The sequence below is a fragment of the Neovison vison genome, chromosome 10 (genome assembly GCF_020171115.1).
Source record: "Neovison vison isolate M4711 chromosome 10, ASM_NN_V1, whole genome shotgun sequence".
Taxonomy (NCBI): Eukaryota; Metazoa; Chordata; class Mammalia; order Carnivora; family Mustelidae; genus Neogale; species Neogale vison.
The window spans coordinates 14,275,112-15,428,544 of record NC_058100.1 but is presented as its reverse complement, the minus strand read 5'-3'; the positions used below and the strand labels follow the sequence as shown (position 1 = coordinate 15,428,544).

General features: G+C 39.5%; 2 protein-coding genes across 14 annotated transcripts in view; both read right to left on the bottom strand.

Annotated features, from left to right (window-relative positions):
• USH2A (usherin) overlaps window positions 1-371,571 on the bottom strand; it is a 689,941-nt gene extending 318,370 nt beyond the window's left edge. Inside the window, exons 1-34 of the mRNA XM_044266844.1 lie at window positions 371,090-371,571; window positions 367,351-367,516; window positions 330,891-331,023; window positions 300,928-300,991; window positions 298,481-298,775; window positions 297,114-297,298; window positions 296,124-296,345; window positions 294,897-294,990; window positions 266,883-267,078; window positions 263,219-263,349; window positions 242,567-242,762; window positions 238,516-239,157; window positions 226,446-226,629; window positions 211,050-211,213; window positions 197,880-198,038; window positions 189,942-190,436; window positions 188,660-188,929; window positions 186,844-187,013; window positions 180,089-180,233; window positions 163,989-164,219; window positions 106,447-106,577; window positions 98,317-98,443; window positions 95,802-95,903; window positions 93,556-93,735; window positions 92,387-92,517; window positions 87,823-88,096; window positions 82,792-82,995; window positions 82,585-82,665; window positions 79,595-79,789; window positions 63,267-63,380; window positions 61,176-61,337; window positions 23,088-23,247; window positions 21,569-21,740; window positions 15,431-15,578 (exon numbers count right to left, since the gene is read on the bottom strand). Of these exons, the coding sequence (XP_044122779.1) occupies window positions 15,431-15,578; window positions 21,569-21,740; window positions 23,088-23,247; window positions 61,176-61,337; window positions 63,267-63,380; window positions 79,595-79,789; window positions 82,585-82,665; window positions 82,792-82,995; window positions 87,823-88,096; window positions 92,387-92,517; window positions 93,556-93,735; window positions 95,802-95,903; window positions 98,317-98,443; window positions 106,447-106,577; window positions 163,989-164,219; window positions 180,089-180,233; window positions 186,844-187,013; window positions 188,660-188,929; window positions 189,942-190,436; window positions 197,880-198,038; window positions 211,050-211,213; window positions 226,446-226,629; window positions 238,516-239,157; window positions 242,567-242,762; window positions 263,219-263,349; window positions 266,883-267,078; window positions 294,897-294,990; window positions 296,124-296,345; window positions 297,114-297,298; window positions 298,481-298,775; window positions 300,928-300,991; window positions 330,891-331,023; window positions 367,351-367,516; window positions 371,090-371,571 (6,805 nt within the window). The remainder of the gene's footprint in view (window positions 1-15,430; window positions 15,579-21,568; window positions 21,741-23,087; window positions 23,248-61,175; window positions 61,338-63,266; window positions 63,381-79,594; window positions 79,790-82,584; window positions 82,666-82,791; window positions 82,996-87,822; window positions 88,097-92,386; window positions 92,518-93,555; window positions 93,736-95,801; window positions 95,904-98,316; window positions 98,444-106,446; window positions 106,578-163,988; window positions 164,220-180,088; window positions 180,234-186,843; window positions 187,014-188,659; window positions 188,930-189,941; window positions 190,437-197,879; window positions 198,039-211,049; window positions 211,214-226,445; window positions 226,630-238,515; window positions 239,158-242,566; window positions 242,763-263,218; window positions 263,350-266,882; window positions 267,079-294,896; window positions 294,991-296,123; window positions 296,346-297,113; window positions 297,299-298,480; window positions 298,776-300,927; window positions 300,992-330,890; window positions 331,024-367,350; window positions 367,517-371,089) is intronic.
• Window positions 371,572-452,580: 81,009 nt separating this feature from the next.
• Window positions 452,581-1,075,532, bottom strand: ESRRG (estrogen related receptor gamma). 13 transcript variants are annotated; one of them, XM_044266835.1, is made up of 8 exons: window positions 1,075,460-1,075,532; window positions 894,128-894,219; window positions 638,405-638,820; window positions 611,401-611,517; window positions 517,888-517,998; window positions 514,087-514,248; window positions 468,655-468,924; window positions 452,581-456,499 (listed from the first exon to the last, which is right to left on the bottom strand). In XM_044266835.1, the coding sequence occupies exons 3-8, from the start codon at window positions 638,805-638,807 to the stop codon at window positions 456,255-456,257; spliced, it is 1,308 nt and encodes a 435-aa protein (XP_044122770.1). In that variant the 5' UTR covers window positions 638,808-638,820; window positions 894,128-894,219; window positions 1,075,460-1,075,532; the 3' UTR covers window positions 452,581-456,254. The 13 variants fall into 13 exon arrangements, with proteins under 13 accessions (XP_044122770.1, XP_044122773.1, XP_044122772.1 ...); XM_044266838.1 differs by lacking the exon at window positions 1,075,460-1,075,532 and adding an exon at window positions 1,030,417-1,030,528; XM_044266837.1 differs by lacking the exon at window positions 1,075,460-1,075,532 and adding an exon at window positions 1,029,479-1,029,647.
• Between the last annotated feature and the right edge of the window lie 77,901 nt (window positions 1,075,533-1,153,433).

Below are 1,153,433 nucleotides of genomic sequence, written 5' to 3'. Positions count from 1 at the left end.
ACATATTGGGAAATGACACATTTCATAGAAGTTAATTTTCTTTATAACTAAATCTCATTCCTTAAGTACAAACTTTTAAGAATTTTAACCATTTTTAGAGGAAATCTTTCCGGCAAGGACTCCACAGTACTCACCTATCTTCCCACATAGACTATAAGGAATATAATTGAATCATCTTGTGATGACTCAAACCATGCATTATGGACACCAAAGAGTATATTCTCTAATTCAGTATACCCTCAGGGACCAATGAGATCTAGGATACTTACCCAGCTTTTACCCTTCACATCCCTCAGTGGCTACACTTAATCCAACCTTATGTCTGCTTTTTGAGTTCTCCTTCTTCCCTCAGTGACAGTCTCTCAACAGTTTCTTCTTTGTTTTGTCTACCTGACTTAAGCAAGTCAACCCCTAGCAAGGAATGCTAAGAAACTAGATAACCGTGACATCTGGAACTAGGTATAAAGAAATAACAGACAGTTGCTAAGAGAAGGGCTTAGAGCAAGATGAGTGCATGGCAAATGAGCTGAGAATAAAATTAAATGAGATCTGTGACAGTTACTTCAACTGCTCAGAAACGTTTTAGTATGGAGGATGCATCTGAATGGAAAGGTGGGTGAAACTCAAGTCCAGCTTTCACACGGGTGAGCGCACACACACACACACTCATGTACACGTACCTACAGAGTAGCCCAGCATTCGGTAAGTAACCACTATTTGACAGCACTTGTGGGAAGAACTAAAAGATCAATTATAGATCTAAACTGTAGAATCCAAGTACACTGGGTAAGTGTGATCTAGCCTTTAAGTCATATTGGACTCTCTCCTCTCCTCTTCCTCCCCCACCATACATACCAAGTCCATCACCGAGTCACATAGACTGTACATTCCCAACTGATCTTCACCCATTACCATACTCATGGCCACCTTGTCCATTCTGCCATCATCTCATATCCGAGAATAATAGCCACCCTCGTGTTTTGATGCATTATTCATGTTTCCATACAATTCATTCTCTACACCACAGACAGAGGGCCGTTTTTCAAAATGCGTATCCAAAAATGCCACATGCAATCAGTGATCAGTCAGACCTTTGCTGAGTACTAGCAAGATGAGAGTTCCCCGTCCCAGGATCGGGAAGCTGGGGTCAATGTGAGCACATTGTGAAGCTGGAACAGACTCATGATGCTGATCTCTCTGGGTCTTCTGCCTCTAGCTCCAGGTCTCAACAGCTAGTCACCAGCTCTCAAGGTCAGGCCAAAGTGGGATGCCATCATGGTTTAGAGCTGGTGCCTACATCTGCCACAGAAAGGAGCCTGAGACAAGTCTAAGTGTTTCCTTTGATCTGGTTTGGGCAAGGCCATTAGCGATATAATCCATGTTAAGGACATATGGTCAAACTGCCTGGCAAATTGGTGGACAATAAGAGATATCATTTGAAAATAACAATCCATTTCTTACCAAGATAGGCAAGCAGATGTCATAACTTCTCACTAACAGACTTTTTAATGTAAATTAATTAGTATTATATAAAATATTGTGTAATTCAGTTCCAATAACATACATTTAGCAATTAAGTCTCAAATATGTATTAAGACAACAATTTTAATTGATCTCAGATTTCTAAAGTATATAACAAAAACTAATGAATTTCCAGTGCACATTTTAAGTGAAGCTTAAGGAGGCACTTTCCTTCTTTAAGTAGGAGTACAAGACATACATGAATAGGTTTGAAAAAAAGTTAAATGTAAAGTTCTAAAAATGCTGTGTGTTTTTGAAATTTTAAACACTTTATTATTAAAAAATGTACTGAACACTCATGTTGAGTCAGACAATAGGCAATATGCTTGATATTAATTATTTCCATTAACATTAACAACATCAAGAAGTAAGAAGTGTTATTTGCCTTGTTACTGAGTTAGGGGAACGGACTCTTAGGCTAAGCTATTTTCCAGGGTCACACAAATAAATATCAACTCCGGCTTGGAGCCTGGCAATCTCATCCCCCACTGCTCCTCTTCTTCATCTCCAGCCTAACTTTCTTTTCTACAGTAGGAATTCCGCTCAAATAAGCACTGACAAACCTGTTCTGGCCCTACAAGCAATTAAGTTGAGCATAACAAAAACTTAGTGTGTATCTACCGGAAGTCAATTCCTGAAAGCTACTATGCTTGGTACTTTGGGGAATAGAAACCATAAGAAATAATATCTGCCTTTATGGAAGTAAAAAAAGGGCTAAACACAGGTCTAATTAAACAATTGAAGAGCTAAATAAAAGCGATAAGCACCACAAAAATTTTATGCTCAACGAATGGTATAGACATACAAGAGCTTCTAGCAAGGGGCAATCACTCTGCCTTAAGTAAGTCCTGAAAGCTTTTTAGAGCAGCTGGGGTTTCTGTACAAAGCAGCTGGGTCTTCCATAAAAGGCAAAATGTGAAAAGGCCATGTCTCAGGAAGATGTTCCTTGTGGGGAAATGACATTTACCAATGCCTGGAAGCAAGAAAATGCAAGGTATAATAAAGACATCCAGAATAGATGCGTATTCTGTTGTGATGGTCGTAACTGGTGAAAGCCTAATAGAACATGAGCCTTCAAACAGATGTTCAGACCTTGAATGCCACACCAAGGGTTGTGGATTTTATGATGCACAGGAGAACTATGGATATTTTTGGTGTATTGACCAGGTCTTAAAATAAACATGGCATTTAGAAGAATTAATCTAGAGTCACAGTTGCAATAGACTGGAGTAGGGAAGACCACAGATGTAGGGAAAAGGGCAGCTGAAAATATCAAAAGGGAAAAAAATGTTTTTGAAAGCCTCCTTTTCCTGAATATACAGTAATGGGTTGTGATTGAGAGAGGGATGTGGGAATGCCATATTGCAGTGGTAGTATGGAATTCCAAGAGAAATAGCTTTAACAGTTTTATATATCTTCTCTTCTTTAATAAAATAAATTTATACTGCTAGAGCTGAGGTTAGGGTTAGAGTACAGCATCGTGTCGTAGGTCACTACGCAGGCAAGAGAAGGGTCTATCCACCTTAGAGAGGGTTTGTGAGGGCGGGTGCGAATGATTTCCAAAAGCCCACTACCAAAGAACTAACTTACCTTTGGTCTACTGGTTTCAAAGGGGACTGTGTTTCAATTGGGGGATTAAAAAAAAGTCACACCCCTGTTTTGCATCTTGACTGTATCAGTGTCAAAATCATAGTTGTGATCATGTAGGATAGTTTTGAAAGTATCCTGGGGGAGCTAGAAAGGGTCAATGAGATCTCTCTTCATGATTTCTTACAACTGCATGTGAATTTGTAACTATCTCAACATGTAATATTTCATTAAAATGCAAAACAAATACTGTTACATAGGAAAGTACGCAAAGTAAGAGGAGGCAAACGCTTGCAAGTCAAAGGACCTTTATGCTGAAAAATTAACAACAGTATTCATGTTTAAGATCAGATGCCACCAATCCTCAGGAAAAACTCTTGAAGGCAAAAAAAAAATTTCAGTTTCCCTTTACAGAGGAGAAAAACAAGTTGGAGAAAGACTGAATAACACAGTCAATGCCAGACAGAAAGTGTCGGAGCTATGCGTTGGTGTAACATGCAGAAACATTCAGGTTCAACAGTGCACACATTACACTCTCTAACTTCCATGCACCTATTTCTTCTATATTTTTTAAATTATGTGATAAAACATAACATAGAAAAATACATAAAATATGTTATATCTCAAAGACAAATGAAAAACTGGAAAGCCATGAACCATCACCAAGGTTAAAAAATAAAATATTGCTAGCACCCCACAAATTTTCAGCACCCCATGAACCTTCTATGTGCCCTCCCTCATTCCAGCTCTTTCTCTTCCTCACAGACAGCTGTGTTAACTTCTAACGAATGATTTGTTGCTTTTCTATTTAGGAATGCATTCATAAACAATATAATTAAGCTTGGTGAATTTTTAAATTTTATGCTAATAGAATCATATAATATATAGTTTGGGGGGGAGGCACATGGGTGCCTCTTGATCTCAGCTGGGGTCTTGATCTTGGGCTCATGGGTTTCGGCCCTGCACTATGCACCACGCTGGACGTGAAGCCTACTTGAAAAAAAGATATTTTTGCTTCTTTTCTTGTTCACCATAATAAGCATGAATCCTGTCTGTCTGGTTGAGGGTGATCACACTTCACTCATTTCCATTGCTGTATCGTATTCCTGCACAATACAATTCATTCATTTATTTGAATTGTTTCCTTGTTCTGTCTCTTACGTCCCTGTATCTGTTATCATTTTTGTACTCGTGTCCTGAGGCAGATGTGAAGTTTACTAGCACATAGGTCCTGGAGTGAAACTGTTGGAATATATTTAATTTTGCTAGACAACACCCATCCGTTTTTCAAAGTGCACCAATTCCCACAATGAGTCCTCATTGTTCCATATCCTCAAAAAGACCTTGTATAACTCACAGTTTTCAACTGTGCCAGTATTATATGTGGTAAAATGGTACCTTTTTTGGTATTATTTTTTATTTCCAGCTTATGAAAGAGGTTGAGCACATGTCCTTATGTTCATTAGCTATTTGCTTTTTGTTCTTTTGTGAAATGCTTTTTCAGATATTTCCCCAGTTTATTATTATTATTCTAACAACATCTAGAATATGTTATCATTGACAAAGTGTGTTGGAAAATAATAAATGAAGTAAAGAGTTTGGGTTTCATTTCTTCTAAGTTTAAGTTTATATATTTTAAAACATTTTAAAAATATAGATGACAGATGATCTTATATTAGTTTCAAGTATACAATGTAATGATATGACAGTTCTATACATTACCCAATGCTCACCATGGTAAGTGTAGCTACCATCTGTCACTATACAATGCTATTATGATTATTATTGGCTACATTCCCTCCCCAGTTTATTATTGATTCCTAAGAATACTTTAAGTATCCCAAATACTAGCCTTCTGACAGTTACGTGTGTTATAAATGTTATATCCCACTCTATGACTTATCTCTTTAGGTACTTTGTTCACAGCACATTTTGGTGAAAGAAGAGTTTGTAGTTTTATTCTCCCTTTTACCATTTTGAATTTACCTATTTGCCCAAAAGTCTCCTTTATATGATATTAAAATAGTTACCCCAACTTTCTTTTCTTCTCTTATCCTTTCTTTCCACAGTTTGGATTGCTTTTGTTTGAGAAGAAAGGGGTTGACAGCTAGTTCAGGGGTCTTTTTGTCAGTCTTCAGGACTCCTGAGGAACTACATGTTGGATGTATCCTCCCAGCAACACTAACTCAAGATAAATGAGAATCTATCTGAGGACTGTGGACCTGACCAAGCCTGACATCACTGTTGACATTGTTTATGAGTAAATGGTTAGCTGGTATTGATGAGAGCTGCGCCAAAGAATGGACACTAGTCAGGTACCAGGTAAACTTGGGGGGGATGGAAGAGCTGTGATTTCATCCAATGTCATTTGATTAAACTTTTAGAAAAAAGGAGGGAGAGCCCACGGCCTTTCTCTCATGACCACACACTTTTACAACTTAGGAAGCTCACATTTTCCAAACTTTTTTTTTCCTTATCAATAAAATGGGGGTCATATTCCTTGTCCTGGTGGCCTGACATAGTTAATGTGAAAATCAAATGAGTGAGCATATATGCAAGTACCTTAGGAATCAAGTGTGATGCATATAAGAGGAATGAACTTAGAGCTGTCCCTTCCTTCACATGTAAATTAAAGCCTTATTTGCTGTGAAAATCTTGCCTTAGACCATCTCTTTCTACGCTTACCTGTGTCATGTACTGCATATCTCTTGTAAAACAAACTGCCCATCTCTTGGAAGCACGTTGTAGACAGGTCTGTATTCCCTACTTGTATGCTATCTGTCATCACCCAGCAGTTTCCTATGTGTGTGCTATTTAAGATTCCTCTCTACCCCAATCAAGTCCAGAGAGCACAGTGTGGAAAAACAGAACAGGTACTTCCCAAGTGCTGTCAAATACTTTTTGAAAAAAGAAATCTGCTGGATTTAGTGGATTTGGTTTTCAGTAGTTATCTGATTCCTCAGTAAATACTTATGGAATACCTACTATGTGCCAGACATTGTGTTTCAAGCTGGAAATACCCAGAACAGTCCTGGTTCCTGCATTCATAAAACTTCCAATCTACGTGAGAAGGAGGACTAAGTGGATTACGTATTAAAAGAGAGCCAGATGGAAAAGAAGGAAAAATGGTAGTGGCTGAGAAGGCAGATGCTAACCTCATCTAGGTGGGTTAGGAAACTAAATTTTTCTGAGAAAATTTCCTCTTATATGCATCACACTTGATTCCTAAGGTACTTGCATATATGCTCACTCATTTGATTTTCACATTAACTATTCAGTTCAGTTTAAGATGAACTTGGCCCTTGGACCTACTTCATCAAAAGGAAAAATGTCACAAATCATTATCTGATTAATTACAATGAGTATTTCATAATAATTAATAGAAAGATTTCAGTGAGGTATCAATGAGTTGATTATTATTTAAAGAATTAAATATTACAGACATATTAGACAAAGAGTCTTCATCTAGAACTTCTGAACACCATTCTCCTTATTTGCTTTTAAAATGTCTAGAGTGTCAAAGTTTAACTAGATGGAATTTTTGTTTACTTATTTACTTTTGCTATTTCCAGAATACACTTTACATCTATCTCTAGACCCAGCCCCCGAATTCTGCGTGTTAAGTGTGGATTATACGAGATTTAAAAATCAGTTAAGGACTCAGCACAAACCTGATAGCAACTCAAACTCATTTACAAAGCTATGGGCAGAGTTACGGGAAAGACCGGGTGGTAATAATGCATTCCCAGCAGGTCCTAGATAGGACTCCTAGGAGACCATGCTAACGTAAGTTCAGTAGGATCCTGTAAACACCCTCAAATTTGCAAGGGAATGGATGAGAACAGATTTGGGAACCTGGACAAAGAGCTGGAGTTACAGGAAAGGGCCATTGGATGGGAGCTGTAGCTTTTGGAGGAGGGATACGGCTCTACCCTGGAGCCCAGAGCCGGGGTCGAAAGGGAACAAAGGCTTTAAATTCTGTGACTTCTTTCTTCTCCCACCCTCTGCTCTCTTTCTGCTGCTGCCACTGCCCAGGGACAAACCAAAAGGAAGCCAGAGAGAGATGGAGAGCAAGCTCATCGACACTCGGAGAGTAAAGGTCAGCCTTGTAGGGTACAGAGCTGAATGAAAGAGCAAAGAGTGGATCCAGAAAGTCTGAAAAATATATACATCTAACATAAAAAAATTATAGTAACACTTTATGTTGCACTGTTTCATCTTTTCTGTGCTTTTCTTTTGCTTACTCTCTTGTGCTAGTAATTGGTAAGCTAGCTAGAACAAAATGAAACAATAGAATGCTGTGTGGTAAAAGGGGATCAGGTTATTTAATCTAGTTCTATAAATCCAGTTCCACAGTGGATAATCCACAAAATGGATACTTAATTCCCATTGGCTCGCCAGGGTAAGCAGTTTCAAGTTTATCACCTTTTCTCTTTCCATAATGGTAGAATTTTTAAGGTGTTTAATTTTCACAGGGAAGCTGAAACATAATTGTCCATAAAGCACATCCACTGGGATATATATCTTTGTGCCTCTTCATCATGTTCTGTCAAATTGTGTTTCCTAAGGTGCTCAGTAGGTTGTCATCTATAACCAAGGAAATTCAATACAAGTACAATACGATGTAAATTTAATACAAGGTATCTCTATGTACACTGAAGAATTCTGTTTACTCTAAGAATTAAACAACAGTGCTTTAGTGTGTCATGAAAATAACATGTATAGTGAATATAGATACTCCAAACGTATTTGGGTTTTTTTTTTTTTTTCCAGTACAGCATGGCAATATGAATATCAATGGCAAGTTTTCCCCCAAGGTCCAGATGATGATTGAATGTGGCAGTTATCTCCCTGTGTGAATACTTGATCCTTCAATTAAAAAGGAAAAGAGAGAACAGCTTTCACATTGTGGAATAATGCCTTATTACTGTTAGGCTTTCCTAAAAATGGAATCAACGGAACCTAAAAAAGATTATGCTTGGGAAATTCTACCTGACAAACTGATTGGAGGTGTTTCATAAAAGTTACACAAGGTTTGCTCAAAACTGTCAAGCAGTTTTCCTAAGTGATTCACTGAATTCTATAATCCATTTCTCCTATTAAAACTGAGCATTTCCAGGAAAGAAAATAGAATCACCTTTTGGGTATTTAAAAATAAAGTTAGTTCAAAATAAAAAGTTTGAAAATAGTTATTCCTTCAAAACCACAGAAAAATCAGAACAGAAATCATAAGAATTTTGAATATTGTCAGTGAGATTGATGCATCAAACAAGTCAAAGCATCTAAAAAACTTTTTTCATGTGCCTAGATGAAATACTGAATTATGAGCTTTTCTACAAAATGTAGAGGCAGGGGCGCCTGGGTGGCTCAGTGGGTTAAAGCCTCTGCCTTTGGCTCAGGTCATGATCCCAGGGTCCTGGGATTGAGCCCCGCATCAGGCTCTCTGCTCAGCGGGGAGCCTCCTTCCTCCTCGCTCTCTCTCTGCCTGCCTCTCTGCCTACTTGTGATCTCTGTCTGTCAAATAAATAAATAAAATCTTTAAAAAAAATGTAGAGGCAGAAGAGTACACTGAATAAAATCATGAATTTTTTTGTCATTGACACCTTGCTTCGTATTAAATTCCTACTTAACTAGTTTTCTTGAGCAATTAATACTTAAAAATCCGAGTTTCCCCAGCTGAATGTTAGAGAAGCCATACCCATTTCTTTTTTTTTTTTTTTTAAGATTTTATTTATTTATTTCACAGACAGAGAGAGCACAAGTAGACAGGCAGGCAGAGAGAGAGGGAGAAGCAGGCTCCCCGCTGAGCAGAGAGCCCCATGAGGGGCTTGATCTCAGGACCCCAAGATCACGACCTGCACTGAAGGCAGAGGCTTAACCCACTGAGCCATCCAGGTGCCCCAGCCATACCCATTTCATGGCTGGTTGTGAGGACTGCATTGTTTGTTGCCTAGCTCTAAGCTGTAGCTATTCCTACTACCACCATTAGCGTTGGTAGGAAATCAAATACTTTTTTCTTCATATGGGTGAATTGCTTAGTATTTACACACACAACTTCGTGTATATAAACTATAAAAGTCTATTTCTTTCTCATCATTTCTTAATGTGAAGGACGACATATAAAGTATATAAAAGTTCTGTAGTTATTTCTTTACCACGCATTTCTGAAACATATATATGCTTAAAAACTAAACTTCATGGGGTTGCCTAGGGGGCTCAGTTGGTTGAGTCCAACTCTTGGTTTTGGCTCAGGTTGTGATCTCAGGGTCATGATATTTCAAGTCCCATGTCTAACTTGACACTCAGTATTAAATTCCTTTCTCTTTCGCCCCTCCTCCCCATGCTTGCTCTCTCTCATTCTGTCTTAAATAAAGAAATAGATAAAATATTTTAAAAACCTGAGCTAAATGTTCCTCAATAATGTTCCACTGTCTTCACGGTATTATGTATAAGTATGCCAAAATAATCAACTTCTTAAATTCTTTCTGTTCTTACTGACCCAGTTGCCACTATCTTGGTACATATTCATGTCCAAATTCTCGAAAAGCTAGTCCAGTACAAAAGGCTGAATTAGGAAAATATTTTCACAGGTTCCTTGAGTTCTCTTTCTTTTCTCAAGAAGCACCTGGGACCCTGTCTCATGGGTGCCCAGCTCCCCTTCTCCTGTGCATATCTTGACGTTACCTCCTCTCGATGGCAAGGACAGTCTACCCTTTCACACAGAGGCACGCAACGCAGACCCGGTTTCACGTGCTGTCTCTCTTTAGAATCCTGAAAAATCACTCAGCTGAGAAAATCTTAGGCCAAACAACTAGGTCTTTGAGCCTTCAGCAGGTCAAGAGGGAGAGGCCTTTCTGCTGTCTTTGAAATCATTCTTCTACATTACGTAATTATAAAACGTGCTGTAAATTGTGTGTATTGTATGACTGCATATGAATATACTTCTCACTTCCATACGATTACTATGTTATTATTGTCCCTGTCCTCAGCAAACATTAATTCCTTCAACAGTGATTTAATACTCCTCTACCCATGACTGGAACCCCTGCCAGTTGCTGGCACTAGAACCGTGAACAAGGTCACGGAGGACAAGATGCATGCCTGTCCTTATGTGGGTCACAATCTAACAGGGAAACTGTTCTAGCAAATTTGCTCAAGTAAAGATAGTGGATAGTTACAAGCAATTGTAAATATTAATAAAGGATAAGAATTTCACATTCTCTATTACCACTTACTATTAAAAAAAACATTCTGATTACTTTCAAATGTTATTACATGTTATGCTAGGTAATGAGAAATGTTTGGTCTAGTCAGATATTGATGCTGATTTTCAGCAAGGGAAACTTCAAGTGTGAGGAAAAAGCATATTTAGAGATTCTAAGGTCTAAGCTTCTGAAAGGGAATATGGCTCAGGAGAATTTGGAAGCTCTTGAAAACATAATTCTAATTATGCAATTGTAATCTCCACAACACAGGTCACAAATTTAATAGACAGTAATCCCTTGTGCCCCTTTCACTGATGGCTGATGGTATGACAAAGGCAGGGTCCAGGTGCTGCACAATAAAGGGTTCTTATCTTCCTAAAAGTCACTCTTATTCAGGTTTTAAAACCCTGCCTGAAATTGCAGCCTGCAGAGAACACCTTTGCCAGAGGGAACATGGATGCCCTGATTAGAGAAACAGAGCTGGAGGTTCACATCCCCATTTTTGAAGGTAAGGGAAGCAAGGGGCTAGAATTCAGTAGGACGTCTTTGAAGGAGAGCAGAGCCCTAGGTGTGAATCAAGTGACAAAGACCAGGTACTTAAAGACTACTTGGTAAAAGAAGACAATTAATAGCATGTAGCATTATTTATAACAGTAAAATAATGGAAGCATAAATATCCACTGATAAAACATGGGTCACATAAGCTGTGGTTTTATTCAGTGAGATTCCACTGTCTTTTAAAACACTGAAGCTGGCCTCTCTCTGCTTAAGTGCCCTGGCAAGATGTCTCCACCATGTTGTGAAGTGAGAAAAACACGTTGCACAGGACAGATAGGATGATCTTAATTTGGTTTAACAAATGTATATTTTATGTATGTATCTTTATGTGATTATTAATTGAAACTTTTATTTTAAACTAACAGCCTTTAACCTTTCTTCTTCTGATTTAAAAGTTTGCTGCATTTTATTTTTTAAAATATGTGATAAATATTTTTTAAAAAATGTGATAAAAAATACATAACCTAAAATTTACCATCTTAACTATTTTTCTACATGTAATATAGATTGTTGACTAAATGCACATTGTTGTATAACAGATCTCTTCATGTTGCAAAACTGAAACTAGATTCATTGAACTGCAACTCTCCCTTCCCCCTCCCAACTCCCTGCCTGATTCTCCTTTCTGTTTTTATGTGTTTGATGAGACTTTAGATACCGCACATATGTGGAATCATGCAGTGTTTGTCTTTTTCTGACCGGTTTCTCTAAGTTAGCATAATGTCCTGGAGGTTTATCCCTGTTGTGGCATGGGATGATTTCTTTTTTTAAGGTCAGGACAATATTCTATTGTATATACATATACACACCACATTTTGTTTATCCATTCATCCATGTGTGGACATTTGGGTCTCTTCCATCGCTTGGCTAATGTGAATGATGCTACCGTGACTGTGGGTATGCAAGTACCTCTTCAAGATCCTGCTTTCGGGTGCCTGGGTGGCTCAGTGGGTTAAGCCGCTGCCTTCAGCTCAGGTCATGATCTCAGGTTCCTGGGATCGAGTCCCGCATCGGGCTCTCTGCTCAGCAGGGAGCCTGCTTCCTCCTCTCTCTCTCTGCCTGCCTCTATGCCTACTTGTAATCTCTGTCTGTCAAATAAATAAATAAAATCTTTAAAAAAAAAAAAATCCTGCTTTCAATTCTTTAGGATAAATACCCAGAAGTGGGATTGTTGGATCACACAGTAATGCTATTTTTAATTTTTTGAGGCATTTTCCATACTGTTTCCCATAATGGGTGCCCCATTTTACATTCCTACCAACAGTGCCCAAGGGTTCTAATTTCTCGACATCCTTGCTAACATTTGTTATTTTCTGTGCATTTATTGTTTCTTTTGGTAGTGCTAATCAGCAAAGTTTTAATTGAGTATCTATTATGTGGGTCAGGCACTATTCTTAGAACTGCTGGTACAGCACAGAACGAAACATTCCAGAACTAGAAGAATTCTCAGAGCACAGGAAGCATGTCCTGAAGCAAAGAGCAAGCTTCCCAGCACAAGATGTGAAGTGAGAGCAGGTTGGGAGACAAAGAAGAAAATGGCAATCAGAAGGGCAAGAGGCCATTCTCTTAGTCACTGGTTCAGGATTATTACAAGACTCTGATGAGTAGAAAGTCACTGTTAAAATCAGAGTCATTTACAAAAAGCAGAGAGCCTGTTTCCTAAGCTATGCTGGCTAAAGATGACCACTTGTTTGTTAGGCAAGAACTAGACATTTATATCCCAGCATGTGCAAAGCCATGCAGGAAGCATCTGTTACACAACAAGACAGTCTAAATGCTTATGTGCCTCTGGACCTGCCACATCTAATGGAGACCCAGAGGGAGGACACTCCCACAGCCCACAGGGCTCCCTGGGGAGCTGCTTCTCTGTAACTTGGCACCTTACTCACATCCCGACCTAGTGATTCCCTTGTGTTCCCCTACGGAACTCTAATATCTTTAAGATCAGAGATTAGGCAAATTCATCTTGGTATCATCAGAATGATGGCACCTCGTAGGTCATCAAAAAATACACTTTGAATGAATAAATTCAGATTTTTGCAGGGTCTGCGGAAGTTCTTGAAGTTATCTGGGTGAAAAATATCAGTGACCTTCCTTAGAGAAGTGCAGTTGAACGTTGCGCGGTAAGACAAGTCAGGAGTGAGCCAGGGTTGGAGTCAAGATTGCCACCCAGGCTTCTGGCTGGCGTGACTGGATTGTGCTAATAGTGAGAAGAGTAACACGGGAGAAAGGGCAGAGAGAGGGGCAGAGGACATGCGGAAAAATCAACTTGAATATGTTGAATATAAAGGGTAATAACAATCCAGGTGGAGGTCTCCAGATCTTGGGGTCCTGGGATTAAGCCCTGTGTTGGGCTCCCAGCTCAGTGGGCAGTCTGCTTCTCCCTCTGCCCCTGCTCTTCTCTGGCTTGAGCTCTCGTCTCTCTCTCAAACAAATAAATAAATAAAATCTTTTTTTTTAAAGAGACCCACGTTTAGTTCTGACGAATGACTTACATTTCCACAGTGAAGATGGAAAGAAAACAGGGGTTGTCAATGCCAATTTTACAATCAAAAGAACCGGGGCTCATGGAATTTAGTCCATCTCCCCAAGTAGCACACTACTAGACAGCAGAGGTAATATTTGTCTCTAGGCCTATTTGACTCCACACACACACATCTTACAACACTACAGTAAGCCGTAAGTATTCTAGAAAAGAACACATGTTAGGTGTGGCTACAGTAAGCCATAAGTATTTTAGAAAGGAATGTGTTACAACCCTACAGTAAGCCATAAGTATTCTAGAAAGGAACGTGACTCTGTAAATGCAGGTTGAGTCATACGTTGGAGTGACCTGAATACTAGACTAAAGAATTTGGATTTTATCTGTTAGGTTTTTAGGGTGAAGTATGAGGTTTAAAAGTTTAAGAACAAATAGAGGAACAAGTTGTTTTCCAACAATCAGATTTTCCCTCTTCAGACAACAGACAATAAAAATCAAACACTGGAAAATTGGGGGCAAATGAAGAGAGAAGTAGGTGGCATGATAGTTGCTGTTTTCTTTTTAAATGAACACTATTACTCTTTAAATGTCCCACACTGCCCCACAATAAAAATTTTGAAAATTCTGATGTGACTAAACACAAGACTTTAGAATACAATAAAAGTGTTTAAAGAAATCTGCAAAATTTCAAATTCTTTTTGATTCAATGAATATATTTTAAAATTGCTTGTAAATGCACAAAACATAGTATGCAAATATTCTTTTAAATATAGAAAGTATTTCTGTAGGTCTACCTAGGATTCTGAGTACAGTTGTGGTTTCAGGTGCCATGACCAACTGGTATGAAGGAAAATGTCCTACGATGCAAATCACGTAATGGCATTTAATACCAATCCAACAGGAATAAATCACTAACATTTGCATTGCCATCTATGGGCTAGATACATTTGTGGAGCACGAAGTATGACAAGTTTTTTTATTATTTCATATAAGTATCAAATAGAGATCCATTTATTTTTTTAGTAGGAAATCTGTAACAGTACAGGAATCACTTCTATAGTAGAGATAATCACTCACTATAATTATTTGAGCTCTCTCCATTACCTCAAATACATCTAATGCATTTGCCAAAAGTTTAATTAAAATGAGATAACTGAAATAATTAATATCATAGTAAACATAAGACAAACTAATAAAACTACAATTTTTTTCTTCCATTCTTTTTGGCTATGCTAAAGGAGGCCATCTCAATTTTCAGTAACAAGCTACTTAAAACAATTTCTAGGAGATTAAAAATCTCGATGTTTATCTTAAAGGGAACAAAATTTGATGGTACGTAAGTGTCCACCAGTGTGGAACAAGGACAGTATGTTGTATGAAACTTAAAAATATTTCTAATAAATGAATAAAGTAATTTCTACCTCCAAGGTTTTACAAATTCTTTATAATAAGATTTTATTTAAGCTAACTATAACTGGCTAACTTAATTCTCTAAGCTATGCAAAGATGTGTATATCATTTAGAAATATACGCAATCAACTTGAAGTTAAACAAGTAGAAATACACATATATTTAATATATGCACTGTTTAAAAACTGCATGCTAACAAATTTACATATAATATATTAAAATACAGAGCTTCAAGTGGTCTCTTCTAAGATAAACTTACTCAATCAAAAGCATTTTGAAATACAAGATGTGCATGGACTTTCCATCTCTCTGCCTCTCCGAGAATGAACTAACAACTGTCAAAAATAGAAACTCCCGGAAACTACAATGTCACTGTCACAATAGCACCTTGGGAATCCTCATCTGTTCTCTCCACCTCTCCTGGACCGAATTGAACAATAAGATGCAGTACACAAGAACTATCAAAAGGGAGCACTTTTGAGCCACCAAAATTGTGTGTTCGCCTAAAAACTACAATCTCCTAACTACAGACAATGATACTATCTCAGGTATTTTATGTGCTAAAATGATCATTAAAAATTAAGCACCACATATAAGCTGCCATTTAGAATATTAATTTACCTTTGCTAATCATCTTTTTAACTTGAGGCTAAAAGAGTTCACTTACCATTTGGATATTCAGGCTCCGTCCAGGAGATGTGAAAAGAGTGGGGTGAGGAGGAGTGTGCTTTGGGGGCCGGCACTCCTTCGGGTACCTGTTCCTCAGTTAGGGCCTCGCTGGCCTCGCTCACGGTGCACCCACCCCCTGTGCAAGCCTGGGGAGAAACACCAAAACCACATTTCACTCTGGGTCCCAAAAGTTTTCGTGAGCCTTGGAAACAGAGGATTCCTAACAAGAGTTCCAGAGTCTTTGAAATACAGTTTGTTGCTCCACATCGCCCCCCACCGCCCGCCCCCGGCCCTGCCACCCCATCAAATAAATCTGTGTAACGCTGAGGCCTGACATTTAATTAGTTCACTTTTTAGGACACAAGACAGCCATCTCCAATAATTAGAAAATAATCCAAAATGTATGCGTGTATGAATTATATGTGCATCCTATGTTAGAGCCTAGAGAGAGGGCATCTATTGTCTGGGTGAATAGCCTTGATGAAATCAGCCTCTCACAAAGTTTCCTAGAAGGAATTAAGTGTGTGCATACACAGACACACCCACGTGTGTGTGCACTACGGGAGGGAAGTACTAGAGACTGAAACTACTTCAGGATAAAAACAAGTGATTTGGAGTAAACGAAAAGATCTAGAGCAAATATGATCACTTTCATTGCGACAGTGTAATATGCTTAAAGTACTGCATAGTTTGAAATTGAATAAAATAGTATTTCTCATGTATCAGCAACAAAGCAGTTGTTGAGTGACTGTTTAATGGCTTAAAGGGTCAAATCACTTACTTATGTGCCAGAGGAAATGGGTTCGTTACAGGGCCAACTTAAAGTGATCACAGAATCTTCCCATTCCCTAATAAGGTATTACTAATGCCGTAAATGAAAACATGGATGTTAAAGATACCAAGGGGGGGGTCTCCCTGGGGGTGCTCATTTAATTAAGCATCCGACTCTGGATTTCAGCTAAAGTCATGATCTCAGGGTCAAGGCATCAAGCTCCAAGCTCTAGGCCAAGCTCTGGACTCAACATGGAGTCTGCTTGTCCCTCTCCCTCTGCTCCTCCCCCTGATGGGGGCACATGCACTCTCTCTCCCCCTTCCCTGCTCTCAAATACATAAAATCTTAAAAAAAAAAAATCGTAAAAAATACCTGGAAACTTCTGTGTGCACTCTCATAATTAACTACAAGTAATTCCAAAATAAATGTTTTAAGTGTATTAGGAAAATATCTTTGCTACCTAACTTATTGGATAAACATTTCTCCAGGAAGCAGAGACAGACATACAGGGTTTTTCCAGACCATATTTGCTAGCAAATTTTAGCAATCATATCTTTATACAACACAGATATTTGAAAACTACACTTAACCTTTGTTCAATATCTCTTTCGGTTCCAGTCGTAATGTGCACAAATTTAAAAATATTTCAAAAAACACAAAAATTTACTGAAAACAGATTAAGAAAATGAAGCAAAATCGTAGGACAATGTAAAAAGCAGATAGGCATTCAGTCCATTTTCAGGGAAGGTAGATCTTGCTAGCATAAAAAATTAAAACACCTTTTTATTTCTTTGGGCCTGTCTCCTGCTTTTCTGCTTGTTATTAAGAGAATAACCTCTTGATAATTAACACAGTTGAAATTCTTTTCCCTATAAATAAGAGAGAGTTGACTTATTTTTAAAGATATTTTTCTTATGTTGCAGTGTACCATTTAACAAGTTGTTGCAAATTCTTTATTCTAAGTATTCAAAGTATAAATATTAAATGGTCAGTTGACATGGAGTTCAATCTCATGTTCCCTTGTAAGAATACAGCAGTAGCCTATACAGGATAATTTCTCATCAGCGTAAGCAAGTTTCTGGTGGGTTAAACTGTGGCTTGGGCATGAAATTGCATTAAGATTGGGACCTAATTAACCTCTGTGGATTCCCTCTAATTCTCAGCTGCAGCGTGTGCATATATATGGAAGAGATAAACTATCCCCTTCCTGAGAACAGAATCTTTGCAAATAAAGAGGAATCAATTGAACTTGTGACCAAACCATGACTCAAAGCTCTAGGACATGTCATTGTTAGCCCAAGAAATAACTACCAGAACATTAAAATTAAAAAAAAAAAAAAGACATTTCAAACATACTGAAATTCCGCTAGAAAACATGGCAGGAAAAGAGCCCAAGTGGGACAGCTGAATTATCAAAGGGAAGTGATAGAAAGAGCATTCTTTTCAGTCGTCTGAGAGACAGAAATCTATCCACTTTCAGTTCCTAGATTTTTTTTTCCTTAGGAGGGGAAAAATGTTGGAGCATCTTACTGTTAAATCCACAACACACTAAGATTTATTTCAGATAGTCTACTTGTCACTATTACTTTCTTACTTATGTCCCTAGCTTATTTGTCCCTAGATAACTCTTCCCAAAGAAATATTATAAGACATGTAATTGTATATATTTGAAAATAAAATGTTAATTGAAGTTTACTTTGTTTTGAGAATTTTGGGATGCCATTTGGGATAAATAAAGACATCCTCTGGTTTGGAAGAATTGATCTTTGGGTTATGGGCTATGTCATCTAAAATCCATGAACTCATAATTTGACAAAGGGGACTTCTAAGAACCCAAGGAGTTTACAAGAGAATTTTTCTTGCAAATAAAACAGAATTTATAGAGAGGCTGCTGAAATAAGAGAATTACCTGCAAAATACTTTATTTTGTTTTTGTTTTTTTCCACATTCTTTTTGCATGAATTTAGAGATGCTAAGTGAGCAGTTCCTTAAATAAGGGGAAAAAAATGCTCTTAAAGTTGCTTCCGATTGGTCGAATCTAACTGGTATTATCTAGATGAAATCAGACCGATCGGTATCTTGTTTGACCCACCAGCACTGGAGGCCACTGCATGCAATACAACTGAATGCTGATTAAAATTCTGATTTAGAAAAACTAAACAAAAAAGTGGGATTGATTAAAGACGCCTTTATGAAATGGCAAGCTTTTTGAAAGCCTCTGAGCCTTTATAACGAGGCATTTCAACCCATCTCCTACAGCTTTCCTCAGTTATAGCCATTTTTGTGAAATGACAAAGTCATACTACCACCCTGAAATGTCCACTAACTTCTAATCAAATAGGGGATTGAATTTTGGTATAAAGAAATGAGGAATCAATCCATATGTATCAATTATTTTGAAATGATGTCTGTTAGGAACATCCAAAGCTACCATCCTCTTTTCAATGGTTGGTTTTCAGAGTAGGCTCCGAGGATATTAAGAATGCAGCAAACCTTAAAGCATGAAGAAAAGGAACAAGGCCATGGTATCTATAACTGATCTTTTGAAAAATTAAGCTCATCAGTTCTAAGAATCTTTCCAGGAAAGATATTTATTCATTCATTCATTCATTCATTTATTTATTTTAAAGATTTTATTTATTTATTTGACAGACGGAGATCACAAGTAGGCAGAGAGGCAGGCAGAAAGAGAGAGAGGGGGTGGGGAAGCAGGCTCCCTGTTGAGCTGAGAGCCCTATGCAGGACTGGATCCTAGGACCCTGAGATCATGACCTGAGCAGAAGGCAGAAGCTTAACTCCTGAGTCACCCGGGCGCCCCCAGCAAAGATATTTAACACTTAACATTCATCAGGAGGCAAATGTCTAGCGACTATATGAAAATTATCAAGCCGTACATATCTTGCTATAGTCTGTATTACTAGTTTCTTTATTTAATTGCTGACTCACTATCTTTATTTAATTGCTGACTCATTATCTTTATTCAGAGCTACCATACTCCACAATACCATTTGTGGAGTGTATGGACACATTTTGCTGTTTCTTCCAGTAGAAAAAGCATATGCTTGGATTCACACAGTCCCCGACTCTGACATCCTACAGCAAATCATTTAGTTCATATCAAAAGTTTCAGATTCTTTATGAAATACATATACTTAGTGTTCATTTACTCATTCATCCATTCATTCAAGAATTGTTTGCTGAGTTTCTAGTTCCTACTAGGCACTGTGCTTGACTCAGAATATAGAATTTTGAAAGAGACTGTCTCTGTCTTTCAGGAGTGTATAGCCAAGTCAACAGGAAAAATTAATGAAGCTACTTGAAGTAACATACTGTCTCTGAGTCTAGAGTAAATCACAGTGGCTTGAATCCTCATGTATTTTCTTCTATTCTTAAGGGCTTGGCCATCTATATGTTTTATTTTCCAGAACTTTCAATACACTAAGACTATCTATAAAGGCAACTGCACTTGGCTGAGAACCTAATCTCCATCTACTAATCTAATGACCTTGAAAGCTAGTTATTATGTCGAGACTGTGAAATATATAATAATCCTTCAATTAACCAAGATGAACCTAAAATGTTCTGGTTCACTTAATTTACCGGTTATAGAATTAGGTAAAAAAAAAACTTTTTAGTTGACTACTTCCTGAAATATATTAGTGTATTTCCTCTACTACTAAATACAGTGAAATCAAAACTAATGTGAGCAAATTTATTTCCCTAACAAGAGTTAGGGCAAAGACTTCCACATCTTTATGACGTCCTGCATCAACATTACTCTGGGGCTGACAGATCTCATTTGACTCCATAGAATATTGCTCGAGATCACAAAATGATTTAGTGTCATGTATTTTAGGGCTCAAAGAGACATTAAAAATCATCTAGTTCAAAGCCCTGATTTTAGGCTTAAAGAACATAAAAATCAGTGCAATTAAGTGAATTTGCCTTTGGTTACACAGTTGATAACAAAATCTGAATTGAAACATGAGAGAGTAGCCTCCCAATAGCGGTATTTATTTTTCAAGATACCACAGATGTGTAAAACATAGGAGATTGGGATGGATTTACACTGATTGCACAGCATATCCTAAAAATTGCCTGGGGAGTATAACTTTGTTTCATGACATTTGCCTCCTGATAAAAACCAAGAGTACAAAAATTTCTGTTAAATTTTGGTTGCTTCTAAGGAATAGAGTGTTTTCTGGATTTTGATATTACCACTGTTTTGAAAATAGTGTGGATTTCTGTATTAGTTTTTGAAAATCAAAGTAATACCCTTCTTACATCTTGAGTAATAAAACTAAGTAATCAAAGATGCTGCTTCAAAAGCCCATCTGCGTGCTGAACACCTAGGCACATGGAGTCAGTTCTGAATAAGATTTTTAACATTGCCTGATTGCCCTTGTTTTGGGATGTCAGGTCAGACAGTTAGCAATAGTTGAATGTAGTTTATTTTCTCGTGGTATAATATTTAGAGCATTCAAGAGCATGTTAAGTAAAATGAATGCATACACAGTGTCTACATAAATGTAAATTTATTCATAATCAAGAGCAGAATATTTTCTATGGCATTTATCAAAGCAAATATCCTTATATAGGTATTGCTATAAAATGAAGAGTGTGTTTAAAACAAATAGGGACAATCTCATGTTTATATTCAGTTATTTTCAGATGTGCTATTAAACTTAAAAAAGATTATATTTCATCAAAAAACAAAAGGAACCACTGAGTATAAATTCCACAGTAATATCAAGGTCTTTTAAAAGACCTTTGTATAAAAGTGCTATTTTGCATTAAAAAATGCTATTGTCTGTCTAAAGACCTCTAAAGTATGTTGATTCTAGGGTTTTATTAAGTGACTGTTCTTTTGAGATAGAAGTGTAATGTAAACCAGACTATAATAACAATCTAGAATATTTGGGGGTCATTTAAACCTTCATTTTAAAATACATGACTTAAATTTTCATACCGAACATTGTTTTCCAAATGAATATAAGGTCCATAGGGAAGTAACCTTATTAATTCAAGCATTTTAGAAAAAGCCCTTACCAATTATGACATTCTAGAAATAACAAAGAAGAAATAATTTCTGATAATCCCAAATTAGATATGGGGGAAAAAAATCGACTGACTCGGACTGTTATGCCATCATTTTGTGTAATACAAAATAAATATGTAGGTATTAGATTACATTCCCATTTATGATGTGAGGTTAGTTTTCAGTCTCAATAGCAATACATGGGTTTGCGTTTTAGGTTTGTTTTTGTTTTTGTTTTTAAGTGAACGAGTGAGAGAAGATGGGACAAAGGAAGAGAGAGGCAGAATAGAAGGGAAGAGAAAGTGACAGAAGTAAAGTGAACTTACTCCCAGCTTGATGAGATATTTATTACCAGGGGACAAGTATTCTAGCAGGTGATCCTGAAAAAGTTCAGAGCTGTTATAGATGACATCCCAAACTGCAAAATCATGCGTGTGATTTGAAATATATAACATATAGCGCTCCAGAATCCCAGGTACATTTCTTGGTTGTTTCCACCTGGGAATGGAAAAATATAGCATGACTATCCATCATTCCTTCAAGTCAAATCTGAAATGTACAAGATTTTTAAAGGACGTATATGAACTTGGATTTATGCCACTCAACACACACACACACACACACACACACACAGAACGTTAAAAAAAAAAACCAAGTAGTTATTAAACGTCTCTTCTGAATGATCTGAAGAAAATATGACATAGTGCCTGTTTTCATTACTTATAATTTTAATTAGCTAATAGTATAAAAAATGTGTGAGTATTTAGCTTTGAACTTAAGCCGTAGAATAAGAATTGAGAGAAGTAGGACATTTGAGAATTTATGAGAAACGGGAGATAGAGACAGAGAAATAACATAATTGTCCTGAAAAAATGCAGCCATCTAGTGTCGAATTAACATGTCACCCCAGAATATAGAGAAGCCGAGGACTGCAGTGCTGAAGTAGTCAAATCAAGCATCATGGATAAGGTGACACACCACCTAGACACGGAAGACTGTCTACTTGATGGATGGGATACAGTAGGCAGAAGGAAAAGTAGAGATGCTCCACATACAGCTTACATCATGTCAGCGAACATGAGCTGGACAGTTTGTAAAATAGACAGAAATTGGTACGCTGAGAGATACTTAGAGTAGTGGGAGATCTTTTGTGTAAGTAATGCGGGCTCAGCTTAGGGCAGCCCTGAAAGCCAGGAGGACAGCTCAGACCCAGAACGATGGGGTAGGAAACATAATGTTTCCCAGTTTGAATGAATATCCTAATTTACTCAGCCCAAACCCTTCTCTTCCAGGTGGGAAAACTGAGACCAACAGAGATCAATGCAAATAAGTATTAATTGTTGCAGGAGAGGCTTTTAAGTTCCGATTCTTTATGATGGTACACCTTGCACCTCGGAGACTGGGAAATGGATCAGAATCACTTCATATAAAAAGTAACCTGAACATGCCTCTATGTGAAAATACCCTTCTGACTTCAACCGGAGGGGAACAAGAAGGTCCTAGCTTGTACTCAAAAAGGAAATATATATTTGGACTCTAATTCCAACTCATCACGGATGACACTCTGCTACAGAAAGCCCTAGGCAGTCCTGTCAGTGGTCAGTTCCCCTTTATTGAAGTTTGCACAGACTCTGTGTACGTACATAGCTCAGCCTGATTGCATAGAGACGAAATGGAAATTAAGTTGGCAAGTGATAATCAAAGGTTCCCAGAACCACTGAACTAATCACTTCTATGCATTTCATCACAATAAAATTAATTTTATGTCACAAACCCTTCCCTTGATTGAGCTCACTGGGATTCTTGCATAAACCAGTGTGTGACAGAGACAACATTTCTACTTACTGCACATGTATGGTTCTGGAATCCAGGACGGTCAGGAGTGGGGAATCCACGTGCTCTGGTGGCCGCTGTGCCGTGTACAGTATGACCAAGGAACTGTTTGTACATCCCACACATGTGCAGGCACTGAGGACAAACCGGTGGGGTGTAAATACTGGTAAATCTAGAGGTTGGAGGGAAAAAAAAAAGAATTTATTTACCATCCTATTTTTTATTCAGGTGGTCCCACTCCTTCTCTACATCCTCACTTCTTAGAACTGCTAAAGTAAAGCTTAAAACAAGAATCAATAGCCTTAAAAATCAATAGCAATAAGATATAGGCTGTTTTATCCGTTAACTATGCTATGGTTATTTTTAAATAGACAGGTGTAGGTCAAACTCTTGCTTTAACTTTTTCATTTTAACAATTTGACTGTCCTCTTGAATGCCTATGACCAGGTAAATTGCTTTCTGAGTTCAGAGCTACTTCAACCACTCGGTTAAAAAATAAACATGGACTCAGAAACAAACTGAGGGTTTCGGAGGGGATGCCCCCGAAACCCTCAGTTTGTGAGCCTGGTAGCTGGTATTATGGAGAGCACGTATTGCATAGAGCACTGGGTGTGGTGCATAAACAATGAATTCTGGAAGACTAAAAAGAAATAAAATGAAAAAAAAAATGAGACGTTTAAATGATCTTTAAGGCATATTTGAAGACAAGAGGAGTTGCTTTTGAAATGCAAATACGTAACTTGTAACAATGCCTAACTCCTTTCTCCTGTCCCCCTGACCAACTGTTGTTTGACCTTCAAGTTGTCCAGCTCAGTGCAAAAGCCCCTTTCTTTCTCCTAACACATCCTGCCCTGACCCCTGGCACAAGGTGGAGCTATTATCCTCTCCTTGGATTTGGCTCCCACAGATTTGCACACACCCTGTGCAAGGCATTATATCCTGTCATAATCATTTGTTTACGTGACTATCTGATCCATTAAACTGAACATGTTGAGGGAAGGATTCATTTTTCATCCTCAGTATCTAGCACAGTGCCTGGTACATTGTAGGTTCTGAATATGTGTTTGAACAAATGAAAAAGGAACTAATGAATTAGATGATCAAGATTCAGTTGAGCTGGGTTTGACCAATGACTGGGAGAGTGGGATAATACTCCTCCAGTACTGATCTCTCCCCCTCCCATGAACCTCCCAGTACCTTCTACCTGTCTGCCTTTATAATGGATATCACCTTTCCTTGTATTAGAATAAACCAATCTATGATTCACCAATTCAGTTCTGAAATACCCTGAGCACTTCAGTTACAAAGGCACTCAGTAATTATTTTATTGATGAATCTAACCAAAGTGCAGTCAACTTTACCAAGATTTAAATATCAGTCATACTCTTATACTACTGGAAGAAATTCTTATTTTCTGGAATATTTTTAGTTGGTCACAATTTAAGTGACACATATTTTTAAATCTCATTAACGTTGAACCATTACAATTCCATATTTAAAAGACTAATAAAATACAACCTAATTTAGAGAAATAGCTTTTGTATTACACTGATAGCAGAACTAAATTAGAAAAGGACACTTTGATATTCATGCAAAGTACAGTCAGTTGGTTAAACATATAGATCATCAGAAAAACGGCAAATAATTTTATGCTAAATACAGTTATTCTAGACCAAAAGAGTGGTTGGTCATCAAGAAAAGACTCGTAATGCTTTGGATTCAGCTTTGTTATTGTTAGAATTTTATCCTACTGGTATTCAGTGGTACGGGCTGAGGTGGGCACCCTCCAGCGATGTGCTCAGAAGAGGACCCGTTGAAGCTGGGGGTGAGGGGGTACAGCATCGGTATTGCCCGGACCGCCGGAGACATGACAGGAGCAGCTGCACCGCGCGTGCGCAAGTCAGACAGACCTGGTGGACCTTCATTTGGACCAACGTTCTTTGAAACTTGCCAAGTTAAAAATCGTGAGAACAGTGGTCTCATGTGCTGCAATGAGTGGAAACTACTATTTGCTGTAGGAAAATTTCAAGCAAAGAACAGCTCCTACTAGCAGGTCCAATTCTGGCCAAATTATAATGGATTAACACGCTAACACATTATCTTCTGCTCCCCTTTCCTCTTCACGTTCTCCTTTTGATTCGCAGGAACTTGGTGACCAGGCAGCTTCTCCTCTCTGTTATCTGTCTGAATTCCTTGCATTCCCAAGGCAGGGAAAGCTAGGGATTTTTTTTCCTAAGTCTGGTTTCAGAAGCAAAATCAAAGAGGACACAGAACCCAGAGCAAAGCAGGAATCCCTGATGGGTAAGTCCGTACAATTAGGAGAAAGCTGTAGTATGTGAACATCAGAGTATCTCCAAGTTTTGTAAAAGAACATGCCTCTGCCGAAATTGTACTCCATGGGGTGGATTCCAAGTGACTTTGGAATATTTCGCATGAGCCTCTCTCTTGGAGATTTCAGATCGTCTTGGTCAGCTGCAAATGAGACCGAGTGCTGCAGTATTCTTTGGCCAACGGACTCTGCGGGGGTGGGGGGCAGTTTTTCTTGCTTCCTTACGTTCTAGCTTTTTGAGGTAGGGGTTTGGCTACCCCGTTTGTAGGTGGTGAGGAAGTCATACCATCCAAATGTGGCCTGATGATTGCTTGTCTGTGTTTACTGGGACTGACTTGCACATCTAAAAATCATTAGTTAATTCTTAGTTATCTTAGTTAATACTTAGTTACCATCCTCAGGCTGGTGAGGTCAGACTGCATCATTATCTATCATCATCTTGTAGTATCTCCTTAGTACAGAATACCCCAGTCCCTTTCCCACTCTACCTCCATACCTTGAAAGTGACCCTGATCACCTGACTCGAACTCATCAAGGATGAACAATAGCCTCCTGTAGCAATTAGTTCCAGGGTTACCATCGATGCCCAGTTTCTCCTGTGACAAAGTATCCTCCTCCATGGATTGGGAAACTTGTATGTCTATGCCAGCTGGGGAGTGGGGGAGACCAGAATGGAGAGGACCATCTAAGGTGTTACAGGTGAGGAAGATAGGAGACAGCATGGTTTTAACTAAAACATCCCAACAGGGTTTAAGGAGATCAGTGGTGTATGATTGGAAAGTGCTACAGAAAACACAGAACAAAAGAATCAGGAGTGCTGGGAAATTTTATTTTATTTATTTGTTTATTTATTTTTTTAAAGAGTTTATTTATTTATTTGACAGACAGAGATCACAAGTAGGCAGAGAAGCAGGCAGAGAGAGAGAGGGAAGCAGGCTCCCTGCGGGGCAGAGAGCCTGACGCTGAGCTCCATCCCAGGACCCTGGGACCATGACCTGAGCTGAAGGCAGAGGCTTTAACCCACTGAGCCGCCCAGGCGCCCTGTGCTGGGTAATTTTAAAAGGCAAGAGTCAAGGGGAGTCTTTGGCAGGAAAGTGACATATTGAGCAAAGACCTGGAATGGGTGAGAGCAAATGGGATTCTATGGCAGGGCTATTCCAGGAGAGGTAACAGACAGAGCAAAGTCTTGGAAGGAGGAACATGCGTGGTATGGCTAGCAAGGTGGCCAGTGTGGCTGGTGCCAAGCAAATACGGCAGAAAGAAGAGACGACATCAGAGATTTCATGAGGGACTGGATCATGTGAGCCTTGTAGGGCTTTGCACAGATTTGGGCTTTTAATCTGAGATGCTGTAAGGAACGCGCGGGAGGGCTTTGAACAGAACTGTTGTATGACCAGATGGTTATCATGACTATCGCCCTGGCTGCTGGGGCATGTAGATTACAACGAGCATGAGCATAAGCATAAGCATAAATCTCACTTAAGGGGCTACTGTGGTAATCAAGTAAGTGGAGGCTTGTCATAAGTCAGAAATGGTCAGATTCTGAATACGGTTTTTTCCCCCAGATTTATAAGGTATTAATGTATAACATATATAAGATTAAGATGTACACTGTGATTATTTGATATCCATATGTGTTGTAAAATGATTACCACAATAAGTTTAGTTAGCATTTCTATACCCTTCATATAATTACTTGTTTGTTTGTTTGTTTGTTTTTTTGTAGTGAGAACGTTCAGGATTCACTCTCTTAATGACTTTTATGCATAAGCACAGTATTGTTAACTGTGTTGACATGCTATACCTTAGATCACCTGAGTTTATCACCTTAGAGCTGAAGTCTACTCTTGGACTGACACCTCCCTATTCCTCTCCCCAGGGAGAGGTCCTCTGGCTTCAATCCCTTGGCATCCATGATGCTGCTCCCTAGTTCTATGGGTTAGGCTTTTATATTCCACATATAAGTGAAAACATGTAGTGTCTGTCTTTTTCTGTCTCACTTATTTCACCTAGCAGACCTATCCATATTGTCTCAAAGGGCAGGAATTCCTCGTTACATGACCGAATATCATTCCTGGTTGGGTGTGTATGTGTGTGTACATGTGTGTGTGTAGTGTGTATTCAAGTCTTTAAGCTTATTTTATGCTTAAATTCAACATACAAGTAAGGTAATATGGTATTTGTCTTTCTCTATACGACTTCTTATATTTAGTGTAATATCCTCCAGGTCCATCCTTGTTGTTGCAAGTGACAAGAATTCGTTATATTATAATCTTCCATTGTGCATACATCCCACATTTTCTCTATCCTTCATCCCTCAGTGGATACTTAAGTTGGTTCCATGTCTTGGCTATTATATATACTACTGCAGTGAACATGAGTGTACTTACATCTTTTTGAGTTTGTGTTTTCATTTCCTTTTGGGTAAATACCCAGAAGTGGAATTGCTGGATCATATTTTAGTTCTAGTTTTAATTTTTTTTAAAGATTTTGTTTATTTATTTGGCAGACAGAGATCGCAAGAAGACAGAGAGACAGGCAGAGAGAGAGGAGGAAGCAGGCTCCCTGCTGAACAGAAAGCCTGACGTGGGACTTGATCCCAGGACCCTGGGACCATTACCCGAACTGAAGACAGAGGTTTTAATCCACTGAGCCACCCAGGTGTCCCTAGTTTTAATTTTTTGAGGAAGCTCCATGCTGTTTTCCATAGTGGCTACATTCAATTTACATTCTTAGCTACAACATACAGGAGTTCCTTTTTCTTCACCTCCTTACCAACACTTGTCATTTTTTGCCTTTTTGATGATAGCTGTTCTAACAGATGTGAGGGTTTTTGCAAATCCCTTAGATTTGCATTTTCCTGATGCTTAGTCATGTTGAGTATATTTTCATGTACCTATTAGCCATCTATATGTCTCTATTTGAAAAATACCTACTGAGATCGTCTGTCCATTTTTTAATTGGACTGGCTTTTTAAATTTGTTTGTTTTATTATTGAGTAGCATGAGTTTTTTAAATTTCTAAAAAATTTTTTAAATTTTTTAAAATTTATTTTCAGCATAACAGTATTCATTTTATTTGCACCACACCCAGTGCTCCATGCAATCCGTGCCCTCTCTAATACCCACCACCTGGTTTCCCCAACCTCCCAACCCCGCCCCTTCAAAACCCTCAGATTGTTTTTCAGAGTCCATAGTCCCTCATGGTTCACCTCCCCTTCCAATTTCCCTCAACTCCCTTCTCCTCTCTAACTCCCCTTGTCCTCCATGCTATTTGTTATGCTCCACGAATAAGTGAAACCATATACAATTTGGATATTAGTTCCTTATCAGACATATTATTTGCAAGTACCATTCAGTAGGTTGCATTTTCAATTTGATCTTTCTCTGTGCAGAGCTTTTGAGTTTGACATAGTTTCACTTATTGATTTTTGCTTTTGTTGTCTTTGCTTTTGGTGTTAGATCCAAAAAATCATCACCAAGACCTCTGTCTTGTAGCTTATTACTTATGACTTCTTCTATGAGTTTTATGGTTTCAGGTCTTGCATTCAAGTCTCGAGTGCACTGAGTTAATTTTTGTGAATGGGGTAAGATGGTGGTCCAGTTCCATTCTTTTGCATGTGGCTGTCCAGTTTTCCCAACACCATGCATTGAAGACATAGTCCTTTTTCATTGTATATCCTGGGTTCCCTTTTGTACATTAGTTGGCCATATATGCATGGTTTATTTCTGGGCTCCGTCTTCTGTTCCACTGATATATATGTCTGTTTTTTTGCCAATAGCATCCTGTTTTGAATACCACAGCTTTGTAATATATTTTGAAATCAAGTAGTATGATGGCTCCATACAGGGAGTCAGCCTAAGATTCAGTCTAGTGCTCTACAGGCCAGCTCTGGGGTCGTGAACTAGGTGCTCACTTTATTCTCCTTCTCCCATGGGGAGAGTCTTGGTCTATGCTGGGCTGCCTGGATTTGGGGTAGGGATAAATGCAAGTGCTGTGAATTTATCTTTTCTACTCTCCTTAATGTATCTTTTCTTATTTCTGTGCTTTACCAAATGTTATAATCCCTTATTTGGAAATCTTGGCTCTTATGAAGATAATTTTAGGTGTGAATAGTTGTCCAAATTGATGTTTCTGGGCAAGGGTCTGATGTTGGGGGATTAGTGGATCAAACCAAGAAGTCCCTATTCTGCCATTTTGCTGAAATCACTCAAAAGGATCTCTGGATATGTTTTAAGGGCAAAACTATAGGATTCCTCAGTACACTGTAGATAGAGTATGAGAGAGAAAGAAAGGAATCAAAGCTGACTCCAAGGTTTGGCCTAAGCAAAGGCAAGAATGAAGTAACCATTAATTTGGTTGAAAAAGATCACAGAAAAAAACAAGTATTGAAGAGGAAGATAAAGAATTCATGTTTTAGACATGGCAAGTTTGAGACATTAACTAGACAAACAAATGGAGATGTCAATTATGAAATTTGAATATTAATTTCAAATTTCAGGAAAAAGTACTGGACTGGGATATAATTTGAGATAGCATCATATATATTATATTTAAAGTGGATGGAACACTAATAGAGAAAGTACAGATAGAAAAGAGAAAAGGTAAAGGGTTTCAAATGTTTTGGTAGATTTTCCTTTTTCTGGGAGTAAAGCACAAATCAACTAAAGAAACCAGATCAAATCAAAACAAAACAAAGAAAGAGCAACCAGTAAGAGATGAGAAAAACAAGAAGATTATAGTATCTGGAAGTCAAATAAATCAAATGAAAAGGTGATAAGTCAAACAAGAAGAGGACTACAGACTGACCAGTGTTTAACAATACAGCAGTCATTGTATTTGTGCAATAAAGTTTCAGTGAAGTTATGGGTGTCAAAGCCTGACTCAAGTGAGTTTGTGAGAGAATAAGAAATAGTGAATATATATACATGTTCATATATGTTCATATATATATTCTATATATAGCTATATGAGAATAATATATATAAGAATCAGAGATAGTGAATATTAAAAAAACTTCTTCAAGAAATTTTATTGTAAAGTAAGAAAGTGAGACAACAGAGAGAAGGTAAGTAGAGTCCAGGGATTTTGTTTTTTGTATTTTTAATGTTTGCAAAGATTTTATTTATTTATTTGAGAGAAAGAGATCACAAGTAGGCAGAAAGACAGGTGGAGAGAGGGGAAGGGAAGCAGGCTCCTGGCCAAGCAGAGAGCCCGATGTGGGGCTCTATCCCAGGACCCTGGGATCATGACCCAAGCCCAAGGCAGAGGCTTTAACCCACTGAGCCACCCAGGCACCCCGAGTCCAGGGATTTTAAAAAAGATAATTTCAGTGAGATAAAAATTATCTTGTATGTTGATGGGAATGACCCAACAGAGAAGGCAAAATTAGTAATGGATGAAAGAGGAGAGAATTATTGGAGCTTTGCCTTAATTACACGAAAAAATGGAATCTAGTAAGAAAGAGACGGATTTGGACTTAGAGCAAGGACAGATACTTTTTAGTTATGAGAGAGAAGGCAGACAACATGGGTTTGAATGCTGGTTGGTGGGTGGAGGGTCATGGGAGAATATGGGATTTATCTTCTAACTGCTTCAATTTTCTCAGTGAAGAAACGACCAAGATCATTAGTGAAGAGTGATCTTTTGATTCCCCAGAATAATACACTGCTGTGGGCCCTCTATTTCTTTTAGAATGAAATCTAATAATGGTCAATGAAATACTAGCTGACTTAACACCTGCCTACTTCTCCTCATTCCTTCTATACACTAGACATATTTCTGTTCCTTTAACTCTACAATGTCACACCTCCAGGCCTTTGCAGATCTGATTCCTTCTAGCTGAAATCTGTTTTCTCTTTCTGTATACTTGGCTGAATTTTTTTCATTCTTCAAGTTCATCCTCCTCTGGGTGTTCTCTCTTGATAATCCAAGAGCGTGCCTACCACCATCCCTAGACACTCACTGTCATATTGCCGTGTTTAGTTACTTACTATAATTACCAAAACATGTCAGAAATTGCCACATTATTTATTTCTTGACTTTATATCCCTCCCAGGGGGATGTAAACACCTTGAGTGGAGACATATTTCTTTTTTACTTTCATGTACTCTACAATATCTCCAGGACTGATATAATGTCTACCTAGCATAGGTTGCCCATGAATGGGTAAGACCAGAGGGAGACCTCTATGTCCCTTACCCAGACTGCCAACATTTTCTCAGAAATAGAATAACATCTAAAAATCTCTAAGAATTTAATTAATGGTTAGGTCAATGAAGGGTCTGTAGTTGTGAGATGAAAGAGATTCACTATTGGAAAAAAAAAAAAAAGAAAAAGAAAAAGGCAAAGCTGTGTTTGCCTGAATGCCAGAGCATTATTTTCCAACATGAGTCCTTCATAAGATCCATGGATGAGAGATACACCACAATGTCAACAGTGTTTTTCTCAGAGTGAGGGCATAAAGAAAATTTAAATCTTATTTTTTTTTTGGTTACATATCCTTTTCAAATTTTATAATATATATGTATAGACATGTATAGATGGAGACAGGACAGCCATAATTTACCAATATCATTATTTAAGAAACTGTGGACCTAGTTGATACATGCCCTCTTATACCTTCTATGTCATACTCCTCCTTTCCTCAGTGACTTCAGCATTGGCTCAGTTTTCTTTTCAATTATAATTCCTTTTTGGCAACCCCAACATCCTCAATAATGACTCATCTCTGAATCCGGCTTCACTTTAACTTCCTCAAATGTAATGTCCTTCACCTCTACTTCATCTGTTCGACATTCAGCACAGTTATACCCCCTACTTGATCACCTTTGGAACTATTTCCAAGATTCTTAATCTACAACCTAACCTCTCCGACAACAAACGGACAGTCTTCCACCTCTTCCTCTTATCACATTGATGCAATCTCTCCTTTGTCACCATATGAAGTCTAGTCTCTAAGCAGCTTCTCCTTTTCTAACTATTTGCAACATTTGCATTTTCCATGATATGGTCTTTGATCACCCCCTTCAGAGCCGTGCTCTCCAGCTCCCTAGAGACGATCATCTCCCCAGTCGACTTCAGTATATGCTCTCCCGATTCCTAGCTCTGGATAAATCTCACCATCTCATTTCTCTAATGCTTCCCATACCTCTGAGATGTGAAAGGGAAATACTGCTGAACACAACTACAGAAGAGTCGACCAGAATTTTAGGTTTTCCAATTTCAACTGGACCCTTGGCACGCCTCAGTAATAACTGTCTTGTTCTCTTATTTCTTTCTTCATTACACTCATCTTTCCTTTTCCTCCTCCCGTGTTTTGGTCAGTTCTCTACATGAATTGAGTGGGGTCTAAAGTTGGAGCCCTTAGCTATATATAGCTCTGTCCTCTGAACCCCGACAATGCTTGATATCAGTGCCACAGGGGCTGAGATCAATATGGCTATTATGTTAACCTATTTTGTTTCCTTCTGTCCTTCCCTGCCCCCCATTTTTCCCTCATTTAGATTCTCATCTAAATTTCCCTCAATTAAATTATAAATCCAGAGTTTATAAAATAGGTACCATCTATAAAACAGAATGTGGTTGGTTGGTTAGGGAGCAGAAAGAGCAAGAGAAACTTCCTGAACAGTCATTGAGGGGAAGAGAGACTACTCAGGGTTTACATATAATGTTGGGAAAACCAAGAAATGCATATCTCCTTGCCTCCACCACCTCAGATTTCCCAGAATGATGGAATAAGGATGGGAGACATGCACCAGGAGGGGCTTCCTGCCCTGTTTCCAAGATAGAGTCCCAGGGGGGTGACAGATCCCAGTTAAAGAGATGACCTTGGTGTATACACACAGAAAACAGTGCAAGTGTGTGATATCCCAAGTGTGATACGGAAGCAATGAAGGGATCTCCTGGATCTGGGTGAGATACCTCAACAGTGATCTTTTTGTAAAGAGAAGGAAAGTGTCATAGATGGCCACACTCGAAATGCCAAGAAACTATGTAAGACTCTGGAAGCTTTCACACCGTCAGAGGACAGGAGTGGGACCCCTGAGAATGACTGTGATTCTCTTACTACAAAATTTTATGGGAAGGAAGTCAGTTATCAAGTGTAGCTTCAGAAGTAAAGATATAAACAGTTACATAGAAACAGAGATACAGGTAGATGTCTGATGGACAGATCTGTAAATGTTCCACACACAGTGCATAAGCACCGATGCTTATGATGACTATACAACCAAGATTTTTCAAGCCAATGCAGAATTAAAAATTTTTTCAATTGTTTTCCTTAAGATAATTCATGCATGCACACAGACACAAATTTGGTGGGCCACGCTTCTAGTTTGGGAAATCTGATCTGATCGCTGTGCCTTTGCTACAATAGGAATTGGGGATTTTCTTTTGATTCTGAGAATTTAAAAACTATAAACTCAACAGTGCAAAGAAAGCCAGACTGATTAAATAGCTTTTTTGACTTCCAAGTCATTTTTATGCCTCTACTGTCCACCCCGAAGTGGATTATTCTCAATGTATTTCCATAAGAAGATGAAGTGTCACGCGTGTCCTTTGAATAATGAGGCATGAAAAAAAGAAAGGGATCATATCTAACATGATACATGGGAAAGGAAGCTGCACAGGTGGCCCGACTGGGAACTCCTTGGTGAAACAAGAAGAGATGTGAGCAAAAGGGGGAAAAAATTTACAGAAGAAAAGAGGCGGCAGCATCAGGTGGGGGGGAAAGAGCAGGTGTCTGAAGAGGAACAAATGGAATGAGGGTTTTTCTTAAAGAGTCAATTTTAAAAAGTGAAAAGGAAGGTTACAGGGGAGACAGGTCTAAGGCATTCTTTGGGTATGAGCATAAACAAAGCCACCAATTTATAATGTAAAGCAAAGAGGACTGGAATGATAACTCTCTCCTCCCTGCCTAACGGCAACTGACTCGGTAATCCGTCTCTACAGACGCGATTAGGCCCTTCAAGGGGAATGCAATGGATCAATGGATTCGAAGAATTGCAGGTATGTACACAAATCCGAGTGGAGGAAATGGAGGGTGGGGGAACCCTGAAAACATAAGGCCACTGTTTGTCAGAGCCCCTTAGCAACAACATCTTGTTTTTCATTTGCTTGATTGCATCATTTGCATAAGATCAAACACAGGGAGTTGTAGACAGGGAAAAACAGATCACTCTAATATGCATTAGAAATGGATCCACAGACATCATCCTAAGACGTGTTACACGGAAATGCATCCCAGCGCATGGAAACCTCACCGATTACTGTCAAGCAAAGTATAATTTACAATACCGGCCATGAATTATATGCTATTTTACGATTGATTTCATGCTGTTGTTCAGAGAATTTCATTGATCTCAATTTACAAAATGAACCAATAAGTAGGCAATGATTTTCTTTTAACTCCTGGTGTAAACTGAGGAATTTATACCTTATTGGTTTCTCCTATTAGAAAATTAAAACAGAGTTGTTGCTTCTTCAGTCTCTAATGTATGTTATCTAGTTGCTTTTCTGACAACCTCCCACTATCATTTTGTAAATGAAAAGCACAGCTTCTTCCTGATTTTCTTTTCTCCTGTCTATGCATCCTTCCCACAAATCATCACTGGGATGTTTAAAAATGTTGGAACACTCTAGGCAACTCCTGACCACATCTCCTTCTGTCATTTGGTATTCCAACCTGAGAAGCACTGCTAGGTTATGGTTCAGTGAGAACACGTCTTAGGCGGCAGACCTGAGAGGTGGTGTGTTTTCCACAGATGCCTGGAAAGCAATGAGCTATGCCACAATGCACGTGGAATGTCAGGTTGCATCCATCTTTGCCACTGTGTAGCCCTTGCTTCATGATTGCTTCCTCAGCCTTTTGATTCCAGAAAATCAGATTCTGACCTTATAATTAATAAAAATGGAGGCTTTCTTCAGCCTGGACATCATTGCTCTTTGCTCTTCATAGAAGCTGAAATTTGCAACACGCTTCTCTTGGGCCAGGTGAGCAATGAACCACCACTAACATCTCATCTTGTGCTTTCAAACGAATTTGCAGAACTAGAATCTCTCTGCCCTGATAAGTCCTCATAATTACAACCGCACCCAAACAACATTACTCAACAAATTTTCTATTTGTGTTTATAATATTCTCCACCTCATCAGAGAAATCCACAGCTCTTCCTTTCATCAAAACCTTGTCCAAAGTTTGTATTAGATATGGAGCATCACGTGACTCCTTCAAGTGTGCATTAGGTTATCTTCTACTTCGCTGCCTTCCTAACAAGTCTCCCTTATGAGCATCCTCTGATGAGTTTTCTAAGTATTCATGGTATAATTTCTTTGAGAACAAGGATGCATCTTCTTAGAAGCATCCCCTATGACTTCTAATCCTTTGGACCCTCCTGATGGTTGAACAGTAAAAACTTCATTGTGGTAAGAAAACTGGTGGTAAGGAAAACCTGGTCCTTCCATCAAGATAGCAGCACATGGTGGGGGAGCCCAGCCTGCTGGGAGTTGTCAGTCACTAGTTTGGAGAAAAAAAAAGGAATCATTACTGTCAGTTGTGATAATGAGGGACGATGCTTCCTCATTTTCCTCTTTTCTTCTTTGGCTGGTTAGAACAAAAGGCTTCCATGCAAAACTCCTTAGGCTGACAGCATTCTTACCCAGCTGTCTTCCAGTCTGGCTTTCTGAGCATCTCTAATACCTGATTTGTAATGCAGTATAGTATATTGAGCCCAGGGTTGTTTCTCTTGGTTACTTTTATAATATAACCCTAGAGCAGTGCTCTCTTCTCTTTCTCTCTCTGTTTCTCTCTCCTTTTCTTTTTCCCCTTACACACACACACACACACACACACACACACACACTAAATTCCTACCTACCCCTCCACCTTGTCTCTGGATAAGAGATACAGAATTAAGGAGTCAGTCACAGGCTTCCAGTTTTCATAAATGCTTTCCACTCACTAAGCAAAGAGGAGAAAATTGAGATACACTTCTAGGAATCTTTTCTAAAGAGATCTGAGTTGTATAACTTAGCTAAATATTTCTTGCAAAACTTGGGAGTTTCCTCTCAGACTTAGGTGGACATTTGCTACTCTCATATTCTTTAATAATCTTAGGACTCAGTTAATATACTGTAAGACAATACTCTACTCATGAGACATAACTGTTAAACAACAGAGGTTAATGAGACATAATGAGAATAATGATGTGTCTAGCTATCTGTAACATGAAAAGAATAAATTTATGAATCCACACTCCCCCCAAAAATGATATTGAAGGTAAGATGCTGTTAGTTCAGTAACAACAATGGCTATAATGTTGACTACATACTGATGACAGGCCCTGTTAAATATGTTTTATACTCTCTCATTTATTTGAAGTTACAAAATAACTCTGAAACAAGTACTGTTATTCCCAATGTACAGATAACAAAATTCCAGCTCAAAGACATCAGCTGTGTAAGACCCTATACGGGGATCAGAAACCACCTGAATTCACTCGGAAAGCAGCGCAGCCTTGAGGCTGGAAGTGCCCATGGCCAGACCATTATTGCAAAGGGGACTCCACCCAGGTCACACCCTGCACCGCTTAGCTTAGTAAAGGATCACGTGAGAATGGTTTTCATTGAAGACCCATTACCAATTCTTAAATATTAATTTAATGCTTTTCTAACTTAGCCCTATATTGGACACTGTGTGATATGACATGCTCAGATATGCTGTGTGTGATAATGATATGCTGAGAAAACTGTTCCTGCATATAAGCAGAGAATGTGTAAAAGGAACACAATGGATCCTCAACTTAAGTTGTAATGTTAGGGTATAAATAAATATCCTATTAAAAGTATGCTTTTACATCAGCCTATGAAAATGCAATGCATCATAAGCAACCACTGTGTTTATAGAAGCTGAAGAAGCCTTCAGTGTCACAGCTAGAAGTATTCTGGCCCATTATAAGACTTACTGAATTATCTATCCTGGAGGCATTTTCATAAAATGACAGGCTTTTCTCTTTTAAAACAATAGTTTTCAAAGAAAGGTCTGTTGACATTCCTCCAGGAAAAACACTTGTATTATAAGTGTTCACACTATGACAGTGTCTAACTTTTTATTTTTGAAATAATATCTTACTGATGATTTTAAATAAAGTAATAGGTCTGTGATGGTTAAATTATGATTCAACCTCGCTGGGCTGTGGAGTCCACTTAGTTTGGACAAACACTTGTCTAGGTGTTGCTGTGATTAATACTTAATAAACTGTTGACTTTAAGTAAAGAAAATTACTCTCCATCACGGGGTGGGCCTCATCCAATCAGTTGAAGGCCCTAATAGCAAAGGCCGATGATGTGTCCCGTGTAAGAATTCTACCTTAAGACTAAATCACAGAAATTCTGTCTGTTTCTAGCCTGCTGGTGTGCCTGCAGATTTTGGACTCAAGACTGCAGCTTGGATTTCCTACTTATTGAGCAGACCTACAGACTTCAGATTTTAGATTTGCCAACCCCCACAATCATGTGAGTCACTTCCTTAAAATACAAATAAAAATTCCCCTCCCATCATTCACCCTTTTACTCTAATATAACATCTGTGGTCCCTCATAAAAAGAGGACCTCATCTTGAGTGTAAGGTATGTGTAGATTTCTCTGGGTATATATTACAGAGTTGTTGGCCAGTCTACTTTGCATGAGAACTGGAAACCAGCATTCCTGGCACAAGGAGCAAGTTTGGCAGTCATAGAAGGAAGGAACAAATTTGGGTGTACTCTGGATTCAGATATATCTGTGAATTTCAGGACAGCTCATGAGATGGCCTGACAGAAGACTGTTTGTGTTATAAGCTGGGCAAGATTTGGGAACATTTGCTTTTGATGCTCAGAGAAGAGGATGTTTAACCAGAGCAAGGCCATGGATATGAGCTACTATGACACTTGGGTAATTGGTGTCAGGCTTGATCCTAAGTACATGTGAGAAAACCCGCATGATTCCCTGGAAATGCACGAGGATTATTAGTTTGCAGAAGGCAGAGATCACTAGCAGGTGAGGGTGATAACCACGTAAAATATGAGTATAGAACTAATGAGACTTATTATATATACAGATACTTGAGGTCTGGGGTAATATGACATAAATATATCAATGTCCATCCATCTATCCATCCATCATCCCTTAATCAATATCCAGTTCAGGGTATAATCAATGGCAGCTCACTGTATCAAATTTATACTTTGGGGCACTGTATGTTTCTTTTTTCTTTTTTAAAGATTTTATTTATTTATTTGAGAGAGCAAGAGAGTGTGGGGACAGGGGAGGAGCAGACAGAGAGGGACAAGCAGACTCCACACTGAGCACAGAGCTGATTCCACCCCATGGCCGTAAGATCATGACCTGAGCCAAAATCAAGACTGACGCTTAACCAACGGAGCCACCCAGTTGCTCCAAGACTCTGTATGTTTGTTAGATGGAAAATGTCTTTACAGCCTGGATTCAGGAGAGGAACGTGAAAATTGGTATACTTTACAGGTGATAGAGACAGGAGAGCTGGATCTTTTTAGTCTTTTTGTATAACCCCAAACCTACAATCTCTCCATTCCCTCTCAAAGACTGCTCAAAACAAATAAAACCCAAGAAAAACTGAAAATGAAACAAAACAAATTAGAGTAAGATATTGTCATTGGCCTTGAGGATAGAAAATAACAAAACTTCATTTGAGTAGTAATAGAGATAGAGGGAGAGACAGATATGGTCACACATTAACCATATTTTCACTAGTTAATATGGTATAATGATACTGATGCAAGACAATATATTGGAATCCAGAAGTGCCTGGCTCCACCTAACATAGCAGAAATACACATGAATGTTACATTTAGATGTAAATGATTTATAACAATGCTTAATAGAGAATAGTGTTATGTATTTGTTAATTAAAAATAATGTTAGGGACACTTGGGTGGCTCAGTCTGTTGAGTGTCTGGTCATGATTTTAGGGTCCTGAGGTCAAGTCCCCCAGGCTACCCTTTCATCAGGGAGTCTGCCTCCCCACTCTCTTCCCCAGCCCTTCCTCCTGCTCAGGCACTCTCTTTCCTCAAAATAAATTAATAAGTCTTAAAAAAAATAAACTTAATGAACATGGTTATGCCCTAATTTATATAATGATTTGCATTCTTCTAATGTTTTTAGTTTTTGTTTTTTTAGATTTAGGGGGTAACTATATGTAGGCACATGGTAAAAGATTAAACTAGTAGAGAACAAAATAGTACAAAATGAAAAGCAAATATTTTCCTCACCTTTCCAACTCCTTAAAACTGCCAACACTGGAGTAAGAAGCTTTCACACAACATGAGATGGCTATCATGGGTTTCACCAATAAAATAGGGAGTAGCTACATCGGAGTTTAGCTAATAAGCATATAATAAATTTCTTTCTTTCTTTCTTTCTTTCTTTCTTTCTTTCTTTCTGTCTGTCTGTCTGTCTTTCTGTCTTTCTGTCTTTCTTTCATGTAGTTGCTAATGTGTAGCGTTAAGACCCATTACAAAAGAACACAGGCAAAAACCTTAAATACAATTGGATGACACTATAGAGAAAGGAAACAAAAAAAAAAAAAAAGAGAGAGAGAGAGAGAGAGAGAGACAGAAGACATCACTAAAGACCTAGTTTTGAGTTTGGAGTGTTGATTAGGGTGAATATGATGGAGTTACTGAAGTTTCAGGCCCCGTTTCTTCATCTCATTAAAAGGAATTTATATCATGTGTAACATCTCTCCCTGTAATAGTTGTGAAGATAAATAGCCATAATAGCCATAAACACATTTCATAAAGAAGAGTTTATCATACAGATAAGAAATAACAATTTTAAACCATTATCATAAACAGCAGAGCCTGATTCTTTATATTTAGATGTGATTCCTATTAATTAATGCTCATAAATACTGGGAATGATATATTTTTAAAATGTTTATCACATAATTGTGTAAAACCCAGGATATTTTTTTTTTAGGTAGGATATATTTTTTTAGCTAAGTGCAAAACATACAATCAATTTCTTATGAAAGGAAGCATATATATTTGATTTAATATGCACAAATATAGCTTTTTTTGTCATTTCTTTATTTATTTACTCCATGAGTATTTGTTGAGCATCTGCCATTGGCATCTACTATGTGATTTATATGCTAAGTTACAGCAGATAACAAGATGCATACAAGATATTTTCTTTTGAACTACGCATTGCTCTGGATTACGTTTTCCAAATTTCAGAGAACCTGTGTTTTATCTGGAAAGGATATTTATGAGGTACTAATGATTCTAAAGCACTTTAATTTCTATAGCTTCAATAAGTCTTAATATAAAATGGTAAATGGTTTGAGAAGAATATCTGTGTAAAATTACAAATTATAGTGTATCTCCTATGATAGGAACTGAATTACTTAGAAGAAGAACTAATCTACAAAGAACTGAAGTTTCACTGATTAACAACAAATTACAATGAGAATATTTGCACCAAAATATGTACAAACACAAAATTGAAAATAATGCAGAATTAGCATCCATGTCTTACTATTAGCTCCCCAAATGTTCACATTTCCAGGCTCATCAGTTTTTATCATATTTCAAAGTAAGTCACATATACAAATAAGTCATGAAAGAATTGATAAAATAGGACTGGGGTATTTGTTTACTTAGGCTACTATACCCATCAGATGGAGAGAAATACATATATACCCATTTAATCTATCTTAGAGCGAACATCTCTCTCTCTATATATATTTGATGAATAGCCTCACTGTCAATGAAATTATAACAAACTTTTATTAGACCTTTCATAGTGGTAATTTCACAAGATTTTTATTTCCCTAATTACACTCCGAAATCCTCCTTTTAGAAATACTTTTATTAATGTTTGCTTAATGTAACTATTTATGAGCTAATTTTATTTAGGCACATCTTTTAAGGTAGTATATTTCTTTACAGTGATAGAGTGGACAATAGCTCTCATCGAAACAAAAAATTTCAAAAAGGAAGCCAACTATAATTTATAAAATGCCCCTCCCCCCAGGCAAGTGGAAGAATTCTATAGATGCTGAATTTTAGAAACGTTAACTCAAAAGTTTGTTGGAGTTCAGTGTATACTACAGGTATATAGCATTATGGAAAACATTTATTTGATTTATATTTTAAAGACCAAGCTTAACTTGATGGCAGTGATTCAGCTGAGGGGGAAAAATCTTTTAAAATTATCTATATAGTCTTTTCAAGACCCAGAGTTCCAACCTAATAGAATTTATGACTGGCATCCTCTTGATTTTTGCATAATAGAGCTACACAAGTGGCAGAAAGCGACTTTCTAATCTCCCTACATGAAATAGATATTCAAATACTTGCATATTTGGTAGCATATCCCTAGGAGTAGCTGGACTTGTATACATTTCCACAACACAGTGAAAAAAAATATGGAGGGCAATGCAACAATATCATCTTTGCAAAATAGCCTTTAAAAGTTGGGATATGGAAGACAAACTTTCTTAAACTCTATTGGATTTTTTTTTTTTTCTGACTCAAACTCTTTTTCTCCTGTTCAAGGTTTGAATGCAACTGGGAAGTAGAGTAAACACAGAAATGGGATTTTTAGTCAAGCAAGCAGGATGCCTTCATCTAAGTCTTAAGTCATTCATAACTTCTCTGAAGTTTTCCATCCAGAGTAAAACAAGAATTTTATTTTCTTTTATTTTAAAGATTTTATTTATTTATTTGACAGAGAGAAAGAGAGAAAGAGAGAGAGAGAGAGAGAGATCACAAGTAGGCAGAGAGGCAGTCAGAGAGAGAGAGAGAGGAAACATGCTCCTCACTGAGCAGAGAGCCTGACGCGGGTCTCGAACCCAGGACCCTGAGATCATGACCTGAGCCTAAGGCAGAGGCTTAACCCACTGAGCCACCCAGGTACCCCAAGAGTTTTATTTTGAAAATATGTGTCAATATTTTGCTTGTGATTGTATGGAATTTAATTACACCACTACTTGGCATGTTTTAAAAATCTGATCAACATTTATTGTACTTTAATACAATCAACTGAGTCTATATTTGTAGCTTTGGGATAACACCTCTCAGGGACTGTGTATCAATTGTGTGGTTATGAGTTTTGCAGTAGTCTGTGTGCAACACAGAGAAATAGTATGCAAATATTTACCCGACATATGTCAAGCATTGAGACACATGTCACTTCTCTGATACCAATCGACTTCGGTCTGGCTGTCAGTCTCAGATAAATTACTCTGTCTCTGAGCATCTCTCTGAGTACCAGTTTGGCATTCTGGTAATTTCTCCACATAATAACACAGAATTTTTACATAAATGAAAAAATCCCTTTGTCTCTTCATTCTGAATTATTTTTTATTGTTCTCCTACTATATGCATATACCCATCTCTTTCTGCAGGAAAGAAGATGAAAGATACAGTTCCTGCCCCCAGGGACCTCAATCTAGCGGGAAGACCTACTCAGTTAGCCAGAAATGGTAGTAAAGAATGCTAAATGATATGAGAGGTGGGAACATGAGAGGAAAATGGTAAACTACATATGTGTACATACCCGAGAATGGTCCTAAATCGAACACTTTTATTGTCCCAGCCTCAGAATAATCAATAAAGATACATGAATGGGTAGATAAATTCATAAGTGAATGAATGAAAGAACCACAAATGAGCATTCTTGAAAATATTTTGTTCTAATATTCTTGAGGATTTATTCTCCAAATGGAATGAATGAATGCACAAATAAATGTTCAATTTTCAATATTTTGTTGCACAGTTGTAAATTAGTGTAAAGCATACCTACTGTTAAGGGCTGATTTGTATCTCTCCAAAATTCGTACATTGAACCCATAACACCTGATACCTCAGAATGTGGCTGTACGTGGAGATAGGGTCTTTAAAGAGAATATTAAGTTAAAATGAAGCCCAGAGTGTGGGCCCTAACTGAATTTGACCAGTGTCCTTATAAGAATAGGAAAGTTGGACGCACAAAGACACCAGGGATGTCCATGCACAGAGGAAAGACATGTGAGGACATGGCCAGAAGGCGGCCATCTGTAAGCCAAGGAGAGGGGCCTCAGGAGAAACCAAACCTGCTGACACCTTGATCTGGGACTTCTAGCCTCCAGGACTGTGAGAAAATAAATTCCTGTGATTTAAGCCACCCAGTCTGATATTGTGTCATGGCAGTGCTAGCAAACTACCATTGCTGTGAGTAGATTAAAAGGAGAGATTATTCTTTCATGTCCATAGTTAATTGAAACCGGGACGCTATGTGGTCATGCAGTGGTGCCGTTTCAAAAATTACAGTTTACACTGAAGGACTTTTCATTACTGACTTTAAAGAAATAGCCCTTCTCCTCTCAATACTACAATCTGCAGACCTATATTTTCTGCATTTGTCTATTCCATTTATGAGTGTACAATATGAGACAGTTCCCATTTAAAATCAGGCTTGCTTTAAATTTTTAAAAACTTAAAGCTAACATTTGAATGAGACATTTTAATTGGCATGTTGTCTTTAAGAATACATTGATAATGTGATGAAGATATGAATGTTGTATTAATATTTTGACACTGCTGAATGTTATTAATAATGTAATGACATTTCCCCATCATTCTTTTCATTTAAACTCATCTAGTTGAGATTCGGGATTTGGGATTCAGAAAATTATCAGAGTAACAAAATTCTAATCCTAGCTGTGCTATTAACTAGCTTTATGATTCTAGGCAAGTCAATTCTGAATCTCTAACTCCTTATCTACCAAAAGGGAATAAAGTTGTTTAGCCTTTATACATCACTGGGTGATTTAAAGACTTATTGGAGCTGGTACATGTGAAAATATTTTGCAAATATAAATTATCACCAAGAAAATATCAGGAGATATTCATCTGTTCTTGAGGGTAAGAAAAATCTACTTAAGTTTTTCTTTTTTATTTTATTTTATTTATTTATTTGACACAGAGAGAGAGATCACAATAGGCAGAGAGGCAGGCAGAGGGGGTGGGGGAAGCAGGCTCCCCACTGAGCCAAGAGCCAGATGCGGGGCTCGATCCCAGGACCCTGAGATCGTGACCTAAGCTGAAGGCAGAAGCTTAACCCACTGAGCCACCCAGGTGCCCCTACTTAAGTTTTTTCTATTTAAGGAAGAATCTATGAAGGAAAGTATTTGTAGATTTGACTACAAGTTTTAGCCAAATAACTTCATTTAAAAACCACCATGACTGGGCCGCCTGGGTAGCACAGTCAGTCAAGCATCCGACTTTTGGTTTGGGCTTAGGTCATGATCTCAGGGTCATGAAATCAAGCTCCACCTCAAGCCCCATGCTCAGTGTGGAGTCTGCTTGAGATTCTGTCCTCTCCCTCCTGTTCATGCTGTTTCTCTCCCTCTAAAATAAGTAAATAAATTATTTTTTAAGAAAACACCATAAATGGAGTAAAAAGAAAATATAAAAATAGGAAATAAGAGTTATAATACAGCTTCCATGCAAATGTTAAGTATTTTTAATGTATATTAAAAAGTAGTTAGAAAATAGGATGAAGACTATAACCCTTTAAATAACGAACAAAAACATTTAGAGAATTAATTTTAAGGAATTAGAAATGCACGCACACAAAAGATTATCTAAAAGGCTGTTAAAATTATAGTACTGTTCATAACAGAAAAAAATGAGAAATAATCCAATAATTACAATGTTTTCCTTAAATATATTGTGAAATACTTTAAAATATTGTGCAGTCATTTGAAGCATGATTTAGAAAATAATTTAGTATGAATTTGGTGATATGATCACTATATATTATAAAGTGGTAAAAGATTATAAAACAGTCTAGCCCAAATTGTATGTGTATATCTACATCAACAAAAAAAAAAAAATCAGAGGATGCTGAATATACAAGTCAAAATATGATTAGTGATCACCTCCAGTGGATGAAATTGTGGACAATTTTTATTTTTTCCTAAATTTTCTTTTGTACATAGAATTTACCATTGCAATAATCTCATTTTTAAATTATACTTAATTTTGAATGGATAACTCATGAATAAATAGGCATGGTACAAAATATAACAGATATAAAAGAGCTCACATGAAAATCAAGTCGCCCTCTACCCTTGTTCCCAAGTTATCCAGTTCTCTTCTAGGAGCTTAGCAATTATTATAAATTTATGTATACATCCATTAGAAGTCAAAGCATATAACCAAATATGCAAATGTTAGTGGACTATAAAATGTACTTTTCTACACCAGTACAGTATTTTATGATATACTTTTTTTAATGAAGATGCTAACTTATTGGTAAAGAGCACTCACTCTATTAAATAAGCATGTAGTATACTCAGGGTGCATATTAGTTATTAGCCATAACTTGTTTAACTAATCTTTTATTGATGTTTATTAGGCTTTTTCATTTTTATTTTACTTCATTACATTTTATTTTATTGGCATGTATATGTGTAATTGATCAGAAAAATCTGTAATCTTGGAATAACCTCAAGCATAATAAAATGTAAAAGTCAGCAAGATGTTTGGAATGTTGCTTATTATTCTTTTATGGTTAGATACCTCCACTAGATTTAAAGCAGCTGACCGAAACAAAAGGTAAGACAATTTATAACTCAATCTTCAGCAATTCTTTTTGTGCTGGAAAATTAATAGGTGATATTTTTATTTTTGTTATTTTTATTTATTTGTTTTGTTAAGGTTTTTATTTATTTATTTGACAGACAGAGATCACAAGTAGGCAGAGAGGCAGGCAGAGAGAGAGAGGGAAGCAGGCTCCCTGCCGAGCAGAGAGCCTGATGCAGGGCTCGATCCAAGGACCCTGAGATCATGACCTGAGCTGAAGGCAGAGGCTTTAACCCACTGAGCCACCCAGGCACTCCAGGTGATATTTTTAAATATAGGTTTTGAATAAACACAGATGAATGGAGATAAGGCATGTAAGCTATTTAGACTTAAGCTACAAAAACTGCTGTTATGGGTACAATGCATTGCTAATGGCATTAGGAGGGCTCTGGAATGATGTTCTGAAGCAGATGATAAAAATCAAGGAATGAAGGGGGGAACTTACTGTGATGAGCATTGGGTATTTCATGTAAGTGATAAATTACTAGATTCTATACCTGAAACTAATGTAACTTTGTATGTTAACTAACTGGAATTTACATACACATTCAAAAAAAAAAAAATCAAAGAATGAATGGTCTCCAAATGAAAAGGCAGAGGAATATTCTAAACATTCCTTTCTTTTTTCTTTTTTTTTAAATACTAATTTGTTTTTATTTTTTACTTAACATGTTAACTTTTTTTAAAATTTATTTTTTATTTATTTGCAGCATAACAGTATTCATTATTTTTGCACCACACCATGAGAGACTATGGACTCTGAAAAACAATCTGAGGGTTTTAAACATTCCTTTCTTATTTTGGAAAAGAAGCTATGCACCGACAGATCTGGGGGTTTCAACAATGGGAGAAAATAAATCAACAAAACAGATTCAATTTTAAGAAAATAGGTAAAATTTCAGGGAAATTCTCAAAAGAAAGAACATGGGTGGACAGCAGAGTTGGGTGACTTCCTAGGATACATATTTATAAAACACATTCGAAGGAAAAAATCTACATGTAAGTAAGGTTGAGGCTTTGTTGGCAGATTCTGATATTTGTAAATTTAGCAAATGAGCCAAATTTTGTAATTATAACAGCCAACATTTGGAGTGGTGCTCACAACAATTTCTTCAGAGGCTGTTTTTCTTTCTCTTTTTCTAGTAGGCAGATTCTGCCTTTCTAGCCCCAAAGATGGACATATGATCCAAAATGGAACAATCAGCATCCTTCCTCAATGGTTTGCAGCCCGGAGTTGAGGAGGAGGCTGTCCAGCCGTGGGGTAAGAACTCAGAGTTGCTGCTAATTATGTTCTTCAGTCCATGAAGAAAGCCTGCATGCTACCATACAGAATAGTTCCCCCATTCCAGTCACAAAGATGAAATTGTTGGATTTCTACTACTTGCAGTTAAAAGACTCAGGATTCATAAGTATATTTACTTTGTAAAACCAAGAATTAATGATAATTGCTGCTTTTAAAGCATTCAAATTTTGTCATGGATAAAATCCATACAAGACATTTCCAGTGTAAGACAGCGATCAAGTTCTTAGGTGAATGGGAAGAAAAAAATTTTTTCTGGTTTTATTATTGAGTCTTTCGTTTACGAGAAGTAACCTAAGCTTTCCTGGTAATTAATTGTTTGTATCTGTGATACAAAGATAATATCTTGAAAGTAATTTATAAAAATATGAAGCAAATTTTATTCTTTAGGGAACTGAAAGAGTCATACAGATTCTCAGAAAACAATAAAAATTTGAGAAAAGTAAGGTATGAGGAAAGACAACTTTGAATTTAATCTCTGACTCCTTTATTGTTCTTATATATCCAATATAACTAAATTCGCCAAATATCACTGATGTCTCTACACTGGGCACTCTCCTTTATTGCTTATGACTTTAGAAGTTTAATCCCTCTCTGCTTTTATTTTTAGAGAAAGGGTACCCTAAGAATCTGAGAACATAGGGTCTGTTTATAGTGGTACTCTCCGGTAGTTTGCTGAATTTCCTAAATCGGATAGAAAGACAATGACACTAAAGCTTATCCAGATGTAGTTTTAATGATGTCACTGGGCTTTACTCCATAATCAAGGACCCTAAAAATATACAATTTTAGGCTTAGTATCTGCAATAAGGTTAATGGAAATCTGCACCAAGGGTAAATACTTTAGCGGACTGTGTCATCAGGAAATATTTAAACACCATTTAAAAGGATTTAAAATAAGTAGATTTGATTTTACACTGACTAATGCACAGAAATATAATACAATAGAGCTGTTAACAAATAAACATAATGCCTTTCTCTCCTCTTTTGCTCATCCTTTGCCATCTGTATCGTTAAGTCCAATTAGCTTCTCGCATTTAAAGTTCTAACCTACTTGCTTTTTCACCTACGAATGGAGACAACAGCTGTGTAGGTTCAGCCGTGACAGTTTGGGACTAATGCCATTACTTCAATTATTTATTTTCCAAAACACTGATTCGTTCATGCTATATCATTACTGTAAATCCTTCAATGGTCTCCCATTGCCTCAGAACAAAGTTCAAACATCTCAACATACCTTTAGCACCTTTGACAATTTGACTCTCCCCTCCCCTTTCATGGTTCCTGACCAGCTACCCAGGCACTCAGTCATCTCAAGCCTGGCCCTCTAATTTTTGTGAAATGCACATGGACCGCCCTGTGCCATGGACTTCCTGCTCTGGTCCTCAGGCTTGCCTGATTCCCAGTTCTGAAACTCTCCTTGAAAGCCTGCAAAAAGTCGCTTCCTCTGGTGACAGTTTATCCTCCTGAGTACTTCTCCCTTTGTTCTCACATCTGTCAGAGAACTCACCACGGACTGGACAGCATTGTATTTAGTTGTGCCTACTTCTGTCTAAGCAATTGAACTGGGAATGACTGGAGGAAAACCAAAAATGTCTTAGTTATGTAACTTCCAACCCTTGTACATAGTTGATGCTCAACAAGTACTTTCTAAATTTCATACGCTATGTAGTTGAGTGACATATTTGAAGGGGAATCTTTGCATTTACAATCTTTATCATGATGTAATAATAATTTGAGCATTTCTACAATTAGCAGAACATGGTTGTTGATCATTTGCTATGTTCTGAGAGATACGTGAGCACCTCAAATCACATTTTTTACATGCATTATCACATTTAATTCTCCCACTAGGTGTTGAGGTAGTACTATTTCTGGTTTATCAGGAAACCTGGACTTAGCACCTACATGATTCTGCCTCTGAGCTCTACCCAAATTCCTCCCCTTTGAGTGTGGGTAGAACCTGGGACTCTGATGAGCTATGGGTCCCAGGATTACCTTATATAGAAAAAAGAGCCGACCCTGGTGTGTCCAATTTAACTGCAAGCCAAGTCTTCTGCAGACGGTACCAGAAGTCAGAGAGATTCAAAGCCTGAAGGGGATTTGATGCAAAAAAGTTTCCTGTTGTGAGGTGGAGGGGGCCACGTGAGAGGCTTTACAAGTTGAGCAGCCTCTGGCTGACAGCTCTAGCCTACAAGGAATCAAATTCTCCCCACAGCCTGAATGAGCTTAGATGTGCAGGCTTTCCCAGAGCCTCCAGACAAGAGCCTGAACTGTCCAATTTTTTGATTTTGCCCTAGTGAGACCCTAATTAGTGGCCTAGTCAAGCCTACACAACCTCTGACTTACAGAACTGTGAGCTGGAGCATGGGTGTTGTTTTAGGGTGCCTCCTGGACTCCCCTCACAGCATGCGCCCCCTGGAGATGGGGTCACCGCATTAGGATGTGGGTAGAAGTAACACAGGTCACTCCCAGGCGTGGCCCATAAAAATCTCCAACTTCTTCTCCTTTATCCCCTTCCCTTACCTGCTGCAGCAATGGAGATAAACTCCAGAGCCATCTTTCAAGTCAGGTGTAAGAGACGGCAGACCTACCATCTGCCTGGGACCCTGAATGACTGTGCTCAGGAAGGAAGCTTTGCTGATCCAAGTCTTCACTGGCACAGGGCTCTTACGTGAATGACAAGTGTTTCTGCTGACAGAAACGTGTGTGTGTGTGTGTGTGTGTGTGTGTGTTTGCACCATCAAGGTTATCCTAACTAATAAACAGAATCTGAGAACTCAAGGAGAAGAATGAGCTAGTCACATAACTGGGTGACAAGAATTCTAGTCGGAAAAAACAGTAAGTTCAAAGGTCTGGACATAGGAAAGGACTTAACTATATTCGGAAAAAAAAAAAAAAAAGACAAAAGACAAAGAACCAAACCAAACGAAACCAAACAAGTAGAAACAGAAAGTAAATCAGCACTGTGGAGATAAATGGGTATAGGAGAATGGCATATAGCTAAGAAAGCAGATAGGAATCAGAGAAGTGTTGAAGGCCAAATAAAGGAGTTTGGGTTTTATTTTAAGATTTGATATGATGAATGAAAAAGAAAAAGTGAAAGATTAAACTCAGGTTTGTATTTCTGGCAAAGGGGTGAGTAGTATTACTGTTCTTTGAGATGAGAAACTCAGGAAAAAGAACCTCTTTTGTGGGAGGTAGCAGATATAATGAATTCAATTTTGGGGACTTGGAGTAAAATATCTAAAGCAGGAGTGTCCAATATGGAGTTAGAAAATGATCATAGCTTAGGAAAAAAATGTCTGAACTGGAGATAAGGATTGAATCATCACAGAAATATTGTGTGGCTTGTTCTAAGGAACCCCAGGATAAACCAACATTTGTGGATAGATGGAAAAGAAGAAAAGAAGATACATGACAGCTTGAGCAGTAACAGGAAAGTTGAGAGGCTGAAGTGTCCCAGACACAGAGAAGAACCTCTGTGATGAAGAAATGACCAACAATCTGTCAAAGTGCCATGAACAATAGTGCTTTCACGTGGTCCCTGAAAGTTTCCCCCTGAACTGGGGACCATAAGAACTTTGACAACCTCAGTGAGAATGATTTCAATTAAATGGTCAAGTATTTATAAAGCCAATGGAGGGGTAGTGGGTTGAGATTTGTCTCCCCAAAAATGTTCAAATCCTAACTCCCATAAAGTGACCTTATTTGAAAATAGGGTCTTTGCAGATGTGATCAAGTTCAGATGAGGTCATACTGAATTAGGATGGGCTCCAAATCCAATATGACTAGTGTTCTTACAGAATGAGAGAAATCTGGACACAGGAGAACAGCACATATGACAGAGGCATATGTCTGAATGCTCCAGACTGCCAGTAACCATGACAAGTTGGGCTAGGGAAGGAAGGATGCCCTCCCCCCGCCACCAGTTTGTAGAGGAAGCTTTAGCTCTGGTGACACCTTGATTTAGAACTTCTAGTCTCCAGACTATGAGAGAATCAATTTCTGTTGTTTTAGGCACCCAATTTGTGTGGGATTTTGTTTGGTTGATTGGTTGTTTTGTTTTTTAGGGAAGCTCCAGCAAATGCACAGGAGGTAAGGATGCAAAACAAGTGAGCCAGCGGTGGTAAGGACAGTGGCTGTGAACATGAGAAAGGCCAGGCTGGGAAGGTGGGGAGTAGGAGTGGGAGATAGAACTCAGAACCAGGACACGTTTTCTCCACGTCTGTCTTTTTCTTCTTCTCCATGTAAGAGATGTGAGCCTGAAGAACTGTGGTCAATGATGAGCCAGTAATGGAGAATGTGAGGCAAAATGCACTGGGGAAGTAAAGATCCAGAGCAAGACTTTAGAATCCTATCAGTGACTCGAGAACATTGGATATTAGAATGGCACCAATCAGGATGCTTACTTGATTTTCTTCAACCTGGAGGTCCTGAGTTCTGCTGAAGAAAAGTATCTACAGGTCAAAGGCCAATGATTGCAGGCAAACCACCAGAGACCTGGAGAGCAGCAGAGAACACTTCTCCCTCATGGGCTTGGGAATGAGCTAACCCTGCCAACACACTGATCTGGGACTTCTAGCTTCTGGGATTGTGAGACAATACATTTCTGTTGTTTAACCCCTCAGTGATACTTTGTCATGGCAGCCCTAGCAAATGTACACAAGAAGTTTAACAAAAAAAAAAAAAAAAAAGCTACATATTGGATAATTACATTTGAAAATTTCTAAGAAGCTACAGGAACAGCCTACCTCATTAAAACTGCTTACCACAGTTAGCATATTAATTACTTCTGAATTATGCATCAGTGTTTGTTGTCATTTACTTTAAAATATTAGTTTACCAATTCTCAGTGTTTCTTCAGTTTAATCCAATTCATTTCAACTCACTTCAATAACAGTTTATTAGATGCCAGTTGGGTCCTTATTTCTACAATACATACTATAGAGATTATGAAAAATAAATAAATACTTGATAACTGTACTCAATGAACCTACGTTTTGGTTTTGGATCAAGATTTTTCCCCTTTAAATAAATTTTTTTTACAAGACAGAATATATTTGAGTGATAAACTTCTAGGAAAATTATATGAAAGATTCTGTGAACCAAAGGAAAAGGTGTGAATTGAGGTAGATCATCAAAAAGATTGTGTGATGTTTTGATGACAGTAGATAGTGCTGGAGGTAAGGAGACTGTCATTGACACTGGCCAGAAGAGAGGAGTAAGGAATTAACCTGATTAAATGTCAGGGTAAAGACTAGAGAGAAGTCAAAGCTAAGTATTAATAGGTGATAGAGTCCTAAAATATACGTCCTTTATACCAATTTTACCACATCTATTAAAATTGTGAAAAACTACAAAAATTCTCCTTTCTAATATCTAAGTTGGAGAATTTAAAAGATGAAAAGACTCCCCTTCAGGAAAAGAAAACACTTAGATCCCATAACTGGAAGTTAACCACTATTGTCACTTAGGTGTACATAAGCACACGTATTTATAAGTACACATATACACACATGCATTTTACTAAAATAGACTCATGTTACGTGCTGTCAGTGAAAACATTTGTTTTAACCTCTTTCTGCCTTATTCAGTATTCTTCTACTGCTTCATAAGCTATCTGGCCATACAATATTCCATTAGTGGACATCCAGGAGTTATTTTTCTGGTGTACATAAACCAGTGATTTCACACGCTAACTTTTAATTTCATAGATGAAGACTTTCTATAATTATTTCTTACTTTCAGACTTGGAGAAAGATATAGATGTTTCATTCTGTAAGCATTCCAGTGGCTTTCTAGAAGGTCAGGAAACAACAGCTGACAGGGTTTGAGCAGCTATCCAGAGGTCAGAAGATTGGAATACAGGTAGAGGAACATGAAAGACTGTTCCACTGATTTACTGTCTCTACCTCCATTCTCCAAAAAAAGCCAGTAACAAAAGAAAACATATTATTTGCTTCCATTCATATTAAGTAAAATAAAATAGCAAACAAATCTATGCTAACAGGGAAGCAGTCACCTGAGTCAGCAGATAAAACTTGAAGGCAAAAATGGAGTGCTTCTAGGGTGTTCACAGCGTCTATTTCTGGCTTGGTGCTGGCTCCATGGATGTCTTCAGATTCTGAATATTCATCAAGCTGTCTATTGCATATTTTTTTTTAAGAATTCATAGTGAAATTAAGTTTAAAAAAATAAAAAATAATGGCAGTTGTCGGAGTGCCTAGAATAGCAGTTAGTCTCTGTTTGTAAAGATCTCAGAGGTAGGGCAGGTTCCATCACCATTTTCAGGATTGAACACCCTTTCTTTTCTATCTGGATGTTATCTCCTTCCCTCCCTCTGAAATACCTTCAAATATAAAGACCTTTCCTACTTATTTAAGAATATAATATTCATCACTTATGTTAACAAATTACAGGTAATATTTGGGTATAGGTCTTAAAATATATTTAAACATGATTAATTTCTTCATATATTGCTATACTGTGAAATATCTTAAAGTAAAAATGACACTTTGGTTACATTGTTTACAATGAACCACAACTGATATTTCAATATCTGTGCAAGTTATTTCACTTCACTTGACCCTTTGTTACTAAGTTATTCTTCAAGCCCAATAAAGTGTCAAGTGTCCCCTATTGATTGACCCAAGGATCTGGTCTGTGGCCAAATCTTGAGCAACTCTCCTGAAGCCTTTGATCACAGAGTTAGTGATCTAGCCTCTATTCATAATTCAGCTTTTTTTCCTTGTAGCCTCAAGGTTTCTTAGACTTTTTATAATTTAATGCTGCATGTCTGTGACAAAAAAAGGGCACAAAGTATGACTTTAGTTTGTAATAGAGAGGTACCATGACTCATAGATGAGATCATTACCTTACCTGAAAACCCTCATATGCTCTGTCTTATTAATACTGGCCTTATGGATTAGAACACAAGCATGTTAACAGTATCCTTTGTATAATATTACTTTATGTAAAAAGAGTTATTTAAATGCACTGCCTTGGGGTATTCAAAAATGCAAAAGTTCAGAAAATATCAAGGTTAAAGTTTTATTTTGCTAAGAAAGGATCTTTTGTAAACTATCAGTGGAAATGAATATAATTTAGCTCAAATTTGTAGAGAATTGATAAGGTTCCTTATAACGCTTGGTTAGAAGTACCCAACCTTTAAATGCTTTTTTATTGTGCCATAAGCAATACAGCTTCTTCTGCAATAAATTTCTCATCATCAGACTTAAGTGTTTGGAAGATTCAAGATGAACATTTCTATTTTGCTGTTTAAACATTTTTTTTTTTGACCTTGGCAAATCAGACAAAAAAAAAAAATCCCCCAAATTTTTTGCACTTCTTAGTTGGTTAAAGATATACTTACTATCTAACTTTACCAGATATTCATCTGTTTTTCATCTTTCCTTTCCTTTTCTCTCTCTCTCTCTCACACCCACACACACCACACACACACCTTACATTGCTGTTATCTTTGCTTCACTTTTTTTTTTTTTTTAGATCTTGTTTGTTTATTTGACAGACAAGAGATCACAAGTAGGCAGAGAGGCAGGCAGACAAAGAGGAGGAAGCAGCCTCCCTGCCAAGCAGAGAGCCTGATGCAGGGCTCGACCCCAGGACCCTGAGATCATGACCTGAGTGGAAGGCAGAGGTTTTAACCCACTGAGCCACCCAGGCGCCCCTTAGCTTTGCTTCTTTACTGCCTTAGCCTCAGTGACAGAAGCACAGGTTCTGAGGAGGTAGCAGTGGGAAGATGCCTTGTCTGGTGCTAGAAATCAGCCACTCTTACTCAATCGTAAGACTACTATAGATTTATTAGGTGACACACTTGCAAACCTATGTGTTTTATGGTTTGGTGTCAGATATGTACATCACAGAGTCCTTATCGACCTTTACTCCTCTGGAGTACTTCTAGGAGTTCTCAACAATGGCTTAGGTAGATTCACCAACGACAACTTGTGTCATAAAAAAGGAACCGTCCAGAGGGAACACCGTTCTTTCTTTCCCAGTTCCCACAACTCACATAAACGCCCTTGTCACTTGCATAGTTCTACTTCATTCAGTTCCCACCATCTTGCTATCCTTGTTTCTGAAAACTCTGTAGGCTTCCCTGAAACATCTCACAAACTTCTTAAAGATTGCCAGTTTCTGGTAGGGTGCTCATTTAAAATGAGAATGATCTGGTTGGCTACAGTTTGGATAGTCATCATCAATCAGGATGCTATCTAGCCTGAACTTTGAAACAATCCTGGGATGTTGAACGGCCTCACAAAAGGTTTCTTTTTTCCTGCCTCTTTATGAACATACTATATACATACATCTTAAGTGGCTCACAATAGTTTTATTGGTGACATCAATATAGGTCTTTCAATCTTTCAATAATGTTTTTAATCATAAGCTTTAAAGCACAATTGTTTTTACCTCAAAATTCTTAAAAATCTGTTATGGGACAGAAATAAGAGATTAATGGAGATCTTGCAAAAAAAGATAAATGGCACCACCGGAATACCACAAAACTGGGGGAAAAATTAATTGAACCTATACTTTTGATAAATATTTATTTTTTGCAGAAGAAAAATGCATACTAGTTTAAGCTGTCATTATACTAACCTACATCCTATTTTTCATATTATTAGTAATACATAATGTGGTAGTTTATATTCAAAAATAAAACTAGAATGTATATACCTCATGTATTTATCCAGAAATACACCAAGGTTACTATGGTTACGAAAAATCCATTACCTTTGAATACAGAATGAAAAAGTTTGACTTAAAGTGTGTGCTATTTATTATAGCAAACATCAACAGCCTTCGGGAGGTTCTCTAACTGGATTCATTTTTCAGTGTCACAACTGACCCACCATACTACTAGCTTATGGCCTATGCAAGGCAAAAAATTTGAACTGTATGCATTTTTAAATATATTTTGTACTAACTCAAGGTGCAGCAATGCCTTTGACTTTTAATGCTTCATATTTAAGAGAAAGAAGAAAAAAAAATGCAAACCACCGAGATTCTAAGTGGCTGCTGAATTGAAATGCATTTACTTTTACGTGTATTCACCATGGCAGCAAGACCCATTTGCTACACGTAAGAGAAGGATGTTGGTTCCATGCAGGAACTTAAGAGGATGCTACAAATAAATGGAGTAAGAGTGAGGCAAAAAAAAAAAAAAAAAAAGTGACACTGTGAATATTTAGGAGGACACCAAAACCAGGTTATTAAGGAAGTTTTTGATACGGAGAAGACAAGGAATTTTAAATAATGCAGATGATTACAACTAGGGAAAACAGAATATCAAACACAGTTCCTTAGGAAGTTTCGAAATTATTCCTCACCTATTAAGTCTTTGGTCATCAAGGCTGTGATCAGTTGAATGAAAGTACCGTATAAATCTCTACGAAACATGCAAAAAGTATGCCCTCTACCTAGTAGTTCAACAGGCAAACAAAAAGAAAATAATGTTTTTTGCTTGCAAAATTATCAAAGACTTAAGAATGTAACATGCCCTGCTGATGAACTTTTCTGGGAGACAGTAGAAAAATGTATATCCAATATTTCGGAAAGGTTCACTACCTTTGACTTAGCTGTTCCCCTTTTGGGAATCTAATAAATAAGATTACATACAATAATATTTGTCACAACATATTAAAGGGAGAGATAAATTAGAGATTTGAACTCTTTCAAGTGGTTAATGTATGTATTAGCATACATTTGGATGGGATATATGTTAGTATTAAAATATTAAAAAAAATTTTCAGGAAAAATGCCTCCTAAAGTGGGATACAGTCATAGTGAGGGAATATGCAAGTGTTCAACATTATACATTACAGATCAATTTTGTGAACATGAATAAGGTACTAGCAGGAATTATGTCTTATACTGAGTTTCTATCAGTATGGTGGAATTCTCAGGTATTAGATATCTGGATGTTTTCCATTATGTCCAATAAACATATAGTGCTTTTATAATTGAAAAATATTATCAATTATTTCTCTACTCCATGAGACTGCATCTTCCATTTCTCTGGCTCCCTGTGAATCGGCATTTCAGCAGTGAAGAGACCCGCTCTGGTAGCCCCAGACTCTCACAGCCGCTGACAGCACCAGCCCTCCCCAGGGGACACTCCACCCCCAAACCAGGCTCAGCACAGAAAGGACACAAGGGCGAGCAACAAGTACCAGTGACGTCATGGATGCATCTGACAATGGAACATGACCCAGATTCAGTGTCTGGAGAGGTTAGAGCCTGTTCAAATGGCCAGGGCCATGTTCTCTATCAGCCTTCTCCTGGCTGATTTCAGACAGATTCCCTTTCTCCTTGTGTCTTCTCTGTGATTCCCAGTGGACAGGTAGACTTCGAAGAGTAAATGACCTGGAATTAGGGCCTGTTACAGATACAAAATCTTTGAGCTGAAAGGGATCCTAAGGCACTTTTTTCAATCCTCACACGACTTGAGAATCTATACAGAAGTGGGCATCCAGTCTACCCTCATAGTAGAAGAAAACACTCCATTTAGGGGCTGTTATGGACTGAACTATATTCCCCCAAATTCATATTTTGAGACTCTAACTCTCAGTGCGACTGTATTCGGAAATGGGACTTTTGAAGAGGTGATTAAGGTTACATAGATCACAAGGGTGGGACCAACAGGTCCCACCAGGACCAACCAATGGTCTCTAGTCCATCCAACAGGACTAGAGACCAGGTAAGAAAGGTCTGCGCGCACAGAAGAAAGACCTTGGGAGGACGTGGTGAGAAGGCAGCTGTCTGCTAGCCCAGGAGAGAGGCCTCGAGAGAAACCAAACCTGCCAACACCTTGATCTTGGACTTCTAGTCTCCAGAACTGTGAGAAATAAATTTCTGTTGTTTAAGCCAGCCAGTCTGTGGTATTTTGTTACGGCAGTCCAAAAAAGAACAACACGGGTGCTCTGGGGTTTGCAATCAGGCTTTGGTCACCCTGTCAGGGTTGTTCAGAGGAAAAATACAATCATATGTAATAATTTGTAATAGTTATTTATGTAAATATGTAATGTTTATATATTATGTAACATTCACATGTGGTGTAAATATTTGCATATTTACACGATATGTTTATGTTAATATGTTGATAATTCACATATTTACATAAAACATTTACACATTATGGGAATGTGTAATAATATATAAGATTTATTTATGAAAAAAAATAAGATAATATGTAATAATTTGAGTAACAGAATGTGGAAAGAATCAAAGTATGGGCTCTGGGGCCAATCAGATCTAGATTTGAAGTGGTTCCTCTGGTATGGGTTAGAATTCCTTAACCTCCCCAGGCTTGGTTTTACTAGCTCTAATGTTAGAACAATCATGCATGACTTTGAATCCCATCATAATGTTATTGACTTCCTTTCTCTCCTTTGTGTTGCGGTCTCAATGTGCCTTGTATCTTCTGCTATTTGGAAATGAGAACAGCAAGAAATCCAGTTGCTTATTAGAAGCCAAGAAGGCTATAGTAAAAATAATAATAATAATAATAATAATAATAATAATACCAAAGATTTAATCTTTAAAAATCTACATTAAAAATGAAAACCATTAAAGAATCTCTTATCTCTGTGACTCGAGAAGATGGTTGTGGACACTACAAAAATATCTCACTTTCTTTACACAGTATTATATTTGGGGGCATCTATTGTACTAATCCACTATGTTAACATTTGCCAAGATTTTTCACTGTTGATACCAGTCATAAGGTTCTGTTGATGCTTCAATCAAACAAAATATAGAATTCATAGCATTTTGGAAGTAGTATTGGAAATCAATGTGAATGCTGGGCTCCTGTCTTCCCCATACTGCTCTTCTGACTGTGCACAGAATCACCACATACGGCCTTCTGCACAATTTGGAAATAGTCAAGGTTTACATTTTGAGACCTGCCGTCAGCCACACAACTTTCCAATGGACCGGGCTAGCACTCATGTCTACCTATGGAAGGTATCTTAGTTTCTTTTTCTACTTTTCTGTTTCCTTTTCTCTGTCACTTTTTCTTTCCCACTATACTCCTACCCTCCAGAATTTCCCCTTTGCTAGCTTCTTTTTCTGTTCCCAGCAAACACCCAACTTCATTCATTCATTTATTCAACATGGTCTATACCCATTCTGTGATAAACCCTAGAGATACAGTAATGAACCAGACACTTATAGTCATGTCTTTGAAACTTGGGGTTCAGAAGGACAAACTGACAAACAAATAAGTACCCTTATTCAAAGATAACACACACAAAAAAGAGGGGGCACACAGGTTCCCAAAGAGCATATCTTCATTAGATCAACTCTTACTTTGGAATCAGAGAAGACTTCTCAAAGGAAATGTCTTTACTGGGCCTAAAAGATGTGTTTTCCTATTATACATGATGACATTTTTGGGGTCTACAGAAGTGTTTTATATTAATTATTAATTCATGTGTATAGTTCATTCCATAAAACATTTTCATCTTTTTGAAGTAATTTCTTTGGTCTGTAATATTTAATGAAAATAATGCCTTCAGATATTGTTTGGGTGAGATTAGTCTGTTTTTAAAGTTTAAAACATGAGCTTTGCATTTTACAGGAATTAAGAGTATTCTTTTTACTAAGTGTTAAGACTATGTTAGGTGTTTTATTTATAGCTCTAGTTCTCTTTAAAATCTTGAAAACCATAGTTGTTGCCATTTTACAAATTCAGAAACTAAGTCTCAGAAGGAAAGTAACTTGTTTTAAAACCACATGCTTTCCATCACAGCCAGAATGTTTGGATTGGTAGCAAAATCCCACTCGTGGGCTGTGTAACTTTGCAGATGTTCCCTAATCTTTCTCTGCCTCAATTTCCTCATTTGTAACCTGGAGGTAATATTCACACTTACCTCCTAGAGCATGTATTACAGAACTCTATCCAACGTCAAGGAATAAAATATTAAAGTAATAGCTCTTTTTTTTTTTTTTTTAAATAATAGATCATGTCTCTTGAAGGTTCTCAGTCTAGAGAGGACACCAAAAAATGTAAACCCTGAGGCTGCCACTGGGTACATGACATAGTTCTGTCCACAAAGACCTCATCCCCACATCTATGTGTGTCTTCCTGAAGCCACAAGCTCCAACAGAGGAGGACCAGCCTGCCACTGATTCTCTATTACTACCTCAGCAGCTGGCATTAGTGTGGAGGACTGAATAAATAATGAATCCTGTCTCTGTCTCTCCCTGGTTGTGACCTTTCATGAAGAACGACATATCTCTAGACCTCAGCTTTTCCTTAGTCAATATTTGACTCATGATGTCTTACCAGATAGTCACATATAGTATATAAAATGTTATACAATATATAGCCACTAAAATTACTACACAAATATAAGCATGATTCAGATACCAGGCAACAAGACATAAAATAGGCGTCTTGCATTTTACGAGGTTTTCAGCAATTTACTTCATTTTACTCGAGTGTTGTCACACGTTATAATGTGATTTCAACATATACACTATGTTTCTTCTCAAATGGTCCCAAATTCATAAGACACTGAGTCACACATCTGAGTCTTAATATTATCCTGCATTCATGAAGATGTGAAAGTAGTTAACTCATGCGACAGGAGAATTTGTTTGATATGACATTGACTCAACCGGGCATGGTGAGTGGGACTGGAGACCACTCAAGGGGACCAAATGACAGGAGACTGAATAAGGACCCCAATTTTAAAGACCAGACTTTCAGATGATTACAGACTACACCTATCTGCAATATACAGAGTCTAACATAGATGAGAAATATTTACCAGTACCTATAGGAGTCTTACCTGTGGCCGTGTAGTTCTCTTCACTGCCCGAATAGACTAGCATCCCATCCATATATAAAGAGTACTGAGTTATAATGCCATTTGCTTTTTTGGGTGGATCCCAGGATAGTAACAAAGAATTGGGAAGAGATTTGGCTACTGGTGGCTGAACTTCCTGTGGGGCTGTGGGGGGAAAAAAAAGATTCATATAGTCTAATTTTAGTTTACTTTTCTAATTCAAACTTTTCAGACCTAAACCAATAAATCATGAAATAAACCTGATATTTCATGCATAGAAATATTTCTGATTCGTGGCAACTTGTCAGTAATTGCTTTAGGAACAGTACTAAATAACCGTCCTAAATTTATGAGCATTTGCATTAATGATGGATGGGGAGTATTACCCTAGTTCACTTGACTGATGCTTGCATTACTTCATCAAGAGTATTATTAACCCGTAATCTCTACTTGGGGCTGTGCCTATTAAAGCAAATTAAACAGAAGGAGTCCCTACCCTTGAGGAGCTTTTGATCTAAGGTGGGCAATGCTGGGGAGGATGGTTCATAATAGATATGAAAAAATGTTTGTTTCTGTAGAATTAACCAGCAAGTATGGAATCAATTGAGTTAATTACAGATGAAAATGACACTGTAAGTTTGTTTTTCCCAAATAAAGTTCTGTTCATTTTCTGTAATGGTAAATAAATCGGATTCACAGGAACTTAAAGTTTAAAATATTGACCCTAAACACATCTTTGATTTGGTACATTGGCTGTAACTTTAAGAAAAAGCTGGAAGTTGGGAATTCCTTAATTAATGAAGAGGAAATAGTGAACTGGGCCATTAGGAATCCCTCCGGGATACAGCTGTGAAGTAGGTTTTAGGCAAAACCTGGACAGAAGGGGTAGGGGTCATCCAGAAAATAAGGACGCTTGTCCCACACTGAGGCTGGTGGAAACGTTTGACAAAGGAGACGACCATCACGTGGGTCATGGGGCGCAGCAGAAGCAATGCCCCAATAAGAGAAACAGGCTTGACTCTCCACAGGCTTGACTAAGAGAACCCTGAGGAAACATGGATGACAAGTCACTGATGGCGTAGTCCAGGTGAGGATGCTCTCGTTGGGGCAAGGTCACTTGAAGGATTTCACAGACCCCTCTATCCTGGTTCATCACATGGGCCACTGTCTTTCTCTTTCATGTCTTCTGTGTGACGGGTACTCGCTAAAGGATTTGCAAGAGGGAAGGGGAAAGAGGGAGTCAGGAAGGAGGACTCACAGATGCTGAGGGATAGAGACTGGCTGACTGTTCCCCAGAGGATCAAGCTTTTCAATCTCCTAAATAACTTGACAGCTAGAGAGTAGAAGCGATGTGTAATTCCTCTCATCCAGGAGAGAGAAATATGAAGTAACAATGCTTCCAATGTTTGGAGGGCTGTTATTTCTTGAAGCGATGCGTTCTGATGCTTGAGCAAAGCTTTCACTTTGGAGTGCTAAAATATTTTCTCTTTCTCACTGCCTTCCTAACGTATGCTTGCTGAAACATTAATTTATGCCAACAGTTTGTAAGTTCCAAGTACAACAAAAGTGAGACTTCAGTCAGAAGGAACGGAGCAGTGATTAATAATGCCTCAACCGGCATTTCGAGGCTCCATCATACTGAAATAATTGTTGCCGGTGCTGGTGTTTAGCAGTTCAAAGAGACCATGGAAATCAACCGTTTGATTCTCAATTTCATACTGTGCCGTACAATCAATTCTTTTTAGTCAGACTGTCTCTAGATTTACTTCTGAGCCATAGTAAAATGAGGAAGCTTTCATTAATCTTTCAGATGCTTCATATTAATGACAAGGCTCTTGCATGAACAATGTAACAGCAATTAAAAAGCCCATTAATCTGCATTACAGCTATTAAAGATGCATGTCATTAAAGGGTATGGAGTTTGATTCATTTTCGCACCCCCCCAAAAAATGGAGCAATTATGGCCTGGCAATGCACTTTGTCATCAAATTAGGTTGGGGTTTTCCAGCAAATGGCCTTGCAGCATTTAGCTCTTCTCCTATTTTATTATTCATAACTGAAATGTGGAAGTCAAGACCTTTGAAATTACTTTACCTTCTTGTGGAGTAGAGATGTTCAATGCCTGTGAGCTCTCGGTACAGCCAGCCAAAGTGCAAGCAGTTAGGGTTACTGCATAGTTTTTGAAGGGTAGCAAGCCTGTCACTATGCCTATAATAAAAGGGGGGAAAAAGAGTTTGCATGTTTACTGTAAGCAGCTATAAAGAGCAGTGTGTGTGTGTGTGTGTGTGTTTGTGTGTGAGAGAGAGAGAGATGTAGAGACACAGAAACAAACAAAAAAATATGCCCCTTTAATTCATTTTCCTGCCTGTGTGCTGATTACAGAACAGAGTGACTAGCAAAAAAAATTGAGACCAACTTATTGTTAAAACAACTTGAAACAGCATTTTCCCAAATGTGCGCCTTAGAACATTAGTGCCCTGAGATGTTCCCCTGGAAAGATTGGTTTCCATACATAGTTCATGAAGCAGAGCACCGTGTATCTGATAGTTAAGATGCATATTATCCTATTCTAGGATTCTAGACCTCCTGCAGAATAAAACTATTCAATTTTCTCTAACCTAGCATTTTTCAACCTTATTCAACGAGAGTCCTTTTTACATAGCATCTATTAACACACTTTAGGAAATGCTAATCCCAAGAGTGGCTTCATTACTTTAACGGTAGGATACACATATACAAACTATTTGTTCATGTTACAACTAACAAATATGCAAATCAACATAGTTGAACAATTAGCAAATTAGATAATTATGCTTTTGTGCTTCTCCTTGCAAAATTATTAGTTTATTTAATTAAGACACCTGTCTTAAACAGAAGTGGTACACATGGAGGTGTCGAATTAACCTGGCTTGGTGGTGAATATCTAAGATTTGTTCAGCAATTAAAAGTACCTGTAGAAATGAAAGCACATTTTGTTTACTAATGTTCATAATCAAGGCAGAAGCTCTTTATTTACATAATCCCAGGAATTAAAGAAGTATCAAAAATAAAATTTGTATATTTGCTCACCATTGTTTTTTACTGTGGACATTTTTCAGTTGCCTTTAGTCCTAACCACATAGATTGTCAACACTTTTTTTTTTTTTAAAGATTTTATTTATTTATTTGACAGAGAGACACACAGCGAGAGAGCGGGAATAGGAGAGGGGGAAGCAGGCCTCCCACTGAGCAGGGAACCTGATGCAGGGCTTGATCCCAGGACCCTGGGATCACAACCCAAGTCGAAGACAGAGGCTGGCTCAAGGACTGAGCCACCCAGGCGCCCCGACTGTCAACACTCTTATAAAAAAAGATGGTCTCAGCCATGATATCCCTTTATTTTGTAAACCTTCAGTAGCCTAGAGAATGTATTATTATTTAAATATGCCGATATTGGCAACAGCCTGCATCCTTCAGACACAAAATTTAACATATATGTTTTCCTATTCCCTCTCCCTAATAGAAATCTTTAAAAAAATCAGATGAGCAAAGGGCAGGTTGATGCAAAGACCAGGGCTATTGTCTACTTGGGCACTTCGCACGCGGCAGTCCCCAGTGATGGCTCGGCTGCTGAGCCTTCATTCCAACAGCTCCTCAAGCACTGCTCTGGACCCCTAAGCCCTCTCTGCTGCACTTGTCACCATCATCTTAACTCTTGGCCAAAGAAGACACAGAGCCAGTGACCTAATACACACACACACACACACACACACACACACGACTCCCTCATGCCCAATTCAGCTCCCTCTAATCTGGAACCAGCCTCACATCCTAACCTTCTCCTCTCCTTCGTTCCTGCCACAGGGACTGTTACTTCTTCTTGAACTTCCCAGACCATGACCCGCATTCCAAATTTGCTTTAAGAAGTTCTTTCTCCGGGAGCCTGGGTGGCTCAGTGGATTAAGAAGTTCTTTCTCCTTCCACTAGATGTCTTAAAAGAAAGCACACATTGCCACCTACGCATGTCATCACGCCGTGGTGAAGTGGTCAAGAGGCTAGACACCGTGTTTGCCTGGGTCCAAACACCAATTCTGCTACTGATTTGTTGTGTGGGCTTGGATGAGTTGTTCAGATATCTGTGCCTCAGTTTCCTTAACTGTAAACAGATAAAACAATACCTGCCTTGAAGGAGAGGTCTCAACTCTCAACTGTGAGTTGGGGGCAGTAGAGACTTAGCTCATAGAATTACTAACAAGATTAAATGAATTTAGGAGTGTAAAGTACTTGACACAGAGCTATGTAAAGAGAGAGATCTAGCAGAGGCTGTGTCAGTCCAAGCCGTTACTACTGCAACCCAGTTTCCTGCCCACACTGTGCCACTAAATCCCAATTTCTATCTTTTCAAGATCACTAGTAATCTCCAAATGTCAGATCAAGTCACCCTTCCTCAAATCCTTATCTTCCCTCTATTTACTGGGCTTTGACTCCCTCAGCTCTCTCTGTGCCACTGAATTTCCCCAGTTGTTTTCCTTAGCTCTTGAGAGCTACTTTCTTTCCTTGACCTGATTAGCTCTCTTCCCCTTCAGAGTCTTTTAAATAGCTCTTGTTCTACAAGGTAGTATCTTCAGGCTTCTTTCTTCTTCTAAACACTTATCATTGTGAGCTCATCAAGCCCCATCTCTCATTTGCGTCTCCAGACTTCACATCTCTCCCCAGCTCTGGTTCTGCATCTCCACCTGCAGCTCATATACCCCATCTGGATGTCCCACTAGCATTTCATTCTCAATATGCTCCGATCCAGACCCGACAGCCTCAACTATTTCATAAGCTTTGTTTTCCCATTTCTTAATGTTTCACCACGATCCCAAAAGTCCAGACTCAAAACTAAAGTAACCTTGTGAGATACGTTTCTAGCCATTTTATCCTTCAAAAATATCTGGTATTTGTCAGCACTAGCTGTGAGCAGGGGCAGAGAGAGGAGCAGCCTCCTTGCTGAGCAGAGAGCCTTATGGAGGCTCCATCCCTATCTCCTGGGATCAAGACCTGAGCAGAAGGCAGACGCTTAACCAACTGAGCCACCAAGGTGCCCCAGATTCAGCATTTTCTCCCCTCTTGTCAGATTACAGTGAGTGGTTGGGAGGGGGATGGTCAACCAAACCACCTTCCCCAATTCAGAACAAAGTCATATTTTTGTTTGGGACATGTGGTTTACATCTTGTTTCTCAATATGGAGTGTTTATGAAGATGGATTAAAGTTGATGATTATGAGAAGTTCTGCTGTCACCAAAGAGGGTAAGTATGTTCTCCCTGATATTAAGAGAGTTTTCTTGGAGATATAGATCCATAGAGATCATTGAGTGACTAGCCTAATGGCCTCATTTGATGAGTCAGTCTTACTTAGATTATGTACTCTCCCAAAAAAACCAAAACAAAACAAAGAAAAAAATGGTAGTACTACTATGATAATATGTCATCATCTAAAAATATTCCCATTTCTTTTTCTCTATTCTTCTGGGAAAGGTGCTATAGAATACATATGATCTTTACAAGGTTTCTAAGAAAATATTAGAGCTCAAAGGCTCCTAATGATAACAGTAATACATACGTTAATACATAAAACAGAATTCTTGTGTATATGACAAGTGGACAAGGGCATTTGTAAGATCTGGACTTCTTAGTCCAATGTGATAGGAGATCTAGATTTAATTAAAGACAAAGAGAAAGAAGGATAATCATTGAATGTACATTTCAATATTAAAAATAATACTGAAAAATATATAGTGGGACATATTTCAAAGGAGTCTTCGGCAGAAAAATATTGCATATATTCTGCATATGTATTTCTGTAGAAAACCCAGTAAGAGAGGATGTCCAGGTAGCTCAGTCAGTTAAGCGTCTGCCTTTGGCTCAAGTCATGATCCCAGGGTCCTAGGATCAAGTCCTGCATTGGGCTCCCTGCTGGGCAGGAAGCCTAATTCTCCCTCTCCCACTCCTCCAGCTTGTGTTCCGTCTCTTGCTATGTATCTCTCTGTCCAATAAACAAATAAAATCTTTTAAAAAAATTTAAAAAAAGAAAACCCAATAAGAGAAAGTGGGGTAATCTCCTTTTATGACACCTGGGGTATTTAAAATAAAGACGTATATCCTGACAGTGAGAAATGTTAAGATTGGCTGGGATACAAGTCTCTTTCTTTGCGAGATATCACAGAGGAGCCTTTTTTCCCTTTGAATTTCAAACCGTCCCTAACTCCAGGCCAGCCAGATGACCTCTCAAATTCCCTTTCAGCCACAAAACTCTGTGAAATCAGAAAATGGTCCCAACCATGTCAGGAAACCTGCCAGTCCCTTTTGATAATGGAAGAGGATGAGCTGAAAAAAACATTCAATAAGCATAAAGTAAGCATTATTGATGTCTTAAAAGTGTTAGTATCCCAAGAAACACAGGGGTGTTGGTAACCAGATTAAAATCATTGGCACCAGCAGGACCAAAACTCTCACTGCTAAGCGATAATGCATTTTACATTAATGCTTAACATTGAGAAATCCTGACATGCCACACCAAGGGAGTTTGAAGTAAAGTAAGTCTATTCCCTTTGAATTGCAGTCCTGTGGGCCTTGGTGCATGCAGAAAGCCCCAGCTGAAAGAACAGGGACAGAGACTTCATTTCCGGGAATAAAAGCACATCAGAGAAGAAAGTTCCAGAGTCCTGGTGACGCCAAACTCTGTGCTCTGAGGATTTCCACCTAGCAGAGGGCAAGAGAACCTTGTCCTGGAGAACCCTGAAATTTAAAAGTCCCTCAAAATGATTTAGGGAACTCCTTGAGCGCAAAGGACATGTCCCTCTCCTTGACTGGTCCTGTTTTCCAGCAGCTCTTACATGGTTTACCAAAGCTGCCACTTGATGCCTGACCGAAAAACGAAGACTTTTCCTACTGCTCAGTGTCCCTGGGCCATCTCCCCCACTAGAAGGGACCCCCCCATTCCCATTCTACACTCTCCAGTGAGTTGGCAAAGTAACATTGTTTCTCTCGACCAATGAGGATGATTTCCAGCAAGTTCTTTCCTTTGCTCTGGCAAGTTTCAAAGGAGCCAAAGAGAAATACAAGCAATTGGAGGCAGCCCGACTACCTAAGAGAAAATCATTGCGGAGCTGACACCAGCGGTGTGAGCTTTTGAGCCTCTACTAGAACTCTGAGTGCCGAGAGGCAGGAAGACAACAGAAGAGCCAGCTGTGACGTTGGAATTTTATGATTAACTCTTCTGACTAAACGCAGACAAGTACAAATGCTCTGCCTGGAAACCAAACCCGAGACACAAAGCAAAATGGCATCCTTTTGAAAGCCACACACATTTTGGAGAAGAAGAAAAGCCCGTTTCTATTTACATACTTGAACAGGCTCCTCCTCCCTCCCCCAGCCCACCCCCAGCTGCCAACCTAGGTGTTTGGCCGGCCTCCACTGTAATCTGTTCTCCTTCATTATGTTAATCTGTGGGCGGAAAGATTTCTGTCATCTTCGAATCGCTTGTACAGCAATGGTAAACACCTTGGCCTGTCTGTAATTGGACAGGTGTCTGCGTTGATGTCACCCAGCTTTTAATTCAATTAAAGAGCTGGCTGCTCTCCTCTCATTAGCCACTCATTTCTGCCGCGCTTTCCGTCTGACAGGGAGCTCTGCACCCAGCAATTGCCTACCCTGAGACCAGAGTCTGGGGTCCCCTCGCAAAGATCACGCCCACTATTTCAAATGGACTTGAACAATCCAGGAGAATTTTCCTGTTAGCAAAGGCATTTGAAATAATATGCACACTCCCTCTTTCTCTGACTCTCTCCGATCCCCTTCCTCCCTCCCTCCTTCCCTCCCTCCCTCCCTCCCTCCCTCTCTTTCCCTTTAAATTCTGTATTATCTAAACAGTTTCTTCTACCTACTAGCCAGTAATTAGGAGCAGTCCAGCAAACAGAAAAGCTGTTTCTAGCTTCTTCTCCCCAGGGCTTGTCTCCATCTCAAGAGAACTCATCAGAGTACAATGCTCTCATTTATTTGCTGGCATTTCACATTTGGATCAAGAAAGTGAGGGTGGGCAAGAGCAAGGCATTTATTAAGAGGGCCATCTGGTAAGGGATACCACACAGGCAGGGCTGCTCTGGCTACCTGGAGACATAATGGAAGAACCCACCTCTTCAGAGAAAACCAGCCAGAGGACAGAAAGCAGAAGAGAGCGAGACCTTTCTGGTGTCAGATTCGGCGGTGCCGATAAATTCTAATGCTTTAAGTATACATCCCAGAATAAGTTTTGAGCTGCAAACCAACCCAGTGGATGGATTAAAGAGAGTAAATCAATCCAACACGCCATGCCTTCTGCCCACTTAAAGGAACCTCTGAAAATAAATTAAAGTTCTAACACAGACATTTTGACACAGTGACCCCATGAAACTGAATAATGACATTTGTTAAATATGGATGAAAATTTAATGGTCTAACAGAGATCTGGAAACACACCCAGGTTGCTTCTCCTTTGGTTCTGAATAGCCTAGGAAGGTGGCAATTTGTTATTGTTGCGTTTTTCGGTAATACTGTAAATGAGAATAAGGGTCTCTAGTATTTATAAAATGAAAGACAGTTTTCACTTTAACCAAAAAGTGGAACAGTAAACACCCTTACCCTAAACCTACGGTAATCCTTTGAAAACTCGGACACTAATTTTTTGCATTTAATTTTTTTTTCAAAGGGTCTTTCCGATCTTGTTTAAAATTTCTAGTCAGGATTACAGAAAGTCATATACATTGGATCAAAAAACTAAACAGATTTTGATGCTTACAAAGAGGAAAAAAATTTTATTCTCTTATTTTCTTTATAAGACATAGGGTCTTATCCCAGTCTTTGAGAAAGGTTTAACCTGGGATTTTAATTGACCTTAAATTGTTACCCATTTAAGTTTCTCTCAGCAGATTTATATCTAACCTCAAATTTTTAATCAATGCCTTTGCGGTAAGAACTATAGTTTCTGTCATTTTCATTCTAATTCTGCAATAGGTTTGAAGCCAGCCACTCATGTTAACTCTTCATCTAACCTCAGGGGCCAACCAACACTGGAATCATTAGGACGCTCCGAGAAATTACTGGACTCAATTAAGTGGGGAGACCGTGGGAAAAGAAAAGAAAAATGAAAGTCATCCCTTACGATGGGAGTCCCAGGTCCCTGCAGAGGGCCTCCTGTTCTATTATCCCATTTTACAGATGGGCCTGCTCTAGGGCTGAGTTTAGAAGGTATTACTCAGGTCTAACAGCAGAGCTGAGAACCTACTAGTCTTCTGTCTCTCTCTGAGATTATGGTTCTTGTTCTTCAACCTAAACCCTCATTCTACAAGAAGAAAAAAAGATGGATTGAAATAATGTCACTAAAAAGAATAGATTACTTTTTAGAGCAAATTATTTAAGACCACACCTTAAAATTTGTTAAAAGTTTCAAAGCTATTACTAAATCCTACTGTGTTTAAACAGAAAGTAGCCCACTTATCCTTCAAAATGAACAAGTGTGTATGTCTATAATATTCCCTTTTAAAAACAACTGCTTCATAAGAAATCCTGTATCTGTGCAAGTGTGTACCCAGGTGCTTTTTGAGTACTACACTGGACATGGAGATATATATATATATATATATATATACACATATAAAGTTTTTTTATTAGTTCCAACTTCAATACACATATAAAATGGTCAGAAGTTAGAAAACAGAATAATTGGGGGTGACTATTTTTTTTTCTTTATCAAATCTGACCAGCAACCCTGAAGTAGTTCTAGTATTATAAACGTGCCTAGTTGATTATCACTATGCAGCAAAATTTATACGTCGCCATCATTTTTAACCACGGTACAACATGTTACCAAAAAGAAATCCGCACCCTGCACTGCAGATTCTTACTGCATAAAAGAAAATGAATAACTTATAAAAAGGCCTATCTGGAGATTTCACAATGTACAAGTAGTTCAGGCACATTATGTATTCAGCAGAGTTAGACAAAGCTATTAACTCATCAACACTGCATTACCTAATGAAATTCTTCTACATTAGCTAAGCAGGAACATTACATCATTTCTATTTTTACTATTTATGTCATAGGCCATATTTTTGTCCTGTGAATTTTTGCAGTCCATTTCTTTCAAGATTTACATTTAAAGAAATAGTTTGTAATAAACTACAAACATGGAATATTCATTTATGAGGTACTATAAAAATGGCAAAGACTTCCTCAAAATTCATCTTTTAATAATACCATCAAAATGAATTTTAAAAATTTACTTCTGAAGTTTGTTGTGGCAGAGACCACTAAGGACCTTCCTATGATACATTTTCCTTCTCTTCCACAGTACAATACAATGATAGCTGGACAAGTGGCCATTTTGAACAAGGACAACGTTTCTCAGCAGCTAAATCTAGCCATGTGACTATGAACTTAGTTCACAGACTTAAGTTCACATGACTATGCCTAGTGTAGACATAAGTGTATAGAGGTGTAGGAATAACTTCTTAAGTATGTCTTTGAAGTGAATGTGCATATCCTTTCTCAATCATCCCTGCTTCCTGCTGGATGGAAACCAGACTGGATGGCTGAAGCTCATGCAGCCATCTTGGACCATGAGGCAGTAGTCCCCTACCTAGGATGGTATAGCAGAAAGATGGAGGTGTATGGGTCCGTGGACCTGTCAACATCCCACTCCTACACTGACTAACTATGAACACCTATTACCAGAAAAAAGAAAAAACTTAATCTTGTCTATGTCACTGTTATTTGGATCCCCTCAGTGCAATTAAATAAAAATGAAAACTCATCTCTATTATCTTTCCCCATAAAACTCTGATTTTTAAAAAAAAATTTAATATTCTACTTTGGAGACCGTATTTTTAATGGTATAAAAGCAGATTGCTTATTATGTGTATTTTACCGCAGTTAAAAAATATTAGGAAAGAAACACAATGAAAGCAGATTATAAAGGTACGATCTAGTGTTAGCCTAGAACAGAGTAGATAAATGCTTTTGTTTCTAATAAATGAATATTTTCTGTTCTGTGTAATTATCAGCATTATAGCAATATAGGCTTCCATTATTTTTAATCGCAAATTATAGCACTTGAGTTCCATTAGGAAGTTTAAGTTTGGGAACTAATTTTGAAATTCTATTTACCCTACCAACGTTTTTTTCATTGAGAACATGTATATTAAGTTCCACATATATGGTTAACTTGTGATAATTCTGCATAATATTTCCTAAAATTAGAGAACTATAGCACCGATGAGACTTTAGTAAGAACCACTAGTTCAATACTCAACTCAGCAGGATATAACAATATTAACATTTCATTAACTACAGAGGTGGTAGCAGAAAGCTGCATCTGTTCATTTGTCTAGTTCTTCATTACTTAAGAAAAGTGTATTGATCGTCTACCTTGAGCAAGGTTCTGAAAAAGACTTAAATAAACATAAAATATGATACTTGACTTCTGGAGCTGTTGTCTAATGAAGAAATAACATGCTTGCACAAAAAGCACCCATAGGCAGTTTTAACAATTTTGAGTAAGAATTCCCAACTGAACAGGAAAAGAAACATTGAAGTTTATTTTTTTAGACTTTGTTTTCTTAATGGGAAGAGAGAGCCGGCCGGCACATGAGAACACACAAGCAAAGAGAGCAGCAGGCAGAGGGAGAGGCAGGCTCCCCACTGTGCAAGGAGCCTGGTGAGGGGCTTAATCCCAGGACTCTGGGATCATGACAGGAGTTGAAGGCAGGAGCTTAATCAACTGAGTTACCCAGGTGCCCTGAAGTTTTTAGTGTAGTTGTTTCTTTGCAGATTTCTCAGATGATTATAACAATAGTTTCTATTTCTATAGAATATATATGTATATATGTACATATACATATATGGACAACCACAGAAACAGTAACATCTCACTTACTGAGGGACTGATAGCTGGGGTTAAGTTCCAAAGTCAGGCATAAGGCAAAAATCACTTATGATTTAAAGTCCCCTTGACAACTCCTTGTATGGTCCATAAGGTATAGTAGATTTGGTTTTGTATGTGGCTCTAACTTTTCATTAATCAAGGATTCTCTAGGGCTCTTCGTTCTCCATTCTTTTTGTAGGCACCCCAACAATGACTTTTACTTTTTTGTCAGTGATTGGGAAAACCTAAAATTCTTTGCACATTCTTCCCAGATAACAGATATTGGCAACTTCGGGATTAGATAGCATTCTTTGCCCATGACATTATTTTGAGAGGTTCCTCCTCCCACCATGGGTAGTTAAATGTTGTAACTTAAATGCATGCAGATTAGATTCTACTACTAAGGTTACAATTATATTTCACACTCTGAATTGCACTGGGATCTTTTTTCACTAAACCCAATGGGCATCATGAAATTTAAAACTTATTGTTTGCTTGTTTTCCTATTTCTTATATAAATATTGAGCTCTGTGACTTCTACTGGACACATGGTGTGGGCAGCGGTAAGGTTGGCCTTGTTAGAAACATAGAATCTCACACCCATCTCTGTATCAACTAAATCAGAGTCTGGATTTTACCAAGATCTCTAGTAATTCTCATTTCTTTTCCCTGGGTGACTTTCAGAAGCACTGCCCTTAAGGGTCAGAGACCCTACTAACCCTGCCTCTACTTCTCCGCTTGTCCTTAGCATTATTCTGCCTGCAAAGCTAGTGCAGGTGGAACAAGTGACAGGAGAAAACAAAGCAGGGATAAGTTCAAGCCCAGCCAGTGAAAACTGATACCTTCTCACCTGATCATTCTCCTTGTCCTAGGTTCTTTAATACATGATCTCTCTTTAAGAGAATCAACTGGAACACTCTGTCTAATGCAGATTTACAAACCCTAGCTCAAATATACAGACTCTTGTGTGGGAGACCCAAGAATCTGTATTTTATAAACAATCCAGGAATCCCTTTAGGGCCAATAGAGTTGAGAATCACTCATTATTACTACCAGGCTACAGAAGACAAAGAAAGAGAGGCAGACCTTCAGTGCTTGACACAACTTCCTTAAGAAGAATATCAGAGTCTACTGTATGTAGCAATTTTAGTAGCAAAAGTTGTAGTATTAGTTCCATTATAAATTGAAATGTCTTTCACTTATTCTTCTATATAAATTTAGATTTATTTGGGTTATCTGAAAGATGATGATAGGCTCTTCTGCTAAACTACAGTGAATAATAAATATCATTAATTATTATTATTTATTATTATGAAGAAGGAATATATAACTCCTAACCTTTAGCTCAATGCAATGTAACAATGGAATTGAGAAAATATTTTCTGTGTATCAATTATAGCCCTAACTCTATATCAAATGCTATAGTAACTATGCAGATAAGTTTATATGTTTACTATCTTAAGGGAAAAAAAAGAAAAAAAATTATTGTATATGTGCAGATTCTTGAATCCGCTCATTCTTGACATAATTTCAAATCAAATTGTGAAGTCACTTTCTGAACAGCCCTTGGTTTGAAGGGAAATGCCAGGACTGTCTCTCTGGGAAGCAACTTCGCATGTTAACAGGGCTGGAGGGAAAATCAGCAAAAGCTACCAGAGTTAATTGGAGCCCTTTGCAACAAGTCTAAAGATACACTGGAGTGATAACTGCAGGGCTTTCTACCCTGAGGCTCCAGCTGAGGAAATGAACTTTCAAGAACTCTCTGCTCTGAACCCTGGCCTTCAGAGGGCACAGAATCCAGACCCTGTAGCCCAAAGGGGCCCATTTGCTCCTGAGTGGGGCTGTTAACCCTTGGACTCTTCACTGCTACTGGGATTTATCTCATTTAATCCTCTGGTAGCCAGATTCATGAATGGTAAATATTCTGCCCCATTACTATATTCTTTCAGTGCTCTCAGTTAATATTCATTTTTATCCCTTTTGCTTTTGCATTTTGTGTGACCATAATTTCCCACCTTTTTGCAATACTCAGGCACTTAATTTTTGTTGTCTTGTGATTTTCCTTTGCTAATTTTATCTACTTAATTTCAGTATCTTATCATTTTTATATAGACATTTATCTTTTTTTGTCCTCCATTTTCAAATTTTGATTGGGAGATGAATGTTGCCATAAGCATTTCTGGGTAAAATTAAGTCTTGATCACGGTATCAAACTCCTCCCTTTCCCTGTGTTTCCCCATGCTGGCTGTACAAGAGAATTATTTTCAGATATTAAGGCCCAGGCTGCAACCTAAACCAAAAAGTCAGACTCTCTGCAGGTGGGAACCTGGGTTTCAGTATTTTTTTAAAGCTTCCTAGGCAACTCAGTGCACACCCATGGTGGAGAACCACAGCCTTACAAGAATACCAATGAAATGACCAAACATTTAGAAATACCTGGAAAGACACCAGACAAAAACAAGAGGACTGCTGGAAAGGGAGCCCACGGCAAACCCAACCCTCATCTGGGTACAGAATGCCTATAGGTTCTCAGCCTCCTTCACCAAACACTGGGGAGAAGGGTGTTGAGATTTATTTATTGCCAGGAGGCTACTGCAATTTTTCCTCAGCTGACCTGGCATAATCCCAGTGAAGTTTTTTTTTTTTTTTTTTTTTGTTGTTGTTGTTAAGAGAAACTAAGTACCTAGTAAGGTGATTTGAAAATGATTTAGTTTTCTTGAGCAAACACTCAGTCTAAAGGTATATTTAAAGATGGGACAAGTGAACTGTGGACAGAAAAATTTAAATATCAGTTTAGAAGTTTCAAAGAGCAGAATCTCTAATGAAAAATCAGAAAACAAAAAGGGAAACAATTACAAAGTCATAACTTAGAATTCAGAGACCAAGGAGTATAAAGATGATTTTGTTGAACATTCACTCTGTGCCTGGTTCTGAGCAAAATAGTCTATAGAGGTAATTCTTTTTTTTTAAATCTTTATTACAATTCCATAACATAAAGGTTTATAGATGAAGAAATTCTGATACAGGGATATGTTTTTTTAATGTGCCTAGGATCATACAGTTAACAAATGACACAGCTGGAATTTGAGCCTAGATCAATTTGACTCTACAAGTTGTGTTCTGGACTGCAAAAACAGACAATATTGAAAACTGCTATTTCCCACCAGAAGTAATAATGATACATACAACAGTAACCCTTCCAAGCCAAAGAAGGACCCATGTCTGGAGAATAAAAGAGCTGGCTATATAACAGAAAGAAACATATGAAAAGATGCCAACACATTTTATTACAACCTAATCGGTAAAGAACATTATGTGAACCAATAAAGCTAAATTATCTTGTGCATCCAGCACCAGCAATGTCTCGGTCAAAGAAATACCACTTTAACAATCAGAAGTCAACATTACAACCTCACCAAAGTCACTTCAGAAATGCTAAAGGGGGATTAATTTAAGACCAATCACAAAACTGGTCATGACCTACTTTTCTTACATTCCTCTCCCAATACCTTGTTATCTCAACCAAATGACAAAGCAGCTGCCACTGTCCAATTTCCACACTCCTCCCATCTCCACCAAATCCAGCTCTCTGACTATTTCCTTACCCTGCCTCACTTTCTGTTTTTCTTTTCTCTTTCCTGTTAAATGTTCCATAATCTTTAAGATTACTTCTTATATATGTCCTTGTCTGTTTATTTCACAATTGTGAACCGCACATATACCTTTAACTCTTTGAGGAAAAAAAGTTAAAGAATTCATACTCCACACAGGCAAGAACTAAAAATAAAAGAATAGTTCTAAAAAGTATTAAAAAATAATAACAAAACCAGAAAGTATGAAATATGATGGCAGAAATAAGAGCAATTTGATGAATTATAAAAATAAATGTGAATGAGCTAAACTCCCAATTCAACTTCAAGTTGAATATAAAACTAAATCAAACTAGATGCTACTTATAGAGATATAACTAAAATAATGTGACTTTGAACATTAAACTATAAATAATGAATGTAAAGTAATAAGAAAAAGGAAAAGACAAAGAGAAAGCAAGTTTTCAGAAGAGAAATTAACAAAATTGCATTGATAGTTGAGACTTTTTCCTTAGTTCTCTACAGATTGAGTATATAAAAATAAATATAATTGGTCAGTGTTCTCTAACTTTATTTTCTCTGTAGACCGTTCACACGACATATCCTATAGCAACATTCAATAACATATTGCACTGGTTTTCAATCTACGGAGTTACCAGAGACTAGTACTGTAAAGTGTTCTTGAGAAAGGTAAATATGGAAGTTGTTGGTGTCCTTAGCAAGGCAAGTGTGCAGAAGCCCCATAAAGTGAAGAAATGGGGACAACATCCATAGGTACTTCTTGCTAGAAGCAAGTTCGGGAAGAAGAGAGGGAGTCATAGTTGGCAAGAAATTTAGATAAAAGGAAGGTTTTTAATAATTGGCTTAAGTCTGTTTGTGTTTAACAATGGGAGTTGGTAGAGTTTAAATGATTCTGGGAAGAATTCATAACGGTTCTCCAACTTTTAGCATGCTTCAGTGTCAGATGAGGAGGGCTTATTAAAACAAGAGGGCTGAGCTCTGCCTGCAGAGTTGCTGATTCAACACGTATGGGTGGGCTGGAGAATTGACATTAATAATGAGGTCTCAGGTACTGCTGCTGCTGCTGGTCCTGGGGCCATAGCTTGTGAACCACGTGGAGAGAGGTTAAAATAGGATTGGGAGGGAGAAAAGTTACCAGTCACATCGCTGAAAAGGCAGGAAGAGTTGGGGTCCAGAGGACTTTGGAAGATTTTATTTTTGATAAGATAAGGAAAGCTTTGTAAAAAGAGGAAGGAAAAGAAAAAAAGAAAAAAAAAACAGATAATAATGATGGCAAATGCTTATAATGTGCCAAAAGAATTTTAAATGTTTTAGCAAACATGAATGTACTTAACCCCTAATAACAACCCTAAAGCTCAGAGAAATGCAATTAATGTGTGTGTTTGTCAGTAAGAGAGACAGAAATCCTGTAAGACAGATTCTGTTTCTTCTTGGTGTCTAACACAATCTAATACATAAGACCATCAGTTGAGTTGGAGGAGGAAGGGAGCTTAGCAACTAGACAGTTTGGGAAAATCTGAAATATTCAATGAAGAGGCTAGGAGAAGGAGCTTATTATAGAAATATGGTAGGGTTGGCACCATTCTTGGTGCCCATTTGAAAATGAGGACTGAGAATCTTTAGTGACAAACTGCACATTTTTTTCCCCAGCCCACTTAGCTTTAATGTGCAGCCTGGGCAAAGGCAAACTATGGGCTTCATCAGGTTGGGTTTCATCAGGTGGGTAAAATAGGGAGGAAGGTACTGGAAGATGTGAAATTCTGCATAATTGATTGTCAATCTGGGTGGTAGTTTCCAAGGGATCTAAAGAAGGAAGTAAAGGCTAGATGGGGTTGACCAATAGATACGGAAGGATAATAAAGCCTATTCTCAAATCCATATAGTTTTTCAAGCTATAAAATTCTTTGACAGAGGATAATTTTTCTCTATCCAATTTGTTGATGCATTTTACTTATTTTTGGTAAAGGCTTACACCTGACTTTCTATCTGAATGTGCTTTCACCTTTCATGAAGCGGAAAACTGCTGCCTTACTACACGTGCATGCATCTGAGTATGGGACGAGTGTGTAATATCAGTACCAACGTGTTGCCCTGCAATCATTCTGCATGGCCGGCATGGCGCCCGTGAGAAATTGATTCACTGGTTTGCCAATCAAACTGCTGGTGTCTCATACTCCTCTACCTTGACATAATTAGGTTTAATCAACAATTTTCCAATAAATGATGGTGCTGTGAACTTGGGCTGGTCCCAAAGAGGACATTTTTGCATGGTGAAATAGGTAGGCTGGTCCTATAGGTATGCCCAGGACCCCTGCAGGAGATGTATGGAGTGTTTAAGAGCTAGGGCCACCTGTCACCTTAGTTTCTGGGGAGGAGGATATCAAACTTGTGAGGAACCTGTCCATAAGAGCCTACTGACATTCTAGAATTATCCTCTTTATCCTAAGTAGATATAAGCTTCCATCTCAGTAGGTGGTTCTTGCTGTTTTTAATCAAGCAAAATACAGGAGTAGCTCACTGAGGGGAGGGGAGCCCTTGAAGAATGTTTTTATTTTGTAAAATAACATTTTTATTTTGTAAAAAATTTTATTTTATTTTATTTTGTAAAAACATTTGACTTTTGTCAAACATTTTGTTTTGTAAAAAAACATTTGACTTTTATTTAAAGTCAAAAAGAGGGTGCCTGGGTGGCTCAATTGGTTAAGAAACTGTCTTCAGCTCAGGTCATGATCCTGACATCCCAGGATCGAGTCCTGCATCGGGCTCCCCGCTCAGTGGGGAGTCTGCCTCTCCCTCTATCCCTCCCATGTCTCGTATTCTCTCTCTCTCTCTCACATTCTCTCTCTCTCAAAGAAATAAATAAAATATACTCCCTGAGGAATCACCTTTACCTGTGAGGGTGCTGGTACCGACAAGCTCGGAAGTGGCAGAGGGCACGCGGGGCGATCGGGGGTCACCCTCCCTGTAGGCCCGCAGAACGTACTTGTCAATTACACCTCTCACCACACCAGGTTCGTCCCAGCTCACCTCCACGCTGTACCCGTTGATGCTGCGGACCCTTGAGGGAGTCGGCACCCTTTGTGGAGCTGTGAAAGAATAAAAGAGAAAACAGGGAAAATGGCCGTTCTCAGAAGACTATTGCCCCATCCTTCACTTTTAATGGCCGCAGTAAATCAGACTCAACCATTAGCATAAATACAATTTATTAGCGTTGTAACTTTTCAGCATTGATTTAATATGACTGCACATCTTGAGCCATTCAGTTTAAGCGATATTTCAAAACCATCAAAACTCCATCGACATAACGTTCTTTAGAGTCTAGTCCAGGTTTTCCAAAAACATTGAACGTACCGGACATGTTTTAAACATCACTCATAAAGAAGGAGTGGATGGTAGGCAGATAACAAGTTCAAACACTATAATGAGGGACCCCTCTGAAACAAGATAATTAGACTGTTATTATACATAGGGGTTTGACACTTTTATATCTTTGGCGTATTAGCCAAAAAATATCACAAATGTGATTGTCTTATACCTGAACGTCTGATCTAATTTTCCAAATACAATTGTTTTTCAAATTAATTTTGAAAAAGCCAAGTTCTACCAGATATGATATACAGGATACATTCCTAATTGCATCTGGGATGGGGGGCGGTGCAGAGGAACTGGCACCCTAGAGATGATACAAAATCACTTTCGGAGATATTTTCTTCAGAGTATCTCAGAAACAATAACACAAAATGAGGAAGTTGGAAGGAGCCGCAAAACCTCACTCACGAGCAGAGTCCCCGAATCTTAAAAATCCATAACCTTTAACTATTTATTAGAGATCTCTACAGTTCTGATCAGTAACAACTTCATCACAGCCGACTGCTCCGGGAACAGTGAGAAAAACCCGAGAAACTCTGTGGCAGGATGATGGATGAGAGGCCAGCCCGAGCTGCCTGCCGACTCCTGAGCCCGTCGATGGAGGACCACTCTGGTTTTCCCACATCAAATATCCTCCTTCTCTGACTTTACTGTTCAGACCAATACAATAGGACAGCTTCAAGGGAAGCAAAGTGAACACAGAGGGTGGGAGAAGACGGAGAAACACTGTCTGTGCTGTTAAAACACCACCGACACCTACGGAAAACCCACAGGCTACACAATCAAGATGCGAGCAAAGGGACAACGGGAGTGATGTTGATTTTATTAGTTCTGAAGTGCGGTACAGGGCAAAGTATGGTGCCGTCTAACAGATGGCCTTCTCATAAGGGACAGAGCAAAACTGACTCAAAAATAATTAAATAGTGCAATTATTCTCCAACCCTTGGGAGCATGTAGCTGCTCAGTGTTGTGGTCAGATTGTAAATATGAATTTATGGCATAAGACTTTGTGGTCAGATCATTGCTATAAATTCAGAGCTCTATTTGCATACTTTCACGGTGATACTCAAAATGGGGGCCATTAAGCTATGTGGGCAACGCACTTTCTAGACACCCATTTACCTTGCTGACTGAGACTGAAAACAGGCTTTAGAGCATATTTGTTAATGAAGTGGCAGAGGCGAAAAAGGGGCAGAGGATATGCCAGTAACAAATGAATATTTTATGCCACAGCTTTCTCCAAGCTCTGAGGTTGAAAAGGATTTTAAAAGACCTTTCGGCTCATTGTCTTGCCTATAAATAGATGACAATTTAAATCATCCTGGGAAAGTGTCAGGTTGTCCTCTTCTGGAAAATCTGTAGGCAAAGCGCTTTGAAAATTATTCTTAGTAGCCATTCTGGCATTTAATTATCTTAGATCAAGAAGATTTCTCAAAAAGTTGTCTGTGTTAGTAGCCCCTGGTTAATAAGTATGAGAGAATATCTTGGTGAAAAACACACGTTTAGACAAACTATGACTTCTTAAGGATAAACTTCCTTTGAGAGACATACTTGGCAGTTTTTTGAAATGTATTTGACTACCTGACTGATATTTGACCCCCAAAGGTAAAAGGCTACTGATTCATAAAACTCTGCCTGATGAATACCTTCTTGTGATGGCATCACGTGAAAAGATGTTGTGGTCGCGGTGAGAAGTCCAGAGCACTTATAAAGCTGTTGTCTGAGATTCAGTCTAATATATTTGATCTCCTGCTGTTTTCCCCCTCCAACTCAAGAAGGTTAGACCAGTCAGCAGTTTCTATCCTGGGAGAGTCATCTGAAGATCCTAATAGTCACCACCATGAAAAACATTGCCACGATGTGATAAAAGACACATCTGCTTCTGATCCGGGTACAGGTTCCAAATGTACCCTCTGCGAGAGAGAGGCAAGAGGGTGCTGCCCCCGCCCAGGGGTAATCAAGCCTGACGTTAGCTTCTTGGGTTCTACACCATCTAGAAGGGCTTCCTGTCCTTAGATATATTACTATAGATTCAGGCCTACCAAATCCTTGAGACAACTTGAAACTCCTTCCTTCTGCATTTTTAATTTTTTTTTTTTTAAATTTATTTGACAGACAGAGATCACAAGTAGACAGAGAGAGAGGAAGGAAAGCAGGCTCCCTGCTGAGCAGAGAGCCCGGTGCAGGGCTCGATCCCAGGACCCTGGGATCATGACCTGAGTTGAAAACAGAGGCTTTAACCCACTGAGCCACCCAGGCGCCTCTTCCTTCCACATTTGAAGAGGAAAGAATCAAGCTCAAGCAAACACTTACTAAATAATTGAGAAATCATAATACTGACCTCCTCAGCATTTTAGCCACTGACTTTCACCAATCAACGCATGCTCTGTCCTATGATGACAAACCCACTGCTCGCTTCAGGGTAATACAGTCTTTCCTTCTTACGTGTGCGGACATGTGTGTGCAGACATGTTCACGTACATGTGCACGTATCCGTTTCAAGACCATTTACCTGCTCCTGTTGAACGGCCCCGACTCCAGTCACTGTAGACAGAGCCTCCTTCATGTGAGGCTACCACTCGGTACAGGTACTCTTGAAAGGAAAGAAGAGGCAGAAAGATGAAAATATTACTCATATGGACTAGCAGTGGGCTGGCAGGGAGGGAAGAGGCGACAAGTGGGAGACGTGTAACATTAATTGAGAGCTTCTCCACGGTACCTGTGAATGGCTGCAGACCACTCTCGTCAACAGTGTGCTCTTTTCCCCGGTAAACCAGGATGGAGTCATTTCCCCTGCAGTTAACGGCACTGTCACTTGACAGGCAGCCATCCAGATTGACTCTGACAGCGCTGCTGGACACAGATGCCAAGTTAACGACAGCACCCCGTGCAAATTTAACATCCTTCATGCAACCACCGAAACCTAGCAAATAGTAAGGGATTAATATCACATAAAAGGCTTGAGTCATTAATTACCAATCATCTCTGTCCTCAGCTGTACTTCGCTTTGACGAGGTGTGGGGGTTGTGGTAGAGACAATTTTTAAACTTCTGAGTCTCGTTTGGGAAATCCTTTAGGCCTCCTGCTTTTTACCAGGCTAAGTGGTCACAAGGACGTATTAGATTTGTGTTATCTTGAAAAAATATATAAGGTGATCATTATAATTCAGCTGGATTAGATGTGATTAAAAGTATTTATTATGCTCCTTTAGGCCCACTTTTCCCCCTTCTGTTTATTCTTATGAAATAAAATGAAGGAAATTAGACCCTATGGTAGAGGGGTAGCCACATGTCCCTTGATTCTGGAAAATTCAGTCCCCCTATATAAGTCATTGTTTCAATGCTAAAAATAAGATTTGAAGGAGCACAATTATACAACAAGCTCACTGGGGGGAGAAATACCTTTTAAAGATTATTATGCAAGAGAGCAGGAGGGAGAATGTAGTTTCAAAATATACTGGAATCCTGAGGTATTGACATGAACTCTACAGAATTGTTTCAGAGTTATAGAATGAAGTCCCAGTTAAATCAGCATACAGAGGCGCTATCACTACACGCCACCATTTTCACTGAGTTCCACAGTTTTGACTCTCCACAATGGTCACCAGTTTTGTGTTTACAGTAGCACGACTGGGAGCAAATTCAGCTCTGGCAATGGCAACACCCGGAGGTTTCTCAGAATGTGTATTCTGCCCAGTTGACTTTAGAACGACCACAGTGCTGTGGAGTTCTGGGAAGCTGACCAGGGAACGTGGCAGAAATGGGTGAGGAGAATGGACTGCTCTTTTGTTAGAGGACCAGAGGGCATCCAGTCACCAGCACGCAGCAGACTCTGAATTACATGCTATTTTGTGTAAACAGAGATCAGCTCAATGAGGGTTGGCAAGCACTCTGCCCAGAACACTGCACAAAATTGTCAAAGAGGAGACAGACTGAGTTTGCGATAACACACACACACACACACACACGGTCTCTCGGAACACACTACTGTCAAGTTTGAAGCGTCCCAAACACATGCTTCACTCCTTTCAAAATTAAAGTACATCAGCAGGAACAGAAAATAAAACATAATGCAATGCCTAACAGTAAAATAAACTAAGAGTAACAACGGTCATATTGTTCTCTTCAGCATTTATATGATGTTTTATTATGTCTTCTAACGCATTAGGTTGGCCTAGTTCCTTTCAGAATGTCTTGCTCGTATTCACGTGCCTCCAGGCCCGACTGATCGATCCTGCTCGTCTGTCTTGAACACACAGTAGACGCTCAATAAGTTGGCTGAGTTGAAATAAAGGCAATGAAGCTCCATATAAACGCATCTGCTTGAAACTTCAGAAATTAAGAATTCTGATTTCTTTACAGCAGCAATTTTCCGATGGCTTGGAGTTTAGTTATCTAACTTCTCTGTACCCCACTTTCCCTAACAACAAAACGCAAACAGTGGAATGGTAGCTTTGGCAAACACCTGAGCGCTGTTACAAGAAAAGTCCCATTATTATTTAAAGGGGGCTTCCACTTTGCAAGGTGGACCGAGTTCTGGAGTGGACGGTGTTGATGGTTACCCGGCAACGTAAATATCTTTAAAGCCACTGAACTGTACCCTTCATGGCTAAGATGGTCAATTTTATGTATATTTTGCCACAATTCAAAAAATGAAAAATAAAAAAAAAGAAAGGTCTTAAAAACTAACTCATGGGAGGGAGACAAACCATAAGTGACTCTTAATCTCACGAAACAAACTGTGGGTTGCTGGGGGGAGGGGGGTTGGGAGAAGGGGGGAAGGTTATGGACATTGGGGAGGGTATGTGCTTTTGGGTAAATTGGAAGGGGAGATGAACCATGAGAGACTATGGACTCTGAAAAACAGTCTGAGGGGTTTGAAGTGGCGGGGGGGTGGGAGGTTGGGGTACCAGGTGGTGGGTATTATAGAGCTTGCATGGAGCACTGGGTGTGGTGAAAAAATAATGAATACTGTTTTTCTGAAAATAAATAAATTGGAAAAAAAAAAAAAAAAAAACTAACTCATGGGATGGAATTTTAAATTTGGGAAAGGCCGCAGAGGTAGTCTTCATTCTGGAGATAATGAAAAAGGTCCAGGGGGTCATCAGATAAGGTTTCTAAGTATTAATCCTCCTTACAAAGTGGTACTCTGGCCTCAGGCCTTGGAGGTGAAGAATCCTGAGCTCTAGTGGGTGGTCCTCTCTGTGCGATCTTAAAGCAGACAGTTTTGTCCAACCAAGTCACCGTTCTTTCAACTCTGCCCCACCAGGATCACCTCCACCAGAAATACTCTTCGACTATCTTCAAAATTTGAATGCGGCATTAGGATAGGAAGAGGGGAAAGAGCCTGTCTATGGGGGAAATGGAGATGTGTCCTTTGCTTGCTTTTGAGAATCAAGAATGACCCCCTATCTATAGGCCTCTGAATAACTAAAAAGTGGCCCAGAATTCTAAGTTGACAAATTAGAAAGGCAGTAGCCCTCTGGGGGAGATGGTCCAACATGACAGCACTGGTGGTAGGAAGGCTGCTTCCAGCCCCTACTCCTGCCTTCTCCACACAGGGTACGGGTCAGAGCAAAATCTGCGATCCCATGAGACACAACCCATTTACCCCCAACCTGAAGGTAAGTGATAATCCAGACTGGTCATTCGAAGGTAAACACCCATGATCAGAGGTGACATGTCTTTAGCAAATTAGGTTGCCCAGCATTTCCAAACTACAAAGAAAAGTTAATTTGCGTTTGATTCAAAGGAAGATTACAATATTAACAGATATGGAAAAAATAGCACTAATATGACGACAAAGTAGAACCTCTTAGAAAAGGTGCTAATTAAGAAGCACAGAACATTTTTAAGACCATTTGAGAGTGAACTGAAAAAAAAAATACAGTAAGTGAACATGATTAATTTTAATTGCAATTTACTACAGACAGGCAGCACCCCATATGGTGAATAATCTCCTGCTCATTGTATAAAACATGGTTACCTATAGAGATTAGTATCATTCAAAGCATCGGAGTCAGAATCGTAGGGAATAGGGTCATAAAATCTGCATTTTTAATGATCTTTCCAGGAGATTCCAATGTATCTTGAATAGCAATAAGAATGACAGCTCATTTTATTGAGTTCTTACTATGTTCCTGCTACTGTACGTCAATATTTTATCAGTGGCTTGAGAACCACTGATATGTGTGATCCTGCAAGGATAAAAATTTAGTATTACCCATAAATAAAATATCTTTCAGTACCATAGACGTAGTCACAGTGTAGATTAAATTATCCCCCTTGGGTTTATGTTGATGTGTTAAACTTCTATCATGATTGTCTTACAATTTCAGTTAAAATTTGGCTAAAGACAAGTCTCTATGCCCATCATCGTAATGGGTTTTTGTGTACTTTCCAAAGTATAATTGCACACATGCAGGGGATTTCTTCCTAGATGTAAGTAGGCTCAAGTAATCTTGCTCATATAAAGGGTTTTCAAGCTCTTTCTAACCTCAGAAACCTGAAAACCAGGAGAAGCCCTTATATGAATGTAATATTTTTAGCTGCTGTTACATCTTAAGTGCCTTGAAAATGTCATTACTGTCTTACACCCCAGACATTCATTAACTCCTTACTAGTACCCTTCTAAAAGTCTCCTTAGAGCTTGCCATATATTTTCTATTCAAAGGCATTTAAATCTTTATGTACTTACCAAATAGGCAAAGACTCCTTCATGGAAATTTTAACCATTCGCGGTACATAGAGTTGGAAATATGTAGAGAACATTTTCTATGTGGGAGCATGCTTAGTCACAAGCTAGACGTTTCTGTGCTTTCCCCAATTTGTAGAAAAGGAACACTGGCCAACGCCCATGAAAGAAAACACTTGATTATAATTAAAAGAGGGGATTTTGATACCAGGCTTCCTGAGACAGAAAGGCTTGCTCTCTGCTTACTGGCCATGTGACCTTGGGGAGGTTTCTTTACTCTTCAGTTTCCTCATCTGTAAAATGGGGATTTAAATAATAATATGGAACATAGGGGCTTGTTATGAAGCGCTTACCCACTTAATCTCATGCAAAGCTTTCGGAACCATGAATCTGCACACAGCAGACATTAGCTACTGTTCGCCTTTTTGAATTACTAATTTCTCTGATTATGTACAAATTCATTATATGAGTTAAACGCTTCCTTTAGTTCTAAGTCATGCAGGCATGCGCTTTTTCTTTCATTTGTGGTTATTAATAATCAATGAAATATAGATTTTTCACAAGTATGTTTAAAATTCAACTAAACCCACCCTTTCATGTGCTTTGCTATAAGGGAGCTCCATGGAAATGCAGAGACAATTAGCAGTTATGTTAGAAAAAATTCCCAGTGAATTTAATGCTATTTTTCTTAGCTGTGTACACCAACCTAAATTATGTTTTTCATGTGTGAATACAGATAATGATCAGTATCTGAAAGAACCAGAAAACATATGAGGAAATGTATACATAAATTTCAATTATATTTACTGGAGAGAAGTTAGAATAAATATATTGATTATAAGTAGGTGTGAGGGCTCAGTCTTAAGGGCAACATAGAAAACTATTTGAAGAAACATTCTGATTTTTTTTTTTTTTTTAGAGCTTCAAGAAGAGGGAGGGGGGCAATAGGTATTGCTTCCAAACTGATTCTGTTGCTGTATATTAAAACACAAAAACAACTAAAACCTGGTAGGACCAGAGCTGTATTTATTTGGGAATTCCTCCAGATGGACTTTACCTTGTTCCAAACTCAAGTGTTTATAGGAGTCCTGCAGCTCCTGTGGGGTTCCTCCCACATAGATGGGGGAATTCACCATCAGTGGCCGGGCTCTGGACTGTGACACACGTTCCCTCAGTTCATTCATGCTTGCTGATATGATGGAACCTTTCTTTTTAATAATCGCTTTATTCCACTTTCCATCACAATAGGACAGCCCGAGCCATAGATCCACTCGTGTGAAGGAAAGACTGGTATTTAACCGGAAGCTCAATATTCCACTCTTCAATTCCATCTGGATTTCACATTAAAAAAGAAAATAGGTATATAAAAAGACTGCAGAATGGCAGTTTGGGAGAGAGCAGAAGGTCAATTTCTTGAAGAAAAGCAACAAATTTCCCTGAAAGCACTCTATAAAAATGTTCCACTTTATTCTAAGCAGGACTGGAGTAACGTATAATGGAGTACTTTGCAAGCTTATAATTGACATGAAGAATGTTGTATTGAGTCACACAAACTCATACCCAGTAATGATTATACAGTGTGATATAATATAATGTAAGCAAAAACTTTTATTTATATATTTTTGTGTGTGCTAAACAGGTAAAAGTTTAAACGCTGGCATAAGTGACTGAATGACTGAAGAGAATAGTTTGAACTATGACTCTATTTTTTTTTAAAGATTTTATTTATTTATTTGACAGACAAAGATCAAAAGTAGGCAGAGAGGCAGGCAGAGAGAGAGAGGGAGGGAGCAGGCTCCCTGCCGAGTAGAGAGCCCAATGCGGGGCTCAATCCCAGGACCCTGGGATCATGACCAGAGCTGAAGGCAGAGACTTTAACTCACTGAGCCACCCAGGCGCCCCTATGACTCTATTTTTACTTGAGTTTTTAGAAAATGAGAAAATACTACATCATATATCAATTTAATTTGGGGGAAAATATGACAAGACAATAAGAAAATGAAATGTCAAGCCTGATTAAGTTTATTTTAACTGGTCGGTGAACTCAATTTCAAATTTGTAAGATGGATTTTGATTCAATATTTCAGTTTTATTATTCTAAATCTCTAAGTAACATAATTGCTTCTATGTGTATTCTTTTAGATTAACGTGTCATTTTCTAATATGAATAGATTTTACCCAGATTTTCATGGTAAAGGAAATGCCTCCATATGTTTCCCTTCAAAGTGTTACATGACAATTATCTTATCTACTATGTTTTTATTTTGTTGGAACTCAAGCAAGCAAAAATAGGATACTTAAAAGTTTGAGATCAATCATGTCAAATGAAATTAAGTAATTGTAGATAAAAATTATTACTTTTTCGGGGCGCCTGGGTGGCTCAGTGGGTTGGGCCGCTGCCTTCGGCTCGGGTCATGATCTCAGGATCCTGGGATCGGGTCCCACATCGGGCTCTCTGCTCAGCGGGAGGCCTGCTTCCCTCTATCTCTCTCTCTCTGCCTGCCTCTCTGTCTACTTGTGATCTCTCTCTGTCAAATAAATAAATAAAATCTTTTAAAAAAAATTATTACTTTTTCTACATAAATATTTTTGTGAAGTACATTGGATAAGCAGTCATGTATCTATTCATTCAATAAATATTGAGCCTCCCACCATGTTCCATGAATCTCCTGCTATAAGATAAACACTGCTTCCAAGAATCACACTATTCAACAACAGAGGCAAACAACTGGAGTAATACTATAACCAAGAGAGAAGAACCAGGTACAAGTATACCATAACCGGGGTGCCTGGTTGGCTCAGTGAATTAAAGCCTCTGCCTTCAGCTCAGGTCATGATCTCAGGGTCCTGGGATCAAGCCCCACATTGGGCTCTCTGTTCAGCGGGGAGCCTGCTTCCCTTCCTCTCTCTCTGCCTGCTTCTCTGCCTACTTGTGATCTGTCTGTCAAATAAATAAATAAAATCTTTAAAAAAAAAAAAAAAGAATACCATAACCAAGAGAAGAAGGAAAGAAAGGATATATATTGTGTTCACTGGGGGCTGGGAAGGTTGAATAAGACTTTTGGAAGTATGTAAGGTTTATGGAGAATTCTTCAGTACAGGAAGATGAACACACACAGCGTCATCGGGACATGTACAAGCTAATTAGGTTTAGGAAAAAAAAAAAACTAAATTAGGTAAGATGGGATACATATGGTGGGGGTGAGTTAGAAAGAGTCCTCCAGGTATGTAGAAGCAAGGCTTTGGAGGGTTTTGAGTGATATGGAAAATGTACGTCTTTCTCTCGTCTGTCTGACCTCAAAGGCTATATTCTTTCCACTATTATCTTATGCTGAAAGTTTACCCTACTAGTCCTAGGAAGCTCATCCTGAAACAAAAGTTACCCTGGAACTGGAGAAACCTATTAGGGACTCACTACATTTGTGAAAAAAATTATGAGAACCACTAAAATACAGGTAACAATGTAAAAACAGTTAAAATTCAGTCAAAGAGGTATTTTTAAAAGCAACTTAGCTTGTAAAGCCTCAGCAGGACCTGGCAAATAGCTGAATGTGTTAGATGAATAAAAAGGAAATCAAGGACACCCATGCTCTTCTTGCTTGGGTGTGTTTTACCACTGTCACAACAGGGAAAGCACTAGGAAATAAAGACTTGATATTATCATCGTTAGAAAGGAATGAGGTCAATTTTAAATATACGGAGCTTGAGATGTCTATAAAACATCTAGAAGAAACTTTTTTGAGGCAGTTGAACATAAATATAGGCCAGTAAAATAGAAAACGTTCATAAGAAGATAAATGAGATTATCTAGTTAGTGTAAAAGCAGTGAAAAGAGAAGGAGAGAGTCTATAGAGTCCTCAGCCAGACTGATGTTTTAAGAGAAGGTAGAGTAGATGTAATTCTTCAAGTTGACAATGATCTTCTTGTAGAAATTATAAGGATTTAAAGAAAATCAAGAGCAACTAGTACTTTGGAAAGTAGGAAAGAATATTTTAAGAAAAAAAGCAGATGATAGAGGAAGATCAAGAAAGATAAGGGCAGAAAATTATCTATTAGCTAGAAAATGCAGTGGTCACTGGCAACATTAGAAAGTTCTGCAGTGGAATGTGCTGAGTAGGAATCATAATGTTTTGAGGACTAAAGTGTGATATAAAAAAAAAAAAGTGGAAATAACCAAAGACTATGAAAGGAAGGGAAGTACAAAGGAAGAATTTTCAAAGTCAAAAGGAAAAAAAAATTAAAATAAATGAGGCTCAACCATTTTATATGTTAAGGAGAAGAGCCAATAGAGAAGGAACATTGGAAGTAACAAAAAGGGGAAATTTTGCAGCACAAGCTCTTGCAGGAGAAGGGTAGAATCTAGAGTAAAAATAGAGAATATTAACTTTGGTTGGAAGCATGGTAATTAGGTATTTATTCTCCTGAGTCAGGAGAGAGTGAAACCAGACTTGGCTCATAAAAAAAGCTGTAGGTCGAGAGTTTGGAAGATGAGGAGATTATGTTCCTTTCCATTCTAAGAATAAAACTATCTGAAGACCTTCAGGTTGTGGCGTTTTCCGGAGCTGACTTTTTTTTATTTCCACATCTAATTGATGCATGAATCCTATAAACAAGAAGGACTGTTGAATGAAGCAATCAGAAACCTCAAAACTCCACGTGTCAATAGTCTTCATACTTGTATCGGTTCTTCTATGGTGGTCAGTAAACCAGCTGTTGAAACTGAAAAGCTAGGGAGCTAGACTGATTAACCCAGAGTTGTGGAACTGAAGATATAAGTTGAGGGTGTTGACAGAAAAATGGTTGAAAAACTGGAGGGGAGACAGGTGGAGGTATGGGCGAGCATGGTGGTGGGTATTAAGGACGGCACGAATTGTAGGAGCGCTAGGTGTGGTGCATGAATCTTGGAACACTGAAAAAATTAAATTAAATTAAATTAACAAACAAAACAAGAAAAACTGCGTTATGGTATCTGAGGTAGGGAGCGAGTCAGTTGAACAGAAAGTGGTCCGATAGCCAATGATCTCAATGTCTTAATGAATTCGGTAAGAGAATGAGAGCTGAAAAGTTATGAGGTTATATTTGGAGATTTAAGATTTTATATTATGTCAAAGAATAATGAAGGAAATAACATTTTTTGAATACTGGAAAACTAAATGGAATTTTCTTTTTTAAACAATTTTATTTATTTATTTGACAGAAAGAGATCACAAGTAGGCAGAGAGGCAGGCAGAGAAAGAGGAGGAAGCAGTCCCCGCTGAACAGAGAGCCCGATGCGGAGCTCCATCCCAGGACCCTGAGATCATGACCCGAGCCGAAGGCAGAAGCTTAACCCACTGAGCCACCCAGGCACCCCTAAATGGAATTTTCTTAATTCCTTATAACTACTCTGTTTTGCTAAAATTCAGTTTTCACAGGGATAATTGTTAGTTTAAAACATCACGATCCTAAAGCACAAAATGTTTCACAGGATTCTGAAACTAAAGATGACTTAGGGAAGAAAATGAAAACAAAAGTGAATTTCAAAAGAAATCCCAATTTAGCATATTATATACACATGGCTTGCTTATTTTAAAGTTATAGCTGATATTTTAAAGTAAATTTAATTAAATAAATTAACATACAGCAAGAAAATCAGGCCCATCTTTGTTGTACATGAAAAGAAGCAATCCATTCAATTGGTCAGTTCTGAACTTAAAGGAAATCTCAAAATCCATTCCACCATGAAACACATACGGATGAAGTTCCAGGAATCCTTTAAAGAAAAGAATATGAGCACATCAGCACATGCAAAGCACTACCGCCCGCATCATAAAGGTGGTACAAAGACTAGGACGCACACTGTCATTGAGCAAATCTTTGCAGAAGAAGATGCAAATCGATGGTAAGAAATCCCCCTTGTAATTGTACAGAAGTGGCAGAGTGAACTTGATATACATTTTAAGAGGAAGCAATATAATCTCTAAATCATGGATATGATTAAGACTGTCACTGTTTTCTATCGGTATTCACAATAAGAAATTGCATTAACTAAGAGAAATTCAGAGTAATGACAGTGTTGAGAAGAGAGCAAAGGGAAAGTACATAGACTAGGATATTCTTTAGCTTTCTGTTCAGAAGGTGGTTTAAACAACTTAATAAAGAGCCAGTTTAGCTATAAATGTAGGAGGCAGCGGTGGGCTTGCATTAGGAGAAGTAGTACTTCCTGCCAAGTCACCGTACTTCCTTCCGCCCCCTCAACCAGGGTGCCCGCCAGGCAGAGACTGTGGCTGGGGAGGTCTGCCAGGGACACTGCCCCTAGCCTTTACAGCAAGCCTAGGAGCAATGGCGATAGCGGTGGTGACATCTCCAGCTTTCCCTTAATGGTCTACTCACCCCATTACATAGCTGAATTTTACTCTTAAGAATACTGTCCATCTATATAATGGGAGTAATAAATAAAATCCCTTTGAAACATCTTTCTGGTAAATAAAATCTTTTGAAACATCTTTCTAAGTAAAACTGCAGTCTAAGTAAAACAATTGACTTACCAAAAGATATTTTTGACACTACCATATGTCAACCAAGAACTGCCGTGGGCTAACAGAGATCTGACACATGAATATATGAGTCTTACAACTCATTTTACATATTCAGACTTTGAGAATATATTTATGTATATCATGGCATAACTAGGTATTTCTGTGATACTAAGTTCATATGAGGTTGAAGTAATTGGATAGGGGAGATTAAATTGGGCAAAGAATATAACATACATGTTAAGCAACTACTGGTGTCTGTTTTAGAACCTTACCTGTTCCTAGGAACTGGGCTCCGTCCTGTAATGCAGTGGGGCATCCCTCCCAGGTATCATACACGTTGACCTGTTCTTCAGCATTTTGCCAAACCAGAGGCTCCCAAACAGCAAAGGGGTTATACTTCTTCATAAAATACATATCCTTGACACAGCCCACAAAACCCTTTTGGATTATGTCTATAAGAGTTGGTAGATATCAAGAGCTGGTTGATGTACTTTGAACATTTTTTTTCAAGCAATTAATTTTACATGCTATTAAAATAAAAGAAATAAGAAATCGCTCTACCTATTTACTGCAAACCTCCTAATGATTCACGTAAAGACCATGCCATCACCTATGCTAAGTGGTAACAATTATAACGATTAGCCCCAGTTCTGACCCATCATATCTGCAGAAATAGATGTTTATGCAAAAACTTTGGTTTTATAGTAGTAGCCAGAATATTGCCTTCTGAACTAACGAGATTTCATCTGCCACTAGTCTTAAAAATAACAGTGTTATAACAAGTTTTAAAAGATTTGAAGGAAGTGTTTCTATTAAATCTACAGTTTGTAGTTTGGTTTCTTCATCATGATGAACCAGTCTGTTATACAAGTTAAGTCCATGATTTGTTTTCATATTTAGGAATTGATGTAATGTTGACCTGAATCTTAGGACACCCTGGGTCAGGCGGAAGTGGGATTTATGAACACAGCACACAGGTGATAACAGTGGGCTGGGAAAGAAAGAAAGTGAGCAAATGAGAGAATTAGAGAAAGAGAAACATTTCGTACAGCATTGTTCCTGTTGACCAATGCAAAGCTTAGTTCTCAGCTTTGGAATGTATGACTTGATTCTAGGGAAGGTATTCACCAGCAGTCAAAGTTCTACAAAGTCATTTTATATGCACAATGTCAGATTATTTATTGATTATGAATATATGTCCTCTACAAGAAGGGTCCTGCTATCAGGGCATTCTCCCTCCTTCCGGTGCATGGATATACCATGGCCAGGAAGTGTACTTGATGGGTAAGGAAAAAGGACAAAGGCTGGAGAGAGCTCAATCTCTCTCTCTCTCGTGTGTGTGTGTGTGTGTGTGTGTGTGTGAGAGAGAGAGAGGGAGTGTTTTCAAGAGAATTCTTTACCAATCTAAACTAGTCCAGTAAAAACCCTCTCTAGAAATATTTCTAAGGAGAAACCTATAATTCTGTCTTGGGTATTTAAATATATCCCTCTCCAAATTTCACTGAAAACATTTTATTCCTTTTGATCTTCATCATGATTCCCTGAAGACCACCACACGTGCACAATGTATACGTACCTAGGCTCTAGCTCATTTGTAATATTTATGTAGTTACATTTTACTTCCTGGGAGAGACTTGGAAGACACCCTATGCCCTTCAACGAGAACATGGGAAGACAACCCTAAAACCTTAGCAATGCATTTGGAAAGGTGATTTTTTTTTCTTCTGTCTCAGGTTAATTTAATCCAGGTTAGTTTTTTTTTTTTTAAGATTTTATTTTTATTTATTTATTTGACAGACAGAGATCAGAAGCTGGCGAGAGGCAGGCAGAGAGAGAGGAGGAAGCAGGCTTCCCACAGAGCAGAGAGCCCGATGCGGGGCTCGATCCCAGGACCCTGGGATCATGACCCGAGCCGAAGGCAGCGGCTTAATCCACTGAGCCACCCAGGCGCCCCATAATCCAGGTTAGTTTTTATTGACTTCATTTCGAATCAGTTTTTGTTCTCTTATTCTAAAAATATAGGAATTATTTTGTCTCTGTCTCAATTATAGTACTTAGAGCATTTGCTCAGCATTATATACCCTCTATAATATGCCCTCTATTCTGGCAAAGACCACATTTTGTTCATCTATGGACATCTAGGGACTAGTTTAGCACTGATCACATGCACAGTACTCAGTGAATGTTCTTTACCCTATTGAGAGGATAAATCAAGTCCACAGTTTAACATTTCTGTGTTGCTTCATTTAAAAATCTTTGAAAAATTAATACATAATCCTAAAATAAGATACCTTTGACTGAAATTAGTAGCATTCATTTCAGCAAAATAATGCAAATAATACACAGTCCCTTTAGAAAAGAAGACACCTAAGGGACTTTTTTGACATACTGATAAAGGAAATACAGCATGAGATAGAATATAATACTAATATTCATACTTTAAAATAATGTACTCATACTTGATCATGTTGTAAATTTTGGTGACAACATATAAATCCTATATCATCAGCAAACTTACCAGGATCCTTCCTGAGGATGGTATAACCCCGTGGAAGTCCTCCCACAAATACTCCCGTGTTCCCTCCAATAATCGTGCTCCCATTCAGGGTGGTCAAAGAACCTATGGAAAAGGAGATGAGAATTCCAGATGCACCAGGATAATCTGGGTTCTACTAATTTAATAAATGCTTAACCCCTTCACTGAGCCCTGGACACCACACTTTCTTGGTTCTTTTCTTTTTTATATTTCTTTTTTTTTTTTCTCTAAAATTTTATTGCTCAGCATTTATTTTTTTTATTTTTATTTTTTTATTTTTATTTTTTTACCAATTTATTTATTTTCAGAAAAACAGTATTCATTATTTTTTCACCACACCCAGTGCCCCATGCAAGCTGTGCCCTCTATAATACCCACCACCTGGTATCCCAACCTCCTACCCCCCCGCCACTTCAAACCCCTCAGATTGTTTTTCAGAGTCCATAGTCTCTCATGGTTCATCTCCCCTTCCAATTTTATATTTCTTTATTGGTTTTTCCTCACATCCCGACATCTTGATGTTGGAAAGACCAGGCTGTCTCCCCCCTCAGATCTCTTTCTCCACATACACGGATATAAGTCCTTTGGAAGGATGACCTAGAGGGTTGAGCACCTATGCAAATGACCAGGTGAAAGACCAGAAGAGGCCTGGGTCTCCGGCTATGTTGTATAACAATGCAAGTCTCCCATTAAGACTTCTATCCAACTCCATCTTTTCTTGGGAGTAGGGGCTTTTCCTTTTCTTTCTTTCTTTCTTTCTTTCATTTTCTTTCCTTTTCTTTTCTTTTCTTTTTTTTTTTGTTTCCCCCCTCAGAACCCAAACCACTCTAATTAGCCCTACTTACCTCTGGTCCCTTGGTGTTAAATACCATCCTTAGCTGACAATTCCCATTGTATATCTTTAGTCCGGAAATCTTCCCTGAACTAAGAGTTGAATCCAGAACCCTACCTGATATTTCCACACGGATGCCTCACAGATACTAAGGTTGAATGCCTTCATACTGAACATCTCTCTCCATAGCAGCTTCTCCCATGGTCTTGTCAACCTTAGCTATGGCAACCACAGTCTTCCAGTTGCCCAGGCCCTAAACTTAGCAGTCCTGGTCTATATTAGGAATTAACAAACTCCTTCTGTAAAGGGCCAGGTAGTATATATTTCAGGCTTTGTAAACAATGCAGCTTCAAACGGAACAGACAATACATAACAAATGGATACAATTGTGCTCCAGTAAAACTTTAGTTTGGTAGTTTGCCAACCCCTGTTCTACTTGAATCAAATGTTAAATTAAATTTAATATTTACAGTATACCCAGATTTCTCATTATAACCACAACTTTACTTCCCTGGTTCAAGAAATCATGTTTTCTTGCCTGAATTATTTTATAATTATTACAGAAGTTTATTGACTGCAATCCATATTTCCACCCTGTTCCCCTTAAAATTCATTTTCAAAGAGCTTCCTTTTTTCTAAGCAAAAGCCCACAAGATCCTATGTAATACAGTCCTACAAGCCTCTCTGATTTCAGCCTATTACTAGGCCCACCACCCACTCTTTCCCCACACTGGCCTCCTTGTTGGTCCTTGACATGCCTTAAACATGTTCCCACCTCAGGGCCCTGGCACCAACTATTCCCTTGGCTTGAAACATTGTTCTCTTGGTTACTCTCCTGGCTTACCCATTTACTTTCCTTAGGTCTCTGTTCAAATGTCACCTTACCAAAGAGGGCTTTTCTAATAGTCCCTCATGAGATCAAAACATTCCCTCCCAATACACACACATAACACAATTTCTCTTTTCTCCTGTATTATTATTTTCAAAATATACCACTACTTAATCTTGTTCAACATTTATTTATTCTCTCTCTGCCCCACTCCCACCTGAAACATAACTCTTGCTCTTTGTATCCAGAGATTCTAGAGCAACACTGTCATTCGGTAGGTGCACATTATAATTCTTTATTTCCTGAGCATATTAATAAAAGCTTGAATCATTATGCAGGTACTGTAAATGTTTTATAATTATATAAGGACAGTAGAGAGGGTAGGATGGAAAGAATACTGAACTTCAAATTACAAAGACAGGATCAGCATCCCAAGAACACGATCAACTGTGCAAATTGGGAAAGGTTATTTACTTTTCCTGAGACTCAGTTTCATCATTTCTAAAATGCATATAATCACTGCTTTATTTTATTTGTCTTTTGTGGATCAAAAATAACATGAGAGAACATCAGGAAAAGCCCTTGCAAATTGTAAAAGACAAAATTGCTGCTGATGACTCTGCTGTTTCTCTTGCTTTACTGAAACCGTGCGTAATGAGAAAAGGGTTGCCAGACTTCATCATTTTAGGAGCAACCCAAAGGCAACTCCATCAGCAATGCAGATGAAATTGAGAGGAGATAAAGATGAAATGAAAGATATAGAAATATAGTCAACAGAAAAGTATAGCCACATTAGCTTATCTATAGAACTATTTATATATGTATCTTGTTCTTACCTGTATACTGCCCATCGAGTGTGATTTGGCCAAAAGCCTGATGCCTAATAGCGATTATCTCATGCCATTTGTCATCACTGTATTGTTTTCCACCATCATTAGTTGTAGTAACTTCCACTGAAGACCCCTTGAGGGAATGAACGAACGAATGAATGAATGACTGTATATGTTTGTAAAGTCATATGCATATAATTCTATATTTGCTAGAAATCAATTATAAATTTTGACATGATCATGATAGAAGCATGCATGCTTTTCAAACCAAACTCAACATTAAAGTTGATGCCTAACATCATTCTAGCGTGTCTCTGATGTCCTTCCACAAACACCATAGTACTCAAGCCTGAAAAGACCTTCTCTTTGGAATAAAAAATCTCTTAAAAGCGCGCTTGCATTTTGAGCACTCCTAGTCATCAGAAAGGTAAAGAATTTTCTATTCTAAAATTTTAGCTCTTAAGATTTTGGCAGAAATATGAAATAAGAATTTAAAACTAATAACATACTATTGAATCTGGATTGTTCTAAAGATGGGGAAATGTCGAGGAACTTAGTTTCTCTTATCTTCACTACATTGCTAATCAGTAGAAAGAATGAGAGTCAAATTAAAAATTAGCCAGTTATGATTAAGACATTGAGCATTAATATTGCAGTTAAACTTTGTACTCCGTGCTCTTTAGTCTAAAATCTAGCATTTATACTTGTATCTGAGGCCATCACATCATAGCTAAAAATGAATTCCTAAGCAGGTAAGAGTAGGAAATGGCAGACCTCAAGAACAGAAATGAGCAGAAAGGAGGTGAGGATAAGGAAACAGAGAAAGAGAAGTAGAAGAGAAACCTTCCATCTGAGTACTTTCTAGCCAAGTAAAAATATTTTCAGCATATCCGGTTCAGCACAATGTTACCCTTTTTAGTATTAGTGAACAAATAAAAGTAGAAAATATTTCAACTTCATCATCATCATCAGTTACTACTACTACTGTTAAAGAAAAAAAACACCAGAAAAGTATTCCAAACCTTCTAAGTGAAAATACATTTCTTTCCTAATAAAACTGATTTTCTTACCAATAATTAACTTCAATACAATAAAAATTTTCAAAAAACAAAATAAGACTGGGTAAAATATTATAATTTTTTTAATTAGTTGCAATATTTCACCAAATTCCCATAATTTTGGAATACCATTTTTCAAAACCAGAAAAGTGATAATTACCTGATATAACTGAAGATTTATATCACAAAAAGGGCAATGTGAATCATATCATCTTAAGTAAAACAATTCTGTTTATATTTCCCTAACATAGCCTCAGCGATGTAACATGTCCATTCTACACATTTAATTGGCTCCTGTCAGGCCTCATACCGAGCATGACAACATGTATGACATACAGAAATTCATATTACCAAAAAACAGCTTTTAATTTCCCATGAGGATGGGTGGGTGGCTCCTCATGTGGACAATATCCCAACTTTTATAGACAATTCGATCAGCTAGAAGGATGACCATTTGGCAAATCCATTTTCTAATCCTTGAATTTTTGTAGGTTGACTTTCTTAATATCTCTTTCCTCTACCTACTCTTTTATTTTCTTCAATCCTATTTCAACATTTTAATATTTTACAAACACACATTTCATTATCGTAGTTTAATAATTAAAACCAGAACTGGTGTCGTGCCCAATTAATGTGCCCTGGTAGCATGCCCATTAGTTTTTCCATTAGTGAATTCAACAATACTAATGGGATTACTAGCATGGGATGCTAATTGGGCGTGACATAAGAAACTGGCTTACTTCTTAGCATACCCTTGCTAATGATGAAATTAATGAGCATTTTATTAAATGCTGTCTCATCAAAGTGTACTTAGCGTTAAAATTGTTACAAACGATGCTGCCTTCTAAAGATCAGGTGTCTGAGTAAGTGGTTCTTCATATTATGTTTGGCAACAATTTGAAGCATTAATAGTTCTCTACATCAGAAATCACATTTATTGGAGACAAATACGAGTACGTAACAGACAGCCTCAGGATGCCAAATTTGCTTTATACTTGGAAGAACGTAGCATATTATTCTCTGATGATCATTTGAAAATTATGTTCCCCCACCAATGGTAAGAGAATAATTCTGCAATCAATTCTAGTGTCATACCATGCAGTTTTTCCTTTCCATTTGGAAAATACATGTTGGACATGTTAAATAAATGCCATTCAGAATTGTTGGAAAGCTTTCACTTTTGCAGGTCCCTCCTGAGTGAAATCGGAATGTTATGTGAGTTTCTTCTTAATGCCCCTGAACATAAAACATTTAAATGATAACCACAAGTTATGATTGGTCAACAAAATGTCATTTGACCAAGTATATCCAAATTGGAGTTAATCATATAAAGCATGGGAGATGACAGCTAATTGTTAGAGACTTAAGAAAAAAAATACAGCAATTAAGAATTGGAGGAACTTTTCTTTACTGTGACTCTTAATAATAATTCCAAGTGTTCAGTTCATATATCCAGTTTTAAATATCATAATCTTTCCCCCTTCCCCAGATATTTATTCCCAGAATGCATTCGATCACTGAAAAGAAAACCAAATAAGTTCTTTACACCTATAGCCTCTATGTAGGAACAGGTTGTTATGTAAAGAATTCATTACTTAAGTTTGTTAACATATTTTAAGAAAAATACACAGTAACTGTAAGCTATTTTGAAGTGATGTGCTAGACAGTGGTGACTTGAAATTCCTATAAAATGCTCTTTTCACAATTCAAATTTAACTCTTTTGAATGGATTTGGGACAATAATTTAAAAATAATTATCAGTAAAAGTCAAAGTCTCTAACAAGCTGAGAAATTAAAACAAATAAGAACTGAATTGTTAAATAATCATTAACGAGTTGGAAATTTTATGTAGAAAATGGATAAATTTCTTCATTATAAGTTTATTTTACCAATAGTTATTGAACCGGTCAGTGAGTCTATCCATCAAGAGACATATATTTACTGAGCATCTACTATATTCTAAGGACTTAGCCTCAAGGGTCTGTTTCAGGACAAAAGAGTCAGACTTGGCCCTCACTGAATTATACAGTCTGATAAGAAAGACACATGAAGTAAGTAACAACTTGTCCCATGAGTAAAACAAGGCATTCATTAGATAATCTTATCTCATTCAAAGATAGAGGAAAGAAAACTGGCTTACAGTAGTACCTAAAGTATTCAAAATATAATATGAACATCATTGGGAAGCATATAGAAGTTCTAGGTTCCTTAAATGTGAGATACTGCTCACTTTCTACAAGCAGCTGCATTCCTGTCCCTACCTAAAAGGAGAAAAAACAATGGAAGAATATTCAAAATTTTCTTTATTCCAGTTTCAACATTTTTTTGTCTGAAAATATGTAGAGACTTCATTAAAAAGTGAGCAGATGGGTGCCTGGGTTGCTCAGTGGGTTAAGCCACTGCCTTCAGCTCAGGTCATGATCTCAGCATCCTGGGATCGAGTCCCATATCGGCCTCTCTGCTCAGCAGGGAGCCTGCTTCCCTCTCTCTCTCTGCCTGCCTCTCTGTCTACTTGTGATCTCTCTCTGTAAAATAAATAAATAAAATCTTAAAAAAAAAAAAGTGAGCAGATATGATATGTTCAGTTTGCCTCCATTGGAGTATAAATTCCTTAGTGGTGGGAAGGACACAGTCTCTGCTAGCTTGAGCTCACTGTTTCATACGGAGATTCAGCATCATGTCCTAAGACAACTTAGTATAATATACCTGATCACGTGTTCTCAAGTACCTCCTAAACTAATCTTGCTCAACTAATACCTTATATTCTTTTCAATTAACTAGTCATCACTTTCTTAAAAATGCAGGTAAATTTTGCCTTGTGCAGAGATACTTTTACTCCAAATAAAAATTCACTTGCCAGGCATCATTAATTAAACCCTTCCCATGCCCCTGCTCCTCCAACTTTTGGCTATAAACAATTCATTTCATACTGGGCTGGCACCTTCCAACTTTTTAATACAGGTTAGGACTTAGGTATAGAGAGTAGGGACAGAGTGGCTGGAAAAGCTAATGACAGTGATGAGTGCTCTCTGTAAGTATTTGAGGGAGAAGGGAAAGGGGCAGAAATGACTGGCAATGCCCTGTGTATGCCTCCCTGAACTCTGCTATCATGTCTCCCACTGACCTGATTATTGAAAAGCAGATGAAATAGATGAGTCAGAGTTTTCTGGCAGCCATTCTCAGTATCTTCATGACAATTCTATGGCTAAGTGGAGTAACCTCTTTACCTTCTGTTCTGCAGAATTTGAAGATACAACATTCTTCAAAGAGATACAGTCATGCTTCAGATCCGGGGAAATCATTTTTGTATTAATTCTGTAAAAACTTTGCCCCATGTTTGGGTGTGTTTGTGTGTTTACTGTACCCAAAATAGGTGATGAACAACAAGTCAGCATACAGTTGCAAACGGAGCTCTGGGATGTGCTTAGTTATCTAGAATCACACAGACATTGGGATGGACGTTTGCAATGGGAAAGACCAATTGTAAATTCGAGTTAATGTGAAGTCACCTCACCACAGGACACTTCTCTGGGTCTTGGTCCTTCCCTGACCTGTCCAAGTCAAGCAGAGACTCTGTACTCCAACTGTGGGACCGGGAGGACCAGATGAGTGGATGGCAAGAGTGGATGACATGTTCATTTCTTATTACTGTGTTCCTAGTGCGTAACAGCATAGCACAGTGCATGGAGCATAATAGGTGTTTAACAAAACGGCATTAAATGAAATAAACTACATCCAATGCCAGTTCCATCACTAAATTACTGTGTGACCCTAGTTAGGCCACTTCATCTAAAGCAGGGATGAAAACAATACTACCTCAAGTGGCTACTTCAAGAATAAAAGTAAGATAATGAATGTGAACCCACGTTGTATACTTTAAAAGCTCTATGAATAAAGGGTTATACAATTAAGGTTTTTCTCCACTTGGCTTCTTCTCAATTATTCCCAGATATAAATGAGATGGGGGAAGAAAAGCAGAGCAGAATTTCATTTTCACTGAACTTCTTCTATTTCACTGTACTATTTCCTTCCTTTTCATGATTTTTGTTGATTTTGACCATTTAGTCTCTCTTTTTACCTTGCTAATTTGGATGTTCTTGGAACATTTTCATTCTATCAATAATTAATGTCTATTTCACAGCATTTAAAACAAAACATTTTTGCCTATTTATTTTATGAAAATAAGACACCAATGTGATCCATTCCCCTATGGCCTTCTCCACTAAGTTGATACCTTTAGAAAACTTTCAAATCACTTATCTTTCCCTCTCCTTCAACTTTTAGTAATTTCAGCACCAAACAATTATTAGAGGTTAGTTTATTTGTCTGTTTTGCCTTTGCCATATGTCTCCTCTATTTCAAATATTCTTTGGCAGAATAAAACACATTTCTAGTCACACTGCCATTAAATATTTAAGCTGAACTTAATATTGCCAGCTTTAATATTTACCACTGCTTTTCCTCTTCATATTTCAGACTTTTTTTCCCTTCTGATTAGATGGCTTGCTGAAATATTTCCTTCCAATATGGTACATGGATGATATTTTTATATGTCTCTGTGTATTAATAAGCATTATTCTTTTTTTTTTTAAAGATTTTATTTATTTATTTGACAGACAGAGATCACAAGTAGGCAGAGAGGCAGGCAGAGAAAGTGGAGGAAGCAGGCTCCCTGCTGAGCAGAGAGCCCAGGACCCTGAGATCATGACCTGAGCCGAAGGCAGAGGCTTTAACCCACTGAGCCACCCAGGTGCCCCAATAAGCATTATTCTTTCATGTTGACAAGCAGCAGAGTATCAGAGTTAAAATCATGGTCTTCGGAGGTGGAATGCCTGGGTTTCAATCCTGACTTCTTCACTAATTAGCTGGATGACTTTGGGGAAATTAATTTAAGCATGGCTCTGGTTTGTTTTGTTTTGTTTTGTTTTTTTTAACTTGTAAAGTGGGAATAATAAGAGCATCTACCTCATAGAGTTGTTGTGGTATTTAAACGTGTGTGTGTGTGTGTGTGTGTGTGTGTGTGTGTTTACATATACAGTCAACACTTAGAATCATGCCTAGCATATAGAGGTCCTACAGAAGCAATAGTTTTGTTTCACCTTGACTAGAACTTCATGAGTCCTTTCAATAAATTTATAATCAATTCTTCCTTAAAAGGATAAGCTGTCCTACCTTATATTCCATTATGTTTTTCTCATCCTTTTAATCCTTTTTATTGTTCAAGTGTTTTTTTATTGTCCTTCTGAAATTCTTATTTGAAGATCTGAAAATCTTTTTTATATTTTTCTTATGTATTTTTCCCTGCTAATTTCAGACTCAGTAGTGTCTCTCTCTTAATTCATTTACTTAGAGTTTTGAAATGATAAATAATATTTTCAGTTCTGTTACTCCATTAACTTGAGTGTGCTGGTTGTTGGGTTTTTTCCCCTATTGCCATCTGTCTGGCCTTCTGAGACAGCTGCTTCTTTCATTCTCTCTGGCTGTTGGATTTGCTTATATGCGAAGCTACTTCTTCTTTGCTTACTCACTGCCCATGTATAGGTACCCCTTAAGAAACTGCAATTCTACAGGACACCTAGGAGTCTATGCCTGAGTGTCTACCAAGTACTGGCCTGGCAGTTATCAGGCCCCTGTCAAAACACCAGATGTAAACCTTTCTTCCTTGGTCATTCTAGTTGCCAACTCATGGGAGAACCCAGCCAGAATCTTGTGATCCTCTGCAAGGAGCTGGACATGATGCTCAGATACACTGAGCAGGCCCCGCCTCTCTTCTTTAAGGTGTGTGGGTGTCCAGGGCGTATTAGGTGCTGATCCTCACCCACAGCTTTTGGCCCATGACTGAGATACAAAGAGAAAAAGTCATGCCAGCTTTATACCATAATGTAAAACATTGACTTGGCAGGCATGACTTAGGATTTAGATCAGCAGTTTAAAGTTGAAACCCTGAGGAAATGGAAAGTAAATCATCTTTTACAAAACCTTACTCATTCCTCCATTACTCCCTGGCCCAGTACAGTACCTACTGTCAAATTCTTACCAATACTTGTTTAACACAAGTGAAGACAACTATTCAGTGATTTTTCCATTGCCTTTGGGAAAAATTCAAAACTTCACATTTGCTTACAAAGCACTTGGTGACTTGGTCTCCATCCAGCTGTCCAAACCCTCACGTTTCTCTTTGTTCTATATTACATTCATATTACATTCATCTTGATGTGTAAAATAAGTCACATTCTTGTCTATTTAGGCACTTAATGTTTGCTATTTGCTCTTCCGTAAATTTTATTCTCAGTGCCTTCCTGATCTCATTAGTATCTCTTCTGTCCTGCCCCTTCTCAAACATGCATCTTCCGTACAGACACGTGTTCTTGCTCTGACTTTTCCTCATTGTTTTGCTTCTCAGTTAAATATCACATTTTCAGAGAAGACTGACCACTCAGAAAAGAAAGACCCTTGATTTTATGCTCCCATAATACACAGCTCCTTGTACTTTTCTTCCATAATGTTCATGAATATTTTACATTAATTTTACCTAGATTGTTTCACAGGGGCATGGTTGAATTTAACTTTAAAACCATTATAGTCTGTGATACCCAGAATTATAGTACCTGATAGGCACATAAATATTTGCTGGTAAACAAAGGAGGGAAGGAGGGAAGGAGGAAAGTAGGGAGGGAGAGAGGGAGGAAGGAAAAGAGAGAGAAAAAAAGAGAGAAGGAGGGAGAGAGGATGTGGAAGAATTAAGGAGAGACATCGTTTTGCTTTCAAGGAAAATAAAAATAGATCTATTCAAATGTATTTAAAAGTTTCCATCTTCATTATAAGATAGCATATGGCTGTTAAGCATGCAGATTCTCAGTCAGACTATGCGGTTTAAAAGAGAGCTCTGCTATTTTAGCTGTGGGCAAGTCGTCAGCACCTTCGCAAGTTCCATTGTTTTCATCAGTAAAGCGAGGCTAATAATAGTACTTACCGCCAAGTTTTTGGTGAAGATTCAATGTGAAATATAAGCGCTTACCTCAGTCCCTGGCACCTAGTACGCTCTCAAATATATCAAGTCTTATGATTACTCATTTACCTGAGGATCAAAAAGAAAACAAGGACGTCCATTCTTCAACTGAAGTGCAAAATACTCTTCCTGATTGCCAGGCGATGCGGCAAAGACAATCAAACCTTCAGGCACCCTTGTTCGAAAGCTGGCCTTAATGCCTGGTGAGACAAGTGCAATCAGCAAATCAGTGCTGGGGTTTTGTTGATTCTTTCTGATAAACGTACATTTACTTTCATTATTATTTATGATGTAGTGAGTACAGTCAGGGATTTATACACAGCAATGTAGTGGGATAGTCCTAGCCATTTGGTTTTAAATATATTCTGTTATGAATGCCAACCTGTTCTTGGAAACTCAAACCTGTACTCCCACTAATCAATATATAATGCACTTCCAATTTATGCAAAACTCATCAACATGAAAAGACATGTTGTCAACCCAAAATTGGATACTCAGAGTATCAATGTGAGAATACCAGAGCCATAAAAATAAATGGGTTTTTGACATGAATGAAAGGAACACAGCAGGGCTTGTTTAAAATACTTAGGAGATTTAAAGAATCAGTCTAGTAATAGAAGCTAAAAACTAGACCTGCTATGAAGAGGCCCATAGAGCCAATTTTCTGAAACAGGATCCTATAACCAAATGGTCTGCAGCTTTCAGAATTTCAGGGTCTCCCTCACCCTTCAGATCACCTACTGCCTTAGACATACAATGCTCTTGTCTTAGAGGAATTTCCCCAGCCCACGAAGCAGGGGAAGCTTGCGATGGTCTCCTAAGATGTCTTCCCACTATCCCCACATGGTCTCAACACATGGTATCCCACTCACTTACAGCACCCTTCCTTGTGTGTAACACATTTTGCTTAATGTATTGAAACTGACAAAGAAGTTTAAGAGATATAGTCTTTGTTCTCAAAGAATTCCCATTTTAGTTGGCAATAAAAAATGTGTCTTAACAGACAAATTGTATGATGAGAATCAAATAAGAGGTCAAGAACTTATTTGAGAATCCAAAACACCTCATGATCACAATATTAAATAATTAGTGAATACCGGTTTGAGTAGTCATATGGCCAATCAATCAGAACTATGGAAGTTTGAAGCAGAGAGAGTTCCCTTCAGGCTAGCCTGGTAACCAAAGTCCTACATAGGTGGGGTTTTAATTTGAGTTCAACAGACTGGAACTACTGCAGGAATCATGTCTAACTCATCTTTCCACCCCTGGTTCATTACATGGCATCTAGGTGCATTTATTAAATCTTCTAAGAACCTGGAGGAGGAGAAGGCAGGGGAGAGGTGTATCAGTGACAAGGGGGAAGTTTTAGCATAGGTGTGGAGGCAGGAAAGTAGTAGTCATTTTGTGAGTATCAGATTGCCACCTTTTTTTAAAAGATTTTTATTTATTTATTTGACAGACAGATCACAAGCAGGCAGAGAGGCAGGCAGAGAGAGAAAGAGGAGGAGGCAGGCTCCCCACTGAGCAGAGAGCCCGATGAGGGGCTCGATCCCAAGACCCTGGGACCACAACCCGAGCCAAAGGCAGAGGCCTTAACCCACTAAGCCACCCAGGTGCCCCCAGATTGCCATTTTTAAACTACACATCAATAGAACATTAACATTTGTTGAGTACTCTGTTACACGGTAAAGAAGAAAAACTGACAAGCCAGTGCCTGATGTTAAGTTCTAGTTGAGGAAAAAGACAAAACAAAAACTTATTATGAGGTGTGATAAGTGATACAGAGACATAGATAAGATGTAATTTGATTCAAAGGTATTGAGGAAGGTTTCATTGAGAATATGAAGCTAGAGCTTGTTTCCCAAGAGTAGAAAGGCTTGGGGAAAACTGTACAAAAGGCTAAAGTATTGAGGAATGCTGGATGTCTGAGTGGGAGTTAAGAGGTGAATCTGGAGAGACAGGCAAGACCACAACTTAGTCATAGACTATCCAGCCTGAGAATCTGAATAGAAGACAAAGATGGAAAGGAGGTTGTGTGATAAGTGTCTTTAGAGGGACAATTTTAACACCAGCAAAGGCAAGTCTGGAATGTGGACTTCAGACTTGCCAAAGAATCAACTCATTTTTTTCCCAGCCTTCTTAGCTTCTACATCTTTGGCTTCTAGATTTTATGCTTTGGGCCCCTTTAAACATACTTGTCCTACCCATTTGGATATTGCATTGACTTCCATTCCAATTCTCTTCCTCCTGGCAGCTAGGATATTATGTCCTTGTTATTAAACTTGTACCTGGTCTATCCCAGCATCTCTCTGACCCACAGAATAAGATTGTTTGTCCCAAAAAATCACTCCTTGGTATTCAAACTCATATGAACTCCTGCTACTAGCTCATCTCCTCTAATAAATGGACAGAAAAGGCTGAGTTTCCTGATTAGAATTTATCTTATAGACTAAAGGAAGGCATTAAACCTTGGGTGGAAGAAGGGAATAGGATGGTCAAAGTCAGGATTATGGCAACCAAACTAATGGGGGCATGTATAAAAGATACAGATAATTTAGCCACAGAGCAACCAGTTAGGATATCACTGTGTTTTGGGGGAATAGGTGATAAAATTTTTCATTAAGAACTGACAAGTAACTAGATAAATTGAAAGAATAGACTATATTTCAGAAGAAACTCATTAAGACATGTTGATATGAGGTGATGATGTGGGACAAAATGGTGAATTCTTTTCATCAATTACTAAGGGGAAATCACCATTATTAACAAATAAAAAGGTCAGGTAAAATAAGAAAATATGGGGACGCCTGGGTGGCTCAGTTGGTCGGACGACTGCCTTCGGCTCAGGGCGTGATCCTGGAGTCCCGGGATCGAGTCCCGCATCAGGCTTCCAGCTCCATGGGGAGTCTGCTTCGCTCTCTGACCTTCTCCTCGCTCGTGCTCTCTCTCACTGTCTCTCTCTCTCAAATAAATAAATAAAATCTTAAAAAAAAAATAAGAAAATATGGGATTGAGGATATAAGTTCAGTTTGGGGCACAATGTGTATTTATTAATGATGCAAAAACTATCCAACACTGGGAAACAAGAAACTAAATCTAAGAGGAGAAGATGGGGCAAGAAAATAAATTAGCAATCACCTGTCAAGAATCCATGTCTCTTTGAAGCAGAACATAGAAAAAGAAAAAGAGCTTTGGGGGAAATGACCCTCCCCCAACATTTAAGAAAAGAAAAGCAAAAGGAAATTAACAAAATTGGAACAAGGATAATAATACTGTAAAATGGAAGCCTAGGTAAGAGAGAACTTTAAGAAGGCAAAGTTAGGTAACCATGTAACACTTCCTGTAAGTCCAGAATAATTAGACCTAAAGAAAAGATTACAGAGCTGGTTAGACATAATCTTTTTCAATGGAATGGAATGGTCCAGACTCCAATTGACTGGGCTATAAGGATTGAGAGAATGGATGTATAGGTAGTGGGTATGGAGCACTCATCACAAAAACTTGATAAAGAAAGAAATGGGAGGCAAAGAAATAAATTATTAGGGTAGACCAATCAGGGGAAAGAAGGAGATATCTGCCAGAAACACATAGTGGTGGCCAAAGTGTGGTCTACATTCTGACTAGAGAACAACTGTATTTCTACCAACTCTTCTTCTCTTAAGCTTCCCTTCTTTGGGTCTAGAGTATCTCTCTCCATCAGATATCTTATCTTCAAATTACCATTTTTAAAATTTTTATATATAGTATCAGATACTATAACTAAAACTATTATTTTAAAATCAAACAAATGGAAAATTCTACCAAACATTCAAAGAAGAAATAATACCTATTCTCCTGAAGCTGTTACAAAAAATAGAAGCAGAAGGAAAACTTCCAGACTCTTTTTATAAAGCCAGTATTACCCTGATCCCCAAACCAGGCAAAGACCCTATCAAAAAGGAGAATTTCAGACAAATGTCCCTGAGGAATATGGATGCCAAGATTCTCAACAAGGTCCTAGCTAATAAGATCCTACAGTACTTTAAAAAGATTATCCACCATGAGCAGGTGGGATTTATCCATGGGATGCAAGGGTGGTTCAACATTTGCAAATCAATCAATGTGATCAAATCAATAAGAGGAGAGAGAAGAACCAAATGGTCCTCTCAATTGATGTAGAAAAAGCATTGGACAAAATACAGCATCCATTCTTGATTAAAATGCTTCAAAGTATAGGGATAGAGGGAATACTCTTCAACTTCATAAATCTGTCTAGGAAAAATGAATATAAACAAGTATCATCCTCAGTGGGGAAAAGCTTACAGCCTTCCCTTTGAGATCAGGAAAATGACAAGGATGCCTACTCTCACCACTCTTGTTCCACACAGTACTAGAAGTCCTAGCAACAGCAATCAGACAACAAAAAGAAATAAAAGTATTCAAATTGGCAAAGAAGAAGTCAAACTCTCTTCGCAGATGATGTGATACTTTGTATGGAAAAACCAAAAGATTCCCCTCCCAAACTGCTAGAACTCATACAGCAACTTAGTAATGTGGCAGGATACAAAATCAATGTCCAGAAATCAGTTGCTTTCTTATACACTAACAATGAAAATATAGAAAGGGAAATTAGAGAATTGATTCCATTTACTCTAGCACCAAGAACCATAAGATACCTGGGAATAAACATAACCAAGGAGGTAAAGGATCTGTACTCGAGGAACTACAGAATTCTCATGAAAGAAACAGAAGAAGACACAAGAAGATTGAAGCACATTCCATGTCATGGATCAGATGAATAAATATTGTTAAAATGTCTATACTGCCTAGATCATTCTATACTTTCAATGCCATCTCGATCAAAATTCCACCAGCATCCATGTGCTGGAGGCACCTATGTGGGAATAGACAGGAAACTTGCAAATATAAGTATTTGAATGAGGGAAGAAATTAATAAAATTAATAATTGCTCAATCCAGAAATATAATTACTTGTTCTTAACTGATGGGAAATTTGGTGAATGAAATGGAGTCAGAATAGGAATTATAAGAATATTTAGTTGAGTTATATGTGGGAATAAATCAACTAATATTATATGCCATGAGATACGGAAGTGCATGTGTTTTTCAGACACATTTGTAAATTTTATACTTACATAACAAAGAAATGCACTTCTAGCCCAACTAAAATATAATACCTTATATACAGAATAAGGAAAATCTCTTGTTAAAAGGGAGGATTTAGTATGATAAAGCGTAATTTGATTTGATGTTGTATGGTCAACTTTCCTTTAGCTTTTTCAAATAATTCAGTCTTGTCATTTTTCTGCTTACATTACAAAGATGAATTTTTTGCATATATTCTATGAAGAAATTAATAATGCACACATCCATTGAGATGTCATGTTCATGGTAATATTGCTATAGATATAGGTAAGTCCTATCTTTTGAGCCCAATGCTTTACGTCATCTGACCAATTATTTAAATGAACTAAATTCACAAATAAATGTATTGGCATATATAACACTTTTGATGAATATATAAAATATTTCAAAGAGAATGTTATTGAATTTACCATGAGACAGAACGGTAAAATACCTAATTGTTTAACATAATCACACCCCCTTCTACTGTAAGAAATTAAATATTTATATATCCCCATCCATTGATTTTAGGTTCAGCCTCTAGACTTGTGTTGGGAAAAAGAATGGAAACAGATATGTTGTACACTGACAGAGCAGAAGCTGTAAATACAGCCGTGTGATTGAATGTGACCCTTCTTCCTCTATGCGTCATGAATGTGCTTTGATCTTGTCCCAAGAATAAGAGGATATGTGGCCTAGAGCCAAACAGTACCAAAGTATTTTTTTTTAACTTTTAAAGTTTGTATTAAGGAGCAATGTTGAGTAAGATGAATAGAAGAATGAAAAGCATACATTTCTCACTTGCCTAAGAATTTACCTTTTTGATTTAAAAGAAAAAAAAAAAACAGGAAATAATATAAGGTTCAGTATTTTTGTTTCAAGTTTCTGAAGAAATAATAGAACGTTCTTCTATCTCAATATTCATTCATTCATTCAAGAAATATTTAGGAAACACATACTTTGTACAGCTACTCATCTAGGCTATTGGGATACACATTAAGCTTCTTGCTCAACGGGGAGTCTGTTTCTCCTTCTCCCTCTCCCTCTGTGTGTTCTCTCTCTCTCTCAGATAAATAAATGAATCTTTTGAAAAACAGAGTAAAATACCCATATATCATGGCCTAGCATTTTAAGAAAATCTAAAAATCCAAGATTTAGCTGGAAATATATAACTTTATATAAATATTTTTATAACTTTAAACATTTAATCATAAAAACAATACAGTTACAAGGCCATGGAATCGGCAAAACATTCTTGAACAGTGAGGTAAACTATAATAGAAAAGGAATGGATGGTTAATTATACTGTATCAAAATTAAGAACTTTTGTCTAACAAAAGGCATGAATAGGAGAGTGAAAAGGCAACTAACATTATAGGAGCAGATATTTACAACACATATTTCTGGTAACAGATGAATATCCAGAATATATCCTACAAATCAACAAGAAAAAGGAAAACAATCCATTAGAAAATTGAGGCCGGAGGGGCACCTGGGTGGGTCATTCAGTTGTGTCTGTCTTCCCCTCAGGTCATGATCTCTGGGTCCTGGGATCAAGTCCCACATCAGGCTCCCTGCTCAGTAGCAGAGTCTGCTTCTCCTTCTCCCTTTGCCTCTCCTCCCTGCTCATGCTCTTTCTCTCTCTCTCTCTCTCTCTGAAATAAATAAATAAAATAAATCTTTTTTTTTTTAAATGGGGACAATGAGTTTTTCAAGAAATATGAAATTCAAATGACTAATCAACACAGAAAAGATGCTCAGGATCATAGTCATCAGAGAAATGCCAAATAAAATGCAATACCATTAAATGAAATGAAATAGAAAATAGAAAGTATAGCCAAATATGTAGAGCAACTGGAATGCTCATGAACTACTGGCAGGAGTGGAAATCACTACAACACATTGAAAAACTATCTGTCACTATGTATAAGTTATCCATATATCTTCTAAATATAGGCACACCTTCTGATCCAGCCATTCCACCTCAAGGTATATGTTCCCCCCAATTCATAGGTTCAGAAATATATACAATTGCATCTATACCAATACTTTTCATTATAGATGAAAATGGAATATACACATATTCCCGTTAATCGTGGAAAGGACAAATACTTGGGATATGATATAGTGATGATAATGAAGAAACCACAGCGTCATGCACTAGTTGCATCAACCTTTCCAAGAGAATATACTGTTTAATCTCAACTACATCAAGTTTAAAATCAGGCAAATTAAATGAATGGTGTCAGAAGTCAGGATGGTGGTAACACTGGTTGAGATGCAGAACAGGGCACAATGCAGAACTTCTGGGGGTCCCATATGTTTTACTTAATACTCCGGGTGCTGGTTACACGGGGCTGGTCAGTTTTTGAGGTTCGTCAACCTATGCACTAATGATTTTTGCACTTTTCTGTATATATGTTAAACTTTAATACAAAAGTTTGCCAAAAATTAATAAATAATAGGGCGACCTAAAAATTAAAATGCTATAGAACTATAGGAACTGAAAGTGAAAGTTTTAGCTTCTACTTCTTATAGCAAAGGCAGTAGTGACAAATATATTCTCTTACTGTTCTAAGCTCTAAGATAATGTCCAGTTGATGATAGTAAATATTGAAAAATTATTCAAGTTTTTATAAATATCACTCTACCTATCACCTCTCAAAAGTCAATAATTAATCCACATGCTTTTAAATAGTGTGAATGACCATTTCCCCAGACTCTGACCAACAGTGGACATTTTAAAATCTGAGATGCAAAGAATGAGAACGCAGTGTGGTTTCAGTTCATTTTTTAATTCATGGTGGTGAGATTTCTCATCTATATCTTCATAATGATATTTACATCAACCATTAAAAAAAAGCCATATATTTTCCTGGGAGCTATACAAACAAATGTCTTTTGCCCAATTTCAAAGACTTCATTTATTTATTTCTACTTGCTTTCTTCAAGTTCTTTTATATATTGTGGGTTCTCCTGTGTTATAAATCATCATTCTCTGTCTTCTGGATTGTTGTAATTATTTCCCCTAACTGATCTTCCTTTTGCTCCATGACCACCCCCTCCAACCAATATATATACACATGAACATAAACACACACTATAGCCCATTTTAAAATAATAGCTAAAGTGTGAGCCCATCGAAAGACAATTCTGGGGGTGCCTGGGTAGCTTAGTGAGTTGAGCATCTGACTCTTGATTTCATATCAGGTCATGATCCACATGGTCAGCCCCCCTTCCAGCTCTGTGCTAAGTGAGGAGTCTATTTGTCTCTCTTTCTTGGCTCCTCCCCATGCATGCTTTCCCTCTTTCTATTTCTCACTCTCTTTAAAATAAATAAATTTTTAAAATCTTATTAAGAAAAAAAAAGACATTTCTGGTTGGTCATATTCATCTTCTTGGTAATCACTGAAGACATCCTGTCTTACTCCAAGTAAAAGTGAGAGTCACCACAATAGTCTAATACATCCTAAATAATCCAGTTTCCACTATGTTTTTCACTTTCTATTATATTTCTTTTCCCTTTTTCTTCATTAGCAAATTTTTCTTCCCCCTGCCTAGAAGTATCTTTCCCAGGTATCTCTGTTTTTCCCAGGTATCTCTGCATGGTTCCCTACCTCATCTTCCATAGGTCTTTTTATCAGATCCCAACTTCACTAATTGGCTGGTTAAGACTGGTCTATTAATTCTTACCACCCCTCTGCTTTAGCTGTTTCTGTGGCACCATCTACTCCAGTATTATCTTCAATTAATTAATTAATCAAAAGATTAATAAATCAAAAGATTAATTAATTAAAGAGAGCGAGCATGCCCACAAGCTGGATGGGAGGAGGGGCAGAGGGAGGAGAGAGAGAGAGAGAGAATTTTTTTTTAAAGATTTTATTTATTTATTTGACAGACAGAGATCACAAGTAGGCAGAGAGGCAGGCAGAGAGAGAGGGGGAAGCAGGCTCCCCGCTGAGCAGAGAGCCTGATGTAGAGCACCATCCCAGGACCCTGGGATCATGACCTGAGCTGAAGGCAGAGGCTCTAACCCGCTGAGACACCCAGGCATCCTAGAGAGAGAGAATCTTAAGCAGACTTCCTGCTGAGCTTGGAGTCCAACCCTGGGCTCCATCACTGGCTCCTGAGTCAAAACCAAGAGTTGGATGCTTGATCAACTGAGCCACCCAGGGGCCCCTGTTAAGGTACTGTGTTTTGAAGCCACCTTTAAATGTTCTTTTAAAAATTTAATTGTTTATTACTAATATATTTGATCAATTTTATTTATATTGACTGCAACCTTTCTGAATTTGTCTTATTCTAGCACTTGTTTAGAGATTAAACATACATACATAACCATGTTAAAATACAAATAAAGACGTTTTCCTTTCCAATATTTACACTTATTATTATTATTATTATTATTTTGCTTTATTGCAGTGGCTGGGACCACCAGTAAAATCTGAATGCTGACTTGATTCTTAGCTGAAAAGCAAAGCAGGCAATGTTTCACTATTACGGGTATAAGCTATAGGATAATTTGTAGCAGTCATTCATCTAATGGAGAAAGTTTCCCCTCTGTTCCTATTTTGCTGAAAGTTTTCATTATAAGTAGGTGTTAAGTTTTGTCAGATGCTTTCCACATCTATTGATAGGTTATGATACTTTGTTCTATTTACTCTATTAATGTGGGAAAATGTATTGATTGATCTTTGAAAACAGTTCAAAATCACACCCCTCCTTATGCTGGTCTCCACCTCCAATAATCTTGCAAGCCAAATTTGGGCTTTGTTATCTGCTTCTATTCCACTGATACCTGATAATATCTTAATTATTTCTTGTTTCTTATTACTTAGGTTTACTTTTTTACTAGAGTTTTTAATAAGAAACTTAGAAAAGCTTGGATCTTTTTCTCCTAAGATAATTACTTAATCTATATATTTCTCTCTGAACACTGCTTTAACTGCATTCCAAAAGCTGATATGTTGTACTTTTGTTTTTTTAACTTTAAAATTTTCAACTTTTAAAGTTTCCCTTGTGATTTTTTTTTTGATTCATGGATTATTTAGAAATGAGTTGATTTTAAATAACTAAATTTTTTAAATGGTTACTCATATGCATTCTTAACTTATAATGTTCTACCACAAATTAATATTCTATCACTTCGTATGCAAGATCTCAATGGCAGCATAATTCCATATTCCATCTTCCACTCTGGTGGTAGTTTTGTCATGAATTTTACTTTTATATATATGTGAAGTGCAGAATACTTTTCTATTTTTGCTTCTGCCAGTCTATTATCATTTAAAGAAATCAAGAAAATATTTTTCTTTTTCTTTATTCTTTCATTAGCTATGAGTTCCTATCTTGTATTATTTTCCTTTAGCCTGAAAAAAAATTTAGCATTTGTTGTAGTTTAGAACTTCTCATGACGTATTAACTCAGTTATTGTTTATCTTAAAATGTTTCCCAACTTGATATTTGAATAATATTTTCACTGAATACAGAATTCAGGTTGGCTTTTGTTATTGTTTTCAAAGACATTCTATTACCTCTAGTCTTTATTACAGAAAATGAAATGTTAGCTGTCATTCTTTTCATTGAATATATGCTGTGTCTTTTTTTAACCTTTAGCTGGTTTACTTTTTTAAAATTTTTTGTTTTTAGTAATCTGACTATAATATACCAAAGATGTGGATTTCTTTGTATTTATCCTGTTTGGAATTCTCTGAGCTTCTCTTATCTGTAGGTTGCTGTTTTATCATAAAATATGAAGATTTGTCAATAGTTATTTCCTCAAATATTTTTTCCTGTGTATTTTCTTTCTTTCTTCCTAAATCCCTCCTCTCCATGTATGTTAGAACTCCTGATATTATCCCACAGGTTACTGATCCTCTTTTTATTTTTTCAATCTTTTTTCTCTTTGTTTTTATTTATTTCATAACTATCTGTGTTCAAACTCATTAACCTTTTATTCTGCACTGTCTGCTGTTAAACCCATCCAATAAAGATTTTGTTAAATATTTTTACTTCTCAAATGTAGTTTTATTTTATTCCTTTTTAGAGCTACCATTTATCTTCTAAAATCCTCAATTTCTTCCTCTACTCTATGCAGCTCTACCTTTAAATTCTTTAAAATATTTATAATAGTTGTTATAATATTTTTGCATTCTAATTTCAATAATTTAGTCATCTGAGAATATACCTCTGTTGACTGTGTTGAACTGAAATTGGGGTTTATTTAGACTGAATTTACCTGTGATTAGCCCCTCTCAAGATGACTAGTGATGTCACCATTTTGATTTTGCCTATATTTAAGCAGGGAGAATATTGGTTTGAAATTATAGCTATTTTTGGCTCATGTTTGGATTACATTTCTTCATCATTCCAGAATCCAATCACTGCAAGAATTCATAAGAGTCCATTTCTAGACCATCTTCAATAGGCACATTCTTGAAAAAAATATGAGTTAGGCTATAGTAGGATCTGGGGCTTGATCTGGGGGTTATTGTTTTTGCATTTGGACCTCTTCTAGATACAATTTCATCTCACAAGGACACACCATTGTCTAACACACAGCTAATTTCTCCTTGATCTGAAAATTCTCCCTATATAAATCAGGCTTACTTCCCTGAGGTCAAGTACCCACCCCCAGATATGGAAACTCCCACAGTTCGCTGATCATCTATAAGGCATTCATTTCTTCCCAAAATTCAGTTCATCCAGGGTTTTCTGCATTACCTGCTCTTTGACAGCCTCATAGAAAACCGTGGTATTTATTTAGCCTAGGTTCTTGTCATCATGGGATTGAAAGTCTTTCTTACTCATCTGTATCCAAATTGGAAGCACAGGTTCTCATTAATTTTATAAGAGATTTTGTAGGAATATGAAAGCAACAGCTGTACATATGGCTTGAATACAGTCAACTTGTAGACTGTCCTGTTATTTACATGTTTTTATGGGATTTTATAGGAGACAATACTATTAAAAACAAGTGACTATTTGATCAAGTTAAGCCGAAAGAAGTATCAAGCCCCGAGTGTTGAGATGAGGAAGAAGAACGTTCAAATCTGGTGTTATCACAACTCTCCTTCAGATGCACAGTATAACCAGAACAATTGATCCGAGAGTTAAGGATATGACAGTCAACACATTTCCCAAGTCTTGCTAGGCACCATAGGAGGTAAATAGGTGCAACTTGAGCTAGAGTTACTTATCTCTGTATAAACCATATTGTTCAACTCACGTTCAATAAAAACAATTCTAACAGAAGAAGCAGGAAGACATGACTCTTGGTTTTAAAAAATCTGCTGAAGATAAAAGATGCTTTATTAGATGAGTATATTAAATTGGTCAAAGCTTTACAAACAACTACTGAAAAATTACACAAATTAGGGGCACCTGGGTGGCTCAGTGGGTTAAAGCCTCTGCCTTCAGCTCAGGTCATGATCCCAGAGTCCTGGGATAGAGTCCCACATCAGGCTCTCTGCTCAGCGGGGAGCCTCCTCCTTACTCTCTCTCTGCCTGCTTCTCTGCCTACTTGTGATCTCTGTCAGTCAAATAAATAAATAAAATCTTTAAAAAGAAAAGAAAAGAAAAACTACACAAATTAAACATGCTAATGCAACAGTCAAGGTATATTTGTCAGGAAATTAACTGGGATATGGTGAAAGAACTCTTGATGGGTAAATTTCTAAAATTAAAGTAAAACTCCTCACGTAAAATTGGGATAATTTATTACATATTTTCTTATCCTTGTTCTCATAAAGAAAACAGAAATCTCTTGGTTTCATTATCAAATATCCCTTATGCTTCATTTCCACTCAAGCCAATGGCTTGGAGATGGATTTCTAGCAGCCTATTTGGTACATCAGGGAATGTAAAACTTCAGTTTCATATATAAGCAACTATTGCTATATAGCTTAATTTGAATTATGCAAATAAATTCTAAATTGGAAAAGGTTTTTCTTTTTACTTGGCTGCCATTAGGTGGTGCTAGAAATGTCTCCATTAATAAAATATTTATGGTAACCAGCCCTACAAATACATGAATAACAAAATCCTTACTGGCTATACTTGACAAAATGACAATTGAAAACTAGTCTGAAAGTATTATAAATGCTCCGGGTTTAACCCCCGAATAGCTAACTCTTTTATCAGAATGCTAAAAGTTTACCTTACTCATTTAAACATATTATTTCTTCATTTTTTAAATTAAATGTTCATCAGCCATGACACTGAAAGAACTTGGGAAGCACTAGATCAACATTCTAAAAACTACATCAGAAGTATAGATTAGGATAAAAAGTAGGGGAATACTACAGAGAAAAAAAAGAGTAGAGTTTTACTGTGTGGGAAGTTTTGGAAAAATGTAGTTAATTGCTGTCTTTATAAACCAAAGAAAGCTCTCTTTCATTTTTCAAATAATCCTCTGTTACCTCCTAAGAACAATTAAAAACTGTGACTATTGTTACTATTATAAGCACTAATCACTCATTATAATCTCCAAATGATAGAGATACAAGGAAACAATAGCACCAGATAGTTTTTGAAACATACTCACACCAGAGCCCTCATTTCACGCACAGAACAGGCCTCAGGTTCTTCCTCTTAAATGCAGGTGTTGGATTAAGTAATCTCTACAATCTTGCAGTAGTATGTGAATTTATAACTTAATCAACTGGAATGCCTTCTCATTCTGATTTTATTGCAAGAAGACTTCTCAAGTTGCTTGATTTCCTTTCCATACTTCATCTAAAGTCTTGCAACCATTGTTAGGCAAAATATTTTCAGTATAATGAAGAGATATGGCCAGGGCTATCTGGGAGATACCATCTGGCATTAGATTAAAATTGGGATCTTATTCTAATTTCAATTTGTATTTTTAGGATGACTACTGAAGTTGAATTTCTTTCAACACAGTTCTTCATTTGGGTATTTCCAAAATTCTTTGCCAGTTTTTCTTTGGAAGTTGGATTGTTTGCCTTTATTACTATTTTGTAAGTGCTCTTCTCTTATTAAAGGTTTTTATTTCACCGTCTATTATAGCCATTTACTTTTTTAAAATAGATTATCTTCTAAATGTTATTTTTAATATAAAAATAGTGCCATCTTCAAACCCCTCAGATTGAAGTGGCGGGGGGGGGGTGGGAGGTTGGGGTACCAGGTGGTGGGTATTATAGAGGGCACGGCTTGCATGGAGCACTGGGTGTGGTGAAAAAATAATGAATAATGTTTTTCTGAAAATAAATAAATTGGAAAAAAAAAAACCTAAAAAAAAAATAGTGCCATCATTTATGTTTTAAAGTATTTTTTTTTCAATAGTGGTATCTCCCTCACTTTGCTTTTATAATTAGGTCTCTGAATTCAAAAATTATTACTTATTTGTATTTTTTCTTTTCATTTCCCATATTTTTATGTTTAACATTATATTCTATTTACAATCTATTTTGACATATAGTTGAGACCAGGATATATCCTAGGTTTTTTCTTTGACATTTAAAAACTAGCTAGATAATGCATTCCATGAGGCAGGAAATTTGTGTTATTTACTTCTGCGTTTTCCCCACCTTAAACAACAGCTGGCACATAATAGATGCTCAAAAATATTTGCCGAATAAATGTTTACTGACTGAAATCCATCTGTAGCATATTAAAGTCTATTCTCTTGAGTTAGTCTCCATACTTTCTATTGTGTTCCACTGATACATTTTTGTAATAATAGAATGCCATATTATTATTCCATAATATTTCTCATATCTGACAACTTATTCTTCCTCTCAGTATCCTTCTTTTCTATTACCAGCTACCCTTCAATTCATTCACTTTTAAAATTAATACTAAAATAATTGTTTGTTTTCTCCTTTCCTTAAATTGATCCTGTACATGTCTTTTTAAGTTTATACAAAATTATGTATGTTTTATTGCCATTATGAATAAGATCACCTTTAGATTTGTAACTGCAGATTCATAGAAAAGTTTTTGTACATTTATTTTTAATTAACCATCTTATCATAATATTAAAATCACTTGTAATATATTCAGGGGTTCTCTTCCTTTTTTAGGTATACACCTACATTTTCTGGAAAACAAACAAACAAACAAACAATAATTCTGTCTACTCCTTTCCAATAATGATACTTCTTATTTCTGTTTCAACACATGGGCTATAATTTCTAGACAATATTAAATAGCAGTATAGATGATAATCATCATTTAGTGTTCCTGACTTAATAGGAATTGATATAATTTTTTACCCATTAAGTAGTATAGTGACTCTTGGTTTTTCCAATCATCTATTATTCCAGGTACCTATGCTTCTAGTAGATTTCACATGCTTTTATACTTTCTCTCAACATACATTTCTTGAACTGATATTCTGTGGAAGGCAGGCAGAGCTAAACATGACTATGACGCATCTCAAAAAGGAAGAAAAAATAGTCAAACAATGTTTTCCAGAAGAAATGTTTCAGAAGACTATGGAGAAATGGAATTCCCCATAGAGGGAACCATCAACACAAACACTCTTATTATCAAAAGAAATCAACAAGTCCAAAGTTATAAAAGGCAACAAATATCACCAAGGAACTGCTCAAATGGTTTCATCTTCTAAATAGCTTTAACCTTAATTTCAAATATATAACTACAATCTTATATTACATGAAGTTTTAGGTAAAAATATTGATAGAGTTAGGTAGATCTGTTTACATAGATCTCTCTCTCTATATGTCTTTCCATCCACCCATCTCCAGATTATATGCCCAAACTGCCCTCATATAAAAATATTTATATAATCATTAATACAAAATCAGAATTTCACAAGGAAAAATATGAGAAGAGTGCTAATCTTAATCAGATCCTCTCACCAGCATCTAATAATTATAAATTGTCATCTGTCTTTTTAATATATACTATATATATTCAATTCCAATCATCTTAACAGCTATATTTTATCTATTATATAAACCTTCTCCACTTTTGAGCACATTTTAGAGAACTGCTGTGTATTGAAGTCATGATAGTCTAAAATGTATATTGAATGTTATTAAATGACAACTGAATTGTGAATTATAATCTACTCATAATAATTATTTTATAGAGCAGAATAAAGAAAATTCAGCACGTATTTTAGTTTCCTAAGATAAAAAATATTTTTTACCTTGGTATCTTGTAAGATGGGAAGTATTTTAACAAGTGACTCTAGCAAATGAAGTGTTTAAGCTTAGCTTAAGAATATATTAGCAAATGGGGCGCCTGAGTGGCTCAGTGGGTTAAAGCCTCTGCCTTCAGCTCATGATCCCAGGGTCCTGATCCCAGGGTCCTGGGATCGAGCCCCGCATCGGGCTCTCTGCTCAGCGGGGAGCCTGCTTCCTCCCCTCTCTCTGCCTGCCTCTCTGCCTACTTGTGATCTCTGTCTGTCAAATAAATAAATAAATAAATATTAAAAAAAGAGAATATATTAGCAATAAATAAATAAATAGAAGATATTAGCTATGAAAGTGTCTTTTAATAAAATGACTTTGTATCATTACTTTTTCTTTCTAAAAAAATGAAAGAAATTTTTAGACCTATATGCACCTAGATCTTTTTTGAGGTATAAAATGTGAAAAAAGAACTTATATATATTATAGATATATAATAATAATATATATATAATAATAATATATTATAGTTATATAATAATTATATATATAATAATAATATATATATAAGTTATATATATATTATATATATATTATATATATATAACTATAAACTATATATAAGTTTATATATATATATAAAAGAACTTATATATATTATAGATATATAATAATAATATATATATAATAATATATTATAGATATATAATAATTATATATATAATAATAATATATATATAAGTTCTTTTTTCACATTTTATACCTCAAAAAAGATCTAGGTGCATGAATATGTACATGTGTATACATATATAACTCATAGACATAGTTGCACATTTACATGTATACATATATGCATACATACTCTATGTAATTAAATTTCTATTGATTCATATTGAATAAAAGGGTTTTCAAAATTTTATTTTAAATATACCAAGTATATATATATATTTTTTTAAAGATTTTATTTATTTATTTGACAGAAATCACAAGTAGGCAGAGAGGCAGGCAGAGAGAGAGAGAGGGAAGCAGGCTCCCTGCCGAGCAGAGAGCCCGATGCGGGACTCGATCCCAGGACCCTGAGATCATGACCTGAGCCGAAGGCAGCGGCCTAACCCACTGAGCCACCCAGGCGCCCAAATATACCAAGTATATTAAATGTACTAAAATATTCTGTTATATTTTATAAAACAAGTATTGTGGGGAAATCATCAAATTCTTCTCACTTGCAGCATTACTACAATTGCTGAATAACCTTGATCTTGCAATGATTTCAGTGTCTTTTATGTCAAGTCCAAAGGTTGAAAATTTCCAATGACCCCCAGCACAATTAAAGAAAGTTGCTTTGGGGTTTCTACACCAAATGTCTCTAGTAACAACCTCAGTGTATTCCAAGCAATTGGAGCAATATGAAAATATATTTCAGACTCCTTTGAAGCAAAATAGTATCCCAGAAATGGAATAAAATAAAAACAAATTTTCTTGTTTCACTTTCAAACAATATACTGTTAGTTCAAAGTGAAGCCAAAATGTCTTTTTTTAAAGATTTTATTTAATTTGACAGAGAGAGATTACAAGTTGACAGAGAGAGATTACAAGTAGGCAGAGAGGCAGGCAGAGAGAGAGAGAGGGAGAAGCAGGTTCCCCGCTGAGCAGAGAGCCCGATGTGGGGCTTGACCCCAGGACCCTGAGACCATGACCTGAGCTGAAGGCAGAGGCTTAACCCACTGAGCCACCCAGGTGCCCCAAAATGTCTACTTCTGATTGTGATTCTACATTTTGAAGATAATGTTATAATCATTTCATGATCCTAATATGATAGAATTCTATGTGTCAGAGTAAGGGAGTCTACGATGAAGAGCTGGCTGTACTTTCAACATTATAACAAATGTAAAACAAAATCCAAGGACTCCTCCCAAGGATTTACGATCCTCTGATAGATCAACACTTAATCCAAATCTAATTTGGAGTGTGCTAGCAGAATCACACCATATTGCCTCTTATATAAATATAGAATGGGGATACTCCTGAAAGTCCATGGATGCTAATTTAGCATAACCACAAAACCCATGGCCAGTCTATGCCTATTCTACTCCAATTGACTTGCTCATCAGAAGTAGGGCACAGGAAAGTCTATTGGCTACCTAGAATAATTTTGCCTTCTATAGATTGGGCACCCATGTTTTTTTTAATGATTGAGTGTTTTACTACAGTAGCATTTTGAGGGACTTTCCAGAAAGGATATTTTATGAAAAGAGTCCAGTCTTCTCCTTCCAGGCCAAGGAATATATAATCTATAAATGTCATCAGACTCCAAGATTTTTTTTACCAAAGTTGTGTTTTGAAAATATTAGGATTCTAATAAATGTATGTTGAGCAAATGAAAGAGTAAAATCCCATAATCCTTTTAGTAGCCCATGTCATTGTGTAATCAATCGTTCTTACTGCTACAAAGTAAATTCTTAGATGTAACTGAGTACATTCTCTCTGCAACTTAATTACATTTTCATTAATTCACATTATTATGGGACTTGAGGAAAATAGATCTGCATGGTAACAATGTATATATTTGAATTTGGTTATTAATTCATTCTTAATAATGTATCATCATGGTACTAGAATATTAGGTAAATTCAATTCAGGGAAAGTAAGTCAATCAGGGAAATGTTTCCTTATGTGCAGATAAACCTATTTATGAATGAACTTTTTATGTTTTAATCAGTTAATATAATTTCATCTCTTCTCAGCCACTTAAGATATATTAACTACTTTTGGAGAAAGCAAAGAGAAGGGAAAAGAGGAAGGCATAAAAAGAAATTGACAACATATACCATGTACTTAAGAGAGAATGAAGGATATGACTTAAACCCTCCCTCAAGCTGGCTAAACAGGAGTTGGTTACCTGGCAATCACCTGATCTCCAAGGTACATTACAGCACTAATAGAGCTAAAACAATTTTTTTTTCTTCCAAATGTCTTATTCCATTTTGTTAAGGCATTTCTTTGGTTTAACTTCAAAGACAAGGGAATTTGATGTTTGGCTTAGTGGTCAAAGATAGACATTACAGCCAGCTTGCCTGGGTTCAAATACCAACTCTGCTCTAGAACTTACTCATGTGTGGTCTTGGACAAATTATTTAACCTTTCTGTACTTACTTTCCTCATGTATAAATGGGAATAGTGATAGTTCCTTCTTTTACAAGGTTCTTGGGAAGATAAGATGAGTTAATATGCATAAAGTATTTTGAACTATTTGGCCCTATATGAGTATTATCTACCATCATTATTATTAAAGCCCGGTGAATTTGCTTGCTTTCAGAGGCCCTTGATTTGGTATTGTCAATCAGCAATAACAACAGAGGGCTCTATAGTACCTTCATTTTACTCAATATATTACATAAAGCCTGCAACTGGAAACACTCTGAACACCTGCGCAACTCCAAGGAAGAGAGGGGAATTGACAGCTGGCAATCTCAGGGCTTCTCTGTGAGAACAAGTCTCTGTACCCTCATGTACACAACTTTCTCACACTCTAACTTCTTACAAGTACACAGTCCTTTATAATACGGACCTATAATTCTGTGTAAAATTACAGTAGTTTCCTACTCTACCTCAGGAAAGTACAGTGAGTATCTCTTACAGATAGTGTACATCCCTGGGAATACTAACTTGGAAGAGATGTGACAACTGACTCCCCAAGAACTTGAGCTTAGAGATGATATTTACCTTTGTTTTAATCTTTAGTCAACATGTTTCTTCCTTGCTTTCCCCAAATCCAGATCAAAACCATTCCTGATCTCCATAGCAATTAAAAAACCAATGCATCCTTTCAACCATTCTTTAAAGAACCCAACAACAGCCCCCCTGGATTTTACCTACAGGAAAAAAAAAAAAAAAGCAAGTTTCTCTGCTTGGATTAAATTCTTGCCTGTGTTCAATTCGGGACAAAACAAAAATGTCTCATTTCTCCAGTTTTCTGGACCAGTGATTAGAAACACTCTTAATGGCAGCATGAGGATAGAATGAGCGAGCTGCACGGCTTCTTAGGAAAAGGACTGGCTACATTCTAAGAAAGTCTGGTCGTTTCATCACTATATGGAAATAAAGAAAAGACTGAGATATTGTGTGGCAAATAGATTCTGTTCCATTTCATTTATTAGGATGGTCTTATATAAAATATTAAAAGAAAGCTTATTTATAAGAAGAAACTCCAAAACTCCATCACTAAATAGTCCAGTAATCACTAAGTAGCCATTTATTCAATTTGATAATGGTCTGATTAAACAGTTCTCTAGTACACTAAAAACCATAGAGGTGAAATAAAACATTAGAGGCAAATGATTTTACCCAATGGTGCATTTTCTCTCTGCGTCTATCCTCCCCTTGAAAAATAAGTCAAACACTGGTATATATCAATAGAAAATTTAGTTGTCTAGTTTTGTAAGTATTGGTTCGCTAGTCTAATATAATATTACAGAGATCACAGAGACCAATTTTCCTCTAAATACGTTGCTTTAAATTTCTACAACTTAATTTCACACATGTGAGTTAAATGGAAGGAGATATATTCGAATTAAGTGAAATAGTAAAATAAAAGTAAAGTAAAATCCTACATAAAGGATTTTTAAAAAGTTTTACAGAAATTTTGACAGAGCCCCTAGTTAAAGAAAATCAAGCATGTTTACCACTTTATTACATTTACAGAGGCTCCTGTCATTACAAATAGACCATCTTCTGAAAGTCTGTTAGCAACTTTATTGGCCCAGAAATAATCATGATCTGAGCCACTAATAATAGCGCCATCTGTTGGTGGCAGGTATTGCTGATTTTTTTTTTCCCCCTATGGTGCAGTTTTGTTCATATACGTTGAAATCCTTAGGTTGAAAGAAGCTTCTCTCCTATAAAATATCATTTCCAAGTGCAGAAATGATAGAATGAACCTACTTTGCCTCCACATGGCCTAGTCAAGAGCCAGGTGTTCGTATATTCACTTGATTTTTTTGTTAAAAAAATTTTTTTTTTCCTAACATAGATTTGAAGTAAAGCAAGCACAAGAAAGCAGATGTATACACTGTCAGCTTTTTAAGATGCTTGCCCCTGAAAATGCTAGTTTTTTTTTTAAAGATTTTATTTATTTATTTGACAGAGAGAAACCACAAGTAGGCAGAGAGGCAGGCAGAGAGAGAGAGGAGGAAGCAGGCTCCCTGCTGAGCAGAGAGCCCGATGCGGGACTCGATCCCAGGACCCTGAGATCATGACCTGAGCCGAAGGCAGCAGCTTAACCCACTGAGCCACCCAGGTGCCCCCTGAAAATGCTAGTTTTGTTTCAGATACTATAAATGACGTTTGACATTTGATGACAAGATTGAGAAATGTCATTTAAAGATTAATAAATATATTATATTGAATTTAAAGTGGGCTTCAATATGACTCCATGAGAGGGTAAGAACAACAAGTAAAACTTTCACAGTCTTACCTTGCCAAACGCTACTGACTCTTTCATAATTTAACATGAAATGAATGATAGCTTTATTGAAATAGATGGACTTAAAATGGTAGTATCCTCTAAAGTATTAAACATTCACTTAAGATGATAAAATGCAGTATGAGGGCCTGGTATGTAACTTTTATATTAGAAACAGTTCCTTTCAGCATTTGTCAAAGCCAATAAGGTATATTAGTTTCAAAATAAATCTGTAATATATTGGTCAAAGATTGATATTATTTAAAAATTTTTCATTGTAAGACTAATAATATTCAGCAGCAAGATCAACTAGGTTAAACCAGAGTTGAATGAGTTCATCTTTACTACTGATAAATTTATAAATAAACAAATAAATAGAAAAAATAGAGAATATTTCATGCCCTAAATTTTAGAAGTGAAAAAGGAAATCATACTGATTCAAATTTTCCTGGCTTTTTCCCCTATTTTAAAATAACTAATTTGATACCTGCTTTTATTTTATTTTTTTGCCTCACTATTATACTCACCACTGGTAAAACAAACAGGACATTTTAGCTTTAATCTTCTTACTACATAACCCAAATAACTTCAGTCATGTTTGCATTAATGCTGCATTAATCATGTTGTTGCGTATTAATGAGTTTTCAGGCTATGCTAATTACTGTCATAGATTCTGCAGCAGCCCATTAAATATACAAATTACAGAATTAAAGAGCCAGAGCTCTTCATGATTAATCTCTAAATGGAGAAAAACTAATGATGTCTGTACAAAGTTTCTCTCTACTTTTGGCTGAGTGAGCCCAATGAACAATCAATTAGACTATTTGAAGAATAAGAAACTCACGTGTTATACAATTTTATGTAGGTGCTTCATTACAATGGTGGACACTGCTTTATACTTGGTAAAAATTTAACAACCTTTCCTTGTCTACTGCCCTGAATACTGGCTACAATCTTGTTCAGTATCGAACACAGTTTGGAATAGGGTAAGTTCATCCTGAATCTAATGAGCATCTAAAGTACTAAAAGGGCCACACAAAAAAAGTTTTCATTTAACAGGAATTGTCACAAAAAGATCACAAACTCAGAAATTATAAAAAACATATAGGGTTACCCCAGAGCAATGCATAATGCTTTATTAACCTACATCGAAGTCCATACGATACCATGGAGTGATGTGCTACAGAGCAGAGCAGATCTGGAATAAAAAGTAGAACACAACAAGGACATTTTTACATGGGTGGGTCCGTCATATAAATACCCAGCTGCAAGTCCAGGAAGAAACATGGTTGCTTGTTACATGGGCTACGTAGAGCAGTAAGCTAGTACTCAAAGCATGCCAGAGAGGGGTGTCTGGGTAGCTCAGTTGATTAAATGTCAGACTCTTGATTTTGGCTCCAGGTCACCGTTCTCAGGGTCCTGTGGCTGAGCCCAAGGTCAAGCTCCAGACTCAGTGTGGAGTCTGCTTGAGATTCTTTCTCCCTCCCCCTCTGCTCCTCCCCCTACTTGTCACTAATCTCAAATTAATTAATTAATTAATTAAAAATCATTTTTAAAAAATGCATGCCAGAGATACAACAGAGGGACATAGACTAAAGAAAGAGGAAAGAGGAGGAAAGAAATATAGGGCTAAAGGAGAGAGATCTGGACAATAAGCACAATGATGTTCATACATCGATAGGTGAAATTTGGAAGGCCAGACAAAGTTCACCATTTGGCATAAGAGCTGTGTGTGCAGTAGCAATCTAGAGTCCAAAAAAGAGCGTAGAAGTAGACTTTGTCTCAGAGGGTAGCCTAGTAAGGGTTAGGCAGCAATACATGTTCTACGGTACTGGGCAGGTTTCCAAGAACATAGGGAGAGTCAATTACCAACACCAAGAAAGAAAATAGGACTGATGGACATGGGTCTTGGGAAGGTGCTAGGATGCCCTTTGTCAAAAGTGTGCACAAAGTCACTCAGGACTGACTTCCTGAGATTCTGAAAGCAGGAGTCTGAATCCTCCTGGTGAATTCAGTACTGGCCCCGGGGGATGGGGTGGGGTGAGCTTGCAAGTAGGGGTTACATGGCTCCAGCCCTTGCAAAAGAAGTGCTATAGAGCACAGGAATCAGAGTGTTTGCTCGTCTATTACTATACAACTGGACTGTGGAAGGTCACTTTCTATCAAGGTCAAATATATTAATGTAGTATGTCATAATAATCTTGCAGGCAAAATAGGCCGGAAATTTAGTTTTCCACTGACAAGAAAAAAACACAAGGGAAATAACTCACTTACAGAGCTCTCCTACCTTAGGACGTATGCTGAGCTGAATATTTTTTTTATTTTTACATTTATTTATTTAGATTTTATTTATTTATTTGACAGACAGAGATCAAAAGTAGGCAGAGAGGCAGGCAGAGAGAGAGAGGAGGAAGCAGGCTCACTGCTGTGCAGAGAGCCCAATGCGGGGCTTGATCCTAGGACCCTGAGATCATGACCCGAGCCGAAGACAGAGGCTTTAACCCACTGAGCCACCCAGGTGCCCCTGAGCTGAATATTTTATGTGTTATTTTTTCTCACATCTCACATATTCTCACTATACAGATGAAAATTCTGAGGCTGAGAGAAATTATCCAGAATTAGAGAAGGTGCACTTATCAAAAAGGAACTAACTTTTTCTCTTCTTAGTAAGTAGCCTAATTTTGCTAAGCATCGGCAGTCCACAATTGCTTGTTGAGGGAAATACTGAATGATACAGTGTAGGTAGAGTAGGCTCTTATCCCATAAAGCAGAGCTAAGTGATTGAAGAGAGAGCGTATTTGCTGAGCGTAGCCGGTTGATGAACTTTCTCTAATGACACATGCTCAGATATACCTAGAAGCCTCTGTCTCCTAAGCATTTCCAAAAGCTGCTACAATTGTTATATGCGTAGAATGAGCAACTTAAACCCTATAAATAACCAATTGTGTATTTATTGAGGTGTTTGCTTTATTTTCTATTTTCAAAGATGTAGTTCTTACATGCTTTTTCTCTCCCCACTCCCCACACCAGATGTCTTTGAAAACAGGAAAAGTTACCATATTTCCCAAGCCATTTCTTTTTAGGTCAGTTGCTATATTGCCATGTACAGTGGAAATCCCATCAATGAGGCTAAGAAATACGAATGCAAAATGATTAAAGAAATACCACGATTCAAACCCAGGAACTTATATATTACGTGTGCACACAGGGAAAAACAAAAGCCAAAGCTTGGCTAGTCAAGCTAACTAGAAGTTAAACACCTAAGAAAGATATTCCCCCGCCCCCTGCTTTCAGAGCATAACTTGTGCAGAATCGAAATTGGTCATATATTCTTTCTTACAGAGAAGCAATACTCTGACCCCAGAGCCCTCTACTCATCTCCTACATTAATGACTCCACAGCTATAAACCAGGCTTGACTAAGTTCTATAAAGAAGGCCTTCTCAGTAGTCCAGATTTCCTTTCCCACACAAAAGTAAGGCATCAATCAGCGGTGTTCTGAGTATCTCTTAGACTGAATTGCTGATGTTCTGGGGGGCCCTTTAAATAGAAACCTTTGTTGCTTTAGCAGCAATTGTATACACACAATTTTGCCCAGGCAGAAAGTAATTAAATTGATAGAGGAAAGAAACATGACTTGAACTGGATAAAATACAAATACATCAAAATTAAAGTCAGTGTAATGAGCTGAAACCCTGCAAATTTAGACAACAGCACATTAGCCAAAGCACAGAAACCCCTCTCCGGCAGCATCAATGCCGACAGAAAACACAATAACTTGGAAATCCTGCAGTAAGCAAGGAAGTGTATTGATTAGGTACTGCATAGACCGAACAGGAGAATAACTTTAAAAAAAAAAAAAAAAAAAAAAAGCTAATGAACGGGCCAGAGAAATACAATAGGCCAAACTAGAAATATAGCAAGAAGAAGAAGCGGGGGAGGAAACACCTCCAGAGAGAAATACAACAAGACAAAGCAAGAGATCAGCAAAAAAAAAAAAAAAAAAAAAAAAAAAAAAGAGCAATTCAAGTCAGAAACTCAGCAAGAAATGCAAGTCATGGCAGAAATAGAAGATCAAGATAAGAATATATTCAACCTAACACCAAGTTTTAAATCAGAACAACAAACTCAGCAACAAATCTGCCAAATGCTAATGATTCAAACAAGGAGACAATAATTGAAAGTAAGAAATATACCACATCTCACCCAGTAATGTTCACAATGCCATTTCCCCTTATTATTGTTGACATGGTGACCTTCTCCTGAAGAGACACACCAAAAACTTAGTTTAATTAAGGGTTACCAGTGTAGAGAAAGTATTTTCTTGTCCCTACGGAGAGGCTGTGGAGAGTAACACCTCGTTTATCTTGCATCGTCGGGTTAGAAGGTACTCTGGATACCTAGGTTCCCAGTTAGCAGGAGTTCATTCTTTAAAAAACATAATTATTTTAATGCTTGTAATACAATATTATAAAATGTATCACACATTGTCTTATTTTCCAGAACATGATAAATGTGCTTTAATCTTTCTGTGACTTGATATTTTCACATCTGACCAGCAACTTTGTGTCCAGTCTTGGAGAAGAAGAGTATCTTCAGAAGATCTTGAGCCTTAACACAAAAATATCTGTAGACATGTAAGAATGAACTAGGATACAAGTTTTTTTCAAGAATTTCTGTATCTTCTTTTGTTATCATTGAATCTGATCTTATTTAAACCAAACCAAACCAAATCCAAACTTACCAACTCTGTTAGCCAGAAAGATCACCCAATGTCATTGTGCCCTCAAACAATATTTGGGCCCTTTCTATGAGAAGGGCCACCCATTGCTCCCTTCTCCTTTTCCTTGGTTCTATGAGCTCCCATCTGCCATGTTCTAGAAATAAAACTTGGATTTTCTCTAAGGTAAGAGGAACAGGCAGAGAGAAAATTAGGGAAACTGTAAAGAGCAAAATGAGTAAGGAACACTCCGCTGTGCAGTGTAGAAGTGTAGTGTTTGCGCTTAAATATCCATTTTGATCATGTAATGGTCTTTTTTGCTCAATACCATTATTTTTCAACCACATTGCAAAAAGTCTAGGTTGCAGTGAAAGCAGCCTCGGGATAAGCAGTTATTTTTACTAATGGTCCCACCTCCTTAATCCTGTAGCCACGGGAAACCATTCTCAAGACAAAGAGATGTGGTAGAAAAATCGCTAGGATGAAAGTTCTGAATAGCAATCGAGATTGTGCTCCTGATATAAATAAATCACTGCAAATTTCTTGGCCTCCATCTCCTCATCTGGGGAATGAGAGGTGGGACTAGTTGTCTCTTTCACAAGGGCTTAATTCAATTAGCTGTTTGGCATCATGGAGACATCATCTGAGAATGGCCTAGGTCTTTCATCACTACAAGACAGCTGCCAATTTAACTGATTTAAAAGCAAATGGGGTGTTGGCTTAATTTTTGCAAGTTTGGAAATTAACATTTACAAAAATGTGTTATGATTTCTTTTCTCCTTGTCAAATTAGAAAGGTAATGTAAGGATTAAAAATATATGGCTAATTTTTAAGAGTTCCTCTGACAGTCCTGCTTGATGGCGTGAAGACCCACATACTTATGGAAGAGAACGCCTGCATGCACCTGAAACAGTTGTAGAAAGTCTTTTCTCCCACCGATTAATAGTTGTGGAGCTACTGCTATGTGTCAGACATTATTCCAAGCACCTCTATTCAATCATGAGTCCTTACAATAACTATTGTATCCTCAGCTAATGAAAAGGGAAACTGAGACCAAGACGGACTGCATCTAACTAAAATAGAAATTATTGCTTTTAATAATTTACAAAAAAATTATTCCCTATTTCTGTGGGGGGAAAAAAAGCTATGCAACATTAATAATGATCTTGATCCATAATTATCTTACCAAATTTGATTAAACAATTTTATTTTAGGCAGTATTTCATTTGTCTAATCTGTTGGAATAGTTATTATTTAAGAAAACACTGTTTCTACTATAATGATCAAAAGGATTACAGGAAATGCAATTCGTGATAATGTGATTGGCCAGCATAAGTTCTGATTCTATAATCTATGTTTAAATAAATGGCTCTATAAATGTGTAGCTCTTTCCATGCCAGTGCTTACAGGTAGCGCTACGGGGAAGTGTAATGGTTTTCAGATGTAACTATCTTAGCTGTGGCTACACGTCACCACTGAGACAGTTTGCATTCAGAAATATTTAAAATTCTTGGGTCCCTTAACCGTCCAAATTGTTACCGTTAATTGCCTTCAGAGAACTTGGAGGTCACAGCATTGTCCCAATGATGTACATTAAAGCAATAAATGAGTGGGGGAGAAAGGAGGGAAAAATGTAGGCTATGGTTGCGCTCTTTATAAGGGCCTTAGAATTAAAAATTCTCTTTCCCTAACATTGGCCAAGCTCTTTTCACAAAGTATTTATTGGATGACCGAGGTGCAGAGAATGGGGTTTCCTTTCAAGGAAGGGAGTGACTTACAAAAAAACACAGGATTCTGGGCACTCTGTTGGCATATGCTTCCTATGAGTGAGTTTGGAAGGAAAGGTCACACACTATTGAATCATCTCTATGTTTCCATTGAGATATCTATTATTGGATCCACTTCATCTGTCATGGCCAGCCTTGGCATCACTTTCTCTTCTTTATCTGATTTGTTTCATGAGAAAGCACTCAGGACAATGTTACCACCTCCTCTGCTGGCATTTGTACAGAGACCTCCTAATATCCATCTGTGCTGCACACCACTGACAAAATAATAAAGGTGTTTCTGTAAAGTTACCCAAATGATCTATGATTTTGCAATCTAAAACTATAGGAGAGGATCGGTGAACCTAAAACTCAATGAGTAAAGAAGAAGTATCAAAGAATTCAAATCAGATGCTATTGTGGCAACACTGTCAATTACCCCACATTCTTTTATTAATTTTGCTTTTATTTGTAGGATGGTTTCTGTTCTTTTCCTTAGAACCATTACAGAGCAACGGCATGGCAGAAGAATGATCGGAAAATAACTGCCAACCAGATTTGCTATCTATATTCTAAGAGAAAGATGCTGATTCAGAAACTAGTGTATTTTTAAGCTTTCTGTAGTTATCAACTCAAAAGATGCAACTCACGATGAATAACCCCAGGGACTCTGGAAACTTTTGAGAACTTCACAGTAACCTAGAAATGAGATGGGATGTTAAATGCTGATAACTTCAGGGAAAGAATTTGAATAGGACACAGCAGTCTGATGAATGGACTATCATGAAGAGAATGTAGATAAATATTAGGGTAGAGACCTTACATTAAAGATTTTTTTTCTAGGGGCACCTGGGTGGCTCAGTGGATTAAAGCCTCTGCCTTTGGTTCAGGTCATGATCCCAGGGTCCTGGGATCGAGCCCCGCATCGGGCTCTCTGTTCCTCAGGGAGCCCACTTCCTCCTCTCTCTGACTGCCTCTCTGCCTACTTGTGATCTCTGTCTGTCAAATAAGTGAATAAAGTCTTTAAAAAAAAAAAAGATTTTTTTCTAATTTTATTTTTTACTTCTTTGGATGAGATATCATATAATGAAAAATTAATTTAATATATATGCTCAGCACTGCATTAAGTCCTTTTTCATCTAACTTATTTAATGCTAAAAGCAATTGTGATTTAGATCTTGCTTTCCCTCCTTTAAAGAGTAAGACACTGGGTAAGGTTCAGTGTGTTTAACTATAAAGGTAGAAAGGATAGATTTGAATCTACATCTTTCAACTCAAGTCAGGAGCCTGATTTTTTTGTTTGTTTGTTGTTTTGTTCTTTTGTTGTTGTTGTTGTTGTTTTAAAATCTAAGACAATAGGCCATTTCAAAAATAATTAACCTACAAAACTATTTTGAAATTACACTTCCAAAATTACAATGCTTTTCACATCACTCTCCTAAGCAAATATTTGGTCCCATTTGAACCCAAATTAGATGGAAACCTCTCTACCTATCCTTCAAAAACTTCTAAACTGTAACTTTCCCAGAAGCATCTCCTCTTTCTCACAAAACAGTCAAAATAACCATAAGGGAACAGTTCTTTATCCAAACTGATTGTCTTGCTATTTCTCAAGCTTGTCCTTTGACTTTGCATCCTGTTGCCTTTATCCATGACGGCCCCCTCCCTAAAATATCATAATCTATTTGTATCTTTAAACATTTTACCTGTTCTTTACCAATTGTCTCATTGCTACCTTCTTTCAAAAGCCCTTTTTAATCATTCTAATTGGATAGAATTTAATGTTAATGATCACAAACACTTGTATTTGTTGTCATATATTAGACTCTTCTGGATGCTTTACCTTTGTTACAATAGCTCTATCAGACAGAAATAGCAGTTACCATCATTACCTCCATTTTATACAAGATGGAACTGAAGCACAGGTTAAGAGAGTCGTAAGGGAGTCATGAACCTAAGAAGATGGTAGAGCTGGGATTTGAACCCAGGGAGTTCAACCCAGGATCTTGCACCAGCCACTCTAGAATCCAGGTCTGTAACCCCTTTATGTAACTACTTCTCATTCTTTCGATGGTGATAGGGCACATTTTATTCTGTGTTTATAAATTAATTTCATCTCTTCTCCTTAGCTTTGAGAGAAGGGATATTATCTTACTTATCTTTCCAACCCCTTGATCTGGGAAGATTTCGATTTCAAAGAAAAGCAGATACAGATTTTACTCTTCACTCTAATACTTAGGACATTTTGCTTTCTTACAGTGATTCAGCCAGTTGCTTTTTCACATTGCCAACTCATTTGTTTGGAATCAGAAAAAAAATTTAAAAAAAGGACAGAAATATGTTATGTGTATTTTGTGTCTACCTTGCAAATATCTGTGGTCTTTATAGCACTGGGAGTCTTACAAATTGTCCATGACTTTCTGTGAAATTGGGTTGCTTTGGGAGACAAGCGCCATGAACTCCTACAAAGCCAGCTCTAGGCAAATTATCATGGATAAAACACTTATAATCAACCTTGCTTTTCATGGCTTGCATCCTTTTCCTTCTCTTGGTCCCCACCCTTGGCTCTCAAGTTAGGTAGATACACTGTAATGCTAGAGCTACAGGGTTAATAGTCACTATCTAGTCAATTTCTTTTGTTGAAGTAACAGACACAAACATAATTTCCAAAATATAATTATAATTCTATTAGAATGTAATCCCACATATATAAATTCCAATATATAATTATAATTATAGAATTGGTGGCCTTGCTGCAATCCTACACTGCACCATGTTGTCCTCTGCCAGCTTAGGAACATTCATGACGGCACTCCACTTGGAAATTCCCTATGGATGTATGGCACTTCAGATCATCTTTTCCTTTCCCTGTAATGAAAGCCTACTCTCAACTGCTTAAAATCCAGAAAGAGCAGAAAGTCTAATCCATGTTAAAATGTTAAAGACTGATAAAAGCTTAATGTGTTTTCTCTCCCTGTGGGCTAGGAATTCAATTTTAATGAGAAAAACATATCTTCATCCTCAAATTCCCAAAATATTGATATGTGGAACCCTGCTAAGTGCAATGTTAAAATAAGTGCAGTGTTGGGGGTGGTGGGAGAAAAAGAGTTCCAAGGTTAATGAAGTTTAGAAAATACTCAGTTCCTGAAATTCACAAAGAATCTTTACTGGCATATCAAATAACCCAAGATATCACGTAAGAGCATCATCAAAAATGACAATGACAACAAGCATCAGACTAACTTGACTTAATACAGTGTTTTCTAAATTTATTTCAGCATATTAAATATATTTTTCATTCATACCAGTGCTCCTTGGAATGGCAATTTGAGAAGGACCAAATACTCTGTAGGCTAAATAGTGTGTATCTAGAGAATCAGTTCTGTTACCCACTCAAATCATACACAACTGGGAAGTCTCAAAGTCTGTCTACTTAGAGAGATAGCTGAACTTTGTAAACTTGTACCAGAAAAACATAGGGGAGAGTCCTTAAAAGTGGGGTTTATATCAAGATTCAAAATGGAGAAGCTGAGTGTTTCAAGACTTAGAAAACCAAAGGACAAGGTGCATGGCTCCTTCTTTGTGACCGTTGACTGATGATCACTGTCCCCAGCTGAGGAATCAGAAGCTGAAGGAGGAGAAAGCATGGGCTCAGGCATGGAAATTTAAGGCAATGTTAAGTATAAGCCCTATTCCTGGGATTCAGGCATGGAAATGTTGAACAATATTTATTCCTCTTTAATGCTACAGAAACCATTATGTCATTAACTTAAAAGGGAATTAAATTATCACATAGGTCTATTTTTTTTCACATTCTAGAGAGAAAAAAAGAAGCTGTTCCTTTCAGAGTTTTATGTTGATTTTCATATTATTGCTTAAAATATGAATGATTACCATGTATATGTCTGACTAATTCTGAATGATGATAATCAGGAAATCTCTTTTCCTTTTTTAGTAAACTCACTGATAGCTTAATTCCTTTTTTCTTATCCCTTTCACAGAATTGTGGATTTATGGAACACTGAATATTATGATAGATTACAATATTTGTATTATAATGAATCAGATGATTAAATCTATCATGTTGCTTATAGGATATCTGCTCTGTATTGTATTCTGTCTTGCCTATGAACATTAATGCATAGTTTTTTTTGACTCAGAAATACTAAGAACTAAAAATAATTTAAAACAAAAATTGTTTTCTATGCTTTATAAAAGCAATTCTTCTGAGCCTCATATTATAATACCTAACATATAGAGATATTAATTTCCAAACCAAAGCAAAATATATAGAACATAGAAGTTTTGAAAATGCCTCCCATGTTTTTTCAATTCTTTATAAAAAATGAAGGGAAATTACACATACAGTTTGATACAGGAGTGATTACACATGCAAAAACCTTTAAGTATGTATTTCAAGAGACATAGTTAAAATAAAGGAGGGTATTAGCGAGACAAATTTAAGAAACAATACAAATTAATTAATATGAAGAGGATAGCAATGGTCCAGGAAGCAGAACAGGACAAAGAATGCCCTCATTTTAAAGAAATAAGACAATCTTGAAATTACAGTCAAGTCAACTGTATTAGTGAAAGGATTTCATGGCAGCTAGTATTTAAAGACTATAACCATAGTGCATTTAGGCTCATATGCAACCAGTTTTGTCAAATTAATTTTAAAGTCTACCTTTGAAGGAGAAAGAGATTAGGATAAACAACTGTCCACCGAATGAACAGGCTTTTCACAGTATTCTGTCCTAGTTAAATGCAACTTCATGTGGCTGAAAAAGGACATTTTGTCTATAAAATGGATTCCATTGCCTTCAGAAATAGTTACACATGTCCATAAACCACATCTAGACTTTATTGTAACTAGACACGGTGTCTGTAAGAATTCTAAATCATGTCAGGAATGCAGGCAGGTGAAGAGCTACGCTGGAGAAAGGTGGTGATACAGTGATACTGACCACAACTCAGCAGCCTGTAGACATACACATTTAAATGGATTAGTCTAACTGTGGTTTTCTGGCCAGCGAAGTCTGTATTCTCAATCTGGTGTGTCATGATCTAGACATCAGAATAGTTGTAGCTGATTCAAACAGAAAGATAGAGGACTTAAAAGATGGAAATATTTGCATATATTATACAGTTATATAACAAAGGAGGTCTCCCATGAATATTGCCTTAGACTCTGAGATTCATAGATTTAAATACCGCCCCTAAAATATACTACCGGTATGATTTGGGGTAGGTTACTTATGTTCTCTGGACCTATCTTGTGCATTTGAAGAGGGGATTAAAAGAACAGGGAAAATTGAACCACCTAATGCATTACTGAGAGGGAAAATAAGCCATTCTATTTAGCATAAGATTTCAATGATCAAGAAACTATAATCCACGTCCAAGGACTAGCTACTATATTAACTCAATTTTTTTCTCTATATACATTCAGTTTCACTCTTACTGTGATTTCTGACCTTGACAGCAATCAACTCATGCTGACTAAAGTGTTTATCATCATCAACAAAAACATCAGAGATGTTAGAGCTAAAGGGGGATCTTAATTATGATTTACTGTGACTCCCACATTGTGCAGTTAGAAAAATGCACCAAATGGGAAAATGACTACCGTCAATGAATAACTTTTCCATTGGGTTTGCACACATATGGAAACAATTGTACAAGATTGGTATATATTATGTGGTACTCATCAACCTTTTAGGAAGATACCCGGCATCTCAATATGGTAAGCCCTGTTAGAACAAACACAGGGACTAGCAGAAAGATAAAACAAATGAGTAGAACTTTGGCCTGTTGAGACTCTGCAGTTATAGCCCCAAATTGATCTCCTTATATAATGAACAACAAAGACTTTAAGTCTTATTATATTTATAAAGAAATACATAAAGTCCACATTTTCTATATTTTATGTGATTATCATGTTGTTATAGCTGCAATGAGAATTGTGTATCTTCAACTAGGATCAAATAATGTACTTCCATATCAGTATAATCATGAAGTCACCTAGAAGAAGAATGTTGAAAAATAGCTCAAGTTGGAGAATTGGGGTTGTCGCTGTGAGTGTACTAAAATCAGCAGGGGTTGCTAATGAAACCATTATCTCCATGCTATTAATGTCTGCACCCAAGCATTCCTAGGGAAACTTGAAACAAGATCGCTATGCTATCACTACAAATATAAGAAACCTCATACTTAAATGATCCAATTAATTATTCTGCATTCTCCAGGATGAATTTCAAGTAAAAACACACAGCATCTCTGATTAAATACTTGTTATTAGACCTTTCGAGACATCATTCAGTTGCTATAGTTACCTTACCATGCCATATGCTCTTTGCAAATTCATAATTTTCTCTTAAATAAGTTACATGTGAGAGTTGGGGTATGTGTGTTTCATTTCTCTTTGGATTAGGCGATCTCTTTCTGCACCAAACCAACTCTTCCCTTTCTCATCAGTTACTCAGAGTAATTATTATAAGTTAAATTGGGTTTCCCCAAATTCATATGTTGAATCTAACCCCCAATACTTTAGAATATGCCCTTAGTTGGAAATAAGGTCTGGAACCAGATGTAATTAATTAAGGTGAGCTCATATTGGAGTAGGATGGGTCCCTCCTTCAATATGACTGATGTCCTTGTGAAAAGAGTGCCATGTGAAGAGACAAACACATACAAAAGGAGAGCATCAAGTGAAGGTGGAGAGGTATGGAAGCCTTTGGAAGAAATCAACCATTCCAACATCTTACTCTTAGACTTCTAACCACCAGGACTGTGAGACAATACACTTCTGTTGTTTCAGTTGCCCGGTTTGTGGAGAGCCCTAGCAAACGAACACATTAATGATGATAAGAACATAGACTACATTAGTGAAGTACTGTCTAAGTGCTGTGAGATAGAAGAACATGCTTTGCACAATAAATTATTTTTAAAATTTAGAATGTTGGAAATCGTACTATACTATATAACATAAAATTTTAAAAACAAAGTATAATTCAATGCAGAGTCATCCCAGTGAGAAATATTCATATAATCTATTCTGATTAGGACTCACACGTCTATAGGATGAATGACCCCACAGAGAAGAGAGAAGAAATCAGACTTGAGAATTATGATCGCACAAAGGCCTTGGAACCCACAACCTCGACTTCTTAAAATCTCTGACCCAATTTTCATAAAACTCTTTGTTGGTATGTGAAATCTGTTTCTTTGAACTGGAAAAGTATGACCATTTGGAGATATGAAAGGGTCAGACTACTAATCCAAATTTAAATAATAAGGGACTATTTTCCCCTATTCATTTTACTTACAGCATTTTACTCAGAATAAGAAATTATATGTTTACAGAATCAAATGGCAATCAGTTTACTACAGCAATCTTTATCAAGCTAAGTTTTCAAACGTGCACAAATTTTGCTAATATGGTTGACTTACACCAATTAAAGATAACATATTTGGGATTTGAGAAAGGAAAAATGCATGCTTTAATATAAAGGGGAGTCAAAGCCTCTGATAAAGCATTTCTGAAACCTTTACAGGTTCATTCTAGTTTTCTTTAAGTAATTTCCCCAAAGAATTTTTCGGTGTATGAGATGCAGAGAAAATCTGATTCTATCAGAGTCAGAGTGTTGTATGCAGACCATATGTAAAAATTAATCTCATATTGTTACCAGATTGTAAGTGTTTTGAAAGCCCATAGGATATGTTAGTAATCTTTGTATAGAATAATGGCTAGTACCTAGCAAACCTCTTAACACACAGTTGTTCAAGTAAGCTAATCAACATTGTGTTGCTCAAAAATGCAGCAGTCAGTGGGCTAAACCCACAAATAAAGAAATACACCATTTTGGCTTAGCATGTTCAAAAGCTTGCAAAAGCAAAACAAAAATCTGTACCTTTGTCTTCGGTTAAAGATCCTCTACTGTTAACATAGTCAGTGTCTCTATTGAGTCAACTGTAACCTTTTCTCCTGGGTGATGAGCTTCAATTACTTTTATCTTGCACTTCCCCGAGGCCACAGGGAGGAAGATCTTGCCACACTGCTTTTTTCTGCTTTTTATTTTTTCCCAGCACTTTCCAGAATACCAGCTCCTTTCTTTTGGCTCATCTTGCTTTTTATTGACCTTTTTTTATTGACTTCTACCTGATCACTTGATGGACTTTTAATTTTTATTCGACTATGTTCTAGCAATAACATGCAGATGTTCTATAATTTTATTTTCTCCCTGCTTGTGACTGAGGGAAGAACTTCTACCCTTCTCTGGTAAAGGGAGTGGGCATGGTGTCCGGGCGGTCATCTGCCCAGAAAGATTTCAGGAAGAAAATGCAAGGCAGGGATGGCAAAAGGATAAAATGGGCGGGAAACCAAAACAGCTAATGGATTTTTCTGGTTCAAAGGCAGCATAAAAAAACTTAAAAAAAATTATCTGTGGCTTTCCTCTTGCTGAACCAAACGTCCATATCCCATGGCCACCTTAACACAAAGTATGGCCAGTTCATGGGTGGTGCCAACTACTTCTGCCCCCACCTTATTATCTACCTATGTTTTTCCAATTCTGATGAACTTGCCTCCTTTTTCCTTCTTCACTTCAGTATCTCCTTTAATTACCAACTGCTGAGGAAGATCAGCCAAGGTCAGGAAGTAAGTGTGGAATTCCATCTCCCACGTTCTGTCCATTTTTGCTTAGATCGGACTCTCAACTGGCCTGAAATTGCTCCCAGGGGCTTACATTTGCCCATGTCACCACTTTGAAACAAAATTCATCCCATGCCCTAGGCACAGGCTGTTAAAAAATCTTGAAGTTATAATGGACCCTTGAGTCACAGCTGACTCTAGGTGTTGAATGTTTTTTTTCCCCCCTTACAGAGAAAAAGAAAAAGATAAACCTTCATTTTCTTTCCCTCTAGTCCTAGGACTATGCGCCCGTGTACTGCTATGAACTTACAGACTGACTCCTCAATCTGCTTGATGAGAACACTAATAACAGTCAGTGTTTTATCACCTGGAAAATAGACAAAGCAAGATCCTAACTTAGAACAGACCATAGTGTTGATGTTTATTTGGGCTTCCTAAAATGTACTTCTAAATAGATTCAGTTCAGTGAGTTCAAAACCTATCAGCCAGATTTTTGATAATATGATCCTGCTGTTCAGTACTTTTCCCGAGTCCTAATTTACATGAGCATTGATCTGATCTCATGCTTTACCTAAAAAAAGCTCTGCAGAGTCATACGCCATCCCTTTACTCTTCCCAGTCTAGGGGAACACGCACGCAAAATTCATTAGAAGGTAATTAACTAACATTATATGAAAAATTGAAGATGAATTCCCTTCAAATAAGAGCTGCTCTAAGTGTATTTAAAATAAAACAGAAAGGTTATTCTAATCCTTATCCAATGTGATCAAAAGCAATTAGAATTTCTTTTTTCGTTGTTGTTGTTGGACAATTTGAGTTTCTTAACTTGTGGTTCAGAAATAATAATTTGATAATAGGTGTTAGGAAAATAAGATTTTCATTTTGCTGACTAGAAAAATAATTAACATGAATTTCTGTTCGCCTGCTGAGGCTCATTAGAATACAGGTCTCTGCGAAGGCAGGGGTTTTGTTGATTTTGTTCCTTAGTAACATGCCTAGTGCCTGGCACATAGTAGATGTTCAGTGAGTATTTTGAATGAAGTTGAGGGATTTATCTGAAATACTTAGAGCACTGTAGGTCCTCAACTTCTTAAAGTCATGGATTATACCTTGTTTGCTGAGGCATCTTTATACTTTAACACAATGCTTGGTACTTTGTTGCAGTTCAACAAATATTCGTTTAAAAAAAAGAAAGAAAGAAAGAAAAGCTTTCCCGTTTGGCTGGGTGTATGAGGAGAGCTGTAATAAGGCCTTGTCGTCCCATAGCCTCTCTCCCACAGAGCTGCCCTCCGATCTCGTGTTTGGAGTCCTGAAATCATCCCCAGAAGGCCTCTGAGTGAGTGTGCCTATAGTCCTGGTGAGGACCGGAAAGGCCCAGAAACATGTGGCTGCCATTGACATACTAGCAAAGTGACATCTGTCAGATTGGCCTACTGTCCAGATCAGGGGCCCGAAGGGATGGGCCACAAGACAGGTACCTTTTAGCTTAAGAGAGGCAGGCGACTGCGCCACGGGGAGCTGGGGGAGCAGCAGGCCTTGGGAAACAGTCTCCAGAACAGACCCATGCAGCCCTGGGTGGACTTGATGGCTGCAGGCTCCCGAGAGACAGGGATGGGGGGTCGGGGGGCTGAGCTGGGCTACAAGGATGCTGAAGGCACTAGGCCTGCTCCAGTGTGGTCCTGGGGTTAGCTCGGCTTCCACAGCACAGCTTTCATCAGTAACAACATATGTCTTTCCTCCACAGATGAAGTAGAATTGCTCCCTTGGGAGATTTACTTCTTTGCATTTTAAGCTCTGTGACTAACTTAAAAATAAAATGGGGGTGGGGGCAGAGATCCCATTGACTCAAATTACAGTTTTCATTCTCCATCAACCTTCATAAGATGGCAAATAGATTCTGTTACTTGATGTGCTGAAAAAAGTAAGACATGGAGTATATTATGCAACTTCCTGCAACTCTAATTAAGATTCTTACCATTTTGAACCTGCAATATACACACGTTAATCTCAGAAGAAAACAAAAATTAGAGCCTCTTTCAACATTATACGCAGGGGGCCATTAAGCTTTTCTGTATCCTCCTAGTAAGCATCCCTGCTGCAGCCTTCCTACAGGAATGCCGCTGGGGGGTACTCTGGGCTCTGTGGGGGACCATGGCACCCTACCGAGCATGGCAGGAGTTTATAGAGGCTGAAATTTTCCTTAAATCTCCTCCATTCCCTCATCAGACTCAGCACACATACTAAGAACCTTTCAATACAGACTGCCTCTTGCATTATTTCTCTGCACAATTCGTGTACGTGGTTCAAGGAGCCCAAAAAGTTTTCCCAGGTATTATGAGGCTCTTGGCAGCAAATCAAGTGGCCTTTCCTTGATAACATATTGGTGTCAGCCTCCTCCCTCTGTTGGGAAAACAATTCTCCTTATACAAAGTATTGTAATAGTCTGCAAGACTGTCTCCTACACAGGATTTTGAATTCCTTGCATTTTTGAGATCTGAGAATGCCACATATTCTGACACATAAAAACATACTTTCCCACTCCCACTCAAAGTTGATGCTATATTACAGTGCATAGTTTATTTCTTTGAACAGATCAAGGTATTTGACATCTATTTTCTCATTTGGGCCTCATTGTCAATCTGGGAAAAAAAAATAAGATACTACGGTTTTTATTCTATAGATGAGGAATATGAAATTTATAAAAGGTGAAATTGAAACATCTCCACCACCCACTAATGGTAAAGGCAGAATCTTACCATATTACACTATCTCTAGAGACTATTTTTGGTTTGGCAATGATTTCCCAAAACTGAATGCCAAAATGTTGAATTTGTTCTATAGTTGTAAACAGCAGGAGACAAATATAATAGATACATTAAAATGGATATACAACCAATTATATTTCTTGTCCCTTTACATAAGCAAAATTGCTAGTTGGTCTCTATTTTGTGCATCAACCAATTCTTATCCCAGCTAACTAATATGAAAAAAGGAAACTCCTGGGGCATGTTTACTTTAAAAGCCAAAAAAAAAAAGAGAGAGAGAGAGAGAGAAAACCCACAAAACCCCACCTGATTCAAAAATAATTTCCCACAATGAAAATCATATTACAAATGAAAAGATAACAAGATTCCACAGAAAACAGATAGAAAATCTGAAGAACTAGCTTCTACTCTTGCTTGTCTGTTCCCAGACCACTTACCAGTTTTGTCTAATTGGGGTAGAGGTGGAGGGAAGTAACCTTTGCTGGCTCCCTGGCTCCCTACTCAACAGGGAGTCTAGTCTGCTTCTCCCCTTCCTTCCCACTCATGCTGTCTCTCACTACCACTGTACCACTGTCTCTCTCAAATAAATACTAAAAAAAAAAAAAAAAAAAAAACGGAACTCCATTTCCTTAGCTGGAAAACCCGTTGGTACTCCCCCTATTTCTCAAGATTGTTGAGAAATCAGTAAAACAATATAGGAGTAAGTATTTGAAATATGCTAACACTTCTTGATGCAAATGTAAACTCTTTTAATTATTTAACCCCCTGGATTCCGATCTCATTTGCTTTCAGGCTTAAGATTCTTCAGCCAATTTTAACTCTACAGCTTAATGACACTCGGTATCACACAATTTTAAATATTTAAATTTTACCTAATTTAATCTAATATTTAGCCTGAATTTTCCCCCACGTGTTTTAAACCCATTACTTCTTGAAGTGTCTGTGTTGACTAATGAGAAAAATTGGTCCCTCTCCTCTCCATAACACCTCTTTATGCATCTGTAAACAGTTATCATGTGTCCCCTCTGCCTTCTCTCCTTAAGATTGAACATTCTCTGGTCTCTCAGCCTTTTCTTAGAGGTCCCATTTTCAAAGCCCTTCATCATTTTTTGTTGCTCTCTTTTGAAACCTCTGGCAAATTTGTCTGTGGTTTAAAAAGTGTGCCATCCCAAATGGAACATGGCGCTTCTGTCTAGCGCTAAGGATTGCCAAGTGGAGTCCAATAATCACATTATTTATGTTATCCTTGACAATTCTGCTAATACAACACAAGGCAGCAGTTGCCTTTTTTCTTTCTTCTTCTTCTGCCTTCTTTTTTTCTTTTTTGAACAACATCACAGTATGGACTTCTTCTAAGATGTTAACTGGCATAGATTAGAGCTCCCGAGGACAAAAATTAGTAATATTAACTTACTAATCCTTCCTTTAGTCACATTACCTAGGGAAGCATTTCATAAATATTATGTGTTTACCAAATAGAAAGTAGTTCCATGAAAATTACTTGTACCTACAAATGGTCATTTTTTTTGATTTGATGAAAAATATGATCCTTCATTTATGAAAAAGTTCTTACTGAATTTTATTTACATAATCTATCTTTTCATTTACATGGAAGTTTCTGGAAACTCGGCCAGAAAACCAGAAACACAAACCATGAAACTAATGACCAATTAACTTAAAATCAATTACTGTATGTAATGTGATAGATGACCTTATGGAATTTAACTGGACTGCAAGCTTGCTTAATACTTGATTTTGCAGGACCAAATCTAGAGAAAATATGAAAGGATTTGGCAAGGTCAGTGACTACGACCCAGGAAGCCTTGATCTTCTATTGTATCTGCTGAGCAGAAAAAAATCTTACCTGCTGTTCTGACTGTCAAAATACAAGCCCCAATACCCAGTACCTATATCAGGACTTCCTTTTGGGGGAACTAGTAAATGAGAGTAAAAAATGTAATCTCATGCAGATCAGGGATTGGATTTAAAGGGATCTGAGGTACTGATGACACCCTTTTATCCTGTAAGTGTTATGACCATTTTATCTCATCACACTGACTAAGAATCTGTTGTCACAATGTTACACAGTGAGAAAATATCCAGTGTATCAGTAACAATGTAGCTAATCATCCTTAGTTATTCAGATGGGTAATAACCCATAGTTTTAACTACAGCCCTTTCAGAGGAGAGGGAAAAAAGATCAAGGAAAGACCAAAAGATTCTCCTAGGATTTTAACCAACCCAGAAAAAATTATGCATCCTTGACTACAGATTTTTAAAAATACTTAAATACTAAGAATATTTAGCAAACATATCTTTAGTATGGCTTTTCATTAAAAATGTACAAAGTCAAACTAACCAAAAAGCATTTCACCAAAGCTTTAAGAATATCATTGGCTAAAATGAATACATATCTTTTGAAAAAAGCCCCAAGAAATCATAATTGCTCAGTTATCAAGTATGTATTAGAAATTCACTTTATACTAGAAATTTCAGAAAGGGCCTCAAAACTATAAACTGTATTTTAAAAATAGTTTACTCAGGTAGCAAGACAGAAAGTTATAAATATGATACCATCCAACCACCAATTTCAGCTTTTCGCCTACTTGACCACTGGTCAACCTTTTATATATGGTAACCACTATCGAATTCATCAATCTTTCCTTGACTTCCAGGTAGGTCCTTCATCGACATTGGACCTATTCCTTCTTGGTTGTCTTTTACTATCTATCCCTGAATGCCTTCTAACCCCCCAAGGTCTATCCTTGACCTGAAGTCATTGACTGCATTCCCATGGCTTCAACTTCTACTCATACCCTGGTGAATTCTTTTTTAAGTTAAGAATCTCTGGTGGCATATTCAGACTCAAGCTACCTTGAGTGTAAGACAGAACTTATTATTCAAAGATGATGTTGTGTTCTAGAACTCAAGTCCATGGACATAGCCCAACCTAGGAAAGGTCTTTGCACAGGGAGTGGGAAAACCTGAAGGGATGTTTTCTTTCTGCTTCTCTCCCTGTCCTCCTGTTTCTGTTTAACTGCTTTCGTTCTCTATTTCCTCCCACCCACAGCCGTACACCTGTCTTTGCTTCTTATTTCATAACATGTAGGTTACATTCAAGAGATAAGATGGACTGGTGGGTTAGCTCTGAAACCCAATTCCAAAACCCTATGAAAACTAGATCAGTTCCATTGGGTCAGGCACTCATACTTGTCCTAATGGTGATCAAGGGCGTATGTCACATGTGTCCCCCCTGGGGGGAGGAAAAGACAATGTGAAAAGATGGAGTAGTTGTGCTAGCCTGATAGCTTAAAGCATATCTGAACCAATTGCCAAATCTATGTCTACAGCTCAAACATTTTTTTAAAGGTTAAGTCCCAATATAGTATTTGAAGATTTTTTATTATCGCTGATTGCTTAGTTTTGGCTATAACAAACTATTGGGCAGGAAAATAGCAATATACAATAATGGTTAAAAGCCAAACAGCCCTGGATTCTATTCCGCATACAGCATGTGAGATCAGGAAACAGGTCTACCAGATTCCAGCTATTGTCTCATTGTCCAGTAGAGTGTCTAGAGCATAAGACGCTACCAACAACAACAGTGCGAGCAAAAGTAAATGGAGAAATTAATCACTTTCGAAAACAGCTAACAGATACTGCTAGCATCCTTTCCTGAGATGCAATGTTTGAAAATCTTCCATTTCATATATGCAGTTTAGATAAGTAGTAATCCTAAATGTATTGTCTTACACGTGCCCACAAAACAGAGATAATGTTGCATATTAGATACAAGGGGGAAAAAAAGAGAACTTGAGATACTTGCTGAAAGTTTTTAATGAGGCATTAACAGCTCTCTAAATTAAAGTTCTAATTTGCACAGTTCTATGAAGTAAACAAGGAGAGAACAGCATCAGATTTGGCTGCTGCTTGCTGCCTCCCCTCAACACATTTTAAGTGAGTGTCAAATTGATTTTGCAATACTTAATTATATTTCTCTAATTTTTTTGACTACTGAATGTATAAGTATGCAGAAGAAATCAGTTTTCAGCAAACTAGTTTTCTCAGTTAAACTTAATAGCATAGCACATTAACACCAATTATATGAGCTATGAAAAATGCATGACAAAGGCACAACAGTATCAAAGCAAGAACTGGTCAATGGCACCGTCAAATGTGTATTTCACATTTTTGCTGATTAAATTTCTTCTTGTGATAAAATGCCTGAAAAATGGACAAACCACAGCCCTCTGTGTTCATAAAAATTTCTGTCCTAATGCGAATGAGATCAGAGGAAACCCTTTTCTGTCGAGGAAAAAAAAGCTATTTTGTTGAAATTGTACAGAGTCTTGCTGTCAGCATAGTTTAGTAAAAGTCATTTTCCTACACTTTAGTGGATACCAATTTATTTCAGTGAGATTTGCAATGTTGAGCCTAATCTAAAGTGTGTACACTGCTTACATCTTTATCTAGAGGAGTTCAGGACTAGTAAATTAAATAATATAAAAACTGGTTGATTTTTCTCTAAATAAAGTTAAAGCAATTTTCCCACCACAATGTAGATCAATGGTTCTCATTATTGCCAGAATCATCTGGAGTTCATTTCTTTTACCCATTTTATTGAAGTATAAATTACATGCAATAAACTACATTCATTTAAAGGGTATAGTTCAATAAGCTTTGAATGGTGCACATCTATAACACCACCACTGTGATTACTACAGAACATTTCCATCATCCCCTCTTCTCAGCCTCAAGTACTCATTTAACTTTTTGCCACAATAGTTTGTTTTTTTAAGAACTGCCATTAAGGACTCTTCTGCCTTCTTTACTCAGCCTGTCAACAGAGTGTGATGTGGATTGTTGTTTGTATCAGTAGTGTACTCCTTTGTACTGTTGAGCAGTATCCCATTGTATGGACATACCACAGTTTATCTCTTCACCTATTGATAAACATTTGTGTTGTTTCCAGTTTGAGGCCAGGGTGAATATAGCTATAAATATTTACGTGCATACCTTTTGTTTCATTTCTTGTACACAAACACCCCCAAGTGGAAGGGCTGGGGTAGGGGTATGCTCAACAGAGTTGATACTGAGATCTCAAAATGCAAGTTTCTAGGATCTCTGGTAAGATCCTAGAAATTTATATTATTTTTTAATGTGAAATTTATGTGGTAAGATTCAGAGTTTGCTTTTTTTTTTACCCCTTATTTAGACCAATTTTTATAAAGATGGTCTTCTAACATTTTGTGAGACATTCTGCTGCTAAAACTTACAGATGATTGAATGAAATGGTTACTTTTAATCCATTAATCTATAAAAATATATGTACAATCTTAAGTATCATTTTAATTTAGCAAACCCTTAGTGAAAACATACTTGGCATCAGCCCTCAGCCTGCACAGTGGTCTTATAATGATGAAAAAATTAAATTCAAAATCCCAAATCTGGTGTCCAAAAAGTACATGATTGGCCCCTTTCTTGTTTCACTTCCATCAAATACTGTTCTCTCCCTGCTTTCTGTGTTCTGGCCATATTGTACTGTCCTGATTTTGCTTGTTTGTTCATTTTTGTTCAAACACCGTGTTATCTCCCATGCCAAGGCACTTACACATGCTACTTTCTCTACCTGGAGTGCTCTACCGGCCTTTCTTGCCTAGCTAACTCCAACTGCAGTTTTCATATGATAAAACTCTTCCTTTGGAAGGCTTTCATGAAATCTCCAGAGTGGGTTAAACGTTCCTGTTATCTGTTATGAGTTTACTACATCTTACTTTTGGACTTTTCATACTTGAAATCTTTCTTTCTTTTCTTTTTTTTTTTTTTTTTTGGAGACTTTTCAAATTGAAGTGTAACAAAACAATAAAGTGGACACATTATCAGGGCATATTTTGATGGATGTTTATAGAGTAAACACACGATATAAACACCTCTCAGAACAATACATAGAATAATTCTACAACCTCAGGAACATCTTTTTCTTTTCTTTTTAGTTATTACCCCTTCCTATCCTCCAATCAGCACTGATTCTTTTTTTCTATTTTTGGAACTTACATAAAAGGAATACTAGTTTCTTTGTTTCTAGCTTCTTTCACTCAGTGGTAGGTCATGAGATTTATCTATGTTGTTGTGTGAAGCAATAGTTGGTTCATTTTTATTTGGTCCTATTTCTTGGTATGCCTGGTAATTTTGGATTGGATATAAGATATCATGCATAAAAAGTTATAGACTTTGGTTATGTTATCTTCTTTTAGTAAATATTGAAATATTTTCGGAAAGCAGACAACCTTTATCCTAACAGAAGTGGAGGTGGTTTGAGGCTTTACTTCAGGCTTTGAGAAGACTCATGTGTTTCTGTTTTATTCTTACTGACAGGATTTCAACGCAAAGCCTGGTGTGTTTACCAGACCCATCTTCCTTGGTAGGCCCCAAACTCTACTTTCTAGTCTCTCCAGCCATGCCTTCATTTTCCTATGATTACGCAATGTGGGAACTAGCAAATCAAAGAGAAGGAAAAAGCAAAGATAAATCACCTTAATGGTTTTCCTTATTGCTGGGGCCTTCATCTCCCATATCCTTGCAGTCCTGGTTACTCAATAGTGTCTTTAAACAACCATATTTTTAAGAAATTTTATCCAGTTTCGTTTCTTTTCTTTTTTCTCTCAGCATGAGGATTTTTTAATATCCTTCGCAGCTGGAAACAGCTCTGTCTCTCACAGCTGCAGACAGAGATCACTTATAATTATCAAATTACAGGCTTGAAGCATGATTTTGCTGCAAGACTTTAAGCTCCCTAAGGTTAGGGACTCTACCTGTTTTGCTCAGTACTCCTTTTATTTTTTTTTATTTTTTAAGATTTTATTTATTTACTTGACAGAGACAGAGAGATCACAAGTAGTCAGAGAGGCAGGCAGAGAGAGGGGAAGAAGCAGACTCCCCGCTGAGCAGAAAGCCCGATGCGGGGCTCAAACCCAGGACCCTGAGATCACGACCCGAGCCAAAGGCAGAGGCTTTAACCCACTGAGCCACCCAGGCGCCCCTCAGTACTCCTTTTAAAATACCAATCATAGTATCTGGCAAAATGGTTGAAATTGAGAAAAATCTGCATATGGACTAATAAAATGATTGAGTTCTTTCATCTAAAAGTAGATATAGAAAGCAGAGCCAAAATCTTCAAAAGTAGTTCGTACAAAATTGCAGGGGGAACCTAGTGAAATACATTGGTTTCTTAATGTTTTATTTTATTTTTGTACGTGTGTAGTCATTTTATTGTTTAACTTTTATTTTCTTATATTAGTCACCATGCAATACATCATTAGTTTTTGATGTAGTGTTCCATGACTCATTATTTGTGTATAACATCCAGTGCTCATTTCTTCATATTTTAAAAAGGATATAATTGGTGCCATTATTACTCAGGGGCACATATGGTAGGGATAAGGAAAAGTCTCATTTTGAAAATTATTGATAATCTTGAAGAAAACATTTCAAATGAAAAAGTGGAAGAAAAAAAGTAAGTGACAGATTGAGGCATGACTGGTAGTGAGGAAATGGACATGCACAGCATCTTAGTTTTTAAGAAGATTGGATTATGAAGAAAAGAGAGAAACAGAGTTAGACTTACAGGAGAGCTAGATGTTAAAATGTAAAGGTAGTCACCAGGCACACAGAAATGAGATGCAGAGCATCTGAGTCTTTGGAGAAAGGAGAAAGGCAGCTAAAAACAAAAAGTTCAGAAGTTCCCAAATTGAATAAAATGAAGTGATATTTGGTAGAGAGAAGTTATAAAGGAGTAGCATCAAGATTTATGTGGTTTAGGCACATAAAATATAAGTATGAATGGGAAGGCACATGATGTGAAAATCCTAAATGAGAAATGTCAGCCACAAATGCACGTACAACAGTGACCACAAAGATATTGTGTGCTTATCCTTTACGGTGACTCCTGCACTGAAACCTTACAGCAACCCATTTTACAGATGAGGACACTGAGCTACAGGGCTGGGAAGGGATTCCTGCCAAGCTGCACACAGCATGGTGTGTGAAGCCAGATTTTGAACGCGGAGCGTCCGTCTATAGAACCTGCTCTTCACGCTGCTGCCATTGCTGCCTTCCTTCTGCACTAGCACGCCAACATCAATACGTCCACTGCCCTTGAAACAGAATTCAATCAGTTTGATGCTGTTAATCCATCCATAGCATTGATCACTGTTGTTTATAAAGCACTTTCGAGATTAAAAGTGCTTTTTACTGTACTCTATATGTTTATTATGACTGTCATCTTAAACCTATTGCAATAAGCCCTAATGATATGTATAGGTAAAAGTGTCAAAATATTCATTAACCTCAAAATTTAATAAGCCTAAGGAGATCCTGTATCTAAGAGATGCGCAACATCTTGTTTTCAGCAACGCATTGTGAGAGCTAATAGGGCAGAGAAAAATTCCTGATAGAGCACTCTAGCTATAACAAATGATGAAGAAGGAACTCCACCCTACCTGATAACTAAGGACCATTAATAACAATTCCTTCTTGTCTCAAGCACTATATAGCTTAAAACATACTTCCTTACACATCTTAGGCCAATAGAGGCTAAACAAATTGAGTTATCCTCCTGGGCTTTCACAGCTTCCAACAAGGTAGATCTTAAAATTATGTAATATATTCCAATGCACAGTGAATCTTACCATTAAGTCATTCTTATAGCGAAGCCATCTTTCTTACAGATTTTCCTTTTTCTACCCAACTCATTTAGCTAATTCTTTATTCAACAAACATTTATTGAACATCTGGTCCTAGGCTATGCAAGGACAAATGTTGTAACAGAAGAAAACAGTCATTGTTTCAGTCAGCTTGGGACCTACATAAGTGAATAAGCAATTCTAATAGAAGGTGGTAGGGATTAAAATAGACAAATTCTCATTTTTTTGTTCTAGGATAGAGGAGAGGCCCCGAATATAGATTTGGCACTGGGACAGTAGAGGCTGTTTGGAGGAACAGCTCAGCTGACATTTTAATGATGGGAAGGAATTAGTCTGGGGAAAGGAAGAGAATCCCTTGCAAGTAGGGGAGGGTATTGCAGGCAAAGGCATGGATCTGTTCTAAGACCCGGGCATCTAAGTCAGTGAGGTACATTCATACAGCAGGGAATAAAAGGCAGTCATAGAGCCAGAGAGGAAACCAGGAGTTGTATGGATGGAAGAGGAAACCAAGAAGTGTATGGATGGAAAGATATGGCTGGAAAGATAAGCAGGAAAGAGTTAATGCAAGACATCTTGATGGGGAACTACTGAAAAGTTGTAAGCAAGAGAAAGGCAAGACAGGTCATTAGTTAGAAGAACAGTCTAGATAAGAGTGAAACTGTTGATATAGAGACCCCCAACACAGACCTGGATTAGGGAGTAGCTATAGGACCAGTGGATGGTTCCAAGAGATGTATCGGAGGAAGAATGTTCAAAGGAGGAACAATTGATGGGATGTTAGAAAGGGAGAGAGAAGTCATATTCAAGAAACTTCCCAGGTTTCTATCTCAGACAATTAAGAATATTCACTTTGGTATACACCGTGGTAAGCACAGAAGAGGGAACAGATTTCAGGGGAGAAGAATGAAGAAGGCAGAAGCCAAGAAAGGGGCAGCTGATTCTTTTTTTTTTTTTTAATTTTTTTTTAAAAGATTTTATTTATTTATTTGACAGAGAGAGATCACAAGTAGGCAGAGAGGCAGACAGAGAGAAGTGGAAAAAGGCTTCCCACTGAGCACAGAGCCCAATGTGGGGCTCGATCCCAGGACCCTGAGATCATGACCTGAGCCGAAGGCAGAGGCTTAACCCACTGAGCCACCCAGGTGCCCCAAGGGGGCATCTGATTCTTTTCTAATTTTCTTCCTGTATGGGAGAGAAGATCTTTATATCATTCATTCCCACAAACTTCCCACGAATCCCTATCTTTCCTTTACAAAATTCTCCCAGGACTCGCTTTGTGAGGATGACATGGCCACCATTGCATGAGACTTACGCAACCTGAATGTCTATGAAGGGGGTTGTTCCCCCTCCTTCCTCCTTATGCCTCTTTTTTTGCACTTAAGGTCAAAGAACTTTCAAACTGAGGCTGCTCTTCAGTCAAGAAAATGTATGTAACTGAGTTCCCTTCTTTTTTTTTTTCTTAAGATTTACTTAAGAAAAAGACATGTGTGAACACGGGGCGGGGGAGGAGCAGAGGAAGAGGGAGAGAGTATCTCAAGCAGACTCCCCACTGAACCATGAGACCAACCCAGAACTTGAACCCATGACCGTGAGATCATGACCTGAGCCAAAATCAAGAGTCAGATGCTTCACTGACTGAGCCACCCAGGTGAACCCTGGGTTTTCCTTCTTGAATCTCCGAACATCTGAGGGCTATGTTTACGAGCTTTCTTCAATGTGTAGAACTTAAACGTGGTCTGCATAACTGCATTTGATTGCCCCAGTCACATGGAACTCCTGGTGCACAATTTCACAAGACATTTCTTCAGAATACTAGAACATAGTTTTAAAAGATAAGGTATTTTGGCATTGGTATTATTTGAAATCTAATCTGAGTAGAAATTAATCTATACTCTTCTGTAGGTGTTATACTTCTCCCAACACATATAACATAATGGTAAATACATATCCTTAAATATCTTTCACTTTTTTCCAAAAAATATATACAAAATAACTCATTTTACTCAATTGTTTCATAGGGGCTAGTTTCTCTGTCAATGTTGACCATTATGATTCTTTTTCTGCTCAATGTTCCTCTTTCTACCCATTTAAGGATGAAAAGGAAACTAAAATTAATCTTTATTATATTGATGCTGAATTCATTAAGAGATGAAGATTTTTTTTTCTTTAACAAAGAAGCTTAAGGAAGATTTTTAAATGGCTAACATATCCTAAGAGAAAGACATTGGACAATTTAAGTAGGTAAATGTGAGACCACATAGAAAACCTGGGGACATAGTGGACATGGGGGGTTTTAGAATGTGGGAACAAATGTGCACTGTGTATAGCAGATGACCATACATTTTGGAGTGAGTGTAGCTGAGAAGGAAAACAGACCCTTTAAAGTTAATTCAAAGAGTTACTGACTAATAGAAACAGTTTGCACCAAATGTAAGTATTATTCTATCCCATTGGCATGGTCAATGCTGACTTGGTTTGCTGAATACAAAAATCCCTCCTGGGAAAACCTAGATGCTGTTTCAAGATATTTTCATTTATCAAGCTTTGCTGACTATTTTGTTGTGTTAGTTCTCTCCTGTTTCTTTTTTCTGAGCTACCCTGTACTCACCTTTAGGGTTTTTGTTTGTTTGTTTGTTTTGTTTTTTTAAGATTTATTTATTTGAGAAAGAGAGAAAGAGACAGAAAACATGAGGAGGGAGAGGGACAGAAGACAGAAGCAGACTCCCTGCTGAGCAGGGAGTCCAAAGTGGGGCTCGATCCCAGGACTCCTGGATCATGACCTAAGTGGAAGGCAGACACCTAACTGACTGAGCCACTCAGGCGCCCTGATCTTTAGGGTTCTTGGCATTAGATCAGAAGAAAGAAAAATGTATTGTTAATGATGAAATTATATATTAATTTAAGAAACGAAGACTGGATCCTTAACCAAAAATAGGCAAACCACTAGCATGATGTCTTTTTTTTGTAAGTAAAGTGTTTTTACCCAAAAGACTAGGCTACTCTTACTTGTTTCTTTATCACCTATGGCTGTTTTCACATCACCATGCCGAGCTCAGACACTGGGACAGAGACCTCACGGATTGCAAAGCAGATGGTATTTAATGTCTGGACATTTTAAAGGAGAACTTGGTAACCTCCTGCTCTAGATTGATACTGTAAAAGTTAAAAGACGGGGCAGGGAGAGGGTTCTTCATGCAAAGAGAAACTTAGCAATTTCATTCCATTTCACCACCTGAGCAAGAGCAAACTGGTGAAAGAAAAGGTCATGTGCTGAAATGATTCTTTTGTGAAATCCGAGCTAAAATTCAAAAGTGAAACTGAAATGACTCCCACACCCACCCCACCATTAACATTTCAAATATAAGGCAACCTGATAGAATTGGGCTTCAAAATGTATCACTCTGAAAAAATACAAGGGTTAAGACACATGCAGTCTTCCTAAACTGGCCTTGATGATGAGTTTGGTGAATGGGGAGAAACACGGTCCTTTCCCCTCCTATGATAAGATCTTTACACATCTCCATGAAAGGCAGTAAAAACAAAACAATTTTAACCCTTACTTCTTAATATCCCTTGTCACCATGGGTTAGTCTGACTTCTGTGGTTCTCCGAAGGTAAGCATTTGGATCCTGACCCTACCCGTCCACACAGACACAACCAACCAGATATTCACACTCTCTTCTGATTCTGTCACCACCAGAGACACACAAGGAGCCTCTTTCTTCCCCAAGAGCCACTTCTCTACTTTGTTCCCAAGTTCCAATTTTACTCTTGTCTTTATTTTTCCATATCATGACTGCCTGTTCATCAAATAGCTGGGCCATAGAGTCAAGGCATGTATTTGTTTTTCAATAACTATGAAAAAGATCAAAATCAGGTAAAATAAAACTTGTGATTTAAATAAGACTTGTAATTACTTAGCATTTGATTTATTTTGTTGTTGTTGTTTTTGCTGTTTTTTTGGTTCTTTGTTTTTTTGTTTTTTTTAAGCATTTTCTGGCAAAAGGATTTGCTCCCAGTCAGACGACAATAAATACTAGGTACCATGGGTGTTGAAAGTCAGAATTAATATGCTTTTACTAATTAGTCTATCTGAAGTTTTCCTTCCTTACACCTTCCCTATACCTGCTTATAATCAGCTTTCCTTTAATGAAGTGTTTAAATGTCCCAGCTCACTAGAAATAATAAATAATAATAAAGCATATATATCATATAGTAAAAATATATATAAAATACGTATGCTTTTAAGGAATATTGATTCAGGGACTTGCATTTCTCTTTCTACAGGTCAGTAATTAATGGCATTTCTGTTTCCTAAAGCATTCGAGTTCAGTCATTTTAGGGAAGGCAAATACTAGGAGACAAAAATGTATGACAATCATTTAGCGTCCTTGAACAGCATTATTATGAAGAAAGTGTACAGAGTTCTCATCTGCAAGATATTCAACATCAGTAATCACATTTCTCGTGAAGACAAATAAAAGGGAATTACATCCAGGTGCACATGTATGCTCATCTCCCCAGTGGTTTGCTACAAAGATCTCCCCAAAGGCAGTTCCTGATTTCTGGGCAGGGTCACCAGTAAAGGCAGTTTAAAAGGCTGGTGTGATTGGCATCTGGATACTACAATAGTCAAATCTTCCCCCAAATGATCACGGACCTGTTTTCACTAATAGGAAGCAGAAGTGACAAGGAGAGAGAGGGTCACCTTTGGAATGCCAATCTGAGCAGTAGTTTGCTGTTTTTACCAGGTTCCTTTTGGATTAGTAGCATTACATGAGAAAGACTAAATTCTTTGTGTAAATCAAGTGGATTTACTCTGCATTCCTGAAAAAAAAGAGCATTTTTTTCCCCCCTGTAAAGACGCAATGATCACCCTGTCCAGCTGCAGTAGGGAACGTTCTATTTGCTACTCCTGTTCTGGAAGGAGAAAGTACTATTAACCCCATGTGACTAGAAGAATATTTTATAATGAGTGTTTACATGATTTTCTAGTTATAATATTATGAACTTCTATTGAATTTGCTGCTTCTTTGTATGCTCTGACATAACCCAAGAACTGAATATCCATTTCTATATTGAGTATTTCTCTCCATGTTATTTAAATTATCCCTATAAATTAATACATCCCCTCAGACTAAAAGAGAAAAATAAATTTATGTTAATCTTAAATTGTAAACATATTATATGAAAAAAAATAGCTGAACAATTTACTTGAAAATCGAGTTGTTTTTAAAATCACAGCAAAAATAGAAGCTATTTTGAATTTTTGAAGCTATGTATATATGCTATATTCATTGATTTGGAATTTTAGAAGTTAGAGGCATTGATCATCTAACACAATCCTCAATTTAATAGACGAACATGATTAGACCCACAGAAAAATTGTTTATCCAACGTTTCAAAACTAGGTAGATTAATTAAACTATTTTAATAACAAAGTTAAATAACACTCTTACTATAGAAGCTGCCTATTACTCATACCCTAAACAGAACATTTAGGCACACACACCTGACATTATGTGTAACAACAGATGAATTAAGAGAACATAGGTTTTATAAATTTCAGACAAGCTCCTGTCCCAAAGTAAACACTTAACAAACATTTGTTATATGACTAAGAGTTAATAGCTAGAGTTTAATGACCTCTAAGTAATCTATGTGACAGATACTCCACAGGGTTCCCTAGGGGGGGCTATTGCCTTTCATCCTCACCTACTTCTAGATATGAGTATTGTAACAGTTTTATTACACCACTTTTAAAAGAAAAGGAAACAAAGCCACAAAAATGATTAAGTGGTTTGTTTAATTACATTTAGCTAATAAACAATGGGACCTAGATCTGAAACTTATTAGTTTGCTGCTAAAGCACTCAGTCTTAACCATAGAGAAGTGGGGAAGTTAATATCCGACCTTAAATTTATACTATGATGTAAATGACTGATAATATACCCTTCCTGAAGATTAGATTTTTCAAAGAACAATGTGTCCAAAGGGAAAAGAGACCAAAGGCAGATCCTAACAAAGTTGTATCTGGTTAATTTTTCTACTCAGAGTTAAATTTTGATTAGAGTCCATTTACAATATAAAGTTAAGCAATTTATGATATTAAAACATATTAAACATATTAAAGCATATACTCATATTTTTGAATTGTTTTCATTAAATCATATGAGATAAAAACATTTAAAGCAAATATGGAAGAGGAGTAAGTTATATAGGAGATTCCTATCTTGAACTTAATACTGAGATCATTTATATTGAAACTTTCAATACATTGTTCATGACTGTGGAACATGCTATGAATGTATTTATTAGTCTTTTCATCAATGGGTGAAATCTGATTAATTTATATATATATAGCATATGTATAATAATACACAATATGGTATATTTTGTCTTTGAATATTACTAGATATCCCCATTCATATTTTGGGAGTCCTTCTAGTTAGAGTTTGATATTTTAAAATGAAAAATTCAAAATAAAAGCAGATCTTAACTCTTATAATTATTCACTTATTAAATACAATTAATCATTTTAGAGATTTCTAAAATTTGCTCTTTAAATTTGCCTCAGAACATAAAAAACTGCATGAAATATCAAGAAATGTGAGTTGATAATACCATTTGACACATAGTACTTCAGCCCATTTAAAATAATTTCATTTAGACATTAAACATCAAGCTTCTAGGAACATTTGGGAATAAATCGCTATAGAAAAAAAAAGGGATCCCTAGATAGCTTTGGGGATGCAAGTGAACATGTATGGCCAACCCTATTTACTACCTATACCTGAAAAGCCATCAACTGAAAAACAAAACCAAAGAAGTTTCATGGTGTTGGATAAGGAACAGTTCAATGATAATTGTATCACCTCCCAACCTCACTGATTACTTTTAGATCTTATTCTACAACTTCCAAAGGACTGTCCACCTATGTGCCTTCCCCATCTGTGGCAAAGCACCAACATTTGAATTGGAAGCTTCCCATTCACATTTCAACCGTGAACTTAGCTATGGGACCTGAGTCTCACTTCCTCTGTCCTCAGATGGTAAAAATTCCTACCTACAAGCCTGTAGAGGGTTGGAATGAGAAATTATTTAAGTAAAACAAAGAGTAGATGCTAATTATACATGTACCTCTCTGCTTAGGATCGATGCAAGTTTCAAGAAAGCTATGGCACTGGGTCTGTAAAGTTGTCCTAGCTTATGAATTGGGTGAACTTCATTTAACCATGGCTCAGCCCAGGGCCATTATTCAACCAACCCTGCCAGTTGCACCAAAGGGTCAAAGGTCAAAACAATGATTTGATGCAGACCCAGTTTAGAAGTTAAAGAGAACCTTCAAAGTAAGGCAAAGCTGCTAATAAAAAAGAGCTAGTAATGCCTCAGAACGTGCCTGAATGCAGAAGAACTTCTTATTCTCTGGGAATCACCAAACCTCCAGGGAGCAGTTCAAGCCAAAAGTGTGATCTCCCCGCCTTGTCCTTCAAACGACGTGTACTCCAAACACATTTTCTGTGCAGCTGGAGGCTTTGTTATAGACAGAAGGATCCTGCTTAGTGAGGCCGGTGTTTATGGCCTAACTTTTTTAAAGAGGAATTTGGAAAATTTCCCAGATGCTACATCTGCCCCTAGCCCTTGTACCTCAGAGTATAAGGCCGGCGAGGGAGAGCGTGCCGACGACTAAATTTATTAACGGTGAACGGGCTACTCTATCTTTCATTGCAACAACAGTAGGTGATCCCATCAGAAATCTGTCTGCTGGCTGGCCAGCAAACCTGAGCGGACACACTTGTAGCAGAAATATTCCGCTGAATGGAAACGAATGCAGTTTCCTCGAAGAAACACATTGCGAGCCAAACGCTGGACCAGGAAGGTGATTTCTCTTGCCATTTGAGAAAAGGCCTTTTAACTTTGTGTCTGGAGGCTTTTTAACTTTCTTTTCCACATACCTGTTTTCTTCACTTCTTTTCTCTTTTCTTTGACATTTACAAATATTAAGCACAAGTTGAACATTTTAAGATTGCTCATTGGCTGGATATCTAATACTCAATGGCTATTTCAAGGTACCAAGCCACTAGCTAAGCTAAGCATTCACTCAGTGTATCTCTGCTAGGACGTCATTCATTACAAGTATCTATCAGCAGCCAACCTCACTTCAAAGCAAACTATTAACTATTTTAAATAAAAAATAAAGCAATAATATTTGAGCCACGTTTTATGGTTCAAATTCTACTTCATCATCCTCAACACATGCAACATTTTCAAGACTAGTTGTTCCAGAATGATTTTTTCTGGGATCAAATGAATATCATTATGCATTTACAGAACCAGAGGTATCTTAAACTTTATATATATTTTTGAAAATTGGGAAGTGATGTATGTAACTTAAATAGTTATAGCTCTCTGCAATTTCTAAAAATGCAAAAAGTGTTTTTAGGAACTCTAACTTGGAAAGGTAGCAGGACTTCCAGAATATTGTAGGACCAGCAAGACAAGGAGTTGGATGAAGCAAATGAGGCAGGGTTATAGAGCCCCACAAGTGAGGGATAGAGCCTGTCTTCATTTAAAATTCTGCCATTTTATTGGGGAGTTTTTGGTGTTGATTTTCATTATTAAAAATATATCATGTGAAAATATTATTTCTGTTGATTTCTGAGGTGTTTTTTGTATGTGCCCAAAGCGAGCACTCACTCACCCATACTGCCAACGTACCCACAGAAGCTATATTTCTCCCAAATTAGTTTTCCCCATAATGCTCTCCAAAAACCAAAACCAAAACCAAAAACAAAAACAACAACAAAAAACAAACCTACTGATAGTTTAATGCTTCAAAAAAGCGACAAATAAGGATTAGGCATACTGAGCTAAGCAAAGTTAGCTTTCTTATAATTGCTTTTAGAGGTTTTAATAACCTGATATATACTGAGACTCTCCACAGCACAGGGCATTTCTCAAACTCATCTATCTGCAGAACTCTTCTTTTTCCATAGAGCAGGTAAAGTATTCTGAGGAACACATTCTGGTAAATGGTGCCCGAGGGTCACTTCCAGCATATACTTTGATCAAATAAGGTGACCTTCCTACATCTATATTTTTCTTTTCTTTCCTCTACTCATCCATGTCTCCCCACATAGAATACCCACAAAAGATGGACAAGTTGACACAATCAAGATGAAGTTATAAAAGGTCTGAATTAGTATTTCTGTGGACAATTCACTCTGAAGGGATATCAAAATAGTAAGAAACACCTCGGAGCATAGTACCTACTCAATAGTGATGTCAAAAACACTTACCGGTAAAGTCCGTATTGACCGGATGTGTGGAACTGGGAAATTTATAATATCCATTCCCTATGAAACGAACTCCTTTCATCATCATGGCCGTGGGAGCTGGAAGAGATGACTCTCTCCTTTCCAGCTGATACACAGGAGAGGGGCCATTGAGTTCTTGGGGTGGGAGCCATCTAACACGGACGGTTGTGCTGTTGATTCCTTCCACCACAGGAGGCCTCAGTTGGGTTGGCGCTAAATATCAAAAAACATTTGTTACATTCAAGAACTGAGCTTCGGCTGGTCCGAAGGTAGTGAGTTATCTCAATTGATTGTTCACAGTCAGTTACAAGAACTGAGCTTCTGTCTCCAGACACAGTTTTTCACACACAGGTACACACACACTTGTGTACATCACACTCGAGATCAAATCAGTTGTGGTCTCAAGTCTTTACATGGCTCTAGGAACTGAAGACACTATAGAGTTTATCTTAAATGTAACTAAACACCATGAACAAAAAGGTATCATAACACTTTGAGGATTGAACAAAATTTCCTCTTGCAAATAATTTCTCTACTCTCCTTCACTCAGGAAAAGATATTTCTTATTATAGTCTGCTGGTGCCCCACTCGGATTCCCTTTACCAAGCTGGCACTGCAATGATGCAGTGTGTCTGTTTATCTCCAATGGCTCATAGTTGCCCCTTTTCTGGAGAAATTCCCTTGCCTGAGTGGACACTACCTCACCCAGAAGATCCCTCATGAACTGGGCAGTCTATGACTAGCCATGACTACCACCCGCAGTCTATGACTAGCCATGACTACCACCCGCAGTCTATGACTAGCCATGGCTACCACCCGCAGTCTATGACTAGCCATGGCTACCACCCGCAGTCTATGACTAGCCATGGCTACCACCCGCAGTCTATGACTAGCCATGGCTACCACCCGCAGTCTATGACTAGCCATGACTACCACCCGCAGTCTATGACTAGCCATGACTACCACCCGCAGTCTATGACTAGCCATGACTACCACCCGCAGTCTATGACTAGCCATGGCTACCACCCGCAGTCTATGACTAGCCATGACTACCACCCGCAGTCTATGACTAGCCATGGCTACCACCCGCAGTCTATGACTAGCCATGGCTACCACCCGCAGTCTATGACTAGCCATGGCTACCACCCGCAGTCTATGACTAGCCATGACTACCACCCGCAGTCTATGACTAGCCATGACTACCACCCGCAGTCTATGACTAGCCATGGCTACCACCCGCAGTCTATGACTAGCCATGACTACCACCCGCAGTCTATGACTAGCCATGACTACCACCCGCAGTCTATGACTAGCCATGACTACCACCCGCAGTCTATGACTAGCCATGACTACCACCCGCAGTCTATGACTAGCCATGGCTACAGTCTATGACTAGCCATGACTACCACCCGTAGTCTATGACTAGCCATGGCTACCACCCGCAGTCTATGACTAGCCATGGCTACCACCCGCAGTCTATGACTAGCCATGACTACCACCCGTAGTCTATGACTAGCCATGACTACCACCCGCAGTCTATGACTAGCCATGACTACCACCCGCAGTCTATGACTAGCCATGACTACCACCCGCAGTCTATGACTAGCCATGACTACCACCCGCAGTCTATGACTAGCCATGACTACCACCCGCAGTCTATGACTAGCCATGACTACCACCCGTAGTCTATGACTAGCTATGACTACCAGCTTTTGATCCCAAAAGGCAGAATCCCTCATCTTAACATGACTTCGACTTATGGCTGCAATTCACAGATGCCAGTGAAATAAAGGAAACAACTGAAGTGGTCTAATTCGTGAGACAAGAGGGAGTGTGGGGTCTGAGAAGTTTGGGGCCAGGGTGAATAGTCACTAGTTGGTGACAGCCAACAGATAATGCAAGAACAATGACCCAAAGTTGCCAAATCCTTTACTTGACTAAAAATAGTCATTTTGTGTATAATTTTTTCTGATTTTTGAAGCTTAGCAACTAGTTTAAATGAAAACAGATAAGCGAAACCACTCTGAAAGCCAAGCAGAGCCTCTACATGAACAAAAAGAGCCCATGAGCTCAGGGGTTTATGAACTCTGGTCCAGATACAACAGACTCAGGGCAGCCCCTCTGGGCCCTAAAGTGACCACAATACCTCCAGGGACTGTGCCTAGCAGCAGTGAATGTCCAGTGCCCAAGCACACACTGAGGCCTTGGCATACTTCGCAGTCCTGGGACCCTGGCAATTCTCTGGAGGCTTCTGGGAAACTCCAGGAGTGAGTAACAGAGATTTTCCCTACAACTTGTTGCAAAGGGGATCAGGGTAACAACTGAGTTAATAAAAATAAAGTCTTGTTTTATTTTTTCTTCTTTTATTTTTATTTAAATTCAAGTTAGTTAACACATATACTGTATTATTAGTTTCAGGGGTAGAATTTAGCAATTCATCACTTGCATATAGTACCCAGTGCTCATTACATAAAAAGCCCTCCTGATTTTTCTTCTTAAACAGTTGAGTGTGTAGCCTGGGATTCATTCCCACTCTAAGTGGGTTTGTTGCATTTGAGAGGTATAAGCAAAGAAAAGAACAAAGGTTATTATCACCAAGCCTACTTTTTAAGGGTTTTAACCAAAGCTGTGGACTCTTACTTTACACCTGTGTTAACACAGACTTTTGCACACAAAACCATCCCCTGTTTCAATAAACACAAATTAAAATGATATGAATGCAAGAACTGATATCCTTAATGAAAGACAATTCACCTTAAAACAGCTTAGAACAAGTACTACCTGTTACTTTCTAGAAAGCCTGGCCAGCTTTCCAAAGAGAAACAATTAATTGTGATTCTATTTTAACTTTTTGTAAAGAAGAGGGCACTGAGCAAAATGTCCCTCAACTTAGAAAGATAATTAACAATTCTGTTCATCTTCTGCCACTGCAAACCATGTGATGTTTTTATTTTTATATATGTATGACTCTGTAAATTTTATGCATGATTTCCTTTAGCATTCCTTACCAAAAATTAGTAAATGGTGGGTTCTCAAAGATTTCACTCTGCAAGTTATGCCTCATCTTGAAAATAATCCAAAACAAAATAAAAAGCTGACGATCTAGAAATTTCTTCTCCCCTCAAGTTTCTCTTCAGTGTTTGGAATTCCATTCTTGTATTGAAATTTCAGTATTGGCTACAAGTTTAACAAGGGAAGAAGGATTGTCAAAAATTCTTGAGTTCTGGGTTCGGGAATCAATTACATAATTTTTTATTGTCCAAAACTTGCTATTTAAAAACACAAAAGAAGGGTGCCTGGGTGGCTCAGTTAGTTGAGCATCCAACACTTGATTTCAGCTCAAGTCATGATCTCAGAGTCCACAGATCGAGCCTCACATTGGGCTCTGCACTTGGTGGGGAGTCAGCTTGAGATGCTCTCTCGCAAGTAAATAGATAAATCCTTAAAATAAATACATAAAAGTACAAAAGAAGAATCTGGAACTTTTCTATTTTCTATAGTCCACATACAATTCCCTAGGGCTCTGGGACAAAAGGATTTGACATTTTAATTTGAAAAGATACCATCTATTCCAGTGATATTCAATGGGAATTTCTCTAATGGTGGAAATGTTCTAGATCTGTATTGTCTGATATTGTAGGCATTAGCCACGTATGGATAATAAGCTCTTGGGGCGCCTGGGTGGCTCAGAGGGTTAAAGCCTCTGCCTTAAGCTCAGGTCATGATCTCAGAGTCCTGGGATCGAGCCGCACATCGGGCTCTCTTCTTGGCAGTGAGCATGCTTCCCCCTCTCTCTGCCTGCCTCTCTGCCTACTTATGATCTCTGTCTGTCAAATAAATAAATAAAATGTTAAAAAAAAAAAGGAAAAAAAAACTAGCTCTTGATATGTGGCTAATGACACCGAGAAATGCAAATTGGAATTCTATTTAAATTTAATCCATTTTATTTTAAGATTAAATAGCCATAAAAAACTGTTGTGACTGGTTAGCAAAGACCTAAAGAATCACGAACTATACATATTTGGTGCATTGAGAATAGGATTTCCATTTTTAACTAAATATTTAGAGAAATTAGGAGCATACCTCCTGTACCACTAAAGAACTGAGGAGTATTATCCTTGCTTCAAATCAGCCTCTTCTTCAAAGTCCCATCTCCTTGACATTTGGTATTTCTTTACTCCAACCATCCAGCTAGTTAGGGATCATGGGGAGGTTTTGTACCACTCTAGTATTCAGAATCCCTTACCCCATTGATAGCATAATCCAAAATTCGCTTATATAATCAGGAACATAAATTCAGAGTCAAACAAAACAAAAGGAATTCCAGCAACTCAATAGTTTTTTTAAAAAATATCTTCTAAAAGTGAGAGTGCACTTTTATTTTTATTTGGCAAAATGATTATAACCAATAAGGGTACTTTCACTGAGAATCCACTACAATTAATGTTGACTGTTTAAATTCTAACAAGTAGTGGAACACTTCTAAATTCACAGGAGAATTATTCCACCAAGCAATTAGACTATTCTTAGGAAGTCAACTACAGAGAATGAGTCAAATTAGAGTATATTTTTTTATTCTCTTGCTTAAAAAAAAACCAAACAACCTTCCAGCTGGTATGCTGTAGTTTCACTTAGAGGAGTCAACCCAGCCTGTTTGAAAGGGTGAGCACCCTACTGGGTCATTATCTTCAGAGTTCCCCTAAGACCAGAGGGGGAATTTTCAATCAATTAAACTAGACTGGTCACACACACACACACACACACACACACGTAAAATGATGAAAAGGAAAACAGATATTCCTGAACTATTAAACACACTCACGCAAATACAGACTCACCAACAAACAGGAGGAATCAAGGATTATTTCTCAGACTATCAAAGTAAAGGGATTATAGCTATAAACTTGTTAATCACGGAACAGTGAATTAAGAGACAACATAGAGTAATTGAAAGGACTCTGCAGTCTTTCAGAGATTATATTTTACCTTTTAATTTCCAATTCTGCATGACTTAGGAAAATCACTTAAAACTTACATATGCCTCAGTTTTCCCATCTACAACATAAGGATAAATTTTCAGTGGAATACCTTGGCAATAACTGCTTTTAAAATAAATATATATATGTGTTGTTAACTGAACATAATTATAAAAAAAGAAAGAAAGAAAGAAAGAAAGAAAGAAAAAAAACAGTATATATAATTGTGTTAGGTTTTGCAAAGCAAATTTCTGTACGAATACAAGGCACTACTATTATTAGCCAATAACACATCTTTCATATCACATATTATAAGAGGATATAATTCATCCACATTAAAAATCTGCATTTACTCAGAAAATCCTCTTACAGCTGTAAAGCAGAAAATGGATCTTCAATATCCATCATTGCAAAGAATAACAACATACAGTCTGTTTCTACTTAGAATTAAAATTACAATGTTTTTGTATTTTCTGCAATTGCTTTGTATCCGGTTCCCAGCCTAGCTCTTCTATTTATAAATATGGTTTTATAAAAAGGTCTGATAATAGACATTCTTCTTTATGCAGCATTTATTACTTGATAATCTGATTAATAGCATATCATAATGCATAAATTTACATGTGCAAACTTTATGTAGCGTGGAGTTTGAGTGTCATAGAATAAGAACGGAAGGCTAAATGAGCAGAAGCTCTCATTGACGGCAAGTCTTTAAAATCAAATCTCCTTATTTGTTGTCAAGCAAGAGTTTGTTGCCTGTGAACACTACACGGCAGTGTCAATATCTTAAAACAACGTCAACTTTCTATTCCAGAGACAGAAATCAAGGCATGAACAGCCTTTTTACGTTTCAGGCCTATGTGGGGAGCAGACTAACGCAAGCCATCGTCAGGCACTTTGGCAATAGGACATGATTTTGACTTTTCCTCAGAAACGCAAAACTGTCGCGAGAATTGCAATTGGCCCAAACACCGCTAGGCCAGAATGTCTGTGGAAGGGCACTGGGGTCAGGACTTAAATAAGAGAGCCAGGCCAGGAAGCCATGATTTCTCTATTGGCCACCACTGTACGGCAACTGGTCTCCAGTCAGTGCCCAGAAGAGGAGAGAAGATTCTCCCCTCAGAACCTCAGAAATTAGACAGCGTTGACTTGTTCCCCGTCTATTCTCTGACTGGAGAAACAAGAACAAAATCTACTTTATCACGTCCTCCTTCTTGGTTTACTAGTAGTCTCCTCCACGAGAGAAGACGTACAATGGAACCAATGTGGGAAGGAGAGAGCTGACTTCTAGACTGGCTCCTTAGGTCCCCAGTTATGGAACAGGGCCAACAGAAGTTGGCCTCTCTGGTCCTCAGGGCCTCATCTGTTGAAGAACACGGTAGACCCGATTATGTCTTCTGGTTTCAAATTTCTCTGACTGAACCTTTTCAAGCACTGCTTCTCAGTGAGGAAACAAGAAGGGGGATGTTGGACTTTGGACACAGGGTTCGTCTCAGCCCTCCAGGAAGCCAGCGAGCTTACCCCCTTAGCTCTGAGCCACCTGTTCCTTTACCCCAGCATGGCAAATATTATGACTTCTCCACGTGTTCTAGGACACAGAGAAAGGCCGGAAAGCACTGCTTTCAGAGAATTTAAGGGAAATCGCCTCCCTGGTGAATCAACACTACCTTTCCCAGCTGTTGTTCTGGTGATCATCAATAACTTGCACATAACAAGCATCCTAGATGTGCAGAGGAAGGGACCCGCGCTCTCTGAGCTGCACAGGAAGCGGCAGCAGCGAGGGCAGCGAGCACTGTCCCCTTAAGTCCGCCATTAATAAAAGGTAGCTGCTTGGACTGTAATTATGGCATCCTTGCTACCCAAACTTGAAGCTTTTATGGGGCTTATGCAATTAACTACTTAAATGCATCGTAACACTTGCTTCTCTGACAGCAAAGTATTGATTTTTTAATCATTTTCAAGTCTCCTCTAGCACAAATAAATGTACTACAGTTACAGTTAATGCACTGTGTACATGCGTTAAATGCTGGTGTGACACAATTTATTATTTTGTGATCTGTAGAACTGAAGTTTGGCTTCTCAGAAATTAGCATCACTGATCTGATATCAGTATGGAACTACCGTTGTCCTTGATACTACAACTTCTCTAACTTCAAAAAGCTAGAGACCTTTGTTAATAGGATAGTTAGGCTTTAAAAAAGAAAATGAAGGGAGGCTGGACATAAATCTTTTATATATGTCAGTGTTAGAGAAAATTAAAAATAGTCTAACAGAGAAGATACAGTTTATATTTTCCTAAAGGTGTCACTGTGGGACCTATGGCAACTTTGTTCAGATGAGTTTTGCTTACTTAATTGCTTTCCTTGTACTTATTTAAGGTAGATCTATCAAAATATTTTACATACTCTCTGATCCAGATGATTTTTACATATTCCAGTCTTGTTTTTTTAACACCTTTCTGTCGATAATAACACATTACAAAGCTCGAAGACTGTTTTAAAAAGTATGATTTCGGCATGCCCAAAAGGCCAGCAGAGCCCGTAGTAAAGTCACGTATCTGAACACAGACCTGGAGACAGAGGTCATTACGTGTTTCATCAACAAGCCTTTTCCTTGAGTGCATCCGCACATTCAGAATTAAAGTTGGTGAGCAGAAAGCAGTTAATTTTGTTTTGTTAGAAATAATATCATTTTAGTTTTAGCATCTAAGACAGATGCCAGCATTTCACTCCGAACAGATGGTAATTCCATCTAATAGAGCATCTCTGTATTAGTAAGGTCTGTTGTGTATACAAACAGTAATAAACAGTAGGTAAGGATCAAAATAAATTTTAATTGTTGACATTAAATTCTGGCAGCCACCGTTCTAAGGCTGCAATATTCCTTTTTCAAGTCTGTCAGATTTACTAACGCCGCAAAAGCTTTGCCGAGAGCTGCCAGATCCCAGTTTCAGTAAAAAGGGTTTTTGCGTGCCTCCAGTTCTAGGTCTCTGCACGAGGATGTCTGTTTCCATACACCGAAACAATTGTTCAAGGATAACATGGAACTGGTACTACCATCTCTGTAATGGTCAGCCAGGAGTCCTTTTAGAATGTTCCTGAAGGACGGAGCATTTCATTAAGAGGGTAGTATAAAATGCTACATCCAAACTGCTACATGATGCATTAACTGTATTACCACAGCCCCTTTCCTCCCCTCCTGGGTAAGGGTCTCTCATTCAATTCATTTTATGCTCTTTGCACATCTGGGCATTCCTGAACTTCTCTGAAAGTGACATCATTCCTTTCATTTTGTTTGCTTTGCCAGAGTCTGAAGGATTTCCCTGACAATCAGAGTTATCATCCGCTGCGCTCTTCCATAGGCTTTGCTGGGGATCAAGTGTGCCAACAAGCACCAATTTGGTCCTGATATTGCCTCCAGCGATCTGGTATTACAAGTAGTAGCCGCTATTTATTTTGGGAAGTGGCCATGTTTTGAAAAAAAAAAAAAAATCATTAAAAAACCCAGTTTGGCATTCAGGTGACTGTTCAATAACAAACATGCTTTGCAATCATATTTCTTTAAAAAAATGGATGTATTTTTTTTAATCATGAAAAATATATTGCTTCCACCATATGGGACAACCAACGACTCACCAACCGATTTAAGATGCAGCATATTGAGCTGACCATATGTTACAGTGCTGTTGAATGGCTGAGTGATTCATGCCCGTCACATTCTAGTATATCAATTAAAGCTCCTTGAAGTCTGCATGATTTGTGTCTCTGTTATTAAACCCTGCTAATTCATCCCACTTACACATCTGTTATAAATCTCTAGGAGTGCTGCATGATTCATGGCAATCTGTGGGCATGCTACAGCAAATTCTTCTCCTTGTAATTAACAGTAAATTGTTTTACTGCGATGCAATGAATTTTTCAGTTATATTGCAAATGAACTCCTAAATGTGCGGTTCTTTCCTAAGAACTGACTTATATCATTAGGCAATTAAAAAGTATTGCTTTGAACCAAAAGCTTTTCATCAAGAGACATACAACTTAAACATTGCTTCAGAGCCACAGAAATGTGACATGTTGGTTAAAAAGTGTAAAATAATTTCTGTCGTCGAACGAGCAAAGCAAACAAACAAACAAACAAAAAACCCTCGGCATACCCCGGATTTCACGGACGCTGAGACCCAGCACTGCAGCGCGGGAAGCACTCAGTGAGACAAGTTTGCACAGATACTGTTTATCTTAGAAGTTACTTAAGTCATCTGTCGTGACCAAATTTCTCAGATTGCTTTCTACTTCTCTAATTGTAAAACAGTGCCTTTATTCTTGAAATAAATAATCGGATAATTAGCCAAGTTGAATCATCAGAGGATTCCAGTGCTGTTCAAGTGTTCTTGTCAAAGGTGAAGCAAATTCATTTCAGCTCGCCTCTGCAGCTCTTCGAGGAAGCTTTGATTTTTTTTCCCCCACTTTCTTGGCAGCAGCTTCAGATTCATGAGTCCATACATCAAGTCGGTAGTTTAACAACAAATGGAATTAAATTCAAAGAAGGGAAACTAATTGAAGGACAGCAACAAAAGTGTTTGGTAATGTGCTTTTTAATACGGCATGCCACATTTGCATGATAATTTTTCCTTTTTAGTACGGAGCAGAAAGTGACTAGCTTAATGAGGGATTATTCAAGACAGGAACGAACAAAATGCATTCATAACTAAGAACAAAGATTGTATTATGAAACAAAAACAGGCAACCTCAGAGAAGTAACGGGATGATTGGTTTATGCATTATGAATAAAATGATAGAAAAATATTTATATTAGTATTCACTAATGACTATATATACAAGATTGTTGTAATTAAAATTATAAATTAACATATTAAGAGTGCTTGTTTAATCACTCTGGGTCCTATTCACAATGAAAAGACTCATGTACCTGCATGCAAACAATGTGTGTTTTCAACTGAGCTGCAAACAGCCTATACATTTTACTTTGGATTCAGAGAAAAACCTTAATGCATCTCTAATTACTTGCTTAATGGAAGATGGGCACTTCTAAGCTGGTTGTGTAGAGGTCAATTTATGACAGGTAAAGGAGATGCCACATTGTTCACCCAGGGTTGGAGCTCCAGAAAGAATTTCTCTTAAGAAAGGTTTAAAGTGTGCCGAATTCACAAAGTGTGGAAGCACACCAATTTCCTAACATTGAAAGGGTAGTCTTAAATTAAAAAAAACAAAACAAAAACAAAAACAAAAACAAAAAACAGCAGGGACTCTCACGGGCCTGGGGCCATGCGTACATTACCCTCAGACATCCAGAAGCAGCTCCTGGGCCACCAAAGACCTGCTTGGAGACTTTGTTACAGAGAAAAACACAGCAGCTCCTAGGGATACACCTCCCCGCAGATCAGTTCTCGGGTTTGTCGCCAGCACGATCCTAACACAATACTCTCTGGATGCAATGCACCGATTCTAACCACATCTCTCACTGAAAAAATACTTAAAACAAGAGCAAATTGTAATTCTCAAGCTTTCTAGTGAAAGTCAGATCAATCTTTACAAGTATCTTTTTGATTTCTGTGACTGAGAGTTAAGGAGGAAACATGCTTTCATGACTCAAGGCTTTGGAAAGGCTGAACACTACCACTAACTTCTGGTGCCCTTTTTCAAAGTTTTTGAATGGTCACCAACGCCTTTCAATCTCCCATAATAAATTCCTGTGAACTGCGTTTTCACTGAGGAGTTAATTCCTCACACAGCCATTAGAATTCGTTGCAGTAATATATTCCCTCCAAATTGCAGTTTTATGACTGGATGAAACAGGGCAGGAAGAACCCAAAAGCTGCAAGACAACGTTGATTTCTTCCCGACAGCCAACCTGTTGACTCTTCGAAGGGATCGACCTTCCCTTTGTTTCTTTCTATGACTTAGGATCTACGAGTTATATCCAGATGTTTAATCTTAAGAAAATCTTAGAAGAAAACTTACATTTACGAAAAATTAGTCTGGTAAGAAAGATATTGGATCTGTAATTGCTGGACTTTTCCTTATATTCCAACCAAAAGAGGTAAGTTCATTCTTACCGATCTCAATACCCTCCATGCCAAAAAAATGATGTCTTTTAAAATAAATCAAATGGCAAGCAAAAATTATTTTGCTGTACTTTTGTCATTTTTTTGTTTTATGATAAAACAAAAAATTGTGCTTGGCAGAAGAAGAATCAGAGTTCTGACCAAATGTATTACAGGATTAAGAAATAAACATTTTCCTAGGAGAATACTAAAATCTCTTTTCCTTCAGAAATGAAAGCATTTGGGGCACCTGGGTGGCTCAGTGGGTTAAGCCTCTGCCCTTAACTCAGCTCATGGTCTCAGAGTCCTTGGATGGAGCCCCCCATCAGGCTCTCTGCTCAGCAGGGAGCCTGATTCCCCCCCCACCCTCTGCCTGTCTCTCTGCCTTTTTGTGATCTCTTTCTCTGTCAAACAAATAAACAAAAAATCTTGAAAAAAAAAAAAAAGAAAGAAATGGAAGCATTTTACATGGAAACAAAAGTTAGTGTATTTCTTTAAAGGGAAATTCTATAGAAGGAAAATTTTGGCAAACAACAAAAAACAATATTAAATTTACATATGTTAAATGTACACATTTAGAACATTTTAAATTTACCATTACATCTTCCCCTGTAACTGCTCAGTCCTTTATATTCCAGCACTAGAGTTCTCCCCAGAGGGTCAGCAATGTCACATTCCTTGTAGATCACATTCCTCTTGCTTTGCCGATAGCATATGGTGCTACAGAATTCTAGATTCTTCTAGAATTCTCTCTTTCCATAACTTTTTCTGACGCTGCTCCCTCTAATTCTGACTATTTCTCTGTTCTCTTTACTCCTCTTTTCTCTTTCTCCCAAAATATGACCATTCACTAAGATGTGAACTTCTAATTTTTATTTTTTTCTGTTTTCACTAGTTCATTGTCGTCCACAGTTCTAGCTTTATCTATATGTAATAATTACAAAATCTGTATCATTGTTAAGCTCCAGATTTGCATTTTCTGCTGCAGGCTCCTTATAATCACCATGGATATGTTTCTATCAAATCAAACTTAAACTCCTGGGTTTATTTCTCCCATGTGTTCTTTTTTCATCTTTCTCATTATTTTTAATGCCATCACCATGGTCTGCAATATTTACTGTCATCTTCAATTCTTCCTTCTTCTTAACCTGTGGATTTCTCTTCCCTGTTCACCTGTGTTCCCTTCCATCAATCTTTACTTCTACTCATTGGATTTACTCCCTCACTGCCTCTTAGAAAAGTCTACCAGACTCTATTTGCAAATCTCTTCTAGTCTATTCCACATTCTGCTGCCAGAGGACTCTTCATAAACCCCAGTTTTCATCCCATTTGTACCTGGGACAGTGCTAATCTCTAAAATAGCGATTAGGGTGACATGTGCCCAGTAAATACCTACCCAGATCCTAACCAATCCTTTAGAGTCCACTTCAAATGCCATTGCATCTGAGCTAACTTCCCAATCTCCCAAATCAAAGCTATCTATCCCATATTATGTTCCCATAGCTTTCTTTTGTCCTTTCTCCAATGCCTTCAGGTGTTAAGCCTACCTATTGTATGTTGACATCTTCACGCAAGCACCATTAAGGTGTCTGTGAACAGAATTACCTTTGAATCCCCCACAGTGCCCTAAAAAGGCAAGCCCTTATCACATGCTTACTGAATTGACCATTGACAACAAAATACAGTAACTATATGATTATGGAACATTATTATATACTGCAACTAACAAATTTGAAATCTGTAGTTTTTGAGCAAAATTTTGAAATGCTTACTATAATTCTAAATGGTATAGTCCTTACAGAACTGAAAAATAATGCTTTTAGACTTTAGCACGCCTACAGTTTATTTTTGTAACATAGTCCTTAGTTTCAGGACTCTGCATTATTTCATTTGTGTTGTAAGAGTGTAATAGAAACAAAGTTATAAAAAAAATTTAGATTTTGATAATATTAGAAATTTTATAACATTTACATTGCAACAGAGAATAATCATGATAAAAATAACACTTTCAGGGCACCTGGTTGGCTCAGTGGGTTAAAGCCGCTGCCTCGGCTCAGGTCATGATCTCAGGGTCCTGGGATTGAGCCCCACATTGGGCTCTCTGCTCAGCAGGGAGCCTGCTTCCCCCTCTTTCTCTGCCTGCCTCTCTGCCTACTTGTGAACTCTCTCTGTCAAATGAATAAATAAAATCTTTTTTAAAAAATAATACTTTCTACTGAGGATTTACTTTGTGCTGGGCACTGCTTTCAATATTTAAATTTCTTAATCTTCATGAACCCTATAAAATAAGTTATCCTTATTTTTGAGTTGGAAAATCAAGCCATATGAGTCACATAATTTACTTGAGGTCATAGAGCTTGGCAGAACCCCAAACTTAAACCCTGGCATCCTGGCTTATCATGCTTCCCCTAAATATATGAATAAGCTCTTATTTTTAAAAGTTGATTAATTTGTGCATCTCATGCCTTTCAGAGACTATGAGAAGTTTCCAAGTTCTATCTTCCAAGGATAAAGAGTCCGAATTCAGAAAACTTAGATTATTTTCATTTCACTACTTTTCCAGTGGACAGGAGTGGCCTTCAGTATGCTCACCAGTAGCTAAGATGGGAGCTGCACAGAGCCCTCAGCTACGGTATCTTCCATGCCACAGAAACCAATTACTACAATCAAGGTGGATGCTGTTAACACACTCGTTATCACTGGTGTGTTGACCAGGCAGGATCTGTTCCAGAGACATTTATCCTGCTTTTCTCTTCCCATCTGCAGGGCCCATCCAGTCTCTGCATTTTGCATGAAAAGACAGACTGAATCTCATCTAGAGGAGAGTGCTTGTACTAGCGGTAGAAACTATGGCATGTGCGGTGCAGACAGGAGATGCAGTGGTTTGCAGTGAGGGAGAGACTTGAGGGAGGACTAGTTACTGAAAATATTGGAAGTGATATCATGAGGAAGACGAATTAGACTGAGGACAGCCTGAGCTGTTGAATAGAGGCCCCAGAGAGATATTCTGGATCAATGTAAGAAATCACCCTTTGAAAGAGGTCTCTAAACACGGATTTGCCTGAGAAGTGGTAGCTCCCCTAGCACTAAAGGTATCAAACGAGTTGGATAAACACTTGGGAAGCATGTTACACAGAACATACTATTATTGGTTAGAAAGTCACACCAGATGGCTTTTGTTTTGAAGATTCCATTATTTATTAATTTGGGAGAGAAAAAGAGACAGTGGAGGGAGGTGCAGAGGGAGAGGAAGAAGCAGATTTGGCACTGAGCACGGAGCCCAGTGCCAGGCTAGATCCCATGACCCCAAGATCACAACCCAAGTCAAGATCAAGAGTCCCATCCTCAACCAATGGAGCCACCCAGGTGCCCCACACAGATGACTTTTATGGACTTTACAACCCTGAAAGTCTTGATTTCAGTTCTGCTCACTCACATGATCACTCTATTTTCTACTATAACTCAGGTCAGTTTTCAACTTGTGTTGTTTCTATTTTTGCTTTTCTCCAGCCTGTAAAATAGATTCCTCTTTTTTGGTCCATAGCCCCAAACTACATAATTTTTCCAAAAGGACACAAGGACCCTGCCTCTATTATCCACATTCCGTAACCCTCTCATAATCTAATATACAAAAATAAATAAATAAACAGTGTTACAGGAGAATGGTATTTTATACAATCTAGGTATGCCATAAATGTATGCATACATATGAAATACATATAAATATAAAAAAAACCACAAAGAGTTCAGTTGTAGAGGTAATAAAACATAGTTCCTTAGAATTGGGGAGTCATTCTCATTGATGGAAAATTTGAGGAAACAAAATTACTTGGATGAAATCATTTGAGCCAAACAAGTTTTTCCAGAACTAAAGCAAGGCAAACAAACAAACAAACAAACAAACAAAAAACAAAACAAAACAGTAGAATTGGACCTGAATACAGTTAGGGAAAAGGTATAGGGAATACTTTTATAGCTAGATAGGTTTGCATAATATCTGTCATTCATCTAGGAGTCTCTTAACCTTCTCATATCTAGACATTTTTTTTATAATTTTTTTTCCAATTTATTTATTTTCAGAAAAACAGTATTCATTATTTTTTCACCACACCCAGTGCTCCATGCAAGCCGTGCCCTCTATAATACCCACCACCTGGTACCCCAACCTCCCACCCCCCCCACTTCAAACCCCTCAGATTGTTTTTCAGAGTCTAGTCTCTCGTGGTTCACCTCCCCTTCCAATTTACCCAAATTTCTTAAGGAGCACCAAGCCTTGTTTGATTGCCGACAGCAAAACTGATTTGAAAATACACTAACTGTGGAGTGACTGAGTTATGTAGGTGTTAGTGTTAGTGATCAAGTTTGTATGAATCTAGTTTGCTCTAAGTAAAATCTATACAGGCAAAAATCTATACAAACCATTTCCTACTAAGATCTAACTTGATAACCAGTCTTTTTTTTTTTTTTTTAATTTCACAGACTTAGGAGCTTCTTACTAATAACAAAATAATTAATTATTTCACTATTGCCTATCCAATAAAGGCAAAAATATAACATCAGGGCAACCTTGTAATTCCAAGATGTCTGCCTTCAGTCCCAGAGGGTTGGCATAATCCAACTCGTTTGATACCTTTAGTGGTAGGGGAGCTACCACTTCTCAGGCAAATCCGTGTTTAGAGACCTCTTTCAAAAAGGGCCATGAAGAAGCATTCTGAGCTTTCCTAAGAAGCCATCTGAATACTTCTAATGGTCAGAACAACACTGGAAGGTAGGGTGGATGCTGAGCCTTGGAGTTGCTCTGCATCTAATTATATTTCTTATTACGGCACAGGTGCAACTCAGGGCTCCCACGGCTTAAACTTCAGCTCATTTACTTACTTTTTGTTTGTTTAAAAATATCAACATAGGTAGCAATCAGAGTTAGTGATCGAGGAGCAGGAGGAACCAGAAAAGACAAGTATTAAGTCCAAACTAGAGAAGGTATTGAGCTTTAGAAGTGTTGGTTTATAAAGATAAATTTTTCATGTCCATTAGAACTTGCTTACCTGCTGCTAATGTCTGTCCTGATCCTGACGCGCTGGTTACACAACCAACTGAATTGCAGAGAGAAATAGTAAAGTTGTATATCCTATAAGGTTTTAGTTCTTTTACAATGTAAGACAGTTCTTCGGATTTAGCAGTGTACAACACCTTTAAGGCAAAAAAAAAAAAAAATCAAATAATAGATAAACAGTGTGAGAAACATAACCTTGGCAGTCAAGAGTCCATGAATCCAGTCATGTTCTATGAATTCAGATAGAGGAATTATTGCCAACCACTATTAGGAAAGGGATTTTTTTTTTTAAGAATTTCAACAAGCTAGGATTTAATTGATAATTGTACAATCACACTGTTTTATGAGGTAATAATCCAGTTCCTGAGTGGATAAATGAGGAAACCAAGTTATTGCCTCATAAAACAGCATGGTGGTATGGTTATTGTCACCAATGGTAGAGATAAAGGATGGCGACATTGTCATTGTTATCATGAAAAAGTCGAAATAAAACCATGGGGCTTGGCCCAAACTAAACCCACATAGAAATACCCACATGTTATTTGTGGAGCTAGTAGAGAAAAACATCACTATGTTAAATCAATTCCATCATTTTCTTGAAAGAAAAAAGCCACAAAAGAAAAGGAAAAGAAGGAAACACATTACTGAGCATCCACATGAGGTCAATTCTCAATTATCTTTCTTATATAAATAAGCATATGCAGATTAGATCAAACAGTTTCATTTTCTGAAATATTGTCTTTATCATGCAATTTCAAATGAGAATAGCAGATTTGAGCAAAGGAGAGAAACTCCATAGTCTATAAACAAATAATTAAACAACTATCACTGAGTATTGGTCCCATCATTATAACTAGAAATGATCAAAAGCAACCATGTAAGTTTACTTCGTTTATAGATTCAGAAAGCACTGGAAATTATATTCACGATAAAAGTCATTGAAACAAAGAGTATGACACTAAGCATTAGTATAAAACTTTTTTTTCCTAAGGGATGTTGATATACATTCATATCAAATAATCTTCCATAAATATAAATGCAGGTAACTGTAAAGGTTAGTAACATTTGAAGTAAGTTTCTAGATATTTTCACTATAGAAATAAGATAAAATTCATTTGGAATATTTGCCTGGGTATTCACTTTAAAATTTCATGACCTAAATGAGTAGTTCTAGGAAACAGTGTGCATGGAATATAAGCTATATAATTTATAAAACATTTTTCAGAAATAAAGGTGATTTCAAAGATTATAAAAATCTAGGAATAATTTAAAACTTTGGTACTATTTCCTTACCACTACAATTAGAAATCAGAAAAACATCAAACACCAAATTGTAAGTACTTTATGTTTCTAATTCTAAAGTTGTTATTGAGGGACTGAGGATATAAAATTTTCTTTTCTGTTCAATGTGACTTTAATTTTTCCACAAAAAGTAAAACTTTGAAGTGAGTAAAATTTATTGAATATTGCTATAAAATTTATCCCATTTAGAACAACCTATGTGGGATTAATGTAGATTTTTAGAAAATGAAATTGTTTTCCACATAAAATATAATAAAGTGGTTCTTATTTTAAGGAAAATGTAGTAAAAATATATAGCAGAATATTATACAGCCATAAAAAGGAATGAGATCCTGACATTTATGACAACATGGATGGACCTAGAGGATATTAAGCTAAGTAAAATAAGTCAGTCTGAGAAAGACAAATACTATATGATTTCTCTCATATGTGGAATCTAAAAAAAAATGAATAAAGAACAAACAAAAAGCAAAATCAGACCTGCAAATACAGAGAACAAACTGATGGTTGCCAAAGAGAAAGTGTGGAGGGATGGACAACATGGGGGACACAGGCTTCCAGTTATGGAACCCATAAAACATGGGAATAAAAGGCACAGCAAAGAGAATATGCTTAATGGTATTGTAACAGCATTGTGTGGTGACAGCTGGTAGCTACATTTACGGTTAACATAATGTAACATATAGAGAAGTTGAATCATTTTGTAGTACACCTGAAACTAATGTAATATTGTATCAACTATACTCAATCACACACACACACAAATCAAAATGAAGTATTCCCTATTTCATTTAGGATGTTGGGTCATTTTTTGAACAAACTATTCTGTGGAACAAGAACACAAAAAGAAATACTACAAGAAATAGAAAATGTAGATTAATACTAATTTTGATGGACTTCTATTTCTCTACATATAGTTGTTAGAAATCACATGATTTAAAAAAAGACATTTACCTTAAAGCTTGGGCACATAAAATAATCACTCAAATAAACTTTGTCTTTATTGTATATATAATCATTTTATAAGACTTAAAGGACCAACTTAATTAAAAATTTTCTTTGGGATAAATCTTTAAGGAAGTAGATAGAACTCCACAGAAGCCTGAAATCCTACCTGATAATATCCCCACTTCTATATATTTCCTTGCACCATTCTTAGTCAAAGTTTCTGTAACAATTATTTTACAGTAGGCCTTCCCTAGAAATTTTGGCTATTTTTTTTAACCAAGCTTATAATAAGACACACTCAGGTCACTGTGGATACAAATTTAATTATCGAGAAGGTGAAGATTTTGACTTTGCCACTCATGATTTCACTTTCTTGACTATATGACTAGGTAGATGGATATATGTAGGGGAGAGAAAGCATAAGAAAGAGAAAAAGTGACATATCTATATCCTTATTTCAACTTGGCCACAAAGAAAGGACTTTTAAACAAAACATGTGCATATACATAATTTTTGTCACTAATAAAAAAGCAATATTTTCCTGCTCCACTGAATAACAAAAATATCTTTTTAAAAGTTTAATGTAGTCTTATCTCACTAATAATAATCACTAATAGGATCTAATATTTGTCAAGCTCTTTTTTTAAAAAAAATTATTTATTTATTTGCTAGAGACTCAGCGAGGGGGGGAACACAAGTAATGGGAATGGAAAAGAGAGAAACAGACTCCCTGCTGAGCAGGGAGCCTGATGCAGGGCTCAACGTGGGGCTTGATCCCAGAATCCTGGGATCATGACCTGAGCCCAAGGCAGACACTTAACAACTGAGCTGCCCAGGCGCCTGTGCCAAGCTCTTTAAACTCCACAAAAACCATGTAGATGAGGAGAAATGGTTTTCCTATTTTACAGATGAGTAAAACCTGAAGTACAGAGATGTGTGGAAGGCTAGCAATTGACAGAAGCGGGATATGAACAAAAAATTAACTTCTGAGGCTTTATCTTTAGGAACTATGTTTTTTTCTTATTTTTGTTTCTTAGACTAGAATACCATACTGCAGGTAATAGTTGCTTTGAAGCTATGTTTTAGGAAGAAATAATAGTTTACAAACCAAAAGAACAGCAGCAACAACAACAATAAAACATCAATGATAAATACGATATAATATTAAGGACCACATGAAGCAGTTGCAGCTGTAAATTTACCTTAAATCCTATGATACCCTGAATTGGTAGACTAAGTCATTTAAGTTATGAGGTATGTGTAAAGCTACCTCTGCATTTATCACCTGAGACAGATGCAACTTAGTCAGCACTTATTCTCAGACTAATGAAAAAGTAAAACAAGGAATCATAAATTATTTGTTGGTTCTTCTTCTAGTTTTGTTTTGTAAACATGTCCTGTCTACTGAAGAGCCTCAGAAATTTTAGCAAACCTATTGGTGATGGGTTGAAGAAAGTCTCCCCCAAATCCTTTCCTACCTAGTACCTCAGAGAGTGAACTTATTTGGAAATTGGGTCTTTGCAGATATAATTAATTATACTATCATGGATTGAAGGTGGGTCTTCAGTACAAGGGATATATTTATAGAAGAATGGAGAGGGATACACAGATACAGAAGAGACAGCAATGCAGAGAAGAAGGCCATGTGAAGAGCGGCAGAGACTGGAGTTATGCTACACCAAACCAAGGAACCCAAGGAACTACCAGAAGCTCGAAGAGGTAAGGAAGGAATCTCCTGGACAGCCTTCAGAGGGAAAATGGTCCTACCAACACTCTGACTTCAGACTCTGGCCCTCCATTAAAAAAATAAACTTCTGTTGTTTTACATCACTTAGTTTATGGTTGTTACTGCAGTCCCAGGAAACTAATACAATGGGGTACAAACGTCTGGCTCCTTGACTTATTTAGGACAAACTGATAGAGTCATTTCAGCTCCAAAACCACTCAGAGGATCAGCTTAGACCCTTCTGTCACTGCCTCACAATTCAGCTTCTTATTCTGCTCAATCCTGCAACTCTTACTATTTTCCGTGTGTTGTTTCTGAGAATATTCCCCAATAAATCTGTGCTCAATCCTCTCCACAATATCTGTTTCCCAGAGAACTTGACCTAAGTTAGTGACAGCAGGAGTGCCCTAGGAAGGAGATTCTAAAATGATATTTTGGAGCTAGATAACCAACCAGCTGGCTGCCAAAGATCACCTCGTCACAGGGAGTGAGCAGAGTACCGATGGCTCCCAGCGTACACCAATGATTCTTAATCTCATTAGTGGTGAACTGGATGACTTACCAGTGGAAGGAAGTTCACTGGTTTGGTGGAACTGCAAGTTATATGGATTATTTTGGGGAAAGTAGGAATTATAAGGACCAAGGAATCAGGTAGCTCTTGCTGGGTGCTATTAATGCATTGAAGAAAGACAATATCTGAAGGTCACCAATTCAAAGCAAACTGTGAAAACCTCCTCGGCAGTATTGGTTCTCCAAATTAAGAGCATCCTATTAAATGAATTAGAGAAGCAAAACATGACAGATATGTAGAGGTCCTGATAAGTATTATATGCTCCAAAGAATAAGTGATCAAGTTTTTTAAAAATTAAGTGTCTGCCACATCGGTAAAAATTTTAAGGGTCCATTGGCCCAAGACATGCTAGGATAGCCTTCCCAAAATAAAGGTAAAATTATTGCAATTTTCACTTACTACTAGTAGGAAAGAAACAGAATGTCCTGAATGCCTTCTTACATTCTGAAGAGAACATATTCCACATCTAGGAATACTATTCTTGATCAAGGTACTGAATACTGCGGAGTACCACCAACTATGAGTGTCCCCCACAGCTGGAGAGAAATCTCCACAGGCCAATCCTGTGCTGCAAGCAGTCAAAAAATTGGGGACATAAAGCCTATCAGGTCCTGTGGTATCACAGGTAACTACAGAGGGAAAAGATGTTGTGAGACATCTGTGGCAAGCCCTCAATGAGAGAATCACAAGATAGACTCACAAGATGTGGAGCAAGGTCACTCACACAACGGAAATTAAACACCATTTGCGAGAGAGCTCCTGGCCGGCTAGTAGGCCTTGGTAAAAGCAGAGAATCTGACAATCAACATTAAATGGCCATGCAGCAGAGCTACCCTTCATGAGCTGAGTTCTGTCAGACAAGCCATGTCTTAAGAGGAAGTTGGTCCAACAGAAATTCATCATGAAATGGTAGGCAATATCTGGTAACAGGCATCGGCAGAGTCAGGAATAATATCCTGCGCAAGCAGGTTGTCTGAAACCCCAGGTCAGTTACCACCGTACACTGCTCAATCTCAGCTCATACCTGTGATTTCTCAGACTTCCCTCAGGAGCTGAGACACTAGAAAAATGGGACTTGCTTCACAGGTAGGTGGTCTTAGTGTGGCTGCAAGTCAAACATGGGTGGTGGATGCTCTATAGCCCCACCCAAGGATGGCCCAAAACTCCAGCAGTAAGAAGAAATCTGCTCAACGGCCAAAACTTCAGGCAGTGCATCTGGCCATCCATTTTGTGTAGAAAGGGAAGGGTCCAAAGATAGAACACCTCCCAACTATATGGCAGTGACCTGAATGTATTGGTTATGGGCATGGTGGCGGGGACGGAAGAGGACTAGAAGATCAGGAACCAGGAATACTGGGAAAGAAGAATGTGATGGACCCCCGGGAGAGACTGTTACATGTGAAGACTGCTTATATCGTGCTAATGCCCGCCAAAGAGGGTCTTCCTCAACAGAGGTGCTAAACAGCCAAGTACACAGAATGACTTGCCCACCTAACATCAGCCACTTCTGTCATTGTCCACCATCATGCTGGTAAAATAGGTTAATGGAGTACATTGACCAAAACATAAACTGGAGAGAAACAAGAACCTCTCCTCCTCCAGGATTATCATATACAAATCAAGTGACTTAGTCCATGTACACAATAAAGGCTTCATAGTTAGCTATGGTTATTATCCTCACTACTGCTGGCTGGAGTATGAATTACTAGAAGACACTGCATATCCCAAACCTTGACCCTGTTAACCTTTGCTGTAAGTTGTGATAAACCCATTCCTCAGAATTCTCTTCTCCTTGGAAACAGAAATATGCAAAATGTACATAGAAGACATTCTTATCAATGTTATCTATATTTTCAAAAGAATTAATAGAAATATCAACTGATGGTAGGTTGGTTGAATACATGATTGTAAGCCCAAATAACATGCAGTGTACAACCACTGAAAGTGAGCTCCTTACAAGATATTTAAGGGTAGATGTTAAGTGTAGAAAGCAGATTTTATTAAACAAAATTATATCTATTTTGTTTTAATACAAGCTTAAGTTAGAAAAATAAGTGATAGAAATAGTGCCTTGTACACATGGTATTACATTAAGAAACAATGCCACAGGTAAGGAATATATAAGGGAGAATTTGGTCATAGAATTCTGCAAAATCAGAAAATGTCAAAAGGAATAGAATTCCATTCTAAATACTAATACCTGTGACAATGCTGCCGGAAGAGATTGCTGAGGTGACTGTTCGGAAACCATATTGACCTTATACCCCACAACTTCTCCTCTTGTTGCATTCTCTGCTGGCTTCTCCCAGGACACATTGAGGGAGTGAGGTGAGAGCGGGGAGACGGAAGGAGGGGTCATGAATGCCGGCACTGTCAACGACAAGAACACAGGCAGACAATGCACGCTGTACCTACAGGTCTCCAGATGGAACTCATACACCTACTCTTGTTTCTGACATAACCTTGTTCCTTACATAATATCCTGATTTCTAAACATCAAAGATTATACGGGTGTTTAAAGAAGGTAGTTGCCTTTTTTTTTTTTTCCTGCAAGGATGTTCTCTACCCTAATATTCCTTGCAAAGATATTTTCGATCTACAAAAGAAAAATCATTTAGGAATTGGCTTATTTTCATCAAGATAACTACTAGATATGGTAGGAAACCATAGGTATTATGAAGCATTTGAAAGGAGAAGTCATCAAAACTGAATCTTAGTCCACAGAGTCCAGAACAATGTATAGTGACATATTGGATTTTTGATGTAGAGATGTCTTTCACCAAGCCACACTGATACAGCTTGGAGAATATTACTCCTCAGTCTTTCACCGAGCCACATTGATACGGCTTGGAGAATATTACTCCTCAGAAAGAGGTAAATTTAAAATGTTCTAAATAACCCCAAAGAAATTTTTAAAGTTTTCAATAAATCTTGCTTGAAATGTTCAGAGTATATACGCACATACATTCTCCCCCTGCCATCCTTGAGATCTTAATATGGATTTTAAATGTGCTAACCAAAGGTGTATTATCAAAGGACCTCATTGCACGTTCAGTAGCCAGTGACCCATAAGATTATGAGGGTCCAGTATTGCATTTTCACCCATTACTTTTCATTTCTGACCTTGATTTTCCCCTTCCAGAACGCCATGGCTCATCACTTGTGCTATCATGGCACTATTATTTGTCCAAGATGGCTGGCAGTCATTAAGAGATGCTCAAGCACAATGCACATTTTATTCATGAAATGATTCCCTTGGACATCAACCTAAAGCTACCCTTATCCTCCCACAGTCCTAACAGTTCCAATTTAAATCAGGACTTGGGTTTCTTTGAATATCCATAGATTCAAAGCATAACAAAGGTATCTTTTTTTGGTTAAAGGCTCATGATATTTGAAGTGTTTTAATGATATTGAAGGGGGGGTAAAAATATATCATTTGCTATAGTGAAGATATCTTAAGAAAATTAAAAATTTTACTCTCCTTCCTTACCATATTGCAAACCGTTTATAAACAAATTTGTGAATTATAGATATTGTGAATTATAGATATTGATATCCAGGATTCTATCCTTAGGATGGAATCTAGTACCTAGATTTGCTTTGGAGAGAGAAATAAAAACAAAATAAAATTTGTGAAATTGGTATCATTATCTCTTTCAATGAACATAAATTGTGCTGAATTTGGAGCAAGATATAACATACTGCCAACCCACTTCAGGAATGAAAACCAATTACGATTTTTGGCAAACATTCCCCAAAGAGTATGACTATAGTTATTTTTCCCCTTTGAAGTAATAGCTAAGGCATTTATTTTTTTCCCCCTGAAACTTACTGCAAGTTCTTTATGACCTTGAGATATTTACATAACCAACCAATATAGTCAATTTTTCCTTGGCCTCTATAAATTTATAATTCTTGCTTTTAAAAATGTACTTTAGTGCTGCTGACTTTCATTTGGGGTAGTATTTTCATTTGGGAATCTTCAAAGTAGAGTTCAAAGCATTTTTCTTCACCTGATTCTCCCGTTCTTTCTGAAGTCCAGGCAGAAGACACACTTCCAGCCATGTTCACAGCCAAGACTCGAAACTCATACTTGGTGTATGGCTCCAAGGCAGTGATGGTTGTGGCTGTTTGAGGAGAGTTTAGTGCATTTTCATTGGCTGATTCTGCAAGTGGGTGAGGGCTGAACCAGCCACTGCTCTGAAAAACTCGACTTTCTGCTGACGTGGTTTCTCCATCGGACTTCATTTTTTTCATGTAGAGTTCATATCTTATAATTATCCCTAGAAAGGTGAAATAGTGAACAAAGAAGACTCATCAGACGGTTTTGGGGGTGTTGTGGGCTTAGGCTGACTAAAAAGTACCAGCTTTGCATTGTTTCTGACTAGAATACCTGTCCATTTCTTCAGTAATCTCGATGATGGGACTTGTAAAAGACAACAACTGATGGATAGATGCGTGTGTGTGATACTGCTCAAACATGTTCATGGGAAAAACAAACCAAAATGGAATGCATAAACACAAAATAGCTTTAACTTACTACAGGTAAATTCAATCCCTTTCAGAATGAATGATCATAATTTCTACTAAGAATTGCTTTTGTGGGGAACACATTTGATCATTATACCTCCAATTTATATACTTTCAAATTTGGGTATTTAATTTTATTATCTATTTAACACAATCTCTTACTATATAAGTATTAGAATATTAAACTTGACTTCTACCTAGTCTTCTCAAATAACTTTAAAAGTCTAAGAAAAGAGGTTTTGCCATCGTACGTACATGATATTAATTACTAAAAATCTATGAATTTGTGTCTGGCCTATATAACCAAGGGTTCAATTGTATGAAGACAAAAAATTAACTTAATGGAATCAGCTAGCCTATATACATATTTTTTGTATTATTTTATATCCTTTTCTTGCTTAAAAGAGAAAATTTACTGCTTACGGGTGCCCTAACTTGTGACACAGTCAAATATAATGCATTTCATAAGTGAGTTTCAAATTAGAAACATCATTTGTGTTGTGACAGATGTCATTAAGAGCAAAGATAATATTAGCCTTTTAAGGGGCAATTTAAATGAATGGAATTTGTTATTAGATTAAAGAAATATACTTGTTCTACTAACCAGTATAAATAGTATCTGATATCTTTAGAAATTCTCAATTATTATATCCTACAGTTACAAAAATGGATACAGTTTCCAGATTCTTATTGCACAATTCCAAATGTCTAGATTCTCATTCATGTTTTGCTCAAGAATGGGAAATCTAAGGCTTGAATTCTTACCATTTGGTTCCATTGGGGGAGACCATTCTACATGAAGCTCTGTGGAACCGATCTTCCGCACCTCGGGTGCGCCCAGCCTTTGGGGAGGTGCCTGGGCAGTGATCACCGTAAGGGGTGAGCTGTGTAAACAGCCCCCACTAGTACACGCCTGAACAGAAAAACGGTACTTGGTGAACGGAACCAGATTCCAGATGGTAGCGGAAGTTTCATGACCTTCATAGGGAACACATGGTTCACTGCCACTTGAAGGGGCACAGGACAAAATATATTTCTCTATAGGACCAGAATGATTTGAAGGTGTAGTCCAGGCAAGTGTCACAGAGTCTGAGCCAACAGGAAGGATATAACTTAAGTTCAAGTTTCCTTCTGGGACCCCTGGTTTCGTCTTGTATGTGACGGGTGCGCTCCTTGTTGAACCGTGCACACTGGCCGTCTCGATGGAATAGGAATACGAAGTATATGGTGACAGCTCAGTGTCTAAGAAGTACTGAATATCTGAAATTAAAGGAAGAAAAGAGTCATATTTCAGAAATCAGTAAGGAATCATTCCTAATTGTTTTCCTATTTGTATAACTTAATCACATAAACTATACAATCTGCTCTTTTGAATAAGAGAATGGTTTGGATTTTTAAAACTGAAATAAAACAAATTCTAATTGCTTTTACTGTGCAGTGTAACATAAGAGAAGTGCCTCTTGTCATGAAAACTATTTAGAAGGTTGCTTAAACTCTTGTTCTTTCTAAAATTAATGTCTTTGGGGCACCTGGGAAGCTCAGTAGGTTAAAGTCTCAGCCTTCGGCTCAGGTCAGGATCTCAGGGTCCTGGGATCAAGCCCCGCATTGGGCTCTCTGCTCAGCAGGCAGCCTTCTTCCTCTTCTCTCTCTACCTGCCTCTCTGTCTACTTGTGATCTCTGTCTGTCAAATAAATAAAATCTTGAAAAAAATAAAATATAGTGTTGTTTTTACAGAAGATAAAAGAGAAATTTCTGGCAGTTCTCTGAAACAGAAATGGCAGTTTCTTCTATGCAACTTGTTTGCTTGTTCAATGATATTGTCCTGGACCAAGGGTTGTCAAACTGTTTCCACAGGCCACATTTGTCACCTGGCCAATACCTTTGCTGGAACTTTTTCTGAACTTCTGATCCACAGAAACAAAACTTATAAATGATTATTGTTATTTTAAACTGCAAAAATTTGGAGACATTTGTTACCATCAGTGGAGAACTGACACAGGAGAAGTCTGGTTTTTTAAAGGATTGAAAAGATACGGCATGGACATGGTTAGGTATGTGCCTGGAAGTTCCAATTCTCTGATGGGACAGGAAGTATATTGCAGGGCTGTGACACAATGCACCAGCTGGTCAAGGAGAAACATTTACAGGTTCCAGCTTCACTGTCACAAAGAAGGCAGAGTAGGTTTGAAACTGACAGGCAGTAAACTGATAACGTATACAAGCTTACGTTCAAACATATTGTATGAGACTGTGATCTTTGATTGAATTTTTGGGAAACATTTCCTCAGGAAGCATAGAAAAATATAGATGTGTTATTTATAATAGGAAATGATGAAGTAAATTAAAGTGGAATTTAACAGGTTATAATACTTTATATTAATATATTAATAGAATTCCAATATCATATAATGATTTAAAAACATAGTGATGAAGGCCACGTAGCAACATGAGAAGAAAATACAGAATATAATAGTGCAAGTACTTGAATATTATTATGAAAAATAAACTGGAGTAGACACTACTCCTGAAGTTTTCTGAAGTGAAATTAGTCATCATTCTAGAATGCTGTAATTGTGAGGCATAAAAAATTTATTTTAAGCTTTCTTAATGGGATATAACACTTTCATAAGTAAAAGATCTATACCAACAACAAAATCACTTAGACAAATTATTACACAAACACAGCATGAGATTCCTCTTTGGAGATGCTAATAATCACAACCATATGCACTGATTAATTTCTTTTGTTTTTAAGATTTTTTGTTTATTTATTTGTGAGAGAGAAAGAGAGAGGGCACGCATGAGCAGGGGAAGGGCAGAGGGAGAGGGAGAAGCAGGCTTCCTACTGAGCAGGGAGCCCCACATGGGGCTGGATCCGAGGACCCTGGGATCATGTTCAGTGCTGAAGTGAGATGCTTAACCAACTGAGCCACCCAGATATCCCTGTACTGATTAATTTCTTTCCAAGTATGCTTAGTATCAAATAACAAAAATGTATTCCCATTGATATCTAATTCTTATCTCCCATATTAGTGAAATTTTCTATTATAAAATGAAACCAGGAAACAGTTACCTTCTGAGAACCTAAGTAATCTGGAAAAATCCAGATTCATATTCTCTTACTTCCTCAACTTTTCTGCAATCCAAAACTGAAATGGTTTCAGGGCACAGAGGAGTTGGTATTCAGTTTTTTAAAAAATGTACTGAACATGCTTAAATGAGGTAGGAGTGGGAGAATATAATGAGACTTCAGGTTTTCCAGGATGTAGAAGAAAGAAAACTAGCCATAATCTCCCATTAGTATCTTGTGTGTGTGTGTTTGTGTGTGTATGATATGTTCGTATATATTATAGATATAGATATAGATATATATCCCTTAACACAACCCTTCTCACATTTTATTTTTATGGTTTGATGAATTGTCTTTCCTTAACACTAGACTTAACACCCTGGGAACCCAAGGACCAGGTCCTCCTTTCTTGCCACCATATTGGTAGCACACAGTAAAATCTCAATAAGTATTTGTTGAATCAATCCACAAAGCTGATACATCAAATTTACTATGCCTCTTTAGAAAAAGTGATATCTTCCACTAGAAAGATTTGATGAGTAACATTTACTGTGCTTCTTCAGAAAAAGTGATATTCTCCACTGGAAAAATTTGCTTGGGATATATTGATAGTGGTTGCTAAGTACTTTCATTTTATTAATTATTCAAATGACTACTACATTGGTTTTCAGTGTATTATCTGAACATCATACTTGTTGCTCATAACAGAATACTGTGATCATAATTAAACAATAGGGGAAATTGCCTGTCTATATAGCCAGGGTGTAGTTCCTATAGCATATATTTCTGGCATGTAATAGTAAATTCAATAAATACTTATTAAGTTAAAGTTATCTGCATTCCACATGAGAGTGTTTAAAATATTGAAAACATTCAAAAAAATCACTGAAGGTGTGCAAACTGATAGAATACATTGTATTTAACAATGTCAAAAGCCAAACCTAAAAGGCAAAAATAAATATCAGTGCTTAATATTCCAAGAGAATAGCACACACTTAAACCGGAAGTTGGAAGATACATAACCTGATGATAATTAAGAGAAGTTCAGTACATACTTGATGCTTGTAGTGTTTGAGAAATGGAATATAATCCTGATAGATCAAAATCTACAAGAGGAGTCTAATAAATAATTAGAGTAATTACAGAATTGAGATGGCAACATATATTTCATTAAAAACACTTATAAACAACATATAGTATGAACTAAATAAAAGTAATAGAGAGGATATAAATAGAATTCCCCTTAATTTTATCATAACAACAACAACAAATTAACTCGAGTTAAAACAACTTATCTTGATATGGTCATAAGGATAAGAATTTCCTCTATCTTTCACTTTGAGCTTGGAAAAATTGTTCTCCTACAACAAGGTTCTTATTTTTTTAAGATTTTATTTATTTATTTGACAAGGAGAAAGAACAAAAGCAGGGGAATAGCAGGCAGGGGCAGAGGAAGAAACAGCCTCCCCACTGAGCACGGAATAGCATGCAGGACTCAACCCCAAGACCCTGGGATCATGACCTGAACCAAAAAGGCAGACACTTAACCAACTGAGCCAACCAGGCTCAAACCACAAATTTCTGCACATTAAGGACAACATTCAGAATTCTTGGCTCAAAACTAATTCTGTACCTACTCTGGTTGGCAGTATTTCCCTAATACACCACCCATGAAAGCTACCTGGAGCTGCTTAGTTGTGCTGAATGGACCTCATTTTCTCATACACCCTCCCTTCATGCCTGTTCACATACAATTTCTTCCAGGAAAATCGTTCTTCCTTCACTACAGCATCTGGCTAACCCAGCTCCCACATCACCTCCTTCTTGTGAGACGTTCCATGGTCCTCAGTCTCCCTCTCTGCCACCGCAGGCATGTCTTCCTCTCCCCCTCCCAGTACTTTCCTAATACTCCAAGTCTACTCTAATTTAACATTTAATACATAGGATAATTTTGTCTTACTGTTTTATCTCCCCTTTCAATAACGAAAACCGCTCCTTTCAGGATTGTGCTTCTAGTGACTCATACAGTTCCTGATCCGGAGTAAACACTGAATAAAATTTTATTGAATAAATGAAGGAATGATTTTTCCATATATAACTGATTGATTTTTCCAGGAAAGAATATTAAGAGCTTTATAGAAACGGTTGCTTGGTTTCCTTCCCTCCCTATATTTACTGTTTGTTTCTCTCAGAAACATCTTACCACTTGTTACATCGATCCCTTGATTTAGTATAGAGTAACAAATGGTAATGATATCGAAGGTAGAAATGAAGTCTCAGGGTTCACTAAGATGTATCGTCATCTACAACTCTAAACTATGCTAACATCTTTAGGCTATCCAAGCAGTGGTCAGGTGTAGAAGTATCCATCCTCTCATTTCTCTATGAAAGGATTTTTTAGAGCAAATGTGTAAGGACTATCCCTCTACCCTTGGCTTCCCAAGTGAGAGACGATTTAAGTGTAAATTTGGGGACAAAGGGGGGGAAACAGAGCACATTTAGATCAGTCTATTGATTTTTCTCCCTTCTAATCTGTCTTAGTACGGGAGAGAAGGTCTATTCTCCATTCTGACTTTTATCAGTAATGAAAATGACTTTCATTTTTCATTTCCATCTTACTGAATCTTAGATTTAGTTCACTTTTAGTTCCAAACTCAAGTAAGAAAACATAATATGATTTATTGGCCACTCCCTAAAACTATAACACTATCAAACGAGTTCTATTTTCTATGATAGCTGTTCTCCTCATACCCATCACGTAAGAAATACCTGTGGGCAAACCAGATTGGAGCTACAGGGGAGATAATAGTAGGCACTGATTATGTACAATTCCCAGTGCACTTATTTGACATCTATACTTGTCTCTCCTGTTTTCTTATTATTCAGAAATTTTAAAATTATTCCACCATTACTGGTGTGTTACTAGTAACCGACACTTTGCAACATTTAAAGATGATAATACACTAGTGTGTCATGATCTTAGGTTGGAAACCACCATCCTAGAGATTCCCATGGTGCATCAGGCAAGCTAAGAAAAGTTGTTATTCCAACAAGGAATTCTATAATGGGCTCAACCAAATGATCAAACTTTCTCGGAAGACAACACTATTAATTTTCTTTGAAAAGTTCAATGATTCTCCACCTATAATTCCAAATGCCTTTATTTAACCCAAAGATTTGTGTTCATCCGACTGAATATAAGTACTGTTTCCTTTTCATATTACACATGCTATCCACACACTGGAAATAGAGTAATAAACATGAGGGTATTATTAGAACCATACAAAGTTCCGACAATTGTTCTAACTGTTCAAATGCCATCATGCAGATAATTTTCACATCATTAATTATAGTGATTGTCAAGAAATGCCAGAAGTGGCATTTTTTAATGGAAAAGAAGGATTTAGGAAATAATACCTCGTTTAATAGGATTATATAAATGTCTGATTAGCGAATGAGTACACATTTATTATGTAAGAAACTGTTATTTGGATTCTATATTAGTGCAATCATGAATAAGAGCTAGAGCGTTGTGTTCTCATATAATGGTCTATAAAATAGATCACAATATGTTACTATGGAAAACATGCCACTGGAATTGAAGGGTATAATTGAAGTTTAATTTTATTATTGAATTAAGCTAAATGGAAAAGACGGGGTGACCCTGATTCACGATTTCAGAAATAACCCAGCCAGAGGTACTGTCATCTTAAAAATCACTTTCAATATTTTTATAACTCTCTTTTTCCCCCTCTCACAAAAGTTTAAGTTTCAGGACACCTGGATCATGCTGATATTTGGAAGAAAATAAACATTCTAGTAGCAGGTTTTTAGGATGCTTTGCCAACATGGCAGATGTAGACAGATGTTCATTTCCCTTTGCAATCTGCATCATGAAGTTCAGAGTTGCCATTAACTTCAGAGAAGAGCTGGAATACTGGGGAAGCATTTAGAATTAACAGAAAGTGGACACAATAATGTAGGTGCATGTCAGTCAGAATTAGGTGCAAAATGTAATCTACCGTAGTACATACACAATATAAATGTGTGCTATGCAAAAATTTTAAATCCAATCACTGTGTTAAAACGAGGATCTCCCTAACCATTCTGAGGAAGATTATGGAACTTCAGTGCCTCTATAGAACTTTATATGCTTTTCTAACTAATTAAGTAAGCTAAACTGGAATTTGGAAAATTGGGTATTAAACAAAGAAAACAAAATGGAAACTTAAATTAGAATCACTATTCCACTGTTTTTTAAACTAGTTTCTTAAACTAGCTTGTGGCTAAATATGACTAGAGGCAAATATCCCAGAAGACAGAGGTAGAAGGATATAAACACTTCTGTTTCTTCATTCTGACTTTAGGGAAACTATTTAAACATTGGAGTGTTTTGTTTTGTTTTTTTTAAAGACAAGGGTCCCTGTACTTTGATATCTATAAGCTCCTTTAAAATCTTAAAAGTTATAGATGTAAAAATAATCTTCATAGTTTTCCACATCCTTTCTCTTTCAATATACGTTCATATTATATTCTGTCTTTCTGGAAATGGCAGTGTATATATAAAATTACATTGTTTGCATGAAGGTTAGTGCTCTGATTCTACTTTTTTTTAAAAAGTCCATTTTTAACCTAAGAACAATCCATATAATAGGAATATTTGATAAATTGTCTGTAATCCTTATGCTCAGAGAAAACTAAGCTTCAATTTGTTGTAAGTCTTCCAAAATTTCTACATATTTTTAATTTAATAAAACTCAGGTTATTTATAATACCTTTTATTACATTACACAGTGTATTATGAACACTTTCCACTCATTAACATGTAAACTAAAATATCATTTTATAGGTAATCATATCCGAAAGTTCACTTACCAATGTATGAGGATCCTATATCCAACTACCATAATCTACTGAAAAATTTTTGAATATTTGAATGTCTTGTAATATTTTGTTGTTGCAAGTAGTGTAGGCTTGAACATATTCTGTGTCCATTTATGAAGGTTCATTTGAGATAAGTTTCCTAAGGGTGCCTGGGTGGCTCAGTCATTAAGCATCTGCCTTGGGCTCAGGTCATGATCCCAGGGTCCTAGGATCGAGCTCCGCACCAGACTCCCTGCTTAGTGGAAAGACTGCTTCTCTCTCTCTCCTACTCCCCCTGCTTTTATTCCCTCTCTCACTGTGTCTCTCTCTGTTAAGTAAGTAAATAAAATCTTTAAAAAAAAAAAAGATACTGAGTCAAATGGTATACAAAAGGATATAGTTTCTCATACATTTCAACAATTTATACTGCATGAAAAGTTGTGCCAATGAACCTACATAAATAGTCCAGCAGTTTATGTACATTATAACTCCTCCACATCCTCATCAATGTTGGTTGAATAGGGTATTTTTTTTTCATTGTTGAGAATTTGATAAGCATTAGGGCTTATCAACTAAGAAGCATCTCATTTTTATTGCATTGTTTTGATTACGAGGACATTGCTAGTGAGACTCATATTTCTGTCTCTACTTGAAACTCTCTGCTAGACTCAGGAAACCACAACAACATTTATCCTCAGTGTCAAAGAACTTAACTAATGTATCAGTTCTCAGAATATTATATCTTTCTATCACCAAACCTTTAAACTTACTGTATGGATACCGATCTTCAGTTGTGTAGACTTCAGAATTGTCCCTGAATAAACTGTAAGTAAGCCAATGGGCATTTGGAGAATCAGGTGGACTCCAGGAGAGATTGATAGCAGAAGAACTTTGAACTTGTCCTCTGGGTGGAGGTTGTTGGGATGGAGCTAAATTACAATGGAGAGAGCATTTATTAGCAAAGGCAATCAATAAGCACACAAGTATGCTGAAGTAAGATATCCAGCAAAGAGGTCTTTCTGATTCAGGATTACTTTATCAAGAAGACATGTGGTTTACTAAAACATTAATAAACAGAAAATACTCATCATGAGTTCTCTAAAACAAAGCTTTTTATCTATAAGCATAAAACAATTTTGTGGGTTAATGCGGCTGTCATAAACATAGTTGGGAGTGGACCACAGAATTTTACATTAAGCACTTCTTTTTCTCCTCCTTCCTCCTCTTCTTCTCTCTCCTCCTCCTTCTTCTTAGAAAGTATCCAAGGATTATATAACACTTATTTTCTACTTAATTAATTTAAAAGTTAACATAAATAAATTATGTTGAAACTTGAAATTTAAGTAACATAATTTCTGGATTTTTAAAAGGAAGTTTTCCATTTCACTAAGCACAATGCCTCATCTTGCTTCACAGAGCACAGGGAAAAAGAAAGAATAAGAGTTGGTGATACAAATACTCAGGATATCTTGGATATTAAATCGTTTAAATATTAGCAAGAAATAATCTGGATGTACTCGTGGATATACCCACACCTGCTAGAGGTGCAATGAAGTAATACGATTGCTTCCATGTGGCACGTAAGAACGTTGGCCTCACTATTTTAGTGATATTTTGTATAATGTAACTACACTATGGAAACATTGTCTCTTATCACTCCATATTTTCCTCAGTCTCCCACATATCTTCCCTCATTCTGCACCAACCCCCCCTCCCTGCCAGAATATGTAAAGGTAAAGGAGAGAAATAAGGTCTAACTATTTTTTTTTTAAGATTTTATTTATTTATTTGACAGAGAGAAATCACAAGTAGGCAGAGAGGCAGGCAGAGAGAGAGAGAGAGGGAAGCAAGCTCCCTGCTGAGCAGAGAGCCCGATGCGGGACTCGATCCCAGGACTCTGAGATCATGACCTGAGCCGAAGGCAGCGGCTTAACCCACTGAGCCACCCAGGCGCCCTCTAACTATTTTTTTAAGGACAATCAGCTACCAGTTATTTATTCCCTCCTGGCTCAACAAAGTGCATAATCTTCCATCCGTTTAGAGAAGCACATCCTACTCAGAGTTTTTCATTTCAAAGGTTTCTGTGTTGCCTTATTTAAAAACCTTTAATGTTTTTGTTAAGAAACTTCTAAAAATCATGTGTAGAAATGAATCAATCAAATAATTATCAGTATTTTTATATGAGGTATTTTCCCTCACTGGGTGATAGGGTTTTGGGAGAAGAGAGAGAGCACATTTGGATTAACTAAGGTAATAAAGAGCTTGATAAAGAAACTATTTTCCAAAGGGTAGGCAGAGTGTGTAAGGAAACCAAAAGAAATCAAGCTGTGCTCTGGGGTGTAACAGTAGAGCTCTTTCTCTATTTATGCCAGGAGTCCTCAAGACCACCCCAGGTTCAATGATTTGCTAGAAAGTCTGGCAGGACTCATCATATAGTCCTACTTGTGGATAAAATTTATTATAGTAAAAGAAGAGAGTACAGTCAACAAAGGGAAAAGTATGTGAGTAAGTCCAGGGGAAACCAAGCACAAGGTTCCAATCACACAGGATATGCCTAATTCCCCAACCAATGTTTTATGAAAATATGTGGTGTGTTGCCAACCAGGGAAGCTCATTAGAAACTCAGGGGTTTGTATGGGGGGCTGTTTATGGAGACAGCTTCTGTCTCTATGAACAACCTCCCAAATTCTAGATTCCCAGAAGGAATGCAGGGTTAAGCATAAACTATTTGGCTGGACAAATTTTAAGAGATAGTGAGCCACTCTTACCTGTTCTAGGGATGGGGAGACCCCCTCAAAAGTCCAAGTTCCAAAATGTCAACCAAAGGCTAACTTTATAAGAAGGTATTTCTACAAATAAACAGTCAGACCCGCTATGTGAGCTTTTTTCTAGCACACTATCCCTAGCTTAAAGGGTCACAGCACTTGAAGACAGAAAGAGCTGTAGGAAAAACATCATTTGGCAGGAGTTGTGACTAATCATGGCAGGACACAACCACCTCAAGACCTCCTCAAGACCCCTCCTATACTGCAACAAGAAGCTGAGGATTAAATATTCTAACTTCCCTTTCTGTCAGCCCTCCAGATGACTGGCAGGTTCCTGTTAGTAGCTGAAGCCAATCAAAAGTCAGAGGGTAAGGGAGTCTGATGATGCAGACCATACACAATCTTGGAGCATAGAGTAGGGTAGCGAAGTATGGAATAGAAAAGTGAAGTTATCTTGCACACCAGGCAGAGACTTTCAACTAAGAGCTATTACTAATTCATCAGCATTCGTGAGGGATACACTCCACTTTGAAGACATGATACAATCCAATAATAATATTTTAAGAAACTATTTCAAGAGCACTGAATTTGAAATAAATAAAATTCTATATATTATGCATAGGCTTCCTAGAGACAATGTCTCTAATCCTAAGGGAGATAATATTGATGTCATGTTTTTAAAGGAAAAATATTCAAACTTAGATACACTCTCACTCTTCCTTTTTATCTTTTCTCCTTCTTTGGAATTTGCATTGTTATATTAAAACTCTAATTGTCCATATGCCTAGTTAGATATAGGACAAGAATAGCACCAATCTCAAGATGACACAGAAAAAGAGAATCATTTCCAAAGAGGACCTTCTACTTTTGAATTTGGGAATTTGCCATATTTGACAGGTTGTTTGGGTTGTTGAGCACTGACAGTGCTTTTGATCTGTCAGTGATTTTTAATTTAGGGCTCCACATCCTGTTGTTCTTGGTAGAACCACAAAGACTCATAAACTGTCTCATTTGTAACACTCTCAAAGAGCTTTATAATCTATGGCAATTGAATATTTTTAGTGACTATTAGTGACAACATCTAAAACTCTGCATGCTACCAGGAACGCAACAGATTTCAGAGATAAAGCAATCAAAACTGACCTTCAGAGTATTTTCTAAGACAGCAACATACTTTTGGGATGACTGAAAGATATGTGTTTCCATCCCATGTCAAAGGGTATAGAAAAGAATTTGCATTACTTGAAAATTTCATTGGCAACAAGCATTCACAAAGACACAAACAGACTCTTCCAAATGTTTACAGTTGATTACTTGTTATGACCATCTCTAACCACAATCTTGTCCAACCTCGCAGTATAAATGTATAGTGCCTGTTTGACTCTGAAACGAGAATATTCATAGACCTGAAGGCTTAGATGATTCAATATCACTCACAGAATAAATATTATGAAATCCTAGCCATAAGATAACCCAAATTCACCCTTTTACATGCTGAAAGGGGAATTCTGAGAAAATAGTCACATATTCATTCATTCCTCAAAACTGCCAAGTGTGATTTTTGCATTTCCCAGACTTTCTTGTAAGGAAAGACAGTATCATATTGTGACTACATCCATTTGTTTGGGAGCCATGAGTTTTAATCCTGGCTTAGGCACTTTGGTAATTGTGTGACTGTTAGTCAAATTTTGGTTGGAGTCTCCGAATCATTCCTCATATATAGTAAGGGGAGAATAATGTCTAACTCTTAGGGTTATTTTGAGTATAAAGAGAATGTGCATGTTTCCCTTTATCATGAAAGGCTGGGAACACTGTGGCTATGAGGACAGGTGTCTCAGCTCCCTCTGTCTTTTTGTCTTGCCATCCTTAGGGGGTTGTCGTTGTTTACATAGTCCCAGGTGGATGACCACCAAGTCCATATCCAATTCAACAGGAAAGGTAAAAGGAGAGATGGAGACATGCCCCATACCTATGAGAGCACAACCTAGGACTCCGACATTATCACTTCTGTCACATCAGTTCAGCCAGAAACTTGGTGACATGGAAATACCTAACCACAAGAAAAAGATGTGGCCATGAACCCAGTTCCAAGAATTAATTAATAGGAAACAAGTAGAAGACAGTTACTGAGAACTTAAAAATATCTGAAATGTAAAAATAAAGCAATATCTAGAAAGTTACTAAAAAATTAAAAAGTAAGAGCAAATAGGAGTGCTTCTAATTATGGCAACAGAAAGAGTTTAGTGAAATAAACTGAATAAAATTATCAAAATAACCATTTTGGGAGCTCTAAGTCAACCACAGGTAAACAAAAAGTTGAGAACATTTATTCTTGAAAAACAGCAATAGGAGTCTGTGGCCTTTTTATGGGGTTATTCCCATAATACCAGTTCCATAGTCAGGAGTGTTAGTTTTACCAGTAGGGCTGACTACAAACAGTAGCTTTGGTGCCATAGGGCATTGACTTGATCTGGGGTTGGCAGAAGAAATTCATTGCTTTGCCGCCAAAAATTGGCACAGTCATTTGGGAACAATGAGTTTTTGGGAAAACTCACAGGTTTTCAAGCCTGAGTATAACCTCCCAGGTAGGTTAAGTGGTGAATTTACAGGGTAATAAACCAGGAGATACTGGGTATGATAGAGTCAAGAGAGGCCTGAAATAAACTCTCCATTGATTCCTAGATGGCTGGAAAACTATGAAGGGATGGGGAAAAACCAGGAGAGCCAGAGAAAAATGAAGGTCAAGGAAGAACTGGGAACTAGCTATAACTCTGAAAACATCCCCCAAATCACACACATATTGATTGGCAGAAGCTATATGGTCTGGAAGTATCTGAGCACAAGCATTGCCCAGCTATTTGGCTGATTCAGACACAGTAATGACCCCTAGGAAGCCAGGCTGTAAGTAAAAATTAAAATTAAAAAAAAGAGAAAAAACCTGATTAGACGTCAACAGCTGTACACTGCAGTGGAGAAAATTTTCTACTGTTTAAGTATATGCAAATTACAAAAAAAAATCTAACAATGTAAGTGTTTTCAACATAAAATTAGAACACACTCAAAGAAATTGTGAACTATACTCATAAAAATAGCAGTTGAGAGAAACAGACTCTGAATGATCCCCAGTATTCAGTACAGCAAAAACTACTTCAATACAGCTATTCTAAGTATGCTCTAAGAGTTAAAGAAAAATCTGATGATGATTCAGTAAAAAGGGAACTTTAATACAGAAACAGAATGCAGAAAAACACTAAATTCCAGAGCCGAACAGTACAGTAACTGAAATGGAAACTTCCCTGAGAAGTCTTCAATGGCAGATTTGGAAGGAAAAGAGAAAGAATCAGTGAACAAGAGGTGGGGGAGGGGATCCTCACTGGTTTGTTCAGTTCAGTTTCCAATTCTTGATTTCAGCACAGGTTACGATCTCAGGATCGTGAGAGCAAGCCATGTGTAGGGCTCTGTGCTGGGCATGGAGCCTGCTTAAAATTTTCTCTTCTCTAGCTCTCCCTCTCTGCCCCTCTCCCACTAGCACACATGCTCTCTAAGAAATGAGAAGTATTTTTTTAAAAGGCAAAAACAAAAACAAACAAAAAAGCAATAGGTAGAATGTAATGATACAGCAATGATTGAGCCAATCCACAGAAGGGAGAAAAAAAAAAATAGAACAAAAATGAACAGATCTTCAGAGACCTGTGAGACAATGTCAGGTGCACTGTGCATCAAAAGAGGTATTATGAGAAAAAAGAGAAGATATCTCTATCAAATGAGAAGATAAAGCAGCAGAAAATATTTGAAGAAAGATTGGCTCAAACTTCCCAAATTTGATGGAAAACATTTATCTACATTTCCAAAAAGTGCAATAAATCCAAATAGAATACCAAGAGATTTGTACCAAATATATCATAGTCAAACTGCTGGGAGACAAAAACAAGACTTTTAAAGGAGTAAGAGAAAATTCATTATAGTTAGAGAAAAATACAATTAGAGACTGAAAGATATGATGGAGGCCATAAGGTAGTAGAAGGATATATTCAAAGTCCTAAAAGAAAAAAAGAATACTTGTCATCAAGAGATGTACCCAGAAAAATTACCCATCAAAAAATGAAGGAAGAATGGATTGAGGGAAGAAGGAAGGATGGGTTTGCAGATAATTTTTTAAAAAATAGTGGGAGAATTCATTGCTGTCAGACTAGCCTTGCAAGAAATACTAAAGAAATCCACCAGGCTAAAAGGAAATGACACAGAAAGCAAATAATCTGAATAATGTAGAGGTAAGAAGAACACCAAAGAAGGTAAATATGTGGGTAAACATTCAAGACTCTGTGTGTATGTGTGTACATATTCATATATTCATATTGTTTTCTTCTCTTAAATTTTTTTAAAACCTATTACTGTTGAAAGAAAATTATATTAGTGTAATATAGGATTTATTATATATACATATATACACACATATATGTAAAATCGCACAGTATCATAACTCAAGATGGGGAAAGGAAGGGAGCTATATCAAGAGTTTACTTGTTATATTTTACCAGCATTAAGTCAGTACAAACCTGAAGTAGACTGTGGCAAGTGAAAATGCATATTCTAATCCATAGACCAAAGTAATAAAATAACACAGAAATATAGATTAAAGAGTCAACAGAATATAGTAAACTGATTTTCAACAAGACTAGCAAAAACCAAGGGAAAAATAGTTCTTTCAAAAATAGTGCTGGAATAATTGGATACCTACATTTGAAATGAATAAAAATGGAAACTTAACTCACAACGTAACTAAAAATTAATTCAAAATGGATCAAAGGCCTACATCTAAGAGCTAAAACTGCAAGACTCTTATAAAAAAAAAAAAAAACAGAGAAAGTCTTCATAACCTTGGATTTGGTAATAGTTCCTTAGATATGACACCAAATGTATAAACAACAACAAAAACTGGGCAAATTGAAATTTATCAAATTTTAAAACATTAAAATGACATTATCAAGAAAGTGAAAGAAAAACACACAGATTGGAAAAAAGCACTTGGGAATCATATATCTAATAAAGGACATGCGCCTAAAATATATAAAGAACAATTACAACTCAGTAATAAAGACAAATAACCCAATTAAAAGTGGGCAAATAACCAGAATACACTTTCTCTAAAGAAGACATACAAATAACCAATAACTATGAAAAGATGCTCACTATCACTAATCATTAGGGAAATGCATATCAAAATTACAATGAGAGCATCCCATACACATTAGATGGCTACTGTAAATGAATAAAAAATAACAATGTTGGCAAGGATCCGGACAAATTTGAGCCCTTGTGCACTATCAGTGGGAATTTAAAATAGTAAAGCTGCTGTAGAAAATAGCATAGCGGTTCCTCAAAAAAATTTAAAATAGAACTACCATATGATCCAGCAATTCCACTTCTGATTATATATCCAGCAGAATTGAAAGCAGAGTCATTGAAAACGGAGTCTTGAAGAAATGGCTAGACACTCATATTCATAGCAGCATTACTCACATAAGCCGAAACATGGATGCAACCCAGATGTCCACTGACAGATGAACGGATAAGCAAAATGTGGTATATGCATACAATAGAGTATTATTCAGCCTTAAAAGGAAGGGAATTCTGAGATAAACTACAAAATGGATGACCCTTGAGGACAAACATTAAGTGAAGTAAGTCCCTACAAAAAGGCAAATATTTTATGATTATACTTATATGAGGTTCTTAGATTATTCAAAATTATAGAGGCAGAAAGTAAAATTGTGGTTACCATGGTTTGGGGGCAAATGGGAGATATTATTGTTCAATGGGTCACCAGTTTCCATTTCACAATAAATAAGTGTTACAGAGACGCATGGTAGTGATGGTTGGACAACATCATGAATATACTTAGTATCACTGAACTATGCATTTGAAAATGACTAATATGGTCAATTTTATGTCATATATATATTACTACAATAAAAATATTTTTTAAATATTTTCAATTTAATATTTTTGAATATTAGTTATAAAAGCCTCTCTGATAAGTAAAGATAAAGGAAAAAATATGAGTGATAAAAAGATGGATAAATAACCAAAGATAAACACAGGAGTAGTATCAAGAGGAGTTAAAACACAAATAAGTTATGAATTATATATATATATATATATATATAACCATTATATATAAAAAACTATGAACTTAACTAAATATATAGTTATTTATTATTAACTATTATTAATTATTAACTATTAATTATTTATTTTTAATATTTTATATTTATATATAAATATGTATTTCGTATTTATATGTAAATTTATAAATTTTATTTATGACTTATTATTAACTATTTTTAATTAATTATTTACTTTTTAAACTTTTAAAAAATTTTTGGACTTTTTGGATTATTAACTTAATTATTAGCTATTAATTATTAGCTATTAACTATTATTAACTAAATATATATTTAGTTAAGTTCATAGTTAGAAGTTTAGGGCAAATGAAATTTCATTTCATTCACTAATAAAGCATACAGAAGGAAGAATTATTTAGTACCTGTTTTGTATTACTTCTATCAAGGAGAATGACTATCATTTTGAAAGCATGAAACTAATATTGATAGGAAAGAAATGAATCACGAAATAAGAAGCAGATTATGAGAGAGGGTCTATCTACCTTAACTGAATTCAATTCCCCTCTGCACTCTGGAAATTATATTCTGAGATTCCCAACTCAACTCCCCATCAAAAAAATATATATATTACAGATGATATTGTTAAGCTATTGCCAGCAGCCTCTAAGTGGAAAAAATAATAGTCATAAACCTGTGGTTCCCAAACTGTGTAGAAGGACACTATGAAACATTCTAATAATCAAGGAAAACACATGTTTGACATCTGTTGGACACAAAGGAAAATACCAGCCTGAGGTAGTTCACAGTTTAAACAATAGATAGCACTACATTCCTTTCAATAGCACCATATCTTTGTTTTGTTTTTTTTTTTTCCAATTTATTTATTTTCAGAAAAACAGTATTCATTATTTTTTCACCACACCCAGTGCTCCATGCAAGCCGTGCCCTCTATAATACCCACCACCTGGTACCCCAACCTCCCACCCCCCCGCCACTTCAAACCCCTCAGACTGTTTTTCAGAGTCCATAGTCTCTCATGTTCACCTCCCCTTCCAATTTACCCAAATTCCCTACTCCTCTCTAACGCCCCTTGTCCTCCATGCTATTTGTTATGCACCATATCTTTGTGAAGCTGGTTGTTCCGGCTGTTGCTAGGATAAAAAGCAAGTACCATGTAAAAATCAAGGTGGAACAGAAAGGAAAGCAGACTTCCTTCGTACGCATGCCACAAACAGCATTTCCTGTGGCCCTTGTTCACTCCCTTCTACTGTGAGTGTAGCCATCATTTCTGCTGACTATGTTTCAAGCTCTTTTAAAGGCAGGAATCTTGTTTAATTTTTTTTTTTTTTTCTTGAATAAACTACCTCTGTAGGTACTGAGTCTCTAAATTTGCATGCTCAGTGTTTTGTAAATTTTGTGAAACACACACCCAAAACAACAGCAGCCACAACTACTATAAGTGGTTGAACAAATGTATTCAACAGTAAGGAAATCAGAGAATCGATTTCATTTACTATAGCACCAAGAACCATAAGATACCTGGGAATAAACCTAACCGAAGAGGTTAAGGATCTATACTCGAGGAACTTGAGGAGCTACAGAACACTCATGAAATTGAAGAAGACACAAAAAGGTGGAAGACCATTCCTTGCTTACGGATAAGAATAAACATTGTTAAAATATCTGTACTGTCTAGACCAATATATACTTTCAATGACAACCCGATCAAAATTCCACCAGCATTTTTCAAAGAGCTGGAACAAAAATCCTAGAATTTGTACAGAACAAGAAGAGACCCCACATTGCTAAGGAGTGTTGAAAAAGAAACACAAAACTGGGGGCATCACGTTGCCTGATTTCAAGCTTTACTACAAAGCTGTGATCACCAAGACAGCATGGTACTGGCATACAAACAGACACATAGACCAGTGGAACAGAATAGAGAACCCAGATATGGACCCTCAGCTCTATGGTCAAATAATCTTCAACAAAGCAGGAAAAAGTATACAGTGGAAAAAAGGCAGTCTCTTCAATAAATGGTGCTGGGAAAATTGGACAGCTACATGTAGAAGAATGAAACTTGACCATTCTCTTACCCCATACACAAAGACAAACTCAAAATGGATAAAAGACCTCACCATGAGGCAGGAATGTATCAAAATCCTAGAGGAGAAGATGGGCATTAACCTCTTCAACATGGGCCACAGCAACTTCTTTCAAGATATGTCTCCAAAGACAAAGGAAACAAAAGCAAAAATGAACTTTTGGGACTTCATCAAGATCAAAACCTTCTGTACAGCAAAGCAAACAGTCAACACAACAAAGAGGCAACCCATGGAATGGGAGAAGATATTCACAAATGTCACTACAGATGAAGGGCTGATATCCAAGATCTATAAAGAACTCCTCAAACTCAACACACACACAAAACAGATAATCATCAAAAAATGGGCAGAAGACATGAACAGACAGTTCCACAAAGAAGACATACAAATAAATGGCTGACAGACACATGAAAAAATGTTCATCCTCATTAGCCATCAGGGAGATTCAAATCAAAACCACACTGAGATACCACCTTACACCAGTTAGAATGGCCAAAATTAACAAGACAGGAAACAACGTGTGTTGGAGAGGATGTGGAGGAAGGGGAACCCTCTTACACTGTTGGCGGGTATGCAAGTTGGTGCAGCCACTTTGGAAAACAGTGTGGAGATTCCTCAAGAAATTAAAAATAGAGCTTTCCTATGACCCTACAATTGTACTACTGGGTATTTGCCCCAAAGATACTGCTGTAGTGAAAAAAAGGGCCATCTGTACCCCAATGTTCATAGCAACAATGGCCACAGTCACGAAACTGTGGGAAGAACCAAGATGCCCTTCAACAGACAAATGGATAAAGAAGATGTGGTCCATATATGCAATAGAGTATTATGCCTCCATCAGAAAGGATGAATCTCCCACTTTTGTATCAACAAGGATGGGACTGGAAGCAATTATGCTGAGTAAAGTAAGTCAAGCAGAGAGAGTCAAGTATCATATGGTTTCACTTACTTGTGAAGCATAAGGAATAACACGGAGGACATTGGGAGATGGAGCAGAGAAGTGAGTTGGGGGAAATTGGAGGGGGAGAAAAACCATGAGAGACTGTGGACTCTGAGAAACAAACTGAGGGTTTTGGAGCAGAGGGAGGTAGGGGGTTGGGTGAGCCTGGTGGTGGGTATTATGGAGGGTATGTATTGCATGGAGCACTGGGTGTGGTGCATAAACAGTGAATTCTGGAACACTGAAAAGAAATAAAATAAAATAAAATGGGAAAAAAACAGTAAAGGTCACAATTTTAAAGAGAAAATTTAAATATATACATGGATATATGTGTGTGTATATATATATATGTATAACTATATATATGTGTGTCAAGTGAAGGTACTCCATGTACAAATGGAATAATAGGAATATAAAGGTTTTTTAACTATTAAAAATGGGAAGCATTTGGAAAGACAAGATTTAGCCCAGAGAAGGAAAGATGAAACAAAAGTAAATATCCACCACTACTAAGAAATGTAGGCTTGGTGTTCAGTGAACTAAACTGTTCAGTTTTGCCTCAGGTATGGTTCCTGGACTGTGTCTTAGGTGTAAGAATAGGTAGAAAAAAATGGAGCAATGTCAATATTTCATTCAAAATTAGTGACAGAACCAATAAAAAAATCACTATGATTTGGTATGTTATATGTAAATTTCTCACAAAATGATGATCTACAGCTGCCATCCAAAGCAATATGTTGGAATTCCTGTAGCACAGAGATCAATCAACTCTATAGTTAATCAATGAATAGCAAATATTAATTAAATTCTTGGTGAAATCCAGATTTATGTTTAGACTCTATTTACACAGAAAGACAATTACAATAGTACTTTCCTAAAAGCAGCCTAAATGCCTACTGTTTACTTATACTAACATACAGAGAAAAAACAAAACACAGGATACCAAAGATAAACTACACAGGTACAAAATCTGAATACATCTTGTTAATCATTACCTGCACCCTGCCTTCCTTTACCTCAAAATCTAGTACAGCTGCTGTGGAGCTCAATATTTTCTTACTTATTTTTCTCTCCCTTAAATATACATAACATAGTTCCAAGCATGCTTGTTTATGATGATTTGTCCTGACTTATGGCATTCCCTCTCATTGTGACTCAGGGACACCCCAAGGAGAACACGCATTGTACAATATGTTGTAGAGGGCTCCTTACCACATGTTCTCAACAGGCATTTCTTAGAAATTCTGGAAAAGGTAAGGATATATGATCTTAGAGTAAATATAAATAAATCACTAATGTGCCATGAAACTGTAGGACTGCAGGTGACCTTGAGAAGTCAAGTCAAGGCACTGGAGAATGGTTTTGAAATGTCAAAAGATACTGAGATGTAATCTTTGGCTTCTAGGAGTTGAAAATAGAAATGTGAAGGATATTTAAACAGCTAATACAACTTGCAGGAGAAATATCAAATATAGGAGGGATATGCTATGATGAACATTGATAATTGCTCCAATATCAATGAGCAACTAATAATAGCATGGTACCCATAAAATTTGGGGGACGGAAGGACTTAATTCATAAGAAATAAGAATAAATCTCACATGTGTTACAGAAGATTGGCTGGGACTATCCTTGTTTGGTGGGGTGACTGATCATTTTGTTTTAACTAGTAGTGTTGATTTTTGTACTGAAGTCCTTTGTCACTGGAAAGTCCAACGTCTGGGGGAAAACCAAGACTCTGGTCACCACACTAGTGATTTCATTCTACCAAAATGTTTTAAATTTCCCACTACTAACATAATCACCATTTCAATAATCTAATCAAGGAAAAAAAGAACACAAGTTTCATTTACTGTAATTTTTTTTTTTTGTTTTTCATTTCCCACCTAATTCTCCACCTTGTGCCTAAGCCTTTCTGATGGGTTCTCAGCGGAGAAAGTGAGTAATACGACACTCTTCCCTGTGTGATGGTCCACCCACCATCACAGGGGCAGAGTTCACTTACTTTTGCTGCAGCCCAGTGGATTGTTCACATCCAAATGACTTGCCCTGGGAACACAAGTATCACACTTGGATCCAGTGACAAATCGTTTACAGAAACACTGGCCCGTGACCAAGTGACAGGTTTCATTCAAGGCTCCTGAGAGATGACAATTGCAAGGCTGACATCTGAAAACAAGACAAATAAACCATCAAAGAGAATAATGTTTTGATTAATAATTCATAGTATAAGTTACATCTATCAATAACATTGTGAAATAAGATGGCCTGTTTTAGCCAATATATTGAAAAAGAACACTTGAGCGAAACAAATAAACAAACACAACATCAAACAAGAAAAAGATTCTTTAACAAAATGTTGCTTACGCCTGCCTCTCTGCCTACTTGTGATCTCTCTCTGTCAAATAAATAAATAAATAAATTTAAAAAAAAATCTCTATGAAGCCTTGCCTTTGTAAACTAATTGGTGGCAAAAAAAAAAAGTGTCATTTTTCTTTTTTCATGCCACTATACATCTCATGGATTAGTTGTTCCATTAAGAATACTGTAAATTTTGGTTTCTCACAAAAGCATTTACTCTGATAACTAAAAATTTAGATTTGGTACCCAAAAATCATCCATCTAAGTATCTATCAAGCTCTGAAGTAGAACATTGGGTGTGATTACCATGGATCTCCCTAAAAATCTTGAAACTCTATATTTTTCATTTTATAAAGACTATTATTTCACTAAGAGAAGAGTTTGCGGAAGACATGTTCCACTACTGTCCGTGCCTTAATCTAGGTTATATTTCATTTTCTATTTTATGAACTAAACTCACTTATCCAGAATGGTTGGAGAATAGAGCATTATTCTGATTTATGAAAAGATGTTAATGATATAAATATAATGAGAAAACTTCATTCCAACTTAAATTTCTTGGACCTAAAGTTGCTTGTAAAAATTACTGGTCTGGCATTTTGCCATGATAAAATCCAAAACCTGTTTCCTCTGGGTAAGTTATTCAAATTCTTAGCATATGCCAATGTCATTGATCAGGATAAGCAATTTTGCCACCATGAAATATTGGCGAGGCAAAAAGAGCACATGGAAAAAGACAACGCACCTGTAAACAGGAACTTTCTATGTGGTACATTTAAAACAACATTAAATGGATTCACCTTCTTTTCTAATAAAGATGCTGGATGGATAGTTTCTTCATCCCCCTGCAACTTCTACAGTGTGATCTCTTGGGTAATCATTCAACACCCTTAAAAAGGCTGATAAAAGCTAAGGACTGCTAAATAAACTGCAAATTTGTTTTATGGACTCATATCCCCTTGGGAATAAATAAAGTACAGTTTCTCTTGAAAACTACTATATTGTAGTTTGCCCTTTTGATGTCAGGATAAAAGGACATTTCCCCCCTACAAATAACTATATTAAGTCCTTTTGTATAGACATGCATCAGAACTCCATTTCAAATACATGTTTTATTTAGGCTGCTTAAGTATCAGTGCTGAAGAAAATTATGCACTCAAATTAAAATGGAATTATAGAAGCAACAAAGTATTTGATTTGCTCTTAATTTCATTATGTGCCATTACTTAGAGTATATTGTTTGTAGGCTTTTAATGTAACATTGGTAAGCATAAACAATAAGAGGCAAGCTTCTCCCAACGCATATATATATATCACCACACCACTCATGAATAAGTGTCTCTTGAGTATTTCAGTTTTTATTACCATTCACTCATGAGACAATCACACTTATTTTACATACAGTACATTTAGAGTAATAGTTTCCAGTGTATAACATAATTCCTTTCCTTGATGTAGTTCTATTTTCTTCCAGCTAGCTGCTACATGCTTAACTTCAAGTCGGCTCTGTCAATATCCATGGGATATTAAGTTCTGAATCCAAATGGAATAAATAAATCGCTTCTGAAAGCATGCAATGTTTTGAGTAATTAAATGTGACTCTTCCTGATTTTATAGTCTCTTATCCCAGCTGTTGTTATATCTAACTTATCTGACTTGCTATAATTGCTTGACTTCAGTGAGAGAGAATTTACCTGAACCAAGTTCATAGGAGACTTTTCTGAATATTACAGTTTGTTTCTAGTGCAAAGGACACAAGGGATAATTTTGTAATTAAGGTTTAAGTAAAATGATTCTTATAAATTTCTCAGCCACTCAAATATAATTTTAAACATTTCCAAGACTCTTTAGCAGTTAAGCTACAAGTTTGATGTCATTTTATAAGTTATCCTTTCTCAAGAGCACCTCCTAAATGAAATATATTTCACGTTTATTAAAACAAAATTATACATAATAAAGGAGAAGACATTTTAAGCTTAGAAAGAGAAACACCAAACTAAGATGAATTGTGATATTGATTTTGTCAGGATAAATGGTTTTTGTAATATTAATATAAAGAAACCTTTATTACACTGACTCTCCTGGTACAGTCAGAGCTTCTCCCGCAATCTGTTTAAAATCTTCATTTTTCATCCTTATGGGAAAACCTCACTTGCTAAATGGATTTCATAAAGAGTAATCTGTCAAGATTTATATAGATAAACAATTTGTGATGTTTATTGACCAGTTCATTATGGTAAACAAAACAGGAGTAAAGCATCACTGATGTCTGCCAGCACTCCGCTATTATAGTTCTGTTTGGGCCCTTCTGTAACTCGGTGTTTACTGAGTACAATGGGAAAGAAGCTAATTGGCTTCTGTCTCTTAAATCACAAACCTCATACATTTTCCTTTCCATGGAATGTAGTCCAGTTGTGCAAATAGTAAGAGAAAGAGCTATTCTGCTTATTATTATTGCAAAACATCACTATTAATGAAGGAGTATGTTTCAGTGGTATATTTCGTTGTCAGAAGCTTCATCATCTGAGGGAGAGCTACTGCAGGAGGTCTAAGGACGTATTCTGGGCTATAGATCACTTTACAGACATTTCTCTTTCAACACCTCTCTTCTACACGGGGCCTCAATTCATGAGTATCATCAAATTTATTTAAACATATCGATTGACATAAATAATATTCATTGAGGTCCAATTATCTTCCAAACTAGAAGAGACACTGAAGACTTTTATTCCTTAAAAAGGAATAAGATAGAGTTGTCCCTGTCTTCAAAGAGCTCAGAGTCAAGTGAGAAATATAAAATACAGCTTTTATAAAGATGTGTGAAGATTCTTTGTGGGCACAGAAAAGGAAAACTACCTGGTAGCATGGAATGGGACAGCAGAAAGAATATTAAGGAGGAATCTTGGGGGGCACCTGGGTAGCTCAGTCAGTTAAGCATCGATTCTTGATTTTGGCCCATGTCATGATCTCAGGGTCTTGGGATCAAGTCCTGTATGGGACTCTGCACTCATGGGGAGTCTGCTTAAGGATTCTCTCTCCCTCTGCCCCTACCAAATAAATAATTAAATGTTTTTTTAAAAAAGGAATTTTAGAGATGTTTGGCTGAATATTAAAAGTTAAGCAGGAATATGCTAGGTAAGTCAGAGAGGGAGAAAGGAGAGAGAGAGAAATAAGAAACATCAGGAGAGGGTATGAGATTATAAGCAATTCAAAAAGTTGGATATAAATTCACAATACATAGGAGTAACAGACAACATTAAACAGGAAAGTTAAGCAGAGGCAAGATATTCTGAGATTATGTGAAATGGTGATGTGACAATGGTAAGCAACAACAGAAAGGAGAAGAATAGTTTTACTTACGTTGAGTAAGTAACATCAGTAGGATGAGGTAGACAAATTGAAAAGAGAGGCAAAGAAGGTCATGGAGTTATTTCCTGTTTTCTAATTTGCTGAAAGTTAGGTGATAGGGACACCACTCAACATAAAAAAAAAAATGGATGAAGAAGAAATCTCAAATTGCTGAGGGAATTTAGACAAGGATTATTAATGAATTCCCCAGGGAATCCATCAGGTCCTGGGCTCTTGTTTTTTGGGAGGTTTTTGATCACTGCTTCAATCTCGTTATTAGATATCGGTCTATTCAGATTGTCAATTTCTTCCTGGTTCAATTTTGGTAGTTTATAATTTTCCAGGAATGCATCGCACTCCTGGGTATTTACCCCAAAGATACAGATGTCGTGAAAAGAAGGGCCATCTGTACCCCAATGTTTATAGCAGAAATGGCCACAGTCGCCAAACTATGGAAAGAACCAAGATGCCCTTCAACGGATGAATGGATAAGGAAGATGTGGTCCATATACACTATGGAGTATTATGCCTCCATCAGAAAGGATGAATACCCAACTTTTGTAGCAACATGGACGGGACTGGAAGAGATTATGCTGAGTGAAATAAGTCAAGCAGAGAGAGTCAATTATCATATGATTTCACTTATTTGTGGAGCATAACAAATAGCATGGAGGACAAGGGGCGTTAGAGAGGAGTAGGGAATTTGGGTAAATTGGAAGGGGAGGTGAACCATGAGAGACTATGGACTCTGAAAAACAGTCTGAGGGGTTTGAAGTGGTGGGGGGTGGGAGGTTGGGGTACCAGGTGGTGGGTATTATAGAGGGCACGGCTTGCATGGAGCACTGGGTATGGTGAAAAAATAATGAATAATGTTTTTCTGAAAATAAATAAATTGAAAAAAAAAAGGATTATTAATGATTATTAATGAGTAAAATAGAAGAAGCTTTAAAGGGAGTTGGAGAAACTGGACCAAGAGTTTTCTTTTTTCAGTCTCCAGCACAAAGCCTAGCACACAGTAAAGTTCCAATAAATATTGTTGGATGAATGAATGAACTAAATAATAAAGCACTAGGAAAGCTTTAGATTCAGAATAGGACATCACAGATAAAACAAATGTGACATGTAGCTCTTTTGAGCTACAATATAGCTCAAAATATTGCTCTTTTGAGCCCTTTTTGATCAGCTTATCTGCTCCCCTAGCTAACCTGTCCCTCAGGGAAGGGACAGCTTTCTTCAAGATTGACCTCTGCTAGGCTTAGCTTGACACGCTAAGGCCAGAAGAGTTCTCAGTTCAGTCCTCTTGTTTAGGATCCCGTGACTGCCCTAAGAGGAGTTTGGTTTCCTCCTGGGTAAGACGGTGTCTCCTCTCTGCAGTAGAAGTACATCTCACTGAGGTTCCTAGGTTTGCTTTCATCACAGCCCATGAAGAGCATTGGATTCTCTGGAACTGGGATCAGAATTATAGGAAAGGAATCTGGGGTTTGAAAATCCTCTTTAGGTGAACTGAAAGCCATACACACGGCTTATTGGAGAGGAAGTGAGAATAGTGTCATCTCATCTAGAAGGGAGTAGGTAAAGGAGGAGTAATGCAGTCCACCCTTTGAAGTGAAGCCTTTCCAGGCCCAAATAAAGGGGCTCATCAGGACTAAATCTGGGCAGACTCTTGCATCCAGGCAACAATGACACGTGAGTCCTGGGGGATGGGATTTCTGTCATTTAGAGAAGAGGCTGCTTAGCAAGATTCTGCACCTGAGACCCTCTCCCCTTTATTGACACTCCACCTTTCCTAGTCCCACATATTGGTCACCAAAACCAAATATTTAAAAGAAATAAAATCTCAGAAGTTTCACAATATTAACAATATTGCATATGTTTATGTCTAGAAGAAACCCTCATATCACTCTTTTGAGCCTCCACATTACAGTGACATAGTAACTTTGAGGTATGATAACAGATTCAAATTCTTAGTGTTTTCAGATAGAAGAGAGATTACACTTATTCTCTGTGGTCCCAGAAGGCAGAAATAAGACTAGGCAAAAAAGCCACAGGGATGAAATGATCTTTCTCAGAACTGTCTGAAACAAACACAAGTTGCATCATGAGACAGAGGTTCTTTTTATTTCCATGGTTTCAAGCAGAAACTGAGTGACTAGTTATTCTGAAAAGGTGATTTGTGCAGGAAAAATGGATAGGGCAGAGTTTAACCAAAATTACTTTAAGGTTCTTTTCAAGTCTAAAAAGCTATGGTTTATGATGCTTAGTGGGAATAAGCAACTTGCCCAAGGTGACAGTGAATCTGGTTACAGGGTCAGCAATCTTTATCTATAAAGGAACAGAGAATAAATATTTTAGGCTTTTTGGGCCATTAGACCTCTGCTATAGCAGTAGGCATGCATTCATAAACAATATATAAGGAATGAATATTGCTGTGTTCTAATAAAACTTTATTTCCACAAAGAGATGGCAGGTTGGATGTAGCCTGCAGGCCATAGTTTGTTGAAGTCTGGTACAGTAGGTTAAATTATGACCCCAGAACAATCTCCAAGTCCTAATAGCTGGAACTTGTGAATATGTGACACCTTACTTGGCAAAAGGAACTTGCAGATGGGATTAAGTTAAGAATCCTTAGATGAAAAAATTATCCTGGATTATCCAAAAATGTTCAGTGTAATCACATGATGACAGGAAGAAGTAGGAAGGAGGTGAGAGTCAAGAGTGAAAAATTGGAAGGACATAAGCAGAGGTCAGAAAACAGAGAAAACTTTATTCTGCTGGTCTTGAACATGAAGGAAGGAGCCGTGAGCTAAGGAATGTAGGTGGCCTTTCAAACTGGGAAAAGCAAAAAAATGAATTTTTTTCCTAGACTACCCGAAAGAAACATAGGCCTGCTCACCCTTGAGTTTAGCCTGGTAAATGTCTTTAGGACTTTTGACCTCCAGAAATGTGAGAGAATAGATTCACATCATTTTAAGCTACTAAATTTGTAGTAATTTATTACAGCAATAATAGGAACCTAATATGCCTGGTCGAGAGGAGAAGCAAAAAACTGGGGCGCCTGGGTGGCTCAGTGTGTTGAGCCGCTGCCTTTGGCTCAGGTCATGATCTCAGGGTCCTGGGATCGAGTCCCGCATCGGGCTCTCTGCTCAGCGGGGAGCCTGCTTCCTCCTCTCTCTCTGCCTGCCTCTCTGCCTACTTGTGATCTCTGTCTGTCAAATAAATAAATAAAATATTTAAAAAAAAAACTGGAACCTAGACATCCTGAAGCCCAACACTGAGTTATTGTTATTACACCACATTGAACAAATGCTACTAATTCACAAAAATGGACATTTCTTAGAGAATCATACAGAATCTATAAGAAAGAAGAATATATTATTTAGTGGTCATGGGAGATTGTAGAAATGATCACAATTCTTTACCCCTCTCTTTATGTAGGTCCTTTAAACCAACGGCACAATTCCATCATCCAAAAGTAGAATCTGTTTCCCCATTCCTGAATATGGGCCGATGTATGACTGACTTTGGCCAATAGAATAAGGTCAAGGTAACAAATGTGACAGTCTTGAGTGTCAGGCTCAAGGGTTTGGCTCTCTTTCTGGGAACTCTGCCTCTACTTTGCATGGCTAGATCGCTAGATGGTGAGAAGTGTATATCCCTTTCACTCCTATGACCCTGGAAAAGCACCAGCTGCCTAATGAAGAGTCATCCTGGAGCACGAATCTGTGAGGCACGTTCCCCAGTATTCCCGCACCACGAACAGACATAAGTTGCCAAGTAAATTATCTGCTTTCATTTGAAGCCATTGATCTGGTTCTCAAAGAAAGACCAATAGAGATCAATTGGAAATACACACGTGAAAAGATTAACAGACCAGATCTATAATTCAGTGTTCAAATGGAGACTATTTGCAGTAAAACCAAAAATAATGTGGTCATAGAAGAATTTTAATTTACTGTATGTTTTAGGACTGTGAACCTTTAGATTCTCTGGCCAGCCCAGATCCCAGTTTCCCACTCTCTGAGGAAAATTACAGTTTGGTGTGTGTCAGCTGGTAAGAGACCAGTAGAGGCAATTCCAGGTCCTAGGTTTTTGAGGCTCAAAAAGACAAAACACAACTAATGAATAGAAAGAGAAGAAGTCATTAGAGGAGAAACTTTGGGGGAATCTGGTGTGTGAGTGGTATGTAAAAGAAATAGTATCGTACCAGGTGATGGGCTAGATTAGGCTTGACCATGGGAAGGAAGAATTGTACTTACAGGTCAGGTTGGAGGGCAGTACCAGGGTGTACAGTGTGTCTAATATGGGTCTCAAATACCAATTGAGATGAATTGCATGTGCCCATTTCTGTCTCATTGGTTTTGGTTTAGACAAATACGATATACTTCTTTTTTCTTTATTGATTTTTGAGTGGGCAGACTATTTTTGCTTCATTGTTTTCAATACTGATTAAATCATGTTGGCTTTATATGTCAGAGGTAAACAGTGATTTTTGCACTTGGATCAGCTTTCTAAAACCCATGTCCCCTTTTTGTGATAGGTAACTTTTGAAGAATGAACCACTTGGTTGAAAACAGGCAAATGATTTTCCAGCCTGTTACTCTTGTATTTGGTGGGCTTTTGCTGTTCTTGCTGCAGTTTAGGGTGGGGACCTATTTTATTTCTTTTGCCCTTGGAAGTATATGAAAAGTCTAGGAAGTAAACCAAGGGGAAAATATAGGAAACATAAGTGTATACAATAAAACAAAACAAAACAAAGAAACTGAGATGAGCTGGGCTGATGTGTGAACTTCATGGAGGGTTAAATAAGGTCCCCTGACTATATAAATGGAGAAAGCAGATGAGAAAGTCAATTTATTTTCTAAATCAAGAAAGAGATACAATGATACTTGCATCTTCTCCTTGCTTAATAATAAAATATTGACAATCTGTTGTAGAATTTTGGATATTAGTGAAAAATATATATATTTGTCAGTACCTGACATAATTCAAAATAGATTTGATTGATTTTAGTTGACTTTCTTTGTTTCTTAAAAAAAAACAGTCATCAGGGCATCAATAGTTATTTTCCCATGCAATATGTCTATATATTAAACTATAAGTGAACTTTTCCTTCAAGAAAAAAAATTCTTTCTACTAAATGGAATCCCATAAATTTTAGTCATCTTTGTGCACATTTTCAAAATTGTCAGTGTTAGTATATATACACAATAACAACCAGACGTCAACAAAGAGATTTCAATATCATTCAGGAAAGGCATGGAAAACATAAAAAGAATAAAATCCATTTTTATCTCTTCTCAATGATGAGCAAAAGTATAAACTCAAGCAATTCTCATTGCCACATTTTGAAATATCTTTCTCTATGACCTTCTGTGCTGGAAGATTTCTTCTCTAATGATTATCAACGTTAAAGTGAAAAGAGACAGTCGAACTCATCAGTGGAATATGAGGGTCAACTCAAAGCACAGGCATTCCATCTGATTGATTTAGCAGAGGACAAATCCTGCTGATTTCCTTTGGCCTCAAATGGTCATGGGAAGCTTTATTCTTTCTATTCATTTCAGAGAAGCTACATTATATATGGTAGCTCTTACTTCCAATAGCTCTTTCTAGTAGCAAGCTATGCTCAATATCAGAACCAATCTTGTCTAATCTGAGAGGATCCTGAGCCCCACTCACATATGGGTGGTATGACTTAAATTTAAAAATTTATATCGTTTCACCAATATTATGATGGCATGAGATGTCTCGAGACTTTTATTTTCATTTTGGGAGGAAATGAGGAAAGTAACATAAGGGAGAATTAGTTCTGTGTTGGCTGTGTTAAGAAAGAGAAACATGCAAACTTAAACCCCAAAGAGATAGGTAACTATAGGTCTAGAGCTCTTGGCAGAGATTGGAATAGATGATGATATACTGGGGATTTGTTTAAAAAGTGGCTGAAATCATAAACACAGATATGTAGATTGAATGGGCAGATTAACGAGGAGTAACCAGAAAAAGAGAAGACAAAGAGATAAGATCTTGGAGGCCAAAGAAAGAGCTAATTTTAAGAAATAGGGAAGACAATAAAATAATTGCTACATTGAAAAACCAGAAGTCGTAAGAAGCAATCATAAATCAATTTTATTCTCATCTTTCCCTGATCTTTTGAATATATATATCTTTGTCAATTATATCTCAATAAAGCTGAAGGGAAAAAAATAGGCTAAATACAGGCAATAAAATGTCTAGTCCAGGGCGCCTGGGTGGCTCAGTGGGTTAGGCCGCTGCTTTTGGCTCGGGTCGTGGTCTCAGGGTCCTGGGATCGAGTCCTGCATCGGGCTCTCTGCTCAGCAGGGAGCCTGCTTCCTCCTCTCTCTCTGCCTGCCTCTCTGCCTACTTGTAATCTCTCTCTGTCAAATAAATAAATAAAATCTTTTAAAAAAAATGTCTAGTCCAGTATATTAGTCAATACTCCAATCTTCAAAGAATAGATATTTAAAGAACAAACTTCTCCCCTTTTTTTCTAGCTAGGACGTAATGAAAACAGCAAGTCTACAACCAGAGAAGGTAGAGTTTTACTACTGCTCCTTTTATTACTTTCCTCTTCTCTCATGCATAGGCCAGAGGAGGGGTAGGAGCCCCCAAGACTAGCAAAACCCAAAGCAGGGTGTTTTCTCCCACAGTGTACAAACCTGACTCTTCCCTGGAGGCTGTACTCTTACGATTTCTTTATTGATCTCTCTCCCTCTATTAGGTATCTCTTACCTATAATTTTAGAGAACTCAGATATATCTCTATTCCAACTGGTTGCTAACCAATTTTTTAACCCACTAGAATCCCATCTTTTTCTCTTCTTGGGGCTCTTTAGCTAAACTTTTGCACAACTGTTAAGATAACCAACCCCATGTTTTCCCTCTTCCTTGTAGACCTTATCTAGTCATAACAAATACTATACTCCTTTCCTTACCTGAAAAACTTTGGGAGTATAAAATAATCAGAGAACTGCCCTGACAAATTGTCTCTCCTCATTCAGATCTTTTCAGGTCTAAGAAATGCATCAGTTCACTGGTCTCCTCAACTTTGGGAGACACATATCACCTTGCAATTCATCTAGTAAGAACCTCTCACTGAGAGGCACCAGTGACCCCTACTTTCTCCCTCCAGTGAAACCCTTCTCTCTAAGCTTATCTTTTCCTCAACCCATTTTTATCTACTTTATCTGGCTATCTTACTTTCTTTGATTTGGATGAGTGTTTTAAGAATCATCTACCTAGTTCTTTGCTGTCCACACTTTGCAAATTCTGCTAACACTTGCACTAAATATGGTGAGAGAGGAATTAATGAGAAGTAGGGAAAATGCAGAAGAAAAAGACTACTCTTTGTAAATGCTAGTAAGTGGCAGAAGAGTGAGAGAGTAGAGATCAACTTCCAGGGCTCACAGGAAAGGGCAGAGCCAAAAAAAGAGGCTTTGGGATGGGGATGAAGAGTCTATTTGTAGATAGTTATGATATAGCCAGGAGGGAGAGATTTAAGTTAAAATAAGGGGAGGATTTGAAGGGTTTGAAGTGGCGGGGGGGTGGGAGGTTGGGGTACCAGGTGGTGGGTATTATAGAGGGCACGGCTTGCATGGAGCACTGGGTGTGGTGAAAAAATAATGAATACGTTTTTCTGAAAATAAATAAATTGGAAAAAAAAAGGGGAGGATTTGATAGAGTAAAGTTCAGAGGGAGGAAGAAGGAGATGTAAAGGGGAGATAGAGAATAGAGTGAGGGAAGAAAAACATGAGGGGATACATCAAGGATAGGCAATATGTCATTAAAAATTTTATGTTGTTTTCTTCGAAGACTAGATTTAAAATTGAGAATGTTTGACATTGTAGACAAGTTAGAGCAGGAGAAAAGATAATCTGGAGATAGTTATGTCTGGTTCTGTCTGTTTAGCCTCTGAGGCAGAGGGCAAGACTGGCTGCAAGGACAAAGACTGAAGAGACTGGCAATAGTTTAGAGAGGGAGAGAAAGCACAAGGATGAGAAGCAAATACATGGCGGTATTTCCAGTCAGCACAGACACTTGATTTTGAAGTCCTCCCAGGCTCAGGGCAGGAGCAAGTTCATCACCCCTGGAGCTGACCCACAGTACAACAGACAGGAGAGCTCTTAATAGCACTCTGATTACTCAAGAGAGTCAAGATTGAGGTGGTTTTGGCTCAGAGTAGGCGTAAAGATGAGAAAGAGGAATGGGGATGATCAAGAACATTAGGTAGGGGTAATGGATGAGAGGTTTGAGAGAAGTTGGGAGCCAATTATGAGGGAATTTAGAGACAAGAGGACTGGAAAGTTGTGATGTATTCACAGAGTAGCATTTCTGGGATTAGGAAGATGTGAGAAGTAAAGAAGTTCCAAGTGACCAAAAACAAACAAAAAAAAACCTGGTTATGTTCATGAAAATTGGTTGCTGGACAGTAATTAAATGAATGAGAGGTGAGGGGGGGAAAGACCACGCCTCTGATAAAGTTCTCAGTGAATGGAAACTTGGAAGTCTCCAAAACTCCAGCCTATACTCAATCCTTTTATTTTACTGAGCTTTGCCTTCTTGATTTCCACCTCAGCACCTTCTAATAATGCAGTTTATATGTTGTTGTTGTTGTTGGTTTTGTTTTTTGCTTTGGCTCTCCCCATTCTTCATCAATTTAGGTTAACATTTAAACCCAAGTATTATCATTTTTTTTTCTCAGTTAATCCAAGGAGTCCAATCCCAATGTTAGTGACTCCTTCTACAGAGTGATAGGTGATAGAACACCATTCTTGAATAATTCTTGATCCTGAATTTGACTTGGATGGGGACTAGGATAAGTAGATAAACCTAAACTACAGGGAAACAGAAAGGGTAAAAGTCAACCTGAATTTAAGAACTTTGAAGAACAGATGAGAAGATGATTTCTTTGAAGAAATCAGAGTCACTTAAATAAAGCTAAGTGAAAAAGCTAAGATCATCATAAATCTGGCCATAAATAAGGGATTTTAGTGGTAACAATAGGAAAAACTACAGTAGAAAGGAAACTACCAGTAGAAAGGAAATGGGTAAGAGACTGGCACAAAACGCCATAGATGGGCATGGATATTCCAACGAGGAGAGCAGATTGGGGGAATAGTTTTCTCTGGTAATTAAACGTTGTCAGAAAGACTATGGAAAATATAAGAAACCTAGAGATAGAGGTAGACAAGAGTGAAAAACCAACATAAGAATCCCAACTACAAATGGCTAACAGACACATGAAAAAATGTTCATCATCATGAGCCATCAGAGAGAGTCAAATCAAAACCACATTGAGGGGACGCCTGGGTGGCTCAGTTGGTTAAGCAGCTGCCTTTGGCTCGGGTCATGATCCCAGCGTCCTGGGATCGAGTCCCACGTCGGGCTCCTTGCTCGGCAGGGAGCCTGCTTCTCCCTCTGCCTGCCTCTCTGCCTGCCTGTGCTCACTCTCTCTCCCTCTCTCTCTGACAAATAAATAAATAAAATCTTTAAAAAAAAAAAAAAAACCACATTGAGATATCAACTTACACCAGTTAGAATGGCCAAAATCAACAAGATAGGAAACAACATGTGTTGGAGAGGAGGTGGACAAAGGGGAACCCTCTTATACTGTTGGTGGGAATGCAAGTTGGTGCAGCAACTTTGGAAAACAGTGTGGAGATTCCTCAAGAAATTAAAAATAGAGCTTCCCTATGACCCTGCAATTGCACTATGGGGTATTTACCCCAAAGATACTGCTGTAGTGAAAAGAAGGGCCATCTGCACCCCAATGTTCATAGCAGCAATGGTCACAGTCACCAAACTGTGGAAAGAACCAAGATGCCCTTCAACAGATGAATGGATAAAGAAGATATGATCCATATATACTACAGAGTATTATGCCTCCATCAGAAAGGATGAATCCCCAACTTTTGTATCAACATGGATGGTACTGGAAGAGATTATGCTGAGTGAAATAAGTTAAGCAGAGAGAGTCAATTATCATATGGTTTTACTTATTTGTGGAGCATAAGGAATAACATGGAGGACATGGGGAGATAAAGAGGAGAAGGGAGTTCAGGGAAATTGGAGGGGGAGACAAACCATGAAAGACTGTGGACTCTGAGAAACAAGGTTTTGGAGGGGCAAAGGGTGGGAGGCTGAGTGAGCCTGGTGGTGGGTATTAAAGGGGGCACATATTGCATGGAGCACTGGGTGTGGTGCATAAACAATGAATACTGGAACACTGAAGAAAATTTAAAAAAAAATAAATAAAAATTGAAAAAAAAAGAATTCTAACTAGGGAATTTGTTAAATGGTCTTCCAATGAAAAGTACATAGAGGAGATAATATGTACAACAATCGGCCCTAATTTTACTACAAAATCCTGGCTATCCTTTTTATTTAACATTTACTCTACCATGTGTTTTCTGTACTCATTCAGAATGATTTAGAATCTGTAGAAAGGAGTAATAATGCTTTCAGACCATCAAGATGATATTCCTTCCAATGGTAACAGAAGTGGAAGAGCATGGATTAAGAAAACAAAAAAAGGTATGTAATAACAGCAAGAATTATTTTAATAAATATTTTAAATATCATGTGAAAGATTTTAAATCACATTGGATTTTAGTAGAAAGCCAAATGCACTAGTTTTGAATTCTTTTTCAATAATTTACACTGTCACCCTGTCCAAACCCTAATCGAGGTGCTAATGAAGAGTGTAACAACCAAAAGGCGGGCAGCAGGGGACAATGAATTGAAAAAAGCCCAGATAATCTCAAACCCTTGACTAATTAGCAATTATATTTATAAATACACACATGCATATTGAGAAACAGCTTTGATTGGTGTGTACAGAACATAATACTACTGCTTGGGGATAAGAATGCCAAAGAATTCATGGATATAGTCCCAACCCTAGACAAATTTATAATCTGACTGAACCCAAAAAACACACATGGAATAGGCAATCCAGCACATGTTCAAAAATACAGCAGTGAGCACACATGCATGAAAATAAATGCCCATAGATACACAGGGAAATAGAAGTATAACATTAAAGACCGTGTAATTTTGAAAAGTGGGTAATTTATTTTCAAAACGTACTTTACACATTAGGAAAAAATCCTATCACTTGATACAAAAATACATTTTAATCTGATCTTTATTTTTTTTCTCTTTTTTCCCCCTACTCATCTTTAAATGTAAATAAGAAAGGCAAGGACAACATAAATGGATGCAGTAAGTTAATAAATAAATAAGCAATAAATTTAGGGGCCACATCAAGGCTCTATATACATATACTGTGTATCCCAACCCTTACAGTGTGTGTGTGTGTGTGTGTGTGTACATGTTTACTTCTATGGCTATTTCTCTACCTGTCTTTCTCCATCCAAATTGCAAGTTCTTTGAGGGAAAAGGATTTTATCTAGTTAAATATTCCCAGACCTTAATACGAGGGATGTCTATTAACATACAGCAACCTACACATTGGAACGCTAGGAAATATTCAAAGATTACTATTATGCTCATGAAATGTAGGCATCAAAGAGTCAAAAATACATCAACAAACTAGGGAGGACAGAAAATACTGCTTTTTACAAAAAAAAGTGAGAAAAAAATCATTGTTAGGAGATAAAGTAATTACAAATATAATTCAATGCATATATTTAAATATTATTAAAAATATTTACCTTCCAGTCTGAGGATCAAATCCAAAGTAAAGGTCTCTACAATGGTCACAACCTTGTCCAGCAATGGAAGTGTCTTGGCAAAGGCATTGACCCGTTAGGCTATTACAGATCTGATGAACGGCACCTGTTACATGGCATGAACATGGCAGACAGCCAGGGGCATTGCCCGGAGAGAGATAAAAACCTGGAAATAAAGAAATGAAAAGTTTATGTGTGTGTGTGTGTGTGTGTGTGTGTGTATTTGCCATCCAGTCTTTTCTTTAAAAGGTAGTGTTTTGATTACACCAAAAATAGAATGATATCATGGCCCTTCCCAATGCCCAATTCAAATGTGGCTAAGCTGTAACTAGTGTGTCAGTTACAACCAAAAATGTGTCAGTTACAACCAAAAAAGGGATGAGTAAATAATTTACATTGTACCTGAATGTCTCCCAGGCAACTCAAATTCAGTGCATTTAAAATATACTTCAGAAGAGGCGCCTGGGTGGCTCAGTCGTTAAGCATCTGCCCTAGGCTCAGGTCATGATCCCAGGGTCCTGAGATCCAGCCCCGCATCAGGCTCCCTGCTCAGTGGGAAGCCTTCTCCCTCTCCCACTCCCCTTGCTTGTGCTCCCTCTCTCACTGTGTCTCTCTGTCAAATAAACAAATAAAATCTTGAAAAAAAAAATGAAATCTACTTCATGATCTTTCCATTAAAGACTAGTCCTCCTTTAATATCTCCATTCCAGCAAATAGGACCAACATTAATTCAACTGCTCAACCTAGAACCCTGTGACATCTTTGGGAAGATATCCAGACAAAATAAAAGATGGCCAGTTAAATTTATATTTCTGATAAACAATGAGTTTTTTCATAAAAGTCTATGATATTAGTTTATACTAAAAATTTATGATTTTCTAAAATTTTTATTTAACTGAGAATTCTATAGTTTGCTAAAAGTAGCAACCCTCGAGTCCTTCACCATACATCCAGTGTATAGATGATATACTATATAGATATAGCAGATATACATAGATATATATACATACTCCCTCTACCCCATACATCTAGTTAAACATCAGGTCCTATGGATACTATCTTCTAAGAATTTTAAACTTTCTCCTCTCCATCCCCACTGCCATCTCCCTAGTCACAGTCACTACCAAATTTATTATAGTTAACACTGGGGACCAGAGGCAATGGTATTCATTATCTCGCTCCTCACAACAGTGCTAACAATTCGGGTATTATTATTATGTTCCCTCTATATATGACAACACTGAAGGTTAAGAAGGTTAACTAACTTTCCTAAAATAATAGAGTCAACAAATAATAGATTCACACAGAAACCGTCTCATCTCATGGTACCCCTCTTGTTCCCTCCAATTGTTTCTTCAGAGTGTAGCTGGAACAACATTTTTTCAGAGTGTAGTTTGAGTACCTCATTCCTCAATTGAAAATTGTTTGATGACTTCCTATTCCCTTCGGGGAACAAAAATCCAAATCCTTAACCCAAGCTCCAGTCCCACTGGCAGGTCCCACCTCTATCTTCAGCGTCATTTCACTGTTCATTCCCAACTCAGTCTCTCCAGTCATACTTCTTCCTTTCTTGATACCTACATGCCTTGTCACTGGCATGTCTGTCTGCTGCAATTATTTTGACATATCCTTTCTGCTTAGCTCACTCCTAGGCACACCAGGTCTTGTGAATTCCTTGAGTAACCTACTCTAGACCAGTTTAAACATGCCTGTTCCAGTTTCATAACATCTTGTCACAAAGCAGGCACTCCTTAAATATTTGATGAAGTCACTCATACGTACCAAATTATAAGTAGGCATTGATCTCCATAAGTATTATAGTTAAAAACCCATAGAATTTAGGCTAATTATAAAACCCGTATTTGCTACTTATAGCAGAAGAGCTAGAAAGATGATCCAAAGTATCTTCATGTTACTTAAAATTTCATATAACCAACAGCTATGAAATTAGAAAGGCATTAGACAGTAGAATAATGGAGCAGTTATATGAGGGAGAAATGGTTCTTGGTGTTGTGTGGCAAGTGTGTTTGTGCATACACATGCACCTCCAGATATATACACACACAAGCACATGCATAGTGTTACAAAGAATTTTACTGAAATGCAGAAAGATTCTGATGAATAAAGTTCTGACAAATGAAAATGATCTGCACAATTATCATGACCACTCACTCAGGTATATATCACTGATACTGAAAGAGAGAAAGAACATGAACACAAAGTGAAGCCACCATGAATCACTATGCTAAGGGAGAACAAAAAGTAATTGGAATATATTATAAATCTCATTTGAGGCTCTGGTTGAAAACAAGCCATTCTTTCATAGCCATCCACAACTTGTATGTCTTCTCCCTGGCCCAGCATATTCTCTCCTTAGAAAGTTTCAGAAATAGTCAAATAGAAAAAGATCGTGCTCAAAGAAAAGGAAGAAACTCAAAATCAGTGCCATTGTAATCTATTGGAAAGAACAGGCTGATCTTGTCATGTTTTAGAGTAATTGGCAACTAGATTATGTCGTTTGCTTCTTTGCATCCACTATAGCAATTTGCCTTATATGTGTTTCCAAAAGCATAGTTGTGAAAATTAATATATATTCTCACACCTGATTTATCATACAATCAAAGTCACACACTTCAAAGCCTTTTGTTTTGAATTCAAGAACACTGTGGCTGTAATTCGATGTATTTTTCTTCCTGTGAAGCTACCTAGGTCCTTAAATTCCTGATGATGGCATCATGAATGTACTAACAACTCTCCAATTTGGATAAATCACCCATTAACACAGATACTTAGAAGTAGAATTAATTTGGACTTATTGCAATAGCTTCAAGCCACAGAGAATTCTAGAACAATTACAGATGATTTTTACAAGAAATGACTTATTAGATAAATCTGTAAAGGCAAAGGGACATATTTTAGCACAGACAATGGGGTTGTCCAAGTTTTAGAAAATAAAAAAAAAAAATTCCATAGAAAAAATCAGAGATATACACAGAGAAGAACAAAAATGAAAAACAAAAACACAAAAGCCAGGGAGACGGCAACATGGAGGTTGGTCTTCAAGGAAAAGCCTGCATTGGAATTTTCTTGGGGTTAATTCCCCTCCTCCTCTCTGGAGCATGATTATAAAGGTTAATCCCCCCAGTATTTTAGTTGTCCTATTTTTAAGCAGTTCTAATTAGGATGACTCAGGTACCTTCCTGCTCAGTGATTACTTCTTGCCTTACCTGAATGTGCCTAATTCTAGACCATTACCTCTCCTTTTATGACTTCCAACTATAGAAAACACCATTTTCCCTTCCCTCCTACTTAAACCTCAACTCCAGAGTGTGACTTAAAGATAACTGACCTCAATTTTCTTTCGCTCAATACATTTCTGATCTCCTTCCATTAGCTCCACTTCGCGTTCCACATCCTCGGTCCATAACATTTTAACTGATCTTCTGGAGGCTTCTATCCATGAATGATTTCGTACCACATTGGGAAGCACAATCATTAAGACGATGCTGTTCTCTTACATTACGCAGTGCTGAGAGTTCGCACACATACAGCACCGATCGGCCCACTAAAGTTTGTTATTTTCCCCAGTTTTATTTCAGCGAGCCCCTGGTCCCAAACAAGACAAGTCTAATGGGAAAAACAACGTGTCTTGCTGTTAAAGCAAAAAGTCACCCATATTATAAAATAGTGTTACTGTATCCAGAAGACTTGCAGAATCCTTAGAGTTCAAAGTTATTAGCAAGGCAGCCAGTATTATCTCCTGTAGTGGCTATTTGCACAGCACAGCACTGTCCTGGGCATAAAAGAAGAGCCCATTTCCTAGCAATGTCCCTCCTGAGGACCATGAACAACCAGGCTTGCCAAGGTCTTGAAATGGGAGAAAGAAAACAAGTTTAACCCCTAGGCCCTATTCAGAAAAGGAGGGCAGAGCTGAGGCTAAGCACTAATTATAAGCCATTTAGAAGAAATGATTCTCACCTTAAGCCAGAGAATGGACATAATACTAAGAGAAGAGTCTGGGGATAAATTTGTGGCTCACCAATACCAAGGAACAAGAGGCTTTAAGTAATTATTTTAAAAATCAATATTTTCAGAATGAACTATAGTAAGTGATCCTAATTTTCAATTAAAACAATAATAATTTTCTTCTATTTTGGTAATTTTTATATAAAATTTATATTTAATATATAAAATTATTATAAAATTTATAATATAATTTAATATATAAAATTATATATAATATATATAATTTATATATAATTTTATATAAAAACAATGCTGAAATTATTATTCATAGAGTTGATCAAAGGTCAATAATTGCATAAATATTAATATTATTCAATATAAGGTATAATTTTTCATATGTAAAACTTTTAAAAAACTTTTCAATTAGTTTATTTTGTTTCAATTAGTTTATTAGTTTATTTTGTTTTTTAAATTTTTTAAAGAATTTATTTATTTATTTGATAGAGAGAGAGATGATGAGAGAGGGAACACAAGCAGGGGGAGTGAGAGAGGGAGAAACAGTCTTCCTGCCAAGCAGGGAGCCCAATGCAGGACTTGATCCCAGGACCCTGAGATCATGACCTGAGCCAAAGGCAGTTGCTTAACCAACTGAGCTACCCAGGCGCCCCCCTAGTTTAGACATATTTTAAAGTCTCTGCTCCTATCCCTTCTTCCTGGACTGCTATACTCTCCTTGATTACTTTACCAACTCCTATTTGCTTTAAAAACTCACGTCAGGGGGCGCCTGGGTGGCTCAGAGGGTTAAGCCTCTGCTTTCAGCGCAGGTCATGATCTCAGGGTCCTGGGATCGAGCCCCGCATCGGGCTCTCTGCTCAGTGAGAGCCTGCTTCCGCCTCTCTCTCTCTCTCTGCCTGCCTCTCTGCCTACTTGTGATTTCTGTCTATCAAATAAATAAATAAAATCTTTTTAAAAAAAGAGTTATCAGCACTAAATGTAAAACTTTAAAAAAAAAACTCATGTCAGAAAAAAAATTAAAAATAAAATAAAAATCTCGTGTCAGAAATCATGTTCTCAAGTAACTCTTCCATATCCCCCACACTTCGAGAGTGAATGAATTCCTTCACTTTACTACTTCTCTAATCAGACATTTCTAATATTGCACTTGTCACACTGTGTTATATTTACATACAGGTCCATTTCTCCTACTAAAGCAAATGCCTTAATGTATTTATGATTGTATATCTTATACCAGCGTAGACCCTGGTACATAGTAATGTATTCCATAGAGGTTTACTGAAACATGGACATGTGAATGAAATGAGTAGATGGCCAGATGGGGAGGTGGCTGGTTGCCTGGTCTGTTGGATATCCGTTACCCTTTAAAATATGAGACGATCTCTTTAGCGCATTTGATGAAGTCACGCAAATGTACCAAACTTTAAAGTACCAAACTTTAAGGGAACTAGTAAAGATAAATCTGTGAGTCATAGGATGATTGGTCAGAATGGCTTAGCCTATCAGGAAGGAAAGCAGGGAGAATGTATCTGAACCAGGAACAATATACTTAAAATGTAATCTTTGGGGATGCCTCAGGGGCTCAGTCATTAAGCATCTGCCTTTGGCTTAGTTCCTGATCCAAGGGTCCTGGGATTGGGCTCCCTAGTCAGCAGAAAGCCTGCTTCTCCCTCTCCTACTCCCCTTGCTTGTGTTCTCTCTCTTGCTGTTTCTCTCTCTGTGTCAAATAAATAAATAAAATCTAAAGAAAACCCCTTAATTTTCCTATTTATGGGAACATCCATGAAGGACCTCCAAATGCCTTTCTTTAAAAATCAAATTCAGTAACAACAATAAGCATAAATAATGACAGCTATGATTATGTCTTGCGAGTTATAACGCATATGATGTGTATTCACAATCCACAGAAACACTTTTCTATTCTTTGTTCCCATCTTTCTTAGTCTCAATGCTCTCAAGTTTCTCTCCCATGCCATTGCCACCATCCCAGAAATTTCTCCAACTTAGTCCATGGAGATCATCTCATTTCTAGACAACTCAGTTCAATTCTTCATTATCAGATCACAGTAGTCTCTCGGAATTCTAGTCATTTCCATTTTATAACTATTACCCAGATTCGACACAACAGAGATGCACTGAGACCTAAAGCAGTCAGCTAGAATCACGGGTGGGAATGAGCTTCAGCAAGGGGGGAGGCGCCAAACAATTATAATACAAGTATCTCTTTTACATCGCCCTCTAATATTTTTTGAGTGAATGACTAACAAATATTGCAATATTCAGAAAAATGTTTTACTCTTTCAGAGTCCAGACTCTGAGGTCAGTTGGACCTAGATTTGTAAATGGTTCTGCTGAATTAGAATCCATCCCCCCTACTATAAAGTGGAAAAGTACTGGCCCTCCCAGCCTATAAATATTGTGCATATTCAACGGGACTTTTTCAAATAAAACCCCTTTCCAGGACCTGACACACAGCAGACACTCAGTAAATATTACTATTTTTATAGGCTGCCATTTTTATGAGGCAATATTCTAGGAAAGTGGGATTTTCCTTAAATTACAATTTAAATAATGACTTGTCAGTGTACTCCCCCCACCCCCATGGATGTGCCTGAGATTACGGTCCATATTGCTTATGACAAAATTCTTTCCGGGTGGTTTATCAGAGAAGAGGTTCTTATTCTAAGGCCCAGGTCTCTCTGTGGAAAACACGTTCATCTGCAAAGCTGTTTCATCAAACACTAGGATAGGTGGCCTAACCGGATCTCAGCTTTGATGCACTGATTTTTAATGGAATATCAGCCATCTAATTCCAATTCCATTGGCAGGGTCTTGCATGCAATTCTGGTTTATGAGCTCATTACTTAACAAATATGATATGCTTCTTAATGAAACAAGATACTTTGTTTTACTTTCTAATAGTCTGTATGAATTATAAAACAAAACCAAAAGTAAATATCAGAGGAAAGCATGAGGAATTGTCCTATTAGCACAAAACATGTCATACGAAGCTGTTTTCATTATAAATTAGCCTTTATTTTATTCCAGAGCCACAGAGTCCTCAATAAACTCTCTCTGCCTCTGGTTCTCAAGGACAAGGGTGGGTCACTGGCTCAGGATGCCTTGACATCCTTCCCTGCATTTCCCGGCCTCGCCTCTGATTAAGTGCTTGCTGCTGAACGTTACGAGGTCATCCAGCACGGAAAAAAACGAACTGGGAAAACATATTTAGTGCTGTATTTATTAGTGTGGGCATGTGTACATTCATATATGTACACACACCCCAAATAATTTTAAATTAAAGCATTTTTAAAATACTTAATGGAGGTTAAGCAGCATTTTTAACCTCTGCTCAAGTTATTGAATGGCATATTAAAACCAATGTGGCTCTAATGTAGCTTCTAATGTGCACTGCTGCTTTAACAAATTGCCTATAAATTTTAGTTGAATTAAGCCTATTCCTTGTACATTCATAGTAAGGTTGGGTTAATAATACATGAGGTTTCATTATATGCACCTTCCTTAATAATGTTTTTTAGGAAAGTGGGACGAGCATCTATGGGCAATAGCATACTAGGGGCCAGGAGTATTCGCAACCAGCAACAAAAAAGCCCCGAGGCTTGCCCGTCCATCCCTCCTACCCCACCCCAGGCTCCCCCTCCACACCCCACTACTCACACGGGCTCCGCTGTGGCCCATGATCTAGGTCTCTCAGGTGTGTTTAAAGAAGGAGAAAGGAAGCTTCAGGTTCCAGCAGTACATTTTAACATGCAAACTACAGAGCTGGCTACTGGGAAACATCTGTGTGTGATGAAGATGCTTCGGGGTTAGGGTTCTTTTTTTCAATGTAAATTTCACAGTAAGAGACAATAAAACCAGAAAATAGAATTCAAAGTCGGTTCGGAAGCTAGAATGCAGGATGCCCCTCCCCCAGAGAAAGTCCACAAAGCACATTCCATATGCTACACTTATGTGTACAGAATATCTTGTTTTGTCAAAAAAAAAAATCCATTAGGTCCTTAGATTGCTATTTTCTTTCCTCCCTGGCAGGGTAAAAAAACCACATCCTCTCTGTATGTCATCAAAGGAGCACTCAGAGAGGTGCACTCTGCCTGTGCCTAAACAGAAGAGAACGCCACTGGGTTTTGGGGGGTTTTGAGAGACAGAGAGAGGGCAAGTGAGGAGAGGGGCAAAGGGAGAGGGAGAGAGACAATGTGAAGCAGGCTCCATGACCAGCACAGGGCTGTGGTGGGGTTTGATCTCACAACCCTGAGATCATGACCTGAGCCAGAATCAAGAGTCAGATACTTAATTGACTGCACCACCCAGATGCCCCAGCCCTGGGGTAATTTTTTTTTTTAATTTTAAAAATTTTTAATTAACATATAATGTATCATTAGCCCCAGGGGTAGAGGTCTGTGATCGCCAGGTTTACACTTCACAGCACTCACCATAGCACATACCTTCCCCAATGTCCATAACCCAACCACCCTCTCCCTACCTGCCTCCTCCTGGCAACCCTCAGTTTGTTTTGTAAGATTAAGAGTCTCTTACGGTTTGTCTCCCTCCCAATCCCATCTTGTTTCATTTATTCCTTTCCTACTCCTCAAACCCCCCCTCGTTGCCTCTCAACTTCCTCATATCAGCGAGATCATAGGACAATTGTCTTTCTCTGATTGACTCATTTTGCTCAACATAATAACCTGGGATAATTTTTAAATGTAATTATGTATAACTTCGGGAAACACTGATGGGCTTATCCACCAGGGAGACACTGCCCTATGTGTCCTATGTGCCCAGGACAGAGCACTGAACAATGTCAAGAATAGCCGTTAGACTTGTAGAACGAATGATCTAAAGACTCCTGGAAATGAGGTCCGGGTGTTACAGTTCATGTGGACCACGTGTTTCATCTACAATGATGGGCAGACTGTGGAGGATGGGGTGATACCGTCTGACTAAGGTTTGAACAGCATCACTTTCGCTGTACATTAAGAAATGTGACTGGAGAAGAATAAAGAGGAGAAAGGAAGGTTTAGGAGGCTTGTCAGCTAGTCCAGAAAAAAGATGAAAAGGGTGAGTGGGGTGTTGAAATGTGGACCCGTTCTGGATCGATTGGAAACCGAAAGCAACAAGACTGATTTTGATAAAAGCGACAAGGGTTGTGGAAACTGAAGGGAATCAGAGGAGAACAGCAAGGATTTGGCTGAAAAGATTACAGCCCAGAAACTACTAGCACAGCATTTCAGCTAAACAGAGTTGAACAATTTTTCCCTTCTGAAATCCCCAAAAATGAAATAAAAGAAAGTAGAGAGATGAAGGTCAGTGGCAGATGTCCACCAGGAAAAGCTAAGCACTAGCCATGGAGAAGCCAACAGTCAGCTGATTGATTCAGGCAGTGTCAGTCTAGAAAGTGAGGTTTGGAATGGAAGATTCCAGAGGTTTCTGAAGTCAGGTGTGAGAATAATGCATCGTCTCCCCAAACAGAAGTTTTTCCCTCTTGCATTCTGAGAGAGGACAATGAGTGTTCTCTTTAGAAGTTAAACTGGAGAGTGTATGGGTTCAGAAAATCTAAGGACACAGTGCGACAGTGAGTACGGGGATTATATATAAGCTGCCTGTGATGAGTGATTTCTTGTGTCAGCTTGGGTAGATCTGGAGTCAGTTGTTTGGTCAAACACGAGTCTAGATGTTACTGTGAAGGGGTTTTACAGATTTTCCCAGAATACAAGAATGCTCATCTACAGACAAAAGAGCCCACTGAGTGCTCAGAAAAATTATTTAACGAAAGCACATCATCATGAAATTGTCAGAAATGAGGGATACAGAAATAGTAGAAGCTTCTAGAATGTAAGAAAGAAAAGAAAGAGAAAGGGAAAAAAGGAATCTTATCGGCACTGCAAAAAGTTAATGGTGAAATAATTTTTTGAGTGAAACTGGTAATGGTAAAATTTCAATAGTTATTAGTGTGGAATACAGTTATTTGCAGACATTCAAAATTCTAAAAAAATTACTTTTTTCTCTATAATCTTTCTTACAAGATACTGGAGTGTGTTCTCTACTGAATACACATATAAAATAAGAAAAAAGAAGAACACATAGGATTTAGGAAATGGGATCCAACAAAGGAGATACGTGAAAGAAATTCTCAGTAGAGCTGATGTATATACACATCTTCTATTGGTTCTGTTTCTCTGGAGAACCCTTACACAGATACTCACCTTAAAATTCCTGATTATTTCTCAGGTGTTCAATTAAACCACCTACTGAATGCATGCAATGTACCAGGAATTACATTAGTATTTTGACTATACACGTTAAATAAGGCAATCCCTGCTCTCAAGATACTGAAACTCTAACCAGGGACATAAGCAACTACCCAAATAAATAAAATACAAGAATGCCTTAAATATGGTAACTATTTTCATTAATAGGGATGATCTCCATTCTATATTTTTCTTAAAAGGGAGGACAATTTGCCATAAACCATGCAGAGAGAGAAACAGAAATGGAGTATGTCCTAAAGAGAGAGGGAGAGGGAAAGGAAGAGAGAGAAAAAGAGAGGGAATATGGAAATGATTGAATTAATGGACATGTATCAGTGGGAGATTTCTGGCTCCTGAGTTCTCACTGCATTGCTCCATATCAGGTTCTGTGGGACAGCCAGTGATAATACAGTCCTCATTTACACTGAAGCCAGTTCAAATTACTTTCTGGTGCATACATCTCAAAAAGAATTAACTATTTAGCTACTCCATCCCATCCATCCCTTTGGATTTACTTGTCCGTTGTGAAAGGAAACATATAGCTCAATCCTAAACTTGTTTCCTAGTCACGGCAAACAGGACTTCCACTGTACCCATTTCTGACAAGCAAATCTCCCTTCCGCTTGGCAGCACGATCCTTCTCGTTTCCACAGGTCTAGATAACTCAGAGTTGGTTGCGTAGACAGAATAACCATTAGCACATCTATTAAACAACTAATAAACATGTATATTCATTATGATGTTATGATAGTTTTATTATAAAGAAAATATACTGTTTTAGTTAGATCATATAAAGGCAAGGAGAAAACCATGAATAGGGTCCATCTTTCCTCCAGTTGGCAAACACTTAAAAAGGTAGGTGCAGTGAGACTAAACAGTAGTCTGTTTTGCAAATTTGGTGACATTTAAAAATTCTAGAGACGTCTAGGTGGCTCAGTTAGGTAAGCATCTGCCTTTGGCTCAGGTCATGATTCCAGGGTCCTGGGATTGAGTCCTGCTCATTGGGGGGGGCTGCTTCTCCCTCTGCCTGCCTCTCCCCATGTTTGTGTGCACTCACTCTCTCTCTCTCTCTGACAGATAAATAAATAAAAACCTTTTAAAAAATAATTCTAGATACCACTAGATAATGCTAGAACATACAGCCCATTTAGTGAAAACATTGGTCAGCTTTATTCAGAAAATAAGTTCATCATCTGAATATCTGGCATGGTATAGATAATTAACCCAAGTTTTCGCTTCTCTGGGAAACAAAATTTATTCTTGCTTTTATTAGTTCAGACTTTTTGTGGTTATTTGAAGGGAATTTACTTCAATTAGAGATATTAAGTATAAATTAGTCTTGATTATAAAATGTCTGATTGACTGCGATTCCTGTAAAGACTCATCCCAAATACATCAATAGAGATAGATATGCCAAATAATCTTGAACATATGGAATCGTTCTATCTGTATTTGTTGCTAATATAAATACAACAACGTTGTTGGAAGTAAATTTTTTTAGAAGTCCCAACCCTGGGGGTGCCTGGGTGGCTCAGTGGGTTAAGCCACTGCCTTTGGCTCAGGTCATGATCTCAGGGTCCTGGGATGGAGCCCCACACCGGGCTCTCTGCTCAGCAGGGGGCCTGCTTCCTCCTCCCCCTCTGCCTGCCTCTCTGCCTACTTGTGATCTGTCAAATAAATAAATAAAATCTTAAAAAAAAAAAAAAAAAAAAAGTCCCAACCCCAAAACAAAGAGGAATCATCCAATATGGGACAATGAAAGGAAAGTCACTGTGCACTAAACACGTAACACACTTCTCTCTTACCTGGTTGACAATGATTACACCTTCTTCCCTGCCGATTAGGCAAACACAGGCACTGGCCACTGATGGGGTCACAAGCAGTCCCAGGTAATGTCCCCAAGGAGTCACACTCACACATCTGGCAGCCTTGAAAATTGTCACTGGTCAGATTGTACCTGTGAGGCGCACACTGATTACAGTGAAGACCTGTTACTCCTAATTTGCAAGGACATTGTCCTGTTGATTTGTCACACAGCAGAGAGCCATTTACCGTCCCAGTCTTATCACAGTTGCAAGGCAGACAGAGGAAAGAATTCTTTTGCCGAAGGTAGAAGTATCCCTCCAAACATTGGTTGCATTGTCTCCCTCCTACCCTGGGCTTGCAGACACACTGCCCTGTCCTGGCGTCACAGACGGTCCCAGACAGGGATCCAGCCTCGTCACAGTCACAGGCCGTACAACTGGCAACGTCCAGTCCGTAAAAGTGTTCTCTGCAGGTGTCACACTGAGGTCCTTTGGCTTCTTTCTTGCACTCGCACTGCCCGGAAAGAGGATCGCAGATTTTGCTCACTGAGCCGTGGACATTGCAGTGGCAGGGCTCACATCCATCGTTGTTAAAACTTCGGAGGAATTTAAATCCAAAATTGCAGTGATCGCATCTAAGCCCTGCAGATAAAATTTGTTTAAGAAAGTGAAAAACGTGGAAATGATTCTATTCACGCTTTCAAGATAAACCACGCTCCTGCCAACATTGAACGCAGACACAAAATGTTCTCCCAGGGAATGCCATGGAGGCCTGGTCATAGACTCAAAATACAGTAATGATACTCACATGCGCAGTCATACGAAACTTTAGTTCCGTAACGTGCTTTATGAAATTTTATTCCTTAACATACAGAGAAATGCTCACTAGAAATGCTGCTCTCTTCCTCTCTAACAAATATGAAAACGATTATTTTTAATTATTTTACATTAACAAATGTTCATGGAAAAAAACAGGCAAGGAAATAAATTTTCAAAGCTACCCAGAAGAATTACATATTACCACATTACTTATTTTCCTAGAAATCAGATGATACACCAATGTTTAACACAATTGGAAGGTGATAGCTGTTTTTGTGTAGCAGAATATATGCTTCTGAATATCCCCTCTTTAAATAATTAATATAAATAAAACTTATCCAGAGCAGTTTTTGTTTCAATGCTTGTATATGCCCCTACATTTTATTATTTTCAATTAATATAAATTATGCTCTCCTTGGCTCATAAAGCAATCACATCGCTTGTCATATCGTGTGGTTCAGGACATTCCTCTTTAAACACGAAATAAATTCTGCTGTTACATTACTTCTATTTAAAGGAGTACATATATACATTTCACAAACAGAGAAAAATATTTTACGACCCAAACTTAAATCTCTGACAATTAGGTGAGTTTCAGACAGAGCATTAAGAGGAAAGAGAATAAAACAAACAATTTTGAATAGTAACAGTTAAGATGCAAAATATTCCCTTTAGATAGTTCCCACACACCTGACTTTAAATAACTGTCTACGTGGGGTTGAATCAATGGAAACATTTATTTCAAGCTATGATCGCAATAAAAAAAAAAATTAGTCCTAAAATAACAGTCAAAAACACACTCAGGAACTCATATGTAGAAAAGCATTTCTTAAACTGGAAGGAAATGCATAATATATATGTATATATGGATAAAAATTCAAGAACTCCAATGGAAGGCAAGTTCTTTAACAGTGATGAATGACTCACCTAAGGCATATCATTTAATTTCAATAAGGAAAATAAAAAAGGACCACTATTGCTGCAAATTTTAAAAATAACTGTATTGTTAACAAGAATTATGACTCATTTTGAACTATTAAAATTGGTCTACATGGATTCATATCATATCAGTTTTAAAAATATGCGCAGTGCTTATTTGAATATGCCATACATATTCCTGACAGGCAATCTATTCCTAACGATACTCGGGGAGGCCTACAGGGCATCACATTCGGTGTTAACAAGTGCAGGCGAGTTAGCACACTTGGCATTTAATTCACATTCTTCTCCCTTTTTATTCTAGATGAATGACCTACTTTAATAAAATTATTGGTGCTAATGTATTTTACTGGTGATAGAATCATTAGTAAGATTTAACAGTTTTGTTAACTCAAACAGTTTGCTTTCTGAAGCGTACACAACATACACCAGTATTTTTGGCTTTTTTTTTTTTTAAATTAACAAGGTAAAATTGAATAAGGGTATTGGCTAATCCCATTAGGAAAAGAAACCTATATATATATATACTTACCAAGTTTGTGTTTTTATTCAAAAGGCTGCATGTGCAGAAATAGCTCTAGAAATAATCATCTCAAAATGATGATTTAATCTTCAAAAATATATGTCTTTGTATTTTCCTACAGAAAACTATCTGGATCAATAAGACACAGAGATGGCAGGGAAGTCATAACACATTCTAAATAAAGAGCAAATTTTGATTTCCCCCTTTTCTTAAGATCAGGGATTCCAACCATCACAGGAAAGACTTCATTATTACAGAAAAGTAAACATTTCATTGTCGTTATAGGTCTGTCCTTGAATTTTGCTTTCCGATCATGAATTTAAAATATATTTTATATTAAAGGACAAAGGATGACACTAGATTAAATTCAAGGGTCTTGGAATTCATTCAGCATCACAGATAACACTTATAAAAAGATACACTGCTCTTTACAAGTTACTCCTTCCTTTTTTTTTTTCCCCAAAAAGTTAGTTTTTGTATGCTTGAAATGCATAGGACAAGTATATCAGAGATTTTGATGTAAACTTTCTTTAAACCAGAGAAATCTTGTGTCATATCATTTACCATGTCCGTATTTTTTTATTAAATTAAAATGAAATGCTTGTCTGGCTGAATTGTATAAAATGAGGTATATATACCTACGTATAGAAAAGATAAGGAATTAGGTTTAGACTCACAGAACTGTAATAAAAATGTTATTCAGAATATGTTCATCTGTATATGTATTTGTATGTATTCGTGTGTGTGTGTGTGTGTGTGTGTGTGTGTGTGTATGTCTGCCGGGCATGTTTTCATTATTACAAGGTTCAGGTTAGTGTTAGAAAAACCACGGAACACTTGGTGTCTTGAATGACAATAGAAAGGTACAGGTCTTTCTTAAACTTCCTATGTGAACCAAGACATGTTCCGTTAAAATATAAGACTCACTTCATCAGGAAACTTTCCTCTCATAATATTCTCATATATCAATATTTCAAAGTACATTATGTACATAGTGCATTTTGGGCACTTGATAAATTTTGTCCTTATGTGGCTGTGGTTCCCCTCAAAAATGCTGGATGTAATAAATTGCTATAATCAAATCTAATTTCTGAAAAATACCTGTGGGAGTAACAAACAAAAAAGCGGGTCTTGTATAAAAAAATGATAAATAACACTGAAGGTAGCTGTTTATTATAATCAGCTTGGCACTGAATTACAAAATTAAAATTATGTGGCCCTTTATAACTAACCCTACCAATACACATGATCTGTGGAATTATGTTGACTTATTTTGCATTTCATAGGAACAGTTCAAAGAAATATAATAGAAAAAAATGGAAAGATTTATCACAAAGGACCCTGTAGCACAGAATATTTTGAAAAAATCCATTTATTTTGGTCTATTAAGAAAACTAGCATGGAAATGATTTGCTTAGAACTCATTAAGTGTAAAACATTTTGAAAAAGTACTAATTTTCTAAAAGAAACATCTATGCAGTAAGCAAATTATATTTTTCTATGACTTATTAGTATGGGACCATGTGAACTAAGGCATCTACAGAATAAAGAAACTTCTAAAGGGTTGATTAAACTAAGCTTCAAGCTGTAGTTTGAGAGAATTATTAATTTAATCATTTTTAGACAGTTAATTTCATCCAAATTGTTTTTTTTTTCCCAGCCTGCCTTGAGCAAGGAAATTTGCTTTGCTCTTCAGTTAAGAAATCAAATAGAGAATTTTATTCCAGATGGTAATAGAGATGTGACTGTAAACTTTTGCATTACACATACCAATAACATTTGCTTTGCACTTGCACTGGCCTGAATTTTGGTGACAGGTAATATCTCCATCCACTGTCCCAGAGGTACTGCAGTTACAGGAGCTGCAGCCATCAGGATCCGATTCTCGTAGATTGTAGAATCCATTTTGGCACTGATTGCACTGTCTTCCAGACACATGTCTCTTACAATTACACTGGCCTCCAATCTAGAGGAGATACAACATTTTGTAGAACGATGAACGTATCTATTTTTAGATAATTTGCTCATTAGGTACAAGACAGGGAGGGAGGGAGGGGGAAAAAAAAAAAGAACTTTAAACAGACAAGAAGGTAATAAGGTACGTTTCCTCCTGACACAAAACAAGGGAAGCTTCAGCAGGGTGAATATATAGAACTGAATGAAAATAAACCCCGAAGAAGTCAGTACCATGGGACTAAAAGGGAAACGTGGAATTAAGCACTGAGCGCCACAGAAAGAAATCAAAATATAGTCCTGTGGAGATTGAAAATAGAAAAGAGCCGGCAGTTAATTTAGTCTCACGATTTTACCTCTCTGTTTTTTTGTTCCTCTCATCTACTATCTCATCGACCCAAACTTGCTTGATACGTGGTGCTTAAATTAAGGATGGATCTTTCTATAGTAATATCATCCCATCAAGGTCTTAATGTTTAAAATAAAGTTCCTTGTTAATGGAACCCTTTGTGCCTACTGATAAAGAACTTGAGAACTTTTTTTTTTAAAAAAAACAGTTCTGCTTTTAGGAATATTTTAGCATATTTATAGTTTATTTGTAACATAACTTAGTCATATTAAGTATAGTTAGCTGATTTATATTGTGGTAAAAATGCAAAAATGGTTATTTGTTTAAGAGCACAGTCAAGTAAAATATCAGCTGAAAAAGAGTATTTTTCTTCTTCAAGCTCCTGAGAATGAAATACACAAAATATAGAATGCTTATCTACTATATGCATAAATAATACTATGGTGGTTAAAAAAAGATAATTAAGAGCCTAAGCTTTTCAGAAGGGAACATATGCATGTAAAATGTGAAACTAATATGAGAAATTTAAAAATAACTTAGGATTTGCAAAAGAGATGCCAATGTAGACATCAGATCAAATCTCCTGTAAAGTCACTGGCATTTCTTCCCCTGATTTCCTCTTACATGAGCTGAATCTAGCTCTCCACAGTTGGTGGCAGGGTTGTCCCCCAGGGAAGTAACCTATGTATAGAAAGGCATGGCTTGATTTACCTGTAATCACAGGTATATTCAAAAAGATCAGTTTGGGATTCAGTTACAAAGATGTAAAAAGGGTTTTTTAAGGAATCTTAAGGAATCTATCACTCTCATTCTTCCTCATCTCAGGTATAGAGAATATGCTGGAATCATTACTTAAGGGTAAAATAATTGATGTGAAAATGTTCAGTACTCTGAAAAATAGAAGTGTATACATGCACCGGGTAGACTTGTATATTAATAATGAACCTCAGTGTCAAAGATACTTAGAGGTCCATAAAGATATGCAAAGACCATGAATGATCCTTTGTACCTTGCTACATTCCCCACCCCACTCTTACCCAGTCCATATAATCCAGATCATTACTCAAGATGGAGATTTGATTTGGTCTGCCAAAATAAGTGGCATTTATTAGTGGGTATGTGTAATATATAGTCATGAAAATCTACTAGGCCTCTGATTATATACTCTACTGCAAATAAGAGAATATGATTTTACTACCATTTCCTTAACCTAAAATATGTATAACACATAAATTATACTTTCTTTAAATGAGCCATACCTTAAAATGTGGCTTAGAAGTAACTTATAAGGGCTTTCTAGTTTTATGAAAAGTTTTATTTTAAGCAGTTTCTCAAAATTCACCTGAAAATACAAATTTACATCTGTACAACTCAGATTCATTTATTTTTTAAATATTTATTTATTTTTATCTTAGAGAGAGAGCGCACGCTCATGGAGGGTCAAAGGGAGAGGGAGAGAGAGAATCCTCAGACAGACTCCCCACTGAGCGTGGAGCCTGACACAGTGCTCTGTCCCAGGACTCTGAGATGACGACCTGAGTCAAAATCAAGAATCAAATACTCAGGGCACCTGGGTGGCTCAGTTGGTTAAGCAACTGCCTACAGCTCAGGTCATGATCCTAGAGTCCTAGAATTGAGTCTCACACCAGGCTCCCTGCTTAGCAGGAAGTCTGCTTCTCCCTCTGACCTTTCCACTCTCGTGCTCTCTCATTCTCTTCCTCTCAAATAAAATATTTAAAAAAAAAAAGAATTGGATGCTCAGCCAACTGAGCCACCCAGACACCCCTAGTTTCATTTATATTATGGCACATAAATCTATTTAAACTCTAAGACCCATTCTTGTCCACCAAGAAGTAGAAAGTGAGAAGGGTTTGCTTTTCCCCTTTAAAAATATACTTCCAAAATGTCAGATACAACATTTTTCTGTTTCTATGCTCTTTGGTAGAATACTTTTACACTAGCCCAATTAAGTAATACAGCCCTGAATAAGTCATGGGATGAAAGCTACAACACAAGGAAGATCGTCTTTGGTATTACAATAGCAATATGTGGTGACAAATAGTAGCTACATTTCTGGGGAACACAGCATAATGTACAGAGTTGTCAGATCACTTTGCTAAACATCTGAAACTAATGTAACATTGCACTCAACTGCAATAAACATAAATAAATGAATGAATGAATAAATAAGCAAATAAATACACACACTCCTGTAATTATTATCCCCCAGAAAGATAAGGTAAAAGCTATATTCACTAAAAATATAGAAAACAAAAACCTTAAGAAAGAAACAATCTGTGGAGGAAGGAATATATTAGGCAAAATAAAAATCTCAATAAGAGGATGGGAAGAGAAAGTTGAGAAAATTCTTGGGAAAGAGTCATAAGGATAGAGATGAAAACAAAATAAAAATAGAGCATTTCTAGATGGACAAATGTAGAAAAAAAACCATGAGGGAGGAGATTATCGAAGAATTAATACAAAATAAATAGTTTTCCGGACATGAAGCTACAGTTTAAAAGGACTCACCATGTGCTGGCAAAACTAATTGGCGGGGGTGGGGGTGATGGCAGGGAACAAAGCCAATGTCATGTACAATCTCAAAAAGCATTCAAATACTGGAAATATAAGGGACAAAAACTTCCAGAAAAAAATAAATCCCATATAAAAGAGCTACAGAATATCACTGAAGTGTTCTGCATTATTATTGAAACCCAGAATACTACATCATAACTTCCAAATTATGAGCAAAATTATTTGCCAATCTAGAATTCAATACTATCAGTTATCACCGAGGAAAGAATAATGACATTTTTCAGGTATGAAAGGATTTCAAAAATCTAACTGCCTCTCTTTGAAAGCTTGTGGGGGATCTGACTCCAGCAGATCAAAAAGTAAATGAACAAGAGCAACAACAACACAAGGCATGGGATCAAGGAGATGAAGATTCGGAAGCACCTGGCGAGTCTCGGGCTAGTAGCTGAGCAGGAGGCCTAGAAGGCCATTGGTCCAGACTAAATCCAAAGATGGAGCGTTTGAAGAAGGTGAGGCTGTACAGATGGAAAAATTGTACCTGGACGTGTAATTACAAATTTAAAAAAGAAAACCTTATAGATATTCATGTAGCAAAGGTGTCAGCATTTGGGGGGGAAATTAGGGACAGACATATAAAAAGCTAAGCAGATATAAGCAAAGGAATTATTCAACATTAACTATTAAATTATTTTATCTTTTTAAAATTATTAAATATAGGCAGAATAAAAGATTATGGATATTTTTGAAGATAGAGTCAACATGACTTGCCGGCAAATTATACATAGCTGCTAAGAGAAAGACAATTCAAAAACGATATTATGGCTTTTGACATCAACAACTGGAAGGACAGAGTTGCCATTAACTAAGATGGGAGAGGCCATGAGTGAAGCAGATTTGGAGAGAAATCAGGAGATCAGTTTGGGACACATTAAATTTGAGATATCCCTCTAGATATTGAGTATTTAATTCAAAATATGAGTGTGGAATTCACTTGAGTCTTGCCTGTGCGTTGACAACCTCTGAAGCTAAGTATCACCAAGGGAGCAAATAACAGCTTATTTATTAGCGTCAAGGGAGAACAAAGCACAGGCATCCATGCTGATAACGCAAGGGAAGGGAAAGGTCAAAGGCAGGCCCTGACTCACTGCAGTATGGCCTCTCCTTCCAAGTGCTGATGTCTACCCATTTGTAGCCTTCTCCAATACTGGGTTCCTCCCAAGTTAGAGCATGTTTCCCTCTTCTGTTATCCTAGAGCGTGTTATTGCTATATTATACCACCCTGCAATTTTCTAGTGTCTAACTTATAATTATATGCCTCTCTGAAAAATACCTCTTCTCAGGGTATGGCTGTACGCTGTATGGCTCAGCAATCAAAGGGCCATAACCTTGTGCACCTTTCTACCACCCACGGATCCAACAGGATGCCTGATGCATAGTAACACTTATAAGTGTTATATAAGGCAGAGTGCTATAATGTTGTATGTATTTTTTCCTATTTATTTATTTATTTAAAGATTTTATTTATTTATTTGACAGAGAGAAATCACAAGTAGATGGAGAGGCAGGCAGAAAGAGAGAGGGAAGCAGGCTTCCCGCTGAGCAGAGAGCCCGGCGCAGGACTCGATCCCAGGACCCTGAGATCACGACCCGAGCCGAAGGCAGCGGCTCAACCCACCGAGCCACCTTATTAACAAATAATCCTGTGAGGAAAATAATATCCGAAGGAAAATTACATGACTTTTCCAGGACCTACCTTAAATGGAAACCAGGAGCTTGATGTATGGTTGCAATCCTGCCTGCTTATGTGCTATGGGATCAAGCCTTAGAATTTAACACTTGCTCCTGTTCCGTCTCAACTAAATGGTTTAATTTCCTTAATCACCTGGATGTGGCATAATTACTAGTCAAAGTGTAAGCTATTCTCTGGCCCCTAAATCTACCTAAATCTTAATTTGTCTATAAAATGAGCATAATTATACCTACATCTGCTGTCAGGATTAACTGATATTGTTAATATAAAAGTATCTAGTATCATCTTTGGATCACAGTAAGGACTTGAGAAAGATAAGGTATCATGATTACTATGTATATTTCACATTGGTATCAAACACATATAGTAAATTCATCAAATGACTGAGAGTCAAACTTTTTTCACCCTTCTAGAATACTTGTTTGGTACGTGGCACGCAGGCACCTGCAAAGTAAAAAGACCACTCATTTGCATCCTGAAAGATTTGGATGTCCTCTCCAGCTACATAGCCTCTTTTCTGTTCCTTGAACACATTAGGGATTTTCCCACCTTAGGATGCTCACAGAGGCTGCCTCTTCTGCCTATGACTCTTCTCCCAGATTTCAACACAACTAACTCCATCACGTCCTTCAGGTCTTAAATGTCACCTTCTTGATGAGACCTATCTTGACTATAGATCTGAAACGGCAGGTCCCTTTTTTAAAATGCCACTCCCATGGTGTTCTACACTGTCCAGTTTCTTCCATAGCACTTTACTTAATAAATAAACTTATTCTTACATTGACTGATGTTGGTCTTTCTCATGTACTCCCCAAACCCCATTATAATGGAAGCACGGAAGAGTCATTTTACCATTAGTGAAAGGAATGGCACTTCATTTTGCAGAAGAAACCAAACCTTGGACAGACAGGCAGTAAGTGTCCTAATGCCTAAATCTACGCTCATGGCCAATGTGCTAAATTCACTCTGCTTGTGATAAGTTATAAATCTAATGATAGCAGCAGGAAGTCAGGGTAATGGCCTATGCCTGTGAGGAGAATCAGGCAGGCATTCTGGTTACTACCATTTTGTGAACTTCTCTGAAGAGCACTGATGTTTGCTAATGGCTGCTATACATTGCCTCGTGACCACACTTAGGACCTCTCCATTTTGGACCACACTGCAAAAGCCTGCTGTACCGGGCTATGTAGAAATGGTAGATACACACAGTCCATTGTGTGACAATTCAAACAATGAATTTGACAGGGATATTTGTGACAGTTGAAAAGAGTAAGATTCTGCAATAATTGTCTTAGCTTTCTCAGCTCTCCTTTCCATTAAGAGATAAAACTGCATTAAGGTGAATTCAAGGCACTGGATAACTCCTATCTGATTTATTTTGTGTTTAAGGAAAATACAAAGTATGATTTCAAAAGTAATAAATTAGGTGAGCACAATCAGTATATAGCAGAGGTTCTCTGTAATACACATTATATTTTAAGTAATCTAAAACAACACTTCTAAAACAGCAGAAATATATGTCTTCCTATGTACTCATCTGACTGGCGGTAGAAAAAATATCTAATATGCTATAGTTTACATATTCTCATTGAACTCACCAAAAGCCAATGAGATAATGCTGATGTTGCCAAGCAGAGTAAAAATTTGAAAAGCAAACTCAAACGTTTAAGAACAGGAAGTCTGCCCTGAAAATTAAAGTCGATTTAGAGGGTATTGTTTGAATAGAAAGGAAATACAAATGAGGGCAAAAAAAGACATCTTTTAAGCATTGAATATGCTCTTCAGAGCAGTCTTTTTTTTTTTGTAGAAACCAGACTTTTCTTTTATAGAAACTCTTTAACTTGTATTTTCCCTGTTGAGGAACTCATGCATTCACATAGTTATTCAACAAACGTTCGCTCATATATAACTATACAACACGGTATGCATCTTGTAAGTTGCATAAGGTCACATTACAAGAGAAATACCTCTCGGTTCCCATCACTTCTTCCCTCAGAATTGTCATCAGTACCCAGCAAGTACATATAGAATGATTCCAATGTATCTCTTCCTTTCCCTTAATCTATTTAATAAACTATCAAATTTTCATCTACTGCAATTCTGGTAATACTCCTGTGGAATTTTTAGGTGAAGTGGATTCTGAAAATAAGAGAGCATACATTCTGTAAAAAATAATTAAAATCAAAGTCATTTTTCTTTTTATTATCACCAGGTTCTAGCAATTCTACATAATGCTTCTGATACATTTCTCCAGTGGGGTGGACCACGTCCATTGCCTCCTCCACTCTAGGACATCAACCACTATGTTACTTCTGGGCTCATGGAATTCTGTATTTCCCTGTTGCTTACCTAAGAAAGTCCAAATTCCATGAGGTGGCTTCAACATGCCTTTTTAATCATTCATAACATCTGGCTGGAAATGTTGCACAAGTATTTGTTTTGTAGCTATGTGGGTCTTTTCCTTTTTTCATTTTGCACTACATCTGACTACTGTTAGGACTCTGATTCGAAGTCGTAAGAGAGAACATCCTTGTTTTGTTCCTGATAGACTTGTTTTAAATGGTTTGTCAGGTTGTGGGATGAGGGTCAGATAGCCCTCACAAAATGACATGGCAAGTAAATACTTCTCCTAGTTTTTTAAAAGGTTATGTAGAATTGATAGGATTTATTCCTTTACATTATGAAAGAATTCACCAGTGAAGTCATGCAGGCCTGAAGTTTTCCTTCTTGAAAGAGAATTCTGAAATTTGAATTTTGATTACAAATTCAATGTCTTTAATTTGTATGAAGTAGTTAGATTTTCTATTTCTTCCTAGGTTTATATGAATGTTCTATTTCTTCTTGTAATAGTTTCATGTTAACTTGTCCATTTCACTTAGATGTCAAATTAGGAAAGAGTTATTCATGATATCAATGATTCATGATATCAAGGTGCTTATAGAACATGCTGTAATGTCCCCCCCCTTTTTTTACAATTTCTGATTTTAGCAATTTGCATTTTCTCTCCTTTTTATTGATGAGTTTATCAATTTTACTAATCTTTTTAAGAAACTAACTTTGAGTTTGTTCATTCTCACTACTGTTTGTCCAATTTCTGTCCAGCTGACTTTTCAGTCTCTCTTTCCCCCTTACCTCTACTTACTCTGCACTTCATTTGCTTATTTTTCCTTTCCCCATTATCAATCTTCTGGCTGAGAAAGTAGTCAGCTTCACATTGATGCCTGGCTGCTTACCTGATGAAGAATCATTTTGCCATTCATTCCCACTTGTCTTTAGGGCCTCTTTTTCAGTTTCATAAGAGAATAAAATTACCCATAAAGAACCGAGTTTGGATAAGTATAGGAAAGGCTGAGTTAGTGCAGTTGGGCATTGTAGTGGGTAGGTAAAAAGTGGGGGAGGGATAGGCTTTGATGGATAAAGTAGGTTAAAAAGAGAGGAGAAAAGGGAGCCATCACAGAAGAAGGTAAACAACAGGAACTTGCTTGGGCTTGCATTTTTCCATGTGCTTTATATGTTTAAATTAGGCAGTGAAAGTTGAAACAGACCCCAGAGGAATCAGGGGCAATAATTATATGGCCACAGAGTCCTTAAGTCTTTCCAAATCCTAACATACTGACAGAACTAAATAGCAAAACTAAAAACAAAACAAAACAAAAAAGCCATTAATAATATTTATAAACAAACAAACAAACAAACTAGGTGACCAGCTATCCACAGAAACCCCCAAAAAGTAACAAGTGGGAAGAAACCATCAAAGTCACAAAGAACTGCATGATATCACTATCTGTGGGAACAAAAGCAGACAGAAGTCACAGAGCACCTGACTTTTGAAGGACCTAAAAACTAGAGAACCCAAGGTGTACTGTACTGATTTGAGAATGGGCAACCAAATCTGAAAGGGGTTTCACTGACCCAACAATAGTGATTACAAGAGAACTGCAGTGGGAACTAAAGTGTGGAGTAATCCAGTTTCCATGATCTCTCAAAACAGACTAACCAGGGAACACTTCCTTGGCAAGCCCCCACACTTAGGAGAAACTATTGAGAGTGGATGGGCACAATTGATGGTTAATACAATACACAACTAAAAACAGAAAATCTGAAGTCAAGATGTGTTTATCATTGGCAATGAAAAAAAATCTTTACAAAGTTTCTCTTAAAATAACAATAGTAAACAAGACATTTACAGGAAGATAAATTTAATTCATTAGTTTCCGTTTCTCCTACTTACTATTATATACATCTTGACTAGCATTGTGCTTGGTACATCATAGCATGCCCAAGATATATGTTTACTGATTAAGGAAATTAATTAAAGTCAGTGGTTATATAGCTGAAATGTATTTAGGAGATACTGTCAAATATAACACGAGTCATGAAAATCACAATTTCTACTCAATTTTGGTAGAGAATTAGTTAAGACTATAATAGATTCTTATAGACTACCTGTCCCAAATTCTTCTTCATTCAAATAAAAAAAAACTATATATTCATAGTTTTCAAAATACTCATCCTCATCAAGCAAAACCACTTTTAAATACTGAAAATTTTGGAATACACAAATCTACAACATATGTTCCGTGTATTCCAAAATTGAGTTCTTTGATTATCCACAACCAAATAACTGAAACCTATAGAATTAAAAGTCCCTGAAGGTTGAGCCCAGAAATCTTCATTTTTAAAAAGTTACACTAGAGATTCTTATGAACACTAAGATTTAAGAACTAGGGCTTGAAGTACTTGCTACTTAGTCTATCACCACACTAACTCAAGTGGTCCTTGGGACTCAGTCTTACTCTTTTTAGTTCTTAGTTATGCATCTCATTAAATTGTTGACAGGGATCACTGAGCATCAAAGAAACATCATCTTGCCAAAATGAGTCAATATTGAAATATTTGTGCTACTAATAATCTGAATGTAAATTCTGACAATAGATTTATTTTAGCATTTTTTTAAAAAGCATTTATGAACTGTCTAATCATTTGCAGCATTTCTTGTACTTTTAAGGAAAAATACATCTATCTACCCAACCATCCATCCATCCATCCATCCATCATCTAACTATGACTTGATCTTTATAAAGTATATTCTCCTGGCCAGGAACTAGCTCAGCTCTAAGATGTGGACCCTAAAATCTACTACATATTTCTAGTATATATACTTCTTTTCTTAAGCTTCTAACACCTTAAGAAATGTCCACATTAATATAACAGGCTACTTTCATAAGATACTCATTTCACTTCAGAAATAAAGAAATGAATCTGCAGTGGTTTCTGCCACATATAAATATCTAATCACGAATTAGAGAATGCCAGGTGAATAATGCACATGATAGTACTTGTTTCCATTTAAACATTTTGTGATCCTGCTGTGTAGCATCTTGCTCAGTGGTCGAAGATACTCGTTTGAGAAAAAAGGTTTCTACATTGGTGTAAAACCAAGATGTGATTTCTTTTCCATTCTACAACGTCTATCATTTGTCAGGTTGGTATATTTTTATAGCTTCCTTTCCCCTCCAAAAGGCATTTCTGAGACACTGTTTTCCAAACTTACGCACCATGATCTCTAAGGAGTAGTGCAAAAAGGTAAAATATTGAAGCACGGTCAAAGTCACAGTAGGCATGGAATACATTTGAGTGTTCAAGATGGAGAGTGGACAGAGGCTCCCCACACACTGTTGCTCCCAGCAATGTTACATACTTGAATGATTTTAAGAGGAAATACTATAATTATAGTCCTTCTAGTTCTCAAAGGGGTATAATTTCATATTGCATCATTCTTTTTTTTCTTTTTTCTTTTTTGGTTTTAGGTCTCTTTCACTCAGAGATTAGAAGCTATAACTTGTGAAAGATGCACTCAGTATATGCCACCATGTTAAATTAGAACATTTCGTAAATGTCATCTGAATGGCACAACCATACAGTATAGTCTTATTGTATTCTGCTATAAAATTAATATAGTTGTTATTAACAAGATGGTATTTTGACTTTATCAAAGTGAAATATCTCAGCATTTAAAAAGTATTTACAACATGAGTAAATAAATTTTCTATATCTCTAGTTAATGGTGTATAGAAATATGCTGTTAGGAAAGTTAACTTCTTTAGTTTAATGATCATTTGCGTTTTTATTTTGGTAAAAGTGATCAAAGTTGCTGTGAATTTACACAGTAGAATGGCTGCTTACTATTATGTTAGTTTGTTGAACCGGTGAAAAAGTAAATCTCAAATACACTGAGAAGAAGATGTCTATGTTAGATGATAAAGAAACTAAATAAATCGGGCCTAAAAGGAAATACCTCTACACAATATTCAAAGTAGTTTATGTGTAAGATAATAAGCTGAATCTTTGGTATAAACCAAACACTAGGGAACTATATTACCTCCTCAGTATCACCAAAATCTCCATTTGAGAATTACATTGGTTCCAAGAAATTAATTTGCCAATTATGTACACATTTTTATTTCCTGAATATTTGGAATTTTTTAATAGTTAGTATTAAATTGGTAGGATTTGGAATAATGATCCTGAAACAAATGGATGTGTTTCCGTCGTACTTCTAGATAACGTTTGTAAATACCCAGAGGAGCAATCAGCTGTATGTTCCTCTTCTGGGCCAGTGCTGGGAGCAGGTGTTTTAGTAAGACCCAGCATCTCTAACCTCAAATAACATGAGTTTTGAATTTCTATTCTACCCCATTATTACTTGCGTGATCTTGAAGGAGTTACCTAATCTCTCTGAGCCTCTGTATCTGTAACTCCACAAGGGATAAATTAATAACTCCTTCACTAACTTTGGTAAGGACTGAATAAATTGACTAAAAGTGCTTCACATAATCCTTCACACATGCCAAATGTATAACAAGAGGAACCTATGAGATTTTACAGACTAGTTTTGTCCTCATGCATTTTAAGCAATATGTCAACTACCTGACAATCTGTTTTACACATTTCAAAGTGTGGCCCTCTCCTACATAGCACAAAAACTTCATGCAGGGAGATCAAGGTGGAGACCAGTCCTTCAGCTCTCCAGGAGCTTAAATATTCCCCAGTCCTGCATGACGCTGAGGAACCTAGGGTCCTTGCCACTGGTTCACCTTTGATGCTGGGAGTGCATCTGACTCTGGAAATGATTAGCACATTAGTCTGGCAGGAGAAGGGAGGCTGCCTATAATCTGCCCTGAATGAATCAGTGTCATAAACACACACACACACAACATCAGTGATGTAGTAACTGTCTTTTTAAAACAAACTTACCATACCTTTATCTATATTCATATCTAAATAAATAAATGTTTTCACTTCTTAATCATAACCCCAAAAAGAAGATAGACACATCTGTAGAAATACACACACACACACACACACACATCCATCCTATGGTGGTTACCATTGCTAAAAGTCTTAAAATACTCATATTTTGAAACTTCTTTAAAATCTATGGTGCCTATGCACTATTGTTCTTTATGCTTTTCTCTTCGTCTGGGAGCACCTAGAGAGGCCATGATTATCTTTTCATTCACCTGTCCCTGGGCCTTCTTTCTTACATGCTCAAAAACAAGCACTTTCACCTTGCATGCAAGCTGTTCTCCTCCCACCCATATTTAGTCCCCTTTTGCTGACATGTGCCAACACAGTTTTAGCAGACCAGCTTCCACTGGGATCTCTGCCACTAAACAGGGTTTACCCCCAGGCAGGCACTGCCTCCAATATTAATGGTCTGATAACCCCAAGGTTCTGATGAGGTCCTAGATTCTCGGGGTTTCTATTAAACAGAAGCTACTATGTCCTATATGTAGAAGAGAACATCCTTCTAATTCTTGGGCTACCTTCTGTCATGTGGACACTGAGCAGAGATGGCTGGCTCTTCATCAAGACCCTTTTTCCTCTTTCAGAGTACGCAGTTGTATTTAGGAAGTGGCTCCCTAGCTGGGGGCAATATTTTTCTACCCTTCCACATAACTATTGTAGGCATGTAATTAGCTCTCCTCAACAGAATGATAACGGAAGTGATGTATGCCTTTTTTGGACAAAGACCTTCAGGAGGTGAAACTTATTTCTCCACATTGCCTTTTCCTTTTCTAAAGGAAGGCAGAGCCAGACAATGGAAGTAGGCTATGTCCCTGAACCATCTTCTGGAGGAGAGCCACCAACCAGCTGGAAACTTGGATAAGTTCTGTGAACAGGAAATAAACTCCTAGATTGGCTGGACCACTAGCAATTTGTCATATCTGTTAGTTTATCCTAACTACTATCAAGTAGTAAAGCAATGGACCTTGTATCCTATTATCCTACACTCGTTAATTAAATCAATATTCAGCATCCCTGCCAATTCTGTTTTCACTGTTGAATCTAGCCCTGGGGTATTATTATTTGGTCACGTTTTATACTGTAACCCTTGGGAGAAGGGAATTCCCAAGGAGATGCCAGGTGTGTTCAAACCTATGTAACTCAAAGTAGCCTGAGGGTGGGAACCTCGGCTCACTTATAGCTCCATCCATTTTACCTCCAGCAAGTTTGTACGAGCATTTATTGATAGATCAGATCCATGTTTCCCCTGTTTTTCCATTTATACCCTACCACTTTTGTTCTTATCCTTGGCATCTAGACCTCTACATTCTCAGATTATTCAGTTAATACTCAGCTTTCCAGTAGCAAGAGAAATATTATTACTCATCTCTCCTTAAGTCTCTCAATGAGAGACCACAAATTTGTCCAAGTTTTCAAGTCTTTCTTTAAGTTCTAGATAAACTTCCCATCTTTCATATCCTTTACTATCTTAATGTTTATAGCCAATATCCATACATCACACTATTCAGGGTCACACTTTTCACAGACTGAAGAAATGTGTACATTATTTCTATTTTTATACCTTAATATGTGGGTAACACAAAATATAAGGTAATATATTTCTGGAAAATTCACACAGTGACTTTTGGACATGTTGTGGTAATTGATGACAAATACGTAGTTCTGAGCAGATAAGAAAGCACTGATGAACTGCAAGAAATGGTACATTATGTAGAGAAAGTGTATTCTGCTCCATTTTTAAAATGTATTTCCTTGAGAATTATCCCTTTGGCAGAACAATCAATTTTCGTGAGTAGGGTCCTTATTCCTCATGACTCCATCTTCTTTGGGTCGGACCTGGAAATACTTCCTTCATTGATGCCTTTCCATTTCTTTTAATTCATTCCAACCCCTAGTCTCCTGCCTTATTAATCTATTTTTTAATGTCTCTTAATCATCTTTCTCTGTTCTGGCTCTATTGCAGCAGTCTACCGATGCCTTATTGAGCATTACAATCAACCATTCTTCTTTCTTTTTATATAATTACAACTATATTTGCAGTTTTCAACCAACTTTTAGATTCCCTTACTGGTTGTTTCCCCCCCCCCATTTTTTTAATCACTTAGTTTAGATTCTAATTCTGAAGACACAGCTTAGAGTACAATTCGACTATAATTTAACAGAAGCTTGGTTGTATGGAAAACCTAGAAAACCATTTGCTTTTAAGATAGGAATCAGAAGACAGAACAGAAACCCATTCCTGTCCAACTGTATACACTTATGCATAAGGACGCATTCATGTTTACCCCCTTTCTCTCTTACACACCTACATCCCGCTTCTTTTGCGTATACATCTTTGAAAGTGTTTTAGCAACTTGGTTATTAAAGAATGGTCCATAGATCAGCCACAATGGCAACACAGGGGGACTTCTACAAATGCATATTCTTGGTCCTCAATCCAGACTTCCTGAATTAGAATCTGCCTTCTTAAAAGACATCTGAGATATTGACAGGCACATGAGAAGTTTGAGAAGCACCGCTCTGGGTGATCTCCCCCGTCTCAACTGTTACAGTTTAACTCATGGTTTCTCAGATCCAAGAACACATAAAGGGCAGGGGCAGAGAAAGGGTGGATTGGAGCCAATTTGCTCCCACCTAGGATAAGGAGCAGACTGGGCTCTCTCTCTATAGATGTACATTAAGAATGAGTTCATAGACTCTTTTCCAATACCTCAGAATGCTTTTTTAAAAATTATTTTTATTTTATTCTATTTCTTTAAGCATCATCTGGGTATGAGGCTCTATCTAGTTCTTATAAACTTAAGTCATAGTACATGAGAAAAAAAAGAAAGAACAGCCAATTTCTAACTCAGAAAAGATGTCAAGTAACTCATGCACTGACTTCAAAAGAAACAAGAAGGAAATTCAGTTACATCCTGGAAAACTTGCATTATAAGTATCTGTGCTAATAACCAAGGCTGGTTTTAAGATAAATGCACCTACTTTTCCCCAGCATAGTGAATTTTCATCTTTTTTTTAGCTCACATACAGCTTTTAGGTCTGATGAAGGTACTGAAAACTCTTCCCTCACGAGTTTTTCCCTCAACAAACAAATACACAGACACATTACTACATAAATTTAAAGTTATATATGGATGGCCTAAAACTTATCCATGGTAGCGCAGGGATCCAAGGACTCTATATTAAGGACTCCACAATAATAGCAATGACTCTTTTCCATTTTCCCCTCTCCTATTAATATTAATACTATTGTTATGCTTTAAATGTTCTATGTGTCTTGACTTTGGCATCTGTATTTTTAGGATTTAGTGACTCAGAGCATTACTTCATGCCATTCTCAAGATCTTGGCACTCACATGAGGAAGAATTATAACATTTCTTATGGAAGAATAAGGCAAACATGCCATATCTTATGAGATTGGATTGAGTTTCAAATGACAACTGCCAAAGGGAAAGTTCCCTTCCAGAACACAGAGCGCACGACACCGTCACTCAGGCCATTTGGGGCTGGCTTGATTCCTAAGTTATTATAACAAAATGAGACTTGAACTACTGCCTAATTTCCTTATATGCTCCCTAATATTATTAAGGATTGCAATCGCATGAATTTTTAAAATGTCCTTGAATTCAATTTTTCAGTTTATAATTCTGACATTGTTGACAACTTTTTTAGTGTGTGTTCTGCTATCCCACTGAAAATGACAAAAACTCACATTTTTAAGAAATCTTTTATTAGATTATTTAGCCAAGATGTATTTGACACTATATTTCCATACCTAGTAATAATCCATATTCTTTGTGTCTGTACTTAGAACATAAGAAAATAATAAAATCAAGGTAAATATAAATGTGGTTTAGAGATAGTGTGGTGGTTTTAAATTCACAAAACCATTCTATCAATGTGTCTTCTCCCAGATTCTTAAATATTCCTCTCTGTCTACATAGCATACTCAATAAAAATTCTCTTTATTTCTGTCTGACTATAAAAATTACCAACAAAGCAAATTAGGGAGAGAACAAAGTAAAAAGGAAAAATGTTTTCAAAACAAAGAAAATTTGTTAACATTTTAAGGTATGTTTTTCCTTTTATTCATTTTTAAACTAGATTTTTTTGTACATGGAAAATACTATATGGAAGTATCTCTGATAGAGCTTTTTTCCCTCCTGTCCTTAATCCCACTCCTGAGATCAAAGTACATGTTGTAATAAATGTCAGTGTTGTTTTTCTTCTTAGCATGGAATATATCTCATTGAGTGCGTATACCACATTTATCCATTTATCAGCTAATGGACATTTGGATTATTTCTACATTTGATTATGAATAATGTAGCAATGAATGTTATAAACAAGATTATGTAAGGATATATACTTTCATTTTGTTTGGGTATATACCTAGGGGACAAAGTACTGGGTCATATGGTAACTGTACATTTAATATTTTGAAAAACACAAGACTGTGTTGTGATGGTGTGAAATCGTAATCTAACTTCATCTTTTGCATATGGATATGAAATTTTCCCAACATCCTATGTTGAAAAGATTTTTCTTTCTTCATTGACACCCTTGTCAAAAGTCAGCTGAATGTAAAAGCGAGGATTTATTTCTAGACTCTCAATACTATTCTAGTGATTGATCGCTTTCTATCATCTATCCATCCATCTACCTCCTTAAACCACATTACATTGTCTCGATCACTGCAACATTATAGTAAATTTTGAAATTGGAAAGTGTGAGTCTTCCAACACTTTTCTTTTTTGAGATTGTTTTGTCCATTTTTAAGTGCCTTGAATGCCCTTATAAATGTTGGCAAAGAAGCCAGGTAAGCTTTAACAGGGTTGTGTTGAATCTGTAGATCATTTTGTAGAGCATTAAAATACTAAGTTTCCAACATATGAACATGTATGTCTTTCCATTTACTTATGTCTTTAATTTCTTTCAACAATATTTTGTATTCTTCAGAATATGTTTTAGACTTCTTTTATTAAATATATTCCTAAGTATTTCATTCTTTTGATGCTATTTAAATAAAGTTGTGTTCTTAATTCCAAGATTGTTCATTGCAAATGCACTGATAATACCACTGATTTTTGTATATTGATCTTATATTCTGCAACCTTGCAGAACCTTGTTGTTTATTGGTCCTGATAGCTTTTTAATTAATTCCTTGGAATTTTTTTGCCTACAAGATTATGTTATATACAAACAGAGGTAGTTTCATTTCTTCCTTTTCAATGTGGATGACTTATATTTCATTTTCTTGCTTAATTTTCCTGGTTAGAACTGACAGTACAATGTTGAATAGAAGTGATAATAGGGGACACTGTTTTCTTTTTCCTGATCTTAGGGAGAAAGTACCCAGTTTTTCACTGAAGTATGGATGTATTATTTTTAGCTCTCCACTGGTTATTTTTTGGAAAACTAAATAACATACTTAATACACCTACTGACTTTCTACTTTAAAGATAGAGACAATAATGCATGTTAAGTCTCTTCTATTTCTCCTTTTTAATTCATCATCTTCAAATTTATATCTATCATCCATGTACAGAAATTCAACTTTTTATTATTTTTGTTTCATTTTATAGCCATTCTGTCTTCTATTCTTTGCCTATTGGTTGAGATTTATATCCAATATAAACAAAATTGACTGCCATTTTGGCATATAAATATTATCACAAAACAAAAAAATTGATTTAAAACATAAAAATTCAGCAAGTATTTAATTAAAGAAAACATGCTTCAAGACTGTAAAGATCACAGATTCTTTTAAATATATTTTGACTTATACTTACTTCTTTGTATCATAACTGTCATTTCTTGTATCTAATGCTGCCCCCTCTTTATTGCCTTTTCATTTTCTTAAGAGATTCTTTTGAGAGCAAAAATCTTAATGTTGGTGAGGTCTAGCATATCAGTATTTTTCTTTTATGGATTATATATTTAGTGTCATGTCTAAGGACTCTAAAAAGTCCTAATGTCCCCCCAATTTTCTCTTTTGTTATGCCTTAAAAGTTGTATTTGTTTACATTTTACTTTTTAATCTTTAATTCATTTTGTGTTAATTTCTGTGAATATGCAGTGTTAGAGGTTCATTTGTTGAAAGACTCTCTTTCCTCCACTGAATTACTTTCGTACCTTCATCAAAAATTGGCTGATCATATTTATGTGGGATTTTATCTGATTCCTCTATTCTATTACATTGATTTATTTGTCTATCCTTCCCCAACACCACACAATCTTGATTAACCTAACTATATAATAAGCCTTGCAATTGGGTAGAATGATTCCTCCCATTTTATTCTCCTGTTTAAAGTTATTTTAGTTACACTGAAACTTATATGCAAATGTTATATTTTATCTTTAATACACAAATACAATAAAATATTTAAAATACTGTATAATATTTATGAAACACTATTTCTAAAATATAGTATCTTATAATATTTCCGTATAAATTTTAATGTCCTATTATCTATTATCTACAGAAAGATCTTTTGGGGATTATGATAGGCATTTTCTATAATAACTTGTATATTAATTTGCAAAGTATAACTTGTATGTTACTTTGTCTGGTTTTGATATCAGGATAATACATACTTTCATGAAATGAGTTAAGAAGTCATTCCCCCTCTTTGATTTTGCTCTAATAGATACAGACCTCATGTTAATTACTCTAAATTTTTGGTAGAATTTTATAGTGATATCATTTCTTTTTTGTAAATTTTAAATTATGAATTAAATTTCTTAATAGTTGTAGGGTTATTCAAATGATTGATCTCATAATGGGTGAGGAGGCAATTTATACTTTTTGAAAAAGTGTTCCATTTCACCAAAGTAGTAAAATGTATGAGTGTAGAATTGTTGGTAGTTATTTCCTTATTATACTGTAATGTATGCAAGCTGTGTAGTGATACTTCTTATTTCATTTCTGTTACTAGTAATCTGTGTTTTCTCTTCTTTGTCAGTCTTGGAAGAGGCTTATAATTTATTTATCTTTCCAAAGTTCCATTCTTTTCATTGATTTTCTTTATTTTCTATTTAAATTTTATTTTATTTTTAACTTAATTTTATTTTTTCAGTGTTCCAAAATTCATTGTTTTGATTAGTTTTATGATATCATTTATTCTGTTTGCTTAGAGATTATTTCATTTTCTTTTCTTATTTCCTGAAGTGGAAATTCAGATTATTGATTTGAGACTTTAATTTTTCTTAAGCTAGTACCAAATGGTATAAAATTCCCTTGTATCACTGTAGAAATTGTCTTTGTTTTTTAAATTTCTTTTTAAGAAATCATCTTTGTTAATAATTTTTCTACTACCCAGCTTTCTAATAAGACATACCGTTCTTTTACTAACACACTATAGGCCCTCCGAAGTTTTTCAAATCTTTATTTTGGCCTACTTTATATTTGGCTTTTATTTAATGTTAGAGCAGTTTTTAATGTATGCTGAAAGTTATAAAACCAATATATTTTGCCTTGAACTTAGTATCTTCATTCTTTAACTTAATTTATTTTTCTTTAACTAGACTGTGAGCCAGTACATTCCTAGCCAGTACATTTTCAATTATTTACAAGGGAATATGTAATTATTAAAAATTAATACAATCATTGAATTGATTCTTTAAAGTAAATTTGTCCTTTATATATTGTTATATGTTAGTATTATCAGAACAAGTAAAAAGCTCCAGCTGATACCACATTTAAATACAAAGCTGCTTTTTCTGGCTTGAGGTAGGCTATGCTATACAGCCCCAGGTCAGTTAGAATCTGTGTTCATGTAGGTCAAACTTCAATATTTGTAATAATGTTTTAAAAAGAATAAAATTATAAAAACCCATTGTATTGTTAAGAAAGAAGTTTGGAATAAGAAATTTAAAAGTGGGGCTATCACAATTTCCATTTGGATCTATGTGTAAGTAACCTTTGTTATCCTATCCTCTATGGAACTTAGGAGGGAAACCATTCTTATTTAATAAATTTTATTAATATTAATTCACCAATAATACCAAAACACATGCTCAGTTCACTTCCTAGTTTACTTGGAATCACCTCCCTCTCAATATTTTTCACAACTTTAAAATTAAAAATAAAATGAGCCTTTCTTATATGCAAAGGACTACCTACATTCATAGCCTTATATTTCTTTTTTTTTTTAAGATTTTATTTATTTATTTGACAGAGAGAGAGAGCGCAAGTAGGCAGAGAGGCAGGCGGAGGTGGTGGGAGGAAGCAGGCTCCCCGTTGAGCAGAGAGCCCAGTATGGGGCTCCATTCCAGGACCCTGAGATCTTAACCTTAACTGAAGGCAGAGACTTAACCCACTGAGCCACCAGGTGCCCAATAGCCTTATATTCCATATTCAAAGTTGCACAGGATCATTTCTAAAGCAGCTGTCTCTTAGAAAAGCAAACACACAAACTTAAGACTTCTTGACAAATACAGACCTCAATTTCACTGGTAGAACATCTCCCAAATTAGTTTCTGAAAGCAAGCAATTCTTTACCTTCAATACTGAAAACTCACCTTATCACAAAGGAAACCACTGTTCCTAGTGCCCACTTTATCACAATCACAGGGTTTGCAAACATCCATGGCAGAAGGATCTGCTCCAACTTGTCGGAAAAAGTAATCCTTACATAACTCACAGTTCCTTCCTGCATCAGAGAAAGGTTATGCATTATGACTTCCAATTCATTAAAATCAGCCACATAATTCAAAATTAAAGACTGTATTCCTATGAGGGAATTCTATAATTTTCGGGACGTCCATTTTAATGCACCTTTCATCTCTACCTGCCAATTTAGTGATCCAGAGCATATGAAACAATGAACCTGTTACAAACTGTGCTTTACTTCATTAAACTCCCATCTGTTATATAATACCACACTTCCAAAAAGCTCTTCTTTGTTGGGGTCCACACATTTTGGAAGAGTTTGTTTTTAAACTTAAAACTTTTTTTTTTTAATTTCTAGGACTAGGCACTTAATCTAAATCAAATATGAGAAATGTTTGTGTGTGAGGTAGATGATAGTTATACATTGGAAATAAGTAGGCATGTAGAATCAGAAATACTTTTCAAGAGCTAAATCTTCTTTAAAAAAAGGATACTGTTCTAAATATAATTTATTTTTCTATAGTTAACATTATTAAAAGCAAATGTTTCTCTGCTTACAGCCATTATTTTTTATTTCAAATAGCAAAATAGAAATTCCATGTTTAGCTATATTAGCAATATGAGATAATTTCCATAGTTTATGATTTTTTATTTAGAAATTTTTTCTTGCCATTTTATATAAGAAAAAAATCTGAATTAGAAGGGGGTTCTAAAGTAAATATGAGTAGCATATAAGACCACTTAAAGGGGCGCCTGGGTGGCTCAGTGGGTTAAAGCCTCTGCCTTCGGCTCAGGTCATGATCCCAGGGTCATGGGATTGAGCCCCGAGTGGGGCTCTCTGCTCAGCAGGGAGCCTGCTTCCCCCTCCCTCTCTCTCTGCCTGCCTACTTGTGATCTCTGTCTGTCAAATAAATAAAATCTTAAAAAAAAAAAACTGAAAGAAGCTAAAATAAAACTCAAGACTACCAATTCCACTTTAAACACTATGTACTCTACTCTGTTCAAATATTACTAAAATTGGCTCAATAGCAGAAGACTACAGAAATAATCAAGTGAAAAACATTCTGATGGATATTGGCCATGGACTAATTAAAAATTAAATGAATTTATAAAATTTCTAGAATATTTCTATTTGCATATACGGATGATTCCTGAATTTCTATCTCTAATCTAGAAATTTCTTCATCATTCAATGAATATTTATTGTGTGATTACCATGTTACAAACACTGTACTAAGTGCAGAGAAATACAATAGCAAGAAAATGCACATTGTATCCCTTTCACAGAGCTTTCTTACAATCTAGTGGGTAAGATGAGTTCTAATTATATAATTATAGGATTAAATATGCACTTACAAATTGTGATAAGCATAAGATGTCACTAAAATATATAGATGATACTGATTTATTCTGAGGCATCACAATAAGGTTTTTCTTAAGAGAGGAGTTTCAGAACTGTTTCCAGCTGCCCACAAGATTTTCTCCTATGTCTTTTGGAAACACTGTGAACATTCCCAAAACAAAACTTGCCATTTTCTCCCTAAGCTTTGATCCTTTTGTGTTTCCTATCTCAATGGCTGGCACCAACATTGATCCTGTTGCTCAAACTAGAATGTTAGCATTGAGTCTTGACTATTTCTTTCCCTTACCTACACCCTACATTTTGCTCAGAAAATGCTTGTACTTCCCATTCCACATATCTCTTGGATCCACTTCTTTCTTTCCATACCACCTTAAATGTACTCAAGCATTATTTCTTACCTGGACCACAACAGTACCTCAAACCACTTTTGGCCCTCTCCAATCCATTCTCCACTTTATAACCGTATGTGTCTTTTAAAAACATAAAACTTGTTATATCTCTTTCTTGTAAAATACCCTTAAGTGTCATCTATTAACCTGAGATTGGAAGCCAAACTCTTAATCATGGTTCATAGAGCATTCTAGATCTGACCCCTGCCTTCCTTTTTAGCACTTGTCTTACAATCTTCCATTTGTCTTTCCATCAGTTCTTTCAGAGTTCCATGTTTTTTTCTCCTCTACGCCACTGCACATCTGTTTCTCTTACTAGAGACCTTTTGTCACCATGCCCCTAATTCCCCTCCTTCTCACTATTCCACCTGATTAACATCTACTGCACTTGTCCTATCTTAGCACTCATCAGACAACTTTGTAACTGTTCCTTTAACAGTGTGTCTTTCCTACTATGTAATAATCCACACAAAGACAGGGAAATTCATTATCTTGTTCGTCTCTATATTCCCAGCACCTAGCCAAGTTCTGGTGACATTTTAGGTCATCAATAATTATCTCATAAATCCATTCATGCTTCAGAGTTATGCATTTTCAAATCCATCAGACTTGGGCCATTATATTTTACAAATTGAGATACTGCCTATTTCTGCTTTTAATACACCAGCCCTTCAGAGAATAGTAATTTTCAATGATGAGTCAAAATGCTGTATGCTTTTAGAACAAGACTTTGATAATCATCTTGTGCATTTAATTAGCATTTTTTAAAAAAGAATGTTCCCAGATTACTAGGATTCTTGCCAAATCTGAATGAACACAAACATCCCTACATGAAAATCCAGACATAATGGAAGATCAAGGTCACACAAAGAAACTTAAGGGCATGAATACTCAAACAAATAATCTCTGAATTTTCCAAAATATATTCATGATTTAATCAAATAGCCTGTACTTTAGAAAAAAAAATTCCTGAAAAGATGTAGTTGAAGGTAAGAGTGCCATTTCTGAAAACTACCAAATTATTTGGATTTATGAAGACTGAATGAACAAGCTTTACTATCCTAACAATATTATTTTTTAAGTTTTTATTTAAATTCCTGTTAGTTAACACACTGTGTAATATTAGTTTTTCAAGTGAACAATAGAATGATTCAGCACTTCCATACAACACTGGGTATTCGTTCCAAGTGCACTTCCTAATCCCTATCACCTATTTGGCTCATCCCCCCACCAACCTCTCCTCAGTTTGTTAGTAGTTAAGAGTCTGCTTCTTTGAAATAAGTCAATCAGAGAAGGACAACTATCATGTGATCTCTCTGATAGGAGGAAGTGGAGATGCAACGTGGGGTTTTGGGGGGGTAGGAAAAGAATAAATGAAAGAAGATGGGATCGGGAGGGAGACAAACCATAAGAGACTCTTAATCTCACAAAACAAACAAGCTGGAGGGAGGGTGGCCGGGAGAGGGTGGTGGGGTTATGGACATTGGGGAGGGTATGTGCTATGGTGAGTACTGTGAAGTGTGTAAACCTGGCGATTCACAGACCTGTATCCCTGGGGATAATAACACATTATATGTTTATAAAAAATTTTTTTAAAAAGTTTTAAAAAAAGAGTCTGCTTCTTGGTTTCTCTCTCTTTTTCCCTTTGCACATTTGTTTTGTTTCTTAAATTCCACATGAATGAAATCGTATGGTACAGTTTCGAAACATTTTCTTAAGGTAGCAATAAGATAATTTAAAATGACATGCATTGTATAACACACATGGGCCTCAAAGGTCAAATCAGACTTTGTTATTAGTTATCTATGATTTGCTAGTTACCTGTTGTGTTATGCTCACAATCATCACAGACCCCTCCTCCTCCTCTGTGGTGCTCATATGGAAATGGGTCCACTGAGATATTGTAGTGGCAGCTTCTGGAATGGTTGTTGCATTGACAAGGTTTACAATTGAAAGCTTGAACTTGATCACCTTGGTGGAAAGGCTTATCATTATAAAGAGGCAAGCAGTGATCGCACTGAAACAATAACAGAACAATAAAGAAATACAAAGATTCTTTATGTAACAGACATTTTTGTTATAGAACAAATATCAAAGAGTTAAAAGCCAGCAATTATTGTTTTTGAAAAAATGTTTTATAAATCAGAAATTAGCATATTATAGGCATAGTAGTGCAAAATAGTAAGCGTCCATCCAAGCTGAAACTATGCAAAATGACCTTAATAACTAATGAGGAAAGTTATGATTGTTCAATAATCTTTAATTTGTCAAAACATTAAAACTTGGTTTCCGGTCTGAGATTCCACAAGTAAGGATTGGAGTCACCACTTTATTCTAACAAGGAAAAAGCTGAGGAGACTGAAAAATCAACAACTCTTTTTGCATCTCTAAAGGGGAAAAACAGGACAAAGAGTCCCCAGGACTTTAAGGAAAGACTGACAGGTAATAGGGAGTCTCAGTGACAGAAGCAGAGACTCAGTAGCAGAAGCTTCCATGGGAACCAATTCCAGGTTGGGGTGGGGGGGTGTACTTTCTTGTACTTAACAAATTGCTGGATGTTTAGTAGGAACAAGACTGAGAATTGAAGACTCTAAGGGGACCTGGTTAAAATGGGGGATCCCAAATATTTTGGAGATTTACTTCTGGGAGTTTGACCAGGTTCTCACAGTAAATCTTAGTGGAGCATTTCCTCATACTTCTGGCAGAAAGAGGAAAAAGGGAGCCATTTTGAAAAAAATCAGGGTTCAATGTACTTCTTAACAATATCTGCCCTCAGGAGAAATTAGTGAAACAGAGCCTAACCTGCTGGGGTATTATCAGAGCCTGATTTAGGGAGGGGAAATACCTAAATCCAGCCCACTATAGTCATCCTGTTTCACCTCTCGGTGGAAGAGACAGAGAAGCAACTGTAAACAATCCAGAAGCACAAGCTCACTAAAAGGCTGAGACCTAATCATAGGACTATAGAGTGCTTCCCCCATGCTTCATTACACCGCCAAAGGCTTGTATACAGAAGTACCTTTTACCAGGCACACCATCTATCAATGAGGAAAAAAAAATCACAAGAAATACTAAAGGCAAAATAAAACAAAACAAAAACAACAACAATAAAAAAAAATACTGCACAATCTGAAAGACTGAGCAAGCATCAGAATTAGAAATGTCAGGAATGTTGGAATTATCACACCAGGAACTTAAAACACCCGTGATTAAAATGCCAAGGTTCTAATGGATAAAGTAGACAGCATGGAAGAACAGTGTTTGGGCAATGTAAACAGAGAGATGGAAATTGTAAGGAAAAAGAAAAGAAAAGAAACGCTAGACAAAGATCACACAGAAATGAAGAATGCTTTTGATGAATCTATTAATAGACTGGACTCAGCTGAGGAAAGGATTTCTGAGGAAGATGATACAACAATAGAATCCTCAGAAACTAAAAAGCAAAGAGAAAAAAAGTGAACAAACAAAACAGACAATGCAAGGACAGTGAGACAACTAGAAAATTCATAACATACAAATAATGAAAACACCAGGAATAGAAGAGAGGAACAGAATAAATATTTGAAACAGTAATCCCTGAGAATTTCTCCAACTTAATGTCAAACACCAAACCTCAGAGCCAGGAAGCTTATAGAACACCAAACAGGATAAATACTAAAAACAAACAAACAAAAAAAAAAACAATAATATCTATACCCAGGCCTATAATTTTCAAACTACAGAAAATCAAAGATAAAGGAAAAAATGTGTAAAGAGTTTTAAAAACACCTAACCTGTGGAAAGAACAATGGTAGGAATTATATCTAACTTCTCAGAAAACATGCAATTAAGAGGAGAGCAGAACGAAATACTTAAGGGTTGAGAGAAAAAAATACCAATCTAGAAATCTGTACCCTCCAAAATTGTCCTTCAAAAGTGAAGGAGAACTAAATATGTTCTAAAAAAAAATTTTTGAAATTTGTTGTCAGTAGAACAGTCTTTCAAGAAATGTTAAAAGTTCTTTAGAGAGAAGGAAAATATTATAGGTCAGAAACTTGGATCAATGTTAAGAATGGAAGAGCATCAAAGAGGGAATAAGTGAAGGTAAAACTTTAAAAAATGTTCTTACTGTCAGTTATAAATATCATAGGAAATAAAAATTATAATAGACTAATATTTAGTAGGCTGTGAATTAATATTTGGAACTTTGAGAATTAAATTGTTTTGTTTTTTTTTGTAAAAAATTGAGTTGCTTGAATCATGCTTGCTTTCTTATCGTGTATGACTTTCTATTCTGAGAAAGCAGCCTGTCTGTACCTTGGTGATAGGTCATATTGCTTTGTAAATATGGATGGGCACCCATCATTCCAATCTTTGTGCTCTGTTATCATCAACCTATTCCTCATAACCAGAGTCCTCATTCCTTTTTTTTTTTTTTTAGATTTTATTTAATTTGACAGAGAGATATATCATAAGTAGGCAGAGAGTCAGGCAGAGAGAGAGAGTGGGAGGCAGGCTCCCTGCTGAGCAGAAAGCCCAATGCGGGGCTTGATCCCAGGACCCTGCAATCATTACCTGAGCCAAAGGCAGTGGCTTAATCCACTGAGCCACCCAGGTGCCCCCACAGTCTTCATTCTTAAGTTAGCCTTTGCTGAGTTGCTCTAGCTGTGTATATAAAGTCTTTCAAATGGTGTCACTGACCAACTATTTCTTCTGTGAAGAAAGGAATATTCAATTCCACTTTTTGAATTTGTGTTTCTGAAATGTCACATCGGTTTATTGCTGACAGACTAGGAAGCAACACAACTACCAACTTCTTTGAATGGATGTTGCACTAATCAATCACTAACACACTTTGAAAGAAAAGTCAAGAATGGTCACTGGTCATGATATGCATTGTTTCCACAGTAATGTGTAGACTGAAGGGCCAGCAGTTAAACCTGTACTTTATACAATTACTTACCATTAATATATTATAATAACTAATGTTTGAACCATGTTGTTGGAGGATGAGTATTATCTAACTATGGTAACTGAAATTCATGTATATTAGAATTGTACAAAGAGTAAATATTTTTAAAGATTTTCTTAAATATGGCCAAATTCCTTCTAGAAAAACTAAATTCATAATCCCACCACCAGGAACATCTAAGAATGTCCATTTTATATTCTGTTCAATTTAAAACTGTGACTATCTCTTCATGATTTTAAGAAAAATATTGATCACTCTTTTAGTATGTATGCTTTTCATTACTAGTAAAGATAGTGTTTTTCATCTTGTTCTTGGTCAAATATAATCTTTTTGGAGGAAACTTCTTTTTTGTATTATTTCTGAATTTAATGGATATATCTTTAAAGTTACAACCTATCTAATGATGTTGACTATCTCAGGTAAATTATCATTTAAAAGAAGAATTATCTATCCCAAAATAATAAGATGGTTTTATATAAAAAATAATAAATATATTATCAATTTTATTAAAGGTCCTGATTTAAATATTTGAACTATTGCATTTATAAATTGTTAATTAGGTTTATTAGTTAATTAGAATTTATTCTTGCATTCATAGAATAAACTCAATGTCATTTATGGTAAGTAATGGTTAAAATTATTTAGGATTTTTACATTTCTATTCATAAATTAGACCATTCTGTGTTTTTATAAAGACATTAAAAATAAATAAAACCTTAACATTTTAATGGGGAATCAGTTTGTACTTCAACTTATCAAGTTAATTTTAATATCTGAAAGATCAGAAAAAGAATTCTTGTTTTGTACTCTAAAACCCACAGTATTGTCAAGTTACATTATATATAAAATTATATATAAAATATGATTGATGCAAGAGAAATTTTAAAATAATAGGAGCACCTGGTAGATCAGTCAGTTAAAAATCCACCACTTGATATTGGTTCAGGTCATGATTTCAGGGTCGTGAGATCAAGCCCTGTGTTGGGGCTCCATGCTCAGTGTAGTCTGCTTGAGATTCTCTGCTTCTTCTGCCCTCCCCACACTCACACTCACTGTCTCTAAAATAAATAAATAAAATCTTTTAAAAATAATATATACATATATAACAGAATTCATGAATTATTTTTCTCACCCCTCGATTTTTTTGGTAAGATACTTAATGAATGCTCAAAGTGTCCAATTTTTCTCAGAGTTAATTTAAATTATGAATTAGGAGAATCCAACCATGTAACATCTCAAAAAGTCTCCCTATCTATTCATAATAATGATCCTTTGCAATTTGTTAAGACTGTTAAAAACTATTTTTATATTTTTGACAAAAAAGGTTATTTCCTTTTACTATTTTCTGCAATAAATGTTTAATATTTCAGAACACTTTGACACATTCCATAATCATTATTGGGACAAACTGTAGTCAAAGCATTTTTGCCAGTTTTTATCTCCCTCTACTAATTCATAGTTGAACAATTTCTTCCCTTAATATTTTTAAACTTAGAAAAAAAATGTAATAATTTAATCATCCAATATGTTACTATTGTATGGTATTCTGAAATTTTTAGCAGGAAAGCACATAGTTTTTCTACTTAACTGAAGAAAAGGAAGACAAAAGACAGAGAGGAAATGAGAACAGAAACATAATGGTTCTCCCATCATGTAGTGCTGCATTGCAATAATTGGTGATGATTGCACTCTTCCATTTTGGTCAATTTTTAAAAATCAATATCATATTCTTTTTGAAGTGAGGAAGATTCTCTCTCCGTAAAACCATTTCTCATCTTTTGGACTGGGATAACTTCTTCCTTTCTCTTCTTCTACAGCACTCAATACCCTGACCATGCTCCTATTGTTCTGAACCAAAAATTATTGGTTTACTAGCATGTACCGTCCAGGAATTGAAAGCTATTGGCTTTTATACTCCTTGTGTCATCTACACAGAAGAAGCTTAATAGACAATTGCTAAGCTGTTAACTGAAAATTCACATGTGACTATAACATTAATATCCAAAGTAGTCATTCTTAAGGTAATGTAGAGAGGGGAACAAAGGGAACAATTAATAAATAGGGAAAGGTTATGTAAAGACTTCAGGATTGGTGTTTATTAGATGATTTGCAATAAACAACTTAAAAACATAAAAGTCATTTTGTAAAAGAAAGATACAGAGCAGTCAGAAACAGAATACTGTCAATTATGGCTCTTTGTTCCCAAAAAATTAAAGGTGGAGGAACTGACCTCTTTACGTTTTCTTTCACCAACAACAACCATTTGCAAATCAAATTATATAGAATCCAATGTTAGATATCAGGTATAAGCTTGAAGTCAGACATTTTAATTCAATTACTGGTGCTGCCACTAACTGTAAAAGGTAACATGAAATACAGAGTGCCTATGTGTTATGTCCTCTAGGAAGCATTTAACATGGGTTATTTCACTGAAGCCTTTAGATTTTGAATAATACAAATATCTCACATCTGATTTCCATTTGTTGATTCACTAACCCTGTGCTCTCACATAATTAAGTCTGTTCTTCAAGGCTTATTTTTCTCATTTATAACATGGAGGTAATCACACATACCTCATAGCGTTGTTGTAAAGACCAAGCGCTTAGCAGACTGTCACATAGTAAGCTTTCAGTCAACAGAGCCTACTACTTTATTAGATTAACGACTGGGGGTTAAAGAGATAAAGTAACATGAAAAATATTATTGGACAGGAAGCCCTTGAATCTACCTCACCTCTGTGAATCTGTTTCTTCATCTCTAGAAGGAAGACAACTCAACTCAATATCTTAATTGTTTTTGACTCAAAATAATCTGAGGATAAGTAGTAATATTTAAATAATGTTCAACACAAAGCCTGGCACATATTACATATTCAAAATCCGGAAGTTACAAGATGAAGGAGGAGGTAAGAGGAGGAAGATAAGGTTAAAAATCCAGCATTGGTGTTGATCTGAAGTTGGAGTGATACCAGCAGTATATAAGACTGTTCCTACACAATATATTAACTAAAACCTTTAACAGGAGATTCTGTGATCATAAATGTTCTAGTGCATGGTCTACTTAGAAGATGTAGCCTACAGAAAGGAACAATGAGCAATTAATGACCAAAAATTCATTTCTGGTTAATTTTATCACCCGTACATTACGGAGGACTTATCTACACTTATTTCCTAGCAGCCATCAGATATCATTACATACAGCCATCACTTCTTCTAGTAGACTTAACTGTTGGGGAGATATGTTCTAACTGGATAAATGGAAGAATAGATGAAAACTCACTTTCTGAGTTCCTGGCTTTGGAAGAGAGAAATGAGCTCATTAAGTTCTCTTCCCCAAGTCAATTAGCCATGCAATTAATCTCATTTCCATTTTTTTTTAAAACTCTATCCCCTTGCAAAACTTTGGCCAAATGCAAGATTTTGCTACAAAACAATGCCAGAGTGTATTTTTTCCCCACTTCTTTGAGAGTCTTCTGACAGACAACTTTCCTTACCCCATGGTGGTGCTTTTATTATTCAAGTTATGCTTTCCTGAATAAAAGGTGGCGGAAGTGATGATATGGAATCTGTGGTTCTGTCCTACTGACTATAGATGCAGTTTGTCTTACAAAGCAACTGCCGGCTATTTGAGTTTGGGATGTTGCCTACATGAGTTAATGGAGGAAATCCAACAAAAGCCTGTGCCTCTGATATTTTTATGAAGACAATATTTCTGTTTTTTCTTATTGTGATCTAAAAAATAAATCTCATTTAAGATTTTGTCTTTACTGTTAACCTCAAAGTGATTATCAAAAAGGCTTGTAAATAAGACCACACTAATTACGAGAGCAATGCTTCATAGATATAGTCCTGGCTTTTTTAACATTTAAAATCAAAGAAGAATTTGCCACTGACCTAATGGAGTGGCTTGAGTATAAGTCACTGTTACTGAAAATGGCTCACCTCCCTTCTGTGGACAATAAAAGACTTGCAGAAATATTGACAACATTTTATCTCCTTAAACAAAACAGCTGGGCTATCATTTACAGCTCTCAAATTGAACTTTAAAAACTATATATATAAGTCTGCTTCTCCCTCTGACCTTCTCTTCGCTCATGCTCTCTCTCACTGTCTCCCTCTCTCAAATAAATAAAATAAAATCTTAAAAAAAAAAAAACTATATATATATATTATCATACTAGGGTGGCAAGAGTTTACAGAAAAAGCGAGTGCAGACCCAAGTCCTAAGATGGTAATTTATTCCTGGTAATTTATTCCTTCCAGGATGCTCCATTCAACCCAACGATTCCAGTGAGAATTCAGAGAAGTACATTTTTAAAGCTATTTGAGAAAGACTTTTTTTTTAATTGTGAAGAAAAAGATATAGTGCCCCAAAGACAATGGTTTGAAACGCCATGTATCTTCAAAGAAATATAATGAGTAATTATTTTACTCTGTTTCACTTTTAAATTTTGAATTGACATTGATACTTACAAGACATGGAAATTCATAGCAAGAGGGAGGTAACATATAGAGACATATCCTTTGGAGGTCTCCTCAAGATATATTAGGTTTTCTAGAGCTTTTGTCTTCAGATAACATAAAATATTTTGAGAAAATAGTGTTAAATGTAAAGACATCACATCACCTTGTCCAAATTGGCATGAAATATAAGCAAAAGTCTATTATTCATTTTTTTTGGTCCACATAGGAAATTTTCTACATACTTGGAGTTTTCTATGATATAGTACTTAATATAAATAAAAATCTGAAACAAAAATTTATAAATATAAATGTAGAAAAGTACTCAAAATACAGTTTAAATTTAAAAACCAAGTTAAAGATAACATGTAAAGTATAATTCTGCCTTCTAGAGAAGTAGATTAATCTGTGGATATGAGTATAGAGCTACAACGTTAAAAAGGTAGAGACAGATGATACAGATTTATAATAACAAGAATAAAAGATCTGTAAGGATATAAACTTAGAGCATTTGCCAAAGTTATCTATGGGTGGTGAAGTTATAGGTGACTTCTACTTTTTATAAGTTTATTTTTTCCACAGAATGCATTTATTACTAATGCATTAAAAATGGAGGGCAAATAAAATGCAACTGCATGGATAGTTACAAGAAAATTATACATAATTTGCATGTAACACTTCACAAAGGAAAGCTAAGAAAATTAAAATGTTCCAGTTTTAAATTATACACAGATCAGCAAGATACTACAGAGAAAATGATTATCTTTTCAAGTACAATGTAGGCTGAGTTTATGAATTACCAGCAAACAGTATGAATTTTTTACAGTTTTAATGTTTCCAAACAACATGATTAATAAGGATTTTGAGAGATGACAGTTGAAATTTCTGTAGTAAAATTTGATTAAAAAGATACAGAACTAAATGACACACTGGCCTTTGATCTTAAGGAAAAATGCTGTGTTACTATCATTTTATGTGGTTTACAAAGACAGATAAAAAACAAGCAATATGGTGTAGTCTATTCTTTGATTATGAAATTTCATGAAACTTAAATTCTTGGTTTCATAATTGTATTTCTTCACAATTCCTTCCAGATAACCCAGAGAACCATGACATAGTAGAGTAATGTTTGAGTAAATTATGAGCATTTTGAGTAAATTTTTGAAATCTCCCCATATTTTTCTATCTTTCCTATCAATGACTTTTAAAGTTTTATTTAAAGCTTAGGAATATTTGTGCATATTTTATGCAGTTTCTGAACCAGATGGTTTTCTACTTAATGTTTTCCCAATCTCTAGTTGATCATTTGTCACTTTCAATTATGTATTTCTTCCAAAACAACTGGATTCCCCTGATATGTACCTGGATGCTCAGATTATAAGATTAGACAATATGTATATCAGGGTTGAGGACCTTTATTACTGATTGATTTAATTGCTTTCATTTTGATAACATCTTAGGGGCTACTAATCAACTCCACGAAGTTGCAGCCAGGATAGTCATAGAACAATCAATGAATCTAGAAGACACGAATGAAAATCCATTTCATTACATTGTATTGCAATCATACACAATGGTATTTCTGTCTTTTGGATCGTTAAACTAGAATAGTATTCTTCTGTTACCATTATACACTAACAAAGACAATATTCCAAAAAATAATTCAAAGGTCCAAAAGCATTTGTACCAACTCACTCTCATCACTCTCACTTTTGATCCCTTATTTGTGAATAACTTCAACTTTACAGAGAAAATATGAATTTCATATTTACTCAGTCACTTACCCAATAATCCTTAATGACCACTATGTGTCTCTGAAGGAAGAAAGGAGAAAATGTCTTCCTATCCAAAGATACATCAAATCCCCGAGAGGGTGGTGGTAGGGACAGGGTTTAGGGGCATGGATAATCTTCCTGAAAGTTACAGAACTGCTCAACAGACTTAACAGACTCAGTGCCCTTTGAAAACTCAAGCTCAGAAAAATGGCCATGAATCATCAAAAAAACCAACTTGTCTTCAACATTCATAGACTTAAGAAAACAGAAAAGAAAAAAAATACCTGCTTTTGAATTATTTCAGAAAACGTATTGAATGGTTTCTTAAATGTTCATTTTTAAAAGTCACATCTGGAGGGGTGCCTGACTGGCTCACTCAGAATCATTCAATTCTTTATCTCAGGGTTATGAGTTCAGTCCCATGGTGGGTGTAGAGATTAGTTAAATAAATAAAAGACTTCAAAAAATTTTTAATTAAAAATAAAAAGTCATATCTGGAAAATCTATAAGAAGTAGCTAATTTCCCAGTACAGTAAATAATGAAATAAGAATTTATTTTTCCTTAAGTCTAGTACATAACATACACAGTAAAATTTCAGGGACACAAAAGACAACTATGAGGACTGCCTGATTTTATCAAACATTTAGAGAAAATAACATATAGTCTATACATTTTAAATCACTGCAATTATCACGGGCTATTTTCATAGTCCATTTACTTACCCATGATCCTTATTTGACTCAAAGCTTCTTCAATCAGAAACCAGATTTTATTGATGAAATCAACCACAGCAGAATGCTAAATGTTATAATTGCTCAATAAACGTTTATTGAGTAAGGGAATGAACAAATGAATGTATAAAGGAGTGAATAAATGAATGGATGATGCAACAAGAGCTCATTTCTATTAGTGAATTCATTTTCTTCATTCCTGGTTCTAGCAAAAAAAAACAAAATGAAAGAAAATTCTTTCCTTTGCTACCCTCATTAGTAAAATACACACAGACGTCTTTATCTAGGCAATGTTTCCCATGCAATAAGAAAAGCTAATATGTTATGGTGTCAGTCTTAAGTGATTCATATTAACCAGCTGATAAATCTTTCTGATAATCTATGAAGTAAGTGTTGCTATTATCTCCATTTACAGATAGGAAAACTGAGGAATAGGGAAAAAAAACAATAATGTTCTAAAGTCACCTACTGGAATGATGATTAGTATAAACTAGAATGTGAAAATTCATAAGGACAATAATGCTTGTTGCATTTTATTCATTTCAATATTGCTAGTGCCTAGAAACCCTCATACATAGTAGGTACTCAATTTACATATATGTGAAAAATATATATTATATATAAATATATACATATATATGTGTATATATGCATATATAACATTCTCTTTGTTCTTAGAACCCTCACTCCTAACCACCATGTTATGCTGGTTGCTGGGATAGAAAATTATCTCAAGGAGAGAGGTGTTGAGTGAATCCTACTAAGGCTATTCACACTTACCTCCTGCTCAGAGCCTAAACTAGATGACAGAATCCTCGAAACCCAAGGTTGGAGACACTCCCTCCCCATCCCCCACAGCTGGAAAATTCAGAGGAATGTATGTAGCCCCTGCCTGTGTGGGAAGCGGAGGAAGGCAATCTGTTCCAAAGTGAAAAATTATAAAATGCTCACTTTTTAGAAGTCAGTATGGTACTACTTACTGAGCTAAAAGAGGCAATTTGTTCAACTATTCCCAAATGGCGCAAATGAATTAGAGATCTTCTGAAAGTCTGTAAATTGCTCCTTTCTCATCAGATCAGTATGTTGGAAATTTTAAGAGTCTAAATCTCTAATAATAATAATTGTCCTCTGACTCTATTCACAGCTTCCTCTTTCCGTTGGACGTAGCAGTTCAATTGTAATTCAAATGGTGTAGTTTCAGGATAATTTCTTTTGTCTACTAGATATAGTAATCATCTTTATAAACATGAAAACTTCAGTGTACTCTTACAACTACATTTTCCTATAAAAGTTTCCCTATGCAGCTCTAGTGCTCCAATCACAAAGGTATGATTAGACAAACTTGCTAATTTCTTATCAGTGATAGACTGGGCAGAGTGTTGGGGGAGTGGCAAAAACAGATGAAATTTCCAACTGCATAGACAATCTAGACAGAAAGTAACTCAGTACTTTGCACATGATAGGGGATAAATATATTTAAAGAATGCATGAATGAATGATCCCATCAATTGTTCATGTTTATGACATGTTACAGGACTATATCTTAATGTTTCTAGTATTTATTTGTGAAGAGTAACATTAAAGATTTAAAGATAAATGCAATATTTTCCAGCAGATTTTTACCTATAAGATTATTATGCAATCTCAATTAACAAACTCCAAACAATTATTATGCCTTGCCATTGAGAAGACAGAAATCTTCATGTATTTATCCTTCAACTCTTTTCTCAGTAATTATCTTTCCCTTGGTTAGAAATTCTCATATAATTAAAGTGCCCACAGAAAATATGTACTTAGCTGCTCTCTAGGTGCTGAAATTAATAGCATGAATTAAATACTAATACTATTGGACAATACTGATCAGACACTGTGGTAATGCCGTGATCATTAGCACTTAACATACAGAGCCTGACAATTCAACCATTAATACATGTTGGCTACTTTTAGAAAGTTTCTAATTTATGCAATGCCTTGTCTGTGCCTCTGAAGGCAAAGTCCAATGGAGGATTAAAACATCACCCAATAAAACAAATCTGATAACATGGGAAACAAAATCAACATTTGTGAAAATAGAAAGTGTAGGGGTTGCCTGGGTGGCTCCTTCAGTTAAGCATCTGTCTTCAGCTCAGGTCATGATCTTGGCTTCTCCCTCTCGCTCTCCCTCTGTGATCTCCACCCCGCCCCCCCACTCTCAAATAAATAAATAAATATATCAAATCTTTAAAAAAAATAAAAACTGTAAGCAGAATCATTTGGACAACTGCTTCAGTTCTACACGTGGTCTATATAAAAATATAACTGTTGGGGGCCTGGAAGACTCAGTCGTTTAGGTGTCTGACTCTTGCTTTCAGCTCAGGTCATGATCTCAAAGCTGTGAGATCACCCCAGATGAGACTCTATTCTGAGTGCAGAGTCCTCCCTCTCCAACCGTCTTTGCCTTTCTCCCTGTTTGTGCTCCCCCCGCCTTGTTCTCACTCTACAATAAATAAAATCTTTAAAAATACATATAACTGACAGCCAATAAACTTGTAAGGAGGGAACTTCTGACTGTGAAAGCAGACCATCTAACAATGTGTAGCTGTTGAATGAGACGGATCTATGTGCATAACAGGCATGAAAGGAGTCTTAATAATTTTGAATACTGGTCATTGTTTAATATGTGATTCTCCCTTGGCCTGCCTGCCTTTCTTTATTGTCCCTTTCTCTTTAATTGTAGGACTTGTCAGGGCACTAAATAGAAAAGACACATATGAGATACTTTTCTCCCAAGAGTCCAGGAGGAGGACTTTATGTTTTTTCCAGTTTGTAGGTAGTGACCAAGCCAAGGCAATATCACTGTAAGGAAACCCCTACCGATATGCCAGAAAATGTGTCCTGGAGTAGAGAACACATTTGTATAGGGGAACCTGCACTATTTTATAAAGGATGCCAATGAAAAGAAAATGGAGTCATCATATTAAGATGTTCTTTACATGTACTTCGTCAAGATACGGATTCATGTTTTAAGAAATAAAATACATTATTTTTCAAAGATTTTATTTATTGATCTTAGAAAGAGAAAGACAGTAGATGTGCAAGCAGGGAGGGAGAAAAGGGGAAGGTGAGGGAGAAGAATCTGAAGCAGACTCCTCACTCAACAGGGAGCCCAGGGCGGAGCCCAATCTCAGGACCTGGAGGTCATGACCTGAACGAAACCAAGAGTCAAGATGCTTAACCAACTGGCCTACCCAGGCACCCCACCATTATGTCTTTCAGCTTTTAGGGTTTCTCTACACTCAGTGAGTGGATACAAAAAAGCATCTGAGTTACTATTTGGATAGAAAGCCATTTTATATTGGAAATTTGATCTAATATTATGTTTGTATACCAGACTAGTACATTTAAAAAATCCTTTCATTAGTATAGCTACATTTAAATTTTTCTTTTAAGATTTAAAATGTCGATGATGTTTATATTACCTATTAATTATGAATTGTTGGTCTGAATAATTTGTTTGCACTAAAGTCATCTCCATTCATTATAGTAATTAGTGTCTGCCAGGAAATCTTTTTTGACTTTCATAAATGAAAGTCCTTCAATATTTTCAAATACTTGCATCTGTAATCAAGATGTTATGGCTGTACCGTAGCATAATGTTCTACACATGGAAGGCATTTCATAAATATTTGTTGAATGAAGCTAGCAAATGATCAATCTTCACATTAGAACTATAAAAGTACACAGTAATCATGAATTTTGAAATAGTCATTCCATGCCAAAGAGAGTCACCTCCACTTTGATTTTAGCAGTAGCAAGAATACTTAGCATAGACAATATGTTCCTGATAGATTAATAAATCATACTATAGTATTTTAGGAAAATTATGTTAAAATATTTAGGACTGTAAAATTTATAAATAATAAAAAAGCAAACAACTGTGTTCTTTTATTCACCACCTGACTTAAAAAACAAAACACCACAATATTCATTCCACTCCACCAGTAACACCTGAATGTAGTAATAAGCATTCACATGCTTTTCTTCATATTTACCCTTTATATTTATGTATGTATTACTTAGTAACAGTTTTGTTTTGTGTGTTTTTAAATTTTACATAATGATATACTGCATATATTATTCTACAAGCTTTTTGTATTCAATCGTTTAAGAGTCTAGTCATGTTGCTGTAATAGCTATATGCATTCAGCCCCACTGCTATACGGATCCCATTAAATATTTGCAAATTGTTTTCCCATAGTGATGGCACCTTCCCATCAGTGGTAGATGCGTTGTCAGTAATCTACATTCTTGTCAGCAACTGAAATTTTCAGATTTTTTTTGAATCTTTACCAACCTCATGAGAATAAAATGTTATCTCATGGTTATGATTACTTTACTGATAACCAGTAAAATTGCAGATGTTTTCATATGTATATTGATTTTTTGAGCTGTCATTTCTAGCATCTTCCGCAAATTAGCTGGTTCAATTTTCTTGGTCTGCTTTTCAGTTAGTCTGATTTAAAAGGACCCTTTGTTATATGTGTTGTGTTGCATTGTATTGCTAATATAATCTGCTAATCTGTAACTTTTCTTTTTTTTTTTAAATGGTAGCTTTTGATGAAGTTTCTAATTACAAGGTAGCCACATTTATTAGTTTCTTCTCTTATAGTTATGCTTCTTGTATTCAGGAGTTGTAAAGACATTCTATATTTTCTGTGGAAAATGATTTTTAAATTAAATTAAATTTCCCATATGTTATTTTGGCATATTATTTTCACATTTCTCTCCTATATCTATCTGCCTTACTGAATTCTCCTTAATATTTAATAATTTGTGGAATTTTTTTGCATTTTCTGGCTAACTTATCTTCAGACATTGACAGTTCAGTTCTTTCTAATTTTTAAGAGTTTATTTCTTTTTCTTATCATATTGAGCTGGCTAGATCTTCCAATAAAATGCAGAATAATAGACATCTTTGTCTTATTCCTGATTTTGAAGGGAATGCTTCAAGGGATTTACCATTATGTACACTGTTAATACTAGAAAATTACAGATGGTCTTTATCAGGTTAAGAGGCTCTTCTTCAACTGAGAGTGTCCTAAAAACACTTGTCTAGATGGTTGTTAAGTTTCATTTTTTCTTAATATTATGAAATGTTTTGATTTTTTTAAGATTTCATTTATTTATTTGACAGAGAGAGATCACAAGTAGGCAGAGAGGCAGGCAAAGAGAGAGAGAAGGAAGCAGGCTCCCCGCCGATCAGAGAGCCCGATGCGGGACTCGATCCCAGGACCCTGAGACCATGACCCGAGCCGAAGGCAATGGCCTAACCCACTGAGCCACCCAGGCGCCCTGATTTTTTTTTTATTTTATTTTTTAGTGTTCCAAGATTCATTGTTTATATACCACACCCTGTGCTCCATGCAATATGTGTCCTCCTTAATTAGATGGGTGTTAAGTTTTATCAACTACTTTTTTCTAATTCTGTTGAAATGATCATGTTTCTCCTTTCTTGAGTTAATGTGGTGAATTATATTGATAATTCTATTAATATTAAATTTTACTTGCATTCCTGAGAGAAACCCAATTTGGCTACTGTATATTATTGTTTTTATGAAAAGCTAGATTTGGTTCATCATTTTAAAATCTTTGGCTTTGTTTACATGGGAGAATGATCTTAAATTTTCTTTTTTGTACTCTCCTTGCTTGATTTGGCATCCTGGCCTCCACAATTCATTCTACTGACACAGTTCAAAACAAAGCACTACGCCTTCAGACAAAACCCCAACACACTATATATTTAACTTGCTTATTTTACTTCTTTTGCCTCCCCTACCCCCCAACAACAACTCCTAGGAGAATGTGAACTCTTTAAGAAGAGGAATAATTGTATTTTGCCCAGAGATGTAAACCTACTGCTCAGCAAATGAGTACTCAATAAAATGTTGTTGGATTAATAAAAGGCTTGTAAGTTTAGTTGGGATTTTTCCCATCTATTTTTACTTTTCTTGACTCATTTGGATAATAGTGAAATGACTATATATATTAATTTACTTAGAACTATTTACTTATTGCATACAATGTGTCATGACTATAAATGCTATATAATTTGTTGAGACTACTATTATTGATTAGTATATGATCAATGTTCATAAATTTTCCATGTGATCTTGACATGAATGTACATTTTTTCATTGTTGGATATAGGAATCTGTTAGATAAGGCTTCAAATTATTTCAATTCTCAATTATTAAGGATTTTAATTTTTTAACTGCCTGTTTGATTAATTAACAAATGGGATATATGAAAGTCTCCTACATTGATGTTGGATTTGTCAATTTCTCCTTCTAATTCTGTCAAATTTTGCTATATACTTTTGAATCTATGTATTATCAAATGTATGTAATTTTTCAAATGTATCAAATGTATGTAATTATCAAATGTATGTAATTTTTACATTATATAATTTACCATTATGTAATAAAATACCTTATCTCTAATAAATTTTTTTGCTTAAAATCTATTTTATCTAATACTGTATAGCTTAAACAGCTTTTAAATTTTTAAGCTTCATGTGTGTTTGTGTTTTAGGTATATGTCTCACTACCTCAACATCAGGGCCATGTTGAACCCTATTGTAACCTGAGGCCAAATAAAATTATGTACCCCTATAGCCATTATAAAATATCCTCCTGTATTGTGGAGAAAGTTAATAAACACTATATAATCAAAAAGTATAGCTATATATAACTCATCATCTTGACCAATCTGTTTCCAAACCACGGCCAACCTTCATATGAGGCAGACACAGGAGAGCCTTATAGAACTGCTAGGCAGGAGTTGTGGCTAACTGGAGACTGTTCTCATTGCTAAGTAACAAAGAATTATAAAACAACAATTTACTTTTATTTAAATGTTTACACATTTTTCCTCCTAGATTTTAGTATTATTTTGTCTTTTTAAGTATTATATTAAGATACTCTTTATCTTGATTAGTAAGTTCTTTTGTGCCTTCTTAAAATTTGTGCCTAAGGTACTGTCTCACATTAATGCAGGCTTTGCTCAGACAACAGTACCTATTATATTTTTGTGGGTATGACAGCACTTAATTTTAATGGACAAGTTTAACACATTTATATTTGTTATGACTGTTGAGATATTTGGGCTTTATATTTTCTTTTTTTCTGTCAGTCTGGTTTGTTTGTTTATTTATTTATTTATGCGTTATGTTAGTCATCATGGAGTATGACTTTATATTTTCTATATATTTTACATTCTTATTTCCCACTCTTTTTTTTTTGTCTTATTTTAAGAAAGATGTTTCTTCCTTATTTTCCGTATTTTGGGGAAGTTACAAACTATATTTCTTCTCTTTTGCTGTGTCATTCTTAAGTAAAAATATCGCCTAAGTTAAAATTTGAAAATATTCCACAGTCTTTGAGAATAACTTAAGGAATTCTGGGGCACCTGGGTGGCTCAGTCAGTTAAGCAGCCACCTCCTGATTTCAGCTCAGGTCACTATCTCAGGGTCCTACGATCGAGCCCCACCTCATGCTCTGCATCAGGCTCCATTCCTAGCAGGGAGTCTTCTTGAAGATTTTCTCTCACCCTCTCCGTCTGCTTCTACCCTTCTCTCCACTTGTACTCTCTCTCTCTCTCTCTAAAATATATCAATAAATCTTAAAAAAAAAAGACTAATTCAAAAAAACCTTTGATTTGGTCTATTTAAATGTAACCATTACTGTCTGTCTTAAGTGCTACTTTTTCAATAGACTATAATTTTTAAAGCATTTTCAAGTTGAAAGAAAAATTGAGAGACCAATACAGAGTTCCCATATACCTCCTGTCCCTACCTATTCACAGAACCTCCAACTTTTAACATCAGGCATCAGAGTAGAATATTGTTATAAACTGATAAACCTAAATTAACACATCATTATTAACCAAGGTGACAGTTTACATTAGGGTTTATGATATGTATGTGGGTCTATTTCTATTCCATTCCACTAATCTATTTGTTTATTTTTGCCAAGACCATATTATTTTAATTACTGTAACTTTTATCTTGAGGTCAGGTAATGTCAGGAGTCCGACTTTGTTTTTGTCTTTCAATATTGTCTTGGCTATTTTGTGTCTTGTATCCCTCACACAAACTTTAGAAATAGCCCATCTCTAAAGGCACGGGAAATGAAAGCAAAAATTAACTATTGGAACTTCATCAAAATAAAAAGCCTCTGCACAACAAGGGAAACAGTCAACAAAACTAAAAGTCAACCCACAGAATGGGAGAAGATATTTGCAAATGACACTTCTCCAAAGAAGACATACAAATGGCTAACAGATACATGAAAAAATGTTCCATGTCACTAGCCATCAGGGAAATACAAATCAAAACCACAATGAGATCCCACCCTACACCAGTTAGAATGGAAAAAAAAATTAGTAAGATGGGGAAAAACAAAGGTTGGCAAGGACATGGAGAAAGGGGAATCCTCTTATACTGTTGGTGAGAATGCAAGCTGGTACAGCCACTCTGGAAAACAATGATAAGGAGGTTCCTTAAGATATTAAAAACACAGCTACCCTACAATCCAGCAATTTCACTACTGTGTATTTATTCCAAAGATACAGATGTAGTGAAAAGAAGGACCACATGCACCCCATTGTTCATAGCAGCAATGTCCACAAGAGCCAAACTGCGGAAGGAGCTGAGATGTCCTTCAACCGATTAATGTAAAAAGAAGATGTGGTCCATTTATACCATGGAATATTACGCAGCCATCAGAAAGATGAATTCCTACCATTTTCATCACCATGGATGGAACTGGAGGGGATTATGCTAAGTGAAATAAGTCAGGCAGAAAAAGACAATTGCCATATGGTTTCACTCATATGTGGAACATAAGGAATAGTGCAGAGGACCATTGGGGCAGGAAGGGAAAACTGAATGGGAAGAAATAAGAGAGGGAGACAAACCATGAGAGACTCTGGACTTCAGGAAACAAACTGAGGGTTACAGAAGGGAGGGGGTGGGGAGATGGGGTAGTAGCCAGGTGATAGGTTTTAAGGAGGGCACGTGACTCAATGAGCACTGGGTGTTACATGCAATTAATAAATCATTGAACACTTCATCAAAAACTAATGAAGTACTATATGTCAGATAATTGAAATCAATTTTTAAAAATGAAATAATGTGTTGATATCCACAAAATAACTTTTTTTTAAATATTTTATTTATTTTGACAGACAGAAATCACAGGTAGGCAGAGAGGCAGGCAGAGAGAGAGGAAAGGAAGCAGGCTCCCTGCTGAGCAGAGAGCCCGATGCAGACCCCGGGATCATGACCTGAGCTGAAGACAGAGGCTTTAACCCACTGAGCCACACAGGTGCCCTGTCCACAAAATAACTTTTGGAATTTGATCAGGATTACACTGAAGCTATAGATAAAGGTGGGAAGACCAGACATCTTGACAATATTGAGTCTTCCTGTCTATGAACATGGAATAACTAGCACAAAGATTAAAAATAATAATATCACCATGTGCCAGATAGGAAATTAAATTTGGGGCCTTGACTCACTAAATGTACATCTAATAGAGATTCTATGATATGAACTATCTGAAGGCTAGTTACATAAAAAATTAATTCATTAGTATTTATAAGATTAGAGTATAAAGTAAAATTCATTTAGAGTAACATCTTTCTGTGAGCAAACAAAAAACATTACTGGGAAAGCTTGATGTATAATGAAAATATGACTTAAGTTAGTCATGATGACTCATACTTTTGGACTTTAGTGCTCTAAAGGAACACACTTTCTAAAATAACAGGAAATATTCATTTACATAATAAGCATTGCAGAGTGTGATGTTGGCACCATTCAAATTATTGAATGGTAGGAAGGCCTTTTATATAAAATGTTTTAAGCTGGCTCTGCTATTTATAATACTAACAAAAATGCATACTGATAGCTTGATTGTAGTTAATTCATAAAAGCCATGATTAATGCTATAAAAGGGTCACAAATCAGAGCCAAAGAATAAGAGAAGTATTCATGGTTACTAATAAATTGCTCTGTGAACACTTGGCCACCGTTGCAGGTAATGATGTCACAAAATGATGAAAGAATAGCTAAGTAACCAACAAAGTACCAGTGTTTGGCGGAGGCACTGATGATTGCATCACTCTTAGCCAAGAGTCCCTGAAAGATGAACATAACTATTAAAAGAAAATGAAAAATCATAAAGATGCAAGTTTCAACTGATAACACACTCCTCAAAGCTAGATTCTATCAACACTTGAATTCTTAGTCCAGGTAAAGAGAAGAGGAGGAGTAATGGGTATACTCGAAGTAACCGTGTTAGATGACATAAATTTTACATACCTAAGATTCCAATCCCTAAGTTGCATTCTGTATCTAAGACCTGAAGCATACTTTTTTATAGTTATAGTGGAATTCTTGAGCAGGTAAACCAGAGATACACTATTGAAATAAAGCTAATAGCATAAGTAGTTAGGAAATGATCTTTTTAAAAAAAGTGAGGAGACTAACAGTGGGGTGGGGGGGCATTTTAGAAATCTATGTACCAAAAGAATGCATGTTGAATAACTCCATGATATGAAATTTTAGAACATGCAAAGCCAATCTATAGTGACAGAAGGCAGACTGGTGGTTTCCCAGGATTGAAGGTTAGCGGGGGAGACACTGACTGCAGAGGAGAATGAGAGAATATTTGGAGAGACAAAAATATTCTGATCTTGAATATGGAGGTGATCACACAAGAGCATACATTTGTTAATACTCATCAAACTATATCTTTTTAAATGGGTACATTTTATCATACGCAAATCATTTCAGGATAGTTGCGTAAAAAGAACCATCACTAGTTTTGCCAGATGTTATCATGGTTCAAATTGAATAAAAGGTACAAGAAACCTCTGTATTGTGTCACACAACTGTATATGAATTTCAATTATCTCAAAATTTAAAAAAATTCACTTAAATTTTAAAATACGTGTGTAAGTAAGAGTGATTATTTGTTATCCTGGGAAACCACCAGTCTGCCTTCTGTCACTATAGATTGGCTTTGCGTGTTCTAAAATTTCATATCATGGAGTTATTCAACATGCATTCTTTTGGTACATAGATTTCTAAAATGCCCCCCTACCCCTCTGCTAGTCTCCTCACTTTTTTTTAAAAGATCATTTCCTAACTACTTATGCTATTGAAACCATTGAAAGAGAATATGTGTTTCTTATTAAATGATTCACAAAGAGTTAAATGGCCTGTAATCCTGCATTTTCCTTTGAAACATTCAATTCTGCTTGAAAGTTACTGAACAGTATAATCTTTTGGGATTTGTTTTGCTCTACATTAATCCTAAAATGGAACCAGTAAACTATTCACTGTTTCAGTCATTTCTACAGGAGAAATGTCACAAATACTCTAAAATTATTCCCTATTAATGAAATATGCAATTATCACTTATGGTATGTAACATACATTAAACTCAAATTCTTACAACTGCCAATACAACCACCAAAATATGTCAGATTTCCATACAGTAGTGCTGAGGAGAATCACTGAGCCTCTCCAAGGTAGATGTTTCAGGTTTCACAAAATACAATGAAATATTTAAGAATAAAGTCAGTTGGCTTGAAGTTTAACTCAAGATCAGAGAGGTCTTCAGTAATAGTTTTTCTTAAGAGTTTGTTTTGTTTGTTTTTAATTTTGTGAGTGGACAAAGGAAATGGGATATACCAATGGAGTTATGAATGAGTCAATCTTGCTGTTCCCAGAGTAATTAATCATGTATTCTCACTACTAGTGAAAGTCTTAATTTATTAAGAGGATGAGGTATTAACATAAGTCAGGTCACCCAAATATAAGGCCACAGACAATAGTGAATATGGTAGCAAACCAAAGAATGATACTGCTCCAAAGAGGGTAATTGTTACCTTGAGTTAGGCTGTCATGGGGAAACAAAGGCAGAGTGTTGGATTATTTTCTGATTAATAGAAGCCAGAAATGCAGCAGAGGAGGAGGAACAGGAGGAGGAGGAAAAGGGAAAATTCTTTCCAGAAATTAAGTAACAAATTACTTAAACATCATTCCCACCTGTGGACCACCAATTGTGACATCAACTTTATAAACAACTAAATGCTTTATATAGAAAATTCCCTGGAATGGTTATATGTCAGAACTTGCTTCTGAATTTGCCATTCTACTCCTTTCTCCAACTTCATTCATTTTCACTTCCTCTAAAAACACTTTCTTATAGGACTGCCAATTGCCAAGAACTGGCATATTCTCAAGGCTTACGTTTTCATCTGTTTGCCAAATGGCTGTAATATAATTCACAGAAGCCCTGTTTATTGAGTAATATTATTAATGGTTAGCATAATACTGTAAAATTGAAGACATTCTTTTTTGGATTATGTCCAGATCTTTAAAAAGAACACTGATTCCAATAGGAAATGGATGGCTTATATTAAAACTTATTATTTTAAAAAGTAGAACAATATGAAAAGCATTTGAATAAATATATTTTGAAATTATTATAAGATACCTTTTTCAGATATGTAAGTCCCACATGTATTAAAATACTTTGAATGATAACAATAAGTGAATGGCATATTTTGAATGCCTTATAAAATCATTTCTCATTTTCAACACATTATTGAAAATATCATAGCACTGAGAAATCATTCAACAGTCTATTGAATTTGTCCCTTCAGCTACATTTGCCAAACTTTGCTAAGTGAATGATAATATGTTGCTTTTTTATTTATGGCTAAATTCACAAATTATCAAAATATGTCAAGGAAGAAAATAACAAAAAAAGTCAACTTTTTACCTTTGTTTCTAAAAGACACATAATATCTAAATAAGAAGCATTAAAATGTATTCTCAACCTAAATTATAGTTAATTATTTCGCTAGTTCATAATCCAACAGTCACCACCTGAGACCAAGTCTGAAAATCCCAACTTGAATTCTGAAACCAATCATGAGCCTTGATTCATTTAATGGCTCTATTTTTAAGGGGAAGCATGAAATCATCCAAGAATCATAAAATATCAATCACTCAACTGTGAGCAATTAAAGAGAGAGAAAGGGGGGAAAATGGGATGGGATAGCAAAAGGAAAAGGAAGATGGGGGTAGGGGTTGAAGGGATGAGAATGAACTAGTCTAAACAAAGCAAGAGAAGCTCAGGAAACAACGTATCATCTGAAAGCATTACCCAGTCTTTAATTTGCATATATTACATAAATTCAGATTAAGGTACCTCACTAAATTCATCCCTGAGTGTGTTTTAACTGAGCTCTTGGTGAGTTTGGGGAGGAGGAGTGAGGTTAATAAAAGATATTACTGATTGCAAGGAAAGGGAAATGTCTATTTTAAAGAATCAAAAGGAGAAGATGTTAGGAAAAATAAAATAAAATGTCACTTTAACTGTAAAATCAAGAACAAATCAAACTGGCAAAAACTTAAATACACAATTATGGCTGAATAAAGAGTGAATCAATCAAGTTCATCCAATTAATTTCCTTTCTGGGACAATATGATAAGCCATACAATCAAACACACTAAAATCAATGCTTTTTAAAAAGATTTTTTTTCTCATGATACTCTAATCAAACCAAATTCAAAGCCTCTAGATGTTAGAAATCCAAAAATATGTAAAAGATTCCTTCTTTCAAAGCAATTATCAACCAGTGGTGAAGACTAAACGTATAAATTAAAAGATCAACAACATAAAGCAATGATCTAGAGAATAAGTTCAAAGGAACATCTGAATTAGAACATGAAAGTTTTGGCTTAAGCACATAGAAAGAAAGAAAGCTGTAACCAAATCAAAGACTGAGTTGAAAGTGAGGGCCAGGACTACATCCTAAATGTGCTAGAGGAAGTCTGAATTGTAGATAATATTCTTGCTACCAAATGCACTAATGTTGTCACTGGAAACAAATTAGATCAGATTAAGAATCTCAGAAGATAGAAATGGAGTTTCTAAAATCTTGACAGACGGTTTTTAAAAAACAAGATGTTCCATGAGATCTTAAAACAAATGACAGAGAAAAGCAAAGTGACTAATTAAAAACACATATGAGGCGAAGTTTAGGAGACAAGTAGGAATCTCTGACAGTGCTACATTGTGAGGTTAATAAAAGAAATCCCTGATTGCAAGGAAGGAGAAATAAGCATCTTAAAGAATCAAAAGAAGAAGACACCAGAAAAAATATAATAAATGTTACTTTAAATTTAAAATCAAGAACCAATCAAGTTGGGAAAAAATTAAACACACAATTATGGCTGAATAAGAATGAATCAATCAAGTTCATCCAATTAATTAGTCCTTACACTATAAAGAATTTTAAATATGTATATGACATAATATGTCAATAAATTTTTTCATGGATGGGACGCCTGTGGCGCAGTTGGTTGGACGACTGCCTTCGGCTCAGGGCGTGATCCTGGAGTCCCGGGATCGAGTCCCACATCAGGCTCCCAGCTCCATGGGGAGTCTGCTTCGCTCTCCGACCTTCTCCTCGCTCGTGCTCTCTCTCACTGTCTCTCTCTCTCAAATAAATAAATAATTTTTTTCATGGCTCTGATATATTTCTTTGTTTCTATTTGTATTTGTTTTGCTTATGAAGTACCTAGCTTTAGGTTTAGAAATTTTAATCCTTATTTTAATAGATTTATAATTACTTTTAAAGTTAAGTCTTTAAGTCACCTGGACTTCTATACATACGATGAAGTAGGGCTTTAACTTTTTTTTCCCGCAAATTGCTGTCAATTACCTTAAATATCACTTACCAAAGACTCCATACTATTTATTTTTTATCATTGGTATGATTGTTACTGCTGCTATACTTGCTTTCATATCAGCTGTTACTGATGTTGATGCTGGCTATTTCTACCAATGAATATCTCTCAATTTCTTTTCCACTTACTTCTTTTTCTTAAAGATGTAACTAAGTCTCGACTTCAACCATAAAACGTCCCCTGACTATCATTAGACAAACAAAAGTAACACACCTTCTGAATCATTTTACTAGATTTTCAAATAGATAAAGTTACTGATATCAGTAATGAATTCAACTTAATTGCTGCAAATTCTGCATCAAAAGACTCTTCTGCTGCATAGACACTTTGTATAAATACCTTTTAGATGCAGGATTCAGACCCTTATTTTTAGTGCCATTCTATCCAGACACCTTAAAAATTGTTTAATAAAACACAAAAACACTAATAAAACAAAGAAAAGTAAAAGTAAAGTCAAACACCAAGGTTTAATCTTAGTTTTTACTTTTCTGGTAGAGTTTATTTTTAAAAATGACATTTTCATCTTTTTAAAAAAATTTGTAATAAGAACAACACTTTATTTTATTTTATTTTTTAAAAGATTTTATTAATTATTTGACAGAAAGAGATCACAAACAGGCAGAGAGGCAGGCAGAGAGAGGAGGAAGGGAAGCAGGCTCCCCGCTGAGCAGAGAGCCCGATGCGGAGCTCAATCCCAGGACCCTGGGATTATGACTTGAGCCGAAGGCAGAGGCTTTAACCCACTGAGCCACCCAGGCACCCCAACATTTTCATCCTTTTGATGGCTTTTTTTTCCTACCAAAAATTTCCTGAAATAATTGATATTTTGGGCTCATATCAATTTATTTTTATTCAAACCCAGAAGGTAGACCAAAATTAAGTTTAAAAATTTATACTTATTGTGTGTGGTGTAAGAGAATGGTCGAGTTTCATTCTTCTGTTTATAGCTGTCCAATTATCCCAGCACCATTTATTGAAGAGACTGTTTCTTCTCCATTGGATATTTTTTCCTGCTTTGTCAAAAATTAGTTGACCATAGATATGAGGGTCCATAATCTGGACTCTATTCTGTTCCACTGATCTATGTGTTTGTTTTTGTGCAAGTACCATGCTGCCTTGGTGACCACAGCTCTGTAATGTGGCTTAAAATCAGGCAACATGATGCCCCCAGCTTTGTTCTTCTTTTTCAACATTTCCTTGGTGATTTGGGGTCTTTTCTCATTCCATACAAATTTTAGCATCATTTATTCCAGCTCTTTGAAAAATGCCATTGCTATTTTGGTTGGGATGGCATTGAAAGTATAGATTGCTCTGGGCAGCATAAACATTTTAACATTAATTCTTCTGATTCATGAGCATGGAATGTTTTTCCATCTTTTTGTGTCTTCTTCAATTTCTTTCATAAGTTCTCTATGGTTTCTAGAGTATAGATCCTTTACCTCTTTTGTTAGGTTTATTCCTAGGTATCTTATTGCTTTTGTTACTATTGTAAATGGAACAGTTTTCTTAAAGAATGAAATGAAACTGGGCCACTCTCTGACATCATACACAAAGATAAACCCTAAGTAGATGAAAGACCTTGATGTGAGACAGGAATCCATCAAAATCCTAGAGATGAATATAGGCAGTAACCTCTTCAATATCATTCACAGCAACTTCTTTCAAGACACATCTCCAAAGGTAAGAGAAACAAAAGCAAAAATGAACTTTTGGGACTTCACCAAAATAAAAAGCTTCCTCACAGCAAAGCAAACAATCAACAAAACAAAGAGACAATCCATGGAATGTTAGAAGATATTTGCAAATGAAGCTACAGATAAAGGGCTGGTATCCAAGACCTATAAAGAACTTCTCAAAGTCAACACCTACACAACAAATAATCAAGTCGAAAAAATGGGCAGAAGACATGAACAGACACTTCTCCAAAGAAGACAAAAAAAAAAAAAAATGGCTAACAGACACATGAAAAAATGTTCAACATCATTAACTATCAGGGAAATTCAAATCAAAACCACACTGAGATACCACCTTACACCAGTTAGAATGGAAAAATTGACAAGGCAAGAAACAGGAAATGTTGGCGAGGTGTAGAGAAAGGGGAACCCTCTTACACTGTTGGTGGGAATGCAAGTTGGTATAGCCACTCTGGAAAATAGTGTGGAGGTTCCTCAAAAAGTTAAAAATAGAGCTACCCTATAACCCGGAAATTGCACTACAGGGTATTTACCCCAAAGATACAGACGTAGTGAAAAGAAGAATCACATACACCCCAATGTTCATAGCAGCAATGTGAACAATAGCCAAACTGTGGAAGGAGCCAAGATGCCTTCAACAGACGAATGGATAAAGAAGATGTGGTTCATACATACAGTGGAATATTACTCAGCCATCAGCAAGGATGAATATCCAAAATTTTCATCACCATGGATGGAACTGGAGGAGATTATGCTAAGTGAAATAAGTCAAGTGGAGAAAGACAATTATCATATTGTTTCACTTATTTGTGGAATACAAAGAATAGCGTGGAGGATATTAGGAGAAGGAAGGGAAAAATGAAGAGGGGAGGAAATCAGGATGAGATAACCATGAAAGACTATGGAATCCAGGAAGCAAACTGAGGGTTTTAGAGGGGAGGAGGTGGGAGGATGGGTTAGCCCAGTGATGGGTATTGAGGAGGGCATGTATTGCATGCAGCACTGGGTGTTATAAGCAAGCCATGAATCATGGAATACTACATTAAAAAGTAATGATGGGGACGCCTGGGTGGCTCAGTTGGTTGGGCAGCTGCCATCGGCTCAGGTTATGGTCCCAGCGTCCTGGGATCAAGTCCCACATTGGGCTCCTTGCTTGGCAGGGAGCCTGCTTCTCCCTCTGCCTCTGCCTGCCTCTCTGTCTGCCTGTGCTCGCTCGCTCTCCCTCTCTCTCTGACAAATAAATAAATAAAATCTTTAAAAAAAAAAAAAGTAATGATGTACAGTAATGATGTAGTATAGTGACTAATGTATGATAATAATTTTTTTTTAATTTATATACACCAATTCATCATCCCTCTCCCATTTCCACTTTTTTAAAAATATATATCCATGTATCAAACAGAGAACTCACGTGAAGTCCTTGAGTGAAGCTTTCTTGAGAGCAGAGGCACTGATAGGGCCGGCTTGTTGTGTCACACTGATCAGCATGACCATAGCACTGACATCTGTGAACAGGAACATCAGACAATTCCTAAGCCAACTCAACTAACTATGAATATATTTAAGGACCTGTGAATATATCCACTGTGTGGATCCAACAAGGAAGTCAAGTATGTTAATCAACACAAAATTCAGTTTCTCTTTTATCATATAGATGTTCATGAAGGTTGTTGACTCATCCTAAAGTATTGGATAAAGTGTTATCAATATCCAAACCATATTGTTCTGAGAAGGTAATTTTTAAGACTCCCTAGGAAAAGAGTTGAGGGTTGTTTCCACCTACGACAGTACATAGCAAACTTGCCAAGGCATTTACTGAAACTGTTAAAGACAGAATTGGAACTAGAAAGTTTAAAATAAACTGTAGGATGAAATTAACATATTTCAATTATTTGGTTTTTTCCCCCCAAAGTTATATGGTGAATATTTAATAGTATTATTATTTATCTTATAGTATTACTAAACAAACAATACTTATAGTTTGGTATTTTGGTCTGTTTCTGAAGATGTACTTTATTTACAGTGCATATCATTCTTTTAACACAATTTGATTCTAAATATAACCTATATGTGCCATTTCCATACGAGTGAGTATCTCTAGTTATCCGTGTTTTGATATATTGTGAGCCATGTTCTCAAATATAGTCAGATGTTTATAAACTATTTAGGGAATATTAGCTTTTAATCCTAGGAAGACAAATATTCCCCATAAACTTGTGAATTATAAACTCAGAGAGATCAATCCCTGTACTTACAAAGTGGCTGGTAATATGGTTGTAACTAATCTAGCTCCTGCTCTCTGATTTCAAGAACACTTGAAAATTATATTCCAGAAAAAAACTAGCAAAATATTTGGTAAATTATTTCTAAGCCCGATTCAGGGTATCATACCTTCTAAACACAATTTTAGCTTTTGAAAATTGATTCCATAACAGTGTGGTCTTACATACAGAAAAGAACTACATGCAAATCTTTCCAAAAAATCTTAAGAGTAGGAAACCATTTCAAAATGTGAAGTTTGGAATTTGGCTTGATCTAAATCTTAATGTATTTTTAAATAAGTATGACAAAAATCTGGTTGAAAACAAAACTCATAGAGAAAAGGACCCTGCCATCAAAGTATTGTAATTAACATTACCTCCCAGTGATGGTGATTTCATTGACTGCATAGTATCTGTGTCCGAGGCTGATCGGAGTCTCAGTTGTATAGTACTGTCCATGAAAATGAAGTCTTATTTGTGTGGCTTTTACAAACTCTTGAAGAGATGGGGTATTATAAAAGTCATTGTAGCCAGGTCGATGATTTGGCCCAGGTGATAGAATGCTAAATGTGATGTTACCATGGGAATATGGAGTAAAACTGTTGGTGAAAAAAATTTGAAGCCATTAAAAGCTATTCATATTTTTAACAAAACATCCTAACTTTGAGACATTGCTACACAATATTTGTAACAGCTTAAATTCTTCATTCTGGGAAACATACATATCTCAGATATTTCATGTGCAAATATAATAGCATCAGAGAAAAACATAGTAAAACATTTTCTGGAGGGCATAATAAAATTCTATTAATATAGATAACTTGCTAAAACAATTGAAAAATCAGATTATAAAATCCAAATGAGACTATATACAAAATATACTGTCAAGTCTTTTAAGAGAACCCAATTTTTTAATTAAGATTTTATTTATTTATTTTAGAGAGAGAGAGAGCAAGGGAGCAGGGAGAGGAGCAAACGGCTAGGCAGAGGGAGCGGGAAAGAATTCCAAGCAGACTCCATGCTGAGTGCAAAGCCCGATATGGGGCTTAATCTTACAACCCTGAGATCATGACCTGAGCTGAAACCTCTGTTATTTATTTAACAGAGAGAGAACCAACAGTTTGGTTTCAGCTCAGGTCATGAGCTGTTGTTTAACTGACTAAGCCACCCAGGCCCTCCCATGAGAATTTCAATGCAGTTTAAAACTCAAGTTGGGGGGGACTCTTAAAAGAATCTGCCTCAAGAAGGTTAGTGGTGGAGAGAAATCTCTACCAGTCTCATGAGTTAGTCTACCTTTGCTTCTTATTAACCCAGTAGTCTATTAAAATGAACTCCTTCAAATATAATTATTTATTAAATATTCATACGTGGAAAGCTGAAGACAGTTGACAGAATCAGGATTTTCCAATTTTCCATTATTTTCCATGCCAAAATCTCTGCAATTTCTAGCAAAAAATTGCCAGTCCTCCCAATCTAGGTTGTGCTCCTTCTTCCTCTGAATCCTTATTGCTGTTGGTTGTGGATTAAGGAATTGAATGATAATATAAAACACCTGAAATGGATAAGTTAATCATTGTCTTTAAGTTTTAAATTTGACCCATCAGTATAAATCAAATGAGGAAATTGTTAGTTTCAAATTATCATTTGATAATTATCAAATATTTATTGGACAGCCAGAGACTTCATAGCCTTCTACTAAAAGGAACACAATCTATAATTGCATATCCATCCTTTCCCAAGGATTCTATAAATTAAGTGCAAATTAATATTAAGTTTGATAGAAAGACATGGAAAAAGAACCTTACTTACATGAGGTAATTGTTATATAAGTTCTTTTTAAGTAATTATTTAGAATAAGCACCTCATAGATATAAATACAATAAATATAAATAAGTAAAAAGTAAATATAAAATATAATAAAGTAAAAAGAATTATTTTCAGTATTTCATATGATTTCATAAAATATCTAAAAAGTAGGCCCTACATATTTTCTTTAGATATTTTTATTTTATACATTATTATATACTACTTTAGTGAAAGAATGTTCAATTGCCTGATTCACCTTATAATAGATTGAATTGCATCTCCAAATAGATACGTTCAAGAACTAACTCCTGGTACCTGTGAATGTGACCTTTAGAAATAGGGTATTTGCAGATGTAATTAACTTAAGGACCTGAAGATGAAATCATCCTGGATGAAGCCTGGGCCTTACAACAGAACAAGAAGAAAAAACTGACACACAGAGAGAAACAAGGAGGAAGGCCCGTGCAAATAGAGGCAGAGATGGGAGTTATGTGGCCATAAACCAAGGAACACCCGGAGTCACCAGACCCTGGAAGAAGCAAGGAAGGATTCTGCACTAGAGTCTCTGGAGGGAGAGTAGCCCTGCCGATACTTTCATTTTGTACTTCTGATCTTCAGAACTGTGAGTGAATAAATTTCTGTTTTTTTTTTTAAAGATTTTATTTGTTTATTTGACAGATAGAGATCACAAGTAGACAGAGAGGCAGGCAGAGAGAGAGAGAGAGAGGGAAGCAGGCTCCCTGCTGAGCAGAGAGCCCGATGCGGGACTCGATCCCAGGACCCTGAGATCATGACCTGAGCCGAAGGCAGGTGCTTAACCCACTGAGCCACCCAGGCGCCCAAATTTCTGTTGTTTTAAGCCATTAATTTAGTGATGACTGGTTGTAGCCATTACAGGAAATTAATAGACCCCATTATTTCAAATTACCTGATACTGTCCATTTTCCAAATCTATCGAAATAGTCACTCCTTGATGAAGCTGGGTAATATTTGTAAACACTTGTGAAACCCACGAAGTAACAATATCATTATCATTGACAAAAGAAAGAGGATGGGCTTCAGGACTGAGCCGTAACACCCTGTCAGTGGTTGTCTCTTCTGCGTCATTGGGAATGCAGTACCGCTGTTTCAAAGGATGAACCCTAGGGTGGCTGCCAGGGCAGCGGCAATGGGACTGGATATGCAATCTGAACAGATCTCCAGAAAAAACTTCCAGAATCTCCCTGTGGGTGTAAGAAGCAGACTGTAAGGACAAATAGCTCAGCAGTAATAGAACATCCAAGGGTTGTTACAAATGAATATCACTATTTTAATGCTTTAATTACTACCCATTTAATTTTAACTGTTTTCCAAATAGAACATAAGATCAAACTCATTCCTGGCCAAACAAACATACACATAAAATGGATATTAGAAACAGTAAATTCTTTTTTTTTTTAAGATTTTATTTATTTATTTAACAGAGAGAGAGCACAAGCAAGCAGAGCAGCAGGCAGAGGGAGAGAGAGAAGCAGGCTCTCTGCTGAGCAGGAAGCCCGATGTGGGGCTCGATCCCAAGACCCCGGAACCATGGCCTGAGCAGAAGGCAGTTGCTTAACCAACTTAGCCACGCAGGTGCCCCAGAAACAGTAAATTCTTGTGTTAACTTTTTACATTGAGAAGCATGGGTTAGTCCTGGTCTGATTATTGAGACATTTATTTAAATATCATAATATTTTATTGCGCCTATTTGTGATGGGGGAAAAAAAAGGTAACATTCATTTAGGTTGTTAAACTGACTTACCCCGAAAATGAATGATAATATATTGAAAATCCTAAGGGTTATAGATACTGTTTCCAATTCATCCATGGGAAAGAAATAAGAAAGCAAGTATCATTTTGTCTGCTGCTGTTTTAAGTAAAGGGACTGAGGCCAAGACCATTTGTCAGTGGTTTCCTGTGACTCATCAGTACAGATTTTGGCACCCTAAAGTGCTTCAATGGCTTTGGATCACCTGGCAGCTGCCAACAGTCAAAGAATAATGCCAATTCCAGGCAGACATATTTAATTTTTCCATTAAGGGCAATATAGCTGTTCTAGGTCAGAATTAGTTATTCTATTTATAGGCATTCTTTCCCATAATACCTCTCCAGATATCTTAGGCAGGCCAACACTAGTAACCCAGGTATAACTAGAGAGATGAGGCTTCTTCCTTCAGATTCCCCTGGGGGGAATGGAATCGGGCAGTTTTTCCCATTCACTAAATCACATGAAATCCTACCTTCTTCTTTAAATCTTATTGTTATTTTCCAATTGATACCAGGTTTTGAATGGAACAAAAAGTGACATCTCAGCTCCCAGGAAAAACTTTATTAGCCCCCCAGATTATTGCAACACTGCTCTCCAGAATTTTAGACACTGGTGATTCAAAGGTAGTGAGACTGCTGCCAGGAAATCTCCCTAATAATGGGTTCCAGTGTTACAGCACACTTTGTTCAGGTATCTCACGATTATATAGATTAGTAAAGAATGTTTATATTTCTAATGGACATACCACTGACCATAGAAGCACCTCGGGAGCAACACTTCTCAAGCTTAAAAGAGCTACTCCTGTCATTTGGAAATTCACAACACTAATCTATACCTTCCTTTAAGAAATATGAATAAACATCATTCTTTTTGATACTTAATAGAAATAAACAACATCATCTCATCTATACCACAATGTACTATCATATAATCAAATCATTACTTGGGAAAGAAACTTCAGAGGACATCTAAGCAGAATTTCACCTGGACTTTTCTGAAGAAAATGAAAATCTATGTTTCTTTAAGAATCCCTAGGAAAGATTTCCCACCTATTCTTAAGAAGAAATACTTGATTAACACTAGTCCAAATGTATATAATTTTTGTTCACTGGAAATATAAAAAAATATGAAAAATTACTCATTCTTTTTGTCTCTAAGCCTAATAGCTCAGTCTCGAGACTTTCCCATATATCGAAATAATCATTTTCATTTTTCTAAATTCTCAGTACTTATAAATTCAGCAAAGCAAGTTTAAAAGGCAGATAGAGCAGTTTCTTATGTATCAGAAACTACTTCTTGTACCCCAAGTTCTATAATACAACTTATTTTTAAAAATCTAGTTTCTTTAGAGAAAATCCTTTGTAAAGAATTTCATCAATTTCATATTATAAGGAATTACCCAATGGAGTTGCACTAGTGACTAACAATCATAGGCTAAGCCAAAGTAAACATTATAAACATTAATTGGGGGATATTTGTCAAATGCTGTAAAGATGAAAATAATAAAATCTTTTGCAACTCTTACTTAAGCACATTCAGGAATTATTCTTACACCTGTTGAGTTCTACAACACCACATTCACTTACCTGTTTGTAAGTGCCACTTGGTAAAATCGAAAATCTTGCATTCTTCCAACAAACTGCTCTAATCCTGCAGAAGACATATAATATACATAATATAAAAAGTCACAATTTTCCAAGCAGTGGCTGACAAACATTCAAGTGAAATTGCTTTAAAGCTATAAAATTTCCAATCATATTTATATCATAGCTTTTTCAAACTCCTAGAGGCCAATATATGATTTCCCTATTCCACATAATAATTAATAGTCATAATTACCTCCACAGACATTGCAGAATTTAAGTCAAAGTGAATATTTGCCTAGCTTATTTACTGGCCTAACCTGTGGGTCAAATAAAAATATTTTTAGTATTTCTTTTAATTGAGGTATAGTTGACAAACAATGTTACATTACTTTCAAGGGTACAGCATAATTCGACAACTCTATATGTTATACAGTATTCACCACAAATGTAGCTCCCATCTGTCACCATAAAATGCATTACAATACCATTGATTCTATTCCCTATGCTGTACTTTTCATCCCTGTGACTTATTCATTCCATAACTCTCCAAATCAAATTTCTCTCTAGTTTATAAACCTATAAATCTATCATGTTATCAGTGCTAAATTTGATTGTCATCTACTTTCAACTGCAATTTCCAGAGCATTTGCATTGCCAAGAGAAGGACTCCCACCTGTTCTGTCATTCCCCCTGCTCTGTCTCCAAGCTCCCGAGTATCACTTTGGGTCATCTCCAAACTTAGATTAATGCCTGGTCTAGAAAATCTCCAGGAAATGAAGATAAATTGAAAACCTCCTACTCATAAATTCTGAGTTATTCACATATATCAATGGCATTCTAGCTCAGTCTCAAATTCCATTATCTCCTGAGAATTCTTCTAAGACAAGCCAGATTCAAAGCCCACTCTTCATTGAATTAGGTGAACTTTCAATGTGTAGGTAGATATCAACCTTAAACCGCTTAATATTATTTTATTGATTCATTTAGCAAATATTTATTGAGGATTTAATAACAGATAAGCCCAAGAGAGCGGGAACAGAAAAACCTAAGAAAACTAATACCTCTAAGGTTTTTTTTCTTATCTGCTTATAATAATGAAAAAAATTTTATTAAAATGGCAAAATCCTAGCTAGAGTTTGGATCATGGGAACACAAAAAAGGGATGTGGCACCTTCCTGTGCCAATTCAATAGTTAAGTGGTTTAGAGCAGTGGCCAACTTATCAAATGGTCATTTCCTCAAATGTGTTTGTTTTTAAGCTATACACCTTTTATTTTTGTCTTGATGATAGAGTTTTAAAGAATATTGGATTTATCCTTGCTGCAGCTTCTTGGTGGTGACATGGAAGAAACTAGGACAGGGTAAGGATATATCTGATGAATAAAACATACAGAGTAGAATTAGCACACTGAATAGTCTGAGATGTTGATCTCAGAAGCAAGAGGATGAATGAGCAAAGAAGGTGATACTTGGCATAAAAAGAGGATATGTCTGTGTAAATGTGTATGTGCATGTGTGTGTGTGTGTTTATGTTGAAGGATATTTAAGAAAGTAACCAAGAACATTTTATATATTCTTTCATAAGCATAAATATTTTCAATCAATATACTTTCAAAAAATATAGATCTATAGGCTTTTGCTCTCCACCTCTCTATCTCAGGCTTTCACACACCCTAAAACCTGAGATCCAAAGGAAAAAGATGGACTATGCAGCCTCCTGCTCTAACTTTTCTGTAAGGAAAGTTGCCCTATTCTATCTGTTCAGAAACAAGCAGCTGAAACAAATGCAAACTAATTATTACTTAAAGCAGTGTTATGAAGACAAAACAAAAAATACTATAAAACTTTGTAGAAATTTTTAAATTTCTAACACAGTTTGCTTTAAAATGTATAATTTAAAATGTATAATTAAAAGAAATAAAAAAATGTGATAAAATATCCATTGGTGAATTGGTCATCTAGAAACCTTGATAAATTGACCTGGATCCACAGTCTAAAGCTGAGCAAAGCAGGGAATGGCCTAAGGCAGGATAGGTCTTTCTTCGAGATAGGGGGAAGATAGGAAGAACAGGTATGAATACAGTTAAGTTATTGTGTGCTGTGCATTTTTTCTGGGGAATAGGGAGGACAAAGGAAATTACTCACAGTATGAATTTTCTTTCTGAGGTAATTTCTTTCTGCCATGTTGTCTTCCTAAATGAAGGAAGCCAGATTTACCTCTTATTTCTTTACCTTCACCTGTTAAATATTTTATCTCAAATAACCCAGAAAATACAGATAAAGAAAAATAATCATTTGTAATTTTGAAAGGTCTAATACAACTGAAAGCAAAAATGATGAATGCTTTGATTTTGTCAAATTTTTGTCAAATTTTGTCATGACTAAATTTTCAAGGTGGTTATATTCTTTTATACATTAATCCATTCAACAAGTATTTATTGAGAACTTATTAAGTGCCAGGCACTTTCATGGATTCCAAAGATACAGTAGTTAATGAAATAGGCACAAAACAAACAAAAAACTTCTTTTCATGGAGCTTGCATTCAAGCAGCTAGATGAACATAGTAAATGAGGAATTAATACAGTATCCTAAAACATGACAAATGCTATGAAAATTGGGAAAATTAGACCAGTTTGGAAATCATAGACTGGACTTTTAATTTGGATGTTATGTTCAAGAGAGGTTTCAATGAGTGTATTGATTCAATGTGGTATTGACAGAGGAATGGGAATAAATCATGCATATAGCTAGGGGCAAAATATTCCAGACAGAAGTCAATGAGTGCACAGATCCCTAAGGCAATATGCTTGGCAAGTGAGAAGAACTGCAAGGAGCTAGCTTCCTGGAGCAGAATAATAGAGGCGAGGCTATTGGAAGATAAGGTCAGACAAGTAGATGCTGGGATAATGGGATTCCAATCATTAAAAGCCTTTCAAGCCTATTGTAAAGACTTTGATTTTTATTCTGAATGAAATAGGAAGTCACTTGAGGGTTTACAGCAGAGGAGTGACATGATCTCAGGTTTATTCAAAAGTGTTGAGAATAGAAGTAGTGAGAAGTAAAAGTAGTGAGACAAGTTAAGCTATTACAGTAATCCAAGTAAAAAATAATTGTGCTCAGGCCAAGGTGTAGAAGTGGAGGTATACATTTCAATGTTAACTTAGAATTCACTTCCTATATTTTAATAATAGTTAAAGGGAAGCTCTGTTGCAGAGGAATAATGAAATATATTTTATCATCTATAAAATATAGGGACTTGTTTTATTATCTTTAAAAATCATTTTAGTTTTAAGTTTCAGAGTCTGAACATAGAAAAATCACATCCTCTATTGCAGAAATTCATATTTGAAGAAATTTTCATAACAAGAAAGTTAGAAAAAGTTCTCTAAAGACCTAGCACTAATGTAAATCATCCATTCCATATAAGAGACTAATGATTTTGATTTATGGGGAATATATCATAAAATGTTTTAAGGATGCAGTCATAAAAATGGATTTTACTCATTTTTTCCTAGTTGCTAATTTGTTAACAATAGACAATCATTGGAATAATTATTATATAAAAAGATTCTTCTTTGAAAAATATTCATATGCAAAAATAGGTCTAAGTAATATAAATGGACCAAGGAAATAGATACGACTCATGCCAGAAATCTCATAGTTTTCTACTCAGAAAACAGATAATGACTGGAAAAAAGTCATATATCCCCATTACAACAGGTAGCACAGCAAAATTAGTTAAATGAGAAAACTGTGAGTAAATAATCTAATATATAAATCTGGGTAAACACAGGTTTTAAAAGGCCTAAAATAAATGTCAAACAAATGGGAAAGGAAGAAATAAAACTGCCTCTATTCATGGATAATATAAGTGTCTACTTGGCGGATCCCAGTGAATCTACATAAAAGCTACAAGAAGTAATAAGAGAATTTAACGATTGTACATGACACAAGTTAAATATATAAAAATCAATTCAATTCTTATATATTAGTGATGAAACACTGAAAATATGTTTTTTAAGGTACCATTTATACTAGCCACAAAACATGAAAACATGAAGTTATAAATTAAAACATGGCAGTGTATACATGAAAAAATACAAGACAATGATGAAAGAAATCACGGAATGTCATTAGGCAGAGTGAGAATAACTGACAATTATCTCTGGCATAAAATCAATAAAAACACTACCAAAGAGTGCCAGATAAATGTCCCTGGAAATCTGTACATTAACCAAAGTTTTGGACAAATCTGGGAGGCTTTTTTTTTTTTTTAATGTCTGATTATCACTAAGAATAGCATGCTTCAGTGGCATTTTAACTTTCTCTATACCCATCCTCCTCTCTGCCATTCAGTGGTAACCTTGAAAATAAACATTCATAATAATAGTGAAAAGCAACAGTTTCACAGCCATAGGAGAAATCAGAATGAGACTAGAGTTCTTACAAAACCTCAAACTCAGGAAACTGTCACTAATTAATCTGTCTAGCTATATCTTAGAAAACCCCATGAGCAAGACCTGAACATAATCAGAGCTTATCCAGTGGAAAGTGTTTTCTTTAGGGATGTTTGTGGAAAACAATCAGTGGCAACTGTTTAACATTGCAGTTCCTGAGGCAGGGATAATAGATGGGGAAACAATGAACAAATCAAAAAGGTTAAATAGAAGAGCTGAAGTATGGAATGCTCATAGGGGGCTTTACAAAGCTCTTAAATATTATCGGAAATCTAGAAGCCCATGGACATACAAAGGGCTATGTGCATGCCCAAGAGAGACCTGAAAAGGATCTAAACTCTCACCTCGCTTGACCTCCTTCCAGTTCTGCACAAGCAGAGAATGTTACCTAAAGAAGACAGCTTACCCACTTATATGTTGGAGTCACACCACAACACAAATATAGAGCTTTCAGCAAAGAATGAAAAACTTACTTATTCTAGAAATTTAAGAAATTCTCTCTTCAATCACTTAGTTGAGCACTAAGTTAATTGTACAGAGATTTCAGTACCACATGTGACAATAATACAGACTTTATGTAATTCATTCAGGAAAGTCACTATAATATTAGAATAATTGGATCCCAGAAGAAAAAGAAGGCGGGGGGGGGGTGCAAAAAGCATATTGGAGTAAATTACAGTGGAGAGCTTCCCTACTTTGGGGAAGGAAACAGGCATCAAAATCCCAAAAAGCACAGAGAACCTCCCTCAAAATCAACAAAAATAGGTCAACACTTTTAAACCAATTAATAACAAAATCAAAGAAACACATCAATAATAATAAGATAATAGGAGGGGATTTTAACACCATCCTCACTGAAATGGACAGGTCATCTAAGCAAAAGATCAACAAGGAAATAAAGGCTTTAAATGACACACTGGACCAGAAGAACATCACAGATATATTCAAAACATTCTATCCAAAAGCAACAGAATACACATTCTTCTCTAGTGCACATGAAATAGTCTCCAGAATAGGTCACATCCTGGGTCACAAATTTAGTCTCAACTGGTACCACAAGATTGGGATCATTCCCTGCACATTTTCAGATCACAATGCTCTGAAGCTACAATTCAATTACAAGAGGAAATTTGGAAAAGAACCCAAATACAAGGAGGCTAAAGAGCATCCTACTAAAGAATGAATGGGTCAACCAGGAAATTAAAGAAGAATTGAAAAAAATTCATGGAAACAAATGATAATGAAAACACAACTATTCAAAATCTTTGGAACACAGCAAAGATGGTCCTGAGAAAAAAGTATATAGCAAGAAACAATCGTATTCTCAAGAAACAAGAATGTCTCCAATACACAACCTGACACTATTCCAAAAGAAGCTGGAGAAAGAATAACAAAGAAAGCCTCAACCCAGCAGGAGAAGAGAAATAATCAAGATCAGAGTAGAAATCAATGAAATAGAAGCCAAAAGAACAATAGAACAGATCAAGGACACTGGGAGATTGTTCTTTGAAAGAATTAATAAGATTGATAAATCCCTGGCCAGAGTTATCAAAAAGGAAAGAGGAAGGACCCAAATTAATAAAATCATGAATGAAAGAGGAGAGATCACAACCAACACCAAAGAAATACAAACAATTATAAGAACATATATTGAGCAATTATACGCCAGCAAATTAGATAATCTGGAAGAAATGGATACATTTCTGGAGACCTATAAACTACCAAAATGGAACTAGGAAGAAATAGAAAACCTGAACAGATCCATAACCAGTAAGGAAATTGAAGCGGTTATCAAAATAAACAAGATCCCAGGGCCAGATGGCTTCCCAGAGAAATTCTACCAAATATTTAAAGAAGAATTAATACTTATTCCCCTGAAACTGTTCCAAAAAATAGAAAGAAAAACTTCCAAACTTATTTGATGAGGCCAGCATTACCTTGACCCCAAAACCAGACAAAGACCCCATCACAAAGGAGAATTACAGACCAATACCCCTGATGAACATGGGTACAAAAATATTCAGCAAAATACTAGCCCATAGGACTCAACAGTACATTAAAAAGATTATTCACCCCAACCAAGTGGGATTTATTCCTGGGTTTCAAGTTTGGTTCAACAACTGCAAATAAATATGATACAATACATTAATAAAAGAAAGAATAAGAACCATAGGATACTTTCAATAGATGCAGAAAAACTAAATGACAAAATACAACACCCTTTCTTGAGCATAACTCTTCCCAGTGTAGGGATAGAGGATACATACCTCAATATCATAAAACCCATCTATGAGAAGCCTGCAGCAAATATCATTCTGAATGGAGAAAAACTGAGAGCTTTTCTCCTCAGATCAGGAACATGGTTGGGATGTCCACTATCATCACTGATATTCAACATAGTAGAAGTCCTAGCCTCAGCAATCAGACAACAAAAAGAAATAAAAGACATCTGAATCAGCAAAGAAGAAGTCAAACTCTCACTCTTTGCTGATGATATGATACTTTATGTGGAAAACCCGAAAGACTCCACTCCAAAATTGCTAGAATTCATACAGGAATTTAGTAAAGTGTCAGGATATAAAGTCAATGCATAGAAAGCAGTTGCATTTGTATACAACAACAAGACAGAAGAAAGAGAAATTAAGAAGTTGATCCCATTTAAAAATGCACCAAAGACAAGATAGCGGGGTAGTAGGAAGAGGCGTCTTTTCAGCTGGTACCCCAAAGTGAGCTGATTACCTACCAAAGAACTCCGATCACCCATGAAATCAGCCTGAGATCAGAATTATACACGTCTGGATCTCTACAGGGGCAGAAGACGCCAGTGAGCAGGTAAAGCGGAATGGGAACGGCGGACTGATATCGGAAGATAAACAAAAGGGGGAGGGAGCCACCAGAGGCAACCGGTGCGAAAGTCATACCCCGATACGAGCGAGAGTGCCCTGCGTCTGGGGACCAGCAGTAACTCCGAGACTGGTTGAAAGCACTCCAAAAGAGCAAAGGGTCACGGGGGGAAATTATGGGAATCGGGGCGGGTAGGGACAGGGGCTTAAGTCCCCGGTCCCAGACGGCCTCCCCGGCGCGGAGGCAGAGAGAGTGCGGCGGGGAAACCGGCTCCTGGTCCCTAAGCCGCCAGCGCGCCCCAGAGCGCGGGGTTCCGGCTCCTGTGAGGGGATGGGAGCCGCGCCGGTCTGCAGAACGCGCGCTCGCCCTACCACAAAGCTTGAGATGCGCGTGCACGTCGCTCCAGCTCTCCTGGGTTTCTAAGGCCCCGGGGCGCTTCTTGACCCGCGCCATTGTTTCAAAGTCTAAGCCGCGCGCCCGCGAAACTCTTCCCCGGACAGAGGCGCGCCTCACGGACCCGCGCCCCGTTCTCAGGGCCCCAGACGCGCGCCCGACCCACAGCCGCCTCTGAAAAGAGGTGCGCGCAAGCCGGGCACTCCCAGCCCCGGCCGGCGGCAAAATCTCAGTGTGCGATCGCTGCTTGGAACCTCTCTGGCGGTCAGGAGCTCCCGGACAGCCGCCACTGCCTTGGCTTTGGGGACGAGCAAAAGATCCTGCGCCCCCAGGGTCTTTAACTTGGAACCTGCACTGCCAGCATCCAAGGGGGAATTTATTCAGCTTCTGCACCCAGACTGAGGCTTCTCTCTGAGACGGAGATCAGGAAGTGTTCCAGGGTGCACCTTGACTGCACCAGAGTTGATACATCCAGCTACATCTGTTCAGTCTTCTCCCACCAAAATGACTAGGAGGAGGAATGCCCAACAGAAGAAAAATACAGAGGATGGACCTTCTGCAACAGAGCTAATGGCTATCAACATAGACAATATGTCGGAAAGAGAATTCAGGCTAACAATTATCCAGGCAATAGCTAGGTTGGAGAAAGCCATGGATGACCAAACAGAACTGATTTGGGATGAACTGAAAGCGACCAGACAGGATGTTCACAATGTTAGGGCGGAGCTTAAAGCTACCAGGGAGGAGGTCCACAATGCTCTCAATGAGTTCCAATCCAATCTAAACTCTCTCAAAGCTAGGGTAACTGAGACAGAAGATAGAATTAGTGATCTGGAAGACAAACAGATAGAGAGAAAGGATCAGGAAGAAGCCTGGAACAAACAGCTTAGATCCCACGAAAGCAGAATCAGGGAAATAAATGATGCCATGAAGCGTTCCAACGTCAGAATTATTGGAATTCCTGAAGGGGAGGAGAAAGAAAGAAGTCTAGAAGATATCGTGAAACAAGTCCTTCTTGAAAATTTTCCGAATCTCGCGAATGAAACCAGCGTTCATGTACTAGAGGCTGAACGGTCTCCACCCAAGATTATACACTCCAAAAAAACATCACGACACCTGATAGTCAAATTGAGAAATTATAATTGTAGGTATAATCTCTTGAAAGCCGCCAGGGCAAAGAGGCTCCTTACTTACAGAGGGAAGCCCATCAGAATAACGTCAGACCTGTCCACAGAGACCTGGCAAGCCAGAAGAGGCTGGCAAGATATATTCAGGGCACTAAATGAGAAGAACATGCAGCCAAGAATACTTTATCCAGCAAGACTGACATTCAAAATGGATGGAGAGATAAAGAGTTTCCAAGACCGGCAAGGCTTAAAAGACTATGCAACCACCAAGCCGATACTGCAGGAAATATTAAGGGGGGTTCTATAAAAGAGGAAAAATCCCAAGAATAGCATTGAAAAGAAATATAGAGACAGTCTACAGAAAGAAAGACTTCAAAGGTAACTCGATGTCAATAAAAACGTATCTATCAATAATCACTCTCAATGTGAATGGCCTAAATGCACCCATAAAACGGCACAGGGTTGCAGATTGGATAAAAAGACAGGACCCATCCATATGCTGTCTACAAGAGACCCATTTTGAACCTAAAGATACACGCAGACTGAAAGTGAAGGGGTGGAGAAGCATCTTTCATGCCAATGGGACTCAAAAGAAGGCTGGGGTAGCGATTCTCATATCAGATAAATTAGACTTCAAACTAAAGACTGTAGTCAGAGATACAGAAGGACACTACATAATCCTTAAAGGGACTATCCACCAAGATGATCTAACAATTGTAAATATCTATGCTCCCAATATGGGAGCAGCCAATTACTTAAGAAAACTGTTAATCAAGATAAAGAGTCATACTGATATGAATACACTAATCGTAGGAGACCTTAACACGCCTCTTTCAGAATTAGACAGATCATCGAAGCAGAAAATCAATAAAGAAACAAGAGCATTGAATGACACATTGGACCAGATGGACCTCATAGATATATACAGAACATTCCACCCTAAAACAGCAGAATACTCATTCTTCTCAAGTGCACACGGAACCTTCTCCAGAATAGACCCATACTGGGTCACAAATCAGGACTCAGCCGATACCAAAAGATTGAGATTATTCCCTGCATATTCTCAGATCACAATGCTTTGAAACTGGAGCTCAATCACAAGGAAAAGTTCCTAAGGAACTCAAACACCTGGAAGCTAAAGACCACCTTGCTTAAGAATGCTTGGATCAACCAGGAGATCAAAGAAGAACTGAAACAATTCATGGAAACCAATGAGAATGAAGACACTTCGTTCCAAAACCTATGGGATACAGCAAAGGCGGTCCTAAGGGGAAAATATATAGCCATCCAAGCCTTGCTCAAAAAAATTGAAAAATCCAGAACACACCAGCTGTCTCTACACCTTAAAGAACTGGAGGATCAACAACAAATCAAACCAACTCCACACATAAGAAGGGAAATCATCAAGATTAGAGCTGAGATCAATGAGGGAGAAACCAGAGATACAGTAGAACGTATCAATGAAACTAGAAGCTGGTTTTTTGAAAGAATCAATAAGATCGATAAGCCACTGGCTACACTAATCCGAAAGAAAAGAGAGAAATCCCAAATTCATAAAATTAAGAATGAAAAGGGAGAGATCACAACTAACGCCAAGGAAGTAGAAACAATCATCAGAAGTTATTACGAACAGTTATATGCCAATAAGCTTAGCAACCTAGATGAAATGGATGCATTCCTGGAAAAATATAAACTACCAAAATTGAACCAGGAAGAAATCGACAACCTGAATAGACCGATATCTAATAACGAGATTGAAGCAGTGATCAAAAACCTCCCAAAAAACAAGTGCCCAGGACCTGACGGATTCCCTGGGGAATTCTACCAAACCTTCCAAGAAGAAATAACACCTATTCTCCTGAAGCTGTTTCAAAAAATTGAAGCAGAAGGAAAACTTCCAGACTCTTTCTATGAAGCCAGCATTACCCTGATCCCCAAACCAGGCAAGGACCCTACCAAAAAGGAGAATTTCAGACCAATATCACTGATGGATATGGATGCTAAGATTCTCAACAAGATCCTAGCCAACAGGATCGAACAGCACATTAAAAAGATTATCCACCATGATCAGGTGGGATTCATCCCTGGGCTACAAGGATGGTTCAACATTCGCAAATCAATCAATGTGATACAACAAATTAATATGAGAAGAGAGAAGAACCACATGGTCCTCTCAATTGATGCAGAAAAAGCATTTGACAAAATCCAACACCCGTTCCTGATTAAAACGCTTCAAAGTATAGGGATAGAGGGAACATTCCTGAACCTCATCAAATCTATCTATGAAAGACCCACAGCAAATATCATCCTCAATGGGAAAAAGCTTGCAGCCTTCCCGTTGAGATCAGGAACAAGACAAGGATGCCCACTTTCACCACTCTTGTTCAACATAGTATTAGAAGTCCTAGCAACAGCAATCAGACAACAGAGAGAAATAAAAGGTATCCAAATTGGTAACGAAGAAGTCAAACTCTCTCTCTTCGCAGATGACATGATTCTTTATATGGAAAACCCAAAAGACTCCACCCCCAAACTACTAGAACTCATACAGCAATTCAGTAGCGTGGCAGGATACAAAGTCAATGTGCAGAAATCAGTGGCTTTCTTATACACTAACAATGAAAATACAGAAAGGGAAATTAGAGAATCGATTCCATTTACTATAGCACCAAGAACCATAAGATATCTGGGAATAAACCTAACTAAAGAGGTAAAGGATCTATACTTGAGGAACTATAGAATACTCATGAAAGAAATTGAAGAAGACACAAAAAGATGGAAGACCATTCCATGCTCTTGGATCGGAAGAATAAACATTGTTAAAATGTCTATACTGCCTAGAGCAATCTATACTTTTAATGCCATTCCGATCAAAATTCCACCGGCATTCTTCAAAGAGCTGGAGCAAATAATCCTAAAATTTGTATGGAATCAGAAGAGACCCCGAATCGCTAAGGAAATGTTGAAAAACAAAAATAAAGCTGGCGGCATCACCTTACCTGATTTCAAGCTTTATTACAAAGCTGTGATCACCAAGACAGCATGGTACTGGCATAAAAACAGACACATAGACCAGTGGAACAGAGTAGAGAGCCCTGATATGGACCCTCAACTCTATGGTCAATTAATCTTCGACAAAACAGGAAAAAATATACAGTGGAAAAAAGACAGTCTCTTCAATAAATGGTGCTGGGAAAACTGGACAGCTATATGTAGAAGAATGAAACTCGACCATTCTCTTACACCGTACACAAAGATCAACTCAAAATGGATAAAAGACCTCAACGTGAGACAGGAATCTATCAGAATCTTAGAGGAGAACATAGGCAGTAATCTCTTTGATATCAGCCACAGCAACTTCTTTCAAGATACGTCTCCAAAGGCAAAGGAAACAAAAGCGAAAATAAACTTCTGGGACTTCATCAAAATCAAAAGCTTCTGCACAGCAAAGGAAACAGTCAAAAAAACAAAGAGGCAACCCATGGAATGGGAGAAGATATTTGCAAATGACAGTACAGACAAAAGGTTGATATCCAGGATCTATAATGAACTCCTCAAACTCAACCCACACGAAACAGACAAACACATCAAAAAATGGGCAGAAGATATGAACAGACACTTCTCCAATCAAGAAATACAAATGGCTATCAGACACATGAAAAAATGCTCATCATCATTAGCCCTCAGGGAGATTCAAATTAAAACCACATTGAGATATCACCTTATACCAGTTAGAATGGCCAAAATTAACAAAACAGGAAACAACATGTGTTGGAGAGGATGTGGAGAAAGGGGAACCCTCTTCCACTGTTGGTGGGAATGCAAGTTGGTGTAGCCTCTTTGGAGAACAGTGTGGAGATTCCTCAAGAAATTAAAAATAGAGCTTCCCTATGTCCCTGCAATTGCACTCCTGGGTATTTACCCCAAAGATACAGATGTCGTGAAAAGAAGGGCCATCTGTACCCCAATGTTTATAGCAGCAATGGCCACAGTCGCCAAACTATGGAAAGAACCAAGATGCCCTTCAACGGATGAATGGATAAGGAAGATGTGGTCCATATACACTATGGAGTATTATCTCCATCAGAAAGGATGAATATCCAACTTTTGTAGCAACATGGACGGGACTGGAAGAGATTATGCTGAGTGAAATAAGTCAAGCAGAGAGAGTCAATTATCATATGGTTTCACTTATTTGTGGAGCATAACCAATAGCATGGAGGACAAGGGGCGTTAGAGAGGAGTAGGGAATTTGGGTAAATTGGAAGGGGAGGTGAACCATGAGAGACTATGGACTCTGAAAAACAGTCTGAGGTGTTTGAAGTGGCGGGGGGGTGGGAGGTTGGGGTACCAGGTGGTGGGTATTATAGAGGGCACGGCTTGCATGGAGCACTGGGTGTGGTGAAAAAATAATGAATACTGTTTTTCTGAAAATAAATAAATTGGAAAAAAAAATGCACCAAAAACCATAAGATACCTAGGAATAAATCTAACCAAAGAGGCAAAGAATCTGTATTCAGGAAACTATAGAATACTCCTATTTCTTTGCGGAGTATGGAAATGGAAACGGAAGAAAGGAAAAATGGAAATGGAAAAGTGAAATGGAAAAATGTTCCATGCTCATAGATTGGAAGAACAAATATTGTGAAAATGTCTATGCCACCTAGAACAATCTACACATTCAAAGCAATCCCTATCAAAATACCATCGACCTTTGTAAAAGAAATGGAACAAATAATCCTAAAATTTATATGGAACCAGAAAAGACCCCGAATATCCAAGGAATGTTGAAAAAGAAAACCAAAGCTAACAGGATGACAATTCCAGACTTCAAGCTCATTACGAAGCTGTGATCATCAAGACAGCATGGTACTGGCACAAAAACAGACACACAGATGAATGGAACAGAATAGAGAGCCCAGAAACGGACCCTCAACTCTATGTTCAACTAATCTTTGACAAAGCAGGAAAGAATGTCCAGTGGAAAAAAGACAGCCTCTTCAACAAGTGGTGTTGGGAAAATTGGACAGCCACATGCAGAAGAATGAAAGAATGAAACTGGACCATTTCCTTATACCACACACAAAATTAGACTCCAAATGGATGAAAAGACTGCAATGTGAGACAAGAATCCTTCAAAATCCATGAGGACAACACAGATAGCAACCTCTTCGACCTCAGCTGCAGCACCTTCTTCCTGGAAACAACCAAAGTCAAAGTGACATTTCAACTACCATTACAATACTTACCTTAAATGTATATGGTATAGATATCTCCCAAAAATGTAGATATTGAAAGAATGAGAGCAAAAAATACAATTATGATCCAACGATGTGCTTTCTTTGAGGGATAAACTCAAAGAAACAAAAAGGTTGAAAGTTAAAAGGTAGAAGAAAGATATGCCACATAAACCATAACCAAATGCATTCTCAATAACCACTGGGTCAGGAAAAGAATCACACACAAAAAAACTAGAAAATAATTTAAGACAAATGAAAATAAGCACACAACATATCATACTTCATGAGTTTCAGGTAAAGTGATGCTTAAAGAGAAATATAGCTGGAAATATCTATATTAAAGAAGAAAGAAATCAAATCAATGACCCAATATTCTACCTTAAAAAACTGGGTGGGGTGTGGGGGGAGAGGAAACTCCACTCAAAGTAAGTAGAAAGAAGGAAATTATAAAGACTAGAGTAGACATAAATGAAATAGAAAATAGAAAAACGATAGGGAGAACCAACAAATTAAAAGTTTATTCTAAAAAATGCTTAGCAAATCTGACAAACATTAAGCTAGATTGACCAAGAATAAAAGGAGAGGAAGAGTCAAATTACTAAAATGAGAAATGAAAAAAGGAACATTACAACTGACCTCACAGACATGAAAAGATTATAAGGTAATCCTATAAACAACTATCATAACAATTAGATAATCTAGATAAAATGAACAAATTCCTACAAAGGTACAAACTATGGAAACTGACTCAAGAAGAAATAGCAATCTGAATAGAGTTTTAATAAGCAAAAAGAATAAATTAGTAATAAAAAAAATTACACACAAAGAAAATCCAAGATCAGATGCCTTAACTGGTGAATTCTTCGAAGCATTTAAAGGAGAAATAACACCTGTGGGAAGCCACGCAGAAGCTTGAGATATGAGCCAAACCAGGCCCTGACTCGTGCCTCCCTGACATTAAGGGATTAAGCAACCTCAGCAATGGCAAGGTTGAGTAGCGCTGAGCAAGGGTCTGTGCTATGAGTCTCATGATCGCCTACCTGACTACCCATTGGGGTTTATCAGGAACAGGACAATGCAGGCCAAAGTCATCAATCCATGCCTGGACCTTGCTGTTCTTGCATGGGCCATAAAATGTCTCGGGCACCCTTCTTCAGTCCCTTCATCAATAGGGAACTTATCTATAAGTAAGCAACATGCTGGCGTCAGGATGTCTGCCTGTTTAACCTAAGGGAACTGGTAAACAAGAGCCTGGAGGAACTCTTTTTAGTATGTGGTGGGCAGTTAGTCTCCCCGAAGTGTTTCTGCTTTCTATATAATCCTGCACACTTGGTAAGAAAGTTGGCCCTGCTTGGTCATCATCCATGTGTCCCTCCTGTCCCCATCTCTTTACGTCTCCCCTTCGTCTCACCGTCCTCTTACCCTCTCGACCCTGGTCCTGTTGTCGTGCCGCCGCGACAAACACCAATCCCTTACAAGCTCTCCCAAAAAAAGAGAGTATGAAGAAACACTCCTCAAATCATTCACAGAGTCATGATGTCATCTTATTCTGATACCAAAACCAAAAAAGATATCACAAGAAAAGAAAGTTACAGATCAATATGTTTTATAAATATAGAGGCAAAATCTTCAACAGAATACTTGTAAACCAAATACAGCACCATAGATAAAATATATATATATACCATATAGACAGTAATACAGAGGCACGTGAATGGCTCCGTTGTTAAGCAGCTGTCCCTGACTCCTATCATGATCCCAGGGTCCTGGGATCAATCCCCACATCGGGCTCTCTGCTCCACTAGGAGCCTGCTTTTCCCTCTCCCACTCCCCCTGCTTATGTTCCCTCTCTCGCTGTCTCTCTCTCTCTCTCTCTCTCTCTTTGTCAAATAAATAAATAAAATATTTTTAAGTGTAATATGTGCCATAAGAAAGAAATATATACCATAAGAAAGTGAGATTTACGGCAGATCTACAAGGCTGGTTCAACATGTGAATATTAAATAATGAAAAGTACTGATAGAATAAAAGATACAAACCAAATGATCATCTCCATAGATGCAGGAAAAGCATTTACCAAATTCCAATACTATTTCATTATATTTTTCAGTAATCTCTAGAACAATACTTCGCCATGAAAACAAACTATGAAAGAGGGGAAATTCCTCATCTGATAAAGGGCTGTTCTAAAAATCTACAGCTAAATTTACATTTAATGGTGAGAAACTAAATTCTTTCCCCCTACAATCAGGAACAAGACACAGAATCCACTTTTGCCACTTCCATTCAACATTGTTCTGGACATACTAGCCAGGGTAAGTAAGGGAGGAAATAGTATTTTCCAGATTAGAAAGGAAGAAGTAAAACAAATGTACACAAGGAGAGATTACAATTATATAATTTTATAAATTATAAAAAGAGATAAAAATCTAACTGTTGACTTGGGAACAAAGAAATAATATACACTTATATTCATAAAATGAAATATTAACAATGTAACTAAAATGAATGAACCAGATGTCAATAATTCTTAGAAACAATTTTTGTGCAAAAACCAAGTTGAAAATACGCGAAGAAGCCATTCATACACATTTTGAGAGAGAGTGAAGATAATAGCCAATATTATATTACTTAAGGATACATACGTATTAGGCTGAACCATTTGAAATAGCTAATAGGTAGCCATTTTTTACATACAAAAATGGCAATTCTATACGCTTCAACTTCATAATAAAAGCATAAAACATACATGAGAATGGTAAATGTAAATACAGAATAGGAAAAGGAATTTTAAAAAAATCTTTAAAAATTTAAAAATACAGGGGCACCTGGGTAGCTCAGTGGGTTAAAGCCTCTGCCTTCGGCTCAGGTCATGATCCCAGAGTCCTGGGATCAAGCCCTGCATAGCAGCGGGCTCTCTGCTCAGCAGGGAGCCTGCTTCCTCCTCTCTCTGCCTGCCTCTCTACCTACTTGTGATCTCTGTCTGTCAAATAAATAAATAAAATCTTTCAAAAAAGTTGTTTAAATACATTTTGAATTTTCAATGCTATAAATGTCCATTGCCTGGAAAAATCACTGATGTAAAGAAAGCAGGACATTTCTAAGTTATTTTAGAAAGTTAGATGCTACTATAAATGCCAAAGTCAAATAAATGGTAATGACAACAGGTTAAGTTGCTAAGACTAGATCTGTCCCTTGTGAACCAAAAATTTTAGAATTAGGAATAGAAGTATAATAATTAAGATGGATGGCTTTAAATAGAGATATCTACCCACAGGTTAAAAGAATTAAAGATAACTACTGCATTCTTTTTTAGAAATAATATCTAGTATGATATAAAACTAAGAATCTTCATCTTTGAAAATAACAAATCTTAAAGACTGAGCATTTAACAACACCATTAATAGATTTGCATATGTATAAAACAAACTCTCAGTGTAGTAGGAAAAAAAAAGTCTATGTCCTTTCAGCAAATACTTAGGTAATGGCCTTTCATCATTCATATATCAAGAATTCAGATAAAAAATAAAGGTATGCATGAAGGGATCAGGTTAATTATCTGATTTCTATTTACTTCAGTGTGACGCTGAGAAACATTATATTCAAAAACAAATTATAAAGAAACCATAAAAATCTAGAACTTCAAAATATGGTGAGTCTAGAACAGAGTATCGAAACAGCTTACTCATTTACTTTTTTTTATTGCTCAAAGTGGTAAGGGTTTTATGCAAAAAAAAAAAAAAAACCAAAAAAAAAACCAAAAAACAAAACAAAAAAAAACCCTGAAATGTTGTTTTTCCAGTTTTGTTGCTATCGTTAATGTTGAGGCACCAATAGCAAAGGATAAGAATATACACCAATAGCAAAGGATAAGAATATACTTCCATTGTTATGGAACAAATAAGGAAATACATCTACAAATGAAACCATCACTGCAGACAATAACAAAAAACAAGCATTCAATGTACAGTCACATAAAATTAATACAGGTATTATTATACAAATGCATTATACATACACTATTATAAAATTTCTTGAATTAAGAAAGTTTGATGGGGCGCCTCGGTAGCTCAGTGGGTCAAAACCTCTACCTTAGGCACAGGTCATGATCCCTGGGTCCTGGGATTGAGCCCCACATCGGGCTCTCTGCTCAGCGGGGAACCTGCTTCCCCTACCTCTCTGCCTGCCTCTCTGCCAACTAGTGATCTCTCTCTGTCAAATAAATAAATAAAATCTTTTAAAAAACAAAGAAAGTTTGAAAATTCACCTCCAGAACTATTATTTAAATCAGTAAAAAGAAAGTTCTCAGCCTGAAGAATCAACAGATGGCCATAAAATATTCAAAGGTGGTAAACAACCGCCAGAAAATAGAAACTAATGTTATGCTCACTTCAATCAATTCCTTTCCTTCTCTTCAGAACCAGCTTTCTCCAATATCTTTGCTCAAAACCTCCTTTTCTGTATTGTTCAGTCTCATTGCAAATGATCTATATCCCTCTTCTCTATCCCTAGACTGCAAGTGCACTCTTGATGGCCACCCTAGGTGTTATTTTCAGTTTTATAACTTCTTCTCCTTAATATTCTGCTGCTTGATATTATTGAAGAACATCTTGAAATGTTCTTCACTTGTCCTGTAATATCATAACCCTTCTAGACCACATCTGTATCTCCTCAGTTGCCTCTCCTCTTTATCACCATCCCCCGACTTTCTATCTGTAGCCCTTTTTTCTACATTTCTCTCCTTCAAGAATTTTGTCTGCTGCTGGAACTTCAAAAATAACCTCTATAAGGAATATTCTTACCTCTGTATCATTAACCCTAAATCAATCCTCAAATCCAGCCACCTGTTTCAAATGACCTTTTGTCGCTTCTACTAGGATATTCCTTTTCTGTCTCAAATAATCAATGCTCATTCCCCTAAGCTTACTCACTATGCTTTCCCTTCCCTCATCTCCTCCCCTCCATTAACCCTTCCCTCTTTTTTTCTTCTCCCTTTCTCTTCCCCACCACACATGTGTACCCATGTACATACAAAATTCCAACATCCCAATTTCCTTTTAAGATATATCTTTGACCCCTTCTTCTCCTTTAATCACAGTGTCTGCTCAACTACTGCTTTGCAACATTTTATGTTCTAATGAACAAAATAAGTCCATTAGATATCACTTCTGGAGCATTACCAGAGAGGTAAGGCTGACAAACTAGCTTAAGCTGTACCCATTAGCTCTACCCTTTAGATCCTCCTACTCCATTTACTGAGCAAACAGCAAATATTTACTGAATGCTACCATGTGACAGGCGATCTTCTAGACTTTCAGGATACATCAGTGAACAATATAAACAAAAAGTCCCCATCTTCACAGAATTTACAGTGTAGAGGTTAAAACATGCATATACAACAAAAATGATAAGTAACTCATATAATATGTTAAAATGGTAAGTGCCATGGGAGGGAAAAAAAAAAAAAGAGCATAATGAGGACCAAAAATGGTTAACTGGTATTTGCAATTTTAAACAAGGTGATAGGGAAGATTTCATTAAGAAAGTGATATTTGAGCAGACTCAAATAAGAGAGGGGGCCAATCCTGTGGATATCAGGAGATAAAGACTTTCAGACTAAAGGAATAGTGAATACTGCAAAGACCCTAATACAGAAGTGTGCTTCACATATTCAAGAAATAGCAACAACGCCAGTTTTCATGAGACAAATTGAACACAAGAAATGATAGTAATAGTAAAGTCAGAAAAGTAACTGCATTCAGATCATGTAGGTCTTATAGGCCATCTTAAAAATGATGGCCTTCACTCTGGTGAAGTAGGAAAATTATAGAGCATTTCGAACAGAGAAGTAACATGGTCTGACTCATGTGTAATAGAACAACCCTGGCTACTGTGTTGCGAATAAAGTGAAGGGCCAAAGTGGAGGCAGTTAAAAGACTTTGCAGTAATCCAGGCAAAAGCAGCAACCATGCCCTGGACTTTGATGATTCTAGTGGAGGTGATGAGAAGGAATCAAGATCTAGATATATTTTGAAAGTAACATAAACAGGACTCTTCTGGAACATAACATATCACATGTGAGAAGAACTGGAAAGGATGACTCCAATTTTTTGTTCTGAATTAGTGGAAAAATAAAATTGCCCTTACTTGAGAAAGGAGGATTATGGAAGTGTTTGGGTCAAAGTAAGAAGTCTAAAAAATCAGAAGTCCAGTTTGTGAAAAAATAAGTTTGACATATAAATTAAGCATCCAAATGGACATTTGAGATGGCCTGATGCAGCAGTTGGGAACTTAGGGAAGAGGCTGGGGGAAGAAGGAAGGAAGGTAGATTTTAATTTAAAACTCAAGCCATTTAGATGATATTTAAAACTGTTAATCTGGAGGTGATGTTTAAGTAAATGCGTGTATATAGACTTAGGAAGAGGGCCAAGGTGTGAGGACTGGGATACCAATATTAAGAAGTTAAATGGATAAAAAAGAAGCAGGAAATCAAATTGAGAAGTAGCAAGTAGAAACTCAGAGGCAAGCCAGGAGATAATGCGGTCTTAGATGCCAAGTGAAGAAAGTATACCAAGGAAGGAGTGATCTCAACTCATTAAATGATGTTGATCGGTCAAATAGGATAAAGATGTGAAAATAACTATTAGTTTATGATGTCAAGGTCAACAGAGATTTGGCAAGTATAGTTTATAGTGGTGAGCTAAAGCTTGACTGCAGACAGTAGAATTGGGAAAGAAGAATTAAAGACAGCTATCATTGACAAAACTTTGAGAGAGTTTTGCGTTCAAAGAGGAGCAAAGAAACAAAACATTGTCTGGTGGAAAGTGGGAGTCAGTCAAGAAAAAAAATTGATGGAAAAATAACAACATATCCATTTTCTTTGAAATGTTCCATTAATACTAGAAAAGTTCCATTAGATGTTACAATAGTGTCTGGACTTCAATTTGAGATTAAGATATAGAAATTTGTGGGGTGCCTGGGTGTCTCAATCACTTAAACATCTGTCCTCTGCTCAGGTCATATTCCTAGGGTCCTGGGATAGAGCTGTGCATTAGGCTCCCCACTCAGCAGGGAGCCTGCTTTTCCCTCGCCTCCCTACTCTTTCTCTCTCTCATTCCAGTCTCTCTCTCTCTCTCTCAAATAAATAAAAACTTTTTTAAAAAAAATAGAAATAAGAAACAATCAAAATATGTCACATAAGCTATACAATTATTTTTAAAAGATTTTATTTATTTATTTATTTGACAGAGAGAGCGAGAGAGCAGAGAGGGAGAGAGAGAAGCAGACTCCCAGCTGAGCAGGGAGCCCAGTGTGGGACTGGATCCCAGGACCCTGATCATGACCTGAGCCAAAGGCAGATGCTTAACCAACTGAGCCATCCGGGTGCCCCTATAAAATTATTTTTTAACCCATTAGAAAGTAAAGCACAATGTAAATGAATTAAAGCCTACAAGGTAACAAGACTTTCACAAAAGAGTTGGGACACCAGGATTACTTAACTCCATAAGAGAAAGCAAGAGGTGGGACAGTCCACCATACTAATCTGGATAGAGAGTATAGAATTCTAAAGAGCCCAACCACACAGTGAATCTGCACCCATGCAGACTCTTATCTTCAAACAGCTGAAACCAGTGGTAAATGACATAATAATGAAACTGTAATAAAGTCCACATCCAGATCAACTTCAAATCAGTTTGATGCTGTTCTTCTCCTACTCATTTCCCCCCAACATTCTCTCTCTCTTTCTCTCTTTAGAAGCCTGAAAAAACCAGCAGTAACATTTTCTTGAGTAAATATTACCCACTGTGTTTCTAGCACAAAAGTATTTTCAGACACATGAAGAAAATGTGACCCATTGTTAAGAGAGGAAGCCATCACTTGATAGACAGTGATGCAGACATGGCCCAGACATTGAAATTATCAAATAAGGACTTAAACATACCTAAGATAAAAATACCAAAAGATCTAGTGGAAGTGGAGAATGACTAGAATGTGTGACTAGATGGGGAAATTTGGATAGAGAGATAGAATTTACAAAAAAAGGGAAACAAATGGGAATGCTGGAAATGAAAAGTATGATATTAAAAATGAATGAATGAAAAGATGAAAAGAATTTTCTACATAGGCTTAACAGTAACCTAGATAAAAAAGAGAAAAATGATCAGTGCATTTCAGAACAGAGCAAAACAAAACATGCAAAGAGAAACACCAAAACAAGAGTAGGGAAGACAAAAACAAGTAAACAAACAAAAATGCTCTGGACCTGTGGGATGATATCCAGTGCTCTAAAATAAATTTAACTGTAGTTCAAAAGGAAAAGGAGATTGAAAATGGAAAAAAGGAAAGAAAAGTTTAAAGAGGTATTACCAAGAACCTTCAAATCTAATGAAAACATCAGCTTACACATCTAAGACTCTGATCAAACCTCAACCAGGGTAATATAATAAAAACTACACATAGGCTCAACTTAGTCAAACTGTTAACATCAAAGAGGAAATCTTGAAAGCAGCAAGAGAAAAACAACATACCACATACAAGGGAACACTGATAGGAATCATAATCATAATAGGAATAAGAATAATCTTAATAATCATAATCAGAATCAGAAGTCAGCTGATTTCCCACCAGAAACATGATCTATTCCCACTAGAGGGCAATAAATCAAAATTCCTTAAGGTGTTGAAAAAAATAACAATTATCAATTCTATACCTGGTGAAAGTATCCTTCAAAAACAGAGATAAACTAATGACATTTTTACAAAACTTGAGTTTGTTTCCCCCTGACTAAATTATAAAAAGTGGAAAAAGAAGCTCTTCAGGTTAAAGAGAAATAACAGTAGGAGGAATATAGGGTTTGCAGGAAACAATGAAGCATATCAGAGAGGTCAAATCTTTACAGAAAAAAAAAAGAAATTATTTCATGGGGTTTCCTACACAAATTACTGTATTTCAAACACCTAGCACATCATTACTCTAAATTTAATATCTTATCCCTCTGCACTCAGGAAAATTTTGACTTTGAGCCAAAAAATGAAACATTGTTAATGATCATTATTTAAAAATGCTTAAATTTCCCAAAATCAATATACTTAATATCTAAATTAACAATATTAACATTAATATTTATGACAACAACATTTTATTAAGTACCTAACATGAACCAAGTAACTATTATTTATAAGTTTTACATGTACTTTGAAAACTATGTATACACATGACAAATTAGAAAATTTAGGAAGACAAACCAGGAAATTGGATTGAGAAGTGAAATTCCTTGCCAAAGTCACTTGGCTTTTAAGAAGCAGAGCTGGGATTCACACCCCGATTTGTTTAATTCTAAATCTCATGCCTTGCTTCATAGACAATAATTATTACAGCAATAATAATTTGTATGTACAATAACTTAAATGTCCAGTGTAGATTTATGTTTTGTCAACCTATGCTCAATTTAGAGTATATTATATTACACGCTTGCTTTTTCGTGTAATAACACGCTATGAACCTGTAGCCATGTCTCTACAAATAGACCTATTTCCTTTCTCTTAGTTGTACATACTTTTTCCACTGTAGGTATAATTTGAAATTTGTTCAATCAACTCCTTTTTGAATTTTTAAATTGGTTCCAGTTATTTGCTATTTTAATTCTACAATGAACACTTTTGAGTATATATATATATTTAAGACCTTCTCTACTTATATTCTTGAGATATACCCCGGAAGTACAAATCTTGGATGAAGTAGTGTTCACATTTTTACTTTTTATAGTTTGCCAGATTATTCTAAACTTTTCCCACACTAATATCATCTCTTTTTTATTCCTTGCCAAACTAAGTACAAAATGTTGTGTTGTTTGAGTTTTAAATTCTCAGTTTGTTAGTCCGATGTTTTTAATATTTTCCTTCAGTATTTCTGGCCACAGTATCATGTTAATAAATGTCTTCAATACTCCAGGATTGTAGAAACATTTGCTCCCATTTTCCTCCACTATTTCATGATTATGTTCTTTACATTTAAATTTTAACTCATCTGCCTTTTTTTTTTTTTTAGTATGGTTGGAAGACATGCACTTTTTTTTTTTTTTAATTTTTGTAATATTGTTAGCCAATTGTCCTGATTTATTGTTAGATGTCTTCTTCTCTAGGACAATCTGAAACACCACCTCAATCTTTCATTAAACTCCTCTTCAGTTATATATGCCATGTTTCTGTAGTATTCTTCTATTCCATTAGCCTTCCTTAATTAACCAATTTATGTATTTTTAATTTCTTCTTTAATCTATTTCCAAAAGAATTCTCTCAGAAAAATTTTATCATAATTTGAACTGCAAGGAAAATACCAGATGCTTCGATATTTTCCTCTCCTGTCTTCTATACCTAGCTGAACTTACACATGTTAACCTATGGAATGCCAGCAGAAGTTAAAAGTAATATTTCAACTGACAAACAAAAACAAGCAGATGAATTAATACACAACACACGGCAGAAAACATGGAAGGGAAAAGAAGTTGGTGTTAGCTTTAAGATGATTATTCTTTTATTTCATGTGTGTTCACTTACTCAGATAAACAACAAATCTTTATTGATTCTTTAATGTCCAATTGCTTTCCTAAGAAAGTGCTTCACACCTTTAAATACATAACATAGGGAAATTAGAACTCAGCTGATGAATGAGTTCAGAAGAAGCCCTAAAAAGGCTTGATTCATATAATTTTATATTTTTAAACCCAAAATTTGGGCAGCTGTTATAGTTTATACCACAGTGAAATTAGAGATTATAATTACATGTTTATTGCCTCTAGGATTTATGCCCAACTGGAGGCATTTAAATTAACCTGCCCTGGAAGAAAGTGCTCTAAGAAAGAACTGACACATACCAGTTGATAGAGATGGTCTAAGGTGTTTCTATTTGTATATTAAAAAATCAGCCCAACCAAATTAAACAGCATTTCTCTGGTCATTGATTAATATCCTACAGGAGGCAAAGACAGCGCCTGCAGCAAGACAAATGTGTCATTGGCAACATATTTTTTTAGAAAGTTATGATAGTTAGAGATGAGAAGCTCCCCCCAGCCCACACACACGCAAAGCTCTGTAGCAAGCCAACACTCATGAGAAAAGTCGTCTCTTCCTGGGTACAGAAGCAGGGAAACAACTTAAACCCAAGCGGAGAAAGGAGAGGAAAGACATCTTGATCTCGTATAGGCCTTCATTTGCTATGCCTGGGTTTGAGGCAGTGTCTATTCTGATGCAGAGACAGCCGGCCTGGCCCTGCATGAGAGCACCCTTAATTCAGCTCGCAGTAATCTCCTGCACAATTACCTCTCCTGAATGAAACCATCTTGGATATGGACAAAAGTATGGAGGACAGTGACTTAATTTTTTGATTAAAAAAAAAGGGAGCAAGCGCGAGAAAGAAAATGATTTATAATAAGTCCACGGGAACATTCTGTACCTATCTCTTTTCTGATTAGAGAGGTGGCATGGAGCCTGGCTCATTAGGCAGAAGTAATGAGCCAGTCTATATGCCATCTCTAATTAGAGAAAAGATACAGTAGGTACAACTGTACCTATAAATTGATAGAATAAAGACAAAAATTATTTTAAAATACCCTTTCCCTTGGAGCACTCTGATGCCCCAATCGTAAGGAGAAAACTGTCATAAAAACTAAGCAACATTTGAAATAAACCCTTTTCTAATGATGTGCTTTCTAGTCAGAAGTTACATTTATTTTTACACAGTTTAAAAACAAATATCATATTCAGTCCACACTGTCCTTTTGCAGCACTCATTCAACATTTAGTGTACTGAAGAAGAATAGAATCAAGTCATTTCAACCCCACAGTGCATAGCAGACTAATTTATAGCACTTTCAGATACTTTGAGCAACATTTGGTGCAATAAAACACTTTTAGATGTACTAATGGGGATTAAATATTGAAACAAGTCTCACAAGATTTAATGTTTTATTAAGAGATTTTGTATGCAGAGTACTTTATAAAATTCTCCAATACACTAATTACTCAAACCCAGTTTCTAAATATATAGTTTCCTTCAATTACTTCTTCACATAAGTTTAGTTTGATCAAAGAACATATACAAATTAAAATAGAGTTATGTCTAGGCATTTGTCTTCAGATACCTCAACAATCCTGTAGAAAGATATCATTATCCCTACTTATAAGAAAACAGGTGTTCAAAGAGGTTAATAATAGCTGCCACCCACTGAACATTTACTATAAGATAAGCAACATATTCTACCCACACATGATGTCAGATAATTCTTGTTATAGTCCTAGCAACTATTTATTAAAAGATCATTTCTTAGATCAGAAACCTGAGATTTACAAAGGATACATATTTTCATCAAAGGCACACAATGGGATTGGATTTAATTCTAAGTTTTTTGACACCAAAGATAGGAAATTTAACCACAGAGTTTTAGAATGTATTTTGAATATCAAAAATACACACCTTTTTTTTTTTAATAAACTAGATCACAGTTAGACAACTCAGGCCATAAGGGAATACAAATTGAAATTTTACATTACTTCAAAATTAATAACATCTATAAATATCCACATGACAACTCCAAAGCCATGATCATTTATGCATTTATTGAAAGTATCTGAAAAAAAATTGAATGTCTACTATATACAACTTATAGGGCTATGTAACTATTAGAATTAAAATTTAATGAGGTCAGTATAAAAATTGATGATATTTTTATATAATAGAAAATGAAGTTCGAAAACAATACTCCATATAATTGCATGAAAAAAGAACCAACAAACATAGAAGTAAGTCTTACAAATGAGTGAGACTTCTGGCCAAAAATTAACAATGTTGGAAGAAATTAAGAAATGCATTATATTCATGGATTGGAAGATCTGATATCATATAGATGCCCATTTTCCCAAAATTGAGTTAATGATTCAAATCTCAGCAGAATTTTTGTGAAAATTGTAAAACCACTTCTAAAATTCATATAATAGCCAAGAAAATACTAAAAGGAAAAACAATTCAAAAATTAAATACTTTCATATTTTAAGACTTCTATAAAATTACAGCTATGAAAACTAAATATTTTGACTTAAGTGTGGGCAAAAAAAAATCATTGGAACAAAATAGCTCAGAAACAAACCCATCTCCACATACATGGTATATGGTCTGTTGCAGTTACCATGTACTGCAGGGTAGTGAAGAAATTATCTGTTTAATGAAATGTTCTGGGTCAGTTAAAATTCAGGTGAGAAATAATAAATGAATCTTGATCCCTACCTTGTACCACACCCAAAAATAAATTCAGATAGCAAACAGACCTAAATTTGAGAGGTTAAATTATGGCATTTCTAATTAAATTGTAGAAAGAATATCTCCATGAGATCAGGGTTTGCAAAGATATCCTAAACAGGACATAAAAAATACTAAGTATAAAAGAAAAATTAGGAAATTAGGAACTTCTGTTGATCAAAGAATATCATTAAGTTTTCAGCAAACACAGTTGCCAGATTCTGGAAAATCAGTAATGCTTTTTAATGTATGTACTTAATACATAGCCTCATTTGATCCTCACAATGGAACTGTAATGTCATCATTATCATTTTAAATTTGGGGAAACTAAAAGAATACAAGAACTCCAATTCAAAGGATACATGCAAGGGATGCCTGGGTAGCTCAGTAGGTTAAAGCCTCTGCCTTCAGCTCAGGTCATGATCTCAGGGTCCTGGGATCGAGTCCCACATTGGGCTCTCTGCTGGGCAGGGAGCCTGCTTCCTCCTCCCTCTCTCTCTCTCTCTGCTTGCCTCTCTGCCTACTTGTGATCTCTCTGTCAAATAAATAAAAGCTTTAAAAAAAAAAAAAGGATACAGGCACCCTATGTTTATAGCAGCATTGTTTACAAAAGCCAAGACATGGAAACAGCCAAAGTGTCCACTGATTGATGAATGGAAAAATTCATCATGTGTGCACACACATACACACACACACACACACAGAGTGGAATACCATTCAGCCATAAAAAGAATGAAATCTTGCCATTTGCAATGACATGGTGAACTAGAGAGCATAATGTTGAGTGAAATATGTCAGCCAGAGGAAGACAAATACCATGTGATTTCACTCATATGTGGAATTTAAGAAACACAACAAATGAGCAAATGTAAAAAAAAAAAATGAAAAATAAGATAGAGAGGCAAATCAAGAAATAGACTCTTAATTATAGAAAACAAAATGATGGTTACCAGAAGGTAGGGGGTAGGGGGATGAATTAGACAGATGATGGGGATCAAGGAGGGCACTTGTGGTGGTAAGCACGGGGTGATTCATGAAAATGTTAAATCACTATATTATATACCTGAAACTAACATAACAGTGTATGTTAATTAAGTAGAATTAAGATAAAAACTTAAAATACACACAAATTAAATTTGTGGCTACTACATTTTAGTCATTGAAAAGTTGTTCCAAATCATATGGCTACTGAATAGAGAGATGGGATTTGAATTCAGGCCGACCACAGTTTAAGGAACTGTGCAGACATTTGCTCAAATGCATAGGTAGGTATATATGTGTGTATGCATGTAGTAGACAGATATAGACACAGGACTATAGAAACATAGACATATATAATTATTTCTGGCAAATAACTGCTAATAATATTGAAATATAAACAATAATCTAAATGCTCATGAATAGGATCTTGTTTTAAAGCTCTTATTACAGCTACAGAATTGTGCACAATGCAGCCATTTTAAACGAGGAGGCATATTAACATGGAATATTGTCCATAAAATTTGGAGGGGAAGTATTTATTTTTAGAGGGCTCAGAGAAAGCATATGTATTATAATTTCATTTTTGGAAAATTATATTTATAACCATATCTCCAGAGATATGTACTAAAATTCTGGAAGGGTATAAAAAATTAACTGTATCTACAAAGGTAGAAAAATGTAAAATATTCTCTATTTCACAGAGTTCTATTTTGGTTGAATTTTCTTATAATGAGTATTTATTATTTAATACCATAAAATAATTCTATTTTTAAAGTATAGGCAATTTATAGACAATTGTGCTAATTATTTCAAGATAATTCTAAATTCAATTTCTGTTTTTATTCAGGATGTAGCATATAATATCTTTTAAACCTCTATGGTCTGCTTTTATGGTGGGAAGATATGAACACCATAAATCCAGGTTATTATTATTGAATATTATTTTTGTCTCTACTTCTCTAAATCCTACTTTAAAATTCAAACCAAAAAATTGAGAAAATATAGTTTATCATGTATTGTTCTTACTTAAAAATTGATCTTAATAGGTTATAGTTTGATTTTAAAGTTTCCCTAGTATAGCGGGTTGAATAGTGACCTCCAAAATATATGTCCACCTGGAACCTGTGACTGTGACCATATTGGAAATAGGGTCTTTGCATATGTAATGAAGGATTTGGAAAGGAAAGCATATAGGATTGGGAAGGGGAGGGGGATGCTAAATTAAACCACAAGTCCTCCTGAAGAGAAGAGAAGGGAAGAGGAGAGAAAAGAACTCAAAGGAGAAGGTCGGGTGAACTTAGAGGCAAAGATCAGGTCTGTGCAACTACAAACCAAGGAGCACCATGAATTTCCAGAAGCCATCCAAAGGGGAGGCCCAAAAAGGGAGGTTCTGGAGGAACCTTCAGAAAAAAACAATACTGCAAACCCTTAATTTCAGATTCATAGGCTCCAGAACTGTGGGAAGAGGACAAATTTCTGCTTTAATAAGCTTCTACCCAGTTACTGTCAATTTGTGGCAGCAACCCCAGAAAACAAATAAACCTAGATATTTTAAAATATTATTTTTGACACTTTCTTTAGGAATACTGTAATTGGATAAAATAAATAATTTTCTGAAGTCAGAAACTTACCATTTAAACTCTGTCCTATTTGCGTAGTACCAGAGGCAAAATCTATAATTGAACCACTTAGAGTTCTTGCATCAAATGCTGTATTATCCTCCTCCAAACCATTGATGAAGAAACTGATCTTTGTCTGATGCACCTGTAAGAAATTATCACCATTATTATTTTAAGTGTGTAACCTTGTATTTCATAATAACTACATTTCAGCAGTCTTTCTCGAGTTAATTTCCTACTTCACTACTTTCTTCAGTTGGAAAAGAATGAAAACAAATTATTTTAATGGCTCAATGATCTATCTCTGTGTTTATATATCTAGATATGAACCTACATATTTTAGTTTTATGCTGTGATATCTACCAGGGAATTCACAGGTATATATAATTATTTGTCCCATATATTTAAACAGCTCTGGCTGCCATGACTTCATAAATTTTTGAGAATATGCTGTTCCTTTAGATACTGGTTAAATTTGTTATAACCATATTTGGAAATAAACAGAAATGAATACAAAAGGCAGAAATATTCAAATCTGGATATACCAAAAATGTATAACATATGGATATAATTCCGTTTAAGTTGCTAATATAAAATGCTTCTTATAAATATTTCTTCTGTTAGTGTTGGTACCATAGTTGGTGATATTCATTGGTACTTCTCCAATACAGAATATAAAAATTTAACAATAATATTCTAGGCTAATTAATCAGACACCTAACAACTCCACATCAAAGATCAACCAACTTTTTCTGTAAACAGGTAGAGAATAAACTTTGTTTATCTGCAAGCCAAGCGATTTTATTTTGTGGTCCAAATGGTCCAGGTCACAACTGCTCAACTCTGCTACTGTAGTAGGAAAGCAGAGAACAAGCATGGATGTGTTCCAGGGAAATTTTACTAAACCATTTGACAGGGTAGCCTGGGTGGCTCAGTCAGTTAAACACCTGCCTTTGGCTCAGGTCATGATTCTGGGGTCATGGGATGGAGCCCCATAACGGGCTCCCTGCTCAGAAAGGAGCCTGCATCTCCATCTCCCTGCCTGCCACTCCTCGTTCATGTTCTACTTCTCTCTCTTTCAAATAAATAAAACCTTTAAAAAAATGAAAAATAAATATTAAAACATTCAACCAACCAGATTTGTTCCATGAGCTGTGGCTAGATGACCCCTCAATTACACTCTAATTGTAAAATTATGAAGTTATAAAATTTTATTGGTGTGCAGTGACACCTGAATAGCCAGTTCAAATGGTTATGCAGACTACTTAATAGAAAATCTTCAATGACTGCATATATTTCTGAGTAAACTGATGGGCTGTTTGATACTAACTTTAATCTCGACAAAGTCCTGTTCAAGTGCCTTTAACTAGAACGTACAAGGAATTGGTGCTGTAGCAAAGAGGCTGAAATGGCAAACAAAACAGGAGGGTTGGAGTAGGGATGGGGAAAGAAGGAATTACAATGTCTTGCAATCGAAAGTTTCGATGCTAACACTTTAATTAAAAACACATCAAATCATAGCATTCAAAATGCTGTTCTACTAAAACTTCCTCACGGTGATTGATGAAAATAAACTATTCTCCAACATCTTTAGATCATATGTGAGTAAGCAAATGTCTTTAGAACACTTTTCAAGAGCCCTCTCTCTCCAAACCAACCAACTAACCAATCAACCAATCTTGGAAGTTAACAACATAATTACTTGGGAATAGTAATTCTTCAAGAAGTTATTCCATATAACTTTTCTCCATAGTATCTAATCTGCTTTTATTAAAACCATGTACTTCTCTAAGTCTACTGACCCCATGTTACATTTTACTTAATTATAAAACAAAGCCTTGACATAAACACCTAAAATCACATACCAGGTCCTTGCGGGCCTGCATATATACCTCTCAGCTGGGTCGTAGGACTGCATTTTTTTTTTGCATCCCATTTTTTACAGCCTGTTACTGTCATTTGGTGTTTGACTGTTATCATTATAAAAGATACAGGCTTTTCTACTTTGTTATTTGTAGCATTATCTCATGTTTTACAACATCTTTGTGCAACATGCAGGCACATGAAATATAACTAGTGAAAAGTTCTCGATGGTATTAATGCATAAAAAAGAATGTGGTTCCATCTCTACTGTCTTTACCCAGCCAAAAGCTGATGAACAGCCAATTTTCCTTTATCACATTAGCACAGCCATGAGGGAAACACATTTGTTCTAGTCAGCTACACTAAAGATACTATTACCAATCTAACATATACATGTTTTATATCAGCAGTATTCTCAGAGCATGAGAGAGCCAACAATATATTAACACTAGCATGACAGTTTATTTAAGAAAAGAAAATTGTCTCTGTAGAGGGACAGAAGTTAGAAATGTATGGCTAAAGCTCAGTGTCACTGGTCTAATAAAGGTAATAATTCTTAGGCTTTCTTTATAGCAGGTAACACTCCTGTGACAGTTCTGTCATATCATTCAAATAAAAATGTTGTCTTTTACAAGTTTAAGTGCACCTTTATTTTGAGTCAGATAGAAAGCATGTTTTTGATTTTCTATATTCACTGTATTATATCTGTAGTCAAGAGTTCAGGACCTTCCTTTTTCTTTCTTTTTTTTTCTTTTTTCTTTCTTTCTTTCTTTTTTTTATTATCAACTCATCACATATTTGCTTAGTCGAAGGATTCAGTGTCACTTGCAGTGAACTCCAGAAGGATGTTTTCACTTGGTTGGTACTTATAAAATGATTAATGATGATCTCAAGCCTCTCTCTTCTGTTGCCCCCTCCCCTCCCAACCACCTTTCTATAAATAAGATTAAATCTTCTTTGGTGTTCTGTACCATGTTTTATATTCCAAGATTCTCTTAACTGCTTTGCAATTCTGGCCTGGGGCCCCATCACACTGGAACCGTGAAGACGAAGGTAGCTCTTGGCAATAGCTCATTCTGATGATCCCCTTGCCAGTTATCTAGAGGAATAGAACACATGTGGTGGAATTTCTGATCTGCTCAAGTAAACTTCATACCTATCTCATTCTCTGCCCTTGGAGCATTAAAGGAGTTTGTCCATGTTTATTGGGGGGGCTTGAAGGAATGAATTGCCAAAGCCAGTAGCAGCTGTAGAGAAGTCTTAAATCCCATCACAGGAGATTCAAAGGACACATTGGCAGGAATATAGACGGAAGGAGGTCATTTTCGACACTCCATCCTCTTGGGGTTTTATAGTTCATTTCAATGATATTTGGGGGGGGGGTCAAATTTGTGTTCCTGTTGTGGTCTGTATGCATTCCTTTGAGTCCAATAGTTTATTAGTTGTTTTTTGTTGTTGTTATTTTAAGTAGAATCCCTGACCCTTCTCCATGCCTGATTAGATGGGGGTCTAATTCAAAATTCCAGAAAGTCGTATAATAGCTGAGAAGCTACCAAGAAAAAAAATACAATCAAGGCCTCCTAGACTAGACTATCGAAACTGTCAAGCACCTGTTCCACTGAAACACCAAATCTTTGTTGCTTTTCTGCTTCTGCTGTCCACCAACCACCGAAGAAAGTGCTGACTGAAGCTAGTCACTATGCAGAATGCCTGGGCTAACTTCCTCACCAGAGAAAATCCTTTTCTTGTTGCCTATATTCATCTAATTTCCATTTAATTCCATATAGCAAGAAGCCAGTACTCACACTGCCCCCACAAATTACAAATAAAGAAAATAGAGCCATGATCCTTTCTCCCAAGGCACTTGTAGGTATGAATAATTTTAATAGACTAGTGTTTGCATCACGATAAATGATGACAGTTGTTTTTGACTTAAGTACTGATTCAGTGTGCAGTTAATAAATTGTTGTCTTTTTCACAGAGTTGCTTTGAGAAGTTGTGCCTTAATCCGTGCATGTATGGTATATAATATAATTTTGGACTTTTCCTATGGGACTTGTCTTTTCAGAACCAACTTACAAGCCTCCCAGAAATACCAGTTTCATTCATTTAATGGGTCTCATTTTAAAGCAAAGCCTTTTTAAGAATTTTGAAAAATACCCTTTTTATAGATTTAATATAAAGTGATTTGGCAACATATCTTGAATTCAAATTCACTCCCAAAAGATGATGATGGATGACACAAATATAAAGCCCATCATTTTGAATACTAAGAAATTTAAAAAAAAAAAAAAAAAGAAAGAAAACTACTGTGATATCAATCTGAAGGGAAAACTTTGTGGAGGAAACATGTCTTGGACTTTCTGAAATAGAAATTGCCCTAAAATAGAATTTCTATTTCTAGGTTAACGAAGCCTGTAGCAAAAATGCATCCATAATTTTTTTAAGCATAAGGAAGGCAATTTATTCTGAAAACTCCAAAGATTATTTTAAAATATCATATGTATGTTTTGTTCTCTTACCTGAGCACATGAGGAATGTCCCTCTTACTGCTTACTATCCTAAACCAAAGGTCTTCTGAGGTTTTTCCTTACTCATCCCATCCAATTTGATTTCTAACTAATCACCCAGAGCCAATTTCATCTAATTGGAGAAGTCTCCTCCCTGTCTGATGATCACACAGTGCTTAATTCCATCTCCATATTTTGTCCAAACTATTTCTGTGGGAATAACCTTGCTACTGTCTTTTACTTTACTAAATTTTTAGTACTTTTTAAGACATATCTCAAGTCCTGCATCTTTCAATAATATTTCCTAGCTGCTTCAGCATTATAAAAAAGTTCACATTTATAGAAAAATCAGCATATTGGCATTAAAAATTTTTATGTGTATTTACTCTTTTTATCCTTACAACAATCCAAGGAAGGTTTGTTATATCTCTATTTAAAAGGTAATGAAACAATCACAGAAAGTTGAAAATAAGAAGGTTATATTATTCAAGGTCACATGGAAAGGTTGACTGGTTCCAGAGGCTGTTCAAACCGATTTTTATTAGTCAGTTACACCCAGTTAGCATTTCGAAGTAACAGCCATCTCATGTGTCAGACCCATCCGTGAGTCTCTCCACTAGAACTCACACAGTGATGATTCCAACGTCACATCAAACACCTCCCACAACGAGAAGCGTAACAACCCCGATGAACTACATAATCACTTGTCATATTCCTGACACTGTGCTGAATGCTCGACTTACGTTACCTTGTTGAATTTGCAGATTGTCCTTCTACAGTGCTATTACCTCCAAAATAAGGACACTGAGTTTTATGTGCTCCAGTGTCCCCCTTCTGCAGACGTGGGGAACCTTTCATCTTTGAACAGCTTTTACTATTATAAATGATAAAGCTGAAAAATATCTCTTTATAGCACCAATTCATAGGTCCCAGCTCTAACTACGGAAACCACACCAAACAAACCCAATCCCTTTCCCATGTGCAAGCTCACGGATACAAAGAAAGATGTCATTTCCTCCTAAGTCTTCTTCAGGATAAATGAGCTTCTTTTCCGTGGTATTCTAAATAGAACATAGTTTGGGTCTCTCTTCTTAAAATGTGGCTCCAGAAATACTACAATCTCTACATGTGATTTGACTTGCCAAACTGAAAACAGGATTATCACCTTAATATAATCCAAAATTGCAAGCTAGATTGTTGGCAATGACATCACAGAGCTCAAACTGATAAATTAAGTTGAGCTGACTACTCACTAAAATACTGTCTTTTCTTTCTTACATCACTGCTTAAAGCACATCCGTCCCATCTTGTATCTCTGCAGTTAGTTTCATGGACCCAAGGACAGAAATTTCTATTTATCCACGTTACATTTCATCTTGTTAGATTCAGCCCAGTGCCCCAGGCTGTCAAAATCTTTTTGGACGCTATGTCTGTCATCAATGTATTTACCATCCTCCAAGATTTGTGTCATTCGCAAATTTGATGAGCGTGCCTTAAGTGCTGGGCAGGAGCTCAATAAATATTAATTGATTGATTGACTAACTGATACTCCAAAAATAAAACTACCAACACAATCTACACTGTCACAATTCTAAGCAATAAAGGCACCGTTGTCTAACAGACAAATATGTCATACAGGGATTCATCACATTTGCAGAGTGACCTTGTTTACTAACATGAATTTTTATATAATTATAAATACTCTAGTCTATTAAATATTCCCTATTGAGCCACATTTATACAAACAATATGAATAAAAGAGTTGAGGCAATTATACAGGGAAGGTTGATTTGGCAGAAATTAATCACTTGGGCTGCCCTCAAATATTTGGAATGTATATGTGTTCCCATAACTAGTTTGATTCACTGAGTAACTGCTTATATTTTCATTCCCTTTAACCATATGAAAGATCCTACAGGGAAATGATTTTATACACAGATACGTTCCTCAAAGATCTTTGTTTGTTTCTACTTTTCATTTTCCACGAACTCATACATTTTATTGTAACACTTACTCCTCTCTTCTCCTCCTATCTTCCCCTTCCCTCCCATCTCATCCCTGTGTCCTACACACACACACACACACACACACACACACACACACTTTGGTTTTCTTTCCTCTCTGAGTAACTCAGACAAGCTAGGCCCTTGAAGTGGTCTATGCCTCAACATATTACATTTTCACTCTAGGTATGATGCTTTGGATTGGCTAGTCTCTCCTTCGTATCTGTTAAAGCTCTCTGTTTATTACAACCTCATAAAAACATGCCTCTATCTGAATCCATCTCTAAAAATTTAACAAAGGAACATAAGTGATTTTCTTCATCCTATCTTGACTGGATGGGAAACTCTCACGGCCATGGTCTCCCAAATTATTAAAGTACTCTTTCTCTCTTAAAAAAAACAAAAACAAACAAAAAAAAAAACCCCAAAACTATTAGCTTATACAGATACGTGACAGAAAATCAGCAAGTGGTCTGATTTATTGTTGATTTCCTACGGCACGGGGATAGAGCCAGCCCATTCTCTGTAGATACCGGCTAGGAACATTTCATGTACAATTCCACATTTAAGAATGCTTTTGCTTCACCGATGATCAATCTATTCTACACTCTTAATTATCCCACTATCCCATTGGTTCTCTTTTCTATTTTATCTTTAAAAAACAGACAACTTCCCAAAAGTAACTAGAATTGGTTGTAAAACACCCTAGTAACTGTTCAGTACTTTATACCCCCAAACCTAGAAATTATTTGTTATAATTTCTTCTCCTTAAAAGTAAGTCAACTCACTTTGTTTTCCATGTTCAGGTAGGAAACTCATCATCGTATCTTTCATTAAAAGCCATAGCTTTAAAAAGCAAACATAGCTTTTTTGAGAATGGTTCTACTGTTTGAATATTTAGTGAGCACATTACGATATGCTAAGTGGTATGCAACACATAAGAGATATATGAAACACAGGTCTTTTCTACAAGGAATTTACAATCTGTAATGGAAATGGGACTGTAAAAATACTTCAATAAATAAAATAAATATGAATAAAGTACTTAGAGACAAAGATGAGAAACAGGAATAATCTTAGAATTCTGCTTCTCTATTTCTCTTGTTCCCACAACAGTGGTACTTCCCCAATGAGTTGTCTATATGAGCTTTGCCCTGTGTCTCTTTTCTCATTCTTATTCTCTCTGTAATATGGTTCAATTAGTAGGTTTTGGTTTTTTGTGTTTTGTTTTGTTTTTTTACTACTTAAAAAATCTGTCTCAAAATGACAGGTAAGTTGCAAAAACAGTGTATCTTTTTCTTCTGAAACATTTGAGACTGAATTTCTGACATATCTCTTATCCCTGAATACTATAGTGTATTTGGTCTTAAAAAAGACATTCTTCTACATAACCACAATACAATCATCAAAATCAGAAAACTAAAATTGACACAGCCTTACTATCTTATATTCAGACACCAATCAAGTTTTGCCAAATGTTCCCAAAATGTCCTTTACAGATTAAACAAAAATATCTAGTCCAGAATCACATGTCATGATTCTTAAGTCTTTATTCCGGAATAATTCCTCTATCTTTCTTTGACTTTCATAATCTTAACACTTTTGAAGACTATAGTTATTTTGTAGATCACCTATCAATTTGGCTGTGTCTGTTTCCTCATGATTAGATATAGGAGATTCAGTGATCATTAGATTTTATCATGTATTATATAATTTCTATTTGTTCCATTAGTGATAACTTTAATCATATGAATAAACTGGTTTCTGGCAGGCTCCCGCACTGTAAAAATACACAGTTTCCCTTTGCAATTAATAAACATTTTGTGAGCAGATATTTAAAGACTGTATACATATCCTGTTTTTTTTCTTTTTAATTTATTTATTCGACAGACAGAGATCACAAGTAGGCAGAGAGACAGGCAGAGAGAGAGAGGAAGCAGGTTCCTCACCGAGCAGAGAGCCTGACGCAGGGCTCAATCCCACGACCCTGGGATCATGATCTGAGCTGAAGGGAGAGGCTTTAACCCACTAAGCCACCCAAGTGCCCCAATATCCTGTTTCTAATTAAGCTTTCATTGTTTACATTTATTTCTGTACAGACTCATGAATTTGTATGTTATTCAGTGGGATATAATACTCCTAATATGTATTTTAATGCTCAAGTTGTTCCACACTGAGGCAGTGGAGGACTCGTGACGATGGATTCTGTGTCACATTGACACATCCTCATAATTTTTTAAGCATCTTCTTGCTTTCTGACACAAAATATTCCAGGATCACTTTTACTTCCCTGCCCTGGCCTTAGCCATTTCTCCAAAAAAAATTCTGGTTCCTTTTTTTTTTAAGATTTTATTTATTTATTGGAGAGGGAGAGAAAGGGAGAGAGAGAGAAAGTGCAAGAGAGCATGAGCTGGGTGGGGGCATCACAAGAGGGAGAAGCAGACTCCCTACTGAGCAGGGAACCCAACTCAGGGCTCAATCCCAGGACCACGGGATCATGACCTCAGCCAAAGGCAGATGTTTAACTGACTGAACCACCCACCCACCCAAAAATTCTGTTTTTTTGAGTGATGAGTGACACTGAGAAACGAAGATCATTGCTAAGTATACACATACCGTTTGGTTGCTATTCTCCCAGAGCCTCCCTCTCCCCAGTGGATAGAAGTAGGGAATATGAACATGATAGATAGATGATAGATGGTTAAGATATTAGATACATTTACACCTACTATATTGTTTCTATATCTATGTATATATATGCTTGCGCACACACACACACGGAGTGAGATTACACTGATAAATTCGATTCTAACCTAACACCCTTCATCCTAAGTTTCTCTCTTTTTCATAACTCTTTCTCTGAAAGGGAGAAACCTGCCTCCCCTTATCCTCAATAGGTGTACTTATTTGATGAGCTCTCCTGTACATCACTCATATCCACATGTCATGGCAACCCTGCCTCCAAAGATAGTTCTTTATCACACTCGGGTCCTGCCATCTGTGCCAAGCTACTCCATTAAAGCATTCCTCCAACCACTCAAGCTCTAACATTCCAATATTGTTAGTCCTGCCACATTATAACAACTCCCTTATCATGGTCGCCAATGATTTCCATGAGACTAAAAGTAAATAGTAAATTCCCAGTTGTCATCTTATTTGGACCATCAGCAGCATTTGACAGAGCTCAACATTCCCTCCTTCTTGAAACACACATGTCGCATGGCTCTAAGTATATCAAACGCTCTTAATTTCCTCTTATCCCTCAGGCTGATCTTCTCAGTATCCTTTGCTAGGATCCTCTTCTTGGACCTATAAATACAGAAGTGTCCCAAGACTCATCCTTCTACCTCTCCTTCCTCTATATATAAGTAGGTCTTCAACAATATTGTCTTATCTCAGTGCTTTAAGTAACATCATTGGGTTGATTACTTGTAAGTGATTATCTCTTAGACGTCTAAACTAGACCGTTACATGTATCTTTCTATTCAACATCTCCTCTTGGAAGCCTATTAGGCATCTCAAACAGAAATGTTTCAAAATAGAGCTCTGCTCTTATGCCCCATGCTGCTTCTTCCACAGCTCTCCTCACCTTGGACCATGTGCAACTCTTTTCTCTTCTAGTTGTTTGGCCCCCAAAACTAGAATCATCCCCGACTCCTCTCTTTCCCTCATGCCTCTCATCTATTCCTTCCAATCCAGCAAATCCAGAAGTTCTACTTCCAAAATGGATCCATAACCCACTCATGGCTCATCAATCCTCTTGCTGCAACTCTGGCCCAAGTTGCCACCACCGTCCCTCCCCAAGATTTTTGCAGTGGCCTCCCTGATTTGGTACAGGTTCCCCTTTGGTATATTCTCAAGACAGCAACCCAAGGACTCTTGCTAAACAAAAGCAGATCATGCCACTCCTCCGCAAAAATACGTTTAATGAGTTTTACGTTGTGTAAGTTAAAGTTCTGCAAAGCCCTACCAAATCTGGCCCCTTGATGTCCCTAGCTTCTTTACTTTTAGTATGTTCCTGTACTTTCTGTTGCAGCTACATTGACCTCTTCAAATACTCCAGGCACTTACTTTCCTCAGTCTTTGCATTTTCATTTCCCTCTACTTAACGTTATTCCTACAGACACATGCTGGCTTATTTGCTCATCTCTTTCAGATAGCCCCTTAAATGTTAGCAAACCTTTCCTAGCTACCCTACCTAGAACTATAGCCTAGTCCTTCCTAACCCCCTTCCTTTATGATTATTTTCTCTATCCACACTTGTTGCATTTTTTTCAACTTTTCTTTTTAGCATTAGTCTTTTCTCTAACTTTATACCCATAAACTCCACAAGAGGAGGGGTTTTTTTTCTTTTATTTTTTGTTTTTGTTTTTTTTTCCTCTTTTATTCATTGTTGTTCCCTCATTCCCCAGAACGGTAACTAGCAACGACTGGGTACCCTTTAAATTTCCATTACATGAATGAAACGTCCTCTAAAGCAGCTCCTGAAGGATTAATAGGAATTAGCAAAATACAAAGTGGTAAAGAATAGGAAAGAAATAAGTTGTAGGAACTAGAAAAACACAAGAAACAAGGAAATGGAGTCTTAGAAGTTACCCTAAGCCTTTCATTTATGATGATCAAGCTCCATTCTTTACATTTGTCTTCCTTTTAATGTGTTGAATCTAAAAATCACCTTTCTCACTTTTCCTCAAGTATGTTCCAGTTTTTAAAATCTCTTTAAGTTGTAACGTTAAGGTTACATATCACTAAGTCAAATTATGCCTGAAAGAGGATAATAAAAATGGTGAACATTAGATTTCTGTTTATACTTTCAGGGAATACGCCAAAGCCCTGCCAAGAGACGTGAACTCACTCTTGACCCAACGTCAGGAGGCCCATCAATCAAACCTCAACATGATATATAGGAAATCATTTCTGTGTACAGTCCAAAACTAAACTTCATGCCAGTACTCAATTGACATCTTAAAGATCCTGAGCAGTAATTTGTAACTTGAAATGGAGTCCCACCATATGAACAAAGTAGAGGTAATAATGCCTACTTATACTATACATAAGTTATCCCTACTAAAATTTTCAATGGGGATAGAATCATCTATGAAACAATGAATGGATTATTAATTTTCCATTCTTGAAATACATGTTTTTTCATAAGTGCCACCCATCTTCTAGACTTGTGTTCTCTTATTTTGTTGTTGTTGTTGTTTTTAGCAGCTCCAATGATACTAAGCAAAATGTATTAGAAATCAGTCTCATAAACTAAGTGAAGATGAGCCATTTTTGGACAAAGGAAAAATACGAATCTCTTTAACCTTCTTTAAATACTGTATCATAAAATCTGATGTGAATTGTTTTGTCTTTAAAAACATTCTAGAATTGATGCAAAAACAATGAATACTGTTATGCTGAAAATAAAAAATTAAAAAGAAAAACAGCAAATAAGCATTCTTTTATATCAGCCCTAAAAATAAAAATAGCTATTTATGGGTCAAATGCAAAACATTCAGCAGTTTATTTTACCCACCTTGACATTAAAAAGAAAAGAGAGATGATATCCATTTGGGCAAAATAAATGTATATTTTTATTATCATCTGAAGAACCTTGTGCTATGGGATTACCAAATACAAGTAACACTCTTGAAAATAATATTCATTTTTGTCTTCTTATAATTCATATTTACTCAGTTAAATTATTACAAATTTCTTCCGAAGGCCTTTCTCCCAAAGAAAGCAGCAGCTGTCAACAAAAATCTATAAATTTGGTGGGGCTGTGTATTTAGAATAGTTCATCTCTTTTTAAAAAGCCTGGATTAGCCTTCTCCAAAGACTGGCAGACCACAGAAGCATGAGGTCCAAAATAAAGATACTGCATGGGGGGAAATATTTGCAAGTTGATTTTACTTGTTAAAAAGAAAAATGAGGTTATAATTGCTTTCAGTATATCTTTTATTTTTTTTCAGTATATCTTATAAAAGGGTGAATCAAGAATAAAGGTGGTGAAAAAATTAAAAGGTTAGGGTGAGAATTATGAGGCTTCTAATATCTACCATAGAGAAACTCAAGTGAGTATCTGATGTCTCTCACATAACACCAGTGTCCAGGATATTTCTCTGAAGTTTTGAATCTCCTAAAACCTGTAACATTTGTAGATTAAGGTAACTTCCTACCCTGCTAAGTATGAATTAGGTTGCAGTTTACCTCTACTTTCTGTAAATTTGCCTTTATGTTATGATGTTCAAATACCCAATTTAAGTTGAGATTTTAGGACTTGAGACTTTTTTATAGCACAGGTTGTAGGGATGAAGGGATGCAGGATTAGCTGGGTCTTTATTTTCACCGAGATCTCAGTTCATATATTGTCACCTTGGAGAGACCTTTAATGCCCAAGCCCGCCCAAATAATCACCAAATAACTTGCTATCCTGTTACTCCCTTGTCATTCTTTGGATACCACTTTTCTATTAATGCATTTCTTGTTTATTTTTTTTTCACACTCACCCATCCCTCAACAAATGCCTGTGTGTGTATGCACACTCACACACACATAACGACAGCTCTGACCATTTCACTGCCCTCATCCTAGCTCGAGACCCTTTTGACTCAAAGACATTTCCTGTCATGGACGTAACTTTTCCTATCCATAATTTTCCCCCATCCATGCTCTGTTTTCATCTCGGATGCTCCTGTGGGGGGAGGGGGTTATAGGATCTATCTGTGGACATGATCCTCTTCACTCTAGACTGGATCCAGTAAACTGAAGCAAGAGAAGGTATGCTGTACAACTCCTTTTCTTGGCACAGGGACTCCCTTTCATCCTGGTGGCATCAGCCTGCCTCCTTATGGTCTACGACCCACATCCTGTGCTCCAAGCTGAGGTCACATGTCTCTACTCCCTGATGCCTGATGATGGGGAAGAGTGTAGGAAGCTGACCCAAGCTGTCAGTCCGAGTGCTGTTTGCCAAGTCATGTCCCTGGCAGTCTGTCAGATGTGCTTACTTACACTACCCATGACACAGTGCTCTCCTTGGCCACACACACTTGGCCTGTGTGTATTTTGGGCTGTGCTTTCTTCTGCCAGTGTAATCTCATCTGCTCTCTATTTTCATAGATTCCTAAAACAAATTTCATAATAATCATTGTCTTTTCCATACCCACAGTAGTAACATTTTTGATCAGTTGCTGTTACAGTAGAGTGAGTGAAAACTGTAAATTCACTTCTCTAGCAAACAACAACAACAACAACAAACCAGCAAGGACCTGATCAACGAACTGCAAGAAATGAATATAGGTCCTGCCTAAGTACCTTATCCATAATGCACTCGAGATCTTCTCAAAATTTCACTTCACCATTAGGCTTTCACACTACTCGGAATCAGTGTCTCAGTCATTTATACCATTAGACCAGCTAGATGACAGCAAGTTGTCAACAGATTTCTCAAGGATGTCTCTGAGGAACTAGAGACTTACAAGGGGAGAAAGTGTCATTCCATCTGAATCCAACCATTACACCAATTGACCTGAAAGCTGGAAAGGTTCTATTTCTCTAAGGAAAATAAAACAATTGGAAAGCTTGAGTATCCAATCAAACAAATTACATTTGCCTCCCTGGAGGACTACACCACTTCTGCTCTAACCAGAATTTAGAAGGAATATATATTTTAATGGACAAGCTTAGCACAGGATATTGCAAAGGAACAGAAAACAGAATTAATAGAACATTATAGATCGATAGATAGATACAGATATAAATATATCTATACCATGAAACCATAGAGACATTAAAAACTCAGTGTTATTTGAAATAACATTTTATATGAACTTAAATCCAAGCACTGTCACTTAAAATAGATATTTATGAAATTAAGGGAGAAATTGGTAAGAATTCCAGTTTTATTTTAGATTTTCATTACTGATCTGCAAGAGGAGTTAGCCTGTTAATGAAACCCGGAGATGGCACTAAATGGACAGGTGTTACAAAAAGCCACTGAGAAACAACATAAAAGAAAATGTAAGAGGTCAGATATTAAGCAAGATCTGAGTATGAAATTCACTCTATTTAAATGGAAGGTCATTCCGAACACACATTTTGAGTAACATCTCTTTCCAAGTAGCTGAAAATGTGAATGTGTTACTATCACTACTTTGTGTGTACTGGGAAGCAACACTGTCCCAGACACCAGGGAGAATGCAGAGTCAGAATCATAAAAAAAAAAATCAGAGGTCAGAAATGTCAAATGCAGAAGAAAAAAAGTCCTAGGGAATGTGAGAGAAAGCAGTGTTTGCGTCGTTTTTCCTTGATATAAAAAGTTAAGAAAATGTGTTAGTTTGAAGGAAATTCCAGTTATCCTTTGTGCTTTAACAGTTAGAAAGGGCAGCATATGAACACATTTGTGGAAAGAAAAGGATATCACTGAATTCATCAAGAGCTAAAATAGGACAGAAAAAAGTAAAATCACTAGTTCAGTCACAGTAGTTTAACTGATAGAAGAGAGTACTAAGCCATGCAATTGTCATTGTTGGAAAACTACAAAGTGATCGCCATCATGGGAAAAAGAATCTTGTATAGGATAAAGAAAGAGGGTTATACATAAGTTAACAAAATTGTAAATGCTCATTCATCATTTTTAAATTATCTTGGGCTTTTCTTTCCATGACATTTTCCTCAATGACATCAGTCTTTACCAAACTCACCTCATTTGCTTTGTTTATATATTTTTTTGTAGTAAACCTCAACCATGCAATGGATATTTTGCTGTTCTTGACACATACAAATGAATAAGGTATTTATCACTGAAGACTCAAACTCTACCTAATGCCAAACTTACCTATAAATACCTAATAAAATCTACCTATATGAAAAATATCATACAACCAATACATTTTTTAAAAACAATGGTATAAGCACAGGAGATAGAAGAAAAGGAGACAGAGCATTTGAGTGTTTTCTTTAATTTTTTTTTTTAAATAAAGAAGGTTGGATTTGTGCTGGTCACTAAAATATGTTTACAAAAGATCTGTGGGTTAAGAGGGTGAGAAGAGGTATAAAGCAGAAGAAACTGAGTGAAGGTAGGATGAAAAACTTGGATGAAGACCATGAAGTACATGGTATTCAGAGACTCAGAAAATAGCATGTTCAAAGCTCAAGGTACACAGATGGACAATGGGGCTACCAACACACAGCCTAGCAAATTCTGAAGATTCTTGAAAGCTTTGCCAAGAAAAGGACAGTTCATTCTCTGGAGTATAAGCAACAGTGAGCGCACAGTTTATTTAAACAAAGGAGGTATGTAACCACATTTGTATTTTAGAAAGAAAACAATTTTCACTCTAGAGGTTGTTTTGGAGACAGAAGTAACTGAAAATACTGGAGGTGGGGAAGTGGGAAGGGAGCAGTTATAAATGGATTAAAATAGACAAAGCAGAAGTTAATGAAAGCTCTTTTCCTCCTTCTAGCTCTGACTTGCAAGCCATGTTGTAAAGAATGTTGTTCAAAACTTTACTGCTTTTTATCTTTACTGCTCTTCTAATCTCTAGGTTACCAAGGAAATCCTCTCAGTTTCCTATTAACTTTGTTTTTCCTTTCGTTTTCTCCTGCTACATATTCAACTGATTAATACCTCTCATCTGTATTATTGTCCTGTCCTGTCCAATACTGGATGATACCATTCATTTACTCACTCATTCATTCAAAAAATATTTATTGGAAATTGACCTCACTCAGACATGATGCCAAGTCCTGAAGGGAAAAAAACAGTCAATACAGTAGAGTCCTTGACCTAAAGTTCTATTGTCTAGTGGAGGACATATTACAAATACTGAGTTACTTTGTACAAAGGAGCGAACAATACACAGTAGAGAGGGTCCAGAAGCTATACAATTTTTATGTCTATCAATGTAATAGGATACAGTTCAGAAAAAACAAAAATAAAAAATATAAATATCAGAAACACTTGTAACACTAATATCAACTTGATAAAGAACTTGCTTAAAATGAAAATGGTTAAAGACTTATCATTTGTAATACCTAAAAATGTGGTTTTCCCAAGCTATAAAGTAATAGACTAGAGTAATGACATTACCATTTTGTCCGTCAAAACAGACTTTGGAATCCATTTTTAACAATTTAGTTTCTAGTTCCCACTTCACAATTTAGTATTATAGAGCTGACCAGATGGAAAAAATCCTCAACAGAGACCAAATTTTTCCACATGGAATATTCATGCAAAGTAAACTATCCAAGGCCAAAATTGTGGGATTTAGACCATTTTCTTCAGATGTTGAACGTTTTATAATTATTAGACAGGAAGATTTGGGGTATAGAAGTTGTTTTAATATAATACATAGTCTCCAGGTGGGCCAAAATGTTTTACAAATTAATGAGGTAGATATTGGCTGTGTAGTGACTTTAGTAGGCAAACACAGAATCTATTAAGTACTCAATAATACCCTTTACAGATCCTCAAACGTTGAAATCTATTTTAAAGCAACACTTCCAAAATGTGTCACAGGGTCTTTAATGCCCTGTGCCACCAGAGACAGAAATAAAGGACCTTATTTTAACATTTAACCTGAAAGGACATTTTAACCCACCCACCCTTTTCCTTCCCTTCCCCCATTATTATACCGTCTGAATTAGGTATGAGGCAAAATTCTGGTATGGGAATTCGACTCAAATATCTCATTGAATAGCATCAGGCTCTCTTGACCCTCGAACCTTCTCTTTTGTCTGAATCTCCTGAGAATCAAGCATGTCACACAGTAACTAGCTTCCCCTTGAATAGCATTATTGGAAAGGGGGGGAAGAGTCTGGACTGGCGACATCCTGCCATGAGCCAGTTACCCAGCTATTAAAGTGAAAAACAACTAGCTTCTGTAAATTTAACTCAGTGAATTTAAGTATAACCATCATTCTCTCAGAAAACACATGTGCACGCGCACATGCGATCACATACACACACACACACACACACACTCCCAAACGAAAACAAAACAAAACCAAACAAAAAAAAACCCTAGCTTTCATGTAAGGCAAGGATGTCCAAAAGGGGTCTCCAACTGGAGAAGTCCATGAAACAACTGCAGGGCAAGGAATGATACTTTTTCCACAAATGGGATTGTTTACATATTTTCCTTTCCTGGGAGCTCACTTTAAGGCAAACACAAGGACCTCCTCCATAAGCATCTTATTGTTCACGGAAAACCCACAAATTGCGTGTGTTTGGCTTATGCTCCTTTTCAGTCGTTGGTGCCAGTAACCAAATAACTTTGTTTCTGTAGTTTTTCAAAAATTCGTTTCCATTCTTTGTATTTTAATATTTTGACTTAAAATGGAAATTGCAAACACACAAAGGAATTAGGACTCAAAAGATGAATTTTTATTGTGAACATAGTGAACAAGAAAACATATCATTTTTAACATAAAAGCAGCTTTATACACATGTCATGAGGTATTTGCACAGGTCCTTGTTCTCAGTCAGACCCAAATGCAAATGCCATGTTAACAGAGAGAGAAATCAAAGAATGACATTGGAGGACAAGCCAGAGCTACAATTTATCTGCATAACACGCGACAGTCCAATGGCAACTTCTAAGCTGCTGACACCACTCCTGCCAAGGAAACTCCTGCTGCTTTTTCTGTGAGGAAATTCCTGCCTTTTGTAACTTATTATGCAAGTCTTTCCCTGCCTCCTAATAGATATTCTTCAAACAATAAAAGGGATATGGAAACTACTGTATTTAAAGGCAAATCAATTTTAATTTTAGATGGCAAATTTCCACAAACCTATGCATAATTGCAGGACCAGGATAAGCATGTGAGAATTAACCACAGAAGCAGAATAAGACAATGACCAGGAGCTAAGGGCCTCTTTCCTGAGCATCTAGTGGAAGCGAAAAGAGAGACAGGTTCTGGGATGAAACAGACCAGCTCGAAATTGAGTGCTTTCATAGAGGCTCTATATACACCAAGTCTTCCCCGTCTACCAGTTCCCGCATACATAACATTGGGACCAAATGAATAAATAAATAAAATCTCGTGAATACCCCCCAGGTGGTAAATAAATGAACATTATCCTTTACTTACCTCCTTGTGTTTTGAATCCTAGCTATTACGTACAGTACAGAGGAAAGACAAATGACTTTTTAAAGGAAGTAAGCAATTAATGTGCCTATGATAAAAGTCTGGGTTCAGGTTAACCTAAGGTGCTTCTACCAACAGATCATAATTCTTCACATCCAACTACTTACATAGCATTTCTTCAAATGTATTCAAGGAATACATTTATGAACCAGGATATTTCTAATTATAATAAAACAACTTTTGATCTTGAATCTTGTATGTAAGCAGGAGTAAAATCTTAATCCGATATTAAGTTTTTTTTAACCTGCTTTCTCTTCTCCACTACACACTCTCCATTAGCTTCTAAAAGAGATTTACATGCTGACAAGATTTATAGCTAATGGGACAGAAAGTAAATGCACACCTTAAATAATTGGCCTATTCTCTTCAATACAAATACTAGTCACACTCTAATGTGGAAAGTATGGTATTTCTAGATGCACTGCAGTCTTGCCTGAAACACAATTTTATTTACCAGAGAAGAGTTTTTCTATAAATCCTCCCTCCAGAACCATTGGGAATGATTAAGTTTTTATTTTAAAATATAGCCAAGTATTTCTACTAATGCTCAGGTATTGGGTGGACAAAATAACAGTGACTTTCATTTACATCTTGCTTCTCAACTGTCAGTACACTTACTAGCTGTCAGTAACAGAGAAAAATAAAAAATTGACTGTCAGTTTTTAAAGAGAGTAAGAAGAAGAAAGTATACCAGGAAATGTGGAGGAAGTAATTTTGAAAAATATTTTACCTACTTCAGCATGAGTTTTTCTCCTGTGTGAAATGTATAACTACATAATTTGAATTGTCTGATGTGCTAAAATCGCAGATTCTAGAAAAGATGTAAATGCATGAGTGAAACATGTTTGCTTTGCAATCACTGTTCCCAAGCTAGGTTGAGGCTGATGCAAACACAGCTGCCATTCACCTCGTTAAATAAAGGGATTCCAGAGCTTTGCCGTGTTATTTGTATAGAACGGGAGACTTAGGCTCAGATTATTAGATCTATGTGGCCCTTAAATTTTCCAATCGGAATCTTAATGAATTTAGTTGAAAAGTGGAGAATGGAATAACACAATGAAGAATGAATTCACACCATAATTATAGATTTTCCCAAACAAAACCCCCCAAGTCTTAATTATTTTCCCAACATAAACATTCAGAAAAGGCAGCAAACTTCTTACTTTATACTATATTGGATTATATGTATTTTATATTTCAGTGGAAATATTATAGATATGTTACTTAAATTATAGGTGCCTTTTAAAGAGCTAAATATTCCCAACATGGACACTCTGTACTAAGCTTTGAAGAGAACTCACAGCCCTAACTAACAGAAAAATAAAGGAATAATGATATGGCAAATCAGTGTGGAGATGTTCGAGGTATCCATAATCACACACCAAATGTCCAAGATTTGAAGTTTATTAAAGATGCTAGAATTCTCCCATCATGTGGGAATTGTCCAGCTATCATGTGGCCATTGCTCATCAAGGAGACCCTTTGCAATTTATCATTACTCATCTGATTTAATGAAATTAAAACTGGATGCGTGTGAGTTATTTTTATTAAAATAATGAAATGGAATCATTACAGCGTTCTGTCCAGAGATAACAAGTGGACGGACAAGAACATCAGCTGTGAATATATTTAAATATAGATTTACACATGCAGTATTAGGGAAGGTAAAAACAGGATATGAAATAAACATTAGGCATCAACTCTAAGCTCACTGTCAAGAGTACGCCCAGGCTTCTAACCACAGAGTTCAGCTGAAGGTAACTATCTGTCAAATGTAATCTGTGCAAGTGAATATGCTTAAGCTGGTGCTATGAATCAACCAAAATTGCTTTGGTCTTATTGACATTCAATTGCAAGAAGTTGCAGCTCATCCAGTCCAATAGACAGTCTGACAACACCAAGAGTGCTTCCAGTGACAGAAAGCTTTAAATATAGATGCAACTATCATCAAAATACACATGGAACTAAACTTTATGATCCTTCATAGCATCTTTTGAAATTGGTCAGTCAGTCATCAACTGGTCACAGATGCCCCCAAGATCTCATCTCATTGCTCTAACAGCTGCCAGTTTGCTCAGTTAACAAACCATTATTAATCTTTAAAAAAAAATTAATGAATATAGATTTGATTGACAGGTGAAGTCCTCCTGGATTAGTATAAGAGTTTCTGTTGCATTGTGCTTAACCCCACCTCTTCACTTTGCAGATCTGCCTTTTATCTCTTCTACCATTTGAGACTTGCCCCCAATACATCTTAATAAATAATAACCAGGCATGCATGAAGAAATCCAGAGGGTCAATTTTAGACAATGCCTTGCAGATCTTTTTTGACATGTATTGAGTTTGCATAAGCACTGCATTATACCAACAAGAGAACTAAGGTGAGGGAGGTTAACTGGCTTGCGTAGAGTTGTTTCCCCCCTGGGCACCATGACCTCTCAGGCAGATTCTGTGGTGCCCATCTGCTTTTGCTCCAGGTCTTCATCCTACACTGAACAAACTTTCTATCTTCTTTTTCTGTCTGTGTGTATTGTCAACCAAGAAAAATGTGTTGAGCTTCAAACTGCTTGTGACACTCTATTCACCTCTATTAAATATCCTTAATCATTCTGTGCCTCAGTTTCCTTATCTGTACCTTCTTCATTGAGTAGTTCATACAAAGATACATTAAAACCTTTGACTTAGCAAGAACCAATGGCCATAGATGGGTGGATTGAAATATTTCAATTTTTTAAATGTTATTTAATTACTGTTCTGTCCCTCAAAGAGCTTATAGTCTAAGAGAAAATGCACTGATAAGGACACGTCTTTGTGAGATATAAGGACAAGTGTATAACTTTCAACATTATGTGTGTGTGTGTGTGTGTATGTGTGTGTGTGTGTGTGTGTGTGTAATCTGTATAATCTATCCATATAAATCTATCCAGAATGTAACAGCTTCCTGAACTCTCATGCTGGCTCTTTTCTCTAGCAACCTGCTTCTTCTCTTGGAGAATCTCTACAACTTCCCTCAAGACCTGCCTTGAACTATGAAGCTACATGAAAATAAGTTTGATACAATGTTCACTTAAAAGAAAAAAGGGTTAGAGAAAATTAGTATTATAGCAAAATTATTGGAGGGCGTTGGTTGGGTTTGTCTTTTTTCTTACTTACTTTCTAAGTATTCTAAAAATGTGAGTTGTGTAACTTTTATGATTTTTTAAATCTCATTTTATTCAAAAATGATCTTCTGGGGCACCTGGGTGGCTCAGTGGATTAAGCCACTGCCTTCAGTTCGGGTCATGATCCCAGGGTCCTGGGATCGAGCCCCGTATCGGGCTCTCTGCTCTGTGGGAAGCCTGCTTCCTCCTCTCTCTCTGCCTGCCTCTCGCCAACTTCTGATCTCTGTCTGTCAAATAAATAAATAAAATAAATCTTTAAAAAAAAAATGATCTTCTGAAAATGTCGACCCCACCTCACAATTTCTATTCTCCTTCTTGAGGACAGAGGGCATGAAATCACTGTCTTTAGTAACCTCAGGACCTCTTAAAAAGTATTGTGTACATAGTAGACATTTAGGTTTTATTATACTCATGAAGGTAAAATGCTTTAAGCAAGAGGATTTGACTGTTTACCAGTCAGATGGCCATAGGGGTTCTTTGCAACCTATTACATATAGTAACGGAAGACATATTTGCCAATCCTGACTTCAACACATGGTCTTCCATAAAACATCCTGTGGACTTGCTCTAAGTAAGACTATTGTGTCACCAAAGAATATTGTGTCACAAAAAACTCTCCTGCATATGGTAAAAAACAAACTTCCTTGACAAACTTATTTTCATAATTTAAAAAAAATCTTCCAGAAAATATTTACTTGAAAGTTTAATCAATTTATAAAAATACTAAAATGAATATATAAAACAAAGGTAAGAATTTAATAAGAATTCAGTAAGGTTCATAAGCCAAACAATCTTCATTCTAAGGGCTGACAGAACAGACAAAGTAGGATTTAACATCTAAAAGTTTATTTTTTTCTAGGTGTTTTAAAACACTGGTTATTTCCCACATGGCTTTTTGTTTATTTTTGGTCAAAAAACTTATCAACTTTGATGTTTTTATTTTCTTTCATAGAACATGGCAGTCAGACATGTTATTAATAGATTAATGTTTATAAAACATTGAAAATTAAAAAGGCATAATGCAGGTCTTCTGGTTCTGACAAAGATGGAATAAGCCAACTTCAGCCTATCTCGCCCTGCTGTGCCAATGATAGCTACAAACTCTGAATAAAATTAAAAAAACAAAAAACAAAAAAACAAACCTACCTGAGTGTTCTGTAAAAATGAACCAAAGCAAACAGATTGTTCAAAGAAGTCAAAACCTGGATAATTAAAAACTTCTGATCTGTAAAAAATCTTGTTGAAAGAATGAGAAGACAAGCTACAGACTGGAGGAATATTTGCAAAACAAATAACTAAAAAAGGGTTTGTATGCAGAATACATAAAAGGCCACCGAAGCTAGTATTTTTAAATGGAAAGATTTGAACAAATACTTCACCATAGAGATACATGGAAGACAAATACATGCAGGAGAACTTCAGAGTTATCGATAATCAGGAAAATGCAAATCAAAACAACAGTAAGATAACAGTAAGTATCTATCAGAAAAATGGCTAAGATAAATGGATGGATAGATAAGATAAAGAAAGGAAAGGAAGAGAGAAAGAGAGGTCTTGCAGATCATGAATGAAAATCTGAAACAAACTGGAATTTTTACCAATTCCTTCCTTCCTTCCATCCATCCATCCTTCCTTCCTTCCTTCCTCATTATCAAGTAAGTGCTGGCTAGGCTGCAAAGCAACTGTAATCTTACATTTTGCTGGTGGGAAAGCAAAATGATACAAAAATTTTGCAGAAAAATTTGGCAATTTCTGATAAATCTAAACATTCACACACTACACAAGCCAGTGATTTTGCTCCTAGATCCTTATTCAGAAAACAAATCAGCGGTTGACAGTGCAGGAGAGTGGGAGAGGGTCAGTGACTGTAAAAGAATAACACAAAGGAGCATTTAGAGGTTGCAGAACTCTGTTGTCCACTGACCACATGTATCTAGTATGGAGACGTCAGGGATGCTGTTAAACATCCCACAATGCCCAGAAATCCCCTACAAAAGAGAACTGTCCAAAATGTCAGTAGTGCTGATTGAGAAATCCTTCCCCAAAGCAACTAACCTCTTCAAGAATGTGACATATAGGGGTGCCTGGTTGGCTCAGTCCGTTAAGCATCTACCTTTGGCTCAGGTCATGATCCCTGGACCGAGACCTGTGTTGGGAGGGAGGCTGCTTCTCCCTCTCCCTCTGCCTGCTGCTCCCCCTGCAAGTGCTCTCTCTAGTAAATAAAATCTTCCAAAAAAAAAAAAAAGTAACATATACTAATAAAAATGTGAATACAAACAAAATCCAAACTTGGGGTAATTTCTAGGTAATTTTCACTTCTTCAGTTTTCAACCCCTTCACAGCTATATACATATATGCTAGTGGATATTTCAGTATCAAGCGGCAGTAACTTTATTTTCACTGGCACTTGTTATACAAACACAAAAGACTGAATCAGTTTAAGAAATATATCAAAAGTGTGTAATGCAAAGACATGTGATGTGACTCAGGGAAACAGAAAGCCATACAGAACTGAGAGTACAGGCAAACGTTGAATCAAAACCTTCCTGTATAGGGACACAGTTCTGGCTTTTAGTATTGGGCTCAACAAGCAAACCTAATTCTTTTTTTTTTTTTTTAAAGATTTTATTTATTTATTTCACAGGCAGAGATTACAAGTAGGCAGAGAGGCAGGCAGAGAGAGAGAGGAGGAAGCAGGCTCCCCACTGAGCAGAGAGCCTGATGTGGGGCTCGATCCCAGGACCCGGGGATCATGACCTGAGCCGAAGGCAGAGGCTTTAACCCACTGAGCCACCCAAGCACCTCCAGCAAACCTAATTCTTTTTGTTTATGCTAAATCCAAAATTCCACATTAATTTTCTACAATCCTATATGAAATAGCCCCCAAAATGTGTATTTCACTGTACACATTTTCCATGGAACCATCCACTGTACATTCATAAAATAAGTCACCTATCACTAATGCTCATTTACGCAAGTGCCAATGATTTAGGACAGTATATCTAATAGGCTGCAACAAAAATTAACAACAGCTCATAATTATAGATGCTAATTTGGATAAGCTCTCACTAATTAATAGAAGAGTTTATCCTTGGTATTTATTTTAACCATGATCAAGCATTGCTTATTATTTTAATCACTACATGAACCAGTTACACATGGTACAAATGAACATCAAACTACTTATAATAACACAAGAAACTCCTGGTCATGAGATCTGCAAATAATGATAATCATTTTGCATCCTAATGACTACTTTCCCCTATTCACAAATCAAATAGACACCAAGGTGATGGCAATTATAACACAGAAAGAGAAGTCTTGAGGGCTTGTAAGCAGCTTTTCCACATCTAAAGTTGATTCAAAAAGACATACTTGGGCTAAAATTAATTGAAATAAAGTAGAAAAGAAGTACAGATTGTGTTACTTCCCCCTAGCTCCACCTCCTGTTTCTTACAAAACTTTAGCAATTTCTCTTCCCCCTGAAATATTCGGTCAGGTAAATTAGCTGAAATGTTGATGCGTTGAAGCCAAGCTAAATGTTGCCCTTGCATCAAGCCTCTATTTCTAATTGAGAATTAATCTTCTACTTGCTTACATGAAAGGGATGGCTCTCTGCCAGCAGCCGGAGTCACAGTAATCACAGGCAATAAAGGACACACCTTGTTGGCCTAAGTGGTTATTTTACGTATATCCAGTCTGATATTTGGTTCAGAAGCAATTTCAACTCTATCTTTTAACGGCAGTTTTGACCCAAATAGTTGCCAAAAAATTTTACAAGAATCTGCGACATTCATGTACAGGTTTCTCATCAGCACTTAACAATTAGCCAGCTCATCTGAACACTGCTGCAATTTATGTCAGATTTTTGCTTGTAAACACAACCATGTCTAGCTTTGTCAGAACTGACTCGGCAATATCTGGCCAGCATAATCTTCTCCCGCTTTTTCTTTCCTGTATCCAATTCATTTTACAAAAGTTTCTTCCTTACTTCTCATCATTTTAGCCAGTGTGTTTTAAATATAATGAAGTTTATAACCACAGGCTTTAAAAAATGGTGGGGAAGGTCCTACTGAAAACACTGTGACTTCTGATTCTGACAGAGATAGAGTTGCCCTATTCTTCCCAGGCGCTCTCTCTATAATTAAAAAATTGTGGGCATAACACAACAAACGAGTAAAAAACAACTCTTCAAGGTGGGAAGAAGGTGGAAACACCTTAGGGACCTCAGGATTCAACAACATGACAGTAAATCCTCAAGGTTTTCTTATTACTAGCCATATATCTTAGGCAGAACATTCGAGAAGCATCTATCCTAGAACCCTCAACAGGCACCAACAAAACAAGTTCCAAGAAAAATCTGCTTCTCCAAGATAAAGGGTCAGGAAAACGTTGGAATGAAAAAGCGAGCCCTTTCTGGCAATATCTGCCCTACTGTAGCCAAACACCAAGGAAAAGCTTTTCCTCCCCCTCCCCTCTCTCCCTTCCCTACTCCCCCCCACACCTCCCCTTCCCTCAGGGTTCCCACAGAGCCCCTCAGGGGGCTAACCTTTCATCCCACCCTCCCACTCAGCAGAAGCAAGCCATTATACTCTGATTCCCCCACACAGTGGGAATCTTCCAGTCCTCCTGGCAAAATTGGGCAATCTTCCAACTCCTGGGCATGGTGGTGCTGACAAACCAAACAAGGAGCTGATCTTTCACTCTCCACTTGGTGGAAGCAGGGCCCTCTCCAATTTAACTGTCAGGGTCATTTTAATGGAACTGAGTAAAGAGCTTGTTTCCTATCCCCTGTTCCATGTGGAGAGGTAGTATTCTGACTCTCCCTCCACAGTAGTATTGTCAGGGTGAGCAGAGCTGATCTGCGATTCCCATCTGGCTAAAGGAGGCTGTACCCCAACTCTTCACCGGCCCCGCAGGATGCTGATCCTCCCCCTGCACCCCCAATCTGATGGCAACAAGAGACAGGAGGTGGTCCAGGACAGGGCCAATCAGGACTCCACTTCCTCCCACTTTTGTCAGGACCCATCAAGAGGTGGACCTTCATGCTTGCCCAGCATCAATAAGACTGAACAAGGATGTGCCTTGGGGCTGTTCAGGACTTTATTTTCCCCAATCATTGGTGTCAGAGGCGTCTGGTTGAGAACTGAACCTCTGACCCACTTCACAGAAAAGAGAATGAATGCGGCGTTCTGTATCAGGGCTGGTCTACACTCTGGTCCCCACCCACCTCCATCAAGGAAGCGGGAACTGGTATGGAGCTGAGCCTCTGTCCCCACTGGTATTAGTGAGGTTGAAGTATGTGGTAGGAGGTAGGGTTATTTCACTTCCTGGTGAATTGGACCCTGTGGGAAGCTGAGCCTCCATTTACACCTGGCATCACTGAACATCCACTCCTCCCTTCCTTCCCTTGGTGTCAACAGGGACCAGCAGGAAACTCAGTGTCCACTCCCACCCCACCCCAAAGTGGTATGTGTCAGTGATATGCTTCCCCTTCCCTGGGGGAAGTGGGGCTCAGTGGGCATTTCAGAATACATCACCACTCAGAAGCCACAGTGTGGTCCCCATAGGAGGCTCATGTTCCCTGGGAAGGCATTTTAGGGGAAGCTAAAAATCACCCCCACTCATCAGCAACCACCCAATGTGAGACAATGCTCCATATGTTTAGGGTGGTGATGGCAAGGACAAAGGGAAGCAAGTACATCCACATGGTTATTAGAAAGGAAGCCAACTCCTCTCTCTAAATTCCTTAGCACCAACACCCCCAAAATGGCTATATGGGGCAGATGTGGTCCAATTAGAATAATAAAAGGGATTTGCAACCCAGAAAGCAATCAACTTAAAGTTACCTACTATGTCCAAATCTAAACTTTCTTAGTCAGGCTCTAACAACACAGTGAAATTGACATAGGCTGAGTTTCCTCCCCAGGCCCCTGGGCTCTCCCCCATCCCCAACCTTCCCACTGCAACACAAATGCCTTCTTTCACTTACCCTTATTTTTTTTTTTTCTTCATTCTTTCCAGATTAAGAAGCATGAACACTAAGCATAAACAAAATGGATCCAACTATTTTTCTACCTCTAGAATATGCAACTCAATTTATTTAGGGGTTATTTCACAAAATTTTTGGAAAGCCGAATGAGATCACTTTTTCTGATGTAAGCACTTATAATATACAACTATATAATATAATGTAGGTGATTATATAAATAATTTATAAATATCAGTTTTTTTTCACTGCTGTAGTTAATTAGAAGATTAAAAAACCTATTAAAGCCTTTCCATTCTTGGAAAAGTTCTCTTAATTTGTTTTAATTTTAACTATTCTTTTTTTGGCTTACAGATATCTAAACTGGTATCTTGAACATATGCCTTTATAATGTATCCAGAGCAATGCAGCTGCTTGGAACACTTGAATGTTATATCTGAGAGAGAAATACCAAGGGAAACAGTATGGGGAAATAAAACTATTAAAGTCCATGTTTAAATAAAGTCATATTCTCCATTCCATTACCAAGTGATACATACCATAGGCCAAATTCTGCCCTAGGTTATATGCACACTGTTCTTTCTGACTTTAGTGGTAATTGTTCATGTATAACTGAAGGCATCAGTTAGCCCTGTGGGCACAAGAATGCCTGTCCTCAAAAAAAAAAAGAAAAAGAAAAAGCCAAATTATCTGTCTTATTATATTTGGCTTTTAGATGAAAGTGATATAATATAAATGACAATTCCATTAAATAATATAGGTTTTAAAAAGCACTACCGTCAAATTTTGACCACTGCAAATTTTACAGAATTACCATAGTGGCATTTTCAAGACTAGAGATTGTTGAATACAAATAAGTAGACACTGAAAAAGACTCTTCTTTTTATAGCACTTTTCAGTTTTAGTAGCATGTGTAATAAATGTGTACTATAATATTTGTATATATTTTCCTTTTGTATTTTATAGCTATTGGCTATATATTTATGGCTATTGATGGTACTGGCTGAGAATCAACCATTTTCAAGGCTACCTTCTTCAAATACCATTTTCTAAGTTTAAACACTTATTTCCTCATGGCTTGCTTTAGAACTTGACTGGAGGTCTTTCCACAGGAAAGGTGTTACTGAACTTAAATTTTTGCTGTGAAATATTAGATTGATAACATTAAGATTTATACAAGGTAAACATTATCATGTGTTATGTGATGATTTTCTGCTTATATTAGCTAAACTTTTTGTGCATGTGTGTGTATATATATGCAGTGTTTATATACTAATGGCTTATAGCCAGTACCAAATAGACTGGATTAGGAACAGGTGGGGAAAAAAATGGGTTGCTTGTCAGGAGGAAAAAAACCAAACTCCATATCTCTATGTAAACCTCTAAGCTATTGTGTTTTTTTTTTTCAGCCTTTTGTATTTAAGACATGATGTATTTCTTTCTAAGAAACTCAGACCCCCACTCTTACTGAAACCTTTTGCTATTTTCACCTTCCAGGCCTTGTTCCCCTTGTGATCTACCCAATTTTTCCTCTTCTTGCCCACCTACTTAAATCCTATCTAGCTTCAAGAATTAATTCACATCTTAACCTTCTTTTTCATATTTCCTGACATACCTGAATAGAAGATGATCATTTCCTGTCTGGAATTCAGATTATTTTACTTTGTTATGCACGTTAACCCACAGAGGAAAGAAGACGAGAAGAGATAGTGGTTGGCGTTCACACAGACCAATCACTGATTGTAGGCATCAGAATATTTTTTCAAGTCTCCATGACATTAATGATTTCTACAGTTGAGAATTATTGCCCTGAGCCGAATTCTAGTTCATATGTACTAAGTATCAAAAATCTGATTCTCAGGCGCCTGGGTGGCTCAGATGGTTAGGCATCATGATCTCCAGGTCCTGGATCTAGCCCCACATCAGGCTCCTAGCCAGCTCAGCGGGGAGTCTGCTTCTCCCTCTCCCTCTGACTCCCCCTAGCTTATGTGCTCTGTCAAATGAATAAATATTTTTTTTAAATCTGATTCTCTTACTAGTGTTTATATTTAAGCAAATGAAACTTATCCATACACTTGTCCAAGCCAGGAACGTGGGATTTATCACAACCCTCTTCCCTTAACCTCCAATTTCTTTCATTGGCAAGTCCTTTGTTTTAAATTCCCAAAGAGCTCTCAAACCTGACCACTTCTCTTCATATCTTCTATCATCTCTATAGCTCAAAGTATACTTGTATATATCACTGGAGAACATGAGCTCAACCTAACAACCCTGTAATCTTGTCCTCATGCAAACCATTCTCCTTTACTGAACCAAAGGGGTTTTTATGAAAAGATTATCTGCTTAGGTCAAATATTTTTCCCTCCTTTTCCTTCTTTCCCCATTACCTATACCCTATCTAAAACATTTCAGTAGAGTCCCACTGAAAACATTTTAACATGATCAACAATGTTCTTTAAAATAGAGCCTCTTCCAACCCCTCTGGCTTATTGCACATGCTGTTCCAGTTTGCTGCCCTCTACCCACACTGGTCTTTTAATTTCTCCCATGCAACATCCTCTCTTTTACAAAAGGATGTTTGTGCTACTTACTATGCATGTATAGAATGTCCTTCTCCCCTCTCTTTGCCTAGTTGAATTCTATGCATTCTACTGTACACATTTTGTTATCAACCAAATTGTATTGCCCACAATCTTAATCCCCAGCGTTTACAAATAGGACCTCAACTGGAAATAGGGTTTTCCCAGATGCAGTTAGTTAAAATGAAGTCATACTGAATCAGGGTGGGTCCTAATCCAATATAACCATGTCTTTATAGGGCGAGAAGACAGTGACACACAAGGGGAGAAGATAGCCATGTGACATGGAGGCAGAGGAAACAAGGAAGGTTACTCCTCTACAGTTTTCAGAGGGAGAGAGAGCATGGTCTTGTGGACACTGTGATTTCACATTTCTAGCTTCAAGAACTGTGTAAGAATAAATTTCTGTTGTTTTAAGCTACCCAGTTGGTGACTTTTTTTTAGGGCAGGCCTGGAAAACTAATACACACGTCTAATGTAATTTCTTTAAGTAAGCCTTCCTTGACTTCAGTGATTTGATCAAACTGTCCTTCATATGATCCCACAGCACATATCACAGTTATAATTTTGCTTTCATTGGTGAGATTCTTTGTCTTTTTCTCCTAATAGACTGTAAGCTCCATCATAACAGATTATAAAGTGGTTTATCAGACATTATTGTCTTTACACGTCACATTTATGGTGTAAACCAAATAGGCTGGGTTTATCTTTGTTCCATATTTGTCATTGGTATCCAACATTTCAAGGAATTACATGATTTTCCTGAAGGTTGCACAATTTAAGTAAAATTTCAAAATTTAAAGCCACACCTTCCTACCAAATATTGGAAGTCACGTGCAAAAACGCACAGAGAATAATTTTTACTTGGGTGGTTTTACCTCTCTCCATCATCAAGTGGGAAGAATTCTCCTCTTGTTTTTACTGTATCATAACATGCCTTGGTTCTCTACGTCATGGATCCAGTGATCAGGATGGGGTAAATAGGATATTCTTTCTTTAACCCACTGTAGTTGTTCCGTTCCTGACTGCCGTGAACCATAGATATACTGAGCAGAACTTTATATAAAATTCCACACTGTTGTGGAATTAAACCATTTGTCTCAATGAGGAGATAATTGTAAAATACACTGATTTTAATTATTTGTACAAATCATGCCAATATGGGAAGCATTACAAATACTTATATTAAAAAATTTACAAACAGAAAAATTATTTACTTTATAGCTATGTCTTCAGTTCTTGTTTTTTGGGGTAAGTGGATTCAAATAACTTTATTCCTCAGATCATCATAGTGACCTAGGTCCATGGCAATTATTATTATTATTATTATTATTATTATTATTATTATTTGCTAAAGGTCAGAAAAACTGGAGACTATAAATCTAGGCTGTAAATCTGACCTAACCTACCTAAGGCTCATTTTCCTCATCTGTGAAATGGAGATAAGCCAATGACACAGAACTATTATAAGCATTTGAAATTTAAACATATACCATGTTTAATACAATCTGCATAATCAGAGCTCAGCAATGGCAGCTACTATTATCAGCATTTTAAACTAATTCTGAAATCTAATTTGATAAATTCTATGGGTATTAGTTTTTGATGACTAAACCTAGTCAACTAATTCAGGAGACATTCAGCGGCTGGAGACAAACAGAAGATTTTGCACAAATAGCAATGTCTGACCCTCGCACCCACACATATCAATAGTTACAGTTTAAAGCAATGGGAGGTATTAAACAAAATGGATTGGGATTCTCCTGGAGTGAGGGTTGAGGTGTCCCCGTGAAAATCCCAGCATGCAGACCTTTTTGGACAGAAGGAGGAAGCTTCCATCAGCTTGCATGGACATTCTATATTCCTGCAGTCAACAGAGATATGGAATACTTTTCTAAAGTACACACGCGGGCACATACCCCAGAGATTAATTGAGAGCCTTGGTTTATCTATTCCAGCAAGAGTTGGCTAAATTGCATTTTCTTTTGCTCCAGAACTATCAATAGTTTCCCTTTTTCAGATTGAATACATAAATCAAAAGAACATATTTCATGAACAAACTGTGATTATAAAACCCCTATTCTTCACCTATTGATTCCTAAAACTTGATTTACCATGCATTCTTTCCTTCATTGCATTAGATTAGAACTGCTCTTTTTTACCTCACCGTGGCTAGAACCGTCTTTGGCTCTTGAACTGTCAGTGTATCCAGGAGCCTTTGAAAGATCATAGAAAACGCATGCAAGCCCACTGCTGAACCATGTCTTGCTTGCATGTTTGTACTACTTCATCAGTTGCAAATTATAAATTGTTTTACCATACTTTAGCATAATTACTACAAGGGTTACTATACTAATGATTCTTACCTGCTCTTGGTCCTATAAAATGTGTACAACTCCTTAAGGGAAACCAGTTATTCCATAAGAAAGTCTGAGCTTTGACTTGTAAATGATAGGCAGCTAAATGTGAAAAAGCTTCCTTGTCATTCTACCTCCCAACCCATAACAAACTGCTAAAGTAAAACTCTCTTATGTATTTCAAACTCTTTTTAAGAAAAAAAAAAAAAATCAAAAGAGATCTCTTAAAACAACCAAAAACCACGTGCTGATCTGATATGAAAACCAAGCTTTAAAAAATCTGCTAATGTTATCAGTGTTCCCCATTTGATAATAAAAAGTCTGAATTGATTTTTTCCAGTTTTAGTATAAAAAATATGACATAACGAATTTCAGCTTGATGTAATTTGAAATAGCCAATATATTAAACCCCAAAGTGAAATTTAAATTGGCAATCGTGTCAGATTCAAGTCCCTGAATGAATATTAATTTAAAAACTAATCATTTTCCAACAGGTTGAAGCTTCAAAATGCTAGTTCTTGAATAAAAGCTGTTAGATCCATTACTATAACATCGGGCATCTATTGTTTAAGAAACTAGACCTTCAGTGTTCCGTACATCTGACTCTTCTTGGCATCTTTTTGCTTAGGGATTTAATTATTTAAAACTCATTTCTTTTTTTGGAATTTGGGAAATGAAAATTCTGATTTTACTGATGGAAAGCTGGTATGGAGTGAACTGTCTGAGGTAAGGGGTAAGGTCAGATCTGTTAATTAATTTTATGTTACTGGCACTTTGTAAGTTAAATTCTGGTTTCTGAGCCAATTTTATGAGTAAAGGTGTATGTTTTATTTTTACGCATATATGCATACACACACACACATGCACACTCCATATAAATTCATTCATTTGTGGTCATATTAGAAGATGAGTAAAAATATGCATACATTTTAATTAGGCTTACAATTTGAAATGAGACTAAACCAGATTGTCAGTTATGTGTTCTATCCCATGCCCAGCATGATGGAAGTCTCTAGTCCCCAAGTCAAACAAAATTTGGATGTATGACATAATAATGCAACAGTAAGTTGCCTTTAATATAAAAACATACTCTTTGCAGTTATACTGTGAAAGAATTACAAGTTGCATTTGTACCCATCCTGGCCATAAAAATCTGCCAAAAAAAATGTTTCTCTATGAACACCAGACAGCATGGGGAAGCAGGAAGATGCACAAGCCTAATAGTCAGCTCACAGAGCTGGCTCCATCACTTACATCTAGACAACCCTACAAAACTCAAGTGACTTCTTTTTTTTTTTTTTCCCAATTTATTTATTTTCAGAAAAACAGTATTCATTATTTTTTCACCACACCCAGTGCTCCATGCAAGCTGTGCCCTCTATAATACCCACCACCTGGTACCCCAACCTCCCACCCCCCCGCCACTTCAAACCCCTCAGACTGTTTTTCAGAGTCCATAGTCTCTCATGGTTCACCTCCCCTTCCAATTTACCCAAGTGACTTCTAAACTTCAACTGTGCCTCCCCTCCACACTCCACTTACTTTTTTATGTGAATTCAGAAGGAATTCAAGGAGGCCTCCTTTTGTCCCCTAGTCCAAACCTCTTTTTACATAAGGAAGGAAGGAAGGAAGGAAGGAAACTAAGTCAAATGGTTTTGCTAAGACTACAGAGAAGAATTACCTGACTAAATTATCCCTACATCTGATCTCTTGTCCTCCCCACTACTTTACAGCAACATTTAAAGAAAGCACATTCCTTTTAAAACATCTATAAAATGAATTATTATAAATTTCATAGTATCTTCAATGGGTTCAGACTGGTGTCCAATTTAAAGGAACCCTAGGCAGATCTCCAATCGAGAATAAATAATCACTAATTTTCCTTTGAATGAATCCAGATTCTCATAACGCTGGGTTGTCCCCAAATGCACCAAGAAATGCCAGGCGAACAAATGACGGATCTGTAGGGTAGTCCTAATGTTTTAGGACTGTTCTGTCGTTTTAACTTACAATGTGGAATGGGGGAAAACTTATGTAAAAATAAATTTTAAAAAGTAGTACACAGATTGGAAAGGACAAGTTTTCTCTTGATAGTCCAACAGATATGAAATAAAGCAGCCTCATTAAATCATAAGTACTTTAACCTTTTCTTGAAAGAAGGGAAAGATTTAAAGATTTATAAAGAAATTTTTGCCTAAACTAGGAAATGACTCATATTTGACATGTATTGAAATGATAATGCTGATTTCAATAGGCACTCTAAGAGCATTTTACTCCCAGGGGAGTAATTCAGTCATGGTTACCTTTTCACATTTGGATTTTAAACTTTCTTTTGTAAAGCTTTTAATGTACTACTGCCTGCCAAAACATGGCACAGTTTCACAGATAAGGCAAAATAAAGAGAAGTAAAAAACATTTTTTTATCATTGTTGATGCAAAAATATGCAACAAACATTATCTATGTGACATCTTCTGCTGATTCCTTTTCCTCAACAGTTTCTATTTCCATATTTTTTAACATTATAACCTAACTGGGCCACACTGGTCAGTGGTGGGGATTGACAATGTCAAGATACAGAACATACGAGTCCCCTATCTATAACTCCTGGGAAATGAGAGGTAAGCACAACCAGACGGAATCCATCATGTGCTAAACATGGCCTTAACACCAGGCATGACTTAACCTCCTTTCAAACCTAGTGCTATGGAAATACCACTAACTGTCAATTGCATTTGATAAACTCAAATCCTAAGTAAAAGCTGAGTAGATAAGGCAAAACACACTGATCAGATATTCCTCTGTCAATACCTTCCTGTAGAAATCAAGCATTGTTACCTCTCTGCATTCATATTTCAGATTTTCTCCCTAAGGCTTTAAATGTACTACTATGCCAAGATGTGGTGGAATTTCAGTTACAATCAGGCAAAACAAGGATATGTATGAAGTGTATTGAAATCCTCAAGAATGATATCTGTGCTAAAATAAAGTTTAAAACCTAGATAACAATTCTCAAGGCCCTTGAAGGAAGTCTACTTCTAACCTGCTTTAGGCTGCAAGAACAATGTGAAACATCAAAGATTATTGCCATAATAAGAATGAGGGCACAACTGTCCTTTAGTATGAAGGGGGTTTGCATGAACAACTCTTCAGCCACCCCTCTGAGCTCATGGGGTGGGGACTGCTGTATACTGGACTTCTGCTGTGAAAGCCATGTGTGGGGATTTTTGGCTGCATTGGGCCATTATAGGACCCTGAAAAAAAAAGAAAGGATAAACTCCATCTCCATTCCTAGGAACTGTAAAATACCAGATTCTCACTGTTATATCGGCCTTTAACAGCTTCTTAGGCTAAAACAAACTGTGGCTGACAACTAAAGTAATCATATAACACTTTTTGAGCATCTGAAGTGTAAAGTTCATTAGTTCTAAGGTCAGCATTTTAATGCAACAGCCAAATTTTATTCACATCATCAGTCACAATCTGCAAGAGACAGCTGTAAAAACCAGGCGGGGGCTTTAATGCTGCCATAACTAGTAAAATCAGTACCAGTCCCTGAAAGAGCCCGCCACATTTTTTAACATAATATATTAACCAAACTAAGCAAAAATTTCCTAAGGATCTTATTATCCCAAAGAACATTGTCCCAAGTTCTGGTGGGAGTTTTCACAGCCACTTTGAGGGGGGAATGCTGGAATATCAAGAGCTACATCACCAGGTCATTTAAATGTTATTTTTCTTTAGTTGTCATTTACACATAAATGAAATCGAAAAGAACAGCTCCAGACCTTCTGGAAAGATGCCATTTAAAGGAAAGAAAGGAAGACAGATCCTTGTGTTTAACCAAATGTTAAATATTTTTTATTTTACTCACCTGCACACTAAGATGAATCCATTTCTTCACAAGAATTCTCCCCAGTGTCATTACTTTTATTGGAGGCTGCAAACCATTTACTGTGCGATAATAAAACATGGTCTCTTTCTCGGATATTGTAAGTTTGAACACAATCTGCCCATCCACTGTCTTTTCTATAACACACCTTAGGAAGCAACCAAGAGAAAGAAAAGATCAGCATCCAACCAAAAGACATGCTAAGGCATTGTGCAGTTACAGTGGTGTGAAAATCACCCCAAACTCCCCTCAAAGGGACACCCAGTGAATGAGTGCCTGAATGCCATTATATTCAGAGCAAGTTATATTCATTATACTCCAATTATTTTTTTATTTAAAAAAAAAAAAAACAACAGGAATTCTTATTTACAATATACTCACCAGAACCTCAACACCTTTTATGAGATTCATGATGAAAACGAAAGTGCTTGAATCATCGGGCAAAACCAACATTTAGCCTGTTGGCTCATTAGTCTTCTGCTATTTCCTTTATAGGAAGAGGTACAAGACATGATGTCCTGCTTGGGGATTGAATCATCCGTGCAAAAAAAAATTTTTTTAATGTAAAGAGAATTTAGTGTCCATAGAAGACTCGAAAGTGCTAGCCCTGAAGTCAGAATTGCTCTATTGAATTCCCATGATGAAATGGAGAATGGGCAACTGCACGCAGACTCTACTTACTTCCTCATCAACTGGCCAGAAGCCAAAGCCAGTGTCTGTAAGAGCTCTCCATGGCCACACAGCCCAAATGAGGCACTGACAGGACATTAATGATCTTGGATGAAAGGTCATACAATCTTCTAAGGACCACAGTGAAATAATATTTTGATAAAACAGAAGAACATTCAGAAATTTTCTAGGTCTTATATCAGGCCAATTACCCAGTTATTTTTTTAAAAATCAATTTTATCCTCATCATAGTGGCACACTTTTCCCATCCCTGTAAATAGACAAATGGTGTTTTTATAAATGTTTATTTTCTACGTTAATTTATGTTTCATATAAATTATCTTATGTTGAGTGTATGATTGCATGTTTTGGACCACTCTGTACTCCCTGAGCAGAAACAGCTATGAAGCGAAGCCTCATTCCTCTCTCTCACATTTCAATCTAGGCAGTCAACTTCTTAGCAGAAGAGAGAACATGATGAATGCTTGCTAGTAGTCTCCTGAGTGGATTACTCCCAAAGATCTGCTATTTAAAGACAAGTATCACTGACATTAGCTATTAACATCTCCCCAAATAACTAGCTCTTAAAGATGCCCATCAACCTGCATGTCACAGACAAGAACTCAGCAGCGGGGAGAACTGTACCAAGTCATGGAGGGGTCTGGGTCCTTTTCTTCACCAGCTGCCTGCTACTCAGCTCAGGCATATCCAGGGCCATGCCTGATCCTGGAACCCTATTCTGTGGTTCAGGGTAGCTTAAGCGGCCTTCTTTGGTGTTCAGTTAATGGTAATGGTCCCAATCGATCTGTCTTTCCCCATTAGCTCCTGAGTTTTCTGAGCACAGCAGAACCAGGTATACAGCAGACCCAAAAACTAAGGAGTCGATGACCAAATCGAGAAGAGGAAGCATCAAAGAAACAAAGGTAAGATAGGGCCAACCAAAAACTATTGCTAAAGAGGTTTTAAAACTTTCCTTAAAGGTCACATTTTCCACAATTTATTCCTTCTCACTTGCATGTATTCTTTTCTAGAGTTGAGAGGTGAAAATAAGATTGGAGACCACTTAATAGTTACTATTTCACTGTTTTCCCATATTTTGTATATTTTTTGGTGATAAAGTTATGAGAACAAGGATATTTTTAACACAGGCAAACAGGTTCAACTTTATAGAAATTCTACTGTGATTTTTTTTTTCTTTTAACCCTCCAGTGGGTTGATATTTCTAAATCCCTGGGATGAAATTGCTGTCTCTTGACCCCCTGCCTCCAGATGTCCAGGTCTCAAACAACCTAAGAAGAGTTTGCCTCTACTCATTTTTCTTGAGTTTTAAATCAACAAGTTAAAATTTGACCATTACTCAAGAATGTATTTGCCAAATGCAGGCTTATTTTCCCAAGCTTACTGAAAATGCATTTCTTAATATGTTATTGATTATCTTCCTTGCTATTTTGTTTGCTTGTAAACATACTAGCTTTGGTAGATAATGAATGTGAGAGGAAGGCAGGTAGCAAAATATTTAGGAACTGGATTTATTCTGCTCCTGGATAAACAATAATTGGATAATCCATGCTTTGTTTGTTTTACTTATCTAGTGCAAACACCCCGAAATTCCCCCAATTCCCATAGTTATTTTAGTTTTGAGAATGGAAACGACCTTGATGCATGGAACTCTCTAGACCGTAAACCATGTGCCACTGCCTCTATCAATACCCCTGTCTTGTTTATACAAAATGAAACCAACAGAAGAAGAATTTGGTAGAGACACATCCCATGGAAAAAAAAAACTTGGGGAAAAAATAATTTTCCGTAGCCATATTTGTCAACAGACGATTTTTAAGTCTCTTTGGACCCTTTACATAAACTGAGTGGGTTGGATTTATTGACATTTCAAACAAAAAAACAAAACAAATAAACAAAAAACCTAAGGTTTGCTTTTACAGGAGATACAGAAATAGAGATAATGGTTTGTGATCATTTTAACTCCAAATGAAAAAAAAATGTCAACTTTCACTTGGCAAATTAAAACTAAACAAGAAAGACATTTAAGTCGTATTTGCTTATGAGATTATAAGACTTTTCTGGTTTGTTTCACAAGTTTTTAGATATTTGGCCAACACTCTCAAACAAAGAAACTGTCAGGAGGGGAAGAGCCAAAAACCCTCCAGGAAGACAAAAGATAAGCAAAAAAAAAAAGGTCTCAAATTTCCTTACTTATTCAAATCTCCAGATTGGCTCTAAACAGTTAGGGAAAACACATGAGAGGTCAGTTTTAGAGGCTATTACAGAATGAAACACAGGTGATTATACAGACTAACAAAAAATAATATGAAGGAGGCCCCCAGTCCACTCACCAGAAGCATTTCTATTATGATCGATGGCATAAAAGCTTTTGGGACTCATATATATATATATATATATATATATATATATATCTCATATCAGAAAACACCACAAGGTAAAGGGTCAAAAGCTGTTATGTTCTCAGAGTTAGAGGATTAGTCATGTATTCAACTCCTATGATTGGGTTATCTTCCATCAGTCAAACAAACATCTCTTCCTGGGAAAATCAGGATGAATAAAACACAGTCCTAAGCCCTCAGAGAGCTCTCTGCCTGATGATATTTTACACTCTGGCAGGAGTGGGCTGCTTATAAAAACCTAGATCAGAACTTAAAAAACATCAATCATTTGTACCACTAGCCCCTACACATTAAAACTCACACTAAGGCTGAGCCTCTGAAGGCCAAGACCATTGGCTCAGTGGCTGGGAGATAAATGAAATGGGGAAACAGAGCTGCCTGCAATGAAACTGTCTTAACATATTCTTTTTTGAGGGCTCCCTTCACCCATGAAAAAGAGAAACAAAATCTAAATTTAGGGGGGAAAGTTTGGAAAGGAAACCTGAAGAGGAAGACTCGCAAAGGAGTTGAACTTCAATCGCGCGAATTCCAGGTTAGCCTTCATTTCTAGTTTAGAATCCATGTGGCCATCACTGTCACTCCTACGGATCGTCCAGGACCCTAGGAAAACTTACACTCACTGTAGTACTTACATTCCACCCTCTCGCTCAGGTTTCAGCCACACGGCTAAAGTAAATGACACCGCCAGCCTCGGAGAAGGAGGAGAAGAAAAGCAATTCTTGTGACTTCCAAAAAGAAAACTTGTGGAATTACTCTGGCAGTGGGGACACAGATCACGCTCGTCTGCTATGATGCAGCTCCTGAGGCCTTTGGAAAAGAGGGCCGTGTAGACGGGAGTTGAAGATCTATAGGGGCAATCCTGAATGCAAAGCCGCTGGGTACAGAACCCGAGACCCGCAGCAGCAGAGCTGTGACAGAAAGTGCTTCGGTCTGGGAGTCCACACGTCGCTTGGGTTGGCACAAGTGACACGTTCTTGAAAGCTCCCACATTCTCCAGCCTTGGGAAGAGACCCTGCGAGTGAGCCAAGGAGATGGCGGCGAAATACATAAAGATCAAGGTTTCGGTGACATGGGTCAAGAAGCAGAAGCCCAGGGAAAGAGCCCAGCCATTCATGTTCACCAAAAAGCATGCTTCTCCTAGCAAAGCATTCCTAAGTAAAAAATAAGGCCAATGCCACTCGCCAGCCACACTTTGAAGCAGGGTGCTCTAAGTGATGTTGAGAAACTCCATTTTCAGGAAACTGCATACACGTTTTCACACCGAGGTAACACCAGAGACGTTCTGGGCCATGGCGAAGGCATGAGTAGCGGCTGGTGTCTGGGAAGCAAAAACAAAGTGTCAAGGAAAAGCTGCTATATCGTTAAAATTTAAGTTCATCCCAGGCTCGAGGACTTTGAGCTCCCGGCAGAAAACATTGTTGAAATTCTCAAAGAAAAAACACTGGGAAGTACACTGTCTAGAGGAAAAGATTCCTTCCTTTGGTAACTGTCTTCGTTTGGGGGAGAAATCAGATACCAGAATAGTCCACAGGACAACCAGTCTTATAAATACAGCTGTACACGGTACGTATATATTTTTGTGCCTATATTTCACCAGCAGCCATTTCGGATTAGCACGCTACCCCAGGGAATTAGCACTATCTACTTAACAAGGGAAAGAATTGCATAGATTTTCTTTCCATGCACACCTTATGTTGTAGCCCACAGCTAACTTACAGCTGTCCGAAATAAAGCTGGCAAAGCGCTTTGGGCCTTCCCCCCCATCCCAGCATGTGCAACAACTTTAAGCTCACAGTAAAGCTGATTAGAAACCCAACACCATCTGTCTGTCCTATGCCTTAGTATTTAGCAAACGTTCGTGTTCGTGTTTCCTCCTATGACTATGTATTTGTAGGTTAAATATGGACCCCTAATACTGCGTAAGTAATTGTCCTGATAAATAAGCTGAATTACCGTTTCTTTATTGCATTTCAACCAGTCCCCTCAGTGTGACAAATGGCTCTTCACAGGACCGCTGTCCCTCGTTGCCTGGCAACGCTGCGGTAACCCCTGGGTTACTCTCAGCAAATAGGCCACAGCGGCAGGAATGCAGCAAGCAAGACCTGGGTGCCCGAGGAGAGCATCTGCACGGCAAACACTTGGTTACCTGAAACTCAGAGCCTCAGAGCGCAGTCTGCTTGGTGGCCCGCCCGGAACTGAGCTTCCCAAGCTTTCAGCAGGTGCTTCAAGCAGTGGGAGGGACCTGGATGGGGCCAGGCCTGCATAATTTTAAAGTAGCAGTACACCTGATCCTATAATCCCCTTCGTGCCCCTCCCCTTGCCCGCTTTCAGGCACCTCCATCCATTTAATCTTGGAATCAAAATGATCTGCCACTGTTAGTAACACAAGGAGTCATTTCTAGGGTTCTCTCTCTTTTCTGGGGAGCAAAACGGAATTCTAAACCTTAATATACTGACGCGCTAGAAGCTTGGTTCATGGATGTAAGTTTCTCTTACAAGCTGCCTTCTTCGCCTCTGGAGACCCTGTTCTAGATACATTTCTCTACATCGTGAGGAGCATCTGATGGCATTTCTATATGTTGCATCTGGAAATGGGAGATTTTAATTCAACTACAGAAGCAATAGGACTATTGACTTTTTAGCTGCCTAGCTGGATATGAATATGTATATATTTATGAGTGCATGTTTGATATCAATTCTATCTAGGATTCTCTCTTTTCTACTTTCTGGGATATCTCATCCTAGATGAGAAATATCCTGAAGCAACCGATGCTTCTATTGCTCCGATCTTATAGACAGAAATTTGTCTGGGAAACAACCAGCCCTTTGTGGTTTTGTTTTCTATAAGTTATCTTATTTAGAGACATGTTTAGAAATGAGAGAAATGTTTTTTTTTAAGATTTTATTTATTTATTTGACAGACAGAGATTACAAGTAGGCAGAGAGGCAGCCAGAGAGGAGGAAACAGGCTCCCTGCTGAGCATAGAGCCTGATGTGGGGCTCGATCCCAGGACCCTGGGATCATGACCTGAGCTGAAGGCAGAGGCTTTAACCCACTGAGCCACCCAGGCGGCCCTGAGAGAAATGTTTTATGGTGTTTTTTTTATTAGTAAGGCAGCCAGAGACAAGCCCCAAGTGTCATCTCTTTACCTTCCTCTACTTTCTCTTCAATGAGAGATCTGGAAACCACAACCTTTTATATATCAACCTGATCAGAACTAGTTGCTTCTAGAGGAACCTTTCATCTTTTGTCAAAATATCCTATTTTCTACTTGTTGATTATTACAGTCTTGCAAGGGCAAATTTCATTAAAAACAAGACCAGCTAATATGCAGGGCCTTGAGAATTTGGGGGAAATTGAAAATAGATACATAGGAGGCAGTGAATTAGACAAATGCATTATTCAGACCTGTTACAAAACACTCACGTTTGTCTTTTAAAAAAGTTATTCAATCAATGTCTTCCCCTTATGCCTTGTGAATCCAAGGCCTAACTTTTTAAATTTTGTAACTACAGTGTATCTTTTGGGTCACCATTCTGGGGATAAGAATTCTTCTACCACTTAACTGCTGCTTTGTAGTAGGAAGTCATGACTCAAAATAGACAATCTAAGATTAGCGATTCTGCTCCACGTTCAGAAATTCTGCCTGTAACTTGCTAAGGCAGACAACGGATTGACACATCTCTCAACTTTTGCAGTTCGGTCCTATCAATCCTGAGGACACGTCAGTTAAATGAATTGGGCACCAACAGTTCCACCACCCCTAGAACTGCCTGAGAAATAAGGAGAGAAAAAGTGTACAGGAGGAAGTTCCGCTAAATGTGTAGTTATCAGCTTTTTTATTTTTTTCTTCTTCTTTTTTTTTTTTTATCTATTTCTGTGGCTTCACTGGGTAGTTTGGTTTAGGTTGGCTGCAGTCAGATGGTGTGATCTGGAATCACTGTTTCAACTAGCAGTTGTCTTGACCGTCTTGGGAGTCTAATCCTAGGCTCATTCTGATAGTAAGAGAAAAACTCCCAGCCGTGTAAGATGGGAGGCCACCACGTGCAAGGACATGCCTCTGCTGGCATCGCATTTGTTGATGTTCCACTGGCAAGAGCAAGTCCCATGACCAAGCCCAGACTCAAGGTTATCAAATAGACTCCACACTTCAAAGAAGGAATGGCGAAGTCACACTGCGAAGAGACACACACACACAATGGAAAGAATTTCTGACCGTTTTGCAACCTACCACAGAACTGCTAACAATTTCTTTTTCTAATTGTAAAGACGTCATGTCACATTGAATCCTTAGTTCCTTGTTCTGAATAAGTCAAGAAAATGGGGTTTTAATTAGACAATTCTAAGCAAGTTCATGCTCATTCTGGAAAAACTTACTGTAATAAGCTTAGTTTTTCAAGCACTTGAGAGTAAGTTTTAATGGGCAAAATCAAGTTGTATTTCCTATTCCTATAGGTTTTTAGCACCCAGGGAATTGTTGTTAAAATTGTTAAACTACTAGCATAACTGATCAAGAAAAAATAACAGAGGTATTATAATAATGGGTATGTAAATACAGGTATAAACTAGGTATAACCTGATTATAAGTATAAAAAATATTGTAGATAATTTTATGAGAATTGTACTTGAATTCTTAGTCAAATTAGATAAATTTCTAAAAACATTTCCAACCTAAGCTAATTTGAGAAGACAACTAGAAACAACCCAAATTAGTTAAACTAATTTTAATTTTTATACCTTCCAAATGAAATAAAAGAAAATATTTCCCAATTTACTTTATGAGGCTAGTATAACTTTGATACACATAGTAAAGAAAAAAACAGAAGAATATAAAAAAGAAAAATTATAGGTCATTCTAAGGTAAATAAACTCAAAAAAGAATTCTGAATAAAACATAAGCAAATTGAGTCTATAAGTATACAAAAAGATTAAAAGATTAAATCTCCTGACAAAGTTGGGCTCATTCAGAATTACAAAATTTACTTGTACTTAAATGCGTATTAATATAATTCACCATAAAAATATATTAAAGAAAAAAAGTTCTTGTGATTTGTTTGGGACCAAAATCCTTAAGAAAAGATGATTAATTTAGAACCAAAAACCACTTATTTAGAATGAAAGCCTTCAACAAACTAAAAACATAACTTGACATAGATTTGGCACTTTTGTAAAATCAGGAGTAGAACAAGGACACAAACCATCACTGCCTCTATTCAATATTTCACTAGCCAGAGCATTGAAATAAGGAAAATGAATATGGAGGTTAGTACTAAAGTGATTATCAAATGTGATCTCTCTCTCTAGATAACACCATCTGAAGACAAGTATTTGACCTAAGTTCTGGAGAGAAGATACACGTATGACCCATGCTGTTCCTCAGTTTCTGGGGCTCTCTCTCTCTTTTTTTTTTTTTTTAGGCACATACTACCTGACTCCTTGTCAAGTTAGAGGTGGTCACGTGACATGCTTTAGCTAATGAAATATGAGCAGTGACATGTGCCATTACCAGGGCGAAGGGACGAGTACCAGTGTGCAATTTACTATGTTTGCTCACTCTCTCTTTCACTCTGCCGCGTCCAGATGGTGCTGCTCCGTCGGCCTCTTTCCCTGGCTGGGAAGACATAGATCAGAGTCCCCCCTGCCGACCCTGTTGGACATGTAGCATGTGTGAGAAATAAACTTTTATTGTTTAAAGGAACTTTTTTGAAATTTTGGTCTTCTTTATTACTGCAGAATAATTTAACCTAATCTGATATACAAATCGATGGACAAAAATCAATTGCACTTCTCTATGCCAGTTAAAGAATGAACTAAGCAAACTAGAAAATGTAACTAACCAAATGATGCTGTTTATAAGGTACTTAGGAAGAAATCTAAAAAGTGCATTACTACTATTAAAAAAAAAAAACCTAAGCTTTATTGATTAACATTTAAAAGAGACCCAAAACAAAGGGAGAGATAGATTATGTTCTTGGATTAAATGACTATCATAAGGATTATGTTTTTATATGGTAATCTATTAATCCAATGCAATTCCTATAAAAATCTATTAATCCATGTAATTCCTATAAAAAAAGAATTTTCCTATAAAAAGTCCTATATTTATGGAACTTGACAAACTTACTCTAGAGCATAAAAGAAGAACAAAGACCTACCAGTATCCAAGGCATTGCTAAAGTAAAACAAGGCAACAAGAATCTGTCTTTGCTAACAGATTTCAAGAGATATATTAAAGTCATATAAATTAAGAGAGGGTAACATTAAAGCAGAGACAGGGAAAAAAAAACAATAGAAACATAAAGAACCACAAGAAAATATTCACATCCCTATAGAGACATATTTATTTCTGCATATCATTACAAAAAAGACTAAATCAATAACAGTTTCAAGGAAAATTAATTACCCTTACTAGAAAATAAAAGGAAACTGAATCCCAATCTCTCACCAAATATAAAAATCACCACATACAGTTAGATTGAAACTTAAGTGAAAGCAGCAAAACTTTAAAATCTTTTGAAATTAAAGAAGACATTTTAATGCCTTTGAGACTGGAATGTATTTCTTAAAAGAGCACAAAACATAAAAGATAAATAAATGTGACTACATTAAAACTACGAATTTCTGCCCAAACGTCCTCATAAAGCGATAACATAAGCCATGTAGGGGACATGTCACACATAACAGAAAGAAAGATTACTATACATAATATTTACACAGTTCCTACCCGAATTTTTTTAAAGATGTGATAGGAACAAGCATTTCACAGAAGAATAAACACAAGGGTCCAATCAACTTACAGGAAGTGTTCAACCTTATCAGTAATCAGAGAAAAGCAAATTAAAGACCCAATGAGATTTCATTTAGATAGTACAGATGTTAAATCAGGAAAATGCCAGTTGTAGTGGACAGTAGGTAGTAACAGGAACCCGAAATATTTCTGGCGGAAGAGTAAATTGACATAAATGCTTCAAAGAGCAATTTGGTATATTTAGAAAATTTAAAGTTACATATATCCTAAGAAACACAAGTTTCCACTTCCATATCTGCATTAGAAAACCAGGGGGGATAGTCCACATGCACACAGCTGCTGGTTTCGGTAATGCCAGGGAGCTGGAAAGCCCTCGATGTCGGTGACAAATATCAATAAGCTGTTATCCTATCACAATGAATTCTGCTGCTTATCTCATTCTATACATTTTTTTCTTATTCATTCTACTTTTCTCCTGGATTTTGTGGGTTTCTGTGATAGAAGATGGCTGTTGAAACAGTTCTCCAATCAATTAGAGCGCGTTTCTTCTGACACAGGTGAAAATGGATAAACACAATTAAAGCACATTTTAAAAGAGGAAGAAAAACAACTTCTTCGCTCCTCCACCCCATCCATTTTCTTTTTCTTGTAAAATTACGTAAGTACCATATGAGCACCGTAGAAAAGATTTTTAAAGCAATGTGGGGAGAAAAAATAAAAGACTTTGGCCACATCCCACGATCATCTACTCATTACGCCTCTGCTGTTAGAATCTTTACCTTTTTCTGCAAACACGAAGCATGTATTTTCTACACAAAACAGAGTCAACATTCTGAAAAACTTTAGGAAAATGTTTCCTATTTTTGAAATATCTCTTCCATTTCCTTTTGCAGCTTTCTGAAAAAATACAACTCCTTGCAATGCTTAACATTCAGAGAGTAAATGAAATCCCTTTTTTTATTTTTTCCTGGTGAATAGCAATAATTCGCCTATCACTTGGTTTCCCAATTCTTACTAAGGCTGCTAAGACAAGGTACCTGGGAATAAATCTAAGAAACAGCATATATGAATAAAAGTGACATTATCACCCACAAGAGAAAGTTTAAAAGAAGCCAAGGCCAAGTGGCCCCCTCCCCTTATGTGCTAATTTTAATCAAGAAAGGAGCCTCGAGCATTTTGCAGGTTTCCAAATGACTACAACACCTAGAAAACCCTGATTACCTGCAATGTACAGGTACATTGACGGACATGTAACAAAAGCAAGAAATAAACCCATACGGTTTGAAGCCTTTGAGTTGTTAGGATCGTTTGTTACGAGAGTAGAGACTACCTCATGCGGTACACAGGGCCCGCTGCATTTCCCAATACTCCCACATAGGCACGAGGGTAATTGCCAACGCTCCTATCACATGTTCTAGAACAAGACTGGTACACGGCATGGACAGCCAATGACATAATCTGCATCCACAGCAATGCATTTCCTCCCGTCTGCTGGCAGGCCTTACCCCACAGCAGGGAAGCGTCTACTACAGTGCCTAAAAGGCAGTTATAGCATCTTTCATTTTCTAGGTAAATCTGAGAAAGCAGCAGCTAGTTGGCCCCCAGAGCCAATGAAAAACAAAACAGAAAACAAAAAGCTGACCACATTCTTCTCACGTGGGTTTTGCTTGGAAAAGGAGATCATTTATTCTGGCAAGAAAACCTCTCTTAGAGAGAACTCTCCCCAATAAGGGCCTGTGGGAAGAAGAGGACGGGCAAAGGGAGGGCTGGACCAGAGCAATGAGATGGTATGTAAGGTGGAAGCAAGTTAAGTCAGAGAAAATAACCAGAGTTGATGGGGACATAGTGTGGGGAACCGTCTCAAGGCTGGTCACCCACCCCAGATGGCAGGCCAACTAGGAAGTTCCCCTTTTTTCCACATTCATTCCTGAAGTGTCAGGCAGGAGCTGCACCTTAATTCTCCAGAAAACTCCACTGTGCTATAGAAGGGAAGCCCCCTTTCTTGGAAGGGGTTAGCAACTTGCCCAGGGGCTCCATGGAAGCTGACTTCTCCCCATTGTTTGATTCTCCAAGCCAGGTCTAGAACCTTGATAACGGAGCATTTGCCTCCTTGAAAATATCAGAAACTTCAGAATATCTCACAGCCAAAGATAAACAAGCCAAGAAAATGAAAAGCCCCAGGACAGCGTTCCCTGACAGAGCCAGAGACATGGCCACAGAGATGTGACCCTCGAAGGCTGAGTTGGCCACAATCCAATCTGAAGACAGTCACTGAAAAGACAAGCAAAGCTTCATGCCTGGCTGCATCTCCCATAAGATGTGGAGAAGCTGGTAGGGGAAGTGTGATATTTTAGGAAATTGCTCCTCCTCCCCCCACCAAAATAATTAAAGGATAGATGAATGAACCATACCCCCTCCCATCAGCCAGAGCATCAGGACAGGAGGTTGACCACTTAGTGGTTAAAATGCAAGCTCCCCAGACAGTCTGGGTTAAAAGCCTGACTCCCCTGCCTATTGCCTATGCATTGTTGGTGGGTTACTTTCTTGCTTTGGCTTCCTCATCTACAAAATGAAAATGTGACCTATCTCTTGGGGTTGTTGGGGGATTAAATGTAGAGAACAAAAGAAATGACTAGGTTTTCACAGTTAGCATTTGTTATATTTTTTTTACTATTTATACTTAATGAGATAGTTTGTATATCCAAAGTCAAAAATAATAAATACATTTGGAGGAAGTGCCACCATAATATTTCTCTGTCATTAAAAAGTTTACCAAACACTTTCATAGATAACTTCATTTGATCTTTATGACAAGTCTACAAACTGGATAAAGACCACATCACTCCAAAAATACACATGAAGAAAATGAGAATCAGGGCTTAAAAGCACCTTACTCAAAGTAAGTCACTTACTTTGAGTCACTTGACTGGTAAGTGGCAAAGCTTGGACAGAGCCCAGATTATCTGCATTGAGCCTCATGCCTGTCATTTTATACCAAAGTTGAGCTAAGCAGGTTTCATAGAAGTGGGGTGGGCTGTTGAATTATGCCTAGAAAGTTGATGGTTTTTATAGAGGACAATGAACATTAGGCTGACAAAAAAGAACCTAAGTGAAGACATTGAACTTAGACTATTGTCCCACATACACGGGACACATTTTTCCTGTAGAAATATGCAGAGAAATACAATTCAACCCTCTAACATTGAATTTATCAGATTTCCGGATTTTTCTGAAAATGTTCAAAGTTTTCACAAGGGTATTATAAAGGTACTATAGGTATTGTACTATACCTAGTTATAATAAGGCAACATTGACAAGGGTATTATAAAGCAACTTTAAAGAGCCTCAGTTTTATATTCAATATCTAGGTCTTATCAGTTATTATTCTCTTGCCTTGACCAAAATTGTTGAACACATGTTCATCTACTTCTTAAATTATGCAAACTCTCCAATGATCCAAGAATAATATTTGTTTGAGGCATAAAAGCTTCACCTCGATATTTCAGGTTACACTGGGACAGGAGGAGAACTTGATACCGCTGATAGCATGTGGCAGGCCATCTAATTCCTGTCCATTCTTTCTTCTCAGCCTGGGTAAGGGCTCAGACTGAGCCTGGCAGGTGAATTCGAGAGTGGCTCTCTAGCTCTGTGCCTGGCAGCGACGTAACAGCTGGGAAGCAGAATGGGACAGGTAGCGGCAGGCAAGTTAATGGCTGGCGAGCAGGACAAACAGGTGGGTGTGGGTCTGAAAATGAAAATGACACGATGTGGAGAAGGACATCAGGGAAGCAGAGCACAGAACTGAGCTCAAGCCAAACAGACAATCAGCAATAATTAAGGGTCAAGTTTCTACAGAGGGCTGCGCCTCTCGGAATGACATGACACCTCTTTCAAAAGGTGGGAAAGCTCTGGATTGCCTGAAACCCATGAGTGTGTGGTTTCATAACATTTTTGAAAAAGTGCCATTATCTTGAAGGGAGAGTCATGAAGACAGAGCAGGACACACCACACAGGGCGCTAAACAGGGAGGGTGGTATATTTGGTCTTCGACACTCAATCCGATTGAATTACACCTAAAACAAAGTAAGTGAAGGTTAAGGTATGCTATATTTAGAAGAAGTGGAGGACACTACAGTAATGATGGGAACAAAAATTGCTTTGCTTAGGAGAAAAAAAAAATGTGTTTGAGAGATGTTTTTGTTTTGTTCTGTTTTGTTTTGTTTTGTTTTGATTGCGGGGAAATAACATGGAATGTGCTATACTAGCAAATGCTCCTAAAAGGGTCTTTGTATCTCTCCACTGAAACCCACTTATTTGGCTTATTCATATTATTTTTAGGTTCAGAGGACAAATGCTTCAAGAAGAGGAGAACAAGAAATAGGGAAATGATTAGGACAGTAAAACACTATTACATTTTTAGTGTAAATAACATGGATAGTTTGAGAAATAAAAGGTTTTACTTAGAAATCGCATATAAGAGAAGTGACATGATGCTCAGTCCCAATGGGACTAAATATTGTTTCTATTTGAACCAACCCAGGTTTCCTGATGCCCAAGCCAACATGATTCCTACCTCACTCCATACCCACGAACATATTTGATTACTATGTAAAATCAAAACGTGCATGAATAGAGCGGTGACAGAACATAAGCTATGAGCAATTTTTTGAAATAGTAACAGTACTACTAATAATGCTGTGTGTATAGTAGGTATCAAACACCATGTGGGAAATAATAACCTCATCTAACCTCAAACAATCGTTAACACTGCCCTATTTTAGATATCATGATGTTGAATCTTGGATATTAAATAATTTATTAAAGTCTGACAATTAATATTTAGGAGGATAAACAAATTAAGCTCCATCTAAATCTTCACCACAATGCCAGGGTTGTTCTTAAAAGTGTTAATCTCAGAGAATATTCCAGTAGTAGATATTTTTTTTTCTAAATATATCCCTTAAAATAATTAAGGTGATAATAAGCATCTACAGTCTACCAGGCACTGGGCTATACTAATTGATGAATGGATACAAATCCTAAGAAAGCTCTTGAAATTGAGGATTGGCCCTTTGCTTTAAGAAAAAAAAAATTATTTCAGGAGAGAATAGAAAGCCTCTAGTTTAATTGTGATACCCAGAAAGCATCCCCTTTTGGCTGTAGTGTGTTCAGATGTCTCCAGTTCTGTTGTTCTAAAATAACATTAATAGGGCAGGTTTAGAAGGATTAACTGAGAGAAAGCCATGAAGATGGGAAAAAATGTGGAGTAAAACACAGTTTTGAATGAGTACTTGATAAGATTGAAGTTATTGGCAATAAGGGAATCACTTTATGTAGGGGCAAATGAATCGGCTATAATTTTAACCTAAAGTACCACTATAGGGGTTGTAAAATTCTTTCTACTTGGATAAATACTCTCTATTTCAATTGCAGTTTGCATTGAGAATGCAGTAAAGAGTAACCTAACTTAACGAGATACTATGACCACAAAAAAAGGAACTCTTTGTTAAAGAGTTGCAACACTGACCACCAGAATCGAAATAGAATTAGAACACAGTCTTCAAATAACTCATCTAAAGCAGAGTAGAGTTCAAAAGAAATTTGTATGGGTAAGGCTCTGATGAGACATATGAGAGGTGAGAAGTGGGCTACAGGAAAGAATTACTTGAAGATTGATCACGGGACATACTATATCTTCAGAACCTCTATGAGGAAAGGTCACTGGGCATGACTATATCATATCCAGTTGAATATCAACACACATCTAGTAATTAATGATTTGTTGAATGAATGGAGGAGTGAAAAAATGATCTGAATCTAGAATCAACTCATGGTTGGAGAGCCAACCCATAAGCTGGACTGCCATGCTCTATGTTCCAGTTTTGGCTTCAGGGGACATATAAAACCCAGAACTATAGCAAGATACACTAGTTTTGAGAGTTCCTAAAAATGCCAACATAAGGTAAATAAAGATGTGGAAAACTGGCAGACAGAGGGAAAGAGAGAAAGCAAAAGAATGAGAGAGTAAAAAATAAAAGAAAAAGAATTTTAGATCAAGGTGGCTGAGGAGTAGGAAAACTAAATTTCATCTGGTCCTAGGAATTCAGCTAGATAGTAATCAAACCATTCTAAACACCTATACACTCAACCAGGAGATCAAAGAGAAGAATAGCAGCAATTCTAGGAACAGAAAAGTGACCACTTTTTGGAAGGCAGGACATGCAGAAAAGTGAATCTGAGGTGATATACGGGAAGACAGATTGTGAGGGGAGGGGCCAGCTCTTGGCAAGTGGCAGAGCAATGGAGCACAAAGTTGGAACTTTTAGAAGTCTGCTTCACTGTGGGATGTCACTGCAGAGGCTAATCAGGGGGTGGAGCCCTCACAGGGAGAGTGTGTTCTCAGGACCCACAGGGTCACAGAAAGACCAGAGGTGTCTGAGTGCAGCAGAGCTCCCAAGTATCAGAGCGGGGAAGCCAGCTGCAGAGATGGAGCAGAGAAGGGGGCTCTCAGCTCGAGGTTATCTTAAACCATGATCCAAGGCATTCAGGCCACTATTCTTCAAGCAGGGACCCCACAATTGGCATATCCAGGGAGATCCCCACTTCCTACATTGGGAGGAGTGGTGCAAGAGTATGCTGCAGGAATCAGCTGGGTTTGGAGACTCCAAACAGGGCCATAGCCAGAGATAGAAATGCTCAGTCACAGGTTGGGTGACCATAGAGTGCAGCTGGAGACCAGGTAGACAGGAGGGATTGACTGCTTTTCTCTGAGGGCGCATTGAGGCCCCAAGCTCTCGGCTATTCCAAGGCTGGAGATTGGGAGGCCACCAACTTCATTCTCCTCCTCCAAAGCTATATGGAAAGAGATCAGGGAAAAAGAGCTACCAAGCAAAAACCCGGGCAGATTGTTAGCAAGGGCAGAGTAATTCCACCTTGGACAAAGACATATGAAAATCACTCCAAAAGTCTCCTCCCCCAGAAGATCAGCAAGATCATCCAACCAAGACCAAGTTTACTGATTGATGAGAACTGCAAAGAACCAGTGCTAGGGAAAAACAACACTTAGAACTCATCGTTTTTTCCCATGATTCTTTAGTCTTTCAAAGTTAAAATTTTTAATTTTCATTGTTTTGTTCTATTTTTCTTTTTCTTTTTCTGAAATTTTCTTCTTTGCTATTTCCTTTGCTATTTCAACCCATTTTAACTACTTTATCATATCAATACCTTTTTAAAATCTTTTTTAATTTTCATTTTTATAGTCATTCTATCCCTTCATTATATTTAACCTTTTTAAAAAATATACATATAAGTTTTCTTTCTTTAAAATTTTGGGATAGTTTTTTCTAACAGATCAAAATACACCCTAAATCTAGCATATGGCTTTGTTCTAGTCTCCAGCCTGAACACATTCTCTCCTTTTTTTCTTTTTTTTCTTTTTTCAACAACTTATCAATTCAATTTTTTAAAATCTTTTTAAATTTTCATCTTTACAGTCATATTACATCATTTCATCATCTTTACCCATGTATGTTTTCCTTTCTTTAAAATTTTGGTAGGCAGTTTCTCCTAACTGACCAAGTTACACCCAAAATCAAGTGTGAGGTTCTGTTCTATTCACCAGCCTAATTATATTTCTATTTTTCCATTCTTCTCCCCTCAGTTTCAGGTCTCCTCTTATTTGGTTACTGTATATTTTTCTAGGGTTGTTGTCACCCTTTCAGCATTTTATTATATCATTCATCTATTCTTCTCTGGACAAAATGACAAGCTGGAAAAACACACCCAAAAAAAGAACAAAAGAAGGTACTGATGGCAGGGGACCTAATCAATATGGATATTAGTAAGATGTCAGAACTAGAGTTCAGAATGATAATTATAAAGATGCTAACTGGGCTTGAAAAAAACATGGAAGATACTAGAGAACCCTTCCTGGAGAAATGAAATCCCTTTCTGGAGAAATAAGAGAACTAAGATCTAACAAAGTTGAAATGAAAAAAAGTTATTAATGAGGTGCAATAAAAAATGGAGGCTCTTACTGCTAGGATAAATAATGCAGAATAGAGAATTAGTGATATAGAAGACAAATGCTGGGGAATAAAGAAGCTGAGAAAAAGAGGCATAAACAACTACTGGATCATGAGAGGAGAATCTGAGAGACAAGTTATACCATAAAACAAAACAATATTAGAATAATTGGGATCCCAGAAGAAGAAGAGAGAGAGAGAGGGGCACAAGATATATTGGAAGAAATTATAGCAGGGAACTTCCCTGATTTGGAGAAGGAAACAGGCATCAAAATACCAAAAGGCATAGAGAGCTCCCCTCAAAATCAATAAAAATAGGTCAACATCCTGTCATCTAATATTAAAACTTGCAAGTCTCAGAGACAAAGAAAAAGTCCTGAAAGCAGCTTAGGACAAGTCTGTAACATACAATGGTAGCAATGTTAGATTGGCAGCAGATTTATCCACATACACCTGGCAGGCCAGAAAGAACTGGCATGATATATTCACAGCATTAAATAAGAAATGTATGCAGCTAAGAATACTATATTTAACTAGGCTATCATTGAAAACGAAGGAGAAATAAAAAGCTTCCAGGACAAACCAAAACTAAAAGAATTTGCAAACACCAAACCAGCCTTACAGGAAATATTCAAAGGGGTACTCCAAGCAAAGAGAGAGCCTAAAAGTAACAGACCAGAAAGGAACAGGGACAATATACAGTAACAGTCGCCTTACAGAAAATACAATGGCATTAAATTCATATCTTTCAATAGTTGCCCTGAATGTAAATAGCCTAAATGCCTCAGTCAAAAGACACAGGGTATCAGAATGGATTAAAAAAACAAGACCCATTGATATGCTCTCTCCAAGAAACTCATTTTAGACCTAAAGACACCTCCAGATTTAAAGTGAGGAGGTGGAAAATAATTTACCATGCTAATGGACATCAAAAATAAGCTAGGTTGACAATCCATATGTCAAATTAGATTTTATAGCCAAAGACTATAATAAGAGATTAGGAAGGACACTGTATCATACTCAAAGGGTCTGTCCAACAAGATAATCTAACAATTTTAAATATCTATGCCCCTAACATGGGAGCAGCCAACTGTATAAACCAGTTAATAACAAAATCAAAGAAACACATTGACAATAATACAATAATAATAGGGGACATTAACATCCCCCTCACTGAAATGAACAGATCATCTAAGTAAAAGGTCAACAAGGAAATAAAGGCCTTAAATGACACACTGGACCAGATGGACATCACAGATATATACAGAACATTCCATCCCAAAGCAACAGAATATACATTCTTCTCTAGTATACATGAAACATTCTCCAGAATAGATCATATCCTGGGTCACAAATCAGGTTTCAACCAGTACCAAAAGACCAGTATATTTTCAGACTTCAATGCTTTGAAACTAGAACTGAATAACAAGAGGACAGTTGGAAAGAACTCAAATACATGGAGGCTAAAGAGCATTCTACTAAAGAATGAATGTGTCAACCAGGAAATTAAAGAAAAATTTAAAAACTTCATGGAAACAAAAGATAATGAAAACACAACTGTTCAAAATTTTTGTAACACAAAAAAGGCAGTTCTGAGAGGAAAGTATATAGCAATACAAGCCTTTCTCAAGAAACAAGAAAGGTCTCCAATACACAACCTAACCCTACACCTAAAGGATCTGGAGAAAGAATAACAAAGAAAGTCTAAACCCAGCAGGAGAAGAGAATTAATAAAGATCAGAGCAGAAATCAATGAAATAGAAACCAAAAAAACAGTAGAAAAAAACAACAAAACTAGGAGATGGTTCTTTGAAACAATTAATAAGTTTGATAAACCCCTGGCCAGACTTATCAGAAAGAAAAGCGAAAGGACCCAAATAAATAAAATCATGAATGAAAGAGGAGAAATCACAACCAACACCAAAAAAATACAAACAGTTATAAGAACATATTATGAGCAACTATATGCCAGCAAATTTGACAATCTGGAAGAAATGGATGCATTCTTAGAGACATATAAACTACCACAACTGAACCAGGAAGAAATAGAAAACCTGAACAGACCCATAACAAGTATGGAGATTGAAACAGTCATCAAAAACCTCCCAACAAACAAGAGCCCAGGGCCAGACAGCTTCCCAGGGGACTCTACCAAATATTTAAAAAAGAATTAATACCAATTATCCTGAAACTGTTTCAAAAAATTTAAATGAAAGGAAAACTTCCAAACTCATTTTTTGAGGTCAGCATTACCTTTAATCCCAAAACCAGACAAAGATCCCATCAAAAAGAATTACAGACCAATATCCTCAATGAACATGGATGTAAAAATTCTCACCAAAATACTAGCCAATAGGATCCAACAATACATTAAAAGGATTATTCACCATGACCAAGTGGGATTTATTCCTGGGCTTCAAGGTTGGTTCAACAACTGAAAATCAATCAATATGATACAATACATTAATAAAAGAAAGAATAAGAACCATAGGATACTCTCAATAGATGCAGAAAAAGCATTTAACAAAATATAGCATCCTTTCTTGAGCAATACTCTTCACAGTGTAGGGATAGGGGGTATCTACCTCAATATCATAAAAGCCACCTATGGAAAAACCCACAGCAAATATCATTCTCAGTGGGGAAAAACTGGGAGCTTTTCCACTAAGGTCAGGAACACAGCAGGGATGTCCACTATCACCACTGCTATTCAACATAGTACTAGAGGTCCTAGCATCAGCAATCAGACAACAAAAAGAAATAAAAGGCATCTGAATCAGCAAAGTCAAACTCTCATTCTTTCCATACTTTATGTGGAAAACCCCAAAACTCCACTCCAAGACTGCTAGGACTCATACAGGAATTTAGTAGTGTCCGGATATAAAATCAATGTCCGGATATAAAATCAATGCACAGAAAGCAGTTGCATTTTTATACACCAACAAGACAGAAGAAGGAGAAATTAAGGAGTTGATCCCATTTGCAACTACACCCCAAACCAGAATATACCTAGGAATAAATCTAACCAAATAAGCAAAGAATCTGTACTCAGAAAACTATAAAGTACTCATGAAAGAAATTGAGGAAGACACAATGAAACTGTAAAACATTCCATGTTCATGGATTGTAAAAAAAAAAAAAAAAAAATTGTGGAACTGTCTATGCCACCTAAAGCAATTTACATATTTAATGCCACCCCTACCAAAATACCATCAACTTTTGTCAAAAAAATGGAACAAATAATTCTAAAATTTATATGGAACCAGAAAAGACCCCCAAAAGCCAGAGTAATGTTGAAAAAGAAAACCAAAGCTAGTGGCATCACAATTCCAGGCTTCAAGCTCTATTACAAAGCTGTCATCATCAAGACAATATGGTATTGGCACAAAAACAGACACATAAATCAATGGAACAGAATAAAGAGCCCAGAAATGGACCTTCAACTCTATGGTCAACTAATCTTCAACAAAGCAAGAAAGAATGTCCAGTAGAAAAAAGAAAGTCTCTTCAACAAATGGTGTTGGGAAAATTGGATAGCCACATGCAGAAGAATGAAACTAGATAGTTTCCTTACACTACACACAAAAATAGACTCAATGGATGAAAGGCCTCAATGTGAGACAGGAATCCATCAAAATCCTTGAGGAGAACACAGGCAGCAACCTCTTTAACCTCAGCCACAGCACCTTCTTCCTGGAAACATCACCAAAGACAAGAAAAGCAAGGGCAAAAATCGACTATTGGGACTTCATTCAAGATAAAAAGCTTTTGCACAGCAAAGGAAACAGTTAACAAAACCAAAAGACAGCCAACAGAATGGGAGAAGATATTTGCAAATGACATATCAGATGATAGCCAAAATCTCAACACTCAAAGAACAAAGAACAAAGAACAAACAGTCTAATCAAGAAATGGGCAGAAGGGGGACGCTTGGGTGGCTCGGTTGGTTGGACGACTGCCTTCGGCTCAGGTCGTGATCCTGGAGTCCCGGGATCGAGTCCCACATCGGGCTCCCGGCTCCATGGGGAGTCTGCTTCGCTCTCTGACCTTCTCCTCGCTCATGCTCTCTCTCACTGTCTCTCTCTCTCAAATAAATAAATAAAATCTTTAAAAAAAAAAAAAAAAAAGAAATGGGCAGAAGGCATGAACAGACATTTGTGCAAAGAAGACATCAGGATGGCCAACAGACACATGAAAAATCACTCAGCATCACAAAATACAAACCAAAACACAGTGAGATACCACCTCACACCAGTCAGAATGGCTAAAATTAACAAGTCAGGAAATGACAGATGTTGGCGAGGACGTGGAGAAAGGTGAACCCTCCTACACTGTTAGTGGGAATGCAAGTTGGTGAGGCTACTCTGGAAAAACAGTATGGAGGTTCCTCAAAAAGTTGAAAATAGAGACCCTATGACCCAGCAATCGCACTACTGGGTATTTACCCTAAACATATAAATGTAGTGATCCAAAGATACACATGCACCCAATGTTTTCAGCATAACAGTATTCATTATTTTTGCACCACCACCTACTATTTTCTAATAGCTATTTCTTTAATTTTTATTTTATATAATATCACATTTATTGAAACATTCAGAACAAAATTTAGTAATGAGGGTAAGTAACAACAGGCACTGTAAATGATTCTTCCACTATTGGAAAGCTATAAGACCAAAATTGCAAATATCACATACTCTATTAAAAACTCAACAGTGGGCTTTCTGGGTGATGCAGCTGCTTAAGATTCTGCTTCCAGCTCAGGTCATGATCCCAGGGTCCTAGGATTGAGACACATATCCGGCTCCCTGCTTAGTAGAGAGCCTGCTTCTCCCTATCTCTCTGCCCCTCCATTCCTGTTCTCTCCTGCACTTGTTCTCTCTCAAATAAATAAATAAAATCTTTTTTTTTAAAATGTCAACAATATGTTTTGTATTTATAGGCGTTATTCATATTGCTTCTACAAATTTTAATTCACATTTCAAAAAAGATTTTTTTTCATTTTGGTATAACAGTGTAACATTTTATTGATAGTTTATTAAATGACAGCTACCTCTACGTTTTTGGAGGCAAACACACTCAGTTGTGATGGTTTATTCTTTTGATATATAAGTGGATTAGACATTGTGGTATTTTATTTAGGAATTTACATTAATATTCATGGATTAGAGGACAATTTTTATATTTTTATATTTGGTTTTGTTACCTTACTGGAATAATCTGGCAAGTTTTTGATCATTGACTGTGTTCTGGAAAAATATTTATAAAATAGGAATTAAATGTTCTTTGTAAATTTTGGAAGAATTCAGAAAAAAACTGATTGACCCTGGAGCTTTTGTTTGGGAAGAAGGTATAGTTACTGAATAATTTTAAAATCTCCCCTCCCCCAAAAAATCCTCAGAAGAATGAAGTCAGTAAGATGGCACAGTAAGAAGTCCAGAACACTTCCAAACCCAAAAAAGGCACCAATTCGGCAACAAATGATGGCCAAATTCCTTCTATGAGAAATAAAAACTAATTGAAAGGCTCCTGCACCCCAGGTGAACAAAATACCAAAATCACCAAAGCCAGAGATTCAAGACACCTTATCACCAGAAACTCTTACCTCTGGCACAATCCCATGCAAATATAAAGAGATACACCACCCCTTGGATTTCCTTAGGAGAGGGAGAGAATTCATTCAGGCACCCAGCAACTCAACTTTTCAAAGGGGAATCCCCAAATAACTAGCTTCAGTCTTGCCAGTCTTAGAGCTTTGAGGGGTTTGGAACAGTTTACTGGCATGGGAGATGATGAAGACAGTGACTTAACTAGTAGATATCAAGGCTCTCCCTCCCCCATCACCTAGCTCAGCACAGAGAAAAAAATCCCAGCTCTCAGTTTGGCTCTGGGGTGAGAAAAGTTGATCCATGAGCCCAATGCCCCAACCTCTCCAGAGATACCCAGAGAATGGGCAACTGTCTTTTCAGTCTTAGACTTTTGATGAGTCAGAAAAGGTCTAGCTATCTGGGGACAATTAAGAACAGAGACAGAGATTCTAGCTAGAAGTTGCTGTAGTCCCATCTCCCTGTTGAGCACAGAGTGAAGCTCCCAGCTTCTCCCAGGAGAAGGAAGGAGTTTGACTCAGTCTCCAGTGATTCAACTCTTCTGGGAGTGGCCAAAGGAAGGAGAATCAATTTCCCTTGTCCCAGTGCATTTGCAGGACACTAGATGTCTGGGGACAGCAAAAAAGAAAAAGGAAAGGAAAGAGGAGAGGAGAAGAGAAGAGAGACAGAGAAATAAAGGAAGGAAGGGAAGAAGAAAGGAAGAAAGGAAGGAAGAGTTAGACTACTAGTAAAATTTGAGAGGCCCACCAGAATCTCTGGCTGGGTTTACTGGTAGGTGTCTTCTCCTGCACAAGATGAATCTGTTAAGAATAAAGAGGTGGCCACTTTGTCTAATGTGAAAAACCAGAAGAGTGCCAAAGAAAATGAAAAATTAGGCCAAGATTTTCCAAATAAAGGAACAAGATAAATCTCTAGAAACTGAACCTAATGAAATGGAGCTATATAATTTATCTGAGATGGAATTCAAAATAATGGTTATAAAGATGCTTACTGAGTTCAGGAGAGCAATGTATCAACAAAACAAGAATTTCAGCAGTGAGAAAATATTAAAAAGAAATCACAGCACCAGAGAACATAATAATGGAACTGAAAAAAGAAAGTCACTAGAGGGATTCAGCAGTACACTAGGTCAACCAGAAGAAAAATAATTAGTGAACTCAAGGACAGGCCAGTGAAATAACTCAATCAGAAGAACAAAAAGAAAATAAGATTGAAAAGGAATGAAGAAAGCTTAAGAGACTAATAGGACACTACAGAGCAGAGTAATAAACACATTAAGGGGGTCTCAGAAGGAAAAGAGAAAGGAGCAGAAAATTTATTCAAGGAATTAATGGCTGAAAACTTCCCAAAATTGGCAAAAAAAAATAAAATGGATATCAAGGTTCAAACACTCAAAAGACAAAGGGGGGAAAAAGAATAAAAAGAATTACATACTGAGACATACTACAATCAAATACCAAAAGTTAGAAAGAGATTTTGAAAGTAGGACAAGAGAAAAGGGACTTGTCACAAACAAGGAATTCCCATAAGATTATCAGATTTTTCAACAAGAAGCTTGCATGTCAAAAGTAAGTAGAATGATATATTCAAAGTACAAAATGAAAAAACAACAACAAACCCCCTGCCATCCAAGAATATTATACTAGGCAAAATTCTCCTTCAAAAATAAAGGACAGATAAAGATTTTCCCAAACGAAAATTGAGGAAGTTCATCACCACTTAACCTGCCCTACAAAATGTTAAAGCAGTTTTCTCAGTTGAAATGAAAAGTTGGTTAACTAACAACATGATAGCATAAGTAAATATGAAACACCTCACACCTGTCAGAATGGTTAACATCAAAACACAAAAAGCAAGTGTTGGTGAAGATGTGGATAAAAAGGAACCCTCATGCACTGTTGGTGGGGATGCCAGTGGTGCAGCCACTGTGGAAAATAGTATGGAGAAAATAGTATGGAGAGTCCTCAAAAAATTGAAAATAGAACTACCCTATGATCTGGTAATTACATGACTGGGTGTTCAACCCAAAAATACAAAGGTTTGTTGCAGAATGACTTGCAATAGCAAAACTACAGAAGAAGCCCAAGTGCCCACTGATAGATGAATGAATGAAAATGTGGTATGTATATACCATTATATACATATATACTATTACTCATTCACAAAAAAAAGAATGAACTCCTGCCATTTGCAACAACATGGATGAAGCTAGAGAGTATAATGATAAGTGAAATAAGTCAGAGAAAGACAATTATCAAATGATTTCACTCATATGTGGTACTAAAGAAAAATGAACAAAGGACCAAAAAAAGAGACAAACCAGAAAACAGACTCTTAACGCTAGAAAACAAACAGATGATTACCAGAGGGGAGGGGGGTAAGAAATGAGGGAATAGGTAAAGGGGTTTAAGAATACACTTATCATGATGAGCACTGAGTAATATATGGAATTGTTGAACCACCATACTATACACCTGAAACTAATATAACACTGTATATTAAATATACCAGAATTTTTAAAAAGAAGCAAAAGAAAATACAAATAGAGAATTCTGTATTCCTATAATGGTGGTGAGTAAATAACTTTTAAACTTATATAAACATTAAAGGCAAAAGTATTAAAAATAACCATAACAAAGAAATGGTAAGACACACACAGTAAATATATATATATATATATATATATATATATATAAATAAATTGTGACAACTAGAACATAAAGCATGGGAAAAGGATTTAAGTGTACAGTTTTTGTATGCAGTTGAACTAAACATATTATCAGCTCAACACAGACTGTATATTTAAATAGACTATATATAGATGAGAATTTAAAATAGTTATAATCATCAGGTATTTTATATAAGCCACAAAGACACACACACACACACACACACACACACACACTAGAAGCTGCACAAAAGGGAAAGCAATCAAAGCATAACAAAACAAAATAAAACAAAAACAGAGGGAAAGGGGTCCCTGGGTGGCTCAGGTGCTTGTTAAGCATCTGCCTTTGGCTCAGGTCTAGATCCCTGGGTCCTGGAATAAAGCCCTGCACTAGGCTCTCCGCCTGGTGGGGGTGGTGGGGTTGGGGAGCCTCCTTCTCCCTCTCCCATTCCCCCTGCATGTAAGTGTTCCCTCCCTCTGTCTTGTCTCTCTTGTGTCTGTCAAATAAATAAATAAAATCTTGGGAAAAAAAAAACAGAGGAAAACACAGACAAAAGTAATAAAAGACTAACAGAAATTTAATGAAATGGCAGTATTAAATCTTTATCAATAACTTCAGTATAAATGGATTAAATTCTCTAATCAAAAAAGAGTAATATAATAGATTAAAAAAATAAGACCCAAGGATATGCTGCCTTCAAGAGACCCACTTCAGCTTTAAAAACACACATATGCTGAAAACAAAGTGATAGATAGATATATTCCATGCAAATGGTAACCAAAAAGAGCAGAGCTGATATGCTTACATCAGACAAAATAGACTAAGGAAAAAACAGTCACAAGAGATAAGGAAGGATGTTATATAATGATAAAAGGGTCAATTCACCAGAAAGTCATAAGAATCATAAATATATATGCACCCAATATCAGAGATCCAAAGTACATAAAGTAAATATTGGCAGAACCAAAGGAAGAAATACACAGCAATACAGTAATAGTAGGAGACTTCAATACAATATCCTAATTGCAATAATGTATATAACATTCAAGCAGAAGATCAATAAAGAAACACAGGACTTGACTATTACAAACCAAATGGACCTAGAATATATATACAGACATTCCACCCAACAGCATCAACGTATACAATCTTCTCATTGACCCACAAATCTTTCTCCAGAATAGATCAAATGTTAGGTCTCAAAACAATTCTTAACACACTTAAGCAGACAGAAATCTTACCAAGTATCTTTTCTGGACAAAATACAATAAAACTAGAAACCAATAGAAAGAAATGTAGAAATTTCACAAGTATGTTAAAATTAAACAACATACATTCAACAGCCATTGGATCAAAGAAGAAATCAAACAGGAAGTTAGAAAATACTTTGAGAAAAATGAAAATTAACACAACCTATGAAAACGTATGGGATATAGCAAGAGCAGGACTAAGAAGGAAGTTTGTTGTGATATAGGCTTATGTTAAAAAAGAAGAAAGGCTGAAAATAAACAACTTAACTTTGTACCTCAGGGATCTAGAAAAGTGGAGCAAACTAAGCCCAAAGTTTGTGGGAAAAAAGGAAATACAAAACAGAAATAAACAAAATAGAGAATACAAAATCAAAAATGTTGGGGAAACTAAGTTTTCTGAAAAGGTAAGTAGTCGACAAGCATTTAGCTAGACTAGGAAAGAGAGAGAGAAGATTTAAATAAAACAAACCATATTGAAAGATGAGACATTACAACTGATGCTATAGAAAGAACAAACAAAACAAACTCTAAGACCTGATATCTAAATTCAGAAAAGCAACCGGATACAAAATTAGTAATAGAAACAGTACTGATTTTTGTATGCTAACAACAAACTATCTGAAAAGGAAATTAGGAAAGAAATCCCATTTACAGTAGCACCAAAAGAAGAAAATAATTAGGGATAAACTAAAGTGGTAAAAACTTGTATGCCAAAAACTACAAAACATTAACAAAAAATTAATCAAGACAGAAAAAAAAAAAGAAATTAAACAAGACAAATAGAATGAAAGTCATCCTGCATGCATGAATTGAAAGACTGGATATTGATAAAATGCCCAAACTCCCCAAAACCATCCATAGATCTAATCCCATCCTTATCAAAATCCCAATGACATTTTTTTGCAGAAATAGGAAAAAAATCTTAAAATTCATATTAAACCACAAAAGACTAGGAAAAACTATGTAATAAAATTTTTTTAATCCAGTCTTCATAGAAAAAAAAAAAAAACCTCTTAGCTAGAAATAGAAGGGAATTTTCCCATCCATTAAGAATACCAACCAAAGGGTGCCTGGGTGGCTTAGTGGGTTAAGACTCTGCCTTTGGCTCAGGTCATGATCTCAGGATCCTGGGATCAAGTCCTTCATGGGGCTATCCACTCAGCGGAGAGCCTGATTCCCCCTCTCTCTCTGCCTGTCTCTCTGCCTTCTTGTCATTTCTGTGTGTGTCAAATAAATAAAGAAAATCTTAAAAAAAAAAAAAAAAGAATACCAACCAAAAACTGTTGATGGGAACATAAATTAGTACAGCTACTACAGAAAAACAATATGGAGTTTCCTCAAAAAATTACAAATAGAAATAGCATATGATCTAATAATTCCACTATTGGGTGTTTATTTTAAAAATGGCAACACTAATTTAAAATGATATATGTACTCCTATGTTTATTGAAAAAATAATTACAATAGCCAAGCTATGGAAGCAACTCAAATGTCCCTCAATGGATAAAGAGGTGATAAATATACATGCAAGGAAATAGTATACAGCCATAAAAAGGATACGATCTTGTCATTTATGACAACATGGATGGGCCTGGAAGGGATTATGCTAAGTGAAATAAGTCAGACTAAGACAAATACCATATGATTCACTTATATGTGGAATCTAAAAAAAAAAGGAAAGAATAAACAAAAACAGAATCAGATCTATAAATACACAGAACTTGCCAGAAGAAAGGATGAATGGGAGAGGAGAGAGGGAAGAAAGGGAGAATGGGAAAAAAAACAGGTGAATGGAATGGGAAATACAGGCTCACAGTTATGGAATAAGAGGTATTCATAGGGAATGAGTCAATGGTATTGTAACAGCAGATAGTAGCTACAGTTGTGGTGAGCATAGCATAACATATAGAGATGTTGAATGACTAGGTTGCACACCTAAAATTAATGCAACATTTTGCATCAACTATACTCAAAAAAATTAAGAATACCAACAACAACAAAAAAGGACTATAGCAGATATACTTAATGGTGAATAGAGGTCCATTGTCACCATTTCTATTTATCATTAAACTCTGGGCTAATGCAATGACGTGAAATAAATGTTATAAATAGGGGAAGGAAAGAAAGCGTTCACACACACAATGATAATGAGTATGCAGAAAGTGCAAAAAAACCTACACACTACTAAAATGAAGGAATAAATTTAGCAAAGGAGGAGGATAGAAGATCAAAACTTAAACATCAATTGTGTTTTTAACCTAATAGCACAATTAAAAATTAAGAGTTATCATTAGAGTAGCATAATCAAAACAATAAATAAAAGACAAATGCCCAAAATTTTACTTTCAGAACTCAGTCACATTGAAAGCTAGATCAAGCCCATGGATTGAAAGACTCAATATTATAAAGATATCAATTCTCTATTACTAAGCAACAAATTCAATGTAATGTCAGTCAAAATTCTTTTTAGCTGGGTTGATTATAAGGAAACTAAATTACAAAATTTATATGAAACTAAAGACATATAGTAGTCATGACAATCATAAAGAGGAAAAACAATGTTAGAGAGATAAAAAGAAGCTGGAAAAGGACACTAGCAGACACCAAAGAGTAATAAAGGTACCATAAAACAGTGTAGTAAGGGTGAAAATAGATACCAGAGCAAAAGAACAGAGAGCCCCAAAACATATCATACCTATGTAGACACTTCACTTATGAAAACATTGCACTTCAGAGAAGTGGCTAAGGTTTGTTGTTTTGGTTTGTTGTTTTTTTTTTTTTTCCATAATATGAAAGAAAAAACTCAAACACCTTAAAATTGGAAATTTCTGTTTATATAAAACATCAGTAAAACAGTAAAAGGGCAAGTCAAAGACAGAGATAAAACGTTTGGAATATCTGATAAACAATCATTATCCAGAGTATATAAAGAGCACCAACATATAAAGAACACCTACAAGTCAATGAGAGAGAAACAATATGGAAAAATGGGCAAAATATGTAAATAAACTTTTCACAAGAGGTCAATAAACATAAGAATACATGCCGACTTCCTCCACAATCAGAGAATTTAAAATAACAGCAATAGCTAAAATGATATTTAATCAAAATAGATAAAATTAAAAAGATAAGAGATATCATGTAGGGGCAAAGATACAGTATAACTGGAGATCTTATACACTACAATTCCATTCCTAAGTTTAAACTCAACCAAAGTGTGTACCTACGTGTTCACTAAATGACATACATTTACATGTATTAGAATATTCATAGCAGGGGCACCTGGGTGGCTCAGTGGGTTAAGCTGCTGCCTTTGGCTCAGATCATGATCTCGGGGTCTTGGGATTGAGCCCCACATCGGGCTCTCTGCTCGGCAGGGAGCCTGCTTCCTCCTCTCTCTCTGCCTGCCTCTGCCTGCTTGTGATCTCTCTCTCTGTCAAATAAATAAATTAAAAAAAAAAAAAAGAATGTTCATAGCAGTGCTATTCATAATGGCTGAAATTGAAAATTCAAATACAAATGTCCATCAACAATGGGATGGATAAATAGTTTTTGAATATTCACACAATGAAATTCCATAAAGACTTGAAAATGAACAGCTGATAACTATATGCAATGACATGTTTGAATCTCACAAATGTAATGTTGAGTGACAGAGTCACCCATGAAAGAATACATAACATATTGTATTTACATAAAATACAAAACAGGGAAGAAGAATGACAGAAGTCAATATGGTTAATATAGTTTCCCTAAAAGAGGTAATGCCTGAATGGAAGGAGAGTTAAAGAAGTAGGTGGGGGCATGGAAGAGGCAGGGAAGAGGGAATGTTTTAGAAGATTCATAAATGCTCCATTTCTTGATTTAGATGCTGGCTACTTGATATGTGCAACTTGTGAAAACATGTCTGATGTATATAAAATGCACTTATAATTGGTAAACTTTGCGTATATGTTAGAATTCAACAAAAACTTAGGGAAAAATGCCAATCAGTGTCTGTATTTTAATAGGTGAGCTTGGTTCACGGATTAAATGTTATTATTTCTGACATTTTAGGGCTTATTTATGCTACTATTTATCCCGGTTTCTGCCTTTAAATGGGTTGAACAGTTTTCCTGGTCCTTTTTATTTACTCACTGATGAAAAAAATCACGCATTTAATTCACTCTTAAAAAATCATAATTTGTATTCATATAATGATTACCTTTCAAGTTTTCACCTATGATTTTCTTTAAAATATATAGAGTTCATCAGAATCACTCCTTTATCTAAAAGCAAGAATTTTAGCATAGTTTTACTTGTTCCCACTTTTATCATCTCCCTTCTAACGTGCATGTCATTTTGAATGAGGTTCAAATTGTATTTTAAGCTACTGGTCAACACTGACATGGACATATCCCTGATTTTACTAAAGCAACTCAATATTCCTTCTTCCATTCCATTTACCAACCCCCCTTCCCAACACATTTATGTTCTTGCCGAAGCAGTATTTTCCCCCGCCACAGGATGTCCATGAATGGTCAAATTTCTGAGTTCCTATATAGTTGAAAATGTCTTTAACTCATTCCCATATTTCAGTGATATTTTTATTTTGTATAGATTCTGGGTTAAAGTTCTTTGTCCCAAGATCTTCAATGTTCCATGACCTTCTGCATTCGGTTTTGCTGATAAGAACCCAAATATCCAATTGGTTATTGTGCCTTTGTAGTTAATCAGGTTTCCCCCTCCCCCATCTTCAGAGTATTACAATTGTTTTTCTTCCTGCAGTTTCCCATTGTGGAGCCTGGAATATGGAGTCATTGTTACAATTTTTGCTGCTAGGCATAGTTAAACCTTTCAGTTTGGAGATTCTTACTGTGCTGTGGTCCTGGGACATTATCATCTGCCTGTAGCTTGGATGGTTTCTCAATTCTATAATCTCTACCTTTTTCCTCTGGACATTAGTCAAATTATTAAAAATAATGTATTTATTCTACATATCTCAAACTTATTTCTCTTCATATATTTGTACTACACTTGGGATAATTCTTTGCTCATATTCTAGTTTACAAATGGCACTTTTGGCTACATCCACTGGGCTAATCCAGCCAGCTCTTTGTTTCAATGGTAAAATTTAATTTTGCTTCCATCTTTCTTGATAGTTCAATCGTCCTGTGTTTTGCTCTGTGGATATTAATCCTCCCATGGATACTTATGGTTTTTCTAAAGTCATGTATATGGTAAAAACTCTGTTAGAAACATTCTCTATTTTGAATCTCTCCTCTCTCAAGTGGTGAGCTTTCCTCTAATATCTGATGAGTCCTGAATGCAGGCTTTTATAGAAATTGTTAATTAGTCCGCAATTTCTTTGTGGGTAACCTGATTGAAAAGACAGGACACTGAAGGTTAGTTCATGTTTCTGCATATTTGGAGTGAAAAAGTCAGATGTTTTAGTTACTGGTTTCACGTTCCTCCCAGTCTGACCAGACTCTCAGTCTGTTTGCCTCAAACTCCCATACCTAAGCCTCTGTCTCTGTCATTTTCCCCTGCCCTAAGGAAAAGGAAAGGGGATGCTGCCCGGATCAATCAGGTATTACAGCTAGAACTCATCAGCCCACGCATCGCCTCTGCCCCACCCTGCTCCGGACGCTACTTCTCCCTTTGTTGGCATTCAGGTTCCATTCAGCTTTCCATTTGATTTATTCCTTCAATCTGGAACAAACCTCTTACCATCTATAATTTTCTCTCCTTGCTTTTGGCATGAAGGTTCCGCCTTTGTGTTTCAGCGTGGTTATGGTGTTGATTTTTGGTCATCTTACCAACATTTTTCAAATAAGCTCTGCACCCAAAGAAGGGCTCAAACTCACAACCCTGAGATCAAAAGTCACATGCTTTACTCTCTATCCATCCAAGCATCCCCCAAATCTTTAATATTAGGGGACACTCTGTGAGCTTAGTCACTCATTTTGAATAATGTAAGTCTCGACGCATTCTTTAACATTGTTTTCTAAATTGTCAAAGTTAGGAGCAAAACTAAAGGCCTTTAGGACCCACCATCAGTAGGTGGTGAATTAATGACATCTTCATTCATCTCTACTTTTGTCTCTTCCTGATCTTAACAAGCTACTTTTGAAAATATTTAAGACCACTGTTATTTCTGTTGTTAACATTGCAAATATTTTTTCAGATGGGTTTTACTGTTTCATACTCAAATTTAGAACAATGTGATTTTGATCCTTATTTAGATTTCAATATACTTGTTCTGATTTTTTTAGACCACAATTTCCTTATCCTTAATTTCTTGGTGTTGCTTCTTCTCTCATATACCAGGAGTCTAGAACTGTGCCTGAAGGGTCCCCTTTTGAAAGAATATAATGAGAAACATGCCCCCATGGTTTGATACAGTGCTTCAGCCCTAAAAACTATATTTAGCATAAAGGACACAGGAATACTATTTTTCACTTCTGAGATTTGTTAAAGTAGAAAAGAAGTCTGCAGTCAAATACACAGTTTGGTTACATTTCATATCATTAATTAATCTAAAATGTGTTTTGAGGGCGCCTGGGTGGCTCAGTGGGTTAAGCCGCTGCCTTCGGCTCAGGTCATGATCTCAGGGTCCTGGGATCAAGTCCCGCATCGGGCTCTCTGCTCAGCAGGGAGCCTGCTTCCTTTCCTCTCTCTCTGCCTGTCTCTCTGCCTACTTGTGATCTCTCTCTGTCAAATAAATAAATAAAATCTTTAAAAAAATAAAAAAAATAATAAAATGTGTTTTGAACATTGAAAGAATTTTAACAAGTTTGATCTTAAGGACTCTAGGTTTGAATTTTAAAACCATTTATGACAACTGCATCCCATGAAGCTTTTGAAAAAGGAAGAAATATCTAATTTCAAGTAAATAATGAAGTTTTTTTTTTTAAATGGGCAATGGGCCTATCTATGAGACGAGTATCCATATAATACATGTATCCTTTCATTTTATATTATACAATCTCTCCAAAAAGCATATTGTTGTACTATACAATCTCTCCAAAAGCATATTCACTAACCAACAGTCTGTAGAAATTTTGGATTCTATGTAGGAACTAAGCAAAATCAGCTACTCTGTAGGCTGATTCCAGCAATTTCTCTCTCATTTTCTCTTTGGAGTCCCAGCCCCTCAACTACCAGAGCTACAAAATGGTACACTGACCCACTTGGTCCAGAATTTCATCACTATTTTTCAGGACTAGCTTGGATAAGAGATTTGAGAGTTTACTATTTTCAGAAAGACGGCTAATAAGTCATATATATGTATATACATATGGGGGAGCCTTCCACCATATTGATTACTTTTCCACAAAATTTACTTTCCCTTCACATTCCCTCCTTCCTAAGTAGCCAAGCTGTTTGCTTATTGTCTTAAAGAAAGGATTAGAGAGGGCAGAAATAGAAGTAAAATAAAAAAATTCACTTGGGGATAGCTGTTGTCTCTGTTTTTATAAATGAGAAAGTTGAGAATCACAGAAATAATCTGCCCAACACTTACCTGGTGGCAAAGGAGAAGAGTTAGGATTCCAATCCAGATGGTCTCTCTTCAGAGGCTACAGACCTGAGCTACACCCCAGAGTTTATCAAATTCATCACTCCAATCTCGCAGCCCAAATCACTATGCCAGTTCAAGAAGAACCCAGGCATCTGGTCTCCCTCCCTCTCTCTCTCATCCCAGCGCATCATTATTGTGCTACAATTAGCATCTCACCATCTTTACTAAACCAAGGGTATAATGGTCACCCACACTTTCCCCACTCTGAAATCTTACACCAAGAAATCCCACTTGCTGCTTACAACCTTTATTCTTCCCACCTCTTTCTCATGCCCTCACTTTCAGTAAAGCCCCAGCAAGAACTCATGAAAAACCATGAATTTTTGCATCATCATTCTTTATTATTCTAGCTACCCTCTTCACTCCACGCTCTTACCCACACCACAGAGTCATTATATGAATCCTCCTGCTCTAACAGTCTCACCCCTTCTGTTCTTGCATTTCTACTCCTGCCAGTCCCAACCCAGATGCAGCCTTATATTCCCCATGTATGAACTGCCAAGTGTTGTTGGAAAGACTCACTAGGCTATCAGGTTTGCTGCCACTATAGATCAAGGACTTCATATCCTCGTGAGATCTGTGGACACCATCCAGTAGTTTTTATACTGGTCACTAGTCCATTTCCTCCAGAATTCCCTGTGCAAACAATTAGCATTCCCTCTACTCCTGCAGCATCCTCCAATCCTGTCTTTCATAGCAGACAATGGTAAATACGGTCCCATCCCTGCCGATTACTCCTTCCCTCATCCTTACCTCTGGTTATCAAGGAAAGAAGCATGTCTTTCCTCTTTATATCCAAAACTCTAAATTTCTCTTCTTACAATTGCTTCTTGAAAGAGACTTTTTAAGATTTTCTTTTTAGGGGCATCTAGGTGGCTCAGTTTGTTAAGCATCTGCCTCTGTCGGAACGAAGGTCTTGGGATCCAGTTCCCAGCAGGCTCCCTTCTCAAATAAATTAATTAATTTAAAAAAAAAAAAGAGTATCTTTCCTCTGTTACCCTCTTTTCTGGCTACAAATTTCTGGCTACAAATATTCTAATATTTTAATTCATTCATACAGAGAGAGAAAAAGAAAAGGGAAAGAGCACACTAACCTTGCTCTTACTGTAAGCTGTGTTCCAGCTCTCTTCAAACTTTGTGAAAGTAGGCTGTGCTCTTTATCTCCACATTCTCAAGCCTTTCTCTCATCCTTTCCTCTCTTTCTTTCTTTCTTTCTTGAGAGAGAGCATGAGCAAGGGGAGGGACAAACACTCCTGCTTAACAGGGAGCCAGACATTGAGCTCAATCCCAGGACAGACCTGAGTCAAAGGCAGACACTAAACCAACTTAACCACCCAGGTGCCCCCTTTCTATCCTTTCTAGCTCTATCCCACTCCATTGACGATACCCTCCCTAAATCATCACTGGTCTCCTATTGGTCAAATCCACCTGTGCATTTTCAGCTCTGGTTCTCTTCTGCCAACGTCTCTATCAAATGTAGTAATGTTACCTATTCCTACTTAAAAACAAACAAACAAAAAACAACCTTTGCACAGTGAAGGCCCAGATAGTGTCCAGATTTCTGATTTTTTTATGAATCCTTTCTCTAGTCTTCAGATCTTCTGCCTTCTGGAGTATTCTTCTTGTCTCCTTGTAGTTCCTGTCTACAGATTAGAATCACTTGGTGGGGGTGCCTGGGTGGCTCAGTGGTTTGAGCCGCTGCCTTCGGCTCAGGTCATGATCTCAGGGTCCTGGGATCGAGTCCCGCATCAAGCTCTCTGCTCAGCAGGGAGCCTGCTTCCTCCTCTCTCTCTGCCTGCCTCTCTGCCTACTTGTGACCTCTCTATGTCAAATTAAATAAATAAAATCTTAAAAAAAAATAGAATCACTTGGGGTTCTTTTTAAGCAAGTTGAAGCTGTGGCCCCATCCCAGACCATTTAAATCAGAATCTCTTGAAGTGGAGTCCAGCCATCAGTATTTTAGTATTTTTTAAAGTTCCTAAGATGATTCTAACCAACAGCCAAAACTGGAGGCTTATCCAGAAAAAAATCATTCTTATACACATGAGCATCACCTACGAAGAGTCCTTAAGATGCAACCCTTCACAGACTCTTTGCCTGGTATTTTGACTCAGTAGGATTTGAGTGGGATCTAAGATTTGCATTTCCAATAAGAGCACATCTGATTCCCATCAAGCATTGTCCGGAGGGGACCCCTCTAAGAAACATTACTCTAAGAAGTTTTACCCATTCCCTTTCTTTTAGAATGCCTTCTAAACTGACTTCTACACTTCCTTACCTGATGTCACAGTCTCCTTAAACTTACCATGACTGCAATCAAATGTATTTCCCTGTCCCCTGCCCTACTTCTCCAGAGCCCCATCACTTGCCTTGTATTCCCACTCACTGCTAACGGCATCACTGTTTACTCTGCGTCAAGGAAGAAATCTCTGAGCCAACATCTTTTATTCTTTCCTAATTCTTCACATCACATTGATCGATACAACCCTTTGATTCCATTCAAGAAACGTCTCCCCAAAAACTCTTCTCCCTTCTCACTACATTGTTCAGATTTTTGTTTAAATGAATGCTACTACCTTCTGTTTTCTCTGCTTCAGTATTTGCACACTGTTGCCAGAATGAACTTTCTATTAATGGAATGTGCAGCAGATTATAATGACTAGTGTTAAGTACCTCATAGATGCCAGACATTGTTCTAAAAATGACGCCTGTTGAATTCATTTACTCCTCCCCACCCTCCCCGAGTGCTTTGCCCACATTTACCTACCTAATAAGCACCCAAGCTTGGGTTTGAGTCCAGGAACCTGTCTTCTTAACCACTCCACTGTACTGCTGTCTGATCACATCGTTTTCCATTTTCAGTTCTTGGTTTACTCTGTACTGCTTACAGAATAAAACAAGACTCTTCAGCACAGCCCACAAGGCCATTCAAATGATTTCCACCTCCCACCCTCTCCAACCTTATTTCTTACCTGACCTCTTACTGGCTCTGGCCTCACTGAGATTCACACTCTCCCTCCCTACCAGGTTCTTTTACGGTTCTACAACTTTACTACGTGGGCTGTATCTCGCCTGATTCTTCCTCCCCACCTCCCACAGCTGACTGGGCCATGCCTAGCCATCGTTTTAAAAAAAAAATGCTCAGTCATTACTAACCCTATAAAGACATTGCAGGTGTGTTCAACAAACAGCTGCCTGTTTACCTTGTAACATCACTCTTCCAACCTCTTAAAGACGAGTACTACATATTCTTCATTTTAGTAGCCAGTCTCGGGGAAGAGTGTATCAGTTTCCTAGAGGGACTACACATGTAACACAAACTTGGTGGCTGAAAGAACAAAAATTTCTTTTCTTGGTTTGGAAAGCCAAAATTCTGAAATTAAGATGTCAACATGGTCATACACGTGCTGAAGGCTCTGGGAAGACTCTTTCTTGTTTCTTCCAGTTTCTGGTGGTTCCTGATGTTTTTGGCTTCTGGCAACATAATGCCAATATCTGCCTTTGTTTTCGTGTGATTGTCTTTCTGTTTCTTTCTGTGTACGTGCCTCTTTTATCAGGACACTAGTCATTGCATTTACGTCCCACCTTATACTAAAGATGATTTCCTCTTGAGATCCTTAATGAATTACATCTGCAAAGACCTTATTTCCAAAAGAATGTCACGTTCTGAGGCACAAGGGGGACAAGAATTTGGGATGACACTATTAGACCTACTAAAGTGTCTAATAAAGTATAGTCAATAAACGCTAATAGATTAGTCGGTAGGAGGTAGGCAAATGAACCCAAGACAGATGAATCAAAGGACTTATATGTAGAATCTATAAAGAATTCTTTCAATCAATAAGACAATCTGATTTTTTTAACTTTCTATTTTTCCCGTACTTTTTAAAAAACTTTATTTTTTAAAAAAAGTTTTGGTTTACATCAACACCGGGAAGGAGGTACAGACATTTCCTCTCTGCTCTCCTTGCCCGCACTCTCCCTCATCACTGTCATTTACCTGAATGGCACCTAAGCCCACCCTGACAAGTCATAATCAACCAGTGTCCATAGTTTACATAAAGTTCCCTCTTGGTACTGCACAGTCTATGGGTTTAGACAAATACATCCCATATCTCTCATTATAATGTCTTCCAGGGCCTTTTCACCACCCTGAAAATTCTCCATCCTCTGCCTACTCATCTCTTCCACTCAACCCAGAAAGAATCTTTAAAGTCTTAAAATGTTCACCATGGTGGAAATTTTACTGACCACTTCCCCTAAGAATGCCCTGCTTTACGCCTTCTTGCCAACCCTCCTCCTCTCCTCTATTCTTAATATTCTCACCCATGTTTTCTATCCACCAATTTGCTTATCAACAGGAATTCTAACTCTAATAAAGTAACATTTTTTTCACTTCTTTACAAATATAAGTGATTAACACCTACTTGTGAGATTGACCGGATTCCCTCAACTCTGGCTTCATCTCAAGATGATGCATTTGCTTATTTGAGTCATGAAATCTTACTCATTTTTTATTAAAATAATTTATCCCATTATTTCAAGAAGTTTTGGGGGGTACAATTGATTTTTCCATTTTACCATGGAAATAAGAATGAGTAACACCTGCTGCTAATTCATGAAAATAGACTAGAAAATCCCAGTCTGGGGAAGAGGGGATGCTTTGGTTACTCCCAACATTAACTGTTTTCTCATTAGATTAAAGCCCAATATTAAAGTCTGAATGGATTTCCTTAATACCAAAGAGCGGTCATTTTCCTTTGCCAGCTTTAAAACACAACCATTTGAACACAAATCCCTGCTTAACTCATAATGTCAATTTTCACTGTTTTTATTCAATGATCCTAAAGTAAAATCCCTTTTTCCACAAAGATAAACAGATAGTTAAATAAATCTTACTTCTTGCAGTCAATACTTGTATAACCTTAAGCAAAGTCACCAAGCCTTTGTTTGTGCATAAAAGTGGAATAATAATAGTAGTAATTGTAGTAGTAGTAGTCGTCGTCACAGCATTTACCTCATAGTTTGTTGGGATGACAAGGTGAGATAAACACATAAGTGTTTAGCACCGTGTATGGCACACAGTAGGTGCTCGTTAGAATTAGCTATTATTATTATTACTTAGACCAAAGTATAATAAAATTTAAAATCAGACAGAAGAAAAGATAAGGAGCTAAAGAAGGCAAAAAAGAAAAATAAGAGCTTCTACTCTGAGCTACACGTCATCGGGGGTCTAATATAGCAGGTGCCCCCCTTGCCCTCCTCTTTCTCCATCCACAAGAAAGCAAAACTCTTCTCAGTAACACACTAACTAACTGTTGGAAACTGATCTTCTACCAACTCTGTGACATAAACCTTGCTTCCTCTGAGGCTGTTTCTTGACCTTGTAGCCATCTTGACTGGCCATCTCATCTCTTCTAGCTGAAGCCCCTGCTGTTATTCAATTAAGCCTGGATACCAGACCAGAGGCTCCTGGACAGAGAGTCCCCAGCCCAGATCTCCTGTGGGTACAGCACCGAGTTCACGCAGGCAGAGCAGAGCGACTAACAGTTGGATTTAGAGCTTTCTGGTTCACCCTGCACCGCAGGCAAAAAGCAATGTTCCTTTGGGTTTGCGCAGTGTCTGGATGGAGTGAGTCATTTAATCCCATAAGGTAAATAACATCACATTTTAAATGGAACTCATTAAATACATTCATAAAAGCAATTAAGATATTTCAGTAACACTACAAAGCAGTGATGCAACTCATAAAAAATACTGCTTTCCTGATTACCAGCCTTCAAACACAGCTCTGAAATAGCACATTTATCTTTAGCCTATTGATTAAGGAAATATGACATGTTGCAGCCAAAATTGGGCTGTTTCTAAACATTTCATGAGCGTTGCCGATTATTTTTTAACATGAGATCTGCAAGCCAATATCAGGAATCAACAGTATATCTTCTAGAATCATTAGAAGATTTATAAAGGAAAAAAATGTTATGTATGGTGGTTGTATATCTAGAAGAAAACAACCAGGAAGGAATCGAGTGATTGTAAAAACTATTTCCTAAAAACAGACAAATTATTTAAAAGTACGAATTGGCCAATGTTTCTATAAATTTACTGCTTCTGCTCGTATATACAGGTAGAAATATTTCCTCCTCTATGTTTTCATGGCATTTTGAAAATGCCTCTGAGATATGACTTTAGAGTGACTTGGAGCACAGTTTCCCCTGTGGGTCATGTGGGACAATAAGCCTTAGAGGAGAAGGCAGTACAGCAGGTCACATGGAGGTCAGGTCAGGGGAAAGGACAGTAGGTCAGGTGGCCCAGGGGTCTACTTTTGTAAAAGAGTGTGTGCATGTGCAGTACAGCAAATATTGTGTGGAATGGAGGAGTATAAGAATGGAAGTGAATAAATAAATATTTTTTAAAATTCTATCTGGTATAAATAAAGAATTGTGGTTACCTAATTATATCATAGTTGCCTTGTGTTGTCTCCATGGTGGACTGTGAACTCCAAACTCTTCAAGCAATATGTCTTTTTCAGTATTCTATTCAAGGGTTGTTAAATAAAAGTCTATTTCTTACTGTATTACTGTATTATGGATTCTTTTGCTCTTTTAAAAAAGATTTTACTTATTTAGAGAGAGTGTGTGCATGAGCAGGTGAAGGGGCAGAGGAAGAGGGAGAATCTCAGGTATACTTAGCGTTTGACACAGAGCCCAAAGCAGGACTCGATCTCAAGACCCTGAGATCATGACCTGAGCTGAAACCAAGAGTCGGCCACTCAATGGACTGAGCCACCCAAGCACCCCACAGATCTTTTGCTTTGACCAGTAAGGAATCTGCTCAGTTTTTCAGAACCAGAGGGGGAAAAAAAAATCTTATGAGTTCTAATTAAAAACTATGAATGTAGGTTACCTTTACATTAACGGTAATTCAGAGTTAAGTAAACCAGATGGCCTCAGGATCCCATGGGAACCCAAGCCAGGATTACAACCCCATGCCCTGGGCATCCACTGATTTTTCCTTCCATATATCAATTCTCTGTTTATGAATAGGGTAATACATATTCTGATTTTCAAGATAATAGTAAAATCAACTTGTTATCAGTTTTAGAAAGTAAATTGTGAATAAAAATAGATGGGGAACAGTTACATAGGACGAACTTGGACATTCAGTCCTCATTTCATAAACAAGCTCAGAATTCAACTAATGCTTTTAATAGACTCTACATAGCTATTATTTGTTTCAGAAAGAGATAATAAATGAATGGTGTTAGCAGCAACCAGATTTATATATACATTAATGTTTTAATTTATGAAAACCAATTTGTGTGGTAAGGAAAAAGAAGGGCAATGCATTTCTCAATTTGCTCCCATGATCTCATTTACCTTATTACTATTTGTTATTATTTGTAAAATTAATTGATTTCCCTTTTGCTCCACACTTTTATCCGATTTTCTAGAAGGGGCAACAGCTGCTTTCTCAGTTCTGAAAGGCACAGGGAGCCTAGTGGTGACTGAGATGCTGACTAATGGCTTAGTGCCGGTAAAGGCTGTGATTTCCCCTCAAAGCTCTGTCAAATGAACTGGAGAACAGCTAAGAAGCAGGCTGGTATTCGCAGCCCAGACTGACAATTTGTGTTAAATTGCATCGAATTTGGGGATCCAGGCAAATGCCCACTCGGGACTAAGCTTAACTCACCTGGTTTTTCTGAGCAACCGAGAAATCCCAATAGAGGAAAACAGTTTTCAAATAAAGAAAAGGAAACTCGAGATTTTTCTAATCTCTCCGTATTTGTGTGGATGCTTCTGTAACTTCTGCTCCTCCTTCCTCTGCTTTTGGGAAAATAATCTTAATGCTCTAACCTAATTTTGTTCACGTTTCTCCAGGTTTGTACCTGATTTTAACAGAATACATATGCCAGTATTACTTCGAAAGTTAAAACATGGGCCAAAGTATTCTCTTGGTATGAATAAGTAAAAAGTAAAGATAATCTTCATATCAGATACTAATGAAGCTTTCTGGAAAATATCACAAAGCCCTATTATAGCTTAAATACTCATTTAGCCGACTTAAATGGCACAATCGCATTAAATCAGCTACTGATAATTGAGTGTTTGGACATTAGGATAAGTGAAAATTCCAAACTGAAAAAAAAAATTTACATTCAGCAACTCTAACACACGATACTCCCAAGTGTTCCAAGGAACACTAAGAACTAGCTAGTCCCACTTCCTCCCTGTCCTCTCTTCCCAGACTGTTGTTTTGTGTCTCTTGACTTTCAGTGTGATTTTTAGCTCCTTTTTGGACCTTTCTGTATCCTTAATGATCCTTAAAATCCCACCCTCACATTTTTTGTGTTCTCAAATATCCTCTGTAGTCTAATGACTCCCTCTGCTGAACCTTTCCTTTCACAGATGTGTTTCATACCTGTGTCTCTAACAACCTCCAGGACGTCTCTATCTCCCTACCCGGGAGTCTAACAACCCGTGGGACATTTCTATCCCAGCCTGAGCCACTGGTCTGTGTGAAGTGTTCAGCCAGTCACCCTGGACTCTCCACCCATGGGCCGAGGGCCAGCAGTATCTACGAATTCTGCTTTCTATTTAACTCTTCCTCTCAGAATTTAAACAAAATTCCCCCTCAAAACTTTGTGGCAGTCAGGTGATCTCCCTCTGAGAGAGAGAGAACTGAGCCTCTCTGTTCTCCAGCCCACAAAACTTTCCATCTGATGTCAGCCTTCTGCTTAAACGTTTTCAAGGACCTCTCCCTGTCTATAGAGACGATGAATGGCCTCATCACAATATTCATTCCATCTATCTACTCATTCATCTCTCTAGTTGTTTACTCAACAACTATTCATTCAACCCTTCCTAAAAACCAAGAACTGTGTGTAGTGAACATGCAACAGGGAGTAAAATACAAGACCTCGCCTTCTCTGAACCCTGACCCTTAATGCGGCGCCATCCAGCCTCATCTCCATCCGCTCTCCCTACTCGACCCTACACTCCATTCACACCAAATTTCTCAGAGTTTCCTAAATATGCTCCATACATTCTGCCTCCCTGCCTTGCACACCTCCTAGGCTCTTCTCTAAAAGGAACTCCCCCTGCCCCTCGGAATTGTGAATTCCTAGTCATACTTAAAGATTAAAGTCTAGTGTCCCCTCCTCTAAGAAATATTCCCAGGTTGTCCCAGAGAGGATTGATTATTGATTGATTGATGATTCATTTCAAGCTATCAGTAGGGTTTTATTCCTATGATAGACATCCCTCTTAAACACATCTAAAGGGTAGCCAGTGGCTAAGTGCGATGTCATTGACTGTCATTTTCTATTTATTTATTCTTTTGTTTTTAATTGGCAATACCTCAAATATACCCTTCAAACGTTCTATGTAAGGTGGCTCATTTTATTTTTTCTTGTTCCACTTCATTAATGTAAAAATCAAACTAGTTTGGTAAAATGAATTGTCTAATTCTAGTGGTGGAGGCAAAACCAATGCGTTTAAAATAAACCCTACTCCCAATTTCTCTGGAGGAAAGGAAAAAAAAATGGTTTTCTGACAATTTTAACTATCATGATTATTTTTCTGACCTAGTTAGAAGGTAAATGAATGACCTAAATGAAAAAGCTGATGTAGATGACCATATTGATGGGTTTCAGAACTTGAAGACAAGGTGTTTTTCTCACACATGCAGCTTTGAGAAGTTCTAGGAAAATCGTGTGCTTGCACATCATTTACTCCCAAAAGTTAAGGATTTTGTGAGCACCTCTCTAATTACACTTTAAGATTACACTGCAAGATGACCTCCTTTGACCATATCAGCAGTAGCTGTCTTATTCCCAACCTGCCAGTTCTTGAAAGAATATTAGTTTTTACCAATGGCTAGTATTCACAAAGTTTAGAATAAATGTTTTCATGGTCCCTCGGTGTCACTCAGGAAACTGACAGGGTATAGCATATTCTCCCACCCAATCTCTCCTTCGCTCCCCACCTCCACCCCAAACCCTTTCCAAGGCACCAGTGTAAAAACTAACTGATAACATTCTATATTCTCTGGTCTATTATGATCTAAAACTGGGCTGCTTCTTGCTGCCGGGTGGAAATCCCATGAGCACTCATTGCTACCTCATTCAAAGACCAGCAGCCAGGGATTCTGAAACAGAGGAGTAGAAGAGCAGGAAGAAGCTCTCATGGGGCATTTGTTTCTTGCAGACCCATAAAGCCAAAGTCTTCCTGGCTGCTTTTCATACATGGGTTCATTCTTTGTTCAAAAGATATGGCATAAGGCTTAGTGGATATACAAGAACTCAAGCTGTTGGATTATATAGAAAGGGGGAAGGTATTTTGTCAGCTTTTGAGATTTCTTTTTAAAATGTGACCAGACATTCATAGATCCATACAGACTTTCATTTTAATCAGCAACATGCAAATTGCATATTCATCTGGCTAGACATAGGGCAGGCACTGTTCGTAGAGATAGGGCTATGCATTATAGGCACAATTCTAGTGAAAAGAAATCTTTGTTTAAAAAAAAGTACTGGAGGTAAAAAGAAACAAGTGGTATAAAAGCAAACGCAGTTTGGGACCAGGACTCCTGAGATGTAGTTCTTATTTCTGGTGGCCTAGTACAAAGCCAGTCAAATTTCCCATGATTGTTTTAAAAACATCAATACAAACTCTACCATAAGATATAACTATTTGATTCCCAAATGTTTCTGTTTGCTGCACTGGTGCAGTTTTCCTAACAAAAACCTTTTGGTTGATTATGAGTGAGTCATATTTCCATGCCGGCTTATTTTTAACAACAAATTCCAATGTACTCAGGGCAATTTTTGTGGCTGAATATGCTGAATGTCATTCCAGACTCTTTTTGTCAAACTTATCATATCATGCTATATACCTAAGTTTATTGTTGAAATAAAATAATAAGTAAATTGATTTATATACATTTTATATTTATTATAGGATAAAAGAGACTATTTTCACCATATGCTTTTATTTAGTCAGTGATTATCTCTTTGGCATCCTGGAGAGCATCAAACTTATACTTAACTGTAATACTCTACAGCAACGGTGAATCTGCCTTAACATTCCCACCCCCGTACCTACTTCTGAGTCACAGGGAAGAGTCATGGAATGATTCAACTGCAGTTTGATCCCAGGTACATAAGATGACTCTCTTTTCTTCTATTTCTGTAACAGATGGAAATTTTGGAAAACTATGGCCAATCTCTGCTTCTCCCTTCACTGCACTGACCATCCTTTATTGTTAGTACCTAATAACCACCTTCCAAGAGAGACTACAAACTACATAAAAGAGAAGGTTGTCATCTTGCTTTGTTCATTGCTACATCTCCATTGTCCGGAACAAGGATGGTACAAAGAATTACATGGATACATCAATGTTTGAATGATAAGCTCAAAAGAAACAATAAGTAAATTGCCTAGATATCTACCTCTTCATTTATGTACTGTTATTTGTTAAAATGTGAATAGTTAAATAAATTTTGGAATTAAACATCAAATTGATAACAAAATAGGTGTACATATTTGAACAAAAGTTGAAATAGAAGAGCAGAATACAGTCTAGAGTTCACAGAGAGACAGAGAGAGCAATAGAGAGAGATGTAGTATACTGCAACATACAGTCAAACAAGGTAAAGGAAGGACTTCTGTGGGGCAGGAAATCAGAGCTGTGGCTTTCCTTCTCCAACAACAAAGCTGTACCATACTTCCCTCACATTCATCTTTAAAAGAAAAAAGGGGAAAAATTGGAGAGAAAGTGGACAAATTATCCTCTATCTATTGCACTGACTTAGATTTGGGAAGTATAATTAAATATATACATAAGATGACACTAACAGGATATACACCCTCTGCCTCGTCCTATACTTGGTCTACCTCAACCTTTTCCATTTCAGGAGCTCCCACTGCTAAGGAAATGTGTACACTGGGACCACTGAACAAAACCATCATCATCTTGATTTTCACTTCAAAGTGTTTATTCAATATCTTTCCTACAAGGAAAGATATGTGAAAATGTGGAATCCTACAGAAACAATTTTGTACGGTTCCCCCATCTCCAAGCCCCCTGACTCACTCCAACCTGGCAAAAGAGGGAGCAGAGTTGAAGAGGGCAAAAGAATGCCTCAGTTAAGTTTGATTACGTAAGTGTGGGAAGGTCTTGTAGTCACTTAGGTGGAGCCCAATGAAGTAAATAAGATCCTTTGCCAGAAAGCAAAAGCAGCAGTATAAGTCAGAAGCAGTAAGTGGGGACAGGTTCAGTAGAGAAGACAGAACATAATATTCCTTTCAATCCCCCTAGATCTACCCCCATAAATCTTCAGAAGCACAGAGAACAGAAGAAAAATTCCCCAAATTTCCCATGCCCCGAAAAGATTTGTGTAGGTGTTGAGATATGCTCAATATAAGGAAAGAAGACCTTGCATTCAGGACAAAGAAGTTCCTGAGTTCCTTACTGAAGACTTGAGATGGCACGTAACGGTGGCCGTTTTAGCCAATGGCATCATGGCCAGAGACTTCTCCATGACGCCATGATGCTATGGGAGTCCCAGGAATTAAATAGTAATCGTGGGGGTAGAATAAAGAAGGGGAAAGTTTTAATTAGCTGAGTTAAAATGCCTGAAAAAACGCAGAAGTGGGTAAAACATGTTCAGCCATTAGGTGGAATGAGGATTCGAGAAAGAGACATAGAGTGATGGACAAAGTTCCACAGTACAACTAGGAAGCATTCACATCGATTAGCATATACTGTAACTCCATTTGGCAAACTACATGCTGAGGATGACAAGCATAAGTGTAACTAAACAATCTTTGAAGTGTCATGAATACCTGAGAAGAGATAAATACAAGTTTAATGCATTTTATCCAAATTGAAGACAGCTAAAATAAAGGAGGCGGCAAAATACACTGTAGACACAGATGTGACCAATAATTTCCTTGAAAATATAGTTTAAAATCATTATTAATATTTTATATCAAATGAAAATATTATATTACTATTTAAATTTCACTGTTCCTAACAACACTGTCACCAGGAAGGAAAATGAGATGTTGACCTACTGTATTAGGACATGTATTTTAAATTTCTGCACACTGAGTCATTCCCTTACTTTACCAGAAATATTTGCTCAGGAGCTGGGTCAATGATTAAGCAGTACAGGATGATTAGAAAAAAACTGTAACTTTCTGAACTATAAAATATATACATATACATGATTTTGACATTATTGTTACCATCATTATTTTCATTATTTTATTGTTACTCAAGAAGCAACATAGTATATGCTTATGACCATGGACTCTGGAGTCAAATTTCAGTTCATTCACTTACCATCTCTGAAACTCTGCAGCAAGTTGCTTAGCCTCTCCTTTTATCCATCTGTGAAATGGAGATATTCACCATACCCACTTCTGGGCAATTTTAAGACAACTGAAAGAGATATGACATAATAAAGCACTTGGAACAGGGTCTGACACATGGTAAATGCTACTAAAGTATTTATATTTACATATATTACTCTTTGTAGTAAGTTTGATGGCATCTAAATAATAGGGTATTTTATGATTTAAAAACTACATCTATACCCACTTATCTATTTTAGTCTTCATAAGACCTGTTGAGAAGTACGTGACATTGACCTCCACTATTAAGGAAGAGTACTGAGGTTTGGAGAGATTAACCAACATCTCTAGTGAATGAAAGAGAGTGGGATTGGCACTCCAGGCTCCTGACTTCAATTTCAGAGCTGTCGCCACAATATTTGTATTCTCAGCTACACTTGACATGGATCATTCTCCTTTTATATCTTCCTTTTATGGAAACATAGATAAAGGCAAGTAGAGCTAATACTACTTTATCCAGAGACATCCTGTATGTAGACAGTGTGAATCAATGGTGACACTGGCCTCAGAATTGGGAAAGAATAAGTTGCTCAAGAAGAAGTGGTCCCATATCACAATGGAAGAGACCAACCTGGAGGACTGAAATCCATCCAACCAACACAGCCACCTAAGGAAACCTCACTGTGCGGGAGGTACATTGTATACAAAGCAACCCCACTTCTGTGGATTGAAAGGCTGAACAAAGAGATACCTTGGTAGTCTTGCCTCGGAAGATCTTCTCTTTAATCATTGTAAGTAAAGTTGGATAAAATTTACAATGACCTTATGCATTCATGATTATTAAGACCTCAAAAGATACCTCACCAAAGACAATATATAGGTGGTAAATATAAAGTATTAGACAGTGTATAGGTAGCATATAAAAAGATGCCCCACATCATCAGGGAAATGTACCTTACAACAACAACGATATACCATTACACAACTACTAGAATGGCCAAAGTCCTAAACACTGACAACACCAAATGCTCGCGAGGCTATGAAACAACAGGAATTGCTGTTGCTGGTGAGAATGCAAAATGGTTCAGCCACCTTGGAAGGGAAGTGGTTTCCAAGAAAACTAAAATGTGCTCACCATCTGACTCACCAGTTGTGCTTCCAGGTATTTACCCAAATGAATTCAAAACGTATGTCCATACAAAAACCTGCACACAGTTGTAACTGCAGCTTTGTTCATAGTTGCCAAACTTGGAAGCAACCAAGACGTTCTTTAGTGAGTGAATGGATAAGTACATTGTGGCCCACCCAAACTGGGGGATATTATTCAGTACTAGAAAGGAATGAGCTACTAAGCCATGAAGAGACATGGAGGAATGTTAAGTGCATATTAGGAAGTGAAAGCAGCCCATCTGAAAGGCTGCGTAATGCACCATGTTGTGGAAAAGACAAAGCTATAGAGACAACAAAAAGATCAATGGTGGGGCGCCTGTGTGGCTCAGTGGGTTAAGCCTCTGCCTTCGGCTCAGGCCATGGTCTCAGGTTCCTGGGATCAAGCCCCACATCGGGCTCTCTGCTCAGCGGGGAGCCTGCTTCCTCCCCCCCCTGCCTGCCTCTCTCCCTACTTGTGATCTCTCTCTCTGTCAAATAAATAAATAAAATCTTTGAAAAAAAAAAAGAAAAAAAAAAAAGATCAATGGTGGTCAGTGTTGGTGAGGATGAAGGAAGGAGACACGACTAAGCAGAACAGAGAGGATTTCCAGGGCAGTGAAAGTATTGCTTACTATTATAGTGACAGATGCATGTCACTAAACTTTTGTCTACATCCATAGAAGGTACAACAACAAAAGTGAACCATCATATAAACATATGAACTCTGCTTATCATATAAACATTAGATACACATATGAACTTTGTCTTCTGATGTGTCGATATTGGATTATCATTGGTAAAACAAAACGAAACAAAAGGCATCATTCTGCTAAGTGATGCAGGTAATGAGGAGGTTATGCATGTGTAGGGCTAGAGAGCCTATGGGAAATCCCTATGTTTTCCTCTCAATTTTAATGGAAACCCTGAAACTGCTCTTTAAAAAATCAAGTCATTTAAAAAACTGTATGAGTAAGAGTAAATAACAATGCTTTGAATCCTGTCCTGACACCTGTCCAAGGTTAAAAATCTGTCAGTTCAAAGAAATATGGAGGCCAATATTTGCAAAGATTATGTTTGAAGGTAATGGAAATAACCCTCACAATTAGATAATAGACCCTTTCCCTATTAACGTAAATGGTATTTAAAAATTGAAATATTAAGCCATAGTAAGCATAAGCTCTAATATTAATGGGACACATAAACAGAAAAAAATGGTTTTGAGCCATTTAATCTCAAAAATGGTTTAATGACCCTTATCTGATTATGAAAACAGCACAAGCAACTGTATTAGATAAATAGGACATTAAAAATACTGCTAACTGGTAAGCAGCTTGAAAATATCCAAATGAATGTATTTTTAAATCAAATTTAATAGTCACTGAAGGAATATTAAAGAGATGTCCCGGGTATGGCTATGACATTGGCAAACATGAACACATGTAAAGAAAATTAAAGAAAAGCATAGAATACTAGCCAGGTAAACAAATCATAGAGTGAAAGTTAAGAATTTGGTTAATTTCATTGAGTCTTGGTTTCTGCTGCCTCAGATACATCAATCCTTAGACCAATAAAAATATTGAAGAGTATGCTTTTAATGTGTAATTACATTCTAATACTAAAAACACGGTCAAATACTTTCCTCTGGAATTAAGTTTACTTTACCTTAAGAGTCAGCTCTTCCAATAGACAGGAGGTAGCTTAAGGAAACGTTTGTAACACACCATACTTGAAGCTGTCATCCCTCTTTTCTACCACTTCACAGTGAGTATCAAGTGAGTATCAAGATGACTATTGAATGAGCATTGTTTGTCCTGCAGTATTCCATCATCAGTGGGTGTGGTTTTGGGCAATCCTGGCTACCCTTCTGATGTGCTCATTCATCTCTTCTTCTCCCTTCTTAAGGTATTAGTATAATGGAGAAGCACTTCACCCTGGAAGCAGACGATGAGGTGTGGTGTCTTGCTAAACCTCAATGCCCTAACTTGTACACTAGACCTAATAATAATGCTTCATGGGTGGTTGCGTAAAAGAGGTAATTGTGTGCCTAGTAGAACCCACCAGGTCAATAAACGTTACTTGCTGTTCTACACTTCACCCTAGACTTTCAGTTCTCAAACATTGCTAACGGACTCCAAACCCATGGTTCAATCTCCTACTAAAGGCCATCTGGAAATCTCCCAATATGGGCCACGGTTCTTTAAATTGCTTTCCTGGTACTATAACAGTGCATTTGAAAAATGTATGTTAGATTAATTGTAGTTAGAAATACAAAAGAACTATGTTATAGCTAGTCCCAAAGAACTGAGCAATTACCCCAAACCATTTGTTTCCATCCCAAGAGCAAAATTAGATTCCACCAGATAATCTCAGCACCATACCTCTGATAACCTAGAACCAGAAGGGTAGTCTGACTGATGTTAGTTTGCTGGACCCTGTCCCACCGGAACTGGCCACCGCATCGTTAGGTTCGTACATTTGGTTCAGCTGTAAAGGTGGATACCACTCGAAAATGATGACTAGGGTTGGAGAGGGATCTAGAATCAGGAAGGTCAAAACTTTCTATAATTCTAGGACATGATTCTTAGATATATCTTCCCTTTGCCACTTACCCCACAAAAACTCAACAGTTTTTCTCTCCTTATTTATCACAGTCTCTAACCTTTTGAACTGTAATTTGGAGGAACAGACCAAAAAGAACCTCTGTTAATAAAACCTTGTTGACTTGTTTTCTTTTGTTTTCTCTGGGGAGCTGAAGGTTTTCTTACATGTTCCCAAATGAGAGAGCTGTCTTTATGAATTCATTTTCCAATTGGAAACTAGACATGAAATCTAGAAGAACGAGAGAGGCCGTGAGATAATCTAAAATGTAATCCGGCTGCTAACAGCTAGGTTTGCCACCACTTGTCTGAGTTCTGGAAACTTCTCCAGCCTTTCCTGTAAGGACTCTGGTCCTTCTCTCAGCTGGACCCAGAAAAGCCAGCAACAGCTTATCCAATTTCTCTTCCTTTTCCTTAGGAATCCCTTAATACCTTATCATCCAATGACTGTCTGTTCCCAAATATGTTATTGAACACTAACTATCTTGCAGGTGCAGTCCTGAAACAAAGTGTATGGCTCTGAAAGAAGAATGCTGTGGGAGACCAGCTAATAAATTCTACCACCTGCATATTTCTATAACTATCCCATGAAATTATATACAATAAACAATTTCCAACTGTGAACTCAGTGTTTATTTTTTTAATCTGTCTCTGGAACTACTTCTTAATTGGAATATATCTGTTTCTTTCATTTTTATCCAAATTCTTGTTGGAACCCAGCAGATTACAAAGAAAAAATTATTTTTCTAACCAATATTATTCCTTATAACACCCTTAGCCAAAGGAGAAAGGTATCAGATTGTTAAACAAATAATAGTAGGGCGTGACTTTCAAAAAGATAAGAATGTTCTCATTTACAGACAGGGCAATGGAAGCTTTCTCTCTTAATTGACAATTACAGATACAATGCATCAAGTGGGCATGTGATAAATATCAGTGCTTGCTTGACCTACCAAATATATTTGTTTGGGAAAATATAAATGACAAATTGACCTTCAGATTAATAGCTACCATATTGGTAAAGTACAAATCACTTTTAACAGCCACATTACTTTAGTAAAGAGAAGCTTGCTAACTGTTCTTTAATTAAGTACACTAATGACCTTAAGGGGATTAGTAGTCTTGTCTGATAATCAATAAGCATGGCAAGATTGCTGCCTCATAAATTGGGTTGGGAGAACCAAATTAATCTGCAAAGATTAGTTCTCCCTACTTTCTTCCTTATAGTTTGATTCTATCCAATCCTTAGGAAATCATAATCTCAGCCAAAAAGATCATACCAATAATCTATTTGTTTTGAAGATGTATATTTATTCTAGCAAACATGGTTTAAAAATAGTGCCAAAAATCCAAGTGACAGATAATAGGTCTTTGTCTGCAAATCGTTGCTTGAATAATGCGCCAACAAAATTTTCTATTGCCCTATTTAATGATTGACTAATGGATTATAACTAACTGCCAAAATGAAGTTCAGTTTCTTCATTTGTAAAATGAAAATGGAGGCTTTAGGGCACTTGGGTGGCTCAACTAGTTAAGCGTCAGCCTTTGGTTCAGGCCATGATCCTGGGGTCCTGGGATCCAGTCCTACACTGGGCTCCTTGCTCAGCAGGGAACCTGTTTCTCCCTCACCGGTGGTTCCCCCTGTTTGTGCTCTCTTCCACCCTCTCTCTTTTTCTCTCTCAAATAAATAAATAAAATCCGTTAAAAAAGAAGAAAAGAAAGTGGAGGCCTCTAAGGTCCTTTCCAGTTTCTACATTATATTTTGAATGGATAATAATGGATGTATTTGTGAATTATCCATTTTTTAGTAGCCAGTCAAACTTGAGCAATCGGACTTTAAAGTTCTGGGTTCTCATCTTTTGTGCCCGCACACTCAGAAAAAGCAAGCATCATGGACAAGAAAGAATATTTGCACTGCATTATCAAGGTAAAACAAAACAAACGACAATTTGTGCAGTGTTTGATGCAATATAGCGCAGGGGAGAATGGAGGAGGTGGAATTTGGGTGTAATAACTGGGGGGGTCACAACTCTTTAGTTCAATATTTGACTCCTCGACTTTTAAGATGCATGACCCTAGACAAATTGTTCTTTTCTTCTCAACCTCAGTATCTGTGGATGAGAGGATTAGGGTGTAGATCATCGGAATTAGTGAGTAAATGCCCTACATACGTATTATGATATGTTCCACAACACATGCTTAGTACACGGCAGCTGCCTTTCCCATCTGGGTCACAGATAGATCTCACATGCAAGCTGACATAGATATGTAAAATTATAGGTAGTCTATATGCAATATAAATAATGATGATATATAAATTCTACTCTTGTATCTGAATACCCATCAAACCCATCATTTTCAGTCTCAGTGTAGCAAACAAGCATGTCAATCAAACTATTAAGTACACTTTATAGTAGTTTTTTTGGGAGCATTTTATTTACTTATTTTAAACCTTTAATGTTGTGTTGAGGCCACCAGCACAATAAGCCGGCTGGCTAAAACTAACATGTAGGATATGATTTTTCTTTAATTACGTCCGTATTACCAGGGCGCCTGGGTGGCTCAGTGAGTTAAACCCTCTGCCTTCAGCTCAGGTCATGATTCCAGGGTCCTGCTTCCCTTCCTCTCTCTCTGCCTGCCTCTCGGCCTGCCTGTGATCTCTGTCAAATAAATAAATAAAATCTTTATTAAAAAAATTATTTCAGTATTACCAATTTTATTTCCATTAGTTTACATATACAACAATTAAGCCAATATCCCAAGGATTATGTGGAGTAGTTTTAACTATGAAATGGCAAATTTAAACACAAAAACATTATATAGTTATTTAACATGTGCATTCATATTAGATAGACTTTTTCTTAAGGTCTTTTCATAGCCATGTTTAACTCAATTATTATTGTAAATGTATGTCAGTTATTATGCAAGAAATACAAGTGACTCCGTGACCATGGCCATAAAGGTGAGGAAAAGCCAGCTTGCCAGCATGAGATAACCCCCTACTTACTAGGAACATGAAGATAATGTAACAAGAGCCACATTTGCAGGATAATTTTGGAAACTTCAAAAGTAAGACAACAGCAACATAGCACTGAACTTCTACTGATGTTCCTGATATTTCAGAAACCCTTTATTAGGAATTGGTTATTTAACTTCTTAAGTAAGATTTCTAGGAGAGGAAAACAGAAAAGGTCTTTAGAACAAAATCTCCGAGCAAGGGATAGAATCCTCCTTGTCTGGGTGTAAAAACTTAACATTGCCCATGTTCTAAGAGTGAGAAATCCATACAGTTCATGGTAATGAAGCCCATTCTGAAATTCTTTTAGGAGATGTCTGCTTTCTTCCAAACGCTATTGTCCATATTTTTAGATCCCATCACAATCCGTATTTTTTCCATTTGCGGAAAAGCAGATAGAAAGGTCAACTGGCCTCCAGCACTGGCATAGCCTGTAAAGGCTTAAATACTGTTGTATTTCTCTCCCAACAGCTTGTGTCTGAGCAAAAGTTTTTAATGCCCAAAGTTTCTGAGCTTGCTCACCCTTAGGGCGGATTAGGACTCACACCCTCTTTCCCTAAGGGCACTTGCGGCAGTCCCTCCTCTGACCCCGGAGCAGACACCACACTAAGTCCCCATTGTTGGGGACAAGTTGATGCTTGTCATCTGACTGGGTGTTGCTCTTGGTAATCTGACCTGCCAACTGATCTTGAAAAACTGCTGAAATAGATATGTTTCCGGGGTCATTCAAGAGGTCCAATCACCAGAACCATGAGCCACCACTATCCTTAAAGTCATCAGTTTAACCTAGAGTCTCATTATAAATTGAAAAATACTTTGTTCAACTTTCCACATGGACGTGCTAACCTCAATATCAATACACTATACTAGGTCATGAGATTTTCTTAATCCCTCTCTTCCTGATCAGCCATCGCCATTAAAACAAACAAATGCCAACCATTCACACTCATAAATATTTCCTCAAAGTCCCTAGCTAGCAATGAGATAAAATAATAACAATTATAAAATTATCCTAAATTCCGCTGTGACTTTCAGTGACGCTCTACAAGTCCAAAACGTCCAGGCTGCGGTGTTACCACTTCTCCTACGAACAGCTAAGGAAAATAAACCTTCCTGGAATGAATACCTCATCCTTGATTTAGCTGAAACAGTACTATAAAGCGTTTCAGAACTGAAAGAGAGAATAATAGAGTATTATTATTATTATTATGCTATTAGAATATTTATAGGCAGCAAGAAAATGAATAAAAGGATAGAACATTGCAGAATTGGGGGTGTCTGGGTGGCTCAGTCGGTTAAGCATGGGATCTTGGTTTTGGCTTAGGCCCTGATCTCATGGATGGCAAGATCAAGCCCCACACCCCCCAAACCCCATGCCTCCATGCTCCGTGGGGGGGGTCTGCTTGAAGACTCTCTCCCTCTGCCGTCCCCACACGCTCTCTCTAAAATAAATAAATTTTTAAAAAGAATATTCCAGAATTGATTCAGTTGAGGATTGATGGATCGGCTAAGCACCCCTTCTCCATTCTCACTCTTACACATGGGTCCTTCTGAAGACTGAGAAGCCTGTGATTTTAATGGCATCCCCAGGGGCATAACTAAAACATCACAGGTGGAAGGGCCGAACGGTTAAGGAAAACACGGGTGTTGCTAGCACATCTTTCACATGATCTCCATGGGACTTGGACAAAACCTTTCACTTCTCTAGGCCCCCATTCCTCTTCCACAAATATCCATCTTGCAGGACTCTTGAAGGTTCAAAGCCCATTTATATGAAGCATGTATCATGATGCTTAGGTTCAGAACAATGGTTTTTAAGTTAGGTGTTTTCTATTTCAAAAATTAAAAAGGCAAATAATTCAGTGGTGCTGATGCCTATTCTCCAGATTAATTCATTAGTAGCAGGTAAAGCCCAAAGAGAGCTAAATGGAGAGCAGAGAGGGTTCAGAGAATGCACCTGTCTCCTGATCTGGGAGTGGGACCTTACAGAGGTCAGGGGAGAAGGAGGCTACAGAAGGGTAAGCAAAGAGGATGGTCGGAAGCAGTTTTCTGCAGCTTCAACATAGTTTCTTTAACAGTTTGCTTGGGACTAGCAGTGAGTCTAGACAAGGATATTTGATCAGAGAACAGTGTCATTAACATGCATTTATAAATTTTATCCTGGAATAGTCATTTTCATTTCTGTTTCTTTCTTGCAGGAAACATTTTTCTCAGCATTCTCTCAAACTGGCACTTTTTTCCCCCCTCACAATGGTGTTGGAGGTTCCAGTGATGGCAGACTTGACCAGAAGCAGGAAGCCCGTCCTGGACCCCGGGGTCTGTGTTTCGGCGGGATATATTGATAAGCCACTCCAGAATCAGGCGGCGGATGCCTTCTGCCGCAGATTATGAACTGGGGCCAGGCTTGTGAAACCCTCAGCAAAGAGCATTCTTTTTATGTTTTTATTACCTACAAAATGCCAGGAGAGTTTCCAAGTAAGAGCAATCACTGTTAAAGAAAATAGGACATAAAATAAACTGTTACTACCTACAAAACAGCTGTATTTCCTTTTCTTCCCACAGATGCACATAAACCCTCCGTATACTTTGACGTGAGCAAATGTAATAGAACTTTTATTTCTGTAAACACTAGATATTTGTTCTTTGATAGGTAACATCTGAACAAAAAAGTTGTACCTAAAATTTTATCAGCTGTCCCACGATCACAAAATTAAAGAAGAGATCTCACAAATTGATCTGGTCCATTCTTGGTCGAAGACGGGGGATTGTCAAGGTTAAGAGCAAGTTCTTTGTGGTAGGACAGACTGAGATCCAATCCCAGCTCTTCCGCTTAGGACGTATGTGATCTGAGGAAAGACAGTTCACCTCTTCAGGTTTCCGTCTCATTGTCAGGTGAGCAATAATATTAGCACCTGCCTCACAGACCTTAGATATTAAATCAAATAGAATATGTAAAGCATTAAATGTAGCACTTTGCCTCATTGGAAGCCCCAAATAAATTATAGCTATTACACCAAACTGTCCCCAATAAAGGGTTTTCTGTCATCATTTTATAATATTGAAGGGGACCTAATGTGTAAGTTAAGGAAATGAGACTATTTTAATTGCACACTTTCTTTTCCTTCTTTTTAAACCCGTTGCTTTTCCCGATTGTCTTCTTTGAATGCTCTGCATGGTTTCCCAGCACCTGTCTTATAGACATATTCTTCACATACCTAGAATCATGATTTTACAGCTCGGCGAGACCTCGTCTATAATTTAATGCAAGTCCCTTGTTTTCTGGATGATGGAACTGAGCATTAAAAGATGACATGACTTGTGCAATGTCGTGGGTTTATCCATCAACAAGACCCCAGATATTCTGGACCTCCATCATTGTTCCTTTCAGGTAATGTGTTTGCTCGATAGCTCGCTCTCTCTTTTTTCCCGAACAGATCCTGCCTCAGGTTTATTTGCACAAACAGCCTGGGAGGACACTGGCCCCTGTGACAGAAGCCCGGAGGTCACTCCAGTCTTTCTGTCCTCACATCAGCTGACAGAGGTCTCTACACAGAAGCCTTTGTAGAAGCCTGGGCACCTTTGGGAGCTGGAGCCACAGATGCTTCCTGTGCCTTGCTTTGAGCCTTGGCCTTTGGCCGACACACCTGAGAGCCTTGGTGCCATCAGCAGGCATATTTCTTGAGGTTGGGGTGAGCAATGTAGGCAAGTCAGCCGAGCTTGCAACTGCTACCCTTTGGGGCCTTGGGCTCGACTTCTGTGGGCTTCACCTGGGCCTTGCTAGCCTCGGCAGGTGCACTCATGGCCTTGGCATTGTTCGGTCCTTCTTCAGGTCCTTCTTACTGTGCTTTCTGGAAAAGCACATGTTCCTTGGGAATTTGGGATCATTTCACTTAAGAGAATAGTATCTTTGTTTTGGGAGCATTTTGATGCTGTTTCTGTGCCATTTTCGGACTGTGTGGTCTTGAACGTGGCCATGTCTGCAGCAAAACCATGGCTCCTCAAATGTCTGGGACTGTCGGGTAAAACTCATTGGACTGGAAGCTAACTCACCCTCTCCTTCCCTTGTCTGCTGTTATGAGTTCTTCCAATTGTTCCTTTTGTTTGTTCTATCCTTTTTATGACACATAATCAGCATTTCCCAGGTTCTCTGGCATTTTTTAGAATTTGAAGACTCCAGACAGGATATATTCTTATCGGTGTCTAACTATAGGCACAGTTTCCTGAAGGATGGTTACCTGCTCCTTGATTTTCTGTGCTGCATGTCAGCTCAAAGGACCTTCTCTGACACCTTTCCAGAGCAGCCCTGGTATAGGTACGTTCTCTTTTGACTCCTCATAGTTCCAGCATGTGGATCCGATCCTCTTTCCTGGGTTCTAAGCCCCTGGACAGAGGGCTGCTAGCTTCCTGCCTCCCTCTGCAGGGGAATGCAGGGGAGAGCAGCACACTCACCCATCCCCCAACAGATCTCTGTGGAAAAGTCCCAGGACAGCCGAGCCCTGCCCAGGGCCAGATCAAGGCACACCAGAGCCTTCTTCTGATTTCTGAAAAGGAAAGTAAAAGGCGGGAAAACTTGAGTTTTCGTTCTTTCTCTGATTTAACCCCTAACTGGCTATAAATGAACATATGACACTGTTGGTTTCCTTTTTTGTCACTGTCAGCTTTTCTCAGTAGAAGTGTCCTCACAGCCCAGGGTGTAAATATTCAGGCACATTATTTGTTTTAAAGAAGAGTCTGTCAGAACCCTAATTGAGTTTTTTTAAAGTAAATTTTAAAAAGCTTCTCATATCTAGCAATGCTAGACTCTGAAATTAAGTACCGGTTTCAAAATCAAGCAAGCACAGAACAAGGTAGTTAATTACGTCCAATTGTTGAACGAAAGCTTCGTATGAAAGAAAGAAAGAAACCATTTCCTCCTCCTCTTTCTAATTTCTGTTATTTTCATCTTGCTTTATGCATAGATTTATTTGTTCTTGGAGGCCACATGGCAGGATGGGTAAGATACACACTTGAGAGACACATAGACCCGGATTCAAGTCTCATTCTCTCCTCCTTATTTTCTGAGTGATCTTTCTCTCTCTCTGTGATTTCTAACCTAAAAACTGGTGATGCTAATATAGATCCCCCCACTCCGCCCCTCCGTGACCAGAGTCCTGGAAACATAATCTGAAATAATGACTTCCTTTTCCCCTTTAAAAAACTTTCTTTTGTGATAGGCCACAGGTCATTTCTTGTGATTAGCTTTTACCCTACTTCCTTTTGATGAAGGCCAAAGAGTATGGATTTTATGTGTGAAATTTTATACATCACTTATATCAGTTTGAAAACAAATATGTTAAAATTTGAAAGCTGCTTCCTATATAACTTTATTAAAATTGGTCTGAGATAGTAATCGCTCCCCGGTTTCCCTGAGGGATGAAGTGGGGGTTGCAGGGTATATACAGAAAGTTAAGATGATGATAGAATTACTTTCAAGAAAGATACCTCTACTTTTAAATCTAAGCAAAATGAATAGAAACCCTAAACTGAAGGGAAGGGAGTGGCCAAAAGGAGAAAAACACATTTCTCATCCATAAAAGCATCTGGCACAGGGAGGACGTGTAGAAAAGGAAAACATTATCAAATCCAGATGGTACTCAGCTCTGACACAAGCCAGGGACGCCTCTATGGACAGAAGAACCATACAGGGGCACCTGGGTGGCTCTGTTGGCTAAGCGTCTGTCTTTGTCTCAGGTCTCGATCCCGGGGTCCTGGAATTGAACCCCGTGTCAGGCTCCCTGCTCAGCGGAGCGTCTCTCTCTCCCTTTGCTGCTCCATCTGCTTCTGCTCTCTCTCAAATAAATAAATAAAAATCTTTAAAAAATAAAAAATATTTTAAATAAAATTTTAAAATAAAAAATATTTTAAATTTTAAAAATTTTAAAAAGGAATGCCCTATAGATTGCGGGTGAGGAAGCATAAAATACAGTCTTTAAAAATTACAAAAAGAAATGTGTGGCTGGGGAGAGAAAGAGAATTCGAATTGAGTCAATATTCTAATAATGATCGCTTTCAAAGACCTGTAACCTTTATGTATGTCCCTGCTTTCCTTTGGGATGTATTGTGAGATATACAGCAGTTTTAAGCTGGGCGATCCTGTTGGGGGTGAATGTGTCAGCGGCGCAGGGGGTTGAAAGAGCCAACCGGAAAGGCAAACCTCCCCGAACTGGTCTGCACGCTCTGAAATGTAGTTTAAGGTACAACTGGGATGTCGACAATAGGCCCCTAATTGTTATCATTCGGCATGCATTTAGTGCCTGGCTTTGTTCGAGATCCCCTGAACCAATTTACTCCCTTCTCTTCCCCTCTGTCTCCCCAGGGGAGCCAACAGCTAGTTATTGTCAGTTCAAATATTTCTAATTCAAGGAGAGTTTCTTCAGCCCAGAGAGGCTGGATTAGGGCTCTCACTTCACAAGCCTTAGAAGCCAGTAATTCCTTTTTGTAAGGACTCACTACAGTTTCAATGATCTGTTCAAAGCCTGTCCTCTCTCTCACCCCAAACTGTGTGAATGCAGGGAAGAGACCACTTGCGCGCATCCTTCCCAGGCGCTACAGCGCGCAGCGCACGACGGGCTTTCGGGCTACGGAGCGGACTTGTTCTCTGCACCTGTCACACAGCGATGAGCAAAACGGACACCAGCCATGCTTCCCGGGGCTTCTTCAGGTCCTTCCCGTGCGGGGGGACGGGCACTAAGCAAATAAGCAAAGCATTCGCTAAACAAATGTTTGACAGTGATGATGGCTCCAGAGAAAACGGAAGAAGGAAGAGGGGATGATGAGGCTGGAAAGGGATTCCGTTTTAAGTGATGAGAAAAATGTCACGGAGTCTTTGAACAATGATCTAAAGAAGGCGAGGGACCAAGGATGTCTGCCAGAATGGACTTTATTGGTTGAATGAATTAGTACATGAGAGGAAGAGAGAAAGAACACAGTTGCTGTTCTAGGGCCTCCGTCATGGGTCCGGTTCCAACCTACGTACCTGGGAGTACTATGGCTGGTTAGGAGAAATGATCCACGTAAAAATCAGAGTAAGGAGTTACTTGCTTTCCAGTTTGAGCTACATGCCTGAAAATAGAAACAGATCATGGGGTACAGATGCACAAGAAGTCAAGGAAAGGAAGGATGAACACCAGCTGGGGCCACGTTCTTGGAGGAGAGCAGGGAGGGGCGGGGCACCAGCTTGAGCAAGGGTGGGAAGGGAGAGCGGAAGAGGAGACAGAGGGGAGAATTCCATCTCTGGGACATCTGGAGATAAAGCTGGCTGGCAAGGGTGGGTCAGAGATAGAGAGTGTTTAATGCCAGGAAAAAAGAAATGTTGTGCCTGATGTGACAGACATTTGTATTAACTAGCAGATTTTATGATGATTATTCGGAGACCCAAGATAGATGGAAAAGGAGGAGAGAGGAAAAGCAAGTCAATTAGTGTAAGACAGTGACTTTTGAAGCATGGAATGATGAGGGCATGGCACCAAAGAGGGAGAGAGGAAAACCCAAGGAAGTAACTACAGGACTCTGGGCAAACCCCAAACCCTCTCAGTCCATTTTATTTTTTGCCGGTACCATAAATGAGTGGAGTCGGATACCACATGCAGTGAGGTCCAGCTCCAATATGCTATGACTTTGTTTATACTATAAAAGGACCGTATAAAGAAAGGGAACTGTGTTTTATATTAACTGAGCTACAATATTGCCTCTTTCTGTGGTCCTACTCTTGGCTATTGTGGGGATACCTCGACCAGTATGCCGAAATAGTCACAGGAAGCTTCACTTAGAAAGTCTCCAAGATTCTTCTGAAATTCACATTCGAATCACTTTTGAAAAATACAAAACTTCCCATGTGTAAAAGAGTGAGAGTTTTCAGAAATCGTTTATTTTACTCTGTGGCCATTGTGAGAAAATATCCAAAGCAAATAAGGAAAAAAAGAGAGAGCTATCACTATTGAGAAATCTAGAAGTCTAACACTTAACCACAGATGAAACCCCCAAACGAAGCAGATATTAACTGGAAGAACCATTGTTCATTTAAAAAATAGTAGAACCTTGGCAATACCATCTCTGGGAGTCTAGAGTTCCTGTTTTCCTTTCTCTCAGGCACATTTGCTGTCGTCTAATTCATGTTTGGCAAAACTTGCGAGACTTTGGCCAGCTATCTGACCAACATATCTATGGTGTGAGGAAATTTCAGGCCAAAGTTCTATATGGGCAAGTAAACTAAAAGTTCACTGAGATTTTAATTTGGGAGGTCTACCTTTAACTTAGTTTGACTACCTATAGATTGTTAATTTGGATTCATATGCTAAACTAATAATTTCATCCTATTTTGGTGTTCTCACATTGTAGGGTAAAAGAAGTCTTCCTAAGAAATTTTAAAATTGGGGCACCTGGGTGGCTCAGTGGGTTAAGCCTCTGCCTTCAGCTCAGGTCGTGATCTCAGGGTCCTGGGATCGAGTCCCACGTTGGGCTCTCTGCTCAGCAGGGAGCCTGCTTCCCCCTCTCCCTCCGCCTGCCTCTCTGCCCATTTGTGATCTCTCTCTCCCTGTCAAATAAATAAAGTAAACCTCTAAAAAAATAAATTTTAAAATTAACTTTGTCCAAACACAATTGTAATTAAGCCTGCTTCAGGACATCCAGTTGTCCACTGTGTACCACCATGACTCTGGTGTCCACCTGTGGGTGTGTCCACAATTACTTTAGCATCAAGTTGTTGCAGAACCAAGACCAAAGTACAGAAGTATATTTACCATATGATGTGGTCTGTACACCAACTGTCTTCTGAAGGTTTACACAATCTGCCTTAGAACAGAGGGTTCAGAATAGTTCCTACAGAGAAAAGTGATCGTCTCAAATTTGCAAGTGGGGCTGACTCTTAATTTGCAGGAACTAGGGTGATATGAAAATATATGGTCCCTGGTTCAAAACAAAGCAGAGGGAAAATGCATTTCTGTTTCCTTCATGGATTCCCTCCTGCCTCATTATGGCCATTTCATCAGCTATTTAATATCCCAGCCCCTTAAGGGCAGGGACACTCCCTAGGCTAAGGCAGATCCTCCCAGATACCCATGACTTGGCTCATGGGGTCCCCATCCAACCACAGCCTTCCCATGCCTGCATTCAAAATAGCATGTAATGGCCAAATGCAATAGAACCTGGGCTTTAGTGGTTGGCAGCAAGCTGAAATGGTACTAAAAATCTGGTCTGAAGCACATAGCACCATCGATCACTTAACTTATCCATTGTTCTGTAGAATCATTTTGTTATATAATTGCATTAGAAGGGCATCTAATTTTGCATCTGTAATTATTTAGGTAACCATATTATTTAAAAAAAATAAGTAAATCTTGGAGATCTAGGCCTTTTTCTTTTTTCTTTAAAAGCATCAGGATTATTTTCTAGCATAAACTGCTTATAACAGCCCCTCCACTCCACACTGAAGATGAGATGGATTTATGAAGTGTTACCAAAACAACCACCTGTGAGAAATGGCTGAGGAAGTATGTGGGAAGAAAACCACACCAAGAGGGTGAAAAGGAGGAAACAAAATGTAGGAGAAGGTGGAAAAAGGGGGAGGGTTTCTTTCTCCCCTGCCTCCTGTCCATTTGTTGTTGTGGAGCAGGGAAAGCAAGTGGAGCCAAAAAAGGAGGGGAAACATGTATTATGAAAAAACAAATAACACTGGTAGAACTAGGAGGAAAAATCAGACTTTAAGAATGGACCCTAGAGCTAAAGAAGGAAAGCTCATAAAGGTAAAGGTGTCATTTTCCAAAACTATATAAGAAGTTTAAATTTATATTGCCACAAAACTAAAAGGAATAGATAAATCTACAATGGGAAATAAATAAATATGTAATCATACCGGGATAGTTAAATATACCTCACTTAGGAACTGGTAGAATAAGCAGGTAAAATATCAGTAGAATTTTGGAGTATTAAAAATTGTAGATGATTTGATCAGTAAAATTTACCTAATGGAACTATATATAATGCTGGACCTAACAGTTGAAGAGCTGAAGAATTCACATTCTTTTTAGGTAAATATGAGTGTTGATAAATATTGGCCATATAATGAGTTACAAAGTTAAGTCTCCACAAATTTCAAAGGACTGAATTTGTAAACAGCATGTTGTCTGACCCTAAGATAGAAACTAATAACTGAAAGAAATCTAGAAATATGCTTCTTAATAAACTACAATCAAAAAGAAATAGATTAGAATATTAGAAATCTTTTTGAACTTAAAGTTGACAGAACAGTTAATATTAAAGTTTGTAGTTGAGCAAAAACTGTTAAAGAAAAATTTCATAACATATTAGAAATGAAGGAAAGACAAAGACTAAGTTAGCAAGCATCTATTTCAAGAACTTAAAAAAAATAAAGCAAATGATCTAAGGAACAAATAATGAAGGAAAGATTTGAGAATAGAAATTAACATATCGGCAATCTTCTATTAGAAGGGGAAAGAAAATCCAAGTTTGTTCTTTGGAAAAACTTTTAAAATTCATAAACTTTGGAAAGACTGATTAAAAAAATAAGAGTATACAAGTACCCAACATAAAAGGAATTTCTAGTGGAAAAGAAAATGCCACCATAGCAGGCTAAGTAATACCCCCTGAAGATAGCAGGTCTTAATCCCTGGAACTTGTAAATGTTACCTTATTTGGAAAAAGGGTTTGTACAGATGTGATTAAGTTAAGGATCTTGAGATGGGGAGATTATACTAGGTTATCCTGGTGGGTCCTAAATGCCATCAGAAATATCTTTATAAGAGAGAGGTAGAGGGAGATAACATACAAAGAGAGAAGGCCAAGTGAAGATGGAGCATGAAGAGATTTGAAGATTGGAATAATATGGCCACCAGGCAAGGAGAGCGAGCTGCCCCCTGTAATTGGAAGAGGCAAAGAGTGGGTGATCCTCTAGAGCCTCTGGAAGGAATGCAACCTTGCTAACACCCTGAGTTTGGACCAGAGAATTATTTCATACTTCTGGCCTCAGAATACATGTCTGTTGTAAAGCCAGGAAGTTTATAATAATTTGTTACAGTAGCCACAGGAAAGTAATACGACCACTCTTCTATAGACTTCGAAGTCAATAAAAAATGAATAAGGGAAAACTGTGTCAACTTGAGGCCACTAAATTGAAAACACAGATGAAATGCACAAATTCCTATGAAAATCCAAACTGAGAAGTGAAATACAGAAGAGATTTAAAAATCTGAAACGTGCTATACTTGTTTTAAAATATAATCCTAAGTAAATAACTTTATCTAGAGAAAATATCAGGCCCTCGTGATTTCCCCAGCAAATTCTTCCATGCATTTTCCAAGGGAATAACACAATAATTGAGACCAATTTTCATGCAAATTCTCCCAGAGAAGATAAAGAAATTACCGTTTTTCCAGTCTATTTTATGATAGCCTTTTTATCATAACCTGAGAATTACATTATGAAAAAAGAAAATTATAAAATTTTCTTGCTCATAAACAGAGATGGAAGAATCCTTAAACAAAATATAAGCAAACCAAATTCAGCAATATATAAACAGATTAATACACCATGATCAAGTTAAGTTTATTTTAGGAATGCAAAATTAGTTTTACAATAAAATAGCAATCAAAATATGTTGCCACATTACCAGAAAAAAGGAGAAAAATCATAGAATACCTCAGTAGATGCAAGAATAGGTATTAGATGAAATTCAAAGTCCATGTATTATAAAAATTCTTAGCAATAAATAGAAGAGAAGGAAACATCCTTAGTCTATTAACAGCTGTTTATAAGAAACTTACATCAAAATTAAGGGTGAAAGTTGAACCTCTTTTCTTAGGCATAGGCAGGAAGGCAAAGGTTCTTGCTCTCACTAGTTTTATTCAACACGGAGTGAAGGGCTTTACTAGTGTAATGAGACAAAGATAAGAAGTCAAAGATATAAGAACTGAGAAGAAAGAAATAAAATGGTAATTATGTATGAAAGATATATTTGGGTATATAAAAGCTATAAATCATTACATAACAATTTATCTAATATTTATCTAACAGATAATTGTTAGAATTAATAGGTAATTTTATCCAGGTTGGCAGTTGCAAAACAAATATGCAAAATCAATTTTAATTTTATGTATTAACAAAAAACAACATGAAAATTTAAAAAGCTAATTATAGACATATATCCTTTATAAAAGTAGCAAAATATTTCATGTATTTATAATGTACGTGCTACCAGAACTGCTTTAAAACTGTGTTTTATTAAAAGCATAAAAAAGGACAACTTTCTGAGGGGGAGGAAGCAAGATGGCGGAGGAGTAGCAGACTGAAACAGCATTAGGTCCCGGAAGTTCAGCTAAATAGTTATCAAAACATTCCGAACACATACAAAACCAATAGGAGATAGAAGAGAAGAAGAGCAGCAACTCTAGGACAGAAAATCGACCACTTTCTGGAAGGTAGGACACGCGGAGAAGTGAATCTGAAGCAATGGAAAGATAAACCGTGGGGGGAGGGGCCAGCTCCCGGCAAGTGGCAGAGCAGCAGAACACAAAATCAGAACTTTTAGGAGCCTGCTCCACTGAGGATGTTGCTCCAGAGGCTAAGCAGAGGTGGAGCCTTCATGGGGACAGTGTGGTCTCAGGACACGTGGGGTCACTGAAAGATTAGGGGTGTCTGAGTGTGGCAGAGCTCCCAGGTATTAGAGCAGGGAAGCCGGCTGTGGAGACAGAGCCGAGGAGTGAGCTCTCAGTTCAGGGTTACCTTCAGTCATGATCTAAGACAGAGTCTGGCCACTACTCTTTGAGCAGGGACCCCACAAGTAGCAGATCCGGGAGACTCACCTTCCTGCTCTAGGAGGAACAGTGCGGCAGGAATCTGCTGGGTTTGGAAACACCAAACAAGGCCGTGTGCCAGAGAAACACTTGATCACAGGCAGGTGAGCACGGAGTGCAGTTGGAGACCATGAAGATGGGAGTGATGGAGCGCTTTTCTCTGAAGGCACACTGAGGAGTGGGGCTCCAAGCTCTTGGCTCTTCAGGGCCAGAGACTGGGAAGTCACCATCTTCATTTCTGTCCTCCAACATGGTACAGAAAGTGTTCAGGGAGCAAAAGCTCCAAGAGTGAACCCGAGCAGATTACTTAGTCTGGGCCCTGGCAAGGCTGGTGTAATTCCACCTCGGGCAAAGACATTTGAGAATCACTGCAACAGGTCCCACCCCCAGAAGATCAGCAAGAACATCCAGCCAAGACCAAGTTCAATGATCAATGAGAACTTCAAACTCCAGAGACAGAGGAAAGCAATGCATAGAATTCATGGCATTTCCCCCATGATCCTTTAGTCTTATAAATGTGAATTTTTTTATAAAAAATTTAAATTTTTTAAAATTTTATTTTTCTCTTTTTCTATTTTTTTTAACTTTTCCTCTTCCCTCTTTTAATGTTTTTTAACTATTTTATCTTAACAATATTAAAAAAAACTTTTAAATTGTCATTGTTATAGTCATATTTTATCCCTTCATTGTATATAACCTTATTTTTTGTATACATATATGTTTTTCTTTAAAATTTTGGGATACAATTTCTCCTAATAAATCAAAATATACCCTAAATCTAGCATATGGCTTTGTTCTAGTCTCCAGTCTGATCACATTCTTTCCTCTTTTTCTCTTCTTTTCTCAACCAATTTATCAATTCCTTTTTTAGAATTTTTTTTTAATTTTCATCTTTACAGTCATATTCCATCACTTCATCATGTTTACCCTTCTCTTTGTATATATATAGAAGATAAGTTTGTCTTTAAAATTTAGGATGGTAGGGGCGCTTGGGTGGCTCATGGGTTAAAGCCTCTGCCTTTGGCTCAGATCATGACTTCAGGGTCCTGGGATCGAGCCCCGCATGGGACTCTCTGCTCAGCAGGAAGCCTGCTTATTCCTCTCTCTCTGCCTGCCTCTCTGACTATTTGTAATCTCTATCAAATAAATAAATAAAATCTTAAAAAAAAAATTCAGGATGGTAGTTTCTTCTAAGAGACCAGAATATACCCAAAATCAAGTGGGTGGCTCTGTATTATTCAGCAGTCTAAATATATATATACTTATATATTTTTATACATGATATTTATTATATTATACATAATAAATTATATTTATATATAATTATTATATTATAATAATAAATAATTTTATTATATATTATAGTTATTGATAGTTATATATAATATTTAGATATAATATTTAGATATGTAATATATAAATATATATATTCCCCCCTCCCTTTCTACCCCCCTGGTTTTGGGTCTATTTTGGTTTGGTTAGTGTATATTTTTGGGGGGATTTGCCACCCTCTTAGTGTTTTATTATCTCATTCATATATTCCTATCTGAATAAAATGACAAGCTAGAAAAACTCACCACAAAAACAAAGAATAAGAGGCAGTAGTGATGGCAATGGACCTAATCAATATGAACATTGGAATGTGTCAGAACTAGAGTTCAGACTGATGATTATCAAGGTGCTAGCCGGGCTCAAAAAAGGCATGGAAGATATTAAAGAATCCCTTTCTGGAGAAATAAAATCCCTTTCTGGAGGGAAAAAAAAATACTAAAATCTAACCAAGTTGAAATCAAAAAAGCTATTAATGAGGTGCAATAAAAAATGGAGCCCTTACTGCTAGGATAAAGGATGCAGAAAAAAGAATTAGTAATATAGAAGACCAAATGATGGAGAATAAAGAAGCTGAGCAAAAGAGAGACAAACAACTACTGGACCATGAGGGGAGAATTCAGGAGATAAGTGATGCCATAAGATCAAACAATATTAGAATAATTGGGATCCCAGAAGAAGAAGAAAGAGAGAGAGGGGCACAAGGTATATTGGATAAATTATAGTAGAGAATTTCCCTAAAATGAAAAAGGGAATAAGCATTAAAATCCAGGAGGCACAGAGAACCCCGCCTCAAAATCAATAAAAATAGGTCCACACCCCATCATTTAATAGTAAAACTTACCAGTCCTAGTGACAAAAAGAAAAGCCTGAAAGCAGCTCAGGACAAGTTTGAAACATACAATGGTAAAAATATTAGATTGGCAGCAGGCTTAACCACAGACACCTGGCAGGCCAAAAAGAACTGGTATGATATATTCAGAGCACTAAATAAGAAAAATATGCAGCCAAGAATACTATATCCAGCTAGTAGTCATTGGAAATAGAAGGAGAGATAAAAAGCTTTCAGGACAAACAAAAATTAAAAGAATTTGCAAACCAGCTCTGCAGGAAATATTGAAAGGGGTCCTCTAAGCAAAGAGAGAGGCTAAAAGTAGTAGACCAGAAAGGAAAAGAGACAATGACAGTAACAGTCACCTTACAGGCAATACAATGACACTAAATTTATATCTTTCATAGCTACCCTAAATGTAAATGGCTGAAATATCCCAATCAAAAGACACAGGGTGTCAGAATGGATAAAAAAAAACAAGACCCATTGATATGCTGTCTACAAGAAACTCATTTTAGACCCAAAGACACCTCAGGATTTAAAGTGCGGGTGGAGGGCACCTGGGTGGCTCAGTGGGTTAAGCCGCTGCCTTCTGCTCAGGTCATGATCTCAGGGTCCTGGGATCGAGTCCCACATCGGGCTCTCTGCTCAGCGGGGAGCCTGCTTCCTCCCCTCTCTCTCTCTCTGCCTGCCTCTCTGCCTACTTGTGATCTCTCTCTGTCAAATAAATAAATAAAATCTTTAAAAAAAAATTAAAAAAAAAAGTGCGGGTGGAAAACCATTTACGATGCTAATGGACATCAAAAGAAAGCTGGGGTGGCAATATTTATATGAGATAAATTAGATTTTAAGTCAAAACTATAATAAGAGATGACAAAGGACACTATATCATACTCAAAGGGTCTGTCCAACAAGAAGATCTAACAATTTTAAATATCTGTGCCCCTAACATGGGAGCAGCCAACTATATAAACCAATTAATAACAAAATCAAAGAAACACATCGACAATAATACAATAATAGTAGGGGACTTTAACACTCCCCTCACTGAAATAGACAGATCATCCAAGCAAAAGATCAACAAGGAAATAAAGGCCTTAAATGACACACTGGACCAAATGGACATCACAGATATATTTAGAACCTTTCATCACAGGGCAACAGAGTACACATTCTTCTTCAGTGCACATGGAACATTCTCCAGAATAAATCACATCCTGGGTCACAAACTGAGTATTAACTGGTACCAAAAGACTGGAATCATTCCCTGCATAATTTCAGACCATAATACTCTGAAGCTAGAATTCAGTCACAAGAGGAAATTTGGAAAGAACTCAAATACATGGAGGCTAAAGAACATCCTACTTAAGAATGAATGGGTCTACCAGGAAATTAAAGAAGAATTGAAAAAGTTCATGGGAACAAATGATAATGAAAACACAACACTTCAAAATCTGTGGGACACAGCAAAGGCAATCCTAAGAAGAAAATATATAGCGATACAAGCCTTTCTCTAGAAATAAGAAAGGTCTCAAATACACAATCTAACCCTACACCTAAAGGATCTGGAGAAAGAATAACAAAGAGAGTCTAAACCCAGCAGGAGAAGAGAAATCATAAAGATCAGAGCAGAAATCAATGAAATAGAAACCAAAAAAACAGTAGAACAAAACTAGGAGATGGTTCTTTGAAACAATTAATAATATTGATAACCCCCTGGCCAGACTTTCCAAAAAGAAAAGCAAAAGGACCCAAATAAATAAAATCATGAATGAAAGAGGAAAAATCACAACCAACACCAAAGAAATACAAACAATTACAAGAACATATTATGAGCAACTATATGCCAGTAAATTTGACAATCTGGAAGAAATGGATGCATTGCTAGAGACATATAAACTACCAAAACTGAACCAGGAAGAAATAGAAAACCCGAACAGATTCCTAACCAGTAAGAAGATTGAAGCAGTCTTCAAAAATCTCCCAACAAACAAAAGCCCCGGGCCATATGGCTTTCCATGGGAATTCTACCGAACATTTAAAGAAGAATTAATTCCTATTCTCCTGAAACTGTTCCAAAAAATAGAAATGGAAGGAAAACTTCCAAACTCATTTTTTGAGGTCAGCATTACCTTGATTCCAAAACCAAAGACCCCATCAAAAAAGAGAATTACAGACCAATATCCTTGATGAACAGAAATGCAAAAATTATCAGCAAAATAATAGCCAATATGATCCAACAGTACATTAAAAGGATTATACACCATGACCAGGTGGGATTTAATCCAGGGCTGCAAGTTTGGTTCAACATTCACAAATTAATCAATGTGATATAATACATTAATAAAAAAAGAATAAGAACCATATGATACTCTCAATAGATGCTGAAAAAGCATTTGACAAAGTACAGCATCCTTTCTTGATCAAAAGTCTTCAGAATGTAGGGATAGAGGTTACATACCTCAGTATCATCAAAGCCATCTATGAAAACCCACAGTGAATATCATTCTCAATGGAGAAAAACTGAGAGCTTTTCTGCTAAGGTCAGGAACAAGGCAGGGATATCCATTATCACCCCTGCTATTCAACACAGTACTAGAAGTTCTAGCCTCAGCAATCAGACAAGAAAAAAAAATTAAAGGCATCCAAATCAGCAAAGAAGAAGTCAAACTATCACTCTTTGCAGATGATATGATACTTTATGTGGAAAACCCAAAAGACTCCACTCCAAATCTGCTAGAACTTGCACAGGAATTCAGTAAAGTGTCAGGATATAAAATCAATGCACAAAAGTCAGTTACATTTCTATACACCAACAAGACAGAAGAGAAATTAAGGAGTCAATCCCATTTACAATTGCACCCCAAACCATAAGATACCTAGGAATAAACCTAACCAAAGAGGCAAAGAATCTATACTCAGAAAACTATAAAGTACTCATGAAAGAAATTGAGGAGGACACAAAGAAATGGAAAAATGTTCCATGCTCATGGATTGGAAGAACAAATATTGTGAAAATATCTATGCTACCTAAAGCAATCTACACATTTAATGCAATCCCTATCAAAATCCCATCCATTTTTTTTTTCAAAGAAATGGAACAAATAATCCTAAAATTTATATGGAACAAGAAAAGACCTCAAATAGCCAGAGGAATGTTGAAAAAAACCAAAACCAAAACCAAAAAAAAAAAAAAACCAAAGTTGGTGGCATCACAACTCCAGACTTCAAGCTCTATTACAAAGCTATCATCAACAAGACAGTATGGTACTGACACAAAAGCAGACACAAAGATCAATGGAACAGAATTTAGAGAGCCCAGAAATAGACCTTCAACTCTATGGTCAGCTAATCTCCGACAAAGCAGGAAAGAATGTCCAATGGAATAAAGACATTCTCTTCAATAAATGGTGTTGGGAAAATTGGACAGCCACATGCAGAAGAATGAAACTAGACCATTTCCTTATACCACACACGAAAATAGACTCCAAATGGATGAAAGACCTCAATGTGAGCCAAGAAGCCATCAAAATCCTTGAGGAGAACACAGGCAGCAATCTCTTTGTCCTCAGTCACAACAGTTTCTTTCTAGAAACATCACTGAAGGCCAGAAAAGCAATGACCTATTGGGACCTCATCAAGATCAAAAGCTTTTGGACAGCAAAGGAAACAGTCAACAAAACCAGAAGATAACTGACAGAATGGGAGAAAATATTCACAAATGACATATCAAATAAGGCTATTATCCAAAATCTATAAAGAATTTATTAAACTCAGGGTGCCTGGGTGGCTCAGTGTGTTACAGCCTCTGCCTTTGGCTCAGGTCATGATCCCAGGGTGCTGGGATCGAGCCCCACCTTGGGCTCTCCGCTTTGCTTCCCCTTTTCCCCCTCTCTGCCTGCTTCTCTACCTACTTGTGATCTCTGTCTGTCAAATAAATAAACAAAATCTTAAAAAAAAAAAAAAAGAACTTATCAAACTCAACACCCAAAGAACAAATAATCCAATCAAGAAATGGGGAGAGGACATGAACAGACATTTCTGCAAAGAAGACATCCAGATGGCCAACAGACACAGGAAAAAGTGTTCCATATCACTCTGCATCAAGGAAATACAAATCAAAACCACAATGAGATACCACCTCACGCCAGTCAGAATGGCTAAAATTAACAAGTCAGGAAATGACAGATGCTGGCAAGGATGCAGAGAAAGGGGAACCCTCCTACACTGTTGGTGGGAATGCAGGCTGGTAAGGTCACTCTGGAAAACAACATGGAGTTTCCTTAAAATGTTGAAAATAGACCCAGCAATTGCACTACTGGGTATTTACCCTAAAGACAAATGTAGTTATCCGAAGGGGCACGTGCAGCCGAACATTTATAGCAGCAATGTCCACAATAGCCAAACTATGGAAAGAATCAAGATGTCTATCAACAGATGAATGTATAAAGAAGACGTGGTGTGTACACACACACACACACACACACACGTATGTATGCATGCACAATGGAATACTATGCGGCCATCAAAAATGAAATCTTGCCATTTGCAACGACATGGATGGAACTAGAGGGTATTAGGCTGAGCGAAAAAGTCAATCAGAGAAAGACAATTATCATATGCTCTCTCTTATAGGAGTAATTTTAGAGGCAGGAAGGGGGGTTGGGGGCTAGGGAAGGAAAAATGAAACAAGATGGGATTGGGAGGGAGACAAACCATAAGAGACTCTTAATCTCATAAAACAAACTGAGGGTTGCTGGGGATGGTGTGTGCTATGGTGAGTCCTGTGAAGTGTGTAAGCCTGATGATTCACAGACCTATAGTCCTGGGGCAAATAATAGATTATATGTTAATAAAAATAATTTTAAAAAATAAAAGCATAAAAAAGTTCAAGAAAAGTATAAATGAGTGTTATGATTGAAGTCAATATAACTTGGATATAAATTTTCTAAAAATTGATCTATAGAATCAATGCCCTCTCAATGAAAATATTAACAGGTGTGTGTAAGTGTAACTTAGCAAGATGATATTATATTTTATACAGAAATGCTAAATCCAGGGTACTTAAGAAACACACAAAAGTGAAGTGGAACTGCTCTGTCAGATATCAAGCCTTATTTTAAGTATTACAAGAAGTAGTTAAGAATGTACAGGATTGACATGAAGATTGACAAATGAGTGAATAGAAAAGGGGACCCAGAAACAGACTGGCATGTATCAAAAGTGACACTGTAGAGCTGTAGAGAAAGGTCAGTCTTCTTCATAAAGGGTGTTTATACAATCAAATGTTTGTATAGATAAAGAGAAAGATAGAAAACTTGACCTCCACTTTATGTCAGACACACAGATCAATTCCAGATAATTGGAAGAACTAAAAGAGAAAAGTAAAACAATACAAATTTTAAAGTACAGATGTCGTGAAAAGAAGGGCCATCTGTACCCCAATGTTTATAGCAGCAATGGCCACGGTCGCCAAACGGAAAGAACCAAGATGCCCTTCAATGGACGAATGGATAAGGAAGATGTGGTCCATATACACTATGGAGTATTATGCCTCCATCAGAAAGGATGAATACCCAACTTCTGTAGCAACATGGACAGGACTGGAAGAGATTATGCTGAGTGAAATTAGTCAAGCAGAGAGAGTCAATTATCATATGGTTTCACTTATTTGTGGAGCATAACAAATAGCATGGAGGACAAGGGGTGTTAGAGAGGAGAAAGGAGTTGGGGTAAACAATCTGAGGGGTTTGAAGTGGCAGGGGGGGTGGGAGGTTGGGGTACCAGGTGGTGGGTATTATAGAGGGCATGGATTGCATGGAGCACTGGGTGTGGTGAAAAAATAATACTGTTTTTCAGAAAATAAATAAATTTTTAAAAAAAAGACAATGTTTGGAGGCATTTTCATAACCTCAATGAAGGAAACATTTTAAAAAGCAGGGCATGAAAGCACAAACTATAGAAAAAGATTGAAAATTTGGATCATATTAAAACTACAAATGTCTTCATCCAAAAACATCATTCATAGGGTCAAGATGCAAGCCACAGAGTTGGGGAAGGTATTTACTATACCTATAACTCACAAATGCTTCATGACTACAAAATATTAAAAACACAAACAAATCAATAAGCATAGACCATCAGAAATATGGATGAGGCAATTGGAACAGAAACTTCATAATAAGCTATTCAAAGGGCTAATAAAAAGTTTTTAAAAATTGCTCAATATTATTAATCATCTGGGAAATGAAAATGAAAACCATTAGAAAATACTACTACATAGTCATGAAAATGACAAACTTTAAAAGTATGCAGTAACATTCAGACCTTTAGGATTTTCTCCCATACCGTTCATGGGTAAGTATATTAGTATAACCGCTTTAGAAAATAGCTCAGGATTAACTAGGGTTGAATGCATGCAGGCTCTATGGTACAGCAGTGCTACCCTTTGGAGCATAGTAACAAAGGCATATACATCTAAGCCAGGTGGTGTAGCAAACAAGTTTCCAGAAGCATTGTTTATACCAGAAAAGATTACATACAACTCAAATATCCATCATTTGGAAAAATAAACAGCAGTGTATAGCACCGAAGATACACAAACTATCGTTAATCACAACATGGGTGAGTTTCTCAAGAGTAAGGTTTATGGAAAGAAGCCAGTCACAAAATGCTATATAGTGTATAATTCGATTTAAATGCATGTCAAAAGAAGACAAACTTCTACTGTGTTGTTTAGAAATGTACAATTAGAAGAAAAAGTAGATCATGATCATATTTGTTTTTAAGGAAGGGGCATAGAGGTGATGTTTTTGAAATTCTCAATGTTTTAATTCTTGACTCGGTTGTTACTTTTATGGGCATTAACTTCATGAAGATTCTTTAAGGCATATCTATGTCTTGTGCCCTTTCTATGTTAAAAAATATTTTAATAGAAACATTATTTACTATTACAGCAAATGATTGATTAAAATGTCATGAAGATAATAAACATATATGTAATTGATGATATAGACTCAATATGTATAAAGCCTTAACTGAGAAAGATGCAAATAAATTAATTATAGCTGGTGATTCTAACATACTCCTCTAAGAAACTCTAATTTCCGGCAGACAAAAACAAGCAGTGATTAAATATTAAATAACATCAATAATGTGCTAAAATGAAGATTTCACCCACCATTCAAAGTATTCACATTCTTTTTGAGCATAAGTGAACTTCCTCAAAACTGGATCCTAACTTAGCCACAGAGAAAGCTTTATTAAATTCCATGTTTCAACTTCATGCAGACTATGTTCTCTGACAGTAACAAAATATAATTAGATATCAGTAAGAGCACATGTTTAAAACAAATATTTAAAGCCATACACCTGCAAATAGATACACATACATAGCATGCCAGCGGAAAGACTTTAATGGGAAAGAAAATCATTAAAAAAACGTGGAATACTTAAGATTGAATGCCAGCAAAAATGCTGCATATCAAATTTTGTGGAATACTGCTAAAGAAAATCTGTAGCTTTGGATATGGCCATTAAAGAATTAAAAATTGAAAAGAAGTTATCAAAGCATTTATGGTATATTAAGTTGTGGTTTATATTTCTTTACTCCTCTGTATGTCTACACCACTTGCCATGTGAATTTGAAGTTTCTTCCACAAATTGCACAGTGTACTGCTCTGTCCTTTGACTTTGGACCTGGCTACATCATTCGCTTGGGCCAATGGGAGGGGAATAGACAAGAGAAAAGTAAGAGCTTGAAATATGCTGGTGCCCTGGGGTTTGCTTTCTTGTGCCCTCTGCTGCCATCATGGTAAGAACATCTTCTGAAGTAGCTACTGGCCCTTCATCCCAGCCCCCAGAGTGGGACCAGACAGGCTGTCCTGAGCCAGCCAGAACCACAGCCTGAAGTAGATCTCCTCAGCCAAGCCCTATTTAGACACCCCAGCCAAGTCCAAGAACTAAGTACCTATCTTATTCTACAGTGAGTTTTTGTGGTTATTACACAACAAAAACTCACTGATAGGAAACGCAGTACCTAGAAATAGAGTTGCTGCCATAATGAAAACCTAAAATATGTAGAAGCGGCTTTGGGACAAAGGCAGTGGGAAACTTCTAAAGAAAGCTGAAAGATGTTATTGAAGGCTGACCAATGGCTGTTCCTGTTATGTCCTGGCAACCAACTTGTAAGAGTTCTCGCCTTCAGTAACTTGGAAGAAAGAAAGTGAGGCTAACAAGTGTATGGGTTTGGGAAAGATGGTTTATAGTCAGAACGCCAACAGCTTGAGCTGGCGGCTCTTAACTGCCGGTAATAAGGCACAATGGGAAAGAGATGGATTCAGAAATAAGCCAATCAGGCTGCCTTCTAAATTTAGAGGGGCTATAGATCATTTCCGTTGAGAATTCAGGTCTGATTACAACTAATAAGGACGTTCAGCAAATTCCCAAGTATAAGACCAATATGCAAAATGCAGTAGCATTCTTTTATTCAAAAACGAACAACTCACTAATATAACAGAAAATGAGTGGTATTTGGCAGTAGCTACAAATCTATAAAGTACCCAGATTTGACTTAAAAAAAAAGCCTTAAAATATAAGCCTTTATGTAGATAATTTAAAAAAATCTCTACTAAAGAAATAAAATATGAAAATGGAGAAAGATAATAGGTTCATTGAATTTGATTTATAGAAATGTTAATTATTTCCAATTTAATTTATACATTAAAAAATCTAATAAGATATAGCGGGATCATTGTGAAAACCTGAAAAGCATTTTGAAATTTATGAGAGTGAATGCAATTTTCCAAAAAACTCAGAATTTCAAAAATAAGACAGAGTATATGTGGGTGAGTGAAAGATGCATTCTCTCAGAAAGTAAGGCAAATTATAAAATTATAGTAATAAAATAATAAAATATAGTATTAAAATATACCAATAAAATATAGTAATAGTCTAATAAAATAAACCATTGTGTCAATAACATATTGTCCAAAGAGCAGAATAAAAAAGAATCAAGAAATAGACTTTTTTATATATATATATATAGTAGTTTGGTATAATATAGATGTGACATCACACATTGCTAGGGAACAAGGAAGTTGAGAAATAAAGTTTCTTATATCATATTAAAGATATCCAAATTGGATTATAAAAGACCTACATGTGAAATTTATACTATAGAAATAACTGCAAAATAATTAGAAACATATTTTTAACTCTGAAAGCATGAGAATGAAACTGATGAATATGACTTTATCAAAATTAATAATTTCTAGTGAACAAAGGTCAAAGTTACTAGACGGATGACCAACCAGAAGATATTTGCAAAACCTGAAACTGACAGAGGTCAATATCTAGAATATGCAAGGAACTCCCACAAATGAATAAGAAATGATAAGAACCCAACAGAAAAAAGAGTTTGCTCTTCATAAACAAGTTATAAATAAACAGTTCAGAGAAAAGAGAGCCTGATCTGGTATAAGAATAAGATGTTCAGAGAAGTTTCAGTCAAAATAATAATATATTAATTTTAGGATAATCAAATTAGTAAAAAAGTTAAGTGCAAATAGTACCATATGCTGCTGTAGGAAAATAAAACCCAAACAGACTGCTGCTGAGAGTTCAAACTGTACTAATTCTGTAGAATAATTTCTGTTGTGAAAATAAACATACAAATGGTCAATAACTCAATAACCCCCTCTAGGGCATATAACTTAGAAAAATAATTACATTGGTCCATAAGGAAAAACACCCCCAAGATGTTCATTGCATTATTGATTGTATTAAGGAATTGAAAGCAACCTTATCATTCATCACAATGGAACAGATAAAATGTGATATGTGACTTCAGTGGTTTACTATGCAGCATATTTTCTTCTAAAACATGGATAAGTCTTAAAAACCTGGTGCAGAGTAAAAAAAAAAAAATAAGAAACAGAACACAGCACAATTTCTGTATATAAAAATTCTTAGGCACACAAACCAACATTATGTATTTTCCGAAGATTCACAGCGAGATTTACGGTGGGGGAAAGGAATGAATTTGTTGCCAGGGTATGAGGACCGTATTCCTTGATCAAAGCAATAGGATTAACCCAGTCTTGTGTCCCATATGTCCAAATAAGAAAAAAAGATGTATTATCCACTATCCGATTTTGAGAAACGGTTAACTACAGAGCTAATGTTTTAAGATATTAATGCCAGGAGTTAGACAAATTGGATTCCAAAATTTAGTCAAACTGTGTACTAACTAGATGGTCCTTGGACAAGCCATTTAACTTCTTGGAGCCTCCTTTTCTTCATCAGTGAGTTGGAGGTATTAGTATTACTTACCCCCATAAAGCTGCTGGGAATATTTAATTTTATAATGTGTTCAAAGAACTCGTATAGTGCCCAGCACATACGTATGTCCATGACTGCTTTCTAGACAGACCTGCAGTGTGCATAGGCACACAACACTGACTTTGTACTAATTAAGTGCTGCCCACTCAAGAGAGGTTCCCCAAAGCAGCAAGTACGTGTCTGGATTCAAAATACCTACATTTTGCCCCTGCCCTAATAACTCTTCAGTCTCAATTAGATTATCCTGGAATCTTAGCCAGCTTCTTTCAAGGGAAGGGAAAAAAAAATCTTCAGCATAATGAATACAAGATATTTTGTTATATTACCTAGATTCTAATAATAATCCCTTGAGAGTACATATAGTCCCTATTTACTGAAGTTGAATAAACTTTAGTAACGAGGTCCCATAGCTGGTTAGTGGCAGAGCTGGGATTTGAACCCACGTACAATGGACTCAAAGTCCACGCATAAAACTAGTAAGACAAACTGCATCCTTTCATTGTTATCCCCAGGCTACTTCAGCACAACCAAATCTTACTAAACCAGGACAGCAAGAAGTCATGTGGTATAGAATTCTTTCCGTGTAAAAACATCATCATGTCTAAACATCATTTTACATCTTATCTAGCCTGGAAATTACTCTCACCTTTATAGTTATTTCTGTGGAGGAAGGGATTTTTGCCATGCATATCCTTAGAAATACAGTCTACATATCTGTTTGGATTTGAAAGCATGGAGTTGACACTTTAAGGCTAGTCAATTTATTTTGTTCATGAAAGGAAGAAGACCAAGGAAAACACAAGCCTAGTGGAGATGAACAAATCTCAGATCAATACAAAAGGATCTGCAGGGTTTTTTTTTTAACCATGAATATTTAGTTTTTTCATTTGCAATGATACGAGAACACATATTTAAAAGGAAAAAAACCCAACCCTTGTATTAGCTCTAGACCTTGTTTTAGAAACTGTTCTTCTGACGTTAGTTTTCTGTTCTGTTATTTTTTTAACAGCGGATGGTTCCTCACTTCCCAACAAAACTGTGAAATTCGACTGAGCATGGCGGATGGCATTGGAGTGTGAATGGTGTGATTTAATGCTCCTGCTAGTCTGGAATGTTTTCCTGTTAGGTCCTTAGTTACCCCTCCCACCAGCTTGTTTGCATCTCCCCAAACCAGCTCTTCAAAGTTCAGTCCCTCATGGAACACACGGGCCTCTGTGATTTTTCATGAAGGAAACAGGCATTTTGGGTAGGGTGAGGCCCCATGCTAAGGTGACTGCATGGAACTTTCGTATTAACTGAGCTGCTCCGTTGCGGGATCCTTTGCCAAAGCTGCATTGGAGGGCCTTTGGCAAAAATGATCCCAGGAATTCCGTGCACTCTGGGACATTTAATTCATTTTTTAAAATAGTATTGGAAAAAGTATATATTATGCTCAAAGGGCATTTTAATTCATGCTTTGGGCTTCTGTACTATTTTATACTATGTTGATGTTTAAAAATGTTTTTACATACACACACACACACACATTTGATTTATGAGCTTAAGTTTAAAACACTTCTTCCTTGGGGCAAAATTTCTTATAGCCAAAGTTCTGTGGCATGCTATGGCCATGCAGTACTATATTGGGACATCTTCTCTTTTTTAAGATTGTACAACTGACAGCAGAGTCCATCATTAATCTGGCTGACATCTGTAATGAAAAAGGGAGTTTTTTGGGTTTTGTTTTGTTTGTTTGTTTGTTTTAGGATACGGACTTAATCTGCAAATCTCTCGAGAGGCTGCAACGCTAATATTCCTGCAGCCATGGTGTCACCTATTGTAATTTTTCTGCTAATAAACAAATTTGAACTAGCCAGGAATCCTAAATTTTGAGACTAGTTGTTTATCTCAAATATACTCCAGAGAAATAGTAATGCAGTTCTGCTTTGAATTTAATTTAAACAGGAACAGGCAAAACAAATCTCTATGGAGGACATTTGACAATAATAAAATATTTCTCCCAGCGGGTGAGCTGGTAGCAATTGTATTGTTGCAATCCAAGCTCACGTTTCAGTAGGTCATTACCATCATAACAAGCCCTTGGACCAACTGGCATGGACATGCAACATTGAGCCCCTGATGGGCACATTATTTCAGACCTTTAACTTCATGGAGAACAAGACAAATACTCCTGGGAAAGGGGGATTATATTTTGAAATTCTTTTCTTTTCTGTTTTGTTTCATAATAAGATGAGGGGGGCTTTCAATCTGCTGCTACTTGTTTCATTGTGGGTTTTTTTTTTTTTTTTTCCCCCATCCTACCAAGGGGCCCAAGGAGCTAGACTTCCAGATTCGAAATGGCCCAAAACACTGACTGAAGCACTTCGGTATCTACAGGACGGCGGCGGAAATAGCCACTCAGTATGTAAACCATCGCGGATGAAACAAGAAACGGTAACAGATCTCTCTGCTTTTCCAGGCTAATCACAAATGAAATTTCACAACCAGCAAAGTGTACCTCAAGTTTTTGCAGAGGCCCAAGAGTGAGACATACAATCTCCATTCTCATTTCTACCTCTTATTTAAATCTGCAACTTGGAAAATGTAGGGAAGCGAGGTCATTCTGAGAAATAAATTTTGTTTGAATTTTGTTCCTGTTTTTTGTGGGTTTTTTTTTTGTTTGTTTGTTTGTTTTGTTTTTGTGTGTGTGTTTTGGTTTGTTTTTGTAAAGAAAAACAGGTTAATTGAGCCACACCTAAATTCATTTTAAAGCACATGAAAAGGTCACATTTTAAAGCACATGGAAGGTTTTTTTTAAATGGGATCATGAGATATCTGCTCAAGCTTTTGAGCAGGTCTCTCTGCTTTCAGATGGGGCATAACCAGAAGGTGTGCCTTCGGAGTCAACGAAAAGAATGTGTCCCCCATTTGACTGGGGAGGGATGGATGGGAAGAGAGGACCAGGCTTCTGGAGGTGGGGGGAGGGGAGGGCGGGGCTGGGAGACGTGGTCTCAGAACATTCCAGGTGCATTTTATTGGCCTTGTGATTCACTACAAGGCTGAATCCTTTTATCATGATGTAAAAAAATAGTCTAAAACTCTGACAAAAATTCAGAGCCAAAGTATGAAAAGTTTTTAATTTTTTAGGATGTTCCTGGCCTATTTGGGTAACATATAAAAACTTAAAACATCATTTCTCACGTTGTCTTCACATTATAATCACCTGGAGAGGATACGTATCTATTTTTAAGTAGGCTCCAGGCCCCGGGGGGAGGCCAACACAGGGCTTGAACCCACAACCCTGAGCTCAACATCTGAGCGGAGCTCAGGTCGGATGCCCAACCAACCGAGCCACGCAGGAGTCCTAGGAAATGATTTTTTGAACTGTTCAAAAGCCCAGGCCACAACTAACCCCCGATCTTCTGTGGGTGGGATACAACCGTCAGGATCCGTGAACCCTCTTCAGGTGATTCTAATCTGTGGCCTAGTTTGGGAACCACTAGCTTAAAGCAAAAAGTCCTTTATAAACATCAGGTGACAATAAAAGCAATCCCTTGACACAAACACGTTATAACCTATCCGTCGGGAGCTATTGTTTCTGTATCAAGAAATAAACATGTTAAAATGTCAAAATCCTGTTTTCATTTCCTTTACACCTGAGGCATCTCTAAGAAACACGTCAAGACCGGCAAACTCACTGTGTCATAATTTGGAATTATAAAAACCAGCAAGAGAGATCTGGCATTTAAGTTCATAAAAGCGTTTGCGTGTCACTTACGTATTTTTTTAAACGAGGACCTCACTGGAAGACGACGGACAGGCCTTCTCCTGTGAGGTCTGTCCCCTGTGTGTGTCGGCTCCGCCCGAGGACTTTGAAAACAGGGAAGGTAAAGCACCTCGGATCCTACGCTGAGCTACGGCCACTCGAAGGACATGAAGGCAGGAAAAGACGACCGAGTGATGCTGCGAGCCATAGGGCAGCTTGATGACTTAGGCAATGTCACACCCCGAAATCGGATTGCTTTTAGTGGCCTCTGTGTCACCAGCTTGCGCCAGAGAAGCAGCCACCTCGGAGAGGTGAGAACCACGATGGGCAAACACAAGGACAGGACACTCTCAAGATTGGCCGAGAAGCCAGGAAAGCACATATTAGCACTCGGTGATGGTTCCAGGAGGGTCCGGTGGAAGCGCAGCTTGACCCGGAGCAACAAGGGCCGTGACCTCCCCGAGCGGGCAGAGCGAGGGCAGGCCATCTGCTGTCAGCAGCGCTGCTTAACCCTCGCGGATTCGAAGACAGCTCCCCCTCCTCACGCACACGGGTCTAGGAGCGCCGCTGTTGATTTCCCATTCAGGAAATCTGGCCGGCAACTCCGCAAATCCTCCAGCTCCCTGACGAGCTCCGTGCAAGCCCATGATTTAATTGTGGATGGAGGGAAATAATAGGTATCTCTAGCAGGTTTTAATATGATCTTAAAATAGGGGGAAAGTTTTCTGTTATGACATTGACATCGAGGCGATGATTTTGAGTAATGCAGGATGATGTGGAGATGCTTTCAGATTAAATAAGAGCTATATAAAGGCTTGTCAGAATGAATTCTAATGTGCCACGAGACACTTTGCATACTCTTAAATATGCAAAATGTCTCTTGGCACCCTAGAATTCATTCTGACAAGCCTTTATATAGCTCTTATTTAAACTCCTACTTTATTTTTAGGGAATAGGTACACTCTTTGAATGGAAGCAACAAAGGGCACTGTTTATTGATTTGGTTCTCTCGTGGGGGGAACAAAAAGAAACACGATCCGAACGCGCAATCAAAAGTGGAAGCTTGTTTAATATTGCTCTACCATCATCCTGAAAGGCATAATAATTTGAGTTACACATCTGAACTGATTGGAGTTACAGAATCATATCTCCTTTTTGCATTTAACAATATATACAATATAAAATAAATACATTTACACAAATGGACATTTGCTGGAGCACACAGTATGGTACACATCACAAAAATATACAATTGATTGCTTTACAGATGTGAAGCCCATCTACAGCTATAGACATGGTTTTATTATTATTATTATTCTTTTTACTACTGGCTATAATGCAACTCCTGGATTATGATAAGCAGTTTAAATTTTTTGTCCTTTTACGATCTTTGCACATAAGACTGCCATAAAATGTTTTCCTAGGCAGGTAAACAGAGACGCTTAAATAATTAAAATACAATCACCAACACCCATTTTCTCTTCTATAAGAAAAATAGCAGTTTTAAATATTTCATATCTTTTATGTTATCATTTAAATGCAAAATAGTGGAATAAATACAACAATCTGATCTGATTGAAACACAAGTGTAACTACAGGTAGTCACACAATCCTATTGCTTTAAATAAGAACAAACCTAAAAGAAGCAAAATAAAAATTTAAATCATATGGCGAAAACATACACTTTTATAACTTTCCAAAACTTCACATTAAGTAAATGGTCTTGCCTGAAACTTGAAAAAACTTACCTCGAGCAAGCTTTAAGATGAGCATTTTGCCCTAAAGCCCGTGCAGTTCTTTTAGATCTACGTTTTAAGTCGTGTTTCCTATGTGTGAGATTCGTGTACTCGGTAACGCCGAGAGTCACTTAAACTGAAAACTAAAATTTGTACTAGATTCTTTTCTCACATCTCCATCTCGTGTTTTCAGTTGGTTGGCTCTGAGTTCTGAAGCCCAAGTACTTTAATGTGATACAGTGAAAACAACGGATATATTGTTATATATTTTTACTTATATATAGTGTGGTTGAATAGTAGCAACTTAAACCCTGCACAGACTTTCTGGAAAATAATCTTTTTAAATACTTACATATATAAATAATCTTATAGAATCAGCACCTTTTGTTCCCAGGAGTTGTATTTTCTGTTGTTATTTTTTTTTTAAGGGATGTGCCAATTTCTGAACTCCTATCACAGCTATAAATTTCAAGTTATTGACCATCTGAATGAATTGCTAATGATGATTTATCTAGAATCACACTACAGCCACTTCTCTACTGAGAAACCACAATCTACGATATAGTCCCATATAGCTAATGATAGATACACAGTATTCCTAGCACGAGGCTGATGAAACATCAACCCAAGGTATTTTGTTTAAAGCACACAAAGTAGCAATAGTTTTGGAAACGTGTCCGCACCAAAAAGTTTTGCAACAACACAGAGCTAGTTAATAACAACATCTGAGAGATGATTGAGTGAAAGCCATATATACAGCATTTAAAAATTAGACTTATCTATATTCTTGAAATATTCAAAGTTTTATTTCTAAGCTATACATTGGTATTCTATAATAAACCATTAGAGAAATTATTCCTTGTTTTGAAAATATTATTATGATTTTGATGTGTTTCTGTTCATCATGAGTACTTGTTTGGAGTTTCAATCTCTTAATTATGATTAGGAAGAACCTTATTACTGGTAAGGACTAGAATATACTACTGTAGTCTCCTGAGGAATTGTACATCCAATATTGTCTCTAATTCTACCCTGTGTCTAAAAGCACACACCACAAGAATCCAAACACCACAAGAAGAACAAGACAACAGTCTCTGAATGCAACATAAAATTCAGAAAAGCACAGCAAACATGAAACATTGAAAAGCTGAACTACATCTCTTTTGTCTGTTAGGATTACAATTTTAATTACATCTGTGTACATAGAATAAGACTGTTCACATAGTACAGGGAGCAGCTACTAACACTGGTCCATTGGTATAGCATTTGATGGAGGTTACTGTTTATTGGTTATTCGGCGACTGTAGATGTCGGGGGCATCTAATTGATTTCTTCATTAGATTACACCTCTTAACAGTCTGGAACCTGACTGACTTTCTTGCTGTGACAATACTGGTTGAAAAAGCACACATATTGGCTTAGCTCTTGGTAAAAACTGCAGATTAATTTAAACAAACAGTCCTAAATGAATCAACTCCTAAAGATTACGTTTTAGAATTTGGTCAGGCGTTCTGCTGTCTTTGATGGTTTTGGGTTTTGTTTTTTGTTTTTTTTTTTTCCCCCCAAATTCTGGCATTTGCCTTATTGCCTCTTAAATGAATACTGGCTCACAGCTCCTTCCGAGACAAGGTCTGTAACTCTGCAAACAGGCAGTATCTCGTTCCTAACCACCACGGCAGCTAGAAATCCTATGGCAACTGGACCTCCCAGGTAGAGAGGAGCACTCCTGATCATTCTACGGATCTGTACTCCGTGTGCGGTGCTTTCTACACGTGACCACCGGAGTCATGGCAGGTGTAATCTAATCCTTTGTGTCAGTGAACATTTAGGGAAACTGGAGCTCGTGTAAGAAACTGATGCTTGGGACCAGACTGGCACACAACATAAATTGCATCCGTGATAATATGCACCTTCCCTTCAACTATTGCTTGAGTAAGTTAAATTCCCATATTAATAAATGGCTGAAAAGTGGTAAAGCTGGTACAAAAAAATCTCCATTTGTAAGAAGAAACAAAACATTTTTAAAAATCTTCCTTCAGGATTCATTTGTCCTTCATTATTGTTCATAATTGTTCAAAGCCAGCACAAAATTGCAGTATTCTTATTTCTCTTTAGTATTGCATGAATGAATAAAGCTTAAACTATTCCCTGAAAAAGTTACATAGTAGCTAAACTAACAAATACCTGGAAGACTTGAAAAAACAATTAAGGAATCAAATGGCTGTAACTGATCTAGATGGAAAAGCAATGATAAGAAGCAGCCGATGCCACGTTGCTTAAGTTGTCTAATTAGAGGCTGCTCCCGTGAAACCTAATACTGCACTCAGTCAATGTGTCTGTGTTGCACTGTACTTTTAGGTACGATGGTTCTCTCTCTTTGATTCCTTAGTCATTGGGGACGTTATGGTTCACAACAAGCTCACTGGTATCCATATTATGGATCTCCATCCTTTGGCAGGGCTGGCTTTTATCTCTCTTCAGTTAGAGACCTCTTTTAAAAGTTCAGCAGCAGAAGGAAGGAAGGGAGGGAGAGAGGGAGGGAGGGAGGGAGGAAGGGAGAAGGACAATTTCCTTACAACGAGAGATATTTTCAATTTAGGAGAGAGGGGAAGGACGGGAAAAGAGAAAGAGGTGAGGAGGAGGAGGGGGGCAAGACAGAAGGAAGGAAGGAAATGAAGGAGAAAGGGAACCGGTAATGAAGGAAACTGAGAAATGACGGAGAGGACAAATAAGGGAGATTAAAAAAAAAAAAAAAAAATTAGGAAGGAAGGAAGGAAGGGGGAAGGAAGGTGAGAAAAGGGCCAGAGAAACTCATCAGGAAGATGTGGAGGAATCTGAAAGCTGCTTCATAGTCTTGCTGCTAAATGATCAGTGCAGTCCGTTGATTTTTGATGTTGGTAACTAAACTCTATGTTTCTTCGACATCACTCTGGGGTTGATTTTCCCTTTTTCGGCGTGCAGGACAGGAAGGCCCAGGGAGCTTTTAGTCAGACCTTGGCCTCTAGCATTTCCAAAAAAAGTTTGTGCATGGGGACCTTGCCTTCCAGTTTGATGTTGTAGAAGTGCTGCACGGCCTTGGTGGAGGTCTGCCTCAGCAGCGGCAGCGTCATCAGCATCTTGCCCGCCCGGCGCGGGTCTTCCATGTGCTGGCCGGCCTCGTAATCCTGCAGCGCCTCGTGTAGGACGTCCTGAAGTTTCTGGACGGCCTCCCCATCTTCTATGTGCATGGAGTCTGGGCGACAAAGCAAAACACGGAATCAGGTCACGAACAACCAAAACCGATTTGGAGGAAGTTAACATACTATACATGAATCTCCCGAGGCTCTAAGCTGTGATGTGCTCATTTCTAAAAATCTCTACTTTTTTTTTTTTTTTTTTCCTAAATTTCCCTACAGGAGATGATTTCTAATATGGATTTAAAACACAGAAATTATTACCAAAAAATGCATTATTTTAAAGTGCAGGTTTTCTTTCCTCCTAAGATGGAGTTGCTTTTAACAGATGGCAATCTTGGTTACTTTACTCATTATCTCATTCATATATTTTTTCAACCATTCAACAATTATCAAAGGTCATCTATTAAAAGTATTATTCTAAGTGGTATGGAGGAAAAACATTGTCTAAACTTATGATCTTGCCCTCAAAAAGCCTGTATTTCCCAAAAGGAGGAAAGAAAAAAAAAAAAAAAAGGAAATGACCGAGGTTTTAAGAACTCAGTATAAATACATGGAATTTAACACTACGTTCAGGTGTAGACTACAGAAATCCCAACAAACTGCTTATCCTTTCAAGATTTTCAGTGTACTGGTAACAGTTCATTAAAGCATCCTTACACAGTCTGCTTCTACTGAAAAACAAATGAAGTCTTTAGATTAATGAGTTCTGAAATATCTTTCACATTTGTGAAGGTGAACTTTGCCCTTAAGTGACTCATTTAAAAATCTAATTCAGTCAAGAAAGGAGAGGGTTAACAGGGTTGCCACAATTATTCTTTTGAGAAATGTGAGATGTGGGGGAAAAAGAAAAGTTACTGCTCTAGCTCTAAAACAGACACTTAATTATATACAAGTTTGAATCATTTAGCACGTTTTATTGATTCTGATGACAGTTTATCTGTTAATTACACATAATGGAGTCTTTGGGGGGATTCCTCATGTTTAATAATTCTTGTTCTCTGAGAATGCAGAGCTCTAAGATATATGTAGTTAGCCTAATGTTTCACATAATTCAAATATCAGGTCACATGTACAAAAAGAGAAAGGAAATGTAATTAAAAAATCAAGTGACTAAACATATGATAAAAAAAATCACAGCGACGTAATAAAAAGGCTATCAGCTATAATCAGGACCATATTTAAACACTTGTTTGTATTTTGTTGTTTTTTTTTTTTCTCTTACATTATCATTTTGAAATCGTTTCACCACATCGTTAATAAACTGACCACTGTTTACAGGAGGGGGTTAATGACACGTTTCTTGAAAAGAGAAATACAGTGGCTTGGGGGCTTTTACCACTCACGACTCAACTCCTGCTAGTTGAACCGACAGGAGGAGTTCTTCCAGGTTGTTAAGGTTGATAGTGTGGTTGATAGTGTCCCTGGTGTGGAACTCAGAACATTTCCCAACACACAAGCTAGCCTGTCCCTATGGATTGATCCTACACAGGCTTCTCTCCACGCTGGCCCCATCAGCATGACAACCCCATGCACTCATCATTTCCAAAGATGTCTATCCGTGGGCAATGTGAGGGAGGGAAAAACTGTCATGGAAATCACAATATGCACTGAATTTTTTTTTTTCTATTTTTCTTCTGAGATGCTATCCGAAGGGAGGGTGGTGGGCCTGGACTCACACAAATGGTGACTGCCCCAGGACACAAAAAACTGACTTTGCACATGAGGGAAGGGAGATAAGGTGGACTCACCCAATTTGACCTGGGACTCAAAGCACTCAAAGTGAAAATGGGAACAAATGGATGGCGAGAAGAGAATTGCATCTTTACAAACAATATTAAAACAAAATACCTATCTTCCCACCAGACCCCCCCCCCACCAAAAGAAGCAAAATAAATATAATAAATCAACCACATATTAAGTACCTGTTTGGGGTGAGGCTTCTACTTCTTTGTGATAAGCACTTTCTGAACACTGTCTCCTCTCTCTTCCCCCAGCTGCTGTAAGTCATGTGTCACCAGGAGGGTCAGAGTTGGGCCTAACTCGAGTTTCTTTGTATCAAAATATGCTGCTAGAATGCGTACCACTGCATATGGCATTTCCCTTGCTTACCCCCCAAAAAAGTTAAAATGATCTTCTGAGTCCATCTTATTCAACCTTCCATCTTCATCAAGGGTCTGCTCCACATTTCTGGGGCTTTTGGGTAGCTCAGTGGGTTACGCCTCTGCCTTCATCTCAGGTCATGGTCTCAGGGTCCTGGGATCGAGCCCCACATCGGGATCTCTGCTCAGCAGGGAGCCTGCTTCCCCCTCTCTCTCTGCCTGCCTCTCTGCCTACCTGTGATCTCTCTCTCTCTTTCTCTATCAAATAAATACATACAAATAAAATCTTAAAAAAAAAATCTTCTCTACGTTCCTAAGGAAGACATTTCCAGATGTATGTAGAACATTCTATTTCACAAGGGACAGAACTAATCCTTACAAATGTCTTCTTCAGATTTTTTCCAAATCTGTCTACAACCCCCGTCCTTTGGTCCTGGTTCTAAACACTGGAATGATACAGAATAAATGTCCCTCTTCTCTATGTGAATCTTTAAATGCTTGAAGTGAGCTGCCGAGTCACCTCAGCCCCAACTCCAAGCCTTGCCTTCCCCACTACTCTGGCTCGGCAGGAGATATATTATAGGATGTCACAGGAAATGAGGCGAGAACAAATAGCAGAGAGATACGCTCACAAACAGCAATTAAGACTTCAAACTATTCTTTAAAGGCTGTGATTTAGCTTGAGAGATTTAAAAATGATTTAATCAAATTACTATGATAATTTAACTTCCCATTTACAGAAAAGATTCTAACTCATTTTAGCTTTACCCATTCTCGGATCTGCTAATACTTTAAATGCAAACTCACTAAATCTGAACTTTTAATTAGACCATGATTCAGCTGGCAGACTGCTGAAGAAAATATTAATCTCCATTAGGGATCCTAGTTCAAGTTCTGGCTCTGTGGCTTTAATCGCTGTTTGGTCTTTGGTCTATATGCATACATTTATGCTAGGCTCACTAGAACTGGCATTAATTTATGTAATTATTTAGCTTTGGTTGTTGGAGCTGGTTTCTTTTTAACTTTGCGTTTTAAAGGAAATGGTCCCAGTATTTGTGCTAATGAAAACCAGTGAAACTTAATCATGTGACTCATAGGCTTATGAACTAAGCAGACACAGTAAGCCTATACATTAAAAACACTGGGTGAATGGTTAAAAACAAAGATGTTTGGGCCCAAGCCCAGACCTATCAATCAGAACATTTTAGCTAGATCCTAGGCACCATCCATATTTTTAAAAATCTAGGTGCTTCTATGGTCAAGCCAGGGTTGTGAACTAAAAACCACACTGCTATTCTAAAAGAATTCAGATTTCAAATGATAACCAGAGTTCACGGGAAGCATGTATTGTCACCCACATATTACATTTCCACACTTAATAATAAAATAGAACCCCTTCATTAAATTCCAATATTTTATTCTGTGAAGCGGGATCCTAAAGGAACATGTCTAGTTAAGATCATTTACTTTGGGAAGAGAGCTAAATATCTTCATACCTACAGTTGCAAATTTGGTGAGACTCAGAATTTTTGTAGTTTACCTGAAATAAAAAATGCCTTTCTCTATGGTAAAAATTTTTAACGATTGTGGGCATGGATGGGCACAGCTACTCCAGAACACCCAAATCGTATTTGGGAACTGCCATTAGAACTTGTAGCTCACTCTTGGCAATACTTTCTCAAGGGTGCCAAATCTGATTTTGAGGGTGGAACTGAATATTAAAAATAGACAAAGCATATTCAGATCAAGTCTAGTATATAATATAAACCAATGCTCAGAGGAACCCAAGTGTTGATTTCTTTAGTGTTTGTAATTTGCCTACATGAAAAGGGATAATAAGGGGTGAGCTGATGGGACTCTCGGATTACTGAGGAAGGAAACACAACATGATGGGAAATACAGAAAAGTGAGCAAAAGTCTATTTTCTAAAAGATAATTTGATCTCAAAATTTCTATATGCAATGTATAAGGAGTCTAACCGAGCGATTCTCCTGGCTCCAATTGGCTGGATACTGAGGAATGTCAGTTGACTGTAATGCAAACTAGCTCTTGATGGACATCGATCGCTGACCCTAAATTTCAAAAAATGGCGCCAATCATAAACTTTCTTGGAAGATGGCAGTGGAGGTGGCAAGATATTTTAATCTTTCCTAATCTGCACATAAAAAAACCAGAACAACTATATGGCCAAACTAAAAACCTATAGACAGACAAAACTAAGTGACGAGGTATCCCCAAGACACACACACACACACACACACACACAGAGAGAGAGAGAGAGAGAGAGAATCAGGATTGTGGGTGTTCCTAGCTCTGTCCACTGAGAAAACCTAGGAAGGAGGGCCAAGCTAGGAATGCAATCCTGAGCAATGAGAAACCTAGCACCAGCTTATCATTAGATTCCAGGCTTCGGCCAGGAAATATTTAAGATAAGTATGGAACATCTTATACTACGTAGAAACGACATCATGTACAACTACTAATTAGAAAAATTCCAGAAAGATTCCAGAAGCCAAACTAAAGAGACTCCCAAAGACCCAAAATGGAACAATTCTAGCTTCCTAAAGGATTCTAACTGCAATTGATTGAAATCCACTGAATAGGGATGCTTGGGTGGTTTTGGTGGTTAAGCATCTGATTCTTGATTTCAGCTCACGTCATGATATTAGGGTTGAGATCGAGACCCGTATCAGGCTCTGTGCTGGGCATGGAGCCTGCTTTAAGATTCTCTTTCTCCCTCTCCACCACCTCCTGTACCCTCCGCTTGAGCTCTTTCTCTCTAAGAAGAAGGAAAGAAGGAAGCCCACCGGGTATGTTTAAATACATTTGATTATAATGACATTTGAAAAAGATAGACATCACTACTTTATTTTGAAAACTGGTGAATGAAAGGAAAGAATCAAGCTCCTATATAAACTCCATCATCAGTCATCAATAAGAGATGAGAGAAAGCATCACTTTATGTAAGTATTCCAATGACTGAATGTAAAAAAGAGATGACAAAAATCACAGATCATCATTTTGTGACCCCCAGCGATGAGTGGATTTAGGTAATGAGCATCAACAGCTGCTCACAGGACACAGAGACAACCGGACACGTGAGCCTCCCCATGAACAGCACACCACCTACAGGTGTCACAGGCATTGAACCAGGGTCTGATGAAGTCTCTGCATCCAGCTGTCAATTTGCACGAGATGCAAAGGGCAGAGAGACGTGATGAACCACTCCGAGAGTTCGCAGTCTGTAACGTCCAGAGTTGGGGGAACTCTGCAGGTCAAATGCCCTGGCCTCTTCAACAGAGAAATTGTAAGAAAATGAAAGTGAAAGATCAACTTTTAGATTAAAGGAGAGTTAAAAACTCCATTAATTTTTTTTGGGGGGGATGGGCAAGACTAAACTCTCATGTCTGAGGATACACATTTGGTGATAAAGCTGTAACAAAACATAAGGAAAGGAAAAAACCACAACAGGCTGGTGGTTACTTTGGGGGGCAAAGGAGGGCGGTGAGATTGGAACAAGACATACGGAGGGGTTTCTATGATATCTCGCAAATTTTTATTTCCCATCTTTGCTCATATGGCCATTGTGGCAGATGGCAAAAATGGCTCTGAATGTTACTCCTATGGCAAAGCACACTTCGCCAAGTGTGAGTCAGGATCTGCTATGAGAGATTATCCTACATTATCCGGGAGGGTCTTCAGTGAAGCCAACAGTGTCTTTGAAAGAGAGGCAAAGGAAGAAGAAGGCGATCCATGGTGCTACGCTGCTGCCTCAGAAGATGGAGGACCTACTACAGCTCAAGCAATGCAAGGAACGTCGCCCTAGAAGCTGGGAAAGGCAAGGACACATGTCCTCCTCTAGAGCCTCCAGAAGGACCGCTGCCCAGTCTCTATCTTGTCTTCAGCCTTGTAAAAAATGCTTATGGACTTCTGACCTCCAGAATAAGTACAGATTGTTTCAAGTCACCAAGTTGTGGCAATTGGTAAGAGCAGCCACAGAAAAGTAATACACTCATTAAGTTATACATTTGGGGGAGGTTTGTGTGGGTCTTTCTCTTAAATATATGTTTTATTTTATATTAAAATGGTGAGAGGCAGAGACAGAGAGAGGAGTAGTAAGAAACTTCCGATGGAACGGTCCCTTCTAGAAAGCACTGAGTTAGGCAGAATTCTGAGCAAGGTGGTAGAAACACTTGGCAAAGTGCCACGGAAGGTCTTCCCATACCAACTAAGAGGTTAGATCAAAAGACTTTTTAGGTCTTTCCTAATGCAGAAAAGCAATACTTCTAATGCTGGAAACAGTGATAACAACTCTTATGTGCTTAACCATGGCGAGAACAGAACGATTTTACAGGTATCCATGAGATATACTATCTTCTTCGTTTCTAGCTCTGGCTATGAAGCCAGATCTCGAAGTTTATACCAGACCCACAAATCGTTCCCGTACTGTATTTATATTGGGTGTTGAGCCACAGATCCGTAGCCCATAGTATCTTTCCTCCTGGGTTCCCTCTCATAAATCCCAGGTTATTGTTACCATTATTCTTTACCCTTGCATAATCGGAATTCCCTGCTAAGAGACTCTTTTTTATTTCTCTACAAGTACTCAAGGCTTCTCTCTCCCTCCAATATCTAACACTTAATCCAGGAGCTTTCTAACTCCTTCTACTCGAAGTGATACAGACAATTATACTCAATAAGTGAATGCTGGGGGGAACCGAAGTGGCTCGGTCGGCTGAGCACCCAGCTCTTGATTTTGGCTCAGGTCATGATCTCCTGGTCCTGAAATCAAGCCCCATCCCTACCCCATCAGGTTCCCTGCTCAGCAGGGAGTCTGCTTCCTCCTTCCCCTCAGTCTCTGCCCACTCCCCACTGCCGCTCATGGGTGCACACACACTCTCTCTCTCTCACTCTCAAATAAAAGAATAAATAAATCTTAAAAAAAAAAAAGTAAATGTTGATAGCAACTTGGGTGTAAATATTTCAATCTTCCACAATATCATAAGTGATCTGTACCATGCTAATGACCTTTTCATAAGAGATTAGTCATTATCTATAAATGGAAATATTGCTATATTATGTCATTCCCTAGAAGTAAACCAATTGCAGAGTATTTATGTGCTTATTACCCAGCTGAAAGCAGAGACACTTGGGGCAAATATTTCTTACACTATGTCAAGGCATAGCGATCATTGAATGTGATAAGAAACACTTGAAAATCTACCTTTACTTTTTACATAAAAATTTGAGATATCATCACATTTACGAAATTCAAGGGTTACATTAAATAAAACCACCACCCATTTCAACTCAATTATATCATCTTAAGCAAAATTAAAATAATCCAAACAGTGATGGCAGATTTGAGCAAAAACCAAAGAAAAGTAGACTAGGAGATGGAAAAATTATAATTTTGATTTCCCAGAGAGTATTAATTATCGTTTGGTCTGGGTAAAAGTTAAATACATAAATATTTACCTGCTGCAAAAGACCTGTCCATACTTATTTCATATTAAATCCCACCAAGGTAGTAAACATTTGGTCTCCAGATCTTTTTTTGCCACTTTTAAGAGTAGTTTTATACTACTGGAATCCAAGAAGACAGCAAGGTAAAGTGAGTGCAAAATTCTAAACTAAATTAAGAGTACTAATTTTGGTTGGCAGATGTAAAATTGCCAATCTACTTATTTGTGGAATAGGAACCGCTTACTGGTAGTGAGGAAGAGAGGGTCCAACCCTCTGCCTCACAGTGGCCACACATCTTCATCAGCTTGCTTCGGCTACCTGCAAAAATGCTATTGGCCATGTCCATCTCACAGGCATGTTGTGGAAATCAAATGAGATTCCCTAGCAAAAGCTAAAAAAAAAATAAAATAAAAAAGAAAAGAAACATCTACAAAAAGATTCTTTAAAAAGGATAATTGCTTGATCAGTATCTTAAATTCTGTCTGGAGTATCAAAATTAGCAAATTTAGTCAAAATTTCAATAAAATTGTGTTTGATGGCTCAAGCGATATTAAGGAACTAAAGAGGTTTTTCACTTTTATACTAATTGTTCAGATCCATGAGGATGTTAATATTTCTATATTATAAATTTAGCATTAATACACACATAACCACATACAAAATGTACAACCAAACTCACTGCCCCACTTAAAAGTCACTGACATAAAAATTTAGGCCACATAGTGATATGAGACATTATATAATTCACCTGCCTCGTGTTACAGATGAGAAAACAGTTATGTGATTAAAGCATACATTCTTGAAGTGGAATTTGGAATTGGAAGGTAGGGGCAGATCTCTCTTTTTAGGTAAAATGCGTATCTGTACAGTACACAAACAGATTCATAACATTTTCATGATATTAATATTTCATTAGGGACTTATTAAGAAAAAAATATCTAAAAAGGCTACCCCAAGGGAGAGATAATGAAAAAAAGGCTGAAAAACACGAGGCCAAACTTTACAGGACTAAAGATGGCCCTCATCCCAGTCTCCTACAGTAATCAGAAGCTTTCTCTCCCTTGAAATTATATCATGATTCTACACATCAAACGTTTGTTCTCAAGAACAAAATACTGTCAGGATGTGGTTCTAATTACTTACGATTTGAAACTGAGGAGCAAAATATTACTCGCAGCTTCCTACCAACAGACACTATTATTCTAGAAGCATGGTGTAGAAATAAAAGAGAAAAGTCAGCTTTAAGCTGTAGTTTCTGTTTAGTCCTGAATGAGTTGGGTTCACAGGGCTCCAGGGTGGGGGCAGGGCTGGCGATACCACTTGGGAGGAGTGGCAGCTGGGAAGCTGGAGGGCCTTGTGAGCCAAAGACAATGACCGGAGGAAAAGCAATTCTCACTCTTAAACTGCTTTAGTCTCCCATATATAAAAACGAGTCTACTTCCTTGGGGCCAGCATAATAACTTCAAACAAATTCTTAAGCATAAGAATCAATAGAACCAAACTGAGAGAAGAGAATCCCATGAAATAAGCTTACCCAAAATGTATGTAGTATTTCACTAAATTTTCCAATAAAGACAGAAAATTAATTACAGAATCATAAAACTCCCCAAATGGGAAGAATTCTAGAGAGGAGTCTAACTTCTTGGTGTTTGCTGAGAGAAAGGGGCCTAACAATTACCAAGTTAACATTGTGATGTAGATTTTCCTTTTTCAATTCAATGGCAGAGAGAGATCAGGGAGGCAACAATTGCCTAGGAGATAGTTGGTGCGCAAATTTAAGAAAGTATACAGTTTAAGTGAGCCTGTGGGTTTCTTACCTTCAAAAATAATTGGGACAAAAAAACAAATATTTGAATGTCAGAATAACAGTATTAGTCCAAAATATATTGGGTTTGTTGTTGTTGTTTTTCCCTATATCCTTCAAGACAGGGAAAGTATTTCCAGTGGTGTTCCTGCTGTTGTAAGTAAGTGAGTTCACATATATGTAAGTGAGTTCACATATACCAGAAACAGAGGTACAAAAATATATGACAGCTATTACCGAGAAGACGATTCCCTGTTTCCTGAGCATAAGCATAATATTAATAATTATTGAATAAAGACAGATGTTTAAAACAAGCTGAAATTTAGATTCATGAGACATTGCTTTTTAACATCTACAGCCATACAGGGAATGCTAAGATATCTACAAAAATAACACTAAAATAGATTTTTTTTCCCCCCACAAATTCTGAGATCTCTAAATACTGAAAGAAAAACCACGAGCTTTTTAGGGTATCTTTGAAAACATTTTTCATACTCATGTATTTTTGAGCAGTTTCAGAGTCCCTGGAACTAAGCAAAAATGAATTTACAACTTTATTGCTGTCATCCAAGTAATGGTAAAAAAAAATGGAATAAAATAGCATCATATTGACAGCATGAGGAAAAAAAAAAAGATTTTCTGAGTGGTTTATCCCATGCTAACACTGTGGGGTTGGGGGTTGGAAGCAGGAGAGAAGGGTCATATTTATACAGCCACGAAAGAACTGGCACAGTTTAGACGTCAATATAATCCTTAATCTTTTCTCCGTTATTATGGACTCTGATTCACTTAAATTTTCTTGGTTTTTGAGAAGCTAAAAAAAGTTGCAAGCCCTTGCAGAGTAACTTTGTGACACGGAGAAATTTTCTGAAAGAAATTAAAGTTACTCAATACCCGTATGAGAGAAAAAAGAGAGGGTCAGTTAACTAGATCTCGTTTTAAACCAGAAAAGCAAACTAACTAGTTCTTTAAAGACTTTCTAATCACCAGTCCTTGCTCTAAAGTAGGTCACTTCCTCCTTCCAACAGCGGAGTCTGTGGGATTCAAATATTTACATATCAAAACACTAATGATTATATTTCTACACAACAGACAGAAATGCTGCTACTAATTAATTCAGGTACTCTAAATTACAACAGCCATAAAGTATATATCTAACGCCTAAAATGATAAGATTTTAGCAATCTCGATCAAGTTTTAGCGCTGCTCAGCACGCACAATTAGTTAATAATTTTAAAAAGCATTATGTAATATAAAAGATAGAAAACATGCTTGCTGGGTTTTAAATGTAACTGGCCAAGTACATGTTTTCAATTAGAATCACTATATAACTACCAAACAGAAATTCTTCCCCAAACCACTGCTACAGAATTTTTCATCTGATGATGAGAGATGACATAATGTGAAGTCCTGCAAACTAACAAATTCTCGGGGAATTTCTCTCCCATCTCCCACTTTGGTCTTCTAGAGAGCCAGAGAAGGGCTATGTGAGATGTCTGCATCAATAGTGCCACTTGTCATAAGGAATCCTAGATTACAGTTTCACAGGGGAGGACAAGTGGGGTGAACGGTGTGGTCAGCAGTTAAAAGTATGCAATGCTAAACTCCATTATGAAGACAAATAGGAAAGTACAACTTCATTGTTGAAAACAATTTCCCTCCTATCAGTCCAAGGATGCACGCATCAATATTGTAGATGAACTGTTAATTACAAAATCAATTAAAAATTATTTCTAAAAACAGTCACGCGTCCCCGGCTCTCATGGGGGCAATTTGGGCAGAAGGGTCTCATCTCACTAGGACCGCGCCAAATCACAAAGTCGTCATCCACAAGTAAGCAAAAGCAATCTGGTTTTTCATTTTTCAGCGCGGCTGAGCCCAGCCTGAGATTGATCGTCACATATGGCCCCAGAAAACAAACTGTCAATACCTTGAATGCTGCAGAATTTGAACAAATAGCCGTCCGCCCATTCAAGCCACTCATTGCATCCCATTTAACAGATTTTATTGACAGTTTCCTTCTTGTAATTAAAGGGAAAACTACTGGCCAGCAACCAAGATAAAGTTCAAAGATAGGGTCAAAACAAAAGCAGATGGAGGGGCACGGTGTGACTGTCAATGGTACACAGCATCAGAGTGCGTTATTGACACGCAGGTATCTAAAGATCAGCACGTCATTAAGGAGGGATCTATCTGGAACTATATGCAAATGCCAAAAGCGACTTAAGACCACAATAAAGCGGTAGTAGAGGCACAAAGGGAAAAACAACAAAGCAGCAACGATTTTTACTTATCAGAAGTTGCTATTTTAGTACATTTCCATTCAAATGTAAAGACTGTTTATTCCCATAATTCTGCACCCTCACTGCATAGGTGGTACCTTTCAGAGAAATACTCCAGCAGAAGTTGCCTTCTACAGAATTCCAGAATACAAGAAAACTAGACTATTCGATAACCAAAATAAAAACAACACTATGTATGTTTTTCCAATTGCAAAATGTTCATTTATGAAGGGGAAAATGCTTTCCACATACCCACGGTGCACCCTTATTTTCACCTGTGCCTACAAGACAATGGAGGTAACGCTGTCGGGAGAGCTCCCATTTACCCTACACATTAGGCTGCCAAAAGTTTCACCGCTTTCAATAAACAAATATAATAAAAATAATGCAAGTGGACTTTTCTTATTTCTAACTTTTCACTAGAAAGCCGTAATGACTATAATTTTGCTGTCTCATACAAAACTTACAACCGGGTTTAGCAAATTTCTGAAGAAGAAGTGGAGGGAAGGGTAAAACTGGAATATTAAAAAATGCAACAACGACCATGTTAGCATGCCAACCTGAATTAGCAAGAGCTATGGCTTTGAGGGTGACAAATTCTTCTTTCTCCAGCTTCATGCTCTTGTATTTCTTTACCAGCTGCAGGATAGCATTATTGAGGTCAAGAAGGCCTGCTAACTTGGACTGGTCTTCATCCATTATATAATCATCTGCATAGACAAGTTCATCCTCAAATGAAAGAGATCGGTATACGACACCAAGGATCAAAATTTCCATCCAAGCACTCTGCAGAAGGCTCATCTGGTCCGCCAGGGACAGCGTGGAGAAGCCTGCATGGGAAGATGGGCAGATCAAGTTACTTTAAAGCCATAATTTCATAATGCAACATTAGTTTCATATGGTAGTCAGCTTCTGCATCGGTGCTCAAAATTATGCTGAGCTTTGATGAGATGCTCTTAAATTTTCCCCTGATCATTGTGCGAACGGCAAAGTGAAAGTCACAAACCAGTTTGACTTGCTGGTGTCTTTTTTTCCCTAGGTTTTATAGACACAGTTGAGGTAGACAGAACGGAAAAGTAGGTTTGTTTCTTTCATTTCAGAAGAAAAGAGTATGTAGTCTTTAGACATAATTGATGTCTGGCTACAGTTTTTATAAATGTCTTTCAGGAAGTCAGATTTTCATCCATTTCATCTCTAAAAACTACTATTGATAAACAACAGGAAAATTTAAAAAAAAAAAGAGCTCCCCAAATAACAGAAAACAAACAGTGTAGTCTCACCCTGTAGAGTGCAATTAGCAAACATTTCTCTGTAACAGTCAGACGCTCAGTGAAGGATGAATATTCATACACCCAAAAGAGCCTTCTTAGTTGGATATTTTGTACCCACTGATATGTAACATGAATTCCTCTCTAAATGGTGTTCATTGGTGTAAAAGAGAAAAGAATACTGAGTGGCCTGGCCTCTTCACCAAATCAAAAAGCCACAGTTTGTTCTTCTGATTAACATCCAGTTATTTAAAAAGAGTTAAATATGGTGGCAATGCAGTTTCGTGGGTAGGATATGGGCAGATCCAGATCCTCAGATTAAATATTGGCCCCACTGAGCTACTGGCTCTTTCACTGGGGGAAAGACAATTTATTCGCACCTCGGTTTTTGTTTGGGGGACACACAAAGTAACACCCAGCAAAATATCAATGCTATGCATTCAATAAACCTCGCTATATTAAATATTATTTTTATCTGAAATATCCAGATGACTCCTGTAATTCTTCACTAACAATCTCATCTGAATTCACATGTAACACATATAAAAAAGTTCCTTTCTGAGAAAACATGCAAAAAAAAAAAAAAGGAAATGCTGTTCAATAGGGAAAGAGGAAGTAGTGCAATCAAACCTAGTTAGGAGTAAAAATATTTATTTATACCTCGGAGGGACGAGATCTAGATTCTAAATGGAAGTCTTAGTGAAGATATCTAATGATCAGCCATATACTTTCCCTGAGTCCTAAAAAATGAATGTTTCTTAAATCTTCATTTTCATTTCAAAGGTAATGCCCAGGGACTCCAAGGGGTGAGCAAACAGCCCTATGGTTATTGAGGACAACAATACCACGATTTAAGATCCTGCCACCAATAATTCCATAGAAGGAAAAAATTTTAATAATGCAACTCATAAAATCTATTTTTACTCCTTCTCCAGATCCTACTACCCAAATCATAACTATCCACTGCTGCCCAGTCTTCTTGGTCTCCTGCTTATGGTCACTGCTTTTGTCTCATTTTTATTCCTATCCAATTGTTCACATCCCATCCGATACTAGAAACTACTGCACAATGAGGACAAGGAAACGATTTCCTGCCCTGTTGGTGAAAACTAGTGGTTTGCCACTTGGCACCATTAACTGAAGTGTTTAATAAAATCATCAAGAGGGATTAGTCTGGCTTTTATTAAAGGCGGGTCTTCACACACGTGTAAAAAGCATCTCTTTCATTGTTGATCAAGCCATTTACACATTACATGACAGATCTTCTTCTGAATTGGTGGTGTCAATCTTTCTTTCCTTTTTTTCCCACTCCTTTTCTCTTTCTGGTCATCCCATTGTGGGGTTACATAAGTTTCCTATTAGAATTAGAGATAAAACATGGGGTCACATTTTCAACAGAGTCCAAAGAGAAAAATAACGACCTGGTCTGACTTAGGTTAGGCTCCATTTGCTTTCGGTCTTGAGACTGTTACACTCCCAGCAAACAAACCAAGTACGGCTCCCATCCCCCGGCCACCCCCCACACACACCCCAAGATAAAAGATGCGACACACATCCAAATATACCTAACCTAAGCAATGGGAAGGGTCGGGGTTTGTTTTGCAAATGAAATAGATGAAGAAATAAACGATCGTCTTGGAAAGTTATGAGCCAAAAGGGAGGAGTATTTTCCCCTTTGCCTTCGTGGGCTTGTTCCTTTTCATGCTTCCGAGCAGCCGTTCTCTCTGCCGCAGCAGATGGACAGAGCGCGTAGCCCGCAGCCCCTTCCTGTGACAGCCCTATTCTCCCTCCCAGACACCGCTGTTAGTAAATAGATTTACACATTCTCCAATCTCCACACATCTTTCTGCCGAATAATTAAAAGCAGGATGATTAGTTTATTGAGTGGAAGGAGGAACTTTTTTATTGAGGTCCGTCCACGATTTTATCAGGCCCAGCACTTTTACGGTTGTCAAGAGGACGCAGGCATCCAATTTTTCTTATCTGCCTGATTAATACAAACGCTGTTTCAGGACGCATTAATTAACAGATACAAATCTACGTTCTCATGGAAGGATCAATACGCAGAAGAAAAGAGGCATCAATGTGAATTTAGTGCTGATGATGGAGAAGGCACCCTATCGACGGTTACGTGCACGGAAACTTTAAAGTTGCACAGGGGCCCTTTTGTCCCTGTGATTTACAAATTCGCAATTTTCAGCCATAACAAGGTTTCACACATTTCTTTGGGGTTTAATTAAGCAAAAACAATAAAATTTCATTTTTTTTTTTTAGGTTGGTCCTGCAATTTGTCTGCTCTCTGTTGATGGCTGTGTGTGTGTGTGTGAATCCTTCCTATAAACCTAACTTTTTTTCTTTCAATTCTTAAGGAAATAAAAGGAAAAAGGTTAAAAAATAAAAAATACTGTCTCTCTTTCTCTCTCTCTCTCTCTCTCTTTTTTTTTTTTTTCGGTCAGCGAGGATGGGGAGATGGGTACAGCACAAAAGGTTTGACAAGTTTGCTTTGCTTGGTAGCCTCACATCTCTTTCAGCTGATTAAAGGAAGTGTAATTTTGCAAAATGATAGGAAAAGGGACCATCCATGCTTTCCAGAATGTAAATAAAAGTCTGGACTTTTATCTCTTCGTGCTCTAGAAAAAGCTGACCTGCAACACTTTTAACCCTTTCCTACCACACCTCGGCAGTCTGGAAGCTGGCACAAAGAGAGCCTGCCCAGATGCCTGGGTGACAGGGACATAGCCTCATGAGGAGACTGTTCTGCTCCCCTGGCGACAAAGGAGGCGGGATGCATAACAGAGCTAGCATTGGAATACCACACACTTCTTCTGCCTGCCCTTTAGGACTGCTCCCATATAGAACGACATGGAGATGATAATATTTTGATCAGGGGACCTGAGCAAAGTATAAAAACCTAAATGGCCAAGATCGAAATAAACCAAGTTTAAGGAATTCTCTAAAAATGTGATGGCTCTCTTGGTGCACACGTGCTTGTACCCACATGAGGATTACTTGCGTGCACTGTGCCCGGCATTGAATGGGGTTTTATGGCTACGGGGCTATGAACGAGAGGCCCTCACCCCCGATCCCATTTTGCTACTTTTGCAGAGAGAAACCTTTCCCCCCAGTGAAATAAAATACAAGTCGTCGCTGTGTCGTTCGAACGTCATGTTTTGTACATCCCGGGATCTTAATCTTTGGTGTTTGACAGGTTATAGTTTTAAATGTTCAGCTGTATTACAGCTTTTTAAAAATACACTGATACCACGGCCCATTTTTTTTTTTTTCCTTCCCCAACCATGGCCCATTCCACGCCTGTCGCTGACAACTCTGATCTCTCTCCATCTCCGTCCTGGAGTCAGCGCCATTTACTGTATCTCGGGCGTTTTGCGAGCAGAATGACTCTCTCCCTTGACCCGCAGTTAAATAGCGTGTTTATCTGCGATCCTGTGTGCTCCAAATAAACCAGAGGACAGTTGGGAATAACATCATTTGGAAGGATTGAAAAGCTTCTCAAGAGGCAGGTGCCCCTGAAGTAACAGGCTTGAAGAAAGTATGCTTTGGGCCAACGCTCTTGCCTCCATCCACTAGAAACTTCGGAGGATGACGGTGGCACCATGGGCACTTGTCAAGCATTTTTTTTTTTTTTTAGCCTGGCAAACTGATGCACTTTGCAGTCAACTTACAGAAAAGGCTAAGCATTTGAAAGTGTGAAGGGCAAAAAATATCTGACGGCTAGTCTTCAAAAATACACTTTCATTTCAGAAAGCATAAATGTTTATTTCCTGAACGGAGTGTTGACAGAAATAGGCTGCCGTGCAGGCACCGGGGTTTAACCCCTGCTCATCATTTTCTTCCCGGCTGCTTCCTGGAAACGGAGAGCAAACATCTTGAAATCTTCAGGGTGTCTGTTAATATCGGTTAACCGTGCACTGATTGGCTCCGCTCACTGTTTTTGAACTGTAGTTTCTCTCTTCCACCAAAAATTGATGGTTCTCAGCAAATAGCGATCATGTTAGAACCGTAATTACGCCATAACGACTCACTGAGATGGTAAACAAAACTCATTGAGAGAAGCTGACTGCGCACTGTGGCATGAGTGAGACCCTTTCTCTGCCGTACAAATAAACCCAGTGCTTGCTTACAGGAACTAGGAGAGCAAAGCATCACAACAGCGCTAAGGTCTGGTCTTCGCTACCAAGAGATACACAGATGCATAACCCTTGTTATTAATATATTGTATATTATAATGTTTATACAATATATAAAGATCTTTTCTCTATTCTGCTTTTTAGAGGGATGCCCTTTACGGACTGGCCCTTAGTAGGGGCTGGAGTTAAGCAAGTACAGACGGTCAAGTTCTAAAGTGAAAGCTGGAATCTTTACTTGGGGCCGTCAGAAGCATTTCCCTGAAAACTTTTCTTATAAGGGATGACAAATATTACTTATTATATTAGCACATAAGCATTAGACATCATGCCTCCACTATTATTTTTTGAATCTTTATTCTTCTTGTCTGACTATAAACCAGATTCCAAAAGTTCGGACTCCATTTCGCTTAGTTTGGGTCAAATATAAGAAAAATTGCAAAAATGGGATAGCTCCCCTTCCTAGAATGTGATCCTGTTTCAACATCTGTTGATTCCATGATTTCCTTACTTCCGTTCATATACTTCTAGTAGGATTCACAGAGATTTTACAAGACCATTGTTTTAGAATAGTGGTTTCATAGGAAAAATGTGAAAATCTGAAAGAACTCGAATTCAAAAAATTCTATCTATGTGACAAACTTGAACGCCATCCATAAAACTTAGCAAACGGTCTAGGCAGTGGTGACAAACTAAAAGAGGGATAGAATAGAATCCTAAAGGCAATACCTACCAGTCCAGGATCTCAGAATTATCACTATTAACTGAGTTTACAGGTGCAACTGGCCACCTATGCTGATCATGGGAACAGCCAAAGAAGTTTCAATTAGCCCACTCAGGGGCACAGAAATCGAAGACATGCCCCGTGGCACTGGCGAAATTCTATCTTTAGTAATTGTCCCTTCTTTCCAAGGGCAGCTTGCTCGAAAAATTAAAAGTATAATAGCAGCTAAAGAAAGGTATTCCCAGATGGCTACTCCAGGAAGCATCAAAATGATGACCAGAGGGGGGGTTTTTTTGGCTTGTTTCTGTGAGTGTGGGAGGGTGACAACTGCCAACCCACTTTGAAAAAAGGACTAGATATAAGGCAGGTGAATGTAAAGTAAGAATACAGAGCGTATCTAGATGGAGGGTACGCTCCCTCTTTGGAAATCCCACTTACCCTCCTACTGCTGAATGACTACAGAGGACCTGAAAACATTCTTTAAGCTTTCCCCAAACTCCCTGTTACTTGACCTCAACTTTATGTCTCACAACCTCTCATCTAAGCCAAGAAGAAAGATAAATGACTGGAGGGCATGAGAAAGGTATTGGCTGAGCTGCTTTAAAGGAGGGATACGTAATGGCTTTCTTTTCCTACAATTTTTATTTTGTACTAGTTGAAAACAAGAGAGCTCTGCCTGGAAAGTGTCATTTTTGATGTGACTAAAGTTTGTTTGACCATCAAGAAAAAAGGAAGGCAGTGCCATATAATGTAGGACTAAAAAAAAAAAAAATATATATATATATATATATATATATATGGGCATTTTCAGTCTCACTTTGGGATTAGAGGGACACAGAGCAGGAAAAGCTCATTTTGAAGCCATATTCCTGGTTTGAAAGAAGAAGATCCTGTGCTTGAATTGGACTGGCTCTGCCCAGTCACTGCTGGGACCGGTCGGGAAATACCACAGGAAGTTACAGGGCCCTGACTGGTAGTCCAAGGAAGATGGATCCAGCCAGGGCATCAGATATGCAGGCACTGTCTTCAGGAAATTTTGAGCCCTCATTAAATTTGGTCTAATATTTGATTTAAAAAATCAAGCCTCCAGGGATGCCTGAGTGCCTCAGTTGGTGAAGTGTCTGCCTTCGGCTCAGGTCATGATCCCAGGGTCCTGGGATCGAGTTCCACATGGGGTTCCTTGCTCAGCAGGAAGCCGTTTCTCCTTCTGCCTGCCACTCCCCCTGCTTGTGTGCTCTCTCTCTCTCTCTCTGACAAATAAATAAATATAATCTTTTAAAAAATAAAATAAAATAAATAAAAATCAAGCCTCTAAAATAAATGCATGCTGACTCTTTCTAAACTTTAAGGATCTGTAGCCTGACAGACATTTCCACAGACTTTTAAATAATCTATGGGGAACAACTAATGTCAGATACCCCAAAGCTAAGGAGTTACTGCCAGGAGGAAGCGATATAGGAGGAAGAGGCCAGGGTGGGGAGCAGCGACATTGAGGTCTGCAAATCTGGGTTCTAGATCGACCCACACTACAACTACTAGTGTTAACTTGACCTCTGCTGTGGGCTGAATTGTGTCCTTCTGAAAGACGTTATAATCCTAACTCCCAGTACCTGTGAATGTGACTTTATTTGGAAATAGGGTCTTTACAGATGGTCAAGTTAAGATGAGGTCATTACGGTGGCTCCTAATCTGACTGTAGCTTCATTAAAAAGGGGGAATGTATGCAGAGACAGACACAAACAGAAGGCAAATGAGGTGAAGATACACAGAAAATGCTATTGACAAGCCAGTGGATGCTCAGGGCTACCAGAAGCTGACAGAGATTCTTCGTCACAGCCCTTAGAAGTAACCAACCCTCTCAACACTTCGAGCTCAGACTTACAGCCTAGAGAGCTGTGAGACAATACACTGCTGTTGTAAGCTGTCTAGTGTGTGGTTCTCTGTTACAGTAGCCCCAGCAAACTAATACAGACCCATGGCTGACTCCTTGTTTGTCAAATGTGAAATGGAGATTATCCATCTCTGAAGAAGCTTCCAGTTGCAATGCTGTGTGATTTGGAGTACCACAGTGAGCAGTACTGACAGGCAGCACAAGGCTGTGTGGCTGACGGCGAGCACCTCAGACAAAGACCACTGCACTGGGAGTTGGTAGACCTAGCACTGGGGGCCACCTCTCCCGCCAAGTACCTGTGTAACTCTGAGCAATGAGTCAACTTCTCTGGCTCCTGCATTTTCATCTGTAAAATGAGAAAGTAGAAAACTATGTTCCCAAGGGTTTGGTCCAGCCCTACCGTTACTCAGTTCCCAGTGGTTCCACTATAATAAAATTTAAATCAATTGCTATTCAGCGCATCTATGGTAAGGGAAGCACCGTGCCCGGACCTACCAGGACATACAAAATGAGCGTAATATAATCCATAGCCCAGCGATGTTACGGCACAGTAGGAAGAAATGAGATCACGATGAGGAAAAGAAGGTCGGTACCACTGGGAATGCTCAAAGGGTACGTATATGTGAGGGAGGAAAGATGAGTGTGTGGTTGTACACAGTCTCCCGATGTTTCCATCACTTCTCTCCTCCCTGCCTCCCCCCAGTTTTGGTCTAGACGTCTTTCATCTCTTCTGGGATACAGGGCTATGGGTATTTCCTTCTTCCATCCTAACCATGGCTACTCAAGCATTCTTCTAAATATGAACTCTAGGGGCGCCTGGGTGGCTCAGTGGGTTAAGCCTCTGCCTTTGGCTCAGGTCATGATCCTGGGGTCCTGGGATCGAGCCCCCCTTCGGGCTCTCTGCTCAGCAGGGAGCCTGCTTCCCTTCCTCTCTCTCTGCCTACTTGGGATCTCTGTCAAATAAATAAATACCAATCTTTATTAAAGAAAGAAAGAAAGAAAGAAAGAAAGAAAGAAAGAAAGAAAGAAAGAAAGAAATATGAACTCTACCCATGCCACCCGCTGACCAAAAAGGCCTTCTTGGCTTCCGTGTCTCAGAAGAACCAAACACAAACCCTCTGGCACAGGATGGCATTTCTCTCCCTATTGGGCCCTTTTCTTCCTTTCCTGCCACATTTCCTGGTAACTCCTCTGTACACGGCCTCACATGCTGACATGGAGAGCGCGATTTCCCAGCCCCGCCGGAAACTGCTTCCCGGATTAACGGCCTCGTCATCCACCCGCTGCTCCCTCCCAGCTCTCGGGGATCTATCAGCAAGTCTCCGCTTTCTATTTCTGAAATCAAGCAAAACACCCCTTCCATTCCATCGCCATCATCACTGTTCCTGTGCAACATCCACAGGCACAGCTGCAAGTTATAAAACAGGGAAAGACGGGGGCGCCTGGGTGGCTCAGTGGATTAAGCCGCTGCCTTCGGCTCAGGTCATGATCCCGGGGTCCTGGGATCGAGTCCTGCATCGGGCTCCCTGCTTGCGGGGAGCCTGCTTCTCTCTCTGCCTCTGCCTGCCACTCGGCCTGCTTGTGCGCGCTCTCTCTCTCTCTGACAAATAAATAAATAAACAAATTTTAAAAAATCTTAAAAATAAAATAGGGGAAGACAGAAGTAAATAATGGAGTGAAGGGGACCACCCAGCAGACAGCTCGGTCCCCGTGCACTGCCCTGTTCCCCGAGCTTGTAATAGTGGAGGCCCCTCTCCCTCGTTCCTGCGGTAATCCCTGCACCAGCACCACTGCCCACCACATAGCAGGGGCTCAATAAATATGTGCCAAATCAAATAATGAATAATTCCCTCACAATTTATTGACTGGCTTTCGAAAAGAACGGGACAGGAGGAATCAAGACAGCATTCTAGATATCAGTCCCCTCCCCTGGAAAGGAAAATCCGAATATGCAACAAAAAAGTTACCTCATTTATTTTTTCATAATTCAATGAGTGTTTATCAAAGCACTGATTATACGTAAAGCTCTTCGCTTATACGTACCTGTCTAGTATGTAGGATTTTCTTTGGAGCCACTTAAACTCCGGTAAAGTTCTCTCTCAACCTCAGCTGGTTCCTTTTTAATTTACAATTAAACTTGACCTTTTAATCATATGGCCTACTTTCTTGTATATTGACAAAGTACCGTTCACAACAGATTCTGTGATAATGTCACAATGACTTTTATTATTTACAAGTATCTATAATTAATTTCTCTTTTTCCTACTAGTATAACTATTTTGACAATGTGTGAACTTCTCTTCTGTAGCAAGAGCTTTAAACCTCTGAAATCCGAGCCGAGCCAGGAATGAAAACAAATGCTCTTTGATTCTTTTTACTTGAAGGGATTAAAAAAAAATCTGTATTCTACTTCTTTAACATAGAGTCTTTAGAAATTACACATCTAGTTTTTGTAAAACCCAAATAACTAGTAAAAGCACGTTCTACTTTTGGGTGGGGGGAGGGAAGCAAATTGAGAAATCTTGGGTTTCCTTTCCCTGAATCAAAAGCTGCAAAGGGAAGACAAAGCAGTAAAAATGTGTTCATAGGGCATTTCCCTCTCACTCCATTTTAGGACAATGGATTCTCACTAAGTAAATACTCACTTGTCAGAAGTATTTGCAACACAACAGCCATTGAGTGGCACCAAGGGAGTAAGGTGACTTCCCATTTTAAAGCAGCAAATTAGACATTTACAAACAGCGGAAGATGGTACTTGTTGGTTATGACCTTTCACAGAGTCTGTGCAAGTAGGTGTTAATGTAATTTAAATGCCATTTAGACATGTTTCAGGTTTATCAAACTGGTTTGTGTATCCATTCCTATGTAATAATTTTGAAGGGGAACCGTTTCCCCCTGCTGTAGGAACAAGCATAGCTGGAGACAGTCCTACGGAAATATTCTGAGCCAATAAAAGAGGATCCATTTAAGTCTGTAAGAAGTCAGGTTGGACCTTCAGGAAATCAAGCAGGGGGCCAAAAATATTTTTAGTAACACAGTTTTTGTATGCGCTCCCCCCTCTATTTTTCATACATACTTAGCTGAGAGTTTGGACTTAGGGGCAAACAAGTTATCTCTGTTAGGGATGATAGTTTTTTAAATTAAAATACAGATATGGGGAGAAACAAAAGAAGATGATTTTCGCTAACATAGGTTCTAGGACCGAATATATCTTTTTGCACCATCCAACATTTTACTAAACTAGCCAATAATCATTTGTCAGACTTCAGCAAGAGATAAATGTACCTCAAATATTCTTTAGAACTGTTGCAGAAACAACCACAACTGTAACTTTTGGTTAAGATTTAAATAAAACAAACAACAAATTCTTGGCATGTTTTACTTTCCTCCATAGATTCTAGTATTGGATTTTTTTGTTTGTTTTTTTACTTTTTCTGACCTAAAACAGATTTTAAATTAAAAATGAATTTTTGTGGTGGTGCCTGGGAGGCCCAGTGGGTTAAAGCCTCTGCCTTCAGCTCAAGTCAGGATCTCAGGGTCCTGAGATCGAGACCCGCATCGGGCTCTCTGCTCAATGGGGAGCCTGCTTCCCCCTCTCTCTCTGCCTGCCTCTCTGCCTACTTGTGGTCTCTGTCTGTCAAATAAATAAATAAAATCTTTAAAAAAAATAAATTTTTGTGTATTTTTCCTTTGCCCACGCATAAAGTTTTATAACTTTTTTTTTTTAAAGATGAACTGCTTCTCTTGGGAACACTGAACCATTAAAGGAAATCTATAAACAGCAAGTTAGCCACGGTTGTTTTGTTTCTGTTATGTGTGACCCAACATAATATTCGGATATTGGAGAATTTAAAAAGCACAGTCCACACATTGGATAAATTAGGTAAATATACACACACATACACACACACACATATGTACACATACACACATATATATATACATACACACATATATATAATTTTACTGAGATAGCACAAAAATTATATATATTTATAGATTATGTAAGTATTTTTTATATATTAAAAATATATATTTTTTTCTTTTACTGAGATAGTACAAAAGAGAAAATTAGAAGGAAAAGAGAAATGCTTGCTCCACTGCAGTCTGATTTTGGAGCGAATACTGCCTACCTATCTACAAAGAGTTCAGAGTTTCTCTAGCACATCTGCTTGCATTAAATGAAGACAGAGTTGCAGACTTGAAAGCTCAGGTTATCTTTCCTTTTCGTTATTTTCCCATTCATGAAGGCCACACTCCATGCACGCTAATGTTCCATGTTTGCATCATGGAAACCTGGGTGATTTCATGAGCTCGCCTAAAAATGTGAAAATGTCATGTCAGCCACCAATTACAAAAAAACAGATTTTGTGATCGCCTTGTGTGCGTTCACTGAAATGACCAATCGCTGATTCTACATGAGAGCTCTAGGAGAAAATCACTTATAATTTCTATATTAATTTTAAATAACATGGCTTCAAATCTTTTCAGATTTACCTAATTGGTCCCTTGGTATAGAAACACAAATTCTAACAAGAGCACTAATTGTTAAAGAAAGGCTATTTGTGGAGTTAATGTTAACATCTCCCCTTCTCTCACTTTATTACTAGTTAGGAGCAAAGCAGAAAAAATAATCCTTCAGGTGTGCTTTTCTTGATTTTCCCCAAATAGAAAGACACTATAACTCAGTGTCTCCAACATATGTCCTAGAAAGAGGAGAGGCAGGGGAAAAAAAAAAAAAATCAGCAGGTCTTCTGCATAAACACATGTTAAAGGATTTACAACACAGGCCATTAAAAACAAAGTGTCATATGTATTCATGAAAGAACGTAGGAGAAATATGTTATCCATGAGATGCATGTCACAGATATGAAATTACAGCTTGCTGACCCTGAAATTCCACATTCAAATAATATTAGAAATCCTCACTCTCTATGCTTAAAGACCTGGGCATCATTTGTGCTCTGGACAGCATGGAAAAACAGCTTCTTTGAATTGCTAGCCCCGAGAGTTCGGTTTAAAGTCAGGCTCCCACACTATTTTTCTCGGTGGCTAATGAAGATCTGTTTACGAATATTTACTCCCAAGTTCACGGCTGGTGTTTGCTGGCTCAAGCAGAGCTAAGTCATTACGGCTTGGCATACTTTCCACTGGGGAGGCTACAGTTATCTTCTCATTGACAATAGAGGCAACCCCTTCGATTTCTCTCTGCCTTTCCTTCTTCCTCTCCTCACTGCCCCCCATTTGGATAACTGGCCAAGTTAACACAAAACAAAAACAAAAACATGAAACAACACAGCTCTTGGAATTCCCCAACCACATGAATGCAGAGTCGTTATCAGTAGTAAAAGGCTGCCTGTCGTATTTACCACGGATGCATAATATACAAACCAAACCCGTGCCTCTCATAATAACTCTTTCGGAGACTGTGCTCCATTCCACAGTAGAATGGAGGAGGGAAATGGAGCTGCGGTAAAAAGCTCTGGCGCTCTAATTCCTCTCCTTCCTAAATGAGCAAGGGCACTCCGAGCACTGCTCCCGAGTCTCCCTGCTTTGATCTGTTGGAAAGTAAATTTATCTTTGTATCCCTCCTCTCCTCTACGCTGTGACCAGTCCCTTTCGTGTCACTGAGATCCTGCAAATGGATCCGGGAAATCCTGGAAATTCCTAGGTGAGGTTGATTCAGGGAACGAAGCACAGGAAAAGGCAAATATCCCTGCCCATGGCTGAAATTTGTTGGGAAGTTGCACTGTTTCCTAACTCGTTTGGAGGAGCAGGAACAGTACCTCTGCAGGCAGACACTCCTGTGTCTGCAACAGTCCAAAGTGAAAGGGGGGGGGTGAAGGAGGGGGGAAAAAAAGCTGCCTGATTCTAATACACCTAATTAGCCATCGGCAGACTCTTAATTGCATACATTAGGATGATTCCATAGTGGAGATTAATTCTAAATATACCCAAGCAGCTGGTTAAGATGCCATGGATTACAGTGTGGACTGTACTTTTCCACTTAATTAGATATCAAAATTAAGCAGCAACAAGCATTTTGACATAACGGGGATCAAGCCGCTGCTTGGTATCCCAGAGCTCCACTAAAGTGACCGCTAAACAGAGCCGCACAGATGGAGAGATATTAAATGCCGCACTGGAAAGTAATTTCAAATAATAAAATATCAATATTTACATTTTAATTACCCCTACTGAGAGCCGCTCTGTCATTTTCACTATTGCCGACGCAGCAAGGGGTAGTGGAATGACATTGTGGCTCTGGCTGCAATGACTATTTTGTTTCCATTAAAGAATGACAAGTGTTTTATAAAGAGGCAGTGACACTCGGTGTGTGAACAAGAATGACAGCAGATCAGAAAATTCCTATTAAGGGACTAAATGCCTCAACAAGAGAATTTACTCTGAGCAGTAGCTCCTCCTTGAAGCAAATAATCCTTCCCAAATTTTCTGCTGAAAGTTTATTATTGGAGATGCCCAAGGGAAAGTTCTAGTCTCCCATGAAATATTTAGATCGGCAAAACATTATATGATGATTGTCAATTTAAAAACAATAATACTTGATGTGTACAAATATCCGGGAGTTAGTTGTAAATTGCAACCATGTTTGGGGTTTCTTTTTTTTTAAATTTTCTTTCAGGTACGTCGACGGAGCCATTGATCATAGTTCCTTAAACATATCTGTTTCCTCTCGGGTTCATGCATGAAAGCTGGGGATGTGACTTAGAATCATCATCGTAAGAATGCTGGGCTTGCTTTTATCATCTCGTCATTAGTACTTAATAGTACACAACCGTCTCGGTATAACTTCCCTGGCATGGAAAACAAAGTCAAGAACGGGGCATAATTTGTATGTGCAAATGCACACACATGTGTATGTCTACTGTACACTTTTCTCCAGCTTCTGTTATTATTTAAAAATAGCTCATTCCTACCAGCTCCTATAGGCACCCCAAAAATTTAATTACTCTTTAGAGGGTGTGAAGATGAGATAATGGAAAAAGAAATAAAGGGTATATATGAGATGTGACATGCTGGATTCACGGGATAATAAATGAAAACAGTAAAGTCTTCCTTTGGGGATGACTGTCAAAACTGTAGAGATCTTGAAAGAATTTTAATGCCTCCAGATATGAGAGCGTGCATAAGGGAAACTCCTTGGTCAGGATACTAGAGAAGGCCCTTAACCGACCCCCTATCTTGGAGCCCGCATTTATTTAATGTGTAGAGATGAACAACCATAAACGTGATAAATGGCTACAACGGGAGGCTGAATAGAATTTTTCAAAGAAGAGAAAAGGGAAGTTGGGTAGTTATATAGACCTTTAGCACTGTCACGCCCGTGCCTTTTAAAGCAGCAGTTTTGAAGTCGGAATCAAAACTTGCTAATAGCCACGGTCTACTCACGCTTCTTCTCTAACTGGAAGATGTCCCTCTTCACCGGAAAAATAAATAATAAAAGTGCCCAGGAAAGTTATTTCTTAAGCATCCCTAATGCTTTTAAGGACAAGACAGATCCCCATTTCTCCGCTCCTAGCACCTTTTAATTTCTGAAAGAGCCACGGTTGAAAATCTTAATTAATTGTTCCATACTGCTTCAGGATCATTATGCAATGTAATAAAGGCCGTGTAATTATGAAATTTTATAGCCATTACCAAGGCTGATGGCTCGTATTTCATCCTCAGCTGGACCCGATGGCTTTTAGGCACTCGGCTCCCCTTTGATGAACTACAGACAGATCTATCAGGCCCAAACAATATCCAGGCGAGGCAGCTATAATAGCTACCTACAGATGAAGCCATTGATAAAGATAAACTATAAATCTACACACACAAATGCGGGCACATCGCCTGGGGATGACAGAGAGAGGATGAGGCACTGGGGAAAGGCAGTTGCTCCCACGAAGGCGGCCTCCTGAGCCTCCCGCTCATTCACTCCAGAATGGGTTGGATTTCATAAAAGACAGCGAAACCCAAGTGAACGTCTCATTTATTCTCTATATCTCGAAATCAAATGAGAGAAGGAAGGGGTGTGAGTGTGTCCATGAGCATTGTATTTAGTGCATTATTTAAAGGGCAGAAACTACTCAGATATCCTAACATCTATTTCAGTTGTGGAAAAAAAAAAAAAAAAAAGGCTAGGTATCTGGGATTTTTTTTTTCCCCCTACACAGAACACTAATACAGCAATTCAAAGTAAGTACTCTGAAACAAAGTAGATTATTGCTCAGGAGTATCTTTTTCATAGATACTAACATTAAAGAATATAATTTAAGAACAGAAACCCAAGCCAAAATGTAGACAGGGACAATAAAGTCCCATTCATATAGCACGAAAACATTTGTAGCTCAAGCCTATTTTCATTTTGGAATGTAAGAATTCACATAGCCTACGAATTGGTAGAACTATTGTTTGCTTAACATGTTTCCAACAATACTATTTTTTTTTTTTAAAATTAAGCATTGATGTAGATCCTTTTAAATACCAAGTTCCATGGAAAAGGGCCATCTAGGAAGTTCATTGGACAACCGTAAGTGCCACACACTCCAGGGAGCATCTAGTTCAACTCTGCCTTTGGGATATCGCAGCCACTTCACGGAGCTAATGCCCTCAGTCCTTATGATGGCATCAGCCTCATGCTGGCTCGTTTCATGAATACGACCAGACATCCAGTCTGCAACATGGCTTCTCCGGGACAAAAAGCCCGTCTGAGCGTCGGTCCAATTCAGGCTGCAAGCTGGGACAGTGGATCACGCAGGGCAAGAAAGAAAAGTAGCAGGACCCATGGGGGCTGATTTTGAGATTGAAGACTGGCAAGGAGGGGGGTGTATGTGTGCATAACAGGGGGAGGGGGGGGACACCTATAAAAAAAAGATATATTACTGGTTTAAGTGGCATTACGTCTTTGGAAAGCACAGCGGGAAACACTTCACGGAGAGTACAAATTAAGAGTGAGAAAACCTGGTTTCAGTACAATGCTGGCTACTCACCTTGAGCTAGTTACCCAACTGCTCCATTTCCTTATCTACCAAACAAGGTTGCTTGACTGGACACATGAGCCCACAGCACATGCCAGACTGAACATTCTCTTATCTTTGGTGTTCTTTGGTTAGGGCAGGAGAAAGTGCGGATCTGAAACATACCTTTCCTGCACGAATGGATGGTCTCTCTGCCTGAATCCCTCTCTAGGCTCCACTGTATTTTATTCTGCCCATGTGATCTCACCTCCCATTTTTTTGAGAAATGAAGAATAATAGATATAAATGCCCTTGACCTGCTTCTCCTTTTCATCTATAACAGGACCAATTCCTAACGCCTTTCCATTTGTCTCTAAAGAAAAGGGATTGTTCTTTCTTCCCAAGGAAAGTCTTTACTATGTTCTCAATCCCATCTGTTCTGGCACCATGAAGATTTTTACCATTAATTTTTTGCTCAGCTGCTCTTCCTTTCTTGTGTTTATTAATCTCTCCTTCTCCTGAGTTCCTATTCCTTCATCCTTCTATTCTCATAAAATTTCCTCTCCTCACTGGTTCCTCAATAGCTAGCTTTCTATCTGTCTGTCTGTCTGTCTGCTGGTGTCTCTCCACTTCCCCCACCATCTCCCTGCTGGAGTTCACAACACAACAGTGTCCTCTCATTGCTCTGACCATTCATTTGCAGTCCACTGAGGTCTGGATCATGTCTCAGCCCCACCCCCCCAACTACGGTCACCAACAATCACCTCATCACCAAATCCAATGGCCTGTCCTTCAAATCCTATGGGTTCTTCTGCCCTTTTCTTCTTCTCTGAAACACCAGTGCCCTGCCCACTCCCTGGGATCATACCACTTAGTTCTCCTGGTTTCCCTGCTTTTGTGCCAATCCTCTCTGGGCAATACCTTCAATAATTCTGCCTTGGCTTCTTCTCTTCTTCTGCTACTGCTCTCCCCACGTCTAGGGATATAAGAATCCTGGTTACAAGTACGCACTGATTTCCAGCTTCCCGAAAGCCTCAGAGAACTCATCTCAAAATATGTAAACCTGAACTCATTCTGTAACCCCCCCCAAAAAAAAAACATATTCCAATGCGTTCCTCAGAGCATCATCAAATACTCAACAAGACAGAATCAGAATTTTTGTTACTTTCTTTGACTCTTCTCCAATGTCCCATTGCTTCTGTGAAATATCCCTTAGTTGCACGTCTTATTTCCAGTCCCACTGCCCAACTCAGCCCTCCATGATCTTCTACCTGAACCCAACTCATGGTCGTCCCGACTTGCATTGGACCCCTCCTGGATCTAGATTACAGATCACCTCTACTAGGCTCCTCTGGATTTCTCTTTGTGAGGTGTACTGAATCCTACTGAAAATGGGTCCATTTTCCTTTCTCTATTTCTTGTTCGGAATGATGGGGCTGGTAAACATTTATACAACTCGTTCAGGGCTTACACTGTGCCAGGCGGCATACTAAGCTCTTCCACGTACCACGTGTCCGTCATGCACCAGGCATGAGAGATACCCACGGGACAAAGGACTGGCAGGGGAGAAAACGAATAAAAATATAAAAGTAAAATTACAGTAGTGTTGTGGAAAACGTCTCCACAAAATAGGACAGAACACAGGCACCAGGAAGGTGCTGGAATTTTCAGCAGGGCCATCCAGGAAAACTGCCCTAAGGCTGGATCCTGGGACCCAGAGATCTGAAGGAGGTGGGAGGGCGAGCCTCGCATCTCTGTGTGGAAAGGCACACAGGCAGAGGGAATGGCAAAGATCCACCTCCTGAAAGGCGCCTTCCTTTCGAGGTTCTGAGAATGGCGAAGAGGCCAGTGTGGTGGGAGGGGACAGGAGGAGATGGGGCTGGCCGCATCTTGTGGCGTGGACATGGCACAAAGGTTCATGACTTTTTGCAAACTTTTGCAGCTTTTACTCTGAGAGAGATGCCAAGCCACTGGGGGCTTTGAGCAAAGAGGAAACAGAATCTGACTTGCATTTTAAAAAGATGGCCAGGTGGAAGAGAGCAGCGAGGCAGCTATAAGCATTTAATTCTCACTAAATCCTTACGGAGCATGTAGTCGTCTCTTTGCCATTTTACACAGAAGAAACGGAGGTGCAAACCCACTCAAGGTCACATGGCTAGAAGTCCCAGCAGCATGATTTATACCCGGCACCATCTGAGCCCAGTGCCTGTCATTTGACCACTGTGACACACGGTTCTCTTCCTATGTCCCAACCATGAACCACTCCTTCCCCAAACAGGCCACATGAGAGTGTACTTCTGTGCTTTTGAATTCTTCAACTCTGCTTGGGATTCCTTTTCCCTTCCTCTCCACAGGGCGAGTGAAAACTATCTGTCTACATTTGAAATATTTTTCTATAAGCATTTCTTTAATGAACCCTAGAGAGAGGGACACTCCTTCTCACCTGCTTTCTCCCCCACAACATTGCCCTATTTCCACGATGACGTTGCCTTGGCACAGCTGAAGTCACTGCCTCTTCTACAATATCAAACCACTCATGCATCTTTGCATCCCCAGTGAGAGATAAACAGCAATTTTTAGCGGAGCTATTTTGTACGTGTATGCCCCGTATGGGCAAGGTGTCAAGGACCTAACTGGTCTTAATCCATGTTTAGGAAATCTAAAAAATAAGGAAATAAATAACTGACTGGTGGGAAGGGAAAGTGCTCAGAGCTTGCAGTGAGGCTGTGGCTTCTAACCCTCCTGCCCCTCACGGGTCCCACTCTCTGCTCTAAAGGCTGGAAATCAGAACACAGGGAAGATTTCCCAATGCCGCCGCCCAGTTAGAGGTGATGCCGGCAGCTGAATAATTCCTCAAGGGGAACACAGGATAAAGCCTGAGAAGCTGGATGAGTTTGAGAGTGAAAAAGGAGCAAATGCAGCCCCAAGTCCAAAAGGAACACACTAGAACCTTTGAAAAGGGCCCTCTCATCCTGTTGCCCAGTTTAACACCAAGCTACTGCTCCACATTCTTGGGTTTAATTCTCCAGCACGCCAGGCACCCAATTAACAGCAAAACCATTTCAAGGTAACTTTGGAAAGCTAAATGCCATAGTGTGATCCTGTTACCAGGTGTTTAGTTAATGAGGTCCGTAAGAGCATAGGATACAAGCCCAGGAAGCAGTTTTAAAAATTATCTTATTCGCAATGCCCACTTAAAAGATAAGAAAGCTGACAGCCCTTAGGAAAACAAATTCCCCCATTGTGTTAGACGTTTCACATCAGTGAGCAATCACTCTAATCGATAACAGTGGGACTTAAACATTTGTTGTTACGATATATGTTCAAAGTGGATTTTGGTAAGTTTACTCACTTCCCACAATATATGTTCAACATTCCAAATATAGTATAGGAAATGAGGATAACCATTCTAATTGCAGAAATAAAGTCTGACCTCAAATCTTTGGAGGGATTGCTCCTCAGATATAAGAAAGGATAGAGTCAGGGGAGGCTGGGTGGCTCAGTCGGTTAAGCAACCGACTCTTAGTTTCAGCTCAGATTGTGACCTGAGGGTCGGGAGATCAACCCCACCATGGGCTCCAAGTTAGGCAGGTCGTCTGCCTGCGATTCTCTCCCTCTCCCTCTCTGCCCCTCCCCCTGTGCATGTACTCTCTCTCTCTTTCTCTCTCAAATAAATAAATAACTCTTTTTTAAAAGGTGAGGGAGGCAACTGGGTGGCTCAGTGGGGTAAGCTTCTGCCTTCGGCTCAGGTCATGATCTCAGGGTCCTGGGACTGAGCCCTGCATCAGGCTCTCTGATCAGCGGGGAGCCTTCCCCCCCTCTCTCTGTCTGCCTCTCTGCTTACTTGTGGTCTCTCTCTCTGTCAAATAAATAAATAAAATCTTAAAAAAAAAGGGGGGGGGGAGAAAAGATATAGTCAACAGGGACATTTCTGGCCATGCCACATGAGATAATGGCTAAAATATGTTTGTTGACAATTTATTGAATGAATTTGTTTCACATATTTTACGTAAGCCTTTAAAAAGGAGAGTATATCCCTAATTTCATTTGAAAGTACAAAATTCCAATATGGTTGATCATTGACAATATTAATGCATAGGTGATTAAACAAAATGATACATCTGAGGGGCACCTGGGTGGCTCAGTGAGTTAAGCATCTGATTTTGGCTCAGGTCACAATCTCAGGGTTGTGGGATGGAGCCCCAGGATGGGCTCTGTGCTCAGAGGGGAGTCTGCTTAAGATCCTCTCTCTCCATCTCCCCCTTCACCTCCCTCCCTTAAAAAAAAAAATAAAATAAAGATACATTTGAAACTCTATGACAGTCATGGCCCTCTTCTTTCCCACCCTGCCCTGTCCCCAGGGCATTCTATTCCAACCAGTTGAGCATCCTTACTATTCCTGGCATATTCAAGCACACTTCTGCCTCAGGACATCTGCACATTCAGTCTCTCCTGTGCACATTTTCTGTCTCCTCTACTAAAGTTTGAACTCCACAAGGGTAGGGATTTTTTTTTGTCACTTTTGATCACTGCTACATCACCAGTGTTTAGCAGAGCCTCACACAGAATATGTGTTTTATAAAATACTTGAATATATGAACTTAGGGAAGAACATCAATATGCTTAGCACAAATTCATATTGCAAATTGTACAGATTTTTAATGGAACGTGTTCAAAATGCATTAGTTTCTATTCCCATTTCAGGGCAAAGGAAGACCAATTAACTCAATTTGAGATTTGAGAAATACATACCAAATTTTTATTTCCAAAATATTTCTTCAATCTGCTCTCTAAAGAGCAGTTTAAAAATGTTATTTTAAGTTTTAATTAGGTTGGAAGAATACATAAAGTAAAATTAGAAACAGGAAAACAATACTATAATTTAATAAAGAAATTCGAAATAGAATGCATTTTCCCTTCTCTAAGCATTTCAGGATATACTATCTGGTCACATTGCATGTAGAATTGATGTACTCTCCTATTTTCACCTTATCATAGAGCTAAGAAAGAGGCAGCCTTATAAGCCTTTTCTCTTACTAACACAACCCACAGAATACTGTGGGGACGCCTGGGTGGCTCAGTGGGTTAAGCCTCTGCCTTTGACTCAGGTCATGATCTCAGGGTCCTGGAATCGAGCCCCGCATAGGGCTCTCTGCTCAGCAGGGAGCCTGCTTCCCCCTCTCTCTCTCTGCCTGCCTCTCTGCCTGCTTATGATCTCTGTCAAATAAGTAAGTAAAATCTTAAAAAAAAAAAAAAAGAATTCAGATACTCCAATTCTCATGTTCTCAAGAATCTCAGCAAAGTCAGTGGATGAAATGATTCATATCTAATGAAATGGGGACCAACTTCCCTATTCTACGCAGAGAAAAATTTTATAGATGAAATATTACACATATTTTTCCTTTATTACATATTGTTAATTAGAACAAAAAGGTGTGATATCAGACTCATAAGTGAAGCCCGCAACTGAAGCTGACACAAGGCCATAGGGAAAGAACTTTATTTCTCGAATGGTGTATTTTTTTTTTACCATGAAGTACGCACTCCAATAAATATTCATTAAATGTATAAGCTCACAAGAGCACATTGCCTATATCAGTCAAAATCCTGTTTGAAATAATAGTGTGTTTTCAAACTTTCCATTTGTGAGTTCAATTTTAATAAAAATAAAACAGTCACAGGTAACTTGGCACTTACAAGTTAACAGGAAAATGCAGATACAATGGCGCTACACGCTAACCTCAGTTTCAGTTTTCTAGGATCAAGGCCCAGAAGGTGCTTGAGTAACTGAACTACGGGACAAACAATAGCTAGAAATAAAGACTAATTCAAAGTCAATTATATCTCAATATGAACCTTTCTTTTTCTGGAGCTTTGACTAAGGTATGTTCCTTAGAGTAAGGCCTGTTGTGCTTGATTAGGATTTTTTGCTACTTAAAATTCAACGGTTGAATTATTTCTTAAAAAAAAAAAAAGAAAGAAAGAAAGAAAAAAGCCATCAAAGAATTTGCATTTTCATTCCTATTGAAAACCGGCAGTTTTCCGAGAGGTTCCTTTATAACCCAGGAAGATGACATTTACTAATGTGGTGAGGAGACAGGGATTCTCTTTTGAGGCAGGCAGCACTAATAAGAAAGATATGGTTCAATGTCCTAGGTATTCTTCCAAGTTTTATTAATTAGGTGGCAAGCCTACTTTCCCACTGGAATAGAGCAAGGTATTTATTAACACTTCAGCCCACAAATAGAACAAATGTACAGCAAAGGAGGTAATTATTAAATACACCGATCCCTTTATCAACTTGGCAGGGACAACCCAAAAGACGGTTTCTGATTATGATCTTTTTCATGATATTTTAATTGTGCTTCTTAACCTGCTAAATTAAAAACTACAGGGCAATCTCACTTAGATCACAGACAAAGGAGATCATATCAATTTGCAACAAAATGTAGGAATGCTCCTATCTGCTTTAATTACACCAAGAGTTTAACAGGCAAATTCAATAGGACCACAGAAGGATTGAGAGCTAAATGTTATCTCTTAGCCAACGGCATTATCATCTCTCGTATGTTGTTACACATTATGGAGTGTGAACTTCTGTTTAATAATAAGTTTGGGAAATAATGATATTTAAGTGAAGGACACTTGTTGGGAGTCTGCTGGGTTATTTTTGTGATCAGCTACCTTATATTCCCTGGCCCTAAGTTTCAGTTCTGGGACTAGAAGATAAGCTCTGAGTTCTCCTGTCTCTCAAGCCAAGTCAAGATATGGATTTCAAATATGCTTTTCAAATATACTTTATTCTATGTCTGTAATCCATTTTAGACTGAAATCCTGCCAGAATCTCTTAGCTAAACCTGTAGCTTTTCTCAAGCGGTCCATTTACCTTCTTGGGATTCCTGAGCATCATTACAGACCAGGCTCCTGGGAGCGTCAACAACCAAGTTTGGGGTTTTTTAATTTTTTTCCTTTCCATCCATAGCTTTGGGAGCCTCACCCAGGCCAATTTCCTGGTAACAAATTTACGTAAAACATACTCTTTTGGGAGTCTTCAAGAACTGGATATACTCTACATTGTATGATTTTACTATCTGTGTTTTGTTGGAGGTGGGGAGCCGGGAGTTTTCTGATTATACTACTAAACCTGGTTGGTCGATTCCTAGTTTTTCTACGCTACTTGCAAAGGAAATCCCTTCTCATGCTCACATCCCGCTGATCTCCATTTTTCTTCCTCTTTCTGGACCTATTTCTTATCTCCGCCCCAGAAGTGAGACTTCTTATTTAATCACCTCCGCAAGATTCAAGCTCTTTCCTCAAGGAATGAAATGATGCACTTCTTTTTGATTCCTTATGAAGTAGTCCTTAGCACAAACATCTGGGACATTTCTTTGAGAACTCGACTAATCCCCAGAAGCTCTAAAAGAGTCAACAAATAACTTTCTTGAGCCTCAAGGCTGCAAAACCATCTTGGCAATCCAGGTTTATATCACATGAGCATTCCAGCAAGCTTCTAATTTTGTTCTATTATTTCAATACTAAAGTCTAATTATAGATTCTTGGAGACTTACTGCTAAAATTCTGGGTTGGAGATGCATGCACTTCAATATGCATTATTACCATTATATCATTTGTGTCCATTGCCTATCAAAACTATGATTACTTAGTGGCTATGATTACTGGGTGGCTCAGGTGGTTAAGCAACTGTCTTTGGCTCAGGTCATGATCCTGGAGGCCCAGGATCGAGTCTGGCATAGGGCTCCTTGCTTGGTGGGCAGTCTCCTCCCACTCACCCTCCCCTGCCTCATGCTCTCTCTCTCACTCTTTCTTTCTCAAATAAATAAATAAAATTAAAAAAAAAAACTATGATTACATTTGCAGTATTTTCTCTCAGTTCATTAACAAAAATATAGTGCTCATTGTCCGTTGAATGGTATTTTTACCCCATTCCAAAATTTGTAGCGTTCCATTTACACTTAAAATCATAGTGACAAGTGAAGTCACTTGTATATCTTTTTAAGAGATAGAGCCATTTAGGGGCACCTGGGTGGCTCAGTGGGTTAAGCCTCTGCCTTCCGCTCAGGTCATGATCTCTGCTCAGCAGGGAGCCTGCTTTCTCCTCTCTCTCTGCCTGCTTCTCTGCCTACTTGTGATCTCTGTCTGTCAAATAAATAAATAAAATCTTAAAAAGAGAGAGAGAGAGAGAGAGCCATTTAAATCCAACTCTTGATTTTGGTTCAAGTCATGATCTTGGGGTCCTGGGATTGAACCCTGCATTGGGTTCTGTGCTCAGTCAGGAATCTGCTTGAGAATTCTCTCACTCCCCCTCCTCCTGCCCCCTTTCACTCTCTCTCTAAAATAAATAAATTAAAAAAAAAATAGAGCACAGAAGTTGTCATTTTTGTGTTTATGTTCAGTATATGTGAAGATGAATAAAATCTTGAAAAATCATTTCAAATGTCAAAATAACAGAAACTTGATAATTCGAATTTACATATCTTGTAAAATGTGAACAGCAATTACCCAAGAAATACCATTCAGGAGATAGATATGCATACAGGGTCAACTGTGAATTTGGAGAAAATCACCTCATCTTTGGGTCTTGGTTCCCTGATCTGAACAAAATGAGAGGGTGAGTGTAACAACCTCATAGGGATGTTGTAGGCGTCAAATGCAAGTAAGGATCAAATTTATTGGGAATCCTGTTGTAACCTGAGCATCCCTAGGCAATGACAGTCATTGTCATTATTATCGTCTCATTGATAGTCATACTGATTCAGACTTGGAAAGGATGGTGGCATCTCACGTAGGCAAATTTCATTCTCTAAAATTCCAAAATATTTCTAAAGATTTCAGCTATCTTTGATGGAGTCCTTTAAAATGATTACGTATTTCTCAGTCCTCTTAAACTATGTCTATTAAATACATATTTAATTTTCCTGATGACTCAGGACTGTTGCATCATCCAAATTGCACTGAGCTGCCCTGCGAGGGGCCTGAGGAAGTGGGGCTGCCCAAACCCACATTACACAGCTTCCCATGCTAGGCTTCCAGGAACCCGACCTGCATTTCACAGTTTCGCATGCAGACTCTTACTTTCTACCGCTGTCCTCCCTGGGAGTCCCCTGGGCATCTCCTCAGAGTTGTTGTGCACTAGAAGAGTAAGCTAGCTGGAATGGTTCAAAGGAGTGTAAGTAGCCCTCTGGCTGAGGGACTTCACAATTATGGTAAGTTTGGAGGCTACCCAGAATTATTTTTTCTGTTTTCTTTTTCATTTATGCTCTAGGGTGCTCGAAAGTTGACATATTATCCCTAAAGTGAAGAGAAACTGAGTTGAAAGATAGTGACATAAAATGTATTGATATGGAAGTTCTGTGTAAAAATCTGGTTATTATGCTTTATTGGGTTTTCCTCTTAAATGATTGGAGTTTAAGAATTCGAAAATGCCAAAAGCATTGAATTATCTAGCCTCATACAGGTTTATGAATAATTACCAAAGTATTTATGCAATGTAGCAATGTTTTTCACATAAAATGACTTTATATAAACTTTATACAACTCATTGACTAACTTATGACATATCCATCGCAGCTCACCAATTCTAAGCATGTCCAGACTAATATTAACATCTTTAGAATTATTCTAATGCTATCTGTATAATCTCATATAAAAGATCTCTGTCAAAAATTCAAATGTCTTTAAATATACATAGCATCTACCTGAGTGCTTAGAACATTTATCAGTTAATGTTTATAAATTTTTATAAACATTATTTACATCCAAATAACTAAGAAAATGTTTCTGTTTGATGAATAAATACATATTTATATATCTGTTAAAATGCATATTGCTTACTCGATGTGCTACAACGGCTCCTTTCTCTCCATTATATGTGAATATGTAATTAGTCCCATAATAAATATCTCCTATGAAATTTCCAAGAAAGCTCTTAATTCAAATGTGCCACAGTCACTTTTCAGAGTTCACTAACCTTCCTTCCGTTTTATTTTTAAATACCAAAGATAAAACTTACAGCTTGGCCACAAAGTGCTGGAGCAAATGCACCGTGGCTGCCCAATAAATATTTATTGATCTGGTTGATGAAGGTGGCTCCTTGTGAAGAAGGCCTTCTCTTCAGTAATAAAGCTACCATATTTATTTATGTATGCATTTATAAGATTTGCAAAACTGAATACTAAACTCACAAACCTTACGAAGATGAGAGTTTACGACAGGTTTCTCAGCACTGCTGACATTTTAGGCTGAATAAGTCTTTGTTGGGGAGCAGGGGAGGGGTTCTTGCACTGGGAGGCACAGAATGACGGAATAATGCAGCCTCCCAGGCCTGCCAGGCCTCCACCCACCAGATGCTGCTCCTTCCCTGCTGCCTTCCTGACTACAACCACCAAAATGTCCCCAGCCATCACCAAATGTTCCCTGTGAGGCAAAATGACCCCGGGGTGAGAAACACCACTTAGGGGCAAAGAAAGACATTTTTTCTTCCTAAATGAATGACTAGTTGTTGAGAATGATGGTATCGAAAATAGCTAGTCTTGGGGCGCCTGGGTGGCTCAGTGGGTTAGGGCCTCTGCCTTCGGCTCGGGTCATGATCCCGACATCCTGGGATCGAGTCCCGCATCGGGATCTCTGCTCAGCGGGGAGCCTGCTTTCTCTTCTCTCACTGCCTGCCCCTCTGCCTACTTGTGATCTCTGTCTGTCAAATGAATGAATAGAATCTTTGAAAAAAAAAATAAAAAGAAAGAAAATAGCTAGTCTTGGTCTCTGTAGCATCTTCCCTCACCTAATCACACACGGACTTGAAGAAACATTCCTCTATTTGTGAAACTTGTCCCCGCGCAAAATTTCCATCTGTCATGGCAAAACCAGGCCCACTTCTTCAGAATGTGACCCACCCAGGGAGCCGGACTTTGTTTAATGCTCTGTTGTTGCCATCCTGAAATTCTTAATAATTTTTTACCAGTGGATTCTGCGTTTTCATTTTGCACTGGACCCCACCAAGTATGTAGCCAGTCCTGCAACGACCATCATTATCAATGTGATTGGGACACATTAATGAATTCTAAGTTCTGCCATGCCAGCAAAATGTTTTAAGACCCCCTTGTGCTCAACAAAAAAATCAAGTTGGAACTTTAAAACAAAAAGAACTAGTCCATATCAGGAATTTGTGTTAGCACTGTAAATAAAAATCAAGTTTGGAATCCAATACATCTGAATTTAAATCTCCTCTCCTCTGCTATACTAGCTTTGGGAGCTTGGGCAAGTTGTTTGATTCCTCTGAGATCTAATTTTCTCAGTTATAAAGTGATGTCAGAGGCAACTCACAGTCGTAGGGCTGATCCGAAGAATAAATGAGATGATGTACATAAAACTGTGAGCCCTGGACCTGACACCCAGCCAATGCTCAACGAACACAGCTCCATAACGATGATGCAGCTGCCCAAATCCATCCTGGATTGGGATGAGAGAATCAAACTCAACCTCGAGAGCACCATCGGACAGTTTTGGAAGGGAGATTTACAGAGTTCAAAGGATTAGTCCCCTACGTTGACTCATACTTACCCAATATTTTCCAATCACCATTGACTCAAAAAGGGATCAGCTCTAAGTTCTAAAAAAATGCTCTCAGGGAAACCTGGCCCTGAATGTACATGCCCAGGTCCGAAGGTCCAGAGGAACACAGCCGAAGGGGACGGCGGGGGCTCGCCCGCTGAGCTCCGCCCGAAGTCGATGGTGCAAGCGTGTGTGTTAATCCATTTCATACATTAAAGATGTAAATTTTATTCTTCGAGCTGAAAGCCAGGTGATTAATTCTCATAGCATAGTGATCAATTGGTGCAGATGCTCCACCTGTATTAATGTTTGTTTTTGTGCGCATTAGTCGCGGGAGCACACCAATAACACAGGTGTCTGACACGGAGCTGCGCGACATTCCCTCTAGCCGGCAAACATCGAGAGCCGTAGTTAGGTTGCACGTAGCACTGCCAATTTTTTCAATTAGACCCATTATTGATTTGATGAAAAAGCAAATTAAACATACCATGGTGGTATGTAAATCGGTTAGAGAGAGCAGAAGGTTCTGGTACAAAGCTTCAAAGGCGTGAGCTGTATGGCTTTCATCAGCTGCAGCTCAAAGGGGTTCCTGGCAAGTGCTGCCGGGGATGGGGTTCCTTGAGCTACACGGGCTGGCTGGAGCAACCACCACCTGGAAAGACCGGAGCCGCATTTAAAAAACCCACCGCAGCTTTACAGAAAGGAGAGGAAAGCTGGGAATCTACCGACTGTGAGAGGGTAGGGTGATGGAGGTGCAGAAGCAGCATGACATGGTTTTCATAAGGTGACGGTGCATTTGCCTGCCCACGTGCCCGGCCAGCAGGCACACCTGCGACGTGTCGAAGAGGCTGAGTGTGCCGATGGGAAGCTCTTCTGACCGCCACCTCAAGCGACTGGGTGTTTTCAGAGTCTAACTTTGAAGCCCCCGACCTTTTTTTTTTTTTTTTTTTAACCCAAATCTAAGCCAACCCCTGTATTACAATTTCTTTTTTTTTTTTTTTAATTTGACAGAGAGAGATCACAAGTAGACAGAGAGGCAGGCAAAGAGAGAGAGAGAGGGAAGCAGGCTCCCTGCTGAGCAAAGAGCCCGATGCGGGACTCGATCCCAGGACCTCAAGATCATGACCTGAGCTGAAGGCAGCGGCTTAACCCACTGAGCCACCCAGGCGCCCCACAATTTCTTAAAATCTGAAAGAATGTTCTTCATTTTTCAATGAAAGATGTTCCCCCGTCCTGCTAACAAATGGGGCAGAGGTATTGAACATGGGGCTGTTTAACCTACACTATTGGTTTCACCAGCAGAAGGAAGCTAAGGCTTAACTAAAACATCTAAACACCACTAATCTAAATCTGTCTTCCCCGGATTTCTACACAGAAGGCCTTCGAGGCTTTAGGAAACCTGGGATTCCTCAAGTTGGAGTGGAGTAACTGCTTCTTTGTTTGTTTTTATTCCCCAATAGATTGTGACTATACCTATATGGTTTACTTTTATATCCCTCCCCCTAGCAGAGTGATTAGGTTAGGGTAGAGTACCCAGCACTTTTGAAACAAATAAGTAATGTTGTCAAAAATTTGACTTTAGGGCACCTCGGTGGTTCAGCTGGTTAAGCATCCGCCTTGGGCTCAGGTCATAATCCCAGGGTCTTGGGACCCCAATGGGTCCCTGCTCGGTGGGGGGCTTGCTTCTCCCTCTCCCCTTGCTCCTTCCCTCTGCTCATGCTCTCACTTTCTCTGTCAAATAAATGAATAAAATCGTAAAAAAAAAAAGAAATGTAATTTTATCAATTTTAAATAATGGATTTTATTAAATAATACTCTGGAGTTTGCTTTTCTCACTGCAAATAAGAGACTCTAGTGAGTTGGCTTTGCCAAATCTTGAGCTCTAAGCTTTAACTATAAAGAGTATGATAAATCTGTCAAGACAAACTGGAATCAGTCAATGATGACTGGAAGTGCCACCGAAATAAAGCGGCAGGTGCACTGAGGTCATGTAAATACGTTCTTCACGTCCTACTTAGCAACTTACACTGGAGAAGGCAAGGAACCTTTGCCGAGAAGAAAGCAAAAGAACAGAAGTGATGTCAGTCACTAGGTGAGGCTAAGGTAAAAAACAAAAATCAAAGGAAGAAGTATTGCAAATTTTAAATATCATCAGATCAACGATTTAAAAGGGCTCTTTGTACTGGAATTCAGAAAAAAAGAAACAGACAAGAGGCGTTATTGGAAAAGGATGGAAAAGCACGAATATTGACAGGACTGAGATAAACGGAGCCCAGAGAGGTGGGGAGGATCCTGCGCGTGTGAGAAGTCAGTGCCTGGGAATGAATGAATGGGTGAGTGAGTGAATGAATGAATGAACCGGCCGTCATCACCGTTCATTGGAAGATACTGAGTTGCCAAGCGTAATTTGGGAAAAGGCATTCAGATCAGTGACTCGAGCCAAACAATTTCATTTCTCATCTTCTGAATTATAACATTTTTTAAAATATCTGTCAACATTGCAGCATTGGGCCAAAAATTAACACTCACTCTCCTCCCTGACCGAATCAGGGCGCTGCAAACGTGCACAACCTCACCGAGGACGGCTTAAGCGAAAAGAATATATTGCCCAAACAGAGAAGCTCTGAAAGCATAAAACTCAGAAAAGGGAAAACTTTTTGCTCCCTTCCCACCACAAGAGAGACTTTTCCGTCAAAATAGATGAAGACGGGATAGAGCCTCGGAAGAGTTTGTTTTTCTTTATTTTTACATTTGTGAGTTCATTTTCTTCTTAATAGAAAATCCAGGAGATTGGAGCTGGCACTGCCAGGGGTTTCTGATGGGAGAGACATATGTCTCCTGTCCTCTTGGCATCTGACTACAACAGCCACGTGGAAGTCAGCTCAAGTCCTTACATCAAAGTTTGCTTGCCATTGTAGGGACGTTGTTAGAAGTTGAAAAAAAGCGATGTCCATTTGAAGCTCGTCTGTGAACTTTGCATGAACTGCTAGGAATAATGTAGTGTGATGACAAGCCAGTTATACCTTCCACTAAATTTGCTGTCTGGAATGAACTGAAATAGTGTTTGGTTTGTGTAATTACGTCCATCTATCTTTATATTCCAGCGGCATATCGCAAATTGAAAATACTAAAAATTGACTGTTGGTTCTGATATTTAATGATTGCCAAAGACAAGACGATGATTTATTGGTTACTTACCGATGTGACACATTTGCATCTTATTAGACGGAGATTACTATTCCTTAAAATGCGGACGAGGCCTGATCATGTCTGATGGATTGATTTGATTTGCAAATGTAATCAAACTAATAAGAGGGAAAAAATGAGCAATAATGCCTTGTTTTTCAACTGGCAATCACTCCCCTGCCAACAAGGCTGATATCCCTGACTAAGCAGCCTTTACACAGTCTTCCTGTCGCCTCAAATAAACAAAGGGACGCGAAGAGCTTGATAAGAGGATAACAAGCAAAGTGCGGATGCAACATGGAGCCCACACCTCCACATCGTGCTGCCGCAGGCGAGAACAAAAGTTAACGGCAGGAGATGCAACACGACCTCAATCATCCTGAGCAGAGCTCCAGCCCGAAATCAGCTCCATAGTCCCAGATGATGTCAAGGGAGATGAAGAACCCTTTCTCAAAGCAAAAACACGGCCACCCTCCCTAATGCAGCAGGCAGGACTCTTTCCATAAAGACACTCCACTCCTGAGGTAGTTTGGCCATTTAAAATCTAAATGCGTTCAGAACAACGCCGCCTATATAGTTGGAAAACCGTAGAAGAATCCTTTCAGGGAGCTGCTGACCCTCAGTGTCGTCCACAGGGTACCCCCGATGCAGAACCCAGGGAGAGAGAGCTGTGGAGGGGAAGACACTGAAATACAGGGCCAGGAGGCATGGCTGCCATCTGGCTTAGCTCATTCTCAAAACATTTCTTCAGGACTCTTGAGCATGTGTGACAGAAAAATGAAAACCATGATCGTGAATGAGTTGCAAAGCAACACTCTTGAAAGAAAAATCCAAAAGGAAAAAAAAAATTCAAAAGAGGTTTTGATAGGAGATCAACTCTGCCTCATAGTCATACGAGAATGACAAAGACAGACTCCCAAGACTCCCAACTATGGTATCAGGCCAATCAGCTAGCAAGGAGGCCTCCAACATAGATGGTTTTGTTCAGTGCACATGTGAATAAGTATTAGTCTGTTATAAAAATATATTACACACACTATTTTTGTTGGGCAACTGAATATTACAAAGAGTTCAGGGAAAAGTTGAACTGAATTTACAGAGCTTATTACCACATTCGGATATCCCAATATTATCAGAGTTGATATTCTGAAGATAACATATCACCCATTCTCAGCCCATATAAAATGTATTCAACCATACAGTCACATTATGGTCAGATTCAAATTAAATAATAATTCTATTCTAAATATGTCAAAGTACCTTGGAAGTTCGTGTTAAAGTTTCACGGCGATTACAGGGATGCTCAAACCTGAAACCCTCACTGAGTGTAACAGGTCAGATAACTACCCACGTCAATGAGCCCCTGTGGATTATCCACAAGTGAATTTTAACCCAACGTTATATACTGATCTGTCAGAGATGTTGTTTTCAAAGATGGCATCAGTATTTATAGAGAAGTATATTCAAAGATGCTTTATAAAGAAGGCCCACCTACGTATTCATGGTATTTTATCCTTATGCTCTTAAGATACTCCGCTGAGCAATGTTGAGCCACTCTGGCCTGTGGGACATGTTTTCCCTCCTCCAGCTTCAGTTAGGGATTTTTCTCTACTGTATCCCCCTGGGTGCTATAGAAGTATTACCAGCCATACGTACATATTAATAATCCTTCAGAAAGGCGTTTGCTCTGATATATTCAAGATATTATACCCAGGTTTTATCAAAGAATAACAAAAGATAGGTGTATTGATTCTAATTTGGAGTATGCACTTTAAAAATATATCACAAGAACTCTTCCGTAACATTTTCACAGCTAATCTATCTTTGAGAAATGTATGTCCAAATAAATACACTTAAAGGTATTACATTATGTAATATAATGTGGTATAATGTAGAAGAGACATAAAGTCAAGAGGATAATTGCTAATACTTAATATTCTGTATAAAGATACATTTTTTTCCCTAAAAACTGGTTGTGACAATGACAGATATCAGTAATGCCCAACTGGGAACTAAAAGACTTGAGTTTTAGTTCTAACTCTGTCACTGACTAGCTTTGTTACTCTGGGTAACTCAGTTTTCCTGGTCATAAGTGTCTTTATCCAAGAGTGAATTTGTATGTAAAGGCATTTAACACTCACTGAACACTTACAATTAAAAGCAAGGGACAGGATTAGGCACTTGACAAATATTAACCCACAGAATTGTCCTAGCAACCTATAAAGTTGGCCTTATTACGCCATCCTATGCATAAACACCCAGAGTTTGTGGTATGCAGCAAAATCAGAATTTGAATCACGGTCTCCAACCCCAAAGAGGGCACACCGCCCACTACAGTCTAGTAAATGAAATGCAATTAAAACGCAAAATTCGACCAAATGATCTCTAAGGTCCACTGTGGTACTGTCATCCCATAATTAATGTTGGGGCGAAAGAGGTCTCTCTCCAATATTATTCAGTATTCTGATTTTTTTTTTTTAAAAAGTGTGTCACAAAGATTCCTCCTGGCATGTTCCTGAATAAACGAGCGTATTTTTAAAACCCTGGGTAAAGTCTATCATGAAACCATTTACTGCAAAAAAAACAGCCACTCACAGAAATAAATCTGGAGTGTTACCAACAATTACTCCGTGTTTTTCCACAAAAGGCTAATCTGAGTAACACAGGGAGGCCAAAGAACCTTCGGGAATGTACTCCTCTCTCAGGTGTGTGGATCTGTGTCGAAGATACCCTGCCACTGGGCTCTGCCGCGACACAGAAAATCACAAGAATATGTACAGATGGACCTTTTTTTCCTCTTTTTTCCATAAAGTGCTGACCACATCGGGAGGAGCCAGTCTTTCCCTGATCTTCCAGCTGCTCCTTCTCCCGGTCTCCCTCCTCAGCCGAGGCCACCATGTGCCCGAGCACAAACGTGCTGACTGGCTGAGGGGCCCCGCACTTCGGGTAATTAATCCTTTCCTAATGCAGGTTAAGCAGGTGTGAAGCCTCCTTCACACAGAGAGGAGGGAGCCGCTCTTCGGAGACACCCCTGGAGTGATAGTATTTATTAATTGGCTCTGATGACTCCGAAACCAGACGTGCTAGGGTGCTGACCTGGGCATCCCGTTACCCACTCGCTTCGTCTGAATCCAGCTGAAGAAACCGGTCCTTTCCCCTTCTTGAGCTAATATTAACAATGAACAATTTGCAGTCAGGGCTTAAGGCCCGTTTCTGGCAACGGAAATATGATTTCTGTACTGGAAGCAAAATTTTGTGGTTCGTAGAGACTGGCAAAATTTGGGGATTAATTAAGCTGACTACGACTCTCAGAATTACCAAGGGGTGATATTTATCCACTAGATCCTCCTCTTTAACTAAATAACATGTACTAGCACTTGTTAATTCATATACTAATACTGCCCTGCACCATAAGACATCCACATATGAAATGTAAGCTAACATTGCTTTAATGTGGACTTTGTGTATTTTGTACATTATTCCTGACTCTCGCTGGAGGGAAGAAATAACGTGGCAAAAATAAATAAAAAATAAAAGTTGTGGATTGCTTCAGAGAAAAAAAAAAAGTAGTGTTTTTTTCTGGGAAAAAGAAAACTTTTCTTAAGAAAAATATCAGGGTATTTAGAAACAAACGGAGGTGGTTTCTGTTGATCATACAGCATAAACTTCTTAGCAATTGTGGTCAGTTAAAGTGATTTTGGCAGGTTAGATAGGTTCTTCTAATTGGAATCTTCTAATTACATAAGAGTCATTTATGATATTTGGAAGTGGGCTGAACTGGGGAGGAAGCAACTTGATTTTAGGGAAACCACACGCCTACGGACAGATCAGCGACACTGTTAAGGCATCTGATGTGTAAAATGCCACAGATATGAAGAGCTGGGGTCACTCTGGTTTTATTTAAAATAAATTAAACCTCGGGGTGCCTGGATGGCTCAGTCAGTTAAGCGTCTGACTCTTAATTTCGGTTCAGGTCATGATCTCAGTGTTCTGGGATGGAGCCCCGAACGCTGGGCTCTCTGGTCTGTGGGGAGTCTGCTGGTCTCCTTCTCTCGGCCCCCCACCCCACCTCTCTCTCTCTCAAATAAACATTAAAAAAATAAATTAGACTTATTAAAAATGAAAGGAAAGAGAATAATAATAGAGAGTTGGAGAGTCCCTTGACTACGTGGACCCCAACTTCAGTTAATAATGGTCACAATGAACAGGAAAGAGGCCAATGAGCACTGGATTCCAGCCATCGATTTCACTCTCCCCTTCTCCTTTCTCTGCTCTGATAATCCCTCCACAGAATGGAGGCAATAGTCTATTAGATCGCAGTATCAAAAAAATATTCCCTGAAGTGCCTCACACCTTCCATTCCTCCCCAAGTGCCTCTGGTGAGTTCAGCCCAACTTCCCTTCCTTTGCTTCATCCACACGCCAGCTCTGCTTCCTTTTACCAATCAAAACCACACTTGGTATCTTGAACGTGATGGTCCTTACTCACTGAACCTTGGTCTGACAAGGCACGAGGTTGGCTTAGTCACATAAAAGAACACAGCCAAAGCTGACGTTCTTGGGAAAAAGTCATACAGAAGAGCAAAGCTGCATGGCTTTTCTTTACTGAGACTGTGATCCAAAATTTTTTCAAATTCTCCTTATGGTGACGAAGTATTTTTTTACAACACACACACACACACACACACAACTACAAAGTACTAGCACTTTCGAGTTTACTATTCTATTTTGTATCGGATTATTCTTGAATATTTCTTTTCCAAGGTAATTAGGTTACCTCCCCACTTTCATAAACTAATTTTGATACAAACGATCCTGGATTACATAGCTATTTTTATCTACAAAATATAATGTCTTGTACCAGAAACTCTCGAGTTCAGCTGAGTAATACTTACACCCTCTTTCAAAAAGAAAACTCAGCAGTTAAATTTTTTGAAGACATCACTTCTCTCCGTGTTTAAAAAGTGCTTTTAAATTACTCTGCATTCTATAGAAAACTGTTTCTCTGATGCTTGAAGTCTCCAGCTGCCACACAATTTATATCTCTTTCTTCTGCTCTTTGTTTTTCAGCCATTTTCCCTGAATGTCAAAGTCAATTTAGTGCATTTCACTTTGCTGAATAAATCAGAGGCGAAATCCTTGCTAAAAGTGAAAATTTGATTTGCTAAAAGGAGCTTAGGGCAACTATTAATCAATATATCCAGAGTGTCAAAGCCAAGGCCAGGATAGACATGCATTCATTTGGAGATTGGCTGAGGCAGATAAAGGGGGACACAGGGGAAAATGTGCAACCGGCCCCCAGAAGGCAGGCGGGGTTAGGGTTGGAGGGAGGGTCAAAAGGGGGGGAAGAGAGAAACAAAACATGTTGGCGTCATGTTCTGCTCTTCTCCCTCCAATTCTTGTTGTAAAGGTAGAAAAAGATATTTTGATGAAGCATTTAAGCACATATGAATTATACTAATTATAGCAGCTCTCATATAACAATTTCCTCCCAATACACAAAAGTCTTTCTTAACTCATCAAGTAGCCTCGAGAAGAATCTACAAGCCAGAAGTAACAGCTCCATGATCAGAATTCCAGAACAGAAAGAGTTGGGCCAAGTCCACAGGATGTCAATATTTTGATAATCTTCAGAAAGATTATAAGTTATTTCAGGTTTCTGAAAGATCATGACATATAGTTAACCAAATGACTGGACTCAACCTATCACCTCATTGCTCAAAAGAGTTTGACCATTACTGAGAACTTGCCTGCAAGTGGGATCCTATTTTAGGACACAGTTCATACAGAAATCTTTAACGCTCAGAAATTTAACATTGTTGTTTTCAAAAGTACACAGAGTAATCTTTCTCTATGGAAGTTCATTCAAGGTTCTGATTTTAGTCTTTTCAAAATGCAGTTTTAATCACATCACTGAGTTAAAAATGTTAATTTCTTCCATTGCCTTCAGTATAAAATGCTATTTCCTTTGCAAGAAACTCAAGGTTTTTCATGATGGGACCCTCGGCCATGGACCTCCTCCCATGCCGCTCTGTCCACGCTTCTATGTGACTGTGGGCGAGAGCACCATCACAGCCCACATCATGGAGTCCGAGCTGTCCGTTCATCTCACCGAATCACCCATGACACTGGGAGGGTCGACAAAGCAGATGCTGCGCGGTATTCATACTCCTGTGAGTATCCTTTGTGCACAATGCCTGGCATAGAGCTGACTAAATGCCGGAAGGAAGGAAGGAAGGAAGGCAGGCAGGCGGGCAGGCAAGTGGGAGGGAAGGGGGGAGGGAGGGAGGAAGAATTGGATTCAAGGTCAAGTGGGGGAGCTAACACTTTGATATCTGGTGTGGTTCAAAGTCACTTGATGCACTTCTGCTCTGGTTTACCTGTAACTCTCAATCAAATTCAATGGCCAGTGAGTCCAAACATAGGAAGGGATGGGGAGCATCCGATTTTAGCAATTAATCATTTAGGGAATTTTCCCACTACTCCAATTGAGTAGTTAAACGGTCATTGCCTTGTTTCATTAAAATTTGTGACCAGCCATATGTAGGGTACACTATCAGTCAAACACGTTGATTTTCTTGGACTGAAAAGAAGTGTCACAACTTTTCCATTTTTATTCATCCTCCTTTCCTTGAATCTTGCATTTTGTAAATGTATAGACAAGATTGAAAGGCCAAATATGTTCCATTCTCCTAACCTCGTGATGAGAGGTAGGTAGGTAATCTGGAACAAACGACACAGAGCATGGGGGGAGGAGAGGAGGACAGGGAAGAAAGACATAATAAAGCTACTGCCAAAGAACCACTTAAGTTAACCATTCTGGGGGTCCAAGAAACATGCGTACTGACAAACATGAGAGTCAAACTTCCTGACTCTCCAGTTTGCTCATATATAAAGTGGGGATAATAAGAATAAAACCTACCCAGAGAGTAGCAACACAATTGTTGTGGGCATCCAATAAATGTTTGAGAAAGTCTTCGTAAACAATTAGTAATCATACAGATGTTAGTTCTTTTTGTATTGAAGGCTTAGTCTCATCGAAATGAGATGATCACATATATATGCACACACACATGCACACGTATTTATTTGGACAGAGATATGTGACTCCGGGTAGAGCTCATGCCATGTTTCTATCTTTAATATTTCCCATGGCACCAAGCGTAGAGTTGGGTACATGACACCTCCTGGAACACGTAAACCAGATTCGATGATCACTATGAAATTATGATTCCTTTGTGATTAGAGGTATACAACAGCATGGCTATGTACGGGGGGACATCTAGTCCTGGAGCCCAAGGCATGCCGGAATAGAGAGAATGTGAGCAGGGAATCCAGCATGGTCCCAGATCAGGCATTAGGTCACAAATCATGGAACTCAGTGGTGACAGTCAATCTCCAGAAGCATCTTTCACAAGATTGGGATTGTCTCTTGAACCAGATCTCTGTCTAGGAAAACTGGCAACTTTTTGCCAATTTATATATGGGGTTTTTTTGTTTGTTTGTTTGCTTGTTTGTTTTTACTTCTAGCTGCAGAAAACGAAGGACCTCTGGTGAGCTTTCAGAAGGATGAACTAGCTTATTTAGGTGCTAATGATCCTGCCCACCTAAGACAAATGATGACCATACCCATACACAGATCCTTTTGACCCCCTGAGCCACCCAGGTGCCCCCATACACAGATCCTTTTGAGTAAATAAACTTCCCTTCTACCTTTGTATTATAACCAATGTTTACGGTGAATATTTTTTGAAATGGATTTTATTAGCACTGACTTTTTGGATCACTTGGTTTTAACTGCAATAAAATGACAATCAATGTGCAGTATCTTAGGAACTAGGATGAACACTGATATTTTACATTTAGATCATGCTTTATAATTTGCAAATTAATTATACATATGTGTTTAATTTGCATGTGTATTCTCTCCCTCATTTGATTTTCACAATATAACTAATGGCTAGAGCAATTAAGTAACTTAAAAAAATTATCCCACCACAGCTTAGGCTGTCTGATTTTACTTTCAGGTTCATTCCACCCTTGGAAACCACAACAATAGGTGCACAGGTCTACACCTACCAGGTACAAGAAATAGAACTTCCAAATATTTGGTAACTGAATAGAATTATAATTTAAATAGTATTATTAAGTGCCAAGGCTTTACATCTAAAATTTATATTTACTACACTTAACTAAAAGACTCAACCTCTTCATAGTTCCAAAATCATTAAGTCACATACATGAAAGAAAAATTGGTCCTGATAAAAGAGGCTGTAATCACTTCAATTCATTCACAGGAAAGTAGAAATTACAACTACATGTAAATTCAGTTCTGAGGGGTGCCTGGGTGGCTCAGTGGGTTAAGCATCTGCCTTCGGCTCAGGTCATGATCTCAGGGTCCTGTCATCGAGTCACGCATTGGGCTCCCTGCTCAGAGGGGAACCTACTTCTCCTTCTGCCTCTGCCTGCTGCTCCCCCTGCTTGTGTTCTCTAGCTCTCTATCAAATAAACAAATAAAATCTTTAAAAAGTAAATAAAAATAAATAAATTCAGTTCTGGGACAGGATAGAGAGTGGAGCCTCAGAACCAATTAGTAGTTTGGGGCTATGCATATTTTAAGTCAACTAATCAATAAAATATTTACCAAGTACCAGTGACAGAAAGCCCAAAATGAGTCTTAGGTGCTACTTATATAACTTTCCCCTAGTCAACCATGCCCTTGATCCACACATCAAACCACAATCACACACATACACACATGGAAACATACTTTTACGTTATAAATGATATAATTTATATATTATTTATATATTATTACCATCATATGGTAATTATTTCCAGCACATTTGTTTGTGTGACTTTTTGCACATATCGTCAGCACCATTAAGTGATGGTTTAAGATAAGGAATGGGCATTTTAAAAACCTCCACAGCTCTGGTTGGGGATGATATAATCTTAAAAATTAGTCTCTATATAAAGTGCATCAGAACAAAAGAACAATCGATAAGCAGCATAATTAGCAACAGATGTTCAAAATACCCTTGGGTATTCACCCACAAAATTTATATTCTAATGCAGAAAGAGTTTATATGTGTTCTTTAAAGATTTCTGCCACTTCTTGAAAAGTCCCAATACTTCTGTTGAGAAAAACTAAAAAAATCCAACTCAACGAGCAATTTTTGATACGTTCTTCTGACTGCACGTTTTTACCAAAAAATGCTTCAGTGTAAATGAAAAATGCTGGTTTCTATACTTAGATTTCTGTTTCCCACAGGAATAAACTACACATAAAGATGCTTCTATCACATTATCTTTCTAGTGTGGTTTTCCTTTAGAGCTTAATAGTTCCTGCCTACACTGATAAAAAATGGTAAGGTTGTGTTTTTTGTTTTTTTCTGTTTTGATACCATTCCAGAAGATGCCATTTTATAAATGTGACTAAGAGGGCCCGAACTGACACAGAGTCCTCTGCTTTAGCAGCAAGGGTTTAATTTGTCGTGTTAAAAAGAAACAAGCCTGCCTGAAAATTGGCCATCTCTGATAAAGGAAAAAAAATGTTTCTAAAATACATTCATTCATTCATTCACTTAATTGTTCAAATACCCTTCTATTCTTTTAAAAGTAAACTGTCGGATGAGACCCATTATCTATTTAAGCCACTTATATAGGTCAGCTAATATGGGCGATGCTTTTTTAAGCACCGTCTGACTCAGCACATTTCTGCATTTTGCTAACAAAGTAACAGTACATAATAATATTTTAATCAACTCCGAAGAACAATAATAGATCTGACTGCGGGGCTGATAATCGTCTTATCACACCCCGTGAAACCTAGCTCTAATATTTGACGGAGCCTCCATTACTGGGCAGTCCATTCTGAAAAAGGCCAACAATGGGAGAGAATGAAGTGGAGTGTGCGGTAACTCCGTATCTACATAAAAGAGATTAGAGGCGACAGCGTTCCATTTTACAGCTCAATCATATTGTGTTAGCATGCGCTTATCCGAGCGCGGACGAAATTGAAAGAGAAATAAAAAAGAGTCAGGCAGATAGGAACCAGAAAAGCGAGGCATGAGCAATTTCCAAGGATATAAAAGGATGCTAATGGCGGGGCCCTGTCATTCTTAAAAAGGGCTATTAGGGCACCATCATCTGTTCCTGTGCCCTTACGCTCTTCCAACTAAAGTCAAGCATTTTCTAAAGCCCTTGTGATCTTTTTTCTTCTATAGATAAAGTATGGTCATGTTTCCTAAGAACACACTTTTCCATTTATGTGATTTATTAAAGTAAGTCAACTAATTCGATTTACTGATAAAAAAAAAAAACACGCCATATGTATTTTCCTTCAATATTTTCTTTTGTTGAATTCTGCACTTTCTTATGTAGCAAAAGCAAGGATAGAAGAATCCGTTCCTAGCACTGCAGAGAGGCTACGGTTCTTGTCTGAGATGTTAAACTTAATTTTTGAACTGTGTGTGTGTGTGTGTCTGTGTGTGCGTGCGTCTGTGTGTGTGTGTGCGTCTGTGTGTGTGTGCGTGTCTGTGTGTGTGTGTGCGTCTGTGTGTGTGTGTGCGTCTGTGTGTGTGTGCGTGTCTGTGTGTGTGTGCGTCTGTGTGTGTGTGCGTCTGTGTGTGTGTGCGTGTCTGTGCGCATCTGTGTGTGTGTCTGTGTGTGCGTCTGTGTGTGTGTGCATCTCTGTGTGTGTGTGCGTCTGTGTGTGTGTGTGTGTCTGTGTGTGTGTGCATCTGTGTGCGTGCGTCTGTGGGTGTGTGTGCATCTGTGTGTGTGTCTGTGTGTGTGCGTCTGTGTGTGTGCATCTGTGTGTGTGTCTGTGTGTGTGTCTGTGTGCGTGTGTGTGTGCGTCTGTGTGTGTGTGTGTGCATCTGTGTGTGTGTGTGTGTGTGTGTGTGTGTTGACACAAACTGAGAGCAGTACAGAGAGAGCAAAGGCTTTACATTTTAGTACTAAGGAAAGATTTCACTTTAATTTTAACAGAAGCTTTACACAAAGAGTTTTAAAGTTAAGACCAAGACGGGTGAAATTTCAGTTCTGACTTGACTTTAATTCAGGCTCTGACCCCAGTTACGAGCACTGGGTCATGTTATCAAGAACATGATTTTACTTCTATCAAGGCAGAAATGTGGCCTTAATCTTTATCTTCTCTTTGTCTCCCGCCCCCCCAGCCCCCCAACCTATGCTCCAAATGGCTGCTGCGTCCGACCTCCGGGAAGCCCGGGTATACAAGCACTCCTGACCTCAGAGCACCCTCTTCTTCTACCTCGAAACAGGGTAGGGCACGCTTCTTATTTAACAATTTAAAAGAATTCCAGCTAATTCTTGTTTGGCTAATCCTTTTCTGAAAAGCCAAGCCACTCCTTGTAATCATTTAAACACCCTCAGGGTATCAAGAACACCAGAGCCGTGAATCATCACTCCACAGTGACCTCCTCTGGCATCTGCTGTGGAGAGAGAATCACGTCCGTCTCCACCAATTCTAAGCCTCAGCTTAAGACTGAACACATAATCGTATAGTAATTGTTTCCACCACTGGAAATGCTGTTACTCATAGTTATTTAAAGTTACTGTCTTCACAAAAGTCACCAGAGCCCCTTTACTGTGACAGGTTCCTTTGTGAGCTGACATTTCTACTTAGACGCACAACTGGACCCACAAATTTATCACGGACGTTTCCTTCCCAGAAAGCATGGTAAGCACCTGCTGACTATCACTGGTCATTATTATGGGACGTCTGAGCAAAATTAAAATACTGGCTTAACAGGTCTCTTAATTCAGGGAGAACTTGCGCAGAGCTCCCTAAAATAATGGGTGGTTTCAAGTCCTAGCGACAGTGTCTCATGCTGTTGTTATCAGTAACACCAACACTCCTATCACTCTTACTCTGAAGCGCTTCTCTCAAATGCTCCTGATTCTACTCTAGGAAGCAGCGTGGCTTTGAAGGCATCAGACACATCTGTGAATTTGTGTAAGGGTCTTTACCTCTTACGCCTCAAATGTCCCTGTCTTGGAATTAAAGATAATAGGACTGGATTCCCGGATTAAAACAAGAGTTCTCAGTCGGGGAAGATGGGCACAGTTCTGCCCACCAGAGGACACATGTCCATGTCTAAGGACATTTTTGTTTGTCACACCTCAAGGGTACTAGTGATAGAAACCCAGGACGCTGCTTGCTGAACATCCTACCAGGAACGGGACAGTCCCCACGACGCCGGATGAATGGACCTGGTATCAGTAGTGTCAAGGCTGAGAAACCCTGAGTTAGAATAAGGATATTTTTTGTCCTTTTCTTTTTCTTTTTTTTTTTTTTTTAAGAAAAGGAGGGAGGGAAAGAAAGAGAAAGGAGAGCAAGGGAGAGGGGAAGAGAGAATCTTAGGAACACTCCACATCCAGCAGAGAGCCCAATCAATGCAAGGCTCATTCTCACAAACCCAAGGTCATGACCTGAGCCAAAATCAGGAGCTGGATGCTTAACCAACAGACTGAACCACCCAGGCAGCCCAGAATAATGACATTTTAAATATGCGAGTAGAGAGGTGCCCAGCTGGCTCAGTCAGCAGAGGGAACAACTCTTGATCTCAGGGTTCTTGGTTTGAGCCCCACACTAGGTGTAAAGATTACCTACAAATAAAATCTTTTTAAAAAATAAAATATGTGAGTATATATGTGCATGTGTGTACATGTCTATAAACATAAAGTAATGAAATATATAAATACAAATGATACATACTGACTATCTAAAGAAGTGTGGCTACTTCAACAAATACTAATGTTCTTCTGCTCTAAAACCTTCACGCTACTTTTCATCTAGGTAAGTTTTCATACGTTATTTAAGCAAATTCGACAGTTCCCACTGCCACCATTCCCAAATGTCTTGACATCTTTTAGCTTTTCTTTTCTTCTTTCCTCATTTTGAAGTCCCATAGATGTGATTACAATCGAAATGTGGTATCAACTATCCACACGATCAAATTCGCATCCTTGTCGTACATGTAGTAACCCTCGTTAAGTATCTTCTAAAGAACACACTCAAGCTCACCTCTTTAACTAGTTTTGACTTAATTTGGGGTGCTTTATTAGCAAACAGTGTAAGACAAAGTAGCTGGTATAATACAGAGTGATGTTTAAATTAGTTTACAATTTGCTTGGCCTCATCTAGAACTGCGCCGAACAAAGCCATTCAGAAATGTCAGCTGTGTTCCTAACCACTGTAACAAATTGTCGCCTGAACGCGGCACACCTAATGACTTCAAATTAGCTTCACTGCGATATCGCCTGACAGTTCGTTACGACTGTTAGCAACATAGCTGGCGTATCATGACCAAGAAATTGGTTTCAGTGTGGGCTGGGAAAGGGACTTCCATCAATTTGATTAAAGAAATTACTGTAGCATTCAAAGCATAAAGACAAACTAGTTTAAGGAGACAGAGGTAAGTTAACCGTACCAGAAAAACACCGCTCATCGTTCAAAAACTTGTTTACCAACTACTTGAAGATCGAAGTTCAAACAAACACAAATAATTCAGGCAGACCGCCAAAATTCTCAACCCTTGAGACCAGGTATGTTTACTGAGGTTATTGGCATGGGCTGAGAAAGGAAAGTAATAGGGTACTTTAAAATACTCCTTTTAAGTTACTGTATGAGAAAGTTTATGATGTCCATTTAATATTGATTTACAACTTGTGTATAATTGTGTATAAATTCATGGTAAATATCTAATTGTGAACCAAAGCTGTGCTGGCAAATACAAGGAGCAAGTCCCTGTAAACCGCCACCATGAAAACACGTGAGGGAGTCTTAAAAGAAAAAAAAGGCATGTTAGATGTGTGCTGACAAAGACATTTTTTAAAGTGAAAAGAAAAAAGAGAAGTGTTTCCTTAGGAGAAAGCTCAGAATTTTAAGAGGGAGGAAGACACATTTTTTTTTTTTTAAGTTACATTCTCTTTACCGTGTGTTGGCAATAGTACCACTGCCTATGAAAAAAACAAACAAACAAACAAACAAAAAAAAACCCCAGAAAAACAGAGTTCAAGGTGGCACAGATAGAGAAAGGCTTATGGTTCCGGGAAGGTTAAGCAAAGCTCAAAATGAAGTATGATTAAAAACACACGTGAAGGTTAAAAAAAACATAGTAATGACCAATTTTTAGATTTGCTTCAATATACATATTAGGGAATTATTGCAACCTTTTCGGTTTCATTTTTATTTATTTATTTTTCTTTTCAGAAAACGTACCTGGAATGTGCTTCGCCCATCCGATGATAACCACCAACTCCCGGTCCGCCAAATCGCACAGGGTGGTGAGAGCTTTGATGTCACTGTCAGGGACAGTAGGGTCAGGCATGGCGTAGATCTTCTCTGGTTCGGCCACCAACAAATGTGAGACAATCTTGTTATCTGCAGGATCAGACCAGAGCACTACAAGATCACTAGCAGCACTATCCCGCTTTCCCAAACCCTAAAGTCTGCTGCGTTTTGACAAATAATTCCAAATGCCTACAACAAACCCCAGATACTCTGTTTCTGGTTCAATATATGCAGAGTCAACAGTGTTCAGGCAAACTCAGAGGAAGAAAGAAGCCACTGCGGTTGTAAGAGAATGCATTCCTTTCTTCTTCTCTGCTCTACCTGCCTTTACTGGAATGAAGCATCTGTCCTGTAATGAAATTTTTTAGAGCAAACAGATAAGAGAAGTTAGATGCTTTCTGGGTTTGCTCTTTGATTCTTAAGTGGGATTTGGGGAAGCAGATTCGATAGTATACAAGATCTTTAAACTAAAAATCCACAGTCAACCACTGAAATACAGAATATAATGTGGAAGGCAAAGAACTACCAGCGCCCATAGTCATAATGGGCACGAAAGTCATTAATTGTCTTAATTCCTTCAAAGAAGAGCAAAGGTCAGAGCCCTTCTGCCTGGGTGAATTACTGACTATATAACTCTATCTCTGTGGGATGCATTAAATAGGAATTTCTCTCCTTTCTCTCCCTCCCCTTACGCTCAGCCAATCCTTCAAATATAGCCAATATCTGTTTCCAGGAAAACACTCCTACCTAAATGTTACCATATTTTCTCTTTGGAGTGTCTAATTCTTTAATCCTTTATTTTCATCTGTTGTCTTTAGCTCATTCTCTGGTTCAGATTTATCTGTCTGAAATTTGTGATATATGTTTTTAAAATCCTTCATAAAATAAACACTAGAGACAAATGGAAAGCATCACATCAAATGTGTTTTATTGCTTAGGGGCATGTGAGAGTTTATGGAAGGGTTGTAAAGCCTTGCTAACGGAATGATTTTTCTTGTTGGCCCTATTCTCAATTTCTATGTGTAGCTTTAGATTTTATACTTTCTTCTAAGGGAAGAGATACAAATGGGTAAGGATAAACCCAAGTATTTCAATGTTCTGTGTACTATTACTCTAGCAAACCAGAGCATTAGATGGGACTTTTGTGAGCAAAGCCAGTTCTCTTTGCATTTACTAGATAATTTTCCTTTCATTCTAAATTTTTAACTTCTTCAACCCCAAACGAAAAGACCGCATATACCCTAGAACTGAAAACATAGCATTCCTTTTAGTCTTCTTTAACAAAATGACAAGGAGATTATCCAAGCTCTAATTAGCAATTTCTCTAACATTTTAACACTTTATTACTATGGCTGCTATCTGAATTACATTTATTGCAAATAATCAACAGATAACCATTCATTGACTGTAATATTCAATTATCACCAAATTGAAAATGCAGATTTGGGAGGAAATACCCCCAACCATCATATTTTGTAGGGAAAAAAATAAAATTAAATACAGATTCTTTTTTTTTTTTCCTTTAATCTGTAGGATCTGTGAAGAATGGCATTTGTTTCTTATATATGCTATGGAAACAACACCCTGTATTTTTAGTTACGCTTGGAAAAGTTTCAACTTTCATTGCTCTGACAATGCAACAAAACCTGTCAGCACCCGCGAGTGTGTCAGGATTAGACGAAAATGCAATATTTAATAAAGGGCACACAAATGTGCCCAAAGCAAATTCTGAATCTGGATCCTTTTGTCCTGGGAAGATGGTTACCTGTTTGACCCAAATCAATGGATACTTGACCGGAAGGGTCGGAGACATTTGGTGGAAGCTGAGAAATTCCCATCATTCAGAAAACAGAACAGCCGACAGGACTGTTTCTAGGTAAATCTTATTTAATGTTTCCCTAATTAGAATCAATAGAACCCAATTTCCATTCTTGGGCTTTTGTAGTACACAAGCAATCGGTCAGGGTCCAGAAATCTCCCTCAGCCACTTTCTCAGCAAAGCCTAGCAAAGTCTCTTGACACTTATCTGACAGGATCTGAAAATTAAGTTTTATAAATGTTTGTTACAAAAACACACTAATTGGATGGACTAAGGAAAATTAACACAGAGGCCTTGAGATAATGAGTAATGATTTATTAGGAGGCCTCTTTATCTCAGACAAATGGAGCTCACTGAAATTGCTATAATCTTCTGGAAGGTACTTGACGAGCCACTTCCCAATTTCTCAGGTTTACGCCGAAAACCATAGATGTCCCTCCATCAAATGGACGCGCAAACCGGGCCAGGGCTTGTTTTTCTCTCAGGAGAGGAAATTATCAATGGTTTCAGTCGATGCTCATGTAAAATGAATGAGATATGGGCAGTGTGTATGATACTGAGTCTAGGAAAACTAACCTCTAATGAAATTAAGCATTACTGTTTATTGCGTTTTATTGTATTATCAGAAAGATTCTTATTATAATGTGCAAAATCTGCTTAATGCAGTCCTAGATTGTATTTGCAGAATGCCAAACAGCGTATGCAGGCTGAGGAGAAGATGCCAGATTGGACAATTGAAGGTATAATCAACATAATGTTTTTTGGAAAGGCGAAAGGAAACTATGCCATATGTTCACTTAAGCTTTAATTTTATGTAAAACTGGTTGTTTTTCCTTTGACATAGCTAAAATGTCCTTTCATTTACAGTTCAGGGTCTGTTTTATTTATTTAACAGATCCCCATATGCTCACATGTATGATGCACAGCAGCGACCCCTCCTGGAGAGTCGGAATTAGAAGCGGACGCTTTCTCTTCCCTTGAAAGCAGATCCAACATTGCCCGGGTCTCTTCCACAACCGCTAGGATGCACCCTCCTCTGGTAGGTGCTGGTTGTGTCTTCTAAGACGGTGGAGCTAAATGCTGGAACTGATTCCATCAAGCACTTCTCAGTGCCTCGTACAAACTCTGTGCATAAATATCCTGAAAGGCTAGTTCTGTTGCAGTAGAACTATGAACTGACTTTTCAGAAAATGGGATGCAGTTATTGCCTCAATCTACATTCCAACTCTTTCTAGTTCATGACAAAGAGAATGGGGCTTGCGTTTTAGCAATGTAACCATCATCCTTTCCAACTGCAATCTGGCATTATAAAACCACGGACTCTTTAAAAACAATTCATGATGCCCATAAGGGCATCTGAGATTGAACCATCAACCTGTGCTTGTTACCAGCAGGGCCTCTTCTTGTTTTAATCTATTGCTACCTAGTGTGTTAACCTTCTATAGCGTCAAATTAATGAGGCTCCTAATGTATTTTCATTGGGAGGTTGAGCAGTCAAACTCATTTAGTTACTGAAAACTACAAAAATCACTTTCTTGTGAAATCTGAAACTAACAGCTCCAATGAACTAATGATTACAGTATGATCCATTTTATGTACCTCTGAAAATAAAGGTAACCAGCAAATGTAAAATTCGCATTATATAAGCTGTGCCTTAATAGGCTTGTGCTTCTACAAAATGACTTGGTGGAAAAGGGTAAGGGAGAGAAACCCACAGGGGGAAAAAAAAAAGATAATTAGCCAAGTAGCTGTTGCTCCTCAAAGGCAATCCTTGGGAACACAGCCATGGCCCCCCAACAAAGACAAGTCTCCTTGGAGTCAGTAGGAATGGGCGTGCCAAGACCGACACACATAGAGCCAACGGGGAGGATTCTGTGTGTTGGAAAGCCAGACATGTCTGCTGTACTTACATGGCTTTTTGGCTGGCTGAACCAGCTGAGGGTTCAGGTAGGGGCTGTTCTCCGCGTCTATTCTGCGCTTGTACTTCTGCCGACCTCCACGTACTCTGTCAAGACGCACCCCTGTGGGCAAAAACAGGCACTGGCTTACTGCTGAGGTAGCCATCTTTGAAACCAGTATACATACAGTATCACCCATTGGTGCTATGGAGACAGAAGGTAGAACACAGAATGGTCCAGAGGTACTGGAGGAATGTTTAAAAAAAAAAAAAGTGATGGCTAAAACAAAATGGCCAGGGATTGGCAAGCACATCTGTAGAGTATGACAAACCTGAAACACATTTCATGCAAGGCCGTCAAAATCACATTTACACACCAAAGGAAAGGCACATTTCCATGGGTGTTAACACAAAGAAATTGTTCTTTGGTACTAGCCTCGTTTCTCAAATTAAAGGCAATGGCAATCTGTATCCTCTTTACCAGTCACCCATGAAAGCTCACCACATTAAAGTGATCCAACCCTCCCCGGTCTACCACGGGGTTCACTATGGAACTGAATTGAACTGAAAGCACCTTCGTGCTGTGGAAAGCCAGAATTATACTCTGCAAGATGAGAGGTAAGCACTGTTCCCTATTATCATGTCAACGTGTCTCAGAGGAGAATGTTATTTACATTTTGGTGCACATGTGTGTCTTCTTCCAAATGACAGAAAACTGGGAGTAAGTTTGGACTGGACACGGGACAGAAAGAGGAGCTCCCTGAAAGATTCAGAAGGCTAGGAGGTCGAAGGGGGGCTGTGTCCGTGAGGCAGAGCTAAGGCTGAAGCCAGAAAAGGAGATAGACAGGGAGTTACTAAAACTTCTCCCTAAAGAGTGATAGATTGGATCAAGATACAGCAGGTTTTTGCTCACATGGGATTTAAAAGATTGAGGAAAGAGGCAAAACGGAAAGAAAGAAGTAAAAATAAATGTTTTACGGATACTGGGGAGTGGTAAGAAGAGCTTGTTAATAACTTGGTTTCCAGTCTGTCATGGTGAAGTTCAGGCCAAGACCGTACAAACCCTCACCTAATACAGAGCTTACTTTGGGAGGAAGAGCAAGACAGACTCACTGTGGTAGTACCTTAATTGATAAAACGGTGTAACATTATCCCTTAATAAATTCAACCAAGTAGTTCATTGTACATGGCGTTTCCCAAAATGTTTAGAAAATAGATTTGGTCTCACAGCATCATCGGTATTATTATTTTCCTGAAAGGGCTCTCAGAGCCTCTACAATGCAAATGGCCTCCATAAAACTCTCAAAAGGAGATACAGCTTATGCTGTGTTTCGCAAACCAATTTCACCAAAGATCTGGTCTCGGGAGTATTTATGACTATCATGTGGAACGCGTGAATTGTGGGTTCTCTGAGTGACGCGACACAGTTTGGGAAATGCGGACACAGTTCTACATGAACCCTGAAGTGAACACAGACACTCGCATGGTAAGGATTACTGTTCCAGCACGAGATAAAGTAAAAGACAATTTTTCATATTATCTTAATAATACGGCTTTAAGAGTTGATTATCTTTCAGCTGAACACGGAAATACACACTTGGTTGTAGAGAAAGCCTGAAGTGTCACACCGAAACCTCAGAGCAGTATTTAAATGAAATCAGGAGACAACTTCAAGAGTAATTAAGTAGGCTTTGACAGCAAATTTCACAGAACAAAGACATTAGTACAGTGCCTAAGTATTTACTAAAAATAGCGCATGAGAGTCACAAAGAAGCTGTATTTCCCTACTGCTGTTTTTAAACACTTTCTGCCTACAGTAGGGTTCTGTTCCCTTGTTCATCTGATTTCTAGAGTACAAAGCTGGATGGCAAGCGGACAGTGTAACTGGGATATCACACTTCGTCCTATTAGGATGCCGATTGCATAGAGATGAAACGTAGAGAACAAAGAACAGAAATATTTAACCAAAATGGTTAAAATACTGTAAATCAAACACCGTAACTGAAGATTCTACCTCCTCTGCACTGGGCAACACATAGGTTTAAACTGCAGTTTCTCATTAGTAGGGATACGTGCAAATGATACGCTGAGTTACAAAAGAAATACCTATCTATAAAAAAATGAAGAGCATTGAGGGGGGAAAAAAGATATTAAAAATCACTAGACAAGAATATTTTCTTATCTTACCCTGGTGGGTAAGTCATTAAGCAACTGCCTTCGGCTCAGGTCATGATTGCAGGGTTCTGGGATGGAGCCGGACATCAGGCTCCCTGCTCAGCGGAGAGCCTGCTTCTCCCTCTCCCACTCCCCCTGTTTGTGATCCCCCTCTCTCTGTGTCTCTCTGTCAAATAAATAAATAAAATCTTAAAAAAAAAGAATATTTATATTTAATTTTTAATTTAATATTTTTAAATTTAAATTAAATTTTAATTTAAATTTTTAATTTAATATTTAATGTAATTGTTTTTAAGTGCTCCTATTTTATAGAAAATTTCTCAAGCTATCTAGTCTAAAATCGTTTGCCTTGCATATATCAAAATACAGTATGTATCATCAATTTACATGTACCTGTCAGCTAGAACCACAGTCTGCAATAATGATGTTTTGAAAAGATTAAAGGCTCCCTTTTTAATGTTTCCAACTATAATAGCATAATAATTTATTCCTAAATATTAGGTGAAGAATATGTTTAAGAAATAAAGCAGGGGCACCTGGGTGGCTCAGTGGGTTAAGTTTCTGCCTTTGGCTTAGGTCATGATCCCAGGGTCCTGGAATCGAGCGGGGAGCCTGCCTCCCTCTCCCCGTCTGCCTGCCTCTCTGCCTACTTGTGATCTCTCTCTCTCCCTGTCAAATAAATAAATAAAATATTAAAAAAAAAAAGATGGATATAAAGACAGTATCCTTCCTGAGGTTTTGCTGTAATGGTCCAATATTACATTTACAAAATATATTAATATGTTTGGATATTATACACCTGCATTATTTAAATATTTCATAAACCTTAAAACGCCAAGGAAAATAAGGAGCTGTTACTGTGTCATTGTTTTGTTGAAATATTACAGTATTACTTTATTGATACATATTTTGCATCATGATCATTTATTAAAAATCTGTCCTCATGGAGTATAACAGTCTACCTTGCCTCAGTTCTAAGGGAAACAGACCAAGGTATGATGGAGAGGTAAAAGAGAATTCAAAGGGTACAAGCGAAATAATGATACTCATTTGACATCTAAGTGATTTATAGAAGTATTTGGTATCCCATTCTATTTCCTGCTCATCCCTGTCATTAATAATGTCATTTTAGATATCATTTTGGAATAGATACAGAATCGAATCCAAATTCTACCAAAAATGAGGACACTATCACTGAGTTTAGCTGTAAGTGCACAATACAAACTGAAGCAGAGAACTGGTAATGACCCCATTCACCGAATGCATTTAAAAGTCTCCAAACAGTTGAGCAGACACAAAGAAAAACAAGAGTATTTATGATCAGGACCTGGGAACCCAGATTCGCCCTAAAGAGAATCAATCGGGGCCCCTGGGTGGCTCAGTGGGTTAAAGCCTCTGCCTTCAGCTCAGGTCATGGTCTCAGGGTCCTGGGATCGAGGCCCACATTGGGCTCTCTGCTCAGCAGGGAGCCCGTTTCCTCCTCTCTCTCTGCCTGCCTCTCTGCCTACTTGTGATCTCTCTCTCTGTCAAATAAATAAATAAAATTAAAAAAAAAAAAGAGACATCAATCGAAACCAGGTATTTCCACCAAAGGCGATGAAGACTGTCTTTTCCCTTCTTCAGTCTGTTGAAAGACAAACCATTTCTGTCTCGACTTTACTCATAACCAGTTTTGAAAAAGTTGAAAAGTAAGATTTCTCCCAGGAAATAAGATACCCACAAGGTTCCATGTGTGACAGGATTGGAAGTTAATTAAGGCAGTTGGATTTTCTAGTCATGTGGAGACCCCTATTATCTTTTTTTATTTTAAATAAAAGATTTTAAGAGTTGGCATTACCGACCAAGTACAATGTTTCAGATCCCTTCTTCCTTCAAATATTGCATGTGCCTGCACTGCCACAAGGGTATTACAAATCTTCTACATTGTCAGAATTTACAAAATTGAGAAAGCAAGAGTAGGGCAAGGAGGAAAAAAATACGCTGTGAGGCAAATAAACGCCAAGAGAAGTAAAACAGTTCAGCTGCGGGTCTTCTTAGGTCAGCTCATTTTAAGTCTACGTTTTATGCCCAAATGCAAATTTTTACAATATTATATAGTCCAAAGTCAAAAGTATTTTTCACATTTTTAATAGCACAAAGTTAGAGGCATTTCATAGGATAATAAAAGATCTCCCCTTCAGAGAATTATACAAGGGTACCCTAGCCTACTTTTCTAAATTAAAGACCAGCCTTTTACAATGTTGTTCCCAAGAAAAGTTTTGCTCAAATGATTAGTTACCTAGACCCCGGAATACCGAAGGTGCAGACAGTCACGTTAAAGTGATAATATTTTTAAAGAGATAGATAGTGACTTTTTTTGAAGATTATTTAATGAATACTAAATAGTTGTATTAAATAAATGTTACCACACATGGCTTGTAATTGAGTTTTTGGGATGTGAACCCTCCCCTCCGCTATGGGCCTTCCTGATACCGCAGTTCCCTTTGCTGCAGAAGGAAACACGCTCCTTCCCTTTGGGCAGAGAGGTACCGAGCAGCGCCCTGAATTCTCCGGAGACTCCTGCGAGGGAATCATCACCAACAGAGGACAGAGAAAATCCCTTTGAGGAGCTGCAGGAAAAGAAGCTAAGGCAGATGAGCAGTATCGGACACAGCAGAGGGTAATTTAGCGGGGGGCCCCTGATGGGGTTCTCCTTCGGGACAACCTCCTAAAAGAGCATCCCAGTATAACCGGAAGTATCGCGCATATTTATAGGCTGCTCTTGAGGGGATGAGTGAAAATTATTTGTATATTCACACACATACCCCAGGGACAATCTAATCATATTAAGTTGTTGAGGATCATGTGAGAAAATGAAACACACCAACCCCCAGCTACCCTCAACAACCATGGCCCCTTCTCAAAATAGGCAGTGACAATTGTTCACTCTGGCTTCACGGCTTAGTCCCTCGCTTCCTGATTCAGCAGTCTCTTGACTCCTCATACCTACATTTTCCTCCCAAGCCATGTCTTCATTATTAATTGAATGAATCAATCTGTGCAAGAAGTGTCTTGGAATATACTAGAATATCAGCCAGTGACTAGCAGTCATCGGCTGTCAAGAGCTTATTACAGTCTAGGCAACGGGTTAATTGTTTTTACGTATATGAACCCATTTAAGCCTTAGAGCAATCCTATGGGGCGGGTGCTATTATTATCCCGTTGCACAAAAATGAGAAAACCAGAGCTTGCAAGAGGCAGAGCCAGGGGTGGGGGCTGGAAGAATGGCTGCGGAACCCACATTCTTTTTTTTTTTTTTTAAGATTTTGTTTATTCATTTGACAGAGATCACAAGTAGACAGACAGAGGCAGGCAGGGCGGCGGGGGGTGGGGGGGGGAGCAGGCTCCCCGCCGAGCAGAGAGCCCGATGCGGGGCTCGATCTCAGGACCCTGGGATCATGACCTGAGCCGAAGGCAGAGGCTTTAACCCACTGAGCCACCCAGGCGCCCCAGAACCCACATTCTTAAGCGCCATGTTTATACAGCCTTCCTGTCGTCAAATTCGATTTTTGGAAAAGAGCATTTGGTACTTACTCCAAAAGCTAGAAGCGCAGGCAGATAAAACCAGATTGTCACAGTAGAGGTTACTGGGTGACACAACAAAGGGTCTGCATGGGGAGGTGGGCAGAACACTTGGTAGGGGGCAGGGGGCGAGGAGGACTGAGCACTCTTACTCAAACTCAAGGGAAGGACTAGTGATTTTGCATCACTCCATGAAGGGGTGCATGACTTGAAAAAGTTTACACCTACGAGAGTGTGGACAAACCAAAAATAATTAAAATATTTAGTTTCTCTGCTTTTCTACTGAGGCAGTGGCCCCAAGACACGCATCTCCTTCCTCCTTCAACTGCTACTGCAAATGACACAAGCCTGTCCCGCCTGGGCCCCAGATGCAGAGCAACGTTCTGGCTTCATTTGCAGCTCAGGAGGGAGGCCCAGAGAACAGCGGCTTTTCAACCAGACACCCCGGGCCTGGCCGAGGCTTACGTTTACTTCCGCTGGAGTATCGTGGCCCCAGTTCAGGAACTTTAGAAATGGCTTGGCTGCCAGTGGAAACGCTCTAAATTGGACCGCAATAAAAGGAGAAATTCACGCGAGGAAAGAAAATGCATATCCGTTAGGTGGGCTCTTTTTTTAAGCTGAATCCTTAGTCACTAAAAGAGATAAAAGCCATGACTCACATTAAAGCTTCCTTGCTCTACAGATGAATTAACAATTAGCAAGGGGAAGTCTTTCGTTTGGGTCTCCCGATAGCTATCTGCACTATTAAACATGTGGGGCTTGCATAGGAAATTACAAAGGCTTCCCTCTGTTTCTGATTCAAGGTGCGTCCAAAATCCACCTGCCGGTCTCTGCCCATAGGACATCAACCTAAAGATGTTCCTCCTCCTTTTTTTTTCAGGGTTCATGTGATTCACAATCCTTGCCTGGTTCAGAGGCATGTGCTAAATTCATAATCTGGATCGGAGCTGAAATCAAAATGATAGAAATTGGAAATAACCATCGACAAAATATTTTGCAGGGGAAACATGCCACCGGGGGTCAAGTTGCTTCATCTGAAGCATGCAGCCCTCATCTATGACACATACAAGTACAAATTAGGTCATCTGCAACAGGTGACAAGTTTTAATTGAATGTCTTCTGTCTGCAATTCTGACAAAAGGTGAATGGAAATAAATGAGTCTGGCAAGACAGCCCTGAGCCTTACAATACCCAATATCTCATTATTTTTAAACAGCTATCTATAAACTGATGCTGACAAGCCTTGAACCTTTTATTTCTGCTCAAGATGAGGTAGCTGTGAAAGGGAAAAAAAAAGGAGAGAGAGAGAGAGAGAGAGAGAAAGAAAAAGGGGCATCCAGAACATTACATTAAACATGCAATACCTACCATTATCACTTCCCCAATGTAATTAAAGGAAATCTCCTATTCAAAAGGCACTATTTCTTACTTTGGTTCATGTCAGAGAGAGAGGGAGAGAGGGAGGGAGGGAGGGCGTTTGGCCTGCACTTACTAAACATAGAGACAACCTTTAAAGACAAAAAGAAAATTTTCCCTTTCTTGCTTTTTGCCTGTTAAAAATTTCATAAACTATTCAAAGAGATATTGCTGTGACTTATGCCTATCTAAACTCTATTTCATCTTGTTACTATTTAATACCAGTGACTCTTCCCTTTATCCTTTTCGAAATTGCCTTCTCATATTAATAAAGTTATGAGTTAGTGGGTAAAGACATGAAATGTGGCCGCACATCAACATCAGGAAAAGTGATTCTACTAATTCACAATTAAATGTGACACCGGCAGCAATAAGTTTAACACAATAATAACAGTAACAACAGTGCACAGCACCCCATGGGGATCTCTGTGTAAACAGAAGCACAAATATTATTTATGCAAAAATTCAATGCCCTGTAAAAATGAATTAAATATGAAATCAACCAAGCTGGGTTACAAGTTGCTGGGTTGAGAGCCAGAGTCACTTTGTTTCATTCAAGGGAGAGGAATACAGGAGGAGGAGTATATGACCAAAAAAGCAGATGTCGATTTCGAAGAGAATGTAGTTCTGGGGGCTGGGGCGTTGGGAAGCGAAAATAGGGAACAGGGTGGTGGTGAGTCAGGAGGTCATTTGATTTCATTAGGTGTGACTCTAGATCAGATGGGTACCCAGAAAAGAGCTTTCGAAGCTCAAAAGACAAGCTCATGGTATTTTTCGCAGAGGAAAACTTTAAATCCTGGCCAATTTCTTAGTAACTCACCAAAGGTTTAATAAATGTACTACCAGAGTCAAGCAGAGATGCTGAGAGCCAATTATACAATACCAAAATGATATATGATGTTTAATAATATTTTTCTGGCGATGTTATTTTGGTAATAATTGAGATTCAAAATAAAGTACATCCCATGCAAAGAAACACAATATACAGATATCCAGATCATGTAAAAAAAAAAGAATTCTACACCTAGCGCATGAAATATGTAGGGAAAAAAACCAGCTTGTGAGATTAAATGTTAATGTAATATTAATGTATATGTGCCCAAATCTCACACCAGTGAGAACTATTCTTGTGACACTGAGAACATTCATTTCTTATTTCTTGTGACACTGGGCAGCAATAAGTTTAATACAATAATACTAGTAATAACAACACAGCACTCCAAGGGGATGCTCTGTATAAACAGAAGCACAAATACATTTATGTAGAATTCAGTACCCTGTAAAAATGAATTAAATATGGAATTAAACAAGTTAGTTTTCGAGTGGCTGGGATGAAAGCCATGGTCACTTTCTTTCATTCGATGGGGACGAATACAGTGGAGTCTAATAGCTCTGCTCTAGGTCTTCAGAGGAGTCAACAAGTTTCATGAGCAGAATGTTTGCGCCTCACTGAAAGTCCTATGTTGAAGCCTAATCCCCAGTGTGATGGCATTGGCAGGTGGAGCATTGGGGAGGTGATGATGTCACAAAAGTGCAACCCTCAGGATGGGATTTGTGCCCTTATAAAAGAGACCCCGGAGAGCTCCCTCACCCCTTCCGCCATGTAGGACAGAGAAAAGAGGTCTGCCTATGAACCAGAAAGCCCTCACCACACAGTAAAATTTAGCCAGTTTCTCCATCTTGGACGTTTCAGTCTGTTAGAGCAGCCCATAGGGACTGAAACAGAAAGGAAAGAACACTAAAAAGGAGTCAGAGAGCTCATCTACAATGGGTTGACGCAGGGTCCGATAGGGACTCAAGAGAATACGCTTGTTTCCTTCCCTTCTCAACAAACTCCATATTCCACCACTGACTCCCTTTTACCTGACAGTTGTGCCATTAAATATTTGTGAGGCAAGTTAATGGAAGAAAAGAAAGGAAAAACAAGAGTGAGTATGAAAGCCGGCATGAACCTTGCAGAAATGCAAAAGTAGAGAACACAAGCATGTACGAATCATCAGAGAACATTCCCACTTGCCCTTGGTGCCAAGATGTTCGCAGCAGCCCATGGCCACCCTGGGCCCATTTTCAAGCTAAAATTATTCTCCCTCGAAGTTGACAAATTAGACTGTTGAGGAATTTAAGACCTCTTGAGAAAAACTGGGGTAGAAGAATCATGAGTGATAGTGATAATAAGAAAGCATCTTTATAGAAATAACCCACTCACTAAAATTCAATAAAGACAAATATTAAAAGACTATCAATAGCAGGGGCACCCGGCTGGCTCAGTCAATGGAGCGTGCAACTCTTGATCTCAGGGCTGTGGGTTCGAGCCCCACACTGGGTGTAGAGATCACATAAAAAAATCTTAAATAAAAAAAGACTATGTTAAAGTAATGTTTCTGGTGCAATTAATTTCCATTTATCATCTTTTCATCTCTTGAATACTTTCAAAATCTCTGTCCTACATGGGTTGAGCAAGATGACTACAAACTCCGTTTGATTTGCTGCAGACCATATACATATAAAAAGGGAAAAAAACCAATTTTACATCCAGTTTTCGAGCCAAATGTTCAATGACGTATTTCGTTTACTACTCTGAGGATCTAGGTTTTAATAAGGAATTACTCCAGGCTCAAGTTTAATTGATAAATAGTGCTGAAGACTTGGGGGAGAAGTATACATAACGTAAACACATCCAAATGTTCTGCCAAGGAAAGTAATACATAGGGACATGCACACTTGGAGAGCCAAGAAGAAAAGTGTAAGTTTATTTTTAAAAATTTTTTAAACATTTATTTATTTTAGAGAGAGAGAGAGAGCATGAGCAGGGATAGGGAGAGGGGGAGAGATTCTTGAAGCAGACACCGCACTGACTGTGGAGTCTGACGCAGGGCTCGATCCCAGGATCTTACGATCATGACCTGAGCTGAAATCAAGAGTCAGATGCTCAACTAAGCCACCCAAGGGCCCCAAGAAAACTATACATTTAAAGTGTTATGGCAGGGATAGGCCCTAGCCTGTACTTTTATCTCAAATTAGCATGTGTGAAGAGTGTGGAAAGAAATAGAAAACATGAATGATATTTCCAGATGCCAAATACACTGGGTCTCAGCGGAAGAAGCCTATGCCTGGGCGAGGTGGTGAATTTCCTGACGGACTTCCTGTGTAGGGATGCTACGAGACGAGGTAGTGGGGTGTACTGCCCCATACGCACGTGGTCCACAACGTTAGGAGGGATCTTTAAATCATAAAGTGTGCTGAGAAAAGACAAACACACTCGTCCCGGCACAAGGCAGCTCAAGACGAGATTATTATATTTTTGAAACACCGCCTGGGCTCACATCAAACTTCAAAATGTTTTATTTATTATACATATCCAGCTTAATTCCACAACACACTAAGGGCAGAGAGCAGGGTGAGAAATGACATTCTAAGTCCAACAGTTTCAAGTGATCAAAAGTGTTTCTGATGTATGTTTTAACGGTATATTGGTCCTTATCATATAAGAAGGATACATCACACGCCTTCTGCACATTAGGCATTCCAAAGTACTGAGGAAATGAATAAGTAAATAAGTTAATAATAGGCTTTATTTCTATGTAATAATTGTTTTTTCCCCCCAACTTTTGGTTTGTTTTTAATACCTCAAAACCTCAAATGGAGCCACAGTGTGATAGGAATCTCTCGTCAATCATCTCAATAGTTCTGGTTGCTTGTGTCCTTCTCAAGGAGCTAATATAGTATAACTTTACAAAGGTATAGAAAACTTTTAAAGACAACAAAATAGCCTGAATCCTGGAAAAAAGGAGCCACTAAAAGGTAGGATATCAGAATTTAATTTTTGTATATTCATCCCGGACAGCATAAGAAAAAAAAAAAAGCATTCGGTTTGCTGGGAAAAACCTCAGATAGATACGAAAAGTTACTAATGAGAAATACATGTAGCTACTGAATATTGAGCAAAAAGACCATAGATCCATACAGGTGGGAAATTTGACAAATGAAGAAAACCGTTCTCTTTCTGAAAGACGTTTTTATTGCCCTCCTGCCTGGAAGCAGATGAATGCGTGTGATCACGTGTGAAGCTCTCTTCCAGTTCTAAGATTCTATGAATGAAATGGTGTGTTTAAAAAGATGGACTTGACCCACAGATTCAGAGTACGACAACTGCTTGGCAGTTGGAAACATCAACATACTTCATATCTTAAATCAGGGAAGACCGGAGCCAAATGGAGAACATTAATGAGCCAGAGGAGCAGTGGGCTTTCTGGCACAGGTCTTCACATTCCCCTCACACTGACCTTGGCCAAATGCATTTCCTTTTGTTCTTGACAATAATAAAGCAAATAAAGTGCCCACGTTTGAAAAATGCTCCTAGCTTATTACTGCATTAGGAAAAGATCAATGCCTGTTGCACATCACTGTGGAGAAATGAAGTATGGAAAATCATAAACAGCTTCAGATTTGTGTGCATTTTACAACAGAGAGACTACATTATGCAAAGGGGAGGAGAATATGACCTAATAATGGATATTCTGAAAGCAACCAAGGAGTAGTTAAGGGCTACTCTGTTATTTAACTAAATTTCATCTGGAGTTTAAGAATAAAAACATATTTGACTAAGTATGACCAGAGTTCAGTCAACAGATCACAATGGCTAAGGTTTCACCTCTACTTCCACAGGCACCCATTTCTCAGAAATTATAGTGGATGTGTGTGTATGCACACGACAGACATGCACACCCATAGAGGATACATCATCTAGAGAAAGAGAGACACACAATGCTGAATAGATAAGCTATTATTCAGTTTCTTTATTTTCCTGATAAAGGTTTGATGTGTCAAACGATTCTGTGAGAATTTTTTATTTGCAAAATTTTTCCATCCAAACTCTGGTTGTGTGAGTATATGGCTATGTATATCGGGAGCTGCGAATTCAAACAACTACGTAGGGTAAAAGGGTTGTGGGTTTTTTTTTTTTTGGATTTTTTTTTGTGTGTGGTTTTTTTTTTTTTTTTTTTTATGAGGGGTGTGTACATACTGTGGTGCACGAAGAGCATTTGGCTCATGGATATACCACTAGCCTTTACCGGTACCCACGGGACAGTGCCTCATGCTAGGGGGAGGCACAATTGGACATGAATCTGCTGTTATCAGAGTTCCCATTTCCAAAAGAAGCCAGCAATCTGGTTCTTACATAAAGTCACCCAATATTTAAGTGTTCACACATTTTTTTTGCTACCTGATAACTCCCCAGTCTGCTAGTTTACAGCTTGGGTCTACATTCTTTTCCCCAGGGGCCAAGTGTCCCTAATTCCGCGAGAAAGGCCAACTCTGACAACTGGCCAGTTAAACTGATCCTTGCACAAGGTGGTAGTTATTTAGAAATTATCCTTTTATTTTATGTAGGCCCTCATTATATGAGCATAAATTGAATTGCCTAACTCTTTAAGTTATTCCATAGGCTACACATTGAAATTCTAATTTAAAAGCACTGTTTAGCAGGGTTTCAAGGAAAACAATAATGATGTATAAGATTTAAGGGGTTTTCATTGGAAATCATTTCAAACAAGAGTAAAAATTTAATCACCTATGCCCATGCATGGCACCTGTCATTTGAAAATACTGACGTGTTTTGATCCACATAAGCCCTCTTCAAGAATCTCTTGTTAATCACAGATCTCCACGGTTATTTGTTGTAAATGGCAGCAAAGGCTTTCTTTAAATTCATCGGTTATGTTTACTAAATGTTCTTTTCACTTTTGGAAGGAACATCTTTCTGCCTAGTAAAATCTGTTGGGAACTGCAAGTCAATTCTTGTAATGCAGTTGGTGCATTTTCCTTGTCACTAAGGTTGTTTCAAATGCATCGTCTTTGGGAATTAGCTGACGGAGAATCACTTTTCTGTTGGCTTCGACCCTTTCTCCCCCAACTTCTTGCATGATATGGAAGAGAAAGTCCTTGAAGTGGCAAAAGAGTAAGATGATGCTGAATGCTTTTTGGAACAGTCTTACTAGGAATTAGGTTGTAATAGTGATTTCTCCGGGTTAGTAGATCATAGAGTACAAAGGCCCGGAAGATGTTGCTAGAATGGAAAGCGGAAGGGGGTGAGTATAGGTGGGAGATGGCCAAGATAGTGTGACTGTCTAGCAAAATATTGTAGAGAAAACAAAGAGAAAGACAGTTAATTTGAAAAGCCTTGAGTGTTTAAAAAACAAACAAACAAACAAACAAAAACAAACAAACAAACAAACAAAAAAACCAGAACCTTTAAGTTTGAAAGAAGATGGTAAAAAAATAATAATAATAATAACTTTTCTATTAACTGTTATGAAGTATAGGCAAGTATATCATGAATAATTTCCCTACACTAAATAACATATTACAAAGGAAAAAGTGAGTCTCTGAATGGGCCATGACCTGTGGCTGGAAACCAGCACTAGGTCTCAGACCAACGTATCACGCCGCCAAGATCAGTAAAAACACAGACTCACTGGTAACAGAGGAAAGCCAGCTGTGTACATCTGATGAACTACATGGTTATTCCCTTACTCCTGTTTATACCAAATCACCCTAGCAATACGGGCCTCTGACAGAGAGGTACCGGCTTCCTCTGATGTCATGAATTTCAGAAACTCGCTTTATAAAGCCTCTTATCTCTGCTGCCATCAAGAGACTAGATAGAAATGCCCTGGAACTCATCATCATCACAGTGCCCTAATCAGTCAACAGCTTCGCTGCTGGATAGCATGAGACATCCCCTCCACCGACAGGGGCGTCCCGGTGGCCCTCCAAGCGCTCAGTCCCCTGCTGGCCAAGGAAATGAGAGACCGTGAAACTGAACCCAAGCCTTCACCTGGCAGGTAAGAAAGCAGAGCCCCTGGTCCGCCAAAGCAGCCTGGGAGCCAACGTCAGTGTTAAAGAACATTCCCATCCCAAGAGACTGGAAAAAAGGATGATACTGAGATTCCGTAAAAAGGTTTTGGAGAGTCCTATATCTTAATTATGCATGTGTTTAAGCATACCCTAAGGGAGATAGTCAACACAGCCAAGAATTTATGTGTTTTTGGGGTAACAGTAAAGTCATCCTTCCTCTCGTTCTCCCTTACTTTTCCTGCCTGCGCAACCAATTTAATTTTTTATATATTCACACACATACACACATACATCTGTATTATGTATATATGTCTAGGACTGATCAGCTCTTTCTAAATTAAATTATATATTTTTTGTAAATCTGTGTACTTTGTTTTTAAAAACTTATAAGTTATAGATGGGAAAATGCAAATACAACAGTAAACCCTTGTGAATATTCCTTGCATAGTCAGTATTCAAATTATTTTACAGATTTCAAATCATTTCCCAGACATCATAAAAATCTGCATATCCTTTTAAAATTTGCACATCACTTCTACATGTATTCTATTTGCTATTTATAAGGTTAAAAAAAAATAAGATAAGCCCTGTTTACCTGGTACTAAGATGGGGAGAGTAGAACTTAGCCCTATAATTCTCTACAGATCTCTCCATAACATGATTTACTTTTGCTGCTGAGGGTATGATTCAAGAGTAATAACGTGATAGAGTAGTTTTCGGACCAGTCGTATGGTAAGTACTGGACAGTAAAATGTTCCAGATCTCATGGCACAAAAAATATTCAGTAAAAGTTCATCATTAATAATGATGAAAATAAAAATAAGTGGAATTATTTTAATTATTGGTTCTAATAAAATGAAAATTCAATTCATTTACCAACACACAGTCAGCCAAAATTCAGGACAAATTTAAAAAGTTAAATACAATATGGTAAAGGCCTGGTACTGAGGTGAAAAAAAAAAATCAGCAAAAAATACTACTCAGTATTTTTTATGTTTCCCTAATGCATACTATGGATTTTCTTTCTCAACACTGAGGTACAACTTAAAGAAAATGGGAAAATAAAGAATATGGCATTAGCTCTGTAAATCTACATAATCACATATATCAAACCGCTAACATGTTTTGAATTTTCATGTCAAGTCTTTAGCGTAGGAGTCTACCAAGTATTATACTATCTCTAAATTTGAGTTATATATTTCCTATTTAGGAGAATGAGGTGGACAGATCTGAATTTAGAATACACAATTTGTAAAATTTCTCTTGAAATCAAGTTAGGCACAGAAAAAGGGAGTAAATAAATCCTAAAATATTCACTGAATAAATAAATGGGGGGGGAGAAACCAGATCTTTGAGGGGAAAAAAAAACTTTTAAAACGTAGGATGTTAAGTACTTCAAATAATTAGGAAAGAGATGTTTGTGAACAGCTGTGCATAAGTAACATACTACTTTTTTTTTTTTAATGGAAAGAAAGGGCACTCCCCGTTTTATTAAAGTCAACCGTCCATTTAGTGCCGAGATGGGAGTCTACACACAGTAGATCATTGACGGATGTCCAAGTTTAACATACTACTTTTGAAAAACTTGTTGCTATTGAATAATGCAACATAAACAGGAATAAAGGGCTGACTGTATAGATTTTCTCAATCCCAATAATTGAAGCCAATGAAAATATGTAAAAGCTTGCTCTTTAATATTTAAAAAGTTCTTTTATTTTCTAAAGAAATCCCAGTAACAATATTATACTTTTCATATAATGCAACATGAATATATACAAATGACAATTCACAACCAGAGTAACATTTCTTTAAATTAAGAATCGAAATCTTCATAGTTTTTCTTGTTTCCTGTAGGGCATAAGGTTAGTTTCTGAAGCTGCCTGGGTGTAAGTTTCCTTATCACAAACCTCAGGACAGTCTTTCCAGGACTCTGCAGTAAAAATTACTTTAAAAGTATTTAAAAATAAGGACTTCCAAAGATATTTTTGCCATAGATGAAACGACATTTTGAAAAGCAACAGTTAATGTTTTCTTTATAAAGCAAATTACTGGCAAAGTTAAAAAGGTACATTAATTTTAGTCAGTAGAGGGATGTGTTGTTTTTAAAATGTAATCTGTAATAATGATAAAACTAAAGTGAAATCACAGCAACTGTCTCAACTTCAACATGCGCAAGGAAGCTGATCGCCCAAGGAACTTCTAGGTTTCCAAAATCTTCCTTTATCAGCACTTCCAAAATACTTGATTTTTTTTTAAAGATTTTACTTACTTACTTACTTATTTATTTAAAGAGCGGGGCGGGCAGGGGCGGAGGGAGTAGAAGAGAGAGATCTCAAGCAGAGTTCGCTCTCAGTGTGGAGTCAGACATGACCCCGAGATGATGACCAGAGCTGAACTCAAGAGTCAGCCGTTCAACTGACTCAGTCACCCTGGTGCCCTAATACTTGAGATATGTTGTCCTACTTATATCTCCTATGTCTGATGTCCAACTAATACCCACGTGATAACTGAAAGTTTAATAAAAATATATTATTAATACTTCCCTATGAATTGGTATTATAAATCTCATGTGTGTATATTATATATATGTATACATATATATATATGATAAACTGGCAATGGAAGTAAAATAATGGTACATTTAATGTTAAATATTTAGACATACATTCCACAGAGTTCTGGGCAAAAAAACCATTTTTGAGGAATTGTAAGTCATTTTACAATCCCTCATTTTGTTTCAAATCAAAGTTTTGGACCAAAATGAAATCACATTCAGAAATTCTAATGCATTTAGTAATAGTTAGACAATCTATGCCTGAAACACAGTATGTGCCACTCCGAAATTTAAAAAGAAAGCGGTGGCAATTTTACTGTGATCTGCTAAAGAAGCATTTGGACTTTTGGGGACAGAGTTAATGAATTACAGATCTGAACCTGAGTCCCAGGGACTCACTGTGAACTTCCATTCTAGTAAAGTACATGCCTGTCAAATTGCTTATGAGGACAAATTTATGGAAAATAACCAAGAGTAAAGCTTTGTTCTTATTAAGAAACATGAATATGTATGTAATTTTAGCCAGACTAAATTAACCCAAAAATGAATAAATAAAAAAATAAGGACAATAATTGTCAGAAGAGAAGGCTTGCCTCCCTACCCGCTCTTATAAAAGCATTTATATTTAGAGTTTCACAAAAGAATTCATATTTTTAAATAAAACTAGCTGGAAAGAAACAAAAGGAAACTGCAAATAAGGCACCATGGAGCCAGAAACATGTTTAGTTTCCCCCTCTTTAGTAATAAACCTTTTTAGAGCAGGGATTGCCTGCAGGCTTACTACGGACAGAATACACGAGCAACAGTGTTCATGCAAGCAGTGTGTTATTGCTGAGGTGTGTTCATTTCCTAAGCATGACTCTATTCAGAAAGGTTACGTTGAGCCATTAATCCTAATTTTATATTAAACATCTTTCGAAACTGCATGAGCTCCGAAGAGAGTAAAATCCCATTTTGGCAGCAACAGTATAAATGTGAAATGATTATCAAATATATCACAGATAGTTGTGTGAATTCCTCCGTGTCTTTGCGGGCATGGTACGTTAACACGGGCTCACCCTGGCTCGGGCTCCATCATCAATTAATTTGAACCAATATCAATAAATAAGTGCATTATGTCTGTGATTTCACCTTTATTTTCAATCTAGTGATGTAATTTGATTGATGCCCGTGGATCATTAGGGATTTTAGCATATGAAATCAGTACTATTTAAGTGAAGTAAACTTGAAAATGATACAGCTGTTAACTCTCTTGTATCTCTGGGTTACTGTTTTTTGCATAATCTTGTAACATGTGAAGACCCGAGAATAAAGAACTACTACATTAAACAGCACCATGAAAATTTAAAAATAAACAAACAAACAAACAAATAACCAAGGCGATCCAGACCATTTCTATTAATAAAATTATTATTATGAATTAACTCTGGCATTGCCATATATAAAACAGAAACAAATAACTATAATTTCCATACCTTTATGTTCCAGACATCTCAAGTATATAAATCACCTCTATTGAAAAAAGAATCTGGAATGTAGTAAGTAAAAAACACCAAAGTGAATTGTTAATGTTTACAAAGCACTTGGATCTGATCATCTCATTTAATTCTTGTAACTCAGCGCTATGGGTTTAGGATTACTATCTTAAGTTTGCAGGCTTAGAGGAGTTAAGCAACCTATGATCAAGATCTTGGACTTGGTTGTGTAATTGTAAATGCTCTTTATACTAGTACTATATATTTTATATATATTATACATACATATATTTTTCAAAACAATGAACAGTTTTCAAAAAGAAGAAAAAATAGAAAAAAAATAAAGAAATTAAAGGAAAGCAGATAACTCATTCATTGATTCTCTCATCCCTTGTCCCCCCAAACTTTGAGCATCTCTTAGGTTCTTCTCTGAGGAGCTGCAGTCAATGGGAACAAAATGAAAAGCAGCAGCCTAGAAGACATGAAGTGTCTTACCACCGAGACTCCCAAAGGACTACGTGGCATAAGAAAAGACAAGGTCAAAATGTAGATCCTAAGGGAAAGAAAAACAATGCTCTTGGCCAAAATGGGGGAACTGGAAGAGGGAATCAGTTTCTAAACAAACATAAAATATGATTTTATGCCCATCAAGTTTGAGATGATTTGGGGGAAATCCAAGATATAATACACAGAATTTGAAACTGAAGTTCAAGTAAGAATATAGGGTCAGTGGAAGAACACAGATATTTGAAAATACACATGTAGATTCGTTCTTCTGAGAGTAGAACAGAAAGGCTAAACACCAATCCTGGGAACTACTTATGAATAAACAGTAAGTGAAACCAGAAAAAGCAAGCATGGGTGATTTTAAAAGTAGGAAGGGGAAATTGGTGGCTACCGTACCACGTAAACCAAGGGAGGAGAAATCAGTTTGTAGGAAGTGGAATTCATACAAATTTAGCAAAAAAAAATGGAGGTGGTAAGATTAAAGAAATAATATGACATCAACTTAAGGAACACATGGTAAAATTATTTATAAGTTATAATTTTATTATTTATATTATCATTTAATTAAAAAATTGAGGGGCGCCTGGGTGGCTCAGTGGGTTAAGCCTCTGCCTTCAGCTCAGGTCAGGATCTCAGGGTCCTGGGATCGAGTTCTGCATCGGGCTCTCTGCTCAGCAGGGAGCCTGCTTCCTCCTCTCTCTCTCTGCTTGCCTCTCTGTCTACATGGGATCTCTCTCTGTCAAATAAATAAATAAAATCTTTAAAAAAATAAAATAAAATTGAGTATTTTAAAAATAGTATGAATATATATTCTTAAATATGTTTAATCAACTTTAATGAAAACACATTCAGAATACAGATCTTTATCTAAGCCAAAATCCTTCTAAAGGCAATTACTAATAACATGATTAATATATAATTATATTATAATGTATTATATCAAAAGGGAAACTATCACATCATATCTTATTGCTATGTTTGTGTGTGTATGTGTGTGTGTTTAAAGGTAAACTCTAGTATTTGTGTTGTAATGTAGCCTTGTGTTTTCCTTAACACACTTAAAAAAAAAAAAAAACAGTGTATCAAAGTCAAAGGAGTAGATATCAGCACACAAAGCTTCATGATTCCAAGAGTTCCAAAGTCCATGGCATGGGAGTGTATTAATTTTAGTACTGTTATTTTTTGTTAAATTCCAGCAAGAACCAATCTCCTATGAGATATCTATGTGAAGTACCCCGACGGTTATGAACTTAAGAATGATACAGTCAACACTGGTTTATGTAAAGATGTTACCTATGTTAGGGATGGGCAGAAGAATGTGGATATACACAGAAAAAGTAGTTTGAACTGGCTTCTTTCCTTTCTGCTTAGAGTGTAGGAATTAAGAAGACTCCTAAAATCTGCAAAATTATGTTTCACTTATAAAGATCATTGATCTGTCTTCTGCATTAAAGATTCAGTTACAGATTTTTGGAGGTTATGAAAGCAGAAGACAGCAGAATTGGTTCTAATGGCGAAAAGTCAAAAGATTTAATATTATTTTGTGATTTCAAGTCTTTAGATAAATACAGTATTGCTGGCACCTTATTAGGGAGTATGAAAGAGTTTCATGAGAACTGCAAACCCAACCTCATTTCACATGAGAGTATAAGCCCCAAGACAGTGTCTCAATCAGAATCAGATTCAGTAACTAAAGGATAAACATGTGTTCCTTCTATTGTCTCTGAAAGCTTATGCTTTATTGACAAATGACCATTACCCTGTAGCAAGAAGATGTTGCACTTATACAAACAAACAAACATAACTACAGTGTCACACTTAGTTTTGTCCCCGTTCTTGGCACAGAGCTCCTAAAACTCTTGGAATTGACTGAGTAAAGAATAAGGGTGATAGGAGCCTCTTTGGTTCTTATAAGGAAACTCCAGGCAAGCTCCAGTTTAGCTTGAGGATTAAGGTTAGTCACCAAAAAAACCAAGTCTTTCCTAGAAGCGTGGAAACCTCAGCTCCACCCCTCAACCTCCTGGAAGGGGCCAGCAGCTGAACATTGACTGAACTACCAACCGCCCTCAATTCAATCAATCACGCTTATTTAGTGGACACCTCCATAAAATACCTTAAATAATGAAACAGGTAAAAAAATTAAATAAATAAAATAAATAAAACTAAATTTAAAAATTTTAAAAATTTTTTAAAAATTTTAAAAAATGAAACAGGGTTTGAAGAGCTTCCAAGTTGACTGCACTGAAGTAGGAGGATGGTATACCCTGAAAGGGCATGGAAGCTTCCAGAACCTCCCCCATGCCTTGCCCAGTGCATATCTTCTTTTGGCTATTCCTCAAGTACATTCTTCACAATAATCAGTGATAATAAGTGAAGTGTCTTTCTGAGTTCTATGAACCGTGCTAGCAAATTACAAGACCTAAGAAAAAGGGGTGTTGGGAAGATTCCATTTATAGGCAGTCAAAAGTATGGGTACCTTGGGATTTGGGATTGACATATGAAGTAAAGTAGTCTTGTGGGTTTGAGACCTTAACCTGTCAGATCTGATTCTAACTACAGATAAATGGTGTCAGAACTGAACTGAATTGTTGGACAACCAGCTGGTGTCTGGAGAATCGGAGAATTAGTTGTTGGTGTAAGACAGAATCACAGAACAACAAAAATCCAATAGCAATAGGGTCTAGATCTTGGTTTCTTAACTCCATTGTACACCACAAAGAACTAAAGCTTCTTGGAGACATGGCTGACTCTAAAGCCATGACACAGAAAGTAGAAAAAACCTGGATCGTTCTTTGTGCTGGGAAAACAAGAAAGTGAACCAAGAATGACAGCAATGCACCAGTAACTCACAAGAAGCCATCTGGAAGAATGTCCCCCCAACTCCAGTGGAGAAGTCTGGGACAGTTTGAGCATCACATAAAAAATGATAGCAATGGCGTATAACTCACTGAATGAAATAGGAATCTGTGACTCCATTCTGACATAAATACATAAATGAATAATTTGCAGGTTAGATGAAGAACTGAATATTATTTAGCATCAAATTATCACCCCACGATGTTCTTATTACTCTCAAAGGGGAAAAGAACAACCTTATAGTGGAAGAGCCTGGTGGGTACCTCAATAAGTGGTCAAGCTGACGTCATCAATAATGAGCAGGGGGAAATCATGGGCCACCCGATAGGATGCAATGAAATCACGGTATCACTTCTGTGATATTCCTGTCGAAGATTTATAACCTCAATCTGATTATGAGGAAACGTTGTAATAACCCAAACTGAAGAAGATTCTACAAAATAAATGGCCTACAACCTTCAAAACTGTCAGTTTTGGACAACGGTCCAGGAAATAATGCAAAGTTAATTATAAACCCAAAGTTCCTATAAATGGAAGTATATTATGGAAGTATATTAGTCTTATAGTTTTCAATAATCCCTTGAGTTTAATTTTTTTTTAAACTTTTAGTTCCTTCAATATAGCTTGCTCTCTCTTCGGTCTTACCTTCTTTTTCCTCACCTCTCCTTTTCCCCAGACTCCAAAATGTTAGTGTTACCAGGAAGCAAACTTATCCACCAATGAATTTCCATTTTCTTTTTCTACATCCTGAACCTGTATTTTCAATGGATTTTAATGACAGTGGATCGGTGTGATTTCAGGATGGTGCTCCCATCTTTGTAAAGAACATTTGTGTACTGCTTTTTGGTCGAAAACACTTCTCCTAGCTTACCTCTTCTGATTCTCATAGCCACTCTGTCTCTCAGAGTGCTGCATTTCCCATTTTACAAATGAGGAAACTGAGGCAGATTCAATCTATTACAGAGTTTGTGGATTGAAGCTAGCACTCTGGCATCAGCATCACATGGCTGCCTTCCTTCTATCCAAGGGACTATCTGCATTTCAGCATTATAAAACAGAAGAAATCAATTAGACAAAGAATTGCCACTGAAATAAGTTGGTATTGTTTGGGTTGCTCGATGTGAATGAATAACAGTCCCTATGCCATCTCAATTAATGTATGGAAGGATGCCATCATCTGTCTTCTTTTCCATTGTTGCTTAGCTTTGTAACTAAAATGGATAGTCCTTTTTTTGTTAATTGTGATTTTATTTAAAGAAGTGGAAGAAAAAGAAAAGAAAATGAACAAAATCAATTAAAGTCGTTGGAGAATTCCATATATCTGAGGCGGAACTTTACTGTTTTAATTAAATAGAAATATAGACTCATTGTTTTATAGACATTAAAAAGACAATTCCAACCCTGACATGGCCCTCCTCCATACCCCAACTCTTGTCTTTTTAAACTAAAACATCTATGACAACCAGGCCAACCACTGTATAGAAGATTGGATTCTGATAATAGCCAATTATAAATAACTACCTGCTTTCTAACTATTCCTTTAAAAACCCAACTAATTACAAGTCTACTTTGTACGGTTTTGTAAAGTTTGGATAGTAATCTAGTTTAAAGTCATTTGATAGAATTCACAGATTTGAAATCAGAAGAAACTATATGTATGTTTGAATAAATTCCCAGCGAATAATTCTAGGATTTATTCCACTCACACAGACTGAATCTTAATAGTGGTATGAATCCTGAAACACTGGGAAACCTTTTGTAATTGGTATAAGAAAGCACTTGATAGGGCACTGTGACTTGAAATTTGTGAGATGGGATCAAATCCCCGACTCCATCACTTCCCAGATGTGTGATTTTCCTTTCATTGGGCCGTAGCTTGCTCATTAATAAAGTGGGCATAATAACAGCATGTACCTCCCACACACATGACGACAAAGTGAGATAATGCACTATGAAAAAAAAATGTTAGCTATTACTGTATTTACATTTGCATTTTAGATACACCTTCCTACTCATTAGACTTTGCCTTCGTTTTTTGCAAATTCCTATCGTATTTAGAGACAATTATTTATACCTCTTTGAACAGCATTTCAAGTCAGAATATTCTCTGGACAGCAAAATACCCATGGATATTTATTGGCTCAGTGGTTCCCTCGCCCTATTTTGTTGCCCGCTCCCCAATCTAGAAGGAAAACCTCCAGCAAACTGTCTTCTCACTGCTGCCTTTCAACCTGGGTCCTCCTTCTCCACCCAACAGCTGACTAGAGCACTTAGCACCATGGAACCAGCTAATGAAATCTGATCCCTCAAGTCACAGTCAAGTGAAGTAGAAAAAGTGACTGGATTTCCTTGAATCAAAGCTCTACCACTTTCTCGCTGTGTGACCTTTGCACAATTCACGGACCCATCTGAAGAGCATTCTCCTCCTTGTCTGTAGAGTCAGCGTGAGGAACCAGAAAAACATTTCTAACAAGCCTCGCACAGTCCCCGCACACAACAGACACTCAATAAATATTAATTCTTTACTGGCCTTCATGTTACTCCTTTCCAGGATATGAAGGAAACAACTGCAATCCAAGGAGATTAGTCTTTCCTGGTGGAGTTTCAGGACTCAGGAGTATCTTGGTAAAAAAGATATTTTGAGACCTGAGCCATTTCTAGCATCTGTCACATCACAATAGGCAACCACTTAATTCATCCTGCATTGAGTAGACTATGGCTAGAGGTGATGTTTCCATAAACTCCTCTAGGAACAATCCTGCAAGTACGAGACAGAGAGACAGAGACAGAGACAGAGAGACAGAGACAGAGACAGAGAGAGAAAGAGAGACGGAAATCTATCCCCTCTCCTAAGAAAGACAAGGGACATTGTGTCCTAGGCAAATATTTGAATACATATTTGAAAAAAGAAACTAACATGACTCAAACACTATATAGCACATGAAACAATGTTTAATGATAGACAGGTGGCTCCCCTTCCCCACCCCCGGGGTTGATACTATTACCTGGGTAGGCCTCCCTGGTGTCTAAAATTCTCTTGTCCTCACGGCACTCAGCTCTCATTACTTTAAGAACTCAGGTTCACTCAAAAATGACAGGGCCATGTTCCATACAGAAATAGGAAACTCTGATTTGGAGCAACCTTTAGAGTCTAACATAATCAATCACAACCAGCCTTATTTATTTTTCCATTTGAGAAAAGATATTCTGGAAATGCATTGAGAAGCATATACAATAAGAACTTGTTTAAATTATTTGAGAGAATTAAGTTTCAAATAGTTTAAAAAATAAACTCCTAGTGTCAAATGTCAAACGTCAAATGCATAAAATGTCAATTTCTTGGAAAGGGTGCAGCACAGATTTCATTTCTATTATGCTTTTAGCACCTTTCCTCTATTTCTGGAGACAAATAAATTTTGAGCAAGCCTAATTAGCTGTCTATTCAAGTACAACTCAGTGAAAAAGCTAAGGGCATTCCTGCCTATTTTCCCCCCAACTTCTGATTTCTTAGAATGCTGAATTTCTGCTTATGCTGCCTCAAAGCCCTTGGGATCAAGCGATGGTTTTATTTTCTACAACACTGGATTATGAAAACACTTCTACAAAACATAACAGAATTCCTTCTCTGCATAATTTTATCAGAAAATGGTAGAACATTAAGAGTAAAAAATCGGCAACAAGTTGGGCGTTTTCCTTGTGTCGGGGGAAAGACAAGGGTTACTGCCATGTTTCATATGCATTATTTTGATGGGTGCTGCCCCAAAACCAATTCAAAGAGCAATCAGGGATGACACGCGGCTCTGTTTTCTCCGGAGAAGAACTCGCATTTTACATCGCTTCCAACCTGTACAAGCCCCATCCCTGGGGTCAACTAGCTTACTGAGAAAGTCAGATGAGGAACAACATAAAACACGATTACTGCTCTAGTTTTCCCTAAATGCTCTAGGTAGCCGTCCCTTTACTCTGTGTACACCACATTCCATTACTGCCCAAAGTAATAAAGACTTCTGTCACTGCGAGAGCTTTTCATCTTCAGAGCTCCTTTCTCTTCTCCTGATAAGACTGCCAACTCCACTCTCAGTAAATGAGCTCATGTGAACACTTTATTTTCAGTGCGTGAAAACAAAAAGGGCCATTGCCCGGCTTCGGAGATGGAGGGGGTGGTGCTCTGTCTTCAAAGTCAGACGAGGATGTTTGAAAGGGACTGAAACTGACCTAGGGAGCTTCCCTCGGAATAAGGAAGTTCAAGCTGAGCCGGTACACTCTAGTAGGCTCACTTTTATTTTGCGATACCTAAAGAACTGGGAGGGAAGGGAGCAGGGCAGGGGTGGCCAGAGGGGAAGCCGGGGGGATCAGAGCAGCTACCTCTAAATCAATTTCTGTTTGCGAACATCAAACATTTGCATTCACTTTGGCCAACACCACCAGCCAATATCAATGCCATAAGTATATGTGAGCTGAACGTCTCACATGTGGGGACAGATGGCTCAACCATCACAATGCACTCAATTCTGAAATAAGTGAATCGCGGCTTAGGCTTCCCCATCCAAACAGTAACTAAATTTAATTTTTTTGCAATCAGTGGCATATGTTTGCATCTGCTTACAATATGACTTGGGCCAAGTCTGATCTGGCCATGGCATCCTGAGTACTCAGGCGACACAATTCCTAGTGGTAGATGTACTGCCAACACCAGGGGGAGCTGGGGACAGGTTAACTAGTAAAAGATACACTTTGCATTTTTGGTCCCTTGGATAGCTACCACGTTTGTGGTCGAGGGAAGGGTGGCCGACCACCTAGAGGATCAGCTCTGTTGTTTTTCTGAAATGTTGAAACTTGCCCCATGTAATGATGATGATGATGATGATGACGGTAGCAGTAGTAAAAGATAAGCAGACCACGCATTTAATTTTCTATCACATCTAAGAGACTTGTTGCATCGGTTGGCCTCATTATATTCACCCAACCCAATTGATTCAAACACATATGGGGATGGGGTGCTTACATGCCAGGCACTGTGGGAAGCATGGGGCAACACCAGCGTATTCTTTCAGGTTCACAGTCTGGTGGATAGGCAGGCATATAGATAAATTAATTGCAGTGACGTAATGCTTGCTCTTTTCTTTTCTTTTTAAGATTTTATTTATTTTATTTATTTGACACAGAGAGAGAAAGAGAGAGAGCACTAGCGGGGGGGGTGGTAGGCAGAGGGAGAGGGAGCAGCAGGATCGCCACAGAGCGGGGGAGCCCGATGTGGGACACGTTCCCAGGACCCCAGGATCATGACCTGAGCCAAAAGCAGACAATTAACTAACTGAGCTATTCAGGTGCCCTGTAATGCTTGCTTTCTAATAAAAGCAGGAGCCAGACCCTAGATGGAGCATAAAGAAAAAACAAAACAAAAAACTTCTCAGTAAGTCAAGGAAGGTGCACCACTGAACTGAGACGTGGATGTGTACGTAGAAGAGGAAGGTGGAAGGCCGGGACATGTTCATCACACAGAAGAACTGTGCCAGAGAAGCAACTAAAAATGGGATCTGGGGCTGTCCTGCCCCACATACGGCTATTTAAATTTCAATGTAAACTAATTAAAATAAAATCTAAAATTCAGGGTGTTTTCAGTTATACTAGCTGTGTTGCAAACACTCCATTCTTGTATGTGGATAGTGGCTATCCCACTGAACGAGGCAGCTATAGAACATTCCGGTCACTACAGAAAATTCTATCGGGCAGTGCTGACTGAGGAATGCAGGCTTTTGAGGAGTGACAAGTTACGAGGTTTGAAATGCAGGAAGGGACCTGGTCTCACAGATCCTGAGAAACCACTCCAAGATATGGAGGCTTGAGCCTACGATATTTGAAAAGCCACACATGAATTTAAGTGCTGGAGTAAGTAGCGTGGGTAGAGGAGAAGAGAAAACAGGTGACTTGATGAGAACTGCATTCTAGAAGGACTTTCACGGAAGCTACGGTGTAGAGGATGGCACACATCCTCTCGTGCAGAAAGACTCACTCACACAGAAACATTCTTCACACATCTATGCTTTTCTCCTCTTTTATTTTCCGTTACAACCACAATTATAATGATGATGATTAACATTTATTGAATGCTTATCACGGACCAGGCACTGCCTCAAATGTTTCACACTTATTAATGCATAAAGATCAAGAGGTAAAAGGATATCCTAGAAAAACATGTTGGCGTCTATACGCCAATATTTTTATTTAATCCTTCATTTATATGGTTTTATGGAACTAGAAATAGAAGAAATTTGGGTAGAAATAATTACAGAAAAACATACAGACAGGTTGAATCAAGGTATAATTCATCTTGGCAACCAAATTTAAACCTTAAGCAGGCTATCTTGGAACTTGGGGCTGAGTCGATTGTGCTTGCTACACACATCTGCAAACAGGTAATATGGCATTCATGGAAGTGCCAATAAAAATCTCTTGAGTTGTATTAATAGAAACTTCCCTACCTAGAGTGTTCACCTGCAAGCCCTGATGGAAACTGTTCATGTTGAAAACCCACAGCATAAAACTTTAAAGAAACAGAGGTAACAATTATAAGTGATCGGGAGTAGTGAATTCTCCAGTGACCTGCATTTCACTTAAATGGTGAATTGTGGTGGCTGGATGTCTGGCCAAATCTCAGCTTTCTTTATTTTCTTGGGTAGGGTATTTTGCTCACCGTCCTAATCAGTTAAAGTCATGCTGTGCCTCACAGTAAGCTAGTGAAATATGCTTTCTTCTTTAATGGCCAAAATCTGATCCAGATTCTGATGGAACAACAAAAAAAAAGGTCTGATATGGTCTGGAGCCTGGAGCTCCAAGTTAGCGCCTTTAATCCCTATCACTTTCCTGTAATTTACTGAGCAGATCAGCCAAAAAAGAACTAATTGAATTCCTACCATGTACAGAGAGAAAAGCTCATGGAAGGTAAAGATACTCATAATTCTGACATTCAAAGTTTCTAAAACTAATTAAAAGAGAACATAAACATACAGAGAATATGTTATTTTCTAAAACAATTAAAAAGCAACAAAAAGTCAATATTTAAAATTGTATGTTTTAAACTGAATCCCAGAGTGCTACGAAATGTGAAAATTTAGGATACAGGATGAATATAATGACATGGGGTTCAGAAAGGAAGACTATCCGAAAGAACTTGTTGTGACAATGAGTAAAAGAACCGCACTTAAAATCAACTTGGGAAGTCCGGGGGTGGGTGGGTGGGGGCAGTAGTTCATACACCACTACTTCCCACCATTCACAAGCTCTAACTGCAATCAGCTTACCCTACATAACTCTAGTTGGAGGAAAAAAGATTTTCTCCTCACCCAGCAACAGCCCAGCCAATGACAAACTGCCATGCTCAGCCAATGATCAGCCAGCAACAGCCCAGCCAATGACAGAGGGTCACGCTCAGCCAATGACAAGCCATCGCCATCCTGAACTCTTGTTCTTCTCCAGTGGATTTGCCTTCTAAACAGCCCCTGGCAGCTTCCTCTCTTTCTCCACAAAGGAATACTTCTCTCCTTTGTTTTCTGGACTTGCCTATGGATCACCATAATCTGCATGTAATGAATGGCAGTTCCTGTGCTCTTCCTGAATAAACTCATTTTGCTGATAAAATAACTGGCCGTTTTTATTTTTAAGGTAAAGATTACATGATGTCAGGAATGGGATCTGAAGTAAATGAACCCCTGAGGAACTAATGGCCCAAGGACTCGGGTGTGGTACCCACTTAAGCCCCTGGTGCTCTCCGTTTCCTTGAGCTATTTTTTTTTCATTTCCATTTGGATGATCACCTCTTGGATTTGAGCTCCCTGTCTTTGGTTGAGCTCTCCAACATTATTTGGATCTGTTTTTGTTTTTATGAAGCTTTTCAGTAAGCCACCCATCCTGTTCAAAATGGGGAAAACACGTTAATCCTGGTGTTTTAGATGAGCTGTTGGAAAAGAGAGCCCCTCATATTTAAGATGTTTTAGGGAATCCAAAGCAAGTAGTTTGGCCGTCTGAGCAGGTGACCTTTACTGAATCCATCTGACAGAAGCACAGTTTGCATCCAACTATTCTTTTGAGTTTTGTACCTGAGCATGGCTAAGATTTTTTTTTTTTAACTACAACTCTAAGAACTTTGTTTTTGTCTTTATGTTTATGTATGTCTATGTATGTGTATGATATTTTTCTACCTCCAGAAGGTATTGCCAAAATTAACTTGTAAAGAGGTCTACTTAATTGGCTTAAAGAAAGAATCAGTGCTTATATAAATTAAGTAAACTAACCCAATGTTGTTCAAGTCCATGTGATCTGGGACCATCTATGATAATTAAAAGCTAGTTCAAGTTTGTTGGTTTAATTAAGACAGACATGTCTTAGAGTTATCAACATTGAATAGACTGTAAACACGCAACTTTTATTCTAATGGATTCATTAGTCAAATACATTCATGCTATCTCCACTGTAAAATCTGTCAGTAAGAAAATTCATTTGAGATGATAACAAACTTTGTCTAACTTCTCTTAAAGTTTTTTAGAGTAATCCAAACATAATTATTGGGAACAAAATGATTTAGACAGATGAAAATGGAATAGTTTTGAAATGATTTAGACAGATGAAAATGGAATAGTTTTGAAATGCAGTAATTCTGTTTTTTAAGAAAACAAACAACAACAACAACAAAACCTTCCCCAAATCTTTTTTGGTAACTCAAAACTTTAGAGTTTTGCCCAGTTAAGCTAAATGATGGGAATTTTATTGAGTATCTCCATCATATCCTAAACAAGATAAAGTACTAAACCATTATTTTTTTTTTTTAAGATTTTACTTATTTGACAGAGAGACAGAGCATGAGCATGGGGAGTGGCAGGCAGAGGGAGAGGAAGAAGCAGGCTCTGCTCTGAGCAGGGAGCCAGATGCAGGGCTCGATCCCAGGACCCTGCGATCATACCTGAGTTGAAGGTAGATACTCAACTGACTGAGTCACCCAGGGACTCCTAAACCATTAATTTCTGACAGGTTTATCCACTTTTGGTTTCTCATTAAGGAGAAAGTAAAGATATCAGTGCCTATCAATAAACATGTTTTATATCACACTGGGAAAATTTTCTATGAGAAAGAACATATTTTTAGAAATTATAAAATGTATTTATAAATTTCCCAGTTCACTGTTGCCTCTTTCTTAGATTCGCTGGTAATTAAGGATTCTAATGGCTGAGAATTCTAATTAATATATATAAAATAAAACTACTAAAAATAATGATCAAAAAAATCACTGTATACAGGAAGTATGAGAGGAAACTATGATATGTTCTTTTGTTTTTTCTTAAGATTTTATTTATTTATTTATCAGACGGAGATCACAAGTAGGCAGAGAGGCAGGCAGAGAGAGAAGAAGGGAAGCAGGGTCTGTGCTGAGCAGAGAGTCCGATGTGGGGCTCGATCCCAGGACCCTGAGATCATGACCTGAGCCGAAGGCAGCGGCTTTAACCCACGGAGCCATGCAGGCACCCCAGATATGTTCTTCTGTTAAGAAATAGTATGAGAAATGGAAATGCATCATGTTGAGGGAAATGAAAGTGCTTTGTTTTTGTTTTGTTTTCAAAGATTTTATTTATTTATTTGACAGAGAGCTAGGGAGCACAAGTAGGCAGAGCAGCAGGCAGAGGGGGAGGCAGAGACAGGCCTCCCAACAAGCAGAGAGCCCAATGAGGGACACGATCCCAGGATGCCGGGATCTTGACATGAGCCAAAGGCAGAAACTTAACCAAATGAGCTACCCAGGCATCCAAAAATGGTATTTTTATTTTTCATGAAATAAAGTTGGTTATTTTAGAAAGAGAGAACAAGGGACAAATGAAAATGGACCCAGGAAGTTGTAGGTTTGTGGGAAATTAATTTTATATGTAATCAAGTAGGGTAAAACTAAGATGGTTTTATTTAAAAATAAGTTTAAGGGTCCCTGGGTGGCCTCTGAGATTCTCTCTCTCAAATAAATAAATTAATTAATTAAATATTTTAAAAATTAAAAAAAAATAAAATAAAAATAAGCTGAAGTATCAAAAGTGCCCTGGCAAAAAATTAGAATTTGTTTTTTTCTTTCTGTTGAAAGGATGAAGTTTTCTTAAATTATTTGTCACTCTTAGCAAGAAGTTATAAAAAAGTTTCTTCACCTTTAATATAATCTGCCTAGGAAACAAGATCTGTGTTTTGTCTCTATCAGATCTTTGATTACTCTAAAGTAGAGCTGTGATAAATTTAAGATCAGAACACTGAACTGGGTAAGAATTTCTAAAACTAATGGAAAACTGATTGCTTTAATGGTCTATTTTTCCAGATTTAAAGGACCCTCTTTTCTCCTTTAAGCTCTCTGTAACTTAGAGCAATTTGGTAAAGTGTATCTATATAACAAAGATTGAAGCATTGATCTTTTTCTCCCTACCTGAATCCTCCAGAATTCTGAAACTCTTATTAAATACTCCTATTTTCTATGACTATATATGTACTTGCATAAGTCCAATGAGAATATGTTCTTCTTGTAACAGGACACCCAATGCACCTAGCCCCTGCTTCCTCTGATGCACAGCTGATAAAAGGGTATATACTTCAATTTTGCAAAAGCCTAATCAAATCCACAGAGAATAATCATACTTTGGTAGGACAATCTTCCACAGCATGCTCCAGGGAGATGAAAGCATCAGACATCATAATCTGTAGACCAGAGATTTTGTCTATTAGAAAAGACATCTCCAGAAAGATTTTCTTCAACACTGTTGGAAAGGCCCCTATCAGGTACTGTCAGCCAACCCTTGTGTTGTCAAACTACAGGGAATGGACCCACAGATTCATGTGTCACATCTTAAAAAAAAGAAAGAAAGAGAAGTAAAAAAAGAAGAAAAGAAAAGGATAGGAAAGGAAAGAAAGAAAAGAAAAGGAAAGGAAAGGAAAGAAAAGAAAAGAAAAGAGAAAATCGCCAAACCCAGACTGGACTTACACACCAATACATGACCTAAAAGTAAAGATTTCTAGGGGCTCCTAGCTGGTTCAATCAGTAGAGCATGTGACTCTTGAACTTGGGGTTGTGAGTCTGATGTAGAGATTACTACATTGGATGTAGAGATTACTTAAAAATAAAGTCTTAAAATAATAAAAATAAAAATATGTAAGATTAAAGATTTCTAGAAAGAGGTGAAAAGAGGTGATACTGGAGGGAGACAGATTTGCCAAGATGTTCAAGCCAGGCCCGTACACCTATTTCTTGTTGTTGCTTCTTACCTTCTCTTCTCCCTCTTTCTCTTGGAAAGACTCTGATCTGCATTTCTCAATCCACTGCAAAGGGGAAAAGCTTCTGACTGTTGGATCTGTCACCAAAATCTCCGATATGTTCATGATGTAGGAGATCCCCTGGTTTCATCTATAACCGATTTCTCTTTAGTCTCAAATGACACTAGTAATTATACCTGAACTTGACAGGTGTTACTGATCAGGTTAGGCTATTAGAGCCAGTTGTTCCCATACCTCATTTCAACCTTTCTCCAACCATAACCATACTGGTTCAGTTGAACACCTCTACCTTTACCAATTATACAACCTTCACCTTCCCCCTACACATTCTTTTCCCATATTCTCAAAAGACATACAGGTAGGTTAACTTCTCTTTGCAAAGCCCTTAAGAAAAGACCATTTTAGACCTCAACGTGAGGAATCTATAAAAATCCTAGAGGAGAGCATAGGCAGTAACCCCTTTGACATCGGCCACAGCAACTTCTTTCAGGATGTCTTCAAAGGCAAAGGAAACAAAAGGAAAATGAACTTTTGGGACTTCATCAAGATCAAAAGCTTCTGCACAGCAAAGGAAACAGTCAACAAAACAAAGAGGCAACCCACAGAATGGGAGACTATATTCCCAAATGACACTACAGACAAAGGGCTGGTATCCAAGATCTATAAAGAACTCCTCAAACTCAACATCCAAAAAAACAGATAATCACGTCAAAAAATGGGCAGAAGACATGAATAGACACTACCCCAAAGAAGACATGCAAATGGCTAACAGATGAAAAAATTTTCATCCTCATTAGCCATCAGAGAAATTCAAATCAAAACCACATTGAGATACCACCTTATACCAGTTAGAATGGCCCAAATTAATAGGACAGGAAGCAACAAGTGTTGGAGAGGATGTGGACAAAGGGGAACCCTCTTACACTGTTGGTGGGAATGCAAGTTGGTGCAGCCGCTTTGTTAAACAATGTGAAGATTTCTCAAAAAATTTAAAAAATAGAGCTACCCTATGATCCTGCAATTGCACTACTGGGTATTTACCCCAAAGATACAGATGTAGTGAAAAGAAGGGCTATATGTACCCCAGTGTTCATAGCAGCAATGGCCACAATTGCCAAACTGTGGAAAGAGCCAAAATGGCCTTCAGCAGATGAATGGATAAAGAAGATGTGGTTCATATATACAAGGAAATATTACACAGCCATCAGAAAGGATGAATCCCCAAATTTTGTATCAACATGGATGGGACTGGAAGAGATTATGCTGAGTGAAATAAGTCATACAGAGAAAGTCAATTATCATATGGTTTCATTTACTTTGGAGCATAAGGAATAACATGGAGGACATTAGGAAAAGGAAAGGAAAAGTGAATTGGGGTAAATCAGAGGGGGAGAGAAAGTATGTGAGACTGTGGACTCTGAGAAATAAACTGAGGGTTTTGGAGGGAAGGGGAGTGGGTGATGGGTGTGCCTGGTGGTGGGTATTAAGGGCACATATTGTATAGAGCACTGGGTGTGGTGTATAAACAATAAATCTTGGAACACTGAAAAAATAAAATTAAATAAAAATTAAAATAAAATAAAATGAGGATACATTTTTTTAAAAGACCCCTTTAGGATGGAATGGACCCCTTTTCAGAATGTCAGCCCAATTCCTCTGACACCTGCCTTGAAAACATCTATTGGAAATTCCAGCTAATGGACCAATCATCAACCAGACCTTAGCTGGAGTCCTCTGTTCTCCATCTGGTTTCATTTTTGTCTGGGATAGACAGCATTCCCCATCGGTACGTGAATATTTAGACAGCCATCAAATTGGAGCTCTGTGCTTACTGGGATGTTTAACCATTCCTGTCAACATCCATAATAAATCAGAAGCCTCCCATTGACCCATACCATTAAACCTCCATAGTCACCTTAAACAGGAATTTATAGGAAGTGTACATGACTCTGGGTTTGCCTCCACAGGGAGACCTAGCTGATTTCCACAGCCAAAGCAGTAGCAGCCCAACAGTGATCACTTGCCTCATTGGCCAAAGTAGTTTTTGTCAATTCCATAGCTCTTGATTACTGACCTGCTGAGCAAGGAGGCATTTGTGCAATAGCAAATACTATTTATTGCATATGGATAAATGTCTCAGGAGAGGTAGAAATTCAATCAGATATTATTAGGGAATGAACCCATTGGTTATGACAAATTTCAGATAGTGACTCCCAGTCATTGGCCCTGTATGCCTGTTTACCTTCATGGAATCCTGGTTCAGAACTACAATACAGACTGAATTTGTCATATTCCTTTTAATTATACCTGCATAATTATTTTTAAGTCTTATATCTGCTGCCTGTCAGATATATGCCTGTAGAAATGACATACCCAACAGGGTGATGATAACACTGCACTTCAAGATGATATACAGTGATTATAATCTTGATTACATACAGACTTTAGATGAAAAAATGCCTGAATATCCTCCCTCCTACCCTTCCTTCTTACTCAAATATGGCTTCAGCAGTTTCCAATCTGTGCACTTTCCCTTTGACATAGAATATGACAATCCGGAAAGGTCCTTCCTGGCACTGAGGAACAAAACCACCAAATGCAGAAAATCTAACTCTTGATCAGCAATGCTGATGTAAAGGAGGAAATGTGAAACAGATATCTCACTTAAATTGAGTCTGGAAGCCCTGAAGGAGAAACTCCCATGCACTACCGCTCACCCCCTTTGGCAGGCTCCAGCAGGAGGAAATGTACCTCCTTTCCAAGGAGAAGAAACTTACCTTGACATACCCTAGCAGGAGGAAGAAAAATTCTCTCCTCACCCAGCAACAGTCCAGCCAATGACAATCTGCCACACTCAGCCAATGAGAAGCCATCACCATCCTGAATTCTCATTCTTCTCCAATGGACTTTGATTTCAAACAGCCCCTCTCAACTCCCCCTTTTTCTCTATAAAACAATGTTCTTCTTATTTGTTTTCTGGACTTGCCTAGGTTTACCTTAGTCTGCATTTCTCAAATTGCCATTCCTCTATTCCCAAATAAACACAGTGTGCTGATAAAGTAAGTGGCTATTTTATTTTTAAGGTTAACAACTGTGCATCAAGTCATGAAGGAAGTCCTGGGGAACTAAACATATTATAGGTTTGGATATTTATAATGGGTCCCCATGAATTCTTTCTGATTTATTTTATAATAAAACCACAATCAAAGGATTTAAAATTATGAGAAGAGAAATAAGAGATAAAATATGTTAAAGCTAGGACTGGTTCATAAGTCATTTTTAATTAGAAACTACATGTATTAACATCTCTCAACAAGAAAGAGAACTTTATACATCGTACTTTCCTTATAATTTCTTAAAACTTTGCTATTTACAATTTCTAATATAATTAATGGGGTGTTTATAATGCTTAATGCTGAAAATCCTCCGATCCAACTAATTTTTAAAATGAATTATTCTACTTAGTGAGAAAAAAATCCTTTTGATTTTTACCCACATGCTACAGTTCTCCAAGTATTCCATATTTTCAGCTATTATCCCTTTCTTACAAAGAGCCCACTTAATAATGTTCACTCTAACAACCTCATTTATTTTCCAGAAAATTAACTCAGTTTCAACCCTGATTAATGATTTCATCTAAATGAATCAAATTAAAAATTGAAAATTATATTTCAAAAGCCAAAGAAAAAAAAATTGACCATTTCCAGTTAACAAATGATCCTTTCAAATATTAAAAGATGACCATGAAGAGTACGTGATAGTAATGAAATCTGGCTCGGGCCTGCTGCTTATCTGGAGTTCATGGAGGAGAATTAAAGAAAAAAAAAAAGAAGAAGAAAAGAGAAAAAGAAGGAAAGAAAGGAAAAAGGTACCCTATGCATTTTTTTAACATTAAAATCCCTTGGGATGCCAAACTGACTTCTACTTAGGCTTTTCCTGTAATCAGTGTACCAAAATAATGTGAGCATTTCCGTTTTAATTAAACCTGGTCCTGCTGGGGATGCCCCTTAGCAGAAGAGGGATTAGGGAGTCACACACACACATACCAATAGCCCCTGTTAACAAAACCCAACCCATGAAAAGCTGCTTCACGTTTCCACGTCTCTTCTATGAGGCAGAAGCAGTCCATAAAGAAAACAAGCAATTAATGAGGGAGAAACTTCTTTTTTGATATTTATTTTCAAAAATCTCCTTTTGGTTTAAGGGCTGGGGAGACACAGGGGGAAGGACACGGGATATTCAAGGCAGAGAAACCCGTTCTGTAGGATATAATAATTCTGGAAACGGGCCATTTTACATTTGTCGAGACCCACAGAAGACCTACTATGAACCTGATGTAAAGTCTGAACTTTGGGCCATAATGATGAGTCCATGTAGGAAAGACAAGGGGACCCCTGAGGAGGAGGGTGTGCGGGCAAGGGCAGAAGACAGTTTATGGGAACTCTGTGCTTTCCACTCAGTTTTGCTGGGCAACGAAAACTACTTTAAAAAAATAAAGTCAACTAAAAAGAAAAAAAAAGGTAGGCTCTTCCCCCACCACCAAATCCATGTTTGAGGTCTACAGGATTGCTCCATTTATCCCAAGGCCTATGAGAGAAATCTGGAGTAAAGCATCATCTAGTTTTCAGCTAGAGCTCCTTAATGGCTCCATTTTTTAAAAAACTGGAGAAGGGAGTTGGGGGAAATCAGAGGGGGAGACGAACCAGGAGAGCCTGTGGACTCTGAGGAACTGAAGGTTTTGGAGGGGAGGGCGTGGGGGGTTGGGGGAGCCTGGTGGTGGGTATTAAGGAGGGTACCTATTGCATGGAGCACTGGGTATGGTGCATAAACCATGAATTCTGGAACACTGGAAAGAAATTTAAAAAAATAAATAAATTTTAAAAAATGTATGTGCAAGAGTATCAGACATCGAATGAGAGGACTGCAGCGGGTCTCAGAGAGTGTAAGGGAGGCCCGTGCCCAGGCTACACCCTGTGTCCTCCAGAGGGTGCACCCCAAGCTTTCCTTTCTGGGCACAGACTGAAGATAAAACAGTATCTTCAAATCTGCGGCGGAAAAGCGGTTTTGGCCTTTCTCCCAAATTCTTCTCTTCTTCCTGGGCTGTGGCTCTCCCGGGCCCAGGCTGCTGGGGGCCTCGCAAGGACGCCCGCACCCCCATCCTCGCCCCCACCCCCAGCCGGCAGGGGAGGCGGCCGCGCTGCAGCAGCGAGAGGGGAGGGCACGCTGGCCCGCTCCAGGCCCCCACCCGCCCTGCAACGGCTGCCCCGATCCCCATGGGCGCCGGAGCCGGGCACACCCGGCAGCTGCGTGGGGGAGCCGCCGCGGTGGAGAGGACGGGCAGGCCCCTGCAGGCCGGGCACCCCGGGGCCACCTCCCGGGGCTCCGCTCCGCGGGCTCCTCGCGACTGCCTCGGAGCCACTGCCAGGCGCTGTGCGCAGCGCAAGCCACCGTCCCAGGCGGAGCAGAACCGCGGAACACCTGCCACAGGGGAGGAGGAAGCTCCCAGCAAACTAGAGACCATAAGGAACACTTCTTGTGCATTACGGGGAAACAACTAGGTATATCTAGATAGAGATCTATATCTATATCTATATCTATCTATATATATATATTACAACATTCACTAAACTATTAATTCTCATGAGTTGTTTGAGTCTAATAGAGAAACGCAGCTTCAAAGTGAAGAAGCAAGGGGTTCACCTTTCTTCAGGGCACGGATGTGGTGAATTTGGGATTTTTATGTTTGGGGCAAGTTAGCATTCCTCAGTTGCTTTCTCTTTCAATGGCTTGTTTTCCACATCCCTTGTCATAACTGTTGTGGCCACACCCCGCTTGCCCACAGGTTGGAAGATTATTTCATTAATCACCACAACGGGAGGCAGACATTATTCCCTACAATTTACAAGGCGAAATCAAGACACAGGAAGAGAGGACTTGCATCGAAACAAAACAAAATAAAGCAAATCAAAAAGGTACCATGTTATATTGCTTCTTAACGTACTCATCTGCCAGACCTTCTATAGCATGCTTCATAAAATTCTAGAATTTTTCAGAACTACCTTGTAGAACTTTAAAAAACTGAAGTCCATTTAAAGCCCTCACAACTGAAGTGGGTCTTTGGGAGGTTTATTAAAATGCCTCCATTTAACACATCCATATATGAGGGTTCAAAACGGTAGAATGACTCGTGTAAGGTCACGTAGCTGGTTAGTAAACACAAGAAAAAGTATATGAAAATGTCTGAATAAATCCTAGCCTTTCTCTGCTCTGCTTAAATTCCCAGTGCTTTCAAATATAGCAATTGTTTAATGCAGTTAAGGCTATTATCCACATTAGCACAGAAAGTGCTGGCCTGAATGAGCCTTTGACATTTGCAGGGATTTTGTGATGATTAGTGGGGAGAATGAGAAGGACCTGGCGCTTCTGTACATCTAATTCCTCTCCCTTACATTTACCCGAGGAGGCTAAATGCCCATAGACCCTACCTTGTCATGAGCCTGACAAGACTCTGTAGACCATTCCAGGTACTATAAGCTTTTGATGTGAAATGTAAGGCAAAAAATAAAATTTTGCTTCTGAAAGAAAATATAATCTGTTTCTTTGCACATTTCACACAATAAAGCTGGGATGAGGAAAATCAGAATGAGGGCCCATGGTAACAGGTGCTAATAAAATTTTTCCATGAACCATTGTGTTGGTATAATCCCTACTCTGACCTGGAACACTTGGGCCATTTTAAGGCCAGGATTCCCTGGATTATCTCTTCCAGGTTAAATGTTCCCAAGTGGATTGCTGACTCCATGTAATGGAAAGAAGGTCTGTAGGGATTATTTTAGAATGGCACAAGAATTTCTCTGACATATAATCTAGATGAACTAAGTTTTCAAAATTGTCATTCAGTGAATTAGTTAGCCAAGCAATATCTTCACAGCTTAACAGAGCAATGAAATGATTTTTCCTCATGTTCAGAGTTCTGAAAATAAATGTAAACCCACAGTCAATTAATTTAGTCTTTGAATTAATAACTGATCAATAATCAGACATTGTTTTCATTTTCATTGCCTACATTGCCTATAAGACAAAATAATTTTTCAGCTATGTCATAATTTAGTGTAAGCAATATCAGCAGAAAGGAAAAATAATAGGTGGAAATACTATTTACTTTGCTGGCTCCAGATAGCAAAATCTGATAAAGATTTCAAAGCATTGTCTTTTTAGTTAAATTACTAAAGTTAGCTGCTCTCTGTATTGATCAGAATAACTACATTCATTTTCTTGCTTTTACATTTCATCTTACTTAAAATCCCATTTTAATCATTAAATGTGTCAAATGACATTTTAAAGGAAATGAATCTAAGTAGTCCTTAAATATCATTTTATTTTCATTAGTATTTCCTCTTGTTCCTTTTTAACACAAACTCTTTTGCTTACTTTAAAATGTAACTCAAACCCCACATTCTACACAAAGTTTTCCAAAATTCATTTTCTTCCTCTTTTCTCCCAAAGACTGACACAATCCATGAATCGGACCAAATTTTCACTGAAGGAGTATGCAAGTATTTGCTATAACTTTATTTACCTCTCTACTTGATACGACTTGACTACTAGCTGGAGGAAGACAGATTTCTATTTAATCCTCACTGTATAAACACACTCCTGAATGCTAAGGAGCCTGGGACCCATGCCACAGCCCTTCCCTGCAAACCAGCTGAAGTAAAAGACATACAAACCAACAAACAAACAAACACAGAGGTTCATCGGCTGCAGTAATTTTCAGATGATTCTATAAAGCTCTAACATTTCCATTCAAGGAAACAGAAAAAAGGTTTATGCCATCACCCCCTAGTCACACATTCTCGTCCCCAGTGAGAACGGGAGGATAAAAGAACTCAAGTACCAAAAGTTATGAGACTGTGGTTCTACCTTTGTCCACATCCAGATGGGGAAACAGAAACCACCCGAGGCATTTCAACAGGGAGAATTTAATAGGAGAAACTGGTTCAGAGGGTGTCGGGGAGCGACAGAAACAAAAATGGAATCAGAAGGGTAACGACAATGACAGCATCTATAGGTTGTAGGAACAAAAGGAAGAGTCTGGCTCGGAGATTCTGGAAACCCAGGGAAGAGACCCTGCTGGTTCAGACTCTGACCTCCGAGGGGCAGAAGCCAGTGGCCAGTGCTGGGTTTTCCAAGGTGCACTATGGGGCTCGGTCTGGAGTGCCAGAAAGAGCTCGAAACTGTGCCAACTGCCGCTGCCAGGGCAAAGGGTCCCCGATGCGGTGGCACCGTCAGGAACAAGTCAACAGGAAGCAAACATAAAGATCAAATTTCTTCTCCCTCCTCCTGCCCTGAGTCTCAGCCCCCGGACCACGAAAAGCGTGGGTTTAGAGCTGAGAAACAATAGCTCCATAAAGGGCACGAGGCTTAGGAGGGCTTCCGGAACTGGATCATCAACCTCATCTCTAAGAAACAGTAACCTTTCTCTAAAAGTGCATCCTATGGCATTAGAGAGGGATTGGGTCACTTTCATGAGCCAATAATCTGTTGCTAATACCTCGTGTTCACCCTCCCCAACTCCCACGTTTTACCTTCTCTTCCACGGCCTAGGTCACCTAAAATATTTCTCTGTTGCTCCTTATTCTAAAAGCCTATTCTCGACCTTTTAACCTTAAAAAGGCAAAGCACATCATCGTTTGTCGCCAAATACACAGTAGTATTTTCGTGCAGGAATACATGTCTGGAATATATTGAAACCCTAGCCCTGTGGCCTTAGGGCTGCTTTGGCTTGTGACCAGGTGGACAGGTGGATGGAGGGGGAGGGGAGATGCCTGTATGTGAGGGGAGGGCGAGTGTGTGTGCACAAGGAGGCTGCACGTGGAAAGAGAAGCAGCCCAAAAACTAGGCCAAAAAAAGGTAACCAGGAAACAGAGCTCAACCCAAAACCCGATAAAGGAGTTACGTGGCTGGTTTTTTGTTTTGTTTTGTTTTTTTGGTTTTTTGCATTCGTGTTCTTGGTCAGTTCCTTAATGTTATATGAAAACAGAACTATGGCCTGTGAACCAATTTACTAAACAAACAGCAGCTGTAGTAAAACATCTGTTTGGGAAAGAGGAAATATAAACACATAAAATCAAATGAAGGCGATGCGATCTGTACTTTCATAAATATGCGAGTGTGAGACATATGGAGCAGTTGGCGAAAGATTATCAATCATCCGATTAAAAAACAAAGTGTGAAACAGGTAATGTTATGATCTTCCTACAACATCAATATCTGAATACGATCTCAGAAAGTGGTACGTGACTGTTTCTCGGGAATGAGACTCGGCAATGAGCATCTTCCTTGCGAAAGAAACCTTTAAAGTAATAAAATAGGATTATACCTAAAAATACCTATGTGTGTCCCTACTGTCGCCAAATAGTAGAATGGTGGACTATAATGATAGAAGGCTAAATAAATTCATAATAACAACAGGAAAGAAAGTCTGTAGATGGAACTCAGGAAAGGAATTTGCTATATTACCCCTAGACCTGACCTATAGTTCCTTGGAGTCAAAGTGATTTGCTCTCCGAGATCAATCATGAGAGGACCTCGAAAAAAAATTTCAATGAAACTAAGAAAGAGAAAAGCAAACAAAAGACTGGGTTTCATCCTTATGCGTCCAGCGTGGAAGAGAAGCAAAATCAATAAACAGAGCTTAAATTAAAACAAAACAAAAAGTACCTTCTGAAGAAGCTGTTGCTATCTTTGTAATAACGGGAAAGCTGATTTCTTTGTTTGTTGGCAACATTTTGCTGCCCCTGCTCTCCTTGCTCTTTGATTCACAGAGTTTAAGGTAAAACCAGAGGAAGATATAATACATCCAAAAACAAAATCACATCACGAGGATAAAGCAAATCTGAGTGTAATAATAAATGTCAGAGCTGTAAAAGCAAAGGCAGCAGCGAGGTTCCTTTTTTTTTCCCCCCCTCTCCATACTTAAAAGTGAAATACCTAGCTGTTATCTTGGTGCCTGCAGAGCCTCCCCATTGTAGATTCAATAATACAAGAGGCTTCTTATCAGCAGCTGGGGTGACTGATTGGAACTGTGATATGTTTAGACAATGCACTGTATTTAACTGAATTTACAGATGCCCCAACTCGGACGTGGTAGTAAACGCCAGAGACTAATAGGAAATTAAACATGTACAATGGACTAACTCCATTTGCTCTCACACACTGTAATGTGTTTAGTTAACTTACTCATAGTCACACTTTATCTTTTTCTCTATGGATTCCCTGGGATATGTTTCAAATTGGCCAGAGATTAAATCTTCTTTTCAATTTTTTGTTACCATTTTATTGCCGCTTTCCCTTATTATTGGCCACTCTTTCTCTTGCAGAGATAAGCTAAACAAGATGACCCAAGTACCCCACCCCCCCAACCCAATTATCAGATAGTCAGCAAGGAATGCAAGGGTACAGGATTCCATAATATTAATATTAATATAACATGAGAGGAACAAAAATCAGTCACTTATTTGAAAGCAATGGTGTATTTAACTCATTTGAAATTTAAATGTGAATTTTAATGTACCTGGTATGTAACACATACATACAGAAAGGGAGACAGTGTGGGAGCAGCGTGCATAGGTCAGTTTGAGAATTATTTTAACTCTTCATTGTTTCATATATTTGCTCACAAAAACAGCAGCAGGAACGCAGGTGTCTACAGAAGGGTGCGGCACAACTGTTGAGAGGGAAAAGAAAAGATGTCACAGTGCTCTAGTACCTTCCATCTGGTTAACAGAGAAAGGTAATTTATCCTTAGATAAATCCACAGATTGATCTGTAGATCTGCTTTGAAAGAGGCTGTTTCACAGAGAACTCTCGCTTTGTAATAGCAAGAGAATCCATAGTGGTTTTGTTGTCCTTAGGAAACTGAAGAATTTCTACACTCACGAGAGCCTGTTACCTAGAAAGTATAAAAGAAGTCTCTAGCCAGTTCTGGTCACATGCAGACTCCTGCGAGGGTTAAAGACAATGCCATCGGAATGTGGACCATACCCCCACCCCCCCACCACCCTTTCCTTGAGGAAAGTGTATGGAGTTCAGGGTGAGGAAAACCGATGACCGAGGCTGACGTCAGCATAGGGTACACCATGAGGATTCACCTATTTGCACTTACGATGTAGACAAGCAAAAATATTTGTGCATCAGCCCACCTTCTTACATAAAAGTCAGGAAATCCAGAGCAAACACAACAGTGCAGAAGGCTGGGCAGCGTGGGCCCTGGCATGGCAGTTCACATACTCAAAATCTAAAGAATGAAACTGGACCGAAAGATTTTGCAGCCTGTACATATTCACACCTGCTTCAGAAATTTCAGTGCCTGGATAGTACTCCACAACAGCCCAGTCTCCTACCGCAGGGAACCCAGGCCCGGGACAATGGTCTTAACGTTACCATTAACACTGAGAATAGATCCTGTCCACTCTCTATCTCCTCCATTGCTATTTTTACTGAGTACACAAATGATTTTTATCACAATTCTTTATCAATAAGACATGTGAATACTTAAGACCGAAAAGAAACATTTGACTACGTTGATCAAATGATAAGTGCCTGAATATTATAGTCCTTTTAATCAACTTTTTAATTGGCTTTTTTTTTTTTTTCAAAAGGAAGGATGGCACTACGGAAAAATGCTAAGGCGCACATAACCACATAAAACCACGAATAAACAAAATTTATATCATTAATCATCCCAAAGCACTATTCTCCTCCACCCTGGATCAAAATTCTGCTCCACGGAAAGGACAGAGTGGCACGATATCAAGGAGCACTAATGTCATTTGAAAATCAAGTTATAATCAAATAACCATTACTCAGTAAAATGGACTTCATAGTAATCATTTCTTTCTATAACTGAGCAGTCCAATAAATGTTACTTCTCTTAATCAGTTCTGATTGGTATTTGCTATATGAGACACAGACAAATCTTTGACCAATCTTTAATTAGTATCACTGATGAAATATTTATTCTTTTAATTTGAATTTAGAAACCCAATAAAGCCATGTTTGCATCTTTTATCAACTTAAATATTATCCTCCTTTATTACTTTTGTCATGACTGCAGCCTCTGAAAATGTTCTCCTGAAACAATGCGTATTTCATATATGCATAGTTGCCCTGGTCTCATTGCTTTTAGGGCAAATATTTAATATAAGCATTCGGGTTATAAATTCATTTCAGTCCTCTTTCTGAGGGGATCATGAAGTAGATTTCCTCTAAGTGTCAAGAGAAAAAAAAAATAAGGAAGATATTTTTAGACATCCTAAGACCATCACCAAATCATAACCTAAGCCTTCCTGGAGCTCCCGGTATCCATTCACAGAAACGATGGGGCTGGACAACGTTACTGGGCCCTTGCACATGGGACGTGTGGGATATTCTAGTGTCCAGACACTGACCTCAGAAGCCAGTGTTCTATTTTTGACTCTACAACTGATGAGCCACCACCTTCAGCTTAACTCAACTCCCCAAGCAGAGGCACACCTGTACAGTTCGCAAGCCTGATGGTTCTTGGTGACTGGAGCTCATTTAAAATAGGCAGAAATCACCAAGCATATTATTAAAATCTAATGAAGCAATCAGATTGCAACGTGTTACAACAATACCTTTGCTAATCTCCTCTAGTCTACAAAACACCTCTGAAAATTGTAGTATCAGAAAAATCTAGAAACAAAAGGAGGAGGGATGGTTTCTTCTGAAAGATACACAAAGTAATGACATAGAATCCTTCTGTGTTGCTCAGGAGAATCTCTGGTACGTGAATATCTTTCCTTGGTACTGGTTTTGAATTTCCTTTCACCTTCTCTTTTGCGTGGTACAATCTCTAGTGAAAGTGACCTCTTTGTAACAAATCTATCACAAATGGGTGTTTATAATATGTAGAACGTTTGATGTTCACACCAGTCATGCCTGTTAATCTATTGCACATACTCCCCAGTACCACCTACCCCTGCTACCTAGCACTTTCACAGTTCCATTTACTCAGGAGATTATCACACATGACATCATCAACTCTTCTAGAACAATTCTTCTAAAACAGAGTTCATCAATTCTTCTAGAACATGGATCGCATCAGCTTTTGTTTAGGAATGTATACGTAACACCTAGCACAACAGTTGGCACATAAACAGCAAATGAAGAAAACACAGACCTTTTCTCAAAGACACCAAAACTGACTCTATACTCGTCTGGAGAAAGTCTTGGATGGAGTCACATCTTCATCTACCCTGGAGAGCTCACTCCATCCTTGCCAACGGCTTCTGCAACAGAGCTGTGAACCTCTGAGCACACTCTCTGATACTCCTGCATTCCTACCTCTACCCAGAAATTTAAAAAGCAATAATCAAAGCTTCATGTTCTGGCAACATCTGGTCTTGGTTTTGGTTTAGTTTTTGGTTGCCTTTTTTTGTTTGTTTCTTTGTTTGTTTGTTTTAAGAGAAAAAGTGTGGGGTTGGGCAGAGGGAGAGGGAGGGAGACAATTTCAAACAGGCTCTACTCCCAGCAAGGAGTCCCACGCGGGGCTCAGTCTTCTGGCCCTGAGATCATGACCTGAGCCGAAATCAGGAGTCATATGCTTAACTGACTGAGCTACCCAGGTGACTCTGTTTTATGAAAAAATGCAAACAAAGTAGTCCCCCTAACTATTTTAATCAGATTCAGTAAGGTAGAATACTCTGGGATACACTAATTAATCATAGTTTAAAAACACTTAAGAAATAACAAGCCTACTTCTTTCTTAAAATAATCTTAAAATTTATTTAAAAAATACCACAAAAAGACAACAGACACAGATATGAAAATAGCATTATTGCTGACACACTAGGTAACACATATGTTGTGTGTGCTGGCATTTCTTGTCAAAATCTTCATTAGTTTTTAATTCTGTCCAACAAAATCTTGCCCTACAATTCCATTTGGTGGTGGCTGTCAGCTTGTATTTTGCACCTTTCAGTATTATTTAAAAGTACTTTTCCATATTTAACATATGATGGCTTACTATACCTTTCCATTGGCATTTATCACCTCTCAAGAGTGATCAGTCTCCAAGAAAGTGAAGTTCATTGTCACAGAAGAGCCTAGCCCTCATTTATTTTCCTATACAGTATTTGGTACAGAGCAGAGTGTACAATAGCAGATGTGCCTTCGATTTAGAGGTCACACATTTAGTAATAGAAATATGTTATTAAAATAGACTTGAAATCTTTAAAAACATAAAGTGTCCTTAGAGTAAAGTCTAGATAATTGTACAAAATTCAATGTGTATATTTTCTTTGGCTCCAGGTTCCAAAATGATCCTAAAGATGCTGCCATTTCCCAAACCAGAATTCCTATTGTCGGCAGGATTTCACATTGAGTTTAGAAAAATACAGACTTTCAGTATCCCCATCAACCAACTTTATCTTTGCCTAATTTCCCCATCTCTGTAATAGGTTATGTCAACACAGCTTACAGGGCTTGGAGTCATTCAAGGAATACTTAGAGGAATGTCTTTTTCTCATTTGACAGAGCTTTGGTGTGATCATTTAATTTAAAAAAAAAAAGTTTTCTTCTTTTGAATCATTTAACAAATGATTTGGACAGGCTCTGATAGTGGACTTTAGAGAGGAAGGCATACTGCACCAAATGATTCTGCAGCCTGTGATTCTCTGACCCCCTAGATCACTTTGCTGCTTCCTAGCTATGTGACTTTGGGCAGGATAGCCAAACACTCTCAAAGCCCCAACCTATTTAGCTGTAAGGATATAAGGATAGTAGGTGGTACCATAAATTATATATGTGTATAGATATTTGATATATACATTTGTTGACAATATTGAGCACTTAGTATATGCAAAGCAATGTCTGAAGTGCACTAACTTATTTATTACTTAAATAAACCCGAGGGTAGCGGGGGAAGCAAAAGAAACAGAAGCACATAGTGGCTACGGAACTGCCCAAATTGACTCAACCAAAAATGGCAAGCCTGGGATCTAGCTATTTTCCTGCTTCTGAGAGGTGTAAGATAGATTATAAAAAGCATCTAAGGACAGAATTTGGCACATAGTAGGTACTCAATATACATGGTAGGTTCTTATCTCTCTATTCTCTGTGTTTCATTTTCATATACATCAATAGCCAGATTTTCTTCACGTAGCCTAGAGGACTAGTGCAACTGGTACAACAGATCTTAGCATTGAGTCATTTGATATAAAATCTTATAAAAGAGTATGAAAAATTAAGCCTACTAACAAATACAACATACATATAAACACACACACTCATACCTGCATGATCACATACAATATGCACTTCAAGTGAGGCTCCAAAGAATGTTCCTGGCATATTCACTGCCAATGAGTTTATCATCAATATTGATGGAACATGGCCTCGGGTCATCAACACTATGCTGGGTTTAGGGGCAGGAGGGGAGAAGGTTAGACAAGAATGAAACTTATTGTTTGCCCTCAAGGACCCAGAATCCACTGGGAGACTCTTTAATAACTCACTGTGATATATTTTGTGCGATGCTAGAGGTATGTAAAAAATCCTATGGGAATGTAGAGCAAAAAACAATTAATTCTGTCTGAGGATTTCAGAAGTCTTCACAGACCAGAAGTGAACTCTGCTAGACCTGTTGAACTTCTCCCGGCAAAAATGAGGGTGAGAAGGGCGTTCCAGGTGGAGAGACTGGATACGCGGAGATACAGAGGAATGAAAACATGCTACATTCAGGCAGTCCGGAGAAGAGCAAGGTGGCTAAGATATATGGTACCTGAAGAAGGCTAGGATGATAAATCAGGTTCTACTTGTGAACAGCAGCATCTCTGAGGGCTAGGAAGTTTGGAATTCCTCTACGCAGGGCAAAAGATGATGGGCGCAGATGGCTCTGAAGACACGGAGACTAATGGAGATTATTTCAGTCATGCAGATGATAAAGGAAAGTGACCTGTACTAAAGTACGGGCAAAGGAGTTGGCTAGACAAAGATCAAAGGAGCCTCTGGAGGTGGAATCCACTGGGCTTAGTGACTGAAGAGATGTAGGAGGTTCGGAGAAGGATGACTCCCAGCATGTGTCTAATGATAGTACTTTATACACTTGATAATCTTAAGATTTACATGTACTTGATACTCTTCAGATTTACTCTTGCTCAAAAGGAAAGAAAGAAAAGACAAAGGAAGGAAGAGGGAAGGAAGGGGGGCTGGAGACGGAAGGAAGGAGTAAGAGAAGGAAGAAGGAACAAGCAAAAGAACTTGCCTTGAAGGAAAGGGCAGGAAAAGAAATGTTTTAATTCTAAGGTGTCAGACGATTGGGAAGAAACATAGGATCTTGGGTTACAATGGAGGGCACCTAAAGGACCTTACGAGGCGCCCTTCATCGCTTCCCAAATTACACACATAACATACCACACTTGACACTTCCTTTCTCCACTCCTCTTTCTTCTACCTCTCCCCTCTCCATTCCCGTTTTCCTTCCCTCTTTGTGGTCTGTCCTAGGTCCAAACACATGAGTGGAGCTTAGCCCTACCAGGTGGCAAGAGTCTACACCATGTGTGCTCCCATCCCACTCACACAGACACGCCGCCACTTCCCCTCCTCTGAAGCCCACGGCAAAAAATCAGGATCTTCCAAAACTGCTTTGTGGGACGTGTTTGACCTACAAGCTCAGCCATGTTTACCTATGAGCCTCTAGCAGTGCAGTGGAATGACTTAATGCATGGATGTGGCTGAGAACCTTTATGTTTCCTATGCAAATACTGCTTAGAAAAGCCATTAATGGAAATTATGGAAGGTGAACGCCAACTAAATACATGGCCCAGAATAAGCAGGAGGACTCAACGGGTCTTCGGGGGCCTTCTCCTCCACTGGCAATTTTATTAGAACTATTACCAGTGAAGAAATTTTTAGCTTTTTGAATTGAACTGTAAATTGTTTCTGCTTTCCATGGTATCCTAAAGGAATTTCAGGGGGAATTTTTCTTCGGTTTATGGAGCAATTCCCTGTGGACTGGGGGAAGTCTTTTGGAAATTTCGAGGTTACTCTTGGGGATTTTTCCTGAAATGGATTCTTCTTCAGAAATATTTTGGTTATTAAATATACATGTTGGAAATCTTTTTTGTATAAAAATTTCTATCACACTCCCAAGTTTCTGTTTACAGGGCTCATAAAACAAAACAAAACAAAACAAAAAAACTATCATGCTGATAACATCTAATAATGGTGGAAGCGTTTCTACCAATTGTTGTGAAACCCGCTACGACAGCTTTAACCTCTGCACTGAGAAGTCATGCTTGTAAAAACTACAAAACGTGGAATGTGTTTTTGACAATTCTTTCCCAATTTATTTTTGGCAGAAGTGCTATAAAGCGTCTCCTTTTTACTTATAAAAACATATTATTTGTGATTCTGAGAAAGAGACTAAGAAATGATGTGGAAAGCACCTTACAGTGTTTGTCTATGAGACCACTTACACGCTCATAGTAACTATTTTGATGTACCGTTTATCGTGTCCAATCATCATGTCATTTATTGTATTTAGAAGTGCGTGCCTCTCCACACATCCCACTTTTAACAAAACCGTCTTTTACTGTGCCCGTCCTCCTCAGAAAACTCCAGGTTCCATTAATAATGCTCGCCATTCACAGGAGATAATAGAAAAACTCTTTCTCCAACCTCCTCTGTTGTTTTTCCTGCAGCCAAAATTTGAACAGTAAGAACAGCGGAATGTATTTAAAAAGATGAGTGGATATGAATGGGGAACTGTTTCTCCGCTGCTGAGAACAGCATCTTATGATGCTTGTAATGCTTTATTTCATGGTTAACCTTTTAACGCAAATAGGTCCCCTTCGCTGCTTTCCCTGCTTTGTCCTGCGTTTCCTGAGGGTCTTTTCTTGGTTTGCAACTCCTGTAAAGTAAAACACCACTCTTGGTGTCCCCACAGGGGCCACATTGTCCAGGCTGGACGAAATCTGACGTCCCTTCCCCCTGATTCCACACCCTGCTTTACAAAAACACCCCATTTGCAGATCAAAGGGAGACGATTTATGCTTTCATCCAGCTGACGGACGATTAAATTAAAACCGATCAGCAGCGCGGTGCCTGGGCAGGTGGCTCCCACCACCACCGTCGGCCTCGGAGCGATTAAATTGTGGCGGAGATGGAAGGCCTTCCGCTCCCATTCCCGCACTTACAGATCAAACGGTGACAAATGAGATGTTACTGTTCTTGTAAAGCAAGGCTACAATCTGTCAAAATCCAACATAATTTGTGACCCTCTGTGACATCCTCTTTCTCTCTCTCTCTCTCTCTCTTTTTTTTTTTTTGACATTTGAATACAGTGATTGTACTAGAGTCAAGCCCATTTAAGTGAATATACTCAATTCTCTCTAAAGGAATACAGCCTGTTAGGTCCAGCATCAGAGCTGAATATATATCTGGTGAGTACTCCAGCGACCCTTTGTGTTAAGTGCATACCATTAACAATGAATTCTGATTTTCTCCAAGTTATATAATTTGATATCTTGACAGCCCAGACACTTAAAGCACTACTATTTGTTTTAAATGGCTTTATTTTATTGTTTAAATGTCAGTATCAAAATAAAGTAATGCATACAGTCATGTCAGTTCCAGTGCAGGGGAAGTGTTCCTGTTGAGAAGAGTCTTGAAAGAATTTGTTCTAAAAATGGACTCAAAAGTCAATTGCAATGTCTCTTGGCTGAATCCTTAAATGACTCATGAAACATATTTATACTGCATTTTCTGTTTAGCTGGTGCATTTAATAAGGCACCGAAGCAGAAACAGCAAAAGAAGCACAGCATCCTAACTTACTGAAGTTGACATCGTTGCTAGGTTTAAAAAAAAAAAAAAAATACTGACTCTGGGAAATAATTGAGGAATGCTTGATAGAAGCCACAGCCCAGATAAATAAATAGAGCTCTCGGTGGGCTTTAATGGTATAATCTGCTGGATTATTATACGTGGCTTGGCATTAAAGGAAGAAAATAAAAGAGTCAAGAGATGGAGCATAGTTTGTAATATTTTTACCTACTAGAATGGCAGGGAGAATTGATTCTCTCCTGCCTTCACGCCATTCAGACCTGTTTGGGGTTTACGAGCCTGTCACATTTCAGAGCAGGCATTGACTTTCTACTTCAAAGTGGCTAAAGATCTTTCCCAAAAGACTTTTGTTGACCACAAACCTTTAGGCAGGGCAACGCTAACCTTCAGGGGAATTACTCTAAAATAACTGTTTACAAAGAACAAAAGTAGACCTAGACTCTTTGAGCACATTTTTTTTTTTTAAGGGTTATTCTTTAAGGTTCTTGGGCATAAAATGTTTTTTTCTACTGCGTAGCTCATTCTGTGACCTACCTGAGTATTCTGTTCATCCTGGTTTATTTCCTTAACTCTGGGGTTGTTTGCCCACATTTTAAAATAACTGTCCCACTTGATGTACGATCCCTGTTAATGACTTTGCTTCGGAAACCCAGCTGGCTACGAAGCAGACCTCAGTTTATGGCATTTCGGGTTAATCAGCTGGGACAGAAGAGTCACCTCCATTTGGGGTATATTGCACTGTGATACACACTAATCTGGCCCTATTATGATGGGCCTTTATATTCCCTCCAAGCTTTCATGCCTGCCATCATCCTATTACAGGGAGAGTTTGCTGCACACAACCCGCCGCCCTTGCCTCTTAAAGGTAGGGTCTCCACCTTAGTCTGGGCCTGTCACAGGAGTCAAGCATGTGCTTTCCATAGCCAGGAAAAGGCTTCTCCTCCCCAGAAGAGGGATCCCAGTTGATGACCGCAGCTCTGTTTTGTCAGAAGTTGCCAAGAACGATGCTGTTTGTAGTGGAAGATCCCAGAAGAAGGTCCGCTGGGTTTTGGCTTCTCTACCATGTGCCTAGAGATAACCTGAAATACAGCTGCCAAAGAGCTACCCTTGTCCGCAGGCCACGGGGCAGTGGCCTCTGCCGTCACTAAGTAAATGAAAAGTGTGCGCTCAGCTCTGAGCCAGCTGGGGAATGGGCACCCAACACAGATAAGGCAGGTTCGGTAATGCCCTCTTCACGGTAATCCCGAAATCAGAAAGTGCCGCGTGAAAGAAGAAACGCAGAAAGGTTCATTTTCCCTCTTCGCCTCATCCTGCTATTTCTCCACCTTGTTTGTTAAGACGACTGGGAGAGAATCCTTCGTGGGTCTGCATCTACTGTGAGGGTAAACAGCAGCCGCCAGGCCCGCAGTTGTTAATAGGACACATCTACTTTGGGGGAGTCCTGGCCGGCACCTGTTTCAGTAAAGGCCTTTCCTGATTTTATAGTCTGGCACAAAACACAGGGCTGATCTCTTTGCCTTACTTTGCTCTCTCTTCCCTACCTTTCCTGCTTTTGATGTACATTCTCTATTAGACACATGGGATACAAGACAGCTTTTTACCTTTGCCTGTAAGCACAAGGGAAGGAAGGAGTAAGGTGGCAGAAATATTATTAACTTTAAAATCTTCCCTCTACCTCCAAGATGAGAATGAATGTCCCCCAAAGATTCCCCGAGATATGCACAGATAGCTTCTTCCCCCATAGGAATCTCTTGTCACCTCGGGTTTCTTCCTTCTTTTTCTTCTTTTCACGGAGTATAAGACGCTCAGTGTATGGAGAGAGCTTTTGAAATAAAACCACTGTTCTGCATCTGTCAAATGACATTTTCATAATATGGAACTCATCCAATCTGTTCATTTTCAACATTTTCAGTGTTTGTTCTCTGATGTCAATTATCTCTTAACTTCCTTTCTTCTAACAGTTTCCCAGAGTTTCATCAGACGGGCCCGCTAAAACTCACATACTCCCATTTAACTTTTCAAGCGACAGAACAGAAGTGCGTATGAGTGTCTGATGTCAACCAAACCAAAGGCCACTTGAGAATGCCACTGAAAGAACAGTGGCTGATGGTTATAAATAGGTGACACTATTTATAAAGCATCAACAAAATGTTTCATGATGTGTAACATAAAGCCCAGGCAGTCATATTGTTAAAAGCCTGTTCCTGTGCCTAATGTCTACATAAATAGCAGCATGAACACAGAATCATGAGATGCTTTGTTTGGCATGAAGCTAATCACAGGCAGAGGAGAGGAAATCTTTCCTCCTAATGGCTGGTCTCCTTTAAAAAAAAAAACAAAAACAAAAACAAAAAACAGAAAAGAAAAGTTTCAGGGGTAGGGGGCACTTAAGGTGTGAGGAAGCACAGTAACACACAGCAGAGTTCCAAAGAACCCCAATTATTTAAACATTCAGCAATGATCATAGATCATGGTCCTTATGTCCAACAATAGCATTTTGATAACAGGAATGCTAACCTCTTGGCCTTAACCTCACCCAGCACTTGTTGCTACTGAAAGATTAATGTTATCTCTCTATTTAAGTAACCCACATATATGTCCAAAATTAGACTGTAAAGCAAAAGCCTTCTTGGCTAGAATAAAACGGTTTTTAACATCAATTTATAAATACTCTGAAAATGCAAGTCACTTTCCCTGAGCTGAATGACTAATGCATTACAAGATTTTGTGATACCCAAACCATTGAATGTCAGAAAGATTTAAGTTCAAATCAACATGCATTTATTCTATGGTATAGTAATATGGAAGGCTGATGGCATGAATATTTTACAGTAATGTTTCAATATCAAAATCCCTACATTGAGATTCCGGAGTAACATACAAATTATATTTAACCATCAAAAAATTCATTGAAGTACTTATTAGAGTATCAGTAATAATAGTCATTAAAATTTTATGATCACTTAAAAGAACGCTAAATAAAGACAGTTTAGTAAATGCCCTATTTACATATTTTAACACGACTTTCATAGTAATATCAAAATCACATTGAATTTGAGAGTGAAATTAAACTTGCCCTCCAAAGAACAGATACATTATGGATCCACCCTGATAAATTTGCTTGTTTTCACAATAGTGGGGTGAGTTGCGCTGGTGCATCTGCTTTGCCTTTCTGGACCAGCTGGAGTATTGTACAAGCTATGACCAAGGGTCAGGGCTTCAATCTATGGATTAAGAACTGAATTAACTAAACAGGCTGTAATTGGGTCTGCAACCTTAGCCTTCTTTAGTACCAGGTCCTATTTTGCTCAACTAAATGCTTACAGAAAGATACCATGTAATTTTACATATTTATAAACAAGCAACGTGTATAGGACTATTTCCACCACACATTGTATAGGCAACGCATATGCATGTACGTACGTATGTGGCTTACCTTCATTCAAAATATTTTAGAATACTTACGAAAGCTCTAGTTCTTAAGTATTTTGCTATAAAGAACATTTAGTTGATTTTTCACTGCTTTCTAGAATGCCAAAGAAAATCGCTTTCCAAAATCGTGACCCTTACAATTTGCGCACAGATACAGGGTAGAACGTAAAATGGTGGGATTTGTTTTCTTTACCTTAGATGTTTAAGGTTAAGAGTGAATACTGTAAATTCAATGAACCTGAGTAAACGGTAGGCCACTAGAAATTCTCCAAGAGAGATGTATGTAGGTACTCAGGAAAGATCGGTGACCTGGGGTCAACAACCAAGCCTTTTGAAAACAGCCATGCCATTGACACGGGTCACTTTGGTTTCCTTGGAATGAGGGATTTACTGGCAAGCACATCCACTGGAACACTAAGGTACATCAGAATTTGAGGCTCCTGGACGGCAAACTCCTTTGGCAAGGCAGGCCCTGTCACAAAACCCAATGAGGAATAAAGAAGCTATTCTGTATATGAGTCCTTAGCTCTTTTCCTTGTTGAGTGCATGTACGCTCTGGACCATTATATAAAACTATGAAATCAGAGAAGTGAAGTCTTCGTAGTATCATAGAGTCCCGGGTGGGTATATATGTATACTCATGTTCATGTGTACGAGAGAGAGAGAACTGCAAACTCCAGAAACTCCTGTGATCAGAAATATAGAAAAAAACTAAACACAAAATGTCAAATGATGTTTTCAGAAGTGCTACCTAAATAAACAGAGAAAAGATACCATTAGGAATATCTGGGCCTTAAAAAATATATTTGGGCCTATCTTCATTCTATGGTGGGTCACAGATGCAGCAAAAGGCTCCTGATCATCATTCTTCCTGCTTTCCTTCTTCAAAAAAAGAAAAATTAAGGTCTCTCACTGCCATTGGACACCAAATAAGGAAGACGGAACAACAATTTATATGGTAGCGACAGTGAACTTTCTTTACAGTTAGGACATTAACTTTTTCTCTGCAAAACTGCAGCTAACACTCAGCTAGAAGCTCTACTATATTCTGAAATATATGCAATGGCAGTGGAAGACCACAAAAATCCACAAACAGTAATTTAGAATGTATTATGGGCCCTTCTTCCTGAAATATGTTTAGTTTCCCAATCGTATTTTTTGAGGGTCATCTCAACATCTGATTCCATTTCTCACGATATAGAGTGGTTTGTTTGGTTGAAAAGTGAAGAGAAACCAAGAAACTGACTTGCTAGCTCAATAATCCAGACTACTCCCGGTCCATGTAGCTGCCAGACAGTCCGATGGAACTAGAAGTACCTAGTCATCAAAATACTTAAAAATGCTTTTAGACTGAAATACTCACTCAGTGTGGCTTAGAAAAGCCTGCCTCTACAACAATGACTCAAAAAGACCCAACACACACAACTTCTCCCTCGCATGGCCTTCCCCAGTGTTTCAGAAATTAATGGATAATCCCTTTTGATAGCAAAAAACTGTCCACACATAGAGAACTAAATTTTATAAAATTTAGGAGTCCTCCATTCTATAATAGGGGATAGACTCATGACATTTTTAAAAGGCCAGGCTCATAAGTCAATTTCTGGGTTGGGATCTCAGCTCTGTAACTTATTGACTGTATGATTCCAAACCATTTATTTATTTATTTATTTATTCAATACCTTTGTTCCCTGATCTTCAAATCTGCGAAATGGGTGAAAAATAGCACCTAACCCACAGTGCGGTTTTGAGGATAAATTCACACATGTAAAGCTTTCACTATAAACCATCATAATGATCTTATCTATGTTAGATCAGTCCATCACAGAACCAATTTGCTAGTTTAAAAGCTATGCTGTCCCCTGAGAATCCAATTTGCCAATTCAGGATGTTACTCACTCATTCATTTAATGTTCATGCTCCCCGGAAGAGTTTGGGAAACGACACACCAGTAAAGGAATGGCAAACCAATAAAAAGAATTAATAAGGCCTGATCTTGACAATAAGCATGCATTTTAGTGGGCTGGAGTAATTATCTGAATTATATAAGCCAATCTTCTCTTCACTAATTCTAATTCATTCACATTACAGCATGAGCACAAAATGAATAAGGAGTTTAATCACTTACATGTAACCAGGAAAATGCTTAGGACATATTTTATTGGATCTTAAGAAAAACAAACATATAAATATTTACAACAATCTACATTCCTGTAAGCTGGTAATCCCCCTTCATCCATGGTCCTTTGATCTGTGTTGATAGTTATCATTTGGACCATCTATCTACTTAAGTAATCTCCATTTTGAGAAAATAGTTCAAGGCAGAGCAGTACCTTGAATGATGTAGAAAAGGGGACTGAACTCTACACATGTTTGGTTCACCAGTATGAAATCTGCTGTCCCTTGAGATAATATCAATATCGACATCAAGCTTGGACACCAGATGTCAACATGCAGGGTGTTTTCCAGTGAAGACTCCCATCCCGTTTTGCTTTTACATCAGCCAATGAATATGGATAAGACCCTGAAAGCAGCCCTTGATACATATCTACAGCACAAATTTAATGTAAGTGGCATATAAGTGATATTTATGTATAAAATTTTGCTTACTTATTCTAGGCTAAAGCACTCAAAGCACTAACCTTGACCTATCCTATCCAGATGGGCAAAAATCCAATTTATTATCCAATTTAAAGAATTTTCTTTTCTTTATGTTTCACTGGCAAATTATGCCTATCTCACAGTACTCCCGAAAGAAACATCCTAGTGTTCTGTGCTTAAAAGTCTTTTGACAAAAAGATATAATACTGAGGGTCACACATGGTCATTATTTTTGTCAACTACACCCATCTGATCTAAAGATAGCCACCAATTGTTGCAGTCTTGTTGCAGATGAGGGAGAAGGAGGCGGAGAAAGTTCTTAGCCTGCATGTGCAGGGTATGTGGTGATAAAGCCACACCCCTTGGAAGAAAGGATTCTCTAGTTAACACCTGAAGTTCTCAACAGTGCTGTTCCCACATCTGTCACCGGGAAGAAGCAGACTGTCCTATAATTAAACAAGCCATCTGGGGGGCAGGTCATCAGCCACAGAAGACGAAATTCCACTCTCTCAAGTCACCTTGGGTTTGCTGTACAGAACGACAGACGGATGATACGCAGGGATTAACCTATGATAATAGACCGCTCCACTGGTTTTTCGGATGAAATGATTTTTGCTCCTTCTAATGTTCCCAAATCCAGCTAGGCACTGGGTCAGGTAATTCTGCCTTTGAAGTGTTTCCTGAGTCCATCTCTCTCTTTCAAGGCCCACGGCCACCACTCTCGTGTGGACCCTCACCGTCTGACACCTGAAATATCCACAGTGTCGTGCCTCAACAGACTCCACACCTGTCTATTTCTCCACTCTTCCATCATGGACACATGTGTACCTAAGACTTCCCTTAAGGCATAAAACCTTCAGCTGGGTGTCTGCTTAACTGGAGGTTACAGGACATGGAGCACATATTTGGCCTGGAATTTAAGCGATGCCCTCCACTCATCTGGGACTTACCTACTTCTTCCTCCTTATCTCCAAATTCTGCCTGTCACAGAAACTGGCCTCCAGCCAGAAGGATACTTACCATAGCCTGAAAACACCACTTAAGTTACACCTGTGGTTTAAGTTCTACCTGCCTGACTTTGCTGACCACAATTACCCCTGTGAGGAAAGTACCTCCTCTTACTCCTGCCGTTCTAAAAACTAACATTCCTTTAAGAACAGCAGAAAGCCCACTTCTAAAGGACTTCTTAAAACACTCTGGTCATCTTTAATCAGCACAGGAAGTGAACTCTGATAGCTGATGTCTGCCGTACATACATGGGACCTCTTCTGTGCTCTCGTAAATTGTTAGTTTTCTTTTAGGTGTTCTTTGATCTTTCTCAACTAGATCATCAGCCCTTGAGAAGCACAGACTCTACCCTTGAAATTCCCTGTACCTATTAGAGTGACCAACACATAATGGAAAATTTGTTCACCATGATATTAAGAGTAATGTGTGTTTCTCCCTTTATTAAATAGCTCCACTGGAAAACAAAGAAAAATACATATATATTATATAGTATTATAGATGTACATATAATTACACATTTTTTCCTCACAAGGTAGTACACATAATTATTTCATTAGTAGGCCCTGTTTTTTTTTTTATCAGTGTTTTGCTTTTTTTTTTTTAAGATTTTATTTATTTACTTGAGAGAGAGCAGGAGAAGCAGAGGGAGAGGAAAGAAGCAGACTCCCTGCAGAGCAGAAAGCCCGATGCGGGACTTGATCCCAGGACCCTGGGATCATGACCTGAGTCGAAGCCACACACTTTAACATTGAGCCACCAAGGTATCCTCAGTGTTTTGCTTCTTATGAGCCCAATTTATCAAGTCAAGATTTTCCTGAAGAACAAACTAAAATGCATACAAATCACTCTGGCTACAGGTTTCTTTTTCCAAAATACTCTATGTTGATTTGAATCTTATGAAGTTCCAAAATAAATAAATCCCTAGTGTATTTGAAAGGAATTTCCATATTTCTAGATAAGATTGGCACTTTTTAAAGAAATGGAAATAAAGAAGGGAGGTATAGTCACGTGAACTAATCTAAATGCTTCCTACAAAAGATACCATCATTTCAACAATATTCTTTTTTTTCCCTGAGAGTTCAAAATATCTACCTTCAGGATCATAGTTCAATGCATCTTATGACTAAAGTTAGCAGCAATCAAAATCGTTAAACTTCCTTTTAAGAACCGGGAACAGGAAACATCTTGTTTGCAGCATTAGAATCATCATTACCCACACAGGTGATATCACTGTATTTGGCTAAACTCCCACATCCTATAAATGGTACCCTGCCATGTCCAGAAAACACCGATGTAAACAGCTCCTTGCACCTGCTCTCCAGGCAAAGCAGGGAAAGTGGCGGTGATGAAGTTCTGTTTTTGAGTTGCTAAGGTAACTGAAGAGTTAGTTTACTAATTTTTGAGGGTACAGGGAAAGAAGAAAGGCATCTTAAAACTAATCAGATGCTTACAAATACTGACAAAGACAGCCAGACTATGCAGCAATGACCATGTCCTCATGTCCCGATAAGCTAAAGACCTTTCTAGGACACATTCCCCTCCCAATGATGTTGAAGTCAATAGTCACTAAATACAAATAATATATTGAGGATTTGCTAGTATCGTATATGGGCTGGGTTGGGCGTAAATAACTTGTCTGTGCATGTGTACAGCAAAATGCACAAAAACACAAACAAACATATAACAAGGCAGGTTTACATAGAGAGTAAATATTTACTGCTCAAGGGTAGATATCCATGTGGCTCAAATGCTACTCTTCTGGCAGGATCGTCACTCACAACCCAAACTCTACCAGTCATGTTCATACTCTCAGACCAGTATTATTTGGAAAAGATCTGACACACTCTCTACTACCCAAAACTACACAGGTCAATAGCATTTCCACTAAAACCTAGAAAAAAGCCCAGAGAGACACAAAAACCCCATGATCAACCACCAAGCGCTGCCTTTTTTCCATAAATCATAGGCAGTTGGGTGTTGAATGCTAAAAATCTGAGAATAAATTCCTAGAACCATGAACAGAGACTTGCCTTTGCTCATTTCCAGCAACTGTGAGTTTCTGTTACTACGTTCACTTATCACTGCAAAGATGAAAAAACATTCAGATACTTAACAGTGTCTAATAATAGGAGACGGTTTAGAACAGAAATAATTCTAGACCTCTATGAAACCTGTCAAAATTTCCCAGAGGTAAGAAACAATGACCTACAGTAGACTGTGGCCATGACCCTGGCGTCCATGTGTTAACTCTAAAAAAGTGCCAGGAGATATTTGATGACAGGTGATCAAGACATCATTTCTGTGCCCTATCTGGACCAGATAATATACCCTGAAATGAATATTCAGCATACGCTCCTTCAATGCCGCATGGGAATCCACACAGAGGCACAAGAAAAAAATGAAATTCTTTTTTCAGTTTAGGCTACTTGAATTGATACAAGACCCAGTTCTCATCTCTGTGCCATTGCTCTCAAATTAATATCTCCAACCCTGAAATAATTACCCCAGATTCCAGTCTCTAGTTTAAATTGCTGTGAGTCACTTGGATTTAGAAACCCCAATATTGCTTGAAACCCAGCACCCATGAACTCAATAAACTTGTGCTGAGTTCATGTTCAGTTCTTATCAGAGGGCTGGGCTCACGGGGCAGAGAGAGCACTCGACAAATACACGTTTGGTGAATTGTTTCTTCTCAAACCAGTTTCTACTCTCCTCTCCCAATTCTGTTTCTGGCCACTGGTTTCCTACTTAGCTTCTTTGAAATACTGAGTCTTATTCAGTTGTTTTCTTCCCCACCCCCACCCAGGCCGAGGGTGCCTCATTCAAACACTCATCAAATTACTCCACTCTTGGGGCGCCTGCTGTTGAGCCTCTGACTTTGGCTCAGGTCATGATCTCAGGGGTCCTGGAACAGAGCCCCTTGTAGAGCTCCAGGCTCCGTGGAGTCTGCTTGCCTGTTTCTCTCTGCCCCTCCCCCTGCTTGTGTGCTCTTGCACGCTCTCTCTCTCTCAAAAATCTTTAAAAACAATCTCTCAACTCTTGGCACAAACTCCGTCAGAATGACCTCTCTGAATGCTGCAAGCCTCCATCAGATCCTGACCACCTTCTACTTGAGCAAATGTCACTGTCTCCCAGCTTGGCACCATTATCAGCCGTCTCACCGCCCTTTCATCTAATCTGATGACTTCTACAGGATTAGGATTCCTAAGAAGAACAGCTTCACTCCTTTCTTCCCTTCCGAACCCATACTGGCTCCCTACTGTTTGTTCCGTTAACTCTAAAACACCACAGCTGTCTTTAGAGGTCTCCCTAAGCTGAGTCAAACCCGCCGACCAATCTTAATCACAGAGCGAATGTCTTCACCGCCTCCTGGATTGTTTTTGTCCCAAAAATACACTTGGGTAAACTCTTGACTGTTGTTCCATTGGGAAAAAAAAAAAAATAATCTATATTAACATTTGTTCTCTGGATGAGGTTGACCCCTCTACTGTTGTGCTTCTCATTTTTTCTCACCTGCTCTCTAGACAAAGAGTAAATCCCAGGTTGCTAGAGCTGGTAATGCAAGAGGCAACATGCACAGTGATTAAGACCCCAACTGGAGCGGACTGCTCAGGCTCCGTCCCAGCTGCGGCTCTTACAAGTCCTGTAAACTCAGTCAAGCCTTTCACTTCTGTGTCTCAGGATTCTCATGTGTGGAATGAAAACGACAGTATCTACCTCGTATGGTTGTTGTAAGAATCAAATGGGCATATCTACACATATACAGGGAGGAGGATAAATACACATATACAGTGCTTAGAAGAATACCTGGCATGGTTAGTAATCAATTAATTTCGGTTGCTATTCTATTTCTTCTAGCTTCTAGTCTCCTTCATCCTCTCCCTCTCTCCCTCTCCTCTTCCACGTCAAGACTATGGAAACACTTGTCCATGTTCCCCCAAAGGGCCACTACCTGACTTCTGCCCCCACCAAGCTAATGAAACTGTTGTTGCCAAAGTCAGATCTGACTTATTTGTTGCCAAGCCCTAAGGTACTTTTCAGTTCTTTCACTTGACCATTCTATGGCTTTTTTTTTTTTTTAAACCACGCCCTCCTTAAAACCTCCATTTCCGTGGCTGCTGCGATACCACAGTCTCTTGGATTTTCCTCCCAACTCTGCAATCTTCTTTATCTGCTATAGATTCCTCTTCCCCTACCTTTGATTTAGCATCAGCACTCCCAGGATTCTGCCCTGAATGCACCGTTCTTCTTATGCATTAAACCTTAAATCCCACCTCAGATCAGCATGTCAAAAACTATAGGCATCCCTTCTCCCCTTTTTCACCCCAAATCTGCTCCTCATCTTGGATTCCCTAGAGTAGTGGGATGTGGCACATGTGACCCCGTGGCCTACATCAGAGAGGACTCTGTATGCCCCTGTCTCCGATTTCGGTAACTTCTACTACCTCCTGACTGTTCAGTTCTCTCAGTCCGGAGCGGATACTGGACTTCAGTCTCTCGTTGTTTCTTCCCTGGATTCCTGTAGCAGGATCCGAACGGGCATCTCTGCAACTGCCCTTACCCGCTGCCATGTGTTTGGGTGGCATTATAGTCTAGCTCTCTAAACACGGGGATCTAAGCAGTCCCCAGGTTGAAGCCTTCACTGTGTCACCCATCACTATCTGGATAAAATGCAGACTCTCAAGGGACAGTTTTCGGCAGGACTCTGAAGCTCATCTTGCCAGCCTCTCTTCATGCACCTTCTCAGACTCTAAACTGAACCACCTGCCATTCTGGAAAAGTGTCATTCTCCTTCGACTCTGCTTGAGATTCTACCACATTCCTCACTCTTCTCTGCTTCTCTAAGCTCTACTTGTCCTTTAGGGTTAAATGTGGTCATCACCTCTGCAATAAGCCTTCTCTGGCTTCCCCAGATTGAAAGATCAGGCGATCTTTCTTTGTGTTTCATTTGCATTTTCTGCATACCTATACCACAGTGGTTCTGGTCATCTTATCATCCCTTTCCATCCCTGGGACTGAACTCTTTAGGGACCAGAGGCGTGCCTTATTCATCTTATCCTCAGAATACAATCGAGTCACCATTACTTCGCTCATCAATATGCATTGAATGAATGAATGAACCAATGAACCTTGGCGTGGTTCCCCTTGCATAATACGCAACCTCATCATAGTTTTGGTCAAAAATGTTTAAAGTCATGACCAGCTTTCTTGATAATGTAATGCCCCAGGAGAAAGATATAATATCAAGTGAATTAACCGTGCCCTTCTCCACAATAAGGAAGTCCTGTTGGTAAAAAGATTGGTGAGTATGAAAGTAAAAAAAAAAAAATCTCAGGAGTAAGTGACTGTATCATCTTGTAGTTTATAATTGTGAAAGAGGTCATGGCAGCAACGTGCAAACCTGTGCTGACTCTAAGAGATGTATGTATAGACACGGCTGTAAAAAAACAAAAAACAAAAAAACAAAAAAAAAAAAACCGCTTCAGCGGGCACCTGGGTGGCTCAGTGGGTTAAAGCCTCTGCCTTTGGCTCAGGTCATGATCCCAGGGTTCTGGGATGGAGCCCTGCATCAGGCTGTCTGCTCAGCAGGGAGCCTGCTTCCTCCCTCTCTCTCTGCCTGCCTCTCTGCCTACTTGTGATCTCTGTTTGTCAAATAAATAAATAAATTCTTTAAAAAAAAATGCTTCAGCGATGTTTATGTTATATCAAGAACTACAGAACTGTCCACACAATTTGATCCATTTTTCCCTAATAGTTACCCTAAAGACATGATTCAAAAAACAAAAAAATGCTCAAAGATAGGAAGGTCGATCTTGTTTATATGGAAGCAAAATGATCCCCAGGAAGCCAATGGGAAAATTATGGCATTAATTTTTAATGGCAAAGCATTTAAGAAAAATAAAAAAGTATATGTAAGAAACAATGTGTACATTCTGATTGCAACTATGAAATACATCAAGGGGCCCTAGAAAAATAAAAACAAAAACTGTATTTGCTGTAAATTGCTTTCAAAGGGGAAAATAGAAAGATCAGAAACAGTATGACTCCAAGGGAAGTCAGTTTTTAGATATCTAATTCGTTTTTTTAATCTAATTATTAACTTGCTAGCAATTTAGGGGCACCTGGGTGGCTCATTCAGTTAACTGTCCTGCTCCTGATTTCAGCTCAGATCATAATGTCAGGGTTGTGAGTCTGAGGGCCCCAGGGATCTGCGCTCAGCAGAAAATCTGGTTCTCTCCCTCTCACTCTGCCCCTTCCCCCATGTGCATGCACGCTCTCTCTCTAAAATAAATAAATAAATCTTAAAAAAAAAAAAATTCTGGGGCAACTGGGTGGCTCAGTGGGTTAAGCATCTGCCTTTGGCTCAGGTCATGATCCTGGGGTCCTGGGATCGAGCGCCACATGGGGCTCCCTGTTCAGAAGGAAGCCTGCTTCTCCCTCACCCACTCCCCCTGCTTGTGTTCCCTCTCTTGCTATCTCTCAGACAAATAAATGAATAAAATCTTTAAAATAAATAAATAAATGAAATTTTAAAAATTGCTAACAATTTCAAAGGGAAGTGAACTACAGTATCTTCAGAACCCAAAGTGACTAATCACTTATTGAACATCTATTATAGACTAGGTCCTCTGAAACATGTTCTTAGTTCATACAGTTATATTGTGAAGTAGGTACTCTTATTTCCATTTATAGATGAAGGATCTGAGTTGCAGAGAGGCTAACTGGCTTATTCAAGTATCAGAGCTATTAACAGGGACAGCCAGAAGTCAAATCCAAGTACACCTTGGTTCTGACCCAAAACCTTTCTAATACAACACCTCACCTGCTGCAGGCCATTCTTTCACAAATTTGAATTTTAACAAACAAAAGAAAATGAAAAGAAAAGAAGGGAGGGGCACCTGGGTGGCTCTGCCATTTAAGCATCTGTCTTAGGCTCAGGTTAAGGTCCCAGGGTTCTGGGTCTGAGCCCCCCTTAGGGCTCCCTGCTCAGTGAGGAGAGTCTGCTTCTCCTCCCTCTGCCTCCCCAAGCCTTCTTGTGCACACACGCTGGAGGGCAAGTGTTCTCTCTCACTCTCAAATAAATAAGTAAAATCTTTCTTAAAAATACAAATAAAATCTAAAAAGAAGGAAAAAATTTCAGAAGGAAGGGAAAAAATTATAAATAAGAAATACATATTCCCCAATGAGCCAAGTCTTATAAAAGATGTCAAAACAGGTATCTTTTAGTCCATTTTAATTGTTTTGCTTTTCATTTACTTAGAAAATATGGTTATAGTACCTATGTTCTTCTTTATCAATGTGGGAACCAGCCTCCTACATTCCGGGCGTCCACTGGTGTGTGAATCCGGGGGAATAGGACGGTCCTAGCTCCCCCCGACATGACAACTAACACTTAAGACACCTGCTAACCTGAGCCCCAGCAGCAGAGTGCGTACCTGCTCGGCAGTCAGAAAGCCCTGCCTGATCTACCAAAAGGGACTACAACTCAAAAGGAGGAGAACTCAAAGGACAAGCGCTGGTGAGGCACCCCTGGGTACCTTCCGGAGTGAGCTGACCACGCGAGGGTATTTTGGGGATGCTCTTGCACGGGAACTAAGCACTGGGCTAGCCTTTTAGCTTCCTGCAGTCCTGCCCATCTCCTGAGCCTGTTTCTCAGGCAGTCCCATTGAGTTACCAATTTTCCTGCCCATTTATGTTCGAGTTAACTAAAGTTGGTCTCTGTTGACTGAAACCAAGAGCCCTGGTCAGTAAAAGAGCAACAGGAACAGCGGACCAACTGATGCTGAACTATTTTAATGCTGTTTCCCCGGGCCTCCCTGCCCCATCCACCCATCAAACGAAAAGTTCCCATAAAAAGAGTAGAGAAGGATAGACACCATCAAATAAAATATTAAGAGAGCAGCTGCACACTTTAATAAAAGTCAAATTTCTAGGCTCAAGGATGTCACATCGAGACTCCTAGGATAACGTACCAATGAAACTAGAGAGGCACTTTCTTTAATCTTGGAGAAGCCATAGGAATGGAAGAATCCCATCGATAGGTGAACATGTCTAGCCTCACCAGAAAAAGAGAAATAGAGGATTTTAAAAGCTACAGATCCTGAGGTGTATCCCCTACTGAATTTTGCAGTAAACTGGGCTCGGTGCCCTATGAGCAAGCATGTGTCCGCTCAGGAACATGGTATGAACAGTAGTTGCCTTTGGTGGTCAGGTTTCCTTCTTCCCCAAATTCTGTATTTTCCACATTCTTTTTCTATCATGAATAGTTTATCCTTTTGAAAGGGAGGAAAACAAATTTAAAGGTCAAATCATACCACAGCATGAAAATCCTCATATCCCTTTTTGATTGGGTTATTCTCCTAGTAGATGAGTGAACTACCGCAGATATCTGGATAATGCCTTCAACAGGTACTTAGCAAAATCTCCATGAAAATCCCGAGGATAAGACACAAACGTGCAGAGTAGATGATAGTAAATTTAGAAGAATTCCAGGCTGAAGGACATTAGAGTTGGGTGAACTCACAGCTGGATTTACTGACATACTCAAATTATAGGTATTAATGAGTTGGTGTCAATTTGCAGAAAGAAGAACTCCCAAGGTGAGTTAGGAATTCTTATGGTATGTCCTGCTCAACGTTAATTACAATGACTTGAATGGGTGATGGGTATTAAGGAGGGCACTTGTTGTGATGAGCCCTGGTGTTACATGTAAATGATATATCACAAAATTCAACCTGTGAAACAAAAACAAAAAATTATGGCGACTTGAAGACAAAGACTGCACATGTATTACAATATTTACAAGTGAGCCAAAGAAGCATTTTGCTTATATAGGATAACAACGTGACTCTACAGGACCCTAAGAAGAAGAGAAAAAAAAAAAAAAAAAAACAAACTACTTGGCTAAATGTAAAATTCAAGATCACACTGAAAAACCAGTAAGGTAAGTAAAGTCTAAAGGTCTCAAAACCAGCTAATGATTCATGAAAAAAAAAAAAAAGAAAAGAAAAGAAAAGAAAAAAACCCAGAGAACTGGAGCTCCATGAGAAATAGCACCAGTGGTGTAGAAAGAGCTCCTACAATATCAAAGAGCCTACAGCGCTCTTTGATATTTAGTCATAAAACATCAGTCCTATTTTGTGCAAGTCTGAGAGTCATGTTTTCAAGAAGAACATATGAAGTAAAAAAAAAAATAAAATAAAATAACAAAAGTTAGACAATCAGAATGATAAGGGACCTTAAAGTAATTTTAGAGAAGAATTAGAGATACTTAGCCTGGAAAAGTGTGAAGGAGGGAAAAGTAAGCAGTTTCTGACTTTTAAAAGACTTGATATGCATGGAAGTATAAACTGCTGTGTGGCTCCACAAGGCAGAAGTAGAGATAATCAGCTGATGTTCCAGAGAGGCAGTGACGAAGTTATTTCTATGGGCATAGTCAGGCATAGTCATGGGCAAAGTTATTTCCATGGGCATAGACGAATAGGTTGGAGTTTAAAGGAGCAAGGCTCTATCCTAAGTTTATTTCATTGAGCCAAGATTTCTTTTGCTGTATCTTTGTGCTCCGTGGCTCTGTCAGAGCTTCAAAGACTTGAAGCATAAGAAAAACAATAGCTCTGGGGTTTGTGGCCACTAACATCTATGAAGGCAAGGAAATCCTCAAGAGTAGATTTTTCTGACCCATTTTCAAGACACTGGTTTCCAGTTTTGAAATAATTATCACATATGATTATGATGTACGGTTTGATAAAGTCTCGCTCCTTGAATGCAAATAACAACTAAAATGTCTCTAACCCATGTAAAAGGAACTAGTTTGTGACGATGATTTTTAAATGTCATCTGTAAATTTGGAAATCCCTTCATTCCCAGGTGCCATTCTTTCCTATTTGCAAATTTTCTGATCATTCATAATCCTTCCCCTCTCACCATTTCCCTTCACTTCTAGCTGCTTAGGCATCCCACTCTTGAATTCTCTTCCTCTTTGTTTTGGTCACACTGTATCTGGTTCTTACTTTCTTAGATGCCTTCTCAGCTTGTCAACACATCCCACTCCTGCTTTGCTCTATTTCCACTCTGCTCCATCTAGTGGAATGCCTTTTTTTACAGCATGGTCCCATTAAGAAAACCTACTACTCTTCGCAGTGACGGGCTAAGAAATAAACATAGTTAACAGCATCTATAGAAAGGTATCAAAACTTCTGGTGAGATAACTTAGGGGCCATTTCCCAAACACCAGACAGAAATCTAGAATTTTGACAGCACACTTATTTGAAGAAAGTGGAAACATGTTCAGTCCAATAACAGCATAAGGTCTATAGGAAATAAAAGGTAAATGATCATTTTCTCTCTTATGGAAATTTTGTTACCATGGTACTGTTAGATACAAATTATTTGATAATTGTGAAATATGTTTTAGAGATCATTAAGAAGTTCACACTGGGTGATAAAGTTTATAATATTAGAAAAGTGAAAATACTCCTCTGCTTTGTTTTTTATATTTATGCAGAATATAAGGTGTGCTTGGAATTGTGGAAACTAATTTCTTCACAAAGGCATAAGGATGGTTCCCTAGAAAACATTACATAATCCTCTACGAGGATGTTTTACAATGTTCATGGAAAATGAACTGTACAATTAGCCTAAAGCCTGATGGTAAATTTCCTTTAGATATACTCTGGTTAATCTGCTCGTGATAGCCCCATGATGAGAGTCATCGGTTTTTAAAGTTGGAAAGCATCTTCGAGTGTAGAGCCACAGATTCGGATTTCGTGCCCTTCCTGCATTCATAGTGAACATCCTATTTGTGAATACAAGTAACTCTGTTGAGCCTGGCTGGATCAAGCCTGAAAAGATTCAAGCTAAGCCCAACCCAGTGTAGCGTCTCCTACAGTCTTACTTCTGCAGTTGAGCAACACGAATACACATAGGCCTGATTATTACCATCATAGAAATAAAAACTGTCATTTTTAAACTTGATTGGGGAGAGAAAGATCACAGAAATAAACTGGAAAGAAAATGAATAAAACTCTTTTTGAAAATGACAGCAGGGGGAGGGATACCCCACTCTCGTGCCAACACCCCTGGTTCATTCATTCCGTCATTCACTCCTCAAACCTGTGGCTAGGGTGTTCTTCTTTTTTTTTAATCTTTTTAAAGATTTTATTTATTTGAGAGAGAGAAAGGGAGAGAGAGACAACACAAGCGGGGGGAGGGGCAGAGGGAGAGGGCGAAGCAGACTCCCCACTGAGCAGAGATTCCCCAGGTGAGGCTCCATCCCAGGACCCTGGGACCATGCCCTGAGCCCAAGGCAGACACTTAACTGACTGAGCCACCCAGGCACCCCTAGGGTGTTCTTCTTAAAACATAAATCTGGTCTTATCCAAAACAAGAAAGAACAAAACCTTTAGAACTCCTCATTAATTCACTAGATGTTCATTCTTCTGGTTTCACTTCATATATCACCTTCTTCAGAAACCCATCCCTGGGAGAGAAGCCCTCCCGTGTGTGCCTGGCCCCTTGCCGCCATCACCACCACCCCCCGCCCACTACCAACTGGACAGTAAACTACTCCAACTCCTATTCACTGTTCATCCTCATCCCCAAGAATCGTGCTTAGAACAAAGGATGTAGATAACACACTTCTTTCGTGAGAGTCTGTGAAAAAAATGAAGGGATGAAACTCAGATACCAAGGGAGCACTGGCACATAAACCAAGGAGCTGACACTAGACGTTTTGGAGTTCACTGTTATTCAACATAAATACAGAAAAATACTTTTTCCCCAAACAGAACGTTTGGATGCCAAATAATTTTGCCCATTGGGTGTATATGGATATGAGACAGCACTGTGCGAAGCCAATCTAGGACACGGTTAGCGAGTTCAGTCAGAATGGAAGGAAGTAGAAATCTCCCTGTTGGACTTATTAGCTCCAATATCTAAGTCACTCCCTGGGGAGAATTTGGCTCTTATATAAGAATGCTCACTTTTTTTTTCACCAGAATGGAATCTAATCAAGTGTGTAAATGCTGCAATACACCAAATGGTGGAGGAGAATTAATGTTCCTCTTGTGGGCTCCTGAACCGTCTCACCCCCGGGAAGTGACTTAGGCACTGAACAGAACAGAGATCATTAGGAACAGTTATGCAAAACTTATGAAGAGAAATACCCTTGCTTTACATGAAGGTTAGAATATGATGATCTCTTCTTAGGTGCCCTTGGAGTGGCGACTTAGGTATAATACCAAGTCATACCCACGCGCAAGCACGGGCTCAGAGTAAGGAGAAAAGAAAAAAGCCAGCTTACGGCTCCTATGGTTGTCTATTGTTGGCTTCGAACCTACATAAACAATGTTATCTTATATGTTCTAGTGAGTTAATCCCTCTGTCATTAAAAAATAATAATAAAAAATTAAAATATATATATATATATATATATTTTAGAGGCCACACATAACCCACAAACACAAAAACTCTGACACCACCATCAGAAGCAGAATTCCAGTGAGGGGCGGAAGTCACCAGAAATGTGGGGGAAGTAACTGGACTTTTAAGCACATACTGCTTTTCTCCAGGAAGTCAGAATTAGATGACAAACAAATAAGAGGAATGTTATGGAAAACTATTTGCTAAACGGTAGCCACTCTGGTGAATTTTGGTTTGTACATCATCAGGTTCCTCTGTGATCAGAGAGCCTCTGACACCATGAGTCACAATCACAGATGATCAGCTTGACGATCTCTCCCTTCCGACACAGTAAGATCACTGAATCAGAGTAAGACTTTGGAAGTCTTGTCTACCTGCACATCAAACTTCATTTTGGCGATTTTTTTTTTCCCTGTTAGTAAAACTAACACACACACACACACACTTAAATCTTATAGGAAAAGGCTTCTACTGCTGCCAAATTTCGGCTGGGAACAAATTTTTATGGCCAGCTAATAAACCTGCTGAAAATAGGGGTTTGATAATGGAAACCCTTCGGAGCCCTTAACTACAGTGTGCACGGCTATAATAAAAAGAATTAATGCAGTCAATTTGTACTACTGTTCTCGGAACAAAAAACCCTATTTCAACCACAGTCTTTTCAACAGCTGATTGGCAGCCCTGTCCATTTCCCCTCTGCAGTGTTGTCAGGAGTCTTCAACATGATAATGAGCCTGTCACCATATTCAAATAGCCCTGTGACAGCAAGTTTTGTGAGTGTGACGTCCACTGCAAAGGGTCTGTCAAAAAGCACCTTTCAGAAAATGAAAAGAGAATGCTTTCCTGATGATAAACCTAATTTCTCCATAGATAAAAGAGTGAGATTTTTCATCAGATTTTGTCAGTGTTGTGTTGCATTTATCTCTTCAAATGTTCCTGTTTTCTTTTTTAAAAATATACTTAAATTTAGATTTGTCAGTGACGGCGGGGGAAAAATGATGATGAAACACATTTTCTGTTCTAGGAAACTTGGGTCCATCGTGTTACTACAGAGAGGAAAGGGGAAAGGGGAGAGGGAAAACCTGATGCTTTTTCTATCACAGTAAACACTGGCGACAGGAGTGGGAGACTGACTTGTTACTGGCCATCTCGTAAACATCCAGTTCTGTACAATTCATTCTCTGGGGCCAACTGCCTCCCCCAAATGCCCACGGGAAGTTGCTGGGTTGGAACTGTGTCTCCACATGGGCACCTCCTCAGAGCTCCAGAGACTCCGTGACTGCTCACAGCGGAGAGAAAGCTCCTGCTTCAGGAGCTGAGGGTTCAACTCCCTTCGTAAATCGTGTTGGTTGGCTGCATACTGGGAAAAGGGCGTTTTCACGCATTGGCCCATTAAAATATTTTGTGTGTAACTAAAATGTTTAAAATTCCTGTTGTGAAGAAGGGAAAATTAGTTTTTCTTCAGTTATAAAGAGTTATTTTATCGAAAACCCACATTTTCTTGAGCACTGTTTAAATTTTTGCTCCCTATCAATCAATAGATAATCAATAGATAAAAGCTCAGTGTGTGGGGGGGCGCCTGGGTGGCTCAGTGGGTTAAGCCGCTGCCTTCGGCTCAGGTCATGATCTAGGGTCCTGGGATCGAGTCCCGCATCGGGCTCTCTGCTCAGCAGGGAGCCTGCTTCCCTCTCTCTCTCTCTCTGCCTGCCTCTCCATCTACTTGTGATTTCTCTCTGTCAAATAAATAAATAAAATCTTAAAAAAAAAAAAGCTCAGTGTGTTCAGCATAAATACAAAAACCTAATTTAGGTATTTTCTCAGAAGCAATGTATGTATATGTACATGTCTGTGTATACAAAATACATACAGATGCTGTGCATACATGGTATCAACCGATATAAACGCCTGTACTGTACATGAGTATTGTGTGTATAGAACACACATGCAATACTGCTATTGCATGAATACACACACACACATACACACACACAGTGGGAAGGATGTCAGTGTTATCCTTCGGGGATGTTAGCATCTCAGATTTTAATAAAATTCACACACACACCAGACCCACAGAAAACTGGGAAGCTCCGTGGCTTTGCAGTGGAGAAGGTGGTAAGAGGGAGGAGATGGAGAAGCAGGGGGACAGGAAGCCAGCAGAGAACTGCCATTCCTTCATCCCTGAGCTGCCCTGAATACCACCTTCAGCAAATAAACACAGGCAGGAGGTCCCAGAAGCTCCTAAGAAAGAAACCTATGTAGGAATGTAAATCCCCTGCCTACTTTTAACTCAGGCTCTGTGACAATAAAAAGAACCTTGCATGTTAGAAAGCACACATAGTCTGTCCAGCGTGCCACCATATGGCTTCATTCCTTACTATTCCTCTATTATACTGTATCCAAACATCTTTAAAAGGCATTAGGAAACATAGATGTAACTGTGTCTTGGTAGCCTGGTGTCGGTGGATGGCTCACGCCAGAGTCCCATTTTTAAAACAATATTTTCTTTAACCCTCTGATTGCATGACGATTTCTGTATCTCTATGGGATAAGAGCATCTGAGAAGTCCTCTCGCCGGTCAAAAGCAGGGGAATCTCTGGAATTCTCCTCCTACCTATTTCAAATAAACCCGTCTCCTTCCGGGTGAGGTCCGAAAATGCCAAAAGGGCCTGTCGATTAGAGAAAATGATAATTTCATGGTTTTGTAGGTACCACATGTATAAAGCTGACATGACAACAGAGTTTCCTTCATGAAAAATTAATACACTTTGGTATGGGGGAGGGAAACCTCAATGTCTGCCACAGAGATGATTCTCAATATACCGAGGAGGACGAAAGTTGAAAACACGCACGAGGCTTTTTGAATCAAAGTATGATTCCCCCTTACTAGTCAACAACTAGCGAGGCTGAAATTATTAAAGAGTTTCTAATCTTTTAATTCCAGAGAAAGAAAAGGAAGCAAAGGGGAAAAGCAGGGTGGGGTGCGGAGGAGAACGGGGCCTCCCCAATATGTGTCACTGCAACCCCTGAAAGAAGATAAAAGTAACTAATTAAGGATCAGCAATAAATGTGACTGATTTTGAGTTCGTCGGCTGGAGGGAACTATTATAAAGCCAATAAATAGAGCTGTAGACAGCTGGCTTTGTGCAGCACCCCGCTCCTTTGCCTAAATGTTTAAACCATTGATTTATTTGGGATTAAAAAAAATGAAATCTCGAACTAAGCCATTCCCAACATACAAAGCAAATTCCAGAATCTTGAAGACTTTCATTGTCTCTGAAAGTCATTGTCACCACCCTAATCCCCTCATTAAAGCTAAAGAAATGCGGGGATGGCATTAAAATGAATGCAAAGCATTCGCAGCAATCTCCTGCTCACACCGCCTCCAAATGAAGGCAGGCACATTGCATAATCCCGGCCGCAAGAGCTCCTGACAGGTGCATGATTTATGCTCCTAGTCAGAAGAATCGGAGGGCCTGCAGAGGAGACAGCATGAGCAAGGCGGTGGCGAGACAGATGCTCTCAGTGGGCTTGCAGGGGCTGGCAGGCTCCAGCTAGTTCAGGTGAACCTGGACACTTGAAGTGCTGAACTCCTATTGCCTGGATTCCAACACTCCGACGTGCCATTCGCAAGACGGTACGCAACGTACACCGGGAATAAACCGTCAACTCCAGGCAGGCACGCCTTGCGGGGTCCGTCCAGCCCTGTCCGCCCCGGTGCTCCCCGGGGCCGCGGAAGCGAAAGGAAACGCGTTTTTGTCCAACGAGTTGTATCATACAGATGTAAATATCGCGTAGGTCGGAGATCTGCTGTCTTGACAATATGTAGTCCAGGTATGGTAAGTGGCGAGTGACAAGATCTCCGAACAGCCCGATCAATATTAAAGATCGCACAGTGGGATTAGGAGAAACACACCTCAGCAGAAAACCGACATTCCTGTCAATTATATTAATTATTTTTCAGATACATGACATGCTTTCATGACATTTTATTCTGAAAAGGCATTTGAATATTTGAGAGGAAAATGAGTAAGGGATGGATAAAAGCGAGCATCCCAAAAGGGCTGAACAGCTTTGAAATCAATCTTTAAAAAATAGTTTTTCGGAATTTCTCTCAATAGCCCCAGACAATAACAATCTGGTAAAGATTATGGTATTGGTTTAAAGGGTAGATAAACCTAATTACAGCTATTGACGACGAATTACTGCTACTCCGATCTCTAGCACGAGATATTAGCCTGCATTTGAGCGGTCAGCAGTAAACCACCAATGGACAGAGAAATTCCCTCCACGGACCCACAGAAACCTGTACAGATCACCCTGTCCCCGCTCAGCCCAGTATCTCTGAGGCACAGAGCTTTGGGCATCAATGAAAGGGACAAGCATCCAAATGTACAAGCTTCAGGTTATCTTGGATGAATGTGACTTCACTTTCCACTCCCAGATACAGCAGGGTCAAAGGGAGAGCTGCCAATGAGAATTAAAGACACAGGCATCCCTTTAATTAGATAACAGTATTCAAAGTCGTGTAAATTCCCAAGAAGCCACTTTGCAAAGCCCGAGTTACAGTGCTGGGGGGGAGCACGGAAGGTGGGCAGTGGGCTTTTTTCAGCTATGCACCAGTAAAAGAGAAATTTTTTAAAGAACAAAATGGAATACATTGTAAGTAATTCAAAATGCCTCGAGACTTTACAGTTCTCCCTGGAGAAAAAACTCAAACAATTTCAAGTCTTCACAAACTGCATCCAAATCCTTTTTCTAACTTCATTAAGCTCCAGTGCTTAAAAATCGTTCATAGCAAGTACTTTAATTAGAGACGAGCCATTGCAGGGCGAGCTCGGCAGGCTCCGTGTCTACCCAGCAACCAGACTGGCCAGGGGGAGAGTCTCTTGCTCCACAGGGCAATGCAATGAAAAGCGCAAACTGGAGAACTGACACATTCCCTCCGTCCCCAAAGGGAAACTGGGGGCCTGGTGGAGGGGAGCAGTGCTCTGCAGTGTTCAGCAGAGACTGAAACATCATTCTGGCCTCACCGGTACTCTGCCAGTTTACTATTATATATACAGAGAAAGAGGAGAAAATGTGTTAAAAGCAAGCCTATTTGAAGAGCAGCACAGGGCAAAGTCATCTGCCCCATGTACCCTGAATTTTCCTTGTTTGTTTCACCTGCTGTCTCTCTCCTCCCTTATTTTTCCTCTTTGCCTTCTCTGTCTCTCTGGATCAAACTTTCCAACCCCCACCCTTTGGGACTGAAGCCACGGCCATGAGTCCCACAGGACAGGCACAACACCAGCAGAGGTGCACGCAGGTGCCACACGAAACTCCGAGATGCTGCATTTATTTCATGTTTGAAAGTCAATCCGGGTCTGGAAAGGGGGGTAGGGGAGAGGGGTAGGAGGGGAGAACCAAGGAGAACAATTCTCATGCTGGAGTAATGTATGCTTCCTCCTTCTCTGGCTGGAATAATGACTTGGAGGCAGAACTCGAGAAGACAAGTGAAGAATTCACAGGTTCTAAGTGGCTTGCCATTGTAAACTCAAAGTTGTTTAGAGATCTAAACACACAGAAACAAAACAAAACAAAAAAAAACCCTAAAACAGAAGAGTTTTTGTTGAAAGTTCTAGGTGGAGATAAAAGCCCTTTCTTCACCAATGACTCATACACTCTTTATCCTGAAAAGCCAGAACTGAATGAACCCAGGAGCATGTACAAAAGGAACCGAGAGGCCATAAATTTGACTTTGGAAGAAGTTAGCAATGATGTGGATGAGAAGTGATTCCATGAATTCAAGGTCATTTGTTTCTGGTCCGTGACAGACTTTCCTGCTGTCCCCCCACAATCCACAGAGGGGTCTCTCTGATTCTGGCAGGTTCTGCTGACCCTGCCTGTCACCTTCAGATCTCCTGCACACAGGCAAGGGTCTGGGGCTGGAGTCACACAGAGCATTATTGGGGACCTCTGACCCAGGAAGTCATGAAGAGCAGCAGTGGGAAGACAACCCAGGCCTGCTGTGAACATAGCACTTGGTCATTTTGGAGGGAAAAAAGTTCCGGGAAGATGACATTTGAGAACAAGCACAGCTGACCCAGTTTTGGTTTAACTAGACATTGTCCTAAGCACTTGGACAACAAAATAATAGGGAAGATGATGCTAATAATAAGAATAAATAATCGCTAACACTCACCAAGGACTTACATTTGTCAGATACTGTGCTAAGTATTTTAAATACGTTATCTTATTTAATTCTCACAGCAAACTCTGCAGGACAGTGATCACTCTTAACATCACTATATTGCAGATGGAGAAACTGAGGTCAGAGGCATTAAGAAACATGCTAGTAACTGACAACGGAACAGCCACTCCAGGTTGTCTATTAGCAAATCCCATACCTTCATAATGTGCTGTGTGGAATGAGGGATTAATAACACGATTCTATATGTACTAGTTTCATGTTGCAAATATATTAAACCCAGGCCTTCATAACACACTCCACGACTTACTGGAATTGGGATGTGGGATGAAACTAACAATTCCTAATTCTTCCCTCCACCCCCCTGAGCTCTCTGCTTTTTTAAAATAGCCAGCCATGAAGAAAAATGAAAGTTAAAAAAAAAAATAAAAAAAAACTAAGACATAGGTGCCTTAGCACTTCACGTTGGGAGACTTTTTATCAATGATCTCTCTCACTCTGATGGAAAGGAGACAGTAGGAATGGCCTTGCTACTCACCCCTGCTTCCCCGGCCCATTAGCTGTTTTCCAATGTGCAAATGACTCTGGTCTCCCAGGACTGTTTAAGAGTTCAGCTGACTACAGCACCGTCTCCTTCTGGCTTTCAGTTAAAATCAATGCATTAACGGAGGATGCTAGTTAGACTCTGTAACTGCAAGTTAAGAAAGGTGAGGCAGAAAAGGACTGCTAGCTTTATAAGCTAGAGGACTTTCAAAGAGTCCAGTTCCCGAGTGGCATTAAAATAGAAGTATAATTACTTGTAAAGGCTGGGGGATTTTGTTCTTTTCTACCTTTACAAAACTTCTGATAGATTTTCTTTGCTGCAGCACATAACCAAAGAGCTAAAAATGTGTGAGATCACCAGGAGTTGCTCTAACATTTCCTAGGTGCACAACATTTGAATTGAATTTCTGTTCCTTCTCCTTTGTCACCATTAGCGAACCTTTATTTTCCCACCCGATCCTCTCCGGATCCTAATTAATGACTTCTGGGGAGACCCACAGACATATACGGAATTGTTGAGAAATACGTTTCTTCACAGACCACAAATTTGGACCTGTTGACTGCAGAGCATGAAATTTTTTGCTACAAATGGAAAATGAAATCATCAGACAATGACCTGGACTGCCTCTCGGGGACAGATGCGAAGCCCTGGCAATCTCTTCCTCTAACCAATAGCCCGCGATGCTCTACGTGGAACGGGTGCTATGCCCAAGCAGGAGCCGCTCCAGCATTATTCAAAGCATTCCTAAGAACAGGTGTAAGATTTTCTACATAGAAACTTCAAGGAATAATACTGTGCTCTGGCACAGAACAGTATTTGCGGGAATCAGAAAATGTTCCCGTTATCACCCAGACCCCTTGTTTTAGAGCATCTACAATAAGGAATGATTCCAGAATTTTAGCAGCTCGAACCAAAACCATCCTCTGAATTAAAGGTCTCCCTGTTCACAAAAGGAAGTGAGAACAGAGACACAGAAGCTTCCCTGTGAGAGAAATAATATTTCACCTCTTGACGGTGGTAAGATTAATTAAGAGGAGAACCAAAGGACTTCATTAGGAATATCAGTAGAGGCTACGGGCTTCGGAACCTAAAAAACCCAGATTGAATCCTGGCTGTAGCATGTACTACTTGTCTGATCTTATGAAAGTTATTTATACAAGTTCTTTCGAACAGGTCTTAGTTTTCTCATATATATACACCAATTTATCAAATATCTATGGGAAAGTAGATGAAAAATGTCCATCCTTCCTTCTTTCCTTCCTTCCTTCCTTCCTTCCTTCCTTTTCTTCTTTCTATTCATGATACATGCAATATAAATCCAATACACCACAACTTCTGAAATACCATTTTGTCTTTGTCATATACATATAAAGGAAAATGTAGAAGTAATTTATATATGATGATAGCCCATAAATCGATTCTAAAAGCATTATTTGTGACAAAATTGTTTCTGCACTCAAGTTTTAATAATGTAACTGAAAGCCTAGTAAAGTAGGTTTAAAAAAAAGAAAAAAATATGCAGTTAACTTTACTGAGCACCTACTATGTGACCATTATAATGCTAGGTGTTATGGAGGACTGAAATATAAATAATACAGCCATGTTCTCATGGTTCCCTCTGAGACATGCTAAGTGACTAACAGAATACTAGAAATAAACACTAACAATATTTTCTGAGTGTTTGTTGCTTGCACCATGACAAGAGTATGACATCTATTACCTTGTGTAAACCTCAAAATAACCCTCTAATCCAGTTATGATTACAACCCCCATTTTACGGATCAAGTTTAAAAAGGGTAACGTTAAATAACTTACTTGAGATATCATTGCTAGTAAGTAGTAAAGTTTAATTTAACTAAAGTAAAAAAAAAATTCAGTTCTTTCATTTCATTAGACCCATTTCAAGGGCTCTGTCAACACACCCACAGACTCCATCTGATCTGAGAGACCAAGCTTCCTATCTTTACATCTACATTCCTCTGTGGAAAACACGATGTTAAAAATGCTAAGTTGTATGAAATAGAATATAAATGGTGGTGAACTTCAGAAAGGAGAGAAATCTATATGACTGCACGTAATCAGGCCCATGATGGATCATGAACCCCACGAAGGCAGAAACATGTCTGTCAAGTTCACTTTTAATCCTTAGTACGTATAAAGGAAACTATATGGAGTCATGTCTCAAAAAGCATTTCTTGAATGGGTGGGATAAAAGATGGATGAATAAACGTTTGGACATGGGCTGGACAACTGTGTATCATTTGGACCCATAAATAAGTAGAAAAGCAGTTTCTAGAGAAATAACCTGACCCCAGCTCTAGGTGTTACAAAGAACAGGGGCCACTTCTCACCTAGCAGATGGAAATATTTACAGATTCGACCATAAAACAAGAATCCACTTTCCTTCCAAATATTTCCAAATTATGCATGAATTGGTAATGCCCTAAGACTGGCTAAGGTTAGACTAATTGCCATTTAATTGGCTTCAAATATACTAATGATTATGATAATGTTGATACTAAAGAGATTTAACAGACCTGGAGATAAATGTCCAAGAGAGGGGAGAAGTAAATCCATGGGAGGTGGAGGTTGGGAGCGGATAATTATGGAGGTCATCAGCTTGGGAATCACCGAATAGCAACTCACTACAATTGTGAAGAAACTCTGCTTTCAGAGGAAATTTTGAAATTTAAAAAAAAAAAAAAAAAAATTCAAGGGCAGGGGAGGAAGAGGAAGTTGGGAGGCCCGAAACATTACATGTTAGGGAGAAGTTTAGTTGGGGAGAATTTAATGGACAGTCTAGGGAAAAGCAACTAAACAGTGTCTCAGGCGGTCTCAAAGGAAACACTTAAATAGCTAAGAAATAAGAGGTAGACCAGCAAAATGGACTTAGCTGCCTGTGGGGGTAACATGCTGGCTGGAGCTCTAAGACAGAACCAAAAATCAGTACAGATCTAAGTCAAAATACATGCTAAGTTAAACTAGGTAATGTAAATCATCTCATTTTATAAAAAATTTATTTATTTATTTGAGAGAGACCAAGAGAGAAAGAGAGCAAGGGGAGAGGGAGAAGCAAACCCCCCACTGAACAGGGAGCCTGACTTGGGGCTCGATCCCAGGATGGCGGGATCATGACCTGAGCCAAAGGCAGACACTTAATTGATGCCTGAGTCACCCAGGAGCCTCTAAATGATCTCATTTTTCATATATTCTGCTCTTTAAACTCTCCACATCCACAGTGTAGCTAAAAAGTCTAGGAAAGGGCACCTGGGTGGCTCAGTGGGTTAAGCCTCTGCCTTCAGCTCAGGTCATGATCTCAGGGTCCTGGGATCGAGTCCCGCATCGGGCTCTCTGCTCAGCAGGGAGCCTGCTTCCTCCTCTCTCTCTCTCTCTGCCTGCCTCTCTACTTAATCGTGATCTCTGTCTGTCAAATAAATAAATAAATAATCTTTAAAAAAAAAATGAAAAGTCTAGGAAAATAGTCTAGGTATCTTAAAATTATGATTATGCAGGCTATGGAGCACCTGGGTGGCTCAGTTGGTTAAGCATCAGCTCTTGATTTCAGATCAGGTCATGATCTCAGGGTGGTGAGACGGATCCCCACATCAGGCTCTGCACCGAGCATAGGATCTGCCTGAGAGTCTCTCTTGCCCTCTCTCTCTCCCCACCTCCCCTCATGTGCATGCATGCACGCATGCTCTCTTTCTAAAAAAAGAAGAGAAAATTATGATTATACAGCTTATGTAGAAAATACTTGATAGCTGAACATGTAAGTGTTGAGAAAAGTAGGAAACGATTATGATCCCAGATACACATAATCCTGAGAAAAACAGGTTAACCGAAAGGTAACTGCTACGATACCCTTCCTCTGGTGTTGCCCTAGGTCCCATCTTTTCATCACCGTCACCTATAAAGGGAGCAGCTGTTACAACTGGGATTTTAAAATAGTCAAAATCCCAATACTCCTGTCAAAGGTCTCCGTCACACTTCCTCCCTCCCAAATCAGTTCCATGTTAATCTCCTTCAACGGCATCATTCCTATTCACGTCCACTTCAAAAGCCAAAGCCAGGTAAAAATACATTTATGATGCACCTAATCAGCGGAAGCCCATCGCACCTGAGGATCAGTCATCGCGCCTGGGCCGTCCAGTCTACCCGGGTGAGGCGGAGAGGGAGCGACGGCTCCCTGATATTTGTTCTAGTAGCCATAAAGCGACACTGGCTCTCAAATAGCACAATCTGCCATTCACTCGGGTCTGGTTTGCCAGGAAACCCAAGGATGGACTCCCCACCAGTACCATCAGGCTCAGGGAATTTGGCTAGCGCCGGGCGCCTCAGACTTCTGCCAGCTAATTGGCTTTGGGGAAGCCGCTGACCTACTCTCCACTGAGTGGCTTTTGTGAACCTGGAACCCAGCCTGCCTCTCATCATTGATCAACCTTGGCCAAGCCAGCTGGCTTGTTCCTTTGCAGACAGCTTGCCTTAGGGAAGCTGGTTGGTGGCTCTACAGCCGACTAAGGGAGGGAGAGGCAAAACTACAGAACAATCTCTCAGGAAACGACCGGCACTCACTTTCATTTGAGGGAGACTTAGGAATGACCAAAATCATGTAGGATACCCGACAGGATACAGACAGAGTTGCACTCTGCTCGGCCTTAACGAGAAAGGGAGCTAAACAGTCGGCAATGGCACCCGAATGAAATGGGCATTATTCAAACATTTGTCAGAATGCCTTCACATTAAATTCAAGCACGATGCCGTGAACGTCCATGCCACGTTGAGAGATGTGCGCACTGGTGGAAAGAAACAAAAATATGTTGTCTGGAGGCCGGTGGGAGGAAATTCCACATCAGAGTCCTGTCCGGCAAGGGCCTCCCCTCCCCCTTCCCTTAACGCACACGGTACTGTCGCTACACCTTCCATGTGTGAGCAAATGTGGAAACAGGTTTACACCCCCTGGGGTGAAACCCACCAGGAACTTTTTATAATTCAAAAGGAATTTTTTTAAAAATTGGTGGCATCTTAGATAAATGCCGGCTTCCTATTTCAAGTTCACAAACGGAAATGAAAAATGGGGACAATCAAATAAATGATTAACTTTTAATAGTATTCCAATTAAAGCAGGAGGAACGGAGTTAAAAAGAACCTTTTCTTCCCATTTCAATCTCTCTGTCCTCTCTAACCCAAATGCAGCAAGGATAGATTTACTCCGTTCAAATGATCCTTGGTGCTGCGTCCACAAGAGAGAACCTACTTCATTTCTAATGTAATTGTTATATTTCGAAAATAAATAAAAATAGCTCCCGAGAACGAGACATGCACAGGGAGTATGTGCCACCCTAAGATCTGCATAAGGTATATACAGAATCATGGATACGTCTTTAAAACTTCTGTACTCCAAATTTCCCCATGAATCAGAGATAAGATCATAATACTCCAGTGGTCCACTATGGCCATATCCTCCAAACAACTGAGGCAGACTGTACTCAACGTCAGTAAATCAAATTCGCTCCTTTCTACAAAAGCAAAACTTACAAGGAATTTGGTTCTGAAGTTCAAAAAATTGGAGCCAGAAAGTAAACCGATGCCAAAATGTTCCTCTATGCTCTAACTTGGATTTATGTAAGATGTCATACACAGTTTGACAAAAACACAGACCCCTGAAATAGGGTTCCCAGGCACTGAACAGCATGAGTGTTGCCGATGTTTATTCCTACAGTTTATAACTGGCAAGTTATTCCAAAGCTTATGTTGGATCTTAAGAATCTCAGAATGGGAAGTGACCAGAAAAGATACCCTGGCCTTAAAGCCCACGTGGAATGTGACCCTACTCTCTACATCTCTCACAACGATGGGAAACTCACCACCTTCAAACACAGTTCATTCTATTTCTGGACATTCAATGAAGAACTCAAATCAATGAAATGAGTCTGACTTTTTTTTTTTTTTAAATGGTTGACTTAAACATTCTTTTAAGAGTTCAGTATCTTCTGAATAGCCATAGCCCCTGAGAATCCCAAGCTAACTGTACACTTGAATATCACTACGGTTCACAAAGACGAACTATTTTAAACAAATACAGAGCACAGGCAATAGAGCTAGAACGCCTGCCATAAAATCCAGTCTATTATGGTGCATTGTGAGAACTCTGGCAAGTAACATTATCACTCCAAGCTCTCATTCCTCTGTGAAATGGAAAAATACCCACCTTCGGGGGTCATTGCAAGGAAGAACAAAAAAAAAAAGAAAAAAAAATCTAACTAAAGCACATAGCACAAAGCTTAATGAATTTTAGGCTCCTAGGAATCTATTCCCCCTTACTCGCAAAACTTTCCCTGTTCATTTTGAGACAGACAGTTCAAGTTTCCTACCAACAAAGCATGTCCAAAAAAAAAAAAAAAAATCACAATCTGGTAATGCAGTATCTGTACATGAAATAACTTTTTATGGGACTTAACTATATTCCCAAATGGCTTCATGTCAGGACAAAGCTCAGAAAGAAGGTGCTCTTTGCTATTGCTTATATTATAACTTGGGAGTTTTGTTCAATACTCTGCATTAATGAGGGAGCTTCTTAGGATAATATTACAACAGAGAGTGCAAGAAATACCAGTGAGGTCAATGCAGTTCTATTAACTGTCATCTAACACAGAAATATTTTCCTTGAATACCATTAAAGCTTTCTCCTTTTCTTTGTTCTGCTTTTTGAAGGCAGTAGGAACCCAAATTTCCCTACCAATAATTTCTGTTTTCGACTTGGCAGCATAATGATATTAGACTTGAGGAAAAAAAAAAAAAAAATCACCTTGGCAATGTCTTCTTCAGAGGGTTTTTTACAAAAGATACTTTGTTAGGATAAATTGCGCCAAGCAGGTTCTTTAAGTAAGCAAAAACAAATCAGCTTGTTACCAAATGACCTGAGTAGCTTTCTATTTTTTAAAGAGAACCTACCTGGAAAATGTTATACCCTTTAAATGGTCATTTTGTTAAAACGGAAGCTATGAAACAGAAGGGTAATTAGACAAGTAAGTTGCTCTTTGCTCTCCTGCTGATAGGGTAAACCCAGAAGACTCTCAAGAGTTCCCACTGCCATAGATAAATCAAGATACAAGCTGTGGTTGTAGGAAAACAATTCCGGGATAATTTTTCATTAGATCCTGGGGGCTCAAGACCACTGACTGAAGAGAAGTAATGGCGACTCAATGAAGAAATGCAGGATCCGTGTTCTGTCTCATACACCTGCACGGATGTGCATGCACACACGCACACACACGGACACGTACGTCTTCTCAAAGCTAAAAAGCCTGGACTGTGATGAGATCGCTCAGAAGAAACAGGGCCCTGGACAAAGAATTTTCTAAGGTGGGAGAGAAGAGGCCAGTGCCACCTCCCTACTGCTACCATTTCCTCCACCCAAAGATTTCCTAAATGTTAGGCCAGCCCTGTTAGTTCATGAGTCAGAGTAAAATATGAGGCTTTTCTGCTCGAAAGCGACTGGCAATGACTTGGCAAGCCCAGACTGAAGCAGGGCATAGATGAGGGAACCTTCTTAAGATACTGGAGATCCACCCACCCAGGAATGGAATAAAAAAGAATTCTAGGGACACCTGGGTGGCTCAGTCAGTTAAGCATCTGCCTTTGGCTCTGGTCATGATCTAAGTGTCCTGGGATGGAGTCCCATATCCAGAGCAGGGACCCTGCTTCTCCCTCTGCCTGCCGCCCTCCCCCGACCTCACTTCTTGTGCATTCTCTCTCTCTCTCTTTCTCTCTCTAGCAAATAAATAAATAGAATATATATATTTTTAAAAAGATAATTCTAGATCCTCAGACTTTTTGAGGTTAACTTCTTTCCCTGGGGACCTGGTATCCAGAGACCGACACTATCTCAGTCCGACAAAACAAATGGACCTAAACGTACTGTTCCACGCTGGGCCTCACACTGTGCCCTTCGGACCTCCAAAACTTCTGGCACATAACGCCTCCTCCAGTTCACATTCGGCCCGATACCGTGGCTGCTCAGCGTATCCGTAAGCACCTTTTCCTGACCCATCTCCCCCACTGTCTGTATCTTCGGTGGCCTCATCCGACCCCAAGTGAGAAATCTTGGTTTCCTGAGATCAGAATCCTACGGAAAAGGCCCCTCTTGATGAATGTTACTTATAACTTAGGCCCAAACCCCCTTTTAAACCTACAAGCTCTGCTGCTTCCTGCGAGCACCAGGACACTTTCCCATTTCTTCTCCCCCCACATGAATGTCTCAGGCACTATCAGCCTACAGTGCTGAGACTGGGGCCAATCCACCTGAGGCCGGCAAACGAGAAGCCCCTTGTTCAGCCATGATTGCAGCGAAGCTTGATAGAGACCCAGAGCCTGAAAGGTGACCTACCTGACTTCTAATCCCTTTCCCACTCTGGCCACAGTGGGTCACTGTGTAAATCACTGAAACCCTCTGAGCCTTGGATTCCTCATCCGATTAACGAGACTCTCACACCCGGGGTCCCCTGCTTTTATCTACCGAGTGAGGCTTTCAAGGTGTTAACGGAACCTTAATATGCTGTGCCCTTTCCACACCGAATGGTGACTTATCCCAAATGCCAATTCCCATACTTGGCTTTGCCTTTATCCTAAAGAGGAAGACCCACAATCCTAACACAGCGTTTAAACTGCCTACCCGGAATCTTCATGCTAGTTGTTTTGGGACTTTAAAAAGTAGGGGTGGGGCGCCTGGGTGGCTCAGTGGCTTAAGCCTCTGCATTTGGCTCAGGTCATGATCTCAGAGTCCTGGGATTGAGTCCCACATCGGGCTCTCTGCTCGGCCTGCCTCTCTGCCTACTTGTGATCTCTCTCTCTCTCTGTCTAAAATCTTAAAAAAAAAAAATGTAGGGGGAAATATGAAATACCTCCCTAATAGAAACTTACTCTAAAAATGTCAAATCAAATATGAAAAGCAAACATGCTTATCAATAAAACATACAACTATGTCACTGGTTTTGTTCATTTTAATGACTCCCTTCTCCCCCAGAGGAAATATTTAGAAGGCATCTAAATGATATAAAGTTGCTCTTCTCCTCTCCTATTTATGTCAATATTTTTATTTTAAAACTCTATCAACAAAACTTCCAATAAATCTGACCGGTAGCAATACAGCAATCCGTGGTGAGATTTCAGATGCTCACAGAGATGAAACTCTGCCGACTGCACTTCAACACATTGGCAAGGGTTGGTAGGGACTGTGAGGTAATACAGAGAAAATGGTTTTCAAACACAGGCAAATGTGCAAGACCTCATTTCCTAAGTATTTAAATATCTATTGACGGCTCCACTGTTCCTATAACTCTCACTGCTATAAACTGTGGCAAAAATATCATATTTTCTCCTTTTCCAGAAAGACAAAAAGCAACCAAAGAATTAACCGGTTAAGACAAAATTTATAAAAGAGCACAACGTATAGCTAAATCAAGTCTACAAATCACGGTTCCTATGGTTTGACTTGCCTCACGGACATCGTCAACAGCATCATCATAATTTCAAGTATCTTCATGTCTATATCGGTATAATGTTTCTACAGACCTTCTACCATTTTCTAAATAAAACTTCCATCAGAATAGAAGGGATGAGAAAGAACATGGTCTAAATGTTGCCCTGCCCGTGGGGAAATGAAGACAGAAATCAATGGATTTCCTCCAAATCACAAACTAGGGAACAGGAAAAGTCGAAATCAAAAGCTAGAGCATGGTATTTTGCCAGACACAGGGGAGCAGCTCAGTTAATACGTATGGAGGGGTACTAAAACTCATGTGATACTCTAGTTTTTTCCCATGATGCTCTGCTATCAAAATGTCCTTGGTAAAATTTAATGTGCCTATGAGACTAGTCAAGTTCTTACACTTCTCCATGCGCATTTTAAAATGTGTGTAGTTTGCCTGTTTTCTCTGAATGACAAAGGAACGAGGCTTCCTCTCTACTGCTCAACCAGTAATCAAAAGCACTCCTCACCTACGTTGTTGTTGTTAAAAACTGCTGCTTGAAGTCCCCTTTTCCTTTTTTATACTGTTGTCTTTCTTTATTTGACCTAAGGGTAGATATTAAAAACTCAGTGGGTTAGGCCTCTGACTCCTGATCTCAGCTCAGGTTTTGATCTGATGGTCATGAGTTCAAGCCCCGCATTGGGATCCACGCCAGGCATGGCAACTACTTAAAAACAAAACAAACAGAACCCAAAAAACTAAATTTCCTCATGAAATTGTGGAACAAATTTTCATCTATTGATGTGTTTCTATAAAAAATTTGGAAAGGACCCCCAAGGTCCTTGATATTGCCAAAAAATAACAAAATGTATATGAATTTATATTAGAACAGCAGGTGAATATCATATACCCAGATTCTAGCTCCGAGCGTCACCTGCTAACCATGTGCCAGACCCTGTGCCTCTATTACCTCTCTTGGTTTTTCAGAAACCTCACAAGGTTAAGTTCTATCTTCAGTCCTATGCTCACAAATAAACAGGCTCAAGTAAATAGGGTCTTAAAGGTTATGGAAATTGTGCAGGTCCCGGAAGTGAGAGAGTCAGGGCTAGACTCTCGGACCCCCTGACCCCACAGCTTGACCCTTACTGTCTCTAGCAACAACAAGTAATGTCCATTCAGTCCTCATTCTACAGCACATGTGTGCTGGACACGTCCAGTGCAGTTTTTTACTAATCATTCACATTTCATTTGCAAATGCTACTGTTGCTACCATCACTTTACAGATGATGAAAGGGAAGATTAGAAAGGTTTAAGTAACCTTTAAAAAAAAAATGGGCATAGTGGGGCACCTGGGTGGCTCAGTCAGTTAAGCACCTGCCTTTGGCTCAGATCATGATCCCAGGATCCTGGCAGTGAGCAGCCCCGCGTCAGGCTCTAGGGTCTGCGGGGAGCCTGCTTCTCCTTCTCCCTCTGCCTACCACTCCCCCTGCTTGTACTCTCTCTCTCTCTGTCAAATAAATAAATAAAATCTCTCTCTTAAAAAACAGGCAAAGTGAAAAGCATCTCTTTGACATGAAATAGCTGTACTGACCCTCCACGCTTCCTTGATTCTGCTATACTTTGGCAGACGGGCTGGCCTGGCCGGGGAAGGGAACGCTGCGCATACCTGTGGGTACCTTGCTCTCGTCTACAAGAGTCAAAGAAAAATTCTTGAGTCGCCAAGATGAAACCCATCATACCAGTAAACAGCAAAAAGCCCTTCAATCCTTCGATCAGTGAATTCTATACCTAAATAAAATAATTATTGCTTTCATAAAATGTCTCTCTCTGCCACTGACAGAGTGTGAACCAAACCAGTATGTCCGGCAATAGCCTTTAAATAACCAAGGAGAGAGATCAAAATAAAAATAAATCTCGACCAGATTTATAGGTGCACCTTGATTAGTTCTTGGTTTTTTCCTTCCAATAAGCAATACCTGAAAAAAATGAAAAGGGAATGTTGAGACCAGATATCTTGTAATAGATGGGGTTTCGCTGACATACAGTATGGCATACTGCCGAAAATCTAATGCTCGCCCATCGTTCGTGAGGCTTACCAGCCAAGTAGAGCCCAGAAAAAGAAAAGGGGATTTTTTTTAGGATGTGGCATGGTGCAAACACTTGAATTTGAATGAACTATCATTCTTTTTTTTTAACTATGCTTCTTGAAGTTTTTGTTTGTTTGTTTTTGTTTTTAAATGTTGCACACTCTGCCATTTTCTCCACACAACCAATCATTCATTGCTAATGGTAACGAATTTTTGACTCAAAAATTCTAGAGACATGGGGCGCCTGGGTGGCTCAGTGGGTTAAAGCCTCTGCCTTCGGCTCAGGTCATGATCCCAGGGTCCTGGGATCGAGCCCCGCATCGGGCTCCCTGCTCAGTGGGGAGCCTGCTTCCTCCTCTCTCTCTCTGCCTGCCTTTCTGCATGCTTGTGATCTTGGTCTGTCAAATAAATAAATAAATAAAATCTTAAAAAAAAAAAAAAATCTCTCCACAAACATGTAAAAAAGAAAAAAAATTCTAGGACACCTGGGTGGCTCAGTTGGTTAAGCATCTGCCTTCTGCCCAGGTCATGATCCCAGGGTCCTAGGACCGAGCCCCGCATCGGGCTCCAGAAGGCTGCTTCTCCCTCTGCCTGCAGCTCTCCCTCCTTGCGCTCTTTCTCTCTGACAAATAAATAAATAAAGTCTTTTGAGAAAAACATTCTAATGTTAAAATCCGATGTAGTTCATTCAGACATAATTCCGGCACTGGCTAACGAGAAGGCATAGCCTGTAAGAATTTAACGATGCACAACGTGATGCAACCGGACTCATCTGCCCACTAAGCCATCACTTCCCTTTGGCACCGTACATCATTAGTAGAAACATCAGTCAATAAAACCAGGGATTATCGTTTTTAAAAGAGTAAAGTCTCCTTTTTCTATAAACCACCTTTTTCATAAAAACTTCTTTATTTCCCTCAGGCAGCCCTTGATCGAAGATGTATTTGGCTAGTTGAATAAAAATACCTGTTAAAGGAAAGAAGGTTCCCATCAAAGCTGTTGAAATCTGATTTCATTTCAGATTCTATAACTAATGTTGTTTTTTGTTTAAATAGATTTTGTCTGTCAATTTCCAGGCCTGCTGTGCCATCAGCCTGTAAGGACCGCTGTGGTCAACACGGGGGTTGTAGCAGCAAATTTTATTATGGACTGGTAATTGAATTGAACAGGTTTACATTTGAATAGATTTACTACATCATGATCCCTGACATACTGCACGGGACCGAAATCCCTCTCCATCCATAAAGATACATTTAAGACAGTATCATTCTCTCCAGGCTGAGGAGGCCAGTCTTGAGCCAAGGAGATGGCCAAACATAATTGTGTATTTATATGCAGGGTGCAGTGCAATATTTCACTACATTTTTAAGTACAAAAGAAAAGGAACATTCCGTATTTACTCATAGCCATCCTTTTGCAGGGAGGGGCTTAGAGAACTGGCATTTTCCCAACAAAGTGGGCATAAGGAAGTAAAGGAAAATAAATTATTATTGGAGTATATCAGCAACAGCAGCAATTCCCTTGAAAACAGACCCTCTAAAGGCTTGATAACAGCAACTGAAGAGGTGTGAATTACAGATAAGCAGCGGCCCATTTCTTTCACCAATATTGTTTAATTAAACACAGTTCACACCTCCTGGGTCATCCTATCCACCTTCCAGAGTGCTCCTGCTTAAAAACCACAATGAGGGAAATTATTTAAGGGACACTTTATTTCTGTTTTCACTTCATCCATAAACCTGGGAGTGCAAAGAGGTGAAAACACCGTAGTAGTAAAATTAGACGAGTCAAAAACTTCTATCAACCTGTAAATGGAAACACATCTCCATGTACTTTAGTTTTTGAAAATAAAATCCACATCAATCCAAAGTGCTAATTGATATATTATTTTTATAACACTTTAAAAAATGGATTTGTTCTTTGAACATTATTCCTCAACTCCCAACTTCTAATTAACCGTTTCTGAATGAGCTTAAAGTTCAGTGTGAGTCTCTACATCTGAACTAAGTGGCAATATAAGGACCGGAAATGGACCATCAGTTACTTCTCACGTTACTGCGAACGAGGTTTTGTTTGTTATCTGCACTAGGATTTAAGGCAATTACCAAGAGAAAGTTTCAACCTCAAAAGGAGTAAGCTGTCACCATCATCCTAACTCAAAGGAAAATTCCTCGTCTTGTGGGTTGGGTCATTATGGTTGGGGTTTTATACATATTTCTTCCTTTATCAAAACTCTCCCACTGGCTTTTCCATGTCAGTTTTCTCAAGCAAGAACAACCATATTTGACTTTCTCACTGCCCCACCGCTAGAGCCTAGACTCGTGCCGGGCACACAGGAGAAACTTAATAAATATTTAGCAAGTGGATTATAAATGTAAAATATATCAACTATGAAAAATCCTCATGGTGCCAAAGGCTGTACAGAGGAAAGAGTATTGTATTCATATGCCCCCTCCTCACTGCACCCATTGTGTCACACTGTCCCCAATCCTCGTTTACCCCACTTCCACTTCTCCACGTACACTCCATCACGAAGCACACATTTCCCTCGTACCATTCTTTTTCCTTTTTCTCTCTACAGATATTTTAATATGAATGATTAAAATAGACATGGTTATACATTTTTAATACAAACACATATTTATATAAAAATAAACTCATATATACATTGAATCATATGACTAGTGAACTTGCACTTTATTTTTTTATTATTATTTTTTTACTTGACAATATATCTTGTGTGATGTTTTTATAAGGTTTTAATTATAAAGTCATACACTCTTTGTTTATAGCTCCCCCCACCCAACCCCACTCCAGGGGAAGAGGAGAGTCAAAGATAAGAAGAGTTTGAGAGCGTCTTCTTTGTTCCTTGTCAAATGATGGGTTAGTTCTTAGCGGTCTAATAAAGGGTGGAGAAATGGGGCGTGAATTCCACATCCCCAAATATAAGTGATCCACTCACCTTTCTTGCATTAAGAACAAACCAGGAAAAATTATGAGATCTAGGAATGCCAATTCTTGGTTTGCTGAAGCTTTGGTTTGTTCTTAGGGAATAAACACTTGGATCTACTTGCATTTAGAAGTTAAAAAACAAGGGCTCTCCAGTAAGACCAAATATATAAACTAATAGGGCCAACCCCATGAACAAAGTGTATGTCATGACTCAACAGAAGCAATACATTTAAATATAATTTGCCTAATTTTCTTTCAAACTTTTGTCACTTCATAAAATTATCATATTTATATTAAACTCTGGCAAATTTTCTGAAGAGAAAGAGATAGTAAAATCTAAAACCATAAAAAAGAAACACACATCTACAAAAACAAACATATAGACAGGGATGCATTTAAAAACAAAAACAAAAAACCTACCCAGGCTTTCCAAAGAAAAGAATAACTTCTTCCTAGCTTCAAGCTAAAATGTTAGTTTTGTTGGACATGCTGACATATACAAATATTTCAGGACCTTGGATATGGGTGGAAGAAGTCAGTGAATTCTAAAATCTGACCCTCTGCTCAGTTCTTGGCTCTACCACTTGTGAGCTGTGTGAGCTCAAGCCATAACTGAATCCTTGGTCACTGTTATTATTCTGTGCTTGTTGGTGTTTCCCATGAGTGAAAGCAACAATTTTAGTATCATAATTACAAGCTTTTTAGAAAAGAACCTAAGTTCAAAGGATAAGATTGGAAAAAAAATATTCATTTTTTTAAAAAGTGGTGACAATAAGAAATGACGGGTCTGTTAATTAGCTCGACTGTGGCAATGATCTTACAATACATAGGTATATCAAAACTTCAAGTCATACACCTTAAATATACACAGTTCTTATTTGTCAATTGCATCTTAGCAACGGTGGAGGAGAAAATCTCCCTGCAAACTTAGAAATGAGAAGAAACACAAAAAGACAAGGACTAGCCTCTTGGTGTCCTTCGTCCTTTGCCTTCTGCAACTCGTAAAGATGAAAAGAGTCAGAATTACCAAGCATACCTGGTGGGTTTAGCTGCACATCAGATGTTTCCTCCCTTGTCCCTTCCTGTTGATATCATGCAGTTAGCCAGGACATGTTGGAAAACTCAGGCATAAAGATGTATTCTGCCATCGGATTCGGAGCGCTTACTGTGACCCCATCTTTTCCCGGTTTTCTCTAGTGTCTCCATAATTCCCTGCACGCACCCTTCCCCCATCCCCAGCCGAAAGCACAGGCCCCCGGCCACACGCCTTACCTTCTTTCAGCATGCCCACTTTCAAACACTTCATGAAGCGGCAAGCCTGGCAGGATTTACGTCTGCGCTTGGTGATTTCACATTCATTCGTGGCAGGGCAGCTGTATTCTATATTACCTAAAACACAGGGTTGGAAGAAAAGCGGTTAGATTCGCAAGATCCAGGAAACGTAAGCATCCCAAAGGCAATGCCTACTCTGCTCCGTCCGCCTCCCTTCTCAAAAGCACAAGTCACATGAGACTCGTTAGGGTGTCACAAACGTCACGAAGCTGGACATTCTGTGGCAACGGCCTAAGACACACCGAATAAGGGCACCTGAGTGGCTCAGTCAGTGAAGGGTCTGACTCTTGACTTTGGTTCGAATCATGACCTGAGACTTGAGATCGAGCCCCCTGCTTCAGACTCCCTCTCCCTCTGCCCCTCCCCCCACGCCCCCCCCCCCCGCCCCCCGCACGCCACTTTCTCTCCCTCTCTCTTGGAGGAAAAAAAAAAAAAAAAAGGCACGGAATATTTAGAAGATACATGGTAAAGGATCTCAAAAGATCAAGTTTAAAGTTAGCCTTTAGGGCGCCTGGGTGGCTCAGTTGGTTAAGGGACTGCCTTCGGCCTAGGTCAGGATCCTTGAGTCCCGGGATCGAGTCCTGCATCGGGCTCCCAGCTCCATGGGAAGTCTGCTTCTGCCTCTGACCTTCTCCGCTCTCATGCTCTCTCTCACTCTCTCACTCTCAAATAAATAAAGTCTTTTAAAATAAATAAATAAATAAATAAATAAATAAAGTTAGCCTTTAAAACATTATGCGTAGTCTACCCATGCAAAATAACAATCTTCCAGAATTTTCGAATCCCAAAGAAATTTCAAAGCAAATTATTTCCATACAAGCATGAACATCAAAATCATACTCTTATATCATCAGTCCTGGATTTCTATTGGTTACTAATATCCCAATGTATCAGGCTTATTGTCCTTGTGACCCTAAACAGCATAAACCCCGCTGTGAAAAATGATCAGCAGGCTAATCTGGGCCCCGACAGTAAGCTCCCAGAGAGCAGGGATGAAAATGGCATGGTTCTTGTGGCCGCACTTACCCAGGCCTTACAACACAGTTCTCTGCTGAGTAAACGTTTACTGAGGACCAGCAGGACAACGACGACGCTGGTCGTCATCACCATGTTTGTTACGTTTGCATAATGAATTCCAAACACCCAAGCTCCAAGGAAGTATTATAAACAAAATAAACTGCTATGAAATGATATTTTTAATGTCAGAGTCGTCATTACTTACAGTCCTACTTATACATTTGAAGCGATACATATGTAGCCAGAAGAAGATCCAAACTTTAACTTGAAATTCTTTCTCAATTAATGCCAATGACAGTGTGTGGGATGTGCTCTAGGGCTGCCTACAGCTTTGTAAAGAAGCTGCCTTTAAAATAAAGCCTCTCTCCCCTATCAGCTCTGTCACACAGTGCTTGAAGGTCTTTCCTTACTTCCTAGCCCTTTCCCCTTGTGATTAAGTGCATTAGTATCTTAATGAAAATGCATTCTGTTTATTGCCCTCTTGGGAAGGGGGAGGTCATCACACCAAATGCATAAATTGTCATCAGAGACGGTCCGAGCATAATTGCAATTTTGCTGCTCCATGTTTGCAAGACTCAGGGTCCGTCTAAGTCCCCTGAAACATGCACAGATTCTAGTAATTAGCATAGAGTCTGCCTGGGACCACAGCATTGATGAAATATTTCAGAGTTAATCACACTTTGTAAACACTGATTTATATTGACTACCTTTCTCCAGACTGATGTCTCCTCATTAAATATCACATTAGTGGATTGCAGGATTGTACCAAGACTCAACTACTCAGCAACTGCTAATCCAACAGGAAGTAATACCTAACCACTTATAACTACTGCAAATTGGTTAAGTATGCATGACTGAAATATCTGTTTTTTAAAAAACTGTGCATTATAACTTGAGATAAGCCTATCAAAATTATTTGGCTCACTTAGCATTCTAACTCAGGGCATGTATAATAATAAAAGCAACTATTTTTTAACATAAGAGGCTAAATAATAAGATAATTATTAATTGCATCAACAGAGGCACACACCATCACCTTCTTCAGGGATGTTACTAATACCCCCAAAATTAAGGATAAGTCAAAGGGAAGCAGCCTGGCTGGGTCATGGCTGAGAATAAAAGGATTTAGAGTCTGAACTTTAGATGAACCATTTTTCACTGCTGAGTTTCTTTAGCCATCACTGAAAATGTATTTCCCATCCAGGGAGTGTTGCTAGTAATTTCCTAGGGGTTAATTAGTATTCTGCTACCAGAACTTTCCACTCCACTTTCCTCTTCCTAGTCTTATTTAAAAAGAAACTCGGTCTTTGCTTTCTTAGTAAGAGATGAACAATAACTAGTTAGGGGGGAAAAATGGCTTCCGAATAGCATTTCTTGCCCCTTTTTGCCTGGAAAGTCAGTATGAAGTCCTCACTTTGCTTACTTTCCAGTACTAAAGCATGACCCACATTTTTAACCCAACATTGGAAACTTCTACCAGGGTGACCCACTATCTCCCTCCCACCTCACAAAAAAAAAAAATCAGTTTTCATTTCAGACTGGTTCCTCTTCCTCTGAAAATTCTATGCTCAGCCTCCATGAGAACACACTTCTGACAGGAACCTCGATCGGGCCTGTGTAAACTCACACCTGGACTAAAGCAGTTATCTCCTAACTGGACTTTGTGCCTCCATTCCATCCCCCCTGGAATCCAGACTGCTTACCTCTTCTGAGGACAGCTTAATTTTAAAAACAAACAAACAAAAATCAAAAACAAAACAAACAAACAAAAAAACCCTTAATTTAAAAAAATCACTACTTCTATGGTCCATTGAATTAAATACAGACTACTAGATTAGCAAACAAAATCGCCACTCCAATATGACACCCATCTACTTATCTAGCAATATTACAATTATCACCTTATATGAACTTTCTGATGCAGCCAAGTCAATTTATTCATTTTTTGCTGTGTCCTTCAGACTTCCCTCTGAGAATGATCTATCTTTACCCCTCTTTTCTTCTTAAAATTACTTCTAAGGCTCACTGTTCAACTCAAATTCCATCCAAATTTTTCATGAAAACCTCTCAGACCATCATAGCAGAAAATGAGCTCTTGGTTCTCATATCTTTTTGTGTATTCTCATCACATACAGACACGCTGGATCTTGTCATACCTTTTTTGCAAGCATATTACCCATTAGATGGTAAGATCCTGGAGGCAAGGACCATTTCTTACAGTAGAAAAATCTTCCTCCAAAAGGTAGTAAATAAACAAAATAGTACACTTCAAAAAAACTTCTATTTCCTTGATATCTCAAGGTCATTGCTATGAACACCAATTATGATGATACAATGTAGTAATGTCCACAAGGGGAAGGAGCCAGCTGTCCCATCAGGAAGCAATATTAAGAACACTATGAAAACAATTCCACAAATTAAAGAAAAAAAAAAGTATTAGGAAGCCTAATTAATTTTTCAAAACCTTGAAAAGTAGCTTTGACAAAAATGAAAATGTGCGGTAAAACAGAAAAAGATCATTGAAGGAAAAACCAAAAAAAAAAAAAAAAATCAAAGGCTTCTGGGGAGCAAGATAAAGTGCATCTTGATATGAATAGGATAAGAATAAAAGGAAAATAAAACATGAAAATGTTTTAAAACATGAAAAAACAGACAGAGGGCACTAAGAGGGTTAATTTTTATCTTGTTACAGTACTTAATGTTACTTACAAAGTAGATGTTCTCAGAACTGGAGCCACATTGGAGAAAATATTTAGGAGCGATGAAATGATAATAGCTAAATCTATGAATGACTCGTCTAAGAATGATTATGTAAGGATTTTAAATTCAAAAAACAGAAGGAAAATTGTACGATTACCACATGAGAGCTTCAGATCACATACAAAGAAGTACCCTAGTTTCCTTTCTAACCATCATTCCAGAATTCTTCAATGACAAAAGGAAACATAAAGGCAGAGAAATTTTTAATAGTGCCTCAGAATGAACTCCTGAGGGAGAGCCTTTGTCTTATTCATTCCTTGATCCTTGGTGCTGATCCAGGAGCCTGGAATTGTGGATCATGTGCTGGGTTGGGAGAAGTCCACAGTTTTACAGAGGCGATAAGACATGTAAGCAAGGAACAATACAATTTAATGTGGGGGGCAATGGTTCTGGATTCACAACTAGCACGCACATACACACATATGCATTCCCACAAATGCAGACATTATGCCTAAGAAAGTCAAGCAAGAGGTCCCTGGGTGGCTCAGATGGTTAAGCACTGCCTTTGGTTCAGGTCATGATCTCCAGGTTCTGGGATGGAGCCCTATGTCAAGCTCGGAGCTCAGCAGGAACCTGCTTCTCCCTCTCTCTTTGACTCTCCTCCTGCTTGTGTGCTTGCTCTCTCTCTAATGAATAAATAAAATCTTTAAAATAATAAAAAAAGTAAAGTCAATGAATTTTCAACCTAGGAGTGGAATGACTGAACTATGCTGTGAAAAATGAATAAATAACTACATTGAGGTAAGGAACCTTCCCAAAACTACAGGCAACAAAACATGTTTTGTAAAAATTTCACTGTGAATGGATGGAAATGATAGCGGCCTTGAATGTTTTCACAAATGATATATTTTCAGCTCAAGTGTATAGAAATTGTTTACGATGAATTAGGTATCCTCCAGCCAAATTTCAATAAATTAGTTTTGACATACATGAGTGATAACCTTGATTTCACTAAGTAACACTGGTTTATATCTTGAAAAACAAATCAACGTTATTCTAAAGAACTTATGTGCTGGAGGAAAACCTCTATCATTTCAAAGCCCTCCCATTGAGTTACTCAGTGCATCGTTGCTGGCTATGATCGCCAACCCAACAAAGTGTTTGATCCATGTTAGAGTCTACACAGATTCTGCCCTTGAACTACCTTCCCTGGTGCTTTTTCTATGCAACAACAACAACAACAACTACAAAATAACCATTTTATCCTAAAAATGTGCGGCCCCAAGCACCTGGATAATAATGTTACATCTGTTTTGGTACCGGCTCAAAGACATGATTCCCAGGAGACCACATGATCTCTACGGGGCCCTTGTTTTTCTTAGATTCACGAAAAGTGGAAACTACACAACAGCCATAGCAACGGTGGGCACCTGAAATGTGAACACTGGACAGTCCATCAGGAGGATACAGAAGTTATTGTTCATAAGCCAAGGATCCTCATTTCACACACAGAGTTTTCTTGGGTCACAGCTTGCGATTTCCTGGGACACACTGGTTAGACGGCACCAGGGACTGAATTAGGCAGCTACTGAGGACAGGACTGGAATCTTCCCAGTTTTGTCAAGAGCTGGGGAAGCAAGCTCTGTTGCAGAGGGAACCAGATGAACAGGGAAACTCTGGGTTTTTAAAGCAGGCTGACAAGAATGACGGAGCAATTTATAATATCTCCTGGCAGCTTTTCAGAAAGTCTTGGGCTCTGATTACTTATTTCAGACTCTTTTGTACAATTAGTTTGTAGGCAATATAATTTTCTCACTTACCTCTTAATAGAATCTTGCAGCTAGCTGGGGAGAGAATAACAGGGTGTATGTGAAGTTCCAGCCTGGAGTGCCAGTGGATAATTTGTATTTTCCTTTCAGTCACTTAATGGACTTTTACAGTTTGGCAGTAAAAGGGCTGAATGATGTAAATTAGCATGGCATCTCAAAATAAAAATAAATGTCAAATCCTTACTCCTGACGCACATCACTCATACACGGGAATGATGCGTTTGGCTTTATGTCGTGCCTAAGAGTTGTCCTCTTTTTCACGCATACAGACATCATAATTGTAAAACCCATTTGAAAGCATTTGTATATCTCCCCAATTGTTTTAATTTTGTTAACAGAACCAAATGGTTTGAGATGACCCACAGGGCACTCCAAGTGGGGTTTATCCAATTGTTTTCCAACATTAAGTGATTTTAAAATAATGGCATTTGGCTCGGTACACAATTACAGAGCATTAAAAACATGCAGCCAATAACCTGTAGTATTTTTGCTTTAAATGATCAAAAATGTAAGAAAAAGAAAGAAAACCCTCTACTGTTTCGTAGTAAAGGTTTTTCCATACAGCGAAACAACTTCCCTTTCACTCCTTTCTCTTTCTTGTTTTTTGTGTTTGTGTTTTTGTTTTTCTCTGTCTTGTTATTAATGCTAGTTTTTTCCTCATTACTTTCTGCCCATTCTACCTGAAACTGAAATTGTCTCTTTAACTGGGATTCTGTAATATGGAACAAAAACTGATTATATATCTCGAGCAAAAAAGTCCTAGTCCCATCAAGGGACAGACAAAAATTTTAAGTTTTTACAAAGAATCCCAAGTTAGACTTGGAAATAAGTTACCTAAGGACACTAAAGCCTGTTCACAAGGGATTGCTCTGATACTTTTTGAAGCTCTCTTTAAAACTTGTCACTAGAGTCACTTTATAAAAGGGGGTGCAGTCCAAATACATTTCCATCATAATCCCTTAAAACATCTGACCACCTTCTTTATCACAAGACATGCGGCCAAATGATGTCTGTCCATTATTAAATTTCACATTTACCTTCAAATTTCAAAGATCTCCAGATCACTGGTGACATTTCGAGAACCTGCCTCAAGCTCTAAGAGAAGATGCCCAGAAGTATGAGAAGGAATGGTGGAGTCAGACCCCCAAAGGGGAGGTAAGTCCCCTGTGACGCGGAGCCTGTGGCGTCCTGAGGTAGGAGGAAAGGAGCGTCACTTCCAGTTGGTCACGCTCCGCTGTTAGCAAAGCAATTTCACACACAGGATTATGCCAGAGCCGCACGTTCTTTGCCTTTTTGCTGCCCTTCTACCTTCTAAAAATATGAGATGGAAGAAAGGTTATAGCAAGTCTTTTTGATCTTTGGTTCTTTCAGGTTCTATATTATTAAATTCAGAGAATCACAGAGTATACAAGAGCCGTAACAGTATTGCAATAGTACTGCGATACTATAGTATCGCCATGAGGCTCAGGCTTAGTTCCCACATGCAAAGAGATGTCGACTTGTCTTTCAGCATGAAAAGAACAGAAGGAAACCTACAAGCAAGCAGGCTCATAAAGTCCAAGCACTGTCTACTGGAGACTGTGGACTGTCTACTTGAACTGGAGACCAAGACCATATGCTCTGGTTTCATCATCCAGTGACATGTATTGGGTGAGCCACTGAGCTTATAGTAGTAACCAACCATCTCTCTTGATGATATATCTAACCACAAGACTGTATTGACCTTTGAATTAAACTAAAAATAGATTAGCGGCGGGGGGGGGCATCTAGGTAGATCAGTTCATTAAGCAGCTGACTCTTCATTCCGGCTCAGGTCACGATCTCAGGGTTGTGAGATTGAGCCCCACATCAGGCTCCACACTGACCATGGAACCTGCTTAAGATTCTCTCTCTCTCTCCCTCTTCCTCCCCCACCAACTCATGTGCTCACTTGCTCTCTCTTTCTCTCTTAAAAAAAATTAAAAAATAAAAAATAGACTGGCAGGAAAACAGTGTTGTAAAATGGAGGTGAAATTATTCAGCCTTGATATTTTTTTTTCCAGGTTGAACAAAACATATCCTACCTCAGTTTCCCTCAAATTTGTAAACATGAACATTCCTTTATTGCCTTAATTCCACAACTGTTGAGTCAATACTAGGCCCTATGCATATTCATCTCAAATGAAAGGTGGAAAAAAATACTGTATGCCCATTGCATGTCCTTCCTTAACATACTACTTACATAGGGTTTAGAAAGACACCTGGAAATGAATGAGTAAAGGCAGAGGAGGAGAGAAAGAGAAGAGAAATGGTAGATGAAGGTCCAAGTTAGAGCTCTGCCATTCATTAGCCGTGTGAACTTGAACTAGTTGCTTTACCTTTACTACTCTAGGATTACTAAAATATAAAAAAGGAACAATTATGTGTACTTTGTAACACTGTAAGAATTACACGAACTATAGGAAATAAAATCATAGATCATGTTGTTCACCCTTCTGAAAACAGAACGGAGAGACATTGTAGATGTCACCAATTACTAAATAAATACCTTCACTCGAAGACCTAAACCTGAGCTTGCGAATATTACAAAACAACCTTCCTCAGTTTATGCAAGAATGTGAAAATGAATGTGCCATTTACCCAGAGAAGCCGAAGGAAAATTTTGCCTTGCCAACAATTCCCCTGTACATGGCTCTATTTTATAGATACTAGGAGGAAAGGAAGAAAGATAATAGCTGAAGTCATTTTTTTTTTTAAAGCACAAAATTGTCTAAGAAGTGAATTTCTGAGACATCAACCACAGCTCCTTGCACGCACTTCCTGTCACTCCACCAGAGCTCCCACTACGTCTCACTGGCCGTAATCTGATTATAATCGAGGGCAAGGATTTGCCAAGCCCTTCCAAATCCCACCTCGGCTTTATCCCTTCCCACAGTCTTAGGTCAGTTTCTACCTCTATCTCAAGTCCACTCCCTTTTCTGACATGTACCCTGAATTACTCCACATTCCTAGAAAGCAGCATTATCGTTCCTGCTGGTCCTCTTCATGTGCCTCCTTGGTCGTGTTTTCAACGAGGCTTGCCCAGAGCCCACAAGGCCAAGTCCTCATGGGTGTGTAACTAATTTGTCTCTCACTCATCTGCAGGTGGGTCTTTCTCTTAGAACTCAACATACTTTATTGTTTGTGTCTACTGAATAAGCCTCTTCCTGTTCCAACTGTACATTCCTCGACGAGAGGAACTTACACCCCTCAGAACTCCTTGTGACCACAAGAAGGTGTGGTCAAGTCAATGACCCACTGGAAGCCACCCATGACCTGTCAACTTGATTTTTAGTGATCCTATTCCTCATTCCCTCATTCTAATATTTAGCCCCAAATTATTCACCAAAAAAAAGCTAAGTATAGTGAATGAGAGAGAATAAAACTGAGAGGAATCTACCGACAACATATCATTGGGTATTAAGCAATACAAATCTAAAGGATATTAGACTTTGAGAAATACCTAATTTCCAGTTGGTTCAGCCTCCTTGTTTATAAATATCACAGACATGTAAATATGTACTGATTAACCTATGATCGCTGGAACTTCCTTACAAAGATATGGATGAGTTAATTGCAAAAAAAAAAGAAGAAAAAAGACTAAAACTCAAACACTGGGGCATCTGGGTGGCTCAGTCAGTTTAGCATCTGCCTTTGATGTGGGTTGTGATCTAGGGGTCCTGGAATAGAGCCCTGCATCTGGGTTCCCTGCTCAGTGGGGGGACTGCTTCTCCCTCTTCCTCTGCCCCTCCCCCGGCTGCTCTTGCTCTCTTTCTCTCTCAGATAAAAAAAATAAAATCTTAAAAAAAATAAAAAATAAAAAAACTCAAACTCAAATATCCCGACATCCAGTCCAATGGTCCCTAGATGGACCCATTAAAATTTCATATCAATGCCTCTAATAAACACTAAGTGCGAGGCACTACTTTATGTGTTTTACAGATATGAAACCCATTTGGCAGATAAGAGAATCAAGGCACTGAGACAAGAGGTAACATACGCAGAATCACATAGCTAACATGTGCCTGAGCCAGAATGTGAACCCAGGCACTCTGGATCCAACGTCCATGCTCTTAACTAGCATGCAATGCTGCTGGAGTCCAGTCTTTCAAAAGTAATTTACTGAGTGCTGTTTGGAATAGAAATTAAAAAATGAAAAATGAAATTCCTATCTTCTGAGAGGGTGCTTTGTGTAGCTGGCGTTGTTGCTATTGTTGCTGGTTGGAAAGGAAACCTTGATGCCTTGGAGCGGTAAGATAAGCGTGGATCTTGGCATTGTCTTTTGCTGTTGTCAGACTTCTGGTACAAGGGCAGCTGTGGGACAGGATAGGGTTGCTTTTGGGGAATGGAATCTCTCAACACCTCAAAAAGAAATCCCTCAACTTGTCTCTGTACCACTATGGTTTGTGGCCAGTTTAATTCCACAGAAACCAAACAGACCATGTCACCAAAGCAACAGGTGTCAGGTTGTAAACAATGTATTTTAAAGATCCCAAAATAAGGCTATTGTTCATGATAGGAGAAAAAACTAATCCATATTCGGCAGGGTGTGGTCTGAAATGCATTAAAGAAGGGAGTAAGCGTATAATAAAAATACACTCACTGAGAAGATGATGGAGAATACAAATATCTCTCATCCAGGGTAACGAGAAATTCAATATTTTTTCGCTTTGATGTGATGACATCTTCTTGGAAAGGGCAACTAGGTCTTCTGCAGATCCTATGTGATATGGACAGCCACAACATCTCTGTTTTTAAGCTCCAAGAGAGGAGGGATGGTGTCACAGGAGTATTTATAAAAAAGCTCAAAGAATACCCCTGCCACAAGGAAGATGTTCTACTTGAGCCTACGTGCCAGGCTTGGTATTCAACATCAACCTGTACATGTTCTTTCTCTACCTACATATCTGAAACAACTTTGATGAGTTTCCTTATCTGTTTAACACGTAGAACTAAGGGGCATCTGGGTGGGTCTGTGCATTGAGGCATCTCCCTTCAGCTCAGGTCATGATCTCAGGATCCTAGGATCGAGCCCCGCGTCGGGCTCTCTGCTCAGCAGGGAGCTGCTTCCCTTCCTCTCTCTCTGCCTGCCTCTCTGCCTACTTGTGATCTCTGTCTGTCAAATAAATAAATAAAATCTTAAAAACAGAAACACATAGGACTAAAACCAAGAAAGAGAAAAGTTAACAAAGATGGAGAGGAGAAGGGAGTTGAGGGAAATGGGAAGGGGAGGTGAACCGAGAGACTATGGACTCTGAAAAACAACATGAGGGTTTTGAAGGGGCGGGGGTGGGAAGTTGGGGGAGCCAGGTGGTGGGTATTAGGGCACAAATTGCATGGAGCACTGGGTGTGGTGCAAACACAATGAATACTGTTACTTACGCTGAAAAGAAATAAAAATAAATAAATAAATAAATAAATAAATAAAATTTAAAAAAAAAAGAAATGCACGTTAGACAGTGGCAGTTCTCAAATGCTACAAGCAGTCCATATGACAAGTATAAAGGCATTAGGATCATATCCTATGTGACAAAGCACCTGCCCCTTCTTTAAGTTTTTTAATTTTTTTTAAATAATCACACCCAATGTGAGGCTCAATAAAACTCATGACCCCGAGATCAAGAGTCACTTGTTCTTCCAACTGAGCCAGCCAGATGCTCCAAAAGCAACTGACTCTTAAATACAATTATGACTTCACAGCAATCCCGAAGTAGTCCTTGTACCTTCCACAAGTAAAAGCAAGCAGATCTTTTTCTAATATTGTCTGAAATGCTTCTGTTCTTGAATGCCATCGATGTGCCAAGAACTTTGTCAGGAATGAGATACCGGTATGAGAGACTTCCTTCTTTCAAGATCAAGTTGATGTATTCAACAGTATCTGTCTGTGTCCTCCAACACTGGTACAGATTTGGGGAAATCCTGTGGGACACAGTGACGGTAACTGCTCTGTACTTAAACTGTAGGAAGCACTAGAACAATGATTGTAAGACAAGAGTCAGATTGGATTCAAGTGCTGGTTCAACAATTTTCTGTAGGAGTCAGAGCAAGTTTTTTGAAGTTACCTTCTTCAGGAATGAAATGGTAATGGCTGCACCCATTTACCTTTATGGCATGGCTGTGAAAATCAAACGAGATTTCAAGATTTCAAGACAGATTTCAAGGTGCGGAGCAGAGCGCCTGACACAGAAGAACACTGATTCCCAGCAAGAATTACAACATTACGATTACACTCGGGAAAGGGGTTTGGGAAGCAGAAGAGCTCAGGGGTTCTCTAAGTGGAGGAGCTAGTGCTCAGGGCAGAGGGAAGGAAATGCGAGGCCGAGAATTTCTTCCCGCTGCTACAAGGAAGCCGAAAGGCACAGACTTGATGTCCACATCACAGGCACATTATAAGAATTACGAGCAAACAGATCTTCAAAAGACCATAACCACTAATTACCCCAAGGGTCAGGGAGTTCAAATGAGACTGCCGACTGGGTGCGGAGGAAAACAAGGAACACCCAGATGAGAACCATGAAAACTCCCAACAGGTAGCATTTGTGCCTAAAGGTTTTCCTCTCTGAAACAAAACCCGTGCACTTGACCGTCTGGTATGAGAGGGACTGCAGGGAAGTGCCTGGCATTACCTCGGGGAGGACGAGCATAGGGGAAAACATAACAGGGGAGAGTGGAGGTCTCCTGTGTGCTGATGGTCCAGGAGAGGTGGGTCAGGCAGCGCCTCCTCCAAGGGGGTACCTGCTCAGCTCTCACTCCTTCACGGAACAGCAGGGGTGAACCAGTTTTTTCCTTAAAGGCCCAGATAGGTAAATATTTCAGCTTCGAAGGCCATTCAGTCTCTACTGTGACTCCCAGCAAACCCACAGAGGTATAAAAGCAGCCACTGACAACACAAGAAAGTGGTGATCGTGCTCCAATAGAACTTTCTTTAGCAAAATGATTCTGGCACCGGGCCTTGGTTTACAGAGCTCTCGTCTAAAAACACATGGACAAAAGGCTGCGATGATACAAAACACTTCACAGCCTTACCCATTATTTCCTTTCTTACTTCCAGCCCTGTAAAGTAGCTTCCTACAAGTGAGGTGCAGACATTACAAAAGAAATCTTAGCAAATTGGTAACATCCCAGAAGAACAAATGGAAGAAGGCGTTGGAGGGCTTTCACTTTAAATATCTGTAACATCTGAAACGGTTCTCCATATAAAACATAATCTGAAGCCTCTGGGGGACAGTGAGGGTGTTCCAGAAGCGAGGAGGTACCTTGGGAGTACTGAAGATGCTTTGGAGGCAAAAGGAAAAGAAAAGGTGCAATCAAGGACAAAATCTCCGGCTAGATTCATTCCTTTGAAGATTCTTGTACTTGCCTCTGATCTTCTTCAAATGAAAACTATGTTAATAGTTTGCACTGAAAAATGGATATCAGAATGCAGACTTGGCTCTGCTTTCAGATTCACTGTCAAGGAATGTTCACATTTCAGGCTCTAAATTCTAAATTAATCAAAAATTTCTGTGTATGAAATCCTCCTCTTTTCTTTTTGTATTATTACTCGGCGGTGCCTTTTTATTTCTTTGTTATTTATGCATTTGTTTATTTATGTATTTGTTTATTGGGGGAGGGGAAAAGGGAGAGGGAGAGAATCTCAAGCAGGCTTCACACCCAGCAGGGTGCCGACATGGGGCTCGATCTCACAACCCTGAGATCACGACCTGAGCGGAAATCAAGAGTCAGATGCTTAACCGACTGAGCCACCCAGGTGCCCCTGAGCTATGCCCTTCTTAAAAAGTATATTAGAATACAGTTGTCTCATTAAGTTTGTTCAAACCAAAATAAAACAAGATTTAATCCCAAAGAATATAGTTTTTTCTTTAAAAATACAGATCTAGGGGCGCCTGGACGGCTCAGTGGGTTAAGCCTCTGCTTTCAGCTCAGGTCATGATCTCAGGGTCCTGGGATCAGGCTCAGCAGGGAGCCTGCTTCCCCCCTCTCTCTGCCTGCCTCTCTGCCTACTTGTGATCTCCGTCTGTCAAATAAATAAATAAGAATCTTTAAAAAAAATACAGATCTATTCAGATAATCCCACTCTCCTTCTTCTGACTAGTACTCATCATAAGAAAAAAAGAGTTGCCCTCTGTTGCAGTCACAAAGTTTATACAAGAGGACAAACACGGTCACATCAAACCAAGAGAATAAATAAGCTTCGTTCCTTCTAAAATTAAGAATTAAAGAGTCGGGGAGGTGTTACCAGTGGTGAGTGTGGAGGTACATTTTGGGGATCAACCTAAAACTAACAACTAAAAATCCAGCAGCGAAATGAGTGTCGGAAGATAAAAATCCAGGGAACTGAGGTAGAAGACGGATACAATGGTACTGAAGAGCTCGACTCTCGAACTTCATCTATGGTGGGGGTGGGGGGAAGATTCTAAAAATGAATTAAAAAAAAAACAACAGTTCTTTTTAAGGCTTACTTCTGACTGTCTCCTTTTAAAAAAGCCTTTCATATTATCTCATCATAACTTTGGGAATATTCTTAATTCCCCATTTTTATTTTATTTTATCAACTTAATGGAAAATTTTGCCCATGGACTAAAATCTCTCAAGAAAAATTCAGTCTAAAATTATTCAATGCCTTAAAAGCTTAAAAAAAATATGCAACGCAGGGTACTGAGAGGTAAAGAGCACAGGCTCTGGGTTCAGGCTGTCTGACACCCAATTGTGTTTGGGCCATTACTTCTCGGTGCCTCAAGTTCCACGTGTACAAATAGATACTGTAAGAATACAATAATAGTAGCATCTACTTCCTTGGGATAATGGAAGAATTAAATAGAACAATCAGCGTAAATCACTTAGAACAATGTGAGGCACATTGCAAAAACTGACAGAGTCATTATTATTATGACAAACTAATGAATCCTTCATCCATTATTATTGGTAAAGGCCCTGCATGCAACTCCAGAGGCTGAAAACAACTATTTACATTGTCCACATAAGTAATTATTTACAGGCAGCCTAAGGAGGTAAAAGATTAGAACTTCAAATTCAGGGAACTATCCGAAACCCCTCAAAAATGTTTAAACATTCCCCTCACATTCATCAGGATGGCCACTCTCAAAAGAAGAAAAAAGAAAACAAGGAGGAAATAACAAGTACCCAAAAGGACACAGGGAAACTGAAACCACTGTGCACCGTCCCTGGGAATGTCAAATGATGCCGCCATTATGGAAAGCCAGTGGTATGAAGGCTCCTCAAGAAATTAAAAGCAGAATCACCATATGATGCAGCAATCCCACGCCTGGGTATATATCCAAGAAGTGGAAAGCAGGATCTCAAAGAGCTGTTTCTACACCCATGTTCACTACAGCATCACTCCTAACAGCCAAGAGGCAGTTACAACCTATTGTCTTTTGATGGATGAATGGAGAAAGCAAGTGTGGTAGAGACTTCGAATGAGATATGATTCAGCTTAAAAAAGAAGGAAATCCTACCATATACTACAACATGGATAACCTGACGACATTTCGCTAACTGAAATAAGCCAATCACAGAAAGACAAATACTACATGATTCGAATATGGGAGAGAGAAGTGGTCAAACTCATGAAAAGTACAAAATGGTTCCCAGAGGCTGGAGGAGTGGGAAATGGAGAGTTACTTGGCGTCGAGTTTCAGTTTTGCAAGATAAAAAAGTTTTAAAGATTTGTTGCCTAATGATGTGCATATAGTTAACACTACTATACTGTACACTTAAAAACAGTTAAGATGGAAATTTTTATGCTCTGTGTTTATGTCACGGGCACGTTTTGGTATATGCGTTTTATGTTGTGTTATTTTTACCACAATAAAAAGAAAATAAATATTAAGAAATAAATAAATGTTTAAACATCCTTTCTTTTAAATGTAAACAGATATTTACTTTTCGTGTCAACCACAATACTTTGCCAGCATCTTTTACCTAATTTTGCTTTTACTTGAAACTTTGCAAAACTGTCTAAGTGGGGTCCAAGGACTAGGCCTTCAAATTGTTGAGTCCCACTATCGACAACTTCAAAAGAAAGTGAATTAAGGCAGTGTGTGTCCTTTATCACATCTAAGACATTATCTAAGTTTTTCAAGTAGAATATCAGATAAATGAACCACTGCCCTTTATCGGTAAAGAAAAAAAGTTCTGTCCCAGGCCCTGAAACCCCACCCTGCCACTCCTCACAACCTGCCTCACAGCCTTCAAAACTTGCTTTTTAATAAGTTACTGAGGTTTCCTCTCGTGGGGGCCCAAAAAATCATACTGAGACATATACTCCCGCAACCAATTACCAAAGTGACACAACATTCACATCCGGAGGAACCTGAAAGGAGCAGCTCGTGCAAGGAGCTCCGCGGGTTAAGCATCCGACCCTTGACCTCATTTCAGGTCTTGATCTCACAGTCATGAGTTCGAGTCCCACAGTGGGCTCCATACTGGGCATGGAGCCAACTTCAAAAAAAATGGGGGACCTGAGACAACAGGACTCTCATCACTTCTTTTGGTCTCCTGTCCTACCTTGAGGGTGAACACTGGCATTTATTCTACCTGAATTTAGCCATAATCAATTCTGAGTTTACTTGAGGAAGGGTCTTATCGTGTGATTACTTTAACAGGTATAAAAATGTGCATTTTGGGGGGCGCCTGGGTGGCTCAGTGGGTTAAAGCCTCTGCCTTCGGCTCAGGTCATGATCCCAGGGTCCTGGGATCAAGCCCCGCGTCGGGCTCTCTGCTCGGTGGGGAGCCTGCTTCCTCCTCTTTCTCTGCCTGCCTCTCTGCCTACTTGTGATCTCTGTCTGTCAAATAAATAAATAAAATCTTAAAAAACAAAACAAAACATGCATTTTGGAAACTATAAAGCACAAGGTATCATTCCTACTAAAGCTACTTGGGCTACTCTAAAGCCCAAGGTAAAGGTAATTTATCTGTTGTTTCTTTGCACAAAACAGCCTCATTTGTCAGGGCTCGGTTCTAGGTCAAAGGTGAACAAGGATGAAAGAATGAAAGCTATCAGAATGGAAAGAGAAGTATCGATACCTTTGCGGGGTAGTTTATCTAGTAACCAAATAACAGCCTCCAGACTTTAGTCAAACAGTCGTCAGTTAACAGGGGGGTGACAGGGTGGCAGGCCCTTAGAAGAAAACCCGCTGGTCTGCAAGCCCCGTGTCAGCCGCATCCCATTTCCTATCATCACACATGTAAAAGTCTACCTTGCTAGAAGACAGGAAAGCAAACGGCATTTTTAAAGAATTCACTGGAACTGATTCTTAAAATCCCTCAGACGTGAGCATGTAAACCACACGAAGTCCTCAGCCATTACTTGCCAAGAAGAAGGTTGGTGCGGAGTGCTGGGAGGTGTTTCAGACTTGACAAGTGGTAGGCTGGGACAGGCCAAGAAAAGACAATGACTCACCAACAGATTCCTTGGAAGAAATGGCAGTGCACACGCTTCCTTCCCATGGGAGGGTGACTGAGTCAGGAACAGGCTTGGGGGGCCCAGGTGGGTCACCACAGGAGATGTTGTCCCACTGGAGCCAGACAGAGACCCTGGCCTCACGCCATAGTCAATACCCTTCCTTCCATGCCGCTACTTCTACGGACATTAGCTCAGGGGAACCACGGGAAACTGACTGTATTTTCTGAGTGCAGAGGGTTTTATTCAAGAAGGGAAGTTTTACAAAAATAAATAATGGAGAGCATAGCCTCTTAAGTATGCATGTATGTAGATAATCCAGAATTATACACTTACATTTTCTGATTCTATAACGTAGGTCATATCAGAGTAGAATCAAAGGAGAATATATTAATGCTACAGACACATGAGAACTTCGGTCAAAATATACAGATAGAGCTAAGTTTTAAAGATTACTAAAAAAAAAACAGGACACCTAGGTGGCTCCATTGGTTAAGCAGCTGCCTTTGGCTCGGGTCATGGCCCCGGGGTCCTGGATGGAGTCCTGTGTCTGGCTCCTTGCTCCACCAGAAACCTGTTTCTCCCTCTGCTTGTGCTCTCTCTCTCTCTCTGACAAATAAATAAAATCATTTTTTAAAATTGTATTTATTTATTTGAGAAAGAGAGAGAGCATGAGAGGGGAGGGTCAGAGGGAGAAGCAGACTCCCTGCTGAGCAAGGAGCCCTATGTGGGACTTGATCCCGGGTCTCTGAGATCATGACCTGAGCCAAAGGCAGTTGCTTAACCAACTGAGGCACCCAGGTGCCCTAAATAAATTCTTCTAAAAAAAAAATAAAATAAAGATTACTTTTATTAATTATAACTATGGTACTTTTAAAACTTAGTGATACTACTACTACAAACATACTCTTTTAAATGAGTAAAAATAGGGGCACCTGGGTGGCTTGGTTGGCTAAACGTTTGACTCTTGATTTTGTCTCAGGTCACCATCAGAGGGTTTTGAGATCAAGCCCCACAGTGGGCTGAGGTGCTGGACGTGGTGAAGTCTGCTTGAAAATAAATAGAAGGTAATCTAGCAGAGGAAAATAAGATGCTTACTATCACCTCTTCCCAATCACTGTGAAATAACACAGTTAGTAGGAAAGAATGTCACTCATTTTGCAAATATACTGCCAGGAAAGTGAATTTTGTCTGCCTAATTTGACTAATTAATAAATTTCAGTAATTTGACACAAACTATAGTAGGACATTTTGCCACGGCATAAAAAGTCTCACTGAAAATTCATATCCTCCCTGAATGCCATTGGCATATACCCTTTACACAGAACACATTCTTATCCAGTGTTGCCCAACTGGTAAACTTCTCCTGTGAATCAATAGTTAAAATGATGTGTTGGTTTTAAATGACTTTCAAAATACAGTAACATAACAAAGTGTTTAAAAACATGTAAACGACACCAGAGATTGTCATGTCACAAACTTGAGTTCCTAGTATCTTTTTCAGAGAAAAATATTGTGAGGGTCGTTAAGTACTCTATTCTCTTTTCTTTGATCAAAGATCAACCTTGCAATTTAATCTCTGAAAATAATCAGCCTTATTTCATATGACCCAAGATCCAACCTTTTGCCAGCCACTCTAAATGTTACTTTATTTTAATTTACAGATTCTGCTTTCCAATTAGCTGGCTAATACACACGGATATGACATCGTGAAGGGCGACAAAAAACTAGACAAATCTAGTCCCCAAAAAAGTAAAAGATTGTGAAAACTGAGACAACGCATCATCATGATAAAGATCATCATGATAAAGAACTTGCTTCCAGTTTAAACAAAAGATATGTATGCAAAGTTGCTTGAAAAAGTTCTCCTGAGGAACATCTTGGTAGTCAAGGTTGCCCACCAGGAAGATACACCGGGGTGTTTGGGTCTGGCAGTTACCTAGCAGTCAAATAGAGCCCTAGACATGTTTTTGTAAGGCCTCAAGTTCAGAGTGGTTTTCATAGTCTTAAACAGCTTAAAAAATAAAACAAAGCCAAGTAGAGTATACCACACAAAAGGCATGTGACCCCCCAGATGCTAAGATATTTACTTTCTGGCTCAACAAAGACCTGAGGAGCGGTGGTGACAATTTTGGTCCATTCCTAAGAGTCAGAACAAACCAGGGAAAGACGTCACTACTCATTCGTCCTAAGAAGTGGATTCATTGGTCAAAACTGAGAGAGATAAATCTGTAAATTGTGCTGTTTCCTCAAACATCCGTACACATAATACATACCCTTACCACCATAGACAGCATGCAACACTCAATTTTACTATGAAAATAAAACTTTAAAATAGTGGGAGTATAGCAATATCTCTAATTTATAATTTGGCAACATCCATGTAGTTCTAAAAATCAGACAAAATTGCCTTCAAATACAAGAAAAAGTGAAAAAAGTGAAAAAGCAAGCTCTGAGTTAGAGCAAATGAACCATACACAATATTTCTTTTGTAAACATTAGAGTCACTAGCTAATTTAATCCTGCATCCAAACTGGTACCCTGGAGATTCTCCAAGTCAATTTTAACATATCCATAGTATTCTGAGTATCAATCTTAGAATGTATTAGAGTTTTAAAGCAGCCATTTATAAACTGTGGTCATTATTTTCTCTAAATACTCTTTAAGTTAAAGAGATCATATTTGATTATTTTCTTTTGTAAGGGTCAGAGGATGTTCAGACACTCGATTTGTAAGTTTCTTTTTCCGCTAGAGTTGCAAATATTCTCTTCTAAGACCAAAATAGCACATAATGGCAAAGAAAACATGACGCCCAGCAAAGATCCTCCCAGACTAGGCAGCCTGCTCCAGGAAAGAGTCAGCAGTGTGGAAAAGAAGTCAGCACATCAGATCCACAGGCCATGCCTACAGCGTTAGCAGATGGCTAGCAGGCAAATGCCTAATCTTTAATGCCTCATGTTTCAGATGATATTTAGGCTCTTATCAGTGTCACCTTTAGACTCAGACAAAAAGAGCCCCCACCCGAAAGCCCTGAACTTTAGAAGGCATTTGCCTCAGTGCAAGGACTCCTTTGACAAACTAAGGGGATAAAACCAGCTGGAGCCAACCCCCTTGTACTCCCTGATTCCTAATACCTCGGACCCTCAAATTCTGTGGCTAAATCACCATAAGTTCCATTCCAAAGCCTGCATGGGCCTCTCCCTTGAGTCCATCCTCTGGAAGGTGCCCTGGACTGGACTGGACTGCTGGTGTGCACGTTATGAGGCCCAGGAATGGTCAAGGGGAAGCTCTTTGGAAAGGTCAGTGGGCCGTGGACATGTGAGCAGGATGTCCACACTGCACAGGACACAATGGGAGGTAGAGGGGAAGAGAGACATGGGGTAGGTTGTAGACTAAGGACTGATCTTCCTTCTACTGCCTCTTGCCGACACAAAACTCCTGTGAGTCTAAGAACTCAAGACACAAGGGTGCCTGGGGGTCTCCGTTGTTAAGCGTCTGCCTTGGGCTCAGGTCACAATCCCAGAGTCCTGGGATCAAGCCCCACATCGGGGTCCCTGCTCTGCTGGAAACCACCTTCTCCCTCTCCCACTGCCCCTGCTGCTTGTGTTCCTTCTCTTGCTGTGTATCTCTCTGTTAAATAAATAAATAAAATATTTTTTAAAAAAAGAACTCAAAATGCAGAGCTGCCCTCCCAGACCATTATGAAGGTATGTTTTTCCAATAAAAGAACAGAACATAGGTTCCTCGGCACTTCGTGATCTTGATTTATAAACTTCCAAGTATTCCACATACATGACTGGCTGACCATGGTACTCTTCTTCAGGCCCCACAAATGTCCAGAGTGAACTTAGTGTTCAGAACACTCACTCCTATATCCCACGCTGCAAGGGTGTCCTGCTACTTCATTCCTGAATCCCACATGTGGGCTATCTCATGTAAGTTCCAGGATTCAGGCTCCTGTTCTGATTTACCCAGTTTCCCATGCATGGCCACAGGGAAAAGAAAAGAAAAAAAAAAAAAAAGAAAAGAAAAAAGCGAATTGATCACTATAAAACTATGTAAAACAAATCAAATCTTAGTTTGATTACCTAGTATTTAGCCACCTAAATGCCTCCTGATATAAAAGGGCGCTATTATGAAGAATGGCTACAGGGAGAAAGGGTTAATTATCACAGCTGTGATCTGATGAAGACCACAAGGACACCTCTGTGCTAGAATATCTGAACCACCCAGTGTTTGAGTATTCCGGTCATATTACCAAGAGTAATCGAAGCTAATAATTCATTGCGCTAATGATCCGTTGGGCCAGGTACTCTGATGGACATTCCCACCTAGAAACAGAGGCACAGTGATATTAAGGTCTCTCGGCTCTAAGGGGCTCTATTTAGGTCTGGTTTTATATGAACCCAAAACCTATGCTATAATGAATACCTTAAAAAAAAAAAAAAAAGCCAAACTCTATGTTTTAAACCTATAATTTCCTCTTCATAAAAGTGGGGGCAAAATAAAATGCCTATCTCTCGCACAGAAATGAGCAGCTGAAATGGCCATGGCAGGTACACAGTAACATATAAATATTTATTTTCCATATTCTAATGGAGAAATAAAGAGAGAGCAAGTATTTTGTATGTTAAATGATACTATGTATTGACACTTTGAGAGGGGCATATAAAGATATTTTCCTGCTCTTGCTTTCTTCACTACAGTCTGGGGAAAACTCTTAATGAGAAGGTGCACACACACAAAATTTTCCACTCATTTATGGGTTGGGACTAACAGTGTAATTAGAAAGAAATTAGAAAAACGATATCACACACACAGAGTTTAAAAAAAAAACCCTAGAAAATGCCAATGAAGTCACTGGTGGCCTTCTAACCCTGTCCGGTGACAGGAATGCCAAATCTTCTAAAAACTTTCTGGTCAGTAGAAAACAAAACAAAACAAAAACACCCTGACTTTTCCCTAAATGCTGACCTAATTCAATAGTTCCCCAATGATAACTTGGAAACAGTCAATAAATAAAATATGCCTTTCTGGTTGGCTTTCACTGGAATTTATGATTAACTGCCTTTCAGAATTGGAATACCCAATTCATCTATGAAAAGAACAATTCTCATTACTTTTTTTTTTTTTTTTTTTAAGAGAGAGAGACCACACAGGGCAGGGAAGGGCAGAGGGAAAAGAGGGGAGAGAGAGAGAATCTCAAGAACACTCCCTGCTGGGCACAGAGCTCAATGCTGGGCTCGATCTCATGACCCTCAGATCGTAACCTGAGTGGAAACCAAGAGTCTGGCGCTCCACTGACTGAGCCACCAGGCGCCCCTCATTACCTTTCTTAAGATAAGCTCTGGATCTATGTTTTTTTGTCTGTAAATTTAAAAGTACTTTTCTTTTTTAATTCTTTTATAATTCTTTTATAATTGATATTCATTACATATTACATAATCAGTCTTAAAAATAAATTATTATAGGGGCACCTGGGTGCCTCAGTGGGTTAAGCCTCTGCCTTCGGCTCAGGTCATGATCTCAGGGTCCTGGGATCGAGCCCCGCATCGGGCTCTCTGCTCGGCGGGGGGGCCTGCTTCCTCCTCTCTTTCTGCCTGTTTCTCTGTCTATTTGTGATCTCTGTCAAATAAATAAAATTTATATATATACACATACATATATATATATATATATATATATAAAATAAATTATTACAAGAGAACGGGAATAAAAAACAGAAAAGGCAATATTCCCCCATGACTATGCCTTTGGATGCACAGGTTACGCAGTCAGGTCAACAAGAGCCCGTGCTGGTGAGGCAGAAGCCACACTTACATAATGTCCCGGGCATAAGGGTTGTGAACAGGAAGAAAGACTCATTCTTAAGGGGAATTGCATAATCTCTTCTCATTCCCTGAAGCGCTGTAGGGGCGGGAAGGGAGAGACTTCTATCTGTCAAGGAGAGTTTGGCTGCACAGCTGCCTCAAGGCAGGAGAATAGATTATACGTCCCTTCAGCATCCGAGTAAGACTCTGTGATGCTGCAAGAGATTCCAAGCCACTTTGAGTATCTTTGGAGTTCAACTGCTATCTCCCTTGGGCCTCAGAAAGGAGGGGCTGTTCCCGTCTTCCTTATAATTCCCACCCTAATTATTACATTATACTTCCACAATTTAATCCCTTTATTTGCCTCACTGCCTTTTTGGGGCTCAGTTAGCACCACGGTGTGCTCCCTGCTGATGTAGCTAGCAGGGTAGCCTTATTCAGTGCCGCCCAGCTGCCAGCTCCTAGCCCAGCCAGGTGGGCGAGTCCAGAGTGCTAATCTGGACAGTGACATCTCTGTCTCCTGCTCAAAATCCTTGAAAGTTGCTCTCTCCAATATGGAGTAAAACTGAGCACTGTACGTCAATGCCAAGAATCACCCTGGGCTTTGCTCTGTTAAGCTTCTAGTAGCATTTCAGCATCCTAAGGAAGAATCAGGCACAGAATTCCAGTGGCTCTGTTTTAGTTATTGCTCAGTAAATAACTATTGCAGAGCTACTAATATCTAAGCTATATGATTTAAAAAAACAAAAAACAAAAAAAACCCTGCCAGGAAATTGTTTCATACTTGTTCTATCTTTGGAAACATACGAAGGACAAAGGAGTTGAACCACTGCCCACACCCCACCACCACCACCATACTAAAAATCTGGTATTCCCTCAAGACAGGAGACGCTTGTAGAGGAATTCATCTCAATGCACAAAGGTTTGAGAACAAAATTTTAATAAAATGCTGGTAAGATGCAGCTCCAGACAGTTTACTCATGTCTGCCTCATAGTAGGTCCTCGGTAAATATTTGCTGAGCACAGGGAAGTGGTTTTTATAGTGAGAATCTCTTGCTTATATCAGCATACAGAGCACCTGTTAATTTATCCCAAAATATTAGCTTACCTTCTGGTAGTTTTAATGCCAGAGCGGTATAAACTGAATAAACTAAATTGAATTACTAAAGGTTTGAATTTCAGATACTCTGTAACAAAAGTATTCTAATACCTTTGAACAATAGCCAGTAAGAACCCAAAGATTTGAAATATGTTTTCATTCTCAAGTTTTACAATGTTAGAAAGCAGGCTGAAGACATTTCTCAAATGCCCAATAGTGTGAGGAAGCTCCACAGGTTGACCACCATTGTTTTTACTCACTCTACTTAGGATTTCCCATTACATTTTATCCTTAAACATTCCCTGAAGTAGGCATTAGTGCCTTCAACTTACAGATGAGAAAAAAGAAAAGAAAGCTCTAGGGGATGAAGGATTTTTCTGAGAAAATGGTAAATATATGGCAACAATAAGCCATAAAATAGGAAGAGAGAGTCATCAAAATATCTAGGGAATTCATACGTACTCCAGACTAACTTGGCTTGTGTTCTTCCGTTAAAATTCTAAAAGGCTATGAAAAAGTTAGATTAAATATCCACTCAATTTTGTCAGAGTTATGATGTCTTGAAAACCTGAGTCTCTTAAGTTAACTGCGCCTTCATCAGCTACAAATCAAGGTGGCGATGTCACAGATGACACAAAAGCAAATGGGAGATGGTACAACCCATTCCGCTAAGAAAAGTAAGTGGAAAAAAAGAGGTGGGAGATTATGTACACATAAAGGATTTCATAATCACCTTTTGTTAAAACATTTGGAAGGATTAGAATTTAACAAAAAGTCTCATTTGCATTTTTTTTTTTAAAGATTTTATTTATTTATTTAACAGAGAGAAACCACAAGTAGACGGAGAGGCAGGCAGAGAGAGAGAGAAGGAAGCAGGCTCCCTGCTGAGCAGAGAGCCTGATGCGGGACTCGATCCCAGGACCCTGGGATCATGACCTGAGCCGAAGGCAGCGGCTTAACCCACTGAGCCACCCAGGCGCCCCAGTCTCATTTGCATTTTAAAAATCAGTACATAACGAAGTTATTAAACCGATTTCAGTTACATCCAAGAAGGGACCATTAGAGACAATGGCCAGGCAGTAAATCAGCAGCAACACAGTATACAGCCATAGTTCTCAAAGCTGGGTAAGCATCAGAATCACCTGGGGAGTACACACAGAATGCTGGGCTCACCCCCCACAGATTCCAATTGAGGCAATCTGGGATGAAGCCTGGGCATCTGCATTTGTAATAAATTCCCAGGTGCTACTGATATCCCTGGTTCACTGGTCCATACTTTGAGAAACACTTCACTTACAAAAAGCAGCACCAAGGAAGGCAGCGATTTTTACCCTTGACTTTATCAAAGCATTAAGCAGAAGGCTTTCAAAAATCTCCCCGAAGCCTTGCCCTGGCCACACCCAAAGCCAATTCATTCAGAATTGGGGGGTAGGAGCCCTGGCATCAATTCTTTTTTCTGTCTCCAGGTGATGGCAGTGAGGTGGCCGGGATGAGAACCACTGACAGGTGGAAAAACACACGTGTATCCAGAAGTGCTTGTTAAGAAGAAAACATTTTGTAAACCACTGAGAATAGAATCATTCTATTCTATTCTATAGAATATTCTATTCTATTCTATAGAATAGATTATATTCTAATATATAGAATATAGAATATAATCTATTCTATAGAATAGAATATAGAATGAGCTGAGGATCTCCAATAAGCAATTATTCTTTCCTTTCCCTATATTCTCCAAAAGTGGATCACAAAGGATCCACAAAAGTGAAAATTATAATTTCCTATAAGAATACAGATCTATAGCGTTTCACACGAGCGGAGGTCTCTATTTGTGGATTGCGAACGGAAAGGAGCACGCACAAATTTCGGGCACATTTTTCTACATTTATATTGCTATTATAAAGCTAAAAATCCATAAAGGTTTGGGAATATCTTATAAACACTGCAGGTATATTTTATAATTAGGAACAATTTGGAAGGCTTTTTTAAAAGTTCATTGAAAAGGTGAGGAAAGTATATCCAACCATAGGGAAAGAAGAAAGGTAGGAGACAATTAAATTTGTTTAGTGCGGTGGTTCTTAAAGCACGGTCCCTGAGCCAGGAGTATGAGCATCACCAGGCAATTTGTTAGAAATGTAAATTCTTGGCACACCTGGGTGGCTCAGTTGTTAAGCCTCTGCCTTCAGCTCAGGTCATGATCCCAGGATTCTGGGATCGAGCCCCGAATCGGGCTCTCTGCTCAGCGGGGAGCCTGGTTCTTCCTGTCTTACTCCCCCTGCTTATATTCCCTCTCTTGCTCTCTCTCTGTGTCAGATAAATAAATTATATATTTATATAAAATTTATATTTTATATTTATATATAAAATAATATATTTAATACACATGTATAAATATAATACATATATTTATACATATATATTTATATATTATTTTATATATATACACATATATCTTTATATATAAAATACATGTATGTATTTTTATATAAAATACATGTATGTATTTTTATATAAAATACATGTATGTATTTTTATATAAAATACACATATATATTTATATATAAAAATTCTTGGGCTTCTACTCCAGATGTGATGAATCAGACTCTCTGAGGGTAGGGCCTGGTGATCTGCCTTTTAGCAAGATCACAAGGTGATTTTAATGCATGCTCAAGTTTCAAAACCCTGAACCCTGCTCTAAAATATTTATTATTTCCATGCATCTGCAAGAAGAACCAAAGAGGCCAAAATACTACTGATCTAGGGTTATCTGTTTAGTTGCTATACAGACCCACATTGCTCTGATAACCGCAGCGGTTTGCTTTTTTTAACCCTAAGCTTCCTATCATGTCATCGTTAGAGCTTAATGGTGAAAGCAGAATTGATAGGAGGCATATCTGGGGGAGTTTAGTCTTTAATTGCTCCACAAGCTACTGTAATCTATTTCTATTTTGTACTCAAGGCAGAATTAAGACTGTACAACTTGATCAGCAAGGATAAGAACTGGAAGGCTGGAAGAGGGTAGGGTAGTTCCAGGCGCAACACTAACCTTGAATCGTCCTCTTGAAGAATGCCTTGCAGGCTTCGCACGATGCTACCCCATAGTGGTACCCGGACGCGATGTCGCCACACACTAAACACAGTCTCTTGGGCATCGAGTTGAGCATGTATTCACACTTGGTCTGGGGATCTTCCACAATGGTGCTGGAGCAGTCATCATACAGTTTCCTGACAGGCCCACTCCCTCCTAGGATAGGAGCAGAAGGGTAGAGAGGTGGCGAGTCAAGTCCGTTCTGATGGCCATTCATGGTTGAACTGTAGCTCCCGCTGGCGTCTGAAGAGCCACCTGGGCTGTGGTGGTTGACGCTGTCCGTCAGGGAGGCCGGGCTGGAGGGTTCCGTCTTGATGAAGGACGAACAGCTGGAGTCAATGTGTCGATCTTTGTTTGACATTCTGCAGAGAAGCCTGAGATGTAGGGAGATACAAACGGAGAGAGAAAAAAAAGAGAGTGTCAAACACGGCGACTAAAGGGGTAGAAAGAAAGAGAAGGTTAAAAACAAAAAACAAAACAAACAAACAAAAAAAAACACAAAAAACAGAGAGAGAGAGAGAGAGAAAGCCAAAGGGAAGGATGAAAAGAGGGGAAAAAAATAGAAGAATTCATATGTTAAAGACATTGCTCTTTGAGCAAAGTGGGTGAGAGCTGGAACTACACATCATTCATTCTGGAGTCAATATCTCTTGTTCTACAAGAAGCTAATCAGCATAAGGGCATGACAGGGTTACATCAAAGTGCCCAGACAGGCCATAAACAAAACCTCTAATGGGTCAGATTCCTTTTATTTTACCTTCCTCCTGGAGAACCACTGTCAATATCTAAATCAACACTCTAGATTCTAAATTTACCCGTGGAAGAGGAGTGATTTCAAAGTCCGTATCATTTCCAAAATTGGATTTATCCTCACGCTACTCTTCCCCGCCACGTTCCGATGCTGCAATCATGTTACTGTGAGAAAAATCCAACTTTCATTTTCAAGACCGAACAGATGACTCCTCAGCTCTGTAATTACTGTTTGTCAACATGCTTCTATAAGCATAACTGTGTCTTTTATTGATCTAAGACACATAGGGAATATATCCTCCGCCACTTTGCTGCTTTTTTTTTTTCTTAATCGCTCTATTTCATAGCCGTTTCGCAATCGAGAAAGGTGTCAGGTATAAAACTCCAGCCAATATGTAAGGGTGAGATCCTAGAGCCCACAAAACTTAGTGAAACGGTCACCAGTACTGATGAATACATATGTGCAAGTTCCTACACGTGTGATTGGCCATTGTTTAAGAGACGAATCAGGAAAAGCCATCTGAGCCTTCAGGTTACCTGTGAGTCCATATATCTGATACTTCGTATTATATTCAGCAAACTACAAACGTATCGCATTTTGTCAAGAAAAATGGGATTTGTGATGGTCCCTTTCCCCCACTTCCTTTAGTCTTTCAACATCAGACCTCCTAAAAGGAAACATGAGGCATCTAATCTGACAAACTCTCTCTCTTATCTAGAAGAAACGGACTGCCCCTCTTTCTTTGTTGGACCCGTAAGTGACTAAATTTCTGAAAAGGTAATTAGATGAAAAGATATAATTGGTCCTATTTTCTTTCCGATTAGCCATACTGCAAAACCCCTTTTAGCAAACTCTCTAGGAATATTCTGAGAGCCTGCTATGGAAAGAAGAGGTAACAGTTGAGAAGGGGACTTCCCTAATTGCTTACCAGCGGAAAGGTGATTTATAGGAATCCCACGGGGTAATGGTAATTCACTAGAATTTGGGGGAGTTGTCCCCATATAACCAAAGGGAAGCAATTACCTCTACCACTATAAATCTAAGCATATTTTTTCATTGCCCAAATTTCATGTTCTCCTCCAGGTCTTCCTCCCCCCCACTATCCTGTTACTTTAAAGAAAAAAAAAAAAAAATCCTATTGGGGAAGTTCCCTTTACTGTTCCAAGAAAGCTGTCTCTAAAGCAAAGCATCAAGAGCAAAAATTCGCCTCTCAACCAGTACACCGCACCTTGGGAATTTTGTTCTGCTTTCTAAAGTGAAACAGCATCAGGATGTAAAGAAAGCAAACAGGAGGGAGAAACCCACAAAAATATCTTCTCGCTCTCGCCCACCCACTCGTGTTGTCCTTTCCTCAAGAGCCAGTGAAAGCAAAAATCTCCCCCTCGCCAGCCTGAACTACGGGGTCCTCTCCCTTCTGCATCTGCTGCCTTGTACCCGTCACCGTTAATGAGCGCGGTAATTAATAGATCGCTCTCCCCGTCCCCCTGCTTGCACTCTGGGCTAAGCACTTTTCCTCAAGTCAACGTTTGAAAGAAAGCGGGTCGGCACTGACTTACAGCAGCCCTGCGAATTCCTTTTAATTTAGAGCACTTACCCCACCACTTCACTTATTACCTTATAATTACTGGACTGCTCGCACATACATTATGATCTTGGACTAGAGCTAGAAGTTATTAGGGTACTAAAACATGGTTGCTCCCCTTTCCTCTCTCTGGCACTGAATTTCTCACAACGATGACAATTAACTCTTTCGCCATCTGCTCTCAAGTCACCATTTCTTAATTTTTTCTTCTTTTTTTTTTCTTTTTTTTTCTTTTTCCAGAGAGTGGCTTGGTCACAGAACATACCTATGTCTTCTCCAGGCCCTCCTTCCCCTCTCTCTCTTTTCTTGTATCATCTGTGCTCAATTTCATCCCAATTTTCTTCCCCTCAGTCTTTCTCTCATGGACCTTGACAGTCGGCAGAACTCTTGATGAAAAAACAAGGTCAGGAATTGCTTTCCTGTTTATGGAACAGTTACTTGCTAAGTCACCAAATGTTTACGTGCCAAATGCATATTGTTAAAGTCCCTGGAAAATAGGGAGTCTCCAGCCAGCTGTCTCCTCCGAAATCTCAATCCGTAACTTTGCAATAACCTGCGTGGAAGCAAGGACTTAGGAAGCTAAGTTACTGGGGAGGGGTGTCTGAGTGGCTCAGTGGGTTAGAGCCTCTGCCTTTGGCTCAGGTCATGATCCCAGAGTCCTGGGATGGAGCCCCGCATCGGGCTCTCTGCTAGGCAGGGAGTCTGCTTCCTCCTCTCTCTCTGCCTTCCTCTCTGCCGACTTGTGATCTCTGTCTGTCAAATAAATAAATAAAATCTTAAAAAAAAAAAAAAAAAGTTACTGGGGAAGTCTCTGGAAGGTGGCAGTCTCTTCACCTGCACAAGGTCTAGCCCGTGTAGCTGTAAATGAGACCGAGGAAACTGGATTTGTGCTCTAGGTTACGTGTTTCTTTTCAGACAATACGCTGCTTCCTTAGTTAATACCTTCTGCCCAGCGGAAATAGTTCCAGTCAGACTTGCCCTTTATCAGATGCTCGCGATCTGGAAGGCACTGACCCGAGCCCCTCCTCATACTACTTCACTTCAGCCTCAAGACAGCCTTGTGAGGGAGGAATTCGTCTTCAGGAAACAGTGCCTCAAACGTCACCCAGTGCCCCGAAAGTCACAGAGTGAGGGCATGGGAACGCCGGAATTTGAACTCAGGTCCGATGCCAAAGTCCAGCGCAGAAATGTCCTGAAGCCAACAGAGAATTTTTTTTTTTTTTTTAAGCCAAGCAATTAGGGGTAGAAGTGACACCACACAGAGCGACCTAAGACCTCCCCAGCCACCCCACCGGCCGGCCTCAGCTGAGTCGTCCTCCCCAGTGGGAATGGGAATAACACCTAAACAGCAATCTCTGAGAGAACACAGTTGTCTCCTAATTACTACTTAGCTCATCACATCAAACAACTTCCTAGACACCATTACATTATACCCTAAAACTACAGCGGGTCTTAATTCTCTTCCTCTCTGTCTCTGAAATTCTACAGCTCTATTATTCAAGCCTGAAATATTCACAACTATCTATAAATTCAATTGTCAGCTGGTGGGTTTTATTCTAGACTTCACTTCAATCTAAAATTAGAGGCACTAAAATTCACATTAACTCTAAGAGGAATGTAGTGAATAAGACTTTATTTCAAAAGAACACCTTTTTGTCAGAAAGAGCCATTTTCGAGATGATGGCTTTATCTGTAGCCAAAGAGAATGAGCCCAATTCTACATTGTGCTGTTAATGCAGAAATTTTAGGTCACATTGGATTAATAAAAATCTAAATTTAGTTAAGAATTACGAATAGAAATAACATGTGTAGGAAAGTGTGGGAAGTATTTATTTTAAAGCCTCAGTACACTCGCTTTTATTATTTGAAGGGAAATGATGAGACGCACAGGGGGCAAGACAAGAGACTTTCCAAAAAACTTCTGAGGGAACACCCTGAGAAAAAACTGGAGGGAGAAACAGCTATGTCGAGACTCACAGTTTACTTCTGCAGAAGACACTAAATTTGAGGGATTTAACAACTTTCCTGAGGCCAGGGTGAGTCCAGTCCTGTACAAAGAGGCATTTTTAACATGGTCTGACATACAGTCTCAGGAATTCTGACGATCATGCTTCGTAGCCTGGCCCAAGAGTCAGCAAGGGTAAAATTTACCTTTGGAGTTAGATACTAACGATCAGGCAAATACAACTTCTTAGTTGCTGGACTATTTCAAAATGTAATTTTTGGAAGTTAATTAACTGTGCTAGACGCGTGCAGGTATAGAGAGAAAGAGAGAAAGAATAAGAATCAATTAAAGTGGTTGCTGTAGGGGGAAACAAGAAGATAATCTGTAAGTTAATATTCAATTTATATTATAATGATCAGGCTTAATTGTTTTCAGAGATTCTACCTAGATACAGGTAAATGAGCGACCTTGAATGAATCGCCCCGAGTTAGAATTCCCACATGCGTGCGTCCATGTCCAACCCAGGTGGTCTGCAGTTCAAGGCAGCTTAGGCAATACTCGGTGTTAAATGCCGGCGTAACAACAATGTCCCACAGTCACACATATTATATGTCCTTCATCGACAGGTAAGTTCTTTAGCAGATGTAGTTCATCATTTAAATTTTATACAAACTCAAAATTAGTTGCTACTTCATTTCTTTACTTTAAAAAATGGTGCATGAGGGCGCCTGGGTGGCTCAGTGGGTTAAAGCCTCTGCCTTCAGTTCAGGTCCTGATCTCAGGGTCCTGGGATCGAGTCCCGCATCGGGCTCTCTGCTTGGCAGGGAGCCTGCTTCCTCCTCTCTCTCTCTCTCTCTCTGCCTGCCTCTCTGCCTGCTTGGTCGCTCTCTGTCAAATAAATAAATAAAATCTTAAAAAAAATTTAAAAATAAAAAAATAATAATAATTTAAAAAATGGTGCATGAAATTCTCTTAAGGAACATATTATGCACAGTTCTTTGGGTTTCCTAATTATCATACTAAGACAAGATCTTTTGAAACTTATTTTATCCATACCAAGGACAGACACCTTAATAAGCTAAATAAATGCCAACTAAAGAAGTCACTATTTTATTTTCTTCCTTAAGGGACCCAAAAGGTACCCATCTTCATCATAAACTCCAAACACTTTGCATCAGTTTTTATCCAAAAATTTGAGATAAGCACACTGCAGCCAGCAAACCTGCAAGTTTACAAATACGAGACAGAAACAGGAAGACAAGAGTCCTTAGCTTTCTTATCGAATCACAGAATTTCAGGGTCGGAAAAGAAGGTTTTCAGGTCCTGCTAACCTAATCACTATCTACTCAAGATAGGAACGAATCTATGAGGACTGGTCAGTTTTCTACCTTCTGAAATCACCAGATTATAAATATTTAAGAATTTTTTAATTAAAAATTAAAATTATTAAAAAAAAATTAGCCTGCCGGTTTCTTTGTTTTGTTTTAATGTGCTCAGAAGGAAACTTCCAAGATTTATGCCAAGCTCCCAGAGTCCCAGGCTTCAGAGCCATGACCCCAGCAAGCAGCCCCCTTCGCAGCCTGAGTTACAACTTCAAGCATCTACTTTACAATGAGCGTTTTTTTTTTCCTGCTTCAACTAATTGCACTCTCGTAAAGTGGCAAAATGTGAATCACTTAGTAACAAAATGGGCACCAGCTGCTATTGTCAGAGAATGGTGATGCTGAAGAAAAGGGAAAGCAACCGAATGAAGTGTCATGTCAGAAATCAACGGTGCAACGTGTGATTTGAGAAAACATGACTACTTTACAGAGACAGGGTGTCATTATGGCATCACAGTAATACGATGCTTTGACAACTACTGGGTCTAACATATCATCATTGCATTAAGGTACACTGGCTTAGTTGGGGAAGGAAAAGAAAGGATTTTTTCTTTTAATAAGAAATATCTTAAGGTCTGCCTGGTTAACCTAATGAAAAGAGATCATTAATTGTAAACCAAGAACTGTAAATCCTGACCCACAATGCTCACAAAGATTAAAACACACGTGCACAGATATGCACACACACTTCTGGATAATTTCAGGCCTTCTTCAATAAACCTTGTGGCCCATCTACTAGACCAGATTTCTGCATAACAGGATCACAGTCATTTACTAATGCTGCTTCTTGATTCTTCGAATAACTCGCGCACTTAGTCTGGAAGAACTTACCCCATCAAGAACGAGAGTAAGCAAACAGTTCCCTGCAAAGCTGGTGCTTGAGATGCTGACAAGAGAGGAGGCTCGGCGGCATGGGGACAGGAAGCTAGCTCCTCAAAACATTATCAGCGCCTCTCTCGAAGCTGAAAGCTCTCCTAATTCTGTAAAAGGGTGTGTACTACACCAAAAAAGGAAATTTGGGGCAGCAAGCAAGAGAATTTTAATTCATTGCTGGACACTTATTGAAAGCAAGGACCCCCTGAAAATAACTGCACAGCTAAAGACAAAACCAACATGTGGAAGGATCCCGTTGAAATCCCACCTGCTTTTAGGGTTCCAGAGTTCAATGATCCTGTCTTTCGCAACTTTGATCTGACATCACACTAGGTTGGCCATCCTGGTTTAAGCACTGAAATCCCACGTCCTGGAAACCCCTTAGTGCCAGAGAAATCAGGAATGGCTGACCACCCACTCCGACAGATAGACCCTAGAACCTCATACCTCCACTCCTGTTATAACAACAGAGGAAGGGAAACAGAAACTATTCATTTTCAGCGATGAAGGGCCAGAACACTGGCTGGAGAAATGCACTAATAAGAGTGTGCAGCCTAACAAGACTGAGGGTGTTGTTAAGTACGTGTGTTAGAAAATACCTATCAATATACCAGCATCCCCTCTCATCATGCAAGCGGAGGGCACTGCTGATCACCTTGTTAAGTTATCCAGACTATTTTAGATGTAGGAGATTGCAGTAGCTTCAATTTGTATTGCCAGATGATTTCTGGTGCTTCCTGGTTGATAAACTTTATTAATGGGAAAAGAAATGGTCCTGTGATATCACAATGTGTTGCACATTATGATTGTTGACAGTTTCTGTATTTAAGGATTCGATCTGATGCAGGGGCGCTTAGTAGTGTAATTTATCCTGAGCTTGTTTTCTTGGACCTATTTCAATCTGAGGGTGAACATCCCTTGTTTATAGCTCTGAATACAGTAAGTGAGCTACTGGCAAATCAATAAAACTGTTAAATGCATAATAATGCTGGGTAATTGCATACATGATGTTTTGCATAATTAACTGTCTGAGCTTTTCTTTAATATAATGGGCACTCATGTAATATAGAGTAGCTATAAGTCTATAAAATATACACAGCTTATATGAACCATGATTCTGCTTAAAACTCTGGCTAATCATCTACATTGGCTTTGAAGGGAGAGCTCTCTTCCACTGCCAAGTCCAAATCAATTCTTATGACATTACTTTATAACGAACATGATATTTAACTGATGATGGCTATTAGCTATTATACAGATTACATTCAAGAAGTGTAACAGTAGGGGGAAAATACCAGTTAGTTTAAACAAACTTCTGCCATGTAATCAATATTATTGAGGCAAATTAAGTGTTTTAACAAGTGTGTATATTTGCCCTAATGCAGCTTAATTAACTATATCCTCACAAGTGCCCAAGTCCACGACACCTACGGATGTTAAAAGAGAATCTCAAGAAATGCCTAGTCAGAAATTCAAATACACAACAGAAGCCTAAACAAGCACAATTCTGAGCCCTAAGAATTCTTACCATACACAAGCTACACTCCTGAGACCAAGAGCCCTAAGGACCAGAGGGCTTCAGAATAGTGTCCCCCCGACTGTCAACCCATGTGGGTAGCAACTGCCCATGGGGTAACCTGGTCACTCTTCCCAGGGTGGAGTGGAACAGCCTTGGGCAGGAGGTGGGGACTATGGCCAGAAAGGAAGGTTAGTAAGGGGGAAAAAACTACACAAGATAAATCACCAAAATGAAGCTTACGATATATGCTGAATGTAACATTTATTCGGTCTTAGAGATTTACTACACTCATGAGCAGACCTCCTCCGTAGTAAGCCTTCTAGAGAAAAGAAATAGTCTCCTACTTCTACAAATCTCTGGTCTTTCAAACAGAAATATGGATCAATAAAGTTTGCTTGTGTTCAGACAATTCCGTTTTCAAGCAGTCAAGGAGCACACTGCAGTGAAAAGGCAGACACCACAGGAGAGAACTGACAGCTAAATGAAGACCTTCTCGCAGCATCTCACTGGAGGAGAAGTAAACAGACATTCAACCCATGGAAAGTCTACACAGTGATCTTTACAAATTACAATCGAATATAGATGCTTTACACACTCTCTCCAGTGATGGAGTTCACAAATCAAATCCAGGTCAATGAAAGCTCAGGCTGACTGAGTTTCCTTTTCCCCTTCTCTTTGCTACACTGAAACAGGAAATGGGGATGCTATCAGAGGAGCTGATGCACGAATATTGAGATCATGGTATCGATGTCACCCTTTACTCATTAAGAAAATGTTTTGCAAGAGCAATTACGATGACCAATAAACCCACGGCCTTCATGGAGACAGGCCAGTTCACTTGGAGGGGAACTCGAAGACCATACCTGAAACTGGGTGAATTTCAGTAGTGCGAAAATGTAAACACTAAGAAGGAATCATTGTTGAAATAAAGCATGAGCACATATGGACATATCTACACTAGACAGAGATTCTCCATCCAACCAGAGATAATAAACCACATCATATCCTCTTGGACAAGTAACTAAACTATATTTATACTTTTAACTTAATAGCTTCGTCTGCACTGGGTAACGTCTGGATGCAAAGGCAGCTGGTCTTGGGTGATCTACGAGGGCACAGGTTATGCTTGTATTCAGCTGGTATCCGGTGTTCAGCGGAGGCAGGAGAGCAGGGGAGGCATGCAAGAGGGGAAATCGCTCATTATTAATCCTAAATCTTCCCCTGTCCTCCTTTTTTGAACATCTCTGTGAGCTAGCTGCTTGGAGAAGGACCGCCATTTGCGGGTAAGGGAAAATAACATACATACGCATGTATACCGAATTCAAGCCACAGAAACGACAAAGTTTTCGTTTTGTGGCAGAATGAGTTTTGTAGAAAGGGAGTATTCAGCAGTGAGACAGCATCCAGTGAGCTCAACGGAGGCCAGCAACAGGGCCTGGACTTCAGACAGGAAGGACCTGCTTGTCATGTTATTCAAAGGTCCAAAACCAAATATGCAGAGAAACATCCCTAAATCTTCTTTGCAATTCTGAAAAACTAATTTAAAAAGAAAAAGTACTACACCAGAGTTCCCACAGCTTGCTTGTCTTCTTCCTTCCCCTTTCTCAGGAAACCCTGCCTCTTCGGACACCTGATGACGTACACAAGTGGGTTTCAGGTCTGGAAGCGGCGCTTTGTGACTTGAGACATGTCACTGTACCACTCTGACCTTCAGGATCGTCACTTGCTAAATGACAGGATTCGTCCACATGCTTTCTACAGTAACTTCCACCATTAAAAAAAAAAAAAAAAAATCCCATTTATAAAAAAAAACACACCGGTCTGTAAGTCCGGTTAGACCTGAGAGGAAGGGCTACTGCACTAATGCACACCCCCCCACACACACACGCTTTCCTTTCTTTGGGGGCGGCTGCTCTCGGATGCCAAGGAGGGCCATGGCCCTGCGCGCGTGCGCATGCGTGTGCGTGCTGCAGGCGCAGGAATAATTAGAGAAACAACTTGCTACAAAACCGTGAACTGTGGCATCAACTTTTAACTGAGGAATCATCCCCGGTGAGCTACAAAAGGACAAATAGAGCAGTGATGATTTTGGGGGAGCTGGGGAGCAGGATTCTTTTTTTTTTTTTTTTTTTTCCCCAGAAGTGGTTCTCTTTTTGCTCATTGCATTTTTGGTGGGAGGCGTCGGCGGAAAGGGGCAATTCCCTGCAATCAGTGTTTAAGTGAATGTTTGTCCCAGTGTGTGACACCACGCTGTCAGCGAGCAGCAGGGCGCCGCTGAGTTGTTACTACATTGATTTGACTGCCAGTAGGAAGCTTCATTTCTACCAACTGTTAGTTGCTCGCTCAGAGAATCTCCTCTTCATTTCTGGAGTGATATTCCCCCCCTTCTCTTCTATTTCCTTTTCCTTGATATGTGTGCTAAGTCCGAGTACCACGTGGATTTGCAAGAGAAAATCTGAGTTCCTGTCTCCGGAGCCAGGTCAGACCTGGACATCAACGGTGCAAGCAATTTGTTCAATATTTCTAGTCTCTCATTTAGCGTCTGCATTTTAATTCTAATTTCCCAGCTCATCCCAAGGTCAAGGCAGACACAATACGGGCTCTGGCCACGCTGTGGTCTTTTTACTTGGTGGGGTTTATTTTAGCCAATGGAGCATATATTTCCACAACCCTCATTAACAAAACAAAACAAGGGTTGTCACTCACCTTCCCCCGCAATTGGGTTGAAATATTTGCTATTTTTGATGACTGCTTCTCACACTTTTCGTCATTTTTCTGATTTGGTAACTTTACTACAGCACACGAAAGCCTCTCTCCTTAAAAATAATGATTTGGGTAATTATGATTCTCAAATCGTGCCCCTGACAACAACTTCTGACAATGAAAAGCATCTTTAGAAACAAAAGCATGTGCAGGAGTAAAATGGGTAGGGAAAAAAAAAAAAAGAAAGAAAGAACTAAAATCCCTCAGAGATATGACGAAAATTCAGGCTGAATGGAAAAGTAATTAACACTAAAGAGCTAAAACTGTAATTAAGAAAATTTTCATTAAGGGGAGGCAGGTGAATCTGCTTTTCTAACTACGACAAGGTGCCGTGTAAAAATAAAATAGAAGCAGGTTTCGGTGAGTGGAGCAGGAAAGCCGTGTCTTTAACCAGATCAAATTCTCGAAATTGGCTGTCAAGACAGGATTGTTGTGATTTATACCCGTCTATCAAGTGCATGAACGGGACAGGCAGAGAGAACAGAGGCAAGCTGCTGTCGTTCCCATTCGCAAAGAACCTTTAATTTCCACAGCACCATCTGTTACCAAATCTAATTCACATTCCCCCTTAATCTGGTTTAGTTCCATAATACTAATTCTTCCCCAACCCCTATGAACACAAACCACAAAAAAAAAAAAAAAAAAAAAAAAGGGCTTTGGTTCTTGGTGAGTGAGAAATTGAATATTATAGAGTTAAGGTGTTAAGGCTCCAGTGACTGAAGGGAAGCATGCTCCTCTCCATTAAAATGTATTCCTGGTAAAGGGATTTGTTTTCAGCCAATGCGGAGATAGGAAATTGTTCATATTTGGGATAAAAGAAAAATGCTGATATAAAAGTAGGCCGGGGACATGAAAGCAGACGTTGTCATAAAATACAATTGTTGTCAAGTTTAGTCACTTTCAGAACTGCCTATAAAATCACTTTGTCATGGTTTTCACATACAGAAAGCCTGAAATTGTATTTTTGTTAAGGAAACTCGAGAGAGTGATGTATGTATATTCAGAAAGAGTAGAGCAGGGTAGAGGAAACACCTAGGAGAAATGGAAATGGAAAAAAAAAGTCATATACAATTTAAAATAAAGAGCTGTGTATCAGTAAACACGCATTACCTCCCTCCATCCGAGATTCTATTAGTGCATACTTTTGATGCACCATCATTTCCACTCTCAGCCAATGTAATAACTGGCATTCACAATAATGAGGTTGTGGAGCTATAAAATTATAAAGTGCTTTCTGCATCAGAGAAAGATTAAACTATGCTCAGTAAAGATTTAGTGTTAAATGCATTTTATTGCTTTCTAAGTCTGTGAAAATTTGTTATCTCTAAAGGCAATAGTACATAAAGATCTGCAGCCAAACATTACAAAATGAGAAAAGATATTGTTTGAATATGGGGGTGAGAAGTTTTGATTACATGTTGAATCAACTGGCTCACCACCTAATTCTTCTATGAACATTAGAAGAATTATCCTCTTGTTCTCTAAGCCAGTAGGTTAGAACACAAGGTGGGTTCCGTGACACCAATCCCTCAGTGTCAGCCCATCCTTGGAGAGGCTGTTATCGCAATAATTATTTTCATGGTAGCCATGATTATCCTATCAATATATTTTTTTGTACAGAAAACTTAAATATGTAAAGTCTACCACTTAAACTGGAACTATCTGAATACCCAATTAATAAGAAAATCTGTCCTTTAAAAATACGTACTTCCGGGAAAGAATCTCTCATTTTACTGGTGGAATCTTCTGATGAACCAGGTATACAGATATTTTCAACTATTAGCTATAAGAAAAGCCTGATTTTTAAGCAAATTGGGAGATTATATAAGAAGATCAACTGTTTGCAGCACTGTAATAAACAAAAAACCTTGAGACTAGAATAAATACACATATATACACATGAACATATATATATATATATATATGTCACCTATACAAGCATCAATGGGGTCATAAATATAAGTGATTTAAGATATTAAAGATGATAAAATATGAGACAACACTGTTAACATTCTCAGTATTCATTAAGGAATATGCTCATTCTAATATCTCCAAGTTTTTTATAGCAATTTGTATTGTATGATTCTAGGGTTTCCTTTATAGCTGTAAATCAAAGAGTTTTTATTTTCTTCTCACTCATAAGAATGGCCAAAATTCCTAGGTGCTACCAAATTCATGGAAGGATGTGGAACAACTGGAAATCACATACACTGCTGGTAGGACATAAAGTGATGCAACCTTTTTGGAAAAAAGTCTAGAACTTTCTTAAAAAGTTAAATGACACTCCTAGATATTTACTAAGAATAAAAAAAATATGTCCACATAAAGAACTGTACACCAATGTGAAATCACAGCCTTACTCATTATGGCCCTAAGCTGAAAACAAATCAAATGTCCAACACTGATGAAGAGATAAACAAATTGTAATATGTAGAAGCGACCAAATCCTAGCCAACAATAAAAGAGAAAAGAACTGTGAGAAATGCAACACAGGTAAACAGCAAACACATCTTAATGTGCAAAACCAAGACAGACACAAAAGAGTACATCCTTTTAGGTTCTGTTCATGTGACGTTCTAGAACAAGCAGGTAGGGATGGAAACCACAGGGTTTGTCTGGAGCCAAGGGGGAAGGCCTCGAAGGGACACATGGAAACCAACGGTTGATTGCGTTTAGGGGGCTCACACTTGTCAAAACTCATCTAAATGTGCATGGGAAATAGGCTTTGTTGTGTTTGATCTTTAAAAGCGGATCTAAAAACTTTTTTAAACAACAGGTTAAATTCCATTACTTTGTATGACCAGAAGTTTCTACGGATTCACATGTTCTACAGCCAGACTTAAAAGACCACATCCAGAAAATTTTTCAACACCCAGTTCGATTTCTTATTTATACATAAGGGTGCAGTGGATCAGGGAAGGAAGACAGATGATGTACTGACACCTACTCAGAATTAGAATAGAACCCTGTCCAAACTCCAGGTTTCCATCTCTTAGGCTAGAGATTCTTCAAAATCAGTATTAGACCCAAAGTGAGTAATATTCTACTGATCAGAATGAGAGGCACCTTTCTATATTCTGTTTTTAAAACATTATAAAATATTTGGGGAGGGTGGGGGTGCCTGGCTGGCTCAGTGTGCTACTCTTCACCTTGAGGTCGTTAGTTCAAGCCCCGTGCTGGGCCTAGAGCTTGGTTAAAAAAAATAAAAATTAAAAAAATAATAATAAAATAAAATTTAAAAATAAAAGCTTATAAAATATTTGTTACTGTAAACACAAATAATTCCATGCATTCATAAGGTCATATAACTGGGGCACCTGGGTGGCTCAGTGGGTTAAAGCCTTTGGTTCAGGTCATGAACCCAGGGTTCTGGGATCAAGCCCCACATCGGGCTCTCTGCTCAGCAGGGAGCCTGCTTCTTCTTCTCTCTCTGCCTGCCTCTCTGCCTACTTGTGATCTCTGTCTGTCAAATAAATAAATAAAATATTTTAAAACAACAACAACAACATAAGGTCATATAACTGACTTCATTTCTCCTTGTCCTCCCCCCCAAACACGGCCCATTTTAGAATTTAGAATTTAGCAAGTACAGGATATGTGAGTGGCAATGTGGTTATACGTTTTTGTTACGTAATTCAGGGTGGGCTTTGAAAAAAGAAGTTTTTCTGGCTTGGTTTTGTGTTTGTGATAAGAAAGTAGGTATTATGGGAGACAGAATTAAGGCAAAAATGAGACTTCAAGAAGTGGAAATAAAAGGAGAATCACCTGATTTTTTAAAACAGTTTGGATATAAGCAAACACAAAGTAAAAAGTGTTAGCGGAGAAGGTGCAATCTATAAAAACTGAGTTGGTAAAACTATGCATTTCAAGAGAAATGAAGAATTTCGAAGGAGCTTCCAAGAGAGAAAACTTGCAGAGTAACTTAAACAAATTAAAAAATCATTTCATCCCCAATTTACCACAAAAGTAAGACTATCTGGATGACTCTCCTTAGCAGAGAAGGAAATAAATCACAAAGCACGTTTCTTCCCTGTTTTACTTTCCTACCCGCAGGTTACCGCATTTAGTACTAGCGGGGAGAAACAGCGCGATTATACAGTTAATACCTATTTTCCCGAAAGGAGGATTCTACAGAATGATAAACTTGTGTGTATTCCTGAAGACAAATCCGGACAAGCTTACAATCTATCTTTCCAATGGCTACCGGTTGGCAACCAAGCCCGTCAGCCAGGGAGTCCAGACCTCACCTTCCCTGACCAGTCTTCCTCAGCCCCCAATCTAATCTCATCCCACCTCAACCCTCCGATAAATGCTGAGCTTAACAGTATGTAATTCCCCACACCGACCAGCTTCCCCTTCTTTCAATTCTGTCAATTGTAGTCATACCTATAATTACCAATACTTGAATCTTCCTAAGATTTCCTTTCTCTCTTAAAGATTTTATTTATGGGGGCACGTGGGGGCTCAGTCAGTTAGGCTTCTGGGTCCTCGGATCCAGCCTCTCCTTCTCCCTCTGCCTCTCCATTCATGCCCTCTCACTCTTTCTCTCTCTCAAATGAATAGATAAACTCTTTAAAAATAATATTTCTTTTAAAGTAGGCTCAACACCCAGTGTGGGGACTGTTGTGAGGCTTTAACACATGACCCTGAGATCAAGACCTGAGCTGAGATCAAGAATAGGACACATAACCAACTGAGCTACCCAGGGGACCCTCAAAATAATGCTTGTTAAATTAACATTTGCCTTGGAGACACGGGCTATAGCACCTGCTTACATGACTTTGTGTCTTCAGCACTTTGTATTATGCCGAACTCTCATTAGCTACCTAATAAATTTGTCACTTAATAGATTTGCATTGAATGTATAAGTAAATAAACTGCAAGGTATTATGTCAATTGAAGCATCATTATTTTTTATTAATGTTATTATAAACCTGATCACATGGGTTTCTATGTCTGGCTCATATATATTGATGACATTACATTAAATAACAAAACTCTGACTGTAGATACTAGTTAGTCAAGGTCAAAAAGATGATGGTACAGCTGGTCCTCAATTCTGCTACTTCTCGGAGAGTGTAGTGAATTCTCAAGATAATGCTAAGAAATACTGACATGATTCCTATGTCCCAAGAACATATATGTAAATAGTTTTTTTTTTCCTTTTCTCTTTAATGCTGGGGGAAAAAAGTCACACAGTGGTTCTCAAGACAAACTTATGCAACAAATTTTATGTCTATTTTATTGAGGAGGAAACAGGACAGTGATATAACCAGAATTTGAACTTGAATTCTCTATGTCTTAACTGTACTCTAAATTACAAGATGCTGCAAAACAAAGATTTTCAGGGGCGCCTGGGTGGCTCAGTGGGTTAAGCCGCTGCCTTCGACTCAGGTCATGATCTCAGGGTCCTGGGATCGAGTCCTGCATCGGGCTCTCTGCTCAGCGGGGAGCCTGCTTCCCTCTCTCTCTCTCTCTGCCTGCCTCTCCATCTACTTGTGATTTCTCTCTGTCAAATAAATAAATAAAATCTTTAAAAAAAAAAAAACAAAGATTTTCGTAACAATACTTTATAACAGCCAACGAAATATGTCAATTGTAGTCATACCTATAATTACCAATACTTGAATCTTCCTAAGATTTCCTTTCTCTCTTAAAGATTTTATTTATGGGGGCACCTGGGTGGCTCAGTGGGTTAAGCCGCTGCCTTCGGCTCAGGTCATGATCTCAGGGTCCTGGGATCGAGTCCCACATCGGGCTCTCTGCTCGACAGGGAGCCTGCTTCCTCCTCTCTCTCTCTCTGCCTGCCTCTCTGCCTACTTGTGATCTCTCTCTGTCAAATAAATAAATAAAATCTTTAAAAAAAAAAAGATTTTATTTATGTATTTAGAGAGAGAGATAGAGAAGAGAGAGAGTACACAAGGTGGAGGGGGCAGGCAGAGAGAGAGGGGCAAGCAGACTTCCTGCAGAGCAGAGAGAACGAGGGGACTCGATCTCGGGCTCCGGAGATCATGACCCAAGCCAAAAGCAGATGCTTAACCTACGGATCCACACAGGCACCCCAAGATTCTATTTTTCAATGCTTTAATTTTCTTAAAACATCTGTATACGCAAATAAGTGCTATGATCTATCTCCGAGGAATATTTGAAGCCACAATAACAAAAATGTGACCAAAATAAAACAAAGAAAAGCAGCTTAGTTCTTAAATGACCAAGAACAAAAAATAAGTGTTAAACACAGTCAAAATGACTGAGCAACTTGGGAAATACTATATTATTTATACCAGAGAAAGGAGAAAGCTAAAAATACTATATTATTTATATCCTAGAAAGGAGGAGGCTATATGATTATTATTTAATTGCTTCAAGGATAGGATTACAGCCTTCTAATAAGGAGAAACTGACTTATTTCACGGCAGGGAAAACCACAGTTAGATATTAGGAAGAACTTCCTGGTCAATTTGTAAAATTATATATATTAATTAGCTCACTATGCCTCAGCTGTCTCTTAATTAAAATGGGAGCACTAATTAATATCTGTACTATCTACCGCACAGGAATGTTCAGACTCAAAAGAGAAAACAGATATGAAACTCTTCAAAAAACTTTAAAGCATTATGCAAATCTAAACTGTTACATTTGTAGGACAAATAGCATTTTTAAATCTTTGGAATAATTAAATCTGAAAGTAAATGAGCACCTCATCTTAAAATATAAATCCACACTCACCTGGGGTTCTCTCAAAAGATTAGACAACTTTGAGATTTGTTGTGATTTATGTTTGTCTAAACACTCTGATAATGTATTCTGACTTTTACTGATTTTCACCAACATTAGCTCTACAATCACACATGATTTCCTTAACTTCTTAGTACCTGAGATTAAGAGGTTGTTTTCAGAAGAGCTTTAAATCAGTTCACAATCTTTCGTGAGTGTCTACTACATGCAAAAAATGGTACTGGCTGTGAAGCATGATGGGATTTTTTTCCAAAGGAAAGTGTTTCAGAGAAGGTCAAAATTTCCATGCTAAGAATTACAGTTGTGTGGAAGTTATGCCAGAAACTAAGGAGGTTAGAGCCCCTCCATCAGATTCCATGTGGATAACAATTAATTTAACACAGGTCTGGGGGGAAAAACATAGTTAGAGACAACTTTTGAAATTACTTAACTACATTCAACCATCTCAGCCACTAACCACAAGGAGAACAAGACAAGACAGTATGAATAAACCTATTCTCACTTTGGAAGGGGCGAGGGTGACTCCGCTGGCTGGAGGCAGAGTCTTCACGCAAGCAGCATGGAAAACTGGAGTTACTCCAAGGCACAGTATTAGTTACAATCGTTTTCAGCCTCAGCACCTGCCAGGCCCCACTCTGAGAGCTCAGTCCCTGCCTCCTCCGCCTGCCTCCTCCACTGGCCCCCTGCGCCAGGCTCTCCCACGACAGTCAACCTGTCCATTTTCCAGAAGGCAAACAGACAGGGCAGGAACAGTTCTTGTTCTTAACCCAAAGTCCAGGAGGGAATATTGAGGGAAAATAGAAAAAGGGAAAAATTTGTGCAGTCTATCTCATGAAATACTTGACTAATGTTATATAGTAGGTAACTAGTTAGCTACGTGAGATTTCAAGGCTCCTCCTGGAGCATAAATGTCCCTGGGCTTCCATCTGAGCCTGTTTGTTTAATGGGAAACCACGGAACTCACATTAAGTCATGGTCAGCGTGTAGACATGAACCTTACAGAAAAGGAAACTAAGGTCCATGGTGAGAAACAAACTTGGGCAGGGGGTGGGGGAGATCAGAGACAGGACCGGGACGTGGAGTAAGGAGTTTGTTTTCATCAATGCAGAAACCCCATGTGAGAGGTGGAGGCATGCCTCCCTCCCATGCCTCAGGAACCCAAGATTCTGTGGGTCAGGAAAATGGAGGCTTCCAAAATAGGAATCTCTTGAGAAATGGTCACTCCTGTCCTAGCCTTCCCTCACATGCACATATTTCTTCCCACTCTCCAAAACTCAGCTGACAAGCGGGCATTGGTGGTATAGTGGTGAGCATAGCTGCCTTCCAAAACTCAGCTGACAGATGAGCAGGCTCAGATAATAATGTTGACTGATGCTGGGAACTTTATTCATTCATCCATCTTTCTATCCACGGAACCTCGAGAAGCTGAGGGCTTCATGCTGAGGTCACAGCCGGCCATAAATAAGGTCATCCGCTTCTTGACCTGCATTGCTGTATCAAATATGCTGTCAAGCCTAAACTAGACGATGTACTAAAATATCTGTCGCAAGAAAACAAATAATGATAGTCAGATGATGGTGTGTGATTGGTTGACTATACGGAGTACAAGGGGTTGCTCCCCTCGTAGTTTTATTAAATATGAAAGCAAAAGATTTATGCTATGGTGATAAGGGCAAGAATGCTGGAAAAGTGAGAAAATATGGCAACAGTATGCTGTACATCACCAATGGGATAATTATTTATCTAAAAAGTTGGCATTCTTAGACTTCTAACATGCAGTGTATGAAATTCATATATTCAAAGGAGACATCATAATAACCTGCCTGCTGGTGGTGATGGATATGTTTTTAATCCAAATGACCACAATCTTCAGTCTGCCTGTCATGGAGGGCCAGGAAAAAATGGAATTTTCCTTTCATAACTCTTGGTGTTGAAAGAGGAAAAACCCGGAAGCATGATGAGTGGCTCATTCCGATGGACAAATGGACATGGAGCTGAGAGAATGAGTGTGAATAAAAGTCATTGTTCCCTAACTAATACCACGTTCACTTGTTACACTGAAAAAAATAATAATAATAATAATGGAGCAAGGGATGATTTCTGCCTCCTTCATGTCTGGAAAGCGCAAGTTCAAATTGCAACAAAAGCTGGAAAACCTTCAACACTGAGTGAGTTCATTTACAAATTACCTCTTGCTAGAAAGAGTCGGGCAAAGGCTGGTATAATATTTGTCTATTAACTACAACTTATTGTACAAACACAGCAAGAGGAGTTGATGCTGTGATGCTTTATTGACTAGAAAGCCTCACCTACAGATTTCCTCCTTTGAGGTTTAAAGGAATTCCTATTTCTCATTTGCAGTCTATCAGAAAAGGTATATGACCTGTATTTTTTAATTTATATAAATCCACTCAGTCAATCAGCCTGGGCTGAAATTTAATGGATGTATCAGTCATCGTTGGTCCAGGGAGAGAGAACGAGGTACCAACGTCTACCACTCGTCTCCGCTTCTCCCATTATATTCCCCCCTTGTCCTGCCTCACCAGCTCCAATGCCTCCCTCAACTGCAAGCCTGGGCTCTTTCGAGGCCGTTGTTTTTAAAGAAAAAAATCTGAGTAAAAATAAACTGAGGGAAATACAGAAGACCCTTTGGCTATTTCAGTTTTTAGAAATCTTCATTTTCCTATCTATGTTATGGCAATTTTATTACATATTCAGCAAATTTACAGTAACAAGATGTTCCCCTGATAAATTAATCACTTTCCAAGCATTTTATCATATAAATAAAATATCACCACTGGAGAGTAAAATCAGCTCAACCAGTTGATTTAACCCATCCTTCAGGAAATTCACCTGAAATAGATTGAGGACCTCCGATCTCTCTCTCTTTATCTCTCTCTCTCTCACACACACACACACACACACACACACACTCATTCACACACCCTCTTAAAAATATGAGCTGGGCCCTCATACTACTGGTAACAAGGCTTACAAGGACTTCTAACTTCAGAAGCCAGATTTCAGGGTTTACTAGATTAGTATAAAAGAGAGGTATTTCTTTTTAAAGATAGAAAAGACTGGAAAGAAAAAAAAGACAGGAGAAACTAAAATCAAGAGAACCTTTTCTCATCTGCTAGAATCTACATTTTCTCCTTCCTAGTTTTATCTCTACATTTCCCTAATAATAATAATAATTAAGTATTTACATTTTTATAGTCCTATTCTTACCCTAACATTCGAGGCAGGGAAGAAAATTGCAAGTGGCTAGGTTTCTGTCTTTACTTTGCTTTCCCCTTTGCTAATTTCAGAAAGTGAATCCAGCAATTATAAGTAGTAGGAGACTGATAAGGAGTCACACATGCGCGAGAAATAGGTTCAATTCAAGCTTCCCCAACTAATCCTTATTATGACTTATTTCAACTTCAGAATTTGTCGGTTGAGGTAAGAAGCTAATTTGGCTTTGAGAAGTGAAATCTCAGTTTTGTACTTTCCTTCTAGTGCTACTAACAACCCTATTATTAAGAGCAAAGTAGGAGGGGCATGAACTATTTATCGAGTGCCCACTCTCACCAAGCATTTCTTGCATGCTATTTTATTAGATCATTAATCTTAACATATTTTAAGTAACAGCAAAAATTTCTCTGGCTTCCGAACCCATAGTTTGTACCATAGTATCTTCCATCTCAAAATAAAGTGCATTATTTTTAAAACCTGTACCCAACATGACCCTCGAAGTATGACCCTGAGATGAATAGTTGGACATTCTGCCAGATCTTGACAGGAAATGGTGGCAGAAAGTCCCTCAGAGAGATTTCTCCTACCTGCTTCCTCCCTGTGTGTGCACAGATGCTGCTCCTTCTGTTTGCACTGTCTCCTCTCTTGCCACAGGTTCTGTCCCATCAAATACAAACCAGATCTAATATATACATTTTAAGAAAATAAAAAAATCTGGCCCCATGCCTGAGCCAATTGTGGAACCCCAATACAAAAGATGACCAGGGCATGCTCACTATCTTTTTTTTTTTTTAAAGATTTTATTTATTTATTTGACAGATAGAGATCTCAAGTAGGCAGAGGCAGAGAAAGAGGAGGAAGCAGGCTCCCTGCTGAGCAGAAAGCCCAATGTGGGGCTCGATCCCAGGACCCTGGGATCATGACCTGAGCCGAAGGCAGAGGTTTCAACCCACTGAGCCACCTAGGTGCCCCGCATGCTCACTATCTTTAGTGCTTAAGTAAATACCATTATTACCAGCCTTGCTTTGGGGAAACCCCAAATAGTCACCTACCTCCCCACTTAGAAGTCCACAAAAATACCCATGATTTATTATTACTATCCCTCTTCTTCCCCATGAATGGGGTAATGAAGTTCTTTATGGGAGGCTATTACAGAGCAACATGGATGCTACTATTTGCTACTTATCCCATATAATTAATAACACCATAACTGTTATTAGAGTGCAGTATTTAAAGCAACTAGCCTTCCATAAATATAGCTGATTTGACTAAACTGTCAATGGCAAATTTCAAGAAGAACCACTCAAAGGAGATTTACTTTTGAAATATATGTTATACAAAGGCTTTTATTAACAATTTATTTTATTTATTTTTTGGTATTAAGGAAATCATTAAACTTACCAACTGACTACATAATTATAAAGTCAACACTCTTAAAAAGCAAGTAGTAACAATAATTAATTTCCTTCTGGGTATTTCCTTGACAGCTTATGAAATTTCTCTCTTAAAATTCTTTGCAAATATTTGGGCACAAAGTGTTCTCAAAAAGCTGATATTCATTCAAATCTTTAAGTAACACCTTCATTGAAAATACTGGTCGAATAAAAGTAAAATTAACATCCATATTATGGATCTTCTGATCTTATGAGAGAGGATGAAAGAAGAAATCTGTAAAATGCTGAAAAGTGATGTTATAGCAAGTACAACATGTCAATATGGTGTTCGTGTACTAAGTTTCCATAGCCATTTGTGGAAATAATCGTAGTTTAAGCTCCTCTTTCATGATGAATATACTTTTTATCATGATCACAGGGTAAAGTACGTTTTTATGGGTTCCAGGCAAAGCTAACACAAGTACATGATCTGACAAAATTATATACATGTGATTTATTCAAAGATAATATAAAGCTAGCCTGTCCAGATTAGATCGGAGAGACCTCCTAACACCCAAGTCGGGATACAAAAAAAGAAGACACAATGGTCAGGAGGACTCTTGCCTGTACATCTTAAATGAAAACAAAATTTTAAAAACGAGTAATACAAGTTGTGGTGAATAAGAGTAATAAAAGCAATACGTAAAAAGTTTGTGCTCTTTTCTTAAGATTTTATGTATTTATTTGAGAGAGAGAGAGACAGAGCACAAGCAGGGGGAAGGAGAGGGATAAGCAGACTCTCTCAAGGACCCTGAGACCATGACCTAAGCTGAAATCAAGAACTGGATACTTAACTGACTGAGCCACCCAGGTGTCCCCAAAGTTTGTGTTCTTGTTCAGATATATTTACTTTTTTTCTAAAACATTTCATTACTTTGTACACCTACGGAGCTTCAGAACATCTGAAAGCGTCCCCTGAAGTTGCCAATTAAACACGGAGACAATTCCCATCCCTGTAGTTAGCCGCTACCACTAACACATACATGTTACTTCTAATTAATTCACCTCTCTGTCGATTTCGTCCCCTGCGTGGCAAGAGGAGGCATTCTATCAGCAGCAAACAGGATCCAAGTGACTCTAGGAGGAATGGACTGTTTTTCAGGAAAAGGTCATTTAAGAAGAGTAAGTAAAGGTCCTTGTTAGTAATGATGGAAAAGTAGACTCTTTTTGCAGGGGGGGGAGGGGCTAGTATTTTTATCAGGGCATGTTCTCAAAAGCTGGGGGTGGGGGTCATGTGGCTCAGTGGGGGAGAGCGCAAACTGGGGGATCCAAGGAGGAAATGTCAGGCCAAAGACGAAAGAGCGCAGGAGGGGATGAACTAGCTCTTGCCTAACGGTCCTGAGTTTTATCGAATGCCCTGAAATTTTACGGAGCTACTTGGCTGAAGACAAATACCTCATTTTCTTTGGCACCAGAAAATAGTTTCAAATGCAGATAAAAAGGAGTCATCTCAAATACTTTTTGGAAAGAGACTGGTTATAAATAAATTTCCTTGAATAAAAAGTACTTTATTTGAACAAAGATGAAGTGGGTTACTGGTTCTATTTTGAATTAGCAGGATGATTCATTTTCATGCATATTTTGCTCCAGATAGATGTTGCTTATTTAAGTGCCGGCTAGAGCTTTACTGGCTCAAAAAAGCAGATCCATTAACTTTCCTGTGCAACTGAATGGAGTCAAATGGGATGGCGTGAACAAACCCCAAAGACTCTAGTCTATTCTGGGGCACAAGACGTCACATCGCGTTCTGTACATACAGAACCAGGGGAGAAAATATTCACAAAAACATTCTTTTTTTCAATCCTCTCTCAAACCCTTTTTGGCTTGCAGTTAAAAAACTAACAGGCTATAAATAACATATAATCTTATCCATACATCTGTATTAATCTATAAAGTAAAATACAAGAACAGTGGATAAAGAATCCTAAATTAATTTAAGTGAAGCCTCCATTCCCACCCTGAATTTCTATTATCCTCTCAATGAGTCTCAGAAAAGAAAACAGGAAGGAACAGTCTGTTTCAAGTCTGGAGACCACCAGTTCCATTCATAGTTCTAAACCTTCATTTACAATTCAGAATTTTTTTTTCATTTTAATTGCAGTATAATTAACATATGGTATTATATTACTTTCAGGTGTACAATACAGAGATTCCACAATTCTATACATTGCTGAGTATTCATGACAACAAGCGTGCTTTTTTATTTTTATTTTTTTTTTAAGTAATCTCTATGCCCAGCTTGGGGCTCGAACTCCTGACCCTGAGACCAAGAGTAGCACGTTCTAACTGATTCAGCCAACCAGGCACTCCCACAATTTAGAATATTTTTTATACAACCTAGATCTTCCTATACTTCAGTGACAAGTTTAGCCTTATAAGCCCATCTTGTTAGATACATATGATAGTTTCCTTATTTCAATAATGTATTTCAGTATAAATGACTTACTTGACTGCAGGTTACAATTTAAGTAGTTCCTTTTGCATTAATCAGGTAATTTCCCACCATGTGGTTTATACAGACCCCAAAATACAAAGTCATACACAGGTTTCTGGGACTGAAGTCTTTCATTTTATATTTAGTATTTATTCACGTGAATGCTGAATTTGGTTAGAGTGTTTTATACACAATAGCTAACATACCTTTGACTGCCACATATACAAATAAAAATTAACAGAAATTTATCCTATTTTTTTTCTTTCTAGCAGAAAAAAAAAAGAGGACACAATATATTATAAATCACAGTTCACTAAAAGTCAAACGTGTTGCCCCCCAACCCCAACACACACACACACACACACACACACACACACACACAAAATCATCGGTTTCAGACAGGACACACAGTTGTTTTATTTCTGTGAAATCGATGCCTAAAAATATGACATTTCATCAGTTTCACTTATGCTGAACATCCCCAAAGGTTCCCTACCTGAAGCTGGCCATATTTTAAGTGCAAAGCAGGCTGAGCGCTATCTAAATCTAGATAAAACTCATTGGTTTGTAATCTGCACAATGATCTATACATCTAAATCTATATGCAAATCAAGTGCTTCCGTGCAGTGGAGCATTCCAAAGCACCCAGGGCTAAGGGAGCACAAGGTGCTTTCAGACCCTTCCCCTGTTACCCTTCTCCTTTCCCTCTATTTATTTATACTAGCTACCTAAATAATTCACACTGCCTGCTTTTCAGCCCGAATGTTCCTCAGAAGAGGCCTACAATGAGCTATTGCAGTCACCAGATGGACTCAGAAAAGCAGCAGGTGGGGCAGATGGCAAGGCGCCCCGTCTGATGCTGCTTGCTTCGGCATGGACTGCGTTTTCCTTCCAGGTACATTATCATCATCCTAACACTGAGCGGTGTATAGTTTGGGGGTGGGGTGGAAGTGGGGCGCTGGCAAATCCTTTACATGCAATATTAGAGGAATCATAAATTACCAGCTGCCCTCTTCCTCCCCGCCCCCCTGCAACCCCCGATGTTTTATGCTGTTGCTTTGTTAGTGGGTTTTCTTTATTTCTTTTTCTTTTTTTTTTTTTAAGACTTTGGTGAAGGTTCCGCAATGCATTTTGGCACTAAGGATAAAGAAGGATGCATCCATTGGAAAATTTTACCTCAGCTTAATAAAAAAGGAAGGCAGGAGGATTAGAGGAAGTGACACAGATAGAGTCAAGACTATTGGGGGGGGAAGGTTGTATTTTCACAAATATTTTGCAAAAACCACAAATGAAGCGAAAACATAGGTGAGTCGATGACTCAGCCTGCGTCTACAGTGTCTCACATAAAGGTAAGCAGCCCTTTGCATAGATCTATCTAGTGGAGGAGATAAAAACCACAATCTTATAGCTTTTGGACATAAGAGGAAATACGAGCTATACCCAAATTAGGGCAACTCTTTGTCTTACATTTCTGGTGTCATTTCCGAAAGTGTGGCATTTCCCCTCCAAAGTGTGTAATTCTACAGTACTGAAACACACACAAAAAATTGTGTTGCCTATCCCTTGGTGTTGGAAGCTTACAACATCATAACGCTAAGCCATCATGAGACAGTCACTCAGTAACATGTAGTATAAATTTTAATTGAGCATAAACACTTGACAAAAATTCTCCAGAGATATTTCTGGCATATTCTGATGGGCAACGGTATCATGATACCATGATTTTAATCCTTCTATAAACTTAACTGATGCCAGTATAAATCTTATTACCTAACTTCACTAATCATCTAATTATAAACACCTAAAAAATGTGAAAGACAATAATTTTAATGAGCTGAAGCAAACCAATCTGTATCTTCAAAAAATAAATAAATAAAACACTTTCATAAAATTGCATTCCCACTGAAGAAATGCTGCAAAGACACAGGCAAACTGAAATCCCAGGCTTCTGGGGTAGTTTTGCAGGAATTCCGGACAGACAGTAGCTGTGAAATTATCTCAAGATTAAGGGCAAGGTTTTCTTACAAAAACTACCTTTCAATAGTCATTTATTTTGATTAGAATGAGTTCACGAAGTCAAACCTTTCCCTAAAAGCCCAATCATATAAACCTTCCAGAGTTCAAATAGATCCCCCTTGCTTTCCCTATGATCTATAAAGCATATTTTACATGATCTTTTAAAAAAATTTTTCCCCTCTCATTTCCAGTCTGAAAAACAAACCATATACAAGTAATTGAGAACATTTTAAGATGTAAAGGCAACTTTGGTGATCAAATCTTCAAAGCCTTCACGAGGAAGCAATGTCAAAATGGCTTTTTTAGCTGAGGGAACACAGGCCAGACCAGACTTGACTGCTTCAAGACCCCCAATCACACTTTGGAAATATTCAGGATCTGAATCTACAGTTCCTAACTGAGTTCATGGTGCTAACTTTGTATCAGTCCTGAAAAGCCAAAAACCGAAAATCAGGTTGGAAGCTTCAGTGTGCTTAAGTTTTAAAACTCCTGGTACCTAAAATCCTGCAATCCTGTTCTAAAGACTGACCCAAGTTTAAACAGGAGACGTGGGTATAAAAAAACACATTTTTAAGTGGTTTTTATGCACCCAAGATCATTTTATAATTTTTATCATTCACTTCAGGATCTTAGTGCCCAGGACAGTGCTTGTATAGAAATATTTGTGAATGAATGATCAAGAAAATGTAGTTTAATGCACTAAATGGATTACTTTAATGCTTTTAAAAATTGCAAAACAATGCATGTAATCTTTTTCGATGCAACATGAAAAGTTACTATATCCAATCAATCTGACACCAGAGAGTTGGTTATGAAAAATACACTTCCCAAATCAATGTTAAACTGATATCTTTTAAACTTGACTTCATTAACCATTATTAAACTGTTGGCCCACAACCTAATTAATGTACACCACAGAGGGTATTTAATAATACTAAATAATACTAAACAGAAGGGGATGGACATTTCTTAGAAAAAAACTCATTATAAGGCAAATGGCCGTAAGTTAACATTTAAAGACAGTAACTGTGGAAATAAAATGTGATTTTAGATTTACACATTTCATAATGATTGGGATATTCTCAGTGTATTCGATGTGTGTTAAGCCTGCCACTATTAAACAGGCAGACAATATTCCTTCTAAAATAAAAAGCAGCGAAGTCTCACCTAAAAATACATGCTATTTTAAAAGCAAAAAACAGTAAGGATAAGCAAAGAGTGAAGGAATGCATAGGTAATTTTAATTTAAGTCCTGGATATAAAAGATCATAAAGGTAATGTATGTTACCTGTTACTTGATGATACTCGAAGTGAATGATAATTGTGATTTTTAACATTTCAAAATTATCCTTCAGTAAAGTGTATGTGATAATCTCGAACAGATCCATCTTATATAAATATGTATAGCTGAACGTATTTTTGTAGGGTTAGAAATCAGAGTAATTGCATTTCATATACACACAAAAACCCCCTACATTTGTTTTACACGTGTTGAAAGAATAGTTAAGGCATGTGTCTGTATATGCGTGTGTGTGTTTATGTATCTCTATATATAATACAATTTCTCTAACTGGTTGAATTATTTCCCAATTTCAGACCCCCTCCTGGATGTGGCCAACTCCTACAGCTCTACAAAACAAGTTAGTCATAAAATATAGATATCCAAATTTAAAAATTTTAAAATTTTATCCAAATATATAGTATATGTTATAATTGGCATAATTTAAAAAGAGAAATAGATTTTTAAGTGCCACTTTCCTCTTTCCTAAACAAAATATTGATAAAGTGACTCAAATGCCATAAGTTTGATGCAATGCCCAATTTGTTAAACACATGCAGCCTTCCCAAATTAACTATGATTTTTTTTTTTGCATGTGCCGGCTGGCTTTCTTCTTCATACGTAGGCATCACTAACTGAAAAACAGAATTGGGGGAGAGAGGGTACAATCTCTAAAGAAATTACTTCTTTTACTTCTTTGTGGTTCACCTCCCTAGGTGAAAAAGATAAATTAAGACACATCATTAAACACACACACACACACACTCACACACAAATGGTAGGATAAACCAATGGCTAAAATCTTTGAGAGGCTGGAAACAGCACACTGAGTCACTATCAACTTTAATTAGTAAGGAAGGACAGTACCTCTGGATACTAACTGTAATCCTCGTGCAAGATTTAACCAGATCCCCCTGGTTCTGTTTTGTGTTTCCCCTCTGAAAGTCTAAGAAGCATTTTCTACCTAAGTTTTGAGTTTACAGTTTAAAAAGGCAAGAGAGAGAGAGAGAGAGAACAGGATTCCTTGCAGGCCTTCTCCCCACCTAAACAGAGCCATTTGCATAGTCCATTGAACACTGTTTAGTAAACACGGAGTGTAGGGACCACAGTGGCTTCTATCTTCCTGGCCTGCCGTCCTTTTAAAAGCAAGGCGGGGATTCTGTTTTTAGTACACACTCGGGTTCAGTGTTAATCCTGTTTTATGTTGTTCACACCTGCTGCTGACTAGCAGCCTGCTGATGGGCCCGGGCTCACGCTGCTGGGAGAAATCCCACTCCCGGAGGAGCGGACAAAAGCTACTGTACAGAGCTGCAAACAAAGCCTGACCAGGGACCAGGAGACGGGACAAGCTGACCCCGGCAAACCTTCCCTCCCGTTTGGCACATAAGGTTCCCATGTCCCCCACGTTTGCCACCCAACAATAAAGGCCACCGATTGCTCTTTTCTGAAGGAAACCGAACCCCATGGCCTTAGTTCCATTCCTCAGCTGTGTATGTCTTTGGGTAAAATTAATGCCCACGCAGTAAAAACAAAAATGTCCTAATCAGGGGTCCACGTGAGCCACACTTTGTGTCCTTCCTGAAAGAATCTATCGCTGAAACCAACCTAAATATGAATTTAAAATGCCCTATGGCTAACCTCTCCTATCCTCGAATTTTACATCCAAAATGAACAGAGATAGAAAATCATACGTTCTGCCATCAGTGGCCACTGAGTGACCAGGACAGTGACTTGGATGCTAAGACCGCTCTTCCCCAGGCTCCCACCCTGCACTGCATGTGCCTAATAGCGAACATCAAAAGGAATGACTTCTTTTTTGATCTTAGTACCAGCGATAAATCAAATTCAGTGCCACAGACAGGGGGGAATTCGCTACTGAGGGAAAACCCCGAGACTGACGGTGGGACCCGTTGGAGGCATTCATTCGCTCAATCACGTTTCCAGTAAACGACGCCCACTCTCCTTTGCTCCGAAACAAGATGTGAGTTGCCGTGCGCTTACCCAGAGCAAGAAAAACTGACCCAGTCCTGATATGACCCTAAGGCAAGAGGTGCTTTGGGCTGACATTGCCAGCAATGGCCCCGGAGCCCCTCTCTCCTACCTACAGACCCTGAGCCCAGGTCCCTTCTCTCTGGAAGCCAGACTCTGCCCACAGGTGCGCACAGAAAGCTCCCTTTTGGCCAGCACAGCAGAGCTCCAGGAGGAGCTGCACGTCCGGGGAGGGGGTGTCAGATGGGAACTCGGGGATCGCTTTCTTACATGTCCCGGAGCACCTTTACTACTTGCAACAGCCAAAAAAGCATCATGGGCTCCACGGCCAAGTTGGAGAGTCCTGGGTCTGCCTAACCCTCAGTGGTGCACAGATTTAATGGAGCAGAGTTTTCATACTTCTCTGGGGGGAAGCACGCAAAGTGCCACCTCGCATTGTAAGGCTCTGTTCATGAACAAAGGTGAGGATGAGATGTTTGAGGTGTCGGCGTCTTTTCCCCGGTTTGTTTCTTATCTACCCTTAGCAATGTCCTCCCTTTTGGAGGTTCAGCACTCCAGCTACTCCCTGGTCTGTACCACGCTCTTCCTCAGCTGAGGGAAAACGCACGGGCTTCTCAGAAGCAGCTTAGCTACCACAGGTGAGAAGCCAGGTAAATGCATACTTTTTCAGCATGTAGAATACTGCATACTTGGGACCACTCCCAAGTCTTAAAGAAAACAAAAACTGTTCTTAAAAATGATCCTATGATATACTTGCCTTAACTGTAGACAGAATTCATGTGTCCCCCTAACCTGACACAGCCCATCATAAAATCAAATAAAACAATAACAGTTGTCGCTTTCAATCTGCTTACGTAATATGAGAAGTATAGGAATAAATTCAATTATTATGTTGAATCACAGGAAGATGCTGAGAGACGACCACTTCTTGACCTACAAAAATGGCAATTTCATGTGGTTTCATGAAAACATAATTAGAATCCTATTACCTCACTTTCACACAAAAAAGGGTGAAGTTTTGTCAGGAATTTCATGATCCCGATTTGACTTCCCTCCTGATTCTCCCTCAGAATGCCACCTCTAATTTCATCTGGTTTTGTTTCATTATTATCAAAATGGGACAATTTACCTAAGTAGATTTCAAAACTCGACCCTGGGACGATGTGGGGTACTCAGGTCCTAGCAGTCAAGAAGTCACTGGAAATCAAGTTTTGCACATTCGATGGTTCACATTTCCAGTGCAGCGTTTACTACAGGACTCACTTTTCTGAGAGGCGATCCCAGATAACAGAAGAGCCCACGCTTCCTTCCAAGCGCCAAGACCCCACCACCATGGAGTATGATGGAAAAAATCTCATCCTTGATCCTTCACTTAAGGACTGGAACCATGGATGAGTTTTTTCCCCCGGGTGACTTTTGAGTTTGCTCAGGACAGAAAGAACCCCGTGGACGAGCAGCAGTCACAGCTCCGAGATCAAATGATACTGAGTGTTCCGCGCGGAGTGCCGGGGACAGGAGGGAAGCCCTCGGATCAGAAGGAAAAGCAGCAGCCGCGACAGCCGCTGTACGCATGATCAAGGGGGTTCAAGGGGTTCGCCGTGCAGTTGCCTTGCAGCGGGGCTCCGGAGAACGCCCACTTCTGAGCAAAGTTAAGACCACCTTATTTTGATTATAGTGCTTTCCTCGGGCAGGAATTTTTATTTCGGCCTGAATCTTAAACCATTACATTTCCAGTGATGCATTTTTATGTTTACAATTGACATCTTCATAAAAGAATGAAACCTTTGAGCAACAGCTCCAAAGCATGAAGGTTGCCTGCAGTAAGTACTTAAATTATTTTACACCTAAATGGAGCTCAGTTGTTTTTAGTTAAAATTTAATAAACCTTAAACTGATGACCTTTCTTCCACAGAAAGGCCCAGAGTTGCAAAAACGAACTTTCCAGTGAAATATATTTTAAGGAACTAGTGCTGAACAAAGGGCTATTTAAAGCTGAACGCTTTGTCAATTTATCAGCCTGTGAACATTCTGTTCCCGAATCTCCCGCTGCTGAATGTATGGAACGCTGGTGCCTTGCTTAATCGAATACTATTGATTCGAGTGTGTCACAGTGATCTCATTGAGAGTAATCAATAGTAATCCAAAATCAATCAATCTGCTCTTGCACTATCATTTATCAAATCTGAATACACCAAATTATTTGTAGGCGTCAAATTACAAAGAAGAGAAGATGGTTGAGCTGGGAAAGTTAATGGTTTATATTAAGAGCAAAACCAATATCTCTCTCTTTGTCAGGGGAGGTGCTTTAAAATGGGCTGTGGCTTGGACAAATACATTTATCTGCTCATTAAAGCATCCTAAATTTATAATTAATCTCATTCCATTCCGGGGGGGAGTGCAAAAACAAGATTTCTTATATAGGACTTTGCTGGTTCAGCACAAGTGACATCAACGTCCACATGCCCTAACTTACTGAACAACAGCACGCAAGCATTTTTACAAGTCTGATAAGCTAAGTTTCAAATGCCTGTCACCCCTCTGCTGGAAAACAAGGGGACTCGATTGACACAGGACATAACAGCATCTTCTAACATCAGAAATGATGTTTAATAGAACTGGAGTGGGAAAAGGCATACTTAATTTCTCCAGAGAATGTACAGCCTAGATGCACCTGCTTATCGAAGAAGCTGCTCGTGATGCTGAAGGTTCCTTTATCAACATATTCACCTGTAATTTAGTCAAGGTAATAAATCCTGCTATTCATTACGCACACTCAAAAGCAGCCCTACTATTTAACTTGAATGAAAAAAGGCACAGAGTGTCTAAAACATTTACTTTTGCTAATGTAAAAGTGTTGGCATTTTACTTCGTTCCGATAAGCTGGTGCCAGTAGCAGAGTGATTATTCTTTTCTTATTCAAGCCTATCAGCATTTCGAAAAGCTCTCTCAATCTTATCAGGTGTATGAACAGCACAGTTACTGAAAACAGTTTGTACTGCTCCTCTCTCTTTCTGCCAAGCTATCTGATAAACCCCCAACTAACTAACTGTATTTACACACAATCACACAGAAGTTGTATCCTCCACACCCTGTAGCCAGACTCCAGGCTGCCACGGATTTTTGCGCTGGGACATTAACTTAACAAAAATGTCAGCAGTGAGTACCCCAAACTGACAACAATCAAGAAAACACCATAAAAGCGCTCAACTAGAATGGACAACAAACAGAAACAAAGGAAAACAAATAGGAAAAGTCGAAGGCAAGCCCTTTGGAATTCGAGAGGGGGTTAGAATATACTGTGTTTGCAAATGCGGATGAATCTCACGTACTTACCTTTAATCAAAGTAAATGATCCCTTAGCAAAACAGATGAATAGAAACAGACATTTTCAAAGAAAGTATCGCTGCCATGGAGGGGGTTGAGGGAAGTTTCTTAGAGCGGTGCAGGGATTTCCCCCACCTTCCAGATTATCTCAGTGTGGACGAAGAGAGGTTCATTACATAAGCAAAGTAAGACAATAGACAATATCACCGAACTTACCCCATAGACTGAAGACAAGATAGAAAGCAAGGCTGTCACATATGGTGACCACATTCTCAGGACAGATTTTCCAATCATTACAACCCTCATAAATGCTCTAGACATTAAAGTTTTGTTCACTATAAGGAAATTAAAAAAAAATTTAAAAAATACAATTTGAGTGTATAACCTCTTTGTATTTTTCTCATTCTTCAGACTTAACCAACTGAACAGTTCCATATAAAGGTATGAGGAACAAATCACCACCCAGGCCAACCTGAGCAGGTGATCTGCTCTCCATTTCTATCTATTAAAAAATGCTTAGACCAGTTCATGGTTCATACGAATTGAGAGACACACCTAATCATTGAAGGGAAGGTCTTTGGAGCATGAAAGACAACAATGACATTTATAGAACATAAGAGAAATCTAAAATGTACTTGAACAACTGAATCATAAATTTCTGACCCTGGGAAAGAATCTCTGCTCGGGCTCCTATATAAGAAATCCTATATAAGGATTATAAGGATATAAGTCCCTATATAAGAAATCTTGTTTTTGCATAAATTAGCCATTTGTTCCTCACCTCCTTGCGCTGAATGGCTAGGAGAGGACAGAAAAAGGCGGCTGCATGCTCCCCCCTGAGCCCAACTCCTGATTCTGTCTAGACTCCAAGACCAGAACGAGCCTCTCCTTAGATGTGTAGAGCCGTGTGAGGAATAAGCCAAGTGTGGAGTTCAGTCCAATTCAGCGGATGGTTGCTTTTCCAGCTGGGACACTATGATCCCACGACTGAGGAGGCAGGTCTCATGTAAGTCTACGGATAAAGGGATGCTTCTGTCATCTACTGGACCCAGCACCAACTGTATACAGTTACTTCCTCATGGAAAAAAAAGACACGAGTCTCATCAACCATATGTACCTTTCCCTTTCCTGGGTCATGAACAATGGGTGGCAAACATAATATTCCTCCTTAAATTATCTGATCTGTTTTAATAGATGAGTGATGCTGAAGAAAGGATTGTCAGAGGATTCCTTCATTTATGGGAAAATGAACCTAATTTAACGCAGCCAGCTTACATTTTTGGAGAAGTTCAAGTTCTGTGATAATTTGGAATTACAGAGGGCAAAGGGCAATTGATTAAAGAGTCTCATACCTGAATACTTTTCTCTAGACAAGTACCTTGGTCTCTATAATTTTTCATATTACTTGTTATTTTTGCTAAGTATGGATATGATTTTAGACACTTTTCAAAGTAAAATAAATTCTTACAACTATAAAATGTAAATATAATAACTGCCTTGAAAAGAATACCTTTTAAAACATTTCAGTCCACATTGTAAGCATTAAAAGTGAGCATTTATTTTGTTTAAATTCTCAAAAGCCATTATAAATAGGCAAAATCTTCCTAGGATCGATGAAAAATTCAATTTTTCATTTGCGAGGGAACCATCCTGACCATGGAAGGGAAAAAAAGTTACCATGCATCTGCCTATTTTCTGTGCACAAGTTCTTTTTCACATTTCATTTTTTCTTTTTGCATTTTGAATAAGCCATACGAAAAGAACGCCCAAGACTTTTATCTTCCTCAGAAAATGTATGCAAAGTGCAACAAAAAGAGATGTCCCTTGTTAAAGATGGATTGCCCATGCTCCTTCCGATTCTCCACTTCTTAAAGTCTTTATTTACTTCATACTCAGGAGCAACGGAGGTTCACCACTTCAGAGACTTTTAAAACAATAAATCCCTTTGTTACTTCCAAGAGAGTAGAAAGATTTGACCGTGTTTAAGTTATCCTCCCCCACTCTTGTTTTTTTTTTTTTTTTCTGGTACAAAACTCATTATTGTCTATGCTGTCTGTATTCCCACAGAGTTTTAAAGAGAAGTAGGCGAGCAGGCTGGTTTTCAATACACTTCTACTAGCCATCAATCTCTGATATGATAGGAGAATTTATCGGTAGCTTCCCTTTTATTTAATACCATTTTAACCAATTGTTTGTGGAGAAGGTGTATGATGAAGCAAAGTTAAATTGACACATCTGTGATATGCCTGACAGCCTTCAGTATGCCTAGTATTAATTTGTTTTCTTTGGCTAGGTAAGTACTGCCAAGGCATATTACACATAATGTGTACTTCCAATCAAAATGATGAAAAGTATATATGCAATTCTGTGTCACTCTCAGCAGTATGAGAAAGCACAGAAGAACGTATAGGACAAAGACTGCCTTTTAAAATTAAAACATAAATTTACTTTGAAGTTCATTCTTTTTTTTTTTTTTTTTTAAACAACGTAATCTAATCTTAGGTAGGCTCTCCATGAGTTTCACACTTGAAGCAGTAAAGAGATTTTAAGTGCCAAAGCTACAGCCATAGGTTGCATTTCTGACGGCCAGGGCTGGCTGTTGCTTATCTCTCTTCAAAGGCACACACAGGTTCATGCCAGTATACTGAAGTGCACTCCGATGGACCAGTGAAAAGTCATTTTATTTAAAACTGCACCTTTTCTTTGAATGCTTTGCCTTATGAGTTCTCTTCCAAATATACATTTGTTGCCATAAACTAAGATGGCATGGCACCTGAAGAAATCAAAAGCATAATCGAAAGCATAAAAAGCAAGTTTCCCCCAAACATTCAAAAAATTTTTTTCAATAAAAAGGGGACTGATACATGCATGGGCACACATGTGCCTACGAACACGTACACGCACGCACACCACCACTACCGCAAAATCTAAATCCTCTCAATTTGATGGTTTTGTATAACTGACTAGAAAATACATTTGGAAAATAATGAGAAAGAGTGTCCAAATCAGAGAAAAAGAAACACCTGGCACTTCTGTCAAGAAAAAAGTAGAAAGGAAAGATGTGTTTGCTTAAAAACTCTGAATGGAAATTATTTTTAATAGCTGAGGTTTCCTAGATCTTGGAAAACAGAAGTCTGAAATGAACTTGAGACAAGAATGAGATGCCAGGTAAATCCTTCAAAAGGCAAAGGCTGTCACTTATCACCCTCAAATAATAAAGAAGCTAGCTCTGATGTGATGCACTGGCAGAAAGAAACAGTAGGATGTAAAAGAAGAGAGAAAGAAACATCAAATTTGTTTAAGTGCTATACATACAAGTAAAGATAGGAAATGAATCCAGGAATTTAAACCAGAATATAAATAAGAACAAGAAGCACAACACAAAGAGCAGCTGGCTGAGTGTTCTTTCTCAACACTCATTCAGATTTACTAAGCAAAATCACAGATCTCTAAACTTACCCCTTCGAGTAAAATTCAAAAATTCTGAAATCTGTGATGTACTTTAGAGAAACAGAACACTTACTAGCCTTCTATATTTGCTTTCAGGGGAAAAAAAGGAAAAAAAAAATGAGGAAATGACATATTTATGTAATACAGATAAATAAAATTCCTATTTATGCATTTCTCTGAGAGCTATCATGTTTACATTCAAATATATTTGTCAGGCCCTTGAATTAAAAAAAAAAAAGAATGTAGCCAAGAGCTGATTCAAAACTGTATCTTGGACATGGGCCCAAACCATTAAATGATGCATTTAATATTAGTAGCTTATTTCCTATTTTACAAATCATTTATGATTACCAGCTTTTGAATTTAGGAAGGATAGCAGTTAAAAATTCATAAAATCAGAAACAAATCGAGTTATTAGGTTACCTGTTAACCTGTCTTTCTGTAGAGTTAAACCCATTCAGTTTAAAATCAGACCTGGCAAATACCCGAAACACGAATTCCAGGTTAAAATCATGCCTGGCAAATTGAACTGGCAACTAATCGATCTGAAAAATACCTGAGATTCCCTTTATTTTATAAACGTAATGAGCACTGTTAGCAGCCTACCCCTTCCCATAGAGGTACATATTTCACGTGCATCTATACACGCAAACACACACGTGTGTGTATTCTACAGACTGCTCTGGATTTTCAAGTACGATGTGTGTCCTGACGTATGTGTAATAGTCCAGACCATGCATATCCATATACCCATGGCGGTGAAAATCATCAACAGCAAAGCATACGAAATGCAGTGAGGAGAAGAGAAGCGGCAGAGACGCCTGGTGTCCCCCCTGCACTATCAAACACACACATAAGTATGATTGGAGAAACAGAACCTAAATATTTCACTGTCAGAGAACGTCGCAAACTGCAATTCATTTCTATCTCATGTGCTTTAGGACAATGACAATTTAATACAAGGACCGTGGATGTAAAAGAGATAAAAACTGAACAAACTGGGCCAGTGTAATCAAAGATTTTCTCCAGAGAGCTGGCGAGGGCCAGAGCTCATAGGCACTTAGAACAGATCAACGTTGTATTGTTTCTCTCTTCCATGACTTTGCTATGAAGCAAAATTCCAAGCCAAGCTTAGCTACTGCAATGACTTGAAAGTCCTATTGAAATACCTCCGATGCTCTTCTCTATTTCCAAATGCTTCAGAGGTGGCTCTCAAAAGTTTATTTGATATTAACTGGTTTCACAGAAATCATTGCCATTAATTGCCACTTGTCTGACCAAGTACCAACCATGGACACAGATCTGAAACTGTTTTATGAAATCCTAGAAGCCAAACCTTCCGTGCTGCACAGCACTTTAAAAGTAAAACAAAGAAATTTTTTTTTTTTTTTTTTTTTTTTTTTTTTTGTCACTAGGCTAAAACAAATGTTGAGGAATTTTTCACAAGTGATACGGACTTGAGACTGGGCATTTTGCCTACCTCCCAAAAGAAAGGTCTCTTCTTTGTCTGTAGATCTTCCAGGAGTAAGGTATTGTGAAAGTATTGTTAAATAGACTCAGAGAGAAGTTACCTGACCTCTTTGATGAACAGCCCCATGTATGTAAAATTAATTGCAAAAGTATGGCCCAGCTAATGAGATGGTCCTTATCTTTTCTCAGCACAGGAAGCACAAGTATTTTTCTGCTGGCTCGATATTTTATAAAAAATGCCTAAAGTGTTATTAACTAAGTAAAAATCTGAATCAAAGACCTCAAAGAAGCAAATTATCATAAATTCTAAAACCTGGAAAACCTGGAGTTAAATCTGATTTCCTATATTATTTCCTTTTTAAACCTTAATTTCTTTTCTTTTTGACTTTGAAAAGAAAACCAAAGGGGAAAAAAAAAAACCTTTTCTCCAACTTCTATGAGCATTTTTAAAAACAGAATTACAATACCCTTTTTAATAAGATGATCAATATATATTACAGGTCAGATTAAATCAAAGAAATATATCAAAGGCCATCAATTTAGAATTCAAAAAAAAAAAAAAAGGGAAGAACAATGATACCTTATTGGGGGGAAAACACTGGAAAAATGATCATCCATGCAAGAGAATTAATGGATATCCACAAGGGCTTTGCTAATAACATGGGTTAATTACCGCTGCAACACACAAGGCTCAGTAAATAAAGCAGCAGTGCCATAAACACATTAAGATGAGAAACCATCACTATAAGAACCAGCCAACACCATCACCCTTGCCTCGACTCAGGAAAGGGAAAGCTGTTTTCCAGCCCTTTCTGTCAAAAGGAGGATTTCTAAACTTAACCACCAAATGTTTATAAGGTAATCCATAAATATACTGACACAAAGGGCTGGTGAATCATGGGGTGCCCATCCTTTACGCACCACTCCTATCCCACATTTATTCCATTAACTCAGGAACACTTATTTTTGCTTACTCGAAGGAGAAAATCACATGTTACGTAATACACACTGTCTGGCTATCTTGACTATCTATAGTTTGGGATATGTACAATGGCTATTAAATTTTCAGAAAAATAGAATTAATCTGTTCGCTTTAGTGCAGGGATGGGCAAGGTTACAAGATTCTGCCGCTCAAGAACACTCACCCCTAAAGTGCATTAGTTGTCACTTCCAGCAATTTACAAAGAAATCATCTGAAAACCCCACCTACACCACCTACCTTTAAGGCTGCAGGTGTTTTCAACAGATTTACAGAGAAGAAACAGGAGGAAAAGTAATATGAGCTCTAAGTCTGGAGTTTAGGTGTTCTTTCTTAGAAAAATAAACTTAAAGTGTCTGTTCATAGTTTTCAAATAATATCACATCTAAAGTGATTTAGGCAAGCTCCTTTTTCTAAAAAAAAAAAATGTATCCGCTCAGAGTTAGGCTTGCTGCTGTTGTTACTGTACAAATCTTTTCTTCCTGCCTATTTTCATCTCATACATTTTGACATTACAGTATTACTTTTGGATAGTTGTGTTTCAATTTACATTTTGCTGTTAATAAGGAGAGACGAGGCCGAGGGAAAAAACAACAACAACAACAAACCGAGACACAGAAAGAGTGGACCGTACAAAATAAAACTTGCATAGCTCCAAAGAGGAATTCTAAAACACAAATCTGTTTCATTTGCAATGTTGGGATTTCAATGATCAGGCTGAATTTACTAAACTGTTCCCTCCTCGCCTTGCCTGTTTTGGAGTGTTTCAATTGCCTTTCCTTCTTCCAACAGCTGTGACAACTGTTAAAACAGTCAGTAAAATTAAGTCCGCTCTATAATCCTGTAGTCAATGTTACATTTTAATCAGAGGTTGAAAGGGATTCATGTGATGAGCACAGTCATTTAGAATGATTAGACGGACACATATGTCAAAATGAGCAGATATATTATTTTCATCTATTTATGCTATCAGTTATTACTGCTATTAAATGTGAAACAAGCTCTCAAGTATTATGTCCTTTAATGTGCTGGCACATTTCCTAAAATAAAAAAAACACATAGTTATAGGTTAACATTTTAGGCTCTCCTAATGGTGGTCAATAAATTGTATGAATCTTTTTAACAGCCTCCAAAACAGAAATTGGCTAATATTTTCCTCTGAAACTGCATAACTCTGGTTTCATTTCTATGTATACACACACGTGATAGGGTTTAACCCAGTACAATTACTATGAATATTAATAGCATGTATAAATTCTGTGGTTTATTAATTGAGACAGAGAGGCAGATGCGTTGCTTAGCATTAGATCTTTCTGTCTGTCCAGTGAACCACGTAACCATCAGAACTGCATCCAGACAATAAATCTGTATTTTTTTAAAGATGACTTTTAATTGAGCCAAAAAGAAAGCTAGTTTGAATCTTGCGCCAAAGCCAAAAGGACATGTGCCCTGATTTCATTTAAATGCATCTGCTTTAAGAGGCTTATCTAAACTAATTATTCAAATTAGCTATAAGAAGTTAAATTCAAGAAAACTACTTTAAAAAGAAGCCTCTGGGGGATTTTTAAAGTTTGTTTTGTTTATTTATTTACGGAAGAAAGTTCAGAATCTGGGTGAGCGTGGATAAAGCCTTCTCCCTGACAGGAAGACATTTACACCCTCCAGTTCCACGACACCCCCCCCCCCCCCCCCGTGCACTAACCTTCAAGCCCCACTTGAGTGGGCAGTCCTACCTTTGTTTATTTCTCATTTTTATTTTCACACAATTTAAGGTTGTTTCTGGCCGTGAGTCTGTCGAACCGGATGCAACCTTGCCAGCTTTCGGTCCCTTCTACGCCCATCTCTTGGAGAATAGCCCTTGAGCGAGTGTGTATGTGAGTGTGAGAGAGCGTGTGGGGGGGGGCACGTGCAAGCGTGCAGAGACAGATCCACACACACTCGCACCCCTACACACACGAGCAGCCACTGACAGTGCGAGGCACTTTTCATCTCTTACTTAATTACAAAGCAATGCAATACGCAGTCACAAAGGACAGCTAGTGGACATCTACCTATAATGCACTGCCTCCTCGTCGAGAGTTTCAGATTTTCTTCCCAATCTGTGGAGAGATGTGTGCCAAGAGCACTCTTTTCAGAATTATAACAGTTGGTATTACAGTAATGTGGAAGCAGAGCGGTATAACCAACTCAACAGAGAGATGATCCAGGGACAGGTCTCAGGGTAGACGAATACGTTATCTTAACAGTGGGCTGAAATTAAGTTTATGACCTACTCATCTATACAAGAATGCCTAATTGACTTGTCCTACCCCATCCACTTCTCCCCCACCTTTAATGTTCCAAAGATATAGATACCGATATATATACACATAGACACACAAATCCATGTGCATAAAGATATTCATGAATCCGATTTAAACTGCACCTAAGAACAAAAGTACTTTTCCCTATTTTCTGGACATGATCCATGACAACAAATCCACAATCTCAATGTTGTCTGTTCAAGGGGAAATTTTAAAAGTCACTACTGTTTCTTCTTTAGTTTTTTTTTTTTTTTCCTCCCCTTAAATATTTATAATGTGTGAAAATCTCATGTTACTTAATGGACTGATTTGTCAGTTAAGTGCTGACTTAATGCTAACCATGCAAATAACATTATTCTAGCCCTGAATGGCACAGGGCTAGTTTTTAAATTGTTCTCTGAAGGAGAATTAGTAAATGTGCAATTTTGCCTCTAACTCTGCGCGGTCAGAAATGACAGGGAGCTGAAAATATCTGTCAAACTGCAAATACATAAGAGGCACTCAATAGTATAAATCATTTTGAATATTGTATTTTAATACATCTTTCCTTGGGAAAATGGGTCCTAGTAAAAGATGCATTTTAACAGTTCACTAAGCATTTGTGCCAAGTGCCTATTCTTAGCACCTGAATAAGAAGTGACTGTCACACAGCTGTTTTACTGACAGTCACTGAGCTTTGCCTCAAAGGTAACATTGTAGTCAGAGAACAATTCTCGACTTACTGAATTAGGAGATCACCCTCAACACAAAAGGCACAAGACAGACACAAACAAGCCCTCCTGCACACATCGTACCCAGGGCATTACCTGGATCCGTGTGCAAAGATACACTGTGCCCACCCCCGCACACGCACCCCCACGGCGAGTTTTAAAAAGGAAAGAAAAAGGTACCTACTCTTCCTCGTAGTGCAGGGAAAAAGATTCAGGCAGGCAAAGTTCTACCGAATCCATGTGCGACCGGCAACCATTATTCGTGCTCCCCAGCTATAAATCAAAGTTTCCTTGACAGAGCACAGTGCAATTAACACAAATGTTCTCCTAGTGACAAGCCTATAGGCACAGCCAGTTGGGACCAAAGCTCTCACACTCTCCTAATCAAGGACTTAAAGCCCCGATTGGAGCTTATTAATATGAAGTAGGGCTTTACATATGCAGTCCCACCGGCCCAGCCGCGCAGCCGATTGGGGGCCGTCTGCCCAATCAGGAGGGAGGCGACGGGAGGCTGCGGGCGGCGAGCGCGGCCGGGCAGGTAGGCAGGGCGCGGGGAGGCGCGGGGAGCCGCGGGGACCGGGCTCCGCCAGCGGCCGGGGAGAGGGCGCGGGGGCCGCAGCGGGCGATCGAGACGCTCCCGGGAGGCACCGTGCGTTCGCTTCTCGGTCTGTCTTTCTCCCTCGTTCTGGGAAGCTACACAAGAAACCCAACTAACTTAACTCTCGAGGCACTGGAGGGATTTGTCTCGGGCGTCCAACCCGAGCCCCATTTTGCCTGGAGAAGAAGAACGCACGCACACTCTCGGTGCCTTGGAGAGAGGATTCTGCGGAAGGTAGAGAATGCCTAAGTTTGTCCTGCCCGGGTCTGTGTTTCACACCCCCGGGGGCTGCTGCTTCGGCAGTGGCCCACTCCACCCCCCCCTCCCCGTTTATTCGTAATCGCGTCTTTTCCTGGTTCCCTGCTCCATACTGGGCATTGGGAAAAATCAAAGAGAGTCTTCTAAATTGTTCGGGCGTGGGAGCCCCTGGGAGGGTCCTCCCGGAGGTGGAATGCAGTTTTGCACAACTACAGAAGAGGAAATAGTGCTTCCGTCCAAACTGAGAGGATGCCGTTGCAAATTATGTGTGTAAACATTTCTTTACCTGCGGTCTCTCTACATACAGATACACAAGGCATAGCTTTTTCAAAGCAAAGGTAAACAACTCTAGGACAAATTGACTTCTCCAGTTACAGGGGTAGGGGTCTGAGGGCTGTATGGGGAAATAGTACATTAAATCCATCTCAGTGCATTTTGACAAAATACAGACTGCGTTTCCTCTCCATCCCCCCCACCCCCGCCTTGCCTGGAGAGCATTTCTACACCGTGCACTAAGTGTTCTTAATCACATACTTATTTCAATACAAGCTTCCAAACTGGAAGGCAAATACAAATGTATATGATTTTATCCAAAACATCAGTTTCCAAATGAAATGCAGTGTACATATTTGTTTCTATACATAACACACCCTGAATGTTAAAAAAAAAAAAAAATCAACGCAGAAACATTTTGTAAATCATCACACCGTCTGGCCATTATAAGGAATAGTTTCCAAGAGATAACAATTTAGGCAAACTAAGAATTCTCAATCAAAAACATTTTTTTTTTAAGGATGTAAGAAGAGAAGGTTATTTTCCCTTCAATAATGTAGAATGTGTTCTTAGTTTTCATATAACAAAGAGTTTTCTTAGGTCCTACTTGGAACTACAGGCTCTTTTATACTAGCAAATATATTGGAATAAATGCTAGCTATTGATGGGAAACTACTCCCTTATGGACAGTACTCCCACAATTTTGATGTAATTCAGCTCTACTGCTACCAACCTTTTGCATCTAAAGTGTTCCACGATATAAATAGTATATTCTTTGAGATCAAAATAAATTAGTTCAGATATTCAGTGTGTGTTGAAGTCACTAAATCAGAACTCAACTCTCTCTCAACCCTTTCAGATTTTCTAGGTCTTTAAAAAAAACAAAACACGAAAATAGAGCAGCCACATTAAAATTCAGAATGTAAAAATGACAGACCTGATTTGTCCCCCCACAGAAGAAAGCAATTCTCCTGCCATGTATTTGACCATATCTAAGATATGGGTCTGATTCCTTTTATTTGTGGTCTAAATTCTTACAAGTTTTTAGATGAGAACTCACATAGCAAAAACTGTGCCTGAGAATAGTGTATAAAAGCAGGTAGTAAAAGCTTAATTACCAGTAGCATTATGCTGTCTATATTGTTAAATGTGAACTCTGCAATTAAGATGTAAATTTGGTTGTGAGCAGTGAATTAAAAGAGCTTTGAGATGTAGAAGAAAATCCAAGCATTCTACAGACACCACCTCCCAAAAAAAAGGATTGTCTATTCAACCTAAAGTGAGACATGTAATCATTTTATAATTAAAAAAAAATAAATAAAGAGGCATTTGGAATAGAAACATGATTTTTCCAAAATAGAATTAAAGAAATATGGAAGCTAATACAGCATCAGAATGAAAGAAAACACCTTTGGTTCAAAGATTATGATCTACATTTCTGAACACTAAAATTCCCAGGGTAATTAATAGATCCAGTTGTATACATTTTTAAACAATGTCCCCAAAACAGAGTTCCTTTTTAATTTTTTTGTAAAGACACTTTAAAAAAATAATAATTTTATGTACTCGACCCACCTTAAAGCACTCAATACATTCAAATTTTGCAGAATCCCGCACTGTATTCAGTTTCTTTGCATTATCATGCTGTGACAGAACCTGTTTATTACTCCTCTGAAATGGCCTTTTAAAGACAAGATTTGTAGTCAATTATTTACCGATGGACCTTAAATCACCACATTTCATAGGAGTCATCGTTTACTTCCCAGAATTTTCTTATTTCCTTTTGGGTACTGATTTGCCCCATTAGGAACCACTGGATCTCACTGGTATATATTTTAGACATGTTTAGACTCTTCCGTGTGTCAGTCTCTTCTGTGTTCACAGACACAGGTACAAACAGACAGCGCATCGTCCCCACTGATCTCTCACTAACCATATTTCATCAGTGCAAGGTACAGTGTCCACTGAGCTAGCTGCTTTCTGAACGACCAGAAATATACCAGTGTATATACATACACGGATCTGTATGTTCCCGTTGGGATCAAAGTGTCACCTTTGCAAGTCAAGGACCTAAGATTACACGGACTGTCTTGAATCCAGTTTAACCAATTTGAAATTTAAAATAACATCTACTGCACTAAACCTGCAAGACAGCTTCCAGAATATTTCATAAACACGCAGCTTAGTCATCTCCAGAATCTTCCCTAGCCACAGTTTTCTCACCTTGAAGGAGGAAACAGTGGATAATCATGGGGAAATATACACATCATGAGCAATACTGAGCATACATCTTTTAGAATCTCAACAACAAAGGATACTGGGGGAAAAATGAAACAAACAAACAGCCTCGACTAAACACATATTGCTAATCAGTCAATACACTTCACAATCTTACCACAAGGAGTCTACCCAAAGCAGGAAAAAAATGGGACTAAATGAAAGAACCTCTTAGGACTATTTCACATGGAATATTAATCAATTAGTTAATATCCATCTATTACGCACCAGGCTGTGGGCCCATGCATAGTTTCAATCTCTTTTTCCTTAAACAATGCAGTCACAAATACCCACACAACTTCATCCTCAGGCCCTAACTCCTGCACAGACACCAGCAGAAAATATACTTCATTTCCATTTGAAAGAACAGAATGGCAACAAGCAAAACTCAAGTGCAAACAACACGTAGCTTCCTGTTTACTGTACTGGAAATTTTACTGTATTTTAGTCAGAATCCTTTCCTAAAACATTCGAACAGTGAATTCTTATGCTGCTAAGAGATGATGAGAAATGTTTCATCTTGCCATTATTGCATATTAACAGCTACTTTTAGTTTCCATCTTCCTTTTGTGAAAATTAACAGGACTAATCTGTCTTAAAATGCTTCTAGTTGTCACACTATTTTTGAAGCAAATTTTATTTTATATTGCACATCTGTCATTTGTTAAATATTTAAAACTCAACAAGGCATAACAAATTTAGATTTTCCGATTGCTTTCTAACCTACCTTTGTGGATCTTTCCTCAAGACCAGAAACCCTTAAAAAATCTCTTTAACTCTTTGAACCATCTTCCCTGCTGTCTTTGATAGCTTGTGTATAGTATAATGCACCATAATGCAAAAAGCAAGTCAAGACTATTACAAACTATTATCTTTAACTCTAAAAGAAAAGCCACAAACGAACATCCCTGCAAAAAAGAATCCTGCTGGGCAAACAGGAGGCTCAGACACCAGGATCCCTTCTGCATCCTCTGATGACCTGGGTGGCCCCGAGCAGGTCACCTCATGTACCTACCCCTCTTCTCCTCATCTGTGCATTGGGATTGCTTTTATGCTTTAAACCTGCTTAAGAACACACCTTTCCCAGTGGGAACGGGAAGTCTACTTTCCGAGAGTCAGTATGACTACTTTCCTCTCTATCACCACCAAATCTCCATCAATTCATCATACCTCGTCTTCTGCTGCCTTTCATTTCTAGGGCACAGGCTTTGATATTTAAATTATTGTCTCGATTGGCAAGAAGCAATCATTTCGACTGAAAGTGATCACTTCCACAGAAGCACTAATAAAAACCTCGCCTTTTGACAAACCTCTTGTCCTATAAATCCATCCCATTCCCAAATTACCAAGTCCATGTAAAAAGCCCATTCTCTGGGGAGCAATTACCTCACCTCTATAACACACCAAAAACTCTTTTCTCAGGGTTTGTGAAAGCGGGGGTGGGGAGAGTGGGAATCAAAGGAAGACAGAGAAAGTAACAGAGACAATTCGGTTTCTGTTTAATTAATTTAGGATTATTTCACTTTTATTTCATCAAGCTAATAAGATACATGGTAAAATATCAGGCAAGATTAAGTTATAAACTATAGTAGCTCCAAGGGGAAAAGCAACTTTAGTTACACTGTATTTCCAACATATGTACCCTGGTGAATTACTAGATGCATTTTCTAGTATCCTCTAAGCTTCCTATAACCTGTATGGCATATATTTACAGAGCAATAGTTAACATTTTGAGATTATACGTTAATAAGTGAGTTGCAGTTATATTCTTTCCTGAATGTTAAGCACCATGAGCTAAATGCAGAAAACATTCAAGGTCAATGTCCCGTTTTAGACCTTTTCAGGCAGCTGTAATATTATGATAATCAAGCTTAAAATATTCCTATAGAAAGAGTAAATTAGCCTTTTCACTTGAAAGATGATTATGATAAACAATAAACCTAAGAGAGGACAAAATCCCTATTTTTAAAAGCCATAAATTGTTGACTCAATCATGTGTGTGATAGTGTTGTCCAAAATAAAGGGGAGCTTAACTCTGAGAGGAAGGGGGAGGGGGAGGGGGAGAGTAGTGGAGACAGAGAGGGAGGGGGAAGTGGAACAAGTATGACAGATTTTAGAATAAGCAATACTTGCTTTGATACTAGCAAAATGATCAAATTATCCATCTTAAACACCCCATTCAACATCTATTCAAAGTTAAAAATGCATCGGGCCAAGAAACATCAAAACACACAAAGTATGTTTTTTCCTAAGTTAGAGGACTCTTGGACTCTCTTTGAAAGTTCTCTTTTCCTATTGTTCCCTTTAACCCTTTCATCCAAATTTTCAAAGGACCACTGTGGAGGGTGGGGGTGTTAAGTGAGCCCTGCAGCATCTGGTGTCCATATAAACAGGCTTAGAGCCTATTACTTTTTTTTTTTTTTTTAATGTTAGAACTGTCTGACATACTCTTCTAAGCTTCTTTTTTATAAATGAGCACATTTGATAAAAATCTGCTTTCCCCAAGCAAGGCAAATTAATGAGGGGTGCTTGTCTGTCATGCCTGGCCGAAGTCAGGAGACGGTGGAAGGTGTCCGTCCCTGGGAAGGTCTCACAGGCAGCTCCGCAGTCAACCTTGGGCTCCTGTTCCAATTACAAAGGATGAGGCTTTGGCCTAGGGTCACGCCACAGATCTAACTCTCAGTTTCCTTTGCTATTAAATGGGAAGAACAGGAAGAACAATCTTGTAAAACTGTTATGGGGATGAACTCCATGTACAGTAATTCAGCACCGAGTCTGGTCCTAGTTGGGGGTGGTGAGGACAGACCACCTGACCCGGTGGGCCAAGACCTTCTGACTTGTGCCAGCTGTCCTAGCTTAATAATTTACAGTTCTCCCTCCTTACACTCTCCAGAGTACCTCAGTTTGGATAAGAAATTTTACTGCCATTGTTCACATACTGAGCCTCCCATAAATGTTAGCCATGCTGTTTTTAAATCTTACTAAATGAAAGAAAAAATTTAAAGAAATGGCATTATCCGTTCATTTGGCCTTCATCTTTGGCAAGGAGTGCAAGGTGCTTCATGCAGAAAAGGAAACGAAGTGTTAAAGTATTTCCCCCGTGAACACAGTGGTACTGTTTGCCCTAAGAGGATACGGACTGCTCGCTAGAATACTGCCACGCACATATAGGCTCAGGATAATGAGAAGGGACGAAAGATGTCCCCCATGCAGCCAACCACTGTGTTCATGCATGAGTGTGAAGAAGACAGATTGGGAAATGTTCGATGATTCCGCTGACTCTCCAGACCATTCCATTGTCCTCTGTTTACCAAAAAGAAGGGGACAGAGACATTGCTCCTGGTCCTTTTCTCTTCCTTTAAGGCTTTCTTCCACAACCCTCTACCCTAGCAGTTCAGTCAATAATGCAGTTGATTTTATTACTATCCTGAGCACAAGCTCATTCACCCAGGAGCGACTTTGATCAGATATCTCAAGAACTCAACTTCTTCACAAGGCTTTGCTCTTGTTATACTGAATGGCCACTAATCCAGGGCAGAACACAAAGTCTGGGTAATGGAGAATTATGGACAGAGAAGGGCCACAGGCATGGTGAGTCCAACCTGGCTACCTTATAGGTGAGGAAAATGAGGCCCAGAGTGGTTAAGAGTCTTAAACCAAGTTTCACACTCAGGTAAATAGAAAAGCTCATATTAGAAAAGATTACGCGTCTCCTCTCCCCAGCGCTTACTTAGTAACAAGCTACTCATGTTCATCTCCTCGTTGTTGATAATATACCAGTGCAGGTACTCCAGCAGAGACACGAGAGCTCTGGGGGCAAAGGTCCCAAGGAAGAGACAAGGGACATCAGATCCCAAGACATAAATACCCAAGAGTATATACCAAACTGTCCTTTACTTTCTCCAAAAGCCTAGAAAGGTAAAAACAGTCACATATTTAAAAAGAAGTAGATCTGAATTGATAGACAGGAATTCTCTCTCTCTTCTCCCCAGGGAATTAGGTGTACTCTTTTTTTTTTAAGATTTTATTTATTTATGTGAGAGAGAGAATGACAGAATGGCAGAGGAGAAGGTCAGAGGGAGAAGCAGACTCCCTGTTGAGCAGGGGAGCTGGATATGGGGCTGTGGGACTCCATTCTGGGACTCCAGGATCATGACCTGAGCTGAAGGCAGTCGCTTAACCAACGAAGCCCCCCAAGCACCCGAGGTGTCCTTTCATAAACACAGTTTGACGATCATTTCATTTAGGGATCTGGGTTTTATGAAGTGGCCCCTCCCTTCCCCACCTTAACATCTCCCTCACCGTCATCTGTGAAACTGAGGGGTTCCCCAGAGCCAGCAAGGGCCCTCAGTAAGTAGTCCTGTCAATGTTACAGAAACACAGGAAGATGTCTTGAATGAATGAAGTGACGACCGGTGTTAATATTCGGTGTCTTGCTGCCATATTTAAAGATTATAATTTGGTTCAATTATTAGAGCACTATAGGGAATTTTAAGAAATACAATTTTATATAAATATATAAAATATATTTATGTGTGTGTATATATCTATATATATTTATATCTTTCTATATATAAAAGAAGTCAGTGGAAAGGAAGGAGCTAATAGAAAAAGACAAAAAAGAAGAAAAAAATGAGAGGACAAGGTCCACCATTCTCAGCTGCTCCAGCCCTTCTGGACCAGTTAGTTTTCTGAGAGATCGCTTTCTTCCTCCTCTTTCTATTTTCGTGTTCTAAATATTCATAGTGACTAAGTGTGAGATAATGAAAAATAATACTTATTATTAAACAATGCTGCCATGTCAGTACCTAAATCTATACCACTCAACCTGGGTAACATGAAAACGTTTTCTCATTTAACCTGACAGCTTTTGAAAATCACCATATCCCAGACATGTCCTGAAAATAAATACTTTTCTTATAAAAGCATTCAAAGATGGCGCTTGTATACAACATAAAAATTTCTATATTAAGGACTCGGGGTTTCCTTGCTTAAATGTTGACAAAGCTCCCAGGAAGAATGGCCACAGAGTTCCATTTCTTCGTGCCATTATGGAACGGCACTGAACACGGAAACACTTTCAGAAAGGAGGTGGATTTCTCTTCTTATGGGAGAGGAAGAAGGGACTTAATTAATCAGCAGAAAAAGACAAAGGTCTTGCCTTTAGGCCACTCTCTTCCTCTCTTAATGCCTGTAATTCTTTAACCAAGTCCTGCATATTTTGCTTGTGGTTTCATTCCAAGACCAAGACAACACTGATGAGAACACATGACATCAGGGAGAGACCAAAAAAAAAAAAAAAAAATATATATATATATATATATATATATATATGCAACAAAGAATTCCTTCCTCATTTTCCTGGTAGATTAAAATAACAGTAATGGGAAAAAAAGAAAAAATAAAATAAAATAACAGTTATGGTGATGCAATAGGGGACCTGGGGACAATAGTCACTCTGAAACCCTGGGGTCTTATCTCACCTGTGGTTTGTCACTAAACACACAGCTATTTGTGTCAGCAGCTTTATCCAATCAAACTTTGTGTTACAGAAAAGCAAATAACATAATTAAAGATCTCACTTTTTTTTTTTAATAGTTCAGTTACCACTTGAATTAGAACATTAAATAAATCAAAGCCAATTTTCATCAGTGAGAAAAGAAAAGAAACAGATTAATTCACCCTTGGATGAACTGAAACTCTACACAAAGAAGTAAAATTTAACAAAGGAAAAGATTTTTTGAACTTTATATTTTTAAAGTATAACCAGCTAAAGAAGTCAAGCTGGTTAGGAAAATTTTTAACTATAATTAATAACTAGAATATCCAGTATTTTTTTTCTTATAATTTAACATTAACAATGCAGTTTCACACATGCATCTTTTGTTCCTCAAAACAACACTGCGGAGCAGTTAGAAACTACATTATTATTATCCCCATTGTACTGATGACAAAACTGAGGTCCAGTAGTTTATTTGCTTGTCCAAAGACATTTCCATTGTTAGGTTGCAAAGTCAGGACCTAAATTTCTTCTTATTATTATTTTTTTTTTTTTAATTCCACTTGTCTTGCCCTCCTAATCTTAAGCAGTTTCCCAAAAGTCTTGTGACATCCTCTTAAAGAAGACACACAGGAATACAGAAAGCACTCACCAGTACACATTTTTGCTCCCCAAAATAGTTTTGTTTTAGGAAAGTGAAATAAAGCTGCTCTGACCAATTGTACACCATATCCCTTCCTTTCTTACTGAAAAAACACACATTTTAGAAGCACCAACTGTACCAGGCCCTGTGTAAACTTCCTAGGATAAACATATACCTTAGTAATGAGAAGGTAAGATACAGAAAAGGGAACCTGCGGCCTCGGTCTCCCCTCTCCATCACTGATTTCACAGAAAGGTTTGGTATATCCTTCTGTTCATTAGTTTCTCTTCCCCAAGTTTCAAAGTAATGTAACTATAGTCTGATTCTAGAATATCTAAGCCAAAGAACAAAGACGCCTAAGGAGGAACAAAACAGTAGCACCCGCATTTTTAAAAATTAAATTAAAATTTAAAACCAACCTATTTGTCTGGAAATTTTCCAAGATTTCATCATTAATAAAAAGGAACTATAACCACTCATATAATGTAACAGGTCTATAAACATTGGTGTTCTCTTCAGGATTATTCTATTTGATCTCTCCAGTCTTTCCAGAAGTCTGTAGAAGGAACATGCACGGCATACTGCCAGGTGTCTTAGTCCTGGCTCTAGGACAGCTAGGAAGATCTTGAAGGAAACATGGCCACATTTTGTTTTCTCTATTAGCGAAGATGATTAAATGAGACAGTATGAGCTTTAATGGGTTCTTTCTGTGGTCAGAGTCTCCCAGTTTGGCCCCACCACTGGTTTCGTTCCCACCGATTGAGCAGTTAGTCCTATTCAATTATTCAATCCCAATCAATACTTTGAGATGTACAGTATGTGACTGTAAACATTTTGTTTACTTCTACCAGACTTAATCCATGAGCTCTTACTGAGTGAGAAAGTTAACATATTTATAAATAAACCAGGTGGTATTGCAAAGAATGTATTCCCTTCTTCGTAATCTTGGCTGTCACTTAGCGACAATGCTTAGCAACACCATTTACAGAGTACACAGAACACCCTTCCGATCCTTGGAGGCCAGCGAAAATGTCTCCTCTTTCCAGGGGTCCCCAGACTGAATCAGTGGCTCTCTCCTGTGTCCCATAATGCTTTGCACTATCGACATCCTCTAACTGGCTTGTATCAAGGTACGTTGGGCTGTGCTCTCTGTGTGTGTTCTCCATTTAGAAAACTTCTTGATAGCTTTTAATAATATATGCAGTACTTAGCACTGTAATCTGGACATTTTAGGCTCAATAAATATTTGCCCAAGAAATGGCTGATTTTGGCCAAAATCATCACATTCATGCTTCTTGGGTTTTTTGTAATTGAGTTTCCGCCAGTCAGTATTTTAATGGCTCCAATATATTTAGTCTTTCAGAATCAACTACTCACTGAATGAAACTATATTTAAACTCCTGAGTAAAGAAGTATTACTATTTTTTAATTCCTCTCCCTCCCTTGCCCTGTAGATAAAGAGAAAATGGTGACTGTGTTTCTCAGTATTTGCTTCACTCTTTTTTTTTTAAGATTTTATTTATTTATTTACTTGAGAGGGAGAGAGAGTGTGTGAGCCGTGGAAGGACCAGCGGGAGAAGAAGAGAGAGGATTTTTTTTTTTTAAGATTTTATTTGTTTATTTGACAGACAGACAGATCACAAGTAGGCAGAGAGGCAGGCAGAGAGAGAGGGGAAGCAAGCTCCCTGCTGAGTGAAGAGCCCGATGCGGGGCTCGATTCCAGGACCCCGGGATCATGATCTGAGCTGAAGGCAGAGGCTTTAACCCACTGAGCCACCCCGGCGCCCCAGGAGAGAGAATCTTAAGCAGACTCCCTGTTGAGTGTACAGCCTGATACTGGGCTCCATCTAAGGACCCTGAGATCATGACCTGAGCAAAAATCAAGAGTTGGACGCCTAACTGACTGAGCCACCCAGGAGCCCCAGTATTTGTTTTATCCTTAGAAAGGGGTTGCGCAGTCATGACAAAACCCTGCCCTGTTCCCAACCCACCACAGAAGAGAGGCTATAGAACAAATACTTCCTAGTTTTGAATCATATTTAAAATTATATTCATAAATAAATCTACATCCTCATGTAGCCCTGCCTGGTCTCAGGTAACTGAATGATTTACTTAAGAGCTTGATTTTCTGGTCACTATACTAATCTCTTCTTGAGAAGGAGCGTAAGAAGGAAAATTCCAAAGTGGCAGTTTCTAGCATTTAATGAGTAGCCTTTTGAGACTCTAGCATTCATCGAAATCTTCTGATTCTAAAGAGTTAAACAGTACTTTAGCACAAATATTTATCCCCTCAAATTAATACGCGGCTGCTTTATAGGTTAAGAGTTTAAAAAAAAAAAAAAAAAAAAAAAAACCAAACTCTGAAGTTTCCCAGTCTTGCCCAGAGAAGTGACATGTGGTGGAAAGAAGGCTTAAGAAACAGTGATTCTGTGGTGCCTGGGTGGCTCAGTGGGTTAAGCCTCTGCTTTCAGCTCAGGTCATGATCCCAGGGTCCTGGGATGGAGCCCCACATCCCCACATTGGACTCTCTGCTCAGCAGGGAGCCTGCTTCCCCATCTCTCTCTGCCTGCCTCTCTGCCTACTTGTGATCTCTGTCTGTCAAATAAATAAATAAAATCTTAAAAAAAAAAAAAAAAGAAATAAAAGAAAAGAAACAGTGATTCTTCTTAGTCATCTGTAACCTTGGCCATAACATTTCATCTCATGGTGCTTCAATGAAGAATGTGATTGGGCTAGTATAGTAATAGAAGTGTGGGTCCCAGACTAGCAGAATGTACATCAACTGGAAAGCTGGTGAGCATTGCAAATTCTCAGGCCCCACAGGCTGGAAGTTAGAGGTTGGAACCAGCAATCTCTTTTATTAACCCCTGGAAGAGATTCTGATATTTGCCAAAGTGTGAGAAACACTGGGCTAGAGGATCACTAATTTTTTTTTTTTTTTTTTTTTTTGCCTTAAAATTCTTTAGCAGCAGTCTTAGGAACACAGAGCTTCTATTATAACAGATTGTTCAGAATTCACTTTGTTATTCACTTACTGCCGACCAGGTTTTTCAAAGTTCATGTGTCAATGCATTGAGTGTTATGAATCAATCCTACAACAACAAAAGCCAAAATAAGCAATAATAAACAAACAAACAAACAAATAAATGACTGCCTCTGACTGCCACGGCTAATTCAAAGACAGGAATATAGTTCTTGAACATTTAGAAAATCCTAAATTCAGTGTTTTTTGTTTTTTGTTTTTTTTTTTTTCCTTCGTGTATGTTCACTGGTTTCACTCAGCTCTTCCTGATTCAAGATCTGAAGGAAAAACCTGAAAATCCTGAGGGACAGATATGGTGACTGGACAAGCTATAGACACTGTTTCCTTCCTTGGTTCAAGTCTGGCTTCTACCAGGCTTTCGCTGGTGTGCTCCTGGGCTGGTGGGTTGACCTCCTCTTTTTTTAACATGGTGGTGATTCTTACCACAGGTTATTCAGAGGATTAAATGAAATGGTCTACAGAGCAGTGGTTTCAACCTTTGAAAAAGTGGGATCCCCAGGCTGCACCTCAGCCAATTAATTTATAATCTCCAGCATCAGGAGTTTTTTTATATCTCTCCAGGCGCATTCAATACGCTGCCGAAGTTGAGGCGGGAGAACCCGCGGTAAACTGCTCAGCACAGGGCCCGGCATCATTATGTCATCATGACTGAACCATAGGAAGGAAGTAAAAGAAAAAGCACGAATGTGGATACTGGACCACCTAGTTGCAATCCTGGCTTTCTGGCTTGCTGGCTTAGTGATCTTGGGCAAGTACCTGAAGGTTTTGTCTCCGTGCTCCCATCCATTAGAAGAGCAACCAAACTGCTATAGCTCCATAGATTAAGCATACCGGAATTAGAGTTAAAAAAAAAAAAAAAAAAAGAAGAAAAAAAAGAACAACAATCAACAAGAAGGAAGAGAGGAGAAAAAAAATACTTGTCACACTTACTTCATCAGGTATTAACATAAACAAATGAGATCATGTAAACCCAAGCTCCCCGTGAATTATGCAACTATAAGGAAAGATTTCTCTTATATATAGTGTATAAAAACTACTTCTAACCTGCAGAAGTGTCGTGGCCCACGATACGCGTCCAGTCACTAAATGCAAGTGACTTCTAGACCTACTCTAGTCCTGCGGATGAAGCATCAGGTTTTGGTTCCTGAGGCCACGCTAACGTCCCCGAGCCCAACAGTAATCACAGAATGAGATCATCCAGCTCCGGGCTGGAATAACAGGGAGAATTTGTGAAATGACAGAAGCCTCAGTCTCACCCAAACTCACTTGGGTGGGAATCTCTGAGGGCAGTATCCCAGCCGTGGTGTTTGGGGGGGAAAAGTCCACTGGTGATTTCAAATTCTGCAACCCACGTTGAGAAAGAGAGGGGAAAAAAAGGTGAAGCTGAGCATTATCTCCAGGGGCTCAAGTCCACCTGAAAAGCATTCTGGGCCTCAGCTCTCATGTGACGTCATGCTAAAGAGCCAGATTTTCATGGATCCATCGTTCTTTAAAATTTAACTAAAATTAAGTCTACGACATTAAAGCACTTCGGAGAAAAAAAGGGACCTATACAGTGTTAATCACTGGGATGTTAAGCATCATTTAAAAGTATATTCTAGGGGCACCTGGGTGGCTCAGTGGGTTAAAGCCTCTGCCTTCAGCTCAGGTCATGATCTCAGGGTCCTGGGATCAAGCCCCGCATCAGGCTTTCTGCTCAGCAGGGAGCTTGCTTCCCTCTCTCTCTGCCTCTCTGCCTACTTGTGATCTCTCTCTGTCAAATAAATAAATAAAATCTTTAATAAAAAAAAAGTATATTCTAACACTGTGCTTCAGAATAAAAACAGATGTGATATGCTTAAATGGACTATTATTATGGTATCATAAACAATGAGATTTAGTTGCTTTTCATTTTCTTCTCTATATTCTTATTCATTGTTTGCAAGGTTTTACGATGAATGGATTAGGACTCTAACAGATAATCACAAATGGAACTGAGAACTGGGGTGGGGGGCAGTGCTAAATGGGTAAAGCAGATGCCAGATCCAAGAGAGGAGGGAAATCTGCTCATTTATAAGTAAAACATTCTAGAACTTTCAAATTGCTGGCAGACTCCTGAAGATGCATGCCTGTGTTTCACTTCTCTCTGCTTTTCCCTGTTCTTTCTGCTTAGCAAAATCCTACTTATCCTTAATACTTAGTTCACCCTGGGGGGTCAGGGAGGCCTCTTGTAGGACAGAGACCCCAGCATCTTCTATCAGCTCCACTAACCAAATGCTATTGACGTTTTCCTCCTCGTCGACTGATTCTCTGAGGACTATAAGCTTCTTGAGAATAAAACTGTGTCCTGTTCATCTTTATAAATAATCCCAGCTCTTAGGACAAGTGCACAAAAGGTGATCTCCAAAGACTCATTAAACTGAACTAAAAAGCTGCCTGGCTGTGGGAAATAGAAAGGAATTCCTAAAGAGGCAAGAATAAGATGTCATGCAATTATAGCTTTATTTTTTTAATAACACTTAGCAAGGAAGATTCCTATACATAAACTGTCTTCCATGTTCTTGCCGACCAGCTACTTGAGGTTTAGCAACAGAGCTGCCAAGGACCCTTGCCCACTGGATTTCCTGGTAGGTGCTTTGAAATGCTAATGTCTGATTCTCTACGGGTTGACTCGGAGAGTCTACATTGCTGCTTCTCAAAGTCAAGCATCAAGATTACCTGGAAACTGTTCATGTAAATTCTCAGGCCCCACCCAGAACCGCCCCCTCCAACCCCCCCGCCCCAGGGGCCCAGAGATCGGTTTCATCAAATCTTCCAGGTGATTTCAATGCATGCTCAAGTTTGAGACCCACTGGTCCAAACCAAAGGATTTAGAAGAAAAACGAAAACACAGTCACCGCGTTCACCCTCTTTTCAAAGTCGATTTCCCTACGAAGGCTCTTTTATATCCATGGAAAGCCCAATTCCTGAGTAAGAGTCTCAGAACAGAGCAAGACACAGCTAAACCTAAAATTCCCACCTCTGGCCCCTCCAGAGAATGAGGCTGAATGCAAAGGCAAACCTGTCTCTTTTCTGTAGTCTATCCAGGCGGATGCCTTCATTCTTCACTCCTTCCCAGCAGATTGTCTTGTAAATGTGGCCACCGCCACATCTTCAGTCCTGAGTCTGACTCCTGACCTCGGGAATGTTCGCCCCTTCCCTGCTGAAGAACCACCCCTCGGATCACTGACTTGCTATTATTTTATGCTTAATAGGCCTGACCTGTGCAATATTTTTTATCAGGCTACAGTCCTATCTCTAAATTCTCTATTTTGAATGAATACCGATTTTGTGACATGAAGTCTGCTATATAATGAAATGCAAACAAGGAAAAGGCTAAATCAGTTTACAAAAAATCTATTTGTCAAACAGTGTGGAGATGTTCCCAATTTCGTCTGGGTCGTTCATGCAGCTCTTGATAAGGGAGTTAAAATGTAGCCGCTCGCCGAATGAAAATAAAGGCATCGGCACCACAGATATATTTTCCTTTCAAAATCTTTGTTGTAACTTGTGGCTAATTAAATGCCCTTACACAGGAGACGTATACACGCAAAGAAAAATCGGAGATTTTGCAAAATTCTTTACAGGGGAGCCAGGGTTCAGAGAGGAGAGCAGCCCTAGCTCCCACATACCGTTTCTTATATTTCATTTACATTTCTATACAGCTTCATCAGCCTGACAAAAAAATCACAAGGGGAGGCCTTTTTTGTTCAATTTTGGATTTAGAGAGATTTTTAAGGCCTGCAAAGGAATGCACTTAACATCATAAAAAAGAAGAAGGAGGAAAGGTAACCCTGTCCTTGATGTTGTGGAAAAAATAATGCTTCCCACACACCTTTCTCTAAAACCAACACAGTCACTAAAAAATTATCAAGAACTTAAAGGGTTCCAATGTTTATTTGTAACTATCGGCCTCACCCCGAGAAATTATTTGCAGGCAAAGGTGTTCTGTATCAAACTTGACATTTATTGGAATGGCTTTGAATTTACCATGTCCCATTTATCAACATGAGATTTTATATATATTGACATTCCTCAATTTTTTCACCTTCTGAGTTAACTTTCCATTGGACAGATTTTAAAGTGTTAATTTTCAGTAGAAATTTTTTTAATCATGTAAGAAACTGGTTCTTCCCCCCTCCCCCGCCCCGCAACTGGCACTGACTTATCACAGCCCCTCTCCTGTGCCTTTTCTCTTCTTTCACAATCTTGTCCCCAACAGGGAAGACTGTCCAATGTAACAAAACCGTATTGGAGAGCAAAACAGAACGTTGTGTAAAGAGACAGCCGTTCCTAGAGAACCTGAAGTTCTCTCTGGGGTCAGCGTAATCTAGAACAACCTCTTTATACCTGCTGGCAATCCTGTGTGACCACACATGTGGATTTCCACAACCCTGTCCCAACATGCCTGTAACACACCCTCCCCCATCTCTTTGTCACCCGGAAACTCAGAAAGATCTTCTCCCTGGAGGCACAGCTTATCCTGTCTTCCCTCTCTATTCTCATTTCTGTTTGCACCTAATTTTATTTCTCGCGTTCAACTCTAAGCTCCTTGAAGGCAGGAACCCTGTCTTGCTCATCTGTGCATGTCTGGAACACAGTTCAGGACCAGGCAGAAGACGTTCAAGAGCTGTTTTCCAAATGAATGAACGCAAGTACCATTGGGCGCACGCCTACTGAGCGCTGAATCATCACTGTCGTACAAAGAGTAGGTTTTCCAACTCTTCAGTCATCAAAAAAATACCACACTTTTGCATGTAAGTGATGAGAATAAATATGTAAGTTTTTCCAAGACCTACTGGTTTTATAGTGAAATCATCTCTATATTCTCAACATTAAATTCCAAATGGCCGAACCTCCTAATGAGTGGTTTAACTGGTCTCTCCATTTTTCTGCTTCTTTTTCAACTCCTACGCTGTTCTCAAGCACTCTGTTCCATGTTTTCTGTTGCTACGGAACAAAATCACGATTCTTGTAACCCGAAATTCAAGTCTGTTCACAATCTGACATAATCCTCTTTCCTGGCATATTTCTCATAATTCTGCATCAAAAAACCTAGGTATACCAACCTCCATTTCACCTGAACATACTGAAAGCACTCCTGCCTCTGGGATTTTTGCTCCAGCCACTCCCAATGCCCCCGTTAACATTCTTAGTAGGACACAGTCCATTCTACTTGGGAGACAGGAGGAAGGAGACAGGTTTTCTGAGCTAAGCCTTGAAAAATGGCAGGAAAGATATTCAGGGTAGGTGAAAGTCTGTCTTTTTTCTTTCTTTCTTTTTTTTTTTTTTTATTAAGATTTTATTTGTTTATTTGAGAAACAGATTGTGACAGAGATAGCAAGAGAGAGCACAAGCAGGGAGGAATCAGGCTTCCACTAAGCAGGGAGCCCTACGTGGGCTTGACCCCAGGACCCCAGGATCAAGACCTGAGCCAAAGGCAGGTGCTTAACCGCCTGAGCCACCCAGGTGCCCCAGTGGAAGAGTCTGTCTTTAATGACAGAAGAGAAACCTAGAATCACCCTTTTTCAATGGACTGTAAGTTCCTTGAGGACAGGAGCTTCCTGATTCATTTTAACAGCCTCTGTCAGAATGGCTTGTATTTGCCAGTTGACTGATAAATACTTATTTAATGAGCCTTTACGCATTCCTGCACTGACCCTCTCTAAACCTTTAATATGTTATCTTGCCTATCTTGCATATACTAGGTACTCAATAAATACCAGTTAAAGGAATGACTGATTTCTTAATCTTTCAGTTGTTTGAAAAGTGAAAAATATGAGAAGAGTGAATAAGATTTCAGTTACTAAGAAAAAAAAACTTACAAAGAAAAATTAATGGTTGGGAACACACAATATGCTTATTTTGTTGACACACCAAAAATAAACTTCATTTAAAAAGTAGTTAAAATGTTGTGTTCACATCGCCCTCTGGTGTTAGACTTGCCCAGACACCAAAAAAAACCTTAAAACTTCAAGTTTTGGGAGATTTTTTACCTCAAGAAAAGGGAGAGTTCTGCCTTCCGTGATACATGCAAAATGGAGCACTGAATGAGAAGGGTAGTGTGTCTCTACTTTGCTTCAGTTATTAAAGATGGAATTCTGAACTCCCACAAGGTCTGGAGCCTCCAGTCTACCTGCTTCATGGCGCGAGTTCCTCCTCTGGTCAAAGTCACAGCCTTGCGGGAAGAGTCATTAGAAACCCAGGCACAGAGGCTGCTCGTTATACTACCGCGAACTGTAAAAGGTGTGCTTTCCAACTGCAGACACGAATTTGCCCCCGTGGCATACAGCACAAGTTTCTCTCTTTGCCAAATTTGCTAAGTATGAGAAAAGAAGTCGATCCCAGAACAAAAGTTAGAATATGGATGGGGCGCCTGGGTGGCTCAGTGGGTTAAGCCTCTGCTCAGATCATGATCTCGGGGTCCTGGGATGGAGCCCCGCATCGGGCTCTCTGCTCAGTGGGGAGCCTGCTTCCCTCTCTCTCTCTCTGCCTCTCTGCCTACTTGTAATCTCTGTCCAAAAAAAATCTTAAAAAAAAAAAAAAATGTTATAACACAGGCACAATCCAGACATTTGCTCTGAGTGGTAGGAATGTGGGCCAAGGTGGCAAAAACAATACACCATCCTCAAAGTGACCCTGAGTATCATGGGATAAACAGCTCAGTCATAAAACCGTGTCTCTGGCTATGCCATACAATTTAGTAAATCCTGCATATTAAAAACACAAAGTTACTGGTCCTCAGGGTAATTTAATTTAGAGGGTTGGCTTAAATTTTTTCCAAGAACAAAGAGGATATTTGAAGGAAGTCTTGGACCCAGAAACATAAACCAGAAGCAGATCTTGGCACGATTCCGGTCAAGAGTTTGCCCAGCAGGCTGTTCGCCACAAAGCGCTCTCCCATCGCCAGCATCGTCTGCATCGTCCCCATCCTCCCCCGTCGGGTTCATGGTCAGCGCCACTCCCGGTCACAAGCTGATCATGTGCTAGGGCTGGGCTCAGCATTTCCTAGAGTGTAGCCCACCTCAACTTGATAATAATCTTCATAATATTCCAGATTTCCTAATTAGGAAACTGAGGCCTCACCCCACTCCTGGGACACTTGACCGTGCTCTAGCCATTCTATTTCCAGCTGCCAGGTTCCAGACCTTCCTCTACTTGCGATTGCTCTGAACTCGGTGCCACATGGAGCGTGGGTCTGTTCCTTTATTCTGGATCCCTCTTTTCAACTAAGGTGCTGATAGAGAGGTATGAAAGGGTTAAGTGCTTTAAGAGAACAAAGCTGAAGGGATCAATCCAAGGAGCCATGGGAGAGTAAGAAATGCATGATCTGCTAGTGCCTCTTTAACTTTGTGTCTAAACGAATGGCAAGAAAATAAGGAATACCACCAAACTTCAAGGCATCAGATCAATTTATTTATTTATACTATGCCTGGCAAGCATTTATCACATTGTTGTTAGCACTGTACTAGGTGCTAAGCAAAATATTTACACACAAGAGAGATGTAAGCCTACATCTCTTCCTTAGAGAGTAAACATCAACTGTACAATATTCAGAGACTAACTCATTTGATGTTTCAATCAAACCCCTTACCTCATCGGAGTCTAGCCCCGCGTGCTTGCGTCGCACACGCAGACACAGCCACGCCCCCTGAACACACTCCCCAGAGCACAGGCTCAACACCGCTAGGAATCCACGGACCATCGCCAAAGAGTTTCAAAATACAGGCAACAATTAAAAAGTAAGTTTGAGAAATGCACACAACATAGGACTTATAGAGGTTATTTCTGCGTCTCACCATCTTTATTCCTGGCAATGCATGCTGTGTTACCTATGAGTAGTTTCTTTTTGGCTAAAAATGTGTCCCATCTTCCATCTGTTCTTCTAGCAATATTGCTGGCCTCCTGCCACTGGAGCTTCATCAGCCTTCATGATGTCATTTGACTAGATTTTCTCTAGTACCCATTTGTTTCACTCTCCAGGTGAGATCAGGCAAGTACATTTTTCTGTAGTTCCCTGAGCAGGTTTTAATTTTGGTTCCATATTAGCAAATGCCTCTGTTTCTGCTCTATTTACCAAAGTTTGCAGCGTACTTTGCTAGGGTCAAAAAGTAGAGTCTTAAGTTCCTCCAGAAATTGCTGGCTGGACCATGCAAGGACTCAGCACAGGACCGTCATTTCCCTTTTTATAACCAGACGTCATTTAGAGCTAGGTCTCCCAAAGATACCACTCCCTGACTTTTCTCATCTGCTCTTGAATTTGGCTTTTCCTTCTTTCATTCATTTCATAAACACTGACCCAGTACTTGCTCTGTTCCGGTCACTGTGCTAGGGAAAGGAATCTTTACCCTCTTGCGGTGAAAGGCTACGGTGACCCCCTTTGCCCATGCTCTAGGCCCCTGCATCGAGCCATGCAAGCTGCTTGGGCTACTGGCTGGGAGGCGGCACGACCTTCCAGTCAGCGTTGCCCCTTACGAGGAATTTGTCCTTGACCGAGTTACTTAAGCTCGCTGTACTCCGCTTCCTCATCTTTGCAAGACAGACTCAACAGTGTGGCTACTATTTTTTAATCTGTTACGGTGATTTATAGTTATATGTCAGTCTTCATTATAGGGCAGTTATTTGGGTATGAAACTCACTCTGCAAATTGTAAAGAAATATATAAGTATCAAGTGGTATTATTATGTGATAGAGGATTCAGTAAGTTTTACAGCAGAGTTTTCGTCAAAGAAAAACAGAAATCGTTTGTCAAGCGCTTCCTATGTCCCCAGCACTACGCCGTGCACTTCACATACATGATTCTGTTCTGCCTCCAAGAGGTTTGGTGAGATAAAAATAACAATAGCCTTCTTTTACTGTGTAAAAAATCTAATTTAATGTTAATCATATATATATATATAAATAGATAGTATCATGATTCCATTTTGGGAAGAAATGAAAAAAAGGAAATGAAACTCAGACATTAAGTGACCCAAGAAAACCCAGGCAGTAAGTGACAGAACCAAGATGTGACCCCGGGACCCTCTGTCACTGGCAGCTGTGCTTTTTCTGCTATGACACATGCTTTGCATGGATGGGAGGAAGGTAAGGTGGGCCCCAGGGAGGCTGATTAAAAGAAAGAGAAGACCGGACCGATAAAGCATGGATACTTATAGGCAAAATCACCTCATGGGCAAAATACTAATTTCATGCATATCATGTTCTACATTCCACTTTGGTATCCACAGAAGTGGAAATGGAAGAGATGTCGAAGCCAACTTTTTAAAAGAATTCTTTGCTTAAAGTTCTTCATTTTCAAAGCATTTTTTTTTCTTATATGATAACAGAACAAAAATTGGATCAAATTAGAAAAATGCAGATCAGTTTTATTAATTTTTAAAGGAATCACTTGTAAGAGTTTATCATTCATTTATACTCTGTAGCTGACAATTCTTCTGTATAAATAGATGGGCCTGGGGTGAACCTCTGAAGAAAGACTAAAAGTACCCACTGGGTCTTCACCCCTTAACTTGGAGATCTTAGAGAGCTGTTACACTAAGGCAACCAGAATCCGTTCCCGAAGCCAGAAACTGCCTACTCATCAAATACACGAACCGCGTGTGCACTATGTCCCCCACACCCCCCCCACACACCATTCATCTTTGCTTTGTCATCCTTATTTGCATAAAATTCCAGACATTTCCCTTAAAACAGCTTAATTTCACTTAAAATTTTTTTTCTTCAACATATTCAAAAGGCCTGGGATTAATATCAGTAACAATCAGTAGGACTTAGCAAAGGAAACCTCATCTAAGAACCCAGGAAACTGGCCCTAATGGGATTGACACATTTTATAGGCCTACCTGTTTTATGTTGTTCATTTCTAGCACAAACATAGCGCTTTAAAGCTTCCAAAATCCTCGTACATGCATAATCTCCTTTAGCCCCTTTACCTATTTGTGAAATAAATAGTATTAGCTTTCCGGCCCCATGGATTCTGAAACAAACACCCTGAGAGGTTATTGAAACTGCCTTGGAACAAGTCAGCTCATCAGGGGCAGAGAGAGACAAACTCCAAAGTCATGGCCCCGTTCTCCCAGCCTTCCTCTTTCTGTTCCAGCACGATCTTCCATCCCCCAGCCCACTGGGTGGCAAGACCACAGATAAAAGAAGGGGAGTGCTCGCCTACCTTTGTCCCAGTGCTGGGTCCTCACGAGATAATCTGTACAGCTTGGTCCCTTGGTAAGGCTCCTTTACATCATCAAAACACGGTGTAATGAAAGGGCTGAACCCCTGTCCCCTCCCCCACCCTGGCCCCACCAGCAGTTTCTCTCTGATTTCTCCAGATATCCCTGATACAGGAATGTGGAAGAACTGAACGTACAGGCAACAACCACTGCATATCCTTCTAAACGAGGTATTACGCTTCTATCAAACACTTTACAGACGCTTAATACCAAAATATCTATAGGTTCTTTCTCTCCAATCTGGGCTCTACCATGAACTTCGGACTGTCATTCAATCTCTTTAAGCCTCAGTTTACTGATTTTTACAGTGAGAGAAGTGGACCAACTTAAACAAAGAGTATATTCAAATAGGAAAACCTGATTAATCTATGAAAACGGCATTTTGGTATAAGTCAAGGAACACCAATGTTCAGGAGACAAACAAACAAAAACCCCACAAACAAACACAAAAAACCCCACATGATTCCTGAGTGCTGTCCCACCAAACTTCACCCTTATTTTGTATACAGTGTTGCTTATAATGTTGCTTATTCCATCAACTCCATTTGGCTTTGGTTTCCCGCAAATGAACTAGAAAGGAGATTTTTTTTTTTAAAGATTTTATTTATTTATTTGACAGACAGAGATTATAAGTAGGCAGGGAGGCAGGCAGAGAGAGAGGGGAGGAGGAAGCAGGTTCCCTGCTGAGCAGAGAGCCCAATGCGGGGCTTGATCCCAGGACCCTGGGATCACGACCCGAGCCGAAAGCAGAGGCTTTAACCCACTGAGCCACCCGGGCGCCCCTAGAAAGGAGATTTTATAAAGATTAAATCTATGATGTTGGTCATGTGTGCTTTGAATAATAAATACTCCTGAAATAGAGCCCTTATTCTTAAAACAAAAATCTTGGGGCACCTGGGTGGCTCACTGGGTTAAAGCCTCTGCTTTTGGCCTCAGGTCATGATCTCAGGGTCCTGGGATCGACTCCTGCAACGGGCTCTCTGCTCAGCAGGGAGTCTGCTTCCCCGCTCTCTCTCTGCCTGCCTCTGCCTACTTGTGAACTCTCTCTCTGTCAAATAAAAAAATAAAACCTTTAAAACAAAACAAAACAAAAAAACTTAAATGTGCATGTGTTCTAATAATACAATATTGGGGTATAATCATTGATTTTCAAATATAGTTTAGAAAAGAAAAGGCTTTTTGAAGCAGAGAGTAAAGCTGGAATTTATCATCAAGTGGAGGCTCAATTCACCTGCAAATGTACGCCTTTGATCAAGGCCTCCTCAGAACAGTTACAAGTATCACATTTTTTAATCCACATTACCCAGGCAGGAAAGAAATGGACATTTTGTGATACCAAATGTTGAACTACTCTAATTTGGCGCTGACCTCATTTTTTATCCCGAACGAGAAGAATAAGGAAAACATACAAAATAGTCAAATGTTTTCCCAACTGCAGAAGTGAACACTTCCCCCTGTAATTGCAAAGAACTTAAAAGGCAGCCTTCCTTCTCTCTCTCTCTTCTTTTACTATCAGTACCAAACCAAGAGCTTGAATATTAATAGAACTATTATATAGGCTGTTTTCTACCTTAATGCAGGTTTTTCAAGTTTCTTCTGCAGTTTGCTCTATCTAAACACAGAGGATCCTCTAAGGTTTTCCTGTGGCACTGGCTCAGAGCATGCATGCAGGTTCATGAACTTTTTGTCAATTCCCAATTTCCTCTTCCTTAGGGGGAATGTAAGTCATCCCTGTGTCTAAACAGTGATAGGATTTGGAAGGATATTGTAGTTTTAGCCACTTTTGTCAAACTCACTCTAATCAAGTGTTGTTATGGAGAACAGCGAGCAGGAGTGTGGCCAGGAGAGCAAATCTACCACCAACCCAAGCGGACTTCACAACCTAGAAATAATCAGGAGATGTGGCACCCAGGCATGGTCCGCTGGAGTGCAGCTATGCTAGTAGACAAGGACAGTGCCCCCTCCGACCATATCTACGCTTATGCGGTGGCATTCCCCCGTTGATTAATTTCAAAATAGGAAGGCACCTGCTTCCATCAAATCTCCATCCATTCCTTTTAATTCTGAGCAGTACACGCTCTTTACCCCACTGCGTTCTGTTCCTGGCACTCTACAGAGGAGGGGGAGCAGACGAGAGACCTCTAACAGCGATCTGTTTGCAGGGGACTTGCACAGCTAAGGTGTCTAAATATTTATTATTATTATTATTTTTTGCACTGTTATGCCATCACTCAAGGATCAATTAACCGGCCTCTGTGGCAAACTGCTGTTCAATGACCGGTGCAAACAGATGCCGCTGACCAACACAGCCCATTGTTTGTCGTGTCTCTCAGGTTCCCTAAAACCTCACCAACGGCACCTGTTAAAGCTGCTTGTGCTAAGCTCTTCTGCATTTGTGTGCTGGATTTGGACTTCCTGGATCCCTGACTGAATACAAAGTGATTAGAAAGCCCGGTGTTTGGCAACAAGCAGGCTGGGGAGGAACCGTGTGTGGGTCGGGTCGAAAGGAGCACAATGTGTTCTGCACAGCGCCTTGCCCCGTCCCCGGGCTGTGCAGAGCAAAATGGTCTCCGTGGTCCTCAGCTGTTTAACAGCAGCTGGTTAATGTAATTCCAGATGATCTGCTTGAATGAAGTTGTCATTTTTGGAGTGATCTTCCATTTAGTAAAACACATAACGGAGCAACGTTCATTTTAATGTTATGTTAGTGTCTCGGAAAAGTTTCCACTGCCTTTTCCGCTGTGCTTTCCACATTGACAACAGAGAAGCAGCATCTCTGAGGAATATACATTGGGCCAAGGACAGCACGGGATCAGTGTTTTTCCGTCCAAGTTGAATGCTGATGCGTAAAAAGAGGTTTGCCAAAACAAAAAACAAAAACAACCAAAAAAGAGGGATCACGATGAAGTTACCAGAACTTTCCCATTATGAACCCGGTCTTCATCATTACTAAATTTACATCACAGCTTCTGCTCTATGTGAAGAAACTCAAAGAGCTAGGCCAGAAAAAAAAAAAACCAACGTATTTAATACATTTCATGTTTCAAACATTCGGACAGTAGTGCTCCAATAATGCAAAGGTGACCACAGATCAATCAGTTTCTTCCTCTCTCCCTTCCTTGCTCTCTCCTTCCTTTTCCGACTGATGACCATCAATTACAGTTTGGAGAGAGGTCTGTGTACAAGACAAAATCGCCTGGTCTGTTCAGGCAGTTCTGCAGTTCTCTTGCTAACAACAGAGGGCACTGATGCTTCTAATCTGGGAGACCTATCGCCGCAGAGAGAACAAAATAGCTCCTCTACTCGGGGCTTGCCTTCCCGCGCGCCTACCTCTCAGGACCACATTCCACTTGCTGGAGACATTCTCTCTCTCCAAAGAAAGCCGCCTTTATTCTTTGTCTATTAGTCTATATTCTACTTCTAGTTTTCAAAGCACTGCTTTAAAAAGCTGTTATTCTGTAATAGCCTGTGATCTTTTTTTAATATCTCTTGGCTTTTCTGATTATGAATAGCCGTTCTCAAAGCATTTCTTCTTACCTTATTGCTCTTCTTCCTAACCCCATTTAAATGCAATTCATTCAGAGATTATGCTACCGCTAGCACCTTGGCTTAAAAAAATGAAAACTCCATAGGCTGTGACCCCTTCCTATGTGTGCCAGCAGCTTACTGTCCAGTGAGATAGTGACGACCCAATGTCAGAAATTGACAAGCTGATAGGAACCTGGCCACCACCTGCGGAAGAACATACTGTAGGTATAATTCTTTACTGTAGAAGCTATTTACCTTCTTTTTTTTAGGCTCAAAGCCATGACAGTTTAAACTGTTTCGACTGAAGCAAATGAGATGCACCATCCATTTCCCTGATGTGCTTTCAGTAAAGAAGCAAAGCATTCACATACCTTAAATACCTTAGGAGAGTGCTCTACGTTTAACCATTTTCTCGCCATAAACGCTAGCATTGCTTAATCAGGCAGGACTCATCATTTTGCACTGAATGGTTCCTAGGAACATAAAATTCCATTTAGCGCCACTACCCGCCCTCATCACCCACCCCTGTAACATGCTTACCCATCGTTCTTGTTGCTATTCAAAGAAACAGATTTCTTTCTCACCCTGGAGTTGGGAATTTTGGCATGCCAGATTGAAAATGTACCCAACACCAAGTAGAGAGGATGGGTTATTCTTAGTCTTCTTACACGCTCAAGAGAAAATGGGGCAGTGTACGCCTCTAAATCAAGCAAAGTTCTCTGGAAACTGTGACTTCAGCTATCGCCAGATCCTCAAGGCCTTTGTCATATCATAAAAAGATCTGGGGTCGCGGACGGCGGGAATTGTAGCTTCAGTGCAAGAGTCGAAGGGGCAAGACCTTCGAGACAGTGAGGAAGGGTTCCAGAATTATCACCATATTCGTTGTGTGTCTGATTTTTTTTTTTTTTAAGTTTTGGTTACGGAGATCAGAGAAATTCCTCCACTATCTTTTTGATGTCTATGATTTATAGGGCAAAAGGCAGCTACTGACATTTGGTAAGAGTCTTTTGCCTCATCCCAGCTGTGCAAACCCCTTTCATTGTCTGTCCTGTTCCTTCCATCCACCCTTCACCCTCCCCCCACGCCCCGCCCCCAGGCCTGGGTATCGGGGCTCCGGAGACACACGGGCCATAAAGACCCAAGTGCAGCTCCAATGGTCGCTGCCCCTTCCTTCAGAAAGTTAAGGGGAGAGGTCTCCCTGACGAACCTATCCCTATCTCCTTTCCTCAAGGATTATGAAATAAAAATAAGAATTCTCCCTGATAATCTTCTGCTTTAGACTGTTTATCATATTAGGTGGAAGAATATTAGGTTGGTGTTCTTTTTTTTTTTTTTTCCTTCCTTTTTGGAAGAAGCTGTTTCCATGCTGTGGCAGAGTTCTCCAGCAGCCAATAGCGCCTCTGATTAGAAGGCTACTTCATAAATTACAAACCACCAGAGTGAGAGTCATTACATAGAATGGGCTCTGCCATCTGGTCATCCATTCTCTACATGATAAAGGCCATCATCTTTGTTCTGTGGCTTGGTGACTTCAAGGAGCCCTCAGTCACAGCAAAAGAAAAGAGAGATATTTTCATTCCAAATTCACTTGATCTTTTAACCCTAAACTATCCAGGCCCTTGGAAAGGTGACTGTTCCCATTTAACAGATGAGGAGACTGAGAAACAAGAGGTCAGTGTTTTATTTACAAGGAGCTTTTAAAAACTAAGTGGAAAAAAGAAAGAAAGAAAAAAAGCCAGATTTGCTCCCTGTTTCAGAAGCAAGAGAGCAAAACATCTCCTTTTTTCTGCCTTCTCTCTGTATAAGAAATTTCACACACACTTCATTTCCATTTTCTGAAAAGTTCTATCAAGGGAAGTTGCAGGTGCCTGTGACAGGCGGGAATAGATTTCTTATTGAACAGGTAGGCACTTTGCAACAATCCATCCCAGCTGCCTCTAGAGAAAAAAAAAAAAATAAAAGTTTTTGTGAAGTTGATAAAATGCCAGACAGGAACTAATTCTTTACTTTTATGTATGTTTCTTTCCTGAAGCAAACAGGAGAAACACACCTCTCTTTACCCCTGGCAATCACTGCCAGAGGTCCTCCTGTCCTCGGAAAGAGCGGCTGAGCTGTAACACTACGAACAACCAAACCAAGGAACAGGTGAGCCCGGCACGCGTTCAGCAGGATGGGAATTCCTAACGGCCTCAGTCTCCCACACTTCTTCCTTTACAGACACCTTCCCTATATTGTAGTATTGTAGAAGAACAGCCCAGTGTTGGACAGCGAGAATTCTAGAACCCATGTCTAGGTCCATTGAGGCCTCTTATTAGCCGTCCAGCCTGGGGCAAGTAATTTTTTTTTTATTTCATTTATTTATTTGACAGACAGAGATCACAAATTGGCAGAGAGGCAGGCAGAGTGGGGGAAGCTGGCTCCCCGCTGAGCAGAGAGCCCGACACGGGGCTCGAACCCAGGACCCTGAGATCACGACCAGAGCCGAAGACAGAGAGGCTCAACCCACTGAGCCACCCAGGCGTCCCTGGGGCAAGTTATCTAACGCTGCTGGGCTTCCATTTCTTGCCTGATAAGCTGGGTTTTCAGCGGTGGTACTTCACTGTATATGGGGGAGAACTAAAGAGTAAAATGATTATGGTGCTTAAAGATTTATTAGTTTATTTCATTAGTTTATTAGTTTTTTTATTAGTTGCCACACGCTTGAGCTGGGGGTGCGGGGGTGATGTGCGGTAGGGAGACATGAAGGGAGAATCCCAAGCCGACCCTGCGCCAAGCCCGGAGCCCACCGGGCGGCTTTATCTAGGGACCATGAGATCATAATCTCGGCAGAAGCCAAGAGTCAGACCCGCGACAGACGGAGCCACCCAGGTGCCCCTGTTGTGCTGCTCAGAAGAAAATTGTTCAATGAGAATCCTCTGCTGTCTTCTCAATTGTAGTTTCATGAAAAGACAGAAAATTCAAGAAAGGCAAGATTAGGAACTAGAGGTAAACTTGTACCAAGACGATGTCTCACTTCTATCAGAGGACAGACTACAGCTGATACCGCCGTCTTCATAACTTACAGCCCTTACCAGTTGGCATGGGCAGCTGAAACCAAAGCCAAAGAATGCGTGTGCACACATGCACGCACACACACACACACACGCATGCACACACACACACATGCATGAACACACGTCCTCACACACACAGCGGTATCCTCAGAAGCTCCTGTGCATAAATAAACACGTTTCTTGTGTTAAGAGTTTAAAACCACACACTAGTGCTTATGGATACGCTCACTCCTTTGCAAAGATATGCCAACTCAGTTGGATGCTTTCGATGACTACTCAGAGACTTTTGCTTGGTGTGTGATACCGGACTTGTCCATGATTAAAGAAGGTTGGTATTTATGAGGCATGGCAGAAGAAAACCACCAAAGAATATTTTTTAAAGTCCACAGTAACTACTACTACCACCCTCCTTCAAAAAAAAAAAAAAAGTCTAAGAAAATATCATTAAAGGAGTTCAATAAACTAATACTACTACTTCTTACGGGTCTCCTTTTATCTTGAAGTCTACATTCCATTCAAAAAACTCACAGAAAAAGAGAACAAAAATCTTAGAGGTACATCTGGGCTTTCTGCATATTTTCTAATAGGCGTGCAAATACATTATAGTGTATATACCCTTACATTCATACACTGTAGTTCTTTAACGAAGCCCATAGGTACAGTCTGAATAAACTTAAGGCATAAAGGGGACGTGGGGGGCTCGGCTCGTTAAGCTTCTGACTTGATCACAGCTCAGGTCCCCATAGGGTTGTGAGATCGAGTGATGTCGTGCCAGCCCTAGGCACTGAACCTGCTTAAGCTTTTCTCTCTCTCTCTCTCTCAACTACCCCTCCTCCCAACTTTCTCTCAAAAAGAAAAAAATAATAATAATAATTAAGCCTACATAATTTCCTAACTGAAAAACAAAGCCTATTTGGGGATATTAAATATGTAGTGTGACTTCATATCTGTGTGTAAGAAACCCCCGTTTCAAATATCCGAGGCAGGGGTGGGGGCGGTATGAAGGAAAACCAGGTATGCGCACATGGTCTACACATTCTGAACTGGAACAGAACCCGTCCCCAGGACCATGCACGCCACACGGAGCGGGCCGTCCTGGGTGCGTGCTGCTCAGTCACAGCTCCGCGGGCGGCGTCAGCTCTGCGGGCGTGAGGTCATCCTACCTGGGTACTGTACATCCTCCCTGCTGCACTTGCTCACAGGGCTTGAGTCAGAACCCCTGCTGATTTTACTGCCACCTTTTTCTTCCCAAACCCTAAGAGCTTTCTAAAGTAACTTAATGGGAAGCAGCTAGACATTTTCAAAGAGAAGGAAAAAAAAAATTCCTTCCTTACAAATACTCTGAAACACAAGACCAAGAATGTATGTGACCTCGACAAAGTCTATTCATTTCTCCAAGGGGTCCAGGCCCTAGGGAATCCCGTCTTTTCTCCAGACCACATACATGCACACACACACACACACACACACACACACACACACAGAGGCGGTCCTATGTCAGGATTCGCTTTTTCAAAAGGACAGAAATATCTCACACGTCTACTCCGGAGTCTTGTGTCTGACAGTACTTCCTAGATCATTGAAATGGTGTTCTCCCTTCTCTATCCCCTTACAAAAGGGACTGCTGACTCTCTTTGGTTAACATCCTTTAGGGGGCATCTTTCCTCCTTCTCTCTTAGTTTACCAACTCCTGTAAAAAATAAAATCTTTTAAACTCTAGGCAGGAAGAACGAATTTGGCCTAACCTATATCCCTGTGCTCACCCAGAGGCAGTCACTCAGCATCTAGGCTCTATCTCGGTATTTGTTTCAACCCCTAAATCAGAATCGTATCCCTTAGTATTTAAGTAGAGCCAGAACACTGGAAAGAACTCGCGTGAGGCCTTTTCTTTCTTTCTTTTTTCTTTTTTCTTTTTTTGGCACGTTTTCATCATGTTGGGTAAAAGATTTGGTGGGAAGCTTTGAAAGTAGTGGCCCACATGAACTTTCTCAGTGATTTGTGGATTTCACTCTCATACGCTCCTTTCCTATTTCAACTCCATTATAATGGATAATTGAGAACTGACGACACAGATGGGAAGGCATCCATCCATTCATTCAACGAATATTTCAAGACGGTGACAGGGACATCAAATTTGCTAACATGTAACAAGGCCTCCTTAAAAGAGGCAGATGATGACAGAATGTGGAAGAAGGATAGTGTATCTTTTTTTGTTGATATATTTCAGGTATTCCATGCACACATTTGCAAAGAACAATAAAGAGAAGGGGCTACGCAAAGGATAGTTAATGGGTTCCGAAGCAGTCCATATCTTTATGGGTTCCGAAGCAGTCCATATCTTTAACCCTTCCACTGCTTTCTGAATGAAACAAGATATTCTTCACAACATTAGACTTTACTTTCTTGAAAGCAATAAACTGGTAAATGGTTGACGTTCTATAACTTCTTAAATCGTGTTTTTATATTAAATTTTAGCACAGTAGCTAATGACACGACTTGTCTTCAAAGCAGAAATCAGTTTGGGAATTTCAGGTCATGGTTTGTCTTTGTTCCGTGCAGACTAGAAGCCTGGATCTCAGAGCCCCTGTAACTCAGCTACCGTTATGAAAAGGGAGCATTTGGTTAAATAAATACTGAATGAATTGTCAAAGTAACTGCATCATTCGTCTTTTATACAGAATTTCTTATCCTGAATTATTAATTTTACATATATATATATACATTTATCATATAGAACAGCATGTTATATTGTTGTTGGGGGAAACGAAGTTCACCGTTAGCATAGTTACTTGTATTTACCTCACAGGGTCCTCACAGAGGAGGAAAGAATGACCTTGAACTTGGGGGCTGCAGTCCACTCCCCCCACCCAGTCTCCCAGAGCAGTGGATTCTCAGGGGGCCCTATCAGAGCACACGCTCATGAGATGCTTATGAAACGGAATCTTCTCTCTTTAGTGTAAGTGATCAATGGCCTGAGACACGGAGAAGCAGTATGCAATTTTATGCCAAGGATTTACTTCGCAACACATAATGTTAAAAAGTCTTTCAACTTCTTACATGCCAGCCTCTATTTGCCTCTGCCAACATCACCTTAAACGTGTATAACAAATTTCTGGTTAAACAAGGAACACTTCCCCCTGGGTGACAGAACCCTGTGAACTGCCGTCCAGAGACGCTGCCCGACCCCCCCCTGTCTACGGAGGGTTACAGGGAGTCTAAGGAGATGAACTTGTACCAGAAACCGGAAGTGGTTAGGATAAGGTGCAGTCCCAACTCTGATACACCCAGCTAAATCTGGCTTCTTGCTGCCAGGTCTTAAGGAACCCTGTGTACTTTAATTTTCTCACCTGAAAAATGGAGATAGCATGTGCTCTAACTTACAGGCTTGGGTGGGAACAGATGCAGTAAAATGGAGATCTGTGGCAGTCAACAAAATCCATTCCCCCCACAAACCCCACTGAAATCAAGCTACAAACAAAACAAAACAAAACAAAAAAAAAAACAAAAAAACCAAACCCAAACCTATATGTAAGAAGGTCTTCCCCCTTTTTTCCTCTATGTTGTATAAAGGGATAGCAGAATGCATGTCGGATAGCAGAATGGGCACCATGGCAGACAGGTCCAAAGAGCCTGGAAAGAGGCCATTGCCTGGCCCTGGAATCAAAAAGAGAATGATCTAGAGCAGAGGAACTGAGGAGATGAGTTGACCCAGCAAAGCAGTTCCGGTCATTTCTCTGCACATTGCCACAACTTGGACACAACAGCACCTTCAACAAGAGGAATCTGGACTTATTGGAATCAAGAAAATCAGGTTCCTCCTCCCTGACAGACAGGGCTCTCAGAATGGGTCCTGATAAAGGCTCCCCCCACCCTAGGAATTGAAAGGCAGCTCCTTTTAGGGGTTTAGAAGAGGACAAGGCAAGACAAGTTTCCAAAGCTAAGGAATCCGCAAATATCTAAAACAGCCAGTATTTCTGTCAGATAATTAAAGAGAAAAGTAATGCCAACAGAAATAGCATAAAGTGAGAAAAAGGAGCCTCGTTCTACTCAATCATCACCTTAAACATGTATAACAAATTTCTATACCCAAAAAAATTGTTGCCAGCATTCACTTTGAAAGTATCTGCCAGGTGCAGGAGGAAGGGATGTATTAAGTAGAGATTGAAAAAGGTTATCCTGAGCTCATATCCGGTAACCAGCAGGTTTGTAGGGTACTACCCCCACCTCCCTGAGAGCGAAGGGAAGGAGGCAGGTGTCCCAGAGCCCTCCCCCTCCTCATGAAGCCACTGTCACTGCCGCCTGAACTGCCATCTAAAGGTTGTCATTGCAACTTTGTGCAATGCTTTGCTCCAAACAATTCGCTAATTCAAACTGTAAATCTTTATTATAAAGATTTCCTTCTTCTAAGCAGTAATTCTCTCTGCTCTGGTGGGGAGAGGAATGATTTGTTTTTTCGTTGCTGGTTATTTATAAGATATCTACTCTAGATTAGTCCTGCTTGAGTGACATCCTAAATGGCTCCGTTCCCCAGCAGTACTCTACTTCTGATGGGGGACTGACAACCTCTACTTAGAATGTCTTTCATGGGACACAATGAAGTGTAAAACTGCTGGGAAAAAGCCTATGTTTCAAAACAAACCATCTCTATAATAAGCACTTAAAACACTTTTCATTAATATATTTCTCTGTGTATAAAACAAAAGCTTAATGCTGCAACATGGCCTTTGACAATTTTTTTTTTTTAAAATAAACACTATTTCAATTTTGAGCTGGACCAAAATAATGAAAACACAAGTGAGGCTTTTTTTTGAGATGTTCCCCACACCCGTTCTCTTAATGCTGCTGCAATTCTGTTGTTTTCCTCCCAAACAATGAAAGTTGAATAAAAAAAAAAATCCAAAGGCGGACGCCTGAATTAGTAAGCTCAGAATCTAACAACCTTTCTGTTGCAGGTATTAGCAAATACCTTTGGTCTAGAGAGAGACAGCCCTGTCAAATCCTTATCAGAATTTGCAATTAAGACTTTAGAGCTACAGATAACTGTATACAGTCTGGACACAGATCTGCTCTCTTAATTTTAAATGGCTGGACCTAAATCGAATCGGGCTTCAAATACATTGAAAAGTAAATGTCTAATGTTTAACTGAACTAATAGATACCACTCTTTTTAATACAGCTAATGCTTAGTGCCGGTGGTCAGGGGCTGTAGAGGTAGGAGAAATGAACAAATGAAGGAAGGGAGGGAGAGAAGGAAGGAAGGAAAGAAGGGAAAGACATAGGGAGGTAGGGAGGTAGGGAGGAGGAAGGGAGGGAGGGAGGGAGGGAGGAGGGAGAGAGGGAGGTAGGGAGGAGGGAGGTAGGGAGGAGGGAGGGAAGGAGGTAGGGAGGTAGGGAGGAGGGAGGAAGGGAGGGAGGGAGGAAGGGAGGGAGGGAGGTAGGGAGGTAGGGAGGGAAGGAGGGAGAAAGAGGAGAAAGAAAAGAAGGGGCAAAATCCTCCTTGGAAAACTTGTCATGAAATTATGATTACTCAATTCCTTAATATAAATATAAAAGCAAGCAAAGTCACATTGATTCTTCGCTGACTTACCCCCTCCCTCAACCTAAATGTGCTCTGAATTAGATTCCCATTCACTTCCGTTAATTGTCAGCTCCCATAGAATATCCTAAGAGCCTCGAAATGAAGCACTTATGAGTTTTCCTTTTCAATCTCTTGTGGGCTTCTCTCAGTTTATCGCAAATGAACAATCATGTTGGAAGGGGCTCCGTCTGTTTAATGTCATTAGCGATTGTTTCATAAAACAAACAGCCGTTCCACCATTCGGCTGCAGTTAATCTTAAATCTAAATGTGGCGGCACTCGGGGAGCGCCTCCAACGGGGTTTGTTCTCACCAACGCAGGTCTCTTAATCTACTGCAAGTCAAGGCGCTTATCTCTCTGCTCAGTGCAGGGATTTCTTTGTCCAAACATGAGACCAAACCCAGTTAACATTGTACGTCCAGAATTTTTTTTTTTTTTTTTACCCCCTGGGTAATTTTTTTAAAAGCAAAAGTCTACAGTATATTTTTTAAAAAGCAAAGTCTACAGTATATTTATTTATTGACTGTACTATTTTACAAATATTTTCCCAATACTGACACAGTGCAATTCTTTTTCAGGCTGGCGCCTAAGAGCCAGCCTAATCAGTGAGTTTGGGGATCCTGATAAAGGCTCAGCTGAGAACAAAAACACATTTACAGACCTGAAAATGATGGGTCCTGGGAGAGTCAAAGACCTCAAGGGGTTATATACTCCTGGAAGGGTCTGGGCTCTGCATACATTAGGCTTATTATTATTATTATTATTTTAAATAACAATAATATTAATCAGTACGTATTTTGTCACAGGCATAGTCCCAAGAGCCACTGGATGTTAATATTTTGCATTGTCTGGGTCAATAGCCCCTAAGAAAGTATCATTATCCCCGTTTTCAGTTAAACACTGAGGCTTCCAGAGGTGACGAAATCTGCCCAAGTTCAGACTGCTAGTACCAGGCAGACCCGTCATTTAAAAGAAGGTCTGGGGTCAGGGCGCCTGGGTGGCTCAGTCGGTGAAGCATCTGCTTTCGGCTCAGGACATGATCCCAGGATCCTGGGATGGAGCCCCACATTGGGTTCCCTGTTCCATAGGGGAGTCTGTTTCTCCCTCTGCCGTCCCTGCCTCTGCTCGTTCTCTCTCTCTCTCTCTCAAATAAATAAATAAAATCTTTTTTTTTTAAAGATTTTATTTATTTATTTGACAGACAGAGATAACAAGTAGGCAGAGAGGCAGGCAGAGAGAGAGAGAGAGAGGAGGAAGCAGGCTCCCTGCTGAGCAGAGAGCCCGATGCGGGACTCGATCCCAGGACCCTGAGATCATGACCTGAGCCGAAGGCAGTGGCTTAACCCACTGAGCCACCCAGGCGCGCCAATAAATAAAATCTTTTTAATGAAAGAGACCCTTTAGGGGAGCCTGGGTGGCTCAGTGGGTTAAAGTCTCTGCCTTTGGCTCAGGTCATGATCTCAGGGTTCTGGGATCAAGCCCCATATCGGGCTCTCTGCTTGGCAGGGAGCCTGCTTCCCTCTCTCTCTCTGCCTGCCTCTCTGCCTACTTGTGATCTGTCAAATTAATTAATTAATTATTTAAAAAAAAAAGAAAAAGAAAAAAAAAAAGAGACCCTTTAAAAAAACAAGGTCTAGGGGCACCTGGGTGGTACAGTCAGTTAAGTGTCAGATGCTTGGTTTCAGCTCAGGTTGCGATCTCGGGGTCCTGGGATCAAGGCCCGGGTCAGGCTCTGAGCTCAGCATGGAGTTTGCTTGTCCCTCTCTCTCTGCCCCTCCCCCAAATCTCTTTCTCTCATTTTCTCTCATAAATAAATAAAATCTTTAAAAAATAAAATAAAATAAAATAAAAGGCCTAACTGGCTTTAAGCATATGTTCCTAACCATAAGGTCCTATTAAGCTGGTCATCACATCAATATGAAAATTCAGATCTATAATGGTCATATACTTTGGAGTTCCTGGGAGGGTCCATATTTACAGATTTTTGTGCTTCTGCCAGAAAATGCATCCCAAAACTTTAGTGGAAAATATTAACCGTGATTCTAGGCTAGAGCTTCCAGAAGCTGAAGGCTGCCTGTTGCTTCAGCTCCATATTGTGAAGGTCATTTCCGAGTTAAAACGAGTAACGACCCAATTTCCTCACCAGAGCTTAACGGAGGGGCTCTGGCCCAGGTGACTCAGTGTCCATAGGTGGAAACCTTCAAGTACCACTTACAGCTCTGTGACCTCCCCCACCCCGTATCTCCTCCACACACCACCTGGCCACCCACCCACCCACTCACTAGGACTTTAAACCCTGCCTACTCTTTTGTTGACTTTTTGCTTGATTATAAAAATCAGGTTGTTGGGTTTAAATTGTTGCCAGTTCCATAATAAAATGAAAAAAATACTGAAAGGCAGAACTCAAAGTATTAAGCTCATTTCATAGTATTGCACAGTCATTCAATCAGCCAGTCAGCCAGAAAATATCTATAGTATTTATTCAGTACCATTTGTCTTCCAAATACTAGGCTAGGTACCAGGTACGCTCATAGAATATTCGTTTCCCAGTACACCTAATACACTAATATGACAATTTTCTCTTGTTCTAATAATTTGTGAAAGAGAATCTGAAGGTCGTACCTAATTCCTATCTCTCTTCTAGAGCCTTTTGGAATGACTTTTGGCTCCTCTGAAGGAAAAAACACTTTTGCCTCCGAGCATTAATACATATGGCTCCCTCACCTAATTTTATCATCCCTCTTCTCACTCAGCTAATTCCTGCTCAACTTTCAGAACTTAGATCCCATGTCCCTCCTTCAGGGGTATGTCCCTACTCACTTCAGCGTTTTCACATGGCCATTGCACTGATAGTAGTACTGATACCCCGCCAGCCTGTGAACATCATGAGAGATGTGGGCTGGTCTAGCTTGTTCCGTGTTGCCTCCCCAATAGGAGAGATAATACCTGGTACAGACATGAGACTCAGTGTGTGTTGTTTGCATGGAAGATGAACGAATGGATGGTTGGGAGGAAGGGCGTCTGTCTCAAGTTATTTTATTCTCTTAACGGTCAAAACAGCTCAAATCCCTTTAAAATGGAAACAGGAGAATATATATATACATACATACACACACACGTGCATGCACATATATACATATATATGACATATACATATACATATACATATATATCCTATCAGATACATGTCATGTGAAGAACGGCAGTTTACTGACAGCCATGGTCTGGGATTTTGTTGCTTTAAAATTTGAATTAAGAATAAAGAAAAAACATTCTAGATGGAGTCTAACACTTGCCAGAGAGGGTAAGGGTAGACTTCCACAGAGGGAGAGAGAGGTCAGAAGACACAGAATCTCTATATTTTTCCCATTTTGCAAATGGGACCAAGGAAACTGATATTATATCAAGATGTTTCAATTCAACCTAATAAGTGGTCACCGAGCCTCAGCTGATAGGACAGGCTCACTGGTAAGCTTTACGAGGTGGTCAAGGACGATTAAAACACTAATTCTAAGAATACATGAGCAGAGGAGCTGAGGGCTAGGCAAAGACAGTAAAGGCACTTGGATCTTCCTTTGAAGGGCTCAGTTGCTCAGTCTCCTTTGTTCACACAGACTTGTTCTAGCAGCTCCATCCCAAGTATGCCCTTCCAAGTCCACCTCACCTCCTGTTGGGAAGAGACTTTCAGGTCCAGGAGAAGGAGGGGGAAAAAAAAAAAGATCTAGAAAGTGTGTTCCACCGCTGTATGCACTCTTTTCTAACAATACCCGACATTTCCTTTTGCAAACCCTAGATCTTTCAGCATCAGCTGGGAGTAAAATGATTAATTTATGCAATTAATTAAAAGAGTATGCTGATCTTCAGAATCAAACAAAATTTTAAAGTGGCAAACTTCATTAATGGCAACTAGGAAAAAAATTAAAATCTTACTTGTCTTAGTTCCTGACTTAGAGTAAATGTTTGTTGAGTGAATAAATGACCCATGATCTCAAATTCACTGCAAATATTTATCCCAGCAAATCTTTAAAGCAAAGGCCACAAATAACCAGATGGGCTGACTTGGATTCACAGTGTCCTCCCTGCCCCTGCTCCCTGCCTGTGCCTTCTATCAAAACCAAACCAAAACAAAACAAAACACTTAAACAAGAATAGCAGTACCAAGAAAATACTTTGAAAAGAAGCAAAATGAATTTTTACCTGTATTTTCAATTGCTTAGTGCCGTGGGACCACAATTTGCAATACCATAACATTAGTTAAGTAAATGGAAAAAAGTATGGAGCTCATTTACAAATCCTTTCTTCCTTTGATCTGGTATGCAAACTGGTTACTGCCTTCAGGTCGACAACTTGGAGCTGTCCAGCTCTTGAAGGCAATGCTTAGTTTTCAGGGCATCAGTTTTGAGGTTTACAGCCCAAGGGTAAACCAGCTGTCTGACTCTCAAGTGCTGTGATAATGGCTGTGAACAATAACAATAATAATACTGTCACTCTGCCAAAGGTTTTAGACCCAGTGTTTCATTAATTCTTATCAATAACACGCTAAGATGGGTATTTTGTTATTCAATGCCCATTTTTCCCACAGATAAGGAAAATGAAGCACAGAGAAGTATGTAATTGCCCAGGGCCATGAGCTAGTAAGAAGGAATACACAATAGAGACTAATCAGGCCAGGGAGCACTGTTTCTACGACAATCTTCGTCCTACAAACTTGACATTAATTCTTGAGCTCAAGATGCTTTCCCAAAGGTAGATACTCAGTGACAATATATAGTATAGAAGGACCTTAAACCAAGGATCCATGAACTAGCAGTTGAGTGGAATTCCCAAGATTGTAAATTTTTTGAAAGCATATGCAGTAGGCATTTAATAAGTGCTTTTGGATTAAACTCACAAGCTACTGTACCTAAAAGCACTAGTTCTTACAGAAATTATTTTCCTGGTCTGTTCTCATTATTTATAGGCTAGAGAAAGCAATTAAAATGGGTTAGCAGAGGCAATAAAGGGGGGGCAAGTATACTGGCGACCATTTACACTGGGACACAGCATTTAGGTGACCAAATCAGTTGAGTTCATTTTTTTCACATCTTCATTTTGGTTTCCTTCCTAAATGAAATGAGAATACTTTCATATGATAACCTCATGAAAAATTTGCCAGTGTGAATATTTTTAGGCCATAACACATTCTTTATTGGTCATGAAGCCTCTTGGAGAAATACTACAATTTTCAATAAATCACTTTTAATAAAAACCCCAGAATCTTTATTTTTTGAGAAAAATTCTCTTGCTCTCTCAGTTGCAGAGATTATGCTAATTTTGAAGACATTCTTTTTACAAATCACATTTTAGTTCACACTGTTGACCAGGAAGGCGGAGTAGAATGTAAGGAGGAGAAAGGAAGAGTGAGATCAAGAAATAAGAGAGGAACCTGAAGGGGCACCTCATGGCTCAGTTGGTCAAGCATCCGACTCTTGGTTTTGGCTTGGGTCATGATCTCAGGGTTGTGAGATTGAACCCTGGGCTGAGCCCTGAGCTCAGCAGGAGTCTACTTGAGGATTCTCTCTCCCTTGTCTCTCTCACTACTTGTGCACACACTCTCTCCTGCTCTTTCTCAAATAAAAAAATAAATAAATCTTTTTTTTTTTTTTTTTTAAAGAGAGTAACGTGAAAATAAATCATCAAAAGAGAAAACTGGTAATAAAATTAATGTACACTTAGCATTTTTGACTAATTAACATCAATTACTCTTTCCCCTGGTAGTCTGAGGCTACTATGTTCAAGTCTCATTCTCATTCTAATTATTCTTATTATTACTATTGAAGAGACCCCTCTTCCCTTCCCCCTACTTGGACAATCCTCCCTTATCTCAGCACAGCCCTGGAGCTAGGAGGGGCAACGGCATGTTGCGGGGGAGATAGGTACGCTTGCCGTGCGCGGCTTGTAACGCGCAGATAGTCACGTGGGCAAGGGGGGGTCGCCTAAGTATGTGGACCTAGTCACGTAGGCAGGATGTTTCTCTGCTAAGTAATAAGGTCCACTCCCCCTCCTCACTCCCCCTCCCCACCTTTCTCTTCGCGCGCCGGGGTCCTTCAAAGCCAATCTACAAACACCGAGTATGCCTTACATTCAAACCAGCCAATAAGAACCTTGTAACTATGTTTCTGCTTCTGTACGTATGCTTTCGCTTCCCCAAACCCCATAAAAAGGCCCTGAACAAAGGGCTGGCGCGCGAGTCTTCCTAAGACTTGATCGCCCGCAGGTACCTGTGTCAACTCAATAAACCTCGTGCTGTTTGCATCTGATCAGTGGACTCGGCTTGGTTTTTGGGTCCGGGGGTCTCCTCCTGAGAAGGGGTCCATTCCGGGGTGCTTGGAGCCCCGGGGGATCTTTCACTATTATTATTGGTTTCTGGAGTTCACTGACATACAACACCCAGTGCTCATCACAAGTGTCCTCCCCAATCCCCATCACCCATCTAGAACATCCCCCACCCACCTCCCTCCATCAACCCTGTTTGTTCTCTATCATTAAAATGATTCTATTTTTTCATTTGCAATTGTGCTTATATTTGTTCCAATATTAAGTTGTTACAGCTTCCATCATGCACAGGTAGTAATACATGATGAGAAGAGCAAAGGTTCTGGACCCCAGGAAATGCAGAGGCGGACTGACCTCAGACAAGGACCAGTTTTGAGTATACTATTCAAAGTGACTTTGGTTTTGCCATTTATAAAACAAGAATGATAATGTCTTTCATAGGTGGGTGATTATTAACTGCAATAAAGGTAAAAACTAACACATAGGAGGCATTCCCTGTGCTACAGTCTTGTAGAGAAGACAAATCTGGAAAAAATGGAATAAAACTCAGAACAGAGTGAAATAAATACGAGGACAGTTAAAAGCAGTGTCTTACAAGCCATGGTACTTCTTAGCTATCAGAATCCCCCTGAGGCTCTCGTTAATCATGTGAATTTCTGGGTTCCAAGTCAGACCTACAGAGCAGAGTCTCCAGGGTTCAGATTTAAGAATCTGCAAATTTGCATTTTCAACAAACTCACTAATTGATTCATATGTTCACTAAAGTTTGAGAATCTTGACCAGGAAGAATGAGAAAACATATCAGTAAGAGACCCAAAGGAAACAGATGGCACACTTAGCCTGGGACGATTCTGGGAGGGTTTCCTTGGAGAGGGACTAATTGTGAGGGGACTAATTATAGTACAAAGAGGAACCACAGAAGCTAACGCGAGAACTGTTACCACCCCAAAGCCCAAAGGACGGATGCAGAATCTGGAAGCATGGGGAGTCCTGTGGAAGAGCCTTTCTTTCGAGAAGCAGTGACCTCTGGTTGAGGAATATGGCCAGGGGGCAACTGGGTGGCTCAGTGGGTTAAAGCCTCTGCCTTCGGCTCAGGTCATGATCTCAGGGTCCTGGGATCGAGCCCCGCATCGGGTTCTCTGCTCAAGCGGGGAGCCTGCTTCCTCCTCTTTCTCTCTGCCTGCCTCTCTGCCTACTTGTGATCTCTACCTGTCAAATAAATAAATAAATCTTAAAAAAAAAAAAAAAAAAGGCATACGGCCAGGACAAGCCTGGAGAGGTAGGGTGGTCATTTGGAGACTAATACTCTGTTCTCACTTTTCTTCTCTCCAATCACCCACTGAGCCTCTGCCTTAGCGGATACCAACTGCGAGGCAGAGAACCTAGGTGTCCCGTTGAAGTGGTTTACAGAGGTCACCTGAGTCGAAGCCTGTGGGAAAGGTAGGAGACCGACCTGGAGGGTCAGGTGGAAGAGAACTTGTCTGCAAAAGATGAAAAGAGCTGGTGGAAGGGATGAGACCCCCCATGCACTAGTTCTTCAGATTGCGAATAACTAAAATGCTAACACCCACACTAACAGTAACAGTAGCTCTACTGAGCTTTGACTTTGTGTTACTGTTCTAAAGACTTGATCGGATGACATTGTTTCATCCTTACTCCCATTTTTAAGACGGGCCCCACAGTCATCCTCACCATGGATGAGGAACCAAAGGCGCAGAAAGGCTAGCCTTCCTGCCTTCCTGCTGAAGGTTATACAGCCAGTTAGCGCGAAGCCCACCAACTGCCCTCCCGCTCTGCTGTCTCAGAAGGTGCTCTTGGAGGGAAAATGGGCTACAGGCTGAGGAAAGAACAAAGGAACAGGAGAGAGGGAAATGTCCGTGTGTGAGGACATGAAGAGGGTAAGGCGGCCTGACACAAAGGGATCAGGAAGGAGCGGAGGGAACCTTGCACATCACACGCAGGATGGAGTTGGTTTTTCCCGCTGGCAGTGGGGAGCTCTGCGGCTTCACGGAGCTTTTCAACATGCTGTTCCGACAACCTGGACACCGAGCTAATCCCTGGGCTTTAGCTGAACTCCACAGGCCGGGGTGGAAGCTAGCTTTCCTGCTCCTCACAAATGGAGTGGTCCAGATCCCTGCTTCTTTTTCACCTTTCGTGTCTTGCTGCTGATAGAAAAGCTTCTATCAGTGGTAGGAGAAACACAAACTCAAAATATCTCAAGGCAGTGGAGGTAAAAATAGGATGGAACAGTAAGGCAAAGCCATCTTCGTAGCCAATCTTGTCAAGCGAACGTCGGGTTTTGCTCTCTTCATTCAGGCCTACTTGTCCTCACGGCGGAGCGCTCACATGGGGAACGTGGCAGAAGCAGCCGGTCCCCACTACTCCGTTAGTCCTGTGTCCCCTGCTCTTCCTCCCTCTCCTTCTTTTCTCCATCAACGCTCAGCCCACCGCAAGGGTGCGGACACCACGTCACCCACTGGCCGGTGGCGCCGACAGGTGCTCTCGTCCAGGACGCTGGGGAGGTCCCGTTGTGCAGAGATGGATGTGAGGACGGAGCAACACAGGAGCTGGGCTGAGGAAAATGAGACAATCCACCAGCCCAACTTTCCCTTCTGGATTCTTACTGAGGCTCGCGCTCGTCCCAACCTTCCCTTGCATCCTCTCCTCCCCGGTTCTAACATGAGGATTACTCAGGCTGAAGAAAGAAATTAGAACCTGCTATTTCAGGTACTGGAACTTTCCCAACACTGTACGACTTGCTTTGGGACAGGAGCACATTCCATGCGGCTCAGTGTTAAAACATCTGGTCACTTTCAAAGTCTTCGCCTGACTCAGGAAGAAAACTAGTCACCGGTAGGGTGGTCATGAGTTCTTCATTAGATGTCAAGAAGCCATTCAGGATTCATGTCCGAAGTTACGCCATAGACACGGATCTACTGTCGGCATTTATTATATAAAGAGTGTGAAAGTCTCCTTGGCAGCCCCTACCTTATCCACCCCGATCTCAACAACCCTGCTCTCTCGGGTCAGGCATGACTCAGACCGAAAGCCTCTGGCTGTAGATCCAGGGTTCTCCTGCCATTATTCAGTTAGTGCAAAAGCTGTGTATATGATTGTGGTCATCACCCAATCTCTTTTGTGATCTCAACCAATTTCTCCTCCCCTACAAATAAAGCTGCATGAAGTTCATATCATGTATAATCACTGAATTTAAGAATGAGAAAAGGATCTTCACATCCTATAATCCAACTCCTTGTTCTAACAGACAACCAAAACACAGCAGAGGGAAAGACACTTGTCCAAGGTCGTAAGAAGTAGTCAACCTGACTCAAATTGTTGTTTGAATCCTCTCATCATGCTGACTCAGCAAACCCTCTGATTTAACACGGATTTCCTTCCTTTCCCTGTTCCTTATATTTTTAAAGTCACACTGGCTTCTAAAAAAAGAAAAGAAAAAACTCACAAAGGAATGGGTACTGGCCAAAATTTCAAAGACGCTATTTCTGAAAAATAAGGGCAAAAGGAAAGAGGAGGGAAATTTTTTTAGCCTAATGCCTAAAATGCCAGCAAGATAGGTTAGTCATAATCTAATCACCTACAGTGTTTATCATGGGTTATAGTAACAATGAGTTTAAAGCTATTTGAGTAACAAGATACTGGGTTTTTGTCAGCTATAGCTCCATGATGTCTGTAATTTTCAATATATCTCATGGTGGAAAAATAGAAGCAATCATTAAGCCTTTGATTGCTGCTAGTACAGTTTACTTAAATAGATACATAACGTATACAACACAAAGCAGATAGCTGAGTAACTCGAGGCCAGTCACATGCCCAGGCCTGGGTGAAGGTCTAAATGCACATGAGAGTCCTTTGCAGGTTTTTCTTCTTCGTAGAAATTTTCTCATTATGATGGTTTATATTTATTCTGGCCTTCAAAAATTAGGGATGCACTTTGATCCTGGGACAAGATAGGCAAGAAAGATGTAGTCTATTAAAAAAAAAAAAACGATTAAGATCCCAGTTGAGGGACACCTGGGTGGCTCAGTGGGTTAAGAGTATGTCTTCGGCTCAGGCCACAATCCCAGGGTCCTGGGATCGAGTCCCACGTCAGGCTCCCTTCTCAGCAGGGAGTCTGCTTCTACCTTTCCCTCTGCCTGCTGCTTCCCCTGCTTGTTTTCTCTTGCTCTCTCTCTCTCTCATTTTCTGGCAAATAAATAAATAAAATCTTTGAAATAAATAAAATTTAAAAAATATAATAAAATGCCAGTTGACTTCGTTCACAAAACAACATTTCCATGAGAGGATTGTCAACCATTAAAAAACCACACTTGACATTACGGACCATAATAAAATCTTAAAAGTCAAAGTAAAAAGTCGACAGAGCCTTTGCACCTAACAAATTGCCAGCATGCTTTATTATTGAAGGTGGGCATGAAACGCCCACCACATAAGGTATATTTTCTTTCTCTCTCACAAAAACCCTGTTAGAAAGGTATTATAAGCCCCCTTTCCAGATGAGGAAATTAAAGCTCAAAAGTTCAGATGCTAAGATCAGGTCAAGGCCACGCAACTAATAATTACAGAATCTAGCTCAAATTCAGGTCTGCCTTGCTCCAAAGACCAAGCTATACCCTTGAACCATGCTGCCCTGTTACAGTCTATAAAATACCAATATATCACTGAGGAAGGGTAGGTTCATTACAATCTCCCAGTAATTTCATATAATATACTAACACTAGCTTTCTTCAAAGACTTGTTTACAGAAAGGAGGAATCCATCTTATTTACCGACTGCTAATAATTATCCTATGAGATAAATATTATGTAAGTAACTTCGACACACAGGGAAGCTCAGTCTTGGTAAAGCTACTATCTTGTCTAGGATCACACTGTAGAAAGCACAGAAGCCAAGATTTAAATCCCGCCATGTCTGGTGTAGAGCCTCTCTCATAACTACTGTATTTTAAGCCTCAAAAGCTAGCATCAATGCAGAACCACCTAGGGGTGCCTGGCTGGCTCAGTCAGTGTTTCATGTGACTCTTGATCTAGGGATTATGAGTTCAAGCCCCACGTTGGGCATGGAGCCTACTTAAAAAAATAAAAAATAAAAAATAATAGAACCACCTTATTTTAAGCCACATTTTTATCATGAAATATTTCAACAAATGCCCAATATGTGTTGGTGACATGAGCAGCAGGAAGTAGATGCTTTGGGAAATAAAGACTAAAGAACTGATTAGAGCATTGCCTCCTGGTCTCAGAGAGCTTGGAGTTCAGCAGGGGAACTGAAGAAAGTGGTAAAACCAGTAGGGCAGACAGTGTTTGATTAGTATCCCAAAATAGGAATGAACAGAGTACAGTTCCATTTCAGAGGAAAGACCACTTCAAACACAGTGATCCAGGACTGTTTCCCAAGGGTGTCCTATTAAAGTGGTCCTTGAATAATGGATTTTGACAAGATATTTCAGGTAGGTTGAACGGCATAAGTCACCATGGGTAAGAGGGAAGGAGTGATTAGGCTAAGATAGCTTCAGTATGTTGTATGTGCAGGAAAATACAATGAGATGGCCCTGGAAAGATTACTGATGGTGATCAAAAGTCTCAACTTTCAGGCTAAAAATTATGGGCATCATTGCTGGATGAGGGGAGCTACTGAAGTCATTACGGTATGGGAGAGGAACGATCTTGGGTATACATAAAGCAGCCATGTGTATGTTGGCCTAGAGTGTTTAAGTATTGGTCAAAAAATCAGTAATGGGGCTATTGGAATACACAAGTATTAATGCTAATTACAGTTCTAGGTAGGTATGGGGACTAGTAGCAGAGATGGAAAGAATGACAAAATCAGGAAGTAAGGCCAAGGATAAATTGGCAGGAACTTTAAGTGACTAGCAGTGCAGGGATAGATTTAGATACGTTTAATATGAACTGCTGAAAGGGCACTCACATTTAAGTTTCTGGTAAACATTTAAAAATATGGCAATTGAGTAAAGATATGAAATGGATTGGAAATTATGATTTTGGTTTTCTCCGGCATAGAGATGATGGGTACATAAAATCATTGAGACAGAGAACAGAGAAATAACAGAGAGGAATGTAAACTAGAGATGAACCCACTTTTAGGAAGCAGGAAAAAAGAGAGCTACCACCCAAGGAAGACTCAGAAGTACATTATGATAGGGCAAAAAAAGCAAAAGGAACCCGGACAAGAAAGTGAGATTATTAGTGATCTACGTTACTGCAGACATTGAGAGAAAGAGAGAGAAGATAAGACTGGGCATGTTCAGGGTAGACGGGCATAGACTGGATGAGGAACAGCAAGCGAGTAACACAAGGTCAAGGTCACCCAATGTGGCCATAGGAAACAGTAGTGAGTCTTTCCGTAGACTGGGTAGCCAGAGGTCCCAAGTGTACTTTGAAGAAATGTGGTCAGAAAGAGGATAAAGCAGAACTGGCTCATGAACACAGTTGGGTCGAGATGGGTTTAATTTTTATTATCCACACAGGAGACCTGAGCACGTAAGAGAGAGCAGTCTGAAAGTTAGTTCCATTATCCTGGATTCTTTGGCATTGGTTAGCCTTCATTCCTATTTTACTCTATCAGCATTGGCATCTTTTCACCAATACATGTTTCATGCATGTGCCAAGGTCCTTTAGTATTAGAGACAGGTCAGCTATTGCGTTTTTCTCCCCACAATCTTCTCAAATCATAGCACAAGACTAATGTTTTCCTTTCATTGAACACATTTTTGCATCTATGTATTTCTCAGGCACTTATAATTAAAAAAAACAACAACGAAGGAGCAAATAATGATCATTACAATAAATAATAATAGGTAAAATGTTAAGCATTAAGTAGGCAATACTTTATAGGAGTCATCTCTTAATTTCTAAAACCCACAGTTTGAGCAATAAATACTTGTTTGATTTTAGAATTCTATTTTGTACATAATTATTGAACAATTCTCGTGCTTTCATAAAAAGCTGGTAATAGATCTGCTGTCCAGGCCCTGCTGCAAAGACCCACTCATCTACTCATCTACCCATTCATTCACCCACCTGTCTTCTCATTTATTCCTTCCTTCTTCCCTTCATTTACCTAAGATGCCTATGCTATGCCAGGCACTGGATAAGAGAAAGCATCAGTTTTGATCTGTTATCCCACTTTGCTACAAATAATTCTAAAGATATATTTGTCAGACAAACCAAACACTGTATTTCCGTTAATGGCATGTTTAAAAGTCCAGATAAATAAAAGAAGAAAGTAATACTTCTTTCCTATTAATTTTACTCATCTAATAAAGACGCTCAATGGTTCTTTAACATAAATACACATATGCTTATAGCAGTATGAAAAAATTCAATTGGAAAATTTAAATTAGGCACATTTCTAATTTAATGCCTTATTATCTTTGCCATAGCATGTGCATACAGTTATCTAATAAGTAAAATATGTAGAACAAGGAAGAAGAGCCCTGCCCTAAGGGAATTTATAATATATTCTAATGTATTCTAATGGTGTGTGAAATATACATCTAAAGTCAGAATTTGTCAAAATTTTGTAACTGGGAGATGCTGATAACTATGTTCAAGTATGCATCTAAAATATTCCTGCCATAGGAAAAAAAACAGGTCTTTATTCATTGATGCTCATATACCGTATTTAAAAGCTTCCTTATGTACTGCTAGAAAAATAATTAATAGGCCTCTACCTAGAATATTTTGAGAAAATAATGTGAGGCAGCCCTGTTGAGTTTACTTACTGTATTGTGCGTGTATGTGTGTGTGTGTGTGTGGTTTTTTTTTTTTTGTCTTCTTCCTGAGATATCATTAGATATGCAGGTGGTAAATTTACTTCAAGTATTTATTTTTAAAGCTATATATTTTCTTTTTGGGGGACACTGAGATCATGAGATAAATTTAAGTTTCATTCACCAAACTGTGTGACAAAAATGACACTGCTCTAGCCGTCAAGGGGTCTGAGTTCTGGTCTTGGCTCTATCTGAGTTTAGGTGAACACTCAGGTGAACTCTCTCAGCCTCTGAGATCATCCTTCATGAAAGGGAGATGATATCAGCATTAACCAATGGTGGCGTTCCATAACTCAAGTGCCTTTGGGCCCAGGCAGGTACCAGGCAGGTTTGAGCAATGGGATATGTAATAGTGGGATCTGCAGTGAACTGGAGAAAGGAGGTCCTATCTCAATGCATTCAAATTCTACTAATGCTATTCAAACCAAGAGGTCAAGAACCAACCAAAGCATATCTTCGGCCCATGGGTAGGACGGCCAGTTAGAAAATCTGTGCAGGATGAGAGCAAAGGTAATTTCTAGTTCTAAAAAGGTAGGCCTATGATGTTGAGTTTCCCAAAGAATTCTGCCCTTTTCAAATGCTGGCTCCTTTCCCCCTGATATCCCACGGGAACTCAGTAGCTTGGGCAGAAGCTGCACATAACTAGTTCCAGAAGATTCTTCAACTCCACAGAACTAAAAAACTCCAGATTTATATAGTCCTACCTTTATCCAGTAGCTAGAACACAATGTGAGAAAAACAGTAATTGTCACACCAAGATAGGAACTGAAGTACTTAAGCTTTCCTTCTCCAACGTAATTTTTTAAATTGTCAAAACATATTCTTTGTCATTCTTCAACACTAAAAGACAAAATTTTTACCTTGAAAGGTAGGTGTTATTTGCCAGTGACCTCAGAGAAAGTTAGTTTTATAAAACAGAATGACATACTGAGTTATTTTTCGCTTACCAACATCTTCTGGCTTTGGAGCTAGATTCCCAAATAGCTTAGTCGAGCTGACCCAGTGTCAGATTACCCAAAGAGAGGCTAAGAAATGTGCTTGGGCAGCAGCAAAGCAGGGACACTAATACACTTTTTTTTTTTTTTTTTTTCCAAAGTAGCTGTTATTTGATGTTTCCAAAAAAGAGAGAGAGAGAGAGAAAACAAAACAAAACAAAACAACAACAAATCCTGATGTACTCCTTGGTGAAAAAAATCAGAACTTCGTTGATTTCTTAATTACTTTGTAGTTTGATATTGCTTTTATTTTGAAGACTTTCAGGTAGGAGACGAGGAGGTGCGCATCCCTTCTAATGCTCAAAATGGTTTCTACAGGTCTTAACCTGGTCATGACCTGACCATTTTGATGGAGAGAGAAGTCAAACAAGCAAACAAGGATCTAAAAACAAAACAAAACAAAACAAACAAATAAAAAAAACCCATCAAGGAAAGTGGAATTCTTAAGTCAAGAAAATTTGGACTTAAATTACATATGTTTTCTGTAACATTCATGGTAAAAGAGGGAACTTCTTTTTCCCAAGAGATAGAAATTAGAAAGTTGGATAGTTTACTACACAGATAAAAGATTCACCATGAAATTCCATGCAGATATAGCTTGTTTTGTGTTTAAAACGTGGACTGGAGGGGCACCTGGGTGGCTCAGTGGGTTAAAGCCTCTGCCTTCGGCTCAGGTCATGATCCCAGGGTCCTGGGATCAAGCCCCACATCCGGCTCTCTGCTCAGCAGGGAGCCCACTTCCCCCTCTTTCTCTGCCTGCTTCTCTGCCTGCTTGTGATCTGTCAAATAAATAAATAAAATCTTAAAGAAAAAAAAAACTTTGACTAGAAATACAATGACCTGATGTAAGCAAACAAATAGTTTTATTTACACCATAGACTGCCTTCATACAGATTGGGTATCTTGCTTAGGGAATTTATTTCTGTACTCTTGACCCCAAAGAAGAATACCAAACCCCTTAGGGATCTCCCCGCTCTCAATAAAATTGTTAATTGTGGCCAGCTATGAAAATGCTTTTGTAAAAATGGTATTTGATGGATCTAATAATCAGAGGGAAAGAAAGAAAAAAAGAGATGATCTCAGGGCTCCAGTAAATACCCAAAGATAGAGGAACATTCATAAATTTCCATCAGGCAAGCCTCTAGTTCGTTCACAGAGAAGAAAAAGATCCATCTAAGGGAAAACAGCCAGACTTGGATCTTTTTGAGAAAGCAGCTGAAGATCAGCTTGTTTTGAGGCAAAACAAAACAAAACAAGATAAAATGAACCAAGGGGTTTAAGGATGTGAATGGGCTCATGCACTTTCAGAAATGAGGCCTTCACAAACTAGACGGTCAGACCATGAGAGGCTCCTCAGCACAGAGACCATTGCAATCATAATATGGAAAAATACTAAAAAGATCCTACGCCTACAACTTCAGTATTAGATAATCATAATAATAAGGAAACTGTAACTAATACTGAAACATGACACGTCATGTCTATTCCTGTTAGTCTCCAGAAAGGGACACGCAGCCACAACTTAAAGATGAATGTATTCACAGCCAGAGACCCGTACAGCTTATCAATGGCAGAGCCAAGATTTGAACCCAACACAGACTTTCTGGCCTAAGGACCAGGACCCTTAGACCCAAGGCTTCAGCAAAGAGCGGGGTCCGATTCGGCTCTCGGGGTCAGCAGAACTGCCCCTCTGCCCCTCTCGTTACTCAGCTTCCATTTCTGAGTACGTTGTTCCTTGGGTCTTTGGGGTTTGGGTTTTCCATTTCTCAGGACCTGGGAAGCCATGTCCCAGGAAGCACGAGAGAAGATTCAGGTGCCTCTCAAGAGGACGATTTACCCCCAAGTCACGAGCCCGAGGCCACAGTCTGGTCCGCTTTCGCACAGCGCTCAGGGATCAGATGTGAGGGCACATGATGTCCCCGTCACCCGTCACCCTGCGGGCGGGGCTCAGGAGCCGCAAAGGCAGCACGAAATTCTAAACGTGTCTCCTCGTGCCCCAGGGCCGCAGTGCCATCATCATATTACCCTCGCACTTTATGAATGAAAATCGCTGTGGCTAAACCCTCCAATTCTGTCTCTCTTTTTTCCGTCCACGCGAAGTAGTGGTCACTTTCCTAAAGAAACTGATGGGCTTCAAAACCCCCATTCGTAAATGAAAACTGAAGAAACACAAAAAGTGTTGATCATATATTGATGAAAAGGGCCAGGATGCAGCCCTAAGTCCACCTTCTGATAAGAAGTGTGTGGACAGTGTCAAGATGCAGGAACAGGACCTCCAGAGGAATGTGGGAACAAGGGAGGGGGATGTGGCATGATTTGGGTTTTTTTGTTTTTTGGGTTTTTTTGATTTTTTAATTGTTGTTGGAAATGGTATTTGCACTGTAGTAAAAACGTGAACGTGGAAATATTGCCCTGTCTTCAGTTTGCCTTCTGCCATCTGTTGTGCATCTATTTACGGTGTAATGAGCGTGTTTCCTCAGTTCCAAGATCAGTTGCCTCTTCGCTTCCCCTTCTCCCTGTGGGGTTCCTCCACGGCCCTCCCTTCGATTCCTTTGTGATGATGGGGAACGGCCTCTGTCTCTAGGTCTTGAGCTCTCCAACCATGCAACTGGCGGCCCCCCCTGGACAGCACATCTCAAGGGTCCCAGAGGCACCACAACTTCAAACGCTGTCACCCACGCCCCACACCGCTTCCTCTTCCTCAGTTTCTCATGCTGGGAAACCACACCGCCCTCCTCCCAACTGCTCAAACCTGGCACCATGCAGGCTTTCTTACATTAAAAAAAAAAAAAAAAAGTCTTCTCTCTCTTTTTTTTCTTTTTTTTTTTTTAAATATCATCCATCCCTTTTCTCATTGTCCCTGTCACAACTGAGGCTGCTCTCACCAACCCCACTGCAAAAGGTCCAACCTCACCATAACTCTCTGCAAGGAAGCCGGGGGATCATCTTACAACGGAAGCGCCTCTTGCCACTCTTCTATGTGACTCCCTTTAACAGGTCCCTGTTACTCTCAGGATTAAGGTTAGGCTGCGTCCTAGGCTCTATGAGGCCCCTTTGGACCCACCTGAGGCTTCCTTTCTCCCTCTTGTCACCTCGTCTTCCTTACCAACCGTAACGACCATCACTGTGTCCCCAGTCTTCCAAAGACACTTCTTCGTGCAGCACGGCAGCTCCTCCCCACTCCGCCCCTGACACAAATCTCCCCGGACTAATCCTAGCGTCAGTCCTTCAAGGGCTTTCCAGGCTTTCCGGGCTGACTTGGACGCACCACACATGATCCCAAGGACCCTGGATCTGTCCTTATACTATCACTCACCTACTCTATTAAAATCACTTGCTCGCGGGTCTGCATTCCCTTACTGGACCTCAGACTCCTTGAGGGTCCAGGCTGTGTCTTGCTCATCCTTGGGCATCCCTAGCACAGGCCTTCCTAGGATTTATTAGAGCATCAATCAATGGAGAATGGCTAAAATTGACTAAAAGTCAAGTTCTATTCAAACATGTCCGCAGAGACAATATTTATATATACTTGGTTTTAGATTAATACAGGACCCCCTTTGAATATTTTGGTAGTGAGGGATTCTACAGCATTGAGGAGGTAAAGGAAAACTTCATGACTTCCAAAGAATATTACAAGAGAGGGGGACAAATTCTCCAAATGCTGCTGAAGTTACAGGAGAAAGCGGTGGTGGTCATGGGCGTATAGGCACTACGGAAAGATGAGAGGCGCGGCTAGCGTTAGGACCAGGTGGGCGATGAGGAACCGCCAAGTGTTCACAAGAGCTGGGCCGAGCATGTTCTATAGAGACAAATGCAGAGCTAAGAGATTACAAGATAAAAGAGGGCACTTTGAGGCATTTTTAACTGCAGGTTTCTCTCCACATCCAGGCATCTCTGAACCTCTTGAAGTACATCTATCATTGTTTTGGATTTATCCTCCTCCCTTCCCAGCCAGGTACTACTGGAATGATCTATGGTGAGGGGCATAACTCACCCGTGTAGCTTGCCCATATAGACTGTAATCAGCAGTGACGTATTTTGTGACAGTTCTGTATAAAAGATGACGAACATAAATAAAATGCATTGTATATTATGGGGTAATAGAATATAAAGCACCATAGATATGCTCCTCTAGCAGAGAGGATCTAGGATTTAAGTCTGTGAGAGATGGCATTCTGAGGGACAGCTAAAAGTCAGCCGGGCAGCTCATCCTACGACCCAATGGTATCCCAGCGGTCTCGCCATCAGAAAGCTCAACATGAAGGCCGTCTCAACAAGAGCTAATGAGGAGTTTAAACAAATATTTATGACCTCAAATCAAGCATCCAGTGTTATTTTAGTCTTCATTCTACTTGTTTGACACAGAGGCTTTTCTTTTTAATATGCCACAGACCACTGGAAACAACTGAAAAGAATCAATAAGATATTGTGTAATGGACAATAATGAAGCTAAATCTGAGTCTGAATTCTGACTCTGAGGCTGAATAATTATGCTACTCCTGGCAAATCATGAAGACTCAGTTCTTTCATCTTTAAAATGGGGATATTAGGGCACTTGGGTGACTCCGTCGCTTAAGTATCTGCCTTCAGCTCAGGTCATGATCCTGGAGTCCCAGGATCGAGCCCCACATCAGGCTCCCTGCTCAGTGGAGAGCCTATTTCTCCTTTGTTCTCTCTCTCTTGTGCTTTCTCTCAAATAAACAAATATGTCAATCTTTTAAAAAAAAAAAGATTATTATTTTTAAAAAAAATAGGCAGGTCTTGTCTTACTCATTTCTATAGTCCCAACATTGAACACAAGATAGTACCACTGCTACAAATGATTCACATTCTCTTTGTCTCTCTCTCTCTCTCTCTCTCTCACACACACACACACACACACACACACACACACTACTGGGCATCTACTACTCTGAATGCCCAGACAGGAATGTTCTCAGAGATCTCTAATTGTGGAATGATACGTGTACTCTCTATTCCATTCCCTCTCCCATTTTGACTTATGAATACAACCCCGGCTGCTTATCAACAGTCAGACCTAGAGTTCCCTGCGCCTTAAATTTGAACAGTAGCTGTCTCTACCCTCCTGGCACCTGGCACGGAACACTAATTATCAGAAAAACAACATTCAGGGACTAATATTAATGAGTAAGTATTTAGGAGACATTTAGGAGACCTATCTGGTCTCAGATCTATGGAAATTATAAAGCTGACCAGAGAAACGTGGTGGAAGTTGTCCCAGGTTGATTCCTGGAGAAACAGATTCTGAGATTTGTGTGCAAGAGGTCTGTTAGGAAGGGCTCTCAAGAGCTGAGAGGTGAGGGAAGCGGAAGGGGCAGAGGGCAGGAGAGGGAGTGTGATGCGGGGGATCCCACCAGGAGCTCCGGAGCCCACACGGTCCTTCAGAGCCGCCTCTCATTGAAACAAGGGAGCCGGGCCTTGGTACGTCCGTCCAGACTAGTCACGGAGCCCTGGGAGAGGCAGCTTCCTTTGGCAGGGTCTAATTCCAAGCAAAGACTCCACTGTGAAGCAGGACTGCCGGCAGATGGGAAAATGAATCTCCTGATCCTGGAAGGGAATACGGCAGCTCAGCACAGCACCCCCCAGAGCTGTGAGTCAGACCTCGGCTATCAGGTCTACCCATCCTTGCAGCAGAACACCAGCCTCCAGTCCCTTTTCTTTGCCCACACCAGAGCTCAGGGGCTGGGTCCCCAGTGAGCCCGAGGCAGTCCCTGACCAGGAAGTGCTCATCAGACCCCAGGGGACAGCAGCCACACAGGACAGGCTAACTGTGGGCTGAAATGTACAGTATTGAACATTGCAATGCTATCGAAATGCTACTATTTGCATTAAAAGTAGTAAATCCTCCTCTGCTTTGAGGTACACTCAGTTGGGATTTTATCTGTAAGGTAGAAAAATCTGACTTTGACGTTCTGAGAAGAGGAAAGAGCAAGAACGGAGGATCATTTCTCAAACCCGATAAACACTCTGGACTTGGGACAGCCGAAGGTCTCAAATAGGAACCTGACTGTGGCAATGCATCTTTGGAGGTGCACCGTGAAGAAGCAATGCTAGTCTGAACCATGGGCCTCCTTGTCAAGGTCACTCCACTCAGCTGACACAACACTAGAACAGTGCCAGGACGCAAACCTGAACTGTGAAGACAATCCCTTTCTTAGTGATTATATATAGGTTATTTGTATCTCTCTTATTATAAGGAGATTGAAACTTTTGAACTATGTATGTCTGTATATATCAACTTCCAGGGCAATAAGCTTATCCAGTCCACCTTTGAAAGGTGTTTACTATTTTTAAAAAGTGCTCTGTACGTATATATGTATGTGTGTATATGTATATATGTATGCATACGTATATACATATACACACATACATATATATCTTTTCTTTAGATTTTTAGATTTTTAAATTTTTTTAGATGGTGTATATGTATATATGTGTGTATATGTATATATACACACATACATATATATATACATATACATGTATACATATATACATATACACACATATATACATATACACACATACATCTCTCTCTCTCTCTCTCTCTCTCTTTTTTTAGATTTTATTTATTTGACAGAGATAAAGAGATCACAAGTAGGCAGAGAGGTAGAAGCAGGCTCTCTGTGGAGCAGAGACCCCAGTGCAGGGCTTGATCCTGGATCATGAGATCCAGGACCCTGAGATCATGGCCTAGGCAGAAGGCAGAGGCTTAACCCACAGAGCCACCCAGGCATCCCTAAATCTTACTTTTTGAACCATAATATATTTAAAATTATTTTAACACATCTTTCTAACAGTCTAGTCACAGATGTTAATTAGAAGTAGCTTTGAGGTCACAAAAGGGCAGGTAAGATTAATCCAGGCAGAATCTGAAGAACATAATAGAAGGTTAGGGTATAGTATTTTGGAAAGGACCTTCGCCAGCTGGTTTATCTCTCTGAGACTCAGTATCTTCAGCTGCACGAGGGACATAATAACGTATTGCTGGTTCATGGTAGGGATCCAATGAGATGACACCAAAGTGATGATATGCATAGAATTATGCTAGTTTCTTCTGCCACATCATCTTTGACATAAACTCATGGAGGAATTTTCTAAGAAAGAGTCTTAAAAGGGGGAAGGCATGTAATGTTTCTATAGCTCAGATCTATAGTGCAAAAAAAAAAAAAGTGCACCAAGAGGGCAAGTGCAGAGAAATTGTGACTCATATGCCATAGCCAGTGATTAAACCTTAATACAACTTGACAGTTTTAATTTTTACATAAATACCACCAGGACCTATCATTCACATTATGGATTTCAAGCTTAACAAATGTAATTTAAAAACAACAAAGCTGCTTTTAAAGGAGTACTGTCAACGCGCTGACATTTTCAAAATTGAAAATGCTCTGTGTATAAGATTTGAAATGGAAAACCCACCAATTTTTCTCTTTACCTGACAGAAGTTATCAGGATGGACCCTGAGAATGCCTGGACATTTTTTAAGTTGAGTTATTGATAGGTTGGGACAATTTCTCATGGAATCATATATATTTAGATACAGAACAAGAGCTAGTAATTGCTGGAATTCACTAAACACTTACTGAAACTGGGGTCTTGCATAAATTATCTCTTTAATTGACAGAGAAATGCTACGGGTCCGTTACTATCATTACCTTCATTTCACCAAAGGAAGAACAAGAACAGAGGGAAAGCTGGGGGCTCTGTGCCATTGATTCCAAATCTCCTCTAATATGTATTATCTGCATAATATGACAGACCACATAGTGGGAGTGAGGCTTATAGAGGTCCTAAGTGATGAGAGTCCAAAGGCCCACAGCCAGTCAATGACAAGGAGAAGACCAGAACTCAGTTCCCGGACCCATGTTCTTCTTCGCACACCTCATGTCCTTTCTGGATCGTGGTTCTAGCACACGAGATCAGTGTGTATGCAGCGAAGGAAGCCTTATACAGCTACAGAAGTACCGTGACGCTATTGCGACTCACTGATCTGTCAACAACCTGTGGGTCCCTCCCCTCTCTTTTGACTTCAGCACGAAATCCACCTAGTAAATATCAAAATAAGTAATTTTGTGATGTACCTAAAACGACTATGTGATCTTTTTAACCAAATTAAAAATAATAAACAATATCATCTTATCCAACGCGAGTAAGAAATACACCTGGTTTGTGGGTGATAGGTCTACAGACGAGGATAGTACATTACTCCTTTCACTTCTCCACTATTTGCATAACACACTCATCCTTTCATTCAGCAAATATTTACTGAGTATCTACTATGTGACAGGCACCACTCAGCCCTGGGAACGCATCCCCGAGTAGCTACAGAACAATCCCTCCCCCGCTCAATCTCCACTGGAGACGAAGACCAGAGAGAAATCAAGGTGAACTTCTTTTTGTCCTTTTTTTAAGAGCAGTGGTGAAAAACAATAGAAAATACATACTATTGTTGCAAGCTTCTTGAACGAGCCTTCAAATCTTTCTTACCTCTCAGTATCTAATCATGGATTTTACTATGTGAACATATGCAGAAGACGTCCGTCAACAAAGTCACCCAACATTTATTTAATATCTTCTGCTTTCCAGATGCTAGACCGAACGTACTGTCACAGTTCAAAAGAGCTTATATTTTAGTGAATTAATCAAAACAAACAAAAAGTAGTCAGCCAACATACCTACCACCCCAGGTGCCCCAATGCAGGAAAGATCGCCTTTGCGCATACAAATACCCGCTCTTCACTTCTGCCTTCTTGTCTGGTTGTCTTGTAAAGCCAGGAACGTAACCAGGTTAAGAGAGAAATCACAGGACAGCGGCAAGCCTAACCCTCGAGCTCATTTCCAGACAATTGCTGGGAATCGTTAATGTGCAAAGTAAAAGCCAGATCAGCCAGATTCATATTTATGTCCTGCACAGTAGTATACAGACATTCTGTGTGCAAATGCTGGTGATTTCAAGGTGACAAGCCTCTGATTGAAAAGTCTAGAGGTCGATAAGTCTCCTTCGGGGTCACCTGGCCTTGCTGTCACCTCAGCTGACAAAGAGGAAATTTTTAGAAAATAAACCTTAATAAGCTTTAAACAGCGAGGCCTCTGCTTTTGAAATAATTACGAGACACCATGTCTTCCAGCTGAAAGAAAAAGAAACTGATTTCCCATTTCTTTCTGTTATTTGCAAGTCTTGTGTGAGTAAACAGGAACAAAATGACTACAAAGACCTCAGTGTCCAAGCAAAACACAAGAGCACTTAAATATAAGGCATAGATGCCTTCTAAATACATCCCCCACTTTTTCCTATTTCTTTCTTTCTTTCTTTTTTTTTTTTTGGTCTGAGAGACAGATTTGCACTTGTTCTAGAATGACGGAGTAAGTCACTCACAGCAATGCCACCTGTGAGTGATGGCACGATTGCTTCCTTCTTGGGGTGTTAAGTATTTTCTCTCTGTCTCTGTCTTTCCCTGTATATATTAATATCTAATTTTCATGTTGGGTATCAAAATGCAGGGAAACATTTTCTGCTATTGCACAGGAAGACAGAGGACATTTTAGAAACTCCAGAGCAGTTCAAGCCTCAATCATGTTCTAACTTATTGATTTATGTGAATCAATATGCATTTTTGCAAACTATCTTTTAGCCTTGTCTCTCTCTCTCTCTTTTTTTTAAATTAGCACTTAGCAGCAGAGTTAGGTCATTTTCATTAGAAAAGAGTTCTAATTAACTAGTTTTTTATTTAAAAGAATACAAGTTCTCCTCTTAAGATTCTATAACACTTTGTCAATAATTCAGAACAGGGCTAATAATCATCATTAATGAAAGCCCAGAGTGAGTGTGAGATCTTTATTTTACTCCTTTTATCAAAGTACGAGACCCTAGACAAATACAACTTTACAGTAATCATTTTCTACCTCACAAATAAATAAAACAAGCATGCCAGAGAAGGTGACAGAACATGTGTGGTTGAAAATAAAAAATAGCCCTCGCCAATTTTAACAGGTATTCAATCTTTTGAACCAATGAGAAATTTGGGGAAATATTTTGTCCTTCTTTGTTTCACCTCCTCCTTAAAAAAAAAAAAAAAAAAATTCTACTCGGATGTCCCGTGTTCATTATAAATAATCTCGTATACAGGTATCAGAAAGACAGAAAAAGAGGGAATGAAATAACTCTAATCTTGGCATTTCTCTTAAGAATAGAGGGCACATTAGAATTTCATGGGGGTGGGGCTAGGGTTTCAGAGAGTTGGGGGAAGGGCTTGTATAGTTCAAAAACGCTTTTCAGGTGATTCTGACACATCTTTTGGTTGAGGACTTAGAATTTATTTCCTTGGTTTGCCTGATCATGTGTCTCCATTAGATCAGGCATGGCTCCTGTCTCTGGTCCCCTAGAACAATGCATTTACTAGGAAAGACTCTCTGCACAGGGTTTACGTCTGAGGAATGGGGCTAATTGTTACTACTTTGGGCATGAATGTGTTGGGGGGGATGCAGAAGAGAGAGATGTTTGTAAAAGCTATACTATTTTATTAGCTGCACATGTACTAATGTTAATGTATTTAACAGCAGCACAATCTGCCTTACAACATTGAGCTCCTTCACAAATTATCTTTTATAGGCCCAACAGTTTCATCATTAATCTTTAATTAAAATTTAAGATAATTTATTTTACCTACTACGAATCCTGACATAAATGCATTTCCTTGTACCAGAAGACTGGCTCCTTAGGCGCTCATAGTTTCCCAACCAAAGTGAATCTATTCCCTCTTCAAAGTGCCCTTTCCCCTGGACAATACCAAGGTGACATCCAGGGTGATAAAGCTGCCTCCCACGGGACCTCCCACGACTGTGCTCCCATCGGACTCCTGTCTGAGCTTTGCCTGGACTCTCCCGATGTTTTCTAGTCGGGGGTCAACCCAAAACATTTCCCCCCATGGGTTTATAAAATCTCTTGTGTCTTCTCTCTAAGAATGAGAATAAAAATATATTGATTTTTAAAACTCCGAATCACATGATAACGGATTCTTCTGGAATACTGAATGTTCCCCCCACACAACCAGGGTGTTGTCTACCTTGGTTTGCACCAGGGCTTTGCTTTTGTTTTTTGATCTCTTAGTTAATGCGGTTCTTCCTGAGCTAATTACAATTTCGTTAGATCAAGCAAGGCCATTAAAGGCAGTACTCATCTATTTAGTAGACTAGCTAAAAGTTCCTGTCTCCCCATCATACTCCTCTGAGAGTTTCTTTTTCATAATTTACACCTTATGTTTCTCTCTCCAATGTTTACTGTTTTCCTAATGATTTAATGCCTTTGCTCACTTTCCATTCCTCTTCGAACCTGCTTAAAATATCCATGACGTACAGCTCATTGTAGCCAAGATTTTCCTTTTTTTATAAGATTTTATTTATTTATTTGTCAGAGAGACAGGGAGAACTCACAAGCAGAGTGAGAAGCAGGCTCGCTGCTGAGCAAGGAGCCCAGCGTGGGACTCAATCCCAGGACCCTCGGATCATGACCTGAGCTGAAGGCAGGCACTTAAATGACTGAGCCGCCCAGGCATCCCAACATGTTCCTCTTTTTTAGCTAATAATAACTTCTGCTTGAGATTAAAATAAGCTTGCAGGAGGCTTCAATCTCTCCCACTGTGGCTCCATATCTATATGGAGATAGATACCTTAGGAATCACAATAAAAGAAACTCTTACATACTTCAGTTCTACAAACACAGGAATACACACTTACTTAGAATTTACATTTAAAAGCAACATACTGTACTAGATTCAAATTCTGAGGTTCAGTAGAGAAGAAAGTTCATAAAACATTACTGTTATTCCAGAGAATCTATAAACAAAGATGTACTAACGAATTTCTCTGTGGTTTAATTTCTCTATATTCGATATAGTTAAGAAATTATAAAACAAACAAAAAAAAGAAATTATAAAACGGATGATTGTATCAGTGCGGCACTGAGAACACTCCCTTTCCAAAAGCCTATTACTTGGTCCCATTTCCTTTTCCCTCCCTCCCCCCTGTCATCCCAACCTCCCAACAAAAAGCTTACCAGTTGGTTAGTCTGTGTGTTATTAGTTCATGGAAATGTTAGTATTATTTAACAATAAAAATAAAAATCGCACTCAAGCGAGCACTGAATTATTCATGCAGTCTGATTTTACATAATTTGGCCATCCCTCTTTTTATTGCTATTTCAGTTTCTATCACTAAACAATTCTCTGCTCGGTCTACCTTGGGTTCCTGTGAACAAGGAGATAACACTTGCAAAGTGTTTCCTTAGAGATGATGTTCTGAGCTGATGTCCAAACATTTGCAGCCAAAGCCCAAACTATGAAAACCAGCAAGGAATACCCAGTGCCTGGAATGAAAAGTAGAGTATTAACAATACTTTTTTCTTTTTTTTAAAGAAATCAAATTTCTTTAGAATTTAAAAATCTGTAATGACACAAAAAGCGGGCAAAATTGAACCGTCGCAGGAACAGACTTTTTAAAGCTTACATTGTCACTCTATATTTTCATTATAAGTGCACAGACCCAAGACATCATTTAAAACACAATTAAGGCACTTACAGTGGTTCTGACATTCGAAGTTCCTAATGGGTAATGTCAGTCTCTCTGTTGGGTGAGTAGCTAGAGGAAGGGGAAGGGGCACAACCTAGCAGGGGAGTGTTGAGAAGGTGAGGTGCACACTGCACTATCAGCGAAACGTCAAGAGCTGGTGAGGGCAGCCATTATGGTGGCCAATATTCTAGACGTCACTGTTTGGGCATCTCGGTGCAGGCCTCTATCTTGTGCAGCAGGCCCTCTGAACTTTCCTGGAATCTTGCTCAGAGCTGGAGGGGAAAAGCTCCTGTGGGTACCAATACCCAATCAGAGCTGAAGAAGGCAAGACAGAGCAAAGAAGGCAAAGCAGCGGAAACCAAACTACCAAGACTGGCTCTGAGAACTGCCTTCTCCAGCAAGAGGAAGGACTCCTCTTTCTAAACACTGTTGATTGTTTTGCTCATTTCCAAAATATGGTTTTAACAAGTCATTAATGTAACTGACTGGAAGTGTAAACTAAACCTTTGTGGAGACATTCAAATGTTCGGTGTTAAGTGTGGGAAAGGGAAAAAAAAAAACAAAACACAGATGGAAAATACTGCCATGAACTGACATGTTCTATTTAAAAACTGTTTGTCAGCCGTAGTTAAGTTGACACTGTCAGCATGGCAACAAATCATAACATTTTGCATGTTTTGCTGCATGCTTGAAGCGGGGCTAGCACAGAGCGTGTCTAGATCACAGTGGTGGGAGTTGAGGAATGGGCGAGTCAGTGGAATCGGACAGAACATGTCTGATCTGCTACCCCACAAAGGTCAGCCGCTAGGGAGGTGCTCAGTGTCTGGTGTGCTATGTTTTGGTGTCTATGAAAGAGAACCACCGTTCAGAGTTTTAAAAATGGGATGTGAGTGGCCCAGGAGAACTAAGGAGATGCCCTCCCTCCTCTAGGAGCTCTGATTGTTGCAATTCACACAGAGATTCACGCACCACAAGCATGGCGTCCTCCACCAGATGCCGCTCCACTGTGGCTTTACCACAAGGGAGACAAAGGCAATGGTAAACCACAAGAACTCGAACCAGCCCTGGAGGCAGGAGATCTGTACTCCCAGTCTGTGACAGGCAGTGCTGCTACTCTTCCTGCTTCCTGGCCCCAAGGCCAGGGTGCACTTCCCAGTCCAGCAGTTGGTAGGTCACATGACTGAGCTCTTGCCAATGAACTCTAGCAAACATGCAGTTTCCACCTCACTCCTGAGAAGATACCTGCACGTGGATTTTGCTCCATTTCCCTTTCCTTGCTGGAACCGCCAAGGTCCAGTCCAACCCTGGAGGCCAGGTGTTAGAGATGGTTGCCTGAGGCCCCTCAACCCTTCCAAGGGCAGAACCATCTGTCAACCTAAGCCTTCACTTAGTCTTTCACAGGAGAGAGAAATAAACATTTATATTCTTTGTTCTGCACGACTGGGGAGCATGTTTGTTACAGAGTCTATTACCCCAGACTCACTGACGTCCTGACTCTAACACGTGGTTCCATGATGCCTGAGAAAGTCACTCAAGCTCTTCGGAGCCTGTTCTCCATCTGTAAAATGGACACAATCGTATCTGCCTTGTTTCACCTAATGGAATATGGACATAAATCATCCTGTAAAATGCTGTTAAACAAACACAAAATATAAACTAAGACAACGACTCAAAAGAAAGGGCAATTCCTTCCACCTGGAGTGAAGAGACCAGATTAAAGAGAATTTGAAATGAATCTCAGTAGCGTTTTGATGGGACTTTACCTTGAAAAGAGGACAGACAAAAAAAAATAAATAAATAAAAAAAGAAAAGAGGACAGACAAGAATGGGAAAAAAGCATCGTGCATAATTAAAAATAATGCATCTTTGGAGAAGAACAGAAAGCAGTTTGACTAAAACAGAGGAACCTAGCAGAAGGATAATGAAGATAAATTTGAGGGCCAGATTACTGTAGGTAAGAGAGATGAACACTGGGATAATGAATTCTGACTGATCTTCAGGTGGTCGGGATAATTTTGTCCTCTTTACCCATGACTGGCTGAGGACAGTTATCTGCTTGAGACACTAAACTGATGCCTTGCTCGGACCTGGGGCAACCATTGTGTGGTCCTAATGGAAAGGCCCAGAGAATCAGAGAGGTGCCAGATCAGAATCTCAACATTGCAGAGCAGCTGAACGAACCTAGATGTACCTCTCTCTAAGCTTCCTGTGGTAAGGGATAATTAAATTCTCATTTTTAAACCAACACTGGCTGGCATTTGAGCCACCTGCAGCTGAAAGCATTCTTAAACAGGAAGCAGCACAAATGGTTAACTCAGTACCACCGAGAACAGCATACTTGGCGAATAATTTGATCTCCGAAAAGGTTATTTACAAACTATCACTTTAATTTCTCAGACCTGTGCCCTTTGTGATCAATACCCTGGAGCCAGAGACCCTGAGAGAAACATTCTAAGATGTATTTACAAAAGCAATCTAGAGATAAACTTTTTATGAAGAAACTTCGTTATTGACAATTTGTCAATTTGTGCTTATTTTATAAGCAAATTGTTTTTATGATACTATTGGTACGTAAAAATTACCCATATTTGGGCACCTGGGTGGCTCAGTCGGTTAAGTGTCTTTCCTTGGGCTCAGGGTCACGATCTGAGGTCCCTGGGACTGGGCCCCGCGTGGGGCTCCCTGCTCAGCCGGGAGTCTGCTTCTCCCTCTGCCTCTGTTCCTCTCCCTGCTTGTGCTCACGCTCTCTCTCTTTCAAATAAACAAATAGAATTTTTTAAAAATTCCAGACATTTAAAAAATTACACATGTTCAAAAGAAAGTCAGACAAAGAAGTTTTGGATGAAACTTTAGAGCTAGAAAAATCTGATAAGTCAACTAGATGTTCTGCATGGCTTTACACAGGAGGAAATTCAGGCCTAGGTATTTGATTACATGCCTGGCTAAAATGCATGGCCTAGAACCCAGCCCTTGCTTTCCCCCACCCTCCCTCCACACACAAAATCACAATTAGTCCCATCGCTGTCAAGTAGATTTTCTTTTTGTTCACCGTATAAGAAATGCATGAAAAATTTATTTTTAAGCTCAAAGCTCAAGTTTTCCTAGCATTACCTATAAATGGTGCATCATGCCAATAGGTGTCTTTTTTTTTTTTTTAAGATTTTATTTATTTATTTGACACAGAGAGAGAGAGAGAGAGAGAATGCAGAAGCAGGGGGAAAGGTGGAGGGAGAGGGAGAAGCAGGCTCCCTGCAGAGCAGGGAAAGCCCGATATGGGACTGGATCCCAGGCCTCCAGGATCATGACCTGAGCCAAAGGCAGTAGCCTAACCAACTGAGCCACCCAGGCGCCCTACCAACAGGTATCAACTTAAAAGTGTAAAGTTTTAATAAGATTTAGACCAAAAGGACCTACTTAAGCACACACACAAGGACAAGAACCATGTTGCCAGTATTATTTATTATCTCTGTGCCATCCATGCATGATTTGCTAAATATCTCATTTTTTATCATGTCCTATATCTGGCCATCTCCCTAGATCTAGTTCCAAATTAAGCAAGGATCAGAAGTGAGCTTGAACATAGTATAGTGCTAGAAAGTAATACCAATGTAATTTCTTCTTCTCCCTCTAGCTATTACTCTCTATATATTCCTGAGGTTTTTGCCAGGTTAAAGCAGTGGAAGCCAGGGGGAGAAAAGCCACTTTAGATATTTATAGCTCTCAATCATGCCTCAAAAACAAACATGCAGGAGAAATGGGAGGTAAAAATTGGACCCGCTTAGTATCTCTTACATATTTGAAGGAAAACTGGGATGTGGTAACAAGGAAAATGCGTAGAGTACTCTGATGTATTTTCTCAGATTGAATACATGCTATTTAGTAGACTTCTTTATGTAAAATAATTCTGTCGTTAAGAAGAGCACTAGGCAGGAGCAAATGTTGCTCTAGTCCAAATCAGAAATAATTTTGTTGTTGCACTGACAAAAATTTTTCTTACATATTCTTACAACAAACAGTACATCATTTGGATAAATAGAGTGGTACACAAAGAAAAACTGCTTAGCTGTGGTTAATTTTGATTCCACACCATAAGAGCCATAGCAGGGACTCATTCAAATACAGTCTGTCCCCTTTTAAATGCTACTCCCATTTCAATTTTCATAAAGCATCATGATTGCTTAGTGAAAGAGAATCACTCTTTATCTGCTACTGATAGAAATATGATCAGTAATCTTCAATCCCTTTCTTTGCAAAATCAGAATCATGTCTGACACTTAGAATTTAGAATTTCTACACAAAAGATTTCCTAGACAGAACCTAGAGGTGGCTGTCCCTTTTGGGCTGGTCCATAGTTATGTTCCATGTCCACCACCCCGCCTCTACAGTTCACTGCCCTTTTCTTCCCAGGGTGTTGGTTGACATCACTAGATATTTTTGATCATGCTTCTTCATTGTTAATCTTGGAAACTGAGCAGCTCAGTATACAGATGGAAGACTGGTGGCAAGCTTCTAAGATGTCCCCCAACGAGATCCGCCCCCCCTTATATTCACACCTGTCACAGGCATCTCCCATATTGTACCAGATTGGTCCATGTGACCAACAGAATACAGCAGGAGGGCTGGTATGTCACTGCGCAGATCAGATTATCAAAAAACAGTACAGCTTCTGTTTTGTCCTTTTTTCTCCCTCTCTCTAGGATCACAAACTTTGGGGGAAGCAAGCTGTCATGTGGTGCCTCGCGGCAGGGAGAGGCCCATGTGGCAGGAAAGCAAGACCCTCCAGCTGGCCACCATGTGAGTGAGCAGGGAGGCAGACCCTTGGCCCTGTCATGCCTTCAGGAGACCTCCCTCTTGGCCAACATCTTGATTGTAGCCTCCTGAGAGACTCTGAACCAGGACTAGCCAACTAAGCCGCTCCCATGTTCCTGACTCTCAGAAACTCAGGGAAAGAACAGATAATTTGTCATTTTCAGCCAGTAAATGTTCAGATCATTTGTTACACAGCACATTGCCTACTAAGAGGCACTATGGAGTTTTTAGTTTGGTTTTGTTTTTCTTCTAGTCTTTAAGTGCCTTGGGAATAGGAGCCATATCTTAGTCATATTGAGGCTCAGCAGAGTGCCTAAGGACACAGCATATCCAATAAGTGTTTTCTGGGGGATGACCACCTCCTTCCTGTTTTTATCATTAAAGTAAACTCAATGACAATTACACATCTAGACTTCTGACTTAACTAAGGAATTTTTTTTTTAAATAATGTGGTTTAAACCAGAGAATATAGAAGAGGAAAAAAAAATTCTAAAATGAGATCATCTTTCAGAAGCTCCAATTTTTTAATGCTCCCACCATTAAGAGTTCAATATAAATTTACAATGAGGCTCAGTGAGCAATTTAGGAAGCCTTGGCCTCCTGCCTTATAAGCATTCATGATTACAAACGAAAACTTGGCCTCCCCAGCTAAGCCATGACAGCATGATGGGAAAGACTAAAGGCTGACGTAAGTTAAAAGAAAGAAACTGCTGTAGGTCTTGGGTTTGAGGGGACAGTAGAGTTATACTCAGTATGATCTGGGGTGAACATTCTTAAAGATGAGTATCCCTTGCTGACTTGGTGGCTTAGGGAGAACGAGGACCAAACACTGTCCCCACTTCTGTAGGGGGCAATTACCCTCTGCAGTAGGAGGAGTCTGTTCTTATAGATGCCTCATGGTAGATGCATCCCTCCAGGTCCACCAACCCCCATATTCTAATACATCCCTACTGGGAAAACACAGGTTACATAATGGGTAAAAGAATCCCATCACCATGCTGAGAAATGAAGATGCCTCCGTCTGGAAATCTCTTAGGAGATGTGTTTGTTTGAGCTGACATTTACTAACAGGGAAACATCCCCCTTCCACCCCGTGACTAAGCCCCTTTCCTACACAGTAATTTCCCCCGGAAGAGAGTTATTGGAGTTATGACTCCAGAGTACAATGAAAAGGATTCACTGAGTAAAAAGAAGAAAAGCAAAGATTTTGCTCAGCACACCTGAAGGTGTTTTGTTTTTTTTTTTAATTTTTTATAAACATATAATGTATTTTTATCCCCAGGGGTACAGGTCTGTGAATCACCAGGTTTACACACTTCACAGCACTCACCATAGCACAGACCCTCCCCAATGTCCATCACCCCACCCCCCTCTCCCAAACTCCCTCTCCCCAGCAATCCTCAATTTGTTTTGTGAGATTAAGAGCACACCTGAAATTTTACCAAAGTAAAGTTCAAGTTGCATGAATGAAAAGGACAGTATTTCCTTGAGAAACAACTTCCCCGGATCGCATCGGCTCTACCTTCAGGAACCACAAACGTGGGTAATCTCCAGCCTTCTGTTTTTTCCAGGAAAGAAAAGACTCAGGAAAATCTGCGTTCCTTCCCTCCACCCTCAACTAGCTGATAAGGAAATACAGCTCAAGGTGCTGCGAGTGGGATCTTTTTCTTTCTTTCTTTCTTTCTTTTTTTTTTTAACTGCCATTAAAAAAAAAAAAATCACTAAAATATTAAAGGAGAAAAAAACCAAATGGGGTGGTACAAAAAAAGGGCCTCAGGTTCAGTTAACTTTCATTCCACAAAACAAGCTTTGATTCTTATATCACTTGACAAAGACTGCTTACTTCTCAAAAATGTGAGGACTGCCCCAAAGGCATAAGGTAATATGCCCTAAGGACTGAACCATAAACCAACAGACTCCTTGGAAAAGCAAACTGACAGTTCTGTTCCTTAATTATATTCTGCTTTTTTGATTAAAATCAATAATCAGACTATATAATACATTAAATTTAAACCCATAGTCAAAAAACATGAACATATATATAAGAAAATAGTAGTGATTTTAAATGTTGACTTCTGAAATTTTGATTGTAAGAAAAGAAAGACTCTTCTGTTGTTTTCTTCTCAGAAATTATCATAAAACACCAAGGAGAAACAAACAGAATCTCCATCTTTTTTTCATATTCTCCTGTTTTGATGAAAATAGGAGACATATCCAACCTGAACCATGGTCCAAGAAACTGAAAGGCAGAGTGTAGATCAGTATCTCTTCAAGCGATATGCTCGAAATGAATTGTAAATATAAGCAAAGTAGGACGAGAAGATGAAGGACTCCTCACCCCGAAAGCTCAGGGATCGAGGGCATTGGGTATCAGGCACTGGTGTTAAGGCAGGGGTAAGGTACACAGCTAAAATCAGGGGGGGCGGGCTGAAAGTCTGCCCTCACATCCTCTACCTATTGCCTGCAAAGCACAGCATCCACTCTCCCTCTCACTTTTGTCTTTGGAGAAACCAAGGTAGAGAAATTCTAAGGACCACAATACCAGGAGCGTGGGGTGTCGGAGAAGAAGATGGGCCTTCCAAGCACCTTACTGAAAATGAGGGCATTACAGGAAAGACTCCACTCCCTCCCCTTCTTTTCCACTGGGCTCCCAGAATGCCCTAGGCAATTGTATATCCCCAAGGAAGGACACCAGAGGACTCTGTACATGGGAAATGGGAGGTTCTAGAGAAAAGACCTACAGACGCCATATTTTGGGATTCTCTCAAGTGAGAAAACTGGCTTACAAAATCAACATTAAGACAACCCATCCACAGCCCTAATCATGCACCTATCACCTATTTCATACCTCACTCTTAAACATGAATAAAACAAGCATTTGAGGAATTTCTTCTTCTACGTTATGGATTAATATACATCTTTCTAAATCTTGAAAAATCCTTCCCTGGCCTCTCCTGTCTCTTCTAGCTCTAGTCCAATCCCCCATCCTTCTTTTCCCTGCCTCCCTTTCTGCGGAGCCCCCTCTTCCTCAGCTCCTGGCACCTCGGTGACCCCCAAAGTTTAATTTCACCACCAGCCACACCCCCACACAGCCTCTAATGCTCAGAGCCTGTGACTTCATGGTCGAACCTCTGCTACTTTTAATACTACTGACTTTCCCAGTCCCCGAACCCCAAAACCTCAGCATGACTTTTCAAAAAATACATCTGGTACTTTAGAATAGTTTCAAACTTGCAGAAAAGTTGTGAAGATAGTAAGAGAGAGCCTCCATCCATACGTCTGCCACCCAGTTTTTCCTACTGGTAACATCTTAGGTTAGAGAGTCCCATTTATCACCACTAAAGGACCAATACAGACATAGTATGATTAACGAAACTCCATACTTCATGCCTATTTCCTTTATTTTCACCTACTCTTCTTCTGTCCCAGAATCCCAACCAGGATATCACATCCCATCTCGCTGTTGGATCTTCTTGACTGTAACAGTTCCTCAGACTCTCCTGGCTCTGATGACCTTGACAGTTTTGAGGTATGCTGCCCAGGTATTTTGTAGATTGGAGATCTGTTTGCTGTTTCTCTCATGATTAGACTGGGGTTACAGGCTTGGGGACGAAAGACCTCAGAGGTAAGGTGTTGTTTTCATCCCGTCCTATCAAAGGTACATACAATAAACATGGCTTATCACGGTTGATACCCTGACCTTGATCTACCTGGCAGAGACCCACTGTGAAGTTACTCTCTTCCACCCCTCTTTCCACACTGTACTTTTGAGAAAGAAGTCACGGCGCAGAGCCCACACCTCAGACGCAGGGAGCTGTGCTGTCAGGATAGAGGACGCAGAGGGACGGCCTGGAATTCTCCTCGGCATCAATCTTGAAGCCTCCTTTGCCCTTACTCCCATTTTAGGCATTTTCACAATAAGTGAGCAGTCGAGGAAGGGTCCACGTCAGAAAGCCTAACTCCAGTCCCTCACTCTTGACTGAACCAGAATGAACCACTCCCAGCACCTTAGGGCTCTCCTTCCTTCATTCCTTCCTTCAACAAATGCTGCTTGTCAGGTGTCCCACACTATCCAGGGGACCCTGTGTTAGCCTCAGTTTGCTACCTGAGGTTTCAGTGACCACGGCCACCTGCAGTCTAGAAGCAGGTGGTCCTCCCTCTGACGTGTGGTTGGAAAGCCAACAGCAGCCTAACACTGTGTCAGAACGCCTACGTCATTCACCTCACTTACCTCATCAGGTACACACTTAATCATCTCATACCATCACAAGAAGAAGGGTGAGTACAATCAATTAGGTATTTTGAAAGACAGAGGCCATAGTCATATAACCTTTATTGTAATATATTATTATAGGTGTTCTCTTCATTATTGTTATTAATCTCTTACTCTGCCTCATTTAGAAATCACACTTTAATCATACACTGAGGTATGACTGTATAAGAAAAAGCATTATATAGAGTTGGGAACTACCTGTGGTTTCAGGAACCCACTGGAGGTCTTGGAACGTACCGTATTCTCCGTGGACGTGGGGAAACTGTTGTATTGGCTTTAGGAACACAACAGAAAATCAAATCCATACAGTTCCTGAGGGCTCAAACCCTTCCAATTGTGGCTTATGGTTCAGCTAGGAGTCAGAGACGGTTTCCCTGAGGGGGAGACTTCTGAGTTAGGATCTGAATGGTGGATAGAAAAATGCCCAGGTTCTGACATGTGAGGGAGTGTATAGAGATGCTCTAGTACCACAGGCAGGGGAGGGAGCATGAAACGCGCCTCTGGAAAGCCAGGAAGGGCTGCCTCCTGCAAATCCCACAAGCAAGGTGTGGCCACTAACCACTGGAGTTTTAAGGAAGCCCACCAAGGGCCGAACCTATCCAGGTAGTGAGAACGGATGCAGGCTGACCCGCGAGAGGCCCTCTCAGAAGTCCCCATAGGAGGTGATGGTGGCCTGGCCTAAGGCAGGGACAGTGGAGACAGAGAAGAGCAGACACATCCTAGAGATAGATAGAGACATCAGATCTTGGGTGACTGACCTAACCTCTTTGTACCTCAGTTTTTTCATCTGTAAAAGAAAAATAAACATAACACTACCTCACGAAGCTGTTATGAGGTAATGAATTAATAGGCACAAAGCATTTAAACAAGTGCCTGGCTCCCAGTAATTTTGCTACTAATCATATGTCTGGTATGTTCTTCTTTTTTTTAAGATTTTATTGATTCATTTGCCATGGAAAGAGAGAGAGAGAGAGAGCGCACAAGCAGGGGGAGCAGCTGCCGGCAGAGTGGGAAAGAGAGACAGGCTCCTCGCTGAGCAGGGAGCCCAATCTGGGACTCGGTCCCACGACCCTGGGATCATGACCTAAGCCGAAGGCAGCTGCTGAATCATGTGAGCGACCCAGGTGTCCCCCCTTGTATGTCCTTGAATAGGGTACCTATATCCACTGACAAGAGGAGGAGGCTTGGCTATATAATCTCCAAGGCCTTCCCCAGCCCTAAGTGGTTAACATTCTTAGCCATTATTCTTTGCTAGTCTAAGAGGACTAGAAGCTTTTATGTATGCTGTCCCCAAGAGCTCACTCAGTAAATGCTACGTATCTTATATAACCTATACCTTACCCACTGCTTTTCAAAAAACTGACAATGGGCACAAAATTGTTCTCCTGAGTAATTCTGAGAAATGTGAACCTGATTTTTCAATCCTAAACATTTTTGCATTCAGGACTCAGAGAATTTGGCCTAGCATTTCTACCCATGACACAGTGACTTTATCTTGCTGTTTCTTCCATGCTTAGAAAGTATTCCAGGAGAGAATCGACCCCAGCAAGCTTAATCCAAAGACAGGGCCAAAGCCTGCAGAACCACAGCTTACATGGCCGATGTGATTTCTCAGGATAGGAGGAGACTATTGTAATCACAGAATCAAGGAGGATTTAGAAGCTTCACATCAGGATTCATGGGCAGTGCAAAGAAGGACCCTGCCTTCCAGGAGCTTCCAGTTCACACAGGGAGGCAAAGGGAATCCACACACAAGAAAACTGAAGGTAAGTCCACAGAATTATGAATGATTTCTCAGTTCAGACTATAGAAGGACAAAAAAGAATTCAGAGGAGAGGAAATGGCAATATTTAATGACAGAAAGAGCCAAGAACATTGGAATATAGTATCACACTAAGGTTTTTATACCAATAAAAGGTTGCAACATCTCAACTAAGAGGCCAAAATTGTTTTTCTACCCATCTCTGGTACAGCCAATATCTTCGGTACAAGCACAAGCTGGGAAGAGCAAAACAGAAACATGCCAGAGCCTTTGAATAGACTGGGTGAATTTATCTGTAATGATAACTGCAAATATTTTGTTTTTAGTAATTCAGGATGATCACTTATGCAGTCCTAGAAAGACATATTCTTGAGGAAGGGGGACTCCCCCAAACTCTTGTTTATTTATAGGTAAAGAGAGCCTATCGTACTGGGGGGAGGGAAGGAGGAATCTCAGTATTTTTCAAATGAAATTCCATGGAAACAAAAGAAAGAAACAGAAGTTGCGAAAGGTGAAAAAAAATAGATCTCAAATTCAGTTGTAAATGAGCTAACATTGCAGGTAAATCTGAACTAATAAAACAGATGAATTTACTGAAAACTTAACACCTCTCAACACAGCTGTCTGCCCAGTCAAGAAACTATTAACATCTTGTCACCAATGCCCCAAGCACATCAATGATATGAGTTCTAAAAACAACCCAGAACAACAAAAGAAATGCACCACCAGGTAGCCAATGGCACACATGCCTTCTCAACTCCCCTCTCCCCTCTCATTGGGCACCTCCACACACCGAAGAATTTGCAAACGCAGGAGGAACGAAGACTGGAGAGAGAAGGAGGAAACAATGAGGACAACTTTGAGGAGCAAGCAAAAATATTTCAACCAACTGGAGGCCATTTGAGAAACACCTTTTCAAAAATTACAGTTAATAAATTGACATGGGTATATATGTGCGGGGGGGTTGTTCAATGTCAGGAAAGTATCCCTTTAATAATGATAAGTCATTATAGACAGTATTCTATTTTCATAAGAAGGAAACATCATTTCCTCAAATTGAAATACCAAAGCAGGGGTCTTTAATTACTTTTGGGCCAGAAGCTCCTTTGAGGATCTCATGAAAGCCAGAGAACTTTCTCCTCAGAAAACTGCATGTGCTCGCAAAATTTAGCATTTGATTTCCACAGAATCTACTGACTCACATCTCTACCCACCATCAAACCCATCCTTCTGCAGGTCCCCCTTTGTCCTGTGGGCCCGTGTGTTAAAGCCTTCTAAACCCCGGGACTGAAGAATCATGCTTTAAGACCTTGGAACAAGAGTTGAAGGGTCTTAATAGATTAACCAATAGAACAGGAATTACAAAAGGCATTTCATTTCACCGACTGGGTGGGAATCAGGGATAGCCACTTAATTGCCCACCAATTCTTGATGTTTAGGAACTGCTTTCTACCTCACAGGCAATCCCGAGTTTGTTTTTCCATTTGGCCCCTACTGTAGGCATGTGAGGCATCCACTGCTCAAAAATACAAAAGGAAAGCAGAAAACAATTTTTTAAAGGTGAGATGAAAATGAGTCAGTGGTGCTCACGGACCCTCTGGGGATGGGTTTGTTCATGCACTTGTTGAGTCAACCAGGAATCCCAGCTGGGAGTCAGAGTGGTGGGAAACCGCAGGTGTAAGAATGAGAATGTCTCTTCCCTCCAAAGAGTGTACCGTCCAGGGCACTGACTAGAGGAGTGTTAGAACAGATGTACACCAAGATGCTGTGAGGACATGGTGATGGCTGAGGAAGGGTTCCTTCTGTTTGAGAAGTGGAGAAACTGAGCTGTAGGGGCTCTAAATACGGCTTATCCAGAAGGAGCAGGAAGGGCACTGGAGACAAAAAGGACTAGGAGTGCACATCTTTTCAAGGGAATTGGGAGCTTGGGGCAAGGTAAGGGGAAGCATTGCAGTGGGGCCGGAGCACATTAGGCATTAATGGGAGGGGAGGCACATGGCCCCAATCAAGTAAAAAAAAAAAAAAAAAAAAGAGAGAGAATTAAGTGAGCAGTTAGTTTGTGCCTGATAATGCCAAAAGCTAATTTAAAATATTCAATAAAAGTTCTAGCTGGGAAAGAAATTAAAATCATGGGAAAAGTTCAAATAACAGTATTCAGGACCAGCAACATAGCTCCTGGGGCCCAATGCAAAAGGAAAATGGCGGGGGTGGAGGGTGTCCCCTGGTCAAAGTGTATTAAGAATTTCCAGATGCTGACAGCAGAACATGAAACCAAGCGCAGGGTCCTGCAGAGCCCTGGGCCCTACGTGTCCACACAGGTTACCCATCCATGATCCCGACCCTGCTTCTATTAGAAGAAAATTTCAAGTGTCTACACCTCTTCTTTAAGACTACCGACAAATAACCCTCCTTTCTCAAAGGGGCTACCAAGAGCCATTTCATGTGCACTAAGCACCAGGCTGGGAGCTTCCCTTTCCCTTAATTTTTTTAGCAACCCTGCAAAGTAGGTATGACTACCTCCCACTGACAGATTACGAAACGCAAGTGAAGAGAGTAAAATGCTGAAGGGAAAGGTGGTGTTCTCTGTGCCGAAGACAGTCCTCCCCTTCCTTGAACCCCGAAGACAGTCCTCCCCTTCCTTGAACCCCGAAGACAGTCCTCCCCTTCCTTGAACCATGCTGTATGTCAGCCAGTCCTCCACACTGACTTGTAAATAGAGGTTTGGCTGTCTTTGCTAGGGGCTGGGCTTTGGCTGAGCCTGAGAGCCCGGAGGCTGGGACGTCACTTAGACAGTGTGTGCTCCGAGCGTGAGTGGAACATCCAAGGGGAAAGAGCCACCTTTCATTCCCCAGGCAGTCCCATCGCCCCACGGAGTCCCACAGCACCAGCCTCTCGTAGGGATGTGAGCTGGATGGGGAGAGGGCAAAACGCCAGCCCTCTCAGAATGGTCCTTTTTCAGTACGGACACAGCTAGGAGGAGAAATTACATAATTTCCATGAGAAATTATGCATTAAAATAGCACGTGCACGCTCTAAGAGCCCTGAATCTATTTTAAAAGAAGTTATTAAATCTTTAGAACCTATAGTAATTTCTGGTTTCTCCCAGCAAAACTCCAATTAACAGTTTTTTGAGACAAAGTCTTGCCAGAGCCGTCAGAGTTCCTGGGCTCTCCCCTCCCCCACTCCCTCTCCCCTTCTCTCAGATAACCTGAACCCTCTCTTGCCATCGGTGAACTTCAGGTTTTCCACTTTCTCGGAGGAGAATAAGAACTGCCACGATCACAACACATGATTAACTCAAGAGCAAAAAACCAAGAATCTCAATATTTACTAAAATGCCTTGGATTTTTATATACTTGGTTCAGCCGGCAGGAACAGGTCTTCCCCCTCGACTTTGGGGTGTGGGGGAGAGGAGGGCCGTAGTGTCCCCAGCCTCTGTCCTCTGGTCTTACCAGCCCTCCTCACACAAGCCCTGTGGTGGGCTCAGAGCACTCTGTGATTAATCGCTCTGCCAGCCATTTCCTATTTAAAAATGAGTCTTCCTTTAGGTCTTTTTTCCACTCTGTCCCTGATTTTTCTCTGATCCTTATTTTTCTCCTCAGCAGAAATTACCTACTGTCAGAGCCTTCTCCTCACTCCAAAGCCTTGTAACTGTATTCCACAGCGTCTTGTTTTGGGAAGCTTTTGTTCAGTAGATAATAGGCCCATTCCAATGAAGCCAGGAGCTGGCCAAAAGGTTCTGCACAGGGTCATAATCTGTCAGCACCAACTCCCTCTCCACCCCCCACCCCCATCACCCTACAACCCCCCGCCACCCACACACATTTCACATCCACAACCAGGAGGCAGGAAGTAAGAAAAAAAAAAAATTCAACCCACCCAATGATAGACCCCCTCACCGGGCCGGCAGCCATTCCCCCATTCTGCTTGTGCACTGGAAGTATAAGCTGCATTTTCAAAATTATTCTGTCAGCCCCATGACAATGTAATTTATTTATTTTTTTATCCAGTTTCTCAACTCTGTTTGGGAAGCAATGTCTCGTCAATATCTCATTCAGGTGTAGCACGGAAAAGCCTAACAACCCTGGGCCGGCAGCCAAGCTTACCAGTGACTGACGCTCGCTTAACTGAGCAAAGATTTGCTCGGCATGAAGTGGGGCGCGACTACGCAAGAAACCAGTAGTGACAGGGAGGGTGCCGGCCAGAATCCTAACGAAGCTGCTTCCAACTTGTGCTCAAGCAACTGGAACCAACACTTAAGCTGAATGTTAAGGGGCTTCAATCTTGGTACTTTTTTTTTTTCCCCATCATTTACCTTCTGAATAAACTCTGGGATTTTACGGGGAAAACAGCACATTAGCACGCTTACATCACAAATCCTTGTACCTTTTTAAAAGGCTGTTGAAGATTTATTAACTTGTAGGAGCAATCATTTAATTGCTTGCCTCTGCTACACCACATGCTTTTTTTTTTTTTTTTTTTTTTAAAATGACCAAATTAAACCTGCCCGCACAAATTTGAGCTTTGAAGTTCCTGCAAAGGGATCATTCCTTTGAGGGCATGATAAAAAGAAGAAATGAAATGCTCTCCTTTGGTACAAATGTCTGCACACCCCCACCTTCCCCGCCCCAGATGCTTTCATACGCAGAAGCAAATCAATCTTGCTTAAATGTTTTGAATTCATTTTCCAAGCCAGGTCCAAATTTCACTGTCCTATTTCCCTCTGTCATTTCAATGAAAGCCCATAAGCATATACGAATGGAGGAACATCACATCATCATACTTACAATTTTGGGATGTGTAAGGCAGCTGTGTATCTTATGAAAACACTGTTATGTCTATATACTGCTGTCCTTCCTGTTCAAAGACCACACCTCTCTTGGTGAAGCTGAAGAAACTAGGGAGAAACCCAAAGTCCTCTCCACACCAGGAACATGTGCAAACCATTCTCTGTGCAAACCATTCTCTGAATCGAGCTGCGGTGGCAATTAGCAGAGTCTGTTGTTGTTTGAGACTTTATCTCTTAGGTCAAAGGCAGCCCAAAGCCAACCAGATCATTGACTGCCTAACCACACTGAATTTGGTGATCTGCAACCGCAGAATCAAATATTGAGACCAATTCCCACTTCGCCTATGAAAACAGTACAGACGTGAAGAGGTACACACAGCCGCCGATTTGCACGTTTGTCTGGGGAGCTCGCCGTGATCCGAACTTGTGTGTGGATAACTAGACAGCGTCTGAGTGACAGAGACAGGGCACCTGGTGTTTTAAGCGCTGGATGCCTTCTCCTTGGGAAGGAGCCCTGTTCCATTGCATCAGCCGTCCAGTAACGCGATCTCATCAACCTGTGGGAGCATCAGGAGTCCTCGTCGGGTCACAAGCGGAATTCTCTTCCTTGCCAATTGAGACAGACATGTGTTGTTGTCATAAAGATCGCACTGTCCAATTTGGCCAAATTGGTGGTCTCGAGGATAAGCAAAGGTACAGTCTGTCAAACCGAAAGGCTTTTGCAGGGCTGAGGGGTTAGACTTGCCCCAGTGACATTTTCCCCGAATCTCTGTGGGTTAAAACACTGTTTTGTAATTGGGAAAAAAAAAAAAAGGAATTCTTTTTTTCTTTCTTTCTTTTTTTTTTTTGGGCGGGGGTCCTTTTAGTATTTTGTTTTGTTTGGGCTCTATTTTGTTTCAGTCTGTTTTTTAAGGCATTTTATGCCCAGAGTGCTACAAAGAGAGGTAAGTAGGGTCTTGCCGGCAGGGACATAAAAGTCTCCGGGTTTTGAAGGAGAGAGAGGAAACTGGAAGGCTGTTCTAACTCTCTCAAACCCAAATCTGGTTAGCAGGGAAACAGTTCTTGGGAGTCGTCCTTTCTTTCCTCTGTGGGACTTGGAACCTGGATGCTATAATTGAAAGCCAGTGTATTAAGCATAACACATCAAACTCCTGTTAACACCCAGCCTCCCGCAAGGCTGCCTCCTCTAACAGCTCTGTTTTCTGCCTCCAGTATGTGCAGGCAAGTGGAACCGTCACACGCACGGCATGCTAAAGGCCGCAGCCTTTGTCTTCTCCAAGTTCTGTCTATTTCAGAGGCTAACATGCAGCAATTAGTCTAATTAATGTGAAACAATGAGCTGTGTTACCACTTATCAAATTGATTGTTCCCCTATCAAAACAAAACAGGCTGGCTTTTTGATGTAATTTCAAGAGATGATTTGAAATGTCATGTTGCTGCAAGCCAATTACCTTATGACTAGAGTCACGGTCAACAGAATACATAATTAGCGTGAGTTTGGGAAGGCTGCTTACTGCTAGTATGTTAATTAACTGTCTTTTGTCATAAAACAAAAAGGTTGTATGGAAGGTTTTGAAATAGGTCTTTTTTATTTACATTTCTTTGTGCTTATCAACGTGAGGCATGACAATGCAAAAGAATAGAAAATTTTAATTCCAGGACTTCAAATTAATACTCAGCTGCAAGGTCAGGCATAACGGGCAGGCTGTGGTACCGTTCACCTCGCTCCAGTCCTGCCCCGGTGTATTATATTACTCGTGGAGTTAAATTAAGGATCGGGGAAAATTCGAATGGAAGAAATACTGAGCTCCACGAAACAAATCCCCTAATAGACTTCTGTGGAGCTTCCCTGGCTTTTGTGCATCTTCTGAGGGCTGGACAGTGCTTGCCTGCCCTGGGAATTACATTCAGGTGTTGTCTTTCTATTTCAATCTTGAAATTTGGAGAGAATAAACCCATCATCAAATGATGTTATTGCCTTTACCTCACTATGGTGGAGAGAGAATGCATAATGGGCACCTGTGGGCTTGTAAAGGAATCCTATCTGTGAGTCCAGGGCTCTGTAACTCATCTGCAGCTTCCCCTCGTTTGTGATAACCTGGCAATTCCACATTCTTGATTAAGGAACCACTTCTGTATTTCTGTACTTCAAGCTTGAAGGCATGCTGGAGGTACCGATCATCAGTAACTGACAATTAACAATCAAGTTCATGGCAGCCCCGAGTCAGGGTTTGACATGCATGTTAGTAAACCAGCTTCTGGTTTAGAGAACAGGTTGGAAGTTCCAAAAATTCTAGTACGCTTGTTCTACCGCCTAATGGTATTGTTTTACCTGCAAAGTACGGGAACCACTATTGGACATCCAACAATTTACTATGAGAAATGTGTTGTTGTCCTTGTGTCCGGGTTCAGAACTCTTCAAATGTTTTTCCTGGGATATGGTTCAAGTCTTTGGAGTCATATTAGAGTGGTCCTCAGGAGTCACAGGAAAACACAATATACCTTGCCATTAGAAATACTAAGTTCACTTTGCAAACTAGATTTTCCATCCTGATTTGCTTCCATTATCCAACATAGCTTTTTTTTTTTTTCTCATTACAAATACTTAAAAAAAAAATCAAAGAAATGGAAGAAGATACAAACAAATGAATCTGTGGTCCTGGATTGGGAGAATTAATGTTGTGAAAACGTCCATAATACACAAAGCCATCTACAGACTCAATTCCATCCGTATACCAACAGTACTTTTCACACAACTAAGACAATCCTAATATTTATATGGAACCCTAAAAGACCCCAAAATAGCCAAAAGCAATCTTAAGAGAAAAAAACAAGCCAGGGGCATCATGCTCCCTGATTTCAAACTATACTGCAGAGCTACGATAATTTTAAAAGTTTGGCACTGTCAATAAAACAGGTGTACAGATCACTGGAATAGAATATAGAGCCCAGAAAGAAGCCCCCACACATAAGGTCAGTTAATTCACAACAAAGGAGCCAAGAATAACAATGGGGAAAAGACAGACTCTTAGATAAATGCTGTTCAGAAAATTGGAAAGCTACATGCAGAAGAATGAAACAGGAGTGACTTCTCATACCATAAATAAAAATTAATTCAAAATGGATTAAAGACTTGAACTCAAGACCTGATACCACAAAACTCCTGAAGAAACCATGGGTGGTAGGATGATTTTTTAGATCTGACAGCAAAAGCAAAAGCAACAAAAGCAAAAATAAACAAGTGGGACTCCAGCAACCTAAAAGCTCCTGCACAGCCAAGAAAACCATCCATAAAATGAAAAAGAAACCTATGGAGTGAAGAAAATCACGTAAATTATATATCTAAAAAGAAGCTAACATCCAAAATATACAAAGAGTCCATACCACTCAACAGCAGGAAAGCAACCAATCCCATTTTTAAATGGACAAATGCTCTAAATAGATATATTCTTCCAAACAAAACATAAAGATCGTCAGCAGGTGTATACAAAGATGCTCAACACCTCTAATCATGAGGGAAATGCACATCAAAATCCCAATGAGATATCACCTCATACCTGCCGGAATGGCTAGTATAAACATGATACGAGTTGGTGAGGATGTGGAGAAAAGGGAAACCTTTACATACTGTTGATGGGAATATAAATTGGTTCAGTCAATGGGAAATAGGTGGAAGTTCTTCAAAAAATTAGAAGAAATACCATATGACCCAGCAATTCCACTTCTGAGTATTTACTGATGAAAATGGACACATTATGGGTGTCTCAGTGGATGGCTCAGTGGGTTAAGCCTCTGCCTTTGGCTTAGGTCGTTCAGGTCATGATCTCAGGTTCCTGGGATAGGGTCCGGCATCAAGCTCTCTGGTCAGCAGGGAGCCTGCTCCCCCCTGTCTCTCTGCCTGCCTCTCTGCCTACTTGTGATCTCTCTCTCTCTCATCAAATAAACAATATCTTAAAAAAAGAAAAGAAAAGAAAATGGACACACTAACTTGAGAGATATATCCATCTTCACTGCAGCATTAGTCACAATAGCTAAGATACAGAAACAACCCAGACATCCATCGATGAACAAATAGTATGATATATACAGTATATACAGTAGAATTAAAAAATCCAGCCATAAATAAATGAAATCTTACCATTTGCAACAACATGGATGGACCTCAAGGGCATTATGCTAAGTGAAATAAATCAGGACAAATATTTCATGATCTCTCTTATATGTAGAATCTTAGATACAGAGACTAGACTGCTGGTCATAGGAGATGTGGGGAGGGGGAAGAAATGAATGAACTGTTGTTTTTAAGTTTAAATAAAGTGAATGCAATTTTTAAAAAATGTACTGTTGGAAACATTCAATTGGTGGGACATGATTTTTTTTTTCCTTCTGGAACCCAGGTATCTCCTTTGGGTGATGTAGGGCGGGAAGGCTGGCAGTCCAGAGAGCAGACAGGAAGGAGGGCAGGGTTCAACTGTGCTCATGGGAAAAGAGAGGGAGTCTCTGTAGATCTCTCCACCCCTCTGAATGCAAAATGTTTTCTTGAAATTTAAGAAAAATTTAAAACTCTACGAGGAATTGTTGATTATAGTTTTCAAGTGGGCGGATGGGGGAGAGAGAACCAGGATGAGAATAATTGCCCAAGAAACCTGGATCGTTGAGGTAATAGCACTGAACTATTGCTGAGTGCTTGTGAAGTGCCCGGGGAAGGCCAGCCCCAAACCATTCATGACATTAGTATTGGAGGAGAGCAGAGAACGAGCGAGGACACTGGACAACAAACAAGATTTACTAATGTCATAGCCCAGCAGGGGGATTCTGGACCATGTGACACACTCCCACTTTGGGATGAAAAAGGTCCCAGAACCCTAGTGTTGACTGAAGTCTTAGACTTGTACTCACCAACCTCTCTCCAATGAAGAATTCATCCCACACTAGCCCTCGCTATTGAAATGAGACTCCATTCAAGAACAAGTCCCTTTGGGGTAATTCAGAGAAACATCCATGTATGTCCCCAAAGCTTTTGGATCCTTGCTGACCCGATGTCTGGGGGTAACTCTTACCCAGAAGCTAAAGCATGGGCCATCGATCACGTGAGGGGTCACAGCCTTTGGGCTTCCTTCACGTACGAGGACAAGACAAAGACCACACGTAAAAAGACTTGGCTGAAACCATGTCCCATCTGAACTAGAAACCTGGATGAGTTCTGATGAGTGATCACCAGTGAATCAAAAATTAGCAATTTGGAGACTCGGTATTGGGTTTGGTAACAATCGAGAACCGTTCACTTGTCCTGTGATTAATTCCTGAGCCCAGTTCCAACCTAGCTGCACCTCTGTCCATAATGTCGTTATGCATAACATCAAGCTTCATTTCATATCTTTCTATCAAAAGGTTTTTTTTTCCTTTTTTTTTTTTTTTTTCCTTTCTCAAATGGGAAAGAAGGGAGGAAACGAGCTAAAAAGAGACGAAGGGGAAGCGGGACAGAGGAAACATGCGTGGCTGGGACAGACCAGCAGCTCTGCATTTGCAGGTCTCCCCACCCCCCCACGTGGTAACCTACCAGGTGCGGGGCTGAATTTCCGTCTCGCCTTATTAAATCCTCATAACAGCCCCGCAAGGCGGTTCCTATCTTCTCAACTCTGTCTTTCTAAATGTTAAGGATAAGTCAGGAAGGCTTTCAAAGGATAATTAATTACACCAAGGCCCTGACCTAACTCTAACTCCAAAATTCTACGCCTTCCCACTATGTGCAAGGATGTTTGCTGTTTTGATTTTTACATTTTTGATGCCCTATCAGAACTGAATTAAGGTCTGATGCTCTGCTGGAATAAAAGAAAACCCATATGGCCTCTGGTCATCACCATTTAAAAAAAAAAATAGAAACAGAAGAAAGTGACATGGGGACCAAACCCAGCCCAAGGAGGAAGTAGTTCAATGAGTTACATTTCTAATTTTTGAGGTCTGGCAGATGAGAAATTTAAGTAGAACTGCAACCTTTTGGTGCTGAATCCAAAATGTCTTCTGGAAATTTAAGAAAAATTTAAGGCCAATCCATGTGTTCAGAAAATAGGGCATTTTTTTCCCCTCCGTATAAGCTTCAATTCCTCAGAAATGTTTTCTTCAGGCTCTAAGCAAACCCGAACACCTCCTTCAGAAAACAAGCGCTAAACCACAAACCGTGTCTTTGTCAGCAGATCTAACAAGGTGTTGAGTGTCAAAGCCCGAGGGACTGTCACCCCTCTCAAGAGCTCTCCAGGAGCCAGGCCTCGGCAGAGCGAGGGGCCGTGGAGTGAGCAGTCCCCCAGACACACTGTTGAAACGTCCGTCAGGCCCTCGGCTCGCCTCTACTGCGTTCCACTGAGCTAAACATCTCTTTATGTCAGGACAAATTGGGCAAGCCTCAAATCTTTTTTTCTTTTCTCCAACTTCAATCAGATGAGCACAGAGAATGAGGAAGAGAGAGATTGGGGACCACACGGGGACAGTTCGGCTCCCATGAAAGCACCGTGACACAGCCACCTGCCCGAAAAGGCTTCCTGGGAACCCAGAACCCTTTGTGAGAGTGGGGGCCGCGCAGAGTGACAGCGGGGTCATGTCGCCCACTGAATATCTGTTTTCGAGTGTCTGTGTTATAAAGCCATCCCGACGTGACTTTGCAGTGACATATGTGTCAGTATGTCTGTGTATTAAGTCTCAAAGAAAATGTAGATGTCTGGAAAAATATAGATTGTATGTAAGAACACAGAAGATAGCAAGACAGTGTATGAGTAAGCAGACAGGCTAGGGAGAGCCTCAAGATATGGCTGATGAAGAGACAAGTGGCATATTGAATATGTGGGTCAGTAACAGACGGCCCAAATAATACTTGTGTAATACACACACACACACACACACACACACACAACATACACACATTTTTGCTTACAAATTAGCCCACTTTCCAAAAAGCAATACTTGGGAACAAATAATCCCATTTATCCCCACACAGAAACTAAACTATAATCCATCTTTACGCACAGCCCTGATCAAAACATACTAAACCACCAGGCCCCATTTTAAGATACAAAACAAATTTCAGAAATCAAAAAGAGCAAAATATTGGATTACTGGGTTTATTAGCAGCACAGATGAAGACCTTGAATTCTACAAAGATTTCTTTTTTAACCAGGAGGCTATGGTTGCTCTTGAGAAAGTGTTTGGTATGGGAGAAGATGGAACCTATCAAATAAAATGAGATAATATAAATATTTCATTTAGTCGTTATCATCTCTCTTTATGATGATGAGAAGACATTATTATCATATTTTTTATTCTAACTCATAAAGAATGGTCAATCTTCTACATTCGTAATGGGCTACAGCACACTAATCTTAGTTTGGCATAAAGCTCATACAAACCACTCAATATTTTCAATATAAATGTAATGACTTCTGATTTTAGGGAAAAATAACAATGCTCAAAAAACATCACTGGTTAACTCTAACTTCTCCTATTGGTCATTTATGTAAGTATGTGCGCTTGCAAAAAATAAAATAAACTTTCTGCATATTCATTATGAAGAGGACGGGTGATAATCAGTAGGAGAGACAGCAAATTTCTTCTTGAGGATTAGGCTCCGATTGGTTGAATTTCAACATCAACCTGGCAATTTTACTATTAAGTCAGCAGAAGTCAGTTCTTATACACTATGCCACTTACTACCGGAGAACATCAGGCAAAGGGAAAAGAACACGCTAGAATAAATTGTGCATTATTTCTGGCATTAGTTAAAGGAACAGAGCATTATAAGAAAAAAAATACAGTACCATTGATTTTTACAGGTGTTTAATACAGATAAGCTGAAAAAAGGGTTTCCATTTTAAGCCCAGTGATGGCTAAAGATGCATTCAAATATGTTCAAAAGCAATCTAAAGTCTTCTAAAATGGTGTTTAAGCTATTCAAGCAAAACGTAAATAGTTTTTGTCGTAGTACTGAGGAATGTAGAACAAAAACAGAGTCCAAGAAGCTGACTCTGGCACACTGCCGGCCACTGTAGAATCAGGGGGTCATTAAAACAGAGGTAATACTGTTTATCCATTACATGATCACAGGTTATTAGAGAAAACAGTAGCCGGCTGTCCTGAGAAAGGTAGGAGGCGTAATTACCCTGGAAGCCTCCGAGTCACATTCTCAGAGAAGATACCGAAAGAAACAATCAAGTTGAAGGCGCAAATATATGTCGAAGAGAGATACTATACAAAGAAACCAAATCCATGATGTTTTCCCTTGTCTGTTTTTAATACCTTTCCGTAAAGCTCATTAGAAAGAATAGGAAACACTTTGCTTTTATCTGAAAACACCAAGAGGGTACATTTAAGTGCTTTGCAGAAACCAAATTATATATATATATCTATCTATATAGATAGATAGATATTATAGATATATATAGATATTATATATCTATATATGATATTATATATAGATATATTATATATAGATATTATATATAGATATATATAGAAGAGTTATATATATATATACAAATATACATATATATCTATATAGATATATAGATATAGAAGAGTTCACGTTTGCGTGAGCACCCAATGGATAGTGTTTCTACTTAACTTATTTTGGGGGCGGGGGCACTGACCCTTGATATCAAAGCTCTTTGTACAGCAGATTACCTGAGGAGCAAGGCAACAAAGACAGCAACCATTTTGAAGGGAGCCTGATGTGGGGCTTGATCCCAGGACCCTGAGATTAGGAACTGAGCTGAAGGCAGAGGCTTAACCCACGGAGCCACACAGGTGCCCCTACTTTTTTTTTTTTTTTTTTCCCCTTCTACTCCTTCCTCTCCATGACCTTGGCCAGATGCCATCTCTTTCCCATCACTCTCATGGCCATATCCTAACTGACAGCAGGGCAGGTGCTCTTGTGTGAACAAGTAAGAGGGGTTGTGGTTAGCCAAAGCCCTCGGGTCAGCTGTCTGATAAGCACAAAGTCAGTGCCCATTTTCTACGCCATACAGCAAGGAGGACCAAGCTGACATAAATAAGGATAAAAAGGGCTCGGTACACAAAATATCCTTCTCATCACAAGTATTAGAATAAATACAGAACATCATGTTAACTAGGACAAAGGAACACTGCACAGCTGAACACTTCCATGTTAAGCGTTGTCCAGCCACCGACCCATCCCATGAGCCTTGGTGGCTGACTCCTGTTCTGGAGATGCGAAAGCAGAAAAGCCCACCCTTGATGCTGCTCTGTGTTCAGCACGTGACTTGATCCGCTAAGAGCCGGAGCACCTAGAGAAATAACCTTGACAAGTCTGGTACTTCTGCTAACCGGATCCGCGCTGCTATCTGTGTGTCGTAGTTTCCGTATGTAAAATGTCATGGGACTACTTTATGTCACCAGCACTAAGGGGACATGTAAGGGCAGTCTTTGGAATGTCGGGAACTTGTGAGATTTTGGAATTTAGTCATATTTATAGTATTATGGGATTGGATTAAAATGGATGAGGAACCGTAACTCAACTCCGAGGCATCAGAATGAATATTGTATGGAGTTACACTAATATATAGATTTTGACTCAATTCGGTAGGCTGATGGGGTAAGCAAGATCCTAAGTTTTGAAGCCAGAAGATAAAGATCCAAATCTTTTTTTTTGTTTTTCAATTTAAATTCAATTAATTAACATATAATGTATTATCTTTTTCAGGGGTACAGGTCTGGGATTCATCAGTCTTATATAACACCCAGTGCTCCTTACATCACGTGCCCTCCCCGATGTCCATCACCCAGTTACCCCATCCCCCTCCTCCCCTGTCCCCCAGCAGCCCTCAGTTTGTTTCCTAAGATTAAGAATCTTTAAGGTTTGTCTCCCTCTCTGGTTTTGTCTTGTTTCATGTCTCCCTCACCTCCCCTATGATCCTTGTTTCTCAAATTCCACGTATTAGTGAGATCGTATGATAATTCTCTTTCTCTGATGGCCAAATCTTTTTCTGACCGACACTGACCACCATTTGGTACGTCATGTAACTCCTCGAGTGTCTTCTGTGTAAAATGGGGAAGTAGGAAAACCTGTCTGTCCCAGGGATGTCCCAGTGAAACTCGCGCACGCTGACACGTATGAAACTGTCCATCGACACTTCCACACTACACACATGTAACGGTTACGATCATTTACCCGGGTTTATACCACAAAGTCTGGCTTACGGAGGGAGAAAATCATTCAGGAAGCATGCTTGCTCCCTTAGGGAAGAATTCTTCCCACTCTTGCGAATCTGAGGAATAGTATCTCCGTTGCATTAGCTGCTTTTTATTAATGCATTATGAACCTCTGCCGTGGCATCTGATTCACAAGAAAGAGATTAAGCAGACTAATTTGTCGTTTATTTTCCAGTGCCTGCTTTCCTGCCCACAGCACCACCAACTTCCCAGGAGCTCCTCAACCCAATTATTTCTCATTTTGTGTTCCTTGCTGAAAGTAGTACTAATGTGCCCAAAAGGCTTTGCTCCTTGGTGATGGGGAAAAAAAAAAAATAAAAACAAAAACAAAAAACAACAACAACAAAAGCTCCTGCTTTGTCAATGGAGAGAAGAAACACCCCTGCGGCCGGGCCTTATACAGCCTGACTGCACCGTGGACAAGAGCTGCAGACCCGCACCTACTCAGATTGCTGTGCAGGTGGATGGGAAGTTGGCGCGTTGCATGCTATTCTTCACAGAGAGCTGAGCTACACCAGGCCTGTATACATAAACAGTTTCGTTTGCTTGTTTGGGGAACGGCGTGTCAAAATCACTCAAGTAACAGGCAAATGCAACTTTTTTCTTCTCGAAAAATTAATAACCAGTTGTTTAGCCAACTCCAAATATTAATTTGCAAACTAATTTTGTGAAGGTAGGCACAACTCATTATTAATAGAAGAAGCATAAAGATTCCTCATTGTCTATGCTTTTTAATCCAGTCCCATAAACGGTTTTCAACCCTACCATGTCATATTTCTGCTAGTTTCTTCAGTCGGTTTCACTTTGAAAATGTGCTTTTTGCTTATCCCAGGAGTTTCTGTATTGCTTAAGGCAAAATAACTCCAGTGTGCGTTCCCAACTATGAACTGTAAACATTTCTTTACCTTATTCTGCCCAAGGCTCTGAGCCCGTTTAAACGCCCGTAGATGGTTTCAGAAGCATACAAGACTCCACGGAGTTACCAAAAATAATGATTTTCTGAAACTTCCCAATTTTACCGGCAACATAAAACTTAGTATTTTAAAAATCTGATAATTTTAGCTGTGGGGAGATACTGACTGAAAACAAACTGTGTTTTGTTTTGTTTTTTTTTTTTAATTTTAAATATGATCAGCTTCAAGGATAAGATACAATAAATTAAGTTCATCTCTATGAGTTTGTTTCTTACCATTGTTTTCTTAAATCCTACCCTCCCCACTTCCCCCTCCCCATGCCTTGCTTTAACCAAGAATAGGAATGTTTCGGGCTTGAGGCGGGGGAGAGGCATAGATTAGTGGTCAGCTTAATAGCATGAAAGCCAGGAAACGCGAATTCTATTCTAGGCCAGCGGCTGTAGGTGCGCTCCTGATTTACAGCTTCGGTTGGTCCATATGTAAAAGGCAAGTGTTGCACACCCCACAGAGCAGGGCTTCACAACGGCTGTACTGTTGAGTGTGGACTCCGCCCCAGGCACCGAGCTGAGCACTTTAAAAGGATTATTTTTATTTAATTCTTGGAAGTAGATAATATTGTTATCCTAATTTTACAAATGAGGTGCCTGAGGGACGGAGATGGGAAGTAAAGGAAGTAAAAGTCAGGGGTTGTACAGACCGGAAAGGCCAAGGCTGATTTCTAAGCATCTGTTCTCTACTTTGAAAGCACTTCGACGAATGGTGTAGACCACATACCAATCCAGAAATTTTCCAGACTAGGGGTCCAGATTTTCTTTCTTCTCTGGGGGTCTGGGGCGATGCTCCCAAATGCTCAGGCCACTCCCGCCACCTGCCCTGGGAACAGGCCCCCTGGGGCTCAGCCCCCCCCCCACCGGCTGCGCGCTGCACCTGGGGGCACCTCGGCCCGGCCCCCCTCACCCCCCCACCCCCAGCGGCAGTTACAATACAGCAGAGCTTGATCTGCCAACTGAACCCAGGACACGCGGGTCCAGTTGGGCACAGCTGGTAGCAGGAGGCTCGGATTTCTGCGGCCCTGAACACAATGGAGCAGCCCTGTCACACGACCGTGATGAAATCACATGCTCGCCGCTGATTTTCCTAGCAGAAGTGTGTGGACTATTTAAAACTTAGCTCCTCCCCACCCCCTCAGCTTTTAAATGCCTTCCTAGTTTCAGCTTGGGGAATATTGGCCCTATGTCATTCACTGTCATTATTTTCTCTGCAAAATGAGTAACAAGCGCTCAGAAATTGGCGGGGAGAGGACAATTTCTACAATTGCTGGCAGTGTGTGGATCAAATGGCAGACTTGCAAAGTGTGAAAGAACACCACCAGGCCGCTCTGCTCCAGCCTGAACGTAACCTACATGGAGGCTGGGAATGCCTCTTTCGCTGCGAGAACTCATCAGAGCTCGGTCATAGCTGCGAGAACTCAGAGCTAATGGGCCGAAGCACGAGCAAAGGTTTAAAAGGTCTTACCATGGACTCTCTTAGGGGCGCTGTCTCAAACATGGTTTTATTGTTTGTTTTATTTATTTATTTATTTATTTATTTATTTATTTAACGTGGCTCTGTATAAGCCACATCTTACTCTTTCCATTTTATTTTACTATTTTTTAAAGATTTTATTTATTTATTTGAGAGGCAGAGATCACAAGTACACAGAGAGGCAGGCAGAGAGGCCGATGCGGGGCTCGGGGCTCAATCCCAGGACCCCGGGATCATGACCCGAGCTGAAGGCAGAGGCTTTCACACACTAAGCCACCCAGACGCCCCTGAAACATGGTTTTAAACTACATCCTCACCCGGGTGAGAAGTGAGGATTCATTAGAAACAGCGGTCACTTAACACATTTCCTAACTGTGAAATTAATAAGAGCTGTCAGTCTTCACCTTTCATGAATTGGGGTAAGCGGTGAGACAGTAAAAATTGTCTTTTGTGTGTAAGCCCGAAATAAATAAGGAATACCACATTAAAGGAAATAAAACTGTCCTGATACTTGAGAGTATCTGGAATAAGGTTGCAACCGCTGACCCTCCCTGAAATTCAAGAGTGCTTGCATGCAATTGTTAGATCAGTATCTGCCGATTAAAAGAGCTAAATTGGGTTAAGAAAAGCCCGATATCCACTGAAACCTAATTGGAAGGAAGAGAAAAAAAGAATTATACGCGTGACTTTTAAGATGTTCTGAAAAACTTCTCCCTATAAAGAGGCTTTTTAAGGAGGGCAAACTTGAAGATTTGCTAATGAAGGAAGGCTAGCTTTCCATAGAAGAAGTCAGTAACACAATGTGGGGCACAGATCAAGGCTTAGGGAAAATATTTTTGGTCTTTTTATGTTCAGATATTCTCCTTTACAAAACACTACTTTCTTTGTTTCAAAATCAAAAATAAATGTAAACCACTTTGCAGCAATGCATCACACAGCGCAAACGGTTTTTATTAAAGAAAAAAAATTTTTTTTAAAATCCGGAAGCTTATTGTGTCAATATCATATGAGCAAACTTCCTTAAAAGAATAAATACTTCAAGATAACTTGCTCTGGACACGCACAAATGACTGTAAGTTGTAACAGACCCAATGGAACAAACTCCTCTTCTTCTTAGAAATATTGAAAAAAACAGCGACACGATGCAAATGAACTGCTGAACTCAATCCTTGGTCTTTAAAATGTATTTCAATAGAACAGCCAATGTATCACCCAAGTATGAAGAAGATGTACAGTAATAGCATTCTGAAAAATGAATTAAGAACACATTGTCATCAACCTCCAGCGAAAATAATAAAGGTAGAAAAGATTAAGAGGCAAGCCTATCTTTCAGAATTGTAAAATGGGTTTATAGGTCTTCTAATAACAACTTTTACTCAAACCTTACATAAATAGGCTTAGGTGATACAAATATTATGTGGGCTGTGTGGACACTCCCAGGTTCCTAATCATGTTTAGGGATTACTTGATAGAACAGAGACATTTCATTCCAATTGGGCCGGGGGATTATAGCAAAGAAACATCTAATATTCCATTTTTTAATTTCATGCATTTTTTATTTACCTTTAATGATGCTGTATATATTCATCATCCTGAAATATTAAAACAGTATGAAAAAAGTAATAAATTGGTGGAAAATTTAGGGAATAGGAATGCAACAGCACGCAAATCATACACGATCAAGTGCTTGATACACATTTAAAATTACTGCCTACTACGGCAAAGCCAAATTCCTAGCAGATTTCTGAAGCACAAAGTCACAATAAGAAGATCAGCAGAACAGACTGAAATAATAGAATATTCATCCCTCTAATCCATATGCAATTCTTTAGGGCTTTTTTTTTTTTTTTAACAATGCATCTGAGGTCTGACTGTATTCAGGATTTAAATAAGTTGTCTCTCTCCTTCCTGTTCCTCTCTATTTTTATGTAAAAAAAATTGTATATACAGTTATCATTTCTGCACTGTTGCACCAACGAAGACAAGGTTAGCGCACTTCCTCACACCTCAAATGAAACAAAAGCATTTTAAAACAACAAAAGTGTTAGAAGAAAGACCGTGTACTCAGCCCACTAAAGCCTCCTGAAACAGCTTTGTGGGGAGAAAGAAAGTTGGCATAACCCCTGGGGGGGCATGAAGGGATTTTTTGGTCCTTTAATTACCAATTAAATGGATTGATATAATAGTACATTTAAATACGGACAGGAAGTGCTAACAGCGTTTCAAGGTGGCTCATTCACCTTCCCTTGCAGAGATGAGACTGTCTACTGGGCATTAATAAATATTGTAACAAGGAACAGAAAATCACAGAGGCAGAAGCCTCTATCACCTGATTGGGTGTGAACATTTCTGGGGGAGCCCCCAGGAAGTCTGAGGGAGGCCAGGACACACTGGGCACTCAACGTCCAGCCCTCAGTTCCATGGGCAGGTACCCCGCAGCCCATGTTCTAATTGCCCCATGTTCACAGACATCATCCTGCATCAGGAATGGTGTTTTTCAATGACTTTCTTTCGAATTCTTCATATATTCCAATTTATTTTTTCTTTAATGAACACTTACTACCCCACAACAAGGTACCTATTCCTTAAAGCCTCACACCTATCTCTTCCCTTAAGCGGCTTTCTTCCATTCACCCCAAAGAATGGTCTCCCCCCCTTTTTTCCCGAAATATTTTATTTTCAAGTAATCTGCATCCAATATGGGGCACCAACTCACCACCCCAAAATCAAGGGCTGTATACTCTACTGACTGAGCCAGCCAGGCACCACACAAAACCCCCCCACCCCCCAGGTCCCTCCTTTATGCTAATGTTGCTAGCAAATTTCTTATGCCTAAATCATATTCTGCCTCGTGGTATGGTCCTTTGCCTTATAAGCATGACTTTTATCAGATTAAGTCGCTTCAGAGCAAAGGTTGGGCCTTCTTTTCTATGGTTTTCTCTCTTCTAGTACTCATCATGGCTTTGCCACCCAGTGGGTACTTAATAATTCATCATTGTTGTTGAGTTGATTAAAACTAGTTTTGTTAAGAGTTTTTATTTCTGTTATACTCACTGTTTGTCAGCTCACTACTCCAATTAGACAATTCTGCCAATTGCAGATTTGCTGATTTACCATGAACGATGTGAAATACAGAAATGCAACAGCTTCTAGAAAATCAGCCGGAGAGGGACTCGTGTGCCCTACCACCCCAAACACTGACCCAAACAGAGAAGACGGTGTGCGGCTCTGCAGAACAGTGGAAACATCTACAGGACGTGGAACAGAGGCAAACAATAAAAGGTTAGAAATAAAAGCTCCTGGGGCTCCTGGGTGGCTCAGTGAGTTAAAGCCTCTGCCTTCGGCTCAGGTTGTGGTCCTGGGATTGAGCCCCACATCGGGCTCTCTGCTCAGCGGGGAGCCTGCTTCCCCCTCACGATCTGCCTGCCTCTCTGACTACTTGTGATCTCTGTCTGTCAAATAAATAAATAAAATCTTTAAAAAAAAAAAAAAAGAAATAAAAGCTCCCATTTTCACCAAGCAATAGCAAAACATATAGGAAATGATGGGGGTATGTGGCGGAGAGAAGAAAATAGTTCTTGGTTCCACCTAGGAGAGAGAAATAGAAGTTTCTTTTGGGGGAGCGGTGGAGCAACACCCAAATTTAATAAGTATAAAGGCACAGCCTAGTAAAACTTTAATTGAGAAGGAAAGCCTTAAGGAAATTCTCGCATTCCAGACTACAGCTCTTAAAATCCTTCGCCAGTCCCTCTTTGTTGGCAGGCACATGTCACCATTTCTCTCTAGCTCTCACAATCCATTCCACAGTCGAGATGAGCTGAGAATCCATCCGATTTTAATCCAATTCCCTCCTGAAGTTTTAGAGCTTATTCTTTCATTCCTCTTAAAAGACACTAAAACACCTGAGGGGCAAGATACTCAAAATATGGAATGATGGATGCAAGAGGAAAAGAGAAGAAAGAATTTGTGAAAGTGGATGTAAACGACAGGAAACCACCAAAGTGAAGGTCTTCTTACTCCCTCTCTGTCTTATGACAGAACAAACTGCCTTCAATTCTAATTATGACATGAAGATCCTACGTAGGACATACCATTTTTCTTCTTCTTTACTTTTTTTTTTTTTTTCAGTTCAAGTTCCCATGCCAGTAAGTCTCTGGACTCTAGGCAATCATTCAAGAATTCGGGAGCGCTCTCATGTTCTCGTGTGAACCAAGACGTGTCAGTCTACAGCAGGTGCTTCAGCTGCTCTGCGTTCTCCACCTAGCATATCCCGCATTCGGCTCAAGCTTCTTCCAGATAATACAAGGTTTTGCAAGTAGCCACCCAGACTTGTTAGGGTTAATAAATTACCCGATATTTATAACTGGTGACCAGAGGACAAGGTATCACAGAGGAGGGGGGCAGAGAAAGTGGTAAGATTTTGCTAACTTAAAATCCAATGCCGGGGGGCGCCTGGGTGGCTCAGTGGGTTGAGGCCTCTGCCTTCGGCTCAGGTCATGGTCCCAGGGTCCTGTGATTGAGCCCCCACATCGGGCTCTCTGCTCAGCAAGGAGCCTGCTTCCCTTCCTCTCTGCCTGCCTCTCTGCCTGCTTGTGATCTCTGTCAAGTAAATAAATAAAATCTTAAAAAAAAAAAATTAATGCCAAGTGCCAACTCCATTCACAAAAACTTGCCTTCTATGTTTTCCTGAGAAGGATCCCTTCCCTTGTGTACGATCTCTCTCCTTGGGATTCCGTGAACTCTGCTTTCCCTACCCTGGAGGGTAAGCAGAATAGGAGTTCAAACTCTCTGTGTCTGCAGACACACCCATCTTTGGAAACTGTGGCACAGTAAGTCGCAAGATGTCGAACTGTGATCATTTTACTCTCTACAAAGACGGAGATGTATTTTTTTAGAGTCGTTTGAGGTTGACATTATTATTTGATAGGAAATTTCAGCCGATGCCACACTTCTAAAATGGAGTTTTCTTATGAAATAATGATACTCTCTAAAAGTCTACATAGATGACAAATTATATAAAATAACAAACACTTGGAGGAAACCAATTTTTAACAAACCCAATTAAAATCACCTCAAATGTAAAAAAAAGATAATAATAAGAGAAAATTTGTCACTTGAAAAAAAAAGAATGATATCAGGGTTGTAACTGCACTTCTTAGTAAAATGCTCACATATTAATAAATTTAAAGAGAGAGAGGGACGCCTGGGTGGCTCAGTCAGTTAAGCCTCTGCCTTTGGCTCAGGTCATGATCCCAGGGTTCTGGGATCAAGTCCTCTATAATCAGGCTTCTTGTTAAGCAGGGAGCCTCCCTCTGCCTCTACTCCCCTTGCTGTGTGCACTCTCTCTTTTCCTCTGACAAATAAATAAATAAAATCTTAAAAACAAAACAAAACAAACAAACAAAACAGAAAGAGAGAGAGAGATTGTACTAAAAGTAGTAAATATTCTTTTTCCCAGCCCTTCCCTCTTCAGCCAGTCAAACCCACTGGCACACACTTGTTGTTTAACAAAGTGAATTATGCAGGTGTGTGGAAGGCTTATCTTTAAGTCATCACGGATTTAAGCTACTCCTTAGGCAGGGGCTGCTTCCGGGCATCATGGATTATCAGTGTGTTCCTTCATTTGTTTATATAAATGGGCCAATGGCTGTTGAAACACTTCAGAGCACTTAACTAAAGCAAACAAAGCTCTTGAACTTTAAATATCCAACAAGAGGAGCTATTGACAAGTAAGACTTGACTTCGCAAATCTCAGTATCATTCGGAACCTTAATACAATCTTCCAGATCTACAAAGAAGGCCCACAACCCAGACATTTATCTTAACTTGGGCTCCACGTAAAAGATACTATCCTGAATTGAGACCAACTTTAAAACATAATGCTGCCATCCAGTACTTTTGCTTGCTTTCTTTAACTGTTGCTGAAACTAAGGAGGAGTGTGTCCACAGAGAGAAGGGAAAGAGGGTCTTGGCTCCTATGTTAGCCGCCTAGCTTGTCCATCCCCTGTCTCAATCCTCAATCCTTAAACTCAAAGCTATTTCAGAGGGAAATCCTGTGATGGGAAATTTAGATTAACATCCCAGGACCTGGATTTCTGTCCCAGCGTTCCCATGATCTGCAAGACTGTGCGTAATGCACCATCCTTCCCTGAGAACCAGGTCTCGGATCCAGAAGAGGTGGGAATGGGATCGAATGCAAAGCTTTCAACTCTACTGGCCAATTATTCTACTAGTTAATGTGTTTACGATGATGAGATCAATTGTTTGATTTACACTGGTAGTTAGAGAAAGAAGGCCACAGTACTGTTGCACATAAGGTTATATAAAATACTCCCAAACAGTAGCAATGGTTTCTTTGTGTTGTTTCTTTTATGTAAAGAAACTAATTGTATGTTCTCCGGTAATTTGGGGGGATGTTAATATCACGACTGCACTGGGGATGTTGGAGAGTCATTCCTTTATTTCCCTTTGGAATGCCATATCTTACTATAGCTACTTGGATATGGCTTTGCTCTAGTGCCGGGCAGAAAAAAAAACACAAAAGAAAACACATTCTTTTTAAGAAATCTGAATCACTTCATCTTATTTCCCTTTTCCTTTCTAGGCTGACAAATACATTGAATTCAGCTCTTTCCCAAACTTTGAGGTTTTCTAATTCAACGGACTTGTTTATCTTCTCATCTGGAATGTCAGAGCCCACAGGTTTCTGGTGGGAATGCGAACTTTCTTTAGAGGGTTCAAGGCATTAGACTACAAGAGATTTCTCAGGAAAATGTAAGATTATTGTCTACTGGACTGTGATTGCATCAGCTTTAAAAAGCACTGAAGCTGTGGGGCACCTGGGTGGCTCAGTGGGTTAAGGCCTCTGCCTTTGACTCGGGTCATGATCCCAGGGTCCTGGGATTGAGCCCCACATCGGATTCTCTGCTCAATGGGGAGCCTGCTTCCTCCTCTCTCTCTCTCTCTGCCTGCCTCTCTGCTTACTTGTGATCTCTCTCTCTGTCAAATAAATAAATAAAATCTTAAAAAAAAAAAAAAAGCACTGAAGTTGTGCTTGCTTCTTCTGCTAAAACTGGAATGATGCAGAGAACACGATTATGTGCGTGGCCCATGATGCACACTTTTGTGACATTTTCAGATTTTTGTCTATGGCCACACCACCCTGAACACGCGGGGTCTTATCTGATCAGGGAAGCGAAACGGGGTGGGGGTGGGGCAGAAAGACTGCCTAGTTACACCGAGGGGCCACAGGCATTAAAGTAATATTCCCAACTTTTGCTACTTATCCACTGCCCTCCCCTACGATGACCATGTTGGTTTCGTATACTCCCTTTACAAAATGAGCCTCGCTGGAGACTTACAAGCTCCCATCTGCAAGACATTTCTCTTCTTTATCCCTTTGCTGATAGAACCACATGCACATCTCACAGTGGAGCAAAGTCCAAAGCAGCTGGGAACTGGGGTTCCTTGCCCCACATTCCTCAAAAACTGCCATTTTAGGGAGCAATGCCACGGTCTCGTCATGTGCTTCTCTGTGTTTTAAGCTGCTTCTGCTTCTTTTTTTTTTCTGTAAAAGTCTGTATTAGAGTTTGAACAACTGAATGATGAAATGTAGTCTTAGGCACAGATGCTGCAGGGAACAGCTTTTGAAATTCTCCAACATACTAAGTTATAATTGGGTTTTAATGCATAAAATGGCTGAGTAATTTAAATGTTTAGAAAAGAAAATAGTCTTTCCTAGAGTTTATGAAGTGGGAAGCCTATTTCTTACAATGATTAACTGTGAGTCATCGTCTCAAACACAAGCATCCACCCGCATATGCTCCGGATAAGGGGAGCTGAAGGCACGCAACGATTGACCACACTAGCGTCTCAGGATGGCGGCTGCAGCACATTCTTGTCTGTGAAACGGAGATGGGAAGTAACAAACCATGAACCATGTTGAATTTGCCATCTACCAGCCCCATCCTACTCAATGAAGAACGATGTTTTAAAAGCGTATCTTCCATGTCTGTCTGCACAGGGTCCTGCTTGAAGACAGAGATGGTACCAGGACTGGGAGGTCCGCGGCCTGCCGGATCTGTCACAGTGGCCCGGAGCTCTAATCCTGGTAACTTGATCCGTCTGGCTGCTTCTTACCAGAACCTCTCTCTGCTGTCAGGTTTGGGCCCCACCATGAAAATCCCAACAGTGACAGTGGACCCTCTTCTTCACGTCATGACCAAGTATGCAGACAACGTGTGCAAAGCTACCCCAACCGGTCAGTTCTAAGAGCTCTGAGGCAAGAGACAAGTCTCTGTTGTACATTCCTCCTGCCCTTTAAGGCGAGGTTTGGATTTAGAAAACCTTGCCCTAAGCCTCAGGAGAACAGTATGTGGGAACGAGCTTCACCACTAAGCAGTGAATGCTCCTTAGATGTTCTCCTGGTAAGATGAACACAGAAAAACATGGGTGACGATACCCACACTGACTTGTTGTAAGTGTCCAGTAGGATAATGCAGGCAAAGACATAGTGTCAGGAGCTTTGCAAATGCTGTGTGTTATCTTAAGGGAAATGAGGCCACTGAATTTGTTGGCAATGCTTCAGAGACTGAAAGAAGGAAAAGACAGCCTCAAAATCTGAAATGGTGGACTCCAAGTTATATTGAATGTGACACAAATAAGCTAATAAAGAATGAGACAAATCAGTTCGGTTCGTATTGATGCAGGAAGGATGGACAGTTGTAGAGCTTAGCAGCCATGGGTTCAACCCAGTCTCTGCCCCGAAATAGCGGCGTGACTGCAGTGAGGTTGCCTATATTCTAGAAAGCCTTACAGGTAGACTGAAAGTAATACATCTCCTTGGCATCAGTATCCTAATGAGGACCCTCTGGAAACACAGTAGTACCGTATGCTCAGGCCAGTACTGAAAGGTACACTGTCAGGCAGATGGGTCTCCCATTACCAACTGAGTCCCGGATTCTAACAGAATCCATTAGTTCTTCTGCGGCAAGTCCTTCCCAACCAACAGAGCCAACCTCTTGTCTCAGCCGAAGGGGGTCAGTCAGTGTGAAGTCCGTAGCATAGAGCCGGGATCATATACTGCCACTCGAGTTTCTTATAGTTCCCTTGCTAACAAAACCGGAACGTGGCAAGAATTACCTGAATACCCTCGTGTGTTGAGATAGAAAGGGAGAGCAGACAGAGTTACTTTGAATTTAAGCTGCATTTTAATGATAAAGTGTTCAAGTCACCATGATCTAAGCAAATGTTGAAGGAAAAAACACACACATGCACAGAGACACAGAGAGGGTGTGCAATCAGTAAGTCCACGCACATGGGCTAAAGCACAGTCTCCTACGACGCATTTATCTGGATTTGTAAACAAGTATCACAGGGAACCACAGCACCAGCATCAAGTGCACGGTGCGGATAACTGCTGCCAGCCCGCCTTCCGACCTTGAGCGGGAAGTCCCAGCCGTGGGATCTGAACTTGCCGGCTACAGGGAGCGCCATTTAGGACTTGGCTCAGCACTCGCAATAGGTGATAAGCAGAGGTTAGCGATAATACTATCACATTATTCAAATGTCAGTAGATATCATGTGCAAATTGTTTTAGAAACATCTCTCCATTTAATTTCATCCTATATCATGAAGCTTTGGGGGTGAATACTATTGATCCCATTTTACAGGCAAGGAAACTGAGTGTTTAAGGGACCTCCTGTTTCTGAATATAAAGGTTTCATTTCTTTTTTTTTTTTTAAGATTTTATTTTTTTTTTATTTATTTATCAGAGAGAGGGGAGGGGAGAGAGCGAGCACAGGCAGACAGAATGGCAGGCAGAGGCAGAGGGAGAAGCAGGCTCCCCGCTGAGCAAGGAGCCCGACGTGGGACTCGATCCTAGGATGCTGGGATCATGACCTGAGCCGAAGACAGCTGCTTAACCCAGGCGTCCCAAAGGTCTCATTCTTAATTTTAGGCCATAATACATAAATTCCAATTTCAGGTTGAATCCCACAGTCTCTCTCTTTTTTTAAATTTTAAATTTTTATTTTTTAAATCTTTTTTTAAAAGATTTTATTTATTTGAGAGAGAACACGAGAGAGAGAGGAAAGCTATTCTTTCCTTTATTATTATTTGAGAGAGAACACTAGAGAGAACACACACGCCAGGATGAGCAGGGGGGAAGGGCAGAGGGAGAGGGAAAAGCAGGCTCCCCGCTGAGCAGGGAAGCCAACACAGGGCCTGATCCCAGGACATCAGGACCTGAGCTGAAGGCAGACACTCCACAGCCTGAGCCACCCAGGGGCCCCCTGGATCCCAGAGTCTTCAGTAGAATGATCCTATTATAACATCTGGTCCTTAGTTCAGAAAGGAACTTGCAATTATTTGTTTGCATTTTTACACGGTTTCATTCTAGAAGGGCTTGGAAAACTCTGCAATGATCCACTGCCCAAGTGGCCACTGGTCAGTGATCTTCAGTATCTACTCTGGGGCAGAGTTTTCATGAGAGCACTTTGTGTTCTTCTCTCAATCCCAGCTATCAGAAGGAGAGTGACCCTCACTGACTGTCACAGACTTTGACATTGAAGTATTGATTGCTTCAAAACTGCAAGAAAAATACAGCTCAGGTTTATAGGTTACAATCATAAAAAACCTTGGAAGAATTATTTATACTAAACGATAACAGTGTGAAATTCTGCGTATAAAGGAATTATGGTGATTTTCATTTTCTTCTTTAGGTTGGTCTGTATTCTTAAAATATTTTACAGTAGATATACACTACCTTGTTACTGTAAAAGTTATGTTAAAAATAACATGGTCGTACACCGGTCTGATGATTTTATTAAAAAATGAGTCTTTAAAACATTCTCTCTGGGACGCCTGGGTGGCTCAGTTGGTTAAGCAGCTACCTTTGGCTCCAGTCATGATCCCAGTGTCCTGGGATCGAGTCCCACATCGGGCTCCTTGCTCAGCAGGGAGCCTACTTCTCCCTCTGCCTCTGCCTGCCATTCTGTCTGCCTGTGCTCGCTCTCTCTCCCCCTCTCTCTCTCTGATAAATAAATAAAATTAAAAAAAAATAAAACGTTCTCTCTTATTGGAATAAGACACTCACTTCATTCTGTGCTGGTTTTTTTAAACTTATTAAAATGTGATCTGTAGTTACATCATATTTATTTTGATTTCTATCATCTGACCTAGATGCATGACCTAGAGTAATTTAACCTCCCCATGAATAACACTACTACCTCCTTGCAGTGATGTGAAGTTTCTTAAAATTCTCTAGCCCTCCGTAGTTTTTCTTCCCTCTTGTTTAATATGGAATTTATTTCATATAAGCCATTGGACAATTAGCCTCTCTTAAATTGGCTTTTCATGTATTACTCAGTTTCACCAACCGGTCAAATGAATAAATGAATAAAAGTCTACAGAGTCAGGTTGAATGTATGGAGAATGTGAAAAGTAAATGAGATCTGGTCACTCACAATCAAGTAGGGCCTAAAAGATTCAAATACATAACCATGAATACAAGTTAAATGCTAAGGGAAATTGGGGAAAGGGAAGGTTAATTCCAAGTAGAACTAGAAGCCAGAAAGACGTTACATTTAAGGCGGCGCTGAAGAAGGCTCTGGAGAATGGACAGTGTTTCACAGGCTGAAAATTGTGGGCATGATCAAGAAAACACTTTTGCATTCTCTTTACATCTCAAGCTCTTAGTATCATGCTAACATAAATCATTTCCACTGTTTCCTTGCTCTTATTCTCTGCTTAAATCTTAAGTCGTTGGTGGCTGAAATTAACAACGATGGAACATCTCTCATGCCCAAGAAACAACCATTTTCTGAATTTGGGGGCTATCTCCCAGTGGGAGAAGAGTTGGGCTGGAGCCCGAGATCTTTAGAGCCTTCTTAGCTAGGAAGGAAACAGATTCTTTTGGTACATGACAAAGCCAAATCTTTATCTATATTCTGTAAATTTGAGGATAGAAGGCAAGCTGTGTTTTTGTTTGGTTGATTTGCACTTAAAACTCTGAAGATACCTTTACATGAAAATGTTTTTACCTGTTTTCTGTTTGGTTGGGTTTTTCTGTAAAGTGCCTCCTACCCCAAAGAAAGGTATGCAGCAGCAAATGGAAACCATATTACCTATGTTTTCTCTTTCTTTTTTTCTTTCTTTCTTTCTTTCTCTTTCTTTCTTTCTTTTTTTCTTTAAGATTTCATTTATTTGAGAGAAGAAGAGAGAGAAAGAGAGAGAGAGTGAATGAGCAGAGGGGAGTGGCAGAGAGAGAAGCAGACTCCCCGCTGAGCAGGGAGCCAGACGTGGGAAATAGGTATATGCTGAAAGGGACACTTATGAGAAGAAAAATCTGTCTCAGTAAACATGAATCACACTGACAGAACGAGCGTGGAATTCACTGTCCAGTCAACGGCCCGTTTGCCATGAACCTGTGAGCCGTATCCTTTCTTTAACACCATAACCATCACTTGAAGAACCCCGAGTTCCTGCCACACGGGAGCATGTCAGTGACATATATCCAGACGCAAGGAGAAGCCTCCAAGGACAGGAGTGGCCGCGCTGGGGTTCACCATCGTCACCGTCACCGTCACGATCATAAGAGGGCCATTCACTGACCACTAACCAAACCCAGGGCTGAATTCCTTCAGAAATGTTTTGACTTAATCCCCTACAACCACGTTATTCCCATTTCACTGATGAGGAAAACGAGGCAGAACAAGGCTGAGCGGCACGTTTAAGCCCCTGGCTAGTAAGTGAGGAAGCCATGATTTGAACACAGACCTGCCTCACTCCAAAAAGCCTTCCTGTGAATCACCCTAACTCACCGCCTTCTCACCTTCTAGAGGATTTATGGGACGGAGCAGCGACTAAAATAGCAAGAAACTCAATAATACAAAAACCGTGGTCTCACTCAAGGCCTGCAGAAAGGCCATGTTTTGAAATGAAAGCATCAATGAGCCGAGAGAAAACACACACACACACATCTCCTCGGGAATTTTATTAGCATTTTCTTCCCTGCTGAAACTTTTAATGCGGCTCTACAATGTATTCATTGCAAGGTGCCATTAGGGCTGGGCTCACTTCTAGTGTTACCAATTCATGAGCACATTAATAACATAGTTAATATGAAGTGTTTAGAGCCTCCACATCGGTGACAAATACGACTCCGCCAAATTTCCTGACCACTGAGGCCACGGAGGAACAATTTGGTAGATTTCATCAACAGTTCTAATTATGTTCCTGTCAAGTCGAGAACGAAGTAATCCATAACTGGGGGGTGCTGGAAGACAGTGGCACAGAAGAGTAATTTATGCCCCAGACACAGGGTCCTTTTTGTAGTTAGTGTGCACAACGCTTGACTAACAAGTGGGTTCAAAAAGGAATGTATTAGGGAAAACACAGCCCTCTCTGTTGGAGAGGCTTGTCAGGTGTAAGCTTAGGAGGAGTTACGAGGTAATGACTTCCAGAAGTCTTGTTTATACAAGCATCTGCAGTTCAGGGCTCTCGGCAGGGTCGGAACGACGGCTGTAAGATGTAGGATATAGGCTCCAAGCCTCTCTTGGACTTTTTTTTTCCCCCCCAACTGCTCCGTTTGAGCCGCATCCCTGGAGAGGCTCTGTGGGCAGACTTTGAAGTGTGACAGGAGGGAGGCTGAACGGAGGGAGCCAATGACGAGTCAACTTAGGGAATAGATTTTTTAAAAATAACAGTTCAATCCTCAGATAGCGTTATCATCAGAGATACAAAGATACTGTTAGAAGGGGGGGGGAGGACCCTTTTATGAAGCTATAAATAATGTGCTAATGGAATGTGCAAAGGAATTGTTAGGAACAGTAAACTGAAATGTCACAACAGCCCTGCGCGCTGCCACCCCCACAACTGAACTATGGGACAGACAATTAGAAACGAGTGGGGCCGGAGCAGGAAGGGGGGGAGGGAGGGCGCCATGCAGTTCTGAGTGATTTTCCACTGCCATCTATATTGGGATGCAGCTCCTGTTCTCTCCAACAGGGTAATTTTATACATGGCATTCTTATTAGATATTTCAAACGGGGGAGGGGAAGGAGGAGGAAGAGTTATGGGTCTGCTGCCTTTTTTTTTTTCCTTTTTTTTAAGAGTTAAGGCCTGTAATGTTAGCAGCCGCTTGGTTATTATTACCGATCAGTTGTTAATTAAAATAAAATGAAGCTTTTTAAACTTCAACACTGTATTGCAAATTATGCAAAAGACACAACTAATTGCATTATTAGCAAAAATTACATTTAAAAATAGCTCCACACAAAGAACTAAAATTATCTAATCTAAACTTGCTTTTACCAAATGAAGCCTGAGGAGACAGAGCTCTGGGGAAAACAAGGCTTTTTCTGTCTCTCATTCAACAAAGAGAGAGACGGACAGACAGAGACAAGGAGAGAATAAAGCCTTAAACTTTATTACTAAATATTAATAGAAATAAGAAATATATTTTAAATTACCAAAGACAAACTATCAGATGACGATGTTAAGGTCATTCTCACCCAACACAACAGGATATGCATTTGGACATGGTTCATTCTAAAATCATCTACAAATAATTTTCCAGGCAATGGGTTGAAGGAATCCAGACTCATTATTATTAATAGGGCCTTTTTGGGTTTTTAAATGTAAGGATTGGTCAGAGATGGGATATAAATAAGCCCCAAATGCTAAAAAAGATATCTGTCATTTGCTGGCCACTTAGGTGCCCCCCCCACCCCCCCCCAACAAGTTCGAAGACCATCATCCACTATTCTTCTTCCCCAAGTTGCTTCTTTGCCCCGGGTGGATAGCTGAGAGCTTGCTGGGAGCTGCCAGTGTCTGCAAATGAATTTTCATGCCTTATTTTGCCACCCAGAGGCTTCAAGGTCCCAAAAGGTCCCTTAGGGTTCATTCACGCCCTGTAACTGCATACACTAGTGCAAAAGAAGAGGGGGCATTCATCTCTGCACACAAGTGCTACCAAATGGCTCAGTCGACATCATTGTGCACTTGGTATTTTTTGGATTAAATATTTTTCCTATCCCCCCCCCACCCCCGCCAATCCCCACATTCAAAGGCACCACTGTCTCTCAGGAGTGGCATCTGTTTTAGTGAAAGTAAAACATTATATGGACGAAAGGACAAGTATGATACACTTTTGGGTATTCCCAAAAATTCCTTCTTGCTCAACATGGACGGAAGCTCCCAAGCTGAACAGAAAGTTCTTTTTGACTATGGTTTTGGCCAGTTTCCTCCTGTGGGTGGAGAATACATGTATTATTCTCCTAAGCCACAAGAGAGAAAGAAGTTACTTACAGAAATGTCATCCCACTTCAAGATCATACACATAAGCCTTTTAATAAACAGTTAGGGACTGGGGAGAACCTTCTATCTAAAAGCTCTGGGAATAAAAGCAGTGAGCTACTCTGGTAGAATGACAGTATTCACTAATGAGTGACCAGCTAATCCAACAGCAAGCCCTAACACCGGCAGTCCGGTGGAGGGCAAGGCTATTTCATTTCATTATATTCTTTTTATTTTTCTTTCTAAAGATTTCATTTATTTGAGAGAGGGTGAGAAAGCACAAGTGAGCAAGAAGCCGGAGATGGGACTCGATCCGAGGACCCCAGGATCATAACCTGAGCTGAAGGCAGGTGCTTAACTGACTGAGCCACCCAGGCGTCCCCATTATATTCTTTTTAAAAAATCTACCACGAGGGGTACCTGGGTGGCTCAGTGGGTTAAGCCTCTGCCTCCAGCTCAAGTCATGATCTCAGGGTCCTGGGATGGAGCCCCGCATCAGGCACTCTGCTCAGCAGGGAGCCTGCTTCCCCTTCTCTCTCTGCCTGCCTCTCTGCCTACTTGTGCTCTCTGTCTATCTAATAAATAAAATAAAAGTCTACCTCTAGGTTCACTTTTTTTTTTTTTTTAAAGATTTTATTTATTTATTTGACAGAGAGAGACCACGAGAGAGAGGGAACACAAGCAGGGGGAGTAGGAGAGGGAGAAGCAGGCTTCCTGCCGAGCAGAGAGACCAATGTGGGCCTTGATCCCAGGACCCTGAGATCATGACCTGAGCCGAAGGCAGACACTTCACGACTGAGCCACCCGGGAGCCCCAAGCTTCACTTTTTAATTTGATTTCATTTTTCTCTTGCAGGCTGTCCACCGAGATTTAAGACAATAACAGAACAACTGAACAGAACAACTGAACGGTGAAAGAAAATGATTGCGCTAAACTCGCATGAATGGTAAAAGCGCCCTGTGTTCACAGTTCTCCACCACTTTGCTCTGACGTGAGCTCATCAGCCGGACGCTCACTCATCTCACGGAATGCTTGCAGATGGTAAGTGCTCCAAAAAATTGCCTGTGCATTGACCTTGGCTGGGAAAACTGGGTATTTTATCAAAAGAACAAAAAAGGTACATTTAGGATATTATTATGATAAAAACATGATTCCATCACACAGTGTTTTGAAATGTATAATTTAGAGATAACACATCAGGTGAGGAAACCCATTTGGTCACACAGATCCAACCATACGATCCAGAGCCTTTAGAATCCAGTTTCAAGTCTATGGGTATCATCACCAGCCATGGCAACAATTTCCTAGGCTGTTCGTGTTAAGAGTAATTATAAGATATCGGTGTGTAGATCTGCAGGCTTTATGGTATGATGATACTTTACTGCTTCTAGGTAGCTTGGCCACTCTTCAAAGTCCAGACTTCTGGACTTTCACTTCTGTGAAAATTTCGACCTAAAAATTGGCCAATTAGTACCCTCGTTGGTGTTCTTTTTTTGCCCCTCTTTAAAGGAATAGTCAGTAGATACTGCTTAAGGCTAAATTTAGGGGAGAGAAAGATCATCTGTCTAAATCAAGGTGGTTAATCCAATTACCAATTTCTCTCAGTATAGTTGCCCTCAGGCTACTGTATATCATTGTTCATCTAAAAAGTGTTCTTCAGAGACTTTGCTGGGGAAATCCTGCCAGCACTGTGCTCCGGGTTCATAGCTCTACAGAACGAGCTATGAATCAGATCATCATAGCACGAGTAATGCATATGTTGAGGCTGGCTTGGGGAGAGCCCCGAAGGTCATGTTATGGCACTGTTCTCCACGCAGTAGGAGGAGTAGGGCCCTGAACGTCAAGGGTCTCCAGTTCCTCATTGTAGAACGAACAAAGAGAACAGCGCTGTCCTAACTAACAGCACCACAATGAGGATGGCATAAAATATTGCGCAGTTAATGGGTTTTGCAAGCTTGTAAAACGAGAGGAGAAAGAATCAAGATGATGTGGGGTTTTTTTTCACCTGGAGGTGGGCATGAAGGGTGAGCCATTAACAAAATCGGATGGCCAGGAAGTGATAACTTGGAAAAGAAGAAAGGAACACTGAAAAATGGGCAGCACACCCAGTGGCTGGGGCCAGCATTTTAAAGGGTTCCTGGTGATGAGAAGACAGCTTGAGACTGGAATATGCCAATGGGTGTTACACGTACAGATGTGGAACAAAGATAATGCTAGATGCCAGCTGTTGGGTAGCAATGGAAACAAAATGTCATCTAAGAAACAGGGAGAAATTCAGGCCGGTACAGGATCATATAAGCTGAGCAACAAGAAAGTGTTCAATACAAGGAAGTGCCGTTAAACCCAGTGGGAACTCAAAAATACAGGAACTCAAGAAAGATCAATGGATCCCAGGGCTGGAAGGTCACTGGGGACCATAAAGGCAGGAACTGAAGGACAGTGGTGACACACAGCACAGGATCACAAGTAGGGTGGGACAATCTGGTGGAGACCAGGTCCATGAAACATTTTTATGAGAAAATTGATGGTGAAGGAAGTGAGAAAAGCAAGGCAGCTCTTTGAGCAGCTATCAGGGTGTGCGAAGTTTTTTTGTTTGCTTGTTTGTTTTTCCTACAGCAGAAATGGGGTCATCGGAACCAGAGGAAGTCAGCATGTGTGAGACCAACCCATAAAGCTAAATGTCAGGGAACCTAGGGAAGACTGGGATTACCTCCGTCAAGGAGATGTATTTCACCAGAGGTGGGAGAGAAGAGAAGATGCCAAAATGCTATTGAACTTGACAATGGGAAAGAGTGGCAAGACAAATGCATGACAATGTCCAGTCCTTTAAAAGAATTACAAGGTAATCATTAATAGGAGTCATGTGAACTAGAAAAACGTACCTAAAAAAAAAAAAAAAAAGTGGCTGTAATATTTATATTACAACATTTAACAAGGGCACTTAACACAATTTTTTGATGTTTTGCAAATGCAGTGATTGCTTGATTTATTGAAGCTTCTACTTTTTTAAATCCCATTACTCTAGAATCATGGACTAGCTCAACAGAGTCACAACTCAAACAACAGAGTTAAAAAGACACACACACACACACATACACACACTGAATTCAGTATTTGCCTCCCAAACAAATACAATATTTTGGGTACTCTGGGTCCTACTTATGCTAGTTGAGTAAAGAAGCCAATGACAATCTTTAACAAAACCCTGGAATGAAAAATAAAAGATAAATTTTTATCATTAGACTGATTTTCAAACCTAATAAAAATAATCAAGGTAATTGGTAAGTTTTACAAAACACAATGCCCCAATGTTTATAGCAGCAATGGCCACAGTCGCCAAACTATGGAAAGAACCAAGATGCCCTTCAACGGATGAATGGATAAGGAAGATGTGGTCCATATACACTATGGAGTATTATGCCTCCATCAGAAAGGACGAATACCCAACTTTTGTAGCAACATGGACAGGACTGGAAGAGATGATGCTGAGTGAAATAAGTCAAGCAGAGAGAGTCAATTATCATATGGTTTCACTTATTTGTGGAGCATAACAAATAGCATGGAGGACAAGGGGCGTTAGAGAGGAGTAGGGAATTTGGGTAAATTGGAAGGGGAGGTGAACCATGAGAGACTATGGACTCTGAAAAACAGTCTGAGGGGTTTGAAGTGGCGGGGGGGTGGGAGGTTGGGGTACCAGGTGGTGGGTATTATAGAGGGCACGGCTTGCATGGAGCACTGGGTGTGGTGAAAAAATAATGAATACTGTTTTTCTGAAAATAAATAAATTGGAAAAAAAAAACAAAACAAACAAACAAAAAAACACAATGCCCCACCTCAGACCTATTAATAGTAAATCATCTTATAAACCCCAAATTTTCTTGTCCTCTAGTTTCCTTTATTGAGGTTGTGCCGTTAGGGTTCACATGGCAAGAATCAGTTCTGTTAGTCTCCAATAACTCGAGGACAGAGAGAATAAAATGAAACAAAAAAATTCGGTTCCTCTCTCACCTGTGAGTTAAGACCCATCGGGAGCAAGTCATTGAATTTAAGTGCACATCTCTTATTATTTTGTCTTATTTTTTCACTGTTTTTATTTCTACAATCATAGGCCCAGTAAGACCGTAATCTCCCAGTGGGAGCCTGGCACAAGCAATGGGATGACCAGCTAGGCAGCAGAAACACAGGCGATCTCTCTGCTCTTCCCTCTCTGTTGTATAAAAGGGGCTTGGCATGAATGGGTCTTACAACAGCACCCACCATCTCTTGTTTTTTTCTGCGCAATCATCAACATCAGCATCAAGTGGTGTGGCGGCTCCGCGACATTGCGGCAGCAGAGTGAGCCCAGGGTGCAAACGTTTTGGCTAATTTGAAATCCTTGTGCAGCGGAATCAAACATGACAAGACGATGGCAAAGAGAGAGGCTATTATCCCAAATGAGAGCGGGTGGACGGCTGAAATTGGTTTGAGTGGCAGAGACAAAAGAGGGGAAAGAAGAGACATAACTGAGAATGATAATCCCAAATAAAACAGGCTGCTAGATATACAGGTATACCCATGCAAAGACTCTCTCTCTCTCTTTTTCTCTCTCAGGGAAGAAAAGGCAGTTGCTTCTAAGCTTTACTACCGGGCGGATCAAGCAGAAGAAGACCTTAACAGGAAGGAATAATACCAAATAAACTACCGTAGGATAAAGCATTGGTCCATTCATAGGCAAAAATATATTTAACTTTAAAAAAAAACCATAAAACTATCCATTGACATCTCCAATTTTTAGAATACTAAAACTACCATTTCATGTTTGAAGGAATGTGTTGCTATCTGTCATTTCTAGGAAGAGAAGTGGGGAGTCATGGATTTCGGACTGGCAAATCCTGACATAAACCAATGAGTTTGTGCCTAGAGCCTAAAGGTTTCCTCAAGTCATCAAAAGAATTTAAGGGGACTGCGAGAAGATGGTGGTGTAGGGACTCCCTGAATTTGCCTCTTCCCATACACACACCAAATCTATAGCTACATATGGAATAAGTCCCATTTAAAAAGATCTGGAAACCAGATGAACTATTTCTTCACAACAAAAATACAAAGACCATATCTAGATAGGCAGGAAAGGCAGAGACATGGTCTTGACAAAAACCCCACACTGGGTCCAGTGACACACAAAAGAAAGGGGTCTCACCAGTCTGGGGATTGTTTCAGAGAAGTGAGGGGTTGGCGTCCTAGAAAAGGCAGATCTCTGGGATCTGCATCAAAGAGGAGTCTTCCAAACATCTGGCTTAGAAAGCCAATAGGACTGCTGTCCAAGGGACTGAAAATGTTATGGGCTGGGATTCCCCTTTTAAAGGAATCATGTGCAATCTTACTCAACCCAAGAACCAGCAAAACAAACAAACAAACAAACAGCAGTCTGAAAAGTGTCTAGACCATATATGATGGAAATTCATTTGTCAATCTAAAAGTACCTGCTGGAGGGCAAGGGAATGGTTGAAAGTCTCCCCAGAGATGGAGGTGCTGGTGGATGCCATTTTGCACACTCCATCTACCCAGCTAGCACAGGTGGACGAGCTCAGAGGCAGCACCCTCCTAGGGCCTCTGTAAGACAGTGGGGATGAGTAGTCATGGCACTGTCCAACTGCCTTGCAGAAGCCAGAGACTATGGGTGGTTGCAGCACTCCCCTGATTCTTGGCTAGAGCAGGCAAGCACCAGCAGTCATTCTCCCACTCGCTGCCTGGGGCTGGCAAATGTAAGCAGTTGTTGCCTTCTCCCACTCTCAGCCTAAAGCCAGCCCGCATGCACAGACAAGGCATTCTCCTGCTGCATTCCTGAAACCCGCAGGTGCACACAGTCAAGACATTTTCCTGCTGCCTTTCCAAAGCCAACAAGTGTGCCCCACCCCCCACCATCTCCGGCTGCTCTGCTAAAGTTCGTGGGCTCACGCAGTCCACACAGAGGACACCCCTTGATCTTCTGGGCCTGGTGGCCAAGATGGCTTGCATTCCTGCACTCCACAGGAATGTAACAATCAGAAAGACAGTTCTTGGCATGCCACCACCCCCAGGGCAGTACAGATAGCAGACTGAAACACGAACCCAGTCTTCCTGTGAAAAAGACCTCTTTACTTAGCCTGGAGCTTTGGCCTAAAGGACAGGCTTTAGGTTTCCCACACATTTAGAGGTTAAGGAGACACTCCTAGCAAATGTAAGCAGGGAGACTCCATCTTTGTGCACATCCTTGGCCTCATTACATCTTGACAAGAGCTTCATAAAAAAGCTTATTTACTCATCAGGAACCCTAACTGTCACAAATGTGGCCAAAGGGTCACCCTCAGATCAGTCAGGAGGCCATCAGGGATTAGGATTGAAGCTCCACAGAACTGTGCATATTTGCATCTTTAAAAGGCACTACCTGAAGGTCTGGCTTCCAATCAGCTTAAAACTAGGTGCTAAGTAGGATTCCTTCACTTGGAACACTGATATGTCTTAGCAAATCCTTAGCAACAAGGACATATCAAGAATAAATCCAGTGGTTTAGGCAATCACAAGGGTTTGAGAGGCAGCCAAGCACTAGGACAAGGTTGAACAAGAAGCTTCATCACCTGCACAAGTCCTTTCCTTTAAGACTGAGAGAGGAAGCTGCTTCCTCTAACACACAGGAACAAATACAGAGAGTTAAGCAAAATGATGAAACAGAGAAATATGTTCCAAATGAAAGAACAAGACAAAACCTCAGGAAAATGATCTTAATGATAGAGAAAAAAGTAACCTATCAGATAAAGAATTCAAAATAATGGTCATAAAGATGCTCACCGAACTTTGGAGGAGAATGAATGAACACATTGAGTACTTCAACAAAGGGACAGAAAATATAAGAAAGTATCAAACAGAAATCAGAGAGCCAAAAAATACAGTAACTAAACTAAAAAATACACTAAAGAGGTTCGACAGCAGACTGGATGGAGTAGAAGAATGAGTTAGTGAGCTGGAGAACAAAGCAACAGAACTCACACAAAGTAGAAAAAAGAATTTTAAAAAAGTTTAAAACTGAAGACAACCTAAGAGATCTATAGAACATCACATGGAATAACATTCACATTAGAGAAGTGCTAGAAGAAGAAAGAGAGAAAAAGGGCAGAAAACTTATTTGAAAGAATAATAGCTGAAAACCTCCCTACCTTAGGGAAAGAAACAGACTCCAGGACTTGAGGAATCCCAGAGAGTTCCAAGGAAGATGAACAAGTAAGAGATCCACACCAATACACATTATAATTAAAATATCAAAATTTAAAGATAGAGAATCTTAAAAGCAGTAAGAAAAAAAGCAAACTGTTACATACAAGGGAAGCCCCATAAAACTACCAGCAAATTTCTCAGCAAAAACTTTGTAAGCCACTGGCATGACACTTTTCAAGTGTTGAAAGAAAAAACTTCCAATGAAGAATGGTCTACTCAAAAAGTTATCATTCAGACTCAAAGGTGAGATAAAGAGTTTTCCAGACAAGCAAAAGCTAAAGGAGCTCAGGGGTAGCCTGTTGGCTCAGTCAGTTAAGCATCTAACTCTTGATTTCAGTTCAGTTCTTGATCTTAGGGTCATGAGTTCAAGCCCTGTGTTGGGTTTCATGCTGGATGTGGAGCCTAGTTATAAAATAAATAAATAAATAAATAAATAAATAAAAAATAAAATTTAAAGTTAAAGGACTTCATCACTACTACACTGGCCTTACAGGACATGGTAAAGGGACTTCTTTAAGCTAAAAAATAATGGCACTAATTAATATTAAGAACATATACAAGAGCAAAAATCTCACTGGAAAGGGCTAGTATTTGGTAAAATAGTCGATTAACCACTAATAAAGCTACTATGAAGATTTAAGGACAAAAATAATCAAATTAAAACTATAATAATCAGTCAAGGATACATAAAATTAAATTATGTAAAACAAGACAGCAAAAACATAAAACATGTTAGGGGGTAAAAATGTAGTTTTGGAATGTGTTCAAATTTAAGTTGTTGACAACTTAAAATAGTTTGTTATATATGTGAATCTCACGGCAACCACAAAGTAAAAACTTAGAGTAAATAAAAGAAAATGAGAAAGGAACCTAAATATAATGGTAAAGAAAGTCATCAAACCACAAAGGGAGAGAGAAAAAGAATAAGAAAGGAACAGAGATGAACTACAAAAACTGCCAGAAAACAACTAACAAAATGAGAACAAGTACATAACTATGAACAATTGCTTTAAATGTAAATGGCCCAAATCCTCCAGTCAGAAGACATAGTGCCTGAATGGGTTAAAAAGCAAGCTATACCTATATATTGCTCATAAGAGACTCACATCAGAAGTAGGAACATACACAGACTGAAAGTTAAGGAATGATATGAAAATGCAATCAGATAAAATAGACTCTAAAACAAAGACTGTAATGAAAGACAGATAGGAAGAGTATGTAACAATAAAGGGGTCAATCAGCAAGAAAACTCAAGATTTATAAATATATATGCAACCAACATAGGAACACCAAAATATAAAAATAAAATATTATTAATATGCCTAAAGGAAGAAACTGACAATATTATTATTATAATATGGGACCTTAACATACCACTCACATGAATGGATTAATCAAGAAAGAAAATATGGAAACCAGACCTTAAACAATACAGTAGATCAGATGGATTTAATAGATATATACAGAACATTCTTTCTAAAAGCAGCAGAATACACATTCTTCTCAAACACACATTGAACATTCTCCAAGACAGATGACATGTTAGGCACAGAAAACCCTCAATAAATTTAAAAAGACTGAAATCACAGCATACATCTTTTCTGGCAATAATGGTATGAAACTAGAAATAATTACTAGAAGAAAACTGGAAACACTACAAATACATGGAGATTAAACAACATATTTGAACAACTACTGGGTCACAGACAAAATCAAAGGAGAGATTTAAAAAATACCTTGAAAATGAAAACAAAAATATGATATAAGAGTGTGCCTGGGTAGCTCAGTCAGTTAAGCATCTGCGTTCAGCTCAGGTCATGATCTTGGGGTCCTGGGATTGAGCCCTGCATCAGGCTCCCTGTTCAGCTGGGAGTCTGATTCTCCCTCTCCCTCTGCCTCTCCCCACTTCTCTCCCCTATCCTCCCCATGTGCTCTCTCTCAAAAAAAAATCTTTAAAAAAAAATGATATACCAAAATCTATGGGATGCAGCAAAAGTGATTCTAAGAGGGAAGTTCATTGCAATATAGGCCTATTTAAAAAACAAAACAAAAAGAAAACAAACAAACAAACAAAAAAGAGAAGTCTCAAAGAAACAATTTAACTTTATACCTAAAATAACTAGAAAAAAGGACAAAGGAAGCCCAAGTTAGTAGAAGAAAGGAAATAATAAAGATCAGAGTGGAAATAAATGAATTATGGACTAAAATAGAATAGAAATGATCAATGAAACTATGAGCTGGTTCTTTGAAAACATAAAAAAAAATTGGACAAACTGTTAGCTAGTCTCACTAAGAAAAAATAGGGTAATCAAATAAATAAAATCAGAAATGAAAGAGGAAAAGTTGTAAGTGATACCAAAGAAGTAAAAAGTATATAAGAGACTACTACGAATAGCTCTAAGCCACCAAACTGGATAACTTGGAAGACATGGTTAAATTCCTAGAAATTTACAATCTTCCAAGACTGAATCATGAAGAAATAGAAAATCTGAATAGACTGATTACTAGGTAAGGAGATCAAATCAGTAATCAAAAACCTCACAGCAAACAGAAAAATAGTACTAGATAGTTTTACTGGTGAATTCTATCAAATACCAAGAAAAGATTAAATTCCTATCCTTCTCAAATTCTTCCAAAAAATTGAAGAGGAAATAATGCTTCCAAACTCATTTTGTGAGGCCAGCATTACCTTGATATCAAAACCAGACAAAGACACCATGAAAGAACAAAACTATAAGCCAATATCCCTGACAAACAAGATGCAAGTATCCTAAACAACATATTAGCAAACCAAATTCAATGACATAGGAATAGGATCACACACCATGATCAAATGGGGTTTATTCTAGGGATGCAAGGATGGTTCAGTATTTGCAAATTAATCAATACCACATAAAAAAATAAAATATAAAAACCATATGATTATCTCAACGGATACAGTAAAAGCATTTAACAAAGTGCAACATCCATTTATGATAAAAACTCTCAACAAGGTGTGATAAAGGGAACATACCCCAACATAATAAAGGCCATATACAGCATAACACGCATACTCAATGGTGAAAAGCTGAAAGCTTTTCCTCTATGATCGGGAACAAGACACGGACATCCTGTCTCTCCGCTTTTATTCAAGAAAGTATTAGACATTCTAACGACAGCAATTAAGCAAGAAAATTTTTAAAAAGGCATACAAATTGGAAAGGAAGAAGCAAAAATAACACTATTCACAGATAACAGGATACTATACACAAAATACTTAAAGAATCTACCCAAAAAACAACCAAAAAACCCTGTTAAAATTAATAAATGAATTCAGTAACATTGCAGGATTCAGAATTAATATGCAAATTCTTGCATGTCTATAAGCTAATAACAAACTTTCAGAAAAAGAAATTAAGACAATAATCCCATTTATAATTGCATCAAAAAGAATTAAGTACCCGGAAATACATTTACCCAAGGAGGTGAAAGACCTGTACACTGAAAGCTATAGGACAGCAATGAAAGAAACTAAAGATAACAGAAATAAATGAAAAATATTCCATTGCTCACAGATTGGAAAAATTAATATTGTTAAAATTAATATTGTTAAAATGTCCATACTACCTTTAACTAATATTGTTAAAATGTCCATACTACCTGAGGTAATCTACAAATCCAATACCATTCTTATCAAATTACCAATGACATTTTCCCAGAACGAGAATGAATTATTATTGAATTTATATGGAACCATAAAATATCCTTAATAGGCAAAACAATTTTGAGAAAGAGAAATGAACCTAAAGGTATCACACCCCTGATCTCAAACTATATTACAAGGCTATAACCATCAAAACAGTATGGTACTGGCATTAAAACTAGATACACAGATCAGTGGAGCAGAATAGAGAGCCCAGAAATAAATCCACACATATATGGTTAATTAATTTATGACAAAGGAACCAAGAATATACAATGGGGAAAGAACTGTCTCTTCAAAAAATGGTGAAAATTGGAAAAATGGTAAAAAAAAAATGGTGAAAATTGCCATATGCCAAAAAAAGAAAGAAATTGAACCACCACTCCACAACATATATAAAAATTAACTCAAAATGAATTAAAAATTGGAAAGTAAGACTGAAACCATACAACTCCTAGAAGAAAACATAGGCAATAAACCCCTTGATCTTGGTCTTGACAATGTTTTTCCAAAGGCAAGGGAAACAAGCAAAAACAAGAGAGTGGGACTACATCAAACTAAAAAGCTACTGCACAGCAAAGGAAACCACCAACAAAAAGAAAAGGCGCCTACTGAATAGGAGAAAATATTTACAAACCATATATCCAATAAGGGGATAATATCCAAAATATATAAAGAATTCATACAACTCAATATATTTTTTAAAACATCTGATTAAAAAAATGGGGAGAGGATTTGAATAAATCTTTTTCCAAAGAAGACACATAGATGGCCATTAGGCACATGATAAGATGCTCAATGTCACTAATTATAAGGGAAAGGCAAATCAAAACCATAATGAGATATTACTTTACAGTTGTCAGAATGGCTATGACAAAAAAGACAAGAAATAACAAGTGTTATTAATTAAAGATGTGAAGAAAAGGGAACCCTCATGCACTGTTGATGGAAATGTAAACTGGAGCAGCCATTCTACAAAACAGCAGGGAGGTTCCACAAAGAATTAAAACTAGAATTACCATGGGATCCAGCAATTCCACTACTGGGTATCCATCTGAAGATAATGCAAACACTAATTTAAAAAGCTATATGCACTCTTATATTCATTATAGCAATATTTCCAACAGCCATGATACAGAAGCAACCTGTGTCCATCAGTGGATGAATGCATAAAGACAAGTGATACATCTACACTGGAATACCACTTAGCCATAAAAAAGAATGAAATCTTCCCATTGGCAACAACATGGATGGATCTGAAGGGCACTATGCTAAGTGAAATAAGTCAGATGGAGATAGACAAATACCCCATGATTTCATTTATGCACAGAATTTAAGAAACAAAAGAAACAAGCAAACGAAATAAAAGAAAATCCAGGCTCGTAAAAAGAGAGAACAGACCGGTGATTGCCAGAGAGGAGGGGGCTTGTGGAGCAAGCTAAATGGGTAAAGGAAGTCAAGAGGTACAAACTTCCAGTTATAAAATAGTCAATCATGCGGATGTAATGTACAGCATCGGGAATGTATCCAGTAATGTTATATTGACTTTGTATGGTGACAGATGGTAATTAGACTTACTGTGCTGATTATTTCACAATGTATCCAAATAGTTGCTATGTTGTATACCTAAAACTAGGAGAACATTGCATGTCAGTTACACCCAGAGTGAGGGTGCGGAGAGAATCTGATATCGTCAGCTAGAGGAGATAAAGAATGTATTCTGAAAGGCAGCAGGGAGCTCAAAAGCAGGCTGATGGGGTCCAGAGCCATGAACCTTGACCACAGCTTCTAGCACGCCAGCATCTAGCATACGGAAAAATGACCTGTGAAATCCGTCAAGGAGCTGTCCTTTGTAAGATTAACAATTTAAAAAGAGCTGAAATTAATTCTGTCTAATAGTGATGGGTGCAGACTTCTTATAAAGTAGGTTACAAGGTCAGCCAGCTTTCAGAAGCTTTACATTGAGGGCTTTTTTTTTTTTTTTTTTTTTTTTTTAAATAGAGTTAAGCATACAGCTAAAAGCCCTAGTACAAACCAGATATAGGAGATGATCATTTCTTGAGTCTATGTCCTCAAAATCATCTCTTCATTTATGTAACTGGCATAAATGAAGACCAAAGCCACCCTTGCTTCTAGCTCTTGTGTTCTATCTGTACCTACTGGATAAAATACTTTCTTCTGTTTTATATCTCCCTCCTAGCTGAGCACCTGAATCCAAGTATTGAGAAGAAAGAGTGAGATCCTTTCCTGTTTACTCATGTCACAGTATCCCAGGATCATCAAGTGAATGGGTTCTGATTCTGGTAATGGACAAAAGAAGCTTTGGTATGGCATCAAAAATTGGTTTAATTTCTTTTTCAATCTACAAGTGTTGTCTTTAGTGTATGGACATCATACCACTAACTGATAATTAGCATACGTACGCTTTGTCATTTTTCTCTCTGGTTTTGATAATGACTTTGAAACCTTGACACTCCCTTTTCTGATAATGCAGTGACTAGAGTCACACATTGTTAAGACATTTGATTCATTTTAGAATACTGTGACATTATTTAAAAAGAGTGAAAATTACTGACAGGGATCATATTTATGACCTTTGCCTTAATTCATTATGCTCTAACCAACTATATTAACCATAAACGAACGGCATTGCCTTAAGGTTGAAATAATTGTTAACAGTTAACAGTTATCAGTTATCAGTTAACAGTTATCACCTATCAACCCAAAATTGCATGGGTAGCCTCTTCGTTGAGGGGTACTGGGGATCTAAAAATTAAAAAAGGATTTGTTTTTCTAAGTTCTGGAGAGGGAGCAAGACAGGGAGAAGTAAAGAGAAGTCCAGAGACACAGATAGAAGGGGAAGAGAGAAACACTCATAAACACAGGGCAGACTCCCAGCAACAGCTTTCCAACAGCCCTCTTCCCTGCAGGGAAGTCTCAGAGCACAGGGTAAACACCATATTCTTAACTTCAGGGGCGAGCAGTCTGGTCAGCAGCTGTTTGCACACTACCCTTATCCTGGGGGATTCAAGAGGAATTCAATCAGGAAATAAACGCAGAGGTACACCAGCACTGGGCAAAACCAGCTGCCAGCTTCATTCAAGACAGAACTTTAACATGAAGGAACAAGGGCTAGGAGCAGTTTGTTGCCCGCTTTGGAAAGCAGTCAAGAAAAATGACTCCCCAGGACAGTGGCCGGCCAGGTAAAAACCTAAAACAATAAGACAGGTAGCTGATGGCAGCTTTCCTTTATCATACCAGCGCCTCTCAACCTCTCGTCTGCCTGCGGGGGCAGGGGCAGCTAGCAGACTAGAATAAAAGACAAGCCGAGCATCCAGCTCTAACATAAAACCTTTCCAAAATGTACCTGCTACTTCACCCATGCTCAGCAAATACAGCAAACACCTCTTTAATTGTGATAATTATGAATCTCTACATTGAAAAAACAAAAAGAAGGAGAAAATATATGGGCTTAGGAGGGCACGGATGATTTTGCAAAAGAGACACATAATTTTCATGAGGAGGTCCAGTTTTCATATCTGGTTTTTATTTTTCAAACCCAAATTAAGTAACACTCTAATATAAAATAAGTGTTTGGCCATTAAGGTGTTGGCCAAAATCCGTTGGTCCAGGAGCTCATTGCCAGATTGGACAAAGTAATGCCAGGAGATATTTCCTCCACTTTTCATACTGGCAAGAATGATTCCAGTGAAATACCCAACATCCAAAGATCATTTTGGGGGCAAGACAGTGTTACTTAAGAAATCTACGGTCTTGGCCTCTTCACAGTGCCTAGTTCTATGTCAAGTTCTTAATTTCCTTTTACTTTTTCAGTTTCAGAGTTAAATTTATATCCTCAACCTGTGTCTTCAGAGAATCCCAGTTCACAGTTGTGTGAGGTCACTGCTTACGAAGGAAGTCCGAGGCAGGTCTGCAGAGCCTCTCAGTAACCTTCCCTAGCATGGACTTACTTACAAGGGACCCCAGTTGGAAAGAAGGGCCCAAAAGTCTAGTTGCCGCCGCTGTGGTTCAGACTCTATGTGCCTGGAGGGCTTCAGGAAGCAGCACAGTACTCTGTCACAAACTCCACTTCTCTCCCCTATCCGGACTGTCCTTAAAGCAAGGGACAGCAGCACCTTTTGCCTGAAGAAGGAGCAACAAACTGACTGTCAACCAAGATTCCGGTGAAGTGGCATGTGACGCTTATCAGGTAACACAGATGGCCTGATGTGGCCATTTTACTGAGTTGTGAGTGACTTTCGCAGGAAGACCTGCGTCTTTTTTTACCCACTGGCCAGAAAGCACCATTCCTCATCCCAGAAACAAAGATGTTATGCATCTGACAGTGAATTTATACCACAAATCTTTGAAAAGACTGCCAAGATGGCTTTATCGCTCGCATGCCTCAGGATGGACACGCACAAACGTGGAACAGTGTTCTTCTCTGACTAGGTCAAACCTCATGAAACCCTCTAACCTGGAATCCAGAGTTTACACTTCTATGATGGGTCCCTTCAAAAAATTCGCAAGCAAACACCAGGATGAATTCATTCCTCTTTCTGCCTTGAAGAGGATAAAATTACCCCTTCTCCCTTGTCCTAAATTCATGATGACCAAGAAGTCAAACCGGCCACCTAGCTGCTCCCACCCAAACAGAGGAACAGGAGACAAATGACTCTTTTTTTTTTTTTTTAATTCCATTTCCATGCATCTTTTTCAATATTGTCCTGACAAAGTGAGCTACAAAGAAATTGGATTTTGTTCTGTTTTGTATGACTTTTGTGAGGTTTCTTTCTGGTGTTTTTTGGTTTTGCTCTGGGTTGTTTTGTTTGGTTTGGTGGGTTGTTTTTTTTTGTTGTTGTTGTTTGTTTGTTTTGGTTTTGGTTTTTTGCTCAACCATAGCATGAAATGCAGGGAATTTCATAACTGTGATTTTATTAACCAACAGAATACAACCTTTTTTCATCAGGGCCTTACAAAATATTCCATCTGCAGAAGAGTGAGGTAGGTCGGAGACACTAACTTTTCCAAGGTATTAAATTAAAAGATGTTGAATTAAGTTAAATGCCCCACCATTGAGTTGACATTTCCCCCTTTTTAATGCAAGCTAAGATTGATGAAAAATACCACTTATCTACATTAAGGGTCAAATCTCTAGCAAAAGGAGCTTCTGGTTCAACACGTGAGAGCAGAGTCAGTCTTCCATAATCCAGAGACCGGGACGCGGATCACATCCTGATGATCCAATTAATGGTGGGATACTTTGCAATCATCCAGCAAGCAAGGCCCCTAACAGATTGTGGGGCTGTAACATCAATTTCTTAAGTGCATTTAAAGGATTACAAATGTTAGTCCAGGCTGGAGATTGAAACACCTATGGAGGTGCTCTGATCCACATTACTGTAATTGAGTACCTGAATTAATGCCATTTCTGCTGATGGGTGAGTGGAGAACCTTGGAATTAAGAGTTCTTTTTGCTTTATTTCACTTTCCCATTCTTTCTTCCATTTTTTTTTTTTGTTTGTTTGTTTCCCTGGAACACAAATCTGAATTGAAACAACTCTTTTTAAATCCAGATAGCCTTAATTATAGCCCTCAGGAATCCTAAAAGGGTTCTGACTTCATGCACTGTTTGGATACATTCTCCTTTGGCTTCTTATCTTATATGCAACACTTCAGGGATGAAAATACAATTCTTTTCTTAATGAAAATAAAGGGCGGGGGGAAAGGGAGAGAAAGAATCCTTTCAGCCAGATAAACCTCTTTATGAAGGCAGAGTCTGGCCTTTGAAATGCCTCCAAGGCTGGGGAACTCACACCGGGTCCTCCCTACAACTTTCATTCTTTCTGAGGTCCCTTCCAGCAAAAGCTCTGAGGAGCGGGTAGAGAACCGAATGCCTGGGCATTGTCTGGATATTTCCAGCTTTACAGTAAGTATTTATACCTTCTTTCCTACCTTTTTCTCTAGTAAGGCCCTCAATAGAGGGGAAATCACAGGACATCACTCCCCTGCTTCAAACTGCCCGATGTTTGTTTACAACATCTAAACTTCTAAACTTCTAAACTCCACAGCTTCCTCTATGAGGCCTGTCACACTCCACACTGGCCCAGTTCTGGAAAATTCTACTGCTCTCCTGCAGGATGGAACTGGACTCCTCTGCCTTCTACCCACAGTCCAAACACACCAAGCTCCTCCTCCACGGATGCTGGGCTTGGACCCTCCATCCTGAAACCTTGCTTGAGCTCCGTTCAGGTTTCAATTCGAATACAAACTGACAGGTTGTTCACGGACTCTGCTACAAAATCACACTCGGGCAGCCCATGCTGCTCAAGACTCTCTCTTATTCTGATCTATCATTCTTCATGCACTTGTGCGCATGTCCACGCAGAAATAGTAATATACACATCACACACATACACATACCTGCTTAAAAACCGGCTTTGTTTTGTTGTTCACTGTTAGAACCCAAGAGACCAAAACAGTACCTGGAACAATTACAATATGTGCTTTCGTTGAACACAAATGAGTTTTTGCACGGCTGATTCTGTCTCATTATTCCGGTCTTAGAGCAAATGTTTTCTCCACAGAGAAACGCCTAGATGCCCCTCATATAAAGTAGCACTTTCCCAAACCACTCCCCAAAGTCACTGATTTATTGTATCATCTTCCAACCTTCTCTTACCATCTTCCTAGCACATATCAGTACCTGAAATAGTGACTGTTTTATGTGTGTGATTATTGTCTCTTTTCCCACCCTGTCACTCCATTTCCATAAGGGCAGGAAAACATTTTTCGGTCCTATTTACCTTGGTGTCTTCAGTGCTAAGAACAGCCCTGGGCACAGAGGAGGAATGTTATAAATATTTGCAAAATGTGACCACATCTAATTCAACCAAAGACAGTCAAACACCCGAGAGCCTGCATCGGAATGGGTTATAGATGACACACATTTCCTTCACCCAATTTTTCTAGTGACACAATAAAGAATCCAAATAACATGAGGATAACAGTGTAACTGATTCTACCTCCTGTAGGAAAACAAAGCTGGTCATGGTAGTTATCATCTGCTTTCGTGGGGGAGACAGAGAGAAGCTGGAGAAAGAAGTCTCACGGAGTAAAGCTGGGTGCAGACAAAGCTGGTGAGTAGATAATACTGGTCAGAGCCACCTTTCTGTCTGCCTCTCCCTTCTCCTGTGACCTCCCCCGCTGGTAAGCTCTATTGTTCCCCTAATTCTACCCCAAGGCACCAGTGGCCCCTCCTCAGAACCTGACTCAGTTGTTCCCTCCCGACCAAAACACTCCAACTCTGGACCTTTCTGACTCATCCTTGTCCCTCTTCCAAAATTTCCAAGTTCAGACACATACACTCTCCCAAGTCTCTCGTCTTAGACTTCAGCTAATCTGATAAACCTCTGGATGTAAAAAGCAACAGCTAGAATTAGTAGTGAACATGACCTCAGGCTCCTGGACAAGGGATGTTCCCTCCACCCAGGGTACCTCTGCCCCACCTTCCCTCAGAGAGGAAGGGAAGGGAATGGCTCCTCCATTGTTCAAAGGAGGAAAAAAGCTGTGGAAGGATTCCCAGTGCCACTCCTCTTTCTTTTATTTTCTTTTCACTGTAACTAGGAAAACTTTCTCTTTCTTCCTGTCAATAAAGGTAATTAAAACATACACACAATAGAAAATGTAGATCATATATGTGTGTGTGTGTATATATATATATATATATATATATATATAAAATTGAAATTACCCATAATCCTACTATCCCTAACCAATGATTTTGTAGTTTGCTTCCAATTAGTCTATTCTTTCTAGACATCTTTATATAGTTGTATCTTATTATATACAGAATTTTCAAACCTACTTTTTCCCCACTTACTCTATTGTGAAAAACATTTCCATGGCTTTAAAAATTATTGATAAATATTTTGGGCAGGACAGGATATTTCATTAGAGGGATTTATTGCCATTTAGTTAACAATGCTCTCTAATAAATTGTATTTCTCCTTCTAGAGAAGGAAACAAACGTAGGTCTTTGTCTAGAGAGGTTAGCAAACAGCAAACAGCCAATACTTTGGGTTTTTCAAGCTGTATGGCTTCTGTTTCTATTCCACTTTGCCACAAAGAGAAAGATAGTGGATAAATGGATGGTGACTTCAATAAAACTTTATTTACAAAAACAGGGGTGGGACAGAGCTTGGTCCCAGGACAGCAGTTTGCCATCCTGAACCCCCAGTTTAGATCTTCAATTACTTCCCCAGGATGCCTGAAAATAGAATGAACTGAATCAAAGACTGTCAACATTTATAACAGTTTCTTTGTACACATTGGTGATCTCAAATACGGTTGTTTGCTTAATTATTCACCATCACAAAATCATTTATTGAGTAATTTAGGGAAATTCTGTCCTAATTAACATTCCCCAAAAGAGAGAGAAATCGAGGCCCAAGTAAGCTGAAGCCTGGATCTTCAGTTTCACTTGACATTGCCCTTGGGCAATTTTCTTCAAAGACTCATCCTTTTAACCAATTCAGTTGCACAAAGGAAGTTCTGGGGTCCTGCTCCCATGCAGTCACCAAACCAAGAAAAGACACAATTGCTTGAATCCTCAGGGCTTCTATAACTCTGTATTTCTTCCAGGTAAATAATCCAATGGCCGTCAACAGCAGGGTGCCCACCATTTTTTTTTTTTTTAATTTTAAAATGAGCAAAAACTATGTTAATCACATATTAAGATTAATGCTGAGGCCACAAAGCTGAGTTGACAATACTGCTTACAGGACGTCAAGACTTCTATGCATAATTCCTATCCCCAGAAAACTGTAGTAATGAAGTCTGAAACTGTGTGAGGGTGCAGATGTCTTCTACCCCAAGTTCTCAAGTAGCGTCAGTGTTTTCAATATAAATCTACTTCATCATGGCATTATGTTCCAATTTTAGCTTACTTAATAAACTGTATGGGGATGAAGAGCCTATTTGCTATTTATCTTTATTCTCTGCAGAGAAGGAATCACCATAAATGCCTCAAGGGATTCCATAAGGCACCATGATTTAACAGAGTGGAATGGAAAGGGATCCATTTTAGTTCCTAAAATGACTTTCTGCAGGGGACAAGGAGCAGGTCTTTTCACCTTCTCTCAGGTCTCCTTCTGCCCTGGACAAACACACACCTTGTCCCACAACCAGTCGGGTGCCAGAATGGGTCTTGTGAGAATTCTCAGTTGAGGCTCCCGTGTCAGCTTTATTCTTGCGCATGGTGTCTCTCTCCAAGTTGGATCTATGATTCCACCCACTTATGAATTGCCCCTCAGCCCTGGGGAAGCTCGCTTTCCATTCATGGCCTCTCATCAAAACATCCCAAATGGTGAGCTGCAGGGTCCACACGCAGACACTGGGGATCTGGCTGGCAAAGGACATCATGGCAGGGGCTTTGCCCGCTGAAGCTCTAAACTCAACAGTGCACTTGGGGGGTGGAAGGGTGACAACTCCCGTCTTGCCTTCTTTTGTACCAATTTTTTTTTTTTTTAATATAAATAAATGCTGTTCCAAGGTTTGGCACAGGAAAGTGGTTCCCAACCTCAGCACTATGGACATCGGGGGCCAGAGAACTGGTTACTGTGGGGGCTTCCCTGAGTGTTGTAGGATGTTCAGCAGCATCCTTGGTTTCTAGTCACTAAGTACCAGGAAGGGTGACAACCCAAACCGTTTACAGACATGACCAGATGGCCCCTGGCGGGCAAACTGACCCCAGCTGACCACCGCTGGATTTGAGGGTCAAAGAACGGCAACCAAAAGGCAGAGAACTGTGTGCTCTCTGCCGTCTCGTCTGCTGGCTCTGCTTTGGGGACAGGCATGGCAATGAAGACCACAGCCGGGACAGGAGCCGCCACGAGTACTGAGCCCTACATGGACAGGTGAGCTGCTTCTCTACCTGCAGGCTGGATAGTTGGCTTGTTGGGTTCAGCAGGCATTACAAAGCCATCTATGAATTTCTAGAGATGTTGCTGCTGTTTTTTTTTTTTTTTTGACTCATTAGATCGCCCTGCTCAAAATGATTTACACACAGATAATTAAACTTAAGCCCTAAGGACTAGTTAACTGTTTAGCAGTGTATACATTTCATATAACCATTTCCATACATCTAGTTTTAAATTCATTAACAAAAATTAATAGCTACCCGGCGCTCTCCGTGGCGCAGCATGTAGCTATGGTATGCTTGCTAAATTACCCCTTTCTATCACTCCTCCAGCGATCTCCTAGACAGTTAAACTTTGCTGGGCTGGAAATGTTGCCCACCAATTTGCAGCAAAGCTCATATTTACTATATTTAGTGAGAATCATTGACTGAACTTCAGAAAATATTTGTCTCTGCTCGGTGTGCCTCTGGAACATTCCATCAGCTTTAGAGAACAGTATACATGCACTTTTTTTTTCACTCAGAGAAAAATTAGTGAGAAGCATTTAATAGGCAAGACTAGCTTTGAATATGCATTAGAAATATATTTTTTACTAATATATCCTTCACCCTAAAGTCTCCTAAATGCACCCAAGTAGCTTACATTTTTTTTTTTTCCTTTTGGCATATTTTATGGGGATAAAATGCCTATGACCCAATAATTACCCCTTTAGTCCTGAATAGCAATATAAAAAGAAAAACCCGACAGTCAATCTCTTTTCTTTAAACTTACTGCCACATTTAGGTACACTTTAGGATTTGGGGTAATTTTAAAAATATGTTCTATTAAAAATAAGCTTCATACTCTGCTTCAATCATATTTCACCAATATCTACAGTGTACACCTTGGCTCTGAAAGAGAGTCAGGGTGAACTAATTCATTGTTTACACTCAGAATCCTCGGTGGCCCAAGGCCATAAAGGTAGTACAAAGCACTGTATCTTTCGTTCTTAGCACTTATCTTAATCTTAATAACTAGCCAGACAAGTGACTCCAAAGTCTGGAGCTTATCAACAGGAATTCGTCACAGGAACCCAACAGAAGACAAGAAATGCATTATATAACAATGCTATATACAAATCGTTATCTTTTGATATTTAAAGGTATGCATTCAAAAGCCTATATGAGACTTTCATTTATATATTTATTTAACTTTTGCTGAATTGAAATTCCACTTGTTCTTATTAAACTGGATAGCAAATGAACAGAAATTCTCTTGTTGGGCATTATCTGCAAACAGAGTTTACTCCCAAGAGATCAGAGGGATTCTTCCCGCTTCATTTCAGCATGGGCTATCACGAACGATCTGCTTTAAAAACTTGCTTTGATAGTGATTATTTAGGAAACAGATTAATGAGAAAATGAAAAGGCCCATGTTCCTCAAATACTAAGAAATGTCAACTGCTTTAGTTGAACTTTCAGTGTTTTCTCTCTTACAAGGCTGTTTGGATTCCTTTCATAGAGCTTACATAAACAGCAGGATTGAGCGATCACTCCAGTCTTCTCAGATCATGGCCTGGGGTTAAAAATAGGGCCTGACACTTAACGGGGTACACTGAGGTACCTACTTCGGCAGGAAGAAGTTTATGCTACTTCTTTCTGGGTGGATGACTTAACTATGATTATTTCTAATTATACCTTCAAATTTTCATTCTATATCAACAGAGACTCTGAGAAGTATAATGGACTCTACTTTGGTCCTTCCATAAGATAAGACTGATTTATCCGTTTTACTGAGAATTTTTATTATGTCTGTAACATGTCAAGTATATTTGCTGACATTTCAAATAGAAATCAATACACTATTTAAAAATTGAGATGGCCAGGTAATCAGCATCTTCCAAATGAATTTTCTCTAAAACCATTCTTACTGAATTTTATTTTTTCCAAATGAAATGAATTGTAAAAATGGTTGTTAAATGGCAGTTGGGTTTTCACTTTTTGCTTATTGTTGTCCATCTAAATATACTTTCTAATAAATGGTACCTTATTACCTTTCCTCTTTTCCAGAAGAAAACACTAATTCATTAGTTCATTAGTTTAGAAATTCATAATTTTAAGAACATACTCCTTTCGGTGGAAGTGCAATTAAGTTCATTAACATTTGCATCCTTTAAAAAAAGTCGTTACTCAACCCACCAGATGTAGTTTCAAAACTAAGATCTTACCTAGAAATTGCACCATGTCTGGAAACAGGATAAAAACAAGATAGTGATCAAATGTATGTACATGTATCTTTGGTCTGATAATCATGTAATTTTCTGATTCCTATCTCCTTTATACCAATAATCAAAAGTGTCTTCCTTCCTTCCTTCCTTCCTCCTTCCCTCCCTCCTTTCCTTCTTGTAGAGAAAGAGAGACAGTAGGGGGCAAGGAAGAGGGGAGAGGGGGAGAGGGAAAGAATCTGCAGCAGCTCCCCGCCCAGCATGAAGCCTGATGTGGGGCTCGATCTCACAACTCTAGACTGTGACCTGAACAGAAATCAAGAGTTGGACAATTAACCGACCCATCCAGGCACCCCAGAAAGTGTATTTCTTGATGACATTCCAGTATGTGCAAAATTCAAGGTAGCAATATTTAATATAAAAGGAGTATGTTATATATCACTTTCCCCAGGAATTAAACTCTTTCTAGAGTCTGTAATAAACAGATTGCTGTTTTCTAAAATGGGAATGAGAAACATTGAAGGAAATGGTTATAGATTTTCTGCTTCTCACTGAATCTACTGATACAGGGTTTATCACGAAAGAAAGGGTCAAAAAGAACTATAGAAATACGACTATAGTTAATATCTACAGTGCTAAATATCTTAGTGTTTAAATAATAGCACTGTATTTTATCAAGTCTATAACCTGATGAATGTTTTATGCTGTCCTGAAAAAGTGGCCTTCTAGAAATTCATCTAAATATTCAAAAAGGTGTGGTAGAAGTGTCTGTTTAGATGTGTAGTTAACTAACATGATGTATGTAAAACTCTCCACCAACATATTTTGTTTATACTGAATGCATTTTATACTTGATCAGATATTGTGATTAAAAATATTTTTCTAAAGTCTTCTTGGAATTCCTACCAGGGCCAGTATGAAAGATTAAAGACTTATGCCTAATTAGAAAGATAATTTTTCCCTTTTTTTTTTTTTTTCTTTTTTGGTAAAGAAGGAAGAAACATACTTTCATAGTGCCCACTCTTTACCAAAAGCTTCTCGCTCCAGCCGTAAGGGGTCACTATGACCTCTTAAGCCAATAAGATGTATTTTCTGTTCTTCTGTTTTGGTATCAAAATCAGCTTTGAAATACATCAATTTAGCAGAGAACTACTGTTCCTTGTAAATTTGCAGAAGTATTCATCTCCCATTGGCTATAGTAAGGATCCTTTTCTTGAGTATCTTTTCTTGAGTATTTTTTTTAAATATTTTATTTATTTATTTGACAGAGAGAGACACAGAGAGAGGGAACACTAGTAGGGGGAGTGGGAGAGGGAGAAGCAGGCTCCTCACCGAGAAGGGAGCTCGATGTGGGGCTTGAACCCAGGACCTTGAGATCATGACCCGAGCTGAAGGCAGATGCTTAACCGACTGAGTCATCCAGGTGCCCCTCTTTTCTTGAGTATTATAGAAATAAGGGAAACTGGTATTTAGAAGGGGTAGAAAATTGGGCCATTGGGTTCAACTTTACGTAATAAAGAAGTATGAAGAATCACCAAATGGGGGGTGCCTGGGTGGCTCAGTGGGTTAAGCCGCTGCCTTCGGCTCAGGTCATGATCCCAGGGTCCTGGGATCGAGTCCCGCATCGGGCTCTCTGCTGAGCGGAGAGCCTGCTTTCCTCTCTCTCTCTCTCTCTCTGCCTGTCTCTCTGCCTACTTGTGATCTCTGTCTGTCAAATAAATAAATAAAAAATCTTTAAAAAAAAAAAAGAATCACCAAATGGGTCAGTCAAAAGGAGAGAACCTCAAACTTTGGAAAAAGGGATCTCAGAATGAACAGTAAGGAAGAGCACAGTGATTTAGAAAGAGCTGGACAAACCTCGTGGTACTGAGAAGTTTACCGGATAAATCAATAAGGATTCAAAGCAAAGAGAAAAAGCAAGTGTCTTAAAAGGGTTGCTTATGCCTGGTTTACCTGAGACTATTATTTATATATATATTATATATATTATATATAATTTAATATATATTTATATATATATATAATTATATATAATATACATATATTATTTACTATTATGTTTAACCTGAGTCTTAACCCTTGAAATCAATTAGTCACCAGCTTTAATGAGTTTAGTGGTAAATGCTGGCCTCTTCGTAGATACTACCAAAGATATATTCTGGGTTCTTGACACTCTCTTAAAAGGATGTTAATAAAGAACCAATACTAGTTAATTAAGATAATGAGCATGACAATGGTAAGCAGGACACTGAATAGGAAATGCCTTGGAGTAGAAACCATGGTACAGATTAGCAACCAAAGACGTTAAGTAAGATCAGAGTTCTGATATAACAGTGAAAAATAGCTCATTTATCTTCTAAGCATTTTACTGTTCATTAAACATATTTGGACAGTTTAACAAATCTTGTGGTTTACTTCTAGAATGAGATTGTAAGCTCTTGGAAGGCAAGAAAATATTTCTTTGCTATAGTGTTTAATATCAAACAAAACTGACTGTAGGTAAGCAGCACTGATATGTTACAATTATGCTATATTTTAACTAAGGTTGTGCTTGTGGGACTCTTTAAAAATCACAGAATTTTTGAGAAGAAGAATTTAGTTAAGAAATCTCTTCTTCTCTCTCTCTCTTTCTCTTTTTTTTTTTTTTTTTAAATTAAGAAATTGAGGCCCTAAATGGCCAAGAATCTAATCCAAGTTTTGGAAGTCTGGCCTTCAAGGTAGAACTCACTCAGCTCTGTCTTCTATCTTCCCACCATAGTTCTTTCCAGATCAAGATTTATTTGGTCTACTATCTAGAAACACAGTTAAGGCCTTCTGACCATGACTCTACTCACTTTGTTTAGGTCCCAAGAGGTGGTATGCACAAGGCAGTACCCACCCATTCCACATATTTTCTGTAAATGAGATTTTTATAGAAATGCCTTTAGCCTTCAATATCTAAACCAATTGGAATGTCAGTTCTTTGCAACAGTTTTCAAACTTCACAGCCGTCTACATCTTATCCAGGGACACACATATCATACATTTTTGTACCCTGACAGGTACATATTATGCTAAAGAACTGAACCAAATTAAAGGTCAAAAAAACTAGCCAGGGAGTCCCTGGGTGGCTCAGTGGGTTAAGGCCTCTGCCTTTGGCTCGGGTCATGATCCCAGGGTCCTTGGATCAAGCCCCACCCCGGGCTCTCTGCTCAAGAGGGAGCCTGCTTCTACCCCCCCTCTCTCTGCCTACTCTCTCTGTCAGATAAATAAAATCTTAAAAAAAACAACAAACAAAAAAACTAGCGAGACTTCTTCTGTAGTCCCCTTAGCTGTCTGGGTTAAAGGGAAATGAGAAGGCTTCGTTTTCAGAATGGATTCCACGCCTTTCTCAACAAGCCTTCACGTGCTGCCAGTTATAGTCTCCAAACATCCAATTGTACATGTTGTCACCTTCAACCTCCAAAATGTTCAACAGTACAGGTTCCTACATAATAAGTAACTCCAAATTCTTTTGTATAATATTTGTGATCTTTTCTATTTTTTCCTCAGTTCAATGTTCTTCTATTTAGTAATCCCACTCTGTTTGCAAACACACCTCCACTTCTACTCCTCCATTTTTCTCTTTCCCACACCTCCTGATCATTATTCATAGATGCCAGAATCACAAATATTCCCCTCACACCCCGCGCAATCACTTATCTCCTCCTGCCGTGCCCCCTCCCACCAATGTATTCAGCCATCATGGTACCTTTTTTTCTAAGTGCAGCTGGCCGACCGATCCTTCAAAAGGCCATTCCCTATCCCCGAAGGCCCCATGAAACATGGTCCCTGTGAGCTTCCAGGGTCATTCCTTTGATGCCAATCTCTAGCTTTTATCTTTTTATTTTACCTTTCCTACTTTTCAACCACTTCGTGATAATTCCTCAATGAAATCAACTGAGAGAACTACTGATCTATCTCTTCATCAGATATATTTTTTACCATTTACATTTTTTAAAGTCCATTTGTAACTTCCAGAACATGTGTGCCTTCTGTTAAATCAGAAACACTGTGATAATCCAGACACAGGGCCATCAATTACTTTGTGAAGAAGCTGGGGGTGAGGGTAGAGGGGATTAGGCTTTGCAGCCGCAACAAAGTCCCCCTATCTGTCTTTTTTATTAGGCTGTAATCTCCTTTGAGATCAAGGAGTTGTCTTATCCATCTTTGTACATCTTTGAACATCTGTATGTACATACATGCACTGTATGTACCCAAATACACAAAGTCTAAGCATGAGCGGGTACTCCATAAATTTTGTTGAAAGGCAGTTTAATCGCCTGCCCAGTGTAAGAGCACTCACCATTTCAGTTTTATGTCTCAGGGCAGGAGAAGTGGAAGGGATTCACACTGGAGAAATGGCGATGTCTGCATAAGGAGCCGGAGGTTGCTACTCATGGCTGACTGATAGTCTTGGCCAATGGATCTCAGAAATGCCAGGTCACATGGCTCAATGCTCCAGAAATGTCTTATCCTCTGAAAATATCTATGGGCCAGCTAAAACCATCTTAGCTGGAGAGTCTGTCAGGTTAGCTCTCTGGGGGCAACGTCAGGCTCCATTTTGGAAGAATCTGTCCAAGGTGTATTTTCATCCTGAGGAGCAAGGTAGTAACTCTTTCTAAAAAAAAATAAAATAAAATCTCCTGGGACCTACAGGCAACTGATATAATATTTGGATTTGATATTCTGCAACAACAACAACAAAACACCCCTGTTAAAGTTGACTGGCACAATACCAGGGCTTAGACACAAAGCCAGGTTCCTGACAACAGCATCCAAGCAACAACAAACAGTAGCCCTGTGTTTCGCCTAAAGTTGCTGCGGCTATTACTATAGCTGACTTGAATGCTCACTGGGTGCCAGACCCCAGGGTAATTGCTTCCTGTGAATTATCTCCTTGAATTCTTAGAGACATCTCGGTGGCTCTGGTTAGTTCCCCATCTTACACACAAGAAAAGTCAAAACTCTGAACGAGGAACACAACTGTGCGAAAGGAAAGGGTAAGCGAAGCCGGGGCCGGCTGACATGGAAAACACAGCACTTCTTTCACTCACTTATGAGGATGATAAAGCCCAAGTGGCAACAAGTCTGAATCTGCGACGTGCGGAGGCCAGGACCGGTCCTGCGACACGTCTGCGCTCCACCCACCCGACCGGCTGCCCCGGGCCACCCCTCGCCCCCTCGCCCCCTCGCCCCCTCGCCCCCTCACAGCTAAGCCGGGACACCTGCGAGCCGGCAGGAGCCGCCCAGCTGCAGAGGTGCTCCTGCGCAGGGCCCCACAGAGCATGCCTCATGGCCATTGTCAACCCGCAAATCCAGCTGAGCCCGGAAGTGCCCCCGCAGGGCGGTGCAGAGCGCGTGCTTTCCCGGCCCCTTTTCCCACTCTCGTTTCTCCTTCTCATGTTTATGGACTTTCTCTCCATTCCCATTAAGGCCGTGGTGCTGAATAATGATGAGGGGCTTCCTTCACACTGGCACAGGCATAGCCTGATAGTTTCAGCCAGCTTGGAATTCTTCAAGGATCTTCTTTTTATTATTATCAAAAGAGGTGACCTACTACCTGGGGCACTGTGTTGACACCTATGGATACCAAAGAAAGCAAAGCATTTCGATTTTCCTCTTCCTCTTCTCCCTCCCCTGCTCCGTCTCCCCTGGGATTATAAACTCAGTTGCTTTGCTTCTTATTAAAAAAAAAAAAAAAAAAAAAACTTTCTGTGAAAAAAAAAAAAAATAGAGAGTTGAGATGATACCCTGTGTGCTGAGCAAAAGGAAAAATGGATGAATAGATCTCCAACGGATATAAAGGAAATTTTCTAGGAAGCCTGCTCTTTCATTTTTCCATACAGGTATTACCAGTAACTAAATCTTTCTGTGTCTGCCTGTCTGTCTCTGTCTCTGTCTGTCTGTCTGTCTGTCTCTCACACACCAGAAGCCATTTGAAAGGGAAGAAACAGGTCTTGATCTTGACCTGTAATCGCTTTGGGACCAAGTCCACCTCTGACATCAAAACAGCTCACATCACACAGGGTCCACGTTCAAGAAAACCACAAAATAGCCGCTTATTTAAAAACCAAATTCCCTCCGTGTTGAAAGTGGTGGTATTTGAAGCACACACAAGTAAAACTAATTTAACCTTTGGAAAGCTATCTCTGGAGAGAAGAGTCAAAATCCCTTTATAAGATTTTTAAGCACTGCAATTATTGACAAGGAATATATTGCTTCAGTTTTCTCTGATCAGGAAGAGAAAAAAAGAAAAACCCACAAGAGACATCAGCAACTGTCAGGCCATTTTCCAGCTGCAAAGAGGTAGTTTACAGTGGGCTTGTGCCAGTCTCTTAAGACCCAGTTAAGAAGCCTTTTTAAAATGCCTTAAAAAGCCAACTCATACATTAATCAACTTGAGCCCTCATCCATACTTACTGCAATACATCAATTACTATGTCTTTTTTTTTTTTTTAATAAATTCTGGTTGACAGCAGACACCTTATTAAGGCCCACTAAAATGATACAATAAGTAGAAGGCTATTAATATTGCTCTTTTTTCTCCCTCCTATTGTCTTGCTGCACTGGTCTGCAAACAAATTCAGGCTGCATTACAATTAATGCCAGTGGAACTCCTTCTAACGACTTCCAGCTTGCTAATTTTTTACGCTAATAATAAAAAAAAGGCATTGCTATGCAAGAACGACCCCCTTTTATCATGCTAGCATAGCACACCAGAGAGTGTCTGCTATTGTTCACATGAAAGACAATTAAACCCTGGAACATCAAACCTAAAAATGACAATCTGCTAACCAGCACTGGGCATTGCTCAGTGCTTTCCTCTATTTTCTGAACTGATAGAAAACAATTCTCTGAAGACATTTCTTTCCTGTTCTCCCTTAACCACCCTTTGGGGAAAAAAAGTTAAAAAATACCCTTTGCTGATTTATGCGTCTCTGCTTAGAATTTATTAACTGTCTAGGGCCAATTTCACTACAGCACTCCGATTGCCTGCAGGTTTAAATTCTGGACACAGAAAAGAAACGTACCAATATCACCCACATAGTACCACATTTAAAAATAAACATTAAAGGTGTTCTTCAAAAATGCACACAATATAAAAGTCGAGAAGGAGAAAGGAAAATTTAATTCTATAACTCTGGGCATCTCATCATCTCTGGGGATCATGCCGGAGTCACATGGCATTCAGGAAACTAAGTGTGGCCCAGATGCTGATTTTCAACAAAGCCAGAGCCGAGAAACTTCTCCCTTCATCCTTAGCAACATGAGGGCTCGTTCACCCATCCGTGCCCAATTACCGGAAAAATACCCCTCATTTGGGTTTTGATGATAACATACAGAACACGAATATACCCACTGAAAAGTTCACTAACTTTCTGAAAACATCTTTTTTCTTTTCAATTTTTGTCTGACGTTATGTCCGTGACATAAAAAGAACTGAGTGTAAGTCAGACATCCCTCACGGTAACTTTGGCTCTGCCACCTGCTAACCTTGGGCCTTGACCACATCTTCTAGACCTCTCCGAGTCTCAGTTTCTCCCTTTGTGACAGGAGAAAAGACAGTTCTGACTTTACATGTGTCTGTAAAGATGAAATAAGAAGATGGCTATGAAAACTCTGACAACAAAACCACTCTATCTGGCAATCGAAGACAAATAATTGAATAATATACCTGTCTGTCCTTACCCGTTGCTCGAAAAGCCTCATTATCCAATTAGAAGTGACTAGAGCTCAAATGCTAAGCATGACTACAGCTCGCAGTCAGCCAGAAAGCAGAGAGAGCCGCCAGGCACTGTACTAGTTTCTTTACATTTGGTATTTTCTTTCATCTTCTCAAGAACTCCATGTGGCTGGGATAAGCATTCCCCATTTAGAAATGAGGAACCGGAGACCCAGAGAGGCTTAATGATTTGCAGAAGTGGCACAGCTGAGATCTGAGTCTGGAGAACAAGCTGTAACCCAAACCTAACGCAGCTTCCGCAGAGACCTGTTTCTGTGGAACAGCAGCTCCGTAGCCCCAGGCTAAGAGGCAAGTTCAGGAAACTTGTGCTGATGTATCGCCTCCGACATTTACTGGCTCTGGAACCTCAGGCCAGTCTCTCGTACCTCAGTCTTAAATTCTGTAAAACACAGGTAATATTCTAGATCCCAGGATTGTTCAGAGGATCAAATAAGCCAGTATAATGTTTAGAAAAACACTTGGCTGGGGCACTTGGGGGGCTCAGTGGGTTAAAGCCTCTGCCTTGGGCTCAGATCATGATCCCAGGGTCCTGGGATCGAGTCCCTCATTGGGCTGTCTGCTCAGTGGGGAGCCTGCTTCCTGCTCTCTCTCTCTGCCTATCTCTCCGCCTACAGTGATCTCTGCCTGTCAAATAAATAAATAAAATCTTAAAAAAAAAAAAAGAAAGAAAGAAAGAAAGAAAGAAAAACACCTGGCTGATGGCAAGCGCTCAATACAAGTGAAGAAATGTTACTATGCTTCTCCCTGCCAGTGCTGCATTCCAGGCTCTAATATATCAAATGAGAATAAAATAGGACGAGGAACTTGGACATTTCGCCAAGATGGAGTAAACAGGAACCAGATTTACCCTACACTCAAAGGGAGCAATTTGCGAGATAGTTGAGTGAGGTAAGGAGAGATAGAGATCTCTGAAAGCTGGCGAACAAATGAGGGAAGACCTCTGATACCTCAGCTTACTGCCTGGAGAGAGGTTCTGGGCCCTGTGCAGGTGGGCAGGCAGAGTCCAGCAGGTTCTTCGTCTGAGGAGATCAAAGCCGCTAGGATTTTTTAGGATGGAGCGCTGGAGAAGGGAGTGCTATGTGGAGAAGCTGAATACGGATCAGCACATGCATGTAAAGAAATCGCACAGGCTGGGGAAAGAATCATTCAAGAGGACCAGAGACAGGGCACCTGGGTGGCTCAGTCAGTTAAGCATCTGCCTCGGGCTCAAGTCCCGATCCCAGACTGCCAGGATCGAGTCCCTGCTCAGGAGGGAGTCTGCTTCTCCCTCTGCCCCCCACACCCACTTGTGCATGCTCGCTCTCTCTCCCATATAAATCAATTTTTTAAAAATCCAAGAAAAAATCAGAGGCAACAGTTCCTGGTGCTCACACAAGGCCAGGAATGTTTTGCTCCCACCTGCCAGATTGGGAAAACCTCAGAACTCATGAGGCATTGGGGAGGCTGTACAGAGGGTCTTGATTCAATAGTGGAGAGCAGTTAGCTGCACACAAAGCATTGCTCTAGTCCACCTAAACTAGTTTTAAAAGTAGGATCCTAATATCAAACTGCTTCCAAGTAACTGCATCTCAGAACAAGGCTCAAGAATATTAATAGAAGTACAAAATATCCAGCACATAAACAAGGAAAAATTCCCACCATCTGGCATCTAATCAAAAGTCACCAGACATTCAGAAAAAGCAGGAACATAAAACCCAAAATGAAGAGAAAAATCAGTCAATTGAAACAGACCCCAAATTGACCCAGATGTTAGAGTTATCAGACGAGGACATTAAAACAGTCATTATAATTGTATTTTATATGTTCAAAAGTTGAGGCAAGGGAGATTTATAAGCCTACAGATCGATGAATCTTCACAAATCCCAACATAAGAAACTAAATAAAACAATACCAAGGCAGGTCATCATCAAAATCACTGATAAGGAGAAAATCTTAAAAGCACCCAGAAATAAAACACATATCTGGTACTGCAAAGAGAAGTATGACAATAGATTTCTTCTTAGAAACAATGTGAGTAACAAGACAGTGGACCAATATATTAAAAGAACTGAAATAAAAATATCTTCCAAAAACAAAGCCGCCAAAAAATTCTTTTACAGATATACAAAGGTTGAAATAATCCATCACCAGCAGACCTTAACCACAAAACTGTTAAACAAAGCAACTCAGACCAAAAGAACCTGGTACCAGATAGAAATACGGACATATACAAAGGGATAAAGAACACTGGAAATGGGAGCTATCTGGGTAAATATATTTATATATTTTATAATTATTTGTATCTCTTTAAGAGATAACTTACTGTTCAAAAAATAATAGCAATGTAGTGTAGAGCTTACAGTATTTGTGAAATATGTGACAACAGTGTCAAAAGGAGAACAATGGAATCCTACTTTGTAAGGCCCTATCTATAAATGAAGGAGCGTATCACTTGAATGTAGTCTGTGATAAGTAAAGATGCATACTATAAATCTTAAAGCAACCACTACAACAACAAAAAGTTTTAGTTAATGAGCTAACATAGGTGATAAAATGAAATTATAAAAAATTATTCACCTAAGCCAAAAGAAGGCAACAAAAATACATTAGTAAGGGGAAAGGAAATAAAGAATGATGGGAAAAATAGAAAAGAGACAAAAAAGATCCTCAATTTAAAACTAGCTCTAGGGGCACCTGGGTAGCTCAGTGGGTTAAGCTGCTGCCTTCAGCACAGGTCATGATCTCAGGGTCCTGGGATGGAGCCCCACATTAGGCTCTCTGCTCAGCAGGGAGCCTGCTTCCCTCTCTCTCTCTGCCTGCCTCTCCATCTACTTATGATCTCTCTCTGTCAAATAAATAAATAAAATCTTAAAAAAAATAGCTCTATCAATAAGCACATTTAAATGTAAGAGGTCTAAATATCCCAGTTAAAAGATGAGGTTGTCAGATTGGGTTAAAAAAGAAAGATTCAAATATATTGCCCACAAGAAAACATATATAGGAGAAAACCTCTGTGACTTGGTCGAAGTGTTTCCTTTTATATATAGAACCAAAAGTACGATCCATGAAAGATGAAACTGGCAAATTACACTTCATCAAAATAAAAAATGTATGCTCTTCAAAAGCCACCATTTAGATAGCGAAAAGACAAGCTACCCTGGGCAGAATATATTATAAATTACAAACTCTAATAAAGGGCTTTTATCTATAATATATAAAGAACTATTACAATCCAACAACAAGAAAACAAAAAGATTATACAAAAGTGGGCAGAAGAAAAAGAAGGAAAACGAGCACATAAAAAGAGGCTCTACATCACTAGTCACTTGAGAAATGCAAATTAAAACTACAATGACAATACCTGACATACCTGACAGAATGAAGACAATTAAAAAGCCTGAATACAGGCTTGAGGATTTAGAGCAAATTATACTCCATAAACTTGTTGGGAATGTAAAATGGGTTTGATGACCTTGAAAAGAGTTTGTCAGTTTCTTAAACTAAACATACACCTAACATTTGACCCAGTCCTGTTTTCACCAAGGAGAAATGAACATCCTTGTCCATACAAAGATTTTTACACAAACGTTCATAACTGCCTCATTTATCAATAGCTCAAACTGGAAATACCACAAAAACCCATCAACAGGTCACTGAATAAACAGATTGTAGTATATCCACAAATAAAATAGTTTCCAATAATAATATCCAACTACTGATACACCAGCCTGCATAAATCTTAAAATAATATACTGAAAGAAATCAGACTAAAACGAGTATACACTACGTGAGTCATTTTATGTAAAACTCTAGAAAATGCAAACTTATCTATACAGACAGAAAGCAGATAACATTTGCTTTACAGGTTACACCTTGAAATGTGGGGAGGTGGTCCGAAAGGAAACAGAGGGAAGGTCTACAAAGAGGTATGAGACAACTTTTAAGTCAATATACCTGTTCATGACCTTGACTAGAGTGTTTCATGAGGGCGTGTTTCATGGGTGGTTAATTTTCTGCCTTCACTGTGCAGTCTGTTATATGTCAGCCTTGTCTTAATGGAGCTGTGCTAAACAGTGTTATTGTCACAAGGAATTTAACATAGAGTTATTAAAATGAAACATATATTACAAAATTAATTTAATGAGTGAGAGGATTTACAAAGTGTTTCCCACAGAAAACATGAATAGTATAGATGAGAGGTTATCAAATTCTCGTGTGTATCAGAATCGTCTGGAGGGGGACGCCTGGGTGGCTCAGTTGGTTGGATGACTGCCTTCGGCTCAGGGCGTGATCCTGGAGTCCCAGGATGGAGTCCCACATCAGGCTCCCAGCTCCATGGGGAGTCTGCTTCGCTCTCTGACCTTCTCCTCGCTCATGCTCTCTCTCACTGTCTCTCTCTCTCAAATAAATAAATAAAATCTTTAAAAAAAAAAAAAAAAAAAAAAGAATCGTCTGGAGGGAGTGGTCATACGGATTGCTAGGTCCAGTGCCCAGTTTCTTATTCAGTGGGTTTGGGGTGGGGCTTAAGAAATTGCATTTTCTAACTCGTTCTCAGTTAATGCCAGTGGTGCTGGTGCCAGGACCATGCTTTAAGAACCCCTGAAATGCATGAGAGGCTAGGACAGTATAGAAGAATAGAGAGCGAACTTAGGGAAGAAATTACAGCATTTTGGAAAAGCTTTTATTTTTCCTTAAGTTCACAATGAAATAAAACAAACTTATGTAAATAAAATGTTACTTCATTTTAAGATTTTTTTTTCCCCCTAAATATTTGCTGTGTTCATACAGAAAATTCCGGGCTTTGGGGAGTATCTCATACAAATTTCATGACCTTAGAGACAATCACAATCCTTTCTGACAGCAGTTCAATCTCAAGCCTAAGCCCGTAAGTAAATTTAGAATCCGACAAGGGTATAGTCTAACTACTCAAAACCCTGATCCCCACTTTCTGTCTTATTTCAGTCATTCTCTTCCTATCTCCTTCTAAGAAATAGTTACTATTACAAATTAAAATTAAATAAAAATATTTAATATCTCTTTCTCAATCATGGGCTTTGATCGTTGCTATTTCTTTTGAATGCAACACCTTTTATCTTCATGTTCCCTTTCATCAGGATAATTCTAATTAAGTCTGAGCCTACAAATCAGCTCTTTGAAGAACTTTCTCTGGCACACTCCCACACCCAGCTTAGGCAACCCTCTGCTTCCTGAGTGTCTAACTCTGTGCCTTCATCTAGAGCCTCCAAAGGTCTACTCTTGAATGTTTTCTTCTAAATCACTTGACTATACTCATCCCATGCCTTTCTACTTTGTAAATAATTTATTTCTCTTTAATTCAGTGAAGGAGCATTTGGGACATTCTGGCTTCCCTGATCCTTCCTGATATACAGAGACTATTAGGGATAGAGAAGGAGGAGGGACAGGGGTAACAAGATGTATAATAGTAGAATTGGAGAGGAAGGATGTGGGATGAAGTTATAAATACACAACATACATATCTATACTTGTGCATACAAACTATTTGGGAAGACGTTAACTTCTCTAAGGATAGTAATTTCAAGTGGCACCAACCTTTAACGCAGATTAGATCACAGGACAAATCAAGTTTCCCAATTCCTACTCATGCATTTGACGTATTTATGGTCTGTTTTTATAGCTTTTGATCACAATTTCCTAGGAGGCAGCTGGTTCCTAAATCAACAAGTCAGTAAAAAGCAACCACAGCCCAGTCCTGTTAACAGAAGTCCCCATGAGGAGGTCAGTGCTGTTTGGGAACCCATTTAAAACATTTATGAGAGCCATTTAAAAACGTCTGCCCATGAATCCGGCTTACACTTAAGGAGCCTGATTCTACCTTCTCATGATTCCTGATTTCTGCTACAGGAGCCCAAAACAAGGCTTATGACACAATCACGTGCCTTGGTATGGCCGTAGACCCAAAATAAGGTTTAAGGAAATGAAATAATAAAAATGATCCAGGAGAGGAAAAAAAAAAAAATCTTCCCTGAAAATTTTCATTTCAGCCAGAAGGAAGGATGTGCCAAGAACACAAGCAAAGGAGAGGACACCTAGGCATTTCCCTCACGGTCCACCATGCTGTTTTTGCACTTCTAGGGGGCGGTATGGAATCACTGGGCCCACTTAAGCAGGAAGCCTAAGGGAGGATCTGTTCACTTCAGGAGGTGCTGCTAAGGCCCAGCAACTTGGAGGAACACCCCGGGGTCTCTGGAAGGCAAGCCAGTGTTTGGGATGCAGGATGATGCAGCCAGCCTGGGGTATGGACTCCAGCCTTCCAGATTCTATCAACCCCGCAGGGCCATCTGCTGGGGGCCATGCCCTCAAAAGCTTAAGGGATCCCAGCCCAAAGCACAACAGGAACTAACCTGCAAAGGCCTTTATTCTTCTGACAGAAAAATCTGATTTGCAAATGAAATTAATACTTTTATCTCACGGTCTTTCTGGAGGACCCATATCTTGATGACAAAGAAGAAAAAAATAAAGTTGGACTCTGACTAGAAAAGTTTCCTTTAAGAAGTTTCCAGTAGACTTGATTTTTTTTTTTAAGCTATGAAAAAAAAAAAAAAATATGACCAAAAAGGAATAAAGGGCATTATCCAAAGAAATTTCACTCACAGATTGTGCGGCACCTCAGAACTTCCTTGGGAGGGAAGGACAAAGCAGCCGTTTGCTCAGCTTCGATCATCTTGACTGAGACTCATATGTTATTTTAAATGAACATTGCTCAGGTAGTTAAGCCTTAAAAATCAACCATCCTTGACAATTGTCCTTTTTTTTTTTTTTTTTTTTTTAAAGTCTTACCTTAAGGGTTTCAGAAACACATTTCCCCAGTACGCCGTAGCAGGAAGGAGCCAAGTTTCCTACCCACCTTCACAACTCGTAGGGGACTGACAGCCTTTGTTCATTTTTGCCTTTGAAAACTTTATATGGTACAATTAAAAAGGCAAAGAACAATCAGAGAAATTTTTAAAAGCAAACAGGGTATGACTGCTTGAGCAGTTGGAACAACACAAAACTCCATACCTATTAGATATATAAGCCAATAGAATAGTTAATTTGAAAGATTTAACAGCTTTTGTATCTATACATAATATATATATATATTTTTTACTTTGTAGAAGTAGTTCCAGAGTCTTAACACCCTATAGTAATGCCAACAAAAATGTTTAAGGAAAGATCATCCCAAAGAAGACATGACATTTCACAGAGCCTTTGGTTTATCTTTAGAAAGTGCATTTAGAAACCATGCTTGAATTGCGCTGCCCAGATATCTGTGTTAACACAGAAATTCTGTTTCCATTAGTTCTTGCTCAGCAAATGCAAATAATATGAACATGCTGTTTAACAGTAGCGAATGTCATCTCTACCACTTTTATGAACGGTACTGTTGTCAAACATGCTCCCGAGCAATAAACATATTTACTCCGTGGGCCTCCACGCAAGCGACAGACACAGACGCAGGCACACATCATACTGGACAGACTATTAAGTGGCCACGGTTTCAGTGCTTATGTACCTTATGATATGTATGCACATTCCTTTTATATTGTGCAACTTTAATAACATAATGACGCATGATATTTAAATATGTATCTTTATCAATATTGAAATGTATATTTTTTAGGGGAAAGCAACAAGGATGCATATTACTTTCTCCTAAAGCTCGGCTCCAAGCTTCCCTAGAACAGCCATATTGAAATCGCATAGACTCTCTCTCCAATGTAGTGTGTGTGTATGTATAACACATATATGTGAGATATAGATAAGATATATATGAGATATATTATTTATATAAATATATATATTCCATGATATATTCATCTAACGGGGCTCAAGGCAGTCCCTATTTATTCTCCCACGTGGCTTTTCTTACAGCCTTCAAATTCTGCCATCTGTAATTAAATTCCCTTTCATTCTTGGATATGGGTTTTCAAACTTAAAAACAAAGTATAAAGTGATCTTACCTTTTTTTTTTCCTGCCTTATAGACATTTTCCAACTTTAAATAGTTTAAATTTCCCTAATTATAAGTTTCTGTCATTTTCTTCATCCGCAATCAAACAGGGAAATGAAAAAAAAATATGTATTTGGTTTTAAGAAATAAAATGATAAAATTTTGTAAATATTGATGCTCTTTCTCAAGGGCCTTCAAGCCTTGTGCTTACATTTGTATGTCATATGTATGCACATAGGGTTTCAGGAAGGGCATCAGCTCCCAGAATACCTATTCTCACATTTGCATATGGGGAAACCGAGGCACAGACTATCATCACTGTCCAACAACTCATTAAGACCATATCTGCACACACAAATGATCATGAAGGACACAGAATACTATGAGATCATTTAAAAAAAAAACTCTCCTTTTGCTTTAGTGATATTTTTCTAACCTTTCATTTTTACACCTAGTCAAATTCTCTCCCAAAGTTGGAACATCAATTCAAATATCATTACTTTAAATTTACAATAATTTTATGGCTTGGGCAGAATTTTGCCTTCACATATCTATGAAGAAAAATTTCTCTATGTAAATTAACAGCAAAACAAATTTGCATAGGCGATGTTTAACTGTATAAGATAAAATAGCTTTATAAGCCACTGCTAATTTAGAAGCAACCCTTTCACTACAAAAAATTGATAAGCAAATCATTTCTAAATTTATTTTTTTTTAAATGGCTTTAAGTACCTCTATTAGCGTGCTTTGTGAATCCAATCTAAATTCTGTTTGAGTTAATTATATTTCTTGTCCGACTCCCTATTCTTTCCCATTTTACTGTAATTGCCATCGTGGCAGGAATTCTTTTCTTGGCAGTATAAAAGATTTTTAATTTGGGGGCACCTCGGGGGCTCAGTCAGTTGAGCACCTGACTCTTGGTTTCAGCTCAGGTCCTGATCTCAGGGTCATGAGAGCAAGCCCCGCCTGAGATCTCTTTCCCTCTGCTCTTTCCCTCTCCTCTCTCACTCTCTAAAATAAATATATAAATCTTTTAAATTTTTTCTAAATTTTATCTTCTCAATTACATAACACAATAAAATCAACGTTTGTTTTGATGCACTATCCTACGAATTGTAGCGCATGAATAGATTCACGTAATTCTCACAAGAATCAGGATACACCACAATTCCATTAATGCCCCAAATTCCCTCTGGAGTCTTTTTTCTCCCTTTGTCGTCAAGCTGCCCCTCATGCCTGACTCCTGGCAACCACTGATCTGCCTCCAACAGTACAATTTTGCCTTTCTGTGACGGTCACATAAACATCATAGAACACGTAACCTTTTGAGACTGGCTTCTTTCATTCAGCATGAAGATTTATCCAAATTGCTGTGTGTATCAACGGTTCCTTCCTTTTAAAGCTGAGTAGTGTTCCACTGCGTGGATGTACCACAGTCTGTTAACCCAGGCACCCAGGGAGGACATCTGGATTGCTTCCAGTTTGAGTCAGTTATGAATAGAGCAGCCAGAAAGAGTCATGTACTGGTTTCTGTGTGAACATAAGCTTGCCTTTCTCTACATTTAATACCCAGGAGTGGGACTTCCGCTTCATATGGTAGGTGTATGCTAGCTTTATAAAAAGCTGCCAGACTGTTTTCCAAAGTGGCTCTACCATTTTGCATTTCTACCGATAATGTATGCACCTTCCAATGGCCCCACATACGCATAAACACTTAGTATTATCAGGCTTAAAAATTCACCATTCGAGTAAGTTGTTAGTGGAGCTTATCAAAGTTTTAAAATCTATTTCTCTAACGACTAATGATGCAGGACATCTTTTCATGTGCTTTTATGCATTCTGTACATTCTCTTCAGTGAAGTGTCTGCTTAAGTCTTTTGCCTATTTTAAAATTAGGTTGCTACCACACTTCTAAATTTCGAGAGTTCTTTATTTACTCTTGACCCAAGAGCTTTGTCAGGTTTCTGCTTTGCAAAAAAATTTTTTTCTATTATGGAGTTTGTCTTTTCTTGTTCTTAACAGTGGGAGAGCACAAGTTATAAATTTTGATGAAGACCAATTTAACATTTTTTAACATGGACTATGTACTTCTGGTGCCATGCTTATGCCTGACCCCTAATTGTGAAGGTTTTCTCCCATGTTCTCTTTTAAAAGTTGTATAGTTTTATATTTTGGTCAATTTTGAGGTTTGTTTGTTTGTTTGTATAGGACACAAGGGTTAGGTCAAGGCTCATTTTTTTTTTCATATTGATGTCCAATTGTTTTAACACCATTTGCTGAAAAGACCAAATTGCTTTTGTACCATTGTCAGAATCTGCTGATCACATTTGCATGGGTTTATTTGTAGATTCTCTGTTGTAATTCACTGATTATTGTCTATTCCTCTGCCAATGCCAGACTGTCTTGATTAGTGGAGATACGCAGTGAGTCTTAGAATCAGGAAGTGTGAGTCCTCTAAGTTTATTCTTTTTAAAATCGTTTTGTCTGTGCTAGTTGCTTTGCCTTTCTGTAAAATCTTGAAAATGTCTATATCTTTGACAAATCCTGCTGGGAATTTTACTGAAACTTCATTAAATCTATTGATTAGACTGGGGAGAATCAACATCTTTACTGTTTCTTCTCTTCTGATTCAGGAACTCGATGTATCTCTGAATTTATTTAGGTTATTGATTTCTTATATCAGTATTTGCAGTTTTCAACATACAGAGCTTATAAAAATTTTGTTAGGTTCATATCTATGCATTCATTTTTTGGAACTTTTATTTCTTTTAATTTTTAAAGTTCAGGTTTCAATTGTACCTTGCTGATGTTTAAAAATGTAACGATTTCTGCACATTGATCTTACATCTTGCAAACTTGTTAAATTCACTTTTACCTACAGGTAATTTCCTTGGGATTTTCTATGTAGATAATAATTTTGATTTAAAGAGACAGTTTTCTTTCTTTCCTATCTATATGCCTTTTTTTTTGTTCATTTCATGACAATGCTTCTCTGGCTAGGACTTCTACTATAATGTTGAATACGAGTTTTATAAATGGGTATCCTTGATTTGTTCTTGATTTGGGGGGAAAAGCATTTAGTCTTTCACCATTAACTGTATGAGCTGTAGTTATTTTTTGATGGCCTCTATCGGATTGACTAAGTTTCCTCCTATTCCTACTTTGCAGGGGATTTTTATCATGAATCCATATTAAATGTTAGTAAATTTTTTTCTGTACCAATTGATGTGAATCTGTGTTTTTTTCTTCTTTAGACCATTAATATGGTAGATTTAGTTGACTGATTTTCTAACATTGAACCATATTTAATAAATCTAATATTTCTTGCAATTTCAGAATAAATCCTGCTTTGTAGCTGTATATTCTTTTTATATCTTAAAATAGTTTTGATATACTAATATTTAATTGAGAATTTTTGTATCTGTGGTCATGAGGAATACTGATTTATCATTCTTCTTCTTCTTCTTTTTCTTCTTCTTCTTCCTCTTCTTCTCCTCCTCCTCTCACTCCCCCTTTCCCTCCTCCTCCTTACTGTCTTTGGTTTTGGTATTGGTGTTATTCTTCTGACCCCACAAAATGAGTTAGTAAATGCTCTGTTGTCTATTTCCCCAGGAGATTTTGTAAAATTGGCATTATTTCTTCTTTACTTGTCTGAGCCTAGAGGTTTCTTTTTCAGGGGGGTTTTAAGAGAAATTAGGTTTCTTTAACAGGTACTGGAGTGTTTAGGTAACCTGAATTATCTTAAGTGAGTTTTAATCATTCACAGCATTGAATTGTTCATACTCTTCCCTAATTATCCTTTCAATGGTTGTAGGATCTATAGTGATATTCCCTGTTTAACTCCTGATATTGCTAATTTGTGTGTCTGTTTTTTTTTTTTTTTCCTTTGTCATTCTTGCCAGAAATGTATCCATTTTATTGATCTTTCCAAAGAATCAACTTTTATTTTTATTGATTTTTCTCTATGGTTTTTAAGTTTACTAATTACTGCTCACTATTATTATTCTTTTCATTCTGCTTCTTTGGGTTTATTTTGCTCTTCTTCTTCTCTTATAGGAAAAAAAATTTTTTCTAATATTTTCCTTATAAGCTTATAAGGTAGAAACCCGGAGTACTGATCTTTCTTCTTTTCTAAAGCAAGGATACAATGCTACACATTTCCTGCAAGCATGGCCTTAGCTGTATTACACACATTGTTAATTTGCATATTTTCATTTTTGTTGAGTTCAAAGTATTTTCTAATTTTCCTGAGACTTCCTCTTTCACCATGGATTATTTATAAATGAATTATTTAATATTCAAATTGGGTATTTCCCATTATTCCTACTATTAATTAATACATTAGTTCTTTATATCCAGAGCACATATTTTGTACGATTTTAAATCTTTAAAAAATTTTAAGTTGATTTTATAGACCTAGAATATGGTCAGTCTTGATGAATGTTCCATGTTCCCTTGAAAAGAATAGGTATTCTACTGTTACTTGGTGGAATATTCTAAAATATGTTTATTAGATCCAGTTGGTTGATGTTACTGTTTAATTTTTCCATAATCTTGATGATTTTCTATTATTTTTATCCATCACAAAGAGAGCAGTACTGACATTTCTAACTATAATTAGATTTATCCATTTCTCCTCTCAGTTGTTAGTTTTTTTTTCATGTATTTTGAAGATTAGTTTTTAAGGTCACACACATTTAGAACTATTACATCTTCCTGATGAACTGACCCCTTTATCATTATGTAATATACCTCTATATTTCTGATTCTACTCTTCTTTGTTTGTGGATTTTGGGGGGTTTTTTTGGCTCCACAGTCCATTTTATCACATTAACATAGCTGTTCCAGCTTTCTTTTGATTAGTATTTACATGAACCATCTTTTTTCTACCTTTTTACTTTTAATCTGCATATATAATATCAGAAGGGAGTTTCTTATAGACAGTTAGCATTGGGTTCTCTTTTATTTCTTTCTGATAATCCCTGTTTTTATTTATTAGAATTTAGACCATTTATATCTAATATATTTATTGATACATTTAGATTTAAAGCAGCCAAATTATTTTTGTTTTCTATTAGTTCTCTATGTTATTCAGTTATCAACTTTTTCCCCCTTTTTTTAAAAAGATTTTATTTTTAAGTAATCTCTACACCCAACTTGGGGTTTGAACTCCAACCCCATGAACAAGAGTCACAAGCTCCACCAAATAAGTCAGCCAGACACCCCTCAATTCTCAGTTTCTAAGGAAAAACTTGAGTTATTACTTAAACATTTTTTGGATTCTGTTTTATCAATTTTTAAAAAATTATCTCTTGTATAGTTTTGCAGTGGTTACTCTGGGGAGTAGGATATATATCCTTCACTTTTCAAAGTCAACTTAGAATCAGTCTTACCACTTCAAGTGGAATGTGGAAACCTTACCATCTTATAATTCCTTTTATGTTTCTCCTTTATGTTATAGTTACAGAACTCAAGAGAAGAATAGTCTATGATGTGTACCCAAATATTCACTGCTTCTTTTGCTCTTCTTTCATCCTTAATGTTTCAAGTTTCCTTCTGGCATTATTTTCCTCCTATCTGAAAAACTTCCTTTAGAAATTATTTTAGAGCTGGCAAAAATTCTTAGTTCTTCATCTGAGAATGCCTTTATTTCACCTTCATTTCTTAGCAGCATTTTTGCTGGATATAGAATTCTCAGTTGGCAGCTCTTTTCAGTAATTTAAAATTGTTGTGTCACTTCCTTCTGCCCTCTGTGGTTTCTTATGAGAAATCCATAGTCAGTCAAATTCTTGTTTCCCTTTGGGAAATGCATACTTTATCTCTGGCCACTTTTAAGAACTTTTGTGCATTTATTTTTTTATAGCATTTTAGTATGATGTATCTGCAGATGGATTTCTTTGAGTTTATCCTGTTTTGTCTTCACTGAACTGCTTGAATCTAGATCTTATTTTCTTTCTCTCCCCGAGGGGATGTCTTGGCCATTATTTATTTAAAACAAAAACAAAAACAAAAACAAAACACTACATTCTTTCTTTTCTCCCTGTAGAAGTTTAATGGCACAAATTTTAGGGTTTTTTGTTGTTGTTGTTGTTGTTGTCTCCTCCGCCTCCCCAACAACTCACCCTCCCAGATTTTTGAAGCACTGTTTATTTTTCCTCCAGTCTTTTTTCTTCTCTATCAGATTTGATCATTTCTACTGACCTATTTTAATATTTGCTGACTCCTTGTTTTTCATTTCCATTCTGCTATTGGATTGATCCAGTAAGATTTTTATTGTGGTTATTTTATTTCCATGATTCTCCCCTGTATTTTTTTTTATTTGTTGAGACCTTTTATTGTATTTGTTTCAAGAGTGTTTGTGATTGCTTGTTGAAGTGTTTTTTTAAAAGCATCTATATGTCATTATCAGACAATTTCAACATCTGTATCTTCTCATCATTGGCTGTTGATTGTGTTTCCAATGGAGGTTGATATTTTCCCTTTTCTTTCTTAATGCTAACTAATTTTGGTTGGTATCTTGGACATTTTTACTATTATCTTATAAGACTATGTATCTAGTTTAAACCCTATGGACGATATGATATGTTTGTTTTAGCGGGTAATCAAACTAGTGAAGTTTAGCCCATCAGTTCCAATTCATCTTCTGTGGCCTCTGGTTCTAATATTAGGTCAATTTTCAAAGCTTTTGTAGTGCTATTCAGATTTTTCTTTGTGTGCCACCCAGTGGCCAGTATAGACATAGGCAGTGGTTTATCTGTTTAATTCTAAAAGTCTTGATAAAATAAATTAGAATCAGATCTGTGTATGTCAGTTCAGGGGTAAGCCCAGGAGCACAAACACCTTTGGGGGATCATTTCCTCATGGCCTTAACCTGCTGCATTATCTCTGTTACCTTCTATTTTCTTAAGCTCACATTTTCTCCTCTCTACCCATAAACTGGGGGCTTTAATACTTTATTCAGCAGCCAACTATGGCAAGAACAGAGAGGGAGAGAGAGAGAGACGATCAATGAGTAGGTATCCACCCTGCTGGGACCACAGCTCCACTGATAGGACAAGAAGGTTCCACACTCCCAGATGTTTGACTCCTGCTGCCATCACTGTTGATGCTACTGTGAAAAATGCTTGGGGTCTCCATGCAAGAAAATAGAGAAAAGAAAGGAGAAAACAAAACAAAACCCTTTTCTCTAACTTTACCACCTCTCAAACTGAACTAGAGGACTTCTCTTGGAGCTCTCTCTGTCTGAGGTGTGGTGCCCACTTCTGGGTTTTCACTCCCTAAGATCAGACACAAGAGGGAGACACAAGAAGGGAAACAATGTAAAGGTAGGTAAAGTCCCTACCAATTTAGAAGTACTTACAGTCCTGATCTCCTCCAACCACTGCTATTATTTACTTGTTGGTAAACTCACACAGTGGCTCACTAAATTCTATTCAAGTTTTATAGCTGAATTCAGTGGGGGACACCGAGCCAGTTGTGCTTACTCCATTTTATCCAGAACCAAAACTCAGTTAAAATTTTTTTAAGTTGTGAAATGAATGTATGAGACACAAAAATATAAAACATATATGTAAAGTTTGAAGAATAATATAATAAATACCAGTGTACCCTACCTAAGTTAAAGCCTAAAAGCCAGTTCCTTAGTTCCTTAGAATTCCACTGTGTACCCACCCATGCTTATCCTCCTATCCTTCTCTCCCTAAACAATCTACAGCTTAATTTTCATTTTCCACATTTCATAAACTTTTCAATTAAAGTATAACATATATATAACAAAATACACAGATCATATACATACAACTTGATTAAATATCCCAACACAAACACACTTTTTAACTATCACCTGATCTACATATAAAGCATCACTTGCACCCCAGAAGCCCCTCAGATGTTTCCAAACCATTATCTCTACCTTCTTTGCCATAGGCAACCATTATCCTGCCTTCTAATATCTTAGATTACATTTATCTGTTTTTAACTTTATATAAATAGAACCATACAAATATATGTTTTATGCCCAGCTTCTTCTCCTTGATATTGTATTTATGAGATCTAGCCATGTTGCACATGGAATGAGTGGTATAACTTCATTGCCATGTAATATTCTTTTATATTAATACTGTATTTATTTATGCTTATTCACTCCTTCACTCTCTTAATGGACATTTGTGTACTTCTCTTGGGGTTGTGTGTACGTGTGTTTGTTATAGATAATGTTCTGAAGACATCTGTGGATGTCTTTTAGTGCATTTTTGTATTCATTTTTGTTGGGTATTCTCCTGGAAGTGGAATTGCTTGGGTCAGAGGCTATGCATACATTCAGCATTAGCAGATATTATAGTTTTTCAGAGGAATTTTTAACAATCTACACTCCCAATAGCAGATATGAGTACTCTATTTGAGAAGAAGGCATTTTTTGATAGAGAAACAGCCAATTTTAGAGAGAAATACCATCATCTAGAATGGCACTAGGCAAAAAATGAAAAACCAGAATCACAATGCTCCCTAGATTTCAACTTGGGTCTTCAGTATCGCGATTGATAGAGTCAATGGAATATTTCTCTAAATTGATAAAACTACAAGAATAGAATTAGGGAAGCTTTAAAATATGAAAATAAAATAAAAGCATATATTCACTAAAACAGCATAACTCTGGATTATCCTACACGGCAATTAAAATATTATTTTAATAAAAATTTTTAACCCCTCTAAGGATTCCATACAGTAATTAAACAATTTGAAGAGTTCTTGATGGCTCTTAAACTATAGCTACTGCTACTATTTTTGAAAAGTTTTACATAACAAAGAATCAAATATATAAAATTCTGAGCATACCTTTCATGGATCCACATTCTGAAGGAAATACATGGGAGTGCCTGGGGAATGTTTTGAAAATGTCAAAGGGCTCTACCTGCCAAAATAAGAATCCCCTGCATGCCTGTCGTCATGTCAGAAATTTCCACTAAAATCTCCATTTCTATTAAAGATATGTTAATCAATACATATAGAAATATGTACTCTACAACACAGGAAACCTACTTTTTATTAATTTTTCTAAGCCATAGTATCATCTTCCTCATTCCTTCTCTGTCACAGAATAAGGGATTAGGGTTGAGGCCCTTGCATACTGCATCCTATGTGTTTAGTAATGAGTCACTGGAAACTGTGGGGTGGTTGATCATGGCTAGTATTATTCAAACAGCCAAAGAACCAACTTTTAGGTTATGAAATAGCTGATCTGAAGCAGATTTAACCACCACCATGCCATAATGCTGCTCTCCACTGAGCGGCCTGCAGTGAAGTCACATGTTCAACACAAAACAATATGGACCCAGGCTAAAGACTCTACACATTTTAATAGTGTTATACTGAATAAAACCAAATCCATAGGGTCAGTGATGAAGAAAAACATTTTTCAAACCTTTCTTGGCCATCTGAGGGCCTCTGCATTAATCTATATAAAATGTATGACATACGAATGAGTACAAGAACAAACAAAAGTAACAATGCAAAACAGTATTTGACCTGGGGCGTTTGGGTGGCTCAGTCAGTTAAGCGTCTGCCTTCGGCTCAGGTCATCACCTCAGGGTCCTGGATCAAGCCCTGCATCAGGCTCCCTGCTCAGTGGGGAGTCTGTTTCTCCCTCTCTCTCTGCACCCCTGCCCAGCTCATGTTCTCTCTCTCCATATATATAAATAAATAAAATCTTAAAAACAACAACAACAACAACAGTATTTGACCTAATGGAAACCTTAACCTAACAGAAAAGCAATACATGAATACACAGATCCCTGTAAGTTTATTTCCCACATTTCTTTATAATTACTATGTGCTGTCTCCACCACATTCACCAGACTGTGATGGGTGTGGAGCTGACAGGGGCTTGATCTCACAACCCTGATGAATTGAGCCGACATCAAGAGTTGGACACTTAAACAACTGAGCCACCCAGGTGCCCCATTTCATATATTTCTATCTCTCATGCCCCTCCTGCAAAACTCCAAATAGTCTCATTCATATATATTACTTTTTCTTGAAAAGTAGGCATCATTATGTTTTATGTATATGATTTTAATATATGCAGATGGTATCATGCTACATAATCTCTTCTGTTCCCTTACTTTTCCCACTCAGCACCGTTTGACAGACGTATCCACATTGCTGTGAGCAGAGCTAGACCACTGTTTCTCATACTGTATGGCACTTCAAGGCGTAGACTCACCACATTTTACCTATCTCGTCTTCCTGAGACCGACACTCCAGCTCCCTGCCACCACAAATACTGTAATAAACACTTCTGCATACATGTCATTAGGAACAATGTGAGAAATTCTTTGAGAGGTAGCCCAGGAACAAAACTGCTACGTACAGCTTCAAAGCCTGTGGTAGGGCTACGGCACTCTCCAGTTACACCAACTATGAGAAGTCCCAAATCGCACTTCTTTTGCCAAACTTGGCCTTATACAATTCCAGTTTCTAGCTTATCTAATTCACGTTGTTGGGATTTGGATTTCTCTTAATTATTTATTTTTCAAGTAGGCTCCACACCCAGCTTGGACCTTAACATGGGGCTTGAACTCATGACCCTGAGAGGGGAGATCTGAGCTGAAATCAAGAGTTGAACACTTAACTGAATGAGCCACCCAGGCACCCCTCTCTTCTTCTTAATACCTTTGAGTACTTCTAACTATGTTTGCTAGCTCTTAGAGTTTCCTTTTCTATAAATTGCCTGATCACATCCATTCACTATCTTTTCAATTTGGATTGCATATAGCAGTGGTCAGTTGGGGTCAATTTGACCCCAGGTCAAGTTGTTCTTGCTTCTTGCTTCTTGTTTTTTTTTTTAAAGATATCTGAGAGAGAGAGAGACAAAGAGTGAGAGACAGCAGGACTGTAGAGGAGAGGGAGAAGCAGGCTCCCGCTGAGCAAGGGATCCCAGAATCCTTGGATCATGACCTGAGCCAAAGGCCACTTAACTAACTGAGCCATACAGTGCCCCTTAATATTCTTCTTAATTTGCAATTATTTTTAGAGCCTAAATATCAATCCCTCATCATGACAAACACCATAAATAGTTATTTTGTTCTATTAACTGAATGTAACTTTTATTTATGCTTCCTTTTTTGTGGGACATAAAGTTTTACATTTTATATAAATAAGTTCATCAATCTTTTTGTTTTAATTTATTCTTTTTTTAGGTTTCTAAACAATTTTTTATCTCTAGATCATGAAGCTATTGGCATTTTCTCCTATTATTTTTATAGGATATTTTACCTTCACATTTATCTCTGTAATATGTCTAGAGATTATCTTTACCTTTAGGAAGAGATTCAGCTTCATATTTCTCTCTGTAGTAAGCATGTTCAAAAAGCCACATAAAAATACAACTGTCCAAGGGGCGCCTGGGTGGCTCAGTCATTAAGTGTGTATCTTCAGCTCAGGTCATGATCCCAGGATCCTGGGATCGAGCCCCACGTCGGTCTCCCTTCTCGGTAGCATGTCTGCTTCACCCTGTCCCACTCCCCGCTTGTGTTCCCTCTCTCGCTGTGTTTCTCTCTGTCAAATAAATAAATAAAATCTTAAAAAAAATACAATCTGTCCTTTCCCCATTAATATTTTGATACCATTTTTAATAAATACTAAGTTTCCACCATTTGTTTCTCTGTGCTTTTGTCCTATACAGTGGTCTCTTACCTGTTTGAAATATTCAAAATAAGTTCTTGAATGAACAGATTTTCATTTTACAAAACTATTATTTTATAATATTATGGAAAACATCACAAAAGTATGGATTTTACAAAAGTATGGGTTATAGTGTAACTTAACGAATGTATGGATATTGTAATCATAATTTTACAAAAAGTATGAATGAAGTGGTAGATTTTAACTCTTCCATGGAAAAATTTGGATTCGCTTAACCTATTTCTCCTTGTATTTCCTATAATACAGCACTGGGGACACAACTGGCCACACAATACATTTTTGAATAAAGAAATTATTAAAATGTAATTGTAGAGGTGTAGAGAAAAAGTGTTCGTTGAGCATAAATGACAAAGACCAAATGTGGAATGATAGAAACTGAATTTTGACCAACACTTTTGGCTTAAGTACAAAGAGTTTAGTTCCAAAGGCAAATAGGTGAACTCAGAACCACTGGAATATAGACCGTTTATATAATTTCTTAGCAAATCTGCTTTGCCATCTGTCTTCGTCTCTAAATATCTTGAGTTCAAGAGTTTACAGGGAGTTGCACACGAGCTCAACTTTTTGGTAAACAGTTATGGAGCCCTGAGCTCACTCTCAAAAGAACAAACACACAAACAGTGTTGACGTCCTAACCACTGCAATTCATCTCTCTCCACAGTTACCATGACAGTCTCTGATTACTGATACTATTATCCCCAGAAGATGGTTCATGGAAATCCTCGTCCCCTGCTAGGCTGGCCCAGTTTCATAAAGTAAAAATCTGGTTGGCTTACTCTACAGGAAGAAGAAAAAAAAAAAAAAAAAAAAAAAAAAAGGGCCACCAGGAGAGGACAAAAAAAAAAAAGGGCCCTGTGTAAAAACCAGCAGCTGCTATAATGCGGCATTAATGCAGACACAGCAGAGTGAAGAGAGAACGTTCCTTTTGCTGTTTTGTTTCTCTCCTTTTTTTTTTTTTTTTTTTCTCTCTCCCTGCGCCTTCAGTGACAGTATCACTAGACAGTTAATGGAAGCTGTCATGGAATTTTCTGAACAACAAAATGGCTACCCTCTCTAATTACCTCAATCCCAACGCACTTCTCCTTCCAAAGTAGGAGAATCTAGTAGCAAGCTTTCTCTCCTGAAACTCATCCCCATCTCCCAGGGCCCTTTTCCAAAAACGCTACACTCACATTACATTCAAACGGGCCAAGTGTCCCAGTGGCACCGGTGAAATCAAGTAACATATCATTATTTAGGATTTTGCAAATTCTGAATTTGTGACCTGTATAGATAGTGATCCATCTGAAACCACTGTTAACGAAGCATTTATTTACAAATCATCGTAAATAACAGCCTACTTGGAAAAGGATAAACAATTTTCACGCACCTTAAATATTTTGGGTGTACCCATTAATATTTAGAAGGTTGATGCAGGAATGCCAGAAGTAACCACAAAGATAATTTGATCTAACATCTATCTTACAAATGAGGAATTAAAACTCAGAAAGGAGAAGAAGCTTGACATGATTATTAAGATAGCTACTTAAAGATTTTCACTAAACAAGTTTCCATTGGCTTAATACAAATGTAGTTCCAAAACTGCATTCACAATTTTCTAACACACTTATTAATGCTTTATTTGACTTTAATAATCAGGCAAATGCTTCCAACTTTACTAGCATATCTTGAACACCGATTATCATTTGCTCTTTCTTCTTTATTTTAGGACATATGTGACATACTGATTTAAAATCTTATGACAGTAAAAACTAAATATGGTGGGAAAGTATGTTATTAAGGAATACGAGGTAGGAATCCACAATCAAGAGAAAATTAAAATTCTCAAATACACTCTCATTTATATTAAAAGTATTCCATATAAAGACAAACTATTTTGCAAAGATTAAAAGCATTGCTGATCCATTATTACTGAACACACACTAGGATAATTATTACCTTTTAATATGCTTTCTTTCTACCTTAAAACAATTGAACCTACAGATAAAAAAAATAAACATTAATTGAAGTTGAGGTCGTTCTGTAGCGAGCCACAGGGAAAATCCCTAAAATACAACATGAAAGAAAAGAGAAGGCATAAATTAAACTAGCAAAGTTCAAATGTTGCTGCTTTTATGTCTCATAAATGCTTCTTATGATGAGTATGAACAAATATTATCAAAGGAAATCTTGGTAAAAATTATTTGGAGTGAACCAATTCCTAAAAACCCCTAAATTTCTCAACACATTCCACAATTTTCTTACCAAAGAAGGGTATTCTCCAAATATATAAAGACTATAGAACACAGATGTAGGTTCTCCCCAACACAATCGCAAAGCCTGATAGCTTGTCAAATATACATTTTCATCTGAAGAAATTAACTGCAATTAATAAGTATCATTAGCACTGGAAGGTCATTTCTCAAAGATATTAACAGATGTAGGCTACCTTTCTCTGCCCATGAATTGCCATACAACTTGTTCAGGCCCTAATATTGCACAGCAGTTAAGGGGAAGTGGGAGTAGGAACTAGGCATTAGAAGGGAGAGAGAGGAACAGTAATCACATTAAAAGAGGGGTAAAAATCAAGAACCCCCCAAATTTCCTTATTTGCTAGGGTGCCCATCATTACTGTTAAGTCCTTTTGTGAGACTACCTTCCCCTCTACCAAAACCAACTACAACAACAAGTAGAAATTAATTTTGCCACCTAGGTCAAGTAAAGGGATACCTGGCCCTAATTATAATCTCACGCTAAGAGAGCCAGATGTGTACTACACAAGCATAGGGAAGGGGAATAAAAAGTTATAGACACATTCAAACAAAAGTTTCAAGGGGAATGAAGATTTATTGCAGAAATCTAATAGGAAAGATGTGTTGTGAACCATCTGGTAAGTGACTTATATAGCCCCATACATTAGCATCTGTTGTCATGTTTTCAAAGTACAGAATTCCAACACTGTCCTGATGAGTCTTCTGAATGCAATGAGCTTGCAGCACTGAACTGGGGGAGGGGGAGTTGGAATCCTAAAGAACAGGCTTGGACTTGACCTCCAAGTAATACCCTGTATGGTGTTTTAGAGGTGAACGTCCATACCATAGCCTCGTTCAGCCCTCACGACCTTCTTACGGGATTGTGAGCATTATGATGGTAATGTCCATTTGCCAGAGGAGGTAACAGATTCAGAGGGTTTCAGTGACGATCCCAAGGTTACATGAGAAATGGTGGCATAGTCGGGACCTGAGACTCTATATTTTTTGGAACTCTTCACTTCCTTAGGCTGTCTGTGGGCTGTGAATCAGAATGCACGCGTTGGTGGCGATCAGATCATCCGTATCGTTTGACTTACCAGAAGGCTCCCAAACTAGGTATAACTTTCAAGAGGAGGGGCTAAGGATTCTGAGAGCCAGGCACAGCGCCTTCGTTGTTGGAAGAGTGCTCAAAGCTCGCTGAATGAATTATTCGAGAAAGGAATGCCAAGCACTTCTCAATACTGTGAATTATCTCAGTAATGTGGTAGGTGCTAGCATAAACAAAATACAGGGTTTTGTCCCAAGAAGACTAACAAAATGGAAAGAGCCAGGTACAAGTAACTAGATCTAAATGCTTTGACAGAAAGTACTAGAGTTGTCAGGGGTGGCTCACAAAGGTCAGAATTTCAGTCACGCCTGGAAAAATTAACTTATTCATGGTAGAGAAAATGGGGGCAAAGTGGGAGGCGGCCTTCAAATAGACAAAGCAGAAGCAAAACAACAGCGTTTTTTAAAGTAGCAATGAAAACGATGTTCATAACATTAGGAAGGAATTTGTGTTACACTTAATTTCTAAGATTACCTAATAGGGGATGTAAGCGTTTTCACACTGTCAGCCGTTGAAGAGTCTCAGAGGCAAAATATGTCTTAATATTTTTACTGCTTTTTTAGAGTCACAATTTTGAAATCATTGCCTCGATACAAATAACATTATCTAAAAGCACATAAGTCTGCATTGACTGAGATCTACCTCTTTCCTCACTTCAACCCAACACAGAAAAGGGATGACACGCTAAGGCACCTGCAAACCCACACGCGGACATGGTCTGTCTTCCGCAGCAGAGCTCGTTTCCGAGACGCAGGGCTCACCGTGAGTGTCATGACACACTTGCTTAAGGTTAAAAGTTCAAATACGGGGTGGGGGGATGCACCTGGGTGGCTCAGTGGGTTAAAGCCTCCGCTTTCGGCTCAGGTCATGGTATCAGGGTCCTGGGATCGAGCCCCTCATCGGGCTCTCTGTTCGGTGGGGAGGGAGCCTGCTTCTCCCTGTCTCTCTGCCTGCCTCTCTGCCTGCTTGTGATCTTTGTCTGTCAAATAACTAAATAAAATCTCTAAAAAAAAAGTTCAAATACGCAGGCTGCAGGAAGGAGTCAGTGGCCTTGAAGCTTGAACTTGACCCGGCAAAGTGGATGATGGGGGACGCTCCGTGGCGGTCCTATTGGGGTTCTTGTGAAAGAGGCATGCCTTTCTGCTCCAACATGAGGTCCCTGCGGTGGAAGGCTTCGTCAAAGGCAAGTAGAACTATTAGTTAGCTGCTTCTCTCTAACCAATACACCCCCGCCCCATGGTAGCACCACAAAGGTTCAGGGGCATGCCCGTCAAAGCAGTGGGTTCCAGGTCGTTACCATGAAGAGTATCACTGCAAATGAAGATCAATGTCCAACACCACTTCAGAATAGTAATTTCTTAATTCTTATTCAAATCTGCCAGGCAAGATAATATACCTTGATCTGAATTGGCCATGTGATCCTGATGGCGTCTTGCTAATGGGCTGTTCGCTTAATTTATGTAATTTTAAAAAATTCAATAGTCATATTTTAAATCCCCACTGCAGTCCTTCCTGTTGAAAGTAGACGGTAAAAAGTGACAGTGTCTTTATAAATCAGCATCACAGAACTTCTTACCTTGTTGACTGTGCTCTCCCAGAGTTTTACCTGCTCTTGGCTCCCCTGTTAGCTTGTAAGGCATATTCCAGAATCCCATCAGCAAGTAACTTAGTGCTCGGCTGTGGGAAACTAGGTTTGTCAATTTGGTTTCAGCCTGGAACATCAGTCTGTTGCTTTATGAATATGTAGTGAGAATCCAGCATACCGAGTGACAGATATATCTGCAAAGGGGACTTCCCTAGCTGGGTAAATGTCACGTTCAGAAGTCAACAAAGTCAAATTTCACTCTGGGATACACAGGATTCCAGAAAAAAAATACATCTCGATTCACAGAACATTTATTGAGAGCCTCCTATGTTTAAGGCATCGTGCCAGGTACGGGTAACTTTATCTTTGTTTAAAAATCAATTTATTTACCCTGCTCTGTGTATGATGGCAGCCTGAGCCTTCCTCAGCCTTCCCTTGGACTCGAGGTATAGAACGACCATTGCAACAAAAGGAAGCCTTCTCAGAAGCAGGCAAAGCTTCTCAGAGGCAATAAAATCTTTGCTTTGAGGGTTCCTTAATATCTGTAGTCATCCTCTTGGTTTCCTGTAGCTTAGAACAGCACCTTTCTCTCTGGAATCTCTTGTCAAGGATTTGGAGAGAGAAACAGAAGGACATTATGTCTCCCTCAGAACATGCTGGAAGGCCTATTCTCTATTTCCTACATTGAACTCTGATATCACTGTGGGGAGGTTCACAGCTGCTTTGTTCTGGTTTACAAAGAACTTCCTAACAAATTAACTCAACCTTTGGTGACAGCAAGAAGCTGGCTACATTCTACATATTCTTATACTCTGTTCATTTGGTCCTTGTTTTTGCTTTGAGGTATAGGGAATAGGATGACGTCAAAGGACTTGGTATTCAGCTAATCTTCCCCCCCCTCAGCTCCTGCTGGGTCCCTTAAATGAAGGGAAAAGCAATCACTACACTCAGAAGTCCAAATATTCCAAGGGGAAGGAGAAAAGTTGATTAGATGACTCGTGGTGAGAGCAGATTTCAAAAGGGTGGCAAGAAAAGTGACAGAAGAGGAAACTCAATTCATTTCGACATAAAAATAAATATAGAATTTGAGTAGGTTCATTTAATCTATTTATTTACTCATATATATAAAATAACACATGTACCATCTATATACTATCTGAGTGTAGGTAGTCTAATGCACGTGAGGGATATACACTAACTATTAGGTCACATGTGAAAAGAAGCACAAGTCAGGTTACTCAGCCTTGCTGGGGACAGGGCATGGGGGAGGATGCTGGGGGGTACAGGAGATCCAAAACCATTGACCTGGGGAGGGCTGCCTTTTGTCTATTCCATGCATTAGGGCTCCAAATTAGATTTTGTTTGGAGATTAGATTTTGTTTGGGAAAGCCTCCTACTCCCTCCCTCTTCCCAGTGTGATGTTTCACAGCTCCCCATAGGTACAAGCTGCCTTTTCTTCAGAGAAGTTGGTCTTCCCGTGGCCCTCCTCTCTTCCTTCGATGAAACAAGCTATTTGTTTCTTCTCATATCTTCCCTGCTCTGTTGCTTTCCGCCCATCAGATTACTACTTACTCTTTAAGGTCAAGCTCAGACGCCCTTCCTATCTCAATCCCTCTCTAGAAACTCTAGCCTTTAACTATGGTCATCCCTTTCCTTAACTCCTTTTCTTTTACTTGACCTTGTAATTAATGTCAACCGTTGGTGTTTCGAAGACATTTTCCAGGTTTTCTGATTCACGTTTAGTTTTGAGTGGCCATACTAAACCTAGTATGGATAATCTCAGGATATGACCATTTCTTACAAGTAGGGTTTTTTCCCCTAAGCCCATTCTAGCCTACCTGAGCTTTAGCCACGCCGACTTCCGTTTTCACTTGAGACAATACACAGTCCGTCCATACCTCCAGGGTCACCTGGAGCTGAAACAGGGAACTGTCCCTCCTTCCCCCTCACTGGCTGGAGCTAAGACAACTGCACATCTCCTGATCTGTTTGGCTAACATCAGAATACTTTTGTGGGGGGCGCCTGCGTGGTTCAGTCCGCTAAGTGGCTGCCTTCAGTTCAGGTCATGATCCCAGAGTCCTGGGATGGAGCCCCGCAACAGGCTCCCTGCTCAGTGGGGAGCCTGCTTCTCCCTCTCCCTCTGCCTGTGCTCTGCCTACTTGTGCTCTCTCTCTCTGTCAAAAAAATAAACAAAATCTTAAAAAAAAAAAAAAGAAAGAAAAGAATACTTTTGTGGCCCAAGTGTGAAGATACTCACGTATGCTGTTAGCCACAATCCAATATTTTATTTTATTATTTTTTTACAATCTAATATTTTAAATGCAGTATAAAATATATTCATAGAGGAAGCCTCTCTAATAAACAAAACACAGAAGAAATAAAAGTTAGTCTATATCTGCATATGGAAAAAAAAGGTCATAATTTGCAATAGCAGCATAATCCATGAATGTGCTTTGGATAGGCCATTAAAACTTTCCTCATCCTCCTAGAAGCCCGTATTCCCTCGAAAACTCATTGAATAGCTAAAAACTATTATTCAATTTAAAAAATAGTGTCTTTGTTTTGTTTTTCTACTTTCTTAATTATTAAATTGCCAGGAAAGGGAGGCTTGGGTAGCTCTGTCAGTAAGGCACCTGACTTTGGGCATTCACTCACAACCATTTAAAAAGGTATCATTTTCCCCATTTTTCAGATTAGAAAACTGAGACTCCAGCTGGCATTGTGGCTTGTCCATCATCACTGAGCTGAAAGAAAGACCTGAGCTGGGTTCTGGCTGACTTCAGAGCCCAGGGCTCCCCACAGGGCCACTCACTGTTTGCTACCTACAGTATTTTGGCTGTTACATCCATCAAGTAAGCTTTCCTAAAACAGTTCAATTGCCAGATATTAACATTCTTACCGTAAACAAAACCTTCTAAGTTTCAAGGAACCGATTTTAAACTTGAACTACCAGAACGATCAGAACACAATCACTTTTAATTCTGAGACTTCCTATCCTCATCCGTGTGTGACCGGGGTCAAGAAAAATGGGAAGATTTACTCTTGGTCCTTAAATGAGCTGTCACGTTTATAAAAAGATGATACTGTATGTACATCCTGGCAAGTACTTGGAATTACTTCACAAAAGTGTTAATGCTTTTTTAAAAAAAAATTTTAAAAATATATACAATGGCTCTGTTTATGGACTGCTACGTTTCTATCTATCAACATACCCAAACTATTCATAAGTGTTTTTCAATTTTCTGTCACACGCGAAGGCACCACTCCCCTCCTTTGAAGGGCTAATTTTTCCTCTCTGAATTCACTACTCATCCTCACTGAATGTATTAAAAGATATACCTAAACACGTTCTTATCTCTCCATGGGACTTTTATATGAAAATAATAGGAAACACTCCTTCAACACTGTAAGGAGGAAAATTTTTACCATTTAGAAATGTTAGTTTTCAGTCTCCTGCTGAAAAATGCTGTTAAATCTTAGATTCGGTGAGTTCTAGTCACTCTAAGTATTCATTATTATGGAGGTTTCTCTGCCTGATTGGTTAAAGAAGACAACACAATTTGTAATTGATTTTTTTTCTTTTTTTTTTTTTTTTACCACTGAACAACTAATTTTGTCTTCCAAAAAAAGCTCTAGGGTTTATTAACTGTGCAATCACAATTTACTGAGATCCTTTCATCAAATTAGCCCTGCAACAATGCAATTTTTCCCTTATTTTACTTCTATTTCAAGAAGGGCTTTCCACTGTGGCTCTTATTAAGACAGACAGTCACTCTCCTCTAATTTAGGTGTTTTTCTCATGGCAACAATTCATTATTAACAGCTGAAGAATTTTTTTAACCCAATTCCAGCCTTCCCTTTCCTTATTTCCTATTTCCTACAACATCATAAAATGTGTTATCTCCAAATTGTAGCAACCGCTGACTCTTCAAAAAAAAAAAAAAAAAAAAAAAAAATATATATATATATATATATATATATATATATGCTCTGTTGATCTTTAGAAATAGAAATTTCAATCTAGGAATAATCCACTAAATTTCTCTGACTATTGGTCTGTTTCTTTATTTTATCTATTCATTTATTTCACACTCAGCTCTACAAAAACAAGCTCCAAAGAAATGACCACCTTATTCAAGTCTTTTTTTTTTTTTTAATTCTTGTTTTCCTTCAGCATTCCCAACAAGAACTATTGACTCTATTTACCTTTATCCATTTTACTTGCAGGAGAATCCGACTCAGCCAGCCTCTCACCAATTCAATATAAAAAATAGTGTCTTAAAAAATACCTATATATATGGACATTGGGGAGGGTATGTGCTTTTGGGTAAATTGGAAGGGGAGGCGAACCATGATAGACCATGGACTCTGAAAAACAATCTGAGGGGTTTGAAGTGGCGGGGGGGTGGGAGGTTGGGGTACCAGGTGGTGGGTATTATGGAGGGCACGGCTTGCATGGAGCACTGGGTGTGGTGAAAAAATAATGAATACTGTTTTTCTGAAAATAAATAAATTGGAGAAAAAAAATTAAAAAAAAAATACCTATATAGAAACTTTCTACAGAAACAAAGAAATATTCTCTACCTAGTTCCTAGCACCCAACTTAACCCTTGTCCCTCAAAGGAATGATATCCCAAACACCAAATGACTGCGTGAGTGGAAATCCAGAAACAGAGCCCCTGACGATCGATGGATGTGCCTGACAAAGCATGTGCCCTCTCAGGAGCAGAGCTCACTGTGTTTCTAAGTGGATCAGAGATACGATCCCCCCGCCACGGTGAATGGAAGGGAAACTGGATGCCATCAGAGGGAGATACAAGTATTAATGCCGTGAGGTAACGGGGCAAAAAATAGAAGAGTCCAGGAATGAAACGCTGCCCTTAGGAATCTTAAAATAAACCCACACTTGCAGGCCAGTCCTCGGAAGAATGAGAAAAGGCAAAGACAGAACTGCCGAGTTTCAAACCCTGGGAACCGAGAGGGGTGAACTAGTACTTCCCGTGCTCATCAACAGAAGTTGCACCCTGAGTAGTGACAGAGTTACCTCAGCATGTTTTCCGAGGAACATAATAAGTGGAAGATTGCTGACATCTTTCTAGTCGGATGGGAGGGGGAGGGTCAAAATGCTGACTCTCCACACTGAGAGACACCCAGCAGAGGTGGCCCTGACCCACGCTCTGACTGGACTTTTCTAAGAAGATTGCTGAAGTATGAATTTCAAGCCAAAATGTCTGGGAAAGGGCCAACGTAGAGGGGGTTGGCACACGCTAGGCACACTGCCTCTGCCTTTATTTGTGGAGGGCAAGTCAGCAGTCTGTCAGTCAAAGGCCCCTGAGGCTGACAGATCACAGACACCCACTCTGACCTTGCTAGGCCATCAAGGCAAGGAAGAAAGCAACTGACAGCAGAAATCTACCCCCCCCCACAACCAGATAAAATAAAATGAAATGAAATTATTGCTAAAAAAAAATTTCTCCACCCTGGGCTCCCTTCAAATCTACTGTGTACCATTCTATGCCTTCACCCGAATTTCCAGAAGGTACATGGGGGCTGCCATGAGAGGGAAAGGGTATTCTTGTGGCTTTCCTTTACAAGCAAGTATTCATAGTTTTGTCTTGGGGTTTGGGTTTGTTTCCCAAGAGTATTTCTCACTGGGCAGGACGTGTCATAAAGGCAATGGTTTTGCTTTCTTGGTAAATCGATTCTTGATAAATGGAGAGTTAATGCTAGGTGAATTTAGGGGAGGTCATTTAAATCTAAGAATGATTTTACTGTGTATAGAAGTGGAGAAAAAAGATGGAAAGATCTCTTTTTATTTACTTTAGGCTAGAGCTGAAAATGTGGGATGGAATCAAAATATGGAGATAACCCAGCACACAGACTGACTAAAACAAATTTTATCTTGACTAAAATAAATTTTATCTCTGCATTAAATTCTTTTTCTAAATTTTGTTTTTAAATTTACTTGACAGAGAGAGAGAGACAGGCAGAGAGAAAGGGGAGGAAGCAGGCTCCCTGCTGAGCAGAGAGCCTGATGTGGGGCTTGATCCCAGGACCCTGGGATCATGACCCGAGCCGAAGGCAGAGGTTTAACCCACTGAGCCACCCAGGTGCCCTCTGCATTAAATTCTTGTGATAAAGTGAGTTTACTTCCTTGAGGACTTATTGATTGGGGAAGGGGGGGGTGGCTAAAGCCTATATCTTTTTTTTTTTTCCTGTGAATGAAATTTTATAGATTAATGGTTCTAAAAAAGCTTTTATCAAAATTCAATGATAAGCTATGATATGGGTACGACTATAAATATATTACAGTTCTGACTTTATTCAGGAGTTCAGGGTCTAGAGGGGAAGTCTTAACACAACTGGGACATCTAAGATGTACTGAGTTATGTGCCCTTATCACAGCTCTCGTTGGGCTGGAAATAACAAAATGGGGGATCTGCAGGGAATACGTGTTGAGCGAGTCCAAGCGTGTACTCAGCCAAATACATCCCTGTCTGCCCCTACCGGAAGTACTCGTCTTCACCCAGCTGGACACGTGCCCGCATCCCCCTGAGACAGATGACCTGTGACACAGAAACCCAACCTATGGGAGTCTCGCCTTGACCAAACAAACACGAACCGAGTATCTGAAAATGAATATTCACATAAGCACACATACACCCACGCGGTGTGGGTGGCCCTCCTACAGCAATGGTTCTCTTTCGTATCTGCGTTCTCGGTACATGAAACACTCCATTTGCTCTCCTCCCCTCCCCCCATCTTCCAAACCTGAGAGTAATAACTTCTAGGAAAGAAGAAATAATAAAGAATGATTGCACAATCTTATTTGGGCAAAAAGCTAACATATGGATATCAAGGCCAAAAATATGGATTTCAAGATAAAACATATGGACGCCCATATGGAAAAAAAGGCTTCCTGGCCGGAAACTCTGCTGTTGCGTTTTTTATGCCTACATGTATGGTACGGTTTTTCCCTTCTGCAGGATAATGCTGTCTGCCGACAGATTCTAATGTTATAAATTCACATACAAATTTCACAAGATGCTCGCTGTTATCATCTTTATTAGATTTTTGTATACTCTTAATCCTTTTCATCGCTTAATAGCTCAACAAGTGATGGAGTTTTAGTAAAATGGGGAGGCTTATGATAATCAATCCTGTTGCTGAATCTCTCCTTGACACTCAATTTATGGAACTTATTTTTCTGCAGAACCTCAATAAGAAAATTCTTTCCTCCACACACAGGTGTGCAAGAGCACGCTCACACACATGCACGTACCCAAGTGTGCACATGCACACACACACGTATATAATAGGCTGGGTCACTTATGATCCTGTCTCTGTCTTGAGGAGCTGCCCCAGGCTTGACAAGAGACATCTGCAGGACACCCTATGCATTTGTACCCTGCAGAGTCGCCAACGATGGAGATAGCAAAACGTGGGTCAATTAGGAGATAAATTCCAAAGGAAGTTTCCATCTTAGTCTCTTACATTTTACTCATAGAGACCTTTTCCCTTTACGGGAGGGTCATGGGAGGGAATGGAAATATCAAAACTCAGCAAGAGACTTTTTGAGGAAATGTCTACTTAATGCTATGCCTACTTTTAAGTCAGTGGATTCCTGATATTCCAAATATTTATAAGTGAAGTTATCATATAATTCACAGAAGAAAACATTTTTGATGAAGATCTTTAAGTGCAACTCTTTGGACATTTCGATCTAGCACATAAATTTAAACCTTGCCCTTATAAGACTGAGGAGGGCAAAGATCCGATCGGGCACACCCTCCAAGGAGCCCCTCCATCTGAACTTGTGTTTATTCTGTAGCTTCAAAGGGAAAAGGGACATGTTTTCTGATTTTTCAGCTGTTAGGGTTCTGGATTTCCAGTAGGAGCACTGCCTTCCTATCCCGAAGGTTCCCTGTGGGGTTTATGCATTATCTCCGACAGGGCAAAGACTTGCTCCTATTATATTATAAATAATATTATGGCAAGTTTAGCTGTGGTCTTAAAAGCTATGAAGGACTCTTTCAGTTCCTTCTATCCTCTTTAAGGAAGGAAATTGTGGATACTGGGGTTTAATTCAGATTATGCAAGCCGAGTCTGTTGGATTCTCTTTGAACCGATCTGTGCCAGTGGTATAAAAGGCAAAGAAAATAAGGAGACACTAAATTCAGCGAAAGGACGAAGCAGTGGCAGGCTGATCTATAGCACCAAACACAGCACTGTCCTCACATACTTTACCAGCGTTCAGCCAGTACAGCAATTACAGCCTGCAGAACTGAATTATTAAATTGTCCTCTCTGCCACCCGCCCTGCTTGGTATCGCTAGAAACAGAATAAAAGAAAACTCTTTGTGTTCTTATTCTAGGATGGCCAAATTCCCTTGCTTTATGGTGATTTGCATTTTTTTTTAAAGCCACTTTTATCAGTCATTAACCATAGTCTCTGTCTACTAACAAGAACTAAGTCCAAATTCCTCAGGGACTTAAGACTCTTCACAACCTGGTCCCAAGCTACAGTTCTGAACTTATTTTCTATTCTTTTTCCTGATACATACCAAATTCTACAACCTGTTTGCTGATTCTCATAAAAGTGAATACAGCTTCCAAGCATTTGTTTGGATGGTTCTTGCAGCTTAGAATGCCCCCCTCCCATTGAACAAATAACTGGCCAGGAAATATCACGGATAATGGAGATATGTTGGCAAACAAGCAGACAGAGTTCCTGAGTTCAGGAAGCTTCCAATCTACTCACATTCTAAATCGTCTTTTGCGGTTCAGTGATAACTCAGAGATGTCTTTCTGATGCTTCTTCAGCAAGGAGTCATTATCCAAATTTTCTATCAGGTGAGACTGAAATTCCTTGGTGCCTGATCTGCCCGGGCCTCATCAGGCACTTGATAAGGACAAAATTCAGAGAGAATGAATGAAATGAGCTTGAAAGATAAACCATGAAGGAGGAACATTCCTACTAAGGACACACTCAGTTCCTTCAATCATTCAGCCAATGGCACCAGCACCCTGGGCACATGATCTCACAAGTAGAAAGCCACCAGGGTGTCTTTAACCATCACTGTAAGATTGGAAGCTCCTAGAGGGGAGGAACTAAGCCCTGTTCCCATTTACAATGGGGAAGCCCAATGGTCAATTTACAATGGGAACAGGGCTTAGTTCCTCCCCTCCAGGAGCTTCCAATCTTACAGAGATGATAAGACATAAACAGCCAAGAAACATACACTAAAATGCCTACTGGAAAGCCCATGATGGCAGGAACGGTCACTTGGGCTATAAGGGAGAAAAAATGCGAAGGTTGTCTTCTACTGATCGCTCCTAAAAGGTGGATTTGAAGGAAATTTGCTTTATGATTACTCAGGGAATACAATGCCTCAAACTGCAAAAATCAACACTAATTTGAAATTATTTTCTAAATGCAATGTAATGTTTGATTCAATTAAAAGAGACGTGATGATTTGGAATCGAGTCAAAACAACAATTATTCAATGATTCTGGAAAGGCTTTTCCAAAATGCATGTTGGCTTGAGTTTATGGAAATATTGACCTCCTGACCTGGAACAGAAGCAAGTGATTTTCATTATGTTTATACTGTGGATTTTTCCCATCCCTAATCCTGGGTTGCCAAATTGAGTATTCTGCTCTGATTATAACCTATGTTCTGCTTGACTGTGGATCATCTTGCAAAAGCTGTAACTGTGGGTCAGATCAGGAAACTATGACCTGGCAGCGGATTTCATTTCACAGACCCCGGAACTAAGAACTAAAGAGTACACTGTCTTAAAAACACAGATGCCTTAAAGCCCAATGGCCAATTTCACTTTTAAAGGTCTTTGGTCATAACTCCTTTAGTTGGGTAATTTGTCCTGTAAATATTCTGTAAAGCCTGAATCAACGAGGCAAATGCAAAATGAACCACGCCAGCTAGTTCATATGGTATCCTGTGTGAACCATCCATGTTTACACAACCCTTCAATCAAAAGCTCGGGTAGAGTTGCTCTGTTTAGTTCTCTTGCTTGCATATAGTGTATTAAGTTTGCTGTCTTTACAGGGCATCTAGCAGGCTATAAGTTCATGGCTATCCTCCTCCCCTCCGAGCTGAAAATCTTATTTTTAGGAGGAAGAAAAGACAAGGGACCTGGGGATTGGGAAGGAGGCAGTGGGGGGAGGGAGGGAGGGAGGAGAGAGCTATTACTTGCCAATCCAGCACATGTTCACCAGAGAACACGGTCAAGTGGTCAGAAGCAGTGCTGATGTTAATTAGCAATGAAATGAGGAATGAACCAGCATTAGCCCTGAGACCAATCAATGGGAAAATCACTCCAAGCAGCAGCTTAATGAAGTAGTATACAGCTGTTTATTTTTAGACCATTTTAACCTCACAAAAAGAAAAAAAAAAAAAACCTCCATTAATTAATATTAAAAAAAACCTTGCTAACGTATATTTCTTTTCAAAGCCAGGGTACTGCTCTGATTTACGTATTTATAGTCTAACGCCCTATACTTATTTCTTTCAATAAGACAAACAATAACAATTAGGTGGGTATCAACACACACACCGTATCAGAAATACGCTTTTTTTTTTTTCACCTTCACAGATGCATTCCTACTTGTTCTAACGTATAAAAGAACATCACTTTTTCCTGAGATGTAAAACTGCTCTAATTTTTTTATGAGTGGACCACAGAAAAAGATGTAATAGGCAGGAAATAAGAACCTTCTCTCATTTCTTTCAAATGTGAGGGAAATTACGTGGAAAATATTTTTGCAAACAAGAACTGTTTCTCACTTTTAAGAACAATGACTGTCATCTATCTAAGAGCAAAGCCATAGAGTCTGTTAATTAAGACCTACTGATCTCTGGGGTTTTGTGATCGAAAGCCCATCATGACATATATGGGGATCCAAAGCCAGAGGGCCAATTAGGGAGAAAAAAAATCTTTTGTCAGTTTATCAGGATGTTGAGGAAACGGGGTAGTCCGTTTAAACAGAGTAAGTCTCTCATTGAGAATTTCTTCCTCAGCTCTAATTGGAAGATAAAATTTTCCTCTGAAGGATACAATTGTTCTTCTACCTTAGCAAGTTCCAAATAAACTAAAGGAATTTCTCAAATAAGAAAATCTTAGGCACAAGTCTGGAAACAAGCTTAGACTCAATGTTTCCTCCTAACGATGGGAGGTTACTAAGAGCACATCTGGTAACTGGAGTCGGCCAGAAACTGAGTTACAAGGTAACCGGGAGGGAGTTGGTGAAAGGAAAAGAAGGAACCCCAAGGGGTGCCTGGGTGGCTCAGTGGGTTAAATCCTCTGTCTTCGGCTCAGGTCATGATCCCAGGGTCCTGCTCAGCAGGGGGCCTGCTTCCTCCTCTCTCTCTGCCTGCCTCTTTGCCTACTTGTATCTCTGCTTGTCAAATAAATAAATAAAATCTTAAAAAAGAAAAAAAAAATGGAACCCCAAAGGGCTCCCCCTCTCATTGCCTCTTTTTTCTCCCTTCTCCCCGTTTTCTATTTAAAAATGCATTGAGAAACACTATCTCTCCATAATACAGAAAACTCAGTGTTTGCAAAGCATGTTCAAGTGGAAATCAGAACACAAGTAAAATAACAAAACAAACAACCCCCCCCTCCACATATGGGCTTCATCACTTTCTCTTTAGTTAGAGATGCAAAATCCTAAGTAAAAGAGGAAACTTCTCCTTATACTCATTCTTCACACACACACCCCCCGCCACTTGGCAAACGTAAGCAGCGACTTTTCTAATCCTTCATTGTCTCCAAGGGGAAAGCGTGTACAAATGATTTCCTTTTGCACATCACACCAAGACGAACGCACACACACTCTCCCAAAGAAAGTCTACGCCAACCTTGACTCACAGCTGCAAGTGTCAAGCTAAAATTTCAACAGATCAATGGTTAGCTCTGTTGCTATTAATGCAGAAGAAAGAAGAGCACCCCGTTCTCATGCTCATTGAAGCTTGAGGTGTCTTCTGAGACTTGGCCCGGGCACTGTCTTCCAGGGCCCCTGCCATTGTTGGAGTGCACTTCCCATACAGCGAAGCATCTTGAGAAAACAAAAACAAAAAGCAACAACAAAAAAACAAACCCGAGGCTAAGTGCAAACCTGGGAAACCACGGCACTCAGGTAATCCCCTTTATGGGTGGATTTGATAGCTCAAGGAAATGGAAACAAAGCAGCAAGCCCGTGCACACCAACAGCTGGCGGGAAAATTGCTGCAGATTGTTAGGGGAAGCCGCCAACGAAAGATAGGCAATGAAAAGGTTAGAAATGATAGTTTAAAAAGACAAATTACTCCAAAGACCGTATTCTTTAAATCGCTGAAGCAAAACATGTTTATTCGATTTGTTTGTATGCCTATTACAAAAATGCTACTTTGGGATTCTAGGAACCCAGTCTGTCAATTTTTCAGTTTCTGCACTTTCATGGTTGCTTAGAGCTGTTTAATGCAAATACACTTCCAATAAGAGATTTCATGCCCCTAAATTACACCCAGTTAAAAGCGAATGAAAATGTAAGGTAAATAACTATAATCAGCCATATTATCTTTCTCTTGGCACCTCTCACTTTACAGGCATATTTAAAGACATCTCTGGGGTCCTATCCTTTTTAACAAGCAGCAGCGGATTTCCTGGAATATTACTTAAGATGCTGTGCAGTGAACATTACACAGGTTAAAATGTTACCTAGAGACCTAGAAGGAACCGCATCTGTTGCAGAACCTTTTTTTTTTTTTCTTTTGCTACATTTTGGAATGTCTGAGAAGATGAAAAGGCATTTGCTGTCGAGGGCATGAAAAGAGATGAGAAGAGTTTAAGTTTGTCTTTTATGTGCAAGTTCATTGATCAGTCATCATGAAGAGCATGGAAGTTTGCAAAAGTCACTCTGGGAAGGAATGAATGGGGCCTGAAAGGAAATGTACAAATGAGAAGAACCTGCTAGATTTGCCATACAAAGAAAGTACTTAGGAGTAAACCACGAAGTTACTCCTAGGGGAGAGCAGCTAATGCCCTGACCATTTTTACCCTAGGTCACCTCTTTTTTTTTTTTTTTTTTTTTTTCTTTGAGTCAGTAAATCTCAGAAATCAGTGTGCCTAAGGATCCCCTTGTTAAGTGTCTAGGATGCAGAGTTCTGGGCCACTCTGAGAAATCTGGATTACACAGATGAACACAGGCATCTACGTTTTTAACTGGCACTGACAGTGTGTTTGTCTTCTACTGTCGGAGAGAAAGGCTCTGTGATGTTAAGAGCACACGTGTTTAAAAAATGACAAACAGAGTGTCAAAAAGACTTTCAATCCATTCACATAGGCTTTCCTTGCAAAGCACACAATTATGACTTACAATCAAGCCTCCAGGAGTACGATTAGCAAGGGAGCAAAGGGAACAGGGATTGGAAGCAGAATCAATAAATGGCTCAAATATGTGAAATTACCTTGTTCACCCAAAATATAGGATGGCTTTATTCTAACTACCATCCCGTGGTTCAATTGCCTCAGTTCAATTTTAGAAGAACTGGTGATCATTTCCTTTTGTGGGGGGCCCAATTTCTGAATAACCCAGTCTTCGAAAAAGTGAGATATCTCCTCTCAAGTTGCAGAGTGTCGGGCTCACTGTCCCCATCTGGGCAGCACAGTGGAGGCAGAGACAGGTGGGTCTAAATGCGGTCCCATCCTGTCCCGTACCAGCATTGCAATCTTGGGCAGGACCTGGCTCATTTGCGGGCACACAGGAGGCATTCCTCATCTGCACAGTACATATACATTCTAGGCAAAAGCCGACATCTACACAATGGATGTAAAATCACCTCTTCGCAAACTATAAGGGTAAAATGAGACAATAAAACTGTGCCCTTTGCAGAGAGACTGGAAAATGAGAAGATGAGAAGAGTGGACCCCCAAAAAAGGAGAAATCTGTTAGTCAAACCAAGTGTCAGGACTTAAATTTCAGTGACTCAGTTGGGGTGTTGTTTTCCTGACCCAAATTATGAGAATTACTGTGCATTTGAGGTTACTTCAAGACTCAGTAACAATCTGGCAGGGGGAGGTGGGGCTGGCTTCCTACACTGTTGCTCTGTCAGCCGAGAAAGTACTGTAGGAAGTTGGTACATGGTCACTCGACTTGACCCAGAAGTAGTCACAACTTATATTCTCTGCAAAGTGTTGTTTGAACTTTAATGATATTTTAGAATGGTTTTTCCATCGAAACCAAGTCATACATGAGGTCTGGGTCCTAGGTTACTCCACCAAAGATAATTTGTTGTTTTTATAGAAAACACGAAGACACAACTCCTACCGCTGTCCGATACGAAGAGGAAATCTTAGTGAGGTGATGAGAAAGACAAGCCCAGCTCTAGCTTCTTCACCTCAGAACACCCCCATTCACTAAAGTGTCTCAGGAGTGGAAGACACGTGCACCTCTCTGACAGGACCTTGAGTCACAGGCAGGGTTAGAATGCACTTCTAAGGTCTCAGAAGAACTAGGTCATTCAGAATTTATTCTTGAATAAATATCCTCAGCAGTGCTAAATTTTATAGACAGCGTTCACAGACAGTATTGATGTTCTTCAATACTGTTGAGCAGTGATTTGAAAGGAATTAGTTTACACTATTATTTCCAGTCCTTCGGCGGCGAATTCTATCCTTGCAAACCCAGGCTCGGAAGCACGCTCAAAGGCAATGGGCTGTCCGCTCAGGGCCACTGAAGATAAGGGAAAGAGATGTTAGTTTCTGTTTGGAAATTGTAGGAGATACAGGATATCAGTTTGGAATTTCCAACGGAAGAGGATGTCTTCTGACATTGCTCTCTGACTTCAATGTGTGAACCCCTTAAGGGAGTTCCCAGCCATGGTGAAAGTTTTGGTGACTTTGCATAAAGTGTCCTTTAGCGTGCTTTGCTCCCCATCTGCATGGACCACAATGCACCTGCAGATCTCACACGGTACAGAAGTTGTCAGAGACACTCAGATGATGCAAACATTCACATGCTTATGGAGGAGCACAGGGAAGGTCTGGCTGAAGTCCAAACTAAAGGGGGTGGCAAAAGAAGCAGAAACCAATCAGCCCATCCAGAAGGTGGGTCTGGCAGGTGCTGCTAGGTTAGAAGGTAGCTGGATTTCCTGCCAAGTCCCTGAGTGCAAAGCCATAACCCCCTGCTTCATCATCTGAGTTATGTCTCATACCTAAGGCTTACATCCCACAATCACTCATTCCAATACACAGATGGGAATTTTCCCTTCATCTCTTTGCTTACGTAAACTCCATGATTTTATCGTCTTTATATGGTATCATAAAGGTGTTTAAGAAATCCAAATTAGTTTTATTACCCTTCAGAATCAGGAACTCCTGTTGATAAACGATTTAAATAAGAATGCATAGAATACCCCACAAATAAGCATTTGGTGCACTTTAATACAGACCTCAATGGCCAGCAGCAAGAGTGGAGAGTCAAAGAAGATACACTAATTTATCTCTAAAAAATGTAGCACTGCTTCCAGGCTGATAACACACAGATCTGGAATTCTTAGAGCTTTGTCAGAGTCAAACAAAAAATTCTAACTGTTCAAGTTTAATACAACATGCTTACGATGTCTCCAGAAGGGTGGGAGAATGTATGGCCCGCTCAAGTTGGTGTTCAGACTTTGGACATTGGAAAGCTCCCAGAGTACAGCAGTAATGAGAACAAGCTCCTGGAAGCAGTTAGAGAACTGAGCAAAATTATTTCTGGGGCACAGATGCATGAGGTGTGGCGCGCGCGCACGCGTGTTTGTGTGTGCGCATGTGCGCACGCATGTGCCTGTGTGCGGGTGGTATAGTGTATGATCTGAAACAGTTCGGTCTTGTTTGAGGGGAAGGAATTTTAACCTAGTATATAAATTTTATCCTAATATATGCACCATATTATCTCAAACCTTTATATGAAGAGCTAGCCTCATGTTTTATCTCCTGGTCCCAAATCATAAGGACCTTGACACTTTAAGGAGTGGACCAAGGGTAGATTATGTAATAAAATTTTAAACCACAGCAGCTTGATCCCCTTTCGTTGCACTAAGGGCTCCCAGGTAATCATAATACATTTACTATATCTGTATCTTTAAATTGCAAAGTGTACACTAGAGAGAACTCCAGGACATGTAACCATATCCAGCTCTCGTGAATCTCAGATAATGACTATGAAGAGAAATAGCAGAAGTTAGAAGTGCACTGAGGGTGTCACATTGCCAATGAAATAAGCTTCTAGAATATTCATGCGGGGAGCCCAAATTTCTCATTCACTTGCTCCTCACCGTCACGCCAGAGGAAACTAAGGCTAGCCTAGGAGAAGCAATCCTAGACTCATGGCTGCCATGGCTGGCTTCTTAATCCTGTGATTATGTACCCATGTTAGGATTTGAAAGGGGACGTGGCAGGTGGGCTGGCATGGACAAGAAGTGCAGCTACCTCGTGGGAAGGGTGAGGGAGCCGAATCCACGTCAGAATCTAGAGGGGCCTTGGGAACATACGGGGTGGTTCATTCATCTATGAAAAATGATCAACCCCCCCTTCTCTACTTCCTGACAGGATATGATATCTTGTTCCAGAACAGCCTTCCTAGAACATAATTCAAGTCATCCCTCCCCTTCCTAAAATCTCCTCAGTGAGCAGCTGTATTCTCACAAAGCCATCAGGGACGAGGTGCCCACCACGAGCCCTCCCTGTACCAGAAGTCCAACAGCATGACCTCTACCAACCAGGCTTCTCTCCTGACTGCGACTTCTGAACTCTGGATTTCTGAGTCAGCTCTTCGTCCTCCCTATGAATCGTGGATTGCGGTTGATGGTGGTGCTGACCTTGAAGACAAATGGCCATCGTTCCTGCCTCCATGAGAAAGAGGGGACAGGCTGAGGTCCATCCTGCCCATCCTCCAGCGCATGTCCCCACGCACAACTGAACGCCGGCCCCATCTCTCACACCTTTGAGAGCTCAGAGGCAAGGGACAGTTCCGTCTCTTCTGAGACCTCACCAACTCCACACCGGGAGCACCCCTGCAGTGGTTTTGTGGCTCTTACTGAAAACAATACTAAAGGCCAAGACAGTACTGGATCCAGAGGGCACGCTACGCCACGGAACATGCTGTGAGTTCACGACCACACGTGTAAACACAGCTGCCGGACCGGTTAGCCGCGACGGTTCTCTACTGCGGACACACGTGGCCCAGGGTCCGCAGGGAAAGCAGGCCAGCCGAGTTGCGTTCTGTTTTCGTGTTCCCACTTGTCTGCACAGTACAAGGCTGTCATTGTTCCATCGAACGTCTATGAATCGTCTACCTGGGTAGAATGATGTGTTTGCATGGCGTATGTGTAAATGCCTCTGTACTGCATGCAAGTGTGTGTGTCTCTGTGCCTCTGTGTGTGTGTGTGTGTGTGTGTGTGTCTGCATGCGCACTTGTATGTGTGGCCGTGTATGAGTGCACAAGGGGCAACTATGGGGGAAAGACCAGACATGACGAGATTACAGGTCGGAAGCGCTATGTGGCGGGTCTGATCCCCTCGCTGGGAGGGACCGGGGATGTGAATGTGATCCACGGAGGGCACAGTGGGCAGAAGAGCCCTGCACCGCTGGTTGCCGCTGGCCCGTATGCTCACGGGACAGACTGAGCCATGTTTGCAGAAACACCCAGACATGCAGCAGAGAAAAGCCCAGGGAGGGGAGCGTCAGAAGTGCCTTGGGGAATGAAGGACGGGAACGGTGCCACTCCTGGTTCAACGACATGCCACCAACATGCCGCCGACACGAAGCCGTCCCGGCAGCTCTGACCGCGCAGGAGCGGGCACTGGGCACGATGTCAGTAACACAACAACAGGAAACTCTGCACAGGATCCGACGGTGTCCTTGCTCAGACGCAAGCCTGTTACTTCGAGCCGGGCAGCCCGGGCCAGGAGGGAGAGGGCCCGGACAAGCCTCACTCCAGCACCCACATGACCCGTGGAGCCTCTTGGTGGCTCTGTGTCCTCATCCGTTAAACAAGGCTAGTATTCCCGGGGACCTGCGGGGTCGCTTTGAGGATTAAAGACGATTGGGATAGAGCCCTCACGCAGGGTAGGTAGGACTCAGGAAAACAGCAGCTGTGAAAACTCGGGAGAGAGCTATAGGATAAGAGTCGTGACTGCGAATGCCACCCCCCAAGTCCTCATCAGATGCCATTTCGGAATTCTCTAAGTAAAATAAACTGCAGAAGTTGCCCTTGCAGATGACGTACCCACAACTTAACATTCCTAAAATAACTCAGAAGACTCCAGCTACCCATCAACGGGTCCTGCCAGAGACAAGCGGTTCAATCAAACCCTCGGTTAAACTTCTCAGTTTATGGGCTACTCAGGTACATGGAGCGTGAGATCGCTAAAATTAAATAAAATCATTTTTTAAAAAGTGGACTTAGGGACCATTATAAACAGAAACAGCTTCTTTATTCCTAAAGATACTTATATTCCTCCCCCCCTCTTTCTTATCTCTTTACTCCTGGGACTGCGGAGCTCCCCAAAGTAAACTTATCAGCCTGAGCTCGGGAAGCCCCCAGCGAGGGAGTAACCCCAATTTCAGAGAGACCAGGCTCAACGAGGAGGCGGGAAGACAGTTTAATGCCAGCCCTGGCTGCGGCTTCCTGATATTGGGTGGGCTTATATTTAAGAAACACAAACGCGTCACCCGTGTTTTAGGTGGCTGCGGACCTGGCCGCCACCTGCGAGCGGATGATGAGGCGGACATTCCAAGGCTCTAAGCGGTTTCTGGGATCTTCGCACCAAGCAGAGATAGAAAGAGAATGCACACGGGACAGACAGCTCTCTTCTTCCGAGCCGCTCAAGGAGAGCGCCTCCTCCCAAATGAGATTAAGGGGCCAGGGCTGATAACCGCCTGTGACATCCACTTTAATGCCATCCAGCAGGAGATGGCATTTTACTTCATTCAAACTGGAATTATTTCAGAGTTCTTGTGCAAATCCAATAGACGCTGAAGTTTTCTTCAGACTAGGCTTAAAGAAGGATTAGCCAAGGAAATTAAAGATGCAAGGGATAGTCCAGGGGGCGGACTGATGGCAACTTTGGGGTTTTCAACACACCAAAGGCAAGCAGATACTAACGGCTGCCTGTCGCGTGCACCCTTCTTACCGGGGCCCCGCAGCTCAGTGTCACCAGGTCTCAGCTTCCCTGCAGCCCTCAAGTCCAGACACTCCTTCATTCATGCCACTCGGATGCTGTCTGTCTGTCTTCTCTTCTTTGAACCAGTGCAGCTCACTCCACCTCAAGACCCTCGCCATTGCTTCTCATCTGCGAGGAACATTCCACCCTCAAATCTTTTCAGGGTTGGCTCCTCATCAGCCAGTCCCCAGCTCAAAGGTTACCCTTAAAGCTCAAGCCTTCCCCGACCATCAGGTCATTGTCCCTCACACCTCCATTTACTTTCTGCCCAACACTTATCGCCCTCTGGAAGTTTATATAACTTCATAATAGGACACTCTATTCGACTTCAAGGTCTGTCAATGCTTGGACTCTGTCTTGTCACCACTGTAGTCCCAGCATCTGGAGCTCCCAATAAATATTTATTTATTAAAGGAACACTAATTATATATTTCTTAATGAAGATTCTGAAAGACCTCAACGTAGCTACAACTTGAGAAGCATGACATATACCAGAGAAAAATAAAACATCATACGTTCTTAAACTGTGTATTTCAGACATTTTACTAGCTTCAAGTGGCTACCTCTTCCTCACTGTTCCATTAGACATGTCCCCCTTTCCATTTTATGTCATTGAACGGAAAGAGGAAAGTTGTCAAACTCTAGATAAATATAAAGAGCTAAGATAAATGGACAGCGCTACAGATAGCTTTATATGCTCAGCATCACTGTGAAGAGCAGATTTCCCTGGGACAGGACATCTCTGTCTCCACTCCAGGTGGAGACAGAGAGCCCTCGCCCAGTGCACAGAGGGCCCCCAGCCCCATGCTCAACCCAGACCTCTGCCATTGCACCAGAGGGCCAACGAGCACGGCCTCAGTTGAGCAGCAAAGCTGTCCTGCAACCCGCTCCATTGATGGGTTCTGCCTCCTTCAACGTTGGTACCTACAACGGTACCAACCTTCTCCGACAATATCACAAATCCCAAGACACATTAACATGCCCGAAACCAAAGATTCACGTTCTGGAAACATGTTGATCATAATGAAGAGATTATGTCACACGTGCGTGATTAACTTCAAGATAGATAATGTCCTAGGACCTTGAACCGAGCACTTACAAGAGAGAAAGTAAAAGGAAGAATCCAGAGAATGCTTACAATTTCTGTGTTATTCCACACATTGTCAAATGACTGGTGTGGAACTTCTCTTTCCCTTTCAAAGAAGGAGCTACTTAGAGCTTTCCCTCCCCTATCCCCCTTTTATATATTTAGAGATAAGAAACACGTTTCTAAAGAAAGGAATGAGATAAAGTGGGAAGCGTGGATTCATTCAGAGCATCCAGAAATACCTGAATTTGTTGCATCCTTCTGTAGGCACCTGCCTGCATGTGTGTGCACAGGTGTACATGGGGGCATGTGTGTTGGTGGACGGGAGAGGGGCAGGGGGTAGATGGTGTGTACATGGGCATGTGTCTGGAATGCTGAAAAAGTTGAGGTGGGACCCGTCACGTCGGACAGATCTCCAAGAGCTGGAGCATTCTGAGGAAGTAATACTCCATGTTCTAAATTGCTCATGCAGCAGGACTGAGGAAAAGGCATCGCCTGGCCACCGGCTGTTACCGACTCTGGGAAAATGAAAATACAGCATCTCTGCACCTGCTCACCTGATGGTGAAGGAAGGAAAAGCCATTACCGAGTGACAGGAGACAAAAAACCAAAATCCACTTCAGCAACTCATCCCACTGCTGGTGATTAATCTCACACTCCCACAGCCTGATGCACATTAACCAGATAATTAATAATTTCTTTAGGGATTCCGGCTCGGCAACTGTTTTATCAACCTGCGCGGCATTAGCGGGGAAATGCTGCATTTGTGATCAGACGTCTGGGACCAGGAAGGGGCTGCGAAGAAATGGCAAGGGCTTTGTGGCAATTTGTGAGCCTGTTTCAGAACGAACGAGTATGGGAAGTATGGTCCAGTCTAATGTCTTTATCCCTACTGGTGGCTACCTGGAATCCCCACCCAAGAGAAGACCCCTTTGTACTGTGACATCTTGCAGACGTGAACTCACAGGCATTTCCGCTAGTTCGTATACACACTAGAACAAGGCAGACATATATAAACTTCGGAAAAGCACCTTTTTAAAAAAATATATTATTTATTTATTTATTTGACAGAGAGAGAAAGGGGTCACAAGTAGGCAGAGAGGCAGGTGGTGGACGGTGGGGGAGGAGCAGGCTCCCTGCCAAGCAGAGAGCCCGATGCGGGACTCGATCCTAGCACCCTGGGATCATGACCTGAGCGGAAGGCAAAGGCTTAACCCACTGAGCCACCTAGGTGCCCCAGAAATGCACCTTTTTAATGAGTGTATCATCTGAGACCTCCTTAAATTAAAAGTTTTGAAGATGTGTTTGATCGGAACCATGCCAGGGGATAAAATTTCTCATTCCTGCTGGCTCCCATTCACACCCATCGAAGGAAGGAGGGCACAAAGAATCAAAGTCCCCTTTTCTGAGTCTCCTGTGCAAATGTATCCCGCTTCTCTCATGTTAAAAACTTGTTCCACAGGGAGAAGCCAACTCTTTTTTTTTAAACATATATTTTTATTAAGACTTTAAGACTGTGAATAAAATCCCAAGGAGAATAATAAATCATAAGGATGGTTATTAAAAAGGCTCACCATTAAAATTCCAATGTATTCATTTTCTCTCCTAATGAGAAAAACACGACATTGAAAATATTATTATACATTTTCTCTTAACTCTATCCAGAATGCGATTTGGATGGAAAACAAACAAGAATGTAATCCATCCTTGTCAGAAATCCCAGTGGACGTGGAGGCAGAAAAGCTGGGTTGAGGCCTGCCATGGCCATACTAGGTTTTAGCATTACAGCCCTCCAGCTTCTCTCTGGGATCTGTCACAGGCATCCAAATGACACTTGGGGTGAGTTTTGCCAAGGGAGTGTTAATCAGGGTGGCTGGCAAACATGGAGCGTGTCCACCTTCTGGGGACCCGGAGGAGAAATTTCCCTTAGATTTCAGGGCTAGGATAACTGGGGCCCCTCCTAAGTGTGAATTATACAGACAAAGCAAAAGTTGGGAGCTCAGAGTGTCTGGGCTAGGAGGAAGCTTACAGCCAAATCCATTGTCCATTTCTAACGAATCTGTAGGAGCATAATATTGGTGTCTGCCTGCAACACACATCCCAATTTCATCTTGCCAGAATAGCCTGGTTTTTCTTTCACCCTGATTTTCAGATGTTTTTGTGTTTTCCTGTATGTCCTTAGGAGACTCCCCTCAAATCATTTTTCGGATAAAACGGTAGATAACAAGTTAGATGGACAAAGAGAAAGAGCCAAAGAAAAATGAACTGGAACACACTGGGTGGAATGTCAGCTCATTAATTCTGACCCCCAATGGTCCAAGCTGGAAGGAATTGGGACTGGCTGTATCTGGTGACCACTCCCTGGTGCGAGGCCATGTGCCGTGGGAGACTCGGCCCAAGGGAGAAAATATATAGCATCCCCTGTAGATTTGTGCTTGGGGAACAATGTCTTATATTAAAATATATATTATGAGAAAAAAATGCAAATTTCACACGCATGTTAAAGAAAAGGCAAAGACTTGGGGCGCCTGGGTGGCTCAGTGGATTAAGCCACTGCCTTCAGCTCGGGTCGTGATCTCAGGGTCCTGGGATCGAGCCCCGCATCGGGCTGTCTGCTCAGCGGGGAGCCTGCTTCCCCCTCTCTCTCTCTGCCTGCCTCTCTGCCTGCTTGTCATCTCTCTCTCTGTCAAGTAAATAAATAAAATCTTTAAAAAAAAAAAAAAAAAGAAAAGGCAAAGACTTTAAAAAAATGTTTTGGTTACCATTGGCCATTTCAGGCCAGACCTCTATTGTTACGGACTGAATGCTTGTGTCCCCTCAAAATTCACATGTGAAAGCCTGACCCCCTATGTAATGGTATTTGGAGGTAAGGCCTTTGGGAGGTGATTAGGTCATGAATGAAGCTGTCATGAATGCAATTAGTGAACTTCTAAAAGGGGCCCCAGAGAGCTCCCTCCCCTCTTTCTGTCATGGGAGGACACAGAGAGGACGGCCATCTACGATATGGCAAGTAAGCCCTCCCCAGGTACTGAATCTACCAGAGCTTTGATCTTGGACTCCCCAGTCTCCATAAAAAAAGAAATGTTCAATTAATTTATTTATAGAAATAAATGTGAGACATCCATGTTTGTTGTTTAAGCTGTCCAGCTCATAGTCTTCTGTTATCGCAACGCAAACTGACACTAAAATACTCACAAATCACATGCTCAATGTTCTCTGACCTCTGCTTTTAAAGTACATGGGTAGAAAATTTCAGAAACTTTCAACTAGATCATACAAAGAATATCACAATGCATTAAGCACTGATACTATTAAGACTCAATCAAAAAACACACGATCCAGATTCACAAAATTCCAGTGTTGGCAAATAACTGCAACTTGCCCCTGCCTCAGAAGGCCAGAGCAAAGAGTCGGCCCGTGGTCTGAGTTATCAGATCATGGCTGGCATCCAGTTCCCAGAGGGCAAAGTGATATTGGAAAGACTGGACACTGTAAGTTACACTATTCACTCCTTGAGGCTAAGAGCCTTACTCGATTTGGTTTTGACTTCCTAGAACCAAGCACAAGGTCCATACTAAGAAACCAAAATATCTGATAATCAGAAAGGGTCAGCCCAACAACTCTTCATTGAAGTGAGTTACATGCCATTAACCCTAAAACCTACCACACGTTCAGGTCTACACCACTGATGATACTCGTGGGCGTGCTTCAAAAAGGAAACCAAACTCACCATCAACAAACAACAAACAAAGCAAATGAACAAAAACAAAATGTCAGTGTGGTACGGTTCAAGGAACCCTGCATTTCAAGTCCCAAGACGTGGTTTAATTCCCTGATTCTTTTTTAGTCATGTACATTTAATGGGGTAATCTTAATCATACACAGCCTATTTCCTCATTAAAATAAACAGAATAATAACACTAACCTCAATGTGATGTTATAAGGAATGAGTTAATATGAATAACAGAAGAATTTGTGAACTTATAAAGCACAGAAAAACATTAGCCACTACCTATTATTACACTTTTGCATGGAAATGAAAAAGCCCTTCTGAAATACAAACACACACACACACACACACACACAGATACACATATGCACATATTATAGGTTTTTCTCTCTTTCTCAAATGGCTCGATTCCAAAGCAAACTAAACCAAGATCTTTACAAACTAGAAACAGTATTTTAAAATAACTACATACCATCTCAGCCACTAATTATTTTTAGGATTTTACTCTATGCAGCTAATTGAAAATGTTCGGTCCTTTCCATTCATTAGTTTTATTACAAGCACTCCAATGAATTAAAGAAAAATCCATCATCACCACCTTCCTTGAAACTTTCACTGTATTGTCACAGAGGCCTTGACCTTACAAAAGCAATTCACATTAATTCAGCACAAGTAACAGGACTGGACAGAGGATGAAAATTTGGCATTTCTAATAAATAGGACAGCATTGAATAAGTTTGACAGAACACTATTCTACTCTTGATGTCAGGAAATAGGGCAGACAAGGCTTCCCTTGTTACGGTGGGGTGCGTTTGATACATACGTCACCGACCATATGGGGACTCCATCTGACCTGGACCAAAACACAAGTGTCAAGTGGGGCATTCCTTTGTAGGATCGTTACTTTACTAAAGACTCACGTGCACACTGATAAGACCCGAGCCCCAAATACAAAGATAAATTACAAAGATATCTACTAAGAAAACTGTGACACTGCAGGCCAAGTCCGCACCAAGAGGCATATACACCATCTCAGCGAACTCTATTCTCCAACATGAACAGATGCTCTGCACATCTGTTGCTTTTGCTTCTTGGTAAATGACTATTTATTGAATGCGCTTCATGTACGATGTGCTTCATATATATTCATTCAGCATTTATTTGACTGGTATAAACCATCTTTTCTAATAGGTCTTTTAATCCCCATTTTACAATTGAAAAGAATGGAAAAAGCACACGGGTATGCATATATTCGTTTGCACGTGGCAGAAACAGGATGCAAACCTAGGTTGGCACAAGTGCAATGTTTACACTTTTTGTACTTACAAAGTAACTGGAGGGCTCACAACTCAAACTCTTTTACATCTGTATGTCCCCAAACATACCTGCAATTTTATTCATACTGGTAAACTATATATATTATGATACAGATATAACATTCTATTAAGTCAATACACACTACATGTTCAATTCTGTACTACTGCTGATACAACTATTACAAATTACAAAATTCTGACATAGTATTTCTATGTAAATGCATCTTTCATGTTCATATTTTTCTAACCCTAGCAAAGGAAAGCATAGAGAAGATTTATATTCACTATTTTGGGTTTTTGTCTTTTGTTTCTTAATGGGCCATCACTGCCCCACGTGATTAGTAGATGGTGGCTTTGGAATCACGAGACAGGCACTGACTCTATACCTTCTTCAAGCTTAAACTGTTTGCTCTCCAAGATCCCTAAGCATGCTGAGTCTGTTAACTATTTCCAACATGGGAATAAAAATATCTGCCTTATCTTCTTCAAAGGGCAGTTATGAACATCAAATAGTAGAGTTAGGATAGTGCATGCAGTATTTTACAATGTTTAAAACTCTATATGGGGGTGCCTGGGGGCCTCAGTTGGTTAAGCCTCTGACTCTTTAGCTCAGCATCGTGAGATCGAGCCTCCCATCAGGTTCTGCACTCAGCACGGAGTCTGCTTGTCTCTCTCCCTCTGCTCTTCCCCCTGCTTACATGTGTGCGCTCTCTCTCTCTCTCTCTCTCAAATAAATAAATAAAATCTTCAAAAAACAAAAAAAAACCTCTGTATGCTGTAAGCACTGATAGTGGGGATAATTATAAGCTTTAAGGAGGATTCTAATTAAAGCAGTAGTTCATATGGTCTTGGCCCTTTTATAACTTTTAAAAGACTATAGTTGTAGCCTGAGGAATTAGGAAGAGGAAAAAGAAAAGACACCATGCATTATATCTCAATACTACTAACAGAAAATCACAATTTTATATCTGCAAGTAGAAAATGGCAAGGAAAGCACCAAGGAATTTACTTCAGCAGGTCTTAGTCAAGAAAAAACTATTTCAAGTTCTTAAAAATCACATCAACTCTCCCTACCATTTTTTAAACGTTAAACTATCTCCCTATACTGCTATTTCCACGAGCTCTGCTCTCATCAGAGGATAAGTGAATCAGCTGGCAGGCAAAAGCTTGAGTTCTAATCTCAGCTCTGACATGGGGGATTAATAAACAAATATTTGTAATGTTTTCTGAAGGGGAAAATTCTCAGTTTTTTTTTTTCCTTAGTATTAGCAGCACATCCATATGTGTACTTGGACCCAGCATAGCACTGCATATTTAATATTGATGATTATATGGGCTTCATTACACAAATGAAATAAAATGTTACTTATAAAAATGCTCACTCTTCACCCACTGTAATTTAAACACACTGCTAAGAGGTCATTTTTCAAGCCATTAGTGGCCTTGCAATTTTCTGAAACTTTCCGCGTTTCTCAGAAGGAGCACTCAGGTAAAATGTCTCAGTATGAAAAAGGGCTTTGACCATGTAAACACATCTAATTCTTAGTTGAAATCATGAAAAATCTCAATTGTACAATTTCTGAAAAGGCTCACTTAGCTTGCAGCATGAATGGCTTGTTCTTGTGCACATCAACCCTTGATACCTCTTCTACTAACCAGCAGGGTGCCCAATGCCAGCCTTCCCCGTGATCAAGATCAGAGGCCACCTACCCCTTAGTGACCGAAGGTGGCCTCTCAGGCACTAGCCACCATAACTGCTGCCTGGCAGGGAGATACAAGCATTCAACAGACCCACAGGCAACGGAGAACAGACCCCTCACCTATGTCTTTGCCCCACCAGAAATCCTAGGTTCTCAGAAAATGTCCAAAGGAGAGGAGGAATACTAGGAGAGAGGAGGAATTTATTTCCCAGACCTTTGTTCAATGATTCAAACTGAAGAATCAATTTGAATTCTGGACTGAGAAGAGTATTCATCGCTAGTACCTGAGAAATTGAAGAAATGGGAGTGAGAAGAGTACTCATTGGTAGAAGTATGGATATTCACATTTCTCCCTTAACTTTCCACCAGTTTCCATGAGGGGGTTACCTTAGACTCTCCTCCATTTGTGAGGTTTCTGCTAGTCTGGCTCCTCACAGAGCTTTGGTGGGCATCCAGTGGTTCCTAGCTACCAGGAAGCTTCTGGTTCATCATTTGGTGGGGCTTCTTGAGGAAGAGAGGCAAGATGAAGCAGCAGCGTCTACTCTACCTCTACTCTGCTTCTGAAAGAAAGCCAGGCTGCTCCTTACCCCCTCATCTCTGGGTTGGCGGGAAGAGGCAACTAGATTGCCACAAGTCAGAACAGGTTGGAGAAAAAGGACAACACACGATACATGTTCTACTCTGCTCAAGTAGGTGTAGGTGAGGTGAAGACGAGAAAGGAAGAAAGTGTTCTCTCAACATGCAGACTGCATTGGTATAAAGTAAACCCAGGTAACTGTAGAGCCCCAAACAGGAAACATAGTTCAAAAAACAAAAAAAAAAACCCAAACCCAACCAAACTAAACCAAAACAAAACAAAACAAAACAACCCTGGAAATGTGTACTTTATTATTATTTTTTTAAGATTTTATTTATTTATCAGAGAGAGCAAGCACAGGCAGAGGCAGAGGGAGAAGCAGGCTCCCTGCCGAGCAAGGAGCCTGATGTGGGACTCGATTCGAGGACGCTGGGATCATGACCTGAGCTGAAGGCAGCTGCTTAACCAACTGAGCCACCCAGGCGTCCCTGTACTTTATTTTTAAAGAGAAATCTGAACTAGCCTTCTTGAACTGCCTTCATAGGTGGCAGGGAAGTCCACTCAAGACCATCTTCTAAGGGGAGATGCCCCTTTCCACACAATTGACCACCTCGAGCTTCCAAAGGCAACAGCCAGTGATAGCAACCTCATTGGTATGCACCAAGATGGTTCAACATCCAAACTCCGGGCGATCTTGTGAACTATGTATCAGGGGAGGAAGATGGCTATTTTCCTTTATATCATACTTTTAAGAACTTTGAGTCATTTGTGATTCTTTCTATATTGCAGCGTGTGTGTGTGTGTGCACGCGTACACGCACACACATGCCCACCCACTTCCCTCTCTTTCATCCTCAATTCAAACATTAACCTTTGATGTAACAGTTTTGCTCCTCATCAGAATGGAAAGAATGAGCTTCACAGAAGCAACTGAGTTGGGAGAATAAAAAAGATGACATCACTTCAAACGTGGACTTGCCAGAAAACTCTCCTTTCAAGTGCTCCCCTGTGTCACCAGCCAGGGACCCTCTACTGTCCCTGACCGCTGCATGCTGCCCCCATTTCATAGCTTTTGATCACCATTTGTTTCATGCCACCGTTCATAACATCCCCCGTGTGTATATGTGTGTGTGTCGCACTTGTGTACTTTTTAAAGTTCCTATCCGCGTTCACTTTATAAACTCCCAGGTGAATGACAGGAATTCATTAGCATCCATTATTAGTTTGATAATTCTAAATAAAGTCAATACAAACATTTACATGGCATTTGCCCAGGAAGAGTATCAGGCCTGAGAATTTGGGGCCATCTGCTCCTGTTTCTTCTGACACAAGAAGTGTAAGGTACAGGCAACAAGAAAGAAGGCCATCGGGGTGGGGGGTGTGTGGAGGGGTCCTACTACTAGTATATGTCTCTAAGACACAGAGTTAAAAGTCTTCAAACTCTTCCCTTTTCACAATTCATTCAGGTCAGACGCACACTCTTTTAGGAGGTGTTCATGTATCATGGAATTCCGTCCTGTGCCCACCCCTTTCCCCACTGACGCAAACACAGAGCAAACACAGTGAGAAAAAACCTGCATTGGAGTCAGACTGACCTGGGTTCAAATCCTACTCAGCCACCACTCTGGTCTTCTTTTTGTCACCCTACTTTTCAAAACTCCGTAGCAGAAAACCACCACCATTGTATTTGCTCCTAAGTCTAAAACATGGACTCTTGTTCTGTTGATGCTACTGGTGGTTCCTGGCATGGATGCAGTCAGTTGGCTGGTTGGCAGTGTGTGTGTGTGTGTGTGTGTGTGTGTGTGTGTGTGTGAGAGTGTGTGCTGGCTCAGCTGGGAGGTCAGCTGTCCTTTCCTCTCCCCTTCCCAGCAATCTCAGGGACTTTCCCACATCACATCTCGCTCCACATGGTCTCAGCACAGGAGCTCTCCAGCAGGTAACTAGACTTCTCTCCTGGATGACTCAGAACGCCCAAGACTATAAAAATAGAAGCTGTTAGGCCTAATGAAGGCTTAGGTCTGGAATTGAAACAGTACCCTTCTGGCTATGATCTATTGGTTCAAGTCAATCTCAAGGTCAGTGAAGATTCAAGGGGCATGAAGGATACCGCAGATGAGAGTACAGAAGGTGGGGTCATTTGGAGCCACCAACAAAGACTACCACCACCACTTAACAAATCCCTTAATCTATACATTTTGATGAAACATGGTTTTCTCCATCCATTGGAAAGGAAGAATAATGTCCTCATTTTTATGGAGCTCTAACAATTAAACATAATAAATGTTAAAGGCTACCACTGATACTGATACCTAGTAAACACAGTCTCTCTTGTGGTTCCCAAAGTCCTTGGATGGCCCAGAAATTTGTTAGCCCCTATCTTTCATGATCTACCCTTCCCATGAGGGTGGTGTCACCATCCGGGAAGTTGTACCAGTGCCTCGTACCAATTCAGGCATTCTGGGAGTACCTGGTACTAAGTTATTTGCACTAAGTACTAAGTACTAAGTTGATTGAGTATATGACCAATGAAATTGGTCTACACTGTCTCCAAGAACTCACTTCCACAGCACACGAACAGATTGCGCTATTTCACAAGAATTTCTCAGATGCGAATGAAAAGTTATCAAATTCAACGTCATGAGCAATCACAGCAGTCTGCAGTTCATCTTCACCTCTTTTTAAATATAGTATATATAGCAAATTTCCCAAAAATATTTTGCCAGATTTCCACTGCCTCAATTTTAAAACTCAGGCACACTATAAGTAATATATAATCCATATGTCTATGATTCATTTTTACCCAGTTCATCAAAATGCTGTTTTTGTATTAAATGTCAAAATGCCTTTTATGTCTTTATTTATGAGCCCTTTAAAGTTGTTATTTTTAAATGATGGTAGAACATGTTTTGCCAAATTCAAAATTTACAAAGGCATTTGTAATTTCATTCCAAACATCAGCTTCTGGGAGAGTTCATTTGTTTATACTTGGGAAAATTCCTATTTTTCAGATACAGACTTTAAAAGTTTTCTTTAGATACTCAAAATTCTCTTCACCTTCGTTTTAAACATATTAATGAATATAATCAGTTATGTGTGCATGGAGAATTTAGAAAACCAATATGCGATCCACTGTCCCTCTGAAGGAAAACCTCTGTCATCTCATTTTACCTCAACTCTGTACCTTGATGAGAAAAAAAGAGAGAGACAGAGAGGGAGACTGCCATATGTTACTTATTTGTAAGGGGAAAAATAAAGTGCAGACTTCCTTCTCTCCAGTTCTAGACTGTGCACACTTCACTACATGGACACTGTAAGCTCATCTTCCTTCTGACGTCAAACTTCATCAAACCCTCTTCCCCTGTCTTTCTAATCTCTATTATTCTTTACCCTTTCCACTATGAGATTTAAAAAATGCTAACAATCTGGGCGCCTGGGTGGCTCAGTGGGTTAAAAAATGCTAAAAATCTAAGGGACCTCTTCATGACTCAAATTTTTATGATAAGCTAATTGCAATTTGAATTTAAATAGAACAAATATATACACTAAGGCAGAGCATTTCATTAATAATAATAATAATAATAGTAATCTATAAAAGTCAATGCTATAGAATTTTAAAGCGCTTATGTTTCAAATAAGAAAAGCTGAAAAAACAGAAGAAAGAAAATCTGAAAACCAAGTAAGGTCTATGACCTCAGACAGATCAAACTCTGAACTTTATTAATCTCTAACATGAGGGTAATGAAGCCAATACTACCCCCATCATAGACTTATTATGAATATCAAGTGAGTAATATAACATTTCATAAACTACAGGCAATACTGGTGATAATAATTAAATATCTGATAGTAGCTATTACATATTTTTATCTCAGTTTCAAATATAAACTGATGTAAATCCACTTTCTCCCCTAATTATCCATTTCAGAGAAAATATTTACAGCTAACCACCAAAGAAACTATGGACAATTAGCTTGCCATAACTTCGAAGATCACAGATGTGAGGCTTTGTAAGCTGATCTGCTCAGGTTCGAGCTCTCTCTCCCAGAGCCATGGGTTTGCTAATTCCAAGTCACCTGCTGAGGAAAGGACAGTTGTCCATCCCTTTGTAAGGAAAATGCCATGGCCTACATGGCAACAATACTCCTATGTTTAATTTGTCAAAACGCTAAACACTCCATGAACCACATTTATGGGTTTGAACTGAGACACCTCCTATTGTTAGGCTCTGGTGGGGAGGGCAATCATACAGTGAGAGCCCGAAGCTCAAGTGGAAAACCAGCTCTAAAATGGAAACACGAGCTAGGATCAATCCAATGCGAGGGAACCATATTTTCCAGTAAACGAAGTCTGCTTCCTTAGTAACTTATCAAAACAGAATAGCCTCTTTCCATTCTTGTCTCAAAGAATGTAAGGAAAAAACAAACAGGCTACCTCCAGAGCTAGGCCGCTTCGCTGGAAATCAGACAAAAGCAAATCCTACTGCTTATCCAAATTACTCCTGCACGTAGGAGGAACATCACGCTCCCATACCACCGCAGAGCTGACCGGGTGTTAATTTGAATTTTAAGCAGAATCAAGCTTTTGCTCAGGTCCATCCCACCTGTCAGCGGATAGGAGTATAACAAGATAATTACTTCCTCTTATTTCAAAATGCCAGACACCCAAGACTTCCATGGAAAATGAACAGAGCACCTGTATTACATTTTATTCTCGTAAGTCTGGGGCTGAGGATCACGGACGTCCCCTTATGTTATTCAGGGAAATGGTGGTCGAGGACATGCAAACCCTACAGAAAGGGAGAATGGCAGTGTGTGATGACTCCCGAAATATACTCAGGGAAAACTTCCTCAAGAAGCAAGATGACATTGTAGATCATTCGTTCATGGTAGCAGCGTTTCCTTGGTAAAACAGATGAGGTCGAAATCCAAGGTTATTTAAGAGAAGGAAACTGGCCATGCTCCGCGCCTGCTACAAAACTGCTGTTTAGTCCCTCAAAATGCTACAGATTTTAGATGTACCCCCTGCTTGTGTTCCCTCTCTCGCTGTCTCGGTCAAATGAATAAATAAAATCTTAATTAAAAAAAAAGATTTTAGATATAATAGGATCTCCTTTAAAAGCCACACCCAGAATTTTGGCTTGACATAGCACGGGGTTCCTTGCAGAAGAGCGCGAGATGATTTAAATCTTACAAAAGATCTGATCAAGATCACAAACACATGTCAAATCTGCCCAGATCTAGACGACGGAAAAGTCTGGCTGTGGGTGAGGGTGTACGTGTGTGTATGTCTGTCCCTCTGCACAGCGGGGTGCCTGGATCTGTCTGACGAGGCATGGCCTTTCACCTCAGGATCCGTCTCGAATGTTTAAAGATGCCTATTTGCTTTTCAGATTCGTCCTGAAAGAATAGACCTTAATTGATATCCAACAAGATCTGTTATCATGTAGCGGTGGTTTCTCGGATTTGGAAAAGATATCTCTGAGTTACAGCAAAGGAAATCTCGGGACAGTCCCCAGTTGGCCCCTTTAGGCAACACGATGGCAATTAACGCACCACCGCCTTCCCCCGATCCCGGATTTCAATCCCTCCTCATCTGGTCATCCGACATCTACCCGAAGATCTTCCCTGGAGTATGCAGGGAGTGGGGAAAGGAAGGAGCCACATGGAAAGGTCACTATGACAGGCATGCGCTCTGTGCAGGCCGGGACCACCTCGTTCCCTGTACAGGCTGAACACACCTTAGCGCCCAGTGTGACAAACGTGCAGGAGAGGCAGTCCGCTGACCGAAGCAGGGCATGAGATTCAGAGTCAGGCAGCAGAACCGGATTCAAATCCCAGATCTGCCTCTCTCTAAAAGCAGCGTGACACAGTTTACAGAGGTTATCCTATCCCACTCTCTCTCAGTTGGAAAATGAGTTTATTGAGGATCAGGTTATCCTGAGTGGTTCAGTTCCACAAGCCTTTGACTCCAGATACTTAAAAGAGATCATCAAAAAATAATATTTACAGGATCTTTCCCATTTGATGAAGGGGAAAACATCACATAGACACGGGGCCAGTCTTGGAGCAGGAGGCGGAGCACGCGGGCCCCTGGCAGGACAGACCACTGGCTCTCCAACCCTGAGTCAGGTGGTGACTTGTCACAAGGACTCCATTGAACTTCCTCTGCACCCTGCATTCCATCGGTGAAATGGGGGAACATGACCTGCCACTTCGGGTCTGAAAATGTCAAACACAGCAGCACATTCTTCTGCCTAAAACTCCCAGGGGCTTCCCATCTTCTTCGAGGTAAAAGGCAGAGGCCTCACAAGTGGCTGTGCATTCCTATAGAGCTGACCCCTTCTGCACACTGACCTCCCCCATCCCTCCCCTCTTTCCCTAGAACACGCCAGGCTGGCTCCTTCCTTAGGGTCTGGACATTTCCCCTCACACCCAGCCCTCAGGAACCCCCCATGACTGCCGCCGAGCCTCCATCAAGTCAAGTCTTTGCTCCAATGCCACCTGCACGACTTTTCTCCTCTTGTCATCTGGAACTGCAGACCCCCCTACCCCAGCGTTCCCGCCACAGCACCTATCACCTTCTAAAATGATAACCATTTTTAGTTATTTATTTTTAAAAGATTTTATTTATTTATTTGACAGGCAGAGATCACAAGTAGGCAGAGAGGCAGGCAGAGAGAGAGGAGGAAGCAGGCTCCCTGCCGAGCAGAGAGCGAGATGTAGGGCTTGATCCCAGGACCCTGGGATCATGACCCGAGCCAAAGGCAGAGGCTTTAACCCACTGAGCCACCCAGGCACCCTAAAATAATAACTATTTTAAAATGTATCCTATTGTCTTAACTCCCTACACCGGAGCAAAGACTTCAAGAGGGCAGGTTTTTATATCGATTTTTTCCCTACTGTATTTCTGTAGCAGAGTGGGGACTAGGGATGGCTCAGTAAATATTTACAGAATGCACAGATTTGTTGTAAGGCATCAGCACGTGATCTGCAAAGCACAGTGCCTGGCACAGAGTGAGAACTGAATAAATGAAAGCTATTCGTTCTAGAGGCTGGTAACCAAGGGTAAGATTATAATCTTTGTAACCCTGAAGAAAAAAAAAAAAAAAAAGCACATGCACTGTTTTTGACCAGTCAGTGATGCAACTAACACCTGGGTTTCCCCAGGGTACTAGAAGGCTGCTGTTGCTTTGTTGGGCCTTGCCGTGACTCATCTGCAGGCCTCAGGCACCCCAGTTTCTGCCTCTGCAAACAAATACAACAACATCTACCCTCCAGGGGAGAAAGAAGCTAGGGAAAGTTCTGTTTGTCACCTGCTCTGCAATCTGGGGTGAAAAGTATCCACAGCATGATTTAAAACACTGGGTAAGATTAAAAATCAGAAAATGTAGGGATCTGAAGGGGCACCTACACCCCAATGTTCATGGTAGCAATGTCCACAACAGCCAAACTGTGGAAAGAGCTGAGATGTCCATACGCAGACGCAGGGATAAAGAAGATGCAGTCCATACAGACAATGGGATATCACTCAGCCATCAGAGACAACGAGTACCTACCATTTGCAAGGTCGTGGATGGAACTGGAGGGGCTTATGCTGAGTGAAATAAGTCAATCAAAGAAAGACAATTATATGGTTTCACTTCTATGTGGAATATAAGAAACAGCACAGAGCATCACAGGAGAAGGGAGGGAAAACTGAAAGGGAGAGAAATCATGAGAGACTCGCAACTCTGGGAAACAAACTCAGTTGCTGGAGGGGAGGTGGGTGAGGGGTAGGGGTGACTGAGTGAAGGGCATTAAGGAGGGCACGTGAGGTGATGAGCACTGGGTGTTATATGCAACTGATAAATTATTGAACACTGCATCTGAAACTAAAGATGTACTTTATGTTGGCTAATTTAATTTAAATTAAAAAAAATTTTAAAGGAAAAACTAAAAAAAAAAAAGAGAGACTATGCCGTTTCTGCCTACCAAAGGCATTTTCTGGCTGGCACTCACATACCACCTAAGAGGGTTTCAGCTACATCCTCTTCTTTGGGTCAAGCAGCAATAAGGGAAAACACAATCAGACTTTCCGGGGGAAATCTGAGCACTACAGTTGCCCAGTGGAGTAAGTCACTCTTTCCTTCCCTTTTATATAAAATTTCCTTTTATATCCTTCCCTGTAGAAAAACACAGGGAAGGATATAATGCTAGTCTCCTGTTCACTAACTGGGTAGCATTCCTGCAGGAAAGAGGTTAATAATTACACAAGTAATTAACATGTCCTTGATTTTCATACTTTAATCCTATAGTTGGATTTCAACTTTGGTCCCAGAGTCTGTGGGAAGAAGAGAGCAGAATGACAATGACTGGGACTGGTGTTTGAGAGGGGGCTGGGCAACCAGGAGATGGCCCTGGGTTTCTAACCGCTTCCTAATGAGGTCCAACAATAACAGATGAACATTATCGGAGAACACTCTAGGTTTTTTTTTTTTTTAAACAATGGAGTGCTTTGCAGGTATTTGACCCCCCCAATCTTCCCAAAAACCCCACTCCCACCTCTTCATGCCTGCATGCAGTAAATTTGGTGTCACTGTTTATTAAAGATAACTAATGCCCTAAGTCTTTATTTACTTCTGTTTATTGCTATTTTAGCAGAGTCACTGGAGAGCTGCTATGTTTCTGGTCCATTCGGGTTCCTTAATCACTGTTAGTAGGTAAAATCATCTGTGACAACTAATCCAAAAAGCAGATTATATTTATTTTGGCTACAGTGGCTTGCAATTCGTTAAAATCAACAAAGCCTTTTCATTAGCCCCCTGCTGATGTCCTAAAAACAGACATTTCAAGAGTCTCAAAGCACTGAGCTACACATATGCAGCCAAGCTAATTCTGACAGATTCTCAGTGCCATTCTTAACACAAAATCTTATTAAACTAACAAACAAGAAACAGAACCCCTCTGCTTTCAAACAAAGGCCTAATTAACATGCCTAAACTCCAAAGTCAAAATCATAGCCACAAAGCTTCCTGAATGTGGAAGCAAAACAGAACTGTGTCATTAGTTAAGCAAGATTTACCAAAAATCGGGAACTTTTATTTTTATTTATTTATTTATTTATTTATTAATAATGTGGTAAAGGATTAGAAAGCAGAACCATGGTGCCTGTTTCTAGACAGTTCTGCGTGGGCATTCTGGTCTTCCAAAGCCGGGATTGTGATGAACTGGCCTATTGATGCACATTACAAATCTATTGAGCAGAGGATCAAGGTCCTATTCTGGGGTTACCAGAGATTAGAAACAGCTGAAGCATGTTTAAGGACAACATCATTCCATCAACGTCCCCTGTGTCATCCCTTTCCTACCCTCACTCCTGAGACCACACTCCTGCCTTTCTCAGGCATGTCTCCTTTACTCGCTACCATCCAGCTGTCCATTGCCAAGAATGACCTCTTTAACACAGAATGGGATCTTAGGGCTCGGTGTAAGAAATGGGGGTGTTCCAGGAAAGATGCTCACTGCGGTGACGCAGCCATCACTGTGCCAGCAGGCAGCGGCCATAATTAATGAATGTATCAAAAGGTCTACTCAAGGAGCAAAGAAGGTAGACAATGATTTATGTTTACCTGAGGGGAAGATTATTTAGCTTTGCGAGAGCTTTCAGAATGAGGAAGCCCAGAAATATTTAGATATGGTGTGGGTACCTCTCCAAGGCTGAGGAGAAATTCAAAGAATGGGCAAGCAGATCCAGAAACAAAGGTGGGGGACAGGTCACGGGTATAGGGAGATGTGCTCTCTCCTGCCTTTTCCCTCCACGGCTCTGAATGGAGAGCCGCTGCGATGGCTGTATCCCCATGACTGCTACTTCAATGGAATTATTTGTCGGCAGCCCCCCAGCAGAATCCTGAACATTGTCAAGGGTGATTACCAGATGGTACTTCATACAAGTCTCTGTCCTAATGCATGGTTTACCACCGGTCAGTGGGGGAAGACGAATGCAGCCCTCCAGAGCCAGGGCTTGCTTGGCTCTGAAATTCATAAGGGATGAGGGCATCAGGCTGCCCCCAAGACAAAAAGGTCCAGCTCGTCTCCACCAGGGTCTCTACCCAGCAGCCCCTTCAGCCAACTACTTGAGCGTCCTCTGGTTCATTCCATGAGCAAAAGAGCTGTCTGTTAGAGCAGATAATAAAATCCAGCCTAGAAGGAAAATCCACATACAAAGCTGCTCTTGAATCAGAGTTTTGTCTACAGGGAAAAGTGAGCCACATCTGATACACAAGTTATCATTTTGGCTCTCCATAATTAAAACTATTGTTGCCATGGCAATCCAAGGAGGGCGGCAAGTACGCGAAAGGCTCATGTCATGGCTTTTTTGTTGTTGTTGATACAGTCTGTAGCCCCAGCCTGGGTTTATTGATGGCAGGGCAGAGATGTGAATTGGGCAAACAGCAGAGCCACATGGGTAAGGTGAGAAAATCTGAAACTCAATTATGTACCCAAGATACTGTTTTCAATTGTCCCTTGGTCCCCGGCCTGCCTTATTCAATAGATAATAAAAGTGCACTGTTTTCCTTATGTATATTTACATCTGGCAGCTCTTCCCAGCACATGTCAAAGCTTCCTGATTTTCTTCTCTATCATCAACCCCTAGCTAGAGGATTACACTCGAGAAGATTTCCAGGTCATCGCAACAGGTCACTTTTCTGAGCCACCTTATCAGGGAATAGGAACCACATGCAGTTCTCATGCAGGGAAACAAAGAATCCACTTGGTTTTGTGATTTAAACAGGACAGCAAAACAGCCTTTATTACTGTTGTCATACAAAACATGTTGAGACCAGCAAGACAGCAGCCGCAGCCCTGAGGACTATTTCAACTTTATACCTCCTAAGGTCATTCTCAAATAAAAGAGAATACGCCCCTCAGTTTTTGTTTTGGATTTAGGGGGTTTGTTTCGTTTTGTTTTTTTGTTTTTTTTTGTTTGTTTGTTTTTTTAAAGCAGGCTCCCTCTTTTCCTGGTTTGTTTAAAATGGGCCTGCTGTTCAATGTTCACGATCTCCTTGGGACAAAAGATTCCAAGCCAAGCAAGAGAACAAGGCCACACAAACAACTCCACACCCTTTCAGGCAGCCCTGAAATCCAGTACACCTCTATGAGCAAAACCCAGGAATGAATGCAACAATGTTTCCCAGGCTTGTCAGACCCAAAGGGCATCTCCGGCTCTCGTTACAGTACAGAGTACCAGGCTCCTGCCCTGGGGACTCTGCTTCAGCAGCTCTGGGCACCTCTGGGAAACACCAAAACAAGAAGGACGACTGTAGGAAACACCGAAACAAGATGGACGCCTGCAGGAAACCCTGAAACAAGATGGACGCTTGCAGGAAACACCGAAACAAGATGGACGCTTGCAAGAAACCCTGAAACAAGATGGACGCTTGCAGGAAACAATGAAACAAGATGGACGATTGCAGGAAACCCTGAAATAAGATGAACGCTTGCAGGAAACACCGAAACAATATGGATGCTTGCAGGAAACACCGAAACAAGATGGACACCTGCAGGAAACACTGAAACAGATGGGTACCTCTGGGAAACATTGAAAAATAAGATGGACACCTCCGGGAAACACTGAAACAAGATGGAGGCCTCCAGGAAACATTGAACACCCAAGGTGCTCTGAGGGACACAATGCCCCTTCATCAAGGAGTAACGAATTAAATCTAGAGTCAAAGAACCTAAGGAACTGTTTCTGGCTTGTTCTGCTACACAGCCAGCTTCCCACTCAGGCAAACTGAGAACACCCATGGAAAGGAGTTATTGCATGTATATTCACGAGGTTCCTGCACTCCTCAAATCCAAATACCGGGAGGTTGGTAATGTTTATTCACCACGGAAGGGGAGGAGAGGAAGTTCGGATGGGCTTTTACTTTTATTTTTTAACTAAAAGTAACAGAAGAGAAACTAGCCATTTAAAACTCAGGTGAATGAACTGGCTCCTTTGGGGGGGGGCAGTGGTGGGAGCTGAAAGGGATACCACACTCACAGCAATAGTCTGAGATGCCAAAAAAAAAAAAAAGGGATAATGATTCACTTAATGCCTGGGACAGTAGCTCAAGATGTTGAAAGAAGCATATAATATTTCCCCTGTGGGATCTGAAGGTAGCAAGGTAGGTGACAAAAAGGCTGGAGGACAGAGGTCGAGAAGGGAGCTTTCATCTGTTCAAATGAGTAGCCAGAGAGCAGGCAGAAGGCTGAACGCAGCCGCTGTCACCACGCTGGCTCCCCCCGGCCAGAGAATAGCTCACCACAATTACGCTAGCTCATGGACGCTCTGCCTCGCTGGAATACAACTTGTTGGGGGATTAGTGTCTAGAGAGAAATTCTCAAGTAAGCTTTTACTAAAAGACCAGATGCCTAGCTATGGCAACTGCTTCTTTTTAATTCCAAAAGCAATCTGTGCCATAACCCAATAGTTCTGCCCTCTGATAACAGAGTAAAATCTAATACTGTTCCTGAAATTTTATAGACATTACTCTTTCTAAGGACATGAATAGTATATATACACTGTTCAAAGGCTCCATTTTTCTCTTTTGTAGCAAAATGGCAAGAGCCTATGGGAGAGCAGAGCCTGGGGCAATGTTCCTTTTTGCTTTAGAAGCCACCTGCTAATCACCTGCAAATAATAACAGACTACAAGGGAGACAGCCCAGAGATGGCCCCTCACCACCGTGAAGGGCAAGGGTTAAGTAGAAACAAAGTGAGGGAGGCTTTCTTGGCCTGAGGGGGCTCTGCAGAGTGACCATGAATGCTTCCCCAAGGACGGATGCAAGGGGCCCAAGGAGCACCAGTTAAAGATCAGAGGCAACTTGAAATGGTCCAATGAGCTGGACTTCTAAAGTAGAAAGAAAAAAAAAAAAAGGACGCCTCCAGAAAGGTAACACAATCTCAGAGCCAGCAGGCTCTTGGAAAGTGACTTGCTCTGCTCTAGGCTGAGAGGTTGAGCTTGCCAAGTAGGGCCCCTAATGAGCCCCTCTCATCAAGCTGCTTGCAGAGAAAGAATGACGCTCTTTCTCTGGGCAGCAAGGCCAGCGTCACACTGGACAATGGCATGACGAAAATGGAGCTGCCGGATCATTAAGGAGAACACTCGCTTCACACAGGATGCGGCAAAATCTGACTATTCTTTAAACCGGGAGAACCTAGGGCAGACAATTCAAAGGGCATTAAAGGCTTAGGAAAACTGTAACTGAGAAGTCGTTAAGGGAAAAGAGTTTAATCCAGTTCCTATCTTTAACTCAGAGAGAACTCAGGCATACAAGGGATTCTGATGGAATGAGTATGAATAATTATTTTCCAGCTGCTGAAAAGTCAAGAAGAAAAGGGCCCACACTAGTCTAGCTGAAAAAAAAGAGAAAGTCTTGAACATCTTCATGTGGCGCCTCATGGTGGCTGTGGAATCTCTTCCTGTGCACTGTAATGAACTACAGAATAGATACTCGTTGATCTCATAGCACTGAGGGCTTTTCCTGCATGAAAATTGCTGAACGGCTTTGAACTAAGACTTCACTGGCTCCACAGTGGCTTATGGAGCCAAACTCCCTTTCATCTTCCATCCAGCTCTCCCCTCTTTCTCCTAGATGAGGTCTCATTTTGTTCTGCCCCTTCTCATTCATCCCGTCTGCCATTTTGATAACAAGGAAAGGGGAAAAAAATGAGTCTTTCTCCAACTACTTCTCAAGAATTACTACCATGTGAAGTTCATGGCATGTATCTCCATTACCCTGTTCACCTCGGGGCTGCCACAGCCCATTGGAAGCATTTCTTCTCCCTCTTGTCCAGTCTCTATGTGCTTGGATGTTTTTGTTGACTTTGCCATGCATGTGGAAGATTCCTCAATCTACTCTTTCTTTGCCTTGAATCTACCAGGCTTGGTGCCACTGACCAGCCCTAGGTACTAGAGTACATGATAGATTTTGTATCTAAGACTTAAAATAACGGTCTCCAGTAAACACAGCTCCTGTGGATATCCACTGATTAATGAATGGAAAAACAAGGCATGAAATATACATACAATGGACTATGATTCAGCTTAAGAGGGCAAGATTCAAATATATACTATAACATGGCCTTTGAACACGTTATGCTGAACAAATCAGCCAGACTCAAAAGGACAGATACTGTATGTTTCCACTTACGAGGTACCTTGAGTAATCAAATTTCACAGAGTCAGAAAGTAGCATGGCGGAAGCTAGAGGCCGGAGGGGGCGGGGTGAGCAATCATTGTTTAATAGGGACAGAGTTTCTGTTTGAGATGATGAAAAAGTTCTAGACATGGGTGGTGGTAAGAATGGACTGTTGCAAAACCATGCATAGGTACTTAATACTACTGAAATGTACAGTTAGCAATGGTTAAAATGCTGGGGGGAAAAAACAACCATCCAAATCTGTGTATGAATGCTCAAGTCACACCTAAATCAAGCCTGACTATACATTTCCTTCCTTCCTTCCTTTCTCCCTTCCTACCTTCCCTTCCTCCCTTCCTTCCTTCCTTGTTTCCTTCCCTCAAGAGATATTTCCCAGAAGCCATTCTGTGCCAGTACAGTAATCAAAGACAGGACCACGCAATTTCCAGGGGGTGCCTGGGTGGCTCAGTCAGCTAAGCATCAAACCCTTGGTTTCAGCTCAGGTTGTGATCTCAGGATTATGAGACTCAGTGCCACCTGAGGCTCCAGGCTTAAAATTCTCTCTACCTTCCTCTTCCTCTGCCCCTCCCCTACCCTCTTTCTCCCATACAAACTCTCTCTCTCTCTTAAAAAAATAAATAAATAAATAAATAAAAGTGAAAAGTATATTAAAAAAATAAAAAAAGAATTTCCAATCTAGAAAGCAACAGTCAAGAAGCAACTATAATGTCCCATGTAAGTTAAGAAACAGACAAACGTTTGGAAGGCAAACCTTTCCCAGGAAGGGATGCCTTAAATAAATGGTTTTTCGAGCACAGACTGAGAATTGGAATAGGAGTTAGGCAAATAACAGACTATATAGAAGAACATTCCAGACGGTGAACTGCAGGTATGAACGAGAAAGAACAGCCAGGTGTGGGGGATATCCATAAAGCAGTTTGGTTTGGCTGGAGTAGAGGGGGAGCAGAGAGGCTTGTGATGAGGCCTGCTCAGAGGTGACATTAAACACTTCAGACTTTTTCCCTGAATGCCAGATGAGAATCCTGAACCAGACCTCCCCGGTCTCTTCCTGGACACCATTCAACTGCAAAGATGCTAAATGTACTCCCTTTCCAAGCACAACTGTCTTGACTGTTAGGCCACCATCCTCCCTGTGTCCTCACAGAAACTGTGCCTGATTCCCCTGGCCCCAGACCCCCCACACACACACCATGTCATTCTTACCCCCCCCCCCCCCCCCCCGTTATTAGGCCCTTCAGAGCTTCCCTGGCTCGCTCTCCTGTCTACATCCAGGACCGATGTGCACACCACTGTCCTCACTTCACAAACATGCTGCCAAGTTGATGACGTAATCTTCCTCTCTGACTCACATCCCCTCTGAAGAACCTTTCTCTGACTCACTTCTCCCTCTTCATAAATATCCTTCTTCTTCTCCTGCCACTTTAATCTCTTCTTACTCTCTCTTTCAGATCTTCTCCGGCCTCTTCTGCATCCACATTGCTCTTTGGCCACCAAATGCCGAGGAACACGTGAGTGTGGCCCATTTCCAATTCATTCTAACTTCACCTGGGCCCACCCCCATGAATACGAGATGATACACTCACCTGTGCCCAGTGCTCTCCTGGGCTTGCTTCCTTATTTGGAATTATGCTCTCCTCAAGCTCCTAACCCCTTATTTAGAGGAAATGGCTCTGTATGCCATTTATTTCGTGCGTTCCTACATCCTGCACCTTCTCTTGCCTTCGCTATCCACGGGTCTGTTTCTGCAAATGGGCTTTGTCTTCCAGCCCTTTTTTTAAGGGAGGAAGGGATTTCTCTGTATTCAAGTGGCATATGACCAAGAAGCAGAACATGGTTCTTGCCCTTATAGAAATTTCAACCTAGTGAGGAACATGGTTCCTATATACTTTGTTGTTTTAGGATGAACACATAGCTAGATTGCTATCTATGTCATTAGAACATACATCACTGTATGTCATTATACAATACACTTTCCACTTTGTTGCCTTAAGATAAGCCTGAAATGGTGCTAGGAAAAATGTCAACATCAAGGTTTCTTCTCGCTGAAGAAGTCAGGGGAGCCTGCGCAAGAGAGACCGTGTGTAAGCTGGTCTTGAAGGGTATTTGGGATTTCACGAGGCCTGACAAAGATTTGTGGAGGGGTCCCAGAGAGAAGGAACCACAAGTGTGAGGCAAGTAGGGCAAACACACCAGGTCCCACAGTGGTTCTGTGTTTTCTTAGTGAAGAACAGAAGAACACGATGGTGTGTGAAAACCAGAAGCATGTGATGAGACAAGGCTGTGGAGATTTCACTGCCACGTTGGTCAGATTCATTATATATAATGGGATATTATTCTGGAGTGGCCTGCAATGAGCCTTGAAAGCTGAAATGCTGAAGGCCAAGTTCAGCAAGCAGGCACCTATCCCCACCTGGCCCCAGAGTAGCTGGAGGAAGGCACATGGGTATGAAGGACGATATGCACATTCCTCCCAACTCTCAAACACAGACTCCTGTCCCTCTTTGTCCCATCCCCAACCTTGTAGGTCGAGGTGTTTCCCACCCTTATTGAATTATGATCTAGCTTCTTTAATCGCACACTCAGAGGTTTCATTTTCTTCAGCTTAAAATTACCTTTCCTGTCCGTAAAGTAGTATCTACTCTTTGTGGAAATTTTGAGAAATCCAGAAAAACAGCTCTCCTCTGATACTAAAAATGGTTTCCCTTGACCCACGCCATGAAAACACATGGCCCTTCTTACCCTGTCCCGTCAAACATACTGCCATCTCAAAGTGGCCAAGTCTCCTTAGCTTTCCATTTCCCTCAGCTGGGAACCCTAGCTACCACTGCTATCTCAGCTTAAAGGTTCACCTCAGATGTCAATCCATCAGGAAGCCCAGCTGCACTCCCTTCCCCCTCCACCCTACTGATCCAGGTATCTCTTTGGGATTCTCATGGCTCTGGGGGTACCTCTTAGTAAGAGCTCTTACCCAATGAAATAGAAATATCCACTCTGCAGACATTGTCACAACTAGTCTATGAGCTGTGGGGATCAAGTATTAGGTGCAAAAAACATGTAGGAGGCTTTTAATAAAATTACTACTGGTGTTCTTTCTTTTGAGGGAGAAGGATCAAGCTAAGCAAGACAGAAAAATGTGAAGCCACAAAAAATAACACAAAAAATATTCAACCACTTCTCCTTGACGATAATCGAAAGCAAAATGAAAAGATAAAAATGGGGAAAGATTTTCATTGAAAAGGGGTTAATGTTCTTAGTGTGCAAGAAGTATCAGCAAATAAGGAAAATGATGACTATTTTAACAGGCAAAAAACTGGCAAGAGAATAAGAAAGTGCAAATTCACAAAAAAAGATACAAACAACCAATAAAAATTAAGATATTCAGCTTCATTACTAGCTTTTAAAATGCAAATTAAAATAACTATAATACACCACTTCCCAATAATAAATTGGTCAAAAATGTGAGTCTCATAGCACTCTGGCTAACTAGGAAATGGGTGTTTATAGAAGGTTGGTAGAAGTGGTATATTATATAATTTTTAAATAATCCACCAACAATTTATTGTAAAACTACTCCAGCTCAGCAATCCTACTTCTAACTCTTTCTCCCATGTAAATAAGAACACAAGAACTAAGGATGTACATAGCATTACAGAAGTAGCACCAAAACCGGGCTAAATGTTCATCAATAAGAGAAAAAGCAAATAGGGTATGTTCATTTAAGAGGATGTTAACTATTGACTCACCTGAAAAGATGCATATTTATGTAACAAGTAAGTTGCAGGCTGATATGTGGCATGTTGCATTGTTTTAGTTGGAAACAAAACTAGTTAGATAGATATCTCTATAACCATAGGAATATGTAGAAAAAGCTATTAAAACACTGTGAATACTGACGACTTCTGGGTATGTGTAGTAAAGGAAAACTATGCTTCATCCACCAATTTTCTCTGTTTCCCCCCAACAAAATAGATTTTTTAACTTTGCCATATGTATCTTTATCTTTAGCACTTTGCATTCCTCACCGTAGATGCTCAGCAAATGTTGGTCAAAGAGAAATAGTTTCCAGATGATCATGAATTCTTAGAAATCTATCAATTCCATCCATTTGCAAACCTAGCATTGGCCATAGATCACCGTAGAATTGTTATGTTTGTTTCCTGGCCGAATTATTAATAGTATCCCCTTCACTCCCAAAGTGATCAATTGGGATGAGAAATTACATGGTTACTATTATAAAATCTCACAGAAGCCCATGGTGGTGTTGATTAGCAACTCCTTCCCCAAACCCTCCCCACCTTATCTTCATAACGCCTTACGCTATGCCTGCCCATATTTCTCTTCCCTTTCCAATTGTTCATTCTCTCTGTCACAGATTCTTTTTCTTGGTTTTCTCCCTAATGCTTACTTTTTCCCTAAAGCTCTTCTTTCTCTGCCTAATCCACGTGATGATGAATATTTCCTCAAGACCACACACACGGGTTTTCTCTATTTTGGTCTTGGACTCCTTCTCTAAGCTGATCTGCTAGGGGAACCTCGTCCCTTAGATTCCCCACACCCCAAATTTTAATTGCCTACAACCGAAGGAGTGCCCTTCTCTCTCCTAAATGATCCTGCCTTTTTTTTTTTTAAAGATTTTATTTGTTTATTTGATAGAGAGATATCACAAGTAGACAGAGAGGCAGGCAGAGAGAGAGGAGGAAGCAGGCTCCCCTCTGAGCAGAGAGCCCGATGTGGGACTCGATCCCAGGACTCCGAGACCATGACCCAAGCCGAAGGCAGCAGCCCAACGCACTGAGCCACCCAGGCGCCCCTAAATGATCCTGCTTTTATTAGTTCGGTTTCTCAGAAGTGCTCCAGGGGGCAGGTCCTCGCCGGATGTCATGTCTGCATCGAATAGCAGCAGACCAGAGTGAGTCCTTGGGGGGAACCACCTGAATCCTTTACTTGGCGGGAGTCCAGCACTTCTCTGGACCCAGTCTCCCCATTTAAAAATGCAATAACAGGGGGCGCCTGGGTGGCTCAGTGGGTTAAAGCCTCAGCCTTCGGCTCAGGTCGTGATCCCGGAGTGCTGGGATCGAGCCCCGTGTCAGGCTGTCTGCTCGGCGGGGAGCCCGCTTCCCTCCGTGTCTCTCTCTCTCTCTGCCTGCTTGTGATCTCTGTCAAATGAGTGAATAGAGTCTCAAAGAAAAAAAAAAAAGTGTGATGATAGTTAGGGCGTCTGGGTGGCTCAGTTGGTTAAGCGTCTGCCTTCGGCTCAGGTCATGATCCCGGGGTCCTGGGGTGCGGCCCCGGATCAGGCTCCCTGCTCAGCAGAGAACCTGCTTCTCCCTCTCCCCATGCCTATGCTCCCTCTCTCACTCGCTCATTCTCTCTCAAATAAATAAAATCTAAAAAAATAAAAATAAATAAATAAAATGGGATAATAAAAACTACTTGTTGGGGCTACTTTCAGGATGAAATGATTCACCATATTTGAAGCACTTAAAAAGTGTGGGGGCACATACCAAGAATTATAGACGTGTAAGCTATTATTCTGTTTTAAAGTTTTCTATCGTGAACATGTATTAGAATAATAATAACATGCGTTAAAAATAGCCAGCAGCTCCCAATGATTTCTCCATCACCGGGAACCAGGTACGTAACATAATGCCCTGCTCTTCAATAACAGAGAAGCATGGTCCTGGAGTAACCCTGCCCTCTCGTATGTGTCCTCTGACGCCTTCCAGGTCTTAAGTCTCACTCCCGCCCCTCCTCTCCGTGTCTGTCTGATCTGTCTTTAAAATAATCGGTTCTCAGATGAAAAAAAGCCCCAATTCTTAGCACTTGCCAATTTCTGTGGAATAAATACTCTTACCATGGCTGAGATCAAGCAACCTACATGACACCATGGTACACGCCCCGGGGAGGAGATGGGCAGCACAGGAGAGCGGCACCGATTTTCCCCATCCAGATAGGACAGACACGCCTCAAGGGTGTAGGTGATTGATTGCAGTGCAGGAGGGGAAATAATCAGGAAGTGAGAAGTTTTCAGTATTCATTACTTTTGTTTTTAATAGAATAAATTTATTGTAAGTTTATGTAATTTAATATTTAATCATATGTCATAAAAGCTGGTTCCTGGAATTTTTAGAAGAATCACAATTGGCCTTTGGGGGTGTAAGCAAGCTCCAGCAGGCCACTGAGCCCCTACCTCGAACCTTCTCCCTTCCACTCCAGCTTTTCCTCCCTCCTGAATGGGGTCTCCCCGCTTCCCTCCACTGACCCCTGGCCTACGCACCTTGCAGTACAAGATTACAGCCCCCACTTGCCTTCCCTTGCCTGGTGATGTCAGCATTTTTTGAAGAAGAGGATACGTTCAGCACCTAAGTATGTATATTTCTTATCCTTTTCCCTGATTATTTGCGTATAATCCTTTCTCCCAACTCCGAATTAGATCATAATTTGTTTCAGCCCAGCGGTTACCGCCTGAGGAAAAGGAGAGGGACTGCGTATTTGAGAATCATTTGAGAACTTGGGGGCTTCTCAAGCTTCACGTTCTCTGGCCTCATTGAGGCTGTTACTTCGTCGCTCGCGTCTGCCTCACGCAGGTTTAGGAAGTCACTATTGTGTATGTTACAAGTCTGAGCACAATGAATGCCTAGCACATAGTAAGCACTCAGTAATCACTTGCCTAGTGAAGCAATCCGACATTTTAGAAGGAAAGTTAAAATTCTGTTAACTAACTTGCAATTACCTAAAGAGGCGGATTCCTTGTCAAGGTAGGTTTTTGGCTTCTTATGTTGAAGTCAAAGAAACAACAATACAGTCTTAAAGTATAATAGTGAGAAAACAGGTTAACAAGTTAGGGTATTCTTTTTGATAAAGGCAATGGAAGAAATGTCTGATTAGAGCCCAGATATTTGCACAAGCACATAACCACTCAAAGGACAGCCAGGGATGCCGTTATTAATAGAAAATGACTGTTTAGAAATTCCAGCTGTTACCTTGGACACCTTGAAGACAGGTAGATCCATACACACTTAAGTATAAATATATATGGCGTGATCATATACTCACTGCGAAACATTTTTAAACTCCAAATGTGATGGGGAGAAGCTAATTTCATTAGCGATGATATTTAAGGAGCAAATTGTTTTTCTCCTGCTTACTTTGAAATAACATCATAATAGTCTCTCACAGACCTCGACAAAAAAAAAAAAAAAAAAAAAGGGAAAGAAAAGAAAAAGAAAGAGAAGGCTAATGGACTTTATGTTCCCATGGAAATTTTGGATGTCATTAAAACAGTCAAAGATAAGCACGTAAGCAGTAAGGCATAAAACCTATATTTCAGGACCAGAACTGCAACATCACACATCCTTTCTGAAATTAGAGTAGGGATTTCAGATTATCATTTATTCAAATCATTTGCATTCCCTGGGCTCATATCCAGAGGCAGAAGTTTCCCGAGAGGCAGTTTCAAGCCCTCGCTGAGGCAACCACCCCTGAGACAAGCCACACTTGCAAACTCAAGGGCTGTTACGAGTGGATCTTCCTCTTTTAATTGGTATTTATATTTGCCCCAAGAAAGAAGACTAGTTTCCAGGCAGTCTGTTTAGTGAGGAAAAAACTCCAAATTTTTGGCCTCGCTTAGCCAGCAGTAAGCTTTCTGCTAATCCTCAGTCATAAATAAAAAGCATTGACAAAGACATTGAAGATGGAAACAATAAAATCGTCAGGAAGGGCAGGAAAAAGATTGCCATGATATTCCGTTTCAGATTGCAAAAAAAGGTATTAAAATCCCAACCATACAAAAATAGACTTGCACAATGACTTTTTTTTTTTTTTTAAGGGGGGGTGGATTACTCCCGACTTCCGAAGATGAGTGTCTTAAAGGTTTCATTGATTAGTTGATAAGTTTGCTGGTGAATGATTAGTCGATTAGTCAGAAAGGTTTGAATTAGTTACTAGAGCTATGCCTCCCATGAATAAAATGCGGGAGTGTTCCCTCTCCTACCCTCTGTGACAGATGATATCTGTTTTCTCCTGTGAGTTTGAATTTAAGAGCCACTGAAGCTCAACAACAGTATATTTTGGCTCAAATGAGCTGAAAATTGCATTCAATTTGAATTTCAAAAATGGAGGGGAGGAAGGGGTGGGGGGAGACAAAAACCCTCAACACTCATCAAGTCTCCACACTTTTCAACTACTTCCTGCTGCTTAGTTGCATTCCGCCAGGCTGAGGACCTGAAACCAGGATGTGCTACGGGGAGAAAGCATCCCTGGATGTCTGCCCAGTCTGAGTTTAAAAATAAACTTTTAATAGTCAGGATCAAAGCAAACCTCACTTCTACGCACATGCTTAATGCAGAATGCGACCCACCGAAGAAATAGATTTATCTTCTCCAAACTCAAATTGGCCTGCTTTTTTTTTTTTTTTTTCCTTATGTACTTTGGAGGTGATCAAGGTGAAGGTGTTTTCCCTGGGAAACTCTAGAAAGGTAAATTCGTTTCTAAATTAAAATTAATTCCTATTCAGCTCACTTAAGACCCTCATTCCTTGTCGCTGGGGTTTTTCTCCCTTCACCTGCCTCCATGACAAAGCAGATGTGTTCTTGAAAAGTTGAGTGAGTGGACATTGATTTTTTAAATCAAATCATATTTTGAATGCTCGAAGAAGAGAGTTGGTTATTTAAAGGAATCTTGTGATAAATTATTTTATAAAGCCGAGGTATTTTTAGAGTGCCAATAACTGTCCCTTCTCGCAAAGGCACCGTGAGCATGAATTTGAAGCCCATTCCGCTTCCTTAAAGCAGGGCATACCCGCAGTCTACCAGAAGCAGATTTAAGTATCACCAGTAATTAAAACTAAACCGATGCCACACAAAACAACAGATGATATCTCAGAATCCTATAACCGAGTGATTTTGGGCCAGAACTCCGTTTTATGATAGTTTGAGCTGAAGGAGCAGAGAGAACACCAAACTCATTTCAATCCACTTCACACATGGAAACATATTCTCCCATTGCCTAAATTATTCTCAATTTGCAAATTAAGCAACTCGGGTGCCATGAAAAAGGTAATTCGACTTCTAAAGTGCCATTTTCCACATTGAAGCAAAAATCTGCCGAACACTGTTCAGCAGCGGGCTCAGTCCTGAGCAGGACCGAGAGGCATCGTGGGCGGGGGGCAAGGGCACACGGATTCCCCGCACCCCTACTCCGCAGCAGCCTCTGCAGCCGGGTAGGGGGTAACAAGTGAATAACTGATATATCTCAGAACAGCTGACCATTTAGGGTGGGGGGGTCTGTCACTTCCCTAGGCTGCGGACCCCTTTGAGAGTCAGATAGCAGCAGGGGCTGTTTCCACCTAAAGACCCCTCCACCCTCTGATCCCGTCCGACGTTACCATAATGGGGCTCAGAAACACAAGAGGCTGACCTGGGTCTGGTGGACCAACCGAATAACAGGAGGTGGCCCAGAACAGGAAGATGATTTTCCTTCAAAAACGATGTGAAAAAAGACTTAACGTTAACGTCTAGGAATACTTGTCAAGTACCCGGTATTCACGTGGTAACAGAGTCATACCAAGTACCTTCAGTAAGTTCACAGAAGACAGAATTAGGAAGAGAAGGCGTCTTATCTTAAGCACAGGACCCGACATAAAGACAAATACTGTATTTTGCTTTTGGTGCATCCCCAGAGACCGGAATCAAGAAATAATCTGACCCTGAGAGCCAGGCTTAAAGGTCAAAATAGTAAAAACAGGTTCCTTCCAAAAGGAACCCCACGATCACCGTGACACACACTCAGTAAAGTCCCATTGGTCGGAATATCCCCTAAAACACTCTAAAAGCATGAAAAATGACATTTTTGCATTTTAAAAGACAGAATGAGAGAAAGCTAGGAGCCTCTCCATGTGCGTGGCTGACGAGCTATGTGCCAGGACCACCGTGAATCACAGCTATCAAGAGGGCACTTAACCCTATAATGTGCACCACCTGGCATTACATTATATCATTTTCAAAATGAACATTAATATCTCCTACTCTTGTAGGGGACAGCTTACCTTTCAAACTGCAACAATGTTAGCGTAGGATTTTTTCCTTACATCTTCATAATTTAATATTGTTTCATTGATGAGCCAGTAAATTGTCAGCTCTATTCATTTATGTGACGTGAGCAAGGATCCAACCCAAAAAAGGAAAAAAAAAGTGAGGTCAATTTCCTTGGCCGCCGCATTTAATAAAATCTCCCAGGCAATCGAGTTAAGCACACTTTAATAGCTATGGCTTCACATACCCTGCCTTTAGCAAGTCTTTGATTTTCCTATATATAGACTCAGAACCGTCTTAATACTGCAACCAAGGTCCGGTCCTCATTTCTTATTTTAAGTTTTCTTCTTTCTCAGCTTTATCAGATTTATTAATCTTTAGCTCCTCTCTTATTTATAGGCTCTGGTTAGGGTTTCAATAGCAGTTTCCATGATAACTCCCATTTATAACTTTCAGAAAAAACATTCTAACACAGGGACCAATGGATTCTCTGCTTATTTCACATCAAACTCAAAATAGATGGATTTCTCCAAATATGAGGGTCCGGTCGGGTATTTTTCTTACCCTCAGAAAGATAAAAGAGAGCAGGTTGAGAAGCATGAGTGTCCTGATGGGAAAAACATGAAGCTTCTGTTTTAAATAACTCCTCAGTGGGTTTTAGCCAAGCATGCCTTTCAAAATGCACTTCTGTTCAAGACAGAATGTTTATCAGGAGCAACTGTGAGGTGGAGCCCTATGAAGCTATCAATGTTCTACCCATCTTGGTGGACACACAAGGAAATTCCACGTGATTCAATGGACCATCTCTCCCATCTTTACCCTCCTCTAAAAGACAACTCTTCAGAGCAACCATGTGGCCCCTTTGGACATCCAGGAAAATTCACGGTGGGCTTGCAGCCCAGGGAAGGGGGAATGAGGAGAGAGAAGGATGTGAGCAATGGAGAACTGGAGGGCCTCGAACAATTTTATTCCGTAGACGCTCCAGTGCAGTTTATTAAGTGAAAGATGGAGAAACTCATTCATCAGGTGGCAGTGGGCCCTTTTCCGTCATGACCCTTGAGGCATGAATGTGGTAGCTGTAGCCTTTGGGGAGTGAACACTTCAAAGAGATGCCTGAAGATTCTCAGAGGGGCTCTGAATCACGTGCATGGAAGACACACCTCACACTCGAAAGACACACCTCACACTCGCAGCTTTTGCCCTTTAAAGAACGAAGTTAAAAGTAAGACGTTTGACAATTAAGCAAGTTGAGGTTTCATTTCCAACTTCACCTTAATACCCCCAGACTACAACAAAGCAACTGGAAGCCAACTCTGATCATTTGCTTTCATGCTGAAGAGTAACAACGTGTTTACGGGAAGACAAGGGATAATCTGGAAATAAATCCTTACAGACAGTGAGAGCCAAAGATCTACTAAGCCCAGAGACTAAGAAGGCTTGCAGTGGAGACTGGAAGTTGGCAGAGTCTAGAATTAGGAAAGAAAGGTGCTTTTCAAATAAAAACAGGAGGACATTTCCAGGACAACCAATAAGCGAGAAACAAGGTAAGATGACTCGAACGTGGGAATTCAACCCTATTTATTTCCTGGGACTGTGAACACAGGAGACCTGTTAAAAAAGCTGTAATTTGTTGAAGTCTAAGGAACCATGAGGCGAGAACCCACCCAACAGACACCATAGGGTAAGAAGTCTGAGGGGAACTAATTTAGGTTGTTACTTTTTTTTTTTTTTTTTTAAGGAAGCTTACAACTCAAGAAGTACAAGCATAACTTGGAGATACCACCCATGGGTTCCAGACCACAACCATGAGCAAGAATTGCAAGGAAGCGAGTCAAAGGGATTTTTCAATTTCCCTGAGCATATAAAGGTTACATTTACACTACATGTCATCTGTTAAGACGTAGCATTATGTCTAAAAAACTATGGATATACCCTTTTATAAAAATGCCTTATTGCCAAAAAATGCTAACCATCATCTGAGTTTTGAGCAGGTCATAATTTCTTTGCGGTAGAGGGTCTCAGTGTTGATGGCTGCTGACGGGTCAGAGTGGTGGTGGCTGAAGGCTGGGGCGGCTGAGGCAATGGCTTGAAATTAGCTCATGAAGTTTGCCGCATCAATTGTCTCTTCCTTTCACAAATGATCTCTCTGTGGTATGTGATGCTGTTGGACAGTGTTTTACCCGCAGTAGAACTTCTTTCAAAATCGGAGTCCATTCTCCCATACCCCTGTCTCTCCTTCATCAACTAAGCTTATGAAAATTCTAAACCCTTTCTTGTCCTTTCAAATCTTCATAGTTTCTTCGGCACCTTCACCAGGGCTAGATTCCATCTCAAGAAACCACCTTGAATGGATGACGAAGCAACTCGTCATCCATTCAAGTTTTATCATGAGGTTACACGATTCAGTCCTATCATCAGGCTCCACTTCTAATTCTGGTTCTCTTGCTTCTTCTACCATATTTGCAGCGACTTCTTCCAGTGAAGTCTTCAACTCCTCAAAGTCATCCATGGGAGCTGGAATCAACTTCCTCCAAACACTTGTTAATGTGATATTTTGACCTTTTCCCATGTATTACAAATGTTCTTAATGGCATCTACAATGGTGTATCTGATCCAAATGTTTCCATTTATTTTGCCAGATAAATCAGAGGAATCATTATTTATGGCAGCTGTGGCCTTATAAAAGCTATTTATTTTCCTTTTCCTTTTTTCTTTCTTTTTTTTTTCTTTTTTAAGAGAGAGAGCGAGCCTGAGTGCGAAGGTTGTATGTGTTGTGGAGAGGGGCACCAGTAGGGGCAGAGGGAGAGGGAGAGAGAGAATCTTAAGCAGGCTACACACTTAGCATGATATTCAACATGAGGCTCAATCTCATGACCCTGACATGACCTGAGCCAAAATCAGGAGTCAGAGGCTTAAATGACTGAGCCACCAAGACAACCCTTAAAATGTATTTGTTAAATAATAAGAGTCAAAAGTCAAAATAACTCCTTGACCCATGGGCTGCAGAACAGATGTTGTGTTCACAGGCATGAAAACATTAATCTTGTCCATCTCCATCAGAGCTCTTGGGTGACCAGGTGCATAGTCAATACAGAATCATATTGTGAAGGGAATCTTTTTTTTTTTCCTGAGCAGTAGGGTCACAACAGCACTCTTAAAATATTCAGTAAACCATGTTGTAAGAAGATGTGCCATCATCCAGGCTATACTGTTCCACTTGGAGAGCACAGGCAGAGTAGACTAAGCATAATTCTTAAGAGGCCTAGGATTTGCGCAATGGTAAATGAGCACTGGTTTCAACTTCAAGTCACCAGCTGCATGAGCCCCTAACAAGAAAGTCAGCCTGTCCTTTGAACCTATGAAGCCAAGCATTGATTTCTCCTCTCTAGCTATTAAAGTCCTCAATGGCATCTTTTTCTAAGAAAAAGCTGTTTTATCGACATTAAAAACCTGCTGTTTGGCATAGCCACCATCGCATAGTTAGACCTCCTGGATCACTTGCTGCAGTTTCTGAACTGAAATCCAGAGTCAGCACCTGGGGCTTCACTTTGTCCTTTGATGTTATAAGGGCAGCTTCTTTACTTACACCTCATGAACCAACCTCTGCCAGCTTCCTACTTCTCTTCTGCAGCCTCCTTACTTCTCCCAGCCTTGGTAGGATTGGAGAGTTAGAGCCTTGCTCTGGATCATGCTCTGGCTTAAGAGAGTTATGTGGCTGGTTTGCTCTTCTATTCAGACCTCTAAAACTTTCTCTGTACCAACAACAGGTGTCTCACTTTCTTATTACTCCTGTGTTCACCGCAAGTAGCACTTTTAATTTCCTTCAGGAAGTTTCTTTCTCTTTGCATTACAATTTGGTTCACTGTTTGGAGCAGGAGGCTTAGCTTCTGGCTTGTCTCAGCTTTTGACAGGCTTTCCTCGCTAAGCTTCATCATTTGTAGCTTTTGACGTCAAGTGAGAGACATGCGACCCTTCCTTTTACTTGAACACTCAGGGACCATTATAGGCTTATTAATTGGTCTCATTTCAATATTGCTGTGTCTCAGGGAACGGGGAGGCCAGAGGGGAGAGAGAGAAGGACAACGGCCAGTTGGTAAAGCAGTCAGAGCACACACAACATTTATCCATTAAGTTCATTGTCTTCTATGAGTGCAGTGTGTGGCCCCCCAAAATAATTAGAATAGTAACATCAAAGATCACTGATCACCAATCACCATAACAAATACAACAATAACAAAAATGTTTGAAATATTGGGAGAATTAGCTAAATGTGACGGAGTAAATGGGGGAAAAAAAATGACACAAGTAGACTTGCTTGAAGAAGGGTGGCCAGAAACGTTCAATCTGCAAAAAACACAGTATCTGAAAGTGTCATAAAGCAAAATGCAATAAAATGAGGTAGATCTTGGGGTGCCTGGTGGCTCAGTTGTTAAGCCTCTGCTCATGATCCCAGGGTCCCGGGATCGAGCCCTGCTTCGGACGCCCTGTTCACCAGGAAGCCTGCTTCTCCCTCTCCCACTCCCCCTGCTTGTGATCCCTCTCTTGCTATGTCTCTTTCTCTCTGTGTCAAATAAATAAACAAAATCTTTTTTTTTTTTTAAATGAAGTATATCTTATAAAAGAAGGATTTGGAGGATCAAATTCCTTCAGGTGCTGATTTCATCAGACGAGAAGTTGCTATTTGTGTGATGTTGCCAATGGCCGTGACCAACATGGCTGTGAGTTCACATTAACATTTGAAATGTACAAGTTGTCAAAGCCCACTGCTGAAATTAATGAAAATTAAAAATAATGTTCACATGATGACAACAGTTTTTGGAACGAGTTCTCCCTTCAATCCCACACATTGAGCTCGTGTCTGAGCAGAGTCATTCCACGCAGGATCATGTTATTTGGGAGTTCCCCTACCCACGGGAGGCAGCCCACATCAGCCGCCAGTGGCATCCTGCTGTCAGAGTCTTGGCGAGGAAGCAGTTCCACCTTACTCAACGCCCTTTCAGTCATGGGCAAGGTATTTAGGAATTGCTGCAAGGGGAGAAAGAAGGGATGCATAGTGCTTCTAGAATTCCTGAAAAAATGTGTTGTCTTCTAGGACCAAAGGTACATGAACTATTTGTCTCATGGGGCCACTGGGAGCTTGTTATTTGGGAATTCTTCGGAGGAGGGAGGAAGGTTGAATTAGAATCTAACTCTATGACTACTTTTCTCCAACTTTACTATATATATATATATATCTCAGGTTCCATTTCATGTTTGTCCCATTCAAGAGTCCTGGGGAAGAGGGAAGAAGGCACTGGAAGAGAATGGGAATTTGTTCCCCTTACCTCAAAGATCTCCTCTTACAACAAAATGCAGCCTGCATTTCCCCAGATTAACTCCATTTTAAATGATGACAACCCATCCAGGTGGAAGATTTCTTTACCAATATTGCAGGTGATTTACTGCAGAAAACAAAACTCTTAGAAACGTCTAGAAGTTCCATTACAGTATGAGTAAGCAAACTTCTTGTGGCTAATCTAGAAACTCACTACTACTTTTGTAACTTTTCTGTCTGGAAATATTCTGAATTACAAACAACAGTTAAAATGTACACGGGACACTACTATTTTGTAAGCCAAGAACCACCTATACTCAACTAATCCTTGAGATTAGACAACTTGAACTGCCAAAAAAAAATTAATTCCAGGGTTAAAAACTACCAGATACATTCACATGGATTTTGCACTGCACAATTTCAGAGGGCATCCTACAAATTATAGCCTCAAGAGTGCTATCCCACTATGGTTGCACAGCAGGGGGATAGGGGAAGAAGCACCTGGATTCTCTTCCCTAACCCAGAGGAACTTTTAAAAGATTTATTTCTTTATTTATTGGAGAAAAAGAGAGAGAGAGAGTGTGTGAGTGCACACCCACAAGCAGGGAGAGGGGCAGAGGGTGAGGGAGAGAGAGAAAGAGAGAAGCAGACTTCCGGCTGAGCATTCCAAAGCCCAGTGCAAGGCTCAGTCTCATGACCCATGAGATCATGACCTGAGCCAAAATCATGACGAGGATGTCCAACTGAATGAGCCCCCCTGGGCGCCACCCAGAGGACATTTTTAGAGCAAATCTAGGGTCCCATCCCTCAAAGTCACCGACCCTAAGGCTACAGGACCATCTTCACCATCGATAGTCTAGAATGTTGCAGCCAGCTTTTTAGAACACAGGGAGTTACCTTCCTACCTTCAGAGGGAGAAAGATCTGATCCTTGGGTTCCCCAAATGGTGCTAAGAATGGATATTCCCATAAAAAGAGAGGCCACTTAGCACAGGATGTTCCTGAAATGTAGCAGCACTACAGTAGAACCCAACTAGTAACGGAACTTCTATCCTTGTCGAAAAGCACATTTTGAATTCTGAAACCTTGGGAGTATATCTCACTGGGAGGCATCACCTGTAATCTACTTACATACAGATACAAAAGCCTGTGCATAATATAGTCTCAAAAACGAATAGATACCAGTAGGTTTTTAAAAGGGAAAACACAAATAGTCCCTTTAATCCTTCTGAATATAACTTTAGAATACAGTCAGATAGTAGAAGATACACAGAAGAAGTTCTTCAACTTTCTAGATTCCCTGCCATATGTTGTTTGTGTGGCTCTAAATAGGTTTGATTATTTGAAGATTTTTTTTTTCCCCCAAGATTTCAATAGAGGCAATCAGAAAACATTCTCCTAGGCTGTCATGGGATATTCAAACAAGCTACTGGTTATTGGGAAGATTTGGGGCAAAGATGGCTTTAGCTCCCCACCCCTCACCAAGCCCACCATAATGGGAGAAAAAAATGGAACAATGTAAGCAACATGATATTTTGAGAGTGGACAATAATCCATCAATTTGGATACAGCTTTTTCAGTGATGGATATAATGTAAAGCTTTCCCCAGTTAAACTGAGCTCCAACTTAGAATTCCAGACTTACATCTCCCAGTACTTGCCACTTTATAGCTAGTCTTCCCAAATTCAATCAAACTGGTTACCCTGGGATGCACTTTCTGAGGGAGGAAGCTCTTCTTTGACGGCAGGATGTTTTAAAAGTAAGAGGCTGAGATCCTTGACTCTAAGATATTGCCAATCATTTTCCTTCCACCCTGACCCTGGTAGTGTGGAAAGTCAGGAAGGGAAAGAAAAGGGGGCAAATAGTAGACAAGGAGAAGTTAGTGACAGGCTAAAAGAAAAGAAAAAGAATGGAAAGAAAGAACGAGCACACAGTATATTCACTCCAAGTTGGAGTACATTAATGCTCTCAAAAGGAGAGCAACTTCCTTGCAGTTCATCCCTGTCTCTGGAGGAGGCAAGAATACCAGTGCTGGCTAGATGTTGGGAGATAATCCACTCCAAAGCCTACATTTCCCCAGTGAGGAAAGGGAGGCCTTGGAAGGCAAAGTGACTCACAAAGTCATGACCCGAAGGCAGGTTCATGGTGAACCAGCCCAAAGTTCCTACCGACCACACATGCCTTTAAGCAGGGATGGTTTTTCCAAGCTGTAGACATTAGCTAATGCCTCAACAGTGAAGTAAGATGGAGGTGCCTTTCTCTCTCTGGGGGTAGGAGGGTGTGGAAACATGGGTCTGCTTACAGTATTTAAACTTGCACAACAGCTGGAGTTGGCAAGTCCACAGCCGACCCAGCTTCCGGGGCAACCTGACCCTTGGTGACAGCATACTTTGAATTTTGAGGGACAAGCTCAAAGTCGCATTTTCTAATAGTCCCAACAAACCATCTCTGGTGGTGATTATGACAACATTTCTCGTGATTAATTAAGAACTCTTCATTACAGCAGTCAGCTTATAATTAACAGTTCCCCCATCTTTAATAAAATATACAGAATGATACGAAACAAATGAGGGATACCAAGTGGTAGATAAAACCTAAGTCCTAATGATATCATCATCCTCTATCGGTCAAGAAGGAGGCAAAGCAGCAAAGTATAGAGATGAGCGAGGAGTGTTCAAGAAGGCAATGAGGAGGAGGAAGGAGGCATTTGCTCAATCAGTACCTATTTTCAGAATTTCCTTCAAGCTGGCTTGGACTGAGAGCCATCAATTATTTAAAAGATGTAACATGATGCTTCCTTTGTTGAGGCAAATCTGCAAGCCAACCCCAAGAGAAAATAAAAAATGAATTAGGCAGAAGGTATTAGTCTGCTCGAACAAAACAAAGACTTAGCTGTTGGGACTGACTCTGTTTTTAGAAATAGTTCAGTTTTGTCTCTTAAAATCCACATACCTTTCCCCACCACCTCCCCTCCTTAGCTATTTATTTATTATTTTCTACAGTACCTCACACAAAAAGAGGAATGAATCATTTCCTAAACTTCTTTCTTTTCAGATTCAGCTTGATGTATTGTCTTCATTTAAATTACAAATACACTAATCTGAAACACTGTTTACCAAGTAGCATTTTAAATGAAAGATACAAGAAATTGCATCACTCACATTTTACAAATGACTTTAGACTCTGGACCTCATAAAAAACAGCCGACAGTGTTCTCTGTCTTGGCTGCTATATTTCAGTCCAGTGAATGAAATTCAATTAGTGAGCTTTGTACTTAGGACATTATGATTCTGATGGTTGGTCTGATCAAAACTGGTGCGCCAAGCCCTAGTTCTTTCTTTCTTTCTTTCTTTTTTTTTTTTGGCAGACCACAGTTCAGGAAAACAAAAAACAAAAATCAAAACAAAACCAAAAAAACAATGGGGTGGTTAGCATGAAGAAAGTTAGTTTTTGAAGCAGCTTACTTTTCACCATCATTAAAAAAATATGGGAGGAGGAGAACTATTCCCCAGAACAGCACATTATCTACTAAGTGAATGGATTAACTTTTTGAGAAACCTCAATGCTTGAGTCTGTCAGTTTTAGCACTTCCCCAAAATAGCAATCAGCGTCAAACAAACCAGTAATGGACTATGGCCAAAGCACTGCAGATCTTGTTCATTCTTAGGTGTTGATCGGCCTCAGCTGGTATTCCAACCAGAAAGTTCACCCTGGAATCTTGCTGATGTTTTTCTCACCCTCAGAACTACACAGAGCGACGAGCACCTAAAAGGAAACCCTGAGCCTTTACAGTGCAGACAGACTCAGCCCATGCCATCAGGTCAAGAGGTGCTACATCTTGAACACTTGAAGCACGCTAACACTTGAAAACCAAACCACACACAGCAAAAACCACAGGCTGAAGCCAAGTGCATCACACATCTCGTCCCCCATCTGGACGACTGCACTCTGATGCAAGAGCACCGCATCTCCATGGATCAAGAAGGTAACAGTGAGTCCAACTGATCGTTACATGGCTTGACTCTTTGAAAAAAAGGTAGACAAGAAAGAGTGGCGATTTTAGGAGACTATACAGCCATTGGTCTGAGAAGAACAATCTTAATTATTCACCAATTGAGATCTGAGGATCCATTTGACTTTCAGAGGTTTTGGTGTTGTTGTTGTTGTTGTTTAAACACACACCAGCTCGTATCGCTCCTCTGCTTCACTCACAGGGAATGACACCACCATCACCTCATTGTACAGACAGAAACAAAGGAATCTTCCTTGGCATCTCTTTTCTCTCATCACCATTACCCATTCCATCTCCAAATCCTTCCCTCTTTGGGGAAAACAATTACGGGAAGAATCATATGAAAATCCAGACGTAACATCTGACTTCTTAGTACACTCTTTGGAAACTTGTTCTAGAGGCTTTACATGTTACCTGAGAGTGACCCAGGATCAGTACAGATCGGCAGCGTGACTCCTGGTGACCTTGGAGCTATTTTTCTCTGACTCAAAAACTATAGACTCCCATCTGTTGTTGATATGAATATATCACATTGATGTTTTTTAAAAATCTTTTAAAGGGTTGTCTATTTATTTATTTGGGTGGGGTGGGGAGAATCTCAAGCAGATTCCCCACTGAGCATGGAGCTGGACAAAGGGCTTGATCCCATGCCCCTGAGATCAAAACCTGAGCCCAAATCAAGAGGCTTACCCTCAACCAACTAAGTCACCCAAGCGCCCTGATGGGTTTTAATTTCTTAAATTTTGTTCAAAGTTTTTATTTTAATTCTAGTTAACAGTATTCTATTAGTTCCGGGTGTACCATACAATTCCATACCTGGAATTGGACATTGATGGTATTTTAAATGATAAAGAACCCATTCCAAAGTGAATCTTTCTGAGGTCAGACACAAAAAGGCAAATGGATATTCACGACCTGTTCCCAAATGGGCTGCCTCAGACGTGTCTTCTCAGAATTCTTTAGTAAAATGTGGTGCTAGAGGGCTCGTTCAGCCTACTAGAACTTCCCAGGTCCATGTTGCTTGGCTTCATGTTGGTGGCCTGAAATGAGCCATCATGGGAGTATTTACACCACAGAAATAAGCAAACATTATAAATCAGGTGGGCTTTCTTTTCTTTCTTTTTACCCTCCAGAGAGACAGATGACCACCACATCACTGAAAAACACTTCCTTTGTTTCCTTCTTAACAGATGAAAAATACTATAGAGTGCCCTGCATCAGCACCTATGGTTCCCTCTTTTCCTCTTAAGGTGGAGACTAGCCATCAGTTCACCAAACTCATCTTCTCATATTCCTTGGCACAGGGCAACACCATATTTCCCAGCCACCCTTGCAGTTAGGTGTGGTCATGTGACTGAGCTTTCCTCCATGGAAACAGAGCAGAAGGGACAGAAGCTTCCCCATAGGCAGACCATAAAACACGCCCACACACGATATTCTGTAGCATTTCCCTTTCGACAGGCAACCTTCGATGCCATTTACTGAAGTCAGGGAACAACAGGACAGAGGGAGCTCAGCCTTCACTTGAAAGAGACTCACTTCGGTCAGGAATACCCACTGTGGATTAAATGGACTTATGTTTAAACCATTTACTCTTTGGTGGTTTGCTGGCTACACCAGTCACTATTACCATCACTGAACACTCTTTCTCTTCTTTCTTTCTTTTTTTTTTTTAAGTGTTTTTTTTTTTTTTTTTAAATTTGACAGGGATCACAAGTAGGCAGAGAGGCAGGCAGAGAGAGAGAGGAAGAAGCAGGCTCCCTGCTGAGCAGAGAGCCCGATGTGGGGCTCCATCTCAGGACCCTGGGATCATGACCTGAGCCAAAGGCAGCGGCTTAACCCACTGAGACACCCAGGTACCCCTCTTTCTCTTCTTTCAACTATTGTCTTTCCTCCTTCTGGCTGATAGAATAAATCAGCTAAATCTACAGAGGAGGGCTGGTCAACACTGAGAAGATAGAAACGGAGGCGTAATATGTTATTAATTTCTCACTTAGAGCTTTTATTTCACATGAGTGTTTTTGGTTCTCTGCGTTACTCCTTTCAACAGTCATCCACTAGAAAGCTGTGTTATTTCCACATGCTTGTGGCAGAGTGTGCAGCTAATTCTTTTTCACTTCCGTAATGTCACCTAAATGAAATGTTGCAGTTTAGAATCATTTCCATGTTAGAAATATATGAAGAATCCAATCCATAGGCCTTACAACTTGTCAAGGAAATTAACTCTAAAGACAGTATCGATATTATACAATTAAAATGAGAGCTCTTAACATATTTAATTTCCCCCTGACCTGACTTTCTTCAGTCATTGTGGACAAAAAGTATGAATTCATTATTTGCAAATAGCCTGGATTGCTTAATATATTCTAGAAGGAACAAAGACACTCCCCTTGCGTGCACACACACACGCATACATTCTAGCACACGTTTCTTTAGCAAGGGAAAAAATAATCATGAAGGTAAAGATAAGCAACTATCCTAAGTTGTTGATCAAGTAGACTCAGTATGGTGGAATTATAAATGTATTTTTAGTCTATATGTTTGTATCTTAAGACTTTCTCATTCTATAACACTCAACAATGAAGGTGGGGGGAAGTAGGGAAATCAAAAGATTATTTTATCTCTCCATATTATTTACTATAGAAAGCATCCCGTGTTTTCCTCCCTATAAACTGGTATAAGAAGTCTATTTGGGGGTGTTTGGGATTGTTGTGTTTTTAAAAATTTAACAATCATAGCTCTGAAGCTTAATCACTTGTATGTGTTACAAGACCAGATGGTTCAAGTGGGTGTTTGTTTACAAGCTCTCTGCATAAGGTTTTTAGCTGCTTTTTAGACCAAAGCTGAATATTTCAACGAATAAAGGAGGCAATGAGGAATCAATGAGAAAGCGCTAGATTTCACAGGTCCCCGGGCTGCTCGCCTCAACTCTGCCATCACTCAGTGCACTTTTACAAGGCTGTATTTAGGGCCCAAGAAACAATAACATATGCTTAATGTGCTTTGAGTTCTTATGGAACTCTGCCAGACTTGGGAGGAGAAAGGTGTCTACCACGGACTCAAGGCTTTTCTGAAAGCTGTCAGTGAACCAACTAGCAAAGAACAGAGCATTCTGCCTTCCCAACACCTTCCCCATCCTGACCCTGGAGAATTTAATGCTTTTCCTGTTTCCTACTGGCTTCTGGAACAGTGCTGTTTTGACCAGCCACACCCACCTCCTGCTCCCTCCTGGATGTGGATGAAAAAAGAGAAAGACAAGTTTCGTGGTGACTCCCCCAGGCTTTGTTTCCTGTCCATTAACCTCAAAGTCACTATCTGCCCCACCCAAACGATGTGGCTTTACTTACTGCAAAGTAAGTCAAATAATCCTGAAGTTTCCTTAAGGGAGAATAAAAGGTTGCCTTAAGGCACAATCTGGCACAGCTTTGAAAAGATGAGTTTTCAGGATGGGAAGGTCCCCTCTCCTAGCTTGCCATCTACTCTGGCAATTACCTTCTTTCAATGGGAAGAAGGTAGCCAATGCTTGCTTAACTTCATTTTTAAGAAGATCAATAACGATGAGCATGATTGGCACACCTGGCATTAAGATCTTACATCATAAGCTGTCTGTCCTTTATGGGTTCCCCAAACCAATAGTTTTCTTGTCGCCATCCAGTCCGCTCCAAGAGGTAAGGTATCTGAGGTAAGAAAGGCAGTACACGAGTATCTTAGCATCTCGAGGAGCTTGCCTCTACCATATTCTATGACCAACTAGCAAGAAATTACAAGCTAACAAAAATATGCTTGATCATTACCATTCCATGCATTTAATTCACCTCTTTTATGAGTTTGGGAGTAAAAAAAAAAACAAAAAAACCCACAACTTTTTCATAAGTCCTATGGATTAACTCAGCAAAATGGGCTATCATTTGACTATGTCTTTAGGATAAATGTGCCCCATTTATTCATAATTCTCCAGAAGACCACGCAGTTTCTAGCACACAGCAGGTGCTCCATGAAAGTATGGTGAATGAATGAAGAAATGAATTACTAGATAGGGCTCTTCTCTTCCAACCATAATGAACTCCAAGCTTAATTCGACATATGTCATTAGCCTTTACAAAGTAAAGTTAAAGCACCTTGATAAATTAGCATATTCATGATTTATGTGACTGTTATGACTCCTGAAGGCAACTTTTAAGAAAGAGCGGTTCCATTGTTTATAGCCGTTAATAAAGGAGCGTGTATCTGGTAGAACTCAAATAGACTTGAAATAGTATCTTGATTATCAACAAAAGAAATCAAACTTAGTACATATGCTTGTCCGTGGAACCAGTGGCCATCAAAGGTAATTGTTACAGACTGAATATTTGTGCCCATGAGCCCAATTCTCATGCTGAATTATGATGCACAAGGTCACCGTGGTTTGGAGGTGGGGACTCTGTGAGGTGATTCAGTCATGGGGGTGAACCCCACTCACAGTGGGATTAGTGCTCTTAGCATATGGGCCCAAGAGAGATCCCTTGTCCCTTGTACTATGTGAGGATACAAGGAAAAGACAGCTTTCCTAGGAAGGAGACCACACCAGATATCTGCTCTCCTGGAGCCATGATCCTGGAATTCCCAGCCTCCGAAACTTTAAGAAGTCAATTTCTGTTATTTAGAAGCCACCTAGTTTATGGTATTCTGTTTTAGCAGCCCGAACGGACAAAGAGAGTAGTCAACCCTCCACTGAAACTTGTCCAATGAATAACTGAACCACTGTCAGCTTCGTATCAAGAAAAAGACCCCATGTGAGTATAGGTTATACCAAACTCGACTCTTGACTTCTTAACTACCCTTCCACTCCTGTGAACCATAATTATTTATTTGTATTTATGACATAACATCAGGGGTCCTAGGAAACAAGAATGTTTAAAACCAAGACTCGATTTCCTCCAATCATCTATCTCCCTCTAGCAAACACGGGGAAAATCTAGCAAGGTCTCGGCACGCAGAGATCTCCTGATCTGCAGACCGAAGGAAAGTAGGAACACCAGCAGTAGCCATGAAATAACAGCAGTAGTCACTATTGATGTTTTATATACTGTCAGCAGCATGGTCATTTAGCATCAAACCCCGTTATCAAGCACTGAGACGATGCAGCAAGTGTCAATACTGATGTTACTATTTATAGCCCAATAAACTCTACTTTGAACAGTATTAGAAATGTTAAGCTTAGGTAGCATTCCTAGTATTAATGCCTTAATACAGATATATTGCTCTAAGCATGGTTTACAACACAGAACATAAACACAAATCTAGTGATAATAATAAATCACTTTTTTGACTGCTTAAAAACATACTGCCAAAGTGGGCTTTATGCATTACACAATGGAGCAGAAGGCAGTGATATATATTTAAATTTTCCATTTTTAAGCTGTCACTCAAAAACTTTTCATACTTTTTTTAGCTATTGATCTTACTGGCTTGTGATAAGACTTCAACTGCTTGGTTGGGCTGTTTTTAGCTTTTGCTTCTTATTAAAAGAGCTAAATCAGGAATCAAAAAAATGCTCCTAATTTAGTAGTTTTCAATAGAAATGAAAGCTAAAAACAGCACCAAAATAGTGTAACTCTCATCTTGTATTGCCCTAGAATCCCACATTTAATTACCATGTGGTGTAGCATAATAATGGGTATAATGAAGCCATGTGTCACTATATATATATATATATATATATATATATATGAAAAGGAGAGCTTGTATTAAATGTGCTAAAATAATTATTATAGGTTCTTCAATGCTTTCCATTAAATAATTTTGTAGAGTAACATACAGACACTATGTATAGACACACGTGTGTTCTGCACCCTATACTGGTTTTGCATGTGTGTATATGTAGAGAGAGAGGTTCCACAGTTTTCTTTTTCCTTTCCACCCTCTTCTTTCATTTACAAAGAAACATCCCTCCTTAATGTTTTGGCTACTCATTACCTAACAATATAAATGCTGCATCAAAAGCAATCAAAGCATTAACAGCAAAACAGCTGGGGGATTGACCAGTTAGCTCATCAAGTGACTCACGGGAACCCTCTGGATATACACAGCCTGTGCTTTGAGTGGCAAATCCCATACCACAAGCAGAAATCTTCCAAATGCTGATTTTGCACTCAGCACCTTGTTCTCCTAAACCCGTGTCTGCTCTCACATGAGACTTTGCAGGAGCTGTTCGGCAGACTGTGATTTGTTTCTCCCCTCGGTGTCGGCCCCAAAGTTCAAGGCTCAGTGTGGACGAGGCAGTGGCCCTCGTACCTAATTGCCCATATTTTGCAAAGGGCCGCACAGAAAGGGGAAGCCACGGCCTTCAAGGCCAGGATCCATAATAAACACTCCCATGATGAATGGGTCGTGTGGTCATGGCCAGAGATCTCAGTGCAGTCCTGAATCTTTCTTACCCACATCGGACAGAGCACTGGGTTTACCTTGATTCCCCAGGGTGCCTTCTCCTGATGTCCTCACCAGACAGGGTGAGGGTAGCAACTATCAAACATCCAGATGATTTATTCTCAGCAGCAACAGCCGCTGGAATTCAAGTTCATTGTCATTATACCCACCTTCTGAGAGGAGCCCAGAGCTTGCAAAATAGCAAACTTGGTTTAAAAAAGTACATAGTAATGAAGGGAAGGGAAGATTTTTTTTTTCCTTTTAGTGTCTCTAGAAACCTTTCTCCTTTACAAATATTTCTCATTGGCTTGGCAACGCCTTTTGCCAATCATTTGAAACTTCCTGCAGCATTTTGACCCAAGCCCTAGATCTCTCCCAGCATGGCTCTGGTGTCCGCTCCGAGCAGGTGGACGCCACTGAGAGCCATCGATCTTCTACAGAGCTCACAGTTCCATTTTTGTGCCCCTCATGCCCACTAATGCTCCGGCTTCTGTGAACACCGACTCGCCATCCCCCACACGGGGGGCCACTCTGGTTTGTCCATGGTCTGTGTATGTCTATGTGCGTGGGAGTGAACACACCCACCAGAGAGGCACATTTCCATTTCTCCCCCACACAAACAGAGTGAGGAATTGCCCGCTCCGAGCTTTTCTGACAGCCGGGCGGAATGGGAGCTTCAGTGGCCGGGGATGTCCTGGTTCCTCCTTGCAGAAAGGTATTCAGCGCACGTAATAATTATCCATCCATCTCGTTCACACTAAAGGCATGGCAATGCAATTTTAGCCTTATAATCAAGACCATATGACAAAACCCAAGGCCATTAGGGACCAATTTCGAGTATTCTCTGCAAGACAATGATTTTCCAACTGCACTTACATATGCTGAATGGTTACCTCTGCACGACCGCACCTGCTCTCATTTATGTAACCCCTCTGTTTTCCAAAGCCGCTCTCTGAGCGAAGTTTTAAAGGCTCACTGGCTTTTTTTTTTTTCCTTCATTATTATTTTTTTTCATTTCCCAAAGCATAGTATGAAAATGCTGAGGGTAAAATGTCTGCTCACGCCCCTGAGCATATATTAGGATTTGCTTTGCTCCTTTCTTCTCTCCTTTCCCCTCTGCCCTGAGTCCCTCAGCCTCTCGCTCAGCCCGGCTTGCTTGCCTTTGAACTGAGCATGGTCTTCCAGGCCCATAATTACTTCATGTGTACTTGTGACCTCAGCACTTCCGGTTCAGTGACATAATAATGTTGTCTCTGAAAGGACGTGAGATCATCATAAATCAAAGAGCTGTAGGAGCACAGGCTCTGGCGGAGGAATGCCAAAATTATTTTAAAATAATATAAAATGTAGTTCAACTATTCTTTCAAGTCTCATTTTAAAAATGCATAGAGAAATGAATAACCCCAAGCCCTTTTTACAGATACAGTTGTAAATACTAAAACCAATAACATGGGCCATTGCTAATGAGGGATCGATTTGGGGGGGGCAATGAAAAGAAAATCCTAAGACGAGGAGGAAGGAAAACATTGAAAAGCTTATGAAAAATGCCTCAGACACTAAATTTTACTGTTAAGACTTAGGATTGTCTGCAGACTCGTGCTCAACTCTGTATTTTAATTGCTGAAGGGAAGAGAAATTATCTCTCAACATCAATTAACTGTCATCCTCGTTCTTTAGCTTATGAGGAAGGTTGCATCATAACATCTATCTCTGGACATTTTTCTAAAATTATGACATAATGGACTTGTTAATATGAGTTCCATCATTGTTTTTCTTTTTTCTTTCTTTTTTTTTTTTTAAAGATTTTATTTATTTATTTGACAGAGAGAAATCACAAGTAGATGGAGAGGCAGGCAGAGAGAGAGGAGCAGGCTCCCTGCTGAGCAGAGAGCCCGATGCGGGACTCGATCCCAGGACCCTGAGATCATGACCTGAGCCGAAGGCAACGGCTTAACCCACTGAGCCACCCAGGCGCCCTCTTTTTTTTTTAATTGCAAGGCTGCATGGATAAAAAGTGTCATAAGTAAAAAAAAAAAAAAAAAAAGTCATAAGTAATAATTCAGTATAATAACTTTTTTTTAAAGACATGACCACAGCCCCTCTCCATTGAAGAAGCATCACACACTGTAAGTGGCCATTTTCAGAAATGTTCTGGGAAGACACTCAACAAGAAATCCCTATTCCTACCCTGAAGACATCAAAACCCAGTGCAGGTTGCTCCATTCCATTCTCTGGAAATACCATTTTTATTCCTCTTTTTTGATGCTTAATTTAACATGATGAATCTTGGCCTGTTCTAAGAAAACAAGAGCAGAATGTACTGGGCAATTTTCAATATAATTCACTTAAAAGTTCCTAATTACTTGATCAAGGCGTATGGAAATAGGGGATTTTAAAATGAGTCCATGATCATGGCCTGAGTGTTCCACCGTTTGAACAATGCTCTGATTATCTAATCGGGCTCTGAATGTATATACAACGAATGCTTCAGAATATCAAGGATGTCATATATAAATGGATACAGCTCATGTTAATATATGTGCTGTTTCCTCAATGAAGGTGCTTGCCAGCTGACAGGCAGAGGAGAAAGTTATGACATCTCCGTAGTGATCCTGCCTCAGCATGTGTGAACTTAGCTGTTCATCTGATTGTCACCTCATTGGAATTATTTGCATTGGCAACAGCATATGGAGTTGGTTTTAACTTAAATGTGAGTCTCCTAAAATGCCTTCAAAAGGTACGGCCTGCCCTGTGGTGCTTCACTGGAAATAAAGCCATTGCGTGCGTAGAAGCCGGCCTGTCACATGCTTGACAGTGTACGTACAGACCACAGAAGTGGCCATGTCTTTCCAAAGAAATCGTCAACTTCTGAAACCGAACAGAGGGTGGTGTGAACAATTCCTGTGTCATTCCTGTGTCGACCCACCAGCTGCCAAATGTTTTCTTTCAATCGAGGAATAAACAAAACCAAATTTTAAACAAATTGGAAAAACAACAACAACAAATAAATAAAAACAATGAAACCCTGATATTCTGCTGTCATCTTAAAATCACACTTTTGGGGCACCGGGGTGGCTCAATTGTTGGGTATCTGCCTTCAGCTCGGGTCGTGATCCCAGGGTCCTGGGATCAAGTGCCATGTCGGGCTCCCTGCTCAGCCGGGAGCCTGCTTCTCCCTCTCCCACTCCCTCTGCTTGGGTTCCCTATCTGGCCGTGTCTCTCTCTCTCAGATGAATAAATACGGTCTTTTAAAAAAAATTAGACTTTTAATCCTAATGGTAGTAAAGATTTCCAGATTATAAAGACAGATTATGAAAAGCACTGTTATCACCGGGATGCCAAAGGTATCGAGCAATGGATAAAACTTATGCCAAAGAAGCTATAAGTGGAAAAGGTTCAACTAGATTCTTACCCTTCTTTGCTGAACTTTGGGCACACCGCTTTCCTTTTGTTCTCCTCCTCACTGGTTACTTCTCCCCAGTCTCCTCTGTTGATTATTCCTCATTGCTCCATCCTCTAACTGTTCAGGAAACGAAGTGCTTATACCTCTTCTTTCAACTTCTGCACTCACCCCCTAGGGGGTCACAGCGAGCCTCCACATACATGCTGATAAATTCCCAATTTATAATCTAGCCAAGATGTCTCCCCTGAACTCCAGACTTACTTCTCCATCTTCCAACTCAGGACACCTCATTTGGATGTGTACTCTGCATCTCAAAATTAAGATTTCCAAAATAACTCTTGATGAACTCTACCCTTCCACTAAACCTCCTACAAAATTTTCTATCTTCTGGTGGCTCAGATCAAAAACTTGAGAAACATCCTTTACTTTTTTTTTTTTTTTTAAGATTTTATTTATTTATTTGACAGACAGAGATCACAAGTAGGCAGAGAGGCAGGCAGAGAGAGGAAGGGAAGCAGGCTCCCCGCTGAGCCGAGAGCCCGATGCGGGGCTCCATCCCAGGACCCTGGGATCATGACCTGAGCTGAAGGAAAGGTTTTAACCCACTGAGCCATCCAGGCGCCCCTTGGGGTTCCTTCTTTTCCTTCCACCAACTCCCACCGGGTTACCTTGTAACTCGGTTCTGCCTGTTCACTTGCTTCGTTTACTGCCTTGTGGAATGTTCTGCACGAAATAGCAACCACATCTTCAGCATTCTCTATTCCCCTTACACATTTCCTCTTTTTCCTAATACTCAGCATTAAGATTTGATTATTTTTAAACTTATTTCTTTAACTACTTTGCTTCTTCCAACCTTTATTCCATCCCCTCTCTCTTTCTCCCTCTCTTTCTCCCCCCCCTTCTATCTCCCCCTCTTCCTTTCTATTGCCTACTGCTTATCTCCCTCTACGAAAATGTAAACTCTATGAGAATAGGAATCTTCGTTTGCTTCTGTATACCCATTCATTGCACAAACATTTTGTTTGCTACCATATCCCCAGACTCTAAAACAAATTTCTTACTCTCTAAAAGTATTGAGGAGACTTCTTGCCTAGACTGTTTGCAAACTGAAACACATGAAATTGTAGTCTTCAACTATATAGTATTTCTCTTCAAAATGTGCCAATATATCTATTTAAAAGGAAAAAAATCGCTTGTCACTATGCTTCCAAACACAAAGCTAAAATCCATGACAAGTTTCTTTTTTGTTCAGAATGAGGCTAAGTAAACACATGAACCAGACTTTTTAGAACAAAATGAAAAAATTAAAATAATTTATATCTATATGTAATATATAGAAAAAAATATATATATTTTTTAAAGTAGGCTCCATATATATATATATATATATATATATATATATATATATATATTTTTTTTTTAAAGTAGGCTCCATTTTTTTAAAGTAGGCTCCACCTTGGAGCCCAACACCAGGCTTGAACTCATGACCCTGAGATCAATATTGGAGCTGAGATCCAGAGTTGGATGCTTAACCTACTGAGGCACCCAGGCATCCTGAAAAATCATTTATATTTATATTTATACACATACATGTACACACATATACAGAGAGTCTATTAAAGTAATAATATAATAAACTAATTTTACTGAGTGCCCAGCCATATATTAAGAACCATAATAAAGTAATAATAATAGATAAATTAATTAATTTTACTGAGTGCCTCCCATGTGCTAGAAACTACTAATCCTCACAAGAACCCCATGAGAGATCACTCCCTTTTTACAGATTAGGACATGGAGGCTGAGGATGTTTAAGGAACTGGTTAAATTTACACAGCTAGTCAGTTCTAGGGCCAGGATTTAAACTGGATTATATTATATCAGTTGGCCTAGATAATATATATGTATGTAACTATATGTATGTGTGTAAAGATTTAATTTGAATTAGAAATAAACCATTAAAGAAAGAAGTCTAGACTATAAAAAGAAAATTCTAGTCCCTTAGAGATTTTAAAAATTTAATATCCATATACTTTTATAAAATTATCACAACATACATATTTTTAGTCTTTACATTTTATTTTTGTAATAATTAATATAAAGAGAATTTATGTATCGCACATGTATATTATGAAACTTAATAATCTAATGAACTCTCACGAATCTCCCATCCTTGAGTAGAGAGCATTGCCAAGACTGTGAAAGCTATCATGGACCCCTTCTCTACCACATTTGGCTCCATTCCTCACCAGAAGAAAATGCTATCTTGAATCGTGTACGTATCATTCCTTTGTTCTTTTAGAAATCTTACTACAAGATGTATCCCTAAATAATGTGTTGCTTAGATTTATTTCTATGTGACCTTTCAAGATAGTATCATGCTGCATGTAGTCCGTTTTTGTTTTTTTTTAATGTTTATTCTAGAGAGAGAGTGAATAAGAGAGAGCATAAGCAGGCGGAGGAGCAGAGGCAGAGGGAGAAGCAGACTCCCTGCTGATCAGGGAGCCTGACTTCAGACTCAGATTCTAGGACCCCGGGATCATGACCTCAGTCCAAGGCAGACTTCTAAAAGACTGAGCCACCCAGGCACTCATGCCTGGTTGTTTTGTTTGTTTGTTTGTTTGTTTTCTCATTAAATGTTATGCTTCTATGATGGATCTATGTTGGTACCTAACTGTGGTTCACTGATTTCGCTGCTCTATCATATTCCATTTCATGAACATACCAAACTTATCGTTATTTGTCCATCCTTCTGCTGACATCTATAGACATGAGGACATATTGTAAAATTAGTATAAGACAGTGTGATATTTATGGGGCACCTGGGTGGTTTAGTCAGTTAAGCAGCTGCTTTGGGCTCAGGTCATAATCCTGGGGTCTTGGGATCGAGCCCCATGTCTCGCTCCCTTGCTTCTCCCTCTCCCTCTGCCCTTCCCCCGACTCATGCTTGCTCAGGCATTCTCTCTCTCTCTCAAATAAATTTTAAAAATCTTAAAAAAAAAACAACACAGTATGATATTTATACAAGGGTAGACAAATTGATCAATGGAACCAGAGAGTTTAGAAACAGGAACACGCTAGATGGTAATTTGGTATCTATCAAAAGTGAGCTGCAGATCTGTGGGGAAAGAATTGACTATTTCCGTAAATGGCACCGAGATCACTGATTCTCGCTAAAAGAAATTCTACCTTAGACTATACACAGCAGCAAATTCCAGATGGATTCTAAACTGTGAAAAGCAAACGTCTGAAACTTTAAAATGACAACATAAGAGACTATCTTTACAACCTTCAGTTGGGAAGAAGAACATTATTTTTGACAACAAAGGCCTAATCATAAAAGAAAAGAATGGTAAATCCTATCTAACTAAATGTATGAAAATGTTTTCATCAAGGGATTCCATTAAGAAAGTAAACGGACAAGCCACAATTCTTAGACGATGTTTACAACACATAAAATCCATTTCTAATTAAGGATTTCTTTTTTAAGCATGGTCCCATCTTCCCTGAAGTCGTCACTATTTAAGTACCCTACTGTTTCTTTGTCTATTTTTTCCTAGTGTTTTGAGAAACAGGTGCTCCATAAACACTGTCGATGAGTAGACTTTCATTTCAGGCTGTTTTCTGTTGCAGCTTATGCACAGTTTTACCTGGTTTAAACAAAGGCTACCAACTATAGGTGGCATTGTTGTAACATACATCATGTTCTCAATTACCTGTATGACAGCAAAGACTGATACTAGTAAAACTTCATTTAAGTTTTTTAATTCAATTGAACCAGAAGGTCATTGAACCTTCAGTAATTGCTATTGAAAACCATTTGGCTAAAAGAGAAACACACACACACACACACACACTTATACACACAAAATAAATTGTGACATAATCTTTACTACAGATTATTCATTTTGAAAGAATCACCTAGTATGGCTCTTCTTACAAGATCATTATTGCAATTCTTTTCCCTAATTCATCTGTTAATGATTCTGAAGTAAGAGTCCAACTTGGCCTCATGTATACAATCCACAACGCAGAGTACTAACCACTATACGATCACGGCCTCATGTATACAATCCAAATGAAGAAAAACTGGCAGTTCTTTGTTCTCCTTAGTTCATGTTTTAAGTTTTGTTCTAGCTCTAAACTATGGAATAAACCCAAGGGAATGGATACAACTAGAGAGGGGGAAGGAAGCAGCTGGAGGATGTGGGGGAGTAGCCCTCGTGCTCCGATTGGGGTCACCAGGCTGGTGACTGTGGTGGGAGGTCCCACTGCCATCCACGTCCCGCCAAATGTTGGGGACCTGCTTCGTTCAACCTGACTGGCTTCCTTCTGGGTAACACTTCGACTTTTTCTGATTTCCTCTCTTGTTTTCATTCTAAGAAGACAGGGCTTAGCAGACCCAAGGGCTTAAAACTCCCTTGTCTGTGAATGTCTAAAAACCTGCTCCCCCATGAAGGCATGACAGACAGAGGGATATAAATGAACACGTCAGCCTAGATATTCAATCTGTAAAGCTCCGCCTCTGGCACCTCATACGTTAGATCTTGGGTTCCCACAAGCAGGGACCTCCTTTTTTATGCTAACTTATAAAAGTCACTGTTAGGCTAACAAATCCTGGGGTTAAACAACAAAACCAGCAACACAGCAGAATACATGAATGTAAGTATGCCATGGAAGGAGTCCTTGACATCTAATCATCCCACAGTTTAATTTTTGTTTTTTGGTTTTTTTTTTTAAGACACTGTATTTCAGGACCATGTAGTTAATATGACACATGGAAACCATATAGCTGAGAAAAGAATAGGGACATCGAAGGCAGCTGTGGAAAATGGCATCTGAGAAAATGTACATTAATATGACATGATGGTCATAAGCCAGAGAAGAGCCAGGCAGAGTATCACTCTCCTTGCCTACTGAGGGCGGCTCCTGATATCAGGAAAACAATTCGGGGTTGTGAAAGGCAAACACCTGGGTTCAAGACCCATCCGTCCATCTGCGTCATATACAAGTGATTGACTCTCAGTAAGTTCTGTCATCTCTCGGGGCTGTTCTGTGAGGGGAGGGAAATAACACTCAGATCCTTGAGTCTTCAAAAATTCAATGAGATGACGTACTTAAAGCACTCTGTACAGTGTAAGGCACTGTATAAATGTGATTCATCTAGGTAAAGAATAATTGTCAAAACAGATTCTCCCTGAGGAAAGGACAAAGAGAACAGGCTTATTAAATTATAGCAAGAGGACTTTATATTAGGAAGCAGGAAAAGTATCCTGACCATGGCACTGGTTGTAAGGCAGGGAGCAGAGCTGCCTTTTGGGGTAAAAAAATCATCACTTGAAGGAATTAAAACAATCTTGCCTACAGGTAGAGGGATAGAATATGTGACACTTTCTGGCGCTACCCAGGATAAAAATTGGACTAAAAGTTAATAAAATTCCACAGCCAGTTCCATCTTTTTTTTTTAATAGTGTTTTTTTAAAAGATTTTATTTATTTATTTGACAGAGAGAGAGAGAGAGAATCACAAGCAGGCAGAGAGGCAGGCAGAGAGAGGGGGGAAGCAAGCTCCCTGCTGAGCAAAGAGCCTGATGTGGGGCTCGATCCCAGGACCCTGGGATCATGACCTGAGCTGAAGGCAGAGGCTTTAACCCACTGAGCCATCCAGATGCCCCCCCAGTTTCATCTGCTAAAGACAGCCTTCTGTTGTGTTTTCTGGGACCCTAGTAGTATCAAGCCATATAGTTCTATTTACTGGCTCTCTCTTGTGAAAGTTGAACGAACACCTGTCTAGCTCCCTCCATTATTCCAAAATGAATTGTTTTTAAATGAGTCACCAACCTATAAAAAGTAATTTGATGAAACGGTGGCAAATATTAAACATGTAGGGCTGTCTTTAGAAAAACTCCGGGAAGAGGAAAATTGCAATGCTCTCTGATTCTTCCCACAAAGGACAATATGGACCCACTTTGTACAGGGTTGTAAGGAAAGTACTGGGAAGACAGAGGAAAAGCTAGAGCAGGCACAGCCTTTGCCCTTGAGGAGTTTCAGACCAGTGGAAGGGCAGACATTACTCAAAGCCACATTATTGAAAATAAGTGCTTTGAAAGTGTGCAATAAAGGGATTTGACCAGTATGATGAGACGACAGAGCAGATATTTGAGGAAACAGTAGGTATTAGCCAGGCAAAGACTGGAGATTTCTAAGCAAAGATGACAGCAGGTACAAAGGTCCTGTGGCAGAAGCGAGTTTGTTGAGTCCAACGATCTAAAAGAAGGCAGCCCGGACAGGTGCACAGGGTGGAGAAGATGGGTGAGATGAGGTAAGAGAGGTGGGTAATGCCAGACCATACAGGGACTTTGAGGCCATGTTTAAGATTTTGGTCTTCCTCCTTGGAGCAATGTAAAGTCACTGGTGCAAGGTAGGTTAAGAAAAAAGAAAATCACATGACCTAAGAATTGCTTATGGAAGAGACAGGAATGGCCTTCATGCTTTTTGATGAAATGGAAGAGGATCCAAAACCACTGGTGGCTCCTTAAGTCACAGGTGTGCTGCCAGCACCCTTATCTCCTCGCAGAGTGGACCATCCGTGTCCAGTTTTGTATGCCAACGGCAACTCTGATGAGCAAGTCATTTGTCCCCTGAGAAACTAAATGCTGGGGCCACTGAGAGTTTGGGGCCTGGAAGTACATCATGAGACACAGATTTCCTAAAACAGAATGAATGAGTTGCAGAGAGGGGTGAGGGTAGCAGCTGACACTGAATGCAAACCGCCACGTGTCCACCTGACCCTACAGGCACACCTGGAGGAAAACTCATCTTCCACACTTACTCCTCTCCGCTCTAGATAACGCCTCTCTGTATTAAAAATGTGCCCACTATTAGTAGTTCTGTATTTATAAAAGGAGAAGAGAAGGAAAAAAAAAAAAACTCTGGCAGGGAAATAATAACAAAATGTATGATCCACAGAGGTGGTGGGAAGATATAAGGTTATTTTACATATTTGATATAGAGCCTAAATTAAGCCATAGAAAAGAGGCCATGAATCTTCAAAGCCTCATTATCAAGCCTCCCTAAACCTCAAATACAGAAAAATACATTTCATAAACAAAGACCCAATAGGATTTTAATAGTACAATAAATTTCACAGACATTTGCACTAATCACATTTCATTACATTTTTTTAAAGGAAATTCCATTTGATGGAGAGTCAGATTTTGAAAGAGGGTATAGAATATCTTTTAGGGAGCTACCTTTAGACTAGTCGTGAACATGCAAGCCATATTTATTATGGGCACATCAAATATCATGCAACTGAGAAGTCGTAGATGTTCCCCCCCATACACACACACACCTCCTCAGATTCATTGTAACAGGAGTCAATCTCCTAACTCCCTCACATATACCTTTCCTCCTGAATAACAGAATATTCAGGTCTCAGTTAGAGTTGTCAGCCCCTAGGGTGTTTGGTGATCCTGGATGCCTTTCAACAGCTCAATGTTTTTAATGTGTAGACGAATTTTCTGGGGCATGCTTCCATCTACTTGTCACTCAACACTCTGGTTTGGATGCCATCACCACAATAATCCCATACCCAGAGAAAAAGGTACATTTGTCCAATGTTAACCTTAGACAAGGGCCAGACACTTGAGCAGGTCCTTCTCTGGTTGGGTCCTTTTCCATTGCACGAGAAGTCTACAAGGTCATGGGGATATGCCCACCTAGAGTCTATGTCCAATCTCTAGACCCTCTAAGTCCTGGAACCCTGGAATTCTCTAGTCCTATGATCCTAAGCCTGATGGGTTCAGGTCTGAATCCATCCTCCCAGTGGCCGACTGTCTAACCAATGGTATATTCCTAGCCTCGAAGGGAAGCCAAAGAGTAGCTCTCTCAATGGGTATGAATGCATAGAGGGGGTATACATTCATGTGTGCATGAGGCACTCAGAGACTGGAAAGAGCTAGGGGTGGAAAGAGAAAGGAGTCAGGATAGCAGATGGGGGTTGAGAGATAGGTCTTGTCATGTTACCATGTTCTAGGGTATCATTCCAAGAAGTCTGAGGACTGTACATGAGAACTTGGCCTTCTGGGTCACCAAGCAGTGTTTCTCAAAGCTGGGTGTGCTAACCAAGTATGTGGAGGTCTTGTTAAAATGTCGATTCTGACTCAAATAAATCCGAGGTAAGTCCTTAAAGTCTGTATTTCTAATGAGCTCCAAGATGATACTGGTATGGCCAGGATCACATTTTAAGTAAAAGGATCCGTGACAGTGTATCATCAAAGTACAACAGACATTTTATTTCTTTGTTAGGTTGATTTGTAGCTTTCGAACAATTGCAGTAATGTGAGGCTCCATATGCATTCTTGCCTGTGTCCAGTAAATGTTAGGAACATCCCGGGGCACTTGGGTGGCTCAGTAGGTTAAGTGTGTGCCTTTGGCTCCGGTCATGATCCCAGGGCATCAGGCTCCCTGCTCAGCAGAAGCCTGTTTCTCCCTCTCCCATTCCCCCTGCTGGTTGTTCCCTCTCTCGATGCCTTTCTCTCTGTGTTAAATAAATAAAATCTTTTTTAAAAATGCTAGGCACATCCCTGCATTTCTGTCATCCCTGACCTGCGCATTTTCATAGAAATCTCATCATAAGGGATGAGCGGAGTACAAAGTCTCCCCAAAGGACTAATTGTTTCCATTAATTTTGTTTCAAACAGTGCACCAGATCACTGCCCAGGCTGTTCCTGGATGGTAATTCTGGTACTGTGAACGAAGTCAGGATTCGTCCTCCCCACCAAGTCCACTCCCTTCTCTTCACTGTTCCCAAAGCCTTGGGCACTAGCTCTACTTCATCACAGCCCTCTTGTGAATAGAAGCCAGGGGCCCTGGATCAGAGAAGAGAAACCTGACACGTCCCCCCCGCCTTCCCGCCACACACGCACCTGGGAAGATGGATGTCTTCCCCTGGCGCAGGCTTGCCTGGGACTTAGCTGTGTAGCTAAGTCCCCAAGGGACTCTCCTCCCTTCCTCACACTTTGCTCAACATTCTATCACTAAATACCTCATTTAAGCATCTTCCTGGGGTCTCTGGAATGAACAAGAGATAGCTCTCCATTTCCTTAGTTCTTCAATTTCTTTTTACCAGAGTCCCGTAATTTTCCTCATAGAGATCTGGTACCATTTTGTTAGATTAGCTCCTGAGTATTTCACTAAATGCTACGGTCACCCACTTGTTCTTCTGCAAGACATGTTCTCCTACTTCTACTTTTCACTCTTCTTAGGCTCACGCCTGTGGAACGTTCAGGTTTCAGATGACTTGTCAGTTTACTGAGAAATCTCCCATAAGTACATATTTAATCATCTACTCAACCACTCACTCATGCATTCATTTAACAAACAGATAATGGAATTTCTACTAAGTGCCAGTTGTTACTCTAAGCTCAAGGAATAAGGCAAAGCCATGAAATTCCCTGTCCTCATAGAACTTCTACTCTAACGGGGAAAAGGGACAATATTTAAACATGAAATCTGACAGCAGGAAAGCATTTGTGGAGGTATTCATCGAATAACGAATAAATGAATGCCGAAGTCCCTTACGGGGCCAAGAAACTTGATTTTTGGTTAGCCTTTTCTTCCACCAAATTGTAAAAAAATAATAATAATAAAAGAAAATTAGAGAATCTCTTTTATGTTTCTACTGATGGCAGCCCCTGGGCTGGCTTAATGATGAGTTCACCTTCAATGCTTAAGAAATACTTAAATGACTGCCTGCCTGCTGTTTAGGAAGCGCATTTCAGGTTCTCAGCCCTCACATAGAAATTTGCAAAGAAGAATGTTAAATCTGAGATGCAGAATGTCTTTCAAAACTGAAATAGATGGATTCCTCTGAATCTGAGGGAACAAGCACATAAAAGTAGCAACACCTTCTTTATTTCAAATTAAAATGCATCCCTTTCCCTACCCCAGATTCTAACTCAAACAGCTCCCATCCCATAACCCTTCACCAAAATCAGGTTCAATGGAGCCACTGATGGTGATTTGCTTAATTTACTCCTTCAGGTGTTGCAAGAAGCAGAAAAGTGCCAAGAACCACTTGCAGAAACGTCAGTGAAGCCACTGAAAGTTTTACTATCAACTGGAAAATCCACAAATAAAAATGAAGAGGAGAAAATGCATCACTAAAAATCTAATGTGCAGTTGGCTAAATGATAAACCAATTTGAATTAGTGAATACTAATTGAAAAACTGCATGACAAAGTATTTTCCCATTAAAACGCGAATTTGCTAAAGGCATTTTCAATTATTTATCATGCTTCAGTAAAAAGCTTCACACATCCTAACAACACAGTGTCTTCTTCAACTTTGCCTACTGATCGAATTTTTAGCAGAACAGTACCTAGCCCAAATGACTTTAAAAATTATATGCCAATGACCTTGACAATGTTCTTTAATTTTTATGAGGCTCTTTTCTCCCTCCCTCTCTCTATATTGTCCTCATACCTAACTGAACAGATGCTTTTAACTTGATAACCTAATTATTATCTATGAGTGTTAATATTTTTAACCTTATCAGGGTTATCTGCATCCCAGAAACTCACAGTTCACTGGACTTTCCTAGACATGTAGAATATTTAGATATTTTAACCATCCAAAAGGACATTTTAGATGAAGGACTATCTCCCTTTGAAGTTCACAAATATTTGAATGTCCTTTCAATTGCTTAGATAACTTACTCTTCTCAAAATCAGGGCAGAGGTGACTGCTGGGAGCCAAAATTGTAGATTCCAAGCCTACAGGGAAGGGAATATATTTGGAACATAATACCCTGTTGGTGCTCAATAAATGTTTATTAATGAGCCCCATTTTTTGACCCAGGCATGGAGAATAAATCCAAGGAAGGAAGATTATGCAAATAGACAGAAAGGTCACCCAGCCCTACATGGGGGTGTGGCCCAGGGTGGGGGCAGGACCAAGTCATTCAGGTGACAGGACATTCTCCTGGGTGTATAGCAGTGACCCCCGCAACCCCCATTCCAATAGTTATCTATTCCATTGTAAAATAATGTAGAAGGAACATTTTAGTCCGTGGCTGCAAAAACTGCTGTTTGAAGGAAAAAAATATGTAAAAAAAATGATCTCTCCTCATAACAGCTTAAAGAGATTCTTGAGCCAGAAGATTCTTGATGGAGAATAGAGTGAAGAGAATCAAAGCGCGACCTGTAAGAACCATTAGTAATTGGTATGTCCACATTGTGTAACTGCAGGATAAGGGAGAGCTCTCCTGAAGCCGGGCTTAAAAACATCTTTTCAGTGAACAGATTTATCATGAAAGTGACATGTTTGAAAGAATTACAAGGACTGGGAATCTGTGGGATCCAAACTGATGACATCAGGCAAGGGCTACTCCAAAGGCAAAATTAACAAAACAATATCACCTTCTCGGATATTAAAAAAACAAAAGCCATGAAACAGTTACCAAAATGCCTTATAAGATTCATACGTCCTTTCTCTCCAATACTGCAGAGAAAAATGTCTGTATGATTTGGCACCAGTCATTAGCTATTTAAAATTATTGTTTTTAATCTAGTAAGTAAAACCAAAATTTGCTACAGTTTATTTTAATAAAATATTTATGATACTTTAGGAAAATAGCTAAATAGCTCTGATCTGAAAGTGAACAATGAAACTGAACTAAACGGGTATTCTCCCTAGGAGGACAGACAGCTCAACACACACACACACACACACACACACACACACATGCACACGCACGCGACTGTCACGTCTAACATTAAACTCTATTTCATAGATGTTCTCTTCTTTTAATTGAAATCTTATCTGAGGTGGAGATTACCTCTTTTCCTTCAGCTACACTCACCTTTTCTAGCCTGAAGGCCCACAACTTGTGAATTATTAAACAATCATATTTGTAGCGGCAAATTGACTTTTGAGAGAATCCATATTGATTGAGATATTGAAGACTAATGATTTTGAGGTTAAAGTGTTTAGATATTATTACCTCTGATGAACTGAATTGGTAGGGCTTTTTCCCCCCTATTTATAATATTTTCCATTAATAGACAGTCCAACTTGCTCATCAGCCCTGAATCCACTCATCAGACCAAGAAGTGTGCCCATTTGCCTTTCTCAACTAAGAAAGCATCTGATATGCTAAAACAATGCCAGTTGTTGCCTCCACTCACATAATGATGGTAACTATGATAGGTTCGTCAGCTGGTTAGCATTCTAACTCTCAGTGGTCAAAGTCATATTTTTAATCATTGGTTAGGCCAATGGGTCTTGCTGTATTTCTACAGATAATTCAGAAAGCCTTTCTAAACCACAGATAACTGCTGGTGGTGTTTGTAAGACTCTGTACATGAGAGTGCAGTGGCCCAACCTAGGTAAATCAATTGCTAGTTACCAGAAAAATAAAGAACACCAAGTTCATGGCCAGATATACTTTACCGTAGGTCGGAACCTCTGTCTTTGTAGACAAAAGAGAATAATACCTGTTCACCTACCATAAGAATTCCCAACAACAGTATTTGAGATGTTTTGCATTGACTTAGCTCCTCAAAGGACTCTTCAGGTAACTGAAATGCTGGAACCCCAGAAGCTATGGTCCCCAGCACTTAATAAGGACGATTATCTTTATGACGCCAATTCTGCCTGGAGTATGAGTTGACGTATCTGTTCTGCCGCTGACGGGCCCAGAGTATTTAATATCACAGGGCATCTGTTCCTTAGTTTGAATGATGAGTAAATACCTACTGCCTAAGGTCAACAGAATAATGTAAAGAAAAGCTTTCCAATTTTTAAAGTACAGCAAAGTGCACATCTTTGTTTTTGTTGTTATGCCTGACAGGAGACCGGGCAACTCTCTTGGGTTTTCAAGGTTGCAGGATGAGAGCCTGTATGCAGTTCCAAGATTTCCCTCCTCTCTTCCCCCACATCCAAACCACCAAATCGTGTGGCACCTCCTCAAAGTATACCAGAGACCCTATCCCTTCTCCCCACCTCCATGTGTACCTTGAGGGTCCAAGCCACGGCCCCCGTCCCCTAGATCCACGCAGGCATCCCCCGGTGGGTTTCTCTCCTTCTGCCCTGCCTCTCCCCAGTCTATACCTTCCATTGCTGCTAGAATGATCCTTTACTAAGTGAAATCATGTCACTCGTCTCATCAAAATTCCCCCCACTCCCGCCAAAAAAGGCTTCATCTTACTCCGAGCTCCAGTCAGAGCCTTGTCAATGACTTAAATGACCCCAGGCATGTGGCCCTTCCCCTCTTTCCTCCCTGTCCTCACCCCTTACTGTTCTCTCCCTGGCATACTTTCCTCCAGCCCCAATGCTGACCTCGCTTTCCTTGCCCGTTTCACACACTTCTTTTCCTTAGGATGCTTGTATCTGCTCTTCCCACTCCCTGGGAGCACCCCTTCCCAACAGCCACATAACTCCCCCGGCAACTTTTTCGGGTGTTTTCACAAATGTCATCTCCGTCGAGTCCTCTCTGACCAGTCTAGTGAAAAGTACTTCTCCACCCTCCTTCCCTCTGTCTGGTTTTTCCTATTGTCTGACATATTGCCTTCTTTGTTTACTCCCATCCTAGCTGTAAGCTCAAAGTGGGCAGAGTTTCTGTCTCCTTTATTCACTGTTGTGTGCCCAGGAGAGTGCTGGATTCATACACGTATGTCAAAGAAGAAAGGAAATGAAGAAGGCATGAATGGAGTCCAAACCTAGCCCTGCATTCTGACAACATCCACGAACCAGTTACATCTACACCTCGTGCTTAACGGAGTACGTGGTCGGGCACTGCTCAAACCCATGTTACCATAAGTGTCCCCACCCGGCTGGTTACAGAGCTGAACTTAGTCACAAACGCCTGTAATTCCTGTGCTTAGAGCTAAAGTGGAAAGAAACGATTATCGTAATTGCAATCGTGGTCATTAACATTTCTGTTTATTTAAAGAAAAAAAGTAGGTAATTTCCAACGATGTTCCTCTTTCCAAAAAAACTGCTAACTGCCTTGAGCCTCTGAAATGCCTGATGTGACGATAACCTGAACTTGACCCTTGCAGATAATTCATTTTCCAAAGGGGAAAAAAAGAGCACTAAAAAGATCTCAACATTTCTTAAACTGAGAATCATAGTGTTTCTATTCCTAAACCACACATACATTACTCTCCAAAGTTCTCAAGGTAAAGAATAAAAAGGCTGGTTTATAATTTTTTAAACAGAAAAATGGGCAGCAGCACTTTAAAACTTCTCAGTTGGAAAGGGATATTTTTGGTCAATGATCTATTTTTATTTCTGCTCTGCTGTTTCTCGAGGAGTCCAATGACAAGGACCTGTCCTTCAAAGTTTTAGTCTGTGGGCGCAGAATTAGCATTTTCAATTACTTTCCCTGGATGAAGTATACAAGTTTCTTTCCCTTCCCACCTGCCCCCCCCCAACTTGTTCTCTTCTTCTCTTTCCTCGGAGGACAGGGAAGACAGTTTCTGGGTTGTCCTTTCTTTCTTTCTTTTTCTTTTCTTTTTTTTTTTCTTTTCTTCTTTTTTTGTTTTTTCCCCAGAATTATCTCAGCAGGCTACAAATACAAATACTTTCAAAAGTAATTTCTAAATGTCCCCCCCCAAATAGGAACTGCAGATAGAATTTAAACATCATATGATGTATGCTTAAACTGTCTAGGCTATCTGTCTTAGTTAACTGTTCATTTTGTGTCATTCTTAATCAGCAGATGTATATTTTTGTTACTCCTATTGATTCTGCAGCAAGGCTAGTTAATGTCATTATCTTGGATAATATACTTGGAACAGCTACCTTTACAGACATTTTTAATAAAAACAAACATTAACTGGGGACTCAGAAATGAGATCAGATTGCTTTATCAACCAAGGAACGATCAGTATTCTACTTCACTTTCTTCTTTCAATGTCCTATCTTTTACCACCTTTTTAATAAAACAATCTGGTCAGTTCCAGGACAGATATGGAAAGGGGGGAGAGAGAAAGAAGCAGATTCTGTTCATTTTTGGTAAAACCAATAGCCCAAAGCGAGTAAACCAGAAAGTACAGAACATGTAGTTGTCTTGTTAATTCAGTGGACGATATTAGAGGCTCCTTCCTTTATTCCGCCTTGAGCTCTATCTAGTCAGAGAAGTAAGTAATGCCCAAACACTCCGAGATTACTCAGTGCTCATCAAAGGAGGCAGCCACAGAATTTCGGGAGTATTCACTTCAGTTCTTTCTAGTATTCTGCTGCTCTACTTTTAAGCCTTGAGGGGAGGTACTAGAGACACAGAGGTCTGAGATCCAATCTCTTTGACTGCAAAGAGCCATCCTCAGATTAAAAAAACAGATGACTGATGAAAGAACCAGAACATCTTGTACACCCATGGAAAAGGACCACAACTTGTGGTGCGCCCACTACTTGCTGAGTACTTTACATAATTCTATTTCCAGGAGCAGATACCTGGGACAGATCTCCTTAACCCCTCCTACCAAAAAGCGCAGCATCAAATTGTCTTACCTTATGACAAAGACTGCAAAAAGGGCTACTGTCCATGATAGCTGCAACCACTATTGGTAAGTTCGTTAGCTCTGCAATTCTTCCAGGGCCGAAGTTTTTTTCCCTAGGGCATGTTTTGCAGTCTATCTAACATCAACTAATAGAAAGATCCAAATCAAGTTCCTTGGAGAAGTCTATCCAACAAAACTGCTTGTGTTAACACAGAAAGTATGACGAAATTGTTAGGCATGGAAGATGTATAAATATGCAAAATATCAATCACTTTCATAATTCTAAATTAATATTCCCTTGAAGCTGTATGAGTATAATCTAGCATGTCAACGGAGAAAATGTTCTTAGAAGTGCGTGCGCATGCGCGTGTGTGTATATAACACACATAGTACCTCCTTCCCCCATCTATTCTAGCACACCCAGTTTCAATAAAAAACAAGTTCAAAAGAATGAAAAGAAGACGCTCCTCCATGAGGCTCAAATGTTTAGCTATTGGGTGAATCTCTAAGCCATGTCCGTGCCACTGGCTATTGGATTCAGTTTACCTCTGGCAGGTGTAACCTTCATAACCCAGTGTCTCCATTGGTCTGACATTTACTTGGCAATATCTTTTTAAGGCAATAGCCTTCCATGTTAAACACCTCTTAATTATGGGCTCATTGAACAAAGGTAGCATTCATCTCTTCATTTCACAACGACAGGCAACAGCAGCAGTGGTAGCAATTTTTATTTGTAGGAACCTAACTGCCACTTAGACTCATTTTTATTACTCTTCAATAATGAGGATTGTGTTTCGTTTTGTGCTTAAACAGGGGTTTGTACTCAAATGAATCTGTCTTTCCTCCTTATGACTCTTAAGACTTTCATAAGGAAGGAGAGAGAAAGAGAGTGTTTAGGCATATTCCATTCTGTGTCCGGCTTTAAATCAAATGCCCTGGAGGGGAAGTAGGTGAATCCGGAGCTTCCCCACCCCTCTGTTAGTTTAATCACAGTGGACTCCAGAGTACGGAGTACCCAGAGCAAAGATAAAATTATTTTCTCCTTATACTATGCTCAGAATCGTTACATTTATATTCTTAAAAGGATTCAAGGCAGTAGAATGTCCTTTCCTTTTTTCTTATGTCTGATTCTTGCATTGTTTGAAGAGATGATACTTGATCCATTACTGGCTCAAAACAGTTTTAAGCGAAATGTTCTTTGCAAACTTCTAGACTAGCACATTTCCTCTGCCTTCTCCAAAGGCATCCAACCTTATCTGCCAAGCTCTTGGCAGTCAAGTTCTAACGCAACCCAGTGATACCGGGAGGAAAACCCTTACAAATAGGAGAGTTCACAAACTAATTTTCCAGTGAGGACCTGTCCTTCTGTTTTTAACCTAAGAAATGAAGGGACTGCTTTGTGAAATTTCTAATTACACTTACAGTCTTAATTGTACTTCCTGCTTGGAGAGCACTTTCTCAAACCCTTCTATGTGGAATGTTGGAGCTAAAAAGTTCCTTAAAATTGGGGAGTAAGTACGAGGCCAAGGTCCCACAGCCAACTGGTGTCTGGCCCTCCAAGAGACTAAGTGTGCTGACTCCCTACCCAGCCTTCCTTCGTCTGTGAGTTATTTATAATGCCAGGCACTTGCAACCTCCTAAGTTGTTGGGTGAGAATAATTTACCAATGGGATGAATGGGGAAACGAGACACGGAGATGTCAAGCCTCTTACCTAAAACAAGGGTTGGCAATCTGTCGCCGGGCCACGTCGGACTCCCACACTCCCATCTGTTTTTTAAATAAAGTTTTATTGGGACACAGCCATACTCATTACTTTACTTACTGCCTAAAGCCTTTTTTGTATTGTAATGGCACAGCTGAAGAGAAAAAGGAACCTATTTACTGTCTGGTCTTCACTAACAAGTTTGCTAGTTCCCAGCCTAAATATAGTCAGTGCCAAACTCTGTATTAAAATCCAGATCTCACTCTTTTTACCCAGAGAATAAAATATCATCTATGCAAATGTGCTACACTAATCCTACCAGAGTCTAGAACAATCTCCCAGACATTGACTCCTAACTCTGCAAAGTCACATGCATTATCTATCTTTAATCTCTATTCACATTCTTAACCCCATGGCCAACCCTGTGTCTCTGTTTCCCAGTGCCGTGCGCCATGCTTCTGAATGCGTCTCTTCGATGACAGGGCAGGAAGAGCTATCTCTATGCACATACCCCAACGGGCCCCCAGAACGTACAGCTACGTTGTATCGAGTAAGAAATTTTGTGTGTGTGTATCAAGTGAGGAAATGAAAACTGGGCTTTTTGGTTTCTTGAAGAAGGAGCTCAAGGTCTCTTACCTTTACTGTTCTCTCCTCCCCACCCTTTCCTTCCAAAGGAACACATGCCTGGAGCTGATCTGCTGCATGCTTACAGGGGTGAACCACTCCAGGAGCTGAAGGCCACAGCAAGCAGGTGCACATGGGCTGGGTCTCTTCTCCTTTACCCATGTGATCTGACAGCCACCCTAAAGAAGGTTGCTCCTATGCTTTGTCTCCCTTTCCCTTTCCCTCTGTCTTTTCTTTTCTTCTGGAAGCTAGCCAGGTAGACTTGCAGATGTAGCTTAGACCAGCTTGAGTCTAAAAATTGCCCCTCTAGCATTCCCCCTTTTCTCTAGCACAGGCTTCTCTGACCCCAGTTCCTGAGACCCTCATGGTGGGGACACGCCATACAGGTCTTTCCTTGGAGACTGTTAATGTGTGACTCAGGATTGGCCTTATGGGGCATGAAGCCTCTCCTTTGGACTTACCAGGGTTCTGCTTTTGGATCTGGCATTAAACACACAGCCCCAATATGGTATCACAGTATTACTCCAACCCCTGTCCCTACTCTAACCTATGATTTGCCAGTCATAAATATCCCTTGAGCTTCTCAAAAGGCAGAAAGCTTGCTCATGGCTGGGATGCTTTAATCCTAGGTTACCTGGACTTCATACTAGAGAGACAACACAGTATAGGATAGTGGATCCAGGAGATCTGGATTCAAAATCCAGAATGGCTGACTTACTAGCTGCTTGGCAGGTCCTTCACACTCTGTGCCTCTGATCCCCCCTGTATAAAAGGGGGATAATAAGAGTCCCTATCTCATTGGTATTGTGAAAACTAAGGTTAATAGACATAAAGTATTTAGAACTAGACTGGGGCCATCATAAGAACTAGAGTGTTTGGTCATTGGAATGAAAATTAAACTTTATTTGGGAGGAAAACTGTCACCAACACCTTAGGCATACAGTCAGCTGTCCAATTTCAGAAGAGGGCTTCACAGTGATTTAATACTACTATGCACATGTCACTGAGCCCTGAGTTCCTTTTCAAGTCATTCCTGAAGTCCCATAAACTCAAAACAATCCAATATGTGAAATGGACATTCCCCCAAGGGAAGCTTCTAAAACATCACACTGCTAACCCCAAGGACTTTGCTGTACAAAACTATTGTTTCCCCCTCTCTTCTTTCCACCCAATGGAAAGCCTAACTTTCTAGTCCCAAATCCCTTCCTCCATGAAGTTCTTTTAATGAACCCATCTGTGGTGTATTCTATCTCTCTATTCTGTCTCTCTGATCTGTGAATTCGTGTAGTACTAATGCTTGCCTTCTGTATTATGCCACCATGCAAGGAATGATCACCTTGCTTAGTAAAATTCACGAGCTGCGACCTCCAGGTCTACTGATGGCTCTTTTTCAGACATGGTCTTTTGTTTAACTTTGAGTCACGTGTATCCGACGATCTTTTAGACACCTCCAGCCAAGCCCCAAAGGCACCTCAAACCTGAAAAAGCTGACAAAATTAAACTCACAATTTTGAAGCCATGCCTGTACCATTTTTGTATTCCTCGTCAAATTAATGGCATCATCTATCTTCAGTGCCTCCCATCTCCTCTTTCACCATCTAATAAACCATCAGCCTCATCTCGTCTATCTACTGACCGGTTGCTTCAGTCTTTTCCACTCTGCAATCCACAGGCACTGCACCAGCTCACACTCCCATAGTCTCACTCAGGACCCCTCCGGTCTTGACCGCTTCCCCAACCCCTTCCATCCATCATCCAAGGTGCTGCTTCCCTACCTCAAAGGGACTCCTCCGCCACTGTCTCACATTCCTTCAAGGGTATCCTCACTCCTTCAAATAAACCCACAACCAAATGCATGGTACGGAATGTCTATATGATAACTCTGCCCCTTGGTGGAACAATGGTGGCTCGCTCTCCCGCCTACACTCAATCATCTTCCATCTTACACTCTAGCAACACGGAACCGACATCGTTTCCAAAATAGTTCAGAAATACACATGTTTTTTTTCTCTCACCTTGTAAATCCTTTTCTTATCCTGGCCACAGGAAAACTTCTATTTATCCACAAAGTCTCAGCTCAAATGTTACACATGTGAACCCTTTCCTGACTCTACTGTTTATTGAGTAACTACTAAGGGAGCCAGATGCCATACTAGGCACTAGTCATACAGCTGTGCACATGACAGCAATCCTGGGAGACAGGGATGCCTTTTCCTCCATGCCACTTCTGGCCCTAATGCATCTTTCCGTAACAGCAAGAATGGGATTAAGTTGGAGGAATGTGAATGTCTGTCTTTCCACTCCACCATCATTTACCACAATGCTCAATAAAATGCATGTTGAAAGAATGGAAAAGTATACTCTTTGTCTCTTTAACTAATTTGTCATCTGGTTTCATTGGATTTTTCGAAGGACATAATCTAATACAGGGCATAGTGGTCAACAGCTCAGGCTTTAGAGTCAGATAATCTCAGTTCCAAGTTTGGTCCCACTATTCATTAGCTATGTGACCTTGGGCAGGCTACTTATCTTCTATAAAATGGAGACAAAAATGGTACCCTGTTTCATGGGGCTGCTGGGAGGAATCAATGGGGGTAATAAATAGATATTACTCAAAACAACACCTGCCTCAAAGCGACTCTTCAATAAATGTCCACATTTATTATTTTATATTTAATACTGCACATCTGCATATGCAAGAGAGAACAAATTGTGGAAATAAATAAAAATTAATCTCTTGGTTCAAGCAGTCACTTCCTCAACAATTTTTACCTCCCACAGGATTTCCGACTGGGTTGAACTTAAAGAGTTAAACCCGTACACACAAGCATTTTTCCAACCAAGGCCTGTTGTCTGAGGATGAGGGTCGGGGAAGGGAGTGCTTCTGGTTATGGATGTTAAATCAACAATTTTTTCTTACAACAAACCCCTGGCACCCTGTTCTCACCATGTCATGGCCTGTGATGACTTAGTGTCTCCCAAGCATGACCAAGCGATTAGCAGGGCTGTGTCTGTGCATCTCGACAGTAATGGGAGCTCTCTTTCCATTTGCCATGTATTGAAGCCTGAGCGCTTCGCTGCCTCGTGCATTTTCAGCTTGATGAATTCATTATTCTCCATAGTTTTCTCCTCCCTCCTTCAGAAAAACCTTTCCCTAAAAATGCCAGGATTTTTTCCCCATTTAAAAATTGGGTGTTTTTTCAAACACGAAACTTTGGTGTCAAGTCTACAACTGCCTAGCTGCACCCAACACCACTCTTCAGAAGAAGAAAATAATGAAATGCAAGTTCTCGGATTTGAATCCCATAGTACTGCCTTCAAGAGAAAGCACACAGGTGAAGTTGAGTATTTTCTAAGGGAAATTTTTTTTTTTTTAAGATTTACAAAGGAACAAGGCAAGTCATGTGTCCTAGACAGGCAATGACATGCTAGTCTATACAACAAACCTGAGAGCTTCTCTCCCACTGTTTGCTTTGTTCCCCCATAAACAAAGCCCGTCCACATCTGGAGTGCATCCCTCCCCATTCCCCTGTTCAAGAAGCGTCATCCCAACACTGTTCGCATGGACAGGGATGCATCTGAAGGGTGACGAGGGCAATTTCTGAAGAGCGTATAGTTTTCTAAAGCACTTTGAGGAGAAACAGGAAGGAAAGGAAATTATCCTAATCGAATGGAAGAGGAGCTCGTCAAAGTACATCTTACTTCAAACGAATCTATAGCTTCTAGACTTACTCTATTCAGTCATATGACTGGCTTCTGTAGCGAGAGAACTATGGGGGAGAACTCTCCTCTGTGACAATCAACAGATTAAAAGCCACTTTCTCCTGTTTCTGAATCAAGACCTAGAGTTTAATGGACATAAAGACTGTCCCTCTATAAAGGGTGATATCACAGTCTTTTCAGCCACCTGCAGATACCCAGGTCATAATCAATTTTATCTTCGCACACACAAGATAATATGAACCGTCAGAACATTTTATTTGGGGGCAGTGAGGATAATGGCTAAAAGTTTGAAACCTGACCGATCAGGGACCTTGAATGGATTCTTTAGCTAAGCCTCAGTTTCTTTGTCTGTACCATGGGCGTGTTACTACAACACTGGATATGTCACCCAGTGATTAAATGAAACAATTCGTAAAATGTGCTGAACTCATTATTTAGCTACTCATAAAATTAGTATCAAATACAATGGCGTTTTTATTTTTTCTTTTTGTTAATTTCCTGATCTATCTTCATATATTTATTTTCTTTTTTCAAAAGCAGACATACATCTTTCTTGATGAAAAAATGTGTTATTAACCAGAATTATTCTTATGTTACACAAATATGAATAAAATGGTGCTTCTCCTCTGGAGGTTTTATATATAAATATAAATATAAAATAAAATACATATATGTAAATAAAATAAATTATATATATATATATATATACACACATATTATATATTTTAAGAATCGACTCCAAAAAGTTGGTAAGACACAAAGCAACGCTTTTTACAATGAATGCCAGATTATTACAAAAACGCTTCCTTCTACAAAATGATATTAAAGAGATCCTGCCTGCTAATTAAGTTTCTTACATACAGCAAAGCTTTATCCCCCTGAGGGTGAAACTATCCCAAATGGCTATCTCCTCCATTAGGCAAAATAAACCCATATCCTGCCACACGTACAGGCACAGCTTTGCTGTGGTCACACAGCATCTGATGATGATGCTTCAGATCTAAATATAGGGTCACGGTGCTGGTGGAGGGGGCTGAGAGTAATAAGATGGGAGAGTAAGACCCACGCGCTAAAAATAACCAAAGAGCGTGACTACATTTAGCGCTTCCCATGCGTAGGATTGAAGCAAATCTCACGCTTTGTTTCCGGAAACAAAAGAAACAAGAGCTATGTCCAGGTTTCTCTGAACCTCTGGCAGGAACATACCCTTCTTTTTATATATATATATGTGCGTGTGTGTGTGTGTGTCTCTGTGTACACACGCACACATATATTTTTTCTTTTGAAGAACTGAGAGCTCAAAAAAAATCCCTACGATCCCTTTAAGAGCTCCTAATTCCCCAACGGCATCCACCCCACACTTAGGGAATGACCTGCTCACGGGAGCTTGTGCTAGCTTCATGCAAAACAACTCCCACACGCAAAAGTTTTATTTGGGGGGCCCCTCAAATAACGTCTCAGTCGTTAGGCAGCTGCCTTAGGCTCAGGTCATGATCCCAGAGTGCTGGGATCAAGCCCCACATCAGGCTCCCTGCTCAGAGGGAAGCCTGCTTCTCCCTCACCCACTCTTGCTGCTTCTGTTCCCTTTCTTGCTGTGTTTCTGTCAAATAAATAAATAAAATCTTTAAAAAAAAAGGTTTTATTCGGCAAAGTCTTAACAAGCAGAGTATACATAGCAGTTTCAAGTATCTGTTTCTCTCCCATTTTTCAAGATGTATGCTTTCTACAATGTTTCAGCAGAAACAAACATCTGTTTGGGGGATGACACCCGAGAACTTGAACCGTTCCTGTAATAGAAAAGTGCTGACCAGAGGAATGTTTACACAGATTCTTTGTGCAGTGAGGATGGCCCAGGTATCTTTTTCTGCTCTGCAAAAGCACAACCAACCGCCGTCGCTGAAAATCCTGGGCTGACTCCCCTCAACATTTTTCTAGGCTATCTGCTACAGAAGAGAATCTCATACTGAACCCCCCTAGAGAATTCTCTGCATAAGCCAGGACTATTCACAGATAATATTTGGTGACGAATCTGCCTGCCTGTCAAACTGAGAGAGGTCTACGTGCCAAGTGGATTTGTGGAGTCCCAAGAGAAGTTTGGGTCCATAAACCAGTGAATGAAGTCCATTAATACATATATGTAGCTTTTCCATCTGTGACATAAATGACATTTTTTACTTGCCTATTTCTGAAGATTCTTTATTAAATAATAAACTCAAGAATAATTTCATACAAATCACCAGCGTATGTAACCATTATTCCCTGTGATTACAACGGCTTCCTCACAGGCAAGAGTGAGGCCCCAGTTTCAAGATCGTGGTAGAGTCTGCCAGTGTGGGCCCTTTCATGGTGGGTCCAGATCCCAAGGCTACTTGCACAAAACCAAATCTGTCAAAGATCACGTGGAGAGAATCTGTGAATTACTCTTAAGTTCAAAATGCATTTATAAGTTTTAGAGGCTGAAGAGGAAAGGCAAGAAGTTCTTTTGAACAGCTTTCTAAACCACCTTTTGGGTTTTCCCAGCCCCACAAGAAAGGAACCTTGGTAAGAGATTCTTGAGCTAACAGAGGTGTCTCCCCCAGAGAACCACCCTACACTGGCAGAGGCTGGTCAATAAAACTCAGAATAATATTCTGGAAACTTCACCCTCACACCCATGCTGGGGAAGGAAGAAGTGGCACAAATTTATCCAAATATTTCAAAGGCAAACTTGCTTCCCTGATAGCTAAATTCAAGTCCACGGTTTTATATCTTCCTATGATAGAAAAATCCTCCCCACCTCTGTATTTTTCATGTAAATGATAGGCTGATCGTTTTCAGTTAATACGTGGCTTTTCCATAAAGCTAAATGGGTTAAAACTCACCTCTTCTATACATAGGATGCAATAGTGTTCAAGGCTTGCTTAAAAGCTCTTTGTTGGGTGTCATTCACAGTATCAGTTACCATAATCTTATCACTCACTTGCAGGGTTGGGGACTGTCGGTTAGGGAGCAGCCCTTAGGACAGTGATGGCAAAGCCCAAAGAGGATAAACCCATTTAAAATCTTTCCCTTAGACTTGATCCAGAAGAGTCAGGTTGTATCCAAGAGGCTGCCGCAAAGAGACAGGCAACAATTTGGGAAGCAAAGGGTCAGGCAAGATCCATAGAGATGTATACCAGTCCTTGTGAGCTAAAATACAGGTCTCCCGGACAGGATGTGAAATAAGCAAAGACCATGATAGCTTCTAAAAACTGTACAGTAAGCAAAGATAGTAAAGCTAAGGGGAATCTAAGCTTTAGGTCTCTTCACTACGGAGATCCCTCCCAAGGTCCTGTGCATACACTCTTAGATATTTGGGTGACACTTCCTAAAGCAAGAAATTTCAACAACTGAGCTCCGACTTTCCCTCCATCCTCTCCTTGGTTGGATGGCCTAGAGCGACTGCAGGCATTCTTGGCACTTGACTAGGAGACAGATGAGTTGGTTGTATGTTTCACTTGAGTTTATTGTGTCTAGCTATGTGGCTCACAATCATGTCCACACGGAGTTGAACTACCGTTAGTCACCCCATGCAGGAGTAACCCACAAGAGGGCTCCCACCACTCTGTTAACCATTGGTACCAACATGTCTGAGAATACAGGGCCAAGGGTCATAGAGAGGGGTAAAGGAGTCCTTTGGGGTTACTGACTATATGTGGTCACAGAAGAAAAATAAGGTTTGAAATGTCTGAAACAAGCTGTAGTCAAGAAGATTTCTCTAAGTCTCATAGCTCATATATGAAAGAAGCTTGACAGAGTTTTTCCAAAACTTGACAACAATCCTAAAAATTTGCATAACATTGCCAATAATGAGTACTGTAACTGAAAGAAGTTTTCTTAAACTATCAATAACAAAAAGCAAATTTCAATCAACATGCTAGAGGAAAGACTAAATTATCTTTCTATTCTCTCTCTAGAAAATGGTATTACAAAATCTTTGTTGTCATATGAAGAGGCAATCAAAGAGCATGAAGCCATAAAAGGTGGGAAAAACTGTTTTACAGAGGAATGTCAAAGAGCTAATTAAATTTTTGTTACTTTTCTGAATTTTTAATATTTTGATAGTGTAAGCTTTGCTAAATTTAAATTTTGTTGTGACTTCCTTTCTCATTTGGAACAAATGTTCACTTTTGTAGCTAATTTGCAATTTTTAATTTTATATGCTTTCTCTAGCATGGCTGCATTCAAGATAGGGATCATGTAGGCATGCTTGAACCAAAAACGTAAAAAGCCAACAACTCATGAAGAAGCAGAATGCTAGTGGTACCAGTGATTCTCCAAGGGGAGAATTATCATTGCTGTTGCCTGGTCCAGCTTCCCCTTCCTGCCTGGAAATAGGTGTCCAGTGCTAAAGGTCTGGAACATTTTAGGGTGTGTGTCTAAGACCAGGACAGTTAGCCAAAGTACTCCAGAGATAGGCCAGAGGCCTCCAGTACCCTGCTTTTATCCCTTCTCCCTTACCAATTCAGTACAGGCTACCTCAACTGCCATCACCTCCCTTTATCTTTTTCCCAGAAGGCATCCCTTGGCCACCATGATGGTCTGCTTGCTTGCTCACTTGCTTGCGTCGTGAAGTGCCAAGCAATCATCTCCCACCGAAGCCCTCACCAAGAAGTGACACAAGAGCTGGTGTGCAAATATGTATCTTCTTCCCTTCTTGGTGGGTCCCTCTAAGGCTTCCCAGAGTTCTCCAGCAAGACAGAGCTCTTGTTATAACTCCCTTGGTTACAAAATCTTCTGTTGGTTGCCTTCCCTTATCTATCTTATTTCTTTACTTTTCTGCTGAGATCACTTCCCAAATAAACTGCTTGCCATTGGATCTTTGTCCTGGGCTCTATTTCTGTGGGAATTCGAACGAAGGCTCTGGGGTATTTAAGCCTCAAGAGAGAAAACACATATGGAAGAAAGTAAAGACACACCCGGAGTTGCATAATTACTATTACGTTACTAATTATAATTAAGTCCGGAAGCTGTATACAACCACCAGCATCTTTGCTTTCTAGTCACCTTGACTCAGAGTCTTCAGGGGGAAGACAACTTACCATCAGCATTCAGCTATTCCATGAACACTAGAGACTTTTTGGACTGTGACAGACTGTGTTATCTCGCCCTGACCTCTGCCGGGATCCCCCACACTTACCCTTTACTTCCTTCACTGTCACTTTCAACCCTCAGGGTGGGCTTTGCCTGTTGTAGATACAGTGGGTGGGTAATAAGCCTACTGCTCCCCACCTCTTACCTGCCTTATGGGGCTCCTTCCTCAACTTCCTTGTTTGTCTAGCACTTGACTCCGACCTCCTTCTTAATTTCTGCCTTTTTGTTTGGGAAACCCCCTCCCAGATCCAGTGGGTTCTGATCTGATGGCTTGACTATTCAGTTCATACTTGGCTTCTCTTTGTGGATCATTCTCTGGGTTGGGTAACCTCACACGTGTATCTTCCCCTGCTCAGGATTCTGGTCTTTCCAGGTGCTATTCTTAGTATCTCTTCCCAGGTGACCTGTGTCTTTGGGGAGCAGAATGAGACACTTCGGGGCAGCCTTCCCCTTTATCCCTAGTAACTCACTGCATCTCAAGGAGAATGTCTATTATGAGTTCTTATTCAGATAAAACTAAATGAGAAAATACATGTGCAGAAAGAACAAGAAAAAGCTTCATATGTATTTTTGGAGTGCCTCTAGTTTTCGATTCCATTCAAGGGAAGGCCAAGAGTTAACTGCAGCCCCCAGCCGTAGCCCTCACCTGGAATGGCAACAATCACACCTCCGCCATGATACATGAAAGGCAGATGTTGCAGAGGGAGTGTTGGCCTGCCCAAGTGCCTACTGTCTGTATTTCATTCCTTGTCTGAAAATTGAAGCATAGGGAATTCCTGTCAATAGATGAAACTAAGCATCACACACTAGTATCTTTTCATTCAAAAAGAGAGATTTCTAGATTTACTGAATGCATCGCCCTCTCTCCAGTTCAATTCATTAAGCAACATGTGATTTTTTGAGAGACCACCAATCAGAAAGCCCAGCCCACATCTTTGATAACACATATACATGAGTGTGTTTAAATGCAGCCCCCAATTCCCTTCCTCCCTTCTGATGTACACATCACTCACTTGTGCCCAACAACTCAGGGATGTTTCACCTCTTCCTTTATACTCAGAGAAGAAGTACGTTCCTGCAGCTCCCGGGCTGCTGCCCAGCAGTGTCTTCATACCCACGAGCTTGCTCTATGCCTCAATGGCACATATTTAGAAGACTGGGAAGAACGGTATTCTGTATCAGTAATTGCTGGGATGTTTGAACAGTTGCCTGACGTTTACTTTCTGGGAGCGGTGGTCTGGCTTTCAGCGAGATGACTGATGTGCAAGGAGGTGAGGTTCAGGGGGAAAGGAGATATCCTGAGCCCTTTACAATGACTCTTAGTTGAAATGTGGATGATTAACAAGCTACATAAATAACCTACAGCAACATTAAGAAAACCTCTGTCGTACCCAGCAAATTCTCTTAAAATTATCTGAATTCACAAAGGAATGTCATTATTAGGGATTTTTCCAGCAGGGGTCTACTCTTGGGTCAAATCATCTAGATTTTGTCAGTCGTGTCAGCAAAGGATAGAACCTGAAGGATAGCTTGAAGGTCAAAGACGATGTTGCCAGAACGGTGGCTTGTAATCAATGTGCACCCCCACTCCAGGACCTGGATGCTTTGTAACCTGAATCAATGAGTCTTATTGTTAAAGCTGAATAATACTCCTTACCCAAAAATTAAAAAAGAAAAAGTTTTTAAAGGTTAAAAGTATGCATAATTAAAAGGAACCGATGCAAATGACTTAGCCCCTTCCATACAATTCTTACCGTGTCTGGCACATAATACTACCTTTGTGGCTTAGTGTAGAAAAAAATAGTTAATTTCATGTGTCGCTATTCTGTATGGTCCTGAAAAGAGCACCAAGGGCTCTGCCATCTAAACAGAGATTAGAAGCCTTGCTCTGAGTTCCCATCTTGACCGTCCTTAGCTAAACTCTCTGGAGTCCCACGGGTTTTATTGTTGGTACTTGCTGCTACTTTTGCATCTCATCGCCACACCTCATTAATTCAGCAAATATTCATTGGGAGCCCACTCTGGGCCAAGTGCTGGGCATACAAAGGTGAATAAGCAGTGTTCCTGCCCTTTCGAGGCTTACACATATAATAGGATCTACGATGAACACACAGATGCATACCTAATAGGAAACTACAGAACAGGATAGAATAGAACAGAACAGAATGTTCCTCTGAAGAATAAAAACCAGAGAAGTGAGGTAGCAGGGGAAGCCACAGCTCTGCTAACGCGAGGGCGACCCTCTCTGAGCAGGTGCCATGTCCGGTCCCAGACCTAAACTAAACCCAAACAGACTTTGCGAAGAGCGAGAACAGACCCTGGAAAGCAATTTCTAGGCGTGTTTTATTTGTGCCACGTGACGCACCCCACATGCCTCTCCCGTGCAAATCGCTTTTCCCAAATTCTACTTCATTCCAGCACTGACATACACCTGAGCTGAAATTCCATCCCTAGCTCGCCCCAGACAGGTGTGAGAGGCTGCTCACAAAGGCCAAAGGATAAGAGAGGGCTGCCAAGTGAATTCTGAATTCCCATGTCGTCTGGATTTTTCAGACCAAATGAGTTAGTTGGACGTGAGTGATCTCAGTTCAGACGGGAGTGGGGGCTTCACTTTGGCCACATGTCCCTAAACCACAGACACAGCACTGTGGTTTCCAAGCCGTCAGTCCTGGTAACTCCCCCTTCAGCAATATTTAACTACTTGTGACATGAGACTCTGAAAGCTTTTGGAAAGTCTTATTCACTAATGGAAAAGCCTCTTACATATTTTATAAAACTAAACAAACATCAAAGTTAACACTCAAATGCAACTTGTTTTTTCTACACTCTCCGGAGCCTTGTCAGCATATAAATCCCTCCTACAGTTTCTATTCAAACAAACAGTGCAAGACTCCTGAATTATTAAGGGGAAAAAAATAAGATTATAAGCTTCCTGAGGGCAAAGTCTCAATTTTACATTTTTGTTTCCCCAGAGCGTGACACGATGTAGGTAAGCAAGACATTTTTAATTGTAAAAAAGGGGGGAAAATGTCTCAAGATATTTAACCACACAAAACAATTAGCTTCTGTTGATTTTTCTTTGAACATGATTAACTATCCCCAAAGTTAAATTGTAACTGAAAATAAAAGATCTTTATATATACAGATATAGAATTCCAACATTAGTGTGCCCTAAAAAAACAAACAAACAAACAAACAAACAACCTATAATATTTTCTAGACTCTCAAAATTTTCCAGAGGACATGCAGGCTTAATGTGCACCATTATTATCAAGGATCATGATGACAGTAATTATAATAGGAGCGACGACTGATTAAGTGCTAACCATGTGCCCAGCACTGTGCTAGAAGCTTCCCTCTATTCTTCCCTCTTCACTATTCAGAAAGGCACTGAACAAGAACACCTCTGACATCAAAGAGGCTTCCCTTCTCACCATATGCAAACGAGCACAACCACTTGGTACTTCTCACTCCTTACCCTGCTTTATCATCCACCTGCTGATATTTTAAATATTTATTTGTTCAATTGTGTATCTGATTTACTCAACCACTAGAGCATAAGTTCTATGAGAGCAGGAACTCTGTATTATTTACTTTTTTACCAATGAGTAAAACCTCAATGCATACTTGGTGAGTGAATGAATCTATGAATGATTTCATTCATCCTTTAAAATAAGTCTGCAAGGTGGTACATTCAGCCCCACATATTTCTCCAAGTCCCGAGTTCTTCTTGACACCCCGCATGGACAAATGTTGAATAAACAGACAAGGTGAGGGAAAGCCTTCCCTCGCTGACCCTCTCCCTCCTTCTCCTACCTTTCCTTGACAGAACCCAAGACTCCGGTTCTCTCTCCACTGGCACGTTCTCAGAGGAAGGCAATGAGCAAAGTCCACACAGATTAATCATTCCCCATGTTATTTTTATGTAACTTATTTGCAACCCAAGAAAGAAAGGTTATATCACTTGGAGTTTGGGAGCAGAGACAGTCGAATTTATGAGCCATCTCTGAGTCACCTGAAGCATCACTGCAGTGTGGACACGGCCTGAGGCACGGACCGGAATCGGAGAAGTTGATTTCTGTGAACTCACCGGGAGCTGATGACGGCACGTCCAAGGTGAAGGTGACGGATTTTCCGTACCGCAGTCTTGCCCATTTATATCCAAGACCCTCCACCTCTGAGGTACCCTGTTGAATGACTCACTCCTGGCTACACTTGTGCCTCAAAAAATATTGGGTAGAGATTGCGCTCACCCTGGCTCCTGTTCCACAATGATCTCACTCCGGCTCCTGGTCCATAATGATGAGGTTCTGCCTGAATTATAACCTATGGCAGATTTTCAGTTACTTCTTTCAGAAAAAAAAAAAAAATGGACTTTTATCTTCCTTATATTTTAAATTTTATCTTCAGGTAAATATCACTTTTTCTCCAATATATTTTTATTTCATGAGTATGATGGATGAAAATAGGAGCCAATGTTTTAATTGCTCTAATAAAACGAATCATCTTTCATGCGCATTTTACTCCAAGCAAAGATTTTTTTTCTCTTAAATCTGTAAGTGCATTTCTGAGAGATCTTAAATGTAAGCATATCTGAGCTTGCTAACTACATTTCCCATAGTACACTATTTAAAATGTATCTTTAAAGTGGATTACGCATCTCAGGGGAATGGTAATGGGCTACAGAGTCACTCACTTTGAAGTCACCAGTGCAAATTTAGTCCAGACTTTAGGCCGTGAAAAAAAAATCATTATAACTGACTGGCTTCCTTTTGTAGAAATGGGTTAGTGGCTCCTCTCCAGTGGCTCGTGTAGGTCTCCACATCACAAGCACCACTAGCATTTCAGAGGCATTAAATGAGATCCTCCCAGTGAGGGCACTGGAAGAGATGTATTTCTAGGCACAAAAACACACACATACACGCGTGTGCACACTGTGAACGGACATATGTGTATGAGCACATGTGTGCACACATACACATATAAACACACACACAAATAGACATCCCGGTACAGTAATTTTGACTGAACTCATCCATAAGGGACAGTAAGAAATCTCTTTGAACCATTTATTTGACAACACTCAATTCAATCTGAGCTGCTCGACAGCGTACAAGTATGTCCCTAGCCCTCGGTGGCCTTGCTGTTGCTGAACGGGATTTCTGCAAACAGATGAGAGCACCTTCAGAAGCCAGCCCTGCTGTTCACTGTGACAAGATAGAAGATGGCATTAGCCTTCAGGGATGCCCATGTGGAAGCTTTTAGGAACACTGACCTGCACTTAAAGATCAAAGATAACTGAGATGTCTCCTCCGAAATAACACCTATCCTCAGAGCCCAAGAGACTGAATGCCATTCTTGACCGCCCTACTCTTCCTTCATCTCTTGCATCCAAGATATCAGCATGGTCTGTGCATCTATCTTTTTCATATGCTCTCAATTCCTTGTCACCTCCATGCCCACCATCACCACCTTGGCCAAGGTGACTGCCATTTCTCCCCTTAATGACTGCAACCTCCTCATGGTAACCATCTGTGATTTTACTCCATCCATTCTCCACGATACTTCCAGAACATCTCTCCAAACACGACACCCCTGTTTAAAATCCTTCAGTGGCTTTCATTGCTCCAGGATGAGCTCCATACTCCTTAGCATAGCCAATAAGACCTTGATGGTTTCAACCCCATGGCCTCCTTCCCTGTATTCACATCACAGAAACCATATGCCCCAGCCATGTTGTTCCTGTAATGCTTCCAACTGCCACATACGGATCACTGCCTTCCACCATGTTTCCTACTTACTATTAAATTATCCTTCCTGACTCAGAGTAACTGTCATTTCTCCCAAGGGTATATCCTGATGCTTTCAAGTTCTGGGTTGGGTGCCATTCTTACACTCTTATCAGGTCCCTTCCCTCATGACCACGATGCTTCAATATTATCTCCCTTAGGAGTCTGGTCTTATTCACTGTTGAATCCCTGGTCAACTAATATGTTATTGAGAGTTTAATGAATTTTAATGAATAAATCAATGAGGTCAGACTTTTAAGAATGGCTTATAGCATTTTTTTTCTCTTTCATAGCTCTATTTTCTTTGGGTTCTACTGTAAAGCAACCTTATATTTTGATCAAATTCTACTTTGTTTTTTTTTTTTGTTGTTGTTGTTGTTGTTATAAGGCCTCTCTGCATATAAAACAGAGGATGACAGAAATATAGAAGGGACCGGGGTCTCCAGTCAAAGACAAAATTCAAAAGGTAGGTCACTATGGAAAGTCAAACATTTGGGGAGGGCTTTCATTGACATTTTCTAAAAGGACAGTTTATCCTGTGTTTGAAGGGTTTTAGGCACGATCTTACCTGAAGATAACAGAATAGATCTGATGAATAGTTGTCATAAACAAACCCAAGCAAGGTTTTGAAATGAAGGTAAAGCATCTGGGATGATTCCTTAAAGGACTATGTCTCTGCTTCTATGGACATTACAGAAAAAGAAAAGAAGGAATGGGTAGATAAGGAGACAAGAGGATGTATCTTTGAAAGGACAGTGTAACATGTACGTATGCAGAGGACTGGAAGTAGATCATGGGAAAAGTGGGAAGCAAGAAAAGAGTAAGGCGATGCAAGGAAGAAAGAGTAGAGGACAGAGAGATAGGTGAGATCCAAAGGAAAACAAGAGTAAACATCAAAAGAAATGAATAGATAGAGAAGAAGTGACAAAGAATAGTCAAGAAGAAAGGAGAGGGAAAAATGTCATATAATTTGCACATAGTAGGGTCCTTGTTTTGACAGATGAATAAATGAATGAATGAATGAAGAAAAGATGAGAAAAAGTCAAAGTGTTTGGACCTTGATTTTAGTCTATCATGTCATGCATTCACTCACTGTACCCCTGAAACGCTGGGCTCTCCCCTGGCCCAGACAGCAGAGGGCAACACCTATTTTACATGAATACTGAGAGTCTAGCGTGATTAGGTCTGAATGCTGACATTCATTCATTCATTCATTCACTTATTCATTTATTTAACCAACAGTTACTAAGCACTCCCAGTGACCAAACACTGTGTTAGGTGTTAAGAATTGGACCGTAACGCCAAACTGTGGAAAGAACCAAGATGCTCTTCAATGGACAAATGGATAAGGAAGATGTGGTCCATATATATTATGGAGTATTATGCCTCCATCAGAAAGGATAAATACCAACTTTTGTATTAACATGGATGGGACTGGAAGAGATTATGTTGAGTGAAATAAGTCAAGCAGAGAGAGTCAATTATCATATGGTTTTGCTTATTTGTGGAGCATAAGGAATAACATGGAGGAGATGGGGAGATGGAGAGGAGAAGGGAGTTGGGGGAAATTGGAGGGGGAGATGAACCATGAGAGACTGTGGACTCTGAGGAACTCAGGGTTTTGGAAGGGAGGGGTGGGGGATTGGGTGAGCCTGGTGGTGGGTATTAAGAAGGGCGCGTATTGCGTGGAGCACTAGGTGTGGTGCATAAATAATGAATGCTGGAACACTGAAAATAAATTAAAAAAAAAAAAAGAATTGAACTGTAAGACATTATCACCTATGCCCCCAAGGAGCTTGCAAAAGAGAGCCTTAAATCTCCTTTTTAGTTCTGAAAGAATCTTCTACTTCATATTGCACACCCTACGTAATCTGCGGAAAAAAAAAAAATACCCGAATCAAAAGTAATAGTATGGCTTGGCCAAGAGCCACAGGAAACGGGGGCATTTTTCTCAATAGAATTAGATGACATTATGACATGTGCCCATTTAGAATGGAACTGCAAATCATAAAAATGCCAAAAACGTGGAGAAGAAAAACATTAAAGGAGCTAACAGTAGAATATTAAAGACAGACATAATTAAAGAGAGAAAGGCATAATAAATACAGGGTACTTTAAATTCTCTTTGTCATAGGGCTCTATTGCAGTTCGACTCCCAATCCCATTAAAGTCATTCTAAATTGATTCCCTTGGTGTAATGAGCCCCTCTTGATAACACCAAAACACTTGGCCTCTCAAGAGCTCCTTCAAGGCGGCCCTGCAGAGCCTGACACCAGCAGGACATTGGGGAGGCAGCAGCCACTTCACTTGGCAGCCCCAAGGACAGAAACACAAACCCACGTTCAGCTTCTCCTCCCTGGATGTTCAGAAGAGGCGGGACCGGCTCCCCTTTTGCCCTGCAGCTGGGTACAGACCAGAGACCAAGATGCGTATTTCAGGAACACGCATCTCCTGAATCCCTAAGCTTTGAGGTTTTCTGGCTACGGAGGTCTTACACTTGAAGAGTTGTGATGCTACAGTACAGGTTTCTCACAACAAAGACCCCTTGCTATTTCATATTTGAGCTACAAATCGCGGCTTCGCATTTACCACGAATCAAAGGGAGAATGTATACAATTTCCTCACCGGGGTCATCTTTCCTCTCCGCTCGGGTAATTCTAAATAGAAAGAAGCTTAGAATAGGAACAGAGGGATTCCCGATAGATTTTATAAGCAACGTCAGCCTCCTCCACCCTACAAAATGCAAGCAAATTTGAGGGACATACGGTGTAAGGCAGCGGGACATCCAAGAAAGTGGAATTATTACATTACCATTTTCCTGGACCCCATTAACCTTGAGAGAACTGTAAAGGTCACCAGTTTACATGCCTAAATAGCTTCCAGCTAGTTCTCTAAAAATGGAGCACCAACAGCTCTTTCACCTATGCTCGGGATTTTTTTTTTTTTTTTCTTGTTTTAATCACGAAAGGTATTTGCATGAAAACAGGATCTTTGTTTCCTGAGGATTGATCCACTTGCTGCTTGCCCTGGCTGCTTCTCCACCTTTAGTGACATCATAGTTCCTGCTAAGGAGCTAATTTTAATATCACAAAGGATTGTGATTTCAAGTGGAAGCAGCTACCCTCTTATGAAACAAAGGCCCTGTTTTCAAGCAATTGTTTCTTATAATAAAATGCACGAAAAGCTTAATACCTCAAATGTAAAAGAGATGATTTAGCTGAGGAATAGATACCAACCCTGTCTATGATTCTCCTCCTTAAAGTGGCAGGAGAAAGTTAGGACAAAGAAAAAGAAAGAAAGAAACTAAAAATGAAACTTCCAAATGTTAACACGTTTTTTCTACACCTTTGCCAGTGCCGTTGGCCTACCAACATGGGACGATTATATTCCTACTATTTTATGGTACTATCCTCATTTCGCTGGGTGAGATCAGTCTAAAAATAGGTTTTGAAAACGGCAGACTTTACCTAGACATTACTTCATTTTTGCAACTATAAAGCCACTTCTCATATTTTCTATTGTTTCATTATCCCTACATAATTATGCGTTTTGCTCACATTTTATTATTTATATTCTCACTATTAAGAATCAGTTTCCAGTGATTTTTAGGCTCAGCAGTGCATATATGAGTATACTCTTAATCCCTCTACTTATAAGAGGTAAGGGGAACTATTCCTTCCTACAGCATGAAGTAAACTAGCTCTCCTAAACCCCACGATACTGGATAAGTAAGAAAAACAGAAATGGATTCAGAGTGCATTTCAACACATTTAAATGATTTATGACGAAATTATAAATGACCATTAGGACAATCCGGATGATAGCCAGTCTCTGAAGCAGATTTCAGAAATGATACCCAAACACGGACACTCAACGTTTGCCTGGTTCATGCCACCCAGGAACCCCGGGCTGGAGCAAGTGTGCGATTTCCTCCTGTCCTGAGTGCTCCTCAAATAACCACGCTGGGCACGGTCTATTACCTCTGAACATTTGTGACTCTTCGGGTGGGGTACACAATGGGTCAGAAAAGAGAAGGGTGTGGATCTCCCTCTTATGTGAACTATTCCATTGACCCTCTCTCTTGACCACAGAGCCCCTATCACCCGGGATAAAAGAAAACTGGGGGAAGATGAGAGCTGCCACTGGGTTCACACCTCATCATTATGCATCAAAACCAGGCACCAGCCATATCAATAGCACAGTTTAGATATATGTGAATAGATTAGTCATTGTATGTATATTTTTAAAGATGATTAAATGAAAAGAGCCGCTACCACACACTTAAGTGCTCGGAACTGTGTTCCATGTTTTACATACATGATTTCATATTTAACAATAACCTTGCGAGGTAGTCTCAACTCTGTTGGGAAGATGATATGCCTAAGGCCTGGAAGGGCTGACCTGTTCAAATTCACACAGCAAAGTGGGGGTACATTGGGATCCAGGCCAGTCCAGGTCCACTTTTCATCCTATCCCAAGTAGTAACATTTTGAACTATGTCAGCTAATGAAAAATATCTCATATTTTTCCTAAACTCTAAAGACTGACTTAAAACTTCTTAAGGCTCATTTATTCCTCCAGCAAACAATGGTTGAGTAGCTACTCTGTGATGATTCAGACTTTACAAGAGGAAATTTGGTCTTAAAAACAAGAGTGGTTAGGAATCTTAGATCAAGGCTCCTTCCTAGCTCCTGTGGTCCTATTGCAGCAGACTACTCACCTCTAGTCCCTTCTTCTATAACATGAAGAGAATAGACTAGATCATCTCCACATTTGGTCCCAAAGGGGTAATACCTCTTCATGCTTCTATTCTAATACCCAAATATATCTAATGTCATTCTGTGGCAGGGATATCGATATCAAGCTACTGTCATTCACAAATAGCATTCCATGGAAATGCGAGTTAAATAACTACTTCATTACATGAGACTAATCTAGTCCATACATCTTGTACTCAAGTTTCTTCACATCCAAAATGTGCTAAGTTGATTGTTCTGGCATTACCTGAGTGCTGATGAAGGCCTGCTTTATGGTATGTGAGGGAACAGTGACTGTATTAGCTTCCTAGGGCTACGGTGACAAAGTGCCACAGACAGATGGCTTAAGCACAGACATGTATTGTCTCCCAATTCTGGAGGTGAAAAGTCTAAAACCAAAATGTCTCCAGTGTTGGTTCCTTCACAGGGCTGGGAGGGACAATCTGTTCCATTCTTCTCAGCTAGCTTCTGGAGGGTTCACTGGCAATCTTCCAAGTCCCCTGGCTTATAGCAATGAAAACTCATCTCCACACACCAGGCTCTTGGTGCCTCTCTCTGTGTCCAAATTTCTCTCTTTTCTAAGGATACCAATCATATCAGCTTAAGACCTGCCCTAAAGACCTCATCTCATCGTGATCATCTACAAAGACTCTACTCCTGATCCTTGTCACCTTTTGAGGTACTGGAAGTTAGAACTTCAACATCTGGGAGGGGGATATAATTCAAGCCATGAGAGTTATCTCCTACAGAGTCTCAATTTCTGTAGATGTTTCATAAACTGGAAAAGCTCCATTGTCTCTCGCTGTATTAATACCAAACGAAGGACCTTGTAGGGACATTTCACTGGAAACTCACAGAGAAGAAGGCAAGACACAGCTTTGGGGGTAGGGACGGCAGAAACTCAGCAAAGCCACTCGGCTCCCATGGTGAGGGTATATGCACTCTGTTCCCACTCCACGGGGATTCATGTGGTTCCAAATTCTAGCCTGGAGACTGCCCACACTATGCGCATGTCAAAGACAGATACGCCTTTCCATTCCATCAGAGACAATTCTGTCTACATGCACCAAAACCAACCATGCTGTGTCAGGTGAGATGGCAGCCTCAATGAGATATATCTTGATTTAATAGAGAAATAAAAGCAATATAAGGTCATAAGCTAAGATCATCATAAAGTACATGCAGGCACCCTATACTTTAATACTCCCCAGCTGCTTTTTAACTCCAAGCGAAACAATTTGCCTAATGTCTACAGAAATGGCTCAATTAATTTCCTCCCTTAAATAATACCAACCTGTCCCCTATAATATGCCTTAGTAGAAGTGTTTTTCATCTCTTCTGTTCTTTTTCCGTGTTGGAACTCTAAAGATATGAGGATGGAAATAGTGCTGACTTCCGAATGACAGGAAATCTCCCACAGAAATAAAGAACATTCACACTTGATCACTATGTTTAGAGACTCTTTGCAAAGACCAATCACCAGTGTCTGAAAATGAGCCAAGTGGATGATACCAAACTGCCCTGGGCAGTAAAAAGCAGCATCAGCTCCTCCCTATGCCTTCATTTCTAATTCCTCCGAACCCCTACCATGTCTCAGGTACCTTGCTCTAAGCAGAGGGCAACAATTTTAAACAGAATGGTCAATGTAGACCTCATCGAAAAGGTAACATCTGAGAAACGCTTAAATTATGGAAGGAGTTCATCACAGGGCTATATAAAAGGGTATTTCAAGTAGAAGCAATAGCCAATGCCAAGGTCCTGTGGGCAGGAGCACACCTGGTAAGTGCAAGGGATAGCTGGGAGGCCAGAGGGGCTAGAGTGGAGGCATGAGGGGAAGGGAATAAGAGAGCAGGAGAAGGAGATGGGGGCCAGTGAGGGGCAGGCCTTCTTAGACATCATGAAATAATCTGAGTTTCCTGAGAAAACTGGAGAACCATAACAGCATTTTGAGCAGAGTGAATTAAAATCATTTGGGGTGCCCGGGTGACTCAGTTGGTTAAGTCACTGTCTTCGGCTCAGGTTGTGATCCCGGAGTCCCATGATCGAGTCCCAGCATTGGGCTCCTGGCTCCATGGGGAATCTGCTTCTCCCTCTGACCTTCTCCCCTCTCATGCTCTCTCTCACTCTCTCTCATATAAATAAATAAAATCTTTTAAAAAATAAAAATAGTAAAATAAAATAAAATTGTTTGCCTCGGAAGAGTCACCTGCTCAGAAAGTGAATCGCTAAGCATTAACAGCTTCTCCCAGCTCAGCAATGGAAACGGACCTTTGCAAGGAATTCCTACGAGAAACAAGCCAAGTTCAAATCTCCAACTGTTAATGAGTTGAGCACACACGCATGCACACGCATACTCATAGAATATATATATCATACACATATAACAAACGATATGTATATAATTTGTGGGTTTTTTTTTTTAATTTTAATTTTGGTATAGTTAGCATACAGTGTTCTATTAGCTTCAGGTGTACGATATAGTGATTCACTTTCACACATTACCCTGTGGTCATCATGACAAACACACTCCTAGACCTTTAATAAGAGACCGAGCTTATACGCATTGCACATTATTCATTTTAAGGCAGATTCTTCCCTAAAGTTATAGGAGTATGCAGAAGTCTTGGGCTCTATTTCATACTCTAAAATTTAGAAGTTGCTGGAGTGCCTGGGTGGCTCAGTGGGTTGGACCTCTCTCTGCCTTCGGCTCGGGTCATGATCTCAGGGTCCTGGGATCGAGCCCCGCGTTGGGCTCTCTGCTTGGTGGGGAACCTGCTTCCTCCTCTCTCTGCCTGCCTCTCTGCCTGCTTGTGATCTCTGTCTGTCAAATAAATAAATAAAATCTTTTAAAAATAAATAAATAAATAAAGAAGTTGGTATCAATATAACATGATCTATAAAATTAGACATACACAGTATTTGTATCTGTGAAAGCCAGCCTCCTCGATGGCCTGTGATGACCCTTGCCTCCTGACAGTCACACCTCTGTGTGAACAGTGAACACTGAACTGAGTCCAGTCAGTGGGACCATCTCAATACGGCTGAAGTGATGGAGTGTGACTTCCAAGACTAGGTTATCAAGACACAGAAGCTTCCACCTAATTCTTCCGAATCACTTGCACAAGGAGATGCCAGCCTCCATGCCCCTGAGAAAGGCCCATATGGAGAGGAAGAAACGTGACAGCTGTATGAGCGGCCACTTTGTAAGTGGATCCTCCAGTCCCAACTCAAGCCTTCCTTTGACTATAGGGTGGCCAACATCCAACTGCTGGTGACACACAACCTCCTGAGTGACCCCATGTCAGAACTTCCCAACAAAGCTGCTTCTAGATTTTCAAAACACCAGAAGCCATAAGAAATAATAAGTCCTTATTAGTGTTTGAAACCAGTAGTAAGTGTGGGGGTTAATTCATACCTAAATAATAGGTAACTGTCATATTTTCTAACATTCAAATATTCTGGGGGTCATCAGTTAGCTACGGTTTACAACATTTTTTTTTAACCAAAAACACTTTTATTTTAGTCTTCAAAGAACAAACTGTTCTTCTCTTTCCAAGGTAATAATGATTAAGTTACAAAAATGGGCATTTACAATGCATCTTCAAAACATTTCCCTTTAACCAGAAACTTAGCTTTACAGAACCCAAACATTAAAGGGCTAAAAAAAATTTTCTATCTTGTTGTCATTACAACACAAAACAGTTAAGTCAAGGAAACCCATTCATACTTCAGGACCTTCTCTTCCAGGAACCAGCATTGTTATGTTATTTAGCAAATTTTGATCTAATTTAGCGATCCTTCTTCCTTCTGGCGTGATTTCACTAGAGGCAGCAGCTGCGATGGGTTAGCGGTAGCATTAGCCGCCATGGCTATGCTGGAAGTGGCCTTACAACATTTTTTTAATCAATCATGTTTTGAATTTCTAAACTAAACCCAAAATTGGCAGTTAGATCACAACTAGATAAAACTACATGGGGAAGTTACAAAAATATATACCAAAAACTTTCACTTGACTGAAACACTAGAACTAAAAAGTATTCATTTGGAGCACTGCATGTTGGAGCGTGTAGGTATGGACTTCGGAATCAGAAAAAAAAAGGGAGGAATGAATAATGTTTCTGCCACTTACTAGCTTGAGCAAATTATTGAAGCTAATCAGCCCTCAGTTTCTCAATCTGCCAAACAGGCAAAATCAGGCTCAGCTTCCATGGTTGGGAAGGTTAAGGAAGGCAATGTGTACAAATAATTTTCTTCACCAAACATCAGTTTCTCTTTTATTAAAATGAATCTGAGCTATGTTTGTTTTGAAAAGGCAAACACTATAATAATAATAAATTAATTTGTGTGCCTACGTGTTATTTGCTTGTCTCGTGGCTCATATTAATACTAATATTAGGCTTGTTTCAAGCCTAACATTAAGCCGACCGATACTCAGAGTATTTATAATCAGTCATTCACTTGGTATTGGTCACTGCAATGCCATTTAAATTCTAGGAAGAGGAAATATCCAAATAAATACTTTCCAGAATCAACAACTGTAGCTCATCAGATTTGAGATTCGTCATTAAACTGATGCTTGCTATGATAAAAGTAACTTCAATGACTAGATGACATGATGAGTAGTTACATGGTTGGACTAAAACCAATGAAAAATTGGAAGTCATTATTAATTCCAATAATATAATTAGCTGAATTATAACCTCTGGTTTGGAAATATGGCTTAACTCACAATGAATACCCATAATTATCTTATTAATCAGAATCTCATGAATGAACAAAGTATGAGGTTTAAAAGAAAAATGAAATTAATACTAAAATCTAGACCTAATATCCATGATATTTACCAACATCCTGTAGGGGCGCTTGGATGGCTCAGTCAGTTAAGCATCTGATTTGTGGTTTTGGCTCAGGTCATGATTTGTGGCTGCTGAGATCAAGCCCCTCAATGGCCTGTGCACTGGGCATGGAGTCTGCTCAAGATTCTTTTTCTCACACTTCCCCTGCCTCCCCCCAAGAAATAAAAATTAAAATAAAAAAATAATAATAATAAAAGGAGTGAAATGAGTTGAGACGAGTAGAGATTAAATACATGGACATTCACAAAAAGAGCAATAAAGAAGATTTCATCATTTCTGATTCATTTGCAGACAGTATTCTAATGTAGTAGAATGTCCCACCATCCCAGCATGTTAAGACCTGTTGAATATTGACTTCTCAATTTCTCTGAAAATTATGGGGGCAGGGGAGTTGAAAGAGAGAGAGAGAAAGAATTGAAAGAGAAACTATTACCATATAGTTTCAATCTAAAATTCTTAAGACATTTTTTTCACACTGCCACATAATTACTAATTCAGTAAATTTAGTTTCTCTTTCTAAAGGGAGAAGAGGGGACAGGAAAGAAACACTAAGTCAATGGCATTTTCATAGCAAACTTCCGAAGGTTGTTATTGCGCTATTGAATAATTCAAGGATATTATCCTTATCTTCAGCTCAGTGCCTGAAAATATCAGCACTTGTGAGGATTATTGTAAAAAGAAATTTGTGACTTCCTTTTAAAGGATTAAGGAGTGAAAACCTTCAGTTTTGTAAATATCTTTATCAAGACAGTCTCCATTAAACATTTCCCCTTCCTGTTTCATTGTTAGGTGGATTTTCTTTGATAAAACCCGAGCTTTCTAAATCTATCAAAGCGATGGACGTCTTTCTTTCCTTCCTTTCTTTTCTCCTTCTTTCTTTCCTTTCTACCTTTCTTCCTTCCCTTTATTCCTCCCTCAGATGTTCATTCAGTGCGTAGGTACTGAGCCTTTACTGTGTGCCAAACCCTATTCCAGGTGCTGAGGAAGAGCCAGGGGCAATCAGGAAAAATATTCCCGGCCCAATCATGGGATCCAGGTCCAGGGGAATGAATTGTAGGAGAAGGATGGTAAGAGATTTACAGTGTGTCCAAGACATTAGCCATGACACAAGCAAGAAGAACCAAATACGAAGGGGAATCAGAAACTTCAGCTCCTCTGTCCTGTGCATCCAGCCCCACATTGTGCTGTGCGTCACCTTTAACCCGTGGTGCTCAAACACATCCTAAAGGAACACGGCACTTAGACAAAACAGCTACAACACCAACACCACAAAAGCAGGGCAGAAGACATTGAAATCTTCGCCGCTACAAGCCATTCACACTCTTCTAGTCCTTTGAGCCTGACAGCTGGTATGTGATACAGGCAAGCTAAGTCTTACTATCTCCATTTTACAGATGAATACCTTGACACTCAGGAAGTTCCAAAGGGGTTGTTCCAGGTCACAAGGCTAAATAGCAAAGCTGTCTTAAATCGACTTCTGATTCCAAAGGCAGAGCTCTTGCCATACGCTGAATTATGCCTCCCCAGTCAGAATATATCCTCAGTGTAAGGCGAGAGCAGCTGAATCCAAACTCTTCCCTCCAGTGATGCCCCAAATCTCCACTCAGTGGAGTAATCGGTAGGGAAGGAAGATTTCCCTGAAGTGGCATGGGAAACACACAGAATTTCCTAAGATTATCTGTACTCTCTGGCTGGTGCGGCCAATGGCTGTCAGAACCCTTGGAAGGAGAGTAGGACGGTAGGGAAAACCAATACAGATAATCAATGAACCCCCTAAGACAACACAGGTGTCTATGACAAGCTGCAGAGTCAAGTACCATCCCAACGGCCACCTCCAAAAAAAAAAATGAGACACAATGACCCTCAATTTCTACCTAAGTCCACACTTCCAAGGTTCTGCACTGTGACTGAGTTGAAACACATCTCACTTCTTCTGAGGTCAAGAAACTTATCGAAACAGACCAGGGTTGGCCAACTAACTGCTGCATCCTGCCACCAGTCCCCAGAAATTCTATACAGGATTTAGAAACTCGAGAAAACAAATTTCTAAAATTTTGATCAAAGACTTTAGTGGCCCCGTTTCCATGTCACCATGTCCCCTGAGGCAGACACATTTGGGAGGATTACTTTGCAGATATCCAAACTTTTATTTGAAAGCAGTTAAAACATCCTCATTCTTCATGGTAAGAAAAATATTTTATATCTCAGCGTGTTATGCGCATTTCCAGATCTGTAATTTCAGTCTGCTTCCTTGTCCCTAAAATACTTCCTGCTCCAATCTGATATAAATTCCACATTTTTAAGACTGGACATTAACTCTTCCTACTACTGTCAGAGCACCTAGCATAATGCAGGGCTTGCAGGGGCATGCTCTGTGTCGCTGACTTATTCCTTTAAGGTGTGATCTCAAAGACCGCTCTTTAAAATTCCTGCCGTAGGATGGCAGATAATGGACACTTTTGCTGAAACTGGCCTAGAGGAGATGCAATTCCTTTGGTGATGAAATCACTGGCTTTAAGGCTTTCAAAACTCAAATCCCAAACCTCCAAAGCCAAGCCCCATAAGCAACTCAAGCTCATTATTTTATTTGACTTGAAAAATCAACAAATAAAAAGGGCAGGCTGTAAAGCAAATGTAAACTTCCCATTGCTTTACAATGCTCTGTGAGTACAGCGGCTCATTGTCTACTGTCGATGGTGTTTGGCATGAATGTTTGTGATCTGAAAGTTGTTTAAGGAATGCTCCGAGTGGCAGACCTCCACATCCGTGTATCTCGTGAGCATATCCCATCGAGTATGGCTTTCCAATTTTAAATTGCTCTAACTTACACTCAGAGCATAAACATCAGACCAACCATGGGGATTTTTTTATTTATGGGGTACAAAATGAAGAGATCTCACTGCAGGGGGAAACACCAGCAAATCAGATGAGCACAGACGATCCCAGCCAGCCCCAAATGAGAGGGGCAGATGTAGTCATTAACACAGTTTCCGATGAATAAACATACCCTTTTGTATTATTTTGATGTTTGCCTGTTCTCGCATGCTGTGTCTCTTTGGCGAAGGAGAGCCAATATCCGTATCTGAAAATGACTGTTAATCACATTTTTGAGAAACATATTTTAGCAAAGGATGAAAACACTCACGAATGCCGCTGGAACGCAAAGAGAGAGAGAGAAAAGCAGCCACCCCTACAGCCAAAACAACTCAGTGTGGGAATGGTGTCATGTTGACGCATCTCTGAAGCCCAACTGATTTGTAAAATCATCAGAAATGAGGTGGCTGGCTCTGATTACCATTGTGATTTGGGGGTGTATTTATCCTTCGATAGAAAATCTGTTCAGATGAATTCTCCCACATACACGCCACCCGTCAGGCAACGTGCTAACGCTGATCTACCTACGGAACGGACCCTCGTGAAAGGTTATCTTGTCATTCAAAGGTACAGGATGAAAGGGGGACATGTAACTTTCCACCCAATTTTGCCCTGTGAACAGTAGTCCTTGAATGAAGAGGCAAAGGGAGTTTGAGTAAAATAGGCAAGGACCAGAGAAACAATGACCTTGATTGGAATATGACAGGAAATAAGTCAGGGGTGTCATAGAGTCAGGGGAGGCTGAGGCAGAAAAAGGGAAGACAAGAAAATTCGACTCTCTTCTCTATGATGTCAGCCCCTTACCTCCTTACCCATCCCTTGAGACAATTCTGAAAATGCCTTTGATCTCTGGTCGACAGGTTTCAGCACCAATAGGCTAAAATATTCATAGGCAACAGCCTGCAAATTCCAACAAGCCACATTAAATAATTAGATACACTCATGATTCCAAGGTTACCCACCAGACGCCACCAACTCCATATGATCTGCTTACTATGCAAATATCCACATACGTGCAAAGTCTTATTATTATAAATAACTCATTTCCCAGCTGCATACGTACTCTACAGAGAAAATGACACATTGCCTGACTATCACTAGAAGAAGCCAAGTGAAAGTGATGTAAAATGCTGGCCTCCAAACCTGTTTCTCCTGCTTTTAGGTTTTATTTGGAACATAAAAGGAAGTCCCAACTGAAATAAGGGTTCTCCGGTGTTCAGTAAACAGGTTTAGAGGTGCATATTACAATGCCAGGAAGCCAGGCTGGCCTTCTCAGAGCCCATGTGAGTGCTGACTTAGAAAACTGTGACATGAATTGAGACTGTTCACAGGCTCTGGAGGGAACGGAGGCTGTGAGGGCAAACTCTCATGTACCCCCATCCCCACTCCCGGCTTCCCCTCTACACTAGCTAACTGGTCGAGTGCCTACCTGCAAAGCACCTCGCAAGATAATCTCCCAAACGGGCCTAAAAAATCGGGACCCCTCATTTTAGTTCATTGAGAGCTTACACCCTCCTCTCTCCTTGCTTTGGGATTGGTTTCTGTCCTGGGAAGGACATAGGAGATCTCTGGTGCACACACACACACACACACACACACACACACATACAGACGAAGACACACACACACACACACACACACACATCACCCTCCATGCAGAAAGCCCCTCACTTGCAGGTACTTCACATTTAAATTCCCCAGGGAGCACCTCCATGGTCCCTGACCACCCACCTTCAAACCGTAATTGTCTTCCTCCTCTCGTCCCAATTGGAACACTGGTCCTTGAGCCTCTATTCATTTGGACTAATCCTATGTTTGGTCCTGACTTTTGCATTCAGCCTCCTTCTAACTTCCCCTTGTTCTGGTTTCCTGCCCCCTTTCTCAGGTTTGGCTGATTACTAGAAGACCCACTATCCCGGGAACCAAGCACACATCCAGGTTTTGAGGTTCCTGAAATATATCCATCAGAGAGGGGCTCTCTTTAATTAAAACAACACAAAAATATACACATAAAATAACAAACAAAGCTTTGGAAGAAACCCAGGCAAGGGAGATGCTCTAGTACCTAAATTTCATCCGCTTCTCAGTAAACCTGGCCCTGACTAGAAGTCCGTAATTCTAGTAGATTACCGCGGATTTTTTTTTTTTTTGGCGGGGGGGGGTCTCTTCTGAGAAGCCCACCTATTTCCATAATACTTGAGACTTTGTTTTACTTTAGAACTTTAGAATTTAAGAAAATGTGCAAGTGCTTATGCCCACAAGAGGCACACAATCAATGTCTACTGATGTAAATAATAAAAGTGTTGGTAAGAGGGAACCATAGAGGTCCCAAACCACCAAAGCATAAAATTAAGCAAAAAGAGGTCCCTGGACTCAGCTTCCTATCCTGGAAACAGTTACCGATGCACACACCCAACCTGGAAAAATCTAAAGCAACCCCCCCCCCCCAATAGACTTAGAAAAACCCTGGTTTCGAGTTTTGCTTTACTGAAACCAAGAAACTGACCTGGAGACTGGCCGTGCAGAAAAGGCAAATTCAGAGGCTGAGTTTAGGCTAAAGGAACGGGAGCGTGCAGGAGCATTGCTCCCCATGCTCCTCCCACAGTTTTCTCAGCGCACCTCCCCTCCCCGGCCCCCTACATCTGCCCTCAGGAACTAAGCTCTGCAGCCTCTTCCACACACTGAGCAGTGAGCAAGGCCCACTGGCCTCTCATCCTTGAGTTCTCTCAACATCACCAAAATCGGACCCTTCAGACTCCCTTGCTAGGGCTGCCACAGAAACTACTACTACCCGGGCAGCTCACACCACAGAACTCCACTGCTGCAGTGCCAGAGCAAGAATCCCAAAACCAAGGTGTCAGCGGGTTTGGTTCCTTCCCAGGGCTGTGGGGGTAGATCTGGTTCCGGATGCGCCCCTTGGCTCAAAGATGGCGGTCTCCTTAAGTCTCTTCATGCAGCTCTGTCTCTGCCTCCGGATTTCCCCTTTTTTACAAGGACATGAGTCCAGCTGGTATAGGACTCACCCTAGTGACCTCCTTTTTATCTGGTTACCTTTGTAAAGACCCTATTTCCAAAAAGTGTCACATTCCCAGGTGCAGGGGGGACATACCTCAACCCACAACAGGCCCACAACATGCTCTCTTTACTACACACTGAGAAAAAACACATGTGCAGCTAAGGTGACCCTATGCAAGGGAGTTTTTTGAGCACATGTAACCTTAGAATGCCAAAGAAGTATTTGAAGAATGCATTTCATTAATGGCAAAGAACAGAGGCTTAGGAACTGATAGGATGTTGAATGACAATTATACCAAATTTGGCAAATAATGTAAAATTGTGTAAGCCTTGTCAATTTGCTTCCATGACCACAGACATTTTAACAAGTTAACTCAGCATGTCCCAACTTTGAGAAGGATGAGGATTCTATAGTCTCTGTCAAACTATAGTTCCTGAAAAGGTCCTTCTGCTAAGAAACTTCAGACTCATGGAAGAGAGAGGCAAAGTCAATAGACTTACCCCTGAAGTATGGTGTTAGGCTTTCAATGTATCTTATCTTTGGATACAAGAGGGAGGAATGCCTCATGTTCTATTCTTGGAGCATACTACAGCAATTTAAGGACCTAAAATGGCGCGTGAGATCACGCTGATTAACACAAGGGCCATAAGTGTTTGTTTAATGCCATCCCCGTGAAAGAATCAAAAAGCACGTTCCTCCACCCAACTGGCTCTAAGCAGCCTGTCTCACCCCATGCCATCAAAATGAGGGGCTGGACCATTAGCACACCACAACGGATGGAAAAGGTGAATATCATGTGATCATGAAAATAAAAGCCAAGCATCAAAGCAAGAGGAAAAGGATACGGATGGATTACAGTTGGTGTTCCTCTGGGTGATCGATGCCTCGTCGGGTAACACCAGGAGAGGGCCAAGGGGTGCCTATCCTCCCTTCTTTTCCTTCTTGGACCTGCGTTTGGAGAATTCCTTTGGCCCTTGTCCCTTTTTACCCCCCTTTTCTCTTCCTTCCAAAACAAAATTTACTTTTGTGACTGCTGTGGGTGTTTGGGTTCTTATTTTAATTTATTTTAAATTTTGATTTAAATTTGGAACCTGCATAAGACTTTTGACATTTATTTCTGGGGGTGTTTTCTGAAGCTCGATGAAGTGGGTGTTGATTGACAGGCACGTTGCTATGGAGATAGCTGTCACTGCAGAGACTAAGGCTTTATTTCATACTCTTCCTTTGTCAGGCAAAGGTTTGTGGGATATTTTAAAAATAGTGTAAGTGCCCTAGAATTAATAGGAAATCATTCGGTGACTTTTTTCTAACATACCTATCAAAACCTGCAGTTGTTTTCATTCTGTACTGTTCTGTTCTGCATATGTATTCATAACTGTTTGCTTTAAAATGAGTGCCTTCCAATATTGCTTTCTCTCATTGGTTACTTGTTCCTCACATTTTCCCTATGATACTGGCCCCCTATGAAATTGTACAGGTAGGGAAACAGAAGTAATCAAAGGCCCTGAAAAGTTTTCCCAAGAAATTTCCAACTAGTATAATTATGGAGCTCCATGCCAGAGCTGTATTTACTGGGCAAGGTTTTCATCCGAGGCTTTTAAGGAAGAAATTCCAAGAGATAAGAAAATGCACATATGACATTAAAAGGCATATTGGTTCCTGGAGATTTAAAATGGGTTCAATTATCTTATTTCTATTTGTTTATTTATCCTCCACTTTTTCTAGCTTTTTGGACAGTTGGGTATATGATTAAATAAAATGTAGAACTTTCACAACCAATACTAATCAGACTCAAATCTCCCATTACCCATGACCCCGACTCCCCAGACATTCATTAGAGCCCCAAATCAACTGAATTCCGAATACTTTCCAAACACCACTAAGTAAAAGACAAAGCAGAAAATCCACAGAATAATACACACTGCAAAAAATGAAGAGTAACCCTGCTCTCAAGTCAGCTTCTCAGAAACCCAAATCCCATCAACTCTTTTCTGTATGACAAGCACCTCTCTATAGGACTCCACAGAACAACACAGCCCAGGACCCCAAATAGGTCAGCATCTGGGTTTCTGAAAATAGTGCCAGGGCCGAGTGTTTGCCTTACTTTGTATTTTTCTGGCTGCGGCCAATTTCCACCATCTCTTCATTGGTCTTCTCTAGCTCCCTTTTATACGAATGTCAAATGTTGCATTTAAGGACCATCACGTAGCCCCCTGCTTTGAAACCTGGTTCCAACTCACACAATTTCTTTAATCCTTCCACTGTGGGAGTTGAAAGAAAAATTTCATTTTTCTTTACACGGAGTATCTGTGGATGCCATTTTGACATATGACATGTTGCTTAATAAAGTAAAATAGTATACTCTATCATACTTTTTTAGCTAATTGAAAATATATATAAACCCAGGAAGATATAAGTGGGAATCTTAAATACACATGACAGAGCATGGTTTGACATTTCAGGGACCAGAGATGGTTTTGGTGAAATCCAGAGTGAGAACAGGAGAGAAGAGCTCGGAAGGAGCTTGGGGTCGGTCTTACTTCCTCACTCCTATTCCCCATATCAGCTGAAAATGCTGACTGGGGAATGCACTGGAAGAGACACCTAGTTCCTGAATATTAATGCAGAAATTCCAGGGAATCTAATGAAGAACAAATCTTAGATAAAGAGGGTGGCAAAATGGAAGAGGTCAGGAAAGTGAAGGAGTGAGGTATGTATTATCATAATGTAGACTGAGACATCAGTAACTTCCACACCGTACGACCAGCATTATGCATACATCTTATGAAATAGATACCATTTCTTTTTTTTTTCTTTTTAAGATCATGTAATGGGACAATTACTGAACTTTGAGTCAGTGAGCTGGAATTTGGCTTCTCGAGTCATTAAATAAATGACCTTATGGAAGGTAACAGTTTAGTGGAGACTAAGTCTCATGTTTAAAATGATGCCTTGCCTACCTTACAACTTCTGAGAGCAGGTGAAACAGTAAACTGTTCTCCAAATTAAGTTGTTACAGATATTTTCCTCCGTCTTCCCTATCTTCTTCTTTTATATATATTTTTTTTAAGATTTTATTTATTTATTTGAGAAAGAGAGAGAGAAAACGAGTGGGGGAAGGGGGCAGAGGGAGAAGCAGACTCTCTGCTGAACAGGGAGCTCAAAATGGGGCTCGATCCCAGGACCCTGAGACCATGACCTGAGTCAAAGGAAGACGCTTAACGGACTGAGCCCCCCGGGTGCCCCTCCTTCTTCCCTATCTTCTCCTTCTTCCTCCAACTCTGATTCCCCATTATCATTCTTCTTCATCATTAGTTGGAGTCAATGTATAGGCTGGAAATCACATTTCAGCACCTGGTTCCTGCAGGAGGAGAACCATCAAAAGATATTTCCCTGGGGCACCTGGGTGGCTCAGTGGATTAAGCCTCTGCCTTTGGCTCAGGTCATGATCTCAGGGTCCTGGGATCCAGCCCCACATCGGGCTCTCTGCTCAGCAAGGAGCCTGTTTCCTCCTCTCTCTCTGCCTACTTGTGATCTCTCTCTCCCTCTGTCAAATAAATAAATAAAACCTTTAAAAAAAAAAAAAAAGATGTTTCCCTTGTGTCTCCTCGCTCTAACTCTACTGATCACATCTCCACAGCTAGTGGTTAAATTCTATTCTAAGTGGATCTACTTTGGCCAATGGCATTAAGAATTTCACCATCTGAGTAAATATGGGTATTTACAGAAGTCATTCGTAAAGTACAATTACCAACTCAGCTATCTGATCTCTACATATCCAGGCATAGGTCTATGCAGTTTCTCCTCATACAATACAGGAAAAGTGAAAATCCAATAAGCGAACGCTTTTACTGAGAAACATAACCCAAAAAAAGCCTGTTGTCACTTTTTAACAGACTGCAAATCAATAAGTGAGGTAGGGTTTTACTCCTTGGTAACATTAGGATGTTGACTTCAGCAGTAAGCGCGGTATAGATCAGAAGTTGGGACAGAAGACTCTGCAATGACAAACAACTAAAAAGCTTCTTATTTTAGAACCATAGACCTCGGTTATCTTATCCAATGACCAGCACGGCAGCTGTACTCTGTCGTGGAGGAGTGTGTCATCTCTGACCACTGAACACCGGTTGCTGGCCAGGGAGGGGGAAATTCAACACATCACAGTGGAAATCACCAACACACAAATGGAGAAGAGCGGAATATAATAAAAACAACTCTTCTCAGCCTCATTCATGTTGAGGATAAATGAAAGTGTTGTTATTCATGCTGCTGTCAGACAGGATCACATCTGAGTCACATCAGACACAACGGAATCTATCTTGATTTTTTACCTGTAAGATCCCTGAAGAAGTCTATAGAACTACCAAAAAAAAAAAAAAAAAAAAAAACAAAAAAAAAACAGTGGGGGGTGGGTGGGAACTTACTCTCCTATTTGCAGTGTTGACTCTTGGAGCATTTGTCCTGATTTTATTTAAAGTTGCCTAAGAAAAAAATCAGACTTAATTCCTAGGTTGACCCCTTCCTAAATTTGTTATTTTTGGCAAGTCACCTTGGTTTTTTGTTTTTGTTTTTTTTCATGTATTTTGATGGAGGTAATAATTATGAAATATACCCCATGAGGTTTTAGAAAAAGTCAGTTAGAAATATTAAAATGTCCTGAAAACTCTATTATACTATAGAAACGTTAGTTGAAAGTGATAGTTATTGGTGGCAGCATTAGCGGCAATGGTAATAATAACAAAAGGCTATACCATCGATCACATAACCCCTAAGATTTCTGCAGCAAGAGACGGAAATAATCACACTTAGTGGAATAAACAAAAGACCATAATTAGCCTGCTGTCCAATCAGGTCAGATTTTGCTGCCAAATAAGTTTTGTGGCCAAATTTATGAATTAAAAAAATACAAAGTAAAAACCAACAACAGCATCTTTTGGATTTCAGAATTCTGAATAATAGATTCTGGATTTGAATGAATCAACTGACATATCTGAATGAAACTTTACATGGAAATAGGATTATTAAATTTTACCCTAGCCTTTCCGCATCTTGACACAATGGTTAAGCATTTCACGTTCCCCATTGACCGGATCACCAGCTCTTCCATCAGACCATCGCTCTTCTCACAATTCTCTACAATGTCTGCATGGCTGGGCCATGTGCTCCAGCACAATGGGGAGACAAACGCTCAAAAATACAAAGTAAAGGAGGATCCTCTTCTGACAGGTCTTCCAGCTGCCTTGCGATCCATCCTCTACCCAGTAGTGAGGGATCTTTTTGAAATGAAAATTGAGATTTGTCACCTTCCTGCTAAAATATTTCAATGCCCTTCCATAAGACCAATCAATAAAAATCAAACTTTTTAATATGGTGCACAAAGACCTTGTGACCTGATTCCCACCTCTCTTTCCAGCCTCAACTTCCTGCTCCCCTGCCTTGTTCCTAGTCCACAGACCCCACAGTCCAGTCTAGCCAAACAATTCGCAATTCTTTGAAAATGATTTCTTACCTCTGCTCTTTTTTTTTTTAAAGATTTTTTTTTTTTTTTTAATTTGACAGAGATCACAAGTAGACAGAGAGGCAGGCAGAGAGAGAGGTAGAGGGAAGCAGGCTCCCTGCTGAGCAAAGAGCCCGATACGGGACTCGATCCCAGGACCCTGAGATCATGACCTGAGCCGAAGGCAGCGGCTTAACCCACTGAGCCACCCAGGCGCCCCTTACCTCTGCTCTTTTGGCCACACTGTGCCTTGCACGGTGACTGTTATCTCCCTAAGTTAGGTCCTGGTAAGGGGACTATTACTATTACTTTCTGTATTCTCCCAAACAAAATTTTATCTGCGAAGTCTGCCCTGACCTATTCACACTTCCTTGGAGTTCCCACTGCAACTTGGGCCTTTTGCTGCCATGCCCTTGCCACATCGCCACATGGGCCACATTTTGGCACAAAGATATCTGCCCACCTTCCCTGACTCTTCAGGAATCCTCAGTACAGCAACTAGCACAGACCCTCAACAGAGCACATGCTTAGTAAATATCTGCTTCATGAATAAAGGTGCTTCATAAAACTCTTCACCGAAACTAGAGGTGTTAAATGTATCTGAAAAGCCACCAGCTACTAACACTCAAGTTGGAGAAAAGTTCAGATGTTAAGTTATTCATAAGACAAATTTGGGGTTTGTTCTCTATTGGTGGTTCTCGGGAAAGAACTCTCAACAGTTTGGTACTTCGGCTGAAGAAAATTTCCTGCTTTTGACCTTGCTTTATTCACCAAACTAGAAACAGAGAGCATTTAAACAGGTATCAACAGCAGTAGACAAAGATTAGAATTTGGCCAATGAGATCTTGCTTTATAGTTGCTTTAAAGTTTCCAGCAGACGAAGACGCGGAAGAGGGACGTAGATCCACAGGATTTTCCACAAATGCATGACTTTCTCACCACCTCCAAAAGAGATGTTTTATTTTGATAACATTTGTTGACACGTTAATGCCTGAAAAATCCTGACAGATCTCTTGCAAGCATCTCTGTGGTAAGGACAACGATGTTTCAAGCAGAACAGTGTTTAGTGTATACAAGGATACCACTGAAAGGTTAGCCTGACCAGGCCAAAACAGTCTGTCTCAGGTATTCAAATACTACGCAGTGAAACTACTAACTAGTACATTCCAAGTGAACCTGGGACAAACCATTAAAGAAGATGCTTTATGTATTAAGAAACATGGAACCTGCCACTTTGGTCCTTCTCTTTTCTTCCACTTTATTTTTCTTTCTTTCTAGAAATGAGGTGTTTTTCTTTCACAGTAAGAGGACCTAGCAAGCACTGGTGGGAGTCCCTATGCCTTATTCATCGTCTGTGCCTGGTAGAGGGGTTGTTTCACGGGAAGCTCTAATTTTGTTTATGGAACAAAACCAGAAACTTTGACTTAGAGAACATACTTAAAGGACAACTCTTTCTGCAACTTAGCTGTAATAAGTATTTTGAATTTACCTATTTCAGTGGTTGCATGGCAAAGGCCAAGGCCGTACTGTGACTTATTCATGATAAGATACCTAGATAAAATACCAGAACCCTGGTACCCCTAATACCACTCTCTCCGTGGACCTTCAGCCACAGGCTCATTCAAAGCCACAGAAGAACTACATGGCATCTCCCTTTCCTGCTCTGCCCTAAATCTCTAAGGTCCAGGTACAGCCTCACTAATGTTTTGCTCAATTCAGCAAACAAGCATTTAAAAAAAAAAAAAAAATCACTGCGGTAAATAGCATTTAAGTGTCTCATACCGAATTTCAGGAGATCTTTTCCTCTTTATTTTGGACCTGGATGTTAACCATTAAGGAAGACTGGTAGCATTGTGCCACATTTTAAACAGAAAAAAATGTGAAAATGCGGGAAAATGGAACATGTTTTCAAAATTTCTGAAAAGAAGACATAGAGTACTCACTCACACATCAAACTCAGTCTAATCATCCACCTTACTTGGAATGTTACTGTTAAACCCTCAATATTATCTACTGTAACATTTTACAATGAGGAAACCCAGCCTCGAGCAGTAACTTCTTCGAGTTCACACATTCTAATATCCAAAGGGAAATACTGTCTTCCTCTTCTTCCCACCAGAGCTTTGTCAGTGATGACACCTCTGCTTGGAATGGGAAAAGAATACTTTCCATCCTCCATGTACAATCCTTCAAAGATGGAAGCAAGAATAAACATTTTAGTGGGCCCTGGTACACTTGCTTGGGGTGGCAATGTCAGGGAGAGTGAGAAGTGAAACGGTACAGAGGATCTCTTGCTCTTGCTGAAGCCTTATAAGGTACTGTTGAAAAATCTACAGATAAGCATCTTAAATCATGGTAAATTACACACTGCATGCTGGTGACTCGGTCATGGAAAATTATGAAGCTACGTGATGTCTCATTTGTTGTGCTGAAAACAAATGTAAATAAATTACTGGGAGAATCTCATTTACATTTAGAAATTCATCCTGATGCATGACATGACTACTGATTTTTTTTTAAGATACTTTGAGAAGAAATGCCACTCATGAAACCCACATCATGAGGATCGTAGTATGAGTTTTATTTGGTGCAAGCTTTTCAAAGCGAGGAAAAACCGCCTTTCTGTAACAGTAGGAACTCCGACACCCTCCCCAGACCCTGTACCACAGCCTGTCGCCCCCCTCCTCCTCCTACACACACACACACACACACAGGGGAGGACAAGCAGCATTAAGCTTATGGTCTTCCACTGCTTCTAATGCCCCATCTGCTGTCACTCAGAGAGAACACTCTTGACCCACTGTCAGTGGGACTAGTCAGCTGCCCAGGAACGGGGATGGCTTTCATACTCTCTCACCCCATTCTGCCCATGACCTAAGGCAGCTGGCAGGGGTTAATCGGACAGAATGGAGTTAACTGGCTCCTGGAGGGGTCAAACCCATGACCGATCTCATTAACACTCTGCCTTAACCAACTGAGCTGCAAAGCCGTGGACTCGTCGAATAGGAATTGGTCATCAAGGGGCACAGACGCCCTGCACTAGGATGCGGCTGACCTGAAAAGGCAGGTATAAAATACAGGAGATTGATGGGATTTGAGCAAATACCTTGAAGGGCTTCAGGTCTAGGGTGGCTGTTAGGCTTGCTGCCATTCTTAATTTATCCCATCCACCTCTCCATGACTCTATTCAAATAACCCAGGGAAAACACAAGGTCTTACCAAACAGGGACAGAGTTACAGCACATCGGATGTAACGAGAGCAAACTGGGCAAGCACTGAACAAAAAGTTTGAGAACTGTTACATACAGCCAAGAAAGCTGCAGCTCCAAAAGATGAGACTGTTGTTCCTCGTTGTTACCATACTACGCTTAGCACAGTCGGGCGCACTCTGCACCATGTTCTTCCTTCCCCATCAGACGCGGCAACACGTCCTGACACCTTCTAAGTGAGGACCCTAAATTCCACCTGCTTCACCCTGCAGCTGCGACTGTGGACTCACTTTCCAGCCACGAAATTTCTTCCCATCGTTTTCCTCTCCCTCATTGTAAACAGATATCTCAAAAGTTGTTGAGTTTTGCTTTCCACCCCACAAGGGTGAAATACAACCATTTCCTAAATAGGGATATTATGGTGTGCTCGGCTTCGACCACAGCAGAATATTTACATAAGCCTGAAGAGGTCTGAGAGTTTATTGGTTAAGGGAAAAATAAGCAGGCCATGAAATAATTATTTTTCATTGTGCCCTGCCAAAGCCATTCAGCCAAAGGCTAAATTGAGCTGCTATTGTGATTATTTGAACTGTGGAGCCAAAAAGTCTTTGCTGCAAAGCATCCCAGCTGTCCTAAATTTTGTTCTGATGGCTAGTTTTCATTCTGGCTCAGTCCCTGCCAAAAAAATGGTCCCCAAAATAGGCGGGTGGAAGGGTTGTTTTATCCAGACCCACATCAATTACAGATTTAGGGCCATTCAGAGAACTTGATTATTAACAAATCACTTCCTGAAACTGTTATGACAGGGTCCCCATATGCAAATGGAAGAGCGCTCATATGCACACAGCGAGGCGGGGAAATTAAAACTAAGACGTCCCAAATTTACTGATGGTCATTTCTTTTAATGCTCATTGTACTTTATAGCAAATGAGTTCTTCCCAACGGTCCTTACGGCTGGGAGGCTGCAGTGACAGCATTACGGGGGCCGGCTTAATGGGGGCATCGACCCCATGCTTGCCTGGCATCTTGACAGGTATGTCTAGTGACCGTAGGATTTCACAACCGAGTCAAATGGCCCTTTCAAGGCTATGGGAAGCCATGCAAGCTGTGTGCGCTCAGTGTGGCACCCCCAGCATCTGGAGCAGTACTTGCCCACCAGGCGCTCCGCACAGACGCGGAAGGAGAGGAGGCAGGCCGGCTGACAGCCCAGTGGGACTGAGGCATTCATCACACCTTCTCTATAAAGATTTCTTCTGTGGGTTACGACTGACACATTTCAGAAAATGAACCCAGAGTGGAGGCGCAGAAAATCACCAAATCGGCTATCTTTTAGCTCATGGTTACATCCTTCTACTTAGGACAAGATCTCTTCACCATGGAGAAAAAAGAAGCAAAGCAATATAGTTGGCCCTTGATTAAGGTGGGGGTCAGAGGCACCAACCTCCCTGCCCGACCCCACAGAGCCAGAGATCCGTGCATAACTTTTAACTCACCCAGAGCTTTAGGAAGAGCCTCCTGCTGCCCAGAAGTGGCCTTATGGACAACACGGTGGACTAATGTGTAGTTTGTGTGTTACATTATGTGCTGTGTTCTTAAAAAAGTAAGCAAAAAGAAAATGTTAGTAAGAGGGCGCCTGGGTGGCTCAGTGGGTTAAGCCGCTGCCTTCGGCTCAGGTCATGATCTCAGGGTCCTGGGATCGAGTCCCGCATCGGGCTCTCTGCTCAGCAGGGAGCCTGCTTCCTCCTCTCTCTCTCTGCCTGCCTCTCTGCCTACTTGTGATCTGACTCTGTCAAATAAATAAATAAAATCTTAAAAAAAAAAAAAGAAAATGTTAGTAAGAAAATGATGAGGAAGAAAGGCTACATTTTTAAGGACTTTACGTGTTTATTGCAAGAAATCCACATGGGAAGTGGACACACACCGTTTGAATCCATGTTGTTTGAGGGTCAATGGTGTTTTACTCTGAGGCATTGTTCTATCAAAATGGATGCTAGGCTTGAACAAAACCCAGTGCACCTCTAAAAGATCTCAAGTTGTCCTGCATTTTATGTCTCGGTATATGTTAAGAAATAAACTCAGCTGGATTTGTGTATCAGTTCGCTGTCCAGCGATGAAGCCACTGTGGAAGGTATAGGAAGGAAGGTATGCGGCAGAGCTCTGGATCCCCAGGGCGTCCTAGGGGCATCCTAGGGCCTCCACTTACTCCTCCTCTGGGTACAACAAGTTCCACTGTCCTCAGCCTGGAGAAACTGAAATCATCAGTCAGAAGGAGGGTGAGTTTTTACTGTTTCTTGGAACTACTTGGAAAGAAGGCAAAATCTTTAAGAGCTAAATCCATGTAACACCAATTAAAATTTACAAAGTCATCTTCCACCCATATTCAAATGACTCTGGAAATCCCCTTCTTGGAGACACTTTCCTGGAAATGCTACAGGATTGGGGACTTCCTTGACATGCTTCTGTTGTGATAGGATCCACTCCCCTTCCCATTCCGCGGGCCCTGGACTAAAAGCTGGGGGTGGGCAAGGGCAAACCTCACCCCCCAGACAACTGAGAACCTGTAACTGGTAAAGACAATCTGTGCCACACATCAGCCTTCCCGGACTGCCCATCAGGACTAACGGGCGGTTTCAGATTAGTCTGTGCAAAGTCACCACGTGGGGTGAGGGATGAGTGGACAGACCAGCTTTTAAATAAGATGACAACTAGAAGATAGAGTTGTGACATGGCAAGAAATCCAAGAGATATCATAAACCTCGAAGTTGTGTTTGGAAAACAAAATGGTTTTGCAATGAACGATGGAGACATAACAGTATATGGTTTCCAAGGCAAGTTTAGAGCTGTCTGTACTTCAGGCTAAAATAGGCGGGTTGTCTTTGTCATCACTGCTTCCAATGACATCACAGAGCTTAGAGCCCAGGGGGAGCACTCCCTCCACCCCCCACCCATGGCACCCACTCCAATTTCCACAACAAGGGATAAAGACACTGAGGTCTGGGTGTACAGGCAGCATTCAATTGTTCCCCATCAAACACAATTTTTTTTTCTTGATTTTTTAAATCTCTCTCTTTCTCTGCCCCATTTTTCCTTTTTTTCTGTTTCTATGCATCTGCTTCAATCTTTATCTTTTCACTGACTGTGCGCCTTAGGTCTTCCTTCCCAGCAGCTATAAGAATAATAACAATAACACCAAGATTTATGCAGCACTTATGAAGCTAAGAGCTTTTCTGAATGTTTTATTATTCACCAGCTCATCTATCTACCACCTACCCTAGGGGGTAGGCACTGTTACTATCCCATTTTACTGCAGAGGAGCAAGCTGAGGCAGGTCACTTGGCTCAAGACTACTCAACTCATCAGCAAGAGAACTATTTTTTATTATTTTTTAAGTATTTTATTTATTTCAGTGACAGAGAGAGAGTGCGGGCAGAGGGACAGAGGAAGAGGGGGAGAGAGAGAGTCCCAAGCATACTCTGTGTTGAGCATAGAATCTGACGCAGGGCTCAATTGCATGACCCCGAGATCAAGAGCCGGACGCTTAACCAACAACACCACCCAAGTGTCCCAGCCAGAGACCTATTATAAAGCAGGCAGGTGGTGTGCAAGCAGCTGGCTTTTAACCATTATACACAGTGCCTCAATGACTAAATGTTACTGTGCATTACCATGGACCGGCCACTGTGCTCAGTACTTTATGGACTCTCTCTCTGTTACTCCTCACAACCGCAATGGGGGTATTAAGCAACATCCTTCCCATTTTACATAGGTGGAAACTGAGGCCCAAAGGGTTTCAGCAACACACCACCCAAGGTCATACCTCTAGCAAGAACGGCACCTGGTTTTAAACTAGGTCACCTGACTGTGAACTCTGAGCTTTTAAATACCTCCCCACTTCCCTCAACACTCCGCCAAGGGCCCTTAGGTTAGGAGGTCTGGGTGACCGGGATAACTGAGAAGGCAAAGAGCCCTACCTGGCTCAAGTCTACACTGAAGTCTTGAAGTCTACAGTGTCATCTGGCTCAAAAAAGTCTTTAGAAAATTAGGCAATAGGGGAAAAGCATCCACAGGCTGCTTTTGTTTTGTGGAAACAGGGCAAGAATTATTTAGCATGTGTCTCTGTAGGGTGATTTTTGCGAATTTTGGTCATTAAAAATAAAAGCTCAATAGGGTGACATCTATATCACATCATTGTAGCCAAAAATAAATCTCTTTTTAAAAATCCTAAGTAACATCAGTCTAGGCCTTTTGGTTCTAACTTCTGGGGTAAATCAGTATGTACTGTGGAAAAAGTATATGCACAAGAAAATTAATTCACCTATTTGTGGTCAAGGACAGTGGGGAAAGACAAAAATGTCCACAGATAATTGAAAACTCCATTTTAATCGTTTACAAATGTTAATGTTTTTCCACTACCCAATAAGGCTGCTGTTCATCGTAAAAGAGTGAGATCTATAAGCCTGACCTGTTCTCCTTGCCTATGGTCTATGCACAAGGACCCAAATTGGTTCATATTTACATTACATAGAAACCAAGGATCAGGACATTTGATGGTAATAGAAAAATAGAACTGAAGTGTCCTGAAAAATATTGGATGAATGTTAATTATATAATAAATTATTTTATGATTTTTTATTTTATTATTTTTATCTTTGATTCTGGAAAACAAGGTTATGTGGCTACGACAGTCATAGTAGTTCACTTTCCCTCTGATTTTCTATTCTCCCTTTTACATATTATTCCTATCAAGAATAACATGTGGCTGAAAAAGAGAGAAGAGAGAGCCAAAAAAGCAAAATCCTTGTAAAACGATAAAAAGCTAAGCCCAAGACCCCCAGCAGAGAATAACCTTTGCCCCACTGAGGTCAGCCATGCTTGGTGACTCAACACCTTGCCTCTCGTTTCCTGACCTCTCATCTGGCCTGCTGAGCCCCACAGAACTTTGGGCAACTTGTGATTTAATTCCCACCTGAGTTGGAGGCATGAACAGCGCTCTGTCTGACCTGTGGCCTGTGAGGCCACCACCACTGTTCCTGCTGACCAGATCCCCTCCTGGGTCCACCCATCAGCCCAACAGAGTCACATAACATCCTTCCCTTTCAGGCAAAGAAAGAGAAGAAAAGCTCTATTTTAATTAAAGGCAGCAGAAAATCAGAACCAAGTTGGTCCCACTTATTGGAAGACCCTGCAAATGGCTAGAGTTTTAAAGACATTCCTGCCTTAATTAAAGAGTTTTGCAAAGGTACACTCGCTCAAGACCATGCCCTCCTTGACGAGGAGTTATGGATTCAGAGAAGGCCAGGGCTCCAGCGAAAGGATGATTCAACAGAATCTCTACCCTGAGTTTGGCTAACTTTTGTAATGTTTTACGTGGGATCACACCTGTTGCTCTCCACTTGGGGGTGTCTGACTCGGAGGGCTATTAATATGTAGCCTTTTCTAGCAAATCTGCCTCAGGGATTAGTAACCCCCCAAAAGTTCAGTTGAATATTAACCACATTAACTTTGCCTGCAAAGTACAGCTACACACAAACAGCCTAGGGTGCCTTATGGATTACTTGCTTAACTAAAAACATTCCAGGCAGAGCCCCATGGCTGGGAATTTGCATTCCATCAAAGGGGACGCCCTGCCTGCCAGCCCTGGCAGAGGCCCAGAAGAAAGGGCCCAACCTAGGGTAATCGTGGTTTCGCTCAACTGCCAGAATTTCTCTGACCCGGCTGACCCCTTTCTTTGCTAGGTATTAGTGCAGACCATCTCCCGCAAGATTGTTTGAAAAGATGTATCTCACAAGGCAAGACGTTGAAATGTTATCTCGAAATTTTAAATATATATATACCTATATTTCCCACTCCAAAGGCCATGCCATCCATCCCCTTCCCAAAATGTACTGTCGCCAGGAACGACTTCCTACCAACTCTACTGATTCTGGAAAAAAAATCACAGAGAACAATCTTGTTACTGTCTCCAGCACCCAAAAAAAAGAATGAATAAAGCTTGAACGCCTATGATAAAAAGAAGAAACGGTCACCAAGCTTCTCCCCCGTTGACAGGCACCAGTGCCGAGAAGATCGGCTGAATTATACCCCTCTCTCCTTACACCCTAATTCTCTGTTTTAGGCCTTCTTCAACCCTGACGTGCCACTTTCGCAGAAGGGATTTGGTGCAATTAGAAATCAAGTTACATCTTAGGGCCTGGGACCTTTATTTTTTCATAATACTGTACACGTAATTGCCCCTGCCAGTTAGCAATGCAATGATGTTTTCTAGAAAGGGAGACACACAATAGATTCTAGTATTTAAACAGGAACTGAAACTGCAAGCAAAGAGCCACAAACCGCACCATTAAACTGGAATGAAAGTAACGCAAAAAGAAAAAAGGTTCACTCCTGGCCCACCAGGCGAAAAACAGCTACCCACGGATCCGAAAGGGGTCAGAACACGCGAGGCAAATCCCGGCTCCTAATGCACGATGGGATTATGTGAAAACCCCTGCAACAAAAATACGACAGAATAAAGCAGACGAGTAACAATACAGTACAACACTTGCCCTTTTAAGGGCTAAACACACGAAAGATGCCTTCTTGGTCAGGAGGGTCATGTGCATAATTATCGCGTCAATTTAGGCTTTCTCTAATCTCCATGCCCATCAAGGCTTCCTAGACCAATGCCTTATTATTAGAATTGGGGAAAAGGAATCACAACAATCAGGGGTGCCTGGCTGGCCCTATCCGTGGAACGTGTGATTCTGGATCTTGACGTTGTGAGTTCAAAACCCAGGATATCGAGATGATTTAAAAATAAAATAAAATCTTTAAAAAAAATAACAACAATCAACTGATATTTCCCCGTTTTCTAGAAATTTTAACAAGAGTCACAAAAATCCAAGTGATAAGCAGATTTGGTTTTGCATTTCTCTCTGAATCCCATTCCTACAATTTCAATACAACCCCCTTCACCCGTCCCCTCCATCAGGCATCTACCTTTACTTAGTATAATCTCTGAAGGGAATCAGACATTAGAGAAGAGTGTCTTATTTCAGCTTTACGGAAGGAAAAATAACCCAGTCTCTATTGCCATGACCGCTCCAGGAAAAGATCTGGAAAGACTGGAAACATCCATGAAGGAAACAACTAGAACAGATATTGCCAAAAGACCCTTCTGCTAGGAAGCTATGCAGAAAACAGTCTAAGAGAACCCACACTGGAGATAGAAATTTTACTCATACTTGCAGAAAACTGTGGCTGGTAGACACAGCCCAATACTCCTTTCGAGGACAGCCTTATCAAGATTTGATGTCAAGTTCAGAAGAGGCCTGCGCTCTGCCTGTTTAGCAGAATTCATAAAACTGTAGAGCCCCTCATGAAAATAATTCCTCCCAGGAGAAGGAAGAGAGAGACTTCTGAGTTTAATTTTGTGTTGTTAGGAACTGCAAATTTAGGAATCAGCTCCCAGTATTTCCCTCCAAATACACAAGCAGTTTTTCCTGGAAATATTAAAGTAGGAAAGAATATTCTTCAATTTCTGGAAATAAGCACAAAATAGCAAAATAATAATAAAATATAAGAAAGAAACCCGCATGTAGTTACTGGGTTTTTGCACAGGCTATATAACTAATTACATGTATCTATGGGCACCAGTTCTTGAGCAGAATTTGTTGAAGACTCTAATTAGCCTCTCTTCTGCCTTCTGCTTGAATTGCAAGAGCCTCTTCAAATATTTTTTTAGGCCTTGCCTTAAAATACATATATATATATGAAATATTGGCACCCTCTGCCCCCCCCTTTCTGAAAGGCAAGGGCTTCACCAAAAGCCACTTTAACCGTACCTATACTACAACATTGGAACCTTCAGAAAAAGATTTGCCTTCTATTTTCCTCTTTAATTCAAAAGTAATTGCCCATCACTAGAACTCAGAGTTTAAAACGAGTTCTCTGAAAAACTCAAAAAAAAAAAAAAAAAGAAGAAGAAGAAGAAATTAATTCTAACCCTTACCTTTGGCACCTTATAAGACTTTTGGCCATGACTTACCTGTATAAATAGAAAGAACTAATTTACAACAGAAATGCCCATGGGCGACCGTGTACTAGCTAATGAAGTGTTCAGCTTTTGCATGATTAACCAGCTGGTGGGGGTAGTGTAAAAAGCAGAGAACATAAAATAATAAGAAAAATGGATTAGCAGCCCTCTTTTAAAGTAGTCCATGAAAAATTCCTTTTTTTAGCCTGGCTAGCTCAGAAACTGACTGTAAGGGATGATCAACTTGAATGAGTCACCAGGAAACTGAGCAGGTCCCATGGCAGCTGTTTGTGTCTTCAAAATTCACTCCACGGGGAGGGTCAGGGAAGAGAAGAAAAGACATCAGACTGCTTCCAAACCGACCAGCTTACACAACAGGTCCTGCCACTTGTCATTAAGTTAATTTTCTAATATATTGCGAAACACGTTACATAAAGTTGAAAACTATGACTGGGCTTTCTGTCCATTCAATTTTCTCTCTGGAGCACTCTGCTAGACCACACTTGGCTTTAACTACCGCCAGACCAATTCATTAAGAAAAAAGGGTATAGTCTTGAGCCAGAATATTTATACACTTGACTCAGAAACAATCTATTCTAAGGGACATTTCCCCAAGCTAAATGCACTACAGGGTTTTCCTATTCATAAAATTCTTTAGCTGGGCTGTAACTCCCTTAAGTGGAGAGAAAAGGAGTCAGGTCCAAAAAAGAAAAATGCACACTGACCAAAAAGAAAGAAAATGCCCGAATAAAGGCAGGGGTTTGGGCTACTTATAAAGCAACGAAAGTTCTCTTCCATTTACTCTGATTACACTACCAATATTTACTCAGCTTACTCCTTCCTTTAGCACGAGGGGCAACCATTTGTCAGGCAAAGAAAAGAGAACCACCAGTACTGAGTATCCTTTCCATCACAGCAGACGCCAGCCCCCAGATCCCACACTTTGTCTAGGAGGCTGCCTGGGTTCAAGAAGCAATCAGATGGTCCAGAGGCGGGATGCCATGAAGATACAAACACACACAAGCATGGGCCCATGTATTCTTATCTTTCCTGTCTGTTCAGGAGATCAAAACACAGGTCTCCCCTTCCCTTCCCTTCCTCTATGGCCATAGACACCACCCTTTTTCCCAGCCAGACCTCTCCCATGTTTGCCACAGACCAGAAATGGCACCTAACACTGGGCTCTGCATAGGTAAACACATCACCGTGACCGGAATATCAACCATTTTCCTGATGACTCCCAGGCACAGGGTCATTAATGGCAACTTTAGAGAACTGAGAGACCTTACAGTGGGGGGTGGGGGTGGGAGGCCCCTGGCATGTCCAGAAACCCGAGTTCTGGTATCAGATCTGCTGCTAAACTAGCTGTGTGATCCTGGGCCAACTACTTAGCCTTTCTGAGCCTCGGCTCCCTCACTTACAAAATTAAGTGTGAAACTAGATGATCTCTAAGCCATCTTCTGGTTCTAAGATCTTTTTTTGTTTGTTTTGTTTGTTCTTTTGTTTTGTTTTGTTTTGTGTCTGTGTTCATTGAGGTGATAAAGGACTAAAGGAGAAGGGCTGCAGATTTGTCACATTATACGTTATAAAGATGCCCCAGCATTGTGCCATCCAATATGGTGGCCCCCGGCCATGTATATGCAGCCATTACAAACTCGAAATGTGGCTAGTCTGGATTTCTAGGATTTAGGATCCAAAAATGCAAACTATCTCACTAATAATTTTTGTACGAGTTACATGTTAAAAAGGTAATATTTAAGACATACTGGGTAAAATCAAATGCATTATTAAACCTCAATTTACCTTAACTCTTTATTTTTTTAACGATTCTACTAGAAAATTTAAAACTAAAAAAAAAAAAAATCACTTGCATTATATTTCTGTTGGACAGCAATGCTCTACAGGGGAGTTTGGCTCAGAGGCCAAATCTGGCCCACAGCCTATTTTTATATACCCTGAAAGCTAAACAGAGTTTTTCATTTTCAAAGAGTTGTTTTTTAAAAAAGAGAGAGACCATGTAATAGAGACTATGTGTGGCCAGCAAAGGCTAAAATATTTACTAACTTGCCCTTTATAGAGAAAGTCTGCCGACCTGGCCTCACTGCTGTCCTTGCAATACTCTGGTCTTAAATGCGGTGCCAAAAACATTATGCTTGGACAGAATTCCCCCACCAATCTCCATATTTCCACCATGTCCTAAATGTGGTGGAGAAACCATGAGGAAAATTCTAGAAGTTGGAAAGGATAGTCCAGACTTGTCAGTTTCCCCCTTAAGATAGCTGAGCATGAAGAAATTTAGCTTCCAAGGAAAAATGTGACAACTTTATCCTAATAATATAGCTTTTTTTTTTTTTTTTTTGGCCAAATTCGGTGTGACCAAGCACCACCGTTTGCCCAGGACTAAGAGGTGTCCTGGAGTTCAGAGTATTCCTCCATGCTAATGTGCAAAATATCAGGACCATCCTGGGCAAACCAGGAAAAGTCAGTCACTTTAAATTTTACCAATGAAAACTATGCTATGCTATCATGTTACATTAAAAAAAAAAAAGGCAACGCCTACCCCATGTTTTTCAAGAGACATACCTTCTTCAACAAAGCTGCACCCTGAATTTTTGTCTCTGCTACTTTCATTCTCTTTTAATTACAGAAAATTAAATTTTCAGTAAGCCCTCCATTAACCATTCAGTTCTTTCATTTTATGATCTTGAATTAAATCTCTTATCCTCACCAGACCACGTTTTCCTCTATAAAATATCTTGAGCGGATGGTGAATTTTTTTTTTCCCAGTGACCTCTGTTGGAGGATAAAACAGCAGACTTCGAGAACCTTGAGGGAAATGAGGATTCCCAATTCAGGATTCCTGTTCAATTCAGGACCACTGGACAACCACTGTCAACAGTATGGAATTTTTTAAGTATTTCAAACTATTTAACACTATAATCACTTGAGCTGGAGATAAATTAGAACCCAACAAGGTTCGATTTCCAAAGAAAAGGGTATAGAAATGATACTGCAAACCCAGAAAAGTTCTCTTTCCCATACACATGACCACAAATGGTGATATTTTATTATTACTTATTTGACTATTTGGGGGTGATTATTTTCACAATAATGGATGAAAGGGTCGTGCATATCACTTTCACAAACAAATGAAACTTCAGAATGGAATCCCATTCCCCCCAATGGCCTGGAAATGCTCTCATTGTTTAGGAGAAGACGGTGTCATTCATTGCATATTAAACATACACTCTCTCTGTTTCATTGGGGATGCTCTATTGTGCAATAATTGGTCCCCATTGTTACATGCACAATTTGGCTGCTCAGATATAAAAGTAAAACCTCTTAAATAGCTATCTTCACTGATAGCCTTAGGCACAGACTGTCCCCCGTGGCCAGGAGCCCGCAGCAACCCATGACTAAGGCTTTGGCAGAGAGGGGTGGATGAAAAAGGGGTGCCCCTGTAATCTTTGATTTATATTAGAAAAAGCACCCCCTGAAACCTCATTAGCAATACTGAGTGCTGCCTCTGGTCCCCAGCGAGGACCTTCTGCCCAGAGTGCAGCCTGGTAGGGGAGGGGCCGGGAGCAGCCCACGCACCCAGAACGGGAGGGAGATGGGATAAGAGAAGTGTTCCTGCCGGATCTTAGCCATCCCCCCCACAGGAGCACCTGTCCTTCTCCATGCAGCGCCTCCCCCCAAGTCCCATGTGACACCCGTGCTCCATCCAGCCCCTTCCAAACCCGCGATCCCAGGCACCGTTCCCCCACAGAGCTACGGGTGTCCTCCCAGCCCTTCGAGCCCAGACAGTCTCTGAATATGGAGTTCACTCCCATTTCTCCCATATTACTGAAATCCTCCCTTTCCAACTCTGAAATCCTTTTATGTCAAAGTCCAACTTTGAATTTTTTTCTTTTATTGTTTCCATACATATCTTTTTGAAATGTCTTTGTTCCCCTTGGTCTGTCTCAAACCGTGCCACTCCTGACTCTGAAGTTCTGATCGGCCCGAGGGGACTTTTCTCCACAATCCAGCTTAGTCCTGTGAACCACCGGGGGGCCTGGCACATGCAGGAAGCATCACACCGGCCACAGAGCAATTAAACACATTGTCCCACCGTCTGGGTGCTGACATCTGAACGGCTAGGACAACTGCAGCTTCCCCCGAGACAAAAGCCAACTTGCTCCCACAAAACCTTCTAACGCAGGTGGACAAGGGTGGGAGACAGCCCAAGGCACAGGAGCAAGGAGTCAGCCCTTTCCTCGTCTCAGGTGGCGTTCGGGGCTCTATGGCACAACAGCAGGCTCACCGCGTGCTTCCTGGGACTCAACAACAGGGGGGAGCTGTTGGCCAGCAATCCAGAATGAACAGCCCACTGTAGACAAGAGCATGAAGAATGGGGATTCCCTGCGCTATATGGAAAAAATGGGAAATAATGTCTTCTATCTACACATTACTTTGGTTTTTTAAAAATTCTTTTATTTAAATTCAGTTTGCTAACATATACTGTATTATTAGTTTCAGGGGTAGAATTCAGTGATTCATCAGTTGCCAAGGCATACGATGTTCATAACATCACGTGCCCTCCTTAATGCCCATCGCCCGGTTACCCCATCCCCCCACCTGCCTCCCCTCCAGCAACCCTGCTTGTTTCCTACACTTAAGCATCTCTTACAGTTTGCCTCCCTCTCTATTTTCATCTGAGTTTATTTTCCTTTCCCTTCTCCTGTGTTAAGTTACTTTGTTTTTTAAACACATTGAAAGTATCTGAGAAGGTTTTTTAATTCAACGCCAGATTCTCCTTGTCAAAGGGAGGACCATACAGAGCAGGTTAATCCTGAGTTCAAATCCCCGGGGTGCGACTTTGGCCAGCTCACTGACCGTGCCTGGGTCTCAAACTCGCCACTCTTCAAGTGAGACTAGTCATATCTACTTCATTAGGATTGCCTGAACAATTAATGGGTGATATATAAAAAGCGTTTCATGCACCTGAAACAAAGACGAGGTTGTATGTCAATTATATCTCAGTTTTTAAAATGATATTTAGCAAAATGCTAATGCACTTCTAAAATAATGAATGGCTACTGTCGTTACTACTGGTCTGGGCAGGTGGATAAGGGCAGCTGAGGAATGGGGCCAGGCTTACTTGGTGCCCATCCAGAAGCAGGCCTGTCAATGGTCTTCAGACAGTTTTCTCCACAAGGCCAGACCCTTCGATGATCTCCGGTCACAGAACCGAGATATACAGAGAAGAACACTCACTGGGGCCTGCCATATTTAACAGGATGTTCAGGTTTAACACAAAAGTTAAAAACTTGACTGAAGTCAAAACTCAGGTGACTGTGTGAAAAAAATGGAAGCTGGAGGCAGAGCTATTCCGAAGAAAGACTAAAGTACTTCTTAGAATTTAAAGGAGACCAGAAAGTCTCCCTAGAAGGCGCCGTCACACTGGAGGCTCTGCCCCAAGGGCCACACCCCATGATTAATAGTATCTGACAGGAAGTCAACCAGTCAGCATCACGGGATTTCCTCTTCCACGGCCACCCTGCTCTTTGTTAGCTCTCTACAGGGGAGAGCTAAGTTGAGCTAAGTTGAATCCTAGCTCGAAAACACAGACCACTAGAGAAGACTTCTCCTCCAAGGTCAAAGAAATCACTCCCAGGCCGCCTGCCTCTGGGCTGCAGGCTCAGCATGTTGGGTAGAACCGGGCAAGGCATTGACAAGCGCCTCCAAGCCCCTGACTCTGCCTCCCAGTGACAAAGAGTTCCCTCTCCCTTTTACATCTGGTCTCCTGAGAGTCATCGAGAACACCCAGATGGGGGAGAGATTTAACAGGCCCCCTTCACCTTTTTTAAGGGTGTTTTCAGGACTCTACATGTTTTGTTTTGTTTTGCTTCTGATTTACCTAAATCTAGTATGAGTTCTCTTTCAAAGCCTTTACACACACGAGCTTTACCCTATCGATTTCACAAATTTTTAAATGTGTTCTCACTCGGCAACCTGGTACATTCCGTTCCTGCACCATGAACATAAGCTCCCAGAATCCGAAGACTACCTCTTTATTTTTCTTTTTACTTTTTAGCCCTGTCTCAGTGCCTCCCGAATAGGAATATTCTCTAACCAGTGATCGACATGACTGTACCAACTCTCTCTGAATCCCTGTAGCCTGGGCTCAATGGGAACTTAAACTACAGATAAACCACACACACACACACACACACACACACACACACACACAAAACACAAAACACAACACTCACAGGAGAGGAGGGAAGAGAGAGAGAGAGAGAGAGGATGACAGGAGCTACTAGTTTAATTTTAATATGGAGGGACATCTCCCACAACACATATATTTGGCTTCCCATTCTTGGCCTCTATTTCATAAGAATTAAGACACTATTTTCCTTTAAAATTTCAGACTAGTGGTCTCAAAGTGAGTTATATAAGTAGCAACTGAATTGGACTGGTCATCGAAGAAGAAAGTCCCTGAACTGGTGGCTTCAAATTCTGTCTCTTCAGCAGGTTGGCTGAGAAAGTTCTGAAATCACCACCTTGTCTACGGTCTACGGTCTGATGAAGAAGAAAACTGAGAGGACACTGTGTTATCTCGATATTCCCTTTTTCTTCCTTTCCACATTCACCTGCCTTCCAACTGGAATTTTCTCATTCTTTTCAAATTATTCATCTTACTACTGTGGGATTTAATAAGTGGAGCTGTTGCTTTAGTTAACCTTTTATGGCGATGAGTTAACAATCAAAAACTTTCTTTTTTTTTTTTTTTTGGTCAACTGATGCAAGTCTTAGTTTTGAAATATTTCAGGATTTTTTCATCAACAATTAAGTTTTTTCCTTTCCTATGAAATATGTTCACAAGAATAGTAAACCTCTTACCTAAAAATAAATAAATAAATAAATAAATAACCTGAGATGGGATATCTGGGTGGCTCCGTCATTGGGTGTCTGCCTGAAGCTCAGGTCATGATCCCAGGGTTCTGGGATCGAGCCCTGAATCAGGCTCTGCCTCCCCAGCTCCCTCTCTCTCATTCTCTCTCTCTATCAAATAAATAAATAAAATCTTTTTAAAAAGTCCTGAAATGGTTTGTTTTGATGATGAGAAAAACTGTTAATTAGGGAGCTCAAGGTATTTCTCCAAGGGAACACACTATGAGCATGTATTTGGCTTGGGATTCAAACCAACCTAATTTGACTCTAGAATCTCCTCCCTACATCTGTGTGTTCACAGTTCACACTGTACACAGTGGTGCCCAATAGATGCTGTTGCCCATATTCCACTCAACCCAAAGGGAGGCTCAGAAACTTGCTAGGCTTAAAGGAAAGACGTACCAGATCAAATACTTTAATACTAAGCTCTATTTGTAGCTTCTGGCAATACATCCCACTGCCCTAGAGTATATTCAGATCCTCTGTTCTACACCGGGCATCCTCCACAGCAAGGATAATCTCCCATATTTGTTCATGCTCTCCCCCTCCATCCTGACTTTAAAAACTCTGCAGAGAGTAGATGCTCAGTAAAAGCAGGAAAATTTTCTCATTTTTTAATAAAAAAAAATGAAATCCCAAAGACCCAGGGATCTCTAGCTAAGAGGCCCCACAGTCAGAAATACTGAAAAAAGATCATAGCTGACACCACAGTTGGTGAAAGTAACAGCCTAGAGGCTGTGCCAACAGCCCTTTTCCCTCACTGAATCCCTCCATCATTCTTCTGATACAAGGCAGCAAATGCATTAAATCCTTTAAACATCCATTGCAAGTTTGTACATAAAGGTAGTACATTTTTAAGAATTGACAGAATGTCTACATACGAAATCACACGCATACACACACACTCATCGATATAGAACACGGTTCATGGCTCGAAAAGGATGAGATTCGGTAGAGACTTAAAATAGGCTTTTAATCTAATTGATCTCGGGTGTAATAGCAAAGAAGCTAGCTATGTCCAGATTAGATCTGAGAAGCAGATTTTTCCATCTTCCACACCTCTGGGAAAGATCAGTCTCCACGACAAGCCCAGCACTGAGAGCATTTGTTTAATGTTTCGACTTTGTTTCCTCCCGGGAACATGAAGTGGTCTCCAATAGTGGAAAGTAAACAGGCATCTGACTGTCACCCTCCCAGCTGGCGGACTCAAGTATCACAGCTCAGGCCCACACCTGCTTGGTTTCCTACAGAATCTCCACTTCAATTAGAATTAGATATTGGTCTGTGAGTCTGTGTTCTAATTTTACTTCTTATTTTAAATCTTGCTTTGGCATGCAATATCTTTTTTACATTCTTTGAAGGGAATAACTATGCTTGTCCCAAGAAATCATCAAGATTCTATTCAAAGCAATGCACCCAGTGGGTTCTCCACTGACATTTTATGATCTGGAATCAGCGAGAACAGGGCAGTGTTCTATCATTCGACTACCTGGCTGTCATCTTTTTGATGATCCCTGATAGCATTCCATTTCGGTCGGCAAGAAGCCATCACTTCACTAGGTGGGCTCATTCTAACCACAGATATGTATTTCTGCTTTGATAAAATGTAGAATTATTTATATTATGGATAGCTCTCCCTATTTGTTTTTCTTGAATCACTCAGCTATACAGTATGCTGAATGACATATAAATATAGAAATTATGGAAATAGAGAAAGCATTTTATCCAATGCAGATCCTGAGTTGCTAAAATTAGTTGCTAAAATTTCTCTCTGGGGTGTCATTTAAAATCTAACCTTGTCCCAAATAACTGACCACCAATTTCTTTGATTCCCAAGAAGGAGAGAGCCCTGCAGTGTGACGCAGGCCAGAGCATTTGCTGGATGGGCTGGAGGCATCCACCTGGGGGAGAAGTAAAGAAAACATTCACACACACACACACACACACACACACACGCACACACCTGATCACACACATACACGCACAAAGGCACACAGCCTACCCTGTGGCATCCAGGAGGAATAAGAAAACATACCAATGGAGGGACTGGCATCCCCTTTCACCCCCATTTTCTGTGCCAGCACAGCCCATTCCAAAATAGTAAACAGGAACTATTGATGCAGGTGTTTGTAAACAAGTAAGTTTGGAGAGGTTTCTAATTATAAGTTGTCACAGCTAAAATTAGAAACCTGGTCTATTCACCAAAAAACAACAACAACAACAAAAACCCAACAACAACAAAAGAAACAAACAAACAAACAAAAAACCTCTCCAAAAGGGTTTATTTAAATGAGAGCAGCCAGGAAGCAGGAAGCTCTGGTTGGCAAGGACTGATGAGCGCTGGTGACACAGCCACGTAACTGCTGTTTATCAACTCACCCCCTGGACTGCGAGGTATGCTTCCGAAGTTCCTAGCGAAGAAATCCACAACTTCCATCCATTGTCATGGTATGCCCCCACCTTCTCTAGACTCAGTTTCCTGATCTCTCCCCCTGCATCCTCAAAAATATCATCTCATAAATTCCTATTTCTCCTTCTGCTCCCAGCTCCAGTTCAAAGGCCATGCCAAACATTAAGGATTTCTTGGCATTCACAAGCATAGAAGCATAAAAGAACGCTCCATAATAATCTATGTATGGATGCTCAAGCCCCAGCATTCATTAGAAAACTCAGCAAAGAAGACACCTCATGCATCTCCAGGGCAATCACTGCACTTTCTACTCCTGGACACAGCAAAGTGGACACCCTCACTGGTTGCAGCTAACATGGGCCTCAAAAGCACTTTCCATAAATGGAAAGAAGGAAGCTGGGTTCCACTGCAGAGAGAGGAAGGCTCTCTCTCTTCCATTTACACAAACAATATAAAATCACCTGACTCCACCTGAAAAGTCTGTGTCATTTTCAAAACCTATCCATAATAAATGAATATTCCATAACTTATCTCTAGCTAACCAAAATTCTCAGCCATACTTCCTGAAGTCAAGTACATCACTGTTGACCCTTTCCAGGCTTAAGAGAGCCAATAAAGAATCTCGTGACAATGGCGTTCCTCCACACTTTTATTAAAGAGCCATTATCTTAAACCAGAGTTGTAAAGTTAGCTATTTTTGTCCTTATTTTCATCACTCTCATCTCCAGCCACCTTCTCAGGATAAAAGGCAGAAAAATTAGGTTTATTTGCACCCACATCCTGGCTCTTAAAAGCACATATAGATGGTAGTTTAAGTCGTATTTCTAGAGACAAAGTGCTAATGTTCTTTCTATAGACTGTGCCCATCTGGGAACGAGACAAAAACGAAGAACTCGATGTGGAGAGCTAGAGATCGACTGTAGAGGGCTGCAGAAAACAGGGATAATAACCTTTCCTGGATTTTCTCCACTTGCAGTACCAGCCCCAGTGGCGATCTTGTCCCTTCACTCACACTGTCACCCAGAGTTCTGAACCCCCACCACCACCACGACAAGAAACAGCCGCCAGATTTCAATTTCAACTTTCTCTCTTCAATTTCTAGAAAGGATACCAGGAACATTCACGCAGCCAAAGGCAAGAAAAAGGAGAAAGAAACCAACTACAGACCCTTTGACTATTACACCCTGGATAATCTTTCAGACAAGACTTAGTCAGTTCTCTGAATAAAAAAATCATCACCTCTCAGCAGAACTGGGTAGCAGACCTTGAAATGCAGACACTCGAGACATTTCCTTCCCCTCCACAGGATGACCAATAGATCCTTCTGAAATCATCCATCTGCTAACCACCTTCCCTTTGGCTGCATGGGAATCCCTACCCAGATTGGCTCCTGTGATTAGCCTCTTGAACACTAGCTCTACTGATACCTGAGGCTCTCTGGTTTACCTAAGTTTCTCAACCATGGGGCCCCTCCCACCGTCGGCATGCACCTGATTCTATTCATTAACTATAGAACTACCCTAGAAATATCTTGAAATGACTCCGTCTCATCCCACTCCAAGCTCGTTCTATACAAAATCATGTGGCCCCTTCTTGGATATCTTTAATCCACCTCTTAATTCGTTCCTAATATTATCCACACACTCACTACCCCAAACCTAACCCATACATCCCATATCCCTCATCTGACCTCCAGCTCATGTTACAGACCAGCCATAAGGTGCAAAAGAACTCCAGATCACTTATAAAGAGGCATACACTCATTGACTATAATTGACACATAAAATCCCAGGCCATTTTCATATTTTCTGACTGACACTTTAAAAAAAAAAACAAAAAACAACCCCAACTCCATGGGAAAATGGACTTCCTGCTGAAAGCCTCAGCAAAACAGCCACCAGGATAACTCACTGACACTGGGTTATTAAAATCCCTGACAGGTATTACCTAACATGTTGGAAAATTATTCAGGCACATGTGTACACATATATCTACCTTCTGTGTTTGTGTGCTCACACATACACACACATACACTCACACACATTTTTAGTAAGTACTCATTAAGCTATCTGAGATATTAAAACTAATCACGGCAGTTTTCCTTTAATGTTATCCTCAGCATAAAGAGAAATGAGCCCATTGTCATTTATTTCAAAATCATTCTTTATAAAAAATAGCTAATCTCCAAAAGCACACCTGGTTTATTGAAGTGAATACAAAGATGCAGCATATAGCCTTAATGTGCTCAGCTGGGAAAATATATTTTTTAAATGAGCATTTGTTAGGGCTTTATTTGCAAATGCAAAACTATCCAAGGCACTCTTTGTGCATGTAGGGATTTTTCATTTCAAAAACCACATTAATATAGGAGGATTCACATCAAACACTAACAGCAACAAAGAAAATTAACCCCTGCAGGACTGGAAAAAAAAAAAAAAAAACCACAGCCCAACAATAACATAATACCAGGTTAGAGGACATTCAAAACCCAGGAAAGTATTGACAAACCCTGAAGGGCCTCTAGTAGGCATTTTTAACATAACACTGTTCCAGCAAAACCTCCTGACTAATATATTTAGAGTGCAAGTTTCTACAAAGTTGACTCAGGTCTTAAAACTGGCAGAAAAGGGAGAAGTGCTAGGTTAAATATTAGAAAGAAAAGATCACCCATTAACCACACTTGGGAACTTCCAAAGGAAAGTAATGGCAAGTCTAGAGCTTTCCCTAGTCTTCTGAGATGGCCGGTCTCCATGAGGAGGCACGAGGTCGCCCCAGTTGCCAAGGAGGGGATATTGGAAGGCTTTCACAACAAGGCCATGTGGGAAGGAGAGTATGGCTCTTGGCCATGTTAGTTGGGTGTCTCCTAGATACGACGGCAGGTGTCATTTTTTTTTTCCATTTGATCAGGGAATGTAATACATCTTCAAAACAATTTTCACCCAACTGGCCAGAGATGTTAAAACCCAATCCTGAAAGAATCCCTTTGCTACTCTCCCTCAGAGGTATACTCTCCTATCCTGCTTTGATTCTTTTGAAATACAGAATTTTCACCCAGATGTCTTGGGTCTGTCTGACTTTTCACTTTTCTGTATTTAAAAATAAAATAAAAAATACACAGTTGGTATATATTGAGATGCTTTTCCATTAGTGACCTAAAGAAAAATAAAATAATTCTGCTGAATGGCAAGCTAAACACACAAGACTGGCATTTCCAGTGCTGGAAACAATAATGTTTATGGAGCTTGTCGTGATCTGAAAGGGTTAAGGCATGTCTTCACTAGAAGGAGTTATGTCAGGAGCCACTGACATCCTGTGCTGTGCATTCCTTTTCAAATCAAATCTAAAATTAGTGCTAACTTTTCCTACTTATATCCCAAGTGGATATTAGCATAATAATCAGAGGGTTTTTTTTTTTAACCTTTTAATTTTATATCCACATAGCATCCAGCACAGTAGCTAATATAAAAGGGATGATCAATACACGGGTTTTGAATCAACTGCATGAATCAACTTGCTGGCTCTAGATCAAGGAAGTCATGCTAGACAAGCACATGCACAATATGTTACTAACTCCTCGGGTTAAACCCTTCAATGACTCTCCATCACCCTCCTTTAAAAAAGTCCAAACACATTCTGCTTATTTAGCTCCTACCTACATTTCTAGCCTCATCACTCAGCAACATTTTTGCAAGTGTTGGGGGAATACAGTAACAACAGAAGTAAAATAGAATTTTGTAAGTAAAATCTTAAAACCAACACAAAATGGGATCAGAACAGAGAGATATGCAACATCATTGGAAAGAGACAAAATTAATCCCTAGTTGATAAGATTTGCTGTAAACTGACTGAATATATTAATTTATGTAAATGATGGCTGTGTCTTTCAAAGAGAAGGTAGAGTGGTGAACCATGGGATGTGGCATGGAGAAAGAGTATTAATCAATACACTTACTCATCATCTGGTTTCATTGGTAAGCCTTTGCCTACAGTGTGATGGTTACATCACATTATCTACCATTTGGTAAATCTAGTTATCACTCCTTTAATTTCCTACTTACCCACCAATCTTACAATTATGATGTGTGATTTCTTTAGAAATACTCATATTTAAGCTATACATGTGTACATTCTACTGACTACTCTCTACTTGAATGTCTCACAAAAACTTTAAATGCAGCATATCCAAAAGTGGTCTAGTACCCCCAACCAATTCTTTTTCCAATGTTCTATGTCTTAGCAAGTGGCATTGCCATCCATCCACACAAACCAGAAACCTTGAGATTCTCACATTTGATCAATTCACCTTATTTCAAGCACCAAGTACTATCAATCCTACCATCTAGATATTTTTCTAATTCATTTATTTCTCTCCATCTCTACTGTCATCACCCAAGTCCAAGTTATAAATATCTCTTAGGAGACCTTGTTCCTACTTTCACAGGGAGAGTATTTTGAAAATAATAAATCATAATCCTTCGCACCTATCCACTTCCACAGATGAGCATGAGGATAACTGTTCCAGTGGGAGAAGGACTTGGACATGACCAAGTAGAAAGCGCACACCTCTTAGCTTTGAGTCTCAAAGCTTTTTACATGACCTCTGTAGAGAAAAGACTCAAAAGTTAAGCCTTAAAGAGTGTAAGAAAGGGAATTCTCAATTCAAGATCTTTGGCTTGTATACTAGATTTTTGTGTTTGACTACAGGCCAAGAAAGAGAGAGTGAAGAAAATGCAACTCGGGAGAAAAAATCTAGCCGACCTTTCCAGCCCCGAGTATTGGGGAGGAAGACCAGAGGCAGAGACAGCAGTAGCAGAGACTATGAAATATGTCTTGACTCACTTCTCTGGAGTGAAGACCTGGAGCAGGTAGGTAATTAAAGAGTTGTTCTCCACTTCCTGTTTAGGACCATCTTGCCAGGTGCTCCCTAACTCCCAAACTGGAGCAACCCAGCAGAGTGTAAGTTGAGGGAAACAAGGGTAAGTGGAGAGGAAGACTGAGTCTAGTGACCTAGGTCCTTCGCCTTTAGTGTAGTATCGAAGTACAGAAGGGCTGGTGAAGTCTGGGGAGGGACACGGGCAGTTACAGATGGTGCTGGCTAGGGAGCCTACCAGGATCCAGGGCTGAGGGTTGGTGGGTACCATACTGGAGTCTAGATGAAACACAGAGCCAGACTTCAGTCATGACGCCACAATGCCAGAGAGAGCACAGGGGCAAACGAGGCAGTGAAGAGGGCCCAGGCCCTAACCGAGCTGAAATACAACAGACAGTGAGTTCAACTGGCAGGGAGTCATTAGCGACTAGGCATACGATGAGCTACGACTCCCACAGAGGACAGCAGTTAAGAACCCAGAAAGTTACCTTGATCGAGACCCATATGCAAATGCCAGGCACTGGAAGCTTTCCCATTCCACCAGGCCATCTTGGGGAAGAGACACGGTGGATAACTCTGACTGGGTGCTTACCTGGAAGGGACCATTTTTAATGAAAGGAAATGATTTAAAACTGGAAGAGATTAGGATATGAAGTATTTCCCCTGCTATTCACTAAGAATAGAAGCTTCCAGTGTAGGTAAATTTTCTGCCTGCAATACACACTGTCCCTCCTGCTATCTGCTATCAAGTTGTAGCCAAAATGGTGTTTTGACAATGGGTATCTAATTGAGCCATGTGGATTATGAAAACCCTTCCAAGGTTTTCTTCTGCCCATTGGATAGAGATCAAAATCCTTAATATGGCCAATAAGCCCTTCCTATCAGGCCCTCCTATCAGGCTCTCCACCACCACCTCCTGCTTCATCCAGCTCCCCTCTCACTTCAGTGCACTATTCCCCAATCACAATAATGGTCTTCAGAATTTCTTGAACTTGCATACACTCAGCCTATATTATTACCACCAGAGTCCCTCCCACACTCCAAATTCCACTCATCCTTTAAGTCAGAATTTATATTTTCTTCAGTCAAGCTTCCTCTGACTACAATTTTTAAATTCTAAATTACATTAAAAAAAAAAAAACTTATTTCATGACTCCAGAGCCTTTATGATCCCATTGTGAATCTCAAAGAAGCACCATTTCCTAAACCTTTCTACCTGGAACACTTGTATCTGTCTCTGAGAATCAGTACCTTCAAGAAAGCACTAGGTAAATTCTGACTCATGAGATTCACAGAACCAAGACTCGGGTCTTTTCAAAGAACAGAGAATAACTAAAGTTGAGAAGGCTTCTTAGAGAAGAGAAGAAATACTTTTCCCATGGTGGGAAAATTCCCATGTTGAATCTCTCTTGAGGAGTTGATAAACACGGTAACAGAGCATGGGAGGAAAAAGGTAAGAATATAACTAATGTGCCAATGGCCCCATCAAGAAGTTCTAGAGGTGCCCAGGTAGGGCATTCACGATCTTCCCGCTGTCCACTGCCCTGTCCCCAATTCCATGGCCCCCAGCTGCAGCCTGGGCTCCGAGCACCTTCTCCTCAAGCCACAGGCTGCACTAGAGTAGGTTCCAATCCAGGGAGATCAGCCAGTGACACTTATGAGAAGTCAACAGCAGCCATTCTGACAACCAGAAGACAGAGTCACAAAAAAAGAAAGGAAGGCAGTATGAGGCAGAAAGGGAAGTGAAAGCTGGTCTTCTCTTCTCCCACCTGTGAAGACCATATGCTCCAGGACAGAGGTGGCATCATTCTGGATAAGCAGAGTAAATAAACCTACAAATAGCAGAAATATGAGAAACTTGCTATCAGAAGATTTATGGCATTTTCCACAAGTACAAACCTCACTGTAAGTTAGATGTGCTTGAACCCCATTCAAGGGAATTTAATAACCAAGATGTCAAAGAACCTTATTAGAAGGCAATCTTACCTGTGTGATCCTCTGACCTGGACCTAAAGGATCATCTAGAGTGACATGCCAAGATATGTGAGCCAGGGTGATGGAAAAGAACTTTTGGCAACGCAGCTTAATAAATGGAGTTTTTGGCCCAGGGAAGTTGCTGATATAGTAAAACTAAACATGGTCCAACAAAAATTAGGTTACACATGAGAATGATCTTGATAAAATATAGTCCTTCCCCAGCAGAGCTACATTATTGTCTATTAGACGGGACAGGCCAGATAACCTATGCAACTTTATCATCTAAGGTCATAGGTCATGAGGGGACAACTCAAGTTGGAGTAACAAATGGGAGTCAGACATTACGCATGTGAATGATTCCTCATCTGGAGGTGGCTGCCAGGAAGGCCAAGAGAGAGAATCTCCTCCTGCTTGAAATAAACTCACAGAAAAGCTGATGATTGTGGATCAGTGGAAGGAATGGCAACCTCCAAATCCCAACACTCTCAGAATAGCAGGATCATTAAGGGCAGCAGGAGAAGATTGAGGCCAAGCACCGCTCAAGCAGAGGCCACATCTCCCCTGCTCGGTTATCATCTGTCTTTTCCTCAACATGCTTGTTTATAAATAGTCACAGCAAATGGGACCCTCACAAAAGTGAATCAGTCACTAAGTGAATAATCAGGAAATCTGGGGGTAGTCATGGCCTAACTCACTATGTCACTAGGTTCTGAGGGCCTGTGTACACTATTAAAAGACCTTTCTAAGGCTCCACATGATAAAAACAGTGCCGTTTAAAATGACTGCTCTGGACAAGGAATATTGCTTTGGCTGTCAGGTGGTAAGGAGCCAGGTGTGGAGAAGAATCATGACCAGAAGAGAGTCCAAGGTAGAAAGAGACATTTTCTTTTTTTTTAAGGTGCGCATGTAGGCTGACAAAGAGGAAAGAAAGGAATGATGGAAGGAAGGTTTTGTAAAAGACTTTTTTCCTCCTTATTTCACATCCAGGATCTAAGCCCCGACGCACTGGCCAATGAGCTGAAGTCAGCAGTTCTAAGTCCTCAGGTGGTTCTGAGACAGGAGAGAAAGATGTGGATAAGGGGGGCAGGGGACTAGGTAAGACTGGGTCATTTGATCATTCTTGGTCTGAACCAATGAGGGTTTCCCCTTCAGGTCTTATCCTGAAGAAAGCTCCAGGCAACCTCAGGCTGAGTCTTTCCTTGTCACTTCTCAAAGGTGAATCAGTTCATGCTTATGATGGCTGGCTCTGTGCTACTGTTGAAGTTAACATGAACCTTCTAATTATAAAGAACAGGCTTCTTGGGCTTCTCCAGGCAAAAGCTGAGAGGAAGCCAATGTTATTTTTGCTGTTACTGCAACATCCAAATCATTTTCCATCTGCTAGAGCCTCAAATTAAAAGGGCAGTGATTAGGAGTGAGCACAAGCCCACCAGCATGGGCCATCGCTTACTTAGGTTTCTGAGACAGTCACTGTGCCATTTTCAGGATTGAGGTGACAGAGAAAAGCCCAGCTACATGGGCTAGGACTGACCTAAGAGACAAGCAAGACAGCCAGGTCACGTACGGACTGTGCTTTTAAACAGCTAAATGGCATCCTGCAAAAGCAACTTAACCCATCAGGAGTTCTGTTTCCCATCTACAAAATACTCAAAAGTATGCAAAGCATTTGGAAGAAAGTCCCCTGTTAGAATTGTTTCAATGGGCACAGGAAGGCCTGCTTCCTGGACTCCTAAGAATACATAAGAAAGTAAAATGGAAATATACTTTGGATTCTGAGATTAAATTTTAAAAACTATACAGAAAGCGTTTATGCAACATTTGAAGAAGTGTCACAGGATGCACTGGGGTGATTCAGAACAGACCGAATTTCAGATCTGGTAAGAAAGTAATCCGCACATATCCAAAGACACTGGGGCAACCACGAAGCAGACACTGGGACAAGTTTCATAGTGACTGAATGCATCAACATCAAGGGACCCTCCACCTGTAAATTATTCCAAATGAATTCCTCGTTACAAGGGGAGTACCAACCATATATCACATACATGGTACAATGTCACTATCTCACCCCCACTTTTCTAAAATGACCTAAGAGAGATCTGTGCGTTCAGAATCAGGTTCTTAAGAACATCTCTGACAAAATATCCAAGAGTCCTTCAAACAAACCATAAGCTCGCTTTGACTTGATAGAACGTTTCCAGTAAGTCCCTAAGGGGTAACTGGCAGTGAATGATGAAATAAGGTCTTGGAGAAAAGGACAGTTGGTTATGGACATGGGGCAAAATAAGGACCATAATCTGGTTGACCGTGAGAGTTAACTACAGCAGGACATTCCTTAAATGGTTTCTCAGAGACACTTTGGGGCAGTTGGTTCAGGAATCCCATGTCTTCCAGCCAGAATCCACGGACTAATCACCCTTAAGCACCAAGATGGCTCTTGGACATTACAGGACTTTTGATGAAAATAGATAGGCCACCTGGAGACGAACATGGAGAACAATAGATCCTTTTCTTTCATCTTCCTTCACTCATTCTTCCTCAATCAGAGCAAAATTACATGTCTAAAAGCAGTTGCCAAAAAAAAAAAAAAAACCTTAAAATGCTGTAGAAAAATTGTGTGTTTCTTGCTGTAGTCATTAGATCTTTACAGAATTATTCAAGAATATTAAAACAGAACTTTTATATGTGTTCCTGAGCTTATTTCTTTGGTTCCAAACGATTTGAGTGATGTGATAAAGAAAGAAAACTAAGGGTCTTGTGCCTAAAATATGGTGGTTGTTTTTGCTCTATTTTGTTTTGTTTTTCACTCTGATAATATATTAGAGTCTTTTTGTGTTCTTCCTGAAGCTACCAAAGGGCTGACTACAGTCATGGGTATTATCATCAGAGATTGGGACAACATGGTAAGGAGGGGTTGGCACATTTTTCCAGGAGTAAGGGCATTTGGAAACTCCATGGTGGGTCCCCATGGCACAAAGGCTCTTGTGTACGGTACTGCTTTACAAGAAAGGCTCAGCCGATTCCTCAGCAGCTGTGAAGTTGTCAGCCGTGGCATTCTTTACAAAGCTGGGTGGCTGCTCACTGCTGACATGTTCAATTTTGAGCGCTGAAAAAAAAGAAAAACCCTCACTGGAATGTTGAGCTAGGCAAAGATAGCAGATGCCCAAAATGAAAAAGCCCATCATACATCAGGTGCTTAGGAACCTTCTGGAAACTATTGAAAAAACATGAGTCTTTTTCTACTAAGGTTGCACTTAGCCATTTCAGGTGCTTTTCATCCAAATCCCTCAACTTCCCCCTCCTGAACCTTGACAGCCAGACTTGAGATGATCCAATAGGCTATCGATCATATTCTCTTCTAAAGGTCACATTGGGAGAAGCATAAATGCCAGACCAACCGCACACTTCTCTAAGAAAGATGCACATTTCATTTGCTTTCCTATTTAATCTTCTATGGGCTTTCAGCAAGACATGCAAATTATCTTGGAAATGACCATGTTAGGTTCGATCCCACACTTGGGATCATTTTCTGAGGTGGTCTCAGTCTGGAGCTCAAATGAAAGGACAAAAGGCACATGGCCACCTGCCTAGACTCCAGTCAAAGCATAGAAGACAACTCGACAGCAAGTTTTGGTATCTTCTAATGGAAGAAAAACAGTCTCCCTCTGAGAGTGTTGTAACACCGGTTCCTAGGACTAGATCTTGCCACAACAGTGTCTATTTAGGTAGTAATGACCCGAACAAAGCTAAATGTATGGCTACTGTGGTTATTATAAGGGTGCCTGGCAATAAAATACTATGCCTTAGCAAATAAAGAGACATAGGAGGTGAAAAAAAGGTCAGAGAAAAAAACAGATGAGAAATCAATGTCAAAAGAGGTCACTTTATGAGCTTCAAAGGGAGCACAAGTCATTGATTATAATATCACTGAAACAACACAGGCCCTATGAGATCTGAAATTACATTTCCAGTCTGAATTTATAGAACTCACTGCAGACTCTGGTTGTGATTGTAGCCGATTAATGGAAGCCTACCAAGTGAGCATGATTTAGATGGGCACAGACAGAGGTGAATTTGGTTTTCTCGGTTTGTAGAACTAGGTGCATGATCAAGAAAGGTTTGGAAGAGGTTTCTTCTGTAATTTCAGAGACACCGCTGGTAATAGCTGGAGGCCAGAATGATCTTTCTAGAACACACACCGGATTATGGTACTCCCCTGCTTACAAACCACAGACAGCCCTTTTCTTCATGCACGATAAGGGATAGAATCCTTAGCTGATACACAAGCCCACTCTGATGAGACCATGGCCTCCTTTTCTGACTTCATCTGGTACACCAACCATACCAACATTTTCTTGGTTTTCCAAAGCCAACATACGCTTCCCTATATCCAAGTCTTCATACTATTGTTTTCCAGCTGAAATGCCCTCTCTAACCTGATAAATGATTCTGATTCTCTTTTCCCATTTCTTCACCATGGCAGATCATGGACTCACCAAACTGCATTTCCTTTCCTGTCTGGGTACACAATTATACTACCTTTTTTTATGTTCCCTTGCTCAAACAGTTTTACATGCCTGAACTCTGGCCAGTGGTACGTGGGTAGAAATGATGTATGTTTGACAACACTGGTCCCTAAAATCTTCCCCTGGGGTACTCTCTGACCACTTCCTTCCAATGAGCCGGACTCTGAGGCCCTTGGGGATGGCCCTGAGTCCCTGAATAACAATGTGGGGTAGAGTACCCCACTCACCCCACCCTCCAATCCACGTCAGGTATAGCATAAATGAGAAATAATTTAAGACACCAAGATGTTTAGGATGTTTGTTTCATCAGATACTCTACTTTGATTCATGCCCTCTAATATTAATTATATTTTATCTCATTATTGTGGTTATTTTTATGGGTCACCATAAATATAATAGAAGTCTAGATATAAATAAAAACTCATGTTTATTGAAGGGAAGAAAAGTTGAACTTAGACCTAAACAAAAAACAAAATATTGCAAAACATTTTTACCATTTCTGAGCTGACTAGCTAAGTTGGCTAGAATATGGTGCCTCTGAAATTGTGTTCATGGGTTACACCCTACTGGAGGTAGTCATCTTATACAGAAGGAGGCCTTTATGGAAAGCCAGGCTGTTTCTCTTTGCTGGGCTACTGCTTCTTCAACGCATGCCACTCATCAAATAGGGCACTGCTTAAAGGACCATAAAGGGAGACAATGACAGAGCACATTGGCAGCACTGGTGGCACAGTTTTTCAATCCTTTGAAAAAGATAAAAATAGAACGACTAGACCACAAAACCCAAACTCAGGGACAACTTTTAAAACAAAACAGGAGACAAAATTTCCTCATGAATCCGAAACCAGTTGATTGGGCAAACCACCAAGAGTCACAAATCCTACATGGGAGTCACAAATCCTTCCATGATTCCCATGGAATCAGCATGGGAGGAAGGAGGAAATAATGGAGTGGCATCTCATGGACCTAAGAACAGCCAACAATACTCACTGGAAAGTTCAGCGGGCCCATTTGAAACAATAACTAGAACTGGGAGGGTTTTTTTCCTTTTTAACACCTTGGTGCAAGGGGCCCATCCACGCTAAGCAGGACTGAGAGAAATAGAGCAGTTTAATTGCCACAACCCTGTCAAGCCACCAGGGTTCCCTTCCAGAGTAGCTCCCACTAATGAGAAAGTGCCATCAACGTTGTGCTGTATGGAATAAAAGATCTGAAAGAAAGAGAAGATCAAAGTGGCAATGAGGGAAGCAGCCAGAAAGAATCTACCATATTTTTGTATACTACATTACACACACACACACACACACACACACACACACAGGAAAAGCTCTGTTTCCTGAACCTATAACTCATTCTAAAAGGTCAGGAAAATTAATTTCACATAAAAATGAACAATGGAAAAGTATCAAAGTCAAATCCCATACAAAGCTATCATAATTACAAAAAAAGAATAGGGAAGAGAAAAACATCCCTAGAGACAAAAAAAGCATGCTGGAAAGACATTCTCATAAAACAGATCAAAACTATAACCTGTCATTTCAAAAGAAGCTTAAAGACATTAAGAAATGATATAAAATATAAAAGAACACCACGGTCAGATTAGAAGAATTTGTGAGTATGGTGACAGGACTCAGGAAAGAATTAGAAATAAAAGAAAAAAAAAAGTAACTTTAAAAATGCCAACTAAACTGGGAACAAATAAATACAACAGATAATTCCTTAACAAATATAAAAGGTAAAAAGAAGGGAAGGTAAAAAAATTTTAAAAAATGAAAGAGATAAAAAGGTTTGAAAAACAAATACTAAAGATAAGCAAAGAAATTGAGTACATGGCTTAAAAGAGATTCTGAAGAAGGAATCAAAGTGAGTGAATATAATGAATACTAATGACTATAATTCAAGAAAATTTCCTGAAATTTTAAAAAAAGCTTGAAATGACCCTGAATAATTTTACCATGTACCTGACAATACTAATCTTCCCAAAACCAATACTGACACATGTTCTAATAAAACTCTTTGAGTACATGACTTACAGTGTAAAGAAAATTAAATTATCATCAGATTCTCCTAAAGCAAAGCTTTAAAAGGAAGAAAAGTTGCCTATTTGATATCCTAGAGGAAAGAAAATAATTTTATATCCAGCAAAACTGACTTGCAAGTATAAAGGATTCAAACAAACTGTTAGGGATATAGGAGTATTGGAAGGAGTATTGTTCCCAAGAGTCTTTTCTGCAGCACATACTAGCAAATGAGCTTCGGGCAATCAAAACAATTAGAGAGACCATCGACATAAAGACTGGTGGTGAATATTAAAATATATAGTTGCCTGTGAAATTAAGATTAAAAGTATGCTAAGAGACAGAGTAGCAGAGTACCTAATGGCTGTATGTTCTGACAAGTTACATACAGCACAACGGTTCACAGATATTTTAAAATGAGGGAAGGACTGGGGTGGGACTATATGGAAAAAAAGTTTTTAATGTTTTCAATAACTGCATTGCTACTAGTATTAGTACTGCTCTCCTGAGACAAGTATGTGCCTAACAGGGTTTAAAACAAGGGGGTAACTATGGGCTGTTCTAATTCCGTTATCCCCTCTATCCGTGTCAATCAAGACTCTTGAAAAAGGGAAGATATATTAGTGTAATGAAGAAGAGGTTATATAAAAGTCTGTAATCCCAAATCTCAATTGGAATATCAATATGAATGCATAAATTCATAAAGCATTTAATAGAATATAGATATACTCATAAAATATAGGTATATATATTTAATAATAAGTAGGTAGAGGGATAGGTAGATCGATCGAACAATTGATCAAACCCTAATTCTGTCCTCCACAAAGGGTTAAAAACAATAAACAACCCAGCAGCCACGAGCATCCCTAGCACTCAAACTGTAGACTTGGAAAAACATTTCTTACCTAAAGAAATAAAGGTTCTTGGAAAAATGGACGATTCCACATCTGGGGCAGGAAATGTACAAGAGGAACTTGGAACTGTATTATCAAACAGCAGGGAAGTTATCAAAGGCTTTTAAGGCAATGACCAAAAGACTTGAGATCCAACTTGAAGAGGTCCTCACTATCTAGAGTGGGACAATATGAGCTTCAGTAAGAACTACCTTGCCAGCACCACGTACAGTCTTGTCTAAGGAATCAAGCCTGAGTGTGATCCAGTCTCTGGATCCAGCTGCCTATCTGCAGAAAATGCAGGGGCAGGGAAACGGGTTAGAGCGCACTATGAGTAGGTAGTCAGGAAAACTCAGGCTCAGGGAAAGTCTATAGGCCAAATGGCCCAGGTTCCTCAATAAACTATAAAGAGATAAAAGGGCTTGAGGAAGAACTTACAATGTGAAAGAGATTTACAAGGCATATCCATTTTTTTTTTAATGGGCAAGACTAAACTATAGCATCTGGGAGGCACACTGGGTGATGGGCATATTTCTAACAATATAATGAAATGATTATTATAATAGGATGATGATTACTTATGGGGGGTACAAAAGTGTGATTGGGAGAGGCTTATGAGTGACAAAAGTCTAGTTTTTGTCCAGGTTAGCACATAATACATACAAAATTTTCCTATACATACATACACACACACACGTAAGATTTTATACAATATATATGCAATACACAAATTTGTAACACTTAATCAGGACCTTCATTTGATTCATATAGTTTTTCTTTTTGTGTTTTATTTACAATAAAAATATTTTTTTAAAAAAAACTGTGTTTCTCACTGCCATCCAGTCTCCTGCTGAGAAGGCATCACAAAACACATGGTTGAAGTAGAAAACAATGCTAGGAAATGATGACTGAGGTCACACTGTGAAGGTCAACAAAAGTCTTTGCAGAGTTATATTTCATTAGGAAGATAACGTAGATCCACTTCAAGGTTTTTATGAGTCCAGTGACTTCCCCTTTCCTCTGAACTTCGTTTTTTTCTTTTTTTTAAGATTTTATTTATTTATTTGACAGAGAGAGCTCACAAGTAGACAGAGAGGCAGGCAGAGAGAGAGAGGGAGAAGCAGGTTCCCCACTGAGCAGAGAGCCCGATGCAGGACTTGACCCCAGGGCCCTGAGATTACAACCTGAGCCAAAGGCAGAGGCTTTAACCCACTGAGACACCCTTGCGCCCTCCTCTGAACTTCTTAATGTCTCCATCATTTACTTGATTTTCATACTGGTGTAATTAAGCTGAGGATGCTGAAGGAAAACGATGCAAGATAAACTGTGACACTAACACTGAGGTCTTCAGTGGGTGAAGGGGGATGGCCCATCGCCCTGATCATGGTAGAGGTACCCTCAGCCCATGTTACTGGGAATTAATACAGACCTGCTCATTGTGTTCCATACATTAAATTAAGCTTCTCCAGAGCATTTGCTTTTCCGAGCATCTAAATTACTCTCTTTCTCAGGGAATATGCCAGGACTCATGAGAAAAGAGTCAACTTTGAGTTACAAAATCAAAACGAGATTGAACACCAGAGAGAGAGAGACAGACATACACCAGGGAATAAATTTCTCTGAGTTTGCCTGAACAATCAAAACAGATTTACAGGTATCTTCCTGAGACTGTAAAGAAGATATCCCTTACAAATGATTCTTTTATACCCATTATTCTATTTTAAAATATACCAAACTTTCACAGAGAGGCTATCATATTTAGTACGCTAAATATTTTTAGTGACCATAAAGAATAATCATAGAGATTCTGTGGATTGGTTCTTTCTTCCCCCAAAAGGTCTCGAATTCTTTGACTCCAAATTATCCATCCAGTGGGATTTTTAGGAGGTAATAATGTGTAAAATCCTCCTCGTTCAAGACTAAGACAAAAATGAAGCTTTTAAAATCACCAGTGTCACAGTTAGGATAAAACAGCCTGCCAATCACCAGAGCAGACTTGAGCCCCATATTATAAAAGCACCACATCTCAGTTCTTTCAGAAATAGATGAAACAACAAATCATAAATAAAGAACGAAATCTAACAACAAGAAAGGGAAAACATAAAACCAAGTAGCTAGACGCATGTAAATAAGTACCAAATTTAACAGACATGAGTAAAACAAACCTCACAACAGCCATCTTTCCCGGGACTGCTTTCCTGCTTCTAATTCAGAGGAAATAAATGGGCTCATCCCACCCTTAAATATGGAATAAAAAGACAGTTGCGCTGGGCCGCAGAAGAGGCAAGCCCAAATTCACAGAGGTTTTATTAAAAACAGGAAAAGGTCAGTCCTCCTTCCCCCAAAGGAATGTCCAGGGCTTGTCAGAATTATTACTCCGAGATAGTTTCTTTATTAAATTCACTGTGCAGAAATAGAAAGACAAGGCCGGGGAGAACTAGAAAGACACAGGAAGTCTTACTTTAGTCTAGCCACAAACTCAACGTAATGCAAGATACAAGGAATCAGCATCCTCTTTACCGAATCTACACGCCAGAGATATTTTTAAAGCCTAGAGCAAGTCCTTAATGAACTAAGAAATGATGTCATTAAATAATCCTTGCTCCCTCGCCAATAACTTGGAAGTGATAGGCCAGGTATAACATTTGCAACAACCTCACCGCTCACCGAGGACAGGGAACAGCCATCTCCTTTTTAACCGACCTTTGCTTCTAGTTACGATCGAGTGTTGTTAATGAATGAGTTGGAGCGAATTTATAGATCGGGGGCAGCCCAGCCCTGCCTTGTTTAGCAAACATTTTTCAACATGGGCAGTCACGGGGAAATCTCAAGTCCAAGTTAAGTGCCAACTTAAAATGGATTCCCGAGACACCCCTGGCGTGCGAATTAATTCTATTTGTATTAATATTTGGAATGTCACGCAGGATGCCGCGGCTGGTTTTGCGTGACGCTCCGGCACTCTCTCCACAGCGTTTTCATCATTAAAATGACCCTGTTTTCCAACGCTGTGGCGTACTGTGTGAGAGACTTTACAAGCCTAAATAGGATGAAGAGCTGAAAAATTCTCCCCGGTCTCTGCCTAGGAAACATCAGCGCTTCTCACCAGCAGGCCCTGTATTCCCTTTCGGGCCAGGGAGGGCTTTGGGTCAATCCTGTCTCCCCACCTTTCATATCACACCACTTGCAGAAAAGTCAGCAAATCGACTGCTCCAAAAATCATGCCCACCACTCAGGTCCGGGAACACAAAAACAGCCCTTGTGAGTCGGTTAAAAAAAATGAAAGCGACACCTGGCAGAGGACATCCATCCTCAAGAGCTACAGGCAAAGGGGAGCGGCAGAGATGGAAGTGCTTCTCTCCGGACACCTGCAAACCGGGGCTGCTGTTTTTGTGGTGACGGGGACACACAGCAAAGCCAGTCTGGATCGGCAAGAACAGGGTAGAGACAAATCCCTCTTTTTGGTCTCTGGTTTCAAATGTTTGCTAACATCCAGCACTTTGATGGCTCAGAAATGAAAACATCACCTGAGCTGGGTTGTATTTCCTTCCCTCCAAGCTTCTGGGGGAGATGTCAACCAGGCTAACGTGGTTCCAGAGATGAGGGACAACCGCGAGGACAAGGCTCATGTACTTCATCAAGCCTTAACCAGTCAACAAGGAACTAGTAGGTACTGACGTGACCAGCTCTTTTCTCCCCCAGCTGAGATCCAACAGCAGGATCCGTTCTGGGAGAATCTCTGATGTGGGCTTTGGGGTTTTACATATTGTTACCCCTCCTCTCCCCCTCCTTCTTTAATGGGTTCTAGAAAAAGCACAGGAGATTGCAGTTTCAGCAGACAGGGAAAAGAGGGTTGATATGCTTTACATAGTTATTTTTATATTTAATCCAAGAGCAAGAGAGGCCTAAGCAACCCAGCTGACTCTAAAAAGCATTTTAGGAAGTTGGCAACTCAACAAGCCGCGTCCCGCTCTCTCCCACTGTGAAGTAACTGGATCCGGGGTATAGATATGCTCGTCAAAGATATCAATAGCACAGATAATTAAGTTAGTGCAGCAAACTATCCGCATGCTTTGAAGTGTGGATACAGTTGGTGCGCTAACCTTTCCCTCACCTGAGAGGCTAAGCCTACAATCTCCTCACACATGTTAACAATCTCGTGACCTTTGGTCCTTCCTCATTATCACATTATTTAGGTTACCCAACCACGTGGGGCCTACCATCAAAAGGACTGCTTATGAACCGGGAGAGTGAGTTCACGGGCTCAAAGGCAGACTCCGCCAGGATGAGAAGAACCTGCAAGTGGAGAGCCTAGAATTCTCTAGAAGTAGCGCTGTTGCTGCAGGAGGGACAGAGCATCCCAGAACGGGAAAGGTCGTTGGCCAGCCTGGTGCTCCTCCGATTCCGGAGTGTAGGGGAGTCACATGAGGTGTTTTGAAAAATACGAGGTACTGGATCCCATTTTCTAGAGATTCTTATTCAGACCACTGGGCAGGAGGCATGGAATCTGCATTTTAATGAGTACAGGGGTGACTCTGAGTCTGTAGTCCCTGGGCTCCATTCTGTACTAAGCTAAGTACAGAGTCAATTCGCCTAAGACTCCAGGAGTATATCCAGTCATATTACCCCAGAAACCAGCAAACCTTTTACCCATTCAATTTTGGGCTTTGCATATTTTACATCATTTAATCTTGTGTGTCTATATATTTAAGATTTGCTTCATTTTACAGTCATGGAAACTGAGCAATGTTAAGTAATTTGATCCAAGGTCACAATTTAATAAGTGGCAAAGCCAGGCACAGAACCCAAATCTGCAGCTACCGAATGGAACCAAATTTTAAAGGAAGAGCCTCCCATGCCTTGAGAACTCTAGGAAAGAGACTCAGAGGACAACCGACTTAGAGGGTAAGGGCAGCACGTGTGAGGGAAAGTCTCAAAGGAGCTACAAGCCCTCCTCATGTGGTTGGAATTCATTTGCATTTTTCCTCCACAGAAGACAAGAGTGAGCAGGACCAGGAGCTCCAAAAAGAGCTAAAGCTAACCAGTGCGAAATATCAGAAGTCCCCCAAAGCAGGAGCGTTCTTTTGAAGCGTTTCCCTGGAACTTGATGAACAAAATAACCTATATGGACTGCATGTGGGAATCAGCCTTTAGACATAGAGAAGCCCGCTATGAAAAAAATGAATGAGGACTAGCCTTTGAAACCGAAGGTAAAGAATATGTGAATTGGGCCTCCTTCTAGAATATTCTGTACCCCATCTGTGCCAGTCTCTGTACAGACCCCCACTGCCAAACTTGAGTATATCCTTACTGTGTTTATTTTGGGTTTTCAATGAGGAAGAGAAACAGGCAAAAAGGGGAAGATGATAAGACATGAAAGAAAAGAAGGACCCGAGTGCCATTTTTCCTCAACACCACTACTACTAGGCTTAGGGATCCTACAACTCCTTGACAGAAAGGCCTTTTACAGTAAGAAAAAGGCAGATGTGTTTCAATGGCTACAGGAAGATAAACAGCCTAGGATATCCATTAGTGCCCCATAAATCCTACAGCTCAGAATGCTGATATATTTCTAGTGATTTGTGATGTTTTCCTTTCCGGATTTTGATGGCAACTGGGGTTTCATACAACAGACCAGTTTGGCAAAGGTAAGATGTGTCAGCTTTGACAAACTTCACTCTCCAGACTCGAAGCACCTCAGTAGGTGTGAAAGCAGCAAACCTAGCTCTGTTCCCAATTCCCACAAGAAATCCCTCTGGGACTATGACCTTCACTGGGGCATTTCCAGGGAAAATTCCATTGTTCAATGTGTTCCTCGAGAAGCTCCCATGAGGCTTGCTTAGAGAGATTTTACCTATTTTTCTTTCAAACAGAGGTTTTAGGGTAAAATAAAAATTTTTTGAAGACTTATTTATTTATTTGACAGAGAGGGAGGGAGAAGGCGAGCGAGACAGCATGCATGGGAGGGGAAGAGGGAGAAGGAATCTCAAGCCAATACCACGCTGGGTGCAGAGCCCCACATGGGACTCAATCCCAGGACCCTGAGATCATGACCTGAGACGAAATCGGGAGTCGGACACAACCAACTGCACCACCCAGGTGCCCCTCGATGGTAAAATTTTAAAGGGAGAGCCTCCTATCCCTAGAAAACGCTGGGAAAGAGACTCAGAGGACAGGCAACTTAGAAAGTCAGGGCAGGGGCGCCTGGGTGGCTCCGTGGGTTAAATCCTCTGCTTTCGGCTCAGATCATGATCCCGAGGTCCTGGGATCGAGCCCCGCATCAGGCTCTCTGCTCTGCAGGGAGCCTGCTTCCTCCTCTCTCTCTGCCTGTCTCTCTGCCTACTTGTGATCTCTGTCTGTCAAATAAATAAATAAAATCTTTAAAAAAAAAAAAAAGAAAGTCAGGGCAGCAGGTGTGTTTCCAAGGCTGAGGTGCACCAGATACTCACCTTTTGTCACTTACACGTCACCTGAAGACCCGTTCTCTCAAGAAGAGCTAGTAGACAGGGAAACACAGACAGGCGTGGGGCCGGTGCAAAACCGGCAAGCAGAGAGTTCTAAAACCTTTTTTTTTTTTTTTTCCTTTTTCATCCTCTAGAAGCAAATATAAACCTGCTTTGTGATGGCAATCCTAGTTTCCAAAGGAGTACTTTTGCAATAATAGCACCGTAGAATAAAAGCTTGAGCAACCAGGGGCATTTAGAGAAGTAAAGCCTTCCTCTTTCCAGATGCATTGCTAATGCTCTGTTCCTTACGCTTCCTGCCAGAAGCTCACCTTATTCCTACACACCCAAGTATTAAAGTGTCTGGGTACTGAAGGGCCCAGGCAGGGTACCTCTTCAACGGAGTTTCTTCGAAAACTGAATCACCCCCTGGACAGACGCTCTGGACGGCGTGGGGGCACAGAGTAAGTGCTATAGGAGTGGCAGCTATTAATATTGTTGGAACTGTGATTGTTCTATGTAGCACAATTGGCCACAGCACAGATCTTACACTCTGAATATTTTTTTAAAGCAAATATGTGATGTGTTTTCATTTGCCACCTTGAGTCTATACCCCATGGGGGAAACTTACTTTAAAAGATCAACCATTTAAAAAATCTGAAAAAAGTTAAGCTACTTCCCTCTCCTTTACCCTTTAAAATTAGGAAGAATCTAGATTTTATTTATTTATTTATTTGTCAGAGAGAGAGAGAGAGAGAACACAAGCAGGCAGAAGTGGAGAGAGAAGCAGGCTCCCTGTCGAGCAAGGAGCCCAATGTGGGACTCGATCCCAGGACCCTGGGATCATGACCTGAGCTGAAGGCAGCAGCTTAACCAACTGAGCCACCCAGGCATCCCTGGAAGAATCTAGAACAAGGCTTCTCAACACTGCTGACTTTTGAGGTTGGACAATTCTTTGTGGTGTGGGGAGCTGCCCCACGTATGCTATGTTCAGCAGAGACCAAAGAATGCTTCTCTACGCCGTAGATGCCAGGAGCACCTCTTCTCCCAGGTGTAATAATCAAAATGTCCTCCAACATTGCCAAATGTCCCTGGGGGAGGGGCGCTGAACTGTCCTTGGCGGAGAACCACTGGCCTCTAAAATATGCCTCGAATGTACGATGGTGTGTCCCCCCCCCCCAAGGATTTCACTTATACCACAAAGAGCCCTTGACGGCCCTCGGGTGGAGGGCAACCCGAAGCCTGACAGGGACAGTGAAATGCTAAGCACTAGTGAGCTACGGCGAGCAGAAGAGTCCAAACTTCTTCACATACGCAAACCCCACATTTAATTTTCTGCAAGGTTACCCACAATAATTACAAAGTTTCTAAAATACAGCCTCAAAAGCTTGGAACTATGAGATCCATAAGAATTGATCTTTTATCTTTTACCTTTGCTGGGTACTGTTTCTGCGTAACATAGCAAATGAACGTGGGCGATGTTTTCGTCTAATTTCTAGGAGTACTAAAGTGAAACTTTACTCAAATTAAAATGGTTATTAAATAATCCAAAGGAGAGAAATTCAGAGTAAACCTCTAGCGTACAAACAGCAATGAGGCCGACCAAGACTCATTTTGCTTTTAAGCAGGCATCTTTTAAGTGAACATATTTGTTGTCTATATGATGACTAATAGTTTGACATTCTGAAAGTAATGTTGAAATATTAGCTGGTAGCTGCTTCTGGTTAATGATGGTTTGAGGGCAAAAAGCTGACATCTGTATGACACCAGGCTGTTCACTCTGCCAGTCACACAGAGTACTTTTGAAGCATTAGCAATAGCTTGAACGGACTTCCTACCGGGAATCTATGGTCAAATGCTGACTAATGCCAGATCAACCTGAAGATTTCGGAGCCATTATCAAATACATAACTTCTCTGTCATCGTCTTAGAATCAAGCCAAGCCAAGAAATTCACCTTACTATTCAGAGCTGTATTAGGATCTTACTTAACTGATGTTAATAAAATAGAGCTCATGTGAGAAAGGACACATATCAACTTCACCTTCTAATACCCACGTGACTTACAGGTTTCATTCCAAAGGGGGAAAAAATGACACTCATATTTTAATTAAGTATCAGACCAACATGATTTTATCCTAAGGGTATTCATTGCTCTGAGGAGAGAATGTTGCACCATCTACCCTCCTCATGACTTAGCTGCCCCTTCACTTTTGAGACGATGTTACAGATAAGAATGACTCGTCTACTACAGAGTAAAGTGGGTGTGAAGGTAAACACGAGAATAAATAAACATGGACAAGGTCGTTTCTCTCTTAATTAGCGCTGCCTCGACTCCATTCTTCTGACAGCCCCAGAGTATGTTTCCCCTCTCTTGCCTGACGTAGGAAAGAGAGGAAAGCCTGCAGACTGGGTAGAGAGAGGTATTCTGCGTCCTCTATGAGCCTCCAAAGGGTGCTTCCCCTTGCCCTCACTTTTCAGTGGAAGACAATATCAGAATCTTTGCACCAGCGTTAGCCATAGACACCACCCTCGACATAAAACAAGACATTCCAAGTACTTCTAACATTCTCAGGGTGTTTTTGCCCTCTGTAACTTTCCTCACACTCATCTTTAGTGCTACCCTGAGCCGGCCCTCTAACAAGACTGGAATCTCTAAGAGGTAGAATCAGTCCATATCTGGAGGTCAGAGAGGGCCCAATTTCTTGTCTTCGGCTCCCTTTCTAGCAAACTGTTACTCTGAACAAGCCACTTATTCTTGCTAACTTAACTCAGCTGTAAAAAAAAAAGGGGGGGGGATGATAATTTATAACTTCACAAACTTTCACTACACAAGTATCATGTATTATTAGAAGTACTTTAATTTAGAAAAAGAGTGGAAGGGAGTCATTTTGCGCATGGTAAGAAAAAAGTTATTCATCCACAAGCACAATTATTCTCAGAAGTTTTCCCTTGAAACTGGTCATACAGTTCCATGACCTTCTAAAGGCAAAGATGAAAAGCCAACACCTTTTCTCTTTTCAATCCCTCCTCTCCACTTCCATCATCCTAAAAAAGGATCACTGGGCAGGTTGGTTTGTTTGTTTGTTTTGCCCCAAGAAGGACCGTGGGGTCATCATCTCATGGCCTAACCTCAAAGATTTTGCTTAAACTGATTTAAGAAGGTGGTCTAGCTTGGCGTCAATCTTGGAAATTACAAGGATTTCCCTCTCTCCTTTTTCACTGGACTGCATCTGATTGCTCACACACCCATTCGGTATCTCCCCTCATTTCCTGGTCCCCTGTACTTACCCCAACCCACAACCTCAAAACAAACATGCAAAGTGGGAACTCCTCTTGGAAGGAAACTCCATCTGCTCTACAAACAGAGTGCCAGTCGGACATAATGTGGGAGCAGCAGGCTACTGTCTGGGGAAGACACTGGAGCGTCTGGTGGACCCCAGGAGGCTAAAGCACAAGAAGGCACAGGATTCTCTCCAGTGCACAGCCTGGAACTTAGGGGGCAGAAATGTTGTAAACCGTAACACTTACACCATTCTTCAAAGATCAGATGATGGTATTCCAGACTGAAAAGCCATAGCAAAACCTTCACCAAAGAATCATCCCCTGAGTCTACTTCCCAGACAGGCCCTCATTATGTACACCAGTGTGACCCTCCTCTATCATGTGTCCCCAAATTTTCAGAAGTTGGTGATGTGATAACCATACCAATTAGAAGAGATCATCACAGGAAAGACAGAAATCTTTTCCTGGAGGCTCAAAACCAGAGAATGGCTTTCACATCTGCTAGAAGTTGCTATGATTTTATGGAGATCATTGAATTTCTGCATAACACAATTTCTTCATCTGTAAAATTGCGAAGAAATGTGATTTATTTAACTCAAAAGATTTTCTTTTTGAAAAGCAATTCAATAACAGAAGTAAATCTACTTTTAAATAAAAACCATTAAATATCACTAAACACCTGATCTCCTGTATGTAGCTTAATCTAACTTAGGCCTATAGTTGCAAAACCACAACGTAAATTTAGAAAATCTTCAGTGTTACTATCTGAAGGCAAAAAAGCGGGGCTCTAACATAATTAGTCCTTGTGTCAATGAACACATCAGTCTTTCCTTCCATGTATCTATCCATAGCTTTGTATCAACCTCTGTGTCTCCAAAGGCAGAATGACGAAGTAGAAGAGTGTACTGGGTTTAAAGGTAAAATATCATAAGGCAAATCCCAAAACCAGTATTTTCAGCTTTGTTGTCTTGGAAAAAATAATGTCTAGAATCAGGTTGATGGTCCTAGACTATCTACCTCTGGGACTGCTTGAGTGTTAAATGAAAGGCATTTAATGTATACCTCTGCCTCATTCTTTCAGTCTCTGTCTGTCTCTGTCTCTGACTCATTTTCCTCCTCCTCATTATCCATGATCCTTCCCCACCTTGGTCTCTCAACTTTTCCTGTCCATAAGATAGAATTAAGTTATATTTCTAGATTTTCTGATTAGGTAACGAAATTAAGCTGCTTTTTACAATGATCATCTTCTCTGTTTCTGGTCTGAATCTTTGGAATGTGCTATAGTAAACCCATTTCATCATTTCTCTTTCATTCCAGAAAATACCCCTTTCCCACCACCCCTGCAAATTGTCTACAACTTAATGAGGTTGTGTGGGGAAGACATATAGGGAAGATTACATATTTGAGGCTTGGATCTGTCACTCATGAGCTGGGTAAGTTCTATCCCCTCTTGGAGGTTCAATTTTCTCATTTGTATGATGGGGGTAACACTATCGCATAAGAGTAATGGGGGAATTAGATTAATTAAGATGCCACAGAATACACATGACATAATGCCTGGGTAAGCGGTGAGTGCACCACAATAAAGAGCAGCTTTTATTTTGTTAAAACTAAAAATACAGTTTTATACACTAATGACTACAAGGATAACATTAATAACGTCAATTTTGGGAGAGAATCTTAAGATAGGATACTCTCCGTGAAATAGCTTGGAGAAAGAAACCTCTCAAAATTACTAGCACTGAGCATGTACTATGTACCAGACATTTTTCCTAGTACTTTATATGTGTGAACCCACGTAATCCTCCTAACAATCCCATCAAGTGTTTACCATTATTGTTCCAATTCAAGGTGAGGGGATAGAGACTTATAAAACTGGCTCACGCATTTCCTTAGATCATCACTGCTAGTGAGTGGTTGATCCAAGATTCAAACCCATGGAGTCTAGTTCCAGAGCTGTGATGGAAACCATCTTTCAAAATTACATTCTTCCAGGAAGGATGGCATCTTCTAGACAAACTGGATATTGTTACCAGGAATAAAGCACTAAAGGCTGCTGGTTATTATTATTATTTTTTTTTAACTGAAATGAGTGTAGTTGCACTTAAAGTGACCTGGCCCTTGCCCACCACCATTCTGATCTCTTCTCTAATGCAGGAAAGACAGCAGCAAAATCCAAGCCAAAGCCTTGGGAGCTGCTCATACCCCAGGCTCACCTGTGGTATGTGCACCTCCCCCACCAACCTCCATCACCACCATGGTCACCACTATCAGATCATGACTAATGGATCCCTCTGGGCCAGGCATGTGGTAACACTTCACATTCGTTTCTGATATGTGTTGTAGCAGAAGAAAATGTTGACCACCACTGAGCTACACCATTCTAGATGCATCCAGAAAAGCCCTTTCCCATAATTCTACCATCCATGACTCCACCGCTGACCTTGGAAAGGGAAGAGGAATGTCTATAATGCTTACTGCTACCTGTCTCCTGTCAAGCATTGGACAAGCTAATATCCACATATAATCATACAGAATCCTCAATGCAACCTAAAATGCATGCGTGACAGTTATTTTAATATCAGTTTTACAATGAAAGAAACCGTAGCTCAGAATGGTTAAGTGTCTTTTCCGAAGATCACAGGGTTTCTAAATTATCACTGAAGGATTAGAACCAGACCTACAGTACTCATCTGAGCCACTCATTTAGGACAGATTAGCCATTTCCTAATCTAGATTATTTTTTCCACTATAATATAAGCTTTCTTTTTTGTAGTCTGTACACCAGAAGGCAAGAGCCCTCTGAAAAGCACTAGTTTGGGAATCAGAAATCCCAAGTCCTACTCCTGTTTTCACAACTCCTAGGTTGTGTGACTTTGAGTAAGTTGTTTGCCCATTAAAATAACTTCTATACTCTATGATGTCCCTAGAAGTAGACAGTGGATGCCTTTTGCGACTCATATGATATCAATTCTGATCACAGGCTTTTTCTCTGCCCTTGGAAGAGAAGATTATGGAGAGGTGCCCACTGCATGAGTGAGCTTGTTGACTAGACCATCAGACACGGGTGGTGAAGGAGAAGGTTGGCGGGAAGTGTGAGAAAGTCGTCCACCTTGCAGCTGTCCCTGCCTGAACAGTACCGTGGGTAAACAAGAGTCCCTCTCTGGAGATCTCTGTTGGCACCTTGTCTTCATTCCTTTCAGAAAAAAAAATTTCATATCCTTGTGAAGAATGTATTGCGTTCTACATGCAACTGCCAAAAACCCAACTGTAGGCAAAAATCCATCTGACAAAATCCCTTAACCGCTTTGATTCAGTTCTTAAAGGAGATTAGTTGTTGGAAGGTCACAGAGAAGCCATCCTACTGCACATGGTGGCTTGGGGTTTCAAAGCTTTCAGTACTGAGGGAATCTCCGTGCTTGATGTCCCTTCTCTCCATGCCGTTTAATCAATGAATCAACAAATAGTTACTGAGCAAGGCTTCCCTGGGGTCTGCAGGTCACCTCAGATGTGCCTCTCCAATTCAATAGCAAGAGAAAGAAAACAGATTTTTCTGACTCCTCTTAAACTTTCCATTTATAAAATCAGAGCTAGCATGAAAAGACCATGGGTCTCCTGTTCCTCTTTTTTCTCTTCCTTGAACCTTTATGGTTCACAGAGAAAAAGAAAATGCTATATAGCTGAGATAATATATAAGAGCTAAAGGGAAGGAAGGAAGGAAGGAAGGAAGGAAGGAGTAGAGAAGGAGGAAAGAGAGAAGCAGGCCCTTAGGAAGGAAGGTGAAAGGTCAGTGACCATGTCTACAATCCTCCCAAGAAATGTCTCTTTAGTAGCTTATAACCTCCACGTTTACTAGCCTGTTAATTATTACTGCTCTTTAGTACATATCATTATCTACCACTACTTTTAAGCTTTTAGGATTAATTTAATTATCAGTCTCTTATACCTCCAAGTGTCCTTCTGCTCTCAACTCTAGCAACAGGATCACAGACAAAATATACATGTCGCCTTAATACCCAAAGCATCAGAAATCCTAAATTAAAAAAATAATAATTTTCCCAAATACTTTGGAAATAAATGAAAAAAATAGAGTAATAAGGGGATACTTCTGGCTTTTAGTAAGGGTTCTATAAAATACTACACTATGCTACAAACTGAATCACCATGTCCTACGGGATGACAAGTTACTGCCGCAGACAGTTGTCGAGAAAGACCAACTTGTGATCTGAATACTGTCTCTCTCTAGTTCAACACTGGTTGGCAGCAGAATACTTAACACTGGTTAAGTAGCAGGATTCTACTTAAGCACAAGGTTCCTCAATTAACAAAAATAAGGAAACTGGCAAGAGTTTATTGGACACTTGCTATGTGCCAGACATGGTATGAAATACTTTCTGTGCATTTTCTCCTTTAACCCTTTCCTTCACGCACAGGTGTGCATTATTGTCTTCAATCTAGAGATGAGGATGGGGCAGCTCAAAGACATGAAGAAACTTTGCCCCAAATCCTAAGCATCGTGGGGTCCAGAGCAAAGACTGCAACCCACGTCTGACTCCAGGATTTTGCTCCTTACTACCCGGTAGCCAACACTTTATTCCTACCCTTCAACTTGGAGAATCAAGGCCAGGAAAAGTGAAAACAAAGTTTTAATTATAATTTACCCAAAACCCTACTTGGAATTTCCACGTCTGCTTTGAAATTGCTCCCTTTTCCCTCTACATGAATTACTAGAGTCTTTTCTTTCACTTATTCTTGATATGCAAAGCTAGTATTAGAACAGTAAACCGTGAGGTCACAGCTAACCATGACCTTCTGAAGAATGTTTCAGTCCATGCATGCAGTGCGGCACTCCAACACCTTAAAAAGCTTGCTTTTTGAAAAAGCTTAAATATAAACACTATGTTAACACTTAGAGATTAAAAAAAAAAAACCTAGTTCAATAGATAAAACTCTTTGGGGCATAAAGAGGGGCTGATGCTCTTACATCCTACTGAGATTGTAAATTACAAGCCAATGCTTTTTCACGTGCTGATTAGGTCTGCAGAAGGCGAAGCAGTAACAGAAAAATCAACACCTGAAGCTCCATTACTCCGCATGCATCTACACATGTACAATTACACATCTATGCAGAAGCATCTGAATGTTAAAAGGAGGTAAAATATAAACACGGCATTCTCTTCTGTTCCGCGATGATGCGATTATTTATACCATCTGCAGGTGGCCGGAGGTGTGGCTCAAGAGACCAGCTCGGGTCTGTGTCACCTTGAGACACAGCACACCTAGAGACAGTCCTTGACTTCAAGTGCCCGTGGGTACCCGTGGGTCTCTGGCACAGAGACTGAGCCCTTTCATTCCTGTGCACCAGGCACCCACTAGGTCCACCCTCCGGACCTGGCTTCTAAGGGTCCCCTTTCTCCCCCCAACTTTTATAGCTAGAGGATTTTTTCTTTCATTTCCTTTTAAATAAGCATAGCTGGTATCGGTACACCAAACAAAGCCTGAGGTTAACACTTCACACGGGTACAAGTTGTTACTATTTCTTGGTCAGAGGCAAATTTATGAATACAACAATTTTTACATACAGAAACCATCTCTACCAGTGAAAGGCAAAGGGGACTGTAAAACTTGGTCCTTGGAGAACTCAGCCAAGGTATGCCGGGGTGAGAACCCTGACATTAAGAGACAGCACCGCTCCCGGTATCTGCATGTGTCATTACCATACTGCAGAAGTTGCTTCTAGAGCAAATAACAGTTTTCAGCGAGATCGAGGTTCCAAAATAATCCAGAGACGTGGGAAAGGAGAGAAAAGACAACTGTATTCCAGAAAAGCTAAGGAACAAAATGACCTATTCCTCTTCGGTCAAAGCTTGAGGACTTCTAGCCCACGTTTAGCATGACCTTCCATGAAGGAAGCCCTGAAAGACACAGATTTCCTTTTCGTTTCTAAAATAAAGGTACTTACTGGTGAAAATCCGTAAGTCACCACACTGTACACAGGATGACACTGGCCGCCCTTCTCCATGGAAGCAGAGAGTGGGACCTGCCAAGTTTGGGAAGACATCTACTTGGATTGACTGGAAAGAGGTGTGCGGGGGTGGGGGGCGGCGGGGAAAAAAGACAGACTTTCCCTTTAAAACTGAACAGAAGCAGATACCACATCACATGACCTTTTACCGTAATTTCTATTAAAATCATTTCATGTCTGGTTGCCTCTGCTCTCCTGGCTCATTTGTATTGTTTACAACAAGTCATTGCACTGGCAGCGAGTGGTGGCTGAATCCATGGTTACCCGTTTTTACATTCACTAGTTAAATGGCACGCAGCTCTGCTGTGGGTTTCAGGGAGCAAGCTCTTAAGAAACCACAATCCAGCTATCCATCAGACTAATCTGAGAGAAATTAATCTTATAAACGTAAGTATTGGCGCATATTAAAAATTGATAGGAAGGGGGCATGGGCTTTTACTGGTTGGAGTTACGAAAGTGGACAAGCTGAGACCTGACTTCGACTCTGAGAGCATTTGGTCTGTGGTCTACATCCAACAGCCATTCGTGTGGGACATCGAAAAATCTTTCAAGGGTAAGACGACCACCCTTTAAAACAAACCCAGCACCCCTCAAAACTCCATGACACTTTATCTTCTGCGAATGTTCTCAGGATCCACAGAGTGCCTAAACACAGATTTCACCAGACTGCAATTCCAGCAAAGTAACTTAAACACATACATACAAGACAGTAAAACACCAAACAGACAGCCCTGGGTAGGATTCAATTAAGGCAAAACCTCAGTGGAATGCTCTTTACGAGTAAATTAAAACTGCAAACTAATATGTTTTACTGAGAGCGAGAACGGTACAAATTCATTCTATTGTCTGTGAATTGATGTGGTTAATTCTTTAAGAACAGTCCCCAAAGCAAACTTGTTTCTCAAGATGGACATGACCAACAATTATAATTGCTAATAAAAATTTAGAAGTTTTATAGTTTAATGCCCGCAATAATTGTCCCACAAGTCACATCTAAATGCTAAATGAGAACAGCAAATAGTTAAAGCTAACATATTACAACCCCATCTACTGCAAAGTCACTGTATCAGAAGCTAGAATTGATTTGTTTCCTCAGAACGAACTGAAAATGAATGTAACAGAACGTCGGAAAAATCCCTCCTGCACTGCTAATCGGATATTGTATAATGGTTGATTGCAGCTTTGCCCTGTGCTATTGCTGCCTAAATCATACATACTTACACGTTCTGGGTTCTTCCAAGAGTTTGGTGCAGTTTCAAGGACAAATGTCTTCAGGAAGCCTCTCTACTGTGCGGCAGGGAGCCTAGCTCGGGTCTGATGACAAGAGCAACGGTGCTAAATCTGACAACAGAGAAGGAAACTTCCTGCGTGAAGAACAGATCTTGGAAAGTCTCAGGGTTAAAAAGGCTGCTTTAACTGTGCCGGTTGATCTGCTCCCCGGTTGTGTATACACAGTAGCAGCTGATCTGTGTTTGCAGCCCTGCAGAAAGGAACCTTTACTGAAAACCAATGGCATCACATTTCAGCGGAGCTGGTGCCAAGGGCTGGAGAGCAGAGCAACCTTTGACAACTTCACACAATTCAGCCCAGCCGACTTACCACAGGTCGGGGACGGCCGTGGAACGTGTCCCCCCACTGGGGTTCATCTCGGGCGTGTTAGCGCAGTTCCCGGGAAACCAAACACTGTTACCAACTGGTCTCCGGCAACGGTGCAAGGTATCGCCTGCACTGATCTTAAATACGGTCTCTTGTCTCTGCTCTCCCCACCTACCACGCACTGTGTTGTCACAGACTTTTTTTTTAATGCATCCCAAGTTTAATTTTTTTTTTTCCATCTGTGTCTTATGTAAACCTGCAAAGCCACAGTGTGTTCCTCCTCTTGAGAAGTTAACACTCTCCTGATGTTCCTTCCCAATAAACAGAGGGGGGCAAAAATAGAGGAGAGCGTGGTGTGGTAACTCACGCTGTGTCCTGTTTCCCAGCCCAGAGTCTGGAGCTTTAAAGTCACTGTTTCGTTGGAGGCCATTTTATTAGTGTTCGTTACAAACGGGACATGACCACAAAACGTCACTTAGGAGAAGCCACCGGTATGGAGAGGCCGTGAGGATACGGACAGGAAGCTAGCAGTGAAGAACTCGGGGTACGCCCCTCAGGCGTGGAGTCACCTTCCTCATCCCCCCAAAGATGGAAAAGACTGGAAATGCTAGCCTTCGCTGACTCCGAGAGGGGCAGTGACAGTGTAAGAGACAGAAAGCGTGAGAACAAGAGAGTGAGAGAGGGAGACCCGTCGGTGTAACCAACTCAATCCAAGCCACTGCTGAACCACTTTGTCTGTGTTCCCCGCGGCCCTTCTTCTCCTTCTGTCCCCAGGACAAGTCTAGGTTACGGGATACTAGATGCTCTTTTCTCACTGTTGTGCATTTTACTTCCAAGGGCAGAAATCAGACCTGGCAGCTGAACAAAAGGCCATGTTCCCTGTGTCAGACAGCACCGAGGAGTGTTCTCCTACTTATCTGAAAGCCAGTGGAGGAGCTGCCTGAGCAACGAGCACGGTATTACCCAAGGCCTTGGCTTTTCATTTTGGCCACGCTGTTGTCCAAAAATCCGAATTCCCTTACATTGGAGAGCCCACGTGATGTAATGAGAAGAATCTGGGCCCTGGTACCACGTAGATTTAGCTCCTCATCCTGACTCTGGTGCTTCCTACTTGCAGGAGGGTGGGAGCTGCTGGAAATCTCTGAATGTCTGTTTCCTCATCTAGGAAACGGTGACAACGGATCTACAGCACTAGATGACTGTGAAGATGGAAAAGATAACATATGTCAAGGGCTTGCCACAGTACGTGGCACGCAAGCACACACACACACATTTCCCGAGCCTCCTCTGGGAGACAGGCACAGTGCCAGACACGGCGGGCAGGGGGGTGGGGGGTACAAAGTCAACGGAGACACGGGCCCCGCGCTCGAGCGCGGTTGGCGCTCTCTTTCTGCCATCCTTCCTGTAGTTTGTGTCATCTCTATCATAAAGCACAAACACACTTTCAAATACTCTTCTCGTTTGAGCCTCCTAAGAGTCTTGTGAGACAGATAAAACCGTACCCAGTTTGCAAATGGCAAAAACCGAAGCTTAAAGCAGCAAGGGCTACACGCCTAGTAAATGACACACTGAACGCCAACCCAAGCTCCGACTCCGTTTTATACGTTTCACAGTGTATAGATATGAATTTGCCAAAAATAATTCATGTTTTGCATAATTCTGCATTATACTGCCATCCTTATTGTACTATTCCATATATATATACTGTACTTCCCTCAAGATCGACTTAGAGTAGACTGACTGTATCTTAAAATTACTTTGTATTCTCTGACAGATCTAGTGTGATACGTGAGCATACTCTGCATTTAAATTTTTCCTATATTTAAAAGAAACTCAAGATGAGTCCATTTTACAATCTACTGTCAATGTCACCGACAAGTAGAAGTCCCCATCAGATAAAGATTTGGAGGCAATTTGTGGCCTTCTGGTACTCATGCTATCTGTGTCTTCAATTATTTCCAAATAATTATATACCTGTCAAAGTTTTTAATGACACATGATTAAACCTCCCAAAGATTGTTTTCTTTGTTTCCTCTTCAGCATATATTCTCTACTTTGAGGGCCTAATGAACGTTGATAAGAGCAATTAAATATTTACTTTTAAATTCAAACTTGATCCTATGACATCCTGATTTCTAGGTTCCCTTCAGGTTCTAGGTTAACAGATCACAAACTATAGAACTGCGTTGACCATTATCTTGTGAATCAGAGCAGAGCACCGGGCCAGGCTCAGGTACAATCTCAGCACATTTTTGGATCTGCCTTTTTTTTTTTTTTTTTTTCAAATGTAGTATCTATAAAACAACCCAAATTTATTGATCTACTGCTTCATTTTGTTCTTGAAGATGTAGACCACTCCTGATGGAGGAATTGGCTCAGTATTTATCACTGAATCATACATAAAAATAAAAATATTCTTCAAGATGGGATCAGGGGAGGAGGGGCCTGCGTGGCTCAGTGGGTTAAGCCTCTGCCTTGGGTTCAGGTCATGATCCCAGGGTCCTGGGATCTCTGTATGGGGCTCTCTGCTTGGCGGGGAGCCTACTTCCCCCCCTCTCTCTCTGCCTGCCTCTCTGCCTACTTGTGATCTATCTCTCTGTCAAATAAATAAATAAATCTTAAAAAAAAAATGGGATCGGGAGGGAGACAAACCATAAGAGACTCTTGACCTCACAAAACAAACTGAGGGTTGCTGGGGGAGGGGGGAGTGTTAGGGAGAGGGTGATTGGGTTATGGACATTGGGGAAGGTATATGCTATGGTGAGTGCTATGAAGTGTGTAAACCTGGTGATTCACAGACCTGTACCCCTGGGGCTAATAATACATTATATGTTAATAAAAAATTTTAAAAAAATTCTTGAAAGAGATCTGTAGAGTATCTAGAGCTTGCAGTTCAACTCATGTATTACATTAATTAGTTCTGTTGCATCCTGGAAATCTTTTTTTTTTTTTTAACTGGAATTTGTATCATTATTTTTAAGCACGTACTGCCAAACAATGATTGCTTCAGCCTCAACAAAAATCCAGGAAATTTAGATTAATATCAATGTCATGGCAAAAGTACAAATCACAGGCAGCATTTGAGACAAGCAAAACCATTTCTGAATACACTGTTTTTGGTTTCCAAAATCATTCAATTTTTTAAAAATTTTTATCCATATTTTTAAAGTCATTCAATTTTTTTTACACAAGTTGTGGCCATCTGCAAGGGAATGTAAACACTCTCCTTAGGTACTGACATTGTGTAAGTTAAGATTATCATGCTTGCTACAGTCAACTGTCCAATAGCATACTACTTCCTGCTTCCTCCCTAAATAAAGTAATATGGAAAATACCTACCACAGTTCTTGGACCACAGAATAAAAAATATGCCTATGAAAGACAACTCTGAAGCCAAACAAACTGGCCTGGGACTCTGTCAAACCTGGGTTGACCCAATGACTTTTTCTCACCACATAAAACTAAATATAGTTCTCAAGGGCTTTATACCCATGAGTCTTACTCAACCCTCACAGCCAACTTGGAAGTAGGTGCTCCTATTATTTACATTTTTACAGATAAGACAAACTCAGAGAATTTAACAATGTCACAAGATCATACAGGCCATAAGTGACCCAGCAAAATGTTAAAATGGATGCCCTCACTCTGGTTTGTAAGCTTTCCACATAACACACTGTAACATACTTTCCCTTGAGGAAGGATGTGCACACCTTAGCTTCCACCTTGTTCCTTTTGATTTCTCATCCAACCATCAATTAACTGCAGACCGGGCTGTGTGACACACACACACACACACACACACACATGCACACACCACCTCTCTCCTCTACCTTCACATGCCTTCCATCTTTGTGTCTCTCACGTCTGGGCCAATTACTTCAGAGAATAATTTTTCTCTCCATTTTTATTCACTCTCCTGCTTTTCAGTGCATTTGGGTGTCAAAAAACAAATCTTATCACAGGTGATAAACTTGGAAGTAGTGTTAATGTTATACTATTCCAAGGGAAAAGAAAGCCATATACTTTGCAACCAGCCTCTAAAAATCCTGAAAGTTTCTTAAAAATCCCTTTCACACACTCTACAATGGTTTCCATCTATCTTTTTAACTCCCAGTTATATGTGCATTTCTCTTAAACATCAACCCTCCAGAGTCTAGATAAGTGATAAACTATCATTCAGTTTTATTGCCTTTATGTTATGTTTATCACTTGTATCATAATAGAACTCTTTTTCATATTTTTTCATCACTGATATACAGTATTTCACTCCAATAAGTTAACATAGGCTTTTACAGTCTATTCTAGTGAAAGGAGTCAGTATTTAAGATTGTTTTATGTAGGGGAAAAAAGTGTGTTTTGAATAGCTCATAATTGATCTACAAATGAAAAGTTTTTATGTAAATCTGACTGTCTAAGTTTCATGAGGCAGCTAAACCTGAGCTCACTTCTTACTCGACCTCCTAATATTTCTAGTCATGGCCAAAGACCAGACTTCAGTAAATAATTAGTTGATAGAATGGAAATCAACAGCAGTATAATTAATTGGTCGATTCATTACTAATCAATCATTTAATGCAGAGTCACAGAGGTGAAGTAAGTTGGAGACCATCAAGTCCAATGCCCTCATTTATAAATGAAGAAACAAAGGTTCCCTGTTCTCAGATACAGAAGACAACCCGAACATACGATAAACTATGCTTACGACCATTTCAACTCATCCTTAGCTAAAGATCGATGTTCAGCCATAGACACATTAGCCCAAAAGAGCAAATTTCTAGCTCTGAAGGTGATTGAGCCAAAGGATCATCAGGTATTATGTCCCATTTCTGCAACCTTTGGAAAATAAATGTTCCTACTAAATAGAAAATGAATTTCTAATAACTGAATTAAACTGTTCATCTAAATAGCCAACTTTGGATTTCTCTCCACACATAATAACTTGGAAAAATATATAGCCTGTGTTTACTATAGCACAATAGCCACAGTCTCTAAGAAGAGCTATAACTCGCTAACAATTTTCCTGATTTATGTTTGAAAACATACAGGGCATGAAATGACTTCTGCAACCTTACATTTTCCTCAAGAACGCTGGTAGACAGAAGATATATTCCAAAAATCATGTTGGGTTGCTTGTTAAAGCTCCATTTTTAATAGAAATGTGTGATAAGTAATTATGCATGTCCCACCAAAAAAAAAAAAAAAAAGTCATTACATTCCCCCCCAATTACGAGAAGAAAGAAGAGAAAAGGAAGGGAGAGAAGGAGGAAAAGAGAAAGGGAAAGATGGAAGCAGGGAAGAAATTCTGATAAAAGAATCTATTTTCTTATAATGTTTATATATTATAAAAACTGATTGCCTTCTTGAGTAAGAAAGTGCCATAAATATTCTTCCAAGGAGTAGCTTGTGGATAATGTATGGTTATATACTGTCACTCGGTACACACATGTTAGTTATTCTTGTTCTTAGTATTTAACATATATGGAAATCTGCTTCACAATCTATAATTGTGCTAATAAAAACAGGTATTTGTGAATATAAATTATATTGGTCATAAAATCAGCCTTATTAACCTAATATATCTTAGAGCAAGATTGAATTTAAATGGGCCACTCTGGTAACACAGATATCCGGAAACACTGTTTATTCTACTGTAGAAGTATCTATCAGAATAACACAAAAGTTTCACTATGCTTCACGTAACGTGAACATCTTGAATCTGAATCTTCAAAACAGTAAAAAATGAAAATGTGAGGCATGCATATTTGCCAAGTTCAAATAATGTGTCTGAATAAGGGAAGTAAAATAAGCACATTCATTAATTAGCACCTTTCCTAGAGTCCCATCTAGGTTATTTATTTTAGCAGGTGGGCCGTCGGAAACAGCCATCAGGTCCCTAAGTCAATAAAATACCTTCCGAATCTCCAGTGTTTTGCATTTTATCACAGAGATTCCAAAGACATTCAACCTCCTTTAAGGTAACTGTGATCCTTTCCCTGTTTAATGAATAAAGTATCCATCATAAAAGAAATATAAACAAAGGCCTGATTTTAAAACTATGGATGATGCTTCTTCACAACTACAGGTAATATATCCTGCATAATGGTATAAAAGTACTATAAAATGGGGGGTACCCCTCAGTGAGAGTAAGGGAGGTGGGCTTTATAACCAATGCAAAGGAGGGAGTAGGCTAAGGAGGTGGGGGCCTTTCCCCACTAGAAATCATCAAGATTAAGGAAATGAATGGTACCTATTCTTCAAGAAAAAGAAATCTGCCCTAGCTATGGTGCTGAAGACACACAGAGACTTAACATTATCACACTGTGTATTTCAGGAATGTATTTCAAGATGTGCAAAGATTTCTCCAGTTACTTGAATCTGAACATCCAAGACCATCAAATTATGTGTCTATGTTCTACATCAAAGGCCTGTATACATTCTGCAATCATCTCTTAACAGAAGGTCCCACAGGCCCAGGCCACCATCAATGATTCCAACATCAGGTACTATTAGAAATGAGGCTCAAAATAGTCAAAAGAAGATCATCCCCCAAGAAAGTTCCTTAAGCTCTCCTAGAGCACCTCACCCCCACCAGCCATCATGACGGCGTGACAAGCACGTAGAACTTAATCATAATTCCCCGCATGGGTTCTAAAGGCCCAACTTACTCTACTGGGATAGCCATGTTAACCTAAAAACCGAATTGCAAAGCTGAATTATCTCACGGTTTTAAAAGACCAACCACAAAGAGACAAGACAAAATGTCTTTGTTTGCACCAAGGCTGAGGACATGATTTTTTTTTTTTTTACTTTATAAATGATTTTGATATTTTAAAGGACTTTTTTTTTTTAAAACCATGCTAATCTAAGACCTAGTAATTATTACTTCAAAACGACAGAAGCTATTGTTCATGGAGAAATTTTCAGTTGGTTTTCTCATACCCGTGGTTCAATTGAAAGATTTACCAACTGCTCCCTGGAGAAAACAGCAGATCTGCATTTAAATGGAGATATAGTATTTCCAAATGCACAGTACCTAGAAGGCAGATACTGTCAAGGTTTCTTAGTGAGAATAACTCAAATTGTATTAGGTACATCTCAATGCTGTAGTCATCTCCATCCTCATAGGGCTCTGTCTGTTTCCATCCCATTCTTTCTCCTCGGTGCATTCTTCATAACATTTGTCCCAAGGAGTTAAAATTAAACCTTGCTCCACTGCAAAACCCCCACACGAACAACCAGCGATTACTACTGTACATATCATATCTGATGTGTACAGAAAAAAGACCACAGAAGATAGGTTGGCCAGAAATGTTAAATAATTGAAAAGTATAATGACTTAATAGAGTAGTAAGCTTAGTTTACAATGCAGCCAATTTAAAGCCATAAAAATAGTGTGTAAAAATTTTATCTTGTGGTTGACCATTACATATCCTATCTATTATTCAAAAGTATCTCAACACTGTTTTTCTTCATTAATGTGGCTTTTGGCATTTCCCTCAAAATCTTTTTGTTCCTGCAGTTTTCCAACAATTTTGAAACAAACCCAAAATTCCTGCATAAAGTCACCTCACAGGATCACGAGCTCTTCCATATCTAATTGAAATTAATTTTGTAGGTCAATCCGTAAGGCATTCTCTAAGTTCCTTGAAGATGATTTGTTTGGCATTTAAGGCAGTCAAGCCCGTAAGACATTTCAAGAAAGAAACAAGACTACAGCTACTTATATCGACACATCTGTAAACAAAAGGAGAACCTCATAAATAACCCCTTTCTTGCGACACACTAATGCAGGGTTTGTCTATATTAGACAATGACACAGGGCATCAGGAAAGTTTTGCCTCGAGTGTTTGACTAAGGTGTGCATAACATGTCTGTGAAGGAGAAAAAAGAGATACTTGGGATCCATTTCAAATATAAGCCCTTTGGGGCACCTGGGTGGCTCAGTGGGTTAAAGCCTCTGCCTTTGGCTCAGGTCATAATCCCAGGGTCCTGGGATGGAGCCCCACATTGGGCTCTCTGGTCAGCCGGGAACCAGCTTCCTCCTCTGTCTCTCTGCCTGCCTCTCTGCCTACTTGTGATCTCTGTCTGCCAAATAAATAAATAAAATCTTAAAAAAAAAAAAAAAAAGTAAGCCCATTAACACTGGCAGGCTCTTGCTAAAACTCTAGCTGCATCCCAAATGTCTCTAGTTGGGTTTGTCTCTAACCAAACAAGGTGACTGAGAACAGCCCCAGAAATTCTCTGCGACACTTTTCCCATCTTTCCGCAGTCTGCCTAGCTAGTCATACCTTGTCTTGCTGCCCTGCCATTCTCATGCTGATTCAAGTTCAGAACTCAAAATGAAAGATGAAATATCTTGAAGATCACTTAATATTGAAATACCGTTGCAGTAATAAGCAGTGCTCAGTTGGAGATGGGAGCATGGTACTCTCCTGGTAACCTTTTAATTTCTGGAAAAATGGTACAGAATAAATTGAGTGGCACACACAGGGAAACCTAATCGATTGATCTGCTCTATTTTGTTAAAGCACCACCTATCAGAAAGGGTCTTTGCTCCCTGTCGCAATCCCTGTTCAAGAAGACCAGCGGATTTAGCCACACCATGCACAAAGATTTAAATGCCATTTTGATTTACTGAAGAAAATAAATCATCTTTCCTCCGTGTCCACCGCCTCAGTCAACGGACAGTCTGACACTGTTCTCAATACACACTCCTCTCTGTCATGGGAGTTTACAGAGTTACAAGAATTGTTTTAGTAAAAACAACAGTCATGCATAACACGCAAGTACACTGGGTCATCTGGGCCCGTGTCACGATATACTTGAACCTCTTCGTGTCTGAAGGGGAAAAAAGTGCCATCACTGTCACTTGGTCTCCATCCACGTTTTCAGGCACCTCATTTCTTTCGGCTATGCCTCAGCTCAGATTTGAGAACTGTTTAAATTTCCCTCTCTTTCCCACAATGATAGGACCGTCTCTTAGGTTGGCTACCTCATTCTGATAACATCAAATCCACTGGACAGGGGGAAAAAAAAAACAAAAAAAACCCCAACAACCCAAAAAGCATCCTGACACTCTCCCCCAATCCCACTCCCTGCCTTCTCCTTGAGGACACTTCTTCCTCTTTTCTCTTGCCTGCTGCTTCTGAATTTGGGCATTTTCCAAACACACTCCCCTATTTGGTCTTCGGGCAGCGTGAGAAACAAAGGAGAGTTTCTCTTCAAAACTAGACCAAGTCATTCAGCTGCTCTGAAACACTTCAAAACATCCGCAGTTCTCTTGATCCTGCCTTAAAGTCTTAAGCAGGAGTGTTTTGAAAGTAGTAGGAGGTCATATGTGCACCTAACAGCTTCTCTTAACTCACATGCTGGGCATTTTTCTTTTTTCTTCTTCTTCTTCTTTTTTTTTTTTTTTTAAAGAGAGAGAGAGAGAGAGAGAAAGAGAAGGTGCAATTTTCAACATTGCCCTCTGGTTTACGTTAGCAAAATCATTTGCTTTCCGTGTGTGTCTGTGCCCCCATCCCAGGGCCAGTGGGTCTGGTACTACTACACAAACACAGCAAACATGCCTCCTCAGCTCCAGAAGACCCATGTGGCAATTCACAACATGACCGAAGCAAGCACAATAAATAAACACATACATAATCATTGCACAGCACTGAGGCAAGAGGGGGGTTTCTCCAGGCCCTTCCGGACTCTTCCAGAATTGCTCATTAAGATTCTGAAAGGGGGAGGGGCTGCAGCTAGGAAAAGGTTGCCAGAAGGGAAGAGAAGGGGAGGAGGGGGGATTTGCCCTCAGTGGCTTTCTCTCTCTGAGAATCTCCAGTCACCCAACATGGAGTGGGGGGGGGGGGGGTCCTATCCTGCAGCCTTTTCTGACATACTTGAGGGGAAGGAGGGGGTGGGTGGTTTGAAATACTTAAATGACGGTCGGGTGACCTCCGTGCAACTTCAGAGACTCCCTCCCTCTGGAAGGTGAACGGGTTGGGGAGCCGGGAGGGAATGAGGCGTAGAGGACAGGAGGAGACACCTAGGACTACGGCAGCAGCAATCAGCAGAAGGATTTCCAGCCCACGACAGCAGTCTCCAACTCCTGACACCGCCCTCTCCCTCCAACGACCCCTTCCCCAGAGCCCCTCGCCCCAGAAGACCCCGGAGGACTCACCCCGACCCCTCCCAGTCCAGTGCCCTAACTCTGCCCTCACTCTTTGCCACTTTACCAAGCCCTGAAGTCTATCCAGGGAGGGGGATGGGAGAGGTGTTTAAAGAACGAATCTCATTGCAATCAGAATTTATCCGTGTCTCCAGCACACACGCCGACAGTTTTGCAGTCATGGTAAGGCAAGTCGACAAGAGGTGGAGGGTACTTATGGTTGTGTTATTGAGGGAAGGGTTGCTTTTCTTTTTTTCTTTTTTCTTTTTTTTTTTTTTTTCTTTTTTCCAAGAGACTCTAAACAAGTGAAGGGGGGAAGGGGGTAGCGATAGAGATTTCAACCAGGACTGCAAATCAAGAACGCCCCAGATGCAAATGTCTGTCTCCAGATGTTGATGATAAGGATTTGGACCAGTTACCTTGGCAGGGTCAAAACTGCAGCAGGTTAATCAGGTGAGTCGTCGGGGATTTTAAAGAAGCCGAAGCCGGTTTCTTTGGCTATGAAAGTCTACAAAACCCCCATGCAGGAACATTGCACGTCTTACACACGCCTCCTTTAACTGGGCTCCCGCGACCTCGGCAGGCGAGGGGGTGCTGGCCGGCCCGCCGGTGGCAAGGGCACGGCCACCGGCTCTGCCCCCGCGGGCGCGGGGCCGGCCTGGCCCCCGGGGTCCGCGTCCCGAGCGGCTGTGCACTCACCGAGCCGGGCTGCGAGGGGCAGAGGGGCGCCCGCGGCTAGCCGGAGCGCCGAGGCGCCTCCCTTTTCTCTTGGTAGCGTCGGTCCGCACTCCCTGTGACCCAGGACGTCATGATGCCTGTCTGTTTTCTCAATGATAACTTGGCAGAAGAAGAGAGAGGCTGCCAGGTTCTCCTCGGGTGGTTACGTGGTATGTGCACGTTTCTGTTTGCATGCGTTTCTCTCGCTCCCTTTTTAAAAATAAATATCTGTGTTTGGAAAAAAAAAAATCCCCGGCACTGTCAGGATTTGATTGCATTATTGCGTTTGCATAATTGACGCCTCCGGGTGTGTATCTGTGTGTGGATGTGCGTGTGGGGCTTTTTTTCCCCTTTAAATCCTGCCGCTCCCGCCGCCGCAGCAGCCGCTGCAAAGGGGAAGCAAGCATGCGTTCATCTTTTGTCTTTCATTTTACCTTCAGGGTGACATTCAGTGCCAACTGCTCCCTTTTGACCGTCGCCAATCCCCGCCTGGGCAAAATAAATTTTAAAAACGTGGGGGGAGGGGAGGGACCGGCCCCCGCAGCCCCAGCGCCGGGGTGGCGACTCCCTCCGTTAGCGGACCCCAGACCTACCCCGACCCACCTCCCGCCCCTGAAAAACCCTTTTCCCTTCTACCCACCGGGCCCAGGCAGAGAAGCGGCACCAAGACAGCGAGGAGCATCCACCCCGGGCCAGACACTCATGTTCGCGGCTCCTACTTGCTGACTTGCATCTCGGATGCCTTCTCCGTGTGTAGGCCTCTCACAACTGGAGCTATTTTTGTCTCCCAGAGATGTTCTTTAAAGCCTTTTAAAAATGGGAAGGGGGCAGGGAAGAAAACCGGAGGGGGGTGGGGGAGGAGGGAGAGCAATAAAAGCCCAAGCCCCCTAGGTGAAGGGCTCTCCAGACACATCAGGAAATTTGGGGGGCTCCTGGCGCCCGACCCACCAGGGGAGTTTGCAAGGGCAGAAGGGAGAACGAGCTCTTTATCTGAATTCCTCTACAACAGCAGGAAAACTTTTCCTTCGTACAAAGCTAGTACTGCTGGCTAGTCCCTGCATTTGTCATATTTATAATTATGGTCTCTCGCATCCGCACGAAAGGTCTCAACCATAACTCCTGATATTTATTTTTGCAAACATGAGAATGTATTTGACACGGTGTGGCCACGTGACAGGTAAAGCAGAGATCGTGTCCCCTTTAGGATACTTAGTTTCTGTTATTTGCACGTCGGTGTGTTTTCTGTAGTTTCTATTAATCATAACACTGTGCATATTAATCACCATATGCGCATTACTGAAAAATAAGTATCTAGTGCCAGGTCTGGCAAATATTTCGCCCTCCTTTATCGCGGATTCCCCATGTGGAGCAGAAGAATGGGCTTAGGAATTTTATTCCACATGCTTTCTTGTTGTTGTTGACCTTGGTCACCATGGTGGACTGGTAAAGTCACTGTTCCCACAGATTCCAAAAAGCCCCTAAAAAATGACCGTACCAGCCAGGGTGCAAAAAATAAAGTGTGGAGGAGGGTGTCACATCAGAAAAGCAAAGCTGACCGGGAGGAAAAACTTTCTGTGTCACCCAAGATCATCTGCAGCTGCTGTAGGTTTAAGACTAGTTTACCTACTTGAGAGGGTTGCCTAAATGGAAAGAAAATTGCAAGTAACTTTTCGCTTTAGAGTCATACACCAAGGATCACTGGCAAATTCCATAGGGAGAATATTGTAATTATGCAAAGACCAGACGATCAGAATTGGAAGAGAACCTCAGTAAAGTAGCCCTAAGTGCGTGAGGGCCATTGACTAATAGATCCCCAAACTAGAACGGGGCCTCCTCACCCTTAACAACCAGACACAGCTCTCTGGCCCTGCGATCAGGCTCCTTAGAACGCCAGAAAGATGGAACTGGTGCGGTCTGTCCAGTGCTTAGAGGTCATCCGTGTCAAAGATGATTCTAAAAAAGGCCAGGAAGGGCCTATTCCGAACTCGAGTGGGTACCGTCTACTGATGCTACTGCTAACATTTTAGTGACTATCCAAGAGTCCAGGAGAGGCTTGTTAATATTCAATCTCTCAACCTGCTTCTCTAGCTTTATTACTTATTAGCCTTAGAACCGGACCTTTAAAGCGTCACTGCAAAAAGGGGGGGGGGGTAAAAAAAAAAAAAAAAAGAGCCATAAAAATTTGACTCACTTCAATTCCTTGAAACCCATTTTTCTTTCCAGACAAATGCCTTCTGTGCCGTTTGCCACCAATCCACATGGCGTGGAGGCAGCCACGGGGTGAGATGTCTGACCACCGAGCAAGGGGTAGAGGCAGAGTAACTCCCCTTCTCCGGGTTTGAACAGATCCTTCCTAAACCCAGATTCTCTGAATCCACCTCTGGCTAACAGCTGCTCTCTGTTGTTTATTCGAGTCCAAACTCCTCAGACGACATTCAGGTCTTTATTTTGTGGCTTCACCCTAAATATAATAATTAATATTGCTGTAGCTTGTTTGGTTTAACTTTCCAACCAAATCAAAGCCCCCCCCCCCAAAAAAAAGTGCTTACTAAGATGGATGGAATGCACGGAAGGTGCTGTCTTAAAACTTGCTTGTGGGGCACCTGGGTGGCTCATCCCTTAGGCCACTGCGTCCGCTCTGGTCATGATCCTGGGGTCCTGGGTTCGAGCCCTGCATCGCACTCCCTGCTCAGCAGGAAGCCTGCTTCTCCCTCTCCCACTCCCCTTGCTTGTGTTCCCTCTCTCACTGTCTCTCTGTCAAACAAATAAATAAAATCTTTAAAAATAAAAATAAAATGTGCTTGTGTTTAGAACTCGTAACTCCTCCACAAGAACAGGAGAGAAGGGTTATTGGTATTCCCATTCTACCCAAGGAAACTGAGGCACCAGGAAGTTAAGTCATTTGCCCGTCATTTGCCCAGAATTACCCAGCAGGGGTTCAAATTCAAGTGCCTTGAGCCCTCACCATCAAGTTCTCTGCTTAACTACCTACAAACTCGAATTCATGTCTGCCCCCTCTCATCCTGCTGTCTGGCTGCCCACCCACTGCACAGGTCACCTTTGTTAAACCCAAGGTCACAGCCAGAGCAATCCATGCCCTCTTCTGCCTCTTTGGTAGTCAAATTCTCTCTGTTGGTCAAGGCCAAGTTCAAGACCGACTTTGCCCACAAAGCCATTATTTACTATTATTGGGTGTATTGATCATTCTCTTTGTTCCACACTGTTCACTTTTACGTGTGACATCACTGTTCTGTATTTCTGAGGTTTATTTTTCATCTCTTCTTCCTCTCTCAATTCCTTTTTGACAGCGTTATGCTTTTTTTTTTTTTTCCCTGCCTCTTCCGGTTTGCCTAAGTAGGACCCCAGCTGTCCTTAACTCGCTTCCGATGTACTGATGGACACAAAACTGCCCTTTGGAGAGCTAGGACGCCACTTTTCAATCTGACAGAAATTGCAAGTTTGATGTGGCAAAAGTTTTATCCTTTTAACTGAAAAAATTGCAAGCTGGTTTCTCCATATTTCAGAGAGTCCGTAGAAAACAACCAATTAAGATCAGAGGTGGAATTATTCAATTGGAGAAGCATATGATGATGAGGGAGAGGTCATGAACGTGGGGAGTGATGGACAAAACTCAATCACTGTGGCTTTTTAGCTGTTATGATCCTCCTTCTGCCATATTTTGAATTTTCTGAGTGTCACATGAATATTTCTCTTCAGAATTAGGAAAATAAGTGAGGACTCGTAACTGAGAGACCGGTGACGCCATCATGCATCTGCTACTGACCAACTCTGTGTAACCTCTGGCAAATTATTTAATAACTCTGAGCTGCAGTTTCCCTCTTGCACAAGAAGAGATTTACCTAGTCTCCAAGGTCCGTTCAACTCTAACCTTCTACAAGTCTGAAACAGGATGTGGGAGAGGAAAAAAAAAAAAAGAGGGCTCAGCCTAGGAAGCCTGGGGGTTTTTTTGGTGGGGGAGGGGATACAAAAAAATAATGCTAAGGAGCTCAGATAAAGCCAACAAAGTCCTTAAGTCTAATTTCTGAGTATACTTAAGGGTAGCTCAAAACACTAAATCCATATATGAAAATATGTTCAAACTTGCATTTTCTAAGGTGGTCTGATTTATATAGGATAAAATAATTAACTGTACCAACAGCCCACGGTATCAGCTACAATATTATTGGCTGTCATTCACGCTTACCTATAACTTACTTTCTTTCGGACACAACCAGATTGTTACAGATTTCACTTGACAGGAACCAACCTTTTTTGCCTGGACTCAGCAAAATTAATTAATTAATTAATTAATTCAGCTTGAATTAAATCGTGAAGCTAATTGAAGAGCTACGGGTTTATGGTGAAGAGACTTGGGGAGCTAGAACCAGACAAGGGTCTCCTACATATTTCCTCTGTGCAACTAACTCTGAGAAAGCCTCCCTCAGTGTTCCTTTCCTTATTTATCCTTACCAGAGACTTACCACTCACTGACCTTCTCACCGGCTCTGGTTAGGATACAGGAAACAGCAGAAGCAAAAGCGCTCTTCCCACACAACGAAGTATTATCATGGCAAGTGGACTGCCCTTTACACCAGAGTTGATATTCTAAAAAATGGTACAACATTAACAGAATATAAGGTCCCCTGGCTGAGAATCTAAGTTGATTTCTACTTGCTAGTTATAGGACCACAAAGTCCTACAGCTAGCTGAGGGCAGAATCAGGATGATTGTGCAGAAATCACTTTGTTCCAGTCCATACTCAAAACCTGGTATAAACCACGGGCAAATATTACAGATCATCACATCAACTGGGCCCGGGGCAGTTAGAAAACCTATTTCAAACAGAATTTCTGGGGTACCTGGCTGGTTCAGCCATTAAGCATCTGACTCTTGGTTTCGGCTCAGGTCATGATCTCAAGGTCGTGAGACAGAGCCCCACATCAGGCTCCGTGCTCGTGTGGAGTCGGCTTGAAATTCTTACCCTCCCCCTGCGCATGCTCGCTCTCTCTCTCTCTCTCAAATAAAAAGAATCTTAAATAAATAAATAGATAAATACTACAATGGAAATTTATACCATGCCTCTGACATCAAAAAATGAAAACAATTTCATATGGGACAAAGGTCCTCAGGCCAGATTGCGTGACAGCTCTAAGGACCCACGGATAGATTAAGAGTCTGAAAGTTGTAGTCAAAATGCATGTGTGTGTGTGTGTGTGTGTGCGTGTGTGCGTGCGTGCCCACATTGTTCTCAAGAGAAGCCCTGTAATGTTCATCACATTCGCAGAAGGGTTCATGACTCCAGAAAGGCTAAGAACCACTGATGTAAGAGTGGTTTATTTTAAAACTGAACTTAAAGAGAATAATACATTCCTTTAAGCCGAATGCCGCGCTGACTGCCACACGGACAGTGTGTAATCATCACCACTGTTCAGAATGATGGCCTTGAGACACAATAAAAGCTTCAGTCATCAAAGAAATTTATTGTCAGGGTATTTTACTTACCTGACATGGGACAATGTACCAGTCTTTCAGAAAGATCTGAATATTGAAATAAAATAAGAAGAGGTTTCTGGTTTTGTTTAAGCTGGCTGGACAATTCTCTGTGTGCTAAGAAAGATGAATTGCATGTAGGAAAATACTCATTGTTTCTGGGAACATAGTTAAGGTCTGCTCAGCTGTGAGGAGGCAGAGAATGAAGGCCTGGACCAGAAGCGTAGCAGTGAGATGGAGAAAAGGGACTGGAGAGGGATCCGGCAGGAACCTGGGATCAACAGACCAAAGTACCTGGTGTGGACAACTAAGTTAATGATAGCATGTTAAAGACGTACAAATTAAGCCTACGCTCAGAAAACAGTGAATTCGGTTTGGGATATACCAGGTTTAAAGGCCTATCAAATAGCCAGATTCTACTGGCCTCGGGAAAGACTTAGAAGAAATACGTCACTGGAGAAATGTATTTGGGAATTATCAGCGAATTGGCAGTGGTGTCAGCAGTAATAAAGATGGGGCGAGGGAGGATGATGAATGCAAACGATTTAGGAGCATCTGAATTAAAAACTGCATTTATTTGAATAACGTCTAATTTGTAAAATACAAAACTACATAATACCCAAGGCAAAACAGTGTTGGTTATTTTAAATATTTAGAGACACCTGTATTTAGACCATAAATGTCTGAATAGAACTATACATCTCAGATTTTATTTTATACGCAGGACTTTCTGGAGTTCTTCATTTCAAGGCACTTTTCCATTGGATATAGTGCATTCAGGGCCTGGGTTCAGAAGGGAGAAAGGCTTTTCTTTGGCAACCAAGTTCAACTGGAAAAAGTCATCAAGATGTCACCTGATGCCACATGTTACCGACGATGTTCTCAGCATGTGGCCCTGCCAGTTGCTGAACCAGCAGAGGAAACTCAGTGTCATGGAAAGAACACTGAACTCAGAGTCAGAACACTTAAGGGGGAGTCCAATTTCTCCCTCTGACTGTTTTTTGCGACCCTGGGAAAGTCACTCAACTGCGTCTACCCTACATTTCCTCTTGGACAACTGCCCGGTGCCCCGGGGGGATGATCCCTCCAGCACTGGTGTTGCCGTGATCACCACAGGGGTGGAATGAGGGAAACTAACCACATGCTTCCAAAGTCCCCTCCTTGATGAGCTACTCCAGGGTGCCATCTCCCACTCTCCTCCCTGTGATGGCCCAGGGTGACCCAGCACCCCTCCTCTGTGCCGACATCAACACATTTTTAGCAGTCACCGTATTTCATTGTAATCTTGTTCATATGTCTGCCTCTGCTACTCAGTGGTAAATGCCTTCTGTGTCATAAATGTTTTCGTTATCTTTTCACTTCTAGTCCCTAGCACGCAGTAGGTGCCCGATGAGTGTTAAATGAATAAACTATTATCCAGGGAGACCATTTGCCTATATCGGTTCCTACTCCATGAAAATTCTTTAGATAATCTGGGAGGTGGAAAAGCAGGGCCAGCCTTACAGACCCACAGCCATAAGCTCTCCTGTATCAGGGTTTTGCTCCCAAGGGGCCCCTCGCTGCATTACATGCACTGATTATGCTACCTTATGTATACAATTCTTATACAAGAAGGAAGCAGGTCATTTCCTGGTCATATTTAAATGTAAAATGCAAAACTGCTCCTCCCTCCAAAAAAAAAATATATATATATATATATATATATATGGGCACTGACTTTGTTTGGCCCTGATACATAATGCTGCATACCAGGTTTTGCTAGAAAGCTAAGGAAGGGACGATAAAGAGGGTGAGAGACAGCCCCGGGAACACGTAGGTTCCAGATAACCACTGAATGGCTATCACAGAGCGGTAGAAAGAACCTAGACCACAACACCGAAGGTCCTGTGTCAAATTCCTGGAGAATGACCTTCAGCTTTATGTGATCAGATATGGCATCCTTAAAACGGAATCCTAGTGTTTAAGCAGCAGAGTTACTGAGATAATGGATGAAAGAGCCAAAAGCTCTGTCCAAACAGGTGCCTGATAAAAGCAAATTCTCCTCCCTTGCTTCCTCCTTGCCTGTTTACCTTCCCAGAAGAAAAAGGAATCCCATTCACGGATTTACAACCACGATCAACTTGTAAGCTTTACTCCCGACCAGGCTCCTAAAAAAAGAGGACCACAGAGATTAGCGGAGACCAGTGATCTCCAAACTTTGCGGCAGGCTGGAATCCCTTAGAAGCTCTAAACGATCTTGATCTGCAACATGTGCCCCACAGCAATGAAATCGGAATGTCTGAGGGTTGGAGCCAGGCAACGGTATTTTATTTTTTTGGAAAGTCCAAGGGATTTCACGGTGACCCAGAGTTTGAGGGCCATTGGTTAAGGTAGAGAAATGGGCCTTTGCCCAGTGAATTAGTCTAATTAGAGCCCAGGAGCAGTTGTTCACTCTTTCCCAGGCCCAGAACACTTATTCCTCCCCCTTCCAGCTTCCTTCGGCAAGTTCTTTACAAATGAACCCTAGACGAGGTAGTACCGGTAGAGCAACTCATCCCAAGTACCAAAACAGCAGACAGAAAAGCACATAAGGTAACTGTATTTGTAGTACTTTATCATTTAAAAAGTGCTTGAACCCCTCATTGTATTTATTCCTAGCTACAACCTTGCACAGTGGATATTATTATGCGGCCCAATTTACAGATAGTAAAATCAAACACAAAGAAAAGTTCAACTTTCAAGAACAAAGTGGCAGACTGGCATCTCACGCTTGCGTCCAGGGTTTCAGAAGGGATGCAGTTTTCCTGGACCGTGCGCCTTTAGAAGCCTTACTGTTCATCAGTCGGCGGGGTCACTGCCACCTGCGAAGGATGGCCCAGAGCTATGGCCTAGCTGCTCTGCCGTGTTGGAAAAGGAGGGCGGAAGGGAGGGCAGGAGAGAGGGAGGGAGGAAGGAAAATATTTTAAATACATTTGAATTAAATAGGTTCCTTTCCAGTAGGCTTTCTAAATTATTTAATATGCTAACAAGCCCTGTAAATATCTAGAAATTATTATTTCCCAACTGATTGAACAGTGAAACCCTTTCTAAACTCAGCATTTCTTAGGACTAATGTCCCTTGGAATGCCATTAAATAACAGCTGCTTTCCTCACCCGCCCCCAATATTTACTTGTCACCCTTGTAGAGAGGAACCTCCAACCCCATCCCAAATACCGTATTTAAAACAGAAGGGTCGCCTGGGTGGCTCAGTGGGTTGAGCATCAGACTCTTGATTTTGGCTTAGGTCATGATTTTGGCCCAGGGTCCTGGGATCAAGTCCCGTGTTGGGCTCTGTTCTCAACGAACTGTCTGCTTTTCCCTCTGCCTCTGGTCCTCCCCAGTGTGTGCTCTCTCTCTCGCTCACTCTCAAATAAATAAAATATTTAAAAATAAGTAAATAAAACAGAAACACCACTTTCTCCCCAGGCCAGTCCTCCCCACCTGCTTTGCCACTTTGTTTCTCCATAATCCTTAACACCTTCTAATATAGTACACAGTTTCCTTATTTATTTTGTCTGCGATCTGCCTCACTCTCTCTGCCTGTGTGCTCTATGAGGGTAGGGCTTTTTCTGGTGATGTTTCTCCCCATGTGATATCTCCAGCAGCTAGAAGAGTACCAAAGGGCCAAAGAGAAATGGTCCATGAAAAAATTCAAATGAAGGTAACTTCTCCGAAGTTAGGGGCCCTTTAAGGATATCCTTTCTAATTGTAGCTATCCCTAGAATACAACCTAATGAAGTGGCTGTGATCCCTACCTTATAGGAAAATAAAATTAGAATTAAAGCAATTAGACCTATAAGCAGAGCAAAAAATTGGTTAAGCAAAAAGGTTGTTAAATTGGAATTGATCCTTTTTAATTTTCTATGTAATTATTGTGAGATAAAGTAGACATGGTAGATGTTTCCAATGGTATCTGAGAAACCTAATAAAAACGTGGACATCCTTGAATTCATTGCACCCAGCCCTAATGTGCCAGGCCAGGAAGCTATTTTCCATCTACCCAAACTGACCAAGTGAGATATAAAAATTCAGCAAGCCCCAGATATAACAATGTTAATCATTGCCTGAATTCAGATTCTCCATAGGTCAAATCATATTCTGAGGAACCTTTTATAGAATTCTGATGGAAACCAGCCTGTAGCTCCGGTGTTAGTTGGGTCCTCCCTCACCAGTTCACAAGGGCTCCACGATATAATAACAGCACTTGGCTTCAGCATAGAGTCGTCCTCTGTAAAGGTCAAAGTGCTGTGAACAATTCAGATATAAGCAGGGAAGATGACGGTCCACAGAGCTCAGAAAATGACCCAACTGACCAATTCCTCTCCAAACACCAGATTAACAATGAAGTGGGGGATACAGAGTCGTATATGCCCGAGGAATGCTCTGTTCCTCTCCTGTTTTCCTTTATATCCAGAAAAACTGCATTTATGAAGTGAGGCTCTTTTAGTAATGAAAGTGGTATTTATTAAACACATCAGACACTACAAATCCAAATGAGCATTTCCCTCTGAAACAGTCACTTGGGGAGGCTATGTAATTACCTCCGCGATCCTGTGGTAGCTCCAAACATTGTGAGAATTCCTCTTTTATTTTTATTTTTTTAAGATTTTATTTATTTATTTGATAGAGATTGTAAGTAGTCAGAGAGGCAGGCAGAGAGAGAGAGAGGAGGAAGCAGGTTCCCCACTGAGCAGAGAGCCTGATGCGGGGCTCGATCCCAGGACCATGACCTGAGCCAAAGGCGGAGGCTTTAACCCACTGAGCCACCCAGGCACACCTGGAATTCCTCTTTTAAAATCACCTTCATAGCTGGTTTAAAATTCACAGGAAAACCAATATCATTCTTTTATGTCTGCTTTTCGTGTAACAAAAATCCCCGTATTCTTGGGGGTCAGAGTAGTAAGGAGCCGACTGGCTGCTTCTCACCATCTCCCAGGCATGTATTAAAGACACAGTGTGCCGAGGCTCAGCCTGATGTGCTGCACGGCTGCACGGCAGGGACTGTGTTTACGAGTAACCATCCCAGGAGATTCTGAGGCATCCAGTTTCCCTTGCAAAGTGGGGGTGTGAGCGCCTCGATGCTAGAACAAGGTCTGGCAGCTGAACCCTGGCCTGAGCCAATTAACCTTCCTCTACTTTATGGCCACAAAGCCAGAACCTCTAACATCCAATTACACACTCTCTCACCCAACTGTTGAGCCCTTACTATTTATTTTGCACAGTGGAACCTGTGGGCAAATGAGAAAGCCTCAAGTGAAAAAGTACGGATGGTTACATGGAAAACATCGCTATGGGACACATTCTCTTTCTCACCATGCTTTTTTTTTTTTTTTTTTTTTTTTCTTTTTGACCAACCTCATGGCTTCAGCCTTTGCTGTGGAGACAGTCCAAAAAGATTAAGGAGTGTAGGCAACAGACTCAAACTGCCTAGAGTCAAAACTCTTGCCTGACCACTAATCAGGGGACAAGTTACTTATCTGCTCTGTGCCTCCGCGTTCCTCTTCTGAGGTGTAGCTAATCATAGTACTCTGTCCTAGGGATGCTGAGAGGATTAAGTGACATAACACATTTTCAATATTTAGCACAGTGCTTTTAGTTTTCAAAAAATATCAACTATTATTATTTTTAGTACTTAGATGCTAATAATTTTTAAATTATAAATTCTAGATCCCATCTCCTAAACATTGGTCCAACTTTTCAAGTGTATTCCAGCTTATTTGCTCCAGTCTTGAGTCAACTTATCATTATCTGCAGACTCATAAGGTCTCCAAACCAATTTATCTCAGATCTTTGTCTCCTACCTTATTCTACCTCCCCTGCCAACAAATCCACATACATCCATGTTCACTTAAAGTCACGTTGATTTTACCTCAACAATTTTTCTTTCCACTTGTGGTTGTGTGGCTTTTTAAAGATTTTATTTACTTATTTACTTGAGAGAGAAAGAGAGAGAGAGAGAGCACACATGAAGCATGGAGAGCAGCAGAGGGAGAGGGACAAGCAGACTCCATGCAGAACATGGAGCCCCAGGTGGGACTCGATCTCCCAACCCTGAGATCATGACCTGAACCAAAATCAGGAGTCAGTGGCTCAACTGACTGAGCCACCTAGGGATCTCATGTACATGTGTGTGTATATTTGTGCATGTGTATTTTAAGCCAATGTTTATTTATACATTACTACATACCAGGTCTAAACACTGTACAAACATTAAGTCATATAAGTTTTACAACAGCCTCATGAATTCAATGCTATTATTATTCCCATTTTGAAGAAGTAAAAACCAAGGCACAAAGAGGTTGGGAAACTTGCTGAGATTCAACCAGTTCTAGGAATGGGGAGTCAATGTTGGCAGCATGGTACAGAGCTGTACTTTCTACCACTAACCAGCATTGCTGCTAGAACATTTAAAATAAAAGTATTTGTTGAGTTCTCCGCACAATATACCCTCACAAAAATCTTATGCATAGATAGGATTAAAATTCCTCTTCTGTAGATCCGGAAACAGGGGCCTATAGATAGGACCTGCCACTTCCCTAGCTCGGGTTTCCATTTTGTGTTACCTGGGCTAATGAAATAACCTCTTGTCTCTTCTCTGCACCTCCCAGTTGAAATGGTGCTGGGAAAATTGGATATTTACATGTGAAAGAATAAAACTAGACCCCTGTCTTACATCATGCACTGAAATTAACGCAAACTGAATTAAAGACTTAAAAGTAAGACCTGAACTATAGCAGAGTAAAAACCATCTGCAAAGCAGAAGAGTCAACAAAGTGAGAAGGCAGCCTATGAAATGGGAGAAAATATTTACAAACCGCATATCTGATAAGGGGTTTATATGCAAAATATATGAGAAACTCATACATGTCAATAGGAAAAAACAAATCATCCAATTTAAAAATGGGCAAAGGATCTTGGAAGACATTTTTGCCAAGGAGATAGTCAAATGACCAACAGATACAGGAGAAGATGCTCTAAATAACTAATCATCACAAAAATGCAAACCAAACCACTGTGAGATATCACCACACACCTGCTAGAATGGCTATCATCAAAAAGACAAGAGATGGGGTGCCTGGGTGGCTCAGTGGGTTAGCCTCTGCCTTCGGCTCAGGTCTTGATCTCAAGATCCTGGGATCGAGCCTCAAATCAGGCTCTCTGCTCAGCGAGGAGCCTGCTTCCCCCTCTCTCTCTGCCTGCTTCTCTGCCTACTTGTGATCTCTCTCTCTGTCAAATAAATAAAATCTTAAAAAAAAAAAAAGACAAGAGATAACAAGTGCTGGCAAGGAAGTAGAGGAAAGGGAATCCTTGTACACTGTTGGTGGGAGTATCAGCTGGGATAGCCAGTATGGAAAACACCTTTGGGTACATATTTATATCTGGAGGAAATGAAACCACCATCTTGAAGAGATCTCTGTGCCCCCATGTTCACTGTAGCTTTATTTACAATAACCAAGACATGAAAACCACCTACATGTCCATCGGTGGATGAATGAATAAAGAAAATGTGATCGATTATATATGCACACACGTATATACATATATACATGTATATTCAGCCATAAGAAAAAGAAGAAAATCCTACCTTTTGCATCAACATGGATGAGCCCTAAAGGCATTATGGTAAGTGAAATGCTGAGAAAGACAAATACTGTATGATCTCGTTTATATGTGGGGAATATAAAAATATTAAACTCATGAAACAGAGACGAGAATGGCAGTTGCCAGGACTGAAGAAATGGGTGAAGATGGTCAAAGAGTACAAACTTGCAGTTGTAAGATGAATTAAGTTGCAAGAATGTCGCGTAAGGCATGGTGACTATAATTAACAATACAGTATCGTATATTTTAAAGTGACTAAGAAAGTAGACCTTAAAAGTTCTCAGCACCAAAACAAAATGGTAACTGTATGAGGTGACATATGTATTAACTAAAATTACGGTGATAACAATTCCCTAATATATACACGTATCAAATCATGTTGCGTACACCTTAAACTTATACAATGCTGTATGCTAATTTTATGTCAATAAAACTGGGAAACATCAAATAAAACAGAAAAGAAGAAAGGCTTCTCTCAGCAGAGGGGAAAATCCGCTGTGAGTGGGAGATTCCAAATAATGCTGTTCAGCATGGCTCCAGCCATCCTATGTGGAAAGGGTTGAAGGACTCAATCTGGAAGGCATGGGTTGGAGATCCGTCTCAAAGCTTGGTTTGCACAGAAGGATACAGTTTTTGTAAGTTTATTTTACACCTATTAGGGCTTGCTTGGAGAAGTGGGGAGCTGATGGAGGGTACAGAGCTAAAGCACCCTCCCTCAGTCACCCTCCCTCCACCTCTAGCTTTGCTAGAACATAAAACCAAGAGGAGACAGGGAGCTCTTCAGCCAGTTCCTGGGGTCTGGATGTCATGCTAGAATGGGAAGCAGCGACAGGCTTCTGAAAGGGGAATGACATGATGGTGCTGATGTCCAAGAACGGACTATGCAGGTGACTGATGCCACTCCTAGAATCACAGTCCTAAAGGGGCCTGTCCTGGTGCCCAAAGAAGGAAGTGGGGTCCCTTCAGCATTCCTGGAAGAGACACCAAGTGTCAAAGGTTTGAGGTGCCTGCATATTTGCTGTGTTCAAGATAGAGCAAGCAGACCCAAGTGGCTGAAGCAGAAGCGGAGGGGAGAACAGGTCAGAGCACTGGAAAATGAGAGGGAATGTCAGCACAGAGATTGGCGGGGGAGGGGACGGTCTCTGGTGGGTCCCAAGCAGAGAAGCAACCCGGTCTAACTTGTTTTGCAAAAGAAATCACTCTTTGCTCTGATGGGGAATGTCGTCAATGGTAACAAAACCACCACTGTTCCTGGAACCGGGTTCTGTACCCAAAACATTCTCAGACACTGCTCTGCCCTCAGTGCTCACACCTGTCTAATAAAGCTCCACACATACCTACATCACGTGCTTTATGGCTGAGCCAAAAGGAAAACAAAGTCAAAGACAAAACTGTCTTTTTTGTCCCCTACCTACCACCCCCCACCCCGACACACCGTGAACAGTTCTGGTGTAGGGCATCTGTAGAGCCAGGCGCTGAGGGCCGCTTACCTAGTGAGTGTCTACTCATCTGGCGAAAGCTCTGGAAGCCACTGTTTTAAGGCACGAATGAAATGGGAGGGGCGCGAAGAACGGCCACCGTCAGCCTGCCGTCAACACGGTAGGGTGGAAGCAGTCACAGAGCTTGCATTCCGAAAACCGGGCTTCTAGGCTTGGGTCTGCCATTTACCAGCTGACTGGCCTTGGGCAGTTGAACTAACTGAGCCTCATGACCTCATCTGCTCTGTGGAGAGGCTTCCTGCCTCCCCGTGTTGAGGAGGGAGAGAAACGTTGAGACCTGAGAGGCAACGCACTTTGGAAATGAGAAAATGGGCTCTGTGAGAGGGAGACATCACTATCTTATCAGCGGCCTGGTCCCCAAGCAAGGTCTTGACGTCAGAGAACTGGAGTGGCTTGAAGAGGAAACGGAGATGAGAGAGAGTCTGGAGCGGCGGGCCTTGGGTAGCACTGGGCTTCAGGAGAAGGAGAAGAAAACAGTGACATCACTGTGGGACAGAAAGGAGCCTTCTTCCTATTCATGATACGTTTCATATCTAATCATTTCAAATTTTGCAATAAAAAAGTTATATAAACTCCATGGTTTGAGAGTCATTATAAAACTCTTCCTCACAGATGAGACTTCTGTGGTGAGAAAGAAAATCTTGGGGAAAGTTCACATAACAGGTTTACTCTCTGGCAGAGAGTTTGCAAAGGATTATGGGTTCCGTGTGAATTCAGTTGGACAATTAAAGTAAGTGCACTCTCCCGTCTAGCTCCTCATCCCTGTGACCCTCTCACTCCCAAAGATACCCCATCAGACCCCCCAGCAAATCAGTTCCAACCGAAGCATGATACCCATCCTGACCCCTAGTCAGGGGCAATCCAACAAGGCCAGATGTCTTGTCATAGTCATCATTCTTTTCTCCTGCTAACGGGGTAGCCTGACCCCAGAAACTGAATTCTTGGTTCCTATAATCAAAACCTCACATTGCTCTAGGCATAACCCTAATAACCAATTTTGTACAAAAGCTATCATATGTTGCATTCTTAGTGTGGTTCAGGCATGTGCTAAGTGCATTACTATTTTTATCATCACAATAACCCTATAAGGCAGGCACTATCTCATTTTCATTGGCTTTACAGAAAGTAAAGAGAGACTAAGTAGCTTGGTCAGGGCTGTGAGTAAGTGGTGGGGCCAGGAATTGGGTTGAGCTGTTCCCCTCCCAAGCCTAAATCAGAGCAGTCTGGGTACTCTGCCTGGGTCCCTGAGTGCTGGCCACATGCATGAGCTCTCTAAAGCCTGGAGTTGGCCTGGATCGATGCTGACCGCTCTCCCTTGAACAACTTGGCTGGCTGAACAGCCACCCCCTACCACTCGCTGGACTCCCCTGATGCTGACTCCCACAGGAGCGCCAGCCTGTCTCCATGGTAACGGAGCCTCCTGCTTAACCCATCCTCCCCAACCCACAGGTGGACTAGCAGCCCAGCACCCATCCTAGTAGCCACCCCTAGTTCCAAATCTCAATTCTTCTGGCTGGTGATTTCCAAGCATGTGAAGCTATTAGGCCATGTGAACTTGGACTCAGTCCTAAGGGGAAAGAGGAGAGGTTTTCATGAAATAGAAACGAAGAAAAATGCTCATGTTCACCTTATTTCATTTTCTAGATAAATAAACCTTGATACCATATAATTATCACTTTAAGAACTAAATCAGTGACTGAACCAGACTGTAGTAAATTCATCTGCTGTGTAAAAACTAAACATCAATGCAACACCCCTTAATTGCCAACCACAATGGTAGACTTAATTGCTAAAGAGTTAAAAAAATATGTATGTTTTCTTTCAACAACTACAGGGAAAAAAAAAAAAATCCCCCTGAGATTAGGTAAGTCTCAAATGCAATAGCCTGTGAGCAACAGATCTCAGTTTTCAAGTGAAGGACCCAACCACCGTCTCTGAAAGTGATGGTACTTGGAATCTGGATACATGAGATCAAAGACGGGTATCTTGAGTGAACAGCAATATGAAAATGAGACCTCACCTAGGCTGTCCCTCTCTCCTTCAGCACACACCAGCCTCCACCCCAGCTAACACACACACACACACACACACACACACCACCTGGTTTCGGTGGGTTTTTGGTCATTTTGAAGTGATTCTATGACTAGTTTCTAAAAGTGCTTAGTTAAGCATGAATTGAGAGGACAGGATTGCCAAAGACACTGATGTTTTTACTTTAGGCACAGGATATAACCAAAGAAGAAAACTCTCAGTTGTGTAGGATAATGAGGCTCACTCTTCAGAAGGGGTTTTTGGAAATAAAAATTTCCTTCACAATCCTCCCTGGTAACATCAACTATCCTATTACAAGCTGCTTGACCAGCCTTAGGTTTTGCTGACATGGGACAACTGGCCTTGAATTCTGCCACCTTCCCCTGTGACCATGACCTACCCTCCAGCCTTCCTGCCTTAACTTTGACACTCTCCTTTGCCTGACTTTGAAGCCTGCCAAACTTCCTCCCATTACTCTGAAGGAAACAGTATTGTAAGCCCCCTTCTTGGCAAACAACAGATCTTGCCCAATTTTATGCTTTTACCATGTTCTTCATGCCTATCGGGATTTCGAAAATGGTCTCCCCTCCTCGGCCCCCAGTTTGCCACCTATCTGGAACTGAGAAATTTATTAAAACTAGAACAGTTAAGACAGTCTTAAAAGGTCTAGATGTATTTATTAGACGGATCATTTTCCATATATTCATCTGTTTTGCAAACTAGGCAAAATACTGCAGCAGAACTACAATGTTGACTAATCTCAATATCGTCTGGCTGATGCTAATAGTCTGGCTTCATCTTGGAATATGGAAGAAAAAAGCAAGAAAACCTTGCCTCTGTGTTATGTTACATCAAGAAAAATTAATGTTAAGTCAATAAAAGGATGGCAGTCTCCCGTTATCTGTGGAGGTATGTCTCAAGACCCCCAGGGGATGCCTAAAACCACAGATAGTACCAAACTCTACATATATAATGCGTTTTTTTTTCCTATCCATACATATCTGTGATAAAGACCGATTTATAAACCAGGCACAGTAAGACATTAACAATAATAATGATAAAATAGAACAATTATCACATAATGTCGTCAGAAAGGTTATGTCAATGTGGCCTAGCTCTCACTCCAAGTATCTTTCTCTCCTGTACTCACCCTTCTCCTTGCAGCGATGTGAGATGATAAAATGCCCACGTGAGGAAGTGAGTGAGATGAATGACACAGGCACCAGGACACAGTGCGAGGTTACTGCTGACTTTCTAATGATTCCTCAGGAAAAAAAAGACCATCTGCTTCCACATCGCAGTCGACCACAGGTAACTAAAACCACGGAAAGTGAATCCCACAGACAAGGGGCCACTATTGTAGTTCAAGTCTTGTCTTCCTAAGAACCCGTGGCAAGATAACCCTCGCTAATGTTCACCAGGTTCCGCATGACTCCAAGTCTTCGGCCTTGGATTAACTTAGGTCACGCTAATTTTTATTAGTGATGGCATTACCCAGTGTTCAAAGCATAACCGTAACTTTTGCACGACAGGATCAAATACCAATGCTTCCTTAACAGAGTGTCCTGCATGACTTCTAGACCTCTCCTTTAACCCGGAAGCTGAAAGTCATACATAGATATTGTGTTTTTTCCCCTTTGGGCTTAGTTTGGAAAGTTCATTTTATTTGTCAACAGACACAGGAAAACATTCAAGTTCTTCTTAATAGTTGCATTTAAATGCATATACGAACATTTCATTGTAAGTAGTAGGGCTGGAAGTTCACAGAGAAGTTACCTATTAGATATATGGTCTGTTTCTAGGCCCAAATGTAATGCCGCAATGTATTTTAAAAACTCCCCTAAAATTCAGTGTGAGCTACTTATGCACAAGGGCCATGGGATTGGCTTCCATACAATTATTTAAGATGTTATAAAGAGTGTTTTCCATCTTTCTTGTGCTTGGAAATAGTTATATTTTATGACTGCTGAGTCAGAGCCAAAAAATATAATTTTACGCCATAAAATACAGCCTTTTCCTTTGGCTGTGGAAATTTATATGTACATATTTATGTGCTTATATAGATAAAAATCTTCATAAACAGAGTGGCCCATTTCAGATGAACTCTACTTAAAGCATGTCATTCCCGACTCTGATAATATTAGAGCTACGCTTTAAAAAAATTCAGTACCTCCTCATAACTTACCAAATTAAAAACAAATGCCCAAACTGACATTCAAATATCTCCACAATTTTAATCTTTGCTGGCTTTTCTCCTAATTCGTTACCACACAGACTCTTAACCCATTCAAACAAAACCAGACAGAATGGCCACCATGTCCATATCTTTCATTCTCTTTCAAACCCCACCAACATTTCTCTTTGTCAAAATCCCACTCATCCTTAAAAATCCCTTCCTAAATACCACCTCCTTGTGTCATTCCCCATCTACTACAAAGAGACTGTCTACCACATAGACTTCCGTAGTTCGTTATAGCTCTATGATGGTATTTGCCAAACTCTGTTTAATCAAATAAAATGGGTCTTTTTTCAAAAAATCTTTACAATAATTTATTTAGAACAGATGGCATGGACATAGGGTATCTTTTAACCTACACTCCAAAATGCAATGTGGTAGTCTAAAAGACAAGGACTTTCTTGTCTTTTAGACTTGTCTTTCCCAAATCAGATAGATTTGGTATAAGAGTAAATACACAAGAGCCCAGCTTCAGCTTGATTTTCCCACCCTGGTGTTCAAGAATGAATGTGTATAAGCTAGTGAAGAAAATATTCAAGAGAACTTCATGGCATGGAGTGGGAATTTCCTTTCATTTGGATGCCATGCAAGGCTATTTTAAATGGCTACTGAGCAAAAATACAAAGAAAATAGGCTACAAACTCACCCTCTGTTCCATATACTCCTTTTCAACCCCTACAGGTCCATATCTAGATACCACCATAAGGCATGAAGTAAAAGGCCAAGGTCCTTTTTCTTTTCCTCAGGGTCAAATACATCAGATAGGTTTGCCTGCTTATGTTCCAGACTGAACTAGCTGAAACACCTAGTAGTTCCAGATATATCATCAAAGGAGCCTGGGAATAGCAAACATCCTCAATTTTTAACAGTGGTGGAAGGGGATAGTTTCACCAGGTGCCATATCAAAACCTGTTGGATGTAGTTTCTGAAACTATGCATTTCCCCACGTCACCAGATACACCCCTGCCCTGCGGGTTGTTACAGGAGGTCACTTTCATCCACCTGCCCTCATAACAGAGGGAACCAAGTCCTGTAAATGAGGAAGTCCCAAGTCATCCAATGATCAAGGAAAAGATGGGGATAGAGACAGGTGAGGTTAGCAAAGTTAAAAGCATCAGTGGAAGAAAAGGCCAAAAAATTCCCAAAGGCCAGTGGTTAAATGGCCACAGTTCATGAATAGCTCCGGCGTTAGTAAACTCTGAGATGTTCTCATTTCTGGCTTCCAGAGCTCATTATAAAGGGTCTTTAAGTTGAGATACTTGAACCGTGACCTTGTCAAGAGGTAAATCATTCCTGTTCAGTTAGTTTCTAATTCCAAGCCACTTCACCTAGCCTACTTTGTTGCTCACTAGAGAGCTTTCCAAGATCGCATTCTGAAGCTCACATGCCAGCCTCCTCTTCACGGCCACAGACTAGACAACCACACGGTACGTGGGCTGCTGACACCACCTGGCCTCGGCACCATGGCAGATATTGGCCTTCAATCCTGGCACCCTTTCCTGAACATACCAAACATGGCCTGTCTTGTTCTCAACATAGCACTCTGAAAAGCAACTATCAGTTGATGGGAGTGAGCTGAAACCACTACACCACACGTGTGGCAAGGAAATCCCTTCAAATCACCTACACTTGTCCATTTGGCCTTCCAAAACGTGATCGCTTTCACCACGTTGTCCTCCTGACTCGGAACTTCCACTTGCTCCAACCATAACAAACACCTGCCTGCTTGCCTCTTTCTTCACCTCATCCTCCAAACCTAGCTTACTGTTGACCACAGGGAATCACGGACTTTGATTTTTGCTGTGATTCCACACCAAGCAGCTGCATGAGGCTGAGATTGAATTTTGCCATGTGACTCCAGCTTTTGCTTCACCCCTGTTAGAGTTCACCCTGCTTCCACTTAAGTCTTTTCTTTAATGTCACTCGGGGTTAGAGGTCAAATGTCACTCTGCTTCCGAAGAGTTCTGAATTCTCTTTATTGCTTGCTCCAACTGTGCAGCCATACAAAAAAAAAAAAAAAATTTGAGGGCTGGGTCCTCTTTTACGAAGTAGAATAGAACTCAGTCACTGGGGTCCAAGAGCCCAAGAGGGCACAACGTCTGGCAAAGACAAGGGTTTACTGAAAGTGCCCTGTGCTGCCCACTTCCACCCCCTCCAACATGGACCTTGAGAGTCATTAAGCCTCCAGGCTCCTGGGAGCTCGGGAGCCTGCCACACCCCCTCACACTTGGGATATAACCACAGTGTTTCACCACTCCAGCCTCCTTAGCACTCCAAAACAAAAGGTCAAGACTTTGATACTCTACTGTTAAAAGGTCACTGAATCCTGGGGAAGACTATAAAATAGGAGGCACCGTCCAGTCGAAGCAAACAAATGGACCATTCTGACAGGATTCACACAACTTCAACATTTATGTGCAGATGAGTCCATGGCACCCGAAATACGGGAAGTATGAATGAGCCACAGAAGAAAGACCGCATCTCGTCAAGGTTTGCAAGATTTCATAAACGTACTTTTTCAGGACAAAAAGCTTCTAACAAGAAGACTTCTCTGGATTGGGATTCTTTATCCACTTCTAGATCACAGAGTCCCCTGAACCAGCTCCCAGATTTTCAGATACTGGCTCTCAGAAAGCACGCAAGTCACCAATATCTCCCCAAAAACGGACCTTGAGAATCAATGTGGGAAATTAAAGAGCACCACAAATCATTTGTTCTTTCTCTCACTGAAAAAATAATAGTTCCACCCATTAAACTTGAGCTGTTAGAATTTACCCAAGATGACACTCGGAGACTTCCAAAGCGGAGTCCCAAAAAACATTGCTGCCTTTGGCTCGGGTCATGATCTTGGGGTCCTGGGATCGAGTCCCGCGTCAGGCTCTCTGCTCAGCAGGGAGCCTGCTTCCCTCTCTCTCTGCCTGCCTCTCTGTCTACTTGTAATCTCTCTCTGTCAAATAAATAAATAAAATCTTTAAAAAAAAAAAAAAAAAAAGAAACATTGCAGCCACTCTCTGGATCCCGTGGAACATCCTCTCTCAAGACATTCCCTCTTAGACACAAGACACTATGCAGTGAGAAGCCATGACAGAAGGGGAAGCCACACATGGAGGCTCAGGTTGGCAGCCCACCTAACTCCCAGACAACAGCCAGCATCAACTGTCAGCCTTGTGAGTGACCCACCTGGAGGTCAGCTAGGTCAGGTAACCATAGCCCTGACCGACACTTGACTGCAACTTTGGAAGAGACCCCAAGCACCAACTATCCAGCCAAGCTCCTTCCAAATTCCACATCAACAAAATACGAGCAAAATAAAGTGATGGTTTTAAGCCACTCAGTTCTGGGGTGAGTTTTCCTATACACACACACAGACATATATGTGTGTGTGTGTGTGTGTGTGTGTGTGTGTGTGTGTACATATGTAACTGAAGTAAAATTTGTTTTCAGAAGAGGGATCCTATCAAAAAAAAAAAAAAAAAAAAAAATCTAAGATGTGTTGCGTTGGCTTTGGGTCCAAACGGCAAACACCGGTCATTAGGGCCTCAAGGAGATGTGTAGTGAGAGCTGGAAGGACATCGTGAAGATGGGAACTAGGACAAAGGGGAATGTGTGGGAGGCTGCAGAAAAGGACACCTGAATTAAATATGGGTGGGACAGTTATCAAAGTCTTGTTTATAATGATGTGGAAAACAGGGGAAAAAAAAAAAACAGTATCCAACGATCTTGAGGATATGACTAAGATTTCTGGGCAGATTGTTGAAAGTGCTAGCTGGCTTCTTCTAGCCACCTTAAATAAAATTCAAGAAGACAAAAATGGATTAAAGACAATACTGTTCAATTTTTTTTTTAGTGGAATTTAGATTCAGGATTTGCTGGGTTTCAAAAGAAATGGTTTCTCATTTGTAGCCTCTCTCAAAAAAGGATCTTCCAAGCAAGAAATGTTTAATTGTGTCAAGATAAGGATCAAACCTAGAGTCTGTGTTAAGACCTCAGAATGACGTGAGCTGGAGTCCCACAGAAATGTTCAGCTGTAGAAAGGGCTTTTTCAGGTTCTAAAAGCAAGTTTTATAAACCTCCTCCAGTAAGTAACAGAACTTCTACGCATCTTGGGTGTTATTCTATACTAGCCTCACACATGACTTAAGACCAAGAGGCATGTGCCTTGGAGAGAAATGTAGGGGAGAATTTTGACTAAAGGAGTAAGTGTCCATAAGTCACGGGAAACCCATGTGTTTTTAAGAGAATTGTATCAGTTGAAGGGCTAAGACAGACAATACAAAATGAAAAGCAGTCTTTTCATGAAAAGAGGGACTCCCAACCCTCTACCAGCAGGAAAGAGGCTGACAAAGCTATACAGTTGCAAACATGGGCATTATCTTTCTCTTTTCCATGAAGGCTGATTCAAATGTAGAACCAAGATATCAAAGGGTAGAGACCAGAACCTCAAAGAATCATTCCTGGGCAGCAGGCCGGGAATGTAATTAAGGAACTGGCAGCATGTGACCTGCCCAATTTCAGAATTGCTATGGATCCGTAACTACCATGGGCATCCTAGTCCTCCTCCGCCATTTTGAATACAAGAGTGTACCACAGTTATCTTATCCGTGCACACTGGTATCTACTGAATGGGGAATGTGGGTGGGTCAGTAACTTTATCTCTTTAGTTCATAGGCCTTCCGATGAAGAGAAACCATTTTCAAGGAATGCCCTCTGGGGAGCCCCATCCATGTGCGAATCTGATTTCCATGACAAAATTCTGACCTTGACACCGATGCTACAATGGGAAAAGGCTTTGGGGGCCTTGGGAGGGAATGGAAATGTTTTTCATTTGGGAAGAATATAATTAGTTTGTCACTAGAGGGCAAACCATGGTTGATTAAAGATGTCTGAAGTTCCTTTGTTACTCCTCCCTTTAAGAATTTGGATGAAGACAGTGGCACCTCTAACAGTATTTAAAGGTAAGTCTCACCACAGAGATCAGAGATCTTGCTTTTCCCGGTACCACAAAAAGACAAAATTGTTAAAATTTGAAGCTTCCTACCAGTTTGATGTATGAAACTGTAAAGAGGTGCTAGGTAGAAGAAAACAAGCAGGAATAACCAAGAAGGAAAGAATTGATATGCCCCTGACCCGGATGCAAAAGGCAGCACTAGCCTGTCAGCCAGAAAGATCTCATACTCTTGCTACATGGCAATTTGGGCAAGGCTGAAAGCAGTTAGTCCTCCCAGACCAAGGTGTCTAATTACAGCTATCTCTTACTTAGCAGAGTGAGAAAGTTTAGCCTTACTGAAACAATGTGAGGTGATTTTTCATTTCGCAAGATGATCAGTCATGGATTTATTGGCATTACTGATGACTTGGAATTCACCCTGAACATAGCTCACCTGGACTTGATTTCAATTTATCTACAGCTTCTCAAGAACATTCAAGAATCTTTTTACGGCAATGGGATACACTGTCCCTCGTGCATGGCAATCAAAAATGTCAGATAGCTAACTGCGTCTTCTCTTCCCCAGAGAGATGTGCTGCAGGTAGGGAAGTGAGGCAATGGTTGGTCACTCCATGCTGCTGAGAGACAGTGGTCTTGTGATCTACCATGAGCTTTCCCTCAGTTTCTAGGTTAGGCTGGGCCAAACCTACGCAAAACTCTCGCTTAACAGAAGGAAGTTGAGAGTGCACCATCTTCAAATGTTTTTAACTTTTCTATCTTCTCTACCAGACTGAATAACTTGAGGAAAGTATGTTTATCATTCTTCTTTGGGCCTCCGGAGTATAGCACGGTGCATGCTATGTGGCTGGTATTCAGTCAAGGTCAGTTGACGTGAAAAGAACCTCATTCACACGTGTTCCAAAACAGCACCTATCTGCCCACACTCAACCTGCTTTTGGCATGATTTGGAGTCAAACTCTACAAACTCTGACCCATAGGGCCCCCAGAACCTGTAAACCCGACCCACCCCCCAAATCCTCTCTGATGCATCTCTTGTTCCCTGTGTTCCAGTGTCACTGTCCTCCCTGTTCAAACCTGCCAGGCCTGCCCCTACCACAGCACCTCTGTAGTTGCTGTTCCCTCTGCCTGAAATGCTCTTTGCCCAGATGTCTGTGAGGCTGGTTCCCTCATTTCCTTCATGTCTGCACTCAAAACTCACTTTCTCACTTTCTGCACTCTAAACTTCACCCTCCCAAATATTTCCTATCTCCTTCCCTTCCTTTTTCTTCTTAGTGCTTACAATGATCTTATATCCTACATATTTACCTACTTGTATTGTTTACCAACTATCTCTATACTAGAATATAAGCTCCATGAACTTGCAAACTTTTGTCTGTTTCATTCACTCCCCAGCACCTGGAATGGTATCTAGTATTTGATAGTTCTTTGATATAAATTTAATGAAAAAGTGAATGAATTAATGAATTTATAGCAGGATAATTTCCAATCCATGTGCTATTTCTCAATGGTACATTTTTGTACAAGTGGATACGGAGAGGGAGAAAGACTGAACAAAAGATTTATTAAGATGTGGTGTTTTCCCACAATCCTGATCCCACACTCAGCCTGTTAAAATGTCTGCATTCTTGGGCTACCTGGATGGCTCAGTCGGTTGAGTATCCAACTCTTGACTTTGGCTCAGATCATGATCTCAGGGTCCTAAGATTGAGCCTGTCCACTGAGCATGGACCCTGCTTAAGATTCTCTCTCTCTCCCTCTGCACCCCACTGATCATGCACACACACTCTCTTATCTCTCAAAAAGAGTCTGCATTCTATGTAGGTATTACAGATAAAATACGTTAAGATAGGCACATTTCCATTTCTAGATATAAATATCTTAATTCTCTTGAGAGGAATGTACATATAAAGCCATCACCACAGATAACAGTGATCACTGGCAGGTCCTAACTCTGGTTGTCATTTCATTGGCAAGTCCCCAATTAGAGTATAATGATATGCCACTAATTCAAACCAGACTAAAAACAACCCATGATTTGCTTGTTGTGTTTAAAGAATTGAGCTGGCTCATGCATTATCTATTGAACTTACTGACAGTATTTATCAAAAAGCTGAATATTGGGGCACCTGGGTGGCTCAATGGGTTAAAAAATCTGCCTTTGGCTCAGGTCATGATCCCTAGATCCTGGGATCAAGCCCTGCATTGGGTTCCTGCTCAGAGGAGAGCCTGTTTTTCCTTCTCCCTCTGCTGTTTCCCCTACTTAGGCACTCTCTTTCTATTTAACAAATAAATAGAATCCTAAAAAAAAAAAGCTAAATGTTCTGACCCTAATGATGCTTACTTAAATGAAATATGGCATGCTATTACATAGAATGATTATCATGTTTTACAACCTCATGGGGAAATCAGTTCTTTACAACCCCTTGGAATTTTAACCCCCCACATGTGTACTCAGAATATTTTTACCAAAGTCTAAACTTAAATATTTTCTGTTATGATTTTGACATCACTAATGAAAAACAGAAAATAAAAGGAGTCTATCATCATGTCATGGAGAATGTGGAAACCAAGTTAGATACTTTCTATCTTGCAGAGACAAGGCAGGAGAGTCACCGTGACTCTGTGTCTCTCTCTGTGTCCTTGCCGCTTGCCCTCCTCCTTGAATCACTTTTCCACTGGTGTTTCTGCCGAGTCTCTTTTTCCCTACATCAGCCCCCGGGTCAGTGGCAAATATGGAACTGGCAAGCATGTCTAGTGCTATAGATGGTTGTGGATAAATCAGAAAATTTGGAGGCTTCCAAATGGGGTATGCGGTAACCGAATCATCCTGGCAAAGTCGATCAACTCCATTAAGCCTCCATTTTCCTATCTGTAAAACTAGGACTTAAAGAATGCTTAACTCATAGAGCTGCTTTTTTTTTTTTTTTTTTTTTTTTTTTCCTTTTTTAAGAGAGGGATTGCAGGGAGAGGTGGAGGAGAAAGAATCCCAATTAGGCTCCATGCCTGATGCGGGACCTGACACAGAGCCTGACGTGGGGCTTCATCTCACAACCCTAAGATCAAGACTGAGCTGAAAGCAAGAGTCAGTCGCTTAACCAACTGAGTCACCCAGGCTCTCCACTCATAGGGATTTTAAAGTGCTTTGAGTGACATACTGATTGACGATCCCTACTAATATATATAACAGCATAGAGAGAGAAAGAAATCATAGTAGTTAAAAATACTGGCTTTGCAGTTTATCATAACTCAGTTCAAATCCAGATTCTGGTATTGAATAGCTTTGGAACTTTAGAAAGCTACATTACCTCTCTGGGCCTCAATTTAGCTATATATAAAATGAGAATAATACTTGCAAAATTTTGTGAGAATTAAATGAAGTTGACTAGTTTTTAAAATTAAGCAAAGTTAAGGGTGCCTGGATGGCTCCATCAGCTAAGCATCTGGCTTCAGCTAGGGTCATGATCTCAGCGTCCTGGAATCAAGTCCCGAGGTGGGCTCCCTGCTCAGCAGGGAGTCTGCTTCTCTCCGTCTCCCCTCCCCAACTCATGCTCTGTCTCTCTCTTAAATAAATAAATAAAATCTTTTTTTAAAGTTAAGCAAAATTAAAGAATTAAGTGAAATTAAAGTTTTTGCGGTATAGTAAACACTCAATAAATGGTTGACATCACTATAATTGTTAATAAACCCATTTCCAATTCCACCCAGGTAAACTTCCTTTGGCTTTCTCTTCACCAAACTAAATTGCCCTGAGGTCCTTACCCTTCACTAAATGACACCTATATCTTCAATTTCTCCAGGATATTTTTTGATACTTGCAATACTTTCAGAAAGCATTTACAGAAAGCAGTCTCTAAAATAATTCAGTTTCCAAGGTCAAGTAGAGGATGTATAGTTAATTCTTCACCAAAAAGCTCAAAATTCTTTACATTTCACCAAGAGTTGCATGGACCTTGCTTTCACAAATCTTTGTCTCTACAAAGCCCACATCTTAAGCATCTTGCTAATATAATAACAGCAGCTAGAAATTACTTAGTACTTAACACATGCCAGACCCTGTTCAAAGCACATTACTGATATTAATGCCTTTAATTCTTCCAATAGCCCTGTGCAGTAACCATATTACTAACCTCATCTTCATGTGGGAAAACGGAGAAGCAGAGAGTTACATACAGCTGGAGGACCAAGGTTATACCACTAGGGCTTAGCTAAGCGAAGACTGAATCCAGGAAGTCTGATTCTGGATTCTGGGCTCTTCACCACTCTACCGAACTTAACGTGAATGCCAACAGTTCTAAGACCTTATTCAGCTTGGCCAACTTTGTGGCCTGAAATTACTGGAGAGCTTGCCAGATCCTCCCCTTTCCACTTTCCTCTGGTCTGTAGCTATATTTAGTCAAGCTTGCCACAGCCAGTCATTAAAATCGATAGGATTGAGTCATTGGTCACATGATACTCTATTCTGATTCTCATCATTGACATGTACAGGAAGAAACTCTGGAATCATTCAAGCTGACCACTATCCCCTCTGCTCACATTAGATAAAGCTTATATAGTCTTATAAAGAAAGAAAATGAGTCATACAAAAATGCATAGAAAGGGGAAAAATACACACTTTGGTCTCAGTTATTCGCCTATTTCAGGTAGGGGTAAGACAGGTATAGAGCCTTAAGAAATACAGTAGACCCTTGAACAACATCGGGGTTAGGGGTGCCAACGCCTCCAATGTAAGAAATCCACATGTAACTTTTTTTTAAAAGATTTTTATGTATTTATTTGACAGAGACAGATCACAAGTAGGCAAAGCAGCAGGCAGAGAGAGAGGGGGAAGCAGGCTCCCCGCCAAGCAGAGAGCCTGACACGGGGCTCGATCCCAGGACCCTGAGATCATGACCTGAGCCACAGGCAGAGAGGCTCAACCCACTGAGCCACCCAGGTGCCCCTCCACGTGTAACTTTTGACTCCCCATAAACTTAACTACTCATCAGCTACTAATGACCAGAAGTCTTACTGATAACACAGTCAGTTAACATCTAGGTCTGCAATATGTATTCCCTACTGTGTGCTACGACACAGGGGGCTAGAGAAAAGAAAACATTATTGAGAAAGTCATAAGAGAAAACACAATGACAGTACTGTATCAGATTTACTTTTTAAAAATGGACCTACACAGTTCAAACCTATTTTGTTCAAAGGTCAGCTGTATAGATCCCTAATAAAACGATAAGGGATGATTTATCCCATTTCGGGATTAGAGTACAGAAAATTCTCATTCTAGCTGGGTTAATGAAACCGAAACCACACCACCATGCACAGACCGTCCAAACAAGGCCTCGCACAGGCCAGTTTTAGGGGCCCCCACCCCAAACACGATAAAGGGCATTTATATACACTTAGCTTGGTTTCACTCTACAGAGAGGCTGTTTGTAGGACTGCTACTAAATTCGACAGATTCAAAATACAGTGTTATCGCTCTGACTCCAAGAAACAGTGCTATCCCTTCCTCGTGAATCCCCTCAGATCCCTGCTGTGAAAATAACCCAGCAACCGACCATGTAAACATCTGAGTCCCTCTCCAGATCGGCCTTAATGACTGAATGCCAACCTCCAACATAAAATGAAGAAGAAAAAGTGTGAAAAAACACACAGGCCTGGTTCCATTTCCTTTGTATCTGCCAACCCTCTTCCAGTAGATTCCTTTTAATGTTGTTTAGTCCTGCAACATAAAGGCATAGTTCATTTTCCAAGTTAGGATCTCTGTGCTTTTCTTGTAGCTTGGCTGGCTTTGATTTACTTAGGAGAGAATGTCCCTTGAGTAAACATTATATGGTTTTAAAAATAACAGAAGCATTACTTGAAACAAAGGTTGAATTGGAGAGTAAATGTAAACCTAAGGTTTAATTACATGTTGTGTCATAATGTAACTTCTTAGCCAGGGATTGAAAATACTCTATAATTGAGTGCCAGCTTGCCTTTCCAGTGTTTTCTTGCCCTTATTAGTGAAGGGGGAGAAACTGTGTGGGCTTTGGGGGTCAGCTGAGAGCATTTATTCACCAACATTTACTGGGAAAGTATTATGTATAAATTATAGTAATAGGTACTGGAGACCCAAAACTGAGTATTATTAATAGTAATGTAAATGCTGCTCCATTCCTTTGAAAGTTCGGTTTGATAAAAAGAAACACACACAGAAGTAATTATAATTCAGTATATAAGAAGCACCGGAAATACACCTAAAATACAGTGAAATGACTCCTCCCGGATATCCCCAAGGCACTTCACGTTCAAATGCTGTCCAAACCAGTTTTCTTCTAGTGTTCCTCATCTCCAGGTCTGGCTTTGTCATCCATCTGGAACACAGGGACCAGCCTTCATACCACTTTTCCCTCATCGACCACACCTAACCCTACATATGAATTATTTCATCTCCATTATCATAACCCTAACTCAATATACCTGTGTCTCTTACTTGAACTAACAAGTCTAGCATTCTCTACTCGGCTCACTCTCAAACTCCTTCTTCACACAGTAGCCAGGATGATATTCTTGAAACAAACAACAGCCACGATCATGACCTTCTCTATCTCATTTTAATGGCTCTCCATTCCTCTTGGAATAAAGAGAATCCTCTTTAACATGGCTTATGGGGTTCTTCAGTGTCTAGCCCCTTCCCTAGTTATTTTGGTCTCATCCTACACCTCATACCCCGACCCATGTCCCCACTGAACCTGGTCCTTCCTTATTCATATATTCGAATGGGGTTCAGGACATGTTACACCAAAAACGGTATCTTGATATACTGAATATTTTAAGTGGAAGGAGTCTGAGCAAACAGCAGAAGCAAGAAGGTCTGATTTTCCCTCATGCTTCTCCCCTGAAGCCGATGATAAGGCCCTCATGTGAGATGTACCCTCTCTGTACCCATGAAAAAGGAACATTCTTGTCTCCGAGATGGACAGACACAAGGACGAATCCAAATGAATGGGCCTTGTTTTCTTTTCCCCCCATTTACTACCCTTAGCTCATATCATATCTTTCACAGCCTTATCATATTTTTCCATAGCTTTCCACTCAAACTTAGCACAAAAACATTCAGGTTTAACCACTTCTTTGGGTCTTCAGTTCTTCATGAAGGTTCCCTCATTCCCATATTTGCATCAAATAAATGTGTGCAATTTCCTCCTGTTCATCTGGCTTTGTCAGTTTAATTTTCAGGCTCATTCAGGAACCCTGACAGTATCCAAGGAAACTTTTTCCTCTCCTAGAATCCCAATTCCCTCCTAACATGAAGGTTTTGTACACACTTACCTCTAGCTACAAGTCATTTCTCTCATCTGGTGAATGCATCATTCCATTTCCACTTAAGCACACTTCCTTGGCAAAAGTCTCCCCTGTACTCCCTTACCAAGTCAAGTTCTCCTACTATGGGCCAACCCTTGTGCCCCTTTTTTGTTTTTCACAGTTATTTATCACAGTTGTAATTTTATGCTTGTTTGTGGGAATATCTGACCAACATCCAACTCCACCATTAGACGATAAACCCCTCAAGGGCAGGGACAATCTCTCTTTCTCCCCAACTCAGCCAATGCACAGCACGATGCCTAAAAGGGACAGAGAGTCAATAAAATCCATGGAATACATGAAACAACAAAGAAACAGTGCTGAACTCTGCCTAGAGAAAGTTGGGACACGCCACAGATGAGGTGTCAGCCGTGGCGGGGGTTAGAATGTATATAATGATTCATTAGGCAGAAGGAACACATGAGCAGAGACACAAAGAAATGAAACAGTCTGACATAGTTCAGTACAACCGAAGCTGTGGGTGTGATCTGTTTGGAGGAGGGAGCAGTAAAGTGTCAGAAATGAGGCTGCAGAGACTCGGGGACTAAACCACAGAGGGCCTTTTGTGCTCTGCAAAGCAATTTGGACTTTTGCCATGGGAAATCACTGAAGGGTTGTAAAAAGGGAGTAAAATGATCATCAGATTTGCATTTTAGAAAAATCACTCTCATGGTAGTGTGAAGGATGTCCTTGATAGGTTGATATTGGAGACGGGGTGACCAGTTAGGAGGCCATCCTACACGTCTACGTGAGGGACGAGAAAGCCACAGACCCAGACAGTACTAGGGGATTAAGCGGAGCAGGCAGCTTCGAAAGATACAGAGGAGACGAAGACGACTGATGAAGGGGAATAACGTAAAAGAAAACGTCAAAGTACACCACCACCATGGTCTCTGGGCCTCCGGGAGGGTGGGGTGGCCATGAACCAAGTTGGGGAATACAAGATGAGAACTCAATTTGGGTAGACAGGGGAGTGTGTTTCTGAACCCACTGAGGCTTAATATCTGAGGCCTTCATGCCAGAATGATGGTTGTCCTCCAACATCCTTCTCTTTTATCTAATGCTGTTTCAGCCAGCACAGAACCACTGACTAGTGACCACACTGTTTAGCCTCCCTATGTCCACGTGACTAAAACTTTTGAAAGAGAGTACGAGCCAAAGTATGCAACCTCTGTGTCATTTGCTTAAAAGGAAATTGCTTATCCTGGATTTCTTCTCGGGTAACCAGGAGTTGGGATAGCAGGAAAGCACTATGGAAAGAACCAATGGGTCAACAAAGCAGACAGGTCAGACCAAGCATTCCATTAAAAGCATTCATTCTGGGGTGCCTGGGTGGCTCAGTGGGTTAAACCTCTGCCTTCCTCTCAGGTCATGATCCCAGGGTCCTGGGATCAAGCCCCACATCGGGTTCTCTGCTCAGTGGGAGCCTGCTTTCCCCCAAGCCCTTCCCACTACCACCCCCCCACCCCGCCACCTACCTGTGATCTCTGTCAAATAAATAAATAAAATAAAATCTTTAAAATAAAAAAAAAAACACTTATTCTGGGGGGATTATTCTTTTTTACTTATTTAATCCATTGTAGATTAGAGTCTAATTTATTTTTAAAGATTTGATTTATTTATTTTGCAAGAGGGAGAGCACGTGCACACACACACACAAGGGGGGAGCGCAGAGGGAGAAACAGACTCCCCACTGACAGGGGAGCCCGATGGGATGAGGGATTCAATCCTAGGACCCCCAGGATCATGACCTGAGCCAAAGGCAGACACTTAACCAACTGAAGCACCCAGGCACTGTGGAATCTAATTGAAAATAATTTATTTTATGCCCTAAATAATACACACTTTCAAGTAGAGAAATCTAGAAGGCAACTGCCTATACCAGTCTGGACCCCCAAAAAAGAAGTCTGGACCAGCAGTGGAGAACCAACACACTAGTTAAAACTGTGGGAATACAGTAAAGAGAGAAGCACTCTGAAGAGAGCTGGATGTGTATCCCGGCCTCACTTCTTACTACGTATGTGATTTTGAGTACATTACGTCTATGAGCCTATATTACATGCACCTGTAATAATACCTATATTAATCAAGGTAACTAACTGCTGTAAAGTTAAATCTACACATCTCAGTAGTTTAACACCAAGAACTTTCTTTCTCATTTACGTGAAGTCCAATTGCATACTGAACAGGACCCAGGCACCTCCATCCAGTAACTCCGTCTCCCCTAAGATCTTGAAATCCTTTGTTTATAGGCTTTTCCCTTCAACAGTCCATGGTAGAAAGGGCACACATGCTTCTAAACCACGTTAGCCTGAAAGTTACGTACTTTATTGTGGATTGTTTCCAACAGTAACATCATAAGGCCCCAACCAGATGCAAAGGGACCTGGGAAATGTACCCCGCAGAAACCTAACTACTTTCTGCAGAAACCTGAACAATGGAAATGGTATGCAAATTTTGATGAACAAAGGCCTCAAAAGTAACCTTCCCTGCTGTCTTAAAGATCAAAAGCAAGAATGAATGGATAACACACCCAATGATGTATCCTATCCAGGAGCCCCTCAGTCCCGTTAGATCTGACCTTCTTCACCGTTACTTCCCCCCACCCTCCATCCTCAACACACCTCTGCGTCTCAAACGGGCCTTATATTTTCCCATGTTCATGCCTTCCTTCACATTCTTGTCTTTATAAACAAAACCCTAAGCATATTTTTTTCCTCTTTTCTGCTACAATATCACTTCTGCCCATTTTAAAAAACTAATCTCAAAGCAAGCTCTGGGAGGCTCCTTTTGTAATTCTTCATGGCCATTAAACTCCTTCGAACCACACTCACGAACCTTTCCTTTAGCATTGATCAGGTATCTGTCTGGTATTATCACAACATAGGTACTTACCCTCCTGACTACCTCCACGCCTAGGATGCGGGCGCCCTGCAGACAACAATTGCCTTTAGCCCCTCTTGTTCACAGCGATGGAAAAAGGAAACCGAACCTAGACTTTGACTTTAAGAGACCAACACTTAAAGATCCACGGTCTCCTCAAAGAATGGAAAGCTGAACACTTATTCGGGCCACTCTGGAAAGGGGGAAAACCCCACTTTGTTTCCACTATCTACACACTCGGGCAATGACTGTATGAATTCCCGGGATACTGCTGTGTTTCTTTACTCTGTATTTCCGCCGGGAAGCCTGTGTGGTAAAACCTGTTCATGAACAGAGCACATACTTCACGAACAATAAAGTAACATGTCTTTCAGTATTATCATAACGAAGAAAAACAAACAAAGCTGAAGAGGCCTCTTTAAGAGCTCTCCAGGGACATGAGTCAGGTGGTGACGTGGAGGCAAGGACCCGACTAGGGAAAGCTATCCATCAGGAGAGCACACCTCTCCTAGTTACCCGAGCGGCTGCCGAGTCACTTGGTCCTGTTTAGACAGAGCTGCTGCCTCAGAAAAAGAAGAACAAAGGAAAAAACGGGAAGTCACTGGACAGTAGGCGGTCCACTGAAAATGCCTGTGTTCTCCTTCTCCCGACAACTATCCTGGTAAAAGCAGACAATGCACTGGCAGGCATGAGGTCTTTCTCAGCAAAAAATCTGATCCTATGCACCTAACCAAAGGCGGGGTGTTCCTCAAACAGCACACAGTTTTCCAAGTGGGGGGACTGGCACGTGAACCCCATAAACACTACTTTTCCCACACCAGATGCTCCCAGATGGCCTCGGAATCCCTGAAGGAACCAGAAACAAACCTTCTGACTTTACTCGCCAGCTGGAGAGAACAGAGACGTACCCAGGGATCCACTCTATGTTCAAATTCATTACTCAGTCCAACTGCAAAGACTGCCTAAAGCTCATGAAATTCTTGGACACTAGTTCTTTGACTAAAGCCTGCCCATCACCATCGGTTACCCCAGTGCTCATTAGGATATTAGAACAAAATACCCCAGGGGGAGGGGGGCAAGGCAGTGAAGGTGCAGTGAGATTCCACTGTTTAAATACACTCCAAATCTACTCCAGTGCCACAGATTTGGGCTTTTTGGTAGGGAAGGTTGGGAGGGACAGGATCTTACTGAAATGTGTAAGCAAATGAGATCCAAAAGGGATTCTGTAGAACATGAGACCAGGAGCTATTCTGTATGTGAAGGATGCTATGATAAGTCTGGAAAACATCACAAACAACAGTCCTCTCTCAGATACCCATATCACATATTAGTACACTGAAGGCTCTGACATGTCCTGCTGTGAAGAAACCTATAGAACCCAAATTTTTTGGTCTCCCTGAAAGCTTCTGGAGCAAAACAGTTACTTATTTTTTTTCTTTTAAGATTTTATTTGTTTGTTTATCTGGAAGAGATAAAGAGAGAAGAATTAACAGCAGGGGGAGGGGCAGAAGCAGGCTTCCCCACTGAGCAGGAAACCCACCATCCCAGGACCATGAAGGATCATGATCTAAGGGCAAGGCAGAGGCTCAACCAACTGAGCCACCCAGGGGCCCTGGGGTAAAACACTTCCTAACATCTTTCCTCAATAGACTACGGGTCCCAGGACACCAGAATCCACGCTGCTTTCTTCGACTGCCGTTCCTCAACTGTTTAACACAGTACGGGATGCTTAAATAAGTGTTTGATGAATTAATGAATATCCTAGGGCAGTAGGGTCCCACAGAACATGGTTTGTAAGACTATTTCCATCTCTGTGGAATAGTCTAAATAAAGACAACCTCCCCAAAGTGGAAGATCACTTTGAAGATCACGTTCAACTCCCAGTTTGCGAGGTACTGTTCAGAGCCCACGAGCATTTACCATTTGTGGTCAGAAAATTTCTCCTTTGTTCTCAAACTATCTTCTGTTAGCATCAAATTAACCTGACCATATATACCAAAATTATTAGTATCTAGACCAGCGATGCTTAAAACTTATTGTGTATAAAAAAAATCTACTGAGGGGCACCTGGGGTGGCTCAGCCAGTTAAATGGCTGCTTTCAACTCAGGTCATGATCCCTGGGTCCTGGGATCAAGTTCTGCGCTCAAGGGTGCACCTGCTTCTCATTCCACCTGCTGCTCCCCCTGCTTGTGGTCCCTCTCTCTGGCAAATAAATATATAAAATCTTTTTTAAAAATCTACTGAGGGGACTGTTAAAAATACAACATCCTGGGGATCCAGCATTTTCAGAGTACTTCTAGAGAGAGCCCAGGTCTCCACATTTTCCACAAATATCCGAGGTCATCCTGACACAGGTGTTCAGGTGGAATCCACTCTCAGAAATGCTGAACAAGAGCCCCCGTGGAAGAGGGGTCCCTAATTTGGTATCAGAAGCCTGGTTTGAGGCCCAGTTCGGCATCCCCACCACTCACGGGGCCGTGGCAGTGACCTCCCAGCTTCACTTCCTCTTTGCAGGACTCATGATCCATTTCCTAACCTAGATACCGAGCCACTGCGCACCCACCTCCCAGCGCTGGAGAAGGGGAGAGCTTTTCTGAAACTCTGCCCTGAAACCTAGCAGGTCCTCACACACACTGTTTAACAAATCAATAAGTTCCCAGTGATTTTAACGTTCTATGGTATTAAACAAGCTCTATCACGGCAAGCGTTCAACACAGAAAGATTTTCTGCTGATTCTTGGAAGACAGACAACACAGAGCTAGACCAACGGCGCTTGCAGCCATACCCGTCCACTCGGCAAACTGTCCCTCAGAACACTTGACTCATGTCCATGAACGTGGACAGAAAATTTCTCCTAGCCAAAGCCTGGCGAGAGCCAAACTATGCGACACTGGCCACCGCCTACAGAATGTTAAACTATTTCCTCTGCCCGGCACCAGGCCTTCAAAAACTGGACTCTCCATTCTTAAGTGGCCTATGAATTTACACAGGTGGTTCATGCTTATCAAGTACTTTCATTAATAATAATTAATCATTGTTCAAAAAGTAGAACGCAGTGGAATACGTTAACGATAACACAGTACTCAGCATATTTAATTCTCTCTCCATTCTGAAGACTCTTCTGGAGCCTGTCACACTCAGGGTAATTGTGTGAAAACCGCTCAATCATCCTACAAGAACCCTTTGAAAACACTAGAGACGCTGTCGATTGTCCCCCAACTTTTTGCAGTATACTCTGAAGTCTGCCTTCTGGCGTGGGTCCAATATTGCTTACTTACATTTTCTTTATAAGAAAACAAACTCTACAACTGAAAAAAAAATCTCTGCCTAAAAGACAAATTATTAAAATTTTCCAACTAGTGAAAGTATTACTGTACTTCCTATATATTAACTTGTCATCTTTTGGTGTTGGCTTTTCTTGCCCATCTGATTTTAAACTTCTAAATTTTAAGTGTTTATCCCACCATTCAAGGCATCCAGTGGATACCCAACAAATTTCATTGGCTCATTGACCTGTGGTGAATGATAGCAGCAAGAGAACTTGGAAAACTGAATTCATGCCATGATGTTTATCATTGCCTTTGTGCTTAATGTTCTGGTAGTGATCTACTTTCCTTGCCTGTGTCCCATGTTAGCAAGTAACAAATGTGATTGATTACAGGACTCATGAAGGTAAACAAGTAAATGAATCAAGCCACATTTGGTGATCCCATGAGAAGACAACAGTGACAGCTGGATTCCAGCTAACAATCGCCATGAAGAGAACACAAAAATACAGCCCCAGCATTGCTAGATCTTCCAATGTTTCCAGAGATGCTGGACACATAACAGGTACCCAGTAAATATTTACTGTATCAGTTAACTCAAAGACTCAAATCACCATCAAATACATCTAGATTTTAGATGTAAGCAGCATAAGGTCATAGTAAGAACACAGATTCTCAAGCCAGATTGCCTAGGTTCAAAATTTAACTCTGGCAATTCTCAGCTACATGACCTTGAGAAAGTTATATTTAAAAAACTCTGCCCTTAGTGTTCTCATCTGTGAAAAGGGGAGAAAAGAATGGTATCAACCTCACAGGGTTGAGAACTTAATTTTTCAGTAGTTATTAAATCTCAGGATAATACCTGGTACATTGCAACTGCCACGTTAAGTAGGGAGACTCACACTTAAACTCCAAAACGCCTTATAATTTTCACATGCATTATTACATCTTTTCACCACCATAACTGGTGGGTGAACGTCTTGCTCTGTCGACAAGGAAATGGAGTTCCCCTCACGATCCTTCAGGGCCATTCAAGGCAACAGCTATGCATATGACTCCTGCAGGAACTCTGGGCTGCACACTTAGAAAGCATCTAGTGAATTACCGGGTCGCGTATTTCATAAAATAACAGATGCAGAAATCGGGTCCAAGATTTCTAGTGGACAGAATCAGAGATGTCTCCATTCGCATTCACCATAACCCTTCTTACTCAATAACTAAATTATGAAATAAAATGAAGATCTGATTCAAACCACGGACTGGTTATTTATTTATTTTTTTTTAAAAGATTTTCTTTATTTGAGAGAGAGCATGAGAGGGGAGAAGGTCAGAGGGAGAAGCAGACTCCCCATGGAGCTGGGAGCCCGATGCGGGACTCGATCCCGGAACTCCAGGATCATGACCTGAGCCGAAGGCAGTCGCTTAACCAACTGAGCCACCCAGGTGCCCTGTCTGGTTATTTTTAACTCATACTTTAGTTACTCAAAAGCAGCCAATTTGAGAGAATATGCAAATCCTTTACATTCAGTAACATCTGTCTATATTCCTCCCTTTTATTAATTTTTGCTTTCACATTGCACTGCAATACTTTAGTTTCTCTTTTCTCTGACTCCAAGATCTTTCTGCTGGGACTTCACAAACACATCACCTGACTACACGCCTGTGTGTGGCTGTGCATTGAAACTGCTAAGTCAGGAACACCCTGTCAATCTTTTCTTTGATTTTCCTGGTTGGTGTTAGTTTAAGGCAGATCCTTAATGTCATTTAAACAGAAGAGACTATTTAAAATTTCTTGGTAGATGAATCTGATAATGATAATTTTTTTAAAAAACAACAACTGTCTTCTTGGGATAAAAGATCTCATTCAGCAGGGTAGACACCTTATCTGAATAACTCAGAACTTCTTCGAACAAAAAGGTCAATATAGCCATAGCTGTTTCCTTGTCTTAAACAATAGCAGTAACTTTAGTGCTTGATAACCCGCATTACACGAAGTCACTGTCTGGGTATGACAGAAGAGCCTTCTCTTTTTTAGGATTTAGAGTTTTAAATATTTGTTTTGTGTTGTTTTTAAATCTGAGTCTTCTCATGTATAAGAAAAGCACTTACTGTTAAAAAATAATTACTATTAAATTGGACTTTATACAAATTTATAACTTATGAACTGTGGGGCATTAACAAGAAAGCGAAAAACCTGGGCACACCTGGGTGGTTCAGTGTGTTACAGGTCTGGTTTTTGGTTTTGGCTCAGACCCTTATCTCAAGGCTCCAGAGATGAAGCCCCACGTCCGGCTCCAGGCTTCAAGGAAATCTGCTTGAACATTTTTTTCCCCTCTCCCTCTCCCCTTCTCGCGCTCACTCTCTCCCTAAAATAAACAAATAAATCTTTTTAGAAAAAGTGAAAAGTCAAGAGAATGGTTAAAAATATAAATACTTGCAAGTTATATCCCTGCTAAGTATCCAATACTCAGAATAGATAAAGAACTCTTACAATTCAACAGCAAAAAGACAAGCAACCCAATTAAAAAATAAGGAAAGACAGTGAGTAGACATTTCTCCAAAGATGATATTCAAATGGCTAAATAAGGACATGAAAAGATGCTCGCATCCTTAGTCATTATGAATACTCAAATTAAAACCACAGTGAGATACCACTTACACCCACTAGTATAATTTTTTTTTTAAATAAAAATGAAATAAATGTTGGGGAAAACATAGAGAAACTAGAACTCTCCATTGTTTTTGGCAGGACCGTACAATTTTGTAGCCACTGTGGAAAGCAATATGGGGATTCCTCAAAAAGTTCAACAAGGAATTAAGGTAGGACTCGGGAATTCGACTGCACCCAACGGATCTGAAAACATCCAGTCAAGCAAAACCTTGCAAATGGATGTTCATTTCAGGATTATTCATAATAGACAAAAAGTGCAACAACACAAATGTCCATCAACTATATATAGACAAAATGTGGTCTATCCACAAAATCCAATATTATTCAGCCATGAAGAGGAATGAAGCACTGACCCGAGCTACACCATTGATGAACCCTGAAGCAGGACTCTAAGTGAAAGAAGTGGGCACCCATCGGGCCCCGCGTTAAGTGGTCTCAATTCTAGAATGTCCAGAAGAGGCAAATTCATGGAAACAGAATGCGGATGAGTGGCTGACACGGACTGAGAGGAGAGAGGAACAGGGGACTGCTTCCTGCGTACAGGGGTTGAAGACAAACTTAAACAGTGGTGTCAGCTGCACATCATTGTGAATCCAGTAAAGTATAGTTACATTATATGCTTTAAAATGGCTTAAATGTTTAAATCTATGATATCTGAACTCTTACCTCATTAAAAAAAAACCCTCAGTTTTTTGCAACTTGAGAGAATAAACAAATCCTTTATATTTAATAACGTCTGTCTGTATTTCTCCCTTTTATTAATTTTTGCTTTTAAATGCACTGTACTATTTTGGTTTCTCTTTTCTCTGACTCCAAGATCCTTCTGCTGGGACTTTACAAATACTTCACCTGACTACAGGCCTGAGCGTGGCTGTGTGTAGTGTATCACCCAAATGATACTGATGAGTGAAATGCTGAATTTCAGATCAGTGGCTGACAAGTTGTCCTATTCCCTTTATTTCCCTGGGCCATTTATCATTAGCCTTTTGCTCTTCAATGGCATTTCTGGTTTGTCAGTTTGCCTACAGAAATTTCTTTTCTGATGTTACACCTCCATGTCTAAAAGTTTCTCGTCAATAGTTTAGCCCATTTGACCATCACAGATTAATGAATAGATGTGGGAACCTTCTCTCTTTTAAGTTATATTAAAATGTTTAATTTGAAATAATAGAATATTGATGAGTCTGGCAAGGGGAGGGATATGATTTATTGTAAGTCAGTAATTTGTATCTATCATTAATTTACAAGAGACTAATGAATAAGAAACATTAATATGTCTAGTAGAAAACACAAAGAACATTAAGAAAAAACTAAGTATCCAGTAAGTCGCCCCCCCCAAAAGAAGAATACATTTTCTCCCAAAAAGAAATGTCTTTTTTTACTATTAATTGTTAACAATAAAATAGAGATTATATAAATAGGTCAGAAAGATAGACTATGTGCTCCGAACTTGATTCTTCTGTCCTGCAAATTTTCCTGTCAACTAGGTTATACAATGGAAAATGCTGGAAAAAACTTTAAGCTGGGGAAAAAAAATCTCATTTGAATATATACTTGTTAAGCAGTTGAAAGAAGATTCAGTTAGATCAGAGGATATAACTAAAGAATCATGACAAAGTTATATAGAAAGTTCTGAAAAGCAATCTAGTTGTCAATGAATTTCAAAGATACAATTTCCTGAAATTATGTTAGATAATTTTTATTTAAATTATTTTTTTAAAATCTCAAAGACAATTTCTATATCAAAAAGTCATGTTTACCTTTTATGACAGAACTATTTAAATGTTAATATGGCCAGGTTTATTCCAAATAGGCAGAAGGGGAAAACAGAGCAAGCAGTTGAATAATTCAAGTTAAAACAAAGAAAATCACTTTCATCTCAAGTAGGTGTCTCACTGAGGTGAAAAGCAAAGGCAGTTTTAACCAGAACTACCTAGAGAATTGTGGCGAGAATAATCCTGTCTCACAGAAGCTGAACAAATCTGGTTCATGTAATGTTATTGCAAGGAAATTTGAGAAACATAGAAACTAAAACCAACCTGTTGAAGGTGAACAAGAACGCGATGAAAAAAAAAAATGCTTACAGTTTAGGTCAAAATTAAGTGAGACAGAAGAGTGCACAGAAGACTTCGCAGGTGGCATTAGGTACTCAGTGATCCAATTTTAAAAACACTCAGCCACAGCATACATCTGAACATTTAGACAAAAGTCACCTAAGCTAAGAGTTCTATTTCTTCACTTAAGGGGGAGGAATGAAGTTAAACAGGTGAGACAGAAAAGGAAAGCGCTGAGTTCATGGAAATTCCTTGTCAGAGTCCCTCAGGTCTTCTTTCCGCTCTCCAGAATTCCCCTTCTTCATTTTTCTCTCAGGCCTTGGGCCTTTCCCCAGATTTGTGTAAATTTAATAATCAAACGGAATCCTGAAGGAGACAGTACCCGGCTCCTCTAAACTCTCACTTTTTAGGGAAAGAAGTCTAGGAATTACCCCCATAGCTAGAGTCCCTGGGGCCTCGGACCCAAGAAAGATTGCTCAGGATGACAGGGAAAGGGGTTGCTCCAGCTTTTAGGAAAAGGGGCCACTGCCTTCATCCAACCACATACACCTAGCACAGTAAATTCTGTTTCGAGTCAAAGCTCTGGCTGGGGAAAGCGAGAGGGACAACTACACCACTGGTGTCCCCAGATGACCCAGCTTCACTGTAGAGAGACCGGGATGGTAGCCAAGGGATTAAGGGTGAGGCGAAGGAGACGGGGATTGGCGCAAGAGCAGCTCAGAGTTTTAGGGCTCAGAACACCCTCTGGGTCTGAGAGGGGTTCAGGTCGATCTTCTCAACCTTGGGACAGCGCCACTCATGGCACTAGGAAAACATCATTCAGGGACTGTCAGCTGGGGGGTGGGGCAGAGGTGGTCACATCTGCCAAACCCTAGTGTATTGTTTCCTTCTTACGGCCTTTTCTCAAAGCTTACAAGTCATAGACCCAAAGAATTTAAAGAGGTCAGTTCCTCATCCTGCCACTTTCCAGAGTTCCTTGAAAAGTAAGCTGTTTGGGAGGAATGGGATTTCTTCTCCTCACTAGTACCTTTGGAAACAGGCATGCCTCCTCCTTCTCTGCCTTTACCTCCTTCCATACACAGTTTACTCTCTACTTTTGTCCGGATGGTGGACTGTCATCTTTACTCACACTCGGGTAGAGGATTTGAGGTCCTTCTTATCCAGGGTCCCAGCCAGGGGGGAAAAGCCCCAGGGGGCCTGAAGGCCACAGAGGCAAAGCACAGAAGAGCTGGGCCAGAAAAGAACCAGAAGCCAGGAGAGAACTAAGATCCTGCCGCACAGCAGCGGAGGAAAGAGCTAACCCAGAGTTTGGGGCAAGTTTATTTGACTTCCATAATCCAGGAAGCTGCCAAGTTCTAAGATCCCATCAGACCCCCAAAAGCCCTCCGGGTTCCCACAATTCGTAACAGCAAAATGCTCTAGGCGAGCACTCTTCTCACTGCGCTGTCCAGGGGCCTGGCACGCCGCATCCACCTTCAGGCCCCTGATTCTATGCCCAAGAAGAACGGCCGGGATGGGACAGAGCAATCTTGGCCTTTTCCATCTTGACTCAGCTTCTGAGGCGCGTCCTAGAACACTGGGGACAGGGGCTCAGAATGTGTCTGAGGACCAAGCCCTGGGGAGGCTGAGAAGCTCAAGTCAGTCACTGGGAGACCAAAGGTCACTGCCAGAGACCCTGGGCTGGGGGCTTATTGTCTTGGGCTAACGCCAGCGCTGTAGCAACACCCTGTTCTTTTCAAAGGAGACAAGGGGAAAAAACAGCTAGTTAAGAGTCACTCTTGTTGGCATACCTTTCCCTTTAGCGCATCTCTTGTCTCAATTACTCCTAACTTCCACCTTTCTTTGATGTCCTTCTCTCCTTCCTCCCGTCTTCCTTTTAGGACTTAGGCAAGAAAGTAGAGGCCCAGACAAATGCTGGATAGGAGAGCTGAGTGGCATTTACAGTCTGGGAATGGGGGGGGGGGCGGCGGCATACTCTAACATGTCACACCTCTCCCAATCCAGGACCCTGCCACTAGTTTCTGCGACAAAGTTGCACCAAGTTTGGTATCTACCCATACCCCTGAATGCGGCCCAAGGACCGTAGCAGAAACCCGCTTCTGCTTCTGACTTGGCCCTTAGGTTTCTGCAAGCTGTTTTGGGCGGGCCCGGGGGTGGGAATCTCGGCAGCTCTGAGCCAGCTACGGGCGGCCCCTGTCCTGTCTGAACCAGACTGTCCCTGCAGTGCCAGCGCGAGAGGGAGGCAGGGACGCGCCGGCAGGGAGGAGAGCCTTCCTCCGTCTCTGTGACGGGGAGCTCAGGGTGCGCACGCACCGGACAGTGAGGTCCCCCTCTCCAGGGCACTGCCACAGCCCTGTCCTGGCTCTTCGGTCCCCACTAGTCTATCCACACGGCAGACCGGGCGCTTTGGAGATGTGGCCATAGGGGGATTCCAAGTGTGACATACACTGTGGGAGCAGAAATTGGAGGCGGGTAAGAAGTTAAGCCGGCGAGGGCACAGGGCCTGCGCGCGGGCGCAAGAGAGGCGAGGCCTCATTCTCCCCTCGCAGGTTTCCAACTCCTCCCCACCCCCGTTCTGGGGCTCTGTCCTTGGGCCAAGCGGATCCGAGTCCCGGGTTATTTTCAGTCACAACCTCCTCCATCCCCGCCCCGCCCGCCCCCCATGTCGTGTCTCGGTTCCAAGGGGGAAGGGCAGTCGGACCTGCGGTGCGCGAGTCTCACGCCTGCCGCCGCGCGCCTGCGAGGAAGCCGGCCTGGCCGCGGCTCTGCGCGCACAGCCCTTCCCCGCGCCATAAACGCGCGCCGAGCGCTCCTCCCGCCCGGGACTCGGGGAACGCTCGCGCCGGTCCCGCTCCCCGCCCTCTTGACGTCTCAGCTCTAAAACACCGGAGCATCGTCCGAGGCTCTAGCATTAATAAAAAGAGGACAAGGGAAAGGCCCGCAGACTGTCGTGATCTCCTTGCGCCTTTGCTATCTGCGCAAGCGAGTCCAGTCCGCAGCCGCTGGGGGAAAAAAGGCATCGCGGCGCCCAGTGCCACCTGGAATTTAGGGAACGGACTCTGACCCTATTTCCCGGCTAGGCTCATCCTGTACCCACGTCGTTCCCTCCTTTTTACCGGGGTGATTCCGAGATTTTAATTAAGACATCTGTCTCTGCATTGCGGAGGGAGGGTCCCAAATGGCGAGGCTGCCAGAGCACTTGGTTCCCATCCCGCGATCGGTGCCACAGCGGAAGGAAAGGTCCCGATCCAAGCGCTCTTAGTCCCCTCCCCCAGCGCGCGGGCCCTACTCCAGGCCCGCTCCATCGCGCCCCTCCCCCACCCTCAGCTCCACACAATTTCCTTCTTTATGGAACACACACGCCCAGCCCACCCCGCCTCCCACGTAAAGGCCAGCCCTGTCTCTTTTTGTGCCCACATCCAAACTCAGCTGGAAGTTGAGAGCAGGGCAAAGTCAGAGATGCGCGGAAAGAGAGAATAAGAAGGGAGAAATCAAAGGGGGAGAGGGCGCAGAGAGGAGCTGGAGGTCGCAGGGTCAGGGGCAGACGTGGAGGACAGCCCCAGGGGCGCGGGCACCGCGGCAGAACCGCAGCGCCTCCCCCGCGTCTGCCACCCGCGCGCCCAGCGGGGTCAAGCGTGGACTCACATGGTCGGACTGCAGAGCCGCTCTCAACTACTGCGAGTGGGTGGTTTCTGGGCTCCCCGAGATCTTCTCCCTGGCTGCCTGCGGTTTGAGGGCAGAAACAAAAACAAAACAAATCACGGGACACAATCGAGACGGGCCGTTCGGCGCCGCGGGGACCTCTCGCACTTAGCGCAGGAAAGTGGGCGCAGGGATCGCGGCGGCCGCGTGTAGCCTATAAATAGAGAACTTTTAGACCGAATCTACTAACAAATGAGAGTAGCGGGCGTAAATTTGCGCACGACCCCCCTTTCCGGGGACGACCCGACCACCCCTCCCGCCACTCTCTAGGCAGGATTTGGGAGGGGACAGATTCGGAAAGGAGGTGGAATTTAATTTTATGAGAATTTGCAGTAGTTTTGATATTTTGGCAGAGGGGGCACTCCGCCTCTTTGAACCTCCCTTTCCGCCCACCTTTGCAGCTTCGTCCCCTCCCTACCCCTCCTTACCCCACTACCCCCGGCAGGGCACTGAAGGTCCCTGCTAGGAAGCGCAAAGGCCCAGGAAAGCGGAGCTGCTAGGGGTTGGCTGTAGAAGCGGGGAGGGGGAGGGGAACACGGAGTCGGGGTTCCCCGGGGATTACTGCAGCTACAGAAGGAAAGCAGAAAACTGCCAGCATTGGGGGGTTTCCTCTGACGCCGGGACGGGAATTTAGGTTATCCCGAGTTTGGGAGGGGAGTGCGAAAGGGTGAGTACAGAAGGCACAAAGGAGTTCCTAGAGTGCAGATTTCCTTTCCCAGGGTAACAATAAACCTCCAGTGCTAGCAAACCCCCTCTCAGCAACTTTACTTGAACCCTCGGCCCTGACGGGTCCGGGAGAGCGAAGGCGCACGCCGGAGTTAAGTCCCTGCTTGCCTTGGGGGCCGCAAGCTCTCGGAGAAGCGTGTCCTGCCGGCTGGTGCCCCAGGGTCTGGCTCGCTAGCTCCCCGGGGCCGGACGCCTTTTCGCCGAGCCCGCTCACACCTGCCGACCGGAAGAGATCTATTTCACCCGGAGTCTTGAGCACCACTAGCCGTCCGCCCGCCCCCTTTCCTTGCGCCAAGGCCGGATTGCCAATGGTGATTGGGTTAGTTCGATTTTCATTTTCTTTCAGGTGCTTCTTCGAAAACAAAACCCCGAGGACGGCAGACACTGGCTCTCCACTCCAAACTCTCTAGTTCGGGAGGTTGCTCACTAAAATTTTCCTGGATGTTTCACACGAACCACAGTCAGTAGGGTATCCATCGGGGCGGGAATGTGGATTGGAGAAATCGAGGGCGCTGCAGGTGAGGCCCCGCAGGTGAAGGGAGGTTGTACTGATCCCCTTCGGAGGCTCGGTTCACGCAAGGCCTGTGGAGCGGGGGCCAAGCCCGCATAATGGGCCTAAAAGCGGCCTCCAGCTGGGAGGAGGGAGCCGGCGAACGGTGCTGCTTTTCCTTTACATTGCCTACCCCAGTCCCACACCACCATCCCGCCCCCTGTTAACGGAAATGTCAAATGCCTAACCTCTACTCTTCACTCCTAGGAGAAAATCAGAGAGGGTTTCCGAGGCAGTTGGTGTGGGGGCGTTGCTGCCCCATACGCGCTTCTTCCAACACCACTTCCCACCTATTATCGCCCCATAAACGGAAAAGTTATTTTGTTTTTCCCGGAAACCAGCCCGGTTTGGAAGGAGAGGGGAAAAGCAGAAGCGCTAAGGGCTTGCACCAGCCACTCACCCGGCGGGGTGTGCTCACCGCCCCCGACTCCACGCGAGCGGGCCCGCCAGACAGTGCCAGCACCCCCCCCTCCACCGCCTCCAAGCCCTCGCGGCGGGCGCTCGGGCAGAAGGCGCGCTTCCCCCAGGGCCCGGCCTGAAGCGCACTTGAAGGTGCTCCCAGACGGAGCTGGATGGAGCCCGTGTGTCCCGAGGCACTCCAGCCTGGCTTGCGCTCCCCTTGCTACGTACCTGTCCCAACCTCCCCGCTTCAGTTGCTGCCCGGGCTGGGGAGCCCGGCCTGGAGCCCCTGCCTCTAGCGGAGCCCGCCCCCGCTCTATCCGCGCGCTCTCGCCCTCCGGGACGCTGGGCCAGATATGGGGCGATCGCGGGCCATTGGCTTGGGCCACTGTTTCGAACTGGCTTCGAGTATATGCCCAGATTTCGCGGCACCTTTGTGGGCTGGGAAGACAGGAGTCCAGGCCAGCGCCTTACCTTTCATCCCACCCAGACCTCCCCTAACCCTTCGGGTTAACTCCGCAAGGAAACCTCCTTGTGGGCCGAGTGTGGAGGTCAATGAGTGCTTGCGGCTTTTCTCGAAGGTTCTGGGGGTTCGTACTAGAGGAACAGGCCCTACGGAGACAGAAAAGATAGACGCACAAGCTGCAGTCCCATGGCTGTGTTCAGCGCGAAGTTCACGTCTATTGTTTTCTGCCTCGGGGAAAGCTGCCCAGTGTGATAGATCTTTTTAGAGCCCATCACTGGAAGAAAAATCCTGGTGATAACGATTATCTCCCGCTCGCGCTATCTTGCCATCGCCCCAATTCATCTCCCTCTCGCTCCAGCCCCTCGGGGAGAGGAGGAGAGTAAGGGGCTGGCGGGAGGACGGGCCACGCCGCTGCCCTCGGATGGAGCGGAGAGGCACGAGGCCACTTCATCCGTCCCATTCCGCTCCGGGCTGGGGAGAGAGGACACCGCGGCTTTCTTTCCCTGCCAAGCCTCACGCTTCTTTCAAATGATTTTAGTCTGGTGCTCCGGTCTATCCATATACATTTCCAATCTCATGGCTCATAAACTATTAGCAAAATGGTTTCATTATTCACCTTCTGTATCCTACAAAAGGGAGAAAAGAAGGGAGCGGCAGGAAGGCAGAGTGGGGGTGGGGGGCAGTCGTTGGACACTAGTTAACAATGATCCTGCCCGTGTCTAAATCATGGTTCAGACTGCCTTCTCCAAGCTGACATTCAACAAATCTGATCCGTTTCCAAGGATCTGTAGCCGACCCCTTCATTCCCCCTCTACCCTCCCCTCTTTTGCTCTCTCTTTCTCTCCATCCATCACTATCCATCTCCCCTTAACACCCAGGTTTCTAGAGGGACCAGATGAATAGCTAAGATACTGCAAATCCATTATTTGCTTCATTAGGTGTCATCAATAAGGCACGCCCTTCCGATACGACACATATGATTATTTGGTTAGAATGGCTACCCCGCTACCCTTAAGGGGGGTGTTGGTGATGGAATCACATACCATCCCTGAAACCAAGCCGTCCTAAGTGACAAGGCTAAAATGATAACCAAGAAGTTGGCCGAAGGCTTGGTGTGGCGCCCATGTGCCCAACTGGGCACCAAGTCCTCTTCTGGCTTCCGCAAGACGGGGGACGCGAGGAAGTTGCAAAGTGGGGTGTGTGTGTGTGTGTGTGTGTGTGTGTATGTATATGCCTGGGTGTGTGCGCGCGCGCAAGCGCGTGCCCGTGTGAATGTGTGTGGAGAGAATGGGGGGGTAACCGATCGGGGTCTTTGTTTGCCTCCGAGAGGTGGCACAAAAAAATTTTTTTTTAAATTTTGCCTGAGAAAGCTGGAATTAAAAGACAAATAGAAACAAACTGGCTCGTGGAGGCCCGAGAACTCTGTGCATGGGCTAAACAAGGTAGAAAACTGCGGGCAGGCATGAACTGGCAGAAGCAGCCCCGGGCGACGGGAATCCGACCGGCTTCTCCGCTGGGGGCGATGATGATATTGTCTCCACCGATACTTTTAACTTTTCATAAATTCTATCTAGAATGGCTATCACAACACACACGAGCGCGCGCGCGCGCACACACACACACACACACATACATACACGCTCCTCCCTGCACTTTTTGAAAATAGTAAGGACGTTAGGCAAGTGAGATTGCGGTAATTATCCCTGGATGTAGAAACCAATCTGGCTGCGGGAGGCCCCTCTGCAGTCGCCCGCGGCAGCGGCGGCGGCTGCGCGCGGACCCGCGCAGAGGCCGGGGACTCCCGGCGCCTGCTAGGTCACCGCGCCGCGCGGCCGCCACTCGCCGGCTGTTTAATATACATGGGGTGGGAACGGAGGGAAACGATCTCGGGCCTGCACGTCCTGCAGGAAAAAAAAAAAGAAATCAATTTGCTATTTATTTTTGAAAAATACAGATTTAGGGAATTTTTTTTTCCAGCCCGACCCCCTCCAAGAACGGCGGCCCACATTTAATTACGTCTTTTAATGACTTTTCCCTTATTTGCCATTGCTATTTCACGTTAAGGGCGGGGGCGGGGTGGGGTTTCTTTGGGGGGTTTTCAATTCTGGTATCTTCAAAAAGATTTGCCTTATGTGTTAATTGCATGCTGTTAAGCACATCTGGGACTGCGTGCTGACCAACTCGGACCAACTTTTAATTAACACATTGACCCGGCGAAGAAGCAGCCGCCCAGCCTCCCCCTCGAAATATGTATATTAGCCGCACGGAAGCCGCTCGGCCCGCGCCGCCAGGTGCGTGCGAGGAATTGCCTGCTTCGAGGGGCGGGAGGGGGTGCAAATTGCAACCGCTCGCTCTCTTCCAGCGAACATTTTCTCGCCTTCCCTCTAGGAAAACAAAGAAAAAGGAGTGAGTGACCGACTCCAGAAGCAAGCTTCTTATATCCTTTAATGTGACTTGACCTTGGGCGGGGAACTTAGGAGGATGGAAGGGAAGACCCCGGAATCATTTCTAATCAGCCTAACCTGGGCTTATTGGGTCTGAGCTGAGATGGAGCCTGAGCTCTTTAAATGGTCCAAGTTCTCTGTGAATGAAGAGAAGCGGTGGCCAAGAAGCCTGGTGGCATGGGAGACCCGGCCAACGGCTGCCTTTTGTGGTTCTGGCCTTCCTGCTTCCAACCTCCTCCCTTGCGCCACGGGCTCCCGGAAGCAAAACCGCAAACTCTCGCAGGCCCTGGGTCTGGGGACCGGGAATAGGGGTCCCCCCTGCCTGGAGCGCACTGCAGGCAGGAGGCAGAAGGGAATCTATGGCTAGTGTTGGGCTCTAGGCCCAGTGGCCGAGTCTAGAGTGTTCCGGGGTGATCTTCTAGCCAGGCCAGTCACATCCCGGCTGGAGGGAGGAGGAAACCCGGAACGCTCCCCGACGATGCCACCTGCAGAAACGTGCAATTTCACCCTGAGTAATTTCATTCAGAATGGATGGCGTCTCGCTGGAGTGGTGCCTTCCAAGTGAGTGCCTCGCTGGCTTCCCCGTAGAGCACAAATGCGGGTTAATCCCCAGATACGAACTCATTTTCTTTTTCCGCATCTAATCTCCACGGACTCGCTCTTCCAAGTGCTTAGCTGCAGCATACATCCCTATAAAAAAAAATGTCAAAGCGGTATTCCTTCTCCCAGCCATAAAAAAGTTGGAGCGAATCGCTCCCAAGTTACCGTTTAACGTCCCCTCCAGGTAACAGTTGAAGTTTCTTGTTTGACATTTTTCATTCCCCAATACAGAACTTTTCAATAAATATGTAGTACCAGCGTGAGCAGAAGTATATGTCGCAATAAATTCATGGCTGTATGCTCTAACTATGTCGATGCTTTGCAAAATTTAATGTGATGAGATTGCTCCCCAAATTCCTTCCACTTCTTCCCCCCCCCCTTATTCTTATTCTCCTTTTTGTGTCCTTCCCTGGAATCTACTTTGCCCATCAATTTATCAGGGAATCTGCAAAAACTTAAAACTGACAAAATAGAGAAGATAAAGACAGAACAAAGTTGTTACTCAGTAATTCCCGAGTTCCTCCAGATCTCTTTATATTCAGATAAAGATTAAAGGTATAATCAGAGCACATCTTCAGTCAGGAGAAAAAAAATATATATATATATGTAAAATCAGTTGGTAATTTACAACTGGTAAATTACAATGTCTCTTTGCAGAGAAAAGGCCTCTGAAAAGTTAGCACAAGCATTACCCAAATGGCTTTATTTTTGAGTTTTAGTGGACCACAGCTACTTACTTCAGCTCACAAATTGGTCTGCAAAATTGCAGCACACACCTGACATCCAGGGAAAACACAAGAGTTGGTTACCCCAGCTGGTTCTTTTGATTTACTCTGCCTGGTAAGATGTACGCTGGTGCGTTTTGATAAGAGGGAAAAAAAGGGAGTCAGCAGTTTGATTTGGAAACTCTTTTACTGCTGAATATGGTTGCAGGTTTAAACTAAAGAATGTGTTTCTGCTGGGGACATTTGCATGACACATCCATATGCATTAGCAGCTGCATGGTGTTATATCATCAGATCCTGTGAGCATTTATCTTTTTTTCCCCTTCTGTCTTTCTCAAAGGAAGCTGGTAAGTGGCTTATAGGAGAACCATATAGACTTTAAAGATATAGGAGTCTTCCCGAGTCCTTCGGGCCCTCAGCACCTAATTGGCCTACAGCAACTTGTTTCTTTTGAGGACTTTGGAGTATCTGAAGTATCTTGCTCCCTGGTTACATTTTTTAACCTATAAGATGGATCAACTGGGTATGAAATATAATAAAAATTATCCAAAGAAAGGGGCTTTGGCTATTCAACTCTGTATTCATGAAAACTGTGTTGTAATCAACATTCCTCTGCTAATTTGCTTTGTGACTTAACAGAGAAACTTTTCATCAGGTACATTTGCCATAAATGCATTAGTTTTCATGTCTTTTTTTTTTAATTTTTTTTTATTTTTCATGTCTTGATACTTGATAGAGGTAATATTTTTGAATATCAGGATAGCTAAGACCTTTCCACACTACCGTGTACTGATGGCATCAGAGACCACAAGAGCAGATCTAGAAAAATGTGTGCTCTTTCAGACACTGTATGAGCTGTACAAAGGCCATTGTATGATATCTGCAGCAACGGCTGGCATCTAATCCTACCTGAACTTTGTTTCATATGTCTGATTCTCTCTGAATTCCAGTGATCTGTAAACAACAGGAACCACCATGTCAAACTGAAATCAGAAGGAAACTGAATTTGTATTTGGTCTGCTTCCGTTCAGCAGCACAGCCGACTTATTAAAAAAAGAAAACTGTACCTTTAAATTGTAGTTATTGAGTCAGGGTGACTAGGAAGCATATAGACCCAAACCAAGATACTAACCGAAGCACATTTTTAAAAATCACTTCCTATCAGCTCACACTCAGTGTTTTGTGGAATTGTTTGAGACTAGCCATGCTCAAATTTTTAAAGTATTAGTGTATTACAGGTATATTACAAAGTGAACAAAAAATCTTACACACACACACACAGTAAAAAAGATAATAATCCTTAGGAATTCATATGGCCAGTAAAGATACCCTACCGGAGGTATTGTGGTTTTTTTCTCCCTTTGTTGTAGCTTTTTTGGTCATCAGAGAAGATATTTAGAGGAAAAAGGAAATGACAATAATTAATAAAATGATGTCACATTTTTTTCCCTAAAATACTTGGAACTAATATGCACTACTGTACGAGTGGGTATGCACAATGACACATAAATATGCATGAGCCTAAATAATAATCTACTTTTATGTCTTGTTTCCAGATGTTTGCAAATAACACTAGTGCATTGGCTTGACCTAACCAAAAGGTAGCTAAGATCTCTGCCATTCAATTGAATACTAGATAAGTATCACAGAACAAATTTCTTCTGCCTTCCATTGCACAAAAGTTGTTGGGCTTTATTTTTTTTTAAACTATTCAACTTTAAAACAGTAATTTACTATCATGTGGATGAAAGTAAAAACAGTTGCTTGGTATTATATAATGGAAAATTAACCAGCTGCATTATTTTGTTTAATTAATTATTTTAGTGATAACTAGAACAACCAATTATTAGAACCAGTAAGTTTAGTTGTTTAGAACATGGGCCGGAATTAATTCTGTGGCTAACTATGATCAGGGGTTGCGTGTTACACTCCCAACTCTAACCAACCCTGGACAGTTATGTCCCAGAGGTGACAAAAGGAACAAAAAAGAATGCAGATAAATTTGCCTGAACCAGAGAAAAGTCTTTATTTATTTATTTATTTTCTTTTTCTTTTTCTCTTTTTTTTAAGATTTTATTTATTTATTTGACAGAGAGAGATCATAGTAGGCAGAGAGGCAGGCAGAGAGAGGAGGAAGCAGGCTCCCTGCTGAGCAGAGAGCCCAATCCGATCCCAGGACTCTGGGATCCTGACCTGAGCTGAAGGCAGAGGCTTTAACCCACTGAGCCACCCAGGCGCCCCCCAAATACTTATTTTTTAAAGTATACATCTTCTTTACAGCATTAAGTACGGGAGCTATGGGACACGTGTCTACAATCCGATGAAATGTCTCTGGCAAAATTTATTAGAGAACAGCAACAGGGAGCAAAAAGACCTGACAAAGGCTACAAGGAGAGCTTCACTAGGATGAAGAACACTACCTCTCTGGTATTGGTGCGTCATTTAAAACTCTTAGAGAGCAGATGCTACCGCTTCAGTGTATATTCACTTTAAGATGAAGAAAGAATTTGTTTGCTTTCAGATTGTATTTGACATTAAACATTTCTGGATGCATTAATAGTGTCAATAGACTTTGGGATACGGGGGATCTGGAAGAATTACTTATTTGTCTATCCATTCAGCTCTTGGTTATGTTTTCAAAATCATTCTATTTCTTTCTCTAAGCCTTTCCTTGTCACAGGACACACTATCATAGGCTCTTTGAAACACGATGGCTAAGATAAATGGGAGGCCATGACAACAGATCACCTTGATTCAGCAGATCTAAATCAAAAAGCAGAGAGAAGTCTTGTTAAGTCAGTATTTAATTCTACAGCCATTTATTCATACTCATTTCCAAGAAGTATGAACTAGGTAATATGGATATTCGAAAGCCAATGATTGTAGTCTGACATGTAAGGAGCTCAGATGTTGCCACTCTAACAAGTGAAAAACTGAACAATCTTCAGACATCCACCAGAGAAGTGAGGTCACAGGGCAAAATTTCTACCCCCAAAATTGGAAAGACAGACAGATGAAAACAAACCATCACAACCTATTGCAACAAAATCCCAAGTGTGAAAACCTCCTTGGGAACCAGTCCTGGGGTAGGAAAATAGCAACTGCAACTGAGAAATTGCCAGAGGCTCAGTGTGGACAGATCTGAGAGCTCAGAACTCCGACAGGAGCTCATTACAGATGGGACCCCATCCTTCTGTGACTTTTATTTCGAGGAACTGTACACCTCATTGTGAATATCAGGTAAAACTCCTCAGACCTCTGGCAGAAGGAAGGGAAAATAAACTACTTTTTCTATGTCTTTCAGGGGCGCCTGGGTGACTCAATGGGTTAAAGCCTCTGCCTTCAGCTCAGGTCATGATCCCAGAGTCCTGGGATGGAGCATAACACATTGGGCTCTCTGCTTAGCAGGGAGCCTGCTTCCTCCTCTCTCTGCCTGCCTCTCAGCCTACTTGTGATCTCTCTCTGTCAAATAAATAAATAAAATCTTTAAAAAAAAAAACTTTATATGTCTTTTGTTTTTTTGTGGTTTTTTTTTTTTTGTTTGTTTGTTTTTTCACAAAGCCTGATCTCAGGAGAAACTATTTTGCCAGAGCCTAACCTACTTGGGCTTAACAGAGCCTAACCTATCTGAGGAAAGGGAAATACCAAACTCCAGCCCCCTCTAGCCATTATGTCCCACCTAAGGGGATGACACTGAGATGCACTGGTGAGATGCACACATTAAAACACTGTGATCTAATCATAACACTATAGAACATGTCTGGCATCCAGACACCTTACCATCACGTTACTAAATTACTAAATTACATTACTAAAGACCTATTGACTAGTTTCCTTTGCCCAGTATATCGTGTCCATCTCCCAACAAAAATTATAAGGCACACTGAAAAGCAGTAAACACAGTTTAAAGAGACTAAACAAGCATTAGAATCAGTGAGATATGGCAGGAATTCTGGAATTAGTAGACCAGGAATTTAAAAAACATATATGATTAATATGATAAGGGCTTTAATGGTAAAAGTAGATAGCATGCAAGAGCAAAGGGATAATGTAAAAAGATATAGAAGTTCTAAGAAAGAATCAAAAAGAAATACTAGAAAAAGACTAAGAGAAATGAAAAAATGCCTTTGACGGTCTCACTAGGAAACTGGACACAGCTGAGGAAAGAATATCTGAGTTGAGAATGTGACAATAAAAACTTTGAAATCTGAGAGCATGAGAAAAAAGAAAAAAAAAAAAGAATAAAACATCCAGGAATTGTGGGACAACTACAAGTTGTAATACTTACAATTGGAATACCGTAAGAGGAAAGAATGAAAGAACAGAAGCAATATTTGAAACAGTAATGACTGAGAATTTCTCACAATTGATGTCAGACATCAAACCACAGATTTAGAAAACTCAGGGAACACCAACTAGGATAAATGTCAAAATGAGACTACACTAGATAGATCATATTCAAACTTTAGAAAATAGATAGAAAAGATTAAAAAAAAAAATCTTGAAAGAAGCCAGAACAAAATCTTACATATAGGGGAACAAACAAAAATTACATATGATGTCTCCTCAGAAACCATGCAAACAAAAAAAGAGTGGAGTGAAATATTTAATGCATTCAGAGAAAAAACTACCAACCTAGAATTCTGTACCCTTTGAAATTATTCTTCTAAAATGACGGTGTAATAAAAACTTTCTTAGACAAACAAAATTGAAGGAATTTGTTGCCAGTACACTTGCAAGAAATGTTAAGTTCTTTAGAGAAAAGAAAAATGATGTAAGTCAGGAACTTGGATCTACAGAAAGAAAGAGCTTTAGAGGAGGAATAGTGAGTATAAAATAAAAACATTTATTTTTATTGTTTTTAATTGATCTAAGAGATAACAACTTATTCAAAATAATAAACGCAGTAATACATTTGATGATTATAGTTTCTATATAAATGAAAATGAATGAAAAAATGATCTAAAGAACAGGAGGAAGGAAATAGGATTATTTTGTAATTGTAACGTACTTGCACTAACCATGCTATAGTGTTATTTGAAAATGGACTTGGATTCGTTGAAAATATATATTCCAAACTCTAAGGCAGCCACTTAAAAATAAAACAGTAAAACAATATGCATAATTGATGTGCTATGAAATGAGAGGAAATGGAATAACATAAAATGCTCAATTAAAATAACAAAAACAAACAATTATAGAAGACAAAAATAGGGACAAAGAATAAGAACAACAAATAGAAAACAGTAGCATATATAGTAGATAGTAATTTAACTATATCAATAATCACTTTAAACACCCATGCTTTAAATATACCAAATAAAAGACAAAAGTTGTCAGAGTAGATCAAAAAACAAGGTTTAACTATGTTATCTACAAGTAACCCACTTTAAATATTAAGTCACACATTAATTGAAAGTAAAGGGATGGAGAAAATATACCATGCTAACACTAATTAAAAGAAAATGGGAGCGGCCATATTAATTTCAGATAAAGCAGAACAAGGAAACTTGTCAGGGATAAAGAATAACATTATTTAATGATAAAGGGCATAATATTCTTTTTTTAAAAATATTTATTTATTTAAAAGAGATTAACTTCTTAAATTCATATGGAACATTCACCAAGATAGGCCCCATTCTGCATCATAAAACACAACAAATTTAAAAGAAAAGAAATTATGTATGTCTATTCAGATCACAGTAGGATTAAACAAGAAATCAATAACAAAAATATAGCTGGAAAATTCCAAAATACTTGGAGATTAAAAACACTCTTCTATATAACTCATAAATCAAAGAAGAAAGCTCAAGACAAATTAAAAGAGATTTTGAACTAAATAAAAATGGAAGTACGTGGGACGCCTGGGTGGCTCAGTTGGTTGAACGACTGCCTTCGCCTCAGGTCATGACCCCGGAGTCCTGGGATCGAGTCCCGCATCGGGCTCCCAGCTCCACGGGGAGTCTGCTTCTCTCTCTGATCTTCTCCTCGCTCATGTTCTCTCTCACTGTCTCTCTCTCAAACAAATAAATAAAATCTTTAAAAAAAAAATGAAAGTACAGTTCATCAAAATTTGTGAGATTTGGCAAGAGCATCACTTAGAGGGAAATTTATAGCATTGAATGAATGTAATAGAAAAGAAGAAAGATCTAAAATTAATCAAGCTTCCACCTTAGGGAACTAGGGAAAAAAAGAAAAAAATAAATCTAAAATAAACAGAGGAAAAGAAATAATAGAAATTAGAGCAGAAGTAAATGAAATTGAAAACAGGAGATCAATGGAGAAAAATTGACAAAATTGAAAGTTGTTTCTCTGAGAAGACCAATAAAATGAGAAACCTTTAGCCAAGCTAATGGGAAAAAGAAAGAGAGGAGAAATTATTGATATTATAAATCAAAGAGATAGTCTTTCCAACCAATGGTACTAAAACAACTAAACATCCATATGCAAACATAACTACATATCTCATGAATACTAAAAGAATAATAAAAAATATTATGAACAACTCTATGGCCACAAAGTTGACAATTAGATGAAAGGGATTTTGATATTAGGGTGATGCTGACCTCAGAGAATGAATTAGGAAATAATTCTTTTGCTTCTATTTTTGGAAGAGATTATGGATAATTGGTAAAATTTCTCTCTGAAACAATTGATGGAATTTACCAGGGAATTCATCTGGGCCTGTTGCTTTCTGCTTTGGACGTTTACTAATTAGTGATTCAATTTGTTTAGTAACTATAAGCTAATTCAAGTTATTTCTTCTTGTGTGAGTTTTGACAGATTATATCTTTAAAAAATTTTTCCATTTCATTTCATTTCATCTAATCCAACAAAGTATAAAAAGATTTATATACCACAATCAAAGTGGATTTATTCCAGATATACAAGGCTGGCTGAACCTTTGAAAAAAGAGTTGATGTAATGTATCACGTCAACAGGCTAAAGAAGAAAGTCTCATGATATACCACTTGATGCAGAAAAAAAAATTTAACAAAATCTAACACTAGTTTATGATAAAAATTCTCAGTATACTAGGAATAGAAGAGAACTTCTCCAACCTAATAAAGAATATTTACAAAAAAAAAACCCTATAACTAGTATGCTTAGTGGTGAGAAACTAAAGATTTTCCTGTTAAGATCAAGAACAAGGCAAGAATGTCCCTTCTCACCGCGGCTTTTCAACATCGTACTGGAAGTCCTAGCTAATACAGTAAGAGAATAAAAGGTCATGAAAGTTATCTGCTTGGGAAGAAGAAATAAAACTGTCTGTTCATAGATGACATGATTATTTATATGCAGAAAATCTGGAAGAAAATCAACAACAAAACCCTCCTAGAACTAATAAGCAATTGCAGCCAAATTGCAGTATACAAGGTTAATATGTAAAAGTCAACTGCTTTCCTATATACCAGCAATAAACAAAAGAAATTTTGAATTAAAAATACACTACCACCTACATTAGTGCCAAAAAAAGAGAAATACTTAAATTTAAATCTAACAAAACATGTGCAACATCAATGTGAAGAAAACTACAAAACTCTGGGAAAACAAATCAAAGACTAAATAAATGGAGAGATATTCCATGTTCATGGATAGAAAGACTCAACATTGTGAGGATGTAGTCCTTCCCGACTTGATTTATAGATTCAAGTCAATTCCAATCAAAAGCTGAGTAAGTTATTTTGAGGTTATCAACAAACTGGTTCTAAAGTTTATAGGAAAGTGGCCAAGACTCAAAATAGCCAATGCAATACTGAAGGAGAACAATGCTGGAACATTGATACTACTTGATTTCAAGACCTAATTTAAAGTTACAATATTCAAGACACTATGGTATTAATAAAAAAATGGACAACTAAATCAATAGAAGAAATTAGAGACCCCATAAATAGACATATATAAGTATAGTTAACTGATCTTTCACAAAAGAATAAAAGCAATATAATGGAGAAGATAGTCTTTCCAACCAATGGTGCTAAAACAACTAAACATCCATATGCAAAAATGAATCTAAACATAAACTTTACACTGTTAACAAAAATTAACTCAAATTGTATCAAAGACCTAAATACAGAACACAAAACTAAAAATTCCCATTAGCTAATATAGGAAGAAACCTAAATGATCTTGGGTATGGTGCTGACTTTTTACATACAACACCAAAGGCAGTATCTATGAAAGAAGCAATTGATAAGTTCAGACCTCACTAAAATTTTAAAACATCTACTCTGTGAAAGACAGTCTCAAGAGAATGAGAAGACAAACCACAAATTTTACAAAAGACTGTTACCAAAATATACAAAGAACACTTGAAACACAGTAATAATAAGAGTAACAACCCAATTAAAAATTAGATTAGAAAGATGTGAACAGACAATTCACAAAGGAGAAATACAGATGGCAAGCAAACTCATGAAAAGATGTTTGATATCATATATCATCAAAGAATGGCAAATTAGAACTATAATGAAATAACACTACACAATTACTAGAATGACCAAAATCCAAACACTGACAACAACAAATATTGGTGAGAACGTAGAACAAAAAAAAAATTGATTCAATGCTGGTAGGAATGCAAAATGATACAGCCACTTTGGAAGAGAATCTGACAATTTCTTACAAAACTAAACATATTCTTACCTTACAATCAGCAGTTGCATTCTTTGGTATTTATGAATGGAAAACTATGTCCACAGTAATACCTTGCACTTAGATGTTTATAACAGCTTTATTCTTAATTTCTAAAATTTGGAATCAACCAATAGGTCATTCAGTAAGGAAATGGAGAAATAAACTGAGGTACATTCAGACAATGGAATCTTATTCAAGGTTAAAAAGAAATGATCAAGTTAGGAAAAGGCATGGATGAAATGTAAATGCATATTACTAGGTAAAAGAAGCCATTTTGAAAAGGCTATGTAATGCATAATTCCAACTATGTGACATTCTGGAAAAGGTAAAACCATGGGGGCACTAAAAAGGTCAGTGGTTGCCAAAGATTAGGGGAGAGGGAGGGACGAATAGGCAGAGAGCAGAGGATTTTTAGCACAGGGAAAGTATTCTGGATGATACTACAATCAAGGATATATGTCATTATCCATTTGTCAAAATTACAGAACGTTCAACACCAAGATGAACCCTAATGTAAACTATAGGCTTTGGGCGATAACAATGTGTCATTTGTATCAAAAGCACCCCTCTGGGGCACAAGCTGATAGTGGGGAAGTCTGCACGTGTATGAGGGCAGGGGGACTTCATGCTCAATGCTGCTGTGAAGCTAAAAATGCTCTATAAAATAAAATTTAGTAATTAATAATAGAAAGTCAATCAATTGTTATGATTTTAATAAGTGGTTACTAGCACACCCTCACTCTTAGACTCTCGGTCTTGCTGTTTTGCAAAATCTATAAATATTTTTGGTTCTATCCACTAATAAGGAGGGACTAGCCTTGAGAACAGCCTGAATTAGTACAAGAAATCACCTGTAGGAAATGTTTCCAAGACAGACAACGAACAACAAACATGTATCGGAGTACCTTTAGCGTTATATTAAGTGGAACACAATGTGCTATACAACTGGGAAACACGAATTATCTTCGTTGGGAGAAAGGATAACATTAATTTTTCTCCATCATCACAGTCCCTACCGCAGCCACCTGCTCCGTCATTTACTGAGTGCTCGCTCTGTCAGACACTGGGCTGGCGCTTTGTATGTACTTTCCCCGTTAATGCTCACCCAACTCTACGAGGTAGGCTCCCTTACCCTGGTTTACTGATGAGATATTGAGAGGACCTCTACTCTTGGACACCTGCCAGTCTTGCATTAGGAAATACTGGGTTCAATTAAGTTTCATTTTTAAACAGATTCTTATGTATGCCTGTGCACAGGAGAATAATATCTATTGTTTAATAAAAATGTATCTGAAACACACTAGGTAAGGGAAAGCCTTTATATAAGGCAGCCATCTGAGCTGTTTATCTGGTCTGTCCACTCTATTTATGATAAATGTAAGTTTTACTGCCAGGGGGACCATCTAGCCTAGACACCTGCTAGATATGCAAGCATATGTAGCAAGAATGTTTAGCTAGACAGTGGGCAAGGACGGCTTGAAGGTGGGAGTGAAATTCTCCCAAACAATTTAGAAATAAAGCATATAAGGTTAGTGACTGACAGAATGATATTGACAACGTGATCCAGCCCTGGGGGTCCTATCAAGGACTTGCCTATAAATATGCCAAGTTAAAAAAAAATAAACAAATAAACAAATATGACAAGTTAGGGAGCACCCAAGACTCCGAATGAGATGGCACAAATATATCCTCAAAGACAAAAACGGAATGTGATTTTTAATTTAGTATGAACAAGCCTGACTTTTTTTTTTTTTTTTTTTTGGTTTATTTTCTGGAGATACACCTTCTGAACAAAATGGGGAAATCAGGTATGAGAGGACAGAAATTGGACAGCTATGACCAAGACTTGGATCCCAGAACACTTATATTATTATCCACCATAAATTCACGTGGCTATACCCACCATTTATTAAGCACTTATTATATGTCAGGCAATTATACATACATTTTCCAAATAATCTTTTTTTAAGAAGTCTTTAAGGCAAGTTATTATTTCCACTTTGCTGGGGGGTAGGGGACTTGTGTAGGTCAGACAGTATATGGCAGAGCCAGGATTCAAACACGAGTGTGTTTCATTCTAAACACATACTTCAAAGCACCGTCTTGTTGTATACATCAGTCATTCATTAGTTATAATGATGTGAGTCTAACCCTTGGAAGTGGACAGTCTTGACACAGCATCAAAATCAAGTTTCTGAATCATATTCTGAAACATATTCTGGACCCCGTGAGTTCTCCATGAGCTATAATGACTAGCTCAAGAGATCTCTTGGCCGGCCACTGGTTGACCTTTTCCAGGGATGCCTTTATCTTCCTGTGTGCCATCATTCAAACTGAAGCAGGAACATTGTAAAGGTTATAAAAGAATGATTTGAGAATGCTTGAATTTACATTCAAGTGGATGGGGAGTGAATCAGTATCAGCAAAAAGATACTGTAAGCAATTACAAAAGGCATAAAGTGAGGATGTTAACTTCTATGTTTGTTTTCTAATTATTAAACAGACTCTGAGACTCTTATCCAGGGTTGGTTTTAGGAAGTGCCTTTATATTCTTCCTCCTTTGTCCTTTGTTTTCTTGTAGGCGCAGCTGTCATGGATTGAAATAATTTCCTTGCACCAGGGCTTTTAGGAATAATGGCAAAGAACGCCCAGGCTCTCAAATTTTAGTGTGAGTTCTCCGAAGTTCACACTTCAGGGAAGGCCTTTATCACTTGTGCTGCTCAACTATGCTGCTTTCCAGGATCTGTTCAAAATCAGCATTTAAGAGGATGGCTTTCCTTCTGTGGCCCTGCAAAGTGACTGCCACCAGCATTAATACCGGCAAGCGACTTTGGTCTGCGAAGTATTGTAATTCTGCCATCTGTCTCTCCTACCTGTGTTCTGCTGAGTGGGGACACGGGCTGGACACTGGGAAGGCAGAGTTTATAATCTCCTGGGAAGAATGGTCTCCAGATTGGGATTAAAAAAAAAAAAAAAAAGACCTCTCCTCTCTCCTTTCATCTCGAGGAAACATAAGATTTTTCCTTCTATCTAATATAAACAGTAATCATCCTGTTAGGCTACAAGCATCGGGAAGCTGAACTATTTCAGATTTACTGGAATATAAATTACACACGTGTGTCTCTCTATATTTGTAAGAGCGTAATTGTATTCTCTCTAAGACTTTAGTTGTCTGGGCAGCTCAGCAGGTTAATTCAGCCAAAGAAGCAGTTGTGGGCTGGAATGATCAGTCCTTCTCATTGGGTTCCTTGGTCACAGACGGTTTCCTATGCTTTGTTTCAGTTTCTGAAACAAAGTTTGGAGATTCAGATAAAACCCATTGAGGACCCCCCCTCAAAGCCAGGGTTTTTTTTCCTGTAACACCAGTGCGTATTATGAGGTCACACCCAGGGTGAGGGGACCGTAAATGTTTCTTCAGTGAATTCAAGTTATATGAGTAAATGCAGATATAAGAAATCACGGGTCTCACCGCTGGACTTAAAAAAAAAAAAAAAAGAAGAAGAAGAGGAGAAAAGGATGTGTTGTGACTTTTAAACAGACTATTGACTTTTGCGGGGGTGCACGGGTCCCACAGTGATTAGGAGTCTGAACCATAATTGTTCTTGTCATCCACACACGGGGCTATAGTCGATATCTTTTTATCATATACATTTTTAATCATGTATTAATAAACAAGAAGTTTGTATCTTATCGATGATTGGATTATATTATTGACTAACTCCACCGTTCCACACACGGCTTCTGAAAACACCAACAAGGTCAAAATGTAAAGATCAGGTAAAGGGCTTCAAAGACATAAAAATTAGACTTTTCTCTAACTCTTTGTGTGATGCTCGTGTGGAAGGATTCTAAGGAGAGTGGAGGAGTTCTGAAATTACTTCCTAATTGAATAAATGATTCGGTCCAGACTAAAGAGAATAATATAAATAAAAGGGAAACTGAAATCATATTATCATCCGAGAATACTGAAAGGGTTTTTGCTTTTCAAACATTCTGGGTGAGATGGATTTGCCGCAGCAGAATTTGATCTGGGCTGCTTTAAGAATTCTCACTGAAGTTATAAGGAAGTAAGGCCCCTGGCAAGCAGAAAATGTTTACTTCACCACTTGCCAAAAGGATTAGGAACTTCTCCTTCCAAGGCTGAGCTCTTCAAATGATGATTCTCCCTCTCCCCAAACATCTTGTGGCTCTGTAATACCATCCTTCCCATCTAGGAAGTTCACTCCCAGTGCAGGTGGCACAGACACTGGGAGACTCAGACAAACTACGGGTAGAAAATCTCAACACGATTCAGTTCAGCCATACCACTCATCTACAGCATCTGAAATCTCATATACAGCATATATGTTATCCATTCTTCTCTATTCTTCACTTTTCATTAAAACTTCAAGGGTAGGGGTGCCTGGGTGGCTCAGTGGGTTAAAGTCTCTGCCTTTGGCTCAGGTCATAATCCCAGAGTCCTGGGATCGAGCCCCGCATTGGGCTCTTGGCTCAGCGGGGAGCCTGCTTCTCACTCCCTTTTTCTGCTTCCCTCTTTGCCTACCTGTGATCACTGTTTGTCAAATAAATAAATAAAATCTTAAACAAAACAAAACCTTGAAGACGAACTTGACAATGGTTCTTCTATCATCTTAAACCACTGAGAAACTAAAGGAGACACATTACCTGGGCCCCTCCTCAAATACCCCGACCCACCTACCCTGGACACATGTGGCCTGTGAACTTTGTCTTCTCTCTTCTAATCACATTCCCACTCCTTCCACTTGATCTTTCTTTCTCTAAAAATTCTCTTTAATTCCCCGCCACCCCTGAAACTTGTATCTTCGGCTTTCCTTTTGAAGTCTGGTTGATTGTGCCCATGGCTCTTTCTTGGTTCCCATAATGTGCTCATGTAATATAAGATGTTTACATAGGGAGGAAGCGAAGTGATTGGTATGTGGGACCTCTCTGTGCTGCTTTGCAACTTCTTTTGAGCCTGTAATTATTTCTCCCATCCAAGTACTAACTAGGCCCGACCCCGCTTAGCTTCCGAGATCAGACGAGATCGGGCATGTTCAGGATAGTATGGCTGTAGATGAGCCTGTAATTATTTCTAAATAAAAAAGATTTAAAAAAATAAATCAGACCTCCATGTGGTAAAAGCCAATCTCACCTACACCTCATATTTGCATGTGAATACAAATATTTCTGTAGTCTCTGGGCATAATCCTATAACACATAATTATATTTTTGATGGGGAGGGGTTTCAGGCAGAGAGATTGTCTTTTTTTATTATAGGTGTTATCTCCTATTTTGCAGTTTTAACTACTTTTGGAGAGGAGATTTGGGGGCAGGATGGTAGAGTATGAGGGACGGGAGGACAAACAGACGTTAAGCAAAAGAATCAGAAAATTATTACCTTTGGGCTAGACTGGAAGGAGATAATCAAAAGCACAAATACCTTGAATGTTCACATAAAGTCAAGTCCTGTCTTTTCACAGTGAAATGTATTCAAATAGAATTAATACTCCTTTGGAGCTCTTCATTTGCATCCATTAAATATGATAATAATACCTTATGTTTATAGTGATTTATACTTCTCAAAATTCACATTTTTATCTCTTTGGTCTTCATAAAAAATTCTGTGACACAGGCAAAGAGTGACTATTATTCCTATTTAAATATGACTGCAGATCAGAGACGATCAGCATACTTTCTTAGGAGAAGCTGATACTCGAACCTGTATTTTCCACTTCCTAGTCAGATGCTCTTCCTACTTTGCTATATATTATATACTTCCTACTTCCTACTTCCTACCTATATACACACACACACACACACACACACATACACACATACATATATATATATACTTCACTATGTATTCACTACATATATATATATATATATATATATATATATTTCACTATGTATTAGAATAACCAGTCTGGACTTTCCATTTTAATCTACTTACAGAGCAAGAACCACAGAGGTTCTTTATTTCCCATGGGAAAAAATAATTACTTTACATAGTAACAATATCCTGAAAAAAAACACATGCTGTGAATGTTACATAATGAACATTTTTCCTTTATCTGTCCCTTCGTGACTTTCTAAGTAAGAAACTCTCTGGAGTCTTCCTCTAAGTGCTTCCTCTTTCTGGTAACATTTTTTTTTTTTTTTGACTCTCTTCCCTTCTCCGCTGTAGTCTCCTTTACCTTGGTTTAATGTATAGGTAAGATTTTTTTTTTTTAAACTCATTTTAGAGAGAGCGAGCATGGGGGCGAGGAGTGGAGGCGCGCAGGAAGAGGGAGAAGCAGACTTCCTGCCAAGTTCCAATGTGGGCTTGATCCCAGGACCCCAAGATCATGATCTGAGCTGAGGGCAGATGTTTAACCAACTGGGCCACCCAGATGCCCCTACCTTGGTTTAATGTAGGAATCAACTCTATCCTCAAGTCTGTAGCTTGTCTTTAAATTCTCTTAATAGTGTCTTTAGCAGAACAAGTTGATAAAACTCAATTTATCAATTTCTGTGTGTGCTTTTGGTGTCAAGAACAAGAACTTTTGCTCAACCGCAGGGCACCAAGATTTTGTCCTAGAAGTTTCATAATTTTGTAGTTAGATCTGTAGTGTGTTTTGAATTTGTTTCCATACAAACTACGGAGTTTCAGTTGTGGCTCATTGGTTTGTCAATGCATGTCCTGTTGTTCTAATGCCATGTGTTGAAAGGAGTAGGTTTTCTCCACTGCACTGCCTTTGCATCTTTGTCCAAATCAACGGGCCCTATTTGTGTGGGTCTGTGTCTGGGTTCCTGATCTTTTCCATTAATCTCTATCACTCTGCCAATACCCCAGTTGGCTTGATTTCTGTAGCTGTATTGTAATTCTAATCATCAGGAGGTATGATTCTTCCAACTTTATTCTTATTTTTCAGAATTCCTTTTGCTAGTTTTCATTCTTATAATTCTTTCTTTCCATATAATTTTAAAAGTAAGTTGTCCCTAAGTAGAAAGAATCCTACTGGTATTTTGGTAAGAATGACATTAAACCCACAGATCAGTTTGGGGGGAATTAATTTTTTTCCTATGTTGAGTCTTCAAACCCATGAACATGAGATGTCTTTTCCTTTATTTGTTTTTTTTTTTTAATTTCTATTACCAGCTTCTTGTGCTTTTTATTTGAGCAACCCCTTCTATGTTTTTAGGTTTATACCTGAGCATTTCTTTTTTTTTTAAGCTATTTTGAATGGTATCATTTTCAGTTTTAATGTCCAATTATTCATTGTTTGTACACAGAAATATGACTGATTTTGCACACTAACTTTGTAACCTGCAACTTTATTGGTGTCAGTTATTGGTTCTAGGTTTTTAATAGATTTGGCCTTTTTTTTTTTGCATAGACAATCATATTGTCTGCAAATAGTTATATTTCTTCCTTTGCAATTTGTGCATCTTTTTTTTTTTTGCTTTATTCTACAAGGACAGAGAACCCAATCAATTTTGAATGTTCATTTTTTTTGTCCAACATAACATAACATATACTTCCTGATCCCATAGGTCTTGAAGTTGTTTCTTACAGATTTTATCATATGAGATTTTTCTTTTTCTCCTTCAATAATAGTTTTCTTTTTCTTTCTTTCTTTCTTTTTTTTTTCAACCAGTGAGTCACCAGAGGAAACTAGTTAAAATTTCAAAATTCTTTATTAACTTTGGAAAATTCAAATGCCCCTACTTCCCATAAGTATTGAAGCCATGCTAAAATCCTTTCCAAAAAACACATATGATCCTGACAAGTCAAAAAAGTTCTAAAATTCCTATTTTTTGAGCAGTTTTCTAACAAAGAGTTTATCCTCTAGGTAGACTGAGATATTATAGATTTCTTATTTCAATTTCATTATAGATGAGACAGCTGCTAGGTCACAGACTACAGCGAGATAGGTTAAATTAATTGAGTCACCTTGCAAAGGAAGCAGAGTATGGGGAGACTACCATCAGGAGATGACTGACATCCTAGGTGGTTGATGTTAGGGAGTACAGAAAAAGCTGATGAGCCAGTCCCATAGTTAGGCAACTAGGATGGACTTAGATGCTAACCTCCAAACTATCAAAAAGCCAAAAGCACTCATTCTGTGTGACTGAAGTCAAGGTGGTTTACTGAGACAGAAAATGGGTTAGAGCAGTATATAAGCAAGAATATAATCAGTCTTCAGAACTCTAGTGAACTGAGTAACTCCAGTGACAATACTGGATTCCACGGTGTTGGGCAAAGCTCTTGCTTCCAAATCAAAATGGATCCTCAAATAGTGAAGTAGGACTTAGTGGTGAGTTGGGGGACCAGCCTTTTTCGTGGAAAGAGGAGGCACAAATAGGCTACGAGTCTCACAGATTGTGACACCACAAACCACGAATGAAAAGTTTCAGTCATCTTCGCTTTTTCCTCAGATTGGGCAGAGAAGTCATTTTCTTCCTATTTCAAAATCAATTTTTAAATTGGTGGTGTTTAGGAGCACCTGGGTGACTCAGTCTGTTTGGCGTCTGCCTTCAGCTCAGGTCATGATCTCGGGGTCCTGGGATCGAGCCCTGAATCAGGCTCTCCACTCAGTGGGGAGTCTGCCTCTCTCTCTCTCACTCTCCCTCTGTGGGTGCACACTCTCTCTCTCTCTCTTTCTCAAATAAATAAATAAATAAAAATCTTTCATATAAATAAATAAATGGGATGACTTTATATTTGAAGTAAGTTTTATTAGTTTCAAACATGCAGACTTATGTAACTAGCTCTCATCAAATGGACCAAAAATTTTAGGATTAAGTAGCTTCTGCATCATAGTTTCTAGACAAGGGGTTTCTTCCATTATTAGCATTTCTACAAATACCTTCTTTCTTGAGAAAGAAAATTTAATTTATCACCCAGTAGGTTTATTTAATTTAATTTAATCACCCAGTAGGTATTTTGGAAACACACAGAGTGCTAATCTGTGGTAAAAGATCTAGTATTTCATCTACCTGATTCCATTATTAGCTGCAGCCAAAGCATCATTTTGTACAGATTCTTGGAGAGGAGAACTTTCAGATCATGAAAAAAACAATTCATTTCCTTTCTCTATCACATCATATTGGGTCATGATGCAGTCATAATTGTGTTCTCATTTTACACAGAGGTGTAGACCTGCCAGGATATACAGGAATGCAATAACACAGGCTGAACAGATAACCCATTCTAGTGCTTCCATAATTCTGCTTAGGTCTCCTTGTGCCATGTATCACTCATCTAGTGGTAGGGCATTAAAATACCTGATCACTAGCCACAGATTAGTTCTCTGTATCTTTTTCCAAATTACCTACTGGGTGATTAAACATTTCCTTCCTCAAGAAAATAGTATTTATAGAAAAGCCAAAAATATATCAAAATCCCTTTCTGAATTCGAGTCACCCACATCATTGGTTTGGCTCTTCCAGCCTCCTAAAGGTCACCTGTGTGGTTATTTGCATTCATTGTGCCATCAACAAATATAAATTAAGCCACCTGCAAGAAAAAGGAACTTTAAATTTAGGCAATGGGCATAGACTGGGCCCCAAGGATCCATTTCCACTAAATGAGACTATAAAAACTAAACATGACCTAAGCATTCTTCTGCCCTCCAAAATAAGGCTCAAGATGACAGTAAAGCCAAGAAAATGTACTACTTAGAAGAAAGCAAAGGACGGGACAAATACCTACTCGTCCCATCATTTCTTGGTACCACAAAGCACCGATAAAATACGGGTTTGGAAAAAACCACCGGTGCGATGCCTTCGCTCTTCTACCATTCCTCAAATGGCATCGCTCTCAGAGATGCACACACACATGCGTGCACACACATTTTCACAGGAAAATATCCTCTTTAAGATGTACTGGCAATAAGCACAGCCCAAAAGACACAAAATAAGAGTGTCCAAAGGGTCATTACTTAGATATACTACAGCATGCATGGCCCTTCCGCAGAGGTTCTCGGTGTGTAAATGTATACAGTGGAGACTCTTCACTGCTTCACTCTAGTAAATTCTTATGAAATAGTCTGTGGTGATCCCACTGGGTCAGCGGGCGCTGCAGAGGGTTTGAATTAGCTGAAAGCCCAGCTTGAGGGCAGTGGGGAGAAATAAAGCAGCCTCCAGAGCTGCTACCGTGTCATTTACTGCCTTTATTCTTTTGAGGAATCGGATGGGCTCTTTGTCATAATTGCTTTCTCTTAGAATTTTTGAACAGCTTTGTGGCTTCCATTATATTAATTAACCACAAAAAGGAAAGTCCCCTGGATATTTTTCTATCATGGAACACTTAGATCAACTTGCTTAGTTCAAGACCAAACTAAAATTCTGTAAACCAACACTTCCTAAAGGAAGGTTGTGGGGAAAAGATTGTAATACTTACCTGTGTTGAGAAAATACTGTTTTAAACAAAGTTCAAGAGGTTGCTTTACTTGGAGGCTTTGCAGTGCCGGTAACAGGCTAAGATGCTTTAAGAATGTCCTAGAAGGAAACAAGGAGTCAGTATTTCCCGAAGTGGCTTGACCATACAATCTTTCTCTATGGAGCAACTCACTTGACAAGTATTTCCCAGAGCACAAGCGAATAAAACGAATAAAACGTTGTTTCCAATGGTTGCAACAGAAACATCCTTAAAGCAGGGAGACCTTGTTGTTCCTTCTTGGAGCTGGCCCCAGGCAATTGGTGGCAGGAGGAACTGAATGTGACTTTGTTCCTTTTGTTTTCCACACAGTGAAAAGAGCTTGTATATCTGCTGCTCTGTTTGGCTTGCTGTTTCAGAGCATAGTAAATCACCCTGACCCAACCCACACACCCATCAGGGTACACAGTTTTGGGGATTCAAAAGACCAGCTAGTCCTTGGTTGATTGCAAAAAAGAAACTGCAATGGGAATAGGTCCTAATATAAAGTTTTGCTGTAAGTAAGTCCTGAAAAGGTGTACTATACTATTTTTGTTGTTCTTTTGGGGTTTTTTTTGCTTATTGTGAGTGGGTTCATGTAAGAGACTTTACTCTGTATGTATATATCGGTGTGAGTAAACTCTTGGTAATAATTTTATCAGAGATACACTTATTATATTCTATCCTGAAGAAATTCTTTTATTTCACAAGACCAATATAAAAATCTCACTATGTATGGAATGAATGTGAATTGTGAATATCTATATTTATTCATGTGGAAATAAATACACATATATAATTATACATTGCAAATATTCTGAGATTAAAAACAATTCTTCACAGATCTATACCCGTGGGGCTAATAATAGATTATATGTTAATAAAAAAATAAAAAAACAAAACAAAAAAACAAAAAACCCCACAATTCTTTCTCTACTTCCTTCCCACAGTTCAAACAGTTAAAATGGTCATTTGGTATCAGTAATTCAACCAAGCCTGCAAATTCAAAACATGACTTGTTTCAGGTTTGTTTGTTTGTTGTTTTTGTTTTTGTTTTAAGTAAATTCAGTTGCTTGGCATTTTGTAGGTAATTTGAGAGATCTAAAATTTTACTTTTCAGGGTGCCTGGGTGGCAGCCTGAACATTCGAGTTACCTCTCACATCATCTACCAAATGAGATACAAACAGTGCTCACAAGCCTTAAACATCTGCCTTTGGCTCAGGTCACGATCCCAGAGTCCTGGGATCAAGTCCCACGTTGGCCTCCTTGCTTTGTGGGGAGCCTGCTTCTCCCTCTCCTGCCTGCTGCTGCTTCTGCTTGTGCTCTTGCTTGCTCTCTCTTTCTCTTTCACTCTCTTTCTCTGTCAAGTAAATAAAAATCTAAATAAAATAAAATTTTACTTTTCAACCCATTAGTGTTTGTTTTTTTGTTTTTTTAAAGTTTTTTTAGAAAGAGAGAGAGCGAGTGTGTGAGCAGGGGGAAGGGCAGGGTGAGCGGAGAGAGACTCTGCACTGAGCATGAAGCCCAATGCAGGGCTTGATCTCATGACCCTGAGATCATGACCTGAGCTGAAATCAAGATTCAGATGCTTAACCAACTGAGCCACTCAGGTGCCCATCTACCAGTTAGTCTTCTCTGACACAGACACAGCTCAACATTCTTCATGCATACCTCATGAATACAGATGGTAGCGACTCTCTGGGTTGTAGGCAGATCCAAAGGAAGTGGTGTAAGAGGCCATTCTGTCAGCAGTTGGTACAGTCAAGTAAAAGGTTTGACTAGCTTCGTTCCTACTCAATTAATGAGTTGTTTTATGCCTTCTAGCTTCAGCCTTGGTCTCTATGCTTTGAGGAAGTACAAATGAATGTTTAAGAACATCCCAAAAGGACAAATCCGACTAATGCAAATTAACAGTGCTCACAAGATGCTGAATTGTAGACATTTCTGGGGGAAGGAGGCCACCACCTCCCTATTTATCTCCCTTCCATTTCCTTCCTCTCACAAAAAGTGTCTTTTAATTAGATTTTAGGGGAAAAATTGAGGACAGGACTTAATGGGAAGATGGAAGGAGGCAAGTTTCAGACATTCACAAAGGGACAAAGCCTACCAAATGGAAAACAAATGAACGCAAATAACAAACCAGAAGTTGGGCTAGAGTAAATCCCAGAAAATGACTATAGTTGGGTAATTCAAAGATAAGAAGCCTTCAAATATGGATTGACACTTTTGTATCTCATTTGGTAGATAATGAGAAAGGTAACTTGAAGTTTCAGGACATAAGTACATACTCTATAGCTGTATTTATCTATAGGTAGATATACATGTTATAGCTGGATATATTAAGCTATACTGCATACATGTATTTGTGCAGGTAACTGAGGGTAAATGAGGTCATAAGGGTGGGTCGTAATTCTGTAGGATTAGTGTCCTTACAAAAAAAGGAAGAGACATCAGATCTGTCTCTCTCTCTGTCTGTGTCTGTCTGTCTCTATCTCCATGTGCACAGAGAGAGGAGGCCATGTAAAGACACAGTGGTGAGAAGGTAGCCATCTGCACACCAGGAAGCATGCTCTCACCAGACACTAACACTGGAAATACCCTCATCTTGAACTTCTGGTCTCCAGAACTGTACGAAAAACACATTTCTGTGAAGCGACTCAGTCTGTGGTATTCCCCAGTGGCAACCTGAACAGACTAATATGACAACCATGACTATCTTATCCTTTTCCCTCCCTTTCTATATCACTCCCTATTGGATCTGACTCCTCTCAGATAAACCCTGTGAGTTTTTAATACAGGAGGCAGAAAGATTAGTAACTGAAGTCTCCACTAAGAGCAGCAGAGCTTCCTTAATGCTTTCCACTGAAGAGACTGCCCGTGGGCATTAGCGATGCTACCATAGGAGCCAAGCGTCCATCTTGGGGTCAAGGAGAACATATCTTTTTAAAGCTCCTGAAACAGTACTTTTGCTATAGAAAGTACTTAAACATGAGCACTCAGGTAAAGGACATTACAAGCTGGATGGAACTTTTCGTAGGGTGTGTACATAAACTATACTATGGCCTTTTCTCCAGGTAAGTTTCTTTGAGGGAAATACAACACATTTGGGGTAATTCTATGGATAGCGTCAATATATAATTGCTTCTAAAATGCAAGGTGGAAGCAAAAACCAACAGACCTGTTCCAATCCATGACTAACACTATCCTTATCTCCCGGGATAAAGACTTGGCTGACAACAGGGCAGCCTCTGGTCACATGTCACTCATGAGCCTATCCTGTGAAGTGAAGCTACTTGGGCCCCACATTACTGAATGTAATCTGCCCTCTCTTGGCATTGACTATTTTTGTCCCAACCTTTAATAGTCTCACTAGTATGTCGTGAAGGACATCTGGGGCACAGAATCAACTTTAGCACCCTATTGTGGAATGGACACATCACAAAACTGAATGCCTTTAAATTTATTGAGCAGAGTTTCAGAATATAGGTAAGGATGGTGGGGCGGGAATCAGCTACAAGACACTAGCAGCTATAAACACTATAAATACTGCGTATAAACCATGGGACAGACAAAAGTTAATACCCCTGGAAAGTCCAACAAAACTTGACCTTATAGTAATGGCAACCTTCCTTTAAAGAAAAAAAAAAGAAAAATCCCAGACACCTTTAAGTCAGTATTTGCAAAAAGCAAATGCTTGATTTTATTTGAGGCTGGTCTCCTATAAAAGTAGCTTCTAATATCACTGGTTCCCCAATTACTGTCTCATCACTGCACACATGCCTGCGAACACAAACCCACATCCAGCCTCCTCCAGAGTTTGCTTCTCAAAGTCCCGGATATTTAAACAGCCATCCTTATCTTGAGACCTTCATAGTAAACACGTGCAAATTTTCACAACTATAACCCATATGCAAATACCCTTTTGACTCAGAGGAAGTAAAAATTCGGTAAAGTCAAAATTCAGCAAAGCAACGTAAGACATCAAGTGGGCCCCATCCCCCGGAACCAGAAGAAACAGGAAACAAGAGGATCCTGTAGACTTTTGTTAAAATGCAGATTCCAAGTTCCATGAACCCACATGTAGCAAGCTCTCCAGTTGAATATTATGCACATCAAAGCTCAAAAGCACTATTTAAAATGTGAACAGAAATTCCCTCCGCCAAACCAGGAAACAGGGAAGTGGCTTAATGCTTAGTGAACTACATTCGGTAAATGCTCACTGAACTGAATTCCTGACCTCTCGGGTCCCTTTGTGTCTATCTCTGAAAGTGATCATCTTTGAGAATCAGTCAACTTTTTTCTCCACTCTGACACCCTCACGCCAGAACACAACTTCCAGCTTCTCAGAACGGGCTGGTCAGCACACCGGTTATAACTCCATTACTGTAGGAATCACGGGTCTGAAAAACGTAAAGAAAATGCTGCTTTCTTAGCCCCTTTCCTTATCCTCCTGCATTCTTTTTCCCAGTTCTAACCGGCACCAGAACAGTCATACCATCTTTCTTCTGTCTCCTAGCCAGAGCCACGCAGAGAGAAGGAACGATCCTAATAGTGTCCTGTTATTCAGCTACCCAGTGTTTTCCCCTTGGATGTTTACCCTTTGGCCCATATCTTTCTGACAAGGAAAGTGCAGCCCACAAAGTCAAAGCCTGGCTCCACCTGGCCGGGTCCCACCTGAGTTTACCCGCAGGTGCAAGACCCGGCGTGCAGCTGTTTCCTCACTTGACCTGCATCTCTCTCCTCTGCTCCAGGCTTGCTCTAGCCCCCTGGAGCTTGCCACCCCCAGGGGCAACTCTAAGCCAATGAGGGAGGCGAGTCCACGGCCACACACCCCAATCGCTCCCCTCTCCTGCTGCTCACGTGAGGCCTCGAGGCTTCTCAGTGGGTCCCACTGAGTCTGAACATCAGTTGTCCACGGAGGCAACTTGCCATTTAATTGACCCTCTCTTGACATGTCTGCCTTCTCTCACTCACGCGTGTTTCCTGGGATCACCTTCCAAATAAACCGCCTTTGCCCTTGATCTCATCTCAGGGTTTGCTTGGGGTGCCCCAAACTAAGACAAGTACCGTGCGCATCAGTCAGATCCCTGCTTATCAAAGGGGCCATCAGCTGGTTCCTAAGGGAATTTTGCTTTGTGTAATATTTTTAACAAAATTTACATGATTTTGTAAATCCTACTACATAAATCTAGATTTCTGGCTTCGTTTAAGACATTGCTGTATTTATTCCCATGGGACATCCTCTAGACCTACAAAAACAACAAGTCTAGTTTTCTCTGGTTTAGGATCTCTTCTTATTTCTCCTTGTTATCAGAGAAGGCATTTAGAGGAGCATTGAGAAGAATCCACGAAAATCAGGCTGAATCTTAGAATGAGCCACATTGACAAGCTTTGACAATAAGTTTGTGGGTAGGGAGCAAGGAACTCAGTTAACCTCTCTGTTCTCTGGTACTTTAATTTGGCCAAAAGTGATAATCATCATATTTAATGACCTCACAGGTGCCCTGAGCGTTAATAAGACAATGTGAGAAAATTATCAAATAAAAGCTATAGTAATGCTACTCCTAGTTCTACTGATTTTGGGCTTCTCATTTATCTTCAAGGAAAGATTTGTTAAATGGAAAGACCTAGTACTACAGAGGATGAAGGAAATAAAAAACAAAAACAAACAATTATCAAAAACAACTTTAGCAAAGGAAATAGCAGTTTCACACAGTTACAGAGGGGACCCTGCTATACCCACTTCTGAATACCATCTCTTGATCATTTCCATCATGCTGTTTTGGGAACATGAATATAGCTTAATTTTGGAAATGTATATCCATTCCAATTTCCCCTTTCCTCAATGATTATGGTTAATGAAATAGATCCAAAATATCTTTAGCTATTTACGTATAGGAGGTGTTAAAAAGTATGCTAGAAGGAAGGAAGGAAAGAATTTTCGTTTGTTTTACTTTTATAATATTAAAGCAGAGGTAAAGAGGTCAGGAACAATGGAAGAGAATTAGGAATGTGCCCTTAACTACTATGACGCTCAAAATCATTTCTCTCCACTCATCAGCCAAGTGGTATATTAACTTCACTGTGCCCAACACAGGGAATGTCGGAGACATATAAAATATGACACCTTCCTTGAAACAGTTTAAAATCTAGTTGGAGAATCACAGCAAACAAATATACATACAGAAACATGAAATCATTACAAATGTTGAGCTACAAACTATCCATTATGGCTGTACACACAACGACATTCAGAGAAGGGAGAGGTCACTAGGGAATGATACAGTTAGAGAAGCCTCCTAAGAGCCATGGTCCCGGAATTGGGCTTCCTGGTGAACTGGCTTATCCCCATCCATTCCTCACATTAACCCTGTGAGGTTAATCTCTTTTTGTAGATGAGGACACACTCAGGCAGATTAAGTCACTTACCAAGATCACACAGCAGAGGTCTATGTAGCTGGAGAGGTCTCTCCTCCATATGGCACTAACTCCTCTGTAATGCCTGCGTTGTTGGACAAACCGGATAGAAGCCAAAGCCGGCCTCTTCCGGTCTAGCCCCTGCTCCGGGTGAGTCTCCTTTTCCGGTCTAGCCCTTCTCCAGGTGAGAGTCCTCTTCCGGTCTAGCCCCTGCACCGGGTGACTGGGTCTCCTCTTCCGGTCTAGCCCTTCTCTGGGTGAGTGTCCTCTTCCGGTCTAGCCCCTGCACCAGGTGGCTGAGTCTCCTTTTCCGGTCTAGCCCCCGCACCGGGTGACTGGGTCTCCTCTTCCGGTCTAGCCCTTCTCTGGGTGAGTGTCCTCTTCCGGTCTAGCCCTTTATCCGGGTGAGTCTCCTCTTCCGGTCTAGCCCATGCTCCAGGTGTGTCTCCTCGTCCATCATCCTCTCATATGCTTCTGCTTCAGCTGCACCTTGTGGTTTAAGGAGGATTCCAGCAGGAAACACATGGTGCAGTTAAGAGAATGGATCTCAAAGTATCTTAATGAGGAATTATTTTCAGAAAACTGGGCAATGAGGGGAACTCATTGCCTCTGGGAGGCACCCAGAAACTGGCAAGAGCAGGAAGCCATTACTTATAGCCTGACTGAAGAGGCAAGAGGAATGAGAGGAGATAGGAAAGCCTGGAGAATGCCAGAACTAGGAAGGGGGTCAGGTATTTGGAGCAGTAGCTCTCTACAGACAGTACTGAATCGACATGGGGTTAATGACATTAATGCCCTAACCTCCCTCCGTGCCCGCCCTGGAATCTCCTTCTAGTGTCTTCCATTAGTCAAACTAGCAGAAGACAGAGAGCAAGGGAGTCCAAGTGATACAGTCTGTAGACATCAACCTCCCAGACACAGAGAAGGAAGGGCAGAGAATGGAACTTAGGGTCACAAGTCCAAGTGATACAGTCTGTAGACATCAACCTCCCAGACACAGAGAAGGAAGGGCAGAGAATGGAACTTCTCGCCTTTGTGAACACTGCTGCTGCCCACAACACCATCCATTGACGGGCTAACTCCTCCTCATCCTCTAAGACTTAGTTCAAGGATCACAGGTCCTGGAAAGCAATGTATTACCCACCACTGGATTTGGGAGCCTCTCCTCTGCACTTTCAGTCTCTGTGCATACCTTTATGATTGCCCCTTTGTGATACTGAATGGACTCCAAGCAACAGAGAGGCATTAGGAGCTAAGGAAAATTGCTACCTTAATGCAACTAAATGTGCCCAAGGGAGCTGATGAAAGTGAGCACCAAGTGACAAGCACATATTTCCCAAATTGTAAATTGTGATTTAATTTTCAGCTTACAGAAAAGTTGCCCGAATAATAAAAGGAACTTCCATGTTCCCCTTTGGCCCAGATTCACCCGTTACCCTTTTGCCTCATTTACATTATCCTTCTCTCTCTCTCTATGCATACACACGGACACAAACACACACACACACACACACACACATACACAGGTAAATTTTCCTTTTATTATTTGAATTTTGGAATGATTGCCTTCTTTTGCCCATAAATACTTCAGTGTATATTTCCTAAAAACAGGAACATTCTCTTATATACTTAAAATACAAAAATCAGACTTGGGAAATTTAACATGGATATAATGCTATTATCTAGTCCATAGTCCATGCTCAAATTTTATCAGTTGGGTCAATAATGTTGTAAACAGCTATGCTTTCTCCCTTTCCCTGGTCCAGAATCCCATGGAGGATCATGCATCGCAATTAGTTGTCATATATCTATAGTCTACTTTAATCTGAACTTTTGCCTTTCTGTGTCTTGACCTTGACATTTTTGGAAAGTATGGAACACTAATTTCATAGAATGTCCTGCAATATGGCTCTAGCTGATGTTTCCATATGATTAGCTTTAGCTTCGTCATTTTTGGCAGGGACACTCACAGAAGTGATGTTGTGTCCTTCTCAATGCCTCATTTAGTGATGTCAGGCTGTCCTAATATTGGTGATGTTAACTCTTATGATTGACTCAGGTATGTCTGCCAGTTGTTTCTATTAAAAGATAGTGTTTTAGGTTTATAAGTAATTTGGAAAGATTCCTTGGGACCATGTAAATAACTTGTTCCTTGTCAGATTACAACCTTTTTTTTTTTTTTTTTAAGGAAAAGGGGACAATTCACTGAGTATAATGGACAAAAAGGAAGTGACACTGACCTTCAGTCATTCCTGATGTCCTGTCCCTGGTGCCAAGGCAAGTCATTCCCACTGTCTAGGGTTTTCCTTTTTGAATCCCAGGTTGTCTCTGCTGGACCCCTGCTAAGGCTTCTATTAAGAGAAAACCAAAGGGGTTGATCTGAGTCTCAAGAAAAAGAACAAGCCAACCCCAGCAGAAGCTCCATGGAATCAGGACTCAGTCTTTTTATCTTTCTTGTATCTCCTCCTATCATCAGAAGCAGGGATCCCTTCCTGCCTAGAGCAACTTAACTAAGTGTACATCAAAACTGGGCAGGCTTTCTGCGGGCTTATTTACTTCTAAGGTCTGAGCGGTAGAAGCACAGCCTAATTATTATTGACCCAAGTCATTTTTCTTGCTTAGGAAATGATTTAATAGTATTAGGAGCTGAAGTCTGGTAAAATTGGAAACCAAAATAATCTTGTCCTTAGACCTTGAAGACTAATACAAGGTTAATGTCTCCGCCTTTTTAAAAAAAAAGTAACTTTTTTTTTTTTTTTTTAGGGTACTTGCTTTCCTCTCCCTATCTACCACAATAAGATAATCACAATGAGCACTTTAAATCCCCTGTAAAATATTGCATTGTACCTCTGAGTTGAGTTGCTTGTCCCACACTGGAATGGGATCTCCTTGAGGTCAGGACTGGGCGCCATTTATTGATGTGTTCTTCTCCCTCTGTCTAGTTTATCGTCTAGCACGTCATGGGTCCTCAGGTTTAACTGAATAACTGCATGAATTAAATAAGTTTCCAGTATTATAAGTTATTCTCCAATGCAGTCTGTTTCTTTCATCAAAATATTGTTGTCCAAGGGCACCTGCGTGGCTCAGTTGGTTAAAAGACTTGTTGTCAGCTCAAGTCATGATCCTGGGGTCCTGGAATCAAGCCCCACATATGACTTCCTCCTTAGTGGGGAGTCTGCTTCTCCCTCTGCCTCTCTACTGCTCATGCTCTCTCCCTCTCTCAAAATAAATAAAAAATCTTTTAAAAAGTAAAATGAAATATTTCTCACCAGGAGCAAAAGGAATTTAGTTAGAATCTATTCCTTTTGGGGAGAAGCCATACGAAATCATCAAATTTTTTTGAAAAACATTTCAGTAAATCTAAATAAATGTACAAATATCACTTTTACAGGAAAGAGTCTCTTTATACTGTTTCGTGCTCTTAATTTGGAAGAGTTTCAGACTCATAGCAAGCTACCAAAATGGATCATGGAGTTCCTATGTGCCCTTCACCCCACTGATAACATCTCACATAAGAGAGTGTATTTATTGAAAATAGGAAATTGACTTTGCTATAATACTAATAATACTATAATGACACAGTAATGACACATACTCTTATTTGGGACTCACCAGTTTTTACAAGCACTTGTTTGCTTGTTTGTCAATAGTTCTAAGAAAGCTTATCTCATGTAGAATTCTGTGCAGCCATCACTGCAATCAGAACACAGAATGATATAACTTTATATGACTATAACTTTATAGTCATGTCTCAGCCCCCCCATTCCATCCCCCACCACCCCACAACAAAACTAACTTTTGGCAACTTTTAATCTGTTCTCTGTAATTTTGTCACTTGGAGAGCAGGACATAAATAGGATTATGCAGTATGTTATGTTTCATGATTGGCCTTTTTCCCCACACATGCAATAATAATGCCCTTAAGATGCATCCAGGGTTCTACCCTGAGTCTCCTTCCCATTTTAACCTCCATAGCTTCTCTGGGTGATTTCATCCAGTCTCAAGGCTTTAAATAATAACTTTATAGTGAGGATTTCCAAATCTACATTTACAGGTCCTCAGAAATCCAGTCTTAGCTATTCAGATATCTACTGTATGATTTCACTGATGGTTAATACATTTTTCAAAACTAATCTGTTTAAAACAATTCCCTCTAAGCCTCAGAGGATTTGAGAAGCTCCAAACTTTTTCATATTGACACCCACTATTTGCCAAATTGCTCAAGACAAATAAATATTGAGGAGCTCTCTGATTTCTCTGTTTCACTTACTTTTCTCATTAAATGTGTCTGTAATTTTGTTGATTTCACCTACAGCTATATCCTGAGTTTGAATGCATCTTCGTTCTCCGAGAGAGAGAGTGTGGAACAAAGATTAGGAGTTTGTAGTCTGGGTCCAAACCCTGCATCTGCTACTTGCTGGATATGAGAACTTAGTTCAGTGCTTAGGGGTTTCTATAACCCCCATTCTGTCATCTGTAACATAGGGACAACACGGCGCATACCTCTTGGAGTTGTTGTGAGGTTAATCAAGTTCAAGTATGAGCACTTTTTCAAAAGTTTGTTGGTTGGCTGGTTGGTAGGTTGACGTAATCTCCATACCAGACATGGGGCTTGAACTCATGTCCCTGAGATCAAGAATCACGTGCTCTCCCCACTGGGCCAGCAGGTGGCCTAAAGTATGCACGCATTTAACAATCCTGGAGGTCAGTGAACACTTAGAATCTACTAGCGACTGTCCGTCATGTGTTCACAAGTGCTACAGAATGGCTGTTATGTGATGGGCATTATTGCAGTTTCTGGGCTATAACAGTGAACAGAGCAAAGCAGAGATCCTGGCTTTAGGGAACCGACATTCTCATGGGGTCTGGGAAGTGGTGATAGAAATGAGCAAATATACACAGTGGTTGTGGTTACTGTAGAAGGTAATCACTGCCCTTCCTTTAAGAGAATGTGCTATGAGCAGCAGAGGTAGCTGGTGGGCTCTACTTGTCATTCCTTTGGATGACCTGCTGTGTTCTGCCGAGACCTCCCCTCACACTCCAGCCTGATCCTGAACATTGACTGGGCAGAGGTTCCAGAACCAGGATTCTGCTCAATGCGGGACTCAATTCACAGGCCATCTTTACCTGAGGGCTCCCCATCAGGCTGCCAAGACTTTCTCAAGGCTGCATTGCAGTCTGAGGCCCTTCCTCCCTGCTCTTCCTAACCAAGCCCTCCCCCTTTCCTCTCTCCTTTCGTGGTGTCACACCCACACTGCAACCTACAGGCCCTGCCTGTCTGTATAGCCCTCATCCCTCCACTTTCTCTTTCTAAGGATTTCCCCTTTCCCCTGTTGTACCTCTAAATCCATGTTGGCATCTGCTTCTTGGAGGCTGCAAACTGACTCAGTGGGAAAAAGAAAGGTGAAACAGGGTCAGAGAGAGAGAAAGTGACTCAAATACATCAAGTCATCATAGAACACATAGAATTATTGAAAGCTTTTTAATCAGGTAGGTAGACTTTGTTAACTCATGAGTAAACAAGGTGTGCAAATATCTGGAGAGAATGTGTTCCAGGGAGAGGCGAGAGCAAGTGTAAAGATCCTGAGATGAGAGCATGCTTGGGGGTTTAAGGACCAGCAAGGAACTGAGACCTCGGGAATGACTTGGGCAGGGTTGTGGGGTGGGGCAGTGAAGGGAGAGAAGGTCAGAGAAGCAGTGGAGAACCAGTCCATGTAGGGCCTTGCAGACCCAGAGGAAGATTGATCCTTCAGCAGAAGACTGACATCATTTGACTTTTTTTTTTTTTTTTCAAAGCAGGATTTTTCTATGGGGTACTTGGGGACCAGAGTTAAAGTTGCTGTGGTAGCCAACATTCTAGATGGGCCCCGAGAACCCTGCCCACTTTGGTACATACACTGTATAATTCCCACTTGTTGAGTGTGGGTGGAAACTGTGACTGTGATGGGGTATCCCTCCAGGGATTTTGCTACTGATAGTTGCCTCTGAGCTGATCACAAGGGAGATAATACTGCTCAGGCATGAGCGAATCAGGTAGATCCTTAAAAAGAAAAGAAGCAGTACCAGGTAAATCCTGCTGGCATAGAAGAAAATGAAGAGTCGTGTTGTGAAGGGTCTAGAAGGGCCCCATGGTGAGGAGGGAGAGCGGCACCCAGGAGCTGCACTTGATCCTGGGCCAACAGTGAACAGGAAGTAAGGGCCTCAGTGATGTAGCCACATAGAATGAAATTCTGCCAATGAGCTGTGAGCCAGAAGGACTGTCGGCACCCTGATTTCATCCTGATAAAACCCTGAGCAGGAGACCCTGTGCCTGGACTCCTGACCCACAGACCAGGAGAAAATAATTTGTTGTTTTCATAATAAGTAATAGACAAATATCATAAATAATAAATTGGTATTGTTTTCAGCTAGTCCCTGGGTAGTAACTTGTTCTGCAGGAATAGAGAATGAATCTAGCCAGCAATGGGGGTAGAAAGCAGAGAGACACTGTAGGAGGAAGCAGCCGTGATCCTCATGGGAGAGGACGATGGCTTGGGTCAACAAGTATATTAGGTCATGTACCAGATGCAGAATGGAAGAGAAAGGTGTTGAGGGTAACTCTGAGGTGTTTCCCCTGAGCAGCTAGAAGTCTGGGCTGGTCAATTATTGAGACTAGGAAGGCTATGGGTGGGGTAGGTTTGACATCTTTTTGGCAGGTGGAATCTGTGGAATCATGGATTCTGTTCAACTGGAGTGCCAAGTGGACATCAGAACGTAGGTATCCAAAAGTCCCGCTTGAATGTACAAGTCAAGAATCATGGATGAGGGTCACATGTACATTCAGAGTCATCAGCAAATAAGTGACCTAGAATCATAAAACCAGATGAGATCACAGCAATTGTTATCACCAGTATTTTCAGACTTGCCATGCCCCCTTCATTCTCACTTGGACTTTGTGAGCTTTCTAACTACTCTCCCTGTGCCCACCCTCTACACTGCTGCTGCAGTGACTTTTAAAAAAAACAAAACAAAACATTCAAATCAGATCAGGCGACTTTGTTTGATATCCTCCAGAGGGCTCCTATCACACTGAATTAGTTAGCTTTCGTTGTATCTCAAACCACCCCAAAATCTAGCGGTTTAAAGCAGCACAAACTTACTTTTATTCTTGCTTCTGTGGTTTGGCCAATGGTTATTCTATTCTAAAGAGCTCAGGTGGGGCTGAATGGTTGAGGGAGAGGTCCTACTCATGGGTATTGTGGTTGCCTGGTTGGTCAAGGAGTAGAGGATTTAGCTGGGATGGCTCCTGTGTTCTCAAATGTGGTCTCTCCTACTCCAGCAGGCTAGCCCAGACTTCTTCCCATGGGGACTCAAAGTTCTAAAGAGCAGCAGGAGGGAGCAAGCCACAGTGTACTGGCAATTTTCTAGCCTGTGTTCATGTCATGTTTCTTAATGTCCCATTAGCGAAGGCAAGCCGTGATTCTAGACACAGACAAATAGACTCCACCTCTTTACGAGACCACTGCAATGGTGCACTGCAAAGAGGGACAAGCAACAAAGAAGATGGGAAGAATTATCATAACACACAGATGACAAATAAAGTTCTGTTAAGTACCAAGTCTATGGTATTTGTTATAGCAGCCCACGCTAACTAAGACATCTCCTTTCTCTTTTTTATCCATTTCTTTCTGGCCATTGAGTTCACCTTTTCTGGATCAACTGGTTTTAGTGACTCTGCTCTCCAAGGGACATTTGCAGTGATTCATCCTTACATTAGATTCATTTGTTTGCTCCTGTGCCATTCACTTTTCTTAAGTGAAACACACCTTGACTCCTCTGCTCCACACCAGCATCCATCAACATCCTCTCATATACCCCAGGGAAAATCCATTCTCTTGGCAGTAGGCAGAGATCATCCAGGTACTGCACTAGAAATGTTAAATGTGGTCCCCAAAAGGTAGTGTGCTGATAGAGATGAGTATGGATCATATGGGCTGGGGGTAAAGGGGCAGAAGAATAATATCCCTGGGATTCTAGAGTACTGAAGTTGGCCATTGAACAGGGTCACTGCATAGAGACAGGCAATATGTTTACTTGTTATTTTTGTTTTTCTTTTGGGTACAGGAAGACTTCATTTCCCAGATTCCTTTGCACCTCAGTCGGCCAGGGGTCCATATGGCTAGCTCTGCTCAAGGATATATTTGTGGAAGTAAGCCATAGCACTTTCAGGCCTGGAGCCAGGCAGGGAAGGATTGATGCTGGAGGGTGAGGAGAAGCTTGACACAATGTCCTCTGAGGACTATCTATCATGAGGAAAGCCATGGAAATAGGCCTATGGCTGAAGAACAAAGAAGCAGACTTTCCTTTGCCTGGGATAAGAGTAGAACCTCGGAAACATTCATATTTCTCAGTATCTCCTGGATACACACAGGTGTTCCTTTGGGATTCATAGCACACAGAGTAGGATCCTTATTAAAAACTAGAGGACTAGATATTTTGTTTTTTGGTTGTTGCGTTTCATAAGTTCTTTATAGATTTTGGATACCAGCCCTTTATCTGGTAAGACATCTGCAAATATCTTCTCCCATTTTATGCTGCCTTTCAGTTTTGTTGACTATTTCCTTTGCTGAGCAAACTTTTCATCTTGATTAAAGTCCCAGAAGTTCATTTTTACTTTTGTTTCTCTTGCCTTTGGAGATATGTCTAGCAAGAAGTTGCTATGGCCTCGGTCAAAGAGGTTACTGCCTGTGTTCTCCTCTAGGATGTTGATGGATTCCATTGTTGGTGGGACTGCAAACCGGTGCAGCCACTCTGGAAAACACTATGGGGGGGTTCCTCAAAAAATTAAAAACAGAGATACCCTATGATCCAGCAATTGTACTACTAGGTATTTATTCAAAGAACACAAACATAGTGATTCAAAGGAGCACAGGTAACACATAATTAAATTGAATTTAAATTAAAAATTTAAAAAATGCGACAAAACAGGAAAAAATATACAGTGGAAAAAAAGACAGTCTCTTCAATAAATGGTGCTGGGAAAACTGGGCAGCTATATGCAGAAGAATGAAACACGACCATTCTCTTACACCATACACAAATATAAACTCAAAATGGATAAAGATAACATGAGACAGGAATCCATCAGAATCTTAGAGGAGAACATAGGCAATAATCTCTTCGATAACAGCCACAGCAACTTCTTTCAAGATATGTCTCCAAAGGCAAAGGAAACAAAAGCCAAAATGAACTTTTGGGACTTCATCAAAATCAAAAGCTTCTGCAAAGCAAAGGAAACAGTCAAGAAAACAAAGAGGAAACCCACGGAATGGGAGAAGATATTTGCAAATGACAGTACAGACAAAAGATTGATATCCAGGATCTATAAAGAACTCCTCAAACTCAACATACATGAAACAGACAATCATATCAAAAAATGGGCAGAAGATAGGAACAGACACTTCTCCGATGAAGACATACAAATGGCTATCAGACACATGAAAAAATGTTCATCATCACTAGCCCTCAGGGAGATTCAAATTAAAACCACATTGAGATATCACCTTACACCAGTTAGAATGGCCAAAATTAGCAAGACAGGAAACAACATGTGTTGGAGGGGATGTGGAGAAAGGGGAACCCTCTTACACTGTTGGTGGGAATGCAAGTTGGTGCAGCCTCTTTGGAGAACAGTGTAGAGATTCCTCAAGAAATTAAAAATAGAACTTCCCGGGGCGCCTGGGTGGCTCAGTGGGTTAAAGCCTCTGCCTTCAGCTCAGGTCATGATCCCAGGGTCCTGGGATCAAGCCCCACATCGGGCTCTCTGCTCGGCAGGGAGCCTGCTTTCTCCTCTCTCTCTCTGCCTGCCTCTCTGCCTACTGGTGATCTCTGTCTGTCAAGTAAATAAATAAAATCTTTAAAAAAAAAAAAAAAAAAAAGAACTTCCCTATGACCCTGCCATTGCACGACTGGGTATTTACCCCAAAGATACAGATGTAGTGAAAAGAAGGGCCACCTGTACCCCAATGTTTATAGCAGCAATGGCCACGGTCGCCAAACTATGGAAAGAACCAAGATGCCCTTCAATGGACAAATGGATAAGGAAGATGTGGTCCATATACACTATGGAGTATTATGCCTCCATCAGAAAGGATGAATACCCAACTTTTGTAGCAACATGGACGGGACTGGAAGAGATTATGCTGAGTGAAATAAGTCAAGCAGAGAGAGTCAATTATCATATGGTTTCACTTATTTGTGGAGCATAGCAAATAGCATGGAGGACATGGGGAATTAGAGAGGAGAAGGGAGTTGGGGGAAATTGGAAGGGGAGGTGAACCATGAGAGACTATGGACTCTGAAAAACAATCTGAGGGTTTTGAAGGGGCAGGGGGTGGAAGGTCAGCATACCAGTTGGTGGGTATTATAGAGGGCATGGATTGCATGGAGCACTGGGTGTGGTGCAAAAATAATGAATTCTGTTATGCTGAAAATAAATAAAAAATTAAAAATTAAAAAAATATTCAGGGAAAAAAATTTAAAAAACGCAACAAAACTAGAGGACCATGTGCTAGGCTGCCCTACCTATGCTTGGGGCAGCTGGTGGTGACAGGAGGGGACCCTGTGATGGAAAAACTATAAACCAAGACTTAAGATTAACATTTTTTGAGATAGTTTTGATTTAAAATTTTAATTTATTAGACCTATCCATTATTCTGTCCATATTTAATTTTGATATATTTGGCTTGTATTTTACCTAACCAACTTCATCATTAACAGTTGTTAGTTTACATTGATAAATAAAAAAAGCAAACAAACAAAACTAGCAGAAGCACAGAAACAAAATAAAGAAAGAGGGGAAGAAGTAGAGATAAAGACTACAGCTCAGAAAAATGGGCTGGGGGAGCAAATGTAGAAAAGGAGATAGAAGATAACCAGGGCTTGGGAGCAATTATGGCCATTGGCGGTTGTTTTTAGTGCTGGCCCACATGGGCATCCCTAGGAAACAGCCTCTGTTTTGTGGTGGGGGGTGGAGGAGCTGCTTGGTCACTGGGACTAGGGAAGGCATACAGGGTTAAGCAGACCCTATGCAGACATTCAAGTAATTCTTCTGTTGTCAACCCCATCTCACACCCCAGGCTTCATGGGTCATGGAGTTTGTGATGAAAGCCAGCTTCATTCTTATGGGTGTTTTTCCTGCAGGCCATGAGAGTCCAAATTCCTCTTTTTGTTCTCTGCTTTTAGCAACGTTTTGGGGGTTACTGTGGGCCACAAACCCTCCATCCAGATGATTTTAGGGCAACAGTGGACAGTCCAGTGCACATGTTCTGTGTCCCATAGGAAGCAAGGCCTCAGTCTTTCTGGACTCCACTGCCCAGGGGGCTGTCTGAACCCCTTGTCTGGAAGCAGACCAGAAATGGTATCATTTTACAGTCTTGGAGGCAGCCCTTCATGGTTGGGGAGAGAGTCATGAATAAATGCTCTCACTGCTCTGATCCCATTCTACATTGTTCCCCAACAAGCTCTCAAAAGACCTGATACCCCAGTTATGCACATAGTAACTAGCTCAAGAACCCCCTTCCCGGCCTCACATTCCCCACCTCGTCATTTCTGCTGTCTCAGTTCACTTCTCATAGAAGGTCTTCTTATCCTCTGTTTTCAGGAAATCCAAAGTCAGACTAGACTTTCCAACTTCTAATATCTTGTAAATATGGCTGCTGTGGTTTCTCCTGCCATTCTTTTTGTCCTTATGGTTTATGGTTTCAAATTGCTTATAGTCATTTCTGTGGAGTTAGGAGGGAAGTAGAGATAATAAGAGTTTTCAAAGTGCTCTTCCTCCCTTTGCTGACTCCTACTCAAAGCTCAGCTTCAATGTCCCTTCCTCAGAGAAGCCCTCCTGGATCTCCCCATCAAAATAAGATCCCTCATTTTGTTTTCTCATGATATCCTACATTTGTCTTCATAGCACTTAACACAATTTGCAATATGCATTTATTTGTTGGTTTACCACTCTCCCCGTAGAATCTAAGCTCCATGAGTCAGCCTGCATTTCTTTTGTAGACATCTACGTGTTTGTGTTCAGTGAATGAAGGATTTCCCCCTGCCCAACATGTTCTAAACAAATACAGCCTCCCTATCCTTCTGGATAGTGGTTAGGTAATCATTCAGGTCACCCAGCTAGAGATCCCTTTTTGCACCTCTTCTTGGAAAGGCTCAGCTTTGCACGCACTCAGAATTATGTCATTAAGAACTAGTTGTCGGCTTGCATGGAGCACTGGGTGTGGTGAAAAAATAATGAACACTGTTTTTCTGAAAATAAATAAATTGGAAAATAAATTAAAAAAAAAAAAGAACTAGTTGTCAACTAGCAAAGCCTCTGAGCACAGACATGAGTGGACGGCTGATTTAGGGGATGGAGATAAAAAAAGAGAGAGAGGCATAGCATAACAGAGCTAGATTTTATTTGCCTCCCCCCACCTTCTCTGGTTAACTCACTAACTGACTCCCAGAGTTTTATGATTTGAATTGCTCTTTAATGCAGAATTGTACGCTCTGCCCCCATGTTCCTCTTCCTGGGATCCTGATTCTGCCTTTTCCCTTGCCCTTAAAGAGGGATTCTCATCTCTTGCTAAGGTGCCCTATACCTGCCCAGTCATAGGCTTCAGATATCATCTCCGAAGACACAGCCCAGAGGCTCTGAGAACCACCTTCATAAGACCTTTAACAACACAGTGAAAGAAAATGTGAGTCTTATGTAATTGATGCTTCTTGTTTGAGGGTCAAAAATAAATGACTCCTTCAAATAAAAATATCCGGGATCATTTACAGAGATAGACTAAAGATTATTTGGTTTAAAGAACTACTAACACACAACGAAGGGATTGAGAAGGTAGCCCTCCCACCAACCTTCCCTGAAAGTCCTTCATGTGACATCCATCTTCACACTGCACCTGATTTTAAAACTAGCACATGTATGACATATAATACAACATTTATAAATTAAGGAAGCCCACCTCTTTTAAGTAATATTCTTTAAATCTCTCTTTCTGACAGTCCTGACTATTTGCACAGTAACTGTGATAGGCGCGTTTTTTGGAAAATAGTGAATAAAAACTGACAAGCTATCTGGGGAATCTGAATGTATAATTGATGGGGGCATAAATTAATATGATTAGGCCTTTATTGGGTGCAGTGGCTGCCAAACCTACAAAAGGGGCCTGGAATGAAACACGGCTGTGGTCTCGGCGCTGATAGACATCAATATGTAATGTGGATTATCTCAAGCCTTCTCATGTGGTCTGCTTATGACAGCACTGAGCCTAATTGAAATTTTTATCTTTTTGTTGCATACAGACAGTTTTGGCTGGTCACTTCCTTTGGAAAGAGGAACAAACCAGGTGATAAAGAAAAAAAAAAAAGAAATCAAGGTTTTCAGTGAAGGTCTTAATAAAATCATTTGATAAAAGCTTGAGAAATTAGTCCTTTGTAAAACCACTTCGGAGAACCTGACTTCCGGAAATTCCTTTGCACTATGGTTTTTTGAATATTAAGCAGGCATGTCCAAACCAAAGTGACAAAGACACGGAAGGTTCGGTCACTTCTGTGGAAATGGATGGGTTCCTCACCACATCATGGTTAATGGTTTGTCCTTTGAAACTGTATAAAAACCATCTCTTGATAGCCATGCTAAAATGCATCTTTGCAGAATAACATCTGTCTTTCCATAAGTAAAGAGTGAATAAAATAACAAAATTAAACCGATTTCCATTCTAAACAAGTTCATATGCTTCAGTTATACAGTTATCATCCCTATTTCTCAATATTTTTGTTTATTTATGGTTTTCCACTGTATGTTTTGGGTTGTAATTCTATAGTCAGAAATATGAGATCAGAGTCCGGGTAGTTACAGAATAACATGTTAAGCTTCATAGATCGAATCACATACACCTGTGATTTTCCAGGAATTTATCATTTTATAGCATGTAAAATACTAGCCACATTTTCCATCTGCCCTTGGCAGTAATAAGTTTAAGATGTGGAAGAGGCTCCATATGATTTTGGGGAACATTTGTGTACTGCAACCAGAAAGGTCATATGTTTTATATACTTTGTGATAAAAGTGAGTGTTGATATCTGGGGACTGGACAATGAAAACTAATGGGGCATTGGAACTTTCTTGGTGACCTCATGAAGCAATTTACGATCCTTTTATCACCCCTAATATGATGTTGTCATAAAAATGATCTTTTAATTAAATGTAACAGGAAAACTCTGCACCCTTATTGAGGTGTTTCTAGTCCTGGTAGAGTTAACATTTTTAATGGCATACCTTAAGCAGTTGGCAAGGTTAGATTTATAAAATACCATTCCTCTCGAGTACTTCCAGAGCTCTGATCTTTGTAGCTGTATCTACCCAAAAGACTGAGGAATAAAAAGAAAATTGGAAGAGTTTCTCCAAAAGAAAGACAGTTGAGTATCATGGAAACCCAACTGGACCAAGAAGAGAAGTGGACTATCCTTTACAAGATGCCTACTATGTGCTAGGCATTCTGCCAAGAACCTTACCATAACTTGTATTTCATTTACTATACCCTTTGTTCTCTGGAGAACTGGGTTCTGTTTCTGACTCTGCCACTGTTTGGTTGTATGATCTTGGCCATGTAACTCTGATCACAGTTTTCCTTTCTGTAAATAGGATGGGACAGAAGGGAATAGGACCAAATGTTCTCTAATTCCAGCTTTAATTTCTACAGAAGAAATAAAACAATGAGTATAGAAGAGGGAAGGAGAATCAGAACAAGGGGCGTTATTGAAGGTGACCTTGAACCACCCATTGTCTTGGATTTTGGAGACGCAGATGGTCAAGATACAGTCCATGCTATTCAAGAACTTGTAGTTTTGTGGGAGAATGACATGTTAGTATAGAAAGAAGTTCTATACTAATATAATGACAGAGCACAGAGGGCTATGAAAACAGGGGTGGAGTCTCAATTCAAATGAAATGTTTAAGGAAGGATTTCAGGGGGAGATGATGACTAGTGAATCCTTAAGCAATTAAGAATGTGACCTGGAGTGGGGGGGTGCCTGGGTGGCTCAGCGGGTTAAAGCCTCTGCCTTAGGCTCAGGTCATGATCTCAGGGTCCTGGGATTGAGCCCCACATCAGGCTCTCTGCTCAGCAGGGAGCCTGTTTCCTCCTCTCTCTCTCTCTGCCTGCCTCTCTGCCTACTTGTGATCTCTCTCTGTGAAATAAATAAATAAAATCTTTAAAAATAAAGAATGTGACCTGGGTAAAGACAGTTGGGAAGGATGTCCCATGCCGAGGAGAGTCTTACAGTCTCAGAAATAGCTTGGCATATGCAGGAACTGTAAGCGGTTTGCTCTTACTGGGGCATGAAATGCAAGGTAGGTAGTAGGAGAAGCAAAAATCAAAGACAGAAGAAGAGCCTGTTTCTGAAAATTCTTGCAAGCTGAACTAAGAAACATGGACTTTATCCCAAAGGAAATGGGGAGCCACAGACGGGTCGAATTGAAGTATAGAAAAATGACCCCAGCTGCCATTAGGGGAGACCTCTAAACAGGGCAAACCTGGAGGCAGGGAGGTCAATTAAGAAGCTACTGCACCATTTGTTAGAAGAGCCTATGTCTTCTAAACCGAGGAACTGACGTAGGGGTTAGAAAGAGAGGGCAGTTACCAGGAATGTTTGGAAGGTAAGATCAGCAGGGGACATGGGCTTAACTGAATGGAGGGCCACTCTAAGAAAAGAAGACAGTTTGGACCAGTGCGCTGGCTGACTCCATCAACTCTGTGAAACTCAAAGCCTGTTAATTTAGTGGAAACATTCAATTACACACTTTCTTTGTGACTCTGGTCTCAAAAAAACAAAACAAAAAAAAAACCATTTCATTACCAAAAATCTTCGCTCTTCACTGAGTGGTTGGCATGGGCCTCCCTCTCACTTGTCTTCTCATTTGTGCATCCGCTTGGCGACTGGAGACAGAGGAGCCCTGGGATATGGGGTGATATGCCGCCATGATGGTGGGTACAGAAGAGGAAGCCTGTACGCTGGCTCCTGGTCCTACACCATCATTCCTTGCATGACTTGTTTCCTCTGTGACAGGGAGACTTAAAGCGAATCTTTTCAATTAGTATTCAGAACTTTAAAAATATGTAAATTAGGGGCGCCTGGGTGGCTCAGTGGGTTAAGCTGCTGCCTTTGGCTCAGGTCATGATCTCAGGTCCTGGGATCGAGCCCCATGTCAGGCTCTCTCAGCAGGGAGCCTGCTTCCCTTCCTCTCTCTCTGCCTGCCTCTCTGCCTACTTGTGATCTCTGTCTGTCAAATAAATAAATAAATAAATCTAAAAAAAATTATGTAAACTATTTTCTCTGATACCATATAGACTTAGAACTGATCGTTTTCCTTAGGGAAGAGAATCGTCCTTATATTTAAAATTTGTTTAAGTGCTTACATATTTGCCTGAATAGTGACAAGTAGTAGCAATGATACTATTTAAAAATGGACACATTTAAAGTATCAACACCCTTCAACATGAAAACGGAGCCCCAAATAATCCACAGCACTCGTTTACATGAGAGGTGTTCCACCCACAGGAGTGTTCTTGACAGTACGACTGGCTCTTGATTTTCCATAGTGATTGGATAATTGGAAAAAATAAACAATTCCAAGTCTCACTCTAACTAATATTGTCAGTCTTTTCGTGTACAAACCCTTTCACCACGCTGCAATCAAGTAGCAAAATTAGCCTGCTCGAGTTTTATCTTTTTCCCCCTTCAAGACCTGTTGAGGATTCTACCCTGGACCACTGGGAAGTATGAAACACAAAGATATTGCATATTAACAAACAAGATACTCTTTAGCGATGCCCATACGCTGCATTTAGTAAGTCACTGACAAATTCGTTAACTCTGCGCTATATCTTTCAATCTTCTGAGCTATGAAATCCTAACAAACCAAATCAGCATTATCTCAGCGCTATGTTAATGAAAGAGTTGCTCAGGGACCCGAGTCAACAGCCCAAGAATTAAAATCAGGTAGGAAAGAGTAACATATGTCTACAGCCACAGTGTTGGCATGTGAATGTTAATAAAACAGTACTTTTGGTGCCTGACATGTGAGTTCTATTTAGCGCGATTCGAGCCCTTTCCTCTCAGAAGGTTGGCAACAAATGAATTTGAGATGTCACATGGTTCTCACACTGAGCCTCTCTCTCCACTGTTACTGGTTCAGGTCACTTTTAAGTCTTGAATGGATGCCTTCAACATCTCCCTAACTCTCTTTACTTCAGATTACCTCTGGCATACCTCGCCCTCCATGTAAGAATTGTGATCCTGACTTGTCCTCACATTTTGGTATCTTTCTATAGTGTATAAGTAATGCAAATTCCTTTGTTGGTATAGAATCCATTTATGGTTCCTCCGATGGCTATGTGTCTAGCCTCATGTTGTGACACTTTCCTTCATGATCCCTGAGTTCCAGCCAAGTTAAAACCACCTGTCCGTCTTCAAAAATACTACCTTTTTTCATGCCTACCCCAACTACATAGTGTGAACCTGATCCATCAAAAATAAGCTAAAGCCTTACCTGATGAGGCCAGTGATGTTATGTGGCTCATAAAAAAAGTAAGGGCATGGGGGCTAGAAGGATTTGGGCTGGAATCCAGATTCCACTGGATTGGCAGCATGAGCATGAAGGAATTACTTGAGTCTTAACTATCAGAATCCTTACTGGAAAAACAGGATAACCATGATCTCTACATCACAAGGATGTTGATAAAACTAAAGAGTAAATGTATATAAAACTTCTACATAGGATCTACAAAGCTTCTACCAGTTGTTGGCAGTGGTAAAAGCTCAAAGTATTAGGTGTTAAAATATTATTAACAGTAATTTTCAATCACCTTTCCCTGCCCCCCGCACGTCCAAATGAGTAGTCAGCCATATTCCCAGACATTTGCTTGCTGTAATTGTTTGAATGTCTGTCTCTTCTAACAGGGTCTGTAGGAGCTGTGTGTCTCACATGGAAGATTCAAGATCAGTCTTCAAAGGATTTAATGAAGAAAAGAAACCTTTGTTCTACTTCTCCTGGAAATGTAGAATGGGGTACATTCTTTTTTCCACACCTGTTTCAACTCAGGAAGGATTCTATATGAAAGTTTGTAGCACATTATTAATCTCATTTTTATTTGAAAATGGGCTTTAATTTTTTTCAAAAATATGTGAAGGACATGCTTCACTGATTTGAATCACATATACTGCACTCTGTAAAGTAATTAATTTTATGGCACATTTTAGTAAATTACCTGGCATGTTGGTAGTGCAAGTAATGGTGTTACTGTTTTTGCTAGTCGTCTTCTCGAATCTTCCTTCCTGTTACTTAAAACTACATTCTTCTTAAAACCTCTGTTTGCTTTAGCTTTTCTTGCTTCTCTCTTATGTTTTAGTCAAGTGCGATGAGGTCTTTAGAAGAAGACACAAGTGACCCTGAGAAGGCATACCCAGAGCCACTCTTTGGGAAGCGTCTAGTCCACCACCCTGAGACAAAAGTCAACATTTACTTTTCACTTCATTTCAGTTCCTTGGTATATAATTTTACAGGTAATAAAAAATAAATTTTCATTGTATAAAAGTGACCACACAGAGACTGAATCTCCCCTGGCCTCCCACCTCCTTTTCTGGGCTGAATTAGAGCATGTGTAAGGGTATATGTATGCATTTATGTATTTTTAACAATATTTTTGTACTGAATTCATAGTTCTTTTTATGAGCATTAGGTTTTTAATGCTTAACCAGGTCCATTGGAGAGCTTTCCATGTCAGTGTATAGACGTCTTAATGCTTATAATTTTTCACAGTATTCTGTTATAGAGCTATACTGTGATTTTTTAAACCAATCCATAGGCTACATACTTAGGTGACTTCCACATTTACGTCGTTGCCATGGTGCTGTACTAACAACTGTATATATCGCTCCTTGTATACATGGATTTCTATTTCTCCGGGAGTAGATACAGAGAAGTGGATTCGCTGTGTCATACATAGTGCTTGGACTTGGAAAAAATGTAATTTTATTGAATTGTTTTTTCAATAAGAATACAATCTTACTGTATAAAATTCAGAAGTTGTATATGGCTATTTACCTTCCTAAACCTGTCCTCTGGGTTACACAGTCCCCTCCCGGGAAGTGTTGCCATTTTTTTTTTTTTTTTGTATGCCCTTCAAAAGATACTTTTTCCCATATTCAAGTAAATAAATAAATAAATGTGTTTATACTTACGTGTATATTACATAAGCAAAAGGGTGTGTAGCTGTGTTGGCAGGTCTACAATTCCTTATCTGCCCCTTTGAAAAATTTCTATTTACAGTCTTATGCTATCTGACTTGACATGAATTTTCCAATATTTTACCACCAATATAACAATATATTTGATTAAGGGGTGCTGCTTCAGGCTGTACAAGGCGTATAAGCTCAATAATGTATTTTTTCAATCAAAAATATTCTGAATTCTAAAACCACCTGGCCTCAAGGATTGCAGATAAGATAGTACAGACCTGGATCTATTCTTTTTAATTCTTTGACCCCTTTGATTCCAGAAATCTTAATAAATTTAACAGTATGTTCTCTGTTGTTTATCACTATATTTAGAAATATTTTCATATTTCACAAAATAATATGTATATTTTACATGGAATTTATCTTAGGAATATTTTCATATACCATTGTAAAACATTCTCAGTTGTTTTTAAAGATTTTATTTATTTGTTATTTGACAGAGAGCAAGAGAGCACAAGCAGGGGGAGTAGTAGAAGCAGAGGGAGAAGCAGACTTCCCACTGAGCAGGGAGACTGACACAGGACTTGATCCCAGGACTCTGGGATCATGATCTGAGCTGAAGGCAGACGCTTAACCATCTAAGCCACCCAGGTGCCCCATCTCAGTGTTTTTAATGGATATATATTACTTCATTGTATGCATATACCATAATTTGTTTAATGAGCCCCTTATTTGATGGTCATTCAGCTGACAAAAAAATACTACAATGAATAAAGTGCTGAGACAAAGTACATATGCATCTATATTCTTATAGATACTACCAAACTGTCTTCCATACAATTATGGTGGGTTAGAGATGGCTGCAAAGTCTCTGTCAATTCCACATCAAGAGGTTGAGTCGGTACTCCCTGCCTTGGAGTTTGGGCTGGCCCTAGTGAATACTTTTTGATGACTACAATGCCTTGGAAGCAATACTGTGTACTTTCCGAGACAGAGCTTAAGAGATCCGCAGCTTTTGCTTTTTCAAGCTTGAAATGCTCACTTGTGTGGAACCTTGGCAATAAGGAGTGCAGGCCATATGGAGGAGAACCAATGTACTCTGGTCAAGAGCCCCAGAAGATCTAACCTGCATCCAGAACCAGCCAAGTCAATCAGCCTTCTTGGATGTTTCCAACCTAGTCGACCCTCCAGATAAACCACCCTACCAAGCCTAGTCAACCCAGAGTATCACGAGAGGTAATAAATGGCAGTAATTTTAAGACATTGAGTTTGAGAGTGATTTTTAAATGCAATAATTAATACATTAAAATATTATCTCAGCATAATTTCCACTCTCATTTTTATGATGAATAGAGTGGCATATTTTCATATTTTAGTTATTTTGAATGACCTTATAGCAAAAATTTGAGCTACTAACTGGTCTGACGGCAACAAATATCTCCCTTTCCCCCTCTGGATCAAGTATACCTCAGTGATTCCTGGGAGTCCCTTGAAGAGGGCTCCCTTACAAGCCTGTGAACTCCGAGAGAGTCTCACCGTTACTACCACAGTGACTTTTCATCCCACACAAACCCAGACCTTCTTTAGCCAGTTACAAATTAGGGTCTCCATGCTTATCTAGCTGATGACACACACAGCACTGGAAAGTCTTGGCGGAGAGTGGTTTGTACCAACAGCTTCAGGGCTCCAATTCTTCCAGTCATGAAGTCTCTGCAGCATTTAGAGTTCACCGTGGATTTGTTCAGTGTTCTCACTTTAGATATGAGAAAACGTCTAGAAAGTCTGGGATATTGATTCAGGGTTGTAACATAAGTCCATGGTAATTTTAGACTTAGGGTGAAGGTTTTGACTGTAATTCAATACTCAATGTATCAACTGCCTATATTTTTGAGTAAATTTTTCTACATTTTAATCTTTGTTCTGTCATACAATTTATGCTGTATTCTATGTTTTGTAACAGTTGGCACTCTTTTGGTTGCATGTGACAGAAACTCAACTCTGACTAGCTTAAGCACAACAGACATTTATTGGCTCTAGTACCTGAAAAGTCCATGCATGGCAGGACTCAAATGCCCAAAATGTATTGTCAGGGCTCTGTTTGTTTTCATCTCTCGGTTTTGCAATTAGCTTTTGGCTGCATTCCCAGGCAGACTCTTTCTATGAAGTACAAAGAAAGCTACTAAGAGCTTTAGTTTTGCATGGTCTTTTTACTTTATGATCCAGAGGAATGTATCTCTTGATGTCCTATTTGGGTCATGTAACCTTCCATGAATCAAATACTGTAGCTAGGGGGATGAAAGCCTCTTCCTGGATCTGTATTATGAGCCTAGCCTTGGGAACTGGGGTAGGAGAGAGGCAATATCAACCTCATATAATTTATTTTGAGTCCACTGGATAATTATAGCATAGTCTCCAAATAACAGGGTGTTAGGTACACAAACACGATGTGCCCGCTACCTATGTTAGTATTTATTTAGTCCTTATTCTACTAAATATGGCAAAGCCTTGTACTTAGTTGAGCGTTCTTATACTTCTTTGGGTAAGATTTCCAAAATAAAGGTATAGAAGGCAATTTAATTACCAGTTCACATACAGGATGGTCTCTGCCCTTGTTTTTATCTATTTGAGAATTTTCTAGAACTGAAAAAAATATGATCTTTTAGAGTGACTTTTTCCTTAGTATACTTTTGAGAGTCAAACCTATTGTTGCTTGTATGTATAGCTTATTCCTTGTAAGTGTAGTCTGTTGTATGGGCAACTGAATAGTATTGCACTGTATGGAAACACCACAATTTGTTTATGTATTCACCAGCTGAGAACGATTTGGATCATTTTCAACCTTTGGATATTATGAAGAAAGTGCTACAATTTTTTGAATAGGACATATTTTCATTCTTCTCAGGTAAGTATTTAGAAATGGAATTGTTGAACAGTAAGTTAAATATAGATTTAATTTTATGAGACACTGCCAAACTTTTTTGTAAAGTGGCTGTACCATGTTGCATTCCCACTGCTAATATATGAGGGCTCCACTTGCTCTATATCTTTGTCAACACTTTGTATTATCAGACTTTTTAATTTTAGCCACTCTAGTGGGTGTGTATGGATATTGCATTATTTTAATTTTTCATTGCCTTAGTTAGTTAGTCCTAAAGAAATTATTTCTCTTGTCTAATGGTATGAGCATATTTTAATGGCTTATTGACAGTATATCTCCTTTGATGAAGTGTCTGTTCAAATCTTCTGTTTCTTTTTAAATCAGGTTGTTTGCCTTCCTATTATTGAATTGGGAGAGTTCTTTATGTATTCCTACATCATTCTTTCAATTCATGGAGGAGTGGCATATTGAAGCCATTTAGGTTCAAGATAAAGTAACAGAAAGTGATGGATTATATATATCCTTGTTCTCTGTTGAGGGAAATCTTATTTTCCTCTTCCTTCATAATACCATATAGAGGCAGCTCCCTTAGAATTACCTCTCTGCCTCTTGCCCCACACCTGCATGGTGGGGGGGGGAAGATCAGGAGGGGTAAAATGAGAGAGCTATTTGGTTGGTGAGTTTGAAAGAAGTTCTGAGCACACTCAGTTAAGTCCCTTGATGTTATGGGACCTGTTGTGTCCAGAGAATGTGTCTTTTGTGCTCTTCCCCACTGTAATAGTGTCATAGTCTATGGTTTTCTTTTCTAGCCATTGTCTGTGCCTAAGAAGTTTCATTCAATTCAGAAGGTTCTAACAAGTCTATTTGGTCCTCATACTAAGTTTTATTTTTTTTAAATCACCTTTTTCAGTAAGATGAGCATGAGATTGACTATCCCATTATCTTTGTCATATAACATTACCCAATCAAGGGAGGGACTATCCTATCATATTCACAGGTCCCAGTGACACTCAGGGAAGGAGTTTACCTAGGTCAGGTAGACTAGGGAAAGGGCCATCTTAGAATTTTTCCCTGTCTCAGTACCTTATACCATGAGATTATGAAACTGTATGTACCCAGGACAGGGAGGCACATGGAAAGGATCTGTTCTTAGGGGATTTTATGTGCTTCACATGGTAAATTCTTTTAAGGACCCCAAGGTAAATCAGACCCCACTTCAGCTACTGATTTTGGAAATCATCAAAAACTCACATATCAAAACAGTAACAGAAGACTTCTTTTAGGACTTAATCTTCAATATAATCAACACATCATTTACTTATGATACATGTAAATTACATTACACATATACACTACATATACACATATAGCCATCAATGACCTCTAATAATGTTTGCTTCCTTTCCCAATATTTTTAAAAAGATTTTATTTATTTATTTGAGAGAGAGCAAGAGTGAGAGAGATCACAGAGGGAGAGAACGAGGGAAAAGCAGACTTACCACTGAGCAGAGAACTTGATGCTTGGCTCGATCTCAGGACCCTGAGATCATGACCCGAGTCGATGCTTAACCGATGGAGCCACCCAAGTACCACAATTTCACAATATTTTTGATGTCCCTGCCCTAACATTTCTGTTTTATGTCTTCTATTCTCCATTTCTGTCTCATAGGAATCTTGTAGTATTTCCCCTGGTACTTCTAGAATCTATTTTTGTACCAAATCACCTAAGATGAATAATTCCCGAGAGTCCATGTGTTCAAACCAGAACTTGGCAGATCTTTAGGAAACAGATCACAAAACACTACTGAAGTCTAAACTGAAAATCAAATTTCTTCCAGAATGATTACTCACCATCTGGCTGAATGTGGGCACCTGCCGACCAGAGGTTCTTAAGTGAAGGTTCGCATGCAGTCTCCCTGTAGGTTTCTGTCAGTTTTGTGAAAATGAGCTCCAATCACTTCCTTGGGAGTGACCATACAACCCAGTGTTATCAAAAGAGTCTCAGTTTACACCTGTTCTCCTGCAAGAATCATTCATCTTGCACTCTCTATTCTCAGAAGTGTTTCTGTTTGGACAATGAATGATGTGATCATTCTATGGTGTATTGCAGAAGACTTTCCAAATTAAAACAGAACTTACACACACACATACTCAAAAATAAATGTTTTGGGTATTTATTAGTAAATTCAAACCCAGCCTGTGTTGCAGAAATTCCCATTAATTAAAACTTATTAAATAATCATTCCATACTTGCTGTCTTCTGTACTCTGTGGATTTTATGTATTCTGTGGGTTTTATTTTCATAGTGAACACTAAAATTTTTTTAGTTGGAAAAATCAAAAGCCTACCAATAAGTGTTTCTGTATATCCAAATTAAGATAATCAAGTAATATTTTCTGAAACCAATGAATGTATCTATCTATAGTTTTTATGTATATGTTGCTAAAGACTCACTCTACAATTCTATTACATTGTGCAAGACAGGAAATGCTACCTCATAACCTGGGATTCTAAAGATAATTAGGGATCAAAATAAAATTCAGAGAAAGATAAAGAGATGGGGGATTGTGGAGAGAATGCACTGAGGAAGTAAGTCTATGTGCCTAGCAGGCCAAAGGACATGTGCATATCTAGGTCAAAGAAAACTGTGAGTCCAGGGCTGATGCAAAGATGAGTAAGATACTTTTAAAACTGTCTATGTGAAGAGGTCCCTCAAGTACCTGAAGTAAAAAAATAAGGTAAAGAACCAATGGCCAAGAATCTGGAAATATCATGGATAATAAAGGAAATCAAGTAAATCTAATAACTAAAGCATGCTTTTGACCAAATTTAACTGTTATTTCCCTCCCATTCTGGTAGAAGACAATTCCTGATAGGGATAGGACTAACTACCTGCTAGAAAGGCTAAGTGAAGTTAGATGACATAGTTTGAGATGTTGGATCAGGAGCTAGACACCATTTTTACCAGACACAGTGTCTGGGAATTATTTCATTTGTTGAGTATGCTTTACACAGATATTTGAGTACCTGTTATGTTTCAAGCATTGTGTTAAGTGTTGGATGCAAAATGGGGAGGAACAGAAAAAAAAAAAAAAAAAGATAGTGACAACAAAAGGGAAGATGGCTGCCCTTAAGGAACTGATTCCCGTCCTTTAATTTCCGGTTTCATTCCGGTGCTATATCCACTTCAAATGTTACTGTGTTAATTGAGTAGACACGATACCCTTCTTATCATTTACATGTCCAGTTAAGTATTTAACAATAAATTTTGTGCAGCCGATATAGTTTGGCTACTCTCTTTGGTGCTGGGGCCCATGCTTGTGTGTAATTACTATAAGCTAAAGCTCTGAAATATTCTTTCAAGCAGATTCTAAATATAAGCATAATTCTATGTTATTTGGTGAAAATGTCCATTTTCTTGAGCTTTTTTTTTTTTAAAAGCTCCAGACAATTACACATTCATTACTCTTCTTAAATGCTATCAGTTACATAGCCTCCACATAGTATTTCAACATGAGGTTAATTGCAGCTAAAGAAAAGTTTATGATTAGTCAAGACAGGTATTTTTCTTCATTGTCTAATACCATAAATCCATTAAATTCCTATCCATCTTGTCATCCTCTCCTTGAAGACTTGGTTATATGACCTGCAATACTAGTTCAGTTTCGTGATTATAATTGTGATTGGCAGAGAGCTTTCAGAGTTGCAATAAATTTTGCCACAGGCAGAGAGGGATTTTATACCAACCCAATCCCATTGCAAAATCTGAATTTTTAACTATCTTATTACTGGTGAACAGGATCATTGGGAAGAAACAATGAGAGCAGTCTTTTGGCATTTAGTAATTGCAGTAATTTGCTTTGGAGGATGAAGTTTGCAGTAGCTTTCAGAAATATGGCTTTTCTTTTTATTATTTGTGACTAAAGCGTACCACAGTACCTTTAACCCCATTTTCTGGAATTACCCTGCATCCTTAATTTTTGTTTTGTGGTTTTCTTAGCCTGCAAATAATCCTGGGATATGGGAGACATGGCAGAGCTGTTGTCATTGGAAGTGGACAACACATTTTCCTCTGCAATTTTTTTCTCTCTGGGAAAAAAGGGCAAATTTCAGAGACTCTCCGGCGTATGTGTATACGTGTGCGCACGCGTGTGTGTATAAACAAGTAGCCCATATGCCCATGATACATGTATTCCTCCTTGAAATTTCAGTTGTTGACATGCTGGAAAAATTGGGTACGTAAATTATTTCTGCCCCCAGGCACTTTAACTTGAACGGGCAGCACTTACTCAGCTGACCATCATAGGTCTCCCTGTCCTTGGCAGCATTACAGGGGTAATATTTTTTAACATGGTTGAACAGCTCTTGAAAATTTCTCCAATGTATTAAGCATGAACAAGCCTTTCTTCAACATCAGGCTTGCATGTCTTTCCTCCACATTTATTTCTCTACAACAAACATATTTATTGGGGTCATTATGAGAAAAATCTCCTTCTCCATAAATGTTTGTCTTCCCCTTTGTCCCTTTTATAGGATCATGAAGAAATGATGGAGAGTCTTGTTGGGTTGGTGTGTGTGTGTGCGTGTGTGCGTGTGTGCGTGTGCACGCATGCGTGCTTCTGAAGAGGAGCTCCCTTTCACTGAATTATCTCCATGAAGTCTTCTTTAAAAAGCCAGACACTAGGTTTGGGTAGTTTTCTTTGGGATGAGAAATGGGTTAAGTAACAAACTAGGTTTAAATAGAAAACAGATATTCTCTGTACCAGCATTTTCCAAATGATTTCTTGTTCTAATGTGTTAACTGATCACCCTCTGGTTATATAGCCATATAAAATCAGTTCAAATTGTAGAATTTAGGTAAACAACTGCTCAGCTCTTAGTTAATTTTCAGAATCTCTATGATTGGAGACACAATTGAGAGAAAAGTAATGAAATTGTCTTATAAGCATCGAGAGCAGTGGTCTCTTGTCCTGGACAATATTGCCAAGATGACTTGATATGTCTGCTGTCACAACTTCTTGGCTCATAATTAAAATAAAATTCAGGGTACATCTGAATCCTATTTGTACAAATAGCTGTCATTTAAGATTCTGTGGAATTTATGTTGAGAGCTGGATAACATAAGCATGTATTTTCTCTGATGCCTTAGAGTGAGAATGAAGAAAGCTATAGCTTAAAATCATCCCAACCAACCCCTGTCCCGATTTTGGCCAGCCTGCACTCCATTCCTCTTCTAAAGTACTTGTTTACTACTTGCTGTTAGCCAGGGAGTAAGGCATGGGATAGGCTTTTCTATATTAAGTTCTATATCAAGATTTCATGCAATTCCTAATTAGTCTGTTTGGGAGTTGGGCCAGTTGGGTCAGAGAACAAAAGTACATTGTTATGGTTATGATTTTCCAGGTGAATTTGGGCACACTTCCTCCTCAAATATCCATGTTTACAATCACATTCCATTAGATTCAGTTAGGGAGCAGACAATTTGAGTGCGTTTCTTGGGGGACATTTCTCAGAAAGCCAGTGACCTGACTAACCCTCGAATTGGCAGACTCTGTGAAAGCCATGGAGACCAAATGACCCACTTCTGTCTTCAAAGCAAGGCTGAGGGAAGATGGGAACAGAGATCAATCCTGGGCTCTAGCTGCTGCTGCTGTTCTTGCTGCTGCTGCCTCATGGGCAGGTCTATTTCTAGGGAAATTTAGAAGGTTCTATTTTTAATCCTTTCACCTTTAATGTATAACTACACCATTGCATTTGAAGACATGAGATCAGATTCTGAGTTCTAAAGAGAGCCTTTCTATTAAAAATATATTTTAAAACAGGTTGAACGTGGGCACATATCCTAGAGTGTTTTCTGTTTTCTAAGACCAACAGCCACCACAAGAGATTTTAGGGTGGGAAATTTGTTTATGAATGTATTTTCTACCATCTTTTAAAACTTTACCTTTTTAAAAAGTGAGGGAAAATTTTTACATGTGAAGTGCATAGATCTTAAGTGTGCAGTTCAATGACATGACAAATATTTGCACTCTCATAACCAATAGCCAACTCAATATAGAAAACATTTCCTTTAACCCAGAAAACTCCCTTGTGCTCCCTTCCAGTCTTTCCCCACCATCAGCAATCACTTCTTTACTTTCTGTCACTATGGATTACTTTTTCTCTTTTCTTGAACTTCACATAAATGTAATCATGTAGTCTATACCCTTGTGTCTGACTTGTTTTGCTCAACAGAGAGTTCTAGAGATTTATTTTTGTTGTTGACTATGTCAGCAGTTCATACTCTTTTAATATTAAGTAGTACTGAATTACATAAATATAATACAATTTGGTTTATTCCCTCTCCTATTGATGGACCCTTGACTTCTGTACAATGTTTATGTATTATTTAAAAAGCTACTAAATATATTCTTGTAAAAGTCTTTTTGTGAACATGTGTCTTCATTTATCTTTAGTACATATCTAGGAATAAATATTCTAGGCAATCGAGGATAGGAAAACCATTAAGTTCTTAAGAAGCTCTTGGACAGTTTTCTGAAGTGGTTGTACCAGCTGCTCCGGCTGTTCCATGACCTTTACAATATTTGGCATTCTTACCCTTTTTATTTTTAGCTGTTAGTCTCAATGTGAAGTGATGAGCCATTATGATTTTATTTTGAAGTTCTCTAATGATTTCTCTTCATGATTTGATGTTGATCAAACTTCCATATGCTTCTTTGACATTCATAGAGGATTTTTTGGTAGAGGGTTCAAGATTTTTCATATATTTTCATCAAGTCCTTGTCCATTTATAATGGATTTGTAGAATTCCTATCTTCTAGAGAAGTCTTTTGTGGCATATGTATATATATATGTATAATGTAAATAGTTTCTTCCACTCTGTAACTTGCTTTCTCATTTTCTCAATATGGTCTTTGAAAACAGAAGTTTTATTTTTTTTAAATTTTTTAAAGATTTTATTTATTTATTTGGCAAACAGAGATCACAAGTAGGCAGAAAGACAGGCAGAGAGAGAAGGAGAAGCAGGCTCCTCGCTAAGCAGAGAGCCCAATGCAGGGCCCGATCCCAGGACTCATGACCTGAGCTGAAGGCAGAGGCTTTAACCCACTGAGCCACCCAGGTGCCCCAGACGTTTTCATTTTGATGAAGAAGATTATGACTCTTTTTTTGTAGTTAGTGCCTTTTGTGTTCTAAGTAACATTTGCCTATTTCAAGGTTAAAATTGTGTTCTGTTTTTCTCTAGAAACTTATAACTGTAGCTTTTAATTTTAGGTGTCCACTTACCTCACACTAATTTCTGTGTATACCGTGAAATGGGTTTAGGTTCCTTTGTTTATTCATATTGTTTCCAATTGTTTCAGTGCCATGTGTTCATAAAATTGTCTTTTCCATGTTGAATAGCCTTAACACACTTATCAAAAATCAGTTGAAAATTTATGTGAAGATATATTTTTGGACTTTATTATGTTCCAATGATTTGTCTTCCTTTTACTAATACCATACTATCTTGATTACTATTGCTTTATAGTAAGTATTGAAATCAAATAGAATACACCTTCCAAATTTGTTCTTTCTTTTTTAGAAGAGATTTATTGAACATTTACGGTTTTCCAGGCCTAGTTGTTCTAAGTCCTTCATAGGTATTATCCATTTTTGTCTTTATACCCTAATGCATAAAACCCTCACTTGGCAAATGAAGAACATGAGACACACAGTTTAAACACAGTTTACAAAGCCTGTGATTAAGTGAGGATTTGAATAACAGCAGTTTCTTCTTCTCTTTTTAAATTTTGTGTTTAATTTATTTAGACTAAAAAACAAAAAACACAGAGTTCATCCATTTTACACACCCTTCACCAGCCATGGCTCCCAAACATGGGTCTGTTCTCTGTATCAGTGAGCTTTTTTTGTTTGTTTGTTTGTTTGTTTGTTTGTTTTTTCTTTTAGAGAAGGAGAGAGAGAGAGAGAGAGAGAGAGACTCTTAAGCAGGCTCCACACGGGGATTGACTCCATGCCCCTGAGATCATGACCTGAGCAGAAATCACGAGTTGGTCGCTCACCTGAGTGAACCACCCAAGCACCCCTATTTGTCTTTACATTTGTCTTTTTGTTGACTTAACTTCATTTAGCATCATGCCCTTGAGGTTCATTTTTATTGTGGCAAATGACAAGAGTTCATTTTTTTCTGTAGCTAAATAATATTTTGTCATATATATATATGTATATACGCATACACACATACACACACACACATACATATAACTTCTTTATCCATTCATCCATCAATGGACAGTTAGGTTGTTTCCATAACGTGGCTATTGCAAAAAACGATGCATGGATGTGGGGGTGCAGATATCTCTTCGACTTAGAGTTTTCATTTTCTTTGGATAAATATCCAGAAGTGGAATTGATGGCTTATATGATAATTCTATTTTTAATTTTTTGAGGAACTGTTTTCCATAGTGGTTTGCACTAATTTCCATTCCCATCGACAGCATACAAGTCTCACTTTTCTCCATGTGCTCACCAACATTGTTATTTTTTGTCTTTTTTATAATAGCAATTCTAACAGGTGCAAGGTGATATTTCACTGTGGTTTTGATATTCAGTTCCCTGATCATTAATGATGTTGACCTTTCTTAATGATATCAGGCACCTTTATGCCTCTGTTGTCCATCCAAATGTTTTGTTTGGAAAACTGTTTGTTTAGGTCCTTTCTTAATAATGATAACAAAAGGATTTAATAGATATTTTGTTTAAAGATAACTCAAAATTGATTTAATATTAATGTGGAACTATTGAAAATTGGTTATATAAAAACTGGCATATCAATACAATGGAATATTCTGCATCCATCAACAGTAAAATATGCCTGTATACCCGAGAAATATTCATGATATAGTAGATGAAAAAATTGAAGTAAGTTTTATTAAAAAATTATTAATATACTTTTACCTGAATCTTGTGGTTAAAATAAGGTCCTATTTCTTTTAATAGTTAAAGATAAATTAAAGAGTTAAATTGGTGCCATACTGAGAGAGAGAAAGAAGAGAGAAAAAGAAGGAGGTTGATAGGGAAGGGCATGAAATATCTTTTTAGGATATTGGAAATGTTTTATATCTTGATTTGAAAGGTGATTACATAATTTATACTTAACTAAAATTCAGTAAATTGTAAATTTAAGATTAGTGTACCTTACCCACTTTACTGTATTTAAACTTTACCAATAAAATGTTTAAAAATTGATATGCCTTTAATGACCATCTTGTCACCAAAGAGTCTCCTATTCTTCCTGGTCACTCAGGTTTGGATTACACCATCCTGCAGAGTATTTATATAATTCAGTCCCAACAGTTGACCTTTGGAGTGAGAATTCAATATCCACCTTGAGCTTGGAGAAAAGCCATCCCATCATCAGAAGCTGGTTGCTTCACAGTGGGTTATTAAATTACAGTAATAGACTGAATGCCTACGAAAGAGGAATCCAGAGATATTTTGCTGGTCACCACTATTCTTGCTAAAATCCCTTCTAAAAATGTTTATCACCATGCATAGAAGAAAATCCAACCCAATATCATGACTACCAAACCATATAAGACCTGACCTTTCCCTTCCTCCCCAACTTCTCATCCCGCTGCCTGCCACCATTCCTCTTGTTCAACCTGCTCCAGCCACATGGCCCTCATTTCTGTATTTGAACTTTTAGTTCCGGTCCAGTCTCAGAAACATTGCATGAAATTGATCTCCTGCTTAGAACATTTCCCCACTCCCCCAAGTCCCATCATGGCTGTCTTCTTCTTCGTCTTCTTCTTCTTCTTCTTTTTTTAAAGATTTTATTTATTTATTTGACAGAGAGAGAGATCACAAGTAGGCAGAGAGGCAGGCAGAGAGAGAGGAGGAAGCAGGCTTCCTGCTGAGCAGAAAGCCCAATGTGGGGCTCGATCCCAGGACCCTGGGATCATGACCTGAGCCGAAGGCAGAGGCTTAACTCACACTGAGCCACCCAGGCGCCCCCGCTGTCTTCTTTTCAATGTTATCCAACTCAGGTACTAACTCTTACTTTCTCAAAGAAGACTATCCTGACAGATGTAGCTAAAGCAACCTCCTCCACTCCCACTTAAATCTCTTCATATTACCCTATTTTATCTTTAAAGTGCAGACAAACACATAAGACTATTTTTATACTTACTTATATGTATTATTGGGGAGAGAATATCTCTCCCCTAAAATCTCTCTGCTTCTTAAGGGAAAAAGCTCTGTCTTATTCAATGCCATATCCCAGTTACTAGTGTTTAGAACCTAGCAGTTTTCGGTAAATATTTTGACTGATTTTGTGATTAATTTGTTGTGAGTAATCATCACCACTCAGTGTATTATAACTAAATCTTTACAAAAAAGCCAATCCTCATTTAAGCAAATAGGAAGTTGGAGGGAAGAATTGAAGAATCTGCAGTTACTCCCACATAGTATGAGTATTAAAAACAGATTCTCACTGTCATAGGTCATCCCTATCCACTGTTATTATAATATTTTTACTGTCTAGCACTAATATTTCAGTGTGTTTATGTGTGTGTTGTAGGGAGAAAGTAATAGTGGCAAGTCAAGTCATGCCTTTGAATGTTCTCTTCAGCTATGATTACCATTACCCACCTGTGTACCAGAGTTCCCAACGTTGCTTATATTCATAACTTTTATTTATTTTATTTTTTGAAAGTAGGCTTCCTGCCCGGTATGGAGCCCAATGCGGGGTTTGAACTCACAACCTTGAGATCAAGACCTGAAATGAGATGAAGAGTCAGACACAACCAACAGAGCCACCCAGGTGCCCCATAGCTTTTAATTCAAAAGCATACTCATGGTGCTTGATCTGGTGGATTAAAAAATTTTACTAGCCATAGTGATGTACTATGCCCAGAAATTACCCTTCCCAAAAACAACTTAGGTCTTGAAATGAAACCATTTTTTTCCCCTTTGTTAGCTATTTTGGTTCTCTTTTCTGCCCAGTAAGTCTCACTCAAAAGGGACTATATCGGTGATCCAGTCTAGTGGGTTTTTTTTTTTTTTAAATACACAGAAAATAAATTCTCTCTTTATATAAGGATGTGTCATCATTGCAGAAAGATACCACTGTGTAAGTTTTAATAAATTTCCTTGACAAGGGATAAAATAGAAAACAAAGATTTGGGGGACTGAGGAGGTAGGAAAAGTTTTGGATTGTTGTATTTTAGTCAACCATATTAAAAAAATTTTCCCTTGTTCTTGCAATACTAGGACAAAAGTTCAAATTAACAAAGCCTTGAATAAAATGACAGCATTTTCAGATATGCCTTCACATTCCACTAGCGAAGTGAAGAAATCGTGAAGTGAATCTTGTTGCTCTGTATAGTGGAGCTGATATTCCTTAATGTTAAAAAGTTTAAAAAAAAAAAAAAAAGAAAAGGAAAGAAAAGAAAAAACCCTGTTGAGGTATGCCAGCCAGGATGAATTGGTGACTTATTTGGAACACTAAGTGAATTATTTGGAATGCCACCATTTCTATGGCTTTCCTTTCCACTTCCATTCATTATGGTACATTTTCATGGCTCAATTACCAGACCAATTATAATTTTCTCTTTTTATTTGTTTTTCTTTATTGCCATTGGGACAGAAAAAAGAGAACATTGCTGACAGTCATCTCATTTATGAAAGGCTTTCAACATTCCTGAGTAGAATGCTCTTCAGCAAGTCGACTTGCCAGTGACATACCATAAAATCAGTAGAATCTTCACAGCAATGGAGACATTCTCACTAAGGGAAATATACCAAGGCAAGCTGACTCTCTGAGTAAAGGACATGAGGTCTCCTTCCGGTGGAAGTCTTATACCCAGTGTGTTCTTTTTAAGATTTTCATCATTGACTTGGAGAATGGAGCATGCTCCTGGATGTTATGGGAATTCAAAATTCAAAAATTCAAAATTCAAAATCTCCTATGTTTTTAGCACATAGTTAAAAATAATAGTTCAAACGTCAGGTTTTTTAATACTGTTTGAATGTCTGAATTAGATAGTAGTATGGTTAATCATATTGAATTTGTCCTAAAAGAAACCTGAAATGTTTACATATGTATAGTCAATTCAGTGATCACTGGTAAGTAGGGTGTGAATAAGGTGAGAGTTCAGAATCATAAAATTGAGATCAAGTGCAACGGTGGTACAGAAAAGAAACTATCCACACAGGGCTGGAAAGGGAGGGATCACAGTCACTACCAAGCAAATATTGAGATTATAACTTTTAATGATGTGACAAAAACAGAGTACATTCATGTTTGGAAGTCTGTTGAAAATGTTGTATTTTCATTGTCAGAGATGCTGCCTGCTATCTGAAAAGTTGTGTCTAGTCATTGCCAGGATATTTATAACCTTTTCCTAAAGCATGGACTGCTTGATTCTTTCACCTGTAAGTTTTGTTTTGTCCCAGGTTTTTTAGGACAATCCTCATGTCTCATTAGGAGACATGTCTCATATTACCTAATATCCCATCCCTAAAAGTGAGAAAAGTCAGATAGGGTTCCAGATCTTGGGCTGGAGCCAAGGGTTAGCTTGTGATGGGCTGGTCAGGGCAAGAATATCCAAGATGGAAAAGTACTAAGGAAAGCCAGTGGAAGAGTCCTAGCCTTGAATAGAGAATTGAAATGCAGACAGAGCAGCAAGATCATAAATGAGGTGTAGATACAAGAGATGGGCACTGGTGGGCTTGAATGACAAAAAGAGTCAAGGAGGTCTTTGACTACTGTCTCATCACTTTCATGAGTACATGGTGGAGAGGTATATTTTGCCTTCTTGAAAGCCAAGAAAGACCATGTGTGAAATTCACCATCGTCAGTCTTTCTGTCAAGCCTGGCTGTCACCTGTGATTCTCCTAATTAGGTAACTGAGCATCTCGTTCTTCCTGACTTCAGTCCCGCTCTTAATTTCAGGTTGGTATTTGGGAACTTGTTAGCAGATTCTTCCCCATCTACCTTCCTTAGTTCTGCCTCGTGTCTCCATCGTTATCTGTCATTTCTTTGACCTTCCTTGGTTAGATGTTTTTCTCATCCAGGGCTTATCATCTGTATCTGCCCCCTTCAGACATTATGGCCTTCCTGCTGAAGGAGACACTTTAAAATGCTTTCTCAGAAGCATACATTTAAGGCAAAGTAGATGTTCGCCCTCTGATATAGAAAGTGCCAGAGCCTTCTTGAAATATTTCTTACCAAATTGGCAAACAATGCCTAGAAATGTGGGGTGGGGGGCAGACATATTTGAATGTATCCATTCAAATATAATTCCCATGACTGCAGTAATTATTAACGGGTCTTCGTACTTTGTACTTTGGTGGGCTTGGGGGATCCAAGAGAGAAATTTTCATGGAGGAGAGATGGAAAGGAAAAAAGCAATCCTGGTTACCTAATGTCAATATTACAGAGAAAATTTAAAAACAAAACAAAGCAAAACAAAACAAAATGAAACAAACAACCCCCAAAACCCAGAAGATGATTTTACTGTTTTGCTTAAGACTGGTTCTGAATGTTTTAGTTGATTTGACTGGAGCAGCTGACCACAGAAAACCATAAAACCAGGCAAAGAGACCCAGTCCTATATTCTGCATTGATAGTCTAATGCAATGCTCTAGACAATAAAATGCATCCCTTATTCTCTACCAGTTGTTCTAAAATCATTATTAAAATATTTCCAAGTCCACCATCCACCAGTGTTATTTCTTTACCTCAACCCCTCCTTACCCCCCAGCACCAATGCTTTTTCTTGTTGCACACTTATCAGGACTGTCAGCTAATGTTATGTTGCATCAGACCAAGCTATGGCACAGTATTTCATTATGAATTTTTGTTTTTTGCTTTCCTTACAGCCCTTGAAGAGCTAGATGGCAAAAGACTCAGGAGGACAGATTTTAAGATGGTGGGCTGAAACATCAAGACCAATTAAAATAGGGGAGGTCACAGAGTTTAGGTACATTTGCCAGATAAGTATTTTGAGCAGTCTTACAAGGAGATCAGAGGTAAATTTTGTGGATACTGGGTATTTGAAACTGATTTGAGAGTCTACTTCTAGGTTTTACAGAGCTACCAATTTTGAATAATTATACTCCAATAAGAATAAGATACTTTTGGTACTCAAAACACATAATATTCTCTCTCATCTCTTCTTTTATGTGTATTTTTTTTCTGTAGCTCCCTTTCCCCTAACATTTTAGTCTCTTTCTACTTATTCTACTTCACCTAGCAATTGATTTAGTACTTAATGTCAATGTGTAGATTTCCAATTAGGGAGTCATCCTTGAACCCATAACATTCTTGCTCCTAAGATGGCATGTACACATTGTAATGTAAAGTTTTTACACAGGTAAAAACTATCTTTTTACCTGCCCAGCTCTCCAGTGAAACCAAAACCATTTTTTTGGGGGGGGGCTGTTTCTGTGTCTTGTTTACCATAAGACCCCTTTTGCTGAGTACCATGCTTACAACATAGGAGAGGCTCAGAAATATTTGGACCATCTCTACCATGTTCAAGATCTATAACCAAGTGTCTTCCTTACCTTTCTTTTCTGTGCCAATCTTAGAAGTCAGGGAGCAGTATTTATAAAAATGTGTGTTAATTTCAGTAGAAATGCTTATTGTAACATTCATGGTCTTATTTTCAAAAATGTCCAAGAGCTTAAAGCCAGTGAACAGAGAGAGTACATTCTTATGAGAATAGTGAACTTGGGGCTGGTGAGTTGAATTTGAGGAAGTAACTAACACTATTGCTGTCACCTCCAAAGGAGTAGAATAAATGCAGTTCTATCCAGAAAGTCCAACCTGGAGGAAGGGTTAGCATATAGCTCTATCCCATGGTTCTAGGAAGTTTTATTAGATTGGAATAAACTTCAAAGAAGTAATAAGGTCTATTTTTTGAGAGAGAAGAATGAAGCAGGAACTGAGCAGGGGACCAGGTCTCCAGACAAATGTGTCAAGGAGTATTAAGAAATTGGAACACAGCCCAAAAACCCATATAGAAATTCTATTAAGTGGGTTAGGCCCACAGAGTGAGATGGAGATGGAAGCTGCAGCTTTGTTAGCATGTGGACGCCCAGAGACTTACACTGGGCACATTAGACACTATTCAAAAGGCAGTAGTCAAATGCTAGTCTTTCTAGTACACCCAGGAAAGGACCAACAGGTGCTAATTCTGCAAAAACTATTATAACAGGGCCTTTGGCAGGAGCCTCTTTCTCATAAGCTCAAAGATTGTACCAAAATGAAATTCAAATTCAAATTGCTTTCCAGCAAGTGACTCTGTTACCAGCACACATACCAAAGAAGTTTGAGGATAGTTTCTGAACATCCCAGTATACTGAGTTGAAGTGAAGTCAATTTTTGGCCATTTAAAAATCAAACCAGTTTGAAAGCGTCAACTCTTGGATCATCCATGATCCAACATGCTCCACAGATACAAAATTACACACCAAAATGGCCATAAAAACCTTGAGCCAAAAGGAGTAGGCCAAGTTCATAAAATTGTTGAGCTTGTTTTTTTACAGATGATATTTTTAAAAATCACGATTGAGAAGAGGAAAATGTTTTCTGCACTGAACCACAACAGAAGTCTCAGTGCAATATGGGTTATTGAAGCACAACTTTGCCTTTGCACCTTTGTATTGTTTTATATTTTTGTCTCTGTCTCCCTAATTGATTATGATTTCCTGTGGAATGAATTTTGTATTTTTGGTTCATGGTGGCCCACATTCAGTCGGTGTGATACAGACCAAGAGCTGACCCCAAGACTGGTTTTCCTTTCTTTGGCCACATACCAAGATTTCAGCTATCCGTAATTTATCAGTACTCTTTTTTTTTTTTTTTTATTTTAGTTTCAGCGAACGTAACATACAGTGTTGTATTAGTTTCAGGTGTACAATATAGTGATTCGACAGTTCTATACATTACTCCGTGCTCATCGTAAGTGTACTCTTAATCCCCTTTACCTATTTCACCCATCCTCCCTCCATTCACCTCCCTTCTGGTGACCACCAGTTTGTTCTTTATAGTTAATGGCCTGTTTTTTAGTTTGTGCCTTTTTTCTTCATTCGTTTTATTTCTTAAATTCCACATCTGAGTGAAATCATATGGTATTTGTCTTTCTCTGACTAGCTTATTTCACTTAGCAGTAGACTCTCTAGATCAATCCACGTTGTTGCAAATGGCAAGATTTCATTCTTTTTTATGGTTGAATAATAGTTGTGTGTGTGTGTGTGTGTGAGAGAGAGAGATATCTTTATTCATTCATCTATCAGTGGACGCTTGGGCTGCTTCCAAAGTTTGGCTATTGTAAATAATGCTGCTATAAACATAGGGTTGTATATATCCCTTTGAATTAGTATTTCATACTCTTTGGGTAAATACCCAGTAGTGTGATTATGGGATCATATGGTAGTTCTATTTTTAATTTTTTGAGGAGGCTTCATACTGTCTTCCACAGTGGCTGCACCAGTTTGCATTCCCACCATCAGTACATGAGGATTGCCACATCTTTGCCACACCTGTTGTTTCTAGAGTTTTTTATATTAGCCATTCTGGCGGGTGTGAGGTGATAGCTCATTGTGGTGTTGATTTCCATTTCCCTGGTGATGAATGATATTGAGCATCTTTTCATGTGACTGTTGGCCATCTGTTTGCCTTCTTTGGGAGAAACGTCTGTTCATGTTTTCTGCCCATTTTTAATTAGATTACTTGGTAAAAAACCAGAAAGGGTGTTGAGTTGTATTAAGTTTTTATATATTTTGGATACTAACCCTTCATCAGATATGCCGTTTGCAAATATCCTCTTCCATTTAGTGGGCTGTCCTTCAGTTTTGTTGGTTGTCTCCTTTGCTGTGCTGAAGCTTTTTATTTTGATGTAGTCCCAATAGTTTGTTTTTGCTTTTACTTCCCTGGCCTCAGGAGACATATCTAGAAAGATGTTGCTATGGCCATGTCAAATAAATTACTGGGTGTGCTCTCTTCTATGATTTTTATGGTTTCAGGTCTCACATTTAGGTCTTCAATTCGTTTTGAATTTATTTTTATGTATGGTGTGAGAAAGTGTCCCAGTTTCATTCTTTTGCATGTGGCTGTCCAGTTTCCCCAACACCATTTGTTGAAGAGACTATCTCTTTCCTACTGCATATTCTTGCCTCTTTTGTTGAAGATTAATTGACCATATAATCATGGGTTTATTTCTGGGCTCTCTATTCTGTTCCATTGATCTATGTGTCTATTTTTGTGTATTTGGCAGTACTCTTAAGTCACACATAAATATGCCTTAACTTAGTGCTTTGGTCTCAAGACAGGAAAACCAAGCTTCATCCATTGTATTATACACAAATGACATAGACAAAACCTGGCAAATTCTCAGGGACTTGGATTGATATGGTGTCACCACTATAAACCCAAGCCAGTCACAATCACAAAAGAATACATTCAGACTATTTTTCTAGCAGCTTACACGAATAATGTTTTAGAATTTATTTTCTTAGTAGGAAATGATATTTTTAGAAGGGTTATGATGTACAGTATGAGGATTCTTTTTTTTTTTTAAAGATTTTATTTATTTATTTGACAGAGAGAGATCATAGTAGACAGAGGCAGGCAGAGAGAGAGAGAGAGAGAGAGAGAGAGAAGCAGGCTCCCTGCTGAGCAGAGAGCCTGATGCGGGACTCGATCCCAGGACCCTGAGATCACGACCTGAGCTGAAGGCAGTGGCTTAACCCACTGAGCCACCCAGGTGCCCCCAGTATGGGGATTCTAATAATGGAGTCATATGAGTAAAAATGTGTTTTCTCTTAGGAAAGACTACAGTAGGGTACTACTGTACCCAACCTCCAGGCAAGCATATTTTCCAGTCTTTTCTCCCTCTTCTGCTTCTGCCTCTGTTTCTTTATACACATTATTTCTCCTTCCAAAAATACATCCTAGCTCATATTCTTTATCTTAAAAATTCTACTCAACATTTATTTTGGGGTAGTAAGAATTTCTAGTCTAGGAAGTGCATATTTATTAGCATAAATCACATTTGATCTTTCCATTTGTTGAGAGTCTTCTAGACCTTGGATATATATAGTCCTTGTGGTGAGATCACTTTGTTTAGAAATTGTACAAATAATTTGAAAACCAGCAGCAAACTTTCCAAGTACCAGAAAATATCTGATTCAGCGATTGAAATAAATGATGACATTAATGTAAAAGTCTATTTTTCTTTAGTCCAAACAATTAACTTAATTAACAAACACTTATTGAGTTGACATAGTAAGTTCAAAAATAATGACAATAATAAAAAAGCTTTTATTTAGTTTCAAATCAATGATATTAATTTAATTGGTTTTAAACCCATTATTTCTGAACTCAATACTTAAAAATTAACTTCATAATTTTTAAGTCATAAATAAATCTTCTGTGTTTTTAAGCAATAAATAAAGCTTCTGTACTTTCATAGGTCATGTCTCTTAATTTGCAAATGAGCCATTTTCTGCCTTTTGATTATTGCTTATACCCAGGTTAAATTACATTGCAACAAATCACATTGCAAAGAAATCTCCCTTTAGAACCAGAGAATTTTAACTCTTGTTTCCCCCATTCCAAATAATAATTGTTGACAAAATTTGAATACAAGGAAAGTTTGACTGATCCCTTGAGATTTTTGAAAAAGTTGTTTACCTGCACTTCTTTATAGCTTTTCTGAAAGCTATTGTAAGAAAAATTCTTGTGCTAAAGGCATAGCACATATATATGTGGAGAGGAGTGAATTCAAGCCAGTTCTCTAGAAAGTATAAAATGATTAGGTTTGTGATTTATTTAAATATAGATAAAACTTCAAACACACATTTACTCTTCTCTTTTTTATTTGGATTTTGTTTAGTGAGAAAATAGGCAAGACACAAATATTGTAGATGGAATGCTGTTTGTGAGATGTGTAATTGTCTTGAACTACCAACCAGTGCTTCTAGGATCCCAACCCTATGGAAAGTCTCTTATTATTGGTGAGAAGAGTATTGAATGATTGAAATCTTCATGCATCTTCCATTCTAGCAGACACTATCTTGGCACTTTGGAATCACCCAAGTCTTTCTACAGTGGATCACATGATCAGACATCCATGTCTGCTGTCTATGGAAAATAACAATGATTAAACACAGCCTGTTGGCTATTACAAGATGACTTAAGAAGATAAATAATTATTAACAATAATATTAACAACAATAATTATTAACAATAACAATAACAATAATTATAAACAATAATTAACAATAACAATTAACAAAAATTATTACAATTTTCAGTAGATCTAATTATATTACCTGTGTTTATTTTAAGCATGGAGTTAAAGTATTGGTGTTGGTCAATAATCAAATTGATAAAAATACTGGCATTGAGCACAGTGACTTTTTCTCATAAGTATGTGATGAATTCACCATTTCTTGTATAGATGTAAAACCACTAGCGCATCATGGTGAGGGAGGCTGGATGGATACATGCTCCATATTTCCATTTTGTCCAAGGAAGTGTATGGCAGGGTGTCAGCCTGATGTATGTTAGAAAGCTCAAGGAGACAGAGATTTGGGGAGTAATCTCTAATCAAAATAAGAGAAGAACTGCCCAAGAAAAATAGACTTTTACATTAATGTCATCATTTATTTCAATCGCTGAATCAGTGCAAGAAAAAAAGTTTGCTATGTTTTGAGCCCACCTAATATTGAAAAACCATAAATTTAGATGCAATACTGAAATTCTATAAATTTTTAAACATCTGTTATATGCTTGGTTGTTCTAGGCTATGGTGACTCAGTCAGGCTCTCCTGGAGTTTGCCTTCCAGATGGATGATGGTTATGTGATTTTCTGTGGGATGAGAATAAGGAAGGCTGGTTGCTTAATTGCTTCAGACTGGGGAATCTGAGGGGAAAGTATGGAAGAGGGGTAGGGAGTTAGTTTATTTCGTCGCAGGAAACATTTATGGAGCACCTTTAATATCCTGGCTACTCTAGCACGTGCTAGAGAGTCAAGAATCAAAAAGTAAAGTCTCTCTTCCAGAAGAGCTTCTAAGTTTACTGGGGAAGATAGATATGTGAGCAGATCTTGTCACTAGCATGTGGTCAGTACTGTGATGGGCAGGAGAACAGTGTGTGAAGGGGAGAAGGCCCTTAGCTCAGCAGGGAAAAGGCCTGAGAAAAGTGTCAGAGATAAATTTGAAGTTAGAGGGTGTGTGAGCCAAATGGTCAGACTGTCTGGCAAGACCCTAACTCATAAGCAGCCTGTGTGATGTTTTCAGGGATTTGTGAGGGAGTTGATAATCCTCCGGTAGAGAGGATGAGGCAGGCAGTGCCTGGTGGGGAGGCTGGAGGTGGAACCTGGGGTCCTCAGAGTGTGACGGAGGAAGAAAACACACCAGCTGGTCAATTACAGGGTCCAAACTGGGCAACACCCTTCTGAAGCCCGGAGGGTTCTAAAAGATTGTAAAATAATGAAGGCAAAAGAAAAGGAAAAGCAAAAGAGCTGCAAGGAGAGTATATAGTAATCTGAGTGAGGTGTATGAGTTTACCAAATCTGACATGGAGTTGCTCTACTTGAAGAGAAGGTCCAGAATGTGACCTTGACTCTAAGGATCTCTAAGGGACTGGAAACCCAGGAAGTCTAAGAAATCTCTCGCTGGCTGTTTCGTTAGTGTGCACATTATAATGCCTACGAATGATGTCAGGAGGTGGGGGTAAAGAGGAAAGATGAGGTAATAATTGGGAGATCCATGCATTAGTTCTAGGAGGTAGGAGGTTTGGCTTACTGCCACTGACCTTAAAAGCAGAGAATCATGTGTGAGAGATTTTTGCAGATTCCATATGACCCTAAGACATCCAAGGCCCTTGGAAGGCAGCTGGGTAACATTCTAGTTACCAAAAAGAGACATGCTCCTGAAGCTCTAATAGATTCCTAAGTTAAGGACTTTATAGTTCTTAGTCGTATCTGGATGTTTGCCTTGTCCACACAGACACTACAAGTGTAAATGAATTCTATAAGCTTGCACAAGAAACCAATGCTTGATCCAGGACCACAGTGAAAAGACTTTGCCTGTATAGTTTTAACACAAGACTTCACTGTGTTTTTTGAAAATTAGATTTCTTGCTCAGACAATGTTTTTTCAATAACAAATTATTCCTTTTAATACAAAAGTACTGGTGAAAGTTATTTTCTTGGAATTACAATTATGCAACCTAATGAAGCCTTGCTGGTAAATGGAAGAACTCTGTGGGCCCATGCATTTTCTCTGGGCTGCTCACACTAATGTCACGTGCTGGCAGAGATCTGAGCCCCCAGCATTCATGATCCTCTAGCCAGTTCATCCAAAATTCCGTTTTTGGATGTAGCCTGATTTTTTTCCCCCTTAAATTTGACAAAGGTTATTTTACTCATTGGTTTGTTTGTTTTTGATAAAGCTTATTTTAATACCTTTATCCCCTGGAACTTTTGCTCAGTGTGGAACCAACCTCCACATCTGGAACAAATGCTTCAGTGCCAAACATCTGGCTCAAAAGCAGCCAACACATTCCATCGGCTGCAAAGTTTCTAAATATCGACGGCTCATCTTTGTATGGGTAATGGTTGATTTCCATTTTAATTCGAATACTTTGATGTCCTATAATTCCCTATTTTCTTTTCTCAGTCCTTCCAAATGGAGCTGATTCCCACTGTCCGTGAAGTTTTTGGAAATGCTCTTTTTTTTTTTTTTGCACTGTGTAGTATTTTTTTTTATTATTTTTCCAATTTATTTATTTTCAGAAAAACAGTATTCATTATTTTTTCACCACACCCAGTGCTCCATGCAAGCTGTGCCCTCTATAATACCCACCACCTGGTACCCCAAACTCCCACCCCCCCGCCACTGCAAACCCCTCAGATTGTTTTTCAGAGTCCATAGTCTCTCATGGTTCATCTCCCCTTCCAATTTACCCAAAAACACATACCCTCCCCAATGTCCATAACCCTACCCCCCTTCTCCCAACCCCCCTCCCCCCAGCAACCCACAGTTTGTTTCGTGAGATTAAGAGTCACTTATGGTTTGTCTCCCTCCCTATCCCATCTTGTTTCATGGATTCTTCTCCTACCCACTTAAGCCCCCATGTTGCATCACCACTCCCTCATATCAGGGAGATCATATGATATTTGTCTTTCTCCGCTTGACTTATTTCGCTAAGCATGATACGCTCTAGTTCCATCCATGTTGTCGCAAATGGCAAGATTTCGTTTCTTTTGATGGCTGCATAGTATTCCATTGTGTATATATACCACATCTTCTTGATCCATTCATCTGTTGATGGACATCTAGGTTCTTTCCATAGTTTGGCTATTGTGGACATTGCTGCTATAAACATTCGGGTGCACGTGCCCCTTTGGATCACTACGTTTGTATCTTTAGGGTAAATACCCAGTAGTGCAATTGCTGGGTCATAGGGCAGTTCTATTTTCAACATTTTGAGGAACCTCCATGCTGTTTTCCAGAGTGGTTGCATTCCCACCAACAGTGTAGGAGGGTTCCCCTTTCTCCGCATCCTCGCCAGCATCTGTCATTTCCTGACTTGTTGATTTTAGCCATTCTGACTGGTGTGAGGTGATATCTCATTGTGGTTTTGATTTGTATTTCCCTGATGCCGAGTGATATGGAACACTTTTTCATGTGTCTGTTGGCCATCTGGATGTCTTCTTTGCAGAAACGTCTGTTCATGTCCTCTGCCCATTTCTTGATTGGATTATTTGTTCTTTGGGTGTTGAGTTTGTTAAGTTCTTTATAGATTTTGGACACTAGTCCTTTATCTGATATGTCGTTTGCAAATATCTTCTCCCATTCTGTCAGTTGTCTTTTGGTTTTGTTAACTGTTTCCTTTGCTGTGCAAAAGCTTTTGATTTTGATGAAATCCCAAAAGTTCATTTTTGCCTTTGCTTCCCTTGCCTTTGGCGATGTTCCTAGGAAGATGTTGCTGCGGCTGAGGTCGAAGAGGTTGCTGCCTGTGTTCTCCTCAAGGATTTTGATGGATTCCTTTCTCACATTGAGGTCCTTAATCCATTTTGAATCTATTTTTGTGTGTGGTGTAAGGAAATGGTCCAATTTCATTTTTCTGCACGTGGCTGTCCAATTTTCCCAACACCATTTATTGAAGAGGCTGTCTTTTTTCCATTGGACATTCTTTCCTGCTTTGTCGAAGATTAGTTGACCATAGAGTTGAGGGTCTATTTCTGGGCTCTCTATTCTGTTCCATTGGTCTATGTGTCTGTTTTTGTGCCAGTACCATGCTGTCTTGATGATGACAGCTTTGTAATAAAGCTTGAAGTCCGGAATTGTGATGCCACCAACTTTGGCTTTGTTTTTCAATATCCCTTTGGCTATTCGAGGTCTTTTCTGGTTCCATATAAATTTTAAAATTATTTGTTCCATTTCTTTGAAAAAGATGGATGGTACTTTGATAGGAATTGCATTAAATGTGGGATAGAGGGCACATACCTCAATATCATCAAAGCCATCTATGAAAAACCCACTGCAAATATCATTCTCAATGGAGAAAAACTGAAAGCTTTTCCACTAAGGTCAGGAACACGGCAGGGATGTCCATTATCACCACTGCTATTCAACATAGTACTAGAAGTCCTAGCCTCAGCAATCAGACAACAAAAGGAAATTAAAGGCATCCAAATCGGCAAAGAAGAAGTCAAATTATCACTCTTCGCAGATGATATGATACTCTATGTGGAAAACCCAAAAGACTCCACTCCAAAACTGCTAGAACTTATACAGGAATTCAGTAAAGTGTCAGGATATAAGATCAATGCACAGAAATCAGTTGCATTTCTCTACACCAACAACAAGACAGAAGAAAGAGAAATTAAGGAGTCAATCCCATTTACAACTGCACCCCAAACCATAAGATACCTAGGAATAAACCTAACCAAAGAGGCACAGAATCTATACTCAGAAAACTATAAAGTACTCATGAAAGAAATTGAGGAAGACACAAAGAAATGGAAAAATGTTCCATGCTCCTGGATTGGAAGAATAAATATTGTGAAAATGTCTATGCTACCTAAAGTTTTTGGAAATGCTCTTGACTTGGGTCTGTCGGGTACAGACTTCTGTTCTTCCCAGAACTCCTGCCTGCAAGTGCATGTGAAAGGGACTCAGTTACCTCCTTATGGGCTTTCTCTAGTCCACTGTTGTCTTTCTGGAAGGCACTGACTGGTGTTCACATGCACCTGACAGTGTTTGTCGATCGTGCCTCTATCAGCCTGTGGAGGTTGTCCAGAGAGTGTGGCTGTGCCTCGTGTGATTTCCGTGTGACGCTGGCCTCACTCCTGCTGGCAAATGTGGTTCTACGTGCTTG

Excerpts from the sequence above, each read along its gene's own strand:
- ESRRG (XM_044266830.1), bottom strand. The coding sequence starts at position 680,863 with ATGGATTCGGTAGAACTTTGCCTGCCTGAATCTTTTTCCCTGCACTAC. Across the intron at positions 517,999-611,400 it reads AGTGGGCATGCTGAAAGAAG|GGGTGCGTCTTGACAGAGTA; the intron begins GTAAGGCGTGTG and ends TTTTGCCCACAG. Across the intron at positions 456,500-468,654 it reads CATAGCTCTTGCTAATTCAG|ACTCCATGCACATAGAAGAT; the intron begins GTTGGCATGCTA and ends TTTGTCGCCCAG.